Source organism: Centruroides vittatus, unplaced genomic scaffold, assembly GCF_030686945.1.
Source record: "Centruroides vittatus isolate TY-2023 unplaced genomic scaffold, ASM3068694v2 contig_19, whole genome shotgun sequence".
Classification (NCBI taxonomy): domain Eukaryota; kingdom Metazoa; phylum Arthropoda; class Arachnida; order Scorpiones; family Buthidae; genus Centruroides; species Centruroides vittatus.
In genome coordinates, this window is record NW_027121169.1 from 1 (window position 1) to 1,120,649 (window position 1,120,649).

Genomic DNA, 1,120,649 nt, shown 5'->3' on the forward strand with positions numbered 1-1,120,649 from the left:
GAAAGTTATTAACCACTCAACAGTGAGCGACGTATATATCCGCAAAAAAAATTCATGTAAAATACCTGGACCATTTCGTGAAGTAGAATTTTCACGAGTGCAGTAGTTGGATTCTCCAACTTTGTTTTTGAATATCCTTTAATTCTCGAGAAATTACAATAAAAGAGAGAAAATTAAAATAAATATGAAATTTTAGAGGGCCATCTAGCGACATAAATCGAATTTAAACCTCTCGCTATCATCTGATTGGTTAAAAAAAATTAAAATTCCTAATTCGCGTCAGAAAAAAGTAGGTGTGACTTCTGTAAATCACGCTATCGCGAGAGCTCCGATGCAACCCGGAAAAGCCGACAGCACATCATCAGTCTAATGGTCTTTGTCTGACCTACTTTTTCTGAAATCAACGTTAGAGTAAAACATAGTAAGGCGTAGTAATTTATAGTAAAACGGTCTTCTCTAATATTCGTAGTGGTTTATAAAGCTTGAATTTCAATTTAACAAGTATTATTTAGTTCGGAAACATTAAAAATACATCATTAGACTAAGTGGGAGAATAACATAGAACTTTATTTTTTAGTATAAAACAATTTACAAAATAAAAGTTCGTATATCGTAATATTACGAAAAAACTAGATCGAAACATACAAAGTCAACAAATTTACTTAAATTCAGTTCATTATACTACTGTCGACGCTTGCCTTTTTCAGTTTCCTCAAACAAAATTCGAAAACTTCAATTAATCCTGTAAACATTTTAAGCGCCATTACTATTTGAATGATACATTATTATATCAAGCCTGAATTTTACATAATTTGTAACTGTGATTACAAATATAACTGAAAAATATTTTTGATATAAACACTACGCCATAATAATCAAAACAAAATTGTTAAAGTATTAATTTTTCTAACATTTTCTGATCGAGTAATACGTAATAATACTTTTTTTATATTAGTCTTGCCATATTCTATATAATTTCTATATTCACATCCATTTAGTTTCATCTAATTACACTTAAAATGTAAAAAAATCTACAAACAAATTAATTTGCTAATAAAGGGACTACTTGCTGATTGAACTTTGTATTATTCTTTGACGTTATTTTACGTAATAGCACTAAATCAGTAGAGATGCTAATTAACAGTCTTATAAACACTAAAAAAACATAGATGTTTTGAAATTAGGACTAGATAATTATATGCACAAGTAAATTAGTGGTCCAATAATACATACTTTCACTTATATCCTATTATATCCACAGATCAGTTCTCGCTAATTGCCGAAAAATAAATTATTTTTCAACTTTTCTTTCTTTAAAGTAGCATATTCTGAAACAAGTTCTAAATTCACAGTAAAATTTCTACTTTTTATCCGTAAAAAACAACGCAAAATGTATGGATCCACGTAATAAAAATTTATCGCAGTGAACTTCGAAAAAAAAACGAGAAACACCAAACCGCACATCTACGAAAATCTGCCGCGAAGTGATGCCTATGAATAGACTGAGAATCAGTGTTCCCAACTTTTCGTAAATAAATGTCGCTACATTTTAAGATAAAAGTCGCTGATTTCGCCACAGATATTTTGAAAAGTCGCTTCTTTGTCGCTACTCAATAAACAACAAATTTTCAAATCGTCGAAAGGCTTTATTACAAAACAAATTTATAGATATAATACAAGAAAAGTTGTACACATAATAGTTGTGTTTAAAAACAATTAACAAAAATAATTGAATTGTTAACAACACGTACGATATATAACTATAATACATATATAACAAAAATGGAAAAACGAAAAAAATAATAGGTTTTAAAACAGACTTCAATCACAGTCGCTTTCGTCTTCTGACGACTGTTTGTCAGTGTCAGCCTCTCTTATTTTAAATGAATACATAGTTTTGTTGATTTTTTAAAAATGTTCTTGAGTAATTTCGTAATTAGTACAACATTAATTTGTATTATGTAACTCAATTTTAATTCTTAACAATGCCGAAGTTAAATTAACTCCAAGACAATTTTTTTTTTTTTTTTTGGTTTTAACGTCAGCCAACATTGAAAATACACGTTTCACATCAGCGTTTCCATGCGGAATAATTAAGGCACTTTGTATCACTTGTACAATGTTTTTAAACAAATACTCGTCGTTGAAATCTTTAATTTCTGCTATTTGGGTCCATAAATCACAAGTATTATCAGGGGCTTTATCAAATCTTAAATAAAGTTTAATTTTTTTTGTATTCATTATCAAGTCTGCCCACATCAATGTCAATTTTCACAATTTCAGTAATTGGTTTTAAATTGCATATTTTATTGGCATTAAAAATATTGTTTTTATTCAAAAAATCTAAATTTTTATTAAAAAGGGGTTTCCAGTTGGAAGTCTTTTAAACGCTTCACTAACTGCTTTTTGGTAAAACTTTAGACATTTCAAAATAAATAATTCATTGTCAGTTTTACTTAAATCATTAATCAGTGCTCTTGTGGTTACCTACAACATTAATTTTTTCGATAGGCAATAGATTATGTGGATTATATACATTAAGAGTTTCAATATTATCATCATAAGCCGATAATACTTTTTATTTGATAAAATTAGAGGCTAATAGTTTCATAAAACGAACACTTTCTATGTAAAGATGAGATATTAAAGACTTTTTCGGATTGGAAGAAGGCATTAAACTCATTGAATAAAGGTAATATTTAAAAAAATAATTGATAAGCTTTAACATACGGATTCTGCATTTGATTAAAATAAACTGACATTGTTGATTTTTTTATTCAAATTCTGCGACTCGAAAAACTTCAAATAATACATCCCATTGATCTATTATACGATCTACACATTTTGATAATGCTAGCCATCGTGCTTTGCTGGGGCGTATTATTTTAAGCTGTGACTTTTCCATATAATCTTGGAACTTAGATGGTATTGATTGTCGCTTTGCACTTCAAGAAAAATATGTATATAAACTTTGCAGTAAATTTTCAATATTAAATGGTATCTCATCAGCAGCACTAACATCTACTAGGTGCACACTGTGACAAATGTAGGAATTTATTATATTATTATTGGCTAACAAGTGGGTTTTAAAAGATTCTTTGTCTCCTATACCCGTAAGAAGATCCCGGAAAGCATTTCCCCTAGGCAGATCGCCCACGTGTCCAGTTGCTGTAACTTAACTACTGTAAACAAACCGTCTTGTTTTATTTTTTGCAAATTCGTCAATAATTTCGGCAGTATCAATTCGACTAAAAATTTCCTGCTCTATATACAGAATGGCCATATTATTTAATCTTTCGTCTCCCATAGTACTCCTTAAATAATTTTTACCCACTTTAAAATAGAAACCGACCTTCTCCTGATGCGTTAGCTGAGGGAATTGTTTAAAAAGTTTTCAATAATATTTCAACATTCGGAATTGTGCAAGACATTTCTTTTGTTCAGACAATGCAACTGAGGTATACACCACATATGCGTACGACTATAAAGCAGAAAATGATATCATAGAATTACTGCACGCCTTTTATAACCTCGGGACTAAGATTCTATTCGGGAGTTACCACGTTTTCAATTTAGCAATTTGAAAAATTTTCCGGGCAGATTTATTTTTGTTCCAAAATGTACTTTTACAGATTTTTAACCCTGCACACTGTAGAAAAATCTAAAATTACAGTTTTGTCTATCGTAATAATATTAGTCGTTGCCAGAGAGCGCTATAAAGTAGAGAAAAGTCTGTAAATTTGAAAACTATAAAAATAAATTTATATTTCTCAAAAAAAAAAAAAAAAATTAAAAGTTGCTATTATTGGCTGATTTGTTTGCAGTCACAGGACAGTACACAGCGACGTGTACGTCGCTATGTCCCTCTAAAAGTCACTATTGTGGCGACAAGTCGCCACGGTTGGGAACACTGCTGAGAATGCTCCTGTTCAATGTCACGTGACCAAAGGTTTCGGTGTTTTTTCAGGAAAAATTTACGTTTCAAAAAATTCTTCCATGAAACCCGATGAATTTAATTAATACAATGTAAACTAAATCTGTTTAATAAAGATTAATAATTTACCATTATAATTATGCAAATTAGATATAAAAAAGATCAATGCGCAAAATCTCCTGCCAACTATGTCACGGGCGGACTTACAATGTCACGTGCCATTGAAACTTCCCTGCTAAACACTAAAAATTTTATATTAATATAATTTTTTTATTAATCCAGTCAAATTTAAACGATATAAAATGTCTAGATCTGTTTAATAAAGATTTGTAATGTGCTATCACAAATATGCAAATCAGATATGAAAAAGATCACTGGGTAATCTCCCGCCAAAGCGATAAATATAGAACGATCACGTGATCAACAGCTAACACCAAGAAATAAGAAGAAATATGATTAAAATTTAATGTTTGTGTACAAATTAGTAAATTGTAACAAATTTCATCAAAGACAACAGAATAATTTTCAGTTTACAAAAACTGTATGATAAATGATTATTTCTTCGAAAGAAGTCGATATACCAGGGTGGCCAACAAGTCGATCGGGAAGCCAATTTTGGTCGATCACTCGCGATGTCTTTATGTGTTACACTTGTAACCGAACACAACGCCTGAACGTAACACACAAACGCAACAGTATGCATGCAGTTATGACTCCACTCATAGAAAAACACAGCCATTTAGCTTGAATATTTGGTACTGTCATATGGTAGCTTCTTTTCTTTAGTACAGGTATTAACAATATTACTACTTTTCCCATTATTATTAAGGTAATAAAATAAATTTCAAATCTGTCTTTATCTGTAGCTAATTTGAATTAATAAATACAGTATTGTTAATAATTACTCATGTGGTTTTAATTCTCCTAGATATGAGTTTTTTGGCCCGTTAAATAATTATGTTGTTTTTTATGTAGGTAGATATACAGGGTGTTTCAGTACGACGTGCACTCCCGCGATTGATAGATTAACAGAGAATAAGTTTAAAAATCTTATATCATTCTTCCATGATAAATTTTCCTGGCCCACAAAAAATCGTGAAAGAAATCTTAAAATCAAATTATCAGCCATACTGAGCATTTTTATAACAACTTTTTCATATTTACGAACGCATAGCACCATAACTTATACCTCAATTGATAAAAAAATTAAATTATATTTTAAGTTACTAAAAATCTATCTTGAAAGATTTTTTAGGTACCGCCTGTACGGAATGAACTCGTAGCTGCAAATATCAAAAGTTGGGTCTGGAAATTTATTTTTTTTATGAGCCTTATATCTCGAAAACCTCATAAATGATTTTAAAAAATAAAAGAAAAATAGTTTTGAATATATTTCGCTTATCAACCCATAGCTCGCAGGAGTGCACCTCGTACTGAAACACAGTTAGGGAATTCGATCCCGGCCTTATTTCTAATCCTGGGATTTCGGGATTATATTTAGTCAATCCCGGGATCCCGGGATTATTTCGGTATTGAGGGTTAATAAAAATAAAAATAAGAAAATCTTAACAGAAATCAGCTCTTTAATCAACAAATCAAAATTTAGACAAAAATCAATGTATTTTATGGAATACACCTAGCTAATCTAATCACTCTAACTAATGTGAAGCCCGAGCGATACTCGAGCTCATGTGTTTTTGATATCATAAAAATGTCAAATCAAGGGATCAAGCTTTTGATTCTGATGCTCGTAGAAATTGGAAGGAAACTTTAAATCGGGAAATATTAAAACTATTAATCGAGAGAAAAATGTTCTTTTTTTAACCTTAAAAGGAGATGCAGCGCTGATATTATGTATCAGACTTATAAGAATTCGAAACAATTGAATACGAGCAGAGGTTTCAAGTTGCGATTAAATTCCCTTGATCGGAATAAAACACAGTGTCGAATTTAAACCTTTCATAGCTCGAAATGGTCGGTCGTCTGCCTAGAGACAGGAAACCGACCAATCAGGAGCTGGAGATCCAGGGGAGAAAGATCTTATAAAAACCTGGATCTCAAGGGCAAAGCAGACTTGTCTCTGCCTCCCCTTGTGAAGACTTGTCTCTGCCTCCCCTTGTGAAGACTTCTCCCAGCTTCTGTCCGTGTCAACCACTGTTCAGACTTTCCCCAGCTAACAACTATAATCAACTGTCCAGACTTTTCCCTGCCTCTACAAGTGGACACCATCCGATTGAACTTCGGGCTTTCACCATTCGTCACAACCTCCCACGGTCGAGCATCAACTGTCTGCCCCGGGGCCAACAACCGAACCATCAAGAGCAACCAGAAGACAAGACACGCAAGACACACTAGATTGTAAGACTTAGTGTAAATAAACGGGTTTGTTTGTCACTGCAGCTATTTGCCTCACTTTCCTTCACCCCACATACGATAAGTCCTGACATTTGGAAATCACGAATTCGGCGACCTCACACTAATCAGACTTAGAGTCAGACTAACCAGACTTAAAATCACTCATTCTTCATGTTAAAGTTATTCATTTTCAAGCATCAATGAGATCTCTTTAAACTTACATAAATTGAAAAAATCCTTTATGTAACAAACTATGCAAATAGACGTTGAAAATTCACAAAAATCTCTCTTAACATCGACTAAATAGACGACTTTCATGTAACAACCTAGTAAGTAGGTAGTAAAGTTTCTTAGCAAAAATATTTCAAAATAATATTAATCAGTCACATTTTTCTTAAATATAAAGAAAACTAATCTAATAGGAATATTCTAATTTGAATTGCGAAAATATGATCTGAGAAATAACAACGCATCCAGTGTCTCATCACCAAGTCTGCTTCTCAATTTGTTGCACATATATGCTGCAACAACCAGAGGTTGGTGGAAGCGCTCACTTAGGGTGATGATATTCCTCCATTAAATGACTTATTAGAATTTTTGAAGGGTCATGTTAGAACTCTACAGCCAACCAAAAGTGCTCTCGACTGCGCCAGAAAATCGATTGGCGCCCGCGAAAATTCAAAAATACAAAAATGAAGTAGGCCTATATTACCAGGTAACCCAGTGAGAAGTGCTTGCCTATCATTTTAGTTCAAAATATAAGAAGTTTTATATTAACAGAATTGCTTGCCTATCATTTTAAGAGCACTGGCACTGAAGTTTCGCTTCATGCAGTCTATTCTGCAACCTTTTTAAAATGATGTCAATCCCGAAAATCTCGGGATCAGGAAAACTTAATCCCGAAAATTTCGGGACCAAAAAGTGGTCGGGATCCCGGGATCCCGGTATCAAAACCTCTAAACACAGTGTATAAACATAGTATGTATTTGACACCTCCCCCTCTCCATTTAGACTATGCCAATGACAACAAGTCGATCGCGACACATTTTTAAGATAAAAAGTAGATCTTATGTACACAAAAGTTGGCCACCCCTGATATACACGAATAAATAATAAGTATTTAATAATGTTTTTATCCATTTTAAGTTGATATTGTAAAAATTAAGCTATTTAATTTGTGTTTGGCTTTTATAATTTAGAGTTTCCGAGTACTTTACTGTGAAATTCAATTTAGTAAACAGCAACAAAGATAAGCTATTAAATAAAAACAGGACAATATAATAATTTTTACGTAAATTGAGTGCAAATAAAACGAATTCTATCAAAGATGGGATGAATAAGCTGACATCCCTCGAACACAAGGTATAATTCATTGTCATTTTCAGCCTAGTTCGTACTTCGACTGTTTTATGTTGGTAAAAAGTTAATGTTTAAGATAAAAGTACATGTTCTTAGTGATGAAAGATAAAAGTACATGTTCTTAGTGATGAAAGATAAAAGTATCGAAATATAATATTCACATATAAAAATATTCATATATGTCGATATGTCGTAGTGCTAAAATTACCGAAACAACACCAATTAAAATATTTTATTCATCGTCATTTAGGACTAATTTCACTTCGTACTTAAGAGCTTTCGACAGAAATCGACAAAGTTTTAAATCAAAACGAAAATACAGAAAAATTAAATGACACACAAGAGTTCCAATTAATTAATTAATGCCTTTTATTAAATTGAAGAAAACGTAGAAAATAATCACATAATATACAGTTTAGAAGGCCTACTATAGGCTAATAACATAATAAATTAAGGGATTTTACAATAAACCAGGAAAAATTACTCTTTGGGGCTCTCTTCTGTTTTCTCAGTCTCCGTCACTGCAGGAGTCTTCTGCACGGTTATAGGAACAACTCTCTCGTTAGGAGGTAACTCTTCACACTTCTTGGGAGCTTCCACCGTCAACACTCCATCGGCACTCAGCGACGAGGTCACCTTCTCGGGGTCAACCTCCTTAGGAAGGACATATCTCCGAGTGAACTCCCTGGACACGAACCCGTGTTGATCCACTTTCTCCTCGTGTTTTCCGTGTATCACCACGCAATTGTCTACGGTTTTGACAGTTATGTCCTCCGGAGAGAAGTGACTGACATCGGTCATGACTTGGAACCGATCTTTGGTGTTCATAACCTCCGACACGCCGGAAGTAGAATCTTGACGACTGGTCTGACGTCGGGGCCGTACGAGGTAACCGCGATACAACCTGGGAGGGAAGAAATCGTCGTCCGTCAGTCCTAAAGCGAAGTGTTGATCGAATAATCGTCGCGGATAATCCCACGTGTCGCCCAGTAAAGCGGGTAGCAGCAGTCCGGCCATTTTCGCATAAATCTTGGTAGTCACAGACAAGATTTGGCTCGCCCCTCGCCGTCACCGGTACTTAAAGGAGAGCGGAAAGTTCTCGAACATTCTGGCAAGTGTGCGCATGAGCAGCAGAGCGTTCGTTGTGAGGCGTGACGTCGTCGATAAAAGTGACCTGGATGCGTTGCTAGAAAGTTCTAGCGCTTTCTAGGTCGACATGCGACGATAATGCTCGGTTTATCGATAAATTTCGTAGTAAAAGTATTATTATTTAGTTTATTCTAAATAAATAATACTTTAGAAAAATAATATAAAAGAATAAAACGACCTTTAAACTAAAGTGATATTAAACTTAACGGCAGATTCTCTAGTACGGGGCCCGTTTAGGCTCCATATCAGGCCCGCACTTTGTCAGAGCCTTTTTTAAATTACGGTAGGCCTATGTTTTGATTTACCGAATAATGAATACGACCCGCGTCTGACGTACAGTATAATGTAAAGTACTTGATTGGCTTTTTGCTGCTTTTGAGTTCGAAACAAACCCCTGCTGTAGAAATTACATAATTTTTAAATTATTGAATGATTTGTATTTTCTTTAAAGTATTACAATTTATAGAGAAACAATTTGAAAGTACGACAAATATTACGAACGCCACGCATTCAATCACATATTGCAAAATTAAATAATTTTTGTGACGGTAAATTCTGCCTAATTATGAAAAATAAACAAAAGCACTGAATTTTACACTTAGGCAATCGATTCGACTTCCGAAATGTGTTACGTTTCTTAAATGAACGAAGGATTTAATGTTACAAAGGTAATTAATTTTTTTGTATAAACGCTGATTAGCCTTCAATCAAATGGAACAAGCGATTTTACTACCTGAAAGATTACAAAATTCAATAAGAATCTCATTTTAACAGAATTACGAACCTAAAACTTATTGCATCTTCTCTGATACTATTGAGAGAAGGGTTTCTCATTTCCCTTTTTGCTTGTCGTGGGATTCCGGGATAAAGCTGAACTTCCGTTTTATCCCGGGATAGAACGAATTATTTTTAAGATATACAAAATATCATGAAACCAAATGGTATAATTATTTTTTTATTTTTTAAAGTAATTTAATACGTTCCACAACCTCTAAATCATATTAATAATGCTGTGTAAGATATTTATTAAAAGTTACCTTTGAATTACGTAGAAATTTTTATAAATAGAAAAAATTTATTAAAGTTTGCTGGAAACTGCATACAACAACAACAAAAAGCCTTTGAACTGAGTTGGGGAAAAAATGAACTTAGATCAAACTTCTAACTTAAAAAGTAATTTTCATTTTTAAATAAAACGTAATACAAAATATGATTGTAAATTTTTTAAATAAGATTTTAAAAAGCAAAGATGGTAAACACTCCAATCACTCGATCTGGTTCTTAATTAATGAAAAGCCTGCTACCAAGAATGCCCTTTCCGATTCAATTGATGAGGGTGGAATCGTCTTTAATGCATTTAAAAGACAGATGACGTGTTTTTTCACCTGTAGCCTAGAAGATTTTCAGTTCGTTTTCGAGATTGTAGTACTTCTTTCATTCTCTAGTATTTTTGATTTGTCTACGCTGCTTTAATAGAAACATCAGGCTTATAGCCCAATAATTCGGCAGTTCGTTTGCCTTTAATAATCGGATTTATGAAGAAAAACGTCATACTTGCAGACTTGGTACTCGTTTGTATCCTGGCCCAATTTGCACAACTTGGCGTTACGCAGTTATTGAAGCTGCTGGGTATGGTTAAAAATTAAGACAGGGTAAGCACAATTATTCCAGATATTACAGATTCTGGCAAGTAAAGAATATTCAATCCTGCCACAAATAAGCTACATATTGATTATTGACTATTTGTGACATGCCATAACGAGCAACAATTTAAAAAACTAATAAGTAGGTTTAAAATTAATAAATACAAATGTATTCTGACAGTTTATGAGTTAATTATACTTTCTATTTGCAAAATTTCCTCAACCTTAAAAATTCACTTTTTTCTTATTTTGTGTTAAGAAATTTGCGGAATTTCCCGGGTTAAAAAAACAATCGGGATCCCGGGTTCCCGTTTGAGAAACCCTAATTGAGAGTATTAGATGTTTGCTGGAAAGTTGCCTCGCAGGCTAACAGTTAAATATATTTATTTTTGCAGTTCATTCGTGTTAGCATTATTTATATTAATATAGATTTGTTCATATCATCAAATAGTCGCTGAAAATTCTATATAATGGCTGAGATATATTTCCATTAGGAACGAATTAAGTCTTCATAATTTGTCGGAGAATTTATAAAAGCAGTTTTCTTTTGGATATTCTATGAAGATTACCGTTTCCGTTTCGCAAACGCTTTAATTCTTTAATTCCTTTTTAGACTTCTCTCGTAAATTTTGTTCTTAATGGTGGGCAATTAATTAATCCTTCGTTTTGACTGAAAAACTGAGCTGTTGTCGAAACTGTGAGGGTTGTAAAAACCCATCGAAATTACAAACAATTATGAAGTTCCGAAGTCGAGAAATAGCGAAGGTTAAACCGGAACAAGAAATTATATCGGAGATAGACCAGACACAAAGGAAACTTTCTTAAAACTTATCTTAAAACAAACGCGACTCGATGACGAACAACGGATTGGGATGTCAACCGAGAGAGAAGGAGCTTTGTCTAGGTGCTCGCATACTAGCGTCGGAATCGGGAAACAAAACTCTATTATTAAGGAGCAGGTAAATAGCTGCAGAGACATCTGGCAGACAGCTTGGGGACAAAACGTCAAAGGGAGAGCCATAATGGCGTAGAATACGAGCGCGGACTTCAAAGGCTCCGTCAACCCCTCTCGACCCGGATCGGTCTCGGGTTTCGGGAAAATCTTATAAAACCCCCGGATCTCAAGGTCGAAGGCGGTTTCTCTCCAGTCAAGACTGTCCGAAGATCCCGTGAAACCAACTCTTCAGTCTACAGCAGCCGACAGAACTCCTCATCCGCTACGACAGGACCCCATCCATTCATACACCGGTGCCACAAGAAAAGTGTCTCTCCGAAATCGACCTAAGAAGCCCGGAACGTTCCAAACGTCACCATACCAACATTACCATAACGATCTAGATCGTGTTGTACCTCGATAATATGTAAGTCAGTGGCGTAGCGTAGTGGGGGCGGCAGGGGCGGCACTTTTAGGGGGCGGAAAAATTTCACAATAAATAATAATATCTTGTAAAAATTTTTGTAATAAAAATGTGTGATTATCATATTGCAAAACATATATACATGACTTTTTTATTTGTAACCTGTACAATACACAATAATGATGATTGTTCTTGCCGAAATGTTCTTTAGAATTACTGTACTGTATATTTTAGTCTTTTAAATTGAGATACCTAAATAAGGGGGCGGCAAAATTTTCCTCCGCCCCGGGCGGCTGATTTCCACGCTACGCCACTGATGTAAGTTAACTTAGTTGTTAGAATAAACGATTTTGTGTAAGACACTTGTCATCTTTGTCTCCTACCGCCACCACCCACATACGATTTCGACTCTAGGTTTTCCTGACGCGTGATTAACTGTTTTCCCCTGGAAGTCGGCCACCTTACAAAACTTTAAAGAAATTATCCAACAATTGGCCTTTCCTCTTAGTGTTTTTCCTGATCCAAATATCAATTTTCGTGTAAACAACAGGCAAAAGTTTGTCGTTCTCGCTCTTGATCATTTTGTTCTCCAGAACGAGTAAGTTACATATTATAGACGATCACCGAGCCTATTTGACCTAAACCTCAAATTTATGGAGCTCCAAAATCATATTTTATAAACTATTCATTGCTTCTGAGAAAATATGTACAAACTACATGTATATCGATCACGTGTCATTCTTCTACATGAGAGTGGATATTTACAGTAGTAACCAAGGTCTGTCTAGACCTTGGTAATAACGCTGAACGACGCTGCCATCTGTTGAATTATAAACGAAATAAAAAAAATCTTTATCTTAGAATGAATGGGATGTTCCTTTTAAATTTTAAACAGATCGCTTCTTCCATCCAATCTCGTTTCTCTTGCTATCTGATCCGTTACGTCTGATCATCACGAAACAATCATGGAAAAACGAAAGCATAAATTTCGTATCCATCCACTTTCCCACCTACCTGTGCGCGTGGAGAGTGGAAACACTATTCAAGGTGTGTTTGAGGTCGAATGATTGTTTCTTGTGGCATATTGATGCCACACATTTATCATCTATCAAACTAATAAGTCGATAAGTCGAGATAGACGCTCCATAAGTCCTCAGCAGTCATTAATTGGTAGAGTGGGAATCAAAGTTTCATCTAAGTTTCATAAGCACTACAAGTCTTGAAAGTTCTTAACAATCTACTTGTTCTTGATTCTTTTACCTTAACTCTTCCCTAATTTATAGGCAATGAATGGCCTCGAACGTTCCGGAAATACCACACACATCATCTGTTGGTAGTTGCCGTAATGGCGATGTGCCAGTCAATTATTTTCACTTCATACATTTATGTCCTACTTTATTTTAAAAACACGCATTATAATTTTTTTTATAATTTAGTTTATTCTGTTAATTACTGAATTAGAAGTTAACTTAAGATAGAAGCAGGTAAATTCATTTAAGCCTATTCGTAGGCCTCAAGTGTCTCCAATCGTTTTACTTCATTTTATTGTGGCGAAACATTAATTGCAGGATAAATTTTCATAAAATGATAATACTTATCTGAAGATAACAACAATTCGAGTTGGACGCAGACAACTTATCAAGGTCATTTTACAGTCACAACACAGTTGAGTCACGAGTGATAAAGAGAGAATGATCGAGAAAGTTCTCTATAAATATCAGTAGCGTACACCAGTGGTTCTTAATCTTTTTTTATACTCGCGGCCCACCAAATATTTCATAATATTTTTGTGACCCCATTTTTTTAATAATAATTTATATTTGTTAAATTATCTATAATAAATTGACTTTTTTATTATTGCTTTATTTTTTATATAATAAATGTAAATCATAACTTTATTATTTCATTATCTATTTAAATAACATTCAAACTTCACAATTAAACATGAAAACTCATTAATTTTTAACAAAAAATAAAATAAGAAACATGTCACTAAATCGATCCAATGTCGATGCTAAAACTAAAACACCCACAACTTGTAAAGATTTTGCATATCTTTTGCAAAAATATTTAAATTTTCAAAGACTACTATTTTTCCTAATTATTTTTAAAATTGCAAGCATTAATAGTTTCTTAGAATTGCTTTGGAATAAAAGAAGTAAATACTGCGGTGTAAGTAGCATATTTGCATTTATTTCTTCTGTACTAACAAAGTTGTATGTAGGAAGAAATAAAAAAACTAAATAGGAAAATTTTATCTTTCTTATTTCATTTTTCAGTACGATATTCGGTTATACATCAATTTTCTTTTTATTATATTCTGAAGGAAATTTTGCATAATTTGGCGGCCCCCGGCAAACTTCTTACGGACCCCCAGGGGACCGCGGCCCCCCTGTTAAGAATCAATGGCGTCACATTTAATTCAAATACGAGAAGTTGTCGCCATAAAGTGATTTGTTTTCACAAGTTAAAATGTCTCGATTGCTGTTACCCGCTTTACTGGGCGACACGTGGGATTATCCACGACGATTATTCGATCAACACTTCGCTTTAGGACTGACGGACGACGATTTCTTCCCTCCCAGGTTGTATCGCGGTTACCTCGTACGGCCCCGACGTCAGACCAGTCGTCAAGATTCTACTTCCGGCGTGTCGGAGGTTATGAACACCAAAGACCGGTTCCAAGTCATGACCGACGTCAGTCACTTCTCTCCGGAGGACATAACTGTCAAAACCGTAGACAATTATGTGGTGATACACGGAAAGCACGAGGAGAAAGTGGATCAACACGGATTCGTCTCCAGAGAGTTTACACGAAGGTATGTCCTTCCTAACGGGGTTGACTCCGAGAAGGTAACATCGTCGCTGAGTGCCGATGGAGAGTTGACGGTGGAAGTTTCCAAGAAGTGTGAAGAATTGCGTTCTAACGAGAGAGTTGTACCTATAACTACACAGAAGGCTCCTGCAGTAACAGAGAAAGCAGAAGCTACATCTAAATAATACTTTGTATCATTAACTCACAAATTTAACTTAGTGTGTACCGAATACAACGAGAGCCAACTGATGATGTAAATTATATATTTTTCTATAATTTATTAAATTAATAAAAGCCATGTAATAAATTTAAATCGTCTGAATTTTTTTTCTTCTTCAAATGCAGGAATAACAGTTTTATTTATTTCTAGAATTTTTACAAAAGCTTAAAAAGTGAAGTAATTCATAACTTATAGATTGATAAAATCGTGTAATGATGATTTCTGAATGTTTTACAAGATCTAAATCCTAATTCGCTAATTCGCTGATGAGATTTCTATAAAAACCAGAAAACATGCGTTTTATCAACAATAACTTGAGATAGTTGGATGTGTTCCAGATGAAACATTTAAACAGTGAAAAGTTTGTGTGGAAATTGCTGCATTGCAGAATTAATGCTACAGTTTTATTCGAGGCATTCCTTTATTTTGATTCAAGAAATGGCCACTGTCATTCCCTTAAAAAGAAAAAAATTCCTGTAAATTGATAAAAATATAACCAGATTTCGAAAATATAATCCATTATTTTTGTTTCTAACACACGATGCAGTGTAATCCAGCGACCACTTGGCTTATTTTCATCTTTATTTCAGTTGAACTGAAATAAAGATGAAAAAAAAAAGAATCAAAATAAAGGAATACCTCGAATAAAACTGCAGCATTAATTCTACAATGCAGCAACTTCCACACAAATTTTTCACTGTTTAAATGTTTCATCTGGAACACATCCAACTATCGCAAGTTATTGTTGATAAAACGCATGTTTTCTGGTTTTTATAGAAATCTCAACTGAAATGAAGATGAAAATAAGCCAAGTGGTCGCTGCATTACACTGCATCGTGTGTTAGAAACAATAATAGAAATACGACACGGTTTCAAGTTATCAAAACCATTATTTTCACTTTTATTCGTTTTGGATTTCCTTTTGTACACAATAAATCCCCTTTTTAACGCTTTTACCGTTGGTTTTTGGAGAACAGTCGTAAAGCGAGCGGTTCTATTTTTCATAAGCTCGGTATTATAAATCGAGACTACATACCCGGGAATAACATATTTTAACAATATAATACCCTATATTTCTAGGCCAATAAAAATGTTATATTTTTATTGGCCTAGAAATATGGCCAATAAAAATATAACATTTTCTACAATTATAATAAGAAATTTATAACAATCATAAAAGTTGTAGTCGTAAAGCCGATTTTTATTAAAACTTTTTATATAAATTTTAAAAAATTTATATTTATTTTGTATTAAATATGTACAGAGTAAAGGGTCTGAATAGGATTTTCTATTAGAGGAGAAAAAAAATTAATTAAATCAATATTATAGAAATATATAGATATATATGTAAATATAAACGTTGACATATTCATCTAAGTCAATTCAATTTTCCTATTTCCAAAGGTCAACATTTGCCTTTGCAAAGAAGTCGATTTAAAACCACTATATACACAAAAACATGCATCTCATATATATAAATTTACCTTTTGAGTTAAGTAAATAATTCAATTTACTTTATTTCTACACCAAAAAAATATAGAAATATTTATATTCCTCATCCTGTAAATAGGTAACCTTTTGTTCGGATCATAACGTGAATGCTTTACTTACATTTCTATGTTTTCTTATGAGTTAGGTATACTTTTGCACCTGATTATGCGTTTGTATAAGATTCAGACCCTAAAAACATTGATCTATAAATGATTCCCAATGTCAAAAAATTTGAAAAATTCATTTTATTTTCAAAGATTATCTACATTCTGTAGCTTAAATATTGATTGGACTTGATAAGTCAATGGCTAATCTCTCGCATGATGATAAATTTGAAAAAAAATTGTAGACATAAATTCCCACTGTCGTCCGTCCATTGTCTGTCTTTCCTTAATCTCGAGAATAGACGTAGTAGATAAATGAAAGCCAACACCAGATGTGGAAACATTAGGGGTAGAAGACCCTGATTAACTATATACAAACTTCTGATATAAACCGAAAATCACGTTATTTCATATCAAAATATTTCCCCTGAAAGCAGTTAATAGATGACAGGCATGACTCTATTGTTAAAAGAAATGTATGATGTACAGGGGCAAGACAGTAGGCCCTACAGTATTAATTTGAGATGAAGAGCATATATCTTATATTAAATAAATTAAAAATACGATTAAAAATTGCAGCCGGGCATTGTGACGATGTCACAATTTATAATTGCTCGTTCTTCATATATTTGTGGGTGTTTCATATATTAACACATTACCAAAACTTAGTGATGGAGCATTTTTTTGAGAGCCCACACATATAGGTATAACTCCCGTATGAGCTCTCAAGTGTATTGACCCATTAACCTTGCAAATTAACAATACAGCTACTGTACTGTACATCTCTTTGCGTTTACTGTGTATTACCAACTTTCTACTTTTGAGTTAGTTTTCCGGGTTATTTTTACAATTCTACGTTTAAATAGAAAGTTTTTCTTACAGAAATCTTCTCGAAAGGCAGATGTAAACATGTAAACATAAGGGCAAATTGCTTTATCCCATTTAAAACTAATTGAAATTGTTTGTATCAACAAGAAATTATTCAATTGTCCCTGGTTTTGCGCCGTACCATGCAGTTTTAGTCACAGTTTACGTACATCACCACATAATTATCGGTTGTGTTTTCCTGATAGGTGCGATTGACACGTAATTCACACCATTTTCAGGATTCTAGAAATTACTTTAATGAGTCATGCACCTTTAATTGGCAGTTGTACAGCTCCTAAAGCTCTTACACGTGTTAATAATTAATAATAAACTATATAAAACGAAACAAATTATAAGTTTTGATAGTAAATTATTGTTTTTTATATTTGTAGAATTATTGTGACTAATTAAGGATTAATTAACGAAGCGAATTACTTAAAATTACTAGATGAATAGTTGGCAAATTTTCATGAGAACCTTCTAGTTAGAAGTCAAGGTCACTTTTTCTAACAGCGCGGGAGTTGTCGAGTCATGCGCAGAAATGATGAAAGATCGAGAACTTTCCTCTTCCCTATAAAATACCGATCGCAGAGTTATTCGCTTCAAACTCACAGATAAAGAGAATTTGTTATCAAATTTCTCTGCTCTTATAAAACGTTGAAATCAAAATGTCTCGTTCTCTGGTACCAGCTCTTCTTGGCGACAGTTGGTGGTCCATGTGGGATTATCCACGTCGTTTATTCGATCAACACTTCGGTTTGGGTCTTACAGATGACGATTTCTTCCCTCCGAGGTTGTATCACGGTTACCTCGTAAGGCCCCGACGTCAGACGAGTCGTCAAGATTCTACTTCCGGTGTGTCGGAGGTCATAAACACCAAAGATCAATTCCGGGTCATGACCGACGTCAGCCACTTCTCTCCGGAGGACATAACTGTCAAAACTGTGGACAATTGCATAATGATACACGGCAAACACGAAGAGAAAGTGGATCAACATGGATTCGTGTCCAGAGAGTTTACACGAAGGTACGTCCTTCCTAAGGGGGTCGATCCCGAGAAGGTGACCTCGTCGCTGAGTGCCGATGGAGTGTTGACGGTGGAAGCTCCCAAGAAGTGTGAAGAGTTACCTCCTAACGAGAGAGTTGTTCCTATAACCGTGCAGAAGGCTCCTGCAGTCACCGAAAAGGTAGAGGAAGATGCTTCCAAGAAATAATTTCTTTAATCTTTTGAAGAATAATTTAGTGTTCACTGTATAAAAGAACTAATAATGTTGTAAATTATGTAATTTTTCTATATTTGTTAACGTAATAAAAGACTTTTAATAACTGTAAACTGTTTTGTTTCTATAAATTGAAAATTTTTTCACACGAATTTTTTTTATTATTAATGCTAAGGTAACAGGTAAATGTGTAAAAAAAGCATCCACGTGTAAGAATGTGTTGATAGAATCTGCTTAAAGAACACTTAATGAAGTTACTATAAATAAAAAAAGGTTGTATGTCCTTCAACGACAACAGTCTTTCGAGTGTTGGAAGTGATCCAAAGCTAAACACGTGATACATCAAAGAAATGTAAACATAAACGATATTGCATGACGTTAAACTGTAAAACTTACAGTTTTACAGTTTAACATTTTATAGCCTACACGCTTAAAACTAAACGATTATTCGAGAAATACTTTAAAAATAAGAAATATATGCTAAAACTTAATAAAGTATACTTTAAATAAAACGGGAAAAACTTTTTATTTAACTGGAAGGCCTTATTTAACCCGTACACACTTATATAACTTACAATACTCCCTTTGAAAAAAGGGAGTATGTAAGTTAAATAACTGTATACATTTAGCGTATATGTAAAAAAAAAAATATAATTAAATTTTATTACAAGTTCTATAAAAATGTACGGTACTTTAAACAAGCTAATTTTGGGGAAAAACAGATAACGAAGTGTCACCAACTGTACAGTATATCTCGGTTCATTTGACCTTTCTTTTTCTCAATAACAGTTGAGGAAAAAAAAGGTGAGATTTATATAAATCTACAACTCTAAAAGACTCTCTCCAATATAAAATCTTCTTCAGATTAGAGCGTGACAAAAAATCGCTGGCCAAATGGGGGTATTTACTGTTCTTATTGTTTCAGGTTTAATAATGACCGGAAGTAATCATGTCGACCCCTGAACAACGAATGGAGCTTGTTTTACTGTGTGAGGACAATCACAGAAAAACACGACAAGCTGCACAGGAATTCCATCCTCGCCACTCAGACTTTCCGGAGTTTTCACATCAGCTGTCGGCAATATCTTAGAGAAATTTAAGAAAACATTAAATGTCTTCAATGAAAACAAACTCCACTCGTTGTTTAGAGGTCGGCATGATTACTTTCAGTATTGCACCCGAAACAATAAGAACCCCTATTTGGAAGCTATTTTTTGGCCACCACGCTGTACGGTACATTGATGAAGACTTCATAATGAATTTTTAACGTTAACAATGAATCAAATATACAATTTTTATACAAGTACTGTCGAATATTTCTATAGAAAGTATTATATTTGATGAATAAGATGCTTATCTTTCTTCTACTTCCTTTCAAAAACATTATTTATTGAAGCTGCGGATCGCTCGACCGTTATAAAAGATATTACTTGTAGCCTATCTGAAAGCAATAGGGTTGTGTCCTTGTTACGTAACAGACAATACAATACGTCGTTATACCGGAAAAATTCTTTTATGCACTTCATTACTGTCGAATTTCCAATAACGATCGCCTATAAACGGCAGCCATCTTTTTTAAATGCATACAAAACACTTCCAAACAACGGCCATTTATGTGTTCTCGTCAGCGGCCCTTGTTTGGACGTTTCACTGTATATAAAAATATTAATAATAATTATATTTAATTTTAAAAATACACATACCACGTCATCATCTTAGTATTGTATTACTATCAAGTATCTCACGTGATATGTATATTTTCTGTATTGTATTGCATAATGAAATTTCGTTACAAAAGAAATCGGTTTGACCTTAAAAACTAATTACGGTAAAACCTGTGTAAACCGGAATCGTACCGGTTTAGCAGGTTTCAGGCTTTTGAATACAGAAAATAGCTTCGTTTAGACAAGTTTCCGCTTTATTCAGGTTCCGTTTTGAACAGGTTTTACTGTATGAACATCATTTGACACTCGAGATCAGTATAAATATTGGTTTGTTGTTTTAACAACATATTTTTAGGAATTCAATTTAAAAAATAACAATGTAATACATTTATTTATTATATACAGAGTGGCCCGAAAGATAGTTAATCGTGTTTGTTTCCGAATATGAATCATAAACTAAGTTTCGGTTAGTTGATTTTTGGGCTTTCCTGTATAAGTAAGGAGTTTGTCATCTCATCATTCATCACAGAATGCTCATTAACGGACAATTTTGATAGAAAAATTTTCAAAATTTGTGCCTACAAACTAAGATTTAACTGTTAAATTATTCTGCATTTTTTAAGGTAAAGATCTTTCACCACTCGGCAATAAATCTATATTTAGTGGGGTGTAGAGAATCTCCAACATTTTCTAAAAATTATAGATGCATTAACGGTTGTTATGACGGCAGTCTCTGTTCAAGGTCAGACACGCAGACGTCCTGTGCATTACAATCTGGAACTTATTCAAGGTGAAATTAACTACTTTGAGTGATGGGAATTTATTATAATTATTTTTACATGTAATTTATTACAATTTATAAAAAGTTTAAAAGTTTGAGATTTAAAAATAAGAAATCCATAAATATCCAACGTGTTATTCATTTATGTTTTACGCAGAATATTCAATTTAGTGACGTCATATAATAACTTAATTAACGCAAATTATTCTTTAAAATATGAATTTAAACAATTAAATTACCGTTTAAATTCGAATTTCATAGTCTTACTCCATGGAGAAGACCCTTGAAAATGATTAGTTTAATTCAAATAATGGACAAATCATTCTATTTTTAGGTAGTTTGGGTTGTAAATCTTCCTTTGGTATCAACTCTTACATAATTTTAAGCTATTTTGTGTGGATTTTACGTATACATTAAGGCCCCGATAAGATGTAACTAATAAGAAGCTATTTTTATATAAGAATCAAATAGTTATAAATCTTAAAAATAGGCCCTGAAATGTAGTATCGTGTTGGTATAAGGTGGTGTATAGAATACTATTTTTTAAAATAAATTACTAATAATCAATTATAAATGCTAAAAGCAATTAGCTACACTTTTATCTTAACAGTGATGATAGAAGTGCAGAGGAGCCTGTGTAAACCGGAATCGTACCGGTTTAGCAGGTTTCAGGCTTTTGAATACAGAAAATAGCTTCGTTTAGACAAGTTTCCGCACATAAGCTGAATAAGTTGCATCAGCTTAGGCCCTTAATTTTAAATGTATCATTATTTGGTGGAGGGGAAAAAATATATATATTATAGCTTAGGCCATAACAAGTTTAATTCCAATCCTAAGTGTAATGATCCTTAATTCATTGTTATAGTGGCATTCCTGTCACTATAACAATGAATTAAGTTCGTCATTATTGAGTTACTCGAGTATTCACGAGACCTACCTCTTTAATTTAATTTAATAATTTTGTCATGTCAATACGATGAATAATATTGCTTATAAAGTATTAATAATTACTTTTAGTTCGTTAAACTGAACAATTCATTTTTCACTCGTGCTTAATTTACGTAGGCCCAGTTGCAACCTACTAAAAAGTAGGTGAACTGATAGAAATCCTTTAAAGGTAACGATCTAACCTGATATCATGTCTGTCTTGTCACTTCTCCCACTATTATAATTTATATTTTGCAAATTATCAGCAAAATTTAGGCATGTAATTGTAAGAAGTATGTACTTTCAACTTCAGTTTCATATTGTCATTTAGCAACGTTCTTAATATTCTTAACACTTACAAATTACGCGTATACAGATAAAATTTATGGATAAAAAATGTTAAATTTCTTGAAAAAATTGTGCAAAATAAAGATTTTTGAACATTTATTAAATATGGTTACTATAATCATTGGTTACTATAATCATTGTTAGGAAACTTCAGAGTTATGCTTCAAGAATAAAACAAGTTCGAGAAAATTAAAAATATTTATTTATATAAGTAATTAAAATTACATGTGTATAGTTGGAGAATTTACAAAATTATCTAAACTTATATTTAAAATTACAAATTTATTGTATTTTGATAGGAAAATTACTGTTTTGAAGTCTCAATTTTTTTTTTCTCTGTAACTGCTGGAGCACTCTTCACCGTTATAGGAACAATTCTCTCGTTAGAAGGTAATTCTTCACACTTTTTGGGAGCTTCCACCGTCAATACTCCATCGGCACTCAGCGACGAAGTCACCTTCTCGGGGTTAACCCCTTTAGGAAGGACATACCTTCGTGTAAACTCTCTGGACACGAATCCGTGTTGATCCACTTTCTCTTCGTGTTTGCCGTGTATCACCACACAATTGTCCACAGTTTTGACAGTTAGGTCCTCCGGAGAGAAGTGACTGACGTCGGTCATGACTCGGAATTGATCGCGACTACTAACAACCTCTTGTACTGCCGAGTTCGAATCTTGTTCTCTAGCTCGTCGTTGAGGGCTTAGGATGTATCTTCTGTATCCAGGTTGGAAAAATGGATCATCCATTAATCTAAAATCGAAGAATCCTTGTGAATGGTCCCACATAGGCCAGAAGTCGTTTAGCATTGCGGGAATCAAAGAGCGAGGCATCTTGAATATACAGTTTGTCTCAAACTCGAGTTATATTGAATCTTCTGATGTGGCTTTACTTATATAGAAACGAAGAACATCCACGAACTCTCTAGAAGCTGTAGTTATGACGTAACTTACTTTTTAATTCTAAAAATTACTGCTGCCAAAAGACAGTGTCATTCAAGATAAACTGAGCACTGTTAAACTTGCCAAGTTAACAGTGTTTAGTTTATCTTGAATTCGAATCAAGTTCAAAAAGCGAGTAGCACGAAGCAATAGCGTCATTTTACCGATTTTAAACACCTAAATAGAGGCCAGTTTCTTATAGAAAGGCCTGCAGAGAAACAGGATTTTCAATGAAAAACTGGCCCTATTGACCCCCTACTGACCCTCCTTAGGAGATCGCTTATGTATTGCGTTGCGTTGCTACACTCCATCAATTTAATCCAATATTCTTCTAAAAAATTTTTTACACTTGAAAAATCTTCCGTTATACACCTTGACAACTCTTATAAAAGTAAATAGACTTAAGCAACAGATAAGATCTATAATCATTTGACATTTACTGAAGGATGACAAAAATCGATAAGCATGTTACTGTGCTGACATTCTCCTTTGTTAATAATCATTAGAAAATTTCAAAATAATAATAATAATTTCACATTCAAAAGCAGCTCGTAAATTAAATATTAAATGCACTAAAATTTAAATCTATAGTGCATTTTGCGAGTTTTATGTTCCTTCAGGTCGCTACATCCACGATTATGTAAATTTCATCTGTTACAATTTTGATTTTGCATTATTCAATTTAAATTTTATAAAAATCTTTTCCATTTCTCAAATATTCCATTATCAATGACACTAGAACATTCTTTTATCCTATCGATTTGTAGCCTTAACCGGTCACCTTCGAGCGTAGTCATAACAACCACTACAGTTCTATACAACCATGCGCGAAATTCAAGATGATTCGAGGTGATTTCTCCTTCCCTATATACACACACACACATACAGATATATACATACACTCCACTCGGGAGCGGTGTATAAAACACTCTCCAACGTCACACGATAGCAAAAAATGTCTCGTTCTCTCATACCTTCATTGATGGATATGTGGAACATATGCGACTACCCCCAACGAATAGTCGATCAACACTACCGTTTAGGAGGGACTGACGATGATTTTTTCCCTTCGATGCGTTATAGGGAACATCTCAGACCACGTCACCATAGCATCCCTCAAGATTCTAGATCGGGAGTATCGGAAGTGGTCAATACTCGCAACAAGTTCCGGGTCATGACTGACGTCAGTCACTTTTCTCCCGAAGAGATCACCGTCAAGACCGTGGATAATTATGTTGTAGTTCATGGAAAACACGAAGAAAAGATGGATCAACATGGATTCGTCTCCAGAGAATTTACTCGAAGATATGCCCTACCCGAAGACGTGGATCCCGAAAAGGTATCGTCATTTCTCAGCTCCGATGGTGTCTTAACCGTAGAAGCACCCAAAAAAAATCAAGAATTGCCAGCTAACGAGAGAATAATTCCTATAACCGTGCAAAAGGGTCCACCGATTGAGGAGAAGGAAGAACAAGAAGCTCCCAAACAATAGTATTGTTTTCAGTTAAATTACTTATTAATTAATGTATGAGTAATTTTGTTTCGTAATATTATAAATTCTATGTTTACAATTAGTTCTTAAAATATAACTTTATCTGCATCTGTTGTATTATTTAAATCATTAAAGTTGATGATTTTGTTGATGTCTTCATTTCGTATCCTATGTTCCAATGATAATACATTGCTACATAACCCGTAACTACGAGCAATCTGCTACCTTCACTAAGAAGCTCTAATAATAAACGTCAGTAAACCCCTATATAACGTCTATACACAACATTTAATACGAATATATCACTAACGCAAAACGAAATTTTAAAATTGTTATGAACTAAACTCTTTCGATTCTTTGAGCACTGTTAATTGGTCGCGGGTTCACCCTCACCAACGCTGGCACATGGAGTTTTCCGGGTTTTATTCATATTATAACTGTAGCTGTATTTAAAACTAAAATTAAATTAATAAATAAAAATATAAAATAATATTTTTGATTTGTTTTATCAACAGATAATGAGTAATAAAAAGATAATTCTCAGTACGAACGATAAATAAAATAGTCTAATAAGCTTCTTTAAGAGGCCTCTTCGAAACTATAATACAGACTAATGAATGCTGTTTGGTCTGATAGCTCTTCTACACTAAGTATTAACCTAATTCCCTTGTAGTCGGTAAGCCTATTACATAGTTTTGTACGCTATTTTATTTGAAGAATGACATATAACGAAGAACTTTTTCTTGTTATTTAATGACAAAATGACTTAAAAGTAGGATGGATATGGCAGATTCTTAGAGATAATACACTCGTGTGAATAAATTATCAGTTAAAAATATTTGCAGCATTTTTTCATATAAGTCATTTCTTCAATCTCAAAGGAGGCCATAAACCATTGTATACATAATTAAACGGAGTATGTCAAACGTACTGTACATCATTGTACATAACGGACAGGGACGGTCCAAAAGTGACTCAAAAATTAAAACACAAGCTTAAATTTAAAAAATACTTACACTACGTGCTGACTTTATATGTTTACCTCTTTTGCCTAAAGTAAAAATGACACTGCCAACTGGCACATCTATTTAGACTCGACATATGGTACACAGTTTCCATTGAAGATCCACGGAGGCAATCGCAACTAGCAGTTGTCATGCAAAGCAGAATTGCATGGAGGAGTTCGCCTTATCCACAATTGAAGTCCCGGAGATCACCAGCACTCGTAGAATTTATCTTAGTGGATGGAATACTTTTATCACTCTTGTGAGTAGAGCCATCAAAAGCTTTTATGGGGCCGGGGTAAAGCGAGGCCTCTTTGGCCATCTTTCTTCCGAACAAATGAAATACATATTTTTCATTTATTAATAAGAAAAGCACTCTTAAAGATTTCTGTTAGTAAAAATAACAATTTTATTGAGGTAGGAACCACTAAGGACTCCTAAGTTTTCTCCCGATCCGAAGAAAAATTTTCAGCTTTCGATGACCTTGACTGAGTTTATTAATTAAATTATCTATACTTAGATGGGCACGTTGAAGTGAGTCAGACTTTCACTAAGAAGGACCGGTTTTGACCCCTGCTCAAACCGATCTTCGCCTACTTTCCTTCTTGGCAGACGTTTCAATATAATAAAATAAAATTAAATTAAAAAATAAACACAAAAATGGAAATAAACAACAACTAAAATGACCAAATATAGAAGAATGAAGAGAAAGAGCTTGGACGTAGGTAATGTGAGAAATATTAGGGATGGAATATAATAGTGAGTTCCCGTTTCAATATTTTGAAGTAAAGATGATCGGTGGAAGTGGAAAAGCAACCTCTTACGTCGAAGTATTGAATCTTACCTAGAAAATAAATTTTATATAGTTTTCTTTATAAATTGTGTGTATTTTTGTTTAAAATTTGCAATAAATTAGCATTAACGGAGAAAATGTTTAATATATGTATTAAAATTCTATATCGAATTATCAAATATCAAACAATAAATTATTTGATTGTTTCGAGTTGTATAAAACACAAGTTTATCCTTTCTGAGAGAAGTAACACGAGGCGTTATCCAGTCAAAAGTGTATGGCTCTATATTTCTCGGAAAGCCATAAAAATATACAAAAATAATCAATAAAATAAATAAAAATATATTTACTTCACTTTCGTGCTATTTTATTTTAATATAGCACTTTCGTGCTATATTAAAAACTAAATTTTGAGGCCCTCTGTGTTTGAATTCCGAGCAAAGTAACCTTCTAAGTTGTCTAAAATTTAAATCCAGACTTTATATATCCGTTCTATCTGTGCCCTCGTCCTGTCTAGATCTATCAGTTCTGAGCCCACATTATATCTGGGCAATTCTGTCTAGGTCTTATGTCCATTTTGGTCCTTCTATCCAGGCTTTCCATTCGTTCTACCTAAACCGTTCTGCCTGTTGATTCTGAACTTTCTATCTAGTCCTTCTATCTAAACACTTCTATCAATTCTATTTGCTATAGCCATTGTACAAAATTCATCTCATCTCTTGCACTTTCATCCAGTTTCAAGTACATTCTTCAATAATGAAGTTCTAATAAATAACTACGAATTAATTATTTGTTTTTTTTATAAGTTTGAATATTAATACCATTCTTTTCCTTTACTTAATAATATTAATATAAGGAATTTTTTAAAATTAAATTTTTTACTTTCTTGGCTGGCAGAGGTTCATCTTTACAATACAATCACATCATTCCACTCCATTCGTTTTTAAATAGTTTTATCTATGATTTTATGAATTTTTTTTTCAAAATTATTATTGAATTTTAAAGAAATCTTTAATTAAAAACTTGAAAAATCAATTTATATGTATTGATTTTTCAAGTTTATTAGGGGGATTTCGTATTTAATTTCGTATAGGTCTATAAATATAATATAATTTATCTTACTTTTCATACTCTCTCTTGTGAATTTAAGCATTAAGTTTTCATCCCCCCATTAAATTTACATGCACTAATTAAATTCATTACTATTATTACTAAATTATGTTTATTTATATGCACATAATACATTTACATACAACGAACTTTAAAACATATCTAACATAATACATATTAAATTTTCATCATTTAATTATGTTTTAAAATAGCTTCTATAGATTAACAGCAAGCAAAATTATATTATATTTACTGTATATATGTTCACACAAAAGATCCTCCGCTTATAGACCCAATCGATTTTTGAAAAATCGTCGTAAATCGAGCGGTACTGTCCCATAAGCTGTCATGAGTTGAGGTTAAGTTTCTAGAAACTTATTTTAATTTTTTAATGTCACTTAGAGATATCTAAAAAAATTATAGTACCTTATGTAATTATAATAGAAAATTTGTATCAGGCGTAAATGCGAGGGTTGCAAAATCCAACGGTCGTAAAGCGAGGGTTGTAAAGTCGGTGGTCATAAAGCGGAGTTTACAGTATAGATATATATTTTAATACAGAAAAATACACATATCAATAACTCTGGAAATAATCACTCTAATTTATGCAGTTACTAAGCAAAAATTAAAATCATCTTTGTATAATTTGTAACATTTAGAATATTGGTCCACAACAATTTCAAGTACAGTTCAGTAACTTATTATTACTTGGCATTGAGTTGTGTTCAAAACCAATTTATGCTGGTAATTCTAGAAAATATAATTTTTAATTCAATTTATTACTTTTTTACGAAGTAAAATATATAATTAAATAAATATAGACTCTGCAGGCCAAATTACAGATGGATACAAGAACTTGCATACGCTGATAAGTGCAATGTTTAGATATCGACATGGCACAAAAAAAGACTAAATATTTCTTTTAAACTTTAATGAAAATAATGAGTTTTTTAAAATTAAGCTAAATATATAAATTATATGACAAATAGCGACTCAATTATTTAAATAAATAAAGTTACAAATAAATTTTACTAGAATATAGTCTACTCTTCTGTCTCATCAACAGAGGGACGTTGCTGTACAGTTATAGGAACCACTCTCTCGTTGCTAGGCAACTCTTGACACTTTTTGGGAGCTTGCACAGTTAGCACACCTTCCGAATTCAGAGACGAAGTCACACTTTCGGGATCAACCTCTTTGGGCAAGATGTATCTTCGTGTGAATTCCCTAGAGACGAAGCCGTGTTGGTCCATCTTTTCTTCGTGTTTTCCGTGAACGACTACGTAATTGTCTATAGTTTTAACCGAAATTTCTTCGGGATCAAAGTGGCTGACGTCAGTCATCACCCGGAATTCGTCGCTATTGTTAATAACTTCCGATACGCCAGTGCTGGAATCCTGATGACTGGATTGACGTCTCGGCCTGATAATGTATCCTCTATACATTCTCGGAGGAAGAAAGTCATCGTCTGATAGTCCTAAACCGAAATTCTGTTCGAATAATCGAGGCGGACAATCTAGTACACTCCACCAATTACTCCCTAGCATAGAAGGTAATATACAGCGATGCATTTTCACTTAACAACGTTTCGGCAAATTTGATTGCCTGCTGTTGTCTTCTCTTATTTATACAGAGGGAGGAAGAATGTCGAGGTTCGTGGATCAATAATCGAGATCACGTGTCGTCACCTGCAACTGTAATCTCTTTGCAAGGCGCAGTGCAGTTATATGCTGCAGCTGCGCGTTTGGATATATAGGCCTATAAAAAAATTTCCTTCCATTTTGTATTGAATAATAATGTAAACAAAGCAACAGTTTTCGATTTCTGTTACGTAAACACTTCTTAACCCGTTGTCACGCCGAACTTATCAAATGAATATTTTAAACACTAAAATTAACATAAATTTTAAAATTTTAAACATTTCTTTCATATAACTTATTATTTTAAAATAATTATTAGTAATAAATTCAAATAATAAGTTCGTTAATTGATAACAGTGACACTTTATTCTGCGGTATAAATTATATAAAACTTTAAAATTACGCGGAAAATATTATTATAATTTTAAAATATTTCAGCTAAAATCTAGTTATTAATTTTACGTTTATTTTGATTGACTTTCTCAACAAAATATTAGGCCTATTCATTGTCAAGTTCCTTGGAATGTACTAGAAACTTTAGACGTCGCTGAGATTGTTGGCATGGTAACCAATCTCGTATTTATCACGAGCATGCGCTGTGTTCTTAGAATGTTCGAGACTTTGCTCTTGGTATAAATAAACGAGTGTTGACGGATAAACGTCATAGACTGACAGTGAGTTGAAAGTGAGGAAACATGTCTCGTTCTATAGTCCCCGCTCTTCTCGGCGACAGTTGGTGGTCCATGTGGGACTATCCTCATCGATTATTCGATCAGCATTTCGGTTTGGGATTAACTGACGATGATTTCTTTCCTCCCACTCTGTATAGAGGCCACGTGATAAGACCAAGACGTCAAACTAGTCGACAAGATTCGAGTTCGGGTGTGTCAGAGGTCATCAACACCCGCGACAAGTTCAAAGTCATGACCGACGTCAGCCATTTCTCTCCGGAAGACATAACTGTCAAAACTGTAGACAATTGCGTGGTTATACACGGAAAACACGAAGAGAAGGTAGATCAACACGGCTTCGTCTCCAGGGAATTCACACGAAGATACATCTTGCCTAAAGAAGTGGAACCCGAAAAGGTCACTTCGTCGTTGAGTCACGATGGCGTGTTAACCGTGGAGGCACCCAAAAAGTGTGTAGATTTGCCCAGCAACGAGAGAGTCGTTCCTATAACCGTGCAGAAGTGTCCGGCCGTGAAGGAACAGGAAGCATCCAATTCCGTACCTCAGCAATAAAAAAAAAAAAAGTAATTACTAAGCCAGTGATTGCTTGTAGACCTTACAATAGTTTAGTGTTTTGAAGTTCAATATTTTGTATGAATTTGTAAACTGTGTATAACCTCTTATTTTATAATAAATGGATTTTTTTCAAAAAAAAAAACACAAACAGTTGATTTATAATTTTTATCTAATTTTTGAGACCGAAAGTATATATAAAATACAACTTTTATTTCGTTTATTTTAATAATTAATCTTTACGATTTTTAACTAAAATTGATAGGGTAATTTAATAGGGATACATGCCAATAGGTAGGGACCGTGAGAGATAATTATTCGTTGTATATTTGCTTCCTTCGAATAGCAATTTTATAAATGGCAATGATATTTTTGTACGAATAAATTTAATAGATGGTCCCTCTAGTTTTCCTTTAAGCCGCGTAAGATAAAACTGTTTAAGGAACACTATTTTAATAAATTAATTTGTGGTTGGTTTAAGTAATAGTTTTACTGATAATCATTTTAATACCTACCAAAATATCATCAAATTACTGTAAATAGATTGCATTCTTGCTTATAAAGTATTGAAACCTGGCCAAATATTAATAAGATATAGCGATAGTGAATTAAACGGAAAGTTAGGAAATATAAACTTGCTTCCGTAAGTTCAGAGTTAATCTAATAAAATTGAAATATTACTGGTAATTTCTAAAAAAAAATATTTAATTAGAATATGTCAAAACTGCCGCTCAAGGTACTCAACTTCGAGTCCAATGGGAAATCTGAGGAATTTTTATGGGGTATCTATCCTGAACACAATTTCTCATCATCCTGCTGACTCTATTGTGGTCCTAGTCCATGATGGGTATGATTAAAATGGGTGTCTTCTCAGGGTGTAAAGAATTTTAAAAAAGCCATATGAAAATCATGTTTATTGATTGTTCTGGGGAACTAGAGCTGAGGAACAGTTTCAATTTTCTCATACATTGTGGATCATATTCTTCATCAATGTATGAGAAAATTGAAACTGTTTATTTAAACCACAGTAAGCGGGTATCTCATATTAATAAATCAATCAAATTGACGCGCAATGAGATGACAAGGTACAAATATAGGAAACGATAACCATATATCATGATTATAAATATTCGAATCAAATTCAAACTCGGATTTTTCATAGCGGCAAGTGGATGTCTTACCACACCGCTCTTCTAGCTATTAGTTTTTACTTTATTTTATGTAATCTTTCAACATCAACTTGTTTTCGAATCTCTTTATTATTCATTTATTATTTTTGGATAAGAATATTTCCGGACTCTACAATCTTCGGCTTTTTCAGCGATTTAAAAACGTTCTTTATCAAACAGACTGTACTTATAGACTATTATGAATGTCTTAAATATAAATTATTCAATGCTTCAAATTTTTAACAAGCATTTAAGAAATTTCGGATCATATCAATAAAACGCAACATTGGTCATCAATTCAACTTTACTACACAATTCCAGGAAAATGGTTTCCAATTTGAAATAATGAATATGATCAAATTCCAATACAGTCTCTTCAACCTTAAAATTCCCGGTACATAAGACGACAGTTAACACATAAACTAACGTTTTCGATCCTCCACCGAGGTCTTCGTCAGGTTCGTTGATCATGGAATGCGAAAAGAATCGAACGCTTTCGAAATTCAAAAAAATCGAATATCCCCGCGTGCAGTAATGACGAATGCTACATCGTAAATTTAATAGACGGATATTCGATTTTTTTGAATTTCGAAAGCGTTCGATTCTTTTCGCATTCCATGATCAACGAACCTGACGAAGACCTCGGTGGAGGATCGAAAACGTTAGTTTATGTGTTAACTGTCGTCTTATGTACCGGGAATTTTAAGGTTGAAGAGACTGTATTGGAATTTATTTGTACCGGTAATCACGGGTGAAGAATATGATCAAAACAATTTAGCCCAAATTTCCTTAATTTCAATTACGTCAAAAAGTTTAATAAAACCTTATTACTAATTTTATATCTTAACAAAATTAAAATAATATAACGTTATTAGACTTTATTATTATTATAAACTAATTTTAATGCGTTTAATGTTTACATAGCAACCGCATGGCGGATATTTTGTATTTGTAAACAAACCAACGTGGTATCCGAGCAACCGATAGAGACATTTTTGATACAAATATTGTTTAATTAAAGGTAAATTTTATTCAATAACCTATTAAAATATAAAATTACCTATTTTATATTTGCAGAATAGGCTGGAAGTTGTGAATTTTCTGTCTTAATAATGGAATTTGGGACACCTCTGGTGATTAGAAAAACGGCAACCCAGATTGAAAGGGGCATGTGGTCCAAGTGTCATAATGTATGAGTTCTCCTGCATGAAGGATAGTCAGATGAATAAAAAAGGATCTGATAAGTCTTCATCAAGTGTGCCACAAGGAGGTGCACTTGCACATCTAGCTAAAACAAAGAATGTTGAAATGAGAGAAAAAATTAGTTAATTTTGCATAAGTAATATGAACAGTAATTAATGGTTACATTGTGCACTGATGTATCCCTTGAAATAAATCATGCTGACACCACTGATCTTTATATAGCCCTCTTAGTGCATACGGAAAAATATACTTAAATTGCCACAATATTCTGTAACTTAATTATAAAGATATATAAATTCTATTGCACTGTTATGTTTTTGGTAAATGCTTTATATATAAAATACAAAAACACATGCCAGATAATCAAAATCTTCACTAATCAACATGAATTTTTTAATTTAACAAGTACTTTCAGCTTTTTGAAAAGCTATCTTTAGGATTTTCTAAGTTAACTTATACTAAAAGTTACTACACATATGTAAACTTATAATTTTTAAACAGTGTTCATACTGGAATTTTTTATTTGAATTTAGATGATATAATTCTATAGTATTCTGCAACAGAATTCTATTATTTAATTTATATTTTAGTTTATAGTGTTGTGTATTGCATATCCACTTCTCATTTACTACTAAATTTTTTATATTTATTGTACAGTTGAATTTATATTACATATATTTAAATATAACTGTGATTATTAAGTCTTTAATACTGTTTTAAATTAGTTATTTGAAACAAAATTAGTAGATAAAACAGTAAATAATAATAATTACAAACTATATCAGTGAAAATTAATTTTTTTGTATGTAAAATTAATAGTGAATACATGACATCAATCAGTGGTTCCCAAACTTTTTTGGTTTACAGCAACTGTGAAAAGTGTAAAATTTTTCTGAAGCACTTCATATGCAAAATTAAAAGCATTAATATATTTTAAATTATAAATAGCTGTGTATTTATCATTGTTATCCTATAGGCCTGGCCTAGCTACTAGTTGATTGTGAACGTAAATAATTTTATAAACTTTGTACAAATGATTTTTTTCTCATATTTAAAGTATACTTTCATAATATTTATGGCACATTTAGTCATCTCTTGCAGAACAATAGTCTGCTTCAGCAGACTGCTTGATTCTCATTGCTTTAATTAAATATACAGAGTATTCTTGTATTAAATATACAAGAATAACCTCTTACAGATTTTAATAGAATTATCTAATAAAAGAAAGAATTATCAAAGAAAGTTTGATACTTTGAATTGTATTTTAGTAGGCTACATATTAATGTGAAAAAATTGAAGATGGCTTTTTAAAAAAACTAAAAATACTTGCTAAATTTAAAAAGTTAGCTCTAATTAGTAACATTATTGGTTATTTGATATCAGTGTCTAGTTTGTGATTTGTTTGATAAACATACAGCAATAATACTTTGTTGCGTTACTGATTTGAAAAATGCAGAACACCAAGTTCAAAACACATGATTGCTGTACAGGATTTTAGACTCTGTTCTGGAATATATTCTAGAAACCTATAGTCATATGTGATTTTAACTTGATGACTAGTTAATTTAGCTGAAAACATTTGTTTATCTAAAATTAAATGCTGGATTATAAAGGTTTTGAGTTTGTAAATTATAAATAATTAAAATTACTTATATTCTAATTAATCATTGTTTCTGATTTTTATTAAAAAAAATTATTTTGTATTAAAATACATTTTTAACAGAGATATAAAATAATATGTTGTATTAAATATTGCTAAATATTAATATGAAAATATAAGTATAATATTTTTGTAATAGTTTATTAAAAGAATGATAATTTTGTAATTTTTCAGATATAAAATATGAAAAGGAATCAGAATTATCCACCAATTATTTCTTCATCTGAAATAAATTTATCATCTATGTATATTTATAAGGTATTTTATTATTATAATTCTTAACTGTTTATTAGTATTGCTAAGTATTTTCATGAAAGTTTACTTTTAAAATAAAATAACTTATTTATTGTATTCTATTGATATATAGAAAATAGCTCTTTCATACTTTAGCATATGTAGTGGCCAGCAGTGCCTGCAGACTATAAAAAAGAGAGAGGGCACATGGGAGCATGGCCAAGCCGTGCTATGATGCAGAGAGGCGGCACCATAAGGGGTGGCATAAGTGGCATTTCAAAGACTTGCATCATGCTGAGAAAATGTACCACACGACTCTGCATGGGAGGGGAGTTAATGAAGATTTTATTATTAGCATTTACAATTTTTTTATATAAAACTCATCCCTACTCTCAAAATTAAGCTTTTTGAAATTTTATAATAATTAATAATATAAAATTTTAACAAACAAACAAACTCATAAATGGCACTACACACAATTTTAACTTTTTCCAGGAAAGTTACACAATTCACTGCTGGATTTTGTTAGTAAGTTATAAACTGATGTGATAGCATTACTTAGTATTTAAAACAAGAAGGCCTCAAAATCAGGTTGTGCTTGGGACCCACCAAGTGTCTGATCCACCACTGCATACTGAATGGATAATGTAATTTGCCTTTTACCTAAGAAACCTTTTAATCCTTCAAAACTGTAGCAAATAAAATGCTTCCAGCCATGTTGAATGGCTGTTGTCAAGTTGTATAATAAACTTATATTTGAATTAAGATAATTTTGCTGGATTGAAAAATTTTTGTTATTAAAACTAACCATATAGAAATAGTCCATGTATTACAGTTTGTCAAAAACCTTTAGTTTTAAGTATTATTACATTTCATTGGAATGCATTTCAGGAAAAAGATCTTCTTCTCAATGTACGTCTTAGATTTAACAGCAAGTTCATATAAATCATATCCAATTGACACAAACATATCCTTAAAAAACAATTCTGTTTAAATATTTACTTTAATTAAACCAAATTAAATTTGTCTGTTTAATTAAAATAAACGTTTAAAGTGCACGCAAAAAGTTTTGGAAAGTTTATAATCAATTTTATTCTGAACAAAAATTAACTTTAGTTTTTAAAATTGTGTGTGGAGTGAATAAGAGTGTATTAGGCAACCATCTTTTTTGATGTTTTTTTAAAAAAATATTTTTGTATTAATTGGATAGGATTTATATGAACTTTTTATTAAACCTAAGTTGTTTGTTGAGGAGAGGGGATCTCGTACCCAAAATGCATTTTCATGAAATGTAGTAATACTTGAAATAAAGGTTTTTGCAAGCTTAACTGCTGAAATATATAAACTATATTTATATAATTAGATAGATAGTGTTAAATAAAAACTCAAGTGGTGTTGTAATGATGGGTGTGAATATGAAAGATTTTTGTTATAGATTAAATTTTATACTTTTCTCCATTCTCCACACATATTTTACTTTTTTTACATGTTTTTCTGAATATCTTACATGTTGACAATTGGAAGTCATTAAAACTATCTCTGATAGCTTTTTAGCTTTCCAATTATTGTAAAATGGAGTTGAAAAATTTTATTTTGCAATATTACAAGTGAACTGTCATATGTTAAGTCTGAACCACACCATATTAGATCTATGTTATGATCTATCATTCAATAAATTTGTGTCTAGATTCTTCTAAGTGGGAGACATAAGATGCAGTTTACTGTAAAAAAAAAAGATAAAAATAAGCATTTTTGTGTTTTACTGTCACAACTAGGTGCATATACAGACACTGGCATTTCTGACATCAATATTTATTTGGGAATATCCTTTTGGCAGAGATGCAGGCATAAGCCCCTCTTGTGTCGGTATTACATCTGGGATATCCTGCAAAGTGGTGTTAACATGCATACAACTTGTTTAAAATTACTTATTTACAGAAATGCCCAGTGTCTGTATATGCACCTAGTTGTGACAGTAAAAACAGATAAAAGAAGACATGGTTTCAAAATACACAACAACAAGCATTTTTATTATAATAATAATTGATTAAAATCAAAAATTAGAAATCAGAGACTTTAATAAACTAATTACTAATTTATTTAATAAATAACCTAATAAAAAACTCAGAAGTTTAGTTAGAATTTTTGACTTAGAAGTTTAACTGGACATTTTAATTTATATAAAATATATAGTGATTGTCAGAGATAGGAATCATACTGTGATTGGTTGAATCTTTTACTGATTAATTGTGATGTGATTTGAATTACAATTATTGTTTTGTAATTTTAATCTAAATTAAAGATTTTTAATTCAGTGTAACTTACTGGTTGCAATTAGTTGATAATTATTGAATAAAATTACTTTCTAAAAAGATCATTATATTAATCATTCATATTTTGAAATAACTAACTAACTAAACGATATTTTAGAAATTAAGGAGAAATGATGAATATCCTCCTATTCTTCAAAGTCAATCATTGACATTAGCAGTACCATTTAAAGAACAAAACTACCATCGACCTCCAAGTGAAAGAATTGGAAATAACTATTCTCCTTTAGCTAAAGAATTAAGAATTCCACTTCTAAGAAAACATAAAAAATTATGTATCCTTTTTTAAAAATTTATTATTGATAATAACAAAACTTAGTTAAATTAATAAATTAAAACTGCAAAAGAAATGAAAATTCATGATTTTAATACACCAATGCTTTATTTAGCTGTGCATAAGTGTATTTTAACTATAGAAATTGAAAAAAACTAATAAATAAATAAACAAGATGTCTGCTTAATTCAGAAGTCAAAAACCTTAATAAATGAACATTTTAAATTAATTACATGACTGTTCTCAGCATATAAAGATTCATTCAACAGGATAGAATGATGCAGAATAAAATTATAGTATAGTATATACTGAAGTGTAGAACATAAAATATAATGGAATTACTTATCATTCTATTTTATTGAATGTTTTTTATTTTGAATACTGAGGATAGACATATAAATAACTGAAAATGTTTTATTTATTAAGGTTTTTAGTTTTCTGAATCAAGCAGCTATTTCTACAGCTATAGCTAAGTTTTGATATAGAGATAATTTTTGTGCTCAAAAAATTAGAATATAGTAATATAGAATAACAATATGTAAGTATAAACCTTTATATTTATTTAAAAACAACCAATTACAATCACAGTTATTAAACATAATTACAAATCACAATTATAAAATTACACTTGAAATAAATTTTTAAATTATTACATTTAATTTATACTTTATAAATTCATCTTCTCAGACAGAAGAATAATGTTAAGTTTTTGTAAAATGTAAGGTTAAATCTTTTTTGACATGGATGTCTGATGTAATTGAACTTGATGGAATTTGACAGTTGAAAGTAATTTCACTTTCAACTGTCAAATTCCATCAAGTTGTTAGCTGTTCATGCTTGAAGATGGCCCATTAACTGGGTTGAAAACATTAGTGTTTTTTAAATTTCACTCACTGTTTATTGATTACATTGATTGGATACATTGATTAACAATAATAAATTCTATGATAGTTGATGATGATAAAAAAATAAAGAATTTAGATGAAATAATTCAAGATTTTAAATTTCATTTATGCTAAGAAATGAAAAAATAAAAATAAATGCACTAAAATAGATATCTATTATGAGTTTAATTTGATAAATATTTTATTAATTAATCTTTATATTTATTGATTATATTATCTTAAAGATACTCTGTTACATTATTATTTTATTTTTAAAACGTTTAGAATTAAACCATATTTTAGTAAATGATAATTACACTGAAGCTATAATTTAGGATTACAGTAAACAAAGTTAAGTTCTAAGTACAATAAAGATATCACTTCAAAAATATTTTTAAATTAAACAATTTACAAACTAATAATTAATATTAAATAATGAATATTGAATCTTAAAAGGATAAATAATATTACTCATTTTTCATCAATTACAGTTTTTAAAGTATATAAAAATATATTTAAATTGAAAGATATTTCATATATATTTCTTATATTTTAACATAACAGTATTCTATTCTACTATTTTGAACTATATATTCTATGATCCAATCAGTGCCATAACTAGGGCAGTGCCAGCGGTGCCCAGGCACAGGGCGTAAACCCTGAAGGGATGTAGAAATGACCTGGACCAAGTTTTATATCATAGTTTTGGGGCATAGTTACAGAAGCTCACACTGGGCGCATAAAAGACTAGTTATGACACTGGATCCAATAAATATATGAATATCTTGTATTTGAGATAAATTTTAAATACAGGATTAAATCATACATCATAGGAAAAAATATCTGAAAGATTATTCAACCCACCAGTACATGACTGAACACTGGTAGTTGGACAAAAGATTGCATCTTACGAACATAGAATTTTCTGGGTTTTTTCACATGTAAGGCCTAAATAGGGGTCAATTTTCCATAGAAAGACTTCCAGGCTTAATCTCCCTTGCAGATCACTCAAGTGTTGCATTGCCATATTTCATCAATCCAATTCTGGAAGATTATTCAAGTATGCTTATAACATCAGAAGATAATCATTTTATTTATCAGTGTTTAGAAAAATATAATATTTGCATCTTATATTTGGACTATACATTTTAAATTTCTTTTTTATATTTTAGTTGCTATAAAATATATTTACATTTAAACAAGTATCAGGCTTATAAGTATGATGATAGAGAAAACATATCAGGTTTTAAAGAAAATAAAATTTATAATGTAGTATAGATATATGACAATAGCATTTTTTTGGATTTCACTTATATCCTATGTTCATGATATAATACTTATTCTGTGTATCAATATGTCTTTTATACTATACATTTTTTTATTTAATTGAAAAAAATAAATATATTTTATTCTAATTACAGACATGAATATAAAATAAATATACTATCATACTTTCTCTTATAATTATTATATAATCATTATCAATATATTATTCAATTTCCTAATAATATAGATGATGATAAAATATTTTACTTTTTAAAAATATTTCTTAATTTATCAGATATACAAAAATTTTTAAATTATGAACAAAACAAAATTCTCAAGTTAACATCATCAAATCTGGAAGAACAATCTAGGTATGTTAAACTTATGTAATTATATTTATCACTGTGTATTTAATATGTATGTATATATGTATGTATGTATGTATGTATGTACATACGTACATACATACATACATAACATACATACATATGTACATTGAAAACTAGATATTATATACACAAAATTAAAATTACATTTGTATACAGGACCATTCTGAATAATTTTGGCATCTGAGGCAAGCCTTAGAATAATGCAAGTGTACTTATATTTCTGTGAACATTATGATGCTTTTTTAATAGCCCTTTCAACTTGGTGCCTGAGGCAATTGCCTCTCTGGCTCATCTATTGACATAACCCTTATATCAGTACAGAGGGATGCAAAAGTAGGTGTACAATTGTTATTACAGAAAAAATATGCAGGAAATAAACATAGAAGAAAAAACATTTATTTTCATACATAAATTAAATCACAAATAAGGAATATGAAATAAAAGATAAAAATAATATTAATGAACACCAAACATTTGTATTTCTCAAATTCACAACTGTATACCTACTTTTGTACCACCTTGTATATAAAATTAAAACTATATATTTTTATTATATACATACACTGAATGATGTAGTTTCTATATTTATATTATATATATATTTTTAAATTTATAAAATATACATATAAATAAAAAGTGTATTTTAACTTATAAAACTTAAAATTTGAGAAGAAATTTATATATGATTAAAATTCACAAGATTACGTGAAACACACTAAAATATAAAAAAAGGGTGTCTTCATAATTCGAACTTTTCACACACCTCAAAACACAACAAAGTCATATGACAGAGTCAACCTTTATTTTGAGGCTCTTCTCCATCATAATATGTGAAACTTTAAAAATGTCCTTTTATTAAAAACAAATTAAATCTTACAGTAAATATTTAACACAAAATTGACATCAGTATAATTAAACTTTAATCTTAATTAAATTACTTTTTAATCATGAATAGAAATAATATTATACTCTTTAAGAATAATTTTTTTTTTTAATTTAACAATTTTAAAAGTTAAAATTTAATACAAAAGTAAAAGTTTGTATAAAAATTTTACTTTATAATTAAGAATTTCATACTGATGAAAATCATGAAATCTCTTTTAATCTTCTTTATTAAGCTCCTTGAAGATTTGGTGATGTAGCTCTTTTCCTAGAAATGCTAAAATCATTTTCATGTTCTTTAACAGTATTTATTACTCATTAAATATTTCATAAACAGTAAAAACATTTCTGATAATATAGAAATTAAAGATACTTAACATTTACATTGTGTTTTAAATAACATATTTGTATATTTAGAATATTTATTACATTATAACAATAAAATAAAATAAAAAATATATAATAAGTTAATCATAAAAAAAATAATACAAATTAATAATTAGTAGTTATAAAAATAATTCATTATTTTTAAATGTAAATATGATTTTTCTAGTAACTAAAATATATATATTATTTAGAATAAATCTTCTGAGACCATTAAGTCCATTGAGGAAAAAGAAGATTTTGGAAAAATTGGAATATTGTTTTAAGAAGGAACTTTCAAAAGAAGATATAAAGGTGGATATTCTTTTTTTATAATAGTAAAAAATAAACTAGGCTTTCAACAAAAAGACTTTTTATATATATAATTTGATAGTTCACTTATCAAAAATGTGATTTAATATATAACTAAATCTCATATTTTTCTTTTTTATGAATGTTAGAGATCTGATTGTACTACTATATTTTTTAAAGGACTTTTTATTGTATATAACTTAATCTTATATAAATTTAAACATTTTTTAAAAATTTGAAAAGTATGTATTAACTTTTAAAGATATTTTATCTGAATCTTTGCTATGTACCATAATTGTTTTACGTACGTTTTTCTTCAGTGCAAATCCAATTTAAAATCCATTTTTTAGTATAACTTTATTTTAAATGTTTCAGAATGTTTTTCTTTGGAAATGTTTTCTCTATCTATCTAAAAGTCTTCTGTCTATTTATAATAGTAGAAAATAGATATTTTTCATTAATAAATGACATTATTTAAAGTAGTTTTAAATATTTACAATAATGTATAAATTGCCATAAAATTTTACAATTTATATAAAAGAATTATACTTAGTGCCATAAAAGTTAGTGCATCAAGAAAGGGTTGTCATACCACTGCATAACTTGGAATGCAGATAAGTCTCAAGCAGCTATGGAAATGATTAGAGTTATAACTTGATGGCTCATTGCATAATGCCAGCAGAGGGCATCCCCTTGGCCTATAAAAAAAGCATGCAAAGGCATCCTATCTGTAATTTACCTGTTGCAGAGTATGCTACATCACTAGAGATGTCTTATGAACAACTAACTTGAGTTTGAGAGAGAAGGCTCATCAGGTTGAGAGAAGCTGGGTGGTCATCTTGTTGAATAGCCTGCCACCTAAATCATTTTGGCAACACTGTGAGAGGTATGGGACTAGTGTGGATGAGAGAGAGCTTGCATACATAGTGCACAGGCTCAGGATGCCCTCAGCAGATCACTAGCCCGAACAAGCAGGCACACAACCAAGTGTATTGTTGTCCACCATCTGGACACAGGTGGCATCATCATTACAGGCCCCTGTGTCTGTCTGTATCATTTTGAGGTGCCTGGATGAGGAACATTTGGTATTGTGGCAGCCTTTATGTGTGCTGCCATTGGCACCACCCACCATCACCTCTGTATAGAGTGGTGTTGGTCCCAATGGGATTAGACCACAACAGAAAGGTACTGGATCATCTATAGTGATGAATCCAGATTCAGTTTGGGCACTGATGATGGCCATGTTTGTGTCTGGAGATCCTGTGGTGAATGCCTCAATCTTGCCTAGACTTTGGAGTGGTACACCGCCCCAATGACTGATGTGATGGTCTGGGGTGCCATCACATATGACAGCTGGTCACCTCTAGTAGTGAACCAAGGGACAATGACAGCCCAGAAGTAGGTTAGTGGCATCCTGCAGCCACATGTGTTACTTCTCATGGCAGGCTCCCAAGAGCTATTTTCCAATGCTCAACCACAGACTGCCTCTGCCACATTGCCATGCTTCCCTGGCCTTCCCAGTCCTGATTTGTCGTGGATCAAACATGTCTGGGATCATCTGGGATGCCAAGTTGGACAGCCTATGAGTTTGGCTGAACTAGAGGACTGCTTGCAATGACTGCAGACTGAGATGCCACGGACACCATACGGCACCTGTATGTCTCCATGCCAGCCTGTATCACTTTGTATATTCATGCTAGAGGTGGCCCAACAGTGCACTAAAACCTCCTTTCATTTGTAGTTTTTTCCTGGAATAAATGATCCTTTTACTTTCATTTTGTAATCACTTACTTATATCCTGTTACACTCACACATGAACATCCTTGTTTGATTCTGACAACTCCTTCTTGGTGTGCTAATTTTTATGGCAATGAGTGTATATTCAATAAAATCATGCTTATTAAAACTGTGTTAATTTGAAGCTGTCTGTAGGTCCCCGGGCACAGTATATATGGTTTTCCATATAATGCAATCTCATTAAGTCAAAATTGTCAGTTCTTTTGACTTGAACCTATTGTCTTGTGTATCATCCACCCTTTGCTAGGTTCTTGATCTTCATTTTCTTTTATGTTATGTGTGAATACAGATGATTAAGATTAAAAAAACATTATGGCTTCATTCAGAATGCAACACCATGCCATTACAACCTCAGTCAAATCCTTTTACTGATATGTTGTGTTATTGGCATTCTGATTGGGACACAGGAGCATCTTGACAATGTACTCAAAGGTACCATAAACTTTATACAATTCAGTAATGATTCTATGAACAGATTCTTGAGAAACAGCTTGATAATAGGGAATTTACAGCCACAAAAAACTTTGAGAAAATTGTGTATTAAACTTGTTAATTTAAAATTAAGATTTTTTTATGCCTTAAATTTTAACTTAACAAGGTAGTAAAATTTCAATGTTTAAAGTTTTCTAAATAATTAATGCCTTTCAAAATTACATATACTGTATTTATATTTTAATTTATTTGTAAATAAATAAGAGAAAATCTTATTATATTTAAAATTTTAAAATCCTAAAATGTTTTTTTGAATGTTTGGCTTGAACATTATATTTTTAAAATGATCTTTAAATAATGAAACTTTCCAAAATACAATATATGAAAGATTCTGGCCAAATATGCTTATTCTTATGAAATTGTAGGCTTTAAGAATTCTGAATATCAACATACTCCATAACTGTCAGTATGTTAGGTACTAAAATAATATATGCAAATATGTGAACTAGTAATATATAGTTTATTCTTATCTTTTCATTAATCAAGTTTAGTTTGAATGTTTTTTGTCACAAATATCAGCTTAATTAGGATTATATAAGAGGGCTCTATATTAGGACCTTATGAGTTGCTCATGATTGATTTAGATCAACTAGCCAATCCACTAATTCACTAAAATTATGTTCTTTAAACAGATTTGTTTGTATTTACATCATTTCCATGAATGAATAATAAACATGTGTAATAAACGTGTTTAACACACTGTGTTTAAATACCATATATTTTGGCGGATAAGACGACAGTTGAATCATAGAAAAAGGCCCCCAAAATCTGGGGTTGTCTTATAGCAGGGGTGACCAACTTTTGTGTACATAAGATCTACTTTTTATCTTAAAAATGTGTTGCGATCGACTTGTTGTCATAGGCATAGTCTAAGTGGAGAGGGGGAGGTGTGTAATACATACTATGTTTATACACTGTATTTCAGTACGAGGTGCACTCCCGCGAGCTATGGGTAGATAAGCAAAATATATTCAAAACTATTTTTCTATTTTTTAAATCACTTATTAAGTTTTCGAGATATAAAGCTCATAAAAAAATAAATTTCCAGACCCAACTTTTGATATTTGCAGCTACCAGTTCATTCCGTACAGGCGGTACCTAAAAAAATCTTTTAAGATAGATTTTTAGTAACTTACAATATAATTTAATTTTTTTTATCAATTGCAATGTATAAGTTGTGGTACTATTTGTTCATAAATATGAAAAAGTACAGTATGGCTGATAATTTGATTGAAGATTATCATGGAAGAATGATATAAGACTTTTAGATTTATTCTTTGTTAATCTATCGATCGCGGGAGTGCACGTCGTACTGAAACACCCTGTATATCTACCTACATAAAAAACAACATAATTATTTAACAGGCCAAAAAACTCACATCTAGGGGAATTAAAATCACATGAGTAATTATTAACAATATTTATTAATTCGAATTAGCTACAGATAAAGACAGATTTGGAATCTATTTTATTATCTTAATAATAATGGGAGAAATAGTAATAATATTGTTAATACCTGCACTAAAGAAAAGAAGCTACTGTATGACAGTACCAAATATTCAAGCTAAATGGCTGTGTTTTTCTATGAGTCGAGTCATAACTGCATGCATACTGTTTGCGTTTGCTTGTTACGTTCAGGCGTTGCGTTCAGTTACAAGTGTAACACATAAAGTAAAGACATCGCAAGTGGTCGACCAAAATTGGCTTCGCGATCGACTTGTTGGCCACCCGTCTTATAAGACAGATACAAAAAAATTAGATTGAAATTTATATAAATTAAAACCATTATAAAAATATGGGCAAACTGCAATTATTTACTAGTAGAGAGTAGGGCATGTCCACAAAATAGAATAACCCATACGACGTTTTTGGGAATAGTCAAGGTCATTACCTGAATGCCTGAATCAGTGCAAACAATAGCAAGGCAGAAAATAAAATTTGTTCATTTGAAAAATTATGAATAGGGCATGATTCTGTATATGCTATACAGTATTATTATCCAGATGATGATTGCTGATCTAAACTAAATTCATAGGTCATTGATAGTTTGGGGGTCGTCTTATAGGACAGAAATATGCTAAAACTATAAAACTTTGCCGAAAATTTATAGCTTGTCTTATCTGAAGGTTGTCTTATCCGCGGAAATATACGGTAACTTTAACATAGTATGAAACACTTCAACTAACCTGAAAAAGTAGTGTTTTCAAATACTGTAGTACAGCTCCTGTGTACTGCTTTAAGGATGACTGAAGGAGTTATCTTGTGACCATGTATTGTTTATTTCTAATTTTATAAATTCATTCTTAGAAAAATATCGTTGCTTTATAACAATGTTATTTGGAAATAAAAAAGAAAAAAGAAAGGATAAAGAACACTTGCCTTTGTTGGTTTCTTCCTGTGAGTGTCTGTAATTGAAATAGTTATGAAAACATTTTGATTTCTTAATATATATCATTATTTTTCAGTTGTTTACATCACATGTGTCTAAAATCTTTAAAAATTCATTTTTTATTTGACACTTTATGATGATAAGTGTAATAATGCTTATCCTATCCTATATCTTGTATGATATCAAGTAACATGTGATAAAAACTTTATATTATATAAACTTATATAGAAGAAGCCTTATAAATTTATGGTTGAGTAAAGTTTTGTACAGTTCAAAACCTGTTATCAATATTATTATTTTAATTTTCAGTTATTCTTGACATCTGTTTTAAATATAAAAGATCTTAAGATGGTAAAAACAAACTGTCTTTTAGCAGTATATTAGTTTAATTCAAACAAACTGGACATGCAAGTGCTTTCAACATTGCAGTAATGTCTTCTCAGGCAGAACAGAATTTAGAAAATAACAAAATATGGCATATATCTTACATTACATCATTTTATGTATTTAAAATTTGTTCACATTATATTGTTTTCATTTGCATTTGATGTGAAAAATTTGTAAAGTTGCTCAAAAATTATTAAAAAAGTGCAATTTTTATTTAAGAACTCTTTTTGGACTATGTTAATGTATCCATTCAAATTTTGTTCATATTCTAAATGCATTCTGTTCTGCCTGGGGATGACATTCATGCAATGCTGAAAGCATTATGTGCCTACTTTTTTTGAATTAAACTAATGTAATGCCAAAAGGCACTGTGTTTTTTATTTACAAATTTGGCATTATTAGTAAAGTGAAAATCTGTAGTATTTAATTTTTATTATAAATATTTTAATGTAGAGAAAATTTAAACTTTTAATGACTAATTGATAAATATTTTTAAAATTATGCTCTCATTTTAACGAAAATTTTTTTATTTAATTATTTCAGAGATATTATTACTACATAAAATTTGGAATTGATGATAAAATGATTAATCCATATCCTTTCAATATAATGAAATTTTTATCAAAATTACTACATCCAAAATTTAAAAAATTACCAGAATTTAAACAATGCATAGAAGATTTAAGTAAAGAAATAGAAGATATTTATATGCATTCAATGAAAATTTGTATTGGTAAGTAAAATTAATATATATGTATATAAAACATTTTATACTTGGTGCCCAAAAAGTTACTGTACAGTGGTAAAGGTTTAAGTAAAGTTTTAATAAAACTTTACTTAAACCTTTTCTACTGCACAGTATGTTAGTATTGCAGTTTGTTATGTATGTTAGTATGTTATATTGCAGTTTTCCTACAGAAAATGCTGGAAATATCCCCAGAGGCCCCAAAATCTGGGGAGTGAGGTATGGAGACCTAGCAAGGCAGACCAGTATTAAAACATTTTTGAGAAACAAATTAAATTGTGATTGTGCTCAGTTATAGACATAATTTGAGAGCTGCATTTAAAAATCAATATTAGTAAAATAATGTGGTAACATACATAACACTGCAATGTTAATATTACCATAACACTTCTATGTCTTAGTTGTTGTCAATCATATTAAGTTTACTTACTGAATGAACATTGATATATCATGACTCATTCCTATTAACATAATATTTTAATCATTTTTGAAAGAGAATGTCTTTAGTGATATTATTTTTTCATTCAAAATCTCTGAATGGTCAGATAAGTTGCAAAAGCGACAATGCTGATATCTGATATACTGGGCCTGTGTTTTACCACTTGTTTGCTCCCTTTATGGGCCTGGGAAAACCTATGGTGGGCATGTAAAAAAGCCTTTTTAGTGCCCACAGGGTGGTAAGAGTTAAAAAAATGAGAAAAAATTTATTATAATTTTGTTGAAACTCTTCCTTGAACATTTATTATATGTAATTTCTTGTTAAGCAATATGTAACTGTTCTCGTTCATTAATAATGCACCTAAGATTTTGAAAATTTGTAAAATATTCACAAATTATGAGATGTAAGAAATTTAATTTTATATTTGTTAATGATATATAAATTAAAAATAGTATTTGAATAGTGAATATAAATTATATGTAAATATATATTTATATTCTATTTATACTGTCAAAATATTGTAAAAGAATGTTGTTATCAACATTATTAACAATGAAATGAAAAATAAAACTGGCCAGTGAAATTAGTTCACCAAGCTAAGAAGAATGAAAGTCAACTTTTTCAATAATTTTTTAATTTAATGAAAAACTTTATTTTCTGGTCTGTACTTGATAATAATGTAGATCCAATTCTGTTTTTTGATAGGATTGTTTTTTAAAATAATTTTGATATTATGCTGTATGAAAAAATAATTAAATTTGTTTTGATCTAAACATATTTCAATAAATTTGCCTTTTAAAAATCTCCATTTGATTTTATTTCTAATAAAAAAAATGCTTACTTACTTTTTAGAAAATTTCTCTTAAAATATTCTTAGAATTTGCATTTAAGGCTGCTACACATGTTCAAGTAAATCTTAAGATTTGGCTGTTTTTTATTACTTATTTAAATGTATATAGCATCAATCAGTCTTTCACTTTGACTTTTTCCTATTGATTGAAACAATTAAAAAAGTTAAAGTTTGACAGTTTGTTTGTTTGATTGCATTTCTTCCAATTTCTATTAATACAGGGCCCACTATTGATCAAGTAGTTAACAACTTTGAACACTGATAGTTTGTCCCAGTGGCCATGTGGAGTTTTCTTGGTTTTCTTTGCATGTTTAACATCTACATGAGGGCCAGTTTCTTATAGAAAGTTCTTGTGGGATGCATCTCTCCTTGACAGATACATTGCGAAGGAGGGGTGCCTCCTTCCTATGTGTTGAGTTGTCTCATCAAATCAATTCAATACTTTTAATACAGAATAGCTTTTGTGTGAATAATATAAATTTATTTAATTTTGTTGATAAATACGCTACAATTGGCCCTCCTGTGATTTATTAACTAAAATTGACATAGTTTGTTTAAACACATCCTATTGTGTTAATTGGTTTATTATATATTTTTATTGGTTTTTAAGATCTGGAACCAATCTTCTATTTCTTCATATGGACAATATCTTTTTTACATGGCTTGTTTTACACAGATTTTTCAGGAATATATCTACCATGTAAAACAGAATTTGGTGTATATAATAAAAATATCAATAAGATAACTTTTAATAACATCTAAATGGTGCGATGTGAGGAACATAGGACCTGTATTATGGCCGGCCAAATTCCCAATTTCCCAGTGAGCTAGTCCACTACTCATTCAGGAGAATCTAGTTGTGTCACTGATTTAAAAATTATAAAATAAATCCAAATTAGTTGTTTTTTTATTTTTATTTATTCAGAAATAGTTTATTTTGTTGTTATATGATAATTTCTCAGTGAAATCCTTTCCTATAAACAGATTATTAATTAGATAGTTTTTATTAAAACACTAAAAATTTTAATAAGGTATATAACTTAAAATATTTTTAAAAAACCTCAATCGGTTGTTATGTAAATATCTAAAAAAGGTAGTTAGTTGTAAAGATCCAAATTTCTTTACTGACTGTTTATTTAAGATAAAACTATTTTAAAAGAGAGACACTTAAGAATATCCAAATAAAAATTAATTTACTTCTCTTCAATGTCTTTATTGTGTTAAATGCATTTTAATTCAATAATCCTTGTCAGTATCACATATCTTTTGACAATTGCTAAAATATAAAAAATCTGCATATAAATACATTTATTTGCAGTTTTTAATATTTAACATTATATTATTTACAAATTTTAACATTCCAACAATTTGCCATTTCTTTATTAACATCATTCACAATTATATGCCACTCTAGAGAAACTATTATTTCTGTGTTTGAGCTTATTCCATTTATATTTTTTCTTGCAGTTTTTTCCATTATAACAAAATGTTCTTTAATTTTTCTTTTTTGGTATTTCTTTCATATAATTTTATAATGTTCTATTGTATAATTATTTTCTGTTAAGTACAGTTATTTTCTTTTGTATGTATTATCTATGGTGACCATTGATGATTAAATCTTAAAGCTGTCATGAGTTCTTTTATTTGTGTTTTTAACTGTCTTCCTGTTTCTCCATATACTCCTGTATTTCTATTATAGTCAAATTTTAATTCATATATTATGTCCTAATTTGTTTAGTTTTTCTTCTTCACTTAATTTTTTCCTTTTTACTCCTGTATTATTTAGTTTAATACAGGAGTAAAAAGTATATTAGATAGTTTTTCTAATTTTATTATGTAATTGGTGATTATTAATATAATTCAATTTAATATATTTGAAACTAAATAAACCAAATTTATTTTTTCCAGTAAATTATATTTTATTAGATGAAAATGAAAGACAAAGATTGAAAATTGATTGTATTCCAAAAATTTGGAATTCTAAGTAAGTATCAGATTTAATTTTCTTGTTTTTCTGAAATATTTTCCAGGATACAGTGGTACCTCATACTTCAAATGTTTCAGAGTTTCAATGCTAAATTTGAGAGAAATTCGACCTAAAGTTTTTAACAATGCTTCTATATTTATACTCCAGGCACAGTGAAAAAATGTGCTCACTGCATAAACTACATCTGTTGTGCACTGAAGTTGTCTCTCACTTTCACAGTGATAGCCTCTCTTGCATTATTTCCATATGTTTTCTATGCTGTTTTTCTTTACTTTTGATGTGTTTGGTTATACAGGTATGTATAATTCCTACCAATTAATCACAGCATCCAGAAGGGCATGAAAGCAAAGAAGCCTTAGAGGAAGGTTTTAATTTTGACAATTGCAGTGAAAAAGGAACTCATTGCAAAGCATAAAAGAAGTACATGTGTGGTGGACCTGTCAGTTATGTTTAAGATGCTGAAATTGACAACATACATCATTCTTAAACAATAAAAGCAGGAAATGTGGCTAAAGGTGTGATAATGTTAACTTCCAAGAGATTGCATGTTATTGTGGAGATGGAAAAACTTCTCCTAATGTGGATAAATGAGAAGCAATTGGCTGGTAATATCATCTCCAAGAGGGATATTTTGTGAGAAAGACAAGCAAGCTGCTTTCTCACAAGCTTGCAATAATCTTAAGATGTAGGATATTGCCACTCCTCACTGAAGTTCATTTTATTATACCATATTTACATAATTTATTTATTGTTTTCATGTTTTAATTTATTATTTAGGGCATTAAATTATGCTATTTTTACCTTAAACTATGTGTATTTACTGTTTTAAGTTTATTGAAATAGATACTGTTTAGGGTGTAAGAATGGATTAATTCACTTTCCATTATTTCTAATAAGAAAATTTGATTTGGACTTTAAAGGATTCAGAGTTCAAACAACCTTCATAAATGAATTAAATTTGAAGTACAAGGCACCACTGTGTATTTAAAATACTCTAATACAACTGGACTATTTTATCCTTTTTATTATTGGAAGTTTGCAGTTGGATTGTTAAATTTCCAGTAAAGAAAGGATAAAATAGTCTGGGTGTATTAGACTATCAAATATTAATTAAATTTTCTAATCTAATTAAAATTAATTATTATAAACATTATATTTCAGTGGCATGCTGTCCTTGGAAGCAGTGGAAGTGCTGCTTCTTTTGTATTTTCTAAAATATAAATACATATTGCACGATTTCATATTTGAACATATTTTGAATTAATTAAAATTTATATCTTATTAAAACTGCATTATGTATCATATTACAAATTTCTATACTACATGTGAAAAAAACGATAAGATTGCTATTGTATATTTAAATATAAATTTGTATAGGGATATTCCCAATGAAAGTGCTGTATTGTTGAATAAAGGACAGCTTCCACGGCAAAAATAACTGAATGGTGTAAAGCAGCCAGATTATAGGCATTTGTGCATGCACTTTACAGATCATCAACCTCACACGGTTTAGCTGGTGGAAGCTACACACCAAAATATTGTATAACGCTTCTAATGATTCTATCCAGGATTAGTTCTGGGCTTTTAGCCGCCTGCATGCTCGACATTTAGCCACCCTCACCCCATTATGTGAATTGTGAGTAGATTTATAACTTAACCCAACCGATAGGAATTTACTGGTATGTTTTTATGATAGTTCTGTATATTTAACAGGAGTTAAAAAAAAAATCCATTAAAATATTTGATATATATATTCTGCTTTTATTCTGTTCTCCCATCTCCTATTACAGATTTCAATGTTAAACTAGTGATACTATAATTTAGTATGTCTCATCTATAAGGGAATGCAGAAAAAACGTGTACAATTCTTGTACAATATTAATAAATCAACTGTTACTTTGGCAGCATAATTTACAACTAAATTTAATGAATGAGATGCACAAGGTACAAAAAAAGCTCTAGAATTTATGTTTTTTAAATTTACGATTTATGTATTTGTTGTCATAAAAATTTGTCTTGTCACTTCTTTCCCAAGACTACAAATATTCAATTACAAAGTAACTGGTTTCTAATTAAAAAGTAATTAAATAATTGAGAGATTAGGAAATTAGGAACATAAATAAAACCCTGCTGAAAGAGCTGGAATTTTACTTAAACAAAAGCTTAACCAAACCAATCTCTAGCCACGTACAGTGGGGACTGAATCTTAGTAATATTAGATGTAATAAAGACAGAAATTTTTCCAGTTCAATGAGAGTGACTGAAATGTTGTAAATTTTAGAAATTTCCATGGACACCTGGTCCTAAAACAAATTAGCTTAGAAAACAAATAATAGACAATCTATAAAGTTTAATATATTTCAATTTTTACAGCTATGGTGAGAAACGTTTAAAATTTACAACTCTGTCGCGTCTTTTGAGGTATACTAGTGATGCAACAAAAGAGACATTTGACATTGACATCTACAAAGACTGTCTCTGATTCTATCCATTAGCCACTCAATAGGGAGCTATTTGACTAATTGGATTGTTTTAAGATTTAAAAAGTAAAGATTTTATGTTATTTTTATATACAAATGTTTCTTTACAAAGCTATATTTAATTATAATCTTCTTTAAAGGTATATTCATACAATTGTAGAATATTTTGTACCAAGTATGTATATCTACTGCATGTTTTATTTCACCAAGTAAGTTTTTATAATTTTATTTTTAATTTTAGCCCTTATATCATGGCTAATGATTCAGAATGTAATTGCAATATTGAAAATTTATTTTAAAAAGTTTTGGCTCAAGACCATATAATTAAAAAGAAAACATTATTAAAAGAGAAAGCAATGCCTAAATTAAATATAAATACTTCTTTGAAAAAATTTGTTTGACATTTTCACGATAAAATTTAGGACAACATAAAATGGCTTTGTGGATGAATAAAAATTGCAAAAATTGTTTTGTTGGCTTTGCCTACTATTTTCAAAAGAAAATAGTGTGTGGAATAAGAATGGCTTTGACAATTTAAATAATTTGAATAAAGCTGGCAAAAGACACAAAAATCATAAATGTCACATCAATTCTTTCGTAAAATTGAAGTAATTTGGAAATCAAAGCAGAATAGAATTTAACATTTTTCCTTTTTAGAATTTAACAATTTAACATGTTTTCTCTCTTAATTTTATTTACAATAGAGACATACATGCTAGACATGTCCAAAACACATACAGTAGAATATTTGAGTAGCAACTCATTTAAAAAACTATAAACAAAAAAGCCATACGGGAGCCCAATATAAGTTTTCGTCTATTCCCACATGAAAAACAGATGATTATTCAGAAATCAGTATTCGGAGAAGCTCATAAATATAACTGAATGAAAGAGGGTATTCATTCGATTGTTAAGAATTGGAAAAAAGTTTCCCAATTGTCCAGCTTTATATGAACAAGTTGTGCTGTGAATTTAAAGGATTTTTTCTTAATGTTTAAAATGTCAATAATTTTGTGTGGGACACAGGGCCAGATTTAAGCCTTTCGTGGCCTTAAGCTGAACTCTGTGTGAGGGTCCTTAACATTTTTAGACGTCAAACATAAAAAGTTAACATAAACATAAACATAAACATATTAACTACTTTTTATTTTGTGTAGTATTTAAAGCATATTTTGTTGGTTTGTAAAAAGACAAGCTTAAGCAATGGATGCTGGAACGGTGCAGAGTCAGTAAGTATCCTATGACTTTTTGTTTATAGAGTTTTTTAAATGAGTGGCCCCTCAAATATTCTATGTGTTTTGGACATATCTAGCATGTATGTCTCTATTGTAAATAAAATTAAGAGAAAAAACATTGGTGTATGGCTTATAAACAATTACCAAAATGAATATTGAAAATTATAACAAGATAGTTATGGCTAATAGATATATCTAAATTAATAGATATTATATGTTTTTTATCAAAGCAAGAATTGGCATTTAGGGGGTGTAGGGAATCTATTGAATCTAATGACAGAGGTAATTATATTGAACTTGTTTATTTATTAAGTACATCAGATAATCTATCAAAAATACATTTAGAGAAGTCTACAGTTTTTATTGGCTTATTGAACAAACGAATACGAATGGACCCTAGACCATCACTAATGCACAATTAACCGATTGCCCCTGGAAGTTAGCTTCTTACAGAAACACAGCTTCCCTATCATCAAATGTCACGGCATGCCACTGTTATATTCTTTGATAAAGAGTATCAAATGACAGGCTTGATTATTATAACTATAGAATGATTTAAAATCCTCCATATAGGCAAAGAATTTGCTCTGTTACACAATCAAAAATATGTAGATAATGTTTAATTAAATGTGCACATAAATGCTTGATAACACATCTGATGTGTGCATATACACATCATAAATACATGTTTTCAGGCAGTCTGTATTTTGTATGAAGACTTCTTTGGCTCATCTTGGTCATTTTTAATTGAGACATTTTACATAAACATAAAAGTATTGTTAGTATACACTTCTCAGCTTTATCTCTGATATTACTGTTGTCTCATAACTAATGATGTAAGTAATAAAAAGTAGTTAACATATATAAAAGGTGATGTAATTTAACTACTAGTTAATTATGAAGTTACTTTGTTTTTATAAAAGTAGTTGAAATCATCAGTTAACTACATTTAAACTTCTCTAATGTGGAAAAACAAAAAATTACACTGGATTAAAATAAGAGTTTTGTTTTCATTTCATCCTTACTATTTAACACTTTTGTTTCTTTTTCTTAACTGATGTCTCCAGAATACATTTTTTTGAAGTTTTCATTTAACATTCTGCCACCTAAATGTTAAAATTTGTTCCAACAAAGAAATTGCAGCACTTCTTGCAAGAGCAGTGATGAATTTAGAAATATGCTGCCCTTAGGCTCACAATATACAAATGCCTCCTCAATATGCAAATTTTGCACTAATTTTTGCACCTTTCTAATTTTAATTCTGTAATAGTTACAAGTTTTTAAGTATCAAAGGGGCAAAGGGCACTGCTATTGAAAAGCCATTCTTGGTACTACCACTCTGTTTGTGCAAAATGTATTCATATATTAATACTATTCAATCGATATGTTCTATTTTGACCCCACTTAAGCATTTAATTTGCTCTAATTTCTTTAAGAATTATTTCTAAGAGTTATTATTATTATTATTTTGAATTTTTGTGTTTCAAACTCTTATGCTCCTAGGCCCAAGCCTAGTAGATGTAATGGGAAGGGCAAGAGTAGTGTTGATTCTAAAAATAATTATTTATATGTTGGTAGTTGTGTAATGCACTCAAACTAACGTTATTATTTTCTAAATTTCTGATTTTACATGAAAGTTCCTGCCAACCATTTTAATTTAAAAAGTAGAGTAAAGCAATAACTTGATATAAGTATAAAACCAAATAAAAAGATACTTACATAACAAGTCAAGTAATTTTTATACTTTGGCATGGAAAAACATAGTGAAACTGATTGGTTGTTACTATAATATCCAGAAGGAGTTGACTCTCCATCTCGTTCTCAAGCTCCGTGGTGGGATGCAGATCTTTGTGAAGACTCTGACAGGAAAGACCATCACACTGGAGGTAGAGCCCAGTGACACCATAGAGAACGTGAAAGCCAAAATCCAGGATAAAGAAGGAATCCCTCCAGACCAACAGCATCTGATTTTTGCCAGGAAACAGCTGGAAGATGGCCGAACCCTGTCAGATTATAACATTCAGAAAGAATCGACCCTCCATCTTGTTCTCAGGCTCCGTGGTGGAATGCAGATATTTGTCAAAACCCTGACTGGCAAAACTATTACTTTAGAAGTTGAACCCAGTTACACAATTGAAAATGCAAAGGCTAAAATTCAGGACAAAGAATGCATCCCTCCTGATCAACAACGTTTAATCTTTGCGGGAAAACAACTGGAAGACAGATGCACCCTATCTGATTACAACATCCAGAAAGAATCCACACTTCACCTTGTTCTCAGATTGCATGGTGGTATGCAAATATTTGTCAAAACACTCACCGGAAAGACTATAACACTGGAAGTAGAGCCCAATGACACAATAGAAAACGTAAAAGCTAAAATTCAGGACAAAGAAGGCATTCCTCCCGACCTACAGAGGCTGATCTTTGCAGGGAAGCAGTTGGAAGATGGTCATACTCTTTCAGACTACAATATTCCAGAAATGTCGACTTTGCACATAGTTCTACAATCAACTAAATAAAGATGGAAATAAAGCCAAGTGTTTAATTAAAACTCAACTTTGGGTTCATAGTCCAACAATCATCAAACACAGTTTCAAAGAAGAGATGGTTGTTTTTGTTTGAATTTGATTTTTATCACCTGGCATATAAAAATTTGAAATACTATAATAGCAAAAAATGAGTAAAAATGTTGACTATTGTAATTAAACACTACATAATTTAATTATTAGTTATTAAATATTGTCATCTCTACTCATAACTTTATACAAACTTCTGATTTACTCAGGAATATTTAGGTTTAATTATATAAGGGATTATTTTTAAATAGTAGCAGCTTGTTTCTTCCAATATTGTGTTATTAGAATGTAAAATTTATTTTTCAAACTCAAACTAATTATAATAATTGACTATAAACTAATTGAATAATAAATTTTAAAAAATTATATAATATATTCTGAGTTTATTAAGTAACTAATAAAAAAATAAAAATTATAAAAAAAGTTTTAAAAAGGTGATTTGTTTGTAATTTATTACAAATATTATTCATTTTTAAATAAAGACTTTATTAATTGTATATTTAAAAAAATTAAAATACTGTATTTATAAGTAATAAATACCTAATTATAAATGAAATTAATTATAAAAATTAATTTAAAACTTTTAGAATACTGCAAGCACCTGTTCCATGGCACGATTCTAAAAGTAAAATGAAGGAAAAGCTTCAAAAATGCTATTTTGTATCTCATACATCAACATTGGCTCTTAGAGAAATGTGGATTGTGAGGTAATTAAAACATATTTTATTAGTATAAAAATTTTACTAAAATAAAGACATTTCAAATCTATATAATATATTTGGAATACTTTAACTCAATACAAAGTTATAAAGGTTGATTTACACATAAGAGACATGTTCTGTCTTTTCTATGAAATTTCATCTGTGTCAATGATAAATGTTGACAATTATATTTCTTTGAATTTGGCTGAATGTTCTGTACAATGCTGTATTTTAGCATTTAGTGTGAAATGAGAAGTTGTATTGTGATGTTTGTATCATTGGCAACATTTTTGCTATTTTATGAATACATTTTGGTGTAGTTTGTCTATTTGTCCATGTTTTAGTTTTTATATTTTATTACTAGGTTGCCAGATTTGGCAATTTGTCACCAAATAAACAATTTTCAGAATGTTTGGCCATTGAAATTATTCTTTAGACATTCTGAAACATTCAAAACATTTTGTTTTCTTATCAATTAATTCCATGTATAGAGTAGAAAATTTTCCTTTGTTTTCTCTTTCACATGCCATGTAATGTTCATTGGGCTGCAATTTGAAAAAATTGTAGACGTAAATTTCCATTTTCGTCATCTGTTTGTCTGTCCTTTTGTATTCTCAAGAATGAATTAGATAGATGAAAGTTGAGACCAAATATTGAAAGCTTAGGGGCAAGAGGCCTCATTTACTTACATATGAACTTCCTGTATGGACCAGAAGTCATGTGATTTCAATTAAAAAATTTTTTCCTGAACAGAATTAGATAGATAACTGGCACGATTCTGTTGCTAACAGGAAAAGTCTGATATACAGGAGAAAGACACTACTAAAAGAATTGAGAACATTGTGATAATGTCACAATAAATAATTGCTCATTTCTTTGTGTAATGTATTTTTTCCCCATCCAAAATTATGACAATTATTGATAATTCTGTACCTATAAACTTGGTTATCTTGAATATCACTGGCCTTAAGTTAATTAAAGTGTACAGATATAACCAAAATGTTCTACCTGTTACCAGTGTGCACTCTCTAGACAACCAAAAAACGAAATCAACACCAATAGTTCGTTACTAACATTTTCGAACCGAAATACTGGTTCTTCATTAGGTAACTTTGAATTTCTGGACTGTCATTTGAAGAAAACCAAATTCAAAATTTGAACACTTTAGTGTGCATGCCTAAGAAGACGCAATCTGTTAAACGTGTGTTCGAATTTTGAATTTGGTTTTCTTCGAACGACAGTCCAGAAATTCAAAGTTACCTGATGAGAACCAGTATTTCAGTTCGAAAACGTTAGTAACGAACTATTGCTGTTGATTTCGTTTTTCGGTCATCTAGAGAGTGCACACTGGTAACAGGTAGAACATTTTGGTTAGTACAATCAGGTGTTGAGTCAGTGATATGTAGTGTACAGATATATGTAATAATTGTAACTGATAAGTCACAAATGTCACTGGCAAGGCACTGACATCACCTTTATGTGTGAATTGACCTTTAATGAATGATAAACAATTGATTTGTGACTATTCAAATATTAATATTAAATCTTTTTAAAACAAACAGTTTTACTGATGTGAAGATTTTAAAATGATTTTTAAGTAATTATTATGAATTAAATGTATTTTTTAAATTTATTTTTTATTATTAAAAACAAATCTGTAATATTTCTTTCTGCATGCAGTTAAATTGTTCTAAAATGAACCACAACAAAACAGAAGCCTGCCTAAACAGAAAATAAATCTCAAAATGAAATACAGTCAAACCTGTTTTTATGCGGTGGATAGGGACCGCATAAAAAAAATCGCACGAAACTTCACGAGTGGCTATAAAAAATAGTTTTCGCAACACAATTAAAAAAATATTTTTTTTTTTATGCGGTCAATAGGGACCGCATAGAAAAAGTCTCACATAGAAAATAACTCAAAACCGTACGAAATAGAATTTATTGACAACAGATGTCAGCACTTGACTGCATTGTCTCGTCTATCGTCTGTTTTACATATTTTTGTCCAGGTGGTGTTTTGTTGACTTAAAAAATAAATTATTTCATTTTTCGCATATTCATGCAATAATATTACTATAATAAGTTCATTTATGCTGTAATAAGTTTATTTAGCTATAATAAGTCAACGGGAGACATGACAAATCGCATGAGACTAGTCGCCAACTATACCGCACAAATAAAAAATCTGCACAAATAAAAAATCGCACAAAAAAAGACCGCATAAAAACAGGTTTGACTGTAATTTGCTATATAAAATCCCATTATAAGTCAGAAAATGGAACTTGGAAAGTGTTTCTGACTGTTGAACATGAAAAGGGAAGACATTTTGGTTATCAATTTTATAACATTATTGATTAAAACACATTCCAAGAGTATTGAGTTTTTTCTCTGTGCACGACTTATATCAATATGTTATGTTTCAATAATGATAAACCAGCCATTGTGGTTAATTGATGCACCTTTAACAGTGGGTGAAGTTTAAATAATGCTAACATTTTTGACCTGGTTTGGCCATCTTCAAGCATAGGTGAAAGCAGAATTAATTCATACATATTTCAGTGTTCTAAATGTGTCTTGAAACCTAAAACACTTACATTGGATGAGAAGCAGTTCTAAAATATGAATTTTAAATAGTTTTTCAACTTTCTTCTTTTTTATTGTTAATAAAAATATGACTATAAAACAGAAACATGTCAAAATGAAAAGTTCTGGCCAGTACTATTGCTTTCCACTTTAGGCTGGTTTTACTGTAAATACACATAAACACACAAGTTTCTTGAAATAAATTAATACTCTAAGTAAAAGAAATCCATTTATTAATATGATTAATAGGATATATTTAATATCTTACACTTTATATACATATTTCATTGTTTAAATTATTTTTAAATTATGTAATGAAGTAACAAATAAATTTGAAAAGAATTGTTATTAAACTGAAGGATTCAATGGAAATATTTATTCAGATGTTATATTATTAGTGTACTAAGTTATGCCACAATGAAATAATAAAGAGATTATAGTATATTTAATAATTATTTATCAAAATTATATTGCAAAGATGAAAAAATTAAGTTGCTGTTTAATTAAAACATCTTCAAATCTCTTAGAAATAACAATATATAATAGCATTAATAAGACTGAAATCGGTTTAGAGTTTAAGACAGATTTATTCTTTTAAGTTAACTGATAGAAATATATTGATTTTTGTATAACAAGTGTAAAATTCAATAATGACAGGTTTTATTTTTTTATTTAGATATTCAACATTTTGTTTTGTTAATATCAAACAGTTACAAGAAAAATATATACCTCTATCATCATCTGAATTTATATCTTATATAATGAAAGAATGCCAAAGTGCAAAGAAGTATTTAATTGAAAAGTAAGAATTATTTATTTTGTTTATTAATGTATAAAATATAATAACACAAATAAAGTTTAAAAATATGATTAACTGTTCTCTTTGAATTTTGTTATTCTAATTCCACATATTAAAAGACCCTGCACAATCCTAACAAGTTTTGGCTCTCGGTGAATTGGCTAAAATTTTACTATGTTATTGATGTTATTGAAATTTTATGTTATAGTTCTTGACTAAATAATGAAAAGTCTCAATGGGCATAAAGCTTGAAAATGGCTAATTTTCTTGTGGTAGAGCCATTAAAATATAGGAAATGTATATACAAGGTGGTAACAAAAGTCTCTCCCTTGCCAATTATTTTTAAAAAAGTAATAGGCCAATTACTTGTAGATGAGAAAATACATATTATTGTCTTTTAATGTATTCTGAAATATCAAGTAGGATCCCAGAAGAGGTTATCAAATATGAACAGGTAAATGCTTTACTGCATAACAGTGATTTGCAGCTTAATGCAAATGCAGTGTGGGAGTGGTTGAATGTGCTGTTAGATTAGCAATGATATGGATATAAAAATAATCCAATTTAATTGAAAATATCAAAATACTGTTAAATAAAATAGTGCTAACCTGAACACTGTATCACTGTTAACCTAAACCTATCTGCAAATTCAACCATTTCTGCATTGCATTCTTGTTACGTAGCATTTCCACTTGTTTGTTGTTCAGTGAGGCATTTTCCAATCATATTTGACAGTCTGCTTCAGAATTCTAATTGCCCATTTTCAATTCATGCCAATTGAGATCTTTCTTCAGTTAGTCAAGAATTATAACATACTAAAATTTCAGTCAATTTCACCAAGGACCAATATCTATATAGATTGAGTGGTGTTATTTAATATTACAAAATACTGTATACAGGGTGTTCAATAATTCAATATTATACAAGTATATGCAGATGGTGCATTAGTTTCAATGCAATAAATGTTTATAGTAAAATAAATAATTTCATTTAAAAAGGGGCATGTGTAAATTGTATGGCAGTTTCAGGCATTACATAAATTTTTCAATCATAAGAACAAGATGTGAATTAAAAATCCAGCAATGAATTGCTTAACTTTCCCTGCAACATTTAAAACTGCCTCTGTGATGCCATTTGTTATGATATTTCATTATTAAAAACTTTTCATATTTTTAATTATTATAAAATGGCAAAAAGCTTAATGTTGATGGTAGGGATGGGTTTTATAAAAAAAACTAAATGCTAATAACAAGAAAAATTGTCATTAAGTCCAACCCTACTTAAGATATGACATGACCCCCTTTATCTCCCACCCCTCAACCTTTAACTACCAAAATTTAATAGCATCAATCCCCCTAATATACAAACATCCCTGCAAAATTTCAGAAATTTTCAACAAAAAGCACAGGAGTTATTAAGCTTCAAAGAGGATGAACAAAATCGTGCAACACAATAACATCCATACAAACAGGTAAAAACTCCCAAATTTTTTTCATTTCTCAACATTTCAAGGGTCCCAAGTCCAAAAATGTGAAAATCTTGGGATGGTTATATTTTTCTGATTACCATACTTTCTTCTATTATATATAACAGTGCCAAGATAGTAAAAATGTGATCTTGACAAGTCATAGTGACACCTGATACCAATGGTTTTATAAAAAGACAAACATTATGTAGTCTGCTAATTAGTGAAGCAGTATTGCAATATTTTACACTCATGAACGCTACTACAGGGATCACTGGAAAATTTAAAAATATCATCAACCATTTGCCAATTTTAAATTTTTTTCATCACTTCAAATTATTTATCACCACCAGTTTTACTTACTAATTAATGCAGCTAGTAGCCTTATCAGTGTGGCATCTGGAAAGCAAAGGTAACATGTTAAGCTGTCACTTATAAGCAGAGGACCAGATGTTTGGGTGTTCGATTTGAACAAAACTTGCTGAGCACATAGCCTTAAACACAAACAGCTTCTTGTGCAAATACTAGGACCTAGTCTACAAGCATTTTCAAAAAGTGGGCTTTTGAAAATTTAGTGTTTAGCTTATAAATCTTTGAAAGTTTCACATCTCTGAGCAGCGATAGGTGAATGGATAAGACGCTAGGCACTGGAGATAGATGATGTAGGTTTAAACCTTTGAAATTTTAGTTTAGCTTTGTTTTTTTTATGTAAAACATTATTATTTTATCACATCATCAGCATTATTATTCTTCACATTTAAAGCTTGTAAAACAATAAATAAATCAAAAATTGTGACGTCATTTTCTGTTTAGCAAAAACAAACATTTGTAGTCACTTTTATAACCACTTAAATGGGGTTTTTTGGATGAATAAACCGAAATGTTATGTTTAAATTTGACACTCACCCAAGTTCAAGAATTTCTAAGAAGATTATTGATTCTCAGATATTTTATTTAAATGCATTTTGGATCAGAATTCTCATCAATCTCTCTTCAGTAAAGGAACTATCTGCAAAAGAGCCTACACCAATATTTTGGACTTGTCAAAATCTTTGGATTTTGAAAAGAATTCTGATCCAAAATTAATTTAAATAAAGTATCTGAGAATCAATCGTCTTCTGAGTAATTCTTGAGTTCTAGTGAGTGTTGGATTTGAAGGACATAGCATTTTGATTTATTTGTCCAAAAAACCCCTTTTAAGTGCTTATAAAAGTGACTGATTATATCTGGCAAATATTGTTAATTTTAGCTTCATATTATGAAGCTAAAATTTCTCTCTATAGATTTTACTCTTTTAACTCTTCTCTGATTATACTTTTATAATTACACAAGCAATACACATATATGTGTAATGCTGGAAAAATCTCTTTTGCACCTGGATAAATGTGAAAGTCATATGCATGTTTTTTGCATATTGCCCAAAGTCTTTAATTATATTATTTGTTATGTTGTATTAACTAATAAAACATAATTATATTATTTATATTATAGTAAATATATGAATAATGTGAAAGAGTATTTTAAAATTTTTGTATAATTTATTTCAGATGGGTCAATGATTGCGTCTATATTTTAACAATTCTGAAAGATGATTGGGCACCTTTAGTCCCCGTTCAGGAAAATGACTCATTAGAAAATATAGAATGTTTTTTCTCATCAATTTCTGCTACAATGTATCGTTTGCTTTATTATTCTGTAGTAGAAAATCTAGAAAGATGGATAATGTTTTTGAAAAATTATAAGGTTTTCTTTATTCATAATTATCTGTGTGATATTTTACTTTATTATTTAAAATTAATCATTTGTTAATTATAATTTTGACATCAAAATTTATAAAACTGATGTAACTTTTTGTTTACTTTTATTTTTAGGAAGAAAATAAGTTATATGAAGATTTGAAACAAAGAGAGTTATTTAATCCTTCTCTTATTATTATAAAGGTTGTTATAAAAAATCAAATGCTTGAATTTGAGCCAAAATTAAATGAAATTAAAGAAAATATTGAACAATTTATAAAAGAAATAATATCAACTGTTAAAAATATTCCTCGGGTTAGTATAAAGTTATTTTTTAATGTAGTGGTTCTCAACCCTTGTTCTGCAAACTTGCTCTGAGTGTTCCACAAAAAAATTCAAGCTTTTATTGCAAATTTATTCTGATGGACAGTTATATTACTTTACTTTTAGACAATTCCATGTTTATTATTGTATTCAATACAATAAAATTTTATTTTTTTATTAAAGACCAACAACTGCCGAATTATCGGGCTAGCAAAATGGCTATAGTAATATTAATAATTTAAGTTAATTTGGTACTAGAGTTAGACGTTAGGCGCCATCTCTTGCTAAATTTAATAATTAGAATTTTAATTAAATAATTTAAATAAATTTAGGCTTAACTGGAAGAAAAGAATCGGCCCGAAGCGGGATTCGAACCCGCAACTTCTGCTATCCGTGCAGACACGTTACCAGTTACGCTACCCGGACCTTCGGTCCGATCCTCCCCTTCCAGTTGATATAAGATTACCGTACGACCATCGACGGCTATTACAATGCCAGCTGGGGACACATTAATTGCCCACGTCCCCATTGGGCAATTAATGTGTCCCCAGCCGGCATTGTAATAGCCGTCGATGGTCGTACGGTAATCTTATATCAACTGGAAGGGGAGGATCGGACCGAAGGTCCGGGTAGCGTAACTGGTAACCTGTCTGCACGGATAGCAGAAGTTGCGGGTTCGAATCCCGCTTCGGGCCGATTCTTTTCTTCCAGTTAAGCCTAAATTTATTTAAATTATTTAATTAAAATTCTAATTATTAAATTTAGCAAGAGATGGCGCCTAACGCCTAACTCTAGTACCAAATTAACTTAAATTATTAATATTACTATAGCCATTTTGCTAGCCCGATAATTTGGCAGTTGTTGGTCTTTATATATAACGGGTTAGTTGTTGTTTATTTATTTTTTTATTGTTTTTTTTGTGCCATGAGAATAGTAAACATGGAATTGCTTATCAATTTTTGAATATATTGATGCTAATGCTCCACATAATAAAAAGTATATGAATGATGTTCCACAGCATCTGAAAGGTTGAGAACCACTTCTTTAACCTATAGTTATAATAAGCTACTACATACAGTCAAACCTCCAATAATGCCCACTTCCCAACAACTGTCACCTCTTAACAGTTTCTTGGAAATGTTGAATAAAAATGCATGCAAAATGACCTGCAAACAATGGCCATTTTTAATGTTCTTCATAGTAGTCATTGTTCAGATGCTTAACTGTATAAATTTAAAGGATTAGTTATGAAATAAAAGTTTTTATGTGTATTGTATATTTTTAAACTGTTATTTACAAAATAATGAATTTTATAACTGGTTATTATTTACTGTATTTAATTGATAAAACTAACACACTTATCAAGGAACTTTTCAAATTTAAATCCAATTCACACTGCTTTTCTTGGAGTAAACATTTTTTTACAAAATCTAAGTATAGATAGTAATGCTTTCAGTCTACATGTCTATTATTAGGAGTCAACAAGAGATCCTTATTAATTCTGATGAAAGACATAAAGATTGAAAATTGTAGTAAGTATGGTTGCCGTATATTCGAATTCTGTGCCACACCTGATGTTAGTCTTCTACTCTGTTTTACTCTTATTGGAAATAATACATATTTACTGCAAATGTAAATTTTCATAGAAAATCTAAAATGAATAAATATATATTTTATCAAATTGTATTAAACCACAATAATTTATATATTTTTATATTATAGAGAATGGTTATACACTTATATGATAAAAAAATATAGAAACATAATTTTAAGATGTACCATCATATAATATGTAGGTTTTATGTTATTGTATTCTCCTCTTTTTATGTGTTATTTAATAATGTCGTGAATCTTACTATGATTTGTATTTTTAACAGCACTGAAGAGGGGTTGGAAACATAAACCAACCTGAAATGCATTTGATTAAAAACCTTTTAAAATAAACCGTAAATTTTCTAACCATTGTTGTAAGGTCGTCTACCAAGAATTATTTCTTTGGATTACAAGGACGGTACTCACAGAATTGAAAATTGTGTTGAAATTTGTTTTAGTTGGCTTAATTGACAAATTTGATACTGTCTCATGTTGTTGCTTACTTGAAGTTTATACATTATTGTATAATTGAATATATGATACAAAAAGAATGAAGATTTTTTTAAGTGTATTTTTTATATATATCTAGAAAGTCAATTTAATGAAACATTTTGCAACTTTGAAAGTTATTGGCAATATAAATTTATGAATTTCTTTTGTTGTAGCTTGTGCATGAATGAAAAAATTATTTTTTGAAACATGTATATTGTTTAAAAAGTATAGGTAATTTACTGATTTTAAAACTAGAAAATTAACAAAGTTTTCCTATTTAAGTAATGAGCAAATATTAAATTTTATTATTTTGTGAATCAAAGATATACTTTTAAAAAAACATTAATTATTTTGTGAGAAAAATGTTGAAATTTTATTATGGAATATGAGCAAGTTATTTGAAAAGTATTTTGAAAAAATTTAAGAATATTAAAGAACATTCTTTGATCTTTTTCTATTAATAAAAATATTTAAAGAATGTTTTTAATGTGAAAATCCATAACACTGTTTTGTAATTCTCTGCATAAGCTGAAATTTTAGCTAATTTTTAAATTTTATGTAACAATTTAGTTATGTAACATGGTGCTTTACTCCTGATATGATGTTTCTGGTGCATCTGTAGTTGTGTTTGTGGGAAGTAGTTGTGTCTGAGAAGCACCTGCAGAAGGCAACATATGTTTTCATAGAACTGGATGTTGGGGATGATCACATTGTTATGCAAGGGAGAAGGGAAAAGAGAGTCTGACTTGATCTTTGAGATTGTTGACATTATTGAGTATCTGTCTTTTTGGAGGTTGCAATTTGTTACTGTGTTTGCCCACTTTTGCTGTAGCTGTGAATCTATACTAAATTAAATAATGATGCAAACAATTTTTCTTTACATAATTCATAATTTGCTTAATATAATGGAATTTTTATTGCAGGTAGAAAAAGTTATGTTTCCTGAAATGGCAGATGATGATTTATATTTATTATCTGTAGATATAAATGATATAAATGTAAAGAAGTATATTTCAGAAGTAGAAGAAATTTTACAAGAAAACTTATCTGGACCTGATTTGTAAGTGTTTGATATATAAATTAAAATGTTTACTTTTTAAAGGTTAGTGATTTCTGACTACTTGTTCTGTCAAAATGAAATATTTAATGAAAGAGTTCAATGTAATGTCTTTTTTAAAACTGTAAATACTTTATATAAACATCCCAAGAACCTGATGTATTAAATATCATTCAACCATCAGCCAAATTAATTGGGCAGAAATTATGCTACAAATATTAATTAGAAATTACATGATTAGAACAACTAGAGGTGGATGTTAGGTGCCATCTCTTAATGAAAGTAGTAACTATAATTTAATTTTAAATTTAGAATAGTCTGGAAGAAAAGAATTGGCTCAGAGCAGGAGTTGAACCCACAATCTCCACTTATCATGTGGTGTGCTGATGAGTTACATCACCTGGACTTCCTTTCAGACACATTTAAGCTTTAGATACAACCATCCAACGGTTACCCACAGCACCTCCTGGGGACATATTCAACATCCCAGGCCCACTCTAACATGGTGCTCAGATGGCTATCGCTCAGTGGGTAACCATTGAATAGTTATATCTAAAGCTTAAATGTATCTGGAAGGGAGGAATCACTCAGAGATCTGGATATAAATATAGTTTAGAGATAGTGTAGAATTAAACACATATTCTCAAATAGGTAATAAGTGATGATTCTTTAATGATTTTGAAACTAGTGAGGATATCTGTTAATAAAAATATTGATTTTATTAATAACTGAATAAATACCATCAGCTATCAAGAAATACAGAAAATTTATTTTTATGTAATAAAAACAATTAAAGAGGTTTTCTAGCAGTTCCAATATTAAAAGTGCACCAGTTCCTGCTTCACAATTTTAATGTTAAAATCACATTGAAATAATTACTGTAATTTCCTGCATATAACCTGCAATGGTATGCTATCTGCACTTGACAAACAACCTGCAAAAGTTGCTAGAACACACAGTGTAGATCTGCTTTTAAATCAAGTTTAAAAAACAGATAACTCATTGGATATACACAAGAAATTATGACAATTTATGATTTGAATTTTAAAGAATTTCAAATTTAATTGCCTGGTGACAAGTTGAATTGCTTTTTCTTTGAATAAATATTTCAATATTCTGATCATCTGAATTAATCCATCACAGTAATTGTTGATAATTTTCAAATATTATCTGCATCACTCGAAGGCTTCCATAGGCATGTTGCTGATAGGTGTCTCAAGTTTTCAGATAAGAAATTATTTGACAATTTAGTCTTTATAATAGTTACCTGATTTTTGATCCAATCCTTATTATTCTGATGATTGCACACCTGCATCTCATTAGCTCTTACCGTTCCATGGGGGACAATGTTACAAGTTCATGGAAATAGCTGCAGGGATTGAGAGAGAAAGTTTTGTGGACCAGATATAATTTTAAACAGTCAATCACTGACCATAATCTCTCATATCATGAAGATGTATCTATAATATTTTCCTGTATATGCAGTATTCCTTTGTTTAAATAAAGTTGTAGGGGTGGTAAGTTTATTTGTCAAGTTTCATTCCTTCCTATGTGTCTTAACAATAAGTCATCAGACGATTGTCACAATATAATTAAATACAGGTACTCCTCACTTTACGACCTATCTACTTAATGAGCACTTGCACTTACGACCAATCGAATTTCGATCTGCAATTCGTGGAATCCCCTTTCTCAGCTTGAGTGTCGGTTAGTGGTGGATGGTGACATGCACACTAAGCATACTATAATAGTCTTATAGTACTATAGTAGGCTAATAGCATACTATAATAGTCTCTTTATGAATAAATTTGAAGTTTGTTGCATAATTTGTATAATTTTACAACGATTTTATATTCAAGGTGCAAGCTCCTTGCTTATTGACCAATTCGCTTAATGACATAGTCGTTGGAACGGAACTTGGTCGTAAAGTGAAGAGTACCTGTATTGCCTGAAAACAAAAAATATTTGTTCAAAAACTTCTAAATATTTTAAAATTTATAAATTAAAAATTATGATTGCTAACTTATAAATAAAAATAATTTTTCTGTCTTAGATATCTTCAATCATGTTCAAGATTTTTGACATTTATTGATGGAACAGCTGCAGAACAGCTTCAGAATTACTTATCTTCAAATCCATCCATAGAATCTATAAAAAATGTAAGAAAATAATATTTGAAATCACAAATGAACTTTTTATTTTCTTTTTATTTATATAATAATTATTTTATATTCATAATTTTTAAAATAAAACATAAATATTGATCAAATTAATGATTTATAATAGAAAATTGTTATTCTAGAAATTAATTGACATAAAGAAAATCTCTGAAGAAATGACTGGCAAGCCAAATATTGTGCATTTAAATTTGTTTTGTTTAGACTGCTCAGATCTAAATAAATATGTTATTCTTCAAGCTGAAAACTTATGGAATTCAATAATTAATTTTAAATTAGAAGAAAATCGATCACATGTGAAAATGTATGACTTTTTAATTATTTATTTAGTGTTTTATTAATATATATGCAGGATGATTGAAGTCTTTCAACAAAACATACACCACCTGAAGAGATACATACATTACAAGTGTATCCCACTTGTAATATATGTATGCACATAACATCAGATGTGTTAACATATGCTTATCGTGAATGGGAGGAAAATATTCAGTTAAATGGCACTCAGATATACTACATTCTTTTGCATATAAATGACCTGTAAAATAAAATGAACATTGCATATATATGGCAGCTTTGAATCACTCTGTAGATAAACAATGACTGAAGCTTAGATTAATCGGTTGCAAATCTAAACTGAAATAGTTTCAATCTACATTTCTACTATTGATAATTGATATGAATTTTAACTACATATCTACTAATTTTAATAAATTAAATTACTTAAAATTAATATAAATTTAATCATAAAATCTGTCAGTTTAACATTATAATTGATCTTTTTTCCACATATAATTTTTAAAAGTTAATTAATTGATTAATAATAATATTAAATTTTTACTTGCATAGAATATATGATTCATATGATGAAATGTCTAAAAAGTTAACTATGGAAACAAATAATATTGCTGAATTAGTAAAGTTATCTCTATATCTTAATGAGGTAAAATTTTTATTTAATGTTTTTTGTAACAGTATTATAAAATACAAATGCTTACTTTGATTAAATATTTATATTACTAGAATATATCTCATAAAACAGCTGAAGGTTATTCAACTTCTATCCAGAATTTTAGTAATGGCAATGGAACTGTGTGTATTACTTAGTCTCAATTTATGTTTCTTTCTCAAGGTAATTCCCCTCTACATGATGATACTTCTCTTATTGTTTTGGCAATGATGCTAGGCTTGCAGAATAGAAGACTTTTAGATAGTGTTTGGACCACTGTATGATGAACTGTCTGAAGTCAGATAGTTCAGTGTTCTGAGTGAATCACTTGTCTTTTAAAACTTCCTTCAAAGGACCAAACAGGTGATAATCATATGATGGACTGTAGGCAGTGTGCTCTAGATTTTCTCAACTAACAAGGAGATCTTACAGTCTCAGAAATTCAGTTTGGGATAAGACTTTGCAGGTTAGTAGTATACCTCAAGGGTGTCCACCCAGAAGAATTGTAAAGTGCACTAGCCAGAGGATTCCAAGAAAAAGGGCTGTAAAGTTTTAAGCGCAGCTCATATACTAGTCGATTTTATACTATGGCAGCACAGTGAAATGGCTTAGTCTGTAGTGAACTTGCTTGCCGCGTGGGCGATCTAGGTTCGATCCTACCTTCGGATAACGGTTTTTTTTTTTTTTTAATTGTTTTAAAAATTATAACAACTTTTAAATAAAGTTAATGACCTAAATATATTATCAGCTAAATCAGTGTTTCTCAAACTTTTTGGTCCGCGACCCCCCTTTGCATTTAAAAATTTCAAAGACCCCCCAAAGAATGAGTATGTGTAGAAAAACATCCCGGAGGGAGGGGGGTTAATTTAAATTCAGGATGAGTTAATTTCTTTTGTTTAATTAATCTATTCCATGTTGAAATTTCTCTCCGTCGCATGTCGCTTTGCGTTGAATTTTTGTCAATGTTGAGACTAACGAAATTTTAAAAAAAATTATTTCTTTATTTTTCATAAACAAAATAAATATATTGAAAAATATAAAAATATTCCGTTTCAGCACAACAGTCCTCAGAAAAACAAGCATGGGAAAAAAGTCTCGTTCAAATACTGGCGCGTCCTTAAGTACCCTCTCATGGTCGCGCCAGGCTGCCAGCTAAAAACGCATATCAACTAAAATAATATCGGAGTATCCTAAGACATAGCCAAATATTGCAGCACAACAGCACTAGCGGAAATTCAAATTTGCCGACTGAAACGCTTTTGGTTGATCGGTTTTCGGATAATCGACGCTCTACCTAAATCGACTTGCCTACAGACGCAACGCTGCTAGCGAACATCGTTCCAAATGACAACGCTGTTCTATCATAGTTTAGGCGAAGAGTGGAACTCGGGGGATTCCCCAACACCGCACAAATTTATGAATATTATATTTAGGCTCGTATTTAAATATTTATATTATTTTTGCTATTTATATGTGCAATTTATTTAAGTAAAAATTATTTTATATATTTTTTATTTCTACTATTTCTAAACATGAATCTATAGTAAATTTATAAAATTTTTGAAAAAAAAATTGATTTGGCATCAATTTTTCAGCGACCCCCCAAATATTTTTACGACCCCCTTAGGGGTTGCAACCCCCACTTTGAGAATCACTGAGCTAAATCATAAATAATTTTATTTTATTTATGATTTAGCTGATAATATATTTAGGTCATTAACTTTATTTAAAAGTTGTTATAATTTTTAAAACAATTAAAAAAAAAAAAGAACTGTTATCCGAAGGTAGGATCGAACCTAGATCGCCCATGTGGCAAGCAAGTTCGGTACAGACTAAGCCATTTCACTGTGCTGCCGTAGTATAAAATCGACTAGTATATGAGCTGCGCTTAAAACTTTACAGCCCTTTTTCTTGGAATCCTCTGGCTAGTGCACTTTACAATTCTTCTGGGTGGACACCCTTGAGGTATACTACTAACCTGCAAAGTCTTATCCCGAACTGAATTTCTGAGACCATAAGGTCCCTTTGTAAGACTATTGATTATGTCTACTGTGCACAGAACAGCACAGGGACAAATTCTGACACTAGTCAAAATATTTCTATTTTGCATGCATATTATTATTGCCAAAATGATGGGAGAAGTGTTAGTGTGTGGAGGGAGAGTACCTACAGAAAAACATAAATTGGGACTATGTAGCATGTACTGTACAGTTCCACTGCCATTATTGAAATTATGAATAGAAGTTGAACAACTTTCATGTATACAGTAAGTCTTCGGTTAGTCCTTAATGTGCTTTTTAATAAGTCATGTTGTTAGTAGTGACTTGAAGTATTGCACTTGCATATTTATGAATGCCTATAAATCAAGTACTTGTATTTAAGAAATCATATTTTTCACCATTATTAAATATACAAATTTATTATTGTGATAAGATCAGATCATCCTCCATGAAACTACAATTCATTAAAAATTACTGTAATGGAGAAACCAGAAAACACTTTTATATTCAGTCCCAATCACTTTCAAGACTCATGACTCATCATCAGGAGCTAAAATTGAAGTTTTTGTAGTTTTAACCCCTAACAGACAGCTGAGAGGCTCAAAAATACTACAAAAGCTTTTAAGACTCATGTCACTTGATGATGAGCCATGAGTTTTAAAAGTGATTGAGATTGAATGTGTGTCAATTTTTCTGATTTCTCCATTAAAATAGTTTTAAATGAATTATTTTTATGATTAAAATTCTAACTGAAAACTACATAAGGATATCTCATTTATGATATTTTAATGTTAAAATTAATTTTAAAAATGTTGAAATTTATAACATTGGTAATTACCAAAGTTATAAATCTCAATATTTCAATTGTCAATTATAAATGAACTAAGTTTCTAATTAGATTAAACATTTTTGATTTAAAATTATTTGTTATAATTATATACGAGGGCTATTTTTTAAAATAAGGTCCGTTTGTGAATGAGAGTGAGAATAACACGTGATCACAGCAGTATGCATGCGCTTCTGCTCCGAGCAAGCTTGGCGTGTGTTTTGACACCATTTGCAGCCATATCTGTCTGTCTGTGTGCTGAGCTGTAGAAGTTTATCATGTTTAAGAAAATTGAGTCTCCTGTCGACTGTGAGATATGATCTGTAATTCAATTCTAGAGTGCAAGAAACTTGGCAGCATTGGAAATTAACCGTCAGATTTGTGAAGTTTATGGTGATAATGCTATGAGTGACAGTAAAGTTCAAAAATAGGTGAGAATGTTCAAGGATAGGCGGGTTAATGTGCATGATGAGCCACGCCCTGGCCAATCTTCTCTGATTTCTGAAGATTTGGTTCGTGATGTGGATAACAAAATTTGAGAGAACCAACAATTCACAATTTCAGTGTTATCAATTGAATTTCCACAGGTTTCAAGATCAGTTTTGTATACCATTGTTTTGGAGAGATGGAATTATCAAAAATTGTGATCTTGGTGTGTTCCAAGACTGCTTTCTGATGATCACAAAACAAAAAGATTGGGCAGTGCTTTATCGTTTTTGACTTGATACAATCAGGAAGGAGATGAATTGTTGGACCACATCATTACAGGAGATGAGACTTGGGTGTCTCACATGACTTCTGAGTCCAAGCAACAGTCAATGGAATGGCGACACATATCTTCTCCAACCAAAGTGAAAGCCAAACAGACAATTTCAGCACGAAAGATCATGGCAACTGTCTTTTGGAACAGGAAAGGGATTTTGTTAGTGGATTTTTGCCAAGAGGCACAACAATCAATTCTGATGCGTATTGTGTGACCTTGAGAAAACTCCAGCATGCCATACAAAGCAAGTGCGCGGCCTACTGTCTTCCAGTGTGATATTTCTCCATGACAATGTAAGGCCACTTGTTTTTGCATAAAACACAAGGTCTAATCAGTTCTTTTGGATGGGAACAACTAGATCATCCACCTTACGGTTCAGACCTTGCACTCAATGATTTTCACTTGTTTCGATACTTAAAGGAGTTCCTTGGTGGTCAATGGTTCAATGACAAAGAAGAAGTGAAAACTGTAGTCATGGATTGGGCTTCTTCACAGGTGGCAAATTTCTTTGAAGTCGGAATTCAAAAAAATTGTTGAGCGGTATAACAAATGTTTAAACAAAAATGGAAATTATGTAGAAAAGTAGATAAAAGTATGTAGAATATGGGAAAAATATATTTTAATGATATTTACAGTATTTTTCTTATTAAAAAAAAGGACCTTATTTAAAACATGGCCTTCATAATATTGTTATGAAACATATTGAGAAGATAATCATTCCCCAAAGTGAACTTAATTTATTAGTTTTAATCTTATGTTTTGTTTAGCTATGTTCATATTTACTATTATCTATTCACCAGAATTTATAATTTATTAAAATTTACAAATTGCAGAAAATAATGATTAGGTCAATTCTTGCAAATTGAAAAATAATAATAATGTATAATATAATTTTTTAATTTTGTATTTATGTTTTGTTTGTGTAAAGAAACATACAAGGTGAGTGGATTTCCACAAACATGATATGGCAGGCAAAATGTGATAACATTCATTTTGTTGAGAAGCATGTTTGATTAACATTCACGTTGAGAAACTTTTCAAACGTTTTGAACAATCCACTCATTAGCTGTGTCTGAATCATTATATCTATGTCTTATCAACTCTCAGTTCTAGATGGTGTCCAATATTATGTCTAAAAATATATTTATATCATCCAATTATAAACTTATAATCCTTAAGTAAAAAGTGATTATTCTCATAAAATCTTATGAACTTAAAATTAAGAAAATATTGATTAAAGTTGTTATTTTTCAATGTCCTGTGTTTTACATAAATGTCAAATATTCTAACGTTGTAAGAAATCATTTATTAAAAAAATTTAATTTAAGCATTCATTGTTAAAATTTAACAAAATTAAATTATATAATGTTATATATATATATATATTTTGCTGCTTAGTGCATTAATACATTACAATATCAACTGCTGGAAGAAGTAAGAAAAGCTTGGGAAGCAATTTTGTTTTTACTGGATTATCCTGTTTTTACAGGTATATACTATAATTTATTTCTTTTTTCTAAATTATTTATATGCCCTATTCAATCTCTATATTTAAAATTATGAAATTCTTTAATGAATGTAGTCATTGCTTAATAAAAAGAATTTACATTTTAATTATTTAACTCTAGCTTAATTTTTTCTATGGTTTTTAAATTTTTAATAAAACTATTTGTGAATTTGTTTATAATATGATATTTTATAATTTTTTCCCAATCTTTTATAACTTTAAACACAACAGATTTGCCAAATTGGTTTATTTTACATTATAAACACTACATATTAAATCTTTTATTTTGTACTGGATTTACTATTGAAATAAATATTAAAAATTAAATATTAAATAATTTTTATTATTAAAATATTTTAAAATGTTAAATATTAATTAGCAATATTAATTAATATTGAAATTAAAGAGCTTTTAAATGTAGTATTATACAGAAAAAGTCCTAATTTGCAAATTTTAGAGGACCAAATTTTCAATAGTTTGTTATTAAGATGTTACTTATTTAGGATTAATTTTCTGGCAAATTCTATACGTACTGTATAAAAGTATATATAGTATAATCTCAGTAATATTCTACAGTTGCTAGTTTGATACTGTTAGAGTTTTACCATTAACTTTAATTTTGATCGATTAAAGATAATTTGTCCTCCTGCAGCATTTAATAAGATGAAAAATATACATACCAGCACATCTTCAGTAAACAAAACTTTATTAATTTATCTTACACATCATAAAGCAGTTGCAAACTTCACAGACTGCACCACAAACCACAAAAACGTGTTTTTTAAGACATGGGCCAAATCTTGCACTCCTCTCATGAGCATTTATAGTTGAGGAATTGCTGAACAAGGATGTCTAACAGATATGTCTAGTAATACGACTCTAGTAAACTTTTAGGTATTACTGGCACTGTTACCAACTCATAGATGAGTTTTTCACTAGTTCTAACTCCAATTTCCACTAAATTTGAATACTTTCCCTCTGAATGTTACTTGATATCAAGCCCATGCTCAAATGTTTAAGCTTGGATACAATATTAAAGATTGTTAAACTTGTAATCTTCAGCTGCTCAAAAAAAGGTACAATATTTTATAACATAATACTGTATAAGTATAAAAATCAGTCCCTTGAAATTTTCCACAAAAAATACTGTAATAACTCTCACTAAATTTCCCATTAAATTTAGTGGAATATATCAACGTGGTAAATTGATTATTGGTGACTGCAGTTCACTTAGATGTTCAGATCAGTAGTCCAACTTGTGTTTTGCAAATCATTAACAGTTGACTTTGTGCTGTCAAATTCATTTATGTGCCATTGGATTTACTTTACTTTCAATAATCTGACAATCTCATTAATCTGATACCATTGTGGTCTCATGTATGTTGGATTACTAAAATTATACTGTAGTTACAAAATGTTATACACTTTTCTTACCAAAATTTTGATTATTCTTGTATGGAGTTTTTTAAAGTAACTTAAATGCTACTGATTCCATTTCAAGGAACATCTTTGTATATGTTTTTTTGAAATCTTTACTGGCAACATTTTCTCATTTTCCTCTTCTATAGTAACTTGAGATAACATGAATGCCAATGTAGAGGACAACACACAAAGAATAAGCAGAGGTTGCTTAATTGGTAATGAAATTATTTAACCTCTGATAGCATGAGCACTCTGCTCATCAGTGGCTGAGTGGATAAAACTACTGAACATTTGTAGTAGGTCATGGGTTTGCACTTTGTCGATGGACTAGCTGAAGTTGGTCACACATGGAGTTTTCTGGGTTTTCTTCATGTGTGTTACCTAAATAGGGGGCTAGTTTCCCATAGAAAGTCCTCCCAGGATGCACATTTTTTTTGGCAGCTTGCCCATGTGTTACATTGCCTTATTTCATCCATCTGTCCAACCAAATGACTGAATATGAAAGTAGGTTTACAAAGTGTTTCACTGAAACATAAAGTAAGTCAAAAAAGTAATGAATCTTTCCTCAGACTTGATTGACTTTAATAATTAAGACTGCAGATCATTGAATCAGCAGAAAGTTCATTAAAGAGGATTTAAATGAATAGAAAATGACCAGGACTTTGAGAAAAGTTTGTTAATTGAGTTGGTTTGTTAGACAAAATGCTTACTATTGTGAGGTTGCAGACGAGGTCCGTAAATCACGAAATTCTTTCATTTAAATAACAACAATAGATTATATAGAAAAGAGAGAGAGAAAAAAGGGAAAAAAAACTCTTGATCTAGACATCGCAATGCAAGATGTAATCGAGTGTCGGAAAACGTGTCGGAACACGTGCTGGAACACGTGCCAAAACACGTGTTAAAAATGATCCATCTATGTCAAATGGAAGAGTAGAACTCTGACACGAAAGTTCATAAATAAATGGAATTATGACATAAAGACTCATAAATAGGTGAAATTCTGACTCAAGAGCTCATAAATAGTCGATCTAAGAAGACAACTTCGGAAGGGGGGCAGTTTAATAGATAGAAAACCATCGCGCTTGAATCGTAAAAGTTCCTAGATGACAGAAATCGCAATTAACAGGCTAAATTATGAGTTTGAGTCTTGTAAATTTGTCAACAGTCTCCGAACACAATGGTCAAAAGACGCCAGATGGACACTCCGAATCAGACCTTTCCCATGACCCGGGTCATCCCGAGTTTTGCCTAGAAACAAGGGAAAGACCAATCGGAAAACGGGAAAGGGGATGAGGAGCCAATTGGAAATTGAAATAGCGAGCGAAAAACTATAAAAATCGGAATCTCCAAGGTCGGGGAGAGTCTCCTCTGCATCCCGCAAAGAGCCGTGATCTGTGTTGTGTTGTGTCGCCGCTAACGACGTACGACGCCTCAGCACCTCTGCGAGCATCGATCCAGCGATCTCATCTCGTCCGCCCCAGGGCTTTGACGGAAGGGAAATCCTCGCCACTCCGAAAGACTGTAGAGAAGTGGACTGTCTATTGTGGATGTAAGCATATATGTTCTCCAATAAACGGGTTTCCTTATGTAAAACACTTGTCATCATTTGCCTCCTCTGCCACACCCACATGCAAACGTCCCTTAGGTTCATCCTGACACGGGATTAACTTATCCCCAACAGTCGGCGACCTTACACTATTAGGACTTTTCTTGTATAAATTTAATAAATATTTTGGCTGCTTGATAGCTATTTTTAGGTATTCTTTTATCCAGGTCCATTGTGGTTTGGCCTGGGTCACAATGGGATGGCTGGGTGGTGAGGGATGAGGCCCAACATATCTGGTCAGATAGACCACCCTGAAAAATTCTCAGAGTTTTTGACTGCTCAGATTTATTCTGGGTCCCAGAACAGTAGGCTGACACCTGAGCAACAGCCATATGGCCAAGACAGTTATTTTTAGAATAATTGGTTTAGAATACACAACATAATTGGAAAGAGCTAATTAAATATTTTATTTTGTTGTTTATACTTTTACTAGAAAAACTATGAAACAGTTTCTTTTAATTGGAATACGTATAGATTAAAACATCTATATGTATTCCAATTATTCTGTATGGTGTTGCAGTATTAGTTTCACTATATTTTTAAAACAGTTATAAACTCAAAAAAAAAAAATTAATACTGTCAAATAGTCCTAAGCTTAAGCCTACTCTGGCAAAAGAACTATGTTGTTATGTCTCATGCTTGGCTGATTTGATTTTACTGGAGAGGCTCAATTATTGGCAGCCTAATCTGTTGGGAGTCACACAGAAGAGAGACCTCCAAGTGAGCTACTGACTCTACACTGGATTGGTTGGCAGCTAGCCACAACAAGAAGCTAAAAGGGTAAGAAGGAACCTTCAATCAGATTGTATACTAGACCAACAGACATTATCAAAATATTAAAATGTCAAAATGTGTTAACCCAATGTATATGTATCTATAGTCTATAAATAAACTGCTAGTTTTATGAATCTTAGTCACTAGGTGTGTATTTCCTACAAACCTGTAGTTCAGAGAGAAACTCATGAAAAGTCCAATCTTCAGTGAAGTTTGTCAACTTGCTCCCCCTCACTAGAAATATACTAATACATTTGATAGAGCTCTGGGCAGATATCATAGCTAGTGAGGTTTTAATCAAGTTGTTATTGTTGCTAGTTGAAAATCTTAATAACAATACATTCAATAGACAAAAGCACACCAACATTAACAAGTTAATAATTACATAAATATATGGGAAAAAAATGGGAAGTTTAACTATAAAATCAATTAGAAATACTGTATATATTAATTGAATCATAATCTTTCTCATTTATTATTTATTTTAAATTTATTATATTTTTTAATTTATAGATTTTATGATTTGTTTTTCTTTATTTTTTGTTTGTGCATTTAAGTTTAATATCTTTTTATTTATTTAATTTTTTTTACTTTTTTAGGTTAAATCAGAACTAATCAGTCAATGAATAAGCTTACAAATATGCGATTTATAGAAAGAAAATTTTGCCAAATTTATATTATTAATTAAATATCAATGCTGGATACAATATTAATTCATTTGTATGGATTGGAAAAGAATCTAAAAGTATAATTGTTTTTGGTGAATAATGAAAATTTATATACATTTTGTATGCTTTATTTTTCTCTGTAAATACAGGAAATAACAAGTGAAAAATTACAGCAAATAATTGCTCTTACTTTTTCATTTATTGTGTTGTTAATTTATAACCATTAAATAGATAATTAATGAAAATTGCAGTAAATTTATTGTCTATTTACTACCAGCCTTTAAAATAAACAATTTTAAGGAAAATTTTATATTTTATTATAAGCAGATCATATGTATTTATCATCATTTTAGTTATATAATATGGTCGTTATCATCAATGTTGGCTTTAGGGACAGTCAAACTGTTTAGTAGAATTGGGCACTGTTTATGCATTGATTATGATTAGCCCAAAATCTGCAAAACTTATACAAAGCACAGATAAGTTTAAAGAAAGTACTGCTTATTATACCTATACTATTGATTAGCATTGTATAGACATAACAAGTGTCAATTATACATTGATCAACAAGGGCGTTGCCAGCCAATGGGCCAGGGGGGCAAGATGATATAAATTGATAGAGGATATGAATTGTATGTAGGTAAAATAAAAACGATTCATAAATTTTAAGAAGCTTAAGAAGATTATTTTAATTAAAACATAATCTTCTTGGGTTTTTGGTGAATTTTTCTACTACTTTATAATTAAAATCCTTTATGTTCTCATTGATGATCTTTCTATGGACACGCATCATTGCAAGACCATTGAGGTGACTTTCCACCATGGTACTTCTTAGCCAGGTTTTCATCCGTCTTAGGCTGCTAAAGGATCGCTCTACAGTACACGTTGTGCACGGTAGAGTAATCAAAATTTTTAGCGCTTTACTCGTTTCGGGAAAGAAAGTTTTCGTTTCTTTTAGAACATCCACAACGGCCAGCTCAGTTACATTGGGTTTATCCTGCCACGATTGTTGCCACAGTTCAATTTCATATTTTATGTTTGGTAAATCGTAAAATTGAGAGAAAGTTTGGCAAGCTTTTGTGAGACTTTCCATGGACATGGTTTGCATTTTCGCCGGGTGTAATTTAGATAATGCAAATTATGGAGTATTTTCTTTTGCAAATCGTCCCTTTAAGAGAATTAATAATGGAGTCCAGGTATGGTATTATTAAAGACCTTTTCCAGTATTCTGAAGGACTTCTTGCTGGATGGTTGCTTCGATTACTTTGTCTTCCAAAAATGCGCGGCACTGATGTCATGCCCTCCTCCAGTCCGTGTGTTTTTGCAATGACAAAAGCATCCCTTAAAATTTCATCTGTGACTTTATTGGTATCATTGCAGTGTCTTTTAAGCAATTGCATAATGTTCTTAATGTGCTGCGAGGCCTTGATCGCGCCAAAGTTACAGACTGGAGTACGTCTACCACGGGTTCCATCAAAACCGAGTATTTGGCTATTAACAAAAGGCACAGAATAAACAAACCCTTGAAGCGGTGGCACGGAGCTGGAATGCATGATTTCGAGTCGCACTGTTTCCATCACGTGATAAAGTTTCTAAGGCCTCCATTATAACATGAAAATTATCCTTAAAAACTCTGATGGTTTTATGTTTCTCGCTCCACCTTGTTTCGCAGAGCGTGGAAATATTAGGTATTAACTTCCTCCTCAAAATTGATTCCCGAAAAAATGAAATAATGTCTTTCGTGGTTCCTATAGTGTTCCGAATTTCAGGCAGAGCATTGAGATCATTGATTACTATATTACTAAATAAACATATATGTTAACTTTGTAAGCCTTAGTTAATTATTTATTAACATTTGAATTTATATGTTAAATTTTGGGGAAATTTTTATAAGTATCTGAAAAATTCTAACTATTTAAAAAAACATGAAATAATTAGTGATGATAAAAGTTATTTTTATTATAGAAAAGATATGTCACTTTATGATTTAAAAAAAATTATTACAAATGCATGGCATCGTTTTTACATTCAACATAAACACGCATAGGCGTGCGTTTCAGGTCGCATCGCGCGGGAATTATAAATCAGGCAATAAATGACTTAGCATTTAAATACTTTTTTTCGCATGTCTAGGGAGGGGCAACTGCCCCTCTGCCCCCCTCTGGCGACGCCCTTGTTGATCAATCATACAGGTATAGATTTATTATATTTATAAATATTAATTAAAGATTAATTGTATTTTGAAAAGTTCTAATAGTATTTTCAGTTGTGACATTTAGTAGAGAGGTAAATATATGAAGTAGAATTCAGCCAGTAGAAAAATTACATGTGATTGTTTTTTAGCAATTATAATGTGCCAAACATTTCAAAAGGTTTTTTCTTTACTATTTAATACATATATTTTAAGTACCTTGGTTTATATTTTATACATTTTTTAAAAGCAGTGCTTTAAGCAAAAGTGTGTTAAGTGTTAATTGTTAAGTGACCTTTTCACATAGCCAATGACATATTAAGGATTTTAGCCATCTATGCCCATTATATTCTGCCACCCTTATGTTTTTAGAACGTGATAATAGGTTTGAATTTTTAAAGTTTTTTGTCTAGTAGCTATAGCATTTGTAATTTAAAATGATAAAATGATTTATTTTAATATATTTACAGACTGCTTCAGCGTTTTTTCTCACCCAGCTGGGCACCCATGTCCACCATATAGTACAATAAAACTCTCCCAATATAAATTTACATTAGCTTGTATCTAGCTTTGCTTTTGGCAAAAGTATCTTCAATATGATCAAAGTTAATTTTTCTGAGATTGGACTCAATGTTTAAAAGACTAAAACAATATATGTTTTTGATTTGATTAATTTAGATTAAATTTTTGCTTTTCAATTCTTTTATTACATGAAGAGTATAATGCTTATAGAGTATAAGAGTTCTGGCTTGTTTTTTTTTGGGGGTGTTTGCCTTAGTAGGTAACACCCCAAAAAAAGAACATACCAAGTTGACACTGACTTCAACACTGTAATGTTGAAGGAGTCTGTCTTCCTCCAAATTGGTTCCACCCATTGGGTACTTGACAATTATTTCTATTCTTCTGTTCTTCCTCTCATTATGAGGACCAGCCAAAAAGAGACTCTTTCTTTCCATGTGTTCCCTTAGGAAACTTCACATTCATTATTTTGATGATTCCAGGAAGTTGCCCTTATCTCCAAGGGGGAAGAATAATTAATATTAGAAGGTTTTAGGATGTGGAAAGAACAAAGAACAAAGGAAATATACTAAAAACTACAAACTAAACTTAAAATATATTATGGCAGACAGTCACATAGGTTTCACACTTTTCTAATTAGTAGTTTCTGAAATATAAGCCAAATTAATGGTTATGCTTATGTTTTGTACACAAATGTATAATTACTTACCTAGTCTAAGTTTTCAGTTCCTCTGAATGTTTCCATCCAAGTGCAATATATTTATATATGCCAGTTAGAACACCTACAGTAGTGGCCAAAAGTAGAGCTACCCTTGACATACATTTTTAAAAATGCAACCTCTATTTTGTTTACCACCTACTACATAATTAATATTGTGATAATTGAAAAGAGCACAAGAAAAGAGCCAAAATACTCAATTGAATCAAACAGATTTTATTTTAAATCTGATTTACAAAAGAAAAAACCAAGTTTTTATATTTTACACTGTGACAAAAGTAGAACTACCAAAGATAGTGTGCAGATTTGTCCAGTATTTTTAGGACAATATATTAGTTTTTTGGTGGCGTAACCAGAGCTTCTGGTCACTGCATCACATCTACATTCCATTGAGTCAACTAAGTTGTCAAGCAGTGATTTGGGAGTCTTGTACTATGCTTTTTGAATGATAGACCACAATTCATCCGGATTCGAATATGTATGCTGGCATATACAACACTCAATGTTATCCCAAAGATTCTCTATAGGATTTAGGTCTGGCAATTGGGCTGGCCATGTCATAAGATTCACCCCTTTCTGTTAAAACCATTGCTTTACCAAATTTACTATGTGTTTTGGCTCATTGTCCTGTTGGAAGATCCATTTTCTTGGCATTGAATGACATGCACAAGGAAGCATTTGATTCCACAGTATGTCCTGATAAATGATTTGATCCATTATTCCATTAATTCTATAAATTAGACCAATTCTTTTTTCAGAGAAACATCCTCATACTATTATGCAGCCACCACCATGCTTTATTATAGGAACTATGTGTTTTGGGTTATATCTCATGTTCACTAGTTGTCTGACATATCATATACCATCACTAGAGAAGACATTGAATTTAGATTCATCTGTATTGACTATGGCTATATCGAAATGTAGCCAGTCTGTTTGTGGGGTAACTTAATTGAGGACTTTACAAATAAAGGACACGTGTTGGTGGCAAGAATTAATTAATGCTAAAACAAAGAATCAAAATGACAAAACAGCTAGTGGACTTAACCATTATTCTTACAAACTATACAAATGCCTTGACTTATCCACTAATTACGAATGCTTGGAATCACAGTATTACTAGTATGCACTTCTAAAAATTACTTACATATATATTAGTACATGCTAGTATTAGTACATATTAGTACATAGTACATATTAGTACATTATAGTACATATTAGTACATTAGTACTGTACATATTAGTACTGTACATACTAGTATATAGTATGTACTATATAGTAGTATGTACAGTACTTCTAAAAATATATACAAATATTTACAGGGTGGTATACTTGGTTGTCGCATCCTCTTAATACAATTACTTGACGAACTTGATATACTTTGTTCACAAGCACATGGTTGAACTTATTTAACAAACAAAATTATAAAGTGCCAAATTGATGAAATAATCGTCCTGATGAGTAATCCTAATTCTTATGTATAGTTTTATTTAAACTACTTGCCAGTTGGGACCAAATCCAGATCAATGAGTTTGGATTGTCCTTTTGCACATAGCGGTTTGATCTTCTATCGTTCTGTTCAATTCTTAACCAAAGTCTTTTCCACTCGTTCAGTTCAGATGATAGCTTGCAAGTTCAATCCAGTCTCAAGAGTCCAAGAAAGAAAAAAGTCTCTAACATGTGTGATATGTATTTTTATAGCCCCCGCCATCCAGGAAACATTACTAGACATGTGACCCTCTCTAGACCAATCTACATTCCTAACTGTTGTGACCCCAAAAGGTGATACAGAATTTATAGCAATACATACGCGTAACAACCAATCAAAAGGAAAACTCGATACAATATCAGTTAAGAACGGAATGTGATTACATAAATTAAAAAATTTTTTATTACAACTAAATGCTATAGTGGCGGAGCACTACACATCATTCCGTAACACCTTGAACCAATTTTTGTTCAGTCCATGTGCACACAAAGTTGAGATTAGAGTGTTCATGTGCACACTCTAATCTCAACTTTTTGTTTTTTGCAGAGAAGAGTAGTTTCTTTGCTGGTCATCTCCCATGAATCCAAAACTAGTCCAAACATCTTCTTACAGTCCTTAAGCTTATATCTGGGTTACCCACTTCACATTTATTATGTGAAGCAGTCAAACAAGGGTTGGCTGCCACTTGTATGTCTGATCAAACAATCCAACTGTAGTGTTGTTTTTCGTGGTCTACCTGACTTTTTGGCAGAAACAATGGTCCCATATATTTGAAGACGCTTCACCACTTTTGTGACAATAGTTTTATGCACATTTAAAGATTTTACCAATTTCAGTAAAGGTCTTTTTTCCTTCAAACGCATATCTACCATTCCTTGTTTGAATATCATTTGATAATTGTATTCCTCCAGACAACTTAGTTTATTCAATGGAATGTAGAGGTAATGCAGTGATCAGAAGCTTTGATTACGCTACAAAAACTAATATTTTGTCCTAAAAATACTGGACAAATCTGCATACTTCCTTTGGTAGCTCTACTTTTGTCACAGTGTAAGTAAATATAAAAACTTCGTTTTTCTTTTGTAAATCAGATTTAAAATTAAAATCTGTTTGATTCAATTGAGTATTTTGACTCTTTTTTTTGTGATCTTTTCAATTATCACAATATAATTATGTAGTAGGTGGTAAACAAAATAGAGGTTGCCATTTTTAAAACATATGTCTTACTTTGGCAACTACTGTTGCATCCATATCTCATTTATTTGCAATTTTCATGAAACATGTTCACAGCTGACAGCCTCACTGAAAATTTTCCTCTCCCAGATGCAATATGCACTCAAGTTGTTACAAAGTTACTCTTAATTCATAACTGTGTGCATGGAAACAAAACAGCGATGCTCTAGATCAGTGTTTCTCAAATCTCTAACGAATCGTCGCCCCTTCAATAAAACCATTACGTAGTATCCACCCCCTTCACTTCAAAAAAATTTTGTTGGGTGTTAGCCTCGGCCCTCAAATTCATATTGCATTGGATAGACTAGTGACTAGTATAATGTTATTTGTTTAATTATTGTATGATATAACGAATAAAATATCTAATTATTCTTAATATAATGTTTTTACTATATTGCCCAAAAAGTTGTTTTTTGCTCCCCAAAACGTAAATTGTTACTAATTGCCCCAACATGGAAAATCTCCCCCCATTGAGAAACACTGCTCTAGATATTATCAGTTATTGATGCTTGGGAAGATTGAATTTTTTTCCCTGCTATATTTGTTAGGCATTCAATCAAAATGGGCAGCATTACCAGAGCCAAGTTTACATGTTACAAGATTTATTCTTAGAGATTCTGTCTCCCTGTACACTTGCACAGTCTGTGCATTAGTAAATACATCAATGTACTGTACATTGCATCTATGAATGAACTTATTTGGATGATAGTATACAATTTATCTATAGTTAATGATTCAAATGAAACCAAAACACACTAACTTAAAAGCACATTAGCCAAGGTTTAGCTATACTTTTATTTTTTATATTTATGAATATTAAATTTTTATAATTAAAAATAACTTAAGTAATGTAGCTAGATTATTAACAAGGTATTAAGCATATTAAATGTCTTTTAACCTCTCTATTTCAGATTATGATATCCAAATGAATACTAAAATTTTCAATTGGCCTTCATCTATTACAAAAGTTTTCAATGCATGCAAAATACGTGTATCAAATCAGCAAGATCAGGCTGAAAGATCTTTAATAACAAGACAGCAAAAATCTCCACAAAAATTTGAAAACAATGAAAGAATTACTTGATAGTTTCAGAACCAGAGAGGTACTTACTTAAAATTTTAGTATTACATTAAACTTAACATGTATATAATAAAAATTAAACAAATGAAATTTTTTCAGAATTTAAATCCAAGTCAAATATCAAATAGCATATTAGAATTGGATACTCTTCAAAGAAATCTCACTGAAGCAAAAGTCGAGTTAGAAGTAAGCATTTTATGTTAATCTTTATTTAGAACTTTGTACATAAATAATTCATTAGCTACATAAATAAGGATGTTTGTTTGTTTGTTTGCTATACACTCCTAGGCCATTTGACCAATTGCTACAAAACTCTGCAGTTACATTTATATACTTCTGACTTAGATAATGTCTTACATTGCACCCCAAAATATTGATTCAATTTCTGTTAAATCAATTAATTTCTGTCTACATTCAATTTGTTGATTTACACGTAGCGCCATCTATTGGAAAAAAATTAACAAAATATAATTCTTATAAAAAAGAATGTAATTTTTAAAAAATATATATTATATTTACTTAATTTACTGTGACAAGGATATAGTGCAAAATAGACATGCTATATCATTACTGAGACAGGTAGCATGTAGCCACTTGCCTGCATGGAATTGAAAGTGTTACCCTATAAAAAGTCTATGGTAAGTATATAAGTATTTAATTTTCCACATCTAATGACTTGGGTTCTTTTTTATTTCTGAATGGTACTTTCTCAATTCTAATAAGTGCCCTCCAGTAGCCAAGTGCATAAAACCACCAAACTCTGGTAGTTAGTTAGTCATGGTTGGGCATGGCCAATGGGCTGGCCTGCATGTGCAATTTTCTGAGTTTTCTTCACATTAGTAACACCTAAATATGGTCTAGCTTCCCATAAAAGTCTTCCCAGGATGCATCTCCCTAGCAGATCACTCACATGTTGCATGGCTGTAACCAAATAAACCAAATGAATTCTTAATGAATAATTATTTATTGTGGCATTGTCACAATGCCAGGCTGCAACTTTTCTTCACAATGTTCTCAATTCTTTTAGTAATGGTGATACTTCTTTACATCATACTTTTCCTGTTAGCAATAGAGTTGTGCCAGCTATCTAACTCTGTTCGGGGGAAAATTTTGACTCAAATTAACATGACTTCCATTCCAAACTGGAAGTTCGTATATAGTTAATCTGGGCTCCTGCCCCTAAGCTTCCAAATCTGATATTGACTTTCATCTGTCTAACCCCTTTCTCAAGATTAAGGAAGGACAGACAGATGGACGACAGTGGGAATTTATAGGTTCAATAATTTTCTATAAATGTAATATTTATGAGAATATACTTTCTATGTAATTTATACAATCTTTTGCCAAAATTTAAACACTTTATTATTACATAAAGAATTATTCTAGCAATTTTACAAGATTTTTTTTATTTAAACAAGTTTATATGAAGCCTTTTGGACATTAAGGTTAGCAACTTTGATCATGTGCAAGGTCATCACAACCTGTCTAACATGGATCACTTTTTAAATATTAATAGTAAATCAGCATTAATTAGTAGTCATTGAACATTCTCTCTTCTGGGAGGAGGTCAATGACTACTTTTGGTTGAATTACTTTGATCCTCTTCCACAGCAGTCCCTTCTTTCTATTGGTCCAGCTGTATGGTGGCATTTGAATAGGAAAATTACATAATACAAAGTTACCAGCCAGCACAAAATATGTTTTAAGTGGTTTTCAAGGGTGCCAAGTTTAAATATCTGGTTCATTTTTTGCAAAATTTGATTCATTGGCCATTTGATATTTGGAATGGACAGTTTCTTAGAGTTAACATGATAAAAAAATATATCTTAAAAAATTTAAGATATCATATTTTCAATTGCTGTCTACTTGACCAATGAAACTGTGCCATTTCATACCATTCCAGTATTGCAATAAACCAGATAATGGTAGGCTGAAATAACCAAACTCTTTATATTATTTTCATTTTAATGTTTGTTATATTATAGTATTTGATTTATATAACTAAAAAAATTATCTTACATAAAGGTTTATCACACCAAGTGACCAAACTAACACATTTTTAAAATTCTTTATTTCCTCTACTGTACACAATTTAATTAAAATGTGTTAGATTGGTCACTTGGTGTTATAAACTCTACATAAGATAATCTTTGTAAATATAAATCAAATACTATAATATAATATAATAAAAAGGTTAGAAGTACAAAATAAACTAATAATCTTAATCTTTGCAGTTGTTATTTTTTGCTTTAGCAATGCCAGGCTCATCTGCTAGTTTCATTTATACATTAAAAATCTAATATATTTGTGTAATATACATCAAGAAATCTTTGTTTTTTGATGACACAAATTTTAATAATGCTAATTTATATTACAAAATAAAACAATTTACAATATTTAATGTAAGTACTGTACATTTATAAACAATAAATTATTAATATTAATAATTTAATATTTAGAATTTCAATAATTACTACATTTCACTTATTAATAATATTTGACAAGACTATCTCATCTCCAAAATCAAGCTGCTGTCAATGGCTGCACACCCTAAAGGTGTGAAGGAGTACATGTCATGAGTTGCAATTTGGCACAGAGTATTTGGTGCCCAAATTATGCACACATAAAATAAACCAGACTTGTAGGTAGTCAGGGGACCGAGAACTGGGTCAAAAGAAAATACGAAATGCTGAGGCTGTTTCTACAAAAAGGCAAAAGTGCGAGATTTGTGCATGCATTGCTTGCGCTCTCTGAGACATAGTTTCTTTCCAAAAATTTTGCCATTTTACTTGTTTCAGTATAAACTTGAGTAATGAATCATATGTATGTTTCTTAAGCAGAAAAATGTATTTTGTTTTAAATAAAATTAGATTTTTAATATATTATATCAATTGCTTTAATAATATGAAAGAGTATTGTTTGGTTATAGTTCTGATTTCATTGTCAAATGACTTTGGCCCAAGTGGTGGCTGGTTTGCATACCTCACTTTAATTTTTGATGTGCTTTAGTGAATGGTGTAATGCCACATGGATGCAGATGGCCTGTAATTACACTCAGCTGTTGCTCAGCTGATGCTGAAAGAAAAGTTCATTTATTACAATTTTTAGTTACACACTGTTTCTACTATGTTATCACCTTGTAGAGTAAGACAGTTATAATCAGACTTTAGGTATATTTTTAGGAGCCTAATATGCATTAACATTTGGCAGTGGTTTGATATCTTCAGATCAGTATTGTCAGATAATCCTCTTTCCATTTGTTTTCTCTAGACATTTTTTTGTTTGTGACATCCAATCAGCTAGATGACCAGTCAGTTTCCATCCAATCTCAAATGACTTTTTGTATTCAGGAGATAAATAATTGGTTTTCACATGGGAATAAATCTCTTATGTGAATGTTTAGTAGTTAATCATTAAAATATATAGTAATAAATACATTTAAAATATAAATATTAGAATATTATATTATAAATATAGAATACATCATCTTAAATTTACACATAGCATAAAATTACTAATACAATTGATTACAGTAATTGATTTGTTAGTAAAAAACATGGTAAAGTAAGACAATATGGATGATCATAATTTCTTTTATTATAAGTGAGTCTGATCCATGATGGGGTTGATTAGCTGGATCAGAGTTGGAGAATGATGCTTTGACTAAATTATATTCCAACCTGGTTCTCTCATAGCAATAGACTTGATATTTCTCTGTGTAAATGTTTTGTCAGCTAGCTGATGATATAGTATGATTTTCAAATATAATAACAATATATTTGAATATAATACTGTTACAATAATATTTAAAAATTAAGTTTATTATAAACTTAAGTTTTCTTTAAAATAATTATAAAATTTTGTTAATATCATATAAACTTTCAATTAGGAATTTCTGATTTAACTGTTACATGAATATTTTTGACTTATTTTCATTAATTAATGCATTACTCTTAATTTTTACACCCATTCCTGCTTTATTTCCATTGAAAGTACAATGACTATATAAAAGTGTTTTTGGAAATTAAAGTAGTAACTGGTGTGATTACTTATGAAGAATGGAAGATTAATGTTGGATTCTTAACTTTAATTTAATGTATCAATATAGAAAATAAATGAAGAAGAAAGATTATTAGGATGGGTTTGCACAAAAGAACCATTACTATATGAACTCACAGAACAAATTCAGCCTTATAGTCAACTCTGGCATACAGCTTATGATTTTACAACAAAGTTTGAAAAGTGGTTTAATGGTAATGTAGTTATTTTAATAAAAATATTCTTTAACAAAGTATTCATTAATAGAAAAATAATTATTAAAAAAAGAATAAATTTAATCATAAAATAGCCTATCTAATATTTATTTACACTGCACTTTTTTAAACATTTTTTCTATGTTTTCAAAATAATAATTGTTGAAATATGTTAAGAAAATTATGACTTATTTACAGTGTTACATGAACAATCTCTGACAAAAATATACTTTTTACAAAATATTCACTTTAATTAATTTATTTTAAAAACAATTGCAATTAAATCTGATTATTTTATTTATATATTATTCTCATTATTGATTATCAAAGAAATTAAAATTAATTTATTTAATAAATTTCTTAATAATAATATTTGACTATATTAAATTCTATCACTTATTTTTAATATTTCATAATTGAAAAATATTGTAAATTTTAATATAGGTCCATTTAATGATCTAAATACCGAAGAAATTGATGAGAGCATGGAAAAGATTAATGAGTCCCTGACTTATTTGAAAGATATATTTGAAGATAATTCAGCACCAAAACGCATTACAACCTATTTAAAAAAGAAATACTCTGAATTTCATCATCATGTACCTTTACTGAAAGTTGTTTGTAATCCTGGTATGAAAATTAGACATTGGGCAAAGGTAATTTTTATAAATTAAATAAGTATAAAGTGCTTAATAATTAGTCGATACGTAAATGAGATAACTATTTAGTTTAAGAATCCAAAAACATTAATAAATGAAATATATTTTGTTAAATTATATGACATCTTCAAAAAAAAAAGACATTCAACAAAATAGAATGATATGGAATATAATTAAAACACAATAAAATTTCTCATTTTCAAATATAAATTTTTAAGGTACAATGGATGATCGGTTAACAAATGGTTTGGACTGCAAACAAATCAGACAATGAACACTTTTGCAAAAGATTTTTATGTTCGGACAACAAACACTTGTTCGGATATCGAACACCTCACAGTACAAACAAGAAGAAGCACGCTGCGTTTAAGATTTACAAAACTATATTTTACTGGAATTTATGAATGGTTTATTATGGAATGAGACTTTCACAGTTGTTTCCATAACCTTCTTTGCACTAGTTAATTTCTGTTCTCTGAATTTTTGCAAGTGCTTTTCTGAACTTTTTATTCTAAAAAACTGATAATATTATGGAGACTAAAAAGAGTGGAGTGTCAAGAACTGTGTTCACTATATAAACTAAGCAAGAGATAATAGCCAAGGTAGAGAGTGGGTAGAAGATGTCTGATGTTCCTAGGTGATATGGCTTCAACAAGTCTACAGTAGATACAATTTTAGCTAAGAAAGATATAATCAAAAAGACTCAAGCAGATGAAGGAGTAACAAAAATCACATCTGAGAAACAAAGATCTACCATCCATGGAAAAATGGAGAGATTGCTTTTTGTTTGTTATTACATGTAAATAAACATAGTAAGAAATTATATAATTTTTATTTATTTTTTGGGGTTCTCCAGAACAAATTAATCAAATTTCCATAAAAATCTATGGTAAATCAATAATTGGTTAACGAACAATTTGAGTAGAGAACATTGTCTTTGAATGGATTATGTTCGTTAACTGATCACCCACTGTATAATTATTTAAAATAAAAAACAACAGCTTGGATTGATTATAATTAATTTGATATTGTAAAATTTACTAGATTGGTCTTGTAATTGGTAAATCAATTCTTCCATCTGAGAAAACTTCACTATCTGATATGGTTCAACTTGAATTAGGAAATCACATTTCAAAGTAAGTGTGCAAAATTCACAATATAAGAAAGTACAGATTTTAAATATGTTTTAATTAAAATAATTTTATTTTTAAAGAATGAATCCTTTTATTGAATATAGAAATTTAATATTACTTTTAACTCATTAATTTTGAATATTTTCTGTCAAGACTTTTGTCTGTTAATCTCTTGATGTGTACTCCCATAAATATACATGATACATATGGTGAGAAGAGTAAGCATGTAAATTCTACAAGTTTTCTCATTGTAGTATACTTTTATGTTTACGGAATACTTAAAACTTTACAGACAGCTAGTGAAATCTATTGACAGGTCTAGAATATTTCCAACATTGTTGTTTTAAGTTTCATGAGATTTGGCATAGAATTTTTTAGCATAATGACAAACATGGTGTCTAGTAGTTGTTCACACTCACTGTCTCCTGAATTGTTGGAGTTATTCAAAAAAAATGAATTGGAAAAAGAAAATATTTCTTAGTTTATTAAAAAATATGAATTAGAAAACAAGATACAGACAAATCTCTGTTTTCAAATGCCTCACTTTTCAAACAATTCGGTTCATGAACAAAATTTTGAATGCCATATTTGCTTTTAGTTGCCATATGATAACTCAGTTGCCAAACAAGCTACTCAGCAGGAGCTGGCCACAGATTACAAGAGACAGACAGTCAATTCCCTATAGTTCCTATGTTAAAGGAAGTCAAGGCCCAACCAATCAACCACGGGACTACCAGTTCAGAAGTTAGTAGCATTGAGATGGTCTTGCATCATTAGAGATCACAACACAAACCATCGATGATGTTATTCAAATTAGATTTCAATGCACATGTGGAAAAGATACTATTTCCATTTTCTGTATGCACCACAGTTGAATCTAAATCTAATTAATTAATAAAAATTGTGTTAATTGAGATTTACATAATATAAATGGCATCTAAGAATTTGTGTATAAATATACTTAAGTTAAATTAAATAACAAAAATTTATTAATACTAGGTAGCCAGTTAATTAAAACTGAAAATAATAATTAAATTTAAAAATAATAAAATAATAATTAAAACTTTGATTTTTACACTGAAACTGAAACTAAAACTAAAATTAAAATTAAATTTATATTGAAATCAAATCAACTGAAACATTACCCACAATTTCCGAAATATTAAATACTTGCTGTCTTGATTGATTTTGTTATATTTCATCCAGACAGTCAAAGTTGAATCTCTACTTATAGCACTTTTTTGTAAAGTGTTGGTTTTGGTTGAGGTGACAGAACATTTTGCTTTAAATATACTGTATATATAGAATAAATATAGATATAGATATAGATAAAATATTATATTGCCTTCATAGGTATTTTTATTCATGAAGGTAAAAAGTAGGTTTTGTTTTGTGGGTCTGGAATGGATTAAACTACCCATAAAAATTTCTGAGGGTCTCTCTGCAGTTTATTCAATTTTTAAGATTAAATTATTTTAGCCTGAAAGTTGCAAACCTTACTAAACTGATGAGCCTTGGTGAAAGATGTTGCATTGTGTGGATTCAGGTGAACAGTGTCATTTGACAGTTTAATGGGATGGGAAAAAGTTTCATTTATATTGTATTATTATGTTTTATTACACATATTTTGGTAAACTTTATTACTGTTTCAAGGAAAAAGTTATTAGATACCCTCAAATAATCTTATATGCAATCATATATCAGGACAATGGTATCACTGTCTAAGTCTTTGGGCAGTTTGGCATCTTCAGATTTGTCTTTGTGGATGGTCTTCTTCCCATACTTTATTATCTTTAGACCAGGCATGTCAAACTCATATGATATTATGGGCCACATGATCTATTTTGTATAAGTCGGGGCCGCATGTTTTAATGTTCAAAAAATTAATAAAATATGATTTTTAGAATGATTATATTATGTATTTATTAGACTCAATGTATTGTATATTATACGTACTGTACATAGACATTTTATATTTCATATTATTTTTTAAACTTAAACTATAAGTATTTTATATTTTTTATAAAAAACAAATATAAAAGTTATAATAAGAAATAAACAAATTCACAGTTTAATATCACTTTTTAGAAGATATTTGACAACGTTTTTCACAAAGCAAGTTATCAAAATTTGGTTGAATATTATTGAGCTGATGCAATTTTTAAAATTGATGATAAATGTTGATCGGTTAACCTTGACCTTTCTGTTGATTTTTGTTATTTTTCATTAAAGAAAATAGTTGCTCGCATAAATAAGTGCTTCCGAACATAGCCAGTATACGGGTAACAAACCATAACATTTTAGGAAACCGATCTATAGATAAATATGTATAAAAATCTGGAATTCCAACTTCTATATATTTTTGCTTCAGCAAGTTATCACATTGGATTTCAATTAATTCCATTTGTAAGTTTTCATCAACAGTTTCAATATCGATAGATAGAGGTGAAGTAAAAAGACGAAACTGTAATTCACAGCTTTTAAAATCAGAAAATCTTCAATTGAATTCCGTTTCTAACAATTTAATTTGGTGAGCATATTCTGTAAATTTTAATTTAGGTGATTTAAGCAATAGATATTGACAGCTTTCAAAGTGAGACAAGTTTTCTTTTTCTATTTGTTTTTGCCAAAGTGATAATTTTTGTTTGAAAGCATTAATATTATCAAATAGCATTGTAACAACGTGATTTTTGCCTTGAAGCTTCAGATTAAGTTGATTAAGATGACTCATAATATCAACTGAGAAAGCCAGGTCCTTTATCCATTGTCCATCTTTTAATTCAGCACATTCATAATTTTTTGTTTCCAAGAAAATTATGATTTCGTCCAGCAATTTGAAGAATCGTTTTAGCACTTTATGACTCGAAAGCCAGCGAACTTTCATATAATATGGTAGATCGGTGTATTCACATTCTATATCTCCCAGAAATGAAGCAAATTGACGATTATTAAGTTCACATGTTCGAATATAATTTACAATTTTGGTGACTATTTTTAAAACATGTCCGATATTTAAAACTTTGGAGCACAGACTTGCTGGTCAATACAATGAAAATTATACAATGAAGATTAAAATTTATATTTAAGTTATTATGAATGAAAATTATACAATGAAAATGTTCAAAATTAGTATTACCATGCTGTTTGCATGTTTCTTTTAATCTTGCAACAACTCCTTTAGTAATACCGGTCACGGTAGGTGCACCATCAGTTGCAAGACAAACCAACTTTTCCAATGGTAACTTATACTTCTTCAAAACTTCCATAAGTGCATCAAAAATATCAGCTCCAGTGATTGTATTATGCATAGGAATGATTTCCAAAAGTTCTTCACTTATTTTTAAATTAACATCGCATCCGCGAATAAAAACGGCCAGCTGAGCGATATTTCGAATATCTGTACTTTCATCAATTGCAATAGAGTAGGCCTGAAATGTTGATATTGTTGAATTATGCTGATTTCTCAAATTATTGGCTATTTCATCAACTCTGCTAGCTACAGTATTTTGACGTAAACTTACACTTTTAATTTTTTTTATTTGTGCTGGACATAATACTTCCACTGCTTTAATTAAGCATTCACTAATAAATTCCCCTTCAGTAAATGGTTTCGATCTGCTTGCAATTAAATGTGATAATATATAACTAACTTTTACAGTAGCTGTATTGTCTTCAACAGATTTAGTGAATACACTTTGTTGTTTTTGAAGAAGTGATTTCAATTCCGACAATTTGTCTTCACGAAGTTTTGCAACATATTGGTCATAGTTTCTTTTATGATTTCTGTCATAGTGCCTTTTAAGATTATATTCCTTAGGAACTGAAATAGAGTTTTTATTCCAGTTTCTATATTTTATTATTGTTTTGGACACAAAAATATTGCAGTTCCCATTTTTCTTGAAAATTACGATGTTCCTCTTCAATTTATCTTTTTTTACTCATTGGTCTTGAAGTTAGTCAAATTTGAAATACCTCTTTTCAAATTAAACAAAACGTTTATTACAACTATTTGACATTACATGAACTTACAAGGTTTACGAGATTTACAAATCACAAAAATTACAACATTTACAAAGTAGATTCACACAAACAGTCAAAGTTCTAAAAGTCACTATTCCTGAACAGATCCGTCGAAAAGACACCTTGCAACATATACTTCGGATACAGTTACTCGGAACACTCATCCCATCACTCGTCACGGCAATAGTAGATGAAACACCTTACGGTAGAAGCACACAAATGTCTGCCTTGAAGTTCCAGCAAAAACTTGACTTTCGTGCCAAAACCTTTCCTTTTATATGGATTGTAGCAATCGCTGATGGACCAATCAGCACGTAGCAGTCTTCCATGACGTCCGCTCTCGTACGATGTTCGCCGGCCAATTATTGTTCGTAGATTCAAAGCCGTGGCCATTATCCAACCGTCTTTCGTAGCTTCGACCAATTCAAATTGGTTGAACGAAATACAGAACGAACAAACACAAAAAGGGTGGGAATTGTACAGTTCAAAAAAGTTCAAACTTTCCAACTTCAAGCATCAAAGCTTGATATTTAAAAATTTTTAAAAAGTCTCGGCGGGTCGCAATGCATGTGTTGGCGGGCTGTGTGTTTGACATGCCTGCTTTAGACTCTCACATAGCACAGAAGTCTCTCCCTGTAAACAAACTATTCACTTGGTTTTACTATTTGGCTTGTTCAATTGAAACAGAAAGACCAGTTTATTTTTAACCAATACTAAATGATTAATTGTATTACATTATAAATTCTTGATTTTTCCCTGGGAATTCATCTCCTTTATATATTTTGTTGTAGTTGTTGATGCTATAGAAATAACCTTTGGCTGTAAAGTTACATTTTTTCATAGTAGTGACAGAGGTCATTGCCAGAGGTCATTGCCAGAATTTCACACTCAAGTCTCAAGTTATATCCACAGAAATTTAGTGAGATAGGCTTTTTAGAACAGTAGGTTAATGCCTACATTATATTAGCCATTTGGTCATAATGGCATTAATCAAATTAGTTATATAAGTATTTTTGGAAGATACGTGAAATTATTTTGAATTCATTTTGGTAAGATTGTAAGAAATATCTACAAAGATACTTAATTAATAAAGTCATTTTAAGTAAATGTGTTTTGTAAATTTGAAAGAAAACTAAATTTTATAAATTTAAAGATCTGATTAATTTTACAGAATAGAAGAAATAGCTGCATCAGCAAGTAAAGAATTTTCTTTTGAAACTACTGTGAGCAACATGAAAAATGAATGGAGCAATTTAAAACTTGAGCTTATCCCTTATAGAGATACAGTAAGTATATTGAATAATAAATTTTGTATATAAAAAATCTTTAATAAAAATTTATTATATATGTTTGAACTATATCACATGACTTTACCTTATCTGCATCGTTTTCCAAAAAATTCACATATGAAGTCTGATATTGTATTTTCACAGATTGATTGGCATGCCGGTCTATCTGGAGAGACCATGAAGTCAGATATTTCCATATGGTAAAAGCTGGCATGCCAATTTTAAGTGAGGTTATACATCCCTCTTTAGAGGGCACATTAAAAGAAACGAATGAGTTACATCACTAAAAACAAACAAGTTTTTTTTCTAAAACTGTGAAACTGTTAGCATTACATCAAAAGCTATGATTAAATGTGTAATTTCTTCATTTTGTTCTTCTTTCTAAGGATATAAAATATACTTCTGGAATTCTGAAAGTGCTTTTTTTATGTGCATTTTATTGTTATTTGATTCAAAAACACAAAAATAAATATACTAAAGTTAAGAAATTTGCTATAAATTATCTCAGCTTACACCGAATAACATGCTGGTCTCTCCACTTTTTATGCAGCATGCCAGTCACTCCATGAAAATATGGTACAAATTTATTTTATTTCAATAAGTTATGATGTGTTTTGGTCTTAAAATGCCCTCATCAGACAGGACAAATAACATCTTAAATTCAGACAATTTATTAAATACATTTTACATTCACTACATTTGGTTGATATTTGCAATGCATTGACATTGCAAATACTACCAACCAAAGCTAACTAGCAATTAACAAATTTACGAATTTGTTTGGTTTTAAATTTTTATTTGAACTGGCTTAAGAGGGTATTTAAGATCAAAATGTGTTATAAACTATTGAAGTAAAAGATAAATCTGTACCAAATTTTGTATGTGAATTTTTCAGCAAATGATATGGATAGAACCTATAAAGTAGATCAAGTATATATCTAAATGAAATATTGTATCTACAAAATCTACCAATTGAAAGAAAGATTTATTAACTAAATTACAAGTTTAGTTCACATGTTTATCTGTTTTTTGCTAATTTTATTTATCAATTAAATTTCTACAGGACAGAAAAATATTATCGTCATGTGAAGATGTACAAGCTCTTTTAGATGAACATATTTTAAAAATTCAAACAATTGGTGGTTCTCCATTTTCAAAACCTTTAAAAAAAGAACTGAACAATTGGGAAACAACACTAATACTTATACAAGATATCTTGGATGCTTGGCTGAAGGTAAATGAAGATAATTGACATTTTGATTGAAAGTTATTAAATCCTTAATTATATGAAAAACATGAAAATTTTCAAATTTTTTTTCAAATTGCATAAGTTCTTTTATTAAATTCATATCCTATTTTTATGTTATTAGAACTTGGAAATTATAAATTCATTTCAGACTGGATATGTTTACAAATATAAATAATTCACTTTTTTATTTCACCAAAATTAACACGTAATAAATATTTTTAGTCTATTCAAAGGCTGTCATCATGTTAACCAAGTAGTATAAAAAATACAATAATTCAATGTTAGAATAAACAAAAATATTAACATATGAAAAATGATAAAAAAAAATACCTGTGATAGAATTTATTTTTTAGGGAAATTATTAAAAATAGCAACGTGGCAATCATGGAGAATATTTGACCATATCTCCTGATGCTATTTTCCAGGGTAACACATAACTGAATTGTCAGTTGATGAGCTAGAGTGCAGGCATGTGTTTCTTTGTGTCATGTGAAATGGATAAGTTGAACGAGCAATGTGTTTGCATCGACTTTTGTTGATATTTGATAAGATGGTCACCAAAATGTATGAAATGTTTCAACAAGCATTTGGGAACAGTGTGTAATTGGTCCAAAACATTTGAGTAGTATTCATATATCAAAAATGGCCACACTTCAATTGATAATGATCAACACACAGGTTGATCAATGGCACAAGTTAATGAGATTGTTGATTGTCAGATTGTTTACAGAACTGTTCTACAATACCTTAGAGATGAAGTTCATTGGAAATTCCCTCACAAGTAGTCTTCTGGTAACTAGTTTCTGTACCATAACAATGCACCATACCATGCAGTCTGAGTGTCACAGAATTTTTGGACAAGTACAGTATTCCTGTAGTTTCCCACCTACTTTACCAGATTTTCTCCCCATGACTTCTTCCCTTTTTCCAGACTCAAAAACACCCTGAAGAAGAAATGATATCAGATGTTAAAGAGATACAACTGAACATAATATGACAACACTGGATCAATTGCAAACAGATCTATCAGAAATTCCTGGAAAAGTTAGAATTGCTGCATACAATCTGGAGGATCATTCATTGAATAACTTCTACAATTGGTATATGGCTATTTTCCTACAATGAAGTCTGTCCTGGACATTTTTGAATAGCCCTCATATCAGGTTACTCATGTGCATATATTATAACTTGAATATTGTTGTTATATTTTCTGACAATCATCATAATTCAAGTGTAGACAAAAGTGTGTAATGAAATTTATATGTAGCACTACTTTCATAGAGTGCTAATGAATACACCAATGGATTTTTCTCTTAAATATTAAATGTAGAATTTTTCAGCCTCTGTGAATTTTTAAATTTATTATTTTGCATTGCAAAAGGCCTTTTATCACCAAATTTTGTGACTCAAATTCTCAAACTTTTAACTTGTGTAGTTTTCATTGTTTTAAATAATTGTTATTGTTAGAGGTCCTTTGGTTTAGCATCACATTTGATTTAGTGCTAATTTTGAAAGCAAACAAATGGGGCCACTATATTGAGGCTTGACTAGTATTCTAACCTGGGAATAGGGATTCAATAACTTTTCAATTGAGACAATTATTCATGTACTTGTGGTGTTCATACCTGCAATGCCCCAGATCACCACACTGGTTATTTATTAGTCAAGGATAATGGACAATACAAAGAAAAAGACCACATGACACAAGTAGTCAGTGTGTTTCAAAGAGAAGAAAGGATAGTCGTCATCAACTTGTGAAGAGTCCTGTACTTACAATCCTAGTGCTATACAATGTTTTTTTTTAAATATTATTCTACATTTAGTAACCTCAGCATTGTTTGTTTTAACTGTGCTACTTACATCAATGGCAAACACAAATTCCAAGACAACCACAATACACTTTTATCTAAAGATTCTATTTATTTGTAAAAATATCATAAATTTATGATCTTTTTTTTTTGTTAAAAGATTCACTTGATTAGTAACTACAAATGTGTGTTGCATATCAATTAATTTGCTGGAATAAGACAATAGTTTTTTGATTGTAATTAAAATTTGTTTTGAATTAAGCTAAATTTTTAATTAAAAAAATTCTAAATGCTGTTCTAAGTAATTAATTAAGCATAACAGCATTGATTTTTCTTTATTATTTTATAAGTTTATATTGTTTTATATTAGTGACATGATTCCAGTATTATTTTCTGTATGTTTCACATGCACTATAATATGCATATATGAAATTATGTATGTTGAATATGTTATTTTATAACTCAAAACAATTTAAACATTGAAAATGATTTTAGTACTAGCAATTTTACATAAATTTTTTACATTATTTTTATGTATATTTATATTATAAACAATTTTTATACAATTAAAAAATAAGTAATTTTTAATATATTTTATTAGTAATTACATTTATAATAACAATTTTGTTTATATTTTCATATGATTTGTTTGATATATACAGGGTGTCTATAATTAAAGCATACCACTTTAGACCACTGTGGAGACAAAACTGTCAGAAATAAGTCAATAAAATTTTGTAGGCACTTTTATCTTCAGATGGGAAAACAAGAAACAGAATTTCAAAAATAGTTACGATTTTTGTCACTAGGGTGCTGTAAAGTACTACTGTCAAAACAGTATCGCATAATAGCAGTCCTATAAAGATATGCTGCAAACTTTTGTCATCTCTAAATTACAGCAGAGATGTTTGCGTAACATCACATTTATGCAAGATGGCGCGAGATCCCACACTACAGTTACTGTGAGAGATATATTTTCTTACACATTTGGTGATGAAAGGGTGATCAGTCAGTTTTTTCAATGCAATGGTCTGCTCATTCACCTGATCACCTATCTTGTGTCTTCTGGTTATGGAGCTATTTCAAAAATAGGGTTTATACAGGTAGAGTTGCAGATTTATGAGAACTAAAGGTGCTAATTGAAAGGGAAGTGATTCTTATTAGTCCTGACATGTTCACTTGACTATTGTTAATGTGATAACTTGATTGCAATATGTGACTCACAGTGGTGGAAAGCACATTGAACAATTTCTTTAATACTGCTGTGACAATGACACTATTACAAATCCCTGTTGTGAAAATTTTATTTTTGAAACTGTCCATAATTTTTTCATGTCAAGATAAACATACCTATAAAATTTCATTGACCTATCTTTAAATAAATTTTTTACATTTGCAAAGTTTTAGTGATCTTCTCAAGCTCTCATTGATCCCTAAGGGGTAAATACCTGTCGGGAAGTCCTGCTGTATACATAGGGTGTTCCATAAGTCTGGAATTATAGGAGTTATAGTATGTTGATCTTTGTTTTACAGGTAAATAATAACACTGAATAAGGAAGAATGAATTAAAATTATTTTGGAGATAGGAACTCGCACTCAGTGAGAAGTCTACATCCAGATTGCTGGGAAGTCTGGATGCATCTGTTAAATTTTTTGGTGATCTCTTATTAAATATGGGTCTCCACCATCCAAACAACTTGAATTTGTTCCTCCTTATGTGGCACCATACTTTCATGCTGAAAAGATAAACAAAGATCAACATAACTCCTATGGTTCCAGTCTTATGGGACACTGCAGGTTAAATTTAGTCAAACTGATAAATTTTGCATAATTCCAACTGAGAAATGAAACATATTCTTTAGATTTTGATGCCAAATGCAATATCTAAATACAAAACATAATTTTCCTTTCTTTAAGGAGACTACTAAACTTTATCTTAAGAAAAAGTTAACATCAATCACTTAACATGTTAATGTTTATATTACTTAGCTATTAATTTATTAGTATATTAGAAAATGCTTTATTGTAATAAAATTTATGTGTATTCTTTTTTGAATTTATTATTTGAGAAATTTTAACTATAATATCTTTTTTTAGTGCCAGTCTTCTTGGATATATCTTGAACCAATTTTTAGTTCAGAAGACATCACAAGACAAATGCCTGAAGAAGCACAGAAATTTTTTGTTGTAAATGAAATTCAAAATAATATCACTGCTGATCTTGTAAGTATCTTACTTATTTATCTTCCTTACCTTCCTTTGTAGCAAAGTCAAGTAATGCTGTTGCAGCCCTCTTAGTGCATATGTCATATTTATGTTCTTTTATCATTGTTTCAAGCAGTTGAGAAGCATATCCAACATACTTCATGCAAATGTTAAATTGCTTTGTCCTTGGCCAGAATCTGATAGACATTAGACTTGGTGTTCTTATAGGGAGCCTAATTATTTATCTTTCCTCTTCTATCTTTTAAGCATTTTTATACTAATAAATCAAAAAATACAAATACTGCCACAATATGCACCACTGGTCAGAGACTACTGTATAAGGCATGCAACTTATGAATACCAAGTGCATTTTACCCTAAATGTCTGATGTAAAATTTGGAATGAGTAGCTTCTTGGTTCTATTTTTATTGACAGCACTTTGAACATTTACCAACATCTGAACAACCTAAGCATGACAACAGATGAATGGCTTAATGATTTAACATTGTCACAATTACAAAGGTTTGGTACTAGCATAATGAATGGTGTGTCATCTCATTCCTGGACAGATGTGCATCAGTAACTTACAGAATGGTTTGGAAACTGTGGATAGGACAGTACGGACCTGTTCTATCACCACCACATTTCCCAGACTTGACCCCTCTTGATGTTTTTCTATGGGATTACCTGAAACATTGGTATATGATGCATACTCAACAGTGCTATATGATTTTGGAGAACTGGAGAGACACATTCTAGAGGCATGTGAAATGTGATACCAATAATGCTATGTGTCATCCATAATGTCATCTACATCTTTGTATTGTCTCTGAAGATGTGAAGACCATTGTTTTGAGTATGTTCTCCAACAAAATAAAGCTCACTTTTTTGTATCAATTTCTGAAATATTGTCTTTATCCTTTACAGATAGAAATTATATATATATGTTATTCTAAATTGATTTCCTTCAGTTATTTCAGTGTTGGAACAAACATGCACAACATGCATACTTTGTATAATGTTGGAACTTTTCCCCTGGATAGATGTTTAAGTAAACACCCCATATATAATAGCATATAGTCAAAGAATCATAGATTATTCATCTTTTTAAATAATAATTTAATTAAAACAATCAATTTGAAAAGCAATTATTAAATTTCCTATTTAATTATATTTCATAATATATGTAAAACTTATAATTTTTATTTAATTTTAAGGTAGCTAGAAACAATTTATTATTACCAGTATGCTCAGAAGAAACTTTGAAACAGTTCATTCAGGCTAATTGCTTTTTAGATGATATACAAAAGGGATTAAATGAGTATCTTCAAAAGAAAAGAATGCAGTTTCCAAGGTTAGAAAACATTCATTCAAAATAAAACATTTATTTAATGTGCTAAAATTTTTTTTTATTGGATTAAATTAATTATGAATTTGAAATTTTTATAGCTTTTTATTTTATTTTTTAGATTTTTCTTCCTTTCAAATGATATAGTGTTGGAAATATTATCTGAAACAAATGAACCACAAAGAGTTCAGCCATATTTGAAGAAATGTTTTGAAGGTATTGCACGTCTTAAATTTTTGGATGAGGATGAAATTGTTGGAATGATTTCTTCTGAGAATGAAGTGGTGCCATTTTCACAGCATATTTTTCCAGAACAAGCTAGAGTAATTAAATTTAACTTTATATATCTTTTATACATGTATATAAAGTATTAATATTTTTTGAAATACGGGAAATTTTCTAATTCACAAATTTGAGGGGTCCAGAATTTTGAATGTTTGATATAAGGGAAATTCTATATATGGAGAATAACAAGTGATCAGTTATGAATTTGCAAGTACAGTAGAGTCTCTTACAACGCGCAAATAGAGCAAGCAACAACCCTCGAATTTTGTCGACCAGAGGTATATGTTTTTTTTTTTCAACTTATAGGACAAGGTTTAAACTTTCATAAATCATGTAATAATGCAGGTTTCGATAACGCAATTTCCTATAATGCATAAAGAATTCCCCGCATTGTATGGGACTCTACTGTATAAAATGCATTTAGAAATAAACTTTGCTAATAAAGTGTTGGAAAAACTAAAAATGTTTAATTTCTTCATGCTTCCACTGTAAACTGTTTCTAATGGTGCTGCAGGTTGGATAAACTGAAGACTCGAGTAAAATGGACAGGATAGCCATGGCCATTTTGGATTAAAAATTACAAATGTAAATCATTATCGTTTTTTGATAATTGGCCATGCTATTCAATTTTCTTAACTAGATTTGTCACAATGGTTAGACACAGAATCCAGTTTGTGACAAATCTAGTTTAAAAAAAGTGGATAGAATAGCCAATTACCAAAAAACGATAATGGATTCTATTAGATATGAAGCAAACAATAATATACTGTAAATTATTTATATGGTATCACTTTTAAACTTCTTTTTATACTTTAAAAAATAAACCTTCCAATCCATACACAAAATAAATAAAGTTTCAAGAGCTGTTAGTTGTATTTGTTTCTGAGAAAAACAAAAGTGAGGTTTATGTTTTTTTGGAGGAGACATATTGGTGTCTGTCCCCTCCAAGTTCCAAAAAATGGCCTCAAAATTTGCAACATTTATACAGACATCCGGTAGTCTACTTCACACTACCTAACCAGCTCCCCTGTTTGCAAAGTGGTAATTAAAGGATATATTTTTTCTCTCTACCTCTGGAAATTGTAGTTAAAATTTAATTTATAGATAAACCTATTTTTTTCCTTAATATTTACTGAACTATTTTTGTGTGTATTGATATGTTTATAACTGGTTATGTCAAGTTTTGGTAGGTTTTGCAACAGAAATGTTACAGTCACTAAAATTATAGGATTTCATTAATATTCAGTTTAATTTTATATAATTCTTGCATTGAAAGTTTTACTTTACACAGATAATTATATACAGTTGATATGAATTTTATTCATTCAGGTAGTGCTACTTGTGTATGAATATATGGCATTATTGTTGAGGCCTTTTTTTTGGCACTTGGAGGGGCTGGACACAAAAGTGAACCCACTTTTTTTTATTTTATTCAGAAACGAATATGTCAGGTTTTGAAACATCATTTATTTCATGTGTGGGTTGGAAGGTTTTCTTGTTAGTGAATTTAGTCAAATATAAGAAAAACAATTTTTACATCATTTATTATACAGATAAAATATACAATAGTTTCTAGAATAAAAATGTGTATTGTTGTAGTTACATTTTAATACAAATTGTTTTCTCGCATTGAAGTAAATGATAAAAGATAACAGAAACAAATCATTTTGTAATACATTTTATCATTTTAAATTTTCTGTAAACTTATTTAGAAGTTTTTGTTTTCTAGCAGTTTCTCCCTTCTTTGCCATAATATTCAGCAGTCACCACATCATTTTTCATAGGCAGTCTGTCCTGGATATGTTGGTTCTGCCTCTCACTACTTGGCTACTCTCATTGTGGACTGGTCAAATCCATGATGGAGAACAGAAAAATAAAGGTCTTAGTGCTCAATGGAAAGAAAGTTTAAAAAAAATTAAAATAAATTTCGTTGGCAAAATTTTGTATCAGAAATTTTTGTGTTACTCTGATTTTAATTAATATATTTAATGTTTGTTTATTGTGTTTTCTTTTGTATTGTTTTTCTCAGCAGTTATCGTAAGTCATAGATGATTTTCCCTTGTATTAAAAAGAAATTAAATATTATTTACTTAAAGTAAACAAATATAAAATTTAAATTTTTGTGTTCCAGGGAATGGTTGAAAGATGGTTATCAGAAATTGAAAGAGTTATGATGAAAAGTTTACGTGATATTATTGCTAAAGCGCTTGACGCTTATAATGAAAGTAATGAAAGTGAATGGCTTCTTCAGTGGCCAGAACAAGTAGTGATCTGTTGCTTGTTGATCATGTGGACAGCTGATATAACAGAAGCTATAAAGAAACAAACATTAAAAGTAAATTCTAAATTTAAATTAATTAATTTGTAAAATTAAATAAGTTTATAGTTTAAAATATTTCATATATAATTATATATAGTATATTATGATTTGAGAGTATTAAACTAGATCAATATTTTGCATTTAATTAAACAAACTCCTATTAAAAAACATTTCTGTTGATTTTACATAGAAATTTACATGCAATAGGATCATTTGATATTACATGCAATATATATATATATATATAAAGATAAACATATACTGTAATTTTACAGTTAATGACAAGAATCTCAGGAACAAAATGGAAATAAAAGTTAAATGTGTGGGGTTTGATTCATTGTTCCTGAGGCCAGAATAAAATCTTGACATCAAGTCAAATAACATTAATGAATTTAATATGTGTTGCAATCAGTGGCACATTATAGCTTCATGGGGTCCAGGCAAATTTAAATTAGGGGCTCCATGTAGTGTTGACATCAGAAACTTTTCTTTGGGGAAATTTCCAGGTATTTTCATTCGTTTTTTTAATGTGACCTCTGGAGGATTAAGTTCTGCACTGAGTCAGTGCATCCTGCACCTGTGACACACTGACAATATAGGATCAGGAGATAAGGTGCCAAATTTAAATTTCAATATTCTTACTGCAGTAATGGGTTTATAAAAGATTGGTTTGGGGGCCCCTGTTGGTGTGGACCCCAGACAATTGTCTTTTATGCTCATAGGATAATGTACCACTGTTTGTAGGCAGGTTGAATTAGGGACATAGTCCCTGTCCTAGGTTTGATTTTGACTCTAATAAACTACAATGCCATAGGAAATAAATAAACCACTAATTATTGTTCTCTTTACACAAAATAATTGACTCTAACAATCATATGATTCACAGAAAAACCTTGAGACAAATTAGCAGGATAAAAATATAGGAATGATTTGCAAAGGATAAAATGCTCATTTGGTGAACTTGTAGTAAAATTACAAAACATATACTAAAATTAAGTTCTACAATATAAATACTGTATATATTTAAAACTTTATTCAAAATGCTACAGAAATTTATGATTACATTTAATTTATATTTGGCACAAATGTAATAGTTATAACTATTTATGTTTTCCAGGAATGTTATATTAAATATAATGAGAAGATGAAGACAGTAACTAGCTTAAAGAACAAAAATTTGGATTTGAATCATAAACTTACTTTAGAAACATTAATTGGAACAATTTTATATGGTAACATTTAATATTGAATAAATATAAATTTTTACAGAAAACATTTAAAATATGATTTATTAAATTCATTAAATAAATGATTTCTTTATTGTGTTATAGCTTGTGAAATAACTCATAAACTTGAATTAGAAAATATATACAGTATCGAAGATTTTCAGTGGCTGAGTCAATTACAATATTATTGGGATAAAGAAAATGTAAAAGTATCAATGATGAGATCTAGCCTTATTTATGGATATGAATATCTTGGAAATACTTCTCGTCTGATTATGTCTCCTCTAACAGAACGCTGTTACAGGTAAAATTTGTTCATATATGCTTAACAACCACTGGACATCTTAATGACTCCCATAGAGATCTCTAACAGATATTTGGATATCCTGTGAATGTTGTTTTTAATCCAAATGACATCCAATGGATGACATTCAGATTCTAAACAACGTTCACAGAATATCCAAATATATGTTTAGCTTTACAAATGTCCCAATAATAAATTACATGTGACCTTCTTATGCATATATTATGGATGTCCCTCTAACAATCTAACCAAACACTAAACATCTTAACATTTTATAGATATCCAAAATGGATTTTTGGACATCCTGTGATTAATGTTTTGAATCTAAACGTCATTCATCAGATTCCCCAACAGTACAATTGTCCCAGTACTGGATTACATACGGCTTTCTGATGGATATCTTATGGATTTTATGTGTATATTTGTTTGGTTATCCACCTGACTTTGTATGCACATCCACTGATAGATTTTTAGGGCATTCCTATTTGTAAATAAATGTGAATGATAATAAATGCATTTTTTAAATATATGTCTCTTTAATCTGAATGAAAATTGGTTTCAGTAGAATATCAAAACAGCTGTCACACAAGCTGTTGTGATAGTCTACCGAAACCAATTTTTATTCAGATTAAAGAGACATATATTTAAAAAACGTTAATACAGCTACCATAATTGTTATTTAGAATAAATGCATTATTTATTTTTAGGGAATGCAAAAGTATAGGGAAGCCTAATTCCCATTGTCTTATGGGACATCCTCTCCCCAGATCCTTCATTTGATGCAATGTCCAATGCTGGTGTGTGGTACACCTGAATGGAAAAGTTCAGCAGAATCAGTAAGGTTTCTCACAATTTAGATGTCTTCTATACCATCCACAAAAATACCAATATAAAGTCTGTGCAAGCTTTTGCAGAAATGCTTGAATTTATTGGATTGGTGGTGTCATTGAATATCATCTTTCTTTTTTTAACATTTTTTGAAAATTTATCTTTTTTTTCATTTATGTAGCATATTTTCTATGAACCCATTTAATAGTATTTTATAGAAAAATTCATGAAAGTTTACAAATTACCATAAATGTTCATTTTAGCAAACAAATTATTTTAGTTTATTGATTTCAACTTAAACCTAATGATTCATGAATATTTTGAATGTACAGTATTTATTTTACAAATTTTAATAATATTATTTTCTATCTACTGTCATAATTTTTTAAAAATGTAATTATTCTCTCAAATATAACATTTTAAACCGTTTTGTTGCCAATTGCTCTACTAAGAATTACTTTCTTCATCATTTTATAGAAAAATATTTTCCCTTCATGAATATTTCTGTAAAATTTGATGGAATGAACTTATACAAAGATATGTAAATAAAATATATTTTACTAAGAATGCTAACAATCACCCATGTCTCATGGACATTCGTGATTCATCTGGGATGTTGTGATCTTGATAGGATATACATTGGATATTCATAATTGTACCATGTAGTTGTGGTCCTTTATTGGATGTCATGTGGATTTGTTGTACTTATTCAGACCATGAAAAATACTTTTGGTGAATATGTAGACCTATATCCACAGGATGTCCAATATAGCTATACCACTGTATAAATAGCAAGAGTTTGCTACCTCTGAAAAAAACAAACATAATACACATCAAACATACTTGGACAAAAAGTGAAAAAGAAATATAGTCATAGGAGGAAAAACCTGTGAAAAAGTTAGGATATTGTTAGTTATGTTGTTATTAATCAAGTGCTTAAATAGTTATAATGTTCAATAAAGCCATCTTCAAGGGAACATAGTCCTCACCATTATCAGGAATTTTTGACAATAAGCAATGTTTTCATGAGAAAATAAAACTGTGTGTATCATCTTATATCCTTCTACTATCTGAACAAAAATCTATCCTTTTCATTGCAGTAGATCTAAATGTTACTTTGGGCAGATAATCTTCACCACTCTCCCCTAGCTATATTACCATATATATATATTATATAAATACTCTGTGGAAACTTTTGTGAATGAAATTTCCTTTATATAGTTTTGAATATAATGGACATTGTTCATTGTGAAAATATTCAAAATATCATAAGACAAAAGTTAAAATAACTATAAAACAATGTTCATTAATTCAGAAACTTTTTTTCAAATATTCATCTGCTACATTTTATCTACTTGATATAGAAATTATCAATATCTTACATTAAAAATAAATTGTATTCTGTTTATGAATGAAAATTATTATTCTGATCATCAAGATTTTTTAAGTAGTTTAACTGATCAGATTTTTTTTATTTTTCAGAACAATAATGATTGCTTTAAATATGAATATGGGAGCTATTATATATGGGCCAGCTGCAAGCGGTAAAACAGAAACATGTAAAGATTTTGCAAAAACAATAGCAAAAAAAGTAATTATAAAAACATTTAAAATAAGAATTTATATATATTTTATAAGTGTAAAACTAATTTAAAAACTTGTTTAAATTTATTTAGTGCATAGTTTTTAATTGTTCAAATGGACTGACTGCAACAGCAACTGGAAATTTGTTTAAAGGAATAGTTCAAATTGGATGTGGGATCTGTTTAGAGCAATTTGACAAAATACAGTTGCAGACTTTAGCAGTTATATCACAACAAATTCATTTAATTTTTAATGCAATTAATCAAAAATGTAAATTCTTTAAATTTGAAGGAATGGATCTACATTTAAATCCAACTTGTTCCATTTTAACCACAGTTGAGTTACATTCTACTAAGCAAAACTGTCTTCCAAACAACTTAAAGGTAAATCAATATTAATTATCTTTATGATAACTAAATTATATGTTATATTATAAAATAGATTTCCTTTATAACTTTATTAATTTATTTTTTTATTTTTAACTCTTTTTGTCCTGTGGACACAAAGAGAATGTTTTAATCATGTCCAACATGGGTCCAGCCAAGACCACAATGGGGGCAACCAGGTGGTGAGGGATAGGCCCAACGTATTGGGATGACCATGTCCAAAAAATTTGTGGGTTTTTGACAGTTTGGGTTTAATCCTGGGTACCCAGAGTAGTAAGCTAACACTTTAATCACCACTGCCATCTGGCTGTCCATAATTTAATATTCACATTTTAAATTCCTAAAATTATCCATTCAATTACAGATGATGTTTCGACCAGTTTCTCTTATTTATCCCAATTACCATTATATCTGTGAAAATTTTCTGCGTGTAGCTGGATTTGTTGAAGCAAAAGAGTAATAACAATTAAAATTATTAAAAACTATATTTAACTTTGAATAGTTTATTTCTTAAATATAACTCAAATATTCATTTATTTTTACTCAAAATTAATTATTTTTCCTTCATAGATTAACTGAAAAAGTAATAGCTGTATTTGAACTGTGCAAGGAGCAATTTTCAATACAAAATCATTATGATTTTAGTTTGGTTTCATTAAAATCTATATTATGTTTGGCCAAAAATTTAAAAGAAAAATATCCTTCTGAATGTGAAGATTCCATTCTTTTAAAAGCAATAGACAGCATTATCATATCAAAGTTATTTAAAATGGTTTGTTTGCAATTTCAGAATAATGATTGTATACTAAGCTAAAATAATATTAATATTATATTTTAATTTTATATTAAAGTTACTATTATTTTTTTTAGGATATTTCTTTATACAAAACCATAATTGCAGATTATTTTCCTGTTAATTCAATGCTTGATATGAAAAATAACATCTTAGAGGAAGCTTTACAAAATTGTATTAAAGAACAAAATCTTCAACCTGTACCATATTTTGTACAGAAAATAATACAGGTAAATTGAGATTTATTTTTAAAAAATATACTGTTAATATTTTAGATTTTAATCGTGGTTCATAAAAATAATACAAAATTTCAATTATTAGATATATGAACTTTTACTAATAAAGACAGGCATTATCATATGTGGTAATTGCATGTCTGGGAAAACTTCATCTTACAAAATGCTAGCTGCAGCATTAGAACATATTAATAATAAAGGAGAAGAATGTGGAATGTTAGAATATAAAGTTATATATCAGAACATAAATCCAAATTCAGTTACAATAAATCAACTATATGGAACTGCAGATGAAGTTACTGATGAATGGAAAGATGGTAAATTTTAAATCCTTTCAATTTGTGACTAATAAAAATTTTCTAATATTTTTATTTAAAAAGTTATTTGCATTTATTAATATTGTATCATTTTTGAGGGCAATTTTTTTCAAGCTCCAATGGTCCATAAAACAAAGACAAGTGTAAATAACAAAATGAATTTATTACCAAAAGTTAGGTACAAACATGGTTTCTTTTCGACATAATCACCCTGAAAATTGAGGAATTTGTCATATCTGTGGACGAGCTTTTCCATAGAATGTTGCTGCCAGTGAATTGAGATGGCCTTAACAATGTTGTTTTGAAGATTGTCATTAGTCTCAAACCTCTGCCCTGCTAGCCACATTTTCAGTTTAGGAAAGAGGTGGAAGTCTTCATATATTGAAAGGTTCCAAGCTGGGTGAAAGTCTGAAAGGTGGAAGTCTTCACCACCTTTAAACACCCAGCATATAGCCCTGCATTAGCGCCAAACAACTTCCACCTCTTTCCTGAACAGTAAAAGTGGCTAGGAAGGCAGAAGTTTGAGACTAATGACAATCTTCAAAACAACGTTAGGGCCCATCTCAAGTCATTGGTGGCAATGTTCTGTGAAGAGGAGATGGAAAAGTTCGTCCACAGATATGACAAATACCTCAATCTTCACAGTGATTATGTTCAAAAGTAACCATGTTTGTACTTAAGTTTTGGTAATAAATTCATTTTGTTATTTACACTTGTCTTTTTTTTTATGGACCATTGGAGTTTGAAAAAAAACAGCCTATGTATTTATATAGGGCCATTAAATAAAAAATTTATTGGAAGGATTAGGCATGGGTTAGGTTACATGTACAGTCAACAAATTGTTGAAACACTTTTTTTTATCATTATGATGTATTCATTAAGATCAAATGCAGGTATGTAAATAGGCAACAACATGACAAAATTGTGTTTCAACAGTTGCTGGAGTTGTGGAAGGCTACAATATGATATTATTCATATCAGGGCTGTATCCAAAGTAATGCAAAATGGGGCATAATTTTTTCATTCAAGTAATTCTTCCTCTATACAAAGGTAATACTCAACATAGCCTCGTTTGCATTTGCATCATCTTTGAATTATCCTCCTTGAAAAAATTCAAGTGTACATTGTTGAACCTTTTTCTTCATAGACACTTTCACCTCATCATCATCATCATCATCATCATCATTATCATTGTCATCATCATCAAATCATTGACTACTCTAAAGGTTATCCTTCATTGGACTGAACAGGTAGATTTTAGAGGGCACCAAATTCAGGCTGGTTTCCCCATCCACCCACCATACCAATCTAGCAGACCAGCCTGGATCTGGTACCCTTAACTTCTACCTGTTTGGTTCAATGAATGATGACTTTTGGGATTAACAATTTTGTGAGATTAACCGAGGGTAGGAGATGGAGGATGATTCCTATCTTCTCTACCTCTTAACGGCACAAGACCTTGAGGTCCGACCTCGGTTGTCGAAAGGATGATTAAGGCTCGAGCGGTCAATGATTAGTTACGGATTTGGGATCATAAGATCCTGTTTACGTCAGGAACTGACACCAATCTATCAAACTTCTCGCGGATAGATACGCGTTTTTCGGAAGCATAAGATGCCGATGATGATGGCAATGGAGGAAGAAACGCACACTCTTCTAATATTAAACAAAAATACCCGTTTATTTTGAGATTGATAGGGAATACATCAATTAACATATTTGGAAGTATTTATATCATCGAATCGAATTATTAAACCGCGTCTCGAGTGATTGGAGAGAGAGAGTTTACAAAACATCGCGAGTAGGATAAATACCTTAGTGATCCTGAGATTTGCACAAAGTCCGAGGAACAAGAGTTCGCTTGAAAATAAGAGTCAATGGACTGTAGATAGATGGGATGGACGGCTTCAACGGCAGGAGATGATAATCCACGGCACACACACACTTGACAGTTGTCGAAACTTTTTCTTTCTCTCCGTCATCGTTCGTTTTCCTTTTATTTCGGGATCTCAGGTTCGAGATTTTTGTGAAGTACGTCAAGGGTGGAAGTCCTTTTTGACCAATGGTGAATTACATGATATAATTATTTTTCAACAGTTAACTCATCTTCTACAAGGAAGTATTACCGTGGGAACAATGGTTTATGATTAATTTTTACGAGAAAATTTGTCGGGTGTTTTTCCGTCTTTTGTTTCTGTGTTTGATTTAACCCTAACTGTCGAAACTCGGTTGGTAAATAAAATAAAAAATTTAAATCGAATCTCGTTATTCTTATATTCGGGCCTTCACAATTTTATGATACATATGAGGTGAAAGTGGTTGTGAAGAAGAAGGTACAACAGTGCACACTTGAATTTTTCAAAGAGAATTCCAAAGTTGAGTTCAACAATGGCACAAATGCATCACTCATAATGGAGACTATGTTGAATAGTACCTTTGTATAGAGGAAGAATTACTGTACCAACAAGTGCAATTTGAGCAACTGATGTTAGTAAATAGTTATGTGCACTTTTGCATTACTTTCAGTACAACCTTCATATATATATATATATTGACTTGAAAGACTCTATTGTATGGACATTGCTTAAAAAGTTAGCAATAAGTCATTCTCACACTATACATTATTTTAGTACAGTTCTCATAAGTCATTTTTCATAAGCTACAAGACCACAAATAGAAACCACCTTTGCAATGTCCATAATGCAAAATTACTCAAATATATATGAGGACTGGTCAAAAATATCTGGAACAAAATTTTCTTACAGAAAACAAAAGTAATTACCAGTTACTGAGGACTATCTCCTTCAAAGTACTAGTTTCTAGATTGTATGCAGCAGTTTCAAGGATCCTCTCAGTTTTCATGCATGTCTAATAGAGCTGTTTGGGAATGGCTTAAAGCTAGCACAACATGACAGCTACAAGCCATTCCCAAACCATTCAGGACAATCAGCCATCTAAATGTCTTGGTACCATTTCTCCTTTGGGGTAATTTTGAGCCTGGGAAAAAAAAAGGAAGTCACATGGTGCTAATTCTAGTGAGTGAGGTAAGTAGGGAACTACAGGAATGTTGTGCTTGGCCAAAAATTATGTGGTACTCAGGGCTATGGCATGACACATTGAACAGTTTCATTGAATAAAAACAGCTTAAGTTTATTTGCTCTTTTATTTTTCAAATTAAAATAATATATCTTATTTTATTTAAAATTTCATAGGAATTATACCCACATTGCTTCGTGATTATACAAACAATAAATCAACGGAAAGAAAATGGGTCATATTTGATGGACCATTCACTTGTTACTGGGCAGAAAACTTAAATACATTTTTAGATGATAATGGACAAGTAATAATGGATATTGATTATAATTTTTAAAAATTTACTTTTGATATTTTTGTAAAAGTTTTATTTCTTTAGTTATGTTTAATGAATGGTGAAGCTATACAAATAAATAATAAAATTAACATAATATTCGAGACAGAAGAGTTAGAAAATGCTTCTCCAGCTGTTATATCACGTTGTGGAGTAGTATATATGGATTCTGAGCAAGTAAGTTTCTATTATTTTTTTTAAAAATAAACAAGGTTATGCTTAATTAAATCTATATTTTTCTCTTTAATTAGCTAGGATGGCCAGCATTGAAACATTCTTACATGAATATTCTCCCAAATTTTATAAACAAGGAACATAAGAGCATTATTAATGATTTATTTGAATGGCTCATTCCAGCTTGTATAAAATTTTATCAAAATATTCAGCCACATATAATCGAATTTTCAACATTTCATCTTATTCAAAGTCTAATGAATTTATATAATTGTTTGTTAACAGAATTAATAACTGATGATGATAATTATGTATCTATCTTGACACAGGTATTTAATACATTATTAAGAAATTTTTATTTCTTGAAATGTTTTTATAACAAAACTTTTATTCTTTTTAGCTAAGTAAGCATTTACAAATTTTATTTTTATTCTCTGTTGTTTGGACATTTGGAGGTATTTTTATCAGTAAGGAAGATCGTATCATATTTGATAATTTTTATCGAAATTTGGTTGCTGGAGAAAATAATAATTATCCTATACCAGAATCATTTGATTTAACAAAAGCAGAATTATTTCCACAGGAAGGATTTATATATGATTTTTTATATGATAAAGAAAAATGTGAATGGATTGAATGGAATTCAATTCAAAGTCTTGAAATGGAACCATCAACATATGTGGAGGTACATATATCTTTTTACAAGTATTAATTTTATTTTCTTGATTAAATTAAAATATATTTTTATTTTCAATCTATATTTTTGTTGTGGTTTGATGTGTGAAAATGTGATATTATAAATAAAATTATAATGTCTTATCCAAACTCACATTACTAATAATTATGTTTCTTTAATTAGTTTGTAATTATAATTCTCTAATTCTCAAAAAAGTTTCTGTAAATAGACAGCATTATAATATTGTTATCTTCACACTTAAGCAGGATGTTTTGTAAAAAAATTTTAAAATTCATTTATGAATTAGAACTACATTATATATATAATTTAGCCATAATTTATGACCATACCATATTCCTAACAATCTAAGTAGGGATGAACATTTCTGTTATATGTTATGGTTAAAATTTGTATATCAGTAGAGTATGATTAATCATCTTATTCATGCTCCTTAAATAATATGAAAGTTCTACAAAATACCTATTTACCTGCCAACCAATAATTCTAAATTAAATTGTTAATTAGTTTATTCAATGATATAAAAAATACTAATACAAAATGAGAAAAGGAAATATTTCATAAGAGAATCAAATGTGTAAGTTATCAGACATTTCTCTCTTTAAGGGTAAGAAAACAAAACTTAGTTATGACAGTAAAGTAGAAAACAAGTAAAGTAGATTAAAATAAATCTATTCTTTAAATTAATAAAATTAATAAAATTGTAATCACCAATAGAATGGTCTTTAACATAGAAATAAAATCTCCTAAATTGCATAATCATATTATCATGAATAATCCTACTCTAGTGAATGAATTCACAATGTGAATTGCAATAAACCAATGCTAATTTTATCACAAAATTAACTCTTTATTGTACTGTCACATAGCAAAAAGATTACACCCAATCTAGACTTTGTCTCTGTTCCTTTTGTCCTTTCTAAAATTAGTTTTCCTTCCAAAATCAGGAGTCTCAGATAACAGATAGCAGCACCATAGACACACCTAAAAATGAGATATCCAGGTTGTAGAATGATAAGATCATAGCTGAGTGAAAGCATTAACATGTTTACATGAATGAAACAAACAAGATGGAAAATGGAATCTATAAGCTAACTAATCAGAGCATACAGAAACTCAAAAAAAAGAAACAAAACCCTTTTCATCTAAAATATCTGGAAAGGTTTGAAATCTATAAAGCAATTTGTAAAGGGACTGCAATTAACAGTAGAGACATGGCACCATTGTTGCATGTGGGGGGGGGCTTGGAAGTTGTCTAGTTTAATTTATTGTGTCTTTGTTATTATTACACTTTTATGAATTTTAACCTCCTTTTGTTATATGCTTACTCATGTAACATACTTTTTATTTATATTCATTTTGTATGTATTTTTATTTTAAGTTATTTTCTTTAGATATCTTAACTACTTTTATGTATTTATTTTTTATTTTATGTTAAATATTAACCAGTTTGTATATTCAACCCTTGCACATGCAATATGTAATATGATTCAAATTGTTCGATTATATTTTAAAGTTGTTTTCTGTTCTGTCATAAGAATCTGATGATTATCTTTTAATAAGATCAAAAATGTTAGTTTACTTATTAAATTTGTTTTTTTTTTGAGTTAATTATAGTAGTAGGTCCAGTTTTTTTGTAGTAATTAATGTATGTGGGAATTTTAATCTTGTTGCGTTGTGGTTGCATGCACGTTCTTATAAAAATCAGTTGGTCCTCTTTGTATTGAATATTTTTTCTTGTAAATTGGAAACATATAATAAATTAAAGTAGTTTGTTGTATTGAATTCTCTTTTGTTTCATACTCAGAAATTGAGGTCACACTGTATCTTTAATTAATCAATTCATCTTAACAATGCATGTCTCACTATCATCAATCTTTCCATGAAACATTTTGCTAAAGTATCAAAAATGATATTTGGATTTATTTCTTAAGTTTTTTAAGTTTCAAATTATTTTATTGATAAGATAATTTTATTTAAAACACATTCTTTTTTCTATTATTTATTATATTTTAATATTTTATATGGATTAATTCTTTAAACTGAATAATTTGAAATGTATCATTATTAATTTTAATTATCACAATTTATATTTTTTACATTTATTATTTTATTGAGTGATGGTTAGCAACAGAATGAATTCACTATACTTGAACTTGATCAAAATTAATAGATTAATTAATTTTAGCATTTATGCTCTAAATATAAATTAAATTAATCAATCAAAATACTAAATTTTGTATTTAAAAAATATTAACTCAGATATAAAATTATTTATATTTTCAGATTATAAACAGAATAATTCCAACAAATAAAACAAGATGTCAGCAATATTTTCTTCAAAAATACATTAAACATAAAGTGCCAGTTCTACTTATTGGTCCTAGCTGTAGTGGAAAGACCTTTGTAACTAATGATTATCTTAATAAGCTAAATAAAGATCAGTATGTATACGTTTTTATATATTTCCAATAAATAATAAAATGTATAACTTTTATTTAAGACAAATAGAAACTTATTTGCTTTATTAATAAGTTTGAATCATTGAAGTTGTGTAATTTCAAATTTATATTAATTAATTTGAAAAGATGTGTAGTTACTCCCATAGAGCAAGATCCATGGGGCATATGAAGAAATTAACTTGAAAGGACCTAAGCATTGACCAATAATGTGTACACTTTACCAAGAGAGCAAAAATTGTTTATTACATGACATGACATGAGGTCCAACAGCATAGAATACATCGTGTACTGTGTGCTGTTGGACCTCATGTTCATAAGACTAAAATCATTCTTATTTGGACGATCAGATTGGTATGACCCATGTAGTTTCCAACAGCACACAGTACATTGTGTACTGTGTGCTGTTGGAAACTACATGGGTCATACCAATCTGATCATCTGAATAAAAATGATTTTAGTCTTATGAACTAATGGATATCCACTGATTTATATCCCCTTTTCCTCGATACAATGCTTATACATGGTAGCCCTGCATGATCACATGATAACATATTGATTCCTGCAAAGACAACAATACCATATGCATACGAAACTTATGTTCTCATAACTAAGTGTTCTAATTGGGTCCTTGGATGGCCTAATTCACAAATATATGTATCCCTCACTGATGGTTCATTGTCCCAGCACAATGGAAACAGCTCATTCAATTTCAGATCAAGACATCCCTTCATCTATGGTGACTATCTCCTGGTTTTGAAGCTCTTCTATTTCTTGTTCCTCTTTTTTCAAGTAGCTTAACCATCCAAATCAAAGTCTCGGCTGTTGAGTTCTCGCTTTCTATCTTTCCCGGAGAGTCCAAAAAGAAAAAAGTTTTCTTGATGTGAATGTCAATCCTTTTTATAATCCCTGCTCTTCAGAAGTAGATCACTAACATGTGACACTACTCGGGACCAATTATAAGGCTCTAAATATGGCAATCAGGAAAAGATGACACCTAGGCAAGAGATGAAGGTGTTTCATAACACATTGTACAACAATATATATGGAAAACCAATATATGGAAACACAATACAGAATAATGGAAATATATATATGTTTTCATTATTCTGTATCATGTTTCTATACATTGTTGTACAATGTGTGTATATATATTGTATATGATATATGACATGATATATGTATATACAGGGTGGGCCAATGAAAATGAAACGGCAGAGTGTTCATGTTTGTCCAAGCAAATCGCTCGGACAGGTCGATTTTATTCTTGAGGGGACATCTTATACAATAAAGTTTTTGCGAATCTGAATATTAACTAAAGAAACATTTTTTTTTTGAAATATATGTTTGTTTAGTTAATACAAAATAAATGAGTTTTTAAAATTTTTTGTTGTCTGTTATATTCAGAATCGCAAAAACTTTATTGCAAAAGATGTCCCCTCGAGAATAAAATCGACCTGTCCGAGCGATTTGCTTGGATGAACATGAACACTCTGCCGTTTCGTTTTCGTTGGCCCACCCTGTATATCATGGATGTGTATATATATATATATACTAGCTGACCCGGCCACGCGTTGCTGTGGCTCAAAATGTATCTATTATAAATGTATAACACTTCCCCCGTGGAGGGAATTTCAAAAAATCTCTTCTTAGTGTACATTCTCTTGACGTACCCTATTAAAACGCAATCAAAACCGCATGTAAAATAGTATAAATAGAAGCCGAGTTCTTCACAGTAAGCCTTAATCCCGTCACTTTTCCCGCTGGGGAATATCGAAAAATCCCTTTTTAGTGTATATTCTGTTGACGTAACCTATTAAAACTCAATTGAAAACGCAAAAAACCGCATGTAAAATAGTATAATAGAAGCCGAGTTCTTCACGGTAAGCCTTAATCCTGTCCATCTCCCCCACTGGGGGGAATTTCGACATGTATATTATATAAAAACATGTGCGTATTCGAATGCAATGTTGTGTCAAAATTTCAAAGGAATCGGTAGGAACAAACGAACGTTATATTTTATTTATATAGATAGATAGAAAATGATCTGCTTCAGTCCATTCTCACAGAAAAGCATAATGCCGCACAGAAAAGCAAACTTAGGTCGTCGGAAGTTAGCGCCATCTGTTGGACATAAAAGCCTTAATCCATATATAAATATATTTTTGAAAGGGGGGAAATGGTGTAGGGGTATGAAAAATAGATAGTAGCCGATTCTCAGACCTACTGAATATGCATATAAAATTTGGTAAAAATCGGTAAAGCCGTTTCGGAGGAGTAAGGTAACTAACATTGTGACACGAGAATTTTATATATAAGATATATTTATACATCCTATGTATTTTTATAAAATTTTCATTGTAAAAACAACCTACGCATTTTATGAAATTTTCACTGTAAAATAAATCATTCTAACATTGTATTTATAATTTTTTAAAAGAGAGCTGAACAGTGATCATTTTTGTTTTTACATCTGTAGTGATATGTGCCTATATATTGTAACTTTTCTTTTGTATAGATATATAGATATATTTATATTAAAAACAAGGTTAGAATGATTTATTTTACAGTGAAAATTTCATAAAATATGTAGGTTGTTTTTTTCAAACTCCAATGGTCCATAAAAAAAAAGACAAGTGTAAATAATAAAATGAATTTATTACCAAAAGTTAGGTACAAACATGGTTACTTTTTGACCTAATCACCATGAAGATTGAGGCGTTTGTTGTATCTGTGGATGAGCTTTTCCATATCGTTGTCATAGAATGTTGCTGCCAATGACTTTAGATGGGCCCTAATGTTGTTTTGAAGATTGTCATTAGTCTCAAACCTCTGCCCTCCTAGCCATTTTTTCTGTTCAGTAAAGAGGTGGAAGTCACTCAGTGCTAAATTGGCGCTATATGCTGGTGTTTAAAGGTGGGAAGACTTCCACCTCTATCCTGAACTGAAAACGTGGCTAGCAGGGCAAAAGTTTGAGACTAATGACGATCTTCAAAACAACATTATTAAGGCCATCTCAATTCACTGACAGCAACATTCTATGACAAAGGGATGGAAAAGCTTGTCCACAGATATGACAAATTCTTCAATCTTCACAGTGATTATGTCGAAAAGTACCTAACTTTTGGTAATAAATTCATTTTGTTATTTACACTTGTCTTTGTTTTATGGACCATCGGAGCTTGGGAAAAACTGCCCTCGTATATGTATATATGTTTGTATTTATTTGTGTTTGTGAAATTTTTCACTGTAGAACAAATAAATAAATGTGAAAATATCTAAATTTTGAAATGCTCATAAAATTTGTTACTGTTTCAAAATAAAAATTACAAACTTCAGGATCCATGTTTTATTTAAACCAGTGGTTCCCAACCTTTTTTTGACCAGGGACCACTTTGATTTCATTGTTGTTAGCAGGGACCACAAGGTTTAAGAAAAATGAACTGTGTCAATCTGAAAATAAACTTTAATCAAAACTTTTAACATAAGTAATCATTAAACTCAAGAGTAACATGCTTCAACAGTACTATTATAATAGAAAACATAACATTTTTAGTAAAAATTAAATTCAGTTTGTATCGATGTGGGAATAATAATTTAAAATGAATAAAAGTTTTAAATCTTTCGCGGCCATATTTTAGCTCTTGCGGACCACTGGTGGTCCACGGACCACTGGTTGGGAACCACTGATTTAAACAATATAAAAATTCTATCAGGTATTTATCTTAAACAGAAAATGATACAGTTTCTTGTAATGGTTATATTAGAAAAAATTTCAATATATAATGTTAACTTTGTTGTTTGCAATATATTGCTTTATTATTTGATTTTGACATACTTTGCATGTATCTTGTTTTATTTAAATATCTCAGTTGAGAGAAGAAACGAAAAGGAATTAGGAAAACTAACAGTTATGAAATGCGTATGAAAAATTATTGTTCATATTATTTAATGTATTTTATGAAAAGTACAGTAAATATTAAAACTTAACAATAAATGTGCAGATATTTTTATTAAACTTCAATGCATACAAATGCAAAGATATGAAGCATCATTTGATTAAGTTTTCATGCATTTATTTTTATTTTTTATATAGATACATTGTAAATTGGATTACATTTTCTGCTTGTACATCTGCTAATGAAGTGCAAGAAATATTTATGTCTAAATTAGATAGGTAAGTTATAATAATGCTCAGTTATTTTATGATAAAAAGTAAGTATAAGGTAGTAAAAGTCAAAATTAATATATATATATAGAATAAATATAGAAATTTAAATAAATATCTAAACAATTTTTCAAAAAATAACACTTCTAAATGAGATATTGTTACAAAGCAATCAGTAAAATAAATTGAAAAGAGTGATAGCAAATGATTGCTTTGTTAGAAATAGTCCATTATAATATGTCTTTGTTTAAGTGAACACATCTTCATTTTAAATGTAAAAATTTAGTCTGCATACATTTTTGTAAATTTTCTGCTTTGTCCACATTTCCAGTGATTTGGATGCTTTTTCTATTACTTTTTTTTTAATCAAAATAAAAGAGTTTTACATGTGGACTTTATGAGAAAACAACATGGCTAACTTGCATGCAGTTGATTACAAAAAAAAAATGGTAATTCTTCTGCTGCACAACAGAAGGTATCTTGTCATATTTTTTCTTTTTATTATAACATTTTCTTCACTCTGGCAGTGAATCCCTTGTAAAAATGGGAGATTTTTCTCTATTGTAAAAGAATAGCATCAAATTAGAATTCAGAATTTGACCAATTATGTTGGTGATTGAGTAGTGCTTTATCTCAGATATTACATTGTTTTCAACTTTGTGTTTCTAGTGTCAGTTCTGATCTTTATTAGCATTAGCTTTGCTTTTTGGTCACATATGGGCAGTAGCATTAGGTTATCATGTGTTTACTATTTATGATAATCTATGGTTTATCCATCTAGATTCATTGAAGAATTGCTTGCTTAAGTAGCCTACCATGTAAGCAGAAATAAAATTTTATTTATTACAATACAATATATAAAAAATAATTAAGGAATCAGAAAAAACATTAATCCTCATCTATAAAAGTTTCAAGAATGTGGTTTGTGTATTGGATTGGTTCAGTTGGTGTGTCCTTATTTTGAAGTTTCACAATATGGTAACTAATTATAAACAGAGACAAATAAACACAAGCTTTTATCTTATCTTACTTTATGCTCTTTGGACATTAAGATGGCTTTTATCATGCTTATTATGAATTCAACTAGTGCCAATGAGGTAACAAGATGCTGAAGAACAGAAGTGATGTATTTTTATATGAATTAAACCAGTCATAAAAATGTTTGAGGTTTTGACCTATGCTGAAACATGAATTTCTTAGGGTGTCAGGTTGTAGTCTTTATTGCCTGTATTGTTTGATCATTTTATGAATTTGCTAAGTTTTTATTATTTTTACTACTTATTTTTCATATTAATTTATGTTTATGAAATTTTCTCTTTTTTATATTTGATAATGTAGTTTATTTAGATTTAGTTTTGAATTTTTAAAATTTTTACAATGAATTATGATACATTCAAAATTACTTTTAAAAACTCTTAGTTATATTTTGTGAAATTATTGACATCATGTTACTTAGCTGATTTTTTGAATTATATATATCCATTTTTATATAAAATGCTATAAGTATGCTCATCATCATCATCATCATCATCATTAACCCGGGCATGTTGCCTGTTGGTGTCTGATGCCTTTTCCACTATTTTCTTCCATTTCTCTCTATCCATTGCTGTATAAGTATGCTGCTAGACATAGAAATCCTTACTATATTAGTTAAGAGAATTAGTCAATTTATAAAAAACACTTTCAATAAAATACTTTGAATATTTTCAACATTTACAGACTGTCTTCATTAAGAACTGAAATTTTAGAGATTTGAAGGAAATTGTTTAGAAGTGAATCAATTTAAAATCTTTTTTTTTATACAAAAAGAAATGTCATAAGACAATTGATATCCTCCCCTTGAAAATAATGCCCTAACAAAAGATGAAAATACAAATAACAAAGAATAAAAATCAATAGACATGATAAAAATATGATAAAAATATATACTTGAATAAAAACTAAAGGATTATATATTATAAAGTAACTGTTTACAAATATGTTTAATATGTAGAAAATCTTTATGTAGAGATTGTTCCACAAAGCCTATATTCTGAATAGACCAATAGAAAAGGATCTGAAAAAAATGGAAAGCTTAAAAGATGAGGTTAAAAACAAGTGTAGTTATGAGTAAAGCGTAACAGAACTCTTAGGTACAGCCAGTCAGAATAAATGGAACCATTCTCTTGTGTTGAGCAATGTTAAAACAACTAATTAGCAAGCATCATTTTTAAGCAATACATGACTAAAAATAATAATTAAAACAAAAATAGTGTGAAAAAATTTTGTTTTTAATCAACATTTAAAAATTTTAATGGACTAAACCATGTACAATTACCAACACAAGGTGAATAAAACATGAACTGGTTAATGGGATTGTGTTCTCTTATCAATAGCATTTCCCATATAAAAATTTGTTTTGGGTTGGAGACTCTTTAATAATACTATATTTTTCCAATGTGGGGTGTATCCATCTCCTAAAACATATTTTACAAGCTCTGTATGAATAGACCCTGTGAGCATTGGGAACATCAACACCTTTATTGATGGTAATTTGATGCTCCCAAATAAGTTTTTATTTATCTTGATGTTGTACCAATGTATATTGTCAGAGTGAATTGTGGGAAGGAAGGGAGACAAGAATAGCATATATACTCAGGCCTCGGAGTCGCTCACTTTTCTCACTTGTACTCACTTTTCTGAAGTATCCTCACTTTTCTCACTTTTCAGGTCATTTTCTCACTTTTTTGGTCATTTTCACGTGCTTAATTAAGATGTGGGGCAAACCAAAAATAATTTTAAAGCCAAACGAATTGCCGAATTATCGGACTATCAGAATAGAATTTTTTAGAAGAAAATACGCGGCCCTGAGCAGACTCAAAATTGCAACTGCCCGCTCAGTGTCGTTAGGTTATAGAAAACAAAAATTTATTTAACGTATTTAAAAAAATCTTTTATGCACTTAAAAAATCCCTCTCATTACAAATTCAGAAGCCAGTGTTGAGTAAAGTTATGTACTCATGCCATATTTTCATTATTCGCCAAAATCTACCTTATCCGAATTGCATTTCCTTCTACAGAGTTTAAAAATAAGTATTCTAAGCATCCCTGCAGTTTTGGCTGTTTTCTAAGAAAATCACTAAAGTCCTTTTGCAGGGGAAAGCACATTACGCAGAGGGATTAATCTCTCAAGCTGACAACACTGCTGCCGCTTTTAAATTCAAAATATATAATTATTAAAATTAACACGAGATAGTAGCGTAACCTCCTACCACTAAAAAAGATTTCGTTTCTGACCATTTAGTTATCCTGGTTATAGCCCAATAATTTGGCAGATTATTTGGTTTTAATTAACAATCGGGTTATGGAGTTGTCGTTTACAAAAATATTTTTTTACTTGATTTATCTTTAAATAATTTCATAAACTTGAGTTTAATAAAATTACTTTAATGATTTCATAGCATATTGTTAACGTTAAATCACATCTACATCTTCCCATAAATGTATGTTTAAATTGACTACAAGTATAATTATTCCATATAGTAAGTGTTATTTTCATAAAATGTGTGATTACTTTGCTTGTGAAATATCCATTTTTTAATCTTCTCTTATGCCGATTATAATTGTGCATTAATTGAGAGACTAAAAAAGTAAACGAAAATGTAAATTCATATTTACATATAAAATTTACCAAATAAATTAAAATATTCGAAGTGTTGTAAAAAGTACAACACGTAATTGCTTGTGAGAAAGATTTTCACAGGCTTCCCAAAGGTTAACAACTTTGCAACGATGTTGGTTTTTATTCATCTGCAGGAAAAAGTTTTTTGTTATTTATGAAATCATTAATAAAATATTATTTTACTTATATTATTTGGAGTATATTTATTTCAGATTTATTATTTTATTTGGAAATCAATATTTACACATCTCGAAGCATTAAAAAATAAACAGTTTCTGATAATGATAAATATCCGAGAATAGCCAAATTAGTGAAATCAGCATCGAAAATCCCGTTCCCATGAATGAGAGGATCAATTTTATGCCGGGCACTTTCTCCTGATAGAGCATCAGTGTTGGAAAGAATGCTTAATTCACTTTTGATTGTTAAGGAGGGACTAAACATGTATGACCAAAGCCCACACCTTGTACCTATTGCAAAGGACGACTGAAATTAGCTTCCTCGGTGCATAGAAATTATCAAGAACGATTGGAAAATGAAAAGAAGTTAAAAGAATAAGAGAAACGGAAAAAAGAGCACAGAAATGTTTTGAAGAACAACAAAAGAAAGCTGTTCGTAACATGAAGATTATGGAACGGCAACTGAGTTTAAACCAGAAAAATGTAGAAGAAAATGAAATACATGCGACAGTCTAAGTTTTGTTAGAAGCAGCAAACAAAAAAACTGGAGAAGGCTATTAACAGCAAGAACATGAATGAAGTACAAGCAGCACGTGTGATGCTTATTAGTGTTAAGTGTTCAAAAGCAAGAGGAAGCGAAATAGAAGGAAGTTGATAACATGCAGAATAATCTTAATAAAAGAACATCATCTTTCATGACTGATTATTTACAGAAGCCAAAGACTTTTCAAGTATTCATGGTTTACTGGAAATACAGAAGCCACTGGTTATCGGGAAACAGAAAAAAAAAACGCGATATAACCGAGTAATAAAAATTCTGGGCTTTTACTAAACAGATTATACATGCTATGGAATCTCTGTTCTTTCATCAGCAAGTGTTTCTGATATAAAATAAGCTTAGTTTTTCAATCCTGAATTTTATTCGTAGGTTATATCGAATTAATTGACGTTTACGTAAACATCGAAACCATGAACGCCCATTTAGCATTGTTTCTTTAACAATGACATTGAAAGACAAATACTGTCGATATAAAAACAAACATCAATTGCGATTTTATTATACAGTACTATATAAATCGCTTATTAGAAATTCGTGTAGTTTATATTTTTCAATAAAAATTATAAATGCTGTAATTGAAAATTTAAAAAAAATGAATATTGAATATATAATAGAACATCAAAACTTATAAAATTACAGAGTAAAAATTCTCTAAAAAGCAAAATGAAGTTACTACTGTATAAAAATTTTAGAAGTTTTCGTTCAGAATTAGAGAGATCTTTTCCTTACACGTTATGCGGTGAATTCGAAATTTCACACCTTTATGTGAATTGACGCAATACCGTTAATTCACATAAATGTATGAAATTTCGAATTCACAGAAACTTGTAAATGAGGAGACTGTACTTAAAACTAATAAATAAACAACTTTTATATCAAAAGGAAACAAATGACAATCGATCTATCCACCTGTTCTGCATATTTAGCTCTTTCTTGTATTTCGTTGCAAATAGAAATTCAGTGGTAATTGGTAATTTAAAATTAATTGACTCAAATGCTTTTAAAATTTAGGGGACCAAAAAAACGCGATATAACGAGTGGCTACTATATTACAGTATATACAGAAATTTTTAAAATGTGTTTAACCATAACAGAATAAAAAGAAATAACAATTTTTACTGCTGTTTTGCTGAGTTTTCCTTCTGTGTTTTCACTTTGTTTTGTCACTATTGCACTCACTTTTTATTCACTTTTTCTGTATTTCAACTCACTTTTCTCACTTTTTCAAAGGGGAAATAGCACTCCTAGGCCTGTATACTTGAGTGTTCTAACACTGAAGTGATCTATCCATGACCAACAATCTTCTTAAACTTGGGAAGGAGCAATCGGTAGCTTATATCCATGTTTTTTAAATAATTTAATAAGCTTTACTGAAAATTTAGTTACCCAAAAGGGATGGATGATGCACAAACAATAATCATATTTAGTGTAAAGATAGTGTATGGGAACAACAAATCGTGCACCTTACAGAATACATAATTAAAGTTACTTTCAACATATCTAGCCAATTGGATAGTATCCATTTCTTCTTTCTAATGAATTGGTTGAAGATGCTAGAACATAAACTATGCATATCAATGCACTCTTAGCCATATGTTTGTATAATTGTGATTGCCAGGAATTATAGTCAGTGGAGCATTAAATTTGTGGTATATCCCTAACCTTAAATTATGATCCTGTGGATAATGTGTAAATCTAAAAAGAAAATCTCAAAAGTTATGAATATTATAGTATTCATACATACTATAGTTCTATAAAACTTGTTTTACTATTATACACTTTCAATAATATTAATAAGATACCAGATTATATATATTTCAAAATACATATTGGTTTTTCAGGAGACGTAAAGGAGTATATGGACCTCATATAGGAAAAACATTTATTATGTTCATAGATGATATAAATTTGCCAAATGAGCAGCAATCCATAATGCAGTCACCAATTGAATTATTACATCAGTGGTTTAATTGTGGATATTGGTATGATCAAAAAGATTTTTCTGCAGTTGAAATAGCAGATGTTGTAAGTAAAACATCAAATAAATAAATATTAGAAAATTTGCAAAATGCAAAAAAGTTTTTCAAATTATTTAAAAAAATTTTTCTTAATATTCTTTTATTTTTCTAAAGAATAATAATAAATTTATAGGTGAAGGATCCAAGATAAAAATTAAAATTGTTATTAAAATCTTTTGTTTAATGTTATTGTTTATTGTCTTGCTTGAATAGAAAAATTATTCAATTTATAGAAATAATACTATTGAACCTATCTGTCTCAAATCTCATAGAAATGATAAAAAATTCAAGATAAATAGGTTTTGAGATACAGAGATTCCTTCACAGTAAACAGTAGTGCCTGCACAGCAGGAACTTCTGGTTTATCTTGGTTTGATTGAAGGTGCAGTATTTTATTAATACAATAGAAAGTATGTACACACCTGTATTAAGTATAAATAAAAGATTTTTGACATACTTTAACAGAAATAGTTTGTCAATAGTTTCTGATGCCTGACTTTCTTCATCAGGCATCAGAAACTATGCAAGACAACCAATAAGATGCAACCAAAACTTGTAGCCAATTAGAGAAAAGAAACGTTAATTGCAAATATGTACTATATTGCAAGAGATGTTTCTCAACTGCATAAATTGCAGCTGAGAAGCGTCAAAATGTTGTCACTGATCTTTGAAATTGTAATTGACCCTTCAATCCATAATGTGAGATATAAATGTGTTGGGAGAAAATTATTTGAGATAAACATAGAAAATATATTGAATTTAGGCTGAATGTGCAAGGGAAAAATAAATTTTGAGATAAACATATTTAAGATAGACAGCTTTAACTGTATATAAAATTTTCATACACATATTTACTATTAAATTCAAAAAGAATCTCTCTCAGCAAATGAATATGGAGTATGTCATAGTGGAATTATTTTAAGTATAAAAATGTATTTATTTCTAAAACTTTTGTTTAATTCCTTCTATCCTATAAATAATTTTTAATACATTTGATAGATTTATTCAAGCCTATAATGGGACAATGAATGATGAGAGACAGACTCCAAAATATCCAGGTCAAACACTGATGAAAATTTTTGATATTTCAACCTAGATTTGAATCTGTATCTCTCAAAGAGACAGGATGGTGTCTTTATCACCTTAACCCTCTGGCTGTCTTATTTTTTGAACTCTTTCCTCTTTGTGTATATTAAAAGAATCTTTTATTCATGCTCTTTTTATGTTTGTTAGACCTGCAGTAAGATAGTCAAATAATGGGAGATCAAGGCTGATATATCTGACCCATGCTATTAATTAAAATTTCTGAAGATTCAACATATATCTTTTAAAAACAGGCATTATCTTAACTACTTTGACTATCTAGTCATCTATTATAATAGATTATAAATGCAAAATATAACACTGTAATCTTAACCAGCATAAGCTATGGTTACAGTGTTATATTTTACAATCATAAAGAGCACCAATTTGTGAATTATCCAAGTTTATAAATGTTTACTATAAAACTTAATTGTTTATGCTTAACTCAAATATTAAATATGCAATTAATTTATTTTATTTTCTATGTTTTTAGCATCTGCTATCAGCAATGCGCTTACTGCATCCAAATTCTAATAACATTAAATCATGCTTTGTTCGTCATATGAATATTCTGACATTCAATGAATATGAAGAAAAAGAAGTAGTTAAAATATTTGGCACAATAATTGATTTTCATTTTGATGAATACAAATCTGAAATAAAAGATTTAGGGAAAGTAAGAAATTCTTTGTTTATTGAATAAAAAATATTATTATTTAATAATTAAATGAGATCTATTATTTTAGATTGTGATTTCAGCCACAAAATCAGTTTATTTATCTATGATTAAAAGTTTTGCACCCATTCCAACAAAATGCCATTATGTCTTCAATTTAAGAGAATTTTCTCGTGTTCTTGAAGGGATATTTCTTATTCATTCTTCTTGTCTAAAAGACTCTGATAAATTGATTCGTCTTTGGGTTCACGAAATGTATCGAGTATTTCACGATAAACTCATTAATGAAGATGACAGGCAAGTTCTATTAATCTGTAGATTTTAGTATTTAATTTTAATTAATCAGTAAATTAATTATATTTTTTTCAATAAAACTAATATAAGAAGTACTGTATTTAAAATTATTATTTTTTTTTTTTTCAATTTTCAGAAATGCATTTTTTGACTTCATAAAGATTCAACATATTTTGAATTTGGTAAAAATTTTGATACGGTTTTTAAACGACTTTCATCAGCAAATAAGAAATTAGAAAATAAACATATGAGGTAATTTTCTCTTTATATAGTCAATTTATAATTTAAAAACATATTTTAGATAAGTTTAAAAGAGTTTAACAAATTTTTAAATATATGATAATTTATATGGCATTTATAATTGATACTAAAATGCCAGTGTTGATGGCCAGATGGCCAAGGACCCAGTCAGCTCTAAAGGACTGAGATCAAATCTCAGTATACAACACCCAGGAATGTATCATGGACAGTCTGTCCTGGATATGTCCTGGCTGCCCCATTGTGGACATCAATCAACTTTTTGCTCATGCCCAATATATTTGTTTGTAATGGTTCTGCAATCCAAATGTTTATAATATGAAATTTTTAAAAACTCTTGTAAACTGGAACTGCTGTATATTATATAACGAAATAAAATTATGCATTATTGGTAATAACATCTAAGTGTGAAATGTGGCATCAAGTACATTTTTATTTAGAGCCATTCAGGCCAATTTCGATTTGTAACAAATAACTTACTTTAATTTTAGTTTTTATTATTGAAATTTAACAATTAAAAATGTAAGACTAAGGATTCTAAATAAAACAGACTGTTTCAAAATTATTCAGGAGTCTATTTTACATTGAAAAATATTATAAATTTATTTTTATAAACTTAAATACATTTTAAAAAGGGGTTCATTTTTGTATTTTAAGAAGATTTTGTCAATTTCATTTTGTATATACACAAAAAAAATTTCTTTAAAAATTATTTCTTGATCCATTAATTAATCCATTATTTATTTTTTTATAATTTATTGTTATGTATGATGATAACTTAAAAGTTTGATTAAACAAGGAAACATTTTCCAAACTGTTGCAACTTATATGGTTTTATGACTATGACCTTACATAAAAAGTTTGAAAATTTCGACGATGCCTGAATAATGATTGAAGTATTCCAATATATGTCTCACCAATTTCTACATACTAGCCACTTCCATACTGATGATAGGTCTTCACATCTTTAACATTAATAACATCTTTTCTCAGATTTCCTCATAAATTTTTCTGCTATTGTTTTTATCTCTCTTTACTCTTAACGTTACAGTTAATATTGCTTTATATAACATTATAATTCATTCATATCGTTTTTAAATTGTCATCATTAATATACAAAGTAATACTTTTTACTCAAAATAATTTCATAGAGTTGAGAATTTTTTCATTTTTTTCCAAAGTGTTATGTATATATATACTTTTCTTTATCAAATAGATGACTGTGTTAGGAGGTTATCTTATTCCAGTGAGAGATCTCAATTTGAATTGAACACTTGAGATTTATTTTTGTAGTTCAGGTTTTAGAGCTTCATTCTTCATCATTAAGCCATGTTGATCAACTTTATATCAGATCTTTATGTAATAAATTTTAGATCTCTAAGAAATAATTGTTATTAAAATAAAAAAAAACTACATATGATTGATAACCATAAATAATGTATCTTTGCATTCCCTGATATTCAGTTTACATTCTAGGTAGGGAAATTCAGATGTCCAAACAATCATAAATCTCAATTTTAATTAGGTTATAACTAGGACAGTATAGAGTTGAAGCATTAGATGCAAATCGTGCAACTGCCCATCAGATGACTGATGACTGAATGGCAGACAGTTGAAATGGTAAAGATATCAATCTTGTTACAGAGCCCTCTGCAACAAATTTTTTATGCCCTCTGGCACCGCCAGAGGGCATGCAAGACAGACAGTCCTGACTAATGTATAAGGGTGGAGATCACCCAGTCCAGGACGGACTCTGAATAAAGTAGTCAGAGTAAGTGTCTGTATTCCTGTTTCGTGGAGGGTTCCAAGTGTGTCATGAAGGGTGTATAAACACCAAGTAAACCACTTAAAACAAATCTGAGGAACTTGGGTTTGAGCCTATTAGATCCCAGAAATCCTCATGAGTAGAATTGTTCTTGATATGTTGATCTCTGTTCCTTATCCCTAATATGGACCAGAATGAATTCATGATTGGTGTGAAAAAAGATTTTTTTAAAAACTTTTTTACCCAGTAAAGTGCTTACTGATCAGAAAGAGTTTTAAAAAAAAGTAGGTTCCAAAATATTTGATTATTTTGTGAATACTTTTCAAATAGACAAAATCTTAAACAGCAAATCCTTTGCTAAAGTAAAAAATACAAAATAAATACAATAAAATAATCCTTTGTATTACATAAATACTTGTCTAATAACATTTTATTATTTTGTATTTTTTCTAGCAATTTATTATTTGGAGATTATATCAGCAAAGAAAATAAACAAATGATGTATGATGAGGTTATAAATGATGATTCTGTTATTTCTCTATTAGAAAAGTAAGTATTAATCATTCATAAAATTTTTTAAATAATTATAATAAAAGAACAGTTTATTAAATTATGATTATAATGTTTGTCCATTGTGACAATTAACCTGCCAATTTTTTATGCTTTATCCATTAATTTAGCATCAAAAATAAATATAAAGAAAATTTTTTCATATTTTTATTTTGACTTTCTATAATTAGCTACTAAAATTTTATATTATGAATATGAAATTACATAGAGCATTTATTACTTCAGCATTATAAATTTAAGCATTTAAATTTTTTTAATTATAAATAATAAAATTTTCATTAAACTTTAGCTTGGAAAGATTTTCACATATCCAATATCCAACACAGCTTCTCTTATGCTTCAACTAACCATTTATTATAAATGACATAAAACTTTTGATACTTTTATTTTTAACTCTCTGCCATGTGGACACTAACAGGGCCTTCATTCCATTCCTTTCATGAGTTCGGTTGGGTCCACAATGGGGATGGCCAAGTGACAAGGAACAAGGACTGACATATCCTGGAGGAATAGCCCATGAAAAATTCCTGGATTGCTAAAAAAAAATTCCTAAAAAATTCCTACTGCTCTGGGAATCCAGCATGAAATCTGGGCAGTTGAAATTTTCAACTACCCAGATTTCATGCTGGATTCCCAGAGCAGTAGGCCGATGCCTTAACCACCTCAGCCATTGAGAACTTAGAATAGAAATAGAAATTAGAATAGAATAGAAATAGAATGCTCATATAGGAAATATCTCATATAGTTCATATTTGTTTTTGATACTACATTATCTTGAAATTCAGTTTTTATATCTGTTTCAAATCACTATTTATCAGAATATGAAATTTTCTATTATTTACTCAATATAATTTAACCATTTATTTTTTATTCAAGATACATAGACAAATACAATAAAGAAAGCAAGACTCGTATGGATCTAGTAATATTTAAATTTATCGTAGAACATTTTTCCAGAATAAGCAGAATTTTGAAAATGACTAAAGGTCATATGCTCTTGATTGGTAAAGTATATTAGAGTAAAATTATTTATTTTAGTAAATTTATCTCACTATTTAATTTAAGTTCTTTTAAGGTGTCAGAGGAAGTGGACGACATAGTGTTGTGAGATTGTCGTCTTTTGTCAAAAATTATAATCTTCATGAAATCAAAATGACATCTAATTATTCTAAACTGAAATGGAAAAATGACTTGAAAAAGGTATTTATTAAAGAATTACTTTAGTATTTCTATAACACTATACAGGCAGCCTTTAGTTCAGCCAGTAGATTCATTTCTTGGCAGTATCACATTAAGTCAAAATTCCATAGGGCATGTAGTAATGACTTTCTACAGAACCATGTTATACCAAAAAAGGGACATGTAGTACAAAAAAACTGTCAAGTGCTGTTCGAGTGCTCGACTTTCCCAGCACTCGAACAGGAGGTTAAGGAGATCATTAAGAAGTCCAATAATTTTCATTTATACTAGGATATAAAATTTAAGTAATAATGAAAGCTTAAGGGGAATAATTTTGTTGAATTGTGAGAAATTTCTTTATTTAAAAAAATATTTATGGTTAAAAAAACATTAAGACACATTAGAGCAGAGTTAAAATTAAGTGTAGTGCCAACTTTTATGAGATTTTATTTAAAAATAATGTTTATATTATTAACTATTATAAAAAGAGAAAAGGCTTGATTTTAAGGTAGAGATGAATTTCTAAAATTTTCATTGTCTTATCCCACTTGAGATATGACACGACCTTTTTCTATCTCCTCACCCTTTGACTTTTAACCACTGAAATTTAATAGTATCATTGTTCCATATACAGAAATAACCTTGCCAAGTTTCAAAATTTTTAGTTTATTCAGTCCTGAGATACAATGCAAAATAGACACAAAGACAATTTATTTTGTAAGGATTTTTTTTACACTTATGGACTTCTTGATTATCAAAATGTCAAGAAATGCAGAAAACTGGGAGGTGAAATGTGGAATGTTGTATTCTATAAAAGTCAGGAAGTTAATTGTCCATAATTGATTGCATTAAAAAAATGTGTTAACTGTAAATTACATGTATATATTTTCAACTATGATTAAACTAATATGAAGTTTGCAATGTCATAACGTTGTAAATGGCATTTTTTTCTCTAGTTATGTTTTATTGAAGAAATGAATTCTAAATTGAACGTTTTCTGCTGCAAAAAAATATTGTGACAATAATGGCACTGTAAGTGGCTGTATTTTGAAGTTGTATTTATGTGCATGCCTTGTTTTAAGTGCCAAAATTCACCTGACTTGCACTTTGGATCTTAAAACATTATGGCTTATTTTGTTATTCCAGAGAATTTGTAATCTAGTGAATTTTTTTACCATTTTATTGTACAGTTGAAATGAATTCTTTTGAGACTTAAACAAATTCATGTATGTTTTTGGCATTTACAACAGTTTGGTATTGCATGCTTTATTATATAGTTTTTGATAATTTTTCAAATATCAGAATATTATATATAGTGGATGATAAAAATTTCCATGCAAATCAAATACAAATTGTTGTACATATTATTAAATGTACACAGCAATTTTATATTAAAGCCATCTAAGTTAAATTGATGATAAGTGTGAGTGTAATTTAAAGGCTCTAAAATTATGAATATTAAAATTAGCCATAGGCTCTAAATGATGTTTATACATAATTCCAAACTGTGTTCAAACTAACTATGAAGAATCAGATAAAAAGAAGAGATATTTATTATATATCATTAATATTATAATTGATTTCAGAAAAACATCACACTTGTTAATAAAGCTAATTAAGCTCCTTTTTCCTGAGAAGAAGAATCTTAAAAAGTTAATAATTCAGTTAACATTATAACGTTTGCAATTTCCACTATTTATTTCCTGCCTCACAGAACAAATTTTACTGTTTATAAAGAAAATTCATTGACAATAATTATAAATGATTACAAACGTATGGTGTCTGTATCTTTCCTCATGATATAATGAAATGACATTAAATGAAGACTTAAAATGCCGAACATATGAAATCTGAACAAATATTTTATTTAATTTGTATTTTTATAAATATGAAAGTTTCAAAAACATTTTTTATGTGACAATGTGCGAAGCGCTTCCTATGCTTCGGCACCATCGGACTGACGGGTCGATGCCGCATTTGCAATGACTAGTTCATCAGGATTGACATCATTGTGTCTTTTAGGTAGACACAAACCTAGATGGCCACTTATTTTGTCTTTTTTGCACAAGTGATCATGTTGTAGGCACGACTCAAAAGATGGCATGGGTGGAGGAAGTGCACCATACACAAATCTAACACTGACAAATTTCCTTTTATTTACTATAACTACCAAAATGTATATGAGCAAGGCTAAAATCTTGTATTTAAAGCTTTGTCCTCAATGTTAACTAACTTGAGAGTTCGAAGTTAAAGAGAGAGAGTTTACATATAAGGTGCATAGATATCTGGTAAGGGATCTGCGGTGAATGAAGGCTTGATGGAGTTCACTTTTTCAATTAGAGGGAGTTCACTTTTTCAATTAGAGGGAGTTCACTTGGATGGAGTTCACTTTTATGGAGTTCATGAAGGATCACTAAGGATGGAAGAAGGTCACTAAGGTATCGGATCATTGAGGCAACTCTGACTAAGGTGAACTTTTGATGGTGGTGGATTCTTGGACGAATAAACTGTTCTCTTTTTGCCAGTGGACGAACTCCTGGTAAGACTGACAAACTTCTCTCTTGAATGAACTGTTATTGTCGTCAGTCATTGCCTTTTTTGGGGGGTTTTCCCTCTTTTCTCCCTTGCCCTTCTTTGGCAATGTTGCAACACCTATGTCCAATAACAATTTTTCATTGCCAAGTTCCCAGAGACACATTTAATGTATCATCTTGAAAGGGAAGTGACTCCACAGAGGAATAAAATCTTATCCTTTACAATTTTAATAATCGTGGGAAAAATTTTAAAAGTTTTAATTTCAAAATTTAAATTTTCACCCAAAAAAATCTCTTTTTGTCAAGCATGGACTCTCACATTTATAATTAAAGAAAGATTCTTTTATGGAAACTTCATTTGAATAAGGGAAACACATGAACAAAAGAAAAACGTTTAAATTTAAATAACAATAACCATATAAAAAACAGTTGTTTTATTTGAAAAATTCACTTGATTTCAAAATTTCGAACAAAATCTCTATTAAAAAAATTGAATATCATTTGCAATATTTTCAGGTAATTTATAAAGCAGGAGCAGATGATTTGCCAAGCACCCTACTTTTCAACTGTGATAATTTACAAAACAAAATGATTCTTGAAGACATAAATATGCTGCTGGCTACTGGTGACATCCCAAATCTGTTCGGTTCAGATGAAAAGGCAGAAATTATAGAAAAGATACAGTCAGCTGTTAGAGATATGGTAAGTTTAGATTAGATATAAAATAATGAAATAATTATATAGCATATAATAGCAGGTTTTCAATCTAGAACACAGGATTGACAGATTTTCAAAATTGTTTATCAGGAACTGATAAAATGAAGAAATTTATTACATAGAGATTTTTTAATTATCAAAGTAAATCAAACAAACTAAGCTAACTTAGTAACAAAGATAAATTTCTTAAATAAATAATTCAATATACATATTAATAAGAACAGACAAAGAATGCTTAAATGCTCTTATGAGTGTATAAGTAGAGTTTAACTTTGATTTATAAGCACTTAATGTAACAGAATTCAATAAAACAAGCAGTTTTCTGTAATGTGTCTTTCCCATTTATGAGACAAAATATTGGATAAAATAAATATTTTATCAAATATTTACAAGAACAAAATATTCTAATCACAAATGCAACAAAACTGAAAATCCTAAATGTCACGATTGTAAGTTCCAGTTTCCATTTTGTTTTGTTTCATTCATGTCTTTGCTAGAGATAGCTACTCATTCTAATGCAGTTTTACAGTTTAGTAAACTTTATCTTTACATTACAAATATTTCAATCAGTGATTACAATTTCGTTAATTAAAAAAAATTTTAATTTTACTTTATTTTGCTTGTTTTCCGACTATTTATTGTCTTATCAAACTTTAGTTTCTTACTGTTAAGTAAAGAAATTTTTTATATTTTACAAGTTTGCTTCTTCTACATTGTATTCACTTTCAATTCATATTACTGTACTTCCATTTATATGAGTGAATAATTTAATCAACACTCATTTTTTAAATTTTATTTCGTTTAGAATCATTGGTTGATAGGTAAATAGATTTTTCGGTTAATGTTACCTATGGTTCCAAAATGGCAGCTCATCTCTGATTCCAGCAAATAGAAGAAAGTAAACAATGGGGACACACGTTCTAACCTAACCTAACCTATTCTAATAATTTTGTTGGTAATGATTATGGTAATTTATTAGAATAGGTTAGAACTTGTGTCCCCACTGTTTCCTTTCTTCTGCTTGCTGGAATCAGAGACGAGCCGCCATTTTAGAACCATAGGTAACATTAACTGATTTTTTATAGCACTTTAATCATATTTGCAGAACATGGGTAGAATGAGCAACTTATGTTAAATTTCAGCAGTAAGAACAAATGGAAAAGCTTGTTCTTGTTTACAAGATTTTGATTTATTAGAAGTTTTTAGGAATAAAGTACACTCATAAATGGAGGATATGCCTATATAATTATATGCTTTGGTGCTTTTACTACTGACACTTTCTTAAGCCATAATCCTAAAAGTGCAAAATTAATTATAAAAATATTTTAAACATAAAATATAATAATCAAAAATTACTTTTAAATTTTAAACTTAGAACAATGTTTATTGAACATTTTTACATCATAGATTACAATATAAAGTCTGTAGAAATTATATCCAGTTTCCTAGTAGTATGAAGTAATCATCATAAAAGTCTATTATTAAAACATTTTTATTGAACTTTTAACAAGTTTAAAATATAAATATCCGTTTATCATAAAATATATGTTTTTAATCAAAGTTTGTTTATGATTTCATTAAACAATTTGCTTTAGATTGTAATTTTTATGGACTGCAATTGAGAAATGCAACATAACATCTAGAAATTGACAATGGTTAAATGTGATTAATAAAATCAATGTAATTATTATTATTATAGTTCAGCTAACATTTAGACTAAACTATTTAGACTATTTTTCTGATTTTATATTACCAAGACTTGAGCGTTTCATGTTGATTGGTCATCTTATTTTTTGGGCTGCAGTTTTTAAATTTCAGATTTATTCCATCATTCAGCTGTCTGTTTGTCTGCCCTTCTTAATCTTGAGAACAGAGTTAGATAAATGAAAATTGAGATCAGATTTGGAAAGCTGCAGGCTCCAATTAACTATATACAAACTTACGGTCTGTACTGGAAGTCACATGAGTTTTTAAAATTAAATTATGATTAAAAATGCAGGCTAGAATTGCGACAATGGCACAATAACTAAATGATTTTTAGATAAAATTTACCATCTTCCAGAGATTCTGTAATGTTAAATTAAGCACAGATTCATATACATGTATCTGTTTTTTTTTGGTTAGTTTATTTATTCATTTGAATGCTTGATTCATCCGTTTACTGAAGCTACAGAATTTAAAAAAGAAAAGAATAGTGATATGAATCAAACACTCATATGATTTAATAAATCAATACGGAAACATGAATAGAGTACATATATTTTTAGAAATTTAATGACTAATTTATAATCAATTTACTTCAAAATTTTCATGCCTTTTATGAATCATTTCAAGAATTGATATCAAACAAGCTTCAATTGAGAAGACAAGAAAAAATGATTTTTGGAAAAGTTTAATAAAAAAAAATTTAGTCAGAAATTCAAGAGTAATTTGAATTGTGACATTAAGTTATTTATTTAAACTTATCAACGATTTTTTTTTCCTGCAAGTTGCTGAAAATGAATCATCATAGATTTGTAAATGATCAACTTTGAAATAAACGTATAATTAAAAGCAAGTTTTATGTTAATTTATTCAATGAAAAATTTATTAATAATTGTCATTTGTACTGAGATAATTCTATTTTATATTCTGACTAGAACTTTTCAATCATTACAGATGCATAAACACTGCATTATTAAATCTTATAGCTATATACGTAACATTAATACTTGTTCTGTGACATTAAATTATTGTCATAATGTTATTTTCTGACATATTCTAAAAGTATATACATAACTTTGTATATGAGTTTCAAAGTGGTTGTCTTTACTTAAAGAAATTTTATTATTGGATTATTTAAAATTGTTTATGCTAATAGAATTTTTATGTTATGAGATATGATAGTATATACTGATATGTGATTATTAAAAACCTTGTATATGCTATAAATTTTGAATTATCATAATATATGAATTTATTTTTGCATTTTTTGCTATTCTGAGATAAATATATGAGTTTTGTATTGTAAATTTTAGGGACTTAAAATCAGTTCAACTGCATCGTCTCTGCATAAGGTTTTTACGGAGCGGATACATCAAAATTTACACATAATTATGCCTATGAGTGTAACTACAAAGTTGTTTCGCACATATCTCAGAATGTTTCCCTCTCTTGTGAATTGTTGCACAATGGATTGGTTTCAGGTAAAAATATTTAACTTTTATACAGTGATCACAAAGTTCTATGCATGTTATCCGTATGAAGGATTGATTTCTCCAAGCAAACGAAGTTGTTTGTTGTCTCTGTATTTTGAAAAATTGGCTCAGAAAAATAAAATTTAAAAGAAATTTTATTTACAATATTTTTAATACAAAACAACACTTTTTTAAAAGTTAGACTTTTTAGATTTTTAGTTGTAATTTACTTTTGTATGCAATTATTTTTGAAAATGTCACCCTTGAACATATGCCATTCTAAGCTTACTTTACTGGTGGCTAGAGTAGGCCCTGTCCATATATTCCCTTCTATTCGCCACACATTTTAAATTTTCCCCATGCTCTTCTATATATCATCTTCCATACCAATGGTTGGAAGCCATTAAAACAATTCCTGGAAAATTTTTATATATTCAACTATTTTAAAGCAAAGTTGGGAAATGTTCTCTTTCTCCAAAGCAAATTGCCAAAAGTTGTTAAGCCTGTATTTTGAGGCCACACCATATTGGATCCATGTCCAATTCATTATTCATTGAACTTTATATTCTAAAATTGAGAGACAGAAAATAATCTCATGCATAGGGACTTTGTAGACACCCTACAAATGAAATTTAAATCTTTTTGTTTAAAACAATAGAAAATTCTTTATGAACATTCAAAATATATTAATATAAGTTTTAATATTTATTTTAATATTTCATATCTCCATTTAAAGACATGGCCAGAAGATGCTTTTGAAACAATAACTGATAAACTGTTACAAGATGTCAAAATAGAAACAGAAACATATTCTTCCTGCATGCAACTTTGCAAATATTTTCATCAAGATTATTACAAGATTATTGAGCAGTAAGTGTTTTCATAAAAATTATTATTATGTATTATTCTAAATTAATGACTAATATTATGTAATTTAATCTTATTTCAGATATCAGGTTCACACTGGCAAAAATATTTACACTAGTTCCTCAAAGTATGTAGAATTAATTCTAACATTTAAACAATTGCTTGGTAAAAAAAGAGAAGAATTGTCGGCATTTCGTAATCGTTATATAGTGAGTATTTTAATTTGTAATTAGTTTTCCTATGATTTCTTATTTAAATTTATTAAAAAGTTCAAATATATATAGATTTTAATTATAAATATTCCATATTTTGTAATTATCTAGTAGATATCCAGAATCTATATAATTTTTTCTAACTTTTCTCATAAAATTATTAAAAATCATTGCTTATACTAGTGGTTCTTAACCTTTTTGAAATGGAACACTTTTTAATAAAGAAAAATTTGAAAACAGTAAAATCACTAACTAGTAAGATCATAAAATAACAACAGAAATATGTGTGAACATACTTTTCTATTAAAAATTATAGATTACAGAATACATCAATTAAAAAATTATATTTGTAAAAATTATAACTAAAATAACTATTTTATAAAAATTGAACTTGTTTAAATCGATTATAATGCAATATGTGAGCTTGTCCACTTTTGCAGATTTCTTCAATATGAAGTCTAATGTGTGATATAACTACTCTCATTTCTTCATCTATATTAGTAAGTCTTTCTCAGTTTTGAGTTTTTATATTGGTGAATGTGAGATCCCAGCTCACACAAATATTATGTTGAAAATAATGACAAAATTTTTAGTACCCTTGTGAAAAGAGATTGAACAAAAATCCAAAATTTCTCAACAGTTATTTTAGAAATTGTTTTTTTCATGAACCGCCTGTTAACAAGGTAACCAATTGTTGTTCTTGTATCAAAAACATACAACTCGATGTATTAACTATGCTAAATTGGTTTCATATCCAGTCATAATTTTCTGTATTTAAGGAAAGAAAGTAACTTGCAGTCTTTTCTTTGAATAGTGTTAAATGTTCTGTTATAACAGAAATAATTCTTTTGACATTATTATAAGAGAAAGAAAAATATCTATTCTATCTTTTTCTGATATGCGATTTTTCCAGAGATACTTTTTCTGAAATGCTGACATTTGTCAGTGGATGTCAAAATATTTATATTTTTCCTCAGATATTTGTATTAATGCTATTCAAGTAATTAGAAATATTGGCTAAATATGCCATTTTATATGCCATGTAAAAGCATTTATATCTTAATTTTGGAAAAATATCAACAATTCATTCTTAAGTTCTAAAAATGGACATAGCATTTTACCCCTGAATAACCATCTTACTTCAGTGTGAAAAAGCAAAGATTCACACTAAGCTTCTAAAAATATTCAATGTTTTAAAAAGATGTTTTCAATAATCTTGATTTGAGTTGTAATTTAAAATACTTACAACTTGGTCTAGTGCAGGTTTTAACATTGCGGATGATATTTTTGAAACTACAGATACTCCATACAGGATTTAATCTTGGGGAGTCAAGTTAAACAGATGAAAACTTTTTAATGAGAATTCAATAAAATTCCCATCTTATGTGACTGCTAATTCATAAGTAGTATAAAAATATAACACAAGACATAATATAAATAGAAAAAAGGAAATATTAGTTAGGAAAAGATTTTTGGAAAACTTTTTAGTATTTCTTTCCTTTTTTCTTTGGAGGGTACCAGGGTCCTTGGCCCCACCAGTGCTCTATGCAAAAAATGTTGCTTATATATATTTGAATTTCTTGTCTTTCCATGCATTACCAAAGATTGCTTTAAAGATTGGGCTTAAAAGGTACTGCATAAATTAAAATCAAGATTCCAACAAATTAAGTAGATCTAGACCAACAACAAAACTGAACAGATTCCAAGTACCATTGATCATACGAATGTAGAAATTGAAAACATGGGCATGAAAAAAGAGCATACAGTTTGTCTCTGTTATAATGAATTAAGAATTTTAAAGATTGAATAAGTGCTTTAATAATATTGCGGCACTTCTAAAAATAAACAATATCGTACTTGCCGCTTTTATTCACAAAACAGAATTTCGTTTTTTTCAGTCAATTTGTAAAACATAACTAAGTTTTGGGCCACCTCTTATTGAACAGAATTGCAAGTAATAACGTTCAGTCATTCTAGAACGGCTTTAATACATCTTCATTAATTGACTTTACCTGTATATTTCTATTTGAAAAATTAATTTGTTTTTAAATTTGTTCATTTTAAAAACATTTACACATAATTAATCTTATTATATTTAGACAGGTTTGGAAAAGTTAAATTTTGCAGCTTCTCAGATTTCTGTTATGCAAAATGAATTGACTAATCTACAGCCTCAATTAATTGAAACTTCTGGAGAAACCGAGAAATTAATGGTTAAAATTGAGCAGGATACAGTCGAAGTAGAAGCAAAAAAAGAGGTTTTTAAATGTTTTTATCTAGTTAATAATGAAACATTTTATGATAAATTGAAAGAAATTAATATGCAAGGCTTTTTAGGTTGTTGCTGCAGATGAAGCATTAGCAAACAAGGCAGCTGCTGCTGCTCAGGCAATTAAGGATGACTGTGTTAAGGATTTATCAGAAGCAGTTCCCGCTATGGAAAGTGCAGTCGCGGCTTTAAATACTTTAAAACCACAAGATATCAGAGTTATCAAGTCTATGAAGGTTATTTTCATACTCATTTTCACAAAATATATAAAATTAAGATTTTGGGTTAATTTTATAAATTTACAGAATCCTCCATTAAAAATTAAAATGGTGATGGAAGCAATTTGCATTATGAAACAAGTCAAACCTGTTCGAAGGATGGATCATTCTGGAAGAATGATTGACGACTACTGGTCTGCAGCTCAAAAGATGTTATTAGGAGACATGAAGTTTATAGAACATTTACAATATTATAACAAAGAAGACATACCAGATCATATAATGAAAGAAATTAGAGAAAGGTGAAGGTTTCTCTAATTTCTTTTATATATTATTTTGTAATTTTTACATACACTACAAAATGGCATACTTGAAATAAATTAGAGAATTCTTTAAACTAAATTATAGTTATAAATGGACCACTGAAACTATATGATCAACTAGAATTTCAGTGTGACTATGGATCACATTGAATGGTATGGTCATCTGGAACTACAGCATGATTGTGGTTTACAAATGGACCACTGAAACTAAGATAAAAGTTAAGTATGGCCCACTGGTAGTGTAATGTGACAATTATTTCAAAATATGTTATTGAAACTATAGTCACACAAGAAAGTATAGTTAACTAAAACTATATGGTCATAGTTGCAAAACAAACTACTGGAACTGTAATTCAGTTTTTCAAACGATTTGTAAACAGTTTATTATAATTTAAAATTAATTTTGTTTTTGCTTATAGATTTATTCAGAATCCGGAATTTGACCCAGATGTTATCAAAAACGTGTCACTCGCCTGTGAAGGTCTTTGTCGTTGGGTGAAAGCCATAGATATCTATGACAGAGTAGCCAAAGTGGTGGCACCAAAGAAAGCAAAGTTGGCCCAAGCCGAAAAGGAGCTAGTGCACCAAATGAAAAAATTAGAAGAGAAAAAGAAAGAATTACAAAATGTAAATTTTATTAAATATGTTTAAATATTAGTCATAAGGACAATAGGTGATATTTCTATCCAATTTGAAAGATAACAGATAAATTACAAGGTCTAAATGATGAATTTGCCGCCATGACCAAGAAGAAGAAAGAACTCGAAGACAATATAGAAATATGTTCAAGAAAATTAGAAAGAGCCGAACGCCTGTTGGGAGGTCTGGGGGGAGAAAAGGTGCACTGGGAAGAAATTGCCAAGGAGTTGTTAACTCGTTACAATAACATTGTAGTGGACATACTTTTATCCGCTGCACTGGTTGTTTATCTTGGAAATTTTAAAGAGGAGTTCAGGAAGGTATGGATTAGCAATGACTTTCATATTTATCTTTTATAAATTTGTTTTATGGATGATACTCATACTTTCCAGGAATATATTGTAAAGTGGCACAGAGCATGCACAGAGCGTTCCATACCCTGTTCGGAACATTTTTCCATTGTTGAAACGCTCGGTGATCTCACACAAATTCAATATTGGCAATCGTTGGGTCTACCTGTGGATGACTTTATCACAGAAAACTGTTTAATTGCCAATCATTCACGTAAATGCTCTCTGATAATTGATCCTCATGGTATGATATTTTGCACTACTTCATACGATAAGCTGTTGAAAGGTATCTATGAAATTAGATTTACTGATTTTTTTTAGGAATAGCTAAGAAATGGATTGAATCTTTTGAAGAAAATTTGATAATATTGAAAATAACCGATGTCAAATTGATGAACAAGATTAAGGAAGCATTAAAACAAGGAAATCCCATCTTGTTAGAGAATGTAGACGAAAATATTGATACAATCCTCGATCCAATTCTGTTGAAACAAACGTTTAAGTCATCAGAAAATGAGGTAAAAATTTATTTAATTTGACAAGAAACTTGAAAATTTAAAAAATAGATTTAACTTTGGAAAATATTTCTAAGTTTAAATTAAAATTAATTATTCTGAATTTCTCTATTAATATCTTCTGTAGTACAATGCTTTTAATATATATCTCTGAATGTTAGAAAAACAGATACATTAATTATTTAGTTATTTGTATGAAATATTAATGAGTAACTCCCTGTTATTCTTAGTTCATACAACTGAATGAAGATATCATAGAATATTCTCCAAATTTTAAGATGTACATGGTAACAAAATTATACGATCCTCATTATTCAGCCAGCGTACAAGACAAGGTAAATTAGATACTAGTTTTAACACTGTTAATATGTAAGAAATTCAAAAACTAGGATTTTTTTTATTTAAACAAATTACAATACGGAATGTGGAAAAGTTGCATTCACTCTCAGGTTCAGACATATCTGCTCTACTTTCTTTACGGTCTCAGTTTTCCAGGAATTTAATTTGTTGTAGCAGTAGATCAATGATTCATCGATCTACTGCTACAACAAATTACTGCTCTGGAGTCTAGACAATAGAAGAATGCGTCCAAGAGATGTAACGAATATATGATTTCTTCTTGGATCTCTTTATCTGACTAGAAACTGGGGCACATTTTCCATTAGGTCCACTAAAGCCGAACCTAGGGGTGAAAAAGTTCAAAATAATATAATAATAATAAAATAATGAAAAAATAATTTTTTATAGAAACTATTCATAAAGGAATTAATGCAAATTAAAAGCTTAAGTAGGATAAAATCTTCGGGTGCATGCCGGGTGATAGTAGTACTGTGTGTTGATTTTGAAAACAGAAAAGTCAGAAGTTTATGACTGTGTAAAAAATTCATTTCATATTACATTGATTTGATTTTTTTTCAATGGTAATGTCTCTTTATAGGAGGTTTTCATTGAAAATCTTGTTGCTTTTATAACTTCACTCACTTGTCAGTTAGAAGAAGTGACATACACCTTATGGCAGTGGTCCCCAACCTTTTTATCGCTGCGGACCAGTCAACGTTTGATAATTTTACCGCGGCCCACTGAGGGGGGACGTTGATTGTTTATATTTTAGATTGTTTTGATTTAATAATTTTAATTTAATTGTATTTAAACATGCCTTCAAAATAAAATACAGTTACACCAAAAAATGAATATAAAGTAATTTAACATTTTAACTCACAGTTTTAGGTGATGTCTTTCAGTTACCTGTTAACCTCTCGTCTATTGATAGTCACACAAACCTGAGAGAAATACACCACAATAAATAAAATGGAAATAATTTAATGTTCCTTGGGTGGCCCGGTACCATTTGATCCACGGACTGGGGGTTGGGGACCACTGCCTTATGGCACATCAGTTGAGTTCTATTCATATATGAATAGATTTTGTATGAAGAAAAGTAGTAGTACTAAAGGCAGCTTTTGTCTCTTGTTCTGGTGCCTGCTATGGCTAGAATGCAACGCCAGCGATACCCAGAAATCATCTGTCACAAAAAGTTCAGTACTTTGTAAATTATTATTTGTGATGCGAGGTTGGACTAACAACTTCACCACTTGCATTGTAATTTTAGTTCGATTAAAACCTGTATAACAAAAACTGTTTTATTGTATTGTATCAGTATTCTTGACAATGAATTTGTTATTTAAGATTTTGAGATTTAAATGTTTGTAAAAATACAACTACAATTATAAAATAGAATCATTCAGCGTATAAGTAGCACTATTAATTCTGGAACACCTGTATATTGTAGGCCTAGAGATGCCATATTTCTAAATGCACTACTATGTAGAAGTGTAAATCTCAAAGATGCTTTTTACGTTGAGGAACTGGTGGGAGTTTTGTTAATGCACCTACGACAGTCGAGTATATAAAACCACTTACAACTGGTAATTAGTTGTAGGTTCGCAACTGGCTTGTCATGTGGAAGTTTGGGGGTTTCCAATCCAACTCAATTCTACAAATGCACAAAAACGTTCGGTCAGACATTGCTCATGACACTGATTCAATATTACCAAAAAGAATAAATTGATTATGTATGTAAATCTATTTCCAAGTGTAATTTGTTTACATTTAAAACAAAAAAGGGTAAATTTACTTTCTGACTTTCCTCTTACATTTGTATACAATAAAGACTCCTATTTTCAGGTTACAATTTTAAATTTCACTCCGACCAAATTTGGGATGGAGATCCGATTGTTAAGCATAGTATCTGCAAAAGAGAGATCGGAGCTGGAAAAAGAGAGGAACAATCTGATAGCTAAAAGTGCCGAAAACAAGAAGAAACTGAAAGAACTGGAAGATCGAATTTTAGAAATTTTGTCGTCGTCTCAGGTATTAAATCATTAGGCTAATTGATATCTGTTTCTGCCATTTTACTACCAAAATCTGAATTATGAAAATGCAAAGTTTGTTTCAGCGTCTTCACAAAATAATTAGTAATAATTAAATATATTTTCCATTTTTAATAGGGTAACATATTAGAAGACGAAACAGCAATTAGAATCTTGTCCTCGTCCAAAACATTATCTGAAGATATTATTGGCCGACAAGTAAGAAAAATACTGGCTCATAAAATTTCGGTACAGTATTTTCAAATACTAATGACTTAATAATTTTCTTCCAGAAAACAATGGCCGCGGCACAACAGGAAATTGATAATGCGTGCAAGTGTTATTTACCCATTGCTTCTTGTTCCACTGTCATATTTTTTTGCATAATGTCTCTTGCTTCCATTAACTCCATGTATAGATTCTCGTTGGATTGGTTCTTGCAATTCTACATTCGAGTTAGTTTTTTTAATAGATGCTAACTAAAGATTATATCATAAAATTCACATTAGTTTTGCTTCTTTCTTTAGTCAATTGAAGAGAGTGATAAGACAGAAGATCTAGAACAGAGAATTGATAACATAAATTGCTGTTTTCTGGAAATTATTTATCAAAATGTATGTTCTTCCTTGTTTGAACAGGATAAGCTATTGTTTTTGTTTCTACTTGCTACAAAACTTTTTAAAAGCAGGTTTGCTATGTTTATAACTTGTCGTTTTCTTGGAAAATCTTATTTTTAATGATACCACAAACATAAATATTCATTTTTTCAGTTAGTTTTAAGTACATTAATGGCTGTAAACGTTTCTTTCAGGGGTGCACTTGATGAAGATTCATGGAATTTGCTGTTGATAAATAATGGCTCTCCTTTGCCTTTGATAGATATGAAAAGTAGGCCTTCCTGGTTACCAAAACACTCCTGGTTGCAATTTCGACATTTATCCACTTTATCAGTTTTCCAGAGTCTGTTGGATGGTAAGTTAATAATGTCATATGCATTGTTAATAGTTTAACTGATCTGAATTCGTATAAATTTCTTAGATTTAAATCAACATTCCAACGAATGGAAGGATATATATCAGTCGAGTGATTCAAAAATCTATTTGCCTAGCAAATGGACATCTCTGACTGGTATAAACAAATTGCTTTTATTAAAATGTCTAGGTCCGGACAGGCTCCTTTCTGGCATTAAGGTATGACTTCCATTGTAACCGTTCTTCAATACTAAATTGTACATAGTATTTATGTTGTATAGGATTTTGTGACGGAAATGCTGGGAGAAAAGTTTGTTTATGCTCCTTCCTCCAGTTTAGAAGATATTTATGCAAACACAACTCCAAATGAACCCGTGTTGGTGATTCTTTCCAAGAATAGCAATATCGAAAATTCCATTATTGCCTTAAACGAACGTAGTACTTATAGACACAAATTGGATTTTATATCACTAGGGAAAAATCAAGTAAGAACTATTATCGGTTATAAATATTTCACAAATGTTACATAGATTTAATGTAGTCTTCATATTTCTAACTCAATAATGACAGTCAAAACTAGTAAGGCAAAGACAGGAGCTCGACGAGACTATTCATGTCTTGCAGGTTTTCTGATATTGACAGGATATAGGCTAATCTTACTGCTTTTCTATTGTTTGTACTAGGGTTAGCACCTGGCCAATGGGCTGGGCACATGAAGTTTTCTGGGTTTTCCTCACTTAGTAACACTTGTAAGCTCGCCGACTTTTAGGAGCAATAGTTAATTGCATGTCAGGAAGACCTAGGGGCAAATCATATGTGGATGGAGGCAGCAGGAGACAAAGATGACAAGTGTCTTACACAAAAATCGTTTATTTTGTCATAAAGGTAACTTACACTACGAACAAAAACAGTCTGCTTTCGAGCCGGTGTTAATTTCGACAATCGTCGTCTTGTGGCAAGTTGTCCTTCGATCAAGGGTGGTGCTGCAGCCTCGGGGCAGGCGTAGATGGTGGGATGATCTTTTGGGTCACAAGATCTCAAGGCCAGAGGAGTCGGCTGAGATGTGTTGGCACTTCAGAACAGTTCGGAGGGGATGCCAAAATCTTGAGGAGAACCGACTCTTGACCTTGAGACTAGGGAATTTTATAGGATTTTCCCCCGCATCTTACCCTTTAGATTGGTCCTGTTTGCCCTCTCCCTTACCCCAATTGGTCATTCTTTTGTCTCTAGGCGAAACCCGAGACCGATCTGGGTCGGGAAAGGTCCAAGAGGTGTTGACGGAGCTTTTGAATTCTGTGCTCATTTTTTTTCCAAATTGTGTATTTTAATTTTAGTATTAGAAGGATATATTTTTTTAAATCTGTTGCTTATAGTGTGATTTTTCATGTGTATTTTATCAACTAATTTCTAAAGTTTTGTTCGTTAATTGAGGTCAACTCCAGCAAACGTATTTGATCAGGATTTCCCAACGGGATCGATATTGACTCCATAGGGGTCAATGAAAGTTTGAGGAGGTTTCTAAAACTTTGCGAATAAATAACTTTTTTATGTTATTTCAAAATATTAAAAATTTTGCAGTTTTTGCTCTCAAATAAATGTAGGAAGATGTCTTTTAAAAATTATGTAGGCGATTGTTGCATATATAATTATATAATATAATACTGCATAATATATAGTATATAGTATTGAAGGAAATTGATGGAAAAAATTTCTTAAAAGGGGTTGAAAAAGGTTAGGAACTCCTGTTTTAGACCATTTCTTGAAAAGTTAGTTGAGCTTTCAAGCCTACTGCTCATATACATCATACAAACAGTAAGATTATATCCTGTCAAATGTATACAACTTCCCATTCTTTATGTTGTCCATTGACAAAATGATGGACAAAATATTTTGACGATGCACAGATAATAGAGAATTCGGTGTATATTGTGTTACATAGTTTAGGTTCAAACACATCCTGTGCCACTTTATTACTATTATTTTTTACATTGGACTTGTGACATGGATCTAGGAACAATGCGGAGACTATCTGTATTTGATTATATTTTCACTATGTAGTCTGAATTCCAAGCAGAAGTTGATCCAAATTTATACGTTTTGATTTACATCACCTGACCGAATCCACAATGGTTATGATAAAAAGACAGTATCCATAGGGTGAAAAGAAAAAATTTAAAAAGATATATAACCATCGTAGCATTTAATTGCCACAATGATCAGAAATGCTTATGACATCATTCTTGGTCCATAAGAGCTTATGGTTCCTCCAAATGCTTTTCTAGTTTACAAATGTCAAAACATGTAATCATTGTGGCAATTAATAACTTCTGTTATTATATTCTAGTAAAAAATTTACATCTTGGTCAGTTTTTATAATGGCAACATGGGTCTTTTACTGCTTGAAATTTATTTTTGTTTCAGAAATGTTTTTAATGATCAAATAATAAATCCATTTTAGGAACTTCAAGTGGAGAAAATGTTAGAAGAAGCAACAAAATCTGGCAATTGGTTGATTCTTCAAAACTGTCACCTGGTTCCTCACTGGATGCCCATTTTGGAAAATATATGTGAAGAAGTAATCAATTGTTTCTTTCATAACTGAAGGTGGTGATGTTTCTTAAATCACTTTTACTCTCTCATATAGATAAGAACCTCAAAAACCATTCATAAAAGTTTTCGCTTGTGGCTGACCAGTTATCCATTTACAGAATTTCCTGTCTCTATTCTCATAAATGGTAAATTTGAAATACTTAAACAATTTTTAACAAGAGGTTGTGTTAATAAATTTATATATTTTTAAGCTACCAAAGTGGCCAATTACATCCCAAATAATCTGAGAGACAATCTACTCGCTTCCTATTCCGATATTATTTTACAAAGCGATTGCAAGGTGAGGAATTTTCATGGAAAATTCAACCATATTGAAATTAAACCTTTCTTTATTATGTTACAGCATGAAGACTGGCACAGAATGGAATTTACTTTGAGATTCTTTGACACAATTTTGCATGAAAGAAGAAGATATATTCCACTGGGATGGAGAATTCCCTATGAATTTACTCGGAATGATCTGCAAATGAGTTTGCAGCAAACACAAGTATGCAATTTGTGCTTAATCGTAGGAAATCTCATATACATATAAATGAATACATCTTTCTTTTCAGATTCATCTAATTGAACGCAATGATTATCTGTGGAAGACTCTAAGTTATGTTATAACTGATTGTAGCTATGGTGGACTCGTGATTGACAAAACAGATCGTCATCTGCTTTCTAACATCTTTTCTTCATGTTGCAATCGAGAAGTTATAGATGCTAATATTTACAGGTGAGCCAGATTTATGCATTTTATCCAAACAACAGAGGTTATAACAATATAAAAACAGTTTTCCTACAGAAAAATGCTATACTTTTCCTCCCACGTTCAACATCCTGGAACATATAAAGACTTTCCCACCTGAAACAGCACCAGAAGTATTAGGTTTACATTGCAATGCGACTATAATACGAGGAAGACGAGAAATCGAGGGAGTAAGCCAATTCATCTTTATCATATTTTTACATTCAATTATCTTATACCATGTTTCCACATTTTATAGCTATTTAAGAATATTTGCTTCATACAAGCCAAAGTGGTGAACGAGGATGGCTTCTCTGAAATGATCATTTCTACATTAGTAGAAGACATCTTGGAGAAATTACCATCGCAATTAAATGTTTTTTCCTCAAATGCTTCTCCACATCATCCAGCATTATTCCGAGAGATTTTTCAATACAATAACTTGATTGGTGTAATGAAGTGTACTTTAAGAGAAGTACAAGAAGTCTTGATTGGTCGAGCATCCTCATCCGAAGATATAGAAGATGCAATGGAATGTCTACAACATGGAAAAATTGCAAAATTGTGGTTGCGCCTAGCTTATCCTACTACCAAATCTCTCGGGAGTTTTGTGAGAGATTTGTGTCTTAGGTGAAGCATAAAGCACATAAATCATGTACAGAGGTATATTACGATGATAAATTCACACTTACATTACAGGTTAGATTTCTTCAAAAGATGGTGGGAAGAGAACAGTCTTGTTGACTATTGGCTATCTGCATTTTACTTTCCTAGTGCCTTTCTAACAGGTAAAGCGAATTTATTACGGTTACATTATTTTAATTACGAATTGATTAAAGTATTGTTTCAGATTGTTTGCGAACTTATGGTAAAATCATGGCCGTATCAATTAAAGACTTGAGATTCATGTTTGCATCAAGGACTGAAATATCAGCGAAAGAAGTGCCCATTAGGGTAAAGAAATTGCTACATTTTTCATTCTTCTGTAACCATACTTACAAATATAAATTCTTTCAGGGATTATGTATTGTAGGAGCTCATTGGGATGCGGATAGAAAACTATTGGTAGAGCTTCCACCTAGAACTCTTTGCCATTCATTACCGAGTGTATCCTTTAAGAGCCTTTTCTTTTTCTGTTATTTATATTGTCTTTCTTGACCATCACATAGATCATATTTCGGATTGAGACCAATATCCCAGAGACAGATGATCATTATAGGTGTCCTGTATATGCTACCGGTACTCGAGACGAGATTTCCAATTACATTTCAGACGTCACCTTGTCTTGCGATGGTAGAAAAGATCATTGGGTGTATCGGGGAGTGGCATTGTTATGCCAAGCAGATGAATTTCTAGATGAGGAAGGGTAACACATTTGTCAGAAATGGTGTAACTTCTGATTTTAACTTTTAAAGAAATCGATGCACAGATTGAAAAAACTTTGGTTCCAGATAAAACTGCCTGATTTGTCAATACGAAGCAACAAACAAAAATTAGACAATTTACTCGTAAAACTCTGGAAAGGAGAAGAATAAAGCCTAAATTCGCATTACCCACGATAAATTATGGATGCAATAAGAGTATTGATTCAATGATTATGTTATTTGCGGGCACTCTTATATTTTTTGAACGTAGCCTAGATATAGCCATAAGTCGTTTGTCCAAAAAATATTGACACCATCTTAATATGTTTTGAGTTAGGTGACGGCAGTGGCATAGCTAGGGGGTGCTGTAGGTGCGGTCTGCACCGGGCCCTTGGAAAGCAATAGGCCCATGGGGGCCCCAAAATCAAAAGAAAAAAGACCCGAAAAATTTTTTTGGGGGCCCACAAATCTGGCTCCGCACCAGACCCAGAGAACCGTAGCTACACCACTGGGTGGCGGCACGATGCCAGACTTTTAGTGTGGCTTCTTTCACCAAAAGGAAGATGTTGTATTTCTAGCGCATTTGGAGAACAAAGGTACAGTTTTTGTTAAAAGATAGTTTAGCAACTTCCGCTTCAAGTTAGCCTTTACAGCGCAGTACAGAATGGAATCACCGAAGACAAAATTCAAGATGGCTGCCACAAACGGCAAAGCTACTTATTTGTAAAATTTTCTAAACTGGAAAATGTGTATGTCACTGGCTATCTGCGATATTATCATTTTTGTAACATTAGCTAAATTTTACGCCATTTTCAATAAAAATTTGACTTTTACAAAAATACTATTGTAAACTATAAAGCAACAGTACTAGAACTGTTTCCTTTGATAGCAGAATCGCTTAAAGAAACCTTCAGCAGCTTGACTTAAGCAGCTTTACAACAATGCACTCAAAATCACTTACTAAGCAATTTTATTAAAAAATGATAATAATTTTTCATAATTTTCTTCTATAACTCTTGCATAAGTTTCTGTTTCACTACTACAGAATTAGTATATGAAGTTTCAGTTATGTCAACTGTCTTGCGCGCCAAATTAATTACAGACATGTAAACTCGCCATGCACGAATCTTCGTTCTCTCTTCTCCTTTGATGCTGAACAGATTATCGGTTGTATACCACAGCTGTCAGATGCTAGCTGGACTGCAGAGCTGATTTTGGTGTTGATATTGGTGCAATCACATCAACTAAATATCAAATTGCAGTGCAAGGGTCTTTTTGTGCATGAAATGTACACCTTGGTGAAGGCTTTTATGAGAAAATTGCAACTTCTCTCCAGCCGACTAAATGACGACGTTCTTGCTTTGCCTGCCAATATCGAAGGAAGCCGCACCTTCTGCGTACCACCTCCACAGGTACTCGTCTGTGCTAAGGAAATCTATGTGGGGAATTTACGAGGCAATACTCATGATGAAATAAAGTATAATCCATTCGATCAAATAGAATAACAATTTTTTTTCATTAGGCACATGTGAATTAACTTTGAATTAAATTGTATGTAAAACACACTAGAAAAAAATTCAATATTGTGCAGAACTATATTAATTTAAAAATTAATAAAACCAAGAGAGAATTTATTGAAATTCTTATCTTCATTTAAACTTAATTCTGAATATTCAAAATAATCAGCCATAAATACAAAATTAAAAAGTTTTGAGGTCTTTCTTTGTTGCATATATTTAGGTTAAATTTAAAACATAAAAACATAAAGTACAGTTGGAACTTCCAATAACTGCCACCTTTTAACAACGGTCACCTCTAAACAGCAGTTAGTTTTTCTAGGAATTTTTTATTGAATAAAAGTGCATACAAAACAACCTCCGAACACGGCCACTTTTTTCCCGTCATATTCTTAAACTTATATTCCCGTCAGTGGCTGTTGTTCAGAGGTTTTATAAAAATTATTTACAAGTGTCTATGATTTTTAAAGTTTAGTATAAACAGGTGTATTTTACTCTAAATATAAATCATTTAAAAACAAAAAGTAAGTCCTAACACTGTAATACTAATGCTTGATTATAGACAATGATTAAATATTAGCATTACAGTAAAGTATATAACCTCATTTTCTATATTTTAAATTAAAAATAAGGATAGAGAAAAGTTCTAAAATAATTTATAAATATTAAAACTTTTATTAATTTCATTTAAAAATTAAAATAAGCAGATTGTAAATAAGTAACACTTATTAATTGTTTTTAAAAAGTTAAATTAGTTTTTATTTTTTGAATAAACGCTGGTGAGAAATTATTTTATGTTATTTTTAGAAAAATTAAGTAAATTATCAATATAAATTTCTAATTATCTTGCATCTAAAGATTAATATATAATAATTAAATATTAAACAATTATCAGAATAAACTTCTGGTTTAATTGTGTTTATTTTATACATTTTATATTTTAATAATTTAGCTATTGAAGTAAATGTTAGCTTATCATTTCGAAAACGAATACAGTAGCTGCTTTCTAATATATGTAAAATTCTGAAATACTGTATATATACAGTACCATGTTTTAGTAATTCACATTGCATTGAATTTCAAATAAACTGAAGTTTTTTTATTTTTTATAAAAATAAATCATATTTATTCAAAATGCTATACATGGATTTATGTTTAAAACAGGAATAGAATTTAAAACACATTTAAATATATAATAGTTGTCGTATTTTTATTTTGGATATTTTGAAAATGACTTCACTATTACTTTAGAGTTTTGTGTGTTTTAAACAAAAAGAATCATTGAATTATTATAACAAGTGATTTTTTAATGGAATTTGCTACCATTATAACTTCTTTAATTTATACAATTTACATCTTACTGAATTTTTCATGGACAAACAACCAATCTAAATTTTCATTTTATCCCTTGTTTCCTGTTTTATCTAAGGAAAATGTTGGTAAATCTGTTAATAATTCACTTAGTTTGGAAAAAAATCTTTATAACTTCTATTTGTTACAAAACAAATTATGTTAAATAACAATGCCGTAACTAGGATTTTGGACGCCTATGGCCAAGAATAAAAATGGCGCACCTTTTTAATTTTTGTTATTAAATAAAAATAAAAATGGTGGTTTATTTCTGAAATATATGTTCGTAGAAATTACAGATTAATTATATTTATATAGTATCCTAAATAGATACTATATAAATATACTATAAATAGATACTATATATATATTTTTTGTGTTATTAATTTCGAATACATATTCTAAAACCTTCTCGTTGGCACCTTTATTAAATCGGCGCTTATGGCGGGACCCACATTGGCCATACCCTAGTTACGGCTCTGTTAAATAATGCATTCATTAATGGACTAATAAGTTGTAGATCAGCTTTCAATGTAAGAAGGAAGTTTGGCTCGCAGGATGTACTTATCCCTTGTGAATTGACATATAATTGCCATTGTTTTCTCATAGGAACACAGTCTTTAGATGGAATCAAAGATTGCTGATTACACAGGTCTGCAAGTAAAACACTGTATAGGATTTTTATACATTTTCTTATAGATTTCAACTTGGTAAAAACGAAAAAAATACCAAAAAAATTCCATCTTGTCAAATTTTTTTGTTACACTCAAGTTGTTTGTATTTAGCGTAAAATTCCTAGTTAACTTAAAATTTAGTTTTTTTTTTATTTATTTAAAAAATGGCCTTAAAACAAAAACTTCTCACATTAATTCTATCAATTATAGCTGACTTGGCAACAAATAAATAAAAAAATGTTAATTGTTGAAGAGAGTAGAGGTAGGGGGAGGTGGGTTAAGTAGTTTTAGCATTAGGAGGAAGGTTGCATGATCGTGTAGAAACAGGTTAAAAGTTGATAGTGAGTAATATTACTGGTGAGGTTGGGCATGTTTTGACATTGTTAGAGTTTAAGAAACAATAATAATTAGCGGCACGGTTTCAAAATATGTCTAATGTTTAGACATGCTATCCGAGATACTAGGAATAAATATAAACAACCTGCTGTTGGATTAGATCATGTTTCAACAAGCTAAATAAGTTCAGTGTCTTGCTGGCCTTCTAATGCCACACTCAGTTTATATCCAGCATTTGAACACTACTTTGCTTGTATTTTTATTTCTGGAATATGGTTCACAGAGGTTGTGTAATTCCTCCTGGCAGCTTCTGTTATGTTTGTGGTGAATACACAGAAGAAACATAAGTGAGTTTGTGAAGAAAGTTTATTTTGCATATTTCAAATTGAAACTTGGAGATCAAGACAAAGCATGGGCTCTACAGTGACAAACAGAGTGAAAGATTTCACCAGAATGTCCGTGATATCGAGAGACGTTACCAAGGAAAATGGGATGTCAATATGTTAGCTGACTACTGTTGAATGCTCAATCGAGAAACCAGAGAAGGAAATGGGAAACGAGTTCGGAGAAGCATCAAAGAGAAGAAAAGGTTTGATAAGAAAAAATAATAGACCTAAAATTGTGTATAAATATCAAAATTTTTTTGATTAGTTGTAAGAAAATATATTTAGTTCATTGTAATAAATAAGTTTTTATCAAAAATTTTTTATTTTGCCAAAAACTTGTATGTGATGAGATGTTACCGAAGTCATTTTTAGAATCTCTGATCTTTAAAACATATAATTCAGCAAAAATATCCCATGCAGCTGGAAAAAAATTTTTTTTTGCAGACCTGTGTTACCAGACACTATATCCTATACATCAATGGTTCCCAACCAGTGGTCCGCAAGAGCTAAAATATGGTCTGTGAAAGATTTAAAACTTTTATTCATTTTAAATTATTATTTTCACATTGATACAAACTGAATTTAATTTTTACTAAAAATGTTATGTTTTCTATTATAATAGTACTGTTAAAGCATGTTACTCGAATTTAACGATTACTTATGTTAAAAGTTTTCATTAAAGTTTATTTTTAGATTGACACAGTTTATTTTTCTTAAACCTTGTGGTCCCTGGTCAAAAAAAGGTTGGGAACCGCTGCTATACATGATAGTGTTTTGACTATTTCAGATACAACACAAATAATGTTTTAATAAGTCTCTTTCGTTTAATATTACATGGAACAGGATCAAATTTTGAAAAGACTTTTATATTACTTAGTTCTAAAATAAAACAATAATAAGACTTTTATGTAATTTTTCTGCAGAAAGTTAGAAAAATTGAGAAAAAAATTGAAAATTATTTAAAAAACCTTTTTATATGTAAAGTCTAGCACTCTTTACACTTTATATATATTATGCATACATTTGTTTACATATGCATGCATATAAACTAATGTAAATAATCTGTAGTTTATCATCTAGAATATCCTACTGTGAAACTCCGACAATCCTTACAGAAGACAAATTACTGTACATTTAAAAATAACAATATAATTTTGCTATTCTTATATATTTAAGAGAGTTTTCAATTAGATTTTTTTTTTCCTTCTACACTTTAAAACTGTTGAGAACGAAACGCATGTGATTTCTTCCCCATTCACATTCAATGTGAATAATGCACCCAGAGATGTTTGGCTTAAGCTTGTTGACCTGCAGTCTGATGCCTTTCTGGCAGAGCACTTCGAGTCTATCTCGCTGCTTGAATTTTACTCTTCCCTGGAGGAGGAGAACTTTTGTCACGAGAAGGCATGCGCAGATTCTACTCCTCGTTGGATCCCCTATGTACATTATGTGAACAGACTTTCTTGGTGCCGAAGTTCGACAAAGCCAAACAAAGATCTTCTATCACTGATCGGCTGCGCTTTGCATATTCACCTCTGTCCTTTGGCCCAATTTCGGCACACTCATTGAAGCCCAAAACAATTTAATTTTTCTCACCGAATGAAAAAAGTGAACTGAAAAGACATCTAAAGGACATATTGCTTTTTATATTAAGTTAATTAATTGCTTACATTTGCAAAACAACTATTCAGTATTTCTGAGTTGTGTTGAAAAAATGATAAAAATACAAGTCAAACAGGAAAACAATAATGACGACTTATTCCACAATTTTATGTCTACATTGTAAAAGAATATCCTTAGTATACTACTGGTAATCAAAAGACTGATACACACACTGTCTGTGAGAATCAATATTTATTGTTTTATATATATTCAAAATACCTGACAATGGCCTTTAGATCAGGTTGAAAACGTTTGTAAAACAATAAATATTGATTCTCAGAGACATACGGTGTATGTGTCATAGTATTTAAAGAATCTGAGTGTATATATTGAAAAAATACTACTACTATAATTAAAATCATAAAATTTAAGGCTCTACAGTTGGAGAAAATTAATATTGAATATACTGTGTAATTATGTTCAGATTATTGTTTGTTTGGCCCTCTAACACAGCTCGGGTTTTTCATGTGGCCCTTTGAAAAAAATAATTGCCCACCCCTAGTCTAGTCCAATAGTTCCATCAGAGTAATTGGACTAGACACACACTGAATAGTTTCAGTTCTGGCAGAACTAGAACTCCCAACTCTACTGGGAATACTGGGCACTGCTGTCTTTTTCCCCCGTTGAGAAAAGTTTAAAATGATCTCCCTTAAAGTGAATCTAGATTTTATGTAACTTTTATGATCATTCATCATTCTCATATTTTCTTTGAATGACACCTATCTTTCATTTTCTTCTATCTTTGCAATCAGAAACATAATAAACTAAATGAGAAATGATGTAATTTATAGTTGTCGTCAATTCATTGATTTCCTTCCAACTGGGTCCACATGTATAATAAACTCAGGCAAATATTTGATAATGTCTTTTAAACAAGCAATTAATTAACACAATTTAGAAATTTTATTGTTAAAATTCATTGTCTTTTTAAACTGTGTAGGAGCTTTCACTATTTAGCCAAACGAATGCAATAATGTGAATATATTAGAAATCAAACTATTCACAAATGTAAATTTGAACTCTTACATCTAAATATTATAGACTACAATTGTATTTTGTATTGATCACGAAAAAAATAGAACTACAGTAGAGCATCGATTATCCGACTTAATTGGGGACTGGGGTTGGTCGGATAACCGAAAAGTATGAAAAAATACATTATTAGTATAGTGTATTAAGCCTGGTTTAAATACTAGCCTCCCTTTCATGGTCGAGCCAGTGCTGCCAGCTAAAACATGCAAAAATTTAACAAAAATAATATTAAAGTAGCCAAGACAAACCAAATATTGTAGCGCCACATCACTAGCGGACATTTGAATTTGCCGACTAGAACGCGGTCAGTTAACCGATAAGTCAGTTAATCGGGTCAGATAATTGATGCTCTACTGTACTTTCAAATCTTGCCTGAGTAATGTAAAATGAGTAATAAAGTTATTAAAGTGCCTTTAAGTACAGTCAAACCTGTTTTTATGCGCTCTTTTTATGTGCGATTTTTATTTGTGCGATTTTTTTAATGCAAATTTTTAATTTGTGCGGTATAGTTGGCGACTAGTCTCGTGCGATTCGTCATGTCTCACGTTGACTTATTATAGCTAAATAAACTTATTATAGCATAAATGCACTTATTATAGTAATATTATTGCATGAATATGCGAAAAATGAAATAATTTACTTTTTAAGTCAACAAAACACCACCTGGACAAAAATATGTAAAACAGACGATAGACCAGACGATGCAGTCAAGTGTTGACATCTGTTGTCAATAAATTCTATTTCGTACGGTTTTGAGTTATTTTCTATGTGAGACTTTTTTTATGCAGTCCCTGTTGACCGCATTAAAAAAATATTTTTTAATTGTGTTGCGAAAACTATTATTTACAGCCATTCGTGAAGTTTCGTGAGATTTTTTTTAATGCGTTTTTTTTAATGCGGTCCCTATCCCCCGCATAAAAACAGGTTTGACTGTATTAACTTTTTCTAGAATAATAAATTTTAACTGAAAATGAATATTGTTTTATTAATAAATAAATTTAATATGTATTACCTGATCTTATATGCAAGAGATAAAATTAATAGTGTCTTTTACTCATAAGTTTTATACACAACACACAAACCAAATACACATCAAAAAATAGATTTTGTCAAACCAAATGCAACGAATGACTTTTAGCAGCAGTTATGTCTGTTACAGATTTTTTCATTTTTTAAACTAACAATTATTCATTTACAACAAACAAAACAATTTTTAATAATGTAATGATGATTTATCTGCCATCAAAGAACAAGCTGTTGTGAATGAACAATTTATAACCTATTTCAATAAAACTTTTGATAAGATTGTACTTTCTCAGTATTTTTATTTTAGGTATACACAAATTAAAATAATGAATTTCTGAAATATTAAAGCAAGATTTGCATACACATATATATTGTAAATCAGAAAAAATATTTTCCATACCCCACATACTTATTTTAAACTTTTCCCAGTCTATGATTTTATTGTTAGTTTAATGTGAGTATACTAGTGGTAAAAATGACACAGGCATCTTTTTGAAATAATGTTTATTACATTTTGTAACAGTTCCAGAAAATATTGGAATTTGGATATTTTAGTAGTTTATAACCGCCTAATAATCCCTTCACCCATGTTAGATTACATTAAGTATCATCATAATGGAGTAAAACAGACTCCAGGGTGAAATTAAGTGGTTGTCTTTTAGAAACTTGGGATTGGTAACAATGACCGAAAGTGAATAATTTAAAAGTGCAAATTGGTAAAATTATTTCATCAGAGCATGCACTACAGCTTTGGGATTCAGAGTTTTTAGATCTGTGTAGGTTTGTCCAGTTCCTACAAATATGATGGGCTGACCAGTGATGTAGGTCATAGATATAGCTGCTCCAACCTGCATGAAAATTGATTACATGAGTTTATAAAACATGCTAATTAAAAATTTATATTTTATGCTTACCTTATCGTCTATTGTGTCAAACTTTGTTAGAACAATGCCATCTATTAAATGGGGATTTTCTTGACTGGAATGATCAGCCAGAGCCCTATTAAACTTTACTAGTTGGTCGACAGCTTCATTCCCTACTAGTGCCTCCCCAACAAATAGCACCAGATCTGGAGAATTTACTTTGATCAACTAGGAAAAATTTTATAGTAATGACAAATTAAGATATTTAATTTAGATAATCAATATTCTGCCAATACGAAAAGATGATTTGGAAATTAAGAAAGTTTTGCAATGATTTAATGATTGTAGTATTTAATAAATTTACCTTTAGCTAAGGCTCGCATCAAAGGTTCATTATCTTGCATTCTACCAGCTGTGTCAATCAGGACAACATCTACTTTCATATCCTTTGCTAAAAAAAAAAAAAAAATAATCATTCTACATCTCTACACAAAGTAAATGAAAATTTGAAATTTTTCTATTACCATAATTTATGGCTTCCATAGCAATTCCTGCAGCATCTTTTCCATATCCTTTCTCATACAACTGCACTGAATAACAGTTCTGATTAGGAGGATGTAAAGCATTCAAGTGTTTTGTATGGGTTCTAAGCTGCTCAACAGCTCCTGCACGAAATGTATCACAAGCAGCAATCAGTACACGAAAATTATTTTCCACTAACCAGAAAGCTATCTGAAATGATAAAAATTGAATAAAATATTTTACAAAAAAAAACATATATCATTAAACTAGAAACAATTTTTTAAGTACTAAAAACAATTAGTTCTACCAACATTACTTTCTAACAAACAAGATTTTTGTCATAAGCTTTCATGTTTTCATTGATATTTTTAACACAACTTTTTTAATCACTCTTTCATCTATTTAGTTAGGTAAGTTTTATATAGTTTCTGTCTTTTATCATAGCAGTTTAAAATAATAGATAAAATCAGAGAGAAAAATGCAGAGATTAATTTTATGTCCTATCATCTAAAGAATCCATAAGTAAAATAATGTAGGAACAGAATATAATTAAATTTTTCAATATATGTTCACTGAAAAATGTTTAAAAATAAATGTTCAAATTATGTGTCACATTGTCCTTCTATAATTCTGAAATAATTTATACTTCTATAGAATCATTGTTTTTGTCATTTACTTTTTTAAATAAAGTAATAACATTTTTTAAAATAATAACATTTGCCATAACTATAGATAACCAACAAATGCATCATCATCTATTTTACTTTTGCAATTTCTTTATTAAAATAAATTTTTTAGATTTTTGGCACAAAATTTGAATTTAAAAAGAAAAGAAAATTTCAAATGCCTTTGTTTCATTGAAAATATTTACAGGAGAATGGAGACAATACTGCTATAGAGTTTGAAAATTCTAATACAAAATTTTAACAAAAAACAATCAAAGCTTTAACATCTCAGCATTGTGAATTTCTCATAGAAATCATCCTTTTTACAGAGTTCTGTAAGATTTTCCTAATTCAAACCAGTAATACTCAAAGGCATTCTTTTGAAAATGTAAAATTAACTATCTTATCATTTATTCTATTTTCACTATGTATTGAGAAATACTGAAAATATTTTTTCAGTTCATTGACATATAGTACATTACTATTAATGTATTTATAAATTGTTTAACTCTTCTTTAAATAATTTTTTCTTTATCAAATGACTGGGACAGCAATAATTTCCTATAGGTATAAATATTCTTCTCTTTGTAAACAATAGTGATAAGTATCAAATAGTATATTCATTTGTAGATTAACAAATACTTTACTTGAAACAATTCTTAAAAATGGCATTTCTACATATTCAATTTATGGTTTTTGAAAAATTTAAAACAAATGATGGATTATCTATTAACAAAGAATCTAAAATTTGAGAAGTAGATGTTCTTAATGACAATATTGGCATTTCTTAAAAGTAAGCCATAGTAAGAACTTTGACCTGAATCTATTATACCCAATATAAGATTTATTGCTTCATTTGATTTTCTTGCATCTGTTCTCAAACATTTAATCATATGACATTTATTGCAATATTATATTTAATGCATTTATGATGTTTTACATTAGTTTCAAACATCTGAAATCAATGAAACAATTAAAGTTATTTGTCCTATTTCAATATAAAAATAAGTCAAAAAAGTTATAGACAGAATAAAGCATACCTTTTACACTTCTCTTTTTGATGTGAGTGAAAAAATTATAATAATAAAATGTGATAACTGAAGGCTAGTTCATATTTCCATCTAACACTAAATCAAGTATTACCATTTCTGGTTTCATATTATTATCTTTATAAAAGGCTTAGTTTCAGGTTGCCAACTGTTTAAATTTTTCATAAAAGAATGTTTTCATTCTGTTTTAGGATAGCTTCAGCTTCTTAACACACACAAGAGTTGAAACAGTAACTTGTGTACTGAAACTGAAGCTGTCCTAAAACAGGACAAAAACATTCCTTTGTGAAAAATTTAAACAGTTGGCAACCTGAAACTAAGCATTTTATAAAGATAATAATATGAAACCAGAAACAGTAATATTTGAATTAGTGTTAGATGGGAACATGAACTAGCCTTCAGTTATCACATATTATTATTATTCTCTACCTGAAACTAAGCATTTTATTAAGATAACACTAATTCATTGCAAAATAAAGATTTCCTCCATAGTAGAATGCAATGTAATATTAAGGCTTAGTAACAACAGACATATTTTTGATTTTAATAAATGAATTTCATTTCAAGAAATAAATTTTTACACAGATGAGATTGTGACTAAAATAGCTATAAAAAATTCCACAATACTTTTTAATACAATTTGGAAATAAAACAAAATTAATGATTACTAAAAAGAAAAAAAAAAAAAAAAATCAGATTTTAACTATTGTTCAAATCTTGCACATTTTTTAAAATCAGCTTTTGGAAACATTTGCAGAAAAAAAAATGGACACAGTATTGTCAAATTTTCAGATGAGAAAAATGTATTTAAATTTTTTTTTGATTTGGAATTCACTACAAATTCTAAAATTTTTTCAGATGTAAAATGATACAATAGTTTAAAAAATTTTTTTAAAGTGTGCATAAAGTGAAGAAAAATTGAAGACTAAAAATTATGTTTTCCTCAGTTTCTATTACAACAAAAAGGGGAAAAGACCTGAAAATTGCTACACTATATGCAGATGGGAATGATATACCACAAAAAGTTTAATTTGGTTTAGGGAAACTATTCATATTCTTATTCAACATATCCTCAATAAACCATAATTTTTTCAGTGTTCCCATAATCAAAAGCTATATGTATTAAGAACCAGAGAATGAAGTAGCGAAGTAGTAGATAACCAATGACTAATCACTCTTATCAGTGAAATGTGACAAACTGCTGTCCACAATGTCCAATACATGATGAAGGCATACCGTATTGCACAAAAGTGGTTGATTCAAGGCAATGTCACTATCGCAGTTGGGTTATGAATGTTAAGCATCTCATGACATCTCTGGGCCATCACAGAGTATGTCACAAGCCCATTAGAACTAGCTTCTTCAAAGAATGATCCAAAAATAAATATGGCTCAGTGAAATCTTTTGAAAAATGCTCATGTTTTCCATAGTCCAAATGCAACAATTATGGATAGTCATTCACTATTCCACTGAGATGATTCCTTGTTTTTCCACACGATCTTTCATGGCCATAATATATCAAATAATCATTTCTCCTGAGAGCTCATGGAGTCAGTCAATAAATGCCTTGGAGTAAACTCTAATGACAATGAAATTCTTGAAGTGCAGTCAAAGCATTGCCATTCTTTTCATAAAACTGCTTCACAAGAAATGCACTTTATAGAATGATGATAATCATTGTAACTAATAAAAATGACATTCAACAATTATGGCCACTTTTATACCAGAACCTGGCATAACACATGCTTATGCAAATAAAAACTATCTTTTTGTTACTTGGGTTGCAAAAATTGCTATAGTCGTGCATTTCAATATTAATTTTTTTAACAAAAATGTCTTCATATAAAATGTCACCACATCTAGAACTGATTGCATTTAGAATTCTAAATATCTTTCTAGACAGCACTGAATAGAGTGTACTTTAGTTACAATCATCTAGTATATCCCAATATGATTGCATTACATTAAAATTATAGTATTGTTTTAGTAAAAATTTTTAAATCTAATATAATTAAATTGCAAAATACATTTCAATATACTGATTGAATTGTCATTTAATACAATTAATTTAATAGAAGTTATTGTTAACTGTTTGCATCTATTTCAAATCTATAAACTAAACAAATAATTACTGAAATACACTGTTTTATAAATAAAAATCCATTCCCATAAAAAAAGTTTCAAAAATCAAATACCTTAGCAAGGTTAGTTGACTTTCCTACTCCATTAACTCCACAAAAGACTATAGTATATGGACGGTGCTGAGTTTGAGCTTCCATAATGTCTCTGAGAACATCTATTCGCCTCTTTGGAGAAAGCAATCGAATAAGAGATTCAGTTAGGGTATTTCTAACTGTAGATGCTATTCCTGAGAAAGTACCAAGTACTTTTCCTTCTAATTTAGCAGATACAGATTCACACAGTTTCTCAGCAATATCCGTGGCAACATTTTTGGCTGAATTGTATAAATTTCATGTAAAGTGATGTTTAAAATTGATAAATTTTATATAAAATGGATAAAATACCAATCATATGATCTTTCAGTTTATCTAATATGGGTTTCATGTCTTCTACTGATATGCTTTTTGATCCTACAAGACTCTGGAACATGCTGAAAACACCACCAGCTTTACTTTTCCTGTTAATATTTAAATTCTTTTAATAAGAAGAATATAAATTTTTATATAAAATAAAAATACATTCAAATCAAACACTTACTTAGATGATTTGGATTGGACAGTTTTTTCCTCTTCTTCACTTTCTTCCTCACTAGAATATTCCATACCTTGCACATTGCCTTTCATTTTACCAACCCAGCTTCTCTGTAACATTTTTAAATTATTTAAAAAGGGTTTTAAAAATATAGTGTAAATTGAAATACCTACTGTTTCATCAGATAAGAAATCATCTTTGTTCATACTTCCATTACTTTCATTTGCATCCTTCTTGCTGAAGTCTAGAGTGGGAATATTTTTTGCTCCACTCAGCTCCCATACTCTTGGTTGTTTTGATTTATCTTTTACAGGTTTGGGACTCTTTCTAAATGTACAATCACAAATTATTTAAATTTATTAAATTGTTATAAAAATAAAACTTAATTCTAATGTCTTTTGATATTATTTGCTTACACTTTATCTTGCTTTTTTCCTTTTGACTGATGTCTTTCAAATAATTTCTGTCTATTCTGGATAATTCTTTCTTCTTCATTTTCAGATCTTTGCAACTCTGCATTACATTTCTCATTAGTTGTATCTTGTAATACAATTTTTGAAGGAACTTCATTTTTGTTTACTATAAATAAAATAAATTGAGTGATTTCTTGGAAGTACATAAATTTAAAATTAAACATAAAACAATTGTCCAAATTAATATGGGTGGGATTGATATTAGATGATCTTAGAAAAATACAGATAAGAGTGTAAGAATTTTTAAATAAGACTAACATATATGCCTACTGTATGTATAAAGATGTTTGACTTTGATGATTATTTTTTACGACTAGAAATAATTTTTAAAGTACTGTGTTAAAGTTATTTGTTTTTCTCAATTTGATGACTAGCTGCTACATCACACCAATGCCTCATCATCAAGTTAGTAGTGGTTGATTCATTGTGTTATTCTACAAACTTTGAGGAAAAAACTTAAAAAATTTTTAAAATGTACACACTGCAGTATGAAAAGATAAGAGTCAGAGTAGTGTACAATATTTTCAAAACTTTGATCAGGTTGCTTTTGATCAATCTGGATAAGAGAGAGTAGATATGGGGAATCAAATGTGGAATAGTCTACTGTAAACATCTTGTTTGCAATTGAAACATGTTCATTTTCATAATTTTTTTGTTTAAATTTTGTATTTTGTCAATATAATTCAACATAAAATCCATTACAATAGAACTTTTTAATTTAATTTAAAACCTATATTTAATTAATTGCATAAATATATTAAAATGATAATAAAATATGTTGAAATATGATTAATATAGCTGAAGAATATTTTTATGACTGAAATTATGTAGTCCCAAAAATTTTGAAGATTTAAAAAGAAAAGAAAATCCAAAGTCAAAGGAACAGAAAAACAGTCAAGACTCAAAAACCCTAGTTATAGTTATAACACTTTAATATACTATTAATAAATTGTAATTTTAATTAACAAAACATTAAAATATAATTAGATCAAGCAGTATCTCCATAGCTTGAAATCTATCAAAAATAATAATAAAAATATATACAGGGTGGGCCAGCGAAAACAAAACGGCAGAGTGTTCGCGTTCTTCCAAGCAAATCGCTCGGACAGGTCGATTTTACTCTCGAGGGGACATCTTTTTAAATAAAGTTTTTGCGATTCTGAATACGACAGACAACAATAAATTTTAAAAACTCATTTATTTTGTATTATCTAAACAAACATTTATTTCGAAAAAAATGTTTGTTTAGTTAATATTCAGAATCCCAAAAACTTTATTGCAAAAGATGTCCCCTCGAGAGTAAAATCGACCTGTCCGAGCGATTTGCTTGGACGAACACTCTGCCGTTTCGTTTTCGCTGGCCCACCCTGTATATGCATAATCTTTGTAAAACTTCTAGCATTAAAAAGAATTAATTCAACATTAAGCCAAATACATTAAAAAAAAAAAAAAAGCCTTAAATAGTTTCAACAACATCAATTTACTCTGACTATACTAACAAAACTAGCATTTTACATTTAAACATATCAAATAATTAATTATTTAATTGAAAACAAATAAAATGTCTGAATCAAAACTTGGATAGCCATCCATTACATTATGTTTGATTTTTGTTGAATTGAAAAAAAAAAATATGCCAAGTTTTTAACAGCATTGTTAAAAAAAAAAAAAAAAAAAAAAAACATTTTGCAACTTGAACTCAAACTATATGTGTATTTTCTCGGACACATGGCAAATTTCATCACTAATTTTTCTTCAGTTGACAAATTTCATCATTAATTTTTCTTCAGTTGAACTGAAGAAAAATTAGTGATGAAATTTGCCATGTGTCTGAGAAAATACACCATATAGTTTGTGTTCAAGTTGCAGAATAAGCACCGGCATGGTTTCATAAATACTACAAAAAAAAAACATATCAATGTACACAAAATGACAAAAATAGACTTAGATAATGGCTTCTCTTCACCCTTTTCTGTGAAGAAGTGTTTAAATGATGTACTGTATTTAATAACACATTCATCAATTTATACAATTTATCCCATATTTTTTAATATAAATGTGCATTCTGCTAGTTCCCTGAAATATGTCTATAAAGATTACTGTACAAGAAAACTGTAAAAACGATTTAACAGATATACCGTTACTTCTTTAGTTTAATTTATATTTTGAAAAATTGACAAAAACCTATTATCTCTGTTGGTTTTTCTTACAGCATTTATAGTAAAAAGCAAACCTAGGAAAAAAAATACTTGAGGCATTTTAAAAGCCAGTAATTTATTCAAATGTTTTTGAGATTTATTATCTCAACTTCAGATCACAACAGCATTTACTTTCTTGGGATTTATGTTTTGTTTTGGATGAAGTCATGTCTGTTACAATGCATAGCTTAATATTTTTAATTAATAAAATAGTTCTTTTAGTGATTAAAAAAAATCAAACAAACAAACCATCTTCTTTCTTCTTAGAGCTATCTTTTCCTTTTGATGGAACTTTAATTTCATTTTTATTTTCAATCATAGAAGCAACTGTTTTCTTAGATTTATGTGATTCCTGAAAAGTCCTCATTTTCTTCGGCTGATTTGCTTGAATACGACCATAGTCTTCAGATTCTTTTAAAATCTAATTCAAAATATATCAAAAGTAAATATATTAACCTAAAGTTATAATAAATTGTAACAAATCAGATTACTTACTTTGTTATATTCGCTTCCAAACTCAAAATTAGAAAAAAAATTACTTTCTTCAAGTTCTTTTCTGAATTTGTCTCTGAATTCTAAATGAATATCATCCAAGAACTTATCAATATAAGATAACTGAAGAATCTTCTGATATGCTACCTATTGAAATTTTGTTCTTGTTTTAGTAATTTAAATAAACTAAGAATCATTTGAAATGAAAAATACTTACAACATATATAAGTTCAAATTCGTTATCTAATTTATATTTAAGTGCAAGACCATCATGAATAAAAACATCACTTCCTCCTCTTTCCTGTAAAGAATTATTTATAAACTTAAAAATATTGTTTTTAGTTTCAGTAAGATTTTTATTAAGTTATAATTTTGAAAGATTAACATTAAAATATACTAAATTTTACAAATATTTAATATTTAAAAATTAATAATTGTATAACAAATTGTCTATATAAAAGTAAGTATTTAAATAATTTATGTACAGTCAGGCTTCCATATTACAAAATCATACACAATAAATTTTTATGTACAATATTGAAAATGCATTTTTTTTATCCACTACAGGTGCATTTTCAACTTAATGAATTTTTTGTATAACAAAGTATCTGCCCATTTACAAGATACAATTCATTACACAATATAAAAGTCAATTATTGTGTTTACATAAATTATATATATATGTATGAAGTAATCATAATTAAATTTAAACAAGGATTTAATATGGCATTGATATTAGTAAATAAATAATCAAAAACATTCCTGTTTTCCAAACCTCTGGAACACCAACATGAATCATATAACAGATTAAATATTGTACAGCAAAGATAAAACAAATAAAAATAGTGATATGGTCTGGAAATTGATGCAATCAAGAATCAAGCCCTCAGAACTTAAGATTGAGGTGGAGAGAGTACAGAGAGTGGGGAGCGGTGGAATTGCTGTTGAATTGGGCAGCAATGGGAGTGCAGAAACATTAGATAAAAGTATAGAGGACAAAATTCCAGAACTTTGTGTGCATAGGCCCAAGAAGAAATGGCCACACATCATCATGTTTTCCATACCTACAGATATACAAAAGGAAAATCTTGCCAAACAGATATATTGTCAGAATCAAGCTTTCCAAGAAAATTACACTGAAGAGGAATTCGGAAGTCAATTTCGTGCTAAATTTCAGATGGGGAAAAGAGAAGCTATCTTTAAGAACTGGGCAATGGAGGTGTCCCCTCTTGTTAGAAAAATGATGTTAAATCTCGGTAAAATCAACATAGACTGGACGCGCTGCAAGATCACGGATTTTTTCCCGGTCTTTCAGTGTTTCAAATGTTACCGGTATGGGCATGTGGCCAAAGAATGCCCAGAGGACAAACATACATGCAGCCAGTGCACAGGAGATCATCCCTTTTGTGATTGCCCAAACAGAGCAGAGGAACCAACTTGCTGTAACTGCCAGGCGGACAAAACAAAGAATAGTAAGCACAATGCGAGGGACTCCAGATGTCCTCTATTCCAACGGGCTAAATCAAATATAACTGCACGAACCGACTATGAATAACACTAGCACAAATTTACGTATACTGCAGAACAATGCTCAGAGATGCATCTCCAGCTACCTAACTCATTTCCAATCAACTTACCAAGTATGATCTGATGCTCCTACAGGAGCCCTAATGCTGCGCAGGTACTCTTGCGTGCCTGCCAACGTTTTTCCCCATTCTAAGTGGAGCCTGCCAAGACCCGTGGGCCATTACCCTGGTGCCCAACACGAACTTAACTGTTATGCACCATGCTAAGCACAGCAACGAACATATTGTTGCTACTGAAATAGACCTAAATGATGAAAGAATCATCATCCTAAACATCTACTTCCCAGGAGGAGTTAACAGTGAGAGCTATCTTCAGAACCTTCAGGACACAATAGACGCCTTTAGTGGCACTCACTTAATTATCGTGGGGGACATTAATGCTCATTCCCCGGCCTGGGGTGGTGAAGATCTGGATCGGACGTGGGGGCCTCTTCGAGGAGTTCCTTCATCGAAATAACCTCCTTCTTCTTAATAACCCTATGTCACCCCCCTACCTTCCAATCCTCACACGGACACTCTTGGATAGATGTGTCACTTGCAGCTCTGGTTTTTATAACAGAATCCTCAACTGGAAGGTGCTCCCTGAGGAATCTCTGAGCAACTACGCTCACATTACTTTTGACATTTGCCCAAAGATAGGCACTTTATTGAGAATACTCCCAGGAAAAAATATAATCCTAAAAGAGCTAACTGGGCCCGTATAAAAGAATTCTTGGAGACCAACCTTATTATGGACTACTCCCCTGAACAAAACGAGGCAAGAACTCAAATTGATTATAACCTTGAGATTATATGCAAAGCTTGCAATACCTACATTCCCAAGAAGAGCATTGGGAGAAGGAGAACCCCCTGGTGGACTCAGGAGATCGGTATTCTGCAGAAAAAGACCAATAAATTAAGGCACATATTCCAGAGACATAGAAATGCCAGTGACCACCACATTCATAAGGAGGCTTATGTCAGTAGCCTTCGGGCTTACAAACAAACTATTAAAGCAGAAAAACTACGCAAATGGCACAAGTTCTGCACAATTACCTCCAGGGATCCCTGGGGATATGTCACAAAAATGTGTACGGGTAGGCTACGTAGTCAAGATTTTGACTGACAACAACAATAGCAACACACTTTTGAATATTGCCCAGACCATGCTTTGTCAACGGGACTCTTTTTACCCTGCAGATGACCCTGAAACAGACACCGAATGGCAGGGCGTGATTTGTGCTGACAGGGACAGACTGGCAGACACTGATGACACACTGCCGTTTTCCGAAGGGGAGATTAACAAGGCCATCCTAACTCTTGGGAGACGCAAGGTGCCTGGTCTTGATGAAATCATCACCGACATTGTGGTAAGGTTATGGGGCATTATTCCATCACATTTTTTACGCCTCTACAACTGCTGTCTCCAGCATGCCATTTTCCCGAAGACTTGGATAAGAGCCCGAGTGGTCCCTGTTCCCAAGGCCAGTTCAACAACTGACGTTCAACCCATCTCCCTCCTCCCAATCCTGGGGAAGATTTTAGAGAAACTTATCAAATTTTGTCTGAAGTGGCACGTGGAACACAATCACTGCCTGAGTGATAGACAGTACGGATTTCGACAACAGAAATCTGCCGAAGATGCAATTTATCGTACTGTTCAAGACATTCAGCAGCTTTTACAAGATAACAAATACATCCTAGGGGTCAGCCTGAATATTTCCAAGGCATTTGACAGTGCCTGGTGGCCCCTAGTAACACAGCAGCTGTGTAAAATCGATTGTCCCTGCAACCTGCTTAAATTGCTATTGGACTACTTCAGGGACAGAGAGGCCGTCCTTCAGTATGGAAACCTCAAGGTCCAGAAAACAATAACGAGAGGCTTCCCTCAGGGGTCCATGTGCGAACCTCTGCTTTGGAATATAATGTTTGACGCATTTCTGAGGGAGCACTTCGGTCAAAATTCAAGTACTGCTTATGCAGACGATGTGCTCATGCTTGTTGGGGGCAGGTCTCGGGCAGACCTTGAGACCAAGGGCAATCGCCTGTTACACCTTATAAGTACATGGGGCTCCAAACATAAACTGTCTTTTAACGCCAACAAAACTAAGGCAATAGTCTACAATAAACCGAGAAAGGGCAACTTCTACCTAAGAACACCGGTCCTTAAAATGAACGGGAACACCATCAAAGTAGAGAAGACTCTTAAGTACCTTGGCATAGTGATGGACCGCAGACTTTCGTGGGATGCTCGTATAGAGCAAGTTACAAGCCGTACTGGCATGATCTTTCAGGCGTTTGCCCAGGTGGCCAGGAGAGATTGGGGCCTCTCTTCTGCAGCCCTTTCAACTATTTACGACAGTATTTTTACTCCTATCATCAAATGCGGGTGAGGCACTTGGGGCTGGGTGGCCTCTAAGGTTCGCCCGAAGAGAAAATTGGTGTCCGCGCAGCGACATGCTCTAATGCCGCTTACGAAGGCCTATCGGACTACTAGTAACTACAGCATACAAGTTATTGCATGCAAAATGCCCATCGACATTGACATCACACGAAAACATAAGATGCAGCAAGCAAAAATGGGAGAAGATATCCAAATTGGCAGTACCATCTTCAAAACAGAGGACCTGGAAAAAGACCACCCCTACTGTGACACCATCTACAGCTATGCAAACACTTCTTGCAACCCTGACCACCAGAGGGCAGCTAGAATTATAATTCATACCAATGGCTCTGGCATCGAAGGTGGAATAGGCTGTGCCTTCGTGGCATATGATGATAATCAAGAAATCCACCATCAAAAACATAGGCTGCACAATAACTGCAATGTTTTCCAGGCCGAGCTCCTGGCAATCTGCAAGGCCCTGGACTGGGCAGATAACACCTACAACAACTTAGAAATCGGTATCTTCACAGACTCACTCTCGGCCCTCAATCTTATCTATTCTGACAAGCTACATCCACTTGCTGTGAACATAAGGGACAAAATAGACACCTCCCCTAATCGTATTCAGATCAGCTGGGTGCGCTCTCACCAGGGAACGAGGGGAAACGAGCAGGCAGATGCCCTTGCAAAAGAAGCAGCCTTAGACAACACCATCACTATTGAATATAACAGGATCAGCAAGGGCACCCTGAAAAGACTCATTTGGGAGGAGGCCATCAATAATTGGCAGTTACGCTGGAATGAATATAATAATCATATCACTTATCGGTTTATACCCGACATCAATCAATTCCTAAAAATCGACTGGTACACCCCTAATCACTTCACATCGCAATTCTTGAGCAACCATGGAAAGTTCGAGAGTTATCTCACCTGACTCACAGACCACACCAACAAGAACTGCCCAATCTGTATGGTCAAGGATGATGCAAGCCACTATTTTTACGATTGTCCAATAACCAGCAGTGAAAGGAACGAACTTTGTCTTCTCCTGAGTGAGATAAACATCACTTGGCCATGTGGCCTACACGATATTTGGAAGAACCGGGAAATTTATCGTATTTTCAAAAACATAGCAAAGAAAACTGTAATGACCAACTGCAAACTTCTCCTGGGAGAAGCTAATTGACTTACCTAATGGGCTTTTTGGTACAGGCCAATTGTCCTTCCCTTCCCTTCAATCTCTGAAGGGAGGGGAAGCTTGGGCATTGTATTGGCGCAGTATCCGCGCGTCAGCTTGGGCATCAAGCTGACGCGCGGATACTGTACTTTCATTTTTCTGTGATTTTCCACTCTGTTGCATCTGTACTCGTCCATGTACAGTACAGTACTTATTGTAAACTATTTCAATTGTACGTTTTCTCCCTGGTTGTGCCTCTGGCAGATACAGGGAATTGTAAATTATTTTACAGTCAATAAACATGAATGAATGAATGAATGAATGAATGAATTAACCCAAAGACTCACTTACAAAATTTCGAGAGGTACGTATTACGGACAGGCTGTTTCACCTAGGTAGACAGCGACGCCAGTCGGAGAAAAAGCGTACTAAAGCTATAATCTGCATATGAACCTGGGGAGTAGAAGTAGAAGTAGGAGGCTCTTTTCAAAGAATGGCTATTTGAAGTTTGTACTCCAAACATCAAGGATTACCTTCAGATCAAAGAATTGCCATTGAAAGCACTGTTGCTATTGGACAATGCACCAGGACATCCAAAAGACCTTGAAGATAATTTGCTGGAAGACTTTCCCTGGCTGACAGTTCAGTTTCTACCTCCAAATACCACTTTGCTGATTCAACCAATGGATCAAGAGGTTATTACAGATTTCATGAAATTGTACATTCAAGCACTGTTTTGTTAGTGTTTCAAAGCATGCCAGTTCTCAACGATGACATTAAAAACATTTTGGAAAGAAAAATTTGATATTCTTGAAGCTATTACGCTCATTCAGAAGGCATGGTCAGAAGTCACTCAACAACAGTTGAATTCTGTTTGGTGAAAGCTGTGTCCCTCCTGCATTCAGGGAGACAAAGATGATGCCCCTGAAATATGGATGAAATTGTGACAACTGCTAGAGATCTCGAATTGGAGGCGAACAAAGATAATATTGAAGAGCTCATAACTGAACCTGAAATTGATACGACGACAGAATCCAAGAACTCTTGAATGAAGAACACCAAGAAATTCAGCAAGATGTGTTTTCTTCTGAAAAAGAGGAAGATGAAAGAGGACCAATGCCAACATCTGCTATTAAAGATCCTTTGAAGTGGATGTCAGAACAATGGTCTTAGAATGGCATCCAAACTAGGTTGAGGTAGACTCGTGGATCTCTACAAAAACAATGTTAGTAGTTACTTTTGAAAATCTTTGAAAAGAGAGAAAGAAATTGACATTGGACAGATTGTTTAACACCCCACAAACGGAAAAAAACCACGATTGATAAAAATGCAAGACTGTATGCATGTGTTTGGTGTCTACAGAATGAATTAATAAAAATTAATATTAAAGAACCTTTACTTCCAGTAATAAAAACATTTACTAATCATGTAACGAATGCTTTTGACCTTCTCCAAGGTCTGCATCAGGTTATAGAACCATCAAATTCCAATGTCGGACTGCATTGAATAGAACAATTTTGAATATTAAATTAATCAAATTCTCATTAAAATCTATAATTGGTTAATGAACAATTCAGGTAGCAAACATGTTCTTAGAACGGATTATGTTTGTTTAACTGATCACCCACTGTATTATCAAAATCTTCATGAACAGCTGGATACACTTTAAGGGAAGAATAACATCTACAGATTGTGCCTAAATACCATATTTATTTGAATACAAGACAATCTCGCATATAGGATGAGGTGTGACTTTAAAGATCAAAATAAAGAAAATTAGATTTATTAATACAATTATAATTTTATTTCGTTTAAATCACAAATAAAATATCAAATGCATGTAAATGCACACATTGTCCTGCAAAAATTACTGGCATTTTAAACCAAGGAAAAATCTTGTAAAATCGACAACTTAATTTGTGTAAAGCTGGACAATTGGGAACCTTTTTTGCCAATTCTTAACAATCGAATTCACTCTTCATTGATTACAATTATGAGTTTTCCTGAATTCTGATTTCCGAATAATCATCTGTTTTCACAGGGGAATGAATTAAAACTTATATCAGGCTCCTGTGTAATTTTAGAATTCAATTCAAAAGCTTAGCTTTTCCTATTGCTATTCATCTTTACTCCTAACAATACACAAGAACAATTCAAATGACCCAGATAAAATACTTTTGTTTTTAAACATCAGAAGGTAAGAATCTGGTAAAATATACGAATATACAGTCAACAAAAATTTCACAAAATCGAAAAGAATCCTTCACTCACGTGTAACGACCTAGGTTTTTGAAGCAGTGAAAATGGATAAAAACTTTGTCTTATATGCGAGTAAATGTGGTATTACTGAAACCGAATACCATGAGACTAACCCTACTGCAGGATCACTCATGGTCAATGGATATAATCTGGTAAAGACAGACAACTTCTAATATTTAGAATCCATCCTACAAGTCAATACTGGTATTAAACCGAAGTGCAGACAAGGATTAATGCAACCTGGATATTATGGAAAAAGTTACTGGCATCATCTATGACAAGAAGATGCATATCTATCTGAATTCTAGCAGACAATGATTACACCCATTATGCTGTATGGAACGGAATGTTGACCAATCACAAAAACACTAGCACAACTACTACATGCCAGGAAAATGCACATGGTTCACTGGATGTTAGGCATCTCTCTTCTTGACTATGTCATAAATGATGCAATTTGAAAGAAGTTTGGTATTACACCCACTAACCTAAAAATACATGAAAGGCAACAACACTAGTTTGGACATATTCTCCAAGCAGCTTCTAATACAGTTGCAAATATTGCTTACAATCTCAGTCATCAGTCTCTTACCACTTGGAAGACAAAAAAAAAAAAAAAAAAAAAAAAAAAAAAAGGTAAGATACAATCCATGGAGACAGATCTAAAGGCCACTCATGCTCATCCAGATGATGCCCTGGATCAATACAAATGGCAATCAAAGATCCATAATATATCCAGATCCTGCCCAGGCCAAAAACAAAAAAAACATGAGAACAAAGACTAATGTAATTGTTGTATTTTGAAAGTAAATTAATTTACTGAAAATCTAACATAATATTATGTATATGACCTAGTTTCACAGCACAATAATTTCCATTTATATAAAGTTTGGGCTCTGTGTATGTCTATGTAGTGTTGCACATTCTGGTTTTATTTTATTACTACTTTTTTTGAAAAATAATTCAGATAATTGAGTTTCTACTGTAATTTTAAAATATTCGTACATTAAGTTTTATGTCAGAATTGAAAAGGTAAATAATCACCAACTGCTGTAAATAATCGGGCTAACTTTTGGATATATACGATTAAAGATTAGAAATAAATTTGGCACTAGAGGTAGGTGTTAGGCACCATCTCTTATTAAAATTAATAATTATAATTTAAATAATAATTTAGATTAAACTGGAAGAAAAGAATCAGCCTGAAGCGGGACTTGAACCCGCAATTCCCGCTTACCATGTGGTTGCATTGCCAGTTACACTACCTGGACCTTCAGTTCGATCCCATCTTCCAGCATATATAAGCCAAAGACATAACCATCGACAGCTATTACGGCACCAACTGGGGACACCTTCATGCCCATGGCCAGAAACATCCACTCAAGGCACTCAGTCAACCATCGTAACCCCGGCAAGGTGTGTGTGTATATATATATATATATATAAACCACACCCTAAACTCGATAACATTAAGCCAATACATCATCAACTGCCGTAAATAATTGGGCTAACTTTTGGATATATACGATTACAGATTAGTGCCAAATTTATTTCTAATCTTTAATCGTATATATCCAAAAGTCAGCCCGATTATTTACAGTATTTGGTTGAGAGGATACCAATTATAAGGTAATTTAATTTGTATCCTCTCATCCAAACACAATCATGCTTAGCCAATTTTAGTCAATTGCACATCATTATTTCAATTACATATTCTTAATAATTAAATTGTTTTATTAATTTACTATTTCCAAAATGGAAGTAACTGAACACTAAATAAGTTGGGTATTTTTGGTGATAGATTGATATGTAAGAAATGACATCACAGGTTCATTTGATAAAATGAACTTTTATGGTCATTTAAAAGAAATTTGCTAACTTCATGAAGTTATGAGCTCATTTCTTATAATAATAAATTCAGCAGTATAACCTGCTAATGCTCAGTAAAACTTCTATATAAAGCTAATCATAAAAAATTACTGTACAGTATATCCACCTTGTTTTTGGCATCATCACAGAAAACACTACACTACCTTGGACTTTCATACACTCAGAAAAACCTTCACTTCCTATTGGTTTGAGTTAGTGGGGTTTACGGTACTATACTTGTTTAAAAAAAAATCTTTATTAAAACATTTTGTTTATTAATGCTTTATTTCTTATATCAGATATGCAACAAACAGCAATATACAACATAAAAATGGTTCGTGAAATGATTGATACTCTAAAATAACCTTTCAGAATATATAGTCTCATATATTGAAGATATAAGAATTTAAATTAATGAACTGTATATTTCCATACAGAACAATATACAGTTAACTCACATTAATATGAAGCACTAGGGAAACAATAGTTAGTTTGCTTTATCAAAAATTCATATTAACGATTTTCAGGGTCAAGGTCAGGGTTGTATAATTTAGGGAGTTAAGGCTTACTAATTTATATTTACTAATTACTAATTTAAACAATCAAAATCTCTGAATTATAATATTTTGAATTAATTTACTACATAAAGCTAAATAAATTAATGTTCTAAATAATTTTCTAATCAAATAAAATGAGGAGGAAACTGCCATTTATATGTGGAACAGCATATCATAGTAGTTAAACAAAGCTAAAAGTAATTCCTGATTTTTCTGTTGAAGATTTTTTGAAAAGTAGAAAATATTTTTTAGCACCAAAAGAATAAAACAAGTATCCAAACTTGGCATCATGTATTTACTTCCCAATATACAAACTAGCATATGTTTGCATGAGACCACATTCATTTAAAGAGGTGGGCATCTTTAAACTTTAACCCTTATTTTCTGATTACAGTAGAATGGTCCACTAAAATCAAATGTTTGAATTGCTCTACAAATCGAAGATTTGTTATCCTCTTTATTTACTGATGATAAATAGTATGTGAATTGTTTACAGTATTTTGTTAAAGAGGAGTGATGTTAATAAACTTCTTGCATTCAATTGGAGATCAAACCTGTCCTTGCATACTAGGAAAAGAAAATCTAGTCTAATTCAAACAGTACCACTTTTTATTGTTCATGTCAAAAAGTGTAAAAAGCAACCATTACTGGAAATTGGGTTGTTTATTGGGAGGTGTGAAAGTAATTTACAGTTTGGTTTAATGAATTCTGGTAAATTTTTGTTTGCTTTATTGCTTGAAAATTAATGTTGTGACAATGGCATCTTGCCATGGCAACAGCAAAATTTGTTTTAAGGTGAGTCAACACATTTTAAATTTATTGAGTGACAATCATAATTGCATAAGTTTTCTGTAATATCATTTGGTTTTTATTGATAAGTAAAAAAAAAAGTTTGACTACAAAATTATTATCTGTTACAATCATTATCTAATGATATATTTTTATACTTACAAGATTTTATGTAGTGCATTCTAAATTTATTTAACAGTTTAACATATAAATGCCTAAATTTCTAAAGATAACACTATACAAATTAAAGTTAAATCTACTATGTTTTCAGACTATGTATTATATATAAAATAATAAATATTCAAAGCATCTCAAATCACAGATTTTTTGATGTATCAGGAATGCAGCCAGAAATTTCTGAGTCTAGATCACCAATATGACTGATGGTTTGAGCAGACCTAGCATAGATTGATAGGCTACCATAAAAATGCAATAGTCCACAATCACAGGCAACATAATATTGTGCAAGGAGTTATCATATCAGTAAGCAACAGTGGCATGCAGTGACATTTGATGATAGGAAAACTGTTTCCATAAAAATTTTAAACAAATACTGAAAATGGCAAAAATAAACAGTTTATTTATTTTAATTCTAAAATAGATACATTGATATGAAACAAAGATATGACTTGTTTTTATTATTTTTTATAAACTAACTCTATTTGGCAATTTTTTCTGCAAAGTTGTTAATTACTTTATCGTAAAAATCACTTGTCGTTGATTCCATCAAAGTATTTAAAAGCTCTTTTTCTATTGGAAGCAGCACTAGTGATGACAATCTTACCTCTGACCGAGTGTTCCTTGTCAATGTATGAATTCACTTCATGGTTGCACTCTACAGCACTCGTAGATGGTACCATAAAAATTAATGATATTAAATCATATAATTCTTTTAGTACATCTTTCTTCAGATTGTCATTAATTATATTATTTTTTATGTCTAAGAGTGACTTGTCAATATAGTCTGGACATGAATATAAATATTGCAATTCACTACATAATTTAAAGAATTAAAGCACGCTTTGGAAAATTGTTTTTCATAATATTTAAAATTATTAGCATCTAAAAGTTATAAAAATTCCAAAGATTTTGTTTGAAAATCTGTCAATATAATTATAGTTAAAAGAAAATTATAATTAAATATAGCTTTATAAAGAAACATATATAAAAATAACATTTAAAAAGTAAATAAAGAATATTCAATGTTAAAACAATGCACTTAGTCAAATAGCTCCCTACCACTGACTAATGGATAGAATCATTGAAAGCGTTATATAATATTTTAGTGTATAGCAGGGGTGGGCAATCAAGAGTTCAGTGGGAGCCGAAATGTAGGGTTTGCAAAATGCATGGGAGCCGCATTCTGTACTGTCGTGGTGGATAGTATGGTAAGGCACACGATTTTATTATATAATATAAATACTGAATTTTAATAAACATATTTTCACAAAATTATAAAAATACAATTGTAAGAATAATAATAAAAAACAGAAATTAACACTTTCAGCAAGAGCCGCATGTATCTCAAAAAGAGCTGCATTTGCCCATGCCTGGTGTATAGCATCCACCAGCTAAACTGCGATAGGATGGTGCTCTGTAAAGCACATGCACGAATGCCTGTAATCTGACGATTCAAATATTTTGACCATGGAATTATCATGTATTCGACAATACAGTGCTTGCAATGTGACTATGCATATACAAATTTATATTTGAACATACAATAGCAATCTTATCATTTGTTTTCCACATGTAGTATAAAAATTTGTAATAAGATACACAATGCGATAATAATAAAATATTAATTTTAAATAATTCAAAGTATGTTAAATTATGAAAATAATCGCACAATATGTGTTTATATTTTAGAAAATACAAGAGAGCAGTATTTCCACAGCTTCCATGGAGTGTATAGGTTAGCTACAGAAATTATAATTGAATCCCTAGCATTGAATTGTGTTATGTGTATAGTACATACAAATGATTCTTAGTTTCTTAAATTAAGGATCATTAGCATAGATTATACATAAAATGTTGTGATGATGAATATATTAACTTTATAAAAATACTGATTTAAAAAGTTAACATATTTCATTTCATAATTAATAATTTCGAAATATTCTTTCATTTCTCAATAACGTCGACGTTTTCACGAATGAAAACTTTAATCACAACACTTTGTTAATACATTAATTTTAAATTACCAAATCAAATTTATATACATTTACGTGTGTGAAATCCTTCAGGTACAGTAAACATATGGATTTAAATTATCCACCGCGTTATAGAAATTAACACGCAATGCATAATCATCTTCGATTACTATCAAATAAAGTTTCTCTATCATTGAAATTTAAGATTAAATGTCCAAATGCTTAGAGAAAACCGGAAATATGGTTAAATGACGCAATTAGGCTTATCACATATGGCAGGAAAAGTCCCATTCTTACCTGTAATAATACATTCCTGATGAGTGAATTAACAGAAGGCCTAAATATATCGGATGTGCCTTGAAAACACCATAAGACGATACCACTTTTACTGAAAATAGTAAATAAATCGAGCATTTTTGATTCCTGTCAGCAGACCATACAATTTGTAAAATACCAGACGATCTTCTTCGTTGTAACTAAAGACGCCCTCTTTAGAAGTTTATTCAGAAATGGAAATGAAAAATTAAAATATTAACTAATTTCCTGATCATTTCTTCCTCAATAATAATAATAATAATTTATTTAAAATTAATATATTTTATTATTTATTTAAAATTAAATTTTAAGAATTCTTTAGCACAATCAACGAGACAGAATAAGTAGTAGTGTTTACAGCGCCACTTTTCGAAGCTCTTTAAAGCGAAGGAAGCCATGACGGTTTTGGGGTAGAAAGCAAAGCATACTGTAAGAAATAATTATGCCACATTTTTGTGCTGCTATCAATTGTACCAACAGTTACAAGAAAGGTTCAGGAATTTCATTTCACAAGTAAGTTGTAATTATTAAGTTTTGGATAGAAACCTTATATCAAATTATGAATTTTAGAGTGGTCAATAGTGATAAGTAAATCAGATTCCATTCTTGTGATAGTGAAATTTAAAATAAAACTTTTACTTTTTCAGGTTTCCACTTGCTGACGAATCCCTTCTCAAGAAATGGCTTATACTAATGCGACGCGATGGTTGGAAACCAAACAATAATACTAGAATTTGTTCATCTCATTTTGAAGAAGCATGCTTCAGTTATAATAATGGTAGAAGATATTTACAACCAAATTCTTTTCCTACAATTTTTTCATTTCCTTCACATCTTCAAAAAATCCCTGCAATAAAACATTCAGGAAAAAAACAAATATCTAAAGACTCCATTTCAAAAGCCTCTAAAGACAAAATTGCAAAAAGAGAATATGAAGTATCAGTCTCTCATGATCACACATATTGTTTGCTATCCCCAAAGAAGGTGCATGAAATGTTAATTTTAACATGACAGAAATGTGAAAGAATTGGGAATTAACTTTGATTAGAAAATTTGAAAAATTGGTTTTATCACCCTTCAACAGAAGAAATTAAAGTTTATGCATTTCTTGATGCAGTTCATATGTTGAAATTGATAAGGAATCTTTTGGCTGATCTTAATTAAAGTTCTAAAGATGGGTGACAATGATGGCAGAATTATTAAATGGCTATATTTTATTCAATTATATAACATACAGAATAAAGAAGGTCTTTGTGTCTCAAATAAATTAAAATCTTATATTGAATGGTGGAGAGAAAAAATGAAGATAAATATAGCAGCACAGACATTAAGTAGATCTGTAAGTAATGTTTTTTTTTATTTTGAAAAGAAAATTGTATGGAAGGCCTTAATAATGTTGATGCAACTGCTGAATTCACATTGAAAGTAAATGTATATTTGACCTGCTTAATACTTTCATCCAACAGGGAGATGGACAAAGAGTCCAGTCACAAACAAACAAAGACCAGTTATTGAAAATTATTAATGGAGAAATTGATTATTTCAGTAAACTGAATGATTGTAATAACTGTCTACTTCTTAAAGGAAGAAGGAAGATTCCAATAATTGGTCTAATAATTGATTTAAAAAATATAGAACAAATAGCAAATCAATATGTTTGTAGTAAAAAGCCATTATTAAATTATCTTATAACAAAAAAATTCAGCCAAGATCACATTGAGTTATTTTTTCTGTAATTAGAAACAGGTGGTAACCAGTGGCGTAGCGTGGGTGTCAGCCGCCCGGGGCGGAGGAAAATTTCGCCGTCCCCTTAAAATTTCGTCCCCTTAAATAAAATACGGGGAATCCCTACAAGTCAGTACAGACGGTGTTGTCAGTCGCTACAATGAGCAAGATATCATTATTATACATTCATTTAAAGAAAGAGTATTCCCCAGTTTCGTCACAGATTAAGTAATGAAAAATTCCGTGCTCATGTCAATCGTCTGAATAGTAGGTGCGACAAAAAATATGAAATGAGATGGTTCAAATTTTTACAAGATAATATTATTATTTATTGTGAAAAAATGCCGCCCCACTACGCTACGCCACTGGGTAGGGGCGGCCAAATATCTATGGCACGCAGGCGGCTAACAGTGCAAAACCGGGCCTGGTAGTGATTAGAATAATTTCATTACTTATAATTTAATCACAGTCATGACCCGTGGTTGTATTAGAAATGATCACGAGTTTTGATCATATTAGTCATTGGTGACTAGGGTTTCTCAAACGGGATTCCGGGATCCCGGTTGTTTTTTTAACCTGGGAAATCCCGCAAATTTCTTAAAAATTCACTTTTCTCTTATTTTACGTTAAGGTTGAGGAAATTTTGCAAATAGAAAGTATAATTAACTCATAAACTGTAAGAATACTTTTGTATTTATTAATTTTAAACCTACTTATTAGTTTTTTTTTTTTAATTTTTGCTCGTTATGGCACGTCACAAATGGTCAATAATCAATACATAGCTTATTTGTAGCAGGACTCTCAAAATTCTTTACCGGTAACATCTGGAATACTTGTGCTTATGCTGTCTTAATTTTTAACCATGCCCAGTAGCTTTAATATGCCAATGCGTAACGCCAAGTTTTTTTTTTTTTTTTAAACTCTTTCCGCCCTGTGGGCACTAAGAAGGCCTCTTTTAGTAGGCCCATTATGGGTTCGGCCAGGCCCACAATGGGGCGACCGGGTGGTGAGGGACGGGGCCCGACATATCCGAACGGACCACTCCCCGAAAAATTCCTGGGGATTATTCGACCCGTTCGGATTCGATCCCGGGTCCCCCAGAGCGGTGGGCTGCCACCTTTACCGCTCGGCCATCCGGCCGTCCGTAACGCCAAGTTGTGCAAATTGAGCAAGGATACAAACGTGTACGAAGTCAGCAAGTATGAAGTTTTTCTTCATAATCTGATTATTAAAGACAAACGAACTGCCGAATTATTGGGCTATGATGTTTCTATTAAAGTAGTCGAGGTAGAGAAATCATGAATACTAGGAAACAAAAGAAGTACTACAATCTCAAAAACCATCTAGAAATCTTTCAGGATACGGGTGAAAAACACATAATATTTGTCTTCTCTTAAATGCATTAAACACGATTCCAATCACATCAATTGAATCGGAAAAGCCATTCTCGGTAGCAAGACTTTTCATTACTAAAATGAGAATTAGATTGAGTGATCGGAGTATCGACCATCTTTGCTTTTTAAAATCTTATAAATTTTTTCTATTTGTGAAAATTTCTACGTAATTCAAAGGTAATTTTTAATATATATCTTACACAGCATTATTAATATGATTTTGGAGGTTGCGGAACGTATTAAATTACTTTAAAAAACGAAAAATGATTATATCATTTGATTTCATGATATTTTGTATATCTTAAAAATAATTAATTTTGTCCCGGGATTTCCCGGGATCCCGGGAAACAGTTCACTTTTATCCCGGAATCCCGGGACAAGCAAAAGACCGGGAAATGAGAAACCCTATTGGTGACCCATCTTTAAGTACCAGATTTGGAGATCCTGAAATTTTTGACGTTATTTACTAGAGACAATTTATCAATAAAATGTGATGTTTGTAATAATAATGTATGAAAGGTGTAGCAATAAACGTAATTTTTTGCAATCGTGTTTTCATTTACTGGGAGAAATTTTAAGGCAAACCTAGCGTGTTTCAGTTTTGCTACATCGCGCATATTTTTCGAATGGTAGCCAGCATTCTAATTTTTCGTGGCTACAAATGCTCTGTCGGCAAAACAATCCATTTTATAGTTGAATTTTACAATTGGGACTCTTAACTTTTGTCTTTAAAAACGCATGTTTTAAAATTGTAGATTTTGCCATCAGGATACTATCGATAGTATGGATGCCGCCATTTTTTTCTTTCACCGTCGTTCTTAAATGCCTACAAACAGCAGCGCACGCGTACATGCACATAATAAAGTTTAATCATAAAATCCACTTACGGGAGTATAATTATTATCAATAAGCAACAAGAATACTTTGATTATTTTAAAATAATTAACGCGAATACTAAAAACAAGTACACAGTATGGATAAACTGCTGTTATACGTCCGTGTTGATGTCACTATCAGCTTAGACAGAGTATAGTTTATTGACCATTAGGCCTGCCGATAAACTGTAATATTAAGAAAACTTCCTTAATTATCTTGAGGCGTATTATAAAAGTATATACAGTAAGACCCTGCTTAACGCGTGGAATGCGTTCCTAGATGACAGAGCGGTAAACGAAACAGCGTTAAACGGGGTCATCTTAACATGTAAATAAGGGGGATACGTGAATAAGAAAATTTATCAGTTTTTTTTTTTGTTTCATTTTGTAACATTTATCGTTAAATACTTTTTTATTACATTAATTATAGACTTATTTGTTGCTAATATCGAAATTTATTCATAAAACATTCATGAAAATAAAAAAAGTTCGAGTAAAGAAGTTATATTTGTGATGAGGAAGGTTCTTCCTCATTTGACATTTTTTGTTTCTTTGTGAAGAAGTCATCTAACGTTGTTTGCCTTTTCCTGTTTCGTTCAGCTAGTAGTTGTCGATAGCAAGACATCGCATCCATGACACTTCGTCTTGCCTTTGAACTTTTATCAAAATTGAAATCATTTTATATAAACTGATTCATAATTTCCGTTATAGTGGCTAAATTATTTTTAGAAAATCCGTTGAAAGTTCCTTTTATTCGTCATCTTCATGCACCTGTCGTTCTACTAATTCTTTTAGATCGTCGTTGAAAAAACTTTCTCCAGTTGTAACTTGCAATAATTCTTCAATATTCTGCGCATTTATATTATCCAACCCTGTTTCATTAGCTAGCTTGACAATTTCGTCGACATCAACAATGGATTCTCTTGTGTCAACATCCTTGCTTAGCTCCGGCCATACATTCTTCCATACTCCTTTCAAACATTTCTCGGTCACCTCATTCTAGGAAAGAAAGATTGATGTTGTCTACAGCATCCATGATATTCCAGTTTTTCCAAAAATGTCTAATGGATTGTTTATCTGCTCCATCTGTTTTATTAATTAGTTGTCGGAATGCCCGCCGCGGATAATAAGCTTTAAAATTTGATATTACGCCTTGATCCCAACACTGCGTGCGATCTCGGGGAATTTCAATACTACCACGTAATACCGAAACAGCGTTAAGCGGGGTCTTCCTGTATTCACTTTTACGAAGGCTATTTTTTAAATAAGGTCCGTTTTTTAATAAGAAAAATACTATAAATATCATTAAAATATATTTTTTCCGTATTCTACATACTTTTATCTACTTTTCTACATAATTTCCACTTTGTTTAAACATTTGTCATACCGCTCAACAATTTTTTGAATTCCGACTTCAAAGAAATCTGCCGCCTGTCAAGAAGCCCAATCCACGACTGCAGTTTTCACTTGTTCTTCGTCGTTGAAATGTTGACCACCAAGGAACTCTTTTAAGTATCGAAACAAGTGAAAACCACTGGGTGCAAGGTCTGGACTGTGTGGATGATCGTATCGAGTCAAAACGATAAAGCACTGTTTAATCTTTTTGTTTTGTGATCGTCAGAAAGCAGTCTTGGAACGCACCGAGAAAACAATTTTCGATAATTCAGTTTCTCCGAAACAATGGTATACAAAACTGATCTTGAAATCTGTGGAAATTCAATTGATAACGTTGAAATCGTAAATCGTCGGTCCTCTCGAATTTTGTTATCTACATCACGAATCAAATCTTCAGAAATCAGAGGTCGGCCAGGGCGTGGCTCATCATGCACATTAACTCGCCCATCCTTCAACATTCTTATCCATTTTCGAACTTTCACTCATAGCATTATCACCGTAAACTTCACAAATCTGACGGTGAATTTCCGCTGCTGCCAAGTTTCTTGCATTCAAGAATCGAATAACAGATCATATCTCACAGTCGGCGAGAGACTCAATTTTCTTAAACATTTTAAACTTCTACAGCTCGGCATACATACAGACGATATGGCTGCAAATGGCGTCAAAACGCGCGCCAAGCTTGCTCGGAGCAAGCTTGGCGCGCTCAAGCGCATGCATACTGCCGTGATTGCGCATTATTCTCACTTTCATTCACAAACGGACCTTATTTAAAAATAGCCCTCGTATTTATATAAGAGAATTTTCACAAAAATTGTAAGTTATTGCAGAGCTGGGCCTAAATGTATTTTCACCTGTGGGAGGATAAATTTCCTATGTATAGTTTTTTATTTATAATAAGCATTAAATTAAAATAAATAATGAGTTTGAGAGCAAAATATATTTATTAATTATTAAATAAAGAAGTTACAGAACACAGTAATAATATAACAGTAGTAGGACACAAAATTAAAATTTTACAAGTAAAATCACAGCAACCTTTACAAAAGAAAAACAAAATAGTTGTTACACGAGATGAATTAAAATGTTATACATTTGGCTTATTATTATTTTTTATTATTTTGCAATTTATTAATTTTAATTTTTCACCAATTGGGCCCCCTGTCTCATTGTTTAACTGAGGCAAGTGTCTCGTTTGCCTCACCCTTGACTCGGTTCTAATTTATTGTTGTAGATGATAAGATTGCTTAAATTAGATACACACTATCTACAAAACCGTGATCATGATTTCATAAATACCGAACAGCAAAAGAACCAAACTGAAACAAATCAATGAACAGATGGTAAAAATATTAAACCATGAGTGAACAGTAATGAATAAAAAATAAGACTGCTAATGATTTGTATCCATAGAATGTTCTAAAAACAGTTTAAAACGATTACTACAGCCTGCTATTACAAAAATCCCATAAATACTATAAAAATCTCTTCCGTTTGCTTTCAAAAATGCCACGAAACGGGAAAAATCCCTCGAGTTGTGAAACCTTAGAAACAAGATGGCGGAGTAGTTAATAGCGGCGTTCCGCGTCGCCGCTACTATGGGAGTGCGCTGCTGTTTGTAGGCATTTAAGAACGACGGTGAAAGAAAGAAAGATGGCGGCGCCCGCGCTATCGATAGTATGGTGACGGAGTAATCTATAATTCTAAAATATGAGCTTTTAAAGGCAAAAGAAGAATCCCAATTGTAAAATTTAACCATAAAATAGATTATTTATTGAAAGAGCATCCAAAATAGCCATGAAAAAATTAGAATGCCGGCTACCATTCGAAAAAAATTCGAAAAGACACTTACATCACCGCGTGCACTAACTTGCGCTTTCACAACTTCTAAATTTTCATTCATGAAACCATATAGTGGACTCCGGAACGAAACTATCTGAGCCATGGAGGACGCCATGTTGCTTTCCACGGTAAACTACTGCTACAAGCAGTGGCGTAGCGTGGGTGTCGGTACCTGGGTGTCAGCCGCCCGGGGCGGAAGAAAATTTCGCCGCCCCCTTATTTAGGTATCTCAATTTAAAAGACTAAAATATACAGTAATTCTAAAGAACTTTTCAGCAAGAACAATCATCATTATTGTGTATTGTACCGGTTCAAATTTTTACAAGATATTATTTATTGTGAAATTTTGCCGCCCCCTAAAAGTGCCGCCCGGGGCGGGCCGCCCCTGCCGCCCCCACTACGCTACGCCACTGGTGGTAACAACAACAATCCCACAGCATTGCAGTTTAGATCAGCATATAGGAAGTGTTTGTTAGTCAGTTTCTCCATCTCCAAAAGCTAATAGTCAATTGAACTACTGTCGCTTCTGTTTGGAGTGATGTCACTCCCAACAAGATTGGACTGCAATGGAATGGAACTGGGTTGTCTACAGCAATGAATCCAGATTCAGTTTGGGCACTGATAACGGCCATGTTCATGTGTGGAGGCCCTGTGGTCAACACCTCAATGTTGCCTACACTTTGGAGCAGAACCCTGCCCACAGCTGATGATGGTCTGAGTTGTTATCACATAGGAAGCCAGTTTAGTTCAGTGCCTGAAGCAGGTCTTGGTGAAGGCTGAAAATGTTTGGACGTTTAGTTTAAGTTCAATACCGGTAAAAAAGGTTTTGTTGGTGACAGTTCATTGCTGGTCAACTATAGTAGTGATCCAAGAAATCATGATGGCCCACCAGTATATTAGTGATTTCCTGCAGCCACATGTTGCCTTTCATGACAGGGCACCCAAGAGCCATTTTTCAACAGGACAATACTTGACTACACACAGCAATGGTGTTATAGGACTGCCTCTACCACATTGCCCTAGCTTGCTCAGTCCCGATTTGTCACCAATCAAACATGTCTGAGATCACCTGAGTTTGGCCGAACTAGAGGACTGCTTGCAGCAACTGTGCACTGAGATGCTGCAGGACACCATATGGCACCTGTATGCTTCCATGCTGGCCCATATCACATGGTGTATTCACACTAGAAGTGGCCCAACAGTACACTAGAACTCCATCACTAATTTGTTATATGTATATATATTTTTCTTTTTATTTTGTTTGTGTATCGGCCCTGCATTGGATCCCTACATTGTCGCGATATTTTTTTTTTTGAAAAACATTGTTTGTCGCGTGCCTCCGTCTTCAGCAACCACTCGCTGGTCTGGGGTTGGTTGTGATGAAACCACGTGACTGGTGAAAAGCCCCAGATAGTGGGGGTATAAAAGAGAGTGTATAACATGCACGAGCACCCTTTTTTTTCCTTGGGACTTCACTGTGGACAGAGTGGGGAGCATGCTAGCGGAAGGATACTAAAGTGAGGAAGCTCCGACAAAGGAGGTAAGCAAAGGAAGGGTTGAAAGTAGCTGGACTCAGGTTTTGGACAAATCTGTTTGCATCCACACAGAGATTCAACCCAGAGTGTAATAACTATTGCTGAGAGATAGAAAATAAAAGGAATAACCCATACGAGTGTGCAGTACGCCTGTTCCTGTTGTAAATTTTCTTGTTCGGATTGAACAATATTTAATGAATGTGTTGGTCCTTTCAGCATGTACTCATCATTGTTATATACTGTAAATATTACTATTAGGCTAAGCATTTCTTTATTTTAGTAATTAGTGTACTAGTGTTTTGATTATATACATATACAAAAAAAAAAAAAAAAAAAAAAAAAATACAATAAAGTTTAATTTTCCTTCCTGGAACCTGTATTCGAGTGATAATTCTTTGTATGACCCTTGTGTTTTCCTTACCAACGGTGAGTCCAATCTTTATCGAAACCATACTCACTACAAACCTCCTTTCATTTGTAGTTTATCCTGCAATAAATGATCCTTTTTTCGTTTTGTAATCACTTATATTACTGTTATACTCACACACACAATTTGTTCAATTTTGACAACTCCTCGGTGTGCTAATATTAATGGCAATGAGTATTTAACGGAATAAATTTAGTTTTAGTAAGTATGCCAAAAGAAGAGAAGCCAAGTTTTATTAATTTTAATTATTATGGTTTCGTCGAAATTTCTTATGTGAAATATTGATATTAGAATCAACCATTTAAATTTTTTTGTTTTATTATGAAAAATAATTTTTAAAACTTTCTAAATAAACATTAATTAGAAACTAATGTAAAATTTACTATAATTTTTCTGCAAGATGAGGATTCTATGTACTATAAATTGATCTAATATTGAGAATTAGACAGTGAAAGAATATTTCTGAATTGAATACTTAGCATATATAGTATGGCTACAAAAGTTTAGATATGTTAGTAAACAGTTATTGCATAGGGTTTCTCTCCTTTATTATCTGTACAAATTTTAACTTTCTCAATGTTCTTTTTGACCTCATGTTGACAGTTGGAAGCCTTTAATTAAAACAGGCTTTGATAATTAGTTACCGTATTTTACGGACTATAAGACGCTACAGACTATAAGACGCACCTTAATTTTTAAGCAATTTTTTTTTTTAAATACCTATAAGACACTACGGACTATATGACGCATCTGAATTTTGGAGGCAGTTTTTCGAAGAAAAAAGTGCGTCTTATAGTCCGTAAAATACGATATCTATAGATCTTTCATTGTTGAAAAGCAAAGTAGAAAAATTTTACAATAAATTGGATGATCTGCTAAGGGGATGCCCTTGGAGGGCTTTCAATAGGAAACTGGTCACTATTTCAATGTTATACACACGAAGAAAATCCAGAAAATGCCACATGGCCAGTTTCAACTACCATGGTGAGGTGCAAACTCACAACCAACTATCAGTTCTTGGTGATTTTATCCACTTGGCCTCTAGTGAGTCACATCACAAAATGACTTAAATGTCAAGTATAGTCTTTGAGATCTAATCATATTTATTCATTAATGTTCATCACAGTAAGACTGCATTTTATTATTTATTTTAATAGTGTCTTATGCTTACTGCATCTCTATATGCTGTACTTTACATCATTTTTTTTTTATCTCATAAAAAGACATTGTATCTCTGCATAAAAGTTCAATAAAAATTCATGTTTAATATATGTTTAACTTTTGTTGTCTTATTTTTCCACTTGAGTTTGCCTATAATTAAAATTAACAGAATATAAAAAATGTCATAGTTAATATTTATTAATAGCCACACATTTTTATAACTATGTACTATTTTAAAAAAATACACAACTAATTTTATTCAAAATTGAATTTTACTATTATGAGCATAAGCTACAAGAGGGTTGGCCAATTTGGAAAAATGAGAACAATTGTAACCAAAACTGTAGATAAAAATCAGCAGTGGCGTGCCGTCATTGGAAGCGATGGAAGCGCCGATTCCACCTTCCAATGACCTTCCCTTGTATTTTATAAAATATAAATTTTCATATTTTAACGTACAGCAATTAATTAAAATTAATTTTTTATTATAACTGCATTATGTATCTTTTACAAATTTCCATACTACATGTGAAAAAAACGATAAGATTGCTATTGTATATTCGAATAATTCAGTGGCGGAAGGAATGTCGAAACCGGGTCAGTTTCCAATCAGCCAGATTATATAGGCATTGACACATGCGGTTTACAGAGCACCAACCTCACCCGGTTTAGCTGGTAGAAGCGACACACGCGTACGGAGTCCAACTTTATAACCCGGACCGGTTCTGAGCTGTTAGCCGCCTGCCTGTCAACTTCCAAGCAGCCAGATTATAGGCATTGGCGCATGCGCTTTACAGAGCACCAACGTCACGGTTTAGCTGGTAGAAGCAACACACGCGTAAAGCGTCCAATTTTATATCCTGCACCGGTTGTGGGCTGTTAGCCGCCTGCCTGCTAGATATTCGGCCGCCCTCGCCCAATTATGTGAATCATGAGTAGACTAGATCAACGGCGGGCAACCCCAGGCCCGCGGGCCATCTACGGCTCGCGAAAAGTTTCTATCCGGCCCGCGAGATCTTTAATAGATTATTAAATTGGAAAAATAACTAATTAATAGTTATTTTTCCAATTCTTTGTAATTTTCGAAAACGATAAGAGAAATAAATGTAGTAATTAACTTTTTATTTATTTATTTCATATTTGCAGACTAAAAACATTACGAGTCACAAGAAGGCGTCAATTAACTACTACGGCCCGCGGAAAAAACGTAAAATTTATTCTGGCCCATGTTATAAAAAAAGGTTGCCCACCCTAGACTAGATTTATAACTTAACACAACTGATAGGAATTTACTTGCATGTTTTTATGATAGTTTTGTATAGTTGACAAGAGTTTTAAAAAAATCCATTAAATTATTTGATATATTTATTCTACGTTTATTCTGCTCTCCCATCTTATATTACTTACGGATTTCAATGTTAAACCGGTGATATTACGATTTAGTATGTCCCATCTGTAAGGGGATGCAGAAAAAAACGTGTACAATTCTAGTAGTGTTAAAAAATTAACTGTTACTTTGGCAGCATCATTTACAACCAAATTTAATGAATGAGACGTACAGTACAATGGTACAAAAAAGCTCTAGAATTTATTTTCTTTAAATTTACGATTTATGTATCGGTTGTCATAAAAATTTCTTTCCACTTCTTTCCCAAGACTACAGATATTCAAGTACAAAGTAACCGATTTCAACTTATTTCTATTTAAGTAGTAGTTAAATAATTAAGCAATAAGGGAATTAGAAACAAATAAAACCCTGATGAAAGAGCCAAAATTTTACTTAAACAGAAGCTTAACCGAACCAATCTCTTGCCGAGTACAGTGGGGTCTGATCTCGTCATAATATTAGATGTAATAAAGACAGAAATTTTTCCAGTTCAATGAGAGTGACCGAAAAGTTGTAAATTTTGGAAATTTCCGTGAACACTCGGTCCTAAAACGAATTAGTTAGAAAACGAACGACTGACAATCTGTTAAGTTTAACATATTTAAATTTTTACAGCTATGGTGAGAAACGTTTAAAATCTACAACCCTGTCGCGTCCTTTGATATATACTAGTGATGCGACAAAAGAGGCATTCGATATTGACCGGTATCGGCACCCTCGGGATTTGGCACGCACACACCTACCTGGACCGTCTCTGATTCCATTCATTAGCCACTCGTAGGGAGTTATTTCACTAACTTGTAAGTGGATTGTTTTAAGATTTAAAAAGTAAAGAATATTTTGTTATTTTTATGTACAGTACGTTTCTTCACAAAGTTATATTTAATTATAAGTTTCTTTAAAAGTATATTCATACAATTGAAGAATTTTTTTTACTAGGCATGTATATTCATCACACATTTTGTTTTACTAAGTAAGTTTTTTTTTATAATTTTAATTTTAGCCCTTATATCGTGGCTAGTGATTAAAAAATTTATTTTAAAAAGTTTTGGCTCGAGACCATATAATGAAAAAGAAAACATTATTAAAAGAGAAAGACCAATGCCTAAATTAAATATAAATATGTCAACAAAAAATTTCGACATTTTGACGATAAAATTTATGACGAATGACGATTCTTTCGTAAAATTGAAGCAATTTGGAAATCAAAGCGGAATAGAATTTAACATTGGTAGACAATATAAAATAAATATTAAAAATTATAACAAGATAATTACGATTAATAGATATACCGTATTTTACGGACTATAAGACGCATTTTTTTCTTCGAAAAATTGCCTCCAAAATTCAGGTGCGTCTTATAGTCCGTAGCATCTTATAGGTATTTAAAAAAAAAAAAAAAACAAAATGCTTAAAAATTAAAGTGCGTCTTATAGTCCGTAAAATACGGTATCTAAATTAATAGACGTTATATGTTTTTTCTCAAAGCAAGAATTGGCATTTAGGGGCCATAGGGAATTTATTGAATCTAATAACGGAGGCAATTATATTGAACTTTCTTATTTATTAAGTACGTCAGATAATCTATTAAAAATACATTTAAAGAAGTATACGGTTTTTACTGGCTTACCGAACAAACGAATACGAACGGGCCCTGATGCGCAATTAATTGATTGCCCGTGTAAGTCAGCTTCTTACAGAAACACAGCTTCCCTATCATCAAATGTCACAGCACGCCACTGAAAATCAGTCCTCTCAGTTCTCACAACTATGCTTATATCAATGATCATTCAGATAAGTCAATATGTTAACGTGCAACCCAAACACCTTGATCATGCTCATGCTATACATTCATAGCTGTTAGACCAGTGATTTTCAACTGATGTGCCGTGAAAATTTTTGAAGATTATTAAATAAATTATTTTTGAAAAAAGTCCAAAGGCTTAATAATTAAAAATTAATGTTCATAATGTAGTAAAAATATATATTCATTTGCAAAATTATATGTGCACAACACCAGGCTATTTTATTTAAAATGAAATTTTCTTTAAATCAAAAATGTACAGTACCTGTAATTGTCCATATTTAGTTCAAATTATTTTAACTTAGAAATAGTGATACATCAGGCAGGTTTCTAAAGGCAATTATCATGCCACTTTTAAATGCAAATTAAGACTTAATTGCTCTTCTTATGTAAATAATAAGTTTAATTTAAATAACTATTGTTGTAACCTACTGCTGTTTTATTTAATTCACAAAAAAAATTAGGATGAGTGGCAAGTAATATGACAATAAATGTTTACAAACACAACTTTAAATCATGTGATTTATTCAATAGAAATTTTATAGGTTCAAGTGTACTGTGAGATAAAAGACTGTGTTAGACTAACAAATAATGCCACAGTCAATCATTATTGCTACTTAACAAGTTAGAATAATGAATCATGGAATATGTTTATATCCAGTTATCCTTCTGTGTGTTTTCAGCCATTGTTATTGGATAATTGCATTGTATTGGCACAGTTTCTAAATTATAATGAGTTTGACGAATTTTAACCATGACCATTTTAGGTGAGAAAAAACATACTGGAAAATTGGAAATACAGTATTAGCCACTGTTAATAGCCTCAGTGCAACTAAAGTATAACTATATAAAAATTTTTGCAATAAAACTTTTTGATGTAAATTTTCAATTATATATATTTTGTAACTTTTATTTTTAAATAATTTCATAAATTCTTATGTTTTAGATTTCTGAGCAATTTAGATTAGAATGTGTGGTGTTCATGTTCTTTGAAGAATCTGTCTGTAAATAATGTTTGCATATTCTTTATCTGCTGTCATGTTTACATGTATAAAGTATTTTATTTTCTACATGCAAGATATAAGTACATAAAGCATTCAATTAGACATTTACTTGTAATTACATCTTTATTAAGCATGTTATGTTTACATTCTATATCACATATGAATTTAAACATTATAATTCAATAAGTTATTTGTGCATGTGTTGTAACAGTATGATTCTTTGTAATCAAATAGAAAAACACAAGTTAAATATCATCTATATATAAACATTGACTTTTTAAAACATACAAATTAAAAATAATATCAATTCACTAACAGTGTAAAATTCTTATGATAAAAAGCAGCATTGTTCTTATTATTGACAATACAATTTACTTTATATAATCTGTTATAAAATATGGACATTGATTTAATTCAATTGCTATTTCAATAAGTTTCTATTTAAATAATTTAAATATCTTTGAATTGTGATAACTGCACTAATATAATTTACTGAAATGAATAACCCATACTTGGTGCTCCTCCACACCATAATGTGATAAATTTCAGTACATCTTGACACTCTGCACTGTGAGACATTTTAGCTGCCATCAAGAATTTATTCCAATCCTCTTTATTAGCAGCTTTACCTGGTTTACGAAATTCTAATTTATTTCTGAGGACAGGATACCCAGTTATAACACATGGTGGTGAGGCATTGCCCGTATTTGCAGCAATTAATGATGCCTCATATGTCATCCTTTCATCTAATGGTAAAACCTGTTCAACTCTCTGATCCATGGAAATGGCTAAAACCCATTCCTTTACTTCCTCATGTTCACTTTCATTAAGATACATATTTTCAGGTAGAGGAATTTCAAAAGGTATATCTGTGTCTCGAAAATCTGAATGATCTAAGGAATTTAAGTTACCCTCCTCAATGGCTTCACATATATCAAGATAATGATTCCAAAATATAAATGTCATACTTTCCCAATTCATTGTTTTAGCAGATAGTCCAGCTTCATAGAATGCTTTATCAGCAGGAATTATATCAATGTGACGTAATAAAGAAATTGACAGTTTAGCTGCTTGTTTATCTAATGATGTTTGACCTAAACAAGCGGAACGTACAGCATAATAATGAGCTATTAACAATAATACCTCAAATTCTGATTTTTCTGGACCATCTAGTTTTTCAATATTTTGATACAAATCAAATATTACATCCCTCAGATCAGCCCAAGTTCGATAAGACTCGGCATTATTTAAATTTTTTGTCAGTAGAATATCGGAAACAATTCTTCTGTATATATTATAATTTTGAGAAAATGCCGGTGTTCCAAATCTAGCATACAACTGAAGAGCATGCACTGCATTATCTTCACGAATTAACTGAGTTGCATATTGAGCTACGTATTTATGAAGTACTTTCGTTCCCTGTTGTTCTGCCATTTCTAAACATTTTGACCACTGATTCTGTTCAGCATACATATCCAAAGCAGCAACAACATCAATACTTGCTAGCTGATCAGTTTTTCCTTGGGTTCTTAAAAATGCTTTGTAATGATCATCTACATATTCTTCAAGTCTAGGTTCAAGTTCTTTAGCCACCTTTTTAGCTTTACTCCATTCCTCTCCAGCCATAAATACATCTATTGCTTCTTTTATTTTATCTATTCGTAAATACATTTCAGCTGCAACACCAAACCTTTTAATTTCAATTAATCGAGGACTAACTTGTTGCACAACTTGTTCAGCATGATGGACATCTAAAAATTTAAAAGCAATTTCTGCTGCTTTGGTCCAACATTTTTCAAGCAGATCATTATTAGATGTGTGGCTTGGAGATACTCTCAGGTAACATTCCACTGCTTTATGGTATTGTCCCATTTGTTCCCATTCTTGAGCTTGAGAAAGCAGCGATTCAACATCTTTTGTACTGCTAGAAGACATTTCCTGTTCGTACTCTTCTTGCAATTGTGGTAATCTATTTGGGATGTAATCTTTACAAACTCTAAGTGCATCACTCCATAAACCAGCATCTCTATATAATTTCACAGCCATTTCAGCTCTCTGTGCTCGTAACAAAAGAGATTCTGCTCTCTGACGATCACCAGCTTCGAAAGCACAACGAGCTTGGCCTACAAGAACTTCTGCTACAGAATCTTTATGATGAGCTTCAGCTACTCTTTGAGCACTATCCCAATCTTGATTATGCACGTACATAAGAACAGCTTCTTTTGGTTTTCCAGCCTTTATGAATTCAACTTCTGCTTCTCTAAACTTTCCTTCATCTTCTAAAAACATTGCATATCTTAAGTGAATATCAGGCAACTTATGTTTCATGGCAGTGCGAGCTAAGTCAAAAGCAAATTCAAAAGCACAATTTTCACTAGCATATTCAATTGCACTTTCTAATAAGCCAAATTTAGTTAATAATTTTACAGCTGAATCTCCTCCAAGAGTCTTTGCCCATAAATAAGCAACTTGTTTAGCAGCAATATTACCACCATGATTTTTAGCAATCCTATATGCTTCTTCCCACATTTCAATATTCCGATACATATTTACTGCTGCTTTCCAATCATTTGCTGAAATGTAATGTTGTTCTGCTTGTCTGTAATTGCCTTCTCCTTCAAGTTCTTTAGCAAGATGAAGATGAGCATCAATCAACAAATCTGGATGATACTGTTTTACAAGCCGCATCATTTGATCATATTGCCTAATTTTCTTATACATAGTTATAGCTAAATCAGGTTTATTAACAGCTATGTACAATTTTTCTGCTTCTCGATATTTTAATTGTTCTTCTAAGCTTTGAGCCTGAGATACATACATACGAGTTACTTCATCAGGTTTAAGGAATTGACTAGCAAGCTTATGTGCTCTTTCCCACTTTCCAGCATTGTTATACATTTCTACTGCTTCTTTAGTCATTCCTCCTTCAACAAAGAAATGTTCTGCCAACTCATACTCCCCAGCTGATGAATAATGTTGGCCTAATTTTTGATAATATTTTGTTACTGTTCCAGGATCATCAATTACTTCTATTATTTGAACAGCTTTTTTCCATTGACGTGCAGAAACAGCAGCATCAAGTGCTTTCACTGTTTTTCCTGCTTCTATGTAATGATTAATAGCTGCTTCCAGCTGCTTGATTCCTACTAAATAATTACCCCATTCTTCTTCTAAATGAACAACTTCTTCTGGAAATGCAAGTCTAGAAAGTTCAACAGCTTGACTATAAGATTTCCCCATTCGATAACATTCTAAGGCTTTTGGATAATTATTTACTTTTTCATATAAATTTCCAGCATGTTCAAAAAATTCTCCTTTCATTAGAGCTGATGCAATTTTCTGTACTAGCTGTTCATTATCAGCTAAACTTGGGACAGATGTAACAAGTCGAGAGGCTTTAGCTGGCATTCCAGCTTTCAAATATAAATCAATTGCTCCTTGATAGTCACCACTTTTTTCTTTCATTTCACCTGCTTTTTCTTCTTGACCAGTATCTCTGAGCCATTGATAATAGTTTCTGTAAAGATTTTCTAATTCAGGATGATTCCTAGCTTCAGCTAATTCTACTGCTTCACTCCACTTATGTAACTGTTTATACATTTCCATTGCTTCTGTAATATTATTTTGTTCTAAGAAAATTCCTTCTGCCAATTTGTAATGTTTATCTAAAATGGCCATTTTAGCTCTCACTTTATAGAAGTCATATCCATCTCCATCCATAAGTTTTGAAGCATCATCTGCAAGCTTTATTGTTTCTCTTAAATATCTTGCTTTTGATATATCACCAACTGCAGCAAAGCAACATTCAGCAATTGGCAATGCTTTATTCATTAAAGCTAAATTTCCAAGAGTTCTCCACATTGCTTCTGTTTCTTCTGATAAAGGTAATGTTTCAAGATAAGACATGGCTCTGTTCAGATCTCCATCATCAATAGCAGTACCAAATTCAATCAATCCTTCATCCAAAGTATATGTCACAGTTGTAACACCTTCATTAACTATAACATCTGTTCTTCCCTCTGCTCTTTCTAAATCAATTACTTCTCCTTTGATAGAAAACATTGTCACTCTTTCTGGAGTATCAATGTTGTACCACACACATAAATTACTTCTGTTTTGAGCAATAACTACGTCACTTCCAGGAACCCACTGAACAAATGTACAATAATTTAACATAGCAATTTTTTCTTGACTTTCAATATCAAGTAAATTTAATCGTTGTCGCTTATCTCGAAATAAAAGCTTTCGACCTGTTTCATTTAATTCTAACCAGTCAATTTTAGAATCATGACTTATCTGAGCCAATGTAACTCCAGTCATGAGATCCACTACAGATACAGTCTTTAAATCAATAAGATAAGCCAACTTTTTATTATCACCTCTTCCCTTTTGTTGTCTTTCATTTAGACGAACACTAATTAAATGTGGATTCATGAATTCTGCTCGTACCGATCCTAATATTTCATTATTACCATACTCAATTAATGACAACTCTCCTGCATTAAAAATCATGCAAACATTTTCATTATCAAAATAAAATTTTTCATTTCCACCCATACCTTGCCAAGGAACTTCGCTCAATTTGTTATTTAACATATCACCAACAATTAGAGTAGCTGTGGTATGGGCAACAATGTAGTTATCTTTACCTAATATTTTAATATTTACAATTTCATATGCATAATTAGATTTAAGTGAAATTTGCATTTTTGAACTGAGACTTTTTACAATAGCTTGACTTGGCCCAACATATGTAATTTCAAATTTATTATTATATATAGTTTTCTTTAAACTACAGTCAAAAAGTTCTACAGTTCCACATAATGTTCCAGCAACCAGTTTGGATCCATCACGCTTCCAAGCAAGTGTAGATATTGTGTACAAATATTTAATTTCTTTAGGACGAGCTTCTTCCCACATATTTTTTCCAGGACTCCAATTGAATATTCTAAGTCTATCATAACTTCCAATAACAGCAGACTGTCCACTCGGACTACAAGCAGCCACAGTGAACTCATGTTCCGTATCATCACGGCTGTAATCAAACTGTTGTCCAATTTTACCATCTCTTGTATAAGCTACAATTCTTTTATCACAACCGGCTATTATAATTGACTGAACAGTCCATGTCAAAGCATATGGCGAGCATGTATGAGTCAATATTTTGCCCTGAATATCACCAATTCCCTCATCGTCAAAATAATATCTCACTACAGATCCATCAGCATGACCCGAGAGAATTCCTTTTCCAGAAATGTTAGTGGTTAATGACACAACATACGAATCCGTTCCATAAAGTGTAGATGATTTATTGGTTTTTATATTTGCCACTCGTACTTTTCCATTAGCTAATCCGTAAACAATCGGACCTTCGGAGGACCAAGTCAGGCATGTAACGGCACTCTGTTGTATGAATTTATTACAAATAACTTTCTTTTCACCCCAGTCTTCACCAATTTTATACACATAAATAATATTATCAGTTTGTCCTACTGCAATTTTTGTAGAATCTGGAGAGAATGCTAAAGCTTTCACCATATAACTCTTCTTTCCATATTTTGAATCTATAGGCTTCGTAGAAAATTTATCTCTTCGCTCGCCATGTTCATCGAATAACAGAATCACCCTTTCGGCCGTACAAATTGCCAGTTTCGTATTATTCGGAGCCCAGGCCATTGCCATAATCTTTGATGCTCCACTTTGAGCTGGTAAAAGTGTCTTTAGGTATTTCAAATGCATATTTATATGTATAGAAATAAATTAATAAAAACGTAAAAATCAAGGGCTTTGAAGAGAAAATAAAAAGTATTCACATTTTTTACAGAATTCAACGTCCTTTTTAAAATCCTATGTTTTCATGTTAAGTACTTCATCACAACTTTCAGTTCGAAGCAGACAAACTTCGTTCAAAATATTATCATCACAAACATGCGCGTGACCAAAACAACATGGCGACCGGTTGCTAAGCAACAGTTAAAAATACTTAAATCTCTAAATAATTTATTACAATTAGAAAAAAGACGAATTATTTCGTGAAATTTAATACAATATATTAATATATAAAAAACAAACTATATTTTTTTCTTAAAATTGAGAACATTTCATTGGCGCGTAGCATCAATATTCAATTAAAAATAAACTTTATTAAATTTAAACATTTTAATGAACGTTAAGATTAATAATAAGCAATTAAACAGTTAAAATAAATTAAACTTATTCGATTGTATTCTGGAATCGTCGATCGAGAATATGGTGCAACATGGCCGCAATGTGTGAAGCAGACAAGTCGTTAAATTTCAACTCCGTGTATTATTTTTAACTAGAATTTGTCGGTTAGGGATTATATAAATTATAAATGCCCACTAAAGGAGAATTACAACGTCCGGATCATTTAAGTCTACAATTCTGCAACCAAGAAGTAAGTTTTTGATATTTCCTCCTCCAGATTATATCGGGAAAATCCGATGTAAATGAAACACGAAATCATATTTTTAACCTCTTCTTAATAAATTGAACGTTGACGTCATAAATTACAAATTAATCAATTTCTTTAAACGTATTCGTGTATCTCTCAGTTTAATTCGGAAAGAATGGATCATAAAAACAAAAATTCAAATAAATTTACTTAATTTTTATTAATTTTTTTTAATAAAAAAAAAGCATAAAACAAAACGTTTTTATAAAATTTCTATTTGAAAAATAATTTTCCTTCATAAAAGACATTGTTTTCCTAATTATAAAATATTGAGAATAATGAAGCCATTTTTAAAGGGTAAAATTTTTTATTATGTTCTCTTATAAAATTAATTTTTAACGAATTTAAGATCTTTAACCTATTTACATATAATTGGTTATCTTGGATAATATAGTAGTTCAGGTTATTTATTTTCTGGGAAACTTGAGTTGAAAGTAGTATTGTTTTTTTTGAAAGAAAACAGTTGCTTGATTACAGTTTCCTCTGAAATTCTTTATCATTTTTCATTTATTTAATTTATACTCTCAGTTGTAATAATGATTTATTCATTCTGGCATTTAGAAGAAGCATGGCAACTTTGGTAAATTATCATTACCACTTTTTCAATTAGATATTTGTAATTTATAAGTTTTAGCTGATCATATTAAGAGTTAATTTACTCAATACTTTAAATGCTTGTTGATAAAGTTTAATTTAATGATAGATGAAGACATAGGATAATATTTGATGAAAAAATTTGTTTTAATGTTGTATACACAAATGGTTATTTTCTTACATATTTAAAATTTAATTTTAAAATATTTTGATTTCTGTCTTCTGATTGGAATGATCTTTATTTTAATAAAGATGAAATAATTGATATATCAATAACAAATGATTAGAAAGTCCCTTTACTATAAATAGGCTCTGATACCAAACATTGTATATTATTGTAGAAATATACAAGTATGATAATTAAATGAATCTTCTAAAATTGACTTTTAACACAGTAACATTTTAAATATTTTCTTAGTTGTATCACTGATTTTAGGTAAAAACCAGACATGAAATTTTCAGAAATAACTATTATCATACTAATATAATTAATTATTAAAACATTTGTCCATAACTTGATAAAGTACAGAATGATGTTTTCAAATGCAGCTTAATAAATATCTAAATCAAATTTAGGACCTAATTCCATATTTATCAAATAGGATTAAATTTATCAGATTTTTCTAGACATTATTTTTGGAAAATGCCTACACTATGATACCAAGGCCATCAAAAGGAGGGGAATTAAATAGAGTTAAATAACATAATAAATAGGATTTAACAATTTGCAGGTGCTTATCACAGCAAGGCCGACAGAAATAAGGAACAGATTTTTGACAAAAAGTGAGTCTTTAATAATCACATTTCAAATCTGTATTTACAATTTTTAATATAACCCATGTACTAAAGAACTAAAACTATCGAAGCATAAAATTTTCTAATACAATGACAATGTGATATATCATATTATTTGGGACCAGTAAATGTCTTATTTTCTCTCACATTTTCCAAATTCTGGTAGACTATTCCACTATTAATTCTACCAGAATTTGGAAAATGTGGGAGAAAATAAGACATTTACTGGTCCCAAATAATATGATATATCAAATTGTCATTGTATTAGAAAATTTTATGCTCGATAGTTTTAGTTCTTTAGTACATGGGTTATATTAAAAATTGTAAATACAGTGCACTGTATATATTAGATAATCCTTTGTATTGGTTAACTATTGATATTATAATTATTATGTTGGTGCCAGGTGTTTGTAAGCTGATGAGGGGTCCTTGTACCTGAAATGCATCCTTACCCAAATTTGAAATGTGATTATTAAAGACTAACTTTTTTGTCAAAGATCTGTTCCTTATTTCTATCAGCCTTGGTGTGATAAGCCCTCCAAATTGTTAAATCCTATTTATTATGTTATCTAACTCTATCTAATTTATAGTCGTGGGCTAAAAGAGTCTTTTATTATTATTAAAAGGAGGGGAGTTGGGACTTTATCTCCAGGCCTGGAAAAATCTTATAGGGATAGGAATCACCATGAGCCCCTAAGTTAAGGTTATTTTTACTAACAAAAATACTGTCTTTAAGGCTTGATTTTATTAATAAAGAAGTATTTTATATATTTCATTTGTTCAAAAAGAAAATGGCAAAAGTGGCCCACTCTACCTTGAGTTCTTGATGACCCTGTATGATTATGATATGTCTTTTTATTAGATAGTTTAGATAAAATTTTATGGCAAGCTTATTGACTTGAGAGTATTATGGATTTATAAACATACTGTTAAGTTACCAGATTTATTAACCTAATGAGTTCTGCTCCTATCATTTGAGCAGAACTCAGTAGGTTAATAAATCTGGTAAACCTATTATAGTCAAAACTGACTTATCATTTGAGCATATCCAGCTACAAAAACTTGGTTCTGGAGTAAACATAATTTACAGTTTCAATTAGATAATTTAAAAAATTTTTACTTCTTTTATGTTTATTTTTTTAATATATGGTCTGTCTTATATTTCCTACTAATTGAATTCTGTAATAAATAAAATTGTACAAAAATTACTATAATAAATACATTTATGGATCAGGTTATTAAATTTTTACACAGAATAATCATTCATACTAAAATTGATGTAAAGAAATGGATAATTTATTCAAATCAGATCTAAATTACTCTCTTATTTTAATAATTATTTAATGATGAACTGTGTACCAAAATATTAAAAAAAAAAGGCAAATTGCCTCTTAGCTAGAGGCAGAGAGATATTGAAAATGATTAATAAAGAGAAAGTAAGTAAATGAAAAATCAGGAATGGATGTGATAAAAATAAAGTACTTACCTAAAAACTTTTGAAACAGCTGTGAATAACCAATATGTATCTACTGAGTCAAAACTATGTAATAGTGCATTGTTCTTGGCATTACTAAGTGTGTTGTAACAATAATTATGTTATGAAGAAAGATATGACATCTCTCATTGTTAATAAAAATGTAATAAGCAGAAAAATCTTGATTTTATGTCTTAATTAAAAATAAAAGTTGTAAATGTTGTAATTTTATCATAAAGAGATGATACAAGCTGATCAAAAAGTCCGTTAACAGTGTTCTGTTTCCTGTGTTTAATGTATACTTGCAAAAATATGAATTGTAAAGTAAGTTTAGAACAATGTTTTTCTCTTACAGAATTAATGGAAACAATAAATATGGAGCAGTTATTTGGATATTTTCTAATGAACATATTTTTCTTTACAATGGCTAACTTCTTTCATCATGGAGGTGATGCCATTCTGTGTTTATTTTTCAAACTTTTAAAATCCATTTTGATCTATATTCAAAAGAATACAAAACAACTAATAAGCTTATCAATTATGTATGCATTTCTTATTGAACAAGATCAAAAATTAACTTACATAATCATTTTTTTAAATTGTAAACTAATCTGATAAATAAATAATGTCATACTTGTAATTATTATTCTTAATAAAGAGGTTTAAATTGTGGTTTTCCTGCTTTTATGATCTAATTGGTTCCCAGAAAATCACAAATTAATGCTAATTTTCCCATAGTTTCAATGTTATATATAAACTGAAGTTATACTTCTGAAAATAATATGACATTGTCAATCAAATTTTTAAATTGTAATATTGGTACTATTGGATTATGTAATATATACAATACTATTTTATTAAAATATAAATCGAACTCACTTGTGCCTATTGACCGGTGTGAAATAAATAAATTCACCCCGGTGTGTAGGATGAGGATATACTATTTTATTGTATATATTACATAATCCAAAGTTCATATATATTATATATAAGCTTTGGATACAAAAAGTAGTATATAAATATGGCAATTTGTATAATCATATAGGAAATTTGAATGGTCACAAAGCCAGATCTACTATGTATTAAAGTGGAATATTTTTACATTAATATTTAATATAATAAAAAATTACCAAAAATAAAGTGATTTTAATAGGCTTAAAAGATATTAAAACAAAGAAAAGCTGTTCTTCAAACACTTTTGAGTATTGAAAAACTCAACATTGTGAAGATGTGTCTATATTATGTAGTTATATAAAGACCAAATTTCACAAATCTATTGACCAAGAAGCAATAAGATGGATTTTTCTGCTTAGGTTAACTGTTTTTATTCTGTGCTTTGGCTGCAGCTGATCATATAAAATCAGAAGAAAGTTTTAAATTTAAAAACTACCCAGTATTCAGTCACTGAACAAGGAAAGTTCAAGAACTTTCCTTGTTCAGTGACTGAATACTTGTTCTAAAAGATAATCAGTTTGTATTTTAACTCTATTAAAACATTTTCTCTTACTCTTGATAAATTAATAATTCATTTTAGTGATTATCTTTATTGATTAATAAATAATTCTTTTTATCAAAAATCTAATGACAGACTAAGTGGGAATAGACCCCATTCAGATTTTCAAATGTAGATGTAAATTAGCATTTTAAGTACTGTAAACTCCAAATATATGGTGTTCTAAGTTCAAGCCAGTGCTTCACAAGGAATGGAGGTTACTTAGATTCAAAATATAATTTACAGAATTACTATATTTAAACAGAAAAAACACTACTAATAATTTTGAAATTAAGAATTCTGAATGAATGTTAGAAACATCAAAATGTAAAGCCGAAAGAACAGTAATGATTTTTGACACTTCATTGTATATTTTAAATATTTATTATTAAAACATTACATACAAGTAGTAGTAGTTTGTACCACTTTGATCACAAAATTAATTTTTACAAATTATTTAATTTTTGTGGAATAGAATTATTACATTAATCTTAATATAATTCCAATCCATAAAAATTAAATAATTTGTAATCTTAATTTGACAAATTATTTGTAAAAATTAATTTTGTGATCAAAGTGGTACAAACCACTTCTACTTCTCATACAAATGTATAATTAAATCATTATTAAATAAGTATTAATAAAAAATTTTACATGTTTTACTTATTTACTAAATATGCATGTAATAAGTTTCTAAATGATATTTGCAAGTTGTTTGTTGTACATTCAAAATAGACTCAATAAGTTTTTATATAAAATTATTAAAATCCATAACAGAAGTAGCATTGTTAAAAGGTGAAAAAATATGTTCTAAATACAGTAATTTGAAATTAATTAGTCATTTATTAATAAAACTCTAAAGTAATAATTCTAATTTTAAATGTTTATAATTTATTAGCCATCTCATAGCTGGACTGATGATCTACCCGTATGTCCATTTTCTGGAGTAGGTTACTCAACAAATCAAGTTTATCGCAGAGATGGAACTCCAAGTGAAGAACATGAATTTGAAGACAAAATTTTTCATGTTCGGTAAACAGTCTTATTTGAATTTAACACACAAATTTTCACATAAACTAGTAAATTAATTTTTAAAAAGTCACATTAAAGGCATTTTTGCCTAAAATCACAAGACTTCAATTGGAATGTGCTTCAATAGCATTGGCTTAAATCTTATATTTTTAAAGTTGTTCTGTGATTAATACTGAGAGTGACTTTATATTAACTAGTTTAAAGCAGGTTTACCTATAATCTATAAATTTACTTCAAAAAACTAGAGCCAGACTACAGCTAACCAAACAAATTAATTTAATTAGTCTCAGGATAGCCTAATGTAATGTGGCTCTAGTAGTTTAAATAATTAAAAATTTGAGTTGGTTTGAATCTATATACAGAAAATTATTAATATTTAAAGGTTAAAAAATTTTTAAATCATAACCTTTATTTATGCATGCAATCATGCAATAAGTGAATTTTATCTGCATGTATAAATAAAGGTTTAAAAATCTTTTTTCTGTTGTAGTTAAATAAATTTACACCTTTCACGGGTCCAGCAGAACATTTAATTCTATAATAAAAACATTAATCATAGAGATGCTGACAGTTTATCCATGGCCTGGAAATCCTTTTATGAAAAGGATTTGATGTAGTTTCTACGGCACCGCAGCGCCACTTTGATTTATTTCCATTTTAATTTTATTTTTATTTTTGGGTGTTTTTGTACACGCTTGCTATTGTTATTATTATTGATTGTTATTTGCATTTTGTTATAACCTTATTAAGAATGGATTTACGTTTTTGTTACCGTTGGATGTATAACCATCTTTTTTGAAATTTTTGTTCTTTTTAAATTCGAATTTTCTCATTCGTTTATTTGTAAAGAATAACTGAAGAAAATCTCTCAAAGGGATCAAAAATGTTTTTATTATAGAATTAAATGTTCTGCTGGACCCATGACAGGTGTAAATTTATTTAACTTGTTATTATACAGTTCCAGTAAGCATTTCTTTATATATTCCGTTGTAGTAAATTGCTATTTTACAAGAAATCTGTAAATCATTACAAAAAAAAATTATCTATTTCTAATTTCAGAACAAAATACAGCAGCTGTTTGCACTAACCACTGTAACAATTCCTGTTAAGTTTTAAATATACAAATAAATCACAAGATAAATTTAATTTAAATTAGTTTATCTCTAGTTAATTCTTGTAACTTGTTCAAAAACTTATTCTTTACATATAATTTTTTCAATTGTTAGGCTTTATTTTTCAATATAATTAGATTTATTTAAAAATAAAATATATGAAAAATTTTTTCATGTACAAATATATATTATTATTAATAACAGAATTGGTTTTTCATTGATCTGTAGAAAATAATCCTAATAAAACCATGTAAAATTCTCATGGAACCACTTATTTTACTCAGTTAAGTTTCTGTTTGTGTTTGATGATGATGATAATTCATATTCACAACCTTAATATTTGTAAATTTTGAGTTTTATTTGTTCAATAACCATGAAAAAAAATTTAGTAGAAAATTGTTAACATTGTTTTTGTAATGGCCTACAAATTATAATTTGTAGGCCATTACAAAAACAATGTTAACAATTTTTTACTAAATTATTGCTAACTCATCTTTCAATAATTATTAGAAAGATCAAACACCATGGTATTTAATCTTTCTATTAATTTGTAGGTCATTTGTTGGTTTTTTTTCTAATAATCTCTACTATATACATTTTATATATATATCATACTTTTCCTTGACAATATATTTATATAGGATGCAGAAGTTTATTTCTGAGACTAAAATGTAATTAATTGTTAATATGCTCTTGCTAAAATGTGTGTGTGTATGTATGAAGCAAGAAATCATTGTTTTGTTAGTATATTAACTGTATTTTCAGTTAAAATGATGACATGTTTAATTTTTTTGAAATATTTAAACAAGATTTAAACAATGCCAACAAACTTTATTTTTTTTAACTCTAGTGCCTACAAGATAGAAAGAGCTTTATTTACAGTTATCACAGCATTAGGCAGGCTAGTGATGATTTAACAAGATGATAAGGGATGGAGCCCAACATATTGGGACAGACTATCCATGAAAAATTTCTTTGGTTTTCATCTGCTCAGATTCAATTCCAGTCCCCCACAACAGTAGGCTGACACCTTAACCACATTGGCCATGCAGCCATTGCTATGAAGAGACTAGAAAATGCAACATTCTCATACAGCAAATTACATTTACTATTTGTATCTTTTTAAATCTTATATCTTTCTAGAATAACAAATTTTATTATTGCTATATAAAATATTGTTAGAGAGGAACTGGAAAAACTCGCACATACAACTGCTTTTTTTTAAAATTACTCTTTAGTTTTATATATTTTTGTATACAATTCTGGGAAATTTTGCTAACCGTCTTGTGTTAATGAATAAAAATGGAACTGCATTGAATTCTATTTTCATTGCTAATTAAATCAATAAAATATTTGTAACATGAAAATTATGAGTAATTTAATTGTTATTAATCCATGTAATTCGACTGCAATTTGAAAAAATTGTAGATCTATAAATTCCCACTGTCATCCATCCATCCTTAATCTCAAGAATGGAGTTATATACATGAAAGATGAGACCAGATATGGAAACCTTAGGGGCAGGAGGCTCTAATTAACAATATACAAACTTCTGATGCAAACCAGAAGTTGCATTATTTCAATTCAAAAATTTCTTTCCGAAAGGAGTTAGATAAATGACCAGCACAACTCTATTGTTAAAGGAAAAGTACATACATCAAACGAAACCTGATATCACAAGCAAATATGCTGCTGTAAATGATCGGGCTAAATTTTGAATAAATGATTATAGATTAGAAATAAATTTGGCACTAGAGTTAGGCATTAGGCACCATCTCTTATTAAAATTAATAATTATATATATTTAATTAATGAATTTAGATTAACCAGTTGTTTGCGGAGTACTGCTATTGGAGTAACCGGTTTTCGTTAAACTGTTGCGGAGTACTCCAGTTGGAGTAAGTGTCAATTTTTTTTCGTAATTAACTAGTTGGTGGCAATTTAAGCACTGATTGGCTTTTATCTACATAGATTAAGTCTGTTTCAACGAATAAGATATTTGTTACCACCCCGTATTTTTAAATTTAGGCACAAAACTCTTCCATTCCATGTTAAGTCTATGGGAGACCCTTCTTTTGTTCATTTGACAATAAAATCCTAGTTAGCATGCCCGTTAAGTTCTAATTGGTATATTATAGCTAAATGATTATCCTTTGACCAATAAGCATCGACTTGGATTTGTGGGGTGGGAACTTTCTTGGAAAAAATTACACCAACTTCGAGCTACATTGTCAGCTAGAAACATAAACAAACAATTATAAATCATTATTTTTATCTATTTTTAGCATGAATTTAATAAATTTTTATGTATATTTATCCTATTTAACAAATAAGCTTGTTTTTTAAACCATTCAGCCATAAATCTTTCAAAAAACAAAGTACTTCTGGTTATGGTGGTACTTCCGTAATACATAAGATATACATGTATAGTCGTTAATATAATAAAGTAATAATCGCTTATTATAGTCTACTATTAGTACAATAGTTTAAATAACGTATAAATAGAATCAAATACACATCATCAATAATAAAAGTGTATTAACCTAGATTTAGAAAGGCCATCACCCTTCCACGCTGATCGGCGTTATAATCTATAGGCCGTATTATTTCTCTACGTTGATTTAGAAAGCTGCAGTTTTTTATTTGACAGAAAATAGACATGTCTAAGTAATGTATGTAACAAATTAATGGAATATTTATGAAAAAAACGATTTTTTTTAATATTTTAAAATCTTAAATTTTATTAATTTTTTTAAACATACATAATATTTTGAAGTTAACAATCGTAAAGTGTAATATGTACATGATAGAAAACCGAAAACAGATTATATCTACTACAATTTTTAAACGAGATATTGCAAATTGAAAAACCACTTTAAAAACCACAAAACCTGTATGCAACAGCGGTGTTGTTTCGGACTATCCAAGTGCACAGCTGACAGGTTAAACTCGAAGAAAAGCATCGGCCCAAAGCGTGACTTGAACCCACAACTCCCACTTACCATGCGGACACGTTGCCAGTTATGCTACCCAGACCTTTGGTCCAATCTCCTCTTCCAGCATATATAAGACTAAGATATAACCATCCATGGTTATTATGGTGCCGACTGGGGACACATCCATGCTCACGGCCAGAAACATCAGAAAGGAAAAGTATGATGTACAGAAGCAAGCCACCACTAATTTGAATCAGAGAGCATATATTTTAAGTTAAATAAATTTAAAATATGATTGTCACAATGCTGGACTGCAATTTTTAATGTCACAATAAATAATTGCTCATTTTATTTTAGATTATTTCAGATATCTGTTATGGTAGCTGTTTATTCATTCTACAAATGTATGTCTCTTTAATCCAAAAAAAATACAAGAATTCCGGTAGACTATCTTACAGCCTTTAGGTCAGGAACATCCTTTATTGAAGATACAGGTTACATATGCATTTCAGGCTTATTTTATCTTTAAGCTCCTCTTCAGTGCAAAAAAGATTTTCCATAATGTTTTCTTTCAAAATTTTAATGTTATATGATATATGCCCATTTTAAATGATTAGTAAATAATGTAAAAAAAGACCCAGAAGTGTCATATGAGTGTGACAGACAAATTTGAAAGAAGAAATTGTGGAAAATCTTTTTTGCACTGAAGAGGGGCTTAAAGATAAAATAAGCCCGAAATGCATATGTAACCTGTATCTTTAATAAAGGATGTTCCTGACCTAAAGGCTATAAGATAGTCTACCGGAATTCTTGTATTTTTTTTCAGATTAAAGAGACATACATTTGTAGTATTTTAGATTATTTTAGTAGCAGTAACTGTACTGATACACCCTGTATTGGTACAGGGTGTATCAGTACAATGGTTACAAACTTTCAGGAGAGATGGAGTATGCCTAGACGATGGGAAATCACATAGCAATGCATGGTTGGAAACGCTTTCCTGGCACGGTAGTGACGATACAAAACACAAGAAAGGAAGGACATGAACAAGGTGAGAAAACATGTTTATTATTCTTAGTACAGCAAAAATGCTGGGACGTCTTTGGCTTGTATAGCAACATCTATTGTATACATCTCTCCTGAAAGTTTGTAGCTGCTGTACTGATATACCCTGTAGAAATTTTTTCCATTTTAATAATGAAATGAAAAGTCATTATATAAATAATTTAAGAGTCAAATAATAGTATATTTTCATTGCAACTTAATACCAAATGGCATCATTATTAGATTATTGAAATTTTGCTTTAGTAATATGTAATTGTACATAATTCATGTGTAATATGTGCATTTCCACAGCAGTGAACTCAGATAACACTATTCCTTATATAGTTTGAAACTCTGGTAAATTCAGGGTGGCCATATTTCTAAAACAATGTGGGACAATCAAAATGAGAGGGGTTAAACTTTGATTCTCTCTGTGATTTTAATTATAACCAGTAAATCTAACAAGAAAAAAAACATTTGATTTTTAATATATTACAAACAGTCAAAGTAAAATAAAATGATTAAAAACATGTTTCTTTAAAGAAAGCATACAACTGTATAAATATTTTTATAATAAACATTGATTTTTACAAAATTTTTATGTAATTAAACACATTTGTATGTGGTAAATGAAACAGAACCTTTCTTCAAAGGAGTCAAATTGTTTTACCTATTTTGATGATGATGGTTCATTATTATACAGGGTGTTTCAAAACTATATGTCAGAAATGTAAAGGCAGGTAGAGGGAACCTAAGTAAGCAGATTTTGTAAATGAATGTGGGTGTGGAAATGCAGTGTTGAAGTGGTAGCACATAAGGCAGTATTAACAACAGGTAACTGAAAAGACAAGTAAAGACAAAGGAAAGCAACAATTTATTTATCAAGACGTTTACAATAGCTGCTCGAAAGAGCGACCACCAACAGCAATACACGATTCACAGTGGCAGTGCATGGATTGGCATACATTAGTAAAAACGTCAGGCATGTCATGCACATTTCCAGCAGCAACAGACAATCGGGCAACCAGATCTTCTTCAGATGTCAAGTGACTATCGTACACCATGCTCTTAATGTGACCCCAAAAGAAATCCAAGCATGTCAAATCTAGGGAGCATGGTGGCCAAGGAACAGGTCCACCCTGTCCTATCCAATGCTGGCTGTAGACAGCGTCCAGGTGATTCCTGACGATTCTGCTGAAGGGAGCAACTGTTCCATTTCATTGCTCAGCCCCATACATGAAATGCATGTTGTCAAGCTCCATATTGGTGTAATGATGCATGTTGCTAAAAATCTGTGTGGGGAACGACTATTCAAGCCAGCGAAGCACTTTCCTCCACTGAACTCAACAGCATCCTCACGCTGCATTTCTGCACCCACATTCATTTACAAAATCTGCTTATTCAGGTCCCCTCTACCTGCCTTTACATTTCTGACATATAGTTTTCAATCACCCTGTATAATTTCCCTAATAATAATTATTCCTTCAGTTTCAAGGATTTATCCAACACAACTCTTTCTAAGGCTTGTTTTTATAGTGTACTTCAGCTTACATTTGAAATGGACTGTAAAACATACTAGAATACATTTTGGAGAAGTGTCGAATTTAGGTTTTTTAATTTTTACATGCAAAAAATAAATGACTATGTTACTTTCACTAGTTATACAAAATTTTTCAATATACAAAATTTTTTTATAATAAGGACTGAAGAGGGGGCAAATAGCCCAAAATACATTTCCTTTTATATAATAAAGTCCACATAACCAATCAACTGTGTTCCTGTATGATAAATTCTCCATAGCAGTTCTGTACATTTAAAAATGTCATTGTGTAGTCCACAGTGAATAGAATATTATTTTAAGACTTCTGTTATAGACATATTTAACAAAACAATATATACAGAATTATTAAAACAAAATCTGTATATAATAGTTAAGTTTTCTATGTTAAGTAAGTTATACTTACTACATTTATCTTTTATGATTACTATACAGTATTTAGTATAACTTCACTTTATTGAAATTAAACTAAATATTTATAATTTTATCTCATGTAATTTCGTATCTGTATTTCCTTTATTGCTAAATGAAATGTCTTGTCATGTTATCTAATCAGTTTTAAGACAAACATTATAAAAATATTTATTAATACTATTAATGTTTGTTTTTAAAACAAATAAATTTAAAGAAATAATGTACAGAAATCATATTTGACTGAGAATCAATTTTTTCACTCCTAGCTTAAAATCGTAATTGGGCTGCAATTTAAAAAATTGTAGATCTAAATTTCCACTGTCGTCTTCCGTCCATCCGTTTTTCCTTAATCTCAAGAATGGTGTTAGGATAAATGAAATTCAAGACCATATTTGGAAAGTTGAAAGTAGAGGGAGGAGGTTTTGATTAACTACATACAAACTTTGATACAAAATGGAAATCATGTTATTCCAATTCAAAAATTTTCCCCTGAAAAGTGTTAGATAGATGAACAGCACAACTCTATTGTTAAAGGAAAAGTATGATTTACAAGGGGAAGCCAATACTAATTTGAAGTGGAGAGAATATATTTTAAATTAAATAAATTTAAAAAATATAATTAAAAATTGCAGCCTGGCATTGTGACAATGTCACAATAAATAATTGCTCATTATTATCTACAATCTTGATTTATCTAAGCCAAGATTGCTGATGATAATCTACAAATATTGCAATTATTGCAATATTTGTGATACAAATTAATGGTATGATTTGGTTAGTTGTAGTAACATATTTGATTGAAAAATACTTGAATTATTAAACTTTTTTAAAGCTTTATTTGCATATGTAATAAATAAAATTTGATCTATTTTTTGTTTTTGATTAAAAATATACAATCGAATCCGCATAAGTCGACACCATCGGTTAAGTAGTCAGCTTTCTATGGTCCTGGCTGACCTACATAGGCATTAATGTTGAAAAACTCCGGTTTACTTGACATTGTTTAACTCGTCACCACTGGATAAGTCGACATACTTTTGCTGTCCCACACTCCGATAAGTCATCACCCCCTCCTGAAAAAATGAATTCACTCGGCATGTGTGGTGCAAATTCTTTTTTTTTTTTTTTTTTTTCCAGGAGAGGGAGTCAATTTATTTATTAATATATATATACATATTAATAAAAATGCCTTAACATTTTATGTATTTTTATGTATAAAATAATAACAGATAAACAAAAAGAAAATATACAATCTACATCAACGTCACACCAGAATCCAATTTTGCATTTTCTCATGCCAAAGGCATTAAGAATCCTTAGACATCACTTTCCAACAATTGACAATTGTGAAGATGATGTTTTCAAGGCGTTCGTGATCGTTGAAAAAGAAAGTCGAGACAGTTAAGTGCTCAAAACAAACAACACTAAACAAATTTTTCAGTTTTTCATCTACAGAGTAATTGTAAATGGAGGACATAATGTATTGTAAGCCTATACTACTGTATAATGCACTACTATATTAATTGTAGTTTTGTGGTTTTTTTCCAACTTCGCTTTAGTCGTCACATCGGATAACTCGACATTTTCACTTCCCCTTGGGGTGTCGACTTATGCGGAGTCAACTGTATATATATTTGCAGTTTCTGATCTTCATACATAGCAATAATTTCAAATATATTTAAAATTAATTGTCTCTGTGTGCCATTTATTTAATTTTAGTTAAGAATATATTTATGATTTTAAACAAATTTTATGATTTTATAAAATTTACTTAGGTCCAGTTGGATAGTTTTACAAGAAAAATATGTAAATATATATTTTTAAGCTTATTGAATTCAAATAATAATAATAATAAAATTATCAATTTTTACTGTTTAACTTTATCCAATGTACTTTTAACTTTATTTTTTATTCTTTAACTATTACATAGTCCACATCTAATATTACTTCATATTTATTATAATACTCAAATTTTTATGACTTAAAAACTTTTCAAATATAAAGTGTCAACCAGTTTGAATTAAAAGCTGATAAGCACCATACACTACATTCTGATAATTTTAATCAAATAACTGTATCTGAAGATGGGAGTGAAAATTCTAAAAAGCACTTAATCAAACATTTTGACTCCTTTAATATATTCAAGTTTTTTTCTAATGTCTTAACTATTCTAATTATAGTTAAGAAATTGTCTCTATATTACATTGTGCAGTTATAATTATTTCAGTAATAAAAATATAAATATTGTATGTATAAAATAGGTAATTTATATATTCATAATGTAAAAAAATTTGAAAATGACTATTGCAATATTATTATTTGAAGAAAAATACAAAATTTCTTCAAATAATAATCTGAGAATTTCTGAGAATAAATGTTGGTTAAAAATAATTTATATTTATTTATTATTTTTGCTGAAATAAAATATTTCATTTAAAAACAAAAAATTCAACGTTTTTATTATTTTCTAGAGCTGATGATGTGTATTTCTATGGTTTGTTTGATGGTCATTGTGGAAAGAAAGCAGCACATTTTGCAGCTCAAAGAATGCCAGCAGAAATCCTATTAGGTCAACTTAAAGGAAATGAAAGCGATAAGAATATAAAAGAATTATTACGAAAAGCATTTTCAACTGTCGAGAAAGGATTTTTTGAATCAATTGATGATCTCTTGGCAGAAAAAGCTAATTTAGAATTTCAGTTGCAGGTATCTATCTATTAATTTTTGATTATTACAATAATTATTAGAGAAACATTTATAGAACATAGCATTAAGTAAGACATAAAGAAATATTTTCAAACTCCAAAATTACTTTTAAAATCGTACAAATACTTTTGCATCATGAGAATTTTTTCATTTATTAATTACTGCTTTGGTTTTCTGTAAGCTTTTCTACATATAGAATTTAGGATGGAGACTGTGTGACAGTTTAAAAAACAATATAATTATCAATTCAAATGTTCATATGTTTGACTGTTAAATATTATTATTTTTAGGAAGCAGGAATGTATGCAACATACAGGAACCAACCAGAAATTATTGACTGTCTTAGAACAATTTCTTCTGAAATTTCAGGAGGAACTACTGCTGCTGTTGCTCTAATTGTCAAAAATAAGCTGTATGTTGCAAATGTTGGTTAGTATTTTTTTTAAATAATTGCATTGTATATTCAATATTATCTATCAAATTAATATATGTATTTTAAATTAAGTAATTTTTTTTAAAGGAAATAGCAGAGCCGTTCTATGTAAAATAGATCAGAATAACTTAATTGATGTTCAGCAGTTAAGTGTTGATCATGATATTGATAATGATGATGAATTACTTCGTTTATCAGAACTTGGAATGGATGTGGAGAAAATATGCAAGCAAGGAAAATTAGGCAATCAAGAAAATACACGATGTATTGGAAATTATATGGTTAAAGGAGGATATAGAGATTTTGATTCAATACTTCGGTACCTAACTATAAAATAAAAGAAAGATTTTTAAAATAAAATATAAAAAGTTGAGTATTATACTTATATATTTTTAGAGAAGCAAGCCAAGAACCTGTTATAGCTGAACCAGAAATGTGTGGAGGTATTCAAATAGATGATAGTTGTAGGTTTTTACTACTAATGTCTAGTGGATTATATAAATCCTTAAAAGAAGCTACAGGTACAAAACAGGTAATAAAATATTCATGTGTTTAATATATTTAAAAATCAGAATTTGTTAATAAATTTTCATTAAAATAATTTTTAGGCAAATCTTGATATATGCAAAATGGTTATAGAACAATTTTCCATGCATACAACAATTACTGGAGTTGCTCAAGCTGTGGTGGATAAAATTGTAAGAATTCATCATGACATGTATTTAAATAGTCCTGAATCATTAACAGTATGCCAAAAACGTGATGACATAACACTTATAGTGAGTACATTTTGTTACCGTTGTATTTTAGAAACAGAAATAATAGTAAATTTTACTAAAATGTCTTTATATATATTACAGGTTAGGAATTTTAATCAACTTTTACCAAGTTCTGCAACACCTTCTCAAACTTCAAGTTCTATGACAAGTAGTGTAGATGAGTTAAAAACAATTAAACGAATGGGTGGAAATATTATTACCAGCAGGCCTGATCCTGAACCTGAAATATATAGTGAATCTAATTCTGCTTCTAACACAGAATCACTCATGAGTAATCAGTCAGAACAAGAAAATGGACAAATGTTATTTCAGTCTCTTCGAAGTCATTCATTACCTTTAAACGAAAGAGGAAGGATAAATCCTTACGTAGACTTTTCTAATTTCTATAAAGCGATAGAAGAAGCAAAGAAACAAGGGAAAAAAGTGCCTGAAGGTTGTGATACTTAAAGACAAATGTATTCTATGAATATTTTATGAAGTCATTACAAATCAAAATGAAATTCTCAGCCTTTGGTTATTAAATAAGTCATCAGAAATAGCATAAAATATTTTTATGCTTTTTTCCATCAAATAAACTTTCAACATGTGTAATATTTAGTGTATGTATAGACATTAATTTTGTATGTTCTAAACTTAGTATACAGAGTGGAAATCTCATGTACTAATCAAGAACGAAATTTTTATTGTTAATCATCAAATAAAAATATTCTCATTTAATTTTTTTATTTTATATACAATATTATTTATAACAGAAAAACAAGTTGGTCCAAGATTTAATAGTTGAAATGAAACTTACTGCAGTATTCCAGTAATTTTTTAAGCAGATAATAATTTTACAGATTTATCTTCTGTTTGAAAATATTTTATTTTTGTTTCTGTCATTCTTCTAAATTTATCCTTTAAAGTTAGAGAAATCTGAAAAAGAACCAAAAAAACTTTTAATATTTCATAATTTAAATATTACAAGAACAGTAGAAGTTGAAATAGTTGTTCAATTTAATAATTTAATGGAAGAATTTAAGGAAAAACTTTCAGCTTATACATGAAAAATCTATTAGTAAAGTGACTTTTGACCTCAAAGAAAAAACTGGCAATCTTATATTTTGAATTGTACATAAGCATTATTTATCATTTAATTAAATTTACAAATTTGTTTAAATGGAAATAAAATACTATTTTAAAAAATGCTTTCTAAGAAAATTTGTTCTAGTATTATAAACAGAATCAATTTTTGATTCTTTAAAAACAAATTACTTTATAGTAACTTCCTCTTAAAATTAAAAAATCAGATCACTATATAAGATATAATAGGAATAACAAGTAAAACGGAGAAACCATTTTTAGGACGAGACTATGTCTCGGAGAGCATGATCAACATGTGCAAATCTCGCACTCTAATTTGTTTGTAGAAACAGTCTCAGCATTTTGTATTTTCTTTTGACCCCGTTCTCGGTCCCGTGACTACCTACAAATCTGGTTTATTTTGTGTGCGCATGATTTAGGCACTAAATACTCTGTGCCAAATTGTAACTCTCAACATGTACTCCTCCATACCTCTAAGGTGTGCAGACATTGACAGCAGCACAATTTTAGAAATGACACACAAAATTTGAATTTAGTCTCATCAAAAAGTGTTAAGTTGTTATAAGTTATAATGAATTACTTTAAGCTCAAAATTTGTTCAAAAAGCAATAAACAATTTTTTCTTATGCTTGAGTTGCTTTAATTGTGATGAACACACATTTTAAAATCATTTGCTACCCTCATGATAATTACTAAGTAAATTCTGTATGGAAATGCAGAGGCTATTGTCAGTCTTATAATAGTCAAACTGAAGTTGATCTGTTATAATATTCTTTGGGTCAGATGCTTCAATGTCTGATAAACAGAAACATTTAAATAACTTATCAGTAAAAATGTCCTATTATCAAAAAATGTTTCTTAAAATTTTTTATAGTTTTATCAAATGTGATATTATAAAACTGCAATTTAAATTTTATCAAATATATGCTGCTAAAAAAAATTCCATTAGTTTTTTCAAACTGACAATGTTCATTTATAAAGACAAAACTTTTCTACAATAATTGTTTTATTGATTTATTTTTGACTGCAAGTATAAACACGAGGGTGGTTTTTTCAACTTCTGATGGTTCATAAAGTACACTAAGTGTACTTTATGAACCATCAAAAGTTGCTTGTGTGTTATTCCTTGCTTCCTTCTACAATTAAGGGGATTGATCAAGAATATGCATAATTTTGGGAGTGGGTATGTGTTGACAGTATTATAGGATGGAATCGTAGTTGAAAAGTATAAAAATAGCATTGTATAAATTACAAGTGATCTCATACATGCATCCAATATTTTGATGTCTTTAGTTTTAATCCATTTACTACAACGTGTACATGCGTCAAACATCTTAGATATATCAATACTTGTTTGACTTGCAGTAAAAGCTTGTAGTAAATGGATTAAAACTAAAGACATCAAAATATTGGATGCATGTATGAGATCACTTGTAATTTATACAATGCTATTTTTATACTTTTCAACTACGATTCCATCCTATAATACTGTCAACACATTCCCACTCCCAAAATTATGCATATTCTTGATCAATCCCCTTAATTGTACAAGGAAGCAAGGAATAATACACAGCACAGTGTACTGAATATTTCATTATTAATTACATGTATAATGTACAAAACTGATATGAATAGTATGGTTCAGTATATAACACTTCGGAAACAAAAATGAATCATTGTTACCCAAGGATTGATATCCTAGCATTTTATCTTTATGTAATCATAATGATTATCTGCATACCCATCCACCCACATCGGCACTATGTACAAAGTATCAGAAAATTCCAGGACTGGTCCTGGAATTTTCTGATACTTTTTCTAGACTGCACCACATCTCTGAAAAGTTTGTGCCCAAGCTTCTGACACAGTAACAGAAGGCAAACCATGTTGAAGTGTGTGAAAATCTTTGTCAGCAGGTCATGGATGACCTAAACCTCTTGTTAATGATCATCACTGGGAACAAGATATAGGTCTATGGTTATGATCCATGTCTCATCCCCAGACTAAACAAGTCTTTGCAATGGAAGAGCCCAACATCTCCACAACCAAAGAAGGCAAAGCAAGTCAGGAGCACAATCAAGAGCATGATCATAAAGTTCTACTGCAATGTTCTGAGGTGCTGAAGAACATTTGACGAAAGAGACCTCAACTCTGAAGCCAATGCAACTGGGTCCTCCATTATGACAATGCACACACTCACAGAGCATTGCTAACATGTCAGTTTTTAGCCCACAACATCACAACCCTTCTTTTTGGCTCATCCTCAATTTGGCTCCCTGTGATTTCTTCCTGTTTCCAAAGATAAAAATGAAGTTGAAAAGTTGCTGTTTAGAAACTGTGGAGCAGATCTTGACACAAATCACAGAAAGTGCCTGATACCCTTGAAGAAAAAGACTTCCAGAAAGTTTTTCAAAAATGGCAGATGCACTAGGAGTACTTTGAAGGTGATGCTAGCCAAATATAAAGTAATTACTTTTTATGTAATGGGACCATTTTTCTACCCCTAATGACAAACATGAATAAGAGATAAAAAATAATATATATTTTTACTTAGTTTTGTACTTAGTTTTAATAATATTAAGTAAAACTTCAAAGATGCTTGCTTTTATTAAAAATTTCATTTGAATTCAAAATTATTTGTTTTTGAAAGAATAAAGTTAAATATGAATAACAACAAAATTTTCTGATATACCAGTATATTTAAGAAATTTTAAATCTAATCAAAAATTGCATTTAGTTTTGTTGAAATATGCAAGTATATCACATTATTTCAATTCTTCAAAGTTAATACTTTATTTTATGTTAGTTATTATTTCATTTTTTAATAACTGATTTATTGAATGTTGCGTCAAGAAAAACATATTACAGTATGTGCTTGCTTATTGTAACCTATGCTGATGATGGTAACCAAGCAAATATTACGTAGTGAAAATAATTTAATCATAATCAGTGGAAATTTTAAAAAGTTTAGTAATTATAGCAATTACTCAAGTAGTTCATCTAGCATTATTTGCTGGCTACCTTTTGATACTTCATAATAAAATGCTCATATCCATATTGTTTTCAAAACTTTACACATCTGTACTATACATCATGATGAAGTACTTTTATACTTTCCCACATCTGAGTATTTTGTTGGAGGATCTACCTTATCTTCATGTTGACTCCAGAGCAATCTTCAGTAACAATTTGGAATATTTCTGATAATGTCATCATTGTAGACATTGGATTTCTGTCAATTGTCAACTAGTTTTTAAATTTTTCTTTTGACATGTGGTGTGTCTAGAAAATTTGGTGAATGCTAGCATAAAAACAACAAAATAAAAGATACATAGGAATTACTTTTATTGGCCTTCAAAAGTACTCTCCATGAGACACAACACACTTTTGACAACATTCATAAAGCTTCTGAAAACAGTTGAAAAAGTCGTGTTTGGGAAATGCCTTAAGAACTGCTATAATATGAGCTTGAACTGCAGAAACGACAGCAAAATATGATTCCTTAATGACATGTTTGAAGCAAGGAAACAAAACAAGTCTGCAGGTGCAAGATCACTTTGATCAACATTTCATGCATCTCCGTCAACATTTTCCCCAATTTGAAGCATAACTTCATGTTATGCCATTGTTCTATTGCTCTTTGATGCTATCTCTCACACAGACTGCTTGAACTGCCCACTTGCAACTATGCATAATCCATGTTAGTAGGTGATTCTAGACATGTCCTTGGATGTCTGTATACATACTTGATCTTGTGGCATGTGTTGCATTCAAGATGTCATAATATAGACCAAACTTCTGTCAAGTATAATATAGACTTCTGTCAAGTCTGACTTGACAGAATAAATTCACAATAAACACCACAACAATAGTCAAAGAAAGTGACAAGCACAGGTTTGATACCCACATACTGTATTTCCTGCTGTGTTATTTATGATTCCTTTTCAACTAACAACTTCATTTCCAGATGTCTCCATGCTATGTTTAAAACCTTTTGTGTTGATCAATTCTGGCCTTTTCTGTTTGATGATATCATTCAATTTGTTCAGCTGAGAGTAGTACACTTTGGAAAATTGGACCAATTGTGAAATTGTCTGGTAGAAGCTTGAAAAAAAAAAAACAATTTCCTTAAAATCCCACCAGAGAGCATCACTGTTTTTTGATGAATATCAGCTTTCAAAGTGCTTTAAGCCAGCTCATCTCTTCTACTCCATGACTGTGTTCGACATTGTTATAAACAATCCATTTTTCATCATCAGTTATGATTTGCTTCAAAAAGGGATCATTTTCTTGACATCTGAGAAGCAAATCACAGATGTCAATGTGACAGAGCAAATCTCTTTCTTTAAGAACATGCGGAACCCATATATTGAACTTTGAAATGAAACCAAGTCATTTCAAGTGATCATAAATGGTTGAATTCGACAAATTTAATCTCTTAGTGATTTCTCATATTGTTATTTGGTGGTTTGCTTCAAATAATGCCTTTATTTTGTCTTCATCAGCTTCAACTAGCCTTCTACAACATGGTACATCTTCAATATCTAAATTGCCAAAACAAAATTTTGCAAACCAGTTTTAGCATTGTCATTCTGTCAATACATCTTCTCCATATATGTCACACAATATTTTTCTTGCTTGAACAGCATTCTTACCTTTTCGATAATAAAAAAGCAAAATATGCTGAAAATGCTGCTTTCAATTTTTTCATATCTGATGGGACACCAAAAAAAAAAAAAAAAACAAAAAACGATTGCATAGAATCAAAATTTTTTACACATAAGCCTTGAAATGTCAACTGTCAAAATATATAATGACAATACGATTTAGGATGAAATTGGCAGGTTAATCCCTCTGGTAATAAAAAAACAAAATCACTTTCTGAACAACCCAATAGTTTAAAAAATTATGCCAGTTTTCCCACATATTTAAATCATAATTTAAGCTAATAATACAGCTGCATGAAAATATGTCAGACAATTCGTTTGAAAGATATGAGTTTGAGTTTTGTCTGGACTTATGTCAAAATTTATAATGGGTAATACAAATCAAGGTATTGTTTCCCATCTCTCACACATAATAGCTAACCTCATAGGGGATTAAGTCTTCCTAAGTAATAGGTAAAATGTCTGGCCAATATATTGTGCTTTGTGTTAACAAATCAATTAATTAAATTACAATTTACTTGAATTTTAAGATATACAAGTTAGAAGAATGGAGATTATTTAGTTTTTAAATATTATTAGTATTTAGATACAGATAAGTGCTTTAAATGGGAGCAGAAAATCAAACTAAATATGCAACTGTGTTGGCTAATCCATTATTTTCAGGTTTAATGAAAAACAATAGTTTGATCAAACAGCATTGTGATATTTCCTGTGCTTCAATTAAAACACTTATAAGAAAGGTATAATGCTAGAATCAATTAACAAATCCAAGATTTATTTCAGATTAAATCTTAGATTTGTTAATTGATTATGTAGGATCTGATGATGGGATGCATAGTTCCAACTATGCATCCCATCATCAGATCCTACATAAACTGGAACAAGACCATTGAAGTTTAAACATTCCTGAACAGGTTTTAATCATTTTTCTTCCAGGCTGGTCTTAATTTTGGGAAACAAAAATTTTGTATGGCACCAGAACTAGTAAATAAGATGTGTATTCCAATGCTGTAATCTTGCTATTTATTAAGGTATTATAAATAGCAAGAAAAGAGTTTTGCATCATAACAGGATCCATTGTTGTGATGCAAAAACCATTTGTCTGGCCACAATTCAGGTCACGTGTTTAAAATTTTTTACAAAATCTTTGAAAAGTTAAGTGTCTGGTTTATAGTCTGACTTGACAATAAATTCACAATAAACACCACAACAATAGTCAAAGAAAGTGACAAGCACAGGTTTGATCTTCAATTTTTTCAACATTCTTACTTTCTTCAAGTGTAGAAATGAAGGAGTTTGTCATTCTATGCTCTGTCACTTTATTTATAGATCATATTGAAATACTCACCTCCTGTTTATTACAAAATTTAAAAATTTAGATGTATGAGTTTTTCCTACGTGTTTCAGCTTCTAATCTCATGGAAGAATTTGTGGTATCATTTGTGAGCACATTTTTCTCATGCCCAATCTCTACTTGAATTTTTACAATTTCTTTGTCAATATCAATTAAATATTAACTGTTTTTCTATTAGTTGAATAATCATTTTATAGTCTTGACATACAATCATTCAAAGTTTTGCAACATTATCCTCTGTTTTGTTTGGTGTCACGACTTGGTGAATTTATAGACACTTGGCAAATTCATCTGTTTAATCCATAACCTTACAGAAACACGTTTTGGGCTTTCGTCCCTCTTCGGTATGTTACGTAATGTACTGTACATGTGTTGCATCTGCAAAGTGTCTATAAATTCACCGAGTTGTGACACCAAACAAAACAAGAAAAAGAAGACACGGCTTCGACAAAACAAAAAATTATCCTCTATTGTTGAAGTTAGTGGTCTTCATTTTCTTGTCATGAAGGTTGTCTTGTCTTTTTTGAACTATTTGTGTCATTTGTAAACGTATTTGAGTGATGATTTCATCATCATACATTTTGAAACATTTTCAATGTTTCTGCACCATTCTTACTGAGTTTCATTAATTTTAATTATTTTTATAAATTTCACTCACTCATCTTTCTGCTGAATATAACTAACTTCTTTCAAGCCATACAGCTCAATTAAAACAGAACTGATTGTAACAAAATAAAAACAAATCTGTAACAGAAAAATCATGTTAAAATACAATATGAATATTGTTGAGATGCACAACTGTAAAGATGGTAGGTAGCTATTTTCATTTTTTTAGTAACACCACGTATCTTGAAATGATTGAATTACCTTAATTAGTGTGCAAAGTAATATTATAATTTTTGTATATAGTGTGTTACATTCACAAAAACATCTTTATGAAAAGAGCACAATAAAACAAATCAAGACTAAATTAGTCTGAATGATGCAACAGCCAAACAGCTCTCAAACTTATGGAGTTTGGAAATATGTATACAAAATGGGTACCATAAAATGAGATTAAATATTTAAATAAAATACTTTTATAAATTCTAAAAAATAAAAGTCATACCTTTCCATCAATTTCACGACTGTGACCTGTATTTAATCCCTGTATAACAATTAATTTATCACATAAATGAGTTAAAATTGCATTCATTTGTTGATTATCATCATCATCTGTAATATCACAGCTGCAAACTAGAAGACAACCACCATAACGTTTAACAAGTAACCTACAATAATGTACAAGATCCAAGATATCACCAACTGATGCACCAAAACTTAAAAATAACATCACATCATCAAGAATCAAAAGAAACTCGTTCTTATTTTCAATTACATTTTCAACAGCTTGTTTAATCGATTCGTAAACAGATTTAAGAGTCGGTTTCGATTGAAGAAAACATGACGCAATTTTATCTTCCGGCTTTGTATTATTTAAACTCTCAAAACATCCGGAAAACGATTTTAAAACATCCAAGCATACAAATTGTTTGTTTTCTCTTAATTGTTTAACGTTAATTCCTAGCTTCAAGCCGACGTTTGAATAATGAAGAAAAGTTTGTGACGTACTTAAAAGAACGACTGAACGTCCATTCTTCACAAAATGCATTAGAAGTTCGTTTATTATAAAATCTGCATCCTTACTTGGTTCCGCTTTCAAAAATAAAAATTGTTCAACAGTATTTAAATCGAGATATAAACCTACATCAGTTAGCATGATGTCTTGAATGCTTGATAGACAAACAAATAATTTTTCTTTTGCTTCTATTCTGTAAACGAAAAACACAATGTATATTAAAGTAACATGATATCAATAAGTAAACACGTGTTATTTCATTCGAGACAATACATGTTGCCAATTCTTGTAAAGAAAAATTATTATTGTGTTATTATTATTATTTTTTTAATAAAAATAAAAACATGTTTGTTAATCAATGTATTAAAATTAATAATATTTTAATAATAAAACATAATAATAATAACTTTAGCGTATATATTTTTACTCTCTTAGCACTATTTTATTTTTACGTATTTATTTCAAAATTGTTTTCTTTTCAAAGTTTACAGATACAAAGATGTACTGTACTGTACTCTTTTTTCGGGTCTATCATGGGCTCGGCCTAGCCCACAACAAGGCGAAATCCTTAAAAATCGATATATTAATTGAAAAAGGGTTTCAACTTCTGACTTACTTGTTAGAGTAAACGACTGGGGTTGAAAACATGGTTCTGGTATCAAATTAAAGTTCTTACACTGTAGATGATGCTACCGAAGCGATATTTGAGAAATGTGCAATGGATCAATCGTGGTGGAGTGGAAAATGTACGGTACAATGTTAAGTCTACGGGACAAACATGAGTGATTGGTTGCTCAACAGTTCCGGAGTATGTTTTGCTGAACGCCCATTACAATAGCGCTGTTTCGAAACGTGTTTGGTGTTTTGACGTCACATTTGGTAGCGTCTTTCATTTATGCTACCTTTTGCTAGCTATAACTGATCAAAGATGTCTGCGCTCATACAAAAGAATACAAATATTATATATGAATATAACTGCGTTCATTAATGCGCCATTAATTTAAGAAAATATAATTTTTTTATGACAACACTCTCTGTAATATAAAACAAAAAATTTATTTTTATTATTGTTATTTTAGCAAAACAATTTATCAGTGTTTTTAATTTTTAATGTGACGATAAGTTAAATTGTAACCATAATAAAAGTTAAATTTTCGTGTTTTTATTTCGTTGTTATTAGAACTTTAATAAATTCAAATTTGTCGCTTTAATGATAGAATAGGTATAAATCATGAACAATAAATAATTATATTAGAGCTGGATATTAGGAATCAATTGTGATTTTATGAATTGGATTAATTCTCGACATTCTACAATAACAAGATTTTGGATATCAGTGAGATGTTTTTTTTTTTTTTTTTTTTTTTTAACTCTTTCCGCCCTGTGGGCACTAAGAGGGCCTCTTTTAGTAGGCCCATTATGGGTTCGGCCAGGCCCACAATGAGGCGACCGGGTGGTGAGGGACGGGGCCCGACATATCCGAATGTCTTTAAAATTTTGATGTGACGGATATTCCAATTGATGTCGTTCAATGCAAACGCAATTGCTAACTCCATCTTTAAACAAAAGTTCGAACAAGTAAAAGAGGAAGCTACTTCCAGCGCCACCAACTTCCTGTTCTAACGCATACATTACAACCGTTGCAACGGTTGTAACGTATAGGTTAATAGGTTTTATAATGGTTGCGTTCAGCAGACTCAACGCGTTGAGTCTTCTTTTTCTTCTTCGTTCCAGTTTATATGGAGATTTTTAGCCTGTTGGCCTTTTCTCCGATGTACAGTACACCGCTTAACTATTATACGAAGCGGTTCGAACGATATGTAAAACGCTCTAAAGCTTCCACGTGCTGACGAGGAGGAAGGTCGACGTGAGCCCAGTAAATAGGAGTGAGGGTTCGGACTACTGTTAAATCTATTGATAAAGTGCGGCCGAGATCTTGACGGGTTTCCTTATATTTTGGACAAGTAATCCAAAAATGGCAGGAAGTTTCCGGAGCGCCACAGTTTAGGCAGTCGGGAGAGACAAAGACCTGTGGAAAAGAGAAACCCGTTTAACAGGGCTGTATCGGTTCGAAGGCGGGCCAAGAGGGTTTCGGCATAGCGAGACGAGGCGTATGAATATGACCAGGGAACAAAAGGCCGGAGGTGATCCCGACCTTTTTGTCTGACACTAGTAGACCAGAAGTCGATGTAGATATTGATAATAATATCGCGCATGGCCCTGATTAGATCGCGTGCCATGAGGGGCTGCCTCCAGGATCCGGATGGATTGTCTTTTCTTGACGCCTTGTCTGATGCTTCATTGATTTGAGTGCCGACGTGGCCCGGGATCCACCTAATCTCGACTGCCTTGGGATGCAAACTGATTTCGGCTGCTAAGTCGATTATTATTGCCGGGGATGAAAATTTAACATTACCCACCGCTTGTATGACTGATTTGCTGTCTGAGAGAAAGACAGTCGGATTGTTGAAGCTGGAGCTGATTTGCAATGCTCGTTTTATTCCTAGAGCCTCTGCGCCAAATACATTACAGTGCTCGTGAAGGAACAAAGTTTCCCGGAGTTCGCGAGCCGGAAAAACTACTCCTATCCATTGACCTCCGGAGGGTCAATGGTAGAAAATGATAACTCGTCGAGGCAAAGATGAGGAAGAACACTAACTGTGCTCGGTGCCATATGCCTTTGCCGATAGATGCGTGTCATTGGCAGACCCTCTCGGCGGAGATGGTATAAAACCCGGGAAACGTACGGACGCTGATTCAGGCGCCAATGATAATATTCGAAACAGGGTGCCGTGAGAAAAATTGAGTGTAGGGGGATAAACGGGCCTCTGGAGATTTGGACGATGGCGTGGGACATCGCTCTTTGGCGTATTTTTATCTGTAACGGAATATAGCCTGTTTCGGCATAAAGCGAGATAAGGGGGGTAGACTTAGAAACACCCAGCGCCGTGCGAAGAGCGGCGTGTATTGGTTTTTCGATACGACTAATCGTGGTAGGAGGAGCGCCGAAGGTTGCCATAGGACTTAGAACCGTGTATACTAGAGGAAGAATGGCAACTTTTCTGGCGCCATTCCGGCGCAAGGCGAAATATTTTAATAAGGAGTTTGCGCGAGTCAGTTTCGATTGCAAGAAGGTTTCGTGTACACGGGTTTCTGTAATAGAACAAAGACAACTGTTCTCTCCTAAGAGATAGTGGAGGCTCATGAGCATTCACATACAAACTTTGAACAGGAGAAGTTCGAAATGCACCAGTGCACAAACGCAATGCTTGATGGTGGATTGGATCCAGCATCCGAAGAGTAGATTCTCGCACAGAGCCATATACAATGCATCCATAATCCAGCTTAGAGCGGACAAGGGCCCTATAAATCCTGAGCATAGAACATTTGTCTGCTCCCCAGGATGAGCAGCAGAGTATCTTTAAAAGGTTCAGGGCTTTTAAACATCTACTCTTCAAATTACGCAAGTGTGCCAGGAACGTCAATTTATGGTCGAACACAACACCAAGAGACTTAGCCTCGTTGACCATTGGAATCTTCACTCCATTTAGGTAAATTTCGGGATCCAGGTGCAAACTGCGCCTTCGGCAAAAGTGGATGCATGAGGTCTTCTCTACGTTAAAATTAAAATCATTGGTCTTGGACCAATTGTCTATGCGATTTAAAGAGGTTTGCAATTGTCTCTCAATAAAACTCATATTACTAGACTGGCAGGAGATCTGAAAATCATCCACATACAGAGAGTGTTTCACACTGGGAGGGAGACACTTAGCTATGCTGTTAATTTTAATTAGGAACAGAGTCACACTCAAAATAGAACCTTGAGGAACACCTTCTTCTTGTGTGTAAAGCCTAGATAAAGTTGTGCCCATCCTGACTTGGAATCTTCGATTCCATAGAAAGTTTTTTATAAAAATTGGCAAATTACCCCGCAATCCAAATTGGTGCAGATCACGGAGTATTCCGTATCGCCAGCAGCGATCATAGGCCTTCTCTATATCGAAAAACACAGACACTAAGTGCTGTCGTCTAACAAACGCTTCGCGAATAGATGTTTCAAAGTTTACTAAATTGTCCGTGGTACTTCTGTTCCTACGAAATCCACTCTGATGTGGTGAAAAGTAGTCCTTTTCCTCTAAGAGGAACATCAAACGTCCGTTTACCATTCTCTCAAAAAGTTTACAGAGACAACTCGTAAGAGAGATTGATCTGTAATTAGAGGGATTCTTACAGTCTTTACCTGGCTTGGAAATGGGAATAATGATAGATAGCCTCCAAGAGTCTGGAAAAGTATGTTCTGTCCATATTCTGTTAAACAGATTCAGAAGATTACTGAGGGAATTGTCTGACAGATTTTTAATCATGCTGTAGTGGATTTTATCCGGGCCTACAGCAGTATTCCCCGAGCGAGACATCGCTCTATGTAATTCGATTCTGGTGAATGGCACATTATATTCCTCATTAGATGAGGAGTGAAAGTTTAAGTACTGTTTTTCACTTTGGGCTTTATAAACCTGAAAATCCCTTGAAGAGGAAAACGTCTCACCCAACAAATCAGCAATACCTTGTATATCACTAATTATTGTGCCATTATTTTCCAACATGGACAGGGAGTGAGAAGCATATTTCCCATTAATTTTATGAATTTTATCCCAGACTGCTTTTGAGCTAGTGGGAGATGTTATGCTAGATACATACTTCCTCCAAAAATCCCTTTGGCTTTGCCTTCTGATTCTTCTGGCATTTGCCTTTGCTTTTTTAAAAGCAACCAAATTGTTAGCAGTGGTATCTTCTGAAATCCCCATGCTTTCTTTTGCTTTTTAAATGCTGCCTCGCAATTCTGATCCCACCATGGTTTCGGATGCTTCGGATATCTGGTTGATGTTATCTCCATTGTTTTTTCAGCTGCCTGAATAATACTTGGTGTGACGGCTTCAACTGCATCATTGATATCAGCAGTATTGACCATTTCCTCAGTGATTTTAGCCAAAGAGGAGAATGTAGGACCAATCTGCCGTTTCAAGTTTCCAGCGTGGTGGACGGGCTGTTTCACAGCTTTCTCTGCCTCGGTATTTTAGAAATATTGGGAAGTGGTCACTAGAGAGTGGATTAGATTCAACCCCCCATGTAAATGCTGAAAACAAGTTTGGACTAGCTAATGATAAATCAATGGCAGTGAATGTTCTTGTTGGGGCATGGAAGTATGTCACTTCTCCGGTATTAAATATATACAGTTGGTGATTGCCTATAAATCTCTCAATGGCCCTGCCACGACGATTGATGTCAGGACTGCCCCACATTGGATTGTGGCCATTGAAACCACCGAGTAAAAAAAAATGGAGTTGGCGGCTGTTCAACCAAGGCATCCAATTCATCGTCATTGACTCTGACATCTGGTGGCAAGTATATGGAACAAACTGTGACAGTTACGCCAATAGAAATTCTGACTGCCACAGCTTGCAGCTCTGTTGTTATTTGTACCGGTAAGGAAGAGATGTGGTTTGAAACCAGTACAGCCCAGTGGCGTGCCGTGACATTTGATGACAGGGAAGCTGTGTTTCTGTAAGAAGCCGACTTCCAGGGGCAATCAGTTAATTGCGCGTCAGTGATGGTCTAGGGAAGTGGTTCTTAACCTTTTTATACTCGCGGCCCACCAAATATTTCATAATTTTTTTGTGACTCCCATTTTTTAATAATAATTTATATTTGATAATTTGATAATTTATCTATAATAAATTGATTTTTTTATTATTGCTTTATTTTTTATATAATAAATGTAAATCATAACTTTATTATTTCATTATCTATTTAAATAACATTCAAACTTCACAATTAAACATGAAAACTCATTAATTTTTAACAGAAAATAAAATAAGAAACATGTCGATAAATCGATCCAATGTCGATGCTAAAACTAAACTAAAACTAAAACGCCCACTTGTCGTAAGGATTTTGCATAACTTTTGCAAAAATATTTAAATTTTCAAAGCCTACTATTTTTCCTAATTATTTTTAAAATTCCAAGCATTAATAGTTTCTTAAAATTGCTTTGGAATAAAAGAAGTAAATACTGCGGTGTAAGTAGCATATTTACATTTATTTCTTCTGTACTAACAAAGTTGTATGTAGGAAGAAATACAAAATAAATAAATAAAAACTAAATAGGAAAACTTTATCTTTCTTATTTCACTTTTCAATACGATATTCGGATTATACATCAATTTTCTTTTTATTATATTCTGAAGGAAATTTTGCATAATTTGGCGGCCCCCGGCAAACTTCTTATGGACCCCCAGGGGCCGCGGCCCCCTGTTAAGAATCACTGGTCTAGGGTCCATTCGTATTCATTTGTTCGATAAGCCAGTAAAAACTGTAGACTTCTCTAAATGTATTTTTAATATCACAATTACATTCTGAATCGCTAGCCACGATATAAGGGCTAAAATTAAAAATAAATTATAAAAACTTACTCGGTGAAATAAAATGTGCGATGGATATACATACCTGGTACAATGTATTGTTCGATTGTATTAATATACTTTTAAAGAAAATTATAATTAAAATATAGCTTTGTAAAGAAACGTACATAAAAATAACATAAAATATTCTTTACTTTTTAAATCTTAAAACAATCCACTTAGTCAAATATCTTGATACGAGTAGCTAATGGATGGAACTAGTGACGGTCCAGGTAGGTGTGTAGTGAGTGTGTGCGTGCCAAATCCCGAGGGTGCCGATACCGGTCAATGTCAAATGCCTCTTTTGTCGCATCACTAGTATATCTCAAAGGACGCCACAGGGCTGTTGTAAATTTTAAACGTTTCTCACCGTAGCTGTAAAAATCTAACTATGTTAAACTTAATAGTCATTCGTTTTCTAACTAATTCGTTTTAATACCAGGTGTACACGGAAATCAGTTTCTCCACTGTACTGAGCGAGTGATTGGTTCTGTTAAGCTTTTGTTGAAGTAAAATTCTGGCTCTTTCAACAGGATTTTATTTATGTCCCCATTCCCTAATCTCTTAATTATTTAGTCACTTCTTAAGTAGAAATAAGTCGAAACCAGTTACTTTGTACCTGAATATCTGTAGTCTTGGGAAAACAGTGGAAAGACAAATTTTTATGACAACGGATATATAAATCGTAAATTTAAGGAAAATAAATTCTAGAGCTTTTTTTTTGTACCATTGTTTGTACTGTACGTCTCATTTATTAAATTTGGTTGTAAATGATGCTGCCAAAGTAACAGTTAATTTTTAACACTGTACTAGAATTGTACACGTTTTTTCTGCATCCCCTTACAGATGGGACATACTAAATCGTAATATCACCGGTTTAACATCGAAATCCGTAAGTAATATAAGATGGGAGAGCGGAATAAACGCAGAATAAATATATCAAATATTTTAATGGAGTTTTTTTAAACTCCTGTCAACTATACAGAACTATCATAAAACCGTGCCAGTAAACTCCTATCGGTTGGGTTGTTATAAATCTAGTCTAGGGTGGGCAACCCTTTTTATAACATGGGCCAGAATAAATTTTACGTTTTTTTCCGCGCCGTAGTAGTTAATTGACGCCTTCTTGTGACTCGTAATTTTTTTAGTCTGCAAATATGAAATAAATAAATAAAAAGTTAATTACTACATTTATTTCTTTTATCGTTTTCGAAAATTACAAAGAATTGGAAAAATAACTAATTAATAGTTATTTTTCCAATTTAATAATCTATTAAAGATCTCGCGGGCCGGATAGAAACTTTTCGCCAGCCGTAGCTGGCCCGCGGGTTGCCCGCCGTTGATCTAGTCTGCTTATGATTCACATAATCGGGCGAAGGTGGCCGAATATCTAGCAGGCGGCTAACAGCCCACAACCGCTCCGGGATATAAAGTCGCGTACTCTTTACGCGTGTGTCGCTTCTACCAGCTAAACCGTGACGTTGGTGCTCTGTAAAGCGCATGCGCCAATGCCTATAATCTGGCTGCTTGGAAGTTGACAGGCAGGCGGCTAACAGCTCAGAACCGGTCCGGGTTATAAAGTTGGACTCCGTACGCGTGTGTCGCTTCTACCAGCTAAACCGGGTGAGGTTGGTGCTCTGTAAACCGCATGTGCTAATGCCTATATAATCTGGCTGATTAGAAACTGACCCAGTTTCGACATTCCTTCCGCCACCGAATTATTCGAATATACAATAGCAATCTTATCGTTTTTTTTTCACATGTAGTATAGAAATTTGTAAAAGATACATAATGCAGTTATAATAAAATATTCATTTTAATTAATTCAAAGTACGGTAAAATATGAAAATTTATATTTTATAAAATACAAGGGAAGGTCATTGGAAGGTGGAATCGGCGCTTCCATCGCTTCCAATGACGGCACGCTACTGGGTACAGCCACACCTCCACTGGCGCAGTTGTGGCTGTCATCATCCTTGCGGTAGAGATCAAATCCTTTTAAAGACATTTTTTCTCCAGGTTTTAGATGTGTTTCCTGGAGTGCCACACAGAGAGATGGGGTAGATGATGTCAGGTGTTTAATGTCAGAGAAGTTGTTGCGGAAACCACGACAGTTCCATTGGATTATTTTATAATCTATTATGTGTTTGAGGCAGCATTCTTTGCAAATGTGTCTCTCTTCAATTTCACTGAGGATTTTCCTTTTGGTGGTGATATTGGTTGGGTTACCACCATATTAGTCTCTTCATCAGAGAAGTCAGAGAACTCACTCATAGACTGAGTCTCTGAATTTTTAGCTGATTTAGAGAGCGCAACTTTCACTTTTTGCTTGTTAAGTGGGTTTTTATTGGTCTTTTTCGAACCAACATTTTTTGTTATTACCCTTGTTTTAGGTAGGGGTGTTTTGGTCTTCTTGCTCTCCTTTTCTGGTGTTTTGGGTAGATGGGAGTATTAAAACATTTCACATGGCGGGTAAGGGATTCACTTGGAGAGACCGAGATATCTGTTTGAACCCCACAAGTGTTTGTGGATTTCAAGACAGCAGCATATGTCTTCTGCTTCAGTGGTGCACTTGAAGTGACCATGCGGCGAGCCTCTGGGTATGGTAGGTTGTTGATGATTTTCACTCGCTGGATCTCTTTCTCTCTCTGCCATGCAGGGCATTTTTAGGAGTAGGCAAGATGGGTAACATTGCAGTTCACACAGCATGGGTTAGTTTTACATTCGGTACTCTCATGACCTTCAGTCCCACACTGTGCGCATACGCTTTTCCCTTGGCAAGATGTTTGTGAATGTCCAAATCGCTGGCATTTAAAGCAACGCAGCGGATTTGGAACATACGGGCGAACTGGGCAGCGCAGATAACCGGCTGTAATAACAGATGGCAAAGTCGGTTTATTAAATGTCAAAATAAGATGTTTCGTAGGAATCAACTTGCCATCCCGACGAATGGAGATGCGTCGAACAGCAGTGATGCCTTGGTCTGAAAGACTGATCTGGATATCTGATTCATCTTCAGACATCAGATCGATCTCAGATATCACACCACGTGATGAGTTCAAACTCATGTGTGGTGTAAGTGACTTTGTTTTCATTTTACTTACAGCTGGCTAAGTGACCTCTATGTCTCCCAAGGTCTTTGTTGACAAGAGTTTTGCCGACTGTTGAGGTGAGGTTGTCTCTAGGAGTAAATCCCCTGATCTCAATTTTTGAATTTTTTTCAAATGTCCGATGGTTGATTCAAACAATTTTTGTATTAGAAAAGGAAAATGTTTAGAGAGAGGTGTTTCACTGATAGCGTGAACTATAAGGTAAGTTGGTTGGTTGGATAAATTTTCATTCTTTGGTGGTAATTTTTCTGTACACTGATGCTTGGTGGTTTTTGGATCCATATTCAAAATTTAAATATTCAGCTCCTAGTGACCCCACCCACCATGGGGCCCAACAAGGGGATGCCGTCACATGGGAGATTCCCATAGACTGCCACACCAGGGTTTCCCAGGAGCTATACTCTCACAATGCAGTCAAGAAGAGCACACCTTGTCTGACGTGTCCACCCGATCTGCAACGATCGGTTGACTCCAGGCCGAGGTCAAGAATGACTCAGCAAACCAGCCGATTGACTCAAACGAGCCTGATTTGAGCCTCCCGTTTATCCGAAGCAGGGGCCAAAGCAGTGTATTAGGGATGTAATGTTGCCCCTCAACTACCAGGATCCCCTTTTCCGGCATACGGGTCACCACGCATGGCAAACACATAGGGTGGGCATTCAGATCCCAGGGATGGTAAAAAAAAGTTTCTAAACCATCTCTGGGAGGTCCCCTCACCACGGACAGGAACTCACATCGAGGGGCCAAAACTCCAAAAACCAACGAAACTCAATAGATAAGTATGTCGCTGTTACGTCTAAATACTCAGTCAGAGAATCACACTCAAACGGTGAAGAACCTTACGATAACGAATTGAAATAATCGCGCCAGTCGCTCACGTATAATCGTTAGCGACTAGCCATTCTATGAATCCGAGACCTAATAGTTCTATAATGCTACGATCACGTTGAGTCTGCTGAACGCAACCATTATAAAACTCATAGAGCTAGTGGAACTGAGTTGAGTCGCCACCTGTACTCAGGCAAAAAAAACTGCTTCGGGAAAACGCGTGTCTTTGGATTGGATACGTCCTAAATGCAGTGCTTGCTTTTTTTCCTGTGATAATGAACCACAGCTTTCTGCCACACAAAACTTTAAAAACATAACTGTTGTGTGGTCGGTTGTAGTATTACCTATATTATTGCGCCGCCAGGTGCAAACTTAATTAACCAGTAATGTGCGATAGTATTTTTAAAAAATCGATATTAATATCGATAATACGACATACGTACGTGCAGAATCAATACATTAAGTCAAAATGATCTACAGTCACTTCTCGCGTTACGACCACCTCGACTTACGACGAAAAAATTTCATTAAAAAATTTAAAAAATGAAAACTATATTAAAAAACAGATACGTCAAATATATATCATATACATATATATTACGATTGATTGCGTCATCTTTAGTTTTGTTCTGCAGTTATACAAGCACACACAAAGGGTAACTAAGATGGCTAACTGTTTTGTTGTTAAGTAGAGTCACTTCTCGACTTACGTTTGAAGTTGCGGAACTGACCCCCATCGTAAGTCGAGAAGTGATTGTATTGACTAATGCAGGCATTATTTTGACCATAAACTGCTGAATGTACAGGAGGGTCTAATGATGTGTTCACTTGTTTATAATCGATCAGCGCCGCCGTAACTTAACCGTTACAATTCCCAGACACGCACCTGTTATCAAAGAGTTGACCGTTACGATTTGACCGTTACGAGAGTTGACGGTTGCGATTTGCGCTGATCGATGAGTATAGAACTAATGCAGGCATTATTTGACCGTCCTGCTGAATGTATATATATATTATATATTATTTAAATATATACTTATAAATAATAGGCCTATATGAATTTATAATTTATCAAATTTCTATTTATTAAAATATATATAGTGTTACATGTAACATACAAAATTCATACAAGATAAATTCATATATTGCAAGAATGCTATTATTCCTCAACAATCAAATGAACAAAATGTTGAAACAAAAGTATGAACATGAAGTACTAAGCTTTAAACTTATCACATTGAAAAATCACTGGTAAGATCATCATCATCAGAACCTTCCTCACTAGAATGTTTTCGTATGGTTGAAGCAGATGATGGTTTCCAAGTGTAATATTTTATCGTTGTTGCTTTTAAGTAGCTTCTTCGCTGATAACAGTGCTTTACAGGAATCGGCAAGAACTCGATTTTGTAGTTATTATTAGATATAATTGTAAAAAAATACGTTTAACTGCTGCACTTGAATAGGGAAGCAATAAAAACATATTTACTGCCAAAGTAAACAGAATAAAAATGAATGTTTTGAAAGGGACTGAATTGAAAGAAAAGGTATTCTAAGATTTCATGAATAGTACTAAGAAAATGGTGTTGGGTATCTTGGAACTGGAACAAGTAAAAAGATACTACATTAATACAATACTAGGTGGAACAATACTGGTGCCGCCATTGTAGCCCCGATTCTGTTACCCGGCGTCGCCGCTAGAGGCGCCTCGATCTAATTTCGCCGTTTCTTCCACTCTATTGCGATCCCACAGCTCTTCTCGCGACCTACACTTTGGAAACCGCAGATATAGAATATAAAGGAACAAGTTAATTATTCTAAACAAAACAGAATAATCATCCCATAACCAACAGAAAAATGAATAACTGAAACTCTCAAACTTTAACAAAAGCGTAAAGAAATTGCTAACGAAGAATAAATTAAGGGTGAATTAGTTCACTATTTAGAAATGACTGCTCCTTACAAAATAATTTTATTTCAAACAAAAGTCACAGAATAAGTGCTTTTTTTTAAATTATAAAACAACAAATATAATTAAAATATAATAACTGAGAAACAACTGCATAAATAATAGCAAGACAATTTTGATACTTCCCTCAGGCCATTCTCCCACCTAGAACAAATCTGAACTCTCATTTCTGAGAACACGTCCCTCCACTAAAGCTAGCCTGAAGGGTAAAAATAATTTTCGGATATACTATAGATTACTCCCTATGAAATTTCAGGATTTTGAGTATACAGTCAAACTTGTTTTTATGCAATGGATAGGGACCGCATTAAAAAATCGCACAAAAAAAGACCGCATAAAAACAGGTTTGGGCTGTATATCTGAACTCAGGGGACCGAGACGAGTTCAACAATACCCTACTTTTGGACCGGAGACGAAAAATAAGAAAGTTATCATACTTACTTAATGCTATCATGCAGACAGCACCGTAGTTGCTTGTGCCGCCATCTTGCGGTAAAGTCTGCAAACCATTAAAAAAAAGCACTCTGAAAGGCAAGAAATTGCACGAACAGTCGAACGCACTTCCTTTTTTTTCCTTTGTTCAAGAACTACCGTGAATCAATAACTAGTGAAGTTAAACACTCGTCGGCTCCCCTCCCGGGGGAGTCTGTCGGGAGCGCGAACAGTCGCGACCGTTAATTGATACATGCTAGTTATTGGGCCGGTTGAATAAAAAGTAGTAAACTTTTACTACAATTTTTATAGCATTTAATAGAAGTTTGATGAATAAAAGTTAGTAAATGCTTTTACTAACAGTAAAAGCAAAAAGTAAAAGCTTGGTTTTATTCACTTCGATTATAAGACTAGTAAATGCTTATAAATTGTTACGGCTAACGGGAATCTTAGCCAAGTACAAGTTCAGGGTTGTCGATACTCGAGAGTCCGTACCCCAAGGTTCGAATCTATTCTGGGGTATATGTTCGTTCTTGCTCTGCACTCACCAACGTCCTCACAACCAGGGACCAAGTCACCAACTGTCTGAACCCTCCCGGTCCCCCTCGTAACGCGCAGGATTACTATCACAACGACTTCCGTTGTCGCGACTAGGGGTCTTCTGCCTTAGGGGTATTTAGTCATAATCCCACGAACAATAGCTTCACGCCACTGGCCACTCGAACAGGCACATGTACGAAGTGTCCGTTACAGTACTCTCCCCTTTAGGACGAGACGTCTCGGCTCGTAACAATTTCTCTTAAGAATATAACAGTTATGATTTCCGAGAACGAAGATAATATTTCTTCTTAGTTCCTGGGAGATCGTCGGTGCTGTAATCTGCATCTCGCGGGTCATCTGGTTCTGGTTCTTCGTCGGAGTCACTGCTGTCTAGTGTCAACGTTGATTCCTTGTCCTCTGTTTGATCTAGGGACTTCATGATGAACTTCGGTGTGTAGAACGGTTTTAGGCGCTCTACATGGACCACATCATGCCAAGGGCTACTACGAGGTTTAGAATCAATAGCCTCTATTTCATAGTTGTTATCGTTCAGCTTGCTTACAATTCTGAAGGGACCTCTATATTTTATAGGTTTGCCCTTCTGTAATTGTTTGGGGATAGCCAATAATACTAGCTGTCCTTTAAAGTATTCACGAAATTGTCGGCGTTCATTGTATTTGTTCATACAAAGGTCTTTTGCGTTAGCAATATAACCTAACGCAATTTCCCGAGCGGCCTCTGCTCGCCTAACCCAGACAGGAATATTTGTATCGGCCAATTCGTTGTTATCGACAAAATTGATTCTATTTAAATGTAGATCCGTGGGTAATAGAGGGTCTCTACCATATACCAAATAAAACGGAGTGAAGCCTCTAGGCTCACTATAAGTGGTATTATATGCGAAGGCTGCGTAATTTAACAATTCTGACCAATTCTTACGGTTTGCCTTATAAAAGTGATTTAAAATATTTTTAATCGTTCTTATCGTTCTTTCTGCAAGACCGTTTCCTTGAGGGTGATAAGCAGAAGTATGCTTCGAGCCTATGCACCTAATTTTCAAAAATGTTTGTGTTGCTTTCGAAATAAATTGCGAGCCTCGATCAGTTCTTACTTCTCTGGGACAGCCGTGCCTTAAAATGATGAAGTTTTCTATAAAGTCAATTACATCCTCGGAGCATTCGGTCCGGAGCGCACCTACTTCCACATAACCTGTAAAATCACAGACTGCAACTATTGCATGAGTACGTCCTAACTTATCTTTAGGCCATGGACCAGCTAGATCTAGGGAAACTCTTTCGAAAGGCGCATTGACTGGTACTGGCATCAGCATACCTGCTTTAGGACCATTAGGACCTAGTCTTAATTGACAGGATGGACATGCTCTTACGTAATCACGAATCATACAAAACATTTTTGGCCAAAAGTATCTTGAATGTATTTTTTCGTACGTTTTCTTCACTGCAAAGTGTCCACCAAATTTGCTAGAGTGAGCAGCTTGAAGAACTTCTAACTGCAGACTTTTAGGTAAAACCAGCACTTGTTTTATACCAGTTGGAAGATAAAGATGTTTATAAAGAATACCTTCATGTAGGAAGTAACGCTTAATAGTATGAACACGTTTCGAATTGTTAGCGCTGTTACTACTTCCTGTGATAATACTTTTTATTTCCTGGCAAAATGCATCTTCTGTTTGTGCTTTTAACATGTCTACGTTCTCAACAGAAGTAGTGAATAGGGAAAAGTCGTCCTCTTTGCTTTCTAGGTCTATGTTATTTTCATTTGGAATTCGGCTGAGACAATCAGGACATTTATGAGATGCACCTTGTTTGTACACTACATCAAAGTCGTAACACTGAAGGCTCAGCGACCATCTACACAGACGACTATTCGCGTCTTTTAAGCGCATTAGCCAACATAAACTGTGGTGATCAGTTACAACTATAAACTTTTTGCCATAGATGTACGGACGTAGTTTCTCGATAGCCCATTTAATGGCTAAACATTCCTTCTGTGTTGTCGGATAATTACACTCACTTTTATTAAGCGTTCGGCTGATGTAGCATACGGGATGCTCTCTTCCGTCATCATCCTTTTGAAACAGAGTAGCTCCTAATCCTATATCGCATGCATCTGTGTGTATATAACACATTCTTTCTGGGTCAAAATGACTTAAAACTGGTGAGTTACATAGACTTTCCTTTAATCGTACAAAACTTTCTTGTTCGATATCTCTCCAAATGAACTTTTGATTGATTCTAAGTAAACGGAATAATGGTGTGGCGATAGTCGAGAAATCCTTTATAAATCTTCTAAAATATCCACACATTCCTAAGAAGGATCGAAGTTCTTTCACCGTAGTAGGTACTTTCATTTCAGTAATTGCCTTTATTTTCTCTGGGTCGGTTTTACAACCTACATCTTCAACGATGTATCCAAGAAACTTAATATGATTAGCGGCAAATATGCATTTTTCAGGTTTAGCTTTCAATTGAGCATTTCTAAATCTTTCGAACAATTCCTTTAGTAACTTCAAATGTGCTGGGAGGTCTTTGGAAAATGCTATAGTATCGTCGATATATGTAAGTGCTTCCTTCCACTTTAGATCGCCTAAAACTTGGTCAACTATCCTCTGACATGTTGCTGGGGCACCTTTTAAACCGAATGGCATCTTCAAAAACTCATATATGCCATCTGGGATTATAAATGCGGACTTACATATATCATTTTCAGCCATGGGTATCTGCCAAAATCCAGAGGCTAAATCTATTACCGAATAGAGTTTGTTTCCTCCCAAGATTTCTAAGGCATCATCTATACGAGGTAGAGGATAAGTATCGGAGACGGTGAGGCTATTCAGACGACGATAATCCACACATAATCGATGTTTCCCATCTTTCTTTGGCACTAGCACTATAGGTGAGGCCCAGGGACTCTTTGACGGCCTAATTATACCAGCTTGAAGCATTTGCTCTACTAAATCTCTGACAATTTCTCGTTGACATGGAGACATTCTATAAGCGTTTTGCTTAATTGGCTTAACATCCGGCTTCGTTACTATTTCATGAGATCCTAGGGTGCATACTCCAAGATCGAAACTGCTTTTGGCAAATACGTCTAGGTTCTCTCTCAATACATCTTCTATTTGTTTTACAGAATCTTCAGATAAATCATTCCCGATATTAAAAGTAAATGACTCTATGTTTAGTCTTCGATAAGAATGAACAAATAAGCTAACATTTCTTTCCTTCGAATGGTTAGCGTTTGGCTTTATAGTATTTGAATCTGTTGCATTACTGTCTGATCGTGATGATAAAGACAAATTTACAAAGGCATATTCTTCACATGGTTTCCCTTTGGCAACAGTAGATTCCGCTGGGAGTAAAACAGGAGTTGGAGTGCTATTTAATACTAGAATTATACATTCATTATTTCTCACCTCACAAATACCTGACAAAACATTGATACCATTCTCGCCCATTTCGTGCTTTATTTCTACTGTACCCTGCTTAATTGGACAGCGGACTTTTAAGGTACGCATAGTAAAAGCATTTACAAGTGTTTCTTCGGTGGTACGGAATTTTGCGTTGGTGTGATGTAAGAGGGGCGTTTGAATTTGACTAATACAATTCTCTCCCATTGGCACTATAAATAAGTTGTCTTTGAAGCTGATGGTTGCTTTCATTTGTTCACAAAAATCACTACCTAGTAATAAATCATGTGGGAAATTTTCCAATACTACAAACACAAATTCAATACTGTTTCCCATTATTTGTAGTCTACACATACAAGTACCTTCACACTCTATCTTTCTATTATCTGCTACGATGAGTTTAATAGGTTCAGGACATATTTTTAGTCTTAATTCTATACATAGTTTTCGGCTTATCAATGATTTCTCTGAGGCCGTATCAATGATGGCACTAAACGGAGAGCCTTCGATTTCCAAATAAATAGTGCGTAATTTTGATTTCGAAATTGCGAGACACTCTAAAAGATAAGGAGGGATTCTAGCAGCTTGGAAACAGGGCTCTCCCTCAGGAGCCCGACCCATTAGTTTTTTTGTTCCTCGTTTTGATTTTCGAGTTTATCCATGAGTTGGCGCATTTTTTCGAACGCATAAAATTTTGGATATTTACATATTTTCTTATAATGACCCCTATTCCAACAGTTGTGACAAATAATATCGTTAGAACTTTCTTCTGAGACTGTCTGATTTCGAGAAATAGCCTGTTCTGATTGTATGCCATTGTTTCTATTGTTAGTTCTCCTAAAGGCCGCCACACACGTTCAGGAAATTCTTTGAGGAATAACTGTGCAGGCCTGACCTTGAGGAATTCCTGAACGTGTGTGGGGGAAAACTGTACAGTTTCGGCGGCCTGTACAGTCCACCGGAGTAGAAACGAAAAACCATTTGATTTTCCTGCACAGTTTTGGACTGCGCAGGCCGACCGGAACGTGTGTGGAGTCGTGTCGTTCAGTTTTGAGGCCGCTGAGTAGTGAGAACAATGTCCTGTGAATTTTTGGAGGAATTTTTAAAAATTTACGAGAGCGAACCATGCCTTTGGCATGTAAAAAATAAAGAGTACCACGATAGAAGCAAGAAAGAAGCTGCTTATTTACGTTTAATTGAAAAACTAAAAGAAATAGAGCCAAACGCTAATAAAGAAAGCGTTGTAAAAAAATAAACAACATCAGAAGCGCATACAGAAAAGAAATTAAAAAAATTAAAGCGTCAATTAAATCAGGAGCAGGAACTGAAGATATATACAAACCAAAGTTGTGGTACTTCGAATTATTAAGGTAAGCTTAAATTTTTAACAATAAAATACGACGAAAAATTAAGCAATTTATTTAGTTGTTTGTATTTTAAATTAGGTTTTTAGATGACCAAGATACGCCTCGAAGCAGTCGCTCCAACATAGATAGTGACGATGATATCGACATTGGGGTATTGTAAAATTTGTTTTTTTAATATAATACTTATATTTGTGTCTTTTGTGTCATAAGAAAAAAATTGAAATATAAATATTGTTAAATAAATTAATATGTCATTGTTCATTTAAGTATATATGCTGAGTTAAAAGTACAAAATTTTTATTATTTTAATGGCAATACAATATTTGGTTACAATTACAACGTTGATAATGTTTAAATGAAGTTCAATTGCCACGGAATTTGGCCTTCATTTACAAAGTAATCCATAAAGTCTTCTCTCACTTTTTTTGCTAAAAAACTTGTGTTTCCTGGATTTTTTCGAGCCAGTTGCGTCATTTTTGAGTCGTCTGTGTTATAACCTAAAATAGTAGTTCCGACATCAGTATTTTCGTGATCAAAACATTCTGGAGGAGAATAAAAACTTGGCACCGATTTCATTAAAAAGTTGTGCAAAACACAAGTAGCCATCACAACTGATTCGATTTTACGAGGTTGTAAATTAATTGCCGTATGAAATATTCGAAACCTCGATGCCAAGATACCAAACGCATTCTCGACAATGCGTCTTGCTCGTGATACGCGATAATTATATATTTTTCTATCTTTGGAAATTAGATCTCCTTGTCTAAACGGTTTCATCATATCTACCCTCAAAGGAAAGGCATCGTCAACTACAAATACATAGGGCATACTTCTACTACTGTTTCTGACTTTACTTTCAACAGGAATATTTAACTTATTGTTTTCAAGTTTTTCAAAAAGCTTGGTGTTTTTTAGAACACCTCCGTCTGAAACTCTACCATTGGTACCAAAATCACACATGATGAATTGATATTTCGCATCCACAATAGCCAGTAAAACCATGCTGTGTCTTCCTTTGTAATTATAAAATTCTGATCCACTTCCACTTGGAGGAATAATGTTGATATGCTTTCCATCCATTGCTCCAAGGCAATGCGGGAAATTCCATTTTTCTTCAAAAAGTTTCGCTATATCCATCCATTCTCTTTCTGTTCGTGGAAACTAAAAAGCAAAAAAATAAAAATAAATAAATAAATATCTGACTGTTTTTAATTTTGTGTGACGAACCGTGTTAAAAGATAATCAATTTCCTTTACTACATTAATAAAATTGTTATTTTAGGATAACGCTATGGATAATACAACGGAGGAGAATCATAGCAGCGACGATATTATTACTCCATCAATAATCGCAACACAGGATTTAATAGAACTTTCGGATGATACACCAGTACAGACGCGACGCAGCCGTCCCCCTAAACGAAGTCGAGTAGACCAAGAATCGTTGACAAACGAAGTTTTATTAACCGTGAAAGATCATTTTAACAAACCACACGTTCAAGATGATCGTTTCGATATTTTCGGCAAGAATGTTGCAATCAAATTGCGTGAACTCCCAAAGCAACAAATGCTGATTGCCGAAAAGTTAATAAACGAAACTTTATTTCAAGCGGAGTTGGGAACTTTAAGTTTATCGCATAAATTGGTGTATGAACAGCAACACTTGCCACATCAATTTTTTCGTTATCATCCACCAATTTCTACCGGTTTCGGTATTACTAGTTGTCCCCCTTCCAGCACTTCCGTCCAAATTCATCATGATAACATTAATTAATAATTAATATATGTAATTTGTATATGTTAATGTGTAATTTGGCATTTTTGTACGTTATGATAATAAATATCTATTAAAAAGAAAAGTTTGTTCTTACCTTTAAATAATCTTTATGAATGACTTTGTAAATAGCATCACATGTTTCAGGTATGATGTAGCCAAGAGCTTGAGGTGATATTACTGTTGAAAATTTGAGATCTTCAAAACTTCTGCCAGTTGCCAAATATCTTAAGGTCGGTCGCCGTGAGCCTCTCGTGTGGTGAAATTGCTGCTCGCATTACAGTATCTTGTTTTTTTATAATTGGTGTAACCAATGATAATAGATTTAAATACGTTTCTTCGTCCATTCTTAAATAGTTGTGTCAATCTTTAGGTACTAACTTCAATTCTGAGATCAGGTTCACATGAGAATACGATCCTCTTTTTTTAAGCCACTCTTTACACCATAGACTCCTACGCACATGTTTTTTCTTGCGAGTTTTAATAGCAATTCGTTGCCAATAAGCACCCAAGAATAGCCAGTACGTCGTCATCAGATGCCATGGCCGACTGACGAACTGAGAGATTAAATTGTACTTGCGATAATGTAAAAAAGATTTATACAGGAGAAACAAAACGGATGTCGAACGACAAATTGAAAGAATACAAAGTGGCAGTTTGATTTGAACACGTGCACTGTTTCCACGAATCGAACCCTTCTAAGTGCAATAAAATGACAACACCGACTTAAAATCGGGGAGAGAGCTTTTGTTTACAGGGCAATAAAACAATTTAACTGAGAGATTTTCCTCCTCGTATGTGGGCGACAGGAAATTCTGAATTTCCTCAAGGCCAGGCCTGCACAGTTATTCCTCAAAGGATTTCCTGAAGCGTGTGTGGCGGCCTTAACAGGTTTTAGAAACGCTTATATAATATACGGATTTTCTTTCACGGTCCATTAATTCACGATTTTTGACGATTCGATTGTTTCTTTGTAAAAATGGCTGTAAGGCTTAGGCGACCTTGAAATCCCATTAGGTCTATTTGAACATTCGCCTACACATGAATAACTCAGTGGCGTGCCGTGACATTTGATGACAGGGAAGCTGTGTTTCTGTAAGAAGCCGACTTCCAGGGGCAATCAGTTAATTGCGCGTCAGTGATGGTCTAGGGACAGTGGTTCTTAACCTTTTTATACTCGCGGCCCACCAAATATTTCATAATTTTTTTGTGACCCCCATTTTTTAATAATAATTTATATTTGATAATTTGATAATTTATCTATAATAAATTGATTTTTTTATTATTGCTTTATTTTTTATATAATAAATGTAAATCATAACTTTATTATTTCATTATCTATTTAAATAACATTCAAACTTCACAATTAAACATGAAAACTCATTAATTTTTAACAGAAAATAAAATAAGAAACATGTCGATAAATCGATCCAATGTCGATGCTAAAACTAAACTAAAACTAAAACGCCCACTTGTCGTAAGGATTTTGCATAACTTTTGCAAAAATATTTAAATTTTCAAAGCCTACTATTTTTCCTAATTATTTTTAAAATTCCAAGCATTAATAGTTTCTTAAAATTGCTTTGGAATAAAAGAAGTAAATACTGCGGTGTAAGTAGCATATTTACATTTATTTCTTCTGTACTAACAAAGTTGTATGTAGGAAGAAATACAAAATAAATAAATAAAAACTAAATAGGAAAACTTTATCTTTCTTATTTCACTTTTCAATACGATATTCGGATTATACATCAATTTTCTTTTTATTATATTCTGAAGGAAATTTTGCATAATTTGGCGGCCCCCGGCAAACTTCTTATGGACCCCCAGGGGCCGCGGCCCCCTGTTAAGAATCACTGGTCTAGGGTCCATTCGTATTCATTTGTTCGATAAGCCAGTAAAAACTGTAGACTTCTCTAAATGTATTTTTAATATCACAATTACATTCTGAATCGCTAGCCACGATATAAGGGCTAAAATTAAAAATAAATTATAAAAACTTACTCGGTGAAATAAAATGTGCGATGGATATACATACCTGGTACAATGTATTGTTCGATTGTATTAATATACTTTTAAAGAAAATTATAATTAAAATATAGCTTTGTAAAGAAACGTACATAAAAATAACATAAAATATTCTTTACTTTTTAAATCTTAAAACAATCCACTTAGTCAAATATCTTGATACGAGTAGCTAATGGATGGAACTAGTGACGGTCCAGGTAGGTGTGTAGTGAGTGTGTGCGTGCCAAATTCCGAGGGTGCCGATACCGGTCAATGTCAAATGCCTCTTTTGTCGCATCACTAGTATATCTCAAAGGACGCCACAGGGCTGTTGTAAATTTTAAACGTTTCTCACCGTAGCTGTAAAAATCTAACTATGTTAAACTTAATAGTCATTCGTTTTCTAACTAATTCGTTTTAATACCAGGTGTACACGGAAATCAGTTTCTCACTGTACTGAGCGAGTGATTGGTTCTGTTAAGCTTTTGTTGAAGTAAAATTCTGGCTCTTTCAACAGGATTTTATTTATGTCCCCATTCCCTAATCTCTTAATTATTTAGTCACTTCTTAAGTAGAAATAAGTCGAAACCAGTTACTTTGTACCTGAATATCTGTAGTCTTGGGAAAACAGTGGAAAGACAAATTTTTATGACAACGGATATATAAATCGTAAATTTAAGGAAAATAAATTCTAGAGCTTTTTTTGTACCATGTTTGTACTGTACGTCTCATTCATTAAATTTGGTTGTAAATGATGCTGCCAAAGTAACAGTTAATTTTTAACACTGTACTAGAATTGTACACGTTTTTTCTGCATCCCCTTACAGATGGGACATACTAAATCGTAATATCACCGGTTTAACATCGAAATCCGTAAGTAATATAAGATGGGAGAGCGGAATAAACGCAGAATAAATATATCAAATATTTTAATGAAGTTTTTTTAAACTCCTGTCAACTATACAGAACTATCATAAAAACGTGCCAGTAAACTCCTATCGGTTGGGTTGTTATAAATCTAGTCTAGGGTGGGCAACCCTTTTTATAACATGGGCCAGAATAAATTTTACGTTTTTTTCCGCGCCGTAGTAGTTAATTGACGCCTTCTTGTGACTCGTAATTTTTTTAGTCTGCAAATATGAAATAAATAAATAAAAAGTTAATTACTACATTTATTTCTCTTTATCGTTTTCGAAAATTACAAAGAATTGGAAAAATAACTAATTAATAGTTATTTTTCCAATTTAATAATCTATTAAAGATCTCGCGGGCCGGATAGAAACTTTTCGCCAGCCGTAGCTGGCCCGCGGGTTGCCCGCCGTTGATCTAGTCTGCTTATGATTCACATAATCGGGCGAAGGTGGCCGAATATCTAGCAGGCGGCTAACAGCCCACAACCGCTCCGGGATATAAAGTCGCGTACTCTTTACGCGTGTGTCGCTTCTACCAGCTAAACCGTGACGTTGGTGCTCTGTAAAGCGCATGCGCCAATGCCTATAATCTGGCTGCTTGGAAGTTGACAGGCAGGCGGCTAACAGCTCAGAACCGGTCCGGGTTATAAAGTTGGACTCCGTACGCGTGTGTCGCTTCTACCAGCTAAACCGGGTGAGGTTGGTGCTCTGTAAACCGCATGTGCTAATGCCTATATAATCTGGCTGATTAGAAACTGACCCAGTTTTGACATTCCTTCCGCCACCGAATTATTCGAATATACAATAGCAATCTTATCGTTTTTTTTTCACATGTAGTATAGAAATTTGTAAAAGATACATAATGCAGTTATAATAAAATATTCATTTTAATTAATTCAAAGTACGTTAAAATATGAAAATTTATATTTTATAAAATACAAGGGAAGGTCATTGGAAGGTGGAATCGGCGCTTCCATCGCTTCCAATGACGGCACGCCACTGCCCTATACATTTCCCCCTTTCAAAAATATATTTATATATGGATTAAGGCTTTTATGTCCAACAGATGGCGCTACCTTCCGACGACCTAAGTTTGCTTTTCTGTCAGGCATTATGCTTTTCTGTGAGAATGGACTGAAGCAGATCATTTTCTATCTATCTATATAAATAAAATATAACGTTCGTTTGTATTCCCCCCAGTGGGGGGAGATGGACGGGATTAAGGCTTACCGTGAAGAACTCCGCTTCTATTATACTATTTTACATGCGGTTTTTTGCGTTTTTAATTGCGTTTTAATAGGTTACGTCAACAGAATATACACTAAAAAGGGATTTTTCGATATTCCCCAGCGGGAAAAGTGACGGGATTAAGGCTTACTGTGAAAAACTCGGCTTTTATTATACTATTTTAGATGCGTTTTTGATTGCGTTTTAATAGGGTACGTCAAGAGAATGTACACTGAGAAGGAATTTTTTGAAATTCCCCCACGGGGGAAGTGTTATACATTTATAATAGATACATTTTGAGCCACAACAACGCGTGGCCGGGTCAGCTAGTTGTTTTATAATATTTAGACAAACTTTTTGGTTTAAAAAAGAAAAAAGAAAATAAATGTAAAGTACAGTTAAAAATGCTTTTTTTCCAGTAAAAGTGCATCAATTCACATATTATCTAAAAATGTGAAATAATGTTAATTACCACTTTTTTAAAATATAATTTGTTTTTTTTTAATAATTACTGTAACGATGTAACTATATTGTAGATATTTTATTCGTTTTTGAAGTTGCTAAAGCTGTTAATAGGGGTCTGCAACAGTAAATAATGCTTTTGACACAATATAAAAATTCATTAGTGGCTATTCATTAGTAATTTAAAATAATCCTTAATCATTTGAAAGTTTGGACTGTATTTAACACATTATTACTATAAAACATAGGAACTAAGCACATGTCAATCAATTTTAATTGTTTTTCTTATATTAAGAAACTTTGTTTATAGCAAATGCTGATTGGATCTATTATTTAGCTAATCAGCTAATGGCAACCGTCATGTTTGGTCAGGTGTAATGAATCACTATTGTCTTCAGAATTTCGTCTTTGCTAACTGGAAAGTCGAGTGAAGTTGGCGCGGGAAGACAGACGCCTTATTTTGTTTGCGGACTCAATTGAGTGAAGCTTACTTTTAGCAGGTAAATTGATCTAACGTTTTTATGTAACTATAACTTTTTATGATTAGAATCTTTTTTATAGTTAAATTTTTTAAAATAGTAATATTCTTATGATTATATAAGTCGATTTATTTGTGAAACGAGCCTTACAAGAGTACTGCTCTTTTGAGTAGTGTTCGTATAAGGCACATTTATTGTAAATTTTTTAATTAAAGTCGGCATCAATAAATAAAATTTTAATTATAATTAAAAATTCACATGCTAACGGTAAATTATCTTATAATCGAGATGGGATGATGATAATAATAATAATAAACGCAGAGCAATAAATAATAATTAACGTTAGGAGTTGAAAGTTGAAATTTGGTACACCGGAAACAGTACGTCATGAGGATGTACTGTACACTTAGTGCCTTCGTGAAAGTTGATCGTGTAGACATTTTAAATAATAATATTATAAAATGTAATATTTTTTAAAATTAATATAATGTTTTTATGTATTTGATTTATTTATTTATTTTGACGCAATTTCCGAAGTTATCATGAAATAAACATAATGACAATACTATCAAATCTCATTTTCGGCTATAGATGTTGCAAGATTTATGAATAAACTACACATTTATCCTATTTAATTAATTTTCAAACTTACTGATTTATCTTCTAATATTTTTATATGTTTCATTTGTCTAACAAACTGTTTCCAATGTCATGAAATAATATAGGCCTATGAATTTTGAAATCGCGTCTTATTTCCAGTATATGTGGTATGCTTATGAACATTGCAGTACAACATATTCATCTGAAGGTGAGTACAGTACTTTAATATAAATCATAACTTTATTTTTCCATTCCTTAAGAATAACTTATATTAATTCATATACTCTGGTAGCAATGCTATCCGCCTTTATTAGAGTCATATTAGATTTTTCAATCTTTTATTAGAAGTAGTCAGGGCCAGATTTGCACATAAGGGGCCGTCCACAAATTACGTAAGGTAGTTTGGGATGGGTGGGGATCAAGAATTTCTTACGATTTTTTACTCAGGGGTAGGGGTAATAGATCTCGTCTTACGTAATATTCTTATTTTTATTTTTTGATCTCGTTGAGTGGTGGAGTTTTGAATTTGGCTTCAATTTGGCGGTTTCTATTAAGAACGCTTGTTGTACCAATGCTATCTCGTGTGACGTAATAGAATAATAATGCTCGCAGACTCACGCTCTACACATTTTTTTATGGTAGAAGAAAGACCATGTGGTGGTTTCACTCTTTTGTTTTGCTTTGTATGACGTTTCTGTTTACACGTGTACTAGCTAGTCGATCTGACAAAGTTTTTTGCGTCATTTTGTGAAAATTAAAGTTAATATAAAAATGAATATTATGACGTTGATTAATGATAATAATAATAATGAAAAGATTGTTAATAATTAAAAAATAAACTTCTTAAAATAAATTGTTCATTCGAATTCATTAAATTTTTATATTTTTAATTTGTTCAGGTAAAGTATTTTATAAATAATAGTGCATATTAATTAACTAATTTATAATTATATATTTTGGACCTAAGATTTTTAGGGTTTCATAAAAAAAATTTTTGTTAAAATCTTTTTTTTAAAAATCATGCCTAAATATTACGTAAGATAAGAAAAGAGAGGGATCAAAGAAAATATTTCGGTTTCTTATACACGGTGGGTGGGGGTCTAGAATGGCCGAAATCACCCTTACGTAATTTATGGACGGCCCATAAATGAAATAAGTCGCATCTTAGGGCCTCGCATTATGAGTCTGTAGCTTCGGGCCTCACATTTATCACTATTTGATGGAAGAGAAGAGCTTCTACTTCTAATATAGTATTAGCTTAGGACTACAAGTCTAAAGCCTAGTCCCACTTAAGTCAGGTTTCCACTTGTGGAAAAATACAGATTTGCCACAAATCGTCCATTCCACATTTTTGAAAAACGAAATCGATACTCAAACAGAATTTTTTTATATTTTCTGTTTCCGGTTTTCGTCGCAATTTTTCCGTAAGTTCAGCTGTAGAAGTAGGAAACTAATTTTTTGACAAAACATTATTTAAAACATTAAAATCTTTGAGTAAACAGTCAATAAAGATTAATTTCGCAGGTAATTTTGTCGTTAACGAAAACAAAACTAAAAGAGCGTCACTGTAGGAGAGCTCGAATTTTTTGTTCGTCGGCTGAAAATATGCGAAATCCGAATTTGGATTACAAAAAGCGATTTAGGAGTATTGAGATACCTGTATGCATTGAATTATGCATAGTTTGAAACTATAATCAAAGACAACAGGATTAATCAGATTCAATTATATACCAATCTTAAAAAAAATCCAGCAACGAGTTACTTAACTTTTCAGACAACATTGGGTGGCGCCATCTGTTACGATATTTTATTAAAAATCTTTTTAATTATTATAAAAGATTAAAAAGCTTAAATTTGAGGGTAGGAATGGGTTTTATAAAAAAAAAAAAAATGTACAAAAAATGTACATGCTAATAACAAGTAAAAGTGTCATTAATTAAGTCTGACTCTACTGGAGACACACACGACCATCTTTATCTCCCCACCCCTCGCCCTTTATTCACCAAAATTTAATAGCATCAATACCCATAATAAACAAATCTCCCTGCAAAATTTCAGAAAATTTCGACAAAAAGCACTTATTAAGCTTCAAAGAGGATGAACAAAATCGTGCCCTCCTACACAATAATATCCATACATACATAAAAAACTCGATTTGTTTTTGCATGTCTCGACGTTTCAAGGTCTCCTGAGTCCAAAAATGTAAAAATCTTGGGAGGGGGTCATTTTTTGCCTGACCGCCATACTTTTCCTCTGTTATGTATAACAATCGGAAAAGTAACAGGTAATATAACTTTGATAAATTTTTATGCTAAACAAAATAGAAGAATCAGATTAAAATGGGGACATACAACGTAATTTATCTACGCAAGTCAAGTGCTTTTTAACGCGTTTTTATTTATAAAATAAAATGAAGATAAAAGGAGTGATTTAAAATAATTGAAATTAGTATTTTTAAATATTTACATTAGCACTTTAAAAACATTAATAAAATACATATACTGTATTGATATTTAGATAAATTGAAAGTAATGTCTCACATACTTCTAATTTACGTTTATTTAAAAATATTTTATAAAAATAAGATATTTATTTTTAATCGAGATTTTAAAATATTTATAAAATATTATTGAATAGGGCCTATATTAGGTGTAAAATTCTGCCTTAAACAAGTCAGAGTACGAGTATGAATAGCGCCTCTATAGAAGTAGTCCTCATATACATTGTGTTTTACATAAAAAGTTGTTTACATAAACTAAAGTTTTTTTTTAAATAAGTGGTAAAAATCTGTTTTAAGATTTTATTTATATATTTTTATGGCTTTAAAACAGAAGCGAGGCGCCATCTTATCTCTTTCATACTCTGTATGTAAAGTATTTAGAAAAGTTATGATATATACTGTATATTTCTACAGTATAGGATTATGTAGGTTGTAGAGTATACATATAAAATTAATTAGTATATATATTCATTTTATTTTTGATAATAAAATTTAAATTATTTTTTAAAATATTTATTTTCTATTAATAAAGAAATAAGAAAATCTCCACTGTTATTTTCATTCTTAATTATAATAAAAATCTTGCTAACATAAAATTATTTGTTTCAAAATCATAAAATAAATATATATATTTTTTTAAATTAATTCATTTAAGTTAAAGAGATTTAATCAAATTTTGCTTATTTTTATCCAATTTTCTAGTAATTTTTAAAAATCCAATTTAGTAATAATAAAGTTTTTTCCATGAATAAATAATTATTTTTAAGATAAAAATTGTGTAATGTTATTTCAAAATTACTGTAACGCGAAATATAGTGTTTACATAATTATAATATATATAATATTATAAATTATATAACACTAATGACCATAGAAAAAATTTTTTGGGCCAATTCAATCCTTTTTCTATATTTCACCAGAGACCGACAATATACAACACGAAGATAAAACATAAATCCTCTTTAAAATGACCGACAAGATAGCGTTAAAAACACGTGCATGTAGAACACTCGGATACTTCAAAAAACCCTTAAAAATTTTTTGAATATCAGCCAAGTCCTAGTTGTATTTATAGAAAAATATAATAAAGAAAAAGGATTGAATTGGTACAAAAATTATTTTGTATGGTCATTAAAGTGTTAATATGTACTTAATCCTGAGAAAAGATATAATTATGCATAAATTTATATAGGTCACTTTAACTAAATACTATTATGCTACATTATTCAGCAATTTGTAAATTTACATAATGGTTTCAATATTATTATTGTTCAGTTAACACATTATATTAATCAGCTGCAACGGTTTATAATTGTGTTAATAGAGTAATATTTCTGTTTGAAAAGTATGTTTATTTTTATAAATTATTTTTAAACTTTTTTTACAAAATTCTGTTTTATTTGTTGTGTTAAATTCAAAAAATTTTTTATAAGTAAACAAAACATTATCTAGACCAGTGGTCGGCAACCTACATTTTTTCAAGTATTAGGCACTCAGCGTGCCATTGAAATAAAACTAGTAAAACTATGTTATAAAAATTCATTTGACTATAATAATACACACTATAACAAAAACATCATTAGAAAAACATCAGTGACCTTCTTAAGATTCAAATTCTGAAGCTTATACTTCAATATTTGGTTTATAGTTTGAATTTTTTAATTTACGAACATTTCCGTACTTTTTCAGTTAAACGATTTCTTTACCGTTTTATATTTCATCATTGAGAATGTTTGCTCACAATAATACAATACTTTCGGTATAACGTACTACTGTGAGCAAACATTCTCGGTTAAAAGAGTAAAATTCAATTTTTTTTTTATACATGACAACGTACGTGGAGTTCATTCCACGTTTTCGTTATTATATCAGCATCTTAATTTATAACTCATAAATTATATTATTATTAAAATTTTTTATTGAAGTACTGAAAAAGTTTCATTAATTAATTATCATTCCTAGGCCGTGTCACCAAAACACCTTCTGCGTCCCACTAGGTGGCACGTTTCCGACCACTGACCGAGACTTTAGCTTTTAATATATACTCATAATTAATATTTAACTGGATATTTAAAACAGGGAAAACGTGTTTTAAGTGAGAAATACTTAAGCTGAAGACATGAAATAAATATATATAATATATATATATAATATATATATATATATATATATTCTTTGTAAATACTGTATTTTAAATTACTTATAACAGAAACTTGATGTTAAGTAGTAATACTATGTTAAATTTAGCATAAGTTTAGTGTATTACTTTTCCGGCTGTTATAAGTTATATAACAGGGAAAGTATGACGATCGGTCAAAAAAATGACCTCCAAGATTTTTATATTTTTTGAACTCGAACTTTGAAACGTCGAGAAATGCAAAAAATTGGTATGGATGGTAGTTTTTCTGTGGCTCAGAAGACAAATCATAAAACTACTGAACAGTGGTAGTTGGCCATGGGTTTGCGCTTCGCCTACTGGCGGCTGGCCACGTGGAGCTTTCCGAGTTTTCTTCGCGTTTGAAATAGGGGCCAGTTTCCCCATAAAAGAGCTCCCGGAAAGCAGATCGAACACGTGTTTTTGCAATAATAATAATAATATAAAAAGATTTTGCATAACGGATGGCACCACAACTTTTTGCCGGGAAAGTTGCGTAACTTTCTCGGCAAAACCATACTAAAATTTAATAAATAACTTAATTTTTTAATATGATTTACATTGATCTTTTTCTGCCTTTGTTCTAAACTTTTTATAGAATCTTAAAATAAACTTTTATTAAATATTGTTTTTAACTTATCAGAAATTATAGGTCTATTGTTACCTAATTAGATTAGATGTTATCATCAATTATAATAAATCTTGCAATTAAGCGAAACGACTCAGTAAGCTCTTATTCCATAGAGAGAAGTAGAGAAAGGCACTCTCCCTCCTAATAGATGCTAAATAATTAAAATAAAATTGTTAAGGAAAATTTAAACGCTATGCAAATATTAATATTGAAAATGTAAAACAAATAAACATAAAAATAAAATTAAAAAATAAAGCCGGTAAGGGTTCTTGTTCGACTTTCCCAATACCCGAACAAGTGGTTTTTTTTTTTTTTTTTTTTTTAACTCTTTCCGCCCTGTGGGCACTAAGAGGGCCTCTTTTAGAAGGCCCATTATGGGTTCGGCCAGGCCCACAATGGGGCGACCGGGTGGTGAGGGACGGGGCCCGACATATCCGAACGGACCACCCCCCGAAAAATTCCTGGGGATTTTCGACCCGTTCGGATTCGATCCCGGGTCCCCCAGAGCGGTAGGCTGCCACCTTGACCGCTCGGCCATCCGGCCGTTCCGAACAAGTGGTTAAGAGAACCGTTAGAAGTCAGATAATTTTCAATTATACTAGAATATAAAATTCAAGTAATGACAAAAGCTTAAGAGGAATAATTTTATTGACTTATGATAAAAAAAATTCCACTTAAAAATATTTAAGTTTAAATAAAAAAACACTATGATAATAGCTAGTTTAAAAAATTGTATGTGGCGCCATCTGTTACGAGATGTTATTAAAAAATAACTTTTTATTATTACAAATTTCTATGAAAAGATAAAAAAGGCTTAACTTTGAGGCTAAGATAAGTTTTTAAAGGTATTGTAAATGCCAAAAACGAGCAAAATTTTCATTACTCCTACACCCTTCGACTTTAACCACCAAAATTTAACAATATCAATGCCCCTAATATAAAAGTTACTATGGCAAATTTCGTTTCTTAACGTTTTCCTCATCCTGAGACATTAAACGAAACGCCAGTATACGCACGCACACACAAACAACCATATCTGAATTTTCCTTGCTTTTGGGCATTTTTAGGTTCAGGGGGTCTCAAAATGTCGAATCGAAAAAACCCGAGGGTCAAATTTGATACGATTACGTTACTTTATTTACATATTACGGGAAAATAACAAACACAATTTATGTCCCCGGGTGTTGCAATTTCATATCTGTTTCATTCATTATCAAAATCTATATATTTGTAAATAGAAGCTTATCATAACGTCATTTGATATGAAGTCCGTTGCTGAAAGTTATTAATGTATTAGTCTAGGAATCTTTATCAGATTGCAACATGCTGCAATTGATACAATTTACGCTGAGCTTACATATAGAGCGATCGCAAAATATGAGGGATATGATAAAAAAAAATAATAATAATAAAAATAAAAATACTAGGAACTTACTAAGTAGAAAACATAAAGTTATTAATTATATATATATGTTACCGGCAAAACCCGATTTTACGCCAAACTAGCTTGGCGTAACCCTGTCAAGCCAGACTAGCTTAAAATTATTATTCAAAGTATATTAATGGTTAAAATAAAATTAAAAGGCAATCAATTAGATGAACAATATTTATTTAAACATAGTCTACTTAATTATAAAAAACGGGGTTAATATTACCCTAGATATCGAAGGTGGCGGCTCGTCTCCAATTTCAGCAATGAGAAGACAGAGAACAGTGGGGACGCACGTTCTAACCTAACCTAACTTAACAGATTCTAATAATTTGGTTGCTAATAATTATGGTAATTTATTAGAATAGGTTAGGTTAGAACGCGCGTCCCCACTGTTCTCTGTCTTCTCATTGCTGGAATTGGAGACGAGCCGCCATCTTCGATACCTAGGGTAACATTAACCAAAAACGGTATTGATTAGAAGTGACACAACACTTGTACAAAACTATAAAATAAGCGGCCGGATGGCCGAGCGGTCAAGGTTAGCAGCCTGCCGCCCTGGGGGACCCGGGATCGAATCCGGACGGGTCGAAAATCCCCAGGAATTTTTCGGGGGGTGGTCCGTCCGGATATGTCGGTCCCCGTCCCTCACCACCCCGGCCGCCCATTGTGGGCCTGGCCGAACCCATAATGGCTTGCTATAAGAGGCCCTCTTAGTGCCTACTGGGCGGAAAGAGTTACAAAAAAAAAAAAAAAAACAAACAAAAAAAAAACTATAAAATAAAAATAAGCTAATCACTACTTATCGGTTTGCAATTTTTTATTATTATTACTAAGCCATGCACTTTTAAAGGTAATTAAGTTTCGAAAATATTTTCAAAAATTCAAACGAAATAATAAAAATAACTTTTAAAATCAAACTAAAATTAAAAATGAACTTATTTGTGTTTTATGATGAACTTAAATTAAACATTAATATACTTGAATAATAATTCTAAAGTAGTTTGGCCTGACACGCTTACGCCAAACTAGTTTTGCCTAGGCCAAACTAGTTTGGCGTAAAATCGGGTTTTGCCGGTAACATATGTATAATCTAAGTGAAGAGTGATAAAAAAATTTATAGTTTCTTTAAAATTCTTATGACATATTCTATATAATCCGAAAATAGTTTTTTAAAAGCAAATGCCTGAATGGTTTTTAGTACAAAATAAAAAAGTTGCTCAAGTCAACAGATAGAGAATAAATATTTGTAAATTAAAATTTAAACATAACGATAGCGATGTGTTTAAAGGCAAAAATATAATATAACATATGGACTATAAATAAGTTAAACATACTCTATGTAGTATACTATAAATAATAAAAGTTATGTATGTAATAAATAAGTAGATAAATAAAAGCACAAAATATAGATTGAAAGAACGTGTATAGTAAATAAACTCTTAAAACTCCTAATATATTATTGAAAGAAAAAATTATTACTACACCAAAGGATATTCTTGAGGAGTTATACCAGTGTTTCTCAACCTCTAACTAATCGTCGCCCCCCTTCGATAAAACCGTTACGTAGTATCGCCCCTTCAATAAAACCGTTTTAGTATCGCCCCCTTCACTTCGAAAAAAATTTTGTCAATCGGCTAATCAGGACCCCGAATATTATAATTCCTGCCACGTGACAGAAAAAGGTTAAAAGTGGAAGGAAGAAGGATTATAGGAATGCTATTTGTTTAATTATTGTACGATATAATGAATAAAATATCTAATTATTTTTAATATAATGTTTTACTATATCGCCCCCAGAAAATTGTTTTTCGCTCCCAAAATATAAATTATCGCTAATTCCCCCTCAACATGGAAAAATCGTCCACCTGGGGGCGATATCGCCCCCGTTGAGAAACATTGACAAGTGAGTTATACGAACAAGGACGACGCCAACCAATGGGCCTGGGGGGCAAGATGATGTAAATTGATAGAGGATACGAATTGTATATAGGTAAAATAAAAAAGATTCATAAAGTTTTAATCATTTACTATGTACCGGAAAAGAAATATCTTAATTAAAACATTTTTTAACTTACAAGAAGCCTAAGAAGATTATTTTAAAACTTAGCATTTAAATAATGTTTTCGAATTTCTAGGGGAGGGCAGCTGCCCCCTCCTGCACCCCCGACGCCCTTGTATACGAATATAGTTTCAAAGAGATGAATTAACTTCATTGAACTTACGAAAAAAATGCAAAATGCTATAAACACGTATAGAATTTCAAAAAGAAAATTCTGAAATATTTGTAGATACTGTAATGATATAAATTTCTATGAAATTTATTAAATGATAAGTTGGCTTAGATACCACAAAAAAACGTTCTTTTTAAAAGCGATGTAACCCATTGCAAGAGCGTACCCAGGATCTGAACTAGAGGGTAACAACTCATATTAGTTTGATTCGTACTAAATTTATACGTCTGTGCTGTGTGTCGATTACTACACTTTAATTTTTCTTCTAGGAAGAGGCAGCTACCCGCACCTGCCCCTCGCTGGGTACGCCTTTAACCCATTGTGAATGTAGGTGAATACTGAGAAGTTGTTATTTCTTTTTTCATTTTTAATGGATATAAAATTATCTCCACAGCATAACATATTTAACCTAAAAAAACCCTATCAGATTATGTTTAGAATACTTCTAAAACAAAATGTATATTACATTTTTGTTAAAATGTCAACATTCATGCCAGAAAACAAGATAAAATTTAAATGAAACAAAAAATTTTGCATAAACTTTCCTTCATTTTTGTACAATATATTTGAAAAATAAGTTCCTTATATTACATTATTATTCGAAAATAAGAATAGACGCGATAGTGCAAATATTAAGTACAAGGACGAACTAAACGAAAGGTAATTAAATAAAAACTTAAAAAATGGTCCTATAAAATCCAATAAACATTAAAAAAAGTTTATGTAAAATTTAGATTTTATGTCTTTATGTTAAAATAATTACAATGTATCACATAGGCCTACGATAGAAATTTTTAATTCAGACTAATTTATTAAAAAATTTATAGGTAAAAATTTATATTTTAAAATAACACAGGTTTTGTTGTATAACGATTATTTTATTTAACTAAGCAATAAATGTATATTTAAAAAACAAACAAAACAAAAGCTGTTTTGTTTGTCTTTAAAATATACTAGGGCCTCAGAAAGATAAGTTGCCCGGATATCTCATGACCTCCGAAAGGTTCTGGTTTAATTCAATCTTTTATTACCATAATCCTCATTTAACTTGACCTATAACAGTACAGAAAGCAGGCGAACTTATTATAAACTCAATTAAACTTATAATTTACCACTCTATAACGAATTAAATCTAATCTAATCATATACAAATCTATGTTTTAACTATAAATTAAGTACTGTATATTCAAAAGCATTCCAATTAGAGCAAAAACTATTAGTTTAAATCCATCGTTTACAGCTATGATTCTTATTTAACTCGACCCTTGAATGCACTTATGACTTAAATACAGAAAGTAACGGAATTTATTATAAAATTCAGTTAAGCAATAATTTATCAAGATATAAAGGATAAAATCACACATAAATTTAAATTTTTAACTATAAATTAGCTGTTTGGAGTATGAATTTCCGAAGTTTTCAGCTGATACGTTTCAGTAGCCGAAAATGTGTCATATATTAAAGCATTGAATGATATATTACTTTAACTTTTATGTAAACAATGATATAGAATATCATCAAGATTTTTAAAAATCAGATAAATTTTGCTAATTTGATTAATCAATTATCAAAAAAATCTGTTAACGTCTGACGATATTTTTTACCTTAAAAAAAAAATTCAAATTACAAATTAACCCGAACTTTCGCCCGACATTTTTGGGGATAACGGTTAAATTTATTTTATAATTTTAACGTTTAAATATTAATCCGTGGATTAATTAATTAATCAATAGTAGAAGAATTTAGGACGAAACAGGAGGAATAAAACACTTCCAAACAGCAGATCATCTGTTGAGAGACTGAATATCAATCCAATGTGACTGCCATATCATACTTTTATCGTTGCGCGTGAACTATTTCGTCAACAAACGATAAACAAGTACAAAATGGGAGTAATACAAAATAAAACTTAAATATTAATAAAACATAATTAACGAAAATATAAAAAATACTTTAATTACATAAATAGAATATTTAAAATCCTTAAAAACTACAAATAAAAAGTGCGGATTGATACATGCACGGTGTGGTTGGCAGTAATGAGGTCTTTGGTCGCCATCTTGATTCGAGCGAAACAAAAGCTGTTTTAGACAAAACGTCTTGAAAATTTATTTTTTTGACACTCTGAAGTGCATTTATTTACAATATTACTATGTATTATCCGTTGACGCGTCTATATTCGTAGCCATGGCCGATAGGAGGAAATTGCAAGGTAGGAATGAAACTCTAAACTTTATTGGTATACTATGATCAGTTAAGCCTAAGGAGTTTATTATACAAAAATTTTAAGTTTATATTTTAAATTCTAATTTATTTTTTCTATTGTTTTGATTAATGTACATCGTATAAACAATTGGGACATTGCGCCATAACAATGACATTTCGGAAGAATCACTTTTCTTGATGAGAATCCATGTCCAATGAGACATCCAATGAGACAAAAACATCTTTTTTGGGTCCGAGATGGTCACGATTTTCATCAGAAAAATCCATTATTATACATTGTCAATAATGCAATCGTATCATTTCATATATAAGTTCTATTTTTATTTTCGTTTCCATCTTTCTTGTAATTGTTTCTTTACTATTATTTACCCATTTACGATTATGGGATGAGAAATGGGAACGAACGTGAATCGAACTTGTTTGTTCCAATTTATAAAACTTTAATAGGGATCCTTTATAATAGATTTTCGGTAATATACCATATTTTCTTCTTGTTAATATATATATACATATATATATATATATAAATATAAAGTGTCAGTAATGTTTTGTTTATGTTAAAATGTTTTAAGTATATACACTTAACATTCAATAAAAGATACGATCATTTTACATATTTCTACATAGGATTTATAATAAAATCTATTATTTTTAACATATTTAATAATTTCAATTAAATGTCTGTTATTGTGCTTTATATATATATATGAAATAACAGGCATTTAAACACTTAAAATTTAATAAAAGATTTCATCATTTTACATTTTTTAATAAAATATATATTTTAATATCTTTATATGTATCTATTATTATGTGGTGTGATGGGTTTTATGCATATTAATATAATAGATATATACCATAAATTAATTCAATAAAAGATTTTGATCATTTGTATTTTATTTAGGATTTTACATAAAGCTTAAGTTTTAATATGATTATATAATAATTTGAATTGAGTGCTTGTCATCATTATTATATGATAACAGAATAATTAAAGTAACATAATCTTAGTTGGCAATTCAGCAAAAATACTTCTTAGTGATTGATATCATTTTGTCTCTGAATATATAATAATTGATTGCAATTATTGAAGTTATAATGTAGTTAACATATTTAAATTTTAACTATATCTTTGTTTATTTTATAAACAAATAATTTTGATCATGATGGATAAAATTTATATAAATTTGACCTCATCTATTTAGTTATATTTATCATATGTAAATAATAATTATTTACATATAATTATAAGATTTGTAAAATATAATATAATTATATTTTATAAATCTAATAAAATATAATACAAACAATTTATAAAAAATTATATGCATGAAGTAGTAATTAAACAAAAATATAACTTTTATAAGAAACAAGTATAACTAACAACTATACCTTTTAGTAATTTATACATTATTAATCATACTTTGTACAAGTTTACTTTTGTTGTTGTTTTTTGCTCATGTTATTATTATGTAACAACATTGATAACATCAGTGTTAAGCAAGTTGTTATAAATTTTAAGTATTCTCTATAATTTAAAATTATATTATATTAAATACATTGTTAAAATAACTGCCATTGGCTATACAATAGCAGTTATTTTAACAATGAACACAGATGTGTAAAAACAAACAACTTTTGTTTCTATAGTGTTTTAATTCTGAATGCACATTTTATTAATAAAACTGATCACATTAATTTATAATTTTATTAACCTGTTAATTGAAGTGTTTATCTGAAAAATATTGTTATATAGAAAGAAAATAGTCAATAATTTAATTTTGAAAAAGTTAATCAGTTAAAAAGTAGAGTGAAATACTTAAATCAAGAAGGATTTAACCTTTGTGGATTTTAAAGTAATATAAGTTAGCTATGAAGTATAACATTCTGTGACATTAAAAATAAATAAGTACTGTACCTTCAAATAATAATAAACTTTTCATTCATTATTTTTACAAACAATTTTTTGGTTATATTGTTTAATAACTGTTTCATTATTTGGTTAGAAAATATAATTTAATTGAATTTAAAAATTACTTCTATGATTAAACAATTTTTTTAAATTTCATTTTGACTAAAAACTTATTTAATTGGTCTCCACAATATACATTTAATTCATAGATAGGATTATTTTTTGAATAAGTAATATAATTTAGAAATACTATATAGGCTATTTTGTATAAAGTGTAAATTCACAGTGATTTGCTTTTTTATTACTTTATATAAATATAATTTTTTAAATATTAAAAAAAAATTCAATTCAGAGTTCTTTTTGATTATAGAGATATTCTCATTTTAATCATATTTTCATATGGTTCTGATTTGAATATTTAGGCCTATATAGAAATTTTATTAAAAAGTGGACAAAATTTTATTTAAATATAAAATTTGATTACACTAACTAGATTCAGAAGATAAAATGAAATATAGTATAAAATTTTAATTAACTTTTCAATCATTAATGGCTGTTAATAGGAAATTAAGAACTCAAAATTATTGTACCAAATGTTATAGAATGTAAAAATGCAGTTTCGAACTTAAAAAATTAAATCTGCCAACTATTATGAAACACTTTCAGACTGAGCCAATTCCAACTACTAGTTGATGACAAAACTATCACAAATATTTGGTATAACAAAACATTATATATATATAATTTAACAGGCTTACTTACTATCTATTTTGCATTATATATAAAATTTAGAAATAATTTAAATTAAAAAAAAAAGTTAAATATTTGAAATCATTTAAGCAAAAAATTATAATTAAAATAAATTTACTCAATTTGAAATATTTACTTGATTTATTAAGTAAATTATTTCCTATAATTGCATTATAGGAATTATTTATAAAATAATAAAATAATTTTAAGTAGTACTTTTTAGCAAATGTTGAACAATTGTTCTTTTATGTTGATCTGATAACATATCAGTTTAGCTTAACTTGCCTAATTTTATGACAGTTGTTATTTTAATGAATAACAGGAATAACAATTCTATTTTGTAATCTGTAAAATTATTTATTAATTAGAGGATTTAATAGAGCTGAAACTTAATTTAAATTATTTACCAGTAATAATGTCTCAAAATATTTTACCAGAGGAGTTAACTTTTGGAAGAATTGATGATTTATTAATTTATTTGTTAATTATATTCAAAATTTTCTGGAAATAAATTAATATATCAACAGATGATTTTTTATTTAAATATGAATGTAGTTGATATTCTTTTCTTAAATGCTAATGCTGAGATGTCAAATTAAATTATTGGTAAAAATTGACACATAAGTTAATAAAGTAGTGAAGAAAACTAGTGGCTGCTTTTAATCAGTATATCCCTAATAAAAAGCTGCGAAATTTATTTCAAAATAGAACTGTTAATTTAGAGAGATCTATATTATTATTACTGACAGAAAGTTTAGAAAGTAATTATATAGTTATGAATATAATTTATTATCAATTTGATTTTGGCTTTAATAAAATTATGTACTCTGAAAATCACTTCTAAATTACTGTTGAAATTCTAAAGATATTTTTTGATTTATCAATAAGTTTTTGTAGTATACATACTACAGTAAGTATTCAAATGTTCAGTTTTGTTAAAGGTAATAAAACTTCTTCCTTTCTAAAAATTTAATATTAAATCAAAAACATGTTATAAAAATAATTTTATTTAATAAAGGAAGATATTTGTAATTGAATTTCCTGCTTTGAATTTAAATTTCATATTGAAAACACAATAGAAATTATATTTTCTTTAATTTGGAAACATCAAATAGTTTTGAATTTTGTAACTAAAAACATAAAGAATTAGAATTACAGCACTGTTTTCTTAATATACAGTGTCAGTTATGTTTAATTCAAGATGATACATTATTTATTTATGTATAATATTTTGCATAATTTTGTTACAATAGTATTAAAAGTAAAAAATTTTTAAGAGGTCATACAGGGTGATTTTTAATTCACACAAAACTTTAAACTTTAATAACTTTTCAACTGAATGAGATAGAAATAAAATTCAAAACGTATATATAGTACAATGTTTACATTTTTGATGTCTGATTGATTAATGTCAATAATGGTGGCACTCACTTTAGAATGTGTTTTTTTTTTGTAAAGAATTATCAAAATTTTAATTCTCCAATTAGTAATTGCTATCATATTAGTGGAGTTATTGGACCATTCTTCTTTGAAAAGAATGTTACTTCTGCTGCATTGAATTATTGGAAAAGAAGTTTTATTCCAAAATGTTTGTTGGGCATAAATATTGTTGAGCTTGGTTTATGCAAGATGGTGCAAGGCCCCATCGCACAAAGCAAGTGTTCAAAAGCCTTCACAGCATGTTTGGGAAGTCTATAGTTGGATTAGATTACGAAAAATATGCTGGTGGTGGCTTGAAGTTGCTGCCTTGTAACCCTGACTTAGCTCCATAAAAAGAAATATGGATTTATCTTAAAGATAGAGTATATCACAATGCTCCTATAACTGTTGGAGTGTTGCTGAACACAATAAAAAAGAAATAATGGTGATTCCAAGAAAGACCTTTATTACTGTTATTGAATGTTTCAAAAATTGGTTAAAAATTATTGCTGCAAGCAAAGGTAATTATTTTGTAAAACCAATTCATTAAATGGCAGTAAATTCTGTATAATATGCTTTTTGAATTTTCTTTTTATCTCATATAGTTGAAAAGTTATTAAAGTTTAGTTTTGCATGAATTAAAGATCACCCTGAATTTGCAATTCTGAAAATTTGCATGGATAATTTTTAAATAGAAGAATACGACTTTTTAAACTAAATTGCTTTTATGTTATGTATTAAAATATAGAAAGTAATTTTTTTCTAATTTCATATAATTTTTGTACTTTTTTAAAAATCTGTTAAATTTATTAACAATAGAATAATATTGTATAGTGCAGGGGTTGGCAACTCTTTGTTACTAAGGGCACAATAAAAATTTAAAAACTATTGAGGGCAGAGTTTAATTTTTGAAAAAAATCACAATTTTGTAATAGATAAACAAAATAATTGTTTTGAAATATGAAAACAAATATCTATTTTGTATATTTGTACAAAATAAAGATTACACATGCATGTAATAACAAAAATGAAAATTAAAAGTACATACATAAAATCACCCAAAATCAAATTAAATAAAATTACAAGTATATATCGTTGGTGCACAAGAATAGTGACACAACTTAAAAAAATAGATCTTTCAGAACAGCCACTTAAAAGTTTCTTGTTTCTTTGTTAAGGCTTTGTCATGATCTTAGATTTTGAAAATTTTCAAATCTATTTTGGAAATAAATATTGGTGTTTGTTCTTCCACATAAAAATATTGAGAGTTTGCTATACATTTCTTACAATAAACTTGAAATTGGAAATTTTTGAGTTGTGTCACTATTCTTGTGCACCAACGATATATTTGTGCTTGCATGACTGTGGTTCTAGAGGTGCATCTGAAATGTGCAATGGGCACTCTGTTGCTGACCCCTGGTATAGTGCATTTTATTATTCATAGTGAAGAGCAATCCTAAGTGCCAAATGATGCATTTATTTTTTCCATGGTGAAGGGATCTGTGTATCTTTCACGTGTGGTACTTGCATTCTGATTCTTATAATTGAAGCGATCTGTATGAAGTTTTTTTTGGTGGTGGACAGGCATGTAAGAAATGTTATTCTGGACAGTTCTCCATTACTGCTATGATATGTTCCTTTACTTTCATTTGATTAGAATGCTTTAAAAACTACAAGCATTGTTCTTGTTACAGTTAGGAAAGATTAGATGGCAATCATTTTTAATATTGTCAATGTAAATTTCAGTAATTGAAAATTTGAACAGATATTTTATGTATTTTAGATAGTATAAAATTGAAAAGGTTAATATTTTATCATTTTTTAGATATTTGATTTATATCTTTGATTCATCATTAATTTCTTTCACTGTGAATGTTAAATAGAAATATTATATTTATGTTTAGATTAGCAACTTTATACATTGAGCTAGTTATAATATTAGCATAATTGAATATTGAAATAACTGAATCATCTGTTACTTATTTTATATATGTGAACTGTGTATTTTTAAAGTGGCCTAAGACCATTTATCTTTTGAAATGGGATATTTATGGTTTGTGTTTTAATTAATTTAAAAATACTAGTAACTGATAACATAGTAGTATGATGTCTTTGTTTCTAAAAGTGTTTAATTTACTTAATCAATTAGTATAATAAACATTTTATTTTAAAAAATAACACATTTTTGTTGGCTATAAATGGACTTAAGCCACTTTCAACATCATGAAATAATTTTTTTAATTTTTGAAAATGTGCAAGTTGAAAAAAATATAATACCCTTAAAATAAATAAAACAATACTATATATTGTGTTATAAATAGAAAATATTTAATCTTTATTCACTTTTAAGGAATGTTACATTCAAATTATATATAATAATTTATAATTTATTAATCTCTACTTTGCGTATTTGGGAGAGATTTAAAATAATCACGGTGTGCAGGTGGTATTTGGTGTCATATCTTTATATTTGGGTGTTGAAATTGGTCTTACATTTTTGTACAGAGGTATCAATTCAATATTATTAAACTTTCTTTGTCTCTCCTGACATGCTAGTAAATCCAGAGTTTTAAATTGTATCCTCATTCATTGGTGTTTTATAGAACATTTTATATGGTTCAGTTCTCAAAAAATGCATCCAACATATTTTTAACCAACTTATCGTTTTTCCATTAGTATTTAACGTTTTAAAAAACTGCATTCTCTAGGGTTTAATTGAAATAAACTCCTTTGTTTCGTTTCATTTAGAATAAAGTTTTTACTTTTTCAACACTTTTTTATGACTTGTAATAATCCTAGGGGACAAACAAACAAATTATTTTCTCTTAATGCCATTTTTTCAACACCGAAATCTCTATCATTTGGTAGAAATGAATGCCCTGATAACAAACTTATGATCAATGACATCTACATTATGTTTGGCAGATTGGACAACTTATAACCATATTAAAGCTAATTTTATATTCCTATTTTGTCCTGCACACATATTGCTGTAAGCTATAATATATTTTTCATTTGTAAGATTTTTTAGATGCTTCAAAATACATGATGCTACTTCCTGTGCACTTCTGGATGTAATTGTTTCTTCTTAGAGATACACACCAAAATTATCATCATGGAAATTATGAAAACAGATTTAAAAACACATATTACACTTGTAATATGCAACTGAAGTAGTCAACTTAGGCAAGGCAGTACTTTCTGTAAATTGAAAGAAAAAGTGAAATAGTGATCTGGATTATGTAATGCTAGATATTGGTCTTATTGTTAATAACTTTTTTACTTCGTATCGTATAAACTTTTACTTTGTAATATATTACATATTAGTTTGAAACTAGTCAAAATGGACTTGGGCCACTTTCAAAATAAAATATCTATTATTCTATTAACCAGCTAATTTTCTGTTTCTGAATTCTTAATGAATTTCGAATATAATAAGTTGCAAATTGTTAAAGATGAAAAATGGCATAGAATTATAAACATTATAATGGCTGACTTAATTTTTTCGAAAAATGGACTTGGGCCACTTTCAAAATAAACGGCTTATATATAAAACAAGTCATAGATTAAACAAATACACACCAACGAAACTCGATAATATAAGTAACAACACACCCAACAGTCGTAAGTGAAGGGTTAAACTTAGTAGCACCATCTCTTGTGCAAACCAACAATAAGAATAATTTAATTTAGAATAAACTGGAAGAAAAGAATCGGCCCAAAGCAGGACTCGAACTTTCAACTCCCTCTTGCCGCGTGGACGCGTCATAGATTGTGTGTGTGTGTGTGTAAATTTTATAGATTATACTTGAAAATAGGATTATATATAAGAATTATTGTCTGTAATTTAACTTTGTCAGACTAATTAATTTCTTGTATTTTTATCCACTGATGTATGGAAAGTAATTTTAGTCATCAAAATATATGTATAAATTACTATTTTAGTGCTTTAACACTGGAATGGGAAAGTAATCACACACAATTTGTTTTGAAGTGTTTGTTTAGAAAGCATTAATAAGATTTTTAGTAAAGTTTCTAATGAGTTTTAAATGTAACATCTATCATTACAACAAATGTAACAACAAACATTATGTTTATCTTATACATTAATTTCCTCAAATATTGACTTGGTTAATAATAACATTTTATATCATATCTTCATCATTAAATGAGTATTTTTCAGTAAAGTGAGTCTTTTTTGAAATGTGCTTTACATTGCAATCACAAAAATGACATGTTGAAGATGTAGGCTAGTGATGGAATGTATAATGGAGAAGAGTAGATAGATACAGAATTGAATGATAATATCTGAATGGATGATGGATTAAGATGTTATGTTGAAATGGAAGAAAGTAAGGATTATCCAAAAAGAGGATAACAGAACTTTATAAAACTTATGTAGTTCTGTATGGTTTAGTTCTTGGAAAGGGCCTTGAAACTTGGATGTAGTAAATAACAAGAAAAAAGTAATGATATTATAAAGTATATTAAGAATAAAAAAGTATTTGAATAAATAAATTGAAGGTTGAATTATAAGTAAGAAGTTGGAGATTCTGTGTTCTATGAGATAATGATTACCTCTCAATAGTATTTGGAAGAGTTTAGAAGCAGTTAAGCATTTCTTTTAGATATACATTTGAAATGATATTATTTTGTAAAACATCAATACATCATTATGTATTAATGTTGAATGTAAGAGAGCCGAATATAAAATCACGACATTTTTATACAAACAAATAAACTTATTGTTTCTGATAAAGGTAAAATTGGGAAATATTTTTAAATACATTAAATAAAATGCAAGAGAAAACATTCTAAAACAAAAAATTTAATTTTAGTTATTAAATTTAATATAAGATAGTGACTTAATTATGTACTGTACCTTTAGTGCATATTACTTTATATCTATAGATTTAATTAACCATGCTGAAGAATTTGGTGTTATCATTTGATAGCAAATTTTTTAAAATTTTTGTTAGAAGCATATGAGAATGGATCTTTGCTTTGTGATTAAAAAAGGATGTTATATAATATAAAATGTTTTAGCATTCCAATTTGATGGTATTTTGAATTTATAGGATGATAGAATTTAATACAAAAAGAGCAAACTGGATTATAATTGATGGGGTATTGATTGAATTTAATATACTATTGGAAAACAGTTAATAAAAATGTTAATAAATTATTCAATATATAAATATTATTTTTGTTATCATGAATATAAATTTGTGAAAGAACATAATGATTTCAAAGGTTTACAAAAAGCTACTGTTTTGTAGGTGTTAATTTTTTTTAGTATAAGAAAATATATGGTTTCTTTTCATAAAAAATGAAACCATTATTTTGTTTTTGAAACTTTCTTTTCTGACAGATATGTTCACATGAAAAATGTGATAACTCTCACATGCTGTTTATTTCATTCTAGACCTTATTTTAAAACCTTAGGTTTTTACTGCTGCACAAATATCAGTTTTGTTTTGGCTGATAAATCCTAGAATTAATAAGCTGTTCTAAAAGACATAAATTGAAAATAGGGACGATAATACAAATGTTATATCTGTATAATTATTTATTAACTTCAATCACTGTTCAATCTTAATTATTAGACATGCTTAGTCTGCACTGTCTGCCTGCACGGGATATAACTTACTATACAATAAGTGTGCTGTGGTTATGGACTATATTTTAAATGATAATATTGATGTTGCAGCTGCATAAAAAATATATATTGTATATATTCAATACAAATGGTAAATCTTACTAACTGTCCTTCTTTAGATGTTTTTTGTGGGTCGAATAAAATATACAGTAAAACCTGTGTAAACCAGAATTGCATGTACTGAATATTTTTTCTGAATTGGCAGGTTTTTGTTTTGAATAGGTTCTTTTTTTAACATAAAAAATTGTTCCATCCTGAAAAATTTTTTTCAGTTATGCTGGTTTCCTTTTTATTCAGGTTCTGTTTTGGTTAGGTTTTACTGTACACCAGTGGTTCTCAATCCGGGGACCACAGGTGCTCCATGAAGCCAATTCAAGTGTTCTGCGAAAAACAAATATACAATTAAAAATTGTTGCAAAAGAAAAATCAATACAATGTAAAATAATTTTTGTATGGGAATGTAATTAGCAAACACCAATGTCGTCATCTACTAGACTGAGTGTGCTTGATTTCGAAAAGATTTGTCATCTCTGCTTTAAAGCTGATGCATGGGACTATTGTAACTGCTCTGTGGAAAATATGTGAAAGTTTAGTGTTACCCGACTTCAAAAAGATTGAGAACCACTGCTGTATACTGTGTAATTTGGGTAAATATTTTAACTTTAACATAACCAGAAGAATGAAATACTTATAAAACCCAGAATCAGACAATTAATTACAGCACTAATGTGGAATTCCCTCTTCACAATTCAAAATTTTCATTACACATTTTATGTCCAGTTGCAGGTTAGAATATGCATTGTTTCATCCTATATGCATCTATTTAATTAGAAATATATAGACATAACTCTCATAAAAATAATCTAGGTTTTGTGTGACTGTGGCCATCACAGTCTGCTGTTACCCACTTGCCTGTATCACTTCATCAGCTTCTTCATAGCCTGGGATCTGTTTCATAAGGTATAAAATTTTCTCAGGTTCCTTAAGTAACTTATTGTCTTTCTAGTATCTGTAATGTATGACCAAGGAGTTTTCTGTAATACTTTTACAAGCTCTTGTTTATTATGTCCCAAGCATCTAATAACATCTTTAATTGATATTCATTTCAATTTTTGTAGTACTGAAAAGTTTGTCTGTTTTCAATAAGGATACACAGAAGTTTCCTTTCTATAGTCAGATTTCACATATTGAAGAATATTTTGGTCTATTGGTTGTAACAATGGAAATACATTAGGAGGTAGGAAAACTGCTTAGATTCTTCTTAGAAGGGATAATAATTCCTTCAAACTTTATAATGAAATAAACTTTGGAATAATTAGTAATGAAATAAATGTGTAATGTGTGACCAATTGTGTGTTTGAAAGCTTTTGACATCAGAACAATTACTTGACATCTCTGATATGACTTTCTATAGCAAAATATTTATGAATGTAAAATGTAGTCGTTGAATGAAGATTTCATACTTTATTGTGTTTCGTGTAGGTCTAAGATAAAACTATAATAATTTGAAAATGATTGATCTATGCATGCTTGATGGCAGTCAAGTGTGCATAAATCAATCATTCTGTACCTGTAAGATTTGCAGGAATGTTATTGGGTATGGTTTTTGTATATGATTGGATTTTTCATTTCGTGTGCTTTATAAACAGTTACATTAGTTCACTCATCTATAATGTATTATATATGAGTGAACTAGTATAACTATAGAAGGCCATAAGATGAAAAACATTGCATATGATTCTCCATAGGGGAGAAATAAATGGAAAGATAAATTTGAAAATAATTTTTTTAAATATATTTCAAATTATTACTTTGAAGCAAGTGGCAAGGGTTTAATTTTTCTAACAACTTCTTTAAATGGTATCCAGGGCCGGTTCTAGGGTTTTGAGTGCCCCGAGCAAAACAAAATTTGGCGCCCTTTCATACAAGAATATACAAATTTACTGCAAATTAAAAAAAAGTAAAAAAAAGGCAAAAAATCAAAATTACACAATAAAGAACTGTGTAAAAAATTTATTTATTTAAAGCACGGCAAGTATTGTTAATGCAAAGTTTACAGAAAGACAAAGTTATTTAATCATTAAGACGTATGACAGGCGCCAGTATCACTTTGACTATTCATAATTTTGTTGATATTTGTAATTTATAAATTTGATCTCGTCCATTTTTTGAGTAGATTGTTGTGATACGTGATACTGATTACAAATTATCTTTTCAAAATAAATAAAAATAAACTTTTTAGAGATTAAAAAGCATTTGTCTGCATCAATGTTGTGTGATAAAAGCCATAAAAATTCTTAGGTTTCATTATTTTAATTAGTAAATTTTTGTTTTTGTCTATTAATCTTTTTTTTGAGTTATTATGAATTCTGACTATACAAATAGTTTTCTTTGAATAATTGTAATATTATTTATATCTGTTGACAATAATAAAATAATTAGCGTTGTGACCTTTATTTGGTATTATTAAAGAAAAAACAATTTATTGCTTGCTAAAAAAATCAATGTCTCATGAAAAATGATCAATTTTAATTTATAAAATCTAAAAAAATAATGAATGTAAAAAAATATTTTATTTTTATATCGGCGCCTCTCAAAATTTGGCACCCCGGGCAGTCGCCCGGCTTGCCCGCCCCTTTATCCGGCGCTGATGGTATCTGTGGAAAATGCTCTAATTTAGACAAATTAAATATTTTCAGCAAATTAGAAAGCATTCGTTTGTGATCATACCAAATTGTATCAGGTTTGACACAAATGCTAAGAATAAGAAAGCAACAAAAGCAATTGCTTTTACACTGCAGATAACTATTTGGTTGTTGCTGTACTCTTGGAAAGTTCAGCAATGTCAGTATTAATATGAGGATACAATCTCCATAAGAATACTTTGAGTTCTGTAGATATTTTACCATAATTTATAAAATTTAATATATGAATATGTTTTGTAATGTAATAAGAGCAAATCCAATTATCATTGCTATGCAGAATTTGTATATGATTGATATAGGAGCTAACAGGAAAAATAATTGCAGGATTTTCAATATAATTTGGTGGTAACATCAAGTAATAAGTACAGTTTTGTAGAATATAGGCAAAACAAGTTGTGTGCAAATCCTTTAGTTTTCCATTATGTATAATAGTTGTTTTATCACTAACAGACAGCTTGGCAAATAAATGATCCATAATTTAATAAAACTAGAATAATGAAATCAAATCTCATCAAATTTTTTCAAAATTTGAATACATACTTTCTTTAAATTTATGTTTGTTTGGTGCAGTTTTGGAAAAATATAACATCATAGATGCCATAGGCAATATCGGCTTCGCTTGGCAAGAATTAACTGATAAATGCATGAACGGAATGTGGAAGAAGTTATGGCTGAAGATATCCAAGAATTCTCAACGAGAAGAGCCTATCACTGAACTAGGTACTGATACAGCAGAACTAGGGGATGTAGACGAGCAGAACATTGAAGAGTTACTGCAGGTGTCTGGTGAGAGCCTTATCAATGACAAACTTCAAGAATTGGCAGAACAAGGAATTTGTGTAGAACTGGAAAATAGAGATTCTGAAGATGAAGAACCAAAGAACTTGCTACAGATTTCTTAATAAAAGTTTGGTAACAATAACCAAAATCGTTGATCAAATTGTAGTGAATGATCCAGATTTTGAAAAGAGTGCAAAAACAAAACGAGGCATTTTGGATGCGATCATCTGCTACAAACATTTGATTAAGGAAAGAAAAAAGTGACAAATGAAACTTTACAACTTTATTGCAAAAAACAAGAATTTCAGAAAAATCAGGATCTTCATCACCAAAAATGAACTTTACATTTCTATATGCATATGTTTATGTGTTATTTAACATATATTATTATACAAATTAATATAAAAATAACTTAAAAATAAAGTAAAATCTGTTTATTTTTGATCACGTGTTCCCCTATCCTTATATATTCTGTTAGATTGACCAAATGACTTCGTTTAACGCTTTGTTGTCTAGGAACGCAACCCCACGTTAAGTGGGGTCTTATTGTATATATATATATAAATACATACACTAAGCAATTTCAAGAAACTGTTCCATCAGAATAGTTTCACACTTGGATTTGGGTCAGTTCAAACAGTTCCAATCCCAGAAGTGGAACTTGACTTTTCCCACCTCTAATTCAGAGTTTGAACATTATGTTATTATAGACTAATATAATTTAAACAAGTTGAATATTGTTATTTAAAAATTTAAATATTTGTCAAAAAAAATTAAAATGATTTACATAATGATAAGTGTGTCTTAAGAGGACATTTCATGACACAACTTTTTTGGCTGAAGGAGAAAGAAGCATTTTTAAGTGAAATGAAAAATATCTATAAAAGTCTATATCTTAGGAACAAATGAATGAAACTTGATGAAATTTGATACGTAAGTCAAAAAAATTAGCAAATGACAATGATATTCATATTTTGTCATTGACCCAAATTTTTCATCAAACTGAGTTTGATATGAAGAGAAGATAAGAGCTTTAGTTTTATTCACCAGGTAGGAAAAGCAATATTCTTCTGACCTTATGTTTGCTGTGCAATTGAGCCACTTTTTTTTACCAAGTAGTGATTGGTTCTTGCTTGACTGTCCCAGTCACACAAAAGTTGTCTGCATTTCTTGTATTCTTCTTGAACACCTGTTAGCATATTATATAGTTCTCTTGTTTTATATTTTATTCAATCAACAATTACAGAAAATTTATTTAAGAGAGGCATTTTTCTGCAAAACAGTGGTATTTTAAGAAAAAACTGTGGATAATAGAAGGTTTTGGATTTCAGATTCATATTCAGAACAGTAAAGTACATAAAGAAATCACATTTTCTTTCACAAGAGGATTTTGATGCAGAACAGTGTTATTTAGGAATTTCTTAATTCCTATTTTATCAGAAAGCAGACTCCAAATTTTCTTAGTACTTTCAGGTCTTTGTCCTATTTGAAGGAGTATAATCATACAAAAAATAGCATCTTATAAGAATTTTAAAAATCATAAAAAAAAGTAATGTAATTTGAATTAGATTGAATATTGTGCAGAAAAGATATGTCTTTGGAAGAAAGAATAGAGAAATACAAATAATTAATAAGAGAAATGGGAAATTTTTGGCAATAACATGGAAAAGAAGAAAGTATAATTAAATAATAAAAACAAATGTAGCAAATGGAAAATCTTCGACATTCAAAGCAACAGTTACAAACTTTTTATGCAGTGCATCAAAAATTTTCTTTTTTGCTTATAAAAGTGCACCACTGTCGCACAGGTTTTTACATCATGGATGGTGCAATTATCAGAAACATTGCTGCAGTAGATTGTCAGCCAGTGAAAAGTGTTCTCCTATTTATGGTGTCATGGATGATGCAATCTGTACAGTTTCTTGCAGGTCTGCAGAAAAATGATATTTTAATTTTAAAAAATAAACATAATTTTATTGGCATTTTTGTGTGATGCAATCTCCATGGCTGCTAAACTACAGGGTGTTTCAGAATAAATTTACAGTTTAAACAAAATGAGCAATTATTTATTGTGACATCATCACAATGCCAGGCTGTAATTTTTAATTCATTTCATTTAAAATACATGCTCTCCACTTAAAATACTGAAGTGTCTTGCACCTGTACATCATACTTTTACTTTAACAATAAGTTGTCTGTTAACTGCTTTCAGAGGAAAAGTTTTGAATTGAAATAACGCGACTTTCAGTTTGCATTGGAAGTTCATATATAGTTAGTCAGGACTTGCTGTCCCTAAGGTTTCCATATTTGGTTTCAGATTTCAACTATCTAATTCCATTCTCGAGATTAACCTGTCCTGTATTATCCCCATATCTCGTCATGACCTCTGACCTCAACTGGTTGACCCGAGATATCTTGTTACAGCATTGGAACATTTTTAAAACTAGATGTTGCTAGTTGTTATAATTTTTATATTAAAACTAATTTTCAAAATATAATTTTTTTTGATTATTACATTTATTAATATATCTATTTTGTTTGTGCAAAATAAAAAAATTTTGGATGATACAATAGGCACAATTATTCTTTTCAAAATGTGTAATTTTCTTTAAGCTTAACATTGACGAAAATTCAACATATGTCACAAGCAATGGAGAAAAGATGGACAACAGTGGGAATTTATTGGTCTACAGTTTTTTCAAATTGCAACTCAGTAAAGCTTCAAATCTAATTATTGAAAAAATTTATTAATGAAATACTGTAGTAAACATAGTAGGATTTAATGGTTTAAAAATTATGTCATTCATCTTGCAATAGCACTTATTCAATCTACCCTTCACATTCCTGATGACTCGCTGAAAAGCTTCCATTGGGATATTGTTTATTTCAGTCTAATTTTTGTTTTAACTGTTTAATATTACTCAGGGTTATATACACTATTTTTTGTGAAGCTATCTCGAGCAATCAATAGGGGACAAGGTCAAGGTGCCAGGGTATGTCACTGAACTTTGAGATAACTTTACATAGAAAAAAATTTTTTAACAGTGCTCATGGATGCTCTTGAAGTGTGTGCCATTGCTGAAACTAGGTATTTGCATTACAGGCAGGATGCTGATGAAGCTTTGTAAGAAAATTTTTTTAATACTTTCAGAATAACATGTTCAGCCGGTATAAGAAATATGGACCAATAATTCCTGCCATAGATACTACATACCAAACTCACATTAGGATTGTATAATAGTCTCTGATGTTTGTTTCTAGGGTTTTGTTGAGACCAGTAGTAAAGTAGTGACAGTTTAGTTTGTTAATGTATCCATTTAGGTGGAAATGGACCTTATCACTCTAAAAAACATTCCTTAAGCCATTATTGGAAACAAAATTTTTCAGCATTTTTTTGCAGTAAGATTTGCATTTTGTATAATCTGAATTTATTATTTCTCATATGATTTGGACCTTGGATGTAAATGTTTCGCTTAACTTCATAATCCAATGAACAATGAATGCCAAGAGTAGCTGCATATTAGCTTTGTTTATGCAGAATAGCTATCAACACAACATTTACATTTTAATCTATTTATCACTGAGGATGTTGCCTTAAGTCTTTTCACCATGAATGGATAAAGTTGATGCTTGATGCATCACTCAATTGGAGGATATTAAACTGAGTGCATAAGAATCATCGATCTTGAAAAAGGTTTTTAATGAATGTGCAATGCTTACTTGACCATTGTGACTGTGACTAACAAATCTGCACCTCTCCTGTATTGATTGCACTCATCACCCCAGTGGTGCCCTGTGGTTGACATTTTATTTGTTTTCAAAATTGTAAATTTATTTTGAGACATCCTGTATATCTATTATGAATTGCTGATGGAAATCAAACTGAGGAAAAAACATTTGGAAGTTAAACATTAAAACAGCATACCAATAAATAAGACCAGCATATACCAGTCTAAATGGTGTGCTGGTACTGGCCCCGTACTTACCCAGGCCCCATGTAATTTGAATTAGATGTAAGAAGATAGAAGACAAATGAAATGGAAATGAGTACTTATTTACTTCATCTATAAATAAAAGAGTTATTTATTTGTTTTTATCTTATAAAAAAAATTAATCTTATTTAAAAATCCTAATTAACTGTCTAATAAAAAAAATAAAAAAACTTGACTTTTTCCACAAACCCTGCACAAGAATTTCCATTAGACTGTGCTTTCCTTTGGGTTAGCCCTGCCAGTGTGTCATACTTTCAATAGCTCTTCTGGAAGAGTACCATAAATGATGCAGCAGATTATGCAAAGGTTGTATTACCCTTCTAAGAATTTTCACTGGTGTGTATGTTGGTTGGATTATATGGCATTACAGGTTTTCTGCACAAAATACGTAGGGAAGTTTAGAATGTATGTTAATAAGTCTGTTCTTTGATAAAGCAGGATTTAAAAGATTTTAAAAATTTGAGGTTTAGTTACATACATAGCCCCTCAGTAATAAATACATTAATTTTTAGCTCTCATTCATCCCAAAATTGGCCAGTACTGCTTAATAGCATTTATATAATTCACTACAAATGCAATATTAGTTTTACTGCTTCATCAAAATAAATTCCAAATCATTGAAGAACTGCCTCTTTGTTATTGTTTAGAATATATTTGCTTCTTTTCTGAAACTGTGCTGATAATACTCAATCATCAGGATATCAATTATATTCCACAACATTTACTGATTTTAGCATTAATTTTTTGATGTGTCATTTGTTTAATATAATTTAATTTTTTATGAAAAAGCAGGGCTGTGGAGTTGGTAAAAAAACAATCAACTCCAACTCCGACTTCTGATAATATTAGTAGGCTGACTCTGACTCCGATTTCCAACTCTGGCAAAATTAAATACTGTCATTTTATCGGGGGCAGAGGCGCTCATAGGATGTATCCTACTCTGAACGCTGAAAGGAGCTTGGGTCATTTACCCAAATACTTTTATAGTTAGTATTTTTAATATTTAACATACATTAATATTTATTTGCATAAAATAATAAATTTTTAACAAATATTTAATAAGAGGAGAAAGGGGTGGTAAAATTTTACATCTACATATATTTGACAGCATTTGTACTTCAATTTCACCCTTCCAGAAGAATTAATCTAACTAAAAAGTGTGTGATCTAGCTAGCTACTTCAGTCCCTTATTCAGAAAAGAAAAATATGTACTCTGATCAATTAGTCTGGCTCATTCAGAAAAATAGAGTACTTATTTAGAGCAGGGATAATAAAGGAATGATTCAAAAATATTCAAATTCAATTGGGTCAAAATAATTTAACTACTAAACACAAATACTACAAAGAATACTACATATTTAATAAATTAAATTGATACATTTTGTATTTAAAATAAATGAATTATAACATAACAAAATACAAAAAGATTTTAAAAAATTAATAAATATATAATAAATTTTCTTTCATTTACATAAAAAAACTAAAGTAAATTTAAAATGTAGGAGTCGGAGTTGACACATTTTTTCTGACTCCACAGCCCTGTGTAAAAGAATGAATATTTTTAATATTATATTTAATTTATGTGTAAAAGGTGTCTTTAATGTGACACTAACTTGTATGTTAACAAACGCTGTCTATGTGCCACTAGCTCAAAAAAGTTCAGAATCACTGAATTAAGCAAATAACATAATTTATTAATATGAAATATCAACATGTTCATAAGAACAAGTTAGACAAGATGTGCTATAAAAATATAATTAAATATACACTGAAATAATTTGATAAATATGTAATACTAAACAGATCTCAATATACATGGGAACATATGTGCAGTCCAAAAGATTGCAAAAACAAAAAATAAATTATAATGAAATTTCATTAATCCACATTTAGTATGTCAGCAAACCAATAAGACTGAGTGTCAAGTTTGTCATTAGGGGTTATTGGTGCACTAGGGTCTGGAGTTAAGATTTTCAGATAAAATTTCTAAAAACATGCAGTTCTGGAAATGGGTGTAGTTCTCCTTTTAGAGATGACAAATGCCAAGACAACATTATGCTGTACTAGGTAAATCCAGTTAGCTCATGCTTGATTTTTCTAAAAACTTTTCCAAAGATATTAGTTCAGTGGTTTGATGTAAGAAGCAGAAATATCTAGCACACTTGGATTCAATAATTTTTACAGAAACAGCTACATTACAGTACAGTACTACTCATGTACTTTGATAATTAATGTGTGTCTGCATTTATCTATATAAATAAAAATGTAAATGTTCGTTTGTTCCTAATCTCAAATCTCCGAAAGTTCTTCACCAATTGCTTTGAAATTTTGACACAACATTGCATTTGAATACGCATGTGTTTTTATATAATACAGTAGAGAGTCGTTAATCCGAATCAATTGGGGACTGGGGTTGTTTGTATTATTGATTTGTTCGGATAACCTTTATGTACGAAAAAATATATTAACCTGTCCGATGTTGAAATTTTTCTCCATTGCGTGTCGCTTCCGTGTTGAATTTTCATCGATTTTAAGCCTAACGAAAACTTTTATAATAATAATCAAGGCTATTGTATCGTTAAAAATTATTTCTTTATTTTGTACAAACAAAATAAATATATTGAAGAATATAAAAACATGAAAATTATACTTTAGAAGTAAATCTAGTATCAAAAACGTTTGATTCAGCACGACACAGTCTGACTGAAAATTGTTCGGATAACCGGCGATTCGAATTAACGACTCTCTACTGTATACATGTCTAAATCCTCCCACCAGGGGAAAGGGACAAACAGGGTTCCTATGCACCTGGAAAGTCAGGGATTTTTATTAATTTCGAAAAAAGTCATGGAAAGTCAGGGAATTTTTCAAAAATTGTCAAAAAGTCAGGGAATTTGTCTCCTTAGCTGCCTTGTTGATTTCGTTTGCTGAATACGGCTGACCAAGCGTAGCCATCTGCAGGCGGCAAGAAGTAATGCTGCAATCTTTAATAAGAAAATATACCAGAATCCGTTTTGAATCCGAAATGGCTTTTTTCACCATTCTGAAGTCATATAATTTTACAGTTGTGGATTAATAACGGGATAAACTACTGTTATGTAATAGTGTTTAATTTTAATAATTCAGTGATTATAAAAAGATGAATTTGTTAATTAGAATAAAAAATAACTAATTTAAAATTAGTTTACAAACTTTTAAAACTTGAAATTGTAATTTATTAGAATGTTCACTTCAAAACAGCTAAATATCTGTATTTTCAAATTATCTGTATTTTGAAAAAAAAAGAGAGAATTAATACTAAGAAGTTTCTCTGTATTTTGATTGTCCATTTTACAAAAATAAAAAGATTTTACAATAAATTTAGATACATTTGTTAGAGAAGCTATAGTATAAACTTACACCTATCCCTCTTTATATACAATCTATTTTTACACGATTTTGAAATAATATGGTTGACAAAAGAAAACTAATTCTTTTTTTACATGATTGATTTTTTTTGAGGGAAAAAATGCTTTATTTGAAAATTTTTAAATTTAACTTTTTGTCAAAATTATGTTGCTGTTTAAAAAAAAGTTACTCTTTTTGTTGAAAGATTGGTTTTAAAATTACATGTTTCTAAGACAAGAGTTCATTTTAAGCACAGTAGAGTACTATTTGTATATCAAAGAATACTGTTTGTTGATTTTATGCTATCGTGTATTTACTAGATTTACATACAAATAATAATGATAAATGATGATAAAATAAAAAGCTCACGTTTTGTTTGTTGCTTATTTTTTCATTACATTGAAGTTGTGGATTCTATCAAACATTTTTCTACAGGTTGTATGTACTGTATTTTTTCAATGTGTCAGTCTTTGAAACATATTGACTGTACGAAAAGAGGGATAGATATACTCAATCAATGTTCACAGTAAATAAAATGCTGTTTTATTATGTCGATATTCCACACTGTAAGAAATGTGAGGGTCAAGGAATTTGGACAAAGTTGGTCAGGGAAAATCAGGGAATTCAAAACGAAAATTTGAGTAGGAACCCAGGACAAAATTAAAGCTTACCATGAAGAACTTGGCTTTTATTATACTATTTTAGATGTGGTTTTTTGCATTTTTGATTGCATTTTAATAGGGTACGTTAAGAGAATGTACACTAAAAAGAGATTTTTCGAAATCCCCCGTGGGGAGTGTTATACATTTATAATAGATACATTTTGAGCCATAGCAATGCATGGCTGGGTCTGCTAGTACAGAATAAAAGTATACAAAACAGAAAGTAAGAAGAGTGTTCTTTTTCAATCCAACCAAGGAAAGGAATAGGCTGGAAAAATTGAAATGGCATGTTAAACAATGATAAAAGGCAAATTTGTACAAATTTGCCTTTTATCATTGTTTTACATGCAAAGATATATAAAATTACAATACTGTTCAAACCTTTACTAACACCAGAAGTATACTTACACTTACAATCAAAAATCGAACCTGTATCCTATAAATGATCATCCCACAAATGTTTTCGAACTTTATGAAATTCTTCTTCAGGTGGAAATGGAATACTTAAGAAAAAATAGAACAGGAGATCTAAAATTGAACAGTTTGCCGAATTCCGCTCCAACAGACTTGCACCATTGTGCACAGGTGTCAAACTATTACGGATACTTTTCTAGGAGGAGTTGCCAGGCTTGTGTAAGGTTGAGCTCTTCTTTTTGGTTTATGCATGTATTTGTATGGCTCATTTTATAAATAGCCATAGCTTCTAACCATTTTATGTGCTCAGGATGGGGCGTGGTTGCGATGATTTTAGCTTTGTTGAGTTCTGCCTCAATGTCCTGGTCTGTTGGATAAATACGGCCATAGTGAGCCTTCCATGTTGTATATCAGCTTGGTGTTCCCTTAATCTGGTCTTTAATGAGCACTTACAAGGGAACTGTCGGAGTGTCATCTAATAGATTTTAATAAAATTTAGTTAATAATTACGTTAAAAGTATACAAACTCTATGACAAATTTCTAGTATTCACTAAAAGTGTTAATCAGAGTTATTAGCAATCAAATGTCGTACTATTTTATAGTACTTAAACACAAATATGCAAATTTTTAGAAGTGAAAGGGTTGCGGAGGAAGACGACGATATTACATTTGGAATAAATTTTGGAATTTTCGAAAATGGGAGAAGAATTAATAAAATTTAGTTTAATTACGTTAAAAATATACAACTCTATATTAAATTTGTAATGTTTACTAAAAGTATTAACACAAATATGCAAATTTTTAGTAGTGAAATGGTCGCGGAGGAAGACAGCGCTATTACATTTATGAATGAATTCTAGTTTTCGAAAATGGGAGAATTAAATGTAAATATTCAAAACATTATAGCAGAATTTAAACGTTTATGTGATAATGTTTGGCCTACAGAAAATATTTGTAGGCCTAATGTTTCAGACGTTGATAAACAGGTAGCCAAACTGCTTTTTAATGCATTTAGCGATATTTTAAGTAGTTATGTAAGTAGAGATGACGAAGAGTTTTGTCAGATGGAAAATAATAATTTGATTATAGATAGGCCTATTTCAGATAATAAAATAACACGTCTGCTTCTAGAGAAAGAAATTGATAACGCAGACACTGACTGTGAATCGGGATATTCAGATGATGAAAAATTCGATAAGAATATAATCTCAACAAAACGAAAAGAAGAAATTCTTAACTTGCATAAGAAACACCAAAAATGGAAATTGCACACATTACAGCGGAAAGGAGCTAAAGAATTAAAACGTTTTAGTGATTTATATAAATGGGAAAAACAATTTAAATCTCGAAAGCATAGAATTGAAACGTTAAAAATCATTAAAGAACATACTAAACAAATGTTTGACGAAGCTCGAGGCAGCTATAAAATTGTTAAAGGAAATCAATTAAAAATATGGGCATTACAGAAATTTCTTCAACTGAATAGTTCAATTAAATTTACAGCTAGTGATTCTTGGGTTGCAAAATTTAAAAAAGAATATAGATTAGTATCTCGAAAGATTACGAAACTCGTAAATAAAACAGAAATAGTGAACGAAAAGGATATTTTAGTAAAAGCTGCGCAATTTCAAACAACAGTAAAAAATTTATTGCCATCTTATTCGCGTAACTTCATATTCAATACGGATCAGTGTGGTTTTTCATACGAAATGATTTCACCAAGAACACTTTCATATAAAGGAGAAAAAAACACTATTGGATTTGCACATTCTCCAAGTAATAAAGTTACGCATTCCTACACTGTTCAATATTTAGTTAATGCTAACGGACAAGTTGTAGGTAATGTATTTATTTGCTTACAAGAGGCTCGTGGAACCTTTGGACCTAGAGTTCAAGCATCGCTGTTCGATGTCCCAAACGTAACTGTTACAGCTAGCTCATCTGGCAAATTATCTACAGCAATTACTACAAATTATGTAAAAGACGTATTAGGGTAGATGTACCAGTTTTGGCCAGTGTACCAGTTCTGGCCAGAAAACAAATTTAACTTAAAAATATAATCACCACATATTCAAATCTGTCCAATGAAACAAACTTTTATTGTTAACTGTTCACACAGTTAACAATAAAAGTTTGTTTCATTTGTGATTATATTTTTAAGTTAAATTTGTTTTCTGGCCAGAACTGGTACATCTACCTATTATCTCCAAATATAACAGAAAACTCTTTATTAATAATTGACTCGTGGAGTGGACAAACAAATATTAATATTTATAATACAGTATTTCAAACATCTACAAATCGAAATTCATGCGAAATATTAATTATTCCACCAAAGTGTACGTCTATATGCCAACCTTTAGATGTCGGATTTCATAGACAATTAAAACTTTTAGCTAAAGAAATTTTAAATGCTATACAATTATTCTCTAATGATTCTTCGATGAAATTGTTTTGGACAACTAGAAATGGCATTATAAAATTACATTCGATTCTTCATCATCAATTATCTGCGCCAATATTTAATAATTTGATTAAACATGCACGGTTCGCTTCTGGACTCATAAATGAAAAGTGTCAATTCTTAAATGTAAAACAAGTTTGTTTTTCTTTTTTAAACACTGACAGTTTAAATTGTGTCGAGAGTAATTGCAAAATCTTCGATTTGTTAAATGTGCACGATGCCAACAGATTCTTTGTTTATTTTGCTTTGTTGAAAAATATCATGTAAATAGTTGCCCATCTAATAATTTGTGAATATAATAACTTTTAAATATATCTATTAAAATGTATTTATTTATTACGTTTCGATTGTTTTCTTTATATTTATTCTATCAATACTTTTATATTAAATTTCATTGTTAAACTAGTATATATATCTAATCTTTTATAATATTTATTTGAGTTATTCCTTCTTCTACTCTGTAAATGTAATACAGTGATACTTCTGTTTTCGTTGTGTTTAATACTAAAAAAATTAAGAAATTAATATAAAATGAGTATAAAAAACTAATACAATGGTCTCCGAAACAGAATCGCCATCTAACTGTTTTTGATTGATCGAAATTAATAATAACTGTTCGGCCTCTTCAATTGTTTGCGGTCTCTGTTTCATTAGCACATTTACGCCTTTCGCTACATTAGCCTCCTTTTTGCTTCCTTTTTCGCCACAACGAAACTTATCGTGGATGCCGACTTCCCGTACAGTACATGCGACCGATTTCAGCAATCTTAATGCCAGTCACGTATTTTTTAATGATTTCCTTCGATCGTGTTCCTGGTCTTGTTCGAAGGGCTACTGGCTCTGGAAACTTTCTTTGGTCCCACGATGGAACTAAAAAGAATGGAAGCAATGGAATTGTTTGGCTAGACGCGCGGAGTAATGCTCGTACAGCAAAAAACACCACCACGAGGACTTGTGAGCAGAAAAAGGCGTGAGTTGCTCTTTGTTTCCGCAAAATTAGCAATGAGATCATGTGGCACGCTGACGAAATCTGAGGCAAATTTTTTGCAAAAAGTCGACGAAAACCAAAGTCAACGAAAATCGAGGTATTACTGTATCTTCCTCCGCGACCCTTTCACTACTAAAAATTTTCATATTTGTGTTAAACTACTATAAAATAGTACGACATTTGATTGCTATTAATCCTGATTAACACTTTTAGTAAACATTACAAATTTAATATAGAGTTTGTATACTTTTAACGTAATTAAACTAAATTTTATTAATTCTTCTCCCATTTTCGAAAATTCCAGAATTTATTCTAAATGTAATATCGTCGTCTTCCTCCGCGACCCTTTCACTTCTAAAAATTTGCATATTTGTGTTTAAGTACTATAAAATAGTACGACATTTGATTGCTAATAACTCTGATTAACACTTTTAGTGAATACTAGAAATTTGTCATAGAGTTTGTATACTTTTAACGTAATTATTAACTAAATTTTATTAAAATCTATTAGATGACACTCTGACAGTTCCCTTGTTAGTAGAACCAATATAGACGAGTTCTTTTTGCCATCTGTTATCTACTAGAGGGATAGAATATACGCCATACATTCTGTTGAGATCTGGGAGGTCTTTCCTGTTTTTCAGGATGTCTGCTATGGTGGGGCCTTCTATAGATTATTTGTAATTGTTGTTTCTTGGCTATTTCTCCATATATTTCTTTAACATGAGTTGAAGATGACAGGGAACCTTGTTTGTTCGTTCTGGTTGTTGGCATTCTTTGTCTGTGCTGTGGATGTGCCCCTTTGATGATGTTGCCTGGTTATATGTTGTATTAAGGAAGGGTACCCATGCTCTCCCACTCCTCTACGAAGCAAGCTTTGAACACAGAATTGGCTTATCTTAAAAAAGTCGCAGCAGAGCATTTAACAAGTTTAACATCAATATATATGCTGAAGACATTGTATGTATTTTATTATGAATGATTGAAGCAAACCAGAACAAAATACTCAGATTCCTTCAATTGGGAATGAACCAAGATTAATATTTTTATACATGTATGAGAATTTTAGCTCAGATGTGATAATTTTAAATGACAGATAAGATAAACTGCATCCTCAAATCTGGAAACTTTAATGCCATAATGTTAGAGGTTAAATCAATTAGGCCGACTCTTCAGTAGAAGGAAATGAGCTAGTTTTACAGTTATATCAAATTATTGAGCAGCACTACAGTTTCTCCATCAAAAAAAAAAAGAAAGAAAAGAAAAAGAAACATCTGATTCATCACTTAACCACTCAGCAGTGAGGGACGTATATATATATATATATATATATGTCAAGGGCGATCATGTGGCAGTGGTGAGGGACATATATATCTACTAAATTCTTTCGGGAGTATTGCCAAAAACTAGCCAAAAACTACCATAAAAAAAATTCACATAAAAAATGAATTTTGTAACAATAAAAAAAGACTTTTCTTTACTAGACATAACTGTTTATAAATACTTTTTCTGAAACGGAAATGAGAAAAATTGCATGTAAAAATACTTTAAAAATTTTCCAGGTATATTCTCCACTACTAAGGGAAGAACCATACCTGACTCTCCCACTGCTGAAAGATTTAGAATATAAAGGTTGTATGGTATGAACTTTCTCAAGAAAATAACCATTATTAGCCCTACTATTTTACAAAGATTTATAATTTTTGTAAAATAGTAAGGCTGATGATTGTTTTACCACATAGCATTACAAGGTCTCTCTTGCATTGCTATGTGGCAAAAGGAAAAGACTCTATCGATGCTAAATCAATCATCTTATGCAAATTAGAAAACCTCCCCTCAATTCATACCAATTGTACAAAGTTGACATGATTTCCTTATATTTGTCCACACCATATTTCGAAGCTGTCATGCTTGCTAATTCTCTGTTGCTTAACTCTGGTTACCCAACATTGCATGTTCTACATTTGCATGTAGCTCTCTTTCTCATTACTGAAAATAATTACTTTCAATTCAATAGGAAAATATACAAACAGACACAGGGAGTACCAATGGGTTCCCACTATCACCTATGTTGGCAGAACTTAGAGGAACATAGAACATCATATTTTCAATGCCCCCTTGACTATCTATTATCCAATTATGTATCTATGTTATGTTGATGGCGTGGGATGGCTCAAATGAAGACTTAGAGCAATTTATTCAATCGTTGGCCTCTGTTTATCCTTCACTCAAACTCACTGTAGAGGAAGAACAAAATGCCAAAAATCTCATTTCTAGATTTAGAAATTCATACATCTCCTGATCTCCTACTTTCTGTCCATCATAGAAACAACAATGCACCACAAATTATCCCTGCTACAGCCTTCAAACCCTTAAATTTCATCAACTCTGCCATATCTTCCCTTATACAAAAGGCATTCCTTCTCCCTTCCACTCAAGCACTAGTAGATGAAGAATTACTAATCATTAACAGAGCAATGCAAAAAGTTGGATATTCTCTGTCTAAATTTCATTTTCTTCAAAATCATGTCAAAAATAAGCTAGTTCTGCAATTGTTTCTTAGTAATAAAGAAAATCTAAAACTAGCTCATTCTCCAATACCATTCTTAGGCCCTACCTCTAAAAATAGTACATTGTTTCAGAAAGAATGGCTTTATTTTACTGATAACCCCACAACCAACCCTAAGCAGATTATTAAGCAATGACATATATATTAATATATTTCAATTGGATGAAAAATATGGGGTCTATCAAATTCCACTAAAGCATGCTCTGTCAGGTGATGAAACTAGCTACCTATGGGCCATGGCCAGAATGTTAAATTCTCATATTATAGAACATCAGGAGGACATTAAAAACAGTAGACCATCAACGGAATTAGCAAAAAAAGTATTAAGTAATTATAATTGCCTTACAATCCTTATTTCTAACGTTATTTATAATTGTCTACATGGACATTACTCATTATTAGGACCTTACACTGGTGGTTAGATTTGACACAAGAATGAGAATTAGTTCAGAAAAAACAAATTTTCTTTATTATATTACCTGTAGTAATTTTCTCTGTACACATATTACACGTGTTTCGGGCCTTCACACCCCTCATCAGCAGTATTACTACAAAAAACTAAAAAATAACAATAAAATAAGACTTTGTATATAATAATTTTCTGACAATAAAATACTGTTTTTAAAAAACTTACAATAAATACATATTCCAACAATGAATACAACAACAGGATGAAATTTCTCATTTTAAATTTACATAACATTTCACTGTTTAATTAAAAATAAATAAGTAAAGATGGAAACTATTAAAATCGTATAATATATTGTAATAATTTAAAAAAAAATTCACATCAACATTTTCTTCTTAATCATTCAGCAACAGTAGCAAAAAAAGTGCTTGACCAAATTATCAACTGCTCTGGGCCCAAACAAAACTACTGAAATGATGCAACAATTGGAAAGAATTGTTCATTTGGAAGAACCTCTACATAATAGCAATAACACCGTGCAACACCATAACCCTTGAAATCCCACAATTATGGGTAATATTCAAGCAATTCAACCTACAGTTTTAGTTCCTTTTTGCATAATCATCTTTGCTTTAGCTAGTAACCTTGGGTAAATTATATTGCTTGTGATTACCATTTTATAACTTTTAGAACATCGTTCTAATTCATGTTTTATATTCCATCTACATGCTTATAATTTTAAAATTGTTCAAAAGCTTAAAATTCACTAATTGTTCTATTCGATATTTGCCCGACGACAGTAACTTTATGCTACTGAAAGCACTAGCGAACATTCTCATTTTTAAAGTTTATTTTGGTAACGCCACAACACTTAAGTGTAATTACTATATATACGAGAGTTGGTGTGAAGTGCAGGTTATTTTAAAAGGAAAAGGCATTCAGTATGGTAAAAAATGACAGATATAGGAAGAAAATAACCAGAAAAATTGTCGTCTTTAATAATTGCAGTGAAAGTCAATAAACTGACTGATAGCATCTGTCATGTGTATATTATATTGTAACAAAAGAAATTATTAACAAAGCAAAATATTGCACAAAAACATGTGACAGGAGGCACTCATCATGCAATATCAATATTCATGACCCATCAAGATGGAACACATCAAAAATCTAGTGTAGATTTATGTATGTCCTATAAAATATTTGACCTTTTTTAAATTGTGAGGTTAAAATACTCTTTGGAATATTCCATACTCTTGACAATGTTTTGGCAATAGCTTTATAATATACCGTATGCAGAGATAACATTAAATTGTGTTTATTGAAGTATTTAATATAAGCATTGTACAGTATCAATGTTAATAAAGAATGTTTTGCTTTTTATGCTGTCAGCATTTTTATTCAAAAATCAACATTTTTCCACCGATGTTCTAGTTATTCTGCATTCTAAAGGTTGGCAAGTATGTAATAGATGGCACCACACACACACTTTTAAATGTTGCCAGAAAAGTGAAGCAAATCATTGCTGGATTTTTTTATATTGCTTATATATATAATAATATGATGTCCACAAAGTTATTAAATATGATATTTTAGCAGTTATAATTTGATGTAATTTGAATATATAATTGAAAAGTTACTTCATTTATTGATGGTTAGTAAATGACTTAATAAATATAAATCTAGACAAATTAGGAATTAATACTGGATCTTTTAAAATAATCTTCATAAGCCTTAGTTTAAAAATTATTTTTAAAAATTTTATTTTTTATTAATATCTTATTATATAGTGGCTTTATGAAGAACAATGAGACCAATTGATGTTTTCATTGGGAACTTGATATCTGTTCAAAAGAAAAAGTTTCGAATTATCAGGCTAGAAACGGATATAGCAGTATTAATAATTTTAAGATAATTTGGTACTAGAGTTAGGTGTTAGGTGCCATCTCTTGCTAAATTTAATAATTAGAATTTTAATTAAATAATTTTAAATAAATTTCTAGCCCAATAATTTGTCATTGGTTGGTGTCTTACTTTATGTTTAATGGGTTAGTTGTTGGTTATTTAGAAAAAGTTTCTTTAATATCTAAGGACAGTTAAATGATTTCATATAATATTTTCTTAAATAACACTGATCTCAAACATTATTAATACAATTAAAATTGTGTAATTTCAAAGATGTTTAATAATCTTTGTTTAAATATGTCTGTCATATTTAGTGCTTATTTTTCCTATTGTAAATACAATTAAAAGGTTTCTGTCTATTTATGGTTTCGTATAAAATCAATTTTTAATAATATAGATATCTTAAATAAAATTTTTATTGTGTTTTTGACTTGTTTATTTTTTACAGCTGTTTAAATATCTGCATTTATTTTGACATTATGATCTTTTAATTGTAATTTAAATAATTGATGATGGTAGACATTATTTTATGTTAATAAATTAGTTTCAAAACCAGTGAAACATTTCAGCATTTAATTAATGTCTTCTAATGTATCTGAGTTATTAATAGTCAGAAATAAGTAAACTTAAGTATTGCTTTGTTGCCTCAGTCTGCATTAGGTTAAATTATTTTTGAATGAACTATAGCCTTATAATTAAGATGTATTCATAGGGACATTAAACAAATATTTGTCCATAAATTTAATAATGCAAAACTGTTATAAATTTAGAAATATTGTGTGGATTTAACCTAAAATAATTTGTGTGTTTATGAATATATAGATAGAGCTATAACATAAAAATATTTTAATCAAAATCAGGTTGTATGCATATTGAAATGTTTAGTGGGCTGTAAGTTTGTAAGTTGTGTATCTGTTTTACAATAAAAATGTAATTACTAAACAAACATTGAAAATTAAAACATAGAGTACTGTTTAGCAATGATTTATGTAATAAATACATTGCTGATCAGATATTTAAAAATTTTATTTCTTGCTATTTTTCTCCATAATTATTGGTTTTAATAATGATGATATATAGATATTTTTATTTAAAAAATCTTTAGTTACTAATACATAAATTTTATATTACTGTTAATTAATGTGTATGAAAAATAATAATAATGATTACGAAAGTCCTAAATTAATTATTCTAAAACTGAATGTTTAATGAATAAATAATATATTTTGATAATTAATAGAATCAGCATTCTTTGTAAGTATGTTCTCAAGAAAGTATATTCTTAACATGGTTGCAATGTAACAAGTATTTTTGTTTTCCTCCTGAAATATATATACTATCTCTTAGATTTGGTGCATTTAAAATTGGTTTTAGAGTATATTATAATGACTATTTTGTGTGTATTCAGAGGTGGTACATGATGGTTAATTATTATACTTTTTAAATTTCACCCATTTTATACCATCTGTAGCCCACACTAGAATTTTTTGAACTTGATCATGGAATAAGCATTTCAAATATGTGGATCATAATCAATAGATAATAAATAGCAGTTTCAACAAACAATATTTTTTAGTTTTCTAGTTACAAATTAAAATTTGAATTAGAACAATCCATGTATGGTAAAAGATTGTCAAATCTTAGCTAAATATGAAGGTCAAACAAAGTCAGCAAGAAAAAGATGCCTGCATAAAAGTAAATGGATTTGCCCATTTATTTGCATTTTCTTTGTTTTTCTTTTTAAGTATTCCAAAGAGGTCTTTAATTTTAATTTTCTTTAATTTTAAAAAAATTTTTAATCACAGAGGGAAAAATTATTTCTTCAAAGAACAATAATTTCAATTTCATTGGAAAATGCCCCATTTTTTACTTAATATTATTTCATTATATCATTTAAAGCAATGGTTCTAAAACTGTTGTTCACAAGATACTTATCAGAAATCTGCAGGACCATTTTCTTAAAAAACACTTTAAATATTTGCTAAATAATAAAATAAAAGATATTATTTAATGTTGTATTAAGCCTTAGATAAAATGTTATAAGTTTGGATATTATATATTAAAATATTATATTTCAATGACTTTTAAAAAATAAAAAGTTGGTTCTTTTTATTAAATTTTATAATGTTTTAATTGTTATTTTAACAAAAGCTTTTCAAATTAACACAATCAAAAAGCATTAAAAAAATAATGTAAGATGCTTATTACAATTATTACTGACTTAAAGTTAATAGGGGTTTACCAAAATATCTTTTATGAAAGGTTCTATAGTCTTTCAAAGTTTTGGCAGAACCACTGGTTTTTAAAGTATACTAAATTATATATATATATATATTTTTAAACCAATATTTTAACCACATTCATATATCATTTGTATTATAGAAGTGTTTATGCTCCAAAAATAGTATATGATTATAAAGATGGTTCCTATATGATTGCATACAAAAGATAAAACTTTTAATATAAAAATGTAGTCCAGTTAAGTGGCATTTTATTGTACTGTGGAGATTTGCCACTGGTTGAGCATGATGGCTAAAGACAAATGCATCGCCACTAATTCAAAATGTGAATGTGTTAATTATGTCAGTGTGAAAAGTAGGATTATCAGGCTTTCATTTCAAAGTATTATCTAAGATGGTTGAGGCTTTTAAGCAAAGTTGAAAGTTGATAGCTGGTTAAAAACAATAATAAAAATATTTTACAAGCTCCAGTTATTTAGAAAGTTTTTATTTTTAAAATTATAAAATTAGAAATCAAAATTTTGAATGAATTATTTTAGTGTCTATATTGAAATTTGTATAGTATGGTGTAATAAGTACAGATATATTCAAGCATTTGTAATCTTGAAAAAATTCCATAAATATTACTTTGACAAAAATAAAATCTAACATAGTTTCAAAAATTTTGTCTATTTCACTCATTTTTATGAAAAAATTGTGTCGACAAGAAATAATTTACTTAGTTATTTTTGAAATAGTGGAATATCTGCATTTGACTTGAGTGGGTAGCTAAAATAGTAAGGACTAAACTACTTCAGATATTGATAAGTGCAAGACTATTTCAGTACATTTCTTTAGTAACTTCTTAAACTTGCCTAGTTCACTTATACATTTAAAAGTAATATGAGGCTTCATTTTAAAATAACTCCAAATGACTGTTAATCTAAAGTACCATTAAAATTATCATTGCATTTAGTACTTAAAAAATATTTGTATTTTATTTTTATATATATTAAGATGTACAGTTTATTATATAATTGTGGTCTAATGTATAAATTTTGAAAGCTGGCAAAATTTATTAATCAAAAAAATATTTTTTCTGGAATTAGCATAAAAATATTTTTTAAACACCATATTTATTCTAATAAACATTGCAGCTGTAACATGAAAAAAGTTATAGACAATACTTTCTAATAGTTAACATGAAGTATAAGGACTATTTTAAACTGAAAAATTTCAGTCTTCAATATGGTCACTCTTACCATGTGTTGAAATAAAGTATGTTAAATGATGCATTTTGCTTGAATAATAATAAAGTGAAAAAAGTTGCTGGATTTATTTCATTAATAGTCACACCCAGTTCCAAAAGAATAGAAATAATAATCACTCATTAATAGTAAACTCTGTAAAGAAATAGTGTAGTTGCAAGCTGAAAAAAAGATTAGAAATAGATAGCATGTTATTTATTATAATAAATATGGTAATTCTTTTTTTATTTGTTCTAGTTGTAATAATGGTTGTATATCATATTATTCTTTGTACTTGATTTGAGCCATTAATTTATCTAACTTACTGTATGTTTATAAAAAAAGAATTTATTTTAATTATTTTAATATTTCATATTTTACTGTTGGATTTTTATAGAACTTTAAAATTTAAGTGAAAGCTGACTATATGATGTGCAAAACTAAAACTTTTTTATTTACATATAATAGAAATCATCATTTTAGTAATCTAATGGCAGCAACAGTAATTTGAAACTTAATAGAATAAATAAAATATTTTGTCATAGCATACTGAAGAACTTTAACTTCTAGCAATGCTTTCTTGGAAAAATATTTGAATTTGATCTTTATTTAAAATCCATTACTTACTTAATAAATTCTCACTTGGTACTGGTTTATCCAAAGAGCTTTTTTTAGAAAAAAATAATTAGAAATTCTAAATTGTTTTTAGAATAAATTTTTTGATTCTTAAATTGTTGTCTCCAATATGATAAATAACATGAGAAATTCACTTTTCATTAGTATAATAGGATTTTACCTCATTGGTTCATTGAACTTTAAGTATGAATTACAAATTAGAACATGAATGAATAATACTAAAGCCAACCACTGCCATATGCTATCAGCATGTGGCAGTAGCTGGCTTTAGTAATATATGTATTGGGTTTTCATAGATTTGTATGAATGAATAAATGACTTTTTATATCAGAATGTGTTAAATTATTTGCTTATCTTATATATATATATATATATATTTAATTTTTCTGAAAAAATACAATATTTTGACTGATATTTGATAGGCCCAGAGTTTTATAGTATGAGCTAAAATAAATATGATGATTTAATAACAAACTCTTATTTTAAAAAATTTTCAATGTGTTTGTTGAGACTTTAAAATGATAAAGTTATTATTTATTTAGTTATAATTACAATAAGATAATGAAAATTACATACTTTTTCACGCTAGCAGTCAGTTACTGTAAAAACAAACATTTTCAATCACTTTTAGTGATCATTGTGAAATTATGATCAAACAGTTTCAGTAATATTTTATTAATAATTGCAATATATATTTTCTCAAGAAGTAATATGTTTATTAACGCTAAATTTTAATAAATGTATGTAAATTTAAAAAAAAAAATAATTTTATGACAAATACTGAATGGCTGGTATTGATAAATGAGTGTTAAATGTAAAAATTTATACCAAATGATTAAATGCTCCCTTAAAAGAAAATAAAGAATTGAGCATAAAAATTTGTGTTGGATTTGTTATAAGCAAACATCTATCCTTGGTAATATTAATAATACTTTGATCATTAGAACTATCAAGACATGCTCTTGTATATATACAGGAAATCAAATTATTGAATTTCAAATTATCAAAGATTTACATATTTCTGTATAATATGCCAAATGCTGTGTAACTGGTGTAATTTAGTAAATAAATGGAATAGGCTACTATTGCTAATATGGCTACTTATACAGAATGCTATTTTCATTAATTAATTAATAATATAAATATAAACTGCAGGTAAACAGCACATGTCCAGTGAAAACCCTACAGGTTACCAGATAGGTTTTATAAAAAGTAAAGCAGAATTCCTCAAAATGTAGCTCAAATTATTGCTTACTGCTGCCCTAACACTTCAATTGATTTTACTGTAGAAAAAGAAAAAGACACCAAATTAGTTTTAAAGTGGCCCAAAAATTAGTAGCTTAGAGCCCTACAAATATCTCAATCTACTACTTGGAGCCCAATCTTGCAATTCCAAAACCAACTGTATTTTATGAAATAAGAGAAAAAAGGGATAGTCCATATGTAAAGTGACACCTGAAAATGTGTTACTGTAAAAACAAAGTCATATTGACTAGATTAGAGTTATTCTTGGTCTATTATTTTCTTTTAGCATGAAGGCACTTTGATCTAAATGAATGACTTAGCATTTGCATATCACAGTTTGGACAGAATTTTCACTTCAAATTACAAAGTAGCTATGTTTTGAACTAACTAAATTCCTTAACATGTAAATTTCTATGTTTCTGGCCGAAACAAAAGTACAAGTTCAAATAATGGGGATTTCCTGCATATATATACAGTCGATTCATGTTAAAACAATTCAATGGGGAACAGTAATTAGTTCGCTTCATCAAAAATTTGTATTAATGATTTTCAGCATCAAAGTTAAGGTTGTATAATTTATGAAGTTAAGGATTAATAGGCAATTAAAATATCTAAATTATAATATTTTGAATTTACTAAATAAAGTTTATAAAATTAAATTTATTTACAAAAATAAATTAACAATCTAAATGATTTTCAAATCAAACAAAATCAGGAGGAGACTGTATTTGTTGTTTAAGTATGGAGCAGTGTACCAGAGTGGTTAAATAAATTATTGCTAAAAGAAATTTGTGATTTTTTTCCCCCCTTGTTGAAGATTGTAAAGTCACATTAACTGACATGTAATATCAGACTATATTCTGGCAATAATAATTTGAATTAATGATTATTTTGTCCCTAAAGGGAGGAGGTGTTAGATGCCATTTCATATTAAATTTAATAATTATAATTTAATAAAATAATTTTAGAATAATCTGGAAGAAAAGAATTGGCCAGATCAGGACTCACAATTCCTGCTTGCCATGCAGATACATTGCCAATTACACTACCTGGACCTCTGATCTGATATCCTCTTCCAGGTATATTTAACTTACAATATAACCATCATTGGTTACCTATGGTAACCAATGATGGTTATATTGGGCTGGGAACTCTTGTCCTATAAACTTTCCACACAGGGCACTCAGCCAGTCATCTATATCTAGCATGATGGTCAAATATCATAAAAGCCATAATTGTGGACATTTTTTTGCTCAATGAGCATTTTCATTCTTTGAGCCTATCATATATATATATAGGCATCATATATATATATATATATATATATATGTATAGGCCTATATATCATGCTAGATATGTGATGACTGGCAAACGCTACATATTTGTAGGCTCACGCTAAAGCAAACATGTCGCGTGAGCCTGGATCCATGCATGCACAGCTTTGCCTATCATGGAGCTTGCAGTTCGTTTAAGTTCGAACACTTTTGAAAGTTTGATTCGTGTTCCTAATGGTTTGGAAAGAAGTTTTAATTCAAATTGTTAAGCGTTCTGTTCTTTGTTGGATTATTTTTCGTTCAACTTTTTCACTGAGTTTCGTTTTTACCTGATGATGACATCCATAGGTGTGTCGAAAGTGCTTGCGATAAAAGGACATACTAAGTATAACGCTGATCTCTGTGTTTTTCTTCAATTTAGAATACAATATTTCCAAAATTGCACAAAACAAACATAGATTTAAGGAAAGTACAGTGCTACGACGAATTTCCACCTTTTGCTGATTGGTTCATGTTTGGGAATAACCGTATTATATACGAATCAATGAAATGCCATGATAATTTGAATCAGTGTAAATTTTGAGCTATTTTTAAGGTTCCGAGCAGACCGTGTCATGTCAAAGCAGTGTTAAGCAGGTCTTTCTGTATAAATATCTTTTGAAACCCTGAATTGGACTTTGGAAGATGTTTATTCTAAAATTATTTAATTAAATTTAATACGAGAGGATATATAATGCCTCAAATTAATCAGTAAAATTCAAATTATCACCAGAATATAGCCCAATATTATACAGCAGTTGGTGTGGCTTTATAGCAGTGCTTTTCAACCCCCAATTGCTGTGGCACCACAATTGGGGTGTCGCAAAGTTTAGGACCTTTAGGCATTTTCTTCGAAATTTACTTAAGTGTAGTTCAAGATAACTTGTTGTCAGTATTTCGACAAAATTCAATGGACTTAAATTTTGATTTTGAACATGTAGAAACACTATTTTTGCATTAAAATGCTACTTCAAACTGTCAATTTTTAAAAATTTTTTTCCCAGAAAGGGAGTCCCCTCCCCAGACCCCACCCCAGCATTGTGCATAATATTCGTTTTTGCAAAGAATTCATCTGCCCCCCCCCTGTTAAGCCCCCTTATTCAGATTCTAGATCTGCCACCAGTCAATGGTGCCGCAATTTGTTATTCTTCAATCAGGCTGCCACTCAATGAAAAAAGGTTGAAAAACACTGGTTTATAGTAATGAATTGGGTTTTGGAAGATGTTTGAAGATTGTTTCAAAAAGTAGAAAATATATTTTAGTGCCAAAAGTGTAAAAAAAAAGGAGCCGAATTTTGCACAAAATAACCAAAACTGGCATCACTGTATGCATCTCTGATAAGCACACTAGCATGTGTTTGCATGGGACTGCATCCATTTAAAGGAGTAGGCATCCTTAAACTTTAACCCCATTTTCTGAATACAGTAGAATGGTCTGTTAAAACAAGATGTTTAAATTGCTCTACAATTAGAGTTTGAACCTGTCTTTGCTTATTAGGAGAAGAAAATTATTCTGCTCAAAATAGAACATTTATTACAGTACCACTTTGCTTTTTAAACTTTTTGACATAATATAGTCACTTTTGGAAATACAGTTACTTCTTGGGGGTTGTGAAGATAATTTACAGTTTCGTGTAACAAATTTTGATAAAATTTTTGTTTGCTTTATCATGTGAAAATTAATGTTGTGACAATGGCATTTTGCCAGGGCAATGACAAATTTGCTATTGGTGTTCATTTTAAGGCAAGTTGACTGTATATATTTTAATATATACAGTCAACTTGCCTTTTAATATACTGAATGCTTTAGCCAATATTACACTTTTCTCTCTTCTAGATCTTGACTTTCTTCTTTATGCAGAACTGTAAATAAAGATAGATTAATTTATTTTTAGAAGAAAATGCTCTAAAGTAATATTGACATGTTTATTTTAGTAGTGGTTATATGAAATTCAATTTGATATTATTTTTGTATATGGTATTAAAAACATTTAGTAAATGTTAAGAAATTTAATAATTAAGTTAGATTTATATTTAGTGTATATAATATAATTTATACAAGAAAATATTTGAAAGTATTTCATTAGATGAATTTATTAATTATAAATTTATATTAAATGTTTACAATACTTAGTTTTTTGATAGTTTTGAAAAAAAATAAAATTAATAATTATAAAAGATTAAGAAAAAATATCTTTTATATATTTAATCAAACAAGTAAATTTAATATATTTATTTTTCCTAACATTTCTTCATCTTTTTTTGTGTGTAAATTAAATTTTAAATTAATAAAAATGATTAAAAATACAAACTTAAAATGAAATTATTAAATAACGCTGAAAATCAAAATTGTACATTATTAGTAATTTTTAGAATCAGATCAATTTGTGAATTTCCCTCGCATATAAGCTGTCTGTAATAATGTTGCTCCCTTATCTATAAGAAAATAATTAGAATAAATAATTTTTTCTTATATTTCCAGACAAAATGCTGTCCGGATGACTTCTTCAGCCTCTGGACAACGAATCCGGACAGTTGGTAGCCTAAAAGAATCTGAAATGGTATTTGAACCAAAATTTTATAATGGCTTGTCCAGATAATATTGTACTGTAACTGTCGTTACAAAAAAAAAAAAAAAAAATATTTTACATTATCGATCATTTTAATTTCTGGCCATTGCAATCAAAATTTAAATAGTCTGGAAATTTTTCTAAATTTAAATTAGTATTTCATAAGTTCGTTACTTTTATAAACCATCTGTTAACTTGCGGAAAAAAATGAAATCGCAAATGAAGTTTGCAGGTATTGTATTCATTTGATAAATCTTTTGAAATTAGTCTAAATTTATTTATTTTTCTTATTAAAAATTTATGTGATAATTTATATTATTAGATTATTATGATCTAGTTTGTTTAAAGTTTTTTAATTGAAATATATTTATACAATTTTAATGCATCAGTTAACATTATAGTATGTGAATACAATATAAAATTTTATAAAATATGTTCTAGAAATTTCATAGATTGATTAATGTATTAACTGAAATATTATTGTTAATGTTGTTTTGCTTATATATAGATTGCATAAAGTTACATAATGTTATAAATAAGTTTATTTAATGACTTTATCATTAGTGTTACATATTGTATTTAATAGCAGATGATAAAGAGAGGACAAAGACACTGGACTTTAATATTTAACATACTATAGATAAATAGTAAATTTTGTTTTTTAATTTGAAGTATTACTTAAGAAAGAAATAAGATATTTTAGATACATGAATTTTTCTATAGATTACATATATAATTATCTAATAAATTATATATTAAAATGTTATAACATTTTAATCTCAAATACTTTCAAATATGAAATACTTCATAGAAAATATAATATGTAGTGACATACTTGTTTTAAAATACACTGATCTAATATATTAATATAGCAAAAATTATTACAGAAAAACATATTTAGGCAATACTTGATTTAAGTGATAAAAGCAGTTTCTAAAAGCTAAACCTAGCATATTAATAAAAACATTTGCATAAATTGAAAGTTAATGTGTGTCATCTTTAGAATAAAATAAACAGCTAAATTTATTACAACCGAGTATTTTATCAATGTTTTCAGAAAACATGTTTCTATCTTCAAAATCTATAGAATTGATATAAAAATTTTCAAACAGTTAAAACTGTTTCGTTGTTTTTTCTTTTTCTTTCTTTTTCAATATCACATTTTTAAGTGAAATGAAACATATTTAGAATTCATCAGGAATGGACTAAATATGGTTTTTGGCTGAATACTGTTGCCCCAATACTGAATATTCTTGCCTTTCCTGATTGCCAAATAGCTTATTTATTTCACTAGGAACTGCATGAAATAGAAAGCTTAGAGCAGTGTTTTCCAAACTGTTTCGAGACTACTGACTTGTTTTAGTGCATACATTTCATCAATACCCTTATAAAATCAATCAAAAATAATACATTAGAAATTAGATTTTCATAAAAAGTGTTTAAATTTAAGCATTTAGGGTAGATGTACCAGTTTTGGCCAGTGTATCAGTTCTGGCCAGAAAACAAATTTAACTTAAAAATATGATCACCACATATTCAAATCTGTCCAATGAAACAAACTTTTATTGTTAACTGTTCACACAGTTAACAACAAAGGTTTCTTTCATTTGTGATTATATTTTTAAGTTAAATTTGTTTTCTGGCCAGAACTGGTACTACACTGGCCAAAACTGGTACATCTACCTTATTTTGAAACCAAAAATAATTGCCTAAAAGTATTTTAAAGTAGTTGATTAATTAATATAAAAATAATTAATAATGGGCTTGATGCAATCAAACTAATTTTTCCACATTTGATATACAATATTTACAATATTCAATATTAGTAAGCATCCTTAAATTGCCCCATTCAACTAGGCCTATTTATAATTAAGGTAAGACGACAAACTCTTATTATTTTAAATAGTATGTTGCCAAATTCTTTCAAACACCATGTGAAAGAAGCAATTGGTAACATTTTCACATCTAAACTTTTGAATAACATCATAACGGAAGTTTTGAGGAGAAAACTGCATGCTTCAGAATAAAAGTTAAACTTGTTCGTCCTGCCAGTTTTTCTGATTTATTTAATAAAAAATGCTTAACTTCACCATCTTATCCTTCCTTTTCTTATAAATTATATTATATATATATATAAAATTAATAAGATCACACTACCACTGATTTTATAAGCAACTACAAATTTCTGTAATTTCCTACTTAAATGAATTGATCAATTTTTCTAATAGTTAGTTTAGTTTGTTCAGTTCATATGATTGTAACCTGTGTATTCTCATTATGTTTACAAGGGGAAGCACTTTTTGCAATCTATGCATAAAGTCATATTTCTTAAAAATGACATCACAGTTTATCTGTTTGAAGTTCAGTAGTAAAATTTTTTGTTTCAAAATGAATTTTTTTTTTCCTTTGCTTTTCAGTATCTCCTTGAGTTTTTTTCTCCCAAGGGAACTGTAGTATCCACTTTGGGAATCACTGGTTTAGAGTAAGGCCTAGACTCCACTAGCATAAAAATGAGCATAAAAAACCCTCCCTGTAATTACTTTTAATTACATGACTTATTTGTGTTTGCACTTGGTTTGAGTTATAGGTCCAGCTCTACTAGCAAAGTTTTTACAGCTATGGTACTATCAGTGGTATGGTTGTATACGTGATATATTGATATAAAGACACTAATTGTATTCTACAAATTTTTTTGTACTGTAATTACAAATGTACTAACTTTACTTTCATATATTAAATTTTATTACCATATTATTAAGATACTACACTTCACTATACTAAAATACTATGTTTAGCTTTTTTATTATATACTCACCTAAACCAAAGGATTTTCTATGGCTGTCTGTATCACTTGTTTTAGGCATCCATTCTTATAACAGTTTTTATGTTAGTGGAGTCTCAGCCTAAGGTAGAAAGCAGCATATATTCCATAATAACAATTTTATACATTTTTACTTTAAAAAATTATTGTGTGATAAGTAAAAAAATTAAATCTTGCCATTGAGGTTGACATTTTTTTGGCAGCCTCACAAAGTAGTGTTTTTAGCAAAAACATGCAATATGTTCAATGAAGCTATTTGATGAATGAAAGTATTTATGATGACTGTCAAAATTATCTACTTCCTATGAATGCAAAAGCATTACTGTTCCTTCATTATAATTTATCACCCTTGAACTGTGATTATTAATGAATAATATTTTCCAAGATCATTTATTAAAGTTATACGTTTGAATCTGTCTATCTTGAATCTCACAGGAATGAGAAAAAAATTCAAGATAAACAGATTTCAAGATATAGAGGTTTCTACAGAGTGAAAGTAGTAATAGGTTTTATTGGAAGTTTAGTAATTTATTATTAATACAAAAGCAAAGTGGTTCTCAACTTTTCTGAGGCTATGGAACACCATTCATTTACTACTTATTACACAGAGCATTAATGTCAATATAATCAAAAATTGATAAGCAATTCCATGTTTACTATTTTTAGGAAACAATGAAACAAAAAACTAATAAACTTTAATGTACAGTATTGACTAAAGTAGAAACATGGAATTGTCTATGAATTTGGCAATTGGAATAAATGTGCAATAAAAACTTTAAAATATTTTTTAATGGAACACTCCAGGTAGATTTGCAGAATACTGGTTAAGAAACACTGCAATAGCAGGTACAGTATATACCTTTATTAAATGTTAATAAAAGAATTTTGACACACCTTAACAGAAATAGTTTGTGAATAGTTTCTGATGCTTGACTTTCTTCAATCAATAAGGTACAAACCAAACTCATAGTCAATAGGAGAAAAGCAGCATTAATTGCAGCTATGTACTGTATTGCAAGAAACATTTCTCAACTACAATTTAAGCTATCAAAATGTAGTTGTTGAGCTTTGAATTTGTAGTTGACACTTCAGTCCATTTGAGATATAGAGGTTTTGGGAGAAAATTATTTGAGATAAAATATAAATAAATTGGAAAATATATTGAATTTATGACGAAATGTAGGAGAAAAATAAATTTAGAGATAAACATGTTTGAGATGGACAGGTTCAGCTGTATTTGATTTGAAAAGGAATGAACAAATAAATTTTTTAAAAAATATTTGACTTTTTAAATGTTCTTTTCATTCTATTTTGTTTTTTCGTTTTTCTTCTACCAACTAAAGTAAGACTATTTGGTCAAATAATTAAACTTTGAAGAAATATTCAGTCCAAATATTGAATACATGTTTAGTATTTGCCCAAATATACTTGAATACCAAATACTGTCAAATATTCAGTCCAACATTAGAATTTATTTTTTATGTTCTCAATCTAATCACAAGTTTTTATTTTGTTTTTCAAAGCTTCTTTTATAATTGTTATCTTATGTCTTAATTTAATATCACATTTAACTTTTTCGTGTTTATTTTTAATATTATTTTTAAACAAATAATATAAATTTCAATCTTTTATATTTTCTGTTATTTTCTGTATGGTATAAACTTCAGTTTTCTGATCCTAAGGATGTCTTTTTTATTATATGATTATATTGAAAAGGACTGGTTGTCTTTTAATTATTACTTTTATTATTTTTAGGAGTTCATTTTTTATCAAAAGTAGGTTTAAATTTACTTTTGATAGTTCTTTTAAAAAAATTTTTCTTTGATTTTTATGTTTTGTGTGGTTTCTCTGTTTATTATTTTTGTTTGTGATAATGATGATGATGATGATTCTCTAGTGATTATACAGGAATAATCTTAGTGCTGATAATATGTTTTATAACATTACCACACTAATTCTATTTACACTAATTGAGGAATATATTAAATACAAAAAATAGCAATTTATTTGAAAATTATTTTTCTGCTTAAAAAATAATTAAAATTGTTCTGATACTAAGTTATAATAGAATATATGAAAAAACTACAAGAGGATGAAGTAAAACTTGTTTTAAATCTAATATTTTATTACTTTATTTTACAACTAGATTTTTAAATGACTAATTGTTATACAGATTTGTTTTTTTTTTCCTGCATGAAAGCTCAATAATACCAAATTATAAGCAAGAAATGAGAAAATTCACATCCAGGCGTTAAGTGTTAACGCCTGGATGTGAATTTTCAGAGGACCAGGTGACGATGCTCAGGCATTGTAATAACAGGAGCATCGTGTTTATTTGGGAGGCCTTTCTTACCGCTGCACTAAATCCGTGCAACACACCCACGCTTGATTTGCCTGTTATGTGGGTCAACTTATATAACAGATTAAGGCAACACCTCTAGCTCCACGTCTCAGTATTTTATAGCGCATGCGCTACGTCACCACGCGCGCACATTTAAATTTCTTTCCGCTCTGTTCCATCGGTGAGTGTGTTCCAAAGTTCTAAAGCGGTTTTTGCATTTTGAAAATTTTTTGATTCGAAAGAGGATTTTATCCGTTTTTATCCACCTGAGGAAGACGAAAGACGAAAATAGTTTCGTCGAAAGCGCTAGTGATTATAGGGATATTTGTTAACACTTAATGCCTGGATGTAAATTTTCTCGTTTCTTGCTTATGAAAGAGATTGGCGTGCAGTCCACCATCATTACGAAATACCAAATTGCATTTTATAATGCTTTTTTGCATTAATGTTGCATTCTTTATTTGGATTGTTATTTAAAATTATACATGGAGAGTCCAAATTGTGCAAAACAGGTAAGTAGTGAGGAGTGAACAGCTGGACTGAGTGCTACTAACAATTTTGCAAATTCTTCTCATTCTAAATTGGCAACCTTTGCTGCCAGCAGTACATAGTACAGTATATTTTTGCTTTAACTCTTTAAGCTCTGAAAACTCACTCCCTCTTTACTGAAAATGACTAAATTGTTTTTACCCCTCAGACTACAAGGGAAACTTGTATAGCAAAACTAGTCTAACAACATTTCAATGGACTGATTTCATTTTTAACAAATAAGGCTGATTTCATGTTTAGAGTTAAAGCAATTAATCACTGAATAGATGCTTAAGTGCAAGTATGAATTTCCCTGAACTTTTCTAAAAGGATTGATTTAGAACTTTTTATTAAAATAAATTTCATAGTCCATTTAAAGTAGTGTTGATTTGATTTTATCATTTTCAGAAAATTTTTTAAAATCAAATTTTAATAATAAAAACAGTTAAAAAAATAATTTTTTGTTACTGTTTGTAAATGCAATACAATTTTTAATACAGAAAATACATTTTTTAATAATTTTGGTACACAAAAAAATGCTTAAAAATTTTTTTTTGTTGAAATTTACTTTTAAAGTATAGTTATAAATAATTTTATGTATATTAGACTGGCAGTCACTGAACTACAGTGAATTCATACTAAATGATGTATTCCTTCCTTATTGAACTGCTACAATATTTATCCATTATCTTTGTTTACTATCTAGTTTACTGGAATCAGTAGATGCTCTTGTAATATACAGTACTAATGGTGCTGCTTTTTACTGAAAAAATTTATTGATCTAATACCTAAATACCATCTTAAATATATACCTTTACAAATACAGTGAAATAAAAGAAAATGATATGAAGAAATTATGCATACATCAGTACATCCAATATAAATTACATTATTTGAAGAGCATATAAATAAAATTCACATAAATCAAGTGTTGTCTGCATATATACCATTTTTTTGTAAAATTTTAAGTACTAATATATATATAAGCTTATATAAAAGAAATATGAAGTATATTTTTAGCAAATATTTTCATGCCATTATATTACATATAATTTATTATTAGATTATAAGTGTAAAATATAATTACAAGTATAAATAACTATTAATATATTATGTGTTAATAATGTTATTTTTGATTAAAATGATAAGGTTGGATTAAATATCAAGCTAGAACTTGACTACTTAATTTCATAGATATTACGTGGATAGTCAGTAGTTGCTGCAAGATTCTGAATAAATCTTTACTTCCAGAATAGTCTAAAATATGGTTATTAAATTTAATATAAAATGGAGGCATAAATGCCTATGTTTAGTCTAAATTATTATAATATCTATGAAGTTAGTTAGCCAAATTCTAGCCATGATAGTTAATTTGGCCTTGTCATTTCATCATTAGAATAATTCGGGCTTGGTTGTGTATATGTATTTATTAAGGTTCTTATATCAAAATTATTGCTTGAAATTTTTTTATACATATTGTTAACTTTCCTGTTTTTATTAGCAGATTAGCATCTATAAATTTTTGCAAATGAGAATAAAAAAATTGTGTTTATAAATAGCATTAAGCAAGTGTAGTTTTTTATTTTTAATCTATTATAATAATAATAAAATTAAGTAATGATATTGAAATAAATGATTTCTTTTTATATATTAATAATAATATAAATAGCCATATATAGTAGAACCCTGATTAATTAACCAAGATTCTACATTATCTGAAGTGAACTTGTAAGTTAATGCATCACTTTTCTTATACAGTTTTTCAAAAAAGAAAGTTTAAGACAATGACATATTTAAAAATGATTTCTCTCTGTTACCTTTCATTATTTAACTTCAGTGTGAGACAAATTCATGTTAAAATGTAACTGTAATACACATTTTTATTGTTAGCACAATTGTATTTATTAGCTATATAATAAATGATGTAAAACATGTTGTTCTTATGTATGATTAAATTCACAAAGACATAAAAAGAAGTAAAAATGAATCATATAAATCTTTTTTTTATATTTGTAATTTTTAATCTGAAATGATCATGATCATTCATTTTATTTGAGTTTCAGTTATTCAAGATAGCATTGGTCCACATTACTTCAGATAATTGGGGTTCTACTGTATCTATATTTATCAAAATATAATATAATTTAGTAAATTTAGCAAAATGATTATCTCTCACTTAAAGTTTTTAAACTTACAGTATTAAAAAACAATTTTTTTATCTTTAGTGCAAATTGATATTATGCTAATAATGTTTAATTGAAACTTAATCATTTTATTTGTTTATTATTACATGCAGATGATGATAAAATTTAAATAAGTCTAAATGTTTATTCATCTTTTAATAAATTAAAGCACTTCTTTAGCAGTAAATTTTTATACTTAACACAATTATGAAGAACCAGTCTAATGTACTTAAAAAATTATGGATAAATTTTAATTTTAGAATTACAAAATTTATTTTTTCTGTCCAATTACTTTCTAATTAAAGTGTTTTAACTCAAAAAATTGTTTGTATCTGGCCAAAAGTATAATTAATTGAAATTTGAATGAATTCATAGTAAAAGGTTTTTGAGCATTACTCTTAATAGCAGAAGTGTATGTAGTACTGTTACCCTTGATTTGCCTAGGTAATAAAGTTTCCAAAATAATCTGTTTTAGGTGTCAGAAATGATTGCAATCCAAAGTAACCTTAAATAAAAAAACAGTGATATTTCCTTCATTATTAGCAACATAATGTAACTGCTAATGTGTTGTATTATGCTTGCTTCACATTCATCAAAATGGCACTGATATCATAAGAAATATTTCTTGAAAAGCTTCAAAATCAAAAATTATACACATGCTACAGTGACCTTGCTATAAGACATTTGTTGAATTACATTTTGGTTTTATAGATATTGTAGTTCTTGCTTACATCATTATTCTAGAGATGGAAATGGTTTTTACTATGCATAAAATACAGGTATACCTTGACTTACACCGTTTTGAGTTACGTCGTTTGTCAAAAAGTATATGGAAAAATAAAAATCAAGTTTAAGTCATTTTATTTGACTTTACATCTGTCCGCCACAAATATTGAAGTTGTAATATCACTAGAAAAGCATTAAAAGCACATAAAATCATATTAAAATATGTACATTTACAGTAAATGTTAATATAATCATCATAAATCCTAGAGAACGAAACATGAAAATGTCTGTGTTTCTGTGTTGTCATCTTATTTAGCAGTCTTTAAGTGCTCATTATTGGCGTTTTCCACCATAGTTTCGACTGATGTCGTAATTAAACAAGTAAATTCGACTTTCGTTGCCTCTCCTGGAACCAGTTACCGACGTAAGGTGAGGTATACCTGTATTCTAAATATACCTATTTATTTATTTTGTTGTGATAAAATGTAATGTAAATGATCATTGAAAAGAATTACTAGAATTTATGATCTTGTCAATTCTGTGATGATGATGATGATGTAAAATCTTTTCATTACTTTTGCAAGAAGTTATGGAAAAGATTCTATTAATACTAATTCTGAATTCTTCAAGAGATAGAACAATGTGTTAGAAGATATTAGAGATAGAATTTTGTATATGCTACTACTATCATATTTACTTTTTGCCTTTCTTTGTTTAGAACCTATTATTCTTATTCAAGTTCAACATCTAGTAGTATAATTTTTCTATTCTTTTTCTTCAGTAAGTCTTGTTTCCATCTAGGAGGTTAATGACCATGAATTTCCACTAATTTCTATTTTGAGCATCCCTCCTGCAGTCCTTGTAAGGTTGGTATTTTCAATTTTTTTGTTTCTAGTCTAATTCTATCTTTCTCTGCTTCATTTTCTTTCTAGCATTCCCCCTAACAGTAATTTTTATAAGCTATCATATCTTGTAACTTGACCTAAATAACAAAGAGTGTTGAAAATACATCCATTTGAACTGAAGGAGAGGTAAACTAAATACATAATAACTGTCTCTTTCTCCCTCTTCTTTTTTTTATCATCAGTAAATCATTATTAGTTAATGGTTCTTTTCAAAGTTCTTAAATATCACAGGTAGCAATATTAACATATTAATATCAATGGCCTGCTCCAGCACTTGTCTGTTTTGACCTTGAAAATTTACAAAGATGATTTGTTGAAACTGTCATTGTATTTATTAACTGTTGTCTTAATTACTGTAAGCCATTCATGTGTATCAGCCTTAATATCCAGTTCATTGGTGACATTGTTGTATATTGTAAGGAGAAAGTGAAAAAGCATGTTTGCATATTAGCAATTCATTTGCATATTGTACATACATATCATTATTATTATGGTTTGTGATTAATTATTAATGATTTGATTTCCATAACAAATTTATAGTTATTCTTTTTCTGATAATTGTATTAAATACTGGCAATTATGCCCCTTTAGAGTTAAAAGTCTTACTTGTGTAATTTTTTCCTGCATATTAGATAATTTTGAAAGAATTAGAATAAATAAACAATTTAATTATTAACAATTAATACTTTTCTAATTCTGTCATTTATTTACTTACTTAAATGTAAATAATTAATTTCCTTTTGTTAAAATAAGATTGAATTTTTATCATCATCATTTAATAACAATTTTTGAAACAGTTTAATTTGGTAGAATTATTACAGATAACAAATATAGTATCTTGTTATAATATTGGATATTTTTTGGTCATTTTTATAACAGTTTTCTTTTTTTTATTAAAGAGAGAAAATGTAGTAGAAAATATTTTATTTTGTGGATATTACTGAAAGTAAATAGAATAATAATAATAATAACGAAAGACAAGATCAGGATTAATTTTCAGAGTTTTACATGAAATCTTAGAAAAAATAATCTAAAATTTCCTTTCATTTCTGGAAAGTACCATTTATATATAGGTCAATAATCAATAATAGAAAGTAGTTTTGTAACAATTATTACTGATATTAGTGATATCAATTATTATCTATAATAGTAATGCATTTTATATAGCAAATACATTTGGACATGTAATTCAATATTATTAATGGATGAACATTTTATATATAAACTTTAAGATTATCATGTAATTGAATGATTTTGAAAACTTAGCATAAGATTTTAAAAATATTTTCTAAAATTATTGTAACAAAGATTATTTTTCAACAACTTTGTTATATTTATTTTTGAAACTACACCATAATTTGGAAAACTATGTAAGATGTGTTCAGTGTCTTTATATACTGATATAGTTCTGGTTTTGACTATTGCAGATTGTAATTTACTGGTTCTACAGTAAATTAAATTTTCAAATGAAATTATTTTAGCATAAAAATTATGGAGTAGTTTTAAAAATAAATTTAATAAAGTTGTTGAGATCAAGTGCAAAAATAATCTTTAAAACACTTTATAATTCATCAGTAATATATTGCTATCAAAGTTTTGTAATAATATTGATTGTAGCATTTAATGTCACAATAATATTAATAAGAGTCAAACCTCAGTTTCTGAATGTAATTCATTCCTAAAAGTTGTTTTAAAACCAAAACAAATTTTAACATAATAAATAACATAAAATGGTGTAATCTGTTTCTGACTCTCCAACATAAGGCCTTTTTTCTTTCTTTTTAAGCTATATTTCATGCTAAAAATGCCTACAAATTCAATGTAATATTATATATAACATAATACTATGTTATAGGGGAGAGAGCAGGGGAATGGGGCCCACCTAAGGTATTTTGCATATTTTTAAGAAAACAATAATATTGTGAGAAGTTATTTTAATAGTGCAAACAGTGTACTCTAAGAAATAAAATGCATATGTCAAAACTTGAGTATTCCTCCCCTTATTGTTTTAATTATAAAAAACAAAAATCATTACATTGAGCCTCATTACCCAACCATGTGAGGAAATGAGAACAATCATATGAAAACATTGAAAAAAGACTGAAATGTTAGAAATGTTCAAAAACTAGAAAACTTAAGTAAAAAATAAAAGGAACATGGCTGGCATTATTTACATTTAATAAATAAAAATAAAAAATAGAAAACTTAAGTTTTTTGCATATGAATTATTGATATTTTATATATGTATTGTTTTCAAAGTAGTTTGTGTGTTTTAATGGTAAGGACCAACAACTGCCGAATTATTGGGCTAGCAAATGGCTATAGTAATATTAATAATTTAAGTTAATTTGGTACTAGAGTAAGCCTTACTCTAGTACCAAATTAAATTATTAATATTACTATAGCCATTTGCTAGCCCGATAATTCGGCAGTTGTTGGTCTTTATATATAACGGGTTAGTTGTTGTTTATTTAATGGTAAGTTTAAGCATTTTAAATTAAAAACTTTAATCACTCAATACAATAATCACAAATGTAATCATCTGGAGAATCTGTACCACAATTCTTTATTTCTACCTTAAACAATGTTTAACCGTACAACATCAGAATGTAAATAAAACTTTCATGAACCAATTACCCAGTGCAAATAGCATTTAAATGATGAACATTTTCGTTACCCCTTCTGGGCACTTCTTCAGGTCAATTCTTATTTCAACTAGGCTGGCCATTTCGAAAATAAATTGAATGATATGGATTTTGAATACGGTATGCGTATGTGTTCTCTGTAGGATGATTAAAAAATGTTGAACATTAAGTTGAGTTGGAATGCAGAAAACTACTGCTCATGCATTCAGTTCAAAATACAATTGAAAATTAAATGTCTTTGTCAAGTGTAGCCTGCCATGCCATCGACAGATACATCTCCTCCTCAAAATTAATGCATATGGTTCTGCTGCAGGCTTTAAAGATTTTGGTGGCTTCTAACCGTTTGAGGTGTTCTAGGTGCAGGGTGGTAAGGATAATTCTGGCTCCGGAGAAGTCTGCCGTAATATCTGGGTCTCTCGTGTAAGTGGAGAGAGTGGTAGTACTCCTATTGTGACCATGCTGTATGTCAGATTTATGTTCTTGTAATCTGACAGCCATTGAATGTTCAGTGGAGCCAATGTAAACCTGTTGTCTCAGATAGGTACGTTATAAATGCCTGGTAGTCTGTCAGGGTTAGGAAGGTCTTTTCCATTGCGCAGTATGTTGAAAATGGATGGGTACCTCCTGTAGGCTGACATCTCTTGGCAATTGTGCTGTACAACAATTTTAAATGGGGGTTAAAAGTGATGGGGATCTTCTCCTTATCTCTTCCTGTTTATCTTTCAGTATTTCTGTCTAACTGGTGGATGCATCTTGTGTACGTCAGTGGCACTCACATAATTTATGTACAAAGTGGATATAACCATGCACTTTGGCTATCTCTTCTATAAGTTTTAATTTCTGTGCTAGCACTTGTGGAGTGGAAGAATGTGTGTAGGCTCTTCTAACCAAGGCCCTGAATGCTTGTATCTTGTATGGAAAAGGATCACATGATCCAATCGGAAAATAAGTGGAGATAGTGCACAGTTTACGATAAACAGACGTGGATATGTCCAACCTTTTAATCATGATGTCTATGCCTGAGAAGTGGACGTTGGTGAGGTATTGTTCCACCTTAAGGAATAGGCCATACGGATTGTTGTTCATTGTGTCGACAAACTGTGTTAGATTCGGTGTTGTCCTTCAGAAAATAATGATGTTGTCTATGTATCTTTTGTACAGGAGAATGTTATGGAGGAAGTGGGGGAGGGTGCTGCTCTCCAATTGTCTGATGACTAATTCACATAGGTCCCCGGAAATTGGACTGCTCATAGGGACACTTCTATTCTGTGTATACACAATCCCATTAAATTGAAATATAGAGCTATAACACACAAGTTGGCCAATTTGAGTATGTGTTGATGCATAGTTATATCTTCCACTCTTGCAAACAGGAAGTCCCTAAGAGCACAAAAACAAAGAGGTAGCTCTATGGATGGGTATAAGGATCGGAAGTCTAATACCATAACATGATCCCTTTCAGCTGCTCTAATAGATCGACTTGGCTTGAGATGGCAAATTGATATCCATCCAGATGAGGAGTAAGGAGGTTATGTATGGCTCTTTCTAATTTACAAGTAGGAGCACTAGCCTTGTCAACAACCAGACATAATTGCTGTCCTTGCTTGTGTGTCTTGGCAAAGGCGAATAATTTAGGGACATCCACCCGAGCCTCCAGTCCAATTTCCTCTTCCACATATATTAAACATGAGATAACCATTCTTGGTTACATATGCATTAATTAATTTGAAATAATTGTGATATAATAGCCCATATAATCTGGTACTTGTTGGCTTATTATTATAAAATTCAAAAATTTTAGAATAACAATTATATAAATCCATATGTATAATATACTCAAATAATAAAATGTTAAGAATATATTTTTAATTATTATTTTGTTGAATTTTTATTATAATAAAGCAATGTTTATTGTATTAGTTTGAAAGAATAAAACAAAGGAAATTTCTTTATTTTCTTAAATTAATATAACAGGTGTTATTAATTTGAAAGCTTTTCACAAAAAGACTTATTAACTTGCAATAATTTGACAAATAGAAAATGATGTTTTCCAAGTTTTGATTAATTCAAATTCTCTTGTTTAATTTAAATTATTGTTTGGATTTGAAGTGTTTTATTTAACAAGTAGCTGAAATTTAGACTTAATAAATTCAAAGTTAAAAAATTAAAAAGTTTATTAATTGGTTAATATTTTAAAAAAATTATTTTATCTTTAAAGAAACTTATTTGTGTTTATTAATATTTTAAAAGTTTATATTAAAAAATCAAGGAATAAAGAAGAAGAAAATAGTACTTATGAAAAAAAGTTATTATTTATTTATTTATTACTGAAATAAGAAGTAAAATGTAAAATTGAACTATTTGCTTATTAAAGGATATGAATAAACTCTAATATGAAAACATTTTCAGTTTTTATTAGTCCATCATTAGCTACAGAATCATAGAATCTATATATATAACCCATTGAATGCGTGTCTGTCCATCCATCCATCCATGTAACATTATGCCAAAAAACGGGCACTAGAGGTGCCCCTATCGTGTGTCATATTTCAAACATTTAAATTAACAATATAAAGTTCAGTTTTTAAGATGAAGAATTGTATACATTAATATATATTAAGTGTTTCAAATGTGCCTCATTGGAATTTGTAATGCAGCTAGAACGCTCACTAGGGGGCATCCCAGGCTACTAGTATAATTATAATCCATTTTACTTAATAATATAGAACAGAATTTTTAAATTAAGAAATTATCAATCAGACAATATATTGATAATTAATATATTAATCAAGTATATATGTTTAATCAAATAAAAAATTTATTTAATTAGGTTTCCATTACTGGTCTTTTGTAGACTTTAAAGAATTAAAAGCTAGTGGCTTTCTTTTTTCAGTACAGTTGATATATGTATACTTTATTAAAGGAAATGCATTTCCTTTAATAAAATATACATATATCAACTGTTCCTTGTGTGATGTATTAATGAAGAAAGCCACTAGCTTTTAATTCTTTAAAGTCTACAAAAAATTTATTATTTAACTGTGGAAACTATAAACATTTTCTGAATCTAGTATTCTTTTCCATGCACTTTCTAATTGAGAAACATCACAATATTAATTATGTTTGTTTATTTAGAGAATACGTGAATGTACCTGTACAACTGTTTCAGCAGATGGATTGGACTTTATTCCTTTAATACTTGAATTAGGACAGGTTTGTTCCAATAAACATTGATATTAGCATTGTATGCCTATTGAGGCAGTGCAGTGCAGTGTTCGGTGATGTCTATGTCAGGACACCACTCTATCTTTTAAGGCAGATACAGAAACCTTGTTGGCTCCTGTTCAGATTTTGAATGCATGGTCATGTAAGTAGATACTATGGGTCTGGGATGGAGACAGACCGAGATACGTTTCACCCAAAAGAAGTGCACCTACAACATACTTATAAAGGAAAAATGCCCTTTTATTTATATAACCTATTTACATGTATACATAGGATAACAGAGAGTTCTGTTTAGCTTTCATATAGTGGTTTAAATTGGATAAAGTATATTGGAAAGCGCCAAATCTGACAGAGGGCGCTCAAGATGGCTGCCGAAACAGGTAAGGAACAGACCATGTGTTTGTTCAATGCCTGAGCCTATTCAGTTTCCTATTATTATTTAAAAATAAAATAAAAGACTATTGTCTGTAGAATTAAAACACTTTTCACCTGTTACACGTTAACAGGTGAGAAGTGTTTAAATATTTTAAGCAGTATACACCATGTGCTAATATAAAAACATAACTATTATGATAAATAAAACTATGTTCAGTGTTGTTGTTAGAGTTTAATCCACAAAATACGATGTGTCCAGCATCCAAAACGGTTTTACCTTCTACAAGACAACATTTGCGGATGAAAGGATTGGCGATGGAGCACTCACATGAAAAGGAGGTAGATCGGCTAACTCCCAGACTCTCGATGACCTTCTTGTCCTGAATTCAATCCTTTTATATCGGGGGGTCTTCCCCTTTGGTTTTAATGCCCTTTTTTTAGCCACGTTACTAATTTCGACCAATGGTGAATATTTGTTGTTAGTTTCTGGTGACACATTCAATGAGTCCCCTGGGAAAGGAAGTGACTCCGGGGGAGAGGTGCGATCATCCTCCGGTAATTAAATTGAAAAAGTTTTACTTTTGCTGGGTTTTGAGTTAATTTATATTTCGAAAGACAAATTTAATTTTTCTCTCAAGAATATTGTCAAGTCCGGCTCTCATTTTTATGGAAGAAATCTGTTTGGCATTTAATTTGGACATTATTTTGGACATTTTTTACAAAAATCTATTGTTTCAATAATTCCAAAGTCCATTAAATACATGTGTGTATTCACAATAAAATACATACTTATAGCTTTAGTCATTAATAGGTAGGGTTTATACAAAAACTGACTTTTTAAAAAACCAGTTTTCGAATTTCAACTTCTCTACAAAATGGGTTTTAACCAGTTTTCAAATTTTCACCCACCAAAGAAATGGAGATAAGGAATATTTATTTCTTTTACAACTTTTTAATTTATTTAAAATTTATAAAATTTCAAAAATATAACAAAATAAAATCAATTGAAATCTATACAAAACAAAACAAAGAAGAAATTGCTAGATTATCCACATTAAACTATAAAATTTACTCCATATAAAACCATAAAGAAAAATGAATAACAATGCATGCCTACAAAATATTATTTTATTTTTTATTTTTCCTAAGAAAATATGATTTTAGAAAGGAAAGAACGTCTACAGATCTATTGCTCAACCGTGTCCTTTTTTCACACACAAAATTGCCAGAAATAGAAAAAATTCTCACTTGCTACTGAGCTGGGTTTAATTGTCTTTAAAGTATTAAAACATAATAAATCTAAATTTTTTGTTCTTCTGTTTGCACTCTCTAATACTAAAAAGTCCTTTTTTGGTGTCTTAGGGCTTGATGAAGTCACCTTTTCAGGTTCTTGAAGATATTTATGTATCGATTTTTCCAAGTGATAGCATTTGTTAAAGCTATCACCTGATTTTCTTCTTTGCCACTTTTTCAACCACATCACAGTCATTTTTCTATAGAATAATTTGGATATAATCTCGATAATATTTGTCCAGATAACTGAATAATAGTAGATTTTTGCAGCTAGTGGAAGAAATACGCTAGACAACTTTGTTCAAATGTTCTGTGGATTTTGTAAATAAAGGAGGAATGTTACTAATCCTGTTTGTCTTCTCTCTTGAATTTGTAGCTTTACAGCAGGGGTGTCCAACCCACGGGCCGCATGCGACCCAATAAACGTGTAAAGTAGTTTCTCAAAGTGGGCAATAATGCCCCCTTGTGGGTGGTGAGTAAATCTAGGGGGTGCTAGAGGCAGGGTACTGAACGGTGACCAAAGGCAAAAGTTGAGGCACTGACAGCTGTTCCCTTTCCTCTGTTAAACTGATAAGAGGAAACATTGTGTTTAATGGTTTCCAGATGTTGAGAAAAATGTACGGTAAGAGCACAAAGTGTGAGATTTATAGAAAAGTTTTCCTAAGAATATTTCTAATCCTTTCTCACACAAGAGAAAATGGGTTAGGGGTATTGGGTATAACTTTATGGAACAAAGGGGGTGGTGGATCAAAAAAGTTTCGGAATCACTGATGTAAACAAAATCAACAAATTTTTATAATTTTTTTATTTATTTATTTCAAGGGCATAAACTCAAAAAAGAAGTTTCACAAAGCCATAAACCTTTATACATATTTTATTTTTGAGTGGAAAGGAAGTTTCTTTTTCTTTTCTTTCGATAGTTTAGACGGATGTAATAGTCCAAGGGTACGAATCTGAGATTCGTACCTTGGAGGAGTACGAGCTCAGTGTTAGACAACACACCGGAAGACGAATCTCAGATTCGTACCCTTGGACTATTACATCCGTCTAAACTACCGAATGAGGTACGGACCAGCTTTTAACGGTATACAAGCTCTTACCAGGATTTAGAAGTTGGCTGAAGAGGGGCATCGGCCCGAAATGCGTTATGTAATAAAAAAGCGTTCCAACCGAATAAAAAGGATGAAAAATTCGCCCAGTGTTTAAGTTTACGTCACTACATTGTGTCTTCGAAAGAAAAGAAAAGAAAAACGAAAATACAAAACACGGTTTCCTCAAGATAGAATGGAAAGGAAGTATTTTCATATACTTGGAAATGTGTGAATGAGGAAGGAATACTAAATAAAGCTGGAGTTGTGACTCAAAGGATTATAGACCCAAATTTGAGGAAAGGAGAGAAAGGTCAAAAGATAAAAAGTACTGAGAAAGGTTAAACAGATCTTCTGTTATGCAAATATTGACAAATAATTTTCCAACCTTCCTCACTTCTTTATCTTTTGTCCTTTCTCTCCTTTCCCTGCATTTGAGTCTATAATCCTTTGAGTCCCAACTCCAGCTTTATTTAGTATTCCTTCCAGCTTTGCAAGATTTGGCTACCTTTCAATTCAGTTTGGTGTAAAAAATATCATTTGGCACATTGGCTACTTTTTGGGCTACATATTATTTACAAATATATTAGTTAAATAAAAATGCACTTTAAAATGGTGTTTCGTCGTTTTTTATTAATTAGAAACCCAAATAAAACAAATATTTGTGTTTTTCAAATTAATTTTTGTTTGTTTCCTTTATAATAAATGAATTTATCTATTTCTAAGTAAAAATTGAAAGTGTCTGTAGAAGTAATTTTTTAAAATACAGCAGAACCTCGCTTAATGAGCACCTTGTACAACGAGTATTTCACATAAAGAGTGATGAGGAGAAGGGAAGTCCCGAATTGTCTACATGCGGCATGCTCCATCAGTTTGTGTTTAGCACTTGTTCCGCTAGCATCTTAGTGTCACTTGTGATCACATATTTTTCCAAACTTGTGTTCACACATATTACTTATAAACATCAACAACCAAAGCTCGTTATATAATAAACACGCCAAATGACATGCCAAATTCTTGGGTCATTAAATTTGATGACCAATTTCAAATTAAATTTTAGAAGTGTCTGAATTAAAAATTAATTATTTATAATTATTAGATTTAATATGAGATGGAAACATAACTGCCTAACTCTAGTCAAATTAATTAATTTCTAATATTTAATTATAGCCTTTACATAACCAAAGAATTTGGCATATCGTTTTGAGTGTTTATCAAACATATTAGCTGTAATTTTTTTGTTTCTGCAAATTGAATTCTCATTCCAGGATGGTTTGTTCTGTGCTAGAAGAAAAATGATGATGATTTATGCTCCTTAATAGTGTATATTGTCCAATTTTTTTTTTTGAATAAATGTTACACATAAAACATTTGAGCATTTTTTTGGCGTGGAATGCATTATTGTATTTTACATTAATTTCTATGGAAAAAATTGTTTCGCTTAATGAGTGTTTCGCATTACGAGTAAGACTCTGGAACTCATGTATTACAAGTAAGACTCGTTAAGCGAGGTTCCACTGTATAGTTCTTTGTGATAAAGTTTTAATACTTATTACTATAATCTAGACATGTTAATCCTTAAATATACTTGTATATTTAAGGACAAGTATATATAATATACTTGTGTCCCAAAACTCTGACTCCTTCCAATGTGGCCCAGAGAAACAAAAAGGTTGGACACCCCTGTTCTACAGCATGTAACAATTTGGAACTAATTTGTTTTTAGATTTTTCAAATTCATATAACAAAAATTCAAAAATTGGAATAGAACTCGCTTTGGTTTCTTGGTTCCATTCACGGGCATTTGAAACTACCTTTGTGCTGTGCCTGATGAAGACCCCGAAGGGGTTGAAAACGTTAGCAGTTGTATATAAAAACACTGGATTGTCAAGGTTTTTCGTGTAAGAAAGAATTCAAATATGCCTTCACTTGTTAAGTGATGGCAAGATGCAAATCTTGTCTTTCTAAGGCATCAGCTGCTAAATGTATTGGTCCTAAAACTTTAAGGAGCTCTACAATTTTACAATATTCTGCTTCATTCTATGTGTGAGAATCACCAATATCATTCAAAGCTAAAACAACACATTTTTTTAAGTGTACAAATCTTTCTATCATTTTTCCATTACGAGATTTTTCGCTATTGTAGGGAGAATTGGACGCTTTGTTTTTGTAATTAGTTTTATGAATGTTAGTATTTAACAATATTCCCGTTTTATGCCGGAGACAATTTCGTGTCAAAATGTTGATGTTTTTAATCAAATAATTAATTAATTTTTATGTTTTAAGTCTAAGCTCAAAAACTGGTTTTTTTAGTTGGGATAACCCAGTTTCCAAATTATGTAAATTTCTTCAAAAAACCGGGTTTTAAAAACTGACAAACCCTATTAATAGGGCTTGTTTTCATCAGATCACATGATTTTTGTAAACTCAAACTCAAGATGGTGAATTGTTTATAGAACTAGCCATTGGTCCTCTAGATGAAATTCACAGTAACTCTTATTGATGCACTTCAGCTTCTTTCATATGCTATTTTTAGGTCTTGCTTTGAATGTAATTTGGTTATGTTTTTGTTAGTACACACCGACAGTTTTTTTAAAAATTATCTTAAATTACTAAGCAATAACTCTTAATATTAATGCATTTGTAAATGAATAGGTGAAATTGTAAGATAATGTCATAATTTTATTCAAGAATTACAAACAACTTTGATTTGAAAAAGTTCAGATAATTCAAAGTCATTTTTTTTTGGTCCCTTTATAATAAATGAATTTATCTATTTCTAAGTAAAAATTGAAAGTGTCTGTAGAAGTAATTTTTTAAAATACAGCAGAACCTCGCTTAATGAGCACCTTGTACAACGAGTATTTCACATAAAGAGTGATGAGAAGGGAAGTCCCGAATTGTCTACATGCGGCATGCTCCATCAGTTTGTGTTTCGAAATAACGAGATTTTACTGTATGCAGAACTATAACCTGTAGAATATATCATGTAACTTTGGCTTATACCATTTCTATATAATACGGGTCTAAAGTTTATCCTAACACAGGTTAACACAAGAACTAAAACCTTAAAATTTTGTATTTTCTAACATTCTTTACTGTTCATTTCTGTATTAGAGCACTGGGGGTATACAGTATCTCAGTAAGAGATGACAGAGTAGGGCAAGAACTGGTATACATCGGCTCCACGAAAAGATCAATACAACAAAGGGTCAAAGAACATAGGTATGATATAAGCCATCAACGGTGTACCACCGCCTTATCGACCTACGCCACAGATCCGGAAATACACGCTGACCTGAACAATGTCATATTGATAAACTCAGCATTGCAAACGGATGACATCAGGGCCCTAGAGGCCCTAGAAATATACAGGGCCGGACGCACTGGAAAATGCATAAACACCAAAGACGGCAACACTCTGTCGCACGCGTGGCGTTACGTGTGTGACGAATACGAAAAAGGCAACGCGTCATAGGGCACGCGTATAGTCAAATTATATTCGAATATTTTGAAAGTTCGTCGAGAAATTAATTCAAAAAATTGGAATCCTGCTCTAATGTATTCTTTTGTTCGAATAACCTGAGGCAGTCCTCGGAGAGGACGAAAACGTTCGTTTGGACGATCAAGAAGTACCGGATATTAAGGTTAAACGAAGTGAGTGTGTTTTAAGTCAAGTAGATGTGGCATTTCTGTATTGTAAGGAAGATAGATGACAGACTTTTATGTATTGTAAGAAATGCTGTTGTCAGTTACAACAACAAATTATTTTGAAATACACAAAATGTAATTTATTTGCATAGAGAAAAAACTTAATTATAGTTTTTAGATTATACACGGTTTATAACTTCCAAATATTAGTAATATAAAAGCTGTCGTGTGTGTTTGTTTGTGTTTGTGAATTCCTCATAACTCCTGTAATCTTTGTCCAGTCCAGATGAAATTTTGGTTATATTTGTTTTATGTTCTGATGGAAAGCATAGGCTACTTACTTTGAGGAAATATTAGCTATGGAATAAACATTTTATTGATTTTGGATCAGTAATCGCACTTATGTTGCAGTGACATTGGTGAAAAATTAAAAAAAGAGAGATAGAGAGAGACTAGGGCATTCCATAAATTACATAATATTTATTACAGTTCTATCCTCTTGTAATGCTGCATGATGCTATTGACTAGACCTCTGTAAAACTACATAACACTATAAGAACATTATGGGCGCGTTTTTTATGCAGCGAAAGTGTAGCGAAATGATGTCACAAGTAGCGTTGGCCATTTAGAAATGGGTTTCAGAGGGTTAGCTGTAAAGCGCTTCTTGAGCGCTGCATAAAAAAACACGCCCTATTTCTCCTGTTGCTAGACTTTCCAAAATATTAGTGAAAATTAGTAAAAATGAAAATTTGATTATAAACAAATTGACATTCCTTTGTAATACTACGTGTTACAAACTAATTTTCTGTATCAATATTGTAAAAATAAAATTCTGATTTTTTTACACCTTGCTCAAAATTTAATTAAAAATTGAATTATACGTAAATGTGTTCATTCAACACTCAAAGTTAGATTGTAATAAAATCCATCTAATGAACAAAGCATTGACAAATATATCACACTTACCTAAAATGCTTTGCAGATACTTTTGTCTATGTTTGGACTGCACTGTTTACTTGTTGGAGAAAAACATTTCTAACTTTAAGACATACCAATTATAGTTGGCTAAGTAATTTGCATTGCACAGACAGGAAGAACCAATTTTAACTAATTACAGTTGACTCAACTTCAGTTGGTTTAAATACTGGATAATAGAAACTTTTGCTTAAAAGAAACTATTTCTTATGCCCAATTTTTTGTTTATCTTTTGTACAGTGTTATGCTTCACATAATAGGAAATAGGATATTAGACACATCTGATTTACAGAAACAAATTATTGTGTCATGCAGTTGATTCTGATTACCTATTTGCAACTTGGTTTGTTGATGTGCACCAATAATGATCTTACTTTTATTAATTCATTGCTGAAGTTTTGATTTTTCTATGCATGTGCTAGTTTTTTCTTTGTGATTGTTAAAACAAAATAGAAATTGAAATTATTTACTTTTGGTTTTGTTTTAACAATCAGTATGGCATCTGTCAACAAAAAAGAATGCTTCAATAGTTTATAAAAAAATTGATATTTTAAAGATTAAACATCCAGTTGATGTTGCTAAAGAATTTAGGATCAATAAATGCATTGTTTCTAAAATCAAAAAGAATGAAGATCAGAAAAACAGCTCTAGAAAATGGTAACATGAACAGAAAATGAAAATGTAAGAGCTGTAATGAAGAAATTGCTGATGCATTGATCACCTGGTTTCCTCAGATGAGAGCCAAAAATGATGTTATTAATGGACCACTAATGTTTAAAAAGCAAAACAACTTGCTGTTAAGTTGGGCTATTTAGACTTAGCCATCCCATGGTTGGTTGAATGATTAAAGTATATATCAAATTTATCAAAGTAAGAAAAACCATTTTTTGAACATTATGTTGTTGTATTTTGTTCTAATGTGCACACTCAAAATAAATTTCTTTTTATCTTAAATATATTACTAAAATAGCTGGTGAACAGGTGGATGCTGACCATGCAAATGCTGAAGATTGGATCAAAAATATTTTTTCCTCTATTAACAAAGACCATGATTCTAATGACAAATTTAATGTAGATGAATGCAGTTTATTTTACAAAGCTTGCCATCACAAACACTTGCTCTTACTGGAAGCCGACCGACTGGTAGAAAAGCTCCCCAAGAATTCTTTTACTGTTTTATTTTTGTGCAATTCCACTGGAACAAAAAATAAAATTTATTTGATTGCCAAGAGTCCACATTTTATGAAAGCCAAGCCTCCATTACCTGATTACAACAATAAAAATGCTTGGATGACAAGTTGGACTTGGCTGATGTTTTGCAAAAATGAGATTGCAAATTGGGAAATAGAAAAATTATTTTTTTTTGCTGACAATGCTACCTGCCATAAAATTGATATTTCACTCAAAAACATTCAAATTATTTTTTGCCACCAAAACAATCTCATTGATACAATCATTGGATCAAGGCAACATTTGTACAGGAAAGGTGCATTAATACACACAGGTCCATAAGAAAGATAATGCATTTGAGGGTGACCAATTGATAACCGATTATTTCTTGTAGATCTTATGGCTAGGTTTAAGCACATGCTTCTAACCTTATCTAGCAGCGGTTCATTCCCGGGTGGCAGTCTAATCCTGAATAATGACATCGGGAGTACTTGCTTCTTTCTGCATTCCAACAGGAACTCTAATCTGGCTCTGGCCTTTGTTAGGCTGACGAGCGCTCGATCGTATCTATTAGCCAGCAGTGCATACGCACTCCTCTTCCCAAAGTGAACTCCGGTTCGAAATGAAATGCATAGAAGCCATAGCCGAACGCCACAGTTACCACGGGCTTATTAAGAAGCTGCGCAACAATATGCAACATCAGGAAGCAGACCGTAACATACTTCCCTACATTGCTCCGAGTAACAACATCCCTATCACGTATAACCCGGTTCTCAAATCCTTGTACAAGGAGATCGCCAGGAAAAAGAATATCTGTATTATTTTTAGAAAATCTGCTAAAATTTTCAAATTGTTAAGGAATGGAAAAGATACAGCAGACCGAAATAAATTCTTGGCATCTACACCATCCCCATTATGGATCACAGGTGTAACAGAAGCATGATATACATAGGATCTACCAAACACCACCTCAAAATGCGGATCAAAGAGCACGTAGCTGATATTTACCATGGAAGAAACAACACTGCTCTAGCTGTTTACTCGTCGGACCCTGACATTGAACCCATTTTCACCCAGGCAAAGGTCATTCACACCACCCACTGCACTAACCACCTTAGATGGCTGGAGGCGATCTACATAAGTCTTAACGCTATTAACGAAGGTAATTGCATTAACTACAAGGACGAGATAACTCTATCGATGGCATGGCAGGCCCTACTAGATGAAACGATAAATTAGAGCACGGCAACTGCAGCGCACAAGTTCGTATTGACGTCATTGGGATGGGACAACGTTCCGGATGGTATTTCTTCACAACTTATAATCAAGGCACATTCCATTAGGGGATCGTTACCTTAAGAACAACCATTAAGGTTCGAAAACGTTTGTAACTAATTGGTTTAGAGTGATGATACGCGCATTGGTAAAAGGCTTTTAGATACGTGAAACTGTACTGTTCTCCGGTGTAGATATTCTAACATCTTTCGAGTAATTAGCGATGCCGGCTAATAGATACGATCAAGTTCTCGTCAGCCTAACGAAGGTTGGAGCCAGATTAGAGTTCCTGTTGGAATGCAGAAAGAAGCAAGTACTCCCGATGTCGTTATTCAGGATTAGACTGCCACCCGGGAATGAACCGCTGCTAGATAACCGATTATTTGAAGTTAACAGATTTGTTAAAAGCAATGCATATGATCAAAAGAGCTTGGTTTCTTGTATCACTCTCAATCACTAGAAATTGCTTTCAAAAAGATGGTTTTACCACTAACAATAGTTGCAGTGATCCTGAAGAAATACAAAATCAGTTTGAATTGGGCAATGTCATATTCAATGAAGCCATATCACCAGCAAAATTTGAGGCTTTCGTTGATTTTGATCAAAACTGTGAATGCTATGGAAATTTTATTGATAACACATATTTCTTGTATATCTTGTACAGCTTTTGCTGGAAAAGTGTGAATGGTTTTTATTTTACAAGTTATTTCTTCCAATTTTAATTTTGGATTTTATCATATATGGAAATGCTGGCCAAAATCTGAAAATTCATCAAAGAAAAACAAGAAATCACCAAAAAGGTTGATTAAGGTGAAGTTGATAATATTAATTAGGATTAATTGGATTTTTTGCCTCTGATCTCATCTCAAGAAGTAATAAAGGCAATGGAAGTTTGTTCAACAGTATTTGGAACAAAATTTTGAGGAATACAATTCATTTTATGATATTGAAGATATGATTATGAAAAATATTTTGAAAAATTGTAAACAATGTAAAATTACTGATTTTTTGCCATTGAAAAAAATCTGTAACCATTGATTAGATAAATTACTTAATATAATAAAAAAAACCACATTGTAATAAGGAAATGTAGTCTTTTGGTATACTTATGATCAAAGCTAAAATGACAAAAAAAATTTTTAAGCTGACTGAGTTTGGTTGTTTTTTGAAAGCAGTTCAGTTTAAAGCAACAGTTTTTTTAAAACAGAGTTTGGTTGTTGGAAACTTTACTTAGTAGGCAACTCTTTCATCAGGTCCAACTGGTTTCTATTAATTAGATTTGACTGTATCTTGATGTCACTGTTTATGAATAGGCAAGGTAATTGATTTGATAATTATGAAAAACTTGGGAAACAGAAAGTTATATACTTTCCTGCAAAAAATTGTAATCTCAGATTTTGCATAGCATTACATAATGCTGCATAAAGAACACTCCACAACACTAGTATAGATACATTTCCAAAAATTATATAATGTTAAGGAGTCTCCCTGTATGACCAGATGTAACTATTGATTAATTGTCGATGATTACCATGAATCCATTGGTTTGCTGATAATTTGGATGTCTTTGCACAGCACTACTAACGGTTATTATTTTCTCCAGTTGTTTTAAAATAGCAATAACTTGTTAATGTTAATAACTACTTTTCCATCAGTATTTTACATTTATGATAATAAAACTTCTTTCACGTAAACAAGCTGGTGATCTTGTAATCTGCTGATCTCTTCCTCTTCATTACTCATAACTTTGTTCTAATTTCACTTGAAATACCAAAAATAATGCTTTCTATCTATTTCAGTAAGTCTATTGCTACAAGTATGTGGAAAGCAATATATATATTTCAATAAAATGAACACTGTAAAATACAATTTATTTGACAAAAACTACATCATATGTTCTCTATTGTAATGTAAATGAATCCAAAGTGACTGATAAGCCTACTCAGTATATCTGGGTGCTCTAAACATTACCAATTTATCATATCAATTATTTTGAGAAGTCACTTGTTTGTATTATTAATTATAATAATTTTCTAATATATTCTCTTACTTTCTCATTTAGTTTAATTTAATTGCAAAATCTTAGACCAGGGGTGGTGAACTTATTTGAGCTTGCATGCTGTATAGTAAGCATATTTAGCTTTAAAGATATTTGTGTGCACTTAATTTTTAGATTTCGAATAATGATATTTAAATAAATTAAACAAATATGCTTTAATTAGAATAAATGTATGAAAGCTGATTGAAAAAAGACAGATGATAAATCAAAATCATATGATACATTACATACCAGATTATTTCCATATTTAATTTCCATGCCAAGTACCATATTTAATTCTTTATAAGTAAATTACTTTTTCAGAAATGAATAAACTTATTTTAAGACTATGTTTTGGTCTCATCACTGATTTTTTTCAATGAAGAAAACATTTTTCTGAATTTTATACTCATTTTACTCTATAAATGAAAAGTAATCATAACTGATTTAAAATTAATTAATATGTGAATTTTAGCTAAAATTATAACTGTATGAATGATTTTTATAATTGTTTGAAAGATTACGTTGTCTGTATGTTAGTAATAAATAGACAGAAAAAATATATATGTAATTTAATATACAGTAAATAGAATAAGGTATTAAATTATTTTTCTGCAAAATTATATAGAGGTAAGGTATTTTTCTTTTATTTAGAATTAATGCTCGTTAATTGTATTTAGTGTTTCATTATATTTGTTAAGCATATGTCGTGCTTATTATCACAAATGACAATGAAATTATTAAATGTTGAATTTCAGAGTAATAATTACTATAAATTAATTATTTTGAACTGGAAAAGTTACTTGTTTATTAATTATAAAGAACAAATTATTTTACATTTGGAAAATCTATCAGAATTTACATTAGTAAACTGAATAAATATCCATTGTCATTCAGTTTGATTAAGAATTATATTAAGTTGTATTATATGCTTGATTCATGAATTAATCTGATGAATTCATGAATCAAGCATATAATACAACTTAAGAATACATACAACTAAACAATTTAAAGAAAAATTATCTCTCTATAAAATGTAGAGGATGAAACAAATAAATCCATTTTAAGTGTAATTTTGATTTCAGTAAAACTTTTGGATTGGTTTGATTATTCATTGGAGTTTGAAATTTTATTAGCTAATTTCTTTTTTCTGATGATCTTCAATTTACTTTGTAAATTTCCTAAATAATTATTTATCAATTTTGACAAATTTTGATAAGTTTTTATCATAGAGATTTTCAAATTTTTTTTCATATTAGAAATGTTTAATATTTTTATTGTTTAAATTCCTTAAATTGGTTAAAAAATTTCTTATGTGATTTATTAAATATCATTTTAAGAATGATGACATATTATTTTAAATCAAAAATTTCAATTATAGTTGATATTTAGTTTGTGAAAAACTATCATTAATGTGTAAAGAAAAAGAAGCAAAAATAATAAGAAAAACAACAAACCACTCCATCTTAATTAACAACCAGACTTTTACTGCTTTCAGGAGTATAATAAATACAAGCAAACTTCAATCTAAATACTTTTGAGCTAACAAGCCCACCATCAGAGGTTCAGATATATTCCATAAAAAACTTAGAATATAACACATATCATCATATTCTAGCAGTTTTAGAACAGAACCTCTAAACATTTTCAAATTAAAATACTTCATTCAAATTTAAGTAATTTTAAAAAATTATATTGATATTGGATTACATTGGTCTGCTTTTTCTTCAATTATATTTAATTAATTACTGAATAAATTGTTACTAGAGGGAGGCATTAGATGCCATAACTTATTAAATTTAATAATTATAATTAAATAAATATTTATTAAATAATTTAGAATATTCTGGAAGAAAAGAATTTGCCCAAAGCAGGACTCGAATCTGCAACTCTCACTTACTGTGTGGATGCGTTGCCAGTTATGTTACCCGAGCCTCCATTCCAATCGCCTCTTTCAAACATTTAAATATGATTCCAGAATATTCTAAATTATGTAATAAATATTAATTTAATTATAATTATTAAGTTTAATAAAAGATGGTATATCTAACACCTCCCTCTAATGACAAATTATTTACTAATTAATTAAATATAATTACAAAAAAAGTAGCCTGGTATAATCTGGTAGTTATCTGTAGTATAAATTCTCACTGTTGTCAATTCATCTGTTCATCTATTTAAGAATGGAGTTAGATGAAATTCAAGACCAGATATGGAAACCTTGGACAGGAGGCCCTGATTAACTATATATAAACGTCTGATGCAAGTTGGAAGTCATGTTATTTCAATTTAAAACTTTCTCTTGAAAGCAGTTAATAGATGACTGACATAGTTCTATTGTTAAAGGAAAGAGATGATATACAGGTCCAAGCCATTACTAATTTGAGGTGGAGAGCATATATTTTAAATTACATAAATTAAAAATATGATTAAAAATTGCAGCCTGGCATTATGACAATGTCACAATTAAAAATTGCTTGTTTGGCTTTATAAATTTATTAAGTCTTGTGTGGTTTGTTCATGTATATTTATATTGCTACTTCCAAATTTAAATTATCTCATTCAAACTTAAGTAAAATAAATTGAAACTCCTTTTGATATTTTTCCTTAATAGTTATTCTGTTTTCTTCTTTTCTTTTGTATTCCTTTTCAAATACCATTTTCAATAAGAAAAACAGTTTTCACTTTCAATTTTTTAAGGGATTTAACAGAAAATTGAATCAAGTTATATATTTTATTGTTAGTTTATATTTTAAAAAGTTATGAAAATTTTTAAAATACATTTAAACTGTATGATTACATTACCATGTGAAAACAGTTTTTATGCCTTCAAATGAATTTGCTACAGTCACAAAAGAGGAGAAGATGCTTACTTTTTGATATTGTAGAGTGGTGATAGTTCATGAATTTACTTTATTGCCATTAGATATGAAAATTCATTCTTTATTTATATTAAAATAAATATAAATATAAAAGGTATTTTAAAAATTTTTTTTAGCACATTTATGGTATTTTATGAAAAACATGCATGTAAGGAAATGCTATCATAAAATATAATGCATGGTTGGAGAAAAGTCAGCAGACAGTTGCATTTGCTACATTAGATTATATTAATCCATCATACTTTCTAAATTAAGAGATTAGACATAAGTGTTAAATAATTTTGTGTTTTTAATCAATATGATGTAATTTTCAAGATTGATAAATAAACTCATTAATTTAACTTTCATGTGGCATGTAAATAGAACTTAGAACTAAAAATAACTTCTGAATATTGGTTCATCTAAGATTATATAATACAAAAAAAATATATTATCATCATTATCAGAATCATCAAAAAAGATGATGATAATTTTGAATGCTGAGAAGGTTAATTCTTCAGTAACATTGTTTTAAAAGTAACTCTGCAAATTATAAGGGTTTAAATGTGAATTTTTAATGAAATGTTTGTTTTATGTGTAAATTAAAGCATTTTGAGTTTCCTGATTTTAAGTTAATGTACAGTACTTGTTTGAGGTTTAAAAAAATACTGTAGTTTTGTTCCAATAGAATGCAGTATTGCTTACAATGCAGTAACAGGTTGAATCCCAATTTTGGCATTGTGTTTTTTGCACATAAGCTTTGTCTTACACTCAATCAAACTAGTTTATTTTGCTCTTTTAACATTTTTGACTTTTAGCCCTGAATTTTTTGTATTGTAATGTCACTGCAGTTAACTACGTAACCAAGTTATTCACTTCTTGTAAGGCATCATACATGCATTAAAATGAAATGTATAACAGGATATATAGCTGTTGTATTTTTCTGTAATGTATTTAATTATAATAATGTATTTTAATAATGAATAATAATGTATTTTTCTGACTTGTGTTTCATGATGACTGACTTATATGTTGTGTGATTACTTGTTGGTATGCCTCTGTCTGTCTGTCAAAATATGTTAATGTTAATTTGATAAAATGCAGACTCACATATAACATGGGCTTATGTTTTGTACATCAAGATCTATGCTATATTGGATCCTAAGTGTAATAAATTTCTTTTATGATTCTATGAAATATAGAATCATAGTTTTTAGGTACATAAAACTTACATTAGTAATAATATATTTTCCTTGAAATTATTTTATCTAACTAGGAAAGAACTTAATTATTATAGATATCAATTTAAGATATTATCTACTGTTTGAAATATGATTTAACTTAAGAATATTTTTGCAGGTGAGATTGAAAGGTGTTTAAAAAAAGTTAGTGAAGGTGTGGAGACGTTTGAAGACATTTGGCAGAAGGTAATGAGATTGAAATTTCATTAAATATGTAATCATCACAAAATGATTTTTTAAATATTAAAAAGTCTAATGTTAGTTCAGCTCTAAATTATATATATTTTCATTTGATATGTTATAGATATGCATATCTATAACATATCAAATGAAAATATATATAATTTCTATTATTGCATATAATATTAAATAAATGAATTTAATCTGTGTTGTTTTCTTATTAGAAAACGCTGAAATATTTCACTGATTATTTTTTACTTATTCTATTAAATTTATATTATTTAACACTGCATTAACCTTAATGTGTAAAAATTAATCTGTTAGCTAAATGATTGAATAAACTGAATGGAGAATTATCTAATACATAATTACAGTGTTGAAAATCTTACAAACATCAGATACTGTTATGTTTTAATTTTAAATGATGTTCCACAATACTCTATTGTTGAAGAAGTTGATGTTAAATTTGATATAAAAAGTATTTGATTTAAATTTTATTTTGTAATCTAACAATCAAAATACAAGATTTATAATTCATGATATCTAGTAAGGGGTTTCATTTATTTATTTATTTTTGATATACCTAAAAGTAAATATCTTTGATTATAAATAAATTTTTATAGTGAAAGTAAATCACTATGATTTTTACTATTGAAGTAATAAATCATAATTATTTCTTTTAATAATTAAATTATTAGTACAGTTTTCTCAATAACTATTGAAATTTATTATTTAATTTGATAATGATTGAGGATTGTTAGGTGAAGTATTCTCTCCAATTATTTATCATTATTTTGTTACATATTGGATGATACAGAATGAATTTAATTTATTTAGGTAACTATATATAAAACAAGCCTGAATTAAGGTAAAGCCAGATTTATTATCAAGTCATAACTTGGCAAATTAAATATACAAAAGTTACATAATGGACAATTAAGTTGCCATCCTGGGTTAAAGTTAACACAAGATGGCAACTTAATTGATTATTTTTTAGTCCAAATTATGTAAATTTTGTATATTTAATTATCCAAGTTATAGCTTGATAATGAATCCAGCATTATCATCTGATTTATTCTATAACTTGCATAAATTAGAAATAAGGGGGTCACACCAACAATCTGTATATGAGAAAAAGTAAGCATAGCTCTAAACATAATAGAGATAGAAACTTAATTCAAATTTATTTAATTACAAGAAGTCTCTAAGTAGTAACAGCAGAGATTTTACACTTCTTTTATTAGTGAAAAGTTTACAAAAAATTAATGATTAAAATAAAATTCTGTCAAACTCACTGAGTTTTGATCATGGAGATTAACTTTGCTTTCTGTCCATTTTGATAAATTTTTTGTTTCAGATGTGCCAAAAACCTTTCTTTAGGTGATAACTGAGGAACATGGGTGTATTTTCTTCTTTCTTTACAGAATTAATATCTAAATATTCAAGTTTTGTGATGGTAATGTTGTGCATCAATAGGCCAGATGCTATAATGGCCATTTGGGTAGTTTTTGTCAGTAAACGGCTTCAATTTAGATTGAATCCATTTATTCAAGTATGTTTTGATATTCAGAGCAAAATTTGCATGTACAAAATAAGTGTGACTAACTTTTCTTGCTGATCAATATATAGATGCACAGTCATTTCAAAAACTTTTTTGGCAACTTATGTTTTATTTCACAAGACATATTTTCTTTATTTTGTGTATAGATTCAAAATATACTTCTTAATGTATACTGGATGAATTATAATTCTTCACTCCACGAAAAAACCTTTATAATCCAGTTGTTAGCTGTTGTAGAAACACCTATCACTGGATTATAAAGGTTTTTTCATGGAGTGAAGAAGTTATGAGTGAGTGGTTTGGCAGTTTTCAAAAAAAGTCACTTTTTTGCTGGTGATTCTATAAGATCCTGGAGTTTATATGTATTGTTTGGTTACTCTTAAATTTTTTAAATATTGTAAACTGTTTGACAACAAATTCTGACATTTTTCATAACTCTGAGAATCTGGTACCATCTTCAGGTGAAAAATCGAATACAGTTATTTTCGAATGTTCAGCTTTTGAATGGACTTTTGAAATTATCTAATGCACATGGATGGAATTCAGAAAAATTGATTTTAAAATTGAAAGATATTAGAAATTTATAGAAATGTGCTGCAAATGATGTAATATCCCCAAAAATACCTAAAAAGCAATAAAGAGAGTTGTATTTGATTGTGCTACAAATGAGAAAGCAAAATCATAATTTAAATTGTTTGAATAATATTATCCACAGTTGTGGGATTTCTAAGGTTGGTGTATTGCATCAACGCCACCTAGATAATCAGGCCTGATGCTCATGGGATAACTGTTGTCTGCCATTACAGGAGTAGTCATATGCTGTTAAGTTAGGCGGTCGTGCTTACAATCATAATTAAATTGAAATATTGACTAATTTTCTTAGAATATTTGGGTTTGTTGTTTGTTGACTGTGTTATGGAAGCATTTTATAAATATTAGGGATTTGTAAACGTGATAAGGTCGTGAAAAATGCCGTACAGGTGCTGTGTAACTGGTTGTAAAGGCAACTATCCGACCAGACCGAAAGTACAAGTATTTTCATTTCCAAAGGAAGCTGAATTAGCAGAAAAATGGAAACGAGCCATTCCTAGAGACAACTTAATTGTCAGCAAAACAACAAAGGTAAGTGAATTAATGTTAAACATAAACTGAATTGATAGTGACTCAAATAACATAAAATCAACCACTGCTAATAATCATACGTTATGGAAAGGCTTTGAAGAGTAATTTTTGAATATTTAATTAATAGAAATATATTATCAATGACGATGTTAGTTTTCATGACATATATAGTGTTTTTTATAAAGTTGAAAGTGAAGTGAAAACTCCACTTATTTATACTTTAATCTCTATCATAAACAGGGTTGTTAATCTGCTCTAAACAAATTTATTATTATATATATATATAGTCTACTTCATCTTATAATCAACCAAAGTTATTTTATATGATTTATTCCTTCAAATTTTCAAGCAGGAAAACATATACTGTATATACATTTTTAACTAACAATTATTTTCAAGATTTTTTTAATGTGTGCGTCTTGAATTTATCTTGAATACTGCTAGAGAAGTTATGAGGCACTAAGAATATGAGAAGCCAATATCAATGTTTTCTACACTTTCAACATCTATTCTCACTTATTTTTTTATTAGTATAATATAATGCATTAGTAATTATTAAAGCCAATACACAATTAAAATATTGTTTTAACTATTTTTTGTTTATTTTAATACAGGTGTGTGAGCAACATTTTCATTCATCTGAAATTGTAAGGACATCAACAGATAGTTCAAGAAATAAAGGATGTCCTCGTACCTTGGTACGACCATCTTTACTACCAACAGCAGTTCCATCTATTTTTCCAAACTGCCCAAAATACTTGAGCAAATCAACAACTTACAGAGAGAGTCCTCAAGTAAAGAGACAAAAGTTGGAAGAAGAAAACCTTCAGAGAAGCTTTACAAGACAGTTTGAATGAAAGAGAAAATTACATGGAAGCAAGAAAGTTATCATCATTAAGTGATTTACAACAGAAATTATCAATGTTGAATCTTTCCAATTTCTGGAATGTTATTACCAGTCTCAATTCAATAATGTTCTTGAATATTGACCAAAAATCTGCTCCAGTAATAACATAGTCTGTTGTTGTCAATGAACATCTTGATTTATTGGTGTTTTTATATAGCCATCGTATAAGAGATTTGGGCAAGGACAGTAAATTTTTAACCAAGATATCAAATGTAACTGAACTTGTTGATTTATTGGAATTAATTGAAAAGACAGTCACAGAAATTAATAACCCAGAGAATGTTGAAGTGATTTTAAATTTTGTAGTAAATGTTCTAAAGTCTTTAGATCTATCTGAATTTGAGAAAAGGAAGAATGTCAACTTTATCATTGAACAAATGTCATTAATAATTTCTAAAAAAATTGTATACAGTCCTTCATTTATGATATTCTCATGTTTGCTGCATTCTATTTCACCATGTGCTTACAAATTTATCAGACAGGCTAGATTTTTTATCAGTCCTCATCCATGTACAATCAGAAAAGTTTGTTCTAATTTACATTTGGGGCCCCAAAAAGAGCAATGTGAAGACAACTTTTTATCATATGTGAACAGAAAATATACATTTTTACAACCTCATGAGTATTATATTAATCTATTGATAGATGAAATACACTTGAAAGAGTATTTTGATTACAAAAATGGAAATTTGGTTGGCATGTCTAATAATGATACATTGGTTACTGCAAATGCAGCTCAAGTGTTCATGATAGCTAGTATATTAAGTAATTTCAAAGATGTTGCTCACATTTTAGGAGTCAATAAAGTGACGGGTAATTGTTTGCATCAGTGGATCAGAAAAATTATTCTAGGACTGGAAGAAATAGGATTTAAAGTTGTTTCTGTGATTTCAGATAATAATGCTATCAATAGAAAAGCCATGTCTTTATTTGCTGATCCTCCAGATGTTACTTGTATGTATAAACACCCTAAAGATATGACTAGAACTTTATTTTATGTTATTGATCCAGTGCATATAATGAAATGTATATGGCATAACTGGTTGAAGCAAAGAGAGCAGACCTCCATGATTTATCCAACATTTGAGGGAGATGATAATGTCGTTCATTATGCTTGTTTTGATACTTTATTAAAAATGTATGATCTCGAACATGATAAATTGGCAAAGTATTGCCATGGTCTTTCGTTAAAGGCTTTGCATCCCAATGCTTTTGAAAAACAAAATGTGAAACTGGTATTGCAAATTTTCAATGATCTCACTTCAGAGTCTCTTCTAACTCTAGGCCCTAATCATTTGCTTTCCCACTATAGAGAAACAGCTGTTTATATCAACATCTTTGTAAAATGGTGGAAAATTGTTAACGTTAAAACACCTGGCAAAGGAAACAGGTTAAATGATGATTTCATGTGTCCTATAACAGATTATGCAGCCGACATCAAAATTGTATATCTTAAAGATATGTTACAATGGCTAGAAAAATGGAAGAAAATGAATATAAGTTATCCAAAAGGCTCATTGACGAAAGAAACCCATTTGGCTCTAACACAAACTACAGAAGCACTTATACATTTGTCTAAATATTGTTTAAGTGAGATGAATTGTTCGTACTTTTTACCTGGCAAATTTCAAACTGACCTCCTAGAAGATCGGTTTGGACAGTACAGACAATTAAGTGGTGGCCAATATAATATTAGTATTAGACAAGTGTATGAAGTTGAGAAGAAACTTCGTTTACAATCTGTAATCAGATTAAACTTAAAGTCAGATGTTTTTGGTGAAATAAACTTCAATGAAATAAAAGATATCTTCTCCGAGCCTCCACCAATTATCAAGGACATACTGGTACCTCCCTTATTTAATGAAATTTATGTAACTTTGGTAGAAATTGAAAATTACAATGAAGATTTGCCTATTTTGACATACATTGCAGGGTACTGTTGCTATTCCCTACTGAAAAAGATAAAATGTGAATTTTGTAAAGATATGTTGGTGTTAAGTGAGGTTTTAGAAGATGAAGAATTGTATTCCTTAATAACAAATATTAGTCGAGGTAAACTCCTTTTTCCTCAGTCTCATGTCATCAGAGTTGTTGTTGTTACATATTTAATTATGAAAAAAATTTGTGAAAAATTTGAATCAGATTTTCTCAAAGTGCAAAACCAAAGAAAGTTAGTTACATGCCTCACTTTAAATTCAATTGTCTCCAGTGAATTGCTTTGGGAAGGATCCTGTTGTGAAAATTTTCATTTTCCTGAAGATATTTGTAAGAAAATAGTATGGATTTCAACAAACATTTTTCTAAATAATTACTGTAGAAAGAAAAATCAGACTATTACCAAAGATGCAGTACCTAGGAAGAAAAAGATTTTTACTAAATCCAAGTAAAGTTAGTGAAATAAAATTATTCTATCAAGTTATGCTGTGGCTGTATGCTGGTGACAGTAATGTAAAATGTAATGTAATGTAAAATGTTAAAAATTGTAAATTGAGTTTTCTGTATAAAATTCTATCTTGGTAGATAATAAAATGAGAAGTGCAAATAAAAACTTATAATTTTCATGTCTACAGTTCATATATTTAATACAGTTATTATTTAATAATACTTTTAAAACTTAAAATCTCAAAGAAAAATTAAACTGTACTTTTTGTTATTACACAACGTTATAACACTAAATAATAATCAGAAGGAAATCATCTAACAAGTAAGTTGAACTCCGTGCTTCCCTGCTGGCATCGAGTTGTTATGACTACTCTTGTAAGCCCTACTTTCGAGAGCACAGGCCTGATTATCTAGGTGGCATTGATTGCATGGTGTTACAGCAAATATATAGAGGTTCTCCCATATGAATAATTGTCTTCGATCGTTGCACCGCTTAAATAATTTAGTTTGTGCCCAAAGTGGTAGATAATCCCGGTCAAGTACTTTTTAGCTAACTCTATTGCTGGTCTATTGTTTCTAATATCCTCTTGATGTTCCAGGATGCTGGACCGTAGCATTTTGGTAGTAGCCCCTATGTAGATAGTTTCCTCCTCTGACAGTGCATGTTTTAACAGAATTTTGTAGACTTCGATTTTTCGTTTAACATAAGAGTATCTCTATCATTGCATAACACTCTTCTTAGTGTTGGTTGTGGGGCTATAGTTAAAGTAAAGCCATGCTTTCTAAAAAAATGTACTATTTTTGGCAATATAGGGCTCAAAAATGGTACTATCTTTAGTTCTTATTTGTTACAGTTGAAAGACTGTGGAAACAATATGTTTTTGACATGGTTATGGAGAAAACGAAACCTGGAATGAGAATAACCCTATTAATAAGTTGTAATTCCTTGTCTATTAATGTCTGGGTAGATGGGAGAAGGAGTGCCCTCCAAATGAGAGATGTAATAGCAGAATTTACGAAGTGTGAGGGTTGGAAAGCAGTTTATAGGGATAATATGTGGCACCCTGTTGTTTCTATGGTGTACTGAAATTAGTAGATCAGGCGATATATGTACTGTACTTCTAGATCTAAGAAGGAGATTCTTGTATTTTGTTCTTCCTACACTGTAAAGTTGATCAAAGAATATATAGAAAAAGCTAACATTTGAATAAAGTCATCTAATTCATCTGTGGAGCCATCCCATGCAAACAATATGTCATCTACATATTGTAAATACATGGTTGGATAGTGGATAGTCAAAGGGGCATTGAAAATATGAAACTCTATATTCCTCGTGATGAGCCCTGCCAAAATGGGTGAGAGGGGGATGTTGGCACTCTCTGGGTCTGTTTATATATTTTACCATTAAACTGAAAGTACAATGGATTCCTATAAAACATGAATTCGTGTAACGTGACAAAAAAATTGCAACTAGTACTCATACAGCGCAATAAACAGTCCCGTATAACGCATAAGATAAATTTAACATTTTCACATAGTTTCTGATTTTTGTTTAGAAAAGCAAATGTATACATTTACCTGTTGTTTATATATGAACAGTGAAGCCGACAGTTTAAAGAAGTAGCAGTTTATAAAAAAATAATAATACATACTCATTTAAAGATATGAGGAAAATAATTTTATTCAACTTAAAATAAAATTATGCACTTTACTATTTAACATTTATTCACTATCAGAAATATCAACAAATAAGTTCCAACGATGCCGTTTTGTTAATATTGGTTGTACAGTGCAGATTTATCACTTGAATAGTCCATAATTTCTTCTTGATTGTTATCATTATTTAAAAACAGTTTGTTCTCCAGATCATTTTTAGATTGAAAATATGGGGAATGGACAATCATTCAATTTTCTTTTAAATTCCATAAATCGCTCTATTGACGGATCAATTTTCATAAAATGTGTTTCAAATGTTTTGGCTGTTTGTAACCCTTTATTTATATCTTCTAAACTCAAAGGTTGCTTTGTTGCATTAAAAGTCTGGACTGAGTTTTCCTCCTCATTACTAGAATGAGAACAATTTGCTAATTCTATTAATTCGATTTCATCAATATCTTTATTGTAATTAATTAATTTGGTGATATCTGTCTCATACATATTAACAAAACTCTCTCCACCAATATTTTGTCCAGCAGTAATTACACTATTTACATCTGTTTCTGATGGAGTTGGAGAATTTGCTGTAATAATGACATTTGGCCATAACTTTTTCAAACAGGCGTTGAGGGTTGAAGATTTAAGAGACATGTTTATTATTTCTGTGTAATTTAGTATTGAAAATTCTTTCCAAATTTGCATAACTGTTGCGTTCAAATTACAATTAATTTTTTAAAAATCATTTCAAATGTGCGACGTAAATAAAAAGTTTTAAATGTTTGTATTATCCCTTGGTCCAATGGTTGAAGAATCGATGTGTTGGGTGACAAGCAAACCGCTTAACATTAAGATGGTTTTAATTTATAAGATGACCTGGCACATTATTCATCAGTAACAAAACTTTAAAACTAATATTTTTTCGTTGTAAATAATCTTCGATTTCCGGTACAAAACAGTTAAAAAACCAATTTCAAACAATTTGCATGTAATCCATGCTTTTTTTATTGGCTTGCCAGTGAACAGGAAGCGTTGATTTTTCTACGTTTTCATTACACGTGAATTTAATGTACGATTAATTAACATCGGCTTAGTTACATATTCTCCAGCTGCATTAGAACACAAAACCAAAGCTATTCTGTCTTTTGACACCTTGAAACCAGAAGCAGAAGTTTCATTTTTTGCAATATATGTCCTGCCAGGCATTTTTTTCCAATACAGTGCAAATTCATCAACGTTATAGATTTGATCCGCTATATAATTGCCCTCCTTTACAATTTTGGAAAAGATTTTCTGAAATTTTTTCCAAAATTGTGAGCTGCTTCTGTATCTGCTGATGCACTTTCACCAACAATTCTCATATTAAGCAAAGAAAATCTCTTCTTGAATTTGTCAAATCATCCTGTGCTGGCTTTAAATTCAGGTTTATGCAATTCATTAGATGAAACGCTCTCAGAATCTTTTAAACGTTGTTAAACCTTGAGTGCCTTTTGTTTTATGGCAACAATATTTAAAGGTATATTTCTTGAGTAACAGTCATTAATTCATATCATTAAACACTTTTCCATCTTAGGCACTAACATGTTTTTTATTCGAGCAAATTTCTTCAAATCTAATAAAGATGTACTAGACAATATGGCTCATATTTTGCTTTCATTTTGTCTTATTGTTCGAACTGTTGACTCTCATAAATTCAGTTTTTTAGCAATGGTTGTTACTTCTGCACCAGATGTTAATTTATCCAAAATTCTAATTTTGTCATCCAGAGCTATACGTTTTTTTCTCAACTTCTCAGGTATTTTATTTATTTCAGTAGGCGGCATGGCTAAAATATATATTTTTGTTATAAAAATATTATTACAATGCATACCATACTTTTTTTTATAATTAAGTTACCTGTATTCTGGTTTGACTTACCTTTATTAAAAGAAACTTTATTTGAAACAAATAAGTTATGTATAACACTAACAGTCTGTTTGCAATGAAATAATATTTCAAACTGAATCACATCTCATATTGCAACAACTGTTACAATTTACAGACTCCTGAATTTGCATAAATTGATCTGTCCCGTATAACACGATTTTCTACAACGCAGAACATATCCCCATGTTATACGGGAGTCTACTGTAATTGTTTTTGTGATGAGAAAGAGAACCTCTCGCAACTGTAACACATGTGATAGTAGATATTCAGCGTTAAGTAGCAGTGCATTTACAAGCATAATGGCTTCAAAATGTGGTTAGTGAAGTGTTAATTATTCTATTTATCAGTTTTCAGTTTCTTATAAAGGGCTAAAAGTCTTTTTAAATTTGAATCCCATGTTATAAGCTGTTTCTTTATTGTTTATGTTGTATTTTTTTTAAACTGATATACAAAATACAGTCTAACTTGGTTATAATGTCATCAGATGTAACGTCAAATTTTTATCGGTCCCACGACTTTACTATACTAGATAATGTTAAAAATCCCACTTGTAACGACGTAAAACCCTGTTTTAATGTCATATTTGAAGCACTCCCAAATTTACAAATTTTATTTCACAAAGAAAATACTATATGTTTAGACCTAGGGTCAGAGTCCACTTTCTAGAATGACTATGGGTGGTACTCTCCCCACCTGACTTTGGTGGGGTGAGGTTTGCTACACTTTTAACGACGTGACAATCGGTTATTATGTACTCATTTTTAAATTACTTTATGCTAAATTGTTAAATATTCTATTATTTTTAATATAACATTACATTAAATAGTTCATAAAGAAATAATTGAATTATTTTTAATTGGCATACATTAGTTTAACTTTTTGTTGCCTTTTGATTTGATGATATTCTCAAAACCGGAAGTTTCGCCATTATTGAAACTTGTGACAAATAGAAATTTCTTATAAAAGGAAATTTTTAATTACATCGATGTAAACTTCGACATAATAATGTAAATAAAGTTGATTTAAACATGTAGTTTGCATTTTTATACATATAATAATAAATTTATTATGATAATAATAGACTTTGTAGATAACGAAACTCGGTTATAATGTCAAAAAATTGCTGGTCCCATGGATGACGTTATAAACGAGTTAGACTGTATATTTTAAAATAACAAAAAGCTGTGATAAATATGGAACATGAATAAGAAAAGAATATTTCGAATTAGAATAGGAATTTTTTAAATCTCATTAAGAACTTGATTTAATTACAGTCTAAACCTCTATGTAAAGTTTTAATATATAGATTATTTTGTATGATGGTTTAGATAGCACAGTATCTGCTTTCTTTGAAAAATAGCATGGACTCTAATCTGAAGCATATATTATTAAATGTAACTTCATCAAAAACTGGAACAATACATATAGAGTTGCAAATCACAACTAAACACAAATTTTCCAGCAAATAAACATAAAAACTTACATTCGATCTGTAAGTTTTTATGTTTATTTGCTGGAAAATTTGTGTTTAGGTGTGATTTGTGACTACATATATTATTATTTAATACTTGCTGATAAATAAATTTATATTTTTTGTTTTGGTATTTTCTACTTCTATAAAATATGACTTGAGAAAATTGTTAATGAATTCATAAAATGGTTCAAAATAATATGAAATTATTAATCAAAATATTTATTTAAAATATATTTCTAGGTTCACAATGCAACAAATAGTAATCAGAAGGAGAAATATGAAGCTGATCTCAAAAAAGAAATTAAAAAGCTACAAGTAATGAATAAATTATTATTTTATGATATTTTATTTAATAATTATAGCTAAAGGAAGTAGAATATTAATTAAAATTTTATTTTTCAGAGGTTACGAGATCAAATTAAAACGTGGGTAGCATCAAGTGACATTAAAGATAAAAGAATGCTAGTGGAAAACAGGAAACTGATAGAGACAGTTAGTTTTCTTTTCTTTTCATTTTTATTTTATATTTGTAATATCGAAATATTTACAATTCTCTCATTTAATTTATACTTTACAGTTTGGAATTGTCAAGAATAAAAATGTCAAAATTATTAAATAAACAATTTAATTTTTTTTCAGTTGAACTTAAAATATAAACAGAAACTTGTATATTATATAAAATTTTTTTTGTTGTGTTTTAGATTGCCATCAGATTTATCATAAAAAGTTTGCAAAAACTATACATTCATTGTTTATCTGTTATTGGAAAATGAAAATCATTCACACTCTTTTTGGCAGATTGATTTATTTACCTGTTTTAGGAGATTGTAAAAATATTGAGTGTGTTTAACATGTTATTAAATTGCTGTCATGTCAGTCATTAAACACACACTTAAAAAATAACTTTGTTATTTTTTATTTTAAGTCTGTGTTTAATGTAATAATCAATTGTCACTTTATCAATCAATACACTGCATAAAAGATATTTTTTTAATATCTGTTTTTCATTTGACATTGGAATGAAAACAAAAATACAGTTACTGATGGAATTGTGAAAGTATTTAATAAATAATTATTTAAATTGTATATGTTATTCAGTTGATATTTATTACGGATTTACAAGATTTGATTCATTAATTCATATTATTTAATATTTATAGTTATTTTTAGAATCATATTTTTAATTTTTTAAATAAGATTGTGCTTTTTATTGAAAATAATAATACTAATTTTTAATGATTATGAACTTTATAAACTTAAAAATATACAAGATTATTTATTACATTGTCTTTAAATAAATTTTATCTGAAACTGTCATACAACTACTGTTATGTTTTTGTGTTTCATTTCTTAAATCATAAATCTGTTTTTCCAAAATAGTATGAAACTAAAACAGAATCTAAAATTTAATCCATTTTGATTTACAGGTATCCCTCATACAACACAGTTTTTCTCTAACATGGTTTGAAAATTGAAGATATCCCTTGTATAACACGATTTCCAGTTTTGCTCTAACACGATTTTGGAAATTCTCCATATACAATTTCACAAATTTTAAGTGTAAACTTTGTTCAATATGTTTTTGAATTCAGTAAGCAAGTGTGTCATTTCAAATTTGTTCATGGATTTTAGAATACTGAAATTTTCAAATTATTTTTGCTTTTTGTCAGGTCTACTTTAATGAAAACCGATAGTGAAATTTTTTCTTTCTTGTCCTTCCTATCAGTTTTCATTAAACCTGTCTAAAGGCACAAAACAAAGTGAAAATTTTAATATTCTAATATCTGTAGGCAAATTTGAGATAAAACATATGCTTACTTGAATAAAAAAGTATTGAATAAAGGAGTTTAAACCAGGGATGTGGAGTTGGAGTTGGAGTCATAGAATTTTGGTGTTTTAGTCGGAGTCGTCAAAATATCCACTGACTCCAACTCCTTTTTACTTCCAAACTTGTTATGTATATAAAACGAAAAAGTATTGGAATCATGCCAAATTTGATTGTCTAAGTTTTTTGCAAATCTACACATTTGGAGACCTTCCGAACTGAAAAAGAATTCAATTAAAGAGGAAAAATTCTCGCACGTGTGTGTTGGCGTCTAATTTGTTTAATTTCTTTATTCTCTATTCTGAGATATTAAACAATATCTCAGAATGGGTAAAGTTTAAGAAATGAAATTTGGCACTGTAGCTTGTGTATAAAGAGGCATTAATGCTATTAAATTGTGGTTCTTAATTACAGGTCGACAGGGTGGAGACACAGAAGAGGTCATGTGTCATATCTCTAGTGCGGTCGAACTTAATGAATATTTTACTCGTTATTAGTGTTTACAATTTTTAAAAAAATAAAACATGTCTATCCTCAAAATTGAGCATTTGTCCGGGTCTATTTTGGTAACAAGTCTGCCCCTGGTTGGAGTTGGAGTCAAATGATAAGGCAGAGTCGCAGTTGGTAGATTTTTGCGTGACTTCACAGCCCTGGTTTGCACTTAAAAGTTGTGAAATTTTGTACAGAGAATTTCTCCAATTTTCCAACCATGTTAGAGTGAAACCGTGTTGTACATGGGATATGCATAATTATAAATGACATATTAAATTTGGTTTTAGGTTTATTTATTTAATTACACTGCAGAAATTGAGTGTTACACCCAGATTGAATTGAGGGAAATTCACAAAACTTGGTAAATATGTACAGGGGCATTCCCAGAAGAAATTATCACAAAATGAAATGAATTACACAATGTTTTATTGCTGTTTGGTACATGTTTCGGTAAGAAGTATGCCCTCCTTGAGCATGGATACATTCTTGGATTCTTGTAGGCATTGAATCAATAAGTGTTTGAACGTCTTGTTGGGGTATATCTCTCCTAGGGTTTCTCATTTCCCAGTCTTTTGCTTGTCCTGGGATTCTGGGATAAAAGTGAACTGTTTCCTGGGATTCCAGGAAAGAATTAATTATTTTTAAAATATACGAAATATCTTGAAATCAAATGATATAATTATTTTTCATTTTTTAAAGTAATTTAATATGTTTGCAACTTCCAAAATTATATTAATAATGCTGTGTAAGATATATATTAGAAATTATCTTTAAATTATGTAGAAATTTTCACAAATAGGAAAAATTTATTAAAGTTTGCTGGAAACTACATACAACAACAACAATAAAAATGCTTTGAATTGAGTTGAAAATGTAAAAAAATGAACTTAAAAGATAATTTTCATGATTTAAATAAAACATAATACAAAATATTATTGTAAATTTTTATAATAAGATTTTAAAAAGCAAAGATGGTCAATATTTCATCACTCAATCTGATTCTTATTTTAATAATGAAAAGTCCTGCTACCAAGAATGTTCTTTCCGATTCAATTGATATGAGTGGAATTGTGTTTAATGTTATGTGTTTTTTCCACCTGTAGCCTGGCAGATTTCTAGTTTATTTTCAAGATTGTAGTACTTGGTTTGCTCTCTAGTATTCTTGATTTGTCTGCCTCGGCTACTTTAATAGTAGCAGCAAGCTTATAGCCCAATAATTCAACAATTTGTTTGGCTTTAATAATTAGGAGAAGAATAATTTATGAAGAAAAACTTCATACTTGCAGACTTCATACTGATTTGTATCCTTGCCCAGTTTGCACAACCTGGCATTACAGCTATGCAGTTATTGAAGCTACTGGGCATGGTTAAAAATTAACACAGCATAAGCACAATTATTCTAGATATTACAGGTTCTGACAAGTAAAGAATTTTCAGAGTCCTGCCACAAATAAGCTACATATTGATTATTGATTATCTGTGATATGCCATAATAAGCAAAAATTTAAAAAACTAATAAACAAGTTTAAAATTAATAAATACAAATGTATTCTGACAGTTTATAGGTTAATTATACTTTGTATTTACAAAATTTCTACAACCTTAACATAAAATAAGGAAAAGTGAACTTTTAAGAAATTTGTGGGATTTCCTGGAATGAGAAGAATTTCTCAGGATATTTTCCATGTTAAAAAATCACTGAGGAATCCCGTTTGAGAAACCCTAATCTCTCCATGTCTGCACAACTTGTGCATTCAGTTGTTGTACAGTGTGTGCTGGATGGCTATGAGATGTAATGTCTACTCATGGTATCCCAGACATGCTCTACAGGGGATAAATCGGGTGGACTAATCCATGATTCTGACACTTTGCAAGGCCTGTCTTGTGATGGCAACAGCATGAGGATGGACATTATTCTGTTTGAAGATACCATTTTGGATGGTGTTCATGAAAGGTGACTACTGAATGATCACCCTGTCCAAATACGGGTGGGTGGTCATTTACTGTGCTTTCAACAACCACCAACTCTGTCCTACTGTCATAACTGTTTGTCCCCCAAACCATGACACCAGAAGTTGGACCTGAGTGGTGCACTGAAATCACAGTAGGGTGGGCTCTTTCTCCAACACGCCGGTGGGCATGTTGCCAACTATCACATTGGCCTAGACAGAATCAGGATTCATCACCAAACACAACTGTACACCACTTATGTGTCCAGTTACATCTAGCAGCACACTACGTTAGCTGTTGTTGATGATGAAATCTGGTTAAGGGAACACATTGCATGGGATTCTAAGATTGCAGCCCAGCATCAAATAACCGGTTTACAATTGTTCATGGGATGAATCTGGCAGTAACTACTGCTTGGATCTGTGCTGCCATCACCCATCTGTTAGCAACTGCCATTCACAGAATATGGCAGTCTTCACATGGCATTGTTCTTCCACTTGGACCTGTGCCAAGTCTGCGAGTACTGGACCCTTCCTGCATCTACCATGTGATCACTCTTTGTACTGACACTGCACTATGGCCAGTCCTTCAGGCAATTTCATGATGTGATGCTCCCATTTCTGACATGCCAATTATCCAACCACTTTCAAAGCCAGACATTTGGGTGTGTGGAGGGTTCTAACTCATCGATATGGCATATGGCTGGTCACCAACAATCTGCAGACCAAAAACAGACTGTTCCATAACACAGTTCACAACTTATAGGCTAAATACTATAGCAATTTTGCATAACAAATGTCTTCATAATTTCCTTACCACTGTATGTACTTCATTTAATTTTTGATCATTCAATACCCTATAAAAAGGGGATTCTTTTGTCTCAATTTGATATGTCTTCAACAACACTGGATGGGTGTAACACTTTCAATTTCTGCCAGTGTACTTTAAATTAAATGACATTCAACTTAATAGGAAATAGTATATTTTTAAAAAATAAATAAATAAATGAATATTAAAATAGATTAATTCTAATTAATCTCATTTTGTAAAAATACCATAAGTTATATTCTTATTGCAACATAGTAATTGGATTTATTTTTCTGATGTAAAAATTGCTTAAAGAAATTAAATACAGTGGTACCTCATATTTCAAACACTTCATTGTTCGAATGCTAAATTCAACAAAAATTGCTTCGGCATTTGAATGATGCTTCAAAGTTCAAGGTGCACATGCAGTGAAAAACACACTGAAAGTGTTAATGCAGTTTTTTGTGCACTCAAGTCTGCTCTTGCTCTCACATTATGCTTGTATGTTTTCACTGCTTTTTCTGCTTTATTTTTAATGTGTTTGGTTATATAAACTGTGTGTTATTTGTTAATTTTTAACAATTTTTTCCTGTAGTTTTTCTTTGTTTACCACTTTTGGGCATCTTGCACATTCTGTATTCTTTAGTTTAAAAATTCTCAAATGGAACTTTCTTAAATCACATTTAACATATTCAAAGTTCACAAGCATCTTTCCCTGTGTGCATTATGAATCTTTTTGTTTTTTTTCTTAATTTATTTGTATGGTGTTATATCCTTTCTGAAACTATAAAGCATATGCTTGGTATGCTTTTTATCCAAAGACATTTTACCTTGATATTATTTAAATCAAATGTGAAGTAAAAAGTTTAAAATAAGTTTCTAAACAAAGAGCAAAATCTCATATTAGCAATAATGGGTTAATTTATTATCGGCACTTAATTGTGTTATTTTTATCCAATATCACTTCCTAAGCCTTTTAAATTTCCGGTACTCCATACGACAATTAACAACTAATTAACTAACGTTTTTGATCGCCTCCGCGATCTTCGTCAGGTTTTATCGACGGTTTTGAAATAGAATGCAAAAAGAATTATTTCAAAATTCAAACGATCGAACCTCTCCCGCGTGCAATAATTGCGAATGATCTAACATGCAATTAATCTCCCTGATACCATCATAAAAATGTCTCTGTCCATCCATACAGGAATACTACACTATCCTGAGATGCTACCATTGCGGGTGCATTTCGGATACATACCGCCACGCATATGATAATACGTTGCCATCCTTGAAATTAATACATTTCCCCGATTTTGACGCCTTGTAAATCTCAAGGGTCTCCAAGGCCCTGATGCGGTCCGTGTCGAATGACGTTTTAACGAGGCTGGTTTTATCAAAATCTGCCTTTATCTCGGGGTCGGTGGCGTACATCGACAGAGCGGTGGTGTGTCTTTTTTTGGCAACGTCATATTTGTGTTCCGAGATCCTTCTTTGAACGGACCTCTTGGTAGATCCGATGTATATTAGGTCCCTTTGGGACCTGTGATCACCGAGTTGCACCGCATATTAGCCAGACATCTCCAAGATTATCCCTTAACAGTGAAGAACTCCAGAGAGTTGGTCGATGAATTGAAGCGTACACAGGTTACAGAGAACACTCACGTCACGGTATTGGATTTTCAGGCTTTATATCCATCTATCAAACTCCAACCTTGCTTTTGCGCCCTTAGGGATGTCCTACTAACCAAGTATAGCCTACCAGCACACCGCAAACACGTACTTGAGCTCGCACACCTGGTGTGCTACAATTCGCTGTTTAGGTTCGACAACGCCACGTATTTACAGAAAAGGGGGGTCCCCATGGGGAGCCCAATTTCGGGCGACCTGTGTGAGTTGGTTTTACGGCAGTTAGAGAGAGATGTCATTCACAGGTTTACACACGATATTATTTTATATCGTAGGTATGTGGATGACGTGATGGTCATATGGAAGAACAAGCCGAACGTCCATGATTTTCTGCGCAGTGTTAACGACAACCCGTATGGGCTAACGCTTAAACTAGATCAACTATCGGGCACCGATGTGCACTTTTTAGACGTCGCCATTCAACTCAAGGTAAACAGTATTGAAACGCGGGTGTATTACAAGCCCGACTACCTACCTATGTACATACCTGCTGGGTCTGAAGACCCGTATCGATATAAGATTGCGGCGTTCAGGGCGTTAGTTAGGAGGGCGTACACTCATAATTCTAAATGGGAGGACACGCTCACAGAGCTGGGACACATAGAAGACATAGCCGCTAGCCATGGATATAAACGTGGCCTCGTCCGTAGATTAGCGCGTAACTTCCGTAATACAAACACGGCACTTAGCGCTTCGGTGGCACGGGATAGCTCCAATTCGGGGCCGAACCGGCGCACGGTGGTCCAGTACAACAGAGGTATGCAGGACCTATACAAGGAAATAGCGCGGAAGAAGGGCACCAAGTTGGCGTACTCAAGAACCCAATCGATCTATTCGCTACTCAGGAACGCCAAAGACAAACCGGATTTTCTAAGAGCACCAGGGGTATATAGTGTCCCGATAAGGGATCACAGGTCCCAAAGGGACCTAATATACATCGGATCTACCAAGAGGTCCGTTCAAAGAAGGATCTCGGAACACAAATATGACGTTGCCAAAAAAAGACACACCACCGCTCTGTCGATGTACGCCACCGACCCCGAGATAAAGGCAGATTTTGATAAAACCAGCCTCGTTAAAACGTCATTCGACACGGACCGCATCAGGGCCTTGGAGACCCTTGAGATTTACAAGGCGTCAAAATCGGGGAAATGTATTAATTTCAAGGATGGCAACGTATTATCATATGCGTGGCGGTATGTATCCGAAATGCACCCGCAATGGTAGCATCTCAGGATAGTGTAGTATTCCTGTATGGATGGACAGAGACATTTTTATGATGGTATCAGGGAGATTAATTGCATGTTAGATCATTCGCAATTATTGCACGCGGGAGAGGTTCGATCGTTTGAATTTTGAAATAATTCTTTTTGCATTCTATTTCAAAACCGTCGATAAAACCTGACGAAGATCGCGGAGGCGATCGAAAACGTTAGTTAATTAGTTGTTAATTGTCGTATGGAGTACCGGAAATTTAAAAGGCTTAGGAAGTGATATTGGATATTGGAGTACCGGTATGAGGATTGTGTTATTTTTACTTTAAATTATGTGTATTTGCTGTTTTATGTTTATTGAAATGGGTATTGTTTAGGTCTGGGAATGGATTAATTCACTTTTCATTATTTCTAATGGAAAAAAATTAATTCAGAGTCTAAACATCCTCCTGGAATGAATTAAATTTGAAGTATGAAGCACTACTGTATTTGTTCTAATCAAGTGTTTTTGACAATTAATTTCCTCATCATCTTGATTATAACAGAAATTAGAATATTACATGTAACTTATTAGATGTGATAGTCTTTACACATTTGGTATAATTGCTTTTAAAATCAAAATTAATTTCAGTAAATTTTAATTTATAAAAGGTGAAAAGAAGTGAGGAACTTTCACTTCAGAGAATTCACATCTAAATTTATTTATTGGAAGTGTTTAAGCTTTTTTGTATGATTTAAAACAGAAAAATTTTGAAGAGAAATATAAATATTGTTACAAAAATTTGTTTTAAATTGAAATCAAGAATTTCAGTTATGACATTACATATATTTTCAAATATTTTAATTTTTATAATTTATATTTAAGAATTGTTTATTTAATATGTGTTTGTTTTTAAATCATAGATTACAATTACTTAATTATAGAAAGAATGTATGATATTCTGTGAATTCTGATATATATTTATAATATTTCAGAAAAAGAAAAATTGTTTAAACATAACACTTATTTTTCTTTTTCTGAATGTCAGATATAATAGAAAGTGAATTTTATTGCTGAATAATTGTAAATTAAACATTCAAAAATTTAATTTTTAATATAATCATAAAAATCAGATTTATGGAGTAGTTGAAAAAATGCTCAACATTATTTTAGATTTCAAGATTGTGTTTTGGAATTTAATTGATGTTTTAAATTTTAAAGCAAATGGAAAGGTTTAAAGTTGTTGAAAGGGAAACAAAAACCAAAGCATACTCCAAAGAAGGTTTGGGAGCTGCACAAAAACTTGATCCTGCTCAGAGAGAAAAAGACGAAATTACAAACTGGTTAGCAGTAAGTATGAAATTTTGTTTTATGATTTTTTAAAATTATATTAATAGTATTAGATTTTTTAAAGTGAAGTTTGTCTTTAACATTAAACCTCCTTATAATAATTATTTTTGAGCAAATTAGAACATACAGTGGAACCTCGCTTAACGAACGTAATTTGTTTCAGAGTTGTACTTGTAATGCGAAACACTCATTCAGTGCAACAATTTTTCCCATAGAAATTAATGTAAAATATGATAATGTGTTCCACACTGAAAAAATACTTAAATGTTTTATGTTTATAATGTTTATTCAAAGAAATTTGTACAATAAACATTGTTAAGGAGTGTGAATTATCATCATCATCTTTTCTTCTAGTGCAAAATGAACCAACCTAGAATGAGAATTCAATTTGCTGAAGACAAAAAAATCACAGCTAATATGTTTGATAAACACTCCAAACTATATGCAAAATTGTTTGGTTATGTAAAGTGTATAATTAAATAATAGAAATTAATTAATTTGACTAGAGGTAGGCAGTTATGCTTCCATTTTGTATTAAATTTAATAATTATAAATAGTTAATTTTTAATTCAGACATTTCTAAAATTTAATACGAGATGGCAGCATAACTGCCTACCTCCAGTCAAATTAATTAATTTCTATTATTTAATTATAGCCTTTACATAGCCTAAGAATTTGGCATATAGTTTGGGGTGTTTATTATATAATAGGCTTTGGTTGTTGATGTTTATACAAGTTGGGAAAAATGTGATCACAAGTGACACTAAGATGCTAGCAGAACGAGTGCTAAACACAGACTGATGGAGCATGTGCACAATTTGGGACTTCCCCTCTCCTCATCACTCATTATGTGAAACATCGCTCGTTAAGCAAGGCAAATTTTTACAATTTGTTTTGTTTTGCAATAAAATAATTTGTTTATTATTTGTATATCATTGTCAGTTAGGTTCCCTTTATTTTGATTTGGATTATCATTTTGGTTTCATTGTTTTATTAATATTTTTTATTTGTTAATTATATTATATGTTTAAAAGACATGTCTCATATTCAAAAAATATAGGGCATGTCTTTCGTATGTAATTAATAATATATTTTTTCATTTATGCATTATTAAAACTATAAATTAGTTGTTATTTATTTATTTGTATTTTTAGGTTTTTCATATTTTAATAATTGGTATTTTCTTTAGTCATCTATAGAATCTCTCAATATTCAAATGGATCAGTTTGAAAGTGAAATTGAATCTTTAATGGTTGGCTTAAAGAAGAAGAAAAATGATAAGGAGGTAAATTTTACAAAGAAAATAAGTCTTATAATGTGTAAAAATATATTTTCATATTTACACATTGAAATTTATGTAAAATTTATTTTATAATAAAAGTACTTTGTTATAAAAGAAACAACTATATTTTATGTGAAAATATTTATATATTTTTTTAATAAATTTTTTTTAACATTCTGTACATATCACACCCTGGCAAGAAAAGTGACACAACTCAAAACATGGCAATTTTGATATTATGTCATTGAAAAATATGTATGAAGTGCCCCAACATTCACAACAAGCATCACATCTTTATCTCACAAAATAAAAAAGTTATTAGAAAAGCAAGAAAAGTGTTATAACTCAAAGACCTCATATATATTTAACCGATAGTATCTCAAATTCGACAAGAGAAGAGTTACAGATCCATAATTACCATACTATAATAGAATTTACTGCCATAAATACTTACCTGAAATTTAAAAGCAGCTTATACTATAAATTTTATAGTATTCTTTAAGTAGATTTTTCTCAAATATTGCATTTTTGAGTTGTGTCACCTTTCTTGCTGGGGTGCAATATATAGAATGTTAGTTTTAAGAAGTCAGATTGTATTTCAATGAAAATTTGTTTCAAAAAGTTTATTTCATAATCTCATATTTCAGTTTGTTAATGTGAATATATTATTCATTAAAGTTATATATGCATATCAAATTAGCCATTATAGTTTTTATAAACTAATACATTTTATACATCATTTGATTACTAAAATTGTAATGTTTCTAAATTTTAATACTTAAAATTTAGTATTAATAACAATTAATGAAGTTTGTTTTATATATTTAAAAGTAAAAGTTACAGAGCTAAAATGTAACATAAAAGTTACTTTTACACTTGCTTGTCCATAGACATTCACACCCAAAGTAATATACAAAAGTTTGAGTGACCTATTTGTTTTTTATTGTGTAGTCATTATTTTTGGAACTAGGTTTACTGGAAGTAGTAAAACTGTCATATAGTTACATGAAATACATCTAGCAGTAGTATAATTTTGGATAAAAATTGGCAGAATTATTTAACAAGTCTCTCACTTCCAGTAGACATAGTTATAAATTATTCTAAATTAATAGAAAGGAAACATGTTGAAATTTTAGATAAATAAGTTATTACACTGTAAATTAACATGTATTAATGCAAATGGCTAAATGATTTTAACATAATATATAAGTTTTCATGTTAAATTTTCTAGGGCATTTCAATATTTTCAGCATATAATCTAGCAATAGTAATTAAAAAATATATATATATGCCATTTCTATAATTTACTATAATTTATATTAAATAGAAGCAGGAGAGGATAGAAGAATTAAAAGCTTGGTTAGAAAAACATCGGTACCATATAAAACAGCTAGAAACATTGATGCGAATGCTTGATAATAGTACTGTAGAAGTCGATCAAATTAAGAAAATAAAAGATGATGTTGAGTATTACATTGAATCATCGCAGGAACCCGATTTTGAAGAAAATGAATTTATCTATGATGATTTAGCTTTGGAAGCTATGCAGGAATATTTAGCGAAAAGTAAGTGTTAAAATGATTTCTGAAGTAGATCTTGATTTTAAAAAATAGAGGTTAATGTTACCTATGGTAGTGAACATGGCGGCACTTCTGGTCGCCATCTTGTTTGCATATGTGCATGCAAACAAGATGGCGACTGGAATAAATATCTACGAATTACAGTAGAGCATCATTTATCTGAATCAATTGGGTACTGGGGTTGTTTGGATAACTTATTTTTCAGATAATCGATAATGTATGAAAAAATATATTAACTTATCCCATGTTGAAATTTTTCTCTGTTCCGTGTCGCTGAGAGTTGAATTTTTGTCGATGTTAAGCCTAACGTAAATTTTTTAAAATAATAATTGTGTCTATTGTATCATTAAAAATTATTTCTTTATTTTGTACAAACAAAATAAATATATTGAAAAATATAAAAACAAAAAAAATTATATTTTGGAAGTTAATCTAGTATCAAAAACATTCTATTCAGCACGACACAGTCCGACTGGAACGCTTTCGGTTAACTGACATTTTGGTTGATCAGCTTTCGGATAAACGATGCTCTGCTGTATTTATATAAAATATATGTTTTTAGGTAATTTGGCAAAAAGTTACTAAATGTTAAAAAGTACTAAAAATCTAATTACTTACTTTATTACTGAGCTTTTTCCCTTTTCTGATGTTTCCCTTCTACTGAACTTGAGTCTTTAGTTCATGAGGAGCTTCTTTTTTTTCCTTTTGTTTTAACAATCTTTTCTGTTTTGTTACCTTTATCTTTTTTTTTTTTTCTTCTTTCTTACTAATATTACGTGCTGGAGCAGCCGGAATAGTATCAGGTTCTTTCTAATTAGGTATTTTTTCGGAACCAGGACATATCATGGTTAAATGTTTAATAAATGTATGAAATCTCTCTCCTGGATTTTTTTAAAGGCCATTTGTGAAACTTTTTGTACATAAATGCATACATATATGTATCCGATAAATCTTCAGTATAATGCTTTGGCAGATTCTTTTTATTTTTTAAGTACCCCCACAATCTTTCGATATTTTGCGTATGAACACCTGTAATCGGATTGACAAAATTTTCTGAGTAATTTACTGTTTTGTGTGTGATTTCTATCCTTTCTAAGTCATCTATGTGGTTATATCCTTTTCATTTGTCTGTCAATACTGCCGGAATTTACATATTTTGATATAATCCAATTAAGAGTTATTTCAGATCTATCATTAACCTGGCATATAGAACAAGTTTTGTCCTCTCTGCATATACCTCCAACAACCCATTTTGTACTTTTCATTTTGTATCCTTTATCATATTTACGTTTACATATTACAGTTTTGTCTATTTCCACTATTTTGTTAGGTCCTCCTATTTTAAATGATGTCAGATGATGTAAAGAAACTAACATTACGAAATATATGTGGTTAGACCAATCTATTGCTGCTTTTTTTTGAAATACCTGATACTATTGCTGAATTACTTGTTGTACACTCTAAACCAAGATAGTGCCATATGAATGTCAAAATACTTGTCCAGGAAATATTGCCGCATTTACCTTTGAACATTCCTTCGAAGGCAGAACTATTCCGCCAGCATTTTTGACAATGCATTACGCATGAATTTGTCAGTCCGATAACTCAATTTGCATGTTTTGCCACATTTAGAGCAAATTTCCTCAGTGTGTTGGCGACCCAATTTTACAGCAAATTTTAGACCACTATCAATTCTCTTATCTAAACCTAATTCAGAATATTCTGCTTCAATTAATTGATAAAATTGTTGCCCGGTACACATCTTCCAAAATTTGTCCAATTCAATATCATAATTTGACATGATGATAATGTTTTTTCCAACAAATCCTAAAATTGCTTATCTAATTATTTGATAAATATATTTCAATTGTTTAAATTCAATAGAATATTACTACTTAACTTATAAGGGATATAAGGGGAAAAATCCAAAATTATTCAAACATCAAAGTATTACGTTAGTACGACAAGACACCTACATCACTTTCAAAAACAAATTTACACAATTGATGATTAGTTATATCAGAATGCCCTCTATGGAGTTTGTTACTTGATAACCTCGTTGGAGATTACCGGAAGTGCTGCCATGTTTGCTACCATTAACTAAAATAGAATAGTATAATAGACAGTTATTTATACATAATAATTCTGAATTAATTATTGAATATTAAAAAGTTTAATTTCTGTGTTTTGAATTAATTTAATGTCTGTTTATTTTTACAAATAAATATTTGATGTTTTTTGTTAATATGTACAGTACATATGTATTTTTATATTAGTAATATGTTTTATATATTTAATTTATTAGAATACTATTTTCATCATTTATGATATTTGAAATTATTTTATATTATAATTGAAAGTCTAAATTTAAACTTAATGTATCATATTTTGCAGCATTTAAGATTGACTTTTGTTTCAAAACTAGGTCCACAATCATTTTGCATCCTAAATAGTGGAGGTCAGGCTTTGGGTTCAGCTTTAGATTTGGGTATACTTTAGTTCACTTATTCAAACAACAAATTCAGAATGGATGTGTTTGATATATTATATGAATAATTCCATTTATCAAAGAATAATTAAAACAGTACTAAGTGAACAAGAAATACTTAGTAAATAATTCTTCAAACTACTGTCATAACCAATAGCCATTGGTAAGGAAAAATCCCCTACTAATTATTGAATCTACAATATCTACACTAATATCAGAATTATATTTTTTTATAACAATGCATAATAGTGCCTTATAAAAATAAAATAAAACTTTATTTTAAAAAAAAATTTATATTTTAATACACTACAGTTGAAGAGCTGTATGTCCATTACAAACATGTTGAGCTGTTTTTGTTTTGGTAGTACTGATCAAATCTCATACCAAAACATGATATGTACAGTACACAGAGCAGTCCAGCTTCATTGACAGTAACTGACTTCACTAATCTAAATGTAAATCTTTTCGATGTAATAATGCAGTGTTACAGAAAATTATAATGCATGTCTAGAAGAGATAATGAAACAAATAGTATCATATGGTGTAGTGATATATATCTATAGATTCAGGAACTGATACATTAATTTACTGACATACATTTTATTTTATTTTCCAAACATATTTTATTCTAAATTTAGAATAAATGCTATACTATATATTCTGGTGCATCTTATGTGCTATGAAATATATTCTGGAAAGACAAGACATAAATTCAAATGTTGCAATAACGGCTTCATAAATAACAGTATTGGTTATGATTCCCAATGTAGCTAACAAGATGTCATTGTGTAAATAATTCTCATTTTTTTACTTAATAATAATTTATTTCTAGATACACAAGAGCATAATTTTATGCTATAAAAATATATTATATATCTTTTTGCATAAAATACCCATTTTTATATGTTAAATTTTTAATGAGTTTTATCTCTTCAGTATATACTAGGTAGCCCGATAGTTCAATTAATGTTAACTTGTTTAAAATTTAAATTTTTAAAAAATCGGGCAAATTTATAAAACAGAAATTAATGAAATTACTAAAAAAAAAATTTAAATTTGATTATATTTTGTGTAAAACAATGCTAAAACAATTTCTATAGTTATGTTGCAAAAGAAAGAGAGATACAATTAATTTAAAAAAAATGTAATTAAGGGTTCAAAAAATGCAGGGAAAATTAAATAAATAAAAATTATTAAAAATAATTATAAAATCTAAAACTAAATGAATACTAAATAAATTAAATTTAAGAATTAATTAAAACTAAAAATAATAATTAAATTTAAAAAGTAATAAAGTAATTAAAACTCTGGGCTTTACACCTAAACTGGAACCAAAATTAAAACTAATTAAAATCAAATCAATTGAAAATTAAAACATTTTTAAAAAACTGTTTAAAACTTGGTTGGAAATTTTCAAATTGTAAATGAAATTAATTTTTAAATGTATGCTATTGGTGCATGGAGGTTGTGGAACAGTTTGCTTATAATATATATACAGATTATAATTATTAAATATAATATGAAAACTAAATCTGTATGTCTGTATTCTGTATAATCAAATGTTATTATTTAAAAAACAAACTTAAAGAATAATTACTATGGGAGCAAATGAATAGCTGTTTCTTCAACTCCAAGTCTGGGTCAGAAGTGAAGTTTTTTTGTCTCCTATCCATGGCTAGCACTAGAGTTTATGCTGCCTGAGACAAGATATGAATTAGATGCCCCTTATTCCCCCGCATAAAATGAAAAAAAGAAAAAGTCATTTTATAAAGGTATTAGAATAGGTATTAGAAGTGGGAAGAAACTTTGAAATGTTTTTAAATTTTAATTTTATTTAAAATAGTTCAATTTAACTTATACTACTATGACAGCTTCACTATTCATTACACTGTTTGACAAGGGTTCTATTTCTGATATTAAAGTATGTGATTCTAAACCAATTTATCATGGGAAATTCAAATCTGGAAACAGAATTTTGTTGTCAGGGATACTTTTTGTGTAATGTGCATATATATGTATATATTCACAGTTCATGGCAAACACAGGGACATTATAGAAAGGTATGTGTATGTTGCCACATCCAGTAGTGATCGAACGTGACAATTTCTTGTTCAACAGCAGATGGAAAATATGTGGAGACTTCAAAAAAATTTCTGTGACATTGGGAATGCAACAAGGCTACACGAAGTATGCATGTTTTTTTTGCGAGTGGGATAGTCATGACAGAAATTTTCACTTCATAAAAAAGAAATGGCCTAAGCAGAGGTGGAAAGTGGGTGAAAAGAATGTGCAACATGAAAGTCTGGTAGCTCTTGAAGATATACTACTTCCACCACTTCACATCAATCTTGGACTTATGAAACAATTCATAAAGGCCATGGATCCAACAGCCAGTGGATTTGCATATCTAGCTGACCCCTGTCTTTCAGCTGCAAAAATAAAGGAAGGTGTATTTGTGGGCCCACAAATTAAGGAGCTGCAGAAAGATGCAAATTTTGAAGCATGTTTAACTGGCAAAGAAAAGAGAGCATGGGAGTGTTTCAAGATGGTATCAGAAAACTTCCTCTGAAGAAAAAGAGCTACCAACTACAAAGCAATGGTGAATGACATGATCAAAGCATATCAAGATCTGGGTTGCAATACGTGTCTGAAGGTACAGTACATATGATGGACTGTCATCTGGACTACTTCACAGAGAGTTGTAGTGATATATCGGATGAATGTGGTGAAAGATTCCATAAAGACATTTCTACTATAGAAAGGCATTATAAAGGGAAGTGGGTATCTTCTATGTTAGCAGATTATTGCGGGAATTTCATTTGAGAGAAGAAAGATACTCAATACAAGAGAAAAAGTGACGTGCATTACTATGTGGGTATCGAGGAGGTACGACGAAGTCGGACCTCTGTCTAATTTCGGCTAACAAGTCGGAGAGACTTGCCCATGAGTCAGAGATGGCTTATTTGTCAGTAGGGTTTCCTGTAGGGACAGGACTACTTTTTCATCTGTCGAGTGTAGGAGGGAAGGTGGAGTCTTGGTAAGGTGATAGGCGAATATTCGAGCAAACAAGACACCATGTAACAGGATAACAACGATTTAATGAAAAAAAAAAAGTTACAAAAATCTGACATTAAAGGGGTGACATATATAAAAAGCTACATATCCCTACCACGTAAGGGGAGAGAGAGCTCACATAGATGGGTTTCATACCTCTTAGAACATTCGTATTTCAAATATTCCGTTGGTCACAAGGATTGGTAATTCCTTTAAAGGGTAAGAGTCGGTAATTCTAGAGGCACAAAGTAAAATTTTTCGTTAGGCACAAGGACAAGATGGACTACATCGTGACTCGATCTAGGTCGATGATTGACTCCCGAGGGGGGGAAGGAAGCATCTTATATAGCTTTTTGCTGGGAAAGTTGGTCACGTGAATGTGATTAGGCCATAGGTGTTCCCGGGATTGGAAACAATACAGCAAATTCGGGCGCTAACTATAAACGTAAGTTGCAAGATGATCTGTACTCAGTGTAAGAACAATGGATAGTTGACAGTTATACGGCCAGGGATGCATATTTTCTTGGCCAGGACATTTTCTAGCAAGAATGTTTATAATAGGAAAAATTCTCAATTCAATATAGGGAATAATTATTATAATTTTACAGTCAGGGAAATTTCCAGATCTCGCAACTATATGGTGGCTCATTTTTTGTCAATTTTCTGTAATTGCTCATGTGAAATAAATGCTACAAAGCGAATACACTAAGAGTACTGTGTTATATGTTAGATCCCAACCTCCCTTAATGTGATGAACTTAATAACATCATAAAAAAGCAGATTTGTTTCTTGAATTTCAGCTAACGTGTCCTACACTATATCAGAAACATAAAGAAAAAATAAAATTGTGATTACTCATAAACTATCCCTGACAGAAAAAAACTAAAAACAGGTTTGAATTCAGCACTCGAAGTACAACTAGGAACACAATGTATTTTTTCAGAAATAGAAGAAAGTTTCTTTTTGCAGAACAGTGTTATTTTCACTCACAAAAATTTATGAAAATTTTCTGCCCTGAACAAATGCTTTGTTTGTCCATGTGATAGCCCTGGCCATGCTCCTATCCCTACACAAAGACCTTCCTTTCCCTTTGTTAACCCTTTCCATAAATTCATGCTGAGTCCACGGTGGAAGTTAACAGGTAGTCCTTTCAAGGAAAAATGACATCCCCACCTATGACCTGGTGTGACCTACTTGCATGATGTTTCTTTGTAAAGTATTGGTTTCAGTTTTGGTGGGGCTGGAACATTTTGCTTTTAATACATATACAGATCTGGTCATTTTGGATGGTAATTTTAGTAATTTTTATTTCTATTGACATACATAAGCATTTCTTTGAAATTTAATCTTCCAACATTTATAATGTATCTTGAAGATGTTTATGTTCCTGAAAACGGATTTGATGATTACAGAAAACAAATACATTTTAATATATTATTATATCTAACATAATTTTAATAAGAGCAACAATTCTCTCTCATAATCTCCAGTTTTATAACTAGTATAAATTTCTTATGTTTGTATGAAATGTCATATTTAATTACTTTTTGTTGACAGTGTAATAATATATAATTTGAAATTTATTTCTAGAAATAGAACCCCCAATTTGTAACACAGAGCCTTTGAGAAATTAGAGTTTAGTTTGGGAGTGTTTACTTAACAGTAGATTTTTAAGGATGAATTAGTTAACCAAAATGGACAAATTAGTTAACAAAATAAAAAACATTATAATGGAATTTCCAATGTAATGTTTTTTATTTTGCTATTTAAATGTTTCTGTACTAAACAAGACATGTGTTTTTAAAGAAACCATCTTATTAAAGAAATAATTTTTAAAATTTTTCTTATACTGTTAATAACATTATAAACACAAAGATTTTAAAAAGTTAATATTATTTTATTAATAAATACTTCTATAGAAATAAATATTGATTAATTAAATATTAATAAAATTATTTTGTGTATATTTTACTAATTTAAAATATCCTTAGATTACACTCAGTATGAACTTGAGACTGGCAATATGGGTGATGATGAACACTCCAATACGCCTACTTCTACAAACTCCAGTTCTCCTGCACCTAGTCCAGGATTGACAAATCATTCCAAGGCAAATGAGGTTAGCACATTATTAATTATCTTCAAACTCAAAAATATCATTTAGATGTATGCATCTTTGTTTAAAAAATAGGAATTTGAAAAAAACCTACAACATTTGTATAATAAAATTATAAATTTCCTTTTTAATATCATCAATTAAAAAATCCATTTCTGCTAAGAGACAGCAATAATTTTCTGCATGTTATTTTATATAATATAATAAATACATATTTTAAATATATATCTAATTTGATCATTTGCTTTTATATATTTTAATTGCTACATTAAAATTGGAAATATAATCATTACAATCAGTGATTTTATTGACGTATAATTAATATCTTATTAATTAAAAGTAAAACAACACAGAGAATAATTACACATTAAGTATTGCACCCATTTTTATAATAGCATTAGTCAAAATTTATATATTTTTTAATAAACAAAAATTCATTTTACTTTTTTGACTTGTTATATATATATATATATATATATATATATATATATATATAAAACTCAGGATAGTATTGTATTTGTAATCATGCCAAATGAGATTGGGTTTAGCAAATGTTGAATCTTTGAGACTCCTGTACCCAAAAAGGTTTTAAAAAGTAAACAAACCTGGAACAAGTTCCATGAGTGTATATGTTGACATTTTGTTTAACATCTCAAGATGAGATAAAAGATTAAGAAATTTGACATGGTATCTTGTATATAAAGGGCATCAATGCTATAAATTTTGGTGGTTAAAATTTGAGGTACAGTAGAGCGTCGAAAAGTGGAACGTCGGTAATTGAAATGGCCGGAAACTGGAACGATTTTCAGTCGGACTGTGTCGTGCTGAATCGAACGTTTTTGATACTAAATTTACTTCTAAAGTATAATTTTCATGTTTTTTATATTCTTCAATATATTTATTTTGTTTGTACAAAATAAAGAAATAATTTTTAACGATACGATAGCCTCGATTATTATTATAAAAATTTTCGTTAGGCTTAAAATCAACGAAAATTCAACACGAAGCGACATGCAACGGAGAAAAATTCAACAGGAAGCGATACGCAACAAAGAAAAATTTGAACATCGGACAGGTTAATATATTTTTTCGTACATAATCGGAAATTGGAAAAAATCACTACTTGGAACGACCCCAGTCCCCAATTGGTTCCACTTTTCGACGCTCTACTGTACTGGAGTGTTAGAGAGATTTGTGTTATATCTTAGATATGATCAGACTTAATGAAGATTTTACTTGTTATTAGCATTTACAATTTTTTTATTAAACTAACCTTAAAATGACACTTTTTTGCCATTTTATAATAATTAATAATACAAAAAGTTTTTGTAATAAAATATTATAACAGATGGTACAACATACAATTTTAACTTTGTTTGCTGGGAAAGTTATGCAACTCATTGCTGGATTTTTTTCCTGTTTTATTTTTGGGTTTGTTAGTTTCCTACATTTTCAGGCAAATAAAGTTAAAGGAAGAATAAGAAATAATTACTTCATAAAAGAGAAACATGCTGCATTATAAATGAAAATGCCATAGCTTTTTTTTAAAGAAGTTATTACAACTAGTTATAATTTAAATAGAAAAGTTTGAAAGTTCTGATAGTTGAAAAGTTGTATAAAGTAAAAAATTAACTATACAGGGTGTGCACAAATTATTGGACAATTTTGTAAAATTATATTTTCACTAATATTGTGCCTCATGTTGGGCACACATTGAATGCAATTAAGGTTAGCACAAAATTGTAAATATCTCTGTTTCAAATGGTGGTAATATCATGTATTCTTGTTCAGTATTAGTGAAAATATGATCTTATAAAATTGTCCCTAATTTGTGCACATCCTGCTTTGTAAAAGGAAGCAAAATACAGTATGTATGCTCATTAGTACTTCAGATTGACTTCAAAATTTGTTTAAAAATCTCAGTCCATCTTGGTAGTTTTGAAGCCACTTTTCTGCTTATTGAGTACAACTGCAATCTCATGTACAGCCTGTTACTTTCCCAGCTGTTATGTATACAAAATAATGGAAAGTATGATAATTGCATCAAATTCCACCCTTTGAGTTTTTTGCAAATCTTTACATTTTGAGTTCTCCTGAACCCAAAAAAAAATAAAAATCTGTGTGTGTGTGTGTGGGGGGGTCTATTTCGCTTAAAATCTCAGAACGGGGTAGAGATAAAGGAATGAAATTTGGCACTGTAACTAGTTTATAAGGGGCATTGATTCTATTAAATTTTGGTTGTAAAAGGTCAAGGGGATGGAGAGATAGAGGGTGGTCATGATATCTCTGATAAAGAGTCATACTTAATGAAGATTTTACTTGTTAGCATTTATAAAACTTATCTCTACCCTCAAAATTAAGTCTTTTGCTATTTTATAATAATTAAAAATATATAAAGTTTTTATTAAAAAATCACATAACAAATGGTGCCACATACAACTAGTTATTTATTTTGATTAATAATATGAATGTTATTTTTAAAATAAAATCTCATAAAAGCTGGAAAAGTTATGCAACTCGTTGCTAGATTTTTTTGTTCTTTATACTAAAACTTATCAGGAAGATCTTTACAACTTGAATAGACTTGATGGCCTTGCTAAATTCTTGCATTACACTTGGACCTGAAGTAACTTTCTACTACTAATCAATTTGCCACAGAAGGGAGCTGACACACGGCTGCAACATTAGCAATGTAAATCGTGATGATTGTGCACATATTTTCTTCCATTTGCAATATATTTCTTTTATTTAGTATCCAGAAACACCCAAATATAAATTAAACATTGAAAAAGATGATGTTTACAGTAGATGAGGATAGAAAAATCCATTATTTTGAGTTACAGATTTGCCAAAAGTTGGTAAAATTAGATTGATTCGGTGGAATCTTGGGAAAAACCCATTATTCTGAGAAATGTGTTGTCTGAAGTCATGGAATTTATTTCCTTGGTTGCCTTGTTGATTTTGTTTGTTGACAGTATGGCTGATCAAGTGTTTTTCCCAGTTTATTAATATTTTATAAAGTTTGGGAAATTTACTAAGGGGTAAATTTAATAAATTTATACTTTTGTATATGGATTATATAGGATTTGAAAAAAAAAGTCATTATTTATTATTAACTTTTTTTCAAAGCCATAAAGTTTTACAGTTGTGGATTAATAACAGGATAAATTACAGGTATCCCTCATATAACATGGTAGATATCAGGTCAGTCCATAAGTTCGTGCGTATTTTTCGTAACGACGGTCGATTTTTTTTCAATTTTTCATTTAAACGCTCTAATTGCTCACAATACATTTGAGCTGTAATTGCTTGATTAGGTTCTAACAGCTCAAAGTGAATTACACCCGACATATCCCACCAAACAGACAAAAGAATTTTTTTTGGATGCGACCTTTTGCAGTCTGTTTTGGCTGCTTGTCGCCATCTATCCATTGTTTTTTTCTCGTCACATTATTATAGAGGATCCATTTTTCGTCTCCGGTAACCAGCCTACCAAGAAAAGGTTCTAAAGCAATACGGGATAAAAGAGACGTGCAAATGTTTACACGTTGTTGTCGGTTAGCTATTGACAGTTCGTGCGGTGTCCATTTTCCTAGCTTTGAAACTTTTCCGATTTGTCGTAGGTGTCTATGAACAGTTCCGTGGGATGAATTTAAACGTTCCGCAATTTCGTCAACTGTTAAAGATGGTTCTGCTTCAACTGGTGCAGAGAGAGCATCATCATCAAAGTCAATGGATCTTCCAGTACGAGCCTTATCCTCCACACTAAAATCATTGTTTCTAAATCTTTCAAACTACTTCTGCGCAGTCCTTGCACTAATTACGATTTGATTATGTACAGTATTTATTTTTTTGGCTGCATTTGTAGCATTCTCACCACTTAAAAGTAAAAAGTATAAAACGTGTCTTTTGTATTCGTCCGTTACTTTCATTTTAATGAAAATAAACAACTGAAATGTTTACAATTCTGAACAGTATTATATGAATGAGATCCAATTTAACACTTCGGTGTAAAAATTATCACATTAGACTGACATTTTTAACAGCAAAACAAAATTTTTCTCGAGGTCATAAAAATGCGCACGGACTTATGGACTGACCTGATACATTTTAAAAAAATGCCTTGTTATGCGAATCTGTTCTTTACGAAACAAAGGACTAATGCAAAACATGGGGTTCAGTTTCAGAAGTTAGTAATGAAAAAGAATAGTATACTTTTTCTAAAAGACATTTGTTTATTAAATTAATCAATTATTAAGTAACAATTACAATTAAAAGTACTGTATCATGTGTTAATATTAATTTTAATTAAATGAGGGCATTTTCTTTTTATAAGGTAACATTGTCATCTGAGATTTTTTGTTGATCTTGATCAGCAACATCTTCATTTTTAAAAAATTTTTTCCATAAAATCTGATATTTTCATTTGCTTCCTTTTTTCCTAAAAGCCTTTTATAAATTTCATTATACGGAGCCATGCATTTCTGAAATTCTCTCTTAAACTTTATTTCTTTCAGTGGAAGCATCTGTATTTAGAAAATAGAGTTCCAGTTGTTTGACCAACTTTATTCCTTCTCATATAATCTTTTTATGGTAAAATTTTGAGCTTCAGGATTTTCATGTGTTATCATCCTCTGAATTGATTTGTTCAATCTCAGAGACCATTTGAATCAAATTTGCTTCATCATTCTTTTTCTTCTAATAGTTCTTGGATATCTTCAAGATTCTTGTCATCAAAACCTTCCCCTCCCACAGATTTAGCAACTTTTAGTATTGCTTCATTTCTGTTTTCTGCTGGATTGATTAGAGCTTTGAAATGGCTCTGGCCATAAATTTTTTCAACAGGTATTTAATGTTGATGGTTTTATTTCTTTGATAGACAAAGATATGAGATTAGTACAGTCCAGAATTGTGAACAGCTTCATTCCTGTATGACTTTGGTAGATTTTTTATCTATTTCATTCACAGTCCATTGCAATGAGTGTTTGATGTAATGAGTTTTAAATATGGCTATGATTCCCTGAACTAATGGCTAAAGTAAAGAAGTTGTATTTGCTGGTAAGAATATTATTTCAACATTTGGGTAATTTAAATTTTTCAAGTGGCTTAGCACATTATCCAATATTAGTAAAACTTTGAAATTCATATGTTGTTTCCTTAAGTAGTTTTCTACATTTGGTACATTATACTTTAGAAACCATTTCTTAAATAAATCAGCAGTTATCCAAGCTTTTCTATTTTCTGTCCAATATACCAGTGTTCCGCAACCTTTTTCTACTCGCAGCACACCTATGACTCGACATGACTCAACATGGCACACCAAAATGTTATTTCCCTCAAAAATGTATGATATGATATAATTAATAGAATTTCGTAATGCCATCAACCTATTATTATTATTATGTTGGGTTTTTTGAGTTATACTTGGTTGACACCAATGGCTTTGTAGTATGCCAGACCAGAGTCAAGGCATAGTAATTTCAAAACAAGACAAAAATTAAATAATTGTGTCAATGTGTGTCTGTATTCAGGAATTTCCTAACAATATGGCATGTATACCATATAGTGTTCTTCTGTAGTGTGATGTATATCTTTCTATTCAATTTTAATATTCCAAGGCTTTTGTGTAGCCTTTGTGGTATGACACCTGTAGAGGAGAGAATGACAGGTACAATAAGCAACCTATTCATCCTCCACAGATGCCTTATTTCCTGGACGAGTTCTGTGTACTTGCTGATTTTTTCAGTGCATGTGTTTTGTACATTGTGAGTTGGAACAGATATGTCTATAATGTATGTGATTTTATTGTGTTTGTCAATGAGTGTGATGTCTGGTCTGTTGTGGTAAATTGTTTTATCTGTGATTATGGATCTGTCGTAGTATATTTTGTGCATGTTGTTTTCTAATACTGTCTGTTAAATGTAGGCCTATTTGTAGTATGTGTAATAATTTGTGTTTCTTTGCAAGCTCTTGATGTATTTGCTACTTAATTATGTCTATGTAAATTATCTGTCTGTGCCAAAAGCTTGCAACCAGAAGTGATGTGTTGTATAGTTTCTGGCATGATGTGACATTTTCTGCGTGTATCATTTGTGAATGTTGTATCTTTGAGTATGTGTTTTCTGTAGTTTTTAGTATTTATGACCTGATCCTGTATGGCAGTGTTTCCTAAAGTGTGGTATGTGTACCCCCAGGGGTACGGGAAGAGTTTAATGGGGGTACATGCTGCATCTTGCTTTGGCTGCACCTGGTGCAACAAGCAGTTTACTTTTTTTGATTACAAACATAGAAAAATAATAAAAAACTACGTTACTTCTTAGTAGTTTTGCCAGACACTGTGATTCTGTGCATTCCTCCACTCTATGGCCCAGACAACAGTGTCACACTAAACCCTCCAGTATCTACACATTGAACTGTTATAGCATGCACATGTGTATTTTTAGCTTTTGTGCGATTTTTCTATTAGGAAAGGTTTGTTATGTGCTTTAGTGTTAATTAATAAAATGCTAAAAATGCTGAATACAGCAATTTTTCTGTAGATAGTTACCACAACTGACAATTCTTAGCAGAGACTTACTTCGACAGTGCTTCTAGAAAGACAAAAATGAGATCTAAAGTCCATATCACCATATCTAGGAACGATATTTTCCACATAGCCTTCTATTTTGGCTTTTTTTGAGTTTTCAATTGCAGCAGCATATAGAAATGGAATATCCTCGTTATCTTTTGTTTTTGATTTAAAAAACATCTCATAATCCCCTCTACTCTCAGAAATACTATTTAACAAAATAGTCACAATTGCCACCTTCTCATTACTTAAGTCAGCCATCTTGAAAAGCAACCTCTCAACACTACACTCAACAAAAGCATTTCTTTTTTCTACAAAACAGATCGTTCAACGGAGGGACTCAACAGAAAATTCACTGTTGAGTCAACCGTCAAATTGAGAAGATGGATAAGTTATCCATTCAACATTAATACAACATCCTTGCCAGAAGGTTTATCGCATGCAAAAGAAGAACAATTGTTGGAATTAGCTTCAGACGGATTCTTGAAAAATAAACATAAGGAATGTACTTAACATCATTCTGGTTACAAATGCAACATGTGTATCCAGTTTTAACAGAAAAAGTCCTGAAATACATCTTGCCTTTTCGAACTTCATATCTATGTAAGTTGCTTTTTCAGCATTTGTAGACATTAAGTCGAAAAAAAGGAACAGACTTTTGGATGTGGAACCGCATCTCAGATTAAAATTAACAACCAGGGAACCAAATTATGATGATCTGTCGTCTCAACATAAACAATTTCATCCTTCTCACAGATCCTAATAAATGTTATTTATAATATAACATATTTTATTATGAATAAATTTAATTTTTCGTTTATTATTATTTTCTTAATGTACTAAAAAAGGAAAAAATAAATATATTTTGATTGTTATTAAAGTATATACAATTTTTTTTTTTTTTTTTTTTGATGAGGGGTACTCAGCATTACGAAAATTATAGAAGGGGTACACAGATGTTGAAAGTTTGGGAAATACTGCTGTATGGCAATCATGAATCCTTCCGTTTCCCCAAAGAGGCAACCAGCTATTTGACACAGTTTTGTCAATAAAATCCTGGGCCAGGTCATAGGGATGTCTGCCATGGAGTGCCTTTTGCACCCATGATTGCTTAATGGTGTCAATGCTTTTTATATGTTGTGTCGTGTCCATACATTGTGAATGTAAATTTAATGGTGTATTATTTGAGTCTGGTAGAGTTAGTGCTTTATGTAACTGTGATGTTTCTTGTTTTTTTGTAGAAAAACTCAGTGTCTGTATTTGTTTGTAGTGGAGGTTAACTATGTCAATCAGGCCATGTCTGCTATCTTTACGTGGAAGAGTTAATCTTCCTATGGTGGATTTAGGATGATGTTTTTTATGCGTAGTAAGTGTTGTTCTTGTTTTTATTTGGAGTTGCTCAAGATCTGTGTGAGTCCAATGTATAACTTCAAAAGAATAAGTGAGTACTGGGATGACATATGTATTTATTGTATTAAAATCATCTTATTTCATTAGTGCTGCAGCAGAGAATAAAATACAAGAAGAAGAAACACAGCAACTGTGATAAAAATATATAAATAAAACTTGAAATTTATAGAATATGTAAAAGTTCATGTCACACCTTTCACCTTGTGATGGCACACTAGTTGCGGAACACTGCAATATACAGATAAAACATTCTTATTTAGAGTTTTCATTATTCAATGATTGAGGGATTTATAAACTAGCATGTGTTTTACCATGTGATCTCCTGACATTACTTCACATAAATAATGTTACATGTTCTTTTGATGCTTTAAGACATGATGCAGCTTTTTCTTTTTTGAAATGAAAGTTCTCTTGGGCATTTTTTTTCCAGCACAGACTTGTCTCATCTGCATTAAAAACTTGATGTGTCATGAATCTGCCTCATTCAATAATTTGTTGCAATTTCTCTGGGTAGTTTTTGGCAGCTTCATTATCAGCTGATGCAGTTTTTCCTTGTATTTTTCTGTTCTGTAATGCGTAATGTTTTTTAAAGCACTCAAACCAACCTTTACTAGCTACAAAGTTGCAGCTGGTAGACTGTTCTCCATTTTCTTTTAAATAGTTGAAAATTTTTAAAGATTTCTGTTTAATAACATTGATGTTTAGTTGAATCTGTTTTTTAAACAGTCATCAGTCCAAATGTTAAGAACTTTTTTCATCTTCTCAAATATTGGTTCTCTAGGATGCACTTTCATATTTTCAGAAATGGAACATCCTGCAGTAACAGAACCTGTAATGTTTTGTTCATTTTTTTTATGGTCCAGATTGTTGCTTCGTGTAAATTAAAGATTTTGCAACATATATTTTTTCTCCTTTTTTCAAATGATCCAAAATCTGTACTTTTAATTCCACCGAAATGAAATGCCTTTTACAAGATACTTTTTTTATTTCTATTAGACATAGTTCTATAAAAAAATAATAAATAAAAATAAAAGAACATATCACATACAAAATTGGAATAAAGTGGTACTCGGTACTCAAACTTAGTTTGTTTCAGAAGGCTGTTCAAATACTGAACAAATTTTCCCATAAGGAATAATGTAAATTGGATTAATCCATTTCAGAGCTCATAAAATACACTTATAAAAATATTTTAACTAGAATTTACCACAAATTTAACGAGCATTTACATGCATAACATGCTTAAATTATAATTTTAAAAAAATTGTATTAATACACAATACAAAGTGACAAAGTGCTCTTATTAACTTTATTGGATTAAATGGAAAGTTTTTGTATATTTTTAACAGCTGTCATTACTTAACTTAGATGTGTGATTTAATTATAACTGCATGGAAATTTTAAAAAAGTTTAATAACACTTAACCTAAAAATGTTTAAATAAACTTCACAAAAAACAAAGACTAATGTATAAAAACAAATCAGTGTCAGTCTTAAATGCTAAAGTCTGAAAGTGATGATGACACCTGATTTTCTGTCAACAAGCAAGAAAAACATTACACTGTCATTAAAGTAAACTTGACAAAAGCACAAAAGAAATTAAACATTTCAATATTGTAAAATCCACATGCAAATTTGAGACTACATGTATGCCTAACTCATGTAAAAAAAAAAATATCAGATAATGGAGTTTGCACTTAAAAATTGTGAAATTTTGTATGAAGGATTTCTCAAACTATGTTAGAGCAAAACTGGAAGTCACGTTGTATGGGGATATTTTCAAATTGTATTAAAGTGAAACAGTGTTATAGAAGTGCCGTGTTGTACAAGGGATACCTGTACTTTTATTTAATAAAACATTTTTAGTTTTATATAGAGAAGATATGCCATAATTTTATTTTTCTTATCTTATTTTTAATTTTACTAATTAGCGATAATAAAAAATATATAACTGTTAATTAGAAAAAAAAATAGCTAATTAAAAACTTGGATAAACAGCAGCTTAAGTGCATAGTAAGTCAAATGCTATTTTATTTTGTTAATGTGTCATACTATAAGGGACTTAAGGGTCAGGGAATTTGCACAGAGTTGGTCAAGGAAAGTCGTGGAATTTAAAACGAACATTTGTGTAGGAACCCTGTATACTATCAATGGACATCTCAGATGGTCATAGAAAATAGCATATACAAAATATATTGTAACAGCTATAACATCAACAAAATAATTCTTCACAACAGACAAAACATTACATTCGTTAAGAATCGTACAAAAAACAAAACCAGACATCATTCATATACGTGGTACGATCCAAAAGTTCAGGGACTGCAGTAATCTATGACAACAAAAGCATGTATTTGAAGTTTACAGTGTATGAAATGGATTCTACCAAACCACCTCTACGCATTCAGGTTAATTTCACCCATGTCATGTGATTAAACCGCAAGCGCTGCTGTTTTTTTCTGGAGATAGTTACCTTTGTCCTGCGACGTAATAAAAGTGGAGTTTCAAGAACAACCTCCAACATTAAATTTTGTCAGCAGTTTAGGTAAAACACCTACGGAGACTTTAAAATTGCTAAGAAGGGTGTATGATGATTCTACTATGGCAAAGTTGAAATGTTGGAGGTTGTTCTTGAAACTCCACTTTTATTACGTCGCAGAACAAAAGTAACTATTTCCAGAGAAAAGAGCAGTGCTCGATTTTTAATCACATGACATGGGTGAAATTAACCTGAACACGGAGAGGTGGTTTGGTAGAATTTATTTCATACGCTGTAACTTGAAATACATGCTTTTGTTGTCATAGATTACTGCAGTCCCCGAGCTTTTGGATCGTACCACGTATAGCTGTTTTAAAAATCCACAACATACAAATACACACACTGAAAAAATTAGTAAATACTTAGAACTTGCCCATGAAATAAAGCATCTGTGGAAAATGGATAAAAAACTTATTGTGCCAATAGTTCTTGCACAAGTGTCACACCACATACACTATATAAAAGTCTAGATACATTAGAGCTTCATAACAATGTTCTATACTACACTATAGGAAGCAGCAGTACTAATCACATCAAGAGATTTTTAACACAGATATATACACAAACAGCATACAAATTAAATAGTAGTTTGTTCTATAGTTAATGTGTTGGCCTTGATCTAGTATTTTATTAGGCATCTATATAAACTGAATAGAATACGAAATTAAATCAAAATAAGATAAATTACTTGAAATTGTTTTATGATATGTAATTTAGAGATGTCAAGAAATAATGAATGCATTACAATCAGTTATATAAAAATTTGAATATTGTGTATTTCATATTTTATATATTTTCATTATTAATTAATTAATTAATGATTTTTCTTGCATGTAATAAATGTAAAATCTTTTTTAAATAGAATGAAAAAATATTTTAAAATAATTGTAATTAAAGTATTTCTCCTCAAGGAAGAAATCTTATTAATTTTTTATTCCATAAATTATTTGCTATTTAAATCAATAAATTTAGCATTTTTGTTTATATGATTTTAAATATAATAAATTGGAAAATAATAATAATAATTTTTAATTTTAGGACCAGAGTGGACAGCCTGTAAAACCTGTGCCAATTAGAGCACATAGTTCCTCAAGCTCAACCTCAGGCACAACTCAAAGCCCTAAAGCAGCACCACCTACATCTTCCAGGAATAACAGGTCTTTTATTTGTTTGATATTATGTGTTGTTTAATTTCTTTATGTTCAATTATATGTTTTTTTTTATTTGCTATATAGTAGTTCTACTCAGAGCAGTAGCAGCAGTTCACCTTCTCTGAATTCTCATAATAATCATTCAGTTATTTCTCCAACACCACCAACAACACCTTATGCAGTTGCAGCTGCTGCCTCCCAGAACAGTAATTTAAATAAATGTAAGTTTAAATTATATAAGATTGTCTTTTAATTAGTTTTATTATTTTAAATTTAAAAGAATATATAGGTTTTTAAATTTTGGTAACTACATTTTTAAAAATTATATTTAGATGGTTCATTGTTGCATTAAGCTTTGTTTAAAGGTGAATTGCATTTAAAAAGTTATAATTTTTATTAATTAATGTAATAATAAAATTGTTGTTTTATCTACATTTTTTCTTGCATTTAAGAATTTAGTCCAAATTATATTTGATACATCTTAAGTTATGAAAATTGACTTTTCTTTGTGCATAAAAGAAACATTAACTACAACTTTTCAAAAAATTTGTTATTACATTTTAAGTAGCTACAGTATCATGTTTACATTAACTTTTTTGTAATTAGTTCTGCTTGGTCATTATCATTTAGATCATTGCAATGGAATATGTAGTAAAACTAATTAAGTATTGATATGGATGATTAATTTTTATTCATTTGTAGTTCCTATAAATTAAAAAGTAAATGTAAATAAAGTTCTTCATTAGCCAAGCATTCTTTTCCTAGTTTCAACATAAAAAAACAAAAGATTTGATAAATAGTTCACTTGGATTGTTTTTGTTTGTATATTATTTTATTTGATTGCTATATTTTATTATAGTTAGTATAAGTAACATATTTAATTTATTCTAAATATGACATTTAAAAAAATGGTGTGTTTAATATTACTGTTGTGCATACAACTGACAAGCTGTCTGTGTTTAAAAGATAATTTGAAAGACTGAGTTATACTGTGGTTTTTAAATTCCAGTTATGAAGTTATAGTGGATGACATATGCTGGGAGGGGTTATGTAAAGGTTTTATTTTCATTCTAATGATTTTCTTCAGGGTATACAGCATTGTGAATTATACACACAGAAACACTCCACTTATTATTTTTATTATTTAATATATAAATAGAATATCTATTGCCTTTGAATTTGTGCTAACATTTTTTTCCAGTTCAGATTTAGATTCAAATTAGATGTAATTGAACACATTTGAAATTAAAATTTTTTCAATTTTTCCTTGTATCCTTGTTTACTTTGGACCTTGTTTATTAATAGGACTTATTTACACTAGTGTAGTTTCTGTTTAGCAAATAGAGGAGGAGCTCTTAGTCAAAAAGCCAAAACATAATATCTCAATTTTCACCTGTTCTCATGCGATAATAAGTTCTATTAATAAACAAGGTCCAAAGTAGACAAGGATATAAACAGAGGTTGATAAAAGTAAAGAAATAGAGACAAAAAGAATAAGATTTTTTTTATTACCAGGAAAACCCAAAATTTATTAAAACCCAATTTGCCTAGTTAAGATTAGTTTCAACAAATCTTTTTTGTAAATTTTAATATTGCCTAGTCAATGCTAGAATTCGCAATGTGAACATCTTGATAGTCACAAAAACAGGGTTCAATCTTGTTTGAAGGACGAGGGATTCAAAATCACAAAAAGTGATGAATTTTTCATTGACTAAGAAGGTGTTGGCTAAACGTTGTAATAATTCTTCCAAGTTGGTTACTGTGTGATCGTAGTAATTAATGAAGGTGGTGATGAATTGGTTGAGTAGTCTCTCAATTTTTATAGAGGGAGAAGCAGATATGTCCACTACTGGATGTAGTTGGTTACCTGGTTTATGAATTTAGGCAAAAGCAAAGCTTTATGGCATAGGTGGTGCTTGTATGGTGGCGTTGTGAATATGTAGCTTAGATGCAAGTGGGGTTTTAGTAAACTGGATGAATCTGTTCTGAACCTTCTCCAAGAAACTCATGGATGCTATCTTGCACTCTGTTACTTTGATATATTTACGTATGTGGTTCTTTTCATTAATACCGTGTCCTTGGACTTATCAGCTTTAACCATGGTGATGAATGACCATTTCTTGGAAGTTTGGATGACAGTCCAGATGTATCTGTTTGCAAGATGGGCGGGGGAGTTGCATAGTGTGAAAATTGTTTTCCGCCTAAAAAATTCCTTGTGGGTCTCAGGTCTCATCCATCTGTATAATTAGATTTTCTGTCAGAGAGAAAATGTTCTGTTTTATATTGAGAAGGATGCACAGCATACATAGGGCTGTATCTGGTTGCCTTAAGTAGCTGGGATGGAGAAGATGTTGTTCCAACAAATAAAGCTATTATCAAATCTGCAATATTTTGTTATAACTGAGAAAGCCAACAAATATTAATTAATTAATTAATTAATGTGACTTCATTTTAATCTTGCTGTGACATAGTCAGTTTTATGACATTCACATTGATTGTGTAAATAAGATTGGGGTTTTCACTGTATAATTTGTTTTCTAAACATTTAATAGAATTCAACAGAGCATACTTGTAACCTCTGACTCTGCTTATAGCTTTTTTTAAGGCACATATTTCTTATTTTAGATAGTAAGGAAATGCTTTCTGTAGGGAGGTGGATATCTGAAGATGATGATTTAAAATCATTGAAAGTATTTGTTTTAGTTTGTAATAGATATTTCTGGTATAGTGAAGTACTTTGGACTTAAGTAAATCCAATTTTCACATGTTACATAGTTATCATTCTTGCTTTAGTAATGACATATAAAAATATATTATACAATTTTTATTTGAATTTAAAGTGTAAAAGAAATTTTTAAAAATAATGTATATTTTCAATTTCTACAGAAATTATACATAGCAAATTATTAGTATCTAATAAGTACTTATTTCTGTACCTTTCTGTTATTTCTAAAAATCAGATTTGACATTTTGTATATTAATACATAACTAACTGATAAAGTATTATATATAAATGAGTCTCTTTTTACAAGGAAGTGGTAAAATTTATTTGATAAAGATTTAAAAAAAAAATGACAATTTTAGACTGTAAATATTTATACTATTCTGTATAATAAACATATATTTTTAGAATTCCAGCTTAATTTCAGTTTGGTCATGCTAATCCAAACTAATTGAGATCAGTGGTCGTTTGGATTAACGAAAAGTTCAGATTGATAGGGTATGATGCATATGATTTGAGAGCATTTTTTACTATTATATAAGATACTTTACAGCAGCAAGTAGATGTTAGAATTGTTGCTAAGTCAAATAGGGTCACAGTAAGAATGAGCAGAAATGCTTAAAACATGTGACGTATGTTTACTTTAGGCATGAGCTGAATATGTACTTGATAAGTCCATTATTTTAATTAGGGGAATTGTATAAGTTGTTCAGATGACTACGGGTTTGGATTAGCATGACTATACTGTACTAAAATAAGCTTATACAAATAAACAAGAGATCTGAGAATAAGTGATCCCTTAAGAAAGACATTTTATCAGTTACAAATTCTACTCTGAAATTTTAAAATTAGAATTTAATCAAATAGTTTGTAATTTTTTTAAGAAAAGATATTGCAATTAATCATTTAATTATTTTTTTACAGATAATGCTAAAATGTTTTGATAATTAAAAAAAATAAATAAAATAATAGTTCAGTTCTTAAAAATTTCTTTATTATTCTACAGGATTGAGCAAAACTCTTAACTGTTTTTTAATTACAGAGTTTGGAATAGTTATTAGTAATAAATGAATTATTATATAAATTAAATAAAAAATACATTTAAACTAAATCCAGTTTATTCAAATTGTTAATTTGTAAATTTTAGTAAATAAATTTGATTGATAATACTGAATAATTTCCTTATAATTTTTAAATTTGATATTATAGCTTTTAGTTTTTTTTATAGTTCAGTATCTAAGAATCAAATATTTGAATCATTTATATTTATAATTAAAAAATTTAAATGTAATTTTCTCATAAAAATTTCCAAAAAATAACCCTGTTAAATGTTTTTTTTTAGATGAGTCCTATAAATAATATGTAAAATATGCTAAAAACAAAATTGTTTTGTAAAAAGAATTAGCTGCATGCTTATTTAAATTAACTAGAAAAGAAATTTCTCTTTATATTTTTGATGAAAGAAGTTCTGTGATCCATGTTAATTTTAGTTTATTTAGTATTAAAATAGGTATCTATAGCATTTTGTAACAGAACTTATTAAAAAGAAATCTATAATAATAATACTCACTTGTATTTATAATAATTAGTTTTTAAACTCTAATGAAACACCTCTTTGAATATTCTAGAATTTTCAGATATATTATTTAAGTTGAATGAATCATATAGCATTATAGAGTTAAGTCATCAGAAGAATACATGAAATAAATGTATTGATAAATTAGAGAAAAGAGCATTTTGAAAAATGAATTTATTATTGAGTAATTAGATGCTTTAAAGACATGAAACATTTACTGTTTAGCATTATTATTATTATTATTATTACATATAAATCCTAAAAATAAATTGAAATAAAACCACTTTGTAGTTAAAAAGAATTGTTTCAAAATAATTAAAATTATAGAATTTTTCAGTGGAATTTGAGAATTGAATTTATCTATTTTTGTTGATTGATATGATCAGAGATTAATTATGCTTCTAATTAGAAAGATGGTCTAAGTCAAAAATAGGAGAACATTGAATTTATTTCACAAATTATTTGTAAAATTTTCCAATTACATAAAAAAAAATTTTTATTCAAGAGTAAACAAGTTTTTATTTTCTTATTATGATCATAAAAGTATTTTTTTAATTTATAAAAACTCAAAAGTCAAAATATCATTAAATGAAAATTGTGTGACAGACCTTTTTCATAATCACTAGCATAATTGTTATCATTAAACTGTCAGTTCTGTTAAATGAAATTTTAAGAAAATAGTTCTGAGCTTTTTTTGATTTCATTATTTTTTGGAATTATTTGATACAGAATGACTCTGGATTTATGAGCTTTAAATATTCTAAATTGAATTATTTATTTTCCTGTAAAGAAATTTAAACTTATAATTGATGATAAGATAAGCCAAACTACTACTAGATTACATCAGGCTACTTTTCTGTGATAATTTTTAATTAATTCCTAAATACTTTGTCACTAGAGGGAGGCATTAGGTGCTATCTCTTATTAAATTTAATAATTATAGTTAAATTAAATAATTAAGAATATTCTGGAAGAAAATAATTGGCCTGCAGCTTGGCTGAAACCTGTTACTCCCACTCCCCATGTGGATGTGTTGCCAGTTATGCTACCTGAGCCTCCAGACTAAGCTTCCCTTCCAGACAAATTTTATTATGATATAACCATCCTTGGTTACTTACAGTGCCAACTGGGGATGCCTTTGGCATTCTCGTTCTGTAATCACCAGTGGCGTGCCGTGACATTTGATGATAGGGAAGCTGGTTTCTGTAAGAAGCCGACTTCCAGGGGCAATCAGTTAATTGCACGTCAGTGATGGCGTAGGGTCTATTCGTATGTGCATGGTGGCGGAAGAGACGTACCAGACAAAAACAGACAAAAAGAAACATAAAATAAACATATACTATGTACAAAATAGTTTGCTTTAGGACAATCAGCCGTTCGGACATCCTGGGCGTCGATGTGGTTCTTCGATGGTCGATCGAAGGTGGCCCCGGGACAGTGGCGTTGACAAGTCTGTAGGGCACGGGGAGACTTCCTCTATTGGTGTCGGGGACACGGTCTAAGTCCGAAGTGGCACGGGTTACAGGTTGGCACAATAGATGGAGAAACTGTAGGTTTTTTATTTATTATTATTATTATTATTTTTTTTTTTTTTTTTTTTTTTTGCACGTTGACACACGGCCGTGTGTCAACATTATTCAGAACATTGACCGAGTGTGAGGTGTTCTCGATTGTCGGGGATTATATCAATCTCCGTTCTTTCCTTCGTCCATTTGATTGGTCATTCTCCCTCAATCACGCTTCTCGAGTGGTTGGTCCCTCGTTACTACACATAACGAGACTCTTACCTGGAACGGGAGAAAAGTCAAAATCGAAGATGAATTCGATCTTCCATTGATCATAGGATGACTTCCTTCCGCGATTTATGGTTTCTGCCTGGCAGTTTGATATAAACAATGGGTGTCCAACTACAAACGACTTTTACCTATGTTTTTTTAAACTAATAAATTTTTCTCCAAATTAACCGTTTTTTCGCGTCTTTTGTGACGGGTCAGACCTGTCCGGTACATCACATTTCCATAAAAGTTTTAAACGAATACTGGAAATGACAAAAATAAACAATTTATGTATTTTTGTTCTAAAATACAAATAATACATACATAATACAAATTGATATGATATAAACAATGATAGAAAAACTTGTTTTTTTAATTTTTTATAAACTAACTCTATTCGGCGATTTTTTTCTGCAAAGTTTTTAATTACTTTATCATAAAAGTTGCTGGTCATCGACTCCATCAACATATTTAAAAGCTCTTTTTCTATCGAAAACAACACTAGTGACGACAATTTTTCCTCCAACCGACTGAGTGTTCCTGGCCAATGTACGAATTTGCTTCGTGGTCGAAAAACCGCTCAACAGATGCACTGGTAGATGGTACCATAAAAATTAATGATATTAAGTCATATAATTCTTTTAGTACATGTTTGTTTGGATCGATATTAATTATAATATATTTTATGTTTAAGAGTTACTTGTCAATATAGTCTGAACACGAATATAAATATTGCGATTCGCTACGTAATTTAGATAAATCAAAAAATTTCCCATAAAATTTACTTAATTTATAGAATTAAAACACATTTGGGAAAATAGTTTTTCATAATATTAAAATTATTAACATCTAAAAGTGATGAAAATTCTAAAGATTTTGTCTGAAAATCTGTCAGTATAATTACAGTATAATTAAAAGAAAATTATAATTAAATATAACTTTGCAAAGAAACGTACATAAAAATAACATTGAATACTCTTTACTTCTTAAATCTTAAACATTCACTTAGTCAGATAGCTCCCTACCCAGTGGCTAAGGAATAGAATCGTTGGAAGCATTACACGTGTGTAGCTTCCACCAGCTAAACTGGCTGAGGTTGGTGCTCTGTAAAGCACATGTGCCAATGCCCTCTGGCTGCTTTACACCATTTAGTTATTCTCATATGTTGTAAATCAATGTGCTAGGTGATGCTTGGTGGGAATATGAAGTAGCATGTAGTGATATTTGTTACATTTGGCAATTTTTGAGATACATATTAAAAATAAAAAGTAGTGGTGAGTTTGCATCAGATTTTTGTGCAAACCTCAGTAAAAGTGCAACAGGGATCTTGGCAATGATTCAACAAATGTTTGGTGAGAAATCACTTTATCACAAGTGTTTCATTGACGTGTGTGATTGACAACATTGATTCACAATGGTTGACAACAGTGATCAAACAGGAAGGCCTTCAATCAGCACAACTCAAAATTTTGCAAAATATTAGCGAAGAAAGAATTGGCCTTGCTCACTTACAGAAAATCTGACATAAAAAAAATTACTTTTATTTTTCATTGTTGTTACATTTCAGTTATTTTCCATGAGAACTGATTTTGGACCATTCATGACTTTGTAAGGTGGGAATTGGCTGTGGGACATGTCAGAGGGTTTTCACTGCACTTTGAACATGCACTGCATTGCAATCAAATTTGTCTCCAGGTTCCTGAAAAGTAGCATTGCATCAAAGTTTGCACTCAGCTTTGCTAACTTGTCTCAGAGAATTAAACTTTCTTGTTTAGCGTTATAACTGGTAACGGATGCTTAGTTTACGGTTATAACTCAGAGACAAAGTGACAATCATTCCAGTAGAAAAGTCCAGACTTACTAAGACTCAAAAGGACAGACCAGTAAAGAGACATGTGCATAAAGGATTTGTTCCAGCTGAGCAAACTGTCAATTTCATCTCTTATTGTCACATTTTGTGGTAACTGGGTGAAGATGTGAGAAGATATTCCCTAATTTTTGATTAGGTAATAACTGACTACCATGACAATGCCATTTCTCACGGTGTAGTCAACATACAGTAGTTTTTGGCCAGAAAACAACATTGCTGTTTTCTCTCCTTGCTTTCTAGATTTGGTCCTCTGCAACTTCTGTTTTCAAAAATGAAGATCAAGATAAAAGGTATTGTTTAATGTTTTCAAACAAATGGATTTCCATGGAGCATTCCAGCATTGGAGACAGTTGAGATTGATATATCTATGCACAAGAAACTAATTCAAGGGTAATGACAGCCAAAAGAAGTTATGATGCAATTTTAATTTTGTATAGCATTAATCCTGAATATTTTAGATACTACCTCATTTATATATTGACAAACTTTGATTTGTCTATATTTTAAAAAAATTAAAGCTATTGGCATTTTTTCAGTAACATATCATACAGGGAACAGTTATTGATGGAAGAAATGCATTTTAGTTCTTAATAACCCCTCTTCAGTCTTTATTCTTTACAGAAGAAATGATAGATAAATATTACATCACAGATAATAATACAGGTTTTTTTTTAATTTTTTACTTACATAGCTGACTACTGATTACAAATTGACATTGCTCGCTTTGTTAGTGGATGGTTAAAAATTTATAGAACAGGACAATCATTGGTATCTTCATATTGTTGAGGATTCTTGACACCAGTTAGGATAAAAGAACAGTCGTGTCCTAACTCACGATAAAAGAACGATTTATCTTAATTTCATATAATCCGAGTGGGGGAATAACATCAAGTGGAGGGGGAGTCAGAGTCATGTTGATTCAGAGGATCAAAGCAGGCCAATTCTGTAAATAAACTAACTATATTTATTAATATCAAAATCTGGATTAAACTACAAAATATATATAGAATATATATATATATATATATATATATATATGAAGAGCATACAATATTATATCAAGCTAAACAAAGACTCAAACACACTGAAGCTAACTGCTATCTAAATATTTTAGGATATTATTGCCGAATGAGATCTTATTCAACGAGACATAAATTATCATATTACTTGAGAATGTCGTGAGAACCTTTCTTCTTGTTAATATAGACCTTTCATGTTATTAGGATGGAGACGCCAAGGAGGGAACTACTCGATGGGCTAATATCTTCTGGCCTAGGATAAAGACAAAGTGGTTTGTAGTATGAAACATTACTAAAAGCTAGGATGGAGGGTGATCTCCATCTTTTATAAGAAAATAGAGACCAGAGTACTAAAACATTACTAAAAGCAAGGATGGAGGGTGATCTCCATCTTTTATAAGAAAATAGAGACCAATTGGATATGTTCCTGATTTGATCATTCTCTGCTAAACCCTACTTTTAGTCAACATCCTCTGAATCACAAGAAACAAAGCGGAGATGTTGAAAATAGATAAGATTTTGTCTTTCTTTCAATTTACAAAATTCATTTGATTTTCTACTAAGTTTTAAAATTCATTTTAGTCTTTAACTGTTCCCAAAGCCAGGTTCTCACAAAATACTATAAATTGTTATTACCTGTAGATGGGTAAAAAGTTACTTGGTGGATAATGTTTAAAAGAACCAACCAAAGGATGTAAAACAAATTTTTAAAACCAAAGTACAATAAGTATTTAATGTTCATAATGCAGATGTGACCATAGAGTTCAGACTATCCTTAAGTTCATGGCTGCATTTGCAGTACATAGTCTTATCCTCACAGGAAGCCAGAATATCTTCACCAATGGGGACGGACCATTTTTATTGGAGATGGGATTCCCTGTGGACACTACTTGTCATGTAGAAGTGGCCTCCAGATGTCACCAATTGTTAGATCATCGTTTAAGTTCATTTTATAATCTTTTAGTTTGATAATTTAGAAATTATCAAACTAAAATATTATAAAATGAACTCACATATGGACTGTAGTGATTGTAAATATATATATATATATATATATTTTGATCTTATGAAATTACTTATTTTGTATGATTAATGAGTGATATTGTGTAGAATGCAATAATGTTAAATAATTGTTAAATTTTTACAGGAAATATAAACATTTTAAGTTGAATAACTATAAATGTGTATGTATGTATATATATAATTATATCTAAAAGTTTGCAGAATTTCAAAAATTACTGCATAGTTGTAAGAATGCATGATTTGGAGAGAATTAAATTAAATAAAAAGTTTTGAAATTTGAAAATTTATTTTTCAAGTATTCAATTTTACCATTACTCTAAGAGAATTACATACTCTTCATTAATATTCTTTTCTTTAGAATTATTGTTTTCATCTCATGTTATCAGAATAATCTGATATTTCAGCAATGCAATGAGTATCAAAGTCAAAATGACAAATGTTATCAGCTAGTTTCACCAAGCATCTGTTTTGACCTAAACAGATTTGACAGAGATGATTGAGCCTGTAGTTGAAACTCATTAACAATTATTATGTCCTGTGTGTGTTAGTTTTAAAACTACTACTTATATTATGTTATTAAAAATGTTGCATATTTTGTCATTCATAGTCTAAATACACAACTTTTCTTTTGTTTTTAGTATTGCATTGTCGTTATTTATTCTCCATAAATTAAAATTTACACATTTTACTACATAAAATTAAACATATACAGTGATGAATTAATCTCTAGTAGTGTTACATTCTTAATTATAAATTAAACCCCTCCAAAAAGAAATATAAATGAATTACAGTAGAGCATCGATTATCCAAATCAATTGGGGACTGGGGTTGTTCAGAAAATTGATTTTTCATATAACCGATTATGTATGAAAAAATACATTATTAATATAGTATATTAGTATATCCTAATAATAGTATATTAATATAGCCCACATTGAAATTTTTCTCTGTTGCATGTCGCATTGCGTTGATTTTTCGTTGATGTTAAGCCTAACAAAAAATTTTTTATAATAATAATCGTGGCTATTGTATCATTAAAAATTATTTCTTTATTTTCTACAAACAAAATAAATATATTGAAAAATATAAAAAATTATTCTTTAGATATTAATCTAGTATCAAAAAGTTCGATTCAGCACAACACACATCCTGACAAGAAACACAGTCCAACTGGAAAGCTTTTGGTTAATTGACGTTTTAGATAATTGACATTAATAAATGTATAACATCACACAACCCAACACACATTCCGGTTATTAGCCCGGTCAGTTAGAACATGTTGCGTATTAGGACGAAACATTCAAAAACGGAATCAAGTCCTATAACGCAAGCATAATTTAGTTTGCCTACTGACCCCAAGATGCTGCTTAGTAGCCCTGCTAGCACAGTATTTTCCTTGGAAAACTAAACAAAAGAGAGACAAATTTAGATATTTTTGGCTTTTCCATACACAACCTCTGTTCGGTTTCCTTTATTAGCTGTCAGTCATGGGAAGATTCTCTTCCCATTTTCTAGATTGTACCACAATGATTTTTTTTGTACAAAAATAATTTCTTGCCATGAAAATGGTTTTATTGCACTCGGATGTTTGTTTTATTGGTGAGAACACATTTTGGACATAGCTCTTTAACATAACTCATTATATCGTATCTCAATTGCATAACTTATTGGGATGTTTGTTTAGTAGCCCCAAAAAGCTCCAGTCTGATGCTATGGTATTAAGTGGAATCAATTGTATTTATGTTATTTTACACCATAACAAAGCAGCCTTTAGTATAAATTTTTTATTACATTCCATATTGCTGATTTTTAAATAGAAACTCAAAACATGCTTAGATACTATTAATTATCTGGTAAGTGGACTTAATTTACTTCTGTTCACTGAACTAATGAATAGAAATTTCAATATATGTAAGTTTTTTTGGCAGATGTTAACAAACAAATGTGCTAACAAACTAATAGTGAAAAATATGTTTTAAATTTTATTAGAACTTAACATACATATTTTATAATTATTATAAAATAATATAAAATTTTTGCAATAGCTTAATCATTAAGAACAGATGATTGGAAATATTGGTTTACACAATCAAGTACAGGTACTGTACATTAGGTTAAGAGTTTTATATACAGTAAGACCCCTCTTAACGCTGGGGATGCGTTCATAGACGACAAAGTGCTAAGTGAAACAGCGTTAAACAAGACCATTTTAGCATAGAGTAAATAGAGATAGAGGAACACATGGCCAGAAAATAAGCGATTTTACTATAATTTTAAGTTATTTTTATATAAATTTTTGCATAATAATATATGTTAAATAACACATAAACGTATGTGCACAGAAATGTAGAGTTAATTTTTTGTGACAAAGGTCCTGGCTCTTCTGAAATTCTTGTTTTTTGCAATGAAGTCATGTAGTTTCATTGGTCGCTTTCTTTTTCTTTCCTTGAGCAAATGTCAGTAGCAGAAGATTGCATCCAAAATGCCTCATTTTGCTTTGGCATCCTATCAAAATCTGGATCATTCACTACAATTTGATCAATGATTTCTGTTATCATTACAAAACTTTTACTAAGGAAAACTGTAGAGAAATTTTTTGGGTTTGTCTTCAGAATCTCTGTTTACCAGTTCTATATGAATTCCTTGTTCTGCCAGTTCTTGAAGTCATCGTTGGTTTGGCTCTTACCAGAAACTTGCAGTAACTCCTCAATATCCTGCTCGTCTACATCTCCTAGTCCTGCTGTATCCTAGTCCTGTTGTATTGTTAGGTTGACAATTTGGTCAACCTAACAATACGATGACAGGCTCTTCTCGTTGAGAATTCTTGTATACATCCAGCCATAACTTCTTCCACACTCCGTTCATGCATTTATCAGTTAATTCTTGCGAAGCAAAATCGATCTTTTCTATGGCATCCACGATGTTATAATTTTTTCAAAATTGCATAAAACACACACAGATTTAAGGGAAGTACAGCACTATGATGAATTGCCACCTTTTGCTGATTGGTTCTTGTTTGGGAGTAATCATATTATATATGAATAAATGAAATACCGCATTAATTTGAATCAGCGTAAACTTTGAGCATTTTTTAGGTGTCAAGCAGACTGCATTATATTGAATTAGCATTAAGCAAGGCAGTGTTAAGCGGGGTCTTACTGTATATATAAAGGGCTGTATTTAATATAATAAATAAGAATAGCAAAATTAAATATAAAAATTTTAACCTTAATTATCATTATAAAAGAGAACAGATATTCTTTCGAAATTATTCAATTAGATCAAGACAAATAACTAACAGAGATAATATATATTCAAGATTGTATAGAACATAAGGGATGAGAGAGCGATTGAATTGATATATTTGATGAGTGAAGCAATACAGAATGTGGAATATGAGAATAAAGCTAGCTATAAAATTATATTAATATGAAAATAAAGATATATAAATAAATATATATAAATATATATATATATAAATAATTAATTCCAAAATTTTAGCCATAGCAGAGGAAATGCATAGCAGTCTATATCAAGTTTGGGAGAGAGCTGACTTTTCATTAAGTGGAACAACAAAAGAAGCCTGCCAATGGGAAGGTAAGAAACTGAACATGAATAATTCTGTAAAAAAGAAAAGAAAGAATTCAGCTAAAATAATGGATAAGTTGTTGAAATAAACTTGGAGCAAATATTTGTTGTGTTAACAATAGAATCAAGATCATTGCAGCACTTTGAGAAGAAATGTAAAGTAAAAAATTTGCATATTTATTAAGAATAAATACTTCAAACAGTTTATAAATATGAAATGACTACGTTTATCGCAAAATAAATTACAGCTGAAAGGCAGTGATTGATTACTTTTTCATAGTTTTTTTAAGAATTATTTATAGATAAATGGGGCATGTAGTTGTAGTTAAGTTTAATTTTATGATATTGAGACTCCTCTTTCCTTCATATATTTTTTTTTGTAATGTAATAATTAGTTTATGTTTATGTTAAAATGTACAGTGGTGCCTCGTATAATGTACGCCTCGAATAACGGACGCTGCAAACAATGGACTTTCTGTTTGACCGTTACGTGACTCGAGCAACGGACTGGCTGCGAACAACGGACTTTCCGGCATAATTGGTGACTGCTCCATGGGTGCGTTCTTTAATAGTGGTCGCTCTGCATCTTTGCTACTACAGGAGTGCGCTGCTGTTTGTAGGCATTTAGGAACGACGGTGAAAGAAAGAAAGATGGCAACGCTTGCACTATCGATAGTATCGTGATGGAGGAATCTACAATTCTAAAATATGAGCTTTTAAAGGCAAAAGAAGGGTTTCAATTGTAAAATTCAACCATAAAATGGATTATTTGTTGAAAGAGCATTTAAAATAGCCACGAAAAAAATTAGAATGCCGGCTACCATTCGAAGAAAATTCGAAAAGACACTTACATCACCACGTGCGCTAACTCGCACTTTCACAATTTCTAAATTTTCATTCATAAAACCACATAATGGACCCAGAAACGAAACTATCTGAGCCATGGAGGACGCCATGTTGCTTTCCACTGTAAACTACTGCTACAAGAGGCCGTTTTTGCCGTTCGACGGCGCGCACTCCCACCGGAATTTAGGAACGCGTTCCACAGGAATTTTTAAACGGATGTCGCTCGCGCAGAGTTACGCGGAGGAATAAAAGAACGCACCCATGTTCATTTTTTTAATGATACAGTACGGTTATTTTATGCTGCGGAACGAATTAGATGTTTTAACGTGTATTTCTATGGAAAAATGCGTTTCGTATAACGGACGTTTCGCTTAACGGACGTGCACCTGGAACGGATTAAGTACGTTATATGAGGCACCACTGTAATGATTTTACAAACATCAATATTAAGAATATTAACTTGAACCATTTATATTTTCAGTTTTATAAATTTAAAAAATAAAGAATTTTATTCTTAAACCTCAAGTAAATATATAAGAATTATTATATATTTAAAGATATAAATATTTACAACAGGGCCAAATTTACATATAAACTAAATAAGCTATAAATTAATGCTTCATGCTTAAAAAGCCCTTTACTCCACTTTAAAAAAAATTATTATTATTTGGTAGGGAGGAAGAGTCTGCTATAGATTATAGGTTAGGGATGCAAAAAATCTAAATCTGGCTCTGTTTTAGGGTACTGTGCAATATGTTTTTGTGTTTCATATGACATATTTGAATAAATTTTGTATCTTTGAAAGTAGCCAAAAAATATTGGTCTATTTTTAATAATTTAGTGGAGTTACCACTAAATTATGAAGAAATCATATATTTCTCTTGTTTAAAATGATTTTTTAAATCTTTTTTTATTGTTTGTATTTTTAATTCTGTTTACCTAAGTAGCTATGGTTTCAGTTAATTTCAGTATGTATTATTGGTTCTTTCTTTAATCAGTATATTTTTAAAAATTAACTGAAATATTTTTTGTGAAACATATAAAAATAATCATGAATATTGGATAAATAATGTTTAATATTTAATTAGTCATCTGTCATATTATTAGTTTCAAATAAGCCAATTTCAAACAATTTTTATGCAAATGATTTTCAGCAATTTTACACTCAAACCTGTTTTTGTGCGGTCTATTTTTGTGCGATTTGTTTTGTGTGATTTTTTGTGTGCGGTATATGAATTTCAATCAAATTGGTATACTGCACAAAAATAATTGCACGAAACACATTGCACGTGTAAAAAATCGCACAAAAACAGGTTTGAGTGTACTACCATTTTTGTACTTGCAAGTTGCTGACCCTAACATAAAATTATTAATTGATCATTCAACATTAATTATAACATCAAAATACTATATTTAAAAGCATTCGTTAACATTTAAATCTAGATGAAATTTAATTCTATAAAATTGAAATAATAATTTTGTAAAGGAAAGAATTTTTGAGTGTGTGTTTTCATTGTTGTCACCTTTTTACAATTATTCTGTTTTTAGATATCCAGAAGGCAATGCATTTTATTCAAAGTGAAAAAAAATTAGTTATATTAATAGTAAAACATAAATTATAACTATTATTGTATAAATAATTACTCTGAATCAGTGATGAGTTATCTTTTCTGGATGGAAACTTCATAGACTTCTGGTGTGCCATGTACATTTTTTCTTAGAATGGAAGCCTTTAATTCTGCCAAGTACCAACATACTTCATAACCACCAGTAGACTAGATACTAAAATAATGTATGCTGACGATATGCAAAATAGTAATATATAATTATTCTTATTTTTTTACTGGTCAAGTTTAGATTGAGTATTCTTCATTAGAAATATCAGTGTAATTAGGGTTGCATTATGGCATAAGACAGAAAGCAGGAAAATAAAATTACATTATCAAACCTCTGGAGCCACATATTAGGATCTTGCAGGCCATGGATTGATCATGACTGCTATATACAATAATTATAAATCTCTGCTAGATAAGTTTGTTCCTCGTTTGAAACCTTGTGACCTAGGCTTTCCCATTTAGCTATCATGTTGTTGACTTAAATAGGAGTGTGCACTTTCGTCATTCAGATATCTGTGTTAAGGATGATGACTAAATATCAACAATTTTTCTAAGGTCAGAGAATAATAGTTTCTAAATAGTGCAGTATTCAGTGTTTTATAAGTATTAATAATACATTACACAGTAGTAATAGTATTTGTAATGTTTGTAAAGAATTAATGATAAAAATATCTTCAAAAATATTTTGTTTCACTTCTATGAAGTTAGCTGTATTTTGTTATACTGATAGTGTATGTTGTAATGTCTTAATGAATTTAATAAGAAAGACAATTTAAAGTTAAATAGTTGAATTTTAAGTTTCATTATTTAAAAGCTGAGCAGATGAAACTCCAATAAGGATGGAAAATAACATAGAGAAATATAAATTAAACGGAAAAATTACTTATGAAATTATTAAAATGGAAATTTCATTAAATCAGCATAACTTTACATTTCAAATTTGCGTATTGTAATTAAATAATTTCATATCATGTTATAACTTTTTTAATGACTTTTATTATTGAAGTAGTTTATTATTGATTATCTGTTGTATATTTAAAAAGTTTTACAGTAAAAATGTCAAAATAGACTTGGTCTTGAAAGTACCATGAATCAAATTTAATGGGTGTTCAAGATAGATAGATGATGATTTATCTGTAAAACAGATCATCATTACAACAACAATGTTATATGGTGTAATATATATTAGGTGATATAATTATGCAGTAAATATGTGTCTAATTTAATATATTGTATTATAAAATAATTTATACAAAATATACCATTTTATAAAAGTAAATTGCATTTTGCAATAAATTTAAGTTTTCATTATGTAAATCTTATTATTAGATATTTGGTTTATGAAGATTTGTTGATGTATAGACAGTCCCTGACTCATAAATTTTGACTGATATACACTTAGTTTTATAGAAAGTGAAAATAAGTTCACACAGTGCATAAAGATTTTGTATGTGATGCCATCAAAATATTATATTGTCATAAAAATAAAAATTACTGCATATATATACTTGATTTAAAGTCTTCAGTAATGAGACTTGTACATTAGTCGGGGACTATCTACATTCTGCTTTTACTGAATATAAATTTTAATTTCATTGGAAAATTTTATTATTTTAGTTTTTTATATGACTTTTATTTTATTTGAAACAATGTTAACAGCATATTTACATTGTAAAGTCAAGCATTAAAATATAAATGAGTTTATATTTCTCTATAATTCTGTCAGAATCTAATGTTATCACCATGAAGAACTACATTTTTAGTTATGTTCTTTCTTTTCTTTTTCTACAAAAATCTCCCTTTTTATTTTCATTTTTTAATTCTTTCTTGAGATGATTTTTTTTTATAAATTTATTCTAATATTCAATAATTTAAACAATTTGAATAAAATTTAAAAGAGAGTTTGTTTTATTTTTCAGTTTATCCAGAAAATAATAATAAAACCAATTCAATAGATGCAGTTTCGACGAACAGCAGTATACCAATCAACTCATCTCATTCTTCATCAAGCTCAACTTCTGTTAGTACATCTTTTAGCACCATGCTCATGAATCAGACTCCTGTATCAACTGTTCTCAGTCAAATTCAACCATTGTCCTGTGTGTATAGTTTATCAACTACAAATAGCAATCAATCATTGGCAGCTAATACGGACAGTGTACTTTCCTCCAGTACAACAGGACCTACAAGTGGGACAACGTTATATAGTGCTGCAGCATCTGCATCTGTTCAATTGTCAGTTCTATCTGTATCTACCAATAATCCCTCAGTACCATCCAGTGGACCTCAATCATCGTCCAACACACTTCTCATGAATGGACCAGTTACATCCAAGATTCAGGTCAGCATTATCAATGCATTCATTATTATTAAATCTACTTGTTACACTTAATGGACTGTTGTTATTTGACATACTGAATACCGGTAGCAGTAAATAATTATGTTGTGATTATATAGGAAAGATATAAGAACATTCCAAGAACATTGTTTTAGTAAATATATTTCAATATATTATATATTGAAATAAAATTCAATATATAATATATTCAATTTTATATATTATATTCAATATATAAAATTCAATATTTTATATATTATATATTTAAAAAATATATCGTTTGTAAAGTATATAGAGGAAAGTGACCCAAAATGATCCCTTCTAATTAAATTGCACTAGAATCTATGCTTTTAGTATAGTATTATTGTCTGTTGAGCCGTCATTGAGAGTTTAATATTTGAAAGTTCACTAGAACTCGTGTTACAATATTTTGATGATAATAAGGATGTCAAATTGCTTATACTGTCTTTAAATACCCCTGTTCTTTATATTTTACCATGATTGTGAAACAGCTAGACCTAACCTATATGTGATGAACATAGCTTGTACTAAATTGTACATTTTCAGGTAAAATGATTCATACAGATGTAATTATTATGTAGAAAGTGTAGAAACTATTAGAATAAGTAAAGTTCTAATAGGTTAGTTTGTTATCCATGAATTTGTTCTAACTTGTTGCTATTAGTTTCATTTAGTTTTCTTTATTTAACAAACCAAAAAGTTTTTATCATCTTGTTAAAATAACTTAACCAAAAGTTAAGTTATTTTAACATAATGCAGCATGCTTAATGTTAAAATAATGACAATGCTGCATTATGCAATTTTTTTGCATAATGCAGCATTGTCTATTAACAAATTAATAACACTCAGTTCAGATTGACCAAATGTTGATAAAAAGGTATGGAATTTGGTAAATACTAAACTGATTGAACAGAAAGGAAAAAGTCTATTAGATATTGGATCATTTAAATCATAATGCTTTCTTTAAAGGCCTACAAGAATAGAGTGATTCAGCAAGCAAATTAATTTATGATTTATATAATTTTTTTCAAGATGGGAAGATTATGCAATATCATAGAAGAAGACAAATGTATCAAAGCAATGCTTCGTAAAACATACCAGCAGACGCTAACTGTTGGATCTGCTGCATAGAGACTTTTAGAATAGTGTTCAGCAGTTGAAGATTATTTTTCATCTTTTGTTCTAGTGCATGATGATAAATTTACAAACCCTGAAAAATATCAGGTCAGTCTATAAGTCCATGGGCATTGTTATGACCTTGAGAAAAATCTTGTTTTGCTGTTAAACATGTCAGTCTAATGTGATAATTTTTACACTGAAGTGTTAAATTGGATCTCATTCATATAATACTGTTCAGAATTGTGAACATTTCAGTTGTTTATTTTTGTTAAAATGGAGGTAAACGACAAATACAAAAGACATGTTTTATACTTTTTATTTTTAAGTGGTGAGAATGCTACAAATGCAGCCAAAAAAATAAATACTGTACATAATCAAATTGTAATTAGTGCAAGGACTGCGCAGAAGTGGTTTGAAAGATTTAGAAACAATAATTTTAGTGTGGAGGATAAGGCTCGTACTGGAAGACCCGTTGACTTTGATGATGATGCTCTCTCTGCACTAGTTGAAGCAGACCATCTTTAACAGTTGATGAAATTGTGGAATGTTTAAATTCATTTCATGGAACTGTTCATAGACACCTACAACAAATCGGAAAAGTTTCAAAGCTAGGAAAATGGATACCACGGGAACTGTCAATAGCTAACCGACAACAACGTGTAAACATTTGCACATCTCTTTTATCCCTCATTGCTTTAGAACCTTTTCTTGGTAGGTTGGTTACTGGAGATGAAAAATGGATCCTCTATAATAATGTGACGAGAAAAAGACAATGGATGGATCGCGACAAGCAGCCAAAACTGACTGCAAAAGGTGGGTTGCATCCAAAAAAAATTCTTTTGTCTGTTTGGTGGGATATGTCAGGTGTAATTCACTTTGAGCTGTTAGAACCTAATCAAACAATTACAGCTCAGATGTATTGTGAGCAATTAGAGCGTTTAAATGAAAAATTGAAAAAAAAATCGACCGTCGTTAGTGAACAGAAAGCAGGTTCTCTTGCAGCATAATGCCAGACCACACGCTGCAAAAATAACTGTACAGAAACTTGAAAGCTACAACTGGGAAATTTTACCTCATCCACCATATTCGCCAGATATTGCTCCCAGTGATTATCATCTTTTTCGCAGTTTGCAGAATTTTTTAAAAGGGAAAACTTTTGAGGATGAGAACAATGTAAAAAAGGCTATTTCTGAATATTTTGATTCAAAACCGAAATCATTTTACGAAGACAGGATTAAAAAGCTACTATCAAGATGGCAAGAAATTGTACAAAATAATGGTGAATACATTATAGATTGAAATAAAATTTAATTACAATTTTTTTGCTGCTTTTTTTGTAGATAAAAATACACACGAACTTATGGACTGACCTGATATAAAATAATTGTAAAAACTGTAAAGTATGTTCATATTAGGGCTGAATTAAGTTTATTGAAGAAAGATTGGAATTGTATTTATGTTTATGTATTTATGGTTTTTATGTTTCGTTGAATTTTCCCTGTGAACTGAACCACTGATTTATATGTTGAACAAGGAACTTTGTCATGCTTAAAAGCATTGCGTGCCAGATATGTAAACTAAATAGTATAAATATTAACCTTTTTCCACTATTTGATGATATTTCATCAGTTAAGCTGATTCCTATATGAACAGCCAAACATGTCTTTTAGTTCATTTATGGTGACTCACATATTTACTTGAACAGCTTCTTTGACTTAGGAATGAGCTCATTTGAAATTGATGGACAACTATTTCCTTTCTGATCACAAAGATAGCCTTTCCATACCCAAATTCTCAGCACCAAAATTGTACTTACTGCTTAGACATTATAACATTTTCACACAGTTGTCAACTTCTGAATCTTACATGATAAAGGCCCCTTTGACTATGAAGGAAAGTGCAGAGCCCAAGAGAGGAATCCACAAATAAAATTGTGCTCTTCATTTTCCTCTTTTGAATAGTCTAAATGCCATAGTCATTTATACATGCTTCTCAAAACATGATTGAATTTGATGATCAGGCCAGGCCAATCATCAGATGCCATGACAATGCATTGCAGAAGGCACGTAAAGCTTTATAACCATTAAAACATTTATGTTATTCCCTGCATCATTCCCTTAAAAAAGTTTGGGAAAGTTAATTTTTGATATACTCTGTAGCTTGAATCTTATCATCAAAATAAAAATATACATACTTATTAATATGAATCAACATTAACCAACACCGGAATGAAGTTATTTACGTACCTCAAAGCCTGTTACTGGTGTGAAACTAACAATGAAAAAACATCTTTACACAAACGTTTTCAAACCCTCAACAGTTCTTCTTCAGGTAAATGCGAATTTTCAATAGAATGTAATTAAATAAGAACACAATTTGAAATTCGAATACATGTTTTTATATGATGTCCCACTGGGCATGTGCATATAATGCCTTAATTAGTAAAGTGCACACTCACTCGTCCACTAAACAAGCTTTCCACAAACTGAGACATACTCATTGCGTAGCCACTGACCATGGGTACTCCAAGCGCACCCATAAATTAATCAACAGATTTCATTGCTCCCAAGATGCACTCTCAGTCCACTTCCATGATGAGGACTGACTGGATGATAAAAAATGGATCCCAGTCACTTACAACCCATATCTCAAATCACTATACAGAGATAGATAAGAAGTGCCACATTCAAACGCATACAGAAGATGTCCAATCGTATTTGACATCCTTCATAACAGAAAGGATGTTCCTAACCGGAACAGACTCCCTGGAGTGTACAGCCTCCCAATTAAAGATCACAGATGCGATAGAGAACTCATTTACATCAGCTCTACAAAATGCTCATTCAGGGTTAGAATGAAAGAGCACATTGCCGACGTACAGCATGCAAGGACCACCACTACATTTGACATTTACACAAGTGATCCAGACATAGAACCAGATTTTAACCAGGTGAGAGTCATCCTCACCACACCACACACACAGAACATCTAAGGTGGTTGGAGGCCATTTATGTCTACAGATCTAGTCTCAATGACAATTGTATCAACCACAAAGAGGAATTAACTCTGTCCGTAGCATGGCAAACTCTAATGGACAAACACCTATAATTCTCATCAGTTGCTACAAGCCCAGTGGGATGTCATATAATAGCACGTATTTGAATTTTGGATTGTGTTCTTATTTAATTACATTCTATCGGAAATTCGTTTTCACCTGAAGAAGAACCATTGAGGATCTGAAAACATTTGTGGAATTTGCTGTTTTTTCGTTGTTATTTTCACACTGGTAAAAGGCTTTAATGTATGTATTAATATGAATATTTTTTTTTACATGTTTAACTAATTTTTATATTTTCAAATATTAATTTTACAAAAATTAATTATCTAAATTACTATTTTTGTTTACATATTGTAGCTAAAAAGAAACAAATGCTTTTAGAATCCCATTTTATAAATTTTTATAATTATATTAAATTACACAGTACTAGACAAAATGTTCAGTTTCCATAAACATGAGATTACCAGATAAACTGGCTAGTTTTAACTTTGGTGGGCTATTATACATCTGTAGTTTGCTTTGCAGTCACTTTTTTGGGTTTCCTTGGCATTTGTGTCACATAACACCAGTTTCAATGTGACTGCTGGCATATTGTGTGTTAAATACAATTTTGTTCTTCACTTTCCATTGTTTATATTTTAAGTATATATTTGCCCATGTCCAGAAAATCAGAAATCAGATCTCTTTGTTATCACTTGCTGGATATTTGTTCCAGTACTGTATTAATTTTTCTGTTAAAGATTTTATATTGAAGATGAACAGTGATGCTTGAGAATGTTAGGAAATATAAATGCACTCCAGTAGAGCATTCTGATTTATTCTTGAATTTAAAAAGGGGGGTGTTCTTATAAAAAGTAAAAGGAAATGCAGCATATTTAACAGATTTATATGGTACACTATCTTTAAATTTCATCTTTTGTTTTCAAATTTTTATAATCTATAATCTTTATAATCTATTTTTTCTTTTTTTTTTTGTTTTAAATTATAAATTTAGGTCTAAACCAGTGTTTCTCAACTTCTAACAAATCATCACCCCCTTCACTTCAAAAAAAATTTTGTTGGGTTTATTAGTTTATTTGATAATTGTTTAATTTTTTACAAGTATATATTTATTTACTCAGAATATGTATTCAATTTTGATATAATTAACAAAATTAAAAAACATAAGTATTAACAAATATAAAAACATAATGCTTTTTGTTGCAATGACAGCATTATTCACTGTGAATCCCCTTTGCAACCTTCAAAATTCCAATGTGAGGGCCGAGGCTAACCTCAAATTCATATTGCATTGAATAGACTAGTGACTAGTATAATGTTATTTGTTTAATTATTGTATGATATAACAAATAAAATATCTAATTTTTCCTAATATAATGTTTTATTATATCGCCCAGAAAATTGTTTTTTGTCTTCAAAATATAAATTGTTACTAATTGCCCTCAACATGGAAAAACATGGGGATTATATCACCCCTGTTGAGAAACACTGGTGTAAATCATCATTCCATGACAACAGCACTACATTTTATTGAATTTTGAGTTTAAACTTCTTATTTATGTAATATATTGGGTTGTTCGGAAAGTTCGTAGCGATTTTTGATAGCCGACAGTTGAGACACCGATTGACGCAAAAATGATTAGAATTGTACAAACCAATGAATATTACGATAAATGACCTTGAGACGCGTCCGTTACAAAAAAACCGTTAAGATTATTCAAATAGCGTTTAATTTGGCTCATTGCAAAAATGGATGCGAACAACGTGCATTATCGACACTTGTTTCTTTTCTTTTTTCGTAAACGCAAAAATGCTGTACAAACAGCAAAAAAGATATGTGATGTTTATGGTGGGAGTGCTGTATCAGAATCAACTGTTCGAAAGTGGTTTGCAAAATTTAAAACGGGTAATTTCAGCCTTGAAGATGCTCCTCGCTCAGGAAGACCTCCTGTTATTGAAGAGGACCAAATCAAAGCATTATTGGATGAAAACCCTCATTACACAACTCGAGAGATTGCAGACATAGTGAAGTCATCAAACAGTACTGTATTTCAACATCTAAAGAAGCTCGGATACGTGAATCGTTATGACATTTGGATACCTCACGACTTAACGGAAAAAAACTTACTGGATCGCATCTCCATTTGTGATTCTCTTGAAAGACGAAATGAAAATGACCCTTTTCTGAAGCGTTTAGTGACAGGTGATGAAAAGTGGATCATTTATAACAACATCAGCCGAAAACGATCGTGGGGTAAGAAAAATGAATCACCATTAAAAACTCCAAAGGCCGGTCTTCATCCAAAGAAGGTCATGCTCACTGTCTGGTGGGATTGGAAAGGAATCCTGTACTATGAGCTGCTTCCACAGAATCAAACAATTGATTCTGATAAGTATTGTTCCCAATTGGATAAGCTGAACATGGCAATTAAAGAAAAACGTCCGGAACTGGCCAATAGAAAAGGCATTGTGTTTCACCAAGATAATGCCAGACCTCACACGTCTTTACGAACACGCCAAAAATTATTGGAACTAGGCTGGGATGTTTTACCCCACCCCCCTTACTCACCCGACCTTGCCCCGTCGGACTACCATTTGTTCCGTTCTCTACAAAATTCCCTTCATGATAAAAACTTTGATACTTTGGAAGCTTGCAAAAACCACGTGGATCAGTTTTTCGCGGAAAAAACTGGAAAGTTCTACGAAGAGGGTATCATGAAGCTGCCCCATAGATGGCAACACGTCATTAAAAACAATGGCGCATACATAATGGAATAAAAGTATATTTTTAGTATTAAAACAATTTCTTTTATTTCTCTTAAAAATCGCTACGAACTTTCCGAACAACCCAATATATTGACATTGCTAAGGCTTTTGACTCCATTGTCCCTAGTACCCTATAGGATAAATTAGCTTTTGAATTTGAAATTGATAATATTTTAATCTGTATCAATAATTCTTTTCTATATTGTTCCTGTCAAATTAAAATTTCAGACTTTTACTTTACATGCTTTTACCCCCTTTGATTGGTATTCATGGGAGCTATATTTAGCAATTTACTGTTTATAGCCTACATTAATAAATTCCTTTCTTGAATCACCTCTTCTTTGTAAATGCTTATGCTGATGACATAAAACTTCTAATTCTTGTTATAACTCATTGCAACATGATATTGATGGTCTTAATGCTTCATTTAAGACCTTAAACTTACAAATTAATACAAGTAAATTCAAAATTATGATTTATAGTCTGGTTAGAGCTTATCTTCACAATACCTTTTATATTGATAGCCACATTCTTTATGTAGATGACACTGTCCAGGATGGTGTCATTTTTGATTCAAGACTTTCTTTCAAATATCATATAGAACTATTAACTAAAAAAATCTCAATCTGTAAGAGCATGGAGAAATTCCAAAGCAATTTCTAGTAAAAGTACACTCCGGGCACTTTTTTTTTTACTAATATACAAACTTTAATAGATTATGCTTTACCTATTTGGGCATCTGCCCCTGCTTCCCCCCTTCCATTTTGAATAAATTTCTCAGCTAGGTCTACCTCCTCTTAAATAAACTTGCAACCCTTCCTTTAACTTGAAGTAGTCTGTGTCCACTCAGGTTCCCTTGATTTTTATAAATGTATTGATTATTTTGATCGAATTTATTCCTACAAATATTTTAATGGTCTTTTCTTTTCTAGATTTCTTTTTATATGTGTTCCTTCTATTAATTCTTGAGATACAACCTGTTTGTACTCCCCATATGCTCATCTCAACGTTACACTTAAAATTTTCTTCTTTAGGTATCAAAAGTACAGTAGACCCTCAATTATCTGGATTGTTCAAACTAAACAAAAATTTTACAAATTTGCTGATTTGCACTTGGCGATTGCAACACTGTTTATGTACGTGATGGAATGCATAACTTTTTTGTCTCAAGAATGTCTCACCCAGCACAGTGGTCCTGAACTTTTTAATTCATTTTGCATCGTAATAACAATATAACTTGACATACATATTTATAAATAATTTATATTCAAATTACATCATTCCTATGGCCAAGGGCGGTGTAAGGCATGGGCGACATGGGCCACCACCTACGGCCTTGCGGTCCGAGGGGCCTCGCGCCTCAAAGGTTTATGCATTGCTTAAAAGCCATGAGCATGACGAAAAAATTTTACTCGTCATAAAACAATAAATAGTTTGCATTTTTATGAATAAAAATTAGACAGTTTCAACTGCTTTTTATTTTATAAAATTCGTCTTCTTGTGCCACCAGAGGGCCTTTTAAACAATAGACAGTGTTAGTGCTAGTCAGTAGTAGTCCAAACTCAAAACGAACGTTTGTTTCTTGAAAATTTGATCACAATTTAAATACAGTACAGTATTATTTTTCGATTATCTGGATTTTTCCTTATTCGGATTACCTTCATCCCCAATTAGTTTAGATAATCAAAGTTCTACTGTATGTTACAACTATTGAAGAATTTTAGTTTCTGGATCTTCATAAGTTTAAATCCATCTGTAAAAAAACTTCTTTATGTTTGATCTATTTTCACTAATTTTTATGCTATTTGCAAAAAAAGTTCTTTTTATATGTTATATGTTTAATTTTACTTTTTGGGATCCTTATATGTTTGTCATTAGCAGGTCAGCCATTATTGTCATTATGACATTGCTGTAAGTCATTGTAAATAAATAAATAAATTCTTAGCCAATTTGCTGCCATATGGTATTCCTTAATTTAGATTTTATGAAATGAAAAATATCAGACTAAAACTTCTTATGTTTATTACAGCCTGAAGAATCCATGTCTTCTTTAAAATCTATGGCCCAACAAGCAGTACTCAATGCAGGTCTTGAGAACAGATTGCCTCCATCACAGTCACTGCCTTCTTCAGATGGAGGTATTTTTAATCATATTCTGCACAATGCCTTTGAAAAAAGTAACTTAACTGCTATTTGAATTTCAAATAACATCTTTTAGTAAGTAAAAATAAAATAAAAATTTTTAAAAAAACCATATACTTTTTTTATTTTAATAGGATTATATGAAAACAATAGTAGTTCTTTAAGCTTGCAAGGAAAAGTTGTTCAACCTCCATCAGTTACCCCCACCACTCTGACAACGGAAGCACACATACCTCCATTACTTGGTGTAGCCCCTCTTGGACCAGTACCCCTGACCAAAGAATGTTTATATCAGTTACGAATGGTAGAAAATTCAGCACGTCACATGCCACATCCTTCAGACTCTGAGAGGTTTAGGTAAATATTATTAAATCTTTTTGATTTATTAACAATAAATAATCATACAAGTTTTCTGAATATAAGCAATTTTTAAATATATCATTTAAACAAATTCTAGTATTATGAAAAGTACAAGGACAGTTTAACTTATTTCAAGAATTTCAGTAATGGCAATGGAACTCTGTGTGTGTTATATAGTCTCAATTTATGTTTCATCCCCTCCATACACTGGCACTTTTTCCATTGTTTTGGTAACAATAGTTTGCTTGCAGAATAAAAGTACAGTCAAGTATGATTATAACAGACATCTGCTTACAACATATTCAAATTTTTTTTTTATATCAAAGACAGTTCAGATAGGGCATACCTATTAGAAGAGATATGATGGATTGCAATAGTCTGCCATCCAATATGATGCAAAAATTCAGTTTTATTCATCCAATTATCCAAAAATTTTAATTGAAAGAATAAAACTGAATTCTTGCATTATATTGAATGGCAAGACTATTGCAATCCATTATTTTTCTTCTATATAGGTATGCCATATCCAAACTTTCTTTATCTAACTTGAAAGCTACTTAATAATAATTTACACTTTATAAGAATGTTGTTTTAATTTATATAAAACAGATTTCTACAGTCTAAAGTTTTAAAAATGAATCAAATAGATCAACATGGTAATGGCATTATATTTAATTCTGGTTTTGTTAGCACTTCTGATTTGTCTTGATCTGCTGAATAGACAGTATTGTAACTAGGGATTGCAATCCAGCAGTGTTTTCAGTCCAGCTGGATTTTTGCTGGACCAAGATCATTCCAGCGCAAATGTATTTTTGGTGCAATAAAGTGTTATCGTGTTATCTATCTATTTATCTATCCAGAAATTTATGGTTTTTTTTAAAGAAATAAAACATTTTTTAAAAAAATACTTAAGAAACTTTTATTATTTAGACTGGTCACTATAAATCAGTAAAACTTCTTACACATTTAGGTAGTAAACTTAACTTTGGTTCAGTTTAACACTTGAAATAGAGATAATTAACTTTAAATGTTTAGTTAGATTATAATTATAATGTAATCTTTAAGTTAAATAATAGCAAAGGTACTAATTAATTTATATTAATATATTATATTATAATAATGTAAGGACAGATAATCAGTGGCTAACTGGCTATCAGTCTTACCAGTTTTCTTATATAGGCTCTACATATCAGTCTGTAGTTATTTATAAGCAATTTAGTTATTAGTGAGTAAGTAATTAGTTATTATTATCACAATCATGAATCACATACATTCATATCATCATATATCTAAGATACTGACAGTCATTAATTTAATTAACTATTTAACTAATTAGGTAGTCTCAGTTTCTCACTAATTTTCACAATAAAATTGCCTTGCCTAGCCCACAAACCACTTATAGAATAAAAACTCTTACTTAATAGAATTAGAGTAGAAGTTATAAAATGTTAGTCTTATCTTGAATAAAGTATTTTAAAGGATTAAATAAAATTAGATCAATCACTTCTGTTATTTTTTTGACTTTTCTGGAAGTAGGATCTCAAGAAACAAATGGTATTGATGGTGTTGTCTCCCAACCTACTTATTAATGAATTGTATATATATCCCGCTGTGGAGAAGGCCCTTTCTGCCTCTATGCTAGTTGGTTTCAGGGTCATCAAATAATCATAAATCAAAGATAAGTTTTCACCTCTGACTTCCTCACTTTCATAAACAGCCATTTCTATTTTTAATAACTTATCATAATCCTTCTCAGTACTAGTTTCTTTCTATTTCATGAAGTTTTCTTTCTCATGTTTTAGTTGGATCTCCAATTCTTGTTTCAATGCGAAATTCAGGGAATCCGGGTTATCTGGATCATTGTTTTCCACCTCCATAATATCCTCTACCATTGCTGCTGGTTCCACTACATATGTATTTACACAATTCAACATATTTTTCATCTCCTGGCGCATTACTTTTTTTTTTCTTTGGCATTGTGAAAGAATAATTGGGCTTTCTAACTTTTTGATTATACTTCTTCGGGTTCTGTATGTAAATCAGCATTCCTGTGACCTCAGTAAGATGCCGATCTCTGATTTTTTTGCGGAGTGCCTCGGAAAGGTCGACACTCAAGATTGTGTCCTGGCTTAGTTTGTCTAATACAAATTTCAGGGTTGTGTCAGTATTTATCAAACTCAACTCTCTTCTACCGAGAGCTTCTACGGCCAGTTCGGTTAAAGACTGGTGATCAACTCATTGGTTAGTGACCACTCGTTAGCGGAGAATTTAGTGTCTGAGCCAATGTCTATTAAGGTTTTATCGATGCAAACTTTTATACTGTAGAAACGTTCCAGCATGCTGAGGAGACTGTTTCACCTAGTGCAGCAGTCAAGAATCAAACTCAATTCTTTGCCCTTTGCTTCTTTTACATATTTTTGCAAAAACATATCATCTTTGGTTAGTGATTTTTTAAAAGTCTTAACAACTTTTTGCACTTTTTCAAGAAGTTCACTGTATCACTTCAGGTTTAGTCGGTGTCTGTGTTGGTTCAATGACTACTACTAAGCCTTCATTGGTCTGTGTGTTCTACTTTGTTTTGTTCTTTTATACATAACATCTACCACAGCTACCTGGATTCCATGCGCAAAGCACAGTTGCTGATAGCAAGGCAAGAGTCTACCAACTTTCATCATAAAGCTTGTGCCATCAGTAGTGATACCAATGGTGTCAGTTTCAAAGTTTAAGCCTAATTTTTTCAACCATTCTGACACTGATTCAATGCAATGTTCGGCAGTGCAGGATCCATGAATTCTGATCAGGCCAAGATTAAAATGAGTCTCTTTATGGAGCACGTTGAGATTTATGTATCTGTGGTTTTTTTGAGATGTCCACTCATCAAAGCTTAACAAAAATCTTTGACCCTTTTCTTTAAAATTTGTGAATTTTTTTATTAAATCTGCTTCAATAGTTTTTGCATAATTGATAATCCTCAACCTTATGGTGTTGGGAGAAGTTGGCAATTGGAATCCATTTTTTGTGAACAAACGTCTTAAATCGGAAGATGTACAAAATGAACTCAGTGTAAAACCATCTTTGCACACCTTCCTTAACCATAGCTTTCTTGTAACCATAGCTTCCATCAAATTTTCTTTTACAAAATAGGCATCAATACTCTTCGTAGTCTTTTTGTTCAGTATAATATCTACTTCCTGATCATCAACATTTTTGATGTAGTTGCCATTGCTGTGGGAACTACTGTGCCTGTATTACAAAGATGTAATTTGCTGTTTGCAGAAGTAACATTGACACAGTGTATTTTTTGTAGATGACCTTTTAAGCCTGTCAGACTGTTACTAATCAGCAAAGTTTTTGAACATAATAAGCATTTTGCACTTCGACTATCATCCACTTTTTTAAAATTGTTCCACAAGTTTTTTATCATCATTCTCACCACATTTCTCTTGCTGACTTGGTTTTATAAGAGACATTATTCAGTACAAATTCAAATTGTACAGTTATATTATTATTATGTAACTGTGAACTGACTGAACTGATGTGATATCTGAAAAAGTAAATTAAAAACTTTTGATTTATAAATATACATACCTAATAAATTTTATTGCCAAGCAGCTGAAGCAGCACTAAACTAACCAAGTTTGATCCAAATCATTAGAGCCATTTTTGTGGTAAATAATTCAATTTTTATTTAATTTGTATCATATAGCAGCACCCTCTATTCTGTCTATAATACCATTACCAAACCAGGACTGCTTAATTCTAATTTATGGTCGGTTGTGACATCACTGGATCATGTGACAGAATGAAAATGGCGGATTGTGGTTGCTAGGTGCGTATTCTGTTGTCATGTGTAGGCCTCAGGGTAAAGAGAGAAGTGGGCCATGATGTTGTTTTTTGAGTCAACAAAAGCTGCAGTCACAGTGTTGGTGGTTTTCAATCCGTCAGTGGCAACAATGGTGTTTATATTTTGATAGGTTTCCCATTCTTTAAAGGTGTAGTACTAGCCAACCACAAGTGATAGCAAGTGTGTCGGCAACAGTATCTGCCAGACTGCCTGTTAAACACGCAATAGGCTTAGCAGAGAGAGCAACACGATTCTCAATCATCGCGCAGTCGCTGGGGAAAAAAGTATTATAACTTTCTTATTTTTCGTCTCCGGTAAAATGTTGATTGAGCTGAAATAAAAGATTTTTTTATTAGGTAGTGATGGTCATCTCCCAGAGGGATAGGTTAGCTTTCTTGGACTAGCTGTGAAAGCGGCGCGTAGTTTCTCAGCTGAAGCAGCAAGTGAAGCGAGTTGCAAGGCTTCAGCTCCCCATAGGCTTAAATTGCGATCATTTCGTCTTGTGATTTATTGACATCACGATCGACCGTAAATTAGAATTATGCACCAGGACTAGGAGAGGAGTTACTTATTTTATTTAGTGCAAAGACACATTATTTAGCGAGAGTGGAAAATCAACTGGTAATTAGATCAGCAGAGGTTAAAGGGCAGGTGGTGCGGTGTAGAGAGGGAGTGTAGCACATGCCGCACTGAACGGCAATGTTGCTCTTGCTGCCAAGTGATAGCGCACGTAGCAAAGCAGTTACACCAACAACATAGTCTTTTGCGCCATTATTTAGAAAGTTAATTGAGTATTTGAGGGTTTGCAGCACTGGATCCAGCAGGCCGAAGAATGTGCTGGATCCAGCTGGATTGCTGGATGTGGGATCCAGCAATTGCAATCCCTAATTGTGATGGTAAAGCTATTTTTGCCTATTTTCATTTGAGAATTTTGCATTTCATACAAATTACTGTATATATATAAAATCAACTCTATGCATTTTATTTTATTTTATTTTATTATTATTATTTTTTTTACTGTATTTCAAATATTTAGTTTAAAGAAATAGCAATTTCATCTTTTAAAAAAATGCTGATTATTCAAGATATTGAAAATCATGTAAATCATATAATGGTGTTGCAAAAGTATATTTATCTAAGCTGCAGCGTAAGGAATCATGAGAAAAAAAGCGTTCTTGAAAGTTATGGATCAGCTGATATGAATTTCAAAAAGTTTCGTTTTTAAAGCATGAAATCGTCAAAAGCCAAAACCCCAGGTGTTTCAAAAGGATCAAGTCACTCATTATATATAATGCAAATTGTAAAGCTTGGATGACCAAAAAAATCTATGAAGTCAGCTTTAAAATGAAATTGAGAACTGCAACAGAAAAATCCTCTTGATTATAGATTATTGCTCTGCACATACTAAGATGAAATTGTCAAACATTAAAATTAGCTTTCTGCCACCAAATTGTATTAATTATACAAATTGTACCTACTGGATCATGGAATGGTAGAGAATTTCAGCTTTCTATTGTTGCCACTCCACCTGTTACAGCAAATGGTTGCAGAAATAAAGAAATCACATGCTGGTATGACCAAAGTAAGTTTGTTAGATGGCATTATTATACTTCATGTGCTTAGATCAGTGAAAAAGTGATCCAACATTAAAGAAACAAAATGCTGCAATCTCTGAATCAGTTACATCTAACACTAATCATGAGAAATTATAGGAATCAGTCAGAAATCATTATAATTTGTAGACCACACTGGAAGAGTTTTTAACTGCTAATAATAATATCTTGTAAGTTCAACTTAATGTGGACTGAAAAATGACAAGTTTTACAGCATAGTGATGATGCTAGTCTAAATAGCACAATTTTCATAAACGTGTTATATGTGCAGATTCATATGCATATTAACTTCATGTCAATAGTGACTGGTTCTATTTTGTAGTTAAATTTTAATTTTAAAAAATATTGGCTGTTCAATGGCTACTTTTGAAATAGTGACATTTATGTGGTGGCATTTTGCAGCAGCCCCTTGGAAAAAGGGTTATGTTCTTTGTTAAAACATGGAATTTATGCTATTATCAAGTGCCAGTGAAGAATGATATTTTATTTGATTCTAGGGTTAAATTTTAAAAGTAAACATTAGATTTTTATATATATTGAACAATGAGTTTTAAGGACTGTCAAGTTATTGAGAGTTGAGTTTCCATGATTCTATTGTATTGTCAATATTAATGACTTTCTAACAGTTATTATTTCTTCAAAAAATAACTGAAGATGACAATAATGTAGTAGAATTTCACCACTATCAGAGGCATTTGCTGTGTTAGAACATCTTGAAAGATATTTCATAAGCATTCAGAAAGCATAAGTTCTCTGTGAACAGTCTGTGTTATTTAAAAAAAAAAAACCCAATAATAATGAGTTTTTAAGGAATTTGAATTTTTATCTATTTTTCTCTTTGTGCACACCACTAATTATATTTAGTATGTTCAAGACCTTGCTTATAACATACTTTCAGTTATAACATACCTAATAGGAAACACTAATATAACTACAGTGGGTAATTGGTTAATGAACAGTTCGGATAATGAACACTTTCACAAAAGATTTTTATGATCAGACAATGAACACTTCACTGAACGAACAAAAACAAGCAACGAAAAATGACGAATACTGATTGATTTTCCCTTGTCTTCAGGTAACAATTCGAAGTTTTTTGGAGTGCGGGAGACATCAACATAAACGCTTAACCCGATACCGATCAGATAGTGTTTCCCCGAACTTTGGAACTCTCCATTGTAATTCCAGCTTTTTGTTTACTTTTCTAACAAATAATTTTTTTTATAGTCTTTGCGAGACTATTGGGCACTCATTACGTTTTGCGTCAGTTTTTATATTCTAAAGGTAAGAGTTTAACTGTCTTGTCAGATATTCATTAACATTTTAACACCAAAATTTCAAATTACATTCAGGCCACACATTTACATAATGCTTTCATGCACTAGTTGATTTCAATTCTCTGAATTTTTGTGAGTGCTTTTCTGAACTTTTTATTTCAAAAGAAATTGAAATATTATGAAAAATAAAATAATAAAAAAAGAAATTGATAATATTATGGAGCCTAAGAAGAGTGGAGTGTCAAGAACTGTGCACCATAGAAATCAAGCAAGAGATAACAAAAATCGCATCTGAGAAACAAAGATGTTCCATCCATGAAAAAATGGAGAGATTGCTTTTAATTTGGATAAAAGAAAGGAAAGTGAAAAAAGATGTAATTAGTATGACTTTCATTCCAGAGAAAGCTAGAGAAATTTTTGAAGAACTGAAGAAACAAACTCCACATTCATCATGAGGAGATAGAATGCAAAGCTACCACTGGATGGTTGGCAAAGTTTAGAAGGAGAACTGGCATTAAAAATGTGGTAATTCATGGTGAGTCTGCTAGTGCAGATAAAGAAGAAGCTGGAAAGTTCTGTCTCAAATTTGAAGAATTCATTAAAAAGAAGGATATTGTCTACAACAAATTTTCAATTGTGACGAAACTGGTTTGTTTTGAAAGTCCATGCCGAACCGTACATACATTACGAAAGAAGAGAAAAATATTCCTGGGCATAAACCCATGAAAAACTGTTACTTTTGGGAGCTAATGCTAGCAGTGATATGAAGCTTATCCTGCTTCTTGTCTATCACTCTGAGAGCCCTAGAGCATTCAAAAAAATTCCATAATTAAAGAAAAATTGCCAGAGATATGGAGATTGAATAAAAAGGCATTGGTCACACAGGCTCTTTTCAAAGAACTGCTGTTTGAAGTTTGTGCTCCAAGCATCAAGGATTACCTTCAGACCAATGAATTGCCATTAAGAGCACTATTGCTATTGGACAATGCACCAGGACACCCAAAAGACCTTGAAGATAATTTGCTGGAAGACTTTCCCTGGCTGACAGTTCCGTTTCTACCTCCGAATACCACTTTGTTGATTCAACCAATGAATCAAGAGGTTATTGCAGGTTTCAAGAAATTGTACATTCAAGCACTGTTATGTCAGTGTTTCAAAGCATGCCAGTTCTTCTCAACGATGACATTAAAAACATTTTGGAAAGAAAAATTTGATATTCTTGAAGCTATTAGGCTCATTCAGAATGCATGGTCAGAAGTCACTTAACAACAGTTGAATTCTGCTTGGTGAAAGCTGTGTCCCTTCTGCATTCAGGGGGAGAGAGATGATGACCCTGAAATTATGGATGAAATTGTGACAACTGCTAGAGATCTGCTAGAGAGAGGTGAATAAAGATGACATTGAAGAGCTCATAATAGAATCTGAAACTGATCTGACAAAAGAACTCCAAGAACCCTTAAATGAAGAACACCAAAAAACTCAGCAAGATGTGTTTTCTTCTGAAAAAGAGAAAGATGAAAAAGGATCAATGCCAACATCTGCTATTAAAGATCTTTTGAAGAAGTGGGGGATGCCAGAACAACAGTCTTAGAATGGCCTCCAAACCAAGTTGAGGTTAATAGGCTTGGGATCTCTATGGCAACAATGCTATTAATTACTTCCAAAAAATCCTGAAGTAGAGAGAAAAGCAATCGATATTGAACAGATTCTTTAACCCCTACAAACAGAAAAAAACATGACTAATAAAAATGCAAGACTGTGTATATATGTGTTTTTATTATTACATATAAATAAACATAGTAAGAAAGTATATATTTTTTATTTTTTGGAGTCTCCAGAATGAATTAATCAAATTCTCATAAAAACCTATGGTGAATCGATAATCATTTAACAATAATTTGGACAATGAACAAAGTCTTGGAACGGATTATGTTCATTAACTGTGATCACCCATTTTATTCTTAACTGAATTTTGACTGATGTCAGAGCCCCTTCAGTTCAGAAAGTTCTTTATGCTATAGCTCTTGTTTCTCATGGCTTCCTTTAAAGGGCCAAACAGGTGATAATTGAACAGTGACAGATCCAAACTGTAGGCTGGGTGATCTAGAATTTCCCAAGTCTGTTGATTGTCTCTACTATGTGTAGGAACCTGCCCCAACACTAGTCAAAATACTTCTGTTTTACAGACATTATTGTTACCAAAACAATGGGAGAAGTGTCTGAGTATGGAAGGAGGGTACCTAGAAAAAAGACAATTCCATTTCCATTGCTGAAATTCCAGAGATAAGTTTCGGCAGTACATATTTTATATAAATGTAAGTTAATTCTTTCATTTCCATAAAATATTGTTATGCCTTTTGTCTTTAAGTAAAATGAGCTTAAAATTTATAGGGACATTTAGTTTCTAGATATAGAATAAATGTTCTATTTAAATTAATGGTTTTTACACTATTTGAAGAATTTGTGGAAAAACACCATTATTCTAATAGAAAAATTTTCACTTTTTCCATTAGAATTAGAATGATAGTGTTTTTTGGTAATCCAAAACAAAGCAATAATTTTTAACAGAAAAAATGTTTTCAACCATCTTAAATGTCCTATCAACAAATTGTAGAATTTAAACAATTAAAAATATAAAATGAAAATGGAAAATGAAATGAAATATTTAAGATGATTTGTTAATTGAAAATTACTGCTGGATTATAAAAGCTTTTTAAATTATTTGACAAATAAAATTTATAATTGTCAAATAATTGAACATTACAACATTGAAACATTAAAAAAACTTTTCTCATTTTTTATCCAGTGGAGTTGATTTTTTGTTAATTTCAGAACAGACAATTATGTATAATGAGCGATTTCTTATTGTGACATTGTCAAAATGCTCTCAATTTTAGTAATGTCTTGCCCCTATACATTATACTTTTCCAGTTAACATCTATCACTCCATTCACGAGAAAACTTTTGAATTGAAATGATGTGACTTCCAGTTCAAACCTTAAGTTCATATACAGTTAATCAAGGTCTCCTGCCACAAACCTTTCTATATCTGATCTTGACTTTCATCTATGTAACTCTGTTCTTGAGATTAAGGAAGGACAGACATTAGATGGATGCCAGTCTGAATTTATAGCTATACAATTTTTGAATTTTGATAAAGTAATTAAAAACTTTTTTACTTAAATTATTCATGCATTTATTTTATTCATTTACATGGATAGTCGAGAATCTGTTAAATTTCTATTAAATAAAATATTTCATTAAGAAAGCAAATCATTTTTTTTATAACAAATGCTATTTATACAAGAATTTAAAAAAGATTATATAATAATAATAATCACATCATACGGACACAACACAACATGTAAAAAGCATTGACACCATTAAGCAATCATGGGTGCGAAAGGCACTCCATGGCGGGTATCCTTATGACCTGGCCCAGGATTGACAAACTGCGTCAAACAGCTGGTTGCCTCTTTGGGGAGACGGAAGGATTCATGATTGCCATACAGGATCAGGTCATAAATACTAAAAACTACAGAAAACACATACTCAAAGATACATCATTCACAAATGATACATGCAGGAAATGTCACATCATGCCAGAAACTATACAACACATCACCTCTGGTTGCAAGCTCTTGGCACAGACAGATTATTTACACAGACATAATCAAGTAGCAAATATAATACACCAAGAGCTTGCAAACAAACACAAATTAGTAGACATCCACGAACCATACCACAAATACATTCCACAGACAGTATTGGAAAACAACACGCACAAAATGTACTACGACAGAGCCATAATCACAGATAAAACAATTTACCACAACAGATCAGACATCACACTCATTGACAAACACAATAAAATCACATACATTATAGACATATCTGTTCTAACTCATAATGTACAAAACACATGCACTGAAAAAATCAGCAGGTACACAGAACTCGCTCAGGAAATGAGGCATCTGTGGAGGATGAATAGGTTGCTTATTGTACTGTACCTGTCATTCTCTCCTCTACAGGTGTCATACCACACAGGCTACACAAAAGCCTGGGACATTAAAATTGAATAGAAAGATATACATCCCACTACAGAAGGACACTATATGGTATACATGCCATATTGTTAGGAAATTTCTAAATACTGACACTGATACACTTATTCAATTTTAGCTTTGTTTTGGTTTTTATGCCTTAACTCTAGTCTGGCATAGTACACGGCCACTGGTGTCAACCGAATATAACCTACTAAACCCAACATAATAATAATAATAAAAATATAAAATTGATATTATTTACAAAGAATTATTTTAAATTACAAAAAAGTGCAGAGTATTGAAAAGTAAAATATTCTATGGTTGGATTTCCGAAAGTGGTCAGAAGTAGTGTCTTAGTTTCTATATAGAAATTCCAACAATTTAGTACTTCCTGTAATAAAATGTATTTTTGTTGGTTTTCAAAACTGTAAAATCAGCTCATATATTTTGTTGCCAATTTTTTTTTTCAAATTAAAAATATCTGAAATATAAAAAACATTAAATATTTTAATCAATAAATAATTAATTCAATGTTTGTATATTCAGGCCTTACCTTCCTCGGAATCTTTGTCCTGTGCCCCCTTACTATCCCCAGGGCTTACCACATTGTGATGCTGTGGAGTTCTTCCAGCGGCTCTCTACGGAGACATTGTTTTTTATTTTTTATTACATGGAGGTAATTATTATGTCAATAAAAATATTTTAACATCATTTATATTTTATCATTATCATTAGAAAATATATTTTATGTTTTAAGTCAATTAAATCTATATCTTAAAATTTAAGCTTTTTATAAACTGAAAATATATTAAATAAAAATATTAAATTTACAAAAGAGATATTTAAAGAAATTGTTTTTGTTGGATACCTTAAATATTTAACTATACCTAACTTTTATGTTTCAGATGTTTATAACTTAAGATGCTTCTTCAGTTGTTTGTTAACCATTTGTTTTATTTATGAACATCCTAATGTTTTGATTTTTTTTAAAGTCTATATTAGTGATATTTTCATTTCGCATGATTTAACTTTAGCCAGATTAATTTTTGGTTCAGTTCTGATTGTTTGAGTATGAAATGTAGTTCTAGTAGTACAGGTAACCCCCATATAACACAGGAGTTATGTTCCAAAAAATTGCCGTGTTATGCGAATCCGTGTTATACGAAACAAAGAACTAGTACGAAAAGGGAGGTTAGGTTCCAAAAATTAAAAAACATGCTATTATATTTTCATAATTAAGATAAATATCTTTATTAAAATTTTCTTAAGTGATACATATTAATATAAATTAAACAATGTTTTCTTCGTCATCACTAAGCACTATTAACTGAGGGCGTTTTCTTTTTGACAAGTTATCCTTATCCTCTGAGCATTTTTCTGCATTATCTTCAGATCCATGCTTTACCTTTTGCAAAAAGTATGTAATTTTAGATTGCTTGCTTTTAGTTAAAAGATCTTTATAAATTTCCTTATATGGTGCTAAGCACTTACGAAGAATAAAGCAAGTATGGAATAAGGAAAAAACATCTGGCAACATCAAAAGCAGAAGCGTTGAGATCTGGCAACATTTAAACAAGTTTCGAGAAGGACCACGTGTATCGACAGAAGGCAGAAAAAGAAAATTTACATACTTAAGTACTAGTAGTTCACGAAAATAATAATTTTTGTGAACTATTAGTACTTAAGTAAGTAAAAATTTATTACATTTCATGTTGTACGAGGGTTTTACCCAATTCTCAAACCGTGTCGGAGCGAATCCGTGCTATAAAAGTATCATGTTATATGGGGATGGTCCCAATTCTCGAACTGTGTTAGAGTGAATCCGTGCTATAGAAGTGCTGTGTTATATGGGGGTTACCTGTAATTATTTTTTTTAAAAAATTAGAGAATTTAAAATTGTAAGCTCTTCTTGAACTGGTTAACCCTGATATTGAGCTGTAAACCTATTTCATAAAATGATTTTAAGAATTTCTGCTGATTTTTCTGTAATTATTTAATTATATTTTAATGAAATTCTTTCTTTATAATATTATTTCATTATTACTTTTGTTATAAGCGATAATTTACTGAAAGATAAGTGTTGAACTTAATTAAATTAACAAATAAAGTTCATTGTTCTTATCTCTAGCAAATTTCTTAATTATTTTCAGTAGTTTGTCTTCTAATACTGTTTCTCTATAATGATTTCTAAGGCATTGTAACTGTAAATAAATTGTCAATTCAATTGTCACAATCACTCTTTTCTACTTATACTTCTTATCCATACTGCCTAAGAGAATAGATGATTCTGTTATATGTTTAGTTTTCAGTCATGTCTTTTGACGTTACAGTCAATTTAGGTGCTGATTTTTCTAGTTGAACAACTTTTTGGAAAAATTTTTGCATTAACATTTAAATAGTGCACACATTTTCATTTTTTTCTTTATTACTTAGTTTATATAACTTAATTGATTAATTTGTGTAACTTAGAGAAACTACATAAAAGTAAAGAATATCATGAACATATATTAAAGAGTAAACACAAAGTTTGAAATTAGAAGTTAATTATTATATCATTGTAAAAATTTATTATTAATTAGAATTTGAGGTAAAAATTTCTGTTGATAAGATTAAACAATAAATTGTTTACCTGTAATGTTGCATTACTTTCTTACATGTTTTTAATGATTGTAAATGTCAGCTTTAATCTAGTGTTCTAAAATTTTGTTAATAGATGATAATTTTTGAATAAGAACTACTATTTTAGCTAATAAATTTTATTGATAGTGTATTCAAACATCCATTTAAATTTAGATTTCACAATTAAATTGAAATTTGAGTTAAGGAGTTTAATATAAAAATTGAGTTAAGTATTAATCTTTGCACACTTTGGTGCCACTTTTGCAGCATTGTTAATATTCAGTAAAAGTTTACTGTTGCGTGCTATAGCAAGACATTACATGTATCATAATTCCATGGGCATTACTGTAAATTGTGAGTGCACTGTGCTAAGGCAACATGCATTTCTACAACAATATTGTGTTTAAGATTGTGAGTACAAATTGTTATATAAGTTTTTCTTCATTAATAATAAAATGGGTGAAAGAAAAACTTGTTGCAAAAATTTTCAGAATAATGAATGTGAAGATGAGTTTGATTTTGAACTATAAAGAGGCAATGTGATTGATAGTATAGTATAGGTAAAATGAAAGTAATTGTAATAATGAATCTTAGTGATAATAATAGTGCAAAAAAGAAAACTGAAGAATTAAAAATTATCCAGAGTGATACTAGTGATAATGGAAATACTGTAGAAGATGAATAAGATGATGATGATGAATGGTTCAATGTTCCAGAAAATGAAGATATTCTATGAAGAATATTCATCAGTGACTTATATGCAAAAATTCTTAGAGTGCAATTTTAGATTTAGTATCAAATCTAAGAAATAATTAAGATTGCTGAGTCTGAGCTTCAGTGGTTGGATTCAAAAAATTTCTTGTAGTTGGAAGTCATTCAAATTAAAAATTTTTGGGGTTTCAGAGTTTAATTATATAATTAAATATAAATGAAATATTTCTTGTAAGTAAATTAATATGGTGACTTTAGCTTTGAGATGAATACTGGTTAATTTATTTAAATACATCTGTGGTTTCTAAGTAATATAAATTTAAGCCAAGTAATTCTTAAGATTGTTTTGAATTACTTGATTATCAAAATATTAAATTTAACAACCATAAATATTTTTATTTAAAAATATTTTTTTCCATTCATTTAATTGTAACAAAAACAATTTTGAATGCATGAGAAGTATTGAGTTACATTATGTAGATTACAAGTTTGATAATGAACTATAATTAATGATGTTATTACACATTATATATATATATATATATATAATGTGTAATAACATCATTAATTATAGTTCATTATCAACTTGTAAAATAAATAATATATATATATATATTTATTATTTTATTTATTTATTTAGTTTGTCTAAAATTTGTTAACTGAAAAACTTTTATAGGGTACAAAAGCACAATATCTATCAGCGAAAGCATTGAAAAAACAATCATGGAGGTTCCATACGAAATATATGATGTGGTTCCAAAGGCATGAAGAACCAAAAACAATCACAGATGAATATGAACAGGTATACATTTTCTTCTTATAAAATTACTTTTCATTTATTATAAAATTTGTGTTACATTACATATGATAGATTGTGATTCACTAGCCCCTTTTTTCCTACTTTTTTAAAAATCTTTTTAATTAATTGTGTTTAATTACATTAAAATTAATAAAAACAAAAAAAATTAAAGAAATGTGTTAATTTTGAAGAAAAAGCTTCAAAGTACAATTTTCTTTGTCTCGCCTTTGCGCGAAATCTGACACCAATGAGTCATTGTTTACACAGCTGGGTGACCTTGAGAACATCTAGTGTCGTCATTGGCGGGACGTCTCAGGAGTAGGGTAAAAAGTAGGGTGAATACTAGATGGCGGTATATTTCTAAATATTTTTTTAAAATTACGATTTTAATTGAAATTTCCGACTCCCCCGACTTAATTAAACGTATATATAATAAAATCCATTAATTAAAAAAATTAAAAAACTATTGGATGTTGTTTTTGACATCAGAAAATAGCTTTAAATAACTTTACCGAAGTAAAATCAGCGCACTAGAACTTCAGAAGGATGAATGAAGTTCCATAAAAAAATCCCATAAAAAAACAATTAAGCGTTAATCGCGCGTCATTAAAGGTTAATTAAAATCGCAATAAAATTTTTTCTTGCGGGTAAAAATTTTTCAAAAAATTTGGGGACTTAGAAAACATTCGAAAATTCAAAAAAATTCCCCCCCTCCCCCAGGGCCCAAAAGACCGTTTTCTGTGTAACGCTATGTAACGTGCGCGAACTGAGTTCGAGCGCAGGTACAAAGGGTCTAGAAGTATTTAAAATTGAACATGATTAATTTAATTTAACTTTTCACAATTCACAAGATGATTGATTAGTTCTTTCATAAATGTTCAAGTTTATTAATTGTTTCCATATTATGCCATTTTTACATAAAGCTTAAATATGTTTCCCATTAAATGTTATGAATTTATTTTAAATGATATTCTAATGTTTAACTGTGTAAACAGAACTTTAAAATGATCAATCTATATTGTTATTAATTGGTTTTATTGAAATCAAATTAATTATAAACTATCTTGTTATGTAAATGTAATATAAATATATGTTTCATTGATAAATTATTTACTGTAAAAGCATTAAAAAAATTATTAAATGTATGTAGTTATAGAGTTTTATTAAGCATACAATGACTATCTTTAAAAAAATTTTGACAAATTTCTGATTTATTGTGACAGAATATTCATTCCTACAACATGACAGTTATAATATGATAAACAGTGGTATGGAGTTTAAGCTAATTTAACATGTGTTAAATTGTTTTAAAGTTGTCAAATTTGAATTGAGCTGCTGTTATTCATAATATGCAATGATATGGGGCTGTTGTTTTTTTTAACACACACACATCATAAGTGTGTTAAGAATAAAAATATTTTAAGATGTCTACTCCTCCTAATAGTAGGTATCATAAATATTTAGTCTTCACTTAAACATAAGACATGGAAAAAAATCTACATTTTGAAAAATATTTATTTTCTCCATGGCAATAGATTGTAATCAATATGATGAAATGAATATAAAACAGTCTTTGCTTAATGCTAAGTATGTTTAGTTACTGAACTGAGTAAATAGTACAGTTTGATGTTAACAACAGCATTTATGATAATGTAAATGTTGTGTTTGAGAAAGTTCAATATATATTCAATATTTTGAATAAAATTTCATTTTAACTCCAGGATTTGTTTATAAAATTGAAGATTATATTTGATTCAATAATAATGAAAAAAAATTTCAGAGAGAGACATTTTGAATTTTTTACACATTAACCTAATTTTTATTTTTGAATGTACAATTGAATTAAATACTCAAAATATAAATAAATTCAAAAAGTTTTAATTAAAGCTTTCAAATCATCTTTTGTAATATAATTGAATAGTACAAAAGCACAATTTTTCTTAAAATAATTGTATTAAATATTTATATTAAACTACAATAGCCTCTTGTTAAATTTCTCATTCAGATATATGTTTTTTTTCTTTCACATATAAAAGCACTTTTGCCAATAATGGCATACATCATCATACATCAGTTAAGTTGCCTCATCTGATGTATTGCTCATTCGATTAGTCTCCTTACTGATGATAATGGAAATACTGTAGAAGATGAATAAAAATGATGATGATGATGATGATGATGATGAATGGTACACTGTTCCAGATAATGAAGATATTCTATCTTCATTTTTTGAAGAATCTTACATGCACGATATAACAAGAGGCTACTATGCACATATATAATAATTTAAAATCATGAAATCATAAATGAAAAATAAACATAAAATCATAATATTTTTTATTTTGATGATATAATAAAGAACTGTCTAAATTCTATGTAATATTTATTATTGAATTTTTTATATAAAATACTTATTTAGTTTTCATTTTTATATTTAGTATTTTAATGCATGTAATGCTTGTTTCAAAACTAAAAATAATTTAAATTTTTTTAGGGCACATACATATACTTCGATTATGAGAAGTGGGGCCAAAGAAAAAAAGAAGGGTTTACATTTGAGTATCGGTACTTAGAAGATCGAGATTTGAACTGATGTTATATATCTTGGTTAAGGAATCTTGTACAACTCTCCCTCTTATTCTTGGAACAACAACCAAAAGTAACAGCTGACTGACAGCTAGGGCAGTCCTAGGAGATCTAGTGAGTTGCAGGTCAACCGAAAAGCCTGACTTCTGCAATCAGAGCTGGTTTTAACTGCCTTTGTGTCCTGAATCTATCAGCAACTGAAGACAGATGACTAGCAGGCTTTTCTTGTCCGATAGCATTTTTGGATTTGTGCACAAAATGTAAAACCAAAATTTACTGTGCATCAGTTCTGTATAATTATAGAATGCAGTCCATGGTGTGCAGCTGTAGTATGGGACTGGGTTTGATATTGATTTCTGTTATAGTTTGAACTATTAAAGACTTATCACATGAACGGGAAGTACTCTCAGGAGTTTAGGTCCTGCAATGCAGTTCTCACAGCATCCTGTTTATAATACCATAATATGGTCTATTTAATGGAAGGTCGGCTGTGGGGCAGTTGTTTCTGCCTTGTATAAGTTAAAGTTTGTATTATTTTGTAACCATTGTCATCAGAAACATTTTGCCTTGAATTCAGCTGGAAATTTGGTTGCTAGTGTGTTATACTCATTGTAAATACACTCCTCCATGAGAGTTATGCAGAACTCACTGTCCATGTCCACCTTTATCATCTGGCTGTTGGTCAGTCAGAATGGTTCTAGAAGTTTTCGAACAATGCTTAGTTTTCCCTATGGCTACTTAATTCTATTAAATGGCCCAAAATTTTTGCTCACCATCTCCCTGCTGGACAGAGGCAGTTGTGTGAGCAAGCTATCATTGCTTATACTTAAAAAAATTAGTGACATTTAGTATTTTAGTGACTTTAGATTTCTTTATTACTAAAAATGATTATTTCAGTTTAAATTTAGTCTTGCAAAAACTGATTTTCTTTCTACTGTATGATCTTATATGTGATGTGTTTTATCAGGAAGACTTTTGCATTATATTTTCACAAGAATCAGCAAAGACAAGCTTGTTTCTATCTGAGAATTGACTGGCCACTGTCACAGTTAAAAGAGTATTCATTGTTCTTAAATGTTTACTGTTAATTATGAGGGAGAAGATTCCAGAACAATTTTTCAAAAAATGAAAAGATAAAAAAAAGTGAAAAAAATCCTGGTCATTAGTTTCTGCCTAGAACAAGGAGTTGTGTTTTGGTTTTAGTCCTTCTATACAATGGCACACTATCCTTATTTTTGTACAGCAAGCCCATCAATGTTATGGGGTATCACTCTCCCGTTTTCTGTCTCAGCCAAGGGTAGAGGTACCCAATAGAGACGTTGTAAATATGTGGAGGGAACCCATGTTGGGCTTATAAAGTCCTGCTGAATAAAGGCAAAATAAACAAATCTTTTTTGTCCGTGCAGAAAAACGTGTCATGTTTTATTTTATTTTTATTTTTTTTTTGTACATATTCATTGCAGATACACAATATCATTAAATGGATAAATTTATGGTTAAATAGACTGGAATTCATTTTAATATGATATTAATGCCCATTATAATTAATTTATTACATTAATTTGGGTATACAGGGTGGGCCAACGAAAACGAAACAGCAGAGTGTTCGTGTTTGTCGAAGCAAATCGCTCAGACAGGTCAATTTTATTCTCAAGGGGACATCTTTTGCAATAACGTGTTTGCAATTCTGAATACAACAGACAACAAAAAATTTTAAAAACTCATTTATTTTCTATTAACTAAATAAACATTTATTTCGAAAAAAAATGTTTGTTTAGTTAATATACAGAATCACAAAAACTTTATTGCATAAGATGTCCCCTCAAGAATAAAATTGACTTGTCCAAGTGATTTGCTTGGACAAACACGAACACTCTGCCGTTTCGTTTTCGTTGGCCCACCCTGTATATATATATATATACTACATATATTATATTTTGCAGCACTTCTTATTTTTAATAATTTTCTCAGTAGGGTTTTTAATGCACTTCAGATATTTATAGATTGCTCAAATCATCCATATTTCTAATTATAAATTTAATTTTACTTGATTTTGTTAACCTTATTGCTGCAGTAAATACTTTTAATTTCAGTTTTTAAGTATTAAATTATAAAATAGGAAAATATAGTAAGAAAAACAAATATTTTATTGAATAAATATTGTATTTTTATGCAATAATATATGGAATACAGTACAAAATAAAGAAAAACAGCAATGCAATATAAACTCAGAAAAATGTGCCTGAAAATTATTTAAAAAAAAGAAAATCATTGTCATTTCTTTGGATTTTGGCACTTTGTATTTGACATGAATTGAATGTTAAATTCAGTCTTTGAATTGAAAATATTCAGTATTGCATAGGGCAATGTTAATCATGTAATCTTCAATTTTTTATGGAAAATGTATATGAGTTACGATACATATACAGTAGTTTATCAACTAAATAGATTGAATTTTTAGAATTTTCAAGGGGATTTTAGAGATGATTTTTCAAGAAAAAAAATGTAGAAAAATGTGGACTTTTTTAATTCAAGAAATGTGCAGTTACAGAAAAGAACAAGTTTGAATTTTAGATGTTTTTTCCTGCATATTGAGAAAAGTTCTGAACTCAGTCTAGAACAATCATTTGTTTATATTTCATCATTTTTTTTTATTATTATTATATTGTAAATACAGTATTATTATTCTTTACGTATTGTAACAAATGAAATTCTAATTGAAAAGTATGTTGTTTAATTTTAATTGTAAATAAAGTCTATAAAATATTTTATTGCACTAGAAATAATAATAATAATAAAATAAAATAAATTCCATAGCTTTGTAGTTCAATAATACATCAATTAAGGTAAGTTTAGTACATTTTTAACTCCAAAAAGACACACAAATGTTAACTTGAAAGTTAATGGATGTATACTGATGCAGCAATAAGGTTAAAGAAAATTAAAATTTCTTTAACATAACTAAAATTCTAATTTTGTTCAACAGTCTTTATTATTATTATCGTGGTGCATCTCCATCACTGTAATATTTATTGTAAATGCTCCATTGGCATCATTTTTTCATATGCAGCATCTATAAACTGGTGCAAATCATTTAAAATTTTATTTTAAAATTTTTCTGCTTGTGTTGATAGACAAAATGTGCTCATCCTTTGCCTTGTGGCTGCTGCCAGTTTATAATACATTCTTGGAATATATAATAATGTTACTATAGAATATATATCAGAAATTTCAATTTTTAAAAACAATAACTCGTATTTTAACTCAAATTATGTATAATACTCAAAGAATTATGTACAGTTTAGTTTAAATATATCAATACAAATATAGAGTGGCGCTAATGGTCATTGATAGATTACTATATAGAATGAGTGATCAGACTCTGTAGTTTTGTCATTTCACATGTTTTACTAGAACAATTGTGGACGTATGTTTAAAAGACCAAAACTGATTCTGCAGTTAACATACTCATATGTAGACCACTTCAAAAAGGATTGGATTGATGATTAAGGTAGTTTTTTTCAACCCTTTTCTAATAATGATACTCCAACTTGATCATTCTTGCAGAACTATATTTCGCGGCACTCCTGAAGTGTCGTGGCACCCCAGTTGAGAAACTATTGGTTTAAGCAATGCAACACATTAATGATCAGCCAAGGGAAGATACCTTCTGTAAAATAATTATAGGAAAACGCCCCTATTAAGTTGTTACACGCACGAAGAAAAATGCAGCTAGCCTGTGGGTGAGGCACGAACCTGTGATGTTTAAAGTCAAAGTTGAGTGTTCTCCATAAAATATAATTTATAAGATTTGTAGTTCAAAAATAGTTTCATTGATTTTGTTCGTATTTTATTTTAAACTAAGTTAAATCTTTGTGAAGTAATCAGAAATTTTAGCATGTTTTTTAACAATAACGTCCCTAAGGCTCCATTACAATCATTTCGAAACATGGCATCTTTCAGTGGCACCCTCAGGATTTAACAATGGTTAGCCGATCTGAACAGATAAAAAGTTTTAATGCTAATTCAATAAAATTCCCATCTTATGTCACCGTTAATTCATAAGTAGTATTGAAATAGAAGGCACAACACAATAAAAATGAATTAAGAAAAGAATTTTGGAAAATTTTCTAGTATTTGCTTTTCTTTGGAGGGTGCCAGAGCCCCTTAATTCCTTTTCGGGGTCTCTGACAACTTTTGAGAGTTCTTTATGACAACAGTTTGTTGAATATTATAGCATTTAAGATTTAAAACAATAATTTGATCCCGAAAATTTAGTTTCATGGATCTATAAACAAGACAATTGCTTCAAAGAACCGGCCTGTTAGAAGCTGCTAAATGAATTTAAATATTAAGGTCATTTGATGGAGCACATTGTTTTAGTGCTTTAAACATCAAACGCTACTTGCAAGCTCGGAATTAGACGGCTGGGTGGCCAATCAACCAAGGTAGTAGACACTGTTCTAGGGAATCCAGACGGGCCGAAAATGCCCCAGGAATTTTTCATGTGATGGTTCGTCCAGATATGTCTGGCCCCATCACTCCCCACCCGGCCCATCCCACTGTGAGCCAGGCCCAACATATAATGGGCTTGCTAAAAGAGGTCCTATTAGGGTCGATTTACACACAACAGTGACGTGCCGGCACAGTGACCGTTTAGTGCATAAACATAGATAAATATCACACATAGCCAATCAGAGTTTCATCTACGACACGTGATCTGTATTCTGTCAATCATACAAGTGTCATACATGAAACTCTGATTGGCTGTGTGTGATATTTATCGATGCTTACTGCACTGTGCCGGCACGTCACTGTTGTGTAAATCGACCCTTAAGACCCACGGCAGAAAAGAGTTGAGGGGAAAAAAGCTTAAGGAATCTTGAAAAAATTTCAGCTTGCCCGTATGGTATCTTCCATTTCACGTGAAATAATGAAAATTATTTTATACGAGCACCTTACAGACAAGTTATAAAATTGTTAAATACCTAGTTTATTGAATATTCGTTCCAAATTACATTGATATGATCGTGAACTAGGCTTACGTAATAGCTTCTAGTTTAAGCTGTGATGTGTATTTAACATTTTCTGACTCTGCCTATGGTTATTAGAGAGGGCCTTTTTCCAAACCCATCGTGGGGATGGCCGACCGTTTAAGGTATCAGCCTACCACTCGGGTATCCCTGGATCGAATTTGAACGAGTCAGAAAACCCCAGTAATTTTTAGGGGTGATCCATATTTTTAGGCCCCATGCCTCCACTGTGGGCTTGATAAAAAGACCGCCTAGTACCCACGTGTTGGAAAGAGTAAAAAAGCCTAAAAACCCTATTATGAGACGACTGTGGTGAGTTTGTTGTTATGGCAACGCAACACTTGGGCGATCTGCCTAGGTGGATGCCTTCCGGGAGGTCTTTTACGGGAAACTGACCCCTACTTAGGCGTTACAGACGTGGAGAAAACCCAGAAAACTCCACGTGGCCAGCCCATTCGAGCGAGGTGCGAACCGACGACCGAACTCCCAGTGTTCAGAGTACGAAGACCGCTTGGCCATTGGTGGGCCTGTGTGGTGAGATGTGGCCAGACATCCTTTTTTATAATTAGTAGCTACTATTTCCGCAAATTAAGTAGCCTATACTTTCCGTCGGAACCTAAAAAGAATGTAGTCAAAATTTTACGTAGATCGGACAAATATAGCAGGCATTATAGGAAATTAGGGTCATTTGATTTGGGTCTGGCTTTTATACTACAGGATTAATAATGAAATGAGCTAATGAGGAAAACTATTTCCCATTACCTACAGTAAATATTGTGCGAAATGAAGTTCGAAATGTTTGACTTGGCTACTAGAAGCTTCGTATGAAAAATATACGTCTTTGGATTGTTTTTCTGGTCTTTTTTTTAACTGCCCTTCGGGCACTAAGTGGGCCTTTTTTAGCAAACGTTTTATGGGTTTGTCCAGGCCCACAATGTGATGGAGGGTGATAAGGGATAATGAATCTCAGGAAATTACCACTTTTTCATCAATTTCACGTAATATAGTGATACGTCGTTCTTCGAACAATTCGAAGTTCGAATTGCTCGCGCAGTGAAAATACACGCTCGAAGGGTAAACAAATGTGTAGAACCTGGGCAAACTTTAGTTTTAAATTATGCCGCTGAAGAAAACAGCGCGAATAATCGGATCGAATAATTTTTTTTTTTTTCTGCTCATAATTATGCTTTATTCTATTAGTTAAAAATGAAAATAAGTTAAATTTTTTAGATAGTCACCTACTTATAAATGAATGATTTCTCCATAAAAAATACAATAATGTTTTGAACGGAATCTCTAACTCTAATGCTCTAACTTGTGAGATCATAAGGTGGAATTAGGAATAAAATAAAATACAAGGCGACTTAAAAGTTGATATTTTCTCATTCTAAAAGTACTTTTGGAAATTTTTTCTGGCTGCGAACTTCTACTGTACAATTCCAAAGTTGTCGGAACTGCAAACAAGAAATCATAATACAGTGACACTTCTGTTAACGGATACTCCTGAATACCGAACACCACTACTTAACCGGCATTTTTACAATCCCCGAACCCTTCAAATAGGACATCTATTATATTCGCTTCTAAATAACGGACACCTTCACCCATAACCAACCTTACGATAACGTAAAGTCCCGCCTTCAATATTCTGATAGAATTAATTACGTACGAAATATTTTAAAACTACTACGTAAAAGAATCGGATCAAATACTTTTTCAGAAGATGCATTTTGACCGTCAGCGTCGAAAAGACGCTGAAAATAGGAGTGGGGAGGAGGACAGGTTGGGAAAAGCCGAACAATAGAGAGGTTTCAAGGTCGCATGTCACGTGATAAAACACACGTTTGCTCCGCCCATTCGCCATTTTTGTGGTAGTTTTCGCTCGCTTAGCTTGCACGTAGTCTATTATTCGACGTCTTTTTTTAGTTTAAACGTAAAAAAATACTGCAGTTCTATTATCATGGATTAAGTTAAAAAAGATTCTTTTCTTGTAAGCTATTCTAGCAGTCTAACAGGACGAGATGCAGCTCTGTACGAAGAGAAAATTTCGTTATGTCAAGGCGATCCATACGAAGCCAGTTTATCAGACTTCGTCGTATATCAAGAGTTGTGGCCGAAAGTAGAATTTGGTGACATTATAAACTATTTGGTTTTTACAACAAATTTCTACACCCTGTCACAAATGAAAGCTTATAAATCTTTAGAGGCCCATAACTATTTAACAAGTGGCTGGGTTTCTCCTGATATAAAAGTAAAAGTAATGAATAACAGCGAAGTATTGATAATATTGCTTGGAAAGATATGTTTTCTTTTGTTTGTTTAAACTCGTGTTTTTACGTATTTCTTAAGTAAAAATTTTTGTCTGAAAGTAAAAGTCTAATTAAAAACAGCCGTGGAAATTTTTTAATTCAAATTGTTCAGTACCTTTATTTTCTAGTTGAAACTAGCATATAATAAGTCTACTTGCTTTTCGTTTTAACGTGTAATGTTTATAAGTTTGCACTAGCTAAAGCCTGAAATTACGTTAGTTATTCGTTTATAAATGCACTATACCTAACTAAATTAATATAAGCAAATCAGTAAACTCTTTTAGGGTTTAAAATATAACTTACTGTTTATTAACGTAAATATTGAAATGAAATGTTTATGACAAACTCTTGTATTGATATTCACTTTATTCGTAACGAAATTTTTCCGGTTAATTCTCGAGAGCCATGCAGTTTGCCTTTGTCGTGAAAGCTTTTGTTACAGTTTGAGATCCTTGATGACAAATAATGCCGGAAATTTTAAAAAATGATGTTCCTTTGTTCTTAAGTGAACTAGCATTACACCCAATTACACAACAAATCACCATAGTGATATTCGCGACGAAAAAAAACAACACAAGAACTCCAGTTAAAACGCACGTGAACACACACAAAACGTAAACAAGTCACAAAGATGGCGCTGGACAATTGCGCATGCTCATGACGTCACTCGTGATGTCAACATGAAACCTCTCTATACTGTTATAGAACACTAGCCTGGTTAAGTTGTCAATCATCCTTTTTTTTTTTTTTTTTAACTCTTTCCGCCCTGTGGGCACTAAGAGGGCCTCTTTTAGTAGGCCCATTATGGGTTCGGCCAGACCCACAATGGGGCGACCGGGTGGTGAGGGACGGGGCCCGACATATCCGAACGGACCACCCCCCCGAAAAATTCCTGGGGATTATTCGACCCGTTCGGATTCGATCCCGGGTCCCCCAGAGCGGTAGGCTGCCACCTTTACCGCTCGGCCATCCGGCCGTCTGTCAATCATCCTTATCGTCATACATATTAATGTTATTAAACTTCTGTCTTATTGTTAGTATTAAGCTTACGGTTCCAAAAAACCATAAACTTTTCCCGAATTTTCATTTATTCCACAAGAACCGTAGTACAGTAGTAACGAAAAAAAAAAAACTCGTATCAAATAATTTTCATCTATTTTATAATTTACGGTTATGACAATAATGTTTATTGTGGTGAAAGTTCAAGGGTCGTGTTACGAAAGAGATTTGCCGGCCACTTTAAAGTGTGAGAAGATATTCGGTATTCTGGCATTTATGACGTCATTTACGATGAACGGCGGTAGAACGAAGACAGACGACGACGACGCTTCCATTCGCCGACACAGCCCCGGGGCCACCGATACCTCCAGAGACTTCATCGGAACCAACGGAATTCTCCCGATCTTAGTTGAAGCGAAACAACGTCTGTAAGAAATTGTAAGTTTCCATCTTATATCCAAATAAACGGGTTACATTAATAAAGGTGCTTTGTGTCATTATGTCAACCATCAACCACATACCGTCCTTTTACCCGACTGCCGGCTGGCCGAGCGGTCAAGATAGTAGCCTACTGCTCTGGAGTACCCGGGATCGAACCGGACGGGTCGAAAAATATCAAGTCGGGACAACCCCCAGGAAAATTTTTCGGGGGTTGTCCGACTTGATATGCCGGCCCATGTCCCTCACCACCCGGCTGCCCCATTGGGAACCTGGCCGAACCCGTAATGGGCTTGCTAAAAAGAAACCTTCTTAGTGCCCACAAGGCGGAAAGCGTTTAAAAAAAAAAAAAAAAAAAAAAATCTCACGGACCACTATCATAAATTTTTTTTTAACGATACAAACATCTACAGAAACGTTCATTCAGATCAGAAAAGTTCCATTTTATTTTACTTTATTAATACAAAATCCACTTGTTTAATTTCAACAAATAAGTGTGTAGTTTGTTGCAGCTTCGAAATAAGTTTACGGATTTCTTGGATTTTTTCCACGAAAGACGACAATCGCACTCACATTATTTATTAATATATTGACATTATTATTTATTGATAACAGTCATTTCGTGTTTGGAGTTCTTTATTCGATTCTAAAACTAAGCATTTTGCATTTCTTTGGTAATACTTCACGCTCGTGGACCACCGACTGGCGACCGCTGATGTAGGTCGAACAAGCTCTCTGAAGCACCATCCTCACCCGCTGTCTGTCGCATGACACGACGTTTATTGTTAGTGGTACCAGTACATGGTTCCCGCGGCCGGATGGCCGAGCGGTCAAGGTTAGCATCCTGCCGCCCTGGGGGACCCGGAATCGAAACCGGACAGGTCGAAAAATCCCCAGGAATTTTTCGGGGGTCCGTCCAGATATGTCGGTCCCCGTCCCTCACCACCCGGCCGCCCCATTGTGGGCCTGGCCAAACCCATAATGGGCTTGCTATAAGAGGCCCTCTTAGTGCCCACTGGGAGGAAACTGAGGATGCCTTGGAGGTTTCAGTATCAATAGGGAAAGGATGAACCGCCATAGGGTAACGAGCTGGAGACATGGTCGTAGCCAGGAAGGGGCATGGGTGGGCAGCCCCCCAGTTAACCTGGTGTCCCTCCCCAGAAAATTACAGCCGAAAAAGTGTTGAGCAGATTTGCAAAAAGAAATAGAAAGCTGAAGCTAATTTAATTGGGTGTAGTGTACCCACTGAAAGTCTAGATCAGGCATCGTCAACATACGGTCCGCTTAATGAATTTATGCAGCCCGCGAGTAATCTCTCAATATTAGCTACTTAACTTCTAATAATTGATCGCAAGGATTCGCAATACTGCCTAATATCCTCACAATATGAAAAGTGAGAAATTCTGACGTCTAAAAGAAAAACAAAAGGTCAACGGCTAACCGTGCATTAAAATTAATGGGCCGGCAAAACTGTCGGCCACCCCTGGTCTAGATCCAGATTAAAGACGGGGTTAACTATATTGTAGAATGGTAAAAAAAAATAATTGATTGGTTAATTTTTATTTAACGCATTGCTAGAGTTTGATATTAATGTTACGAGAACGTATGATTAAAGAAAGTTTCATATTATATGTGCTAAGTTATTGTCGATTCCTATGGAAATTTCATTTTAATGAACAATAATTTGAAATAATTCAATTTTGTGTCAGGCTGGCCTCTACTAGGCCCCCCGTAACAAAACCCTGACTACGCCAATGGCTGGAGATGACCTTTGAAAAAATGTCCCCGCTCAAATAGAACAACTCCAGCCACATTTCGCTGAACGCTTCTTTAGCCGCTGGATATACTTCCTGCAGTGAAACCTGCCTCTGTCCTCCGCGTGAAGAGGATTGCCACACCGACGGCAGTTGGTATAATTACGCCACATGCCGTGGTGCAACAATTCCTCTTTCACGCGTCTTCAGAGTAGCTCATTGCATCGCAGTACTTGTACTCGCAACCTTCACATGAAACTGATGATCCTGCCATTTTTAGTTGTTTTAAATCTACAGACAGCTTAGAATCAATGTGAACTGAAGCCGTATCACGAAGTAAATATATACACAATGCTCTTTGACGTCCTTTCACGTGATCATCCATCATCCATTCACAGAGCGTAAAATGAACGCAAAAAATTTCAAGTGCACCCGTAGGTCGAGACTCCAATAATGTAAAAACCCTTGCCGTAATTACTTTTAATCACGTGACCATGATATTTTATGCCTGAGCAGGGCGTGAAAGCGAGTTGAACAGTGTTTGACTTATTTATATAAGTTTTAAAATTTGCAGATATGTTTTCTTGAAAAAACACAATTATTATAAAATAAATTACAGTTATCATGAACAAATCAAGCTACGATTGACAATGTTAAAATTAAGAATGTATAAATGAAATAAAAAATGACGACTTCCTAAATATCATGTATGAATATCCCCTGAATGTCCCCTCTAGTATAATAATAATTCACATGGTGAGATGGGAAAGCACGTGAGTTATAACTCGAGACTACCGATTTGACGTCAGAGTATGAGAGGGTACCACGTGACACGTTCAACACGTTGGGAGTTGTAACACGAAAAACTCGAGACTAAGGGCCCAGAAGTGTGTAGCTAATATTTCATTAATTACGATTTATACTTAATTAAATTAAATAAAAATGGATTATAAATAAGAAAAATCCGGAATATTGTGCAAATCTTCGTAATTTCTACGTGTAAAGTTGAATGTAAAATGCGTTTCGCTTACGTTGTAAATGAAATCGATTTTATCTATTTTTGTGATATAATAATAATAATTTTTTAAAAGATTAATTTTGGTAAATTCTAGTAGGTTATTTATATACCTTCTTCTTAATACGCCATATCAGATTCCTGATGTCTGCGGTAATTCCTACAAGTAGATCTTATTAGGCTATGGTAGATCCTAGGAACTACCATAGCCTATATAGCTTATAATATGTGAGAAAATCATGTAATTGATAGAATAAGGCAACGCAACACATGGGTTATGTTGCCAGGAGGATGGATGCTTCCCCGAAGGACTTTTTATAGGAAACTGGCCCCTATTTATGTCAGACACGTGAAAACCGGGAAAATCGGTGTGGCCCGCCCATTGATAAGGCACAATTCGTAATTAATACCAGTGTTTAGCGGTTTTTATTCAATGCAAACTATTCATATATATATCATTCTTTTGTATTTTATATTATTCAATTTAAAGTAGTTATTTAAATTTATAGACCAGGGATGGCGAACCTTTTTGAGTCCGCGTGCCATATTGTAAGCATACTTAGCTTTAAAGATGTTAATGCGTGCCAAAGTCTTAGACTTCTAATAATGATATTTAAAGAAATTAAACGAATCCGCTTTAATTCGAATAAATGTAAAATATCTGATTGAATATAAAGATGATCAGGTGATCAACAGAAATGATTGAAAAAGACAGAAATCATATGATACATTACGTGCCAGATGATTTCTCTTGCGTGCCACTTTGGGCACACGTGCCATACGTTCGCCATCCCTGTTATAGACCATAAAATACACTCATTTAACTCTTAAAACATGGTACTTCTATAACATTTTTCTGCATTTTAATTTAAAGAAAATAATAAATTTAAATTGTAGTTTAAGATTTAAAAAGAAAAGATTTTATGTTATTTTATGTACGTTTTTTTACAAAGCTATTGTGACCGGAGGGTCGGAGTCTCTTTGACCCCGCGTCAGGATGTGACACCACCGAGTCGGTCAAGACTCGGAAATCGCGACGCAGAGTTCGTACGTCGCGCGAGCGGTCGCGAGTGAGCGGGTACGTTCGCGGTGGAGGTGGAGGTAGGAGAACCGAGGAAGTGAGTCACTCAAGACACCGGCTAAGTAACAAGGCTAATTTTAATAAGAGAGTATAACACCGTTACAGCAAGACGCGATGGCTAATACGGACGTATTTTTAGATACGCGGAGAGAGAGAGTTTACAAACGATTCGCGAGTTGATAAATACCTTGGTTAAGTAAATGTGAGAGTCTTGGAGCCGTCGTTGGGTATCACTGAGATGATATGGTCCACGGAGATTCACAATTAAAAGGAACAGTTCACAAAATAATCCGCACGGCACTATGTTCTTGGTATAAATCCCGGTCTTCTGGGTGGGGTCGCTTCGGAAGATGGCGGAAAGGGTTCAGGGTTACTTTTGTAGTGTCGGGAATGCCGAAACGAAAACCCGAATAGTTAGGATAAGAAATGATTGAGGACTTCACAAATTAAGCAACTAATAAACAATTTATTTTAAATAATTCTAATGTTTAACATACACAGATACAGATTTACTTAACTTAATTTCTAATCTAACTAGGAAGGAAAAAAATTACAATTATATATACAGAAGAACCCTTTTATACGACAATATATAATAACTTTATATTAGGGTTTATCACTCTTCACAATAATACGTGTTACAATTTACTCGCCTTTTATTTTTTTCTTTAACAATCCTTCCTGTCCTTATTCTCACGTCGACCTTGTCCTCACGTGGAGACCACTCACTCCTCTCTAGTCAGGAACACTCCAAGAAGCCTCGAGGAAGGAAAAAGGTGTCTTTCACACAAGGACGCCTCCTTTTATAATTCCCTCCATCCGGGCACATAGTAGACACGTGATTCCTATTGGCCAATCAAAACATACCAGCCTAAAGGCGACACGTGATGGTGGCGCCACAATAGTACAAGGACATGACAAACCCCGATACAAAAAAAAAAAAAAAAACGAAATTTACAGAAACTAAATAATATAGTAGCGGAGCACTACACATCTCCCCCATCAAGACATAAACCGGAATGTAGTTTCCGATAATCAACCTTCTTCCCCCTGAGATTATAAGGTTTAGGGCGTTGGGCTGTCACCACATCCTCATCGTCAAGTGACTTACTGGAGTCTTTTGTACAAGCCCCAACTCCGCGTCTAGTTATTATGCGCAAGTCCGGATCATCATCTTCGGCCTCAGACTCAACTTCGACTACCTTACTCGCCCGTGAGGGCCTTTTTCTCTCTGGCCTTTCCCAACCGTAACAAGGCTTCAATCTATCAATGTGGACCGTATCTACATCCTTCCTTTCGCAACCCTCGATCCTATAAGTGGTTTGATTTAGGGCCTTTATAATACGGAATGGGCCGAAATAGTTCGGAGAGAACTTTTTTCTCTTGACACCCTTCCTTCTGACCCACACCTTCTGCCCTTCCTTAAATTTCAACAACTTACGTCCTTTATTAACATTACTACGGTTACTCTGTTGGCGTGAATCCGCGTGTTTTTCCGCAAATTCACGTATAGCCCGCAACTTTGAAAGAATAAACAACCGCCGCTCATCAATAGTTATGGGATCCGGAGCATAATCAGACGCTGGGGTGCGCGGATCAGTGCCAAACAATAGGAAGGCAGGAGAATCATCAACGGCGGAATGATACGTACTATTATAAGCGAAACAGGAGGGGGGAATGAGGTCATCCCATTCAACATCCGTTTCGTGATTAGCCTTGGATATCATCTCCACAAGGGACTTATTCGCACGCTCGCACATCCCATTGGCGCATGGGCGATACGCGGTAGTGATGTTTCTCCGTATACTCAGCCACTTACAACAATCATTGAAAAGATCAGACAAGAAATTTGCCCCTCGATCAGACATTATTATTTCTGGGACACCATACCTGCATATGACTTCATCAAAAAGCTTGTTGCAAATCGACCACGCAGTCTGGTCTTTAAGTGGGTATGCCTCAATGAAGCGTGTGCACACGTCTATGACCACGAGGATGAACCGATTCCCCTTTTTTGTGGGACTTATTGGACCAATTATGTCCATAGCAATTTTTCGAAAGGGGGTGCTAGCACTTTCATTTTTTTGGAGAGGTGCTTTTCCTTTGTGAATGTTGTACCTTTGGCAGTTACTACATTCTCTTACCACCTCTTCTACTCTCTGCCTCATGTTCCGTATGAAATAATTTCTTTCCAAATTCTTTATTGTCTTCAACACCCCCCAGTGCCCGGAAAGCTGGTCTTCGTGGACAGCCCGAATTAACCTCTTGGCTAGATTATCCCCCACACAAATCCTATCAACATGGCTATTACGAGCCTTCATATACAAACCCTTGTACAAGCAACCGTTAACCAAACTATAACCATCAAAATTTTTTTTTGAATTCACATCCCGTAATAGATCCCTTTTTATTGGACCAAATATACTATCCTTGTCTTGAGACTCACAGATCTCGTCCTTATTAGGTATCTTGTTTCCTGGAGCATCAATATCGAAGTGGTTAACACCGTTAACATTACGCGAGAGGAAATCTGCTACCTTGTTGTCCACCCCTTTTATGTGCCGAATTTCGATATCATAATCCGACAGTTCCATTATCCACCTCGATAATCTCCTACTACCATTTTGGATATTATTCATAAATATCAAGGGTTTATGATCCGACAAAATTACCGTTTTCTGGCCAAGAACTAAATGTTTGAAATGCCTTAAAGCTAACAATATGGCTAAACACTCCTTTTCTATAGTAGAGTAGTTGTGCTCAGCGCCTTGAAACTTTTTACTATAAAAGCCAATAGGTGAAAAACCGTCCTTCGTTTTCTGTTCTAATACGGCAGCGGCCGCTAGATCAGACGCATCAGCATGTAAATAAAACTCCTTATTAAAGTCTGGGTGAGCCATGATCGGGGATTTGGAAATAGCAGCCTTCAATCTCTCAAAATTTTTTTTACATTGTTCGTCCCATATAAATCTTCTTCCTTTCTTAGTTAATTCAGTGAGTGGGGAGGCCAATTCGGAAAACGAAGGGATAAAGTTTCTAAAAAAACCTATCATTCCCAAGAAACTGCGTACTTCCTTTATACTGGTAGGGGTTTTGATGTTAATTATCGAGCTTATATTCTGAGGGTCAGGTGTTATCCCCATCTTATTAATTACGTGCCCTAAATATTTAACTTCCTCAGCTAACAATTGGCACTTCCCCGGATTCAGTTTTAGCCCCTCGTCTCTTAGTGTCTTAATGACCTGTTCTAATAATTTGAAATGATCGTCCAGGCTCCTCGAGAATAATACAACGTCATCCTGAAAAACGTAACAACTGTTACCAATGAACCTGGCAAGAATCTTAGTCATCACGAACTGGAAATAGCGCCCGCTATTCTTCCCGCCCTGGGGCATTCTACACAATTGATATTTGCCCCACGGGGTCGAGAAGGCAAAAACATGTCTTATGGATGGATCCAGGGGAATCTGGAAATAACCAGATTTTAAATCAAGTACCGAAAAGAAACAATTACCCTCCAACTGTGACAATATATCATCAATACGGGCCATAGGGAATAATTGCGGCTCAGTGATAGCATTGATTTTGCGCAAATCCAGAGTAAGCCTGATGTCCCCCGATTCCTTCGGTACAACATGAAGAGGAGAATTCCAAGATGAGGAGCTCTCTTCACAAATGCCTGCCTGTACCATCTCCCCCACCTTCTTCTTTAAAGCAGGCAAGTAGCTATATGGAATTCTATACTGCCTAGTATTTATAGGCCGATCCGAACTGAGCCTTACATTATGCACATACTTCCATGCCCCAGAAAGATCCTTGATAGTTTCTGCTACCGCATCAGGATATTTGTTAACAATTCCTAGCACCTTTTTTTTAATACTATCATCAAGGTGGTCTAATTTCCACATACAGTGTCCAGGTTCAAGGTTCTCGTTTATATTTATTTGGGCATTATGGTTCGACCTTATCTCGCTCGACTCTATCACGGGTATGATTTGGGTTAAAATCCTCAGGTTTTGACTAATGATATCCATACCTATGATCAGATCATAACTAGCACCTTCGGGGAATTCAATACTTGGGACCTCGATATTACAACCCTTATGTTTTAGTTTAACAATAATGGCCTCATTACTAAAGATGACTGCCCCTGACATGCCGCTTATACGCGATTCGCTATTCGAAATGTACTTCTCATCCTTTAACCTAACCCAATTTGCACATTCCTTCCTTATAACCGTTCTCTCTGCCCCAGTGTCTATCAGGCCTCTTACCTCCCTTTCAAGTAACTTAACTATGATAATAGGTAAACCGCGTTCTGTAATTTCCATGTGACTGGTCAGTATAAGTTGGATACAACGGTCAATTTCCCGACCATAAAAATGACCGTGTTTTAGTTTAAATCCTTGCGTTTTTTACAAAATTTTGCCAAATGTCCTTGGTCACCACAAGCATAACATTTTCTCGTTTCCCTTCTATCGTCTACCCGACTCTTACTTTCATTAACCAATTCGCAAAGAGAATTTAAGGATTCATTTAATTTCTTAATCTGAAGTTCTAAGTTATCGATTCTCGGGTCATTCCTTACACAACTAATCTCCCTATCCGCGTTTATACAAACTTCACTAATGTGTGCCCTCCTTCCACATTCGGCCTCGATTTCCTCTTCACTTTCCGCCAAGCCGATGGCTTCATCTAGCGTTTTGGGCCGCGCTTGCATTACAGGTTTCCTTAATTCAGAGATCAGCCCTTTCATGAAACTTTCCTTGACGGAGTTGTCCTTAAGCACTTCAAGATTTGGATTACGCGTGACAGCTCTAGAAAACAACGATTTCACGCGAATTCCGTATTCGCATACCTTTTCACCCCGTTTTTGCACAACCTTTAAGACCAAGTTAAATAAATCCTGTTCACACTCCTTCTTAGAGAAACACTTTACGAGGGCCTCCTTTAATTCACAGTAACTTTCGATACCCTGCTCTCTTAAATCAAAAAATACAGATAGTGGCTCACCTTTAAGCCTAGCCTGAACGACATTTATCTTCACTTGTTCCTCCCAGTTGGCTAAGCTCGCCACATTTTCAACGGTTTTGAAAAATCTCTTCACATCCAATACATCGCCTGGCGTGTTAGTGAAACATGGGATCATCCCCATGAATCCCGTCACGATCGGGACATTACACTCTTTCGACACAACAGGTAGTTGGGAACCGCTTGAAACCTGCTCTTCCATTACACGCTAACTATACTAAGTATACAAAAAATATATATATATATATATTTTTTTTTTATATTAATAATAAGGACAACGGTACCCTCTTTGTCCTTACCCGGGTCGTACACAAACAATATATGACAATCCACGCAGTCCTCTTACAAGGTTTTTCTTATCCGGACGAATATCCTGTCGCGGACGCCATTGTAGTGTCGGGAATGCCGAAACGAAAACCCGAATAGTTAGGATAAGAAATGATTGAGGACTTCACAAATTAAGCAACTAATAAACAATTTATTTTAAATAATTCTAATGTTTAACATACACAGATACAGATTTACTTAACTTAATTTCTAATCTAACTAGGAAGGAAAAAAATTACAATTATATATACAGAAGAACCCTTTTATACGACAATATATAATAACTTTATATTAGGGTTTATCACTCTTCACAATAATACGTGTTACAATTTACTCGCCTTTTATTTTTTCCTTTAACAATCCTTCCTGTCTTTATTCTCACGTCGACCTTGTCCTCACGTGGAGACCACTCACTCCTCTCTAGTCAGGAACACTCCAAGAAGCCTCGAGGAAGGAAAAAGGTGTCTTTCACACAAGGACGCCTCCTTTTATAATTCCCTCCATCCGGGCACATAGTAGACACGTGATTCCTATTGGCCAATCAAAACATACCAGCCTAAAGGCGACACGTGATGGTGGCGCCACAATAGTACAAGGACATGACAAACCCCGATACAAAAAAAAAAAAAAAAACGAAATTTACAGAAACTAAATAATATAGTAGCGGAGCACTACACTTTCACGATAACTAAACGACGACTGCTGGATTTGTCATCGTTCGTTCGTTTTATTTTTCCCCTCAGGTTTTTCCATGAGGGTCGGGTGTCCAATACGTAAATTTCTTCTAAAAGTTCCGGGTGGCTTACGTCTAACTAGATGGGTCATCCTCAACGAGGAAGCAAGTTCGTGGGAAATAAGTTTTATGGGTTTCCAACTGATCTCTTGATAAAATGGAGGGACAAAATCAAAAAATTTTGGGTTAAACACCTTCGTCCCTTCGTCCGTCACACTATATTTAATTATAATTTTCTTTAAAAGTATATTCGTAAGTTTTATGGGTTTCCAACTGATCTCTTGATAAAATGGAGGGACAAAATCAAAAAATTTTGGGTTAAACACCTTCGTCCCTTCGTCCGTCACACTATATTTAATTATAATTTTCTTTAAAAGTATATTCGTAAGTTTTATGGGTTTCCAACTGATCTCTTGATAAAATGGAGGGACAAAATCAAAAAATTTTGGGTTAAACACCTTCGTCCCTTCGTCCGTCACACTATATTTAATTATAATTTTCTTTAAAAGTATATTCGTACAAGGCCATTGGTGGAGAATAGCGGTTCAGCGAAATTGTTCGTCGTCCAACGTATTTTCGTTAATCGCAGTCGCATTTTAGAAAACAGAGAATCGAGAAGGTTAAAACTTCCTGGACGTTTCGTGGTTTCGTTTATTAAAGTGACGATCGTATCAGCCTTGCATTCGAGGCTGGTGTTAGAGATAGAAAGGGAATAATTATCGTGACACCGATGTCTCAGATTCTTAAAATCATTCTCTTTACTCGGACAAGCTAGGACCATTCATTTGATCATTTGTTGACAAACGCATTCACATTGACAATATGGCCGACCTTGTACACATTGTTCGTGCCATATTTACAAATAAAAAATAATCGATTTCATTATTTGCAGTCACGTTTCTGTAATTGATTTATTTTAAATATTTAAAGATCGACTATCGTAAATGTGTGTGTGTGTGTGTGTGTGGTTTTTTTATTATTTAGTAACGTTATAAACCCGTTATTTTATTTATTAAAATATATTAAACACTAATAATAATGCGAAACAATGAATTAAAAGACTAGTAATAATGCAAAATACCGCTTTTTTGCACTTTTCGAATGCTTATATTGCAGCAACCGCTTTATACAAAATCTTGAAATTTTGCACACTACCTAAGAAAATAATTTTCCTTCAAACGACACTACATATTGGAAAATACTAGGGTGTTTGGAGGCAAAAAATCGACCCTCGAAAATCGGAAACTCTGATTCCTGTATATGTTGTCAGTTAGTGACTTTTTAGTGTCTTATATCAGCGTCACTACCGTGACTCCTGATATAAGACACTAGATTATTGGATCTAATTTCATCCGTTATTATTAAATACAGAACGTCCTCAATATATGTCATACTTAAATTCCTAAAACCTGCCGTCAACGAAATGGTGTACATCGAATATCAATTTCTCACCGAAATAATTTATTATGTAACATTGCCGACCAACTAAAAACAATTTATGTGTGTCTAATGTACAATAAGAAACTGTTTATATGGAAGTGTCGCTACTTTCAACACCTAGAACAGTGGTTCTTAACCTATTTATACTCGCGGCCCACCAAATATTTCATAATATTTTTGTGACCCCATTTTTTTAATAATAATTTATATTTGTTAAATTATCTATAATAAATTGATTTTTTATTATTGCTTTATTTTTTTATATAATAAATGTAAATCATAACTTTATTATTTCATTATCTATTTAAATAACATTCAAACTTCACAATTAAACACAAACGCTCATTAATGTTTAAAAAATAAAATAAGAAACATGTCGATAAAATCGATCCAAAGTCGGTGCTAAAACTAAACTTGTCGTAAAGATTTTGCATATCGTTTGCAAAAATATTTAAATTTCCAAAGCCTACTACTAAGCCTACTATTTTTCCTAATTATTTTTAAAATTCCAAGCATTAATAGTTTCTTAGATTTGCTTTGGAATAAAAGAAGTAAATACCAGTGGCGTGCCGTCATTGGAAGGGATGGAAGCGCCGATTCCACCTTCCAATGACCTTCCCTTGTATTTTATAAAATATAAATTTTCATATTTTAACATACTTTTAATTAATTAAAATTAATATTTTATTACTCGAATAAAATGCTCAGAGTTTTAAAACATTACTACTCAGACACCTTATACCTCTGAGAAATTATTAATTTAATTATGCAAACGTTTTCCACCTGTTCCACATATTATGTTAGTTTACGTCCCTTAAATTATTATTTAGCGGATCAATATGTTTATTTAATCAATTTTATTAATGTTTTTATTATTGTTTATATTTTATATTTTACATGGAATGTTCCAACGGTTTTTTAAAAATTTTGAAATATCGTGCGCATATATATTCGAACCTGCACGAGATAACATTCCAGAAGTAAGAAATTGCTTGAAGATGACCTGTGGAACAGGTGGAAAACGTTTGCATAATTAAATTAATAATTTCTCAGAGGTATAAGGTGTCTGAGTAGTAATAATATTTTATTATAACTGCATTATGTATCTTTTACAAATTTCCATACTACATGTGAAAAAAAACGATAAGATTGCTATTGTATATTCGAATAATTTGGGGACGGAAGGAATGTCGAAACCGGGTCAGTTTCCAATCAGCCAGATTATATAGGCCATGGGACATGCGTTTTACAGAGCACCAACGTCACGGTTTAGCTGGTAGAAGCGACACACGCATAAAGCATCCAATTTTATATCCCGGAGCGGTTCTGGGCTGTTAGCCGCCTGCTAGATATTCGGCCACCCTCGCCCGATTATGTGAATCACGAGCAGACTAGATCAACGGCGGGCAACCCCGGCCCGCGGGCCAGCTACGGCTTGCGAAAAGTTTCTATCCGGCCCGCGAGATCTTTAATAGATTATTAAATTGGAAAAATAACTAATTAATAGTTATTTTTCCAATTCTTTGTAATTTTCGAAAACGATAAGAGAAATAAATGTAGTAATTAACTTTTTATTTATTTATTTCATATTTGCAGACTCAAAAATTACAAGTCACAAGAAGGCGTCAATTAACTACTACGGCCCGCGGAAAAAATGTAAAATTTATTCTGGCCCATGTTATAAAAAAGGTCGCCCACTGTAGACTAGATTTATAACTTAACCCAACCGATAGGAGTTTACTGGCATGTTTTTATGATAGTTCTGTATAGTTGACAGGAGTTTTAAAAAAATCCATTAAAATATTTGATATATTTATTTCGCGTTTATTCCGCTTTCCTATCTTATATTACTTACGGATTTCAATGTTAAACCGGTAATATTACGATTTAGTATGTCCTATCTGTAAGCGGATGCAGATAAAACGTGTACAATTCTTGTACAATGTTAAAAAATTAACTGTTACTTTGGCATCATCATTTACAACCAAATTTAATGAATGAGACGTACAGTACAATGGTACAAAAAAAAAAAGCTCTAGAATTTATTTTCCTTAAATGTACGATCTAAGTATCGGTTGTCATAAAAATTTCTTTCCACTTCTTTCCCAAGACTACAGATATTCAAGTACAAAGTAACCGGTTTCGACTTATTTCTATTTAAGAAGTAGTTAAATAATTAAGCGATTAGGGAATGGGGACATAAATAAAACCCTGCTGAAAGAGCCAGAATTTTATTTAAACAAAAGCTGAACCGAACCAATCACTTGCTCAGTACAGTGGGGAACTGATTTCCGTGTACACCTGGTATTAAAACGAATTAGTTAGAAAACAAATGACTATTAAGTTTAACATATTTAGATTTTTACAGCTATGGTGAGAAACGTTTAAAATTTACAACAGCCCTGTGGCGTCCTTTGAGATATACTAGTGATGCGACAAAAGAGACATTTGACATTGGCCGGTATCGGCACCCACGGGATTTGGCAGCCTGCGTGCATGCACGCGCCGCACACCTACCAGGACGTCTCTGATTCCATTCATTAGCCACTCGTAGGGAGCTATTTCACTAACTTGTAAGTGGATTGTTTTAAGATTTAAAAAGTAAAGAATATTTTGTTATTTTTATGTACAGTACGTTTCTTCACAAAGTTATATTTAATTATAAGTTTCTTTAAAAGTACAGTAGTGTGTCGAAAATCGAAATCAATTGGGGACTGGGGTTGTTCCGATTACCCATTATGTACGAAAAAATACATTAACCTGTCCGATGTTCAAATTTTTCTCCATTGCGTGTCGCTTCGCGTTGAATTTTCGTCGATTTTAAGCCTAACGAAAATTTTTATAATAATAATCGAGGCTATTGTATCGTTAAAAATTATTTTTTTATTTTGTACAAACAACATAAATATATTTAAGAATATAAAAACATGAAAATTATACTTTAGAAGTAAATCTAGTATCAAAAACGTTCGATTCAGCATGACACAGTCCGACTGAAAATCGTTCCGATTACCGGCGTTCCGATTAACGACTCTCTACTGTATATTCATACAATTGAAGAATTTTTTGTACTAGGTATGTATATTCCTCACACATTTTGTTTTACCAAGTAAGTTTTTCTGATAATTTTAATTTTAGCCCTTATATCGTGGCTAGTGATTCAAAAATTTATTTTAAAAAAGTTTTGTCTCGAGACCATATAATGAAAAAGAAAACATTATTAAAAGAGAAAGATCAATGCCTAAATTAAATATAAATACGTCAACAAAAAAATTTCGACATTTTGACGATAAAATTTGTGACGAATGATGATTCTTTTGTAGAAGTGAAGCAATTTGGAAATCAAAGCGGAATAGAATTTAACATTGGTAGACAACATAAAATAAATATTGAAAATTATAACAAGATAATTACGATTAATTAGACGTTATATGTTTGTTTTTTTTTCAAAGCAAGAATTGGCATTTAGAGGGCATAGGGAATTTATTGAATCTAATAAGAAAGTTCAATATAATTACCTCTGTTAATAATTAAGTACGTCAGATAATCTATTAAAAATACATTTAAAGAAGTATACGGTTTTTACTGACTTACCGAACAAACGAATACGAACGGACCCTGACGCGCAATCAATTGATTGCCCCTGTAAGTCGGCTTCTTACAGAAATACAACTTCCCTATCATCAAATGTCACGGCACGCCACTGGTAAATACTGTGGTGTAAGTAGCATATTTGCATTTATTTCTTCTGTACTAACAAAGTTGTATGTAGGAAGAAATAAAAAATAAAAAAAAACTAAATAAGAAAACTTTGTCTTTTTTATTTCACTTTTCAATACGATATTCGGTTATACATCAATTTTCTTTTTATTGTATTCTGAAGGAAATTTTGCATAATTTGGCGGCCCCCGGCAAACTTCTTACGGACCCCCAGGGGGCCGCTGCCCCCTGTTAAGAATCCCTGACCTAGAAAACAAGGTGACAGCCGGATGTTTGAGCGATTAAGGGCTGTTTCACACTATGACCGACTGGTCCGACTCCAAGTCGCGTTGCCATAATAACAGCAGTCGGCTGGTCGTTCCATTCGGACAGATTTAAAAAGTTAAATATTTGTAATCGGGTCGGAGCAGTCGGTGAGCTACAGCCAATAAAAGCTTCGAAACTACAACCAATCAGACTGGATATATGAAAACTATCGAATCAATCAAATATAACATTACTTTATATATATTTCTGATTTATTAAAATTTTTCTTTGTACCTTATTCTTTTCATAACTGCTTAAATTTTATATGGGAACACATATGATTTTAATATATATAATAAAAAACATTATCGACGTAATGAGAAAAGATGGTATTATGTAGACTTTTCGTAAGAATTTATAAACGAAGTAAAATCATATCCGCAAAGATTAATCAGGTAGATTACAAAAATATTTTAAAAAATTAGAAAAACTTAAAACGATTTCTAACACCCGTTCCGATTGGTCCTTACGAATCGGCCACCGACATATAATCGTACTCAGTGTGAATGCTTTTACTATTAGTCGGTCCGATTACACTGGACAACAATGATTTTGTTTCAGGCTCAAAATTAGCATATTCTTATGTATTTTCATCTGCTAAAGATTCAAAAATCTCCATAAAAATGACCGATTAGCTCTTGCTTTGGAGATAGTGATATGTTATTTTTTAGAGTCTACATTTGCATTTTGGAGAAAATTTATTTTTTGGGAGTTGTCACACCTCTCACACTGACATAGCGAAACGTTATCCATATGTTTGTAGGTTATAAACATAATAAATGTAGCTATGAGTTTAATATTGCTTCTGTTTTTCTTGGTTAAAATTTCTGGTTTTGGAGTACTTTTGAAGTGTAATACTCGGTGGCGTGCCGTGACATTTGATGATAGGGAAGCTGGTTTCTGTAAGAAGCCGACTTCCAGGAGCAATCAGTTAATTGCGCGACAGTGATGGCCTAGGGTCCATTCGTACGTGCGTGGTGGCGAAAGAGACGTATCTGACAAAAACCGACAAAAAAGGAACATAAAATAAACATATACTATGTTCAAAATAGTTTGCTTTAGGACAATCAGCCGTTCGAACATCCTGGGCGTCGATGTGGTTCTTCGATGGTCGATCGAAGGTGGCCCCGGGACAGTGGCGTTGACGAGTCTGTAGGATACGGGGAGACTTCCTCTGTTGGCGTCGGGGACACGGTCTAAGTCCGAAGTGGCACGGGTTACAGGTTGGCACAATAGACGAGAAATTGTATTTTTCTTTTTTGCGCGTTGACACACGGCGTTTTGGTTATTCGGAACGTTAACCGAGTGCGAGGTGTCCTCGATTGTCGGGGATTATATCAATCTTCGTTCTTTCTTTCGTCCATTTGATTGGTCATTCTCCCTCAATCACGCTTCCCGAGTGGTTGGTCCCTGGTTACTAAACGTAACGAGACTCTTACCTGGATCGGGAAAAAAGACAAAATCGAAGACGAATTCGATCTTTCAACGATCGTAGGACGACTTCCTTCCGCGATTTATGGTTTCTGCCTGGCAGTTTGATATAAACAATGGGTGTCCGACTACAAATGAATTTTTCCTATGTTTTTTTAAACTAATAAATTTTTCTCTAAATTAACCGTTTTTTCGCGTCTTTCGTGACGGGTCAAACCTGCCCAGTATATGACATTTCCATAAAAGTTTTAAACAAATGCTGAAAATGACAAAAATAAAATACAAATAATACATACATAATACAAATTGATACAAACAACGATAGAAAAACTTGTTTTTTTAATTTTTTTTTAATATAACTGTATTCGGCGATTTTTTCCGCAAAGTCGTTAATTACTTTATCATAAAAGTCGCTGATCGTCGACTCCATCAACGTATTTAAAAGCTCTTTTTCTATCGAAAGCAACGCTAGCGATGACAATCTTCCTCCCACCGAGTGTTCCTGGCCAATGTATGAATTTGCTTCGTGGTCGAAAAACTGCGCTCAGCAGACCCACCGGTAGATGGTACCGTAAATATTAATGATGTTAAATCATATAATTATTTTAGTACGTCTTTGTTCGGATCGACATTAATTATAATATGTTTTATGTCTAAGAGATACTTGTCCATATAGTCCGGACACGAATATAAATATTGCGATTCGCTACGTAATTTAGATAAATCAAAAAATTTCCCGTAAAATTTACTTAATTTATAGAATTAAAGCACGCTTGGAATTGTTTTTCGTAATATTAAAATTATTAACATCTAAAAGTGATAAAAATTCTAAAGATTTTATGCCTGAAAATCTGTCAATATAATTACAGTATATATAATTAAAAGAAAATTATAAACAAATATAACTTTCCGAAAAAAGTACATAAAAAATAACATTGAATAATCTTTACTTTTTAAATCTTAAACAATTCACTTAGTCAGATAGCTCCCTACCCAGTGGCTAAAGGATAGAATCGTTGGAAGCGTTACACGTGTGTAGCTTCCACCAGCTAAACCGGCTGAGGTTGGTGCTCTGTAAAGCGCATGCGCAAATGCTCTCTGGCTGCTTTACATCATTCAGTTATTCTCGCGGTGGAAGCTGTCTCGTAAGCGCTTCCATTTTGCCACTGATATTCGAATATACAATAGCAATCTTATCGTTTTTTTCACATGTAGTATAGAAATTTGTAATAAGATACATAATGCAGTTATAATAAAATATTAATTTTAATTAATTCAAAGTACGTTAAAATATGAAAATTTATATTTTAGAAACTACAAGGGAAGGTCATTGGAAGGTGGAAGCTGCGCTTAGCCAGTGGTGATATTCGAAATAGTTAACAAAGGGTTCGCTAGCAGAAAATTTTTCCCTAACAATCACCGACAAACGAAATGGAAGTTTTGGCTAGAGATAAATACAATACCTTTTCTTGCGATATATCTAATAATCAGTGGCGTATTTGGAACGTAACGAGCCCTGGGCGAAGACCAGGTAACAATAGTATATATATATATATATATATATATATATATATTTTTAAACTCTTTCCGCCCTGTGGACACTAAGAGGCCCTCTTTTAGTAGGCCCATTATGGGTTCGGCCAGGCCCACAATGGGGCGACCGGGTGGTGAGGGACGGGGCCCGACATATCCGAACGGACCGCCCTCCGAAAAATTCCTGGAGATTATTCGACCCGTTCGGATTCGATCCCGGGTCCCCCAGAGCGGTAGGCTGCCACCTTTGCCGCTCGGCCACCCGGCCGTCACAATAGTATATTAGTGCTGTCAACCTTTTTTTTGTTTTTTTTTTGTTTTTTTTTGCAGAGAAAATTTTTCACCCCGAATGGCATACTCATAATAAACAGATGTCATCATCTCTCGTAATACAATATCCTTTTTATTTTGCTGTCCATAGCCCGACACGTGTTCCACGGCCATCTTGTATTATCTCGTGCGCGTGGGATTGTGGGATTTCTCTTGAATCGATCGCGATTAAACCTCGTTTTGGTCGAGATTGAAACGGTCGAGAGAGATCGCACGAAGACATAGTCCCCGCCCTTGCTCACAATCTAGATTGAAATGCTCGGTGCGAACGGGGTATAAGGCTTTAGTTTAGTACTATTACAGAGTATAATACGTATATTTTAATATATTTTTTAAAAGAAACAAAACCACTGAGAAATGTTCCGTGTGTTTAACAAGGTTCGGGAAACTGAAAATTTTAATAACGGGTTCGGCCGAACCTGTGCGAACTCGCTGAATATCACCATTGGCGATAGCAGTAGAATTAGAAAATAATTTGCAAGCTAATCTAACATTTTGTCGTTGAAATTTTTGACATATAATATGCTCTTCTTTTAATTTATGGCAAACTCTTATTTCATTGCAATCTATTTGAAGTAACTTTTGTAATGAATCCTCGTTTAATAATGTATGATCTGAAATTAGAAAAACCCATATCTAAAAACCAATTTATAATGAGTTTATTCTAGAACCACTGTCGTCGGGGCCGTGTAGTCAAGTAGCTTAGGCCTAATATCATCTGATTCGGGTCTAGTTGTTATATTTCGTTGGGTATAAATGAAAAATTTGAATTTTTCCATATCTGGCAATAATATTGAAAATAAAACAAACAAAAAAAAATGGCGAGACTTGACATTAACGTTTGCCAGAGGGCGCTTTTTGAATATGTAATTGATAAGTATGGCGGAAGAAGAAACAAAGGATGTTGTGTCTAACGTGACTATGTCTAATAATACCGATACGAATAATGATTCTGGTGTAAATCAAAGATGCAGTCTCAGTAATCAAAACATCATCATGAATAATGTTAGTAACGAGCCCGTTTTGGAGATTGGTGAACATTATATGGTTCGTCGATCTGACGAAGCATGGCGTAAGTCATTTAATACAAGTTCAAATATACATACAAATCACCGATTACTTACTTTGTTCTCCCTATACTGACTAAATAAACTGTTTTAAGCATTTGTTAATATGATAATTTATTGTTTATATATTTCAGTATCAATAAGAATGTCGATAACTAAAAACAGAGGAAACTTGCGGGTTATATCCCGCATGTCGCGTCGCATGTCGCATTCAGTTCGCGAGCGTCCGTCGCGTCGCGTCGGAGACGAAATAGCGTGCGATCTATAAATACAGACTTGAAATTAATCAAAATAATTTTGCTGAACTATTACAATTAAGTATTTTTATTATAGTTACGTGACTTGTTTTAATTATTATTTATTGAATTAAATTTTAAAGTAATTCAACTTACACTATCTAGAACTTATTTGATAGGCTGGACGTTTTTTATGAACAATGGTAATACTTCTTTTTGTTTTTTTAACTCTCTGCCTCGTGGGCACTAAAAGGGTCTCTTTAGCAAGCCCACAATGGGGTGGCTGGGTGGTGAGGGACAGGAGCCGGTGTATCCAGTTGGATCACCCCTGAAAAATTCCTAGGAATTTTTTGACCCGTCTGGATTCGATCCTGGGTCCCTAGGAGCTGTAGGCTACCACTTTCATTACTTGACCATCTATAGTCAATGCTTTGTGAGTTTGCCCTTCGTGAAATTTATTTTGCATTTGAATGCTCTTCTCTGAACAGTTCAACAATATACTAATTTAGGTGTTTTCTTGATGTTCCATGTTGAATTTTATCCCCTTTACTGTGTGAGATAAGCAGAGGGTCAGGGGGAAAACCTCGCTGACCACTTACGCTGCACGGGTTGGTAAAACCCAACCTCGTTGTCGTTGGATGGCTAGGAGGGCAAAAAGTGAGTGGGGAGGTGCGTCAGTAAGTCGACAGGTGTCCTTACTTTGACAGGAGACAGGTTTGACAAATAACAATAAAGGTTTATTAACTAACAAAAGTGAACATACACTAAAGATACACATAAAATAAAGATATACAGATAACTACTGCCAAAATGCGGATAAAATATCCCTATCGCTAATCGCGATCTAACCAATAAATTAGTCACGTGCCTAACTTCGAGTTGGAGAGAGTTTACAAAATCGATATACCTTAATATGTGGTCCGATGACCGTATGCAACAACCTCCTGAACTATGGAAGCTGGAATCAGTCTTATGTCCGGAACTGGAGACACTGGATTCAGACCTTCCTGGATGATCGCGCTCTTTCCAGAGTCGATCGGGTTTTTATACCATCGTTGTTGGCATTGAGCCAGTCTATTATTCAATGTTCGATGACTAATTTGCTGACTCGCAATGACTGAGACTTCTGCTTTCTCTTTCTGATCTGATTGCAATGACTTGGATTTTTGTTTTCTCTTTCTGATCGGATCGGATGTGTAATCAACATCCGATCGATTTCCTATCGAACTTGCGGGTCCTGAACCCTTTTAAACTCTCGAATTTATGCCCTCAAAACCTGTGAGCTCACACTGTGTATTTGATCATATTCCATTTTAAACTTTTTAACTCAAAATACAAATTAATTTTAATAGGGTAGATGTACCAGTTCTGGTACATCTACTGGTACTGGTACATCTGGTACAACTGGTACTACACTGGCCAAAACTGGTACATCTACCCTACCTTTTTTTTACAAAATCTTTTGGAATGTAAGGTATAGTACCATATATCATTGCCTCAACACCGGAACGTATTAACCAAAATGCTCTAACCTGTTACCGGTGTGCACACTCTAGACGACCATCAACACAAAATCAACGGAAATCATTCGTTACTAACGTTTTCGAACCAAAATACGTGCGTTTGAATTTTGAATTTGGTTTTCTTCGAACGACAGTCCAGAGGTTCGAATTTACCTGGTGAAGAACCAGTATTTCGGTTTGAAAACGTTAGTAACAAACGACTTTCGTTGATTTTGTGTTGATGGTCCTCTAGAGAGTGCACACCGGTAACAGGTTAGAGCGTTTTGGTTATAGTACCATATTCCTGAAGAATACGAGCCACATTAACATCAGATGTAGGCAAATTCCGAATATTGAATGAATAATTCATTCTCTACAAAATGTCCCATTGACACAAATTCTCAAATTGAAGACTAATTTGTATGTTGGTGCATAATATAACAAAATTATTACCATATAATTTCTTAGAGTAATATTAGCTTGTGATTTCTTCAGAAAATAGTTATTTTGATTTTATAAATGAAAAAATATTTTTTAATGTTAATGAAACAAGTTAATCTTAATTAAATTTTTGATTTGTGCAAAATTAAATTATTTCATTTGGTTATCCATTCAAATTTCTTTATGTAATTTTATAAGTGACAAAACAAAGCACAATGGATGTGAGTGATTGAAATGTGACATGTGGAGTACTCATAAGTACCAAAAAGAAGTTTTGAAATCTTGAAAGAAAATTATGCTTTATTAGAGTTAAATCTTTCTATATTTACAACTTATTTACTATTCAAACCTTGCTAGCTTATTTTTGTTCACATAAATAATAAGATGCCAGATGGTCAATATAGTTAATGCTAGTAATTTGTTGGTGAAGTTGGATAAACTGAGCCAGCAAGGATATAAATGGGAGACAGACAAAACTTCTATACGTTTTTATTCAACGAAGAGCTACAGACATACACTAGACGTTAGAAAAAATGTAACAAGAATTCAAAGGGTCATAGGTAACGAGAAAATAAATAGTGTTGTCGTACACCATATCCTGCCTCTCAGGCAACGAACTTTTGGCATATGATAGCCACATACCTAACAGTTAAGACATCAGCCTATTGCTCCAGAATCTTGGAATTGAAACAGGGCAGTAAAAAACCCCTAGGAATTTTTCTGGGGTGGTCTGTTTAGGATATGTTGGCGTCATCCCTAACCACCTAACCAACCCATTGTGTGCATGGTCAAAATAGTAATTATTATGCCTTTGTGTCCTTTTTTAACTTAATTTAAAATTTATTTTGTATACTAGTACTTTACTAAATACCGAACCTGTTACCGGTGTAATTTGCGTGAAAAAATCTTCTTTCCACAAACATTTTCGAGCTTTCCAAACAGCTCTTCTTCAGGTAGAGAAAAAAGGTTCCGACGAAATACTTTGAAAAAAGATGAAAAAAGAACGTAGACATTTAAATAAAAATGGAATCTAAAAATAGAATGCAGATGTTTAAACAAAAATTATGGAACTCGCATATCAAACGAACATTAAGGTGGACATGCGCATTCGTGTGCCGATGTTGCTATTTATAGATCGTTGTTTATGAGGGCCTGCCACACTATAGAAAGATTAATCTCATCCTTCCGATTTATACATGTGGTCCAATGGTTAGCCTTACAGATGGATATAGCTTCCCGCCATTTTAGTTGGTCCAGGTGGGGCGTAGTGTCGATGATGTCAGCTTTGTCGAACTCCGGTTCTATATCGGGATCAGATGCAAAGGTGGTTAGGGCCGTGGTGTACCGCCCGTGCCGAAGGTCTGCCTGATGTTCTTGCACTCTGGTATTTAAAGATCGCTTGGTTGAGCCGATATATACAAGGCTCTCGTTACATCTGTTATCTTTCAGCGGGATAGAGTACACGCCAGGAAGCCTGCCACGGACTGGACTGCCTTTTTCATTTCTGAGGATGTCGTAGATTGTCGGGCCTCTTCTATAGGCTATTTGTAGTTGTTGTTTTCCAGCGATCTCAGCGTATATCGCTTTAACATATGGGTTAAAGGTGACTGGGAGGTGTGTACGTTCATCCTGGTCAGTGTTGGTCCTCGTACGCGTAGTGGGTGCGTATTGTGAGTGTGAAGTCGCTCAATTAGACGGTGTGTCAGACCATGGTAACCGTGCTTGGCTGCTATCCTCTTGATATAATTCAATTCGGTGTTGAGGGCTTGCGTGGTGGACGAGTGGGAAAAGGCCCTTTTAATCAAAGTATTAAATGCTGCAGCCTTGTAGGTGAATGGGTCAGATGAACCTACCGGTATGTATATAGGGTCGGCATAAGGTTTACGGTATACCGACGTGACGATGGCGGATCCTTCTACTTTAATGTTTATATCCAAAAAATGGACCTCAGTATTGCTAGATTGTTCCATTTCCAGCATTAGGCCGTATACAATTTGACACATTCTTCTTTTAGTTTATTCTTTTCTGCTTAATTTCTCTTAGACAAATTAGAAAATTACAAAAAAAAGAATGTGTCAAATTGTATGGTTGCTGTGGATCATAAGTGTAATTGGAAATGTAAAGAAGTTCGGAAATACAGAATTTAAAGTGTCGTTTAAAGGCCTGCTGAGGAGGGACGAACAAGTCCGAAACACATGTTTAAAGTGTGTGTTCAGATGAACTAAATAAAGACCATTATTTTTCATCTGTAAGACTAAATATCTGCATCCATATTTTCCAGTATAATAAGTCCTGTTAATATATAGAAAGTACTAGTATACAAAATAAATTTTAAATTAAATGGTCAAAATATGATTAAAAGGCCCTCTTAGTGCCCATAGAGCAGAAAGAATCAAAAAAGAAGAAAAAAGGACAAATAAACCTAAAATTGAGAATGTTTTTTAAAAAGGAACTTTATGGATGCATGAGGAATCAGATAAATCTGATAATTTTTTTGTTTTTTGGTCTGCATTTTGAAAAAATTGTAGACTTATAAATTCCCATTATAATGTTCGTCTGTTTGTCCTTCCTTAACCTATACGATGTTGAAATTCTTCTCTGTTGCCTGTGACGCCATGTTGAATTTTTGTCGATGTTAAACCCAACAAAAATTTTTTTTTTTAAATAATAATCGTGTTTGCTGTGTTGTTAAAAATTATTTTTTTATGTTGAACAAACAAAATAAATATATTGAAAAATATTTTAAAAAATTATATTTTAAAAGTTTATTTTAATATAAAAATTGTGACGCATAGCGACATCTAGTATCAAAAACGTTCTGATGCAGACACGAAAATATTTGGGATCGCCCACAGAGGTCAATGAGGTCAACACAAAAATTTTCGGGAACAACGCAGGACAGGTTAATCTTAAGAATGGGATTAGGTAGATGAAAGTTGAGGTCAGATATGAAAAAGTTAAGGGCAGGAGACCCTGAATATATGAATTTTATATATATGAATTTATGAATATTTCAACTATATATGAATTTTCGGTTTGCACTGGAAATCGTGTTATTTCAGACAAAAAATTTTTCCCTAAAGGAATTAGATAGATGACCAGCATGACACTGTTGCTAGTAGGAAAAGTATATGTACAGGGGCAAGACAATACTAATTTAAGGTAGAGAGCATATATTTTAAATGAAGTAAATTAAAAATTGCAGCCTGGCATTGTGACAATGTCACAATAAATAATTGTTTGTTGGAATTATTTAATCCCCGAAGATGAGCCAGCAAGGCTTGAAGCACTTGAGTTGTCTATATTTAAAGATTTTTATCCAATAAAACAATCTTATATTTTACTCACAAATCTTTGGATTGGAGTGTAAGTATATAGTACTAAAACTTGTAAATGCATTTGAAAAAGGAACATTTTAAATGCAACAATTGTGAAGTTATTCAAAAAAGCATCCTGATTCTAAAATCATTGACCTGAGAAAGATTCAGATGGAGGATTGATAATCTTAGTCTTTCTACAGGAAATGACTTATTGAAGTTTTTATTTAAGAAGATTCTGTAAAGGGTTTTAGTGCTATAATCTTTGTATAAATACATATAACTTTGGAAGAAAGTTATATTTGCAGTAAGAATTTAATAATGAAAATATAATTTTTATTCTAATTTATTTTATTTTGTTTTATAATCACATCATCTGTCATAATTGTAGGTAAAAAATATAAATTAATGGAAATAAACATATTTAGTTATATAAAAATTGTGCCAAATTATTTGTATAAACACTTTCATAATATAGCTCAAAGTTTATACTTTAGATCACTATTTCTTTTCATTTAATATTTGCATTCAAATACTAAATAATTATTCAAAATTATTAAACTGAAATTTAATAATTAAAGACAAATTACCATTTCTACAGAGTGTTAAATTTAAAATTTTAATGCACTTTTCATTACAATGTTCACACATCTTTAGATTTCTTAAATTGTACTTAAAATGCATTTAAATATCTAAATATAATAAACTGTTGATATATCGCTACGATAATTTTCATGCCAAATACTGTATAAACATTGCAAAAAGTTCACTGAGTTCAGCGTTATATCCACGTTTGCTTGTTGCAAGTACTTTCGATGAACCTTACTGTCGTCATCATCAGGCGAGTGCATAAATTTGCCGAAAAAACTTTAAATGGAACTAATCCGATGTAGAATAGAACGGATAAAGCTTTGCCAAAGCCATTAAGAACGCAAAAAAAAAAAAAGTATTTTTTTGTTTGCGTTCTTAATGGCTTTGGCAAAGCTTTATCCGTTCTATTCTACATCGGATTAGTTCCATTTAAAGTTTTTTCGGCAAATTTATGCACTCGCCTGATGATGACGACAGTAAGGTTCATCGAAAGTACTTGCAACAAGCAAACGTGGATATAACGCTGAACTCAGTGAACTTTTTGCAACGTTTATACTGTTGATATAATAATAATCATACAAACTTTGATTTTCCTAGATACAAGTATAAAATTATAATTTAGAATGGAAGAAAAGACTAATACAAGTTTTTATATTAATTATTGGTATTAATAAATTTCATTAAAATTATATTTTAGATCCTGCAGAAATTATTCAAGTTCGAACGAATGAACAAGAAGGAGGAAAATATGAATATTACGTACACTATGAAGGCTGTAAGTTATTTATTTATTTGTTTTTAAAGTTTTATAATATTGAATATCATCTTTTCATTTGTACATTACTATATTAATTTGCAACTTTCTGTAAACTTTACATTGGAAGGTGAGACAAAAGGTATTTGAAAGTAATGTTAAGGAAATTTAGAATATATCACAAGTTCTCCTGGCTCCTGACTAATGGGTTTCTTTGGAGAATAGTGAAAGGCATAGTTTATGGCAGAAAACCATGCACTGAATAAGATATTAGGCTTTATGTTTCAGATTGCTTCCATAATTGTCTAGTGTCTTTTACCTCAGTCTGTATATTCTAAAAAGAAATTTTCATGTCACATATTATTTTCAGTAATAATTGAAATGACATTTAGTAAAAACATTTAATAAACAAATTTTAAATGAGATGATGATGATGATGATATAAATACAAATACATCAAACGAAACCCGATATCATAAGCAAATACATTTTGCTTATGATATCGGGATCCGACTGGGGACACATCAGCACCCACGGCCAGAATCCAGTCGGTGCTGTAATAACTGTCAATGGTTATATCTTAGTCTTATATATGCTGGAAGAGGAGATCGGACTGAAGGTCTGGGTAGCGTAACTGGCAATATGTCTGCGCGGTAAGCGGGAGTTGTGGGTTCAAGTCCCTCTTCAGGCCAATTCTTTTCTTCCAGTTTAATCTAAATTAATTAATTAAATATTATAATTATTAATTTTAATAAGAGATGGCACCTAACGCCTAACTCTAGTGCCAAATTTATTTCTAATTTATAATCATATATCCAAAATTTAGCCCGATCATTTACGGCAGTTGTTGGTGTATTTGATATAAATACAATTTTTTAATATTAAAAAAAAAAATGCATTTTATAATTAATAACACATAAAATTGCTAGTTCCACAAAATTGAATGTGAATAAATAGAACTCAAGAAATATTTTTAATTGGTAAATGTTTCTAGTACTTGCAGTGTCATTTTCATTAAAGATCACTAAAGACAATAATTACAAAATTATAAACAAAAATATTTTAATTTTTATAATTTAAATTTTAAAACCAAAACAGTCTTTGAACAGCTTAAAAGAGTAAAATATATAAAATAGTCAAAATATTTCATAAAATACAGAGAAAAATATAGTGCCAAGTAAACAGTCACTGATTGACTATTATAAAAGAGTCAGAGTTGCTGATATTTGGAGGTTGATTTCTCTGCCTTCAAACTCCTAAAGTAATTGTGAATATTATGTCAAAAGGTAATTATTTTCTTATGTATAGTGTGCAAAATTTCAAGATTTTCTATGAAAGGGTTGCTGAAAAAAGCAAAACTCCAAAAAAATCTGTATTTATTTTCTTCTTTTTCTTTTCTTCCTTTGGCACTGCAGATGCTCCTGGAGAAAAAACTACTGAGTCTAGAAAACTCAAATTTTAAACTTAAGCCTTTCTCATTATCAGTGAGGTGCTGATGAAATTTCAAGTCATTAAATTAAAGTTCATTGAGGCTACTTCACTTTTATCACTTAATTTTATGCTTATAAAGATAAAATTTCATGGAAGTGACTGATTTTCATTCAAAATGTTATCCAGAATAACAAAAGCTCAAATTTATAAAAATGAAAAATTTTTATGATGATTTTTTAAAATGATATATTGAAAGTGTTAAGTCAGCAGCAGTGGCTGAGTGCAACCAAAATGTATGTCATTGTCATGGGTCTTGATGTTATAACACAGTCATTAACCAAAACACAATTGAAATCCAAACAAAACACCCGAGATGTTAAAAAATTGAACCAAGTAAAAACTTATGACAATTTAGATGACACTCAAATTTTTTTCTTAATTTTTCTTTAATAATGATAAGCTTAGAAGTCTCGAACACAAATTTGTGTTAATAACAACCACATGGCTTTTTTCCACCTTTATTTAGTTGATACGATACACGTTTCGGGCCTTATGCAAGTGCCATACCGTGTACAAGTGCCATACTGGGGAAGAACTGTTGACTGATGAGGGCATAAGGCCCGAAACGTGTATCGTATCAACTAAATAAAGGTGGAAAAAAGCCATGTGGTTGTTATTAACACGAATTTGTGTTCGAGACTTCTAAGAATAATACAACATGGTTTCACAAAAATCAATGATAAGCTTGTCACTTGGAAGCAATTTGTAGAAAATAATATAGGTAAAAGTCTTATGGGTACCAATTTGAAGCGTCAAGTTTATCTTTACCAAAGAGAAACTCCTAAGAAAAAAATTTGACTGTCATCTAAATTGTCATAAGTTTTTACTTGGCACAATTTTTTATATTTCTGATTTTTCTGTTGGAATAAAAATGTACATAAGCTAACTGCCAGAAGTTTAAAATATTTTGAATTACATTGAAAACTTTATTATAATGTTTTAATTAGTGCTAATAGTTATTTCTTTAACTTTATTGTATTGATATCAAATTATATTTAATATATTTCATTTAATTCATTAAACATTAGAAACTTGAAGTGGTTAAAGGAGTCAGGATTGTTTTCAGATTCGTTAAAATATGCCATCATTTCAGAGCCTTTGAGCATAGACTGTCTAAGATCTGAATTCAAGTCTTTTGTAATCTACTTTTAGTTTCATGACATGACATTTTTTCACTGTAATAAGATGGCTTAGGCACTTGGATGAGATAAGCTTCTTGAGAGACATGCAATTTGCTGGAAAATGAATTCTTTATACACTCATAGGCACTATTGTATTAAGACAGTATTGGTTAAGAAAGATCAGTTGTTCTTCATTAATCTTCAGTTTTAAGGCCACCTTTTCCAGTTTTGAGTTTTAATACCGTATTTACTCGTGTATAAGATGATCTCACATATAGGAAGAGATGTGACTTTAAAGATCAAAATAAAGAAAATTGGATTTATTAATACAATTCTAATTTTATTTTGTTTAATAACAACAAAAATATCAAATGCACGTAAATGCACACATTGTTCTGCAAAAATTACTGGCATTTTAAACTTTAAGGAAAAATCTTGTAAAATCGACAACATAGTTTGTTCATGTAAAGCTGGACAATTAGGAACCTTTTTTGTCAATTATTAACAGTCAAATTCACTCTCCATCAATTACAGTTATGAGTTTCTCTGAATTTGGATTTCTGAATAATTGTCTGTTTTCACATGGAAATGGATTAAAACTTATATCAGGCTACTGTGTGATTTTGGAATTTGAATTTGGAATTCAATTGAAAAGCTTTGCTTTTCCTATTACTATTCACCTTTACTGCTGACAATACACAAGAACAATTCAAATGACCCAGATAAAATACTTTTGTTTTTAAACACGAGACGAATACACGGTTAACAAAAATTATTGAAAAAAACACAAAAAATTCTTTGCTCACGCATATAGGATGACCTAGGTTTTTGAAGCAGTGAAAAATGAATAAAATCCTCGTCTTATATGTGAGTAAGTACAGTATATCAAATTAAAAATATATTAAAATATAATTTAATACTCATATAATAAGGTTGAAAAGTAACTATTAGCACAAATTAAAACATTATTACAATAAATTTTCAATATAATTCAAAATATTTAATATTAATCTTTAGGAAAGTCACTTTGAACACTTAAACTAAAGCAACTATTATCATAGTAACTAATCAAACAATTTACAAATATGTTAAAATAAAATAACAAACACTTTGTATTTATGTTATTTTATTACTTACCAGAAGAAGAGCATAAAGCTCAAGAGTTTATAAATAATTTTGAATTTATTTGCAATATTGTAAAAATTATATTGTATACAATTTATTTATAATTAATACATTAATAGACAAATAATTTAATAACATAATCTTCATTAATAATTATTGTATTTTGCTTGACTGAATTTAAATTTAATTCTTTTTGTTTGGTTTGGAGTATCAATTTTTAATATAATTTTTGTTATGGCATTTGTTTATAATAAAATCTTCAAAGTTCAGATATATACCATGTGAATTATTTTATTATTATCTTGAATCCAATATATACAATGGATGATGAACAGTTTGGACTATGAACAAACTGTTCATAGTCCAAACTTGTGTTTGTTCCGTGAGGTGAATGAACACCTCACAGAACAAACACAAGAAGAAGCAATGTAAAATAATGAATACTGATTGGTTTTCCCTTGTCTTCAGGCAACAATTTGAAACTTTTTGGAGTACGGGAGACATCAACATCGACACTCAACCTGGTAAATACTGATTGGATAGTATTCCTTCAAACTTTGAAACTCTCTCTTGTAATTCCAGCCTTTTATTTTTCTGACAGAAACAATTCTTTTATAGTTTTCGTAAGACTGTCTGGCAAGCACTTGTTAAGTTTTGCATTGGTTTTTATTTTTGAAAGATGAGAGTATAATAGCAAAGGCAGTATGGCTTATACAGGTCTACAGTATACCACAGTTCAATCTTATCTAAGAAAGATACTCTATAATCAAGAAGGCTCAAGCAGATTAAGGAGTAACAAAAATCACATCTGAGAAATAAAGAATATTGAAGAGCTCATAATTGAACCTGAAACTGATCTGACGACAGAAGAATGCCAAGAAACTTGGTGAGATATGTTTTCTTCTGAATAAGAGGATTAATGCCAATATCTGCTATTAAAGTTTTTTTGAAGTGGGAGGATCTTAGAATGGCATCCAAACCAGGTTGAGGTTAATAGGCTTGGGGGATCTCTACAATTACAATGCTATTTATTACTTCTGAAAAATCCTGAAGAGAGTAAAGCAATCGACATTAGACAAATTCTTTAACCCCACAAATGGAAAAAACATTACTAATAAAACTGCAAGACTGTGTATATACAGTAGTGGCCAAAAGTAGAGCTACCCTTGACATATGTTTTAAAAATGCATGTTGTTTGTTTACCACCTACCTCATAATTAATATTGTGACAGTTGAAAAGAGCACAAGAGTCAAAATACTCAATTGAATCAAACAGATTTCATTTTAAATCTGATTTACAAAAGAAAAAACAAAGTTTCTATATTTTACACTGTGACAAAAGTAGAGCTACCAAGGGAAGTATGCAGATTTGTCCAGTATTTTTAGGATTTTTATAACCAGAGCTTCTGATCACTGCATCACATCTATGTTCCATTGAATCAACTAAGTTGTCAAGCAGTTTGCTGGTCATTTTGGGAGTCTCATACCATGTTTTTTGAATGATAGACCACAATTCATCTGGATTCGAATATTTACACTGGTATGTACGGTGCTCAACTTCATCCCAAAGATTCTCTATGGGGTTTAGGTCCAATTGGGCTGGCCATTCATAAAATTCACCCTTTTCTGTTAAAACCATTGCTTTACCAAATTTGCTGTGTTTTAGATCATTGTCCTGTTGGAAGATCCATTTCTTTGGCATTGAACGACATGCATGAGGAAGCATTTGATTCTGCAATATATCCCAATAAATGGTTTGATCCATTATTTCATTAATTCTATGAATTGGACCGATTTGCAGAGAAACATCCCCATACCATTATGCAGCCACCACATTGCTTTATTGTAAGAACTATGTATTTTGGGTCATATCTCATGTTCACTGGTCATCTGACATATCGTATACCATCACTAGAAAAGACTATGAATGAATCTAACATCGCTCCATAACACCTTGGACCATTTTTGTTCGGTCCAAGTGATGTGTTTATGTGCAAATTCTAATCTCAACTTTTTGTTTTTTGTAGAGATGAGTGGTTTCTTTGCTGGACATCTCCCATGTAATCCAAAACTAGTCAAATGTCTTTGTACAGTCCTTAAGCTTATATCTGGGTTACCCACTTCACATTTAATATCTGAAGCAGTCAAACAAGGGTTGGCTGCACTCATACACCTGATCAAACGATCCAACTGTTGTGTTGCTTTTTGTGGTCTACCTGACTTTTTGGCAGAAACAATGGACTATTATATTTGAAAATGCTTCACCACTTTTGTGACAACAGTTTTATGCACATTAAAGATTTTTACCAATTTTAGTAAAGGTGTTTTTTTCAAATGCATATCTACCATTCTTTATTTCATATTATTTAATAATTGTATTCCTCCAGACAACTTAGTTGATTCAATGGAACGTAGATATGATGTCGTGATCAGAAGCTCTGGTTATAAAAATCCTAAAAATACTGGACAAATCTGCATACTTCCCTTGGTAGCTCTACTTTTGGCCACTACTGTATGTATTTTTATTATTACATATAAATAAATGTAGTAAGAAAGTATATATTTTTTATTTTTTGGGGTCTCCAGAATGAATTAATCAAATTTCCATAAAAACCTATGGTAAATCGATAATCGGTTAACAAACAATTTGGATAGTGAACAAAACTTGGAACAGATTATGTTCATTAATCGATCACCCACTGTATTCAGATTCATCAGAATCAATAACATTAGCTACGTTTATCCTATAAAAATCAATAATTTTAGCCACTTTCAATTAGCATTGTTTTAAGCACATGGTTTTTTTCTGTAACAAAAACTGTTTTTAAATAGACAATTTAAAATAAAATCTTTAAAAAAATTGTGAATTAATGTATTTTGTATTTTAAATACCCTGTGTTGAAGTACTTAGTATTTTGTAGTTTAATTAAGTTGCTTTCCTTCAAGTATTTTGTATTTGATATTTAAGATACTTTCAAAATATTTTGTTCCAAACACTCAGAAAGGTACTACCTTTCCACAAGAATGACAGCACATGCATGGGTCATAGTTAGGGTCTTGAGACACCATCTTTTGATTTTCTAAGTATTTGACCTTTTTTTAATTCTTGATTTTAAAGGTATATAGCAGATTTAATAATTAAAAATTTTATTTTTTAAAGAAATTTTAAGAAAACAGTAAGAAATTTGAATTTATTTTGATATTTTTAAGTACTTGATTAACTGTTCTAGCAAAGTCAGTTCCATCAGAATGTTTATTTTCAAAAGCTGGTAGTGTTGTGACAAAAAAAATGTTGCAATATAAAGCCAAAAAATTTGGAAAAATTAATTATTTTATAATCTCTGACAATGGATAAGCTACTTCACTTGATAAAGCAGAAATGAATATCCTATTACTTACATAGTTTTTCGATGCAACTAAATTACATCACTAATATTTACATCATCAGAAACTTTTTATTGATTTGTAGTTTTTATTTCTATTTGTTTTATTGGATGTATCTCCTTGTTTTAAATTTATTTCTTAACTTTCAAATTATTTTGTCTTTTCAATTCATTTTCTTTTAACATTTACTGGCTGCAGTGTATTAATTTGATTTTGATCTTAATCTGTAAACTTGATGTTTATATTTGTGTTCTACCTCCCTGGGTACATTAATAATAATAATAATAATAATAATAATAAATGGAATTTGCCTAATAAATGCAAAACACTTCACACTACGAAAACAACAAAATAAATTATTTACAAACAATGAAAAACTCTTTTACAGACAAATTAATAACAAAGCAAACACTGTTACACAGCACAGTGGCACACCAACAGAAGAAGAACTCACAACATATTGGTCCTCTCTTTGGTCCAGTGCTGTCACGCACAATGCCGATGCAGGCTGGATCGAGGAGGAGAACAGAAACTTGCACAACATACCAACTATGCCCTGTGCTGAAATAAACATACATGATTTCCAATACACTGTTAACAGAACACACAACTGGAAGACACCTGGTGTAGACAACATTCACAATTTCTGGTACAAAAAGTTCACATCACTGCACCAGGAACTAGCTAAACACCTAACACACATCATCATCAATCCACAAGACATGCCAAATTTTCTTACTCAGGGCATCACCTACATGAAACCTAAAAACAACAATACCACAGACCCCACACAATACAGACCAATTACATGTCTTCCAACACTGTACAAATTATTGACATCCTGTATTGCAAACAAAATATACAAACATGTTGAAGAACACGACATTCTAACAGAACAACAAAAAGGTTGTCGTAGAAACCACAGGGGATGCAAAGAACAGTTACTCATAGATTCAGTCATTCTACGGCAAGCACACAGACAACACAGAAACATACACATGGCATATATAGACTACAGAAAAGCATTCGACAGTGTTCCACACAGTTGGCTGCTACATATTCTACACATGTACAAAATACATCCATCACTCATTGCATTCTTTCAAAACACTATGCAGCACTGGAGAACAACACTACATCTCAGGGTTAGTAACACTTCCATACAAACAAACCAAATTTTTATTAGGCGAGGAATTTTTCAAGGAGATTCCTTGAGTCCTCTCTGGTTCTGCTTAGCCCTGAACCCATTATCCAACATGTTAAACAACACGCAATATGGTTACAATATCAGACACAAAAAAACAACACAGTTTACACTGTCACATCTCATGTACATGGATGACATAAAACTTTATGCATCCACACAAAAACAACTTCATCAACTCCTACAAATCACACATTCATACACCAAGGACATACAAATGGAATTTGGCCTAGATAAATGCAAAACAGTTCACATAGAAAAAGGAATCCTGAAGAAAGAAGATTTTGCACTTGGAAATGGAGACGTTATTGAATCCATGGAAGAGGGCGAGTTCTACAAGTATTTAGGATTCCAACAGGCCAAACTAACAGAACATACACAAATAAAGCAAAGATTAATTAAAAAATACCAAAGTAGGTTAAATGCTATTCTCAGAACACAATTAAATGCAAAACACACAGTTAAAGCAATAAACACATATGTCATCCCAGTACTCACATATTCTTTTGGAGTTATACATTGGACTCACACTGATCTTGAGCAACTCCAAAGGAAAACAAGAACAACACTTACTAAGCATAAACAACATCATCCTAAATCTGCCACAGAAAGATTAACCCTTCCACGTAAAGATGGCGGACGTGGCCTGATTGACATAGTTAACCTTCACTACAAACAAATACAGTCACTGCGAGAGTTTTTCTACAAAAAACAAGAAACATCACAATTACATAAAGCAGTAACTCTAGCAGACTCGAATAACACACCATTAAACTTACACTCACATCATATGGACACAACACAACATATAAAAAGCATAGACACCATTAAGCAATCGTGGGCTCGAAAGGCACTCCATGGCAGGCATCCTTACGATCTGGCCCAGGATTTTGTTGACAAAACTGCGTCAAACAGCTGGTTAGCTCGGGGATGCCTCTTTGGGGAGACGGAAGGATTCATGATTGCCATACAGGATCAGGTCATAAATACTAAAAACTACAGAAAACACATACTCAAAGATGCAACACTCACAAATGACACATGCAGAAAATGTCACATCATGCCAGAAACTATACAACACATCACCTCTGGTTGCAAGCTCTTGGCACAGACAGATTATTTACACAGACATAACCAAGTAGCAAATATAATACACCAAGAGCTTGCAAAGAAACACAAATTAGCAGACATCCACGAACCATACTACAAATACATTCCACAGACAGTATTGGAAAACGACACGCACAAAATGTACTACGACAGAGCCATAATCACAGATAAAACAATTTACCACAACAGACCAGACATCACACTCATTGACAAACACAATAAAATCACATACATTATAGACATATCCATTCCAAACACTCACAATATACAAAACGCATGCACTGAAAAAATTAGCAAGTACACAGAACTCGCCCAGGAAATAAGGCATCTGTGGAGGATGGATGGGGTGCTTATTGTACCTGTAGTTCTCTCCTCTACAGGTGTCATACCACACACACTACACAAAAGCCTGGGCACATTAGAATTGAATAGAAACACATACATCACTCTACAGAAGGCCACTATATTGAATACATGTCATATTGTGAGAAAATTCCTGAATACAGACACACACACTGATACACTTCTTTAATTTCTGTTTTGGTTACTATGCCTTGACTTTGGTCCGGCATAGTACTTAGCCACCGGTGTTAACCGAGTATATCTAACTTAACCCAACATAATAATAATAATAATAATAATAATACTCCAAAGATCCAGAAAACTGGAGGCCTATAGCATGCCTGCCAAGTATGTACAAGAATGTACAGAAGCCGTCTATGGAATACACAGACAACTGTCATCCCAATAGTAATAGGAGCAACAGGAATAGTAGCAAAAACCATAAAGAAATACATAGATCAATTAGAATCCAACATTGACATCAGCATTCTTCAGAAACAGGCAGCCATACACACATCCCTCATACTCAGTAGAATGCTTGATAATACTATCTTTGTGGTCAACACACCAGATCCAGTCAAGCATAATATGCAGCAATCTCAAAACATACAGCAATCTTCAGACACGCAGCAATTATCAGATAGACATCATTCATCAGTTAATCCAGAGTTATCCAATACGACTGTTGAGACTAGTACACAATGCTCATCTGGAAACCTTTTAAGAAGAGGAAAAGGGAGGAGAAGAGGAACTGCTTGCACTTAAAGTGCATCTAATGCAATAAAGGGGTAGAAACAGATACCTTCTTTTCTGTGGGTTACAGGACGAGGTATTTTTTACTCCAATGTAAATCGTGCAGTAATAAAATAATAATAAAGAACAAAATGTCATGAAAAAGTGTAATTTTGGCTGAAACATTTATACTAATTGAGATTTATTCCATCTATAAGTATACAATCCCTTCCTCCATGTATGCAATATTCTGTTGACTGTTAATAGATATAGCATCAATTATTCAAACAAATCAATTATGACCATTGATGTTCAATGGTTTAACCATCACAGGACACTAGTGCTTTGTCAACATGAAAGCTTTCAATAAACTAATGTTTAATTGTTAATATCATAATTTAAAAAATATCTTAATCTTCAACTGAAACAAATAATTAATTTTCTTGTTAAATGTGAAAGAATCATTTTTAAGAATTGGAAATTGTGACAAGATTTGCTTGATTTTGATACCCGGAAAATGTCCGATTTTTCCAATTTCAATTCCAATTAATTGTCCCATCAGTAATTAATTGATGGACACCTGAGAGACAGAGATCCTTACACCTGCTGATATGTATTCTTTTAAACATGTCCCATTCCATAAACAACTTAGTCTTCTCTACATTTAACTGTGAGTGCAACAAAGTATAAAGCTGTAATATTTCTTTATCTCTAAAGTCATAAAATCTTTTTGAGTTTGTACTGAGGATGTTTCTGGGTTTCAAGACTTAAACAATTGCAGCTTTTCAAACTCAGAAAATATTTGTTGCAAGTTTGTTACATGATAATGCAAAAAGGTTTGATGTACTCTCTCCAATGCCTGACACACTTTCATATTATCCTTTATAATGGGTCCTTTAAATTCAATCTTTCCTGTGGTTGATGCTTCTCCAGGAACCTTGTTTAAGAACTCTTTAAATGTGGGGCGATCTATAATTTGCAGTGACTTCAGGTAGTCAATTGTACAAGTTACTTGATCTCAAAAGTTTCAAAATCTGTGCTTTTTTGAAAACACCAGGCAAATCTGTTGTAACACATTGAGAATGTCAGTAAAATAAGCTGAAATCACAATTAAACTTGTAACAGCCTACATTTTTTAGTAGATCTTGGCCAACTACTGATTTGCCCTCAAGAAGAACATACTAATGCTGACCATGTCTTTAATACAGCTTGAACACATCTATTTAAGCTTAGCCAACGTGTTACGAAAACTTGGACATTTTTTTCCAGCAATATTCAAAACATTCCTCAACAGACAGAAGTAAGATTTGTCTGTAAATAATACCCAATGTCATGCAATTGTCACGATGACAGCACAATGCTAGGTGTTCAGCTCTGTGTTGAGTGGTTAATGTCACTCCTGTTGATAGTTGCCATGTGTGCAGCCCAACTTCATGCAACCTGTTGAGAATGGTTTAGGTGGACACAGGTACATCTGTTAATGGTGACAGGCAGTGTTGGATGTCACTTACTGTGGTGAATGGATTCCAACAGGCTGTTCAGTGAATCTGCCAGTTTTTGCACTTTGTAGTGTGCTTTTACGATCCACTCTCTCTTCAGCATGTTCACAGATGTTCCTGCATCCATCATATCACACTTTGCTAGATGGTACTCATATCATGCCCAACATGCATGACAGCTGCATGCATCAAGAAACTGAGGTCTTGCAGCTCCAGGATATGGTCTTGTTCACCAGCTGTTAACTGGTGGCATTCAGTTCACTGTTGCCTATGAGGCATTTTCTATGCATCTTCAAAGGTTTGGCTATCACAAACCATCACTGATAGCATTTACAGCCCAAGCTGACTGCTTGTCTTTATAGCCCAAAACTGGGTACAACATGACCCATTGCATATGCAAACTTAATCACTTGCATATCTCTGTTACCTCTGTCAATTCTGCAATTTTCATGTGGCCAGCTTGGTGCAAAAGTCCTGCAACATCTCATGTAAACATATATTTTTAACATTTCAACCCATTTTGAAAAGTAATGCAATTTCAAACATAATGAGTAATACATCAATTTAAAGACCAATTTTCTAAGAATTCAAAACTTTTGATAAAATAAAAATATTAGCATTACTTTAAAAGTTATGATAAAAAGAATGATTCTTGAGAAACATATATTATCTCAATTCTTTACAGTCCAATTTCCACTACATAACAACATCTGGTTTCATATGATGGTCATTTCAAAGTTGAGAATCCTGTGTTACACTTTTGAAGTCTCTTTGTTAATAAAATAAATAACTTACTGGAATATAAATGTAAAAATGAAATCAAGCACCTTAGTATTTCCAGCAACAAACTAATTTAATAAAATAAGAACATTTTCAACTATTTTCAATAGTCCTCTTCAGTTAAGCCTCTTTAAAACGAAATAGAACATAAAAATAGAATGCCAGCAATAACATCGTTTAAATTTAAAGTAATAACCACCAAATAACATAAAATAAAAATAACATAAAAATATGGAAGGAGAACTATTGAAAATAATCGAAAACGTTCTTATTTTATTAAATTAGTTTGTTGCTGAAAATACTAAGGTGTTTGATTTCATTTTTGAGTTTTTTTGTTAGTTTAAAGTATGTTGTCTGAAGACAAAGTGCTTTAGGTATGTCCTGTTGCCAAATTGACATAAAATGTGGCAGTCATAACTCAACAGTTAGCAGATTTTCAAAACAATTAGTCATATTGAAATGACTAACAGTTTTGAAAATCAGCATATAAAAGAAAGATCAAAGAAAACTATCATGTGAAATGACCACAGTCTTATTTGATTGAGATTGAAAGACTGCTTTGAAAAATTGAGATATAAGTGGCAGGTATCAATTCAGTTACTGTTTCCAGGTAAACAGTAATTTGCAAATTGAAAGAAAATAGCTTAAGAGTCCACAAGCCTGTGAAAAAGTCTCATTAATAAATAAATAAATAAAAAGAAGACTAGCATCTACACATGTAATCACACAGAATGTACTATAGATCAGTGGTATAAGGTCATCTAAAGTGACAAAACAACAATACCTTTGATATCCATAAAAGGAGCAATATATGAATGATGGCAAAAAAAATGCAAAGTAAAATTCTACTCTACTATTTTCATAATAAAGCATCTTACTGCTGTTATAATCTGGGATTGCATTTCAGCATATGGAGTAAGTATGCTGAATATTGTTGAAGGTAAAACAAATGCTGCCAATATATCCATGATTAAAGAGCAAAATCCTTCCTCTATCTGTAGACATGTTCAGAAATAGCAATTTATTTTCAAGAGCAATAATATGCATTGGGCTATTTTTCAGCTATTATTAAAAAATTAAATTTTAAGTAATTTGTTACTAGAGGGAGACATTAGGTGCCATTTCTTATTAAATTTAATATGAAATGGCACCTAATGTCTCCCTCTAGTAACAAATTACTTAAAATTTAATTTTTTAATTATGATTGAAATGGCAAATTTCATCAAAAAATAAAAAATAAAATTTAATTATTAATAATATCTCCATGCATTAAGACAATTGTTTGACATGGACAAATACTTTGTTTCAAAATCAGTCTGTACATTGCAATGGCCTGTGTAATTGCTGGATCTTACCCAGTCTAAAAGTTTTGGATAAAACTGAAACTTGTATACAGAGTGCAACAAATAAAGTATAATTAATTGAAGCAATGATTTCATGCTGGAGTCATCTTAAAGCAGAGGATGAACTTGAAAAGCTTATGAATAAGGCCCAGGAGATGTGCCTTAGTAATTAAAAGTATAGGCTTCCCAATTAAATGTTAAATGCTTTTATGTCTTCAAACATATCTAATGTTCATTGACTACATATAAACGCTTTAATGAGTTTCATTTTTATATTTTTTCTTTCACCTGACTTAGTCTCTTGTAGTTCACAAGAAATAAAATGTTTCTTTGTTAGCTTTATAGTTTTTTTTTATCTTCTCACCCACAGTATGTAGAACAATACAGATATTTTAATTCTGTCAAAAGTTTTGAATTTCTTATAAAATTATCTTCAGAATGATGTCAATTCCAAACATAATGAATAATATAATATTTTTCAAAATGGGTTGAATGTTAAAAATACATGTTTACAAAAGGCATTGCAGGATTTTTCTACCAAGCTATATATACTGATTTCTTTTAGTTTTTAATGAAAGTCTAATAATTAATATTTTTTATGTCTAGATCAGTGGTTCTTAACCTGGGATACATGCACCCTTAGGTGTGCAAGAGAGCTTTTCCAGGGGTGCAAGCGAAATTTCAAAAATTTAAAAACAAAATACGAATGAGGTGACTGTATTCTCTACAAACTGTGGTAACCAGCAACACGGCACCCCCATTTCTTTTCTTTTCTTTCTACTCTACCATTCCTCAGCACATCGCGCTTGTCATCAGTCGTCAGTACATGCAGTTAATGTAGTCACATTGTCACGTGCAGTACAGAAACTAGTATGAGACATGTTCGCATACCTTGAATAAGAACATAAATAAGGTTTGTAACAATAGCAAGATTGAGGCCGTGGTTTTAAACATGAAAATGTGTACGTCGGATGTTCAGTGCCGCTTTCCTGTAAGCCTAGAAGTTTGACAATGGCGTTTGGAATGTCGAGCATTATTCCACTGACTTTCCAAATACCATTGTCAAACTTCTAGGCTTACAGGAAAGTGACAATGAACGTCTGACGTAACATTTTTGCATTTAAAACTTTGGTCTCAACCTCGCTAATATTTACAGGTAACCCCCGTATAACACGGCACTTCTATAGCACGGATTCACTCTAACACGGTTCAAGAATTGGGTAAAACCCTCATACAACAAATAAACACATATTTTTTAAGGGAGTGCAAGAGCTTATTTTCAGATTCAAGGGAGTGCTGACCACTAAAAAGGTTAATAACCGCTGGTCTAGATCATCCTTTGCTTTATTGGGAATCATCAATAGCTGTAAAGTAATAATAGTATGAAACTTGTATACCTATCAGTAAATTTATTTTATTGATAGATAATCGTCGACTCGATGAATGGGTTGATAGAGAAAGATTTGATCTTATTTCAACATATAAAGATTTAGATGGTAAACATGGACATTCTCAAAATGATCTTGGTGATCAACCAGACAGAAAAATTACAAGAAACCAAAAACGAAAGCACGATGAAATAAATCATGTACAAAAAGTAAGTGTTAAAAATTTTTACTTTCTATGTTTGAAAATATAAGAAAAATTAGCAATCCTAATGTTTTAGTAATTATATTTATAATATTTTACTATAAAATTATAATTTATAAATTCATTTAATTTTTTATTTGCAATACATTAATTTAGTTTTGAGTGATCCTAACAATGTATTTATGTTCATGAATAAATTTTATTTCATTAATATAAGAAATATTTTTCTTCAGTATGTTAATTTGAGAGAATATTATTTATAAGAAATTTGTTTAATATCAAACAAACTAAATACAGTAAATAAACAAAGAGCAATATCATTATAACAAAATTTATGTTTCTTATATATTCTAAAAATGTGTAAAATACAAAAACAAATGTAATAGAAACTTTGTAAAAACTTTATTTTATTGCTCAATATTCAAATCTTATAAAACAAAATTTATTCATGCATGGTATTATATTTAAATGGTATATTAAATTATGATCATTTGCAAATAAAATGAATTATAATTATTTATTTTTCAGTAATTTAGTGATGAATGTATCAAATATTTATATTGCATATTTAAAGTTGGCGTAACATGATAATAGATAGTAAAATATCATATTGAATTTAAAGTTATTCAATTGTTTATTCAATGTGCATTAATCATTAAAATCAACAAATCTTGGCCTTAACATATTAGAGTAGTGGTTTTCAATCGGGGATGCTGTGGCATAGTAAGGTGCCACAACAACTTTTCAGGGGTGCTGCAAAATATAGTGCTGAGCAGCACCATAACACTTTTTACATGTATTACTAAATGTATGAAAAGTACAATAATTCTAAATTGATAAATAAATAGACAGTGTCATAAGAAAAAATTGCCAAGTTGAGGTACCATACTTGAAAAAAGGTTGAAAAAGACTGTATTAGAGTGATAAGAAAAAGCACCATTACTATATTTAAGGTTAGTAATAAATTTACTATTAACTGATCACATTTTGTTATCAGAATAAAACACACATTTAAATGGAGCAAAACAAATCTTTACTAAATTCTCTTTTTAGTTAATCATGTTGTGAAAAGATGGTTAAAGTAATCACATTGTTTCAATATTGTATTTCTAACTATAATTACCTTTATTCATTAATTTAACTATAGTATATCATATCATTTAATATATAATATTGAAAACAATATCTATTAAATTGGTTTTCCTTTTCTTTTAATTTAAAAATGGCTTATAATGATAAATCAGTTTAATGCAGATTTTTTAATACATTTGCTATAATTTTTACAAAAAAGTATTACAGTTGAAGAGATATTAAAAATAATGAATGAGGAAATATGTCCTCTGGAATGCATTTTGTAAAAGAAAGACAAATATTATTGAATATATCTTGACAGAAAATAATTTATTAAGAGATATAGTAGAAGAGAAATAATGTGGAAAAAGAAGAGGAAGTAGAAAGATGTGGCTTGATGGTCTAAATGAGAGGGAATACTTAACAATGTGCAAAATGAAGGAATGAGATGGATTAGTCTTTGGACTTGCTTTTCAAAAAAGAATAAACTTGTTATAATTTGCTCCAATATGGAGGAAAAACTTACCCAACTGTTAAATTTAACAAATTTATTCATTGGTAAATTTTGAAAATTACATCAAATTGATTAAACATAAGTTTATTGAACATTTTCATTATTAGTTTATAAATCGTTTCCTTCTCTGTGTGATGCATTAATCTAAGCTATACTGATGAATTTTTCCCCAATCTTGTATATACAAACAACAGTAATCAATAAAAATATAGCAGATGTAGAAATAAATTGTTTTTTGTAACAAGTATTTCATTAGTTATTTTGATGGCAATTCAAATTGACAGAAACAATTTTACTTTAAGGTAATTATGAATCACAGTAAGGAATTAGATGACTCAAATTAATCATCTGATCCCTTATTATCCTAGCTTATCTGATCCCTTACTTGTATATATATATATATATTAGTCACTTCTTCTCTGCTGTAAAAATAGTTCATTCAAACTAAGTATATCATTTGTTATTGTCTAAAAATTTCCTGATATAAAAAAAAAATGCTAAGCTGTTTGCTTGAAAATGAAGTTATTATGGTAATTTTGTTCACTATTTACTTGTAATATAATTTATTCTTATATAATAATATTTTAAACAATAGCATTATTCTGATTTAATTGTAAATCTCATTTAATTCTAAGATAATTATAAAAGATTTCACGATCAAAACTGAAAATTTTGAATTTTTTTATTTTTGCAATTCTTGTTTCTGTTTAATCTTTTGGTACAGTAGCTCCTCATAATATCACTGATTCGGATATATTGCACTTTTTTTGGTGCCAAAATTTTAAATGCACTCAAGTCAGTATATTCTAAATTATTAATTGCCATTGTATTTTTTTTGCAACAAACTACGGTATCTTATTCCTACCATTGTCCTTGAAACTACAACTGTAGGTGAAACAATAAGTTCAAGATCTAAATAAGCAAAACAGATGGACAGATCTTTATGTTTCCTTTTGATATTAAACGTTGTTTATTTATTGGTTTTAAGTACTGTCTCCTCATTTACAAGTTTCTGTGAATTCGAAATTTCACATCTTTATGTGAATTGTTGCAATACCCCCAATTCACATAAAGGTGTGAAATTTTGAATTCACTTTGTAATGTGTATGGAAAAGATTTCTTTATTTTTGAAAGGAAAGTTCTTCAAATTTTTGCACAGCAGTAACTTTATTTTGCTTTTTAGAGAATTTTTACTCTAATTTTATAAGTTTTGATGTTCCATTATATGTTTAATATTTATTTTTTAAATTTTCAATTATTGTATTTATAATTTTTATTGTAAAATATAAATTACATGAATTTTTAATAAACGATTTATTGTGAAATGTAGTACTATATATGATATTCTGTTTTTATATCGATTGTATTTGTATTTAAATGCTATTGTTAAAGAAACAATAATGCTAAATGGGCATTCATGGTATTGATGTTTGCATCAATATCAATTAATACAATACAACCCCGAATAAAATTCAGTATTGAAAAATCAAGTGCATCAGGCAGGGACATATAGGGCTTTCATCAGCAAGTGTTTCTGATATAAAAATAGGTTGATTTTATATCAGAAACACTTGCTGATGAACGAACAGAGGATAGAGATTCTATAGCAGGCATACATGGTCTGTAAATAAATTAATGAGACTTTTTCTGTAAATATCTGTATTCATAATTAATTTACAAATCAATGCTGTCTCCTTCAAAATAGTCTCCTTGAGAAGTGACACAGTGCCTGAGATGTTGCTTCCACTGTTCAAAGCAGTGCTGAAACACAGAAAGCGGAATGGCCTTCAACTGATATGTTACAGCCTATTTTATGTTTTCCATCATGCCAAAATGATGCCCTTTGAGCTGTTATTTCAGTCTGGGAAGAGAAAGTAGTCGCACAGACTCACATCAGGAGAATACGGGGCTGAGGGACAACAGGAATATTTTTCCTTGTCAAAAACTCTGTAATTGAAAGCGCCGTGCAACAAGGTTCATTGTCGTGATGCAGCAGCCAGGTCCCTTTGATGTTTGGCCTCACATGAGCAACACATTTTCATACTCTTTCAAGAACCTCATGGTAAAATTTGTGCTTCAAGGACTGTTTGTCCTTGAGGCACAAATTCTTTATGGACAATTCCATTGCTGTCAAAGAAGCACATGAGCATGAGTTCGATCTTCGACTTGCTCATTCTTGCTTTTTTCGGCCATGGGGAGGTTGCTGTGTGTCACTTCTCACTTTCACGTTTTGTTTCTGGATCGAACTCAAAGATCCATGTTTCATCACCTGTAATGACATTTGTGAGGAACGTTGTTCGTAACTACGTTGGCTGATTTTTTGAAATGTACAACAAAATATCACTTTGCAAAATGTGCACTCACAGTCCACTAGTTAACATGACAAGGTTTTCACTTGAACTGAAGCCCATATGGCACATTATCCTTACACCACTGGCAAGAAGAAACCCACATTGTTGCCAGATCGTTCACTATGAAACCAGTCTCGTTACTTTATTTACAGACCTCATAATCTGTTTAGTAAAAGCCCCAAACATTTAGTACTTAGTTGTATTGCGCCACCGGATATATCACTCTTTTTCTGTGTTTCTGGACAAGTGTGATACAACATCGGCTACTGTATCTCCATTGTCTGATTGGGAATTTTAGTTTTAGCTGATTAATAATTGCTTGTTTTCAAATATGTAAGTGCTTATGATATACATTATGTAGATAAAAATATTTGACTACCTAGTTCTAAATGGAAGAATAGAATTTCTCTTCAAAAATCAGTAGTCAGTCCATCTTTTGACCTCAGTGATTGCAATGATCCTTCTAAACATGCTGATAAATATATTTAGGATTACTTCTGCTTTTCCATAACAAAGTCTTTGTCATAACTCAGAACTCTCATAGAGGAAGGTCTTTCTAGATAAGATTGGATGTGATGTTCCTGTTTGGATTTGGATCCCAATCAAATACATTTGGAATGGGTTATTAGTTATTAGTTCAAATATTGAATCTGACCAACAAGATCTCTATGGCAGCTCTGACAAAAGCTTTGCTAGAGGAATTCTGGAATAGTTCTGAATAGATTTATCAGCATTTAGTGGTGAGCATGTTTAGAAGGATCATGAAATCATTAAGGCCAAAAGATAGTCTGACATTTTACTCATTTTTACAAATAATGCTACTTTTAGATTTATAAATAACCACTTTTTATAGAAACCAGAAAAGGTTTATTTTACTGAAAACATTTTTGGCTCTTTTTCAGTAAAGTAAAGGTTTTTTTTGGTTTCCATAGGAAGCAGTTATTTACAAATCTAAAAGAATTGTGGTGCCAAGTTTGGAACAGTATGGAGATTAATACTAATGTTTTATCTAAAATTAGCTGTTTGAATACTTACATCTACAGCATGCATTATTAGATCATTATCTATAACCAATAAATAAATAAATTAACAATTATAATTAATTTTTGTTTAACCTAATTAATCTATAAGAAGTTAAATTTGTTTAGTGTGAATAATGTGTTTTCTTGGTTATAATGCATGTATTTTTTGGATTTTTCTGGTCTTAAAAATTGGAGTGTACCTGTACATTGGAATCAGACACAAATTGGAATCAGTTTAATGCAGCTTTGTTTACACTCAGTAATTTGCATGTATTAGGACATCAGTATAGACATGGTACACATATTTTATTTTGGTTTTGAAACAGCTTGAGAGTCTTTTGAACTACAGCAAGCCAAGTGAACATTGTCCAGCAGTCTCCTATAAAACTGTGTTGAAGCAGAGAATTATTCATTATGGTGAAGAACATGTATACAGATATATCTGTATACATATACTGATACACAGATAATGTGATATATCAGTGTGATACTATGTGTCACACTGATATATCACATTAAATTTGGTAAATGGTAAGTGGTAAATTTCATGCTTTGTTGCATATCAGTGTGAAATATTACTGTTAAAACGTTGATTATATGATAATTTTGAGTATTATTTTATATTGGTCTGCAAATCCTATGGAGTTATAAATGAATATATTATGAAATATGGATGTGTGAAGTACTATAAACTTGAAAATAAAACGATTTTCAAAAGATGTTTTTATTAGTGTTTAAATACATTAACTTTTTTGTGGCTGATTTTACAATATAGGGTTGTGTTACATTCACAAGCAAACTTCTTTCAGCTTTTGATGTCTCAAAAATTGGGTGTTCATTAGATTTGATGGTATGCTGTAATCAAGAAACACAGTATATTGCAGTTCATTCTCTTGTGAGTGATTACATATATTGAACTTATTTACAGTGTCTTGAAGTTTATTACTCAAGTTTTTATAAACTAAATATAAATTAATTTTAAGTTTCATAGAGAAGTTGCTCTTTGTCCTTTGTTCATGGGCAATTTTATATCAGTTTATCAAGAATATGTTGACAGGATCATGTAAGAATACTGTCCAGCAAAGAAGACAAAATAAAAATCAGATTAAAACATTAGATTTATAATATGGGTACATGATATAATTTGCTAGTACAGTATATGCAAAATTTATGAAAGATGTGTATGTTTTACAAATTTTGTATTATTAATTTATAATAAATTTTAAATATTATACAAGGATGGATTTATAAATAATGTCCTTTTTATAAAATTTTGGGAAATAGAATAATGTGATCAGTTTAAAAAATTGTGAAAATAATTTATTTTTTATATAATCAACATTTACAGTGCCAGTTTTTTTCTAAATGTTCAATCCATTTTTGCATTCCATGCATATAAAAACTTTCTAGGTTTTCCTTGATCTATTTCTGTGCATAAGTTTGAATTTAAGCATCTGATGAAAAGTATTAATCTATCTATACCACCTTTAATTTTGGAAATAACCAAAAATTTTGATAGAACTAGACCCTAGACTGTGAGAAGGGTATGTGAAATAATCTATAACTTTGGATTCTTAAGCATATTCATTGTTTCCTTACTGCAGTATGGTATTACTTTATCATAATGCAAAAAAAAAAAAAATGATGTTCTTTCTGGACTTTGCAAATATATCCATTGAATGCACCCACAGTTTTACGGTACTTTGTCAAAATTGATTGTTTGTCCATTTGCATTCAATCTTCCAATACAAAAAGTCGATTGCTGTAGAATGAGAAGATGAATATGTATGAATTAGACACTCATGCAAGGTTGTTGTAAGAGGGGTTCAAGGAAATGAACTTCAATCTCTAGCTCAAACAAAAGACATAAAAATACTGTCGTTCTAAACTATAAGTTTTAAAAGTTACTTTTTTAGATTGACAAAAATTGGGAATCTTCTGGGCTTGCAAAGTTTCTATTCTAAGAATTTTTTTTTTTTATATTCTGGTTTGAATATGTATATTGATGGATCTAATGTACAATAGAGTTTTTATCAAGACAACTTACAGAAGATTTTTAATGATTAATTAGTGTAAATCTTGTTGTTCACATCTCTTTCTATAGAATCTATTTCAGCATTTCCCAAGCTGAGCTGTGGGTCACAGCTCAGCTTGGGAAATGCTGAAATAGATATTACTACTGCACTATATTACCACTACTATTAATAATTAAAATTACTCAGTATTTAATTATTAACAGTAATGGTAATATAACCTAATTTAACCCAGCAATTGTGTGCTTTTAATATAACTATCAGGCTTACAAGTAGAAGGTCATATGTGTGAATGTCTGATTTGAATGAAACTTGGTGAGCACATAGTCCTAAACACAAACAACTCCTTGTCCAAATAATAGGACCTACTTTTCAAGTGTTTCCTAAAAACAGGCCTCTGAAAATTGAATGTAGCTTATAAGTATTTGGAAGTTTCACTTCTTGTAACAGTGAAAATCAAACAGATAAGATGCTAGGCACTGGAGTTACATGATACAGGTTTGAACCTTCACAATTTTAGTTTTTTGTGTAAGAAAATTATTATTTTATTATATCATTAGCATTATTATTACTATTATTATTCCTCATGTTTAAAACTTATAAAAAGAAGAGATTTGAAAAACATGTCATTTCCTGTTTAGTAAAAACAACTCTCTGTAGAAAATATTTTCAGATATTTTCACTCATGGTTACATACTATGTCTAAAAAAGACAAGTCTGATATGAAAGTAGGGTAACATAGTCACAATGATTTTTTTTAATTGTTAACGTTATAGACAATTTTTTCATGCACTCATGTTTGTTACAGTTCAATACCACCATATCTGAAAATTAATATGAAGAAATAAAAATTTTATTTAACTACAGAGATTTCATTTCTGCTAAGCAGGAAATGACATCACATTTTTTAAATTTCTTATTTTATAAGCGTTAAATGTGAGGAATAATAATAGTAGTAGTAATAATGCTAATTATATGGCAAGATAACAGAATAATTTTATTACACAAAAAAAATTTAAATTGCAAATGTTCAAATCCACGTTGTGCAGCTCCAGTACCTAGTGTCTTATTTACTGAGTTATTGCTATTACAAGGATATTCTCAAAACCTATAAGCTAAACAATAAATTTTCAGAGGCCAGTTTTTTGGAAATGCTTGAAAAATTGGTCCTATTATTTGAACAAGGAGCTGCTTGTGTTTAGGACTACATGTTCACCAAGTTTCGTTTGAATCAGAGACCTGAATGTCTGGCCCTCTCCTTGTTAGAGATGTTTATACTCCCTTGCATTCATTAAAGATGAGTGGTTTATGAAAATTTGTCATTTTAAAAGTTAAGTAGCAGTTCTGAAAAATTTGAGAACTATTGAGGTATTTAATAGTAATCATTCATTTTACAGAATTAGTTCCACTATTTTTCTCCATTTCAATTTCTGGAAAAAATATGTTTGTTGTACCTTTTCTAAAGTGTTGTGACCAGTCTCAACAGGTGCTAATCAGTTCCTGCCAGTCTTGATTTTGTATATACAAGGTGATTCAAAAGTCACAGAAATTTTAAAAGATTACTAACTCATAAACTATTTACAGTAAGATGATGACGTTTTCACAGAAATGCTTAGAAGGAAGCAGGATTTTTTTAGGTGTAATAAAAATTTGAGTACCAAAATAGTTACATTTCTTGCCATAAATAGTGTTGTAGGAAACTGAAAGCATTTGTAATTTGTTAAAATAAGAATAAAAAATAAAAATGTTTTTAGTGTAAGCTCTAGTAACAACTACAGAAATTATGTAATTTTATCAAGCACCATCTTTGGCAAGAAATGTAACTATTTTGGTACTAAAATTTTTATTACACATAAAAAAATCCTGCTTCTTTCTAAGCATTTCTATGAAAACCACATCATCTTATTGTAAATAGTTTGTTATTAATTTTAATTTATTAATTTTTTTTAAATTTCTGTGACTGTTGAATCACCATGTATCATCTGTATATATATATATATATATATATTATATATATATATAAAGGAGAATGTTTGTTTACTATATACACCTAGGTTGTTGTTACAAAACTTGGCAATTATGTTTATAAACTGCTAACTTAGATAGTGTCAAACACTATCTAAGTTAGCACTATCCCACCTCAAAATATCTATTGGATTTCATTAAATCAATTAATTTCTATCTCTGTTCAATTTGCTTATTTACATGTAGTGCCATCTATTCGCAAAAAATTTAACAAAACCTACCTATCTATCTGGTTATCTATCTAACTTCGTTCAGGTGAAAATTTTGAATCAAAGTAATGTGATATCCATTCTGAACCTGAAGTTTCTATATAATTAATCTGGGCATACTGCCACTAAGCTTTCTACATCTGGTCTCGACTTTCACGTAGCTAACTCCTTTTTCAAGATTGAGGAAGAACAGACAGCGGACAACAGTTGGAATTTATGGGTCTACAATTTTTTCAAATTGCAGCCCAATAATTTTTCTATAAATGCAATATTTATGAGAACATACTTCCCACGTTGTTTATACAATCTGTTGCAAAAATATAAACACTTTATTATAACATAAAATAATTAATACCCAACTAGATGCTTCTTAACCTAGGCAAAAACACTTTATCTCACCAAGAATTATTTATTAACTGTAATAAACATTTTCAACCTGTTCTACAGACTATCTTCAGATTTTAAAAATCATGGAATATTGATAACTATTCTTTTTTGTATAGAACAGTTAAGAACACATTTAAAATACAAAATTCTTTGGAATATTGAGCTGTTTTAATCTAATGAATAAATTGTATATATATATATATATACAATTTAAAATAACAAAATAATAAAATACATAAAAAATGTTGGTTAAAGGTTGAAAACGTTTGTTATGCTTAATAAATAATTCTCAGTGAGATAAGGTATTTTTGCATAGGTATAACATAAAAGCAATTATTCTCAGATTTACAAGATTTTTTTTATTTAAACAAGTCATGCGAAGTCTTTCAGACATTAACATTAGCAACTCGATCACGTGCAAAGCCATCACAACCCTGTCTAACATGGATCACTTTTCAAATATTAATAGTAGAGCAGTATTAATTAGTAGTGGTTGATCATCCTCTCTTCCAGGAGGAGGTCACCTTCTACTTTTGGTCAAATTACTTCAACCCCCTTCCTCATGGTCTCTTCTTCCTATTAGACCAGCAGTATGGTGGCATTGGAATTGGAAAATCCAAAATATAAGATTACTGGGCTGCAAAAATATGATTTAAGTGGTTTTTGACAGTGCCGAGTTTTAAAAAATTTCATTCATTGTCAGATGACCATTTGACATTCAGCTGTGAATGGAACAGTTTCTTAGAGTATATTATAGTATTTGATTTATATAATTGTGAATGTTACATTCGTAGTTATATAAATCAAACATTATAATATAATAGAATAGACGGGTTAGAATCTTATAATTTTAACTTTTGCTGTTATATTTTCCCCAAGCAATGCCAGGCTCATCTATTAGTTTATTAATATTCTGTTATTGATGATTTTTTTTTTTTTTTTGAAGCAAGAGCAATGTCTCTTAACATGGCTCTTAACATTGTTTCATTTGTTTCCTCAAAGCACAAAAAGTATTTTCATATTGTGTGTCTTGAGAATCAACTCTAAAGAAGGAAGCATACACTAAGATTCTCAGAATTAAACTTTGCTATGCCTTTTGTGAAAAGTATCCCGAATTTGTTAATATAAAATAGTTTTTGTCATTATTACAGAGTTTTCACCAGTATTGTTGCAGCTAGTTTCAAATTGTTGTTCTGAAAATTATTTCTTTGTGTACATTATGATTCTGGAAAAATTTTAAAAGATAATACATTAAACTAAGATATTTTATTTGAGTTATTTTATAAAATAGTTTGTTTATTTTTTTGTAAATCAAAAATATATTGATATAAAATCATTTTAAAATATTTTATACAATTTATTATGAATTGTTTCATTTTGTGAAGTTAAATTTTGATATTTATTTGCAGACATATGCAGAGATGGATCCAACAACTGCAGCTTTAGAAAAAGAACATGAAGCTGTAAGCACATTTATTTAAGTCATTGTTTATCTATTTTATCAGGTACAAATAAAAACAAAAATTTCACATTATTTCATAGGATTTCACTTATAAAATGCCACAAAAGTTGATTCATTGATTGACATAGTTAAGTTCTTTTAAGAAAATGGAAGATTTAAGTAAGATAAATTCTTAATTATCTCTTCCATTTCTTTTAAATTTTTCTAGAATTTTACTTGAAGACATTTCTATTGCAACAAGATGAAATACTTCAAAATAATATTGTTTTTATTTTTTTCATATGCAATGCCTTTTTTTAGCACGCTCCACTATAGTAGTGAAGTGCTTATGTTAGGACTTTTGTGTGTCTGTCAGACAAGTGCTCGCACATGCTTCGTTCAATCCATTCATTGCGCATGTCCACGTGTATATGCAAAAAGGAACTGAACGTTTTCATTTACAGTCATCGTAATCTAGTAAAAACTTCCCGGTTCCTCTGGAATCTATAAATCACATCCCTTACTGTATATTCAGTAAAAAATTCTTCTGAACAACTACTTGATTCCAAGAATTTATAAAATTTATTTTAAACAAAATTAATACTTGATTCACTTTTGTGGACCATGCTATCAGATTGGCTTGACCAAGCTTGTTTTTAATAGTATTAACATGAATATGCCTAATCAATTTAAGCTCACAAGTTTTGATTTCTGTTTTTAGATGCTTAAATAATTTAATTTTTAAATTTATTTTATGCATATTTTCAATATTTACAAAAATTTTCATTACATTTCAGATAGTTTATTTGACTAATTTAGGAATATTTTCTATATCCTTTTGATGCATCATGCTAATTTTATTTTAAAATATTCTGCTGAAATTGAATGTACACCAATGAAGATAATGCATTCTTTTTTAAAAATTTTTTTCAGATCTACAAAATGCATTATGTTGTCTTCATGTTGTTTTGTTTTTAATTTCTAGGTTCAAAAGCACTGTTCTTTATTAGATGTAAAGACTTTTCCAAATTGATAATTTAGTCCAAGAGTCGAATTATCAATATAATAATAATTTGATCTTGATATATCAAATTGGGAAGCACTATGGATACTTACATTTTTATGTGTAAATTTATGAAAATAATTACTTGCTGCAAGATATTTCCAAAAATATAAGCTGACTCATTGTCTATCAATGATTTTAAAATGCCAAATAATTTAAAGTAAATAACAAACATAAGTATATAAAAATTCACCAATTTTTCTTAGTTTGCTTTACTATTAGATAAGTATTAGTATTTTAAACAGCAAATAATACTTTAAAAAGTTTATGCAATAGATGCACTATATTATTACTGCAATAGGTAGCATATAGCACTTGCCTGTGTTGAATGGAAAGCATTACCCTGTGAAAGTCTATAAGTATTTAATTTTCCACATCTAACAACTTGGTTTTTTTTTTATTTCTGAATGATACTTTCTTAATTCTAAAAGGTGCCCTCCAGTAGCTGAGTGGATAAAACTACCAAAAACTGGTAGTTAGTTATTCATGGGTTTTGGCATGGCCAACAGGCTGGCCACGTGGAATTTTCCAGGTTTTCTTCACGTTAGTAATATCTAAATAGGGTCCAGCTTCACATAAAAGTCTTCTGGGATGCATTGCCTTAGCAGATTGCTCAAACGTTGCCATAACCAAATAAACCAAAACCAAACTACAGTAGAGCATCGATTATCCGACCCCCGATTAACCAACCGCGTTCTGTCAGCAAATTCAAATGTCCGCTAGTGATGTGGCACTACAATATTTGGTTATGTCTTTGCTACTTTAATATTATTTTTGTTAAAAAATTTTTGCATGTTTTAGCTGGCAGCACTGGCTCGACCATGAAAGGGAGGCTAGTATTTAAACCAGGCCTAATACACTATACTAATAATGTATTTTTTCATACTTTTCGGTTATCTGACTTTTCAGTTATCCGACCAATCCCAGTCCCCAATTAAGTCGGATAATCGATGCTCTACTGTTATTCGATATTTTTCTATAAATGTGATAATTATGAGGACATACTTTCCACATAGTTTATATAATCTGTTGCAAAAATATATACACTTTATCATCACATAAAAACAATTTTCTTTTGCATTTTTATAAGATTTTTTAAAAATTTAAACAAGTTTTATATGAAGTCTTTCAGACATTAAGGTTAACAACTTTAATCACATGCAGGGTCATCACAATATATCCAACACATATCACTTTTCAAATAATATTAGTAGACCAGTATTAATTAGTAGTTGCTGACCATTCTCTCTTCCAGGAAGAGGTCAATGACTACTTTTGGTCGAATTACTTCAACTCCCTTCCAAGCAATCCCTTTTTCTATCAGACCAACAATATGGTGGCATTCAAATAGGAAAAGTATGTAATACAAGATATGTTTTAAGTGGTTTTCAAGGTGCCAAGTTTAAATATCTGGTTCATTTTTTTGTGAAATTTGATTCATTGGCCATTTGATATTTGGAATGGTCAGTTTCTTAGAGTTAACATTATGAAAAAATTTATCATATTTTCAATTTCTGTCTATTTGACCAATGAAACTGTGCCATTTCATACCATCCAAGTATCGCAATAAACCAGATAATGGTAAGCTGAAATAACCAAACTCTTTATATAGTTTTCATTTTAATGTTTGTTATATTATAGTATTTGATTTATATAACAAAAAGGTTATCTTACATAAAGGTTTATCATACCAAGTGACCAAACTAACACATTTTTAAAATTTTTTATTTCCTTTACTGTACACTATTTAAAGAATTTTTAAATATAATAGAAGGATTAGAAGTATGAAATAATCTAATAATCTTAATGTTTGTTGTTATGGCAACACGACTTATCTGCTAGTATTATTATATAGTAATAACATCATCATTATTAAGTTGCATAACTTCTATATATAGAAGAAAAGATCCATGGTATTAAAATTCTTCATAACTACAATATTTATTTATTTGGCCACTTAACGACAGACCAGAAAATGATGTAAAATGTTTTAACATGTTGCTGTTTACATGTTCTAAACACAGTACACAAATTATTTATAACACAACAACAAAACTATTTGTAATTTATTTTCAACACTAGTGAGTAGCACTCTGGCACTCCACAAAAGAGTAACACTCAGGTACCTGACAATTAATTAATAAAGGCACAACACTGGTTCTTTGCCAGCCACACACTCTGGTCAGCACTGCCTGGCCACACCAAAGGAAAAGCACAATTTTTCCCTCTCTAGGCAGGAAGATCTCTCCCTGCATTCCCAAGTCTATAGTTACACAACACACCTGACACGTGTGACAGAGCTGTGGACTGTACATCAACACCATGTAACATAAGCACACATGTTACAATTTTGTTAAATTGAATATCGAACTTAACATCCTCTCGCTTTGAACCTTCTAGGGTTCAACAAATTACACACACACAAAAAAAAACATTTTTTTTTTTTTTTACAAAACACAACTTCAGTTCTCTGAAGGTAAAACACAAATTTTAGATACACTTCGTTTAAATATGCCATTTTTTGTTTTTACACTCATAGCTCTTACTTTACTGTCAGATCCTGGGAAAACTTCTGTAATTCTTCCCACTAACCACTTAAAGATAGGTATACAGTAGAGCATCGATTATCCGACCCCCGATTAACTGACTTATCAGTTAACCAACCGCGTTCTAGTCGGCAAATTCAAATGTCTGCTAGTGATGTGGTGCTACAATATTTGGTTATGTCTTGGCTACTTTAATATTATTTTTGTTACATTTTTGCATGTTTTAGCTGGCAGCACTGGCTCGACCATGAAAGGGATGCTAGTATTTAAACCATGCTTAATTTTTTATTTTGTCTTTATTTTGTGGAAAATAAAGAAATAATTTTTCATGATACAATAGCGATGACTATTATTTTTAAAAAACTTTTTGTTAGACTTAACATCGTTAAAAATTCAACGCAAAGCAACGCACAACGGAGAAAAATTCAACATGGGATAGGTTAATAGCGATATACTAATATACTCTACTAATAATGTATTTTTTCATACTTTTCAGTTATCCGACCAACCCCGAGTCCCCAATTAAGTCGGATAATCGATGCTCTACTGTATTATCTTCCTTGATAATGACTAAAGTCCCTATTTTAATATTATCCTTTTCAATCATCCACTTATTCCGTTGTTGTAAATTATTTAAGTATGTATTAGTCCATTGTTTCCAAATGAATTGAGTCATTTTTGTTACACGTTGCCAATGTGAAAGTCTATTGTCTGATAGAGATTTGAGATCAATGTCTGGTATAGTGTCAATTGATCTACCTATAAGGAAATGAGCCGGTGTTAATACCTCAAGATCATCTGGATCCACTGATAAAGGGGAAATGAGGCGACTGTTTAAAATTCCCTCGATTTGATTGGTGATGGTGAGAAACTCTTCTAATGTCAAGATTGTACCACCTACAACTCTTTTTAAGTGATATTTGAAAGATTTAACTCCTGCCTCCCACAATTTACCAAAATTTGGGGCTCTTGGGGATTGAAGTTCCACTGAATGTTTTCGGATGACAAATAACAATTTTGTCATCTATTGCGAGATTATTTGACCCATTGGGGTGGATTTCTTCCTTTGTAATATTAACTAAGATGCTGCTGCAAGAAATCTGGAAGCTTAAACTATCTTGGGATGAACCTGTGCCTCCATGTATTGACCATTTACTGAAATTTACTCATTCATTTAAATAAATAGCTTAAAGCTATTGCATGGAAGTTTTCTTCTTTAAGTATAATTTCAGATACTATATTGTAGTAAACATCTTTTCTTATCATAGAAGAGTTCAACATAGAAATTGAAGTATTTTTGTTTTTCCAAATGAATTTTTGCCAGTTTTTTGCCTTTTTTAGTTGAAAAAATTTTGTTACCATTTTTTGGCATTTCATTTAATATAAATCAATGTACTGTACATATATTTAAAATCTTACATTCTAGAGGTTCACTTGTACAATTTGTAAACAGGTGAGCTTCTAAGATGTAAGATTTTAAATTCATATATATTGATTTCTATTGAATAGAATGCAAAAAAGCGACTAAATTTTTTTCAATTGAATATGTCAAAATAACTGATGAAGATTTAGTGTAGAAACTACAGACACTGCAAGAATTTGTCTATGAAAATCAAGAAGCATGACAATTACACAAAAATAACTTTTGTAGACAAAAACAGTGCACCATTAAATGTACATAAACCTGGAGATATAATGCAGTATACAAGAGACAGACACCGTGAAGCAGTCCTAGATCCAGAAGGAGCTCCAAAATAGCAGCCTAATGATCTCAACCAAGATCATGCTGCTGGCTGACTCAAAATATCTAGTTGGAGCAATGGAAGGGGAAGGGTTCATGATTGCCATACATGGCTGCCAAATCATAAACACAAGAAACTACAGGAAACACATTCTAAAAGATATGACACTTGTAAGAAATGCCACGTCATACATGAAAATATATAATGCATCACATCACATTAGGTTGAAAACTGACTACTTGCATTGACATAATCAAATAGCAACTAGCATCAAAAGCTTGCATACAAATACAAACTACTACACACCCACCAACCATATTAGAAATACACACCTTGTCAGTCATAGAAAACAACATATACAAAATATATAGTAATTATGCCATAATCCTAGACAAAAGAATTTCATTACAACAAACTAGACATAACATACAAAATACATAAAATGAAAAAATTGCTCATTTTTAAAACCACTGAAAACGGATAACCCTTTGGACAAATAAAACAAATTTGTTATGTCCTTCAAGTCCGACATTTACCTATGTAAGTTGTTTGTGTTAAGTTTTACATCTTTTAAAAGCAAATAGTTGTAAATTACAAATAGTTTCATTATTTCTAGACTGAAGAGGAATCAGCAAAAGCATATTGATCCAAAATGCATATAAATAAAAGATCTATGAATATCAGACTTGAAGGATTTAACAAATTTGTTTTATTCATTCAAAAACCCCTTTTCAGGGGTTATCAAAATAAGTGATTATATCCAGAAAATATTGCTATTTTTAGCTTCATATGAAAACAGTTAGTAAACACTCAAAACTTTCCCATGAAATAAAGTATTTGTGGAGAATGGATAAGTAAAGTACCATACTTATTATGTCAGTAGTCCTTTTTTGCACAGGCATCAATATATCAATATCACATGCACTACACAAAAGTCTAGAAACATTAGGGCTTCACAACAGCACATACATTACAATGCAGAAGACTGTCATACTACAAAAGAATTTCCTGACTATATGATGTGTATAGTATAAACACATCACAGTCAGGAAATTCTTAAACAGATAAATATATAAACAGCACATACCATATATCTCGGCAGATAAGACGATAGTTGAATCATAAAAAAAGGCCCCTAAAATCCAGGGTCATCTTATATGACAGATACAAAAAACATTAGATTGAAATTTATATAAATTAAAACTATTATTAAAAAAATGGACAAACCGTAATTATTTACTAGTAGAGAGTAGGATATGTCCACAAAATGGAATAGTCCATATGACATTTTTGTGAATAGTCAAGGTCATCACTTGAATGCCGAATCAGTGCAAATGTTTGCAACAATCGCAAGGCAGTGCTGCCGGATGCAAGAAAATAAAATTTGTTCATTTGAAAAATTACAAATAGGACGTAATTCTGTATATGCTATACAGTATTATTATTATTCAGATGATGATCACTGATCACTGATCTAAACTAAATTCATAGGCCATTGATAGTTTGGGAGTCGTCTTATAGGACAGATATATGCTAAAACTATAAAACTTTGACGAAAATTTATACTTCGTCTTATCTGCCGAGATATATGGTAAATAAAATAATAGCTATGCTTTGACCTTGGTCCAGCATATGACTACCAGTGTAAGTCAAGTAGGATACATTTTACCAATACCATAATAATAATTTTGTTCTATTTTGAATTTTGTGTAAAACTTATTCATAGATATAATATTTTCATTTAATTAGTAATTTCTTTAATTTCTTTGCATAATGATAATTTTTTCCAGATTACAAAAGTAAAATATATTGATAGAATACAGTTTGGAAAGTATGAGATTGATGCTTGGTATTTCTCACCATTTCCTGATGAATATGGAAAACAACCTAAACTATGGATATGTGAATATTGTTTAAAATACATGCGATTAGAAAAAACATACAGATATCATCAGGTAAAGTATTCAAGAAAATTATATATTTCAGCCATACCCCATTATCAGAATATATTGTGTTCTTGAAAATGATTCAAGTATCAGGAATTTGGATATTAGAAAGTTTTTTCCACTATTTCCTATGAGAAAGATTCTTAACTTATACTCATCCATCTAAATAACCCAAACCAATTTCTTTGAATGATACTAAAACATTGCAAAATCCTGTTTACCTATTAATCTATATTTTTAACATGATGTTAAACATTACAAACTGTAGCTACATTACTAACAATGAGATCATCAAAAGATGTGTTTGTAAGCAGTCATGCAGTGAGCAAGTAGGGATTTTCTTGCTATACAGGCTTTCACAGCTTTCTTAAAAGTCATGAAAGTGTAGTTTCTTTTGATCTTGACTTCATTAATGCAGGTTCTCATGGCAAAAGCCATCAACTTAAAGGAAAGCTTCCTTGAAACAACATTTACCAACTATTGACTATAGTTAATTTATTAATAATGGGACTAGTTGTATTTTTAACTAAGATACAGAACAAAATAATTCTCTTAGAGAATAATGTTGACCAATAAAATGTTCAATAATGATGAAATGAGAATTATGAGATTTGTAGTTGACAATACCAAAAGATTTTAGGTTTTTTTTACTTTATTGAAATTGTATATTCCCTACATGTGTGTTCACAATTCACTGTTTTTGTAAAAATGAACAAAAGCTCCCATTTGAGTATCCCTAATTTGTAAAATATTTTCAATTAGGAATTGTTAATGAACTACATTTTCTTCAATATGTAGTAGACAACAATGAAAATGTTGTAATGATATTTTAAATTTTATATTAAACTGCTCTGTATTACCATATAAAAGCAGAACAACAATGAAAACAAAGAAAGTAATAAACTTTTAATAGTTAGCTCGTAGGATTGGACTAAATTTATGATTAAAAACAGTGGCAGATCCAGAAGAACTCAAAGGGTGCCAACTCTAAACTTAGAAGTATAAAGGTTGCCCAAATGAAAAGTGGACATATATCAGAACTGGCAAACACTGCAAATCTAAAAGAAATCTCCATGTTTGTTTAGGCAAAGGTCCTAGTGTCTTACAATCAGATTGATGCTAGTTGCATAGAATTTTGGTGGCTGTTGGTAAAAAAATTCTTTGATCCTATCCTTCACTTCATCCAACATAATCTCTGCCTTTGTCCTATACTTAGCATAGTGAAATATGACACGTGTCCACTTTTTAATTGGGCATTCCTTATATTTGAATAATTATAAGTATCTTTTATTAACACATGCATGACAATTGCATTGTAGATAAACTATATTTGCCATTATAAATGTTCTTAAAAACAATGTTTTAAAGTTTGAACAAATAAATTTTAATGTTTTTTGAGTCACTGAAGAGGGCCTAAGCCCTTGTAGCTGTCCATTGATCTGCATTAAAAATCCTGAATTGTATAGCTTCAGTAGAACATAGATATAAAATCACTAAAACAAACAAAAATAGATGCTGAGAATACCTTCTGTTTTTGATTGGTTTTCTTATTTTCCACTTTTACTAGTGCAACTTTCAAGGTTTTACAAATTCATTTCAAATAAATTCATAATGCCAGGATTATTCAATTGATGTGGATATTGCAACGGGTGTCAAAGAACGCCATATATATTGTATCAAGAATTTGGATACTGGGAGTTCAGATAGCAGGGTATGGCTGTAATATAGAAATAAATTAACATATCCTCCTGATATATTACTGATGTTATGTTTTTAGGGAGAATGTACTTGGCGTCAACCTCCAGGAAAAGAAATTTATAGAAAGGGAACAATTTCTGTATGGGAAGTGGATGGGAAAGATCATAAGGTATATATTTAAGTATTAATTTTTATTCATTTAATAAATTGAATATAAATAACGAGTGAAAATTGTGTAACCTAAACAGAAATACAGTATATGGACACTTTATAAATTTTTAAGTTGTATAAAATAATTTTTTATAATAACGTTGACAAGCTTAAAATTGTTTCTATGACAGAATCCCCATGTCTAAATTCTATTATCATGGAAGAATGATTATTATTGACTTTTAGAAAAGTAAAATTATATACAAACTCAATAAAAAGTTAAAGAAATTATAATAGGCCATTAAAACATTCTGAAACAAATACTTTATCTGGATTTAGTTAGCAGTGTTTTCTAACAGACTTTTTTGTGAAATTGAAAATTTAATCAAAACATAAATATTAAAAATGCAATGTAGTAATATAAATTAAACAATTAAAATCTAAAAATAATAATTTTAGAACTTTTGCTGCTGTACAGACATGTGATTCGTATCCTATAATGGAGTCAAGATTATCCATAGACATTAAATTCTAATTTCTTTACTTTTTTATTGAGTTTGTCTGATTTTATCAGCATGTTGTGACAGATTTGAAAGTTTATGAAGAACTTGATCAGAATGTGTATTGTCATTGAAATCCATAAATCTCCTTTTAATTAATCTTTTGCTGATAAATCTTTCAAAATCTTTAAAAGTATTATTTAAGTATTATTTTCTTTTTTATTAATATATATTAATATAATGGTATCTTAGTACTTGAACTGTTCTGAACTTCAACAATTTAGTATTCGAACATGTGTTCAGGAAAAAAATTGCCTGGTAATTGCCCGAACATACACAGCTCACTACAACAAATTTTTGGTTAATAACAAATATTTTTAACTTTAATTTTGTCATCCATAAAAAATTTTCTATGATAAAAATGAGTAACTAATTTAAAAATAAAATGAAACACTAGAATTGCCTATGTTCATCAGACAAAATTATACTCAGTTCAGTTTGTTTTTTTTTTTTTTACTTAATGCATGCAGAATCCAATCATGTTTTGCAACCATTCCAAGTTAATGAAGTGTTTCAACAATATATGTCTGTGACATATTAAGATTTGTTGCAAGTCTACAAGTTATTATTTGTAGACTTTTAACAGTTTTTTCCTGCTTTTTTTTTTCTTTTTGTCCAACAGCTTTTGAGCACCCTTCCTTTAATTCAAAATTTTTAAAACAGAACTTTAAAACTACATTTGACCTGTTCAAAATTTCAGCATATTAAGAATATTTCTTACAGTTTGTATAGAATTATATCCTTTCTGAATTCAAAAAACTCAAACCAAATGTGAAGTATAAAGTTTAAAATAAGCTTCTAAACAGAGAATACATTTTCACATTAGTAATAATGCATTAAATCTCACAATTGTTATAATTAAATCATATGTTTTAAGTAAGGACAGCTGTATAAGTGGACAAAAACTTTTTAAAATTAATAGATGTATTTTGTCATTCTTTATTGATATGGGTATTTTTTATGATTTATACATTTTAGGCTTGTAAATTCCTTGTTGAATTTGTATTAAATTCTTTTAAAGTGCTTTATAGTACAGAGACATTTCATTAATTTGGCATTGTCAGTACTGATACAGTGCCTTGTTATTGAATATGCCACATCAGACGATGGAAGTTTTTCCAGTTTTTTTTCCTTTAATCCCCTGGAGTGTACAAATCTATCTTTTATTATTTAACACTTCACTTCAATTTTTCCAGGCTATTCCTAGCTTTGTTTGGCTTGAAAAAAGAACACACTATTTTTATTCACTTTTATAACCATTTTAATTTATTCATCTGAGAAACCTCTTTTATGTCCTTCAACTCTGACATTCACTTGAGTTCAAGAATTACTCAGAAGCCAACTTAATTCTCAGATATTTTATTTAAATGCATTTTGGATCATAATTCTTGCCAACCTCTCTTCAGTAAAAGATACAATCTGCGACAGAACCTACACCAATATTTCAGACTCTTCAAAATCAATCACAGACTTTTTAAGTGGTTATGAAAGTGAATGTTTATATCTGGTAAATATTGCTACTTTTAGCTTTTGTATTACACTATTCTTACTTTGTGCTTTGAACATTTTCATTACTTTAAATACAGACATACCCTAATTATTGAAGTACATGAACAGTAATGTATTGTAGCTGTTTTCATGATAGTTATTGTTTTCAAGTGTGTTAAATATTTCTGCTTTTTATTTGCGTGGTACAATCCAAAAGTTCGGGGAATGCACTAATCTATGACAACAAAAGCATGTGTTTGAAGTTACAGCATATGAAATAGATTCTACCAAACCATCTCTACGTGTTCAGGTTAATTTCACCCATGTCATGTGATTAAACCACGAGCGCTGCTGTTTTTTTCCGGAGATAGTTACCTTTGTCCTGCGACGTAATAAAAGTGGAGTTTCAAGAACAACCTCCAACATTAAATTTTGTCAGCGTTTAGGTAAAACACCTACGGAGATTTTAAAATTGCTAAGAAAGGTGTACGGTGATTCTACGGTGAAAGGTCACGGTGAAGTCGAAATGTTGGAGGTTGTTCTTCTAAAACCCATGCAATAACATCTTTAGGAAAAAATCATGCATGAGCTAACTGGTTTTACCTAGCACAGAATTATGTCATCTTGGCATTTGTCATCTCTAAAAGGACAGCCTATACCACTTTCCAAGAACTGTTTACATGAAAATCATAACTCTGGATCTACCCAGAGCACCAATAACCCCCTCAATGACAAGCTCGACAAGTCAGTTTATTAGGTTTTCTGGCATAACAGATGCCAGTTTAACAGAATTTCACTGTAATATAATGTTAATATTGTAATAATAACAGTATTAAAATGAAGCTAGGGAGATATATATATATTTTTTCTGATATTTGTAGAAAAGAATACTTCTACAATTATCTAAAAAAATTATTAACCAAAATTGACTTAATTTCTGGAATTAATACTCTCTGAAGTTTTAATGTAATAATAATTGTTGGTGATCTTCTATAGGCTCACTATTGATATGTCTTGTTACCAGTACTAGTGTTAGTTTCAGTTTATTATAGTACAAATAGAAAAGCAAGATTAAGTAATCATGGCCTTCTAATGCATAAAAATGCTCCACAGTGAAGCATTTAAATTAATGCATTAGAAACAGCATTGACATGGTTAGAAATATAACCCAAAGAAATTTTTCAATTGTTGTCATGATCAAGTGAGCCATCAAGTGAGTTAATAGTTTTAATATATTAAAAAAAAATTTAAAAAAACTTATTGGTCATGGTCATGCTTTTGAATCAAAGTGGGCCACCTCTGTCATATACATCTGTAAAATACATTTACACACACACACACACACACATACACACACACAATTAAATTTTACATTTGATTATATTTATCAGGTTTTAGAATGAGAAGGATGGTGAAGGTGGGGTCACCCCTAAAACATCATTAAAGTGCATTACTGTCAGGCTTAGGTACTGTACATCCTTAAAATTTTAGCCTTCTGTCTTAATTAGAAGTGGGTAAAATTTGAGTTGCAGGATTTGAGGACATGATACAAAGCAGTTTAAAAAGCAAAATAAGTGACTTCTTTCCAAAAAAGAATTGTGATAAATTATAGTCATGTGAAAATTATTTATTTAATATTAATTTAACTATTATGCAATTTATTTATTTTTTTACTTTGAATTCCAGAATTTCATCAGTAAGTTGTAAATTGCAATGAAAGACTAACACTTGTTTTTAATAAATTAGACAATTTTTTCCATTATTTCATATATAATCATCTTATATTCTACATTTCTGTCTCTTAACCTTTTTTCTTCTACTATTGTACTAGAATTAAAACTAATATTTTTACTTTATTTAAGGCATTTAACTTTTTATTCTTTCATTACCACGTATGATCAGTTATTCAAAATTGTCCCATCCTGATTATTTTGAATAATGAGTACTCTACTGTATTAAAGTTATAATAAATATTTGAATTAAATGGGAAATGTTGTACATAACAACAATTTAAGTTTATTCTTTGAATAAAAGCTTTAGAATGAAAAACTGTAGAATGTTCTAATATATCTTGTATAAAATTACATTTGGACAATAAAAACATTGGAAAAATTTTATTAGGCATAGACATTATTATTACTATTTTTTTTAAACAAGAAAGAACAATACAGGTAATTTCAAAGAAAATTAAGTTATTAATGAACATTATAAAATGTTTTTTTCTGTTGTTTTAACTTCAGAAAAAAAATATTCTGTCTTATATTAAGTTTACCAATGAATCAATATTGGATAATTCATTGACATATTATATAACTAGTATTAAATAAAGTGTATCAGCCATATTGTTGATTATTGAAAATATAAAAATTGATAAATTGGTGGCAATGTTAATCATTATTTCATAATTAATGAAACTGACCAATCATCATTCCAAAAATAAATTAAAGAATTTTTTAAAGTAATTTATCATAAAAGCAATATGCATTCAAATATTTTTAATCTATAAGAATTTTAACAATTGAAACCATTAATTTTCCACAACATATGCTGTGAGTTTCCAAATGTCATCACCATGGCAATGACATTCATTTAACAAGCAAAAACAAATTTTCTTGTTATAAAACAAAAAATAACTTACAGGAAATGTAATGTGATATAATTTTTCATGTAAATTATGAATTTACTTTGGAGCTTGATTTGATAATTTATGTACATAAAGAAAAAGAATAAGTTTTGAATAAGAGTTTACAATTTTTAAACTGGAAATTACATCATTCATATTATTATTATTATTTGAATTTATAGTAGGAAATTATAAACATTTATAAGCTTAGAATCTTTAGATAGCAGTGTATATAAACCTATTAAAGAATGAATAATGTATTTTTAAGATTAAGATAATATACAACTTATTACATATATTTATATAAAGTATTAATTATTATATACATATTAACAATTTATATATTATATTAATATATTATTAACAATTTATAATAATAATTTAATGATTAGTTAATAAATATATATTTATTTCCATTACAGATATATTGTCAGAATTTATGTTTACTTGCCAAACTTTTCCTTGATCATAAAACTTTGTATTTTGATGTTGAACCTTTCATCTTTTATATATTATGTGAAGTAGACAAACATGGGGCACATTTAGTAGGATATTTTTCCAAAGAAAAAGAATCTCCTGATGGAAATAACGTCGCTTGTATTCTAACGTTGCCACCATATCAGCGTAAAGGATATGGAAAGTTTTTAATAGCTTTCAGTATGTATTAAAAATTTACTTGCAAGGAGTAAACTTGGCAACACCACCTGACTGATTCTTCACATATCACAAATTCACTTACTATGAACTCTAATAATATTTGAAACTCTAAATAAATATTTAAGATTTAAGTGTTTCTTATGACACATAAACAGGGCTATAACAAATAGACTGGCTTACATTGTCACCAAGTTTACTCTTCACAAATTAATTTTCCTTTTGATCATCTTGTACAGTTTAAATAGCTCACAAATTATTTTACAGGTTATGAATTATCCAAATTTGAGCATTCTGTCGGATCTCCTGAAAAACCCTTATCTGATTTGGGAAAATTAAGCTATCGTAGTTACTGGTCCTGGGTATTATTAGAAATATTAAGAGATTTTCGTGGGACCTTAACAATTAAAGATTTAAGGTAAGATTTATTTTGTTTACAGTAAACCAAAGAAAGTAGTCCAATTTTTCAAATTTGTTTCATATATTACTTTCACATGTAATTAATAAAATAAATTATATTTTTAAGCCAAATGACTAGTATTAGTCAAGGAGATATCATCAGTACTTTACAAAGTTTAAACATGGTTAAATATTGGAAAGGACAACATGTTATTTGTGTTACACCAAAATTAGTCGAAGAACATTTACGTAGTGCTCAGTATAAGAAACCTCGCTTGACTGTAGATACTTCTTGTCTCAGATGGACACCTCCTAAAAAGCAGCAAAAAATTGGAAAGAAATAATTTATGAACCAACGTTGTAGTATATGTAATCAGTAAAAAATATAGTTTATGTTCTAATTCATCTATGTTCATCATTACATGTAAAATTCATCTACGTTGCAGTAATTGTACCTATGAATGTTTGTTTGAATTTCTTCCTTCATTTTTCATGTTTTATTAAGTGATAAATTTGTATTTTGAATATTTTATTCAGTTCAAAACTGATTTGTATAAGTGTATAAAGCTTACTAATGATGTCAAAACAGTGATATTTGAAATATAATTTCTTTTAAATCACACAATAAAAAAGTTTTGGTCTTGTTAAATTTTTCTGATTGTTTTTTTATTAATATAATTACAACTTATCTGTAAGCTTCAATTTAGTATAATCTCTATATTTTGAATTAAATGATACAACTTTCGAAGATATTTGAGATCAATTTATCAGTCTAAAATTTGTTGAAATATTTCAAAATTTAGTTTTTGTTGTGGATCCAAGTATAGGAATATGAGAAACTTGGAAATTATAAACCAAAACAAATAACTTGACATTGCCAGAATTTTTACAGGTTATTTTTATGCTAGATATTTGATCAAATTTTAGTGTAAAAATAGTCTAGTAAAAAATCCAACAGTGTTTAGATATGTTTTATAATTTTATAACTGGTCAAAGTTCTTTTATGTATTTGTTTCAATAAAATTCCTTATGGAGACAAATTCTAGAGCAACAATAAGAAATCTTTTTGTATATGCACACCAAAGTAGACATTAAAAATTTGTGCATTCTAAAACTTTGAGTTCAAACAACAATTTTTAAAGAAATAAAAGAATTTTTATTTTTTAAAAAATGTTTTGCTAATGTGTTTTTTTTATTAATAATTTATTCAAATTAAAATACTGATACTAAAGCATCAAAATATATTCAGTATTTAAAAAAGACAAAATTAATGTAAATTGATATTACTGGTAAGCCATGTACTGTACAATGAACTAAATCCAAATTATTAATTAATAAAATGATAATGCTGAATTCATTGGGTCATGTTTAATTAGCCATGATAAAGGCCCAATAATTCTGGCATTATCATTTGATTAATTTAAACCATGTAGCTTCCTTAGAGAGATTATTTTTTTAACTTCTTTGGAATATACTGGTATCATATAAAGGTAAATAAATAATTGAATATTATAATTATTATTCTGGATTATACAAGGTGTGTCTAAAAAGTTCAGTGAATGGTCTCATAAAATAAAGGAAACAAGAGATACAAACAAAATACCTTTACTGGCATTCAAAGTAATCACCATTAGTGACAACACACATTTGAGATCGGTTGTACAGCTTCTGGAAGCTGTGAGCAAACGCTTCTTCAATATCACATGAAGCACCGTTGTCACGTTGTTGGATCTGCACAATGTCGGAAAAGTGTAGGCCTTTAGGACTCCTTTGAGGTGGGGAAACAAGAAATCTGCAGATGCCAGACCTGGAGAATATGGAGAGTGTTGAAGAACTGTCGCCTGGCATGTAGTGAGGAAGTGCCACACGCAGCTCGCAGTGTGCAAATAGGCGTTGTTGTGGAGCAGAGTCCACTGTCCACTCTGGTACAACTGTGGCCGAAGTCGCCGGATACGTTTCAGCAGCCATTTCAAAACACCCTCATAGAATTCTGCATTGATGGTTGTATCATTGGGTAAAAATTCATGACGGATCAAGCCCTTACTGTCAAAAAAAACAATCAACATCGTCTTAATCCTGGATTTGGTGAGACGACATTTTTTGGGAGGGGGAGGTGGGAGGGACTTGAACACCATTCCATGGACTGTCGCCATTTTGCTTAATTTGAAGCAAAACTTGATGTTCAAGAGTTGCTCCATTTTGCAGTGACACTCCTTCTCACACTGACTGCATTACATTGTTTGTTGCATGCACTTCCATTTAACTGTCGTGATTTCAAGGCTAGGGGACACTAGTTGGCAAGTCTCACACTACATCTGTGTGAGCACAACATCCTATGGTTATTTCAACTATGGGACCATTCACCTAACTTTTCAAATGCACCTCGTACAATGACAAAATAAAAATCACAGAAAATGTCATGTCGGGCAATATGTTTTTTGGACATATATACTATGTTTGCCACTGCTGTTCTAGAGTGCCAGTGAAATATAATATGATCTGAATTTACAGGGTGACAATAATTAACCCGTACAAGTTTTTTGTATCGTAAATTTATTAAAGAAATGAAAATTAGCAAAACAACAGCATATAACAGTGACAATACTTTACGTATTAATCAGATATTCAGCCAGTTTCAAAGTGGCCTTCTTTTGCTTTGATGCAGAGCCCCAAATGCGTTTTGAAATTCTCAGCGATGGGCCGCGCTCTTCTGGAGACAGTTTGTCTCACTCCCAGCGCAAGGATTGCTTCAGCGACTCCAAACTTTCATGGCGCTTAGAACAGGCCCTGGCCTCCAAAATGGACCACACACTGTAGTCCATTGGGTTCAGATTCGGCGAGTACGGTGGCCATTCCGCAGACGAGATGAAATCGGAAAAATGAGCCTTGCACACTCCTGAGTCTTCTTCGCCCTGTGTGTCGGCGCCGAGTCCTGCTGAAACGTCCATTTCGCACTGCCAAAATGCTGCTGAGCCCACAGAAGTACCACAGCCTCGAGAATGTCACGGTGGTACACATTTTGATTGATTTTGGCCCCTTGATCGACGAAAACAAGGGGTGTCTTGCCGCTCGCACAAATTTCGCCCCAAACCGTGACTGACATTGGATTTTGTGATGTTCGGTGACGGCTGAGCGTCCAGGAGCCCCCGCGGACCAGTTCCTGTCGTTTTGGTGGTTGTACGGAGAAAAGTTTTTCGTCTGTGAAGAGAATGCACTCCCATTGTCGACCTGCGGCCTGACGCTTGAGTTAACGGAATCTTTGGAGTCTCACGCACTTGTTTTTATTGGTGAGGAGCTGAACCTTTTGGAACTTGTAGGGCTTGAGTATGAGTTCCTTTTTCACCATTAACCGCACCAATTCGCGATTGATTCTGATCTCACGAGCAATTTTTCTCATGGAGACCTTTGCATGTCAGTCAACTCGCTTTGTGATGATCTTGCGGTTCCTAGACGTGTTGACAGTGCGCTTTCTTCCACGTCCGGGACGGTCACCATTGTAGCCAAGCTCCTTGAATCGCCGAACTGCATCTGAGACTGTCATTTTTGGAACACCGAGCAGACGAACAATTTCACATTGATGCTTTCCTTGCCGGAATAGCTCCAAAATTGCACAACATTTGTTCGACACCATTAAAAAAATAAAGAACTAACTCTTATTACATCGAAAGTACATCTACACGGGCAGGAAATCATGGAGAATTAAACAATAGTATGTAAATTGGTGACAGTAAAAAAGTTCAGGTGCAGCATTGCTACAAACTTTGTACGGATTAATTATTGTCACCCTGTAAAATTTCACAATAATTATTATAGATTCACTTAATGAATTTCATACTAAAGCATTTACAAAATAGCATTTATTTTCAATCTGTGCAATTAGTCATTACAATAACAAAATTTTGTGAATTATTCGATAATTATTTTATTGTTAAACATAATAATTGGACTAAGTAATTAAGATTTTATCTCTAAAATATTGACTGTTACGAGTTGTACACGGGATTAAATCTGTTATTCAATAACAACAGGATTAGATCTATTTTTTAAAATTCATTGCAAAAGATATTTATAAATACATAACAAAAAATAAATATACAAGTGTAGAAGAAACATTAAATTAGAGCAAAAGTGTCTTCACAATTTGTCCTTTGTTGTCCTCTTCAGATTACATTATCCAATCCTGATGTGTGAAAGGGGACAAAATTGTGAATATACTATTCTGATTTAGCATTTCTGAACTTGTAAATTTTAATTATAATTGCTGTCTTGGAGTTTTATTAATTAGTTGCTATATTTTATTAAACTATCAATCAATGGTGTTCTGCTTTAATGGAAATTCAAGCTCTCCAACTCATCTGTTATTTTGATAGAAACTTTAAACAATTAGAACATAAAAAAAAACTATAATACAATCCAATATATTTAAATGTTTTGGAAATACAATTTAAACAACCACATTTTCATTTTAATTAGTAAAATGTAAATTATGTAGATGCATAGAATATAGTTCTTATATGTCAGATTTGTACTTTACATACATACATACAAACATATATACAGAGACAGTCAAATCCCTCTATAGCAATATTTAGTCAAACCAAAATATACATACTGTATATATAGTTGCAGTGAGAGTTTTTAAAAAGTATTCCCTTATTTAACATTGTCAGACTACAAATAGGGTTATTTCTACAAAATTAGACAATTTTAGAACAGAAAAACATAGTATTGTCACTTTAAGTACTTAAACATAGTATAAGATTTTTAAGTGATTTTATTGCATATTATTTCTACAGTAATAAGTGTAATTTACAGTACATATAGCCTTTGTATAAACTGACAAATAATGATTCATTTGACGAATTACTTTTCATATCCCATTCAGATTTAGTATTTAAAATTGTAGTTTGAGTATTAGAAAACCTGGAACATAACTGTAAGAAATGATTGAAGATCACATTCTAAGTAATGAAACTGTCAAGATTCAAGACAGTTTTAAAAAATGGGTTACGGATCATTATCCATCGAATTTTTTTCAAATTCAACATTAATTTGCACCGGTCAGCCTACTGCTTTGGAGGACTTGGGATTGCATATGGATGGGTTGAAAAATTCCAAGAATTTTTCATGGATGGTCCATTCAGTATATCATCCCTCATCCCTCATCACCCGGCCACTCCAGGGTGGCCCTGACTAAACACATAATGGACTTGATAAAAATGTCCTCTTGCTGCTCACAGGATGGAAAGTGTGTTTTTAAAGAAGAAAAGAAAGAGATCTCAAAAGGATGCGCCAACAAACGGTGCATCCTTGACTCATCCTTTAGAGTCATTGAAACGTTCAAAATACCATTGACGAATGACTACTGTCACGTGATCATTCGTGCAAATTTACATAAACAAACATACAGAATGGTTAAATATTTATTTATTGAAATATAATCTACCAACATTTTTTGCATTGATCACTGAAAGAAATCTAACACTTACATTTTTTTTTCTTTTGTTATATCCGGTATACACGTACAGGATGTAAAAGAAACAATATAATGACAGGAAGTGCGATAAGTAAATTTAAATTAGATTTAAATAAAAAAAAAAAAAAAAAAAGATTTGTGAAATCTTCATCAGCAGAAACAATTTTAAAACAAAAGCAATTAAGGCCATGTTGCTCCAATGTAGGGTTTTTTTTTTTTTTTTTTTTTTTTTTTTAACTCTTTCCGCCCTGTGGGCACTAAGAGGGCCTCTTTTAGTAGGCCCATTATGGGTTCGGCCAGGCCCACAATGGGGCGACCGGGTGGTGAGGGATGCCATAAGTCAAAACCAGAATTAGAAACATTGTGATTAAAAGTGATAAATATTCAGCATTGGCTAGGCAGTAGCTATTCTGGAAAATACGTGAATAATTCTAATTGAACTAATTTTAATGAATTATTGAACCAGTCGCACTTGTTCCACATATTTAAGTTTTTCTTAGAAAACTCTGCTGTTTCCATTGTGGCCAGGCCTAACCCATGATGAACATAGGGTCCTCTTACAAGGAGAGGGCCAGACGTTCGACATTATTTAATATACACATTTTAGAATTAAAATTAAGATATTATAAATAAAAGTGCTTTGAAAATTTTAAAAGTATATGACTAACACTCCAAAAATATTTTTAAATGCTTAATGGAATATAAAAAATACAATAAATTTAGTCTAAAACGAATTTTAAAAACTTTTCGCCTTGTGGGACTACGGGCGCGTTCTTTTATGTCTCCGCGCGAGCGACATCTGTTGAATTAAAAATATCTGTGGAACGCGTTCCTGTATTCCGCCGGAGTATGCGCCGTCGGACGGCAAAAACTTCTGTTTGTGTGCGTTCGTTAATAGTGGTCGCTCTGCGTCTCCGCTACTACGGAGGTGCGCTACTGTTAGAAGGCATTTAGGAACGACGGTGAAAGAAACAGATGGCGGCTCCCGTACTATCGATAGTATCGTCATGGAGGAATCTATGATTTTAAAATATTTAAAATAATGCGATTTAGAGATAAAATAAGAGCCTCAATTGTAAAATTTAACCATCAAATGGATTATTTTGCCGACAGAGCATTCAAAGTAGCCATAAAAAAAAAAAAAAAAAAAAAAAAAAAACTTGAGTACCGGCTACCATTCGAAAAAAATTCAAAAAGACTCACCAAGTGCACTAGCTTTTGCTTTCGCAACTTCTAAATTTTCATTGATAAAACCACATAATGGGCCACGAAACGAAACTATCTGAGCTTTGGAGGACCCCATGTTGCTTTCCACCGTAAACTACTACTATAAGCGGCCGTTTTTGCCGTCCAACGGCGCGCACTCCGGCCGGAATACAGGAACGCGTTGCGCAAGAATTTTTAAACGGATACCGCCCGCACAGAGTTACGTGGAAGAATAAAAGAACGCACCCCTTGTAGTGGTAGTTTACGGTGGAAAGCAATATGGCGTCCTCCAAAGCTCAGATAGTTTCGTTTCGTGGCCCATTATGTGGTTTTATCAATGAAAATTTAGATCTGAAAGCGTACGTTAATGCACACAGTGATGTAAGTGTCGTCTTGAGTTTTTTTTTTTTTTTTTTTGGAATGGTAGCTCGAATTACTAATTTTTTCGTGGATATTTCGGCGGCGAAGACAATATTTTAAGGTTAATTTTTACAATTAGATTCTTCTTTTAACTTTTGTCTCTAAACACACGTTTTAAGGTCATAGAGCCTTCCGTTACAACACTATCTATATAGTATGAGGGCCGCCATCTTTTTCTTTTTTTCATCGTCGTTCCTAAATGCCTACAAACAGCAGCGTGTTCCTGTTGTACCGAAGACGCAGAGCGACCGCTACTAACGAACGCACCCTAAGAAGGTTTCTTTTAGCAAGCCCACTATGAGGTTCGAGCAGGTCCACAATGGGATGCTGAATAATGAGACATATCCAAACAGACAATCCTGCGAAAATTCCTGTTCCACCTGGATTTGATCTCAGGTATCCAGAGCAGCAAGCTACCACCTTCATCGTTCGGTCATCCGACCATCTAAAACAGTCTATCTTCAAAAGAGAACATACATCTCCGAATGGAAGATCTTATAAACTGCGTAAAATCTTATGAACTGGAATCTTCCATCTAACATAGAAATGGTCAATGGAAGACTTTTTGGATGCCAAGTACACAACATAACCAGCATATAGCGGAGCTCGATAGCATAACAGCAGCTAATTTTTAAATCATAATTAAAACGCGTTACTAGGATGTTGAAATTTCATGCAGATTTTTTCCCTCTGCACCACAAACACGTGGAATTGTTTTCAACATGTTTTTGAAATATAAAACACATTGCAGGAGAAGCAGTTCCAAATATGAATTGTAATCTATCTACTATCTCCTTCTCAGCACTATTGAAATTAATTAATAAATACACACACCTATTTTATATTTGCTGAGCATATTGTTTTATTCCGAACGTTTTCAGCCTACTATAATAGGCCATCTTCAGGCTTTTCATTTTTTGTTCGAAAATCTTCGAACAAAAAATGAAAAGCCTGAAGATGGCCTATTATAGTAGGCTGAAAACGTTCGGAATAAAACAATATGCTCAGCAAATATAAAATAGGTGTGTGTATTTATTAATTAATATGAATTGTAATACTATTTCAACTTTTCTCTTTTTCTGTATTAATAAAAACAGTCCTCTATAAAACGAAAAACTCTGGCCAGTACCGCCACGGTACCGGCCAATTTTTCATGTTCCAAATTACAGTTGTTACTACAGAAGAATATTCAACGCTTTTAAATGCTCAGAGTGAAATCTGAAAGTGAATGGTCGTGATTTCCTTTTTACTTTTCATATTCTGGCTTAGCAGAAACGGGCCGGGAAAAGCTTCTTTTTTGCTCTCTTATCAAACTCGTGGTTTTCGAAAATTTTACAATCTTACAAAACTACAAGTTTCATTTTACACAAACTACAAAGCTAACTTATAAGTGTAACTGTAATCATAACGCCTAAATTTTACGAAGTTTTTCTAACAGACACCAAACGAAGTATGTACAGTACGGTCGGCAGCCGTTTTCGTTTGCTTTTCGACAACGCTTTTATATTTCGCTTTATTCGCTTACCTATTCGCATTTTTCACTGGATGCTCGCCCTCTGATGTTTAATTCCATCTGGGTCGTTTGATTTATTCTTGTGTATTTATTCTTGAGCAGTAAAGATGAATATCAATAGAAAAAGCAAAGCTTTCTATTGCGTTTCAAATTGCAATTTCAAAGCTGTAGGGGAGCCTAATATAAGTTTTCATCTATTCCCGTATGAAAAACAGGTGATTATTCGCAAATCGGTCGGTTATATTTATGAGCTTCTCTGAATTCAGAAAGAGTGGATTAGACTGTTAAGAGTTGGCAGTTTCCCGATTGTCCAGCTTTACATGAACAAGTTATGTTGTCAATTTTAAAAAAATGTTTTTTTAAAGTTTAAAATGCCAGTAATTTTGTGTGGGACACAGGGTCGGATTTAAGCATTTCGAAGCTCTAAGCTGAACTCTGTAAGTCCCCTTACCAACCCTTCACAATTTTAGAAGGCAATCATAAAAAGAAAAGAATTAAATCAGACTATGTCTCTGATTTAATACGGATATTGGAAGAAAAAGATGAGGTCTCACTAGTCTTCTGTTTTATAACTGAATTTAATTAAATTTGTATACCCATTCCATTAAAAATCTTTTTAAAATTAGTTTTATCAATTTTTTTAAAGATCTTATGTTAATTCTTAGAAAAAAATTAATGAAATTCTACACAAAATAAAAAGTAAAGTATATTTTGTTGGTTTGTAAAAAAATATTTATTACAAAATTTGACTTGTGGCCGCCAGTGCCAGAGATCCCGAACACTGCCTGGCAACATTGCCAACGAGAGTTGGCTGGCAACTTAAAAAAGAGGCGCGAAAGTTCGCGGGATTTTGCCTGGGTGTTGACCGAGGATGTCGGTGACAGTTCTCACCTTTTTAATAAAGTTTTTTTGTTACTGTTCGTGTTTGACTGCTTAACGTTAGTTCTAAAGATCAGTAGGATCGAATGACAAAGTGGTGACCCGAACGTGATCCGATTAACGAACTACCTGGACTTTCGACTGAATTGGATAGCGAGCAACTCTGTGTTTATGAAGGAACATTTTTAACAGGACATGCAGGTATGATCAGTTTCTGAATCGTAAATTCAATAAGAAGACTAAGAGTACGTGACTTGGGCTAAGCCTAATCCAAGACTATCCCGCTTTCCTTGTAGCTGCATAGCTAGGCGTCCGAAATGGCGGAACAGAACGAGTTGGAAATCGGACGTGTACAGGCAAAAATGCCTATCTTCACTAAAACCAACATCAAATTATTTTTTGTGCAGCTAGACGCAGCTTTTGCCATTAATCGGATTACAAGTGAGAACACTAAGTACAACTATTTAATCAATTCCCTGGACACGGAGATTCTATCTAACGTCAGTGACTTAGTATTTGACCGTCCAGCCGAGGCTCCGTTTACTAAACTCAAAGATCGACTCCTCGAAATTTTTCAGAACTCCGCTGCTAAAGAGGCTAAAATTCTGCTTGAAGATCTGGCGTTAGGGGATCAGAAACCCAGCGTTTTACTCCGTAAAATGAAGGAGCTTTCAGCGGACAAGATTACCGAAGAATTTCTTAGAAACTTGTGGCTCCAATCTCTCCCCAAAAATATGCAGACAGTTCTGGCTGTTAGCGGTGATGAACTAGACCCAAAATCACAAAAAAAATACCGAAAAATTTTTCACGGCAATCAGAACAAAACAAAATTTGGAATTTGGATGCTGGAGCTGAAGCCCCTATTACACAGGAAAACCAGCAACTCAACTGTAATTTAGTTATACACTATATAAACTACTACACAAAAATATTTTAATCCCTTTACGTAAACAAAACAAAAAAATACCTAACGCATCATTCATCAAATGAAAGAAATTGAACGTCTAAACGCAATGTTTTTAACGGAATAAATAAATTCAAAAGTCGAAATTTATAGAAAAAATTACTTGTTTTCATTTGGACGTTCCCGATTACCATTATGGAAAAAGGACACCCCTGCCGAAAAATTTTTTTCGGGGGCTCAGAAATCTGGTTTCGCACCGGGCCCGGATAATCCTAGCCACGTCACTGATTTGGTACACAGTTAGGGTACGTCATGAAAATGCACACAAAGAAGGGATTTTTCGAAATTCCCCCCGCGGGGGGAGGGAGAGCATTAAGTCTTAACCTGAAGAACGGCTTCTACTGTACTATTTTAGATGCGATTTTTTGTTTTTAATTACGTTTAGTCTTCATTGAGTACTTAAAGGTATTAAATTGATAACAATTCAGACACTGTTATAGATATTTTTTATATATTTTGATTTTTTAATCAAATGTTCGAACCGTTCTAAATTCGAATTTCTTTTTGCATATTGATTCGATTATAGAATGAAGCGGGTACTTGCAGCTAGAAGTCAAATTAAAAACAGTTTGTTTGATTCTCATCATTCTCAGCGGTAGGTGTTAAATAACTATTATTATGGTTGTTGAAATATTGAATGTAAATAGGGTTTGCTTGCAAAATCCGCGCGAGCGAAGCCGCGGGTAACAGCTAGTTGGAAATAAAATATCCATCAAAACTTAGGAATGCTTTTATAATTTATGAATATAGACAAATGAAAGTAAAGCCCTGCATACAGCATTAATCTACACCTTTCTTCTAACTGAGTCTTTTTTCATTCAAAAAACTAAAATAAAAAGTACCCCTTTGACATTACTGTAAGAAGTATTACATCCTACCATGCTACAAATGTTTCGTTTCTTCCAGAGGAAAAATTCACCAAATTTGCCATGTTAGCTCAGTTGTAACTCGGTTGTTTGTAATTACAAAGTTTACAATTTTACCGCAAGTCTCTCCATCAGTAGTGCAAAGCAGGTAGAGAGCCTATTCGGGTTAGGGTGACCGCTGGTTAAACCGCCATAGAGTTGGGATCCATTTGAGTCTGTATAACAATGAATATATAGAATGGCTATAGCAATGCCATGTTGAAAGAAAATTGAATACATCAGCTATTTTCTTTTTAGTCAAGGAGACGTGCCATTTATGTTGTGTAAAGGCAACGAGCTAGAATATTCTAACTCGTATAAAAGTGGGCAAAGGAAAAGAAGAGTTTTAACACTTAACTGACATCGTGAGTCAAAATGACCCTACTTATTTATTTTGAAAAATTTTAAAAAAACTAACAAAACATTTCTTTTAACCTTTTATTTAAATGTTTCTAAACAAGACAAAATATTCTGTAGCAATAAGTTAAATGCATTTCTAAACATTCTTAATTTTTCTTTTCCGGTTGTTATGTATATATAACAAGGGAAAGTACAGTATATGAATGTCGTCAAATTTGACCCTCCGAGTCTTTTTGAAACTCCACGTTTTGAGACTTGAATCCAAAAAAGTAAAAAAAAAAAAAAATGAAAAAATGTTATTTATGGAAATAATATTCAGTGTATGTGTGTGTTGGTATGTCGGCGTCTATAAGAAACGAAATTTGACACGGTAGCTTGTGTATAAGAAACATTGACTCTATTAAATTTTTGTGGTTAAAGGTTAAAGGGATGGAGAGATAGAGGGGTGTCATCAGGGCCGGATTATCGAATAGGCAAAGTAGGCAAATGTCTAGGGCCCGTAAGTCAGAGGGGCCCGGCTTCACTGCAGAAGATTTCTCTGTGTGGAAACGAGTTAAAAATTTAAGAAATTCGATAGGACAGAAAATGCTGTGCTTAACAATTCTTTTCTTACTAAGCTCCCCTCGACTACCCATTGCCTAAAAAAAAAAAAAAGGTTAACAGCCTCCCGTACGTCAGAAGTAACGCCACAGGATCTCTCACGTCATCTCGATATATTCCTAGAGCCCGCGTCTCGTGGTAGTACCGATGTATGGATGGTTATGATTTATTTTCTAAATCTAAACTTATACGTCGCGACATCGCATATTCGATATAGCGTTCAAGTTGCTTGAGTGCGAAGATATTACAATTCAATAGTGTTTTATAAAAGAGTTAAAAAGGGTGACACTACGGTGTGACTTGGGGTGACACCACGATATCCGCACTGGGTGTCACTCATGCTAGCTACGCTAATGTCACATTATATAAGATTTGTTTAGAAGCAACTTATTTAAATGGGGCCCCAATTTAAATTTTGTCTAGGGCCCGCTAGAGGCTTAATCCGGCGCTGGGTGTCATGTATCATTTCGAGAGACGTTGAACTTAATGAAGTTATTCATTATTAACATTTATCAATACAACTTTATTTTATAAAACTTATCACTGCCCTCATAATTAAGCTTTTTACCATTTGATAATAAAAATATAAAAAGTTATAGATAAAGGTTCCTTCCAATAGTGAGACTAGTGACATTTATCACGTCTTTCTTAATTATCTGCAATTAACAGTGACCAAAATTAAAACAGTTCACTTTATTAATGATGCATTTCGGATTGGAAATTTTTTAATCCCTCTTCAGGCTCACGGCTTCAGTGCCTAAGCTTGTTGTCTACAACAAGAATAGTTCATGTTAATATACTTTTGTAATCCAGAATGATGCATACAATGCTGTTAAATACTGTAATACACTTCTTGTCTAGCCTTGGTATACACTTGTGAGCGCTATGTTGGTCTCCTTTATTCCTAGATTTATTACACCGTCACTGGACACAAGATCAGCCTTAGAAAATCACTTTATTTTATATTATTCTAAGGTTGATCTTGTGTCCAGTGACAGTGTAATAAGTCTAGGAATAAAGGAGGCCAACATAGTGCTCACAAGTATATGCATATAATGCACAATTCCTACACATCCTAATGGTGCAGTTTCTATATATCAGCCTCTTTCACTTACTGGCATGTTTTCTTTGTCTATTTTTGATGGGTAAATGCAACACTTCTACAATTAATAGCTTCTTACAAGGGCGTCGCCAGGGGGAGGGGCAGCTGCCCTCCCCTAGAAATTCGAAAAAGTTATTTAAATGCTAAGTTTTAATTAAAATAATCTTCTTAGGCTTCTTGTAAGTTAAAGAAAATGTTTTATTTGAGATATTTCTTTTCCGGTACATAGTAAATGATTAAAACTTTATGAATCGTTTTTATTTTACCTACATACAATTCATATCCTCTATCAATTTACATCATCTTGCCCCTCCCCTTACCCATTGGCTGGCGTCGTCCTTGGCTTCTTATTACCTCTTAGAAGGATTTTAACTTCAACAATGTGGTACATAACATGACATAAGTCAAAATGTTTTTTATTGTTAATATTTTCACAAACTATAACTGTAATAAAAAACAAGAACACTACTTATATTCTGCAAAAGAAAAAAACACTGTCGGAAACAAATCAACAATGTACTGAATATGGTATGGATCAGACTAACCTGAGTACACTATAAATAATCATATGACGGAGAGTAAAGGCCTTCAAGACCTGGTTCGTACTGAGATTATAAAAATATCGTTATATTTGTGGGTTAAGTAGCACACTTACCACTTCAGTTTTTTGAAATAAACTGTTCGTGTTAGAATAATAAAAGTTAAATAAATAAATATAATATAGCCCTATACTTTATATCCAATTTATTAGCAATATTTCCATAAAATCATCCAAAATTTTATTATGGCTACGAATTTAATATAAGCGGAACAACTTTCTTGACGATTTATCCGCCTTTCTTGCCAAATATATTGTTTCTCAATCTTGCTGTTGTACGGTACATTTTTATATTACTTGCAAACTGCAAAAAAGTACAGCCTGTAAGCGATGTAAGAATATACAACTTTTGGTGTTATTTGCATTTTTCACCGGATGCTCGCCCTCTGGTGTTTAAAAACAAAACTATTCTATCTGGGTCGTTTGATTAATTCTTGCGTATTATCAGCAGTAAATATGAATAACAATAGAAAAAGCAAAGCTTTCTGTTGCGTTCCAAATTGCAATTTCAAAGATTTACGGGAGCCTAATATAAGTTTTCGTCTATTCTCACACGAAAAACAGATGATATTCGGAAATCAGTCGGTTATATTTATGAGCTTCTCCGAATTGTGAAAGAGTGAATTAGACAACAATTGGCAGTTTCCTGATTGTCCAATTTTACACGAACAAGTTATGCTGTCAATTTTAAAAGATATTTTCTTAAAGTTAAAATGCCAGTTATTTTGTGTGGGACACAGGGTCGGATTTAAACATTTCGAAACCTTAAGCTGAATGTAAGTCCCCTTACCAACCCTTCACAATTTTAGAAGTCAATCATAAAAAGAAAAAAATTAAATCAGACTATCTCTCTGATTCAATACGGTTATTGGAAGAAAAAGATGTGAGGTCTCACTAGTCTTCTGTTTTATAACTAAATTTAATTAAATTTTCATACCCATTCCTTTAAAAATCTTTTTTAAAATTGGTTTTATCATTTTTTTTAAAAATAGTCCTTACGTTAATTCTTAGAAAAAAAATACGCAAAATAAAAAGTAAAGTATGTTTTGTTGGTTTGTAAAAAAATGTTTATTACAAAATTCCACTTTAATTTTTTTTTTGTTTGTACAAATGTTTGAGGCTCCTTGATAGTCAAAGCCTAAGCAACAATTTACATAGCTTTTTACTTGTAAATCTAACCCTGATAAGACAGCGTCAAAGCTGATGTTTTTAACACAAAGGGCACAAATATGCATAGAACGATCTCGCTCACTTGCTTCGATACCACATAATGACGTATCCCGCTAGCAATAATTGTTCTGCTACTATAAAATTTCTCGATAAACAGCTACAAGCAGCATATATCATTATATCGGGCAGTAATACAGTCAAACCTGTTTTTGTGCGGTCTTTTTCTGTGCGATTTTTTTTGTGCGGTATATGAAAATTTCAATCAAATCAGAACATAACTGACTCCTGTAAAATTTTTAAAAACTCTATTGGTTGTTTTCTATGACATCATCAGGTTTTTTCATTTTTTATTCAGTAAAATTTTTTTCTCATGCGTTTATTTCGGTCCCCTCTTATTTTAATAGCATAAAAACCATAAATATTATGTTATATTTGAACAGATGCGGTAAGTTAGCTCCCCTCCAGCTTTAGACTGTAGGTGTGAAATTTCACGCCTTGTTAAATGAAAAATAACACTTCCTGCAGCTATATTTATCAAATAAAATCATTATTTAACGATTATTTTTAACTTTTTAATGTTAGATTCGTATTTAAGTGGAAATAATTAATTAATATAAAAATTAAAATTCTTTGAGGATTTTTTCCCCATTAGGTGTTGCAGAAAAAGGCCCAAGGAGTTAAAAAAGCAATTCCTAGTTATTTCGTACGGTTTCGAGTTATTTTCTACGTGAGACTTTTTTTATGCGGTCCCTATTCACCGCATAAAAAAATATTTTTTAAATTGTGTTGCGAAAACTGTTTTTTATAGCCACTCGTGAAGTTTCGCGCGATTTTTTTTATGCATTTACTTTTATGTGGTTCCTATCCCCCGCATAAAAACAGGTTTGACTGTATATGATTAATTTTACATTACTAGTTACAAGCGACCCAGATAAAGTAGCCATTTTGTAAAAATTCAGCGCCCTCTATAGTTCATGATAAACGCGAATAGCAACTCCGTGCCTTACATTTTCACATCCCACTTGCTAGAAATCCACCGATTCTAAATTCACGTTGCCTCCGTAAACATCGACGATCTGAAGCCAAATTGACAATCGCATGTTACAAAAAACTCAAAAACTGAAATAACTAAAGACGATACAAAAACACATTTCAAAATACACAGGTGTTAGCGCGACTCTTGCCAATTTAGCCTACTGAACGACTGAAACGCCGTCCCATCGGGAGCAGTTGTCCCTAGAACTAAAACGAAGGGCGAGAACGAACAATGGCAGCTCCCCATCCAGTTTATCTAGTAACCATTCCGTAATTGGAATATCCATAGCAAGAGTCACGCGATAACAATGTTCTCATGAATGACGTCATACACTTTTACTTTCGGTTTCTTTTAATTTATAGAGAATACTTTTCCGATTTTTATTTTGATACATCTTACGCATGTCTAGACTTAATTTGTGTTAAAATGAACATGTCCGAACTCGTTTTGCATTCATTACTTACATTACTATTTTGAATATGATTAAATATACAAGAACGTTAAGCAGCTATATAATTTCATTTTAAAAACTAAATTAAAAATATATATTAATTAATATTGAAATAAAAATTCGTAATTTAAGAAGCGATTATAATGTCATGTTCGTATCGTAATTTTGCGGCAATCGTTGCTGTAAAAAACATTTTATTTAAAATAAAACTATTCCATTATTTCGTAATTAAATAATATTACTATTTTTAAAAAAAGTTATTAATATATTAAAAATGTTACGGAATACTTTAAAATTGAAAGTTTCTTATTTCGATACGTTACGAAAAAATCAATATTTTTACTTTAATTTTAGTTCAAATATATACTTAATAATAATATCATAAAACGGTTATTATTTTATAAAAATAAAAAAAATAATTAAAGCCACTTTTAGAAAATACAAATTTGTAAATAAATGAATATTTCGTTTTCTATTACATCACCTTTTCCTCTAGCCGATGTGCCGTCAATTTCTCATTCGAGTCAAATAGTTCCTTAATTGTATTAAATATTACTCAAATATTAAATAATGATTTCGAAAACATCTTAATTAATATTATATACCTGTTTTAAGAATTTTACAAATTAATTAATAGCACACGATTTTTTATATAATTAACGATAAAAGTAATCGATTTTAAACCCGACGCCATTAGTATCCTTGGGCGGCGGAAGTGTCCATTTGTCCGTGTGTCGGTTCTTCGTACCTTCGAGGAAAGTCGTCTTTAGCCTTTCTGATCCGGATTTGACCGAAAAGGGGATATTGTTACCTAAAATCACTTTTAATTCATCTTAAATGGCTTTGAAACGAATCAACAAGGTATCTGTATTTACTCAATTATACGTTGTTTAAGATATGTTCAATCTTAACTCGCTTCATTAAGCCTAAACGTAAGAAATCCTCAGTTGCAAACAATTTTCAGGCGTTTCTTTTGTTAAGGATTGATTAAAATAATAAGTGATTAGCAATTATTTTTACGTTAAAAGATAGAAGGATAAGTGTATCGATTCGTCTGGTCCTGTTCTTCGTTATAATCCGCTTTATTACCGAAAAAAATCGTCTGTGCGTATTTATTATGAAGATGATTAGGCTTAAAGTTCGATAGAGAAATTAGCTTTTGATTCGTGGTTACATATTTGATTTTTAGTAGCTGCAGTCAAGTATGAGTTGTCTTGTTAACGTATCTTTCAAGCTTTTTGTCCGTTTGCCAATTGTTCCCATTTCTCTGCATGGTTTTCACGTTTCGTATACAAAAAAGGATACCAATTTCTTCGATACTATATTGAAAATATTCACCGAGCTTGGTTTAACTTTGTCGACAACATTCTAGCAGCAATAAATTCTTTCTTCCTAATACAGTGACTAATATAGATTGGGTTTTACTAAATCCATATCCATATGAAGATGAATTGTATATCTTTACCACTATATTAAGAAATTAACCAATGAATGTGTGTTTTGTTTGTCTATAATTGTGAGTAAAGAGGAACGTGAATAAATTTACCATAATAATGGTCTTTACACTTAAATTATTAATTTAACTGTAAAAGTATAGATATTTAAACTGATGTAATGTGCAAGTTTTCAATGTAAATTATATGTATGTGCAAGAAAATCATTTAGATTTACTGGTATTTAAAATTGGCAGTTGAAGCGTATCTAATTGTTAAAATATTTACACCTATTGTATTGAGTAAATGAATTGCGATTTTTTGATTTTTATCATTTCTGTGTTTTCGAGTTGTTTAGATGTTGCGAATCTTCTGAATAGACACGAATAGCTTTTTATGGTGAAAGTAAATAATCGTAATAAGAATAAGCTTTGTTTAAAATTAGTTTGTTCTGTTCTGGTTTATGTAAGATTTTTGAAATTAAATATATATTTTGAGTTACTAGATAGTTTATCAGATGGTTTGACTCTGTCTAGAGAGAATGACACATATATTTATGCTGTATACAAGAAATGTAAAAAAATAGTTACACTTTTTCAAGTTTGTGAGGGAAGAAATTATTATTTTATTTGAAATCATTTTATTTTCTGCATAAACATGAACAAATGTAAATAACCAATAATTTTATGAAAATGACTTTAAAATATAGAAAATATTCAATAGTTTGTAAACAAAAATTGGATATCAGCTGTAATCAATACTTACATTTCTATTGTAGGCATTCTTTAGTCAAAACATTACCCATAAAAGCATTATGGAATTTACATCATAAATTTTACCTAAATTTCTATAATAATTAATTTGTAATCATTAATAAGTACATAATTTAAAAAAAAATAAGGCGAGAAATTGAATGTTGATTCTTATTGCATGGATTTTGAATTCTTTACTTCTGCTTAGCAAATTTTTCATTTTACTTGTTGAGTAACAATAATTCATAACATTTTGCTGGAGTATGTTTTTAAAAATCTTTTATCTTTAGTTAGTTATATTAAATTTTAAAATTGAGATGATTTGTGTTCTTGCGGTTTGCTGTTAATAACTTTGCTTTAAGTTCTAAGATTTAGGCTTACATGTTTATAACAGACTTGCAGTAACTGTTATAGAATTTAGTTTCTAGATGGTTTGTAAAGTTATTGTTTTAAAAACAGGATATAATTTTTTCATCTGTATTATAGTTATTACAAAAACTTAGGAATCAATAGTTTGTGATTATATTTTATAGATTTCAATCAATATTTTATATAAATTTTCTATACATAACAGTTGTTGAGCTTGCTTATAAAAAAATTGTTATTAAATCAAATAGATTTGAATCTGTATTTTATTTTACTGATTTTTCCTGTATCTGTATTTTGCAATGAAATACTTGTCTCTAGAGAATAAGATATATCACTATAATTCTTGAACAAAACTGAACTTTCCAGCAAATGTTTAGTTTTTAGTAAAGTAAATTTTCAGAAAGAACTGAAAGAAAGACTAACTTATTTTCATTTAAAGATATATGTATTTATATCATATTGATTTCACTTTTACTTGGAATTAGTATTTTAAGTTTTTATACATAAACTAAACTGTATTGAATTTATATAAATTCATTTTTGATGAATTATAAAATTTTTTTGTTTGAAAGTGTTTAAATTATTATTATATTCAAGATTAAGTTTCATGGATTATTTTTGAAATTATTTTTAATAGTTTTGTCAAAGTTATTTAATATACCAAAAATAAATGTCTGGAAGCAGCAATAGAGGAAATTTTTGTTGTTTTTAAAGTTATTTTTTGCTTGGATATGACACAAATAGCAAATGAAAGATTTATAAAAGTTCTTAAATTTTATTTTAAAACCTGAATATTTTTTCTTTTAAATTGTTTTTTTTAGCATGTATATATACACAAAACATGTGATCTAAATTTTGTCCAGATGCTAATATATATGAAACATTAGAAAAGTATCCAATCTAATGTTAACTCATTTTATAAAATATAAAAATTTAACTAGATTTTAATCAAATGTTTTTGTATTCTTCAACTAACAAATCTACTTAAAATGTAAAAGTTTAAATACATAAAGCAACAAATAATCCTGTTTAATGTTCATTTTATTTTATATACTGTAGTTATGTTTTTTCAATTAAATCATTATTATTGAAAAATATTGATAATTAAAAGAATTATTCAGTGATGGAAATACCTTTTTCTAAATATCATGTATTTCAATATTTGGCATTGTTATGCATTATATTTAAACAGCTAATTAAACTGTTAAATGGAAAAACTATTTGGAATAAACAAACATCATCTTGTATGATAACTTACTTTCAAATACTTTTTGGGCAGTTTTGAACACATTTTACCTTAATAATTGGTCTGAATGGCATTGTAAGTATTTTAGACTTGACAAAAGAAACTGGAAAGTTGTTTTTTGACAGAACTAATTACAAATGAATATCAAATGAAACATACTCACTTGGCTATTTTAATATAAAACTAACAAATGAAAATATTTCCTATACTTTGTTCATCCAGAAATAATTTCATTTTTTTTTTATTGCAATGTTTTGAATAGTTTTGTCTTTAACATTTTTGATTAACATTCTGTTTTTCTCTTGAATGATGATCTTTTTAATTTTGAATGTTAAACTGAAGTAATACATGAACTGGAAGAGGAACTTAAAAAATAGTTACACACTTTAAAAATTACTTACGCAGGTATCTTTTAATAAACAACATTTTTGATCTAGTTGATGGACCTTCAGTAGTAATTAATGTATAAAATTTTACAATGAATAGAGCACAATATAAGTGTAAAATCTAATGTTGGAATACAAATAACATAAATTTATTTATAATATATCAACTAGGTAAAAAATATTACTGTTTATTTGAAAATACCTTGTGGAGTACAGGTAGGCCTCCTACAATGCGGTAGATACATTCCTTGAAAATACTGCGTTGTGGGAAATTGCATTATAGGAGACACCAACTTAATACAAAAACTAGAATTCAGTTTAAAAAGAAAAAATGCCTTTTATAGTGTGACATTTTCATCATTTTTTTTAACTTTATGTACATAAAAAGCTTAAATAAAATTCAACATCATATAAAAACTAAAAAGTTTGATTTCAAGTCAAAGTCAAAAAGAAACATAATGTTATGCTCACAAATTCAGTCCTCATCGACACTTATCATAGTTGTTCGAGAATGTTTGATTGGCCTTTTTCCAAGATCTGAGCTTGTTTCATCAAGTTCCACTGCACTTATGTGATCCATTGCAATTTTTCTGTTATGTGAAAGATAATTTGTTACAACACGGCTTAGGGTATTTAGAAAGAAAATTTCTGCATTTTTCCAACCGTGTTGGAGCGAAAACACGTTGTAGGAGGCCTACCTGTAATTTTTTAAGGTGTGAATTTATTTAATTTTTTTGAACATTAAAACTATCTAAAGGAAATCTTTAAGCTAACTTAATGTACAATAATTTAACTTGTAGTTGTATGCCACAGTGGTGATTTTTCTGCACCAACTAGTTTTTTTTAATAGTAATTCTTTATCAGATTGACTTACTGTGCTTTCATGATATCCTTTTTTTCTTCTTATCACAGACACTCAAAAACTGGCTGCAGAAATTTGCCTCTTGCATGTTCTTGCATACAATTTTATTTACATGATCACATGCATAAGGTGGTGATTCTTTGCTCTGACATTTTTCAATGCTGTTAATCATGGAGGTTTAATCATGGAGGCTACAAATGGGAATCATTACTTCATGAATGTTTATGAACTATGCATGATGTCATGACATAGTTGTCTGCAAGTTGCTATGATCTTGAATGCTTGACCTAGACCAGGGTTGTCCAACCTTTTTTCCTAATAGGCCAAATTAGAAATTTACATATATTCAGCAGGCCACAAGGTACCTTATGTAATATATTTTTTAAAAGTTCAAAATGTAAATATCAAATTTTAATAACAAATATATATAATTACAAAAAATACTGTATTATTTATTGACAGTAAAAAAAGAAATTATACTTACACAAAATAGAAATAAATTCAATGTGATTTTTGACATTGCCTTCCTTTTATATTGTCAACATCTGCTTTTATGATACTAGTCTTAATTCTAGGAATGTTAGTTAAATGGGAGTCACTCACCTATTTTTTTCAGCAGTTTTGATGTTTTTCACGCACGAAAAGAATTGTACACAACAGTATATACTACCCCACATGCATAACAGTTTTCTAGTTAAAACAATTTTCTAGCACCAATTACGTCATTACGACATCAAAGTGTATCCAGTGAAATGAGAATAATTTTTACAACATACTTTACTGAAATAAATGAAAATGTACCTAAAAAATTTAAGGTGCAGTGGGCTGCCTAAAAATATTAAGTGGCCATGGATTGGACATACCTGGCCTAGACCACTATAATCAGGTGACCAGATTTTTTTCAGCAAATCTGGGGACACATGTCAATCATCATTTTTTAGGGTGCATAGTAGCAACCTACACACTTAAATACTGTTAAATGGGTACTGTACATATGACTGAACCTAAACATTTTAATTTTGATTGAACTTGTTCACTTCACTCAAATAGCTCTCCTCCAATAAGGTTTATATTCAATAGCTATTTACTTTTGGAGCTTTTTTAGATATGTTTTTTTGTCCATGTTTTAAAATTTGGCTCCTTTTTGACAATTTCTCAAAAAATTGGTTACTTCATAAAAAAAATTACCTGGCAACTTGAGATATTTGATACGTCCCTGAAGGGAAAACTGGCAGTGACAATATTACAATAACCAGTAATGCCAAATTACAGTAATCACAAAGAAATGAAAAAACAGGGACAAGACTCTTTTCCAGGGACAGAGGGTGGGACTGTCCCTGGGAAATTGGGGACAGATGATCACCCTAACTATGACCTTCAGAATTAAATGTTTTCATGGATTTATTCTGTGCCTGAAAAGTAAAAAAAAAAATTATTTTCTGGTTCTAAGAAACATCTCAGCCCCCCACCATTCATTTTCAGCTGAACTTGTTTTACATTTCTTCACACTATCACAAATTTTGGGAGGCTTCCTATTGGAGAAGGGTTAATGATGATGATCTGAAACAAAAACAATATCTTGTAAACTAAATGTATGACAGTTGCATCCAGTTAACTCTCCCATTTAAAATTTGCAGACCATCCCATCATGTAAAACTCTACTGTAAATTAACAATCTTTTTATGTACCTTTCATTTTAACACTACCTTCACTATCATACTGGTTCTGTTTATATTTGTTAATCAATAATTGCCATCCATATTTTATCTAATGTCACAACTCCTGCGTTTCTCATAGTCCATTTGTAACACAAGAGTTGAAAAGGGACATAATTGTCTGAAATGCATATTCAAAGAAATAAAAAGTTTTTCTAAAGCTTGTCCTCCTGTTTATTGATGGTATAATAAGTCTAGCGAAAAAGAAAAGCCATCTTAGCACTCGTATAATTGAACACAAGACTAGACAAGAAGCGTACCGCACAATTAAATGTATGACCTTTAAATTTGGTACATGCAGAGAAGACATATCACAGGATTTTTATTAATCTTCAAATTTGAGAAATGACAATTACATGTAATGTAATTGTGTGTGAAAAATCAGCAGAAAATCACTGTCTTACATATATCATTACAGGTTAATGATAAATAAAAGTTGAGAGTTAGTCTTAAATTATATTAAAATTAGAAATGTTTATTGAGGACAAACTCAAACATTCTCTATTTACATATTTAAAATTTCTAAAAGATTTTCATTTAATTATTAAAAAAATTTCATATTTAATATCATAGATGGTATAATATATCTATGTAAATCTATTTTCTTGCATAAATTTGCAATTTCTTGTTTTTGCTAATTCCTAGAGAATAACTTAAGCTGTTGTCAATGTTCAATAGTGATCTAAGATGAGATATACTGTAGTTGTTTGATTTTCTAAAGAACAAAGTTAGCATATTTATATGGAGTGAAACTAAATTTTCTATATTAATTTTATTACAAATTCATTATTCTTGTACTTATTCATTATAAAGAAGTTTTATATGAAATGGAATATTTTAATTTATTACAATAGAGAATAATATTTATTATCTTAAAAGTTGCATTAGTTTATTTTTACATATTAAAAATACAAAGTAAAATTTGATTTCGTATTTACAGTAAGTATCAAATTGTCATGGTCTAAAAAAGTTTGTCCACTTTGTTATAAAAAAAAAATTGTTTGAACTTAAATTTATTAAAACAACTTTCAGAAATAGTAAGTTTTAATTCATTAGAGATTAGTTGTTAATTTTGAAACAAATAAGTATAGTAGACCACTACCTAATATCACTAATTGGTACAAAATTGAGTAATGTTATAAAATAAATCTCTCAAAGTTATTTTCACATATGTAAATTCATCTAAAAATTTTAAATAACTTTTTAAAATGTCACTATAGCTTTATTTTTTATAAGTTATGCTGAAAAAAGTGATGATATTTAAAATACACTGTCATATCAATTTGTTATATATAAAATCAAATGATTACTGGAGTAAATTGGGCTACATTACCACCACTAATAATTATTAAATATGGTGTATGACAATCAATTTGAGTCTCCCAGTATCCCAAATATTTTTTTGCAGAAGTCATAACAGTCATCTGTCTTTGCATGGGAGCCATGGTTCTTGGTATATATGGACAGGTTTGGCACACCAGAAAGATTTTAGTCTATTGCATAATAATTCCTGGATGTTACATGGTGGTTGTTTCAGTTGTTTTAACTTCCAGTCCAAATGGTCCCATAGATGTTCAGTAGGTGACATCAGAAGAGTTAAAGGACCAGGAATATCATTTCAAAGTTGTTACCGTGTTCATCAAACCAGTGTTGAACCATATGAGCTATTATTCTGCTGGAAGCTGCTATCACAATTTTCAAAGACAGTAGCCATAAATTGTAATATATGATCTAGAATGTTAAAATAACATAGTATTAACTGGGAGTTTTCTATATAAATCAAAGGCCTCAATGTATGCCATTTTATGATCCTAATATCACAATTTATCCCCAGCTTGCCATACTGTGTGTCAAAATAACCCATAATCATGTTGTTAAAACATGAATTTTTATTGCCTGAAAATGCAACCCTTTTCCACTCATTTATGGTTCAGTTAAGATGCTTGCTGCTAAACTGAATACCAATAATATAGGATTCTTGATTGGCCATTTCCTGTGTAATTCCATATGTAGCAATGACCATTCAATAGTTACTTTGACTGACACTGGCCATGGATGACCAGCATTACATTGAGATGCAACTGTAGGGCATTTATTGCTCTTAACAAGGTAGGTCAGTCTTTAGTGGCCTCTACTGAACATTCACAATCCTTGGCTACCCATAAGGCATAACTTATTGGCAACATCTGATTTTGCCATTATTGGAAGACCTTTACCACTTCTGCTCTGGAACACCAACAAAGTGAGCAGCCTCAAAGATGCATGTGCCCTTCCATTTGACATCAACAATTATTTCCTAATGCAGCTCCTCAGGTTCTTGCTTTTGCCCATGTTTTTATGCAAAAAGATGTAATACTCCTGCAGTTATATACTTATGATCAGTACCTATTGATCAAATGGCTACTTTTCATTTGCAAAATGTAATTTACAGTATTCCAGTGAGAGATGACAGATTTAGATGGGAATTAGTATACATTGGCTCTACTAAACATTACATCCAACAGAGGCTCAAGGAGCACAGATATGATATAAACCATGCTCATTACACCACTCGCCTTATCCACCTATGCCACTGATCCAGAGATTCACGCGGACCTATCCAATTCCAGATTGATAAATAGAGCCTCTCAGACGGAATACATCAGGGCCCTCAAAGCCCTTGAAATATACAGGGCTGGCTGTGCGGGGAAATGTACAAACTCTAAAGACGGCAATGCACTTTCATACGCTTGGTGTTACGTATGTGAAGAACAAGAAAACGACAATGCTACGTAGCGCATGCATATATTCGAAAATTATGTTCAAATTTATTTTAAAGCTAAACGTTCCTCGAAGAATAATTCAAAAATTGGGAAGCCAGTTTCTTTTGTTCTTTTAACCTGAAGCAGACCTCGAGTGAGGCCGAAAACATTTGTTTTCTGGAGGGTAAAAAGGTACCAGATACAAAGATTCAAAAAGTGAGTACTTATGTAATTTACTTCATTTGCATAGGTGCTCATAATAAATTGATATTATAGTATAGTAATAACAGTATAAAATAACTGTAAACATCTGTTTTGTGCACAAGAAAAATTATCTGTCATGTTTGTTTATGCATGTTTGATGTCATGTTTGTTTGATGGCCATAAACACTGTCATATAACACACTATATTACATGAATGTTTATTATTACATGAACCAATATTTTCTTAGAGAAATGTTATGCAAAAATAACAGAATGCAAGTATCATTTCAAGTATCTAAAGTGTATAAATATTTGGACATAAAGTTTATTTCCATTTTAATTACAGTAGAGCGTCGAAAATTGGCGTCAATTGGGGACTGGGGTTGTTCCAATTAGTCATTTGTTCCAATTTCCGACTTTGTACGAAAAAATATATTAACCTGTCCAATGTTCAAATTTTTCTCCGTTGCGTATCGCTTCCTGTTGAATTTTTCTCCGTTGCATGTCGCTTTGTGTTGAATTTTCGTCGATTTTAAGCCTAACGAAAATTTTTATAATAATAATCGAGGCTATCGTATCGTTAAAAATTATTTCTGCACTTTGTACAAACAAAATAAATATATTGAAGAATATAAAAAACATGAAAATTATACTTTAGAAGTAAATTTAGTATCAAAAACGTTCGATTCAGCACGACACAGTCCGACTGAAAATCGTTCCAATTTCCGGCCATTTCAATTACCGACGTTCCAATTTTCGACGCTCTACTGTAGTTCATATATAAGATTAAGTGTTTGTTTGATAGCACAGATAAACATATTGATTTCTAATGATAAATTAACTCTTAATATATTACATTACATAAGGATGGGAATGATCATCAAGTTAGCTGATTTAATGATGAATGATTAATTGGGATTGTACGATCATCTGACTATGATTGTTAATGGTTGACAGGTATTTTTTAAATCTTATAAAATTTCATTTCCTTTTTATTTTATTTTTTATATGGAATTTTTTAGTTTCAACTGTTTATAACAATATTTTTTCATAGCATTTATCAGTTAATATATAACTACTTTTTTATTATTTATTTTCAGTTTAAAGTTTTATGAAAATATTAAAAAGTAAATTCAGAAATCATTCTTGATCAAGTTGTGTTACTACTATAAATCTTAGTAGTCAGAGATTAATTTAAAGGAGGAAAAGCTTTTATTATTTTATTGTTTTCTTTATCACTATTAGTAAGAAATGCCAACCACTATTGGTTTATTCAGTATACTAGTAGGTTCATAGCATGATTGCACTGTAATAAAAAGAAAGGATTAGTGTAGTTATATTTCATGTAATAAAGGAAATCAGGGTTTATTTTACTTAGGAAATCTTATCTGTTCACATTGCATTGTAGTGGGCCTGCTTGCTTGATATGCAAGTTGCTAAAGAGAACTGCATGATTATATCTGTAATTGACTCTAAGTGGTGCAACTGACACACAAATAACAGCTACATTTTTAATTTAAAAATGTATGGACACTGTGCATGCTCTCTACCTTTGCTCCTTTAATGTCTCTGGCATGTTGTCTCCTATTCTCAGATGATCAATATAACTAACCTATCTTAATAATAGCTAGAGTTGCCTACCATCTGGTTTGTTTTAGGGTTCACAAACTGGTTGGTTTCATGAGTCTTGTCCAATATCCAATTATGAGGTCAAACCAAACACTGGACAATTTTTCCGACACATTAATAACATGTCCTCAGTATAAAAAAGCCAGAGAACAATACCTTTAACAACATGCATCTGATAAAAAAAAAACCTTTAACTATCCAGCAAATAAAATGTACTAAAATAAAGACGTTTTCAATCATTTTTATTTTAGTAAATTTTATTTGCTGGATTGTTAAAGGTGTGTTTTTTAAATTAGAATCAACAACTGTAGTGCCTTTGACCGGTGTGCTTCTTCTCTCTTTCTCTGTAAATCGCAAACGTTTTCTAACCTCGTTGGGTTCTTCTTCAGACGTAACAGAATTCTGTTCTACAAAATTTAAATATCCCGTCGAAGTTGACCGTTGATTTGGAAAAAATTGCATTCTGGAACGCTGTTGCGTGCAGCCGATGTCGTCATATTAGACTTACGCGATGTGAGTAAAGCGCTACTTCAGGGATCTGTTGAGAAAGGCTTCCCAAGCCGATGATAAGTTGACCTCCTTTTTAAAATTGATGCAGTGTGTGTTACTGTGGGTGTTGAGTAGGATGTATATAGCTTCAAGCCATTACTCTGGACTTTCTGAAGTAAGGGTTCGTTTCCGGGTGGTAACTTGATCCTGAATATCGACATCAGAAACAAATTATTTCTTTTACATTGGGATAGGAATTCCAATCTGGCTCTGGCCCTAGTTAGGCTGATGAGCGTACGTTGGTAGTTACTAGCCGGCATCGCTAATTAGACAAAATATATAAAGGAACAACACCGGAATGAAAATAAATTTTTTCCAAATTAACGGTCAACTTCGACGGGATATTTAAATTTTGTAGAACAGAATTTTGTTATGCCTGAAGAAGAACCCAACGAGGTTCGAAAACGTTTGTGATTTACAGAGAAAGAGGGAAGCAGCACACCAGTCAAAGGCACTACAGTTGTTGATTCTAATTTATTTTCATTCTGGTGTTGTTCCTTTATATATTTTGTCTAATTAGCGGTGTGTTTATCGTATTCTATTTATTCAGTACATATACTATGAGAATATGCATCTTCAGATGACCAAGCTCTATAGAATATACTAGATGATAATGGGCAAATTCAACCTACAATGGCATATCTGAAGGCAATAAACCTACATACAGAACTCTAGAACATACATATTAAGATAAAGACCTGGCAACAAACCTGGCTAGATCTTGCAGTCTTTGGCCTGCCTAGGTCCTTGTGCCAAAAACTCTAACCAACTTGGACAATTTTATCCAAGTAGTCAACCAGGATAATTTTCTAATAGGCTAGTAAAATCAAAATTATCATAAAGAACTTATTTCTCCAAGTTTCTTGACATTGATTCAAGATAATGTTTATCTTTTTTTAAATGCAGAATGTGGATTATATCAAGGGTATAGTTGTAAATTAAAAAGAGCCAGTGTGCTAACTCTAATTTACTTTTTTTAATTTACTATCTGTGAGGTTTAATGAATTGCTACTATCTATGGTGATGTCACTGTCTATGAAGTTTTGTCTATGGGTAAAGCCATTTTGCAGATATTGCCTCACAAAGTTGTGGGACATTATCTGCAAAATGACTTAAATGTGCCAAAAATTACCTATTGTATATATTTGTAATCAGTTAACATGTGAATTGTAAGACAAAAAAAACAATCTATGGTGTGGGGGGACAAATTCTCCTACAAAACCAAGGAAATGTTAGCAAGAAAGATTATGGTGATCGTTTTTGGACCAGAAAGGGTGTGCTTCTGGTAATTTCCTCAAACATGGTTCAACAATAACCTCTGAGAGATATTGTGAAACATTAAAAAAGTTAATAAGAGCGTTCAAAACAAACATCAGGGAAAATTGAGTTCCAAGATTTATTCATGACAACACCCGCCCTCGCACAGCCAATCGGACTCGAGAGCTCTTGGATGGTTTTGGATGGGGGAGCTTTGATCATCTGCCAGATCTTGTGCTGAGTGACTACTATTTGTTATCACACATGAAGTTGTGGCTCTCAGCGTAATACTTCAATGACAATGTGGAATTACAGGCAGACATGAATGAGTGGTTGAAGTCTCAGGAGGAAAAATTCTACTACGATGGAATTAATAAACTGGTGCATCGTTATAATAAGTGCCTCAATTTGAATGGCTACTATGTTGAAAAATAGTTACCTATGGTAACTATTTTCTATGGTAACTACTATGGTAACTACTATGTTGAAAAATACTACTACTACTAGTACTACTACTACCTATGGTAACTACTATGTTGAAAAATAGTTACCTATGGTAACTATTTTTCAACATAGTAGCCATTCAAATTGTAGCCATAGGAAAAATGTTACCTATGGTAGTGAACGTGGCGGCTTGTCTTTGAAACAGTGGGGATGCACGTTCTAACCTAACCTGTTCTAATAAATTACCCCTATTCTAATAATTTGGTTGGCAATAATTATGGTAATTTATTAGAATAGGTTAGGTTAGGTTAGAATGTGCATCCTCACTGTTTCAGAGACAAGCCGCCACGTTCGCTACCATACGTAACATTTTTCCTATGGCTACTATGGCTACAATTTGAATGGCTACTATGTTGAAAAATAGGTACCATAGGTAACATTAACCAATTCCTCTTTGTGGTGGATGCAGGCATTGCTAAGTTTGTAGATAAACAAGGCTTCCAATCACTTTATATGTTCAATGTATTGTGTGCTGAAGATGATACATACATATCAGCTTTATATATATATTGATTTATACATGGAAAATTTTTTTGTTTAATGAGAGAGCTTTTTTTATTTAGTTGTATTCAAAATTGTATAGGTTTTTAAAAATTTGAATTATAAAAATAATAAATATCAAGAAAAATTTTTGAAATTTTCAAATATTTTTAAAAAAGTTATTGTTAATATTATAAAATGTTGAATATCTGTATATATATATATTTGAAATGGGATGATGATAAGCACAGAGCCCAAATGGTTAGGAGTTGAAATTTGGTACACAGAGTATGTCACGAGAATGTACACTAAGAAGGGATTTTTCGAAATCCCCCCCCCACGGGGAGAGGGAGAGGATTAAGTCTTAGCCCTAAGAACTAGGCTTACACTGTATTATTTTAGATGCGGTTTTTTGTTTTTAACTGCGTTTTAGTAGGGTACGATGTGGGAATGAAAGAAGTGTATTCCTTAAGCCCTGGTCACACTATGCAATTTCCAGCCGCACAGGCGACTCCAACCACGATGACTGTTCCCGTTAACTGGTAATCCCCCCTCAAAAACCAGCGCGACTGCAACCGCAACTAGAAACAAAAAGTTTGTTCTACTTGCAATGGTTGCAAACGTGCATCCAATCAGAAAATGTCTTTGTGCTGTATATTTGTCAACATATCTTGATTATAACATTTGTATTAACCCAGTTTCAGTACATTTAAATGCTATATTTCATATAAATCAAATCTGAATTTATAAAAATTATTGTTAGGTTTATTTTAAAAAGTTTGATTACTTTTAATAATATACAATTGAATAAAATAAATGCTTATATAAAAGAAAAAATATATCGATTATAAATGAATTAAATCATTCAAACTTTCCTCTAAATAGCATCCAAAACTTTTGGGATAATGACCGATATCGAATTATGGGTCACTCTAAATTGATATGCCAAACTACGAAATGTTTTGCCTAAATTATATATGAGTATAAATTATATTCATACGGATATATCCCCTATGACCTTCGGCATCCAAAAGCCTTAATTCATTCATCAGCTGGTGAAAGCATGATTGTTTAGCCCATTGATTTTCATTTCACTAAGTTTTAACCCAGCATGAATGTTTTTTCTTATTTTTCTCTTCGTATATTCTTGCCAGCTCTAACAAAATTAGCACTGTTTTTCTTTTATTCATTCCAGAAAAGAAACTGCTTGTTATTTTAATAAGAAAAGTAGCTAAAATTCTGTAAATACTCTGAAGTAGAACGTAAAATGTTGGTAAACTCACGAAAGTAGACAAAAACAAGCTACTGTAATTTTATTGGTTTATTATAGGGTCACGTGTTCCGAGTTGCAACGTCCATGAACAATGTGTGACCGTGAGAAGACGCGCGACTCGTGCTTGTTGCGGTTGCAGTCGCTTGCGCGGCTGGAAATCACATAGTGTGACCAGGGCTTTAAGAATGGAAGTGTTAAGAGAAAGCGGTGTGCAAGATTTACAAGCATAGATGCAGTTTTTTGCATTTTTGCAGGAAATTGAACATATTTTTCGACCCATCTAAAAATTCTCTAATTAGTCTGGAAACAGGGGGACCTAATTCTTGCATTCTGTGAAAGTGGGTAAGATTGGCTATAATGTAATAATCTTAATCTTCACTATTGTTACTTTTTGCCCAAGCAACACTGGGCTTATCTGCTAGTTATATGTATAACTAATAAAATAATTTAGTATAAAAAATTAGTAATAAAATAGGCTTTATAATTCACAAATAAAGCAATGCAATTTATACCAAATTGTCACCATTCTATTCAAAATTGCCTTGGAATTATCTTATTTTTATTTCATTATTTGTTATAGCAATGAAATATAAATTTGCTAATGAAATTTGCTAACGTGCTTGCGTTATTTACATAATGTAAAAAACTTTCTATTTTATAAAACATGGATATTGCAGTGAAACTTAGATTTTTTTTTTTTTATGTATTGCTTTCAAAGAAACACTGTTCAGTTTTTAAGGTCTCTGAATGATTTGTTCAGATATTTGTTAAATAGGATTTCTATTTAAATTATGGAAATTAAAACTGTATCACTTGTTCCCTGATTTACTGTGTCATTTCCTTTCATATACTGGTTAGAATTTTTAGTCTTAAAGTACATTAAAAAGACTGGTCATTTTAAGAAAGAACAACATGTACTGTAGGCCTATACAAATGTTTATATTAGTGATGCCACGAATAGTGTTTTTGCCGAATACCGAATATTCTTACTACGACTACCTTGTAAACTTGCAGCCAAATTTTATTACTTTCGAACGTTTTTGTTCATGTTCAATGAACTTTCTCAAGAAAAAGAAAAACCAAACAAAAATAGAAAACAAATGGTTAAAAATAACTGTAAAATTTGAACTCAGTACAAATGCAAGAAATGCATGGGCTTTTTGAATTTTTTGAAATACGTTCTGTTATAGCTTATGTATATGTCATCCATAGTCTTGCAACCGGGATTATACAGCGTATAAACGTACATAAATTAAATCAAAAATAATACGTGCCGATTTATGACTCCTAATTATCTTTTCTAGATAAATGCACTGTTTAATAATGCATATTATCTTTCTAATAATATGGTTTACGTTAGGCTAGAGGACTATGCTGCCGACATTTTTGTTGACTCTCGAAAATTGATTGCGAGGCCTTTGTGGTTCGCTTTACAAATTTGCCAAGCTTTCGCATAGTATCGGTGTTTACGGTCTCGGACAATCTGCAGTAGGCTCGTTTGGTCTCTTTCGGCCTTGATGTCTTGTGGGTCCTCTAAAACATAGAAACATGAACAAAAATGTTTGGAAGTAATAAAATTTGGCTGCAAGTTTACAAGGTAGTCATAGTAAGTTGGTTAATAATGAATAATATGCAGTCTAGAAATAATTACCAAATATTCGGCTACACTCTCGGCTGAAGTGCCAAATATTCGGCATAATATGTGTACATTTCGCAGGTGACAAGTTACGACTTGTCTCATTGTGGTGGGTGTGGTAGCGACACCGTGGGGGCATTTGTTTTACTGGTGAGTAGATCGTGTCACAACACGCATTATGTTTGTTATTACATCAAATTGTGTTATGCAAGTTGAAATGCAAGTTGAGCTTAAAACATGGTTTAACTTTGATGAGAATGACAAATATCTGGTTGCCACTTTTCTTGATCCATGTTTCAAAACCAGTTTCTTGGATTAGTTCAAACGCAAAGAGCAAACAAAAAGTTCTTTGAGAAGCTCTGAAAATTAGTTATGATGAGTCTACTAGTACCGATGATGATTCTTCTCCACTTTGTGAGAAAAGAAATATCAATAAAAATGATAATCATTGAAATACACGACAGTTTCTGGAACTGTTTTGAGGAAGTCACTACAGAAAATATGCAAAATGATGAGGATGTGGAGAAGAAAAGTGCTATTGCAAATAAGATTGATTTTTATGTGAAAACTGTTTGCGTAGATCGGACGTCTCAGACCTTTACGAGTGGTGGTCAGCAAATGCAAAACAGTATCCAAGCCTGGCAGAATTTGGTAAGATTTATCTATTGTTTCCTGACAGTAGTGTATATAGTGAAAGGCTATTTTCAGAAGCAGGTATAGTTTATGAGGAAAAGTGCAATCGTTTGGTATCAACAAATGCTGAAAAAATTGTTTTCATCATCACAACTTACCACTGATAGATTTTAAGTATTAAATGTAATAATTTGTGATTAAAATAAATACATTTTTGAGTAATATGTGCATTTTTTTCCATAATTTGGTATTCAGTATTCGGCCAAATACCGAATATTAAAAAAAGTGGCCGAATACCGAATAGTAGCCGAATATTCATGGCATCACTAGTTTATATGCATTGGCAGTAGTAACAGGGGTGATTGATTTTAGAATATGGTGTAGCAAATGACAGTTTGGACATTACAATTTGCTGTGCAATCTTGCACATCTTATCTGCCAATTGACAAGCTGGATAGTGACAGACAATGAAACGGCTCAAACTAGTGCCAAATTTTGCCAAAGCATTTTGTTTGTTCAAGTCAAGTGTTTTGTACACTCTCATCTTGAAACTGAGCAAGCATCATGACTATAGAAAGCTTAATTGATTGTTTCCATTACTAGTTTCTATTAATTTACTTTTCAGTTGAAACGGAAAAGTGTTGCTAAAAACTGATCAATGACTGTTTTAAAATGCAAATTAAACTTGACAAATTAAACTTTTGATTTAATGAATACATATAATCAAATGTGGCACTTTTCCCCATTCATTTTATACAAGATCCTGCATTTATTGTTTTCCTGTATGCATAGTTTTCAGGCCTGTCAGTAAAAATGATGAATCGAGCTTTCACTGTAATAATTAAAGAATATCTAATATTCATTATTGCTAAATGTAAATGTTTAATATTAAATCATTTTTCATAAATGATGATGAGTTTTAAATATAAAAATAGTTGATAGGATATTATATTATCATAAAGGAAAACTTTCCAATAGAAATAAATCAACTGAATTCCAAATCCTTGGAATGTAGTGAAATAATAAAGATGCTGTGTGTGACCATGCAAAGAAGCAATTTTTGAAAATATTTAGTTTTTTAAGGAAAAAGCTTTGTTTCATTATATTTTCTTCAGTAGTTCTCCACATAGTAACATTAATGATGATGATGATAAATGTTACATAAGATATTTGCTTTAAATTCATGGAAAAATAACAAATTTAGAAAGATAAATGTTTTCATCATCATATTCATTTCTCTAAAATTCATTATCTTGTTCAAAATTTTTTTATGAAATATTGAAATAATCTTTAGTGGTGGTTTTTTTTAATCATGCAAGGATTTTGAAATGAGAATTAAAAAATATATTGACATTTTTATTAATTTGATGAATTGAAATGAAATGATGAAATGACTTAATGAAGATTTGAAACTAAATTTGTATTTATTAAAAAATACAGTATAAGTATTAAAGTATAAACAAAAAGTTGTTTTTGCTTCATTTAGTATTTGAGATAGGTCTTCTTTGACAATTATTCTACTTCATAAAATTGATTAGATTAGAAATTTTTAAGAATATTTATTAATATGAAGAGATTAAAGATGACTATATTGAATATTTATTTCATATAGGAACTTCAGGATTTGGGAAGAGATCCTCCTGCTCAGTGTTCAGCTGGACCAGTTGGAGATGATTGTGAGTATTTAAACAATTTAACATGTTCTCTTTTAAAGAAATCAACTAGTTATTTCTGTGTATGTGAATAAAATTTCAGACGTAACTTTGAGCATATGTTGATAAATTCAGTTGTAATCTGTAATATTAAAAATGATGAAATAATATGCAGATTCATTAAATAGAATGATATATTAAATGATGCAGAATGAACTTTCATAAAGAGAATCCTGTTTTATTTCTAGTTAAACTTGAATAATAAAACAAGATTTGTATTATTTCACGTGTTCATGGAAATGAGTTATTCATTGTTATTGTATGGCATTCAATAATTTCTGTGAACACACAGCAGTTTCTTCCATCAAGTTAGATCATAAAAATATAAATACAGTGGTGCCTCATATAATGTACTTAATCCATTCCAGGTGCACGTCCGTTAAGTGAAACGTCCGTTATACGAAACGCATTTTCCCATAGAAATACATGTTAAAACGTCTAATTCGTTTCGCAGCATAAAATAACCGTACTGTATCGTAAAAAAAAAATGAACATGGGGTGCGTTCTTTTATTCTTCCGCGTAACGCTGCGCGAGCGACATTCGTTTAAAAATTCCTGCGGAACGCGTTTCTAAATTCCGGTGGGAGTGCACGCCGTCGAACGGCAAAAACGGCCGCTTGTAGCAGTAGTTTACGGTGGAAAGCAACATGGCGTCCTCCATGGCTCAGATAGTTTCGTTTCCGGGTCCATTATGTGGTTTTATGAATGAGAATTTAGAAATTGTGAAAGCGCGAGTTAGTGCACGCGGTGATGTAAGTGTCTTTACGAATTTTTTTTTTAGGCTATTTTGAATGCTCTTTCAACAAATAATCCATTTTATGGTTAAATTTTACAATTGGGACCCTTCTTTTGCCTTTAAAAGCTCATATTTTAGAATTATAGATTCCTCCATCGTGATACTATCGATAGTGCGGGCGCTGCCATCTTTCTTTTTTTCACCGTCGTTCCTAAATGCCTACAAACAGCAGTGCACTCCTGTAGTAGCGGAGACGCAGAGCGACCGCTATTAAAGACGCACCCATGGAACAGTCACCAATTATGCCGGAAAGTCTGTTGTTTGCAGCTAGTTTGTTGCTCGAGTCACGTAACAGCCAAACAGAAAGTCCGTTGTTCGCAGTGTCCGTTATTCGAGGTGTACGTTATACGAGGCACCACTGTATATGCTATACAAATTTATTGCTGAGATAATGTATAAATGTATCCAAATGAATTTATGATTTAATATACTTTATTTTAAAGAGATTTTATGAATTACTTTTGTTAGTATAAAGATAAATGGCTGTTTTTTCAACTGAAAACTCATTATAAAAATGCATCCACCAATTACAATTTGTTTCAAAAAACTTTCAGAAAAAAGTTGTTTTGTGAAAATTAAGAAATAATTGATAAGAATTAGTTAACAACAGGTCTTATTTAGAGAGCAGATTCAAATGTTTCAGCCAAAACAATTGAATCTGTTTCAGTCCAGGTACAGTACTATATTTTTACAATCAGTTAATCATAGTGCATGAAAAAGATGTTAAGATAACTATTCATAGAAATATTAAAGTTATTTTTGTTCATTTTTGAGATTTTTTTTTTTTTTGGACAAAGTTAAGAAAATTTGCTGAATTATTTCTTTCCAATATTGACATTTGTGTATCATAAACAGCATTAAAAAATATGAAAAATTAATGTTACTCTGATCCAATATCACGTATAACCATATTAAAGGTAATTTTTGTGAAATTTTCTTTTAGAAATGTCAGTAGTAGATGATAGATTATACTTTTTTCATAATCCTTTTTAAAATTTTAGCAATTAATGAATCAATTCAATGCAAAAATACAGAGAGATTTATTTTTTCGAATTTTGCTTATAAACTTTAAAATATATTGCAAAAGGTTTTTTGCTGGTCAAGGCAATTTTTATTTATTTATTTTTTTATTTTAAAACTTCCAATTTTAATCTTTCATTCTCATAATTTTGACATTGATATAATATTTCTTACGTTTTAAAGAGAACCAGATGTACAAAAATAGACAGTTATAGACAGTATCAGGCAATTTATCTGTTTATGGTAGTATTTTAAATTGCTATATCCAGTTAGTTGGGAAAGAGAAAATCTTTTATTAATGACAAGATCTTTCTTCCTAAGGTGGGAAAAATGGCAGTTAACTTTCCTTTATTATATTTAAACACAGAATTTAATTTGAAAACAATGTAAATAGGGATATTCTATTCTGTAAAAGGTTTTTGGAATAAATTATAGTTTTTAGAAGCAGCTTTTACTTTTATATAGGATTTTTTCATTTCTGGAAATGAATGAATATTCTGCAAGAAATATGAAATTAATACTACCAATTTCTTGCATGGTGCTTTCTTTACTTTTGTAGGAAGAAACTAGAAATAATTTTCAGGACTGATTGTGAGATGATTAAATATTGAAATTTTTATATCCATAAGAATAGACTCATTTTTACCATCATTTGACCTTGTTTCAATATTATAAAAGTGTGTGACTATAAAGCATATATTAATAACCATAAAAAATGAATTATATATTCCTGCTTAATGGAGCATATCTCTTTAATATTTCCTTGAATACATAGGCCAATTCATGTTTACAGTCACAAGTGATAAAATGCAACAAATTTTACTAAAAATCTTACAGAACTTAAAGTATGGAATGTTTTTTACCCATCAGTACGTTTTGAAATACTATGGATCTTGATAAAGCAATTGAAAAAGTTAAAAATCTATTTGCATATTTTCATCTTTGTTGTTTACATATCACCTATAAAAAAGGTTATAAACCAAATCAAACACATTTAGTGGAAATAGTACTTTATCAATTAATTTTGAGTTATTTTTATTATAACTTCACTTGAATTCATAACTTTCTTCAAATGATTTTAATGAAATATACTATTTTTGAACATTTTTGGTGTTACTTCTATCTAATCTTTTTCCATTTCAATCCTCCAGGTATTATCATGCTATCAAACACTTGCCTTAATTTCAAAATGTGTGAACAATTGTTTGATATAATACTGTTATTGAGTTAACATATTTGATTTTGAACTAGTGCAAAAATTAAATGTCAAAAATTAAAGTAAGGGATGAAAAGGCCTCAAGTACTTGTTTTTGTTTCCAATCATGCTTGTTCTTGTTTCTGAACAAGAATGTGCATACACACACACTCACACACACTCTCTCTCTCTAGTTTATATAAATTTCTCAAGATCATTTCAAAGTTGACAACTGAAAAGTTGTGTTTTTTGATCTTTTAAGGAAAAAAATGCATTTTGGTCTGTTAATTACTTTGCATATTGCAATAGCTTTGTTAATTTGCATAAAATAATAGATAACTAATTAGTTTGTTTCACCAATAAACAATTGAAGAGTGACAAGTGAAGTATTGTTATATCAATTGAAAGTTGACAACAAAGAAAACATTGTAAGTACAATAAGGAATTAATTTCAAATTGAGTATGACACAAAATTTAATTCCAGAATTGTCAATTAAATAGTTTTTTAGTATCAATAAGAAAGTATGCCAAAGAAGAGAGAATTGAATCTCAAAGAAAGAGTGCAGATTGTACATGAGTGTAAAAATGGCAATTCTCTTGCTTTATTAATCTTATTAATTATTTATTTATTATATCCGACGCTAGCCCGGTAATTCGGCTTTAATGGATGTATAATTCTCTTGCTATTATTGCAAAAAGGCGTCAAATATGAGAAGGTGTCATGGTCAAATATTAAAAATAATGGTCAAATATTTAAATAACAATAGAATGAGAAATTTACCATGAGGACACCACCCTAATGCCACAACATCAAGAGAAGCTGCAATCATTGCTTCTCAGAAAATATTTCAATGAAAATGATATCAAAGTTCTTGAATGATCACTGCAGTCACCAGTTCATATTTGGATTCAGTGACCCAAATATAGCTAAAATCAGTTCTAAAATTCTAGGCACCAAAAAAAATTTTTTTTTGTAGGCTTGTGTTATATGTGTTACATCAAAAATGTTTAAAATTTCTATTACCATTATGACACATTTTTGATGTAATACAGTGGGATGAATACGTAACATCTGTGGGATGAATTAGACTGCTGTATTCCTCCTAGCCATAGAAAATCTTTATCATTGTACCAAAAAAAATGTTTCAGGTTTGATCAGAAATTGGGCAGGATATCATTGATAAATTAATTAACAGTATGCAAAGTCGACTTCTTCATGTAATTCAGGCCAAAGGTGGTCCAACAAAGTTCTGATTTGACTCTTTCTCAATGTTTTATTTCATGTCAACTTTGAAATGGTTTTGTCATACAACACAAATTTACAATTTGTAAAACATACATAATATTTTCTTCAAAAGTTTTTGTTGGATTTAATAAAAAAATAAGTCTGAAAAGTAAAATTAAGGTTAATTCAATTTTTACATATTGATAAGATGATGATAGCCTGTTTTTTGAACTTTTGAGTTTATGTCAACTTTGAAATGACCTTGAATGTATATTATACTTAACACTATAAATGTTATGTATATGAGAAATTTATACTTCAAAAATCATTGAAAGAATAAGCAAATTTAAAATTTAAATTATCTATTTAGTCACTACAGTCTTTCTCAATTAAGATTTTCAGTTTGTGTTAGATTTTTTCCCATACATTTCTAAATTTGAAAAATTCAAAATTCTCTTGAAAGAGATTTGAGAAACAATATTAACAATATAATTGTGAATTCTTTTAGAGTGAAGATAGATTGACACAGTTAAATTCATTTTACACGCAAAGAAACAAACTATTATTCTTTTTTTTTATCTTAATTTAATTAATTTTAGAACAAGCATTTTTCAAAAAAAAAAGTTTTTCTGAAATTTTAAAATTTAAGTTGCTTTGCTAGTGAGAAAAAAGTAGATAAATATCAGGTCAGTCCATAAGTTCATGCATATTTTTATCTACAAAAAAGCAGCAAAAATTTTTAATTAAATTTTATTTCAATCTATAATGTATTCACCATTATTTTGTACAATTTCTTGCCATTTTGATGGTAGCTTTTTAATTCCGTCTTCGTAAAATGATTTCGGTTTTGAATCAAAATATTCAGAAATAGCTTTTTTTTTTACATTGTTTTCATCCTCAAAAGTTTTCCCTTTTAAAAAATCCTGCAAACTGCGAAAAAGATGATAATCGCTGGGAGCAATATCTGGCGAATATGGTGGATGAGGTAAAATTTCCCAGTTGTAGCTTTCAAGTTTCTGTACAGTTATTTTTGCAGCGTGTGGTCTGGCATTGTTATGCTGCAAGAGAACCTGCTTTCTGTTCACTAACGACGGTCGATTTTTTTTTCAATTTTTCATTTAAACGCTCTAATTGCTCACAATACATCTGAGCTGTAATTGTTTGATTAGGTTCTAACAGCTCAAAGTGAATTACACTTGACATATCCCACCAAACAGACAAAAGAATTTTTTTTGGATGCAACCCACCTTTTACAGTCGGTTTCGGCTGCTTGTCGCGATCCATCCATTGTCTTTTTCTCGTCACATTATTATAGAGGATCCATTTTTTGTCTCCAGTAACCAGCCTACCAAGAAAAGGTTCTAAAGCAATGTGGGATAAAAGAGATGTGCAAATGTTTACACGTTGTTGTCGGTTAGCTATTGACAGTTCATGTGGTATCCATTTTCCTAGCTTTGAAACTTTTCCGATTTGTTGTAGGTGTCTATGAACAGTTCCATGGGATGAATTTAAACGTTCCACAATTTCATAAACTGTTAAAGATGGTTCTGCTTCAACTAGTGCAGAGAGAGCATCATCGTCAAAGTCAACGGGTCTTCCAGTACGAGCCTTATCCTCCACACTAAAATCATTGTTTCTAAATCTTTCAAACCACTTCTGCACAGTCCTTGCACTAATTACAATTTGATTATGTACAGTATTTATTTTTTTGGCTGCATTTGTAGCATTCTCACCACTTAAAAATAAAAAGTATAAAACACATCTTTTATATTCATCAGTTACTTCCATTTTAATGAAAATAAACAACTGAAATGTTCACAACTCTGAACAGTATTATATGAATGAGATCCAATTTAACACTTCAGTATAAAAATTATCACATTAGACTGACATGTTTAACAGCAAAACAAGATTTTTCTCAAGGTCATAAAAATGGGCATGGACTTATGGACTGACCTATAAATATCTTCAGTGAAATATAAATGCAGATTATTTAATTATTGGCATCAAAAAATTTGATTACACATTCTAATTTAAAATAATCAGAGTTACAAATCTGGGATTATAAATAGAAAAAAGTTTAAATAGCACAATATGATAGCATTTTATATATAATTTTTTCTATTGAGAGATGAAAATAAGCTCCATACTACAGTTTCCAGTGAATAAGTTTATTCTGAAAATTGTGTAAGCTAGCAATCCTTTTTTATTATATACAGCAGAAATTTTAATTAATGTGGCTTTAACAGCTGTTTTTACTTAGGTATGCTTTTCTTGGCAAATAAAGTGTTGGTAAATTTGCTATTTTTGTGTATTAAAAATAAAAATATCTGTTATTAACCCTTTCCATGCGGTTATACGCCTTTAGGCGTATGTGACGTGACTTGCCGTTAATTCGTGATGCGGCATACGCCTTTAGGCGTAATTAATAAAAAAAAATCGATTATTTTGCGTTATATTCGATTTTCCATCGATCTTAGCTTTGATTCGCTCTTCTGTAGGTCGATTGACTTTCTTTAAGCCAAAAAGTGTTTTGTAACCACCCCTCGGCCATAAATATTTCGGTAAAATGATGATAAACTTTTACGTGTTGCTTTACGATAACAATCGACTCCGCTCCCTGCCAAGTAATTAGAGACATAGTGTAAATAATAGCAATAACTTCTCCCCCGCTCTAGCTAGAGAGCTGCGGTTTCTTTTATTTAAAAGAAGACAGATGTATCTAACAAATGTACAAAGTTTAGCGATTTTCTGTAAATTAATTATTTTCTTCTTTTGTTTGTAAGCTTCAAATTTTAATATTATTTTAAATTTCTATTAAACTAAAAATTAAACAATCGTAAACTCTGATATGTTCTTAATCAAACACAAAAAACAGATTAAACATAGCGCGATTTTGAAGTGAAATATCGCAATTTAAAAATTATCCAAAAACTGCAAAAAATGCGCCGCATGACGAATTCCACTCAATTATTTGCTGTAGATCGCCAGCATGGAAAGGGATAATCAAGTTGTTCTACTGTGTAGTGATTGTTCAGTTGAGTACCGAGATACTGTACCTCTGTATTTGGTTAATGTGATATATATAGTAGCATCAAGTGTTTAATTAACCACGTTGAGGGATACCTGTATTAGATATACGTGTTTCAGATTTTGCATATTTGATACATCCAATCTTATACAGTCTGTTTTTATGTGAAAGATATTACTATATGCTTATTCATCCAGTTATATATTAATGCTCATAAAATTATATTTGATCATTATTTCAATATAGTAAAACCTCTTTATTTTGAAACTGAAGGGGCTAAAAAATACTACTAAGAATTATTTGAGTTGAAATTATATGAACTTTTTCAAATTAAAAAATTTTTTTAATTCTGAATAAAATTATGTCTTTATCTTATATAATTTTATCAATTGGTTACAAATGCATTAATATTATGTGTACTTAGTAATTTAAGCAATTTCAAAAAACCATCAGTTGGCATGTACTTAATGAAGACAAAACTACATTCAAAGGAAGACCTGAAAATAATGTACGAAAGGAGCTCAAGTGCTTCAATAAAAGTTACTCACAAATTTTATCTAGAAGACAATGGCTAATTTAATGAAGAATTTGCCATCTTGAGTTAGAGATTACAAAAATTATGTTATCTGATGAATCTCTATTCTCCATTAACAGTTACTATCTCTTAAAAATCTATTAATGGCTAAAGCTACATATGCTACATATCCTGAATACATGTCTATTTAATGGACTTTGGAATTATGGAAACAATAATTTTTGAAAAAAATGTTCAAAATAATTAAATGCCAAACAGTTTCCATCTATAAAAATAAAAAATAAAAATTCTCTCTTCATTGTCAATATGTACAATGAATGACCTTGAACAGCAGATGTCCAATAAATCGACATTGTGTAATTGGTAAAACCAAAAATGAAACTGCTACTTTGGCTTGGAAACTTTCCTTATAAACACACAATATGGTGTAAGCTTTTGAATTAAACAATATTTTTGCAGGTCACCAGACCAGATATGACTGAATTTCATTGTATGCATATTTCTAATTATCTGATCTAAAAATATATGCAAAACGCCATTCTCTTGGCCACGGACTAGACTTGACTTTGAATTATCCAATATCAAAATAATGAGGTTATACTCTATATCAGGGGTGGCCAACTTTTGTGCACATAAGATCTACTTTTTATCGTAAAAATGTGTCGCGATCGACTTGTTGTCATAGGCATAGTCTAAGTGGGAAGGGGAAGTGTGAAATACATACTATGTTTATATACTGTTTCAGTACAAAGTGCACTCACTGCTTGTGAGTAGTCATAACTGCATGCACACAGTTGCGTTCGGTTACAAATATAATACATTAAGTCAAGACATCGCTAGCGATCTACCAAAATTGGCTTGGCGATCGACCGGTCGATTGCGATTGACTTGTTGGCCACCCCTGCTCTATATAGTTATCAATGAACGTTTATTATTGTATTTTTCATAAATAGAAAATCTTATCTTTGTTTTAATTTCTATGTTTGGAAGATGATTTGGATCACTGATGAATTTTATTGAAATCAGTATTACAAATATTTATCATTTTATCACACAGATCTTCAATCTATATTGTATGGGCCAAATATGATTGCAAAGCATATTTATCTGGCTCATGTGTCTTGTTTTCACTGACATGTTTTATCATCAATACTTGAACTAGTTCAAAGCACATTAACTTTTGAAAAGTCAACTAGAATTAATAAGACCTTGCTGCAAATCACTCTTGGCTTCATTTCTCCTCACTGACCTCACTAGTATAGGTGACCCTATCAGGAGCAGATGCTTCAGCTGGCATAACTCCTGTTGTTCATCAGAATTACTGAGCTCTCTCATCACATCAAGGTTGTGACTGATGAGAGAGTTGTTATTATTATAATGGATAAATTTCCTTGTTTTATTCTCAGTTTAAAACTAGTATTTCAAATTTGGAGATTTTTTTTTTCTTGTAATTCCAGTTCAAGGCAATCAAGAATCACAATCCAATATAATAGTACATAATATAAAATTAATTTTAAAAAATAATTGGTGCATTTTCATTAATCCAACCAAACTAATTCTTGACAAGATTTAAATTGAATGGAGAGTTTTGTTTAGCAGGATTATATATAAAGAAACTATAAAAACAGAAAAGGACTAGACAATTTGATTTATTAATTAGATAAGAATAAAAATTTATATTCATAAAAATGGAAATAATAATAAACTTCTAGAGGCAGTTAATGTTCTACAGTTGTTGCCTGCTATCTTGAAACCAAAAATGTTTTGTCCATGTGCTGTGCACCTGAGTTTAAGATGATTGGGTACAGACCTATAAATTTCCTTTGTCTGTCTGTTCTTCCTTAATCTTGAGAACAGAGTTAGATAGATGAAAATTGAGACCAGATATGGAAAACTTAGGGAAGGAGATTCCAATTAATTATATATATACTTTTGGTTTGCATCAGAAGTCACATTGTTTCAATTCAAAAAATTTTCTCCTGAAAGGAATTAGATAGATGACCAATTGGCTCTACTGCTAACAAGAAAAATATGATTTACAAGATCAAGACACTACAAATTCAAGGAGGAGAACATATATTTTAAATTAAATAAATTAAAATATGATTAAAAATTGCAGTTTGGCATTATGACAATGTCACAATAAAATAATTGCTTGTTTAACAATGCATTTTCCATTATTATAGGCTTCCCTTGTTCATCTATTTAAAAATATTTTAATGGCCATCCATTGGTATCCTCAATTGTTTCATCAATTCTTGTATTTATTTGAAGTATGTGTGTTGTTGTTGAAGGGAGTCCCCATCATTGTTCGCTTACAAAACATACTCTTTGGCCATAACCATAGAAACACTAGCTGACCCAGCCAGACGTTGTTGTGGCTCAAAATGTATCTATTATAAATGTATAACATTTCCCCCGTGGGGTGAATTTCAAAAAATCCCTTCTTAGTGTACAGTACATTCTCTTGATGTACCCTATTAAAACGCAATCAAAAACGCGTCTAAAATAGTATAATAAAAGCAGAGTTCTTCACAGTAAGCCTTAATCCTGTCCCTCTCCCCCGCAAGGAAATATCGAAAAATCCCTTTTTAGTGTATATTCTGTTGATGTAACCTATTAAAACGCAATTAAAAACAAAAAAACCGCACGTAAAATAGTATAATAGAAGCAGAGTTCTTCACGGTAAGCCTTAATCCTGTCCATCTCCCCCAGTGGGGGGAATTTCGACATGTATATTATATAAAAACACATGCCTATTCAAATGCAACGTTGTGTCAAAATTTCAAAGGAATCGGTAGGAACAAACGAACGTTATATTTTATTTATAGATAGATAGAAAATGAACTGCTTTAGTCCATTCTCACAGAAAAGCATAATGCCTCACAGAAAAGCAAACTTAGGTCGTCGGAGTTAGCGCCATCTGTTGGACATAAAAGCCTTAATCCATATATAAAGATATTTTTGGAAGGGGGGAAATGGTGGTCTTCACATATGCCACAAACCTTTGCGGGAGTGTATTAAACAACTTCCCAAAGTTTCATGGCAATCGGATAAATGGTGTAGTAATGCATGAAGGACATACATTCATTTATATATATATATATATTGTTTTGATTTGAGGAATTTTTAATTTTAAAATTCTGACAATTGAGAATTATACTTGAAATAATTTAAATATTATATTTAATTTGAATGTACTTTATTTGTTTATGCTTGAGATAAACATTGTACATGGTATTTAAGCACCAGATAGTAAGAATACATTAAAGTGGTGATAAATTAAACTTTGTGCAAGCAAGGAATGTTTTTGGTTTTAAGAAAGCATGAGATGAGTATAGTTAATCAAAAATTTTTTATAATTTGTTCAGTAAATGTATTTTAAAGTGTATACTATAGATTTTGTACAAATTTGTTTTTAAAAATAATTTGATAATTTTTTGCTGGAACATTTGGCAGGAAAAAAAAAACACTTTTGAAATAGTAAGAATGCATTTTAATGGAAATATTTAAAAATGAATTTTTTTAAAATAAATGATGATTGTTTTTGGTTTTTTTGTCTGGTTTTAGTGGTTTGTCACAAATGTAAGACAAAAAGCCTAAATCTCTATCAGTAAATTCTATAGTCTTTAATTACTCTGTATAAAAATATATGAAGTGTTGTGTTAGAATGATTTATTATGATTATTTAGTTTGATATATTGCATTATAATGATTAAAGAAATAGTTAATTTGTAATTGACATTCAATAAAGATTAAATAATAATAATAAATATTAGAATTAATTTTTCATTAAATCTTCATCAATTTGTTGCTGAAAATGGAATTGCAGAGGTAAATTAGATTTTCTTGAACAAGTTGTAAATTCAGGACGGCTTCTATGTAACTAATTTGTACAATCAATCTCCACTTTGCAGTCATCTGGAGTTATGACAGCTGAAACTAGTTAAAAATTTTCTATTCCAGAAAATCATTCACACTTGCTATTTGTATGATACAATAATGAATTGTTAAATGCAACTATGTAATGGTCAATAAATACATTGTATATTCATGTTTTATCTCAAACATATATATTCATGTTTAACTAAAACATGGATTTCTCTCATTGGTAGCCAAAAAGTAAGAAAGTAACTTCCTGCATATTTTCCAGTCTGGGATTATTATTGTAATATCAATTTTATAAAATTAAAATGAACTAATAACAAAGTAAATAAAAAAAATCTTACAATAAAAATCTAAATTCTCACAAAAATTGTTGTATTCCAAGATATGACTTTTAATATTGAGTGTAGTTGACTACCTGCATATGTTCATGAACCTTTATTAAGAAAGGTTTGTAATTAAATAAGACATAAAAAAAATTGCTACAGAAACTGGAACTATATACTAAACAAAATTCACACGAAAATTCTTTTTTGACGAGGGCCTCTGAAAGACGGCCGAAAATGTTTGAGCATTAAAGTTACTTGTTCATTTACTGCTGGAATTAGTATTTAGGTGTGAATTTTGTTTGTTTAGTATATAGGTTCATAATTAAAGTATTAAATGTTAGTTTCAAGTACAATATATCCAAATTGTTGCTATATTGTATTATGTTATATTCACACAGTAACTGATTACAATGTATCATATATGTAAGTAAAGTTCAAATATCCTGTGTTGAGAGAAGTCTTGGTCAGAGGTCCTTCTCCTCTCCACTATGTTATGATTTGTCAGAAAGGCATCTTACGACCTGAATTTTAATAGTCAGTCTTTTATTTTACATACATACATACAGGTTGCACCAGGGAGTTCGTACAACATTCAAATGTAACCTTTCTCTCTCTCTCTCCCTTTGCAGTTCAGGAGAGGCTTCCTGTGTACTTCTGCTCTCTCTTGGAAGTCCTTTTTTCTTTGTAGTTTTTAACAGAATCTCCAGGCCTAATGATTGTCCAGTCTAGAGTTGGTCCAGTAGCATTCATTCAGGTCCATCCCTGTTTGGGATTTCAAACTAATTTGCTAATTATGCCTCCCATTGAACTGGCATCTTCCAGAAAAACTGATCCTTCCAAGTGGAAGACAAAATCATTTTTTTGAACACTTTCATTAGATTTACTTGAGTATGTGTGCTTATGAATATGGTATTATACAAGTTTAAGTGCAGCCTTGAGTACTCTGCTCCATTATTATTTTTTGTTAGATTGCAACCAGTTTGATATACAGTGAGAATCCTAGAACATAGTTCCATCATAAGTTGGGGATTATCTGTATACCTTTGTACTAATAAATTTAAATTATGCATACAGTGGTACCTTGGTACTTGAACATAATCCGTTCCAGAAAGAGGTTCGAGTACCAATATGTTCGGACTCCAAATCATTTTTTCCCATTACAAATAATGTAAAATGGATTAATGCGTTCCGATCCCCAGTTGATTCGCTAGTATTTTTTTATTGTTTCTTTATTCTTTAAAATAGTCGATATCGTCGACTTAGCCGTAGAATATTGGACAGCGAGATCCGAAACATGCACTCAATTTTCGTGTTTAGCAATGATTTCTTTTTTTCAGTTCGATTGTTGTTCTCACTGTTTTCCTTTTCACTTGACCACTTCCACTTTTATTCTTCTTGGGACCCATGTTTAAGGGCTGATAAATCAAAAGAAAAGGATGCTAATCTAAAAAATATAGCACAGCGTAAGTTAATGTGCATGCGAAACAATGACTGTCTCGTAAAGACCAACAACTGCCATATTATCGGGCTAGCAAATGGCTATAGTAATATTAATAATTTAAGATAATTTGGTACTAGAGTTAGGCATTAGGTGCCATCTCTTGCTAAATTTAATAATTAGAATTTTAATTAAATAATTTAAATAAATTTAGGCCTAACTGGACTGTCTCGTAACTGACGCCGCCGCCGTGGCGTCGGCGTCGACTTGGCGGGCTTTCCCGTTCGAGTACCAAAATTTTGTTCGGGAACAGGGGCATTTTTTTTTTTTTTTTTTTTTTTTTGAAATTTTTGGTCGGGTACCGATTTGTTCGGGCTTCGAAACATTCGAGATACTGAGGTATGACTGTATTTGGAAATTTTTATTCAAAGATGATTTTTGCATCCAAATACTATTTACTTATAAATTCATTTATTTTAAAGTTTTATAAAATAGCTATTTTTATTATGTGGATGTTTTCAGATGAAATTGTTTTTATTGCTTATAAGTGTTTTGAATTAAGAATAAATTTTAATGATTTATATTCTTTATTTCAGTATTCCATTGGCAAGCTACTATAATGGGTCCAGTGAGTATAAAATTTATTTATATAAATATTCCTTACATAACATTTAATGGGTAAATTTAATTTGGCTATGAATGTTGTTTCCAATGATTTCATTTTTTCATTTACACTAAGAACAAAGTTTTTCAAATCAAATAATTATTATTCAGAAATTTGAGTTCTGCAGTAAAATAGTGTCACAAAGCTCATTTTATCACTAAGAAATAAATACTTGGAAAATTGCCAACATAGAGTATAGAATTTATTGACTGAATATATTTGGATAGAAATGATCATGAATGATAATTGACTTGGATATAGCTCTTTCCACTTGAATAAAAGAAAGATTAAAATTTATTTCTACAACAGAATATTGTAACTTTCTAAGTGTTTTGAAGTGTTCTGAAAAGTTTTCTTGTCATTTTTATCTCTGAATAATGTTTTCAGACCAACTAAGATTAAAAGTTGTCATTGTTACATTTGGTTTTTCAATGGCAATTGTAGTAACAACAACCTCAAATATCTGATGATGAATTGGCATGGAATCTAACATAACTTGATATGGTCTGGAACCATTGATAAATCAATAGAATAGAAGTACAGGCATTCCTTTCTTAACATCAGTAATTCATTTCTGAAAATCTGGTATTCTGTGCAAAAGCATCAATGGAAAATAGACACTTGGCTAATGCCCTAATGCTCATTATAACAGAGTTTGACTGTTTGGCTATTTTAAATTGGAAAAATTATGGTGTGTTAAAATATCAACATAAAACTTTCAACTGATTTTTTTTTTAAATGTAAATAAAACACGGTAAAAGAGACAAATAATTAACAGACTATCATATTAAGGTGTAAAATGGTTAAAACATTGCTTCCTAATTACCAAACATTTACTGTGATAACTAAAAAAGTTAACATTTGTATAATGTACCATAAACATTGTTTACAACACAGTAGGAGGAAAACTCAACAGCAAAGAAATTTGTTAGGAAAAAACAGATAAAAAATTTATCACAAGGCAATTTCCTGTAGTGAATTCTGTCTCTTAAATGCTGATTTACACTTTACGTGCTACATTCTTGCTGCAGAGAGGTCATGTAGACACCTGAAAAGTCATGCAGGTTATAATTCCATGCAGTGATTGAGTTGAAATTTTCTCAATGTAGAAAACTGATTTATTCCATTTTCCAACTTGCTCAAAATGTTATGACCTAAATTATATACTGAAAATGCATTAGTGTGAACCTAGTTAAAGTGAGGTAGATATTTGAAGCTTACAGAAAGTTAGTGTATTATTATTATTATTATTATTAACATCTACATATCATTCTGACATTCCAATACTGTAGGCAGAAAGCAACTTAAGACTTCTCTTCCACATTTTGTCAAAAAATGTATTGAATTGTCATGACTTCAATATAAATTTTTCTTATACAGACAATGATCTAAAAATATAAAGACATTCATATATACATAATATCTTTAATGTTTGGGTATTAAAACTAGAGTTTTTATAGGAAAATTTCAATCGAATTTTGTTGACTATATCTTTACTGTGTTTATAGTTTTATGTAAAATTATAATTTTACTTGGAAATGCTTTCAATGGCATAGTATACTACATTGCAAAGGATGTTGCTAAAAATATGAAATTTTTAGTTTCCAACATATCATTTACAAATTATTATTTATTGTAAAAACACTAATGTAGAGTATACAATTGAAAATGGCTTTTATTGCACTGTATTCAGTTGCAGTACCATGAAATGTGAATGTATTATGATTACGTATTTGTGTACATTTTAGATATTAAATGATATACTCTACCAGAATATATAATTTTCGTATGAAAACATTTACTGATAAATTGTTTTGACATTAAAAACATTTATACAGGAAATTTATAGCCAAATTTTGGAAAAAATGTAATTTGTGTATAGTATCCAAATTTTACACAAAAACACAAAACTAAATCTAATTGATACTGAAATTTAATAGTTATATTTTCAAATTGTGAATAAATAGTTATGATATTATGATTATTAAAACTTAGAAGAAAAAACTTGCTTATTATTAAAAACAATATTTAACATTATTAATTGTTTAATTTTTATTTATTACTTAGTTTTATGTCCACTGGATAATCAGTTTTACAACCTGCATCAATTATGGGCCTATTTATCACTTAACTTTCCTGTTGAAAACCTGTCCCTTTTCTTGATAGCCTCCAGCCCTACTCTACCAATTTATCTAATCATCACTACAATTGTTAAATTAAATATACTTTAGTTAGAAACAAACCTTTATATGAGAAACTTTCATATCAAAATGTCAGTTGCTTAAGAGTAGGAAAAAGTGTCAAGGAAGATTGACTATCCTTGAACTTTTTATCATGTTAAATCCACATTGTAATTCATCATATGACTTATATTTTGAGCAACAATTTGGAAGATTTTTCATTTAAATGCTAATGAAAAATTTATAGTTTACAAGTTAAAAGTAAAATATTTCTAGTAATTGATTGAATTAAATTTAGTTACATACATTACATGCACACACACTTGTATGTATTTCTATACATTTATGTATACATAATTTTAATGTTTTAAAAAGTTTTTATATTTACACATTGGACTGCACTGATACAGACTGACTGCACAATACAGATTCAGATTGGTAAGAAGCTTTTAATAAATATTCCTATGTGTGTGTATAGAAATTTAATTATATTAATATTTTAGTTAGTGTAATACAAAGTCATTGCCTTAATTTTTTTTCTAATTTAATCTTTTCATTTTCTTGAAAGACATTCAGACTGAGTTTTTCTCCTCCTGAATTTGAGTAATTTATTTTAAAAATGCTTTAGTGCATCAAGACAATGTCTTTTTCATCAAAATAATTGTTCTATATATTTTATTTTATGTGTTTAAAAAGTTAAGTGATGTTAGCCATTTATTTAGAACATATAATTGTATGTATTTGCTGTTAGACTAATTTCCAAAAATAATTTTTTGGCATCATCTCTAGCAGAGTTGAAAAAAACTGTAGTTTTTAGATTCTAGATCCAATAAATCAATTTGGAACTAAAAGTGGGATTTGCATTGTTAAGTCAGTGATAGTTAAAAAAAAATATACAGTGGTGCCTTGTACTTTGAATTTAATTCATTCCAGAAAGTTGTTCAAAGTCCGAATCAATTTTTTTACCCCTCCATTAGAAATAATGGAAACTGCATTAATCCATTCCCAGTCCCCAAACAATAACCATTTCAATAAACTTACAGCAAATATACATAATTTAACATAAAAATAACACAATTAAAATATGTAAATGTATAATAAAATGGAAATTGCATTTATTGGTCCACTTCTGCATCTTAACATAGATGTGTGATTTAATTATAACAGTTGTGAAATTTAACATATAGAGTGTGTGAGATTTTTCTTTGTTTAGAAGTGTACTTTAAACTGTTTAGTTCCACATTTTGTTTGAATGAAATCAAGTTGTAATGTCTTGGGATAAAAAGTCTATTGGACATATGCTTTGCATTTTGAAAATAATATGCAAACAGTAAAAAAAAAAAAAAAAAAAAAAAATGTAATGTATACAGGAAAGATGCTCCTAAACCTCCAAGTCAAATGTGGTTTAAAAAGTTCTATATAAACTTCAATGTAAATGAATTGTAGAAAAATTCTGAAAATAATGCAATATTCTTACTGTAATTTTCATTCATTACTATTTGATTTTCTTTAATATAATTTAGCTAATATTTTTAACTTGGGAATGAAAATGAATAATTCTAGAATATACTTTTTTTTTTATAGTTTTCTCAAAAATCTTTGGTGTTCATTAACTTGTAGTGAGATGTAAATTCAGAAATGGGAGTATGCATGTGTGTGAAATCAGTGTACTATCCAATATCACTTTGTTTTTTATTGTACTAAAGTCATTATTACAGTGTGGGAAAGTTTAATTTTCTTGGTAATATCTTAACATTATAATTATAATGTTAAGATATTACCAAGAAATTTAAAACTTTCCTGCAATTATATATTATGTATTTTAGTTAGGTAATTGTCATTACTTAACAAATTTCATAAATTTTCTTCCATCAAATTTGAACTTCTGTACCTTTTCAGTCAACAAAAAAGCTATCTGTCATGTTTTCTACCAGTTTTGGTTTCAGTAACAGCAAAATCATCTGTGAAAGATTATTATTTGCTTTTTATTTAATTTGTAATTTGGATGTTTAAAATGTTTTATGTATTATAACATATTATTGTCAAAAAAAAAAAATACTCTGTATGCATATTGAAGCTATATACACTGAGTGGCCAAAAAATTAGAGACACCCTCTAATAATGAGTTGGTCCTTAGCTCTCTACACTTTACCTTTAGCTCTGATCACAGCTGATATTCTTCTTGGTATGGACTCAACAAGTTGCTGATACCGTTGCTGAGGAATGTTGGCTCATGCTAACATAATGGCAGTTCTAAGTTGGGTTAGATTGGATGGTGGCATTTCCAAGCTTTGAAGTGATCTTTCGACTTTGTTACACAAATGCTCTGTAGGATTGAGGTCGGGACTGAGCTGGCTATGGAAACAGGTTAAACTATGATTGATGTTCTTCAAACCAATTTGAGACCAATCGAGCACAGTGACAAGGTGCATTGTCCTGCTGAAAGTGACCATCTCTATCAGGGAACATTACAGCCATAAACGAGTGTACATGATTGGCAACGATGTTGAGGTAAGCTGATCTATTCAGAGATGTGTCCACAAATATTAAGGGACCTAGTGTACTCCAGGAAAACCTTCTCCACACCATAATTCCACTGCCACCAGCCTGAAGAGTTGTCATTTGGCAGGAGGAGTCCATGAATTCTTGCTGTTCGCACCATATTCTGATCTTGTCATCTGCATGATGGAGCAGGAAATGAGATTCATCGGACCAGACTACTTTTTTCCAGTCTTCAAGTGACCAATTTCGTCGTTCCTGGGCCCACAACAGGTGCCTTTTCCTATTTTTCTGTGATACCAAAGGCACTCTTAGGGTCGATTTACACACAACAGTGACGTGCCGGCACAGTGACCGTTTGGTGCATAAACATCGATAAATATCACACATAGCCAATCAGAATTTCATCTACGACACGTGATCTGTATTCTGTCAATGATATAAGTGTTGTACATGAAATTCTGATTGGCTATGTATGATATTTATTGATGCTTACTGCACTGTGCCAGCACGTCACTGTTGTGTGTAAATCGATCCTTAATAGTCTCCTGCTGCTAAAGCCCATCCTTTACAAAGTGTGTTTTGTTATGTGTTGGGATATGCTTTGTGATGCACCTGCATTGAATTTATCATGTTGTTGCCCTTCTGTTATTGCAGACTATGCATGCTAATTTCCTTTCACCTCTCTCATTCACCAGCCTTTTTCAGCCAGAATTGTCTTTATTGCTTGAAGTTTTTTTCTCAACTGCCACTCTAAACACCCGAGATACTGTTGGGTGAGAAAATCCTAAGAGAGTCATTGTTTCAGAGGTGCTGACACACCAGCTCTTCTTGCACTGACGATCATCCCTCATTCAAAGTCACTTAAATCTTTCATCTTACCCATTTTGATGATAATTATGTTGTCCGAAGCTGAGCATACCTTATATAAGCAACTCTGCATTGTTACGTCACTCTACATCACTGTCAGACTGATTTACTTTCAAATAAGGAGTGTCTAATTTTTTTGGCCACTCAGTGTATAATATATCTGAAGCTTTGATTTATGTGCATGTGTTTAGGAATATCTTATGTTTGAAAGTTGAACTCATCATCATGCAGACAGTTGAGGGACACTATTATGATCATCCCAGTGCAGATATTGCATATGCCAAGCAAGTCAGTATGTGCACAGATCATGGTCTTATTCTGCATGTGTGTAGGGCACAATATTTTGTATCTATGCAAATCAGAAAATCAGACCTGGCAAAGAATGCAATTTATAAGAACTCTAATGGATGATCATAATATATAAGAATAGGGATTGCAATCCAGCAGTGTTTTGAATCCAGCTGGATTTTTGCTGGATTGAAATCATTCCAGCTGGATCCAGCGCGGATCCAGCATGGATGTATTTTCGGTGCAATAAAGTGTTATCTGTCTATCTATCTATCCTGCAATTTATGTTTTTTTAATGAAAGAAAACATTTTTTTAAAAATACTTAAAGAGCTTTTATTATTTAGACTGGTCACCATAAATCAAAAACTTCTTACACATTTAGGTAGTAAACTTAACTTTGGTTCGGTTTAACATTTGAGATAGAGATAATTAACTTTAAATGTTTAGCTAGATTATAATTATAATGTAATCTTTAAGTTAAATAATAGCAAAGGTAATTCTACTGATTAATTTATATTAATATATTATAATAATGTAAGGACGGATAATTCAGTCTTACCAGTTTTCATATATAGGCTCTACATATTAGTCTGTAGTTATTTATAGGTATACAAAACTATGTACTGGAAGTAGAATAAGTTAAATAAACTACACCTTTATCAATCCAGCAAAATTTAATAAAATAATAACGTTTTCAATCGTTTTTAACGATCTTCCTCGGTTACAAAAAAAAATAGAACATTAAATATAGAACATAAAATGTGTTCGGAATAAATATGAAAATTAACGAAAAATGCCCAAACAGACAAAATATAGATAAATAAACAAAATAAATAGCGGAAAAAATATATACACGGTGTTTTTTTTAAACTGACGGTACTCAGAAACATCTGTAGAGCAATCTAGCAGCCGGACTGTCGCCAAATTTGGGAGAGTGACTAAAGATGACATGGAAAAGAGATTCCGCGAAGAAAAAAAGTAGTACCTAAATTCGCCGGTAGAGGAGGATTTGGCACTGTTGTAGCGAAAAAGCTACCAGCACTTCATTGAAGAAAGGGTCATCAGTTGCTTTTTTCCACTTGCATGGGCCGCCTCGCTCCCCGGATCTAACCCCATGTTACTTTTTCCTGTGGGGTTACTTAAAGTCCAAGGTCTATCTTGGTAGTGTCCCAAACTTGATGACTTTGAAGGACAACATTTCTCGAACTGTGATGAACATTCCTGCGGACATGTTACGTTCGGCCATAGAGAACTTGGTGTTCAGGATGCAATGAGTTGTCCAGCAAGACGGTGATCACATTGAAGAAGGGAGAAGGTTATTTGCTGATTAATTAAACTTTCGTTATTACACTGAAACCTCTGTCTGATTATTCATTCGTGTGTTTGTTAATTGCAGCTGGATTTTATGCAGATTCTTAGCTGTTTCACTACAACAGCGTCAAATCCCCCTACCGGCATATTTGGGTACTACTTTTTTCTTCGCGGAATCCATTTTCCATGTCGTCCTTAGTCACTCTTCCAAATTTGGCGACAGTCCGGCTGTTAGATTGCTCTACAGATGTCTCTGAGTACCGTCAGTTTAAAAAAAAAACACCCTGTATATAAGATCCAATGAAACTAGCCTTGTCCGTTAATAACATTAATTAATGTAAAAGGATCTCCACATGGTAGACAATGAGTCTGCATCTCTATGGTTTACACAACTAGTTGTCATGTGCGCCTTGCAGATTTTTAATCTCTCAAGATGTTTGACCGTTTGCCTAATCGTCGTCGTATTTATAATTGCCGCTCAATCCCATTGGACGTTAACATCCTTGTGTCTTGCGTATGATGCCAGCGCAGTGTTGTCAAGGTTCTTACTGATTGTATATTTGTGCTCTTGAGCCTTTGTTTTAAACTGCGCATCGTTGCACCCACATAAACGAGCTTGGAATTGAAACGTTGGTTGTGTAAAGGTACCGAATATATACCCGTTGTTGAATTCCGATCCTCTTTCTTTTTATCGTTTCTTAAAAGTTTGAAAACAGTGGGATTACGTCGGTATACAATACGAAAATTATTAGACCTGGCAGTACATCTATGTATCTTGTTTAAAAATGGAATGTAATAAAGCACTATTCTTTTTACATTTATTCCAAACACATTTTATGTTCTATAGTTAATGTTGTATTTTTTTGTAACTGAGGAAGATCGTTAAAAGCGATTGAATACGTTATTATTTTATTAAATTTTGTTGAATTGATTAAGGTATAGTTTATTTATAAGTAATTTAATTATTAGTGTTAGTACAGTAGTGAGTAAGTAATTAGTAGCAGTCTAGTAGTTATCAAAGCGGCAACGCGACGACGTAGACTTTTGCGCAATTATTTAGAAAGTTAATTGAGTATTTGCGGATCCGCAGCGCTGGATCCAGCAGGCCGAAGAATGCGCTGGATCCAGCTGGATTGCTGGATGAGGGATCCAGCAATTGCAATCCATATATAAGAACTGGAAAAAGGCATGATTATTGGCTGTTAGGCCAGGAGTCCCAGTATTTCCATCAGATACACCTGTGCATGTTGACTGTTTCTTGGGGGCTCCAGTTTTTATCAGCAGGACACTGCTTCATGCATTACTACCAGAATTATCTGAGTGGTGTGAACAGCATGATGAAGAATTATATTTCCTTGGCCACCAAACTCCCCAGATCTGAATCTAATTGAACATTTGTGGGATGACCACAATTGACACAGACAGATGGATCCTCCACCAGTCTGAGAAACTCTGGAATATACTGCAGTCTGCATGGTCACAGATACTTCTTACAACCATTCACTGACTAATTGAGTCTCTTCCATTGTAATTGGCCTGCTTGCTGTGCATGCTGCAAAATGTGCATATTCTGGCTACTAGGTAGATGGTCATAATAATGTGACTCAACACTGCAGAGACATATACTATTACATATACATTGTTGATCACATATATATTGTACAGTACAAATACAGTTACTTTTAATAATTTACAATGCAAAAAATTTAATAGGAAAATAAATATCACTATTTAAATGTTTTTTTAGAGATTTGATATAAATGATAGAATGTGTTTTGTATTTTCTAAAAATATTCTCACAATATTTAGAAAAATGAGATTTTATTTGTAAGGATATTTATCAAAAGAAAATGAACTAGAAAATAATGAATTGTAAATGTATGTGTTGACTATAATCACGAAAATTTCAGACTGTTGTTTATCTAATGTTATGGACTTATAATCAATAAAAATCAAAGTATTAAAGGCTAAAAAGTTTGTTAATCTGAAGTTGAATACTAACTAAATTTTTAAAACTGTTTGATATTTAAACACACTTTAATTATAGAATGTACTGTATTTCATATTAGAGCAAATTCATTTTTAGAATAACAAAAATTTTCTTGCATAAATTACTTGTGGATTGTGTCTTAAGATACAGACAACTGTAGATCACAGATGTCTTTATAATATAAAATTGTCTTACATCTTACAACAATGTAAAAATTGATTGGATTTTTTCCAAATAAGATGCTGACTTTCAATGAGCTTTAGATAGGCCATTTTATTGGCAGCTTTAATTCACAACTGAGTATATTTGTATAAGAAGGACAAAGCTGAAGCTTTAATTTAAACTAATCATGGAAAATTGAAGGTTTAAATTAGATTTGGATACCTTACGGCAGCAACCGAAAGGATTGCTTGAAACTGCACCATATTTAAATGGTTAAACATAAGCTCCTTAGTTAAGATAAAATATTTGTTCTATAGGAAAAGAAATGTTTTTTGGGTTAATTTAGCCCAGCATCAATTTTCCAAGTAGAAGATTGATACAATTCAAGAGTGGAGTACAAATTTAAATTTTGTTTTTGAATTAGTTTGAATCATACATGGCATAAAAATTGATAAATCAAGAATTGACATTAATAATGTTATCAAATTTATAAAATGGACATTTGTACTACAATTGTTTCTAATGCAGAGTTTACTTTAAATATTTAAAATATAAATAAATAACTGTGTGCAATTTCTCTCAATTATCATTTTGAAATACACACATTAAATTTTGACTAAATTATTTAAAATAGTTTTTATTTAAAAATTTTAGGGATTGTATATTAAGGCATTTTAAATAAGTGTTTTCTTTTTTATTTTTAGCCTGATAGTCCTTATCAAGGTGGTGTCTTTTTTCTCACTATTCATTTCCCTACAGATTACCCATTTAAACCACCAAAGGTAAGTTTTACAAACTGTTTAAATTAGTTTATTAATCTAGCTTTGTATGTTATGATTTTTATCTTGCATTAACTATACACATGCAGGATCTTTCAAAAGTTTTCAGTCCTTCAATTTTACAAATAAACTTGAAGAAAGCAACAATTTGCAAGAAACTTGGATTTTGTTTTTGATCCAATAATGTAATTTCTTGAATTTTACAAATAAACCTTTCTTCCAACATACAAATTTATTGTAATGTTTTCTGTTTTTGTAATAGCTCCTGTTCTGCAAGTATAAACTTATTTTTGTATTTTATCTTGAACTCTTATGCTGAATTGAAGAAATTTTCTGAAGTATGTAAAAATATTGGGTTGTATTATATGAAATGTAATTTTTAAGGTAATCTTTAACCCAGATTCTCATTAAAAGGAGAATTTATTAATTGAAGCATCCATTTGCTTCCAAAGTCTTATTTCAATGTGTTTCAAGTGCATATATTCATTTTAAAGTTTTGGAGAGGACAAATTTTTCAAATGCTTTAATCGTATTTAAAAGATTCTTGAATTATTGATTACAAAAGAGGATGTCATAAGGCACCCATTTCTCAGCACAAGTGACAATACAACTCAAAAATGATCATTTATTTTTTAAAAGCAATCAAAAAGAAATTTCCGTGTGTCAGAATTTTTCCATTATGTTCAGTACGTTTGGTTTCCAAGTGTAGTTTTTTTCACTTTATTGTTTGAAGCCAAATGGTAGGATGCCATTTATGTTGCAAGAAATATTCTCAGGTCTTAGGCAAGGTATCTTATCATTGGAAGATGATGTAACAAAAACTATCTTTAAATATTTTTTTGTCAGTTGTGCTTTCTGGTCTTCTCTGTGGCTCACTATTTAGGTTTGTGTCTTCCTGATGAACTGTGGCAATGCCAATGCCACTTGGAGTGTTTGTCGTGCCTTCTCCAGAAGCACAACCAGTGTTTCATGCCACTTCAACTGTATTCTATTCTCGACTGTTCTCAATTCTTTATTACAAAACATATTCTAAAGACTGAAATAAATATCAATACTTAAAAGAAATCCTCCTGGTTATAACTCTTGGTAAAAGAAGAGTATAACTAGTTTAATAATATGTAATTCTATGAGAACTTTTTCATGGATCTTAGTCACAGTTTAGATGAAAGAAAAAATGGCATTTCATATGAAACAATCCAATAGAAAGCTTTTAGAAGTTAATGTAAACAGATGATGACAAAATTAAAATAAGTGTAACAAAATCTCAACCAGTTGTATATACATACTGTCAAGATTGAGAGAGACTATTGGATGATCAAAACCAATGCCTATTGTGTAGTTGCCCAAGTGCATTAATTCTGTTAAAACTTGATTAGTGAGTGTCCTTACAAAGTTGTGTGGATTTTTATAAAAAATTGAAATCTTATTGATGGTATGAATGAACGCAAACAAATTCAAATGTCACTTTTGGATGATTTTTACTATTTCACTCTTTTTGTGCATTTTTTGAATGTTTATGTACATTCATGTGCCAGTGCTTAAAATTTTTAATAAATTTCAATTGAGTTTATGCAAATTTAAATAAGAGAACATTCTTAAAGTTCATTATCTATTAAGGATTTTAGAATTACAGAATTAAAAAGTAAAATGTTGAACATCACAGTTCCACAGCAGCATGTAACTGTGGAAAAATTAGTTACTATACATTTTTTAGTGAATTAGACATGTTTTAGTTTATTCAAAATGTTACATAAGCATTTTAATTATAAAAATTTGTAAGAGAGACTATGAATAAGGGAATTATGCAGTAGTATATATAATTATTATATACAGTTGATTCCGCTTAATTGGGACATGTTGGGACTAATAAATTCTGGTCCAATTAAGTAAACTAATAATAAATTCTAAAATAAAATATGTAATGTGTGGATAAATAAATAAGTAGGTAAAAAATAATAATTAGGTACTTATTTTAATGCTTTATTAAGCCAAAATACAAAAAATATTTGTACTATAAATTTTCCAGACTCGTACGATAGATAACTGATTTGCATCATGCTAGTTGCTAAATATTAGTAGTGACGGACACAAGGTTTGACTGTTTGATCCATTCCTGATTGAATGATGTTTTCTTTCTCTCTTTTTAGTTACGACATGTACGGGTTTGTCCAAAAATCACCTCACGGCCTTTCGGCCTTTCTTTGAGCACAGTTTCCATTACTTGGAGATGGGCCACTTTGGTGGGTGTGTCTGTAGAATCCTCCAGCTTCATATGCTGGTCCCAATGATCGGATGGCTGCTGTTTGAGTCTAGACATAGTAATGCACACATCTTCCAAGGAAACTCTCGCTGTCTTCCAACTTGGTTGAGAGACCTCGAAAAATTGTCCGGGGAGGTCTTTGTTCCTTCACTTTTAAGGGGATCGTCTTGTCAAATCTGGAGCAGGGTTAGTAGCTTTGCATTCAGGTCCACCTCAAATGGTATCCTGGTGTTCCTGCTTTCCTGACCCTCTCCAGAAAAACTGAACCGTCTGAGTGAAAGACAAAATTGCTTTATCTTGGCCAATGGTTAGGCCTACACAACATTAGTGTATGTAGTGATGACATATTTTTGGAAATCTCTAAAATATATCAAAAATTGCTAAATTCCATTTCTGCTACTGTCCCAATTAAACGTTTAAATTATGTATTAACTTATTAGTTTGGTTTCCATTCTTTGAAATTTGGCCCAATAAAGTGGCTACTCCAATTAAACAGAATCGACGGTACTATGTAGTGTTCTATGAGGGGACTGCATGATGTTAGGATCACTGATTTTGATCAGACTTGACAAGGATATAATGCATTCCCAATGATTGACATGTGCCAAGCAGTAAGGTGTAACACTTAAAATTAAATGAGAAAATTAAAGTTGATATTAATGTAATTTTTATGTTTTTTTTATAAAACTATAATTTTCACTGTATTCTTGATATTTTTAAATTTATTATATTTAAAAATTATTTTTGAATATTCATGTGCATAATGTTCACTATGTTTATAATTTATTTGGAAAGACAATAAGGTATGAATTATTATTATTATTATTAGTCAGTCTGTTTGTTTCACATTTCTATGGCAATTACCATCCACAAAATTGTGCTCTCGAAGAACAAACATTTCTACAGTGTGTGCATTGAATAAATGCAGCATTTTTACAATAAGATTTACATATGTCACTGGAAAAACAAACTTAATTAATATTTAAAAACATTTCTGTCATCAACCAATTTGGAGGCAAATTGAGCATACTACATGACATTTCAAAATATCGGACCACTTAATGTTTTCAACTTTAAAACCTTAAGTACAAACTTTACAACTTCAAAATTGATGAAGAATCCTTGGCTGCAATTAGATCTGGATTTTGAGGGATACTTTCACGATATGTAAAAGCAGCCTTTAAACATTTTGCAATGCTGTTGTGCAGTGATTTTTCTGCTGAACAAATTCCTGTATCACAAGATATCAAAGTCATCTTTGCATTCTTAGCAGACATGATTATAGATACATTTAAATTAAACAATGACTGTTGCCAGAGTAAGTACCTACTGTACATGATTATACAGAAAATTTTTCTTTTTAAATAAATATTGTTAGGTAGTAATTTTAATTGTATTTGATGTTCACTTGTTGCTGGGAACGGGTTGATTTTGTTATTTTATACCCTGTTTATTGTACACTTGTAGTACTCTAAAAATAAATCAGTTTTTTCTCTGACAATATAATAACTTTAAAAAATACCAAGAATAGTGAAAATTACACTTTTATTTAGAAACATTACATTAAGAACAGAGATTCGAAATACCAATTGATAAAACTGGTGCATTTCCACCAAGCCACCATCCACTCTGTAATGGTGGAAATTCTGAAGGATTTGTGATTTTCAACATTCAAAATTAAAAGAGGAAATTAGTGTTGTGCCTTACTACTACATGGCACATGTCAGTCATTGGGATGCATTATATCATCACTGAATTTGATCAAAATTTGTAACCTGTCATGCTGTTCCCTCGTTAGTCAACATTTGAATATGGCTCCTAAAGATTGGATAATTGGCCATCCCCAACATCATAAATAAAAAAGCATTATTCTGTGTTAATTGAATCTATATATATAATCAAGATGGGTTGATGATGATGATGATAAGCACAGAGCCCAAACAGTTAAGAGTTGGAAGTTGAAATTTGGTACACAGTTTGGGTATGTCATGAGAATGTACGCTAGAAAGAAATTTTTGGAAATTCCCCTTGTGGGGAGAGGAAGAAGGTTTAAGGATTATCCTGAAGAACCTTTACTCTACTATTTTAGATGCAGTTTTTTGCATTTTTGCAAATCAAACATATTTTTAGACCCATCTAAAAATTTTCTAATTAGCCTTGGAGGAGTGGTCTTAATTCTTGCACCCAATGAAAACGGATAAGATCGGCTATATAACTATAAAGGTTATCTTACATAAGAGTTTATCACACCAAATGATCGATCTAACATGTTTTAAGAAGTCTTTATTCCTCTACTGTAGACAATTTAAAAATTTTTAAAATGTGTTAGATTGGGCACTCAGTGTGACAAACTCTTATGTAAGATAACCTTTGTAAATCAAATACTATAATATAATATAGTAGAATGGTTAGAAGTACAGAATAATCTGATGTTAATCTTTGCTGCTGTTAGTTTTTGCCTGAGCAATGCCAAGCTCATCTGCTAGTGTTTAATACATTGACTGCCAACCTGTTGCTAAAAATCATTCTCCCGACACCATTTTGATTTTGAAAAATTTACACAATAAAATACACAAAGTAAACATTCTGTTCTATGATTCACAAGTATTTTTAATTCTTAATCCAGATGCCCACTATTCATTAACAACAATTATTTTCTGTGAGTATGTTTGAATCAGATGCTGTAGGCCAGATTACATATGAGACAACTTGTAGGAGGCATCCTGAAAGAAACTCACCTACAAGTTAATTTGTAGTTAACAGCCAACATGTTATTTATATTTAATGTTGTGTGTGTTACATTGACTGTTAAAATTATTTTAATTGATGTTTGTGATCTCAATAACACAGAAAGAACTCAGTATTAAGGAAGATAAAAGAAATGCACATTTTGTTAGTACATCCATAAAATTAAGTTTTTATAAATTACATATGAAAATATATTTTTTTTTTTATTACACAAATTGTAGTATTAAGTTTTGATTCTTGTTTTACAGGTAGCATTTACTACTAAAATATATCATCCTAATATCAACAGTAATGGTAGTATTTGTTTGGATATTTTGAGATCACAATGGTCTCCAGCACTTACAATATCAAAAGGTACGTGTTTTTTTTATTACTTTGTGCTCAAGCAAAAAATTTACTTCTGAGAAGTAGACTTAGGAGTTCAAAGGAGCATTGAAATTGGTATTGACGGAGTTGAATAAAGATGAAAATTTACTGAAAACTAAGGTGGCAGTTTATGAAAATCTCAAATTGTCTGTGCATATACAAGTTTATTTACTAACTTTTTTAATAAGTGACATTTAATGAAAATTTTGTCCTCAGTTAAATTTGCTTACAAGACACGGGACATGCTTAGAAGAAAGTCCCACTAAATTCCCATATCTTGAGAAACCCGATTATCTTAGACTCTGTTAGTACAAGTACAAAATTTTTATCTTATAAGGAAAGATTAAAAAAATATGTGGACAAACTAAATAATCCTTCAAACATGTAGTAAATAAATGTTCAAGGTTTAAGTTTTTTTTCAATGCATAGCAAGGCGGTAACAAGTAAAACTACCCGAGCCATCACAAAACTCCTCGCTTTACTTCTCGCAAATAAACTTTTTGTTTAGTCTCCTTATATAGAAATTGTGATGCTTTTATTAAATTTAGAATCTGTTTAATAACTTTAAGGTCACAATTGATTTGTTAAAGACGATGTTTTTCTTTTTTGCAGTATTGCTCTCAATATGCTCACTGTTGTGTGATCCAAATGCAGACGATCCATTGGTTCCTGAAATAGCTAAAATATACAAGACCGACAGAGAAAAATACAATGAACTGGCACGTGAATGGACCAGGAAGTATGCAATGTGACCCTTTAATACATACTGTGTAGTGCTGCTTCCATTCACCATCTCTCTTTCTATTTTCTTGTTTATTTCCTGTTCTGGTCAATATGGTTTGGGGGCCAGTCTTTGATGGACGTGCAGCAATCGGACACTCCAATGTTACGACGTCTCTCTAGAATTCGATAAATGCTACAAACTGGTGAATTGGGAATGCTTAGTTGACCAGCATGGAATTTAATCATATATTGTCTAAGACACTTGGTACCAAAAAAAGAAAAAAAATTAGTAAAAAAAAAAAAGAGGGACAATCTTCCATATACTTTGGGTGATCAGTGTCCCATTAATAATGTGAGTTTCTGTATAGCATTGTTCACTTAACAGCACATTACAGTGGTCACACAGTACACGTATATACAAACTGGTAGAATTAATATTAATCAATGTTTAAATCTGTCATAAGTTAACAGCAGATAAGGAAAAGTGAAAAACATAATGTCCAGACTTATACCTCAAGTGTCCTTTGTGTACATGTATTTTTTTCCCCCCATTTTCGATGCCTACTGACTTGTGCTGTGTAAATAAATTTTTACATCTGCCATTGAAACTTTTTTCTTATTATTTTGCTTTATTAAACTTTTTTTTGGAAAAAGTTGACGGCTGGCCACGATATCAAACCATTGTAAATGTTCATAAATTTAGAATGCTTTAATTAGAATAAATTTTAAAATTATTCACAATATGTAGGGTATTATTGATTTTTATCCAGAGAGATTATCGTTTTCTATAAGTTTTTGGAAATTTCTGCTGTTTCTGCCGGACTTTAAAAATTCTTTGACTGTCCCTCTAAACTTGTCTGGAACAGCTAATTTCTTTTGGTGAAAGATTGGAGTGCCGCTCAGATTCTGCTCGTCTCGGAGATGTGTTCCGGCTGTAAATACGACGACTAGTTTAAAAAAAAGAGTTTGGTGTTAGCCTTATTTTTTTTTTTTTTGCATGTTGTCATTCCATACGGTTATATTTTCAGTTGTAAATGTCATACGTGTATGAAAAGAAGTATATTTGTACAAAAAAATAGAGTACAGATATCTATATATATAAATGAAAAAAAAAAATTGAAAAAGTTGGTGATGGAATTTATTACTAAATAGATGTTTTTATTACAAGAAAATTTAGACTACAGTGGGAATTGTTTTATTCAACATCCAATCAATTTCTACACATTAATTTATTTACAGGATATTGGAAAAGATAATCCCGTTGTTATTTACCAGTTTTTAAAACACTTCACATTTACAATGAGCCGCATAAATAGTTGGTTTTTTTTGGTCATGAAGCCTCAATATATAACAATGGAATGCATACACTTTTATTTTGGCAGTTTCTATGGAGTAGTGTCTACTGCTGAAGATATGTATTTCACTGCTGTGCTATGTTTTTAAATTCTTTTTTCTCATTGGCGGAAGTCATCCCGGCCGGCTACACCGCCATTAGGAAGAAGTGTTTTCGGAGGCTTGGGCTTTCAGGATGCCGTAACAGGCTTGGCACACTCTGACCGGCTTTAGAATGCGCAGACGGCTGATCTCTGACTCGAATCTGCTGCACCTGCGAGACAAAAGACATATTTAGGAGCTCGAAAAATTGACACACACATGCCTCTCCGTCTGGACCGTTACCTGGAGCAGAAGAGCTGGCCGCAGTTTCTGCAGTGGTGGCGGCGTTCGGCAAATGAAAATCTCACCCCGCAGGCCAAGCAGCTGTCTCCGCCCTCATCTCTCACCCAGTGGTCTGCCATGGCCCTTCCGGGATGATCGGTGACGCTCCAGCTAAACACACGTCCTCTTGCATCTCCCACGTACACGCACTTGTGGTCTCTGAAATGAAGACCCATTCAAATTAGGAAACAAAATTAAATTACTAACTTTTCAGAGAAAAACAAACAGATTAAATAGTCAATTGGCTGAATTTGGTGCATGCAAACAATAAAAGAAATTTAAAATCTTACTCTTCTGACAACATAGAATAACAATTTCCAAGAATTAATTTTACAATTTCTTTTAAATTAACTGTTACATAGTTTAAGTTACTGTAAACTAGTCAATCCTTATCAACTCTATTACAATGAGCAAATAGTGACAAAGGAAATAGGAAAGTGCTGTTATCTGTTGTTTTTTAACAAGTGCAAATTTTATATATAAAGTGGTTTGTCATCACATGCAGTGTTGCCACAGGCGATTTAAAGTGCTGCTATTTGCAACTTTTGGGTAAGTGTGAAAAAGCAACTGTTACAGCACGGTTGCTCAACAATATTTCCTCACACATATAATTGTGTACCATGTGCATGCAACAGATAATCATTTACTTTGTCCTCCACAAAATTCAAAAAGGTGATTGTGACACACAACCCAGTAAATTTTATACGTTTTCACAATATGTGCTCGTTTAAAATTCAAAGCTTGTTAGAATTATTTTGTCACAAACATTAGTGACAATAAATACATGATGATTAGCCTATTACATGTTTATGGTGGACCCGTGAATATGACTCTGTGCTACAATGCACCAGTTGCAGAGCACTGTTATAGAACAATAATTTTCTTAGTGATTTAAGGGTGAATGAAAATGCATCCCAAAGAAAATAATTTGATTTCCACTGAGGAAACTTTTTTATCGGTCAATTTTGATGTTACTAATTAATCCAATCAAACTACTGAACACGTTATTCAGATTTCTTGGATGATGATGGTTATACTCTATCACTACAATTTGTATTTTCTTTGTATACTATTAAACTTTGTTGTTTCCCTTTCACAGGTTTGTGTACAAAAAAGAATAGCGAGATTGAGGCGAAGTTTTAAACGCGAAAACATGTACATCGGACGTTCGGTGCTGCTTTCCTGTAAACGTAGAAGTTTGACAATGGTGTTTGGAAAGTCAGTGGAATCATGCTCGACATTCCAAACACCATTGTCAAACTTCTAGGCTTACAGGAAAGCAGCGCCGAATGTCGACTTACACATTTTTGCATTTAAAACTTTGGCCTCAACCTCACTATTATCATCATGCAACCCACAGGAAGTTAGCAATCTGTTTTTCAGAAATGACATCTTAGATATCCCAAATAAAACCAAACAATAAGCATATAGTTTAGTAATATAGGATCTAAACCCACAATACTCAACCTGTGGCCTGCTGAGCTGCTGTGAGTGACCTGGACGTGACCCGTAAATAATGCAGTCAAAATATAAATTTTGAAAATTTTGCGGCAAAAAATAGATTCGGTCACTTTGCCCACACTGCTAAGTCGCTTTTATCCTTTCTGTAAAAAAAAAATGTGCTCAAATTTTACGTTGTTCGCATCAACATATCTGCATGAAATGTCACACTCAAAAATAAAATACCCAAAGAACATGTATATAGAAATCGGCTTACTGATTCACACCTGGATGCCGTTTTACGAGTAGCATGCAGCAGTTACAAGCCTAATTTAAATGAAATTGTGAAAAAATGTTCGCAATATCAACAGTCACATACTAAATTTCTAGGGTGAGTGAGAAATTATAAGTTTTTTATTATAATTGTTATGTTGTGGCCCACATGTAATAGCTATCATGTGTATGTGGCCCAAGAAAAAAAAGGTTGAGTAACACTGGTCTAAATCACATGTTTGACGGGTCACTCTGAAAAATTAAAAATCTCGCCACCCTGTTTTAAGTAAAACTAATGGTATCTGCATTAATTAGTATCAGTTTGGCATGTAGAAAGCAAAAGTAACATGTTAAACTATTTACAAGGGAAGGGCCAGACGTTCGGATCTCCAATTCAAACGTAACCTGGTATGCATGTAGCCTTAAACACAAATGGCTCCTTGTCCTAATAATAGGACTCATTTTTTAAGCATTTCCAAAAAATGTGCCTCTTAATGCTAAACATTAAATTTTCAGTATTTGGAAGTTTTGTATCCAAGAGTGGCAATGGCAGAGTGAATAAGACTATGCACTACAGTTAGCTGATGTAGGTTTGAAATTTTAGTTTATTTTTTTATGTTACATTATTGTGTTATTACTTATAAGCATTATTACTATTTCGTTTCACAAGTTATAAATGTGAGAAATAATGAGATTAAAAATTGTGATGTCATTTCCTGTTTATCAAAAACGAGCCTCTGTAGATTTAACTGTTACCATTAATAAATATAAAGAAAATTTTATTTAATTTTAGATGTGGTGGTGTGTGAAATTCAAAGTGTAACGAACCTGAGTGCACGAGGAAATTGTCCATAATATTAACAATTAAAAAAATAAAACACTGCCCTATTTTCATGTCACTTGCCTTTACTGCACCTGGACAAAAATGTCTGACGCTTATTTGCTTGTGAGGATGTAGCATGTAAAACGTGTGAAAATAAATTACATTATTAAATAAAACTTCGCAGAGTTAAAACTTAGAGGTGTGTTTTCTCTAAACAGGAAATGAAGTCACAGTTTTTAATCTCTTGTTTTATAAGGTTTAAATGTGAAGGATGATACTGCATCATTAGCATTATAATTATTATTAAAATAATATAGTAGCACAATTAAACTAAACCAAAACTCAGAAAGTTCAAACCTTATATCATTTAGCTCCAGTGCTTAGCATCTTAGTTGCTCGGCTAACTAAAGACTTATAAGTGTTTGGAAGTTTTAAGCTAAACACTAAATTTTCAGAGGCCCAATTTTTGAAAATGCTTGAAAAGTGGGTCTTATTATTTGGACAAGTTGTTTGTGTTTAGGACTATGTGCTCACCAATAGGATTTTAGCCCTATGCGGCACAATCCCCGGTTTGTTGAAACAAATTCTGTTGAACATTCTAGTTATCAAAGTTTATTGGTAAATGCATGCAAAAATTGGAAAATTAAAATCTAATTACTGATTTTGCTATCATAAGAAATACAAAGAGGCAGTTCTGGAAATTATCTATCCATATTTTAATTTACTAACAAAAGAAAATCCAAACTTAATTATATCGATAGAATGGATTTAAGCATTCCACCAAATAGATAAAGGAACTGTCGGGTTTAGGGTTAAAGTTTAATGGACCCACAAAAAGAATACCACTTGCATCCAAGATCTTATTTGTCGTTACTCATTAAATAGCAAATAATATCCAGAAATTAGGAAAAGAAAATATCTTTAGATCAAAATTTATGGTTCTTGATGCCAAGAAAAATAACAAAAAAAAAAAATGTTTAATCTGTCCATTAAACAAACTTACAATATCTGATGATGATATACATAAGACAGACAAAACAAGAAATAATTTAAAGTTTCAATGTACAAAAGATGTTTTAACAGATTATATTATGTCACTAGAAATTAATTCACATATGATAGAGTAGTGTGTGTAAAAAACTTATGATTAAAATTACTTTCAACGCAACTCCATTAATCTGGACGAAGTTAATTTTTTCCACACACAGGAACGAGATATACTGATTAAAATTATCTCACGGTCTGTCTTGCCCATACAAATTTCTAACGGCTTTATTTATTTTCAATACCAATATGAAAAAGAAACAAATGCTTTTTGGATTTCTTGTCAACTGGGAAAAAGGATAGAATAATAATTAAAAAGAAATTTGAAACCTGACAATTTTTCACAAGTCACAAATCTTAAAAGTATTTTTTTTTTGTACTGTACATAATATGGAAACAGAACCACTAATTTCTTTTGTTGATTAAATAAGAATACTTGCAGAAAGTTATTCTAAAAAATTTAATGATTTAATCAAATGCCCATGCTAATAATAAAGTAAGTAATAACCCAATTGAAAGATAATTAACCAGCCTTTTTCATACTTGCTTTAAAAATAATATTAAAAAAATTTTTTTTTAAATGCTTAATAAAGAATAAGTGAACATTCTATTTTTTGGAGTGAAACCAGTTGGAGAACTCAAATTAGAACACTTAACTGTCGTAATGCTTGAGCATGCAAAATTAAAAGGGATATAATCACATACATACAAGAAACGTCAGCAGAAAAGAGGGTAAGGGAGAGGAGGTAGACAGTAGAGAGGTAGGATCCCTCTGAACCACCTACGTATGGTTACAGTATCCTCTGTTTGATGTTGGCATGCAGTTTTTATGCCGCAAGGCCGTAGTCCTCCGAAGGGTCTAAAAAAAAGCCCGAGTGTAGCAAACACCAATAATTGAATGCCACCACGAATAACTAAGTGTAAAAGTTAATGTCAAGTGCCTGTTAAGTAGATATAAGTCTTCCTACTAATACTAATAAAACTGAATGCAATCGAAAATCTTAATACTATTTAACAGCTAGGCAGACAGTGCGAAAAGCAACAAACACAATGACAAACTAGATGAGGTGAACGGATCGAGAGAGACACGAGCAAGACTAAATGATCTAATATTCTTCATAATTATCAATTGGGATATAGATCATTTAGAAATAATAAAATTGAAACAATATAAAAAAAGGTCTAAAATTACGTGCTGATCGGGTTTTTGTTTTGACCGACGGTGGGATAGTGTAAGGTTTATAAAAGATTGATGACCATTAATAATGCAGGGTTTTTGATTGAATCTCTATATCCAATAATTTATTGTACAATGACCAGTCAGTTAAACATTTAATGAACCTGTTAATTACTTGAGAAATTTTTATCAAGTTACATATGCCAATTTACTCACATTATCAAGAATGAACTGCTTAAAACTGTACAGGTAAAATATCATTTATTACTTGTTTCTCCTTGATTACAATTTCAGTATGTCCAAAAAGCATATTGGAGTTAGTAAATAGAAACAAAATTAAGTGACAGCTGTGGAAGACCACAAATGGCTTACATGAAAACAATAAATGTTGAAAAAGGCATTCTAATAGAAGTGCGGCAAGATGATACTGCTTATAAAAACAGTAATAAAAATGGATTTTTGGATCGGTGGAATTCTTACTGAGGAAAAATTGTTGATGTCTGACTAATAAGTTATAATTCTCTAAAAGGACACAGCTTAAATTTACTGGCCAAAAAGTCTAAAGATGGCAAAATTAAAAACATCATTTCTTCTATATTTTGCACATAAATATAAGTTAAAAATATATTGCAATTACACCCCTATCAAATTAGAATGAAGCTGAAATTTGTCCACTTGCATTAGCAAAAAAACTGTTGACAAAGTGGATTCCTTATACACAGTGTTCAAAAATCACACAAAATGTATAGTATTTGGAACACTAATTAAAAAATGAAAGGACCAAAGAAGAGAAATTGGCAAATTTGTACTAAATGAGCCTTAAACTTAAAGCATACAACTTAATATGTAAATGATAAAAGGTAAGGGTGCAATAAAAATTCTTAGAAAATTTGTGTATTATAGATCTTGTTCATCCCCCTTGAAGACAAACAAGTTCTGATTTCTCTAGTTTGTTTTTAACTCAACAGATCACAAAATATGTAGTAAACTGAGTTCAATAATGAAAATTTATCATTTTCATCAAAAATTGCAAGTCCCAAAGTAATTGTAACAACACAGTTGCTTATTATTTGTAGGAAACAAGATGCAATATTTCCTAATGACTTTTTCCCCACTTCATGCACAGTCTACCTAGCTGTTAAGTAGGCAGACCGTGCATGAATTCTGCACGGGATGCTCATAACTTTCATTTAAAACGTTTTTTCAAAAGATGCACATAATGGAAGTTTATTGCTTATTATGATTCTACAACTGACAAAACGATTGAGGGGCTATCATTTTTTTGTTTGGGAATGCATATTTTTTGTTTTTCCACTGGATCGATTAAAATGGTTCACCCTGTATATTGCAATACTATTCTCCCAGTAATTTGTGATAAAGCCATTTGATGCAGCTCCCAAGCATTTGAAAGAAAAATGAGTAAAATTTTCTGCATTCCTTTTGTACCATTTACTACGTGGATAATGTGCTAATGGATAAGACACTAACCTTCAATATATAGAAGAAAAATTTTTAAAAAAGTATTGTTATTATAATCTGCATTGAAGCATATAGCTGTGTGAAGTAGTTTTCTAATTTTAACAAAGAAACTTAGTATCTTGCAGTTATTTATTTGTCCTGCATTTTAAACACAAAAATATCATTTTAAACACAAATAACGGTCGCTCAACAAGCGTCTACACGAGCACAAGTATGATATTGAGTGCAACAGAGGCACCACTGCCCTCTCCACATATGCCTCGACCCTGGGCATAAGTGCTGATCTGGAAAATGCGGAATTGATTAAACTCTCCCACCGATTGGACCATCTACCATCCCTGGAAACTCTGGAAATATACAAAGCTGGACTGCACACAACCTGCATCAATTCTAAAGATGCGTGCAATATTTCTCAAGCTTGGAAGTTTTGTTGCGAAGGGGAAGTTCCCCACAGCTCTATTTAATGTACATCCCTATCCCTTCGTTTATATACGGAATGTAATTGCATTGTGTTATTGCGCCACACGTATTATGTATGTCAACAGCACGTATGATTCCATGGCAACACGAACGCGCAACAGTTCTATTTGAAAGTTTGAATACGTTCTGAAAAAGTTTTGAAGTTGTAGTGGAAAATAATTGTGAAATTTTTTTTATTGTACAGCAAATAAATGTTTATAATTACAAAATTCCAATTTTTTTTCTGTTAAAAATTTTTTAAAAATTGTAGCAATAGTAATTTATTTTAGTGCAATTACTTTAGAGAAAAACTTTATTAAAAGATTCAAACCTTCGACATACAGCTCAGAAGTCGAGCACCTCATACACTCGGATATGCATTATCTGAATAAGATGCAAGTATGGAAAATTTTAAACTCATTTTTTCTGGCAAATGCTTGGGAGTTGCATTGAGTGACTTACCATGAATTACCAGAGGAAGTACTATGATATTTATCAAACATGGCCAAATTGGAAGGACTGCCTTTAGGCATAGAACCAGTCTACAGTATGAAGAGTGCACAAATTTATGCATGGCATCCATTTATTTGTTTGTAATTCTCCAAATTAAAGATAAAAATTCATTTCTATTGGGTTGTTTGGAAAGTAATTTTGTTTTTTTATTACTAGAGGAATTAGATGTATTTTTACCAGCCAATTTTATTTTAAACCACATTTTCATTATATACTTCGACAGCTGACATTTTAAGGCTTATTTGTAAAAAATTTCGTTTGATTCTGTACAATTGTTTTTTTTTCAGTGTCCCATCAAATACGGAAAATCGAAAGCATCATTTTCGGCATATTTTGCTTTTTTATAACTAAAAAATCAAAATGCTGTTCAAGCAAGAAAAAAACTGTGGTACATGTTTGGAGATGATGTGTCGAGAGAAAGTGCCAAAATTGGTTTACAAAATTGTGTTCTGGCAATTTTAATATCGAAGATACACCACATTCTGGATGGCCATTTGAAGCCAATGAAAACAAAATAAAGGTACTGATTGAAGCAATCTGCCGTATAACAACACGTGAAATCACTAAGAGATTAAATCTGTTAAATTGAACCGTTTATTATTACTTAAAACGAATTGGTTTTGTCTCAAAGCTCGATATATGGGTTCCACATGTTATTAATGAGAGATGCACTCTATGGTGGGATTTTAAAGAAATTTTTTTTTGAGTTTTTACCAGACAATTTAACAATTGATTCGAAAGTGTACTGCCATCGAGTAAACAAATTGAGTAATATCATCAAACAGAAAAGGCCAGAATTGATCAACACAAAGTGTAGTGTTTTACCATGATAATGCCAAATTTCACACAAGTTTGGTAACTCGTCAGAAACTGTTATAGCTTAGATGGGATGTGTTATCACAACAACTATATTCGCCAGATTGGGCACACTCAGATTATTACTTGTTCCGGTCTATACAAATTTTTTTTTTAACTAAGACATTTACTTGAAATGACAATGTCAAAAATCACTTGGATCAGTTTTTTGTAAACAATGATCAAAATTTTTATGAATGTGAAATCATGCTACTACCAGAAACAATGACAATAGGTATTTGACCAAAATGGTCAATATAAAATAAATATTTTATTGAATTAATTATAAGAATATTGTGTTTATTTTTCTATGGAAAAAACGAAATTACTTTCCGAACAACCCAATATTTACAAACTGAAATTAGCTGGTCATTTTCATTTAATGTTTTTTGTTTATAAAGTGAAACATCTTTTTAACTTTACCCAGTTAGATTTGAATTCATTCTCTGACCAGCAAGAATGAAACTATGAGGTCAACCATAAGAACGTACTGACATCTTGTATTACTGAACTGATTGCCTTACTGTAAACATTTCAAAAAGATTTTCATTTTATCAATGGGTTAAATTTATTCCAGGACAGGGCAATTCTGCTCATACTGCACCTTTCTCTAATTCTGATTTTCAAGAACAACAAATGTACAGTATTTGAAACATAACCTCAACATAAAATTAAAAAACAAGTTCACCTTGCATAGGCATTTCCAAATTAACAATATTCTATAAAATGAAATACTGGTTTAAAATTTTTTCGATACGTACTTAGAAACTGCCAGTGCCGTTACTGCGGCGGGTTCTGTGTTGTCTTTTCTGTCGAATGCCGTGTGCATTGTCAGTTTGCTGCGAAAGACGAGTTGACACTGCCATTCGAATCCTGTAAAAGAAAATAAAAATGTGTAACATTGGGAAAATCTAAAGATTTTTGTGTTAAAAATATACTGAATTTTACTAGAGCAGAAATGACTATTTCATAACTTCTGAAATCGCAAATTTCTGGCTTTGGGGATTTTATTTTGGATTCTGCTTAAGAACTTAAGCAGACTTTAATGTCTGCTAATGATTTGATAGCTGCTAGTGAAATTTCAGAGAAAAACTGTTCTGCTGTACAATTCTTAAACTCTAATGTTTCATTTCTACAATATTCATCTTTGACAATAACACATAACAAACATTATTAATTGTTACAGGACACATTTTTCCTCTTTGCTCAATAAAATATTCAAGCATTTTCTCAAAAGTGCACAGTGAAATTCTTAAGATTAAATGTAGTAATAGTTGTAATGAATTAAAAGGATTGTTCATTTTTAGAAATAATTGATAATTTTCACTGAAGTTTAGTAGCTTTGATGATAAAAATTGGCAATGTCTAAATAATATGATGGAAATGAGATTTATAGGTCATTTCAAAACAAATATATGGTAATTGTTTTATTCATCGATGTAAAAAAGATGAACAGTAGAATCGCATTGGTTGCAACATAATCCCCTGCTTCTCAGTCTTCTATAACACTGGAGTAGTAGGGAGCATGATGTAGGACCTGCAGAATTGTGACAGTTTTGTCATCTGTAGTGGTTCTTTGGTCTCATTGACATTGGCATTCTATGTGCTTAATGTCTTCCACAAAAATGTGTTACCTGGCAATAAGCAGTTCTTCAGTTGATTATCTGTTCATCACACACTTCCAACAATATAGAGTGAGTATCTGTTGGATTTTTGTGTGGTAAAGCTTAAATATTGACGTAAGAGCACTGATCCTCACAAGGCATTGGCACCAATGCATCTGTGCATGCCATTTCAAACACCAATAAATTTCTTTTGAAATATTTAATGTTCTTCTTTTTTAAAATTTGAATGTTCCAAAATTATGTTCATTGCCGGAAGATGACATTGTTAGAAATGTCAAAAGTGCTTGTGTTGACAATAAAAACTGTTTAATGCTGATAGACAATAATTATTTCTTGTATCATCATCCTACACACCGGGGTGTATTTCTTTCTTGTTTCTAATTATTTCTTGTTTTAATGGATGATTAGATCACCACGCCAACATATTAATTTTATATTTTACACCAATACCAAGATTTAGGAGTTGGCATTGCAACTGTGTGGGTGATGCATCTTATACATTTCTTTTAAAATTATCCATGTATGTTAGTAAATTTTTATTTAAATTAAAATTAAATTGTCATTAATAATCATTAAAAATATGTGATATTTTGCTATTGTAGCAACTTCAAACTTGAACTTCTTTCATTTAGACATTCAGAGTTTATATTGAATAAAATTTAAGATTGAAGATGGCAAAGATATCTTTCTGTTTCAGGACTTTAAATAAGTTAAGAATGAAGTACTGTGAAAGTCCTGAAATAGTAACAATAAAATTTCTCAGTAACAATAAACTCAAGAAAAAATTTATTTTCTTGGGATACCCTAACAGAATTCTTAGTGGTTGGGAAAAAGAAATTGCCAAAAAAATAGACAAAGAAATAAGAATAGATCCTAAACAAACAGACATAGAATACAAGCCTTTTATGTATGGGAACCAAATGTATGAGAAAGTTAATAAAGAAGTCAAAAAAATTAATGTAAAATTGGTCCTAACATATGAAAAGTTTCGCAGTTAATCTAGAGTGTAACAACTTAGAAACACAAACATAGCAAAGAAAGAAGAAAGCAAAAATATTGTTTATAAAATTCCATGCACATGTGAAAATGCTAGTTTTTATATAGGAGAAACTAAATGTAAAGTAAGATTGAAAGAACATATAGCCAACTTAAGATATCAAAGACTAAATTCTGCCTTTCATGAACACTGTCTTTTAAATAATTGTAATATAGATATTTTACACAGAGAAAAAGATACATATAAAAGAAAATTTAAAGAAAGTGTAGGAATCATCAAAGCTCAAAATTGTATAAACAAAAATCCTAGCATTTCAATAAGTGAAAACTGGCTAAAAGTATTATATTAATCATGTTTACCATTTTTTATTATTATAGTTCATATAATAATTTATAATAACAAAAATATACAACAGTTTAATATCTATTAAGTTATTTAACTGTAAAATTGTCATAGGCATTATACAATATGCAAATTTGTATTATATTACATAAAGAGTGAATGAGTATCATGGTTCGGTATGCTTAATTGTCAAGTGCATTTGTGATGTCTCTGACGTATAAAGCCTTGGAGATTTTTAGAAGAAACTTGAGAATATGCTGTTTATAATGTAACTTTAATTTGTAAAACTTGTATATGCATAGGTATGTTTTAAAACAAAATATTTTTATAAATTCTTAAAAACTTATGTATTTATTTTTTATATATGTTTTGTATACTCTTTTAATATTTTAGTTGACTGAAGAGGGCTTAGGAGCCCTAAACGTGTATATTTTAACATGTATCAACTAAATAAAAAATGAGAAAAACTGCCAAGTGTGTGAATTATAGCACTTTATTGTGTCCTAAGCAATAAAAAAGTAACAATAAATATATAGTCACTGAAATTATCAGTAACTATATATTTATTGTGATCTAGGAAGATGCTAGAAAATAACAGAGATATGGTTCTAGATGAATTTATCATATGTTTTCAGATATTGAGCAAATCATAATTTTAATAGCCAGATTGAGACTGTACGGCATACCTTTGTATTGAGTGTAGTGATCTCATAACCATAACCAGAAAATTAACTACATAAAAAATTGATTCTGTAATATTGTAATTGTAATTTTTCCTAGCAGCTGATATACAAGACATATCCAGAAATTAAGTTTTGATTGGCTAGAGAGGAACAGAAGCTTACTTCTTTGAACTTATATTTATTGTCAAAGGAAAATACAATTTTTCAACTTATTCACCTTTGAGTTTTAGTTAGTGACTCATATACTTTTACAAATCATCAAAGAAGTCTTTCACATATCATTGCCTTGGAGCAACAATAAATATTAAAATTTATTATGAGATCCTGAAAAAATTATGGCAAGCTACTGAAAACAAAAGATAAGGCCTACCAAACTCTGGAGTAATTTTGTTTCATGATAATGCATGGCCACATTCCACTCACTGCACACACAAACTGTTGAAAAGATTCAATTGGGAAATCTTTGAACCTTAGCCTTAGAATCATGACCTAGCAGCTTCTGACTCTTACCTGTTTTTTGCATTTAAAGAAGTTTTGGGAGGGATAACCATTTAACAGCAAGAAAGAGCTACACAACTGTGCAAGGTTGAACCTGTAAACTGGCAGAAGACCTTGATGATGTGTAAAAGCTTATGGGTTATTATAACAAATGTTTGAACCTCAAAAGTAATTATTACTGTAACAATGTATGACAATAAATGTAATTTCAAAAAAATAAGTTTCTGTTCCTTTTTAACCAATCAGAAGTTAATTACTGGACACATATTTGATTATGTTTCTGAATACTTATGTTTCAACATTCATCAGGAATTTCTCAAGAAATTTATTGGATATCAAAAAACAATTTTTCATACTCATCTAATACTTTTCTGTTATGAAAGTACAGTGGGTGATCGGTTAACGAACACTTTCACGAAAGAGTTTATGTTCAGACAATGAACACAAGAAGAAGCAATGTAAAATAATGAATTCCAATTGGTCTTCCCTTGTCTTCAGGCAACAATTTGGAACCTTTCGGAGCATAAGAGACATCGACATTGATGCTCAACCCGGTATATACCAATTGGATAGTTTTCCTCCAAACTTTGAAACTCTCCGTTGTAATTCCAGCTTTTTATTTTTCTGACAGAAACAATTCTTTTATAGTATTCACGAGATCATTGGGTGGGCACCTGTTAAGTTTTGTGTTGGGTTTTATTTTCAAAAGGTGAGAGTATAATAGCAAAGGTAGAGAGAGAGTGGGCAGAAAATGTCAGATGTTGCTGGACAGTATGGCTTGAACAGGTCTACAGTCAGTGGTGATTAGGGATTGCAATCCAGCAGTGTTTCCAATCCAGCTGGATTTTAGTTGGACCAACATCATTCCAGCTGGATCCAGCGTGGATGTATTTTCAGTGCAATAAAGTGTTATCTATCTATCTATCCAACAATTTATGGTTTTTTTTAAAGAAATAAAACATTTTTTAAAAATACTTAAGAAACTTTTTATTATTTATACTGGTCACTATAAACAAGTAAAACTTCTTACACATTTAGATAGTAAACTTAACTTTGGTTCAGTTTAACACTTGAGATAGAGATAATTAACTTCAAATGTTTAGTTAGATTATAATTATAAAGTAATCTTTAAGTTAAATGGTAGCAAAGGTAATACTACTAATTAATTTATATTAATATATTATAATAATGTAAGAATGGATAATCAGTGGCTAACTGGCTATCAGTCTTACCAGTTACCTTATATAGGCTATACATATCAGTCCGTAGTTATTTATAACTAATTTAATTATTAGTGTTAGTAAAGTAGTGAGTCAATAGTTAGTAGTAGTCTAGTAGTTAGTTAGTTATTATCACAATCATGAATAACATACATTCATATCAACATATATCTAAGATACTGATACTCATTAATTTAATTAACAATTTAACTAACTAGGTAGTCTGTTTCTCACTAATTTTCAAACTAAATTTGCCTAGCCCAGCCCACCAACTACTTATAGAATAAAAGTTAAAAACTCTTACTTAATAGAATTAGAATAGAAGTTATAAAATATTAGTCTCGTCTTGAATAAAGTATTTTAAAGGATTAAATAAAATTAAATCAATCACTTCTGTTATTTTTTTGACTTTCGTGGAAGTAGGATCTCAAGAAACAAATGGTATTGATGGTGTTGTCTCCCAACCTACTTATTAACCTCTTAACAGTGGAACAGTCAGACATGGCACTACCACTTAGTTGTGGAGAAGAAGCGTGGGAAATTTTTTAAGAATTTTCCTACGTGTTTTTCTCGTTTCCGTTTAGGAAAAAAAATTTTAAACAGTTACGTCTAGTAAAGAAAAAATCGTTCTTTATTGTCACATAATTTTTTTATATGTGAATTTTTTTCGCGGTAATTTTTTGCTAAATTTTTTTTTTCAAATTTATATGAAATTCTTTTTTGATTTTCCATCCGATACGATTTTTTCAAAAGTTTTGAATTTATTTTCAATTTTATATAATTTTTTAAAGTTTTAGGCATTTAAGTAATGACGATTTTTTCCAACCTGTGAATCAAATTCAAGAAAATATAATTGATAGTTAACGAATTTCATCCGCAAAAATAGATGACGTAAAGGTTGTTACGTTTACAACTACGTCGCCTAGCAGCCTTTCCCCCCAGACTGAAATGTGGGTGAAGGTCGTCTCGTGTTCTACAGAATGTAGAAGTGACGTAATCATTGTAAATAAAAGAAAATTTCAGTATATCTTTTATTTAAAATTTTAAAATTCGTTGTTCAAATTTACACCGAAATATTAAAGTGGATTAAAATATTAGCATTTTGTAAATAAACTTAATTTACATATAATAAATTTAAATAAATTAATCTTTAAGAAACAACAAAACGATAAAAAAATGTAGAAATATTTTTATATTCATCTTCACATTTATAACATATGTTATCGTCATTGACCAATATTTAATTTTAAAAACAATTTTCAGCATTGGCATGCATCAGAAAAAAAGCATCTTCCCTAAAACACACTTTACTGAGATGGTCCGCTTCACTCTGAAAAAACCGACAGTTTTGTCAGCAATCCAATGTGTGACCTACTTTCTCTAACATAGTAAAACAAAGTAAGTTACAGTACAACAATACACATAAACACAAATAAATTAGTAGCCCAATAATACATACTTTCATATATATCCATGTTATATCCAAAGGTCAGTTCTCCCAAATTGTCAAAAATAAATTATTTTCAACTTTTATTTCTGTAAAGTAGCATATTCTGAAAAACAAGTGGGGATACTATAGATTACTATCTATGGAATTTCGGGACTTTGAGTATATATCTGAACTGAGGGGACCGAGACGAGTTCAACGATACCCTACTTTTGGACCGGAGACGAAAAATAAAAAAGTTATCATACTTTTTTCGGGATCGCGCGATGATAGGGAGTCGCATCGCTCTCCGCTAAGTCGGCCTCATCGCGATCGGAAGTCCCGTCGCTTGCCGTTAAAATTGCCTTTAGTAGACGTTTCTCCCCCTTTTTTACTTTGTTCAAGAACTACCATGAATCGATCACTAGTTTAGTACATGGCGGCGTGTGGTGGCGCCCATACGAGAGGTCAGTCGGGCCGACATGTTCGCTGCCATAAGTAACATTAACCGAAATGGCGATCACGCGATGATCGGAAGTCGCGTCGCTCTCTCCGCTCTCGTATCGCGTGTTTAACCCTACTGGAGATGACCGTAGTCTGACGTCATGGTTTGCAGACTTTACCGCAAGATGGCAGTACTAGCAACTATGGTGCCGTCTTCATGTAAGCATTAAAAAAGTATGGTAAGTGAAAAAGTATGATAACCTTTTTATTTTTCGTCTCCGGTCCAAAAGTAGGGTATCGTTGAACTCGTCTCAGTCCCCTCAGTTCAGATATATACTCAAAGTCCCGAAATTCCATAGATAGTAATCTATAGTACACCCAAACAAGTTCTAAATTCAGAGTAAAATTTCCACCTTTTATCTGTTAAAAACAACGCAAAATGTATGGATCCATGTAATAAAAATTTATCGCAGTGAACTTCGAAAAAACGAGAAACACAGAAACACCAAACCGCACTCTACAAAATTCTGCCGCCAACTGATTCATATAGGATGCTCCCGTGAAAAAGTTTATCACATGACAAAAAGTTTTTGAATAAATGCTAAAAGTTATAAAAAATTCTTTCATGAAACTCGATGAATTTAATTAACACACAATAACTAAATCTGTTTAATAAAGATTAATAATTTTCCATTATAATTGTGCAAATTAGATATAACAAATTCTCCCGCGAATCATGGATGACTCTTACGTCTGTCTTTAGTATTTTACGTTTCCTGCAAAATACTAAAAATTTTATATAATTATTTTACTAATCCAATCAAATTTAAATAATATAAAATGTCTAGATCTGTTTAATAAAGATTAGTAATGTACTATCACTAATATGCAAATTAGATATGACAAAGATCACTGTGGGAATACTCCCGCCAAGATAAAAATAGCTTTCGATCACATGATCACCAAAAAATATGAAGAAATATGTCTAAAATTTAATGTTTGTGTACAAATTAATAAATTTTAACTAATACCATCGTTTAAAATTTAATGTTTCTGTAAAAATTAGTAAATTGTAACAAATTTCATCAAAGACAACAGAATAATTTTCAGCTTATAAAAACTCTACAATAAATGATTATTTCTTCGAAATACGTCGATATGCACGAATAAATAATAAATATGTAATAATGCTTTTATCCATTTTAAGTGGATATTGTAAAAATTAAGCTATTTAATTTGTTTGGCTTTTATAATTTAGTTTCCGAATATTTTACTGTGAAATTCCATGTAGTAAACAGAAACAAAGACAAGCTATTAATTATAAACAGGACAATAGAATAATTTTTACGTAAATTGAGTGTAAATACAGAAAGAAACGAATTATATCAAAGATGGGGACAAACAAGCTTACATCCCCAGAACAGAGCTTAGAATTCGTTGTCATTTTCAGCCTGTTCCTACTTTGACTGTTTTATGTTGGTAAAAGTTAATGTTTTAAGATGTTCTTAGTGAAGAAACATAAAAGTATCGAAATATAATATTCACACACACAAAAATATTCATGTATGTCGACATTAGAAATTTGAAATGAATTATAGAATGTCCTGGATAGACATATCGTGTGATTGTCTGTTTCTTGTGTCTTATTTTGTTTTTCTACGGGAAAATAAGATATCTTTTATAACTATTGATAATATAAACATTTTGTTTTTTTATATATTACCTTCAATTACAGATGCAAACTTTAACACACGGAGCATGTGAGAAAGTATTATTGTATCGATTATTACATTTTTATGAATACACCTGAGACTCATGACAATATATATTAACCTAGTTTAAGTGTCAATATTTTATTTAGAATCATTTTAAACGTTATTATTACATCAAATTATGAAATGGAATGTTCCAAGTATAAGAGTAAGAGGGAGAAGACAGAAGCCATGCGTGGGAAAAAAATGTTTTTTTATCTATATTATAATAAAATTTACTTATATTTACGAGAAATATCGACAATTTTCTTCTGGAAAAATGTATCTTGATAAAATTATCTATCTATATGAATGAAACTTTCAATAATACATTAGTTACAATGACTGACGTTCCTTTCTTACCCTTTTTGTAGTATGTCTTGTGTATTAAACATAGTTTCCTAGATTATAGCATAATAATGTGTAAAAAAACGGAAAATTCTGTTAATTTATAAACGCAGATACTATAGATAACAAGCGTACTCTATCCTCTGTATATTTAAAGTCAGTTATTCGCGACTGAATTTTTCTAAATAAACCTGTTTAATCTGTAATTTATTTGACAGAAATTGTTTGTGGCCGTATTTCATATAGCTAATGTTTTTCTCGTGATATTATTTCAAATATCGGAAAAAATGTATATTTCTAATATGGACATACATCAATATTTTTATTTCTGAATATTATATTTCGATACTTTTATCTTTCTTCACTAAGAAGATGTACTCTTATCTTAAAATATCAACATTTTACCAACATAAAACAGTCAAAGTAGGAACAGGCTGAAAATGACAACGAATTCTAAGCTCTGTTCTGGGGATGTAAGCTTGTTTGTCCCCATCTTTGATATAATTCGTTTCTTTCTGTATTTACACTCAATTTACGTAAAAATTATTCTATTGTCCTGTTTATAATTAATAGCTTGTCTTTGTTTCTGTTTACTACATGGAATTTCACAGTAAAATATTCGGAAACTAAATTATAAAAGCCAAACAAATTAAATAGCTTAATTTTTACAATATCCACTTAAAATGGATAAAAGCATTATTACATATTTATTATTTATTCGTGCATATCGACGTATTTCGAAGAAATAATCATTTATTGTAGAGTTTTTATAAGCTGAAAATTATTCTGTTGTCTTTGATGAAATTTGTTACAATTTACTAATTTTTACAGAAACATTAAATTTTAAACGATGGTATTAGTTAAAATTTATTAATTTGTACACAAACATTAAATTTTAGACATATTTCTTCATATTTTTTGGTGATCATGTGATCGAAAGCTATTTTTATCTTGGCGGGAGTATTCCCACAGTGATCTTTGTCATATCTAATTTGCATATTAGTGATAGTACATTACTAATCTTTATTAAACAGATCTAGACATTTTATATTATTTAAATTTGATTGGATTAGTAAAATAATTATATAAAATTTTTAGTATTTTGCAGGAAACGTAAAATACTAAAGACAGACGTAAGAGTCATCCATGATTCGCGGGAGAATTTGTTATATCTAATTTGCACAATTATAATGGAAAATTATTAATCTTTATTAAACAGATTTAGTTATTGTGTGTTAATTAAATTCATCGAGTTTCATGAAAGAATTTTTTATAACTTTTAGCATTTATTCAAAAACTTTTTGTCATGTGATAAACTTTTTCACGGGAGCATCCTATATGAATCAGTTGGCGGCAGAATTTTGTAGAGTGCGGTTTGGTGTTTCTGTGTTTCTCGTTTTTTCGAAGCTTAATATCACCACTGTCTACAGTAGGCCACAGTTCAATCTTATCTAAGAAAGATACAGTATAATCAAGAAGACTCAAGCAGCGTAAGGAGTAACAAAAATCACATCTGAGAAATAAAGAACATTGAAGAGCTCATAATGGAACCTGAAACTGATCTGATGAGAGAAGAACATATCTCGCCAAGAAACTTGGCGAGATATGTTTTCTTCTGAAAAAGAGGTTTAATAGCAGATATTGGCATTAATCATCTTTTGAAGAAGTGGGAAGATGTCAGAACAACAGTCTTAGAATGGCATCCAACCAGGTTGAGGTTAATAGGCTTAGGGATCTCTACAATTACAATGCTATTAATTACTTCTGAAAAATTTTGAAGAAGAGAGAAAAGCAATCGACATTAGACAGATTCTTTAACCCCCACAAATGGAAAAAACATGACTAATAAAAATGCAAGACTGTGTATATATGTGTTTTTATTATTACATATAAATAAACATAGTAAGAAAGTATATAAATTTTTTATTTTTGAAGGTCTCCAGAACTCAAATTCCTATAAAAACCTATGATAAATTGATAACCGGTTAACAAACAATTCGGATAGCAAACAAAGTCTTCGAACGGATTATGTTCATTAACCGATCACCCACTGTACTAAAAGAATTAAACCTGGTATGCTTACCACACTGACGATCAAATATTATGATTATTCATCTAGTCCCTGATCAATTTGCTATTAATTTTTTCAGACATTTTTCATTTCACAACCTTTAAACTAAAAACCCCTTTATGATAGCCTAAATCTTATTGAGCATTAAACTGAGATTGTTAAGTTGCACATTCATTCAAAATTTATATTGCAGAAACTCATTCGATTTCCATCCTTTGTAAGATTTATATACATATGGAAAATCCATTTTCTACGTAAGTATCAAACTAGTCGCTATGTTATTTCAAAAATTCAGAAAGCTTGTCATCACTTTGTATCTGTCATGCAATTTTACTTATTCAAAACGTAATGCTCCTTCTATTTTAAGAAAATTTTATCCCTTATATTCATGCTCTGCATTTAGAAGAAAAACATTAGGTCATTGATTTTTAGTTTAAACTGTAGCATTTCATCCAGCCTAAAATATGATGCACATTGAGCACAGGATATGGAGTCTTTGTCATCATTGGTACTATAGAAGAAAAACATTTTTATTTCCTTTCTTAATTTTAGTGAAATTTTGATAACCGAACTTTTTCATTTTTCCATTCATTAGCCTCAAAGCCTAATCAATATTTACGGTCTTATTCTTGCTTAGCTTACATTTCTCTTCTAATATGTTGATTTTTTGGGTTAAAATACAAATTAACCTGTCAGCCTGTCAGCTGTTAGTCTCAATAACCCAAAACAAAATCGCTGTTGCGTAGACGTTTTGTGGTTTTTAAAGTGGTTTTTCAATTTGCGATATCTTGCTTAAAAATTGTCATAGATATGATCTGTTTTTGGTTTTCTATCACGTACATATTACAATTTACAATTGTTAACTTCAAAATATTATGTGCATTAAAAAAAAATTAATAAAATTTAAGATTTTAAAATATTTTTAAAAAATTTGTTTTTTATAAATATTCCATTAATTTGCTATATATGTTACTTAGATATGTCTATTTTCTGTCAAATAATGCAATAGTGTCAAATAATTAACATTAGCTAGATTCTTTAACCCCTCAAATGGAAAAAACATGACTGATAAAAATGCAAGACTGTGTATATATGTATTTTTATTATTACATATAAATAAAATAAGACGTTTGAAAGACTTTGTTCGCTATCTGAATTGTTCGTTAACCGATTATCAATTTATCATAGGTTTTTAAGGGAATTTGAGTTCTGGAGAACCTCAAAAATAAAAAATATATATAGTTTCTTACTATGTTTATTTATATGTAATAATAAAAATACATATATACACAGTCTTGCATTTTTATTAGTCATATTTTTTCCATTTGAGGGGTTAAAGAATCTATCTAATGTTAATTATTTGACACTGTTGCATTATGTAGAAAGCTGCAGTTTTGAAAAAAATCGATGTAGAATCGATTTTTTTAAAAACTGCAGCTGCGAAAAATCGATGTAGAGAAATAATATGGGCTATAGATTATAACACCAATCGGCGTAGGAAGAGGTGGCTTTTCTAAGTCTAGGTCAATACACTTTCATTATTGATGATGTGTATTTGATTCTATTTATATGTTATTTACACTATTGTACTAATAATAGACTATAATAAGCGATTATTACTTTATTATATTAACGACTATACATGTATTATGGAAGTACTTTGTTTTTTGAAAGATTTACGGCTGGATGGTTTAAAAAACATGCTTATTTGTTAAATAAAATAAATATACATAAAAATTTATTAAATTCAGGCTAAAAATAGGTGAGAATAATGATTTATAATTGTTTGTTTACGTTTGTAGCTGACAATGTAGCTCCGAGAAGGTATAACTTTTTCCAAGAAAGTTCCCACCCCACATACCCAAGTCAATGCTTATTCGTTAAAGGATAGTCATTTAGCTATAATATACCAATCAGAGCTCAACAGGCATGCTAACGAGGATTTTATTGTCAAATGAACAAAAGAAGGGTCTCCCATAGGCTTAACATGGAAAGGAGGAGTTTTGTGGGTAAATTTAAAAATACAGGGGGTAACAAATACATTATTCATTGAAACAGACTAAGTCTGTTTCAATGAATAATATATTTGTAGATAAAAGCCAATCAGTGCTTAAATCGCCACCACCTAGTTCATTATGAAAAAAAAATTGATACTCCAACTGGAGTACAGTGCAACAATTTAACTAAAACTGGTTTCTCCAATGGTAGTACTCGGCAAACAACTGGCTAAAAACAAATTAATACTCAAAAATTCAATTTAAAAATTCTGTGTTCTTTCAAATCAAGAAAATGCTTTTAATATAATAGATATAATCATCATCACTATTGCATTATTTAAATATTGATGATAATAGAAAATTCTCATATTATATTCTAAGCAATAAAGTACGTATACTATTCAGATTACTTTAAGTTTATGTTAGCAGAAACAGTTATTATTTATAAATAAAATTTTAATGTGTTAATAAAAAAACAATAAAATTTTTGCAATATCTACATATATATAACCCATTGAATGCGTGTCTGTCCGTGTAACGTTATGCCAAAAACAGGCACTAGAGGCACCCCTATCGTGTGTCATATTTCAAACATTTAAATTAATTTAAATTATTATTATTCATTTGGCCAATAACAATATAAATAATTCAGTATATTTGTAATAAGAATTTATTATTGTCACAGAATACCTGTAACGTGCACTAGGGGCGAATAACAAATGTATGGATCTGTTTAGTTTTTAAGATGAAGAATTGTATACATTTATATATATTAAGTGCATATATTAAGTGCACACTTTAAAAATTAAGCATAAAACTTTCATATATTAATACACTCAAACCTGTTTTTGTGCGGTCTATTTTTGTGCGATTTTTTATTTGTGCGATTTGTTTTGTGTGGTATATGAATTTCAATCAAATTGGTATACTGCACAAAAATAATTGCACAAAACACATTGCACGTATAAAAAAATCGCACAAAAAAGACCGCACAAAAACAGGTTTGAGTGTAAGTGCATCAAACGTGCCTCATAGGAATTTGTAATGTTGCTAGAATGTCCACTAGGGGAGTCCCGGACTACTAGCGGTACTATAATGTCCTACTCAAAGAAAAAAAACAACTCACAAGGGAGTCAACAAGTCAAACAAAAACTTACAAGAATCCACATTCCAAACTTTTTTGCATCTAGTATAGAGCATAACTCTTCAGACATTCAAACAATCAAAACTCTTAGATTTAAAATAAATATATACACAGTTCTTGGATAAACTTTTGATTTAATCAAAATTAAACTAAACTAAATTTCTGTATGGAGCATTTCCTCATAATAATCGATAACAAATAAGAATGCTATGTAAAAATATTTGTTAATTTAATTTTTATAATCTATAATATTACAATTTATTATTGAGATGATTAAAGTGAGGTAATAAAAATATATTTTTAAACTTTTGATAGTTTTAAACAGTTTATGTTACTACAAAGTTCATGGAATTTAGAACAAACACAATAAAACTCTTAACTTGAAGCTCCAAAGGGCAGGAAAAAACTTAAAGTTACAGACATTTTGAGTTAGAGAACAAAAGAGTAAAAAATGCCGATTCTGAATAGCTTTGTATTTTTACCTCTCTTGCATTATATAAAGAATCTTTGATAGTTTTTGTTTTAAACGGCCTTTCAGCAAAATGTTCAATGTAACTAATGGAATCTAACAGTTTTGCAGGTATAGTACAATACATCTGTTGGGATAAAGCAAAAGGTCCTGTCACTTTGGACTGGAACATTGTCTGAAAATTCCATGGAAATCTGATAATTAGAATCATTTTGGATAAAATAAATATTAAAATTTAAGCTGGGGAAGTAGAAGGTAATATAAATCAGTGTTGGAGACCATGAAAACCTTTGACTTAGAGAAAATTAGAGTTAAGGAAATTCAAGTTGGAGATGTTAAATCCTTATGCCAGGGGTGACAAACCTAAGGCATGTGTTCCCAAAGTGGCATGTCGAGAGAAATCATCTAATATTTTATGTTATATGATTTTGACATAGCACCTGTTTTTTTCAATTATCCTTTTGTTTATCACCTCATTATCCTTTTTTCAATCATCTTTGTTACATTTATTCTTATTAAAGCATATTGATTTCATTTCTTTAAATGTAGTTACTCCAAGTCTGAACCTCCAACATGCATAAACATTTTAAAACATAAATATGCTTACTACATGACACACAGAATAAAACAGGTTTGTCATCCTTGCCCTGTGATATTCCATTGAGATCTACCAAGTGTTTCATTTTCTTAAAGTTAAAAAAATATTCAAGTTATAGATGTTTGAGTTAGAGAAATTTTACTGCTCTCTGTTATTCAAAATTATGGAAAGATTTATTTTATGTACATAAGGTATTTTTATATGTTAGCACTTTAAAAATTATTCCAAATTAAAATGAAGTAATATTAGCATTAAAAATATAAGAGGAAATTAAACATTCATATATCACAATTTCACAGAAAAAGCTGAAAACATCTGTATATATTATGTAAAATGTTAAGTAACTGCAATTTTATAAAAGAAAAATTTTCATTCATTCTATTGAATTATTTTCAGAATACTGTTCAATATATTCATAACAAAACATTTTAGTTCAGATTTAATTTTCTTCATAAATGAAGATTAAGGGCAGCCCATATATACATATTTATTCTATTCTGATTGATATTAACACTAGTTTCAAATTTTTTCCAGAAAAGTCTCAAAAAATGTTGCTTTAATAATGATTCTAAGTTGGTTTGTCGATTATTATAGGAATTATAACAAAATTCACTCATGGGAAAAAGAAAAATAAACTACAGAAGTCTACAAGAAAGTACAGTACATTATTAAACAGTGGCATAATTAAGAAGCTAGATCCATCCAGAAGAATTTTGTCACAGTCTTTTCCAAAAATACATCACCTTTAACTTGGTATTTTTCAGCTTTTTTTCTAATAGTGGCACCTCATACTTGGTAATTTTTTTTGCAACACCCCTACTTCTTCATATACTTTGTATATGAATTTGTTATACATATTAATGAGTATAAATTGTATATAGTAATTTCAATAAAATAGTTTCAAAGGTATTAGATAATTTATGTAGTAATTTTGATTACATATGAATATACTGTAAGGAGTCGAGTCCAAATGTTATCTTTTGGGGTTTTTATTTAGCTATCATTATTATTAATTTTGGGGAAGTTTTATTTTCTTTAAAGGGCAAAATTCCACACCTTTCCAGACAAAATTCTAATATAATAATGAAAAACTTACCGATAATATGATCGACACTCATAACATGGATGTTGTCAATCTATCAACAGCATCTAGGATTAAATGATCTCTGAATGTAGTTAAAGAATTGGCCTTTAATCTTTTTGATACTGATTTTAACAATCAGAACCTTTCTTTTTAGAAAGATTGGAAAGACAATTATAACTGTAAGATTGCAAAGGAAAATTAAATAATTATTAGTTTATATATATGTAAATGAGTTGGAGTGGCACAGTTAATTGTGATGTCATACCAAGGCATATAAAAATCCAAGCAACAGTGAAGATGATGAGATGAAGCTTCTGAGTGCCAGAGTAAGTTTGATTGATGAAAAGGATTTTCTGACATTTTTGGTGTGACAGTTATGTAGTTTAGATTTTAAGTGTCTTTGTTTTGTTTATAAATAATCTAGTTCTGAGTTACCTTGTTGGTTTTTGTAGAGAATTAATTTTATGTTTATATTTAAGTTTCCCAATTGTCAAGAAAGTTTTGTAAACATTTATTTTGGTTTTATTTTGGATTTCAACTAATTATAGTTCCGACTTTTTATGATTTTGGCGTAGTTTATTATTGCTAACATATTTTTATGTTTTTTATTAATCTCCTGTACATACAAGGTTCCTACTCAAATTTTTGTTTTAAATTCCATGACTTTCCGATCTTCACATCCCTTACAGAATGGCACATTGACAAAATAAAACAGAATTTGACTTACTATGTAAGTACATACATTATGTTTCTTCAACTATTTAATTAGTTATTTCTTTTCTAATTGCTAAATTATTAAAATTAAAAATAAAATGTCTTATTAAATTAAAACAGTTTATCCTGTTATTAATCCACAACCATAAATCTACCATTATTTATTATTCCTCATCGTAGACTGCATAACTTATCAAAACAACATACTCAGAACACCTTATAAATATGCAGCCGTGTTTATTAGATACTAACTAACGTTTTCGGTCGTATTTAACGACCTTCTTCAGGAAAGAACATCAAAAAATCGAACACAAAGACACTTTGCAGTAACGAACAAGCGTTTGGAACGTTTTTAAATGAAATTCTAAATAGAATTGCATGCGCCATCTCTACATCGATGAGTATTAAATAACACAATGCATGAGAATAAAATAAAAATAAATAACGGACAATGAAAAATAATATACTCCATGGAGACATTAAAAATAAAATACAAACATAAGAATACGGTGCAAGCCGAACGGCGCAAAGAACATAGGGAAGGAGAGGAGCTGTGTGGAGATGATAACAAACAGGTTCAGTCCTTGAGTAAGCTTCTGCTTATCCGCCTTTCTGACGTTTACATACCACCTGAGCGCCAGGCCACAGATACTTTACTAGCCTCTCAGAAATTGATAGATTGTCCTTTCTGGCTTGCTTTGCAGATATGCCATGCCTTTGTATAACGGAGGTGCTTTATGTTGCAAACTGTTTGTATTAATCTTGCGTGGGCCCATTCAGCTTGGACTTCCTGGGAATCTGCCAGGACGTAAGTCACCAACGCTGTGCATGGCTGTTCACTTCTTATGTTTCTCTGATGTTCCGCCAGCCCTTCCTTGAGTGATCTTCTGGTGGCTCCAATGTAAAATAGTTTATTCTGCTTCCGTGCGTCCGTAATAGGGATTCTGTAAACCCCCGGAAGGGAGTTAGTATCCAAGGCGTCTTTATCCACTCTTACCAGCTGGTATATAGTGGGATTCTGTTTATATATTATTCTTTTTTTTGTAGCAGTTTCTATACGTCTATAGATGCTGCCCAGTGCCGCTCTGTAGTCCATCAATGTGAACTCCTCTGTATTTAGGGAGTTTCGCCAGTTATTGCGTGTCGTAATCTGGTTAGTGAAAGCTTTAGGACTGATCCCGTGCTTCTTAGCTAGCTTAATGATGTAATTCATTTCTTTGTTTTTGTCTTGGGTACTACTACAGTGTGTGTGTGTGCTCGTGCCGCGAGCGCTCTGAATGCTGAGAGTTTATACGCCGGTGGGTCATGCGAGTTCCATGGAATAAAGATCGGGTTGTAAGTAGGCTTTCTGTACACCTTAGTGCGGAAAGCTCCTTGGCTATCAAGCTGTATAGATAAATCTAGAAAATGTATAAGCTTATCATTTTCTTGCTCGAGTTCGATCTCGAGGCCGAATTTGTTATCGTTGATGTCCATTATGAATTGGTGTAAGTTGGGTTTTACATTCCAGAAAACAACCACATCATCAACGTACCTTGCATAAGTTAGGATTTGCGTTGCATATTTTGGCAGGAGTGCATTCTCCAGCGTTCTTAGGACCATCTCGCATAATGTACCTGCCAGGGGGCTACCCATGGCTACACCCTTCTGTTGCATGTAAGTGACGCCATTAAAGCTAAAGATGGATGAGAATGTGGTTAGGTGTGTCATTAGGTACAGTTTGCAACATAAAGCACCTCCGTTATACAGAGGCATGGCATATCTGCAAAGCAAGCCAGAAAGGACAATCTATCAATTTCCGAGAGGCTAGTACAGTATCTGCAGCCTGGCACTCAGGCGGTATGTAAACGTCAGAAAGACGGATAAGCAGAAGCTTACTCAAGGACTGAACCTGTTTGTTATCATCTCCGCACAGCTCCTCTCCTTCCCTATGTTCTTTGCGCCGTTCGGCTTGCACCGTATTCTTATGTTTGTATTTTATTTTTAATGTCTCCATGGAGCATATTATTTTTCATTGTCCGTTATTTATTTTTATTTTATTCTCATGTATTGTGTTATTTAATACTCATCGATGTAGAGATGGCGCACACAATTCTATTTAGAATTTCATTTAAAAACATTCCAAACGCTTGTTCGTTACTGCAAAGTGTCTTTGTGTTCGATATTTTGATGTTCTTTCCTGAAGAAGGTCGTTAAATACGACCGAAAACGTTAGTTAGTATCTAATAAACATGGCTGCATATTTATAAGGTGTTCTGAGTATGTTGTGTTTTTATTTATTATTCATTAACAAATCTTGTATAATCCATATACAAAAGTATATATTTATTAAATTTAGCAGTTAAATTTCATAAAATATTAATAAACTGGGGAAAAAAATTAGAAATTGTTTTCTGATGCAATCAAAATTGTTAAAATTAGAACTGATAAATAATTAAATTAATTTAAATTATTTATGATTTTTTTGTTCTTTGTTATCATTTCTTTTAATCAGTTTATTAACATGCACCCTGAAACTGAGAGTGTAAACAGCAATGGTGAGAGATTCAGAGAGAGTTAAAATATTTCCAAAAATTTAAATCAAAATGAATATCAACTTTGATGATGATTTTACTGTTCATAATAATCTAATGTTGATTAAAAAACTATTAAGAGTATCATAGAATTTTCTCTTAAATTCATAATACTGCATAATACAGCTGTTTTAAAATTTACAAATGACAATTGGGTACTGTATATTTGGGACTTAGTTTAATGTCCTAATGTTTTTCAATGATCTGCTTCCTGTTGCATTTTATAATTTTTCACATAAACAATCAATATTAGTTTTTAAAATTAATCTGCACTATCAGTAAAGAAGTAAATGTCTGTAATAACTGTCAGAATATTACACAAAATTTTAAAAAATACACAAAGTGATCACAATTTATAAGGTCTGATTTTAAGTGATTTTAAAATACACAATCATACAATGCAATAGAATAAGACTTACTTATTAAATCTAAAATGATAAAAAAATGTAAAAATTATAATTAACTCATTTGATATGGTTTGCAAAGTTTAAAGAATTTCTTACAAACTTGATCTTTAGGTATAATAACAAAAAATTGATGAATAGCACTTGTGTATTCTTTACATATCTATTATATACATAACACACATTAAGTCAACATTTATTTTAATAGTTTTAATATTCATATTATCAACAGTGTATCTTTATTTAAATTGTAAAAGAAACACTTAATACAGTTTTTGAAAAACTGGAAAAACTACATGCCTTTAAGTACAAAATACCTCAATGGCATGCATTAATCTAGTGTTTCTCAAACTTCATCTTCTGATAGACCTGGTTAATAAATTTTAATCTGTCATTTGCATATTTGCCTAGGCCCCCAGGGATCTGTAGACAGCACACTGTTAAGAAATCTGCTATTTGAATTATCTCAACTATCTGGACATGAAAATTTCTTCTATTCAGCATTACACACTGCAAAAATTTTCAGTGTTTTCAGATGATGCTTTCAATGATGTCAGATAAGGAAAACAGTTAAGTACCTCAGAATGGATAGATTGATGAGAAGGCAATGCAACACTTGGAAATCTGGCAAGGAGGGATGCCACCCAGGAAGACTTTTTACAGGAAACCAACTTCTATTTAGGTGTTAGATTTGTGAAGAAAACCTGGAAAACTCCATGTGGCCAGGTGAGATGCACATGGCCACACAGAGTTTTCCAGGTTTTCTTATCTTCAGGTCCAGATGCACTAACAATAGTTATTCCTGTTTATGTGCCCAAGAATAGGAAAACCCAATGCTTCTAAATTGAATGTATTGTTTAAAACATTTTAAATGGAATTGAATTTTGTTGTTATAATTTTGAAAAGTTTGCAGAGTTTCTTCCACAGATGATATTCAAATGAAATATTCTTAAATTTAATTTGACCAATGTATATAATCTACAGAATTTAGTAAGAAAAAAGATAATTATATGTTTGTTCAATAAATTTACAAAATCTGATTGTCTTTTTATAAAAATGTAACTATAAATAAGCAATGATTGGTCTATGTCACTGATACATCACTCACAACACCCAATGAAATATTGATGAGCCTGGTGTAAAAGCCAGTTTAACGCATTGCTTGCTATGTCACCCATGTATGAATGACATATTCTAGGATAAAAAAGTTGGGTGACAACTTTAACTGCCATTTTGGATTTATCATCTATGTATGAGTGACATTACAAGTTATTTTCTATTATATTTCAAATCTGTGGTCAGAGAAAAATTTTTTCTGTAATTTAAACTGTTAAAAATTTTTTCTTTACTTAATTTTATCTATAATATAGGCTATACATACACATTGAAATAAACCTATTTATTTTGCATCATATATATATAATTTGTTTGTTGAAAAAAAAACAATGAAAATATATGGGGCATACTTTTATAAAATTGAAACAAAACTACTTTTCAAGTAAGAGGAAACTTTTATATATATATTTATATAACTATTTTTTTTATATGTACTTCTTCAAAGAACATATAATATATTTATACACCATAGTTTTTATATGTCATATACTTATAAACATGTTAATAATTAACACTTTCTGACACATGAACTGCAGTATTTACATACATTTGTTGTTTTTTTTCAGGCTTGTATTTCTACATTTTTTTTTATCTTTGTCCTTCTAGCAGCAGAATTTACACAATCCTCTTACTCTTTTACCATCTTTGAATAAATTCTTCTTGATGTGCACATTTTTGCCTATAGATTTATCATAAGAGATTCTTCTTTCCCTCATATTTCAAATATGAAGCAGCTGTTATTTCTCTGAACTTAGCTATTTTCCTGATCTTTCCTGTTACTTATATAAATATAATGTGAGCACTAACAATAGTTATTCTAACTAAGAAGTAAGAAGCATTACATTATTATTATTACTACAGTTTTTTTTTTCTAAATATGTCTGAAAATCTGAAAAACAAAAAAAATTTTTAAAAAGAGTCATCCACATATGGTTGATGTTGTTACAGATGTTTGCACACAAATATGAATATTTGTTAATATCTTCTAAAATGTTCAAAAGATTTTAAGAAACTGCTTACATGTTTCTTACAACAATTAGGATTTAGTTTTGGAAAAAATTTTTTGGCCCTGGGAAAAATTTTCCAGATTTTGGCTTGGCAGTCAACATGTTAATAATTAAACCTTCTGACACTTCTGCATATCTAGTGACTTCCATTTAATGATTTTTCCTAAATTTTCCTGTTAAAATACAATATTCAAGTAAAACCTTTATTACCATTTCATAAATATATTGATTCTGTTTAGTACTGTACTGTATTGTACAGTACTTGAATGAATCCTATTGCAAACAGCTCTCTTTCACTGTACATGTACTCTGTATTTCAATATTCTATTATTTAGTAATAATACATTACCCTGTATGAAAGTATGAATTACTGTATATTGCAAAAGGTTATAGTATTAAGTGAATTATTTTATTTTATTTTATTTATTTTTTGTTTACTTTTATAATCTGTATTAAACTCTTATCAGGATTCAGTATGGTACTTTGATTACAGTTTTGTATGTCAATGTTTTCAAAACTCCATTTTGATGATTGGTAAGATGGCCAGAAACCTTACCCTAAACCTTACATACTGTATTATAATTCAAGCTATGTTAAAAAGTTATTAAACTTGTGAATTAATTATTTTCACTTTGCAAATAACTGTTATATATATATATATAATCTCACCTTCTCTTAAAATTTTTTTCTTTGTTTTTCTTCTCATTGCTTGATCTGATGATCTTTCCGCTTCAAATATATCTCCTTCAGAAACTAAAACAAAACTATCTGTTAGTGATGTATCTGATTTGCTGATTCTCAAGCCCCTTCCTTCTTCTCCAGTATTATCTTCTGTTGCACCACTACCCACAGTATTGCTATGAAAAATAGTTGGTTTGACGACTACCGGAACTTCAGGAGGAACAGGTTCCTCTTCTATTGTACACTGTCGACTAAGATGGCCGGCAACCGTTTTTGAATGTTGGAGTCCGTACTGCAGTCCACTTTTTGCATCCGAATGATTGTTTATATTATCATTTTCACCCTTGCTTTCCCAAGACTGTTGTGATATTGCATCACCATCATCTTCTAGAGAAACACAGTCACCTAAAATAAATTTTAAATTTAATTTTATTCATATCTAAACAATACTTTTCATTAAGAAAAAAATAAATTTTAACCTTCTTCTTTCTCTTCTTCAGATATTGAACTTCCTGAAGCACTTTTAGGTATTTTTGATGCTACTACAGCAGCTGTACCATGTCGAAGAGAATTCCTCTGCAACAAACTTTCTCCAAACAAAGTTTCCTCTTGTTCTGTTCCTGCAAGGCTTATTCTTCTCACGATCTGTTCAGCTTTGCTTTCATTTACATTATTTTGTTCTTTTGTTTGATTTGTTAATTTAGATTCTTTATTTTCAACTGTTTCTAATTCTTCTACATTATCTAGTTTTATTTTATTATCCAGATCTTTTGGAACTTGAACATAATCTGTAGACCACATCTGCAATTATAAATAGAAGCAAAAATAAGTTTAACATCTAATAAGATGATAAAGATGATATAATCCTTAACTATTATTTCTATAATTTAATATATATTAACAAAAACAGAATAAATAATTACCCGAACAACACCATCACTTGAGCCTGTCATCACTACATTCTGGTTATCCCATTCATTTAAATATGAAAATGCAACACACAGAATTTGTTGGGTGCGATCACTACGACCAGTAGCTGTATTAACACTAGCTATTTCTTGCCCGTTAATAGTCCAAACATATAAATAAGTTCCAGCACAAGTAGCAATATCACCCTGAAATAAAAGTGTTTACATAAAAATATATATTCCAAACTTTATCTTTTAAAATTTAATTGGTGACATGCAATATTTACCGTGACATCATTGATTGCAACTGCTGCCACAGGAGCAGGATGACCTTTTAATTGTCTGACAAATGATAAATTACTTAAATCCCACATAATACAAGTACGATCTCGAGAACCGCTGACAATTAAATTGTAAGCACGTGAGGCAGCAACACAGGTTACCGGTTCACTGTGTCCATATAAATTTTGTTTGATTGTAAACTTTTTCTTATCACATTGCCAAACAGTAACCATCTAAAAATAATTTTAAAAATGTTTATGCATAAATAAATTAAAATTTAATTCATTTTCCACATTATTGTAATAAACTTAAAGTGGTCGTACAGAATTTGTTCCAGCAGTAATGATGATTTTTTCACTAAGACAGGCACAGCAAAGAATTTCACCAGAAGGCGTATCTTCCCAGACAAATGTGGCTCGCTCACTTTCGTAATTTCCTATCCTCAAACTATGATCTGCAAAACCCCAAGCTACATAGCGATTATAGTGTGGAGGAATTAGTATTTTATTTTGTTCCACACATTGTAAAGATTTTTCTTGATGAATAATCTGGCCAACAGCACTTTTTAAATCTGTTAAAAATAAAGAATATCTGAATAACATTTTATCTATATTTAATGTCTGTGTATAAACACTAACATTAAGTATAGATAAAACTACTATACCTTTTATTGAATGAGAAGATGGTCTCAGATTATCTAGATTATGAAAAAATAATTTATCCATACTATAGCTAAGACCTGGCATAATAGGACCTGGATCAACTACACTAGTTCTGTTAGTTAATTTTTTTGATGGGTGAGGCTTCTTGAAAAGCTAATTCAGAAAAATAAATAATTTCTTCATAGTAGAAGTCACAAATTTAAAAATAAACTTAATTATTAAATAAATTTACTTGTTTAGGAATTTGTCCAAAGTTATTTATAAAACCTATAGTTGCATTTTTCTTTAATGGATCGTCAATATTGTAAATATCGACATTTCCCTCATAAAAGAGATGATGGAAGACATTGACAGCTTCCACAGCTGCAGAACCTTGTTGTTTATAACCAAAAATTAAATCAATCCACTCATGAAGATGAGCACTCACATAATCACATTCTAAGGCCTAGAAATATTTATCTTATATATTTCTATTCTTTTATATTGAAATCATTAATTTAATAAATTTTGATTTATAATACCTGTCTATGAACACGAATAAATTCTCTGGCATCTCCTTTTGCCCATGAAGGTAATACAATGTCATCTAACTGAATACCATTCTGCTTACATCCTACAATATAAAATTTTGTTGGTTAATTTATTTTATAAAAAACTAACCACTACTGTAAAAAGCTTAATATAAATGATACAAGGTGTTAATAGATTTCATGTTAATTAATAAGAAGATGACAAATTTTCAAGATTACTTATAAATTTAAATTAAAGATAGAAAATCTATTATTCAAATATATTTGTTAAAGCATTATGAACTGCAGAATAATTTCATTGTTTTGTCTATTAAGTCTTATTCTGAGGATTCTATTAATTTATTTAATAATTAACACACAACTATTTTGTTAGTCATAGGCATGCATATTCATGGAGTGATCCAAGTAGGCATATAATCATCTATTAAAAAAATAAACTCTATGGTAGCCTATCATAAAGGAACATTTCTTTATAGACCATATAGCTCTTTCCACCCAGAAGATTCTGTGTTTATTTTTGGGGTAATACGTGAAAAAATGTAAGCAATGAACATTCATCATTTGAGAGTGTGATGGTCAAAGGTCTGATGATAACAGGTAGTTACAAAATTCTCAAGAAAAAAATATTTAAACTTATTATCTTAAAAATATTTTCATAAATTAATTAAATTAAATAAAAATTTATCATTCACAAAATGTCTTTATATATTCCATACAGAGTTTTAGGTGATTGAAAAACTTCATTATATAATTCTAATTACAAAAAAATATTCCTAAAATATTTATGATTATTATTAAGTAGTTATAATTTTTATTTACCTAGATCAAAATGATTGGAATTAATAAGAAATTCTGGTAAATAAAAAAATTCAGGAATAAGCTCCTTTACATCAGCCATGTTATGTTTGGATGCTGACAACCATGCATCCTTAATACTGTGAAACATACGATCGGCAAGATCAAAATGTCCACCCTAAAATTAAAAACAATTATTAAAATTAAAATAATTTTTCTTTGATTTTGAAATTAAAAAAAAATACTTTCCTGCAAACGAAGAAAGTGTTGAGTGAATGGTTCCATTCGTACCAAATAAGAAGCGACTATCATAGCAGAAGAATAGAATGTTCCATAGTGGTATGGTGGTGTTTCTCCTAAAATATTTGAATTTATGTAATATAAATAAAAGAAATTTTAAAAAATTTTTATATGATATTTATTATACCGTGAGGATCATCCCATTCCTTGTATCGTTTCTTAAACTGTTCTAATCTATCTGGTGTTTGTGCTCCCATTGGTTTTGTAAAATCTCTAAATGTTTGTGAATCGTTTAGATCCAATTCCTATATTAAATAATATAATTATTATTTATTTCAAAAATAAGAGAAAATGGATGATTAAACATTAAAAAATACCTCTGAATCATAATCTGCCAAAACCCATGGAAAAACTGGATACTGCATCAAATCATTATATGATCTTCCAGCAAGTGTGTTTAAATGCATTAGATATTGAAAATTACTTATTTCTCCCCTCTTTAGAAATAAATGATGTCAAAATAAGAAAAATCTATTCACAGTATGACAATTTATGATAAAGAATCGAAATACTTACCACCCATCTTTGAGTAACTGATGTTTCTCCTATTAAGTTACTCAATAGACTTGCACTTAAAATATGTCAAAATTTGATATTAAATTTTTGTACTGCATGAATTAATAATTAAAAAATAAAGTTATTATTATTAATCTCCTTTATATTTTGTTTTAAACCACACTCTTATTAATATTTTGCATAATATTTCAAATTGAAAATTGCCAACACTGTATTATCATTTCAAACTAAAAATATCTACTTGTATACTTTTTTAAAATAAATTAAGACTTCAAAAATGAAGTTAAAAAACCAAAGAAAGTCTAATAAGCCAAATAACTACTGGATAACATTGGGCTACTTTTCCACGATTATATTTAATTTCTAAATTTGTCCTAGAGAGAAGTGTTAGGTGATATCTCTTATTAAACTGAATAACTATAATTAAATTAAATAATTTAGAATATTCTGGAAAAAAGAATCGGCCTGGAATGGGACTCAATAAGAGATGGCAACTATAGCCTCTGTGAGATTCTGAATATTTGGAGATTAATTATTATAAAATATTATAACAAAACATTTTATTTCTTGGATAAAATTTTAACAAAAAAGGATGTACATTTTTCATTTCCACGAAAGGGAGGAAACAAACTTCCTTTCTAGGCTGACTTAAAACTATTCACTGTCCTATGACGCTGAGTCAATCACCCAGCCATCCCTATAGAAAGGGGTAGATTTCCCGCCTTTTTGTGCAGTTGATGAAACCCAAACTGGCAATATAAGCACAGTTCAAGACATAAACCATAATGTATACTGAGTGCATAGAAGATTGATTCTCCCGTTCTGCATTCTCCAAAATACTTATCAACATGTCGATATTTAAGAAGATCAAACCTCAAGTTAAGGTATTATAATATTTAGAACAATTGTAAGCTCTATCTCTCATGTAGCATCCATGTTAGATGTAAGGAATAAGTTAGTTTTAGATCCTTTTGATATGATACTCTTGCCTGTTTATAATGTTTATGGAATATTGTATACACTATATTGTTTTAGTCCAATAAATAGAATTTATATATATATTATATTTGGGGGTTCCACTCATTCTTTATCTTTAAGGCATTTATTGTTGAATAGCCCTCCTATTTTAAATATTATCATCTATAATAGTTTACGTGTGTTAGTCCACGATAAATTGACTATCTGGTGTCAGCATCCTGACATTGATCAGGATTTCATGATCTTGATCATCCATCAGCTCTCATAGAAAGGCTATCCTTTGGCACAGTGAGTGGATCGAAAGTTCCGACAGGATGAATGTGTTGGCTAGTTGCGTTAACAACTCCCTGTATACTCACACCTTCCTCTAGGACAAATTATTTAGAAATTAATTAAATATAATTGAGGAAAGTAGCCTGATGTTATCTGGTAATTATTTGGCTTATTACAAATATATTGGGTTTAGAGATGTTTGTATATGTACAAAGAAAGTTTAAATAAATTATTTTTATTTGATTAAAGTTTGAGAAACAGTGCACAATTGTCATTTAACCAATTTTAAACTTATAAGTTGACATATTATCTAATGATTTCTGATGATCTGATGATGACAAAGTGCAAAATAATAAAACTACTGTATTTACTCGCGTATAAGACAACGTTTTTATTCAATTTTCATTGCTTCAAAAAGCTAGGTTGTCCTGTAAGCAAAAGATTCTTTGCTTTTTTGCACTAATTTTTGTGAACCGTGTATAGTTCATGCTGCCATTATAGTAGGGTGCTATCGAGGTCAATTTAGCGATGATTATAAATGTAGTTATTTCATATTTATTAAATTGGTATTTTTAATAAATATTTGAATCATTTTAATGAACATTCTGAATCATTAAAAATAAACTTTTTCTGGTCATGCGCATTATAATCTTTTGGTTTTGCACTATGTGGGTATCAGATGCGTGGAAAAGAATTCCTCAAAAGCTGATAGCAAAGTCATTCAGAAAATACTGCATTTTAAATTCACTTGACGAATCAGAGGACAATGTAGAGTGAGAGTGAAAAAGAGGAGAGTTGTAACGAAGCTTCAGAGAGCAAGTCCGAGTAGACAAAAGGTGATATCATCAAGAAAACATGGTTGTTTGCTTTAATACGTGCATTTTATAATATTTTATTTGTGATTAAATAAAATAAAATTAGAATTGTATTAATAAAAGTAATTTTTTTTAATTTTGAACTTTAAAGTCACACCTCGTCCTACATGCAAGTAAATACAGTAGTTATTAAAACTTTTAAAGTTTACTATGTGAAATAAATTTACCAATATTAATAATCAATAACATAACATAATATGCCAACTGAAATATCTTCAAGTTAAATATCACCAAATGATCTGCAATATTATTGGGCTATGTTGAGGGTAAATTAATAATTAGTTATAAAATAATAGAGTGAATCATTTGACTTTAATTCAAATATCCAATCTGTGGATTGTTTAAGTAATGAAAAAGTAAATGTTAACTACTGTTTGCTGTTTTAACAAAAATTATTGTAGTTATTTTTTCTGAAAACAGAACTTTTTATTTATAATTATTTTCTACATAATAAAAACATAGTGTGACCTAAAAATCAGTTAACAGCTTAAATAAACTATCAATAAATTATAACTTTTGAAAATTCTATTTGTGTACCAAATAAAGATCTCATTTAAAATAATTTTTATAAAGTTTGCAATAATACAGAAATTTAATCTTTACAGTAGTTAACTGACATTTGGGCTCCTGTATACTATAAAAAATAAAATTAAATTACTGTTTTTATAAAAGAAAATTTTTTTACAAGATAGCATTTTCATCTTAAAAAAAAAATTTAAATTTACCTGGATTCAACATTTGCACCTCGTTTTTGGCCAGATAATGAATCTTGAGCATTATCTGTTATTGCTGTTGCTACACTTAAGAATCTGAATGATCATAAATACTTTAAGTATACTGTTATCTGGTATTTATTATTTAAACTCAATTAAATCCAATCAAATATATTTAATAATATTATTCATATATTACCTTGCATAAACTTTATTTCTTACTTTACGTGGAAAGGCCAAAAGATAATTTCTTCCATCAGCAGAAAATACTTCCAAAGCTATAGGCTGAATAAAAATATAACTTTCATTAGTTACAATTTAAATATTTATATTTAAACATTTAAAATAGTAATTTAATAAACCTGTAAAAGGTATCTTCTTTTATGCACTTCTCTTATGTCATCATATGAAAACTTACTACACCTATATTAAAATTGAAATATTACACAATTTATCATCATTATTATAAAAATGTAATTTTTATAATAAATTAAATCTTATACATACATTCTTTTTTGATGTTTGCTTCTTGGTGATGAATTGGGTATAATAGGATCATGCATACTAAAAAAATAGAATAAGAATAATTCTTCACCCAAAAACCTAATAACCGGTGCCAGTCCACTTAAATTATATGGCAAACGTTTTCGGACACTTCACTGTGCCCTTCCTCAAGCCTTCTAATCTTCTTACAACGAATTTTCGAACAAACGAAGTCATATTTCCGTTACGCACGTGCCAACCGAATAAAATTTAAAAATTAAAAAATCAAACAACTCAAATTCAAACCGTTCAACTATCTTCCGTAAACGAAGCTTCCTCCCAACATTCTACTGTTTTGCTATTTACAAATTCCTACAGCGCTCCGCCCTTCCTCTAAAGAACGATGACGTAAGCAGCTCTACGTCATTGCTAAACATCGCACTTTTTAACAAATTTCAAACACGCTCCTACACTCCTTCAATAAAAGATCGTCATCCCGTTTCCTTTCTTTTACTCTGTCTCGTCTTTTTGCAGCAGAGCCTGCCAAGCCATCGATAATTTCACCTCAACTTTTGCGTTAATAGGCTGTGATGAACGGAAGGCCTTATAAATTTCTATTTGTTCCAGCCATCTAATTTGCTCAGCATGCTTAGTGGTAGCAAGTAACTTCGCTGCCTTGAAGTCCGGGACTATTTCCGGGTCAGACGCATAAATTGCTAATGAGGTGGTGGCTCTCCCATGTTCAATATCTTTCTGGTGTTCTCTCAATCTTACTTCCATCGCTCTTTTCGTGGATCCAATGTAGACTAATTCCTCATTGCACCTATTATCTGTTAGTGGGATAGCGTATACCCCAGGAAGTTTGCCACTATTCGTTCTGTCCTTATCATTCCGTAGTAGTTGCAGCATAGACGGGCATCTCCTGTAAGCTATGTCGAACCCTTGTCTTTTCGCAATTTTTCTATATAAAGGTGCCAATATCGGGTTGTATGAAAGGGGTACGATAATATTCGCTGTTCTTTGATTATTCCCGCGGACTGTCCACACCATATCTCAGTGTTGGATTTCCGTGCGCTTTACCCTTCCATCGAATTACCACCATGTTTTTGTGCGGTTAGGGACTTTTTGCTACAACAAGTCAATGATGGCAAGTTACATGATCAAGTGCTGGAGTTGGCACATTTAATTTGTTATGGATCCTTTTTTCAATTTGGAGGAAGCACGTATGCACAAGGGAAGGGAGTACACCCATGGGTAGCGCCGTATCAGGGGACATATGTGAATTGGTCATAAGGAAATTAGAGGAGAGAATAATTCCAAGCTTCAGCCAGAACATCATTATGTATGGAAAGTACGTGGATGACGTCTTAATATTATGGAAGAAAGACCCGGACGTCGGCTCATTCATACAACGGATGAATGACAACAGTTATGGCCTTACTATAGAGTTGGAGCAACATAGCAATAAGGAGGTGCACTTTCTGGACATAGGCATTCAGATAGCAAAAGACGGGATACAAACAGCGGTGTACAGGAAGGCAACAGGCAGCTCAAGTTACATAACAGCGGATTCGTGTAACCCGTTCGGGTATAAAATGGCTGCATTCAGGTCCCTGATTAAAAGGGCGTACACTCACAGCACCACCCAGGAAGCAGTACAGAAGGAATTGGATCACTTACGGGTGGTGGCGCAAGAGCACAGGTACGGCAGACTGATACAGCAACTGGAAAGAAATTATCTAAATGGCGACGGTCCTGACACTCCGGTGAATGGGAATAATCAAAGAACAGCGAATATTATCGTACCCCTTTCATACAACCCGATATTGGCACCTTTATATAGAAAAATTGCGAAAAGACAAGGGTTCGACATAGCTTACAGGAGATGCCCGTCTATGCTGCAACTACTACGGAATGATAAGGACAGAACGAATAGTGGCAAACTTCCTGGGGTATATGCTATCCCACTAACAGATAATAGGTGCAATGAGGAATTAGTCTACATTGGATCCACGAAAAGAGCGATGGAAGTAAGATTGAGAGAACACCAGAAAGATATTGAACATGGGAGAGCCACCACCTCATTAGCGATTTATGCGTCCGACCCGGAAATAGTCCCGGACTTCGAGGCAGCGAAGTTGCTTGCTACCACTAAGCATGCTGAGCAAATTAGATGGCTGGAACAAATAGAAATTTATAAGGCCTTCCGTTCATCACAGCCTATTAACGCAAAAGTTGAGGTGAAATTATCGATGGCTTGGCAGGCTCTGCTGCAAAAAGACGAGACAGAGTAAAAGAAAGGAAACGGGATGACGATCTTTTATTGAAGGAGTGTAGGAGCGTGTTTGAAATTTGTTAAAAAGTGCGACGTTTAGCAATGACGTAGAGCTGCTTACGTCATCGTTCTTTAGAGGAAGGGCGGAGCGCTGTAGGAATTTGTAAATAGCAAAACAGTAGAATGTTGGGAGGAAGCTTCGTTTACGGAAGATAGTTGAACGGTTTGAATTTGAGTTGTTTGATTTTTTAATTTTTAAATTTTATTCGGTTGGCACGTGCGTAACGGAAATATGACTTCGTTTGTTCGAAAATTCGTTGTAAGAAGATTAGAAGGCTTGAGGAAGGGCACAGTGAAGTGTCCGAAAACGTTTGCCATATAATTTAAGTGGACTGGCACCGGTTATTAGGTTTTTGGGTGAAGAATTATTTACAATCCGGTGTTTTAGTAGGAGTTTATGTAGAATAAGAATGTCAATTATTAAATTGTTATATTTATTGACAGTAATAATGCTAAAATCTTGTACTTACTTGGCTGGCAAAGAATCAATATCTCTAATTTCTCTTGTTTTTAACAATGTAAATCCATCAACAACATAAAAATGTTCTTTTCCAAATAACAGAAGTCCTTCACATGTATCAAGACCTTGAATTCTTGCACAACGAAACATATGGCTAATCTATAATTATTAAAAAAAAAAAAAAAAACAGTATAAAATGAATATTTGTTGTTAGTAAAATTTAAAAAGTCAAAAACCTATTTGTATAGCTAGGTTATTAAATTTCAGAAAAAAATTCCAACATATTTGATTATTTATATACATTTTTAAGGTTATAGAATAATGTTTTTAAATTCATTTGCTATATTAAAAAGATAAAAATTTTAAAACATTATTTTCAAGAATGTCTTACTTAGAGTATTTTAGATCTAAAAATGAATGTAATAATGCAAATATTTTTCTTATAAGTTAAATAAACCAGCTTCACTTAAACAGATTTTGTGACCATGTAGAGAATCAGATTCAAGATTTTAATATTTAACTTTCAGTGTACACTTCTTTTTTATAAACATTCCAGCAGAATACTGCTGGATATAAATGTTTATAAAAAAAAAAGAAACCTACACTGAATGTTAAATATTAAGATTTTGTGACTTTAAATGTTTGTCACATTTATCCACCATCAAACTTAAAGTGGAAATTCAGCAGATTAAATCAGCAAATTTTCAATTTTGGCTTTATATATTAAAATTCTTATGCTAATCTCTATATCATTCATATTAAAACTGATTTTAATATATATAATAACATAAGCATCAACCCTATTTCATTAGATATGCCAAATGAACTGCCTGATAATTCAGCAGTTTAACAGATTTCAATATAAGATAACTTACAGAAAGGTGTTAATAAAGTATTAAGATGCTTAATTTTTAAAATTTTGATTTATTACTCATTTATTTCATTTTTTTTAATTAAACAAATAAAATGGAATTCTTATTTTATATTAGAAATATTCCAATGATAACTGAAATTACTCATATGAATGCAGCATATTTTGATTTACCTTTTCACCTTCTTCTAATAACCTTAAGACACTTTGGCTATCAGGAGTATCCTCCTGTTTTCTTCCATCCTGTTCAGTTCCTGCCTCTCCACTTGATTCTAGAAAATCTTGATCTTCATCCCAATCACTATTGCTTCTACTTACTGGTGATCTTGGTAATAAACAAGTTGTTCGTAAACCTTGAAAACCTACATTTAAGTAAATCTGTTCAAGCTAAGGACTAAAACTGTTTGAATATTCAAAAATTTAACTGTTACATTTTATTAATTTTAGAGAAAATTATACACACAAAAAATTATACTAATTCAAATAATTATTATTAATTCTATTATATTAGTGCATTATACTGTTTTTTAAAACCAGACAGTCTGCCAAATTATTAGGCTATAATAAGCAGTGGCATAGCTACGTAATCAGCACCCTGGAGCAAGTAGAATCGATGTACCCCCTAGTTCCTTAGGGGTACATCAATTATTCCAATTTAAAACCTTATTTAATAATAATTTATTTGAGATTCAACAATAAGATATTCAATTTAATAAGTACAAATATAATAATAAAACAAAATATAATTTTTTAAGTATGGACTACCTAATAATATTTACTATATATTATATGAACTATATTGACAAAATGTATCCAAGTTGAACAAATACATAACAATACATTAAAAAATATTCAAAACTGTTGTTTTCTCGCTTTTTAATCTGCAAATCAGTCAATCACTTTCTCCAGATCAAGTTGACAAGCTATTGTTTTTTCAATTGATATAGTAGCCAAAGAATTAAGATGGTGTTGTGACATGCTGCTTCTTAAAAAAGTTTTGATTAATTTTAGTTTTGAAAAACTTTCTAACTTGGCATCCTCATGATTCATGTGCTGGAGCAGTTTGCTCCAACTGCTCCATGGTAGCTACACCACTGATAATAAGGCTAAGTTAATAATTAGATATGAAGTAATTTGACCAGAAACAGGCAGTTAAGCTGCCATATTATGATAACTTTAATAATTATAATAGGAATCAATTTAAAATTTCTGGAAGAAAAGAATCAATCCAGATTGTCTGGTTTTTAATTAAAGTAACTGGATTAGTGGAATTGTTTATATATTAAATAAAATTAGTTTTTTTCTTTTCTTTTACCTATTTCTCTTTCTTCTCCAGATTCTGGTTCTAACTGCAATTCTTCAGTAACAATTCCAGATAGTTCTGGAGTAACTGTATCTTGTTCTACCATGTTTTCGGGACGCCAGTGCTTATAATACTCTTTGCTATCAAAACTCGTTGCTACTTTATACTTTAGAGCTTTCTAAAATAGAAAATAAAGCCATTAAGTGAAGATATATATGCTTATTTTTACAATAATAAAAAAATATATAATTTTATATTAAATCATTTTTGAAAATATAAGTAATAATTTAAATTTAATTACATTTTCTCCACCTTCCACTTCTGGTCTATAAGGATAAAAAGTATAAAACATCTCATTTCGAACCATCTTTTTCCTCATTCGACAAGGACCTAAAAAGAAAAGTTCTCATTTCTGTTTTGGATCATTCAATATAATGGTCAAAAAGTTTTAAAATGTCAATGTATTAGAATTTAATTTCATTTTTTCATGAATAATTTATATGAACTTTACCTTCAGTCATATCTAACATCCATTTATCTAGCGCTGATCCTACTGGCGGTCCCCAAACTGCTCTCTCTCTTGTTAGTTCAGATTCAGTTTGTAACCATTTATCAAACACATACTTTTGTAAATATTGCTGTCCCTTTGTTTGTAAATAAACGTTTTAGCAATGTGCCATTGAAATTTAAATGTTTTTCTTTATTTAAAATTAAATACCTGCTGATATTGCTTAGAATGTAATTCTACAAGATCTCGAACAATAGAAATATGCGTAAACGTCCATAATTCTAGATCCTATAGTGGTTAATTTAAATAAAAATTAAGTCACTAAAATATAAAATTATATTCTACATTTTAAATAAAATTTGTAATCTGAACCAAATTAATATTTTCTATAAAAAATGCATAAGAAAAAATCTTGTTATTATAAAAATGCTATTTTTAAAACATCAAATCTTTATTTTGATATAAATTATAGTTTATAAATGTAACTTTAAAAAAAAAACAAAAAACTATAAGATAAATTCAAACACTAGAAAACAGAATCATTTCATTTTTATTAAATGTTGAATTAAAGAGTTCAAAAATATTTCAAACTTCTTTCAAGATGTATTATTACTAACATAAACTGGAAATGTATGTAACAAAATATTTGAATCTGAAGAAGAGTTATAAAGTAACTCGAGAAAACAGTTTTATAAAAATGAGTTTTCAATCAGTTCAAATGAGCCTTTCTAGATAACAAATGTTTAATTTATACTCCTTTTTAATTTTTAAAATGCTTTCACAGTGACATTTTGATGTAGCATTAATGAAAGAATTGTTGTACAGTTAATTGCTATAATTTGGCACTAGAGGTAGGCATTACCTCTAGTGCCAAATTACTTAACAGTTAATTAATAATAGTAGTAGTAATATAGCCCAATATAATCCAGCAATCATTTGGCTTTAATAAATAAATTAATTTGAAATATTCTGAAAAATAAGATCGATCCAGAGCAGGACTCAAACTTGCAACTCCTACTTACTGTGCAGATACATAGCCAATTATGATAATCCATCTTATCTTAGCTTCCAGACCAATTAATTTAGAAGGTATAATTAACTATATCTTCTAAATTAATTTGTAATTAGTAAACACAGTAATTATAATTGTGTTAAATTTTCTTTCATAATTATTTAATAATAAATTTAAAATTATTTTCGAAGTTTCTTATCAAATCATAAAATGAAAACTTACAGGAAGAGAAATGTTGCTTAAAGGCATTCGCACCACTTGTTCTCTTTTTATTTTCCTGCTGGCTAATCTACTGAGTCCACCTGTCATCTTTTGTAGTTTCTATGAGAATTTGTAATAAAAATTAAAATAAATGCATTTTTCTTTAACTTTTAATAGTTAAATTTAAATGTATATTAATGTTTTTGAAGTTAATTCAATTTTATGAATAGGCAAAATCATTCATGGAAAAATCAATAAAACCTGAAAGTTCTAAAAATATATTATGTTTATATGAAAACAATTATTTTTAATAACTGCTTATTAAATAATCTTATATAATAATTAATCATTTTATAGAAAGGAATAAATCATTAAGAAACTGTTCTTATAAATTTCTATACATATGTTGCAGCTAGGTGTATTCTGTATGATAAATATACTTGGCCAATGAAGTAAAGCCATGCTGATTTTAAATGTTATTGTACATTCTAGGAATATCATTCATCTTGTTTCTCTCTTTTTTATATGAGCATAAACTAGGAATATCATTCATCTTCTCTTTTTTATATGAGCATAAACAATTACTTTATGTTTTTCTCCTATAAATTACAACAGTTCAAAATGAACATTTCTTATTGTTTTAGTTAATTTAATAAACTGTTTATACTTATAAAATATTGCTAAAAAATTTGTTTTATGACAATACAATAAAATAACTTTATTTCTGAAGAAAATATTGTTTTAAGAAAATCTAGATGAGGTTAATCAGTTGTATTTTGTCGAAAAGTCTTTACATTATAGTTTGTATATTTTAATTTGGAAACATTAATTAAATAATAATATGTAATTAAGATTGCACTTACTGTTTGTAATTGACTCTGAAGTTGCCAAGTGTCTTTAGCGTAACCGCACTTTCTTTCACCCTCCAAAAATGAAACCCATATACGACTAGTTGGTTCGCTTAATACTATACGTAGCAACTGAATGTCTGGAGTTTGACTACTACCCTGGGCTGCAAATCCGCTCAATGCAACTTTACTCACATCTTCTAATATCTAATAAATATAAATTTAAAAAACTGACAATTTTAATAACATTTTTTAAAAAGCTAGAAAAATACATGTTATTCTAGTATTGATATAAATTTTATTTGATTTATATGGCATTTAGAGCATTTCTTATTTGAAAATTTTAGAATATAAAATAGGATTTCCCAATAAGAAATGCCTTACAAAATCAGATTAAATTTACATAAATTATTTAATATCTTTTATAAATCCTTTTTTAAAATTTATATTCTAAAGCATTTGTTGTAATACTATTAGTATTACAGTCTTATGCATATTATAAAATAATTATTACAGTTTATTCATTTAATTCACTGATTTATTTAAAAAAATTATTTTATCAATAACATAAGAAAAGCAAATACCTGGTACTGTGATGGTTTATTTGTATTAATAACATGATTATTTGATTAAAAATTAGCAGACATTTTCAGTAGGGTTAGTAATTATTTAAAGAAAATAAAAATTAAGAAGTTTTTAGCTCTTGATAAACTGCATATTTATTTTAACTAATACAGTATATTAGATGATCATAAAAATTAAGCAAAGCCTCCATCTTTAATTGTTGATAATATTTTTGAATTTTAAGCAGTTTTATATTCAAATTATGAAATAATTGCTTTATTTCATATATTCACTTGGCATCATATATTTAAATTCAAACATATTTAAACAGCATAATTATATAGATTAAAATTTATTCCAAAAAACTTTTTTTTTGGTTTACAGTTTGGTCAGCATCAGCTAACAATGCACACAACTAAAATGAAGAACTCCCATATGATGAACTAGAGTTACAATAGCCAGAAGTTTCTGCTGAACCTCATCTATTGTTGGTGTTTCTAGTCTGTTACAAATTTGGAAAAAGGTTAAAGTTTGGCAAAAGTAGAAATAAACAAAGATTATTCCATAACAAACTGTAAACTTGCATTAATGTAATATCTTATTAAAGAAAAATGTCACTGTTATTTCAAAATTCCTATAAAATTATGTTTGCTAAATTAATTATGATAAAATTTTATTATAGTAAAAATTGGGAACAATAGTACTACTGAATAACCTTTACTAGTCATTCAGTAATTCTATTGTTCTGAACTTTCACTAAAGTATTTATATGTTATTGCTTTGTTCAATACTGATTTAATTTCATTTCTTTTGACTTGTACAACATTATGCTAACATTTTATAATGTGATCTTGCTTATCTGCACTTTTGTCAATTCTTCACTTTTCTCAAAATCTGTAACAGGTTAGTAACACTAGTAATGGGTGGAGTTCAGCAGCAACATTGAACTATCCTAGGCCCATTCCATAACTAAAACAAAGAGCATTTCTACAGTGCTCTTCTTTTTAGTTTTGCACATCATTAGCTAATGTTGACTGAGCTACAAGCCAAAAATGTTTCTCAAATAAATTCAAATTTTCAACTTCCTCAAATAAACAGTATATTTTTCCTTAAATATAAACAAATTATATACTATTTTACAATAAATGATTCAATATTTCTTATAGTTAAATCATTATCTTTGAATATCTGTAAACTGTTCAAGAATTTAAAACAAAATATGAACAATAAAGCTTCCTATATGATTTTTTTTCATGTATGAAAATACACATTCTAAAAGTGGTGACCCACCTAAAAAGCATTTTTGAAAAATAATTAAAAAAAAAAAAACAATAAAAAATATTATAAAGAAATCAGATACAAGCAATCATTTTCTTCTATTAACATAATCAAAAGAAGGATCTAGGTTTATTAAAATTTTAATAAAAGTGAAGATTTAATTCAACTTGAGTAAAGGTACATTGAATGTTGTCTGATATTAACAAAAGAATTTAACAGATTTATTGTTTACTTTCATTCAGAAATTAGAATAATTTACTTCTTAATGGAATTATTATCACTAATGGAATGAATTCAATATGATGACTGCCACTAATCAGCGTGATAATTGTAAATGATAGCTAAATTCAAATAAAAAGAAAATCTTCATTCAAAAAAATAGCATTACAATATCATCATTCACTATTTAATTATACAAATTGATAAACCTTTAATAATAAATAAATATTAACAAGAAGTGAATAATAATAATAATAATAATAATAATGAAAAACCATTCCAGTTGCAGTGAATTACAAAACCTAATCTTGTTTGTGTATGACAAAAATGATTATATAGCAGACTTTGTATAAATATATAAGATTCATTCCTTACAAATTACCATCTTTGTAAATATCTTGACAACTTCTTATAAGACAGATCATTCTTATATTTCAGAGCAAACAGACTTTTATAAATCTTGTTCTGTCATATTCTGTCAAACAATGCAATCTTTAACCAAGTATAAGTCAAAAATCCAACTAACACATGCAAAGACCTATGATAACAATAAGTTACAGAAGATACTTTAAATCAATAAACTTGCATTCAGTTTACTGATTAAAAAAAAATTGCTGTAATTTAAGAAAAATGACAATGTCCTTCAATTCAATCTATCTAGCTTATGAAATGAAGATTATTATACCACAAAGGTATAAGTCATAAAATAATATAAATTCAGAAAAATCTGATATTATGAATATTACTTTTTAAAAATAATGCATTGAGAAAGTAAATCGGACATAAACTGAATTTGTAAATATAAAAATGTTCATGCTTCAATAATACTGTTAGAATTAAAATATTTATTAGATGCAAAAAAAACTTTATTTTTAATAGTAATTCTGTGTGTTTCACATGATAATGAAATACAATTTGCATGCAAGAAAAGAAATATATGAAAGATTAAAATAATAAATGAAGCACTTGCCAGAATCTTTCAAATTGGTCCTGGAAAGATTGCGAGAAATTATACAAACTGCTTAAGGATATCAGTAAATACATTCAAAATATCTTATAGTATCTACCTTCGTTACGTAAAGATGTTAATCCCAAACTTGATTATTCAGCAGTTATCTATTGTACACTTAAAAATATCAATTGGTGAAAGATATCAATTTATTAAATATAAAAAATAAATACAATTTTTATTTTTTAAGAAAATACCAAACAATATATTAAGTTTAAATCTATTAAAATTATGAGTTAAAAATTCAATCTGTTTTATACCAGGTGATCAAACAAAAAGAAGACTTGCAAGAAATAGAGCAAGGAGTTTGGCAAGTCAGACTTGATAATATCACAAGCCATGATATTTATTATGAGAAATACTTAACTCTTGAGCATTTATTTTTATTATGGACAACATTTATTTACTATGAATGATATTTCAAAGTTTAGACAAGTAAATAAAAGTACTCACCATTATAAGACTGAAATTTCATTATTTTTATAGTAATACTAAAGGGCTTTGCCCCATTTGCTTCACTGACTAGTTCCAAAGGCTTTGCTCACTTGTTCAAAAATTTTGTGAAAATTTATTAATTTCTTATGCTGTCATTTCTATTTTTTCCCCTGGGCATGCTGGCGAAAGACAACATGCTCAGGGGAACAGCAACCCTCCACTTGCTTTACCTGTTTATTCCCAATATAGACTATTGGTAACAAAACTTTTGTGATAATTCATTGATTCTCAGTACTGCCATCTCTATTTTTATTTTCCTTCCTCAAATATATTGATAAATGTTTTGCTATACTTTTATCTATAAGAAGCTAGTTGTCAAGCAGAGCAGAGATGTCAGTGAATAAATATGGAAGAGACTAAACTTTGATTTTTTTTTTAAGTGAAAAATTGGACTTTTTCACTTAAAAAAAATCAAAGTTTAGTCCAACACACAAAGCTCTGATTCTAATGTCTGATGGTTTTGAAACAAACCAAGGGTCTCCACAAACAGTGAGAAAAGGATGATGAGGTAGGGTGTCTGTGAGTGCCGGGATTTGGTGGTGGTCTCTAGTTGATACTGTTTTTTTTTTATTTTTTTTATTTTTTTATTTTAAACTTAGATAGTAAAAAATCTCTTCAAGAAAATAGTCTCATATTAATTCCCAGAACATTAACATTAGTTGCAATTGTTGTTAGAGAATTCAATAACATGACAATGGTTCTGATATGAATATTTCTGATTATATGAAACATTGATCAATAATTAAAAATTAATTGCAAGATAGAAATTTTTTTCTATCTAAATATGACAAAAAATAGTTTTATGATCACTTTTAGCAAAGTAAAGATGCAGTTATACAAATAAACATCTATACTGAAACCAATGCTTTGCAATGATACACCAACAACTGCCATTGTGGTGCATCAAAGATGCAGTTATTAAGTTATTAAATGAAAATCAGCAGTAATGTCTACTATTATAGATTGTGTTGTAATTATCAGTTCTACAATTTCATTGATACTCAGTGTGAGGACAATATTAAACATTTCTAAAGCAATTGCTAAATTTACAGAATAATATATTAATTCCCAACATAAAGAGATATTAAATATTCTGCTTTTCTGGTACAATAATCAGGTTGTTTTCCCTCCATGGCTGCTATTTCTTGATAATGTAATAGAACAATATTTTCTCACACATGTACAGTACCTATGATTATGTATAACCCTAGATAGATATGTGACAAATAAGTGCAGTGTCAGTTGCTGTAGTAAATAGCACACATTAAAAGCATGATAGAAAAATTTGTTAGATTGTTATTATAGGACACTGCAATTAAATAACATCAAACAGGTTATTGGAACAAGCAATAAACATATTCAATTTTTTTATTTTGGTTGTGTGTTTTATCACAATTCTTAGTAAAACAGATACTAAATTAAATGGTACTTGGAGATTTTTCAAACACAGTGAACCTCCATACAATGCAAAGGATATATTCTGCATTATATAAACCACATGTGTTATGTATGAACTGTGAGTATGGCATAATGGTAAAATAGCCATAAAGTTAGAAACATTTTATGAATACTGACCTGTATGATGCATTATAGGGGTCCACTATATTGATAACTGTACATGTTGGTATTCAAACAATATTTTAACTTTGTTGAAATTCCTCCTTGTGATAATTAATTACCAAAATAAACAGTACTTGTATTACAAATAAAAATTAAAAAGTTACCTGTCTTTTTGACATATAAAGTTCTCCCCACACTCTACGAGCCGCACCGGCAACTAATTGAGCACCTTCTTGTAATGAGGTCTGTGGTGACTGGATTTGGAATTCTGGTTCTTTTGATGAATAAGAACTGACACTTACATGCCATGTTGTCCTCCTATTAAGATCTCTATTATAAAATTATAATTTAAGTTATATTTTCTGTATATGAATTCAATAAAAAATAATTACAATAAACATAAATGTTTTACTAACAATTGCATAGTAATTGTATTTTGGAAAAGTGCAGTGTTATGCAAATTCTTGCTATATGAAACAAAGGATTAGTGCAAAACATAGAGTTAGATTCCAAAAGTTGACAAAAGTATTGGGTTGGCCAATAAGTTTGTGTGGTTTTTGCTGATAGATAGAGTTAGATGCTCTGAAAAGCAATTATTAGTATTAATAGTTTAACCTTGAAAACACATGTTTGTTTGACAAGTGACATTTCACTAACATTTGTCAAAAATAAAGCTTGATGGTTAGTTTCGTTTGTGTTTGACAGTATTACAAAGATGAGTGAACAAAATGTGCATTATTGACACATTATGTTTTTATTTTAAAAAAGGTGTGGAGTCTATCCACTTTCTGATGTGACAACTTAATCCTTTTTTTTTGTTTTATAGAATCATTGCAGAGAAATTTGCATATATTGTCAAGGTGATCAGCTACTGGATGCTTTTCATGTGATAGCTAGGTGTACTAACTTAGAAAAAATTTGTGAAAGTATTTTCGGTGTACCCATTATTCCGTTTGATAATTTTTTGGACCTTATTGGTAATTCACGCAATTTTGATTTAATTAATTTTGTTCAGAAAATTAAATTATTTTTTTAGGTAATCTTTTGTTGTCTTATTGTTTCAGTGAGCCTTTGTACGGACTGTGGTGTACATTTTGTTTCATTTTGCATATTGGAATAGTTGATTTTGCCCAAAGGTGGCATTTGCTTTCTTCCTTTAAAAGTGTGTTCGTGGCAAAGAATTTTTGGGAGTCTATCCACTTTCTGACGTGACAACTTAATCCTTTTTTTGTTTTATAGGTGGGTGTGATTAATTTCTTTTATATAATGTTCTTTTTTGTTCAGATAGTTCTCCCCACAATTTTGTTTTTCTTTTTTATATATATATATTTTGTTTAAATATATATTTTTGATATCACTTTGTATAATATGTTTGTTTTTTTATGTATATTTTAATTTTCTCTGTAATAACTTATGAATTGTATTTGTATATTAGTTTAGTTTGTAATGTATAAATGTTATGCATTGATTTTTGTATTCCCCGCATTGTGGGTTCTTCCCAGTATGACTAAATAAATTAAATTAAATTATTTTAAAAAAGGTAAAAATATGGCACAAACCTGCAAAAAAGTATGTGAAGTGTACAGTAAGAATGCCATGAAAGAATATGTGTGCCAGAAGTCGTTTGCAAGATTTCGTTCTGGAGATTTTTCCATTCAACATGCACCACAATCAAGTTGACCAGTTGAGATCAATAGCAATCAAATAAAAGAATTAGTCAACAGTAATCCATACTACATGATGCGGGAGATCAAGTGTGAAAAATCATCTGCGTCAATTTGGATACACCAGCAAGCTGGACGTTTGGGTTATACACAAACTTAGTAAAGCTAATCGCATCATTCGCATTTCCATCTGTAATTCTCTCAAAAACTGTGAGGAAAGTGACCCATTTTTGAAGCGAATGGAGCTGAGATAAAAAGTGGATTGTTTACATCAACATCAATTGTGAAAGATCATGGGGAAAGCATGGCAAACTACTGCAATAAGCTGGACTTCATCCAAGCAAAGTCATGCTCTTGATTTGGTGGGAGGGTATCTTGTTTTACAAACTGCTTCTGAAAAATAAAATGATCAATTCCAACATATACTGTGACCAGCTGGACAAATTAAATGAAGCTATTCAGGAGAAGCATCCATAATGGTAAATTGCAATGGCATTGTCTTCTATCACAGTCACATGAATCATTGCAAATCTGGCAAAAATTGTTGGAGCTTGGCTGGGATGTCTATGTCATCCTTCATATTCACCCAACCTTGCCCCTTCCAATTACGATTTGTTTTTTCTTTCAAAATTCTATACACAAACAGTGCTTCATTTCCGATGATGACATAAAATGGCACTTGGAACAGTTTTTCACCAAAAAAGACTGGAAGTTTTTTAAACAAGGTATTTTGAAGCTCCCCAAAAGATAACAAAAGGTATTCAATAAAAATGGTGAATATATTATTGAATAAAATTTTTATTTTCTATATTAAAAAAAATGCACAGACTTATTGGCCAATCCAATATACTATTCTTTTTCATTACTAAGAGAAATATGATTATTAAAGCAATCAATAATTTATTTCCAATCAGTAATTAACTAACAATCACAATTAAAAGTACTGTATTATACATTAATATTAATTTAGTGACTGAAGATGTTTTCTTTTTACAAAGTATTGTCATATTCTGAGCTTTTTTGTTGATCTTAATCAGAAATATCAGCAACATCTTTATTTTTTTAATCATAAAAATTTTTTTATAGATGACAAAATAAAAATAAAAATATGTTATTAATCAAAAGTTTGTTCTAGCAGGTTGCATTTATTCATTCTAGTACCAAGCAATTTTTTTTCTTTTGGAATTTGTGTTCGAATACCAAATTGTTCAAGTACCAAGATTTTGTTTTTTCATTTTTTTTTGTCATCTTTATGAATGATGACTGACCTATGGCTTAAAAAAGCTTAATAGCATTTACCTAAAAATGTTTAAATAAATTTTACTAAATACAAAGTTTAATCTATAAAAACAAAACACACAACAGTCTTAAAGAGTAAAGTCTGAAAGCAACAATGACACCCAGTTGATAGGAAAACTAGGACAAGGAAAAAAATTGCACTATCAGTTCTCATTAAAGTAAACCCAATGAAAGGCACTAAACAAATTTAAAATTTCAATATTCTAAAATCTGTGGGCAAATTTGAGACAATATGCATGGTTAATTAAATAAAAAAATATCAAATGATGGACTTTGCACTTAAAAATTGTGAAATTTTATACAGAGGATTTCCCAAATTCTTGAATTGTATTAGAGCAAAACTGTGTTGTAGAAATGCCATGTTGTTATAGGTATTCCTATAACAATATGGCAGTAAATGAACAAGAAACTTTAATGTTTGAATGTTTTCGGCTTCTTTTAGAGGCTCTCCTCAGGAATGTACAAAAAAACAGTTCTATTGTTTGAAAATTCTTTAACCGTCGAATACAGCCATGTGTCTTGTTCATTTACTACTGGAATTAGCATTTAGGTGTGAATTTTGTTAGTATAGTTCCAGTTTATGTGCGCTAATTTTTTTGTCTGATTTACTCATGGCAATGCCGACCAAATTATACAGAAAGGCTGTTCTATCCCTAACCAGGATAAGAGAGAAGCTGGGATTCCTAACTAGCTGTCAAAACAATGGAACATACCCAATGTCCATCTTCCGAATAAAACTTCTGTATGGATGTGAAGCTCTTCTGCCTAAAGTACGATTTTTGTGCCTCAGAAAGGCTATCTGATGCACCAGATGAATGATGTACCATAAATTGAAACAACTCATCAATCTTGAGGAGAACTTATATAGACAGGATTTTGCTATCCTGAAACGGAACTCCAGAGTCATTGATCTGGAAGCAAGTGTCAAGCATAACTTGCATTGTAAATATGAAAAAAAGCTCAGTTGGATAATCAAAGTACAAAAACTGCATCCAAAACCTAAGTTCAACAACATTATCCCATGTTGAGACAACATCTCTCCTCCAGAATACTTCCGCAAGACATTCAAATTTGGTCCTATGTTCATGCTTCAATAAGCTGCACCGGATCCGTTTTCGTTCACTCTGAACTTGGAGAAATTACTATCTAGAGGAAATAGCGAGTATCCAGACACCCGCAAGGACTATCTTCGATAGAAGGCGCTGATGGGAATTGAAAGTTACAGACCTGAACCTGATGTACACAAGTTCTGGAATTACGTCAGACACAGTAAGAAGTGGCTCCAATCTAATAACATCACAATGGTGAAAGCGGATAAAAGCAAGGCAATTGCCATCATGCTAAAGACAACCTATGTCAGTATATTACACCAATATATAGTTGACACTCAATGTCAACCTGCTGAGATCTCCTACACAACAAAGCTACAAAGTCGTGTCGGTAGATTCACCCTCACTGGCCTTGCTGCAATCTTAGGCCTTCAACATTCAATAGTTAGCTCCCCGACACCCCCCGACTTTTTGCTTTTGCCAAAACACACAAACCCGGGCAAAAATTAAGACCTGTAATTGATAAAGCCAGATCTCCCACATTCTTGTTAGAGAAACGTATCCATCACCTGTTAAAATGCCATCTTGATGCTTACAGCTTTATTGTCTCTAATTCCAAAGTACTAATTGCCAAACTCAATAATATAAAGTTAAATGGGAACAAATCGGGTGGTTATATCACAGCACAATTGGATGGTTATATCTACAAACCGCCCCTTCAACAAATTTATAATAGAATCGCTGAGGATTTGAACTTGCGCTTAACATATAAGAGAAAACGGAATATTTTTAGACTATTAACTAATGCTAAAAACAGGTCTGATGACAAGAAAGCGCCAGGAGTGTACTGCATACCATTGCATGACAAAAGTTTCAATCGTCGGGTAACATACATCGGATCCACATAGAGATCCCTTGAGGCTAGAATACAGGACCACAAATATGATGTGTCCAAGTTGAAGTATAATACTGCACTAGCCCAGCAAGCTACTGAATGCAGGATTTTTCCATGTTGGGATGAAGCCACTCTTTTGCACAGGGCCATTGACCAACACAACTTACGCTCGTTGGAGGCTCTTGAGATCTATATAGAAAGCATGAAGGGAGGTTGTATTAACTCTGATTATATTCTGGTTCCACAATCATGGAAATATTATTTACAGTGCCACAAGAACAACAATAATTTTAGTGTAATTAAATATTCGTCTTCCTGCTATGTAAAAGAAAACAATTTCCACATCATTTACATCGCACTAATTTTTTTACAATGCTATAATAATAATAATAATAATAATAATAATAATAATAAATTTTCAAACGATAGAACTGTTTTGTTACATTCCTGAGGAGGGCCTCTAAAAGAACCCGAAAACGTTCGAACATTAAAGTTTCTTGTTCATTTACTGCTGGAATTAGCATTTAGGTGTAAATTTTGTTGTTATTATTTTATTTTATCTTTGATAAATATAAATATCTAAACTAAAGCAGGATTTAAATCACACATTTCCTCCAATTTTTTACGGCATTATAAGACAAACATTGCTCTAACCAAGAAATTTTCATGGGCATGAAACTGTATAGTACTTAAATTTTTTCATCATTAACTTCATCAGTTGCTTTACATACAATTGGTATATAACAGTCTGAAAAAGAAATTATTTAGCAAAAGCAACATTACAATTCATGTTACAAATATATTTCTTTATGCATGAACTAAATTGCATCAGTTTCACTCAAATCATTCATGTAAGTTTGCATGAGTGTTTTGAGTGAAGTTTTTATTGATACCAAAAGTGACAACAATCAAATATTTATTGTGACATTGTCACAAAGCCAGGTTGCAATTTTTAATCATATTTTTAATAATTTTTTAATTTAAAATATAAGCTCTCTATCTCAAATTAGTAGTGTTTGCCCCTCTACTGTACATCATACTTTTCCTGTTACCAATAGATAGATGACTGACATGACTAACTCCTTTCAAGAAAAAATCTTTGAATTGAAATAACATGACTTACAGTTTTCATCAGAAATTCATATATAGTTAATTTGGGATCATGCCCCCTAAGATTTCTGTATCTGGTTTTAGATTTCATCTACCAAACTTTGTTCTCAAGTTTAAGGAAGGACAGACATCAGACGGACAACAGTGAAAATTTATAGGTCTACAATTTTTTCAAATTGAAGCCCAATGACAGTTACAGACAATGCTACTATAAATACAGGAATTTAAATCATAATCCAGTACAAAGAAAAAAACCAATGTTTCGATAAATTCCTTTCCTAAATCATTTATAACTGTAGTTATGAATTGGTAAATCTTTAAGTACATTGATTACTAACAATAAATTTAACGATTTTAACACATTTTTAACAAAATTAACTTTAGATGAGATTAACTGATTTTGCTAACAACCTAGATATACTTTTTTCTTATATAATACTTGTTAAACCTCAAAATGAAAAATAAAATATAAATTTACTTAGATAACTTACCTAATTTGTAAATCTTCTGTCAATTGTAAAAGACAATAACAGAGGCACCCAAAAAATTCTACTTCAGTATTATTTGCAGCTAAGATGATATTTCGATGTGAAATTATTTTCTGTAGACTCTCTAATATAGCCATTTGTTCTGTAAATTAAATTCAAAAACAAAAGTGAATATTTATCATGTAATTCTACTATGATTAAAACTGGCTGACAGTATTTACATATTGAAAATATATACTGAAGAGACAAATTGCTGAGATAGATAACCTATGCAAATAGGTTTTTGCATTACTATAAATATTGTAAATATGTTCACTCTTTCATAATTTTATTTCTTTGTTATTTCCTACAATGTTGTTTGTACCTGATTTACTAGGTTAATTTTTGATTATCAGCTTGGTTATGCATAGCGAAGCCAAGCATGTATGCTGCACTCAGCCTTTCAGTTGCTTTTTTTTTTTTTTTACAATCAAGAGATGAATATATAGAAGGAAATGTTATTTTCATTTTATACTGGTTACAAATAAAAATAAAATAAAATCTTGAAACCTATCTCTCCAGTTCCTATATAAATATTAGTCTCAGTTTACTTGATTTTCTTCTTAGATGGAACTAATTTAGTTGGATTTTAGATGGAATGTGTAAATTAAAGATTAGATGTACTATAAATCATTTTATAATTCTATATATTTTCTAATATACCGTTGTTGGGTAATGTATTCACCCATTGATGAACTCTAGATTATACAGTCCATAAAATCAATTGACAATATATTGTATATTTATTTTAGAGTTTTATCCAAGAATTCTTTATGCAGACTTGCAAGTATCAACATGAAAAGCCTTCCATGATTTACAAAATGAGAAGCTACAACAAAAAAAGTTTATAGATGAAATAATCAAGCCTAATAGCAAAATGAAATTTAGTATAATGAATAATGCAACACTAAAAACTTTCATTACATCTTACAAATGACAAACAATTTTGAATTTTTTTAAAATTTGTATCAAGTTAATTGTCAAAAGAACAAAAAAATAATGTTATAAACTAATTCATGATAATGATATTTAAATATATATATATATATATATATATATAAAAAAATATGAATTATGCCTTTAACTATTGAGATGATAGCAAAAAATTTCTTACTAAACAAATGTAGCCTAAACTTGCAGGAAAAAAATTGGATATTTGAGAAATAGCAATAACAAAAGTGTGCAGTTTTATATTGTCATCATAATTATATCCTTACCATAACGTTCTACATATAACTTGCTGGTTATCCATTTTAAAGTGATTTAAAGTCCAATTTAAAAGTAAGTGCAGACTATGAATTCTAGCAATTTTTGTGGATTATATGCTGAAAATTATGATCTTTACTTTCAAATTTTTTTATTGTAATACACTCAGATTAATTTTCTTGTCTTCAACCTTTAATTCTCTTAAAATACCATATTTATGTGTGTATAGGCCACGTGCATGTAGAAGTTATACTCCATTTCTGAAATGATATACTTGGAAAAAAATAAAAATCTCAAAATTTCACCAAAGAATGAAAGTAGAGATGCAGGTGTACAGAAATATGGCAACACTGTAAATTCCAAACAAAGAGATAAAATAATGGTTAATGCTTATTGTTGAGTGCCTGCACAGTGAGTTAGACAGTGAAGTTTAAATTGCACCTGATGCATTATGCACAAGAAAATGGAAATTGAGAAGCAGAAAGAAAGTTTGATGTACATGAATGCATGATGATGGATTCAAACAAAAGACAATCTTGAGAAAACATCACAAAACTGGCAAATGTTTTGCAGAACGACAGCAAAATATCCCAACCTTGGAAGCTAATCTGTTGAGGTATATCTGTGAAATTCAAGCAAATGGATTTTCTATGTTGAAATGATTCAATGCAAAGCCCAAAGGATTGCCCAAAATATGAAAATTTCTGAAAGTGAATTTAAGGGAAGTTTCCTGAAGGTGAATTTATAGTTATGACTGGGAAAGATGTTTCATGGCACGACATGAGCTCATGATTTGATGTCTAATTTCAATGTTGCAGCAGCTTTCTGCTACCTACCTAATTTTAAATTGCTTTAAAATTATTCATAATCTTGAGTTTAGGCTGCACCCTAATTTTGGTCAAAATATTTAGAGTAAAAATAGTGCAGCCTATATACACTGGCATATAATACAATATGGTATATTATATTATATTACATATATAAAATAAAATAAAATCAAAATGTCTTGCACAAGACTGAAGAATATGAAAAATATTTGGCATCATTCATCAATAAAAGTGATGGTTGCAAGGTGGTAATCTATAGTACAGCCACAAGTGAATGGATTAAAAGTGGAAACTAAAACTAAATCAGAAACTAAAATATAAAATAAATTACTTACCAACAACAGAATCAGCTGGCCGAGATAACTGATACAAAATAGTTCTATTTAAACTATGATAAATGCTATCTAATGATACACTGAGCCCTAAAAATATGAAAAATAAATAAATTAATTAAAGCAAAAATAAATTACATTTATATTTTCAAAAAATATAATTATTTTCAATTCATTCATTCAATTTTGTATATATTTATTATAAATATACAGTAAACCTCCACATAACACGGTGATACATTCTGTTTTATATATGTACTGTACTAGTACAGTGGCTTTATATATGAATTAAGTACTTATTTTAAAAAATATAAAATGTATCTTTAAAATTATAACAGTAGAAAATCTTCTATTTCATTTAAAAAAAAACAATAACAAAAATTAAACACATTTCTTTATCTTAATATTTTTTTCATATTTAATGATTGTTGGAGCTATCCAAAATTAAGTTCCAGTGACACTATCTTTCAAATATTAGTGATGTCAATTCATCATTTAAAGGCACTTTGGTATCATCGCTATCATTTTTGTTATTTAAAAATGTATTCATTTGTGTTGTTAGACATTTTTTACTGTTACTTCCCAACTCTTGGATATATAATATGGAGTTAAACACTCATGCAATTTTCTCTTAAATTAAACAGAATGGTTTGTGAAAAGTTCATTATTCATAAAATGTGTTTCTAGAACTGGATTCACAAAAATGGTATTAATAATAATATCATTAGCAATGACATATCACAGATGCAATTCACAAAAGTTGTCATAGATTACTGTGCTAATAATAACAAAGTACAGTGGTGCCTCATATAACGTACTTAATCTGTTCCAGGTGCACGTCCGTTAAGTGAAACGTCCGTTATACGAAATGCATTTTTCCATAGAAATACATGTTAAAACATGTAATTCGTTCCGCAGCATAAAATAACCATACTGTATCATTAAAAAAAATGAACATGGGGTGCGTTCTTTTATTCCTCCCCGTAACTCTGCACAAGCGACATCCGTTTAAAAATTCCTGCGAAACGCGTTTCTAAATTCCGGTGGGAGTGCGCACCGTCGAACGGCAAAAACGGCCGCTTGTAGCAGTAGTTTACAGTAAAAAGCAACATGGCGTCCTCCATGGATCAGATAGTTTCGTTTCCGGGTCCATTATGTGGTTTTATGAATGAGAATTTAGAAATAGCGAAAGCGCGAGTTAGCGCACGTGGTGATGTAAGTGTCTTTACGAATTTTTTTCGAGGCTATTTTTGAATGCCCTTTGCACAAATAATCCATTTTATGGTTAAATTTTACAATTGGGACCCTTCTTTTGCCTTTTAAAGCTCATATTTTAGAATTATAGATTCCTCGATCATGATACTATCGATAGTGCGGGCGCCGCCATCTTTCTTTCTTTCACCGTCGTTCCTAAATGCCTACACACAGCAGCGCACTCCCGTAGTAGCGGAGTAGCGACCACTATTAAAGAACGCACCCATTGAGCAGTCACCAATTATGCCGGAAAGTCCGTTGTTTGCAGCCAGTCCGTTGCTCGAGTCACGTAACGGCCAAACAGAAAGTCCGTTGTTCGCAGCGTCCGTTATTCGAGGCGTGCGTTATACGAGGCACCACTGTACTGTATTTTACGGACTATAAGACACACTTTTTTCTTCAAAAAATTGCCTCCAAAATTCAAGTGCATCTTATGGTCCGTAGCGTCTTATAGGTATTTTTTTTTAAAAAATTGCTTAAAAATTAAGGTGTGTCTTATAGTCCGTAAAATACGGTAACTAATATCTTGAACTGAGAGTGTGGGAATTTTTTCATTGCTTCCATGATCTACACCAAATGAGAAATTAAATATTCAATCTTTGTAATTTTAGAACTTGTTCAGTGATCATAATCATGGAAAAACAAAGGTGTTACAAAATATTAAAATTAAGAAATTTTATTTCTTCTTTTAAAATCAAGGGGCGACTATAGATTACCACCTATGAAATTTCAGGACTTTTGATTATATTTCTGAACTGAGGGGACTGAGATGAGTTCAACAATATCCTACTTTTGGACCAGAGACGAAAAATAAGAAAGTTATCATACTTTTTTCCGGTGATCGCACGATGATCAGGAGTTGCATTGCTCTCTCCATTAAGCCTATCGTGTGTTTAAAGGCAGTTCAGCAAGTCAGCCATATATATCTTCAACAGAAGCAGATGTTGATCCACAAGTACACTGATTGTCTGCAGTTGGAGTTAAGTCCTTTTCGCACACTCTTGCACTCCTCGACCTCAGGGCCTATGGCCCCTCAGCCACCGACATGCTCGCTATTGCTTGTGGTTGGCTAGTACTACGCGCCACTATCGTGGCTTGTCCAACAAACCTAACCTATCCATCTGGGAGATAAATGTTACCGCTAAGCAGCAGAAAAATCTGAAATAGCGTGAAAACACTGTGAAAGGCAAGAAATAGTAAATATTATAACTTTCTTATTTTTGGTCTCCGATCCAAAAGTAGGGTATCGTTGAACTCATCTCGGTCCCCTGAGTTCAAATATATACTCAAAGTCCCAAAACTCCATAGGTGGTAATCTATAGTACAGCCACAATCAATTCATAATATAAAGAAACATAATAGCTTTAAATAAAAAATTCAGTAGTGTAATGTATAACCAGAATATTTCATAGTAAACTTAAGGGCCCATATGAATAAAAGAAAGCAAATGCTGATAAGCATAAGGTAGAAGCAAAAGCACTTCCTCTGTCTTGTATGAATAATAATAACCTTATATCTCTGAGCAAATGCTTTTGGTAAAAGAGTAGAAGTTCTCAATGTACAGGTTATGACACAGAATTGAATATGGCTAGTAAAATAGAACATAGGGACAAGATTAAATGTGTCATTTGTTAATTAGTGTAGATATCCACTAACATCAACACTAGTGAACATCTGGAATCGTAAGTAGCTTGTATGTTTAATGTACTCATCACAATGAAATCTAGGCTTTTCTATTTTTATGTGAGTGCAGTCAATCACACCAATTGAAGTTGGAAAGCAATTTTTATTTTGCTGTAGTTGTTTTGCTTCCATGACAGAATGATATGTTGTAGGAAATTTTATCCAACAATCAGCCTGAGCTATTATTTTCTCCACAACACTGCTCAGTTTGTGACAATGTTGACTGCTCTACACCAAGTTCTCTATGCCTTTTTTGGAATCCAGGTCAGTTATATATCTTAAACAAATTTTCATTTTTTGTAAAGAAGTTAGTGCACCACTGTGTGATTCAGTCATTCCTCCTAAAAAATTATGTGCCAACCAACCACCACTTCCTTCTTCAAACTTAAATAATGCCTTAAAAATCACTGACTTGTGGAAAGGAATAAAGTTTATAATATTTAACCTTCCTTAGATTAACTACTTCAGCCACAGTTAAACATTAACAAAAAATAAACCTAGATAAAAGCAACAACAAATCATACATCAGTCTACAGACTGATTTTGCATGGTGTGAGTGTAGACGTTCAACTTCTTGCATCTTTGTTAACATATTTCATTAATAACTTCTCAGGTAATTTTATTTTGTGTTTATTGTTTTATATGCACATACATATATTATATTACACAATTTTATCTTAAACATCTGATGCTCATACCATACAAGACCATGCTCTGTACTTTTTAAATTTCCTCTTGTTCTATTGTCTAGTTTGATACATTTTCGATAATCCCTTATTTTTCCACAACATTGTTCATAGCACCTTATTACTTTCCATCATGTCCTCAACAAAAAATCTTAAAATTTTTGTCAAAATGTTAGGTCCATTAAAAACAAATGCCCTTTCCTTGCCTCGATTTTAAATAATTTTTATGATTTGTTTATATTAACAGAAAGCTGGCTTACCCCAAACTCTGATGATGTCTTGAATTTTATTAATACATTGCATTATTCACATATTGTGTTATCTCATAATATCCAATGCAGTGGTGGGATCCTTTTGATTTTCCCCCTCACTCAGACTTGTTAAAGTTTTTGAATATCTCAATTCCATTCTTGCCGTCAAGCTTTACGCCTCTAAACTCAATTGTTTTGATCTACACCCCCCCATAATAAGAGAGATTCCATTTTTAAAATATTACATAGATATCTTTTTTTCCTTATCAATTCCCAAAATCTAAAGATTATTTTATGCAGTGATTTTAATATGCCTAACATCTGGAACTCTAGTGGCACATACTATTCCTACCTTGACCTGATTGAACAATTTCTTATTAATGATATTTATTACTTTTTCATTTAAACAAGAAATCCTTTTCCCATCGTGTCTTAATAACTTTCTAAACCTTGCTTTCACCTATAATTATGCCATATCTACCAGTCATGTTCATGGTTTTAACTCTGATTACAATGCCATATGTCTAGATGTCCTTTTAAACACAAATAAACATCAATCAGCTAGGCACATTAATATTTCCAATTGGGCCTCATTCAACAAAGCAGAAGCCTCAAGAATCCTCTGCTTGATTGACTGGACCTTCCTCGACTCTCCTATTTCCCCTCAGAAACTAACTGATGAAATTTATAATATATTTTCGGCCACAACTAATAAGTTTTTACAGTTCTGTAAAATAAACTCTTCTGCTCATAGATAGCTTCCTTCACACCTAAAGAAACTATCCAATACTATCAGAAAACAATGGACTAAATAGAAATGTTATGGGAACCCATGTGATCTTTACATACACAGATTACTATAACAATGCTATTATCAGGAACACCATATTGCTTTCCAAGAATACTTCCACAGGATTGTATCTACCTTTGCCACAGATCCCTGTACCTTCTGGCATTTAATTCCTAAAGTTTCAAAAAACAAAAAAAAAAAAAAACCACCACCAAACAAAAATCTATTCCTGACGATAAAATTTATAATATTTTTAATAATATCAAATCTAGATACTTTCATCTTCTACCTGAAGCTAACTTTCATTTGCTATCAAAAAATCAATATCCATAAAACTGTTATTATGTGCGTTTCCCTAATTCGCAATCCATATTGTCCTTCAATTTATATTGACTCCACTAAAATAAATTATGTTCAGTCTCATTGCAACTTTGGTATCGTATGTGATGAAAAATTAATCTTTCACAATCATATTTCTTACTGTGTTGACTGCTGCTATATCGAATGTAGCCAGTCTGGTTGTTGGGTAACGCGATTGAGAACTTTACAATTAAAGGACACATGTTGGACAAGGAAATAAATTTAATAATAATAAAAAACCTTTTAAAATGACAAACAACTTGCAGACTTAAACGGTATTCTTATGTGAGGTTAGCCGACTGGGTGAAAAGATGTCGTGACAGTCGAGCGGTCAGCACTGCCTTGTGGGAGTGGAAAAATTTTACAGAGGCAGGTTTTCCATCTCAAAACCGTTTAATAAAATAAAAATTTCTTACAACTATTCTTATAACAAGGCGTAATGCCTATCCAAAGATGGGAAACCAGTCTGTACAAAAAGTTCAAATGTTCCGACAATCATTTCTCTTCCGGCGAAGGTAATATGGACAGCACAACTTGAAGAGATGACTTCCGGCAACTGGGTGTACAGTACGTGGACGACACTTGACGGAACAGGAGAATGAAGCCAATTCCTGGACGTCAAACAAGCTTTCCTTGTTGAATCACCGTAGCAAAAATCCAGGAGAGGAGCACTAGAATCGAGAACTGAGAGAACTAATAACCGAGAACGTCACCTCCTCTTTTTCTTAGGGTTTTATAACTTTCCTTTGAGTCCCAGATCGAACATTCCGATAGGTCAATGCCGACTTGCCTCCGCTCTCTAATTGGTCCCCCCCTTCGCTATGAATTGTAATGAGATCGAAATCCAGGTCGTTAGATGAGTCAACATCGGCTGACAATTCGATTCCTACCGAAGATGTTCGATCTAAGTACTCAAATTCATCTATTGTTTTAACCTGAGAAGTCTGACTTTCTCGGAAATCTCTACAGACATGCCCTTTTATGGACATAAAACATTCATTTTTCGTTTTCCCCTTTTTTCTTGTTGATGGTTTTTTTCAACATAAATTTATTATAATAATAATAATTATTATTGGCTTCTATTCCAAAACAATGAGAAAAAAATTTATTTTCCCCTTTTTGCACAAATTCTAGACCTATTTCCGAAGCTTCACACTTACAACTATACAAAACACTTGTTATATCAGGTTATCGTATCCTATTGATACACTTAATTGATAAAATTGGCATTCTTTGTTAACAAACACTTGATCGAAAATGAACTAACAACAAAATGATTAAGACTTCGAGCTATGAATTAATCGTCCCAGTGAGTGAGCCTAATTCTCATGTGTAGTTTTACATAAAATATTCGTCAGTTGGGACCAATTCCTGGCCAATGTGGTTGGATTTTCCTTTTCATACGGTACAGTTCAATCTTCATTCATTACTGTCTGATTCTTACCTAACCTTCTCCCCTCATCGTCCAAATGGGAGCTTCCAAGTCTAGTCCAGTCCTCTTGAGTCCTCAAAGGAAGGAAACAAAAAAGGTCTCTGACCAGTGTGACACATACTTTTATAGTTCCCGCCATCTGGGTACCTTGCTATACACGTGATCCTCTCCAGACCAATTGATTTCACCACTGTGACGACCTCATGTGATACGCGTAACAATCAAGAGAACAAAGAAAACCCGACACAATTTCAGTTAATGACGGACAGTTATTACACACAAATATATATATATATATATATTATTTAGTTAAAAAAAAAACAATAGTGGCAGAGCACTACATTACATTATTAAATCACTTGCTATTAGATGTGGTCTTCATTTGGTGTTTCTATAAAAATATTTCTTCAAAATCCCTGTTCTTCAAAAAAGTCCATTTTCTTTACAAATTTTCAGTTAATTGTTGACTACTGTTTACCTGTCTGGGCAATGACTGCTCCATATTTGTTTCATACAGTACAATCCAAATTAGATAAAGTTTATTTCCTGATATATAAATTTTGTAATCTACCTTATACTGATAACCATGATGTTGCAGGAGTTTGCCTTGGTCTTCCTAATCTTATAGATTGTTTGAAATACTTTGATCACATTCTATGTTTCAAATCCCAAACTTCTGGTATTCTCTGCATTCCAACTGTAAGAACTCACAACACATCATGCTTCTTCATCCCATTCTTTCACCTTTCTCTCTCACAAAGATCTTTTTTCTACTGTATAGTCTCTCATATACATCCTGTGGAAACATATCTATATTGTGATTTTAATTTTCTTTAAAATAAGTGTAAATCCATTCTGTATAATATATAATGTAATTGTTCTTTTTATTTCTATGTTTATGATTTTTACTATGTCTTTTATACTTTGTTAATATTTTATTGGGGTATTTTTTCTTTTTCTTTTTATCTCTTGTTATCAGGATGGTGGAATCCAATTGTCTCCAATGTTTCCAAATGTAAATAAATAAATAAATACTTCTTGCAGTTGAGTCTATGAACATCATGAATAAAAACAAAAGCAAAACCTGATACTTATGAGCATGAAACAAATGCTTTGAATGAAGATTTTGCTTTAGTAATAACTATTCCTTATGAATAAAAGTAAACATTTACTTCAAATTATAAGCACATTCTTCAAAATACATGCATCTAGTCAGACATAGACTCAACTGAATAATGCTAATCTTTAAAAATGCCCACATAAAAAGAACACCACTATCTGGATTTTAAATTACAGAAAGCCAATTTTATCTTTAGTTTATTTATATTTGTGGAAAAGTGATATGTGTATAATTAAAAAAATATCAAATGCAATATTATGTAAAAGAATTAATGACATTTTATAAACTATTATTATTAAAATACTATATTTAATATAACAATACATGAAGTTATACTTTACCTCTTCTCCTGACTTGTGTGATTAGTTTGATTATGAAATCTAGCACCTCATGAGAATCTCTAGTGAAGAGTCCTGAAAGATTTTTGATTTATTGTTATAGAACTTCAACATAGTTAACATAAATAATTTGAACTGTAAGAAATTATATTGACTTTCAAGTAATTTAATTAAAAGTAAAAAAATCTTTATTGTCATATGTCATATGTTTCTCAAGCTAAACAAACAGCTAACTGCTAGATTTTTCTAACATATATTCAGGAAATACAAAAATCAATGATTATATGCCAATATAATAAGCAAATTACTTATGTATTAATAACTTTAATAATAAACAGATAATTTACAAAAAATTATTACATTAACATATTAAATATAAAATTAATTATTAAATTCACTAAAAGATGATTTTATATTAGTGGAAAATGTTAGTGAAATATTCTTTTTGATTGGAACATATGATAATAACAGATACAAATGTATATGACAGTTCATTTTAAAAGAATTAGAAAATTTCAATTGTTTATCTTTTAGCTGCATAATTTCTTTCTAAAAATTCCAGTTTAATTTCCATAGAAACAAACAGCTTTCTTTTCTAACCTATATTTTAATTAATTAATTTTAATATTAATTAAATGTCATAACTACAATAACAATAAATGTCACTAAAGAGAGTACTGAGCAAGAGATCTCAGGGAATTTAATGGACATGTACAGTACAGTGGATTATTATGTTGCATGAAACATTTTAGTATAAGAAACAATTCATAACATCATAGCAGAATGATCTGTCTAACAACGTTTGTATGGAATGTTACATTTAACTAAGAGTTTTTAGACCGAAAAGTGTATAACATTAGTTAATATAGTTGAGATTATTAAGCAAGGTCAATTAAGAGAGTTTCTATTGTATTTAAAATAAAATCTTCAATTTTTAAAATAAAAATAAACAAATTCTTTAGGTAATTTTGAATATAAAAATATTGAATACACGTTAGTTTGTTCAGTGTAATAAATAATAATATTTTGTTTTTCTGTACAATTCTTTAAAACAAATACTCTTCTTCTTTAAGTTAAAATCTTTCATATTATAATAGCTAGAGAAAGCTTAGAAAGACAAAATATCTTATGATTGAAATTTTATTAAATAAATGATTAAGAAAGTTCATGAAAGTTATAACAATAGTAATTTAGTAATTTGTCATTTTAATGTCATCTCCTTTCACTCTTTTTTACATCTATCTTTATATATCTTATATGTTATCACTGTATATATATATTACTTTTTTAATATCTTTATTGTTTAATGTTTGTATTTTTTTAAAATCATTTTTTAGGTTTTCTTGTTATTAGGATGGAAATCAATTATCACTTGACATTTGATACTATTGGGTTGGCAACTAAGTGATTGCGGATTTTAAATAAGAAGGAAAATTCAAAATTTTTGCTTAAAAATATAACTTTATTCAATTAGGTATTGTCCATTTTTGTCGATGACCTTTTGCCATCTTTCAGACAGTGTCATAATTTCATGTTCATAAAACTTCTAACTTTTGCCAGCAAAAAACTGAATTAAATGTGATTTTACATCATCAGTGTCATTAAAAATTTTTACCATTTAAGGAGTTCTGCATGGAACGAAATAAATGGTAATCTGAAGGCGCAAGGTCAGGGCTATATGGTGGATGTGACAACACATCCCAACCTAGTTCCAATAATTTTTGGCGAGTGACCAAAGATGTGTGGGGCTTTGCATTATCATGCTGGAAAACAACACCCTTACGATTTGCCAATTCTGGCCGCTTTTCTTGAACTGCATCGCTCAGTTTGGTGAGTTGTTGAACGTACACGTTTGAATTAATCTTTTGGTTTCTTGGTAAAAGTTCAAAGTACAGAATTCCTTTATAATCCCACCAAACTGACAGCATAATCTTTTTTTGGTGAATCTCAGTTTTTGGTGTCGTCTGGGCTGGTTCATCTTGCATCACCCACAATCTTTTCCGATTAACGTTGTTATAAACTATCCACTTTTCGTCCCCAGTAATCAGTCGTTTCAGAAATGGATCAATTTTGTTGCATTTCAGAAGTGAATCGCAGATGCTAATGCGTTGCGTCAAATGAATTTCCTTACACTGATGAGGGACCCATAAATCCAGTTTTTTGACATAGCCAAGCTGTTTAAATTTTTTTTGAATGCATGTATGCAATACATTGAGCTTCTCTGCAATCTCACGTGTTGTGCTGTGACGATCTGAATCGATAATGGCCTTGATATGGGTCTCATCAACTTCAACTGAATGGCCAGATCGTTGAGCATTTTTCAGTGAAAAATCACCAGAATGAAATTTGGCAAACCAATTTTGACACTGCCTTTCTTTCAAGGCTTCATTCCCATATACGGCACATAACTTCTTGTATGCTTGTGATGCGTTCTTGCCTTTTCGGAAGTAATACAATAAAATATGTCTGAAATGCTAGTCTTGTTCTTCCATTTTTAAATTGGGATAAAAACAAAACTAAATAACTAATCAATACAATTTTTTTTACTAAATTAAAGGTGGAAGTCCAAACAACAAGAAAACAATATAGGTTAGGTGCTTTGAACACAATAACAAAGCAAAAAAATGTGCTAAGGCCACCTATTGACAAAATTCACAATCACTTAGTTGCCAACCCAATATATGAAAAATAAAAAAAAGTTAAATATAAAAAATTCTGTTAAAACCAAGTCAATACTTTTTATATAAATAGATATGAAGCGTTCCAATATTTATATATAAAAATTTAACAGTAAGTTTAAAAATGAATTAAATAATTTATTTTTTAATATTTCTAATTGCTATTGCTAAAATATATTATTAAATAATGCTTCCAGCCGACGACTTTTAATTTAGAATTAATTAATTAGCCTAATAAATAGGGTTGTAATAAATTGGAGGGCTTATCACATCTGGGCTGACTGTCAGTCCTGATGTGATAAGCCCTCCAATTTATTACAACCCTATTTATTAAGCTAATTAATTCATTCTAAATGTTATTGCTAAGTTTACTGTAATAATTTTTTTATTATTTTAATTACCTTGCCAAAGTTTATCAACTAAACAACTTGTAAAATAGAAAACATTTGGAGTAATATAAGAATAGCTTCCTCCAGTTGCAATAGGAAGAGCAGCTTGTTCTCCCAACAACACATCTGCAGCTAATAAATGTTCCATTAAGGATGATAACACTTCAGTTTGAAATTCGCATTGCTGTACATGAGAAGAATGAGAAGGAGCAGCCTAGAAATTTTAAAAAATACAAATAAGTTTTTGCAATAAATATTTATTTTTTTGACTCAAAGTAAAAAAACATACCTCTAATAACATATCGATAACTGGTGCCTGTTTTGTTGTAACAGGTAATGATAAACTATCAACAATAATAACACGTAAAAAATCCATGACAAATTTTCGGCCTGGATGAGATGTTAGACTGCTACCTTTACTAGTTACAGGATGTTCTGGTGACTTTATAAATATTAAACTATCATCTTCAGATAATGACTAATAAAATAAATTAGTACAATTTAAGTTAAAGTGCAAAATTAATGTTTAAGATAAAGTATTTTAATTAAATATTTCCTATATATAAAAGAATTATATAAATATCTAAAAGGTAGAGTTAGTTGTTAAAACTAAAATACATTTTTCAAAACTTCTTTACTGACAGTTTATTCAAAGTTTTTAAAAAGTTTATAAGCTTTATCCTATTATTTTTTAGTGGTTTAAAAACAATTGTATTTATCATTTATATTAAGTAATTTTTTCATGAATTCTATTCACTATGAAAAGTACAGGGCAATCAAACAAAGTTTACTTGCAAGTAGCAAATTTGAAAATGCAGCATTGAGCTTCAAATGTCCCTTGAGTCTGTAGTAAATAAATGTTTGAGAGATTTAAGTGTTTCTTCTGAAACATAGTAGAGGAGTAACAAGTATGGGCAGAACTGTCAATTTTTTTTTTATTATACTCCATTTTTTATAATTTACAGTTATAATATCTAAGAATCCGGTTGTCACCTGTATAACTATAACACATGTAATTCTTACCATTCAGATTAATGTTGAATAAAAAAGGACTGATGAGGGATATATAGTCTGAAAGGCTTGTGCTTCATAAACAATAGAGCCTGTATAAACTATCTTTGTGGTGTTCCTGTGTAATTAGTTCTTTTAAGGAATCTTGTGCTTACTTCTGATAATTGAAAACAAGAACAAAAGGCAAATCAAGTACTAGTTATAAAACATTTCACAATTTTTTTGACAACTTTTTAAAATGTTTGAATTATTTTATGTATTTAGTAAAACTTGCCAATATTCAAGTTAAAAAGAAAATGAAAGTGTATTTATTTGTGTAAAAGTTTATTTCTTTTAAAAACAATTAAAAAATGTATTAAACAGACATGATTTTAAAAGAATTTTTACTATGAAATTCTTTATTTTTTATTATTAAATTTCAATTTGTACAATACATGTATAATATGAAATTTATTAATAAAACTTATATAAAAAAAACATATCCAAAATTATATTTTAATATAATTTACACATTCAGACAGAAATAATTCTGAATTTACCGAACCATAATTGCATGATTTTCAAAAATTAATTATTACCGTAATTTGAAAATCAGTTAATTCTTATAATTATAATAATTATTATTATATATTCTTAATTAATTGTTACATTTATAATTGTGAGATCCGAGGGAGGTAGGAGGAAGTCGTACCTCCCTTTCCGGTTACAGGTCATTGACCTTTCACTTGTCAAGATGGCTAAGTTTACGATTGCGATCCCGAGGGACGGGACTCTTCTTGTTGGATGAGTGGAGGGGAGGTGAGATGGGGTTGACGATAAGGCAAAAGCAATATTCGATATGACACCATTGAACAATTAAAACAAGATTTATTTGAAATCAACAAATGACAAAATACAACGTAGACTAATATCCGGCTAAGTTTCATAGCGTTACAAACAAAACGGTACTTTTGGCCCGGAAAAATTTTTTTTTTTTTTTTGCATCTTTGGAATGTTTTCTAAGTCTCCAAATTTTTTGAAAAATTTTTACCCGCGCGAAAAAATTTTATTGCGATTTTAATTAACCTTTAATGACGCACGATTAACGCTCAATTGTTTTTTTATGGGATTTTTTTATAAAACTTCATTCATCCTTCTAAAGTTCTAGAGCGCCGATTTTACTTCGGTAAAGTTATTTAAAGCTATTTTCTGTTGTCAAAAACAACATCCAATAGTTTTTTAATTTTTTTAATTAATAGATTTTATTATATATACGTTTAATTAAGTCGGGGGGGTCGGAAATTTCAATTAAAATCGTAATTTTAAAAAAATATTTAGAAATATACCGCCATCTAGTATTCACCCTACTTTTTACCCTTCTCCTCCTGAGAGTTTCATGAGAATGTCCCGCGAAAGAGGACACCAGCTGTTCTCAAGGTCATCCAGCTGTGTAAACAATGACTCATCGGTGTCAGATTTCGCGCTAAGGCGAGAAAAAGGAAATTGTACTTTGAAGCTTTTTCTTCAAAATTAACACATTTCTTTCGTTTTTTTTCAGTTTTAAGTATTTTTTATTGATTTTTATATAGAGTTCTAATTAATTAATACATCAAGAGGTTAAAACAAGATTTATTTGAAATAAACAAATGACAAAATACAACGTAGACTAATATCCCTAATTTGTGTAGGGGTTCAAGAGAGTTTACCGGTTCAGTTCATACCTCATGGTTAATTTCCTTATCGATTTAGCACTTAGATATCCAAGAAGTGTATATAGGTATCCAGGAAAGGCACACTTTTATAAAGTCGCAACTGAGCGCGGTGATGCTGGAACTTAAGGTCCAGAGCGGTGACGACCTGCAATGGCATTGGTCTGACAGATGATAAGAGACTCCCTGGAGGGAAAAAGAAGTGGCTTTTATAGTTTTAGGCTGGAAAAAATCGGTCACGTGATCAATGGTTAATAGCAATTCGAGTCATAGGTGTTCCCGGGACCAAAAATATATGACGAATTCAGACGTTAACTATAAACTTAAGTTGCATGATGATCTGTATACAGAGTGAGAACAATGGATAGTTGACAGTTATACGGCCAGGGACGCATATTTTCTCGGCTAAGAATTTTTTCTATTGAGAATGTTTATACTAGGGAAAAATTATTACAATTTTGAGTTTAATGGAATTCCAGATCTCACATAATTAATTTATAAAAAGTAATAGATAATCTTAATTTTACTGTATACATTGGTTCTTATCAAATCAATAAAGTCAGCAGCTTGCAGCCATGATAGTATTCTCATCAGACATGGCACACAATACAGGATGCTGATACAAACCACAGTTCAATGATTCTAAATAAAAAGAGAGAGTTAATGGCAGGAAGGACATCCAGCTCTATAATTTACATTGTAAAGCTGGATGCCCTTCCTGCCATCTAAATCTAAATGCCCCCTTCACAGAGACTGGATATCACCGATACTATGTTAAATGGAAATAATAAGCTTGCAAAGCAGTAATAATTAATTTATAAAAATCATAGAATTACAGTCTAATAAATCTTGTTATATTTGGTTTTATTTATTAATAATTTACAATGAAAATTCAACTTAAAAAATTACTACTATCTGTAAAACTGATAATTGCAAATATAGTAGTTACATAATTTTTAAAAGTAGTGCTGATCATAATCCTGGATGTTGAGATCCTAAAAGATTAAAATCTTGAAAATATAATCCTGGGAAAAATACCGTATTTTATGGACTATAAGACGCACCTTAATTTTTAAGCAATTTAAAAAAAAAAATACCTATAAGACACTATGGACTATAAAATGCACTTGAATTTTGGAGGCAATTTTTCGAAAAAAAAAGTGTGTCTTATAGTCCGTAAAATACGGTAATAATAATAAATCTTTAATGACATTTATTTACATTTTTAAATGAAATTTATTTGAGAAACATAAACACATGAGAGAACACTTCATAGTCCCTTTCATACAATATTCAATAACAGTAATAGTCAGTATGTATGCACTGTACATAATATACACATATTGAGTATTAATTATTACATTAATACATAGAAGTTAAAATCAAATATATAGAATTATGAATTATAAAAATCAATGCTGAAAATTTTAAATAGTGAGGAAGAAAATAAAATATCAACATAAGAAAAAGTATATTACATGGAAAGATTACAGGCAATTGCATAAAGGTAGTCCATAAGTGCCAGCCGACTTTCATGATCATCAACTATATTTTGAAGTCTTGTTTTGCAATGAGTATCTGCTTTTTTTTTCCTTTTAGGGTATGGTTTTCTTTGGAGAATATGCTTATATTCATTTTGTGGTAATGCATTTTTGAAATTCTTCAATGATTCAATATACATCAAAGTGAGCATTCCCTACGAAATTTTCCCATCTTCTGTGTAATGCATCTATGTTATTTTAAGTGTGTGGAAAACCAATCTGCATGCACTCATATACAGACCACAAATTTTTCATTGGGGATTGAGGTTTTAGGTGTTTTGGAATTTTAGCCTTTTTGGGATTTCAACATTTGGGATTATGGCATTTGGATTATGGTGTCTTTTGGGATAATGATCCAAACCCATTTAGAAGTTGTTGTTCACTGCTTAAGAGTTAGTTTAATACTTTCAGTAAATGTAACAAAAACAATATTATGTAGTTTAGAATGTTTTCCACTACATTTTTATTTTTAAGAAAAATTGAATGCTGACATAATTAATGATAAAGACATGTTCTTATGTTCAGATAAAACTACGATCAACAACAATATAATTTTTCCAATTCCATTATAAAAATTTAAAAAAAATAAAAATCTTAAAAATAGAAAATGTAGAAAAAACATATTTAAATTGCATATTATTATTTTTAATATCCTTACATCATTGTTTTTACTTATTTTGTAAATGAAGCATATAAATCTAGAAAATAAAAAGAAAATTTTATTTGTTTGAGACATAGTTGTATCCAGAGCCGTAACTAGGGTATGGCTAATGTGGCCCCCGCCATAGGCGCCGATTTAATAAAGGCGCCAACGAGAAGGTTTCGGAATAATATGTATTCGAAATTAATAACACAAAAAAATTTTTATATTTATATTTATATAGTATTTTGAATGTCATTAGATAATTTTTTTACAATAGCTTTTTTTAGAATAAAATAATTATATTTTTAATAATAAAAATTAAAATGGCACCATTTTTATTCTTGGCCATAGGCGTCCAAAACCCTAGTTATGGCTCTGGTTGTATCTGCATGAGTCCTTTGTTCAATGTTTGTGTTTAAATTTGCAGTGTCATTGAATTTAGTCTTCTTTCCTCTCAACTTTTCTTTGGGAAACTTATTTTTCTTTTTTACTTATATACTTTTCTATGAATCTATTCCATTGTACAGTGAAACCTTACTTAATAAGCATAATTTGTTGCAGTATCTTACATGATGCAAAACACTCGTTAAGCAAAACAATTTTTCCCATATAAATTAATGCAAAATATGATAATGCATTCCACACCAAAAAAAAAAAAAAAAAAAAATACTCAAATATTTTATGCATAACATTTATTCAAAGAAAAATATATATAATATACATTGTTAATGGACATGAATCATTCTCTTTTCTTCTACGGAAAAATAAACCAACCTGAAATATGAATTCAATTTGCAGGGGGGAAAAAAAAAAAAATCACAGATAATATGTCTGATAAACACACCAAATGATATGCCAAATTCTTGGGCTATGTAAAGGCTATAATTAAATAGTATAAATTAATTAATTTGACTAGAGGTAGGCATTCATGCTGCCATCTCGTATTAAATTTAATAATTATAAATAATTAATTTTTAATTTAGACATTTCTGGAATTTAACTTGTAATTGGTCATTAAATTTAATACGAGACTGCAGCATGACTGCCTACCTCTAGTCAAATTAATTAATTTATACTATTTAATTATAGCCTTTACATAGCCCAAGAATTTGACATATCGTTCGGTATGTTTATTGTATAAACATATGGTTTGATATGGTTGTTGATGTTTACACGTAATATGTGTGAACACAAGTTTGGAAAAATGTGTGATTACAAGCAACACTAAGATGCTAGCAGAACGACTGTTAAACAAAGACTGATGGAGCATGTGCACAATTTGGGACTTTCCCTCTCCTCATCACTCATTATGTGAAATGTTGCTTGTTAAGCGCGTCATTTTTTTTACAATTTGTTTTGTTTGTTATGAGAGGTGCTTGTTAAGCAACGTTCCACTGTATTTTATAAAATGGAATAGACAAGAATCTACAAATTTCTTTTGAATGATCATAAAAGTTTATTTTAGCTAAGGAATCTAATGCCATTGCCTACAGACCAATCCTCCACTAAAAACACAACATTTGTTGCATTTAACTTCATATTTTGTTATTTTCATTTTGGAAATAGCATATTAATAAAAAATGTATTTATTAAAAATACAAGATATAAGTTATGATATGTAACTGGCTTAAATTGACTGTAGTATCATTACTGTTTAATCATAAATCAGTCATGCTGTGTCCCTAGTTAATCTTGTAACACTATGTATTAATTTTAAACAAATAAAATAAATATATATTATATTCTAGTGATATATTTAAACCAAATAGAATTTTTTTAAAATGGTCTTTAAAAAGAAGCATTTTGAATTACAGGTATGTGCTACATAACAACAGAAGTGCCATAAGATTATAATGGAACTGAAAAATTTGTAGTTGCCAGTACCTTTTCTATATTTAGATATGTTTAAAAACAGATACTTATCACTGTGTTACAAATAGCTTATATAAGCTTATAAGAAGTAGACTAAATTGTATAAACTTGTTAAAGTACACTCTATGATGTTGGCTTAATGGCATATTTTTCAAAATGTATCATCATTGTTAATTAGCACATACTTCTAGTTAATGTTCACTAACAAAGATTTTTTTAATTGTAAGATTAAGTAAACAATAATAAAAAGTTTTTGATACTATTATGTATTGTTTATAGTACATAAAATTTTGCTTTACTTATTATAAATTATTTAATAAAGATTTTTTCAACATTTCAATTTAATATTAAAATGCTCCACTCATGTTAACTTTTAAAATATTTTAATTTTATAAAATATGAAAAGTATTATCTATTGTATCATAATTATTTTCTACTAAAAATCTAATAATTTACATAATTTACTTTACCTGTACATCTTCTACTGGTGAATTAACTTCGCTATTATGCTCGGAATGAGATAAAGAAACTGGAAATAATGTAGAACCAAGGGCACTCAAAATATCTGAAGACATACAAATCAGCATAAAATCTGTCCGATTATGATACAGATACATTAAAAATTGAAGTAGTGTCACTGGATAGTCTTGTAAAGGTGAAGGCTCGGTTTTGTTTGTGTTTACCTACACAAATTAAAAATTTTTACATTATTTTACTAAAAGGTTAAAGAATTTTGTATAAAATTACACAAATCTTGGATTTAAATGAGAGAAGCAAAAACAACCAACTACAAGTTTGTAAAGTATACAAGAAGTTCTAAAAATTTCTGGTCCTAAATTCAAAAATTAAAATTTGTTAAAATTAATAAACCAAATAAACAGGGTTATTCGGAAAGTTCGCAGCCTTGCCTGTATGTGGCGCTGCAATCAATTTAATTTTTGGCGGAAATAATTCAGCCATCTTTGCTAAAGATACAATACCAATTTCTACTTGCTTTGTTGTAAAGTTTTGCCATGACAGCTTAGCAGATAGTCAGTGTGCACGTGCTTTGTCAAAAATGGAGAAGACGGAGACTCATGCGGTCATAAAATACCTGATGAAAAAAGGGTTGACCCCATCTCAAATCAAAGCTGACATGGATGAAGTTTTGGGAGAGTCTGCTCCTTCGTACACCACTGTGAAAAAATGGACAGCCCTTTTTAAATCTGACAGAGAGTGTGTGGAAGATGACTCTTGCAGTGGACAACCATCAACAGCTGTCACTGAAGAAAATATCGACAAAGTTCATGATTTGGTGTTAGCAGATTGCCATCTGAAAACGCGTGAGATAGCTGAGACAACAGGCATCTCTGTCAACTGAGTGCACCACATCCTAACTGAAAATTTGGGTATGATAAAGGTCTCAGCAAGGTGGGTGTTGCATCTGCTGACCACCAAACTAAAACATATTCACACTTTGTTGTCAAAGGAGTGTTTGGACTTCTACCAGAAAAACCCACAGGATTTCTCGCATTGGTTTGTGACTACTGATGAAATGTGGATTGACTACTACACTCCTGAAACAAAAGAACAGTTAAAGCAATGGAAACACCACAGTTCGCCACCACCAAAGAAGGCAAAGACAGTTCCATCAGCGAGGAAAGTGATGGCCTTGGTTTTTTGGGATGCTAAAGGCATCATCTTTATTGACTACCTAGAAAGAGGAAAGACCATCAATGCTGTCTATTACTGTGAACTTTTGAAAAAACTGAAGAAAGAAATTGAAGAAAGGAGGCCACACTTGAAGAAGAAAATGGTTCTGTTCCACCACGATAATGCACCTGCACATTCCACCAGAATCACTGAACAAAAGATAAACAAACTTCGCTTCCAATTAGTTCCACATCCACTGTACTCATCTGATTTGGCCTCCAGTGACTTCCACCTTTTTTCCAAACCTAAAAAAAGTCTTGGCTGGAAAGAGATTTCACTCAAATGACAAAGTCATTTCTGAAGTAAACGAGTATTTTGCACACCTTGACAAATCGACCTATTGTGATGGCATAAAAAAGCTAGAACATCGCTGGAATAAGTGCATTGCTAACAAAGAAATTACATTGAAAAATAAAAAAAGTTTTAACATTATTTTGTCTGTTGTTCTATTTGAGGCCACAAACTTTCCGAACAGCCCTCGTACACTTGACACCTTGTCCAACCTTCCACAACAAACAAAGCACAATCTCATCCTACCTTAATTTGTAGGCTTCTAAAAGGGTGACAGAGCTGCCTTGTCAAATATGTACATTTACATATTAACAATTATTAAAAATTTATAAAAAATTTTACATTTTATGAAATTTTAATTTTTAAAGATTATTAATACATAAATGTACATATCTGGTGGAATTTGATATAATTCGTGAGATTATAATAATGTGTCTTTACTATATTATGACAAAAGATATTCAGATATAAAGCTTTCAGAAAGCTAGTAATAACTAACAAATTGTAAGTGAATTAAATATTATGCCTAATTACAAAATATAAAATATTAGCAATTACACTGAGAATCATTCAACTGCAATTGTGCTCATCAAGTAAATTAATGATTAAATAGTTTGTACTTCAGATTGCTGTCACATTTATGGTAACATTGATACTATCAGGTCAGTCCATAAGTTCGTGTGTATTTTTATCTACAAAAACAGCAGCAATCCGTCTTCGTAAAATGATTTCGGTTTTGAATCAAAATATTCAGAAATAGCCTTTTTTACATTGTTCTCATCCTCAAAAGTTTTCCCTTTTAAAAAATTCTGCAAACTGCGAAAATGATGATAATCACTGGGAGCAATATCTGGCAAATATGGTGGATGAGGTAAAATTTCCCAGTTGTAGCTTTCAAGTTTCTGTACAGTTATTTTTGCAGCGTGTGGTCTGGCATTGTTATGCTGCAAGAGAACCTGCTTTCTGTTCACTAACGACGATCGATTTTTTTTTCAATTTTTCATTTAAACGCTCTAATTGCTCACAATACATTTGAGCTGTAATTGTTTGATTAGGTTCTAACAGCTCAAAGTGAATTACACTTGACATATCCCACCAAACAGACAAAAGAATTTTTTTTGGATGCAACCCACCTTTTACAGTCGGTTTCGGCTGCTTGTCGCGATCCATCCATTGTCTTTTTCTCGTCACATTATTATAGAGGATCCATTTTTTGTCTCCAGTAACCAGCCTACCAAGAAAAGGTTCTAAAGCAATGTGGGATAAAAGAGATGTGCAAATGTTTACACGTTGTTGTCGGTTAGCTATTGACAGTTCATGTGGTATCCATTTTCCTAGCTTTGAAAATTTTCTGATTTGTTGTAGGTGTCTATGAACAGTTCCATGGGATGAATTTGAACGTTCCACAATTTCATAAACTGTTAAAGATGGTTCTGCTTCAACTAGTGCTTCAACATCATCATCAAAGTCAACGGGTCTTCCAGTACAAGCCTTATCCTCCACACTAAAATCATTGTTTCTAAATCTTTCAAACCACTTCTGCACAGTCCTTGCACTAATTACAATTTGATTATGTACAGTATTTATTTTTTTGGCTGCATTTGTAGCATTCTCACCACTTAAAAATAAAAAGTATAAAACATGTCTTTTATATTCATCAGTTACTTCCATTTTAATGAAAATAAACAACTGAAATGTTCACAATTCTGAACAGTATTATATGAATGAGATCCAATTTAACACTTCAGTGTAAAAATTATCACATTAGACTGACATGTTTAACAGCAAAACAAGATTTTTCTCAAGGTAATAAAAATGGGCATGACTTATGGACTGACCTGATAAAATTTCGTTGTGAATAACCCACAACAGCATAAACCACTCACTTCCAGAGAAACTGTTGAGAGCATAACACTAGCTGGTGAGTAGTTTAGAAGAAACTATCTCAAACAATAAAACATTGTTTTTCTATTACACTTCATTGTAAATGTAATTATAAAATAAACACACAAAAAAATATACAGTACTTAGAAGAACCTTCTTAAATCTCGTGTTAAAATTACAAATGCTTACTTATTGGCAAAATTACTTTTTATCATATTGTGTCATTTCTATTTTATTTATCAAACAATAAATGTTAATATAAACTCAGAAAATTTTTTCCAAATTTATATTATTTTTAATCTAATTTTTTTAATATCCAATAACATGAATTTGAGAATACATTCCTCAGTTCTTGTTTTCCATGGAGAACTCTAAGCTGAGTTCAGATAAATGTTTGTGAATGAAAACAAAAGCAGAATGCAAAAAAGGATTTATTTTCATACAGCAAACTTGATTCTTATTACTTTCTGTCTTTTTTTTTTTCCCACAAAAATAGAACATCAAAATGAGTAATAATATGCCAATGACAGCAAATGTCATTTAAAACAAGATGACAGCTGATAAAAGAAAACTTTTTTATACGTCATGCATTTATTTATCACAAAGAAAATTTCAAAATAAATAATATTAATAGAATTAATTAAAAAGTATATTCTTTATAGCTGCTGTGTTTAAATCTCTCTTATATTCAGAAATCGATTCTTCCAATCAATTAGTAGAAAATATTTTTTACTGGTGGAAAAGTTCAACATATTAAAATGTAACCATAATTTGCAAAACAAAAATTTGCAGGAAAGGTCACAATCAACACAATATTCATTTTTCTTTCTGTTTTTTTTTTTTCCAGTAATTCATATTTTGTATAAACTGAGCTTAAAATTAAGACAAAAAAATAACTTTAACATTATTAGTTGATGAATAAAACAAAAAACGAAGCAATGTGATTAAAAAAAAAAAACTATCCTTTGGCAGCTAACTCATTCAAACGAATGATGTGCTCCTTATATGGTAAAGTCCTGATGGATTGTAATAATCAGATTGTCTAATAGAATGCTGAATTTCTGTTTTGTTCATCCAATTACTGTTCAGTAAATGTTATATGAAAATTTATTTTTCTATTGTCTACTAATTCAAAAGTTGTTAAATAATACTTTAAATTTTGTACAAATCTTTCTACACTAAAGAGTTTAAAATATAAAGCAATAAACCAAAACTGCAATGACATATTCTTTAATTTTGGCATTTTTAGCAAAACGGATGGAAAATAATTCTGCTGTGCATAAACAAAATTAAATTTTGTATAGTTAAGAGATTGTTTTAAATGTATATAATTCTTTTTAGTTGTCAGAATTCACTTTATAATGATGAAAACATTAATAAGTTTGTAGCTTATTAATTAAAGCAACAATTCATAATATCTTTCAAAAACTAGACAATTTAAGCTACTCACCAAAAAACCTTTTATTCTAACCAGAGGAGTTTAATTTTTCATGTAAATTTAACGTAAATTTCATGTAACCGTGTTATAGGGGGGTTTACTGTACTGTCCAAGATGCAAAGAAATATTGACTAAACTTCACATGTTTTGTGAGTGCAAGGAGGGCCAAGAACTAAGAATTAAAGAAGACCTGAGTTAACTAAATACTTTTACGGAGGAAAACCAAATGTACTGATTTTTTCATTTAGCAAACCTTATAATGATATACAAATTGTATAATTTCGAAAAAATTTTTTGTAATTAACCACTCCAAGCTCATTTCTAACAAACTTAAATACACATAAAGCATTGTATATTCAGAGAACTTATAGTTAACATGACTGTCTATTGTGTAGATATAAGTTATTTTGACATTATGTAAGCTTAACACCCTGTAATAACAGGCTACAGTCTAATATGAATTAATAAAGATTTGATTGATTGATTGATTATTGAAAGAAATCAAAAGTAAAGCAAAAATACAAACAGACTGCTAAACTTTGAACGAAATTTTTTCTGACTGTCACTACACAAGTTTAAATATTCATATTCAATATTCAAAGTTCATAAAAACTAGCCAAATCTTAAATTTACTGGAATGTGTGTAACAACTTTAAATGCAAATTCTAAGATTTTTTAAAAAAAGAGCAGTTTTCTAGAAAAGGAAGTATGAATATTTTTCTTAAAATTAAAATCAAATAGATTTTTAAAAAGGTGAATTTATCAAAATGTGTTAAATTTAAACCATGTAAAAAATACATTTGTTATTTGGTGACCATTTTGTATTTTCAACACTTGTCTCATGAACTTCAACAGTTTTCATTTTACTTATTTTATAATTATGCCTATAAAGAATTGCTAATGAAATATTAAACAATAAACAATGTTTTAATCTTTCAGGCAGTATTTTGTAAATTGTACTTTGTTCTTTCAATGGTCACTATGAAATCCTATGTTTTCATAGAATATATGGTGAGGTATATTATACAAAAGTTTTATTTCTATTTGAGCAATTTTCTGCAAGGTATATTCCAGTACAAGTTATACACTGCCACAGATTATCCATAGAATTTTATTCCTAATAAAAAAATTACATTACCAAAAAACTTAAATTCCTATAAGTGTCAATTAATCTATAACTTCTTCTGTGGTCATCTCAAAGGACTAATATAAATGATGAACATGTACTTTTGAAGAACTAAAGGCCAATAGTGAAACTGAAACTCTTCATATTACGGATACAACACTATACAAAGCATCTGCAAACATGATGAAAAAGTCAAACTGAATTAAGCATTGAAGAAAAAGCAAAGACAGTGGCTTTAGAATAGGCAAGATTGACAAGCACATTCTCTGACCATCTAACTGATTTCAAAACAGTGTTAAAAATCTCTTGATAATAAAACAAGTAGCAAATAAACAACTACTAGCCCGTTATAGATAACGATCAACTACTGCTGAATTATCGGGCTAGCAAATGGCTATAATAATATTATCTTAAATTATCTTAAATTATTATTATTATTATGGCCATTTGCTAGCCCGATAATTCGGCAGTAGTTGATCGTTAAAACAAGTAGCATAATTTTATTTTGTGGTTGTGAATGATATTAATATGCATTGCAGAGTTTCGTATCTAGTGCAGAATAATTTTCTTGTAGAGAATCATTTGTGTGAACTTGTGAATCTAGTGGAACCCACAGATATAAAAAACTGACTATATTTTCAAAATTAATTAGCCAAATTCTAGCCCAATAGTTAATTTTGTTTTATCATTTATTAGTATAATTCTAAATAATAGTATTCTATTATGTAGTTCAACACAAAAATATCAGTCAATATTATTGTAGTATGCCATATAGCTTTTTTTTTTTTTGTGAATTAGACTGCTCTATATGAAAGTTTTGGGCTGAAATTTGAAAATTGCAGACCTTTACATTCCCACATCATCTGTGTGCCTCTCTATCCTTCAAAATTCTGAGAACAGAGTTAGACAGATAAAAATCAAGACCAAATAAGGAAAACTTATGGAATGAAGATCCCAACTAACTACATACAAACTTCCAGTTTAGACCAGAAGTCATGTAATTTTTTAAATTAAATGATAATTAAAAGTTGTGAAATACCACAATAAATAATGGCTAGCTATATATATATATATATATATATGTGTGTGTGTGTGTGTGTAATATTCTATGTCTATATCTAAGCTTTTTGCAGACCACTTTTTATAACTGTGAAACTGAACTGAGAGCTGTGTGAAGCATTTGATGCAATGCTAAAGCACTTTGTCAGCCTGCAAAAGCCTATAATGATCAATCTCTTAGTAGACAAAATTATTTTTTTAACTTTTCAAAATTTTTTAAGCATGTATGGTTCTAGTAAAGATCAAATTTTTTTTCTTTTACCCCACAAAAAAATTTTAAAAACCAAATTCAAATCTTTCTACCTGATTATAATTGTTTCACACATTGAATTTAACATTTTATCTTTCAAAACTTTTGTAGCATTTCCAAGTGAAAGCAATAAGAAAATTATTTTTCTTATCATTTGATAAATCTTCACACAGTGTACTTTAGTTAATATTAAGTTGAACTATAGCACCAGAAGTAATTTATTTTCATGAATGTAAATATATTGAAACTGAAAAATGATTATAAAATTATATCATGATATAATTTTATTCATGTTGTATTCATGAATACAACATTGGCCACTGGATAATGTTATTTCTGTGACAGATGATATTTTTTACTACAAATGTATGAATTTTGTTGGTTGCCCAAATTCAAAAAGTGACCAAATTGGATAATTATGATTGTGCTGCTGCAATAATAACTTAAAAGTGTATATTTTGGATTTAGGATAACAAGAAAAATTATTTGATTACATAGTATTTATGAAAATAATTCAATAAAGCTTTAACTAAAAATCATTTTTTCATTTCTTTCCCTGTCATTTTTGACAGGTTAGAACTAAACAATATATCACATAACAAGATAAAAGTTCACTCAGTAACAATTCAGCCAGTTATCATAATGATGTTATGTTAACTGGCTGAATATAACTGTAATAAAACAGAATGAATTGTATTGCAACAAGCAAAATCAAAAAATAAATAATATCTACAACAAAAACATTTCAATTAAAAAAAGTTTTGCAATGAATTCACATATTGGCAATGCAGCAATAAACAATATTATAAATAAACAGACATAACTAGTGATATAATCATTATCTTTTTCAGTATATTAAAAACAGTCTACTGACAAAAACAATTTACAGTAATGTAGAGTAATTTTGACAAAAGGTAATGTGGCACTTAATATGCAAAGATCATAATACAATCTGCTGAGATTAATACAAAACTATTAAAGAAAAATCAAATATGCTATAGAAAGTAAATATTAATGTGGCTAGATAATATTAAGGATTTAATAGCCTAAAAAAAGAAGGTCAGGCTATAATGAGATGCATTCCAGCATATGAAAGTGAATGAAAAGATGACTATTTTTATGGACTGTCTTAAACTTTAGTTTTAACTAATAAAAAGTTTACTCCTAAGAAGTAGAGTGATTAATTTGTTAATAAAATAGAGACCAGGAAACTCGACTCTTGACAACTCAACATTCTATAAAACTCATTGTGTCATTCAAAAAAAAGTAATCTAATTTTTAATTTTTACCTTTATAACTTAACACTAGGTCAACTAAGTTATTGTTCTTCACTGATGACTGATGACACTTGATAATAGCATTAATTCCACATGTTAACAAAGCATATAACTCTTTCTGCCAAGGTGCCACTGCAAACTGCCATGAGGCCAATGTAACTGACTAAAAAGTAGCCACTAAATAGCCATTATTTTTTTAAATTAAAATTTAACTAAAAATAGAAATTGTCATTATTGGTATATAGATAATATTTATATGAATTTGCACATATAATACCTTTACAAAAATTTCACTATTTGAACTAGCATCATCACTATGCCATAAAACTTGTCATTTTTGGTAACTTTCACCTTCTCAGTCCACATTAAGTTGAGTTTGCAGGACTCTACTGTATCATAAGTTAGACTTAACAATGCTATCCCTATGCAGGCCCATGCACAGAGATTAAAAAGGTGCAGTTAAAAAAAACTTTTAAATCCTGTATATTAACATAGTAACATTTTTCTGTTTGAAATGAAATTCATCCACAACTTTCTGACAAGAGATGTTAATATTTCTCTGGATGTTTAACAAAGTAAATCCTATACAAAACTTAAAAGTCAATCCTTGAATGCATCAATAAAAATAAATTCTTAGTAGAAGTGATAATGTGGTAAACAAGAATCAGAGATTTCAGCAGAAACCTCATCTTCCAGGCACTGGACATTTGTGAAGGATGTGAAGCATTCCTTAATGTAAAGAAACTTACATTTACAGCAGGTATCTTAACAGATTAATCAATCATTCTTCTGGCATGGAATTTTTAAGATGTGTTTAGTTGGTTTAGGATGGAGAATGATCTTTCTGCTATCACTACAGTAACAGGAAAAACAGTTGAATTTCTTACACAAAATTGAATAAGATTTCATAGTTGGCTTCATTAAAGTTTGTCTACTTAGCAAATCTAGATTCAATACAAGTTAAGTTAATCTAAAAATGGTATAAATGCTTTCATGGCAATATTCTTCTGGTAACTCAACTTTAAATGTTGATTTGGTGTTGTTGCTTCTTACTTATCTTGGAACACTGAGAATGATGTGATCCTCCATAAGAGATTTTGCTTTCTCAGATATACTGCAAAACACCTCACTGGATGTCTCAAGTAATTTTTAGTTTCTTTATGAAATTTTACACAAGGAGCTTTAGGCAGATGATGGTCTTTTTGCTGAAGAGATACATTCAGAGATGATAAAATAGCAGAAGGATTTGGCAACAAATTTGAAATTGGCAATATTTAACAGTATTTATTAGGTAAAAAGTCTCAACTGCAACTTTTGTTTTTTCAACTGAAAATCTTTTCTAAAGCTTTTATCATATCAGAACTTGCAATAAATTGATACAGATTGATGTTCGATCTATCTAGTTAGACAGTACTTTTTCAATTTTTGAGTGCTTTGCCTCTGAGTAAATTCAGTTACGGCTTCTCGCAGAATAGTGTATCATTTGGAAAACTGCAAAAGTTATACTTGAATTCAATAGTTTTAAAGAAATTTCTGATGGCTGAAATGTTACTGACTAAATTCAGCAAGACTAAGACTAAGAGAAGTGTAATGAATGTAAAAAGCTAGTAAGTAGTCTGTTTGAATGTAAGCTTGAGCTACATGCATTTTTCACTCACAGTCATTGCTCCATTATATTCTTGACCATACAGAAAATGTTTTATCAATGCCATTTTCTTAAAAAAATTTGATTGCAATTAAAATCAAATTTTTCCCTTATGTAGTCCTCTTTTACAAGTATAAAGCTCTATGAAATCTTGAACCATACATTTGTCATATTCTTTTTCTGTATAATGGAATTTTTCTCTAAATCAAAATATCTGATGTTTTGTCAACTAGTAATGAGAAAGCTTTAAATTTATTAATAATTTCTACCATCTTTTTTCAAGGTTTTTTTTTTTTTTTTTTTTTTTTTTGTGAAAGATAGAAATGGCTTTATTTTGAATTTTATTGTTTGTATGTATGGCATTTTTTGATGAGGTCTCCAACTGATTTTTATAGGCCATCTGTTGTAATTTGAAATTGGAGAAAGGCCCAGAACTTATCATCATTTATAGCAGATACTTCAGGTGTCATTTGACCACCTCCCTTCGAGCCTCTTTAGGTTAAACCTTGCTGTCCATAAAATTTTACTGTTTCTAAAACTACTACAATGCAATAATGAAATCATAAGAAAGTCAACAATATTCACAGTTACATTAGAGTTACTGAACAATAACAATAATATTTTTTTAAACAAATTCTTATGAAAACTTATTAAAATGCCATTTTAGAATATTTTAAATCAGGGGTGAGCAACCTTTTTAATCAACGGGCCAATTTAAATTTTAAAACTTTTTGGCGGGCCGCACATAAAGTAACACTTATTAATAATTTACAAAACTTTATTTATAATAAACATTAGAATAAAAAAATATAAAATTTTAAAAAAGTAAAGATTTCATATACAAATTTTAATGCAAAATAAAAACAAACAAGAAAAGAACAGAAAAACGAATTTACTTGAAATTTTTAATGAGAAATTTGGCACTGTTTTTTCGATACAAGCTGATCAATATCAGCTGGAATTGATGAGGTGGCTACACGTACACAGCTTTCTAATCGTGCATCACTCAGTCTTGATCTGCGGTCATTTTTGATTAATTTCATGGTTGAAAATAACTGTTCGCAAACATACGTACTTCCGAACAGAGACATCATTTGCTTTGCATTTTTCGTCAAAAGCGGAAATTTCTCAGGGCTCACATAAGATTTATAAAAATTTTCGATGTTTACTGAGAAAAATACATTTTTTAAATCGGTATTATTCTGCATGTCAATCACTTCCATTTGAAAGACTTCAGGAACTGTATCCACATCGATATTAAATGGCGAGGAAAACATTTTCATGGAAACCGCTGTCTTCTCAGCTTTGAACATTTGGAATCGTAATTGAAATTCGTTGATTAAAATGTCTGTATATTGTGTGTATTTTTGAGAAGTAGTAACATTTTCTTTTTCTAAATGTGGAAAGTGAGACACATTATTCTGCAAAAGATGCTGTTTCCACAATTTTAATTTCCGCTCAAAGCCCTGAATTTTATCATACAAATTGTGAATAAACTGTCCTTTGCCATTAAGTTCCACATTAAGATCATTCAGATGCTGAGTCATGTTGATAAGAAACCGAAAATCTCACATCCATTCTTTATTACCAAAATGAGGAAAGGCATATCGCTTCATATCCAAGAACAATTGTATTTCGCTTTTTAACTTGTATACTCTTTTTAGCATTGCACCTCTACTAAGCCAACGTACAGTACTTCGGTATTAAAAACCACATCGCCATATTCAGTTTCAAAATCTTTCAGGAATTCTTTAAATTCACGGTGATTTAACACGTGCGACTTTATAAAATTGATCAGTTTAATTATTGGTACTGTGACATTTGGCAAACTCAATCTTTTTGCACACAAATTTTCCTGGTGAATGATGCAGTGGTTAACGAATATTTCCCTTCCTGTGACCTTCTTAATGTCTTGAAATAGCCTTCCCGATACTCCTACCTCCATGCTTGACATTGCCCGTGCTCCATCTGTCGATATACCAATAATCTTTTCTAATGAAATTGAAAAATTTTCCAACACAGACTTTAGTTCATCGTACAGGTCTTTGCCGGTTGTAGTCCCTTGCATTGGAATCAGTGAACACAATTCTTCGGTAATATTAAATTTGGTGTCAATACCATGTAAAAATATAGCCAGTTGTGCTGTATCACTAATATCGCAACTCTCATCAAGTGCCAAAGAACAGTATTCGAATTTTGCAATGCGTTCACGAAGCGTTGTTGCTATGTTCTCGGACAAGTCTTCAATTCTCCTTGCAATGGTGAATCTTGATAAACTAATGTTTGAAATAATATTTATTTTATCAGGAAATGCTATTTCTGCAACAGCAGTCAGACATTCTTTTATCATCTCTCCATCCGCAAATAGTTTCATTTTTTTGCCAGTATTTGACTGACAACAAAACTAGCCTTTACTGCCGTATTTGATAAAATAGCTTGATTTTTAAAAATAGCCTGTTGGTTTCCCAAGTTTTTCTCCATTTGATTAAACTTATCTATCTGGAGTTGTCCTGTTAAGTTTTTATATTGTTGTTCATGTTTTGTATCGTAATGCCTTTTTATGTTATATTCTTTTAATGTCGACACAGTCTCTGAGCATATTAGGCATACAGCTTTATCTTTGACGAAAGTGAAAAAATAATCAAATTTCCACTTTTCTTGGAAATGCCTGTGCTCATCCGCAACCTTCTGTTTTTTTGTTTGCTTTTCCGACATGTTATTATGGATTAAAAATTTGAAAGTTAAATAATTTGTAGGAAAACTTAATTTTGAATAAAAAAAAACTCTAATATTACCTTTTTGACAATAATATTGCACTCGCGCCTTTCAAGAAACACAAGAATTGCTAAAATTACAGTTTACAGTTAACAGCTTACCAGTCTGACTGATTGTGTGACAGAAGCAAACACAAACGAGCACATACGCGGCGCGTTCGTATTGCATGTTTAAACAAGTCGCCGACAAGTGAGTAACTCGTCACTAAAAAATTGTTTCGGTTTAGTATGTACTACCATTTTATTATAATTAATTTTATAACATTATATTGATGGGAGAAAGTCGATAAAATAAATTCAATTTTAGAAATGCTTGGCGGGCTGCATAAACATGTTTAACGGGCCGCAAGCGGCCCGCAGGCCGCGTGTTGCTCATCCCTGTTTTAAATGATTTTTTTAATAGACTCAATTAAATTGTTACTGTTAATTACAAAGATAAGAAGTAGAACATGTTAAAATTAATTGTTTTTTTTTTATGTTAATACCAACTGTGGTTTATTATTATTAGTTACTAATTGTAACACCATGATGTAACAGACAATTGATTTGAATTTGAATTTGAATAGACTCATTTATTGGCTCTACTAAATAAGTTTTATAAAAGTCTTTAGTTTTCTTGGGGGTTAAAAAAAATTAAATACAAATTAACAATAAGTATACATACCTGATTTAATAATGTGCGCACCATTGATAACAAAACTACAGCAGCCTCAGGACACAGTTCTCCTTTTATTGCAGTTGTTGCATTTGTTACTTGACCTGTAGGACCTCCAAACAGATAGGACCAAATAGAATCTAATGATAACTAAATAAATAAATAAGAATTAAATGAATTTTAATATTATATAAAAGATAATAAAATAAAATCATTTAAACTAATAATAAATTTATTTAAATAATCTTTATTTTACAATTTAATAAATTGGAAGTTTTCCTAATAAGGAGTTACTTTATACAAATTATATAGAATAATTATTTATTGTTATTTTTAAATGTACTGTAATATTATTTTCTAAGAAGCTTTTATAATTGGTGGTAAATTAAACATCACTTTGTTTTGATATTTGAAAGCTCCAATTTAATAATATACAAATCAACAGATTCAGTCAAAAAGCTTTTATTAACAAGTAAAACATTTGAGACAACAGACTTATCCTCAGAATTATACCAAACCTACTATTTGGTTCTAATGTTGGCAGTGCTGCTTAATAGGGAAGCACCTTCTTTATCTCTCATTAAGCATATTCATTAAATCCACAGTTACTGCAAAAATTAACATAACTATTCACAGAAAAGCATGCATAAAATTCCCATACATGTATAAAATCAGTATTATTTGACAATTATAAAAAGAAATGCAAATTTATGCAAAACATGAAGTGCTATAAATACAACTGACTTGCAAGTGAAATATCATTGTTGGTTTTGTTATCTGACCATTAAGGATAGTGTTTTAATGCTTTTGTAGGACTGTTAAGGAACTATTTTACGAAAGGCAAGATTATTGGTAGGTTAAAGCAGACCAGTTGAAGATAGAAATATCAAAGTAATATGATGTGCCACAAGGCATCATCATATCCAGACTTTTGACAAGGTTCCAGATGGCAAAGGAGATTAGACACCAAACATTCAAGAATTACAACCAACAAGTCTGTTATTTGATTTTAACTGCACCTCATAACAGGGAAATGTTTGGAGGCTGTGTAGAATTGTCAATAGTCTCAGGCATAAGAATTTTCTGATAAATATGTACAGGAGATGTCAAACAAATGATCTCTACGCCAGATATTTCCTAGTTTGTGTCCCACTAACCTCTGTACAAAAAAAATCCTATTTAAGATGAAGTCAGAATCATTAAAATTGAACTCTGAATCACTAGAGCAATGTTTGTTCACCAATAAATCAAAATACTGTTTACAGACTGATTCTCATCGTACACAATATGAAGAAAATAGAAACTCTTAAAAAGAGACCAATTTGCAAGCAGTGGTATCATATAGCAGGAGGCATTATACTCAACAAACAAAACACAGAACTTTACATTTTTTTCAATAAGTACCATTATTGGAAAAAGGTTAGGAACACAAATATATCCACTGTGCGCATTAACCAGCAAAATCTCAGGATATAAATCCAATTGAACATGTTTAGGATGCTCCAGGGAAGAAGGTTGCATCCTGTAATCCCCTGCCAAGAATTCTTTGGGAGCTCCACTCTATTCTTCAAAAAAGGACCATTTTGCTGGCAGCATCAATAATATCCTTGTAACCATATGACTAATTGATGTGCAGCATATGTACTTGCAACAGACAATTCTATAGCATATTAACCATACAAAAAAAAAAAACCGGATAAAAAAAAACAAAACTAACAAAAAAAAGCCAAATATGCTGTATTATTGAGCTATAATAAGGCTAATTTTAATAATTAGTTATAAAGTAATTTGATCAGAGGTAGATGGTTAAGTCTCTAGTGAAATGACTTTAAAACTAATTAAATTAACCTTATTACAGCCTGATAATATGACAATTATTTAGCATTATCATATTAACCATTAAATAAACTACATTCTTCACACCAATAATTATATAAGAAATAACAAAACTGTCTTTTGTTTATTTTCATTATGACCCTAGCATTACATAATGTTTTTATCTCCACCGCCTAGTACTGTATCTTAACAGCTACCTGTATACCTATACCCCCCCACCCATATTCTGATTAAATAATTTATAGACAGCCCAAATATACAGACTTCCTCCTACATTCTGACTAATTCAAACTGGTTAAATAATATATTGTTAATCTTCCTCAAGAGACAATGCACCTAATGAGGTCAATATTATGTCATTTAATTCCAGGAATATGAAACCCTGCCAAAAATATTAGACTGCCATTCAAAATTATTGATTTTGTAGTTTTGGTTGCATTTTCGGTTGTTTTACAAATTTCCAGTATTTTTTTCTTAAAATTCAATATTTATTTAACAGAAAAAAATTCACACAATAAAATTTTAATGTGTTTTAAAATTAGAAAAAAAAAATTAAATCATTTGCATGTGTGAGACAAAAATTTTAGACCAACAAAATTCTTTGAAAAAAGCATTAGACCATATGAAGTATATCTAAAAATATTTCAAAATAAAACTTGATAACTAATAATAGAATAAATCTGAAATAGTTAACATGTTAGGGCACTAACTGGAAGTAAACCATTTAACCACACAAACTGCAAATATACAATAGGATCAGGGGTTCTAATGAGCTGGAAAATGAAACTTTGAATAATATCATTATTCAAACAAAACATGTCTCAGAGAAAGATTGCAACACTACTAAATGTAAGTAAAACTGGAGTTCAAAACATTATTAGAAAATTCAAGTTATCTGGTTGTGTCAAAAATCAACACTGTTCTGGCAGACCTAGAAAATAATCAAAATTAGAAGACAAAATCTTCCAGAAAATTTGCAAAAAAGTGGAAAGAGAAATTTGGAGTTCAAGTGTCTTCAAGAACAGTTAATTAGATATTTGGCTTCTACGGGTTACCATTCCAAAAAAGTAAAAACTAAACCAATAATTACACCCAAACAGATGAAACTGCAACTAAATTGGGCCAAAAAATATAAAGACTGAAAACCTGATGACAGGAAAAAGATAGTTTTCTCAGATAAAAGTTGGATTTGTTTGAGATATGGTGATGATATTGGCACAAAAGTGTGGAGCAATCAGAAAAAAAATTTGATAAAGCATGTCTAGAATCAAATGTTAAATTTCCTCTCAGCATAATAATTTCTGGCTGTATGTCAGCAAACAGATTAGACAAAGTTTGCATTTTCAATGGATGGTACTGTAAACAGTGACGTATATCAAGATATTTTAAATTACTTTTAGATTTCATCTATTGAGGAAATATTTGAAGACAGTGAGCTAGCAAGAATGGTGTTACAACACCAACACACCTTGCTGTGGGATCATGTAGCAATGCTCAGATGTTGTGAGGAGAGGAGTCTGGTGTATGTTTGGGAGGCCCTCCTTACTGTTTTACTAAATCCGTGCAACTCCCCCATGCGTGAGTTGCCTGCTATGTGGATCGATTTGTTTAAAAGGTTAAAACATCATCTCTAGCTCCTTCTTGATGATTACTAAACACATTATGGCACATGCGTATTCTCACCACATTTGTCATTTTAATTCTTTATGTTTGGTTGTTCTAACTTTAGTTTCATTCTAATGGACTAACGCCATTAATTTTAATTCAAAAACTTTTGTTTGAAAAAACATTTATTTGAAATCATCTGCCCGAGAATGACGTTTTATAGCACGTTGAAAGCGCTAGCAAATATAGTAGTGTTTATACATATTTAATGCCTTTGTAATATTTTTCTCTCCTGTTAACGTAAGACCAGCATAACATCCACCCTCAAATTGAATTAAAAATATAAGTGTTGAGCACTCATGGAAAAATCAATAAAAATTTATAGAAAATGTAACTAAGTTTTTATTTTCTATCTTTTAGTTTTATATATGTAACAATAAAATATTGAAATTCTTATTGTTTTACCATTTAACTGTAAAATTGGGGAAAAATTGAGTTAAAGACACTTTTATAACCAATGAAAAGGGGTTGTTTTTGGACGAATAAACTGAATTGTTATATCCTTTGAATCAGATGTTCACCTGAGTTCAAGAATTACTCAGACGACAATTAATTCTCAGATATTTCATTTAACTGCATTTCAGATCAGGATTCTTGCCGATCCCTCTGCAGTAAAGGTAAAATCCGTGATTAAGTCTACACTGATATTTTGGACTGTTCGAAATCAGTCACAGTAATGGTTACTTTGGTGTAGGCTCTGTCGCAGATTTTACTTTTACTGTAGAGGGATTGGCAAGAATCCCGATCTGAAATGCAGTTAAATGAAATGTCTGAAAATTAATTGTCTTCTGAGTAATTCTTGAACTCAGGTGAATGTTGGATTCAAAGAACATAACAATTCAGTTTATTTGTCAGAAAAAACAAACTCTTTTAAGTGGTTATAAACATGACTTATTATATTTGGCAAATATTGCTAATTTTAGCTTTGTATCAAGTTACAAGATTTTATGTAGACAGTACAACTAAAAAGGAATAAGGGTTTGCTCTATGTGTAGTGTAATCTGTTATCAGATTTTTACAAATTTTAAGTTTTTGCTAATTGCTAAAATTGTTTGAAAACTCTAAAAAATGCATTGTGATCAGGAATACATATGTATGCAAAGTTTCAACTATATTGGAAATCAGGAAGTGTGTGAAAATTGAATTACTCTATCTGGACAGACAAACAAACAGCATAAGTTAATAAGAAGTATATAATGAAATATTTCAAAAGTAAACGGAATAGAAGTGTTTTTAGATCAATGTAAAATGACATATAAATGTAAAATTCATAAGCAGTGTTCCATTCTGCTTATATTAGAATATTAACATTTAAAATTGCATAAATTACTTCAAATTCAAAGTTTAATATTCTAAAATGAATTTACTAAAAACATTCAAATAATTTTTATAACTGAAATAACAAAGATATTTTGACAATTGAATACATTAGTGGATGAAAGTGTTATGTTACAAAATAAAAGATTTGAGTGAATTGACATTCAAAGTTTTTCAGTGTAAATATAGCCTTGAAACAGGATATTGCAGAGAGTACAATATTACAGTGTCATTTAATTTCAAAGCTATTTAATGATGGTATGTGAGGGATAGATACATTACACTTTCCTCCATGATGGACAAGAGATTTGAATGACTGTAACATAACACCCTCATCCACTCATGTTTTCAATTACAAAGCATTAAATATAAGCTTAAAAATAAGTTTTAAATAAATCAATGAATATTGAAGACTGTGTAGTAACATTAATTATAACTTTCAGTTTGAATCTTCTAGTTTATATATTAAACCTGATACAGGCCAATGAAACAGAATTAAACTCTTTTTTATCCTATAGTTTATTTTCCATAAACTACTGCTTATTCTTCAAAGCACACAGATGTTAACATCGTCATTTTTTATACAGAGGACAAAAAATGCAATGTAATAAAAAATAAAACAAAATTAGTAGTAATAAATTTAAGTGAATTAAAACAAATTTCTAACAGCCTAATAAGCACAAATATAATGAAGTTTCAAAAACCCAAAACTGTCAACTGTCAAAAAATGGATAATAATTTACACATATATTTGTAAATCTGGATGGGGTCTGGCCCTAATTAGTCTGAATTTTTTATACTTCTTTGTATATGAAGCTTTACATAAGTGATTATTTTGAACAATATTAAAAATTTTTCATTCTAATATAGGATTTCACACAGATTTAGAATTTAATTTTCAAATTTTATAATAATAGTTGCTCCTAATAAAACAGTATCAACACTTAAACTAAAAACAACAATATATTTTTAGTTTTGATTTATGATAGGAGTCTAAAATCAATACATTCTAAAAATTTTTCATTAATTTATTTTTAGAAATCTGAAAGATTCTTCTAAAGGTTAATAAATTTGTTGCAATAAAAATTTATATATCTCAGTTATATAGCATTCTATTTAATACTACTGTTGCTAACAAATCTTCTTTTTCTAATATTCCTTAGAAATCTCAAAACAGAAACAGTGAAATTTGTGAAACCAAAAATTAAAATTCCATTTGATTGAAAATTCTAATTCTTGATCTTGCAAAATTTCTTTAATATTTGTAAACTGGCAAAGCTAAATGATCAAAGTGCCAAGAAATATTGTTTTTGAAAAAACTGTCTGTTGATGGCAAATGGAGCGAATGTTTATTTCCATAAGCATGTAGCTCTTCAAAAACATGCAAGGAAACTGTTCAAGTAAGAGTTTTTGTTTAAATTTAAACAATAGAAAACAATCAGAAATAAGACAAAGTTGAAAATGATCTAAATCCACATAGTACAAAATGTAAAAAGATTATAGTCCACAGACATTATTCACTGAAAATGGCATTGAAAAAGTCTGTTCTCTTCATCTATAAATTCCACTATAGCACAAATATCTTTCTTCCTCTTGTCACTCACTTCACAGATTCCAAATGAAAAAAGTTCAATAGTAGCCAAACAGTTGTATTAAGTAACTTTTAACAATTCAAAACTAGCAGGCTATAATTATGGTGAAAAATGCAATGATTTTTTTCAGCAAACATCTTCAAGATATGATTACACTTAATTTATAATAAAAAACAAAAAAAACCCTTTTAAATATCTTACAAGTGCAATTCTGGTCAGGAAAACAGATCATTTAGCTTTCACCTACATTTCATCTAGATGAATGATGTAATATTGAAAACATGAATTCAATAATTTGTCTTTCTAAATTTGAACGTTGAAAAAGTAAACAAAGCAATTTTAATAAAATGATTTCCAATTTACATGATTATAACAACAAAAACTATTTTTTTTTTTTTTTTTTAAATTTAATACTTTTTTTACTTATCCTATGGTTTCCTATATTATCATTAATAAATACCTTAGGATTATTAGGTATCCTGGGAGGCGGAATTCCCAATAATATGGACAGCAGTAAAAAATAGACTTCAATAATGTGAACATGATGTACAATCAAAAACTGTAAATGCTGAAAACCTGGTACCTGGCATGCTTCTGAATGTATTTCTCTGTTATTAATTATATTTTTATTATTAGCAGAACTCATATTGAAACCTAAAAAGAAATTAAAATTGTTATTAAGATATTTGTAATTGTTGGAATTCAATTTATATGTAATATTAAAAAAACAATAAAATATGATTGATTTATATATAAAAATAAATATTAATAAAAGTCTTTCAGAAGAATAATAATTATTTTTATTTATAGTTTAAACATTTTTGGAAGCTTTAATTTATTCATTTATGTATTTTCTGAATTGTATTACATAAACTATACTATTTAATTAAAAGTGCATAAAATGTTACAATCCTAAACAATGTTAGATTTAAAAACCCATTTATAGATAATTTTTCTTAAATAATTGTTATAATGCTACAACTATATAATAGATACATCCAAATTATCATCAAGATTATTATCATAATTTAGATGTATCTATTATATAGTTGTAGCATTATAACAATTATTTAAGAAAAATTATCTATAAATGGGTTTTTAAATGCAATTCTTGTCATGAAAACAGATCATTTAGCTTTTCCACTACATTTCATCTAGATGTATGATGTAATATTGAAAACATGAATTCAATAATTTGTCTTGGATAACCAATCAAAATATATAAAAACAACAGTATATTTTTAGTTTTCTACCCAGATAAAATACTTTTGTTTTTAAACACCAGAAGGTGAGAATATGGTAAAAAATGCGAATAACAATTCAATAATTTGTCTGGTCAGGATAAACAATCAAATCCTAAATGACAGAAATTAGAAATTAGTTTACAAATTCTTAGAAATAACTTGTAATATTATGACTAGAACACTGTATTAAATGAATATAAATTTAGAGAGTTCACTTAATTATTACTTAATCAATATAACTGTCATTCATGGATCAATAGAATTAAAAACAAAATTACTAAAAACACTTTAATTAAACTAAAATTACTTTTGTATTTATTATAAAAATATACAACCTTATATTATTTAAATTAATCAAACAATAATAATTCTAGTAAGTATGACTAAAAAACACAAAGTTAATATTTTTCAATAATTCACAAATAAAAAATTATAAACAAAGTTCTTTTAAGTTATACATACCTAAAACTACTCCCACACGATTCTGAGTTACTGCTTCAGTTTCTGTTAACCAACCTCCATTAGATGTTGCTTCACGAAATTTCTGCAATAATGACTGATGGCTGAGCAGTAATGAAAGTATTTGAAAAGATAATATTGTGGTACTTGGATGAAGATGACCTTGTAGAAATAATAATAACCAATCAAATCCTAATACTTTTACAATTTCTTCTGCAAATCTAAAAATTAAAAAAGAAAATATATTTAAAAATTAATACTAAAAAAAGTGAAATTATTATTAAGATTTTAAAATTTCATTTCATAATTCATATGCATAAATACAAATATACTGATACAATTAACTATAGACACATTGTCAGAGAACAAATTTACTAAATTATATAAATATTAAAATTTTCTGTTTTGAATATTGCAATCTCTTCTTAATTTAATAAGTTTAATAGTCATTACAGAAAAGGTTTTCAAGTAAAATATTTTCAAGAAAAACTTGATACAGTGGATTTAATACTTATGTGAGTAATGAAAATTATCAATACACAGGATATATTATTATAAAATATTTTTGCTTTGATAGAAATTATTAAAATCCATATGATGTAAAGTAAGATCTTAGCTGTAAATGATTAGTTTTTTCAAAATAACTATGTACGAGGGTAATTCTAAAATTAAGAAACGTTTGTTTCTCTAGATATTTTTATTTAATATAATGAAACAAAACTTACTTTACAACACATGATATACCTTAGCTATTTTTATACATAGTCACCATATGAATTTAAACATTTGTCAAAGTGTATCACCAGCTTTCCTATGCCTTCAGCACACTCAGTTACCACCAATTTCTTTAACTAGTCATTAAAAGCCTCTTTCAGTTCATTGTCACTTCCATAGTGATTCCTGGCCAAAAAATCCTTCAATTTTGGGAAAAGATAGTAATCACTTTGTCGGGGTGGAATCGAGTAAATATGATTCCCGCCCTTCCCTGTAGGTCTGGTAACGATCAACGTGACAAGAAGACGGTGGAGGGAGAGACTGATGGAATGTGGACGGTAAACACCGGGTGGTCATCCGACCCGTGGCCATGTGTGTGGAGGGCAAAGGTCAAGGCGGGAAGAGGGGAGTTGATGCTCAAAATGTGGGAAAAAGGGGAGAGAGACGCAGGTGGTAAAGTTAGTTTGTCTCGTTACGTGATTCGGGGCAGTTCGCCCACGTTACGCCATTCGGACAGGAGTTCGCCCACGTTGCGCCATCCAGACGATTGGCAAGAGAAGTTTCTACGATCGTTTGGACCCGAGTGGACCCTGCAGGTGTCGAAAGATTCACAATGTGTCTTCCCGACGGACCTGAGCAACGGTGTTTTCCAACAGGACACACAGAACTTCATCGGATGTTATTGGCGCATCGGGTTGGTCGCCAATAGTGAACACATCGGATGACTTTTTGAACTTTACAATCACTTGGAGCCAAGTTTGAGCTATAAAGAGGATGTTCAAAAACTTCCCACTTAAACTGCTGAAGCAAGTTTTTCGTCAATGCAGCAGCATGCAGAGGTGCGTTATCCTAAAGAAGCACAATGCCTCTGGACAACAATCCCCACTGTTTGTTTTGAATGGCACGGCATAGTCAGTGAAAATTTACAGACAGATAAACCTCAGTTATTTGTCTGTAAATTTCAATAGGACAGACTTTTTTCACATTCAAAAACCATATTACACTATGAACCTCACACTTGGCAAGATTTTTAATTTTGTCATACATTTCAAAGTCACACTATAAACAGTAAACAATCGTTGTGGCTCGCTGTTAGCATCAAACTGGTGTGAAAAAATGGGAAGGTCCATGATGCTGCGGTGGGGGGTGGTGGGAGGACTGCATGGCTCATCAGATTAAAACATTCTTTTCTTTTAGAATGACCCTCATAATTACTATTGATTAAAACAATATTCATTAGAATTTTTATGGAACAAGATAATCAAATATTAAACAAAATTCTATGCCAAAAATGGCATAAAAATATGTTTTATACAATAATGCCATCTTTATTCTAAAAGTAAAAACGTATTCATTTAAACTCAAGCATTAGATTGCTATACTTATATTTTTATTATATATTTATATTTTAATTTATCTGCAAATTTATTCTCTCATTGCATTTGCTGAATTTTACATATCATATTTACTCGCATATAAGACGAGGTTTTTATCTGTTTTTCGCTGCTTCAAAAACCTAGGTCATCCTATACATGCAAGCGAAGCTTTCTTTTAATTTTTGTAACTGTGTATTCGCATTTTTTACCATATTCTCACCTTCTGGTGCTTAAAAACAAAAGTATTTTATCTGGGTTGTTTGAATCCTTCTTGTATATTGTCAGGAGTAAAGATGAATAGCAATAGGAAAAGCAAAGCTTTTGAATTGAATTCCAAAATTACACAGGAGCCTGATGTAAGTTTTAATTCATTCCCACATGAGAACAGATGATTATTTGGAAATCAAAAACTTAAAGAAACTCATAAGTGTAATCAATGAAGAGTGAATTCAACTGTTAAGAATTGGCAAAAAAGGTTCCTGATTGTCCAGCTTTACATGAACAAATTATGTTGTCGATTTTACAAGATTTTTCATTGGTTTAAAATGCCAGTAATTTTTGCAGGACAATGTGTGCATTTATGTGCATTTGATATTTTATTTGTTATTAAACAAAATAATATTAGAACTGTATTAATAAATCGAATTTTCTTTATTTTGATCTTTAAAGTAACAGCTCGTCCTATATATGAGGTCGTCTTATATTCGAGTAAATATGGTATTTCAATTATTTTAAATTAAAAAATTATCTGAAAAATTCATTTCTGTAATGGCATTTTTATAACATGTAATAAAACACTTGTATTTATTAACTGTAATGATTATGTTCTTGAATTGTATAAGTTTTGTAAATTACTTACAACTGATTCATATTTTCATCTTCATTAACAAGAAGTGAACGCAACAGTGTTAAACAGCAATTCCTAAGCCAAATTTTATGAACATTTACCATATTATCTTCAGAATTATCTAAGAAAAAAGAAAAACAAAACATTTTTTTTTTTACATTAGTAAGTATCTAAAGTGATAAAAAAACAAAGTTTGAATTTGACAAGAAATGAAAAATTTTTTAAAATTTTACTTTTATTTAAATATTCTTATAATGACATAACTTAATATGAATTTTACCTGTACTTTCTTCTAAACACTGTACTATAGCAGACTCATTTAATACAATATGCTTCTCACTTGCAGCTAGAGTAGGAAGTGTAGCTGCAGTAAACTGTCCAAAACTGAAAAACATAAAACAAAATAAATGTATTTCATAGTCAAACTAAAAGTTTTGTTTCATAAATTAATAAACAAATAGTATGTCTATTTACATATTTCAGCTATTTAATACTAAACTGCTGATACAATTAACTATTTTTATGTATGTATCAATAGAGTGATTCAGATTATTTTGTATATATATTTAACCTTTGATTTACACAGTATGCAAATTGCATTATTTCAATTCAACATGATCAGGAAAATGTGACAAAATTTTGTTTTGCGTGACAATTTCAGTTTAACATGGTATTTAAAATATTTTAGTATTTTATTTTAAAATTAAATATTTTTATTGATAAAATTTATGTTTAGGCCTAGACTAACTATTATAACATTGCAATTGTGTCCTGTTTATTTTCAACCTATAATGTTTGGAGATGAAATTTTCCATTTTACACTACATTATGACTTCATATCATATACATTAAATTCAGCTCAATTTCAGATAATTTACATGAGATTAAATAGAAATAAAATCAAGCATTAATAATAAATTTTACTAAGATAAGATCATCTTTTGGTAATCTAATTAGAAAAAACCTAGAATTTATATAAGTTACTAATGAAAATGACATAAAACTTTCAACTAGCAATTTGATTTTAGTCACCAAAATTTAGTTTTACTTCTAAAACCAAACTTAAAACTACTGAAAACAGTTTTAGTTTAGTTTTTGAAACAATATAAGATTTCAAGTTGAGTACAGTTTTTAAAAATTCTTACTGTTTTTCAAAGTGGTTGTAATATGAGTTAAATGAATTTATTACAGTTTCTATACTTGCATCAAAGGGACCAAACCAAAGTGAAGACTTTTAGTTTTTTAAAAAGTGTAAAGCACTATGGAACCTAAACAACTGCATGCTGGTGGTAGACCAAAAGGAAGAATCTGGAACTATTTTAATTATAAGTCAAAATATATTGTTGCTTCAAAAAGCCAACAAAAAGGGGAGAGAAAAATTGTGTAGAGAACTGGTGCCAAACAATTTACAAATAATCTGGAATGGAAAATCATCTCCAAGAATGCAAAGAATATAACAAGAAATAAAAACATCTACTTTCATTAATTTCAATCTCCAAATGAAGCCAGAAAGTGAAAACCTACAGTCTCAAACATTTGAAGTGCTGACAATTGAAGGATTTTCTGGTTCTTAATATCTCTGAATCATCAACAAAAGACTGCATGTTTGGAATATTCAAAGACACTTTCAATTCTCCAAATATAATAGTAAAAAAATCCATCATTTAAATCAATATACAGGATGATTTATGACAATGTTTGTAGAATGACAACAAAAGTGTCTGGAAATGCACTGTTGAGATGCTTGACAGGTAATTGGTACAGCTAGGTGCTGTGCAATAAGCATTATCCATATGCAGATTTGGTGTGTAATGAGTCTGACCTATGTAGTGTTGAAGTCTTTACTAATGAGCAGGGCCTTATAGTTCTCATCAGTTTGATGAAATCTGTATCTTGCCTACACTGAGACATCTGTCCTCCAACAACCAAGAAATCAAAGCAAATGTAGATGACTCATAAGAGTGTCTGGTGAAGGGGTCAATAATGTCAAATTTCATCCCTTCAATCTGCAGAAGATATAAGACTGAAGAGTTTACAACCACACTGTATATCACCCAAGCAAAATAAAATCTGTCTAGCATCTAAAAAGTGCATTTCATGACACCTGTTTATGAGACCAAAGTTATTTATTGTATTATTCTACAAACATTAATAAAGTTGGCACCACTGTCATGAATTACCCTATATACATTTTTATCTATTTAATTATTATTTTTATTCTAATAATTTATCTATCAGAATTCCATATCATTGAAACTAAAACTGGAGTGGATCTGGTGACGAAGATAAAACTAATATTAAAACTAAAGCACGTGTGTAAACTGAAAACTAAAACAATCCTTTAGCTGTTGTGACATTGATACAATGCCAAGCTGCAATTTTTGATAATATTTTAATTAAAAAAAAAAATCACATAAATTCTGGTCTAGACTGGAAATTTATATATAATTAATAGGAGACTATGGCACCTAAGTTTTCCATATCTGAAGTAAAATGTGGACTAAAGCAACATTACTTTTAACTAATAAAAAAAAAAAATAAGAAGAAAATTGTTTCTTTATTAACAAGCAAAGAAAAAATACAATAAAAAAAAAGAAATTTTCAGAATGTAATGGTTAATAAATAAAAAAAACCTTAGAACCTAATCCTCCAATTCCCATATAAATATTAGTCTCAATTTACTTTACTTTATGTACTGTACTTTCAACTTTACACCAAACCAGTCTATTGAATTAACCGAGTTAGATTCACAAACACAAATAGTTTTATCAAAACTATTAACAAAATAAAAAAAGTATTAAAAATATATAAAATTAAAAAAATATATTAATAAACACAAATGAAAAACAAACATTACTAAAAACTTTCCATCCTTTAAAGTAAGTTTAAATTTCAAACAACAGCTTGTCTTCTTGAAATTTTGTAATGAATCTTTTACTATTTGATTTTTGTATTATTTAACACTTTCATAAAAATGTAAGGTCTAAATATCTGATTTGATTAAGTCACATTAAAAAATTACAATTTCTTTAACAGAAACATTATATACACACACATGCATATTTGTGTATATGTTTACGCATAATTATGAAAAAAATATTGTTAATTTATATTATGATATTAAAATTAATTAATTAAAAAGTATTTATGTTTAATTACTTAAAATATCTTGTTTTCTACAGTTTCATTTTATAAAATTTTCACTTTAGCTTAGTGAAATGAAATTAACAATTTAAAAATTTGAAAAATATCCTTACCATAAAATATCTTTGCTATTTGTTGTATTCCGTAACAACACACATAATAAATTACATATAACACGAGCAGTAACAGATGTTAGATTAGTTCTTTTTAAAATTTGTAACAGTCTGGATACCATCTCTAATTCTCTTAAAATTTTCAAATTGTATTTTTTCTCACTGCAGTAAAGAAATATTAATTATATAGATCTAATAAAACATTTTTAACATTTTTAACATCATTAAAACATTTTTTTATTCATAAATTCATGTAAATAATAAATAACAATTTACCTTGATTCAGCTACTAATTCATAAAAATGCTCATATAAAGTTCTTTGTAAATCTCCAGGAACATCTTGCCATACCTACATTTATAACAATTTATTAATGCATTAAATTAACTATTATATAATAAAATGAATGCAAATTCAAGAAAAATTATTATAGACAACTAAATAGCTAATATTCATTTTAAACTGTTTTGACATGACAAATGTCTAGTCCAATTGATTATTATATTATTTACTTATAAATTGCATTTATTATTGTCGGCAAGAGAATTAAGAGTTGTTCGTGCACAGACACTGAGCCCTCACCTGATGACATCAGCCCCATTTAATACTTACTTGCATACGGCCCGACATAAATCATGAAATTTATGAGTTTTTCAAAATTTTAAGCTATTAACCCTTTTGCGACCGGGGTTCCGATCTATCGTAAGCCTAATTGTTAAGCGAAAAGACCAGGGTACCAATTGATCATTACCCTGTTAACAATCGATTTTTATAAAATTTATTGACAACAGATGTAAGCACTTGATGGCAGCGTCTTGTTTATCGTCTGTTTCACATATTTTTGTCCAGGTGGTGTTTTGTTGACTTAAAAAATTTTAATTATCGGTTTTTTTTCTTAATTTTTCATTTTCTGATAATTTTTTATTTCATTTTTAGCATATTCATGCAATAATATTACTATAATAAATTCATTCATGCTATAATAAGTTTATTCAGCTATAATATGTTAATGCATTATAAATATTCAGGTTATGACCTTCAGTTCTGATATTTTATGTATTTTTTTAATTTTTATTTTAATTGAAATTATCAGCAAATGTTACATCTATTGATACTGGTAATCATATGTTTATTACAAAAATATATAATCTTGTTTGATATGAAGTGAATAAAGTACAGTAGAGAATCATTAATCCAAATCAATTGGGGACTGGGATTGTTCAGATTAGTGATTCGTTCGGATAACCAATTATGTACGAAAAAATATATTAACCTGTCCGATGTTGAAATTTTTCTCCGTTGCGTGTCGCTTCGTGTTGAATTTTCGTCGATTTTAAGCCTAATGAAAATTTTTAATAATAATAATCGAAGCTATCGTATCGTTAAAAATTATTTCTGCACTTTGTACAAACAAAATAAATATATTGAGAAATATAAAAACATAAAAATTATACTTTAGAAGTAAATCTAGTATCAAAAACGTTCGATTCAGCACGACACAGTCCGACTGAAAATCGTTCGGATAACCGGCGATTCGAATTACCAGGGTTCGGATTAACGATTCTCTACTGTATATTAGTTCATTACATTAGTTGAAAGCAGAATAAAGTTTAGATTTCAAACAAATGTTTAATATAATGTGCGATAATTTCACAACAAATAAACATACATGCATAAATGTTATATCAAATTGTACAGAACAATATTCTACACGTCATTCTGGCTCAGTGCCAATAAGTATGAAGTAACCAGACAATGTTAATTTTGACAAAAAGTAACAAATTTTCAAGTTTGAATGTCAGTTACAATATATTATTTTTTTTCTCATAAATTTTTCTAATAAAACTTTATTGAAAAATATCGTATTTAAAACTAAAGATATTAGTAAATGTACGTAATTTTTTTCGTATGAATATAATGAAAATTTGATTTTTGGTGAATTTTTAAATAAATATTGCCTGACTGACCTTGACTGACCTATATTGCCCTCAGTCGTTTTTCAAAATAAACATAAACAAGGAGCAAAAGGGTTAATAACTGATCTATTGATTATTTGTAATTATTTTTTGTTATGTTATATTCATCATTACTATTCTTTAATAGTAAAAAAGATTTATCAGAGATGTATAGTATATATGAAATGTTATAAAAAAAAATCACTCTTCAGCAGTAAAACAGAGTAAAGCCTCACTAATTTGGACTAACTAGGGAAAAGCTTAGTCTCAATCAGTGAAATTATAACTAAAATGTGTATTGTATAGTTTAAAAAGTATACTGTATTACAGCCAAATTTTATTGTGCACTATAAATAAACAAACTTTTATAATGCAAAAGTAGTAATAGTATCATTCTTGTCACTGCCAAAATTTACTAATTTGAGCTTAAGACAGAAGCTAATTTTTGTTTGCAGTAATTGATGATCCAGTATATAGTCCATAAAATAATGATTTCTATAACTGAATAATGTGTGTCTAATAGAAAAATGAAGCAAAACTAAACTATTAAAATCTATTAAACTAGCAAGTGATCTTTCAGAATGGAAATTGCAGTTTTTTGAAAATTAAATCTCTCATATTTTTAAGTATGTATGTTATGTATTTTTTAATTTAAATATCTTGCTCTCTTTTATATTAGAAAGAAAGAAACTAGTTAATCTAATCGCTCAATTAAATACATATTGGTTAAGAAAGCTTTTCCTATATTTTTAAAAATTATTACTTCAAAACTAATATTTTTTTGTAATTCTAACAAAACTTCAACATTAAAACATTATCTTTAAGCTTCTTTTTAAAAAAGCAAAATTAATTTTACCTCCAAATCACATAATATGTCTTGAAATGCTGTTGGATTAGGAATAATGGTTGTTTCTCTTCCACTGTCTACTGTCCCCACCAAAGAAAATATAAGATGCAAAATATGACTGTTCAGTAAGTTTTGTTTCTTTTTCAAAAGCATTGCTAAACTCTGTTTAAAAAATATATATATACAATCAGTTTGTTATTTTTAAATGTAAATCAAAAGAGTTATTTTTAAAAAAATTTACAATTACAACTTTTATATCAAACATTTATTTTTAATTATTTATAATAAACAAGTTCAAAATAAAATATCTTTATGACTTCTTAAAAAATTTTCAATTAAAAAAAAATCATAAAAATAAATTATATATTATAAAACGTTATCTATAATACACAGTCATAAAGTCAATGACATATTGTCATTTTACATATATATATTAAATTAATATATGCATTATTATTATATACTGTAGTATACTTTACTAAAAAGTTCTTAGTTAAGTTATTTTTTTTTATTTATAACTGCTTTTTAGCAGGCTCCACTATAGTAAATTGCTTATGTTAGGACTTTTGTCTGTCTGCTCAGATGTTGTGTGTGTGTCAGATGTCCACATGAGCAATGACTTCACTTTCATTACCTAAGTGTTATGTTCCATTCCATTATTGCACATGTCCATGTGCATGCACAACTACTACTTGATTCCAAGAATTTATAAAATTTATTTTAAACAAAATTAATATTTGATTCACTTTTGTGGAATGTGCTATCAGATCGGCTTGACCAAGCTTGTTTAATTATTGTACTTATTAAAAATTTTAGTTTGTTAGCTGTTATAATTTAGAAAAAATTAATAATTTATGTAAATTTATGGTAATAAAATGATTACAAATAAAAAGTTTTTATTTTATATTTATTATTCTCTCTATTTGAGTTAATAATTTCATACTTATTATGTTGGTAAAAATATAACATATGAAATTACTTTTAGATGCATTTGCACAAATCATATTTAAAAAATTTACTTTAAAAATTAAAGAAGCATACTGCCTTATCTATTACTTAGCAAGATTTTTATTGAAAATATACAATAATCACTAATAAAAGTAAAAATGTAATTACATTCAGTAAAAGACTACTTTATCATCATTTATTTCTTTGCAAAGGGTTTCAATTTGCCCTACTTATAACAGTACTATTCTCAATATATTTCAATTCAACTAAAATGACTGTTTATATCAATCTATTATCCAAATAAGCTGAAAATTATTTGAAAGCTTAATAAATTTATAGTTTGATGAAATACTAAATATACAGTAGACCCCCCTATAACAGAGGTTCATATAACATGGATTCGTATAACACAGCGAAAAAATTGCAATCGTTTTTGTATAACACACTAAAAGAGACTTGTATAACATGGTAAAACGTCATCGCCGACTCATGTCGTGACAGGATTGGTTGAGTCTGGATCAATAGCAAACATTGCACAAACTGTTGAGTTTAAACGAGCAGCAGACCTACTAAAAACCATTTATTATTTAATGGCCATAAAAATTATATTTTTATTAATGATGTCTTTAAAGTTTAGCAAATTTTTCACAGAAAAATAACTTACCAGGAAACAGGAATCCGCCATGCAATGAGCCGCTCCACGACAAAAGCAAGCTTAAACAATGGCGTTGTCAAACAGTGCACGCTTGGTAAGTAATCCTACAATTTTTTGTTTATAGCATAGTTTATATAGATTACTACTATAGCATAGTTTATATAGATGTTTTGGAAATGATGAGTCAAATTAGTCTAGAATCGGTTAATTTTATGGAAGAAAACCTTTCAAACAGCTGTAGCCCCTAAACTTCACACGTGCCAGGCTGTGATTGGCTCATGTATTTAAGTGACTCGTACAACATGGAATTCGTATAACACGGTAGATACGTATCTACCGTGTTATAGGGGGGTCTACTGTAATTTTCTAAATAAAATGTCTAAAATTTCTGATTATGATGTATTGATAAAGATTACATAAATATCTGACATTATTAAGTTCTAATTTTGTGAAAATTCTTTTTCTTACTTGATATCTTCGCATCCTGTCCATTTCTTGTTGAGCAGAGCGATTACTTCTTACAACACAAACCAATGCTTTTACAGCTGCATACAATCCTTCAACATCTTTTGCCATTGCTACAAGTCCGAGCAAAGTGGCTGTTCCTCCAATATTTTCAACAATTAATGCAACCGGATGTGGAACAAATGTTCTAGCACCTAAAATAATTAAAATTTTTATAGGCACAAAAGCTATGAAGATAATTTCATTTTTCAACTGTACTATACTGTCATTCTGTAACATTCCTTTTCATATATCACTTCACAGATTATTAATCTAAGCCACTTAGTAAAATGATTGGTATTTAAATTTATTACATATTGAAGTAAACATCAAAGTGATATATAGTTAAACAATATTTTGACACATAAATATTTCAAAAAATATTTATGTCAAAAATAGTTTAAATTTTCAAAATTAAAGTGTTACATTTTTAATTATAATCAAATCTCAGAAAAGCACAGCTGTATTATGTTAATGTATTTTAAATTTTCAATGGATACATAGCTCAATATGTCAAACAATACATGTAAATGACAGTTTAAGATATAGAATGCAGAACATAAAAAAAACTAAAAGCCAAAAATTATATAAAATTATTTCTTTATTGTCAGATAAACAATTTATGATTATTGTTTTCTTATTCTGAATTGTTAAGTTATCTTTTGATTCTGAATGATTGTTAAAATTTTATTGAGAAAGACTAAAATAAAACTTATTTAAGCAAACTGATGAATAATTGAAGATAAATATTTTATCTGCAACTATTCATCAGTTGCATATATTAATCAGTTTTATAGTAGTAGTTATTTACTTACAAAACATGATTTTTATTAATAATCTTTTTTAAAATGTCAAAAGCACCTTTAAATTATGGTTTAATCAGTAATAGCCATTTATGTTTTTAAGGTAATATCTTATTTAATGAATTAATTATTATTAAAACAAAGAAATGAATTTTTTAATAAATCATCTTTTGTATGTTATTTATTGCATTTTTCTTTGAAATTTATTCATTTCACTTAAAATTATTTTATTTCAAATCCAGAAATAATATGAGATTTTCTCATATTAAACTTCTGTTTTATATTAAATTATTAAATGTAATTGAATTATAGTAAACTGTATTTAATAGTCATTTATGTATATAATTTTTAAATAATTTATTTAATCATTACAAAATTTAAATCTATAACAGGTTCTCACTTGTCTAATATTTACCTAAAAAATAAAAATTAATTTATATAAAATATAGCATACCTAAATAACCAACAAGAACTCCACCCAAACTACGTGCTGGACCACTTAAATGTCCTGCTGAGTTGTGTAAAATTCTTATGGGAGTAGCATTTTCATGTGATGACATTCCTAACTAAAATAAAATTCAAATAACAATTTTGAAAATTAAGGATAATTTATTGGTAAAATTATTTTCTCTAATTATGAAAAATACAAGTAATTGAAATATGAAATATTAAAATGATAAAATAATAAATAGACTATTACAAAACAAAGTGAAATGATCATTTGAATACAAAATATTCTATACCTAACTGTAATTCTGAAAACACAAATAATACTAAGACATTACATAGTTTAAATACAGAAATTCATAAAAAAAAAAGTCAGTTAAGAGAGAATTTATAAAAATCCATAAAATAATATAATAAATATTTCTTAAAAGACAACGTATTTATATTACATTATCAAGGAATTAGAAAATCTTTGCTACCAACATAATTTTGCTTTTATTATATAAATAAATAATTAATTATGCAAATAATAAAAAATCAGTCAAATAATCCAAATTTCTTATTTGACTGATTTTATATTTGCATAATGTGAATACTTTAAAACAACCTAAGTTTTAAAGTATTTGTTAATATTAAATAAAAGGCCTTGAAGGTAAAGCTGTAGTCAGTAAAAATGTATCATCTCCAACCCCAGTCTCAACACAAATTTAAACTTTTACTTTAACACAGAATATAAGTCTGTAGGGACAGTGATTTTCAACTGGTGTGCCACAAAAATTTTTGAAGGTTATTAAACAAATTATTTTCAGAAGAAGCCCAAAGAACAATAAGTGTAGTGTACTGAACATGTCAAAATTAAAACATCTTTAAATTGATTATACAAGCTTTTCATTGTTGTAATAAATAAACGTAATATAGTAAAATATAGTAATATATATAATATGTACTATAGTAAATGTGTATATTTAATAAGCAAAATTATATGTGCATAACATAGAGTTATTTCATTTAAAATGAAATTTTCTTTAAATCAAAAACATATCTATAATTTCCCATATTTAGTTCAAATTATTTTAACTTAAAAATATCAGGACTTCGGGCAGGTTTCTAAAAGCAATTATCACGCCACTTTTAAATGCAAATTAAGACTTAATGTTAACTGCTTTTTTATGTAAATGAAAATTATTTAAATAACTATTGTTGTAACCTGCTGCTATTTTAAAGAACAACAATACTGATTTATTTAATTAATTCACAAAAATATAGACAAAAAGAATTAGGTTAAGTGGCAAGTAATGTGCCAATAGAATATTTACAAACACAACTTTAAATCATGTGATTTATTCCGAGGAAATGTAATCATAGGTTTAAGTGTGCTGTGAGATAAAAAGGTTAAAAAACATTGCTGTAAGGCATTCTAATGATTTACAGATAGCTTTATGGTACCAGTTACCATTTTAACACATTTACAATTAACAACATATTGAACTTTACAAAGAAGCCAGATTCAGAGGTTTAAAAATTGAGGAGCTGAAACTTTGTGTATTAATTCCACAACCCCGATTAAATAAATATTGAGAACTGACAAACAGAATATACTTTTCAATTATGAAGAACAATAAAAGAGAAAATATGACAAAAATTTTTCCTGATAAGGAATAAATATTTTGGATTTCCTTATCTCGAGAAGTGAATTAAACATAATGAAATTAATAATGGCTCTGATAGCACATGTAATTTAATATACTCATCATAATTTTTATAATAAAAGGCAAAACTTACTGTTAACAAATTCATTTTCTTTGATTAAAGATATTACAAGCACATAGAATTTCTAATTTATATAAACTATGACTAAATTGTTTAATGCTGTATTTTATTTGTTACAGTACTATAACAGATGATCAAATATCTTAAATTGTCACACAAATTTTTGGTATTAGCAAAATTCTTGTCACAATAATTCTGTATTAAAGTACAATTAAATAAGATGTAAATTATTTTTAATGAATAATCGTATTTTATTACTAATTGACTATACAGATTAAACACTATTTAAAAACAATATTTAACTATCACTTTTTGAAAATAATTATTTTATTTAGAGTGAGAAATTTAAAAACTTTCATATTTAATAATTACCATTTTAGCAATGGATCTGCAATCAGTTTTGCTATATACTCTTCGAATTTTAGCCAGAGTCATAACTGAAACTGCAGCTGCATTCAATCCAAAAACAACTTTTTCTTCTGGTACAATTGAGAAAAGAGCTTCATTTCCTAAAAATAATATATTATATAATTAGATACAACTTTTAAGTTTTAATCACTTTGATTTTAAATAATGATTGCTATTTATGATATGTAAACATTTAAATTATTAAATCTATAGTAATATTTATTAAATGGAACTATATACAGTAAATCTGCTTTTTGTAGTAATTTTTCAACTCATCTATACTAATAGTATAATTCTGGCTGATGAAATTAAGTTGGGCAAGTAAATACAGTATATTAAACTGTAGACTGTCAGTACAGGCATATTGGCCCAGTGTCTTGAAAATGGTCATTCAGTCTCTCAGATGTCACAGGATGAGATCAGATTCATTTGAACAAATCAACAAACAAGTTCCTATCATGTGACATCCTCAACATTTCCGTGTTACTACACATATAATTCATGAGTTGAGACTAAGGGCCCTGGGCAGTAAATTTAAAATAGGCTACTGTGGTAAGCTAAACTGAGCTTTCTGAAAGAAAGTAATGCAGTAACACATTTTATCCAAAAATTAACTGGAATTCAATTAAGTATGTGATGTAGCAATAAATAAAATTAAGTACAGATTATAGTATTCATTTGGAATTGCTTAATATCCCTGACTTTTCTTAAGTTTCTTTAACTTTTCCTGACTTCAATTTGGGTACCCTGTAAAATTTTATTGACTTAAAAATCATCTTCAAGCAATTAAAATAAAACTTGAAAACTGACTGAATGAATTAATTCATTTTAATTAGTGTTGTTTACCTGCTGATTTTTGCAGTGCTGTTTTTAACAACAACTAGCATATAATTGAAGTAAGAGAATACCTGTAATTTAAACTACTTTACCATGAGCAAATAAAAATTAAGACAATTAATGTTTAAAGTACTGGTTAACATGATAACTGGTAATGATCATGCATTATCAACCAAATGTTAAATCTGTCAGTGCAAAAATACAGCTTAAAGTGCCTATTTACCATAAGATAAACTAAACTCTGATTATAATAAACAATGCCTTACATTTTAATTTTTGTATTTTGAGGAATGCTAATTCTGACAACATTAAATAATTGATAACAATGTCTGTGATCACAATAAGTGTAGTCCACTGTATTAAGTGATAATGATTTTAATAAAAAAACAATAGTTTTTCAATATGAACTAATAAAGTTGAATACAGTATACCCCACTTCTAAACCTACTTGCTCCCTGAAAACTTTATTAAGTGAGCATGTTGTAAAGTAAGCTACTGTATTTCACATTCAGTTAAAGATTAGTGTTACAATTTTTTTCTTTCAATATATATTGTACCTTCAACTATACACTACACATAACCTTAATAAAGTCCACAAGAATGGCACAGTTTCAAAAGTAATTTCACAATTTTCTATTTTATACAAGAAGAGACAGACTAAATTAATGCTGGTATAAAATCAGAAGTATGTGAACACATTTCCAAAATCAAATGATTCAACATATTTTATTTAGAAGTTATAACTCAATCATTATCTTCAATTTAAAAAAAATAGCAATTGTCGATTACCATTGATCCATTTTCAATTTTGTTTATTATTTAAAGTTTTGCATCAATGAAAAGAAATACTCTTTTACAATTTGATGTAGTCACTAAGATTATACTGTATTAATAAAAAATTTAATAAAAATTAAAGTAAGATTCGATTTATTAATTTTGTCAAAATTTAATAGATGATAAGTTATACAATGCATGCATATTTTCAAATCTATGTTTTGTTAATTAAATATGAAACATTCTTCAGTAGCCCTCATACAATGTCAAATAATCCACCTACAAAACAGAAGAGGAAAGTGATTTCTTTGAATACTAAAATTCAAATTTTAGACCATCTTGCAACTGGAGAAGGAGCAATGTCTAAAGGAAAGAATTTTGGTTTACATGAAGCTACCATAAGAATTACTAGAAGTAATGAAGCTGCTATTAGGAAGTCAGTATGTTCTGGAACAAAATTAAGTACTAAGTCATCATCTTACATGAGATATTGAGAAAATGGAAAAAGCCTTGGTAAGATGGATAGAAGCAATGTCATAAAAAAAGAGTTCCAGTAGATGGAAATACCATCAAGCAAACAGCACTAAAAATTTATAAACAAATTAAAAAAAATTGGAGCCAGGCAATTCATCTGAGTTAAACAAGGTGTTTAAATTTTCTGCAAGTATAGGTTGGATGGCAGGATTCCTTGAAAAACATGCACTTCACAACATTAAAATAAAAGGTAAAACTGAATCTGCAGATGAAATAACTGCCAAAGAATTTCCAAAAAATTAGCTAAAATTATTGAAGGTGGAGGATACACTCCTGATCAAGTTTGAAACATTGATGAAAGTGGTCTTTTTTGAAAAAGAATGTCAAATAGAATCTATATAGCAAAATCACAGAAAATTGTTGGTGGTTTCAAAGTAGCTAACGATAATATTACCTTGGTGTTTTGTTCTAATGCTTCAGGAGATCACATATTGAAGCCTCTATTTGTTAATCAAACCTAAATACCACATTCAATAAAAGATGTAGATTTCAATAAATTGCCAGTTCATTGAATGGCAAATAAAAAGGCCTAGGTTACCACTAAAATCTTTACTGAATGGTTTAACAAATGTTTCATCCCAGAAGTTAGGTAATAAATGAATGCCAAAGGTCTAGAATTTAAAGTTCTATTGATTCTAGACAATGCCTCCAGTCATCCAGTCTTTCAATACCAAATGTACAATTTTGTTTTCTGCTGCCTAATACCACATCCTTGATTCAACCACTAGAAGAAGGAATTATTGCAACATTTTAAACTTACTGAAATGTTCATTTTACATAGTATGTTTTGTACAAACTGAATGATAAAACATTAACTGTCATTGATGTGTGAAAGAAATTTTTGATTATGGATTGTGTGAATCAAGTTGGATTTGCATTAGCAGAATTAAGACCAACTTTAAATGGACATTGAAAAGCTATTTAGCCAGAATGTGTCAAAAGCAAAGATCTTATCATCCCTAATACTACCAAATTTCCCAACATCATAACAATGGCCTACTTAATTGGCAGAGAAGGATTTGATGATCTGTCATCTGCTGATATCAATGAATCGTTGGTTAACAAAGCTCTAACTGTAAGTAAAGATGAAATCATAGAGGCTGTTCTTAATACTCGTGGATCTCAAACAACAGAGTGAAAATGAGAATCCAGTTTTAAATGCAAATTTAATTAAAAGCTTGATCTAGTTAACAAATTGGGTAATCATTTTGTGAAGTATGATCCTAATGAGGAATGAGCTATAATGTTTCAATGTGATCTGAAATCATTAATGTCATCTTATAGAAAATTATATAAAGGCTTAGCCACAATACAATCCCAGCAATTAATAACTGATTTCATTCATAAACCACTGTAACATCAACATCACAGGATATTACTGCTAACATTGTTCAGGAGTTCACAGAAAGAACTTCACCTGTGGATGAAGAATATGATAACCAAAACATTTTTAGTGATAGCAGTAATATTACAATCATGTGCAAACCTATACATTTATTGTCAGAAAGTGACAGTGAATAAAATCTTATCTATAACTCACATTACATATTATGCCCAATTAATTCTTTATGTTTTTTTGTATTTCAAATAAAATTTGTTCCTATAATTCATTTTTATGTGCAATGTATATAAAATAAAATTTGATAACATGAAAAAAAAAAATTCTAAAAAGATTTTTCATATGGTTTATTTCATTATTTTCATTGATTTCTTAGGTCCATAACCAACCTTCTAATTTTCCATATATACAATGTACTGTTTTACACAATTTTTTTTTACACATAATTTCTGGGAACCAATCTATCATGTAAAAACAGAATTAGGTGTACTTTCGTATTTTTCACCTCTAAAATATGGCTGACTTACACAAATGTCTTACAAACATACCAGACAAACCAAACCAACTGTTTGTTCTCAGTGAAACAAATTTTATCTGGCAACTTTTCATTATTCAACTGCAGATTACTTTTATACTATTAGTCTTTGAATATGTAACCATATTATATTTTTTCATAAAACATTAAAATTTATTTGATTAAATTAATCAAACATCTATGAGGGGCAGTCAAAAAGTTCCCGGAATTGTGTTCCTGCACTGTAGTGACACAAGATATGGCAACGTAGACCTAATCACCTTCAAGTAAGCCCCTCCTGCACACACACACACTTGTTCCATCAATCCTGCCACTGTTACAAGCAAGCGTGGAATGCTTCCTTTGGAATCTTCCAGAGTTGGGCCATCATATTTGATATGATGTCCTCCCTGCTTGCAAAACACATCCCTTTGAGGCCCATTTTGAGAGTAGGGAACAGCCAAAAGTTACTGGGAGCAAGACCTGGAGAGTAAGGTGATGACAAGAATGCTTTTGTCACACGCTGAATCACACACCGCTTTTGCTGACAACAAGCGATGTGTGACTCGGTGCATTGTCGTGATGGATAAACCACTGTCCACACCACTAGTCGGGCCTCTTCCTCGTAAACTTGCTGCAGGGACGATAGCGTCACTGCAGCAGTTTTCCCCAATTTGCACATGAACTTGATGTTTGCATGCTGCTTGAACTGGGACATTGTGCTGAATGATAAACAGTCACATCCAACAAAGATGCTAAAGTAACAACTGTGTAAGTCTAAACTTGCATGAGCATTATCACACTGCAAATAGACATGCTGAGCTTCCTGCCACAACAATGCATAACCTTATCTTATATTGCATTTTCTAACTGTAGGTAAATTCCAGGGACTTTTTGACTGCCCCTTGTATTTATTATTTATTGTATTAAAACTTTATATATAAAAGAAAAATATTAACCAGAAATAATTGGGGCTTGAACACTTCCAGTATATCTGGGACCAAGTTGAAACAACATATATATTGACTGGGGTGTTAATACATCTTCTATTAAATGGCATGGTCCTTGCTTCCAAACAAGTCGAGATTGCCCTCTAAACTGTGGAGGAGTCCCAATAAAACCATATACAGATGTAGCAACTGTTAAATTAGCTGCCCCACCACCAGGATTTTGAGAAATGTAGTGTAGCTGCAAATAAATTAAAAATACAAAATATTATAATGATGTAATTGCTAAGGTCTGAAAAACAGGCTTCATATTTTAATTATTTATTGTGAATATATTTAAAATACATGTACTCGTAAGTAAAGTAATTCATAACAACACTAAAAATAATTATAAAAATGTTGCTGAAATAAAAAAGATAAAAATAAAAATTATCTTTTGTTTAAAACGAAAATCTTCAATAAATAATTAAACTTAAACATATGAAAGTCAAAATCATTGCTCTCATCAATAATATTTGACCAAATTTATAAAAAATTAAATGAACAAACTTTATCATATATAATTTTAAATCTAATGAAATACCTTTCATAATAAAGTCACTCAGAAATTTTACTCTTAAAATATAATAAATTTAAAAGTAATTTTTCAAAAAGATGTTTGAGTTTATTTAATTTTTTTGGCTTGAAAAAACAAAAAAAAAAGCTTTTTTTCTTATATAAAGCAGAGAATAGGACAGAAAACGTCAATCAAAAAAATTATGGATTTTAAAATAAAACATTTATTTAACTGGAAAATATATATATAATATATTTTCAGTTAAATACAGTAGAGCATCGATTATCCGACCCCCGATTAACCGTCACATCGGTTAACCGACCGCGTTCTAGTCGGCAAATTCAAATGTTTGCTAGTGATGTAGCGCTACAATATTTGGATATGTCTTGGCTACTTTAATATAATTTTTGTTAAATTTTTGCATGTTTTAGCTGGCAACACTGGCTTGACCATAAAAGGGAGGCCAGTATTTAAACCATGCTTAATTTTTTATTTCGTCTTTATTTTGTGAAAAATAAACAAATAATTTTTAATGATACAATAGCAACAATTATTATTTTTAAAAAATTTTGTTAGGCTTAATATCGATGAAAATTCAACGCGAAGTAGGTTAATAGCGATATACTAATATACAAATTACATGGGATATACTACTATACTAATGTATTTTTTCATACTTTTCGGTTATCCGACCAACCCCAGTCTCCAATTGAGTCGGATAATCGATGCTCTACTGTATATTTCTCATAAGATATATATATATATACAAGTTGTTAAAGGTTTGAGTCTCAACCAGAAGGATACTCTCACATTCCCTAGACAGTCAGCAGTCAGGCTTGTGAGGAACAACTGGGACACAACCTAATGTCCATTCATCACCTCCCATGGTACAACCTGGCAGTAAATAACCCATTAACTGGGCTATCAAAGTGAATGAAGATGGGCTGCCGTTATAGGATTAACCAACCATAATGGATCTCTCTTTATTAGTTAAAACATTTAAACATGATAAATCAAATCAAAAGAAAATTATACCAGCTAGGACATCACCTGAGTCAAGAAGGTCCCCACCTCATTGATGCTCAATGCAATGAGGGTGTAGCCATATCATTCACATCTGCTATGGAAAATAATCTTATAGAATGGGAAACACTCTCTAGTACAAAATCTATCATCTTTTGTAAACAAATATATACAAATAAACCTTTTAAGATCAACTGTTGAACAAATCTTACAAAAAACTTCATTCTTTCAATAGCAATAACTAAATAAATCTTGAGAAAAATTCTCAGGTAATCAAGCAACAGCAACTATAAGTTAAATAATTTAAAATAATATCAATATAAATATATGTATTTAAAAACAAGTAAATTTAACTGTATTAGTATTAATAAGAACAAAAAAATAAAAAATAAAAAAATAAAACACATATCTGTGATATCGGATAGGCTACAAAAGAACTAAACAGAAATGTTATTTTTAATAATCAGTAATTTATTTCTGTATAAAAATAAAACACTAGTTCATAAATGAAAACTGATAATGCATAAAAATTTACTAAAATTAGCAACATAATAAATATTGTGATATGGAAACATTGGTTAACAACAATGTAGCACTACATTATTGTTTTATTTTGCATGCATTAATCTCATTTTAACAATCTATCATTAAATATATAAAAATGTCAATTCAAAAACTCATTCAGAGAACTGATAAATAAAATTATCATTTCAACAATTGACAAATTAAAAAATTGTTTACTGTTTTTAAAAAAAAAAAAAATTTTCTGCCCTGTGGACACTGAGAGACTTCTTCCCCCTTGCAGTATTGCATTCAAAAATAAGTTACTTAATATCTTTATTCAATTTTTGTATATATTCCAAGTGCAATTTTTTATTGGTTACTAATAGGCCAAACATGAATCACAATTATAAATATTTTCAAATTTTATTAAAATTAATAATCAATTATAAATAATGATATCTTCTTAAATATAAATAATATTTAATATATATATATATATATATATATAATATTTATATTTAAAATTTATTATAATAAATATTTCAAAAATAACAATAAAAATATTATTGAGTTATTAACAAATTATACTTAACAAATAGCCAAATTATCATAAAATGATTTCTTACAAATTTTTCTTGTATGTTGTTTTATCCTGCTAAAAAAACTATAATACAACAGAACTAAACTGAAATTTCTAGCAAAGATGATAGTAAAAATTAATTCCTATGTGCAAGTATATGGTAAAAAGACAGTAAATTCCAATTCTACTCCATAATCAGATATTATTCACTATAACAGTATTTAAAACTTCATAGCATTACAAATTTAATGTGGTTTGAGCATAGAATTTAGTGAATTAAACTAATAACCTATTTTTGATTTGTTTTCTCTAATATCAAGTTATCTCATAATTCTTTTACTTATTTTTTCTGTATAATTGATAATCAAGTTTTTAAAAGGATCTCAACTATTTATTATTTTAATAATATAATCTCAAAATGATATTTAAATTCATGTATTAAGTCAAATTTGATACTGTATGTATTGTTCAATTTAATTATGACATAAATACAAATTATATCAAATTTATTTTGATGAAAGATTACTGTAATTTGATAAGATACATTTGTATTCTTAGATCATTTACTAATTATAACTAAAAATAATTTTTATTCAGATATTATAACTACTTGCTTTTTGAGTGTTGACATGTTGTCCATCAACATAGAGAGAAACTGAGCTGTTTTTCAAAACAGCACGATTCAAAACCACAACCACATGATGCCACTGACCTTCCTGAAGTAATTCTGGACACCATATTCTAACACAGCATTCATCCTTAACTTCTGGCTCCCAATCTATGTTTGCTAAATTAACAAAGATGAATAAATTGCTAGAGTTTAATAAACATTTTATAACGTATTTTAATATTTTAAAATATATTTAATATTTCAAATGATAATCTTTATAAAATACTAAAATATTGTATGAGCAATTACTTATAGAACATAAAAATATAAAAACAATTCGTTTACTAATTAACTAGCATTTTTAAATGTTTTTAACAACCATCATCAAGTTACACATTCTTCTAAATTTAACAATTCAAACAAATCTTTCAAAACATTTAGTTCAATCATTTCAACTTTTTAAAAATATTCTTAATAAAATAATTTGCAGCCAACTTCTTGGTATGTCACTATGTTTTCTGCCCTTGTTATTATCATTTAATGTCATCAATATGAATCAGTGAGGTTGAATGCACTAGATGTGTCTGAACTATCTCACAGTCCTAAAACAAATTTTTAGTAAAACACTTTGAAATTCAAAATACATTTCTTGTATAACCTTAGGAAATTAGTTTCTAAATTGCAGTATAATGTATGTAATCACTTTTCAGTTACAAAAACTTTTTTTAAATTTATAATCATCAAATCTTTAGGCCCTTACTCTCACCAGCTTTTCATAAAGCAAAACTTTACCAATTATTTGCACACAATTTTTACAATTCAAATTGTATTTAGATAGTCCTTCATATTAAAATAATAATTACCACTTGTCCAAATTCTACAATAAATTGTAACATGTCCCTAGTATTCAATTTCACATTTTCTTAACTATATAAAATATCATCTAACTTTCCACATTTTTAAGATAATTTTTGTAAATATTTATGTTTGAAAGAATCAGTTATATAAAATTTTAGATCAGTTGATCAATTCTATGGAATTTGGAAAGGTGATGAACTGATCTGGCTTGAGAAGCATTTTATACATTAAATGAAAAGAAACTCTGTAAGAAAATTAGCATTTCTTTACAAGTTCTTTTTTATTTCTACATTTCTACAGTTTAGGAAGAGATACCAAGTCAAATAAGACTTTTAGGAGCTACCCTCCTAAAAATGGATTAAAAAGTCTTGAAGACCATACCTGGACATAAAAACTATTTTAAAAAAGTCCATAAGAACCTACACTGTAGGATATACAGGGAATGAAATCCTAGTTTAATATAGAATTTCATCCTCTGTATATACCTACAGTGTCTAATGGTCCAGCTAAGTGTGCTATCAACCTTTAGAGCTCTTATTTAGAATGCATACTCATACAGCACCAGCAAACTAAACTCACGTAAAGAGTTAAATAGAGTCCAAAGAGTAGCCGAAGACATCATATTTTTTCTAGAAAGAGCATAGAACTCATCAATACTTTCAACAAAAAAAAAAAATCAAAATATAACCATCTACATAATAATAATTTTCATGCTGCTATATATTCCTTGCAGTTAGAAGGTATTCACTGAAAAATAACTAAAGAATGAGCAATTATTTTATTGTGACATCACAATGCCAGGCTGCAATTTTTAATCATATTTTTAATTTATTTAATTTTAAAATATATGTTCTTCACCTCAATAAGTAGTGTCTTGGCCCTGTACATCATACTTTACCTGTTAGAATAGTCATGCCAGTCATCTACCGTCTTTCAGGAGAAAATTTTTGAATTGAAATAACATGACTTCAGATTTGCATCAGAAGTTTGTATATTGTTAATTGGAGCCTCCTGCACCTAAGTTTTCCAAATCTGGTCTTTATTTTCACCTATCTAACTCTGTTCTCAAGATTGAGAAAAGGCACGCAGACAGACAAACACACAACAGTGGGAATTTATAGATCTACATTTTTTTCAAATTGAAGCCTTAACAGGAACACATCTATCCTTCAAACAAAATCTAACCATATATCAATTAATAAAAAATGACAAAAAACCATATAATCTGGAAATTAATAGGATTAAGTAATTTTTATTTAATAATATGTAGTTTTATAAAACAATTTTTATTTTTAATTGCTTTAATAACAAAAACAATGAAACAACTAAATTACAATATGAAATACTGTAATTAGTTCATAATTTTAAAATTAAAAACAGTTTCCATTGAAATCCAAGCATATAAATTATTTTAAAATGTGTTAAGTCTTTTGCATGTCCATCTCCTAGATTCAATTTGGGGACTAGGTCAGACTGTTATATCCAGAAGATTTAATCATTGTACAACTATAACCAATGCCAAAAAACAAGATTGATTCTTTCTTTAATTCACTATAGAAATGTGCATCTCCATCTGCATTTCTATAGTGATTTCTCTTTTCAAACCATTATATCTCAATAAAATGAATGTTTGAAGCAAAACATTAGTTTATTTATTTTAACATATTGAAACAAGGAAAATCATACTGAAATAATGGGGAAAAATTGAGCTTTTGCCATCTGGTGATATGACCATTAATTTTTGTAAAGTTTGCTTAATACAAATCTTGTTAATACAAAGTGCCACTTTTTAAGTTCCTTCAGTTTTGTATTAATTGGGTTTGTTTCTATTATATTTCTTCCAAATAAACTATTTAAAAATAATTTAAAGTGAATGCTTACATTATTTTAAAAAATTGATCCAAATATATTTAAGTTATTTTGATACATTTATTACGAAAATTATTAAGAGTAACATTGATTGTTTTATTTACCACATTAAATTACATTTCAATTTTTAATATAGAAAAGTGATCATTTGTTTAAAAAAGTCAATGAAGCAAGAAAATTTCTACAAATATAAAGACTAGAAAAGCAATTACTATTTTATTCTATAATTTGATTTAACAAAAGTATTTTGTCAATTGAATTACTTTAAGAAAAAGTCACTGAATAATGTTTTCTACTGGATAATAAATATGAATACATAAAAATATTGATTATCACTTATTTATACTTAGTTACTAACCAGATAATGGTGTTTCCTGTGTAGAAATAAGTACAGCTCGATCTCGACAAGACAACTGTAGGGTGAAACATATGAGATGATCATCTCGACCTTGAACATTTCGGACAAGAGTAATTAAACCAACTGAATGAGGATCAGTGTGAGGATCACTAAATTTTTCTACACACAACCAAGTAGAATAGGATAATCCAGGCTGAGGAGGAAATACACGATCACCTGAATATTACATAAATCATAATAAATTTTATAATAATAATAATAGATGCAGAAATTTAATATTTAAAAAATATTATTATTATACATAATTATATTTTATTAGATTAAAACTTCCATAAAACAGAATAATTTAAATCCATAATTAACTTTATTTTTATATAACAAAATTTTTTATTTATATTCCTTATTACATTTATTATATAAAATATTATAAAAGTTAATACTTTAAGAAATTCCTAATTTATAGATTAGTTTTATATAAATTTATTGCTCAGTTAAGAATCAAAATCTCTGCTGAAAACTACACTTGTTCACTAACTGAATAATTAGAAGACATGTCTTTCTCATGGAGTTTGTATTTTTGTAACAATAAGTATGCTATGATACCTGTAAGCAATGCACATTGCTCTAGTTATGTAAGTTCAAAGTTATTAGCTTATATGCATTCTTATACGATTATATACAGTGATGCCTTGTACTTTGAATTTAATTCATTCCCAGAGGCTGTTCAAACTCTGAATTACTTCCAATTAAGTCCAAATCCTGAATTAAGTCCAAATCAGCTTTTCCATTAGAATAATAGAAAGAAAACTAATCCATTCCCAGACCTGAAACAATACCCATTTCAATAAACTTAAACACAGCCAATAAAATAATTTAATGTAAAAATAACACAATCAAATGCTCTAATAATAAGTTAAAACATGAAAAAATACATACGATATGTAATACCATATAATAAAATGAAAATTGCATTTACTGGTAGCACACTGTTAACTTCAGTATCTTAAATATGGCTGCCAGAATTGCCACAATTGTACCACTTTCATGCTCTGCAATAACTTCCTTTTTCATCTCAATCATTAACATTACACCCTTCCTCTTAGACTTTATTGCTTCCATACACTTCTCAGATGCCACGGTTAATAAGTAAAGGTTATATTAGGCCAAACAGAAAGGTTTTGCATATTTTTAATAGTTGTCCTTACTAAACATAGATGTGCAATTTAATTATAACAGCTGTGAAATTTAACACAGTATTGCTACTGCAAAATTATACTTTTTGTTTAGAACCTTCTTTTGAATTCTTTTACTTAACATTTTGTTTGAATAAAATCAAGTCAAAATGTCTTCAGATAAAAAGCATATCAGGCATATTATTTATGAGTTTCAAAAAGGATATAATGCCATACAAACAGTTAAAAAAAAATTGTGATGTATATGGGGAAGATACTCCTAAACTTCAAATGTGTCAAATGTGGTTTAAAATTTCCATTTGAAAATTTCTGAAGTAAAGGATACAAAACATACATGGCACCCAAAAGCTTTCAATGGCGAAAAATTGTAGGAAAAAATGATTAAAAATAAATGAACAACACAACACATATACTGTATACTGTATAATCAAACAAAGCATAAATAGCACTGAAAACATATGAAAGTAATGCAAGAGTGAGAGCAAGAGGTAACTTAGATGTGCAACAGATTGCATTTATGCTTTGAGCATAATTTTTTGCTGTGTGCACAGTTTGAAATCTGAGACAAATTTTGAATTTGGCATTCAAAGCATGAGATACCACTGTATACATATAAAGAAATAAACAACTACAGAAGGTAACTTTATATAATATTAATAGTCAAAATAATGAAAATTTCAGTAAACCGAATGTTGTAATTCAAAATATTATCTTACAAAGAAAAGATTGGGAATTACCAATGTCACTTTTTAATGAAATGTATGTCATTTTATAGAGATTGCTTTTCTCATAAATGTATTGAGTTTTTTTTCTGCAAAATGCTTTGCTTCTGTTGTCTAGTTTGTTAATTCTGCACTTTGTTGTGTGAAAGGTTGCATCTTGTTAAGAATATTTTGTTTTTCTTCCCATGTATATTCTTCACCTTTCTCCAATAAAATATCTTTATAGATTGTGTGAATGCTTATTGTTAATCCATCTAGTAAGTTTTAAACTGTACATAATAGCCATTTTCCATTATTTTTATTAATTAATTATTATGCATGCACATAATATCAGAAAATTTAATAGAAAGAAGTATTTTCTTGTTTTAAAGAAGTATACAGTTTAAGATCAATAGAACAATAATTGTCTTTTTTATTGTCTTGTTTACAAAATAATTACTTTCTTCCACTATAATTTGAAGGGCATGTTTGCAGAAAGCTGCTAATGTTTTATTGTTTTAATTCCCTTAGCATCTCAAATGTTTATAAAATATTTTCATTTATTTATTTTTAAAGAAAACTTATGATAAACATAAGAAGAAACATACAAAAAATATACAAGAAAAAAATTCTTAGCAAGTCTTGAATTCACAACCTGTTACACATTGAAACACAACCAACAAACTATATAACTCAACCACTACTTGTTTAGTGCTTATAATTTACCTATTTAAATGTCATAATTAAATTTTTTTTGGCTTTTTCACAGAAACAAAGCATTTTGCAGAATAAAAATGTTACTCCATTTATCAGAAAGGCAATATCTATGAAATGATGTATTGTACATTCCATTAAAAAATGGTGTTGGTAATTCTAAATGCTCCTTCCTTAGTTTTAATAATTTAATTTGTTAAAAGACCACATAAATCTTACTTTTTAAGTTAGTTGTATTGATTATTAATAAAAATAAAACCAGAACATTTTTATAAATTGCAATGTTATTATAGTGATGAAAAACTATAGGGACATTTTTAGACAATTTTTTATAGATAAGCAGAGAAAAGCCTCCAAAATAAAGACTGATTCCACCATGTGATTCTTTTGTTGTTCCTGCAGTACAAGAAAGATGAAAATGAAAATGCTGTGCATTTATTAGTGGTTTTTCCTATTTATTTTAACATGTATTGAATTATGTTTATACAGGGTAGCCAAAAGGAAGTTAATTAAGATATATTTTTAAGATTATTTTAAGAATAGTTAAAACCAGTTGGAACAACTTTATGTTATTTGTGATCACATGCAACTAGTGCAAACTAGTTTTAACTATTCTTAAAATAAATTTCAGTAAACAGACTTTTGGACTACCCTATATTAAAATATAGGGTAGCCCAAAAATCTGTTAACTGGGATATATTTTTGTTCAAAAACAAACGTTTTATGATACTTTCCACCAAATAAAATTCTAACCTGTTCCAATGCCACCAATGACTGATGCATCATTGCCCATTCCTACCATTCCAACACCAACCACAGTAGAAGCAGATAAACTTTGTGGAGCAATACTTGGAAGATAGAGACAACTAAATCCTTCAAAACTCATATCAAACTCAACAAAGGGAGGCATTATGGCCGTTCCATGAAGTCGACAATCTCTTGGCGTTGTCATGGAAACTAATGTTTTTACTCGAGTGAGAGGTACCGGACCACCATCTCTTTGATTGGCAGGTCGACCTTCTATTTTTCCAGGAGTTTTTGGTACTTCAGTACCAATTTGATCAAATGGAGTACAGCATAAGGGTAATCCTAATCTTAAAAAACACCTGAAAACAAAAAAATAAAAAATTTATTAAAATATAATAATAAATTGTTTTTGTACTACACTTTATTTTTCAATCAAATAAACCAATCACTGTTATTTAAAAATAAAAATCTACACTTTATTATTCTAACAAATTTATATTTTAACAAATACTTTGCTATTTATTTATTTATTTTTAGATTATTTATATAATTTGAATTGATAAACAAATATAGGTATGATAAATTAATATATATGTACAATAAAAATTTATAAAGTATTGTAAAATTAGCTTTGTCAAACTTAATTCTAAGATTTCTTTTCTAAACTGTAGTTTCATGATGATGAAATAACAATACATCGACTTGCAACAAGTATTTTCTTACATATTACTGCTGAAGCCTGGAGTTTCTTTCCACTCTGTTGTTAAACTGCCACCAGAACTACAATGACACATCATATTTATATAATTAAAATTTTCTGTCCTTAAGAAAATATTTTTTTTTGTGGCTGTCAATTTGTATGCTTTTTACAGTTTAAAAAAAAAAAACCTTAGAATATACATTGGTGTTACAAGTAAAGTAAACTAATCCCATAATTTGGAAATGACTAAAAGTATGAAAATTAAACTAATTATGTCCAAACAAGATGCAAGTCCTACATGTCAATTATAAATGTTCAAAAATTGATGAGTGTATGTGTCAGAGATCATGGGTTACAGGGTCCTATGAAGATATCCTGCCAAAGTTCACTGATACATGGGGTCAAAAATGGTGTCATTGAAAATTATGTGAAAATCTGAACGTCTACTGTAAAGTAATTTTAGATAACTCTTGCCATTGTTGAGTAAAATAAATATAAACATGCAAATCAGAAAAGGCTGGCAAGTAAGTAAATAAATACATTGCCATTAACATGTGCGTTTACAGTTCTGTGTTGTTAGAGATGACCATAATGATTCACAAATCTCGGTTGGGCTCAAGTTTTCATAGCAAGACTTCCTTTATCAGGATACTAAGGTTAAATAAATACTAAGCAGTCTGGCAAGAGACAGGCTTCTAGACAGACATCTCTTCTTAAATATAATAATTATAAAAAATTAATTTTAGCATATTCTAAAAGAAAAGATTGGCCTGGAGTGGAACTTGAACCTGCAACTCCTACTAACCATAGAGACATGCTGCCAGTTATGTAACTTGGCTTCCAGACTAATTAGATTATCAATTATTATAATTTAGATATAAACATATCAGTCTCTCCACCAACTGGGCACAATTCACACCATAGCCCTCCATAGTTATATCTAAAGTAGTTAATTATGAATTTTCTCTCTCTCTTTTTTTTTTTTTAGAGATTTTCTTCCTTTGAATGACATAACTGTAAATTTATTAAATTTCGTCAATGTTTTTAATAATAATGTGAACCAATGTCAAATTATATATAGCAAAAAAATCATAATTAAATTTACTTATTCATATTTATATTACCTTAAATCTCTAGGCTCCAATGACTGTGCAGCAAGACGTTCCAAAATATACTGTAATGGTGGATGAAGAGGATGGCATTCATCTTCTAAAGCAACAGAACATCTATTTAATAACTCTCCAGGTAATCCAGCTTCACACATAACTTGTTGGTTTCGTTCAGAACGTACTAAAGATCGTAATACTTCAGCTAAATAAAGTTGTAAGGTGACCGCAAGCTATAATAAATTTCAAAATTTATTTTCAAAATATTTTAATATGAATTATTATTGGATGATTTATTATAACAATAATTCAAATCTGAACTATTAATAAATAGAACACAAAAAATTATTTTATTTCTTACTAATAATAATATAAAATTAACTAACTGAAATAATATAAATAATTATTTTGTTATGTTAAAAAACATGGTATGTGCCACTTAATGATGGAGATATATGTTATTAAGCAATCATCATAGACAATCTGTATAGTATAGTCTGTTACTCATACAGGCCATATCTAACACAATGATATGTATCTAAATATAGAAAAAGTACAGGCAGCTACAAATTTTTCAGTTCCATTATAAACTTATGGCATGGTAACTCTATCTTATGTGCAGTCCATCATTAAGTGGACTTTCATTATGCAGTTCATACCTGTGTGTAAGTAGAATTTTATAAAACTATACTTAAAATATTCCTGGTTTTTGTGTTTTTGCATTAAATTCAAATTATATTAAGAATTAAAAACATCATATTAATATTGCCATATAATTCTAAATTGTAACAGTCTTCTAAAATCATATGTATTAACAAAACTATAAAAACAATTTTTACTTTTAAATTTATAAATAACTTTTCTTAGTTATATTTTGTTTTATAAAAAATTAGATCCCCATTTTAATTTAACCAATTCTTTGAAATGATTAAATGTGATCATATCTACATTATTATTTTTTCATAATTTTCAAAAATGGATCTTCTCTAAAAATGCATACAAGAGTATGAGTGAAACTATTTGGCAAAAAATAATGTTAAAAACCAAGTTCGCAGATATGTCTTTATTACATTCTGTGAAATAAAACCATCTTAAATACTACAGCTGTTTTATTGTAATTTATAGTATAATAATATAAATGGTCATTTATATTCTTATATATTACAATTTATCAATGAGGTAGAACATTATGATGTCACTTACTCACCAGTAAAGAAAACAATCAAATATTAATAATAAGCATATTTATTAGAGATTAATTAAATTACAATAAAATTATTTTTAATTTATTACCTTTGTTCATTTCAGTTTTGTTTAAACATAACAACAGTACAGAATTAATCAAATGACAGAAATTGTTTGACTTATGACTGGGTTAATTAAAGGTTTTAAACAATTAGAGAATTTAAATTTCTGCTAGACATGTTATCATTTATTGAAAATGAATACTAAATCTAAATTAATTAAATTTTGATACAACCTCCATTCAGAACAAAATTTGAACTTGTATGTCTTAATTGATGTGCAAATGCATGATTATCCTTTACATGTGATTTTGAAATAATATGATCTTATAATAAAACAAATAAATAAATAAATCTTGCTATATGACATAATTAAAACATGTTTTGTGTTTTTTAGAGAGACAAAAATAAAAATTTAACTATTAACTAAACAAATTAATAAATAACAATAATGAATTACATTTATAAGTTATGTATTTTTTATTTAATCATAATACACCTTGAACCTCAAGCCAAATATTGCATAAAAAGAAAGTAAAAACTTTACTTTCTTTTTATGTACACTTACAATACACACTGAATGTGGTGTCAACATTTTTTATTTTTGCTTACAGCAAACTTACAATAACCTTGGAGCCATGCAACATGCCCATGCTTGACCTGCCCAGTGTGTGGAATGCCCTGTATAAATGGCTAAACAGTGATATATGTCTGCCATTACACCTTTCGCATAGATGTATATCCACACCTGCGCTCCATGATGTTCAAACATCTTGTGTAATTGAATTTCAGCACACTCATAATGACTTTTAATTTCAATCTAAATAATATTTGATCCATTTGCATTAGAATGCATTCTATTTTTAAATTTCATTCACCTGAAGATGATAAACATAAATTCATTGAATGTACTAGTGAAAATAAAAAACTGTTAATGCCACACTCAGTGTGTTTTTACTTTTTTATTCTTCAAAGGTAATGAAAGTTATGTGTATAATGTTTTCTTAATGTTTTAAAAAAATTTTTGGTAAAGCATGTGTAATTTTTTATTACAAATATAATTTTATCTTACTTAGGTTAATTATTAAAATGGATTCTCTTAATTCCTCTTTAGGTGTATAAAATACAGCTAAAAACTGTTACATTAGTAAGGTTGTTTACACATTCTTGAAACAGATTCTCTTAATTTTAATATATTTTTATGGGATAACTAAATTTAATTCATACAAATCTGTTTATAAGCATATTCCTGAAATACAATACTGTGAGGGCAGTCAGGGGTATAGAGTTTAGAATACACTCTGTATACCACTTAATCGGCAATGCAGTCATCGAACTGGCCTCTATCGTCATAGGATGGCGTTTAATGAGTAAAAATAGAGATCAAGATCTTATGATCCTGATCCATGTCAGGACTGACACTGACACCAGATAGAAATGGATTTCGTGCCCTATTTTGCATTTACATAAAATGATAAATGACGTCCAAGTGACAACATCCAAACTAATCATAGGAGGGTTAATCAAGTGAGGTGGGATGTATCGTTAATGATAAATGATCTGAACTCAATAAACAAATGAATTCATAAGATAAATATAACAAGTATTATTTATTAGATTAAATGAATAAACTATGTACAAGACTCTACATACAACATAGGATAGCAAAAGCAACATATTGAATTTAACTATCTAATTTATATATAAATTACAGTGAGTGATCGGTTAACGAACATAATCTGTTCCAAGACTTTGTTCACTATCTGAATTGTTCGTTAACTGATTATCAATTTACCATAGGTTTTAATGGAAATTTAATTAATTCATTCTGGAGACCCCAAAAAATAAAAAATATATACTTTCTTACTACATTAATTATATGTAATAATAAAAATACATATATACACAGTCTTGCATTTTTATTAGTCATGTTTTTTCCGTTTGTGGGGGTTAAAGAATCTGTCTAATGTCGATTGCTTTTCTCTCTTCTTCAAAATTTTTCAGAAGTAATTAATAGCATTGTAATTGTAGAGATCCCTAAGCCTATTAACCTCAACCTGGTTGGATGCCATTCTAAGACCACTGTTCTGACATACTCCCACTTCCTCAAAAGATGTTTAATAGCAGATATTGGCATTAATCCTCTTTTTCAGAAGAAAACATATCTTGCCAAGTTTCTTGGCGAGATATGTTTTTCTCTCATCAGATCAGTTTCAAGTACCATTATCAGCTCTTCAATGTTCTTTATTTCTCAGATGTGATTTTTGTTACTCCTTTAGCTGCTTGAGGCTTCTTGATTATACTGTATCTTTCTTAAGTAAGACTGAACTGTGGCCTTCTGTAGACTTGTTCAAGCCATACTGCCCAGCAACATTAGGCATCTTCTGCCCACTCTCTACCTTTGCTATTATACTCTCACCTTTCGAAAATAAGAACCAATGCAAAACTTAACAAGTGCCTGCCTGGCAGTCTCGCAAATACTATAAAAAATTGTTAGTCAGAAAAATAAAAGTTTAGTATTACAAGGGAGAGTTTCAAAGTTCAGAGGAATACTATCCGATCGGTATATACCGGGTTCAGAGTCAATGTCTCCCACACTTCGAAAAGTTTCAAATTGTTGCCCGAAGACAAGGGAAGACTAATCAGTATTCATTATTTTACATCGCTTCTTCTTGTGTTTGTTCTGTGAGGTGTTTGTTATCTGATCTTGCGTTCATTGTCCGAACGTAAAAATCTTTCGTGAAAGTATTCGTTATCCGATTTGTTCGTTAACCAATCACCCACTGTATATATAAGCTTTGCGTGAACACTACCTCTGAGAGAGAGCTTACATTGATTAAACATATACTACCTCAGACACAGTTTTCTTATTGTATTCTTGGGAGGAGGAGAATGAGGAGAGGAAGGGGAGATAATCTTCTTAATTATTCCGTTGCACCATGATATAGGATTTATGGCAGGAAGACCTTTCTATAGCCATGGACTGTTTGTAGACATGTGACCTAGGAGTATCTTCTTCTATGGGCCTAGTTTATGTGGCCGTAAACCCCTTCTATGCCATCTGCACTCTTGGGGGTTTCATGAGAACTCCTCGATCACAGGAAATGTTTCTGCATATACAAACATGCCCAACCAACCAAAACAAAAAATTTTCTGTACATCAATGGGATGTTCGGGGGATATGTGAAAGGGTGAACTTCCAGATGGATGCCTAACTGTGTAGATAAGCAGTGTAGGGAAGGAAGTTGATTTCCCTTTTTCTCTAAAATGACGGATGCAACTTCATCTCTTGTAAACAATATATTAATTCTCTAATACACTATTTACAATAATTTAGCCTAATAAATCTCGACTCTCACAATACCATATGTCAGAGGTGGGCAAGCAAGAGTTCAATGGGAGCCGAAATGTAGGTTTTGCAAAATGCATGGGAGCTGCAGTTCTGTACTGTTGTGGCAGATAGTATGGTAAAGCAGGGAAGGATAGGGTGTCCCTCATCGGGGTCGAGAACTTGTTTTAAAAGAATAGATTTGAAATGTCAATTTAATTTATAGCACCAACTAGGAAATAAATTTCGAAATATTACATATATATAATTTCTTATTTTCACAAAATTGTGGAAATAAAATTGTAAAAATAATAATAAAAAGCAGAAATTAACACTTTCAGCAAGAGCTGCATGTAACTCAAAAAGAGCTGCATTTGCCCATGCCTACCATATATTAAACATAAGTAGATTAATATCTAACATAATTACTAATTTCCTATGTAAATCAAAAGTTCTGAATGCCTAAAGATTCTCGAAATAATTCATAATGGCATGTTTTACATATATACATGTGAGGTTCACAACTTATGACAAGATTCCATTCCAGAACTTGTTTTAAAATGAACTGATTATAAATCAAACACAACAAAATAATGAAGTATAGTGTTCCCAAAGACATGTGTCATGGTGATCTCATGTAAGAAACATGATTGGTCGGTTTTAAATTGCTGCCGAAGAGAGATAGTTAAGGAACACAATCGGTTAGATTTTGAATTTGTAGCACATGCGTCTCAAAGGAGAGACAGTTGGCAAAGGATCATGCCATGTGGCCAACCTGAAATAGAGCTATGCCTAGCATAGTCGCTGATTGGTCAGCCAACGGCTGTCGATGATTATATAAGGTCAAGCAGGAAATTCAAGTTTAGATTGCAAGTTTCGATCAGAAATTTGGTACTTCAAGTTTGGATCTGTCTTGCTGAGTGAGTTCTACCATATACTAAGAAAGTGTCACAGCTAGACAACTGTTTGTCGGTCATCACAATATGTCTTCTTGTAGCACAAGTACAAAAAATAAGAACTATTGGAACTTATTGTGTTATTGGCATACCAAACGGTCACCAATTGTGAAACTGTTGTATTTTTGAACTTTACTACATGTGTAAGCCTATATATCATAATATTGCATATACTTGTATATTGTAATCAGTCACTGTGCATGCATACTGTAATACAGAACAGCACATTATTTAGGTGCATTAAACTTCAAACCAATGTTTAATATTTTCATTAATTAATTATGATATTTTTATTAACAGAGATTCATGAAAATATGCAAGTAATCAACCATGTTCAAAAGAATCAAAAATTTTGTTAAAAGAGTATTACAATTGCCATTCAAAATTTATTTTATTTTTACATTAATTTTTATTTATTTAATTTATTGTTAAGTCACTTTTTAAACTTAATATAAACTAAAATTTAAAAAAAATCTGAGACAACAGCATCAAAGTAAGTTAGTTTCATTTTTGCATTTTTGGTACTAGTGACACAAAAGTTATAGTTAAACAGAAATAAACTTACAAGTTATTGTTCTATAAAGTGGATTTATTGGCCATTACAATATGCAAGATTCCAATTGTTACTGTGAGAAAAGGGTTACATTAAACAATAATAGCATCTCTTTCTGTCAACAACAGCAACTTGACACACACACAAGATCTATTCCTGTGAAAAAGTAACTGACTGTCACATGCATGACCTGAAATTATGCAGGTGATTAGATGGGAGCAAAAAGTTTGGCATTTGCATGTGCAGAAGTTTGAGGACATTTATGAGAGATAGAAAAGCAAGAGAGTTAATGCTTCAATGCTTCAGGATTGAGAGAACAGAGTTTATGAATTATTTACTAGTGTGCATGGAAGAGGAGGAAAAAAAAGCATACATTAGGATGCATCCACACATTCACTATTTGCCAAATGCTGAATATGTGTCTTTTGTCAAATTATCTGCTAAACTGTTTTTCACTTGGCAAGCACCATACATACACACATTTGATTATTTACTGAGCATTGGTTCATTGCAGGAATGACAAATGTTCATCCAAGATTTAGAAAATGAACAATTCTCAAACAATAATTTGTGCTGCTGCTTTTATAGTTGTGAGTAATTCATATTTTTAATGAAAAAAAAGCCTAAAAGAAAAAGATAGTGATGATAAAACCAAACAACTGCCAAATTAGATCAAGCTATTTTACTGCTACTACAGTGAAATGTTGGTATAACAAAATTGTGGAGACCATCAAAATATTTTTGTTATAGTGAAATTTCATTATATTGAAACACAGTCAGAAACACAAAGATGATAAAAATTTACAGGCATACTTCAGATTACATACATAATGCATTCCATCAAATAGTAGTTTTATTGTGAATGGTGTATTGTAAATTTCCATTTTCCATACAATTTTTATTTTTCTTTAAAAGAAAGTGCCACCTCATGGTAAGTTTTTGAGCAATGACCAATATGATTTCATGCCCCAGCATTCCACAGAGCATGCCCTTGTTAAATTGTGTGATACTCTACAGCAAGGAATGAAGAAGAGATTGATGTCTCATATATGAATATTTCTAGATATCAAAGGTGCATTTGACAATATGCAGTGACCTTCAATAAATTTATCAAAGATACTCCACTCCAGCCAAAGGTTGTCATGTGACTAACACACAAAGATATATGATGACAAAAACCTAACAAATATTACATGTAACACTTAGACATTTTACTGTGCCATTAGAAAGTGTGACCAATTGTTTAGAAATAAAAATAATTTTTAATATACTAGTTTTGGCCATCATAAGTACAAATAAGTACATAAGTTATGAACTGATTGTACAGGAATAAATGAATATATTTTATATCAACTTACAAACTTAATAGGTTACTTATTGTGGTTATTTAGCATCTTAAATAAACTTGCAATTAATTCTGCTCTAATCACATTTTAAATTATATGGATTAACTTCTTAAATAAGCAATGTATTTGGATATTAAGTTGTAGGTTTAAATTCTGATCTGAATAGATGTTTTTCAGACATCAAAATTTATTTAAATTAATTCAAACTTATTAATGATTAATACTTTAAATATATGACAAAATTCTTACTTGCAGTTAAAATATTTCTATTTTTCTAAAACTGCCTAAATATCACAATTATTATACAATAAATTTTGATAATTTTTGAAGTTTTGTTTTTCTGTAAAAATTTTTGCATGATATTGAATTAAGAACATCATAATGATTATTCAGTATGTATAATGAATAATAAATAAGAATGATCAGTAACCATAATACTGAAACATAAATCCTTAATTTAAGTTAAATAATTACTACTGAGAATATAAAAAAATATTAAAATGTTGAAATCTGTATGCATTCCTTTATTTAAATGTAATATTTATCCATAGAAAGAGATAGCAAAAAGTAATTCCGTGTTTAAATATTCTAGAGTAAGCTATGAGACTCATAATTTTTACAGTTACTCCACTTATTTATACAGACTGAAGTTAATTTCCTTCTGTTTGTAACTTAAATATATCACTCATAGAAATCCAAATATATTAGAGATTTTACATATCGATATTTTAAATAAAGGCAATCTTACTTGTGGTTGCTCTGAATATTCAATAGAAGGTAAAAGATGTAGCATGGATACTATAACACCAGGATGAACTATCATAGGATCTGGAGTCGGAGGTGCAAAATTTAAAGATGCAACAGCTGGCCATTTGCTAGGTGAAGAATCCTTAAATATTCCAGTTGCACCAGAATCAGAATGAACTCTGCGCAAAGGTTGTGGAATCATCTTTGACATTACATTTGGCCTATAAAAATACAAGATTTCTGTTACTAGTTATTATTAACTTATGTATAAAAGTATTTTTATATAAAAAATAATATACTATAAAATTCTAGATTCGTTTTATAATCATAAAAATGAATGCATTGACTTTTTATGCCTTTTAATATAAAGGAAAAACTAAAATCTAAAAAATTTCTAATACGCATCCAAAACATAATCTTAAAAAATTTGTAGTTTTTTTTATCTGAGAAATTATAAAATAAAGATAAATAATTGCAAAAAAACAATTTAAGTTTGATAAACTGATAGTTGCAGTTTTAAACATTACTTTGAAAAAAAAATAATAATAATAATAAATTCTATAACATTTTACAAGTTTAATGTAAACAACTGAATTTTAAAATAATAATTATCAATAGTTTATATAGACAATTTAATCAAAACCTTTCAAAATTAAGAATTTTACTAAATAAAAACAACTTTTATGTATATTTTTTAAACAGAGAATGATACATATAACATAATTATAATGTTTTTTATAATCCCTAAAATCTTATGTAAATGTGCAGTTTTATCTTAATAGAAAAATATATGATAATAATCATACAATTTTAATATGCATATTTTATCACATACAAATTACTAATACAATGTTTATAGCAACACATACTTATCAAATATATCCAATGCCATATCATACAAAAGACGTAATACTGAACATGTTGATAAAAGTAATGATGGAATGTGCTCTACATCTGATCTGGAAAAAAATTAATATTTAATAAATGACTTAAATTATTTCAGATATTTAAAATCAATATTTGTTTTAAAGATATATTTTAATATTAAAAAAACTAAATCCTTAATTGCTGAATAAATTTCAATATTAAGTAACTTGTTCTACAGGTAGGTGACCTAATAGTCTACATTTAGAACAAATTAGTTAATTCATTAATCTAATTTTATATGGTATAGTAAAAACTCAATTATCTGTCACTCTTTTATCCATCAGCTTTATGTTAACTTTCAGAGTGCTAAATTCAGCTTTAGAGAGTAGAATTACTGCATTTTCTCTTTTCTGCACTGTGCTGCTACTGCATCACATATAAATACTGCACTGTACAGTAAATAAACAGCTGTTTGATTGTATAGTACTGTACATATAGGATTGTGTATTAATTTTTCTGTACTGATAGGAAGAATTTTATTATCAGTCTATCCATCATGGTCTCAATCCCAACTTAACAGATAGTATAGTTTCTACTGCATATTAAAACTTTCACTTATCTAGTATTGTCAAAGTATATTTATTCACTTAAAAGATGAAACTTAAAATTGTGAACTGTATTCTATTAGTGATTTATTAAACTATTTTACTTATTAAAATAAAAATTTTAAATTGCAAGCTATGTTTTAATTCATAAACATTTTTTGGTTGAAATATTTATGAAAGAATGCTTTCAATTTATAAAAAAAAATTGAATTTTCTTTTGAGCTAAAATTAAACTAATTTTAATTAATTGAAAATTTATGATTGAGCATACAACTGCAAATTATTTAGTCAAAAAGTTTTAATCATTAAATATTAAAATTTTATAAATTTACAAAATCATATAATCAACAAAATAAAAGTAATAAAATAAATGATTTTTTTTAAAATACACAAATTATGAAATTTAATCTAAATACCAGATTTTTTTAAGGGCAGTTCCAGACACTTGGTATTTGCCAAATTCTGAGCAAACATTTGGCTAATACTGAGTAATACGTTTGATGTACTCATGATGAATATTCAGAATTCATTGTTTCCAAATTCTTGTTATTAATTAAGCCAAATAAATGGGGATAAACATTTATGTATTTCCTTGTTTTTGATCATTTTTTCAAAATGGAATGGTATAATGAAACTATAATTGGAATGAAAAATATTCTGTTGCTGAATTAAGGAGGGAAAAAAGACTCATTAATGGCATTGTTTAAGACAAGTTATAACAAAATAAAGAGTATTTAGTAGTATTAAAGTATTATTTAAGTAGTATTAAAAGTGGAGTAAGAACAGATAAAATATATAAGTCAAACTGGTTGTTATTTTTCGTTAACAGATATAAACTATTATTCGTTAACAGATATAACTACAAAAGCAGTAGCGCAAATTATTGTTTGAGAATTGTCCATTTTCTAGATCTATGACAAACATTTGTCATTCCCACAATGAACTGATACTCAGTAAATAATCATATCATACGTATGTATATATGGGCTCACCATGTGACAAACACTTATGCAAAAACATTGGTGAAAGCTACTTATTTGGCACTTGGCAAATACTGAATGTGTGTAAAGCATCCTAAAGCTATAATCTGGCTTTGGTTTATTGTATGTTTTCAATTTAAATTTGAAAACAAAATCTGCTTCTAAGAATCATTAAAACATTATTTATTAAAAATAATAAATTACTTTTTATAAGGCTTTACAATAATTAATTTTACATATATTTTCCACATTTTTTTCTAATTCTGATTTCATAATAAATTAGTAAGGTATACAGATATTAATGTTAAATGTAATATTTTTTAAATTTTAATATGACTTGTCTTCAGCAACAGTTTAATATAAAACCATGTTCAAAAATATGTAAATTATCAAGATTATTAATTTGAATGGTATATAAAAGGTTTTTATTCTAACTAAATATATGAATTTATTACATAATTATATCTTGAAGCTTAAATGTTAAAATACTTTATCGTTCATGATCAGATCAAATGTAAGAATGTCATATAAAGATATTTGCATAAAAATTATTTATAATGCAATAAAAATAAGATAGCATAAAAATGATCAAATATTGTCATTAATTAGAAAAAACTTTAATACTGATATTGAAATATTTTTAATAGAACTTATTTAAAGAAATTGCAAAATCCATTTATATGACAAAAGAAGTACACTTAAGTATTCTTTTACAGTGTTTCTGGTATACTTTTTTTTATCACTCATTCATATAATTCATATAATTCTACTTGTTTACAAGATGAACATAGTATCATTCTTCTAAATAAGGTGTTTGCTGATTGCTTACAATGCACATATCATAAATAACATTTCTGTTGTCACAACTGCTGTTAGGATTCCGGTTAGAATTATATATATATTTGTTTAATAATGAATGATTACATTTTTTAGTATACTATGAAAACTAAAGTTCAGTTCCAGAACATTGCCGTGCAATAGCATCTGATAACAGAGAAAGATTCAAATAGATTTAGAAGATTTGAGAAAATTCTTGTAAAGAATGTTTTTGGAGACTACTGCAAGTCACTTCCACACTTTTAGTAAAGTTAACAATAAACAAGCTTAAACTGTATTTATTATTAGGTTTCAATAATGACTAGATGATAACATTTGACTTTAAATTCAAATGTTATCATCTCACAGTTAATTCAGTTAAAAGTTACAAACTATGCTATACCAGGCTAGATTAATGGAAATGTGATGTGACCTCTCATTTCTACTACTGATTATTACTTGTTATATGCCATTCAACCCTTGCTAAACCAAATATATGTTACTATTGATATTGCTATGAAAGTGCAAACACATACCATATTTCCTCAAATATAAGACGACCTCGCATAGGACGAGGAGTGACTTTAAAGATCAAAATAAAGAAAATTAGATTTATTAATACAATTCTAATTTTATTTCGTTTAATCATAAGTAAAATATCAAATGAATGTAAATGCGCAAATTGTCCCGCAAAAATTACTGGCATTTTAAACTTTAAGGAAAAATCTTGTAAAATCGACAACATAATTTGTTCACGTAAAGCTGGACAATCTGGAACCTTTTTTGCCAATTCTTAACAGTCGAATCCACTCTCCATCAATTACACTTGTGAGTTTCTCCAAATTCTGATTTCTGAATAATCATCTGTTTTCACGTGGGAATGGATTAAAACTTATATTGTACTCCCGTATGATTTTTTAATTTCAATCTGAAATTCAATTCAAAAGCTTTGCTTTTCCTATTGCTATTCATATTTACTCCTGACAATATACAAGAACGATTCAAATGACCTAAATAAAATACTTATGTTTTTAAATACAAGAGGATAAGCATCCAGTTAAAAATGCAAATACATGGTTCACAAAAATTATTTGCAAAAACGCAAAAAATTTTTTTCTTGCACGTATAGGATGCAAGCAAAAGGAATTTGAAGCTCGGATAAATGAATTAAAACCTCATCTTATATGTGAGTAAATACGATACTTTAAAATGTATTTTGATTAAAATTAAAAAAGCTTAATGTGAACACAGAATTTGTTCCTGAGAAATATATATATTTGAAAAACAAACATTTTCAGCCCGATTAACAGGCCATCTTCAGGTCAAAAAAGATGGCCTGTTAATTGGGCTGTAAACACTTGTTTTTCAAATATATATATTTCTCAGCAACAAATTAAGGTGTTTTGTTTCTGTGTATTTATTTGCTGAGCACTTTTGATATTATCGCTTAATGTGAATTTTAATTCTAAAAACAGAATATGCTTTAAATTTGATAATTCTGTTAATTTCTACATAATTGACAAAAACAGTTATGCATGTAGAAACATGTAGAATTGTTCAATTACTACAAAATTTGTATATCTCAAACAGCTATGAAAATTCTTAAAGTTGTGATCTGATTAAACATCAGATAATGCCATGAGAGTGCCTTAAAACCACTACCCTAATATAAAAAAAAAATTTGCAGAGATTCACTATATTCAGAATGTTCAGTACATCTGTTGTTTGGAGGTCATCAGACACCATGCATGCCTTCAATATTCCAGCAAAATCTGTTTTATTACTAATGTTTTTTGGCTGATATTAATGATTGTCTTCAGGACCATTAATGTTCAACCATTAATATAATGATAAAATAGGTAAGATGGACTTATTTTGTCTGTAGGTTAGAACCTGATTCAAATGTTCAAGGTTTTGTTCCAATTTGATCCTATATCCATTGTATTTTTTAATGTTGTTCGTGCTGAGTTTACCTGAAGAAGACTCAGTTGAAAATATAAGTAATAAATAAGTTTGTTAAAAAGTTAATGATAATAATTTATCAAAGATGTTCCAGTTGCATATGATTCACCAGGCATGTCTATACAATGCAGTCAAAAATATTATGCACAGATGACCGAGTTTGAGAAAGATTGCATCATTTGACTATGCAAAGCAAGATGATCATTTTGCTGAACTGCTCACCATCTGGGCCATTCTGACCTGAGTGTGAGTGGGTGTTGGAATAGTGAATATGACAGTGTACAAACACATAGTGATCAGACTCTAAATGTTCCAGAATAACCACCAAGCCAGATGATAATCTAATCAGGAGACAAACATAAATAGTTGCAATGACATCTTTGTCCATCATCCAGAGATGGATGGAAGCCACACTGCAGAACCCTGTCTCATCCTGTACTATTGGTAAGCAATGGTAAAATGTGTAGCAGTTGCTGCAAACAAAGCAACTGCTACACATTCCACCATTAGCACTCACAGATTGCCGGCTTCATTTGCAGTGATGCCATAATGAAGAAGCATGGACTGTTACATCTCTAGAAGCAGTATCATCTTTAGCAGTAACTTCTGGTTCTGTTTGGAAACAGATTATCACTTTGTTAATTTGTGGATGATGAGTAGTGTTTTAATCCTTTCTTTACTTTTACTGTTGAGCAACACACTGCTCCCACTGCTAGTTTGCATATCTGAGGAGCCATCTCTCATGAGTCATCCCTAGTAGTGTTGCAAGATACCGTATAGTGATGGCACAGCAGTATGTTCAGTAAATCTTGCACTCTCATGCGGTACATTTAATGACAGGGCTGCAAATAGCCATTTTCCAGCAAGATAATGCTCAGCTGCAAATAGCTAGGGTTTTCCAGAATGTCTTTGTCTTCTTGCCACATTTCCTTGGGTCTGCTCTCCATACTTCTAACCAGATAGGATGTCAGCTTGAGCTATCTATACATGTGAGAGATATAATGTCACAGTTACAACAACATATGAGGGAAAATCTGTTGCAAGCTAGTGTACAATGCTTCCATGCTCAAATATACCACCACTCGTATCCAGGCAAGAAGAGGATCTACAAAGTACTAAATGTTTCTTTAAATTAGACCAATGTTCAACAGAAAATTGTCTCTTTGCTATGAAACTGTAATCACTTATTCTCATCATCATGTTCACACTAATAAAGTTCATTCAATTCCAACTTTTTTGTTAATGAGTGTAATATTAAAAAGTTTTAATAGAAATATACATTGCAAATCATATCTGCTAATAGTAAAATGAACTTTTGAAATATTATCGAACAGTTTAGTATACAATAATTAGTGTAACAGTTTAAGCTAGTTCCATATTTGTATCTATAGCTATCAACACAACTTGTGTTGATAGCTATATAGAACTAGCTTAAACTGTTACACTAATCACTACTTACTGTTTAAAATTACTCTTTTTTAGTCTGGAAAACTTTCAAAACAGTCAGAGATAAGAGAGTAGATGAAAATTTATTTTCTTGTAGCATATCAGTCTCTTACATCATTAATAATATGAAATGATCTTACAAGGAATTCTTTTATGAATTACAGATACAATTGTTAACTATGTAAATAAAATAATTAACTCAACTATGTTACTATTCAAAAATTTTTTCCAGAGAATATTCAATTGAAACTCATCAACAATGTCACAGGATTTTGCATTTCTACACCTAGTTTTGTACTTATATGTATATGATCAACATTCTATTTTTTCATTCAATTTAGAAAAAAAAAAATTAGTAGTATTATCTGCCATTTTTACTTATTAATATAAAATAATGAAATTTTACCTAGAATCTTTCAAACATGTGAACACAGTATGGAATGCATGATCTTCAGTTGGAACAAAAGCAAAATCAACTGGTCCCACATCTATGTTATTACTGAAACAGCCTAGAAGACGAACTGTGTCAGTCAAACTCGTATGACAAATCTAGAAAATACAGGTAATTACAAAGAAAACAGTTTATTAAAATCTATTTCTCAATTATTAATTTGAAAAATTATTGAAATTCTAATATTAACCACTTGCCGTCCGGACCCGAGTTAACTCGGGCAAGTTTCATAGCGTTACAAACAAAACGGTACTTTTGGCCCGGAAAAATTTTTTTTTTTTTTTGCATCTTTGGAATGTTTTCTAAGTCTCCAAATTTTTTGAAAAATTTTTACCCGCGCGAAAAAATTTTATTGCGATTTTAATTAACCTTTAATGACGCACGATTAACGCTCAATTGTTTTTTTATGGGATTTTTTTATAAAACTTCATTCATCCTTCTAAAGTTCTAGAGCGCCGATTTTACTTCGGTAAAGTTATTTAAAGCTATTTTCTGTTGTCAAAAACAACATCCAATAGTTTTTAATTTTTTTAATTAATAGATTTTATTATATATACGTTTAATTAAGTCGGGGGGGTCGGAAATTTCAATTAAAATCGTAATTTTAAAAAAATATTTAGAAATATACCGCCATCTAGTATTCACCCTACTTTTTACCCTTCTCCTCCTGAGAGTTTCATGAGAATGTCCCGCGAAAGAGGACACCAGCTGTTCTCAAGGTCATCCAGCTGTGTAAACAATAACTCATCGGTGTCAGATTTCGCGCTAAGGCGAGAAAAAGGAAATTGTACTTTGAAGCTTTTTCTTCAAAATTAACACATTTCTTTCGTTTTTTTTCAGTTTTAAGTATTTTTTATTGATTTTTATATAGAGTTCTAATTAATTAATACATCAAGAGGTTAATATATTTATAATTATTATTTTATTTTACTTAATTATTATAATATAAATAAACAAACAACATCACTAAACCCAATATATACTATAAAGCTGGACACCAACCAAAGACGAATGCTAGCAGGCCTAACACCGAATTGAGAGATAGCACCTAACGCCTCCCTCTAGTGCCAAATTGTTTGCATAATTTATTTAGAAATACAGCCATTTCTAGCTAATAGCATTCAGCTTTGGTTGGTGCCTAGTATTATAATATATATTTATTAATAATTATCTTATTATAAAATAAAATATAAACTGTATAAAATCCAATGTATATATGTTGGATTTTATACAATATTATCAACAAGATATTCCAAACATTTTTTCAGATCCAATACATTCTAAACAAAATATGAATGGAGAAAGTGTCTATGTAATCCCTAGGATGGGAACAAGCATTACCATTGAATTTGTAACATAATGAAAATAGAACTCATAGGTTCTATGCTCATTATGTTATAATTTTGAAGAATTTCTTGTAAAATCATATTAATTAAAGAGAAAATAAAAAAAAATCACTTTCAAGCTATAATTGATCACATAAAATGATAACATAGTTAGATTATTTTATATATTATATGCAGTTTTTATAGGATTATAGTGACAAAAAAATTACTTGTCTAAAGTTTGTATTTATTTCCAAATAGACACCCACAGTTGCTGTAAAAAATGTATGGCAATTGTGTGTGTCTATATTTGCTAAGCATCGGGTTTCAGTAGTTGTTTATATTTGTGTATTTATTTCCTTAAGCTGATTATTTCATATTTGAATGAAATGAAAGAATATATATATATATATATTCTTTCATTATATAATGAAAGAAATATATATATAATGAAATAATATATATAATGAAATATATATAATGAAATAAATGAATATATATATATATATATATATATATATATATATATATTTACAGTATATTTAAGTATATATTGTACATAGTATTGTAAATAATACTACAGTGGTGCCTTGTACTTCAAATTTAATTCATTCCAGGAGGCCATAATACAAGGTTACCAGTGAGCACAAAATATGTTTAAAGTAGTTTTCGAAGATGCCTAGTTTAAATATTTGGTCTGTTTTTCATGAAATTTGATTCGTTGGCCGATTACCATTTGATATTCAGCTGTAGATGCTACAGTTTCTTAAAGCTAACATTAAAAAATTTAAGATATATTTTCAAATGGTATCTACTTGACCAATAAAACTGTGCCATTTTGTACCATCTGAGTATTGCGATAAATGTGACAATGGTAGAAAGAAATAACCAAACTCTTTGTATGGTTTTCATTTTAAAGTTTGTTATATTATAGTACTTGATTTATATAAACTACAAAGGTTATCTTACATATGGGTTTATCACCCTAAGTGACCAATCTAACACATTTTAAAAATTCTTAAAATTGTGTACAGTAAAGGAATAAAGAAATTTTAAAATGTGTTAAATAGGTCACTTGGTGTGATAAACCTTTATGTACAATAACCTTCATAGTTATATAAATCAATTACTATAATATAATATAATAGAAGGGTTTGAAGTATGGCATAATCTAATCATCTTAATCTCTGTTGTTATTTTTTGCCTGGGAAACATCAAGCTCATCCAGTAGTGTGTATATATATTAAAAGAAAAATGTTCCGTCACCACCACACTTAAATAACATAAATTTAAAAGTTAATTTGATTTACAATTTGAAAATTTCAAAACAACTTTTAAACAGTTTTTTAAAATGTTTTAATTTTCAATTGATTTGATTTTAATTAGTTTTTTTTAGTTTTTTTTTAATAATTAATTAGTTTTGGTTTTATTTTAAATTTTGATTTCAGTGTAAAGGCCAGAGTTTTAATTATTATTTTATTATTTTTAAACTTAATTATTATTTTTAGTTTTAATTGATTTTTGTTTTAATTTATTTAGTATTAATTTAGTTTTAGTTTTTATAATTTATTTTTAATAATTATTTATTTAATTTTGCCTGCATTTTTTGAACTCTTAATTACAATATTTTTAATTAATTACAACTAGTTTTTCTTTTGTGACATAACTATAGAAATTGTTTGAGTGTTATTTTGCACAAAAGATAATCAAATTTAAATTTATTTAAATTTTTTAGTAATTTCAATCATTTTTGTTTTATAACTTTGCATGTTTTTTTAAAAAATTTTTAAATTTCAATTTTAAACAAGTTAACATTAATTGAAATGTCAGGCTGCCTAGTTAAGTATCAATATCAAAGAGAATGTTATTTTGTTGATATCAGAAACATAATTGCAAGATATAGTGGAATTGCTCATCAGTGCAATTGCTGTTTGCAGTAGCAATAAATATTGTCACCAGTGCCAACAATATAGTTTAAGATGTTCATGTGCTGACCTGCCCATATTATTACAGTGAAGTTTAAAATGTACAATAAACACTCAATTGGCGACCGACTTTGTATGCCAATAACATTAGATAGAGTTCAGAAAGTTCAAATAGTTGTGTGTTGATCTGGTTTGTCGGAAAGACACCTTGCGACAACTTGGATGGTTGATGGCTAGTAGCTATCTTCCGATGTCTAGTTGCTGCTGCTAACAAACTGTATAGATATCATAAAGTCCCTGAACTCTCCTTGACCACAAAGTCTAACAGTTACTTGATGTCCCGAGAGCAAACTTGCTGAAGTAAACACTGAACTGAAACTTGACGAAACTCTAGAATCAAACTCTGATGAACTTTGGAGTAAACTCAAATCTCCTGCCTCAACATTCATCTTATATACCTGTCAACAGTGGGCTGGTCAACCAATCAGTGATTCCTGATGGTCATAGCTTTATCGGAGGTCCACAGGTGGTGTGACGGTCTGATGACCAATCAGCGAATATGCATTCAAACTCCAACAGTCACTTCTTCAACTGTCTTTTTGTAACGGCAACTGTTACCAGTTTAAAAAAGGCAGAAATCATGTTCCTGCATGATTCTACCCTGACAATTACCATACGTGCAGAGTGCAAGTCATCATTTGCAGTGAGTAATATATAGTATATGCGCACAAGTCTAACACAGTAATCACTATCATTTTCAATTTTCATATAAAAAAACTTTTTATGAGTTAAAACTTTGAAATAAAATAAAATTTTTATTGATTTGCAGACAAATAGATCTGACATGTACTGTACATGTACTGCACATCTTGTTTATGCCTATGCAATAGTATCCACTGGTTTTATGTTTTAACATCTTTTTTATTGATTCTTTCTTAATTTGACCTCTAGGTATTCATTCCTTTATTCCTCTTATCAAGAATAAAAATTTCAGGTTCTCATTCTCAATATTATGTAAAGACTGAAGTATGATTAGATTCCTTTTCTACATTTTCTTCTTTAAAAATTCTAATTTTAATTTAAAACTGAAGAGAATACAATCCTTTTTCAGAATGTGGCATTTCTGAAAAATGGACTGTTACTTTCTTTTGTTTCAAAGACTTTCTGACAATTTTCTGATGTTGTTCTTAACTTTTTTATGTCATATTTTTAAAGCATCTTATACTATATTCTTATAGTTTAGTGATCAACCAAACATTATCCATTATGTGAAGACTGGGTTTAACCCGGCCCAAAATCTTTTTTTTTGTTCAAACCCCCCTCATGGGAAATTGTAGAAAAGGTTGAAATTCAAAGGATGTGCAGCCTTCCACCGTCGAAAAGCACTTCCTTTCTCTCCGGATCCAAACTCTTAGTCACAGAGATCGAATCATCAGCGATTCACCAACTATCGTGATTGGTGATTGAAGATAATGTGACCTGTAGTATATAAGGGGGAAAAAGGCAGATAATGGGGTCGCTGAAGGTCCTAAGAAGACACACGTCCCATCTGATCTGAATCGAGAATCGAGGCTGAAACCAGAGGACTCTGAAGCCTACCAACGACGAGCCGCCACAACCGATCCTCCCGCTTATCCATACAATTACTCCGATTACAGCCGATACATCCTAGGAAGAGGTATGACCCCGAAATTTGTAAACTCTCTCTCTCCCCCGCGGTTAGGAACCGGATGCATTACAATATATCTATTCGCTGTATTTTGTTTGTCTGTCTAAATAAATCGTTATTTGTTTTCATCATGGTTCTGTTATTTCAAATATCGCTTTAACTTATCGACGAACCCACACACTTCTGCCACTCGACCTGACAAACAACCACCCAATCCCGACAAGTTGGGATATCATAAAAATTTAGCCATCCGCGACAGTGGAGTGGGTCTTGCCGACCTGTTTGCCGAAAAAAAGGAGGTACGACTCTGTCCTACCTCCCGGCGTTCCCACAATTTCTTCATTTTATTTTTTCCAATCTGAATAGAAGGCTAAAATTTACCTTATTAATGAAGAAAAAACATTAGCTTTACCTTCATTACTAAGGTAATTTATAAAAAGATTGTAGATTTACTACAATCTTTTTATAAATTGAGTGATACTCCTGACAAGAAAACCTCTATATCATGAGCCAAGAAAAATTTTTATGTAAAGCTATGCTTTAAAAAAAAAAAAAAAGTTTTTGACTGGCATTTATAATCCTCCCATTTTCAAATTAGTGTTAAATCTGGCTTATAATATACAAAGGTTTAATAAGTGGAAATAATTTTATAAAAATCAAGATTGGAAATAGAAAAAAACAGAATCATGAAATACCTACTTTAAAGCTTATCTTCAATAATTTTCTTTGTGATAAATATTCAATAAAAATGTATTTTTTTAAAAAAATAATCATATCAATATGATTATTTTAACAATAACAATATAAAAATAAATCATATATTTTATTAAATAATACTATTTATTTAAAAAATAAAACTTACCTCTGATGCAAAAAATCTTGCATTAGCTGGTTCAAATCTCATTGCCATTGTTAATGTACTAAAAACAGTTCGAAGCAAAGATATAATCTGCTTCTTATCCACTAAAAATTACAAATATGGTTTGTATTATTTCTTACTATAAAAAAAATACAAATTTACAATAAAAGAAAACTTTAAAAAATTTACTTCATTATTTTTTAAATCTAAAAGTTTTTAAAAATATAAATATTTAAACAAATTTAGTCATAGGACAATTAATTAAGAATTTCTATGGTTTAATTCAAACTCTTTTCTTAAGCAGCTATTTCTGTAATATTGGATCATTATTAAAAGAAAAACAACTGTTGTTTCTCCTAATAATAGGCTTGACTATGTGAAAGTACTTGAAACAGTGATACTTAAGTTAGTGAGTTCCAGTAAAGCTGAGTGATTCTATATTAACATTACTTTATATACATATTTACTACTATTATTGTAAAAAATTAAGAATATTTAGTATTTATGCCAAAAATTGAAAACTACTTTTACAAATAATTTTATATTTGTTCTTATATGTACTAACTAGCTAACTAAGCTATCTAGTATTTTATAATACATAGAAAGAGTAAAGAAAAAACATTCATTTTCATTTATACTTTTCTATAAATTGTGATAAAACTATGAAGTAAAAAATCAAACACAATAATTGTGATAAAATTTTTTACATAGCTTTTATGTATGAAGTCCATTATAAAAAATACTATAGAAAACTTTTATTTTTTTTTTTATAAAAATTTGAAATGAAATTTAAATTCTTGCATAATTATATTTTTAAAAAATTTGTTTTTAATTAAAAAACACTAAAATTAAATTTTAATGTGTTCAAATTAAATTCTAAATGATCATACTTTGATTTTTATTTGCTTAAAAACATTACTGACGTGTCAAATTACTTTTTTATGCAATATCACATTAAAAATATTCTAAAAATTCAACATTAATTATTTTATAATTTAAATACATTTTTAATAATAAGCAAACATATCTTTTTTTTAATATTAAAAAAATTCAAATTTTTTATTTTAAAAATTCAAATATCTGATTTTATCATCTATATTAGCATCATTGATCATTAACATGAAATAATGTATTAACAATCATAAAAATATTATTAATTCAACTGAAACTAAAGAATTTTAATAATAATAATAATTAATACTTTTATTTAATTTTAGCTCTTTTCACACTGTGCACACTAAGAACTTTTATTATCCATTATGAGTTCAACTAGGTCTTCAATGGGGACAATCAGGTAAGGAAGAGGACCTAACATATCTAGGACAAACCACCCATTAAAAACTCCTAATGATCCTATCATGGTCCCCAAGATTGGCAAGATAATGCTTGTACTGCCTTGGCCATCCAGTCATCAAAATAATAATAATTAACAAGATTTATTTTAATTTAAAAATGAAAATTTTGATTTATTCTAATCTTAAATTAATTTTACCTGAATTCCAAGGAGGTTTAGCTGGATTAGATAAACATCCTTCCATTGATACTAAAACTGACATGATATATACAAATCCTCCAACTTTACGAAAAACAGTTCTTGTGCGATGACTTTCTCTTAATACATATAACAATGACTAGAAAAAGTTTTAATTTTTAAACAGTAGTTTTTTAATGAAAATCATTATATACATGGGGGTGCAAAAGTAGGTATACAGTTATTATGGAAAAAAAACATACAGAGAGAAAATAGGAAGAAAAATCATTTACTTTTATGTACAAATTAAATCACAAATAAGGAATACAAACTAATAAAAGATAATAAAAATAATATTAATGAACACCAAACATTTGTATTTCTCAGATTTTCAACTGTATACCTACTTTTGCACCCCCCTGTATATATAAATTTTTTATTTATCATAAGTAATAACTATTTATTTGTAATAAAAATTTTTAATGGTTTGTAATAAAATGTAAATGAACATACTTTCTGTGTTTTTATAACATTAATTTAACACTGAAATATATACACAGTTATTTTTAAAATGCTTAAACAATCTAGAAAAAATTTATGAATAACTTAGAAAACATTTATATATTCCTTATTTTTCAACATAGTCTCTTCACTTGTTGAGACATTTATCCAATTAAACAATCAAGTCTTCTATTCCTTTGCAAAAGAAATGTCGGTTTTGACGTTTCAGTCACTGGTAGATTTTGTGTTCAACATCCCCTTCTATCTGAAACCATCTCTCTGGAATCATCTGGTGACAGCAGATATACTGCTTTGAGTTTGGCAAGAAATTGAATTCAGATGAATGTCTGCTATATCATAAATCAACTAAAATGACTGTTTGAGGTAAAACATGTCATATTTTGCTATAAATTAATGCTTAACCAATTCTGGAGTTCTGATTAAAACTGTATATGCTTTCAAGTTATGAACTCCTTTTTGAATCATTCTATGCATATTTAATGTTGAATGATGCCTCCCTATGCTAATATTTCAGTATCTGAATGTTTTCATTTGAAGAAGTACCTCCATTTATATTTGAATAATTTTAAGCAAATTCAAATTCCACATCATCTAATATCAAGAATTTTTCTAATAATGTTTATTCACCTTCATTAATGATGTCTTTTTTATCTGTCTTTCCTCTATAATCTTACTACTATTAAGAGTTTATGTTACTTATTCTTAATGATACTATGCGTATTTCTCTGTAAGCATCCATTAAAAATATTTTCTTTCTATTGCCTTCATTTGTTTATTTAAATAAACTGTTTATTTAAAATTATTTTTACTATAATTGACAGTTCTAATCATTCATCTCTGAAAAACTTTCTTCACACAATCTTCATTCAGAAACATTTCTGAGTAATTCTCCATTTCATCTTAACTTCTGCTTTAGTCATAGCTTCAAAAATTTCTATTCTTCATTTCTTTCAACACCATCAGCTACAATCATCTCAATACAATATTAATTTTCTACATATATGGAGCCTATAAGTAGTCCAAAGATTCAGAGAATTTGAAAATATATATTTTATTTTTAAAGATAGTCTAATGCTCAGTTTCAAAAAAACGTTTGAAATTTGATATTCTTTATATATTCTCCAAAAACTTTTTCTGATTTTCATGAAATTTTCTTCTGCGTTTATCTGAAATTTCTTCTATGTTTACTCTCTGTTTTGTTAAACATTTACTATAATTTAGTCATATATGTTTAACAAAACCTAGTATATCTTCTTCCAAAGACAACCTAACTATTATTTAACTCCAAAAAGTAAAAATATACGAATTAAGTATCATGAATGAGGCCTACCATTTTTCTCAAATTTTTGTCCTCATTTTGAATTAATAATGTAATCTCTTTAAGTGATAAACTGAAAATTTTATAGTATTTGAAATTATAAATGTCTTATATATGGAACCTTGCATAATGAGCATAATTCGTTCCAGAACCTTACTCATAATGAAAAACACTCATTAAGGAAAACAATTTTTCCCATACACAATTAATGTAAAACACGATAATGCATTCCATGCTAAAAAAAATACTCAAATACCATATTTACTTGCATATAAGACACGGTTTTTATTCATTTTTCACTGCTTCAAAAACCTAGGTTGTCCTATACACACGAGCAAAGGATTCTTTGCATTTTTGCAATAATTTTTGTAAACTATATATAGTTCATGCTGCCATTATAGCAGTGCTATCAAGGTCAAAGTGAATGTTGCTTTTAAAGAGATAATCTGAAAATAGCTGGCCACTTAGCAATAATTATAAATGTAGTTATTTCATTATTTGTTAAATTAGTATTTTTAATGAATATTTTGTACATTCTGAATTATTAAAAATAAACTTTTTCCTGTCATGTGCTTATAACCTTTCAAATTTGCTACAAGGGTATCAGGTGCGTAGAAAAGAATTCTTCAAAAGCTGATAGTAGTCATTCAGGAAATACTGCATTCTAAATTCACTCGACAGATCAGAGGATGTTGCTTTGTGGAGCAAGAGTGAAGAGAGGAGAATTGTAACGAAGCTTAGAAAGGCGAGTGTGAGTAGACAAAAGGTGATAGTGTCAAGAAAACATGGTTGTTTACCTTAATACATGCATTTGATGATAATTTATTTGTGATTAAATGAAATAAAATTAGAATTGTATTAATAAATCTAATTTTCTTTATTTTGATCTTTAAAGTCACACCTCATCCTATATGCAAGATCATCTTATAGGCAAGTAAATACGATATTTTATGTATAATGTTTATTCAAAGAAAATTATACAATATACATTGTTAAGGAGAGTGAATCACGGAATGAGCCAACCTGGAATGCAAATTCAATTTGCAAAAAACAAAAAAAACCCACAGATAATAGCATGATAGAGCAAGCACACAATCCGAGACTTCCCCTCTCCTCGTCACCCGTTATGCAAAATGTTGCTCGTTAAGCAAGTCATTTTTTAAAAATTTGATTTGCTTGTTATGCGAACCACTTGTTATGTGAGGTGCTCATTAAGTGAGGTTCCACTGTATATATATATATATATATTTTTGTTCTGTTTGTTTGTATATTGGGCAAGATGTTCTTTGCACCCACACAGCTACGACATGTGAATGTGACATTATAGTTGTTTACTATATGAAGTAACATTGTAATGGAACAGTGCCTATTTTCCTGATCTTAGGGACCCTCCCTTCCAAATTTTTAGCAGTACAGATTAAAAATAATCAAGAGAAACAAATTAGAATAAAAAAATTATCAGTTAATTATCTTTAATCTCACAACACTTGAGGATAAGACGAATGGAATAACCATCATTTCCCCCTTATTCACATCATTTAAATACATATAATTCATCCTAACCAAGAGAAAGGAACTTAAAAAAATGACAAATCAAGCTTATCTCCAATTATATCATTTTCCTCTGAAATAAAATCATGATTTGTTAGAAAAAGAAATAAAAGAAAAAGGTATGATGCATATATTGTGAACCACAAAATTTGGGTTATCCTCCCTGGTTAGGCACCTCTTACGTTTAACAGTACCTAAATATAAGCTAAATTTCAAGGATAGGTTTTGTTTTATCCAAATATAGATATAATGTCAGGTTTTGTTTTTTCAATAATTTTCCTTGTTTATTTCCACATAGGTGAAGTTGATTTTACATTCATCCTCCTGAGCAGATCATTCCTGAACATCAGAGTGACTCTTACCCTCATGCCTTATGTATTTCAATTTTATATATAATCCAAATCAGAGTCATGTCTGATAATATATATCTGGTGGCAGAATGCTTACTCAAGAAAGGCAGATCTCGATTTTAATAGTGTCCACAGTATTAATTATTATTTTACCAATTTAACTAGAATAAAATAACAATTTTATAAAAATGAAAAAATCTTTTCAGATTAATATAAAATATAGCAAAAATTAGTTATAATATATATCTGAAAAGAAAATAAAGTTAAAATCTTTCTAATGTTTGTCATAAATGAAATCTTTCATTCTTTAATCATATTACTAAAAAATTATTTTTGTAATAATAGATTCTTAATAATATTAAATAACGTATTTTGAAACCATGCTGGTAATTCTTGTTGTTTCTTAAACTCTATGAGGTTCAAACACACGGACACTTGGCAATGTTCATCTTAAATTTATTTTAGTCGATCAACTAAAATAAATTTAAGATGAACATTGCCAAGTGTCCGTGTGTCTGAACCTCATAGAGTTTACGAAACAATATTAAATAAATTAAATAGTTACATCAAAATTGTATTCCAGAACCTCAAAATCAAACTTTCAGTTGTCTATTAAAATTTGTAATTATACAGTTTCTATGCAAATTAGTTATATACTGTATATATATATATATATAATAACATATTAAAGCCAAATGAATGTCAGATTAGATTGGGCTATCTAATCTGGCAACTATATGACTTTAATGTAAAGGTTTATGTATGTTTATATTTGTATATAGTAACATACAAAACCCAAAACATTAGTAGTAAACAATTTTAAAAATTTTTATTGGCTACATTAAAGTAATTAATAATTTGAAATAGAGTAATTTCATTACAGGCTGCCATATTATAATAAATTTATTAATTAAAAGTAAATTAATTTTTAATTATAATTTAGAATACTCTGGAAGAAACAAGGCAGCCTGGCATAAGACTCAAATCAAGACTTCCTGCATACCATGCAGATGCATTGCTAGCTATACTACCTGGACCTCTGTCCAATGTTCAGAGAGCTATTAATTAATTTCAGTTCAGACTTGGTAATCTGGTCATTTGCTAGTTTGAGATATCCAAGTAATCTGACACAGGTATTACCAGCACTGTTGTCAAGCCATAGACAAGCTTCCCATTAGTTCAAACTCTATTTTCCACTAAATTGGAATACTTTTCTACTAAATGTAGCATGATATTAAGCTCTTGAGATTAGACACAATATTAAAAATTGAAACTTGAGATTAGACACAATATTAAAAACTGTAGGTTCATCATCTTAGGCTACTCAAAAAAGTATGGTATCTTATACATAATACAGTCAAACCTGTTTTTATGCGCTCTTTTTATGTGCGATTTTTATTTGTGCGATTTTTTTTATGCGAATTTTTAATTTGTGCAGTATAGTTGGCGACTAGTCTCGTGCGATTCGTCATGTCTCACGTTGACTTATTATAGCTAAATAAACTTATTATAGCATAAATGCACTTATTATAGTAATATTATTGCATGAATATGCGAAAAATGAAATAATTTACTTTTTAAGTCAACAAAACACCACCTGGACAAAAATATGTAAAACAGACGATAGACCAGACGATGCAGTCAAGTGCTGACATCTGTTGTCAATAAATTCTATTTCGTACGGTTTTGAGTTATTTTCTATGCGAGACTTTTTTTATGCGGTCCCTGTTGACCGCATAAAAAAATTATTTTTTTAATTGTGTTGCGAAAACTATTATTTACAGCCATTCGTGAAGTTTCGTGAGATTTTTTTTAATGCGTTTTTTTTAAATGCGTTTTTTTTAATGCGGTCCCTATCCCCCGCATAAAAACAGGTTTGACTGTACTACATAAATATAAAATCGGTTACTTGAAATTTTCCACCAAAAACATTGTACAATAAATTTTCCACAGTCATTTCAATTTCACATTAAATTTAGTGGAAATCCACCAACTTGGCAACATTGATGGCAGCAAACACAGATGTTTTAATCAGACTCCAACTTGTGTTTTGAGGCATCATTAATAGTTGACTCCATATTGTCAAATTCATTTATGACATTTGCCTTACTTCTAATAATTTGACAATCTTCTTAATCTGACACTATTCTGGTCATATGTATGTCAGATTACAGAGATTGTAATGTAATTAATTTAGATATAACGGGGAGTCTATCCGCTGTTAAACGTGACTGCTTAACTCTTTTGCTTTTCTTTTTTAGAATCATCGCAGAGAAATTTGCATTTATTGTCAGGGCGATCTGCCATTGGATGCTTTTCACGTGATAGCTAGATGTACAAACTTAGAAAAAATACGTGAAAGTATTTTTGGTATTCCTAGTATTCAGTTTGATAAGTTTTTGGCCCTCATTGTGTACCTTTTGTACGAAGTTTGGCGTATATTCTTGTGTTAATTTGCATATTAAAATATTTGATTTGACCGAAAGGTGGCATTCGCTTCTTTCCTTTAAAGTGTGTTCGTTGCAAGGGATTTTTGGGAGTCTATCCGCTGTTAGACGTGACTGCTTAACTCTTTTGCTTTTCTTTTTTAGGTAAGTTCTTGTTTTATTATGTCTCAAGGAGTAAAGAGGAAGACTTTCTCACCAACTGTTCCGGAGAGAACACCAAGTAGACCTAGAAGGAGTAGTTCCGGTCAGGACGAGGAGGTTTCTGAATTACTACAAAATTCGAATTTTGATGTATCGGAAGGTGTTCGTTTATTACTGCGTATGCATGCGGTTCTCAATGGTAAAGTGGAGGATTTTATAAAGCGGCTCGACCATCTTACGGAATGGCTTAAGAATGTGGATGAGGCTCTGGTTGACTTTGAGGTTAGATTAGTTAATATTGAGACTAGGATTGGTTCGGGTGGGTCGGAGATGACGAGCTCCTCCCTTATTGATAATATTAGTATGAAGGTGTCGAAAATGGAACGAGAGATGGATTATATGGACAATCAGCGGAGAATTAATAACTTGGTTATTCATGGTTTGGAGGAGGGAGCTGGAGAATCTGCAATGGAAACATTGGAGGTTGTTAAATCTTTTGCTGCGAATAAGTTGAATTTGCCTTTGTTGCGATATGTCGATGCCAGGCGAGTCGGTAAAAAATTGGGTGATAGGCCTAGAATAATAATTTGTCAGTTTAGTTCTCTTAGTGATAAATTATCTTATAAAAAAGCAGTTATTGAGTCGCGTAACTTAAATGTTTTTGTTAACGATGACTTTTCTCAACGACTAAGAGATATTAGATATAAGTTACGTGTGTTTGGAAGACAGAAGAAATCAGAAGGTGCTCATAGTATTCGTTTATCCTATGATAAAATATTTATTGATGGAGTAAAATATGGATATGATGAGAATTTGGGGAAAATTATTGTTGTCTCCTCATAGCAACCAGTAATCCAGGCTACCTCTATCGTGGCGTGGAATTGCGCCGGTATCAAAAATAAGCCGAATTCATTTTGGAAATATATATCGCAATTTGATGTAATCTTTTTATCTGAAACTTGGTATTCTGCTAAAGGTAATAATAGTAATTTTGAAGTTTTATCGGATTATAATTGTATCATTGGTGATGCTTTTCGTGATGGTAGTAGGGGTAGATTCAAGGCTGGATGGTTGTTGTTTATAAAAGTGTGTTTTTGTTATAAAGTAATTTATAGAGATGATTTTTTGGTTTTGATTAATATTATAGTACCTACGGGTGAATTTTTGTTATGTTTTGTGTATATGCAAGAGCATAATTGGCAGGAAATTTTTGAGATTTTAATTAACTTTCATTTTAATGAAGATTCTAACCTAATTATTTTGGGTGATCTTAATGCTCGGATGGGTGCGGAAAATATTATTCCTGATTACATTGGTGATGTTTTTGGTATTGATTATGTTAAAAGAAGCAGAATATCTAAGGATGCTATTGTGAACAGCAGAGGGCAAAAGATGCTTCAGTTTTGTATAGATAAAAATTTAATAATATTGAATGGTAGAATGTTGGGTGATGAAGCCGGTGAATATACGTTTGTGTCTAGTTTGGGTTCATCGGTTATTGATTTTGGTCTAACAACTTCCTGTGTATGGGGTTGTGTTAAATCTTTTTTTGTTGATGATTGTTGTTTATCGGATCATTTTCCTATAGTACTATGTTTGGACAATCCTGCTCAACTTAAGGTGACTAATAAGGGCAGCTTTTACGAAAGAATTTTTTGGAATTGTGAGACTATGAATACATTTGTGCGAGACTTTGAGAAATATTTGTTAGATTGTGATTCGGTTTCTCTATCAAGTGTTAGTAAAGTAATTGTTGAAATAGCTAATTTGCATAATATGAACTCTAAACCTAAGGACTATTTAAATATTAATAATTGGTTTGATCTGGATTGTCGCCTAATGATCCGTAACAGAAATAGAGCTTGGAGAGCGTTTAAGAAACGTGGTTTAGAATCGGATCGTAAATTATTTGTGTTATTTCGTAGTTTGGTTAAAAAGATTTGTGTAGCTAAGAAAAAAAAGTTCTTGTATACGGTTCAGAATTCGGATATCTTTCGTAAAAATAATAAATGGTTTTGGAATTTGTGTAAAATTAGAAATTATAATAGTAAAGTGAATATTTCTTTGGAGGAATGGTTTACTTATTTTTATTCCTTATATGGTTCTGCACTTCCGTATAGTGTAGATTTGTCTGTTTTCAATGAGTGTTTAAGTTGGTCTGATGAAATTTTGGATGTAGACATTATGGATTCCGAATTGAGCTATGTTTTAAGTAAAGTTAAGGTTGGTTCTGCGCCTGGGGTTGATGGTATACCTTCTGAATTTTGGAGAATGGATTGTGTTTTTCCGATACTGCTCAGAAGTTTTGATAGAATCTTGCGAACGGGGGCAGTCCCAAAAGACTGGGGCAGTGCTATTTTATGTCCGGTATATAAAAATGGCTCTAAAGTAATCCCTAGTAATTATAGAGGAATTTCACTGCTGAACTGTGTTTCAAAGATTTTTTGTAATATATTGTATCACAGGTTGGTTACTTGGTTAAATTTGAACAATATTTTATTTGAGAATCAGGCCGGTTTTCGTGAAAAATATTCTACGGTAGATAATATATTTATTCTGCATACCCTTATTTCTAAGACTTTAATGAGGAAAAGGCGAAAAGTATATGCATTCTTTGTTGATTTGTCCTCAGCTTTTGATACGGTGGATAGAAATTTAATGTGGAAAAAACTTTTGAAATATGGCATTAGTTTTAAATTTGTTTCTTTACTTACAGAATTATATAGTGAGTCTAATGTAAAGATTAAATGGGGTCGTCTTTGTTCTAGGTCTTTTTTTACTGCTACTGGGGTTAGACAGGGCTGTGTTTAAGTCCGGTATTGTTTAGTATATATTTAAATGATTTAATTGAACAAATAACTAATTCTGACTATGAAGGTATAGAGGTGAATGGCATTGGTATCAAAATATTGGCTTACGCAGATGACATAGTCTTGATAGCCGACTCTGTTAGAGGTTTACAAGGATTTATTAATATTTTGGACAAATATCTTTTAGAAAATAACATGAGTTTGAATCTTATGAAATCTAAAGTTGTTGTTTTTCGTAACGGTGGTAAACTTGCTAAGTCGGACAAATGGTGGTTTAGAAACGATGTGATTCAGGTAGTTTCTCAATATAAATATTTGGGTGTTGTATTTAAATTTAACGGAAATTATAAATCCCATATTCAGATTGTGAAAAGGAATGCTTTTATTAAAACTGATAGAGTTATTCAGATGTGTAGGTCGGCTAAACTACGTAATTTAAAAGATTGTTTAAAGATTTTTAACTCAATTGTCACATCATCTTTGTTATATGCTGCCGAGGTTTGGGGTTATCAATCTGATGAGTTGGATCCGGTCCTGGCTAATTTTATTAAAAGATTATTTGGTTTGCCTCGTTGTACCCCAAGATATTTGATTTTTATGGAATGTTCGCTATTACCTTTGTCTTTTACAATACTAAATAAGTGTTTGAATTGGATCTTTAGGACTATTGATTTGGATGAAAAGCGATGGAGTAGAACGTGTTTAGGTTATGTGTTAAATAAAAGGGATCTGCTGTGGTCCAAAGGTTTAAGGAAAATTTGTGCTGATAACGGTATTAATTTTGATGAATTGCTAAATAATTATCACTGTTGCGCTACTTTGAAATTAAATTATTTTGACAACTTTATCTTTGATTTAAATCGTCGTATTAATGTAAGTTCTTATAATGTTTGGTATAAGCACTTAAACAAATCTTTCTTCGACTGCTTGATTTATAACAATAATCTCTCTTTTAATATTTGCTCCACGATAATGCAAATCAGATGTAATTCCCTTAATTTTTTACAGAACCATCGCAGAGAAATTTGCATATATTGTCAGGGCGATCTGCCATTGGATGCTTTTCACGTGATAGCTAGATGTACAAACTTAGAAAAAATACGTGAAAGTATTTTTGGTATTCCTAGTATTCAGTTTGATAAGTTTTTGGCCCTCATTGGTAATGAATGTAATTTTGATTTAATTAATTTTGTTCAAAAAATTAAATTATTTTTTAGGTAATCTATTATTGTTTTATTGTTTCAGTGTACCTTTTGTACGAAGTTTGGCGTATATTTTGTGTTAATTTGCATATTAAAATATTTGATTTGACCGAAAGGTGGCATTCGCTTCTTTCCTTTAAAGTGTGTTCGTTGCAAGGGATTTTTGGGAGTCTATCCGCTGTTAGACGTGACTGCTTAACTCTTTTGCTTTTCTTTTTTAGGTGGGTGTGATTACTTTTTTACTTATATAGTATTCTTTGTTCGGATAGTTCTCCCCACATTTGTTTTCTTTTTATATATATATTTATATTTTGGTTAAATATATAATGTTATCGTTTTGTGTAATATATTTCTTTATTTTTTGTATATGTTCAGTTTCTCTGTAAAATTTATGTATTGTATTTGTATATTAGTTTTGTTGTAAATATTATGTTTTGATTTTGTACTCCCGCATCATGGGTTCGTCCTAGTATGACTAAATAAATAAATAAATAAATAAAATTTAGATATAACCATACTGGTCACTCATGTACCAAATGAGAACAACTTAGTGTCCGTGGCCCTCCATGCCATTGTGTATGTGTGTTTATATATATATATATATATATATAGATATATATATATATATACACCCATGCTGGAGTTAAGGCATAAGTCAGCTGAGAGTCATAAAAGATCATGGGAGCTAAGTCATCCTCAGTCAGCTCTATGAGTGACCAGTATGGTTATATTTAAATTAATTAATTAAGAGCTCTGGATGTAAAAATTGGATGGAAGTGCATGAAACATACTGGCAACACATTTGCATGATAAGCAGGAGTTGCATGCTTGAGTCCCTCTCCATGCTAATTCTTTTCTTCCAGAGTATTCTAAATTAAAATTAAAACTTTATTTTTAATTATTAAATTTATCATGAGATGGCAGCTTAACCACCTACCTCTAGCCAAAGTGTTTTGTTTCAGATTATTAATTAGCCTTAATATAATCTGATAAAAATCTGGGTGGTTGTTTATATATGTATATATAATTTAATGCAATTAAAATATGTGTATAAATTGTAAAGAGAAATGTCAATAAGAAATACCTTGAGTATGTGAGTTTTGAGATCCAAAGCTAAAACAGGAGCTGTATGCATTAAACCTAACAATGTTCCCATATCGTCATCTCCACCATTACTCAATACTAATTGCTGTACAATTCCAAGAGCTGGTTGTCTACAAACATGATAAGGAACAAGATTGTGGGAACAACGTGCACCACCACATTCTCTGAAGACACCTAATAAGAAAATAAATAGACCATAAAATTTTAAAAACTGATAAATCTGAAAGTGAAGAATTAAATAAATTTAAATTTAATAATAATCATTTAATTCAAAATCAAAATTATGATATTCATTTATGTTTTCAGAAAAATTTTTAATTAATAAAAGTGTTTCTTCTTTATTAATATAATAATAAAAGTTAGATTACAAAGTCTAAATTTTGGTTTAATAGTCACAAAATGTTTATATATATATTTTAAAATATGCTTGAGATTTACAGAGTTGATACAAATAACAATGAAAAATCTATACACATTATTCAATGATAAATTATTATTATTATTGCAAAACAAGCTACATAAATATGAAAATAAACTATTGAAAAAATTCATCAACTTACTAGCATTTTTTGAATTTCCATTTAAAAGAGCAGTTAATGCCTCCATCACAAGAAAACCAAGTGTTTGTTGCTCTTCTGCAATTGCTATATTACCTAAGATTGCATAATAAAAAAAATCTCATTTTACATTTTTATGATATAATTTTGATTAATCCAGTAAAATACACAAACAATTAAGCATCCAAAACTTTGGATACAGAATTTTTAAGTCATAAGTTTTTAATTGTTATTAGTTCTCTAATTTTATGTAAAATGCACAATTATTAATTGTGACATCACCAAAATGCCTGGCTGCAATTTTTAATTTAAAATATATGCTCTCCACCTCAAATCTGAAGTGTCTTGTCCCCTGTACAGTACATCATACTTTACCTGCTAGTAATAAAGTCGTGCCATGTTAACTCCTTACAGGAGAAAATTTTTGAACTGAAATAATGTGACTTCTGATGGAAACTGGAAGGTCATATGTAGTTAATTGGAACCTCCTGTCCCTAAGCTTTCCAAATCTGGTCTCAATTTTCACTTATCTAACTCCGTTCTTGAGAGTAAAGAAGGACAGACAGCCAGACACAAACAACAGTGGGAATTTATGTCTACAGCTTTTTCAAATTTCAGCCCAACAAAATGTTTATTCTGTATTATGTCAAAATATTGCATGGTAAGAAACAAAAATAAGAAACTATATTAAATATGTTAATAAAATTACAAGCAAGCTGATATATATTTATATTTTTAGATTCAAATTTTAAAGTTTAGAATAATTGAGGAACCTACAATTGATCAAACAAGTAAATTTAAGAAATGTCATTCTCTTAAGGCAATGAAGAGTGGTTGAGAATGATTAAATGCTGTCAACCACCTCATTTTCAAACATATTATACACATAATTGATGTGTGCAATGCCATAATGTTATAAATGCCAAAAAACAAACTTTTCAGGAGATAAAAAAAACAATTTTTCTAGTGAATGAATTCATTTCAATTTTACAATAAATTGGTAAAGAACTCACTATGTGACACATTCTTCAGAATATCAAAATAATGTAAACATAAGCCATAACGCTTTAAGTGCCAAAAATTACGTGATTGGACTTTGGCACTTCAAATGTTATGGCTTCACATAAATTCAACTTCAATGTACAGCCACTTACAGTGCCACTATCACAACAATATTTCTTTGCAACAGAAAACATTGAGCTTAGAATTCAATTCTTCAATAAAATGTATTTAGAGAAAAATGTCGTGGCTTTGCACACTTCAATTATAGTGAGTTCTTGCCTATACAATTACAGGGCGTCGTTTATCCGAAAACTGGTTATCCGAAAGAATTCCAGTCGGACTGTGTTGTGCTGAATCAAACGTTTTTGATACTAGATTAACTTCTAAAGTATAAGTTTTTTGTTTTTATATTTTTCAATATATTTATTTTGTTTGTACAAAATAAAGAAATAATTTTTAATGATACAATAGCCTTGATTATTATTATAAAAATTTTGTTAGGCTTAAAATCAACAAAAATTCAACACGAAGCAACATGCAACAAAGAAAAATTTCAACATCAGATAGGTTAATATATTTTTTCATACATAATCGGTTATCCAAAAAAACAGTTATCCAAACAACCCCAGTCCCCAATTGATTCAGATAAACGACACTCTACTGTATTTAGTTTTCATCTTTATGATTGAAATAGAGTTCATAATTAATTTTGTATATGTCTTGTAAGCAAAAAAGTTTGGTTTTATATATATATAATTTTTTTTTTATGTTTAAAAATCATCAACTTGCTCTCTCACCATAGAATGCATGTATAATCAATAATCCTTCAGCTATTAAGAATTTGGCAAGTCTACATACAAAGACTGTTGAAATCATATTTATGGATTCCATCAACTCTTCAAATAACTATATTTATCTAATGGAAATCCTAACAAAAATTCTGACAAGAGATAAGTTGATGATTCTATAATTTTTTTGAGAACACATTTTTCAGAAAATGAAATCAATATAAATTCCTCAATGATTCAGCATAAATATACTTAAATCATCAATATTCATTTTTATTGTTATTACCTGGTTGTTCTCCTGTTCCTTCAGGATAAGCTTCTTTTAATAAAGCAGCATATCGATGTAAACAAGTTACTAATACTTCTAAAAGACCAACTTCTCTATATACATCTTTAAAAACTGCATTATAATGCAATATATTTAAAAGAGTACGCAAACATATAATACTGCAAGAGATTGAACTGAAAAAATAAAAAATTATGTAAAAATATTACAAAGATTTATTTTATAATTATTAGTTTAAAAAATAATAAAGTAGAATATATAAATAAATTAAATATGTTTTCATGTTACTAGGAAATTATATTAAAATTACTATATTGAAGAAATGTAAAATTAATATTTTTAATGCAAAATAAAATTTTTTCTTCAAGTTTCTAATTAAGATATTTTTATTGTAAATAAAAATAAAAATAATTTGTTATATTAATAAAGCTAATTAATCAATCACAGAAATTTTTACTTTTAAGTTTTTCTTATATCCATATAATTATTCAATTTGAATAAATTTATTTAAAAATGATTAAGGAATTACTTTGGAGGTTTTTGTAGATAGATTCATTAATTTAAAATTTATAACAATGTAAAATACATTTGTTATTAGATAATATCATATAACAATTATCTAGCATCTAAATATTTAAGTATAAAGTTTGATAACTGATAAAATACACTGAACAATCTAGTGTCAAAATTCGAGATCAGATACTATTAATATATTCCAAACCTTACAAGAATCTTTTAAATAAACAATAAGAAAAGTCATTTACTAAACAGAAGAAATGAATTAAATCATTAATTTAAGTCAAACTCCACATTATCTTGATTATTTTTCTGTTTCTTTTTCTTAGTAAACTTAAAATGTATAATTTTAAATTTGTTTTATATCTTTAAATATTTTAATTAGTTAAAATAAAGATTATAAAAACTTACAAAATATAGTAAACTCTTGATTTAACAGACTAATTGGGAGAAAGGTATATCCATTATGCCAAAAATCCATTAAATTGAATGTGTTTAAAAACATATATTAATTAATTAATTAATAACAAACTTAAAATATGTAAGATGTGTTAAAATGTTATTATGATATAGAAGTATGAATAAAATTACATTATAATTTACATTGTAGTTTATAATCATTGTTTTAACATTTTAACATGTACTATTCATGAGTAAAAAATATTTTAAATTTTTCCTTCAGAACAGAAATTTTTATCCATTAAATCAAGAATTTACTGTACTTAACTAAAAGAAATTCTGTTAACCTTGTTAATTAAAATTATAAGTCACTGAAATTTGCCAGACATCTTTTATATTTTTCTATAATTTGATAAATCTACTTTTTATAAAATTCTATCTTTTCTCATATGTAAAGTATTTTAATGTTTTTGGAAGTTATATTTCCAAATTCAAAATTTTAATAGTATCATTAATTATTGTCAGAAACTTTTAAAAAATCGATAGAAATATTGTACTTAAATATTGCCATCATAAAAATATAAAAAGGTCATCAGTAACTATTTAGGTCAAATGAGCTGGAAGAATATTGAAACAATCTTTTAACACTTACCGTGCTAGAAGCATAATATTACGTTTTCCGCATTCCTTTGCAAAAAACGAAAAACGTAATATTACATTTCTCGATATATCCTGTAATTTCTAGCTTCAAAATGTAACAATACGTTTTCAGCAATGAAAATATGATTTCTTTGTGTATTTTAGTGTGTCTGTTAATAAATAGTGGACACTATTTATTCAGAAATTTGAAATATAAGCGATTTTGTCCAATCACGATCATCGTCTGATTCAGAGTTTCGTTGCCATATTTTGCAAGCAAATATTGAGTCGTTTTATTTTTTATATATAAGTTAAGTATAGATATGGCGCATTAACTTACTAACTTATAATTGTTCAAATTCATTAATAAAAAATCAACAAATATAGTGCCAATTATATTAATTTATCTGATGAAAATGTCACAATTATGATTTAGGCCTAACTGAGATTGAAAAAAATATAAATAAGCCACGTAACTTTGTTATTATTTTAAACCTGTACAGTTTATATGATATTACATAATTTATATACTTTTTAGATATTATCAATACAAAAGTCAAATTCCTATATTTCTGATAGTGTTAATGCCATCTTATGTACATTTGCCGAACCGATTCAATTACGAAAACAGCTACAGTCAGAAAAAAGTCTACTAATAATACTGATTCAGTACACATCAATGTACTATTTCATACATAAAAATACAAATTTTAAAGCTATATTGCAGTTTTTAATTTTTTTTCATTGTATCTTTATCTCTAAAACAAGTCCAAATAACATTAAAGCCTAATACATAAAAATAAAGCTCACACACGTCAAAACTGAATATTGTACAGATAAATGTTTCCAATATCAGACACTGTTTCACTTTTTACCTAGCTTTAGTCAATCGTTTTTTATTTCCACTAGAAAATACTGTAAAATTGCTTAAATCAGTCAGCACACAGGTAAGGAACTAGGTTAACTGGACCAGCACAATAAGTGTTAAATTAAATATTAATCTTAAAATACTTTACAAGAATCTATTGCCAGAGAACAGTTTGAAATCTACATATTAATAGCCCTTCTCTCAATGGATAAAAGTTATAGTTAATGTCCTATCATCTGTAGTGTGTTGTAGTGCAATGGTACAATATACAAGCAATCATATCATTCAAAGATTATTAGAGTTTTGCATTGCAATCATTTTCTGATATTTTAAGTACTTTTTACATAAAAATCTAGTGGAAATCATATAAATTTATAATGCTTTTAGTATTGTGTATACCCCAAATTAAAAAAGTCATGGAGCATTGTCTGAGAGAGGAGTTTTGAAGAAAAATGTAGCAAGTACTTCAAATGTTTCTGGTGACAAGGAGACTGAAAAGAACAGATACCAATGTAGGTACAAATCCAAGCACTAGTGCTGTTTAAAATATTGAAAGAAAAGAGTTTAACCTTTACATTAATGACCAGTTTAAATTAAGTAATATTAATCTGATTATTAACCCATTATTAATCTGATTTTTTTTCATTTTCAATAAATTGATTTTTGTGTTTCTATTTGCTATTTTATCTATAATCATTAAAAATTGTCAGGGTTCCAACATTTTTTACTAAGGTGAAATGGGTGATAAAAATAAGTTGGAAACCGCTGTTCTAGATTAACTGCTTCCATATTGCAATATTGTGTTTTTACATTACCTGTGATAAATTATTAACCATAAAAATTGCATCATCTATGACCTACCAGTGGTACCCAACTTTCTAATTAGTAAATTGCTTGGAAGATAAAATATTTTCATAACAGTCTGCATTCACAGATCCATTTATAAAATATAGTTTGCTGATATCTTTAGTAGCTATTCAGCTCCAAATGATTTTACTCACCAAAAACTTTACTGTCTTTCTTTACACAAGCCTTGCTTTTTCTAAGCTTAACATAGTTTGCATTAAAATTTTCCTGTAACAAAATTTGCCAATGGATTCATGCAGATTAAGTTTGAATTCATCTGATAACATAACATTATTGCACAAATTAATGCTCCAGTCCACATGATATTTACCATAATATCTAAAGTGAACATCATGTGGACTAGAACATTAATGTGTGGAATAATGTTATGTTATCAGGTAAACCACTGTCTGTGCATTTTACTCACCAGTAACAGCTTCTCACATAAAAAGTAGGTTTCTAAACCCATATTGCAAAAGTGACATCACACAATTTGTACATTTGTTTTTATGCCTGTCTGCTCTTTCCACTTTACTTTCAATTTAGAATTAGCATTACCTTTTTGCAGGCTAAGATGCTTCAGCATCCTATCCTGGCATGGTATACTCATATACTTCCTGACCCAGCTTCAATGTTGCTATGTTCAAATTTCTTTTGTAACAAACAGTTGTTGATTGATGGCACAGCACTCTCAGTGCTTTTTCACGAAAGGATAAACCTTCAGTATTCAGAGCAACAATTACAGACTTCTTATGTAGTGTTAACTGTAGAAAATTTTTCATTTTGCTTATAAAAATGCACTGCCTTGACATGAGTTTTTATACCAATGAATAGTGCAATCACTAAAAACATTGCTAAAGTAGACTTTGTCAGCAAGTAAAAAGCATTCTCATATTTATTATGTCATGGTTGATGCAATCTTTGTGAATTCTTGAAAGTCTGTAGCAATATGACACTTTAATTTAAAAAATAAACATATTTATATAAGTTTTTATAAGTGATGCAATTTCCATAGCCACTACTGTTATTAATTGAAAAACATTATGATATTATTTGAGCAATTATGTTACATTTACCATTAAAAGGAATCATAAACAAAGGTATATAAATAATGATTTTAAAAATTAAAATAACAACAACAAAAATAAAAATTTATACTATTTTATAAAATATTTTACAGAAGATATTTGATAGAAAAAATCCAATTTCCTTAATCTACTAAGATACAAAATATATGCTGAATTTAATTTTTGAATTAGAAGAAATAATTAGTAAAATATACTAAAATTTTACATATATTAATAGAAAATTAATTATAATATTAATGATTGTGATTGGGTATTAAAATTTATTAATATTTTTAAACATTGAAAAATATTTTTTTTTCTTTCAATAATTATTAATTTTTAAATTTATCTTTATTATTCTTTATAATTATAACTGATTAAAAAGATCAATTATAAATTCTAATAAATAAAAGCAAATTTCAAATAATTATAATTCATAATTTCATATTTCATAATAATAAAGATTTTAAAAATTTTTTACCTTTGAGTCTTTAATAAAATACTTAAAGTTATTAGTTCTTTGCATGGTACAAATTTTAAATCAAATACAATAAATTCAAGTAATTTGAAAAATTTTTCCTGTAAAAAAAAACTGTAATTAGTTAAATGTAAACTATTTAAGACTTTAAATAAGTTATATTTTAATCATAAATAAATTTAAAATATGACACACAGCCATTTAATTGCTTGTTATGACTTTATATCTTACAACTATATTTTTCATTTTTTTCTAATTTTTATTATAAATTGTTTATTTTAATCTATTTAATTAATATATTAATGTATTTTTTGAAATTATTTGAATATTTCCATTATCAAAAAATTTTGTGTATATTTTTCAACAAAATTTATTTAGAATTTTTAGCCACAGATAATTTTTCAGCTAAAATTTGTGTTTTAAGTTAAAAGCACTATGAAAACATGCTATGATGAATTGCATTTTTCATTAAAAATCATCACTGAACTAAATTATTTTTCAGGATGGCTTTCTTATTACATATTTTTGAAAATTTTTGGAGATTGCAGGATAATCGTCTTTAATCTCTATAACCAATGCCACCAATACTATAATCCACAAACACTTGATATGCATAAGGTTAAAAAATAACATAGACAAATTAAAAATTCTTTTTTTAATATATAAATTGCTTTACAATAAATGTTATAAAAAAAAGGTATATAGTGAAATAAACCTGATATAAACCTTTTTTAAATAAATTAACACGAACCCATATGATCTTAACCTAAGGTTGAACAGCATAGCAACACAACAGCTCATTTTTTACACAACAATTATTAAAATTGAATTTAAAGGAACCATACATACCAACATATATTATAAACTGGAATACATTCCTTTATTCATTCTGGCTCACTAAATGATCCATTTAGGTATAAATTAGCTGCTTTTAGATCATTAGTTAGGAGGACATTTACCCATTGAACCAATATTGAGAATATGATCATAGAGCTTAAGCACATAAAGAGAATAGCAACAACATGAGTACTCAATAAACTTATAGAATGTTTATCAAAAAATATATGTAGGACACAATACTACCACAGAGCAGAAAAAATAATCCAGCTGAGTCTAGAAAAATACAGGGTGATTTTTAATTCATGCAAAACTTTAAACTTTAATAACTTTTACACTACATGAGATAAAATGAAAACTCAAAAAGCATATTATACAGAATTTGTTGCCATTTAATGAATTAAGTTTTCAAAAAGACTACCTTCACTCACAATAATTGTTTTTAACCAATTTTTGAATGATTCAATAACAGTAATAAAGGTCTTTCTTGTAATCACCATTATTTCTTTTTTATCGTGTTTATCAACTCTTCAATAATACTAGTTATAGATAGGAGCATTGTGATATACTCTATCTTTAAGAGAGCACCATAAAAAGAAATCACACGAATTTAAATCAGGGCTGTAAGGCAGCCACTCCCTGCCAACACCACATTTTTCATTATCTAATCAGATTACACACTTCTCAAACATGCTGTAAAGGCTTTTAAATACTTGCTTTGGGCAATGAGGCCTTGCATCATCTTGCATAAACCAAGCACAACAATGTTTATGCCCAACAAGCACTTTGGGATTTCTTTTCCAATAATTCAACATATGCAGCAGAAGTGACATTCTTTTTGAAGAAGAATGGTCCAATAACTCTGCTAACACTAGATTTCTTTTAAGAAAGCTAAAGAGTTTGATCAATTTCTTTTCTGAAATGCCAGAACTTCTTAACCCACTTCAAACATAATTTGAATGATATTAAAAACAAAGTCTAATACACAAATTTTCTATTAATAAGCTTCTTTTCAGTAAAATCATCATGGATTCTATTGTTTTTATATTATTTCAATATAAAAGTCTCTAATAGCTGAAAATTAAAAACAACATATTATGCATACAAAATTTCCAGTAAATAATATGTATTTAAATTAAATACAAAAAATGGAATGTTTTCAACCTCTTTTAGGAGCCTTCAGCAAGCAAAGAACTTTACCAAACTTTAGAGATTCTATTTTTAGAATGTATTTTAAAATTGTTTTTCTTTTGATGTCAACCCATTTTTGAATGTTTAACACGTGTGTTACATTTTTCATCTACTCTACAAATTAGGGCTGTTATATAGATTACTCCCTGTGGAATTTTGAGACTTTGAGTATATATCTGAACTCGGGACTGAGACGAGTCCAATGATACCCTACTTTTGGACTGGAGACCAAAAATAAGAAAATTATCATATTTACGATTTCTTGTCTTTCACAATGCATTCTATGTCATTTTAGAATTTTCCACTAGGGGGTATCCAACTGTTCATGCTCCCGACAGACTTCTCCTGGAGGGGAGTCACTGGCAGGCCGCCCATGTTTAATGTCACTAGTTATTGATTCACAGTGTAGTTCTTGAACAAAAGAAAAAAAAAAAGGAAATGTATACTTAACCACAAGCAGTGCCAGATATATACTCAAAGTCCTTAAATTCCACAGAGAGGAATCTATATAATATCCCGAATTAGTATTATAAAATAAAAATTTATATAAATAAAATTATTATGACATGAAGATATATGCTTGTAGTACTTATACTAATTTATCCATAGTATCATCATAATAAACGATTAACACATCGGTGTTGAGGTGTTACAAGCAGTGATTTGTTAAAATTCACATAAACACTTAGCTTTTTAATGAACTATTTGAATTTAAATAATCTGTTAAAAAGCTAAGTGTTCGAAATTTATAGTATTCGATTTTCGCCTGAAGATGACAGCTGTAAGCTGTTGAAAGTACTTGCAAGTACATGTGAATTTTTACAAATAACTGCCTTTAATGCCTCAACACCAATGTGTTAATCATTTATTACTGTACATTGGCATGAAGTGTAAGTTTATTATAGTATCATCATGTTCATATTTCATTTATCTGCTTCACTTTAGAGAGTTATAAACCATCGACTGCCATGCAACAGATATTGTTTCACAGTCTTTATTATTAATGCACATTCCATTGATTGATTCATTAAAAATTTCCCAGATCTCCATTTTTTGTGTTTAGTTCAAATACATATTATTTGCTAGAAATTTTGTATGCATGGTATGCTGTTTTTAATTTATTATTTCAATAATTTGTATAAAAATTAATTTAAAAAAAAAAAACAATTTTAAAAAATTACCTGAATTTCTGTAGGTTTATGATGAATCTTTTCTGCAAACTGAGAAAGTGTATGTTGAGGTTCTAAAATAAAATAATTTGCTTTATCTGAATGATAAACAGTACTGATAGCATCCAAGAGTAAACCAGATAAATATGTTGTTTGAGTCTAATTGGAAACAATTTTTTAATGAGAATTTACTGCAAAATTTCCAAAATTATAATAGGTTGATTTAACTTACTTTTAAAAAAACTGACTGTAATACTTGAAATGCTTGAATATTTCTTACACTTGCTCCTTTAATATCAAATAAAGAAAGATAAAACAATAAAAATATTTAATTTTAGTAGTTTGAATAAAAAATATAATCCATCAAAAATTAAAAAAAGTATATATGCACATCGTATAATCTAAAAATTCAGGAACTTGATGTGTAGTGTTAAAGAAAAATAATTATACTAAACTAAAGCATATGTCGATATAACAGATTGTCTATGAACTGGTAACATTTGTGCAAGACCGCTTGAAACAAGAAGAAACATGTTTTTCAGTTGCCCACCAAGTTATGGATATGTGAACAAATGCATGTATAGTCTTAGATTAGAATAAAGTTTAATCCTAAGTTAAAGGACTGCCTCATCATTGTTCTAACTGTAGTTCCTTGTCTTAATAGTTTAAAATACTGATGATGCACAACTACTTTCAAACTTATCCCCTTGGATGATGATACACTTTTTCCAGCACTCATACAGCTTCTGAAAACATTGTTGTCAGCCATCTTTTGCAACTATCCATTAATGCCTCCTTTGATGCTGCTTTTACCTATTTTATGATGACTCAAAATGATGTCAAAACCAGGCAGTTTATGATGGATGGACTAATGTAAGCCCACATATCTGGACATAAAATGCATTTGGATGAGTCCATCATTATAAACAGCCTGAGATCATTTTGATATCAAATGAAGTAATAGCAGCATCATGGGAGACATTGTAGATAGTTGCAAAAAATGGCTTACATCAACGTTTCCAGAAGTTATATAAGTGCTGGGAAAAGTGTATCATCACCCAAGGGGATTAGAGTTTGAAGATGGTTGTTCATCATCAATGTTTTAAACTAATCAAAGCAATGAAGTATACACCAAGTTCCCGACTTTTGGATCCTACTGCCATGTATAAATATATTAATTTTCTTAAACATTTAAATAACAGATCAATTTTAAATGCATTATATTTAGTCAGCTTTCAGATTGTTGCTAGAATAATTTCTATATTTCATACAATATATTTTGTCCATTTTATATTCAAAATGGACAAAATAAATTCCTGCAAGAAAAATACTATTCAAATATACGGATAACTCCTATAAACACCGGGTTGTAAACATAACTCTATCATAAACCTTATAAACAGTGAAAGTCTATTTTATTTTCTATGGCAAACATTTTCGGACTCCACTCTGGGTCCATTTTCAAGCCTAAATTCTCTTCAAAATGGTTTTCGACCAATCAAATACTTATTACTTCAAATCGCGTGCCATTCGAAAATTCAAAAATGTTTCATTAGTTTCTGTAGAAACTTTACCCGAAAAAACGCTTTCCTTGTTCACTTTATAAATCTTAAAAAGTTCAAAACTCTTTAATAAAAAGACCACAAGTTTCTTTCCTTTCCTTTACTCCATATTCTCTTTTTGCAGTAGGGCCTGCCATGCTAGCGATAACTTCACTTCATCCTTTGCATTGATCAGCTGGGATGATTGGAAGGCCTTATAAATTTCAATCTGCTCTAACCATCGAACTTGATCTGCCTGCTTTGTGGTAGCCAGTAGTTTCGCGGATTGAAGTCTGGGATGATTTCTGGATCTGATGCATATACTGCCAGTGAGGTGTTAGCTCTACCATGAACAATGTCTTTCTGATGTTCTTTCCATCTTACTTCCACCGCTCTTTTGGTGGCTCCAATGTACACCAATTCCCTATACTTTCTGGACATATACATTCAAACAGCGGAAAACAGGGTACACACCGAAGTATACAGGAAGGTCACAGGCAGCTCGACATACATATCAGCGGATTCCTGTGACCTGTATGGATACAAGATGGTGGCATTCAGGTTCCTGGTGAAAAGGGCGCACACCCACAGCGCCACACAGAAAGCACTACAGCAGGAAATTAAATACATGCAGGAAGTGGCAAAAGAGCACGGTTACAGCAGATTGGTACTGCAACTGAAAAAAAATTATGTAAATGGCAGCCATCCCGATCTACTGAGTAATGGAAATAATGAGAAAGCAGCGCAAAACATCATATCCCTTTCGTACCACCCGCTCTTAGCACCTTTGTATAGTAAAATTGCCAAAAGACAAAGGATTAATATAGCGTACAGGCGATGTCCATCTATGCTTCAACTCCTGCAGAATGATAAAGATAAACCAAGTAGGGACAAACTTCCAGGGGTGTACGCTATCCCAGTAACGGATAATAGATGCAATAGGAAATTAGGAATAGCAAATAGGGAGCCACCAAAAGAGCGATGGAAGTAAGATGGAAAGAACATCAGAAGGACATTGTTTATGGTAGAGCTAATACTTCACTGGCAGTATATGCATCAGATCCAGAAATCATCCCAGACTTCAATCCGCGAAACTACTGGCTACCACAAAGCAGGCAGATCAAGTTCGATGGTTAGAGCAGATTGAAATTTATAAGGCCTTCCAATCATCCTAGCTGATCAATGCAAAGGATGAAGTGAAGTTATCGCTAGCATGGCAGGCCCTACTGCAAAAAGAGAATATGGAGTAAAGGAAAGGAAAGAAACTTGTGGTCTTTTTATTAAAGAGTTTTGAACTTTTTAAGATTTATAAAGTGAACAAGGAAAGCGTTTTTTCGGGTAAAGTTTCTACAGAAGCTAATGGAACATTTTTGAATTTTCGAATGGCACGCAATTTGGAGTAATAAGTATTCGATTGGTCGAAAACCGTTTTGAAGAGATTTAGGCTTGAGAATGGACCCAGAGTGGAGTCCAAAAACGTTTGCCGTAGAAAATAAAATAGACTTTCACCAGTTATAAGGTTTATGATAGAGTTACAAATATATGGATGCAATTGCTAAGATTAAACAAGAAACCATTTGTTTTAAATGTTTATTATTTAATATAAAATATAAAAATCATTTCAACAATGATTAAAAAATTAGAATGAGTTATTGATTTTAAGTGAACATTAAAGCTTTAATGAAGTAACAAGTAATGAACAAGGCATCACCAAATCAGATCCCTTCCAAAGTGAATAGCAGTGAAATGAGTTGTTTGGTAGATCTGATTCAACAATCCAATGTCAAACTGTGAATGCTGAATTGAGTGATTACTAGAAACTATTAAAATGGAAGCAATGAATGGGAATAAAACAAACTTCTTCAGTTACAGCTGAATTTATTAATATAATTAATAATTCAAGAATTTACATTATAAACAGGCATATTATCATCTATTGATTTCAATTTGAAATAACTTTAATCCAGTTTACATATAGAAATACTAGACATATATATCATCAGATCCAGAATAATGAATAAACCTTAACTTGAAATAGAACTAAGTTTGTTTAACATGAGAATGCAATCCAGCCACATTATCAGAACTGCAATCCAAAGTTCTTCCAAAATATATTAATTTTAACCCAGGTGAGGTCGCAAAGGTCAACAACCTATAGAGGTCGCTGCGGGTCACCTCGACCCGCATTTTAGATATTAATTTTTTTCTTAACAGTTCAACTTTTTTCACTTTTTTCTTTTAAATATTATTATTCATTCTGTTTAGTAATTTAATAAATATATATATTTACTTTGTAAGCCTTAGTTAATTATTTATTAACATTCGAATTTACACATTAAATTTTGGGGAAAATTTTTATAAGTATCTGAAAAATTTTAACTATTTAAAAAAACATAAAACAATTAGTGATGATAGAAGTTATTTTTATCATAGAAAAGGTATGTCACTTTATGATTTTAAAAAATTATATTTATTTTATTTACATTACATTAATAATACAAATTTACGCAGACGTCAAGGGTCGCTGCGGGTCACCATGACCCCAAAGAGCAATTATCTCTTAACGTGTTCTGAAAAACTGAGTAACGCCGATATGTTCCGATAATAACAATAAATTTAGGAAGCTACTGTGAGTCACATCGGTAAAACTTAATTATTAACGATTCAGTCAATCATGAAATAGGGGGTGCGGGTCAGAATGAGTCATGCGACCCCTCCCGGGTTAAATAATATATAATCACAAAGATCATTTAAATTTAACCTAGACATTAAATCTAGCCTAGAAATTTTTGGTATAACATTTTAGCATTTAAAATAACAGATTCAATATATATATATATATATATTTTTTTTTTTTTTTTTAATTAACATAAAATATCCTAAAAAGAATAAAATAAATGTTATTTAAAATATATACAGGTACTCCTTACTTTACGACCTGTCTGCTTAACGACCACTCGCACTCACAACCAATCGAGTTTCAACCTGCAATTCGAGAAATTCCCTTTCTCAGCTTGAGTGTCGATCAGTGGCAAATGGTGACATGCGCACTAAGCATACTATAATAGGCTTGCGTAAACTATAATTGTCTTATAGTACTATAATAGCCTAATAGCGTACTATAATAGTATTTTTATGAATAAATTTGAAGTCTGTTGCATAATTTGTATAATTTTACAATGATCCTATATTTCTGGCTCAAGCTTCTCACTTATCGACCAATTCGCTTAATGACGCAGTCATCGGAACGGAACTTGGTCGTAAAGTGAGGAGTATCTGTACTTTGATTTCATTTACAATTAAATAAACATACATATTTATACTTAAAACCTGCATTAGTTAATCACTATAATGCTAAATAATAAAATGTTACTTTTATTAAGCTTATTAATAAAAAGCTAATATACCTGTTGGTTGAGGCAACTGAAATCCAGGAATTTGGAAGAGGGATCCAGTACTAGCTTGGCTTGGTTTTAATTCTATAAATCCACAAATTGTAAGTGAAGCTATTAAAAGGACTAAATTTCTTAATGCCTCACAAGCCTCTTGTGATGTATCTTGCTCCATTCTATTGTTTATAATTATATTTTATTAAAACAATCACTGCAAAATATTTAAAATTAAAAAATTTACCTCAAAAGAAATTCTGAAAGAAAAATATATCCTTGACAAGAACGAAAATCATCCAATAGAGATTGTGAAACTTCACTTGAATCTTTCAAAAAACAGAAGACTGTAACAAACATTTCCACAATTTCTAAAGGAGATAATTCTTGAACTCTCTGCATATTCTCCACACATAATGAAACACATTCTTTATCTAAAAAGTGAATATTTTAATTATTAATTAAATAAACAATTAAAAAAATTTTGTTCTTTTTTTATTTACACATCTTTCTTAATATTTTCTTATCAACAAAAAATTATAAATCAACATTATGTGTTCTATTTTATCTATAATTTTCATGCTTATCTATTATTATAATAATTAAATACACTTTTTATTCAGTTCCATTATAATTTTCTTTCTAATTTTTTAATTTAAAATTGTGTAAAAGTTCTATTTTTCTCTTAAACATGGCAGAATATAGAAAATAAATAGTTGTTGACTTAAATAATTCATTTATGATGTTCTTATACTAATTAAAACACTCAGTACAATTCAACATAAGTTTAATTCTAAAATATGCTTTACTCTTAATTAAAATTTTGCTGATTTTATTGACAGAATATTAAAAATTTAATTTTAAATACAACACTGTATGAAATATGACAAAATAAAAATTTAAAGATAAACTTAGATGTGATAAATAGAATTTCTAAACAAAACAAATGATTATGTTCAAGATTTCAATGGTTAGAAAGTTAGAGAGATATGCAAATAATATACAGTACTAATATACACTCATTACCATAAAAATTAGCATATCAAGAAGTTGTTTTATCACTGCAAAACTTGGCATGCAGATAAGTCTCAAGCAGATATGGAAATAATTAGAGTTATAGCTTGATGGCTCATTGCAAAATTCCAGCAGAGAGCATTAAAGTGCATCCCCCTTGTCCTATAAAAAAAAAGCACACAAAGGTGTCCTGTTTGTAGTTTACCTGTTACAGAGGGATGGTCATCTCACCAAACAGACTGTCACCTAGGATGTTCTGATAACACTATAAGGTGTTGGGACCAGTGGACAACCCAGGCTCAGGATGCCCTCAGCAGTCCACTGACAGAGAGAATTGCCTAGTCCTCTGACAAGCATGCACACAGTCAACCATATCGTTGTCCGTCATACAAGGGCCTGTAATGATGGCACTATCTGTGGATGGTGCCATCATTACAGGCCCTTGTATCTGTCCATACCATTTCAAGGTGCCTGGGAGAACATTTGGTATTGCAGCAGCCATTAAGTGTGCTGCCATTGACAGCCATCCACCATTGCCTCCATTTAGAGTGCTGTTGCTGCTGTCAGGATTGAACCACAACAGAATGGAACTGGGTCGTCTACAGCAACAAATCCAGATTCAGTTTGGGCACTGACAATGGCCATGTTTATGTCTGGAAGCCCCGTGGTGAATGCCTCAATTCTGTCAACACTTTGGAGCAGCACACTGCCCTCACAGCTGTTGTGATAATCTGGAGTGCCATCACAAATGACAGCCAGTCACCTCTACTAGTGATCCAAGAGACAATGACAGCCCAGCAGTAGGTTAGTGACATCCTGCAGCCATATGCATTGCCTTTCATAATAGGGCTCCCAAGAGCCATTTTCCAACAGGACAATGCTCAATCATACACTGTAAGAGTGTCATAGGACTGCCTTTGCCACATTGCCACACTTTTCTGGCTTGCACAGTCCTCTAATTTGTCACCGATCAAACACGTATGGGTATTTGTCCAGGAGTGTGGCTGAACTAGAGAACTGATTTCAGTAACTGAGGACTGAGATGCCACAGGAGACCATACATGTGCAAAATGGTGTCCTGCCCACCCATATCACATCATGTACCAGGTTGTTCAATAAGTTTTGTCGTTCGATAAAAAAAACACAATTTTATGGTTTGAAATACATTTTATTATTCAATATAATTTCCCTGAACTTCAATACACTTGTTCCAGTGATCTTCTAATTTATGGATTCCATCCCTGAAGTGAGAATCCGGAAGACTGTCGAAATACGCTTCCACGGCTGCTATTACCTCTTCGTTCGATGAAAATCGTTTCCCACGCATGAATTTTTTAAGATGTGAGAACAGCCAGAAGTCAGAGGGAGCTAAATCTGGCGAATAGGGAGGATGTTGCAACAATTCGTATTTTAATTCACTGATTTTCGCGATGGTTTTTTGAGCTGTATGAGAGGGTGCGTTATCTTGATGAAAAATGATTTTTTTCTTCTGTAAACCAGGTCTTTTCTCACGAATTTTTACATCCAGCTGGTCCAAAAGATTACAATAATAGTCTGAGTTTATTGTTTTACCAGTTTGGAGATAATCCACGAACAAAATTCCTTTTGCATCCCAAAAAACTGATGCTAACACCTTCTTGGCCGATTTCTGGACCCTAACTCGCTTCGGAGCCGAAGTACCGGGTTCACACCACTCCTTAGCCTCTTGTTTTGATTCAGGATCATGATGGTAGACCCAAGTCTCATCCATAGTAATGAAACGACGCACAAAATCCTTTTTATTTTTTCTAAAATGCTCCAAATGTTGCTGAGAAAGTTGCATTCGAATGTGTTTTTGTTCCATAGTTAGCGAATGCGGCACCCATTGTGCACACAGCTTTCTGTAACCCAAAACATCAGCCAAAATATTGCTCACACTGCCTAATGAGATCCCTAGGGCTTCTACTAAATCTCTCTCAGTTAATCGACGATCTTCCAAAACCATATGCTGTATTTTTGCTACGATTTCTGGTGTTGATGCACTTTTTGGACGTCCTTCACGTGGATCGTCTTCGAGACTTGTATGGCCACGTTTAAATTCAGCAACCCATCTTTCTACTGTTCTAATTGAAGGTGAAGAGTCCTTATACACTTTTACCAATCGTTCATAAATTTGTTTTGGTGCTACACCTTCCAAAAATAAGAATTTTATCACTGCACGATATTCAATTTTTTCCATTGTAAAAAAATACACTGACACGTCAACTTTGAACAGCTGCAAATATAGAAATGAGTTGACAGATCTACATGAAACTTCACACGTGTTTATAAAAAAGTAGTACTATTTTTAGAGTAATAAAACGACAAACCTAATAGTGCCATCTCTTATTGAACGACAAAATTTATTGAACAACCTGGTATTCATGCTAGCAGTGACCCAACAGGGTAGTAGAATCTCCTTCTCACTTGTAGTTTTTCATGCAACAAATGATCCTTTTGCTTTCATTTCGTAATCACTTAGTTATATCACTGTTACACTCACCCATGTAAAATTTCATTTGATTCCAACAACTCCTTGGTGAGCTAATTTTTATGGCAATGTGTGTATAATTATGTTCTATTAGAAAAAATTTCACAGTACAGTAGAAGTTGTTAATCTGGCATCCACAAGATTAGTGTTATCAGATCACCAAAAATGCTAGATTACAAGATATTTTTGTGTTTGTACAAAATTTGATGCAATCCATGTGTTATCCAAACATTGCAGACATTGCTTAATTTTTTTGTATTGAGTTGGCCAAAAAGTTCATTTAGTTTTTAAATAAAAACAAAAAAACATTTATTTCCACCAATAACTTTATTGAACAACATATTCACTATTTTATTCCACTACTTTCTGTCCTTTTTTCAGACAACTTTGTAATTCCATCCTGCCAAAACTTTTTCTTTTTGAGCAAAGAACTATTCCAGGTGCCTTTTACAGTCTTCCAGAAAATTTAAATTTTTTTCCATTAAGAGGATTTTGCAAAAAGCAAAATAAATAAAAATCTGAAGATGCAATGTCTGGTGAATACAGTGGATGAATCAAAACTTCCCAGCAAAGCTGTAACAGTTTTTGCTTGGTCATCAAAGAAACATGCAGTCCTGATGGAAGATTATGCATTTTCTATTGATTAATTCTGGAAGCTTTTGTCAAGAGCTGCTTTTAGTTGGTCTAATTGGGAGCAGTACTTGTCAGAGTTAATCGCTTGGTTTTCTAGGAGTTCATAATAGGTAACTCCCTTCCAATCCCACAGTATACACAACATTACCTTCTTTGCATGAAGACCAGTCTTTGGTGTGATTGATGGCAGTTCATTTCTCTTGCCCCACAATCATTTGCCCACATTATTGCAAAATATTCACTTTTCATGACTCATTACAATTTGTTTTAAAAATGAAACATTTTTGTTGCATTTAAGTAGAGAATCACATGCATAAATACAGTCAAGAAGGTTTTTCACTTAACTTATATGGAACCCAAACATCAAAGTGATTAACATAATCAAACTGGTGCAATGATTTACAACTTTTGATTTAGATATTTTGAATATGTTAACTATCAGCTGTATGGTATAACATTGATTGTTCTTGACTAATGCCTTGATTTGATTACTATCAACTTCAAAAAACCTACCCAACCATGGAGCATCATCAAGTGAGAAATCTCCAGCACAAAATTTCAAAAACCATTTTTGACATATTCAATCAGTCACAGCATACCACATACAGCTTTTTCAGCACTTTAGTTGCACTTTTACCCTCTTGAAATAATAAAGCATATGTGAAAATGTTGTTTTTCTTCTTCTATCTTCAATTTTAAAATTTCCACTCAAAAATTCATCAACTTTGATAAGTTTTTCAAATGCACACTGATATGAAAGCTCACAATACACCTTTATTGTCCTCTGCTCCACAATACACTGCAGAGGGCTCTCGCATACAACCTAACAAAATTGTTTCGAATGAAGTTAAAGACAACTAAGTGCTAGTAGCACCATCTTACAGAAAAAAACCAAACAAACTTTTTGGCCAATCCAATATAATGATTTGAGAATTAATTATTATTAAAATAATTTCAATAATAATTAATACAGTAGAGCATCAATTATCCGACTTAATTGGGGACTAGGGTTAGTCGGATAACTGAAAAGTCGGATAACCAAAAAGTATGAAAAAATACATTATTAGTATAGTGTATTAGGCCTGGTTTAAATACTAGCCTCCCTTTTATGGTCGAACTAGTGCTGCCAGCTAAAACATGCAAAAATTTAACAAAAATAATATTAAAGTAGCCAAGACATAACCAAATGTTGTAGCGCCACATCACTAGCGGACATTTGAATTTGCCAACTAGAACGCGGTCAGTTAACTAAGAAGTCGGTTAATTGGGGGGTTGGATAATCGATGCTCTACTGTAATAACTTTATGAAAGAAAGTTCTTATTACATACGATAATTAACATCTATAATTTAAATATATATATATATATATATATATATTGTAAATATTGGGCTTGAAATGTAATATAATAAAATGTAAATATTAGGCTTGAAAATATTTTGTGTAGTTTTTAATATTGTGTTGGAATAAATAAATAATAAATAAATAAATAAATATATATATATTCCAACACAATATTAAAAACTACACAAAATATTTTTCAAGCCTAATATTTACATTTTTTAATCTGGTATCATAAATAAAATAGAATCTTACTGTGTATGTAGCTCACAACTGGTTGGGTGAGACCATGACGAGATAATGTCATCAAAACTTCTGCAGCACTTTTTCTCCACACAGTATTATGACTCGGACACCAACTAGTTATAGCACTGAACAACAAAGTTAAATCATCTTTACGAGCTAATTCCTCAGCAGGACATGAATGACTGCAGAGACGAACCAATACCTACAGCACAGTTTATAAATAAATAAATAAGGTAATTACATCATATAAGAACCAGAAAATAAAATGATAAAAAATTTAATTAGAATCTTTAAGGTTATGCAAATATGAATGAGGAAATTATATACACAAAACTTCTGATATTGGAAAGAAAAAACAAGAAACATCTGTATTCCAATCTGGGGAAACATTATGCTTAATAGTTACAGTAAGGTCCACATTTTTTGCAAAGGATGCCATTACTACAAGATGATCTATATCATCTTGTAGTAATGGCATCCTTTGCAAAAAGGAGGCAAGGTTTTGAAACCCCAAGATGCTGGGTGTGGATTGATGATAATTCACACACAGGGCTGCACTCATTAATGACTTACTTGATAGTGAAGATATTTGCCATGTGGAATTGCCAGCAAGATCTCTGGATCTAAATCAATAGAGCATGTGTAAGATGTTCTAGAAGAAAACTAGCATCTTACAGAAAAAACCAAACAAACTTTCTGGCCAATCCAATATAATAATTTGAGAATCCCATCAGCCTCCACCAGGAACATTCCAGAAGCTTTAAGCTGCTCTTGTTCAAAAATAAACTTTACTCATGAAAGAGCTAATAAACATCCTAATTAGCATGAGCAACTGCTGTGAATGTTGGAGTAACTTGTGTGCATGCAGGAGGCAACGATATGCCATATTAATTACTTTTTGTGCAAAAAAGATTTATGACAATGCTTAGTACTTTTTCTTATTGTTTTAGATTTAATGAAACTTTAGATTAAATTTTTGCTTTTCAATTGTTTTAATGCTTAAAATATACAACATTCTGCTTTTATGTTAAGTTCATGCTGTTCTGATCAATAGTTCCTGTGACAGAGACCAAATTAATAGTTATGCTTATTTTTTGGACATGAGTATATACAGTGTTTCCACAATATAAAAATAAAAGTTGTACTATTAATTGATCATTTCTGTTACCAGTTTCTGTGTATATTTAAGCCTAAAATGTTTTGCTTTTTTTTAGTAACTTATATCACACAAGGCATTCTTAGAAACTCTTAAAAACTAAAGAAAGTATTGCTTAAAATATTGATATGATGCAACAAAATAATGTTATATAAGCATTTCCTGCAGTTGCCAACTGAATTATCAATACATAAGTGAAACCAGAAAAGCTCTAAAAATCAGACTAAGAGAACATTTACATGCTATAAAATATCATTACACTAATTCAACAGTAGTCATACATTGTAATGGAGAAGATTGCAAGATCTCACTTGATGATGTTAAAAATTCTAAAAAGGAAAAAATTTATTAAAAGGAAATTATATGAACATTTAGAAATTAAAATAAATGAATATAAAATGAATTTAAATGATGATCTAACTATTAGTGAGATTTGGTTATATATATATTTTTTTTTGTATTTTTGTCAATTTATGTTGATTTTCACAGTGTAATTTGTACAATTTTATAATGGTTTTAAGAGCTTTTAATTTCAACCTTTTTGAAGAAAAGTTTTCAAACCCAATTTTTTTAATTGTTTATTAGCTTTTATTCAAAAATTTGTTTAATTTTTTTAAAATTTGTTTTAAATCTTACCAATTTGTAATTTTACCCATCTACAAGTAGTAAAATTTAAATTATTTTTTTTAAATTTTATTTATAAAATGTTTTTATTTACTTATCTACTTCAATTTTATTTTATACAGCATCTTTTTTTAAAACAAATTTTTATAACATATCCTATTAATTGCTCAATTTTTAATTTCAATTTGTATTCAATAATCAGCTAATGTAAGTAGAAAATATTTTTGATAAATATTATCTGTAAACACATACGGTGATGTAATTTATAACTACAGTAGAGCGTCGTTTATCCGAAAGCCAATCAACCGAAACATCGGTTAACTGAAAGCTTTCCAGTCGGATTGTGTCATGCTGAATCAAACATTTTTGATTCAGCATTATTCAGCAAAATTAGATTCAGATTCAGCAAAATTATACTTTAAGTTATTAACTTAAAGTATAATTTTTTATATTTTTCAATATATTTATTTTGTTTGTACAGAATAAAGAAATAATTTTTAACGATACAATAGTCACGATTATTATTATAAAAATTTTCATTAGGCTTTAAATCAACGAAAATTCAACACGAAGTGACATGCAATGGAGAAAAATTTTGACATGGAATAGATTAGTATATTTTTTCGTACATAATCAGTTATCCGAAAAATAAGTTATCCAAACAACCCGAGTCCCCAATTGATTCGGATAAACGATGCTCTACTGTATTATTCGTTTTGATAAGATCTGTATAAAAAATAAGGACTGAAGACCCAAAATGCATATCCACATCCAGTAATAAAGTCCATATTAATAAGAGTTTCTTGTGTGATATAAGTTACTAAAAAAAACCAAAAATTTTAGGCTTAAAAAAATTGCATTATTAAATAAGTAATTCAAACAAAATAGTATGATCAAATGATAATACCTAGCATAATAAAAGTAACATAAAATTTTAAAGGTTAATATTTATTTCAAAAAAATTTAATGTTAGTCTTCATCCATTTCATTACTTCTATTTAATTTCAGAATTCAGCTAGTCTACTTTGGCAAGCAGAGATATTACAATGTTAGTCATACATTTTAGTTATTATTTATAGTAATTTTTGTTAACTTTAAAAAAGATTTAATTGTTTATAAAGTTTCTTCAGCAATGAGGACTGCCCAATTATATATGAGCTTATTGCAAGTAACACTCCAAGGGCCTTCACAACTATGACATAAAACTTATCTAACCCATAATGGTACTTATGAGTTTTTTTTCATATGTCAACAACAATGTATCACTTAAACATCAATATATTTATGAATGATCATTGGTTATAGATTCTATACAATCAGTTACAAGTAAAAGTACCAGTTTTAGGAAAGACAAATATTTTTACATCAATTGGTAGTTTGAGATAATTGTTTAAATTAGTTCATTGGCAATATGACACTGGTGTAAAAATATAAATTTACATTATTATATGAAGATTATAAACATTTCTTTATGTATTTTCATACACATTATTCAATTCATATTCATATTCATTTCATAGAAAAGAATATTTGTCAGATTATGTAACAGAATTAAACTGTAGAACATATGTTATTTTTCACAGATAAACTAGCCTCTGTAGTTAATTTGCTGAATTAATCAGTGCATCTTTAACAGGAGGATGTAGTTGAAAAAATACTCATGTTTTTGACCTGGTTAATGGACCATCTTCAGATATGGACAGATGAAAGCAGAACACCAGTGTCAGTTAGAAAAAAAAATGTTGTGTATCTGAAGATGTGTCAAAAACATTAGCATGCTTTCAACTGTTAAAGGTACACTGATTAATTTGATACACTATTTTTCTATTATAATGTACTTGTTTTCAATTTATATAATTTATGTCTAATAATGTTTATATACTAAGTTACAAATTTTACCTGAACAAATACTTTTTGTAATAAAATACGTCTCTCTTTAGGAGTAAATTCACAATCTGGAGCAAGATCATCAGCATTTTCTAATTCTGGTAAATCAAAAAATAAATACAGGCACTTGACTAGTGTTGAAGGTAATGAGGCAGATGTCATAACTTCTACCAATGAGCTATCACCAGCAGCTAGTAGATTGATAGTAGTCAATAACATCCATCCATTGCTCTGCTCTTCTGTACTTTCTATTTCCAAAAATTTTGCAATTGCACAACTTGCCGCTTCTAGAAGAACATATTTAAAGAAATGTTGCATTTTATAACAGAAAGACAAACTTTATAACAAAATTATTGTAGTTTACAATATACTTTAATAATAATGATTTTTTTTTTAATTCTAAAATAAATGATGTGACAATTTAATTCCTGGAATGGCCACAGTGTCACCTATGTGGCAAAATAAGCAGAATCACATTGACATGTTTCAACTAGTACATGTGTAACCTGCAGACCAGAAGAGTCATTCACAAGTGAGCAATATAAAAAGTAATACAACAAAAAACCTTTAAAAGCACATACAAAATAATACAATTCTGTAAGTTTTGTAGAAAAATGAGTAACAGAAATTTGATGCAATGCATTAACAAAAAATTCTGTGAAAATTGGCAAAAATGTTACTAAAATGTTACAGCTGTTGACATATGGTAAAGATGCAAAAAAAAAAGTCATATATATTTGGGTGGCATAAGAAATTCAAAGAAGGATAAAAAGATTTGAACAATGATGTCAAAAATAGACAGCAAAAAATACAAACAACAGACATAAATGTGAACAGAATGAGTGCTTTGATGCAGTCAATTAGATGATCAGATAATTAAGTGGGTAATTAATGACACAGGAATTACAGATAAATAAGGAAGCAATAACACAAATTAAATAATGGTAGCAAAGTTTGTACCTTGAATGTTGACAGGTGAACCAAAACAGAGGCAGCTTGAATTTGCGATTAATCTTTCTGCAACATGTTTAGCAAGTTATTGCAGATGACAAAATATGGTGTTTACAGTTTGACCCAGAACCAAAAGAGCATGCAGTGTAAAACACTGTGTGAGAAAAGCATGAAAGTCATCTTCACAGTCCAAAATCATGTTTGTGTGTTTTCTGATCACAAGGCGATAGTTAGTCTATCATGAATTCATTGAACAGAAACAAATGGTCAAACAAAAAATGCTATTTTGAAGTTGCTGAAAAAATTACAAGATTCTATTCAAAGAAGATCTACACTGTAGCCTGACATAAACCATCCATCGTGATACTACCTAAAGCCATAATGTGGTCAGAATTTGTGACTTCCTGTCTAAGAAATCAATTACCAAATTGGATCATCCACTTTATTCACTTGACCTGACCACTTACAATTTCTGGCTCTTCCAAAACTAAAAACTGTCATGAAAAAACAAAGATTTTTAGTGTCTTTAAATCCAGTGTAATGTGACAAAGAAACTTAAGAATATTCAAGAAACAGAGTTTCAGTATGTTTCAATGGTAACAGCATCTAACTAAATGCATAGCTGCTAAAGCAGATTACTTCAAAAGTAACAGTAACCACTTGTCACAAGTATGAGCATATTTTTTCTACAGGTGCATTTTGGGAATTAAATTTTTACACCTTATAACTAAAGAAAAAACTTTAGCAAAAGTTTTATCTTTTCTGTATATAAATTGTACTGTATTGATTATATTTGTTTCATTTTTAAATTATTTTTACAATAAAAAATATTTGTTACATTATAAAAATGGATATAAAACACCTGAAAGCCCAATAATTATATTAAAGCCAAATGATTACAAGATTAAATTAGGCTACATTACTGCTTCTAATAATTATTAAATATCATGTAATTTAACGTAGAGGTGTTAGGCACCATCTTGTTTTTAATTTAACAATTACGAGTAAATTAATATTTAATAACTAGTATGGTTATATTTAAATTAAATGTATCTGGAAGTGAGGGATCAAATGGAGGTCTAGGTAGCATAACTGGCAACACATCTGCATGGTAGTGGCAGTTGTGAGTTCAAGTTCTTCTCTGAGCCAATTCTTTTCTTCCAGAATTCTCTAAATTATTTTATAAATATTAATTCAATTATAATTATTAAATTTAATAATAATGGCATCTAATACTTATCTCTAGTGCCAAATTATGCAGTATCTAATAATTATTAGTAGTGGTAATGCAGCCTAATTTAATCTAGTAATCATTTGGCTTTATTATAAAAATGTTTTGTGACATCTCAAAAATAATATTTTTGATGTTTCTTCATATTGATATAACAGTGATAGTACCAAATGATCTACTGAATTTTATTGGGCTATATTAAAGCTACTTTAATGATCAGAATCAAAGCAATTTGGCTAGATATAGACAGTCATCACCTCTTGATAAATTTAATAATTAAAAATAAATTAATTTTAAAATTTAATTTAGACTATTCTGGAAAAAGAGAATCAGCTTAGAGCAGGACTTGAACTCACAACTCCTGCTTGTAGTGCAGTTGCAAGTTAAAGTAATAAATCAAGTAAGAAATAAAAATCACTGCTAAACTATTTTAATTAAAAAATTTACATTCAAATACATTCAAGTTATAAGAGCAGATTTAGTATTCTGTAAATAAAATTAAATACCTGTACTCTGATTTGAAGCACGTCGTCTTATTTCAGAAACCATTAATCTTGAGACTAGTTGACAGAATGTTAAGGTATCATTGAATTTTTCCATTAGATCACTTGCAGGACAATTACCAAATACCTATGTTAAAATTATATATTGAATTTAAATAGATAATTATTCATTTTTAACAATAATAATCATGTTTTAAATATCAGTATATTCATTACTTTGCAAAATAATGGTAACATATTATAAAGACGTTGCTCTTGTTCTTGTTGATTAAGAGGATGTGGAGGATGGGCTAATTCTACAAATAATTTATGAAGATGCATCAAACCTAATGCTGTATGTTGAGTATTTGGAGGAGGATCTTCACCCATTGCAGCACCACGAGAGTGTCCAACCAAAAGTCTTCTCATAATATTCATTTTTAAAACTATATAATTGTAATAAATTTATGAAATAATTTATATCATCATTTTTAACTAGTTTTCTCTTTATTTAATAATTTTATTCAGATAATTATTTATAAACTTATCAAAAATGGCAAAAATAATTTATTTTTCATAATTAGTATAGCTTATTTTATACTTTTATGTAAAATTATCAATTTTTGAATAAAAGACATATTATAAACAAAACAAATAAGCAATGGATACTGATTAATTTCACAAGACAACTAACTTGATAACCTAAAACCAGCAATAAGAACACTCACTTTAAAACAGCAGACATCTTCCATCTTGAATGGACATTGTCAGACTAATGTTTAAAAATAAAACTGTATGTTTTGGAACAAAGTAATTCAAATATGTAGCTGCTTGCTGATTGATAGACATGGTTTCAGTGAAAAACTCATAGAAACATCAATGTTTAAGGGAGGTGAAAGTGTATTTTCAATACAGTTGGGAAAGTGTCGTTATCATTGAAGTTGATGGCCACTTTTCTCAAAGATGCCTTGTATATGACCATAAGACCAAATAATGGATCATAGGAGAACTAAATGGTCCAATGGAGAATCATGGTCCATTTTGACTGGGCCAAGATTCTCCATTAATAATCCAACAGAGCACAACTCTGATATCTAGTACCTAGAACTTATGAATGTAAGGTAGCTTCAAGAAAAGTGGCCATCGATTTCAAAGATTAATAAAGAATCATTGCACACTGGAGTAAGATGCAATAAATCTCACATAAACCTGTAACCGGCGTGAAGTACAAAAATTTGTCCAAGCAAAAGTTTTTGGATCCCTCCTGGGTCTTTCTTCAAGCTACAAATTGTTTGTAACGATTAATCAGAATGAAGACCAGCCGTTTAGAACGAAATTCCAAATTGCAAAATTTGAAAACAGAAAGAAATCACATGCACATTAGGTTTCGTAAACTAAAGTCATTACATAATGTTCGGCTTCTTATAAAAAACGGTTTCTGTATTTTTTACAAACAAAAGTTGGTCTCAGAAGGTTGACTGGTGAAGAAAAATGAGCATTGTTATTCCCTAAAATTTTTTAATAAGTACACTGATCTGGTTTTTATAAGAAGCCGAACATTACGTAATGACTTTAGTTTACGAAACCTAATATGCATGTGAATTCTTTCTTTTCAAATTTTGCAATTTGAAATTTCATTCTAAACAGCTGGTCTTCATTCTGATTAATCGTTACAAACAATTTGTACCTTGAAGAAGGACCCAGGAAGGATCCGAAACGTTTGCTCGGACAAATTTTTGTACTTCATGCCGGTTACAGGTTTATTTGAGATTTATTACAAAGATGATGACACTTTCCCAACTACTTAGAAATACCCCTCCACCTCCCTTAAAGCTTAATGTTTCCACAAATTTTCCATTGGAACCATCTCCACCAATCAGTAAACAGCTACATATTTGAATCTGTTTGTTACGAAATGTGCGGTTTTATTTTCAAACATTAGCTTGACAATGTCCACTCAAGATGGAAGAAAATGTTTGTTGTTTTAAAGTGAATGTTCTTATTGCTGGTTTTAGGTTATTGAGTTAGTTGTCTAAAAAAACAAATAAAATATAATATAATAAACAAAAACAAAACAATCTCCTAAGCATCATACAATAAAATTGATGATCTTCTTATAAATCTAATATCATTTTATCAATTGCAAATGTACAATATTAAAATTTACATATATGTTATGGACAAAGTGATTAATCGGGCATTATGAATAATGACCAAAAAGGGTGCACACAGTGTGATAAATATTGATTAATTTATCAAATTGACCAGTCATTATGAATACTGCTATCACCTAGTTGGGCAAAGTGATGATAATACATTGAGGAGTGATCATCCAACATACATTAGTGTGAGAATTGGGAGTTAAGCGACGAGGCTTACCCGGTTTCAGACGATGAGAAGGTGAGTCCTGCTCATGGGGTCAGTGGATGGCAATTTAGGAGGGCAAAAAAAAAAAAAAAGAATGTCTCGAGTGGGAGGTCGATAAGGATAAGTCGATAAAATGTCGGTTGTGTTTGAGTAATCACACATATTTAAGATACTCAACAGATTTAATAAAGATACTATATAAAGGATACATATACTAATAATAATAAAAATAATAATAATAATAATAATAATAACTCTCCCGTGGTCACCACCTGGTCGTGGTGGGAGAGCCCAGTAATTTTACTGATCCATAGGGCAATGCAGGCTGGAGCACAAGCTCCTGGTAGGGACACCCATGCCAGTAAGGTCTATGGGGAGAAATGAAGCTAAGAGTGACCACGCCCACATTCTGTGGAGATATTCATCATGGTAATAACTAGATCAAAGTGTGATACCGGCTCGGACGTCGCCCGGGTTAACAAGGTCCGCGTTCGTGGGTTAGGCAGAGGCTCACGTTCGAAAAATAGGTCACAGTCTCCCTTGGTTACCGGTGGCGAAAGCAGCACCGGCCCAAGCATGGCTACTGCAATGCCCTCAACAGATGTGAGGAACCAACCCAGCCTTGGTGTTTCTGTGGCAATGCATCCACAGACCACAAAGGCTGGAAAACCACGCCAACGGATGAAATGGACAGTAGAAATGAACGAGTTTATCATCCGTACTTATTACACCATCACAAAACTCGAAACAAACATGACAGCATACAGACAACAACTACACCATAGATTCACACAACAGTATCCTCATCTCACTGTCACCGAACAAAGGGTTGTTGATCAAAAAAGAACAATTATACACAACAACCTTATTCCACAAACAACACTTGAACTTATCAAACAACAGGTTGCTGATCAAATACATCAACAGACAGAAACATCTAACATTAATGAAGATCATGTAACCTGTCAGGATAATCCAGCAACAAGCATTGATAATAACACACATACAACAATTACCACTAATGATACTACAGACACTTCCTCATCCATCACTGATAACATAGACTTGGATTTAGTTAATACGCTCTCACTTATATTTCAGGAAACACTCACTAAATATACAGGTACAGATCCCACACAACGACCACGAATACCAAAAATCAACACGTCAAAGGAAGTAGGAAAAACACTAAATTATGTAAACACTCACTTACTACCACACTACATTCATTCAATTTCTACACTCGCAGACATTCATACATTAGTTTATGCTGGGGCAGTCACAGTAGTGACACACCATGGACTGAAAGTACAATCACAGACAAATACACAGAAAACACAATTCTATCACAAGCCTGCCTGGCAGAGAAGAATAGAAACACAAATAAATGACATTAGACAGCAATTAGGCAGGCTGACACAATACACTAAAAACAACATAACACCCAAATTAAGGAAACAGCTCAAAAACATTTTCAAGAAAATAAAAACACACACAAAACACGAACATCACAACACACGCATTACAGAATACATTGATACACTAAAACAAAAACTTGCTGCCAAAGCACGTAGACTCAAACGATACAAAACATGTACACTACGAAAACAACAAAATAAATTATTTACAAACAATGAAAAACTCTTTTACAGACAAATTAATAACAAAGCAAACACTGTTACACAGCACAGTGGCACACCAACAGAAGAAGAACTCACAACATATTGGTCCTCTCTTTGGTCCAGTGCTGTCACGCACAATGCCGATGCAGGCTGGATCGAGGAGGAGAACAGAAACTTGCACAACATACCAACTATGCCCTGTGCTGAAATAAACATACATGATTTCCAATACACTGTTAACAGAACACACAACTGGAAGACACCTGGTGTAGACAACATTCACAATTTCTGGTACAAAAAGTTCACATCACTGCACCAGGAACTAGCTAAACACCTAACACACATCATCATCAATCCACAAGACATGCCAAATTTTCTTACTCAGGGCATCACCTACATGAAACCTAAAAACAACAATACCACAGACCCCACACAATACAGACCAATTACATGTCTTCCAACACTGTACAAATTATTGACATCCTGTATTGCAAACAAAATATACAAACATGTTGAAGAACACGACATTCTAACAGAACAACAAAAAGGTTGTCGTAGAAACCACAGGGGATGCAAAGAACAGTTACTCATAGATTCAGTCATTCTACGGCAAGCACACAGACAACACAGAAACATACACATGGCATATATAGACTACAGAAAAGCATTCGACAGTGTTCCACACAGTTGGCTGCTACATATCCTACACATGTACAAAATACATCCATCACTCATTGCATTCTTTCAAAACACTATGCAGCACTGGAGAACAACACTACATCTCAGGGTTCAGTAACACTTCCATACAAACAAACCAAATTTTTATTAGGCGAGGAATTTTTCAAGGAGATTCCTTGAGTCCTCTCTGGTTCTGCTTAGCCCTGAACCCATTATCCAACATGTTAAACAACACGCAATATGGTTACAATATCAGACACAAAAAAACAACACAGTTTACACTGTCACATCTCATGTACATGGATGACATAAAACTTTATGCATCCACACAAAAACAACTTCATCAACTCCTACAAATCACACATTCATACACCAAGGACATACAAATGGAATTTGGCCTAGATAAATGCAAAACAGTTCACATAGAAAAAGGAATCCTGAAGAAAGAAGATTTTGCACTTGGAAATGGAGACGTTATTGAATCCATGGAAGAGGGCGAGTTCTACAAGTATTTAGGATTCCAACAGGCCAAACTAACAGAACATACACAAATAAAGCAAAGATTAATTAAAGAATACCAAAGTAGGTTAAATGCTATTCTCAGAACACAATTAAATGCAAAACACACAGTTAAAGCAATAAACACATATGTCATCCCAGTACTCACATATTCTTTTGGAGTTATACATTGGACTCACACTGATCTTGAGCAACTCCAAAGGAAAACAAGAACAACACTTACTAAGCATAAACAACATCATCCTAAATCTGCCACAGAAAGATTAACCCTTCCACGTAAAGATGGCGGACGTGGCCTGATTGACATAGTTAACCTTCACTACAAACAAATACAGTCACTGCGAGAGTTTTTCTACAAAAAACAAGAAACATCACAATTACATAAAGCAGTAACTCTAGCAGACTCGAATAACACACCATTAAACTTACACTCACATCATATGGACACAACACAACATATAAAAAGCATAGACACCATTAAGCAATCGTGGGCTCGAAAGGCACTCCATGGCAGGCATCCTTACGATCTGGCCCAGGATTTTGTTGACAAAACTGCGTCAAACAGCTGGTTAGCTCGGGGATGCCTCTTTGGGGAGACGGAAGGATTCATGATTGCCATACAGGATCAGGTCATAAATACTAAAAACTACAGAAAACACATACTCAAAGATGCAACACTCACAAATGACACATGCAGAAAATGTCACATCATGCCAGAAACTATACAACACATCACGTCTGGTTGCAAGCTCTTGGCACAGACAGATTATTTACACAGACATAACCAAGTAGCAAATATAATACACCAAGAGCTTGCAAAGAAACACAAATTATTAGACATCCACGAGCCATACTACAAGTACATTCCACAGACAGTATTGGAAAACAACACGCACAAAATGTACTACGACAGAGCCATAATCACAGATAAAACAATTTACCACAACAGACCAGACATTACACTCATTGACAAACACAATAAAATCACATACATTATAGACATATCCATTCCAAACACTCACAATATACAAAATGCATGCACTGAAAAAATTAGCAAGTACACAGAACTCGCCCAGGAAATAAGGCATCTGTGGAGGATGGATGGGGTGCTTATTGTACCTGTAGTTCTCTCCTCTACAGGTGTCATACCACACACACTACACAAAAGCCTGGGCACATTAGAATTGAATAGAAACACATACATCACTCTACAGAAGGCCACTATATTGAATACATGTCATATTGTGAGAAAATTCCTGAATACAGACACACACACTGACACACTTCTTTAATTTCTGTTTTGGTTACTATGCCTTGACTTTGGTCCGGCATAGTACTTAGCCACCGGTGTTAACCGAGTATATCTAACTTAACCCAACAAAATAATAATAATAAAAATAATAGTGACGACAATAATCCTTAACGGAATTGCTAATAAGGCAGTTAGTGGGGTTATGCTGTACGTATTCACAATCTGAGAAAAGCTTTTAATCCCCTTTATCTATTCTTAACTAGACCTCGATCAACTGAGGGAAGAGAGAGAGAGTTCTAATTAATAAGTCAAGAATTCTGTCGTCGTCGTCATCAATCAGTGTCGAAGGGACAGAGGATGAACGTTGGTCAGTTCTGGTCTAATATCCTTGACATCATCCTCCCTAATGGAGGTGCGAGCCCTCTTTATACCAAATTCAAGGGGGCAAGAACTGTCATACTGGCAGGATTTATACGCACACCTGTTGGTGCATTCATGTCTGGATCTAGCTAGTACGGACGCCAGCAATTGAGATGTTTGTTTAAATTATAGACATAAGTTCTTTGCAGAGGTGAATTTAAAATTTCTATAGATTTGACAGCTCTTACCTATCAATTAGCATCTAGCTGACAATAATTTCTACAACTTGGTCAACAATCTCAATATTGTTTATGTCAAACGTCGCGCTCGACGACAAGCTAGGTGATTTATTGCTGTAGCCACGTGTCACGTGCAACCAAAGGGGGGATTAAAAAACATCGCCTATTCCCATCTTGTTGACTCTATCGTCTATCGAGTTACCATAATATAAACGATTGTTCCTTTCTTGTTGATATATATATGTATATTTTAACAATTATTTCGAAGAGATCATTGCAGTCGTTGACCTTGGAAGGCCTCCTTAAAATTCTTACATAAAATTAAGAGGTTTATAAAAAGAGCAATACTATACAAAAAGGGAAAAGGAGGGTTTCAGACCCTCACCTAGCCAATTGGCACTCTGAGTTGCGCATGTGTATCACGTTGAGTGCGTATCACATTTAATACTGAATTTTAAACTCTTTTCATGTATTTTTCTACAATACAATTATGTAAGATTAGGAAATTAATCTGACTCCATCGGTTTAAGTAATTTAATACTTTAAAATCATTCTTACCTTTCTACTCCAATTTCTTATTCACTAGAGTCTGTTTAATAATGATAAAGTCATTTTTGATTTTTTTAATTACATGCTGTTTCAAATGTGGTCAAATCATATAGATTACCATATGAATTTGGAAAACAATTCTGTATAAAAAACAAAAATATGTAATTAAAATTTAATAATCTAAACATTTTTAAAAGAAAATAAAATATTTTAATTTTCTTCTTTAAATCAATCATATTATGAGCTAATCCATTAAATAATGAAATAAAAACTTTTAAAATTTGCACAACTATATTTAAAATTTTATTTTTAAAACAATATATAACTGTTTTACATTAAGCATGTTATTTCAGAACAGTATAACAAGAAAATTCAACTAAAATATATAACAAGTATAAAGAACAAAGAAATAAGAACTAAAGTATAACAAGAAAATCAAATGTTTTAATAAATGGCATCAATAACCAAAAATCCAGCAAGTACCAACAAATTTAATCAGAAACTAACATTTTCTACTGTTTTTAGCGGTCATCTTCAGATTATGAGTTTGAAATTAGACCTAAAAATAAATAAATAATTTCAAACTGATGGTATACAGATATAATTGGTATAATGTCATTCACATGCATGCCATTGGTTACATAATGAAAAGATAATCTGTAGGCTATGTAAAACATGCAGATACTATTCCTGTAGGTGAATCTGTTTATTAGAACAATGTTCAGATCCACCTACAGGAGTGGAATCCTAGACTATATTAACAACGCTCAGTGCACCATCCCTCCTAATAGATATAATAGATATCTGGAAAAATTTCACAACAGGTTGGTTCTATTCTCTGACCCTCTCTCGTTGATACATTATGCATAAGCAAAGCCACCATACCAGCCCCATCTACACCCTAGATCTTTACATTTGCCAACGTACACAAACTAGCACACGGCTATAACCTGTAATGGACAAATCCACATCTACAATATGTATCAAAAGAATTGTCAACAAGTTTATAACTGACCACCTTCTTATATATCCACACATCACCACTAACATAATCATCAGCTTAACAACGTAATGTTTCATGGTGACAGGTATTTCACTTTACTGCACATGATTTTCAATCTTTATATCCTGACATAAGGTGGCATTGTGTTCAGACGTGTGTGTGTGAGCTCCCGTGGTTTTTTGGTAAAAGTTTTAAAAAGGATTTATCTGGTTTTGTTTTCTGTGACAGATTTTTCGTTTGCTGACCAGCCGATACCCCTTCCCACCAATTTTCGTGGACCTAGAACCCGCTGTCCTTTTTTTTTTTTTTTTTTTTTTTTTTTTTTTTTTTTTTTTTTTTTTGTGGCCAGTGAAAGACTGAACCTTGACAACCCACTGGTTGGTAAAGCTTAGCTTTCTTTCCACTTTGTAACTTTAATTTTCTAACTAGATAATGGCAAGAAAAATTTGCTATTTAAATTTAAACTTAAAGTCAATTTTATTTTCCCAAAATTAGTCATTTCATTTCTATTCATTTTGGTAATAATTACCTAAAATGGCCGTGAAGTTGTAACAGTCAACGTTATAATGGTCATTCGGGAGGTTTCAAGAGCCTTTTGGTTTTTGCTGTCTTATCCTTGTTTTTCAACTGATATTAGGTATATATATATATATATATATATATATATATATGTATAGTCTCTATCTTTCATTTTATATGGCTCGTTGTGTTTAAACTTTACCACGACTTTTATTAAACAGTTATTGGCCACGCTTCAAGCTGTTAAAGCAGGTTTCAAAAGGTGGGTCTAGTCCAGTAGATTCAGATAACTAGTGTTAAGTTGCTGATCGGTTACGCTTTCGGCTCACCACTGTTCTGGGCCATAGGACATTTTTAAATTACAAGGCTTAATTTGCCGCAACTTGGCTTTCCAGTATCAAGCTGATTATCTGTTTTTGAGTCTCCTGGCTTTCAGTTCTGGGTATATCATCTATCAAGACAACAACAGACCCTATGGGGGGATGTTTTTGGCTTGATAGATGATATACTGCCACTCGTCAGGAAGGATAAGCTTCCTGACAAGTGGCGCGTTCTTACCAACTATCATGCTTTCACATTTATCTGTGTTAATGGGTTGCCTATGTTTAATACTCATTGGTGAATGTTATTAAGAATGTCATTGCATATGTCCTGTAAGCGTTCACTGTTCCTGTGTGAAACTAGGATAATTGTGTCATCTGTATAGCCGTGCGGCAGCCAGGAGGCAGAGTGTCGTTTAAGTGCAGAAGACCAGAACCAGATCTGGATTCCTGAGGGCAAACTCGAGTTATGGGTATGACTATGTTATTTTGTGTTATATAAACATCTGCACTCCTGTTGCTAAGATAGGATTGAAAAAGTTTGTAAAGATTTTGAGAGCAGTAATGAGCATGTAATGTGTGCAGGATAAAAGGCCACTAGGCAATATCGAAGGCACCTCTAAAGTCAATAGAGATGATTGCAGTATGCTCATTGTTTTCTTTAGCCTGGTGGATGTAGTTAATGACCTGATGGATGGCATCTACTGTACCTTTGTTTTTAGAGAAGCCAAACTGATTCTGATGCACGGCTCCATGCTTGCATAGATGCCATGTGATCCTATTAATCATTAGACTGTCTAACACTTTTCCCAGAGTTGGGAGAAGGCAGATCAGCCTGTATTTTTTGTAAGTGTTATTGCTGGTGGGTTTGGGAATCAATTTGACACATATGACATAAAGAAAAATATTGAAAATATAATGGATTTTCATTTCCTACGGGATGACCATGAGACAGATCAAGAGGAACAGAGACAAATGAGACAGAGGAGCCACCAGGAACAGAATCAGCCATACAATGCACCCTTCTCTTTCTTCAAAGTGAGTAAGGCAATTAACTCCATGATAAACAGAAAATCTCCGGGATTGGACAGTGTAACAGCAGAGATGGTAAAGGAAGCTGATAAAGAAATACCCATAGCCTTTGTTCACTTACTCAATGAGTGCTTGAAGATGGGCCTCTTCTCGACAAATTGGAAGATCAGAAATGCAAAGCTCATCCCCAAACAAAAATGGTTGTTTATATTTGGAGATGAGCACTACAGATCAATTAAGTCTCCTGCTAATGATTGGCAAGGTGGACAGACTATTAATAAATAGAATAAATCAGCACCTACATAAAACCGGAAACATGAATAAGAACCAGTTTTAGACCAGGCAGATCAACAACAGAAACAGCACAAGCAAAGAACTTCATACACAAGGCATGGGGACAAAACAAACACGCCTATTTGATTAGTATAGATTTCAAGAAGGCGTTCGACCACCTATGGCAATCAAGTGTCATAGGCCCCAGTTTTGTGGCCTAGACACAGGTATGGTAAATTGTAAACTCTCTCTCTGTAATAGTAACGGACATAATACAAACCCTAAGTCTTATTTAGATGTGTACCGTATGAACTTTCATGCTGTCTAATAAATGTTTTCACTGCTTTAAGTGGTTTCTTCTAACTGAATCTTGTCATTTCTTTCTTCATCCTCTTACTCCTAGCCTCATATATGAGACCACATCAGTACCATTCACTAAAAACACTCAAAAACTCTAGTAGTAGGCATAACCTACTTGGTATCAGGAATTTCCAAGTGTAATCACTTACAATCAGTGACAAGTATAAGACCCCAGAAAATATCTCACATAATGAAGACAAAAAAATGTGATCAAATTTTAAAATAAACAAACAATATTTATCAAAGCAAACAAAAAGACAATGTAAGCTGTTTTCTTCATTCGTTAATTACTTGACTAAATAAAAATTTATATATATAATAATTGCTTGTATTATTTACCATAGTTCTGTGCAAATAAGAGCATGCTCATACATGTGAAAGTTTTTTGCTTTTTTATTTTGTGACAGTTTCTTGCTGTTATAAGTAAAGCAAGACAGGTATTTTTCAAATACCTGTTCTGCTTTACTTATAACAGCATACCTTGCATAATTGCATATATGATCATTTCACTGCTGTGTCTATGTAAATTAAATGTAAATATATTAATACAGTATATATTCGGTGACACTATGGGTAACCATTATTAAAAATAAAAAACCAAAATAAAAAAATTCTTCCAATGCTGTAACAGATTTTTTAAAATACAGACATTTTTAGGTACTCTGCAGAATGTAGTGCCTATTTTGTCCCATCTATAAAAACACTCTTATATATGCAAAAATATGACAAATTTAAATAATTGCTTGTATTTAAATTGCATCTTGTAATTGTGACATTGACACAATTACAAGGTGCAATTTTTAATCATCTTTTAATTTAAAAAAATCAAATGACTTCCATTCTAGACTGAAAATTCATTTGCAGTTAATCAGAGTTTCTGGCCCATAAGTTTTCCATATCTGTCTAGAGTTTAGTGGTGACTTGCACCTGTACAATATACTTCTTTTGATAACAATCACATCATGCCAGTCATCTCATCTATCTAACTCCATTCTTAAGAAAATTTTGAACTGAAATCACAACTTCTGGTCCATACTAGAAGTTTATATATAGTTAATCAGGGCCTCCAGCCTTAAGCTTTCCATATCTGGTCTCAATTTTCATCCATCTAACATCATTCTCAAGATTAACAAAGAACCAACAGAAGAACAATAGTGAGAAAGTATAGATCTGCAAATTTGAAAACTGCAATCCAATAAACAGAGATCTGTTTACAAAAAATATTTGGAAAACTATTATTATTAAATTAGCATCTTTCTCTAACTCTGGTTAAATATAAAATGTCATCATTTTTTCAACTAGTTTTGAAAATATTGCAGGCAAATCTATTTAAAAAAATGTAAATTTATTTTTGTTCAAGGAAATAAAAATTACTTTGAAACTTACTTTTATGCTAATGAAAACTTTCTTATTTCAATTTTTTCATCATGATTACAGCACTCAATTAGAATTTGATGAGATTTTCAATAAATCTAATGCTCTTGAACAGCTATAAAAAAGATTAAAGTTTTAACTAAAAATAATTTGTAAATTTTCAAAATACATTTTTTATTTTTATTCGTCTTTTATTAATTTAATTGATGAATAAAATAATTCCATACTAAATCTATACAGTTCAACTTAAAGTTTTTATAATCAACTTTGATTTTAACAAAATTTTGTATTTGTTAATTTATTAAGAATAATTAAAAACTGTCCTAAGATCAGAAAGTGACAAGATAAAAGCAGTAATGTAATACAAAAGATCCTTTTGATCAACAGTGTTGGAATGAATTTAAATATATTAGAGTATCACTATTATTTCATTATTTAATATATACTAGTAAAAATATTACTTGATATTATTTAAATAGCAAAATTGAAATCATTTAAATTAAAATGATCTGAATTGAGATAATTAGAACAATGATGATAATAACAATTATTATTATTTCATTACTTAATACAGTCGAGTCTGCATAAGTCAACACCACAGGAGAAGTGGAAATGTGTTGAGTTATCCGATGTGACGACTAAAGCAAAGTTGGACAAAAAACCACAAAACTACAATTAGGAAAATACAGCAGTGCGTTATACAGTAGTATAGGCTTACAATACATTGTGTCCTCCATTTACAATTACAGTAGAGACTCGTAAATCGGAACCCCGGTAATCGGAATCGCCGGTAATCGGTACAATTTTCAGTCGGACTGTGTCGTGCTGAATCAAACGTTTTTGATACTAAATTTACTTCTAAAGTATAATTTTCATGTTTTTATATTCTTCAATATATTTATTTTGTTTGTACAAAATGCAAAAATAATTTTTAACGATACGATAGCCTTGATTATTATTATAAAAATTTTCATTAGGCTTAAAATCGACGAAAATTCGACACAAAGCGACACACAACGGAGAAGAATTCAACACGAAGCGACACGCAACAAAGAAAAATTTGAACATCGGACAGGTTAATATATTTTTTCGTACATAATCCGTAATCAGAACAAATCCCTAATCTGAACAACCCCAGTCCCCAATTGATTCCAATTTTCGGTTCACTACTGTACTCTGTAGATGAAAAACTGAAAAATTCGTTTAGTGTTGTTTGTTTTGAGCACTTAACTGTCTCGACTTTCTTTTTCAATGATCACGAATGCCTTGAAAACAACATCTTCGCAATTGTCAATTGTTGGCAAGTAATGTCTAAGGATTCTTAATGCCTCTAGCGTGAGAAAATGCAAAATTGGATTCTGGTGTGACGTTGATGTAGATTGTATATTTTCTTTTTGTTTATCTGTTATTATTTTATACATAAAAATACAAAAATGTTAAGGCATTTTTATTAATATGGACAAAAATTATATATTAATAATATTATATATATATTATTAATATTATTAATAATATTATATATATATTATTAATAATATATATTAATAATATTAATATATTAAATACATATTAATAAATAAATTGACTCCCCCTCTTGAAAAAAACATGCGTTCACACCACATGTGCGGAATGAATTCATTTTTTTGGGAGGGGTTGATGACTTATCGGAGTTGGGACAGCAAAGGTATGTTGACTTATCCAGTAGTAACGAGTTAAACGATGTCGAGTAAACCAGAGTTTAACATTAATGCCTATGTAAGTCGGCCGGAACCACTGAAAACTGACTACTTAACCAATGGTGTCGAGTTATCCGGGTGACGACTTATGCAGAGTCGACTGTATATACTTAATTTATCATTATGTTTTAAATATTTAATTTACATAAGCTTACCTGAAATTCTTTTGGGCTAATGCCATTTTTCTTTTTAATTTTCCATCTAATTTAATAATTTTGTTATGGAAAACACCAAAACTAATTTATTTTTCTATTATTATGTTAGATACTCTCTCTTATCTTTCCAATTTGTCACTTATTAAGACCCAGAAATCTCTGTTGAAAGAAAACAAATAAAACATCATATTGATTCTGTTTGAATTTTATAATAGAATTTATGTACACTTAAAACATCTCTGTAGATTATATATTTATACTAACACATAAAATTTATATTTTCATCTTTTTATTTCAAACATTACATATCTATACACACAGATATTCTTCAATTTATTAAAAAACTTATTAAAAAACTAAAAAATATACAGTACAAAAGTTAAAGATTACATTCAATATATATAATAGCACACACGACATTAGAGTTACCAATAAAGCAAAATTGAATTTTTTGAGTCTAAAGAGTTCAGATAAATAGAATGGTTTGTTCTATTTATCTAAACTTTAACCATTCATCTTAAAGAAGACATTTTGTAATAGTCAGAATATTACAATTATGAATATACCACTCACCAAACCACCACCAGTTCATGTCACGAAAAAAGAAAAATTCTTACAAATGTTGAATTTTTCTTTTTGCGTGACTAATGAGGAAGTCCGCATTGAGCTACAGAACACTAACTTGTTACACAGTGTCAGATAAGGTACAATTTAAATACCTTAAATTGCTTGAGATCTATCAGGCAATTAAACAGGGAGGTTTAATTGCCCGATAGATCCTTTAAACCCATTTAAAAGCAGGGTTGCAACAAACTGCAACCCTGCTTTTGCCCTTAGAGACATCTTACTGGCCGAGTATAACTTACCGGCACAATGTAAACATGTCCACGAGCTGACGCACCTTGTGTGCTACAATTTGATATTTAGGTTTGACAACACAACATACTTGCAAAAAAAGAGGCATACCAATGGGGAGCCCCTTTGGGCAATTTATGTGAATTAGTACTGTGCCAATTAGAGAGGGAAGTCATCAACAGATTTACACATGAGATTATCTTATACTGAAGATATATAAATTATGTGATAGTCTTTTGGAACAAGCCAAAGATTAACAATTTTCTAAACAACAATCCATATGGACACACCCTAAAAAATAGATCAGATGTCAACATATAGCATAAATTTTTTAGAGATCACCATAAGGCTCAATGGAGGCAATATAGAGACCAAAGTATACTACAAACCCAGCTTTCTTCCATTATACATACCACAGATTCAGAGGACCCATATCCCTATAAGGTTGTGGCATTCAAAGCATTAACCAAAAGAGCTTTCACACACAACTCTAGATGGGAGGACATACTCAAAGAACTTAAACACCTAGAGGACATTGCAGAAGGTCATGGATACAAAAGGAAACAAATTAGAAGTTTAGCTTGGAACCTCCATAGACTACAAAGTGGGCATCACACCTCCACAGACCAGGAGTCCAACAAGATCCATGATCAGGACCCTAATGCAAAACACACAGTCATCAAATATAACAAGAACCTACATTCCCTACATAAAGAAATAGCACAAAATAAGGGCATAAAATAGCTTGCACAAGTACACAAACAATTTACTCCCTATTGAAGAATGATAAAGACACACCTGATAGTTTGAGGGCACCAGGAGTGTATAGTGTCCCAATTAGGGATTATAGGTTCCAGAGAAATTTAGTATATATTGATTTGACCAAGCAATCTATACAAAAAAGGATTAAAGAACACAAATACGACATCGCCAAAAAAAGATACACCACCAACCCTAATGTAATGGCAGACTTGGGACAACACCAGCATCATAAAGAAATCCTTCCAGATAGACCACATCAGGGCCTTAGAAACACTCAAAATTTACAGGGCAAGCAGATTGAAAAATTGTGTAAACTACAAGGAAAGTAATGCGATAACGTACACATGGAGATATGCCTGTGAAGACCACACGCATCAATAATTATATTTTATTCTCTCATGGGTTTCCCACAGCATTAAAACACAGTCTTAGGTACAGTACTGTACATTCATTCAAATCTTTATTATCAATTCATTACTAGTTCAAGCAATTTTCATTCAAAAACATTCAAAATTCTTGACATTCCACATTTGGAACAATTGTGAACCTGAAGCAGATTTTGGAGGAAGAATTGAAAATGTTAGTTCATCTATTATATTCAAACTGTACTGGAAATCTAAAGGCTTAGAGGTGATACTTATTATAAGTTTGTTTAACATTCTAATAATTAGTAAAATTAGTATCATTTGAGTCCTTTCTGAATAAATTTAGGTTTTGCTGTTTTAATAGTTTCAACTTGTAACAAGTCAAACCAAGGTTTCTTGAATTTATGATAAGAAATTTTCACTCCACTTTTTATTTGTATGTATTCATTCCTTAACTGTCCCAGGCTACATAAATTTTACCACAGTTAGATCTATTTATTTCAGAAAGGTCTCTACTTTGTTCAAATATCTTGATAAATCATAGTTTCCCTTTTGGTAGCTATTATTAAGGCTATTTATCTTTTTTGGGTACACACAAAAAATTTTGCTATTGAAGGAAAGTGATCAGAGGCATAATAAGTTATATTAAATTCCATACACAAATCCAGCAGGAATTCAGAGCATATAGTAAAGTCAATTATGGATTTCCCAATATGCACTAGCAGGATAGTCCGATTTAATTTGACCATTTAATAAGTAAATTTCATGATCTAGACTCAAACCTGTTTTTGTGTGGATTTTTTTTGTGCAATTTTTTATTTGTGTGATTTTTTTGTGCAGTATATGAATTTCAATCAAATTAGTATACCGCACAAAAAAAATTGCACAAAACAATTCGCACAAAAAAAGATTGTACAAAAACAGGTTTGAGTGTATTGTTAAGTTTATTAAGTTTTGGCCTAATCTGTTGGTATGTATGTCTTTTGAGTATCTGAATTAATCCGTTAGGTCTGTTGTACCAAGAATCATTCATTTCAGCTCTATGAGAATTAAAGTCCTCCATTAATAAGATATACGGTGTGATATGCTGCCATTACTCTGTTGTTTTAAAAACTTCTTTTACTATATCTAAACGATCTGGAGAAATATAAGCAACCATCAAATTCATAAGTTTGTTCCTTAGATTCTCGAATTCTGAATTAATCACCAAAATTAATGGTATTATAAAGTTATCTCAGATTTATTAATTTAGAATTTTGCGTAAATTCTTTTTTATTAAGATGCATATGCCTCCTTTAGGTTGACCTGGACCTATTTGCATCCAAGCCAAAACATTTTCTATTAAACAGTCATTAATTAAATAGGTTTGTATTCTAAAACAATTATGAGGTTATCCATGTTTCTGTTATACCAATGATATCTGCTTTAAAATTAGATTGAAAAAAAATTATACACTATTTTGTTTTTTAGACCATGGCAGTTCCAGTTTAGTACTGAAAACATTTGATTTTTTGTAGTTGCTGTTCTTGAGAGAGCTTTCTGTGATTGACTGTTTATCAACTTGTTAAGTTCTTTGGTAATGGTAAGAAATTCTCAGCATTAACCAACTGCTTTGTCACAACACTATATGTTATTTTATCTTGACCTACTAGCAAAAAATCATTACATACTTTAATTTGTTTTTTCATTTATATATAAATTGAAAGATTATTATTTTGTCTAACTCTAGAACTTTTTGTGAGATTTGCTGAAATTTGCATACTTTGCCAGACATCAAGTACCATATTTTATGGACTATAAGACGCACTTTTTTCTTCGAAAAATTGCTCCAAAATTCAGGTGCATCTTATAGTCCATAGCGTCTTATAGGTATTTTTTTTTAAAAAATTGCTTAAAAATTAAGGTGCGTCTTATAGTCCGTAGCGTCTTATAGTCCGTAAAATACGGTAATTTTTATTTTTATTTTTTTCTTAATAAAGGCAGTAAAAAATTGGTATAGAACTTGATTATTTTTTAATGTTAATCTTTTAAGTTAAGTTAAGTTAGTTGACTGGTTAGTTGAACTAAATCCATAATGTCATCCATCAACACATGTGCTAGACCTAGGATTTGCACCATAAAATTTTGAATTTCTAATTTAAATATATTTTTGGAAGAAGAGTAACTACAATGATACCTCGGTTTTCATTGATACTCTGTCTGAAAACAATTTGCAAAATCTAAAACCGACAAAAACCAAGGCAATTATTTCCACATGAATCAATATAAATCCAATTAATTTGTTCTGGACACTCCAAAATACATACCAAAAACACATTTTATAGAGAATAAATATAGTCTTTAATACTAAAAACAATAAGAAATTAATATGAAATGAATATAAAAGACTAATGTAAAGAATAAATGAACATTTAACATGGCATTTCCCACGATGTAGCTAAAAGGAAAGGAAAGCAACAGAATTGGGCGTATTCAAAATATCAGCATCAATCCAATGAGATGCTGCTGGAAGTGACACAACTGCTGGCAATTTCTAGAGCAGTGGATGCACAAACTTTTTTCATTTCCGACCCCAGCATTTTGTATAAAATTTTGCCGTGACCCCTGGATAGACAGTAGATGTTTTTTTAATCATCAACATAGTTATGATTAAAATGTTATTTGTTACACTTATGTTTTTGCCTTATTAGAAGTCTGAATAAAACAGTTTTACTGGTACCTGATACTTGTTGAAGAAAAACCTTATATTTTTTATTGTCAAATAAATTTCTTTGAATTTGGCAACTCCAAAAAATTTTCACAAACCACAAGTCGTAACCCATGGTTTGAGCACCACTGTTCTAGAGAACACAAACACTGACTGCCAGGAATTTCGGGAGAGAAAAACAATACAAATGGCAAATGATGTGGCCTTCTACATTATGTTAAATTTACTTCTGAACTTATTTAATAAGAACAGCTTAATGAAAAATGAATATTTTGAAAAGAGAAATAAGAAGATTTTTTAAATTTCCATAGGAGTTTTAAATAATTAAATGAAAAGAATGGAAGGAAAGGATAAGATAATTGAAGGAAGATGTTTACAATAATTCCCATAGGAAAAAAAAATGAAAGTTTCCTTTCATTTTTTTTTTCTATGGGAATTATTGTAAACATCCTCCTTCAATTATCAACAGTTAGGTGGGAAAGTTGACACTTAGCTGTCAAGAACTGCAAGTCACCATCAACAACCCACTGCTTTCCACACTAATGCTATAAAAAGCCTGTGCGCCTGGAAGCTTGGCACGCGTCAGCACACAAAAGTTATTTCTATACTTGTGCCAGTCAACCTCCATGCTTCGAACTTGAATCCCATCTAAGAAGACATTCAACAGCAGCTTCCATACCGGCGACTGCCATACTCCTGTTATCCCATCTCACATCCTGAGGTATTTTGTTAGAATTCTGTGAACTCTCTCTCCCTAGCAATGGCATTAGGCTTAGCTCATAGCCGTCCCATTTTGAACTTGTAAAGCATTACATTTAATCCTATGTTAACCGCATTTAATCTAATAGCATAGCTTTGTAACCAATTTTGTTAGTTAATCTAGTTAATCAATAAATGTTTTAATTGTTAAGACCTGTCTTTGTCAATTTAAGGACACCTGTTCACTTACTGATGCACTCCCCACTTGTTTTTGCCCTCCTAGCCATCTGAAGCAATATCGAGATTGGGTTTCGCCAACCCATACAGTGTAAGTGGTCAGCAAGGATTAACCCCTGACCCCCTGCTTATCTCACACTAATATATTAAAATATTCTATTAATGTACTAACTGAATATTACTTTATTCGGGGTTTATTCATCAACAAATAAATTAAATTCAAAATTGTCAATGCAAAATAGAGCTCTTACGAGCCTCATGATGGCTGCCATCTTATTTGCTAGTGTATCAAGCACTGAAAAAGATGCTTGCAGTTTGCTGGAAGCACACTGGCAGCAACCAGAAGTCATCTGAGATTTTGAACAGAGATACTGAGAGGTGCTGGCTGCATGCTGAGTTTTTGAATATGCCCATTATTTGGCTAGACGTGTGGGTAATGCTAACAAAAAGAAAAACAATGCCACACTGAGCAGAAAAATGCATGGTTTCGCAAAATTAGCAACGAGGTCATGTTGGCACACCAATGAAATCTGAGACAACTGACAAAAACTGAGACAAATTTTTTGCAAAAAAAATCAACGATAACCAAAGTCAATGAAAACTGAGGTATTACTGTATGTAAAATTACATTATTTTGATGAGAGCTATTAATGAATGAGTCCATTTTAAATTGCATGAATTCTTTTTCCATTCTTAAGTTGTTGATCTTTAATTGCAAGTTTTTATTTTCACTTCCATTTTTTTAAAAATTGCTCGTTAAATTCTCAGATACATTCACATATCGAGTCAAGATTGTCTTTTATAGAGAAGGCATTTGGTTAGCTAATCTATCATTAAAAGTATTAATTAGATCTGCAATTTTATTACATAGATCTGTCATTGAAGTGTTTGTCAGATCACTCAAATTTGTTATTGAAGTAGAACATAAATCAATTTGCTCACCTGATGATTTCTGTGGGCTCTGTACATTTTTTTCTATTTGGGAGTTAGCAGCAACTCTAGACAATCTCTGTGAATCATTATCTATAGACAAGTTAAAATCTGTTATTAGTTTGGTATTGACTGGAATGATCTGGTCCCTTCTGTTACATGATTTAATTTGGGTCATTGAAGATATTCCATGTTTTATAGGAAAACATTGCATAAGATTGGGATCAGGTACCACGCCAAAAATTAATGAAAGAATTAATAATAATAAGTTAATATTTTCCCTTCTATCAATTTTAAGTATGTTTATAAATCACTGGCTCACTGACTTCCTTTGTGTCACAGAAACTCAAAGCAAAACGTGCCAGCAGCCACAGTGGTTATGACACCCCTCCCATAAAATTTAATTATTAATAATAGTGAAAAAAACAGCATGATACATTACAGTAATCATTTGGCTTTGATATATATGATTTTTATAAGATTAGTACTACCAGTATATTTGAGAAAGAGCATAAAAAACAGCAGAATGAAATTGATAATAGTAAAAGAATTGAAAGGTGTTGTAGTTCATCCTTCTGAGGATTGTTTATTTGAAGTAAGTTGGAAAAACAAATAGTTTATCTTTGTTTATATTAATTAAATTAGAAGTTTATGTTATGTTAAAGTCAAACAATTGCCAATTATATCAGGCTATATTAATGCTATTATTAATAACTAAATGTTAAGTAATTTGGCCTAGAGGGCACCATCTCTTGATAAATTTAATAACTGATTAATTTAGAAGGTTTTGGAAGAAAAGAATTGGCCTGAAATGGGACTCAAACCCACAACTCCAATTTACTGTGCAGTTGCATTTCCAGTTATGTTACCTAGATTTCCATTCAATCTTCATTTCCAGAACTATTAATTTAGATATAACAATACTGGTTACACATGATGCCAACTGGAATCAACTCAGCACCCATGAAATAACCGGGACCTATTAAACCAAGGTTCTATATTATTTGTTTGGATTGTGGCAGATTATATGTTAATTAATTAATAATTATCCTGCATTAGGCACATGAGGAACGTTGATACATGCATTCTTACAAATGAATTTTTCTTCTTTATTAAGTACTAGCAGACCCGGCCACGCATTGTTGTGGCTCAAAATGTATTTATTATAAATGTATAAAACTTCCCCCATGGGGGGAATTTAAAAAAATTCCTTCTTAGTGTACATTCTCTTGACGAACCCTATTAAAACGCAATCAAAACCGCATCTAAAATAGTATAAATAGAAGCAGAGTTCTTTATAGTAAGTCTTATTCCTGTCCCTCTCCCCACGGGGGAATATCGGAAAATACCTTTTTAGTGTATATTCTGTTGACGTACCCTATTAAAACGCAAAAAAAAACGCATCTAAAATAGTTTAATAGAAGCCGAGTTCTTTACGGTAAGCCTTAATCCCGTCCATCTCCCCCGGTGGGTGGGGAATTTCGACACGTATATTATATAAAAACACGTGCGTATTTGAATGCAATGTTGCGTCAAAATTTCAAAGAAATTGGTAGGAACAAACGAACGTTATATTTTATTTATATAGATAGATAGAAAATGATCTGCTTTAGTCCATTCTCACAGAAAGGCATAATGCCTCGCAGAAAAGCAAACTTAGGTCGTCGGAGTTGGCGCCATCTGTTGGACATAAAAGCCTTAATCCTAGATGATATCTTTTAATTTATATGAATGTTTAACGAAATAATATATAGCCTATGTCCACTCTGAAGGTCCATTCTAAATATTGGTGAAAGAATTTTTGAAATCGGATGAGTAGATTCAAAGATTACCTGTTACAACGAAACTTAGTTACCTCTTTATATATTAGTATAGATATAGATATAGATAATGTCCTCAGTATCGTCCTTCATCTTACTGAAGATCACACTGAAAAAATTTCAAATTTGTATGAAATTTATTTTTCACATGAAACCACACCAAAGTTACCAAGGTAGCGGTTATACCTTACGCGCCTAACAGAGGAAGTTTGATTAGCACGACTAATTGAGGAGTGGTAAGTTCTGAATGAACACTCCTTGCTTGATTTCAGGTCAGTCATGATAGAAATGATGAATAAGAGCATAGAAGGCGAATAAACAAGGTTTTTAAAGCCAATTAATGGCATGAAGGTCTTTTATAGACTTACAAGAAAACTGTCGGAGTGTCATCTAATAGATTTTAATAAAATTTAGTTAATAATTACGTTAAAAGTATACAAACTCTATGACAAATTTCTAGTATTCACTAAAAGTGTTAATCAGAGTTATTAGCAATCAAATGTCGTACTATTTTATAGTACTTAAACACAAATATGCAAATTTTTAGAAGTGAAAGGGTCGCGGAGGAAGACAGCGATATTACATTTAGAATAAATTCTGGAATTTTCGAAAATGGGAGAAGAATTAATAAAATTTAGTTTAATTACGTTAAAAGTATACAAACGCTATATTAAATTTGTAATGTTTACTAAAAGTGTTAATCAGGATTAACAGCAATCAAATGTCATACTATTTTATAGTAGTTTAACACAAATATGAAAATTTTTAGTAGTGAAAGGGTCGCGGAGGAAGATACAGTAATACCTCGATTTTCGTTGACTTTGGTTTTCGTCATTTTTTGCAAAAAATTTGCCCCGGATTTCGTCGGCGTGCCACATGATCTCGTTGCTAATTTTGCGAAAACAAAGAGCGACCCACGCATTTTTCTGCTCACAAGTCATCGTGGCGGTGTTTCTTGCTGTATGAGCATTACTCCGCGCGTCTAGCCAAACAATTCCATTGCTTCCATTCTTTTTAGTTCCATCGTGGGACCAAAGAAAGTTTCCAGAGCCAATAGCCTTTCAAACAAGGCCAGGAACACGATCGAGTTGAAGGAAATCATTAAAAAATACGTGACCGGCATTAAGATTGCTGAAATCGGTCGCATGTACTGTACGGGAAGTCGGCATCCACGATAAGTTTCGTTGTGGCGAAAAAGGAAGCAAAACGGAGGCTAATGTAGCAAAAGGTGTAAATGTGCTAATGAAACGGAGACCGCAAACAATTGAAGAGGCCGAACAGTTATTATTAATTTCGATCAATCAAAAACAGTTAGATGGCGATTCTGTTTCGGAGACCATTGTATTAGTTTTTTATACTCATTTTATATTAATTTCTTAATTTTTTTTAGTATTAAACACTACGAAAACAGAGGTATCACTGTATTACATTTACAGAGTAGAAGAAGGAATAACTCAAATAGGAAACTCAATAAGGAAACTAAAATAAATATTATAAAAGATTAGATATATATACTAGTTTAACAATGACATTTAATATAAAAGTATTGATAGAATAAATATAAAAAAAACAATCGAAACGTAATAAATAAATACATTTTAATAGATATATTTAAAAGTTATTATATTCACAAATTATTAGATGGGCAACTATTTACATGATATTTTTCAACAAAGCAAAATAAACAAAGAATCTGTTGGCATCGTGCACATTTAACAAATCGAAGATTTTCGCAATTACTCTCGACACAATTTAAACTGTCGGTGTTTAAAAAAGAAAAACAAACTTGTTTTACATTTAAGAATTGACACTTTTCATTTATGAGTCCAGAAGCGAACCGTGCATGTTTAATCAAATTATTAAATATTGGCGCAGATAATTGATGATGAAGAATCGAATGTAATTTTATAATGCCATTTCTAGTTGTCCAAAACAATTTCATCGAAGAATCATTACAGAATAATTGTATAGCATTTAAAATTTCTTTAGCTAAAAGTTTTTGTCTATGAAATCTGACATCTAAAGGTTGGCATATAGACATACACTTTGGTGGAATAATTAATATTTCGCATGAATTTTGATTTGTAGATGTTTGAAATACTGTATTATAAATATTAATATTTGTTTGTCCACTCCACGAGTCAATTATTAATAAAGAGTTTTCTGTTATATTTGGAGATAATACGTCTTTTACATAGTTTGTAATAATTGCTGTAGATAATTTGCCAGATGAGCTAGCTGTAACAGTTACGTTTGGGGCATTGAACAGCGATGCTTGAACTCTAGGTCCAAAGGTTCCATGAGCCTCTTGTAAGCAAATAAATACATTACCTACAACTTGTCCGTTAGCATTAATTAAATATTGAACAGTGTAGGAATGCGTAACTTTATTACTTGGAGAATGTGCAAATCCAATAGTGTTTTTTTCTCCTTTATATGAAAGTGTTCTTGGTGAAATCATTTCGTATGAAAAACCACACTGATCCGTATTGAATATGAAGTTACGCGAATAAGATGGCAATAAATTTTTTACTGTTGTTTGAAATTGCGCAGCTTTTACTAAAATATCCTTTTCGTTCACTATTTCTGTTTTATTTACAAGTTTTGTAATCTTTCGAGATACTAATCTATATTCTTTTTTAAATTTTGCAACCCAAGAATCACTAGCGGTAAACTTAATTGAACTATTCAGTTGAAGAAATTTCTGTAATGCCCATATTTTTAATTGATTTCCTTTAACAATTTTATAGCTGCCTCGAGCTTCGTCAAACATTTGTTTAGTGTCGTTGCATTTCTTTAATGATTTTTAACGTTTCAATTCTATGATTTCGAGATTTAAATTGTTTTTCCCATTTATATAAATCACTAAAACGTTTTAATTCTTTAGCTCCTTTCTGCTGTAATGTGTGTAATTTCCATTTTGGGTGTTTCTTATGCAAGTTAAGAATTTCTTCTTTTCGTTTTGTTGAGATTATATTCTTATCGAATTTTTCATCTGAATATCCCGATTCACAGTCAGTGTCTGCGTTATCAATTTCTTTCTCTAGAAGCAGACGTGTTATTTTATTATCTGAAATAGGCCTATCTATAATCAAATTATTATTTTCCATCTGACAAAATTCTTCGTCATCTCTACTTACATAACTACTTAAAATATCGCTAAATGCATTAAAAAGCAGTTTGGCTACCTGTTTATCAACGTCTGAAATATTAGGCCTACAAATATTTTCTGTAGGCCAAACATTATCACATAAACGTTTAAATTCTGCTATAATGTTTTGAATATTTACATTTAATTCTCCCATTTTCGAAAACTAGAATTCATTCATAAATGTAATAGCGCTGTCTTCCTCCGCGACCGTTTCACTACTAAAAATTTGCATATTTGTGTTAACACTTTTAGTAAACATTACAAATTTAATATAGAGTTTGTATATTTTTAACGTAATTAAACTAAATTTTATTAATTCTTCTCCCATTTTCGAAAATTCCAGAATTTATTCTAAATGTAATATCGCCGTCTTCCTCCGCGACCCTTTCACTTCTAAAAATTTGCATATTTGTGTTTAAGTACTATAAAATAGTACGACATTTGATTGCTAATAACTCTGATTAACACTTTTAGTGAATACTAGAAATTTGTCATAGAGTTTGTATACTTTTAACGTAATTATTAACTAAATTTTATTAAAATCTATTAGATGACACTCCGACAGTTCCCTTGTTAGTATTGAAAGATGGAGTTTCCCAGGAATATTTATTGCTAAACAGTTTTGAAAACATGTTTATTTGTCTAAATACTGTCAAACAACTTTTCATTAGCAAATTAGAAGTGAAAAAATGATAAAAACAAGCGATTTTATAGCGATTGTTTACATAATTCAAAGATAGTAATCTGAGGGAGCGTGGCATTTCACAGCAATTTTAGTGACACTTGTTTTTATAGGTGAATGATTCATTGATCTAATAACAGACAAAGAAATTAACCAACTACAGTGTAAAAGAAGTTTACTATCAATGTTATTAGCCAATAATCTGCCTTTTTCCCTCTAATTGCTAGGGAATGTGTTTACCAAAATAATTTTTGGCCTGGGGTTGGTGAAAATACAATGAAAATACACTTATTGGCTTAAACAAAGTCAACCCACTTAAGGGAAAGCAAATTGGAGCTTAGATTTTATGATCCACATACTCCCTACTTACCGCTAATTGCTTTACAATGGTAGGGGCTGGTCTTTTCCCAAAATATTTATGGCCCGGGGATGGTGACAAAGCATTTATTGGTTGAGACAGTTAAAAGACACATACAAGAAAGTGAATCAGAGCTTAGGCCGAAACTCCACTAGCATAAAAATGGGCGTAAAATCCCTCGCCATAAAAGCCTTTAATCACGTGACCATGATATTTTATGCCTGAGCAAGTCGTAAAACCAGCGTAAAAGCAAGTTGAGCAGTGTTCAGCATTCGATGTGAATACGGCCATAAAACGATACCATTCACCAATCAGAAGTCAGTGGAATCTAGATCATTGTGACACGGAGCGAAAATGGTGGAAAACGAGCTTTTGTGTATGTTCTCTCCTGGCTACTCTAGAATAGATCTGAAAAGATTTCTCAAAAACATCTGAAAGTATTCATGTATCTATGACAAGAGGTATCCCAACTTTAATAATGGATACCTAAAACACATGATATGGACAGCCAAAGAAAAATCCTTCAATTTTGAAGAGTATATAATAAAAGCTAAGCTTATAAGTGCTGTATATTATCTTAATAATACAATAATAGAAGCTAATATATGAATATAAAGATATTATTTTTACTACATTTGTAACTATAGTACAGAAAAAACTCGTAGAATATAATCATTATCTTTATATCGATATATCACGTATACAACTGTACAGGCGTAACTTCGACAGCATCGTCAGCGTAAAAAGTTCACTAGCTGGACCTCCACCGTAATCCAAGCACAAACGCAAATAGATCACGTGATTAAAAGTTTTTACTGCGAGGGGTTTTATGCCCGTTTTTACCCTAGTGGAGTCTCGGCCTTAGATAGCAACAGACTTGTTTACAGTTCATTTAAAACACTTCTAAAGTTGCCAATTTTTTTTAACAAAAATTCCTGAAACATAATACTTTTTTGTTTTCATTATAAAATAAATAAAAATGATATATTTTGAGTAGTTTTCTTTATTAAGATTTCAAAAACACAATAGCTACTCACCTAACATGAATAAAACTATGATTTTTACAAAATTGATTTTTGAAACGGGAAAACGTGGGTTCCCTGAGCACCTGACACCAGGATAGGGACCTGTCATGCCTGACTCAAAGACAAGAGAACATAATATAATTGTTTCACAAATCCTGGCTAGAAACAATTTGCAATATTCAAAATTAACTCTAAAACTTTCAAAAAAATTTACTTTGGTGACTTATGACAATATGAATTTTAGAACAGATTAAAATTTTACTGGTAAATGTAATTGTGGATTTATATTTGTTTTAGTAAACACCATTGTAAATAAAATTAAGAATTCTATTATATAACTTAAAAGTTATTCATTTCAATAAATAGGTCTATATAGAGTACATTGTATATGTTAATGCATCCAAATTCAGTTTATTTAATAATTTTAATTTTTAAATTCTTAAAAAGGTTTTTAATAAGAATTCCACATTTTCGATTAACCAAGGTATCATAGACCACATTGCCTTGGATAAATGTTTTTGATAAACAAAAATATGAAAATAAATTTCAACAACACAAGATGCACATTTTAGTAATGATCTAATTTAAGAAAATCGCCATATAAAGAAAAGGAAAATTGCTCTCCAACTCTACACAACAGTCAAAAATAAATGCAACACAATAGCCTATTTTTGAATTATGGAAAAATCTGCACCAGTTTACTGAATCCAGGGGTAGATCTAACTTCTAGGAGTCTTGAGCTTGAAATTTCTTTGGCCTCTTAAAACTTTTAAATAATAAATTTCAAAAATATATATTTTATATATGAAACAACAGTTTATTAACCATTATTAACTGTTATAAGCAAGTTAATTAAGTAAAGCATTAAGTAGGTATAACAAAGTTAGGTTATGACAGTAGACTATTTTTTAATTTTAACAATAAATTTTTATATTGATATCATTTTACATTTCTAAATTCTATTACTTATTTAACAGCTACACTTTGCATTTGTCTTTAAACCCCCTAAAAGTTGGGGAACTGGGCTCAAGTTCTATTAGCCCTTATACAGATCTGACAATGACTGAGACAATTAACACACACCAATAAATATAATAATAAACTAGAGAATTAAGTCAAATAAAATAGAAACCTTAACAAAGTCCAGCACAATTCAATTAAATTGTGCTGGAGTTTTTTAAGGTGTATATTTTATCTGATTAAAAATATATTAACTATACTGGATTAGAATTATAAAAGAATACCACCTTTTTAAACACTCCAGCAAAATATTTTAAAAAAATGTTTTTGATCATCTTTAACAATCTTTGTCAGTTAAACGATACAATAAAAAGAACATTACAGAAATAGAATGTAATAAAATCAAAATTATGAAAATAATGAATGTGCATGCATACACAATGTTGTGCACTTAGGAGTATAAAAAATTCAAAATAATGATAAGGGTATAAAGATATATATATATAAATAGCGCAACAGTTCTGCATTACAAATTTGTTCTTTAACTATTATAGATTATCTTGATAAAACGATTTCTATGCTGTGGACAAAGAGTCGGTGTCTCTGTGATTAATACATTTTGTTTTAATTTGCACTTTAATGTATTAATCACAGAGACACCAATTCTTTGTCCACAACATGGAAATCATTTTATCAAGATAATCTATACTAGTTATAGAACAAATTTGTAATGCAGAACTGTTGCGCTATTTATATATTTATATCTTTATACCCTTATCATTATTTTGAATTTTTTATACCCCTAAGTGTGCAACATTGTGTACGCATGCACATTCATTATTTTCATAATTTTAATTTTATTATGTTCTATTTCTGTAATGTTCTTTTTATTGTATCGTTTAACTGATGAAGATTGTTTAAAAAAAACGTTTTCGATTGTCTTTAATATTAAACTTTTGCTGGAGTGTTTAAAAAGGTGGTATGTTTTTTCTATCTGATTAACAGATATCATCAAAGAACAGTAAATGAAAGTTTGTCAAGAACTCCTAAATCATTATCATCATGAAGATAATGATTTTCTCATGCAAATTTATCACAGGAGATGAGATGGGTTTATTATTATGACCTAAAGAATAAGTACAGTTGATTCAGTTTTATCATCTTTATTCTTTGCACATTAAGAAATTCAAAATCATTCTCTGTTTAAAAAGTCATGCTGAAAATGTCAGAATGAAAAGGTAGTAGTATAGATGTAGTATCTGTCAAAAAAAGAAACAGTTCATTCATTAAGTACAGTAAGACCCCGCTTAAAGTGTGGAATGCATTCCTAGACGACAAGCTCTAAGCGAAACAGCATTAAATGAAGTCATTTTAACATGGAGTAAATAGGGAAAGAGGAACACATGACCACAAATAAACAAATTTTACTATAATTTTAAGTTATTTTTATATTAATGTTAATAAATAATATATGTTAAATAACACATAAATATATGCACACTGAAATGTAAAGTTCATATTTTGTGATGAAGATCCTGGCTTTTCTGAAACTCTTGTTTTTTGTAATAAAGTTGTATAGTTTCATTTGTCACTTTTTTCTTTCCTTAATTAAGCAAATGTTGGTAGCAGAAGATTGCATCCAAAATGCCTCGTTTCACTTTTGCACTCCTTTCAAAATCTGGATCATTCATTACAATTTGATCAACGATTTCAGTTATCATTACCAAACTTTTACTAAGGAAATCTGTGCAGAAATTCTTTAGGATTCTTTGTTTTCAGAGTCACAATTTTCCAGTTCTACATGAATTTCTTGTTCTGCCAGTTCTTGAAGCTTGTCGTTGGTACAGCTGTCACCAGAAACCTGCAGTAACTCCCCAATATTCTGCTCGTCTACATCTCCTAGTCCTGCTGTATCCTAGTCCTGTTGTATTGTTAGGTTGACAATTTGGTCAACCTAACAATACGACGACAGGCTCTTCTCGTTGAGAATTCTTGTATACTTCCAGCCATAACTTCTTCCACACTCCGTTCATGCATTTATCAGTTAATTCTTGCCAAGCAAAGTCAATATTTCCTATGGCATCCATGATGTTATTTTTTTTCCAAAATTGCACAAAATAAAATTCAACAAGAATATTTAAGGAAAGTATGGCGCTACAACGAATTGCCACCTTTTGCCAATTGGTTCATGTTTGGGAATAATCGTATTATATATGAATCAATGAAATGCTGTGACAATTTGAATCAGTGTAAATTTTGAGCGTTTTTTAGGCTTCAAGCAGACCGCATTATATTGAATCAGCATTAATCGAGGCAGCGTTAAGTGGGGTCTTACTGTATTGTGAAATCTTCAGACTCAACTCTTTATAAGCACTTGAGATGTATTTACAGAATGAGATCAGACAAAATATTTTTCTTGTATCATAACATGAGACCACATTGCAGTAAGGAAACAGCAAAGACATTTAAGATCCTGAAGTTACAGTTTATTCTGCAACTTCTTTATGTCAAGGTCTGGCACAATCAGATTTCTGATAATTCCCAAAATTAAAGGTCGTAATGAAAGGTCAACATTTATCTTCAGATTCTGTATAAGAGTGGATCAAGAAAAATCAATAAAATTTTTATGCACAGAATACAAAAGCGGATTGAACATTTGGAAAATTTTATCATTCCTAATGATTGATTTTCTTATATACACATAGCGGTTGCAGAGAATTGAGCCAAAATTGCCACTTGGTAATATTTTTATTCCACTTTTTATTAAAGTAGAATAAAAATATAACACTGGTGATAAAAACCCCTAGTCTACTTTGACATTTAGCATGAAATTGAATCACAAAGCACACTTCAAGAAAAACAGCAGAATGTCAAGCTCCTTATGATAGACATTCTGTGCACTACACATCTAGTGATTTCATGAGTCATGCAGCAAGCTCTGGCAGTAAAGTAAAAAGTGACATTAAGAACTAAAAGAAATTTTCATGTAATGCCGCTCAGTGTTTAACAGATGGTATTTTTTATTGACTGACAGAAAATTCTGAGGTGACATTTTTTTTTCACTTCGATCACTTGGTTTTAGTCTACTGAAAGTCGACTAAAACCAAAAATTTTAACATGACAGAACATGTGAAATACTGTTTAAACAATTGTGATCAAATGTGTTATTCAGAATTATTCATTAAAAAATTATTCAAAAATGATTTCTATTTCTAAGTGATAGCTGAATATGCTTCTTTTGCATTCCAGACTCCAAAACTGATAAGGCTACCAGCACCTGCATTAATCAGTAAAACTAGTGATGTAAATAATTTAAAGTGGCAAAAAAAGTTAAAACTGGCAAAATAGTTGGCAATTTTTTTAGTTTTCCTGAGAAACTCCTGTATTTATAAACATCAACTCACAAATCTTATTTATAGTTAAAGCCAAATAACTGCCAAATTATCTAGCTATAATAAGGCTATGTAATTAATTAAATACTAAATAATTTGTCTAGAGATAGGTAGTTATGCTGCCATCTCACGCTAGATTTAACTACTACCTCCTTTAATGGAAACCTTCAAAATAAAAATGAACAAAAAACCAAAATCCAGCAGTTTATAACACCAACCTTTACTATTTAAAAAAAAATATACATTTTCAGTCATTTCAAACAACCATCTTCAGATTTTACAAAAATTCAAAGTAACATGTGCAATCAAATGCCAAATTTAAATTCTTTAAAATGCTCTCTGATTAAGTGTTGTGTAGTTGACATACATAAAGCTCACATAACTTTATCATATTTCATACAAGGCTCTCCAGATAGGGTATCATTATCCCAATAAGTGATGGCCATTTTATTTCTGTTGGCCCTGAAAATCTTTAATTTTTGTGAATGTTTGAGAATGAAAGGTTTTCTTGAGTAATGTGATAGTTCTGTCTAATCTATGGAGGCCTGTACCTCTGAATTTATACAAGACCATAGATTAACATGGTTCCTACATACAATAGCAACTAGAAACAAGAACATAAACCAAAAAAATACAGAGTGGCCCATGTTGCTTTGGCCACTCTGACAGTACTTGCCAGGGTGGCCAAAGAAACGTGAAGCCTAAACAGAAAGGTCATTAAAATTATATACAAAGGAGCCTTCTAAACAAAACATACCTCAGAAACCTTTAACCAATGCAAATTAAAATTTAACAGTACAAACACTTTCAGACTCCTCCTGGGTCCTTCCTCAGGTAAAGAATTGTTTGAAATAATTTTAAAGATTAAAAATAGTTGTTTGGAACGATTTTTAAATAGGAAAGATAAAACAGAATCATTCACTCAACAGTTCCAAATGTAAAAGTTTCTATGTAATATTGAATGTCATTTAAAAGGAGATTTCATTCCAAGAATCGCTTATGCAGCTTCTGCTTGGTATCTGGCAGCCAGAAGAGGTAACCAAAAGAAAACTATATAGTGCACAAAGATACATACTGCTGAGAATGACAAAGACATACCAGACCACATCAACGGATGCATTACTAGTAGTAGCGAGGACCCCGCCAATTGACTTAATATTAAAAGAATGAGCTACCCTCTACTATTGCAGAAAGGGGTATGACATAAAGATAGAAGAGCTGGAGTACACAGATGTAGACTATGAACTCAAACCAACATTATAAACAATTATCATAACACTTCTTTTACGTTGCCAAGATAGTTTTATTGAAAACTAATGTTTTTGGCCTATTCTATAGGTCATCCTCAGAGCAAGGGGCACAGAAGGCCTACCATCAACTTGGAAATTTATAGTCAAAAAGTTTGCCATGAACTGATAATCTTACTTTAGTTTATAATTACATGTTTCATCAATATACCTTAATAGTTTATTTTAATGTTTGTTCAAAGTATTATTAGTGGATTTTTATTTTTATTACTATATCTGACTATTACTATTACTATTTTTATCTTATATTTGTATTTGTATATATTATTTTTCTGTTATTTTCTTATTTTTTCCATTGTCAATTTTTTGAATTTGAATATATGTATTCTATTTTTGGAATGCCAATGTTCCAATTCTCTGGTTAAATCTGACATTAGTTTTCAATAAAACTATCTTGGCAACGTAAAAGGTGTGTTATGATAATCTAATTATTTGCTGAGCATGTTCTGTTTAATATTACAAATGATGCCCAAACCATATGATCGCAGAGCCATAAATACAGCCAATAATAACAAGAAAGGAGCAATAGAGATTTATACAGACAGCTCTAAAGTGGATGGAAGGGTTGGAGCAGCCTTCCTAGCAGTGGAAAAGGGAAAAGAGATACATGAAAAAAAGTATAGATTGAGAGATCAATGTATGGTATATCAAACTGAGATATACTCTGGATGGCTCTTTCAATTGTATATAAGGTCAGTTGTCTGGGTCATACTGGGCCGTTAAGACCCAGACAACCGACCTTATACTCATAAACTTGAACAGTAGCATGGCATTAAGTGAGTTAAAACAGTTCAATGACACAAACAAAATGTCCTTAAGGATAAAAAGCATAATTGATAAAAGTGACTTAACAATAAAATTTAAATGGGTAAAGGACCACGCCAGCATTGTTGGAAACAAATGAGCGAATCTTTTGGCAAAGAAAGTGGCACACCACTCAGTTGTGACAAACCTCGGTTATAAGAAAATTCCAATATCTGGCATTAAAAACATGTTAAGAACCATTGCAATAGCAATGAATACTTGAGGAGAATTGACAGAAGACAGACTGCTGCAGCCTGCAGCTGTGGAGCAGAGGAGCAGAGCCTCAGACACCTATTCTTTGAGAGTTGTAAATACGAGAGGGAAAGAATGGAACTCTTACTGGTAGACTAACAGATTTACAATACACCTGAACCAGAACTCTATAATCTAATATGTAACAAAAAGTAAGGGACCTACACAAAGAGAAGCCTAATGTAAGGGCTAAGGAGACAAGCCATCTCCTTTTGCCCAAATACTGACAAGTTGCCAGAAATGTCATGTATAAATAAGACATGAACCTTGTAAATATTCCTGTGTTTTATATTTAATTTTACTGTGTGAGCTATTATGTTAAGTTTGATTTTATTGAAGTTTAAATAAATGAAACGTTCTCGTTATGGTGCGTTAGCGGGATAAGGATGACTCTGATCCCCAGAAGAGGAAATGATGACCATTAAATAAAAAAATAAATAAATAAATAAAAATGTACCTCTGAATTGTCTGCATAGGCAACTAATGCCATTGTGTGTTACACCTTTGCAACTGATGTGCAATGCTCCTGTTCACATTGTTGTAGTGGCTTTGTTGTGACCCTGATGTATTTTCAACGCTTTCCTACTCTAGTCTGAAGTTGATATGGAGTAGACTCCTGGAAGTTCAAAATTTTTATTATTGGTGTGCTTGTAATTTCTTAATAGTGAGACCATGGAATTTCATTTGTATACTAGTCAGTTTGTTGGCTCTTGCAATTTCTTCTATCAATATGTTTTTAATGTTTTAAGATCTAAATGTGATGTTATTCATAAAACATTCTGAATAACTCAGTCTTTCCATAGCAAGTATACTAATGTTTTACTAATGCAGAATGTAACATATCACATTAGAATTTATTACTTTGTCATAACACTATAAAATTTTAATAAAGTTTTCTTTATTAAAATTTTAAAAGAAGTTCTTTCAAAGAAAGTTTTCTTTCTTTGTTATTTGAACTATTATATAAATCAAGTAGAATCATCAAATCCATTGCAGTACTAAATTGATTTTGAAAACTGTTTTAACAATGTAGTTAATGTAGTAGTCATTTCATTAGAAGATTCATAGTCTTCTAATGAAATTTTTTAAGTAGAATATTAATATCTTCAAAATGAACAAATACATTGAAAGCATTTGAATTTTGAAATTAATGTCAACTCTGTCTTAAGTATTTAATAATTCGGTCATTTGTTTAGCTTCATAAATAATTCTAATTTCAATGTTTAAAGAAAATTCTGCTTAAAAAAATATAATTGCATATTTAATAAATTTGGAATAAAGAATTTGAAATACAGTGTAATACATCACTATATATTTCTACTTTACAATGCTATTCTCAAAAATTAGTTATCCTGCTCTTTAAGATATTTACATAGCTGAATATTCATTACTTTTATTATTCATACGTCAGATTTTCATTATTTTTAATATGAAATTCAGGCAGCCAAATACATCTATTGTCATATCTTTAACTTATCTCAAATGTTTGATAATCATTTGTAAATTTTAGAAGGCTGAAAGTCCAAGAATAGAATAAAATATGCACTAGTCAAATATTAGTGAAATATTGATGTTTATCTAATTGGAATAAACTAAGGTTTGATTTGCTAACAAAATATATATCTAAAAGCCTATTTTTGAGCCAAAACTAAGCTATTTTTAATTACCATAATTAAATTACAGAATTTGGTATAAAGATAGGATAAGCTGCTATTTTGTGTTAAGATTAATAATTTCTAATTATTAACTTAGTTGATTAATTATTAAAATTCAAAATCAATTTAACACAACCTGGTTGCTTAAATTAATCATCTATCTGTCAATTCTATAATTTAATTGATTAAAATTAGTTTAATTCTAGTTCGAAAATAATCTAGCTTTGAGATATATGTTTATCTAATTAAGAAAACTGTCTCAATATTTCACAGCTGCTACACCTATCACATTTGATTTCACATGTTTAACTATCATGACAGCATTCTACTATACATCAACAAATGAAATTGCTGATTATTCAATTCCATTAACTTGCAATCTCATGCTAGTCTACAAATGTTTTCAGATGCTTCCAATTAATTGTCTCAATCAATCTGTACCTACTTATTTTTCTACAAAGAAATCTGCAAAAAATATAAATAATAGTACAATAACAAGATTAAAAAAAATGGATAAGGTAGACAAAATTTGAAATATTTTTATTATTGTTAAGAATATTTATGTACTTACATAAAAACAAATTCATTAATTTTAATAAATGCAGATATTTAAAAAATAATTCCAATTAAATTAATGTTTCATTTTAAAAAATTGTTGAAAATTTAAATAAATATAAAAAGTCAATTGATAAAGATTCCTAGTATTTATTTTAAATATGTAATACTTAAATATGAGATAACAGAAATGATAATCAATACAAATCTTTCATATTATTTCTGAATATCAGATTACTAACTTAAAAATTGAAAATTTAACAGGTGTTACAGAAAATAATTTGTATATAATAATATTGCTTTCAAACAAAAATTATCAATCAAACTATTTTCATTCCATTCATCTAAAAAATATTAAAGTATTGAAAGCTTAATAAAATTAATAAAAAATTAAACTGTAGAAAACATGAAACCTTTTTTTGTTCTCAAAATTAATTTCTTAAATTTCTTACTAAACCTATAGTGTTACTTCATTCAATTAAAAGTATTAATTAATATCCATGTAATTGAATAATGATTCTATTAATCCTATTAATTAATCCATTAATCTCATGCTACAATTTTAAATATGTGATGATACATTACTACATGTAGCATATAATACATAATTTTATAATAATAATAATAATAATAGCGAGATGGCAGCCAAAGTTTTCATCTCTAAAATGTGAACGTCGAACGTCAAGCACCACTATCTTGTAGTCAACGCTTAACATTCATGTTTTAGAGATGAAAACTTCAGCCGCAACCTCGCTAATAATATTAAAAACAATAAAGAAAATTATTCAGAAACTGGAAAAAATTAAAAATATATATTAATGTAAAAATATAAAAGTAATTATATAAACATGTAAATAAAAACCTTACATAAATGTATACAAACTTCACATATGTATATGAACTAATTTATTAAATCCATTAACTGTTTAAATGATAAATTAAAACTAAAAAAAATCACAATAGTAAAAACAATTTTTCTGTAATGAAAAACTAAATAAAAACAAAATGAATGAATGATATATGATGAAATAAGCAAACATATTACATAAAATATAAAAATAAAAGTATAAAATTTTATACAAATAACACAAAATGACATTATACTACAGAAAGTAATAAACAGAGTTTAAATGAATAAATCTGCAAAAAACATGAAAAAAAATTTATTTGCAAAATTAATTTCTTATAAACTTATATAATTAATTTATTTAGTAAAATTGAAGTTAATCACAGGATAAAATTCTAAATAGGAGACATTATGTTATTGATATGATTTAATCATCATCAATACATCCCATTTTATATCAATAATTTTTTATATATATTTATTATACAAGATTATACAATTTATCTTCATTTCTGCCTTTAAAAATTGACCAAATGAGTAATAAGAAAGTCATTTTTTTCCTTAATTATTCCTTATTTGTATATGTAACTTCAAAACAACCTACACTTACCTATCAAAGCATATTAGTTTCACTTTAGATTTTCTTTAATTATTATATTTTTATAAATAAAGCAATCAATATCCTTACATTTTTAGTGGATGAAGTATTTGTTTATCATCATGGAAATGATCAAATTAATTACTTGAGAACGACGTGATGATTATAACTTAACTACTGTAGACGCAAAATCGACTTACCATTAAACAATTCATCCAATAATTTAGAAAAATCTTTGATTTTTTTTATAATTTTATTACGTTTCCTTTAAATAACTAGTTTATCTGAATGTTAATAATCATTCGATTTTAATAATATTTGCTCTTTAAGACATTTTGTTTTGGTTTCTCCTAATGAATGTGAGTGATGATCTGACGGGTGTACACGATGATGACGGATAATCTCGACCCCTTTCTGTCGTCTGTGGGATGCATTAGAACAACATAGAAAAAGTCTCGTGTTCTGAAACTTCCCGGTGAAATTTATTAATAAATATCTTTTTTGAAAGATAATTAATAATATTTTTATGTGTTTTATAATAAAATATAACATTTAATTAATATTTTAATGATTTCGTTTAAGGAACGAACTGTTTACTCTACTCTAAATGAAACTAATACGGAAGTTTTAAATCTCTGCTTTGCGAATACTGGGTCGTGTTCATTAACGCAGAATTCCTGCTAAGTCTAGTTAAGCTGCGATGTTGAACTCGTTTCTAGCAACTGCTTAAGTCCTCCCACCGCTAGAATTCTAGCTTCTTCTTTTCTCTTTCTCACGGTTTATATGGAGATATTAGCCGTGTAGGGTTTTTCTTCGAATCGACCGCACTCATTGGTCAGTGGAAGCGACCGGTGCGAGTAACGTACTGTACTGTACAGTACGTTTCAAGCCCCATCACGTGATGGCGGGGAGTAACGATGGTCGAAGGCACATAAATAGAAAGCAAAATACTGGCGTGTGATAGGTTAAGGTTCAGTGTCGTGCCCAGATCTTAGCGGGCGCTAGCGTATTGAGGGCACTGCAGCCAAAAATAAAGGGTCGTCTCCTGAGCCGATTAAGAGATTCACCGACTTGCCCTCAACGTCGGTGAATCTCTTAATCGGCGAGAATATAAAAAATCGTTTAGTGGGGCTGTCTTCGTGCGTAGCCGGGCCAGCACCATGTGCCGATTCGAGGCATAATGCTAATACTATGCGGTAAAGAGACGGAGATGCTCACGGCCTTTCTTCCTAAGAGTAGCTGTCCAGGTATCCGTCAATTGACGGATAGTGTCGATCTGAATGGCATGGGCGAGGTCACGTAGCAACAGTGTCCTCCAAATGGAACCGTTAGGTGTATGGAAACGTGCCGCTTTGTCTGCCGCTTCGTTAATGGGAATTTGTGTATGGCCGGGAGTCTACCCCACGACACAGGGCACCCTCTGACTTGTGAGTACTGATGCTCTCTGACAGATCTATAATAAGCGAAGGAAATGAAAAAGACACATTCGCCACTGCTTGTAGGTCCGATAGGCTGTCAGAGAATATGGCCGTCTGACTGTGCGGAGAGTCGGGTCGCCCTCATTAGCCCATGTAGTGTTTACATCATAAGTAGTGTTTTTGGGTCTCCGTTCCAAAAACACTACTTATCTCGTAGATTTCCCAAGCTTCGATTTTGTTACTGCTCGGGAGCACTACCCCTATGGCGGTGCGGGCCCTAGTTTTAGAGGCATCTACCCCGATATGCCCCCATCCTGGCCATTAGGTTGTCACGGTCAACTGGAACTGCGCTTTCATGGCCTCTGGCGGGAGTCCCAACAAGTTGTGGAAGTCGTCGAGGCTTAGTCGGCTACGGACACTGGACAAGTCTGGCGGCACACTACTTTGCCGATAAAGGTGTAGTAGGAATAGGCATTCCTACTACACACCTTTATCGCGGTGGATCTCCCCTAGGACCCAATGAATGTACGGTGCCTGAAATTGGCGCCATCGATAGAAAGACAGACTTTGATATTGACTTATGTATTTACAGTAAGTTTTAAAATTGTATTTTATTGCCGAGAAATTTTAATATATACAGTAACTTATTTGTTTTGTTATTGTTAATTTTTTAGTGTTGTGAGGTTAGCCGATTGGGTGAAAAGATGTCGCGACAGTCGAGCGGTCAGCACTGCCGTGTGGGAGTAGAAAAATTTTACAGAGGCAGGTTTTCCATCTCAAAACCATTTAATAAAATAAAAATTTCTTACAACTATTCTTATAACAAGGCGTAATGCCTATCCAAAGATGGGAAACCAGTCTGTACAAAAAGTTCAAATGTTCCGACGATTGTTTCTCTTCCGGCGAACGTAATATGGACAGCACAACTTGAAGAGATGACTTCCGGCAACTGGGTGTACAGTACGGGGACGACACTTGACGGGACGGGAGAACGAAGCCAATTCCTGGACGTCAAACAAGCTTTCCTTGTTGAATCACCGTAGCAAAAATCCAGGAGAGGAGCACTAGAATCGAGAACTGAGAGAACTAATAACCGAGAACGTCACCTCCTCTTTTTCTTAGGGTTTTATAACTTTCCTTTGAGTCCCAGATCGAACATTCCGATAGGTCAATGCCGACTTGCCTCCGCTCTCTAATTGGTCCTCCCCTTCGCTACGAATTGTAACGAGATCGGAACCCAGGTCGTTAGATGAGTCAACATCGGCTGACAATTCGATTCCTACCGAAGATGTTCGATCTAAGTACTCAAATTCATCTATTGTTTTAACCTGAGAAGTCTGACTTTCTTGGAAATCTCTACAGACATGCCCTTTTATGGACATAAAACATTCATTTTTCGTTTTCCCCTTTTTTCTTGTTGATGGTTTTTTTCAACATAAATTTATTAGGGTATACTATAGATTACTCCCTATAGAATTTCGTGAGTTTGGGTATATATCTGAACTCAGGGGACCGAGACGAGTTCAACGATACCCTACTTTTGGACCGGAGACGAAAAATAAAAAAGTTATCATATTTTTTTCCGGCGATCGCGCGATGATAGGGAGTCGCGTCGCTCTCCGCTAAGTCGGCCTCGCTATCGCGATCGGGAGTCCCGTCGCTTGCCGTTAAAATTGCCTTTAGTAGATGTTTCCCCCCTTTTTTACTTTGTTCAAGAACTACCGTGAATCGATCACTAGTTTAGCACATAGCGGCGTGTGGTGGCGCCCATACGAGAGGTCAGTCGGGCCTCCATGTTCGTTGCCATAAGTAACACAGTGGCGTGCCGTGACATTTGATGACAGGGAAGCTGTGTTTCTGTAAGAAGCCGACTTCCAGGGGCAATCAGTTAATTGCGCGTCAGTGATGGTCTAGGGCAGTGGTTCTTAACCTTTTTATACTCGCGGCCCACCAAATATTTCATAATTTTTTTGTGACCCCCATTTTTTAATAATTTATATTTGATAATTTATCTATAATAAATTGATTTTTTTATTATTGCTTTATTTTTTATATAATAAATGTAAATCATAACTTTATTATTTCATTATCTATTAAAAAACATTCAAACTTCACAATTAAACATGAAAACTCATTAATTTTTAACAGAAAATAAAATAAGAAACATGTCGATAAATCGATCCAATGTCGATGCTAAAACTAAACTAAAACTAAAACGCCCACTTGTCCTAAGGATTTTGCATATCTTTTGCAAAAATATTTAAATTTTCAAAGCCTACTATTTTTCCTAATTATTTTTAAAATTCCAAGCATTAATAGTTTCTTAAAATTGCTTTGGAATAAAAGAAGTAAATACTGCGGTGTAAATAGCATATTTGCATTTATTTCTTCTGTACTAACAAAGTTGTATGTAGGAAGAAATACAAAATAAATAAATAAAAACTAAATAGAAAAACTTTATCTTTCTTATTTCACTTTTCAATACGATATTCGGATTATACATCAATTTTCTTTTTATTATATTCTGAAGGAAATTTTGCATAATTTGGCGGCCCCCGGCAAACTTCTTATGGACCCCCAGGGGCCGCGGCCCTCCTGTTAAGAATCACTGGTCTAGGGTCCATTCGTATTCATTTGTTCGATAAGCCAGTAAAAACTGTAGACTTCTCTAAATGTATTTTTAATATCACAATTACATTCTGAATCGCTAGCCACGATATAAGGGCTAAAATTAAAAATAAATTATAAAAACTTACTCGGTGAAATAAAATATGCGGTGGATATACATACCTGGTACAATGTATTGTTCGATTGTATTAATATACTTTTAAATAAAATTATAATTAAAATATAGCTTTGTAAAGAAACGTACATAAAAATAACATAAAATATTCTTTACTTTTTAAATCTTAAAGCAATCCACTTAGTCAAATATCTTGATACGAGTAGCTAATGGATGGAACTAGTGACGGTCCAGGTAGGTGTGTAGTGAGTGTTTGCGTGCCAAATCCCGAGGGTGCCGATACCGGTCAATGTCAAATGCCTCTTTTGTCGCATCACTAGTATATCTCAAAGGACGCCACAGGGCTGTTGTAAATTTTAAACGTTTCTCACCGTAGCTGTAAAAATCTAACTATGTTAAACTTAATAGTCATTCGTTTTCTAACTAATTCGTTTTAATACCAGGTGTACACGGAAATCAGTTTCCCACTGTACTGAGCGAGTGATTGGTTCTGTTAAGCTTTTGTTGAAGTAAAATTCTGGCTCTTTCAACAGGGTTTTATTTATGTCCCCATTCCCTAATCTCTTAATTATTTAGTCACTTCTTAAGTAGAAATAAGTCGAAACCAGTTACTTTGTACCTGAATATCTGTAGTCTTGGGAAAACAGTGGAAAGACAAATTTTTATGACAACGGATATATAAATCGTAAATTTAAGGAAAATAAATTCTAAAGCTTTTTTTTTTGTACCATTGTATGTACTGTACGTCTCATTCATTAAATTTGGTTGTAAATGATGCTGCCAAAGTAACAGTTAATTTTTAACACTGTACTAGAATTGTACACGTTTTTTCTGCATCCCCTTACAGATGGGACATACTAAATCGTAATGTCACCGGTTTAACATCGAAATCCGTAAGTAATATAAGATGGGAGAGCGGAATAAACGCAGAATAAATATATCAAATATTTTAATGGAGTTTTTTTAAACTCCTGTCAACTATACAGAACTATCATAAAACCGTGCCAGTAAACTCCTATCGGTTGGGTTGTTATAAATCTAGTCTAGGGTGGGCAACCCTTTTTATAACATGGGCCAGAATAAATTTTACGTTTTTTTCCGCGCCGTAGTAGTTAATTGACGCCTTCTTGTGACTCGTAATTTTTTTAGTCTGCAAATATGAAATAAATAAATAAAAAGTTAATTACTACATTTATTTTTTTTATCGTTTTCGAAAATTACAAAGAATTGGAAAAATAACTAATTAATAGTTATTTTTCCAATTTAATAATCTATTAAAGATCTCGCGGGCCGGATAGAAACTTTTCGCCAGCCGTAGCTGGCCCGCGGGTTGCCCGCCGTTGATCTAGTCTCCTCCTTATTCACATAATCGGGCGACAGTGGCCGAATATCTAGCAGGCGGCTAAAGGAGGATGCACACATGCGGCGCTGCAAGGAAAAGCGGTGACGCAAACGCGTCTTCGCCGCGCGGCATCACGACCACACAAGCGGCAATCCGTTTACATTTCGGCGTATGCGTTCAGTATTCAAGATGGCGAACGATATCGACGCACCGCTATCCACGTGTTTACAAATTTTGTTTTGTACGGCTCGTTTTATTTAGCTGGAAGATTTCGTCGAAGATTCGAATGAATGTTTTGGATTAGAGATATCGTATTGGCAAGAATCTTGCCGAGATATTTTGTTGGATCGGTAAAGAACTGATGTACAAAATAGGCTTATTCTTCGATTAAGATCTCTCGATAAAGAATACTATTTCGAGTAAGATTCGGTTTTGTTCTTTAAATTAAATGATATATAATTACTGTATCTGTGTAGAATTTGTGTTAAATTTATTATTCTTTCCTCATTATTCTGATGTTAGTTATCTCGGTTAACCACGTCGAACTTTCCGCCATTAAAACACCACGTGATTGTATTTTCTCACGTGACTGCCAGACGAAATGTTATTGGCTGATAGAAATGCGTCTTGGCGGCGGCCGCCGCGAAAGATAGAATTCGACCAACTTTCGCGGCATGAGAAAAGCGGCACGAAATAGACCTCTGCGGCGAGAAAAAGTGACGTCATTCTGCCGCTTTTCTTTGCCGCGCCGCATGTGTGCATCCGGCTTAACAGCCCACAACCGCTCCGGGATATAAAGTCGCGTACTCTTTACGAGTGTGTCGCTTCTACCAGCTAAACCGGGTGAGGTTGGAGCACTGTAAACTGCATGTGCTAATGCCTATATAATCTGGTTGATTGGAGGCTGACCCGGTTTCGACATTCCTTCCGCCACCGAATTATTCGAATATACAATAGCAATCTTATCGTTTTTTTTTTTTTTCACATGTAGTATAGAAATTTGTAAAAGATACATAATGCAGTTATAATAAAATATTAATTTTAATTAATTCAAAGTACGTTAAAATATGAAAATTTATATTTTATAAAATTCAAGGGAAGGTCATTGGAAGGTGGAATCGGCGCTTCCATCACTTCCAATGACGGCACGCCACTGAGCGCCATCTACATTTCATTATTAAACACTCATGTCATCGAGATTACTGGAAGGGTCGCCATATTTCGCTACCATAGGCTGCGTTGCTAGATTTGGCTACTTTGTGCAAAATTTGGCTATCCTTTTATCAGTTTCGCATAAAAAATATCATTTGGCGCATTGGCTACTTTTTGGGCTACAAAAATTTGACTTGGCTGCGTTTTTGGCTACATTTATAAATATATTATTTGAATAAAAATGCACTTTAAAATGGTGTTTCGACGTTTTTTATTAAATATTTGTTTTATTTGGGTCTCTATTTGTGTTTTTCAAATAAATTTTTGTTTGTCTCCTTTAATAAATGAATTCATTTATTTCTAAGTAAAAATTGAAAATGTAGAAGTAATTTTTTTAAATATCCTTTTTTGTGATAAAGTTTTAATACTTATTACTATAATGAAGATATTCTATATGACAAAATAATTTTACTTCAAAAGAACAATTTAAAAAAACTTTGAAATGAGGAGTTATCAACAGAAAAAATATGGCTGTCTATTTTTAAAACCCTTGACTGAAATCAAACAAATTGTTGGCAAAGTTCGAAGCGTACCTGCAAGCAATGCATTTGTGGAAAGAATTTTTTCTATAATGGAATCTGCTTGGAGAAATGATAGAAGTAGAATGAGAGTGGAGCTCGTTAAAGCAGAGTTAGGCATTCGAATTAATTTCGACGTGAGCTGCGAAGCTTTTCATTCTTATTTATTTCAACATGACCAAAAAAAAAATTGTTGCAAGTAGCATAATCAGAAAAAAAATATAATTTTAAGAAATAAGAAGCATTAAAATTATACTTACTATATAAAATAATGTTGGATTGTTAACTGTGTAATACTATATATAAATATATATACTGTACTCGTATATGATAATATAATTGTCGAATAAATAAAATATTGTGACTGTTTATTTTGGGGGGGGCAATCCTCCAGGCGAGTAATTGGCAAATGTTGGCAACTCTAGAAGCGTGATTGAGGGAGAATGGCCAATCAGAAGGAATGAAAGGAAGAATGGAGATTGATATAATCCTCGATCTTCAAGGACAGACTCACTTTTCGTATACTATGCAAACTGTGCAACAGCACACGGTTAGTCAACGCGAAAAACGCAGTTTTCCGTCCATTGTGCCACTACGGACTTAGACATGTCGCCCACGCAAATCAACGGAGTCTCCTCACCTGCCCCAGGGCCACCTTCGATCGACGAACAAGAAACAACATCGACGCCCAGGAACAACCGATTGTTTTAAAGAACTCTTTTTTTTTCTAGTATTTATTTTATGTTTAAAATTAAACTGTTTTCGTAAGATACTTGTCATCTTTGTATCCGCCGCCACTATCCACATACGAAAGGACCCTAAACCATCACTGACGCGCAATTAACTGATTGCCCCTAAAAGTCGGCTTACAACAGGACGGAGAGTTAAAATAAAAAAGCAGGTAAGAAGTCAGCCTACCACTGGATAACCCGGAATCGAATCTACGCGAACAACCCCAACAATTTAAAAAAGTTATATTTTAAAAAAGTGTAAGTTTAAAGAGCTTCTCAAAATAATAACGAGAAATTTTTCTTCTCTATCATTACCTATTTTCGAAGAGAATTATTTAAAGCTGGTTCCTTTTAGAAAAAAGTTTTAGTCCAAGTAAACATTTAGTTTTAAATAATTCTTGTAATGTCAGGGATGAGCGAAACAATCTAGACATAAATATCTGTAAGAAAAACTAGGACTTTACACAATAACAAAATTTATTAATTAAATAACATAAGAGAGAAAAAAAGAAAACACAGACTTAACCTAACAAGATACAAATTAATTTACAGACGATAATTATACACGTTCGAATTACACATTATACTCAGTCGATTGGGAAATGGGGCATCCACGTGTTGGGAAAAAGTCCTTTCCAGCGAAATAAACATGATGACTGAATGAATGTTCCTTCCTCCACGAAATACTATTGTCGCAAAAGGCACATACTGTTTCCTCACGCCGATGGATCCGGATTGTTCTTCCTAGCTCCACCGCTCCAATTCTTTCCTTCTAATCCGTTAGCAAACTTCGCGCTCGATCCAGGCCAATCTCCAAGAGAGAAAAAAAAAGTACTCCAACGTCACCACACGCACGTTTTATAAGTTCCCACCATCCGGGAACTTCTGTATCACGTGACCCGTCAATCCGCCAATGACCGCTTACAAACCTCACCCGTCAAGGGTTGGTACGCGACGATATAAACGGAACGGAATTTATTTCCGTTTCTCTAACTACAATACAATAAATTAAATAATTGACACACAAAAAAAAATATATATATATACATTTAGTGATCAAGCACTACATTCTCCTCGAAAATCGGTAATGATAAAGAAGAAAAATTTCTCGTTATTATTTTGAGAAGCTTTTTAAACTTAGACTTTTTTAAAATATAACTTTTTTAACTTGTAAAATAACGATCCATTGTTAAATTTTACAAATAGTTTTTAATCCCAACAATATTTCACGGCTATGTCGGGGCTCCGACTTACACCATTTAGTAGTCTCCATTGTGGATCTAGCCGAACCCATAATGAATATGGGAAAAATAGCCTTGTTAATATCTACAGGGTGAAAGATGTAAGAAAAACGCTTGTTGAATTCATAACAAGAAGTGTACCCCAAACATTCCTTTCAACATGAAATAATCTAGGAATAAATATCAACTCAGTGGCGTAGCGTGGGTGTCAGCCGCTCGGGGCGGAGGAAAATTTCGCCATCCCCTTATTTAGGTATAAGTAATGAAAAATTCCGTGCTCATTTCAATTGGTCCGAATCGTAAATGCGACAAAAATATGAAATGAAATGGTTCAAATTTTTACAAGATATTATTATTTATTGTGAAATTTTGCCGCCCCCTAAAAGTGCCGCCCGGGCGGGCCGCCCCTGCCGCCCCCACTACGCTACGCCACTGTATCAACTGTAACTTTTTCTAAATTGTGTATATATACTCTATATATTGTAATGCCAATATCTGATTTGTATGCTACTATTGCATTAATCATCTCTATATAACTTTATGTAAATTTAAATTTTTGTAATTTCTAAAAAGAAAAATAAAATAATTAAGAATTTTGATGAATATCGTTTTGATTTGATTCGGTTTGATGGGATAAGTAACGCAACACAAGGCAATCTGCAGAATCCCTCTGAAGATTGTACTGTGATGACTTTCTAACCCCTACTCAGGCCGGATGGCCGAGCGGTAAAGGTGGCAGCCTACCGCTCTGGGGGACCCGGGATCGAATCCGAACGGGTCGAATAATCCCCAGGAATTTTTCGGGGGGTGGTCCGTTCGGATATGTCGGGCCCCGTCCCTCACCACCCGGTCGCCCCATTGTGGGCCTAGCCGAACCCATAATGGGCCTACTAAAAGAGGTCCTCTTAGTGCCCACAGGGCGGAAAGAGTTAAAAAAAAAAAAAAAAAAAAAAACCCTACTCAGGTGTTAGACAGGCGAAGAAAATTTAGAAAACTCCATTCAAGCAGTCCATCAAGCACGAATCTCGAATCAACTATTAGTACTTTAATTGGCCTTATTTATTCGACTACTGATGGATAAAGTCAATTTTTCATTTTTTTTTTTTTTTTTTTTACTCTGCTCTGTGGTACTAAGAGGGCGTTTTAATCATACCTGTCGTGGATTTGGATAAACCCCGGTGGAGCAGCCGGGTAACGAAGAACGGCGCTTGACATATCCAGAACAGACTGTCCATGAAGAATTCTTAACTTGTTCGCTGGATTTCGATCTTGAGTCTCCCAGGTAGGCCTTCTGGGAGACCCAAGATCGAAATCCAGTTATTATCATTATTATAATTATTATTCTTTTTACCGAAATAACAATAAAGAACGTTTTTAAAATCATAAGCAGAATAGACTCGACTAGATTAACAATGAGAGCGTCCATAAAAAAACTTCTGAGGTTCCTGAGCAGAGCTCGGCCCACCAATGGCTATCGTTCCCTGAACACTAGGAGTTCGGTCGTGGGTTCACGCCTCGCTCGGACGGGCTAGCCACGTGGAGTTTTTCGGGTTTTCTCCACGTCTGTAACGCTTGAATATGGGCCAGTTTCCCTTAAAAGATTTCCCGAAAGGCATTATTTCCCCGCCCGCGTAAAGGCATTCCATTAAACGGCCGGCTAATCGGACGTATGCTTCCGTGTCACATTCACTTGGAGTCACGGCCTATATGAGTCGAATACTCCATATTAACCTAGACAGAAACAAGGAAAAAAAAAACTGAGCAGGATTCGAACCCTATTTCAGAGAATGGAAGACCATTACTGCCTCAGCAATCCGGCCATGTCATTTTTGCCTATGTTTTTACCTAAAACGAGTTAGAAAGAAAAAAAGGCTTCTTGCAGAGCGAAAGTAATTAAATAAAAACTTTCATAGTATACATGATATTTTATAAAGTAATCTATTTTCAAAATCCATCACCATCATTATTATTAGTATAGAATTTCTTTAAGTAAAAATTTTAAATGTTAAAAGAAAAATTGAATAATTTTATTATAGTTTTTTTTTAATGTAGATTTCTCACACCAGAGGGAATATGTTATTTATTTGGTCGTTCGTCAGTGGTTTTCGAGATTTTATCCACTATTAGCTATGTAACAGTTATTTACAAATTTTATTTATGAACTCCGTTATCGAGGTAAAATCTAATTTGGTTTATTTAAAAACACTCCTGTTCTAATGGAGATGTTAAATAAACTGAAAAGTACTGTCAGTAGTCTAAGTACTGTGTTGCCTGGAAATCCAGTCACAAGAGAATATGAAATAGAGAAATTAATAGCAAGTTCTGGTCCTTCTTTAATATGGAAAGTGTATAAGGGAATTAAAAGAAGCACCAAACAGGTGTGTTATATTACTTTTACCTTATCTATTAATATTTGCTGACTTAACAAGTGTTTCATATATTATTTTACTTATGTTTACAGATAAGATTACTTAAACTATTTATTAATCGAAATAAAATTCGGATTATATATATATACATATACACACTGAAACGTAATTTAAATTATTTTAAACATTCTTATTTACTGCAAGAATATGGACAAATTATGAATATGCTAAAAGTTATATTTTAAAGGTATTGTTTACCATCATGAAATGACAGACATTTTGTACAAGTAACTTTACAAGTAGATCTATAAAAAGTATAATATAGTAGTAGTACTATTTCTGTTGATAACATAGCTCTATAATCATATTATGTGTTAGATATGTTTCTATGGAAATAAAAAAATACTTAAATATTTGTTTTCTTTTAATAAAGAAAAAAGAGAGAAACTGTTGTTGCAATTTCTATACACATATACTGTATATTTGAAATGGAGCATTGTTTAGTCAATCAAGTTTACATATGGTATAAAGTGTATAATATATGCTAGGTATAAAAAATATTGCTAAGATTGTAATACAGTATATAATATATAACAGTATACATAATTCATATCTTCATGTAGCTAAATTAATATATGGAAGATTTCAATAATAAACATATTAGATTGTTTAAATATCAAATAATATAAGATTTTTTTCCCACTGGTTTATTTTATGTATGTTTTTATATAACTTGGCATTTGGTAATCAGAACAATATTAATATATTAAGTTGAATATTAAAGAAAATCATTGTTTTGTGATTTTCATGGAAAGATTCATGATGATCATGAATTTTCTAATTGTACACCAATAAGATTAATATGTTGTGTTATTATTAACTATCCAATAAATGATTGAAAAAAGAGTATCTAATTTTCTAAATCAACTATTTCTAGTACAGAACTTGTTTAACTTTGAGATCACTATATATGTATTTGATTAATTAATAATGTTAGAGGATGTGTATTCATCAAAAATTAATTATTAATAATAACTATCTAATAGTTCAATCTATTTAACAAATACAAATTTTCTTAAATTGACATAGAATTATAGTGTATGTGTATATATATATTTCATATACAAGGTATGTTGTTTATTTCAATCAATATATGTTAATATTTATAGGTTTACTCTAAACAAAAATCATTTTCAAGTGAAATAAAATGATCACATTTTCTTTATTTTATCATTCTGAACATTTCTGATTAATAAAACTATGTTTATACAAATTACCAATTTTTTATACAATAAAATATACCTAGTTAGCTTCACTGTAAATGTATTTATATTAAAGATAATTAGATAAAGTTATTATATAGGTCAAATAAATTGCATAAACAGTAACATATTACAACGTAATTGAAAGTAATAAATGATCTTTTATTTGCTATATCTATATATATAATTTTGTAAAGACTGTCTACATAATCATTCCTCTTAATGACTGAGTTTTTATTCATAGACAGCTGTTTACTAAATGTTTCACTATAATGTATTTTAGTGCTGTATATTTGATTGTTTTGAAATACTATTAATGTTTTTAATTGATATTGACATTTATTAGTTTTGATTAAAGATTTAATAAAGCTGGATTAAGAAAATTCATTTTTATTTTATCATCAGGCAGATAACATATGAGAACCTTTTTCTGCTCAAAGTGCATTAAGAGGTTTATTTGTTGGAGCTAGTATAATTAGTACTTCAATATTTCAGAATGTAAACAAATTTAGGTGATTTGTAGAAAGGGCTGGCAGAATTACAATTTAATAAAAAGTAAAAATACAGTTACAGATGGATACTAGTCCTATCTTCACTGCTTGCCATGTCCAATCACCAGGAACAACTATTTCCATTGCAGAGATAACCTTTCTTTAGAGGCAATGCCTCTCACAAATATGTAAAACAGTTTAAAATGTCTATAGGTGACAGTCCTAACACAATTAAAAATATAATTTTTCATTGATTGGACATTGCAAGTAGTGAAGATAGGACTACTATCCATCTGTAATGTATTTTTACTTTTTATTAAATTGTAATTCTGCCAGCTCTTTTTACAAAGAAATATTAACAAATATTACAAAGAAATCTTGAACAATTCAGCGACAAATACACCCACTTCCTAGACCTGAATGTTTATTTTAAAATGAGCCAAATCAAAACAGACATTTACTATAAACCAGGATACCAGCCATTATTCATACTGGCGGCCTCAAATGATCCTTATACATACAAAATAGCAATGTTTAGAGCCCTCAAAAAGAGTATTCACATATTGCACAAGCACTGTTGACACATTGCAAGAATTAAAATATATTAAAGAAATAGCGACTGCACAAGGTTACCCTAGAACATTGGTGCAAAGATTAGCAGAGAACTATATTAAGAGAATGAATGGTCATACCATTTCCAATCTTAACAAGGGTGATAGTAAAGATTTAGAGCATACTGACATATACTAATTGATTATGACTGGGGATTAAAGGCTTTATACAAAGAAATTGCTAATAATAGAAGATGGGCAATAACATACAGACATTACCCATCCATTTATTTGTTATTAAGAAACAGCAAAGAAGCCATTAATTAACACCTACAATGCATTGTGGGTATATAGTATACCTGTGAGAGATGACAGATTTCAGAGATATGATCCACATTAGTTTGACCAAGAAGTCCCTTAAAAAATGGCTGGCAGAACATAAATATGACATACAAAATAAAAAGCAGATCACTGCTTCTAATTCAATTGAACATTTTGACTTGAAGCAGATCCTATTTGGATCTAAAATGTTTATCATACATATTTATATAAAATTACATTTGCTGGTATATTTTTGAAGGTTTTGTTTGTGTTATTTACTAGTATATAACCAGCTGTGGGAAGATTTAGCAAAGAAATGGTACTAATAAAAAAAAAAACTGTTTAATTATTGTAAAAGGATTAATGTTTATTTATATATAGACCATGAGTCATATTATTATTCATTTTATTCATATGTTTTAGAAAAAAGTTTTTAGATTTTAACTCTAGGAAAACCTTTTATGAAAATTTATATTTAATTAATTATAAATTGCCTTGTTTAGAAATTTATCAATACATAGCTAGGGTAAAATTTCATTATGTTGTGTTGCAGTAAAATGTAAGGTGGAATAAAACAAATATGATAAAGAAATTAAATACAGTCAAACCTGTTTTTATGCGGGGGATAGGGACCGCATTAAAAAAGACGCATTAAAAAAAAATAGCACGAAACTTCACGAATGGCTGTAAAAAATAGTTTTCGCAACACAATTAAAAAATATTTTTTTTATGCGGTCAAGAGGGACCGCATAAAAAAAGTCTCACATAGAAAATAACTCAAAACTGTACGAAATAGAATTTATTGACAACAGATGTCAGCACTTGACTGCATCGTCTGGTCTATCGTCTGTTTTACATATTTTTGTCCAGGTGGTGTTTTGTTGACTTAAAAAGTAAATTATTTCATTTTTCGCATATTCATGCAATAATATTACTATAATAAGTGCATTTATGCTATAATAAGTTTATTTAGCTATAATAAGTCAACGTGAGACATGACAAATCGCACGAGACTAGTCGCCAACTATACCGCACAAATAAAAAATCGCACAAAAAAAACCGCATAAATTAAAAATTCGCATTAAAAAAATCGCACAAATAAAAATCGCACATAAAAAGAGCGCATAAAAACAGGTTTGACTGTATTTGTAGATTTATGAAATAGCTGTTATATGTAAGAATAGTTTAATATTAAATAATTACCATGTTAAAAAGTTAATTATTTATAAAAAACATAAATTGTAAAATTTGCTTTGATATACCATGACTCCATATTGATTCCTGTTGGGGCATCAGCTGAGACAAAAGATCTCAGAAATGTTTTATCTGTAAGTCTTTCGGGCATTTATTTTCAGTCTTTTGTCTAAAAGATAAAGTTTAAATACAGTGGAACCTTGCTTAACAAGCACCTCGCACAACGAGTATTTCTCATAACGAGTAAAACAAATTGTAAAAATTTGCCTCACTTAATGAGTGATGTTTTGCATAATGAGTGATGAGGAGAGGGGAAGTCTCGAATTGTGCGCATGTGGCATGCTCCACCAGTCTGTGTTTAGCACTCGTTCTGTTAGCATCTTATTGTCGCTTACGATCCCACATTTTTCCAAACTTGTGTTCACACATATTACGTATAGACATCAACAACCATAGCCCGTTATATAATAAACATGCCAAACAATATACCAAATTCTTGGGTCATTAAATTTAATGACTGATTCTAAATTAAATTTTAGAAATGTCTGAATTAAAAATTAACTATTTATAATTATTAAATTTAATATGAGATGAAAACATAACTGCCTACCTCTAGTCAAATGAATTAATTTCTAATACTTAATTTTGGCTTTTATATAACTCAAGAATTTGGCATATCTTTTGGAGTGTTTATCAAACATATTAGTTGTGATTTTTTGTTTTGTTTTGTTTTTGCAAATTGAATTCTCATTCCAGGATGGTTCATTCCACACTAGAAGAAAAGATGATGATGATTCACGCTCCTTAACAGTGTATATTGTACCAATTTTTTTTGAATAAACATTATACATAAAACATTTGAGTAATTTTTAGGCATGGAACGCATTATCGTATTTTACATTAATTTCTATGGGAAAAATTGTTTCACTTAACAAGTGTTTCGCATTACAAGTAAGATTGGAACAAATTATGCTCATTAAGTGAGACTCCACTGTATATTTAAAAGCCAAATTATTTTCTGGCCAGAAATAATTAACTTTTGGAATAATTAGTTTAATTTTAACCTGAATTAATTCAGCCAAATATATTTAGCAAGTACATATGCCTATTAACATTGGGATGTGATTTCTTTATATCTAGTTAAATTGTTAGCTTATCATTTGTAAATATGTCAATTTAATTATTAAAGTTATAAATTAAAAGAAATCTCTATTTATTATTTAGTAATTATTAACATTTTTAGACTTTAAATTTATCTTTACAAATATTTTTAGCTGCATCTAAATACAGTTATACCTTGATTTTTGTCAATAATTCGTCCGAAAACAATTGATGAAATCCAAAACTGAGGCAATTATTTCCATATGAATCAATGTAAATCCAATTAATTCATTCTAGACTAGACATGGGCAAATGCGACTCAAAAAGAGCCACATGCGGCTTTTGCTGAAAGTGTTAATTTCTGTTTTTTATTATTATTTTTTACAATTTTATTTTTATAATTTTGTGAAAATATGTTTATTAAAAAAATTCAATATTTGTTTTATATTATATAATAAAATCGTGTGCCTTGCCATACTATCTGCCACGACAGTACAGAAACTGTGGCTCCCATGCATATTGCAAACCCTACATTTTGGCTCCCACTGAACTCTTGCTTGCCCACCCCTGTTCTAGACACTCCAAAATACATTTAAAAAACACATTTTATAGAGAATTAATAGCGAGGTTGAAGCCAAAGTTTTCAACGCAAAAATGTGTATGTTGGACGTTCAGCGCCACTTTCCTGTAAGCCTAGAAGTTTGGCAATGGCGTTTGGAAAGTCAGTGGAATCATGTTCGACATTCCAGAGGCCATTGCCAAACTTCTAAGCTTACAGGAAAGCGGCGCCGAACGTCTGACTTACACGTTTTTGCGTTGAAAATTTCGGCCTCAACTTTGCTAATATAACGTTAAATACTAAAAGCAAAAAGAAATTAACATAAAAGACTAATTAGCATTAAGATGAAAGCAATGGAATTGTCCAGCTAGACACGGGGGATAATGTCTTGTCTTGTAGAAGCTAATTGGACATGAACTTCTAGCCTATATCACTCCGTGTGATGTAATTGTCAAGTAATAGTAGTTGTTTGCATTTATGATGGTTGTATCCAGGGGAATAATTCATTCCAGGAAATCTGTTTAAGGCTAACTGGCCCCTATTCAGGCATTACAGACATGAAGTAAACCCAGCAAACTTCACGTGGCCAGCCCGCCCTGGTGAAGTGCAAACCAATGACTGAACTCCCAGTGTTCAGGGAATGGAACTGTTGGCCAATGGTGGGCTGTTGCAGGGTAATGTTCACACAATGAGGTATAATGTCACACTGCACTGGAAAACGCGTGGGTCACCCTTTGTTTTCTCAAAATTAGCAGTGAGGTCACTTGAGCAAGTTAACAAAATTGTACTGAGGCAATTAATGAAAACTGAGACAATTTTTTCATGAAAATAATCGATGAAAACCAAAACCAATGATAACTGAAGTCAACAAAAACCAAGGTATTACTGTACCATAGTACAAAAGTATGTTAATATTATAATTGTTAAATTTGTTACTTATGACTGGTCTTATCATACATGTTGTATCAAAGGAAATAAGGTTAAAATTCTTTATTTTGATTAAAACAGAAATGAGACATTCTGTATTTTTTCCGTAAAATGCATACTCATGTTAATGGAATGCATTTGACCTATTTAATAAAAAATATGTTTTATTACTTTTATACCTATTACCGAATCAGCTGTTGTTACTTTTATATCGATTACTGTTCATAAAGTGATTATATATTAATTACTTTTTTTTTTTTTTAAACTTATTTCAAGGAAAAGCATTACAAAATATTTATCATGGTTTGATGATGCATAAATATTTTGAATAATGTAAACACAACTTGTTTTATTCTTTTCATTATAACCATTTTTTAAGGAATAATAAAGCCTTTAAAACATAAGGAAGATAACAAAATTTATTTAAAATATTTTTAGAATTAATTTTTTTATTGTTTGAAGTTTTGTTTTGTTTTTTATATATTTAGCAAACTATATCATTATATTTATTAGTTTTCAATTTAATAAGTGAAAATTAAAAGACAAAAATATAATTTTCTAAATATGAATTTGGAGAATTGCAATAATTATTATAGTTGTATGTTGTTATGGATGTTTCTGTATAGTAAATATATTTGTTTGCAGTGCCAGCTGGAATTTTTGCATGATTTGAGGCAAAGAGAAGTAGTTGCTCTGTAAGGAAAAATAAACAATAAAATTAATGCAAAATATTTATTCAAAATTATATAGCATTTTAAATTTACTATTTACTATAAATTGATCAGTTTTTTATCAAATATATTTTTGCTATTGATTTATTGCAGATTTTTTCAACATGTTTATAAAATGAAATTTATTTAATGAGAAAATATTATTCAAAAGAAAAAGATGTTATGTTTTTTCAATTTTTTTCTAATACAGTAGAACCTTGATTTTCCCGACTAATTGGGGATGAAGGTAGTCCGAATAAGGAAAAATCTGGATAATAAAAAATTAATAATTGACAGTGAAAGATATGTACATATCGTATGAATAATTTTTATTTGTCTAGATTTACATATAGCTTCAACATTAAATTATTTTTTATTAAGATATTCAATTATCGATTTTTGTTTAAAGCTAGCTGTTCTTTTTGAAGCTGCTAAATTGCGAATACTTTTAAGACATAAGTTGTCCTGAGTTACACTCTTCTTGGCTCTCAAAGCACTTCATGGCGACATCTAAACACTGAAAACCTTCAGAATGTGTAGGACCAATATCTCTTACTTCACTTCTTCATCTTTTCAATCTTGTTCATCTGAGGCAGATATTTCTTTAATTATTTCCTTATCATTCAAAATTTGGAATCCAGGATTGTTCACATTGCAATTTAACCACTTGGTTACATCTTTGTCACATTCAGCACATATTAAAATTTGTGCTATTGCTTCCGCAATGTCTCCTATACCACTTTCTACTGTGTTACTGGAATTTACTAATGGTCTTTTCAAAATTTTGTTCCATGACTTTCTCAAAGTTGATACATCTATAGAATTCCAACTCTCTGCTGCCATGTAGCAACAGTCTTTTAAATTTATTTTCTTATGGAAGCTGATAACTGTTTCTTCATTATTTTCGTCTGCTAGCAATAATCGTCAAAGCATCTGTTTTCTGTATAAGCGTTTTACTGTTTTTATCATACCCTGATCCATCGGTTGTATTACTGATGTGACATTTAGTGGAAGAAATTTTACCATGAACGTTTCATCGATTTGGTTTAAACATTCTATAGATGGGTGGGACAGTGCATTGTCTAGTAATAATAATGTTTTTCCTCTTTTATCTGTGGAGTTTTGATATTTTTTCACTTCTGGAATGAACTGCTTTTTGTACCATCGTTTAAAAATTTTTCCATTCATCCAGGCTTTTTTCTGATGGTCATATTCAACCGGAAGACTTCTGATATTTTTAAAGCATCTGGGGTTCTTTGATTGCCCAATGATAAGCAGTGGGAGTCTGTGTCTGCTTGCTGCATTGGCACACACCATAATGGTGACATGTTCTTTACTAGTTTTGTACCTGGTGCAGTATTTTCATGCCTTGATGCTAAAGATTTGTTTGGTAGTTTCTTCCAATTTAAACCGATCTTGTCAGCATTGTAAATAAATTCTTCATTGAATCTTTCCTTCTCCAAGAACACCTTCAACGTGTCAATGAAAGTGTTTGCTGAAGGTATGTCAGCAGAAAGCTTTTCCCCGTGAACTTCAAGTTCCCTGATACCATGTTGGGTAGATGTACCAGTTTTGGCCAATGTAGTACTAGTTCTGGCCAGAAAACAAATTTAACTTAAAAATATAATCACAAATGAAACAAACTTTTATTGTTAACTGTGTGAACAGTTAACAATAAAAGTTTGTTTCATTGGACAGATTTGAATATGTGGTGATTATATTTTTAAGTTAAATTTTTTTTCTGGCCAGAACTGGTACATCTACCCTTGTCCTTTGAATTTTTCAAGCCAGCCCGAACTTGCTTTGAAGGTGGGATCTCTATTTAATCTGTATTGAAAAATATTGCTTTTTTACACAATAATGGATCAGATATTGGCTGTCCAGATGATTGTTTTTGTATGAATCACATAAACATAAACTCTTCAACTTCTTCATTTCCTGATTTTTTCATAACTTTACGCTCTGATGTCCCCCTCTGACATTAAACAATTAGTAAACTTCATAATTTTTTTGCTTTGTTTTTTTTATATCTGAGATCATTGACGTTCCAACACCATATTTATTAGATAAAGAACGTCCAGATTCACTGCATTTCAAAGCATTGATTATATCCAATTTGTCTTTTAATGATAATACAACACGTTTTCTTTTCGATGACATATCAGTAATACAATATTAAAAATAAATATTTAAATCATGATCAGATTTTCAAGAAAGAAATGCTCATATTGAATTTGGACTATACTACTGACCAGCACTAACAGACTGCCTATTGTTTAATCCTTTTTCCTCAAAATCTTGTTTACGTTTATTTTGTGATCCCTCCTAAGACAATATAGGTCAGTCAGGAAATATTATTTTAAAAATTTACCAAAAATCAAATTATCATTATATCTATATGAAAAAAATCACATACATTTATTAATATCTTTAATTTTAAATATGATATTTTTCAATACATTTTATTAGAAAAATTTTTAAGAAAAAAAATATATATATCAGAACTGACATATGAACTTGATAATTTGTGACTTTTTGTGAAAATTAACATTGTCTGGTTACCTAGTTGTTTGCTTGCACTGAGCCAGAAAGATGTAGAATATTGTTTTGTACAATTCGATGTAACACTTATGCATTTACGTTATTCATTGTGAAATTATTGCACATTATATCAAACATTTGTTTGAAATCAAAATTTTATAGCAGTTGATAGCAGATATAAACTAATATAATGAACTGATATACTTCATTCACTTCATACTGAATGAGATTGTATATTTTTGTAATAAACATATGATTACCAGTAGCAATACATGTAACATTTGCTGATATTTTCAATTAAAATAAAAAAATATATAAAATATCGAAACTGAAAGTCACAACTTGAATATTTATAACACGTTGACTTATTATAGCTAAATAAACTTATTATAGCATAAGTGAACTTATTATAGTAATATTACTGCGTGAATATGCTAAAAATGAAATAAAAAATTACCAGAAAAAAGTAAATTAAGAAAAAAAAGCATTAATTAAAATTTTTTAAGTCAACAAAACACCACCCAGACAAAAATATGTGAAACAGACGATAGACAAAATGATGCCGTCAAGTGCTGACATCTGTTGTCGATAAATTTTACAAAAATCGATTTTTACCAGAGTAACGACGAATCCGTATGCTCAAAGTTTAGCTTAACAATGGGGGGTACCGATCGATTGGTACTTTCGGGGGAAAAGGATTAAACAATCCCAAGAAAGTATCGCTGTCACTTACACATTGCTGCTCTCACTTGTGCTGTTCCAAATGGTTCAATTGATCCATAACCAGTGGTTTGTGTAACAACGCGTATTGTATCGCCACAGAATGTCCAGACAGATCAGTGCCATAGACCAGTGATTCTCAAAGTGGGGGTCGCGACCCCCTTGGGGGTCGCGAAAAATATTTGGGGGTCTGAAAAATTGATGCCAGATCAATTTTTTCAAATATTTTATAAATTTACTATGGATTCATGTTTAGAAATAATAGAAATAAAAAATATATAAAATAATTTTTACTTAAATAAATTGCACATATAAATAATAAAAATGATATAAATATTTAAATACGAGCCTAACCCCCTCCCTTTGGGATGTTTTTTGACACATACTTATTCTTCGTGGGTCCTTTGAAATTTTTAAGTGCAAAAGGGGGGTCGCGGTCCAAAACGTTTGAGAAACACTGCCATAGACATTGGCAGGGCAAGACCTAAATTTGATGTGGGCAAGGTACATTTCGTGCGGCCCTCTGGTGGCGCAAGAAGACAGATTTTATAAAATAAAAAGCAGTTCAAACTATCAAATTTTTATGAATGAAAATGCAAACTATTTATCGTTTTATGACGAGTAAAATTTTTTTGTCACGTTCACGGCTTTTAAGTAATGCATAAACCTTCGAGGCATGAGGCCGTAGGCGGTGGCCCATGTTGCCCACGCCTTACACTGCCCTTGGCCATAGAAATGATGTAATTTGAATATAAATTATTTATAAATATGTATGTCAAGTTATATTTTTATTATAACGCAAAATGTATTAAAATGTTTACAACCACTGTGCTGGGTGAGACATTGTTGGAACAAAAAAGTTATGCATTTCTATCACGTACAGTGTTGCAATTCACCAAGTGCAAATCAGCAAATTTGTAAAATTTTTGTTTATTTTGAACAATCCGGATAATCAAAAATCCAGATAATCGAGGTTCTACTGTAGTAATTTTTTTATGGAGTAAATAGGGAAAGGGGAACATGGGATCACAAATAAACAAATTTTACTATAATTTTAAGTTATTTTTATATTAATTTGCATAATAATATATGTTAAATAACACAGAAATGTAAAGTTCATTATTTTGTGATGTGATTTTTTGTTTCCTGGCTCTTCTGAAATTCTTGTTTTTTGTGATAAAGTCACATAATTTCATTTGTCACTGTTTTCTTTTCTTAAGCAAATGTCGATAGCAGAAGATCACATCCAAAATGCCTCATTTTGCTTTTGCACTTTTTTCAAAATCTGGATCATTTATTACAATTTGATCAACAATTTTGGTTATTGCTATCAAACTTTTACTAAGGAAATCTGTACAGAAATTCTTTGGGATTCTTCATTTTCAGAGTCACAGTTTTCCAGTTCTACATGAATTTCTTGTTCTGCCAGTTCTTGAAGCTTGTTGTTGGTATGGCTATCACCAGAAACTTGCAGTAACTCCTTAATATTATACTCGTCTACATCTCTTAGTCCTGCTGCATTGTTAGGTTGACCAAATTGTCAACCTAACAATGCAGCAGGACTAAGAGATGCTTTTCTTGTTGAGAATTCTTGCATACTTCCAGCCATAACTTCTTCCACACTCTGTTCATGCATTTATCAGTTAATTCTTGCCAAGCGAAGTCGATATTTCCTGTGGCATCCATGATGATATATTTTTTCCAAGATTGCACAAAACTATATAGATTTAAGGAAAGTACGGCACTACTACAAATTGCCACCTTTTGTCAATTGGTTTATGTTTATGAATAATTGTATTATATACAAATTAATGAAATGCTGTGTTAATTTGAGTCAGTGTAAATTTTAAGCTGTTTTTAGGCTTCGAGCAGAACACGTTTTATTGAATCAACGTTAATCAAGGCAGCATTAAGCAGGTCTTACTGTATATAGCTTTTCCTTATCAGAGTTTATTCAAGCGCAGTTAAAACTTAATATTTGCAGCAAACATACAATTGGTAAAGAAGTTTAATTAATAATAATTTGAAAAATTTTGAAATTTTTTCTTTCTTAAAGTAGTTATTAATTTCAAATATGAAGTTATTTCTATTTTCATCTTGATGAAAGTCTCTTCTAAAATCTTTTATTAGGCTGCAATTTGAAAAAACCGAAGACCTATAAATTTCCATTGTTGTCTGTCTGTCTTTCCGTAATCTTGAGAATGGTGTTAGATAAATGAAATTCAAGACCAGATATGGAAAGCTCAGTCGCAGAAGGCTCCGATTAACTATATATGAACTTCCAGTTTGGGCTGGAAGTTACTTGATTTTAATTCAAAAATTTTCTTTTGAAAGAAATTAGATAGATGACTGGTACAACTCTATTGCTAATGGAAAAGTATGATGTACAGGGCTAGACATTACAGTACTAATTTGAGGTAGAGAGCATATATTTTAAATTAAGTAAATTAAAAATATGATTAAAAATTGCAGCCCAGCAATTATTTATTGTGACACTGTCACAATAAATAATTGCTTGTTCTTATTGTGTTGCCATTCTAAAATGTAAGAAAATGAGTCTTGTAGATCATATTGTATGAATTTGAATAACCTTGCAGTTGTTTGCAAAAAGTCACCTAAATAAGGGATGTTCCATGCATAAATATCTTTTCTTGTTAGTAAACATGGTTGTAATGGCAAATAATTGTAACATACTTAAGTATTTCAATCATTGTTATTTCCGATTTCAATCTGTAAATCATATTTTGCAGTTTGAACATTTTTTGGCAAAGACTTTTATGAATGGCATAAAAAATCTCATCAATCATAAATAAAAGACAGCAATGCAATTTTCAGAGTCATTAGACTAAATATTTATTTTCTAATTCTTTAATGATAACAGATACAGGTATTCCTCATACAACATGGCATTCCTACAACACGGTTCGAAAATCCTTCGTATGATATGGCTATATGGTTTTGCTTTAACATGGTTCAAGAACATCCCCGGACAAAACATTCAAATTGCACACTATTTAAGTGCAAAAACCCATCATTCAATATTCTTTTATTCAAGTAAGCATGCATGTTGTCTCATATTTTCTCAGGGATTTTAGAATATTGAAATTTTCAGTCTTGTTTTGTGCCTTTTGCTTGGTTTTCTTTAATGAGAACTGATTGTACAATTTATCTTCTTCCTTGTCCTAACTTCCTATTCTAGCTTTCCTATAAACCAAGTATCATTGGTAATAGTGCTCTAAATAAACCCAAAAGACTATTGCTGTGCTTTGTTTTATAGATTAAATTAAAAGTTACTACATAAAAAGATTAAATTTTTAAAGATAGGCAAATGTAAGCAAATGAAAATATCAGATTTTATGAATAAAAGTTGAGTAAAATCAAGATGTTGCCAATAATTGGGATTAAGGTCAACAAGAATGCTCAGAAGATGATATATTTTGCCAAAAAGAAAACATCCTCATTTAATGGTGTTTAGCAGTGCAGAAAAAATTAATATTAATGTGCAATACTTTTGATTTTAAATGTGCAAAAATGTACTTTTGAGCATAAAAACAATTTTTGAAGTGGATTGAAAATGTTTGCAATTAAATATTTAGTTTTCTGTGAATAATTCTTTCTTTTAATATATACTGATATATTCTGTATACATTATAATTATTTCTCTAAATTTTGGGATATAGTTGCTTGCCTGAGAATGGTTTTTTTTTTTTTTTTTTTTTTGGGATAAATATGTAGAAAACCAAGGAAGGGTACATACTCTGACAAAGATTTTATTCAATCTTTACTAATGAGTAATTTATCAATACAAAAATATATCTTTTCAAATGGATACTACCAGATCCATGTTTAAAAGAAAAAGTTTTGTGTTTTATAAAATCTTTTGAAAAGCATAAATACAAAACTAAATGAAATGAGTAGCTCTGGTTAATGTTGTATACAGTTTAATTCTTTATAGTGTGATGAAATTTTCAAAAATATTTTCAATAAAATAGTTAAAGAAATCTAACAGTTTTAGTGAAGTATTATTTAAATATTCTATCTTTACATATTGAAAAGTTTTTAATATTAACAAACTTTAATATTATAATTTAAATATATACTAACAATTAATTATGACAAATAAGAAACTACAATTGTACAATATTTAGTAATAGCTTTTCGGCTTGTGGAAATAGCTCTACCCATAGCTATTTTTCACAGGAACTTACCAGTACTGGCAGATAGCATTAAAAAGTATTGGTAGTCAGCGCTATATCCTGGCAGTTGCTCAGTAAAAGCAGTTCTATATGTTCACTCACCTTAGATGTATATAAGCAGTAATTTTTTGTAGAAAAAAAGCACTAGCTGTAGCTTTATCATGATTTACAGAATTTTAAATTTGTTTGTAGGTAAGTGATACAATGGAAATGATATATTCATTTACAAAACTATCATTGATATTCATTTACTTCTGTAAAATCAGAAGTTTGATAAAAATGTGAAATAGCTTCTTATGTATTAAAGAAATAATTATTTGTTTAATACATTAAAAAACAATATAAACATTTGAACATTATTAAAATCTACTTTTATAATATTTTTAAAAATTGTTTAACTACTTTCATATCCTTTTTTACAGGAAGCTGCAGTATTTGTGTTAGAAAAAAAGCAGTTAGAGAGATATTCTAAACAAGATCGTGATCATATCTTAGAGATTCTTAAAAAAGGAGTTTCACAGCTAACAAGGTTACGTCATCCAAGTATTCTTACAGTACAGCATCCTTTGGAGGAATCTAGGTTTGTTGAATATGAAATAATACATTTATTTTTCATTTAAAATTTTAATAATTTTATAAGAGTTTAGCTGAAAGTTCTGTTGCTTGAACATGAAAGAGGAGTGATATAAAAATAACTGATTAATTTTTTAAATTTAATTCAGTTTGATTCTCTAAAGCAGGAATATACTTAACTTATTTTTCTGCCAGGATATTTGTCAGAAGTCAATATTATCTTTGACATTAACAACAGCAAAACTATCAGTCACAGTACGACATAAGTAGACATGCATCTACATCACAGTGTGATTGATGCTGCTGTGTAAATGTCAGGATTTCCAGTTTTTGTAAAATGTTAGTAGAAATAACTTAATATTTACTTATGCTTGAAGATTTGCATCTTAAATAAAAATTACATTTTTAAATTAAATAATTTATTTAAGCATATTATACATAATTTATTTTTATAGACTATAAAGCATATTAATATTTGTTAATGTATTGAAATTTTATATTAAAAAAGTGTAAATTTATCAAATAAAATATTCTTCTGATAAATATCACTGAGTTCAGCGTTAAAGTAAAATTTTTCTTTATGCTGCAAGCACTTTCGACGAAGTTATGTTCGTCGTCCTCAGGCGAAAGTGCTTGCAGCATAAAGAAAAATTTTACTTTAACGCTGAACTCAGTGATATTTATCAGAAGAATATACAACTTTAGTGTGAGTTTACATTTATTTTTTCTACATCAAATAAAATAATTTTAAATATTGAATAATATCTGTATTTAGCAAACATGCAATGAATTGATGTAATTTATTATCCATTTAATTATTTTTTTTTTTTTTGCTTATGTTAAAAGCATGAGGATGGAGTTAAAGTAAATTAATATTTACTTTAACTTCATCCTCATGTTTTAACTCCAGCCTCCATCATGTTATTTTTGCAATTTTTTGATATAAACAAGAAATCCTCATTAGTCCAAACTTGGATAGTTTGAAATTCCATTAGTTTGCAACTGTACTGTTTGTCCCAGATGGGGATATAGGGATTTATATGTTAAGGAATTCTGTTAGTTCAAAATATGGCTACTTTGAAATTTAAAGTGAAAATTCTGTTCAAACTGTGATATGTGTATTTTAACTTGTACTTTTAGATCAAAGTTTACATGCCTCAAATATAAACATCCACCAAAACCCAATGCCTATCAAATAGACACCTATAATTGCCATAAATAATCGGCTATAATTTGGAAATAATAATAATGAATTACAAATAAATTTGACACTAGAGGGAGGCATTAGGTGCCATCTCTTATTAAATTTAATAATTATAATATTTAATTAATTAATTTAGAATAAACTGGAAGAAAAGAATCGGCTCAAAGTGGGACTCGAACCTGTAACTCCTGCTTACTGTGCAGATATGCTGCCAGTTATGCTACCTGGACCTTTGATCCGATCTCCTCTTCCAGCATATAAAGCCTAATCTATAACCATTGGGTTTTGGTAGATGTTTATATTTGTATATCTATGCCTTGCTGGGATATGCGATGGCTGACTGAGTGAATGGATGTTTCTGGCTGAGGGCGTGGGTGTGTTTCCAGTCGGTACCATATTAACCATCAATGGTTATACATTAAGCCTATATATGCTGGAAGAGGAGATTGGATTAAAGGTCCGGGTAGTGTAACTGGCAGTGTATCTGCACAGTAAGCGGGAGTTGCAGGTTCAAGTCTCTCTTCAGGTTGATTCTTTTCTTCCAGTTTATTCTAAATTAATTAATTAAATATTATAATTATTAAATTTAATATGAGATGGCACCTAACGCCTCCCTCTAGTGCCAAATTTATTTGTAATTCATTATTATTTCCAAATTATGTAACCTGGTTATTTATGGCAATTGTAAGGGTCTATTATGTGCCTCCATGCTATAAGAGAACTATAGACTAAGAACTACTCTAATTTGGTGAACATGGCTTTGCTTTTACAGTAACACATTTTTGGTGTCATCATTGATTACTCTTTTTCTCTTATCTCATAAAATGTGGCTGAGTTTCAGGGTTGCAAAGTTGTGCTACAAGCAGCAGATTGAGATGTTTTTATGAGATGTGGGGCTGCACACTATTAGATTTGGGCTACTTTAAAAATAATTTGGGCTACATTTCAAGTATTTTGCTTTGCTTTTATAAAACCTATCTGGAAATCTGTGAGGTTCTCACTGGATACATACTGTTAACCTGCAGTTTATTTATAATAATAATAATAATTATTAATAATTACGGAAGTAGCATTCTGTATACGTAGCCATATTTTATTTGTTTTATAAATTTAGTTACTTAGCATTTGGCATATTGTACAGAAATATGTAAAACTTGGATGATTTGAAGTTGCAATTATTTTGTCCCTTGAATTTCAAACTAATGAGGATTTTCTGTATAATGAAAATTGTTTAATCCTGTTATCTAATTTTATTATTTATGTGATATATATATCCATTATTACTGTAATTCATATTTTTAAGTAATGAAGTAAACAATACACTTTTAACAGGGGTAAGATTGAAGAAACACTAATGACCTCATTAATGGGCCATCTCGCCTAAGAGAAATGATTTTACTTATGCCTAAAGATGGCCCATTAAGTGTGTTGAAAACATTAGTGTTTCCCCATCTTAACTATTGTTGAAAGAGTATTGCATATTTCATCAAATTAACTATAATGGTCAGTTTGACTTTATCATATTTTCAAATATACTATTGATTTATTACTTAACATGTTTATAATCTACATTTATTTGTGTGTGTTTGTTGTATTCAACCTTTCTTGTTCCATCTTTTGACTTTGTGCACTGTAACATTTGTATCTTTTGTGCCAAAATATTATAACAATCATTTCAAAGTCTGGTAAGTATATTGAAACATTGCCAAACAATTACCTAAATAATCAGGCTATAACTCTGCTATTTAGTGGAGTTATAGCCCAATTATTTAGGTGATCGTTTGGTGATGTTTCTATATCATAACAATCAATCAATGTGTATGGAATTTTGTAGAAATAATACTGTAATTTTATTTTTGTCTGTTGATGATATATTTTTGTCTGCTAATGATATATTTATTCATTGTGTATACAGTATTATTACATGTATTGTTATTAAGTTTAGAATTTTCATATCCAAAAAAAAAATGTGATATGTAATCAGTCATTTCAATTATTGATAAATCTAATTATAATAATACAATTTTTTATATAGGGTTAAAGAAAACAATTGCAAGAAATGCTTTTACAAAAATCTGTGTTAAAAATTTTCTTTGGCTAGATTTTTTCCATAGATAAGTTCCTACTGGATAAATTCTTGTTTGGAAAGATTCTGTCCAAAGAAGTGTTAATAGAGTTAGTTGAGATAAACTGTTTTTTTAAATTTTTTCCAATTATTATTTGATATGACTATTTGAATTATTTTAAGAAAAAGTTTACATATTAAATTAATTAGAAATGCAAAAATGGCTTTGTTAAATTAGTTGAATTAACCAATATATCTTTAACAGTGCATGAAGTTTAATTAACACTAATGTTGTTATCAAAACTCAAATGTTTTTGATCTATCATAAGAATCAACTAATTTGAAAACAGAAACATTCCAAAATATGATTCTACACAAATGAATAATATTTTGGAATGTTTTCCATTTTCAAATTGAAATTGATTATGATGATGGTTTATGAATAGATTAACAATGAAAACATTTGAATGTTAATAATAATCTGTTGCTTGTTGGTGTTATGTTTTAAGTTCAAGTGGATCAAGAAATCATTTAAAAATAACCTTAAAATTTTTGACTCTATTAACGGATCATCTTTAGATATAAACAGTTGAAAGTGGCCCTTTAACCGAGTTGAAAACTGTTATTTAAATTTTACCCAGTCATAAAGTACAGAAACTAGAGGGAATGTTAAGAGATAAATTTACACTTTAGAAATCACTCCAGCAAAAAATTTAAAAAAACAAAAACATTGAAAATGTCCTTAGACATTCAAGTTAAAGCTGTGTGGGCTCTAACTTGACTGTTCTGTAATGGGGCATTTTATTGTTATTCTTATTTTATTTAATTTTGTTAGATATTTATTATTAATTTTTTTTAATATTATTTTTGTTAATTTGTATTTATTTTATTTTCTGTTGTATTTAAAGTTTTATATTTTGTTACATTCTGCTGGTATATATTGAATGTTTTTTTTATTCAAATATGTTCTATTTGGAATGTTCAACTGACAAAGACCTATCAACTTAAGTTGAAAATGTTTTTCTTTCATTAAACTTTTTCTGGAATTGATTTCTAAGGTGTGAATTTATTTACTTCACTCAGTTTTAAAAGTACATTGATTAATTCAGCTGAGTAACCACAATGGCTAGTTCACTAAATCTTCACTAAATTTCATCAGAGAATGATGTTATTCTTTACATCATACATAAAGAATAACAACTTAACTATTCCCAGTGATTTTAAATCTGACAATGTTAAAATTTTAATAATTATACATTAGACTTGCTGAGTAATTTGAGTTTTCTGCATTTTATGTAGGAGGTATGCTGAAAAGTTTGCAACTTTAGCAAAATAATAAAAGGCAAGGAATGAAGGATGTAGGAAGGGAAGTCATTGCATACTCTATGAGACTGTTAAAACTGCTAGTTTGTGTTTTTTAGCAGTTTGAATTTCCAATGGCAGTGTCAAAACTAGAATTCAGAAATGTTGACAAGTACGTCATCATAAAGTTCTTGTTCCTGCAAAGGAAAGGTGCATAGAAGATTGACTCTGAAATGCTGGCAATTCATTTTGAGATAACAGGGGAGCCATGCTCTGGACTGTCCATTTCAACATTGATAAATGAAAATCCAGATGAAATGATTTAATCCTCAAAGACTTAAATATTCCTATTAGATGAATTGTGGAAAGCTCTGAAAGAAAAACAGTGGAAAGTTCAGTTGGGATGCTTTTCTCTGGACGGTATGGAGTGCCTGCCCATATTGCCCATCAAACCACACAGAAAATCAAAGATTACAAATCAAATTGTTGGAATATTTGCCTTATGTTATTCTTGCAGATTATCAATTTCTTTCCAGCATTGAAGAAATACCCGAAGGGGATAAGATTTGCTTCTGATCAAGAAGTATTGGTGCTGTAGAGGTTTGGTTCACAGATCAACCTAAGGAATTTTTGTGGGGTTGTAAAACTTGGAGGAACATAATCATCTTTCAACTGTATGCAATTGTTACAATGTTGAAATAAAATTGATTCAGTATATCAAATTTGCCTTTTCTTCTAGAAAAAGTCACAAACTTTCTAACTTTCCCTTGTATGTGTAATGCAAAATAAAAATTTACTTAGTAAATTACCATGTACAAGCTCAGATTTTGTATCTATTTTAAACAATCACTTTTTTGTTTTTTAATATCAATGAAACAAATTTGAACTTAAAAGTGTGAATTAGTTTTGAGGGTTTTCAAAAGAGTGCTCTAACTATAAGTTTTAGCAATTAAATCTGAATTATATTTATTGCTTACTAATTCACTTTCATGTTTAATGTTCAGTAAGTTAAAAACAAAAGACAAGTGAAGAGTCAGATTTTTATAAGTATCAGAATGGAATTTCCAAAAGAGCATTTTCAGCACATGTTGTTTTACTTTTTCTACAAGAAAAAAACAGTTACAGATAGTCACTGGAAGCTTGTCAAACTTACAGAGAGTCTTCTCCATCAATTAAAACCCGTGAGTGGTGATTTTGATGTTAGTGACAAGATTGCCCAGGACAGCCAAAAAAGTTTGAAGATGCTGAATTGAAAGCTTTATTGGATGAAGATGCAGCTCAAACCACTTCAGAACTTGCCAAAGCTTTGCATTTTGACTGAACAGTCATCAAATGTTTACATGCCATGGGAAAAATTTTGAAGGAAGAAAATGGATGCCACATGAATTGTCTGAAAGAATCAATTGAACATTTGCATGTCCTTGCTTGCTAGACAAAAAGAAAATTTTTTTGTATCAGATTGTGACTGGTGATGAAAAATGGATTTATTTTGATAATTCAAAATGCAAAAGATCATGGTGTGACTGGTCAACCATCAACATTGACACCAAAGTGAAATATTTAGTCACAAGGTTATGCTTAGTATTTGGTGGTATCAAGAGGTAGTGTACTTTAAGATGTTAAAACACAATGAAACTGTTACAGGAAAATGCTATTGACAACAGCTGTATAGATTAAAGCCTACACTGGAACAAAAATGTCCATGGGTTACAAATAAATGATGCAAAGTAATCCTTTTGCATGATGATGCTTGGCCACACATTGCTACTGCTATGAATTGAGCAAATGTTATTGGAACTCAAATGTGAAGTCCTTCCACACCCCACATATTCTCCAGATTTGGCTTCATTGGACTATAGTTTTTTTTGTTTAATGCAACATGTGCTTGAAGATAAGTGATTTTCCAATTTCAATGAAGTACAAAAATTCATTGATGAATGGATTGCTTCCAAAGATGAATCATTTTATAGTCATAGTATTTATCTCTTGCCAGAAAAATAGGAAAAGGGGTTAATGTTACCTATGATAGCGAACATGGCGCTTGTCTCTGAAACAGTGGGGATGCACATTCTAACCTAACCTAACCTAACCTATTCTAATAAATTACCCCTATTCTAATAATTTGATTGGCAATAATTATGATAATTTATTAGAATAGGTTAGGTTAGGTTAGAACATGCGTCCCTACTGTTTCAGAGACGAGCCACCACGTTCACTACCATAGGTAGCATTAACTGGAAAAGGTTGTAGAAAGCAAAGGAAAATATTTTGACTAATGTAAAGTTGTTTCATTTTTTTTTGTAATAAACACATATTTTAGCTTAAAAAAAACTTAAAATTAATTCACCTATCTCTAATATATTACATTAATATTAATAATACAGTATATTATACTATTGTATCCAGCCATATATTTATATTGGGCTAATTTTTGCCAGTTTTTAAATAAAATTTAAATTGTTATAGATAACTCTCTCAATCAAATGCATAATCAAAACTAGGGTTTCTGAAACGGGATCCCGGGATCCCGGGTTCCCGGCTGTTTTTTTACCCCGGGAAATATCCCGGGAAATTTTTCTCATCCCGGGAAATCCCGCAATTTTTTTAAAAGTTCACTTTTTTCTTATTTTGTGTTAAGATTGAAGAAATTTTACAAATAGAAAGTATAATTAACTCATAAACTGTCAGAATGCCGGAATGCATTTATATTTAATTTAAGCCTGTGTTACTGATGGTGCAGCTGTAATGGTGAAATTTGGAAGGTTAATTGAATGTGAGCATCAGTTATGTTATGCACACGGAATTCATTTAGCGGTATGTGATGTTTTGTACCAAAAGTCAACCACTTCAGTAGCAGTCCCTCTTTCTGAAGAAATTCAAACTGAAGATGAAGAGCGCAATGATGATATTGAGAAAGATGAAGAAGACTTTAGTTATAGTATTGATTTTGAAAGTGTTTTGTGTGAGCGTTTGGCTGAAGATCCTTTCGATATAGATATTTCATTTGAATTACATGACACACTAGGTAATGAAATAGTCTGTTCTCAAATCATTAATAAGGTTAAAAAAATAGCAAAATTTTTTCGCAAATCACCTTTAAAGAATAACATCTTACAAAAATACGTTGAACAGGAACATGGGAAAAATTTGCACTTATTTCTGGATTCCAAAACCCGATGGAATAGCCTTTTAGCCATGTTAGAGCGATTTATTAAAATAAGATCATCCATATCGAAAGCAATCATTGACTGTAATAAAGATACGGACAATTTTGATCTTGACAAACAAGAAGTTACTGTAATTCGTGACATCGTGGCATCACTGCAGCCATTAAAAGCTGGAGCAGAAAAGCTTGGCAACAGAGGATCGACTTTACTTTCATCGGAAGGTATTTTTTCTTTTATTATAAATGAGTTAAATCAACTAAACACACCTTTTTCAAGAAGACTAAAAGAGTCGTTTATTCGACGCATAGCAGAGAGAAGAAATGTAAAACTGACTGGCCTCATACAATATCTCAATAGTGGAAAGAATTATGGAAAAGTTTCAACTTTCCCAAGTGAAAAAAGTTTGCCAGCCTTACCAACCAAGACTATGTTAATTTTATCAGCAAAACAGATGTTAGATCGTCTTTTTGAAGTATCTACTGATTCTACTTCCGGTGATACAGATCAACTACCAGATGTCGCAAGCTCATCTGCAATGACTTTAGCTGAAAAGCTTGATGCTGCTATCAAAGAAGCTGAGATAGACAGATCAAGAAAAGTGGACAACAAAAGCAGTACTGAAACGCGTCTCGAGAACGAAATAGAAATCTTTGAGGCTACAGGTGAAAAAACACACATCATCTGTCTTCTGTTAAATGCGTTAAAAACGATTCCACCCACATCGATTGAATCAGAAAGGGCATTCTCGGCAGCAGGACTTTTTATTACCAAATTAAGAACCAGATTGAGTGATCGGAGTATCGACCATCTTTGTTTCTTAAAATCTCATTATAAAAATTTACAGTAATATTTGTATTATGTTTTATTTAAATAAAAAATATCATTTTCTAAGTTAGAAGTTTGATCAAAGTTCAGTTTTTTTTCTTTAAATTTTTAACTCAATTCGTAGGCAATTTTTGTTATAAGCAGTTTCGAACAAACTTTAACAAATTTTTTTTTATTTGTGAATTTTCTACGTAATTCAAAGGTATTTTTAATACATATTTTACACATCATTATTAATACGATTTTGGAGGTTGTAGAACACTTAAATTACTTTAAAAAATGAAAAATAATGATATCATTCGATTTCAAGATATTTTTTATATTTTAAAAATAATTTATTATATCCCGGGATCCCGGGAAACAGTTCACTTTTATCCCGGAATCCCAGGACAAGCAAAAGACCGGGAAATAAGAAACCCTAATCAAAACAGATTACAGTATAAATTGAAAACAGTAAAATTTGTATATGGAGCTTAATTTTAATAAAAATAAAAACAAATTTTGTATCATTATTTAAAATTATTCAATTGTAATTATATTCAATATGTAATTTTGACTTTTACTTTTACTTTATTTATTTCAAATATATTAACAATATTTATTAATGTATTTATTATTTGTGTAGAGAGAGTTTAGCATTTGCAACAGAACCAGTCTTTGCAAGTTTAGCAAATATATTGGGAAATCATGAAAATCTGTGTGTTCCACCTCCAAAGGAACTTAAGGAATTTCAGTTATATGACATTGAAATTAAATATGGGTTGTTGCAGGTAATTATAAATTTTTATATATTATAAAAACAATTTATTTTGTCAATATGTGCTAAAAGATATTGCAAAGTACACACAATGAGTAGCCTTCACCAAATATATGCTAGTTGCTGGCGGATTACCAAAGTTAAGTGGGCTTGACTAGTATTCTGGTCAGAGACAGCAGAAAATACTGAGTGCTGGATTAACTTCATCTGAAGCAGCTAACTTTTATCAGTCTCTAGATAAAAGAAAGTGTTAGATCAGGAAGGTCGTCTGTCTGTAAAATGAGTACCTAATTTGACTGTTCTCTGTGATCAGGGAGCAGAAGAAATTGGTCAAAATAAATGTGAAAAAAAGATGAAAAAATATTACAATATTAATATTCTTGAAACCAAATTGATCTTTCATCTTATTTAAAAGTAGCAGTCAGATAAATAGTAAAAAACTATTAAACTTACTATGAATAGATTATTGAATTTTCATGGGTGGATTGATCTGAATATATCTAACCATATCCAATGGGATGGGATTCAAATTATGTAACAACCAGTTTGCAGCATATAATCACTATACCCTGCACATAATATTAATATTACTGTTAATACTTTGGATATTTTTTATGAATTAAAACAAATTGAAAATTGGCTAGACATTGTGTCCATCAGCTTGGACACAATGGATGCAAGTATCCAAATGAGAATAAATCAGTGTTATCTGACAATTGGTTAAAAATATTTCCTAATGTAACAGAAAGGTTATAAAATATTGCATAAAAGACTGAATACCCACTGACAAAAAGCAACAATAAAACTATAATTTAAGATATTGTCTCTTGTTTTGGAGTCATCTTTGTGATTTGCTTTGCTTTTATCCAAAGATCATTAGCTGTGTGAATAATCCTTATCTCCTTAACTGGGACTATCAAGCAATAGAAATCGGTGTCTTAATATTGATAAGTAAAATCATCCAAGAAATGTATTTATTGTCCTGCATTTCCCAGATCCACAAACACAGATGTTTATCCCTAGAGCTTATCACTTGTACCATGAGTTCAGCAGAAATTGTCAGATACTTGATTGTGATAGGTAGTCACAGATCAGTTGCAGTAGCGATGAGTTATCATTACACTTATTGCTCTAATATATATATATATTTTCCACTGCTCCAGTCCATATTGAACTGTTAGAAAGTTGGCAGTCTTACACAAATGCAAACTTTTGTAATAAATTGTTATAATTGAGAATTCACAATTTACAAATAATAAATTCAATTTTAACAACTGAATTGTTGAACTAAAAATATTTTAGGAAGTGGAATGCCAAACTGGTACAAATCAGGCTCATCACACTACTGGCTCTTTCTCTCACAAGCTGCTCCATTGTGAAGCCAGTTTTGAACTGTTTTAAAAAACTTTATAGTACAGATTCATGTAAAAGTTTTTCTAAAGAAACATGTGACAAATAAAATTTTAGCATATCTGGTACAAAAAAAAAAAAAAAGACTGCGTAAAAGTTTCTTGTAACATCATCATATGTAAATCCTAAAAAATTAAAGTAAAAACAGTATTGATTTTTTTTATAAAATAAATTTAATATTGTAATGTCCTCATACTGTTTTGGACAGTGCATCTTTTAATGTACAATAGTGTATTTTATTTTTAATAATTATTAATGGTTCTTTAATTTGAACAAGAACTCAGAAAATTTTATAATTAGCATGATTATCCAAAAAAAAAAGAATCTATAATTAGCAATTAAGTTTTAATTTAGTTCATTTAAGATTACAGTAATTTTATTTATTTTTATAATTTAATTACTTAAAAAATTTCAATGTTATGTTTTCTGTTAAATTACAGGTGACCGAAGGATTAGCATTTCTACATAATGATGTAAAATTGTTGCATCATAATATATGTCCAGAATCAATTATTATTAATAAAAATGGAGCTTGGAAAATATTTGGTTTTGATTTTTGTATACCAGCTAGTAATCCTCAAGATTCTCAGGTAATTATTAGTTTATAAGTTTGGAATTTCTTTAACAAATGAAAAAAATTGATATATTTATAAATTAAATTTAATGCAGTATTGATAAGATATTCAGTTTTTAAATAGTATTGATCCTGAATTAATAAATTAATATCTTATAGTAGTATCTTAACTATTCTTTCTATAAGATTTTCTTTTTTTTTCTAACTTGGATCTGTCCTCCTCTAACTTCTCAATGTAAGAGTAAATGTCAAAACTTTTAATGTAATTTATAATACATTTTGGAAAAGTAAATCTCTTTCTTATTCATTAATTTATTTTCTATCAAAATGTACAGTCAAACCTGTTTTTGTGCAATATTTTTTTGTGCGTTATATGAAAATTTCAATCAAATTGGAACATAATTGACTCCTGTAAAATTTTTAAAAACTCTATTGGTTTTCTATGACATCAGCAGGTTTTTTCATTTTTTATTCAGTAAAATTTTTTTCTCATATGTTTATTTCAGTCCCCTCTTATTTTAATAGCATAAAAACCATAAATATTATGTTATATTTGGTTAGCTCCCCTCCAGCTTTAGACTGCAGGTGTGAAATTTCACGCCTTGTTAAATGAAATAACACTTCCTGCAGCTATATTTATCAAATAAAATCATTATTTAACAATTATTTTTAACTTTTTAATGTTAGATTCGTATTTAAGTGGAAATAATTAATTAATATAAAAATTAAAATTCTTAGAGGATTTTTTTCCCCATTAGGTGTTGCAGAAAAAGGCCCAAGGAGTTAAAAAAGCAATTCCTAGTTATTTCATACGGTTTCAAGTTATTTTCTACGTGAGACTTATTTTATGCGGTCCCTATTCACCGCATACAAAAAAGATTTTTTTAATTGTGTTGCAAAACTATTTTTTATAACCACTTGTGAAGTTTCGCACGATTTTTTTTTATGCATTTTCTTTTATGCAGTCCCTATCCCCCACATAAAAACAGGTTTGACTGTATTATTATTTTAAAGATATGAATTTTGGTAAAAATATTCAATTTTAATTTATTTAACAGACTCTTAGACATATTATTAAATAAATAAATGCTCAAATACATTAATCGGTAAATATGAAAAATATTTACTTTATGTTTAACACGTCACTCAATAAGTCTCCGGTCTAACTAAGAAAAACTTTTTTTTTTCTTTTTTTGGTTTAGAAATTTGACTTTATTCATCAACATACTCTCCTTCAAGAGTGATAAATTTATTCCAATGCTCCTTTAACTTTTTGATGCCTTTTTTGCAGAACGGTTTGTCTTTGCTCTCAAAATAGGCCCCAGTTTCGGCAATTACTTCTCCATTTGAGCCAAATTTCTTTCCCCGGAGCATCTTTTTGATGTCTGCAAAAAGCCAGTAGTCACTGGGGGCCAGATCTGGAGTGTATGGTGGGTGAGGAAGCAATTTGAAGCATAATTCATTCAATTTAACTACTTGTGACACAGGGCATTGTCTTGGTGAAACAGCATTTTTTTCTTTTGCGTGTGAGGGTGTTTTTTCTTGATTTCTACACTCAATCAATCCAATAGTGTCATGTAATATTTGCTATTGATAGTTTTACCTTTCTCAAGATAGTCAATGAACAAAATATCATGTGCATCCCAAAATACGGATGCCATAACCTTGCCAGCTGACTTTTGAGTTTTTGATCACTTTGGACGACTTTCAATGGCTGCTGTCCACTCAGCTGACAATCTTTTTGATTCAGGTGTGTAGTAATGGGTCTGTGTTTCATCCATTGTCACATACCGATGCAAGAAATCCTTTTTTATCTCGCTTGAACAGCTCCAAACAGCACTCTGAATTGTCAAAGCATTGTTGTGTTTTTGGTCCGGTGTGAGCAAACGCGGCACCTACTTTGAAAGCAACTTACGCATGCTTGAATTTTCGTGTAAAATTGTAAACACACTACTTTCTGATACGTTTAAGGTGTCAACCATCTCACGCAACTTCACTTTACGGTCTTTCAAAACTATTTTGTGGACTTTTTTATGTTTTCTAGAATAACTGCCGATTTTGGGCGACCAGAGCATTCCTCATCATCGGTGTTAGTACGATTGCATTTAAATTCATCATATCAGTCAATAATAGTTGATTTCCTTGGTGCAGAGTCTCCATAATGATTATCAAGCCACTGTTTTGGCTTCAACAGTATTTTTCCCTATCAAAAAACAATGTTTAATCAACACACGAAATTCTTTTTTATCCAGTGTTTTGAAAATTACAAAACGGGTCACTAAAACCACTGTAACCTGTAAACTAATTGTCAGAATGTCATGAAATTTTGACACGTATCATTGGAAGGTTGGTACTATCCAGAAATCATATGGGTCTGTCAACAGTGTTGCCATATGTGTCAGACTGGAGACTTATTGAGTGATGTGTTATATATAAGAAATTTGTGAAGAATTGTAATTATTTTTGAATAAATATTTGTTGTATTATAATTTTATAATCATTCAAATAGAATTTAGAGTATTTGCAAAATTACATATTATTATTTATGTATAAACTGGTAAGCAGGAGTGTCAGGTTTGAGTCCTTCTGCAGGTTAGTCTCTTCTTCCAGAATATTCAAAAAACAAGTAAAATGGCAAGGCCATATTTGGGACAAGACTGTCTTGGAGACTCACTACTAAGCCAGATCACTTTGACACTCACGGCGGGTCTTGTTCTCATTCTCCAATCATCTTTGGTATTGCTGGTTTTGAGTGTCATCACTCAAACTTCGCCGGCCACAGCTACCACCGCGAGGTCATCCACGATGCATTTTCAGTGAAATTAACCTATCCAATGTTGAAATTTCTCTCCGTTGCATGATGCCCCAGGTTGAATTTTTGTCAATGCAAAAATTTCCTGTTTTTGAAAAAAATAATGGTGGCTATTGTATCATCTGAAATTGTTTTTTTATTTTGCACAAACGAAATATATATAAAATACTTAAAACAAAGATTATTCTTAGTTCTAAAACAAGTAAAAACTACTTTGACTTAGTCTGACTTTGAGGATCAAATACAAGTTAAATAGACAAACTGATAACGAAAACAAAAAACTCTTAAAATATATATATATTAATAAATGTAAAAAGAAAAAATAATTATATTTCGGAAGTTGGTTTTAATATAAAATTATAACGATGCGCCATCTAGTTTCAAAAGCATTCCAATGCTGAAACGAGATATCTCAGGTCAACCAATGAAGGTCAGCATGTGGCGACCAGAGATATGGCAGGAATAACATGGAGGCCGAGGCTTTGTCTTTTGTACACACGCAACTGTTTTAATTTGTTTTATTTTATTAGGTTACCTCCTAAGCCATGGAGGGCTTTGTCTGTTTTTCCCCTAAAGGGACTGTACATAGGCATTTTGTGTGTTGAGCACAAAGACAAGTTAGCCATTATGGGGCTCCTAATGCCTCAAGTTGTAGAGGCAGTTATTCTGTACACAACTATATGTTTGTAATTTGTATTCATTGATCTTATACAATTGGCTCTTGGGTGGTGCACTGTAGTCTCATATTTCACACTTTCCTGTCATTCTTTTCTTCTCTTCATCTTCTAACTTCTGTAACTCTCCATATTTCTTTTTCCAAGGCTGCTATACCTAATGGTGGAGGCCTTCTAATCCTTTGGTAAATGTAAATGTAAAAATTGAAGAGATAAAATTTTATGTGAAATAATATATCCAAACAAAAACATCTGATATGTAAAAAGTTGTGCCAAGTAAAAGCTTATGACAATTTAGATTGACAGTCAAAATTTTTCTTAGGTGTTTTTCTTTAATAAAGATAAGCTTGGCACTTTGAAGCAAAATGTAGAAAAGAATAATACAGGTAAAAATCTTGTGGGTACCACTTCAAGCACCAAGCTTATCTTTACCAAAGAAAAACTCTTAAGAAAAATTGTGACCTTCATGTAAATTGTCGTAAGTTTTTATTTGGTGCAATTTTTTACATCTTGAATATTTTTTTTTTGATATGAATTGTTTTTAGTTTAATAATTGTGTGTTATTACATCAAGATATAAGACCGTGATGTACAATTTGGTTGGATGTCACTGAGCACTGACAGAATGCATTGCTAACCAAACACTTTCAATATCCATTTCGGTCGGCATTGACCAAATGTGACACCAATTGAACACACTGCTGATCAATGTTTTCAATATGCCATTTAGAAAAATTATTATAAAAAGTTTTAATCTGCATAAATTTGAGCTTTGGTTATTCTGAATAACATTTTGAATAAAATTCATTTGTTTTGATGCAATTTTATCCGTATAAGCATAAAATGAAGCCAAAAAACTGGAATAGCTCTATGGCAGTGGTTCTCAATCTGTGGTGTGCAGAATATGGGTGCTCTGCAAAGCTATTTCAAGTGTTCTGCAAAAAACAAATATACAATTAAAAATTGTTGCAAAAGAAAAATTAATACAATATAAAATCATTTTTGTATGGGAATGTAATTAGCAAACACCAATGTTGTCATCCCGACCAAGTGTGCTTGATTTCAAAAAGGTTTGAAATCAAGCACACATGTAAGTTCGCCGAAATGGGGGGAATTTTTATTCCCAACCGTCGGGATGGCTAAGGGCTATTCGCATGTGGGTGGCGGTTTTGAGGAGGCAGAAAAACAAGCGTTTCACATAGAAACCGTTTATTTTAGTCGAAAATGCTTACATAAATTTAGCAATGGTCCTTGAGTTCAGAGCTTTAGGTTGTTTTCGGTTTCGGTCTGGTCCTACGCTGGAGGGGCCCCGTAGCAACATCGAGTTAAAAGTTCAAAATTCTGAAGAGACAATGCACAAAAGATGAACGGAAACACTACTATTGGAGGTAAAGGAACACAACAGGTAGTCTAGAGGAAGCCCTTCTGTCCTTGACATCGGAGGCTTTATAATTTTCTCGGGATCGAATCATCGCTAATTGGCTAACTCTTCTCCTCCTCGCTTCCCAATTGGTTTCCAACCTGTCTCCAGGTGTAAATGGAGCTTCGTTAGGTCGCAGGAAAGGTCGACAAAAGAAGGTTTACCCGACACCGATTTTTAGACTATGATCGCGTTTAATTGTTGACGACGACACCAACGCTCATTTTGATATATTTTTTTTTCTTTCAGGTTTCGTTTTGCTTTCTAAACTGCGTCTTAATTTTTAATATTTTTCTTTCTAAATTTTCTTTACCTAAAATTTGTTTTTCCCGTTACTCGTTATGAGCGTCGACATCAAAGTCCGGTGTCGCCGACTCGACACTTATAAAAGTTATCATCTCGCGGTTTGACTTAACAAACTTGTACATATCCCCTTTGGGGGGGCTATTTCCGGGCCTCATACACATCAGCTTTGTTAATGGAATACTTACAATACATCAGCTTTAAAGCTGATGTATTGTAAGTATTGTATTGTAAGTATTCCGTGGAAAACAAATATCAAACTTTAATGTTCTGCAAAAAAAAAAAAAAAAAAAAAAAAAGTAAAAGTTGTGTTGCCCGACTTCAAAATGATTGAGAACCACTGCTCTATAGGGAAACACCCATAAACTTTGATCTATCTATCCAGAAGTTTCACAAGCACCTCACTGATAATGAGAAAGGCTTAAATTTAAAATTCAAATGTTCTAGATCTAGTAGTTTTTTCTCCATGAGCATCTGCAGAGCCAGATGAAGAAAAAGAAGAAAATACAGCTTTTTGGTGATTTTTGCACTTTCAATAGCTTATATTTTGGTAAATGCTTTACATAAAATCTGGAAATTTTGCACATTACCTAAGAAAACAATTGCCTTTTGAACAAGATATTTGAAATTACTTTAGACATTTGAGGTGGAGAAATTGATCCTGAAAATTGGCAACTCTGATTCCTGTATACATCATCAATCATTAACTTTATTAATTGGTGAGGAGTCACTGCTATAACTCTCAATGAATATAAATTACATATCTTATTTTGTGCTAACAATCTTTTAATGAATCAAAATGAAAATGTTTAGTATATATAGTTTAGTAATGATAAATAAAAATGATACTTAAAATAATTTGTTTCCATAAAATATACTACACCTATCCCTCGATTTGCATGGTTTCGCTTTTACACTGTTTTTAAATGAAAACAAAAAGAAGTTCATGAGACAGCTGTTGGTAGCTGTTTGTGGGTTATTCTCATGCACATCTGTCTAGAAATCTGTCTTCCCCTGAGATTTGTATCAGTTACCATAAATACTCAAATACATCACGAGTTTTTTGATCCAATACACTATCTCTATAGATAGGGACCAAAAATGATCCAAAACAAAATTTCTATTGGGTGTAAAATTGCGAAAGTTGCTGAGGTCATAAACAACATCCAATAGAATGTAAATAAGCATCGTTTGAATTATTTCGAGCAATGAAATGTTACGTCTCATTTTATACAGTTTCAGTTTGCACGATTTTTCTAGAAACATATCTACCATGTAAATCGAGGGTTGAGTGTATTTAAAAGTTGGAATTTGTACAATAGGATTATTTACAAGTAAAGAAATTGAAAAGTTTGAAAGGAAAAGACAGGTATTATTTTTCACTGGATTAAGAAAGTTGTGAGAAATCGAAAAATTAGAGTACTTTAAACTTTTATACACCTGCTGTTGTTGCTGAACAATTAAGTTATTCTTTAGAATACTTTCAATTCTTAATATTCATCATATTGCAAGTCATATTGCTTTGTCAGTTTTATAAAAGTTGAGAGATCTCTTAAAGCTGATAAATTACAGAACAATAATATTCAAATTAGTCTGTGGAACACTAGGGTTATGCAAAAATATAAGAAAGTTTTATTTTCCTTGTTTTCACTAAAAAAAATTGAAAAACAAAAATTTCTAAACTATTTTATTTAACTATAAACAGGGTGTCCAACAGACCTGGAAAACAATTTCCAGTTTTCAGGGAAATTGGAAATTGTTGGACACCCTGACAAACAGCTTTATTGCTTAAAAAATATCATTGAAGTCTTTCTTGCATATATTTTTTTTATTTCTTATTTTAAACTTTATTGCTTGGTGTTCTACAAAAATAATAGATATTTAAAGTTTTGTATGTTAAAAGTTTGAAGACCACTGATATTATTTCATGAGATATTTTAAATTTCAAAATTGTGCTATATAAAAAAAATGTATTTATGAAATTAATTTTTTAATCTTTATTAAGAAAATATTAAATGACTAATGTGTTTTTTAAATTTATTTTAATACAGCCTGCATTTTCGTTTAGGGAGGTTGATTTTGATAGACCCCCAATAACACAACCACATTTCAATTATATTGCACCAGAATATGTATTAACAATGTCGTGCGATACAGCAAGTGATATGTTTTCATTGGGAGCTCTAATGTGTGCAATTTTTAATAAAGGCAATCCTATCATTAACAATTACGGTAGTTTAACTACTGTGAAAAAAAATTTTCATCAGGTAAAGTTGAAGTTTGTTAACTTGTTATATCATTTATGTTTCTGTAACAACTTTTGAAAAATTTTTCTAAATCAGTTACAGCAGCAGTCCTCTTTGAAGCTGGATTTTGTACCTGCCGATGTTAGAGAACATGTAAAAATGTTGCTGAGCACAACACCTGAAGTTAGACCTGATGCATTCCAATTTTCTAAAGTAATTGAAGTTATTTTATTCATAATAATAATATGATAATAGTTATATTAATTAAGTGATTATTATTATCATCATTAACAAAGCAAATGTCAAATTATTGTATTAAACGATCATTAGAATACAGTAAAAGCTCTATATTTGTGGGGAGTTACATTCTGCAAAATTGCCATGAATACAAAAATAAGAAATATATTGAATGGGTTGATTTTTAATTTTAGTTCTTCACAATACTCATTCAAAGCCTGTATCTTTCTACACAAAGCAGCAGCTATGGGGCAATAATCACTGTCATCTGCATAGGATATCAAATGTATTAGTTTTCTACTTGAGAAGCAACTATCTTCCTCTCTATTAAAGCAATCATTAAAATCAAACATATAGAAATTAAACAGATGTGGTGACTAGGGATCATCTTGTAATAATCCACGATCAGTATCGAAAGTCGGCCATTGAAAATTTTCTTGCTTGATCACCACATCATAATGTCCAAATAGTAATTCTATTATTTTTGTAATCTTCTGCCTGATATTTAGTCATTTTCTTTTGTAGATTTGAGATAATCACAGTGTCATAAGCTTTTTCAGCTTTTTCAATATCTAGAAATAAAGCAAAAACCTTGTGTCTTTTTTACAAAGTTGTAATTGAATTATTGCTATCAAAACAAAAAGGACCAGCTGAGTGCCCCCATCTATATATATAATCGAGACAAGATAATAATAATAATAATAATAATAATAATAATAATCAGCACACAGCCCAAACGGTCAGGGGTTGAAAGTTGAAATTTGGTACACAGTTAGGGTAAGTTACGAGAATGAACACTAAGAAGGGATTTTTCGAAATACCTCCCCATGGGGGAGAGGGACAGGATTAAGGCTTAACACTTCCATTGTTACTTGACATTTCCATTGTTGATGGAAGTGTGAACAATGGAAGTGTCAACAATGGACGTGTCAACAATGGACGTGTCAACAATGGAAGTGTTAAGAGAAAGCGATGCGCAAGACGCAGATGCAGTTTTTTTGTTTTTGCGGGAAATCAAACATATTTTTAGACCTATCTAAAAATTCTGTAATTAGTCTGGAAACGGGGGACCCAATTCTTGCATTCTGTGAAAATGGATAAGGTTGACTATAATGTAATAATCTTAATTTTCGCTAAGACTGTTAGGAGTTGAAAGTTGAAATTTGGTATACAGGGTACCAAATTTAAGTACCAAAGTGTTAAGTAATAATGGAAGTGTTAAGTAACAATGGAGAACAAAAGAAAGCGATGTGCAAGATTTATGGGCTCTGGAAAAAAAAAAGAAAAAGAGTAATATGTTAGAACACATTCGATTTTCAAATTTAAACAGATTAGTTCGGTTTTTCTCCACCTTTCTTCTTTAGAACATTCGATGAAAATCAAACAATATTAGAACATTCAATTTTCAAATTTGAGCTGTCTTTAGAAATACTTAGTTTGTTGATGAAATTACTCTTTTTCTTTTGTGACTATAACGTAATAATCTCAATCTTCGCTATCGTTACTTTTGCCCAAGCAATGCTGGGTCTACCTGCTAGTTTTTAATAAATGCAAATTGGGTGCGAGTTTTAAAATTATTCCTTTCAATCTAATCATTTACTTCTGTTCTGTTGACAAAGTTTAACAGTTTGCAAAAACCAGAAAGTAGTGCTATTGGTCGATAATTATTTGGATGCTTTTTTCCTCCTTTTTAAATACCATATAAAGAATAACCTTATTCCAATCTTTTGGGATCTGACACAAATTGTATAAGTCATTAAATTGTCTAGTTAAATATTCTTTAGTAAGTTTTTTATGATGAAATTAAAAATGGCATCATAGCCTATGGCTGTATTTTCCTTTAATTTTTTAATATTGATATATAAATTGTCTACATTAAACACCACTTCATATGGTTTATTAATTTATTGAATGTTGCTAATAATGTTTGTTCTGCTTTTACATTTGTACAAAAATTTTTTAAAATATTGATACTGTCAAATGGAACCAGTGATTTTTCACTAATTTTTAATAATTGCATACAGAAACCATTTATGATGTTCCGGAATGATTTTGTGTCATAAGTGATTTGTTGAATATTTTTTCTTTTTTGCTTTTATAGTTTGTATATTCTCTTATTTTCTAAATATTTTTTCAGTGATTGTTCTGAGTTCATTTTCCTAAAATGTTGCAAACTCTTCTGTTTCTTCATTTTGTAATAGTAACATTTATCATAATACCACCTTTGTTTAAATTTTGGTGTTTATGCTTTTTACAACTCCTAAAATGATATAATAATCTAATACTATTAGAATCATAATTATTTATTGGTTTCTTATTCTCCTTCTATAATAGTATGTCGTTAGCATTACTTTCAATTTCTCTCAGAAACCTCTGTTTATTGATCTTTTGACCTTTATCTTTAATAAATTGTTGATTTTGTATAAATATCTGGCATTCATTTACCTTTTCTGTACCTCCACTTAGATCATTTCCTAGTACAATTGAAACTGAGTCATCTAAGTTGAGCACTCCATCATTAGACACTGATCTATGAAAAATTCAGAGCAAATGATGTAATCTATTATAGATTTACCCATGTGTGCTACAAAGGTATATTTGGTAGGTCACCAGTGAACCTACCATTTAAAATAAATAGTTCATTTTCTTGAACAAAATACAGATGGAAAACCCTACTAGACTAACTGTTTTATCCTTAGAAATTTTATAATTATTAATTTGAGAGTATCTTTCTTTATATTTTGAATCTAGCTAGCTTCTCTCCAATTCGAGCATTCAAATCACCATCTATTATCCATAAAATAATAATAATAGACCATTGTGTAATGATTTTTTGAATTTCTTGAAAACAACTTTTTATCGATAGAAGGGGGAAGATATACAAGTATGATTCCAATCAGTGAATCCCCAATTTGACTTAAATCTCTGCCAGGTATCTATTTTAGCAAAAATAAAGTTTTCTGTTATATAATATTGTAGTAATCCACCAATCTGTTTCTTAATTACCACTAAAAGACCTCCAGATGGTCAACCAAATTTTCTAATTCTTTGTGCCTTACTAAATATTACAATGTGTTCTTGTTCAAGATACTTCTTGTCTTCCTCTTTCATTTTGATTGCCCATGTCTCTGAAAACCCAATAATTGAATGATATTTTATATATTCTTTTCAAGAAAAACTTCATAGAGATTCTCTAAGTCTTTGGATATTCCAAAATCCTATAAATATTTTGGTACTATCATTACACTATATTAAAACATTCTAATATATGATATAACATTTATTATCTGGCAAGTGCAAATTTTAAAATCATGCAAAAAAATGATGAGAATATTTTTATTGAGCATTAAGATAATATCCACTAGTATAGTTTAAACATATTCCATATCTTATCTGTTATTTCATTATATTGTTAAAGACAAATGATTTTTAGCTTTGCAAGTAGGAAAATGGTTGCAAATTCAAAACTATGAGTGTGCAAATAAAGAGTACATAAAAATGGAGCTTTTAACATAAATAATTGAACAACTTTAGTGATTCATATATTAATATATATTCTATGTGAACTTGATATCTAATGAATGATGTAAGCAGAAAATGGCTGTATTTCCATTACACTTAAAATCAATCTGTTTCTGAAAAATCTGATATTATGTACAAAAATGATAATTTGGAGCTAATTCTCCATTATTTTAAATGGGAAGAATTATAATGCTTTACAACATTATTAGTTGAGAGTTTTGAGTTGACTTGTAAATTAGCATGTTAATGCTTTTGGATAAGTCATTACTTATATTTCACTGTAAATTGCTTAAAACATTTCCTTTTGATCACTAAACAATTAAATTAGTTGTTAATAAGTAGTATTGTGTAGTCTACATGACAATATTACCTTAATATCATTTTTACAACACAGCCAACAATAAACAGCAATATGAAAAAATACTTGTTAGGAAAAAAAAGGACCCAAAAATTTATAATTAATACCAAGCAAATTTCTATAATATAGTTTTTTAACAATAAACACTTCTTTATCTCAACTTCCAAAAACAAAATCATATGTAGACATTGTGGAAAGGATATTTGAAATGTAACTCCAGACTTTTCACATATCATATTGTTAAAGATATTTACATTCCTTAAATTCAATAAATATGAATATTTACTACATAGGCATCAGTATAGATATGTATTGTACTGGCTATGAAGTTTGAGTATTAAAAATCAAGACATTCCGTGGGGATGTCTGTATGTACAGACAGTAGCTCACAGTTTCTATTTGCATGTGATTTGATTTGATGATGATTTCTTTGTAAAATGCATGATTATTTCTCACAAGAAGAATCTTATGTGGAAAATGTTTTTGTTAAATATAGAAAAAATAGATATCTATAAGTATTTATTGAATTAATTAAATATTAAATAAAAAATTTCTAAGTTGTTGTTATATGACATATTCATTAAATCATTTATCTGTCTAGTATCAGTTTTGAATTGAGAATTATAGCAAATTAAAATAAGTTCAGTAATTTAAATTAAATCTATATGTGACTTATTACAACATATGTTAGTAAAAAAGTTTTGGGTTTAAAATATAAAAACCAATAAATAAATATCAAATTACTTGATGATAATTTAATAAAGTTATTATCAAGTAAAACGAATAATTTTTTATAATTACATAAATATATAAAAGATAAAATTATGTATGTTTACCTTTTTTGATAGTTAACTGTCTTATCGCAATTTACTTGAAGTTGGAGATTGAGTGTTTTTACTCAAAAATTGTTCTGAGAATTTTTACTTTTTGAATTATATTTATTAACTTGTAAAATTACAATTATCATTTTGCAACACAAATGAAAAAAAAACAAAAATACTAATCTTTTTATTTCTATCAAATGAATAATTTGTAAAAATTTTGTGTTTTGGTAAATATTTAAACTTCAAAATAGTTTAAATTATGAACAAAATTTCTTTATAAATTATACAAAAATTAGAGAATTTTTCTTTTAGCTACAATTTTTTGAAGATGTTGGAGTTAAAACATTGCAATATTTGGATTCGTTGTATCAATGGGATAATTTACAAAAATCTCATTTTTATAAAGGCCTTCCTCAGATTTTAACACAAATGACAAAGGTATTTGTTTTCATTCAATAAATTCTCTAGAGTTTATTTAATAATTTAAAACTTAATCAACATTTATTTTTTAGCGTGTGGCTTTACAAAGAATTCTTCCATGTTTAGTGAAAGAATATGCCAATGTCGAAATGGTTCCTTTTGTCTTACCTAGTGTTTTACTTATTGCCGAACAAGCTACCAAGGAAGAATTTTGCTCTCTTATTTTGCCAGACTTAATTCCAATTTTCCAAATACAAGAACCTGTTCAGGTAATTACTAAAGTTTAAATTTTTTCTTAATGTAAGTTGTGTTTAATTGTTTTTAAAAATTATTTGACACTCTGCCCTATTAGCACTAAGAGGGTCTTTTAATTGTGTTCACCATAAGTTCATAGCTGAATCAGTGATTAAATGGGAATGGTCAAGTGGTGTAGGACAGAGCCCAACATATCTGAGCCAACATAATCTCAAACCTGAGTACTCCAGAAAGGCAGGCTAGTGCCTTTACTAAATTGACATCAGCCATGATTAAAAACTCAGAAAAATTTATAAATGATCTTATTCATTAAAGTTAAAACCAATTATTTTTAAATATGCAGAATTATTTTTTCACTTTAAAATTGACTTAAACATTATGATGAATTTTTCTTAATTTGAAATATTGTAATAGATTATGCTGATATTTCTTCAAAAAATGAATCTGTTATTGAACCAATGTCCTCCAGATGCCATACGTAATCATGTATTGCCAATGATTTATTGTTCTCTTGAAGCTGATGCACAGCAGATTCAGGTAGGTTTAAATTATTTTATATATATATTTTTTATAAATTATATACACAGTCAAACCTGTTTTTATGCGGTCTTTTTTTGTGCGATTTTTTTTTATTTATTTGTGCAGTATAGTTGGCGACTAGTCTCGTGCGATTTGTCATGTCTCACGTTGACTTATAATAAGTATATTTAGCTATAATATCATAAATAAACTTGTTATAGTAATATTATTGCATAAATATGCAAAAAATGAAATAATTTATTTTTTAAGTCAACAAAACACCACCTGGACAAAAATATGTAAAACAGACGATAGACGAGACCATGCAGTCAAGTGCTGACATCTGTTGTCAATAAATTCTATTTTGTATAGTTTTGAGTTATTTTCTATGTGAGACTTTTTTTATGCGGTCCCTATTGACCGCATAAAAAAAGTATTTTTTTTAATTGTGTTGCGAAAACTATTTTTTATAGCCACTCGTGAAGTTTCGTGCAATTTTTTTAATTTATTTTTAATGCGTTTTTTTATGCGGACCCTATCCACTGCATAAAAACAGGTTTGACTGTATATATGTTTATCATTACATTATATATAAATAAATTTTGAAATTTTGTATTTATAGGAATTATGTCTTAGTATTATACCCAGCATTGCTGCACTAATAGAATATTCAGCAATGAAAAATTCATTGCTACCTCGAATCAAGAAACTGTGTCTTCACACAAGCTATTTGTCAGTACGTATCATTGAAAAGAAGCTGAATTTAATATTTTAAATATCTGACTGAAACTTTTTAATAATAATTTTTAGGTTAGAGTCAATTGTCTTGTATGTATTGGTAATCTTTTAGAACATTTAGATAAATGGTTGGTTTTAGATGAAGTATTACCCATGCTGCCACAAATACCTTCTAAAGAACCTGCTGTTTTAATGGGAATTTTGGGTAAGTTTTTTTTCTTTCTTATAAGCATTACTCAAACTTAAATAAGTTAAATACTTTTGTTATTAAAATCTTAAGGAATATATAAATTGACTATGACTCATAAGAAACTGGGAATAACCAAAGACATCATGGCATCTAAAGTAATACCTTTCCTAATGCCTTTGACTATTGAAAATGGACTGACTCTAAATCAGGTAAAATTTGGCAAAAAAATTTATTTTTGTAAATTGTTTAAAATAAAAATTAATTTTTTTAGTTCAATGCTCTTGTGGCTGTAGTAAAAGAAATGGTAGGCCGTGTTGAATCTGAACAAAGGATGAAATTAGAACAACTAAACTCTATTCGGCAAGAACAGAAGTATTATTATATTATAAATATATTTAAATCAAAATTATCTATCATGATGATATATTAATTTTACTATTTTTCATTTTCAGCACAATAAACATGTCCAAAAATCAATCCTTAGGTGAAAATGATTTATTTGGTAAAGTTGAAACTGATGAAAAAGCAAAGGGTGCTGTAAGTATTATTTTCATGTGTGCATGTATAGTGTGTATAATAAAGTTGAACCATATAATTGAAAGAAACTTCAAAAGCTATCAAAACATGAACTCTTCCCAATTGAATATTTGGAATCCTCAAGTTTTAATAAAGCCATAACTGAAGATTATATCTTTTTACCAAAATACATGGGAATCAAAAGAGTGTTTTCAAAAAGAAATCAAGGATGGACAATCAAAATAATATTCTGATTGCTTCTCTTTCTGGGATTGTATAGGATATAATATTCATTAACACTTACTTGCAATGAATATTGTGTGAAATTTTGATTTTATATACATGGACAGTTCAATAACGATAAATGGGACTATATAACACAAACACAGTTCTATTACATTTCTTTCTATAAGTGGTACTCCTCATACGCTGACACTTTTTCCATTATTTTGGCAATGATGTTACATCTTTTGGCTGGTGTCTTAAGTCATTGCATGATGAATTCTAACTTCTCTGTATTCTGGGTGAATCTCCTGCCTCCAAGGCTTCTTTCAAATGGACAGACAAGTGATAATACATGCAGAGTCTAAACATTTCAAAATGGAGTGGTTGCACAAGAATTCCCCATCACTAAAAAGCTTTGTACTCAAACGTCAGCAAGAAAGGTTTTTGTAACAGGTTTCTGAGCCAAGTTTTAATTTGTGTACGCTTCTTGAAAAACTGTTAACTCAAAGTAATACAATAGTCTTCACCAGACTTTCAAAGACACCTTGCAGGAAAAACATGCCAAAAGGTTACAGAGAGCATTATTTTGTTTCATGATGATGCAAGACCACACAATTTTGTACATAATGGACACAATCAATGGACTTTGTTGAAAAATTCTGGATCACTTAGCCTACCAGTCCAGATCTATTATTGTGTGAATATTACCTGTTTGTCCCTTTGAAGAAAGCCTTGGGAAGCAGCTTCATCCAGAAAGCTGAAATCAAGGAGTTTGTCAAGCAGTGGATTTGACACCAGCCAAAAGACTTCTATTCTGCAAGCTTAACATCATTGCCAAAATGATGGGAGGAGTGTCAGTATGTGGAGGAGGAATAAATTGGGGACTATGTAACACACATTTCTACCATGATTACTGAAATTCTGGATAGCTCTTGTACAAACAGTAAGATGAGGTCAAGCAAACAAGAATTAAGGTCTTGGGTGGTAGTTTTATTCAATACACTAGTTACCTGAGGTTTTCATAATTATAAAATTTCAATTTCCATCAAGACAGATCAAGGTATAATTACAATATCTGGGTATTTTAAAAGATATATATGATGAGGTTATGAAGAGAATTGTATATATGTTATGGTTTAGTAAAGACAATAAAGTACTAATGTATATCTGCTTATTGTTCAAGAAACAGAAATATAAGCTGCTTAAATGTTTGATAATAAATGAAGCAATATTTTTATCCTTCATTCTTTATAAAATTCCAGTGATGTCAAAACTGAATTTGGTAGTTTTACAAAAATAAGATCAATAAATTAGGATATAGGACATTATCTTTGGACACACACTGATATGGTCTGCTCTAAATATATCAGATAACAGATTCAGGTGAGTACAATGCTTTGGAATGTTTGCTGTTTTGAGGAACTAATTTTTATAAAGGCAATACAGAACAAATGTTTCAAATTCCAATCCACAAATTTAAACTTCCCCAAGTATTATTTTCCATACAATTTATTGATTTAATATAAAAACAAACCACAATAGTTGAATTTCTGGTTACTGAAATTAAAAGATCAAGTAACATTAAAACATTATCACATTTTTGTGGAAAATTTCATTTTTATTTCATTCATATTCTTGAAATTGTTCCCAAAATGGAAAAGTTGGCATTATCCATATACTAAAAATAAACCTTTTTTCATAAAGCCTAAAGTGTATTTCACACAATTAAGAACGATATACAACAAATTTTAGTTCTTTAGGCTAATTTTTAATAGATTATAGCAAATAATTTAATTAATCAATTGAGCATTGCTTGTGAAGACATCTTTCACATTTTTGGCATTGAAACTGAGTGTTTTTACTACACATTATGCATCTTCGTTGGGTTACAGCAGGAAGATGCATAATGGGGTGCAGCAGAGTGGCCAACCCCATGCCCATGACACGATTCCCGATAAATTAAAATGAAATTGATTGGAAATAAAATAAAAAAATTATGACCCAGCTTTTAAGCAGAATTTTCTTGAAATTACTTAATTATTATTTATTGAGATATTAAATAACTATATGGATGAAAATTTGAATGATAGTTTAAGATTAGCAGTATCAAATTACTCTCCTGATTTTGAAAAATTATGTCACGAAACACAGTCTCAACCTTGTCATTAATTTTTCATGTATTATGTAATAAATGTTGTTCAATAAGATTTTTATTACACATTTTTATTATCATTTTAACCTATAAAATAAAATCAAAAAGAATCAAAATTAAAAATGACAAAAATTAAATGAAAAAAAATTTAAGAAAGTATAATTAAGAATGAAAAATAACTAACAATAAACATATATGATGTTTTGGGTTCTAGACGAAATAAACACTGTTTTACCTATTAAATTCTGTGTTTATTTGGAGCTCTAGTACAGTGTGTCAGCAGTGCCATGCACATGGTCAGAATGGCTAACTGGGAGACATTGGGAAAAATCTAGGGGCACGGTAAGATGTTGCCAGGAACCACAATGTCATTACATATTGTTGCGCCTGCAACATTCATAAAAATTTTTAATTGCGTCCTTGCTTCCAAAAAGGTTGGCCACCGCTGGGTTACAGGGTATATGGTTTGTGCCATCAAAGTGAATGTCTTGACTAGTTGTATTCCTGCCTTCAACAGTGATATTGCATTTTTATGACAAAAAGATTTCACATATTTCTTTCTATCAAGATTAAGGTGTTGGTAGAACCTAAATGCTGCATTAATGAAGATTCCACCACCACCATTTTTTAAAAATCTCAAATGGGATCTGTAGCTGGCCAACAAATGATCTAATAGGTCTACACCTCCCATACACAGTGTAATCTAATAAAAAGATATAATCAAGATAACTTTTTTGTACCACAGTAACTATAGTTTTTACTAGCTACTGTTAATATGAAATTATCGTTTCATTTTATGCAAATTACTTTCCCATCTGAATCCAGTTTTTTTTCCATTTCTTTAGTGGAATAAAGTGGGCATCTTGAAGTACAATTCTCTGATTGTACCACAGGCTTGGAATCTTACCTGAGAGCTGTAGCAAAAGTTTGTGGCTAGCAAAAAAATTGTCAAAGAAAACGTGTGACTCTAGAATGTGCACTACAATCTACAAACTGCATACTGATTGTAGTGCATATTCTCGACTTCCTAATGGATTATTTCTATCATCGCTTTTTCCACAATAAATTTGCTTATTGTATGGATATCCATTAACTCCACCTAACATCCAAATTTTGTTTCTAATACACATTTTATCTGAATGGTGCCCATGCTAAGGTACCATTTCCTCATCAATACTGAAATATTGATGAAAGACACCAAATTATTGAAACTGAATATTCAAAATTTCTTAAAGGGAGCAGGCATTAGGTCATTCGAAAATTGCCAAAGTTTTGGTTGTCTATGGAAGTATCTTTTCAAAAGCCTCTCTTGGCTCAATTTTGCAAAAAATTAGAGCTGAAAGTATCATTTTCAGTAGGAAAAGTTTGATATTTACTAATGAGCAATAATCCCATAAACTGCCTAATTCCTTCTTCAGATACCAAAAGGGTTTCCTTATAACAGGTGAGTGTTGAGTTAGTGGTTTAAGGAATCTTGTTCCCTGATCCCTAACTTCTCAATTGTTACATTCAAAACAAACTTTTTTTTTACTATAAGAAGGCTTATGGCAATTAAAAAAAAACAGCCAACCAGATCAAACTATGTTACTGCCCAAATCCACCAAATATGTTCAATCTCTCAACATGGACTTTCATTGGCAAAAGAAGTATCTCATTCAGAGGATTGAACAAGAGATTAGTAGCTCATTGTCAGATTTCAATCTAAAGCTGAATGAATATTCATCATGCAACTGCATTTGTGGACAACCAGTTTTGTTCACCATGGTTTACGAATAAGATTTGGTACACACAGAAAGAAGCAGGTTATCTGTTGTGACTGAAAATGTACAGGAACTTACTTTTAACACAAAAATTGTAACAAACTTTGTCTTAAAGTGGGAACATTAGGATGATTTTTGTCAATAAAATGATATTTAATTACCTCTTAATTCGGCTCACTCAGCCAGCCACTAACTTTATTCTGTTACACAAACAACTGCAGTCTTCTTTGATCTGAAACTTTGTCCTTACCTAAATCAGTATCAATGTTAAGTTTGACTTGAAAAGATTCTCTAGTTAGAATTTTTTACAGCATATAAGAGCTGAGCAATCAAATTTTTCCAATGACATGAATTTGAGATCCAACAGAAAAACTCTGAAAATAGTAGTAATGTGGATAATTTTCATTCATTTTATTTGTCTTCCATATATTAAATTTAGGAGGTTCTTTCTCAGTAACTTTATATACTGTTCACAAAAATTAGGGAATATTTCAAAATGAATATGAAGTGATGTAAAAGAGTAGCATTTGAGTTTTTTTTACTAATCATCATCACCACAAAGCAAATGACAAGTCAAAAAGTTGTTTGATTGAGTAACAAGTGACATATTGGTGAGGGTGAACAGAAGCATGTCGAACTGGACGAGTGTGTCACACATTGTTCAGTAGGATGTGTGGTCACTCGAGACTGACAGCGATGGGGCATGGACAAGAACCAGATTGTCCAGCAGTTCTTGTGGGATCCTCTGCCAGTCTTGCTCCAGGGAAACTTCCAGCTCAAGAAATGTTGTGGGAGGCATTGGATGGTTTGCTGGACATGACAGCGATTCCACAATTTGCTAATCATGCTTTGGGATGTTCCAAGTGCTGTTGATGCTGCTGTCTGTGTTTGACCAGCTTAAAGACATCTTATGGCTCTCCAGGCTTTGCATTCAGACAAATTGTGTTGCAGGGGCATTGCAGAATATGCACTTTCAAGATCAGGGAACATGCAGACACACCAGTACTTTCAGCCTTTTGTATAGTGCATTTTTACCAATGAAGTAAGTTTGATTATGCAAATGAGATGCAAAACCAACAACTTTCTTTGACTTGTTATTTGCTTTTCTGATGTTTAAAAATAAGAAACATTTGATTTTTTTATTATTGCTTCATATTCTAGGTATTCTTGAAACCGTGTTTTCTTATATGTTGAGCATCTAACACAAGACCGTGTTATTTATTAAACACTTGGCACTTTTCCACTTCTATTAGTTATCAAGTGTTTAATAAATAATACGGTCTTGTGTTAGATGCTCTGCTTCATATTCATTTAAAATATCCCCTAATTTTTGTGAGAAAGAAAATTGTTTTATTGTAGATGCAATTACAATTTCTCTAGTGTTCGAAATGGCAGGTGACTAAGTGTCATGCTTTCAGCAACTGCTTTGGATTATTTGTATTTGTTAAAATTCTGGAAAGGTTTCCTACTTTCAGATGTTTCTGTAAATTAGTGTTTATTTATTGATAATCCAAATCAAATATTAACTGAGTCATATTACCTGTAATATGCACTTGTCTCACACAAGAAAAAATACAAACCTTTTGGACCATTTTTTAAGACAAATGTTTCTATTTTAAGTTGTTAATCAACATGTCTAATTTACTAAGCCTAAATTTTGGCTTTGTTTTAGTAACTTCAATCAACAGGGCTACATTGATTATATAGACTTTATTATTGTATTTGGAATTGTATTTTGGGTTCTATTAACCACTCCTCAGTTCTTTTTTACAGATCTTATTAAAAAAAATCAGTATTAAATTACCTCATGCACACGGTTACCTAAATTATTTACAAAAATTTTTACTTACAGTATTATTTATTTCATACAGATTAAAGGTTTGGTATTGAAACTGGGCAATTAATGTGTTCCTGTGTGATTGAAGTTACTAAAAGCAAAGCCAAAATTTAGGTTTAGTAAATTAAAAGAAACTAGTAATGGAAATGATCAACCAATCAACCAAATCTTGGAATTGGAACATTCAGATATTAGAAGAAATCATATAAAATGTTAATAGAATGCAGTCATTAATGACCAATTGTTACACAAGTTATTTGAGAGTAGTAATATGTAAAATGGAACAGTTTTCTTTGTATCCTTTATTATGATTTCAATTCATCCACAAACATCACTTCAGGGGAAAATTGATGGAAAGAGATGACATTTCAATGGCACTTTGTTTATCTTTTTGAGGCTGGGCAAGATTGTCTGGTTTAATCTTGACCAAACTTACTTTCCCTTTTCTCACTAACTTTCAGATCCAATCACCACTACAGGGAAAACCAAAACAATATAAAAACCTTCACAAATCTAGTTTTTATATTGTTTGAAACTCATAATCCAATTTTATCATTGCTTGCTTGCCTAGCCAAATCTGCCTTCCTTCACTGAAAACTTGAAAGACAAACTTTTGTCTATTGTCAAATCTTAAGTTCAGTGATAGGTCCACCTTTGTGCTAAGATGATTTACAATTTTAACTTCTCAGAAATCAAAGATTATTATTTTTTGTACCATTATCGAGCATGCCAGTTTAAAACAGAAAATACAGATTTTATGAAGTTTTCATTTTGTAAAATAAAGTTAACAAATTATATGAAGTGCGAAATTTGTTTTGTTTGAAGTGTGACAAATATTCAATTGATGTCTATCATCAATAGATACAAATGAATAATTTAATTAGTCTGACAGTTTTGCAGTCAAAAGAAATTTTATATGGTACCAAGTTTCATTTTCACAAAATGGCAAAACTTAAATTAAGTTGCAGTGACTTTTAGCCCAACCTACAAAATTTTTTCACAGTGGACTAAAAAAACTCAGAATAACTGCATAACCATTCACCATTAAAATGTATATAATTTTGGTTTAATTATACGATGCAAATTTATAATTAAAATTAAAATGTTTACTAGAATCACATCCTTGGACATTGGCTTAAGAAAAAAAAAAGCTTGGATAATCTTCTAGTGACATATCATACATTGCTTCCCATAAAAATTTAACACAAAATTCATAATGTCAATTCTGAATACTGTAAAACTATAATTTCTCCTACAAGTTAGTAATTAAAATTAATTTTTATCTTTCAGATGGAGAATATGTTCCAAAATCTTGGATTAAATGTAAACAACTGTAATGAACAAAATACTGTGATCAACAATTCACCAGTAGTCTCTTCAGTTACATCTCAATATTCCTCTAAAGTATGTGTGTATTATATAAAATCTATTTCAATATTTGGTATGCAATTTATTATTTTGTATCTTTACAGCCATCATTGAGTATGGAAGAGAAAACAAGGCTTGCTTGGGAGCAGGAACAACAACAGCGACTGAAAAGTCAAGCTCCCCTCAAATTATCTCAACCTGCAGTGTCGCAGTCCCCTCATAAACCGAAAGATCTCACGTCAACCCTGATCTCCAGTAATTTAAGTAATTTCACAATGACGGGAAACATGAACTTGAACAACACGTTTAATCCGATGCAGCCGGTTCTAACCCAACCGGTATTTAGTCCTAGGATGCCCCAATTGACCTGTGTCAATGCCCTTTCTCCACACCCCACGTATCCCATGACTGCCATGCCACCTCTCTCCGTGCCTCAGACGGGAATTTACAATTATGCAACACCACAAAAGAACTTGAACATGTCTTCACTGGACAATTTGTTGCCTCAGCCAAAACTCCTTTCTATGAATCAGATGCCAACAAGTAACATGTTCCAAAAATTGCCAAATTTTACCAGAACGGAACAGACAATCGGTTCTCCGCCGCTGCAGTCTAATGTTTCTAAGCCAATGGCTATCGACGCAAAGAGTGAACTTGATGATCTGTTAGGAATGTAACTTTTCCTTTCTACGCTAATTGTTTTAATTTATTCCAAAAAAGCATGAATTATTCATTATTTTTCAAATGAAATTCCTATAGTACTGTGATTATTGAATTTTAATATATTAATCAATAAATTTGAGCAGATACAGACTACTACGTTATGGAGAATTTTTGTTATCTGTAAATCTGGAATTGTACAGTGTTCATTAAAATAAATTTTTCTCGAAAATCATCAATTTCTAGAATAACTGGAATCAAAAAATATTTTTTATTATAATATTCTAAACATTTTCTATAAACAACCAAAAAAAAATCTTATTAGCAATAATAAATTATGTTAAAATATTTTAAGACTATTTTTTTTTTAAAGAACATGATTTGTAATCTCCGAAAATACTGATTATGGGGACGTGTACATGATTTGTAACATGTGGGTGGACAACAATTAAATTTTTAAGTATGGCCACAATTTCAAAATCGGTAAATTGAGCAATAAAAACTTTTTGACACAATTATTGCAATTATCTAAGTATACAGATAAGGAAAAAAGTTTGTTAATTTGTAAATATCAATGTAAAGGAAAACAATTAACCACATCAAACTTAAGCTGTACAGATTGCATTGTGTATAAATATGCCGCAAATTCCCCGGATCTAAAACTTCGTTCCGCTAAATGTTTTTTAAACATACTTTTAAAATCTACATTTGCAATTTGTGCATTTAAGTAACTTATTCTCAAACCTAATTTGACCGATGGCAACATTATTTAAGAAAAATTATGGAAACGTGATGGAAGAATTCTACTAATTATCTGTTGACATCTGTTACCACCACTTCTACCGTTTAACTTCATCATCTTTCATTTTCAGTTTCATTTTCCTCAATAGGACTCTGTTCCTCGTCTGATTGTTCGTCTTCACTTCCGTGTTCTGAGGGAGCCGGAGTGGAGGCACGAGAACTGAGAGGTGAAGGCGGCTCCGATACTGGTCGAGGATATCTGAGTTGGAGTTGCTTCTCCTAATTTAAAAAAAAATTTTATTATCAGCAAAGATTAGAACAATTAATGCAAAACATCTGAAATAACTTATATACTACCATTATTATTTCCTGGATCTCTGGATGAGTTTTATGAAGAGCCATTTGTCTCGCTTTCCGATAATACTAAAATTACAAAAATACACACACTGAAACATTTTTATATTTACGTTCATTATTATTAAATACATAATTTATAACTGTATTCTTTCTTATTGCTAATGAGACAGCCAGATATGAAAAATCAGTTTTCTGCATATGAAGAATTTTATATTTAAGCCATTTCTATATTATCTTATTAAATCCTATTAATGCAATTCACGAGTAAAAAGGCAATTGAACCAGGGCCACTCAAGGTAGCAGAATAATTTCAAATTTGAAACCTAAAATTTTTTATAAATGACATGACCTTTATTCTATCAGATTCCAATTTGCTACTTACAAGGAGAAGGCCAGACGATTGGGTCTCCAGTTCAAATGAAACTTGGCGAGCATTTTGCCCTAAACACAAACAGCTCCTTTCCCAAATAATAGGACTCGCATTTCAAGCATTTCTGAAAAACGGCCTCTGATAATTTATTATTTAGCTTATAAGTCTTTGCAAGTTTCATTTTTTGTAACAGCAATGGCTGAATGGATAAGACACTAGGTAGTCTGAACTTTTGCACTTTTAGATTTTTTTTTGGGTGTAGTAAATTAATAATAAAATTTTGTTATCATTAGCATTATTATTGTTTTCATTATTCCTCATGTTTAAAGTTTGTAAAACAAGAGATTAAAAAAAGTGACATTTCTTATTTAGCAAAAATGAAGTCTCTTTAGATTTAACTTTTTAAGATATTAAATACTACAAATGTGTAAATAAAATTTAATCTATAAAACCGAAACAGTCTGAAAGGGTAAAGTCTAAAAGCAGCAACAACAAAACCCAGCTGTTAGGACATAGGAAAGTTGGATTGAAAAAAAAATTGCACTATCAGTTTTCCATTAAACCAGACGAAAGGCACAAAACAAATTGAAAATTTCAATATTCAAAAATCCATGGAGAAATTTGAGATAATATGCATGCTTACTTGGATTAAAAAAATATCAAATAAAGGTTGCATTTGAAATTTTCAAACTGTGTTATAGAAATGCTGCATTGTATGATGGATACCTGTACTTCATTTTTGTAAAACAGGAAAGGATGTCACATTTTAAAATTTCTAAACACTAAGGCTAAACACTCAATTTTCAGAGGCCTGTTTTCAAAATATGCTAGAGATATGGGTCCTATTACTTGACAAGGCTGTTTGTGTTTAGTGTTACCTCGCCAAGTCCAATCCTCTCCTCATTAGCATCCATCCCAATGCTGGTCTAGCCAAATTTGTGGATCAAAAAATAACTGTTAGCAACAGGACAGAAAAGAGTTATCCAAAAATATGGTTTGCATAATCATCAAACAGTAGTAAATTAAAAACAATGCCAACTTAAAAATATGAACTTGTCATAAATTGACTTTAATTTTGTTTTTAATTTAAAGCTTCAAGATTTTTGACTCATCTATGGGCATTAAAAAGGCATTTTATGCCAATTATGGATTTGGCTCAGATCAACATGGAGCCTTGGAATTACATACATACAAGAAAGACATCGGTCTTACATGAAGTGTTTAGCCGGCAGAAAAGAGGGTAAGGGATACAGGAGGAGGAGGAGGAGAAGGGAGAGGAGATAGACAGTAGAGAAAGGTAGGCTTCCTCTGAATGGCATATATGGCTACAGTACCCTCTATGGAATAGAGCCTTGGAACAGATGAAGGTTAGAGGAAGTCAAGTGATGAGAGGAATGAGACCCAATATCTCTGTGGGTAAAACACCTGCAATTTCTGAAGATATGACAAGATTACAAACTTGGATTCTTCAAACTGTACAAGTTGATGCCTTTGCAGAGCCTTGGCTGTTTGATTTACCAATCATTGTTTATGTGATTGATATGAAACAGATAACATTTGTAATTCATTCTAATTGGAAAGATAGTTAGAATGAGCTATGTTTCTACAAAAACCTGTAAGCTGAATTTCACAAGATTCATTTCAATGTTAAAGTTAATTCTGAAATCAATTAGCTTTTTCTACAAAAAAAATTTATTGATTTTGTCATTTTTTTGCTCTTTCAACCTTGTGAATTTTTTCCCCTATACCATTAGGAATTTGGTTGGGTCCACCATTGGGACCCAACCAAATTCCTAATGGTAGCAGCCAGGTGGTAAGGGACTGGCACAACATATCTAGATAGACTGTGAAAAATTCTTGGGAAGTTGCTTGCCCAGATTTGATCTCTGGTCAGTCAGGTCTGGCCATTGAATAACATTAAAAAAACATGTTAAAATGATTTTAAAATATGTTTAACTTTAAGATTTATTAATTACAATTACTACTACTAATTGCTGTCGGTGTTATTTACTTGATTTTTCTTTCAGTACCATCTTTAACAAATAGCATATAATTTAGGAAATGTCAGCAATTTATATTACTACTATGAGCAAATTCTTAATATTTAATACATAAGAATTGTACTATCAGCTACAGGTTGAGGCTGAAAGCAAGGAAAGTTAGTTTTGACTTAAAATTATCTATTTAACTGATAATGATGACTAAGCTATGATTACAGTAAGTTTTATGGATACATTTTGACTTATATATTCTGGAATGTACTAATTCTGGTAATATTAAATGAGTGATGAAATCCTTGATTAGAATAAACAGATGCTACAGTTCTTGAATTTTCTTAAATTCTAGAAGGATATAAATATAAATTTCTAAAATTTAATTAAAAGTTCTAACCACTCCTAAATTTCTCCAATCCAACAGATCACTTAAACGTTCAGTTCTGTTCCTTTGAATTATTCTTTGCCTTCTGGATAAACAAGTGAAATCAAACATATTCTGAAAAGAAATGATCGATAGATTAATGTATATCATAGTAAGTTTAGACTATCTCCAGATAGTATTTAATACAAACTTGAGCTAACTGTTGAACAGACTCTTCGGGACTTTTAAATCGTCTGTCAATTATATATATTCCGTAAGACATGGGATCGGCGACGTGTTCGGCAATAAAGCACCCGAAACCAGAGAGGTTTGTTGTAACACTGGGTATGCCCATCACAGTACATTCAGCTAAAATTTTGGAAATTAACATAAGTTTCTAATTATGTTTTCTATCAAAAGAAAAAAAAAACAAAAGAGCATCTAATAATCACCAGGAGTGTATCCCCAAGGTTCATAATAAGATGGAAAGACTCCCAAATGGCAACCTCTAACAAATTCTTCATAATCCATACTAAATAATGGATTGGTTGATGAGAGAAATTCTGGGTGAAATATAATCTGGTAAATATATTCAAATACTTAAAAAAGTTCTTTATAAAACATTCATTTTAAAATGCAATTTTAAGAATTTCTTACTTTTACTCTATCATGGCGATTATTAAATAACTGACATCTTCGAACATGGCCTAACACGGGATCAGTACTATCATCAATCATATTGTGAGTGCAAATTGGTGGAAGACTAGTTCTCTAGGAAAGTATTGAAATTAATTTTAAAAAATATTGTGTGTGTGTGTGTTTTTCTTTTAAAAAAAGTTAAGTTTTATACCTGAGAAGAATATATACAACGTTTTAATTTCACAATATCATCTGAAACTATTAACTGTTCACCTGATGGAATTTTGCCACTAAAATATTAATTATACTTTAATTTTTTATAAATTTAATTAATAAATATACAATTATTACAACTAGAAATTATAAATATTTTTAATAATTATTAAAAATAATAGTCAATACCTGAGACAAATTTCAAACATTCGCTTTCCAATTTTTGATTGAATATCGTGAACTGTGTCTCTCAATTGCTTAGCGATGGCTTGTCCACGAAGCGAATCAACGTTATAATTGTTAGTGCGTGCTGGGAAAATGAGAAAAGCCACTACTGTCAGATCATTTCTAGAAGTCTGAAATGTAGCAAAATAACAAACTCAGTAACTTATTGTTGAAACAGATAATTGTAGGTAGAAATTAATTTTCTTCTAATAGGTTTTACAAACTGAAGAACAGATCTGTTACACTATGTGACAAAGGTTAATAGGGGTATAGTTTACCCTGATTACATTAACTAGAAATAATGAGAATATATATCAAAGTGGAGTTCATACAGAATAAATCTTGAAGTTAACACATCATTCTTCCAGTTGTTAATTGTAGAGGGGGCTAATATTGTAATGTGTTACTAATTCACTTAAAGAAAATTAACTCAGTTATGTAAAGTGTTAAAATAATCATTATAATATTAAATTGGGATTGTTTAATGAGAAAAGTTAACTGGGTCTAAGTAAAAGTCTTGACTGAGGTTAAACTAATCATGTAAATGTAGTATAAAGTTTCTTAACAGATAAAAATTTCACTGAGAAACATAGCTGTTAAAGAAAATCCAATAATACATATTGAAAATTCATTTTAGAAAGTATATTGACTAATTCAGCTTTAACTTCCCTTAAAAGAAATCTTTAAATATAATTATTGGTTTCTCAAATGTCAAGACATTTTTTATCATCATATCATGTAAATTTTTTTTAAATATTCAAATTATCTCCTAAATTTTTAAATCTTAAACATAAAGCATCTATAACAAAATCCATTAAGCATTAGATATTTATCAGACTTCAAAATTTAAAATGTCATCATTATCATCATCTAAATTCAAATAATTTCATTATCTATATTTAAAAAAAAGTGGGGGGAAAATATTAATTTTTCAAAGATAGTTTAATTTAAATAATTTTCAGAACAAATGGTATGCAATATTTAGGATAATCTAAATTTTTCAAGTTCAAGCTGGAATAAATTACAGAAAACTTTAATTGTCCAGAAATAATTTTTTTAATTCGATAGAAAATTTAACTATGAATTTCTTAATTTGTTTGTTGGTGGTTCTTTTTATTTGTCAAGATTTAAATGGATTTGTTGTAATTGGAGCATAAACCAATTAAACAATAATAGAATATCAGTGCAATCAAACTACAGTTACAATTTTTACCTTCATATTCTGTAAATTTAAGTAAGATTATAAGATGTATGACATATTAAGCTATTTTAAAATACCAGCTAAACAAATTTATTGATATTTATTAAAAAAGCAGATTCTTTCATGAAGAGATGCAATACAAACCTTTAGATAATGATTCAATCTTGACAAAGATTCAATAAATAAATCTGCTCCTTTATTTGAAAATTCATATCGTCCTGCTATGAAGAAATATAAAGTTTTATCCAGATCAAAGTCATAATGTCTGAAAAATATTATACAAAAATAAATATTTGTATATTGTAATATTTTTTACAAATAATGAGAATATACAATAATGAATATAAAACCTTTTGTAACAAGTTAATATACTAACAGAACAGTTAACAGAATAAAATTTAAATTTATAATAGAATAAAAATTCAATTTTATTCTTGAATAAATAATTTTAGTGTTTCTCAAATAGAAATTAATAAATATGCAAAAGCCAGATTAAGTATTTTTGAAGTAGTGTCTTCAGATATCTAACAAATATTCAAGGTATCAAAAGATAAAATGAGAACTATTCATATATTTTTGAGATTTCCTTCTTCAGAGTAAATGTAATATAACAACTATTTCTAACTTAAATTACAGAGAGATTTATTACCTTCAGATTATATTTGTTTTAAAGTTTAATTGCAAACAACATTGCTAAATCCGATATATTATAAGACTAGACACCAATCAAATGCCAAAACTCTATCGGGCTAGTTTAAGGCTAATTACTAAATGAATTACGTACCAATTTGGTTGGCTCTAGAGGTAAGCGTTAGGTGCCATCTTGTACTAACATTAATAATTATAATTTAATTAATTAATTAAAATAATTTAGAACTGCTGGGAGAAATGTGGATGTGGGCGCTGAATGTGTCCCCAGCAGGCATTGTAATAACTGTCGATGGTTATAACATTAGTTTATATATGCTGGAAGGGGAGATTGACTGGAGATCCGGATAGCATAACTGGCAACACATCTGCATGGTAAGCAGGAGTTGTGGGTTCAAGTCCTGCTCCGGGCCGACTTTTTCTCCCAGCAGTTCTAAATTATTTAAATTAATTAATTAAATTATAATTATTAATGTTAATACGAGATGGTGCCTAAAGCTTACCTCTAGAGCCAAATTGGTACGTAATTCATTTGATTATTAGCCTTAAACTAGCCTGATATAGTTTCGGCATTTGGTTGGTGTCTAGTTTAAAACAAATATTAACTTGTCAAATATTGTAAGCATGATAGTTGTTAAAACTAAAAAAAATGTGGTAACTATCATTAATTACATTATTTTCAAATTTTCTAATATAAATTTATTTAAAATACTGGTTATTCATACATAAATTATAAAGAATGCATGTAGGTTATTTTTTTCACTATCCAATAAAATAAAAAAGTTTATTTAGTTGGTGAGGTATATCAATCAGATCATATATTAATGTACAGCTTAAAAAAAGAAAAAAAAGATATGGAAGTAACTTGTTATGCTGAATTTGTGGTGGCAACTTGTCCTCTGCATATTTCAACTGCAAGAATTCAAAATTCAAATTTTATTCTCAAAAATGTACAGTCTGCCATAGTGATTGTATATCTTCATGTGTTAACATTTTTTTGAAACATTCTTTACATCATATGAAGCAATATTTTATTAAGTTCTCTTTTAAAAGTTATATTATACAATTCATTTAAAATATTTGTCCACTCTAAATTTATAATAATCAAAATGAAAAAATAGTGATAAAATTCAGAATAATCTTACCCATAAAAATGGCCTCTTATAAAATCATGTATTTTCTCTTTTGCTAAAGCATGTAAATTTTGAAATTCATGAATTGCACTAAATTTCTTCACATTCAGACCATTTGGAGTTATAATATCTAAAAAATAAATAAATTTAAAATTAAAAAAATAATTATGAAAAAGATGTATGCAACTACTTATTGAAAAGAAAATGTTAAATGAAATTATTTTTATGTAAACAATTTTAAGGAAAAGTAAGTAAATATAGTATTTTAATAATTATACTTGTTTCTGATCAATCAACAAACATTTGTAAAGACTCATGCTATACAGACAACTTAGCAATGCAGGATATACTGCTTCATATGGTTTCCCATTCTAAAAGATGCAAATTCTAAAGGTGATGAACAGTGTGTTCAATGGCTGACCAACTAATTGATGCTTCTGTACATTTATTTTACTATGTTTTTTGAGGCTTCCACATTTGCAACATATCCTTGATAAACCATACTTTTTAAACATCTCCACAAAAGAAACTGTATTGTTTGCAGTGCAAGAAGTGTCACATTGTTGCATTTTGGTACTTTTTTTTTTACAAAACTAATCCTGAAATATCACCTTACCAGATCTGGTTGCATTTGAAATGCTAAATCTTTCTAGATAGCATTGAATAGAGTGTACTTGAAGTATATACCAGGTGATCATAATTAAACTTAATTTGTATTTGAAAACTACAGAGAAGCATCTCTCTAAACTTTCAAATGGATAAATTTTTGTTCCTAGTATTTCATCTTCTGAAGTTTTGGTCTGATTATAAATGTATTTTTATATTCTTTATTAAAAAGAGCATTCATATAAAATAACTAAAGCCCAAATTTTATGGTTTTTGAAATTCAGATTTGAAAATAAGCCCATTTAAACAGGTTATTATTGAACTGCACTTAGAATTTTTCCTAAAATGGTGGGTGGTTAGACTGCTTACCTTTAAGCTGAATTCTCTAGTTTAATCTTATATTTTCATAATAACAATAAGCCTAGTGAACCTAATTAACAAGAGCATTATTTGATGTTTATACTTTATTCTTAGTAAAAAGAAAAATTAATAATCAAATTAAATTGCAAAATTATAAAATTCTGATATTTTTTTTTATTAATGTTCAATTATTTAAAGTTCTTTACTGGTTAACTAACAATCATTAGTTTGCAAATTAACAAAAAATCATTTGTACAGTACATTTGAAGGTTTTGTATAAGAAGATAAACTACTACCGTATTTTATGGACTATAAGATGCACTTTTTTCTTCGAAAAATTGCCTCCAAAATTCAGGTGCGTCTTATAGTGTTTTTTTTTTTTTAAATTGCTTAAAAATTAAGGTGCGTCTTGTAGTCCATAAAATACGGTATATAAATCTTAAAATTTCTAAATATTAATGAAACTATTTAATAAAATTACAATATACCAGGCTTGCGTTTAAGTAAATGTTCGGCTTCCAGTGACGTTATTTCTGAAACAGTGGTGAATATGTGGGAACTATGGGCAGCTGCTCTTTCCATGCAGTATCTATGATAAATGCCTCTGTCGCCAGCTTCTTTATCAAGATTAAACTAATAAATTTTTTAAAAAACTTTTGTTATAAATATTAATTTAATTACACTTAATAAAAAATAAACAATTACCTTGTCTAAATTATTATAAAAATCTAAATTGGCAGCACAAAGATATCGACCAAGGAGTGTGGCATGGGTAGTAAAAACAGTAGAAATATCTAAATGACGAGTTCGACATAAAATCAGACCGATACCTGCCAACCACTCATGAAAATGGGCAACAACATAAGGCTTCTCTCTTTCTGCATCAACTTGCTTATAGAACTAAAAATATATAATCATACACATTTGAAATATAAGGAAATGAAATTTACAAATTTTTTTAATGTACTATAATTACAGAGAACCTCTGATTTTAAATTATTATTTTTCTTTGTTAAAATCATTTTTGTTTTAATACCAAAATAATTTTCTTTAATGTTAAACTTGACAGTTTAACAGTCAAAGCAGAGATTTTTTACAATAGAGGCCAGTTACAATTTTGACATTAAAAAACAGGTAATGATTTACAATAGGATTGAACAGCATGGATATGGTAAGAAAAAACAACATTCTGATCCATGTTATCTGCAATAAATTTTTGAGGTCTGAACCAATTTGAATCTGAATTTTCCAAATGGTAAGTTGACAGTTTATGGTGCAGCCATTTTTTTAGCCTAAATTTGATTGACATTTGCATCTAGTAATGTGTATCAGCTAATAATTGTCTGTATCACTGAATCAATGAACTCACCCTCTATCTGCAAAAATAAAGCTTTTGCTTTTTTCCCTAACTAGAAATGTAAATAATAATATATAAATACATATTTAAAAATTAATAGCTAACATACAAAGTGATTGACAGCAAAATGATTTATTCAGCTTGAAACTACAGTACAACTCAGTCAAAAAAAAATTTTTATAATTGTACAATTCCAGTCTTTTCTAATTTTCAACATTAAAATTATAAAATGTTAAGTTATATCTGCTAATAATTTGTTTTGTATGTAATTAACCTGTTATTTGACAGTACTTTTAAAAAAACTATGTGAAAAGGCTAAATAGTTTTTAAATATTCATTATTTTAAGAAATTCAAAAAATTGGAATAAATTATTTATTGTTTCAAAAAAGATATTCAAAAATTTATTTAATACTTAGTTGGATAACCTTTGTATTTAATTACATTATGAGTTCTATGTAGCATTGAATGAGTTAATTTCTGATAACTATTGGGTGTAATCTCAGACCAAATGTATTTTTGGTCTTTGGTCTTTTAACTTAATGTTGAAGCTTTTTCATCCATCAATCATTGTTTCATTATCCTCATAGATTATCTATAGGATTTAAGTCTGGTTAATTGATATTATTACCTATAAACCAAGTTTGGATTGGCTTCACTGCATGAGCTGATGTGAGATCTTCTTGGAAAATAACATTCATCCAAATAAAGTTCTTCCATTGAAGGAATCAAGATGAATTCTAGTAACTCTTGATACCATGAGATATTTAAGATACCTTTAATAGTTGTCATATGGCCTATACCTCTTGCAGATATGCATCCCATACCATTACATACCTTGGGTATTTGACACATTGCTTTAGTGTGGATGGATGAAAGGCTTCTTTGGTTCTCCACAAGTGTACACCCTGATCACCATAACACACACAAAACCTTGATTTGTCACTAAAAATAATCTTATTCCAATCTTCAAAAGTTCAATTAATACATTTACAACTCTGAACACATTTGAGTCTGTGTTTCTAGAAAAAAAATGATTTATGTTTTGGAACAAGTTCATTTCAGTCTGCAAACTGGTATACTGTGGGACCTACTTTCCTTTTTCCATACAGAATGCTAATATCTGCTTGATTTAAAACAATTTTTTCTCATTATTGAGTTTTAGTTTATGGAAATTTGTGGAAGAAAACACTCAACAATAATAATTTATGATTTTCTTTTCTGAATTCATTTGTTTTAAGACTGGAAGATACTGCAAAACTGGATGAGATTACAATCAAAGCACCAACTATCATCTGTAATTCAGTTAAAATTAACAAATTTATTATAAGAACAAACACTTTCAAAAGTTTTTAACATCTTCAGGTTATGGAATGTTACATAAAATAAAATTTTAAAAAAAATTTTAAATAAAATAGAACTTGTTAAACATGTGCTAGTAGTTATATGCATAAAATGAAATCAAAATAAAATACAAAACAATACAACAGGGATTAAATAAAAGACATATATAGTGTAATTACAAATAAAAATAATATAACTAAAATTATAAATAAGATTATAAATGTTTACAAATAGCCTACCATGCATGTGATACTGTAGAAGTGTTCTTAAAATTAATGGCAAAACGTTTCATAGTCACTTTGTAAATTTCAAGTTTTGAGATAATTGAATTTTATTCCATGTAACATTCCATGATCATTTTTCTCATTCTAGGTGATAAGCCTCTCTCAATTCTTGTTGTGATGAAAATCACACATTTTCACAACAAAGGTGCCAGAACTAGTGATGTAACGAATAGTATATTCGGCCTCAGCCAAATACCAAATATTCGGCTAGGAGCGTGGCCGAATACCGAATATTCAGCCAAACTATTCGGCTTGATTAACGCACATACGAAAATGGGCACACAAACCGCATTATGGCAAGAATCGTGCACCCTGCTCTCTATTGGCACGCTGTCACTACGATTTTTCCTTCCAGTAGGTCTAAATTATTTAAATTAATCAATTAAATTATAATTATTAAAGTTAATATGAGCCTAATGTCTACCTCTAGTCCCAAATTGCTTTATAATTTATGTAATAGCCATAAACAGCCCAATTTTATTCAGCAGTTGTTGGTATTTAGATGTAAGTTATAACTTATAAGTTATTTTACTTGCAATCGATCTTTTTAACTCTTTAATTAAGCCCTAAAATTTTGTTTTTACTACGCATTTGTAGACTGAATAATAGCCTAAGGATATACTTTATTGCGGACATATGGTCTAGTTTCTCCCCAGTTATGGAACAGTTCAAATATATTATTGGGGGGGGTTTATATTTGTGATATTTTGTTGCTATTGTTTTTGTCAATATTTTTAAAATTAACATGATTTCAAATGTTATCTTTTGTATATAATGAGAAATGCTCATTCTTTGCTTTATATATAAAATAAATTATATATTAGTTACTCATCTTCTAGAAATAGATAAATAATTCTTTCATTAAATACGATAAGTTTTAATTAAACGTTTCATAAATCATTTTAAAATATCATAAAAATATTAAAATATACGCGAATACGAATATAACATAATTAACTAAACAATAACATTAATGCCAGATACATTCTAACCTACACACCATCAATGCCATAAGATATCGGACTAGATAAAGGCTATATTATTATTTAATTATGAAATAATTTAATACTAGAGTTAGATGCTATTTCTTATTAACTTAAATAATTATAATTTAATGTTCAGCATTAATAAAAAGTTACCAAAATGATTAATTTACTGTGTTTTTGTTATTTCTTACTCCTGTTTTTAGGTATTTGGCCAAATAGTGAAAAATAGGCCAAATAGGCTGAATACTGGGTAGTAACGGAATATTTGTTACATCACTAGTCAGAACAACTTAGAAAAAATATCTGTAACAACAAGTAATTCTAATGATAATTATTTCAAATATTCCAATTTTTTGAGTTTCTTAAAATAATGAATATTTAAAAACTACTTAGCCTTTTCAAGTACAGTTTTTTTAATGTACATTCAATTTACAGGTTAATTAGATAAATAACAAATTATTAGCAGATACAACTAAAAAATTTTATAATTTTAACATTGAAAATTAGAAAAGACTAATTGTAAAAGCATGACAATTTTGTCACAATTGTATAAACAAAATAGTAAAATAAATTCAGTTAACATAGTTATAGATTAATTTGCATGCAAATAATTTTAATTTCTTCATACAAATTTTGTATGAAGAAATTAAAATTGTATTTGCTTTGAACTGGTGTAACACCAAATTTTTTTTTAGTTAAAATTGTTGTCTTCTTGTATCATACCCACTTAACAAAAGCTTTTATAAAATGTATTTAAATTATAAAGTAATGGCTATACAATAACAATTTATTAATTTAATACCAAAACTTCACAATTAGTATATAATATTAATTGATTTTTTATTAATATTTTAAATTGCCTTTTAAAATTCTGAGAAGTTTAAAATTAGTTATGCTTCTTTTTCATTTTTGTTTTTGCTCTTTGTCCTGTAGGCATTGAGCAAGTCATTTTGAAATGAAAAAAAAAAAAAATATGAAAAACGGGTAAATACTGTATTATTATTATTATTATACTAACAAAAAAGTTATGTAACAACAAGGAATTATTTATTGTGACATTGTCACAATGCCGGACTGCAATTTTTCATGTATTTAATTTAATATATATGCTCTCCTCCTCAAATTAGTAGCATCTTGCCACAGTACAGTATATCATACTTTCCTGATAGCAATAGAGTCATGCCAGTTATCTAACTCTTTTCAGGAGAAAATTTTTAAATTGAAATAATGTGACTTCTGGTGCAAACCAGAAGGTCTTATATAATTAATTGGGGCCTACTGTCCCCAAGCTTTTCATATCTGGTGTAGACTATCTAATGCCATTCTTGAAATTAAAGGAGGACAGACAGTCAACAATGGGAATTTATAGGTCTACAATTTTTTCAAATTGCAGCCCAAAAACATCAGCCTAAAAATCAACTGTCACCTACAGGTGACACTGGGCACTATTTCAACTAAACTGCTTTTTGGTGTGGATGTGAAATGGTTTATTTAATTTTTCTTTGGATAACCCTAGATGAAATAAAAGGGCAGTTTTTTTTCAAGCTCTGATGGTCCATAAAAGAAAGATAAGTGTAAATAGCAAAATGAATTTATTACTAAAGTTAGGTACAAACATTGTTACTTTTTGACATAATCACTGTGAAGATTGAGGCATTTGTCATATCTGTGGACGAGCTTTTCCATCCACTTGTCGTAGAATGTTGCTGCCAGTGAATTGAGATGGCCTTAACATTTTGAAGATTGTCATTGTCAAACCTCTGCCCTGCTAGCCACATTTTCAGTTCAGGAAAGAGGTGAAAGTCTTCACACATTAAAAAGTTCCAAGCTGGGTGGAAGTCTGAAAGGTGGAAGTCTTCACCACCTTTAAATACCCAGCATATAGCCCCAATTTAGTGGAAAGTGGCTTCCATCTCTTTCCTGAACAGAAAAAGTGGCGAAGAGGGCAGAGGTTCAAGACTAATGATGATCTTCAGAATGTTAGGGCCCATTTCAAGTCATTGGTGGCAACATTCTATGACAAAGGGATGGAAAAGCTCATCTACAGATATGACAAATGCCTCAATCTTCACGGTGATTATGTTGAAAAGTCACCATGTTTGTACCTAACTTTTGGTAATAAATTCATTTTGTTTTTTATTTTGTCTTTATTTTTTTTTATGGACCACTGGAACTTAAAAAAAACAGCCCTCTTATTATAAGGATGTTTTAAGGTATTAGAGCATCGTCATTTTGTTTCCTTGAGAATGGTGACGCCACTAATGAAGATATTATGGATGAAAACAAGACCAATTTTCTTCCAAGTCCACCTTCCTAGTCAAATATTACATTTGTACATAGAACTACAAGCCAGATTTCCAATATCAATTGTAAAAAACTAAGATGTAACCACTGAACCTATTGTCAAGAAAAGAAATTCACAATAAAAAACAATTCAATGATATATCTGCTTTTTCTTCCTGTGGGAAGTGTGTACAAAGAAGAGATTTCTGGCAAATGTCATGATGATCTAAATGTCACTGAATGTTTTGAGTTATTATATAGTGAAGACTTAGTGCAATTCATTACAGACATGAGCAATTTATATGCCCTACAGAGGAATTACTCTTTGAATGTAACAGTGAACAAAATTTACATCCTGAAGGACCAAAAGTTAAAGTCTGAATGAATGTTTAGGTAATAGTGAGGTTGTGGCCAACATTTTCATCGTGAAAATGTGAAGGTTGAATGTTCAACGCCGCCATCCTGTAAGCCAAAGTTTGTAGAATATGCATTGCAATATTGTTACTTAAGAATATTTGCTACTAAATATATGAATGTGAGATCTCGGGGAGGTAAGAGGAAGACATATCTCCCTTTTCGGCGACTCACTTGTCAAGGATGGCTGTTACGTTGACGGTGCATTATGCGAGTGGAGGAGGAGGAAGGATGGGGTCAACGATAAGGCGAAGCCGACAGTCATGAAAGACACCATGTTATAACAAAACAAGATTTATTAAAATCGAATGAACAAAATTGTTCTTCTACCCTCATATACAAAAAAAGGGGAGGCGGAGAGAGAGAGTTTACAAATACTTGTTCATACCTCTATAAATTCCATAATAGACGGAGTTCGGCAAATGGAGTCGTAGTTTGGACACTGGCACTAAAAGAACTTAAAAATTTTTTTTGGGTCCGGCAGATGGCGCAGTGTACGTTGTACTCGAGAGACGATCAGAGAGCCCTTTTAGGGGGGAAGGAAGCGTCTTTTATAGGTTCTTGATGAGAAAACCGGTCACGTGATCAACAAAGGATTGTCATTAGGGCCATAGGTGTTCCCGGAATTTAAATAAATGACGAGTTCGGACGCTAACTGTAAACTATCGTGCAAGTTGATCTACCTGCTGCGAGGAAATAACGGTTTGTTGACAGTTAGGGAATGATCGTTGCCAGTCAGGGGTCAACAATTTCCCGGGTATGGAATGTTGTTGATTAAGCCATTGTATAACTGAAGTGAAATAATTCAGAAATTTTAGGTTCTTGACTTCCAGATTTCACATGAATGTGGAAAAAGGAAGACATAACGAACTCATCTCATTGTGAAATTTCATACTGATGAGTTTTTGGATTAGATGCTTCTTGCCAAAATACTTGGCTGATCAAAAGAAAAAAAATTGTGATTACAGAGTGATGTGGTGATGTCCTTCCTATCTACAAAAATATGGGAAGCTCCTAAGAATTCCAATTGTGCAATTTCTATTCAAGAGAAAGTTTCAAGCAAAATAAGATTGGCAGACATTCCAGCTGATCACACAGAAAAAACTGCAAGCAATGCCACACTGGTGCAAATTGTATCACAAAAGCACTCGATAATGTGCTTAAAATGCAATATAGGTTTGCATGTAAAATACTGGTATAAAAATTCCATAAAAAGTAAATTATTATTATTATAAAAATGGTTTGACTTACAAATTATCTTTTGAATAAACTTTGTATTTTCTTGTCATACATACTAGGTGTAATAGGATACATGATACAAATATTGCCCAGTGTCATCTACAGGTAACACTCCATTTTCTGAAAAACTGAGGGATATAAATTAATATTAATAACAACTAGTAAAATAGCCAGGATGACAATTATTTTCATGTAAAAAACTTTTTTAAAAAAAAAAGGATGTAATTTTGCTTTTTCATTTCTATGAAGGCTTCATTGAAACAAAAATTTTTCTAACATATTTGTATCTTTTTTTGTCAGTCTTGACATGGGAAATATGAGGGAAGATAATGGCATCAGGTTAATAGATAAAACAGAACAAAATTTATATTTTAACCTTATCTTTTATTACTAATGAAAGAATTTATAAATTTGTAGAATTTATATATTTTTACATCTATATTACTATATATATTTATATATAGTAATATAAATTTGTAAAATTTATATTAACACACTTTTGATAAATCAGTTATTTTAAAAATATGAAGAACGTTTTTAAAAATTTATTTCTATGATAATAAAAAAAGAATGGATTATTAAAAAAAAAAGAGACAGCCAGATTCTTATTAGGCTATAACCAGTGGTGATATTCAGCGGGTTCGCACAGGTTCGGCCGAACCCGTTGTTAAAATTTTCAGTTTTCCGAACCTTATTAAACACACGAAACATTTCTCAGTGGTTTTGTTTCTTTTAAAAAATATATTAAAATATACGTATTATACTCTGTAATACTACTAAACTAGAGCCTTATACCCCGTTCGCACCGAGCATTTCAGTCTAGATTGTGAGCAAGGTCGGGGACTATGTCTTGGTGCAATCTCTCTCGACCGAAACGAGGTTTAATCGCAATCGATTCAAGAGAGTTCTTGAAACTAGATCTAGTCATAAGAGAGATCCCAGAATTCCAAGCACGCGAGAAAATACAAGATGGCTGCGGAACACGTGTCGGGCTATGGACAGCGAAATAAAAAGGATATTGTATTAGGAGAGATGATGACATCTGTTATTCAGGCGGTGAAAAATTTCTCTGCCTAAAAAAAAAAAAAAAAAAAAAAAAAAAAAAACGCGACAGCACTAATATACTATGGTTACCTGGTCTTCGCCCATGGCTCGTTACGTTCCGCATACACCACTGATTATTAGATATATCGCAAGAAAAGGTATTGTATTTACTTCTAGCCAAAACTTCCATTTCGTTTGTCGGTGATTGTCGGGGAAAAATTTTCTGCTAGCGAACCCTTTGTTAACTATTTCGAATATCACCACTGGCTATAACACAGTTAATTATTAAGAATACTACAGAAATTATAACACAATAAGAATCAGACTGCATCATTTGATTATTAACAAATATCAGATTTGGTTTTATTTGAAAAATTTAAAGACAAAAATGACACATAAATGATGGACTGTTTTGACTGTTCTATGTTTTGAAATAATACAGCCACAGACAAAATTTAAATATTACTTATTTCTTTTTTGTTATATAGATTTAAATAATGAAGATATTACTTAAAATATATATTTTGATTAAAACATTCCTTACCTCTTCTAAAAACATGCAAACAAGATTACCAAAGATAATGGCATCATTAGATTCTCTATCATGCCATGGTACCCCAATGTTGCATATATTCCATAATTCGTGCTTCCATTCATCTAACTTCCATGCTGCTGAACCAATATCAAATAAGAGAACTCTAGGATAACCATCTATTAACCAACGTCCATGGACTACCTAAAGTTAAAAAGTAAAAAATTTAATAGATAATTAAAGAATTTAAAATATTTTAAATTTGAAGCACTAATCAACCATTATAATTTCTAAAGCTTAACAGTATTTAAAATAATTTTTTCCATTAATTTTTTTTTCCAAACTATTCTTTTGAGAATACTTATCAATACTTCATATACTTTTTAAACTAATATATAGTACTGTACTGGACCAATTATCTGGCCTCTAGAGATTCAATAGCAAATTTTGAATTTGGCAGCTGTCTTTACTTAACATAGATACTGTATTTGATTAACATGATTTTGATATACATGGTAGTATCAAGGAATTAATTAACCATGTTAATCAAGGAATAGCTTGCTTACTGTTACAAGACTATTTCCCCCCCCCAAAAAAAGGTGTCCAATAATGCATCTTATAAAAGGTAAAAAATATAAATGCATTGCATAGTAATTTTACTTTCCACACAGATTTTTCCTCTGCATCCCATATGTACTGTACATTTTTCAAAATATCTTCAAAACATAAAATGCTTATGTTGGAAAAAAGTGTTCTATATACAAGCTGCAACATTTTTTCCCCCCAGTTCTTTCTCTTTTGGAATTAATAAAACAATTCTAGAATCATCATGTTATATTTTAGACAACTTTTACTGTATTCTATTATTAGAAATCATATTTAGATAACTGATTCATAAAGCCAAAATAAAACAGTTGAATTGTTAGAAATCAGCAATACATCTGTCCAGCTTAAATATTCTCAAAGTATCACACTCTTTTGAGCACCAACAAAATATTAATAGTACAGAGCATTTCTTAATTCTTGAATCTGATACTTTTAATTAAAAAGCAATTTCGAAAATCAAATTTTATGAATAAGATAAAAAAAATCAAAATATAAATATTTAAATTATTACACACTAAGAGGCTAACTTTTACATAATGATTTTATAATCCAGTTATTCAGATAGTAACAGTTTATTTTATTTACAGATCCTGTTGTTGAGCCCAAATGGTGAAAGTAAGAGTAAAACATTTGTTTTGGCTTGCAGAAATAGGATAACAGCAGCTTTATGAAATGCTTACCATGATGTATACCATATTTTCTAACAATTGTAAACAATTTTAATTCTGTGAGCTAAAGCATGCAAGTTTAGTTAAGCTTCAATTGTAGTCATTTAGAGTCACTAACAAGATCCATAAATAAAATTAGTTCTACATTGATAAAATTATCATGTAAAACATTCAAAAGTTAGGCACTATTATTTACTGCATTTTGACATTTGTATAGCTTTAGTTATTGAAGTAGAAAACTGAACATGGACTTTAGGATCACCCTATATAAAAAATTATTTATTATAATAGTAATTAGTAAAAAAAAAATCAGTAATAATAAAGCAAAGTAAGATACAAATATAGCATAAGTGTGAATTAGTTAGAGAGTGTTCATGTACTGAACTCTTAGGAACTGTAGGGCATAGAGGATTTTCTTTACACCCATCATGGATTTAGCCAGGTCCACAATAGAAATGGCTGTGTAATGGAGAATAGGAATCAAGGCATCCAAGTCAAACTACATAGGAATTTTTAAGATTCTAACCTAAATTCAGTAGCATTGATACTTTTACTACAATTCAGCTGTCATAATTTTATACATATAAAATGCATAAAATTATGACAATTTTTACAGTTAAAAATTTTATTTTTATCTGTAAAAAATTTACTTTTATCATCATCTAAAGTTTTTTAAAATCTATCTTTTTAATTTTCTAATTTATAAACTTTATTAACTTTTCAAAGTTTGTTTAAGAATATATTGCATAATTTGTGATTTTATTAAAAAATAATTTTAAATTCTTAAAGTGTTTTTCAAAACAACTTAGTTTTAATAATCTTTCAGAATTAAATTAAAATAAGTTGTATTTATTATACACTAAAAAGTAACCCAAACAATGAATTCATTAAAGATTTTGCATAAAGATATACAAATTCTTCACAATTCATTCACTTTTAAACCACAGAAACAATACAAATTAACAAACTGTGGCATGAAAACAGACAAGTTGTGAAAACTATCTTAGTTATGTGAAATCTTTAAGGTATTTACTATAGTTAATTCTTATTAATATCTAGGATTTAATTCTAGTAAACTTAGAGAATTTCAGGCAATTAGTGATTTATTTATTATTTTTTAAATTTAAGAAGTTTTTAAATAATTTACAATAAAATTATGTCCTTTTATTCTTATACATACTGGATTATGCAATTTTTAAAATTTATTTTTGATAATTACATAAAATGTTTTTGTATTAACTGATAAATGTGTATATATTTTATCAGGGATAATGTTAATATTTATTCAATGCCTTAAAATTTTGGCATAAATTTAGTTACTATAAATTTATCATTTATTGGATGGAAGATAAGTGATTAAAATGTTATATATATTGATAATTGAATTGTTTTGATGTAAGATATCAGTTAAACAACTTTATATATCAATAGGAAGTAATGTTAATCAATGATTGTAAACTAGGTTGTGTGAAGGTTACTAATAGCAAGAGATGTAACCGTTTCTATTTAAAAGGTGTAAAGAAAAAAAAAAACTGTTTTAACCAATAAAAAATTATTAATTAAAGTACTTTAGTAAACAAAAATCCATATAAAAGAGATCTTTAAATTAATTTAAAAAGGACTGTAATTCTCTTTAGGCTTCTTACAATGAATCAGTAAAGTTTTAAGTAGAAATAAATCATATTTGACTCTTATACAAAGCTTGAGAGCTCTAGTTTAATTCTGGTGAATCTAGAATATTTCAATTAATGAAATTTGATTTTATAGTATACATTAAAATTTATTAAATAATAATAAATTTACCCTAATTCCCATGTTCTTGAACAATTGCATAGCATTCCTAAAGTATACTTCAGCAGGTTCAATACATTCAACTTCCGTTCGAACCATAGGCTCTTATAAGGTCCGAAAAGACAATACTGATCGCCAAGTTTCTCTGTACTGATTCCAGCTTTTGATTCTTATAACAGTGTAAATTCCTCCAACTATGAATATAAAAACATTTTAATTTCATAATTAAAATTTTTTTATTACTTAGTTATTTTAAGAAATTTTATATTCATTATGCCAATAATAAAATTGCTTAATTGAAGCACCAGAAAGGAGGAGAAAAGAAAGACAATTCGGCCAAACAGTGTCTAAATTGTCCTTTCGTTTGTGATGTCTGAAAGATAGCTGATTAATAAAAGCCATTTCCCTGTTTTTTTTCCTCCCTCTTATACTTCAGTTAATAGTAGCTTTATATATTAAGCATTAAAATGATTAATATATTAAGCTATTACCTTTTATTTTAAATTTAAAATATATATATATATATATATATTATATTATATTATATAATATCTTTAAAATGCAACAGAAAATTTGATACAATGAATATTTTCAGCTCTTTAAACTTAAATTCATGTAAAAAAATTAAAGTTTATACATATTTCAATTTTTCTATAGAAATGTAACTTGAAGATGGTTGGTTTAAAAAAAAAAAATCTTTGTTATATAAAAATTTTCTTGCTGGATTTTAAGATGTTTTCAAACTTTATTTTATAAAATTATTACTACTAACCAATCCATCTCTCCAATGACCTATTGGCTTTCTTGGAGATTAAAAATAAAAATTTTTTTGTTTAATCCTAGTATGTGGAGTGATCAAAGAGCCAATGCCAGAAATGTTATTTTCATTTCTTCAAAAAAAGTATATTATTTGCAGATACATCTTTTTATCTTTCAACAAAATCATCCAGTCTGCTCAGGCATGTATTGGACGAACAAGATTGTTATACATCACCAGTCTTTATATTCCTGTAGATTCCTAGCAATAACAGCTTTCAATTTATCATCAATATTAAAACAGCAATACGGTTCTTCAAATGTGCAAAATGTGGAAATCAGAAGGAAAGAGATCCATACTATATGAATGATAAATCTCCCATGGTAACAACTGTAGCAAATTTACAGTCTGATGGTGGCCATAAGTGACCTTCTGTCATGGAGGGGATAACATGGCTAAGTTGTTCAGGATATTTTTCTCCTAAAGGCCTGTTAAACATGTTTAGCAGATGGGATTTTTGGTCCACAAAAATCAAATATTGAACATCTCTGAGACCATTTTACTAACGTTGTCACCATTGCCAATCTGTATCCTTAGTCTGTACCTTCAATAATCAGAACTTTAGTGTTTCGAGATTTAGTTAAAACTTATTTTCCAAATAATTTACTGAATTAGTCTTTGTTTATAAAACAAAAAGTTATCTTAATATTTAAATCAAAATACTGAAACAGAAAAATTTGGGATACAATATTTACTACTAAAAGGGAGCTCATCTGATAGCCTTAATTGTATACATATCTGATCTTGCTAAAAGGTTTAATTATAGTTTAAAAGACATTTTGTGTGTATAAAAGCTACCTTTTGTTCCTTTTTCCCATAAGGAATTTTCATCTTTTTAATTTAAAAAAAAATCACTTTAATTATTTATTAATAGTCTTACTTTATTTAGTTACCTAAATGTAATTGGTGTGCTGCTTATTGTAAAACATTTTATCATTACTCATGCTATCCAGGTAGTGATTTTAAGTGTAAATTTTTATATATTCTAAAATTTTAACAGAATCTACCTACCTTTAAATATGTTATAATTGTTACCTCCTAGTTTTAAAAAGGCAATTAATATTTATAATTATGTTACTAGAATTTGATGTGATGTTTTGGAACAGACTGTCTGTGTGCATGTTTGTATGTATGTATGTATGTATGTAATTTTAAAATTGTCAATATTCTTATGTAAAAATATAAATTGTAATACATATACCGAAGTGTATCAATAGATCAAACTGATAAGGAGTTTTGTCAAAATGCATCTTTGATGTAATAACAGCAATAAAGTGCTTCCAAAACAGTAAATAATAATGATAATGATGATGATGATAATAATGATAATAATAATAATAATAATAATAATAAATGCAGCATTGGAGAACAACACTACATCTCAGGGTTAGTAACACTTCCATACAAACGAAGCAAATTTTTATTAGGCGAGGAATTTTTCAAGATTCCTTGAGTCCTCTCTGGTTCTGCTTAGCCCTGAACCCATTATCCAACATATTAAACAACACGCAATATGGTTACAATATCAGACATGAAAAAACAACACAGTTTACACTGTCACATCTCATGTACATGGATGACATAAAACTTTATGCATCCACACAAAAACAACTTCATCAACTCCTACAAATCACACATTCATACACCAAGGACATACAAATGGAATTTGGCTTAGATAAATGCAAATCACTTCACATAGAAAAAGGAATCCTGAAGAAAGAAGATTTTGCGCTTGGAAATGGAGACGTTATTGAATCCATGGAAGAGGGCGAGTTCTACAAGTATTTAGGATTCCAACAGGCCAAACTAACAGAACATGCACAAATAAAGCAAAGGTTAATTAAAGAATACCAAAGTAGGTTAAATGCTATTCTCAGAACACAGTTAAATGCAAAACATACAGTCAAAGCAATAAACACATATGTCATTCCAGTACTTACATATTCTTTTGGAGTTATACATTGGACTCACACAGATCTCGAGCAACTCCAAAGGAAAACAAGAACTACACTTACTAAGCATAAACAACATCATCCTAAATCCGCCACAGAAAGATTAACCCTTCCACGTAAAGATGGCGGACGTGGCCTGATTGACATAGTTAACCTTCACTACAAACAAATACAGTCACTGCGAGAGTTTTTCTACAAAAAACAAGAAACATCACAATTACATAAAGCAGTAACTCTAGCAGACTCGAATAACACACCATTAAACTTACACTCACATCATATGGACACAACGCAACATATAAAAAGCACAGACACCATTAAGCAATCGTGGGCTCGAAAGGCACTCCATGGCAGGCATCCTTATGATCTGGCCCAGGATTTTGTTGACAAAACTGCGTCAAACAGCTGGTTAGCTCGGGGATGCCTCTTTGGGGAGACGGAAGGATTCATGATTGCCATACAGGATCAGGTCATAAATACTAAAAACTACAGAAAACACATACTCAAAGATACAACACTCACAAATGACACATGCAGAAAATGTCACGTCATGCCAGAAACTATACAACACATCACCTCTGGTTGCAAGCTCTTGGCACAGAACAGATTATTTACACAGACATAATCAAGTAGCAAATATAATACACCAAGAGCTTGCAAGGAAACACAAATTAGTAGACATCCACGAACCATACTACAAATACATTCCACAGACAGTATTGGAAAACAACACGCACAAAATGTACTACGACAGAGCCATAATCACAGATAAAACAATTTACCACAACAGACCAGACATCACACTCATTGACAAACACAATAAAATCACATACATTATAGACATATCCATTCCAAACACTCACAATATACAAAACGCATGCACTGAAACAATTAGCAAGTACACAGAACTCGCCCAGGAAATAAGGCATCTGTGGAGGATGGATAGGGTGCTTATTGTACCTGTTGTTCTCTCCTCTACAGGTGTCATACCACACACACTACACAAAAGCCTGGGCACATTACAATTGAATAGAAACACATACATCACTACTACAGAAGGCCACTATATTGAATACATGTCATATTGTGAGAAAATTCCTGAATACAGACACACACACTGACACACTTCTTTAATTTCTGTTTTGGTTACTATGCCTTGACTTTGGTCCGGCATAGTACACAGCCACCGGTGTTAACCGAGTATATCTCACTTAACCCAACATAATAATAATATTGGAAATTCGAACAAAATTGGAAATTCGATTTAACGGTCAAATCGCTTTACTTTCCTTTTGTTATTATCATCAAAGTGGGATTTAACATGGAACGTGACAGCATGCAAGCCGTCAGTGACTATCTACTGAGCAGGCGGGTGAGTCGGGGGACCCGAAGAGATTACAGCCAATCAATGAAGAGGAGAGGGGGCGGATGATGCTCTGCAGAGTAGGGCTTTGCCCACAGACACTGCTGGCTCATCAGCAATGACCAAGAGTAATACACTAAGTAAAGATAGAAGATGCAAGTGGTCAACAGAAGAACTAGAAGAACTCATGTTCTGTTATTTTAAAGCAAGATCAGAAGGACCTGGATATATGAGCAGATTGGAGACACTTTTTATTAAAAGAAACCCTAACAACCCTAAAATACATAAATTTAATGGAAATACTTTGTCAACTCAAGCTTGCAGAATAATTAAACAGAATGTAATATCACAAGAACTACTTAACCGTATACAAACACAAGCAGAAGAATTAACACCTACAGAACTGTCTTCAACAGTGATAGCGGAACCTGAGAACACTCGAACAACTACAGTGCACGACAACCTGTATGATATAGAACCCATACCAGTTTATGTAGAAAATATAGATCAGCAGACACGAAACATAATAGAAGATGAGGATCAAGAACCCATAGTCTTGCAATTCCTCCGAATACTGGCTGAAACGAAAGAAATCTCGTTTGAGGAACGGTTACTTCTACCTAAAGCAAAAATAAATAGACGTTTCATAGAAAATCTAAATATCCTCAACAATTATCTACCTAATTTATTAATTACTAATAACAGCCTGCGTGAAATAAATGATATAATATATGCAACTGCTAAAACTTTAATAGAAGGCAATAATCAAAACGCCATACATATCTACAGCGAATATAAAATCAAAATGTGTCCCAGGTTGGAAAAAAAGAATACAAACTAAAATAGATAATTTTAGGAAAGAACTAGGACGACTAGTGGAGATAAAAAGAGGAATCGACACACAGAATGAGGAAAATTAGGAAAAATCTCTATATAAAATACAATATCCAAACTGAAAACGATCAGAATAATATAATAGAAATTATCAAACAAAAAGTCAAAGCGCTGGCTGGAAGAATTAAAAGATATGATGAAATGAATACAAAAAAGGAACAGAACAGGTTTTTTAAAGAAAACGAGCATAGGTTGTACAGAAGCTTGGGAAGCAACGCTACTAAAAATATCAAAATACCAAGTAAAGAAAATGTAGAAGAATTTTGGACATCAGTGCTATCTAATCCTAAACAATACAATACGGAGGCTAAATGGGTTAAAGAAATAGAAAAAGCTTCAAGTGAAATTAATGAAGTAGAAGTAGAAGAGATTACAGAAGATCAAGTAAAATTTGCTGTACGAAAATTAATGAACTGGAAATCGCCGGGAATAGACAAAATTCAAAATTACTACATTAAGTATTTGACTAGCGTTCACAAATACTTTGCCGTATTATTTACAAATATAATCTCAGGAAAAGAGATGTTAGAAGATTGGTTCACTACAGGTAAAGTCATACTAATACCCAAAAATGAAAACTCCGAAGATCCAGAAAACTGGAGACCTATAGCGTGCCTGCCAAGTATGTACAAATTACTTACCGCCATACTAGCTGATGTACTTTATGGCTGCTGCCATGAAAATGGCATAATAGCAGAGGAACAAAGAGGGTGTCGCCGTAGAACCAGGGGTTGTAAAGATCACTTAATGGTCAATAAAGCAATATTGGAGGATGCACACCAATCTCAAAAAAATCTGAGTATGGCGTGGATAGACTACCAAAAAGCCTACGATAGTGTATCGCACGAATGGCTCCTTAAAATTCTTGATATCTATAAATGCCCATCTGTTGTTAAAAGATTCCTCCAAATGACTATGCCTACATGGAGAGTGATCATGACTGCACGTGGCTCCCAAGATTCAATCACTACTCAACCGATCTACATAAGACGAGGGATATTCCAGGGTGATTCTCTCTCTCCACTGTTGTTCTGCTTGGCTATAAACCCGCTTTCATTCATACTAAATAAGTATGAAAGGAAAGGCTATAAACTGAAAGATAGTATCTGGGTTAATCATCTTTTATATATGGATGACCTTAAGGTTTATGCAAATAGTAGAAATAACCTAAAAGTATTATTGGAAAGCGTCGAGATTTTTACAAGTGATATAGGGATGGCGTTTGGACTGAATAAATGCAAAGTAATACATATAACTGCAGGACGCAGAAGCAGTGCAGTAGGAGAAGGACATATACTACTGAATGGAGAAACTTTCGACCAACTTGCAATAGGTGATAGATACAAATATTTAGGAGTGCACGAATCAGGAAAAATAGAACATAGTATTATTAGGGAACAGATAACAAAAGAATATTTTAGAAGGATTAAAAAACTTTTAAACACACACCTTAACTCACGTTATCTAATAAAGGGTATAAATACGTATGCTATCCCGGTCTTACTTTACTCATTCGGTATAATCAACTATAAAAATAGTGACCTAAAGAAAATAGATGTTAAAACACGAAAGCTACTAGCAGTAAAAAAAGCACATCAGCAAAAAGCAGAAGTAGAAAGGTTGTATTTGCCAGTAAATCAGGGAGGAAGAGGACTATTGAATATAGAGTACATGTATAAAGCACAAATAGTTAAATACAACCAATACCTAAAAGAGGAAAGAGATCATCTGATTAAAGTAATAGTAAAGCATGATATAGGCAGGGATAAATACTCAATAATAAAAGAAGCCCAAGAGATAGAAGATGAATTACATCTACCACGAGGAAATACACATACAGATGAAGAAATTAAAAAATCAATAATAAAACGGCATAATGATGTATGGAGAAGCAAACAATTACATGGTCAATTTCCAAAAAGGATATTGGATCAGGGCAATATAGACAGAGAGCTTGCATTTGAATGGATTAAAAAGCAACAAATAGCCCCAAGAGTTGAATCATTAATATTTGCTATTCAGGACCAAGCTGTAATGACACGACAATATCAACGTGACATATTAAAGGAGCCACTGGATGAAAAATGTCGCCTTTGTACGACCAAAGACAAGACCACGCAGCACATTATATCAGGATGCGAAAAATTGGCGGGGACCTGTTATGTAAAACGTCATAATAATCTTGTCCAGTACGTCTACTGGTGCCTGGCCCGAAAACATAAAATAGAAGTTCCTAACCAATGGTGGAAGGAAACATTAATCCAGCCACAAGTTAAAGAAAATTGTACGGCCAAGATCTTATGGGAAATGCCTGTACAAACTGATGTCACTGTATCTCACAATAGACCGGATTTAATTTATGTTGATAAAAATCGCAATAAAACATTCTTAATAGATATAACTGTACCATCAGATTACAACATTGGTGCTAAAGAAATTGAAAAATTAAGTAAATATCATCTTTTGAAATCTGAAGTTAGCCGTCTATGGAATACACAGACAACTGTCATCCCAATAGTAATAGGAGCAACAGGAATAGTAGCAAAAACCATAAAGAAATACATAGATCAATTAGAATCCAACATTGACATCAGCATTCTTCAGAAACAGGCAGCCATACACACATCCCTCATACTCAGTAGAGTGCTTGATAATACTATCTTTGTGGTCAACACACCAGATCCAGTCAAGCATAATATGCAGCAATCTCAAGACATACAGCAATCTTCAGACACGCAGCAATTATCAGATAGACATCATTCATCAGTTAATCCAGAGTTACCCAATACGACTGTTGAGACTAGTACACAATGCTCATCTGGAAACCTTTTAAGAAGAGGAAAAGGGAGGAGAAGAGGAACTGCTTGCACTTAAAGTGCATCTAATGCAATAAAGGGGTAGAAACAGATACCTTCTTTTCTGTGGGTTACGGGACGAGGTATTTTTTACTCCGATGTAAATCGTGCAGAAATAAAAATAAAGGAAAAAAAAATAATAATAATAATAACTCACTTAACTCAACATAATAATAATAATAATAATAATAATATCATTATTGATGACAATTATGATGATGATCACAATAATCAGTGGTGATATTCAGCGGGTTCGCACAGGTTCGGCCGAACCAGTTCTTAAAATTTTCAGTTTTCCGAACCTTGTTAAACACAGAAAATTTCTCAGTGGTTTTGTTTTTTTAAAAAAATATATTAAAATATACGTATTATACTCTCTAACACTACTAAACTAGAGCCTTATACCCCGTTTGCACCGAGCATTTCAATCTAGATTGTGAGCAAGGTCGGGGACTATGCCTTGGTGCAATCTCTCTCGACCGAAACGAGGTTTAATTGCGATCGATTCAAGAGAGTTCTTGAAACTAGATCCAGTCATAAGAGAGATCCCACAATCTCATGTGTGCGAGATAATACAAGATGGCTGTGGAAGATGTGTCGGGCTATGGACAAAAAAAAAAAAAGCGACAGCACTAATATACTACGGTTACCTGGTCTTCACCCATGGCTCGTTACGTTCCGAATACGCCACTGATTATTAGATATATCGCAAGAAAAGGTATTGTATTTATTTCTAGCCAAAACTTCCATTTTGTTTGTCGGTGATTGTTAGGGAAAAATTTTCTGCTAGCGAACCCTTTGTTAAATATTTCGAATATCACCACTGATAATAATAATAATCATATTTTCAAATTTCAAGTTATATAATATTGAAAAAAAAAAGCATATTTTAAACATCAGTTTATAGAAGTCAACACTAATTTTTTTGTTAAAAATAATATTAATTCAATCACTAAAAACTTTTCAGATATGTATGATATACTAATTTTAAAAGAATCAAAGTTTAATATACTAATATTAACATTTAAAATTTACAAAAACACTAATTTTTAATAGCTAAAAATAATTTAAATGCATTCACTTACAAAAAGTGCCAAAATGGGTCCTTGGACTTTTCCTTAATATTAACATAGCTTAAAAAATAAAACAATCCCTCATTCTAATTAGTCTCACCTTTTTTATACTTTTAATATCTGAAATTTACTTTGTTTTGGATCTCTTACCTCATTTCTAGAAGAAGATTTACTGATGCTAAATTAGTAGCATTGATAATAATTAATATATACCACAGAATATTTCTGACAAAGAAAGTGTATTCATGTTTAGTATACTAATTTTTTCAGAACTTTTTAAAGCATACTTTGAGAAAAGAATTACTTCAATAACTTCTCCATAGAACTTTAATTTTTACTTTTCTGTAAAATACATAAGGGCAAAGAGAAAGCATGTAGTACTACTTGTTGTGTCACATTCTTACAGAACATTGCTACTATCAATGAAGACCAGAGAAAGACTTGTATCCTATCCATGGCTTTCCTGAATAAAGTGATTGGTATAAGACACCAAGTCTGTCTTACACCAAATCACATGTAAGTTTTTCAATCATGATTTTCTTTGCCTGCCTGGCATATGTCTCCTCTTTGTTTTTCCTTGAAGAATATTTTGTAGTAATTGATATTTATCATTCCTTATAATATGCCCAAAATACTTTAATTTCCTTTTCTTTATAATGTTTATGATTTCAGTTTTCTTTGAACATTTGGTTACTTCCTGATTGTGAGCCCTGTCTGTCCATGTTTTCCTGATTTTCCTATAGCATAATATCTGAAATGATTGTAATTTTTTTTTGTAATCACCACCATTCAACATCCAGACTTCCATTCCACATGTGAGGCCCTGGGCTGAGATGAAAAATTCTTTTAATCATATCCAAGCAAAAATGAATCTTTGTGATTAATTAAAATTAAGGGAACTAAATTATAGAGGAAAATAAGAAAAATAAAATTATTTTAATATTAAAATCATGTGGTAAAAAAAGGGAAAAAATTAGTAAATTAAATTATTTATAAGAAGATGAACAAAAAAAAAATGTTAGTAAGGTACAAGGTTCTTTCAACACCAAACAAAAGACAGTGTCTAATTGTATTAATAAACAATCGTCTTTGTTGGGAACTGATCTGGCCCAATTTCGCCTGGTAACAGAGAAAGACCAATCAGGGTCCAAGAAAGGGGATTAATAACCAATAAACTAATGATTTGCAAGACCACAAGATATTTAAGGCCCAAGCTACAAGGACACACTGTTCTTTGCCATGGTGTCCTGCCAGACTATGTCCCTTGCTGGGGTGTTTTCCCGCAAGGTTCCATCTTTGTCCTTTGCCAATGTATCCTCTGAAAGTTATAGATCTTTGTTGAGAGAAATTTCAAAAATTCTGATCTGTATTCACCAGACATTGTTTCCTGTTTGAGAACCGTCTTAGAATGCAACACCCCATCAGCGATAGGAAACCACTCTCATTGCTAAACTTTCCTCTTCTTCTTTCAAAGAATATATGCCAAAACATACAGGGACTTCAACTGTTTGTGACGAAAGTACTTTATTTGTAAGTTAATTGTCTAATAAATGGGTTGAGTTGTTTGTAAACAAGGCATCAATCTCTGACTCGACTGCTCTCACATCATTGATTGTTACCACTTGGCAGTCTAGACGGCAATGGAGATGATAACAATGTATCTCTTATAATCGTTATTTCATTTGAAAATCTTGCCCCCCTTTTTCAGCTCCCTCACACATACAATAGAATTGGGAACATACAATGGTGTAGAAAACAAACTCAATGATATTTCTGAGTTCTTATAAGTTAAAATTTCATTTTTATGAAGCCAGATTAAGCCTGTTCAATTCTTGTTCTAATTTCACTTTTACAATTTCAAATCACCATTTCGCTAACACCCTACACAATTTTTTAAACTTGTTTGATCCGAATATTATTTACTCTTATATGCACATCAATGTTCTGTTTGCTAATAGTCAAGACATCAGTTTTATAAATATTGATATCTAAACCTGTTTCTGAACAGAAATTAAATACATTCTTTAATATCTGCAGATCTTCATAACTCTTAGCCAAAAGAACCATATCATCTACATATTGTAGATCACTTAGTACACCTCCATTCACCACAATGCTCTTTTGTTTTCTCCATTATAGTTTTTCTAAAAGGTTGTCTCTGAATAAAAAAAGGAATGGTGACAAAATACAACCTCTCATGCCTCTGAATTTTAATTTGTTGTGAGTTGATGGCATAACCTCACATCTGTTTTCAATATAAATTTACAATAATATAGTTTTTAGAAATAGTCCTATTTCTTGTAAGATTTTAACCAAAATATTTAAGTAAAAATTAAATATGGGAACATGGCCGGCGTTATTCACATTTAATAAATATAAAATAGAAACACGACTTCACAAAGTTGAGACCTTGTCTTGTCTTTTTTCTTTCGCCGTTCACACCATCAGCAGTCCTTTAAAGTTCACAGTCTCTCGGAGACGACCTTTCTTTTGAGGCTACTGCCTCCATAAAAGAATGTAAAACAGATAAACAGAGGACGCTTTTTATCTGTTTTACATTCTTTTATGGAGGCAGTAGCCTCAAAAGAAAGGTCGTCTCCGAGAGACTGTGAACTTTAAAGGACTGCTGATGGTGTGAACGGCGAAAGAAAAAAGACAAGACAAGGTCTCAACTTTGTGAAGTCGTGTTTATTTTATATTTATCAAAATATTTAACATGATCAAATGTTTTTTGTAACTGATCAAATCAATAAAACATGCATAGACATCCACCGACATCACTGCACCACTGTATAATAATATAATATTTATGCTAAAACATGTACTGCAATGAACAAATGCCATAGCATCTACTCTTTGCAATCTGTTTCTATATCATTGTAACTTATTTCGTATGTCATCAAAATCAGTTTTAAATAAACTTTTGAGAAGCATATTAACATTTTTATCCTAATATGCTAAATATAAAATCATTACTTCCCTTTACTCAACGCCGAAAGATAGTCAATTACGTACCTCTAAAAATCTGTTACTGGTGAGTATTTAATCATCCAAAGAACGAAAAACTAGATTTGACGAATGTTATCAAACCTTTCAAGGTTCTTCTTCAGGTCGCGACGAATTTCCGTTAAAACGTTAAGATCGAATATTACTTGAAATTCGTCATTTACTTCCATTAAAATTACTTCATTTTAACGGAAATTTGTTGCAACCTGAAGAACTTTGGAAGGTTCGAAAACGTTCATCAAATCTAGTTTTTCGTTCTTTGGATGATTAAATACTCACCAGTAACAGGATTTTACAGGTACGTAATATAAAATCATTATAGTCAACTTTGAACAACCTTTTCTACTGGGAGATTTCATAGAATTTCATAAGATGCTACAAGTTTTCAAGTAAAATTCTTTTAATGTTTAATAAAAAAAAAAAAAAATTTGACTTAAATATATTTAAATATATAAATAAAATTTTACAGAGAGAAAAGTAAATTAAGAAAATTAAATTTCTCAAATCCTTTAATTCCCTTTAACATTAAGTCTAAGTTTAATATTGTGATTAAATCCATCAATCAGTTTAATTATCAATTAAGTAATTTATTTTCACTCAACAAGCGAAATTCTTAAATATCTCTTAAATTTTTATTAGTATGCAAGATTACATCATATTACATATTATTATTATTATTAGTAAATTACATCAGTTACATTTAGTAAAAGGGAATTTTTCTACACCTAATAATTAAATATTAATTTTATATTACATGATGCAATAAGCATTTAGTTTTTAATTAGAAACAAATCATATAGTTTATAAAATTGCTAGATGATACTAAATATCTCATTATTTTTATAGGCAAATCATCACAAGTTAATGTAAATGCTTTTAATTAAAATTCTACCAAGTTTCTCTAGATAAGCTGTGGGTTTAATGACAAACTGATGATAAAAATAAAATAAGTCTATGCTTACTTTTGGAAACTTATTTATTAATAAAAATGTTATTAATCACTATCAGAAGAATCAGAATATCCATCAGTCCCTAAGAATTAGATAAACTAATTTATTATTCTAACTGTAAGCTAATCTTTCATCTGGAAAGGATGTCTACATTTCTGATCTTTCACTTTAGAGGAAATCGTCTGAAACTAGTGCTGAAAGTTGTCTACTGTCATAGCACCAAAAGCAAGCTTAGTATTCAAGAATAAGCCAATATGCTTACTTTCATAAAAAGGTTTTACAGAAATACTCAGTAATTAAGCTTTAAATTAAAAACAAAATATTAATAAAATACTTCATCAATTATAAAAAATCCAAAACAGAATAAAAGCTTCTTTCTGTGAGCTGAATTAAAATAAAATGGTTATGTGAATTTGAAAATAAAATTATTTGCTGAACATATTTGTTGTTTTCCCTCTTCGAAACATTAAAACTTTTTAATGCAATCATAACAGCAATTTTTAATTTTAATTCAGATTAATTTTAAATTAATTTTAATTAAGCATTAAATCTTCCTTAAAAAAAATGTTTGACTAATAAAGAATTTTATATACACAAGTTCACTTAACATTTCTTTAGCATGAGTTTTTAAATAGTTAATACTGAAATGAATTAAGAATTTAAATATGGAATTGAGAAAAATAAGAAATCAGACAAAGAATAAGTACTGTAGAGCATTGCTTATCTTTAATTTTTTATTTGTTTGTATAAGCATTTGCTTCAATAACAAATATAGTTTAACTGATAAATACTATTAATGAAAAGCCAATTCTTTTACTTTACTAAATGTACTATCTCATCTAATATAATAATAATTTAATGTATAAAATAAATGAGGTTAGTTATTTAATTTAGTAATTTTCTCTCTGTATTCAATTTAAACCTGTTTAATAAAGAAGAGGAAATAGATTTCACAGAAAATTCAACTATATTTCCACAATGATTTTAATTAATTAACAACTAGATATACTCGAAAGAATGATTATATAACAAAGGAGATGAGACGTGAATAATCTTGAAATTATACTTTCTCCAAAGAAGATTATTCAGGAACTATTTTGAAATTGCTGAATCAACTACAAAAATATATACACAAAATTATTTTTATACTATACTGAATTCATTGTGTAATAGTGTCATTTAAATTTACAGCAGTATAAATTTTTTTCAAAATTATCAGAATATAATTATTTTCAAATGAATTAATTCTAATGACAATATAATTAAATGAATATATGAAAAATTAATATATTACATTACAAAAATAAACTATTTAAAACTTATTAAATGTGGTTTAATCTTAAAAATGAATTATTGTATTTTATATAATCAGGTAAAAGTCCGTTAAATCAGCCCTGTTGCAAGGATATTGTGTAATATATGGGCATTCTGTTATAAGGCATGTTATTTCAATTAAAAAAAACTCTTCCTGAAAGGAGCAAGATGCCTGGCATGACACTATTGTTAAAGGAAAAGTATGATGTATAGGGGCAAGACACTACTAATTTGAAGTGGAGAGCATATATTTTAAGTTAAATAAATTAGAAATATGATTAAAAATTGCAACCCAGCATTGTGACAATGTCACAATAAATAATTGCTCGTTTGATGTATTCTACATAGAATAATTACATACATTATTATATAATCTCTTATGCAAAATAAGTTAATATTTGGCAACGTATACTAGTATACGGAGTAAGCAAATGAAAAGTTTACTGCAAAGAATAAACTTGGCAACACCAGTGGTTGGTGGCACAAGAATCAGCCATGCACCACCAATTTATTTAGTATGAAATGTCACCCCTAAATATTCAACAGTGTTTCTGGTGATGTTTTGCAGGAGAGTAACAGGCATGGCCAATTCAGGCATTGTTTTTCAACCTTTCTCGGTTCAATTCAAGCTTTGAACGAGACAGTTGGAACATTATCAGAGCTGCAGAGCATACCCATAAGAGCAAAAAAGTCAGAAGGAACCATACCTCTATAAGTAACCCCTTGCAAGATACAGCCCCCCCAAAATCAGGTTGCGTGAGATTGCAAGTCATGTTGCTCTGCTAAAACTATTGCATTTAACTATTTAGCCCAGAGATGGGCAAATTTTTCTATGTAAGGGCCACACTTTAAAACTTTTGAACCGATGCGGGCTGCATACAAGAGAAAAAAGGAAAAAAAAATGCCGATAAATCACAATTATTTATTCATATATAATTATAAATTAGTACATGCATACTTAATTTAGCTTCTGGAACTGATGTAAACGTAGTATATCGGAAATATTTGGTTAAATATTAGTCACTGCTAGTTTTAAATTAGTTTCAATGTGTCTGTTAGTCGGTTTCTTGTTTTAATTTTTACTAAATTCATTGAGGAAAAACTATGCATATACATAAGTTGTAGAAATAACATTTGAATTTTTGCTGCATACTTCCTTAAGCTGGAAAACTAATATATTTATTCATATTTTATGCGACGCAGGCCACAAAAAATATTAATGCAGACCACATGCGGTCCGGGAGCCACAGGTTGCCCATCTCCGATTTAGCCCATGCAACTATACTGGCTTTGAGTAGCCGACTTGACTGTTTGTGGAGCACTTGATGTTATATAGTTTAGAGAGGTTGTGGGGCTCGCCTCCACCAGAGCACCGAGGTACTCTATTGCTTGCACAATGCTGTTCAACACTTTATTTTGCAGTACTCCTAAAGTGTCCTTGCAAAACCCTAGCATGTTGCAGTATCCCAGTTAAAATCACTGAACTATGATATCCTTCAGGTACTGGTAATCTTTTCATTTGATCTGTACATGAGTAAGTGTGCATGTGCACACATAAGTAATACATACATATTTCTATACAAACATTAATAAATTAATATATTTTTTGTGCATGCACAAATTTTAATATTTTCTTTTTTCAAATAAATATAATTTTGAATAAATTATTAATTGAATGAGACAATAGAACATTTTTATTATAAATTCAAAAAATAGAAACATTTGAAAATCAATTTAAAGACTTTCCATATCAAATTAATAAAAACTTTTAAGAAATATTTATATAAAACACTCAGTTAATCTGGATGAATAATATTGAATCTATTTGATAACGTTTTATTTATATTTATTTTTTACTATGAATTTTATAAAGAAATATGCCACTTATCCTAATTTTCAGCTGACAAATACGACAATAGCAACTAATAAGAACAAATTTTTATAGTAATTTTCCTAATAGAATCACTATCCAGTTTATATTATATATATATATATATATATATATATATATATAAACGTTAAAGTGCTAAATTCCGTTACTTTAATCGCACTTTATGCGATCATATAAAACTAATTTACTGTTAACAGTATTTAATTCAATTAAATCAATGAAAGAATTAAAGGATGACATTTTTATCAAGTTGTTAATTAAACATAAATTCAGCTTGAGTCAATATGTCAGCATCAACTATTAAATTTCTTACATTAAAATGATAGGAGTTACTTTTACAACTGTAAAAATTTTAACAATAACACTATCTTATCAAATATGTTTTCACTTAATACACATCTAGATTTGGAAGGAGAAGTGGGAGAAAAAAAACTGTTCAGTTTCACCTTGATCTTTGACCTTTGCTTTTTTGGTAGTACTGAAATACTTGTAAAGTGCAGCATGAAGCAGAAAAAGTTATTTTATAAAACTGATCAGGAAGTAAAATATTGTATAATTAAATACACGTATAAAAAATATTTTAAGAGGTCAAAATGAGGTTACGCCCCTTCATTTTAATTAATTTTCTTTACGAAAAAAACTCACCTTTATTAACAACTTCCCATGATATTTCGAAGACCCATCTATTTTCAATGGACGCGCTCTCCCCCCTGTCCATTACAAGATCTTCTACTCCTTCCAATCGGTAAAAACGTTTAGCCATCTTAGACGCCATGTTTCGGGACATACCGACAGACATACAAGCAGAAAGCTCAGAAGACGAACTTGATCTGCGAAACCTGCCGGACGATTTTCGAAACTTAATTCCAATTGACAGTAATACGACATCGTTCTTATAAAGTACTATCGCCAGAAGCGATTGGTCGAACGATACGGCGGGAACCAATCGCAATCGAGGAAAGAAACGAAATTGATGATAACAATAGCGGTAGGTAGGATGATGGGAAATTAGGTTACACGTGCTTTGTGTGATTGATTCTTTTAGTATTTTTTTGTAGACTCGAAGGTAAATGTAATAAAATATGAATATTTGGTTGTTGAGGATAATATTTGACGAATCATTTATTAATACTTTGATTAGTTTATGAATTTTTAAAGTATTTTCGCCATAAATGAAGGAACTTGTATATAACGTACCAGAGTATTATTGTAAAACGAATGTATATCACGTTTTCCGTTATTCAGCGAGACGTCAGCGCAGTGATAAAACTCCTTCCATGTTTTAGCTCTCTTGCAGCGCCATCTCAAAACGCTTACAAAATTTCATTAGCGAGGTTGAGAAGCGCTAGCTTTTCGCTAAGACAACGAACGAATTAGGCGGCGCCATGTTTGAAGGTTTTAATTGAATCAGAATATCAAAATTTTCTTTTACATAAGGATGAAAGAACTTATGACAGTTTACGAACGGCAAAAAATAAACATGTTTTTAACTTTTTACTATCTGAAAGACTTTGACGGGCGTAATTGTCTTTTTGTCTTCGTATGTCAGATACGAAGACTGAATTTCTCAGTTATATTTATTTGTATCTTGATTTTAGATATCAAGTAGTGTTACCACCTTCCGGTTTTCACCTTGACGGTCTGGGAATTGACTCACTGCCCAGGTGAACTATTAATTTTGTCTAGGAATTTCGTAGAAATTGTGAAATTAAGTTTTTGCAAATAAACAAAGTTCTTGCAAATATTTTTATGAAGTTACACCATTTAAACAGCGAAAGACCTCACACTCACTGAAACACATCTGCCATTCCGCCATGTTACTCTGTTTACACTTAAGTGTGACGCGTGACCTGCCTCTTGACCTTTTTTTTTTCTTTCTTTTTTTTTTCGCTTGTACATCCATACATGCCTTCTATGGAGCTAAATTATCTGTTCTTAGTTTCTTAATTTAGGATACATACATTACTCCTATGCAAGTCCCTAGTCCCTAACTGTAACTGATTTAGAACCAGCATGCACATTATTCTTCTTATTGTAAAATGACATTGCGCATGCGTCAGGAACTTCTATTCAAATAAACCTGACCTGCTGTCCAAGTCAGCGATTTTGTAAAGGTGGCAACACTAATATCAAGTAATAATATAATAATTAGCATTTATATATAACCCACATGTCAAAACTTTCAGCCTTGTAATTTTGTACAGTACTTTTATAATTTATCACAATTGCTTATTAAAGATCTTGTAAATGAAAGTAATTAATTATTTACTGAGTATAATTTTGTTTTAAAACTAGTAAATGTTTCATATTTTCATTAGAAACAGTAACCAATATCAAAACTTACTTTAAAGAACTCCAGACATCGTTCAGTGCATCTGATCTAGGCTTGCTTGAAAATATTGTTACTGTATTTAGGCACGATTTCATGAACATAGCCAGATATTTTGGACCTATCTTTTCGATATTCCTCGTTGGAATCAATTGCAGCTATTTTAAAGACGTCTTGTAGCTCATCGTAGTCATTTTTGAAAAAGCTAGAATTGGGATTTATAACAAATACTCTAAACATTTATAATAGATGCTGTGAAAACGAGATCCATTTTTATTAGCGGAGTGCTAGCTGTTGTATTCCTTCTAACACGTCAGCAGGAAGTTAAATATTTCACATATCCGCTAGCAGATAACAAGCGCTACGCTGAATAACGGAAAACTTTGATACAGGTCATTTATATATTTTTAAAACAACTTTATTGTTGTCTGAAGAATTTTTAAGTCAAAGTCTTCGTTATTCGAATTTTATAAAAGAAATAAAATTTTAAAATAAATTTCTAAACTATAAATAAACGTCAAATTTTGGTAGAAGTTACTTTTAATGTATATACGTACTATCATAAAACGTGATAAAATGTTTCTGAAATGGCTTGATGAGTCTGAGAAAGAAAATGTAGGATCCATTCTTGCAGATGATGGCTGTGTTCAGCAGAGAACAGTTGTAACCGAGCAAAGGTGTTTCAATTGGCAGCTGTTATGTATTGGGTTGTTCGGAAAGTAATTTCGTTTTTCCCATAGAAAAATAAATGCAATATTTTTATAATAAATAAATATTTTATTGAATTATATATTGACCATTTTGGTCAAAACCTGTTGTCATTGTTTCTGGTAGTAGATAATTTCATATTCATAAAAATTTTGGTTGTTGTTTACAAAAAACTGATCCAAGTGATTTTTGACATTGTCATTTCAAGTAAATGTCTTACAGTTAAAAAAAATTTGTATAGACCGGAACAAGTAATAATCTGAGTGTGCCCGATCTGGCGAATGTAGTTGGTGTGATAACACATCCCATCTAAGCTATAACAGTTTCTGACGAGTTACCAAACTTGTGTGAAATTTGGCATTATCATGGTAAAACACTACACTTTGTTTGTTGATCAATTCTGGCCTTTTCTGTTTGATGATATTACTCAATTTGTTTACTCGATGGCAGTACACTTTCGAATCAATTGTTAAATTGTCTGGTAAAAACTCAAAAAAAAATTTCTTTAAAATCCCACCATAGAGAGCATCTCTCATTAATAACATGTGGAACCCATATATCGAGCTTTGAGACGAAACCAATTCGTTTTAAGTAATAATAAACGGTTCAATTTAACAGATTTAATCTCTTAGTGATTTCACGTGTTGTTATACGGCAGATTGCTTCAATCAGTACCTTTATTTTGTTTTCATTGGCTTCAAATGGCCATCCAGAATGTGGTGTATCTTCGATATTAAAATTGCCAGAACGCAATTTTGTAAACCAATTTTGGCACTGTCTTTCTCTCAACACATCTTCTCCAAACATGTACCACAATTTTTTTCTTGTTTGAACAGCATTTTGATTTTTTAGTTATAAAAAAGCAAAATATGCGAAAATGATGCTTTCGATTTTCCATATTTGATAGGTCACCAAAAAAAAACAATTGTACAGAATCAAACAAAATTTTTTACAAATAAGCCTTAAAATGTCAGCTGTCGAAGTACATAATGAAAATGTGGTTTAAAATAAAATTGGCTGGTAAAAATACATCTAATTCCTCTAGTAATAAAAAACAAAATTACTTTCCGAACAACCTAATAGTTACATCTGCCTAATGATGAGTGACATATGTGTTGGAACAAAAAGCAGCCATTGTTGGTCAGTTTCAGGTAGCAATAGTTGGCATAAATGAAAGACGCTATTAAATGTGATGTTAAAACACCAAATACGTTCCTTTTCCTAAACAGTGCTACTGTAGAGGGTGCTCAGCAGAAAAATACTGAACAGCTCCAGAACTGTCGAGTCTGCTGAATGCAGCCGATGTGAGTGAAGATCTCTGTATGAAAATCCTGGAAGTGTTGAGAAAGAAACTAGATCCTCCACAGGCAACATCAGTATCAAGAGAAGAGTGTTCATATTGCTCAAAAAAATATAGGAAAACCACATCCAAGAGTGTAACATGTAGCCTACTGACTGACCTGTAGGTACTGTACAACATAATAACAATCTGCAAACAATGCCATTTAAAAATCCAGACAAAATAGATTTAGAACTTAAATAGAAATTATAATTAAGTTTAACAATAATTTCAAATATTGTGTTTCTGTTTTTATTAATCTGATCATATATCAATTTTCTGTTTCTATATCAAAATTACTTTTAACATATTCTATGAAGCAAAGTAAGGTAAACCTTAAAATGTGTATTATTCATAACAAAACTTCTGATCTAAGTAAAATTTCTCAAGGCAAGTCATTTAGAATACAAAAATATGTAGGGTGAGCATGGCACTCACTCTTGATTAACGGCATTACAGATCGGACTGCAAGTAGCAACAGGTTAAATCTTTTGTTCATATGAGTTTATACAAAGTATCTAAAAGTAACTTATACTTAAAATGTAATTACAATGATAAATTCTGTAGGGAAGATTGAAACATTTCATAAAATTTAAAATCATTTATGATTTTTTGATAAATCTTTTATAATATTTAATGGAAAAAATTATTTTTGTGAACAAGTCATGAAGGGAGTAGGTAATTGGCTATTATGGACCACTATAATGGAACTCTGGGTCTGGTTATGAAGCCTAATGTCTTTTTAAAAAAACTGTTGAAAGTATGTTAGACATGATGTCACACATGTGGAGGATTACAATATCAGGGAAACTTAGCAGAAGCAATGTTGAGCAGAATGGACAATAAATTAGCAATATCATTCAAGAACTGGTGATACTATAGTAGCATGAGTCTATTTAACTACACAATTATAATTTGATGTACTTCATGATTATAAAAAATTAATATGAAATGATATATATCTGTAATATAGTTCTGAACACCAAAAATAAAAAATAGCTTTGGGATTTGTGGCATGTTTAGTATTACAGAACAGTCCCGTTTACAAAGCAGTTAACTCTTTTTAATATAAATCAAATGACTGCTGTAATTAATTGGGCTTTTTAATGTAGTTATAAAATAACATAAAAAAACAGTTTTTATGTTTATATAGTAATGGTATGAGTACAATACATAGTATAGTGTAAATTCTAAAAGTTAAAAGAACTGGAACAATTTAAACTAAAAATTATTTGAAAAAAGTTAACTAATGAACTTTGAACTGTTACAATTGTTATTTGTAACTGATCTACTATATATATCTATTTTATTATGTTTATACATTTGTTCAGGGCAATAGCAAAAAGGTTTTCACTATTCTTCCAGTGATTGTTTAAATTTAAAAATAAAATAAATAAAAGTATTTGGGAGGTTAGGCTTCCTTAGATTATATGGTTTTAGGGATGGGTCACTTGTCTGGCCACAAAGACAATTGCAAATTATTGGGCTACATGGTTTGTGAACTTTCATCTTTATTGCAGACAAATTTTTGTCAGCACTCATCATATTAAATATTATCTTAAAAACTAAAGAAAATGCTTAATGTTTTCACATTTTAGCATTAACTTTTTTATATGATTTCCTTACAAACAAATGTTGTAAGGATGTGAACAAATATAAGTTCACATATAAACTTATATTTGTAAACATTATACAGGGTGGGGCATAATGGAGTCCCAGATTTACGAGGAGAATTTTAAAAAAACGGTACAAGAATATGGAAAAAACTTATTTATTTATTCAAAGTACACGTAAGAAAGTTATTTTTGTTTAGGTTTTAAAAATGATGTCATCCAATTGTTGGCCTTCACAGGCGATGTACATTTGGAGCCGTTCCTTGAAGTTTTCTTCAACTCTCACCAGCATATCTAGAGGAATTTTGGCAATTTCCTCATGAATGGCCTCCTTGAGTTCTTGTGGGGTCCTCTGCCTTGAGATACCCCCATAAGAAAAAGTCACAGGGGCTTAAATCGGGAGCTAGGGGGCCATTCAACGGCTTCTCATAAAGAGATTACTTGACCAGGGAACATCTCTGTCAAAATGGAGTGAAAACAACAGTTTGTATGGGCTGTTGCTTCATCTTGTTGAAACCAAAAGCCACTTGTATTCTTTCATTTTGGGGCGCAAAAAATTCTCCAGCATATCGCAGTATTGATTGGAAGTCATAGTAACAGTGACATCATCCTCTTCAAAAAAAAAAAAAAAGGCCCCATGATGCCTACAGAGGACAAAGCACACCAAATGGTGACTTTCAGGCTGTGAAGAGGTTGTTGGTAGAGTTCTTGGGGTTCCCAGCAGCCAATGATGAAAATTCTGCTTGTTCACTGTGCCCAACAGATGAAAAAGCACTTTGTTGCTACTCCACACAATACCCCTAGGAGGCACAGCTGTAAAGACTTAATGATATCATTTTTAAAACCTAACCAAAAATAACTTTCTTACATGTACTTTGAATAAATAAATAAGTTTTCTCCATATTATTGTACCGTTTTTTTTTAATTCTGTGAGACTCCATTATGCCCCACCCTGTATGATAACAGTCATGAATATGCACAGCTCTGAATAGATATGAATGATTTTTATATGTTAAGTTCTTCATTTCTTAACTTTTGATAAAAATTTCATGGAATAACTATAACAAAGAAAATAATTTAAATTTGTCTTTTAATTATTATTATTATTATTATTATTATTATTATTATTACTATTACTACTACTACTACATGTTTTTAAATTTTTCTATCTAAAATTTATACATGTTTATTTACAGGATAAAATATTTTTCATGATGAAAATGAAATCATTGTATTCTTGTTTCAAATTCTATGAAAAGGTTATTGTTTTAAATCCAAGGTGCCACTGTTGGAATTCTGAAAGAAATCATGTATTTCATTCATTTCGTTCATTTACAAAATTATTAGGATTTAAATGTATGTATTTTTAATTAAATATAAGTGATTTTATATTAATGATGAAATGCTGTTTTTATTTAATATATAAATTTCTATTAGCCATTAATTTTACTTCTATAATGAATTTTTCTTTGTAGGAGTTTCATTATTCTATGATAGATATCAATAGTAAGATATATAAGTGTATTTTGTTTATGAGGCTCATGTGATCTAACAGTTGACTATTGAATGGATGAGCAAGAATCAAATCTCAGTGATGGCTAGTCTGTGTGGATCTGAGATCCATTTGGTCTTCTTTCCAATGTGGACTGTTAGACCAACAATATAAATTCTTAAAATGTGACATGTTTTGGAATGCACTGTGCAAAGTGTGAAAGTTTTTCTTAGAACATGGTATTGCAATGAGGATTTGAAAGGAATTTGAATGTAAAGAGGATTCATAAGAATTCGATTTTGGATTCTGAGAATTAGTGTTGAGACACCTCCAGGAATGTTTATTCTGTTCTAGTACTGTGTAAAGCATTTATAGGCTATGATTGCTTGAGAATTACCATAATTTGTAAAATAAACTGTTGTTTTATGTTTTTACACAAGTAATCAAGTAATTTGTATGAAGCCAAAAAAAAGAACCTGTTGGTGTTCTTTGGAATTAGAAGACAAGTGATCCAGAGAGAAACTTAAGAACTTAAATGGGAACCAAAAGGATCTCTAGGAAAGTAAAGTTAGCATTGTGATGGGGCTTCTCTAGCCGAACTGTAAATAAGGAAAATGTACACCTTTTTTGCCTGATGAGTCTTCATTGCAAACTTCAGGAGATTTCTTTACCATTTATTTGTGTCAGATTTATAATATTTAAGACATACTTACTAATTATAAATTTAATTTCAAATAAAGACATATATAACAAACACAACCCAATTTATTTGTATTGCCAAATGATCTGTTTGATTATCCTGTTTTTAAAGATAGTAAATAATTAAATACAAATCAATTTGGCTAGAAGTAGGCAGTTATGCCACCATCTCATGGTAAATTTAATAATTAGAAATAAATTAATTTTAATTACAGTAGAGCATCAATTATCCGACCCCCAATTAACCGACTTATCGGTTAACCGACCACGTTCTAGTCAGCAAATTCAAATGTCCGCTAATGATGTGGCACTACAATATTTGATTATGTCTTGGCTACTTTAGTATTATTTTTGTTAAATTTTTGCATGTTTTAGCTGGCAGCACTGGCTCGACTATGAAAGGGAGGCTAGTATTTAAACCAGGCCTAATAATGTATTTTTTCCAGGCCTAATAATGTATTTAAACCAGGCCTATACTAATAATGTATTTTTTCATACTTTTTGGTTATCCGACTTTTCAGTTATCTGACTAACCCCAGTCCCCAATTAAGTCGGATAAACAATGCTCTACTGTATAAGTTAGAATATTCAGGAAGGAAAGAATATTCTAAATTAAATTTATGCTATATATGTTTATACACATCATGCCAGGATTAAAGCTTTAATTGGCTTAGAGCCAAAGAGGGCCATGGGTTCTAAACTCCCCAGCAGGCATTGTGAATGAGTTTGGTCATATCTAAATTAATTAATAATATTGTAAAGAAAAAATTTTTAAAAATCTAGGATGAAATATATATTTAAAAAATGTAAAAAATATACAATATTGAAGACATACACAAAAAATTTTTAAGAAGACTGTGAAAATTTTTTTGTGTATGTCTTCAATATTGAAGAGCTTATAAAAGAAGATCAACTCTACCAATGTTGATTGTGTTCCAGTGATTGTGAAAAGACATTTAAGAAAACTGCAAAAAATGTTTTTGTATATGCCTTCAATATTGTACATTTTTTACATTTTTTAAATAATTAATAATAGTTCTGGAAGCAAAGATTTGACATAGCTCCAGATAGTGTAACTGGCAATGCATCTTCATGATAAGCAGGAATTGAAAGTTCAAGTTCTGTTCCTGGATAATTCTTTTCTTCCAAAATATTCTAGATTAAAATTAAAATTAATTTATTTCTAATTATTAAATTTTTTGTGATATCGAAACATAACCACCTACCTCTAGCCAAGCAGATTTGTATTTAATTATTTACTGGCCTTAAAAATAGCCTGATATATAATCTTGTGGATTATTTAAGAATCCAAATAAAGACTTTTTATAATTCTATTCTCTGAATATTTAAATATTCATCATATATTCAGAATGATCAACAACAATGTAGTTGGAGGGTAATGGACAAAGTCTGACATTTCCATGTCAAATTATCCTTGAAAATTTCAGATGATCCTATGCAGAATCAAATTCAGTTTTCTCATGTTCATGCATATATAAAAAAAAATCCTTACAAATTTACCATCAACTTAAGAAATGAAAAGATCATATTGAGTGACATATTTCACATTATTTAGAGAAAATAGTGTTCATTAGTTGATATATTTATAGAGTATTTTTTTATTGTTCTTTACAGATAATTTTGGTTGAACTTTTAATGAAACTATTTTTAATAATATACTTTTTTAATGTGTAATGTTAGTAGATTAAAGAACAATATATAAAAAGGCATTTGCTTTGTCTGTACAGGGTGGTCCAAAAGTCTAGTCATTCCTGCTGTACATTAACATATATTCAAGAATGATTAAGAATAATCAAATCATATGAAGCTATGAGAAATAAGCTCTTATAGAAAATTTCAATTAGTTATAAACAACTTTCTTAATAAGTTGTAATTATTTTTTTGTTTTCCACGGAAGATCACAATTAACTTTGTTACAGAATTTAAGATATAAGAAGTCAGATTATTTTTGGATTAGAATTAATCTAATTATTAAATATATTTAGCTATTAAATGTTAGCTATATTTATATCTATAAAATTTACAAGAAATTAAATTTAAAATAAATTTTAAATTTCAGCGACATTTACTCAATTACGATATTTGACAAATTCTATTGTAATACCTCAAACAAATGTTGAAGAAATGAAAAGTTTCTTAAACAATAACAAATTATCATTCAATGAAGGTCCTATGTGTCTTCACTTTCATTGTCTTCAATGTAAGGAAGAAAAAAACAAAAATTCTACAATGTTTCTAAATATAAAAACTGGTATGTTTAAATTTAAAATTATTAATAAATTTTATATAAAAATTACATTTATTAAAATAAAATTCTATATTTAGGTAATTTTATATGTTATTCTTGCAAGCAAACTGGCTCATGGAATAAGTTTCAAGAGTATATTTCATTATTAAAATCAAATAATCTGGAGAAAATGTAACTTTTTTGTTTTTTTACTTACTTATTTTTCTTTTTTGATCAATTTTATTTTATATATGTAGAAAGAAATCTCAATTAGAAGCGGATTGCATTTCATTGTCAGATAAAGAACATAAAGAAATTAATGAAGTGTTACAGTCAACAAAAAATATTTCAGATTTACCTGATAAAGAAATAATGACTATATTAAGGCATTTTGATTGTAAAGTAAGTAAAATAAGGATATTTGACTAAATGAATTTACAATCCTCTGTAAAATCTGTGAAGTTCTTAACATATTTGTGACTCCGGTGCAATCCCAAAAATTTTTTTGTGGGTGATGAGTCTATGATATGTCAGGACTTTTCCATCATCACCTGGTTGTTTCCATTGTGGGACTAGCCAAATGCACAATGGATATAAAAAAAGATCCCTCTTAGTGTCTATGAGGTAGAAAGAAAAACAGTTTTTGCTTATAAACCAAAAATATAATAATAGAAATTAATTGTCTACCTGACAATTAATTTAATGATTAATTATTTATTGGCATTTAGGAACATGAATATAGAGAATTTAATTTAGAAAATTTGCTTATTGTGCAGTATGTTTTAAGAATTAATTAGTGTTATTTACCATTTAACAGCAGTTAAAAATTGTCTGTAATCTTCATTGAATATAAATTATTAAATGATTTATTATATTCTATCTGTTTCATATGTAAGAATGATTCAATTATGAAAAAGTAAATAAATTTTACAATTTACATTATAGGGTTTGAAAACTGCAACTATAAAAAGTTTCAATTTAAAAGTCAATGCAGATTATTCAAGACTTTTCTTTCCAATGAATGGAATTGATGATGAAATTACAGCAGTGAAAATTCTTTCGAGGATAAATCATCAATTTTTTCAAGATTTAATTATTCCAAAGTATATATATTTAGTTAAAAGTTGTAAAATGTTTATATTAATTTGCCCTATGAAACTTATGAAAAGTATAAATATCACTCACAAAACCAAAAATCCAGCTCATAGATCAAAAAGTGAAAGGAAAACAAATGTTTTCAATAGTCTTGAGCAACCACCTTCAGATTAAAAGAATGGATTTGAAAATGGAACAAGAAATGGAATGTTGTAATTTGAAATATGTAAAAAATAACATCTGATTAGCAGTCAGTGGTCACATGGTTACACTGGGATGTAAAAATAATAATAAATTTCATAAACTAAACAACAGCCTTAATTAATGAAGCAATTTTATGTTACAATTAATAATTATAAATTAAGTAATTTGGTACTAGAGGTAGATCTTAGGTGCCATCTCTTGTCAAAATTAATAATTATAATAATTTAATATAATTTAGAATAGTCTAGAAAAAAAGAATCAGCTTGAAGCAGGAATCGAACCTACAACCTCAGCTTACCTTGCAGTGTGCTGACCAGTTACGCCCCCTGGACCTCCAAGAACTCTTCGCTTCCAGACACATTTAAATCTTTGATATAACCATTCATAGTTACCCATGATGCTGACTGGGGATGATTTCTATGCCCATGGCACTCATCCAGCGCATTGCATGGTAAGCAGAGGTTGTGGACTTGACTCCAGCTCCAGGCTGACTTTTTTCTTCCAGGCTGTTCTAATTATATTAAATTATTATAACTATTAATTTCAACAAAAGATGGCAACTAATGTCTATCTCTAGTACCAAATTACTTAATTTCTAATTATTAATTGTAACATAAAATTGCTTCATTAATTAAGGCTGTTGTTTGGTTTATTATTAATACATCAGGCTTTGGGATGTTTATATTTGAATATTAGATTTCAAATAATACCCTATAAGTTGGGGATAATGTGTTATTTTCCTTGTAGTTAATAGTCATGTTATTTCTGCTGGCCTTCTGAGTGATATTTATACTTTTCATCCAGTATACAGTATGTTTATTAATTTAACTTAGGAAAATTAATGATAATATAAATTTGTTTTATATTTTTATCAAAATTCATAAGTCCAAAAACAAATTAAAATTACATTTGCATAATTTTGTTAGCATTATTTTCAGGAAAAAGGTATTTTTAGCCATCTTTCTGCATTATTAGTTATCAATATTAGTCTTATCCAGTGCTTAAAACATTTAATGTTAATCATTTTAACTGTTATATTTTTGCAGTATAGTAGTTTAAATTGCTGGTATTTCACATTTTATTATATGCTAACTGTTGTTAAAGAAAGTAACAGGCAAGCAATACTGGATGAATTATGGCATTAATTAATAATTATAATAAATTAATCTTCAAGTTATATAATTTTTAATTCTTTTAACATGTCATTTAAATGTCATAGTAAATAAAACCAGAATTTCTATTAATGATAGTCCTATTCACTTATTCTATTTAATGTTAACATTCATTTGGTTATTAGTATAAGCATCCCTGCAGAACATCTCTTCAGTTAACATTTTTCCAGTAGAATTCTTTTGGTAGAATACCCAAAATTTATAGAATATATGTAGATATATTTATCTACATATATTCATATATGCTACCAATTATTTTTGGTAATGTTTATACAGGAAACATTTATATTTATATCAATACAACATTTTTTAATAAAACTATATTCATGGTTCCTACACACCTGGAAAGACAGAAAATCAGGGATTTTAAGTGTTCAGAAAAAGTCATGAAAAGTCAGGGAATATGCCTTTTTAGCTGCTTTACTAATTTTTTTGTTCACAATATGGCTGACAAAGTGAAGCTTTCTGTAGGTAGAAACAAGTAATGTGGTACAATGCAACTTACAAAAAGAGGTGCAGAATATTTTTAGCACCTCTTTTTGCAAGTTGTACCAAAATTTCTCCAAAACATACACAAAATTTTCCCAAAAATCATTGCATACAAAATAAAACCAATCCTTGTCACAAAACTCTCAGATTAATTAATTGGAATAGATGTTTGTATCTACAAAAAAGTAACTATAAATGATTCTAATTTATCAAACAGCAAAATATTTATTGTTTTGTACAAACCATACAGAATAATTTGTTATAAATTTGCCAGGTTAAAAAGTGAAACGTTTTTAATATTTATATGATAATATATAGTTTTTAGTCTAACATTAAAAACTTTTTTAAGAAATAGTTTAATATAATATAATTGAATTAAAATTGTCAGTTAAAAAACAAATTAATGTACTACTTCTCTACATTTTGTATAGTAATTTAAAGTAAAGTAACTTTTATATAAAGTATTATTAAGACTATTTAATATATTATAAATAAAACTATTTTTAATGGGAAAATATTCTTTTTTACAGAAGAAAAGTTGTTGCTTTATTTGGTTGGCCTAAAATTTCAAAAAATCAAGAAATTGTTTTAACTTCAACCCCATTAGATGCTATTGCTATCAGCCAAGAAACAAATATCCCAGCTATTTCATTTCCAAAAGGATTATCGTCATTATCTGATGAAGTAAGAATATCTCAAATACCAGATTTTGTATTTCTATGTTTGGTACTAAGTTCTGTTAAACTTAATTTTGTTGATGTTAATTACTGTACTCTCAAAAAAGAAAAGTAACATGAATGTTAATAAATAAGGTAGCCCAAAAGTCAGGTAATCAAGATTTGTGATGATAAAATGTAAATGTTCTGAACTATGCACCTACCATCACATGCAGTTTTTTTAACATGCAAACATTCATAATGTGGCAACTTTTCCACTGATTTTTTATGCATAATTACACTGCACCTAATTTCTATTACTTGAATTTGACAATTCTGAAACATCCTGTAATGTGGCTTCTCTGCATATGCCAAATTTTGACATCATATATTGTTTTGGTTACAAGATATTGCTCTACAAACTAACTTTGCAATAGTGTGGGCTAATGTGAAACAAATTCAGTGGAAATAAATGATGGGAAGGCTGAGGTGTTTCTCAGAAGAACCAAAAAAAGATTTTCTTCTATTTTTTGGGCATAAAATAAACCCACAAAAACATTTAAATTGTTGAATGCCATAGTGCTCCAGGCTATTTTACAGAGATAAGTGTTCAAGCTTGTAGTGAGTGGCAGGCCACCATGTCATTACAACATGCATATGTGACAAACATCCATGACATCACAACTGCTTCTTGTGGCAATCATGTAAAACCTTGATATCCTTGATAACCTGACATCATTTTTAATGATGTCAGGTTATCAAAAATAACATCAAAGCAGAAAATTGTCATGTTACTCATGAAATCAAGTGACAATAATGAAAAATTGCATTCAATGACATGCATAAGGTAGTAATTTTCTGCAGCAACTTTTTGAGGGTCTGTGATAAGTGGAAAAAATTTCTTGACCAAGATTTTTACACAGTTAGATAGATAGTAAGTATCATGAAGTGTCATGGTGTAAAGTACTATTTTTAGTAGCTCAGGAAACTGACACTAACTGCGGCCAGTAAAACTTCCGTTAACCTAACAAGTACTTTACGCGGATTCGAGATTAGTTTGCCAGGCCTGGACTTTTACGTGTGCACTGAAAAATTAGTAAGAACAACGACAAATATAAACCAACCCGAAATGCATATGAATAAATAAACTAAGTTTCCCTAACCGTATGCTGTTGGAGCGTCTACCAATTTCTTTACTTGGCTTACAAAGACGGTTCACACAGGATTAATATTCACAGCATCCACACCTACTACGTTAAGACAAATATCAAGTCAAAAAAAGTTTTAAATATATTTAATTAGTAAATCGAATTTAACTATGTACAAATGTCTATAATCCAAAACAAAATTTATTAATGAAAATCCACAAGTCAACCCAACAATAAAACTCAGTTACTTAGCTTAACTTAAGATGAATTCCCCTTTGACAATTCAACAAATCAAATATTTAAGAACTATGAACAAAATCTCTTACGAACTAAATGCCTATCCGTCACCTCACTATACTAGGAACCTGTTTCCTCAATCCTTTCGCTATCGTCAAATCGAATTCCCCTGTAAACACCTTGAATCGCCTAATTCTCAATCTGGACTTTGCCTCAAAGTAGTAAACCTCGATCAGGAATCACCTCTCATTCAGGAGTTCACCTCGTTTGTCTTCGGTTAGCATGCTGGTTTTATGCTGTGAGGTGACGTCACAATTCAGCTAGGTTACTCCCCTTATTTACATACTTATTTTTCTAACATCAAATTTCTTTCTGGCAGCTTCAATTCTCCGACAAAATCTTATAAACCGTTTACAAAGCAATCAGCACAATTTTCTGGGATGTTTTATGACGGTTTAATAAATATTTCTTTTCTAGTGAGTGTGGGGGATTTCCCCTCCATTTTTTTCTACTGTTCATTTCCGTTGGACAGCGCAAGTGCGCATGATTTTTCCTACAGTGCTCGTTCTTTCGTGAGTTGGTTTGTTATCTTCTGTCTTTTTTGTTACATAGGAGAGTGGTGGGGAACTTTCATCCTAACTAAACATAAGCCCCAAACAAAATATAATAAAACAAAAAATAATAATAAAAAATAAAAATAACGCTCGGACTGAGTTCTTTACAATGAAAGCACAGCTAAATAAATCAATTTGGTGAAAAATGCCTGCAAAAAAACTAGTAATAGTGGAAAACAACTGCTACCACATAGATTAATTGCTTTTAGACTAATTAGTACTACAACAATTACATTTTAATTTTAATATAAATTTTTAATGCTACATCATTGCCGCTTGTTGATAATAGCAGAATTTTAACAATAAGCATTTGTCATATAAAGATATTATTTTCTGAACTATGAATATTTTAGAATTAACAACAGGACTTTCTACAGTAAAAATGTTTAGATTTTTAAAATTAAATACAAATTTGTTCCAAAATAACATACATGTCGTTCCATCTATGAACCCCCAACAATTTGTCAAAGGAGCACCTTTTGCTGTTATTACTTGGCTAAATAATTTTAATTTTTCTCTTGTTAGTTTTATTTCATCGATATTCAATAACAATCTAGAATGGCTATTGTAAATGATATTTAGTGTTTCATGCACAAATCGTGAAAGTTTTTTGATCTCCCCAACAAAACAGAAATATCATCAAGTCTATTAAGATAAACTAATCTTTGTAATAAAATACATAATGCATCAATTCCAAATGAGCGTGATCCATTTTCACAAATGATTACAGATGGAAGGCATAATGCAGATGAAACAAATCATCTCTTGAAAATTTGTTAAAATTAAAAATTTTATAAGTTATTCCTTTTCTTAAGTATTTACTTTAATTTATAAATATATCACTTACTGAAAATAAAATGAGCAATCAGAATCAGTCATTTTATTTAAATTTCTTCTTGCTTTTGTCACAGGTAGATCTTTAGTGATATGATATAATAAAATGGCTTCTTCATCACTTTCATACTGATCCAACAAGAGTAATACCTCATCACTAGACTACAAATACAATTTTAATTAAATGCTTACTGTGCGAAAAGAAAAAGTGAACACAGCCTTAGAGCAGTCACTTCACATTACATTAAAAAATATTAAATAATTTTTGGATTAAAATTGTGTTTCTTTACAATGTTATTCATAAATGCTTAAATAATTGTTATTTTAATAAAATAGGTCATAACTTTAACCCCAAACACAAAAAAAAAAATTGAAGAAGTTTAAGCTAATCATACACTCACCATCCTAGACAAAGCAAACTCCATTATCGACTGTCTAGAATTGCCAGATGGCGGCGCTCAGCCATCCACCATTCATGTTTTTGGCAGGATACATGCTCCTTAACCTCTCTAATAAAGCTGCTCAACTTGCTTCAAAAATTTTGTAACAAATATCGTAGATATCATTGGCACTAAATTTCTGTTGCTTTTTGTCAACTGTGTGTCACATTTGCATTTAGATTGTTTAAAAAAACATCCATCTAAGACTTTTATTTCTCAGCTCTATATTCTTAATGCAGTCAATGATAATAAATGTGGAAATAGTAAAAACTTAAAGATGTCTGATGCTATGCTGTTAAATTACAGCCTTGATGCAATTAATTAATGTTTAATATTACTATAAATTAAAATTTCTTTCAGCATAAATATATTTCTTGATCTGTACCATTTATTTAAGTAGTTTTTGTTCAGTAAATGACATTTTGTCTTATATACACACATTTAATACTTTACATAAATTTTTAATAATTCAGGAAGCCACTTAATTTAATCAAAACATTCTAATTTTGATGTGTGCTAATTAACCAAAATCTACTGTAATTACATATTCTATATCTTTCCATGTTATGTATATATTTCTAATAATTATAAATGATCTTTATTTAAAGTTTAAAATTTGATTGACTATTTTGTTATTTTAATATTTTTTATTTCTGAATTTTTAGATGTTACCTTTATTTGAAAATTTTCAAAAAATGATTATTTGGTTGAATTTTGGTACAGAAGATGTGTTTACAAAAGTAATTGCACAGAAATTGGGTGAAACTAGGAGTTATTTTATATGGTAATTAAAGTTTTGTATTTATAAAAATGATTTTTATTCAAAGATTTTAAAATAATTATTTGTAGTTATTAAAAATTTTCTTCAATATAAAATTTATATTTATCAATTTAGAAGGATATTTATTTAAAATATAAAGATTACTTTCAAATATGAGTTATATCTTGGAAAATTACATATTCTTGTGGATTTCCTATTAGCCCTGACTATGCTAACAACTGTCCAATAGATACACAAACAAACACAATCCATATGATCACAAATTTAGCAATGGAATAAGTGTTTATGTTGAAGGGAAGATGTTAAATTCAATATTAACATCAATAATAATCATTGCTAAGACCTGATAAAAGTGAGATTTAGACTTGTTCAATTACAATCATCTCTCTCCAAAAACCGTAAAAATATATAAATAAAACAAATAAAAACAAATTTTTTTATGATTTATCAAAAGATACATTAATTATCACTTTCTTTCTTGTTTTTTTGCATGAAAGACTAATTTTTTTTTGGTCTCTCTATGTCCAGGACATAAACAAAATGGCTCTATTTGCCTCCCTCAATTTGGACCTAGGAGTATAGTCTTAACTACATTAAAATTTTAGTATCCAAGAATAACAGGAGGCTTACATAGTTTATTTCATATCATACCATACATAAATATATTGGACATTAGTTTCTTAGGTACCTATGTGCAATTTGATGTTTGAATATGCAACATATGCCTCTCATTGCTATTGGATAATGAAACTTCGATATTATCAAAAGTAGATGTAAAAGTAAACCCCCTGATCTTGTCATTATGTTACATTATGATAAACAGTTCTGTATTTTTATGATAGTTTTAACATCTTACTATATTCATATAATTCAAATGATCTTATAGTGAGAAATTATATTCTGTTAAGCAAGTAATTTGTTAAATATCCAATTATTTGACTTCCTTGTTTTATTATTTGTAATTTTAATCAAAGATACACAATTTTACAGTAAATCAATGTAACTTACAGTAGATAAAGATTTAAATAATTAATACAAATAAAGATGAATCTGCCCAAAAGGGATCGCCATTTATTTTCTGTGTTCCGAGACAATACACTTTTTGGCAGCAGACCTTTCTTTTTAGGCTACATGTCGCCGGAAGTTGCTAAAAAGTCCTTGTAAAAACACAAAACATTTCCAATTAAAATTATAAATAATTTGTAAAAAAGGAACTGGTGACGTTCAGATGTCTTGCCTGCATCCATCCATACCTTTGGGGGTTGTTCACTGCTTTTATCCACTTGAAACGAGCATTGGGAAATGTAGATTTTAAAGACAGCTGCCCCTGGTGGCGACATTTGTACAATTTTCATCAGTAAAATTTACTGATGCAAATTGTACAAGAACTTTTTAGTAACTTCCGGCGACATGTAGCCTAAAAAGAAAGGTTTGCCACCGAAAAGTGTATTGTCTCACAACACAGAAAATAAATGGTGATCCCTTTTGGGCTGATTCGTCTTTATTTCTATTAAAAAATAATTCTCCATCAGATGAAAATTTACTGATTAAATAATTAAACCAAGAACTTTTTATGAAGTAGATTTTATGTATTCCTTTGGATTTAATTAAAATAATTTTAAAAGGTATAAATGGTATCAAGTAATCAGTCCAAATTTATCATTGGACTACATTTTGGTTAATTAAATATACAAAGTGGTATGGATTTGAGTTTTTCTCCACTTTGTATATTTATATGCAGATTGGTTTGCTCTGGAGTAGAACTTGAATTCACTCTGGATCAATAATTCCATTCGGAATATTTTAAATTATATATTTAATTTAATACAAGATGAAAACTTAATCTTCTATCTTTAGTCCAACATATATGGCATTTATTTATTTCATAAGCTAAAATTTAGTCTGATAATAAATCCAGTTTGGTATTTGACTAGTAATATGAATTGGGCTTGGTTTTTTTATATGATTATAAGTGGTATGAAATAAAGATTTTTATCACAAAATATAATTATTTTATTTTTATAGTATATTTAATTGATAAAATATAACTTTATGTAATTTTTTTTTTCTTAAATTAATTTTTGAACTATGAATTAATAAAAATAAACTTTCTAAACCAGCAGATTTATTTCTAGGGCTTTGTTCACTAAGAGTGGATACCATATTTTTGTGAAATTGGCTTTTTTGTGACTTATTCTGAGATTGTTACAATTTGGACACTTGCCAGTGTTCTAATGGCAGGTGCCCAAATTGTAACAATTATGATTTTAACATATTTTTAAAAGTAGGATGTCCAACTGTTAGTATTCTAATAATTATAGTATAAGAAAAGTAGTTTTCAAGCTCTCCTGCAAAAATTATAGTTTTGTGACATGAACCAAATCTTAGATTTAAAAAATTAATATCATAGAACCCTTGAGGTAATGTGGAGTGATGCTGTTTTGGATAAATAAAAACTGGATAAAATGGTCAGCCACATCTATTTTGGATTTAAAAGATATTAATTATGCCAATTCTTTATATCACTTTTAAAGTGTTCTTTTAATTATTTCAATATGAATGGTTTGTTTCACATTGAAACTAAATGAAAAAAGATAACAGAAACAAATTATTTTGTAATACATGTAGTTTTAGAGTTTTTGTTTTATAGTTGTTCCTCATTTCTTTGTGCAATGTTTCTCATCAGTCAAAATGCATATATAGACTACAGAAAAGCATTTGGCAGTGTTCCACACAGTTGGCTGCTATATATTCTACACATGTACAAAATGCATCCATCACTCATTGCATTCTTCCAAAACACTATGCAGCAGTGGAGAACAACACTACATCTCAGAGTTAGTAACATTACCATACAACAGACTGCATCATTTTTCATGAGCAGTCTGTTCCTCATTATGGCTGAATTCACAATGGGCATAGGAAAAAAGTTCTCTTAGTGCCCACAAGACAGAAAGAGATTTTAAAAAATCAGCTCCGTATCAGTCACTTTCTTGGTATGGTCAAGATTAAAGGTGTTACAGCATTTATGTCATCAGTACATTTATGTGAAGCTTTTATAAGTTATAAGAAAAGTAGTGTATTCATAAAGACCAACCCCTGCCGAAATATCGGGCTAGAAAATGGCTATAGTAATATTAATAATTTAAGATAATTTGGTACTAGAGTTAGGCAGTGTTTATGAAACCGTGCCGGTGCTTATTCTGCAACTTGAACACAAACTATATGGTGTATTTTCTCGGACACATGGCAAATTTCATCACTAAGTTTTCTTCAGTTGATACGTGTATTAAGTTTTGTACACGTTTCGGGCTGTTGACGCCCCTCTTCAGCCAACTTTAATTCACAGATTTTTGCAAACATAAAATTGTTTTAAAACCTCTCTGTACATTAATTAATTTTTTATCATCTAGTCGATCTTTTTTCATCGAGGCCAGAGATTCTGTTGTACAAACGAATTCTTATTGGTTTTGTTGCGTATGACTCTATTCATTTACATAGTGATGTGGTAGATGGGCCACCTCGTGGCAATCTTCTGTTTATAGGCATTAATTTTTATTTTATTATTTTACATAAAAATAATAATTTACTTTTTAGTTTATATAGAAATAATTTACTTAGTTCCAATTTATAATATGCTGAGCCAATTTTCGTTTATTTTTATACTAAAGTTTTTATTTATACATTCCTTGCTTTTTATAATTTCAATGCTTTCTTTAAACTTTCTTTTATATGTTTCTTTTTCTTTATGAAGGATTTCTACATTATCTTTATCTATTTTGCAACCGTTTAGAGTACAATGGTCATGAAAAACGGAATTTATTCTATGATATTTTAAGTCGGCTATATGTTCTTTTAATCTGACTCCCAGTTTTCTTTTTGTTTCTCCTATATAGTGCTTATTATTATTACAAGTACAAGGGATCTTATATACTACGTTTTTAGCTTCAGTTATTGCTTGTTGGTTTTTCAATGGGTTGAGGTGTTTTAATCTGTTAGACAGTTTTTGGTATGACGGTGCAAGTTTAAAGTCTAGTTTTTTGATTTTTTTGTTAATTTCTTCGTATAGGCCTTTGATATATGGGAAAGCAGTATACTTCGTATTATTTGCTTGTTCATTGTTATGTGGTATTTTTGGAGTATTTAATTTAATTTCCCATTTATTTAATAGTCGTTGCGGGTAGCCCGCTAAAAGAAATTTCTTTTTTAATTCAGCTATGTCCTTATGTATATATAACTTTTGACTTGTTCTATGTTTAATCTTAGAGTATTCCATTTTAAATATATTATATTTGATATGCAGTGGTATATTAGATTGATATCTGATTGTTATGTTTCCCGAACTTGGCTTCTTGAATGTTCGAAATTCTAAACTCTGTTTTAATCTTTTTATTGTGATATCCAAATAGTTAATTTCTTGACTGGTTTCTTCTTCTACTTCTACTTTGAATTTTATTGCTTCGTGTATGTTATTGATTTGTTTTTTAATTCCTTCTATTGCGATTTCTGCTTTATTATATATTAATAGAATATCATCAACGTATCTTTTATAGAATTTTACACCTCTTATGCTGCTAATTCTGTTATCTATATCTATCATGATTAGTTCCGCTAATTTTGGTCCTATTACTGATCCCATGCTTATTCCATCCGTCTGTGTATAGTAATCTCCATCAAATTCAAAGTAGTTGCTTCTATATGTAAATTCTATTAAATTTATAATTTCATTATTAACTTCCAGATTTTTTAGTTTATCTTCTATTAAGTCCCATGTTATTGACGGATACATATCTACCACATCGAGGCTAGCTATCCTAGAGTCTTCTTTAATACTGATTTGGTTTAGTTCTTCTATAAGTTCATCTGTATTTTTAATTGCGAATTGTGAGTTTTGATATTGCTTAAGCTGCTGTTTTAGAAATTTCTCTAAGTTGTATAACATGGAATACTTAAAGTCTACGATTGGACGAACCTTTTCTCCTATTTTGTGGGTTTTTAGTTGTATGTTTAGTTTTGGTGTACGTTCATTTCCTTCATTCAGAATAAACCACTTTTCGGTTTTGTTGATTTCATGTAGTTGCTCTAATTTTGTAATTCGTCTTTTAAGTTCTAAATATATAACTTCAATAGGGTTTATAGGAAGTTTTCTAAATTTGGTATTATTCGTTATTTCTTGTTTCTTATTTTTAACCCATTCTTGGGTAGCTATTACAATTTGTTTTGATTTATCAGCCTTTATGATCTCTATTTTATTTTCTTGTAAAAAATTATGTAATGCTTTGATTTGATTTATATACTGGGAGTAGTTCTTGTCTTTAATTATTGATTTTTTTCCTTCTTTAGTTACATATTTTTTAATTCTATTACTCAATTCCATTTTCATAATACTTGAATCTGCCTCTGGGAGATTATTACATAATTTGTCTAAATTTGGTATTATTTCTAAAGTATCCCATTTATTCGGACCATTAAAGTCTAGACCTTTATATAATATTTCTTTGATGTTTGCTGGGATGTCAATTTTTGTTTTATTTAGAATAAGATTCTCTTTCCATGTGTTTATTTCGTCTATGGTTGGATATTGAAATTTCTTAACTAATCTTTTATATTTGTTTTCTTCATATTTCTGGCTATGTTCTATTTGTTCGTTGGTGATTTCTAAATGCCCCGATTCTTTCTTTACGTTAATTTTTTGTAAGGTTCTTTTTAATCTTCTAATCTTAATGTATTTATATTGTATTGCTGCTCTTAAAATTTTAAAATTGATATAATTTCTAGTTCTTGTTGGTATTGCATCAGCAATTGATTTAGGCAAGGATAATGTCTTGAGAAGTTTCCTTTCAGTGAGATGTGTTTTAAGATATTTTAAGTCTATAAAAGTTCTATCAATCTCACCTTGTACTTTGGTCTTGTATCTGTTGTCTATATGCTGACTGTTTTGCATCTTCTTCTGATGAATTATGCCGTTTCTGTTTTCTTAATTCTTATTGTAGTGTTTATGAAACCGTGCCGGTGCTTATTCTGCAACTTGAACACAAACTATATGGTGTATTTTCTCGGACACATGGCAAATTTCATCACTAAGTTTTCTTCAGTTGATACGTGTATTAAGTTTTGTACACGTTTCGGGCTGTTGACGCCCCTCTTCAGCCAACTTTAATTCACAGATTTTTGCAAACATAAAATTGTTTTAAAACCTCTCTGTACATTAATTAATTTTTTATCATCTAGTCGATCTTTTTTCATCGAGGCCAGAGATTCTGTTGTACAAACGAATTCTTATTGGTTTTGTTGCGTATGACTCTATTCATTTACATAGTGATGTGGTAGATGGGCCACCTCGTGGCAATCTTCTGTTTATAGGCATTAATTTTTATTTTATTATTTTACATAAAAATAATAATTTACTTTTTAGTTTATATAGAAATAATTTACTTAGTTCCAATTTATAATATGCTGAGCCAATTTTCGTTTATTTTTATACTAAAGTTTTTATTTATACATTCCTTACTTTTTATAATTTCAATGCTTTCTTTAAACTTTCTTTTATATGTTTCTTTTTCTTTATGAAGGATTTCCACATTATCTTTATCTATTTTGCAACCGTTTAGAGTACAATGGTCATGAAAAACGGAATTTATTCTATGATATTTTAAGTCGGCTATATGTTCTTTTAATCTGACTCCCAGTTTTCTTTTTGTTTCTCCTATATAGTGCTTATTATTATTACAAGTACAAGGGATCTTATATACTACGTTTTTAGCTTCAGTTATTGCTTGTTGGTTTTTCAATGGGTTGAGGTGTTTTAATCTGTTAGACAGTTTTTGGTATGACGGTGCAAGTTTAAAGTCTAGTTTTTTGATTTTTTTGTTAATTTCTTCGTATAGGCCTTTGATATATGGGAAAGCAGTATACTTCGTATTATTTGCTTGTTCATTGTTATGTGGTATTTTTGGAGTATTTAATTTAATTTCCCATTTATTTAATAGTCGTTGCGGGTAGCCCGCTAAAAGAAATTTCTTTTTTAATTCAGCTATGTCCTTATGTATATATAACTTTTGACTTGTTCTATGTTTAATCTTAGAGTATTCCATTTTAAATATATTATATTTGATATGCAGTGGTATATTAGATTGATATCTGATTGTTATGTTTCCCGAACTTGGCTTCTTGAATGTTCGAAATTCTAAACTCTGTTTTAATCTTTTTATTGTGATATCCAAATAGTTAATTTCTTGACTGGTTTCTTCTTCTACTTCTACTTTGAATTTTATTGCTTCGTGTATGTTATTGATTTGTTTTTTAATTCCTTCTATTGCGATTTCTGCTTTATTATATATTAATAGAATATCATCAACGTATCTTTTATAGAATTTTACACCTCTTATGCTGCTAATTCTGTTATCTATATCTATCATGATTAGTTCCGCTAATTTTGGTCCTATTACTGATCCCATGCTTATTCCATCCGTCTGTGTATAGTAATCTCCATCAAATTCAAAGTAGTTGCTTCTATATGTAAATTCTATTAAATTTATAATTTCATTATTAACTTCCAGATTTTTTAGTTTATCTTCTATTAAGTCCCATGTTATTGACGGATACATATCTACCACATCGAGGCTAGCTATCCTAGAGTCTTCTTTAATACTGATTTGGTTTAGTTCTTCTATAAGTTCATCTGTATTTTTAATTGCGAATTGTGAGTTTTGATATTGCTTAAGCTGCTGTTTTAGAAATTTCTCTAAGTTGTATAACATGGAATACTTAAAGTCTACGATTGGACGAACCTTTTCTCCTATTTTGTGGGTTTTTAGTTGTATGTTTAGTTTTGGTGTACGTTCATTTCCTTCATTCAGAATAAACCACTTTTCGGTTTTGTTGATTTCATGTAGTTGCTCTAATTTTGTAATTCGTCTTTTAAGTTCTAAATATATAACTTCAATAGGGTTTATAGGAAGTTTTCTAAATTTGGTATTATTCGTTATTTCTTGTTTCTTATTTTTAACCCATTCTTGGGTAGCTATTACAATTTGTTTTGATTTATCAGCCTTTATGATCTCTATTTTATTTTCTTGTAAAAAATTATGTAATGCTTTGATTTGATTTATATACTGGGAGTAGTTCTTGTCTTTAATTATTGATTTTTTTCCTTCTTTAGTTACATATTTTTTAATTCTATTACTCAATTCCATTTTCATAATACTTGAATCTGCCTCTGGGAGATTATTACATAATTTGTCTAAATTTGGTATTATTTCTAAAGTATCCCATTTATTCGGACCATTAAAGTCTAGCGGGCTACCCGCAACGACTATTAAATAAATGGGAAATTAAATTAAATACTCCAAAAATACCACATAACAATGAACAAGCAAATAATACGAAGTATACTGCTTTCCCATATATCAAAGGCCTATACGAAGAAATTAACAAAAAAATCAAAAAACTAGACTTTAAACTTGCACCGTCATACCAAAAACTGTCTAACAGATTAAAACACCTCAACCCATTGAAAAACAACAAGCAATAACTGAACTAAAAACGTAGTATATAAGATCCCTTGTACTTGTAATAATAATAAGCACTATATAGGAGAAACAAAAAGAAAACTGGGAGTCAGATTAAAAGAACATATAGCCGACTTAAAATATCATAGAATAAATTCCGTTTTTCATGACCATTGTACTCTAAACGGTTGCAAAATAGATAAAGATAATGTGGAAATCCTTCATAAAGAAAAAGAAACATATAAAAGAAAGTTTAAAGAAAGCATTGAAATTATAAAAAGCAAGGAATGTATAAATAAAAACTTTAGTATAAAAATAAACGAAAATTGGCTCAGCATATTATAAATTGGAACTAAGTAAATTATTTCTATATAAACTAAAAAGTAAATTATTATTTTTATGTAAAATAATAAAATAAAAATTAATGCCTATAAACAGAAGATTGCCACGAGGTGGCCCATCTACCACATCACTATGTAAATGAATGAGTCATACGCAACAAAACCAATAAGAATTCGTTTGTACAACAGAATCTCTGGCCTCGATGAGAAAAGATCGACTAGATGATAAAAATTAATTAATGTACAGAGAGGTTTTAAAACAATTTTATGTGTGAATTAAAGTTGGCTGAAGAGGGGCGTCAACAGCCCGAAACGTGTACAAAACTTAATACACGTATCAACTGAAGAAAACTTAGTGATGAAATTTGCCATGTGTCCGAGAAAATACACCATATAGTTTGTGTTCAAGTTGCAGAATAAGCACCGGCACGGTTTCATAAACACTACAATAAGAATTAAGAAAACAGAAACGGCATAATTCATCAGAAGAAGATGCAAAACAGTCAGCATATAGACAACAGATACAAGACCAAAGTACAAGGTGAGATTGATAGAACTTTTATAGACTTAAAATATCTTAAAACACATCTCACTGAAAGGAAACTTCTCAAGACATTATCCTTGCCTAAATCAATTGCTGATGCAATACCAACAAGAACTAGAAATTATATCAATTTTAAAATTTTAAGAGCAGCAATACAATATAAATACATTAAGATTAGAAGATTAAAAAGAACCTTACAAAAAATTAACGTAAAGAAAGAATCGGGGCATTTAGAAATCACCAACGAACAAATAGAACATAGCCAGAAATATGAAGAAAACAAATATAAAAGATTAGTTAAGAAATTTCAATATCCAACCATAGACGAAATAAACACATGGAAAGAGAATCTTATTCTAAATAAAACAAAAATTGACATCCCAGCAAACATCAAAGAAATATTATATAAAGGTCTAGACTTTAATGGTCCGAATAAATGGGATACTTTAGAAATAATACCAAATTTAGACAAATTATGTAATAATCTCCCAGAGGCAGATTCAAGTATTATGAAAATGGAATTGAGTAATAGAATTAAAAAATATGTAACTAAAGAAGGAAAAAAATCAATAATTAAAGACAAGAACTACTCCCAGTATATAAATCAAATCAAAGCATTACATAATTTTTTACAAGAAAATAAAATAGAGATCATAAAGGCTGATAAATCAAAACAAATTGTAATAGCTACCCAAGAATGGGTTAAAAATAAGAAACAAGAAATAACGAATAATACCAAATTTAGAAAACTTCCTATAAACCCTATTGAAGTTATATATTTAGAACTTAAAAGACGAATTACAAAATTAGAGCAACTACATGAAATCAACAAAACCGAAAAGTGGTTTATTCTGAATGAAGGAAATGAACGTACACCAAAACTAAACATACAACTAAAAACCCACAAAATAGGAGAAAAGGTTCGTCCAATCGTAGACTTTAAGTATTCCATGTTATACAACTTAGAGAAATTTCTAAAACAGCAGCTTAAGCAATATCAAAACTCACAATTCGCAATTAAAAATACAGATGAACTTATAGAAGAACTAAACCAAATCAGTATTAAAGAAGACTCTAGGATAGCTAGCCTCGATGTGGTAGATATGTATCCGTCAATAACATGGGACTTAATAGAAGATAAACTAAAAAATCTGGAAGTTAATAATGAAATTATAAATTTAATAGAATTTACATATAGAAGCAACTACTTTGAATTTGATGGAGATTACTATACACAGACGGATGGAATAAGCATGGGATCAGTAATAGGACCAAAATTAGCGGAACTAATCATGATAGATATAGATAACAGAATTAGCAGCATAAGAGGTGTAAAATTCTATAAAAGATACGTTGATGATATTCTATTAATATATAATAAAGCAGAAATCGCAATAGAAGGAATTAAAAAACAAATCAATAACATACACGAAGCAATAAAATTCAAAGTAGAAGTAGAAGAAGAAACCAGTCAAGAAATTAACTATTTGGATATCACAATAAAAAGATTAAAACAGAGTTTAGAATTTCGAACATTCAAGAAGCCAAGTTCGGGAAACATAACAATCAGATATCAATCTAATATACCACTGCATATCAAATATAATATATTTAAAATGGAATACTCTAAGATTAAACATAGAACAAGTCAAAAGTTATATATACATAAGGACATAGCTGAATTAAAAAAGAAATTTCTTTTAGCGGGCTACCCGCAACGACTATTAAATAAATGGGAAATTAAATTAAATACTCCAAAAATACCACATAACAATGAACAAGCAAATAATACGAAGTATACTGCTTTCCCATATATCAAAGGCCTATACGAAGAAATTAACAAAAAAATCAAAAAACTAGACTTTAAACTTGCACCGTCATACCAAAAACTGTCTAACAGATTAAAACACCTCAACCCATTGAAAAACCAACAAGCAATAACTGAAGCTAAAAACGTAGTATATAAGATCCCTTGTACTTGTAATAATAATAAGCACTATATAGGAGAAACAAAAAGAAAACTGGGAGTCAGATTAAAAGAACATATAGCCGACTTAAAATATCATAGAATAAATTCCGTTTTTCATGACCATTGTACTCTAAACGGTTGCAAAATAGATAAAGATAATGTGGAAATCCTTCATAAAGAAAAAGAAACATATAAAAGAAAGTTTAAAGAAAGCATTGAAATTATAAAAAGTAAGGAATGTATAAATAAAAACTTTAGTATAAAAATAAACGAAAATTGGCTCAGCATATTATAAATTGGAACTAAGTAAATTATTTCTATATAAACTAAAAAGTAAATTATTATTTTTATGTAAAATAATAAAATAAAAATTAATGCCTATAAACAGAAGATTGCCACGAGGTGGCCCATCTACCACATCACTATGTAAATGAATAGAGTCATACGCAACAAAACCAATAAGAATTCGTTTGTACAACAGAATCTCTGGCCTCGATGAGAAAAGATCGACTAGATGATAAAAATTAATTAATGTACAGAGAGGTTTTAAAACAATTTTATGTTTGCAAAATCTGTGAATTAAAGTTGGCTGAAGAGGGGCGTCAACAGCCCGAAACGTGTACAAAACTTAATACACGTATCAACTGAAGAAAACTTAGTGATGAAATTTGCCATGTGTCCGAGAAAATACACCATATAGTTTGTGTTCAAGTTGCAGAATAAGCACCGGCACGGTTTCATAAACACTACAATAAGAATTAAGAAAACAGAAACGGCATAATTCATCAGAAGAAGATGCAAAACAGTCAGCATATAGACAACAGATACAAGACCAAAGTACAAGGTGAGATTGATAGAACTTTTATAGACTTAAAATATCTTAAAACACATCTCACTGAAAGGAAACTTCTCAAGACATTATCCTTGCCTAAATCAATTGCTGATGCAATACCAACAAGAACTAGAAATTATATCAATTTTAAAATTTTAAGAGCAGCAATACAATATAAATACATTAAGATTAGAAGATTAAAAAGAACCTTACAAAAAATTAACGTAAAGAAAGAATCGGGGCATTTAGAAATCACCAACGAACAAATAGAACATAGCCAGAAATATGAAGAAAACAAATATAAAAGATTAGTTAAGAAATTTCAATATCCAACCATAGACGAAATAAACACATGGAAAGAGAATCTTATTCTAAATAAAACAAAAATTGACATCCCAGCAAACATCAAAGAAATATTATATAAAGGTCTAGACTTTAATGGTCCGAATAAATGGGATACTTTAGAAATAATACCAAATTTAGACAAATTATGTAATAATCTCCCAGAGGCAGATTCAAGTATTATGAAAATGGAATTGAGTAATAGAATTAAAAAATATGTAACTAAAGAAGGAAAAAAATCAATAATTAAAGACAAGAACTACTCCCAGTATATAAATCAAATCAAAGCATTACATAATTTTTTACAAGAAAATAAAATAGAGATCATAAAGGCTGATAAATCAAAACAAATTGTAATAGCTACCCAAGAATGGGTTAAAAATAAGAAACAAGAAATAACGAATAATACCAAATTTAGAAAACTTCCTATAAACCCTATTGAAGTTATATATTTAGAACTTAAAAGACGAATTACAAAATTAGAGCAACTACATGAAATCAACAAAACCGAAAAGTGGTTTATTCTGAATGAAGGAAATGAACGTACACCAAAACTAAACATACAACTAAAAACCCACAAAATAGGAGAAAAGGTTCGTCCAATCGTAGACTTTAAGTATTCCATGTTATACAACTTAGAGAAATTTCTAAAACAGCAGCTTAAGCAATATCAAAACTCACAATTCGCAATTAAAAATACAGATGAACTTATAGAAGAACTAAACCAAATCAGTATTAAAGAAGACTCTAGGATAGCTAGCCTCGATGTGGTAGATATGTATCCGTCAATAACATGGGACTTAATAGAAGATAAACTAAAAAATCTGGAAGTTAATAATGAAATTATAAATTTAATAGAATTTACATATAGAAGCAACTACTTTGAATTTGATGGAGATTACTATACACAGACGGATGGAATAAGCATGGGATCAGTAATAGGACCAAAATTAGCGGAACTAATCATGATAGATATAGATAACAGAATTAGCAGCATAAGAGGTGTAAAATTCTATAAAAGATACGTTGATGATATTCTATTAATATATAATAAAGCAGAAATCGCAATAGAAGGAATTAAAAAACAAATCAATAACATACACGAAGCAATAAAATTCAAAGTAGAAGTAGAAGAAGAAACCAGTCAAGAAATTAACTATTTGGATATCACAATAAAAAGATTAAAACAGAGTTTAGAATTTCGAACATTCAAGAAGCCAAGTTCGGGAAACATAACAATCAGATATCAATCTAATATACCACTGCATATCAAATATAATATATTTAAAATGGAATACTCTAAGATTAAACATAGAACAAGTCAAAAGTTATATATACATAAGGACATAGCTGAATTAAAAAAGAAATTTCTTTTAGCGGGCTACCCGCAACGACTATTAAATAAATGGGAAATTAAATTAAATACTCCAAAAATACCACATAACAATGAACAAGCAAATAATACGAAGTATACTGCTTTCCCATATATCAAAGGCCTATACGAAGAAATTAACAAAAAAATCAAAAAACTAGACTTTAAACTTGCACCGTCATACCAAAAACTGTCTAACAGATTAAAACACCTCAACCCATTGAAAAACCAACAAGCAATAACTGAAGCTAAAAACGTAGTATATAAGATCCCTTGTACTTGTAATAATAATAAGCACTATATAGGAGAAACAAAAAGAAAACTGGGAGTCAGATTAAAAGAACATATAGCCGACTTAAAATATCATAGAATAAATTCCGTTTTTCATGACCATTGTACTCTAAACGGTTGCAAAATAGATAAAGATAATGTGGAAATCCTTCATAAAGAAAAAGAAACATATAAAAGAAAGTTTAAAGAAAGCATTGAAATTATAAAAAGTAAGGAATGTATAAATAAAAACTTTAGTATAAAAATAAACGAAAATTGGCTCAGCATATTATAAATTGGAACTAAGTAAATTATTTCTATATAAACTAAAAAGTAAATTATTATTTTTATGTAAAATAATAAAATAAAAATTAATGCCTATAAACAGAAGATTGCCACGAGGTGGCCCATCTACCACATCACTATGTAAATGAATAGAGTCATACGCAACAAAACCAATAAGAATTCGTTTGTACAACAGAATCTCTGGCCTCGATGAAAAAGATCGACTAGATGATAAAAAATTAATTAATGTACAGAGAGGTTTTAAAACAATTTTATGTTTGCAAAATCTGTGAATTAAAGTTGGCTGAAGAGGGGCGTCAACAGCCCGAAACGTGTACAAAACTTAATACACGTATCAACTGAAGAAAACTTAGTGATGAAATTTGCCATGTGTCCGAGAAAATACACCATATAGTTTGTGTTCAAGTTACTAGAGTTAGGCGTTAAAGTTATCTTAAATTATTAATATTACTATAGCCATTTTCTAGCCCGATATTTCGGCAGTGGTTGGTCTTTATGTATAACGGGTTAGTTGTTTATTTATATGTAGTGTATTCACTTACAGTTTGCCTTGGATAATGCAGAACCTCAGTTAATTGAGGTTTTACTGTATTTTCAGTTTCCATAATTGGTCATTTTAGGTTTAGAAATAAAGTTCTAAATCAAAATAATTAAAATCCAGAATGTGTAATGTTCAAACAAGCAGTCACTAAAATTTGGTAAAGGCAGTCAAAAATATCAGTTTTTAAATAAATCTTTTGGCTTCAAAGGTGTATTTTTTTAATATTATGCCTTAACTTCTTTTTTCATTTATATTTCATATGGATTTTTTTAAAATATACAAATTATAAATCATATAATTTCTTCACTGTTTACTTATTATATTTGATTCTGTAGAAATTTTATTATGAAGACATTAATAAAATGGATCAGGTTTAAAAACCTGTTATTAAATATTTATTATCCAGGGAGAAGGGAGTTAAGGGGAGAGAGCTGGAGATTTTTCCTCTGTGGCTAGCAAAAACTTAGGGACTCATAGTGGTCCCCACACCTAGAAATTAATTTTATTTTTATTAACAAAAAATAAAATCTTAAAGATTACTTTTTTATTAATAAAGAAACATTGTACATATTTCATTTGTTCAAAAATAAATGGAGGAAGAGGTCCACTCTATCTCCTGGATTCATACAAGCTCTCAATGCTCTGTAGTGATCAATAAGAAGGAGAAAAACGTTTTACAGTTTTCCTGGATTAATCCAGGAAAACTAATATTTAAAATAAAATAACTAAAATATTTAAATAAAATAAAGTTAAAATATTTTTATTAAGATAGAAAATGAATTAATTTCACAGGAATGACAACAGTAACATGGGGCCACTTGTAAGTCTACAAAATAAAGAAAATCTTTCACGTATATTAAAAAAAGCCCAACCTTATCTTCATAAATATATAATTACTGCCAATTCATTAAGGAATCAAGTTTTTGAGGAATTTGATAATGCAGAACAGGTTCAAGGAATACAGGTGTGTTAAATTTTAATTTTTTTTAATAGAAAAATTATTGAATATGTAACTGAACCATTTTGAACAAATTTAACAACAAATTATTACTAAATGTTAAAAACTTATGAATAAATTATAATTTTCTTGAAATTTATGAAAAATGAAAAAATTTGTATAATTAAGCTAAATTATTTGTTTTTAGAGATTTTGTTCAGTTGATTCAATTTTAATGTTTAAAATGTTTGTTTGAATAACTAAAGTGAAGTATTTATTTGTATTTTTTAAAAATTTGACATATTGATATTTGAATGATATTATTAAATAAACAAAGAGCATTAGTGATTTCTGATGTATTTATTTGCAGAGGAAAAAATAAAATATCTCTCATAACTTATAATTCAGATGGGTTGATAATAATAATAAATACACATAGCATATATAGACTACAGAAAAGCATTCGACAGTGTTCCACACAGTTGGCTGCTATATATTCTACACATGTACAAAATGCATCCATCACTCATTGCATTCTTCCAAAACACTATGCAGCAGTGGAGAACAACACTACGTCTCAGAGTTAGTAACATTACCATACAAACAAACCAAATATTCATTAGGTGAGGAATTTTTCAAGGAGATTCCTTGAGTCCTCTCTGGTTCTGCTTAGCCCTGAACCCATTATCCAACATGTTAAACAGCATGCAATATGGTTACAATATCAGACATGAAAAAACAACACAGTTTACACTGTCACATCTCATGTACATGGATGAGATAAAACACACAAAAACAACTTCAACTCCTACAAATCACGCATTCATACACCAAGGACATACAAATGGAGTTTGGCCTAGACCAGAGATGGCAAACCTATGGCACGTGAACCCAAAGTGGCACGTATAGAGAAATCATCTGGCACGTAACATATCATACGATTTCGATTGATCATCTGCCTTTTTCAATCATTCTTTTTTCAATAAGCTTTTTGTACATTTATTCTAATTAAAGCATATTCATTTAATTTCTTTAAATATCATTATTCGAAGTCTAAAACTTTGGCACACATAAACATCTTTAAAGCTAAGTGTACTTACTATATGGCACACAGGTTCAGAAAGGTTCGCCACCCCTGGCCTAGACAAATGCAAAACACTTCACATAGAAAAAGGAAGGAATCCTGAAGAAAGAAGATTTTGCACTTGGAAATGGGGATGTTATTGAATCCATGGAAAAGGGTGAGTTCTACAAGTATTTAGGATTCCAACAGGCCAAACTAACAGAACAGTGCACAAATAAAGCAAAGATTAATTAAAGAATACCAAAGTAGGTTAAATGCTATTCTCAGAACACAGTTAAATGCAAAACACACAGTTAAAGCAATAAACACGTATGTCATCCCAGTACTCACATATTCTTTTGGAGTTATACATTGGACTCACACAGATCTTAAGCAACTCCAAACAAAAACAATAACACTCACTAAGCATAAACAACAACACTCACTAAGCATAAACAACATCATCCTAAATCTGCCATAGAAAGACTAATCCTTCCACATAAAGATGGCAGACATGGCCTGATGGACATAGATAACCTTTACTAAAACAAATACTGACATTGCAAGAGTTTTTCTATAAAAAGCAAGAAACATCACAGTTACAAAATGCAGTAACTCTAGTAGACTCAAATAACACACCATTAAATTTACTCACAACGTATGGACACAACACAACATATAAAAAGCATAGACACCATTAAGCAATCGTGGGTTCAAAAGGAACTCCATGGCAGGCATTCCTATGACCTGGCTCAGGATTTTGTTGACAAAACTGCATCAAACAGCTGGCTAGCTCGGGGATACCTCTTTGGGGAGGCAGAAGGATTCACAATTGCCATACAGGATCAGGTCATAAATACTAAAAACTACTGAAAACACATACTCAAAGATATAACACTCACAAATGACACATGCAGAAAATGTCATATCAAGCCAGAAACTATACAACACATCACTTCCTGTTGCAAGCTCTCGGCACAGACAGATTATTTATGTAGACATAATGAAGTAGCAAATATAATACACCAAGAGCTTGCAAAGAAACACAAATTAGTAGACATCCACGAACCATACTACAAATACATTTCAGAGACAGTATTGGAAAACAACATGCATGAAATGTACTATGATAGAGCCATAATCACAGTTAAAACAATTTTCCATAACAGACCGGACATTTCACTCATTGACAAACACAATAAAATCACATACATTATTGACATATCCATTCCAAACACTCACAATGTACAAAACACATGCACTGAAAAAATTCAGCAAGTACACAGAACTTGCCCAAGAAATAAGGCATCTGTGGAGGATGGATAGGGTGCTTATTGTACCTGTTGTTTTCTCCTCTACAGGTGTCATACCACACACACTACACAAAAGCCTGGGCACATTACAATTGAATAGAAATACATACATCACACTACAGAAGGCCACTATATTGAATACATGTCATATTGTGAGGAAATTCCTGAATACAGACACACACACTGATACACTTCTTTAATTTTTGTTTTGGTTACTATGCCTTGACTTTGGTCTGGCATAGTACACAGCCACCGGTGTTAACTGAGTATATTTCACATAAACCAACACAATAATAATAATAATAAGTGCAGAGCCAGGAGTTGAAAGTTGAAATTTGGTACGCAGTTAGGATACGTCATGAGAACGTACACTGAGAAGGAATTTTTCGAAATCCCTCCCACGGGGAGAGGGACAGGATTAAGGATTACCCTGAAGAACTCAGCTTCTACTGTACTATTTTAGATGCCTTTTTTTACATTTATGTGGGAAATAAAACATATTTTTAGGCCCTTCTAAAAATTCTCAATGATATTTAGTGTTCCATCGTATATAAACTTGACACAGGGAGCACATGTGTTTAATTTCGCTTTATTCAAACTCTTTGTTTTAAAGTTCAATTTTATGAAATGCTAAAAATAAAAAAATTATCTTTAGTTTTAAAACAAGTAAAAACTACTTTTTTATTCCGACTTCGAGGAAACGATACAAGTTTAAATGGATGAATCAATGATGAAAAATGACCTCAGTATTTCATTATTAACAGTTTTATTTTATCTTTTTTACAATTTATAAAGTCCAAATGCATTTCACTTGATAGTTGAGCCTCTTCAGTGGAACAATTAAATTATCAATCGTTACATTCCTTTTACGTCAAGCAAATCTATCCCAGCATGCATCGACGGCTATGCTGGTATTCAAATTCATAGTATTTGCATGTGCGATGATACAAAAGTGGTCTGTAATTTTTCTTTCAGTACAATTTTTTTTTTTTGTATAATATTTTTACATTATTATTATTATTTATGTTACAATTAAATTTGTTACAATGTAAAAATAACGCTGACTCTTTTTTTTTTTTAATCTAATCACCGCTTTGTGTTCTTTTATTCTTACTCCAAGCTTTCTTCCTGTTTCCCCGATGTAAAAATTTGGAATTGGACAGGTACAAGACAACCTATAGACTACTCCTGTGGTTCCTAGTTGGTCTTCCGGCGCCTTTTTTTCTCCACTATTCACAAAGTTAATCATAACGGACATCTTGTTTTTTTGACATGCCACTATACATACAGAAAACTCTTTAAAAATTGGTTTATATTTTTCAAATAACTTGAACATATAAGGAAATTTTATATAAGATGTATTTTTTACCTTGTTTTTTACGTTAAATCTATAGTTTAGATATGAGTTGTACCACTTACTAAGGATATTCCTGGGATAGTCATTTAACATAAATTTTTTAAAAAGCTGTTTTAGTTCTATGTCCATATCTTCTTGTAAGGTTGTTCTGTTTAGAATCTTTTTTAATTCCATAATGAATACATTCCTTTTGGTGTCTACGGGACAATAAGATTTATAATTAATAGTCTTTTTTATATTGCATGGTTTTTCGTACTTACTGAATAATACTCCTGTTTCCTTTCTCTTTATAACTATATCCAAAAACTTCATCTCTTGTTCTGATTCTTCTTCACTTGTAAATTTTAAGTTTCTGTGTAAACTGTTAGCATGGTCTTCTATATCTTTACACGTAACTATTTTTGAATCATATATTATTATGTCATCAACATATATTGCATAATACTGAATACCTTTAAATTTTGATATTTTTTCATCCATTGTTATCATAGTAGTATCTGCTAATTTTGGTCCAATGACTGATCCCATGGCAATACCTTCTTTCTGTCTGTAATAATCTGTAGACATTTTAAAATAGTTATTATTAAAAGTAAATTCTATTAATTTTATTATATATTCAGGAACATTATTCATATTAAGATTTTCTTTAATCATTTCTAAATTAATGGATGGGTACATGGATTTTATGTCAAGACTCATAATACGATAAGTTTTTATGAATTTACCTTTTAATAATCCATTACTCAGATCAATTCATCTGTATTTTGTATGCTGTAAATGGATTTATCTATTATCTTCAAAAAATTTTTTAAAAAACATTCCAAATTATATAAAACTGTTCTCTTAAAATCCACAAGGGGTCTACAACTATTTCCAGGCTTGTGTGTTTGAATTCTAATATTTAGCTTAGGTTCTCTTACGTAATTAAAATTCAAAATGTTCTTTAATTTGTCCAGCTGTAAATTCATTCTTATATTTTTTCAACAGTTTAGTGAGATTATTCTTAATTTCTTCTATGGGATTTCTTTGCAATAATTCATATTCTTCAGATGATACTATTTCCATTTTTTTAGATAATAGTTCCTCTTGTTTTAATACAACTAACTGATGCGATTTGTCAGCCTTAACTAAAGTAATATTATTTTTATTAAAAAATTTATTTAATCTTTTTATTTTGTTAGTTATTTTAATTGCTTTTTTATCTGTTAGATAGCCCTTATTTTTACCTTTGAATCTCATCAGGTCTTTACTCATAGCCGTTCTTAATTTCACTTGATCTTCTTTTTTACCTGGAAGATTTCTTATTGCATTTTCCATTCTCATCTGCTAGTATATATGTAATATGGCAACTGATTTTTTTTTCTTGCAAAATTAAATATCCAAGATTACAACAATGAAAAGCATTGTAATCATTAAGAATTTAAATTTTTCTACTTTGTTATTTTTCTAAATATATAAAATTTTTAATTTAAAAATTGAATTCTTTCAGTGGAAACGTTTTCCTGCATTAAATAAATTGCTGAAGGGACATCGACCGGGTGAACTAACTATATTTACTGGACCGACTGGATCAGGCAAAACAACTTTTATTAGCGAATATTCTCTTGATTTGTGTACACAAGGAGTAAGAAATTAATCCTTATTGAGATTATTATAACTTAATAGAATACATTTATATTTAATGAAACAGTATTATAGGTTTGTACACTTTGGGGAAGTTTTGAGATTAATAATAAACGACTTTTGAAAATGATGATGACACAATTTTCCCAGTAAGTAAATAAAAATGCATTCTTTATTTATTGTAATTTATTTTTATAGTTAATTTTTAGTATTTATATGGTTTGACAAAGAAGATACAGTAAAATCTCACTAAGTCAAACTGCCTTAACTCAAACCTGTCTACAGTTCATGGACACAGTTTATAGGGTCTTCTATATAATAGAAATAATATGGTACATTCAATACAATAGAAATAATATGGTACAGTATATATAATATGGGGTACATTCGTAGTAAAGTTGAATGAGTTAAACAAGAATGATGTCATTGTTATTCTTACTTTCATTATACATTTTGACTGATTTATTTATAACGAAATGGCTGTTTCTAAAATTGAAGATATGAATGTTGCTAGTGCAGTCTTATCTGAAATATTTTTTTAAAATTGATTCAGGTGGACAGTTATTTCTATTATTTCACTTTTTAATCCACAATTAAACGCACGACTAGATTTAGAAACTTCAATATTGCTGAGAACCATTTTCTTCACAAAGTAAACTAATTCTTTCCTTCATGAATTTTGTTAGAGTTTCATTTGAAACATCATCACCATCACACTGAATGGAATTTGTACTTTATGACCAGCCCATTCTTATCTACAGATCGATACTTAGAGAATTTCAATTTAATTAAATACTACAGAAAATTTTGAAAGAGACTGTTGATCCTGAATAGAACTTCAACTCTTGCTGAGTCAATAGCCTGGATAAGGACCCAAAAGATAATCTGGAAATTTAGGTTTAAGTTTGGCAAGAATTTGGGTTACATAGACATACGTGATTCCTGAAACTTAGGGAGGCCATTTATTCATTGTATTTTCACCAATATAACTATCCAACAGGATACCCTATGTTATTGCTGGATACATTTACATGCATTGTATGTTTTGTGCCATCATAGCATTTTCATTACAGTTCTGCAGGTGCTTAGGTTAGTATATTTTATAAAGCTGAAGAATATAATTTTAACACCTTCTTTCCTCATTTTTTTTTTTAATTTTATAATTAATTATGTTTAATTACATTTAAAATAATAAAAATGAAAAAAAACGAAAGAAATGTGTTAATTTTGAAGAAAAAGCTTCAAAGTACAATTTCCTTTTTCTCGCCTTAGCACGAAACTTGACACTGATGAGTCATTGTTTACACAGCTGGATGACCTTGAGAACAGCTGGTGTCGTGTTTCGCGGGACATTCTCATGAAACTCTCGGGAGGAGAAGGGTAAAAAGTAGGGTGAATACTAGATGGAGGGATATTTCAAAATTTTTTTTTTAATTACGATTTTAATTGAAATTTCCGACCCCCCGACTTAAACGTAATTATAAAAAATCTATTAATTAAAAAAATTAAAAAACTATTGGATGTTGTTTTTTACATCAGAAAATAGCTTTAAATAACTTTACCGAAGTAAAATCGGCGCGCTAGAACTTTAGAAGGATGAATAAAGTTCCATAAAAAAATCCCATAAAAAACAATTAAGCGTTAATCGCGCATCATTAAGGGTTAATTAAAATCGCAATAAAATTTTTTCGCGCGGGTAAAAATTTTTCAAAAAATTTGGGGACTGAAAAAACATCCGAAAAATCAAAAAAAAATTTTTTTTCCCCGAGGGTCTAAAAACCCGTTTTCTGTGTAACGCTATGTAAACCGATCGAACTGAGTTCGATTGCGGGTACTTATTAAAGAAGCAAGATATTATTAATAGAAAATGAAAATGATTTAAATGTGTTTAATTTTGAATGATCAAATACTATAAAAGATAATGTAATAAAATAATTCATCTAAGAATAATATCTATATATTTTTGTAGAATTCCGTTGAAAAAATTTCCAGAAAAATATGATTACTGGGCTGATAAATTTGAACAACTTCCATTATATTTCATGACTTTTCATGGTCAGGAACTGTTAAATAATGTAATTGAGGTCAGTTAAATTTTTAAATTCTAATTATATAAATGGAATAAATTTTTGAAAATAAATTTTAAAATTATCATCTATTTTACAGGCTATGACTCATGCAGTTAAATTGTACAAAACTGAGCATATTATAATTGATAATATACAATTTATGCTTGGCACTGGAAATATGAATTCATCGATGGATAGATTTTTTCGTCAGGATATAATGGTATCGGAATTCAGACAGTTTGCCACTAAACACAACTGTCACATCACTCTTGTTATGCATCCAAGAAAGGTATATTTCTACTACTGTATTTACAATTAATCAAAATTTTTATCATTTGTCTACCATGCAGTAGCAATTAATGATAAAAAGCTTTTCTTCCCCTCATTTTGGATTCACCTGGATGTGTTTGGCTCTGTTTTTATCATTTAGCTGCCCCCATTTGAGCCTGGATGAAAACATGGTGGCTTAAAAAAGGACCCTCTTAGTGCCTGCAAGGTGAAAAGAGTAATAAAGTTGTCAAAATTACATAAATTTTGTTGGGCTGCAATTTGAAAAAATTGTAGACCTATAAATTCCCCACTGTTGTCCATCTGTCTGTCTTTCCTTAATCTCGAGAACAGAGTTAGATAGATGAAAGACAAGACCAGACATGGAAACCTTAGGGGTAGCAGGCCCCAATTAACTACATATGAACTTCCAATGCAAATCAGAAGACATGTTATTTCAGTTCAAAAATTTTCCCCAAAAGATGTTAGATGGATGACCAGCATGACTTTATTGTTAAAGGAAAAGTATGATGTTTTATATTTAAATAAAATATATTAAGAAATGCCACACAAAAATCAAAAAACAAGGAATAAAAGTCCTACATGATAACAATACATTACTAATTGTTAAGATAATATGTAAGTTAATTTTTGTGAAGTGATTATATTTAATATTTATTAAACAAAATATTTTTAAGGAACTTGAAGAGCTAAATACTCATTCTATATATGGAGGAGCAAAAGCTAGTCAGGAAGCAGATAATGTTATGATTTTACAAGATAAAAGAACGACTACAATTCGTGGAAGGAAATATTTACAGGTATATTCTTACAAATGAAAATTTTAATTTAACAAATTAAGAATTTTAAACATTTAAAATAAAATGTAAGTTTTTAATACTCAAATTAAATTGAACCAAAATTTATTAAATTTAACTGTTTGAAGCACTGTTATGTTTATTCTATATTAAGATTTAATATAGAATAAACATTTGCTATATTGGCATAAAACAGAGACACTCCAAATCAATAGTAAAGCTTATTGTTGCATTTTTTGCTAATGGGAGAATATTTGATGTAAATACAGTGGTGCCTTGAATAACGGATGCTGCAAACAACAAACTTTCCGTTCGGAAGTTAATTGAGGTAATCAACGGACTTTCTGCGATCAAGTGCGAATGATTTTTCCACTCTTTTGCCGTTGCCATTGACAATCTACTATTTTTAGATGTTTTCTCCTTCTTGGCTTCCCAGAATAGCTTCTTGATGTAGGTATTTTGGAAAACAGGTGTTGAAGAAGAGAGAGAAACCGACCACCTTGGACATGTTTTTCAAGAAACCAGCTGCCAAAAAACAAAGGATGGAACAAGAGGAGTTGACCCTGCAAGCCCCGGTAGCCTCTCCTGAATCTGACTCCGATTAAAAAACAATAAAAAGAGACCCACTGCAGTGTGTAAAAAGTGTGTCTGTCTGTATGAATGTGTGAAGAAAGTGTTCCTTCACTTCCTCCTCACAACATCTGACTACCCAGCATAATTGGTGACTGCTCCATTTTCATTTTTTTTTATGGTACAGTACGGTTATTTTATGCTGCAGAACGAATTAGATGTTTTAACATTGTATTTCTATGGGAAATTGCATTTCGTATAATGGACTTAATGTAACTTAATCCGTTTCACTTAACAGACGTGCACCTGAAACGAATTAAGTATGTTATATGAGGCACCACTGTACTTGTAACCAAGAGAAATGAGTATGATGTAAACTAATTATTCAACATTCATTCATTACTATTTATTAAGATTTTGCTCAATAAATATTCTTTTACATCTTAGAAATGTAAAAAAGTTTTTTTTGTAGAAACAAAGATGGACTATTGTTTATATTGCTTTACAATAAAACACCATTCTGCTGTGAGAGATTTGGGCTTGAATCTGATCTGATCCTTATAACTTATGATTAATTTGGATTAGAGAACTCCTCACTTCTCATTGAGGCTAATTCAGATCTGGTTAGCCATAATGATCAATTATCATGTAAATAAATCAAATCAAATGAGGCTAAGAATATGAAAAAGTATTTTTCTGTTATATATACCGGCAGCCTTACATGATCTGATAGTATATAAGTCAGCTTTCCAAGCACTGATTGAAAGGCATACACCCATAACCAAGGGAAGCAGAATGAACAAGAATCTTCCTAGACTTGGATAATATACAGGTATACCTCAAGTTACGTTGTTTCGAGTTACATCATTCTCGATTATACGTCGTTTGTCAAAAAAGTATATGGAAAAATAAAAATCAAATTTAAATCATTTTATTCGACTTTACATCTGTCCGCCACAAATATTGAAGTCGTAATATCTTTAGAAAAGCGTTAAAAGCACATAAAATCATATCAAAATATGTACATTTACAGTAAATGTTAATATAATCATCACAAATCCTAGAGAACAAAACATGAAAACATCTGTGTTTCTGTGTTGTCGTTTTATCGGTCTTTAAGTGCTCATTATTGGTATTTTCCATCGTAGTTTCGACTTACATCGTAACTACACAAGTAAATTCGACTTACGTCGCCTCTCCTGGAACCAATTACCGACGTAAGGCGAGGTATATCTGTATTTCTAATTATTCTGGCTTGGTTTCACGTTGTGGAACCAAACGTGTCTGTATCCACTGCATTTATGAAGCAGTCTAGCATTGTATTATTCTTACTGTATATCAAATCTGCACAAAGTGCCTATTTTTTTCAACCCACATAGGATATATCCATCATCTGGTTGCTATTTTGGCTGATACTACAAAAACTCCAGTTTTGGAATCCTGGAGGCTTACATGCTCAGTTATAGGAAGCAGACTAAACATCTTATCCAAAATATCAGTTCTCCTAGAGGGCCTAAATAATCTTAATATTCAACCTAAGAATTTGGTAATATTTACATATTCAGCTAGGATGAGTGCAATACGGGAGTTAACGGCATTGCATAACTTGAGACTAGTTTGTAAGCGTAACCTCACAATTTATTATTTGTTACAGAATGATAAGGATATGATCCCAGAGGTGCTCAAAATTGGAGTTTATATAGTATCAGCTAAAACAGCAACCAGATGATGGATATATCCTATATGGGTAGCACGAATAGGCACTTTGTGTTGAGACTGTACAAGCATGGATTTGATGTACAGAAAGAATAGTACAATTCTAGACTGTTTCATAAGTGCAGTGGATACAGAGAGTTTTGTGGAATCAACCAGAATAATTAGAAATTAAGAGTCACAGCAGTCACTTCCCACCATATAAAAAAGTCACTGACTGACTATATATGTAGGAATCAGAATTGCTGATTTTTAGGGGTCGATTTCTCTGTCTCAAACACCTAGTAAGTAAGTAAGTAAGTAATTACACTAGTAAATTACACTAGTAAGTAATTTCAAGTATATCGTTTGAAAGGTAATTATTTTCTTAGGTAAGGTGCAAAATTTCAAGATTTTCTATAAAACACTTGCCGAAATATAAGCAATCAAAATGTTCAAAAAATCACCAAAACAGCTGTATTTCTTCTTTTTCTTCATCTGGCTCTGCAGATGCTTGTAGAGAAAAAACTACTAGTTCTAGAAAGTTCAAATTTTAAACTTAAGTCTTTCTCATTATCAGTGAGGTGCTTATGAAACTTCTGGGTTGATAGGTCAAAGTTCATGGGGGTTTCTCATAGAGTTATTTTAGTTTTATGGCTTAATTTTATGCTTATAAAGATAAAATTGCATGGAAACAAATGACTTCTATTCAAAATGTTAGTCAGAATAACAAAAGCTCAAATTTATGCGAATTGAAACTTTTTATAACAATTTTTCTAAACAGCATATTGAAATTGCCAGTTGGCAACACATTCTGTCTGCACCACAGCAGTCACAGAAGTAATATTGTCTTGATGTAATAATACAATTATTAAACAAAAAACAATTGATATCCAAATAAAAACATCTGAGATGTAAAAAAATTGTGCCAAGTAAAAACTTATGACAATTTAGATGACAGTCAAAATTTTTCTTAGGGGTTTTTCTTTGGCAAAGATTAGTTTGGTACTTTGAAGCAAAATGAAGAAAAGAATAATACAGGTAAAAATCTTGTGGGTACCACTTCCAAGTGCCAAGTTAATCTTTACCAAAGAAAAACTCCTAACAAAAAATTTTGACTGTTGTCTAAATTGTCATAAGTTTTTACTTGGTGCAATTTTTTTACATCTCAGATGTTTTTGTTTGGATATCATATTATCCAAGTGCATAGATACAGCAGAAAGAATAATAATATTCAAACAAAAGTTAAGTGGATCATGCTTAAATGCAAAAGATGCAGAAACCATCCCTACAAGCATGGAAGTTCTTACATAACACTAAAGAGCCCAGTGCTCTTAGTTAAAAATAACAAGTAAGAGGACAATGTAGATAGTCATAGGATCTGATGTTATGGCAGTTTTATTTTTTTGTTGTCTAATTCATATTTAGGTTGATGACAAGTGCACATTTAAGAGTTGACTGTTTTAGAATATTCAAATGATTCCATTCTAAAAAGTTGAATCTCAAGGAACGGATTAGATAAAAACAAACGTTAAAGTATGTTTTTGCTTTTTTGCTTTCTAGCATGTGTGGTATGTGAATATATAGTAGCTGAAAAAAGTTTATTGTCTCCACATTGTCAGTTTATATAATGGAAATTTGTCTCATCAAGCATTTTACATATAAACTAACAAATATTCTGTTATAACTTTTATTAAATTTGGTTAAATCCAGTAGAGTGAAAATGTCTTAAATATGTATTATTTAAGGTTACTATTGTTTATATTTAATAATATATAATTTAAGGTATTTAAAATTATTGTTATTAAAATGTGTAGAACGTTGGTGTACAGAGAGATTTTTTTTTGCAGCAAAAATATTCATTTATAGCAATTTTCATTTTGTTATTGAATGTTTTTGTTTTTAGATAACGAAGAATCGTTTCGATGGTGATCTCGGAATAATGCCTCTTGATTTTGACAAAGACACTTTAAGTTTTGTCCCAAAGAAGAAAACAAAATCAACATCATCAAAGGCAGAAAATCAAGACAAAGAAAATCATGACGATAATTCAACCGACCTGGGAATGTAAAAAGTTTTTGTAGTTGCTGTAATGATTCCTAAATGGTGATTTTTTAGCGGTTTAAAAAATATGAAATTTTATATTAAATTATGTATATTAAACTCGAAATATAGGTGATGTTATTTTTGTTGTTTATCTTTCCTTCAGTAAATATATTTGAAAAATCTTATGCACCCTATATATTTACTTTATATTAACTTATGAAATGGATCATTTTCTGTCTTTCCTTATTTGCTACTATTGGAGCCTGGAGTTTATATCATCCCTCAAATTTTAACTTATGATGAAATTACCATGACAATCACATTTAAATAATAGTAAGCTGCCAGGAAGTCAAAAGGCAAGAGGCATCAGCCTTGTATTTGGGAATTCAGAATTGAGTCTGGTTGAGAATTCATAATCGGTTTGATTTAGGTTGGGACCCTCTGAACTCAAAAAAATTCGGGGTTTTTTTCCTGTATGTATGGGTGTTAGTGTGTGGGGGCACAATTTTATTCACCCTGTTTGAAGCTTAATAATTCCTGTGCTTTTTGTCGAAAATTTCCAGGGAGGTTTGCGTATTAGGGCGATTGACGCTATTAAATTTTGGTGGTTAAAGATCGTGAGGCTGGGGAGATAATGGAGGTCGTGAGTATCTCCACTAGAGTTGGACTTAATGACGATTTACTCATTAGCATTTACAATTTTTTATTAAATTCGTCCCTATTCTCAGATATTACGCTTTTTGTCATTTTATAATAATTAAAAATATAAAAAGTTTTTAATAATTAAAATATCACAACAGGTGTCGCCACACACACACTTTTAAATGTTACCGGGAAAGTTAAGCAACTCGCTAGATTCTTTTGCAAAACAGTGCGCATGTTATTCGAGTAAATACGGTATTTATTATGATTTAAGGTAAGTTTGATAATTATATAGTAATTAGCAAAATTGTAAACAAGTAGGCTAAGTGCAAAAGATACACATAGTGTAGCTTTTACACTTGAAATTAATGAATTTTTCCTTCGCTAACATTTTCCTCTTAAGTGATCGAAATTCTCCCATTTTATATTAAGCAATTCCAAACTTTTTAATGAATGTTCAGCCTCACCCTGTTATATAGCATCTAATGATCTCAGAAAGAAAACATTTTAGTAACTCACTTCTATTTTATTAATGCAAACTATCGAAATTATATTAACTGAAATATTTTCTGATTTTTTAAAATCAAAACATTATTTAAAAGGAACTCTCTGTAGTGTTATGTGACATGTATTTTATGTTTGGCACACATTTATTTTCTCTATTTAGATTTCTCAATTCAAGCAGAGAAGAGAAAACTGTGTAGAGAGACCGGATCACCTGAAATGATATAAAAGAATTTCGAAATTTATTTTTGTTCATTAAAGAAATAAATGATAAAATGATTTTTAAAATACAATATCTAATTAATTACAGATATTTTTGAAAAAAAATTGAAATTTAATGTCTTATTTGTAGTCGGGACTACACAAAATATAATCATGCTTCCAATGCCAACTACGAAAATGGATTCCAAAATTTCTTTGTATACCACATTTAAGATGGTAAATCAAATAGAACTTGCGATTTTGCTAAGTTCTAATGGTTAACATTCAGTGGACATGAAATTGAATTGTAGAAGTTTCTTATCGACTCCCTACACAAAATGATAGGGAAATTTCAGATCTTTGGAACTCGATATCTCTGGAAAGGATCGTTGGATCTAAAAAGAAAAAGTATATTGCACATCTGCAGACTCACCCATGTCTATCGACATCTAAGTTCAAATCCGCCAAGAAATCGGGATGGAGTTCAGCTAATAAACATCTTAGCGCATTATATATGTATATAAACATGAACTATACAGACATCCCCAATTAACACCAGTAATCCGTTTCTGAAAATTCTGTACGAAAACTTTAAATCGGGAGCATATTTCCCATTATTTTAAATAATAAAAACTATAATGTGTTATAATATGAACCCTAAAAGCAGCAGCACCGCGAGGTCCGACATATCTGAGGTTTCTGTCTCAGATATATCGGGTCTCGTCCCTCGCCTCCCAGCCATCTCCATTGTGTGGGTGTGGCTGGACCCATGGCAGGTGCGATTAAAACCGGCTCTTTTCAATGTTCACATGGCGGAAAGAGGAAAGAACTCACAACAAATAACACTGGGCAATAGATTTGTAAGAGATAGTTAAGATGATGCCCTCTTCAAAACACTTACACTTGATCCTGACGAGTGTTCTGCAATTAATATAAATTTACCAATAATAGTTTTAGCTAAGAAAGGTGAATATTCAAATTAAACTTTTTTATTCTTTTGTGTTCTTCTGTATATTACTTCTTGTAATGTATATTTTTATTAATAATTAATGATAAAGTGCAAAAAAGAAACAGAACTCACTTTGATAGGAATATCTTCCTTGATGAAGAAAAATTCTCCAACGGATATTCCCATTCGCAGTTTTCCAAATCTCTTCATAAAAGTTAAAATCTTAAAAAACAGAAATTGTTTCAAATATTTTAAGCCAAGATAGCTAAATTAATAAATTATTTTTACCTTTAGTTTATATCCTAGAACCAAATTGCTAGACGAGAATCTTCCGATATGAATAAAGTCGCTGTAAATCTGTGAATATTGAAAGTTAAATATTTAAAACGAAAAAAAAAAAAACGTTAGATAAGCATCATAACACACACACACACACACACACACACACACACACACACAATATATATATATATATATATATATATATATATATTTTCTTAAACAAAATTCTCAATATTTTTGCTTAAGACTGCTATAATTTTAGCCTATGAGACAAACCTAAAATAAATTAAATTTGATTGAATAAGGCAACCAATATTTGAGCAATCTGCAAAAGGGTGCAAGTGCTTCCCAGAAGGACATTTTATGGAAACTGACCCCCTATTTAGGTGTTAGACACGTGCAGGAAACCCGGAAAACTACTTGGCCAACCCGTTAGAGAATCCCAACCGCAACCAATACTAGTATTTATCAAGGAAGGATTTAGGGAGTGCACAGGACGCAGTTGCACATCTTATCTGAAAGCTTTATCCTGAGTAAAACCGGATACTTCAGGAAGTAAAAAAAAAAAAAATCTGGCATATTCTTTTCTTCTTGCACCTCACTGTTTCTGGATTCGCTATTCGTGTTCAATAGTTTTATCCGCTCCACTGGTTGGCACTCAAACTTAATAATAACAGGATATGACTTTTTCAAATTAAATCACAGGGTGGTCCAAAACTCATTACCAAGTTTAATACTTTATTTTAACCGAATGGTGAGATATGAATTTTTATTCATATATTATTCAAATTAGTACTCGAAGCAGTTTATATTAAAATATGCTCAACGTATTTGCTTTTCAACGATCTTCGCATCATGAAAAATATCATAGAATAGAGTTGCATATGTGAAGAACGGCCTGCGTATTCTTCATAGCTGAATACTCGGGACTGTCTTCATGGATATATCTTGAGGATAGAGTATATTAAATCAATTTGAAAACTTTAAAATGCATATTTTCTACTATTCGAGAGTGGTTATCATTGGAGATGGATCAGACACGAAGACACGAATACTCGAAAGTTTTAGAGTTTAGAGATCTAGAATATTTCGTTGGTAAAAAATAAATTCAAATACTACAAGTATCTCCAATATCGCGCCATGCGCACAGTCACAGTGGAGGATCCAGAAGTATCCAAAGTGGAGGGCTAACTCAAAAATTAAAAATATTTAAAAGCACACTTTTTAAAAATAAACGGTAGGCAAACTTCATTGATTCTTGTTCAAAATTCTCAAATATTCTAATAATCTTATTATAAAAATAAAAAGAAATACAAAAATTCTGATTTACTAAGTCACTTACCGAAGATGTCATTGTAGAAAGCATGAAAGATCCAATAATACAAATTATAGAAAATCCGATGAAAGCAATGAGAAAAAGTAATTTTGCGTAAAAATGTCTCTTACTGAATATTAACAAATATAGAAACAAGCAAGTAATGTTAATTAGAAGAAAATACACCACAGAGAATAAATCGCTCCATAAATGATTAACTTGACAAAACATTTGCCATAATTCCGTATGTCTGTTCATCACGTTCTCTATTTCCATTCTCAAATTTCGGGTATTTCTATGGACGAAATTTAATTTTTTCTGTAAGTATCTCAATCTATTTAACATTATCGTATCGATAAAAATTATGATAGAAACTAGATAAAGCATTTGTCCTATGGCGTATATATAAAACAATAGGAAACTTGTACTGCATATGACAGAATTGTAAGAAGGTTTCACAACCTTTGCAATTTCCGGACAGTAGAATATATCTACAAAAATTCCTGCAACTATGGATGCAATAACATATAATACGATAAAAAATAAAAAAACTAATTGTAATTTTTGAAATGTTTTCTCTTCCTTTTCGTAATCATTTCTAGTTTCCCACTTGAATTTCTTCCTCTTCAAGTAACTGAATATGAAAGCAATCAAAGCGGTAGATAAAATATCAAATGCTCGCTGTGACACTTCCTTTTCCCCTAAAACAGAAGGCCAACCTTCGCAGATGATCTTAATGTTTGCAAAATTTGCTAACCTGTTTATGGTCATGATCCAGAAGAAGGATTCTATCAAATTGACATACAGAGGATACCAAAAATTCTTCTTTGGACGATGACAACGACAAGGTATTAATGGTTCGAGTCCCACGACTCTTCCCGCCGAAATTATGGGACTAAGTGAACAAAGAATGTTGAATTGTTCGCATTCATTATCATCTTCCTCCAGGTCTGTCCATTTTCTTTTCGTCACATTCATGATTTTATGAAATAATCGTTAAAAAATGAGTTGTTAAATTTACAATAAACGATAGAATGGTATTTTTTTAAAATCTTTCAAAGTGATTTCTTGCAGCGAATTTTGTAAAATTATCACAATAGAGCCAAAATTCTGTCCATTTTAACTTGGAATTTATCGAAGAATGAATATCATACAAGTGAGTGGAGCGTACTCAATATTGAAGTATTGATTGTTATTTGCTACCATATGAAGTCCTTGACTGTTCAAATGACAGAATATTATGCTAATACATTGCTAATATAAAATTTCCAATATTGTCAATGCACAATACATATACACATAATTCATACAAGACATTGATATTATAGTCATAATTTAGCTTCTTAGAGAGATTTGTACCACTATCAATAAAAGATATAGAAACATCATAGTAAACTTTCAAAGGGAATTCTATTATTTGCTAAATTGATTATTGAATTTATATGCAATGAAGATAATCAGAAATTCAGTAGCTTATGAGTCTTATCGGATATAAAATTTTATTTTATTTATATAGAGAGTTATATATAATGTATATCTAAAATTCATTGAAAATGAAATGTGTTTATAATGTCAATAGCCTACCTGCATTCTATGATGCACTATTAATCTAATTACCGTATTTTACGGACTATAAGACGCACTTTTTTCTTCGAAAAATTGCCTCCAAAATTCAGGTGCGTCTTATAGTCCGTAGCGTCTTATAGTCCGTAAAATGCGGTAATTGTTACAATTATTACATTATAAATAAATAAATACTTGTTATATTCCTAAACATAATATTAAAAAGTTTTCTTCACGTGTCTAACAACTAAATAGGGACCAGGTTTCCATAGAAAGTCCTTCCAGGAGGCATCACCTTGGCAGTTGCCTTGTCTCATCAATCCGATCCATAATATTGGACACTAGCGCATTTATAAATATGGCGCCCTAGGTCCACTATATGCAGGCGCCCCCAAACTATAGCAAAGTTATAATTTTAAACATTGCAAATCACCATTCGAATAAGGCACTCCTTCCTGCCACGATTCGTAAAACGTCCCATGATTAAGAGAAAAGTATATAAATGCTTCGATTTTATACGCTTTTCTCTTAATCAGTTCGTACAAAATCGAGTTCGAGAGAACAGGATTTCGCCTTTTGGTTATTTTATTTTCATATTTAGCTACAGAGCATGAACAAATTCGCGTGTTAGAAATACAGAAGAGATTGTAATTATTTATAGAAGAAGAGACTGTATTTATTCTTTAATATTAATTCAGAGACTTCATTCGAATTCAATAAAATTCGAAAGCCTCTATCGAATTTTATTGAATTTGTCTTGAAAGAGGCGATTTCGACGATACTGACTGACTCTCTTACTGTCAGAATAACCTCTTCCGAAACCTCTGTTCACAGCTCTATAACGAGCAGCACACGCAACGTGGTTTACATTCTAGATGATTGCAGGAAACCGCTTCACCTGTTAAAAGTAAAGCATAATTAAATAATTATCTCTGTTTTATTTTATTATCATTTGAGAATATTTCTCGTAAATAATTAATACTTAATTGCAAGGATATTGTTACGGAGCTGGCACGCTAGGGGGCGTGCAAAAAAGGAGACGTCCATGACTAATGTAAGAGGTCACACCTTCCAACATAAACCTACGTACAAGAACAAGAACAAGGACTAATGTAAGAGCGGAGGTCGCTTGGGCCAAGAAAGTCCAAAATAAAATATTTAAAGTAAGTGTGCCTATTCTTCTGAGTCTCGCAAGGTTTTAAGTTCTTTATAAACGGTTTCTAAACATAACGAACCACATAAAACAGATATGAAAGTCATAGCGAAGCAAGCCTGAGTGAGATCATCTTCAATTGTGTTTAAGGTATTCTATACAAGACAAGTTACTGTTTGAGTGTCAAATACGAAAATATACACGATTATGTTTATGTTAAAATATAGCTACAAGTGTAGATTATCTGTTATTTCACTTATCTGGACTGCACTACAATCACGTCAGTGTATTATTTCAAATTTATTGTTCTTAAATGAATATTTTATGTATAAAAACATCTAAACCCTTTATGTATAAAAACACACGAAACCCAAAGAGAAGGTAGTTTTACAAATAAAATAAAATTTCAAAATATTCATTTTTTAAAAGTTTTATTTAGGGTTTAGTGAGCGAATAAACCTTTCTGACATAATGTAAGTAAATAAGTCGATACCAACAATGATATGAAACTGTACTGTACAGTACATTTCATACGGAATTAAATTATTTAAACACGAGTAATTATTTATTGTGACATGGTTATAATGCCGGGCTGCTACTTTTAATCATATGCTCAGTTATTGATAGTACTGTAGTGGTTTGTCGCTGTAGCCGTTTTCCGTTAGCAATGGAGTCGTTCCGGTCTTCTATTAACTTCTTTCACGGGAAAAGTTCTGAATTGAAATAATGTGAGTTAGTTCCAGTTTGCATCGGAAGTTTGTATATAGTTAATCTGGGCCTTCTTCCCCTAAGGTTTTCATATCTACTATCGATATTCATCTATTTAACTCCTTTCTTGAGAGTAAGGAGAGACAGACGGACGGATGACAGTGGGAATTTATGGATCTACAATTTTTTCAAATTGCAGCTCAATAAAATTGACAGTTTTCTGGAATAAGTAGAAATATTCCAAATTTTCATCCTAATTTTCTGTTAAAAATAAATATTGTTTAATTTATACGGTTCTAAAAGATTATAAAAGTTTCGACAATATTTAGAATGTAAGAATGAACATTGCACTTACAGTGAGTGATTTTCTGATGTGGATGTTTGTTTTACATAGAAATGTCATAAACTGGAGGTGTATTAAGGCTATAGAGAAGATTCGTTCTATCGAATTTCTTGTTCGAAGATTTCTTAGGGCGATTTGTAGTTACATAAATCAAACTCTATATGGTTTTCGTTTTAATATTTATCATACTATAGTAATACAGTAGTATAATAAATATTAAAACCATATAAAGAGTTTGGTTTTTTTAGCTTACCATTGTCACGTTTATCACGATACTCGAACGGTATGAAATGGCGCAATTTCATTAGTTAAGTAGACACCAATTGAAAATGTGATATCTTAAACTTTTTTCAGATATCATTTACCTCTAAGAATGTTACCTTTAAGAAATTATTTCATTCACAGCCGAATAAAAAATGGTCATTTGACAACGATTCAAATTTTGCAAAAAAGGAACAAAAATTTAAACTCGTCACCCTCGAAAACCACTTAAATCATATGCAAGCCGGTAACCTAGTATTTTGGATTTTCCAATTCCAATGCCACCATACCACTGGTCCGATAGAAATTCGGGACCGTTGAGGACGGGGGTTGAAGTACGTCGAGAAAAAGTAGTCGTTGACCTCCTCCCGGAAGAGAGGATGGTCAACCACTACTAATTAATACTGCTCTACTATTAATATTTGAAAAGCGATCCGTGTTAGACAGGTTTTGATGGCTCTGCACGTAATCGTGTTGCTAACCTTAATGTCCGAAAGACTTCATATGACTTGTTTAAATAAAAATATCTTGTAAAACTGTGAGAATACAGTAATTGCTTTTATGTTATATGTAATAAACAAACACACCTTATCTCACTGAGAATTATTAACCGTAACGAAAGTTTTCAACCTTAAACCAACGTTTTGTATCTATTTTATTATTTTGTTATTTTAAATTGTATATGTATTATTGTAATTTAATTCAAATAACTCAATATTCCAAAGAGCTTTGTATTTTAAATGTGTTTTTAACTGTTCTATACAAAAAAGAACAGTTATTAATATTCCATGATTTTAAAAAGCCCGTAGAACAGGTTGAAAACGTTCGTTCCGGTTAATAAATAATTCTTAGTGAGATAAGGCGTTTTTGCCTAGGTTAAGAAGCATCTGGCTGGGTATTAATTATTTTATGAGATAATAAAGTGTTCATATTTTTGCAACAGCTTGTATAAACTATGTGGGAAGTATGTTCTCGTGAATATTGCGTTTATAGAAAAATTATTGGGCTGCAATTTGAAAAACTTGTAGACCTATATATTTCGACTATTGTCTGTCCTTTCTCAATCTCGAGAAAAAAGTTAGATACACGAAATTCGAGACCAGATATGGAAAGCTTGGGGACAGGAGGCCCATATTAACTATAAAAAAAACTTCAGGTTTGAAATGAATGTCGCGTTATTTCGATTCAAAATTTTTCCCTGGAAGGTGTTAGATAGATAACCGGCACGACTCTATTGCTAGAGGAAAAGTATTTTGTACAAAACCAAAACCAAAACCACCACTAAAAAATTGAGAACATTGTGACAAAAAGTTGCAGGCTGACATTGTGACAACGTCACAATAGACAATCGCTCGTTAGAATTAGTTTGGTTTATTTGGTTACTGTAACGCGACACGAGTGATCTACCGGGAAGATGCATCATAGAAAAACTTTTATGGGAAGTTAAACCCTATTTAAGTAAAGAAAACCCGGAAAACTCCACGTGGTCAGCCCGTCGTCCATGCCCGAACCCACTACTAACAGAATTGGTGGTTTTATGCACTTTGCTACTGGAGGACGCTTATTAGAATTAAGAAAGTGCCGTTCAGAAATGAGAAAACCCGAGTCGTTAGATGTGGAAAATTAATAAATACTTATAGATTTTTCACAGGGTAACACTTTCGACTACAGTCAGGCAAGTGCTATATGCTACCTGTCGCAGTAATTATACAGCACGTCTATTTTGCGCTATATTGTCTCAGTAATTGAGTGAATATAATATATATGTTATGGACAGTGATTAATCGGGCATTATTCATAAAGCCCGGTCATTATGAAAAATGACCAAAAAGGGCACGCAGTGTGATAAATATTGATTAATTGATCAAATTGACCGGTCGTTATGAATACTGCTATCAACTAGTCGGACAAAGTGATAATAATACGTTGAGGAGTGATCATCTATCCAAGATACGCTAACCAATCGGCACTCTTGAGTTGCGTGTGCGTATCGCGTTGAGTGTGTATCGCGTTTACTACAAAACTTTGAATTCTGCGACATTTTAATTTGATTAAAAAACTCCACTTATTTCATTTATAAATATTTATTTTTTGTGAATTATTTCAAAGTATTTCAAAAAGAACATGTAATCTTTTAAAACGAAGTACTATTAACTATATTAATTAAATGGTATAATTTTACCTATGTGCACCATCATGCGGTGGTCACAACTGTTTGTGCTCCTGACGGATTCCTCCAGAGGAGAGCCGCCGGCCGGCCGCCGATTGTTTAACGTCACTAGATATTGATACGTGTGTTCAAGAACTACCATGAATAAATAACTAGTGATGTTAAACAATTGACGGCCGGCCGGCGGCTCCCCTCCGGGAAGAATCCGTCAAGAGCACAAATAGTCGTGACCGCCGCCAAATTCGGTACCAAACGCAATACGCACACGCAACTCAGATGCGAGTGCTGATTGGCTAGCGTATGTCGAATGACCACTCCTCAACATATTATTATCACTTTGCCCGACTAGATGATAGCAGTATTCATAATGACTGGTCAATTTGATAAATTATTGAAATTTATTACAATGCGCGATTTTGTTGGTCATTATTCATAATGTCCGTATTAATCACTTTGTCCATAACATATATATATATTCTCAAATTATATTCTTTTTTTGTAAAAATTATATTTAGTTTATTACTTTGTTAAAGATTTTGTCAACAGATGGCGCTACGTGTAAGCCAGCAAATCGAATGTAGAAATTAATTAATTTACAAAAATCTAATCGATATTTTGGGGGGAATGTACCACATGATCTAAGTTAGGGGTATGTAAACGCAACTGCCGAGTTTCGTAGCAATTGGTCGAACGGCCTAAGCGTGTATAGCGAACAAACATCCAAACATTCTAACATATATATATATAAATATATATATTGTGACAAAATTATTGTGACACCGTCAAATGCCGCTTCAATTTTTAATCATATTTTAAATTTGTTTCATCTATCTATCTATCTATAGATTAAATAAATAAATTATAAATAAATAAATAAATAAATAAATAAATAAATATATGTATATATACATATATACATATATTTATTTATTTATTTATTTATATTAAATAAATATATTTATATTTATTTAATAAATAAATAAATAAATATATGTATATATACATATATACATATATTTATTTATTTATTTATAATTTATTTATTTAATCTATAGATAGATAGATAGATGAAATAAATTTAAAATATGATTAAAAATTGAAGCGGCATTTGACGGTGTCACAATAATTTTGCCCATTTTACTGCTTTCATTTTATTTATGCAGCATTCATTACCATAACTTTTAATATATATTAAAAGTGTTTAATTAAAATTCCATAACCTTGTTGATTAATTAGAGTATTAAACGTTGTGCGTGAGCTGCTGTCATAAAGGAAATTTCGTGCCTATATTGTACTATACTCCATAATATACAAAAAAAACTGTACCTTATAATGAAATTGTTTTATACTGTAAGCTACAAATTTAGAATTGTCTGCTTTATATATTAAATTTCTGAAGAATCTCCGACTAATTACGATAATGGCTTAGCAGACTACATCCATTTTTTTTTAAATTTTATTTTTGCGTATAAGTTATTACTATTGATTATTATCCTTAACTCGCTAATAACGTAAATTATAAGCCGTAATTAATTAATGGAAGCAGTCCTACATAATGCATCTTTCATTAGATCTTGTATGAATTATGTGTATATGTATTGTGCATTGACAATATTGGAAATTTTATATTAGCAATGTATTAGCATAATATTCTGTCATTTGAACAGTCAAGGACTTCATATGGTAGCAAATAACAATCAATACTTCAATATTGAGTACGCTCCACTCACTTGTATGATATTCATTCTTCGATAAATTCCAAGTTAAAATGGACAGAATTTTGGCTCTATTGTGATAATTTTACAAAATTCGCTGCAAGAAATCACTTTGAAAGATTTTAAAAAAATACCATTCTATCGTTTATTGTAAATTTAACAACTCATTTTTTAACGATTATTTCATAAAATCATGAATGTGACGAAAAGAAAATGGACAGACCTGGAGGAAGATGATAATGAATGCGAACAATTCAACATTCTTTGTTCACTTAGTCCCATAATTTCGGCGGGAAGAGTCGTGGGACTCGAACCATTAATACCTTGTCGTTGTCATCGTCCAAAGAAGAATTTTTGGTATCCTCTGTATGTCAATTTGATAGAATCCTTCTTCTGGATCATGACCATAAACAGGTTAGCAAATTTTGCAAACATTAAGATCATCTGCGAAGGTTGGCCTTCTGTTTTAGGGGAAAAGGAAGTGTCACAGCGAGCATTTGATATTTTATCTACCGCTTTGATTGCTTTCATATTCAGTTACTTGAAGAGGAAGAAATTCAAGTGGGAAACTAGAAATGATTACGAAAAGGAAGAGAAAACATTTCAAAAATTACAATTAGTTTTTTTATTTTTTATCGTATTATATGTTATTGCATCCATAGTTGCAGGAATTTTTGTAGATATATTCTACTGTCCGGAAATTGCAAAGGTTGTGAAACCTTCTTACAATTCTGTCATATGCAGTACAAGTTTCCTATTGTTTTATATATACGCCATAGGACAAATGCTTTATCTAGTTTCTATCATAATTTTTATCGATACGATAATGTTAAATAGATTGAGATACTTACAGAAAAATTAAATTTCGTCCATAGAAATACCCGAAATTTGAGAATGGAAATAGAGAACGTGATGAACAGACATACGGAATTATGGCAAATGTTTTGTCAAGTTAATCATTTATGGAGCGATTTATTCTCTGTGGTGTATTTTCTTCTAATTAACATTACTTGCTTGTTTCTATATTTGTTAATATTCAGTAAGAGACATTTTTACGCAAAATTACTTTTTCTCATTGCTTTCATCGGATTTTCTATAATTTGTATTATTGGATCTTTCATGTTTTCTACAATAACATCTTCGGTAAGTAAATAAATAAATTACTACATTCTTAATTAAATAAAAATCGATTTAGATGTTTAATTTTTAAAAAAAGTCAGTGAAATTTGTATAAAATTTGTGTTTCAATAAGTCGTACTGGAAAACGTCACTCTTTTGCAGATCGCCCATGCATAACGTCGCGTTATTCCATTAATCCACTAACTTAACATTAATCGAGAAGCACTTAACTACTGTATATTATATTGTAATAATTTCTGACGGGAAAGAAACTTATAATATTTTCTAATATTGAAAAACTATAGAAAAATTTAGTAATATATAATCGAAAACAAGGGTAAAGAATACGGCTGTTCGGGGGATCGTGATGGAATGGACCAAAATTAAAATTTAAAACATTGAATTTAAGGTATAAGCTGTGGCGTACTTACGGTGGGTGATGTGGGGTGTTGGATTTCCCAGAGGCTTTAGGTATAAAATTTAAAGTAAAAAAACAAAAAAAAAAGGTTGAAAGAACCTAGAAAACTTTAATTCCTACTATAAGTTGTATTGGAATTGTAATGACTTTGTTGTTTATTTAAAAAAGTATTTTAAGTTATGCTTAATTTTTTTCCTTCTGACTGTATTTTTAGATCTTCCTCCAGATCACCTCTAGAACAAAATCTTAGTTACCCCGCTGGCTATAATATCTAATTTTTACTATATTTAAGTGTTATTCTATAACCATACTGACATAATTAAAGGGAAGAACAATCTTTAGCTTACAACAGAAAAAACTATAAGAATATATTAGGTAGACACAATTTTGTTTTCCTGAGCAGTTTTAAGTTTAAGATTAGTTTCTTATTTTATAAATTTTGCTGATAATAAATAAAATAAATTAACTTTTAATTTTATAATTTTCAAATTTTTCTTTCTTTTCCTTAAAAATTTAATGATATTCGCAGATTTACAGCGATTTTATTCACATAGGAAGATTCTCCTCTAGCAATTTGTGCCTTGGATGTAAACTAAAGGTAATAAATCACACATTAATTTATTGATTAATAAATATTGATTTAAAATACTTTTTATAAATCTTTTCTTTTCGTTAAGATTTTAACTTTTATGAAGCGATTTGTAAAATTGCGAATGGGAATATCCGTAGGAGGGTTTTTCTTCGTCAAAGAGGATATTCCTATCAAAGTAAGTTTTCTTCATTATTGCATATTATAAATATTTACCTTTAATATTGTAACAACCCTGAACACTGGTAGTTAGTCGCGGGTTCGCACCTTACCAACGAGCTCTACGCGACAAGCTCACTGTTGAGCACGAACCCGCGACCAACGTGAAGCTGTTGGACACATCTAATTTTAAATTACATTTTGTGATCGTATTTTGAATTCGGCGCAACTAGTGGGAAGTTAGAATATCATTAAATTAGATTTATTAAAGTAGAGTTAGAATTCAAGAAATTAGATTTAAATATCATGGGTTACGATGATATTTAAATTTTTTATCAATCAATGCATACGCTATATAGATGCAAACGAAAGAGCATATGCTGTGATTTGAGAGTTTATTTTAGCTACTTCTTTCCACTGAATCTAAAATAAATGTACAAATATTCTTTAAAATGTTATAAATTTATCAATAATTAAATATTCATTTCTCCACACTCTGTTTTTTAAATCTGACGGCCCTCAAAATTTTCGTCAGGCACGCCAATGGGTTCCAAATATACATTTCTTAATATTTCTTACTAAAATATAATAAATACGGATTTTTCTAATGTTTTTGAAAATGTAATCAAATAGTGCCAAATTTTTACAATAATTTTATCATTAATTTCTTTAACACCTGAAAATAAATCTCGAAATAATTTTGTATCATTCTAGGTGATCCGGTCTCTTTACTCGGCTTTCTCTTCGTTACTTGAATTGAGAAATTTAACTGAAGGAAAGAAATGTATACTAAAGATAGAAGATATGTCACGTAATATTACAGATTTAAATATTTTCTGATCCAAACAAATGTTCATCGACAGAATTCCGATTTTTCGCATTAATAACACAGTGCAATCTCGTTAATCCAGCCGTTCACTAGTTCGAATGTCCAGGCATGTTCAGTAATCCGGCACTAGTCGATTCGGATATTATCGGTGCTATTGCCAAATTTCAGACAAGCTTTCCACTAAATTTGAACACTCAAACTCGAGGTTAGGCATGTGGCATGATATTATAGATTGTAAGGCTCATCGTCTTAGGCTGCTCAGTATCATCTAACACAGTATAGTATAAATATAAAAATCAGTCGCTGAAATTTTCTGCCAAAAAAGTGTACCACCCACTACATTTAGTGGAAATACATCAATTTGGCAGAAAACTTAGGCCTACGTCATTTTGCTGCACGCTAGACACTACACGCAAAAACTTAAATTCAGCTTAAGAATAAGTGCAAACTGGTTGATATCTCAGCGAACTTGAACTAAATTTGTTCGATCGCTGAAGGTTTGATCACCAGCCATGCTGAAATTTAGAGTCGAAAGATTTTTTTGAATTGTTATCATACACGTAAATAGAGCTACCCAAAGGGTAACATTGCCTGGGCAAAATACATATTGAAGCCCTACAGCAAATTAAATTATAGTATTAAAGTAAAAGGAAAAAACATTGTATAGAGGTTCCTACTTCCTCGGAGCCCAGGGCAATTTGCTCCTTTTGCTCTTCCCCTATGGGAGTCCCCACACGTAATAACTTCGTCATAAATTATATTACAAGACGTGATGTCGCAAAATGCTCAAAGAAATTTATTTCGTAAAACATAGAACTGCACACTAGTGGAGAGCCATTCCCTTATGGTAAGGGAAAATCTATAATTTCATATTACGTTATGGAAAACGCCAACAATTCAGCGAAAGCTTCAAATTATTTATAAAAATAGACTTTTTTCCATTCAAATACGTAATAGCTTTAAAAATTATAAACATCGATGGAATCATTACACAATACATTCATTACTTATCAGAAGAAAAGAAGGATTTGATTTTATTTCAAATTTCCACATGTTTTTTTATTTTTATTTTTGATTCTTGTCCTGTGAGAGCTAAAAGGCCTCTTTTCCATACCTACGGGATTGGCCAAGCCACAATGAAAATGATCAATGCTGGATGAGGTTGCTCTCTCGAATTCAACCATTGAACACTAGTAGTTGATCGCGGGTTCGCGCCTCTCTAACGACCTAGGCACGCCGTGCTTTTGGGTTCTCTTCGCATGTCTAATTAAAAGATATAATTTAAACAACTGTATACTGTAAAAGTTAATAAATAGTGTGTGGTGCCATCTGTTATGAGATTTTGTTATAATTTTTTAAAAAATTTTTAATTATTATATAATGGCAAAAAGCTTAATTTTGAGGGTAGAAATGTATACTGTAACACAAGAAAGTATTGTAATCGTATCAAATTTGACCCTTCAGATTTCAATTTATATATATATATCATATTTCAATTTATATATATATATATATATATTGTAAGGAAGCCAGGAAAGTAAAAATTGAAATAGGAAACGTGAAAATTGACAGAGGTCCTGCAGTTTTTCTTTCTTAATTTTTTTTAATATTTCGTTCGAAATACTAAAAATCTTCCATCCAGCAAATGGTTAAACTACTAGAGTTTATTGAGCCTCACCTCACTGAAATTCTAACTCGTCCGATGTCAGACATATATTTTGAAACTATTAATTAATGATGTTTTGTCTGATGGAAAACGCCATTTGTATCAGGCGGACTTTAGCCTTGAAGATCATAAAGTACTTCTTACTGCTAAAGCTACTCATGTTTTGTAACTTTCAAGTTATTTTTTACAAGACACATCAATACTAAAATATTAAAATAAATTCTAAAAGTAAAACAAAAAACTAATAGAAAACTTTATCACATGCAATAAAATTTGAAGTTTGTTTGCAATGTGTTACTTGTTCTTTTTACCAATCGCAACTTACTAAGTACCCGGTACTTTGAAAATAAATAGCAGTCGCTAACAGTAGCCAAATATAAATAGTTGAGTTGTAATGTAAAAGTGGCTGAAGTGCTGTAATAACATTGTAAAAAGTTTGCTTTTCTTCGGCTAATATAATGGAAAAATAGTAAATACCTATCTCGACAATATAAAAACGAAAATTTTGTTATGACTAAGAGTCATCCATCAGTTACGTGCATTGTTTAACAAGGAAGGGGAATCGCACTAAGTACAGAGTGGTTATAATTAAAGTTGCCCTACTCAGACCTGTCTAGAGCCCGTTCTCGTGGACGTATTTTGATGAAACTTCGTATATAAGTTATATGGATCATGAGGAAAAGGAAAATGCAAAAATTATTTAGTTCGAATTTTTACCATTAGGTGAAAAAATGGCGCATGAATAACAAGAAACAAAATGGAAACACGCAAAAGCTTTTTATTCACAATCGTTTGTTCAATGTGCAACCATTTGCATCAAGTACAGTACATGTTCAAAACATCTTACAATGCTGTAAGGCGTTTTGAACGTGTAACTGATGCAAATGGTTGCACATTGAACAAACGTTGTGAATACAAAGCTTTTGCGTGTTTCCATTTTGTGTTTCTTGTTATTCATGCGCCATTTTTTCGCCTAATGGTAAAAATTCGAACTAAACAGTTTTTGCATTTTCCTTTTCCCCATGATCCATATAACATATATACGAAGTTTCATCAAAATACGTCCACGAGAACGGGCTCTAGACAGGTCTAAATGGGCAACTTTAATTATGATCACCCTGTACGTTAAAACACGATCTCATCTGCAAAGCGTTTGTTAATTATCCGATTTTGTCAGATAAAGAGCGAGCTTATTGTTAAAATGCTACCACTTCCAACATTTAAACGCTGTTTTTCTTTTTACTGCTATGTATGTCTACATGTAATTGTAAGCAGTGGCGTAGCGTGGGTGTCAGCAGCCCGGGGCGGAGGAAAATTTCGCCACCCCCTTATTTAGGTAAGTAATTTAAGTAATGAATATTTAAGTAATGAAAAATTCCGTGCTCATTTAAACTGGTCCGAATCGTAGGTGCGACAAAAATATGAAATGAAATGGTTCAAATTTTTACAAGATATTATTTATTGTGAAATTTTGCCGCCCCCTAAAAGTGCCGCCGGGGGCGGTCCTCCCCTGCCCCCCTCCCACTACGCTACGCCACTGATTGTAAATGAAACAAAATACGAAATAGCATCACAACCTCCTAAACCATGTGTAATACATTAAGAATTCCATCCGAACGTCGAACTTTTTATAGGACAAATCGATATATTACTGATTTTCTTCTCCTATTAGTATAGCACATTCTATATTAATTTTAGCTTGGGTCTATTTTTATATATATAAAGCGATAGAGTCAACACATTTAATGTTGTGTGATTTTTAAGAAAGTGACAAAACATCGCTTCACAAAACCTGCATGAAAATACTTGTGAAATTTCTGTCGGGTGTACTTAGTCCGTGGAAAACATTATCTTGAAAACTTCGACAACATTTTCACACGTTAAGCCACAAAGCCACGTCAAGACGACACCCATTTTGTGGTAGTTTTTTGTTTTCCAGAAACTGACTCCGATTGCTCGACAGAATAACAATCGGGGAATAAAACTGGATATTCATTGCTATTCCATTAATTCGGTAGCCTAAAATCGATGACAAAACACCCAATTTTTAAGTCAAATATTTCTATTAAGTAAAAGGCATTTTCAATCCAGATTTATCAATTCGAAATAAAAATAGCAACGAATAAAATAATTAAAACTACATTGTATATTAAAATACATAATTGAAAATATATACTAAAAAATTATTATTTTGTAGCACACAGAACGACGGCTTATTCGAAGTGATAAACCCTTACAATTATAGCTGTTAATAATAGATTAACAGTTTAATTTATTACTAAATTTAAAGCGTATTTAATTTAAATATTATTAAATAGAATATATATACTTATTAATTAATTAAATGACTTATTTCGGTACTTAATTTTCTTTTTTTCTTAATTTCGTTTGTTTATGTTGGAAGGTGTGACCGTTGTCGGCTTTTCTTCCGATGCGCCGCCTGGTGGCTAGGTGAAGCGGCCAGTCTTATATATGTACCGCTCAAGGGCTGAGATGTGGTGGCGCGGGTCTAAGCCCGCGTGAGGCCAGTAAAGTTGGCTGAGGTGACGAGTCTGGTGTAGATCCAAAGAAAGGGCTTGGCCCAACTCCCGACGGGCCTCATTGTACGCCGGACAAACCAGCCAAAAGTGATCGGGGGATTCCTCCTGCCCACAGTGCTGGCAGTCCGGTGAGCGGCTAAGGTGACGAGAAAAAAGGAAAGATTGAAGAGGTGCTGTATTTGTACGTAGCCTCGCCAAAAGCGATTCCGCACGGCGCGAGGAGGCCAGATGGTAGGGCCAAGAGGAGAACGGCCGGAGGTGCTCCCTCCCCTTGTGCCGGAGAGCTGCCGACCAATTGTCGGTGAGGGCGAGCACGATCTTGTCCCTGTTGAGCCGTCGTAGGTCTCTCGGGGTCAGGGAGCGGCGCCAGGAGCCAGTAAGATCGGCGTGACTGGCTGCCCTATCGGCCGCTTCGTTAATCTGAATGCCCGAATGTCCTGGGATCCAAACGAGGTCCAGGGGGGCAGGGAATCTGCTGACCATAGATGCAATGTCTGAGATAATGGCCGTCGAAGAGAAAGAGACGTTTGCGATTACCTGCAGAACAGAGCGGCTGTCTGAAAAAATTACAGTCGGACGATTATATTGGGAGGCGATCGTCAGCGCTCGCTGAATCCCGATAGCTTCTGCCGTAAAAACGCTGCAGGCGTCGTGGAGGCGCCAAGTCTCCCGGATACCATCGTTCAGAATGACGATGCCGATCTGAGTCCTGAGAGTAGTTTTCGAAGCATCGGTACCGATGCAGTACCTGTCGTACCATAGTTTAGCGTGGAGCTCAGAGTAAAGGCTTATCAAGCCCTCGGCGTGGTCCGCACCCACTGCGGACCACTCATTGAGGTGGATCTTGGGCCGGACCTGATCTGCACACGGGGGGTGGAAATTCTGGCGGTAAAGGCTGGCGACCAAGAGACTCTCATTATCGAAGTGGGTGAAAACCCGGGCAACATAAGGAGACTGAAAACGGCGCCAATGGTGAGAGGCCAGACTGGGAGCCGCCTGGAAAAGGTGGAACAGAGGGCTAGATGGACCCCGAGATAAGTGGGTTACCGCATGCGCTATTGCTCTATGACGAAGGCGAAGCTGAAGCGGGATATACCCGGTTTCCGTGTAGAGGGAGATCAGGGGGGTCGATTTGGGGACCCCCAGCGCGGTACGAAGGGCCTCGTGTAATGGGCGCTCTATACGGCTAATGCTGGAGGGCGGAGCTCCCTCCAGGAGCGGGGCGCCAAATTCCGCCATTGGGCGAAGCACCGAGTAGACAAGGCGCAAGAGGTCGGTGGTCCGAGCTCCATTCCGGCGGGAAGCAAAGTATTTTAAATAGGAGCAGGACCGCGTTAGTTTGGTCCGGAGGAATTGGGCATGGTTGTCCCACGTGAAAGTATGAGAGAGTTGGAGGCCCAAGACCCGGACTACCCTTTGCTGGGGGATGGATCCCGAACTGAGGGTGAAAGATAAAGGTGAGCGATTGGTTTTGGCCGAAAAGTCGATTGACGCGCTCTTGGTAGCAGAAAAGGACATGCTCCACCCCGACGCCCAATGTTCCAAGTGGTCTAGAGCTTGTTGGGCGCGGGCGTGGGCCTTGGTAGGGCTCGAGCTAGCTGAGAGCAGAAAGATGTCATCGGCATATACTATCACCGAAACATCCGGTGGAATAGCCCTCCAGAGATCGGCCATATATAAGGTAAACAGGAGGGGGGCCAGTACACTCCCCTGAGGGATACCTTGCCGGAACGAGGTGGGGATGGGAGAGGATTCCACGCCAGCGAACCTGGAATTGGCGGTCTAGCAGAAACGATCTAAGCCAAGAAAGAAACCTGCCCCCAATGCCATAAGACCGGATCTTGGCCAGGAGGCCCTGCTGGTTGACCGAGTCGTAGGCCCCCTCCAAGTCGAGAGCCAACATAAAGACCCATTTCCGTTGGGCCCGAGCCACTGCGACCTGATGGTGAAGGAGGAGCAAAGCTTCCTCTGCACCCCGATAGGGCAGGAACCCAAAGTGGTGTGGGTGGAAGAAGGTGGAATTAGCCGCAGAAATATGGAAACGGTGCAAAACCATTCGTTCGAATAGTTTGGCCATGTGGGAAGTTAGAGAAATTGGCCGGTAGGAGGCGCAATTAGTCGCCGGGCGACCCGGTTTGCGAATAGGAATTATATGGGCTAACGTCCACTCCTGGGGGCATGTCCCCGCCAACCATGCTCTGTTCAAGGCTGCCAGGAGGGCTGCAAGGCCCAACGGAGGGAGTGCACGAATGGCCTGGGCCTGGATGCGGTCCGGGCCCGGAGTGGTTGGGCGAAGGCCCCGAAGGGCCCGAAGCAGCTCCGCTGGATGGAACGGGCCGTCCTCTAGGGTTAGCTGATCGTTGTGGTTCGCTGTGATTGGGGCGAACGCGCCCGAAAAGCGGTTCCGACCAAAGTAGGCGGCCAGCGCCTCGGCTTGCTGGGCTGGCGAAGTGATATCTTCCGTCGTACGCAGAATGAGGTGAGACGTTGGCACGTCCGCGGGCATGCGGAGGCGGCAAAAAATCCTATAGATCGTGGACGGAGAAGGAGGGGAGGAGCAGAGTCGGCCCCACCACTCCCGACGCGCTTGACGGGATTGCCGGCGGAGAAGGGCGCTGAGTCGTTTGTAGCGAGTCCAAAGGGCCAAGGAGGCAGATTGGCGGGCTTTACGAAAGGCCCTTCGTTTCTTAGCCCGAAGGAGGCTACAAGCCGGAGTCCACCAAGGTGGGGACCCAGGGGGAGGAGGGGCGCGCCACACCGAACAGTCCTCTACCGCCTCCCGAAGCAGGCCGGCGAACTGGGAGTACGAAGGGGGGCGGTGGGCCAGTGAAGAGATGGAGTTCTCGAACCGGGTGGGGAAGCCGGACCAGTCAGTACTACAGCGAAAACGTACCCGAGGCCCCTGCCGGGGTGCTAGAGCGGTAATGGAAAGGGAGACTGGGGCATGATCGCTTGATAGAGTGTCTGAGAGGACGTCCCAAGTAGTCGAGCCGAGCAAGTCCGGAGAGCAAAATGATAAGTCGAGGGCTGAAGCGCTAGAGGCACTGAACCGGGTAGGAACCCCCGAGTTCAGGCAACAAAGGTCTGCTGTGGAAAACCAATCGAAGAGTGCGCGTCCCGCCGTGTCGGGGTGGGTGCAGCCATCATCCCAGTAAGGATGATGCACGTTCCAATCGCCGCAGATGATCCGAGGGCGAAAGCCGTCCCGAAGCAAAGCGTCAAGATCCATGTCCGGCTGAACGCCTTGAGGGGCGTAGACGTTCACGAGGGAAAAAGGGCCCCTCGGGAGAAAGATCCTGAGCTCCTGGGTCTCCAGGCCCGCGATTCCCGGGCCGGCCGGAAGGAGGCGCGCGGGAATGGCCGTAGCCACCGCCGCTAAAAGACCGCCGCCGCGGGAATTGGGACGGTCACACCGGAAAATGGTGAACCCAGAGAGGGAGAAGGAGGCTGACGGGACAAGCCACGTCTCCTGGATTAAAAGGACGTCTACCCCGCGGAGCCATGGTTCCGCCAAAAGAAGGTCCTTTTTAGCGCGTAGGCCTTGAGCGTTCCAGTGAACGATGCGAAGGGCCGAATTGAATTGGGCTGGACTAGGCATTATGTGCCGATTGCGCTGACTGACGGTGACGAAGTTTTACCTTTTCCGCCGGGTTGGCAGAGCCAAAGTCTTCCAACGATACCGTCCAGGTTGGGCCAGGCGGGAAGGAAAGGTCCATGTCCGATGCTGGCCCGTCTGAGTCGGAAGTAGCCTTTGGGGCCGCCTTCCTCTGTTTATTTCCTTTTTTCTTTCTAGGTGGGCCAGAGAGCGTAGGGCGTTCCTCCCGCTGCGGCGGACGTTTTTGAGCCTGGGGGGTAGGTAATTGTTGGGGTTGCGACGAGACGTTTTCGGGGAGAAGGAGTTCCGATTCCCTAGTGGGAGGGGTAGACCGAAATTCAGATCTAATTTGTCGGAGTTCTGCCCGTAGCGAGTCAATAGCCGCTTCCAGCCGGGCGATTCGCCGGGTCAAGGATTGGTGGTCCGGGCCCCGTGCTGAGTCGGCCTGATGGGTAGACTCTACCCTACCGCTGGGACCACTCTTGGCCTCCGGAACCTGGAGGGGTTTAGGCTTTGCCGCCACCTGGGCATAGGATGATTGCTCCGCAGGCCGGAGACGCTTAGCCTCCGCATGCAAACAGCGGTGGATAACACTCAATTTGAGTAGCCGCGCTTCCGAGAGGTATGCCGGGCAGTTGGGCGAGTCCGCTCGGTGAGGGCCCCCGCAGCGAACGCACTTCTCCGCCGGGCGCGAGCACCCCGTGGGGTCGTGGTCCTCCCCGCAGTTTAGGCAACGACGGCGCCCACGGCAAGAAGCCGGAGCGTGGCCGAAAGTAAGGCAGCGCCCACAGAATCTGGGCTTAGGATAGAAACGCTCGCAGCGAAACCGTTGATAGTACAGTTTCACCGACTCGATCGGGTCCGCACTGGCAATGGAGAAGTAAACCGTCGTACTAGGGGTCACCTCTGCCCGGTCGATGACTTTCCGCGTGAAGCGGCGCACCTCGACAACAGGCAACATGGCCTCCGTGAGCATTTCGTAAATCTCGGACGCGGTTAGCGAGACATCCACTCCTCTCAAGAGATACGCCGTTTGGGAGCATTCCGGGGCCAACCTGCCCCACACCGACAAATCCCCAAGAGACGTCAGGGCGAGAGCCGTTTGGGCGGTGGAGAAGTCCCTTGTTTTCAACAGAAGAAGCCCACTTCTGGAATAACGAACGTCCTCGATGAGCTCCGGGCGTGGGAATCGCGTCCGGAGTGCGGCGTGTAGCTCGGCCGGACGTAAACGACGAAGGGGGCCCTGGCCCTCCAGGAAGATCGTGAACAAGAAGTCCGATGGGAGGGACGGCCGAATAGAGCGGAGTTTATCCGCCTCCGCGAAAGGAGCCAAATACCGCAGTCCCGAGGGATCGGGGCCCCCCGGGCCCGACTCCGGGGACCGGAGGCGAATGCGCGGGGGCGAGGACGCCTCCGAAGCCATGGAGCAGTCCACACCGGATAGGCCCGTGAATCGCGCTCCTACCTGGGAGAAAGCTGGGAAATACTTTAATTCCGGAAATCCTTTTCCGATGCTGAAGTAGCCACTCGGGGCACCAGCCACCAGGAAGTAATCTCTGCCTGGGAATGAGCAAAAACCTAACAGTCGAAAGGCCACCAAAAAACTTTACACTCCCAAAAACCAAAATATGAGAGAAACCAAAAAGCACAAGTCTAGCACTCGAATCTTCTGACAATTCGAACGTCGCGCCAAAACCTGTACGCCATCTTGGATCCTACCGATTTTATTCTTCCAAACCAGCAAAATGCAACTATGTCAACCTATTTCGGTACTTGTGAATCTTTATTCCAGATGGTGGCGCCCCCTGGCGACCAACATCTCAACTAGTACCTGTATCCCCTCAAAGCAAATATACTCGGCTGGCTAACCTACCAACACACGTTATCAACTTAGTTTTGTTATTTCAACGTTGTCAATTAAAACTTTGCGATAATGTTAAGAAAAAGTTAACAAACAATGAAATTAGTTTAGATTATCGTTTATTGTAAAGTATATTACATGTTTACATAGCCATTTACATTATTAGAAATTACTGGCATATAGTTTGCAGCTGCCATATTTCCGCGATTGCTTTTAATATACTTTCAAAAGCATTTTCTTGTCCCAATGACTTCTTCTACATAAACTCCGCAAGGTAAGACTCCAGATGATGGCGAGCCGTGCCTCGTTGTCTTTTCGCCACTTAGCAGAGCCCCACAGTCTTTCGATGTTTTGAGTGTGAGCACCCGTTGTTGGATCGACGAAATTATATTTATGATTTACAGTAAAATGACTGTAACCTGCTCTTTCTAATTCATCTGTCCTGTAAGCTCGCCAACAGTCGGAATAAATTGTTGATTCTTGTTCAATGTGCTCCACGATTTTTGTGATTAGTGTGGTTGCTTCTCTATTCGGAACTGGAACGAGAAAACAATCACCAGTTTCTCGGCATACTCCGCCGAATATCCACTGTTGTGGAAGAACCCTTCCAGCGTTGCGTTTTCGCCTTGTAAAAAGCGTTTCGTCGATTTCCACGATTTTCCCGGGGCCGCCTATTCGGTTGTTTCAACAAATGTAGAACACATACCTCCCTCAAAAAACTATTCCAGTCTATAGTTGTTTTGTTGCAAATATTTAGATGTTTTCGACACCACTTTCTAGACGTTACTTCCTTTGTCCAATGGTAAATAAAACGTACCGTAGTTAAAAATGGTATCCGTGATCCGCTTAACCAATTATTGAAACAGATGCTTATCATTACATCACAGCTACTAATGGTGCATCTCCAAACGCCTTTAGACATATTTAATTTCATTTCATGGCCATTTTTGCATATTCGAACACTAGGTAAAATACCTTTCTCTTGAAAAAACAATATAGATTTTTCCTCGCTGCGTGGTAAATCGTATAACGTTTTTTTCTTTCTCAAAGGTTTGAAAAACACGTGTCTGTTGGTACTGGCCGAATTAATTTGTTTCGAGGGGATACAGGTACTAGTTGAGATGTTGGTCGCCAGGGCGGCGCTACCATCTCGGATAAAGATTCACAAGTACCCTTATTTCTAATGTGAAATAATTTAATTGTATATATGAGGGTCATTCAAACGAAACCCGACCAATGACTTTATTTAGTAAGTACAGTACATTACATTAAAAGTAATCCCTCTGATGAATAAGGTACTTGTCCCACTGTGACACCAGACATTCGATTGCTTGCTCACAGAACTCAGTGGATTGATGTCTGCACCATTCTCGAACTTCGTCTTCCACTTCAGCGACCGATTGAAACTTACGCCCTTTCACGTGCCTCTTAAGCTCCTCGAAAACTTGGAAATCGCACAGAAACATGTCAGGATACTGGAGTGTTTAACCACTTGAATTTCACAAAAGATTCCTGCACGATGCGCGCGGTGTGATGAAGGACGAGGGCCCTTGCAAAAGCAGACCAGGCGGCTTGGACTTGATGAAAGTTCGCAGAGAATTTAGTTTCTACGTACCGAGCAGCATTTATGGTAGTTCCACAGGAGGTAAATTCCATCGGCTCAGTTGTTGACGCATCCATGCTTGAAAATTGGGCGGAGTAACCGTCTGACCCGCTAAACGAACGCAGCTTGTTTGTAGGTTCACGTGACAGTAGCGTCACATGATACTGCAGCGTGAGCCTACAGTGTTTCCCATCTACATCTCAAATACAGAACACACATTCCGTGTTTTGATATTGCCATTGGTCGGGTTTCATTTGAATGACCCTCATGTAATAAAATATATAATCATATATATAAAACAGTGATATTTAATTCTAATTAATTCCAATTTTTATTTTTAATTAGTAATTATATTTATATTTGATAGTAATAATTTATATTTAAATATTTACATTTACTAAATATATATATTCCTATAAGGCTACATATCACATACATACGAATAAACAATTAAAAGTCCATTGTTCTGTGTTTGAATGTTCTGTTTCTTATACTAAAATACTGTTTTTTACTCTTCCTTGCATCGTTCTGCAATTTCGCGGCTCTTTCTTACGTTATTTCTTAGAAAATGCGGGGAATACGACAATGGTGTCTTCATCCAAACAAAGAACAATGGAATTTGAATTGTTGATTCGTTAACAATTACCGAAAAAGCTTGTTATTGCGCAATTGTTGTGGTGAATGACGTTCGGTCAATGACGTCACGTTACTTATAAAATTTGATATAGTTTTCTGTTTATAAAATTTAGTTCAATATCAAAGAATTCTTAAGATTAGCTTTTATAATGTTTTATTAATCTAAAAGAAAATATTAAATTACTTGCTGCACAAACTTAAAAGTTGGAAAATTTTAAGCTTTAGTAATAGAGTAGCTTAACTTGTAAAATCTATTAGAACGTTTACAATAATTAAATGCAATATTCGTTTTAATAAAAGTAACAAGACTGTTTGGTGTCTTAATCAATGTACTTTCATTGATATATTTAACAAATTTACAGAGTTTTAATCGTAAACGTGGAAATAAGCCTAAAGATTCGATCGGAAAAATATGTCGTGGATCACGATGTAATATAAATACACATTGTTACAAAAACTTAACGAAGAATACAATTGATATTGTGATAGGAAAAGTCACTCGGTGACGTTGCGACTTGCATCGCAGTTCGAGGTGAACATGGTGACATGCGTGTCCGTCGCTGATAAGTTCATCTTTTTCACCATCGTGTTTTCCAGCAAACGCGACTTTGAAGCGCTTCTTGCCAGCCGCCATTTTCGGTCCGATAAATTTTGTTTTGTTATACTTGTATTGATAGCTTTCCGCTTTTTTGGTCTTTCCATCTGAGTCGACTGCACAATATTCTGTCTACGTTATATTGAGCAATGGGCCGAAATAGGCACCGGCGCATTTTCTTGTCAGGCTACTGTCGCTGTTTTCTGCTTTTATCACGAAAGTACAATGCACTAAGTCTAGATGCTGAATGTACTCAGATTTTTTTGGATGCAATTTGAGAAAATTGTAAATTTACAACTTTCCGCTGTCATCTGCTGTTCGTCCGTCTTTTCGTCTGTCTTTCCTAAATTTAGAAAACGGAGTTAGATAGATGTAAGACGAGAGGAGAAGTGAAAACTAGGCTCTGATTACAGTGGCGTGCCGTCATTGGAAGCGATGGAAGCGCCGATTCCACCTTCCAATGACCTTCCCTTGAATTATATAAAATATAAATTTTCATATTTTAACGTACTTTGAATTAATTAAAATTAATATTTTATTATAACTGCATTATGTATCTTTTACAAATTTCTATACTACATGTGAAAAAAAAACGATAAGATTGCTATTGTATATTCGAATAATTCGGTGGCGGAAGGAATGTCGAAACCGGGTCAGTCTCCAATCAGCAGATTATATAGGCATTAGCACATGCGGTTTACAGTGCACCAACCTCACCCGGTTTAGCTGGTAGAAGCGACACACTCGTAAAGAGTACAGCTTTATATCCCGGAGCGGTTGTGGGCTGTTATCTGCCTGCCTGTCAACTTCCAAGCAGCCAGATTATAGGCATTGGCGCATGCGCTTTACATAGCACAAACGTCACGGTTTAGCTGGTAGAAGCAACACACGCGTAAAGAGTACGCGACTTTATATCCCGGAGCGGTTGTGGGCTGTTAGCCGCCTGCTAGATATTCGGCCACCCTCGCCCGATTATGTGAATCATGAGCAGACTAGATCAACGGCGGGCAACCCCCGGCCCGCGGGCCAGCTACGGCTGGCGAAAAGTTTCTACCCGGCCCGCGAGATATTTAATAGATTATTAAATTGGAAAAATAACTATTAATTAGTTATTTTTCCAATTCTTTGTAATTTTCGAAAACGATAAGAGAAATAAATGTAGTATTAACTTTTTATTTATTTATTTCATATTTGCAGACTAAAAAAATTACGAGTCACAAGAAGGCGTCAATTAACTACTACGGCGCGGAAAAAAACGTAAAATTTATTCTGGCCCATGTTATAAAAAGGTTACACCGTAGACTAGATTTATAACTTAACCCAACCGATAGGAATTTACTGGCACGTTTTTATGATAGTTCTGTATAGTTGACAGGAGTTTAAAAAAACTCCATTAAAATATTTGATATATTTATTCTGCGTTTATTCCGCTCTCCCATCTTATATTACTTACGGATTTCGATGTTAAACCGGTGACATTACGATTTAGTATGTCCCATCTGTAAGGGGATGCAGAAAAAACGTGTACAATTCTAGTACAGTGTTAAAAATTAACTGTTACTTTGGCAGCATCATTTACAACCAAATTTAATGAATGAGACGTACAGTACATACAATGGTACAAAAAAAAAGCTTTAGAATTTATTTTCCTTAAATTTACGATTTATATATCCGTTGTCATAAAAATTTGTCTTTCCACTGTTTTCCCAAGACTACAGATATTCAGGTACAAAGTAACTGGTTTCGACTTATTTCTACTTAAGAAGTGACTAAATAATTAAGAGATTAGGGAATGGGGACATAAATAAAACCCTGTTGAAAGAGCCAGAATTTTACTTCAACAGAAGCTTAACAGAACCAATCACTCGCTCAGTACAGTGGGAAACTGATTTCCGTGTACACCTGGTATTAAAACGAATTAGTTAGAAAACGAATGACTATTAAGTTTAACATAGTTAGATTTGTACAGCTACGGTGAGAAACGTTTAAAATTTACAACAGCCCTGTGGCGTCCTTTGAGATATACTAGTGATGCGACAAAAGAGGCATTTGACATTGACCGGTATCGGCACCCTCGGGATTTGGCACGCACACACTCACTACACACCTACCTGGACCGTCACTAGTTCCATCCATTAGCTACTCGTATCAAGATATTTGACTAAGTGGATTGTTTTAAAATTTAAAAAGTAAAGACTATTTTATGTTATTTTTATGTACGTTTCTTTACAAAGCTATATTTTAATTATAATTTTCTTTAAAAGTATATTAATACAATCGAACAATACATTGTACCAGGTATGTATATCCACCGCAGATTTTATTTCACCGAGTAAGTTTTTATAATTTATTTTTAATTTTAGCCCTTATATCGTGGCTAGCGATTCAGAATGTAATTGTGATATTAAAAATACATTTAGAGAAGTCTACAGTTTTTACTGGCTTATAGAACAAATGAATACGAATTGACCCTAGACCAGTGATTCTTAACAGGGGGCCGCGGCCCCTGGGGGTCCATAAGAAGTTTGCTGGGGGCCGCCAAATTATGCAAAATTTCCTTCAGAATATAATAAAAAGAAAATTGATGTATAATCCGAATATCGTATTGAAAAGTGAAATAAGAAAGATAAAGTTTTCCTATTTAGTTTTTATTTATTTATTTTGTATTTCTTCCTACATACAACTTTGTTAGTACAGAAGAAATAAATGTAAATATGCTACTTACACCGCAGTATTTACTTCTTTTATTCCAAAGCAATTTTAAGAAACTATTAATGCTTGGAAATTTAAAAATAATTAGGAAAAATAGTGGGCTTTGAAAATTTAAATATTTTTGCAAAAGATATGCAAAATCCTTACAAGTGGGCATTTAAGTTTTAGTTTAGTTTTAGCATCGACATTGGATCGATTTATCGACATGTTTCTTATTTTATTTTCTGTTAAAAATTAATGAGTTTTCATGTTTAATTGTGAAGTTTGAATGTTATTTAAATAGATAATGAAATAATAAAGTTATGATTTTCATTTATTATATAAAAAATAAAGCAATAATAAAAAAATCAATTTATTATAGATAAATTATCAAATTATCAAATATAAATTATTATTAAAAAATGGGGGTCACAAAAAAATTATGAAATATTTGGTGAGCCGCGAGTATAAAAAGGTTAAGAACCACTGCCCTAGACCATCACTGACGCGCAATTAACTGGTTGCCCCTGGAAGTCGGCTTCTTACAGAAACACAGCTTCCCTGTCATCAAATGTCACGGCACGCCACTGTCTGATTAACTATATAAGAACGACCGACAAAGATCGGAAGTCATGTTTTTTCAATTCAAATGTTTTCTCCTGAAAGGTATTAGATATACAGAGTGTATCAGTGCAGCGGTTACAAATTTTCAGGAGAGATAGAGTACACCTAGACGATGGGAAATCACATAGCAATGCATAGTTGGAAACGCTTTCCTGGCGCGGTAGTGACGACACAAAACACAAGAAAGGGAGGACACGAACAGGGTGAGAAAACACGTTTATTATTCTTAGTATAGCAAAAATCAAAGAAGGTGTTCGAAATTACGATGCAGGCCTCACATCTCCGGCGCATTGAAGATCTAACGTTGCCGAAAATACCGGGCGTGTCCTGGACTTCCCTAGCAGCTGCCACGATGCATGCAACAAGTTTCTCAGCATTGTTAACGGGAGTTTCGTACCTCAGTACCTTGACGTACCCCCAGAGGAAGTAGTCAAAGCAAGTGAGGTCTGGCGATCGAGCGGGCCAATGCATCAGACCACCCCGCCCAATCACTATTGTGTCCCGCCATTGTCGTCACTACGCCGCCAGGAAAGAGTTTCCGACTATGCATTGCTATGTGATTTCCCATCGTCTAAGTGTACTCTATCTCTCCTGAAAGTTTGTAACCGCTGTACTGATACACCCTGTATATCCGGCACGACTATGTTGTTAAGGAAAAGTATGATGTATAGTACAGGGGCAAAACACTACTACATGTGTTACCTGTTGCAGTAATGGCGTAATGGCGCATCTGTTTCGCGTTACATCATTATCAGTAATTTAGTGAATATAATACATATTTTTTGTAATAATTATATTTAGTTAATTATTTTAACTTTTTTCCAGTAGATGGCGCTACGTAACTCAACATCTACTGTAAATAAAAATCGTGATCTATAAAAATGCAATCGATATTTTGGGGTGGGATGTACGACATGATCTAAGTTAGAAGTATTAACGGCCGGATGGCCGAGCGGTCTAGGTGGCAGCCTACCGCTCTGGGGGACCCGGGATCGAATCCGAACGGGTCGAATAATCCCCAGGAATTTTTCGGGGGGTGGTCCGTTCGGATATGTCGGGCCCCGTCCCTCACCACCCGGTCGCCCCATTGTAGGCCTGGCCGAACCCATAATGGGCCTACTAAAAGAGGCCCTCTTAGTGCCCACAGGGCGGAAAGAGTTAAAAAAAAGAAGTATTTGAACGTAACTACCGAGTTTTGTAGATATTGGTCTAACGACCTCTGAGCGTATAGCGAACAAACAAGCATCTTCCTATACAGTAAAACCTCGTTTAACGAGCGTAATTCGTTCCAGAACCTTACTTGTAATGCAAAACAGTCGTTAAGGAAAACAATTTTTTCCATAGAAATTAATGTAAAATACGATAATGCGTTCCATGCCGAAAAAATACTCAAATATCATATTTACTTGCTCATAAGACCAGGTTTTTATTCATTTTTCACTGCTTCAAAAACCTGGTCGTCCTATGCGCACGAGCGAAGGATCCTTTGCCTTTTTGCAATAATTTTTGTGAACAGTGTATAGTTCATGCTGCCACTATAGCAGAGTGCTATCGAGGTCAAAGTGAATGTTGCTTTTAAAAAGATAATCTGAAAATAGCTGGCCACTTAGCAATGATTATAAATGTAGTTATTTCATATTTCTTAAATTGGTATTTTTGTGAATATTTGTACATTCTGAATCATTAAAAATAAACTTTTTCCTGTCACATGCATTATAATCTTTTGGTTTGCTACATGAGTATCAGGTGATAGCGTCAAGAAAACATGATTGTTTGCCTTAATACGTGTATTTGATGATAATTTATTTATGATTAAACGAAATAAAATTAGAATTGTATTAATAAATCGAAATAAAAATGATTAAACAAAATAAAAAGAATTGTATTAAAAATGTATTAATTAATAATTAATAATTATCTTTATTTTGATCTTTAAAGTCACACCTCGTCCTATATGCAAGATCGTCTTATACGCGAGTAAATACGTTATTTTACGTATAACGTTTATTCAAAGAAAATTATACAATATACATTGTTAAGGGGCGTAAATCATTTTCATCTTTTCTTCTAGCACGGAATGAACTAACCTGGAATGCGAATTCGATTTGCAGTAAACAAAAAAAAACTCAAATAATAGCATGATGGAACATGCGCACAATTCGAGACTTCCCCTTTCCTCATTGCTCGTTATGCGAAGTGCTCGTTAAGCGAGGTTCCACTGTATTTAAATTGTTAAATTAAAAAGAAATTTATTTTCCACGTTATTTTAAATTTTTATCTAAGAACCCCGTGAACACTAATAGTGCATCTTTTGCATACCCATCCTTGGTCCAAATTGAAATAGATTAAGAATTATAATGGCTCGCACTTCTGCTTCAATGATTTAAAAGAAATACTTGTCTGAACTTTTCAAAGACTATCATCTTGCTCGGCGACATATTTTTCCCATCGAAAAACTTTGAAAGTAAAAGTTTATTCGAATCCATTTTTATATATTTTCAATAAAAAATCAAATTTGGTGGCAATCTGGTCATTCCATATGGTTTAATAAAGCACTCAATCGGCACGTTCAATTCTGGATACTCTGTACATATTCGTAATTATTACACGGCGGTATAATACACGACGGTTATTTTACTGTAATTTAATGAAGAAAAGGCATGATGAAATTGACAGGTAATTTTGAGGTGCAAAGCTACCAGCATGTTGTACCATTCATGCAAATTTTGCGTTTGTTGCGTGTAGCCTTAAACTGTAGCAATTTCATGTTTTTTTTTCTTTTTTTTTGTATATGATATTTTATACCAGAAGATCTAAAAATTTTTTGGGAAATGTTTAATTTTAAAAAATTTAAGACGTTCGTGGATGAAAAAAGGTCAACCAAATGTTGCAAATGTCAAAACGCTGATAGTACAGAAGAAGGCGACGATCTGCGTTTGTTTGACGTCATCACGATGGAGCTGCTTCTAACCAACATTACTGTCACGAAAAAACTCTGCTGTGAACAACTGGATCATTTATACATCGAGATCAAAGAACTTCGTTCCAAAACTTGGCAGATACCGCCACGACAGCGCGCCAGTATATGGAGTAAAAATAACCTTTGAAAAACTGACTAGTCTTGACTGGGAGGTTCTGCCTCATCCTCCTTATATCCCAGATTTTGAGCCAATTGACTACTATCTATTTTGCATCCTGCAGGACCGTATTGTTAGGTTCTGGATAGGTCCGAACCCTCATGAAATTCACGTTAAAATATTTTTTTGTTTTTTTTAAGAACGGGGTTTTTTAAAAGAAAAAAACACAATCATTCTGTGCTCACGTAATTGAAAGTTTGAGCAAAAGTGGTTAGATGTGTAAATATAAAATATATTTATATTTACAAGAATTGGTTAGATGTGGTTGATATTGATGGTGATTATCTACAAGATTGAACTGTAATAGTTGGTGAGTTAATTGTCAATAAAGTTTTTTCTTCAAAATATCTAAATTTCACTTTTGTAATCTAATAATTTCTACTTGTTCTATAACTTTACAGTTGGAATTAACTGTGATATAAGCCGAGATAATTTTACTTTGTGGGGAAGTACTCGATCTTTAGAGTATTCCCCGTGCAGGGACAAAACAAAAAAAAACTTCAAAAAAAATAACTCACACACTCCATGACTCCAATGGAAGGAACTTAAAGTTTACTTTAGTCCTTCCAATCACTACTCTGTCCCTTTGCTATAACAGACACTAAAACAAAGGAAACAACACACAAAAAAAACAATCTCGCGACTCTATAGTCTATACGTCCTCTCCTCTTTCTTTCTTCCGAAAAGTCCCGCTTCTTCCGTTGAGCATGCGCGATCTCCCTCTCTTCCTCCTGGATCCGGTTTTTCGGTTGTCATCGAGAATGCATATCTCTTCTTTACCCTGTTCTTTGCCCACCCAAGGAGTTGGTTACGCAATAGAACACGTGATCTTCACTCCACTCCACATATCTCTACTCCTTCCATTAACTTTTATAACAACAGAAAACTTTTACACTATGAGGGCCCATCTCTCCTTTACTCCGTGAACCACCCAAGGGTCTGGTTACGAGCCGGTTACGCAACAGAACACGTGGTCTTCAGACCAAGCCTTTTTTTTTTTTTAGTGTTTTTTTTTAACTCTTTCCACCCTGTGGGCACTAAGATGGCTTTTTTTTTTAGCAAGCCCATTATGGGTTCGGTCAGGCCCACAAAGGGGCGGCCGGATGATGAGGGACGGGGCCCGAACGGACCATCCCCCGAAAAATTCCCGGGGATTTTTCGATCCGTCAGGATTCGACCTCGGGTCTCCCAGAGCCACCTTGACGAGCCGTCAATGTGGTAGGAGAAATTCACTGATAACCAATGAATAGTTCAGGCTCGATAATTTAAAAACGCGAGTATTGTTAACATGAATCTAACACTTCTTTCCGAGCTGTTACCCCGAATCGCTTTTTCAGAGACATCCTGAATAATGCCGTGCATTCAATCTAAGCCAAACAATTTTCCGGACATAAAAACATCAACAAATTATTTAATATATTAATTTTTAAAATAATTGACAATGTAATAATAATAATAATTCAAAAACACATTCCTTTAGAAAATTAAAAAAATATTTTTAAAAAAATATACATTCACAAAGAAAACGAAAATTGAATTTTTATATGGCGGGAATAGTGCGCATGCGTAGAAACAGACGTTGGCGTGAACCAAGATGGTTATGGTTAGGTCGGCTGTGATCAATTTTTCGGTTCCGAAATGAAATAGGAACGTTTCTAAAATGAATATTTGACGTATGATGCATTTAGTTGGATTCTGGTTTAGAAAGGATTACGAACAAGTGATTTTGTGTAGATAGATTGGACAAATAACGTTCGTGTCAGTTGATAAATTTTTGTAACTTGTTAGGTAAGACCTTACTTAAAATATATATTATTTCTTAAAATATAAACTATTGATATTAAGATCGATATGTTTATAAACTCGGTTATATAGATTTCGATTTAAAAATAGAAAATATATTTAATTTTAAGCGAGGAATCACATGTACTACACTGTAGAAGAAAATCTTACATTTTATATTTTAATTTTATTGAGTTTTTATAAGTTTTCCTGTCTTAGAATACAAGAAAAAAGCAAATGTGTTTTAATCTGAGCGTAGAATTCATTTTTAAACACTTATAATGCACATTTAATTCTTTAAATCAATTTTTGGGTAGTAAAATTTTATGTTTTTAGCTATTTTATTATCTTCCAACTTTATTATATTCTCTCTTTTGATTATATACAATCAGTTATTCTTCCTGTTTAGAATTGAATTAAATTGTGATGTATTGTTTTTGCAATGGAAATACTGTAATAATTTTAAACGTGGTTTCCTTCGGTTTTGATCGTGTCGGATTTTCTTTGGCTGGTTTTTATGAATTACCGTATTTTACAGACTATAAGACGCACTTTTTTCTTTGAAAAATTGCCTCCAAAATTCAGGTGCGTCTTATAGGTATTTTTCTTAATACTGAGTGAATAATTTTAGTATTATCACAGTATGGAGTGAAGATGAATGTATACCTTTTTTTTTTATATAAATTCTGTCAAAAATACATCATCTTTAACAAAATTTGCAGGAAAGTCTCAAGTTGCATTCCAAATACAATTGGTTAGAACATTAATTAAGGAAGGTGATCCAAAAGCAAATTTTTGATACTTTATATGTACAGATTCAAGTTGATATCTATTCAGATTTGATTAACATAAAATATATAAATTACAACTTATAAGATAATTCTACTCTAATTCTAATCATTTCAATTTTATTAGTTTCTACATTGAAGAAAACAAAGATCTACCAACAGAGAGAAAAGCAGATCTTTTTTGGACTTTTCTTTCTAAAAAAGAGAACAGAAATATGTCACTAGTAATGCGTGAAGTATTGTGCACTAAACCTATTTAGTGTCAATTTCTCTTTTCTGTCCTCACAAAGTACAAACTGGTCTTAATTTCTTTTATAAGGTTATAGTAATCTTTGCTCTCTTTTCTTCTCAGATTAATTAACCCCAAATACCCTTGTTTTTAAAGATTTTTATGACTCAGATACACTTTTGACACTTATTTTAAACTGCAGGTACTTAAACACAAGCATGTGTGTCTTTCATTTTTTGTTTTGGAGTATGAATGCATATGAGAAGATGATAAAGAAAAGATGAATATTCTTTTCTCTTTTCCATTCTTGTGAATTATGAACCAGCTTTTAGAGCTCTTTTCTAAATGACTACATATAATTCTAAGTGTCAAGAAAATGAACATATATCTGAAATGTAGTAGTTAGTCCTGGAAAAGGCATCATAATGTTATATTATCCCATTGTCTCCTGTAGCAGAAAGCCTAAACATAGTTTCTTGATGTCACTAACGATAGTCAATCAATTATCCAATTTATTGAAGTGTCAGAAACATTGTTGAGAATGTGCTGTGATTTTGATTATGTTGGTATTTTTTAAAACAATTCACAGCATGGAAGTATAGTTTTTTATTGTAAATTTTTATATGCATTTTTTAAAACAATTCTCTTTATTGTTGGGTATTATTTGCCACGCCATATCATAAATGCAATGTTTCTGACATGACATCAGATTGCACATGCTACTGCATATAAAAGAACTGTTTGATAATCAAAAAGCAATATATTAAGCATTTCATATTCTAATATTGTAGTATGTAACCTATATAATACTGTATATAGGTATTATATAGTATTTTAGTTGTACTTTTAAAAAATTACTTAGAAATTTTATCTTAATGTAGCACATTATAATTTTTCCCATTTACAGGAAATAGGCTTTTTTTCATTTTTAAGCAAGACATCTTGATTTTGAGAATTGGGTCACTGAAGTTAAGCGGGTTAAGAGATGTAAAGTCACTAAAAAGAAAAACCTAATAGCCAGCAGAGAAGTTGAGAAGTGCTAATGTTTTCACCCATATTGAACATGCATCATCAGGTAAACTAATACCCTAGCTGCTGAAACAATGAGGGATTGCTGTACATGTGTAGAGAGGAGTGGTGATGTAAGAAGAAAGAAAAGAGAGAAGGAATGATAGTAAGATTTATAGTTCAAAGAAAGACTTCCATGCTTCGGAGAAGATGCTATAACATGTCTATTAAACATCCACCTCAAGGAATATCAGACTTCTGTCACAAAAACATTGGCCAACACAGCATTGCTATCATTGCCTCTGACCCATGTGGACTTTGACCATGTATGTCTCTTACATAGCTCTTCCTGGCAACCATTTCTCAAACATCTTGAATAGGTGGAAATTTATAAGACTACCTGCAATAATACCGCTATTAATTTTCCTGATGTTGACTCCTTCCCCACAGCATGGAAGTCTTTCTTAGAACTATAAATCTTACTATTCTTCCCCCTCCCCTTTCTCTCTTCTTACATCACCTCCTCTTCAAACATGTATGGCAATCCCCCGTTGTTTCAGCAGTTGGGGTATTTGCCTGATGATGCCAGTTCATTGCATGCAAAAATGTTAGCACTTCTCTGCTGGATATTAGGTTTACTTTTAGTAACTTTAGTTTAAGTATACCCAGTTTTTGAGTGGTAGTATTTTATAAGAGATGTAACTTTTCAAAAGTTTTCAGAATAGTTTTAGATAACTATACAAATTTTTCTGCCATTTAATGAATTATCATCATCAGGTGGATAGTGTACTATTCAACAAATAAATCACATATTTGAATTGTTCCTATTAACCCACTACAGAAATAAATATGTTCCTGTACAGTACAGTACAATCCTATACAAATTGTTTTTATATATATTAGATATAACAGTTGCTTAAAATAATAAAGAATTCATATAATTTTATGAAAAGTGAAATACTTTTATTTCACAAAATTAATTATTTTTAAATAAAATAATAAATAATTAATTTTGAGTGGTGTGACACTGATTGAAATCATCTGGCGATGATTTCAATCAGTGTCACACCACTCAAATGGAGAAAACAAATGATTACACGCTGTTCTTGTAATGAAAACGTCGCCATTTTAAGTATCAAAAACAGTCCTCACTCTTGCCGCTGCCACTAGAGTTCTGTGTGCCATACAGTGTTGCCATTTCTGTCACACATTCACAACAAGTGCATGCATATTTTAAAACAAATTGCATGTTTCTATCTGTTTTCAGTTCTGAGAAAAAAAATCGGAGGTGTTATAACTTGAATGCACCACATAGTACTATACCAATGTTTCTCAACGGGGCGATATTGCCCCATGTGGCAATTTTTCCATGTTGGGGGCGATTAGTAACAATTTATATTTTGGGGGCAAAAAAACGATTTTTTGGGCGACATAGTAAAACATTATGTTAAGAATAATTAGATATTTTATTCATTATATTGTACGATAATTAAAAAAATAACATTATACTAGTCACTAGTCTCTTCAATGCAATATGAATTTGAGGGCCGAGGCTAATGCCCAAAAAAATTTTTTTTGAAGTGAAGGGGGCAATACTATGTAATGGTTTTATTGAAGGGGCGACAATTTGTTAGAGATTGAGAAACACTGTACTATACAATATCTGATGATTTCATTCAAAAAGCAAGTATATATAAAAAAGTAAATGTAAGTAGATTTTTTTGTCAGAAAATGTAAAAATTATGAATCAGATTAAATGATAATTAAAAAACACTTGAAGTATGGAAAAACATTTTGCACACAATAAGATGTATATAAATTTAAACTTTATCAGATCATTTTGAGAATAGTTTTATTTTTGTAATATCTTCAAGAATATAAAATAGAAACCTTTCAGGAAAAAGTTGTTACTGGCAACAAATGGGAGGCTTTATTAATATAAATATCAAAAAAACAAATGTAGAACAACGCAAGAGCTCTGCAGGAAAGAAAACATCAACAGGTATTTTTGCTGGGAGGAAAAACACATTTGCATTATTTTTTATCATAAAGAGCTATTATTGATCAATTTCTTGAAAACAGAGATGATTTTTACACAAACTTTACAAAATTTTAAGAAAACTTTTTTCATTCAATAGGAAAACAAATGATATTAAAAGAGAGTTAGAGAATGATTCTTTTGCATGATGCAATAATTCACAAATTTTATAATAAATATAATGCAAAATTTAAATGTTTTAAAATAAATTTAATCCTAATTTTTATGTAGTTTCTACATTTCTAAGTCTACTAAAATATTCTCAGAGATGAATTTTTATTACAAGAATAAATAGAAAAAGAAGTGAAAAAAACTCAAACAAGTGTTAAAACATGTTATGAGAAGTTAATGAGATTAGTTACTGGATGGGAATTTTCTGTTTTCACTAAAAAATATATTTAACTTTTTGCATTTTTGTTGATCTGTTATTTAATCTTAAGTATTTAAATAATTTTGTAGTATTTTAGAGCAGGGATTCTCAACCTTTTCTTACCCATGGACCCCTTTTCCTCTTAATTTTTTTTGTGGACCCCATAGACATTGCACAGAAAAAAAATTGTATATTTTTTTGTTACATTGTTTCAAATTGGAAAAATATCTTAATACTGAAGTTTTGAATTTCAGAAAAAGTAACTACTGTATTTATGAACTAGCACTTTTAATACCTCTTACCTTGTCAAGATAGAGTTTTGCACAGAACTGAAGGTTAGGGTTAAAATAAACTGATTACCTTTATACTGGAGGGAGGTTATAAAGTTTATAGCCTCCCTCCCTAATCTTCAAGATCTGGAACAAACTGACGCAAAACATTCAGAAATGTCATTGTCAAGTGACATGATGCTGATGGTATAAGATTTTCCTAACAAACTCCAGCTTTATAATCTCTCTTTGACCTTTGTCAGTGAGATATATATGTCATATACGTATCCAATATTTTAAATAATTTATATTTTAACCCCTATGCGAGAAATGAGTAATAAAGAAATTGACAATATAATTATATACTGTAGAAATTTAATTCGCAGTAAAACAATTGCTCTGAAGTAGAATTACCCTATAGACCATTAAAATATCACTGTAAACCCATAATTTGATTTCTGTGGACCCCCACTACGTGGACCCTGGTTGAGAACTACTGATTTAGAGATATAATTTGTGAATGATCATTATAAATATCAATGTACCATATAAAATCTTATAATAATATTGTTTAGGGTGTTAGCTGGACCTATGAAAATTAGTTCCAAAATTTAATTATTCAAAATTATAGAATACTTTAAGTTCAAAATTTGAACCTTTGATAAGAGTAAGTTTTAAGACAATTAATTGTTTTTGAATTCAGTTTAACTTAGATTAATGTAATTTTATGGAGTTATTTATATCATTTATTATGATATAAATTTTGATTTACTATTAGTGAAGTTAGCATAAAATTGGAAAATATAACTGAAATGAATTAATTAATGATTACTTAAAAGTTATGTTATAGAAAAATATTTTCAATGACATTTATCAATATTTTAGAGGGAAAAGAATATCTTTTGTTTTAAAAAATTACATACACAGAACCTTTTATGGTGTGATAACGCATAAATATCGACAAACAAATGTTTTTGACCCCTTCTGGGTTCTGCATCAGGTTCCAAACAGGTTTTGTAAATCCTTTCAAACCTAAGATCAAACTGATATTTAAACAACGTGCAAATCGAACTGATATTTAACAGAAATCGAACATCCATCTAGAAACGGTTCGGAACCTGATGCAGAGCCCAGAAGGGATTTGAAAATGTTTGTTTGTTGATATTTATGCATTATCACACTGTAAAAGGTTCTGTGTACGTAATTTTTTGAAGTAATTCTGGTGTGGTGAGTAGTGAGTTATCTTTTGTTTTAATCAGATTAATCTGTTTAATCTGAAAATATAAAAATAAAGATTAAATGTTATTATGGATCATAGATAAAACTATAGGTCTATCTGTCTAAACTTATTATAATGATAAAATTAATTTTAAAACATAACAATAACATTTTTACTATAAATTTAAAATACTGAATATCATTCTAATAACAATTCATTCTATAGAATAATGAAAATCATTATAATAAAATCCAAAATCAACTCTAATTTTTTAAAATATACTGACTGATTTTTTTTTATAGTAGTTCTCAAAGCATGAAGTGAGCGAGGCTTTCTGTGGAGGTATGAATAAATTAGGTTATGACTAAAATCTACTTATTAAGCAATTAAAATTTGATTTCTTATCTAAAAGAAATCAAATTTTAATTGCTTAATAGTGTTATTTTGCTTTTATTTGAAATATAATTGTATACTATCAAAAACATTAAGAAAATTTTAGTTTTATTAAAATAACATAATCTTAAGAAAACTGTAGATCAAGTATGTTTTACAAAAAATGTAGAGGTACAAGAATATTTTACAAGAAAGGAGATGTCTCTTTAAAATGTTTGACAACCCTTCTTTAATACAAATTATATAAATTATTTACCGCTATTATTTGGAATTATGCTACCTGATTGATGAAAGCATAATAAAACTAGTAATATGACTGAAGGATTCTAGTTAAAGCTGTAAATTAAGTTTTAATCATTTGATGATTTCATAGCTATAAATATTTAAATTATTTCAAACTACTCTGTTATAATTAAGACATATATTTTAATTTTTTGGTATTTTTTAGAATATATTTTATCATTATGGCTTTAGTTATAATGTATTGGATTTTAGTAGCATTGTTTATCATTATAGTTATGCAATAATATTAGAATTTAAATTCATACTCAGAATCGTGTAACTATTGCAAATGAATTTTACATTAAATTAAATTTTTTTTTTTTTTTTTAGACTTTAAAGAATTAAAAGCTAGTGTCTTTTTTTCTTCAGTAACATATCACACAAGGAACAGTTGATTAACGTATTTTTTATTAAAGGAAATGCATTTTGGGTCTTAATGACCCCTCTTCAGTCCTTAGACTTTACAAAGGAGATAGATATGGGTTACATTATATAGAATAATACTTACAATATTTTAACACAAATTTTTTTAAAAATAAAAAAATAAAAAAAAATTTTGTTAAAATGTTATATGTATTATTTTATATAATGTAACCCATATCTATCTCCTTTGTAAAGTCTAAGGACTGAAGAGGGGTCATTAAGACCCAAAATGCATTTCCTTTAATAAAAAAAATATATATGTATATATAAATCAGCTGTTCCTCGTGTGATGTGTTACTGAAAAAAGAAAGCCACTAGCTTTTAATTATTTAAAGTCTACAAGAAACGAGTAACGGAAACCTAATTAAATTTTTTTTAAACACTAAATAATTTGTAATTTTTGAAAGTTATACTATTAATTGCTTATGTTAGACCTTTCTTTTTTTGAAGTTTAAAACAATAAACATTTTGTATGGATTATTCAATGTTTGGTTTAACCATTGTAAATATGTAAAATAAAAAAATTATTAAATTATTTTTCTTAAATATTCAAAATAAAAATTTAGTTAAATGTGATAAATATTATCATATGATAAATATTTATATATTTACGATAATTACAAATCAAAAATAAAATTTATACAGGAAAAATTTTTGATTTGATTATTTCTTCTTAAAATGGTTTGTTTTGAATTGACAGTTATATCTATTTTTAATGTTTATATAAAATTAAACATTAATTTTGCAAGATATAATATGAAAATATTACCTCAGATTTATACATGTATAAATTGTGTTATATAGATGATATTCTATAATTAACTTGTGAAATTTTATGAAAATTATATAACAATGTTAAACAGAAAAATAAATGTGTAACATTGAATTTGTAAATCAAAACTCAAAACTCAGTTTGCTGTTACCATGAGAAGAAAGTCTGCATGTAATGATTGTATTTGTTAAACAATTTGAGTTTAAACATCTATTGTTTCTTCTATGCATATACTTCTGATGAGAGAGTACTTGGTAAATTGATGTAAATATTTTTAGAATCTAATAAACCATGAAATAGTAGAATCAAATTTTTACTTTTAATACAAATTTTAAAATTTATCTGAATATAATATAATAGATATAAAAATAATTTATACTGAGGTAAAAACTAGTGAAGAAGTGTTTAGTGTCCAGGAATTACAAAGATGCGTTGCGAAACTTAAAGTGAAATCAGCACCAGGTATAGATAATATTCCTAATAAATTAATTAAAAGTTTACCAGTATCTATACTTAGTTATCTTGCAAGACAATATAATGGCTTTTATTCAAGAGTAGTAGTTCCAGTTGACTGGAACAAAGTAATATTCTTCATGTTATACAAGAAAGGGGAAAGGTTAATACCTGGCAATTACCGTCCCATTGCATTATTACCGACGTTTCGTAAGCTGTTTACATCAGTGCTGCTTTCCAGGTTTATTGCATGGATTGATAGAGAAAATCTTAGGAATCCCACGCAGTTTGCCTTTGTCAAAAAAGGTGGGACTCAGTTAGCTCTATTTGTGTTAATGGCCATTGTACAAATTCAGCTGTATAAGAAGAGACAGAAAGTTTTCGCCTTATTCCTAGATATAGAGAAGGCATATGATGCAGTAAATATTAAAAACCTTCAAAATAAAATGCGATACTATCAAGCGGAGACTTTAATGGTAGAAATGATAGGATTGTTATTTGGAAGCTATGAAGCGACTATTAGACAAGATGACATGCAGTGGGCGCCGTTTAGGATAGATCGTGGGCTGTTACAGGGTGACCCATGGTCCCCCCACCTCTTTAATTTTTATACTTTTGATTTAAATAACAGTTTTGAAAGGGAAGAGGATGGATTCTTGATTGAAGAAAATATAGTTCACTCCATTGTCTATGCAGATGATATTGTGATAATCGCCCCCACTGCTGCTGCTCTACGGAGGAAAATTCAGCAAACAATGTTATATTTTAATAAATTAAAATTGAATATTAATCCGAAGAAATCGGCTATCATGGTGTTTAGAAATGGTTCTAAGCTTTCAAAGAGGAACATGTCATTTTATATTAATAAAGAGGAATTAAAAATAGTCAATGAAATAAAGTTTTTAGGGGTAATCTTAACCCCTATGTTGTCCTTTGAAAAACAAGTCAAGATGTCACTGGTCAAGGCAAATAAGTTAATAGGAAGTATAGGAATGTTATTTTCAAAAATTAAATTAAAAAACACCCAAACGCAATTTAAATTGTTTAATTCAATAATTGTAAATGCAACAAGCTATGCAGCCCCAATTTGGTGTTTGCCAAAATATCAGAAGTTAGAGGCGATTCAAAATAAGTTCATACGGAGAGTGTTTTTACTGGACTATAAAATCCCTGGAAGTATACTAAGATTAGAGTTGAATAGATTCAGAATGACGTCAATGTTGGTTAAGAGATGTGTAAAATTTTTAATGAAGGTGAGAGACAGTGGGCAGCTGTTATTTAGTCTTTTGAACCAATTATATAGGAAATCATTACGAACAGAATCGAGAAAGAACTGGGTAAGTCACCTGACTAGAGTAATTAATAATTTTGGATTTTCGATGGGCCCGTTTATACACCTTCCGGAGATTAGTGAAGATTTATGTAAACAGCTTACTAGAAATGTAATGGAGAATTCATTGATACTTGATGTGGAGGATATCCGGACACGAAAGATGCCGAATTCATATAATATAATACTGGACTACCCTAATATTAAAAATTACATGTTGTTTAATCTCCCCTTTGGTGTTAAGAGGTTCTTCGTCCAGCTTTGCCTTAATAATGATGTAATAACGATTGAAAACAAGATTTATATCTATTCTAAAATTGAATGTCCGAGGTGTTTAGAAAACTTCTCTAAATTTCATCTGGTCTGTGGATGCGAAAAAGCAATAGTCCTAAGACAAAGTTTCGATTTAAATATTTTAAATGAGTGCTCCTCGGAAAAAGAAATGTATATGTTTTTTCATGTGGCTAAGTTAAAATCTATTTATAACTTGTATAATTTTGTTAAAAAATTTGTAACTATATAACTGTTTATTTAATGAATGTTGATCATAACTCCCCTTGTAACAGGCCAAGGCCTATTACAAATAAAGATGAATTGAATTGATATAAAAATAATTCAAAAATTTTTGACAAAAATTTCTTTTGTTTACTAAACATAATATTTCAGCTAAGACAACTTTGACCCATAATAAATTTTAATTAAGCACACTTTGATATTTAATTATTAGATGATTGTTATTGCTAATTTTACAAGTACATAAGAAAGAAATTGTGAAAGAATATATTTAAATATATTGATTTTCAAATTAACTGAATACTGTTAACTTCACAGGTAAATTGTTTGATATTTATCAGTAAATCACACTTTCGAGAACCTCTTACCGGTGTTAGACACAAAACGAAAGATCGTCGTAAACGTTTTCGAACTTGGTAGTTCTTCTTCAGACGGTAAAAAACGGGTAACGCAAATCGAACAATGGAACGAATTAATTTTTAAACCGAAATCGAATGCTTCACGATGCAGCTGGTTGAACAGACATGCGCATTCGGTGTGAGTGGAAGGGCGATTAAAGGTCCATGTCGATGAGGGCCTGCCAGGCGGTGCATGACCTTTAATCGCCCTTCCACTCGCACCGAATGCGCATGTCTGTTCAACCAGCTGCATCGTGAAGCATTCGATTTCGGTTTAAAAATTAATTCGTTCCATTGTTCGATTTGCGTTACCCGTTTTTTACCGTCTGAAGAAGAACTACCAAGTTCGAAAACGTTTACGACGATCTTTCGTTTTGTGTCTAACACCGGTAAGAGGTTCTCAAAAGTGTGATTTACATCCCCGGTGTTCCTTGAGTCTATGTAGAAACTTATTTATCAGTAGTAGATAAAAAAAATTTGTAGTTACTATTGCTAAATCACTTCAAAAAATAAATTTATTCGGAAGTTGTATAGATTACTCCCTATGGAATTTTGGGACTTTGAGTATACATCTGTGTTCAGGGGACCGAGACGAGTTCAATGATACCCTACTTTTGGACCGGAAACCAAAAATAAGAAAGTTATCATATTTACGATTTCTTGCCTTTCAATTTTACGCCATTTTAGAGTTTTCCACTAAATGGCACTGCTTGTAGTTCAGTATAGTTTCCTTTTTTTTTTTTTCTTTTGTTCAAGACCTACCATGAATCAATAACTAGTGATATTAAACACTGGGCAGCCTGCTGGCGGCTCCCCTCCGGGAGGAATCCGTTGAGAGCATGAACAGTCGAATGCCACCTAGTGGAAAACTAACTCTAAAATGGCGTAGAATGCATTGTGAAAGGCAAGAAATCGTAAATATGATAACTTTCTTATTTTTGGTTTCCAGTCCAGAAGTAAGGTATCGTTGAACTCGTCTCGGTCCCCCGAGCTCAGATATATACTCAAAGTCCTGAAATTCCATAGGGAGTAATCTATACAACAGCCATTTATTCTTCTTTAACTTATTAGAAGTTATTAAAGATTAACTTCTTTATTATTATCAAATTAGAAATGTTTGTCAATGATAAACATTCTACTGCTGTGCTTTCTGCTGGTAAGAATATTCTTCTTTACAACATTGATATAGTTATATAGATTTAATTACAGATCCATAAAATCTAATTTAGAAAAACAATACTTTAAAAAATTGTGTATAATTTGTTGATTTTGTAATTCTTTCTTAATATGGAAAATGACTTATTTTTATTATAAACCTTAACAGTTTCTTCTGTCTTTAGTTTTTCCCATATCCTATATGCAGTCTTGGACAACTTTCTATAATAAAGGACCATATGACATTATTTTAATGTGAAATTGAGTTGAAACACCAAAAATATCAAATTTTATTTAAATTCTATATTAAATTTGATTATACAGGTACTCCTTACTTTACGACCGAGTTCCGTTCCGATGACTATGTCATTAAGCGAATTGGTCGATAAGCGAGGAGCTTGTGCCGGGAATATAGGATTGTTGTAAAATTATACAAATTATGCAACAAACTTCAAATTTATTCATAAAAAGACTATTATAGTATGCTATTAGCCTATTATAGTACTATAAGACAATTATAGTATGCTTAGTGCGCATGTCATTATTTGCCACTGATTGACACTCAAGCTGAGAAAGGGGATTCTCCGAATTGCAAGTCTAAACTCGATTGGTCGTAAGTGCGAGTGGTCGTTAAGCAGATAGGTCATAAAGTGAGGAGTACCTGTATATAATTTTAATATATTTTTAAAAAATTTTAAAAAATTGTTTTATTTGTTATGTTTTTTTATCATTGGGGAAGGAGATGGGTCTAGATTTACTAGATCCACTATAACTCCATCTTGAATTTTAGTAAATAATAATAAACACAGTTTATATAATATGTATCTAGTACATGAATGGCAAACTCAAATAGACTTGTAAAAAATAAAAAAAGGCAGCATAATATAATATTGTGTGCCATATGTTTTTTTTTTGACAAGACTGTCTTGTCTTGTTTATAAAATCATACTGCCGGCTTGTGTGTAGCTTAGAGATATGAAGGAGTACATGTCAGAGTTGTTTTTTGACACAGAGTATTAGGTGCCCAAATTATTTGTGCAAAAAAATCCAGACTTGTAGGTAGTCACGGGACCAAGAACCAAGTCAAAATAAAATACAAAATGGCAACCCTCTCCTACAAACAGTCAAAACAGGCACCTCACCCCACTGAATTCAGGTGGGGAGAGTACCACCCTCAGTCATTCTAAGTGAACTCTGACCTTAGGACTGAACACACAGTATTTTCTTTGTTAAATAAAATTTCTAACCTAATTTTGTAAATTTGGGAGTGCTTCAAATATGATGTTAAAACAGTTTTATGTCATTACAAGTGGGTTTTTTAACATTACCTAGTATAGTAAAATCATGGGACTGATAAAAATTTGACATGTAGGGCAGAGGGTGCCACCGCTTGACCTTCACCTTCTGACCTCACTTTGCTCCCAAACTCCAATGAGGAGAGATAGCTTTTTATTTCACATTAGTTAACCTTTTGAGTTGATAGCCATGCCGATCTTGGATTTGTATTATATCTTGACACTATTGTAAATATCGTGTAGCTGATCCAAATTAAGTAAATTATCAGTTTCTCAATAATTTTTACCGGCAGAACAAAAGATGCAGAACATGTGGTTGATGTCAACAGACAAGGTATTGTTTGCAACCCAGTATTGTTTGTGCAAAATAAAAAAAATTTTGGACAATTCAATAGCCACGATTATTTTTTCAAAAATGGGAAATTTTTGTTAGGCATTGACAAAAATTCAACCCGGGCTGACGCGATGGAAAGAAATTTCTACATTGGATAGGTTAATTTCACCGAAAATGCATTGTGGATGATCTCGTGGTTGTTTTTGGTGAAGTTTGAATGATCGCACTCAAAACCCACAATACCAAAGAAGATTGGAGAATGAGAATGAGATCCACTGTGCGCGTCAAAGTGATCTCGCTTAGCAGTGAGTCTCTGAGACATAGTCTTGTCCCAAATATGGCTTTGTTGTTTTACTTGTTAAAGATAAGGTAGAGCTTAAATTTTAAAATATACTAAAGATGATATGTAAATTTAACACAGGGTCTTATCTTGAGAAATGCATATCAATTTAATGTAATTTAGGCAGTTGTATGTTATACCATAGACAAAAACATGATTTGTATAAGATCCCAATTATATGATGACCCAAGTGAGTTTTGCAATCTGAAGTTATAATTAGAAATAAAGATTCTTACTAAATGTGACTATTTCAAATTGAAAGTTTGTTTTAATAATAATCAAATATAATTTATTGAAAAAAAATATATTGAAATATAGAATGTAGGATGGAGTAGGCCTCCAAAATTTATTGTGTCTAGAATGTTGAGACTCTTAGTCAACCACTGAATTTACAAATATTAGTATCAAGTAATACAAAACCTAATGATGATGAAAATGTATGTGTGTTAATGTGTTACATTTATTTTATATTATTATTGTTTAGAAAAGGTTCATATAAAAATCACTAAACTGAAATAACAGACTTCAATCCTGACTACCAGAGTGGAACTGGTTTCTTTAATGTTTTAGTCATCTGGCTATCGATGGAAAACCTATAATGTACATGTCTGACATGGCACATTAAAAAATACTAGTAATAATAAAAATCATATGTCTTTTTGTTCAATGAGATTTTGTAAAACATCAAATTAAACCCAAATCCATAAAAAAGTACTGTTTACTCAAAAACAAAGATTTCCAATAGCCTTCATCTATCATCATCAGGTTATGACATAATGTTCAATGAAGTCATGTTTTATTTTCAAACATTATATTTAAACATCAATGTTTGAAAGTTAAGTATTGATGTTTAAGTGATTGTGAAGTGCTGTCTGATTGGTAGTTGCTGTAGTTCATAATTTATCCAGTTTTTGTGAAGGTTTACACACAAGTAAAGTTACCATACATCTGGGTTTGGCCCTGACAGTCCTAGAATCATGGCAACGTCTGGGATTGTGTTTAGAAATGAAAATAATCTGCGATTTTTTTTTAAGTGGGAAAGAAACAAATAAATAATAATATTTTTAGTTGCCATAATACTGTTGTTGCTCAATGTTTGTCACAAGGATTCAATATAGTAATGAAAGTAACTAATATATTTTTTATTACAAATATTTTATAACTTTTATGACACAGACATTCCATAAATTTTAACAGTTGGGAGTTGGGTGGCCTTATCCTCTTATTAAAACATTCACATGCTACTCTTCAATGGGTTATAAATTATGGATTTTCAAGCTGTTGATATCATTTCAGCATCATCTCTGCTATCTATACACTTTCTATTGTGTGATTTTTCTTATATATTTCTTAAGCCTCCAGGGATCTAAGCTTTTTGGTATCAAAGTTTTCTTGAATAATTTTGCATTCTTCCAGTTTACTGACATGTTGGATTTGTTTGCGTATTGTGTGAGCATTGTCACTACTTTGTTGCTTGAGATGTCATACTTATGGCAATCCTCTGAGATAAGGTCTGTTAGTAGAATGATAAATTGTGTTTTTTTTTTTTTAATGTACATTATAATGTATCTACATGCTGTATTTTTTCTGCCAGCCTTCAAAAAGAATTAGTACTAAAGGACAACATCATTCATTGCCATTAGGTCTATATACACCCAATAATCTGGCATCCTTCTATGTAAGGAATGACTGGATTAGGAAGATTCTAGTATATCAAATTATTCCTTTAACTTTTAAGAGAGTAATATTTTCAACTATAAAAATTGACTATTTTAGTTTTCTCATTAAAAAATTACTTGTTCAACAAACAAGTTGAATATTTCTTGATAGTTTTGTGTAATAACAGTAACAAGATATTCAAAATAATTGTTTATGATAGTTTTAAAAGCCTTTTTGACCTGACTGCATTGTAGGTTAAGTTTTTTTTCCCTACAAGTTTGCTATATATGAATATATTTAAATATAGTTGATTTCTGAACAAATATTCATAGAATTAATTTAACCATTTTTAATATTTCATAACTGATTTCAGACAAACAGTTCTAATTAGTAAAAGTATTTTAAAAACTACAGATGATGTTATAAATTTAATTTGATTCAATTTACTCAATAAATTTTTCATTTTAACTAAACTTTTAGTGGACAATCCTTGCCATTAGACAGTGCTAAATTTCAGATAATCTTGAGCTGTGGCATGAGATTTCATATCAATTTATTATTTAATGGAAAAAATGATTCTACCAAAAAATAAATTCAACAGTTTTCTGTTGAATTGTGTAGCATTTTTTCCTTTGTTTCCAATGAACTTCACAAATATACACAGAATGTGCTCTGTGTGGTAGCTGTGATAAAGTTCATGACTTCTGATAAGTGCATCTTTCAAAAAAAAAATGTTTTAGATGAATGTTTGTTTGTTTATTATGTAGAATCATAATATGCAATAAAAAAAATTGAGATTTCCATTTAAGAAAACAAAGTTGATCCCATTTTCACCAGTTGTAGTACTATGATGAAACTGACAGCTCTATCTTGTGGCTCCCTTAAAATCTAATACTTTTGACCTAATGATAATTTTTGTAGGATGCATATTTTTTGAGTTATTCTAGTGGATTCATTAAAATGGACCATACTGTGTATGTAAATTATTTTTGATCATGTGTCATTCTATATATTTGAGGATTAATAAAAGCAAAATTAGTTTAAGAAATGTATTTATATATATTCAAAATTTAAACAATTTTTTTTAATATCTGCTAACTATATTTATTGTGTTTGATTTAAAGGTTAGGTAGTTTAAAAGTCATTTAAGTCAATGACCATTATCAGAAAAGAGAAAGAAAGCATTAGAGTTTTTTATTTATTTATTTATAAGCTGTGGATAATATATATTATTCTAAGAATTTGTATAATTATAACTTAAAACTGCTGGGCTCTTTTTTGTCTTGTAGATTAATAACTTTCTAAAAGTAAATTAGTATAGTAAATTTCTAACAATTGTTTATTATTAATGTGCCATATAAAATTTATTCCTTATTGATGTTCTGTTCTCATAATTTGTATTGTCTACAAATTAAATATTGTTATTCTGTAATAATATAATGTAATCTCAGTTAATATTTTGATTCAGTTATTGTAAAAATTGAAAGACTTATTTTATTTAATGATATTTTTTTATTCAAATTGTGTAATTTATTTTAAATTATATTAAATCTTTCATTTGAAGTTCAACCTATTTATATCCATTTTAAACTTTCTATTTATAAATAACATTTAAACAAATGTTTTGGCTGAATAATTATATATGAAGTTAATACTATATTTAAATGAAATTTTAAAATATGCTTTTTTTTATCATTGATTTAACAATTGTTTGACATTTTATAATTGAATATGGAACATTTTTAAAATTCATAATGAATATTGCAAATATGAATTCTTTTATATATATATACAATACAGTTTTAGTTATATTTGCTATAAAATAAAGCTACTGTCTTAACATACTAACATACCAGTATTTTGTCAGTCTGCAACAGGAATTGTGTGTTCATATAGCTAATCAAATATTGGTTATTTGGCTGTTTTATGACATCACTTATAGTTTATGAATTTTTAGAAGAATGCTTTGTTTATCTGTTAGAAGTGTCCATTAATTACATGTACAGTTTAAAGAGCTCATAAAAAGTACACATTGTATGTGATGAGGAGAAGGTTGAGTTTGTTTAGTGGTATTAATGGCATATGAATTTGTTCTTATAACCCTACTTATAGTCATGCGATTAAACTATCAGTAAAATGAACATTTTAAATAATTTCTTCAATGTCAGAAGGTCAATAAACTATTGTATTTATAATTAAAAAGGTAGAGAGTTTGCCAAAAGTACATAATCATCTTTTTGTATACAACAGAGAAGGAGGGGGTCAAAAGTAGCTAAAAAGCTGTACATATAATTAATGGATGGCTCATTAGCAGATGACATTATCAATCGTTTCTTTGACCAAGGTGTTAAATGATTCTACAAATTGATTTTGCTAACACGCTAAATTGAGAAAACAAGAAAATGAAAATGCTGTAAGATATTATTTCAGTCAAACAAAAATTGATTGTGATGTCTCTCTATATTAAAACAATTGCTGTTTCTAATCTTTAGAACAGTGGTGCCTAATCTATGGTTCTCAGACCAAATCTGGATCAAGGCACACATTAATCTGGATCATAAACATATTTGACACATCATTTATAAATAATGTAGGTCTACTTTTTGTATGAAAGGAATAAACACGTAACGATGACTTAAGAGCAATTTTGCCTGCCAGTCAAAAAGTTTGGTCATCACTGTTCTAATCACAGGTTTGAATACTACTATAGTCATGAATGCCATATTTTAATATGAATTAAAACATTAGTGTGATTCTTAACATAGAAGAAAATAATTTAATTTGCTGTAAAAATAACTTCTACTTTTCATTTTAGTAATAATAAATTGTTGATGCATTTTTCTCATTTTCAAAAACAAATATTTAAATCTTTTTTAGAAGTTGAGTTATTTTTATTAATCTAGATAACAGTCTAGAATTTATTTACTAATTAACAGACTTTATCTGTTTTAATCAAAAACTTTATCAATTATCTGATAAATGAAACAAGATGGAAATAGCATTGTTGTTATAAAATTATCAGTAAAAATGTGAAATTGAAAACTGGGTTATTGAATGTTATTATCTAATTTTGATTGTTAATTATGTATTTTTTTTAAATAGCTACAAACATAATTTTTATTTAGGTTAGTTTCTCTTTCAGTGACGTAGAAGCAGTTAACTTTCACTAAATTCAGATAAAAATAAGTAATACAAATATTTCAATAATTTAAAATTGATATAATTTATCACTGTATCAAATTGTGAGTTGATCTCTATCCTTTGTATAATAATTGAGGATGAGTGACAAGTTTTAAAAATATTTATTAATAAAATTATGACTTTTTTTAAGCATTTTTTCTTTTTCAGAATCTTTTGCTGTTAGAAAATAAATTGATGAGATTTAATAAAATATTTCAAAATTATTTTAATATTTATTAAAATTGACTAAAATAAATTTAAGATGAACATTGCCAAGTGTCTGTGTATCTGAACCTTATAGAGTTTAAGAAACAACAAGAATTATCAGCACAGTTTCAAATACGTCCATAAAAAAATATATAATAATAATTTTTTAAATATTTATAACTATGCCATTTGATTTTTGATAATTCGCTGACTAAAAACTGAAAAAAATTGTAAAGGGATTCTTAATGGAATCAAGCAGTTTTTCCTATAACATTATTTTAGTTTCATAATTATTAAATGCATAAATATAGTACAAATATTGGTGTATTAACTTAATATTATAGGGCAAATTAAAGGATATTTTTCAACAGTGTTAATCTCAGACTGGCTTTTAACTTTCTGTAATTAATTATAGTATTAATTACAGAAAGCTTATTAACACTAAGTGTTATTATTATTTAATAATTTAGCAATTCTATACTAATAACTTTTAGTTCTTAATAAATAAATAAATAAATATATATATAAACATTTTCAAATTAAAAATTATAAGTTTTAGAAATTGATGTTTGAAAAATTTTATTATAGCATATATATTGACTTAAATAATAATAAAAATCTTCCAAATACTATTCAATAACAATTACAGGCATATTTCAGTCTAAGGCACTTTACAGGTTTTACTTCACTTATATGATGTGTTTCAGTTATATTCATGTTTATTATTTTACTTTGCTTTTAAGGTTCTTGGGGTGGTTTTATTTATTTATTTTTACTTTGGCATCAGTTTTTTAGGATTAGTGCTAAATGAATGATAACAAACATGTTTTTAGGCTTTTATACACACTGGCAAGTGAAAAAGGCTCATTTTGTTTTAAAGCGATAAAGCAATGTTAGCTGTACAACAGTAATGTATTGGGTTGTTCGGAAAATAATTTCATTTTTTCCATAGAAAAATAAACGCAGTATTCTTATAATAAATAAATATTTTATTGAATTATATATTGACCATTTTGGTCAAATACCTATTGTCATTGTTTCTGGTAGTAGCATGATTTCACATTCATAAAAGTTTTGATCGTTGTTTACAAAAAACTGATCCAAGTGATTTTTGACATTGTCATTTCAAGTAAATGTCTTACAGTTAAAAAAAATTTGTATAGACCGGAAGAAGTAATAATCTGAGTGTGCCTGATCTGGCGAATATGGTTGGTGTGATAACACATCCCATCTAAGCTATAACAGTTTCTGACGAGTTACCAAACTTGTGTGAAATTTGGCATTATCATGGTAAAACACTACACTTTGTTTGTTGATCAATTCTGGCCTTTTCTATTTGATGATATTACTCAATTTGTTTACTTGATGGCAGTACACTTTTGAATCAATTGTTAAATTGTCTGGTAAAAACTCAAAAAAAAAATTTCTTTAAAATCCAACCATAGAGAGCATCTCTCGTTAATAACATGTGGAACCCATATATCAAGCTTTGAGACGAAACCAATTTGTTTTAAGTAATAATAAACGGTTCAATTTAACAGATTTAATCTCTTAGTGATTTCACGTGTTGTTATACGGCAGATTGCTTCAATCAGTACCTTTATTTTGTTTTCATTGGCTTCAAATGGCCATCCAGAAAGTGGTGTATCTTCGATATTAAAATTGCCAGAATGCAATTTTGTAAACCAATTTTGGCACTGTCTTTCTCTCAACACATCTTCTCCAAACACGTACCACAATATTTTTCTTGTTTGAACAGCATTTTGATTTTTTAGTTATAAAAAAGCAAAATATACCGAAAATGATGCTTTCGATTTTCCATATTTGATGGGTCACCAAAAAAAAAAACAATTGTACAAAATCAAACAAAATTTTTTACAAATAAGCCTTAAAATGTCAGCTGTCAAAGTGTATAATGAAAATATGGTTTAAAATAAAATTGGCTGGTAAAAATACATCTAATTCCACTAGTAATAAAAAGATGAAATTACTTTCTGAACAACTCAATAGAACCCAACTTGCAAGGTATGGCTGTACAAGAAGTATAAATTTTATTCTCTTTCTGTTGTTTATTTATACATGTTTATCTGGTAGATAATCATGATAGACTACTCTATCTACATGTTAACTATCTGGTGGCTGATAAATTCATTTTTTACTCATTTATCTTTCTTTGTTAAAAGATTAACCAATATTAATTACCAAAGATTAACTTTTTGTAAATGTGTTTTAAGCATAAAACATGTTATTTTATGCCATCCTGTACAACAGGGATGGGCAACCTTTTTCTACGTAAGGGCCACATTTCAAAACTTTTGAACTGACTCAGACCGCATACAAGAGAAAAGAGAAAAAAAATGTCGGTAAATCATAATTATTTATTCATATATAATTATAAATTAGCATAGGTATACTTAAATTAGCTTTTGGCACAGATGTAAACGTAATATATTGGAAATATTTGGTTAAATATTAGTCACCGCTAGCTTTAAATTATATTCAATGTGTCTGTCAGCCGGTTTCTTGTTTTAATTTTTACTAAATTTATTGCGGAAAAACTATTCACATACATAAGTTGTAGAATCATTTGAATTTTTGCTGCATACTTTCTTAAGCTGGAAAATTGATATATTTATCCATATTTTATGCAACGCGGGTCGCAAAAAATATTACTGCGGGCCACATGCAGCTCAAGGGCCACGGGTTGCCCATCCCTGCTGTATATGATAATTCCAGAAAATTGCATTTTAAAGTTATCAATCTAGATATAAACATTAGGGTGTCCCTTATTTTTCGAATATTTTTTTTTTCTAATGCATAGGGCCTAGTTTTGTTTATTTTACCCTTAAATACTCACACAATAAATTTCAGCTCATTTTGATCACTAGAACCCGTGCCGACTTGCATCGAATCATTTCCATACATATGGTGCTAGAGAAGTGGCACGTATTCGCTTTGTTTGCCATTCCAACACAATTTGTCGGGCTGTTAACACGTATAGTTTTTTTCGAAGATGTCAGTGGAATTACGAAGCACTAAAAAACATATTTTCTTAGTTGGAGAGATAAACCACCAAATCACGGGTACAAAATTAAACATTCATGAAGTTAAACTAACTGTAAGTGAAAGCGTAAATCTTGTAATACGTGAGTGTATCATATTTTGGGAAAAAGCTAGAATACCTTTAAAATCTATACCTAACTGTGACAAGAAATTGGTGGATTTTATCACATATTGAGAGTCTCCATACCTGATAAATATCCACCAATTTCTTGTCACAGTTAGATATAGATTTTGAAGGTATTCTAGCTTTTTCCCAAAATATGATACACTCACGTATTACAAGATTTACGCTTTCACTTACAGTTAGTTTAACTTCACGAATGTTTAATTTTGCACCCGTGATTTGGTGGTTTATCTCTCCAACTAAGAAAATATGTTTTTTAATGCTTCGTAATTCCACTGACATCTTCGAAAAAAACCATACGTGTTAACAGCCCGACAAATTGTGTTAGAATGGCAAACAAAGCGAATACGTGCCACTTCTCTAGCACCATATGTATGGAAATGATTCGATGCAAGTCGGCACGGGTTCTAGTGATCAAAATGAGCTGAAATTTATTGTGGGAGTATTTAAGGGTAAAATAAACAAAACTAAGCCCTATGTTTTAGAAAAAAAAATATTCGAAAAATAAGGGACACACTAATAAATATGAATTTGGAAGAAGAAAAAATTTTCAAATGTTTCTCTACATTTTGGAATCTGTTTTTATTATTCTAAAAATCTTTTACATTTATGGTTTTTTTTCCTATCCTGAGGGCACTAAGAGAACCTTTTAATCAAACCTATCATGGCCCACAATGGGGCAGCTGGGTAATGATGGGATCTAACATATCTGAGACAAATTGCCCAAAACAAACTAGTGATGAAACAATACCAAAATTTCTCCTGATTCCAATTCTTTTGAATACTTTCTGAAGTTTATCTTCATTTAGAAAAATCAATGATTTACATTATGAGCATAGTACCTTTATTAATTAATAAACATCAAGCTTAAGAATGGAAAACAATCGGAAAATCCAGAATCAGTCTTTCGGAAAAAATGCGAAATTTTCCATTTATACATGGATACAGATGCTTTTATTGTGTACTACAAAATAAATTTGTAATATAATTTCAGATAAAGTTAATATTGCAACACTACCACTGAAGAAATTACAGCTAATTTCATTTTACTCAATGAACTATCCCATCATGTCACATAGGGTTGCTATCTTTGGAAACTGCTTTGTTGGCTGACACAACAACCAGAGGGATAAGAAGATGCACTTTTTTCACGTTTTTTGCAATGGGCATGATTTAACTCCATTGTATTTAATACTATATGAGGTTTAGCAAATGATACAATGAGCTAAACAAATATCGTTGTCATGAGTTAACTGATTTTTGAATTCATTCACTTCAGTCACAAATATCTAGAACAACTCATCTTGAAAAATTAATTTTTAAAACTCAAAACTAGTGATGTAACGAATAGTATATTTGACCTCAGCCGAATACTGAATATTCGGCTAGGAGAGTGGCCGAATACCGAATATTTGGCCAGGAGCGTGGCCGAATGGCCGAATATTCGGCCAAACTATTCGGCTTGATTAACGCACGTACAAAAATTGGCACGCAAAAGTTATGGCAAGGATTGCGCACCCTGCTCTCTATTGGCCCGCTGTCACTACTATTTTTTCTTCCAGTAGGTCTAAATTATTTAAATTAATTAATTAAATTATAATTATTAAAGTTAATATAAGATAGAGCCTAACGTCTACCTCAAGTGCCAAATTGGTTTATAATTTAAGTAATATCCGTAAATAGCCCGATACGATTCGGCAGTTGTTGGTATTTAGATGTAAGTTATAACTTTTAAGTTATTTTATTTGCAATCGATCTTTTTAACTCTAATTAAGCAGTAAAATTTTATTTTTACTATGTATTTGTAGACTGAATAGTACCCTAAGGATATATACTTTAGTGGGGCATATGGTCTAGTTTCTCCCCAGATGTGAAACAGTTCAAATATATTATTGGGGGTTTCTATTTGTGAAGTTTTGTGATATTTTGTTGCTATTGTTTTTGTGAATATTTTTAAAATTAACACGATTTCAAATGTTATCTTTTGCATATAATGAAAAATGCTCATTCTTTGCTTTATATATAAAATAAATTATATAGTAGTTACTCATCTACTAGAAATAAATAATTATTTCATTAAATACGATAAGTTTCAATAAAACGTTTCGTAAATCATTTTAAAATATCGTAAAAAATATTAAAATATACGCGAATACGAATATAACATAATTAACAAAACAATAACATTGATGCCCGATACATTCTAACCTACATGCCATCAATGCCATAAGATACCGGGCTAGATAAACGCTATAATATTATTTAATTACGAAATAATTTAATACTAGAGTTAGATGCTATTTCTTATTAACTTTAATAATTATAATTTAATTTTCAGCATTAATAAAAGTTACCAAAATGATTAATTTACTGTGTTTTTGTTATTTCTTACTCCTGTTTTTAGGTATTTGGTATTCGGCCGAATAGTGACTAAATATTCGGTATTTGGCCGAATAGTGATTTAAATATTCGGTATTTGGCCGAATAGTGAAAAATAGGCCGAATAGGCTGAATACCGGGTAGTAACCGAATATTCGTTACATCACTACTCAAAACGGCATTAAACTTGGTGCAAACAAGTATTTTTACTCAGAAATGTGCAAATCTCATTGGAAAATTTAACGTATTACAGCATCATCTGTGAATCATCATAAAAACTTTCCATAATTATAATGAGAAAGTCGTTTTATCATTATAAGTAAACATACTAAATATTAAAAATAATTTTATATAATATTTTTCAATTAAAATATAATTTTGTTTACATTTTAAAATGTTTTTCTGACACTTAAATATTTTTTCTGACTGCCTGCCTTGATTTGAAACTTAGCCTGATAGTTCAATCAATGTTAATTTGCTTATAATTAAAAATTTTAAAAATCAGGCAAATTTATGAAACAAAAATTGGCCCACCAGTGGCCAAGCGTCTTTGTTCTCTGAACACTGGGAGTTCAGTCGTGGGTTCACACCTCGCTGATGGGATGGCCATGTGGAGTTTTCTCCACATCTGTAATGCCTAAGTAGGGGCCAGTTTCCCTTAAAAAGACCTCAAGGAAGGCATCCCCCTAGGCGGATCGCCCAAGCATTGCATTGCCATATCCAAACAAAATAGCGAAAATGAAATGAAAATTAATGAAATTAATTTCATTAATTTTCATTTTTGCCAAGTTTAAAATAGTTTAAAATAAAAAGTTTATCTAAAAAAGTTTAAAATAAAATATAAGTTTATCTTATGTGCAAAACAGCACTAAAACAATTTATATAGTTATATTGCAAAAGAAAAAAAAAAGAGTTGCAATTAATTTAAAATATTAAAATTATGGATTCAAAATATGCAGGCAAAATTAAATAAATAAAAATTATTAACAATAATAATTAAAATAAAAAATAATAAAATAATAATTAAAACTCTGGCCTTTACACCAAAACTAAAAATAAAATCAAATCAATCGAAAATTAAAATAATTTTTTTAAAAACCATTGAAATTTTCTACTTATAAATCAACAATTTTAAAATTTACATTATTTGTGTGCTGCGGTGATGGAACATTTTGCTTTTAATATTTATATAGATATACAGAATACAGATTGCTGGTCAAGCCAGCCCAATGCCAACTGAATGGCAATCCTAAAGTTCCCTTTTCTTCCCTAAAATGGGGACAGTTAGAAACTGCAATCTCTTATTGCTCTGACTACACGAAAAAAGTCCACCACGATGGATGTCACCTCGTGTGGGCTGTTGTGTACTTTCTGCTTTATTGTCATAAAAGTTTCCAATAAACTAATATTTAATTGTTAAAAATTTTTTAAAGTACAATATTAATCTTCAACTGAAACAAAAATTAATTTTCTTATAAAATGTGGAAGAATTGTTTTTAAGAATCGGAAACATGATAAGATTTTCTCAATTCTGATTCTGATACCCAAAAGATGTCCGATATTTCTGATTCCCAATTCTAATTAATTATTCCATCAGTACAACAAATCCCCTAGAAGTTCCCTCCTGGCTTTAATTGTTAGTGTATACATCTTTGGGTGTTGTTTGTTGATCAGCTCTGCAATTACATTCCTTTAATGAATAAACTGTGCAAGCTGCATTCACTAGTACAGTACATAAACTTGTATCTTATTCATTACTAATTCATACACATTATTTTTTAGTTTTATATTTATTTACGTTTTTACCAACAGTTGATGTAGTTTAACCAGACATTGGTAATTAGTCCTTGTACCAAAAGACAATAATGTATTAAATTTCCTTTTCCTAATTAATCATAAATTAAATTTAATTAAAAATATTAAATCCTTAAATCAAAAATATTTTTTTAAGTTTATTAATATTTTAATTGTATATATTTTAATATAAATTTATTAATTCTTATTGTAAAAAGCATAGCAGTTTTAAAAAATTTACATTAAAAAATTTAAAATAATCATAATGTTAATTTCTACTTAAAATTCAAGTTATTTGATTTCTACTTTATTTGAAATTAATAAAACTTACAGATTAGTATTGTTTCTTTTTTTGTGCCAAGGTTTAAAATTTTAAAAAACTTCTGGCATCAAATGAACAAAGGTTGCTGACTCTTATTTTTTTTTACAATAGTTGGCAAGTATAAATATATTATTAATACATTTATGACATTAACTACTATATTTAGAGCATTACCTCAGAAATCTAATATTAGAATAATGGATGTTGAAATTTATTGATTTTAAGATTTCCTTTTATACATTTAGTTTTTATAGCCGTTATAAAGTTTACTTTGGAAAAATAATTGATCCAATTATTAAAAAAAATGTAATTGATATTATATAAAATGATCTGCATATTTCAAAGAAAAAGAAATTATTAGTTATTAATGTTTTTAAGCTATGAAAAGGGAGAAAATATTTATATTTACTGATGAGAACATTGTTTTTTAATGAAAAAGTTTAAAATTATTATTATTACAGTATATAATTTTAAACTTATATATATATAAGTTATAATAAAAGCTATATATATGATGTTCATAATTAAAGTTTACATGTCAAAAAGATATAACTTGGGAACTAATCAGCAGAATTATGTTATATTTCACATGGAGACTTTTGTGTTGATGGAATTTTATATGAAAGCAAAAAAGTTAGTTACAAAAATCTTTGCTAGGGCAGTAAGTGGCACTGTGACACCATAGTGAATAAGTCAAAAGGTCCCAAAACTTACAATATGTACAGTATATCGTGTGGCTATGCAATAATGGAGGCCACTATATTGATTATGCATAATCAGTATGGTGGCCTCCATTATTAACAACATGCTGAAATTGCCAAATTGCATATTCAATGACAGCACAAGTTTTAGACACAGCATACCATGTATATTGTAAATTTTGAGACATTTTGAGTTATTCACTATACTGTAATAGCACCACTTTCCATCCTAGTGGATATTTTTGTAACTAACTTTTTTTATTTTCAAATAAAATTCTATCATTACAGAAGTCTCTATGTGAAATATAACTCAGGAACTAATTAGCAGAATAATATAAAAGTTGCATGTGTATAAATAATCATTGTTTGGTTTTGCTTTAAACTGTTGAAAATTATAATAAAAAAGATAAATTTAGATGGTATTAATTCCTTAATTGCTACAGATTTAATTAAGTTGCTGGTATATAGTGTATGAAAACAGAATCTCCAAATACAGGCAAATATGGGTAGATCTCAGACTACTACAATAAAACAGCCATAAAAACTATAAAACGAAATAGACTTGTTTTATTTATCAATGTGTAAAAAACTCTTAAGATGATGTTTATACTCGTTTAAGTGTGCAATGGTGTCAAGATTAAAAATGATGCAAAAATAAATAAAAAGAATCCCAAAAACCTTTTTAAGATTAATACAATTGCCAAAAACAATAAAGATGAATCTAATTGAAAATTTCCCTATAGAGAAAGCACCTTAAAGATAGATGTGCCTGTGGTCTACATCAGTGGTTCTTAATCCATGGTCTGCAGAACACGGATGTTCCGTGAAGCCACTTCAAGTGTTCTGAGAAAAAGAACAAATATACAATTAAAAATTGTTGCAAAAGAAAAGTCAATACAATGTAAAATAATTTTTGTATGGGAATATAATTAACAAACGCCAATGTCGTCATCTACTAGACCGAGTGCACTTGATTTTAAAAAGGTTTGCCGTCTCTTCTTTAAAGCTGATGTATTGTAAGTGTTCCACAGAAAAAAATGTCAAAGTTTAGTGTTCTGCAGAAACAATGTAAAAGTTTAGTGTTCCCTGACTTCCAAAATATTAAGAACCACTGGTCTACATAATCATTAGTATTTGGATATTAAAAATTCTATGCTATTATTTGTGTCTGCTGAAATAAGAGTTAATTTTTGTAAAAGACTTGGTAGTTGTAATGTCTTATTTATGCATATAAAAATTTGTAACAAAATTCCAAATAAGAAAAATGTTCATAATAATGAAAAAATTAGCTGACAAAGAATCATATGTACCTCACAAGAAAAGGTCTGTGAGATGTGTGCTTCATTGTCAATTGACTAGGGAAATTTGTCATTATGAACATTTTTTATTGTTCTTTGAAATTTCTTTTGTAAATATAAGTGACAAAGCTTCTTTTGCAAAAAAATATCCACAACAAATTTCTTTTAGTGCTTTTACTTCTGAAAAGGAAAAAGATTGCTTAACAAAAATATACAACTGTAAAATAATACAAAAATAAATGTATAGTACATTCAGATTTGAGAGAGTTTAAAGAAAAATTCATAATTATCAACTGTACTTGAAAATTATCAAAAAAGAAAATGAATTAAAAATTCATAAGGCTATAATAAAGTATTCATTTTATAATGTCAATGTGTCATTCATCAAAGAATATTGTCAGTTTGAAATCATTACTTTTGGCTTTTTTAATAGATAATTACAAAGGCTTACTTAAGATTTCTCTTATTATAATAGATAATAAAATAATTTTAATAGGAAAATAAAGCAAAATATAAAAATTAATTATCATATTTATATTTATGGTAATAAACTAAATATTTTAAAAATTAAAAAAAATAATACAATAAACTTATAACCAACTTTAAAATGTTCCGTATTGCTTTTCTAGGATGAGAATTTTTGGAAACTTGTGCTTTGGGTTTCAGGAGTCAGTGGCAGAAATTGTCTTCATTTCTTTAGTTGACTCCTAAGGATGGATTTTTAAAAAAAAGTTTTAAAAAAATACTATACATTTGAGGAATTTCTTTAGCAAGTGTATTAAAGTTAATATATTAGTGAGGTTGCAGCTGAAGTTTTCAACGCGAAAACATGAACGTCAGACATTCAATGCCTCCTTCCTATAAGCCTAGAAGTTTGACAGTGGCATTTTGATCGTTTTCACACTGAAAGCTTTGGCCACAACCTTGCTATTTAATAATAAAGCAAACTTCTGAATAACAGCCACTTGTTTGAACAATTAAAAAAAAAAATGACCAGTGTTTGGAAGTTATTTTGTTTACAGTTCGAAAGAAATTCTCCTGAAAAATGACCATTATTAGAGGTTTAACTGTGTTTTAAATGTTTTCGGAATTAAAACTTTTCTTTTACAGAAAATTGCTAAAATTTTGCCCACACTGTATGCAAATACAAAATTTTGCAGATGACTATAAAATGACATTCCTTTTTTAGCTTCATAAATCTTTTAAAATATGTTTAAAATTCCAAAAACATATTAAACATATTGATTCTAAAATTTATAGTTTCTTTTAATCATCATAAAAAATTCTTAACTTATAATAATATAGCTAGCAATATTGTGATTATTATAATGATATTTAAGTATGTAAAATGAATATTTCATATGATTATGTTTTTATCTTCTATAATGCTAGATAAACACAATAATTCTAATATTTCATGCAAACTCTATTATATTGCTGCACTTTTAAAGGAAAGAAAAGTGGTTTTTATCCATTTTTTTTTAAAAAACCAACTTAGTCTTCAACTTAAATATTTCTCATAATTTTAAATTGCAGCACTTTTCAGTCGTATGTATAAAAAGAGGAAGACTGTGTCCTATTCTAGGTTTACACGAATTCTACCACTCAGTAATAGCAAAGAAAATATTTCACTACTTAGAAATATCCAAACTCTTATTTAGAACAGATAGATAATGGCATTCACTTTTAACACCAATCAACTTTCGAATATATATATATATATATATATTTTTTTTTTTGCATAACTTGAACATGATTTACTTTCTTACAGTTTGATGTAAATAAGTGATGATTATAATCACAAGTATGAATGTAAAATTATTTATTGAATTATATAATTAAATAAAAATTAAATACTAAATCACATTAAGTAGAATTGTAATAACTTGATTCAGTACATCAAAAAATACTAGCATTTCAATGTAGAATATAAAAATTTATCTATTTTACAAATTCTCTGTACAAAATGACTTGAATTGCTAAGATGTTAAAGTATAGCACAAAGCATTTTTAAAAATTTGAATTTGGTTTGTATCTTTAACTTTTAAGAAAATATTTCACTTATAAATTTGAAATACCTTAAATTATTTAAAATTAAACGAGGTTAAGATACAGATATGAAAGCTTTTTCTCACCTTTTAACCTTTAGATAGCAGGTGTATTATGTATGTCACCTATTTTCATTAATGCATAGATGAACTATGATAATCTTACTTTACACCTGCAAAAATGAATGAAAAATAAGCTTGATCCTATATTTTTGTAAAATTTATAAAATTCTATTTTTCTATGTGAAAATTTTGATTATATAAAATAATCAGACAAATGTTTTTTACTTCAAAATTTAATTGTTGATTTAAATCTTTAAATAAAAATTTGTTTATGTTGCAACTGCTTCATTGATTACAAAAGTTTGTTTGATTACATTAAAAATTTCAAACCTGTTTATATATGAATAGTTAATTTTTATTTATTTGAATAAACTAACAAGTATGTTAACAATAATAAATTCTCTATTTTTTACACAAATTTTAAATAATGTTATAAATCTAAATTATAAGTCCAAATTGTAATTCCACAAGTAACTAATAATATAATCTTAACATTTCATTATGATATTTAATTTTATTTCACTTTTATAAATGAATTGAATTTATTTTCTTCAACTTAAGTTTAATCTATAATAAATTTTTTCTTATTTTAACAGGTTAAATAAGAATAAATTTAAAAAATATTAACAATGGGTCGAACAAATGGTAGAAGAGATGTTCGTATTTTATTAGTTGGTGAACGTAAGTAATATAAATTTTTAATATTGTAATTAAATAAGGTGAATAAAAATAGAATTTAAGAAAATAAAAGTTTTTTATGTTATTTTAAAAAAGGTTATTTTACTTAACTTCTTGGAGATAAACTCGTTTTATATTAATAATTATTTTTATAAATATTCTCATTCTTTACAGTTGTATTGCAGTGTCAGTAAGCAGTAAGTCCAGATTTGCACATAAGCTAAATAAGCTTCAGTCTAAGGCCTCGCGTTATGTGCCTATACCTTAGGATCTCACATTTTTGCATATCATTATTTGTAGAGAGGGTGGGTCTGTTGTGTGTTATAGCTTAGGGTCACAAGTCTTAAGTCTAGCTTTGATAGGCAAGTATTATCTCTCCTATTAACAAGACAAGAAAGTAACAATTCTCCAATAAAAACAAGAGATTTATTATAAATATATTTTTAAAATAAGCTTAGATTAATCCAAATTTACCATTTGGAGAAATTTAGATTTCCTTTGTAATATGGCTCTTTCTGGGCTCCAAAAGGGACTTTTTAACAAGCCCGTTATGAGTTTGGTCAGGCCCACAATGAGGAATAGGACTTGACATCTCTAGATGGACTACCCTCCAAAAAATTCCTGAAGTTTTTTGACCCATCTGGATTAAATCCCAAGTCATCCAGAGTAGTAGGCTGCTACCTTAACTGCTCAATCATCCATCCATATATCTGGATGGCTATAACTGTAAAGATGTCAGTCTGCTGTTGTGAGTAGACTTGTGTACAGTACAAGGCTAAATTTGGGATAGGGCACAACAAAGGTCACTCTTAATGTGTAGTAGAGAGCCATGAATAATAATTAAAATTAAGATTGTTTTTTTTATCATTATCAATTGTGGTATATCATTAGAATAAGTGCTTTATGAAAGTTATGTAATTTGATATAAAGAAATGTTTACAAAGTTTTGATTCATTCTCAGATTTTTTAACCTAAAACAATAATTATGCAAGTCATTATTTAGTAATGTTTTTTACATTAAATTTAATTCTAATTTAGCAAGTCTCCTGATTTACTTGAGTAGTATTTTTTAATACTATTTCATTCCTAATATTTAAAAATTATATTACATATACTATATTCCATTATAGCTGTAGGATATAGTTGTATAAAATATCTTTTGTATAAAAGTATCATAAACATTAATATGTCAAACTAAAACAGTTATTGTAAAGAAGTCTTGCTTCAAATTTTAGTATAAAATTTATACATAAAAAAACCTTGAATTGGAATTTTTACAATCATTTAATTAAAATTAAAAAAGATGTTATTTTCATAAACTTTAATTAACACAATTTGAAGAATTGGTTGAATTTGTGATTTGATTGGCTTTGATTGATATTGTAAATCTGATCAATAGATTTAAAATTCAATTTTTGGTGTTAATACATAAATTAAACATAACTTTATGTAACATTTAGTTTAAATTTATATAGTTTAAATATTTTGATGTTATTTATATTATCTCACAAACAATTTCACACAAACACAAGCCCATTTCTCAGAACTGGTAGGCGGCATCAGACAAGAGAGATCACTTATGTCATTGTGATGTATTTAATATGTATTAACGCTAAGAAAATCTGAATTTTAAATTGATTGAACTCTGGTGTACACTGCAAGAATTCCTAGATGAATCATAAATCTGTATTATTAATTTTAAATCAGTAAAGATTATAAAATTATAAATGATTTTAGGAGTTTTTTCTTTTATTAAAAGTATTTCATATATTTATTGCTAAAGTATTTGTTCTTGTTTTGTTCTGTAACAGTTAAAAGTAAATGAAATTGATGTTTTCTAAATTAATGATGTTTGTTTATAATTTTATTTATTAGTGAAAGAAAAGACAACAAAATATATTTTAAATTTTTATTACAATACAATTATGAGCAATTGAAATTATACTCATTTATTTATATTACGATATAATGAGGCAATATATAATAAATTTTTAAATCCAAAATGATGTTCTAAAAATTATGTATATTGACTTTAAAAAAATATAAACATAATTTGTTGATGAAAATAAATTGCATGATTATTCTACAGCAATTTCTAGTTACAATTTTATTTTATAAAGTTCTAATTTTTATAAAAAGATTCTTCAAAATTCTTGTAAAATTTCAATTTGAATATTATTTATCTATGGTATTTGATTATTTTCTATTAAATTCCAGTATTTACAATGTGTGTGTTTTCATTCAGTAATTAGTATATTATCTTTATTGTATCTTACAGTTTGAGGATAAATTTAGGAAAGCATTTCATGTGAATTTAGGAATTCAGATAAAGTTTATGATAAATTCTTTTAAAATTACTGTTATTATTTAGAATAATATAGTAACAAAAATCTGTTTAGAGCAGTAAAAAAACTTATAAAAACTACATTCTATATGCAAACTTTGCATATAGAACTTAGTCTGAGTGAATGATATAAAGATAAATATCAGTTTTTTTTCTTATTATTTATCAAAAATAGTTTAAAAAATAACAATATAGTTAGATTTTTAAATATTGGAGATATTAATGTTAGTTTTTTTATGGGGTAGATGACTTAGTTTTAATAGTAAATTGGTATCACAAGCAGCTCTCAATAAATTTCAAGTTATCAGCTAGAAAATCAGTATGAAGATGTATCTAATAAATGCAAAAGTAAAATAATGAAAGTAGGTCACAGGAAAGGAAGAGTTATGTTGAATTAGAGAAGTACAAGTATTAACAGTAGTAAAGTGCTTATACAAAATGTGGAACAAATTATACAAGTCAAACTGTCTTAAGTAAAATAGAGAATTCAGAATATATAACAGAATTAAGGCAAAAACTGTAGGATATCAATTAGCAAATTTATTCTTTAAAAATATATTAGAAATTAAGGCTTTATTCTTTGTAAAATTGTGAAAATGATCAAAGTAATTAATTAAGTGATGTGAAATATTTTTATATGTGAACAGTTTGAAAACTGTGCTGGTTTTAAATTCAGAGAATACAAATTTGTTCTGCTAACATATTCAGAACGGACCAGATTGTTCTCTAAATTTAACAAATATGAATATATGAGGAAAAACCATTGTACCGATAAAAATTTAGTCACGACTGGTCTATTTTCAAATTAATATCAGTCAAATGAAATTATCTTATGAAGTTGACTTGATTTTGATTTAAAAATAAATATTTTTTGGATCATTCCTTAATTTAATCATTCTGTACCATTTTTCTCAGTAAATGATTATATAAAGCTTTCCATTTTTACCCTATTTTAATGTAAGTATGAAAAATTAAGGAATAGGCATATTAGATTAAAAGTTTCATGTGGCTGGTGAGAGAGTTCTAACAGACAATTTTTAAATTTGTGAATGAAGACAATGAAAAAATATTTAGTGATGCTCTAATAACATCACTGAGCATATACTGACATGGAAAAATTTATGTACAGTACACGTAGAAAGTAGGATAGTGATAACATTCTATATTCTCTATATACCATGAAAACATTTTTGAGTATTGAAATTGAGGAAGAGGAAAAATTGTAGATATTTTAATAGGAAGAAATTCTGAGAATTTACAAATTTAAATTTGAAAAATTAATGCTTTCTGAATATTCAGATTAATTTGTATTAAATATGTTTTAATTATTTAATACAATGAGAATAATGTGTTTTGTGAAAATAATAATTGTTTATTCAACTGAAATTTATTATTACTATGATTAGCAGCATCAGCAGCAGTTTGATTCATGCTTTTAGCATTGCCAATATTGATAATTGCATTTTGACAACATTTCTTTAATTTAAACTACTAAGAAACTTCTTATTACCTTTGAAAGGAGAATTTTGATTCAGAAGCTGTTTGTATTTTATTACATATTTAACTGAAATTTACATTGAGTGTAATTAATTTATTTCATTACTTTGTTCTTGTAAAGTATTTAAAATTTAAAATAAGTATTTTCTAAAATTGCAGATAAACCAGAAAAATATGTAGATTTAATTAAAATATTTAATTTTTGTTAACTAAAAAGAAATAATAATATTTTTTTGTTATTAATTTATTAGAAATATAAATATTCAAAAATGTATTTGAAATATAGAGTGGTCTAAAAATCAGTTAGCTATTATATATTTTAAGAATGGTAAAATAATAACATGCAGTTTGGAATAGCTGCATGTTATTATTTATGGTTAACTTGTTTCATTGAAAACAACTGAATTGTGAATAATACCATCCTACTGTTTTTAAAATAATCTTAAATACAAGCAGTCACAGACTTTTAGACATAATTCAGTCCTAAAAATACACATTAAAGCTGAGCAATAGAGTGGCACATTATAGAGTTCTGTTATCAGAGGGTTAGAAAGTGAAATTATAAAATCTAAGGTAGCAAAGATTTAGCTTTTTATAATAAATATAAACATTATTTAAAATGATAAAATTATAGATTAAACAGTAAGCAGACATTACAAATTAATTTTCACAAAGAATTTTGTTATTACAGAAATTAAAACATAAAGTAACATACATTTTTTAATGTAAGTCATTAGAAGAGAAACTTTTAATATAAATTTCTGTTTTTATATTTAAAACAAATTTATTTGTTCCTGTTAACTATTTAAAAATTTTATTTTATTATTGAAAGAATGAAAGTTAAGTATTCTAGTATAAGAATATTTTATTTCTTAACTTGTCATTAATTGTAATAATCTTTCATTTTCAGCTGGTGTAGGAAAAACATCATTAATTCTGTCTTTAGTGAGTGAAGAATTTCCAGATGATGTCCCACCAAGAGCTGAAGAAATTACAATTCCTGCAGATGTTACACCTGAGAAGGTGCCTACGCATATTGTAGATTATTCTGGTATGTTTATGGTTTTTGTGTGTTAAAGGACAAAATATTTTAAATATTTTTTAAAATTACAATATACATAAAAATAATCAGAACAAAATACTTAATGTTGTTCAGAAGCCAGGATGAGAATTACTCCAGACAAATACTTTCAGAATGTTTCAGTTTTAGATTCATACAAATATAAAATTTCAATTATGAAATTGGAATATAATTATAAATTGCAAATTGAACATTATGTGTCATACAGAATTGCAAAACATTTATGCACATTTAATTTCTTGGTGACTTTTAAATAGTATTATATGCTTTCTTTCTAATTATTTTATGTGAAAACAGAATCATTAAGGTACATAGTTATGTTCTACTGTAAGAAAAGAAAAAAATCAGTACATTTTCAAAACTAAGCCATATTTCTTCAAAGAATAACATTTAAAAATTAGTTTGAATCTCATTGTACAAATATCATCATTTTTTTGGGTGGAATTGGTAATAAATACATCATCTGTGTGAATATGGTATGATTATCACTGTTAGCAAAAGCATTAATTATTAAATCATAATTTATTTCTTATTTTATTTAAATTTAATTGTTTTGAATGCATTTGCAATATTACTATTAGCCTTTAATTTTAAAAAATTTCCTTGAAATAATAATCACCAATATTTGTATAGATTTTAGCATGAATTAATTCTTTTATCTGAATCATTTCTTTTGTTTACTTTTAATTTTAAAATATAAATTTATATTTATTCTGTTCAAATGCCTTTATCATTTTGTAATTTTCATATTTTTTTTTATTTTTTTTTAGAAAAGTATAATTTTTTTGCATCTGATCAAACAAAGTTATAACTATCTTTCAGAGTTAGCTTTGGGAAATATATTGTAATTTGATTATATGATATCAATAAATATTAAGATAAAATAACTTGCATTTATCAGATAATTCTTTAAAGTACATAATAATACAGAAAACAAAATTACTTTTCTAATATTTTTTAATACATGGAAATAAAATAACAAGTTAATACTTAAGAATCTATCAAGCTTCTAAAATTTGATAAATTTTAAATTTTATTCAATTTTATTTTACAAAGTGCTATAATTAAAATATTAATTAATTTATAATTTCAGCTCAGGAACAGACAGAAGATATATTAATGCATGAAATCAATAGGGTAAGTAATAGAATAAATATATAATAATGTTAAAGAAGTTTGTGACCTAATTTTTGTTTTAGTATATTTAAAAATGTTGAATTTCTATCTGCTTTGACAATAATAGATTGATAAAATCAGACAATAAATTTTTTTACTTTATTTACATTGTGACTACTTGTCACCTTTAATTTTATATATAAATAAAATGGAAAGAAATTTGTTGTTTAGAAGATAACCAATACAGTGGTGCCTCATATAACGTACTTAATCCGTTCCAGGTGCACGTCCGTTAAGTGAAACGTTCGTTATACAAAACGCATTTTCCCATAGAAATACATGTTAAAACATCTGATTCGTTCCGCAGCATAAAATAACCGTACTGTATCATAAAAAAAATGAATGTGGGGTGAGTTCTTTTATTCCTCTGCGTAACTCTGCGCGAGCGACATCCGTTTAAAAATTCCTACGGAACGCATTCCTAAATTCCGGCGGGAGTGCGCGCCGTCGAACGGCAAAAACGGCCGCTTGTAGCAGTAGTTTTCGGTGGAAAGCAATATGGCGTCCTCCATGGCTCAAATAGTTTCGTTTCCGGATCCATTATGTGGTTTTATGAATGAGAATTTAGAAATTGTGAAAGCGCGAGTTAGCGCACGCGGGGATGTAAGTGTTTTTACGAGTTTTTTTTCGAGGCTTTTTTGAATGCTCTTTCAACAAATAATCCATTTTATGATTAAATTTTACAATTGGGACCCTTCTTTTGCCTTTTAAAGCTCATATTTTAGAATTATAGATTCCTCTATCATGATACTATCGATAGTGCAGGTGCCGCCATCTTTCTTTCTTTCACCGTCGTTCCTAAATGACTACAAACAGCAGTGCACTCCCGTAGTAGTGGAGACGCAGAGCGACCACTATTAAAAAACACACACATGGAGCAGTCACCAATTATGCTGAAAAGTCCGTTGTTCGCAGCCAGTCCGTTGCTTGATTCACGTAACGGCCAAACAGAAAGTCTGTTGTTCGCAGCGTCCGTTATTCGAAGCGTACGTTATACGAGGCACCACTGTATCTTTAAATATGGTTTTTGTTCATTAAAGTAGTGTGTTATATTCATTATTTTGTTTTTAATCTGAACAGATTACAGCAATGAATAATAATTTAAAAAATTTTTATTTCAAAATTCTAAATTCAATGATTTTTGTCTTTCAGGCCAATGTTATATGTATTGTTTATGCAGTTGATGATGACGACACTATAGATAGGGTAAATATCTGTTGTTTTTGGAGATTTTTCAATATATATCAATTTAATATTAAAAAAAAATGAATAGTGTGATTTTAATTATCATGAATTGTTATAAATATGCATTATTTGTTAATATTAATTAAAATTTAAATGAATTAGAAGATCTGTGATAGTAATTGCATATTACAGTCAAAATTATACTTTAAACAGATTAAACAGTATTTCACTATATTTTCTGTTTTTCATGGAATGTAGATATAATATGATCTAGAAATAGGCAACATTGATATCTTGTATCATATTTAATAGTTATAAATAATTAATTTGGACTTCTGGAAGAAAGGATATAGAAGTTACAGATGTAACTCCTGCATACTGGCCATTAACATTATTAGTTACACCATCCAAATCGTCATTCTAATCTTTGTTTTTGTATGTAATAATAATTGTTAATTATTATAAAATTATGTACACAATTTAAAACTTAAATATTAATGTTTTTATTCATTTTTAACTAATTTCTTATATAGAAATATAAAAAATATAAATGCTGTTTTTATTAATAAAAATGAAATGAATACTGTTATGATAGTTCACAAAATATATTAACGGTGAATTTTATTACTTCAAAATTTCATTAAAAAACAAAAAATTTAATTTTGAATGATGGAGTATTGCTGCATATATTTTGAAAGCAAGTCTTCATTCTACTTGAATTTTAAGTAAATTTATTTGACAAAATTAGTGTAATAACTGTAGTGTATATATATATATATATAGGCCCCAAAATCCATGGTCGTCTTATAGGACAGATACAAAAAAAATTAGATTAAAATTTATAAATTAAAATCATTATTAAAAAATGGACAAATCGTAATTATTTACTAGTAGAGAGTAGGGTATGTCTAGAAAATAGAATAGCCTATGTGACTTTTTTTGCAAATAGTCAAGGTCATTATCCAAATGCTCGAATCAATGCGAATGTTTGCAACAATCGCAAGGCAATGCTGCCAGATGCAAGAAAATAAAATTTGTTTATTTGAAAAATTACGAATAGGACATAATTCTGTATACACTATACAGTATTATTATCCAGATGATGATCGCTAATCTAAACTAAATTCATAGGCCATTGATAGTTTGGGAGTTGTCTTATAGCACAGATATATGTTAAAACTATAAAACTTTGACGAAAATTTATACCTTGTCTTATCTGCAAAAATATACAGTATATATCACATCACATTTCTTTACAACTATGGGCATTATTCCAAATTTTTAGACTAACTCAAAAACCTGATTGCACAAAAGCCTTTTATTTATTTATTCACAAACAATACAATGAACATTCCATTGGTAGTTACCATTGGTATATTAACTCCTTGGGACTCCGGCGAATTAAATACTTTTTAATTTTAATGTAGTTAAACATAAAAACGAAAAAAAAATTATAGAAATGTGTTAATTTTGAAGAAAAAGCTTCAAAGTATAATTTCCTTTGTCTCGCCTTAGCGCGAAACTTGACACCGATGTGTCATTGTTTACACAGCTGGATGACCTTGAGAACAGCTGGTGTTGTCTTTCGCGGGACATTCTCATGAAACTCTCGGGAGGAGAAGGGTAAAAAGTAGGGTGAATACTAGATGGCGGTATATTTCTAAATATTTTTTTAAAATTACGATTTTAATTGAAATTTCCGACCCCCCCGACTTAATTAAACGTATATATAATAAAATCTATTAATTAAAAAAATTAAAAAACTATTGGATGCTGTTTTTGACATCAGAAAATAGCTTTAAATAACTTTACCGAAGTAAAATCGACGCACTAGAACTTTAGAAAGATGAATAAAGTTTTATAAAAAAATCCCATAAAAAAACCATTAAGCGTTAATTGCGTGTCATTAAAGGTTAATTAAACTCTCAATAAAATTTTTTCGCGCGGGTAAAAATTTTTCAAAAAATTTGGAGACTTAGAAAACATCCGAAAAATCAAAAAAAAAAAAATTTTTTTTTAGGGGTCCTAAAGGACCCCATTTTTTGTAACGCTATACAACTTGCCCGAGATATCTCGGGCTAAGGGCTGAACGCGTTAAAGAATATATATATATAACTTTTATTTCTGTAGGAATATTTTGTTTACATTACATTATTTATTAATAATAATTTGTTCTGGTATTATTGTTCTTGAAATAAAATATACAAAATGTTTATGAACAAACTTATAAACTAATTCTTTTACAAATATTAAATTTCATGTAATTTAATATATAAGTTAATATAATATCTTAATGAAATTTGAAATCCAGTTGAATGTTTTATGCAGTTGGTTATTTTTTTCTTTCTGTTATTAAATAAAAAAATAGCAAAGAAAAAATAATTAATGAGAATAATTTGTTAGTTTTATACATTTGTACACAAAATGTTATTAGATAATGCAATTAAGCTTTTTATGTAAATTGATAGTATTTTAGGTCAAATTTATTCATAGATACTATATTATAATCCACAAATTTACCACAAGCTATGCAATTGCTTTAGAATGATCTTAAACAGGTAAAGAAAAAAATACAAGAATAGTGACTAAAGCATGAATACTACATCACAAACAATAATAAATTGAACAAGTTTTTTTAAATTTTTATTATTCATTTATAGTATAACTAAAAAAGTGTTGAGAATATTATTTATTTGTAAATTTTGTAGCAGAGCAGACTGGTTATTCTAGGTACTATTCAATGAAGTTTTGAATTGTTGCTAACAATTAATTTAGATGAAAAAATGTTTTTGAGAGTTTTTCTAGTAATTTGTTGATTTTATTTACAGCATCTTCAGAAGTGACATTCCAAAGAGAGTGATTTAAAATTGAAAGCATAGAACAGATGAAATGCTAACACAAAAACATACAACATATTAACTTTCAAATTATAATTGTTTGTGAAAAATTAAATTATATAGCAAATATATGAAATGCTGATATGTTTTTACTTTTATACTTTAAAAAATTTTAGAATGAAAGTTTTTTGATTCAAATCATAAGGATTAATAGCTAATTTAGAAAAAGTGTTACTTTTTTCCTAAATCAGCTATTTATAACTGAAAATTGTAATTCTAAATTACTGTTATGTATACATGGTGTATTGATAAATATAACTTTTGATCATAAGCCATACTAATTAAAATTAGAAAAAATCCACCAATCCAGATTGAGTTAAAATGATATCTTCTTTATTAATCCTTGCCATTTTCTTTTTAGAATTATGACAGAATAGTCACTTTTGCAGTTGTCCATTTCACAGAAAATTACTGTGTCATAGTTTTTACTTTCTCTTTTCCTTTAGTATTACAATCTCTCTACACACAGGTAAAATATTAGTATATAAATTCTTCAAACCTGTTAACCAGAGTTGATCTATTTTTAGAATTACAAACGTTTTCATTGCCCCTCCTGGGCTCTTCCTCAGGCTTTATCGAATAGGCCATTACTGTTCGAATAAACATTCGATATGAATTTCTTTCTGAATACTATTATGTGCAACTGTTTGATAGTTGTATTGCGCATGCTCCATAATCATTCCTTTAAACACTGTTATCTAGCGAAATCTGCCATGCTACAGACAGGGCTATTTCCTCCTTATAATTAATACACGTGTATGAAAGAAATTCATATTGAATGTTTATTCTAACAGTAACGACCTATTCGATAAAGCCCGAGGAAGAGCCCAGGAGGGGCAACAAAAACATTTGCAATTCTAAAAATAGATCAACTCCGGTTAACAGGTTTGAAGAATTTATATATTCCTTTAGTATTGTTTTTAATGGTGATTTGAAGTTTATAAATATGCAATTATTCTTAACAGTGTTTCAATAAAATATAAACTGTTGAATAAAATATTTTTTAAAAGCAATCAATAGGTTGTTTTAAAAACTTTTTAATTTTGTGTTATTTAAAATTAAAAAATGGGTGTTAAATCCTGTCTGCTACCAAGTTCAATTTATCAATTATCAATTATGTTATCAATCAATTTATCAATTAGTAAAACAGTTTCACTTGCACAGAATCAAGTTTGGAGATTAATTATAAACATCTTGTCTTATTTTCTTCCTGAAACTACTTTTTTCTTTTTCATTTATATTATTTATTTCTCTACTTATCTTATTTTTTTAAAATAAATAAATGACAATATATGAAAAGATATACAGTGGTATCTCTGTGTACGTCTGCTTTAGAATACATCCAATTCAGAATACGTCCTGTTTGGACGAAACAAATTTTGCTTGGTATACGACTTTTGTTCAGTATACAACTTAATTCAATTATATGCGCCATCTATGAACAAGTAGCACTATCAGTGTACTAGACCAGACTAGATGTTCGCGGTGCCACAGTCTATAACTTTGTTAAATTTCTTCTGATTTTAATTTGTAAGTAAAATTTTATTATTTTTATTAATCATGAATTGCAAAAAGGCAAATGAAAAGCAACAGAAAACTAAAAAAATGACTAGAATTACAATGGAACTGAAAAAAGAGATTGTTGAGAAATATGAAGGTGGCATGCGTGTTCGAGATTTAACTGTTGCATACCGTATTCTGAGAATGACAATATTGACAATTGTGAAAAATAAAGACATTATTAAATCTGCTAACATTGCATTAAATCAATTTCTAAATAGAGATCGGAGACATTAGATCATGTTGAGAAATTGCTTTTGCTTTGGATAACTGAAAAATAGTGTGCTGGCGACAGCGTATCAGAAGCAATTATTTGCAATTATTACTGTAATAACTTTAAAAATACATAATAAAATTTATTTTTTTATTAATGTGCTCAAATAGTGTTTCAATTATTTTACAACCCCATTAATATACCATATCAAGAGGAGTTTTTTTTTTACATGAGAACAGATTAATCATTTTTACATTACTTCTTATGGGAAAGGTTGGTTTGGTATATGTCCTTTTAGTATAAGTCCAAACATCAGGAACTGATTAAGGTCGTATACTGAGGTTCCCCTGTATATCTTTATACATACTGTAAAGAATGTATTTACATTCTGTGAATTTTTGAAGCTATTTCTTCTATAATCTAGCAATTTCTATAATCTTTCTAATAATCTAATAATCTTTCTATAATCTAGTAATTTCTTCATTTTTGTCAGAAATGGATGTTGATGGTTTTCCTGACCTTGGATCAACTTCAGTTGACAAACAACTGCTTTTAAATCTGTTATACTACTAATAAATCTTTGAACATGTTTATTGATCATTTCAACTGTGTCTACACCTGTTTTTCTCAAATACATATATTTCTAAAAATAATCATGTTATAAAATTTTCATAATAAAAGCAACAGGACATATGGAAAAAGTTGAAGTAGGACAAACTCTCAAAATCTGTGCAGTCTTTCAAAACATTTAAATATTAAAGTGAAGCTCTACTTTTTTGTTCACTACTTGAATTCTTATAGCTAGAACAGCTACTTGTGTTTGACAAGGTCAACTACTTAGCTACTCACTGCTGTATTAAATATTTTTGTCAAGTGCATAAACTTATTAGAACTGCACAATTCAAACTTGATAAATTGAGATGAGAGAGAGAGAGAGGTTTTCTGTATTTCTTTTCTGCAGGTCACTTAGTTCGTCTGGATTTATATTTTTCACATTCACATGATGTTGCTCAGTAGTGAAAATAGTAATTGCCTTGTAAAAAATTTATGTATGGGCAAATGTGATTTTGCATTTTTATGATATATTTTTCCCATTTATCTATTGTGTCTGTTCGTTTGAAACATAACAGAAGAGACTATATATGAAATTCAATCTGACATGTTTTTTCCTTATTTTAACCTGTTTAAAATTAGACCAAAAATAATTTTTCAGTTTAAGTAAAACAGTTTTTTTTTATTCAAATAAAATATCTTTCAAAATATAAAAACAAAAATGATCTATTTAATAAAGATACAGTATCAAATTACTTTCCTTAAATAATTTTCTAAACTATTTTATTCTAATACTTACTGTACTTAATTGCTTTTTTAAATGGTTAAATAAAATACAATATGTAAAAGATGACAAAAATTTATACAGTATTTACCATTTTTATTTTTACCTAATATTGTGTGAAGTTTATTTATTTCTATTATAATTTTATTCTTGATAAATGTCATTAAAATAATTAATTTTTGTTGAATGAACTACAAACATTTAAACTTTTAAGGCTTGATTTTTGAAAATATGAATAATTTTCATAAATTATGAATAATTTGAAAGAATAAAATTAAATCTTTTGAAAGAGTTAAACTAAAATCAGTAGAGGTTGTCCATAACATAATACAGATGTAGATGAGTATGCAGGTAATCATTATACTGTTACAAGAAGGTATAGTGTGATTAAAACAAAGGTATATAATACTAGGGTCCTCAACTCTTGAGTAACAGAATAATTCATTTTTGTTTCCAAAGTATCGCATAGTGGACCATACTGCGTATGTCACTGCTTTGTACATTATCCACGTAATTAATAACATACTGTAATGTCTAGTATCCCATGCAGTGTATTACTCCTTGGTACAATTAAGAGGATGGCAGATATGCATTTTGTAATTTTGGAGTTGTGCATGTACAATGTTACAGTGATGGGATGGTATAAAATAACATTACATAATTTATGGACGATCCTATAGAGGATGTGGCTCTGGCCTATTTTGAATAGTCAATATATGGCTCTTATTGTGACAATGTTTGGCCACCCTGTTATATAAATTTAAATAAAAATTAATTATTCAACAAAATTACTTCCTAAAAATTTTTAGGTCTATTTGACAGGCTGTCATCAGATTACATAAGCACTTACACACAGAAAACAACATAATTATATAATTCAAGCATTAATAAAACGTTTTTCATTGTTTATATATTAAATAGTGTAGAATTTAAAAAAATTTACACTTTTTAAAATGTTATTTCATATTTGAATATTGTACAGTACATTTCAACTTTTAATGTTTGAATTTTTCAAACTTTATTAATGTATGTAGGTACTTATCTAAATTGATGATGGCCTGATAAATAACTTAAAACTTTTTAGTAAATAATTTTGCTAGATAAAGGTTTTTATTTCTGTGTTAAATTTAGAAACAAATACAAACTAGATTTATTGTTATTTTCTGGACTTATTTCTGTTGTTAGAATATAAAATTTTACAAAATATATAATAATCAAGGTTATAAATCAATTTTTGTTAACTTTTTTAAAAAACATTTTTAATTAGAAATATGATTAAAGTCATTTGAAAAGCAAAATAAATATGACTTTTAGGGTAAACTTGCCTAATTCGTACCCCTTAAGGAAAAACCATCATATTATCGAAATTAATAAACAAAAATTATTTTTCATTTTAAGTAACTTTTATTTGAGAAATATTTTATTACTACCATAATCAAATTTAGCATAAATCTTATAAACTTCTGAGAAATAAACAATTTAAAAAAACACTAAAAAAGTACGACTTAGAACCATTCATCTTAAATCGTACTTTGAGATCCTATCATTGGTTTGCATCTTAAGAATCAAAATTTTAATCAATAATGTATTAATACGTGTGTAGATTCGGCTGATGGTCTTCGCCAATTCTTGGCAGTCATTGCAGTTGTAATCCGTTGCTTTTTATTGGTTCCTGCGCAAAGTTCATATACCCATATCTCACATCGTGTGCATTTGATCATACTTTTGTGGTTATTTTTGAAATCAGTAACTTAGTAAAAAAATAACAGTTTACGAATCGGTAATAGCTTATTGTGACATTGATCTAAAATGGTTTTCCTAAATCGTACCAGTACGTTTTAAGAACTTGCCTGGAGTATGAAATAGGCGCAAGAGTCGAACAAGTTTTACATTTGCCTCCAAGAAATTTGACAACAAATACTCATATATCATCACATCAGGTGAAATCACAAAAATACGCATTAATACGTCACAGATAGTTAAAAAACTTATACACGATCCAATTTGAAGAACGTTCTTACGAAATGTGCAAAAATATTACAGAAAAAGTTGAAAAAAACTTATCTTTTCAATATTTTTGTCGGAAGCAGCGTAACAGTGTGTTGTCTATGAGATGGTAATATGGCCGACTGTTATTTACTTTTTTTGTCACTAAAGGCACTAATAGCTATTACCAGAGTCGAGATATAAGCGAAGTACGAATTAGGCGCAAGTACGAATTAAGCAAGTTTCCCCTATATTTAAATGATTCATGCATAGTTCAGGTTTCATTACCTATAGTAACAAAATTATCATCACTTTCAGTGTGTTCAAACAGATCCTGGGCAATTTCCAAGCACTGACTGTTCTTGACTTATGATTTAAGGAACAAGTTTTACAACTGTTGTATTGCAAATAAGAACTGTAAGAGATGTTAGATTTCTGTTATTTCTTGTATTGCTGTTTTCTGATTTTTGCCTCAACAAGATAGCAATTTCTTCATTTTTGTCAGAAATGGATGTTGATGGTTTTCCTGACCTTGGATCAACTTCAGTTGACAAACAACTGCTTTTAAATCTGTTATAATACTAATAAATCTTTGAACATATTTATTGATCATTTCAACTGTGTCTACACCTGTTTTTCTCAAAATAAAACAAAATTTGATTCCTATACACTACTACTTGAAATTACCCATTTTGAACAAATACAGAATATCGATTACAACTTGTAATTTATAATGCTGATATAGGCCAGCATCTAATGGAAGAAATAAAATTTGGCTAAACATTAGGTTTGTTTTTTATTTTCTTGCAATTTTTACTTTCCCATCTGTTATATATAACAGAGGGAAGTGTGATGATCAGTCAAAAAAGTCTTCCCAATATTTAAAAATTTTTGGATTTAGCATACCTTGAAATGTCGAGAAAACAAAAATATTTGGGGGTTATTTCTGTGTATATGGATCTTTGTGTGTAGCACAATTTTGTTCATTCTCTTTGAAGCTTAATAACTTCTGTGCTTTTTGTTGAAGATTTCTTAAAATTTACAGAGAGGTTTATTTATTTGGGGAATTGATGATATTAAGTTTCGGTGGTTAAAGGTCAAGTGGGAGACATTAGCAAGGTTGAAGCCGAAGTTTTAAATGCGAAAACGTGTATGTCAGACGTTCAATGCCGCTTTCCTGTAAGCCTAGAAGTTTGACAATGGCATTTGGAAAGTCAGTGGAGTTATGCTCAACATTCCAAATGCCATTGTCAAACTTCTAGGTTTACAGGAAAGTGGTGCTGAACATCCAATGTACATGTTTTTGCATTTAAAACTTTGGCCTCAACCTTGCTAATGTGGTCATGTGTATCTCCAGTAGGGTTGGACATAATGACGATTTTACTCGTTATTAGCTTTTACAGTTTTTTTTATAAAACCCATTCCCAACCCTCAAAATTAAGCTTCTTGCCATTTTATAATAGTAAAAATGTAAACATTTTTTGTATAAAATATGATAACAAATTTTAAATGTTGCCAGGAAAGTTGAGCAACTTGTTGCTGGTTTATTATGTTCTCAAATATGTAGTGGTCTATAAAATAAGTCTCCACATATTTTTTGATTACAACTTGTATATTGTTTATAAGCTCTAAATAATTTATCTTTGGAAACTATTAAAAACTTTTGACTCTCTAGTAAAGATTTTTCATTTCATCTATAAGAACAATTTTTTTCATGATACAGTAATTATACAGTACTTAGTGAGAAATGTTAGAATTTTCAATTTTTATTGGATTTTTCTCTAATAAAGCAAAATTTGAGAGAGAATTAAATTCATTATTTTAAAAGTAAGAAATCCTTAAAAATAAAACTGGCGGTGTTCGTCAACAAAAAGTTCAAAGTTCGCACTTGTTAAAAATAGTCCACACACACAGATGAGAAGTCGAAAAAAATTGAAGGGTGTGTGTTCAAACCAGTCTTTATATTTCCTCTGGTGGCGATCGAGTAAATTCCTGAATTGGTTTGCCACAAAACTGTAAATAGTGTGTTTTTTGTAGATAAGCAGAAGAGTTAATTTCTATTGCTTGAAATTGTAAATGATTATCTTTTAAATTATTAACCTTTACTAATATGTAACATAAGACAACAAGATACCAATATTACTATATATAATCAAAGGAACTGTACATTTAATTATTAATGAATACAGTCAAACCTGTTTTTATGTGGGGGATAGGGACCGCATTAAAAAAAACGCATAAAAAAAATCTCACGAAACTTCACGAATGGCTGTAAATAATAGTTTTCGCGACACAATTAAAAAATATTTTTTTTATGCAGTCAACAGGGACCGCATAAAAAAAGTCTCACATAGAAAATAACTCAAAACCGTACGAAATAGAATTTATTGACAACAGATGTCAGCACTTGACTGCATCGTCTGGTCTATCATTTTACATATTTTTGTCCAGGTGGTGTTTTGTTGACTTAAAAAGTAAATTATTTCATTTTTCGCATATTCATGCAATAATATTACTATAATAAGTGCATTTATGCTATAATAAGTTTATTTAGCTATAATAAGTCAACGTAAGACATGACGAATCGCACGAGACTAGTCGCCAACTATACCGCACAAATTAAAAATTCGCATTAAAAAAATCGCACAAATAAAAATCGCACATAAAAAGAGCGCATAAAAACAGGTTTGACTGTATATACTTATTATTTCTATACTTCTCCAGATGATATGATTTTTAATTATTTATTTATTTGATTTTGAAGATTACATCACATTGGCTTCCATTGATTAGAGATCATTTAGGGGAGGAACATCATACACCAGTTGTACTTGTTGGCAATAAAGTGGATTTAGTTGAATACAGTTCTTTAGAGGTAATTATTAAAATTTAAATATAATAATTATATGCATTATATAATAAGTAATCCACTGGAATTTGTGCTTTAACTTATAAACGCTTTTAATTTATCAGCACTTTTACAATTTAATGGCCATAATCACAACCAAGAGTCTAGAGTTAGAAGTTAACCAATTACCATTCATTTTACTTTTAGTACATGAATACTTATTGGCTAACTTTTAACCCTTTGTCATGAATACATAAAAGGATCAAATATAAGTATTCCAAAGGATTATCTTTGGTGTCATTTATGTATTTACACAGATAAATTTTAGATACAAATTTAAATAAACATATATTCTATTGAACATAATGAACTAATATTACTTCTAGAACTGATAGTTTATTATGTTTACATTTTTGTACTTCTTAATAAGAACTTAAATATGTTTCATTAAAAATACTGGAAAAACTAGTTCTAAGTGTTATAAGTGCTGGAAAATTAAATTTATAAATACTTTGCATTAAAATAAAAAATTTTCTTAAAAATAGTTATATATATATATAATATTTTTTGTTACTTTTTAGATGATAATGCCAATAATGAATCAGTTTTCTGAAATTGAAACATGTGTGGAGGTATTTTTAATTTTTTTATTTAATATATTGATTACTTGATGAAAATTTAAAATCAAATTATTTTGTAATATATAGTGTTCTGCCAAAACTTTAAAGAATATATCAGAGTTATTCTATTATGCACAAAAAGCTGTTCTTCATCCTACTGCTCCATTATATATTCCAGAAGAAAGAGATGTGAGTCCTTAAATATTTTATTAGCTATATGAATTATTTCTTTATATAATAATAAAAAATTATATCTTTAAATAAATCATTATTTATTCACTTTTTAAAGATAAAATATGGTCAAGTACTGTATTTTTAAATGATAAATGCTTTACATTCAATGATTATTAAATTTATGTTTGATTTATTACAGAAAGTAGGTTAAAGTGATAATTATTTTAAATGTTAATTACAAGTTGTCAATAATTGAATGATCTTAATACAAAATTCAAATTGCCATTAATTATAAAAGATATTAAGAATAAAATTATAAAATTGTTTTTTTATTTCAGTTAACTGAAAGATGTAAGATAGCATTAACAAGAGTATTTACAGTAAGTTTATAAATTAATTTGGAAAATTTTTATTTTTATTTTGTTTAATATGTTACTGAATTATATATATATAATTATTTAGATTTGTGATTATGATAATGACGGAGCATTAAACGATTATGAATTGAATCAATTTCAGGTAAGATAATTCATATTTGATTAACTCTTTGCATGTCTGAACAATATATGGTGCTCTAATACTAATTTTATCAGACTCCAGAAAAACACCTACATACAGTTTCACAAATCTTGGCTGGGAGTGATGTGTTATCCAAATGAGGCTCTGAATGATTTAAAGAATGTATATGTGAGACTGGTTTATTAGCTTGTTAGCTTTATATAACCTTTACCCTTTACATTCTAATCTAGGCTCAACCTTATTACCGCAGATCACAGCACCCAGCCAATATTCAAGAAATGCACTGTAATAAATTTGGTATATCAAAAACTCTAATATATTAATACATCTTAGTAATATATTTCTTTATAAAATTATTTTTGGAATTAAATGTGAATATTTTACAAAAAAATTTAATTGATACAATCATACAGTTATTTCTAGTATATTGATATCTTAATTAATAGTTTGAAATATCTGCTTCACAAGAATAACATAACCAAAGTAAAAGGTTGAATAAACTCAAATAGTTTAAATTTATAAATTATTAGAAACTCCATTAGTTCTGTGTTAATAATTGATATATTGGGTCAAATTTGATAAGTGTTTATGATATTGATATTTTAAATTTTAGAATGTTGACATATCAAAACTGATTACATACCAAATATTGGTATTTATTGTCAATGATAAACAACTATTTCTTTCACTATAACAATAACAATTCCAATTGTCAATGGATTGCATTACAGTGTTAAGAATTCTAGGAGGATTCTTGTAGCCCTTATGAATTTTAATACCATATTGTAGTCTGCTGATAGCTAGGGGATTGTAATGGTAAAAGAAAGAGAGTTGTTTATTGTTGACAACAGATACTGATATTCAACATTACCAATAAAAGTCTGTTTTATTGGTTTCAGTATATTGGCATTCTAAAGTCTAAAATATCTTTATCAGTATTGTAAAAAATTATTGGTTTTGGCTCAATATATCAGTTATTGGCATAGCACTAAGTAATTACCAATATCCTATGTAATTCTTAGTAATAGTAGACAATTGTGTTGTGACTCTTGCAGGATTAAAATATCAACATGAGGTCAACTACCTTCATATAATTTCACAATTTTTATTTCAAAATTGTGAAATTATCAGTATTGTATCAGAAACTGCAATTATATCTTCTACAGTGGGTGATCGGTTAACAAACATAATCTGTTCCAAGACTTTGTTTGCTATCCAAATTGTTCATTAACCAATTATCGATTTATCACAGGTTTTTATGGAAATTTGATTAATTCACTCTAGAAACTCCAAAAAATAAAAAATATACTTTCTTACTATGTTTATTTATATGTAATAACAAACTAAAAGCAATATCTCCACTTTTGCATGGATGGCACATCTTTGTTTCTCAGATGCGATTTTCATTTTTTCTTTATCTGCTTGAGTCTTCTTGATTATATCTTAGCTAAGATGGTATCTAATGTAGACCTGTCGAAGTCATCTGCCTACAATATCAGACATCTTCTGCCCACTCTCTACCTTAGCTATTATCTCTTGCTTAGTTTCTATGGTAAACACAGTTCTTGACCCTCCACTCTTTAAGCCCCATAATATTATCAGTTATTTAAATAAAACGTTCAAAAAAGCACTTACAAAAATTCATAGAACAGAAATTAACTAGTGCAAGAAAGGTTATGTATACAACTGTGAAAGTCTTGTTCCATAAACCATGCATAGATGCCATTAAAATATAGTTTTACAAATATTAAATGCAGCATTACTTTTTCTTGTTTTTAAAACAAACACAAGAAAAAAGTTTGTTTAGGTGTTTGTTATCCAAATGTGTTTGCTGTCCAAACATAAAAATCTTTCGCAAAAGTGTTCATTGTCCAATTTGTTTGCAGTCCGAACTGTTCATTAACCAATCACCCACTGTATAAATTTTTATTTTATTTTGTATTTAATTTTTTAATCTAATATTTGCAATTTTTTTTTTTCTTTTTGCATCTTTTTGAAATTTTCACACCATATCATATGTAGTGCTAAAGATGATGGGTAAAAATATGATGTCATGTACACTTGAAATTATGGATGCTGCGTGCGACAGAATCGATATGCGAAAATATATGTTGTCCCACTACACTGTCAGTAACGTACTCAAAGACAGTTCTAACCAGAAAATGATTTTACTGCATTTGACTAAGGCAATTTGAATAGCTTTAGAATTGTGCTAAGTGGAGAGTCAGAATAAACAAAAGCTCACTTCTCACTTATAAGTGGTCAAATGACATCGTTATTGATTTATTATACTCAAAGGATGTTGTCTTTAACATTTAACAAGTAATTATGTCAATCTGATTGCTTTAATTTTATTTTTATATTTTTATGCGATATAGTAATGTTTTATCAAAAATTATTACCACTTGAGATATTACAGAAAGTATCAAAATTTTTTGTTAATTTTTAAAGCAAGGAATATTCTTTATTTGAAAAATGAAGTGATCAAAGAAATAAAGTATGGACCATCAGAAATTTGGCAATTTAAGACATGCTGTCAACTGCATAAATTGCTAGCTTTACAAAAGTTATGTCCATGTAAATTTTCCTGTAACTTTTACTCTATGGAAAAAGTTAAGTGACATCTCACAGATGCCAGTATTTTTTTTTTCTGAAAAATTATGTGCGCACTGAAAAAATTGTGTCCTCTGGGTTGAAAAGTTAGGAAAGTAGAAATTTTTCAAATTTTTTACGACATTTTAAATATAAGAAATCTTGAAAAATTAGTGCTGTGGCATCTCATAGATGACACTACTTCCACAGGATTAAAATATTATGTACTCTCACTGTCAGACTTTGTGTAATTATTTGCATTGTGAATTACAGCTGATGCTGTGTATTATCTGTAAATTTCAAAATCTATCTTCAACTGTTTTTTATACACTTGGCACTTTTAAATAATTCTTACTTCTTGATGATTAATAATTTTTGGTATTTGTTAAAATTTATCAATATCAAAATTTTGATTTAGCACAGCCCTAGATGCCACACTTGATCACTTTAGCAACCCAGTTGATATTTCATGTTTCTTTGCAATACTCTTGACTTTTTCATTGCAATTTATAATTCTTTATATAAACAATATTAGTTTTATATATTTAATTTGATTAATTAACTGTAAATAATTTTAAAATACTCTGATAAAGAATAATCAATGGTAAATCACAAAAAAATACTGTAATTTAAAATAATGTGAAGCAAACTTATTATAATAATAATAATGAACATCTTTAGACAGATGGTGCTTAATTTAGTCAACTGTTTGGATGCAGTCACATTCTATAAAGCTTTGAGAGTTAAACTTTGACACTTTATAACAAAATATTTTTTAGATTTTTCTGGTAATATATTCACTATCTCTTATTGACTATACTATTTGTTTTCCTATAAGATGCCTGCTTTTATCTAGCATTTCATGTCTGTGAATGATTCATTCATTCAATGAGGTCAATGATTATATCAGACACTGATTATACCCAAACAGATTGCAATTACTATTGTTTAAATAAACTTTTAGATATTATATTGTTTTATCATGAAAAGAAAGAATTGTTGTTAAGCTATTTAAATAATAAATCAATTTCAGGTTGACTAGTTACACTAGTTACACATTCATATTATTGTTGCTGAATGGCATGTTGACAATTAAAATTAGTTCTAATAAACAGAGTGACTTATCATCATCCAAATACTCCTTACAGTTAGAACTAGATTACAAATTCTATGAAATATAAAAATGTATATATTTTTTATACTTCATAATCACAAAGTCCAATTATTAATAATTGTCTACTGAACTACTGGATTTTTTTGGTTGTAACAAGGATACTAATTAATTAATGGTTGTGTTATATCAAAAAGAAATGGCATTTTGTTGAATGATGATAAACACATTAAAATGCTACTTTTTCTATTAAATAAACAGAATTATTTAAACCCAAGATTGACATAATCAATCATGATAAATTAGAATTTCAGTAATATATGCTTAACTGTATTTTTTCTGTTTTTCATAGATATATTGAAATTGCATAATAATTGTCTTGTATAACATGTTTTATATTTACATACACATGCATCATAAGTTCCTTGCACTGTTTATTCTAAAACTACTGAAGATATATATATATTAATTTTGTTAATGTAGTTTACAGAGGAAGTCCCCTATGAAGAATTGGGTTGTCTGCCAGTGGCTGAGTGGATAAAACCACTGAACACTTGTAGTTGGTCATGGGTTCATGCCTCATTAGTGGGCTGGCCATGTGGTTTTCTGGTTTTTCTTCATGTTTGTTACACCTGAATAGGCACCAGTATCCCAAAGAAAGTCTTCCTGGAAGACATTCTTCTTGGCAGATTGCCCACATGTTACATTGCCATATACGAACAAAACCAAATTAAGAACCTTTTTGTTGATTTTGAAAACCACTTTTAAAGTCATTTATGTTTTACATTACTTCTGTTCATTAAAAATTTAAAAATTAAAATGACAGGTTTAAAGATCACCATTTAATTAGTCTAAAACCATTTTCTGGGTGAAAATAAATACATTTAGGACTGCATAATTTGTAATTTTAAATTTATATGAGGAGTAAAAGTGATTTTGTTTTGTGAGACCTTGAAAGGTTTGTGTATGTATGTGTGTGCCCATGCCAGGTTCAGTGTGTGTCGTGCAACATATCCAAGATGTGCTATGATGGGGAAAATGACCTTTGATTGATTAGCACATTTATCATGATAAGTATGTGAATTTAATTGTCAGACTTCATAAGCACAATTCTACCGCAATCAATCAGGAGTTATTTTTCCATCATAGCACACGTTGGGTATGTGATGCAATATAAACCACATCTGTATATGTTTTAATGATTTTTGTTGCATTGAATTAATAAAAGTTTTTATCTTTTAATTAAATAAGCTTTTAAAGTAAATTTTTCCATTTAGCGCCGTTGTTTTAATAATCCTCTACAGCCTCAGGCACTTGAAGATGTTAAGTCTATTGTTAGGAAAAATGTTCCAGATGGTGCTGATGATAATGGTTTAACACTGAAAGGTATATATTGTACATATATAATTATAATATAATCATTTTTGTGTCTAAGGAAATAATCAAAATTCTAAAATTAGTAATTTCTAAATAATTTTTTTTTAAAAAATAAGTAAACAAAAACTATGTTATGCTTTTAAACTAGCTTATTAAACTCAGTTTAAATAAATGAAATTAACAAATTCAATATATTTTTGTAAAGAAAAACTTAAATAAAAATTTATATATATTTATTTTTATATATGTATTTTAAACAAATATTTTTTTTTCTTTTTATGTAGGATTTTTGTTTTTACATATATTATTCATTCAAAGAGGAAGGCATGAAACTACTTGGACAGTTCTTAGGAAATTTGGATATGATGATTCTTTAAATCTTGCTAAAGATTATACTACACCCCAGTAAGATCTTTTCTTAGTAACAAATATTTTTTCTCAGAAGATTAATTGCATTAACAATCTTAATTTTTTTCAGATTAACTATTCAATTGGGATCTAGTGCAGAATTAACACATCAGGGATATCATTTTTTTACTACCCTATTTGAAAAATACGACCAAGTAAATATATTTTGTCATTGTTAAATAATCAGTACACTCCATATTATCACAATTACCATATTAGCTTTCTGTGTACTGTGAAGTACAAATAGATTTTCTACTAACTCTTATAAATGCTGCTTATTTATCAGAATTCAAATCTTGTAAAATGTGCATGTGTGTTAATTCCTCATAACTTCTAGAATTTTTTTCCAGTCTGTATGAAATTTTGGTTGTATTTATTTTATGTTCTGATGAAAAGTATAGGCTACTTATTTTACAGAAATACTAGCTATAAAATAAATGTTTTATCGATTTTGGATTGATGGTCGCACTTATGTTGCAATGATGTCAGTGACCTCATTTGGTTATGCTTGAAGACTGGATTTCCATTAAGTTGCATTTTTAAATATTTTGGCAAATGGTGTATTTTAAACTTACTTCATTAAATTTAAACTTTAAAAAAAGATAGCTGCATTGTGTCACTTCTATAAGAAATTTTAAAAAGATCTTTCCATAGTGACCACATGGCATTCTACTATCCAATCAAAAGTAACAATCTAATGAGTTAATGAGCCTGTTATTTAAAATGTATTATCACATTTCAATTATGTTTCCATGGACAGTATAAGCTATTGAATTTGTAGAAATATTAGCAACTCTTCTTGAATTTTTCTACGTCTCTCATTTCTTCAATCTCTACTTTTCATAAAACATATTTCATCAAGCTTGATGGAGAAATTCGAGTATTCAAATGTTTTCTGAAATTTTTAAAGTTTCAGAAAACATTTGAAGTTTAGAACAAACATTCAAATACATTGTGCTTTTCAATAGAGATTCAGAGCATATTTTGTGAGATTTGGTCTATGACAGTAAATGAGCAGCAATTGAAAATGTTTCATAGAAAATTTCATCATACTTTATGGTAAACTGAGAGCTAATGTGATTATTTTTAAACTGTTTATATTTAATTATTGTTTTCTTAAATAGCAATTAGAATTTTAGATATGTATTACAGTAATCTTTCCCAAATATTTCTATATGTAGAGACTAATAATTTTCAGTAATTTCTTTAAGTTTTGTCTCAAATACTGTATATAAATACATTGTGACAATTTCATCACAATTAGCATCTTACAAGTTTGTGATATTTCATACTATTATGTAATAAGATATTTCAGTCTAAAATGTTTTAAAAATATTAAATTTGTTACCTTTTTCACTGTTTCTTATTCTGATTTTTAAGATTTCTGTTGACATACATTTTTTCCATGTACCTATAGCAGGTTGTGGATTGCAATTTGGGAAATGCTACATTAGAATTTGTTTTAATCTAATTTCAGCCATTTCTGTAGTGAGTTTTAAGATAGAGTTTTGCTTTAGATATAACAAAGAAATCTTTTAGAATTACAAACAGTTCAAAAACAAATTTCTCAAATAAAATTTTAAAAATTCTTTTCAAAAAACAAAAAAGAATTAGGAAAATTTTAATCTTTAATGAAATATAGTGTTAAGTGAAATTCAAGTCAGCTTAAATATAATTTTATGTCTATTAATTGACAAAATATCCATTTAAACTGTTGAACATTGATCATACTGAGACACATTTAATCAAGTTAGATTAGATTTGTTAACATGAGTTATCAGTTTACTATTTGTTACATTATACCAATTTTCCGTTCTGTTAAGTATAAGTCTAAAGCTTATTTCACACTGAGTGAATAGTGAAAGTGAATGAGAAAAGCGAAAAATGAGTTTTATTCGCTTAGCGAAATTGACCCATAACCAAAGGTGAAAAGCAATTGCAAATTTTAAGGAGCCAATCATTTGCAAGCAAGAGAAAACATCATCTGGAAAAACAAAATGGCTGCTTCCAATATTCCGTCGTTAACCTCGTTTGTTTATTTATTGAAAAAGAAAGTTACATCAAAAAGAAAATGATGCTGGGTGAGAGAAATATTAAAAAGCCGTAATTACAAAATTTACTCTGTTGCGTGAGAAGGTTTCTGTAGCCATCTTGAAAACAACAAGAACCACGTGACAACTAACAGGAATACGATTGGTGGTGAAATTTTTTCGCTAGTGAGAAAGCTTGACAGTTCCGAACTTTGAAGTGATTCGCAAAATGGTAAAATTCACCAGAAACGATGTCATGTCTGACGTATTATTTGCTTTGTTTTTAGTTTTCGCCAGCAAATCGCATTCAGTGTGAACTAAGCTTAATTATGGTCCATATCTGCATTTCACAGAAAAAGTAATAAATTAAAAAGTTTTTTTGTTAAATTTTAATCAATAAAATATTTATATTAGTAAATATTTTTTAATGATTACATACAATAAATAATCATACCTGGAACTGCTTGTGATATTTAATTTACTGAAATTCTTATATGAACTGATGAGTAACCTATCTGATATTGAAAATTTTCTCTGTTGTGTGTCACACCATGTTGAATTTTTGTCGATGTTAACTCTTTTTTGACCCTTTGCTACACTCCCTTGTTTACATTTATTTTGTAAAACGGCTGAGGGCAATATAGGTCAGTCAGGCAATATTATTTTAAAAATTCACCAAACGTCAAATTATCATTATATTCATATGAAAAAAAATCACGTACATTTATTAATATCTTTAGTTTTAAATACAATATTTTTCAATATATTTTATTAGAAAAATTTATAAGAAAAAAAATAATATATATCAGAACTGACATTTAAACTTGATAATTTGTAACTTTTTGTCAAAATTAACATTGTCTAGTTACCTAGTTTTTTGGTGGCACTGAGCCAGGAAGACGTAGAATATTGTTTTGTACAACTCGATATAACAATTATGCACCTATGTTTATTCGTTGTGTATTTATCACACATTATATCAAACATTTATTTGAAATCAAAACTTTATTCTGCTACTAACTAATATAATGAACTAATATACTTTGTGGGAAACGCCAGGAGGTAGGGCGGTGTCGTACCTCCTTTTTCTTGGCGGATAGGTCAGCAAGACCCGCCCCACTGTCAAGGATGGCTAAATTTTCTCGATATCCCGACTTGTCGGGATCGGGTAATTAATAGTCAGGTCGAGTGGAGGAAGGGTGTGAGGTCGTCAATAAGAAAAGGCAATATCCGTAGTAACAGGACAACACAAATAAAGATTTATTGGAATATAGAATCTACTACATCGAAACTATTCATCCCGTCCCTAATCGCGCACGAGAGAAAAAGTTCACAATGGTTGGGGGTTCATACCTCTCGGTTATCGATAACAATCGGTTCTTCGCTTCGAGGCGTCTTCTCTGGCGGTGGGCGGCAGGATCAGGCTCATAGGCGGAGGCTCCGGCGTCGTCGGATCGTCTTTCGAATTGGACTCGGGTTTTCCGGGACGTTCGTCTTCTTCGGACGTCAGCCACCCCGTTCTTAGATATCTCCCCTCCCTATCTATACTCCCGATCGCGTCCGCTAAGATCACCAATCGCGACGGAGGGCGATGATTTGGGCTCCGTGACGCAGAAGGCGATTCCGGAGAGGAGGGAAGCGAGTTTGACGGCGGAAGGCTGTACATCCTTTGACTTGTGATTGTTATCTCTGATTTTGATTGTTATATCCCGAGGGGATTTGAAACAAAGAAATTTTAAAATCGGACCGGCTTAATTCGGTCCTCACATTTATTCGTTGTGTATTTATCACACATTATATCAAACATTTATTTGAAATCAAAACTTTATTCTGCTACCAACTAATATAATGAACTGATATACTTTATTCACTTCATATCGAACAAGAATATAAATTTTTGTAATAAAAATATGATTACCAGTAGTAAATGTAACATTTACTGATATTTTAGATTAAAAAAAATTAAAAATTAAAATATATATTAAATGTTAGAACTGAAGATCACAACTTGAATAATTATAATGTGGGTGTCGGGAGGTGGACGGAGTCTCGTTCCTCCTTTTCTTGGCTAACAGGTTAGTGAGACCTGCCCACGTCAAGATGGCGGTTCGGATGGGTACGCGTTACGCGAGTGGAGGAAGTGAATGGGTTCGACGGTAGAGTGGCGGCAGCGATACTCGAATAAAGGACATTAACAGCGTCTAATAACAACAATAACAATTTATTAAGACTAACATAACAGATACAATTCGGGTGAGCTACTGTCGCCTCTTTTCGGATACGCGGAGGGAGAGTTTACACGACTTTGGGGAAGTCATACCTCGTGATCCGGGTCGGTCTTTCCGCTAGGTCAAGGTATCTCGCAGGTATCCTTTCGTTTGCCGTCGGGACTCGGGACGCCCACAGCGCTGTCTAATCGACACTACGTAACTGACCCCCCCCCCCTTTGTTCACTCGTCACCCTTTTATTGTCCCGCTCATGTGTCCAGTGTCACCAACCAGCGATTTTCGTCGGTTGTTCCTTCTGATTCATATTTGTTCCTTTTGATTTATATCCTTTCACCACGCGGGAAAAGGATGTATCGTTACTGGCTTAATTCCGGTGGGTTCGAACTTTCACACCAACGTGTTGATGTATTATAGCTGAATAAACTTATTATAGCATGAATGAACTTATTATAGTAATATTATTGCATGAATATGCTAAAATTGAAATAAAAAATTATCAGGAAATGAAAAATTAAGAAAAAAAAGCATTAATTAAAATTTTTTAAGTCAACAAAACACCACCTGGACAAAAATATGTGAAACAGACAATGAACAAGACACTGCCATCATGTGCTGACATCTGTTTTTGATAAATTTTATAGAAATCTATTTTTAATAGGGTTTTGATGAATCGGTACTCTGTCCTATTTGCTTAACAATTGGGGGTGCAAGAGTTAAGCTTAATGAAAATTACATGTTTTTGAAAAAAATAATCATATTGTTCAAAATTATTTTTTTTTATTTCGCACAAATAAAACAAATATATTAATAAATGTAAAAACACAAAAAAATATATATATTTTGGAAGTTAGTTTTAATATAAAAATAACGACTAGCAACATCTAGTTTTAAAAACGTTCTGATGCTGAAACGAGATATCTCAGGTTAAGGCCATTAGGTTGCGACCTGAGATACGTCTGAAATACCACGAGTAGGTTAAAACAATTCTTTTCTCATCAAACACCTGTAATTTGTGAATTGATGTTCAATAGCTGTAGATGCATTTCAAGACCATTTATTCCTCTTTCAGTATTACATGTAACAGTGTTCTTAACAGTTTTGATAAGACATCTTTGCAATAAAACAGTTGTAAAATCTTCCTCATATTAATAAACCATCTTGTCCACATGTGTATCCAATTTAAAAAATTTGAGTTTAAATTGAGCATTGAACTTTGACGGACTAAAATATATTTAATTTTTTGAGATTTTGGAATTTTTGATGTATTTGATGGTTTTGTTTGACTACACTAAAGACACCCACAAACACCAAAACCGGTTAAAATCAGAACAGACTTTACTCATATGAACATTTTTAAATGGATGAAAATGTTCTTATGAGTAAAGTCTGTTGGCATTTTAACTAGTCATCATGTTTGTGAGTGTCTTTATTACATTTAACCATTAGTGCAGTAGTGGATCTTGGCTACACTGTTTCCTTTTTCTATAAGACATTTGCTTCTATTCGAACATTTCATATCAATAAGTGAGACTAATGCACCTTTATTAGATAATTGACATGAAACTTCAAAATATGATATAGTAATGATTGAATTACCTTCTTTTTTTTATAATTATATAAGGTAAATGCACTAATAATTGACACATTAATTAAGAAAAGAATATTCTGTTTCTGCTAATAACATAAATATTTATTCATCTTTCTTTGGAATTGAAATGAACCCAAATAAAGGAGATAGTATACAAATTATTTATTGATTCAGTATTAATACTTTAAACAATGCATATTTTTTAATTTGCACAAATCAATTATTTTAATCTACAGGGTGTCCCAAAAAGATGTACTCACTTTTTGATAGACGATTAATAATATGTTTTTTTAAATTTAGTAATAGGTTTTAAATCAATGTATTTATTTATTTGTTTATTGATTTAACTTCTTAGGGCTGTGTGTTTGTCAAGACACATTATTTACAAAAAAATATTTATATATTTGACAATTAAAGAGTGAGTACATCTTTTTGGGACACCCTGTATATTATAAGTAATATAATTAATTTCTTTTTTAACTAAAAAATTGATAATTTGATCAGTAAAAATTTTTTCAATTAACAGGATAAAGATAACTGCCTTTCTCCAGAAGAACAGCATGATTTATTCAGCATATGTCCAAAAATTCCATGGGGTCCTGAAATTGTAAATACAGTGCCTACAAATGATGATGGTTGGGTTACTTTGCAAGGCTATCTTGCTTATTGGACGTAAGTTTTAATGTAATTGAACTAATCTATTGATTTTCTATTTATTTTTATATTAATTTTAATTTAGATTGACGACTGCATTGAATGTTCAAAAGACAATGGAGTATTTAGCTTATTTGGGTTATATAATTAATCCTGATGTTAATCAGCTTTCAGCAATTCATGGTGAGTTGGGAACAATTTTTTCAATACAAAAATTAAGAAACATTTGTCCATTTTTGCAAAGGATATAAATAAAATTACAATTTTGCTTGAACTTATTTTTTAAAAAATTAATCAAATAAAAAAGACTATTTTAAAATATGTTTTTTCTTGATTAATGCATTTTACTTATTGCAATTTAATAATAAATTAGATTTTAAAATAGATTGCTGTTACTTTACAGTATTTAAAATCTAAAATCAAATGCCCTGTTTATTAAAGAAAAAAGAAAAAATATTTAAACATGTTTCCTAAAATATATATTATAAAATCATTATGTAAATACTTAATTTTAAGATCTGTTTTGCATTGATTTATCACCATCAATTATTAAATTTCAATTGAATTATAGAACATAACATTTCAATATATTTTATAAATATAAGAACACAATGAATTAGGTTACAAATGTAAATTTATCAAAAAATAAGTAAAAATAATTTCTAACATAGATTGTTAAATTTTTAACAAAATACTTATAAACATTTAGGTACTTGTTCTAACTTCATACCAAGTCCTGAAACATGCTGCAAAAAAATTCTATTCTATATGTCAGACAAATGTAGCTTGCTTTAAATATTTCTAGTTCATTAGATTTGATATGAACTATTTTATACTTTATAAAAATAATTAAATATTTTATGCATGATTAAAAGAAATCTGTAGTAATATTTATAAATATTATATAAATAATTTCAGTTACAAGAGACAAAAAAGTTGATTTGCAAAAGAAGCAAACAAGTCGAAACGTCTTTCACTGTCATGTTATTGGACCTCAAGGAGCTGGAAAAGTAAAGAATTTTTTAAATTTTATTATGTAGATTACTATTAAATTTTATGATGTGTATAAATTAATTAATACTTTACATTTACTGATATTAAGTTTTATTTATTTTATCATGTTTAAATAAATTGTATAGAAAATTTAAGATTTTCTACTAGAGTTCTAAAATTATCTTTCAACATACAGTCAAACCTTGAGTTTCAAACTTAATTCATTCCTAAAAGTTGTTCAAAAACCAAAACTAATTTTTCCATAAGAAACAATATAAAATGGATTAATTAGTTTCTGATCACACAACTAATTTTTTTTTTTTTTTTTTTTTTTACTGTTTTAGCTGTATTGCATGCATAAAAATGCCTATAAAGGCAACATAATATTATATATATTAGAGTATCCCTTATATTCTGATTTCTAATGTTTTGAATGCCCACCCATTCATTTTTTCCTTTCACTCAAAAATGTCCATATTTAATTTCTCAGCAATCAATGAATATTAACTTATGCCAGCTTGAGCATCAATGTGTCAAAAACAAATCTGGACATGCTGTGCTTTGCTCAGGACTGGACTGGACATTATATGTGAAGCACTGTCAGTTTGTCTTCAGTTTCCAGCCATGTTAGATGTATTTGTGCCTTGTAACATTATGTCATATAAATTATTCAATCCCAAGGATAGTGTATTTTTGATAGGGAATGTGAAACACCAAATATTCGGAAGCAAACTGCCATTAAATAGGTAAGTGCTGGCTGTTTTATTTTATAACATACAAGAGGTTAAAGCTAATGATAAGTGAGTGTGTGATCTTTTGGGAAAAGTGAGCTATGCATCAAGATCAATGGATGGCAAGAACAATTTATTCCTTAAAAATATTTCTCTTAAGGTCAGAACTTAAACAATCCATCAGAGAAGAGAAGGCTTAAATTAATGTGGTAATTCTCTTAAGTGCAGTGTACTGTAAATGCCTGTAATCAAGAACTTTGCATCTTGAACTTATTAAAATCATATGAAGTGATACAATCATGAATCATATGAAGTGATACTTTAAAGCTGAGATAGAAATACCTCAGCTTTAAAGAAGCATAGCTAAACTTGTAGTTATCTGAAGTACTGGCAGTTCTATCTCTCTTTGATAACGACATTGACCTTCAAACCAAAAGTAAAATATTGGTCAATTTGGGCAGACAACATTGATGTATAGAGAGGAAATTTATTCCTTTGTGTGAAGAAATGGATAGCAAATTATTTGGTAAATTTAATTATTTTCTACTATAATAGCATACTTTTATTTACCTTGTCTCATTGATTAGTTTCTCATTTTAGAGAAAACAATTGATGATTTTGTACTGTATTTTCATGGTATGACCAGCATGCCAGTTTATCCGGGGACCAGGAAATCAGATATTTTCATGTGGTAAAAACTGGCATGCTGGTTTAAGTGAAATTATACATCTTTCTCTACAGGATGTGTTAAAAAAACAAACAAATTTTTATTTTAAAACTATGAACGGTCACCATTACATCTGAAACTGTAATATGTTTAATTTCTTCATTTTGTCTTCTTTCTAACAATGTAAAATACTTGTGGAATTCCAAAAGTGCTTTTTTTGTGTGTATTTTATTGTTTTTTGATTGAAAAATGCAAAAATAAACATACTAAATTTAAGAAACTCGCTGTAAATTTTCTTGGTTACATCAATTAACATCAGCTTTGTGTGGAATTTGAGAGGAAAGACTTATTTTTAAGGTCAGGGTAGATGGTCGGTGTAGCCCACACTTACTAACTACTATTAGTACTAATGTTGATAAGTTGTTAATTGTTTTATCTTGTAAATGAAAACTCTCTTCCAGATTTTAAATCAGTCAAATTACAATGTTATTTTATTGTACATGAAGAATGTTTTCTTTAACATTTGATTAATAACTAGTTTTGTTAGATCTGACTAATTTTATATTTTAGTCACAGTTTAACTGGCATGCCAGTAACTCCTGGGTTTCTGACATGCTGGTCTTGTTTTTATGTGGAATGACTGTCATTCTGCAAAAATATGGTATCAATTCAAAGCAGAGGATTCTTTTCTCAGCTACAAATGGATAAAAGTTTTCTTCAGGAATGTCCTTCAACATGGAAAAACAACACTTTGTCTTTAGCAGCCCAGAGGACATTTAACATGTTAAGAGTTTTAAATGACTCTGCTGAAAGATCTGTTAAGTTATTGCAAGACTTTCACAGATTATTGACTGTGAATGAAGAACAAAAGGAGTTTGCATTGTGTTGTTTAGAAAACAATCCTCATACCGGTACTCCAATATCCAATATCACTTCTTAAGCCTTTTAAATTTCCGGTACTCCATACGAAAATTAACAACTAATGAACTAACGTTTTTATGATGGTATCAGGGAGATTAATTGCATGTTAGATCATTCGCAATTATTGCATGCGGGAGAGGTTCGATCGTTTGAATTTTGAAAGAATTCTATTTGCATTCTATTTCAAAACTGTCAATAAAACCTGACGAAGATCGCGGAGGCGATCGAAAACGTTAGTTAATTAGTTGTTAATTTTCGTATGGAGTACCGGAAATTTAAAAGGCTTAAGAAGTGATATTGGATATTGTGTTGTTTGCAAGACCACCAAAAAATATATCCAGATTGCAAAAAAGAAAGTATGCTTGATAGCTTGATAGTTTCTAATATTGTAATTGAATGTTAGAACAACTATGATATCAAAAACTTAAAGTGTTATATTTGTTAGTTATTGATCATTACTTGTATTCAAGTTTTGCACTCAAGTCGCCATGAGTTAATGTCATTTTATCAAGATAAAACTTCATATTTGAGTAATTTTGACCCAATGTAAAAAATTACAGTGGGGGGCACAAACATTTTGACAAAAAAATGTTTTTTGTCAAAATAAGGGACACCCTAATATATATTAAAGGCAAAATGTTCCATTACTGCCAGCCAAAACTAACACTTTACAAAGAATTGCTATAAATAGAGAATCAACTCTGACTCTGATAACCAAAACAATTAAGACAGACAACAAATACTTTATCCATGCTTTCTGAAATATGTTTCAATTGATTTGTTTTTAATTTAACTGCAGCACGTACTGAAAAACAGAAATAGTATTTTTCCTGCATGCACATTGAAATAATTTAAATAGTAATGTCATTGATGATTTGTATTGTGATGTGAGGTGATCTCAACACCACTAACTTCTAAATCAGTAGTCATTGACTGGTCGGCCCATCAACTTTCTTTAACATAAGAAGTATAGGAAGTTGGCCATTGTGGCTGTCTCTATTGAGTAGCTTGTTTGACAACCAAGTTATCGTACAGCAACTGGGGCAAGAATGAGTTCAAAATATGTTTGTAAACTGAATTGTTCAAAAAGTGAGGCATTCGAAACCTGAGATTCGAATGTATTTACAAATATTACACGACTATAATCAGAATTTAATATTTAATCATACAAATTTCAAAAATTAAATGATTATGTAATATTTTTATGTATATTTCAATGAAACTGAAATGAAAATCAACATTAACTGTAAAATTTAAAAATTTTTTTTGTACATTTGACTTAACAAGTTTCCTGAATGAACTGATTAATCTAAAATTATGCCCGCCTTATCAAACACTAAAATAAAACTGTTATTTCATAGATTGCCAGTAAATGATCCTGAAACACATCCTTGGTTACTGAATAGCATTTTGTGGGAAAAAAATGTTCTCTAAACCAAACATTATTTTGGACTAATCAGTTTGCATAGGAAACTCAATAAATTAAGTATTACAATGCCATTTCAGGATTGACTATTCTACAGTTGATGTTGATTATATCTGTACTTGTTCTCTAGAACTTTACTTTTCAGATGAATATAAATTATTTAATGGAAACTTTTCTTATACATGATATATTTAAATGCATTATTTATACATTAAAAAAAAAAATAGTGAAAATTATTAAAAATTTGAAATTTGTTTCTTAATCACTTATTTTTATGTAGACTTCATTTATGCAAGGATTCCTAGGAAAAACTTTAGAAGAACAGTCAATTATTAATAAACTTCATCTATCACAATATACAATAAATTCAGTTCAAGTTTATGGTCAAGAAAAATATTTATTGGTTAGTATAAATTAATTTTCATATCATTGTTTTTGATTTATATTAGGTATTTAAACTTTTTAAATTTTTTACTTTATTCTTTCAGCTACATGAGATTGATATATTTGGAATGAATGATACTTTGGCTCCACCAGAACTATATTGTGATGTTGTGTGCCTCATGTATGATTCCAGTCATCCTTATTCATTTGAATATATTGCTAGGATATTTTTGGTAAGTTGTATAATTAATCTTTAAACAGAGTAAATTCTAAATTTCCTAATATTAATTATTTTGTCATCAATTTTCTTAAAAGTTTTTGCAAGATACTAATTCTTATAGCTTATTTTTAAGTGTGAATATCTTTCTTTTATAGAAACATTTTAATGAAAGCAAAGTTCCAGTATTAATTGTGGCTGCGAAAAGTGATCAACCCGTTGTAAAACAAGAATTTTCTCTACAGCCAGCCCAATTTTGTAGTAAATATAAACTGCCACCTCCACAGCCATGTACCGTCAGCGGTCGTGTTCGAAAAGACATTTATATTAAACTAGCCACAATGGCTGCTTATCCGTAAGTGTCTTTAAAGCATTGATATATTCTTAACAATTGTTATGATATAACTCAATATGATTAATATTCTGTTTTATTTTTGTTATTTGATTTGACAATTTTCATATTAAAATATTTTTAATATAATTATAATATAACAATTTGCTACTTGTTCGTTGTAATACCGTATTTACTCGCATATAAGACAAGGTTTTCATTCATTTTTCACTGCTTCAAAAACCTAGGTCGTCCTATATGCATGAGTGAAGGATTCTTTGCATTTTTGCAATAATTTCAGTGAATCGTGTATAGTTCATGTTGCCATTATAGGTCTACAGTCTATTTATTGTAAGTTGGCACCTGTAAACAAACTAAGATACACCCCCTTTGTTTATTGGTTTAAACCTATGTCCATTAATTAAAAACTGCATTTAATCTCATTTGTCTGCAGAAAATAGTTTTTTGTTATTTATAAAATCATTAATGAAATACAGGTCACTTAGCAATGATTATAACTGTAGTTATTTCATATTTGTTAAATTGTTATTTTTAATGAATATTATCACATTCTGAATCATTAAAAATAAATTTTTTTCACGTCTTGTGCATTATAATGTTTTGGTTTTGTTTTCCATTCATCACGTATTAAGGCAAACAACCACGTTTGCCTTAATACATGCATTTGATAATATTTTATTTGTGATTAAATGAAATAAAATTAGAATTGTATTAATAAATCTAATTTTCTTTATTTTGATCTTTAAAGTCACACCTCGTCCTATATGCGAGATCATCTTATACACGAATAAATACGGTAATTAATTATTTCATTACCTGCCAAAAGTATTACATATAGATTTTCATCATTGTTGTTTATTTTTATGCTCTTCACAAATATTAATCAAAACTATTGAAACTTAATTTATTTGTTTACAGATATTTGAAATGAGGTTTTAAGTTTTACAAGATTAAACACTGTTTAGTAAACTAGTGCATTGAGTCTTACTTTAGCAAATAATCAAAATTACTATTAACGTAAAAAATAGCATTAATATACAGTATATATAAAGGTATCTGTAAAGCTATTTTTTCATATTTTATTGGGCTGCAATTTGAAAAAATTGTATTCTTATAAACTTCTACTGTCATTTGTTCATCTGCCTGTCTTTCCTTAATCTCAAGAATGGAGTTAGATAGATGAAAGATGAGACCATATATAGAAAGCTTAGGGGTAGGAGACCTTGATTAACTATATAAACTTCCAAAGCAAACTGGAAATCATGTTGTTTCAAATCAAAAATTTCCTCTGAAAGGTGTTAGATAGATGACTGGCATGACTCTATTGTTAAAGGAGAAGTATGATGAACAGGGGCAAGCCACTGCAGTACTAATTTGAGATGGAGAGCATATATTTTAAGTTAAATAAATTAAAAATATGATTAAAAATTGCAGCCCGGCATTGTGATGATGTTACAATAAATAAGTTTTAATTTATTATTTTGCTACAAAGTCTGTTAATTTTAAATACCTCTGGCATTTTAATATACATAATTTTTGGATTGAGAAGTTTGGCTTTGCCAAACACACCTTTTTCTTGTAAGGTAGCTTTTCTTTTTTAACATTAATTAATGTTTTTGGTTGTAGATTTAACTGAGATTTTTTCATCAAAAAGGACACATAAAAATTAAAGGCATTTTTTAATTATTAAAGCTAAAATTTACGATTGATGTCTGATGACACTTTACAGTAGCATCTGCTTGTATTGTCATGCCAAAATATGTTCTTTTAAAACTTCTATAGCTCCTTTCAAGTACATACATTATTCAGCTCAGTTTCATGAAATAAACTGTACTGTACTTGTTACAATTCTATCTAACTCTGTTCTTTTATCTTTGCTAACAAAATACTTTTCCAGAATTCATCCCTGATAATGGGAAACCTCAATTAAATGAGTCTCAGTTAACTCTTTTGTACCTACTTTAATACAATTGTTTGATAGTTGGAGAAATATAGGGACAAATATAAACATCTTAAACTCGATAGTTATATATTAAAGCAAAACAATTGATGGATATAATAATATAATATAATATATGCAAGTATAATCTCGCAATTATTTGGCTTTAAGAAATATAGAGTATCTAACTTTTTCTATATTATGTTTATATAAAAGAATTAAAAAATACTCAAATGGAATTTGTCAAATAATGCTTGTAGCATTTTAAAATAACTACTTTATTAGGAAATTCATATATTTATTTATTTATATGTATCAGGTCAGTCCATAAGTTCGTGTGCATTTTTATGACCTTGAGAAAAATCTTGTTTTGCTGTTAAAAATGTCAGTCTAATGTGATAATTTTTACATCGAAGTGTTAAATTGGATCTCATTCATATAATACTGTTCAGAATTGTGAACATTTCAGTTGTTTACTTTCGTTAAAATGGAAGTAACCGACGAATATAAAAGACACGTTTTATACTTTTTATTTTTAAGTGGTGAGAATGCTACAAATGCAGCCAAAAAAATAAATACTGTACATAATCAAATCGTAATTAGTTCAAGGACTGCGCAGAAGTGGTTTGAAAGATTTAGAAACAATGATTTTAGTGTGGAGGATAAGGCTCGTACCGGAAGATCCGTCGTCGAAGTCGACGGATCTTCCGGTACGAGCCTTATCCTCCACACTAAAATCATTGTTTCTAAATCTTTCAAACCACTTCTGCGCAGTCCTTGAACTAATTACGATTTGATTATGTACAGTATTTATTTTTTTGGCTGCATTTGTAGCATTCTCACCACTTAAAAATAAAAAGTATAAAACGTGTCTTTTATATTCGTCGGTTACTTCCATTTTAACGAAAGTAAACAACTGAAATGTTCACAATTCTGAACAGTATTATATGAATGAGATCCAATTTAACACTTCGATGTAAAAATTATCACATTAGACTGACATTTTTAACAGCAAAACAAGATTTTTCTCAAGGTCATAAAAATGCGCACGAACTTATGGACTGACCTGATACAATGTTCTTTTTGTATTTCAGATAATCAAAAAAGTAGAATTATAATTGCAAGTAATATTACATGGCATTCATAATACTTTTGGCAGGTTAGAATATCAATAATGTTAGCTTAAATAACTGAATAACTTTCTATAATTAACAAATGAAAATTATCAGATTAATAATTATAATTTGTCTTAAAACTGTTAAATTTTCAAGAATATAAAATTTTGATGAGTTACTCATCTTTAAAAAATTTTAAAATTTCTTAAGAATGTTTAATATATTGACAATAATGTAATTTATATATGAAACTATTAATTCTAGGGAATGACTTTATCTAAATATTTTAACAGTTAATTATTTAATTGATAATTTTTGACTCAATCAAGTAAATTTTAAATTATGTGAATCTCACAATTTTTCTTCATGTAATAGTCAGGAATTTTTTTAAAAAATTTTGACATTAGTTTAATCAACTTATTCTGAGTTGCTGTTATAATTTTACAGTTTTGAATCAACTGCAGTTTGATTAATTTTTGTGTAATGGTTAAACTCTAAATATGAGAATTATATAAAATATTTTAATGTTGTGAAAGATATGCTAGAAAAAGTATTTATTTTTTAAATCAGAATATAAAATAAAACAGAACATAAAAAAAACAAGTTCTAGTATTTCAGACTTGCATCCTTCCTTTAGGATCACATGATATGTTTATGCTAGGAATGTTAAATTCATTCATAAATAATTACATTTAATATTAAACAAATTTAACTATTACACTGTCTGCAAGAATTGCAATGTGCAATGAACTTATTCCTTCACATCTGTTATCAAATCAAACAGCAGTACCATTAATTAAAATACAAAATGAGCTTAATGTATTTATCTATAATGTTATATACATGCATTGAAATAATTCTGATCCAAATGGCATTCAAATTTCCTCAGAGCAAAATTATATTTCCAAAATAAGAGAAAATTAAAGGTAGCACATTCTGTTCTGTTTGAGATCCCTGTCAGATGAGAAGGCTTGACTACAAGTTTAAAATTCCTAGGTAATCTTGCTTAATTTAAATGACTTTTTGACATTTTAAACTAGTTTAACTTTCCTAGTGTAAATATATAAATAGATTATAGAATGATGTTAAATTATTTTTTTTACACAATGAAAGCTAACTCCAACAAAGCCTTTAACCCTGATTAACTTTCTCATTTGAACTGAATGAAGTTAGCTATTCCTGATCGATATTCTAACAAGTGGATTATTTTAACACCATTCTGTAATAGAGTTAACTTTTAAATAGGTTAATGAAATAATACCACAGCATTCATCAAATGAAGGTGTCAACTTAAATTGAAGTGTATTTTATACAAACACTATTTTGACATTTATTATTGGAGATAAATTTTACACTAACTAATTACCTTGTCACATAAACATTGTATTCATATGGTAATATGCTACAAGTGATTAGTTCTGTGGTGTTCTGTAATTTTGTAAGCATTCTCACAATTGGTGCAAGTTTGAAAGAACCTGAACTTGTTTTATATGCTTTTTGTTTTGTATTTGCTTAAAGCAAATACTTTTTTCTGCTTTTTTAAATACTTATGGAGTTGTTTATGTATTTTTAAATATGTAATAGTAAATTGGAATAAAAAAAAGCCTTACATATAAAAAAATGTTTTTGTCAATTCAAAGAAATTTTGATATAAATGCTTTATTAAAATGTTGCTTAAAAACAAATGTTTATAAAATACAATTATTCATTTGAGTTGTGAAATTTAAAAAAAAAAAAAAAAAGCCAAATCTATTTTAATTTTGAAAATTCTACAGAACAAAATTTCTTTCAGTTGACTATTAAACACAATCAGTAATCAGAAGAGACAATATGAAAAAAAGTCGAGTAATGATATAGTAAATTGATAAGTAGTACATAAATTTTTCCATATTTCTTCAGTCTTTTCAAAGCTGCGTGGAGACTGTTCTATCGGCACAGGTGTGTACAAAGAATCGGTGGGTCAAAAGGTGTCTTTTGTTCCTTAAATAGGTTTAACTAAGATATTTTTTTTTTCTCTCTTTTTGTTTTACCTTTCCATTCTGGGTTGGCAGAAGTCTGAGACGCTTGGTCCACGTCTTGCTTGTCCGACCATCTCCGTCTTGGCTGTCACAGTATTTGAGGTTGTAAAAATGTTCTTATCAAGTTGAAAATACATAGTTAGTTAATTTAATTTACAATTAAACAAATTAGTAATTATAATTTTATTTTATTTTTTTTAGTATATTTTATTTTGGCATTTTAATCTTTTGAAAGTATTTATATAAAAATCTGTATCTTTTTTAACTTTCATTATTATTTTACAAAAGGCAACTAAAATTGTGACACAAGCCAAGTCGAACATTATCCCCGTCATCACAGGAACTGATCCCCTAAACAATTTAAAACATCACTTTGCCAAGATACTATATACTATTTAAAAAGAAAATTTATTTAGCAGTTGTCAACCTTTCATTGCTTTGAAATTTTAATAAAAAATTAGATTTTTTGCTAACAATTTAAACAAAATATTTGAATTTTTGAAAATATTTGAGGTGTTTTTTTACTTATCTAAGAAAAAATTACTTTATTTTAATATTTTAAGCACATAAAATTTATAAATTAAAATTTCTTACATTGAAAAAACTACAAATAATTTCTAATCAAAATATAATGCTAAAGCTTTATAAATCTGTAAAATGAAAAATGATCTCTACAATGAAAATTCAATATTATAGACTTAAACTATGTAAGATTGAGAACTGCTACAATTAACATTAATTATAATAACCAATCATACATCTGAATTGTGAAATTATTTTGGGTTACGCTTTTAAGTAAATTTTTGATTGAATTACAAAATTTCACCTTAAGGCCTATATCTTTGTGCTAAGACTTATGAATTAGATAATTCTTTTGTAATTATTTTCTAATTGTTATATCTTAGCACAAGGTGGTGGCATCTCCAAATATCTAGATCAGGTTTCATTGTTTTTGATTTATTAAATCAAAAATTAGTTTAAACGTAACCTGAAAATAATACAGCCATTTAAATTTATGATTGGCTATTAAAAGGGCTTTGGTTATATTTGTTAATTATAATAATGTTTACTTTGAAAACAATAAGTTATAAATATCATGATGGCTTTTATGTATTACAATTAATTGTTATATGTAGGAACATTACAAATACTAAACTTACTTCATATCATTTTAGTAAATGTGAAAGTTTATTAAAGAAAAGATGCATTTAACATTAAATTGACAGTAATTTTAATTTAATAAAACCTGTTTAAAATGAAATTTGATGGTACCAGCCTAAATTTTCTGTTTTATAGCATGTAGAATGTTGTATTAATTTTCATCTAAATTATTTAGGAGAAACGGCAGTATTGCATTGTCACAGATTTCAAAATAATGAAATTACAGTCTTAAACAAAGAAAAAGTAGTAGACTGTAATTCTTGTCATCAAGAAATCAAGTTGATCCTACTTAGCAAATTGTTCTATTCCATGGTTTATTTTTTGTTTAATAGAAGATCCATTTTATACAGGTTTTACATTTTACTGTACTTAATTAAATTTGTGATAGAGTAGAAAATCACACCTAAATGCAAAATTTCCAGCAAAGAAACACTTAACTTCAATGTTCGAATGTTTTTGGCCACTATTTTAAAGGCCCTCTTTAGGAAATGTAAAATGGAAAAACCATTCTATAAATAGAATGTAGCTGCCTTCTAATTTTAAAAGTTAAATTTGTGATAAAATAACATAGCAGTAAACCTAAAGCCATTTTGATATTTTTATTGTCCTATTGTTTTTAAGCTTCCTTTGCTAAACTTCCCCAGAATGGAATTTGTTTTGCTTTGATTTTATTCGTTTTATAACTAAATTAGAGTTTTGCTTACTGCTTTGAATTTTGTTGTCTTGTAATGTGGCATGGCAGTCGATTAATGCTTTTCTAGCTGAAAGTTTTACTTGTATCCCACCCCTGCACCTGCATGATAATTATTTTTGTGTTTTGCTGGGTTCAGTTTCTTATTCAGCACCTTCTTAAAATTCAATCAAGTTAGTTAATATTTTTGTTTGTTTTATTTTTATAGCAATCTGAAACACTTGCCTCTGTCACAAGATTCTACGATGTGGGTCAAAGCAGGCATAGGAATGGTAGCTGTAGCACTCGTCAGTTTTTTCTTTGTAAAATTTTTAAAGACTTCAGACAGGTAAATACATTTAATTTTACAATTTCAAGAGGAAACAGTTCACTCAATCCTCTCTTATATTAACAGGTAGTGACGACAAATACCTAGTCAACATCTGCAGAATTTGTCTTAATCTTCCCACTTCGAAACAGGCCGCGTACTCATTAAATTTTCACCGGAATTACATTACAGATATGTTTACTTAGGTTAAAGAAACTTTCATATATTTTGTTAACTTTGAATCATACATAATACCTGCCCAACAAACAGGTAGAGCGGTAGTATGCAAAGCAAACGGGCAGTTTCCAATGTCTGTAGGACCAATAAGTAATATAACGCAGGAAGTAGCATCAAAGACAAAACACCACTTAATTTAAATTCATTTGATTTTGTTTCAACATATCATTAGCTATATCTTTCGGTATCTTTGATATGTACATTTTAATTGCAATAACAATAATAAAACTTATACATTTGAGAATATTTTATAAGTTGTACAAGTTTGTTTTGGATCCAAACAAGTTAAAGTCAAATTTTTCACCATTTAAAATTTTATAGAACTCTTAAAAACAGCATTTTGCCAACTTTTTACAGTTGCCGTTTATTCAAATATACAATCTGTACAATTAACAAGAATGTTCATAAACCTTGCTTGTTTATATAAAATAAAAAACTCAATAACAAGAAGGAATTTAAGGATGCAAAAAGTTGGTTTGTTAATTTATTAGGAGGATTTCTTTCTTTATCAAAGACATGCCCAGATTTGTCAATAGTATTGGCCAAAATGTTATTAAGCAAAGATTATTTTAGAAGGATATGTATATATCTCATGGAATAAACTTGTGCATACTTTTAAAATATCTTGTGGTTTTTTTTTTTTTTTTTTTTTTGTTAATATGTAGTGATTTGTTATGTAGAATTCCGTTCTCTCACTCAATAGAAAAATCCTTTAATTAAATTGCACGGGAGTATAATAAGATGCAACTTGAGATTCAGAAATAGAAGTTAGCGATAGAAATTTGCATATCTTAATTATGCAATTCAATATCATCGTGATTACTTTTTATATCTGTTTTAAAATGAAATTTTGAAAAGGACACTATCAAATCTTTACACTTTGTATTCTAAAATAGGCATAATTCACAGAATTATTGCTACTTTAACTTTATATGAATGTAAAGTATTACAGTTGTTTCTCGAGAAAAAATACAATTTTTTTTCTGCGTAATGTATATATTGAAACCATTTATATTTAAATAAATAATATCAAATAAGATGAGTGTGCAGAAGCAATTCTATATTCTCAAGTCTTTTTAATGCTGATAAATTGTATTGTGAGTTTACAATGTTACTGATAAAAACAAGGAACTATCTAAGTTTTAAAAAGTAAAGTTTTACAGATGAGTAGACTCATTTGGTTCATAGATGACAAAGGCTTCACTGAACAAACTAATTCTTGTCAGGTTGTGAAGTATCAACAAGTTCAGATAGTGTTTCAGTCAGAATTGACACACAATTTTTGGGTACTATTATTCTAAAGACTGATGAGTCTGGTTAGCACCAAGTTTGGATTAAAAATGTGAAGGGTTGATGAGAGGAAAGGGGATTTGACTGTAAAATGAAAGTAGCACTATCACAAGAAATGGGACTAATGATGCTGAAGAAGGGAAGGATGAGGAGATTTTTGATCTATAAATGAAATTATTAAAGTTGTGATTTATTACAGAAGATGATTTTAAGAACAATTTTTATAATAAATCATTTACATATTACATTAACACAACTATCAGTTATTCAAATTTCCATATAAATTGGTAAATTAATACAATAATGAAGTGTAAGATCTTATTCACAATACTTTTTGTTTAATTTCATAATACAATTTGTTTTATGAGCAGAATTCAGTTTGAAAAACCACAGATAATAGGATAAAAGTACTTGACTCACCAAATAGATCTATTAGTCCAGTGTTTAGTGGAGCAAACTGTTTTGACAGCTATCCACAAAAATTTACTAATATATTGACCCAACTTGGATTTCCATTTATTCAAATCATTTTGATCAATTTGTGCTTACATCTGGACTTTTGGGACGCCATGCCTTATTGGATCCACATCCAATCCATTGTTTACTGGATGTAATCTTATGCATAAATGTACGATTTATTGACATTTTACATTTTATTTTTTCAATTTGAAGTCATAAACTGTAATTTTAATGAAACACATCTAAAATTCTTCTGAACTTTTGTTACTTTAAATGTTAATAAAATTGGTATTTCATATTTCAAAATATTTCATTTGTAATTTTTAAAATAAATGAATTTCTCTACAAAAAATCAATTTCAAGATCTCACCAAATTCATTTTAACTAAATTTTTGCTCATGTAGATTTTGTTAATTGTATTATCCTTAATGAACAGTTCTTTATTCAAATAATAAATAAATATCAAACAATGGAATCAGTTATTATAAATGTTAAAAACAATAATCTCTAAAAAATTATAAATTTCTAAAAAATAAACGAGTTTAAAACCAACTCTTTTTTATCCAATTTCGAAATGAGTTAAAAACTGAAATGGACACCTTAAAAATTAGCAAATATTTCTTACTTTATTATCCAAATGCATTTCACAATCACTTGCCTCTTCAGTTTTTAAGGTGTCCATCTCACTTTTTAACTCGTTTCCAAATCGAATAAAGAAGAGTTGGTTTTAAACTCGTTTAATTTTAAGAAATTTACAATTTTTTAGAGATTATTGTTTTTAAGTTCTTTATTCATTGCCATTCTACTTGCCACTTAATATTAAGATCTTAATTAGAAGTTTTCTTGTGCATACAATGAAATGGTGTAATAAGGCAGTAGACCAGTGATTCTCGACCAGTGATTCTCAACCACTGTGCCGCAGCACTTTAGTGTGCCATGAGATTTTTGAAGTGTGCAGCACTGCAAATACCCATACATAAGCAACATCAGACAAGTAGTTTAATTGGGTCTACTTTCCTAGGGTGCAATTAATTAAAATTGTAACCACTGTTACTGGTAACTGTCATGGTTACCAAGGCGTTTAGAAAATGTGACCTAAATAACCGACTGTCACTGGTTGCCCTGCGGTACTTACCGAAGTAACCGTGTATGCCGCCAAATTTTTTAATTATTAAAAGTGTACCATGAAGAAAAAGAGGTTGAGAATCACTGCAATAGACTATCAATACATCCACTTCATTAAATATATTTATTGACAAGATGTGTTTAGGGTAAAACCTCTCTTCTGTCGGCTAAAAATATACAATTGTAAATACTACATTATTAAAAATGCTCTTAAAATTTTACAACATACCTTGGTGTACTTAATATTGAATGTAAAAACTGTTGATTTTTTCTAAATCAACGGTCAACTTCGACGGGATATTTAAATTTTGTAGAACAGAATTCCGTTACACCTGAGGAAGAACCCAACGAGGTTCGAAAACGTTTACGATTTACAGAGAATGAGAGAAGAAGCACACCGGTCAAAGGCACTACAGTTGTTGATTCTGTTGTAAAATAGTTAATAATTAAAATTTATAGGAAATTGTAAATTAACTATTTACAACAGTTTTTACATTCAATATTAAGTACACCAAGGTAAGTTGTAAAATTTTAAGAGCATTTTTAATAATGTAGTATTTACAATTGTATATTTTTAGCTGACAGAAGACAGGTTTATACCTAAATGCATCTTGGCAATAAATATTATAATTAATAGAGTGGATGTATTGATAGCCTTATTAAACCACTTCATTGTGTTTGAGAGAGAGTAACAAAGAAAAGGAATGGCTTCATTATACAAAAATCTTAGATTATAATTTGCATTTCTATGTACTAGTTACATCGTTTTCAACACCATTTGTTTCTCTATCTGTAGACACCTGTCAAATTATGTGATGGCATATACCACTTGCAATTGTTGTGTCAATGTAGATTAATGATTCATACCTAATTCCAAATATTGGAAAATGAACTACTTTGTATTAAGAAAACTCTGCAATCAACTGCATTATTATTCAAGTGTTGATACATTAACATTACAGAAGTGCCTTCATGTTGAGTGTGTATACAATTGGTACGGTTTGACTATTTGAATTGGCTCAACCAGCATTGAGATCAGCCAGCAACAGATGAGAATCACTGTCACAAACTACTTGTGATAAATTATGAGAAATCTGTATCTGATTAAGATTAGGCACTATGTGGCTAGCACTTGTTACTTATCTTTACTTCATATTTATATACACTGCAATACAACATAAAAGAAGTTGAAATTATGGATGGATTGCTATTATGACTCAGTTTTGAGTTTACATATTTTTACTTCTAAGAAAATTATAGGAAGTTTTCATTTGGTGTTTGGTAATGGTTTCTGCCTTAGACAGCTGGATGTTTCAGATAATTAAAATGTCAGCCTACCGATCTTGGATCGAATTTGGGCAATCAAAAAATCCCAAAAGGTTTTCAGGGATCGTCTGTCCTGAATATGTCGGCTTCCTCTCCTCACCACCTGGAGGTACCATTGTGGCTCTGGCCAAACCTATGACAGGTATGATTAAAAGACCATCAGGGCTTAGTCAAAAATGAAAAAAGAATGATGCTGCAGGCATCGTTTGAATGCTTGAATTTGAAAATGGCCACAATCAAGAACAAGTGAGATGCATGCATTAAAGTGTTTTCTGAGCAAGGATTTTTTTTTTTTGTGTGTGGTTGTGAAAGCTCTAAAAGTCAAAGAATAATTTTTTCAGTCAACTCTCATTAGAGTTATCAGCAACATGACAAAAAACATGGCATTGCTCTTAGTAAGTCGTCACCTTTTTTCAAGAGTTTGAGATTGCATACTGCAGACAACAACAAACAAGTGAAAATACTGATCAGAACGGAAAATGTACAAAGTGAACAAGCAATAGTAAAAAAGATCCATACCTTCAAGTTTACTATGCAAACAATCTGTCAAACTTACAAGAAAATCTAAGAAAATGACTTCATCGCATTACCTTGTTTCACAAGGGAAATAGAGACCAAAGTGCAAAAAAAAAAAAAAAAAAAATAGAAAATTAATGTGATCTATGCGTTATATGTCTTGGAGCGATATTCGAGAAAAAAAAAATTTCCCATTTGTATCCTGGAGAAACGCACAAAGTTATCTTGCATCATAAGACCTCCAGTCATACTGTCAGATTTGTCGCTGGGTGCCTCAAGTGAACCAATGCTTTCAAAGTTGCCATCATCGGTCGTAAGAACCTGTTTTTGCATTGGATTCCTGAAGCAGCGACTGTTTCATCAGAAAGCCTCCACAAAAACAGTTCTTTGGATAATGATTAACCTGTTCAGTAAGGTCTAAAAACATTGATAGCTTAGTAACGAATAATGCATCCTTCATTTTTTCCTTGCGTCCATTATGGCTCGTGTTGTTACAAAAATGGTCAAAATTCAAGTAATAAATTAATGTTACAGATAATAAAGAGTATCAAACTAACATACGATTGTCCATAGATATTTTCATTCGTCAGATGTCACTTTCACTAAACAGGAAATGACGTCACGACCTTTTAATGGCTTATGATTCAAAAAGAACGCTTCAAATCAAAAGTGGCACTAGAATTTTTGGCTCGAAATTAACTTCTCTAAAACCTCTATAAAGGTGATTGCTAAATTAGCTGGGGTTTTTTTTTGTTTGTTTGTTTTAACTCCGCCATGGGGGCACTAAGAAGGCCTCTTTGCAAGCCCATTATGGGTTCGGCTGGATGGTGAGGGGTGAGCCCGACATATCCGGACGGACCACCTCCCGAAAAATTTCCGGGGATTTTTCGATCCCGGCTTCCCCAGAGCAATAGGCTGCCATCTTGACTGCTCAGTCATCCGACCAAATTAGCTGGGGAATTATTGTTTTGACCATATTCCCTATCCGGTGCTGTGGGTTAACTATTGACACGTCACTTCATCCCTGCTGTAGTCAGTTCATCTTATCTATGTTATATTACAGAGGTGGGCAAGCAAGAGTTCAGTGGGAGCCGAAATGTAGGTTTTGCAAAATGTATGGGAGCCGCAGTTCTGTACTGTCGTGGCGGATAGTATGGTAAGGAAGGGAAGGATAGGGTGTCCCCATCTGGGTCAAGAGCTTGTTTTAAAAGAATAGATTTGAAATATCAATTTAATTTATTGCACCAACTTGGAAATAAATTACTAAATATTTCATATATATAATTACATATTTTGATAAAATTGTAAAAATAATAATAAAAAGCAGAAATTAACACTTTTGGCAAGAGCCGCATTTGCCCATGTCTGTTATATTACCTTGATAGTGAAAAATTAATACAGATAAAAGTTATTTTTTGCAATTCCTGCATAAGAGGTTTAACAGACTAAGAAAATTTTTTAGAATGGTCTCTCTTAATCCCTCTTATGAAGTTTCTTAACACAGTTCTACTGTATAAACATGCAAGAAATAAGTAATCAAAAATCGAAGCATGCTTATAAGTGAACACGTATTTGTAAAATTGTTTCCGTGAAATTCAATGCAAACGATTTAGTTTAAAATCAAACAATATTATGTAAATTTCATGGGATATAAAATTTAGTTACAAGATTTTTCAATTAATATTCATTTATTTGCCATTGATTTTTATAAAAATCTAATAAGATTTTGTCACGTGTGGCCAGGCGTCGCCGAGTTTAAACGCACGCAAAAAATAAAGATGTCTACATAGGCGACATGTTTATTTTTTAGTATGTCTGGTATTACACATGATTATTAGCCTGCGATATAACTATGTCAGACGTCACAGATTTATAAATTAAAATTTACAAAATTTGTATTTAAAAAAGTTGTCCAATCGTCTTCCAATGACAATAGGCCTAATCCTTAAGTTTAATTAAACGTTAACAATTGTTATAAAATAGTGCTGATGAAGAGAAAGATAAGGAGAAAGGGCAATTCAAGCTCCAAAAGAGGAGGTTGCCCCCCAAATTGTAGCCCCCTTGGGCAAACAAAAAAGTCAAAGGAACCATACTCCTATATTACTGTATCTCAGGAAGCTCTGTTCTGTCGGAAAGATATTTTCGGAAGTGAGTCTCATTATGACGTCGAGACAAAACAGGCTCACCAGCTCAATCCTTGCAAAGCTAACGGTTTTATCTTCCCTCTCCGAAAAATGGTTTATTACAACGTATTAAATTAATTTAGTTGGCTAAATAATGCAGAGTTTCGAACGTATCGAGTAAGATCATAAAAATAATAAACAAACGAGTTACATAATGTATTTGCATGTGTAGTGGTATTTGGTAATTTCTGAGTTCATTATTATCTTGTTTTCTTTGTACAGCTTTTAAATCTAAACTGCAAGTTTTGGGATCCAGTGAATTAGTTTTGCTGGGTTGGAATCCCACGCTGTTAAAAGTAAAAGTGAGGAAATGTTACGTAGGTTTTTTCGCACGAGATTTTAACTAAAGTACCTTTATAAGATCCCCTTCCCTGTTATGATTTTTGAACCTGCAAGGCAAACTTTTAACCCTAGTAGTCAAAATTCCCAGATTAGTCCGATATATTGCGATATATCAATATTTTTGTGATGATATTACAGTAATATCATCGGCTTTGTGGGTTATCGACATATCGATATTTACAAAACTCATCCCACAATAGGTTACAATAAATTATACAAATTATAAAAATACATTAAAAGGCCATTTTTAAAATGACAAATTGTCTAATGACTAATTTGTATAATTTATATTTATGTATGAACACCAACTGAAGAGGGACGTGTTGAGTCGGAAATGCATTTTGAGTGTTCTGTATTATATAATTGTCAAAAGGGGTCGTAACTTATTGTAGAGTTTTTAATATATGTTAGTCATTAAAGATTCTGTAATTTAATCTCATTCACTGGTGCAATAAGCCTGCATGTATGTGTCTATTTGATCTAGGCTAAGTGTAATCAATATTAAGGACAAAAGGCAATAGATAATTCCGTCGAATAAAAAATTCAGAAACATCGAAAGTACTGTAATTTTATTTAAGAAATTATTTGAAAAAAATTGACGAAAAATTGTTTAAAATGAGTCAGACGAATAAGATTTTCTTTTAAAGTGAACTGTCATTTCATATGTCTATATTGAAAATTCCATTTGTTAATATTCCTGCCTGTATAATACAAGTTTGGAATACAGCTACAGTTAAATTTATATATGATGCCTGTTTGTAATAAAATCTATTACTTATATATTATTATTTTTTCTTTGTCAGCATAGAAATGATATTCATTTTAAGCTTTTGATATTTAGAAGCAATCAATTATTAAAAGCTTAAATTTTTAAAAATCTCGTAAATTTCGTTATCTACGTCGGCCCTGTGTAACTAAGTTATAGTCGCAGTTAAAAGAGGTCGACTTCGCCGGTTTTAATTAATGTTAAAACGTTTTTTTCTGTTTGACTTCATTAAATATTTATCAGATGCTTGCATATATTTTTATTGAGAATTAGTAAATTTCAATTTTAACGAACTTAAATGTTCGGTCTAAAAACATTTTATTTTATTATTGTTTTACGTAATCTAAGAAGCTCAAGTGCTTCTATAATAATTACTGCGAATTTCGTTTCAACTTCTAGATTACAAAAATAAACATGATCTGATGAAAACTAGCTCTATTTGGACTTTAGAGTTATCTAAAACAACAGATTTTTGCGAGAAATGTCCAAAATAATTAATGATAAACAGATTTATTCCATAAAATATCAATAAAATAATTATAAAATATTCATTTTGTAATTATTTTATTTCTAACTTTTGCATCATAAACGATTTCTATTTTCTCGTATTTAACTGTTTAATATTTTTAACAGTTACTTCAATCCAACCAACAAGAACAACAGAGTGAATATCCAATGTTCATCTTCAAAAATACAGGGAGATGATATCGTTTTCTCGAAGAGAGATATTAGATACAAAATCAACATTTCCTTCATCTTGTTCTGGTAAATCACTGAAAATAAATATACTACAGATTCATAAATTTAGATATAATAAAAGAAGAAAGTTTGGTTTTCTTATCTGTAAGAGATTTAATTAAGATTAAGGTTTAAAGAAGGTTATAATTTAGTTTGTTCATAAAACTTCCATTAACATGAAAAAATTAATAAAGATTTGAGTGAAAAAATAAATATTTTTATTTAAAAAGAATTTCGATATCTAAAATAAAAAGCACTGGGAAACAAATATTCAATTAAAAAATCAAATACAGTAAAAACTTTAATAACATATCATTATCACCTGTACGTTAAATGATTGACTTTTAATTTTTTCAGACCAAGAAAATATTCCAATATTGTTTCCATGTAATCTTTAATGTTTTTAGAAGTCAATATGCCTTCAACTTTAAACAGCATACTATTCCTAACAGACTACTTCCATCTGTATTAAAATACATTGTGTGGTGCATATGAAGTAGTTTTTGTTTTAAATAGGGTTTCTTATTTCCCGGTCTTAATAAAGAAAGTAACAAATATCAAATAGCTACTATATTATTTGTACAATATGCTAAGACATTTTAATGGTAAAATATTATTTATTAAGCATATATTTTCATTAATAATAATCATTTTTATATAAGATAAAGTAGATTTTATAGAATAAAATGAACTTCAATAAGGATGATACAAAAGCAATTGCATTCCCAATTTGATAAATTTTTATATTTAAAATTATGTAAAATAAAGATTCACATAATAAAAAAATTTTCAAATTATGTTAAAACATTTAAAATACCAACCTTTAATGAAAATAAAATTTCAGAACATATTATTTTGTATTCGATCTAAACCCGATCGCGCTTCTATTTCGCTATCTCTAACACATTCTAACCATTGATGGAAAAGGGCAAGAAAACAGATCCTGCACTCACCTTCAACAGTGTCTCTTCTTGCGTCTCCCGCGACGTCCTCTCGCTACCTGGCAACGCCTAGCCTGTTCCTAATGTTCTGTAGGTGAGGATGGGTGAGGCTGCTGGTCCCCGCCCCGGCTAGGTCCTGGGTGTCGATGAGGAAGGTGGTGGTGGTGGCGCTCGATGTTGTCTGAAAAATCACATAATCCAGGTTTCACATCCGCCAAGAAGTATCCTTCAGTCCACGCACTATACACAGGCTGCACTACTCACTGGGCGGTCGTCATCCCCCTGCCATTCCTCTTCGTTGCCCTCGTGCACGGGAACATCGAAATAGGGCACGTCTGGCGACAGATGTTGATCCACAAGCACACCGATCATCTGAAGGTGGAAACCCTGATGACCGGGGCCCGGATAGATGGCCACGATGTCCCGTAGAAACTGCCGGAATTTGGCCGATGTTGTTGGCCACTGGGACAGGAACCGCGTCCTGTACTGTAAGTGCAGTATATAGCTTTGCAGGCTCCTGTCCGTGCGGAGCGACTTTATGGACTTCTTCAGCCAGCGATTTCTGCACTCGATGTTTTGAGTATGGGCCTCGGGATCATCCGTGTCGACGAATCTACAAAGAAAAACAGATAAATGTCGCTTCTCCATAATGCCCGTCCATTTCTTTCAATTAGCACATAGCACAGTTTCATGCTTCTTACCTCCCGGGGTGACGGCCGGATGGCCGAGCGGTAAAGGTGGCAGCCTACCACTCTGGGGGACCCGGGATCGAATCCGAACGGGTCGAATAATCCCCAGGAATTTTTCGGGGGTGGTCCGTTCGGATATGTCGGGCCCCGTCCCTCACCACCCGGTCGCCCCATTGTGGGCCTACTAAAAGAGGCCCTCTTAGTGCCCACAGGGCGAAAGAGTTAAAAAAAAAAAAAACCTCCCGGGACCCCGCCGGCTGTGATTGACGATCTTATGTCCAGAGAAGCCCAAAAAAGCCGCACAACCACGATACTGGGCCACGCTGTTGGAATTGATGGTAGTTTTTGGAGCGATGTATCTGAGCATGTGACTCCACAGAACTCTTCTGCTTTTGTTGTCCACCTGAAAGAATTCGAGAAAATATAACACAACGCGTCAAGAATGCGCCAATGTCTGTTGGACAGGTGCGCCTTCCCCGATCACTAACGAATAAAAGGAAATAATGTTTCGCTACTACTTACGTGCCAGTACATCAGCTCTCGCGTTTCCCGACAGTAGGCACCAAATAACGTTGGGTGTCTACACCTACGCGGCCGCGGTTGTATTTTCGCCTCCGGGTGAAGGTCTCATCGATCTGAAAAGAAAACATTAATATAGACATAGACATTTCGGCAACGTCAGAAACGTGGGTCGACGGTCACCTCAACGTGCAACCCTTCACCGCCTAGCTGGATGTTCTGCTGATGGGAGACGAAAACTTCCGCAACTTCCCGGCACAAGTGATACCAGCACCGTTGCCACCCCGATTAGCTTGCCATCGGTAGATTCTTTAGGCAATTATCAGTAGATTTCGGTAATTTTCGGTAGATCGACTTTTTATGGCAGAAAAAGGGTTGCACATAAACAACGTGTTTTTTTGTCATTTATTCTATTATAAACTATAAAACAATAAAAAACAAAAACTAACACAGAACACTTACGTAAAAAGGTTAATGTTACCTTATGATCCAAAATGGCGGCCAGGGAAATTTTTCCCTACTTCGGAGACTGCGACGGGAAAAAAAACTTTTCCTAGAGTCGCGACGTCGAGGACGTGGGGAATTTTTCCCCGTTCGGTTTCTACCCTGCGTTCGACGTTGCCGAGTATCCTGTAACCTCGAAACGGAGACGGTAGTGTGTAAATTTGCGACGGTAGAGGGAGCCTTTTCGTGACGTCGTGCAAGAGTAAAATCGGCGGGAAATTCGTAGGTGTGTTACGAACGAATATGCAAATACATGATCTGTAACGTGATTTCTGTCCATTTCTGGGCAATTTTATGCAAATCGACTAGTTTCCAGTTGGAATCGTTTACTGCAGTGTTGTGACGAATATTTGAATATTGGAATATTTGCTGTTTATTTTTCTGGTTACGATATTTCATTTTTTTTCCTCACTACCTTCCCGCGTTTAGTTTATTGCCAATTATTCGATAATGAGTAGTTTTGCCGATTTGAGTTTCAACGACGAATTTCGGTCGAGTTGCACCACACGTGATTTCTACAAGTTAATGGAAGACGACTTCTTGGAGTTTGGTTTGCCTCCCCGTATCGATAACGCATTGAGATTTCCGAAATTTGCTGTAAAATTAGGCATACAGCCGACCGAGTCCGTTTGCATTCCGTGCGATTCTAAATGCAAATTATATCATCAGAGTAATAGAGAAAGCTGTTTCTTGTGAAGTAGTAAGTGCGGAATGAAGACTTCTGCCTTTGAAGGAACATTTAAAAGTAATTTTGGCCACATTTCTTGGGGTTGCATTCTGTCGTTTATATGGCCAAGTAGTAATAAATCGAACAGAGGGAAACGCCAATCGACCAATAAAAGAGCAGCCGAATCGAAAAGAACAGGGAAGAAAAGAGCCGTACCAAGAGAAAAGGAAAGTATCCAAGCTGGCAAAACCGAAGAAAGAATGGATCGGAAAGGAAAAAAAAGTAGGAAGAAGTAGGCAACCACCATCGAAAAGTGAGTAAAAATATTCTTTTTTTTTTTTTTGTTATTTCGGTTAACGTCCGCGGAGTCTGCAGAGAAATTCAAGATGGCGGCCGGAACCGCGGCCATCTTGAATGGAGGGAAAAATTTTTTCCCCGTTGCAGTCTCCAACGTAGGGAAAAATTTTCCTGGCCGCCATTTTGGATCCTACGGTAACATTAACCCGTAAAAAAAAATAATTTACTAATGTGAATGTATGTCTCTTTAATGGGAATGAATAAATCTGGTAGATTTCCTTACAGCTATCAGGTTAGGTACTCCTTTATTGGAAATTACAAATGCATTTCGGGCCTATGTAGCTTTTATCTACACGCGCGTTTTTTGTAAATTAACTAAGTTTTTTCTTATTTTTATTTTTAATATTTCTGTAGCATTACACTGAGGAGGGGCTTAAACGCTGCATAGGCCCGAAATGCATTTGTAATTTCCAATAAAGGTGTACCTAACCTGATAGCTGTAAAAAAGTCTACCGGAAATTTATTCATTCAGATTAAAGAGACATACATTCACATTACGTATATACAGTGGTGATATTCGAAATAGTTAACAAAGGGTTCGCTAGCAGAAAATTTTTCCCTAACAATCACCGACAAACAAAATGGAAGTTTTGGCTAGAAATAAATACAATGCCTTTTCTTGCGATATATCTAATAATCAGTGGCGTATTTGGAACGTAAGGGGCCCTGGTGAAGACCAGGTAACAATGGTATATTAGTGCTGTCGATTTTTTTTGTTGTATTTTTTTAGGCAGAGAAATTTTTCACCCGAATGGCACTGCTGATAATAGATGTCATCATCTCTCGAAATACAATATCCTTTTTATTTCGCTGTCCATAGCCCGATATGCGTTCCACAGCCATCTTGTGTTATCTCGCGCGTGTGAGATTGTGGGATCTCTCTTATGACTGGATCTAGTTTCAAGAATTCTCTTGAATCGGTCGCGATTAAACCTCGTTTCGGTCGAGATTGAAACGGTCGAGAGAGATCGCACCAAGGCATAGTCCCCGACCTTGCTCACAATCTAGATTGAAATGCTCGGTGCGAACGGGGTATAAGGCTCTAGTTTAGTAGTGTTAGAGAGTATAATACGTATATTTTAATATACTTTTACCACTGAGAAATGTTCCGTGTGTTTAACAAGGTTCGGGAAACTGAAAATTTTACCAACGGGTTCGGCCGAACCTGTGCGAACCCGCTGAATATCACCACGGTACATACAGCTACCACATCTGACATTGAGAATAATTTACTAATTAAGTAGTACTGTACATTTTATCTTATTTTTCTAACAAAAAATTACTTTTTATTTTTCGGATATTAATAATAATTATTATTCAATATCTTCCGTTTCTATGTCGTTTAACACTCTATTTGCTATTTTTGAAATTAAATTCTCTTTCACAGGAAAATCGTAACAGTAATTTTTTCCAACTAATTGTTTAGTGAGAAGTAAGCGAGTGATTGTTTCAGAGCTCAGTTTATTTCTTTGTTTTGTTTTTAACAGGTTTATTGACGAAAATATTCTTTCCAATTTAGCTGAAGAATGAGGCAGACACAAGATATTCTCAACAAAACGAAACAACACTGGAAAAGCAAGTGTTTCATCGCCCAGAGTAATAGTTTTAATATTTCGCCAGAAAACTTGAACATCATTGCTAAACGACTGTATTTCTTGATTATTTCTTAATAGTCTCCATTCGGAATCTAAACTTTGAAGCTCGCGATCAGTTATGAGATTAGGAAATAACAAAGCAACATCTGTAATTGTATGTATAGTCCTACTTTTAACAACGGTTGGGTTCAAAAAACTAAATTTTTTTATAGAGTTGTTTTTAAGAGGAAATCTAACAGTAATTTGGGTGCAGCCTTCAATGTAAAAATCCAAACAACGTAGTCGAAAAAATTTAATCAGTTCATCTGTAAGGTTCAGTTGAGTCATTGAAGCGATGACTTTTGCTCCAAAATACATGTTTTCTATAGCTAAATAATTTCTTGGATTTTTAAAATCAATATTTTCGATTGGTGTTTGTTATATAATTTCTTTTTTGAATTATCGTCAATTTTTCGGTAGATTTGGTGCTTCAATCGGTAGATTTGGTGCTTCAATCGGTAGATCGGAAGCAAAATCGGTTAGACGTGGCGACAGTGTATACCAGTCTACCGCTGTCGGGGGCGCCACGCCGCGTTCCTGCATGGCGATGGTGCCCGGCAGCTGCATGACCCACGAATAGATCAACTTCAGCACCTGTAAAATACAAAGAAAACACGTCTGTTATACATACGGCATCGTAATCGGCACGATCGAATTACAGAAATGAGGAATGTAGCCCGATACAGGAAAGACTGTACTTTCCAGTTAGCAGGGCTCCAGTAACTTGTACAACTATTTTTAGCGAAGTTGAACTGTTCTTTTGCATGTTTTCGATAAAAATAAATAGCAAATAATTACAAAGGAAACTTTTTCAAGTGAATAAGGCGACTGCTAATATTGGCATAGAGTGGCTGACCGAGAGAATGCTAACCGAAAAATACCAGATTGGAAACCGCCGATTCTGTGAGAACTTTTCGCGATCGACTGTAATATCATACTTGGAGAGCTGAAAGCTTCGCTCTTTCGAAGAACGTATTGTGGGTACATGACAGGCTACTGGTTCACACGGCCCTCCTGACGGTGCCGCCTGTCCGTCGTTTAACTGTCTTCTTTTGTTTCAGTTTTTCGCAGCGGTAGACGAATCCGAACCTCTCAGATGGAACCGGTTCCTTTTGCATCAGGCCTGCAAAATTACGACAAACACATTGAAATTGCTTAGAAAAGTAGCAAAACGCTGCACTGCGAATATCGGCTGTTCCTGTACATGCGGGAATCAAGCGATGCTTACCTCCGCAACGAGGGCACGAAGGCATGGAACCGGTGAGATCCGGATGTGGCACGAGCCCCACAAGATGGCAAAATTTCTGGGCGGCCTCTTCTGTGGGAAAGTAGGTACGAAATTCGTATGATGTTATATTTTCAAATATGTCGGGATCCAAAGTGGGGGACGCTGACATGTCACACGTAAATGGCATTGTTGTGTTGTAAAAAACTGGGTACAATAGCCCAAAGGCGGCGTAGCGTCTTATAAAGCTTCGGTAGGCCGTCTCGCCATTGGCCGCGCGAGGGGCCCGCTTCAACTTCGCGGCCGAGGTGGGGCCGCGTGGACTGCCCGTCATGTGCAGTGCATTCCACGGGCTCGCATGCCTGAAATATGAGTTCTGAATAGGTTCTGGCAGAGCGACCTGGCGGGTGGGTGCGTAGCGAAGTGGACAGGCGCCTGCCAGGACGGGGGTTCGAATCCCAGCTAAGGTAAGAGGTGTAATAATAATAGATACTTGTATTTACAGGCAAATGATGAAAAGCGATTATTTGGAATTCAGATTGAACCCGGCAATTGATAATGCATTTAAATTTGCGGTCAAATTAGGTATACAACAGATAGAGTCGACGTGTTCTACGTGCGATAAGACATGCAAATTATATTACAGAAGCGAAAGAAATGAATGTCTTCTTAGATGCAGTTCGTGTTGAGTTTAAGTATCCAGTGTACGCAGTGGCGTAGCGTGGGTGTCAGCCGCCCGGGGCGGAGGAAAATTCGCCGCCCACTTATTTAGGTATCTCAATTTAAAAGACTAAAATATACAGTAATTCTAAAACTTTTCGGCAAAAACAATCACCATTATTGTGTATTGTATTACTATTATTTATTGTAAAATTTTGCCGCCCCCACTACGCTACGTCACTGAGTGTACGAAGGAACTTTTAAAAGTAAATGTGGTCGTCTGTCCTGGGGTAATGTATCTTGTCATTCATATGGCACTACCTATGTCTAGAATGTAGTGAGACGATTTCGGCTTTAGCATCCGGGATATCTCGAAAAGCTAGTGTAGATTGGTCGAATCACATACGTTTGGTAATGCTAATTTCACTAAGTAACATGACGAGCTTCAAAATGGGCGGGCCGAATAAGATCGTCGACATCGACAAAACAGTCATTTGCAAAAGGAAGTACGAAAAAGGCAGGTTATTGAAATCGACGAAATGGGTTGTGGAAGGCATACGTAGACAGGACAAGAACCGTTTTATTTGTCAGGTAAATGACTGATCCGAACAAACTCTAAATTGGATAGTTCACAAATACGTTAATTCAGGAAGTTTCATAATAACCGACGAATGGAAGGGGTACAACCACATTGACGACATCGAAGGCGTGGATGTAGAACACAGAATTGTAAATCACTCGAAAATTTCGTTAATCCGAAGACAGGCGACCACGCTCAAAACATAGAACGCTTATGGGGATACCTAAAAAATAAAAAAAAACACCTGCCGAAGCATTAAACTAGCGATTTATAAGACTCATACATGTATCTGTTCATGTACAAGAAGTTCATGGACTGGCCTAAAAAACTCCCGGAGAAAGATTTCACATTTTCATCGAACATCTGGTTATGATTTATCCTGGGACAGGAAAAAGTCCGAAATGGGTAGAAGTCAGTGGCGTTCCGTCATTGGAAGCGATGGAAGCGCCGATTCCACCTTCCAATGACCTTTCCTTGTATTTTATAAAATATAAATTTTCATATTTTAACGTACTTTGCATTAATTAAAATTAATATTTTATTATAACTGCATTATGTATCTTATTAAAAACTTTTATACTACATGTGAAAAAAACGATAAGATTGCTATTGTATATTCGAATGTCAGTGGAGGAATGGAAGCGCTTCCGAGACAGCTTTCACGGCGAGAATAACTGAATGGTGTAAAGCAGCCAGAGGGCATTGGCGCATGCGCTTTACAGAGCACCAACCTCAGCCGGTTTGGCTCAAGGACCATATACTACATACTGTAGTATATAGTCCTTGGGTTTGGCTGGTGGAAACTACACACGTGTAACGCTTCCAACGATTCTATCCCTTAGCCACTGGCTAGGGAGTTATCTGACTAAGTGAATTGTTTAAGATTTAAAAATTAAAGTATTCAATGTTATATTTATGTACGTTATTTTTGCAAAGTTATATTTGATTATAATTTTCTTTTAATTACACTGTAATTATATTGACAGATTTTCAGACATAAAATCTTTAGAATTTTTATCACTTTTAGATGTTAATAATTTTAATATTATGAAAAACAATTTTTCCAAGCGTGTTTTAATTCTATAAATTAAGTAAATTTTATGGGAAATGTTTTGATTTATCTAAATTACGTAGTGAATCGCAATATTTATATTCGTGTCCGGACTATATTGACAAGTAACTCTTAAACGTAAAACATATAATTAATGTCGATTCGAACAAAGACGTACTAAAAGAATTATATGATTTAATATCATTAATATTTACGGTACCATCTACCGATGGGTCTGCTGAGCGCAGTTTTTCGACCACAAAGCGAATTCATACATTGGCCAGGAACACTCGGTCGGAGGAAAAATTGTGGTCACTAGCGTTGCTTTCGATAGGAAAAGAGCTTTTAAATACATTGATGGAGTCGACGACCAGCGACTTTTATGATAAAGTAATTAACGACTCTGCGGAAAAAATCGCCAAATAGAGTTAGTTTATAAAAAATTAAAACAAGAAGTTTTTATATCGTTGTTTGTATCGTATCAATTTGTATTATGTATGTATGTATTTGTATTTTAGAACTAAAATACATAAATTGTTTATTTTTGTCATTTCCAGTGTTTGTTTAAAACTTTTATGGAATGTGATGTGCCGGACGGGTCTGACCCGTCATGAAAGACGCGAAAAACGGTTAATTTAGAGAAAAATTTATTAGTTTAAAAAAACATAGATAAAAGTTGTTTGTAGTCAGACACCCATTGTTTATATCAAACTGCCAGGCTGAAACCATAAATCGCGGAAGGAAGTCGTTCTATGATCGGTGGAAGATCGAATTCATTTTCTATTTTGACTTTTCTCCCGCTCCAGGTAAGAGTCTCGTTACGTTTAGTAACCAGGGACCAACCACTCGGGAAGCGTGATTGAGGGAGAACGACCAACCAAAATGGATGAAAGAAAGAACGGAGATTGATATAATCTCCGACAATCGAAAACACCTGGCACGCGGTTAACGTTCCGAATAACCAAAACGCCGTGTGTCAACGCGCAAAAAAATAAAAATAAAAACAGTTTCTCGTCTATTATGCCAATCTGTAACCCGTGTCACTTCGGACTTAGACCGTGTCCCCGACTCCAACGGACGAAGTCTCCCCGTGCCTTACAGACTTGTCAACGCCACTGTCCCAGGGCTACCTTCGATCGATCATCGAAGAACCACATCGACGCTCAGAACGTCCGAACGGCTGATTGTCCTAAAGCAAACTATTTTGTACATAGTATATGTTTATTTTATGTTAAAATAAACGGTTTTTGTCAGTTACTTATCGTCTTTGTCTCTACAGCCACCACCCATGTACGAATGGACCCTAGACCATCACTGACGCACAATTAACTGATTGCCCCTGGAAGTCGGCTTCTTACAGAAACACAGCTCCCCTATCAAATGTCACGGCACGCCACTGGTAGAACCCGAGACAGTTCCGTCTGCACCCGTTCAAAATATAGATAAGAAGAATACAAAGAAATCAAAGAAGGGTCGGGAAAAGGAAATGTCAACCACCGCGAGTAAAAAAAGAAATAAGTCATCGACAGTAGTAGCTGATGCGAAACCAGGGGGAAAAAGTTCTATAAGAAACGAAGATCAAAGTTCCAAAGTTGGGAAGAAATGTAAAAAAGGGAAATAACAGACAATTAACGTCAGTAATTTTTTTTGTCTATTAAAATTGTTTACAGTAGCTTATTATAGTATAGGAGTTGCTCGGTCACGTTACGAAATAGTGCGAAACGCGCAGTCTCCAGAGAAGACGAAGATGGCGACCGGAAATGCGGTCACTATATTGAATGCAGGGAAAAATAATTTCCCTCGTCGCCGTCTAGAATGTAGGGAAAAATTTCCCCGTCGCCAACTTGGCACCAAGAGTAACATTAACCCCAAATACATGCCAAATTTTATGCTGTAACTCGAATACAGTGAAACCTCGCTTAACGAGCAAAATTCATTCCAGAGTCTTACTCGTAATGCGAAAAACTCGTTAAGCGAAACAATTTTTCTCATAGAAATTAATGTAAAATACGATAATGTGTTCCACGCTGAAAAAATGCTCAAATGTTTTATGTATAACGTTTATTCAAAAAAATTGTACAATATACACTGTTAAGGAGCGTGAATCATCATCATTTCTTCTAGCGTGGAATGAACCATCCTGGAATGAGAATTCGATTTGCAGAAACAAAAAAAAAATCGCAGCTAATGTGTTTGATAAACACGCCAAACGATATGCCAAATTCTTGGGTCATTAAATTTAGTGACCGATTCCAAATTAAATTTTAGAAATGTCTGAATTAAAAATTAACTATTTATAATTATTAAATTTCATACGAGATGGAAACAACTGCCAAACTCTATCAAATTAATTAATTTCTAATATTTAATTATAGAGTTTGGCAGTTGTTTCCATCTCGTATGAAATTTAATAATTATAAATAGTTAATTTTTAATTCAGACATTTCTAAAATTTAATTTGGAATCGGTCACTAAATTTAATGACCCAAGAATTTGGCATATCGTTTGGCGTGTTTATTATATAACGGGCTATGGTTGTTGATGTTTATAAGTAATATGTGTGAACACAAGTTTGGAAAAATTATGTGATTACAAGCGACACTGAGATGCTAGCGGAACGAGCGCTAAACACAGACTGATGGAGCATGCCGCATGCGCACAATTCGGGACTTCCCCTCTCCTCATCACTCGTTATGCGAAATATCGCTCGTTAAGCGAGGTTTCGCTGTATTTCTTTAACTTGAAGCAAATTAAGTACTTTGTAAGTTTCAATGGAATAGCATAGGGATTTAACATCTCCAAGTTGAAGTTTTCGTGGTCCACTGACACTAATTTACGTTAGTTTCAACTTCCTCGACTTGAATTTTTAATATATATTCTATCAAAAGTGATTCTGATTATTGGATTTCTACGAAATTTTCATACAGTTGTATCTACTGTTCAACACCCATTTGCAGACAATGTTCCAATTCAAAATGAGAAGACCTCTATCTTAATGTCAAGATGTACAGTACCTGCAAAACTGTTCAATGCATTACAGTGGCATGCCGTCTGTTAGAAAATACATATTGTGTGATTATTTTCATATTTTAACATACTTTGAATTAATTAAAATTAAAATTTTATTATAACCGCATTATGTATCTTATTTCTATACATGTGAAAAAATGATAAGATTGTTATTGTATGTATATTCAAATATAAATTCATATATGCATATTCCCAATGGAAACGCTGTACTATTGAATACACGAGAGCTTTCACAGTGAAAATATTTGAATCGTGTAAAGCAACCAAATTATAGGCATGCACATTACAGAACACCAACATCACGATTTAGCTCATGGATGCTACACACCAAAATATTGTATAACGCTTCCAACGATTCTATCCAGGGCCAGCACAGCTTCCCTATCATCAAATGTCACCACACACCACTGATGCATTACACAGGCTATTTAAAACAAAAAAAATCTATCCAAGATTCTTTATATAATGTAAGAGAGATAAAAATATAAATCTATTCAGAATTGGCATTTTTCACTCTATTGTTCTCTACTCGAAGTTTTTTTTGCCCCTTGGAGCTTTGAGGTAGAGAAAATTTACTGAAATGTATGTTATTGCCTATTTCTTGTTATGTTAAATTGATTAGCTGGCTGCTTGATAAGGTATTAGCTTACTTTTATCAGAGATCCAGGCAATATTCTTTGGATAGGAGATAGTAACATCATTCCTCATCCCTCACTTATACTGATTATTCTTAGGTTAGGCTTGATATAAGATTAAATATTATAAACTAGCAGGTAGGCCCGGCGTTGCTTGGGCAAAAGTAACAATACCGAAGATTAAGATTATTACCTTACTTGATTTCACAGAATGCAAGAATTGGGTCCCCCTGTTTCCAAATTAGAGAATTTTTAGATGAATCTAAAAATATGCTTGATTTCCTGCAAAAACGAAAAAAACTGCATCTGCGTCTTGCACATCGCTTTCTCTTAACAATTCCATTGTTACATAACACTTCCATTGTTACTTGACACTTCCATCAACAATGGAAGTGTTAAGACTTAATCCTGTCCCTCTCCCTGTGGGGAGGAATTTTGAAAAATCCCTTCTTAGTGTGTGTCCTTGTGACGTACCCTAACTGTGTACCAAATTTCAACTGTTTGGGCTCTGCACTGATTATTATTACAGTATATCCATTTTGTAGTTGTCAGACAGTCCAGTACTGGCATTTCTTGTTTCATGAACTCTAGTGTGAGGTTTTTGTTTCTCTTGACATTTGGATTATGCCTTATAGATAAATTAAAAAGCTAACTTTGTACCATTGGGTGTTTTGGTTTTTATCATATAATTAGAAATACTTTTAGGTAAACACCCAGTTTCTGCTCTGATAGAATTATGTTCCAAGAGAAAATGGGGAGTTCCGGAGTTCCAGCTTATTGATGAAAATGGACCTGACCACAGAAAACCATTTTTGTTCAGGGTAATTTTCATTTTATAATTTTCTCAATAATACATTTATGTCCCATTTAAATAAATCGGAATATATTTAATAGGTGAGGATTAATGAAGTAGTTTATCAACCCACGTGTTCCAGCCCAAATAAAAAACATGCTAAGGCTCAGGCAGCTACTGTGTGCCTCCAGTCATTGGGACTACTCCCAAGAGATCTCAACAATCCCCTGTAATTATTATCGAGAAATTTTTATGCAATGTAAATTTGATGTACAAATGTTTTTATTAAGAAAGACTTTCATATCCACATTATTTATTTGATCACATAATTTTCAATAACTCTTCAAAAAATAGATACAAAACCATTTATTTTTATTGAAATATTTTGTTCTAAGTTTAAGAACCATCACTGTAAACAATTAATGTAAAACAATTTTATAAAATCTGAAATTAATCTAATAAAATCCATGAGTAGGGTATCAATCAAAAAATTGAATGTATTGTGAATTAATAGATATGCATGTTAATGACGAGAAATGTTCAATTTAACAAATTTCTTGACAAACAATGATAAATATTCAAAATGACTATCCTAGCTCAATAAGAAAGTAAAGCATGTAACTTTTTTACCAGGATGATCAGTGAAGGCAAGTTCTACTCTATTTTATCCTGGATAGCTCCTTTTAACATTGTATGAAAGGGAGACATTGATTTAGAATCATTTAAATAATGCAATTTTCTGTGTATGTATATATGGATTTCAAATAGTTAAAATATACAAGAATCAATTATCATAAACACAATTACTTTGAGTTTAAGATGTACTTTTCCACATGCTTAGGAACATTTTAAATTCAAAGTAAAATGTAAATCAAACTCTAAGTTGCCCTTTTTTTTTTTTTTTGCAAAAGACCTTGTCGTGTTGTGTGGTTGCTATGTTCCTATTAATGTCGAGGAGATGAAGTGTATGTCATCATGTAGATACTTTGGTCTTTGTCAAGAAAGGTATTTGCATGTGCAATTCAAAAGCTTTACCTTGTCTACATTTTGTTATGGACCTATAAAATATAAAATTTTCTTGCATAGAAAAAGATGTTGAATTTTTATACTCAAAATGTCAGTCAAACCATAAATTATACCTGATAGACAGCAGTTAAAGATTATTCTACTTATGAGATATTTGTGATTTTTATATCTGTTAAAGTGCATTTACAAACATTGTGATAAAGATTGTTTAAATCTTAATACAATAACTTTCGAAAATGTAGCAATAGAAATGGTTAATGTACTCAATAAAGACATTTTTTTTTTTTTTTTGAGTTTTACTATTAAAAGATTGCAACACAATATTTTGTGAAAACAAAATATTTTTCCAAGATACACATGTTGAAGCAATTTGTTTATATCGAAATTTCATGTACAAAGAAATAATAAACTGTCATTTATCTCTATATATGGACCAGAGTGTTATCCTTTTGTCTTTTGAGCCAGCAGCTAATAGTTTTGCATAATTTTCTGATTTACCAGCATAAAATTTCAAACAGTTTATAGCTGATTTGTGAAAATTTAGATACGCAAGTGGTTTCAGTGTTTTCCAGCTAAACAGGCGAATAATTCCATCCCATCCCCCAGATGCCACAATTTTACCATCCTGTCTCACTGCAACAGAAGATGCACCCGTCGTTGGCAAAACAATGCAGTTCTTTTCTACCAGACTCAAAAAATTTTTCATAGAAAATACACAAAGCTTTTCTTCTGCCGAACAGGTAATTCCTTCCCACTTCACAGAATCATCAAAATCTAATCCAAATACTGGTTCCTTGTGACATGTTAATTCTGACAATACTGCTGCTTGATTTATGTCCCAAAGGATAATTTTTCCATTTTCGTAACCACAGAGAATATAGTTTCCTGGCTTTAACCATTTTACACAAATGCACATTCCATATTTATCTGATGATTCTGGTATGAGGGTTGATACCAAACTACATTTTTCAAAATCGTACAAATCTATTTGGCAAGCTTTCTCACCTGGTACAGCAATCAAATTCTTTAATTTTGAAATATCACACTGACAAAATCCAGCTGTTGGTGCTGGAATACTTCCTGTAAGAGAGAAATTTATGTAAGGATCAAGATATAAGTTAATACAAGTCCAGTTTTTGCATAAATTATATCTAATACAAAGTACTACTAGCTTAAGGAAATCAAATATTAATGTTTTTAACCCCATTTTCAACACAAATGTAAAAGAATCAAACATATACAATAGCGAGGTTGAGGCCGAAGTTTTCAACGCGAAAACATGTATGTCAGACATTCAGTGCCGCTTTCCTGTAAGCCTAGAAGTTTAGCAATGGTGTTTGGAAAGTCAGTGGAATTATCATCGACATTCCAAAGGCCATTGCCAAACTTCTAGGCTTACAGGAAAGTGGTGCCGAACATCTGACGTACACGTTTTCACATTGAAAACTTCGCCCTCAACCTCGCTAGTAACTCAGTGTTGTAGAACTTGTGAGAATTAACATAAGAAGTTTCATGATGCTGCCAGTTATGCTTGTTGAACTGTCCGACTTGTAGCATTTGCTAATTTGTGCTATTTTTTACGAGTTTTTCATTTCATCACCTGGCCATTATAGTAACCTTAACAGGTTAAGTCGCTAGCAATCCATAGTGTAGACACATGAGAGATGTATAATTAGTGGGTTAGAGATATGTTGACAAATTATACCTTGGTTAGTCCAGAAAAATGGTTAATCCAGCAATGCATTGGAACCAAGAGTGACAGAAATTTGGCAGTGTATCTATATTATTATTTCAAGCTTTAAAGATGATCTGTGATTACTGTTTGAGGGCAATTATTATTCAAATAAAACCAGTATATATCTGAATGTACAAAAGGCGGCTATGAATTTTTCAGCTCCATTACAATGTTATGGGATCTCGTTACACAGTGCATACCTGTAATTGTCTGATTAATTCATCACCAATTCATTACTAAAAGTCTAAATCCATTTTTGTAAATGGTAATAAAATCATTTGTATGCTGGTCATGTGAAACATGCTGATCCAAGAAAAGAAAACTGATGTTGTTTGCACATGTTTTAGTGGATTAACATACAGAAGTACAAACAATCCTCTCCCAGAAATTCATTAAGTCTGTTCCTACCAGTTCCAATATTAGACTGTTTGTTACTAAATTCAGGTGAATGGTTAATATACATGACACACAATGTTCCAGAAGACACACCATACCTGACAAAATATGTAGAAACTGCAATAACACAGAGTCTATGTCATCAACCAGTGGATTAAGCAGGGTGCTCACTGTGCCACAACTGACAGTATGGGAGATCTTTCATTACAAACTCATAAAACTTGCATAGAGTGTCCGGGTGTTACATAAGCTGGAGGAGGAGAAAGAGGACTATGCCACCCATCAAGCAATGTGTCATGATCTCTAAGGCTGTGGAACAGGAGGATTTGATGGTTTGTTTAGTCACAGTAATGTAACACTTGCCTGGGAGATGTCTTCCAGGAGGTCTTTTAAAGGTAACTGGCCCCTACTTATACATTAAAGATGTGAAGAAAACCTGGAAAGCTCCACGTTTTCAGCCTGTCCTAACAAAAATCATAAAAGAAATGCTGATGGATAGATGAGTGTTTTTAGTTTAAATAAGTGTCATGGCAATAGAATGACATAAAAACATGAAAAGTTTCACATTATGAGTCCTGAAGTATACAAGACATAGTTCAAGTTTTAATCCCTAACAATTTCATGTGTTGATTATTTAATAATAATATAATAAAATTTGTGTGTTGATTATTATTGTTTAAGTCAAATTCACATTCAGTAAACCAAAAACACTAAGAATTTGTTAATATTTTCTCAGATGCAATTTGGCTCTTGACTAGTGTTGCAAGTGTGACTATTACATGAATCTTGCACAAGATTTTCTTGGTAATCGTGCTATTCGATTAATTTAAGAGCAATAGCGATAATTTGGTAGATCGGCTTTGATCAAAAATCCAGTTTGTCGAGATGTTTATATAATAATAGTGATAACATCTTTCTTTGAATCTAAAATAAAAATTCGGCAATGGAAACTGTTAGAAACAAAATATACATAAATTATATTGTTTACTTACTACTAATTTTCCATTTGTCATTGTCATCGTAGTTCCAGATGTTCACTAAACCGTCCCGCCCTTGCGTGAAAATATTATTTCCAAGGGATTCGACCCACAGAATGTGTTTCTTTTTGTGTGCTTCCAATTTATTGTCAACTCTGTAGGTCTATAAATAAAATTAAAGTGAATCTAATTTGTCATATTAAAAGTATTAAGTTCCAATTGAGAACTACTACAAAACTACAAGCTTCACTGTTTAGGTGTTATGGTGGCATGATATTAAGATAAACATCATACTTTTACACACAACGAAGAAATGTAGACTATACTCATAAGAGCAAGAAAGTCAAATGAACCATACCTGTACACCTGACCCTTTGCAAGATACAGCTTGCTTCCAGGTCATGTGCAATCAGGAGTCACATTGCTCCACTAAGAGTATTGTGTTTTGCTATTTGGCCCATGCTTTGAGTAGTCTTCTTGGATGTTCATGGAGTACAGTAAGTCCTCTATGTATGAACTTAATTCGTTTGTAGCAGTCGTTCGCAAGTCAAAAAGTTTGTAACTCGAAAAGACGATATTTGGCGCAGAAACTCAAATACAATGTTGTTTTTACAATTATGTAATGTTTAGGCTACTTGAATAATGTTGAATTAAGATTGTTAAAGGGAAGTATAAATTCAAATCAATCACATGTACATTATTTATTAAAATTATTCATTTAAACCAACTATAAATGTACATATGTATGTACTGTAAATGTTTTTAACATAAAACTTCAAAAACAAACTTGACTGTACATAAAAATAACCAATGCACTTTAATAGTAAACAAATGACACCACACACGATTGACACACGACTACAGTCCAAACTCAACTAAGAGCCTCTCACCTACCTCTCACGCTTATGTTAACCCTCCATCTGTCGGCTATGTTCGTAACTTCAAAAGTTTGTAAGTAGAGGACTGCCTGTATTCGATATACAGTTTTAGAGAGATGTAGAGTATTGCCTCACACAGGTGCTTCAGTGCTTGCTGTCACTCACACTGAAGCACACAACATGTGGAGCATGGAGAGTAGGCAAAGGGTACAGTTGTACACGTACAGTTGTAGTTCTATTGACTTTTTTTACTTGTACAGGTAGGTGTACAATTCTGGGGTGGCAAATTCCTCGTTCAGAATTCACATCTTACCATTTTTATAATAAAGGTATAAGACAAAGATACCAATGAGATGGTTGAGGACTTTGAGGAACTAAAATTTGGGGGCCTCATTCAGAGCTGCCCTTTTGAACCGAGCTGATCTTAATCCAAAATGACTGTTAGGACCACGAATAAGTCTAGGAAAAATTTAGAATTCAATTATAGAAATGGAATTTTAATTGATACCTTCAAATTCCAAAGGAAAACTTCACCAGTTGTGCTACCTGATAAAAGATGAGGATAATCAGATAATTCGTCGACGAAACTAAGACTCGTAACTTCACCAGTATGATGTCTCAGAGTAAATATGGGATCGGGCGGTGGTCTGGACATTTCGGTTTGATTTGAACATTCATGTTTACTGGATGTCAACACCAACACGTGTTTACTTCCTCGACCGTAAGATCGACAATGCCCTCTGTCGGAAAAACAACTCGTTAAATTTTAACTAGTCTAAATAATGTTAATAATTTTTTAATATTAATTACAGTAATATTAAAATAATTTTATTTATATTTAAATCAAAAAAATCAATCGTAATAAAATAAATTTTTCAAATTTTTTTTCTATTAATGTAAGATGGCGTGAAATTATTCGATATAAGGTTGCCAGAATTAAAATGTTAGCGAGGTTGAGGCCGAAGTTTTAAACGCGAAAACGTGTACGTCGAACGTTCAGCGCCGCTTTCCTGTAAGCCTAGAAGTTTGACAATAGCGTTTGGAATGTCGAGCACGATTCAACTGACTTTCCAAACACCATTGTCAAACTTGTAGGCTTACAGGAAAGCGGCGCTGAACGTTCGACGTACACGTTTTTGCGTTTAAACCTTCGGCCTCAACCTCGCTATTTATTATCATTAGAGTACAATTTTCGCTCAAGCGGCAATGGTAATTTGTGCGTAAGAAAGGAGTTCATTTTGAATAATATTATACTAAATCTTAATAAAACGCAATTAAAATTTAAGAATCCACACTCAATAAATGGGTTTCCTGTTAACTGGCAATTCAAAATGATCGGAAAATATTTCTAGTTTTCTGTCAATTGATCGTTTGTTTAGAAGGGAGGTGAGAGTTAAGGGTACGCATTGAGTGGTTTAAGAGTATGCGATTAAAAATAGCTAATGTATTGTATTCCGGTGCTACATTAAGATTTTTGATCACGCTACGTCATTAGATGCTTAGTCTTAAATAAAATGTAATTATAATTTTTTCACATTTGTTTTTCCTGCAACAATTTTCGCTTTAACAAAAATGTTTTTTTTACATTTAATTGTACACTGCTATATAATTGACCAAGGCACTCCCGTTTGTCGATAATACGAAATGCAACTAGCAAAAATGCGAAATGGAAAAATACTTAAGAAAATTGCTGCCACGGGGCGTGCATATAAAAAAAGTATGGGAACCGCTGCTCTGAATCAATGTAGTGAATTCGGTTCATTAACTTTTATGTAACCTACGCAATTTCTTCTAATAAACACGAGTTATTCGAGTGCAACGAACATAAAAATGTCTTCCGATTGTGAGTCTGAAAAATTGCTTGGCCTCCGGATTGAGGGAAAAAATTGTTACGGCCTTGCTTTTTACAATTTTGACCAATAATATAACTACGTAACTTATATTTGAAACAAAATTTCATAGATATTTTTGTAATTTTATATAATGGGCATGATTTTCCACGAATTCACCACTCACACTGACATTTTTTCGCAAATTTATTACTATCTTCCAATTACAATCTCTTTATGCTTTCTATCGGACAATATGTGTACCACGACGTGTGTTGCAGGACGACATTCGGTCACACTACTATTTCGAAACCTTAGTCACAGTGTGACGTATTTCCCGAAAACTTTCGAACTCCGAACAGTCCGACGACAACAATTTTCTTTTCTTGTTTTCGGTAATATTCTGAAACAAAATTACGCTTTTACTGTCTTTGACCTGTGCATTCTCTACAAGTTTTTTACAGGAAAGACGTACAATTATCGTTACGTTATTCCTTACGACGTTACGAACTGTAAACATAATTGAAATGTCACGCACAGATAATCCCTGGTATCTGAATTATACGAAATTTAAAGCTTATTGAATATTTGTAGTAATGACTTAAATGGTTTATCGTAGAAATTTCGAGGTTATAAGTGACGCGATTGATGCGATAAAATACTCAACTAACAATACTGTTGTTAGTTGAGTATTTAACAATACTGTGTACAATTGTTCTTTTTCATATTGTTTGTATCAATGAATGATTTTTATTGTTGTTTCTTTTCAGGAAGTTTCTGCTGAATTCTGTTTCCCAAGCTTTTTTAAGGAAAGTTCTGTTTTTTCTGATGTTCGACGCCAGATAAAAGAATCAGGACAAGTAGCCAGGATAAGTAGCATAATTTCTACACATTCTTTTCATTTAATATCGTAATATTTAATTTGGCGGCTCGAAATGCCGAGCGGTCAAGGTTAGCAACCTGCCGCCCTGGGGGACCCGGATTGAATCCGGACGGGTCGAAAAATCCCCAGAAATTTTTTGGGGGTTGTCCATCTGGATATGTCGGTCCCCGTCCCTCACCACCCGGCCGCCCCATTGTGAGCCTGGCCGAACCCATAATGGGCTTGCTATAAGCGGCCCTCTTAGTGCCCACAGGGTGAAAAGAGTTGACGGCCGGATGGCCGAGCGGTAAAGGTGGCAGTCTACCGCTCTGGGGGACCCGGGATCGAATCCGAACGGGTCGAATAATCCCCAGGAATTTTTCGGGGGGGTGGTCCGTTCGGATATGTCGGGCCCCGTCCCTCACCACCCGGTCGCCCCATTGTGGGCCTGGCCGAACCCATAATGGGCCTACTAAAAAACCACCCGGCCGCCCCATTGTGAGCCTGGCCGAACCCATAATGGGCTTGCTATAAGCGGCTCTCTTAGTGCCCACAGGGTGAAAAGAGTTACAAAAGAAAAAATATATATATTTAATTTTAAATAGTAATAACAAAATTTATTCCAATTAGTATATAAGCTTGTATTTTAGTAATATTTTCCGTTTTAATTACATATAGCATTTCCACGATAGACTTTTTTCAAAATTTTTAAAAAAATATCTTTAATGACTTCTAACGCACACTCACGTCATATAATGACTTCTAAGCACACTTACGTCATCTAATTTTATCAGACTTTTTCAAAATTCTTTTAAAAATATCTTTAATGACTTCTAACGCACACTTACGTCATATAATGACTTTTAACGCACACTTACGTCATATAATGATATCTAACGCACATTTACGTCATATAATGACTTCTAACGCACACTTACGTCATCTAATGACTTCTAACGCACACTTACGTCATTTAATTTTATCAGACTTTTCCAAAATTCTTTTAAAAATATCTTAACGTGTAGAATAGGATATTTCTAAAATAGTTATTCTACACGTTAGAGACACAATAAACATTGCAATGTTTCCCATTTTAATTCCATATAACATTTTCACACTACACTTGCAATATTTATAATTTATAGTTATTTATGTCATAAAGATAATCTATTATTCATTGCTATGTTTATTTTTAAATTAAAAATTTGTATTGAAAATTTGCATTTTTCAATCGGAAGGTTTAAAGAAAATGACATAAAAATTAAATTTTAGTAGTTTATTTTGGTTTACCGAATAAATCAAATAGCAACGAATATCCAGTTTTATTCCCCGATTGTTATTCTGTCGAGCAATCAGGGTCAGTTTCTGGAAATCAAAAAACTACCACAAAATGGGTGTCGCCTTGACGTGGCTTTGTGGCTTAACGTGTGAAAATTTTATCCAAGTTTTAAAGATAATGTTTTCCACAGACTAAGAACACCTGACAGAAATTTCATATGTTTTTGAGTACAATTTTTTTCAAGCAGTTTTTTGTCAATTACACCGAAACACGAAGCAATAAATGTGTTGAATCTATTGCTTTATTCAGGTAAAAACAGAAACATAAAATGTATTGTTCTAATTTGAGAAAGATCATGGTGATATGATTAATATTTTATATAGTACATTATAGGCATGAATTTTAATATAGGTATTAAATATTCTACTAGAGCAAATTATTAAAGACACATGAACTGCCGAATTATTGAGCTATGATGTTTCTATTAAAGCAGACGAGGTAGACAAATCAAAAATACTAGAGAACAAAAGAAGTACTACAATCTCGAAAACGAACTAGAAAGCTTTCAGGAATCAGGTGAAAAACACAATATTTGTCTTCTCTTAAATGCATTAAACACGATTCCAATCACATCAATTGAATCGGAAAAGGCATTCTCGGTAGCAAGACTTTTCATTACTAAAATAAGAATTAGATTGAGTGATGGGAGTATCGACCATCTTTGCTTTTTAAAATATAAAAATTTACAATATTTTGTATTATATTTTATTTTAAAAAAAGAAAAATTATCTTCTAAGTTAGAAGTTTGATCTAAGTTCATTTTTTTTTATTTTTTAATTTTCAACTCAATTCAAAGGCATTTTTGTTGTTGTATGCAGTTTCCAGCAAACTTTAATAAATTTTTTCTATTTGTGAAAATTTCTACGTAATTCAAAGGTAATTTTTAATATATATCTTACACAGCATTATTAATATGATTTTGGAGGTTACAGAACGTATTAAATTACTTTAAAACACGAAAAATAACTGTATCATTTGATTTCATGAAATTTTGTATATCTTAAAAATAATTAATTTTGTCCCGGGATCCCGGGAAACAGTTCACTTTTATTTCGGAATCCCGGGACAAGCAAAAGACCGGGTAATGAGAAACCCTAGATCCAGCATTTTTGCCGAGATGCCACTAAGTAATATTGTTGATGCGGTATTGAGGATTTCGAGAACTAAAGAGGACATAAAGCTGTTTCTGTATCACTTTAAACTGTCACCAATTTGGTTCATCTCTATTACAAACCTTGGATAAAATTCAATAAATACTAGACCACCACATACACGAAGTCCGTAAAGCGTTCGTTACAAATCTAATCGAACTACATAAGCAATTTACTATCTCCGCATTCAAGTTATTAGAACCAAAATCTTATTTATTATTATTATTTTTAATTTTTTTTTAAGGACGAAATGATATCGATAACTTTTAAATATTTGAACTGCAAGTCTTGTATGCACTCTCTTAAAATTCGATAAAAGCTTTGATCATTATTTAAATATTTAATAAAACTTTTTGCCATTTTTCTATCATTGTACAGTTATACAATGTAAATTTTGATGGATAATGTAGAAGATCTAGTTATAACAATCTTTTTCAAGTAATTTATTGACTATATATATATATACATACATACATACATACATACATACATACATACATACATACATACAAGACACAGTAAAATTTAACGCAAAATACAGCTCTGAGCCTCGTGGTGGCTGCCATCTTATTTGCTGCCGTATCCAGCACCGAAAAAAACACCTGCAATTTGCTAGCAACACCGGAATTTGCCTGAGATTTAGAACTGAGATGATGGCAGCGGGCTGAGATTTCGAATACGCCCATTGCTACCTTTATTTACCGAACTGCTAGTCTTTGCGCCAGCAGTCGGCAAAATATTCCCCTTCGGAATATATGAATAGAAAGCGTCAAGTTGACAGACCTTTAGATAAAAAGACCATAGTTTAAGTAAGAATTTATATGATGTAAAAATATAAATGAAAAGAACATAAAAGTTGAAAAATAAATTATTTGGAGCTACAGCTAGAGGCAAATTTTGAATAAACATTTTCTGTTGCAGCAAATTCCTGCACACAAATTCAACCCGAAATTATTAGAAGTATTTTTCATTTCTATCTTTTGAAAAAGCAATTATTTTAGAAAATATTAAAATTTTAATTTAAAATGCCAATATTTTAATTATGATTATCCGGCATATTCACTCCACCTTCCTAATGCGTTGTATCGAATATAGAAAATTTAAAATATTATATAATTTCCTTATTAATAATAATAAATAAAGTTTTATTAAAACTAAGTAGAAATATTGCGAATAATCATGAAATCAAATTTTAATTACTTTTTAAAATTGTTTAAAAATTCCATTTTAGCTATATTTGGGCTATAACTTTTAAAGTAAGTTGACAATTAATTCATATGGTTGGCTGCCATGTGATTTTTGGGTTGTAAACATTAGGAATTTCCCGAGAATTTCATCATGAATGAAAAAGGCAAGTGTTTCATCGAATTTTGAAAATTTATTCTTATAGATCAAGAAAGGAGTGTCGTGTTTATAAAAAGAAAAAAAAAACAGATATTGTTAGAAATATATTACATCTAGAATATTGATAAGAAAGCATACTTCATCGTAACCAATATTTATTTTTATTCTTAAAATAGTGGTAACGATATTGCAAGGTCTATATGTAGTTTAAGGGGTAAGATTGCAGATTGGGACCGTAACAGAGATATAGAACATGTTCATAAGAGCAAAAACGTTAAAGGAACCATACCTCTAAATGTAACCCTTTGCGAGATACAGTATAGCCCTCTGAAATCAGCCTAAAGACTACTTCCAGGCGCTATAGGTAGGATGACATCCATCTCCGATTGTGACCCTCTGTCCCCAGCAAGAAAGTGCCCCTGGGTTTGTCCCCAGAATGGAGTCTTTTCCCGATTTGCTTCCATTCTTTCGCTTCCTTCTGGTTACTGTAATATTGTTGCTGTCACAGTTTTTCCACCAGAGGATGTGTCCAATGTCTTTGATGTTTCCATTTAATTTATTTATTATTACATTGTCACAGTGTTCTCAATTTTTAGTAGTATCTTGCCCCTGTATGTGTTACTTTTCCTGTTAGCAACAGTGTCATGCTGGTGACCTATCTAACTTCATCTTCAAGATTAAGGAAAGACAGATGAGAGTGGGAATTTATAGGTCTAACTATTTTTTCAAATTGCAGTCCAACAAAAAGTATAGCTAAAATGTGCTGAAAGTAAATAGCTATAAACCTTATTGGAGGAGAGCTGTTCGATTGAAGCAAATGAGCTTAATCAAAATTAAAATGTTTAGGTCTCTGTCATGTACAGTAACCATTTGACAGTACGTATATAGGGGATACTATAGATTAACACCTATGAAATTTCGGGTCTTTGAGTATATATCTGAACTCAGGAGACCGAGACGAGTTCAATGATACCCTACTTTTGGACCGGAGACGAAAAATAATAAAATTATCATACTTTTTTCCAGTGATCACGCGATAGGCAGTCGTGTCGCTCTCTCAGCTCTCGTATCGCGTGTTAACCCTACTGGAGATGACTGTAGTCCGACGTCATGGTTTGCAGACTTTACCGCAAGATTGCCTTTAGTAGACGTTTCCTCCTTTTTTTTACTTTGTTCAAGAACTACCGTGAATCAATAACTAGTGACTTTAGCAGTGGCGGCCTGCCGGCGGCTCCCCTCCGGGAGGTCAGTTGGGAGCACGAACAGTGGAAACAGCCGCCATGTTCGCTGCCATAAGTAACATTAACCGAAATGGCGATCGCGCGATGATCGGAAGTCGCGTCGCTCTCTCAGCTCTCGTATCGCGTGTTAACCCTACTGGAGATGACTGTAGTCCGACGTCATGGTTTGCAGACTTTACCGCAAGATGGCAGTACTAGCAACTATGGTGCCGTCTTCATGAGAGCATTAAAAAAGTATGTATGATAACTTTTTTATTTTTTGTCTCCGGTCCAAAAATAGGGTACCGTTGAACTCGTCTCGGTCCCCTGAGTTCAAATATATAATCAAAGTCCTAAAATTCCATAGGTGGTAATCTATCGTACACCCCGTATATATGTATATATATATATATATATATATAGACTGTTACTGTGTACTCTAAACTAACAATTGACATGTATCCCTGAATTTACCAAAAAAACCTGGTCATCCTACTATAGGGAATCATGCTGCATGCTCCGCTAAGCCAATTGTGTGTTTAACAGACAGTACAGCATGGTGATCAGACATTCTAATGATATTTATTGGCAAAGAATAAAGAAAGGTCCAGCACCTGACCCTTTGCAAGATATTTACTTCCAAATGTGGAATCCATCAGGAGCAGTCTGCTCACCATCTTGCTTGTGGACATCATGCTTGCAAGCAACTTATGTTATAGGCATGCAATCAGTGCCTATAACAAATAATAAATGCATTAACTTCTACTGACCAAAAACAGTTTTTCCTGTGTAACAGTACTATGCCTATTCTCCATGCTCCATGAGTGATAATGAGCCTTGATTGATGTTCCACGTGTAGTTGTGTGCTTTGCTGCTTGCTATTGCTTGCACCAAGCACTTGGAACCTCCTAAAAGTATATAACATCTAGTACTTCAAGAACAGTCAAGTGGGCTACTCAAAGCTGGCACAGTTACATGGGCTAAATAGTTAAACATACAGTCTTAGTGAAGCACAAGATGTGACTTGCAATTTTGGGGAGCTTTATCTTGCGAAGGGTTACACACAAGATACTTCACAAGATACAGCCCCCGAAATTTAAAGGTATGGCTCCTTTGACTTTTTTGCTCTTATGGACATGCTCTATAGCAGGCCTGGCCAACCCACAGGCTGCATGCGGCCCGTCACATTAAATCGTGTGGCCTGCTAAGCGATATTATATATCTATTAAAACTTTTGTTTCCCGTTATGTGTATACCAAAACAATTAAATAAATGAAAATTTGCATGTGTCATTGTTATAATGCGCAAGTGCGAGTATGAACTCTTGGTATAACAATAAAATCTTATTCGTTTCGTGTTTGTTTTAATTTTTTAAAAGCATGTTTGCCTAAATTGTGGCTCACCGTAATGTTACATGTGATCAAAGTGGCCCACGAAACAATTTGGGTTGGCCAGGACTGCTCTATAGTTTTATTAAGGTCTCAACAGCATCATTTATATCTGCAATTGCATCATTTAAGACAACCAACATATTAAAAATAGCAATTCAAAACTTATGATTTTTTATAATTAAATATGATTTGTGTTTTAAGCTCCCTACCCACTGCGTAGAGGGGGGGTCAATAACTGGGAAGTGGCAAATCCTTCATTCAGAGTTGACATTTTACCTATCAGTTATGTGGCCAGGCATGCATAGATATTGATGAGAGTGCTTCTTCCATAGAAGCTCATTTTTGAAACATAGTATCAGACATAGTGTGTGCTTAAAACATATCATATATCTCTACTTATATAAAAATATACAATTTTTTGAATTGCTATTAATATTAATTTGCAGGTTACATTCATATATAGGATTCCTACCCACCTGGAATGTCAGAAAAAATCATGAAAAGTTAGGGAATTTGCCTGTTTAGCTGCCCTATTGATTTTTGTAGGGAATTTGCCTGTTTAGCTGCCCTATTGATTTTTTTTTCTCACAATATGCTTGACTAAGTATAGCCATCTGCAGACAGCAAGGAATAATGTGGTGCAATGAAACTTATGAGTAACAGTGCAGAATATTTTCAGTACCCAAAATTTCCTAAAAAGTTATTGCACACAAAATAAAACCATAATTTGTAAATAATTAATAATTATAATTACATAGTTTGGAAAATTCAAATTAAATCATACATATAATTAAATAGGCCTACCATATAGTTTGCCATGCAACACTAACTGATAAATTAACATAAAAATATTTTAGATTAAAAGAACACTTTAATTTAAACATATGTCATTGTCTTTAATAAAAATATAAATACGACTTTTACAAAGAAAAAACTTTGCATATTGTCCTCCTTTTTCACCGTGCGCACCATCAGCAGTTCCTTGAACAATTCACACAAATTTTCAGAGACAACCTTCAATAGGAAGGTTGTCTCTGAAATTTGTGTGAATTGTTCAAGAACTGCTGATGGTGCGCACGGTGAAAAAGGAGGACAATATGCAAAGTTTTTTTCTTTGTAAAAGTCGTATTTATATTTTTATTAAATGTAAATAGCACCAGCCATGTACCTATATTGGCTTTTTACTTAAAATGTAATTTTTACAATTGTGGCATTAGTACCAGAGGGCGCTTTACCTGTTTTACATTCTTTTGCGGAGGCAGTAGCCTACAAAGGAAGGTTGTCTCCAAAATTTGTGTGAATTGTTCAAGGACTGCTGATGGTGCGAATGGTGAAAAAGGAGGACAATATGTTTATCTTCATAAAGTCGTATTTATATTTTTATTAAATGTAAATAGCGCCTGCCACATACCTATATTGGATTTTTACTTAATATGTCATTGTCAGTGTAGGATAGTTATCATATTAAAACTCTAAGATATTGACCTGCCCTGCCAGATGGCACTACAGAGCACAAAGAGACTGTATTTTAATCATAAACAGTCAGACACCTTCTGGTAGTAAGGTGACTGAATAATAAAATCAGACCGAGAAAGTGCTTGGGCTCTGGGGGTTCAACTCAAAGGGGACCAATCTTTCCTTGTCTTCTTTGCCCTCAAGTCCAACTCACTAACCTTGACATACAGTTTTTGTGCAGCCTGTGCTAAGAGAGGTCAGCTTACAACTTCTACAAAAACTTCCTAACAATGTGACTTGTTCGATATTACAACTTTGTGTAGTGTCATGTATACATTTTTATTAAGGTTTAACTTTTCTAGATTTTTGTGTAGTGCATGTGGTATAACACCAGAAGAGAGGACAACAGGTATAATAAATACTTCCTCCACAGCTGTCTTATTTCTTGTGCAAGTAGAGTATATTTGTTGATTTTTTTTATGTTATGAATATTTGGAATGAAGATGTCTATTATATAAGCCTCAGAAACATCAAGGTTAAGCTGGTTTCCTACAGCTGTGGGGGCATTGCAGTAGCCGTACTTGGACCAGTGCTGCTTTCAACCACCAGTGATCGAGCCAGTATTACATGTGGATAGTGTTATAACCATGGTTAGATCTCCTCAGGTATCGGTTCAGTCACTCTTGGCTTCATTTTTCCATACAGACTTCGCTGGGTTGGATGACTCTACCAGGAGCAGATGCTCCAGCCAGCATAGCTCTATGGTTCATCAGAATTACTGAGCTCTCTTACCATAGCAATGTGATGACTGGTGAGAGAGTTGTTATTATTATTATTATTTCTGTTAGATAAATCACAACAAACAGATCACATGTTGGTGTTGCCTAACATTCACATCAGATTCTTCCCGAGAACCTAGGATGTCATAACGTAATGGCTTAGAATGTTTGCAGACCCAAGCAGCATAACTTTTTGAAGTTGACAGGTGTTAATTTTGTCAATGTTGATTTGTTTCAAGTGCTGCCCCAGGTTTTTCTGAACAGCACCCAGTGCACGATAATCACTGGTACTACTACTGCTGGTTTGTGCCACAATCTTTGGAGTTCAATCTTCATGTCCATGTATCTTGTAATTTTTTCTTGTTCTTTATCATTAACCCTGCTCCCTGCTATCACCAGGAATCACATCATCAATAATCCACACCTATTTCTTCTTGGTAATGGTTATGTCTGGTGTGCACTAGGACTTTATTGATATGCAATCTGAAGTCCCATAAAACTTTTACCTGATTATTATTATTATCATCAAAGATATCAATATATTTATTTTAAAGTAGTATAATTTAGTTCATTACAGTTAATAATCAATTTTGTTACTTTATAGGTGAAACACCAAATTTATCTAATGTTAAACACATTTTGTTGGTAATGTCAGGAAAGGGAGGTGTTGGAAAAAGTACAGTTGCTGTACAGTTGGCTCTTACTTTCAGAAAATTCAAAAAAAAGGTAAAAAATTATTGTTCTATCTTTTAATCTTTAATCTCCCAATTTTTGATTTTTTAATCTTAAGATAATTTTCTTCATGAACTATATACTGTTCAATGATACAATTCCATACTTCTGGATAATCCAGTGAAAAAATTTCAATTTATTTTACCTTTATTTATGTACATTCTATAAAATATAAATCTTAATTTTGGAAATACATTTCTGGCTCTGATTGTACTTCAATTCTAGCTTCTTTTCATAAAAATTTATTTTTTAAAAAGTTTTATGCTAATAAACAAATTAATTTAAAAACATTAACTTTCATCTCTTGTTGTTTTCCCCTTTTCTCACTTGCACTTTATGTTCTCTCCTTGAGTTGTGCCAATTTCCCACAGTATGTTCTTGCACTACAAAATCTTTCCAGATCTTACCTATTTCTAATCCTTTATTAAAGTTTATTGCTTTTTTTATTCAACGTTATTGCTCTTTTAATTTCTATTTATAATAATTTTATTCTTTCTTTATAATTTGTATTTTATTTTTTAAAATTTCCTGTTCCTAGTTATTGCAATGTACCACTATTGCTGAATTGTCATAATATTTTGCTCTATTGTTTTTCTTTTTCTGTCTTCCACAATTCTTGCAACCAGTTTTTTTAACAAATAAGTTGGAAAATTATTCAAACTCAAAATTTTTTATTACATCGTCTATTTCAACTTTTTGTTGTTTTTTCTCCAATGTTCTATTACACATCTGTAAATTTCTCTATACAGTACAGCACTGTAAAGAATTAGTTTGGGAGAAAAACAAAGTAATAAGCGATTAGTTAAATTGGACCCAGATGTGATCCGGTATGTGAACAACAGGAACTAAACAAGTAAACAAAGGGCAGAATGACCACCCACATTCAGGTCAGTGTGCATGTAAAGGGAAGCTTTGCATATGACTGTCCTCTTGATTGGTCAGAGGTTGGTTCCAAAAATCATTTAAATTGGGAGCAGACAGGAGAAAAATGTGTGGAGGGTAAGGCTTAGTACTGACAGCACTTAGATCTCAGATACTTAGTAAGTCTGCTGAGGGTAGGAAGAGAGGAAAGAATGCTCAGGCATGGGTGAGGTCTGAGATTGGATGAAAGTGAGGATAAAGCCTCTCCATGGTACAGCGAAATTATTGAGTGAACATCCCTGATTATTCTAACTTGTCCTCAGTTGTTATTGTGTCAGTGAGTACAATGTGGTATCTTGATAAACTGTATTCTTTGTAAATAAACTGTATATCAAACAAGTTGAGTGTGGAGGTGCGTTTCCTATGCACCTACTGCACACCTGGAATGTTTCGGGCCATGCTACTCAAGAATGTCGCGTGAGGACAGAGATGAGGAATCTTCACTGGCATCATAAATTTATTGTCTGCAATTGATTCATATTTTGGTTCAATCTTGTGTCTGTAATTCACTTCTTTTCTATTATTTTGTTACATTTTTAAACAATGTAAAAAGTTTTTGGATTATAAGAACGTTGTATAAACAGATAAAATGAAAGAATTGACATTAATAGAGGAAGGTAAAATACAAGAAGTTAAAGAATTAATTATAAAGAAAGAAAGTACACATGAACATTAGCAAAGAAGAAAGAATTACTAGTATAGAAAATAACAAATGATATCAAGGATATGTACCCATCAATAAATATACTGTACATATGATTATAGAAGCCTTGAGGAAATTCAATGGTTTTGATGAGATATGTCAACACAACACATGGGCAATCTGCCTAGGGAAAATGCCTCCCTGGAGGACTTACTGCAAGAAATCTGCCCCTATATATATATATATATATATGATATATGTGGAAAATCCAGAAAACCCCATATGATCAGCCTGTTGGTCAGGCACAAACCCATGATAGACTACTAGTGTTCAGCAATTCTATCTATTCACTCTTGAGGAAATAAAAGAGAGAACCACACATCTTAGAACTAATAGTGTTTGTTTTTGATAATAAATTTTTATTACGGAAAGTGGCAGCTATTGTAGACAATCAAAAGGAATATTTGTGAGATTGGTAATTGGCCTAAAATTAGCAGAATTAACAATAATCAAAATAGAAGAAATAATTAATTAAAAGAACAAAAGTTATAATACACAGTAGTTTATAAATGATACATTGATATTTTATACCAACAAAACATCAGAAGAAATATTAAAGAAGATAAATAAAAGCAATATAATGTAATATTTGAAAAAGAAAAAACAGAAAAGGCCAATTAAATTATTTAGACATTATTTTAAGTAGTACAGTAAATATGTGAAACTGTGTGCAGTTAATAAAACAATAGATGTTTACTTTAGTGTTCCATTATATACAAAATATATTGCATTTAAGATGTACGTTCAAAAAATGTTAAACTAAACACCTGAGGAAAAACAAACAGAAAATTAAAATAGACAAGGTAATGAAATTTTGAGATTAAATAATTTTTCCAATAGAGTCAAACTTTTATACAGTATAACAAAGTCACTAAATCTTAGAAAAAATTCACTATAGGAAATTTCGTTATACAAAAATTATACTTTTCGGTAAATAAAGTAATATTTTAACATAAATCTTTTGTTATTTTACATAATTTATATTAATATAAATGTAATATACAGTAATAATATAATATAAATGTAATTTAATTTTAAATAAGTTTACATTAATTACATGTGTTGAAATACTTAGTTTAACTACATTTTCATAAAAAAATTGTAATTTTTTGTTTCACAGAACAGATAAAAAAATGTTCTTTCTTCATAATATGCCTCATACTTATTAAAAGCATTAAAACTGCTTCATCTACATTGACGTAAACACAGGTTCTAGCATGTTTTGCTAGACTAGGTCTCACATCATTGGCTCATTTCAAAATTGATTTGTTATTATGGTTGATAAACTAGGGGAGATCGGGGCTAGTTGTCACAGTTTTTAGTCATTTCTAGTTTTAGGATCTATAATATCAATTTATTTAGGTTTAAGTGAAAATATATGCACCTACATATCTTTTGATTTAGTTTATAATAAATATATGAACATTCAATAATCTTTTGTCATAGTTATTAATTTTTTTTATAAAACTGTGTTGTCACAGAGTAAGAGATATATTGTCACAGGGTATATGTAGTCTAAGTTCTCACATTTCCTGAGTTTATTTTGGTTATGTTAAATTATGCATAATATGACATTTACTCATGCCAATTCTATATAGGAAATAGATTACTAATTTACTATTATTTATTCTGTAAAAGACAAATAGCTTGCATCTTTACATATTGTCTTCAGAATCACAGTTGTGACAAACATAATATGGATTTACATCTGTACATATCTCGTGAAACCAAACTCTCACCACAAACCAAACAGAAGGTCTTTTCTTTCATTTCTGATGAATTAATCTTAGTGACAAGTTGCCCCATTCAATGTGTAACAATTTGCCTCAAATGAATTTCCTTAACAAATCAGTTCATAGCTTCTAATTTCAAAATAGAAAATTCAATTGCTCATAATGTATATATACATTATGGACCCACCTAATAGGAAATACAGTTATTACTCACCTTTTACTAATTGCAAGTTTTCAAATGGCACAAGACATGATGCATCAAAATTTACGCAACACGCTGTAAATTTTTTAACCGCTAATTAACAGAAAACAATGCAAAGGATATTATTTGAATTTTGTAATGACGTAGGTGAGCAGTAAATGAACCTACTCCTAGATGACGTGACCATTCAGTCTTGATTATATAAGTGATATTTGCACTGTGACAACTATCCCCGGTCTCCCCTACTCACAGAAATTCTGAAATTTGCTGCAATTGCTTTTTTTTTTTTTGAGCGTTTATCAACTTCCTGCAACATATTAAGTTTTTTTAGTAATGCTTAAACACTATATTTACACTAAGCAATATTTAAATATTGGATGACTTATTCAAATTCTAACTGGATGACTTATTAAATAAAATTAAATCTCAATAATTTCAAAAATTAGTCCAGCAGTTGTCAAAATTATCATCTATCTACCAATGTTTTTGGCATTCATTAATTGTAAATTGTTTATCTGTCAATGAGGGCATTTGGACCTAATCTCTTGTCTCTTTCTTTATAATCAGTAGCCATGTGAAGGGCAGATTATGTGATGGTTTTAAAAGCTAATGACCAGTATAACCAGAAAAGTCAATTGCTCCCTCTCAATTGCTACCTAATTCCCTCTCAATTGCTCCCAGAAAAGTCAATTGCTACCTAAAATTGATCCTAAATTCAAATTTGACCCAGAGGGAGCAATTGACTTTTAATGATTGATGGTCCTTACAAATTAAAAAAAATTCATTATGCAGAAATTTAACTTCATTATTTAGAAGCAATTTTACATATATTTTTGGTTAAAAGAGCAGTGTACAATGCAAAAATTAGTTATATGGAGAAATTTGCTATATAGAAATTCATAATATGGAAGTTTGACTGTATTTTTGTTAAAAAAAAAAAAAAAAAACTGGTTAGAAAGAATTATGGAAGACAACAAAGAAAAGAAAATAGAAAGATATATTAAATTCTTGTGTACAGAGCATATCTTTAGAAAAGTCAAAGGCCCTTTTTGAGATATATAATATATATCATATTCCACTCATAAGAGTATGCTCATATATTAGATTATAAAACATACTCTTATAGACAGGGAAAAATTGGTACTACATTCCACAAAGTACCTAAAAAACTCTCAACTTAAAAGAAAAAAACTTTTATAGCATCAGAAGAATTTTACTTTGGCTTTTTATTTTTAATAATAGTGGTTACTACAGAGACGTCACTGTGTGAGAGTCGTAAAAGTACATTGAAATTTCGAGTAATTACAAAATTTCCAAGTCAGAAAGTTTTGGAGGTTAAATTGGGTCAGGAACACATGTTAGTGATGTAGACCAGACAGGAAGAAAACTATTTACATATTTTAAAACAAACATGACATGATGATAAACGACAGAGGGGATAAATGTCAAATGAGAGAGAGGGAGCTTTGTCAAGGTGCTCACAAACAAGTGTTGGGTCTAAACAATTGAGAAAAGGGGAGAGTTAAAGACCAAAAGGATATCTGTTAAGTCATGAAAGCCCGAACCTGTTAGGGGGTAAATGGCCGCAAGAACATCTGGTAGATCGTTTACATTCAAAAACATCAGAGAAAGGGTCATAACGGAGTAAAATATGAGCGCAGACTTCAAAAGCTCCATCAACACCTCTCAGACCTTTCCCGACCCAGTCTTGGGTTTCGCCTAGAGACAAAAGAATGACCAGTCTGGGCTGGGTAAGGGAGAGGGAGAACAGGACAAATCAAAAGGGTGAGGTGAGATTCGAGGGAAAATCCTATAAAACCCCCGAGTCTCGAGGTCAAAGGTCAGTTCTCCTCCAGACAAGTGTTGTATAAATCCTAGGACCTCTGTCCACCAGCCCGTTACACCTGACCAAGCCTCTCCTCCAAAGACAACGGGTTCTCCACCTGCTAAGAACTGTGTGCGTCAGAACGTCAACCCATCACCCGTGTACCAGCATCCCACCTCCGACTCTGCGGACTTTTCTCCTCGGAAGCCTGTATTGTATAAAATTAGTATATCACTGAATCAAATATAGTTTGATAAGATTAAATTTTATTTGATGGAATTAACTCCCTACATATAAGAAATACCAGTACTTGAAATTATTCAATCTGTTGAGATCTCTACTCTTTATTCTATAGAAACACATATGTTACAAGATTGTATAAACAAAAATACAGGCCTACAGATACATGAATCTTGGGAGGGTTTCATAACAGATAGTGAAAAAATAAACAAACTAACACCCTTTTGTGAGCTGGAGGGATACACACTCAAAGGCAAAGTAAATGCAGATGTGTAAGTGAGATGTAGCTTGTGAATTTCCGGTGTGTAAAATCATGATGCAGTTTGGATTCATCAGATTCCATGTTTCTGTATTGAATAGTATAGAATTTTCTTTCCAAATTTGTGTGTCCAGGATAAAATGTACCCTTTTAGTGGATTTTGTCACATTTGAATACAGTTCAGAAGTTTTTACTATAAAAATAATAATGTATTTGCATATACCTAGAAATCCACAAAGAGATCTATGTGTCATGACTGAGGAACCTATTAGGTCTGAAATGCATATCATAATAAATACATAGAAGAAACTTGTGTCTCAAGGTCATTTTGTTCAGTTTGATAAGTCCATCTATAGGAAAAGTGCAATAGCATGAAACATAGGAAATAAGTCAATGGACAAAAAGCAATCTGAATAATCATATATTATGCCTTACATGTGTATAATAAAGATGACGGAAATTGTACATAATGTATGAACAAAAAGAGACAAATTACATATGCTCATTAGCACTTTGCTTGACTACATGATTTGTTAAAAAAATTTTGTCCATTTTAGTTTATTTTGATGCCACTTCTCTGTCCATTGAATACAGCAATCACTTGATATTAGCATGTTATGTACAGTCTGTTCCTTATGCTGAAACTTGTCAGGAAGGTCTTTATGACTTGGAAAGACTCAATGTCCTCACTGGCTTTACACATGGACCTGTGTCATAACATTCACTAGGTGGCTTCTCTTCAATCAAATCAGCCTGCTGACTCTATACAATTCTTCAGTTGCACTGTACATATCACAGATGTAACAAGCTTGTCTTTGAACTCTATAAATTTCTGGAAACACCTAACTATTAACTAAATGTTGAAAAAATGCAAAATTTACAGTAGATGGGGCTAGAAAAAAATCCATTATTCTTAGTTATGGATCTGCTAAAAGAAGGTAAAATTACATTGGTTTGGTGGGATCTGGAAAAACCTCATTATTCCAAGAAATCTGTTGTTCTATAATCCATTAATGAGATTCTGTATTTATAAATCAGATGGAAGCTTTTGTTTAGAGAGTAATAAAACTTCTCTTGGTTTGTTTATGTTTTGAGTAGGAGTTTGCACCAACTGTACTAATAATTTCACTTGAAAGAAATTAAGTTTTCCTGTATCGACCTTAAAAGATGACACAGTTCTCTCCAATTACAAACAAGCCTGATATCTCTGTGAAACCTGAGATATTTTACAGGGAAGTAAAATTTTATATGTTTATTTTTTGACTTGGTCCGTGTTACAAAAATATACATAAAATACACATTTTTGTCTATTGGTGAGTGTTTTATTTCTGTAATTTGTCCTGTTTATAACAATGTAAAAGATATAATTATAAGAATAAAGAATAAACCAATTTGTTCTAAAACTGAAACAAATTTTTCCATAAGAAACAAAATAAAATGGATTAATCCATTCCTGACCCCCAAAATAAAGTCTTATTGTTACCTTTTTAGCTATATTTCATGCATAAAAATTCCTACAAATGCAATGTAATATTATATTAATAAATATTAAATATTAATATTGTAATATATTAAATTTTTGTTATTTAATTTGACTTAAACACCTTTAAACACAAATTCTTGAATGCCATTTATAATACATGAATGTTCATTAACATAGTTTTTATTAATTAATTTGATTTAAATTCAACTGTGGTGTGTATTGAAAAACGGAAGTAGTATTTTTCCCACATATGCATTGAAATCTAACTTAAATAGAAACATCATTGATGACCTGTGTTTTGATGTCTAATGATGAAAGACAATCATGGCACCACTAACTTCTGAACCGGTAGTTCTGTCATTGATTGGTTGGGCCTCGACTTTCTTTAATACAGGAAGTATAGGAGGTTGACATCTGAGTTTCTATGGCTGGCTCTTGCTGAATAGGTGTTCAGCAACCAGAGCAAATATGAACTTGAAATTCTGTTTGTGAACTGATTTGTTCAAAAAATGAGTTGTTTGAAAAACAAAGTTTCACTATATAGTTTTTGATACATTGCCCATATTTTACAATAAAAATTGAGGTTGAGCTAACTAATGCAGTGGCCTTGATGCAACCTGTGCAGAGATGAACAAAATGTTTTACCTGTGAAAGATAGTTTTGGTGGTGACTTGAATTGACTATGCTATACATTGCAATAAATATGAAAACTTGAATATTCATTTACTACAGACTCGAGCAATAACATTTGGAACTCTTCACCAACTTCACCAAGTCTACTCATAAATAAATTTTTAAAAAAAAGAAAGGTGATCAAATAAAATGTTTAATTATAGTAAATATCTACTTGTAGGTTGGAATTCTGGATGTTGATCTGTGTGGTCCAAGTATCACCCATATGTTAGGCTTAGAAGATAAAGATGTACATCAGTGTGAACAAGGGTAGAAGAATGGTTTCTTAAAAATTACAAATCATATTTTGCCAATACTAATCAAAGTTTTAAAATTTCTTTTAGTTGGGTACCAGTTTACGCTGATAATGAAAAATCATTAGCCGTAATGTCAACAGGATTTCTTTTAAAACGTAAAGAAGATGCCATTATATGGCGAGGACCAAAAAAGAATGGTATCTGTTTTACGTAACAGAAATTTTTCTTCTTTCTGCTCCCTAAACAAAATAAGTATCTCTGCAGAAAATCTAAGTTTTATAGCTTAAAATGTATTTGTAGCAATAATAAAACAGTTTTTAGAAGATGTATATTGGCAAGATATTGACATATTAATTATCGATACACCGCCCGGTACGTCCGACGAACATTTATCTGTTGTCGAAAATATTAAACAACTGAAACCAGATGGTGCCATTTTGGTCACGACACCTCAGGTGATTATTTATGCAACAATTTTTAGAACAAATATAATGCTTTAAAATTAAGTTTTACTTTTGTTTCAGGGTGTATCAATTAATGACGTTCGACGAGAACTGACATTTTGTAAGAAAGCAGAAATTCCAGTTTTGGGAATAATTGAAAATATGAGTGGGTTCGCCTGTCCGAATTGTTTGGTAAACATTTGTTTAGGAGCAAAATTGGCTTCCAATAAGTAATCAAATAATGCATAAGAAGTAATTTTGAATAATTGTATTCTTTCTCATTACAGGAATGTACAAATATCTTTTCTACAGGAAATGGTAAATTGTTTGCTGATAATGCAAATGTTAAGTTTTTAGGTAATTGCTTATTGTGTTTTTATTAAATAAGATATTTTTGGTGTAAATAATTTTGCATAATAACCAAAATAACTTAAACAATATGTAGTCCAAACCTCAGTTAACTGAGCTATATTATTTTAACACACTGACTGCCAGACCAAATTTTTATTTTCTTTGAGAGACTAGTTAGAACCATGGCAAGCTGAAAATTCAGCTTTTCATGGTTCATGTAGATATAAAAATCACATCATTCATATAAGTCATTGTCCATGTATGGGTAACAAATGTTTGTTAAGACTATCACTTTTTGAATAAATTAAAAGTAGGAAAAGTAGGATACTGTTAGATTAGTTAACATTTCGTATCTTTCCTTTTGTATGTGCTATTACAAAAGCAGCAAGCAGCAAAAAACTTATAATCTGTTCTGCAAGAAGCTTTTTTTCAGCAGACTGCAAATTAACAATGAATGCATGGATAATTCTTATTTAACACACCCATCAACTGTTATGAAATTTGTTGTGGAGTAAAAGTATAGTATGAAAATTAGAAGCAATTTTCTACAGTTTAACTTTGAGAAAAATTATCAAGACGAAAGGACGATAGATTAGGTCTAATGGGACATTGAAGAAAACGAGAAGGTTGTTTATGTATGCATGTTTGTAATAAAAGTAATTTTGCTCTGTATTTTCAGAAATATAAGACTAAAATTTTATTCATTATAGTAAAAACATAAATGAAATGTTTTAAAACACACACACCATTTAATTAACCAAAAAATGTTAAGTTTAAGCAATCATCTGGGACTAATTGGAGTGGAGTGCAGAGAGCACTACTGGTTAACTATATGAATTATGGCCCCATTGCAAAATTTGGCAAAACTTTGAAAAACATTTGTTTGAACCCAAATGGTGTGTCTGCAAATTTTAGACTCTATTCTGTTTCCGCCTGTTGAAAAAATAAAAAAACATCAAAATTTTTGACTAAATATTTTGAGTGGGGGATAATTGTATTTTTTAAGTTTTTGGTTATCAATTGAGTATGCCACTACCATTATTCTGCTTTAATTTTTGTTAGATTTCTTTAACCCTTTCAAAATTATGCACTTTTATTAATTTTGTCTTTTATCTCCCTTTTTTGGAAGACTTGACAATATCAGATGAGATATATTTTTTCTCTTCCAAGATGTTCCCATTTAATATCAAAATCATTATTTTTAATTTAAATTTTTTCTATCAATTTTGTTAACACAGTAGCAGAAGCAGTTTAAAGTTTCTTAGTTTTTGGTTGACATAACTTGCCATGCAATGCTTTAGCTACAATTTTTTTCTTTAAAAAATAGTCAACTAATTGTAAATATTAATATATGCTAAGAAATAGGACTATTTCTTTTAAGAATGGAGTTTATGCTTTATATTTGTTGCAAGGAATTAAACAGAGAGAAATTATGACAAGAGAAACCAAATTAGCGGATTTGTTATTTCCTTTATCACCGGCTAGGTTTATTGCTGACAGAAGCATTTTGTGGAAAAAGTACAAACAATTTATACCAAAGAAAATCATATGGTGGCTAAAAGCATATGCATTTGTGCAAACTGTTCACAATCCGTACTACCAATGGTTATATAACTGATTTTTTGTAGCATATCTTGCACTTGTCAATGATGCATCAACTATTTTGACTAAAGAAAAATTCAAATCATTACTCCGTGATGACAGTTTATTTGTGGTTGATAGACTGCCGAGTTCTTAAAAGGAAATGAATTTTGCATACAAATGCCAGCATTATTAAAAAAAGACGAAAGCCAATTTTCTACAATAAATGCAAATAAGTCTAGAGTGGTAACCGAAGTTTGTTGGGTAGTTGAAGTAGAACATAGGATTCTTGGGCAAAAATCTTTAACTGCAAAGTAAGAAATCAAACTATCTTCATATTGTAGCTAAAGCATCATATGATAAATTACGTCAGTCAAACTAAGAAAATTGCAACTTCTTCTGCAACTGTTCTGTTTTATTTAACAAAAATCAAGAAAATACATTTTTTAAATTAAAAATAATTGTTTTGATTTTAAATGAATCCATTTTGGATAAAAATTAAAAGGATATACCTCATTTGGAGTGCCAAGTCTTCCAAAAAAGTAAGATAAATAAACAAAAATTATAACTTTAAAAGGATTAAAGAAATTGAACCAAAATTAAAACCGAATAACAATAGTGGTGTATGCTATTGATAGTTAAAGTCAAAAAATTGTGTCAATACTCATGACATCACTCAAAATAAGTTTTAAGTATCTGCCAATTATGACTGACGTGGCTCAATCTGACATCGACTGTTGGACTATATGAATGATGTGGCAGTCATGCTAAGAAACATTAAAAATGGTAACTTTGTTTGGAGCTTTTAACTATTCTTAAAATAATCTTAATGATTTATTTTTCTAAAAAAATATATAAAATTAAATAGTAAACTAAATGTTGTAATTAATAGGTACAATTCCAATTGACCCTCTTCTGTCTCAGGCATTGGAAAAGGGAGAAAATTTTGTCGAGTTGTTTTCCGATTCACCGACAATTCAACAATTTTCTGACATTGCACAGTTACTGCTTCAAATCTGCGAGTGTTCAAATTAATTTTCTGTGATTTTTTAAACAATAAAAAAATCTCAAATTCAATTTAATGTCTCTGGATTTTAATGAGTTTTAAATAAAACAAAAAATTTTAATACAGGATTACTCATTAAAATATTTTATAAAATATCAATTTATTATGTTTTATTAAAAGAAAATAAATGATGTTTTTTTCTCATACTATTAAAATAATTATTATTTGAACCTTTGCGGTGCACATAAAGATTAAAAGTTCCAGATGTGTAGGCAAGAGATGGAAAATATCATTGTACTGTACTACTGTGATCAAAGAACATCAGGAATGGTTCATTTAAACTGCATGTGCAAGAGGGTGTTGTTGTTTTTTGCTGCTTGATATGATTTTTGTTGACATCTAGCTGCAATCTGTATTTGAAAATGGAAACAGGTGATGACATAAACACTTATTCTATGTGTAAAGAATTTTTGTGCTGGTGATTTTTCAAAATGTCGGATGTAATTGAACAAAGAACATGTATTAATTCTGTTGCAAAAACAAAATTTATTTCTACAAAAATGTTGGAAATGTTGCAAAAAGCCTTTGGTGACGATATCAAAAACAAGAGTTTTTGAGTGTTACAAGATGTTTGAGGGAGGCAGAGAATGCGCTGAAGATGAACTAACCACGTACAGGAACCACTTACCGCTGTTTCTAACACCGGTAAGTGGTTCCTGCACGTGTGGTGAAGTACACTCTGGTAGACCATCCACTTCAACTGGAACAACATGTTGCTTGAGTCAGAGATTTGGTGCTCAATGATCATCATTTAACAATTATTGACATTAAAGTTCAGTTAAAAAACATAAGACTAGTGGAAAAACCTTGCATCTTTTTTCTTTTAATATTCGTATTAAATCAGAGACCAAGACTGAAAAACATGGCTATTTTATTCCTTCTTTATAAGCAATGCATTTCGGATTAAATTTTCTTAATCCATCCTCAGGCTATAAATACACAAAAATGCATTAACAAAGTTATTTGATATATTAATTACAAATAATATGATGTACAAAACACTAACCTTCCTACATAATAGTCATTAACTTGTTTTACTCCCATTTTGCACTTACAATTTCTTTCAAATATTTTTTAAGTTAAAAGGGACAAAAAGAATAACAGTTAATTACAAAATTTATACTAAACAGATATTCAAATAGATTATTAACAAAATGAATTAAAACTTATAAAGTTAAATTTATAAAACAGCATAATAAATATGTATCCTTTCCTTATATGCAGGGTATATTTGAGAAATATAACAAATATTTTATTAACTTTGATGTAGTATTGGCTGCAAAGTTAAAGAATAAAGTGGATTATAATGTAAAGTTTGGTGATCAAATTAAATTGCAAATTATAAATTTTCAGTTGTTATGTATAAGTTAAATTGTACTTGTAATAAAAAATGTCTTATATAGGAGAAACAAATATTGGGAGTAAGATTGAAGGAGCATGAAGAGGCTATTCAGTTAAAATATCATCAGTTTCACTGGTTCCCTCATTATGAAGAGAATGATTGGAGAATTGATGTTGGTAATATTAAAATATTGCCAACGTCAATTCTCCATCAATAAGAGCATATTGCAATAATACAATGTAAAAATTGGCTTAATTTAAATAATGAAATGGAGATTAATCCCATGTGGTTTGATGTAATACTCAACTATAAAAGAAACTGTAAATGCAAAACAGGGGTAAAACAAGTTAAATGATTATTATGTTGGAAAGTTAGTGTTTGTACTTTATATTACATGTAATTAATATATAAAATAACTTTGTTAATGCATTTTTGTGTATTTATAGCCCAAGGAGAGATTGAATGAAGAGAATAAAATAGCCATGTTTTTAAAGTTTTGGTCTCTGATTTAATATGGATATTGGAAGAAAAAAAGATGTGAGGTTTTTCACCAGTCTTATGTTTTATAACTGAATTTTAACTTTAAATTTTTATATCCGTTTCATTAAAATTCTTTTTCAATTGGTTTTATGAATTTTTTTGAAAGACTTCAACTATGTCCATAATTATTTATTTAACATGTTCCAGTATCATTTGGATCTTGTTAAGCAATTTTGAAAGATCATTTGGATTTGTGGGACATTGCCTCTTGAATTATCCTGAAAATGTTGAATTTTTTCCAACCAAAAAAAAACATGTTTTCTCAAGGCAAATTGTTCTTAAAACATCATAATAGGTGATGAAACACAAACATCTACACTTTAGACACCAACAAAGCTCAATAATCAAATGAATGGGGCTCTCAAAAGGTGAAGATCGAAAAGACTATGTCAAAGTCAGTCATAATCAAGGTCATGTTGACTGTTTTTTTTAATTGTAGTGTTGTGCATCACAAATTCCTTCTGACCGGCCAAACTGTCGGTAGAAAAAATTATTTGAGCCTTTTGTATTGTTTGCATGAAACAATTTGTAGAAAATGATCTGATTTGTGATGGGAAAACTCATGGATTTTGCACCATGATAACACATCTGCTCACAATGCTCTTGTTATTTATGAACTTTTTCAAAAATTCAACAAATACAGTTCTGCAAGCTTCGTATTCACCTGATATGGTATCATGTGACTGTTTCCTTGACTAAAATTTCTGCTTTGTGGTCACTGTTTTGAGTTGATTGATGCCATAAAACAAAATTCTCAGTCCTGAAGGGGTTTCATTAAAAATGACTAAAGCATGTTTTGAGGATTGGAAAAAAGTTAGCATAAGTGTATTCATTGCAATGGGAGGAGATTATTTTGAAGGGGCTGAAATAAATTGTTATGAATAAATTCAAATCTTGCATTTTATTGAACAATTCCTGATACTTTTTGATCTCGGGTATTTTTTTCCTAGAACTATGAACAAATTGCATTGTCAAAGGCATCATGTAATTGTTTGGATCCAGAATGTTTATATTTGTATTGTGGAGATTCTTTTTAAGTTCTTTCCTGTCTACATGTACTAAGGGGACTTTTTTTGCAAGTCCATTGAGGATTTGATCAGGCCACAATGAGATGAGGAGGAATATATATGGCTTAACATATCTGGAGTAAAGATGGTTTTTCTAGTCTCATCCTAGTTTTTTTTAGAGTAGGTGAACCTGCCAGATGACACATCTTACAAGATATTTCTTTTGTTGCATCATCTTAATGTCTTTCAACTTTATTCTGTAGTCTAGTGGTACTCAGAATTCATGCCACACCTTTACTGACAGTCTGGTCCTCTCTGCTCAAACTCTGTTATCATCCTTTTTTTGCATCTGGCCCTGTTGGAATTTAAATCTTTGCCAAAACAGTGACATATCACAAGAGGTGTTCCCTCTAGAGCAGTGATTCTCAAACTTTCTCAATCCACCACCCCTTTGTTCCATAAAGTTATACCCAACGCCCCATTTTCTCTTGTGTCAGAAAGGATTGAAAATATTCTTAGGAAAACCTTTCTATGAATCTCACACTTTGTGCCCTTACCATACATTGTTCTCAACATCTGGAAACTATTAAATGCAATGTTTCCTCTTATCAGTTTAACAGAGGAAAGAGAACGGCTGTCAGTGACCCCAACTTTTGCCTTTGGTCACTGTTCAGTACCCTGCCTCCAGCGCCCCCTAGATTTACTCACCGCCCACAAGGGGGCATTATCGCCCACTTTGAGAAACGCTGCTCAAGAGAAAAGGTATTCACAGCTGGGTGGAAGTCTCAAAGTTCAAGTAGGTTTAGGCTCTATTTGCAGTCCATAAAACTTTTCATTCAATCCTTACTTCTTTGAGAAATTATAAGACAATTTGAACTTAAAACTAATTACCCAGAAGACATTCATTTCTAGCTTGACTGCAAGAAAAATGTAGACTGTTGCAGAGATCTGAGAATAATATAAAATGATCATTAATATGAAATTGTTCTTTGATTAAACTTATCAGATGCAATAAGCTGTTCATTTTTCTTTACTTAAAGTAGTAGTAATTTCATCTATATATGAAATATTATGAGAAAAATTTTGTTTTCTCCCAAGGTTAGTTGGGTAAATGGAATTTATTTGATTATTATACTGTATAAGGTATCTCAAAAGCATGGAAATACCCATATAAAATGATAAGTTTGGCAGATGGTGATCCAATTTCTGATACACAGATGTGAGGAAGGGAAAAATCTGTGTCAGCCATCTTGGATTCGACTTCAGTTTTTCAAGTTGGAAAAATAAGTGTGTGAGAAACTGTTTATTGTTTTTCTGGAGATATTCTCTTCACTTCATTTTAGTGTATATTCATTCTTGCATTAACTGATTTTTTTTTTTAACAGGCAATTGTGGATGATAGTGTTTTCTCAAGCAGAATGTGTTGAAATGATATAGTCCTTATGTCTGGTGAACAAAGCACAAGTGTCATCACAAATATCAACTAATGCCATCCAACCAGACGTTCCAATACTCACAGTACAATTGCCAAACTTCTTGCCAAATTCTATGAAACAGGTTCTGTCACCTATAAACTGAAAATATTGGTTTAAATCTTCTACAATACGTGTTTCTTTCACTGGACATGAAGGTGATCACATCACATTCTGCCTGAGATAATGCCATCATTTGCATTGCCAGATGAAATTTTTTCAGCCATGTTGATGCATGTGAGTAATATAGTGAACACTAGAAGTCCACGTGTAAAGTTATTTATTTGCAATAAAAAGTAACATATAGGATATCTGGATCAATCACTTCTGAGTGCATGTTTTCGTGTTGTTTTGAGGAAGTTATTGGATGAGTGGATGAGCAATGTGAAATGTAATGCATTTTTAAGTTTGTTGTGAAGAATAGAATGTAAGGATGAGCCATTCAAAATTACCAAAATGTCAACTAAATTGTTTGCATTCTCTTTGTAAACTTGGGAAGTCATTTTTTTGTTTCTTGCCAAAGTTGGTCTACCTGGACAGGAATACAAATCAACAGTGAATGATTCTGAATGAATCTCCTTCTGTTGACCTTCATGTCCTTCTTTAGAACACTTACACAAGTTTACAAATAGCATATGCCACACTGTGTCATTAATGTTGCTACCATACATCCCCGTAAAGTTTTTACCAAGTTTTATGCAGAATTTAATGTTGACAATGCATCACGAGCAATACATTCCAGAATACTAGTGGTGCACACCTATATACTCTAAAATTTTGTGTTCTAATCCATCCAAGTACAAGCATCTATCACACATCAAACAAGTACTGACATATCTAAGAAAGTGTTCACATGCATGTATGCTATTGTTGACAACATCAAAAGTTCAGTTTATTTGTGACTACTAAATATAGGATGCAGGTATTGTGAAAAAATTCTCAAGACACATTAGCATGTTAATGCTGTCACTAATACTAACAAGCCTTGGAAATTTTCTCATGAAATTTTACCTCTTGGTAACTTATTGATAATTTAAAATTAGTTGATTTCATTGTATGGTTAGTCATCATTGTAATGTTCTTTCTATTTGATTACTCTTATAATAAATGGTTGGCTAGCCAACATGATAAATGCATCTCAGCTGTCTTGCTGTCCACAGCCTCTGATTTGAATCTCTGAATTTTTTTCCCATGGATGGCCTTTCCCAATATATCCAACCCATTCCTCACCACCCACAGCTCTATCACAGGCCTTACCAAATTCACAACAGGTCTGGAAAAAAAGGACTTATAATAGTGCCCACAGGGTGCAGTATTTAATATTTTTCTTTCACTTTAATTTTTTAAACTGTTCATTTTTTGTTATGTAAAACTGCTTTTCTTTTTGACTTCAGTATGTCTTACTGGAATTTCTTAATAGATCATTTTTCTTCAGAGAGAAATGATCTATTAACATTTTTATAATTAAAATAATGTAAAATCAATGAATTTTCGTGTGTCTTAACTGTTTTTACAGATTTATTTTGCATTCATTATACATGTCATTATACATGTTAACGTGCCCTAGAAATTTTCTTACAATGTCCTGGAATTTTCTTATGCACACAATTAAATTTTTTTTTACAAATCATTTTTATATATTATGTTAAATAAATTCATTCCAAAAATTTCAATTAACACTTAAGAAAATTCCTCAAATATAAGGTGGCATTAATTAAACTGACACTATTTAAAACCTTGTATAGCTTGGTCTAATAACTGGAATGGTACCAAATTTGTTGGAAGCTAATGATGTGGGAAGGATTCTGTGAAAAAAAATTGTAGTTCCAAATATTGCCAATAGGGAAAATGTGGCACAGTTGCAGCCTACATATCATGCATATGAATATACTAGTAAAAACCTTTCATTAATGCAAATTCATGACAATGTAGGCTCCTCAGTGTCAGTATTTCTAGCTATAAAGGATGGAACAATGTCAGAATGACATCCTGATTACCAGTTCTGCTCAACATGAGTATTGCATTATCTTAGCATGTGTCACTTGAAGGTATTTTCCCTTCAGTCAAATGCAGCAGTTGCCCTTCATGAGTTTAGAACTTTATGCAAATTCTGATGGGTTCAGTTAATGCATTGAAATTGATGATTGAGAAGTTTAAAGAAATGGTTGCTAGCAATGCAGTCCAGCAGAGAATGGAAACAAGTACTGTACCAGAAGAGACTATTACAGATATTGCAACTGTAATCATTGCTGACAGTAGCATGATAAATGGATATGAATTATGCCACGGTGTAGAGACTCTTATGGAAAGTCCTCACTTCTATCCATACATATCTGCATATAGCAACTCCAACACAACAATCATGGTGGGTGATTGTCATTCACTCTCATATTTCTTGCCAGAATGGAAGTCGATACCTGGCCTTGGAGAATTTGATGGGGAGGCAAGGTTTATTTTTATCTGGATGGGACTATCAATACTCAAAATTCTATCTGGGCATTCAACTATCTAATCGAATCTGGACATCCAAACCACCCCATGTATTTCAGGAAATCCCATTAAATTCACCAAATCTCACTGTATGGTGTGGCTTCAGAGCATATTTCATTGTAGGGCTATTCTTTTGAGGAAATTATGCCAACAGGACTGGTAACCTGTTCCATTAATGCACAGTAATATTGTACTATGCTGAACAGTTTTGACATTTGACAACTTTAGCAAAGACAGTGCCTGGACAAGATAATTTTTACGTAAGGTGGAGCACCATCACACATTGCTCAAAACGTACAGCAGCTTCTATGGCATCGCTTTGCAGATGAAAGAGTCATGAGTCAGTTATTACTGATTGCATGGTCGCCTCACTTCTCGGATCTAATTCCATGTGACTTTTGGCCACGGTCCAAGGTCTGGTAGTTGAGTTCAGGATCCTGAACTCTACTACCTTAAAGGACAATGTATGACTGATGAACATTCTCTACAGCCAAATGTAACATGTCTGAAAGAATGCTGTGCATAGGATGTAATTCCTGATCTACAAGAATGGTGGCCACATTGAAACTGGTCTAATTCCACACAGAGGAAGAGAATATGCTGAATAAAAGGCAATGCTTTTGTCTTGTTATTCATTTACATATTCATTATATGCTTTTTTACATTGCACAGTGCCACATTTTCCACTATTGGTGACTATTGAACTAACTTTTGTCACAAACTCCTTCCCAAGGCTTTGCTACAAATTTAGTGGGACTTTAGTTGTTAACTGAGCTACAGAAGCCTTTAAATAGTGTGTTTATACAGGGTGTCTATATTTAAATCCAAACTACTTTTCTCTCAGTAAAAATTTTATAGTCTGAAAGTGTTCATGTTTTCTATACTCATCAATAGGAGATATTGTTAGTTTTCTCTCAGGGAAAAGAAATCTCTAGTTATGTATAGCTATGAATTTCCTGTAATGGTGTAAGTTGCAGTTTGTCATGTTGGATCATTTCAGTTGAGTCAATCTCATTTTGTACAAATAAAGAACGATCACTGATATCTGCTTATGTGAAAGAAAGACAAAAACTGCACTGAAGTAAAGCAGAAGCACAAACTTAAGAACCAAATATTGTAAGCTATTTAGCAACATAAGATTGTGGTTTTTTGTTGGACACCAAAGTTCAAGCTTTCATATGGAAATGGGAATCAAGGGAGAGGGAAATCAGTGTTTCTCCAAGCAAAGAATCCAAAGAATAAATGTTTAATCATTTAAAACATTTTTTCCAATCATATTTATTTTCAACAAAGTTAAACAGTAATAAAATCACTTTTAAACTGATTAATTTTATAAAAATGGAGGAGGAGAAAGTAGTTCTTTGCATTTTAAAAACAAATTAATTTTTCTTTTTTTTAAAATCCTCAAATAATTTGGCACCTATAGTTTTAATTAAAATTATCTTTTCTGAAACACAAAAACAAAATCTATCTCAAGCTACTTTCAAAGAATGGTGTAAGATAAATTACAAAAGTTTTTAATTATGAGATATGAAAGTTTATTCATTAGCAATTCATTCACTAACCCAAATATATCATAATCATTTGACAAAAAAGTGATTATGAAGTATATTTAGAAGATACGTGGTATCTTGCTATAATTATACCAAAATACAAAAATATATCTAAAGATGAAAAGCTTGGAAATCGAGTTCTTTAAAAGAACATTTATTGAAGATTGACCTAAGATCAGTTATGTATTTTACAC

At 30.7% G+C, this 1,120,649-nt stretch overlaps 26 protein-coding genes across 39 annotated transcripts; 17 read left to right on the forward strand and 9 right to left on the reverse strand.

Moving 5' to 3' along the window:
- Positions 1–7,999: 7,999 nt before the first annotated feature.
- LOC136970088 (alpha-crystallin B chain-like) lies at positions 8,000–8,747 on the reverse strand. Its single transcript, XM_067264465.1, has one exon. The coding sequence runs from the start codon at positions 8,663–8,665 to the stop codon at positions 8,129–8,131; it is 537 nt and encodes a 178-aa protein (XP_067120566.1). The 5' UTR covers positions 8,666–8,747; the 3' UTR covers positions 8,000–8,128.
- A 5,407-nt stretch (positions 8,748–14,154) lies between these two features.
- Positions 14,155–14,903, forward strand: LOC136970089 (alpha-crystallin A chain-like). Its single transcript, XM_067264466.1, has one exon. The coding sequence runs from the start codon at positions 14,271–14,273 to the stop codon at positions 14,796–14,798; it is 528 nt and encodes a 175-aa protein (XP_067120567.1). The 5' UTR covers positions 14,155–14,270; the 3' UTR covers positions 14,799–14,903.
- A 2,942-nt stretch (positions 14,904–17,845) lies between these two features.
- LOC136970087 (protein lethal(2)essential for life-like) lies at positions 17,846–18,628 on the forward strand. The gene has a single exon (XM_067264464.1). It carries the CDS (start codon positions 17,964–17,966, stop codon positions 18,507–18,509), a length of 546 nt encoding a protein of 181 aa, XP_067120565.1. The 5' UTR covers positions 17,846–17,963; the 3' UTR covers positions 18,510–18,628.
- A 3,911-nt stretch (positions 18,629–22,539) lies between these two features.
- LOC136970218 (alpha-crystallin A chain-like) lies at positions 22,540–23,067 on the reverse strand. The gene has a single exon (XM_067264646.1). It carries the CDS (start codon positions 23,065–23,067, stop codon positions 22,540–22,542), a length of 528 nt encoding a protein of 175 aa, XP_067120747.1.
- Positions 23,068–23,985: 918 nt separating this feature from the next.
- Positions 23,986–24,822, forward strand: LOC136970091 (alpha-crystallin A chain-like). Its single transcript, XM_067264467.1, has one exon. It carries the CDS (start codon positions 24,131–24,133, stop codon positions 24,665–24,667), a length of 537 nt encoding a protein of 178 aa, XP_067120568.1. The 5' UTR covers positions 23,986–24,130; the 3' UTR covers positions 24,668–24,822.
- Positions 24,823–28,488: 3,666 nt separating this feature from the next.
- LOC136970092 (alpha-crystallin A chain-like) lies at positions 28,489–29,324 on the reverse strand. Its single transcript, XM_067264468.1, has one exon. It carries the CDS (start codon positions 29,143–29,145, stop codon positions 28,618–28,620), a length of 528 nt encoding a protein of 175 aa, XP_067120569.1. The 5' UTR covers positions 29,146–29,324; the 3' UTR covers positions 28,489–28,617.
- A 453-nt stretch (positions 29,325–29,777) lies between these two features.
- On the forward strand, positions 29,778–30,609 carry LOC136970093 (protein lethal(2)essential for life-like). Its single transcript, XM_067264469.1, has one exon. It carries the CDS (start codon positions 29,910–29,912, stop codon positions 30,456–30,458), a length of 549 nt encoding a protein of 182 aa, XP_067120570.1. The 5' UTR covers positions 29,778–29,909; the 3' UTR covers positions 30,459–30,609.
- A 25,404-nt stretch (positions 30,610–56,013) lies between these two features.
- On the forward strand, positions 56,014–56,747 carry LOC136970219 (polyubiquitin-B-like). The gene has a single exon (XM_067264647.1). It carries the CDS (start codon positions 56,064–56,066, stop codon positions 56,745–56,747), a length of 684 nt encoding a protein of 227 aa, XP_067120748.1. The 5' UTR covers positions 56,014–56,063.
- Positions 56,748–80,194: 23,447 nt separating this feature from the next.
- Positions 80,195–133,298, forward strand: LOC136970220 (dynein axonemal heavy chain 3-like). The gene is made up of 30 exons (XM_067264648.1): positions 80,195–80,329; positions 87,315–87,506; positions 87,584–87,670; positions 91,593–91,737; positions 92,182–92,393; positions 93,441–93,532; positions 98,721–98,835; positions 99,902–100,072; positions 103,993–104,118; positions 105,318–105,454; positions 105,570–105,771; positions 107,865–108,068; positions 109,171–109,285; positions 109,385–109,583; positions 111,894–112,002; positions 112,088–112,378; positions 112,746–112,837; positions 112,952–113,153; positions 113,252–113,404; positions 113,496–113,727; positions 116,940–117,070; positions 117,143–117,274; positions 117,349–117,600; positions 117,672–117,956; positions 120,252–120,409; positions 124,521–124,601; positions 130,833–131,016; positions 132,586–132,768; positions 132,839–133,065; positions 133,199–133,298. Exons 2-30 carry the CDS (start codon positions 87,471–87,473, stop codon positions 133,296–133,298), a joined length of 4,653 nt encoding a protein of 1,550 aa, XP_067120749.1. The 5' UTR covers positions 80,195–80,329; positions 87,315–87,470.
- On the forward strand, positions 133,226–157,537 carry LOC136970104 (dynein axonemal heavy chain 3-like). 5 transcript variants are annotated; one of them, XR_010879940.1, is made up of 34 exons: positions 133,226–133,314; positions 135,539–135,634; positions 136,532–136,659; positions 136,731–136,855; positions 139,885–140,070; positions 143,103–143,270; positions 143,998–144,131; positions 144,211–144,337; positions 146,440–146,598; positions 146,678–146,845; positions 146,915–147,129; positions 147,570–147,777; positions 147,849–148,109; positions 148,182–148,383; positions 148,461–148,657; positions 148,885–148,989; positions 150,839–151,024; positions 151,162–151,242; positions 151,317–151,478; positions 151,551–151,711; positions 151,835–151,995; positions 152,062–152,213; positions 152,276–152,479; positions 154,453–154,569; positions 154,639–154,729; positions 154,796–155,091; positions 155,159–155,322; positions 155,381–155,525; positions 155,594–155,964; positions 156,034–156,122; positions 156,185–156,288; positions 156,352–156,441; positions 156,504–156,778; positions 157,295–157,537. XR_010879940.1 is itself a non-coding variant. In XM_067264484.1 (34 exons), the coding sequence occupies exons 1-34, from the start codon at positions 133,310–133,312 to the stop codon at positions 156,702–156,704; spliced, it is 5,196 nt and encodes a 1,731-aa protein (XP_067120585.1). In that variant the 5' UTR covers positions 133,226–133,309; the 3' UTR covers positions 156,705–156,799. The 5 variants fall into 5 exon arrangements, 3 of the variants coding, with proteins under 3 accessions (XP_067120585.1, XP_067120584.1, XP_067120586.1); XM_067264484.1 differs by lacking the exon at positions 157,295–157,537 and having other exon boundaries at positions 154,796–154,884; positions 154,948–155,091; positions 156,504–156,799; XM_067264483.1 differs by lacking the exon at positions 157,295–157,537 and having other exon boundaries at positions 156,504–156,799.
- Positions 157,538–165,168: 7,631 nt separating this feature from the next.
- Positions 165,169–186,900, reverse strand: SrpRalpha (signal recognition particle receptor alpha). Its single transcript, XM_067264471.1, has 13 exons — positions 186,711–186,900; positions 173,873–173,956; positions 173,659–173,802; positions 173,413–173,584; positions 170,909–171,071; positions 170,666–170,819; positions 170,499–170,602; positions 170,306–170,418; positions 169,976–170,235; positions 166,069–166,276; positions 165,911–165,995; positions 165,596–165,773; positions 165,169–165,529 (listed from the first exon to the last, which is right to left on the reverse strand). The coding sequence occupies exons 1-13, from the start codon at positions 186,825–186,827 to the stop codon at positions 165,404–165,406; spliced, it is 1,908 nt and encodes a 635-aa protein (XP_067120572.1). The 5' UTR covers positions 186,828–186,900; the 3' UTR covers positions 165,169–165,403.
- A 14,481-nt stretch (positions 186,901–201,381) lies between these two features.
- On the reverse strand, positions 201,382–207,230 carry Oseg2 (intraflagellar transport protein Oseg2). Its single transcript, XM_067264472.1, has one exon. It carries the CDS (start codon positions 207,014–207,016, stop codon positions 201,767–201,769), a length of 5,250 nt encoding a protein of 1,749 aa, XP_067120573.1. The 5' UTR covers positions 207,017–207,230; the 3' UTR covers positions 201,382–201,766.
- Positions 207,231–207,499: 269 nt separating this feature from the next.
- On the forward strand, positions 207,500–224,788 carry LOC136970096 (TGF-beta-activated kinase 1 and MAP3K7-binding protein 1-like). Of its 2 annotated transcripts, none has more exons than XM_067264474.1 (8): positions 207,500–207,695; positions 213,006–213,139; positions 222,675–222,909; positions 223,200–223,338; positions 223,541–223,661; positions 223,739–223,874; positions 223,951–224,121; positions 224,203–224,788. In XM_067264474.1, exons 1-8 carry the CDS (start codon positions 207,633–207,635, stop codon positions 224,566–224,568), a joined length of 1,365 nt encoding a protein of 454 aa, XP_067120575.1. In that variant the 5' UTR covers positions 207,500–207,632; the 3' UTR covers positions 224,569–224,788. The 2 variants fall into 2 exon arrangements, with proteins under 2 accessions (XP_067120575.1, XP_067120574.1); XM_067264473.1 differs by having other exon boundaries at positions 207,501–207,695; positions 223,430–223,661.
- A 61-nt stretch (positions 224,789–224,849) lies between these two features.
- On the reverse strand, positions 224,850–233,065 carry Elp6 (Elongator complex protein 6). The gene is made up of 2 exons (XM_067264475.1): positions 232,334–233,065; positions 224,850–225,036 (listed from the first exon to the last, which is right to left on the reverse strand). Exons 1-2 carry the CDS (start codon positions 232,982–232,984, stop codon positions 224,938–224,940), a joined length of 750 nt encoding a protein of 249 aa, XP_067120576.1. The 5' UTR covers positions 232,985–233,065; the 3' UTR covers positions 224,850–224,937.
- Positions 233,066–250,842: 17,777 nt separating this feature from the next.
- Positions 250,843–252,832, forward strand: LOC136970256 (uncharacterized). Its single transcript, XM_067264679.1, has 3 exons — positions 250,843–250,977; positions 251,053–251,125; positions 252,256–252,832. The coding sequence occupies exon 3, from the start codon at positions 252,265–252,267 to the stop codon at positions 252,745–252,747; it is 483 nt and encodes a 160-aa protein (XP_067120780.1). The 5' UTR covers positions 250,843–250,977; positions 251,053–251,125; positions 252,256–252,264; the 3' UTR covers positions 252,748–252,832.
- A 16,577-nt stretch (positions 252,833–269,409) lies between these two features.
- On the forward strand, positions 269,410–429,635 carry Not3 (CCR4-associated factor Not3). Of its 4 annotated transcripts, XM_067264489.1 has the most exons (18): positions 269,411–269,594; positions 308,766–309,085; positions 340,313–340,380; positions 351,640–351,714; positions 351,802–351,891; positions 360,575–360,703; positions 361,893–361,988; positions 363,313–363,550; positions 371,099–371,226; positions 382,778–382,896; positions 382,975–383,111; positions 396,377–396,472; positions 400,845–401,266; positions 410,257–410,404; positions 410,504–410,726; positions 422,056–422,185; positions 425,516–425,641; positions 428,133–429,635. In XM_067264489.1, exons 2-18 carry the CDS (start codon positions 309,061–309,063, stop codon positions 428,229–428,231), a joined length of 2,349 nt encoding a protein of 782 aa, XP_067120590.1. In that variant the 5' UTR covers positions 269,411–269,594; positions 308,766–309,060; the 3' UTR covers positions 428,232–429,635. The 4 variants fall into 4 exon arrangements, with proteins under 4 accessions (XP_067120589.1, XP_067120592.1, XP_067120590.1 ...); XM_067264488.1 differs by lacking the exon at positions 308,766–309,085 and having other exon boundaries at positions 269,410–269,594; XM_067264490.1 differs by lacking the exon at positions 308,766–309,085 and having other exon boundaries at positions 410,257–410,365.
- LOC136970109 (uncharacterized) lies at positions 342,967–346,525 on the forward strand. The gene is made up of 2 exons (XM_067264493.1): positions 342,967–343,057; positions 343,672–346,525. Exon 2 carries the CDS (start codon positions 344,342–344,344, stop codon positions 346,349–346,351), a length of 2,010 nt encoding a protein of 669 aa, XP_067120594.1. The 5' UTR covers positions 342,967–343,057; positions 343,672–344,341; the 3' UTR covers positions 346,352–346,525.
- A 26,930-nt stretch (positions 429,636–456,565) lies between the features above and the next one.
- On the forward strand, positions 456,566–505,904 carry mof (males absent on the first). The gene is made up of 9 exons (XM_067264505.1): positions 456,566–456,776; positions 463,556–463,633; positions 479,168–479,340; positions 490,355–490,408; positions 497,528–497,692; positions 499,461–499,550; positions 504,625–504,859; positions 505,124–505,274; positions 505,383–505,904. The coding sequence occupies exons 1-9, from the start codon at positions 456,584–456,586 to the stop codon at positions 505,597–505,599; spliced, it is 1,356 nt and encodes a 451-aa protein (XP_067120606.1). The 5' UTR covers positions 456,566–456,583; the 3' UTR covers positions 505,600–505,904.
- A 16,734-nt stretch (positions 505,905–522,638) lies between these two features.
- eff (ubiquitin-conjugating enzyme E2 eff) lies at positions 522,639–572,354 on the forward strand. The gene is made up of 6 exons (XM_067264511.1): positions 522,639–522,796; positions 541,217–541,280; positions 555,367–555,398; positions 565,440–565,517; positions 570,771–570,876; positions 571,501–572,354. Exons 1-6 carry the CDS (start codon positions 522,773–522,775, stop codon positions 571,638–571,640), a joined length of 444 nt encoding a protein of 147 aa, XP_067120612.1. The 5' UTR covers positions 522,639–522,772; the 3' UTR covers positions 571,641–572,354.
- A 394-nt stretch (positions 572,355–572,748) lies between these two features.
- bchs (WD repeat and FYVE domain containing 3 bchs) lies at positions 572,749–804,771 on the reverse strand. Its single transcript, XM_067264512.1, has 72 exons — positions 804,557–804,771; positions 780,400–780,556; positions 778,521–778,623; positions 773,637–773,767; positions 766,279–766,487; positions 766,066–766,189; positions 763,390–763,664; positions 759,720–759,912; positions 754,216–754,402; positions 753,990–754,150; positions 749,274–749,329; positions 749,054–749,200; positions 745,848–745,945; positions 741,032–741,207; positions 738,959–739,051; positions 738,379–738,572; positions 726,975–727,113; positions 725,486–725,586; positions 719,660–719,802; positions 713,447–713,536; positions 712,579–712,798; positions 704,422–704,636; positions 702,604–702,956; positions 699,243–699,458; positions 696,162–696,334; positions 692,897–693,125; positions 687,904–688,040; positions 685,769–685,880; positions 684,476–684,666; positions 682,414–682,566; positions 679,880–679,953; positions 679,604–679,765; positions 676,627–676,730; positions 676,359–676,467; positions 673,413–673,630; positions 672,167–672,360; positions 665,306–665,446; positions 651,676–651,888; positions 644,740–644,928; positions 644,463–644,664; positions 641,387–641,458; positions 633,473–633,559; positions 631,069–631,207; positions 624,725–624,890; positions 619,451–619,642; positions 618,609–618,707; positions 617,585–617,662; positions 617,378–617,510; positions 617,168–617,256; positions 616,879–617,044; positions 615,738–615,925; positions 614,703–614,851; positions 611,922–611,978; positions 611,777–611,837; positions 611,614–611,699; positions 611,427–611,510; positions 608,576–608,630; positions 608,377–608,496; positions 608,187–608,304; positions 608,008–608,115; positions 607,784–607,936; positions 606,956–607,047; positions 606,667–606,879; positions 606,437–606,587; positions 606,096–606,343; positions 605,778–606,005; positions 605,506–605,697; positions 605,062–605,383; positions 604,571–604,987; positions 582,152–582,263; positions 573,289–573,486; positions 572,749–573,217 (listed from the first exon to the last, which is right to left on the reverse strand). Exons 5-72 carry the CDS (start codon positions 766,477–766,479, stop codon positions 573,103–573,105), a joined length of 10,671 nt encoding a protein of 3,556 aa, XP_067120613.1. The 5' UTR covers positions 766,480–766,487; positions 773,637–773,767; positions 778,521–778,623; positions 780,400–780,556; positions 804,557–804,771; the 3' UTR covers positions 572,749–573,102.
- Positions 804,772–815,639: 10,868 nt separating this feature from the next.
- LOC136970106 (SCY1-like protein 2) lies at positions 815,640–865,658 on the forward strand. The gene is made up of 16 exons (XM_067264487.1): positions 815,640–815,943; positions 830,930–831,087; positions 840,269–840,413; positions 842,251–842,400; positions 849,644–849,859; positions 849,935–850,051; positions 855,092–855,217; positions 855,292–855,468; positions 855,869–855,991; positions 856,596–856,709; positions 856,784–856,916; positions 856,992–857,110; positions 857,173–857,273; positions 857,354–857,438; positions 864,682–864,795; positions 864,864–865,658. The coding sequence occupies exons 1-16, from the start codon at positions 815,782–815,784 to the stop codon at positions 865,434–865,436; spliced, it is 2,613 nt and encodes an 870-aa protein (XP_067120588.1). The 5' UTR covers positions 815,640–815,781; the 3' UTR covers positions 865,437–865,658.
- Positions 865,659–865,671: 13 nt separating this feature from the next.
- On the reverse strand, positions 865,672–903,781 carry Glys (glycogen [starch] synthase). Its single transcript, XM_067264492.1, is given in 17 exon segments — positions 865,672–866,439; positions 866,518–866,583; positions 869,279–869,380; positions 869,457–869,614; positions 869,698–869,824; positions 869,903–870,016; positions 870,096–870,174; positions 870,287–870,453; positions 871,668–871,788; positions 873,317–873,434; positions 874,759–874,903; positions 874,976–875,170; positions 883,764–883,955; positions 886,829–886,923; positions 886,926–886,983; positions 886,985–887,010; positions 903,577–903,781. Coding segments are annotated over 17 exon segments (2,082 nt in total). The 5' UTR covers positions 903,731–903,781; the 3' UTR covers positions 865,672–866,274.
- A 104-nt stretch (positions 903,782–903,885) lies between these two features.
- mtDNA-helicase (mitochondrial DNA helicase) lies at positions 903,886–949,944 on the forward strand. The gene is made up of 15 exons (XM_067264494.1): positions 903,886–903,997; positions 910,117–910,276; positions 913,192–913,383; positions 913,458–913,551; positions 913,617–913,761; positions 914,305–914,462; positions 916,850–917,003; positions 920,914–921,032; positions 936,849–937,020; positions 942,216–942,350; positions 942,425–942,498; positions 944,319–944,433; positions 944,516–944,707; positions 945,384–945,506; positions 949,672–949,944. Exons 2-15 carry the CDS (start codon positions 910,132–910,134, stop codon positions 949,834–949,836), a joined length of 1,983 nt encoding a protein of 660 aa, XP_067120595.1. The 5' UTR covers positions 903,886–903,997; positions 910,117–910,131; the 3' UTR covers positions 949,837–949,944.
- A 35,314-nt stretch (positions 949,945–985,258) lies between these two features.
- Miro (mitochondrial Rho GTPase) lies at positions 985,259–1,061,813 on the forward strand. Of its 4 annotated transcripts, XM_067264496.1 has the most exons (23): positions 985,259–985,467; positions 991,685–991,724; positions 1,016,505–1,016,589; positions 1,021,338–1,021,478; positions 1,022,602–1,022,645; positions 1,023,837–1,023,890; positions 1,034,627–1,034,737; positions 1,035,292–1,035,342; positions 1,035,418–1,035,519; positions 1,035,843–1,035,884; positions 1,035,967–1,036,023; positions 1,041,004–1,041,112; positions 1,041,388–1,041,508; positions 1,041,582–1,041,666; positions 1,047,885–1,048,030; positions 1,048,098–1,048,195; positions 1,048,931–1,049,022; positions 1,053,031–1,053,153; positions 1,053,239–1,053,367; positions 1,053,510–1,053,706; positions 1,058,809–1,058,877; positions 1,060,836–1,060,955; positions 1,061,022–1,061,813. In XM_067264496.1, exons 3-23 carry the CDS (start codon positions 1,016,538–1,016,540, stop codon positions 1,061,023–1,061,025), a joined length of 1,947 nt encoding a protein of 648 aa, XP_067120597.1. In that variant the 5' UTR covers positions 985,259–985,467; positions 991,685–991,724; positions 1,016,505–1,016,537; the 3' UTR covers positions 1,061,026–1,061,813. The 4 variants fall into 4 exon arrangements, with proteins under 4 accessions (XP_067120597.1, XP_067120598.1, XP_067120596.1 ...); XM_067264497.1 differs by lacking the exons at positions 991,685–991,724; positions 1,058,809–1,058,877 and adding an exon at positions 1,058,657–1,058,695; XM_067264495.1 differs by lacking the exon at positions 991,685–991,724.
- Positions 1,061,814–1,084,516: 22,703 nt separating this feature from the next.
- On the reverse strand, positions 1,084,517–1,088,919 carry LOC136970098 (guanine nucleotide-binding protein subunit beta-like protein 1). 2 transcript variants are annotated; one of them, XM_067264477.1, is made up of 3 exons: positions 1,088,722–1,088,919; positions 1,087,354–1,087,498; positions 1,084,517–1,085,307 (listed from the first exon to the last, which is right to left on the reverse strand). In XM_067264477.1, exons 1-3 carry the CDS (start codon positions 1,088,866–1,088,868, stop codon positions 1,084,640–1,084,642), a joined length of 960 nt encoding a protein of 319 aa, XP_067120578.1. In that variant the 5' UTR covers positions 1,088,869–1,088,919; the 3' UTR covers positions 1,084,517–1,084,639. The 2 variants fall into 2 exon arrangements, with proteins under 2 accessions (XP_067120578.1, XP_067120577.1); XM_067264476.1 differs by having other exon boundaries at positions 1,087,351–1,087,498.
- A 5,752-nt stretch (positions 1,088,920–1,094,671) lies between these two features.
- Positions 1,094,672–1,112,062, forward strand: Nubp2 (NUBP iron-sulfur cluster assembly factor 2). Of its 2 annotated transcripts, none has more exons than XM_067264680.1 (8): positions 1,094,672–1,094,745; positions 1,100,188–1,100,309; positions 1,108,535–1,108,623; positions 1,108,698–1,108,807; positions 1,108,911–1,109,065; positions 1,109,135–1,109,245; positions 1,109,341–1,109,410; positions 1,111,878–1,112,062. In XM_067264680.1, the coding sequence occupies exons 1-8, from the start codon at positions 1,094,733–1,094,735 to the stop codon at positions 1,112,018–1,112,020; spliced, it is 813 nt and encodes a 270-aa protein (XP_067120781.1). In that variant the 5' UTR covers positions 1,094,672–1,094,732; the 3' UTR covers positions 1,112,021–1,112,062. The 2 variants fall into 2 exon arrangements, with proteins under 2 accessions (XP_067120781.1, XP_067120782.1); XM_067264681.1 differs by having other exon boundaries at positions 1,094,674–1,094,745; positions 1,100,239–1,100,309.
- The last annotated feature ends 8,587 nt before the right edge of the window (positions 1,112,063–1,120,649 follow it).

What these genes read in the sequence shown, in the direction of transcription:
- eff (XM_067264511.1), top strand. Translation starts at nt 522,773, where the DNA reads ATGGCTTTGAAACGAATCAACAAG. An exon ending in AAGCTACTATAATGGGTCCA is followed by an intron (nt 555,399 to 565,439) that starts GTGAGTATAAAA and finishes TTTTATTTTTAG; the next exon opens with CCTGATAGTCCTTATCAAGG. An exon ending in AGCACTTACAATATCAAAAG is followed by an intron (nt 570,877 to 571,500) that starts GTACGTGTTTTT and finishes TCTTTTTTGCAG; the next exon opens with TATTGCTCTCAATATGCTCA.
- LOC136970089 (XM_067264466.1), top strand. Translation starts at nt 14,271, where the DNA reads ATGTCTCGATTGCTGTTACCCGCTTTACTGGGCGACACGTGGGATTAT.
- mtDNA-helicase (XM_067264494.1), top strand. Translation starts at nt 910,132, where the DNA reads ATGATGAAAATGAAATCATTGTATTCTTGTTTCAAATTCTATGAAAAG. An exon ending in AAAATTATTAGGATTTAAAT is followed by an intron (nt 910,277 to 913,191) that starts GTATGTATTTTT and finishes TTTAAATTTCAG; the next exon opens with CGACATTTACTCAATTACGA. An exon ending in TATCGTCATTATCTGATGAA is followed by an intron (nt 917,004 to 920,913) that starts GTAAGAATATCT and finishes CTGAATTTTTAG; the next exon opens with ATGTTACCTTTATTTGAAAA.
- LOC136970087 (XM_067264464.1), top strand. Translation starts at nt 17,964, where the DNA reads ATGTCTCGTTCTCTGGTACCAGCTCTTCTTGGCGACAGTTGGTGGTCC.
- Not3 (XM_067264488.1), top strand. Translation starts at nt 269,570, where the DNA reads ATGGCCGATAGGAGGAAATTGCAAG. An exon ending in ACAGGAAACTGATAGAGACA is followed by an intron (nt 351,892 to 360,574) that starts GTTAGTTTTCTT and finishes TAAATTTTAAAG; the next exon opens with CAAATGGAAAGGTTTAAAGT. An exon ending in AGAAGCCTGCCAATGGGAAG is followed by an intron (nt 396,473 to 400,844) that starts GTAAGAAACTGA and finishes TTTATTTTTCAG; the next exon opens with TTTATCCAGAAAATAATAAT.
- SrpRalpha (XM_067264471.1), bottom strand. Translation starts at nt 186,827, where the DNA reads ATGCTCGATTTATTTACTATTTTCAGTAAAAGTGGTATCGTCTTATGG. An exon ending in GGAAAAAAGCAAGATAAAGT is followed by an intron (nt 170,820 to 170,908) that starts GTAAGCAAATAA and finishes TTGTACATTTAG; the next exon opens with AAAGAGTCCCAAACCTGTAA. An exon ending in AGTCAACTAACCTTGCTAAG is followed by an intron (nt 166,277 to 169,975) that starts GTATTTGATTTT and finishes TTATCATTTCAG; the next exon opens with ATAGCTTTCTGGTTAGTGGA.
- LOC136970109 (XM_067264493.1), top strand. Translation starts at nt 344,342, where the DNA reads ATGTCATTAATAATTTCTAAAAAAATTGTATACAGTCCTTCATTTATG.
- LOC136970098 (XM_067264476.1), bottom strand. Translation starts at nt 1,088,868, where the DNA reads ATGTCCAGACCACCGCCCGATCCCATATTTACTCTGAGACATCATACT. An exon ending in TTTTCCTTTGGAATTTGAAG is followed by an intron (nt 1,087,499 to 1,088,721) that starts GTATCAATTAAA and finishes TTTTATTTATAG; the next exon opens with ACCTACAGAGTTGACAATAA. An exon ending in TGACAAATGGAAAATTAGTA is followed by an intron (nt 1,085,308 to 1,087,350) that starts GTAAGTAAACAA and finishes TCTCTCTTACAG; the next exon opens with GAAGTATTCCAGCACCAACA.
- LOC136970219 (XM_067264647.1), top strand. Translation starts at nt 56,064, where the DNA reads ATGCAGATCTTTGTGAAGACTCTGACAGGAAAGACCATCACACTGGAG.
- bchs (XM_067264512.1), bottom strand. Translation starts at nt 766,479, where the DNA reads ATGAATATTATGAGAAGACTTTTGGTTGGACACTCTCGTGGTGCTGCA. An exon ending in TGCTTCAAATCAGAGTACAG is followed by an intron (nt 763,665 to 766,065) that starts GTATTTAATTTT and finishes ATGTTCTTCTAG; the next exon opens with AAGCGGCAAGTTGTGCAATT. An exon ending in GCCAGCTGATTCTGTTGTTG is followed by an intron (nt 631,208 to 633,472) that starts GTAAGTAATTTA and finishes TTTAATTTACAG; the next exon opens with AACAAATGGCTATATTAGAG.
- Oseg2 (XM_067264472.1), bottom strand. Translation starts at nt 207,016, where the DNA reads ATGCATTTGAAATACCTAAAGACACTTTTACCAGCTCAAAGTGGAGCA.
- Miro (XM_067264496.1), top strand. Translation starts at nt 1,016,538, where the DNA reads ATGGGTCGAACAAATGGTAGAAGAGATGTTCGTATTTTATTAGTTGGT. An exon ending in ATGAATTGAATCAATTTCAG is followed by an intron (nt 1,036,024 to 1,041,003) that starts GTAAGATAATTC and finishes TTTTCCATTTAG; the next exon opens with CGCCGTTGTTTTAATAATCC. An exon ending in TCAGCTTTCAGCAATTCATG is followed by an intron (nt 1,048,196 to 1,048,930) that starts GTGAGTTGGGAA and finishes AAATAATTTCAG; the next exon opens with TTACAAGAGACAAAAAAGTT.
- Nubp2 (XM_067264680.1), top strand. An exon ending in GCGAGGACCAAAAAAGAATG is followed by an intron (nt 1,108,808 to 1,108,910) that starts GTATCTGTTTTA and finishes ATGTATTTGTAG; the next exon opens with CAATAATAAAACAGTTTTTA. An exon ending in TGCAAATGTTAAGTTTTTAG is followed by an intron (nt 1,109,411 to 1,111,877) that starts GTAATTGCTTAT and finishes TGTAATTAATAG; the next exon opens with GTACAATTCCAATTGACCCT.
- LOC136970088 (XM_067264465.1), bottom strand. Translation starts at nt 8,665, where the DNA reads ATGGCCGGACTGCTGCTACCCGCTTTACTGGGCGACACGTGGGATTAT.
- Elp6 (XM_067264475.1), bottom strand. Translation starts at nt 232,984, where the DNA reads ATGCTAACTGATGTAGGTTTATATCTCGATTTAAATACTGTTGAACAA. An exon ending in GTCGTGAAATTGATGGAAAG is followed by an intron (nt 225,037 to 232,333) that starts GTATGACTTTTA and finishes GTTCTTTTTCAG; the next exon opens with ATTTCTCTAACTTTAAAGGA.
- LOC136970220 (XM_067264648.1), top strand. Translation starts at nt 87,471, where the DNA reads ATGAAAGAATTACTTGATAGTTTCAGAACCAGAGAG. An exon ending in AATTGGAACAATTTTATATG is followed by an intron (nt 109,286 to 109,384) that starts GTAACATTTAAT and finishes ATTGTGTTATAG; the next exon opens with CTTGTGAAATAACTCATAAA. An exon ending in CAGTTGAAATAGCAGATGTT is followed by an intron (nt 131,017 to 132,585) that starts GTAAGTAAAACA and finishes CTATGTTTTTAG; the next exon opens with CATCTGCTATCAGCAATGCG.
- LOC136970106 (XM_067264487.1), top strand. Translation starts at nt 815,782, where the DNA reads ATGGAGATGTTAAATAAACTGAAAAGTACTGTCAGTAGTCTAAGTACT. An exon ending in TTAAAAGAAGCACCAAACAG is followed by an intron (nt 815,944 to 830,929) that starts GTGTGTTATATT and finishes CCTTTTTTACAG; the next exon opens with GAAGCTGCAGTATTTGTGTT. An exon ending in ATGCATTCCAATTTTCTAAA is followed by an intron (nt 850,052 to 855,091) that starts GTAATTGAAGTT and finishes TTTTTCTTTTAG; the next exon opens with CTACAATTTTTTGAAGATGT.
- LOC136970093 (XM_067264469.1), top strand. Translation starts at nt 29,910, where the DNA reads ATGTCTCGTTCTATAGTCCCCGCTCTTCTCGGCGACAGTTGGTGGTCC.
- LOC136970218 (XM_067264646.1), bottom strand. Translation starts at nt 23,067, where the DNA reads ATGCCTCGCTCTTTGATTCCCGCAATGCTAAACGACTTCTGGCCTATG.
- mof (XM_067264505.1), top strand. Translation starts at nt 456,584, where the DNA reads ATGGCGGAAGAAGAAACAAAGGATGTTGTGTCTAACGTGACTATGTCT. An exon ending in AAACATACAGATATCATCAG is followed by an intron (nt 497,693 to 499,460) that starts GTAAAGTATTCA and finishes TTATGTTTTTAG; the next exon opens with GGAGAATGTACTTGGCGTCA. An exon ending in TTAACAATTAAAGATTTAAG is followed by an intron (nt 505,275 to 505,382) that starts GTAAGATTTATT and finishes TATATTTTTAAG; the next exon opens with CCAAATGACTAGTATTAGTC.
- LOC136970096 (XM_067264473.1), top strand. Translation starts at nt 207,633, where the DNA reads ATGCCCACTAAAGGAGAATTACAACGTCCGGATCATTTAAGTCTACAA. An exon ending in ATTTAGAATTTCAGTTGCAG is followed by an intron (nt 222,910 to 223,199) that starts GTATCTATCTAT and finishes TATTATTTTTAG; the next exon opens with GAAGCAGGAATGTATGCAAC. An exon ending in GTGATGACATAACACTTATA is followed by an intron (nt 224,122 to 224,202) that starts GTGAGTACATTT and finishes TATATATTACAG; the next exon opens with GTTAGGAATTTTAATCAACT.
- LOC136970256 (XM_067264679.1), top strand. Translation starts at nt 252,265, where the DNA reads ATGGATAATACAACGGAGGAGAATCATAGCAGCGACGATATTATTACT.
- LOC136970091 (XM_067264467.1), top strand. Translation starts at nt 24,131, where the DNA reads ATGTCTCGTTCTCTCATACCTTCATTGATGGATATGTGGAACATATGC.
- LOC136970104 (XM_067264483.1), top strand. An exon ending in ACAAAACTTTTTAAAAGCAG is followed by an intron (nt 151,712 to 151,834) that starts GTTTGCTATGTT and finishes CGTTTCTTTCAG; the next exon opens with GGGTGCACTTGATGAAGATT. An exon ending in TGGAAAATATATGTGAAGAA is followed by an intron (nt 154,570 to 154,638) that starts GTAATCAATTGT and finishes TCTCTCATATAG; the next exon opens with ATAAGAACCTCAAAAACCAT.
- LOC136970092 (XM_067264468.1), bottom strand. Translation starts at nt 29,145, where the DNA reads ATGCATCGCTGTATATTACCTTCTATGCTAGGGAGTAATTGGTGGAGT.